This window comes from Plecotus auritus (assembly GCF_963455305.1).
Source record: "Plecotus auritus genome assembly, chromosome: 3".
In the NCBI taxonomy this organism is placed as follows: Eukaryota; Metazoa; Chordata; class Mammalia; order Chiroptera; family Vespertilionidae; genus Plecotus; species Plecotus auritus.
Genome location: NC_137772.1, coordinates 123,767,423 through 124,773,137, shown reverse-complemented (window position 1 = coordinate 124,773,137; position 1,005,715 = coordinate 123,767,423). Strand labels below are relative to the sequence as shown.

Genomic DNA, 1,005,715 nt, shown 5'->3' with positions numbered 1-1,005,715 from the left:
CGCTCCCTGACTCCTTTCCTCTACCTCCCCCAAGCCTGATTCCTCCAAAAAGCCACAGGCTCCTTCAGTTAACAGTTAGTAAACACGGATCACAGGGCTGGAAGCTGACAGCGGATCCTTCCAGCAACTGGTCCCCCAACCGAGGTCACAGTCTGGAACACACCCAGCGAGCCTAACTGTAGCGCTGCTTGTCACTCCCTGCTCTCTCCCTGTGGGCTACTTCAAGGAGAGGCTGTCAGCATTGTCCTTCTGCCACCTCACAGGGACCAGACATGGTGTTAGGGCCAAAAACACTGGATGGGAAGAGCTCATCTCTGCCTTCTAAGGTAGAATCACGCAAAAAGGCCAGGATGACCCAGTGCAAGGATCACAAGCTGGGTTGGCTGAGGCTTACAATGGGCAGAGAAGAGGTGGTCTGTTGCGAGGGCTGGGAGAGACACTTAGCTGATTCTGGGGGGAAGTGGTCTATAGGCTACCTACAAAAATGTAATACAACTTTTCACATGTGATTTGATTAAAAAAACAACAACACAAACAAACACGCAGAGAGAGAACATTCCAAGGACCTGCTGTCAGAAGTGAATCTGCATGGACTCTTTGTAAAGCCAGAAGAGCTGAAACAGACTTCATAATCTAAGGTACCAGTCGGCAATGCTAACATATTGCTTAAGTATTTAAGATTAAAAGAGTCATGGTTGAATCTAACTTAATTTACACCCAAATCATTCTGCATTGAGTGGTTCTCCACAAACTCCCCAACTACTCTTTGGAAAAGTTGCAGGCTTTCAATGATAGCCAGCAATTTCTTTACTATTTCTTCTTTTGGTAGTCGCATTAGCATCTTCACAAAGAACTCAAGATGCTACAAGTTGTCACAAGCCTTTGCTCATGATTTCATTTTAGCTTAGATAAATTTTAGGATTGAGATAAATGAATATCTAAGCTAAAATGATGAGAAATAAAGGTATGGCTCTCAGCTCCCCCCCCCCCCCAAAAAAAAGAGAGAGAACACATTTGAATGAGAATGGGCTACTGTATGCTCCAACTAAATCACTAAGGAAGAGGTTTTATAGATAATAGTGATGGAAAAGATCAATTTCAACATGCCTAGTGGGTATAAAAAGCTATTGAAGTGTACTATCTGCTTACTTCCTGCTCACATACAAAAGAACATTTCATCTCCTGCAAAACCAGACACTCTCTCTTGTTATCAGCTATAAACATTCTCTTGGGGATTCTTTCTAGTCCCTATTCAGAGGCACACTGTTGGTAAAACCAACAGCTTTAATGTCTAAGACTGAAAAAATAGTGTGGGAGCATCAGGGTGGGAGACAGGAGAAAACCCATGCCTTCATCTTCCTACAGTCAACCAAGGGTAGAGCAGGTTCAGCTTGCAGTTGCTGGGACTTAATCAGGAATCTCAACCCCACATGGGCTTCAGACCAAATTAAAAACATACTCCGTGGCTACACATTGCGTAACATAAATATGTATGGTTGGCCACAAGAACCAAATGATCTTATAAAATCCTGCCTTGTTATGTGAAAAAACACCTCACAGTACATATCACCTTGACAGTTCAGGCTCCTTGGTCTGAGAAGCACATACTCACAAACCTCAGGTATCTAGTTTTGCTGATGGAGTTCCTTAGGGGCCATCTCCTTTCTGCTCCACAAGCCCCACTCTGTTCCCAACTACCTGCTCCTCACACAGTTTAGTGCTGCTGCTACTTATCTCATTTTGATTTATTCAGGGTTTCAGCTCCTTTCTGAGGCTGTGTGTCCCGGTGCTGATTAGCCCTAGTTAGCCCTGTATCTCCTGATACTCCCCAGGGGCTGTGACATAAAACTTCTGTTACTGAAACCTAAGCTCAAAAGGGGCCTTTTTTGTGGGCTACTTCATACCTTGTACTCTTAGGAGAACTTATTCTGGGTTAACACCCCCTGAGGCTTTTTCACAAGGGCTGTGACCTAGCTATGCTTGGACAGCCCTAGCTTGACAACTCAAATTGCAGACCCTTATACACACTCTTATTAAATTTCTTGTTTGATTTGGTCCACCTTGCTGGCCTATTGAAATCCTTCTGCTCTCGAATTCTGCCATTCGGTGCATTTCCTGTATCTCCTGTTTCAAATTATCCACAAATAGGATACCTGTGACTTCTGGATCATCATCAAAATCCTTAACAAGGACAGAGCTGAGTGAATGAATGGATGGTTGGATGGGTGGATGGATTTGAAAAGGTTGAGTAAACCAAAGTACTTATGTCATTATCTCTAGATGTACATTCATCAAGGGAGGCTGCATGTTAACTGGTTAATATTTCCCCTGTCATTATTTAGTAATAATTGAATAGTCTGAGCAAGAGGTATATAAGACAGGTAGGTTTTTTCAAGGTACTCTAGGAAAGTTTTAAAAAAGTCCAGAATTAGATAATGAGAGAAGATTGGGGCAGGAGAAAGGCAAAACAGAGAAGGGACTAATACCTAAAGGAAAAGTAGTTTACTAAGGAAATCTGTATATGGGTCGTCTGATCATTATAATTAACAATTTTGCCAAAGGTTAAGTTTATCTTAGCATATAACTGTCAGCTATTGACTTTTTCTCTATTTAAAAACATATTATTTAGAAAACAGATGAAAAGATTAGACAGATGAAAAGATAAGGAGCCCTGGCCAGTGTGACTCAGTTGGTTAGGTGTTGTCCAGTGCATCAGGAGGTTGATGGTTCAATTCCAGGTCAAGGGCACATGCCTGTGCTTTGGGCTCCATTCCCTGCAAGGGTGTACAGGAGGAAAATAGTAGCATAGAAGATATAACTATTGTTCTCAAAGGCCTTATAGTTTATTTGAGATGGTCAGGCTTACATAAAACATTGGGAAATAATTTTGCTGCAATTAAAAGCAAGAACAATATATAGTTGCGAGTAATTAAAATTATTAATTACTAAATTGTGAAATGATTTTGAAGGTAGTAACAGATTTGTATCAGCGGAGAGGAAAAGGAGAAGGGAGTAAACCCAGTGGTGGGGAGGGATAGTGAGTGAGAAGGGGCCAGTAGGAGAGAGAGGTGACAGAGGATAGGCTGCGTTAAGTTCAAGGAGGCAAGGTTGAGGGCCCTTGATGACTTAGTAGATAAAGTAAAATGTTCTTAAACCTGCCAGTACTAGGAAGGGATAGTTTAGGATTGTTAGACTAGTATATGGGAGATTAAAGAGGAGTGAGACTACATTAATTGAATTTATGAAGAAACAAACTGTTAAGAAGTGAGAAGGTAGGACTGGAATAGTGATGGGAAGGAGCTCAGGTTAGTACAGCTGTGGGCAAACTACAGCCCGCGGGCCGGATCCGGCCCTTTCAGCTGTTCTATCCGGCCCGCGGAGCCCAAAGAGCGGAGGGTTCTCTTGCTCTCCCCTCCGCTCCTTCACCAGCAGCAGTGTTAACATGGCAACGTCGGGAAACACGGCCGCAGCTCCTTCTTCTGAGTGAGCGGATTTATATCCGCCCATTCAGTAGAAGGAACAACCTCTCAATCTTCCAGAGGCTCCTTGTAATGCCCGCGGACGCGTCTCCCGACATCACCCTGGGAATGCGTAGACATGTTATCGAGGTGATGTAGGGAGACACGCCCCTGGAGAGCACAGTATCAGAGCATTAGCTAAAAAGGAGACCAACAACACTGTTCCCACTGAAGTTGATGTTTTAAAGACCAAAAACCTTTCAACCCAGTCTACATTGCCATCTACATCTATGTCCCGGGCATAATTTGGAAGTTGCACTAAAGAAAATGTTTAATTTACTGTTTACACATTTTGTTCTTTTCTATTTGTTTTAGTTTTAAATTATTTTATTATATTTAAGTTTAATTTAAAAGGCTTTTGTATCTTTCCTTTGTTAGGCAATTTTATTTTGCCTTTGCCATCTTCAATATAAGGTATGTTATTGTGCTATGATTCCTCCATTTTTTGAAGTTTCAAATTATAATAATTAGTGTTTACATCCTTCTTGTTAAAATGTTTGAAATGAATAAAACTATTGAAATAACAAAAAAAGACCGTACCCTTTTATGTAATGATGTTTACTTTGAATTTATATTAGTTCACACAAACACTCCATCCATGCTTTTGTTCCGCCCCTCCGGTCCAGTTTAAGAACCCATTGTGGCCCTCGAGTCAAAAAGTTTGCCCACTCCTGGGTTAGTAGTTCAGAGAAGGGATGGAGAGAGAAATTCACTTTGGGTCCAGATGAGGGAGAGGGAGGAGCCGAAGAGAATCCAAGATTCCAAGGAGTATTCTGAGCACTGCCAAGATGGGGAGGTGGGAGGACAGGGTAAAGGAGGAGAGGGGAGCACTAGGTTCCAGCCAGGTTGAGGTGAGTGGGCAACTGAAAGCAACCTACTTTATTTTCCTGCTTGAGCCAAAGCAGGGTTTAAAAAGTGATAGTCTGGCTCAGGTCCAAACATTTAAGGAAGTATAAATTCATCATCAGATTGCTGTATTCTGATGCTGGACAGAAATCTTTTATATATGTAATGTCTGAGTTCTGTGTAATGACTGGGTTATGACTAGGAAGTTTATTAAAAGCTGTGAATTTAATTTCCACTTCTGAGTGAGCAAGGGTGCCCAGGAGAGTTCTCCATCTTCAGCCTTCCTTCTTCAGAAGTTCCCCTAACTCCAGACACAGCCCAGGGCAGGTCTCCTGGCGGCTTCAGTGGAAGACCATCCCTTTCCTTCCTGCACCTCTTCCAGGCTCCTCCCAGATGTACTTTTCATGTGTATCAGCAGCAGCAGAGTCATAGAGAAGCCCAGCCACTATCTGCTTTGACTGCAGGCCCATCTGAGTCAGTGCAGAAGCTTGGGCCTGTAGCTTTCTAAGCTATCATCAGATGCAATATCTGGTAAATCTGGCACATGTAAGAAAGTTAGGTCCTCGAGCTCACCTAATCCTACCATGGAGGGAAGAATTGAAGACCAGTGGCCTTAGGTTTATTCATTTGGAAAACTAGTATTCCATAAAATCAAGTTCTAGCTAAACTGAGAACATTGCTTCCAATTATGAACTGGAGGACACAACATCATCAGCTGCTTTCTCCTCATTTTTAGACTGCTAAATAATTTTGTTTCTATAATTTTATGATTAAAATTTTCCTCACAACACCTGTATAAAATATCAGAATCACTGTTTCTGTATTTTGGAGTACAACTATTGATCAACATTAAAGAAAAAAAAGTATGACAAACAAATCTTATATTTAGACATAAAACATATCAAAGTCTGAAGCACTAAGTCAAACATTAGTGTGGTTTTTCTTGCAGAAATTTAAAACCCAGCCAAATAATAGTTTTTTATTTAAATAAAATCCCCTTCCTTCAGATCCTGAAGGAATCACAGGTGATGTGATAAAATGTCTGAGATTTGCTTCAAATTATACAAAAGGAGTAAACTTGAAACAAGATAGGTCATATGTTGACAATGGTGAAGCTAAGTATAGTATATATATTTCTTTTTATGTATATGTTTAAAATATTTTCTTACTAAAACACACTTTTCTTTCTTAGTCTGAAATTGAAAATGCAAAACTATCAGCCCAAAATAATTTTAGGATCTGAGCCTAGGGAAAAAAATAAATCTAGAGAGAAAAGGGAGACCATGAATATTATCTGATGACCACAGCCTCAGTTTCACCTTCCCACACATTTTTGGCAAATCCAACAGTGCATTGATGAAGAAGTAGGGATAGGTTAAAGCAATACACAGGGGAACAACTTATGGTTTGAAAAAATCTACTTGATTTGACAAGTATTGCTGTGTTGAGAAGTAACACGGATGAGTAGAGACAAGATCAAGAAGGAAAAAGAAGAAAGAAAATAGAAAGTTCTTTAAAATGAGAATCAAGGAAAATACTATCTCTATGGAGAGGAAGGATGTGCACAAGTTTTGAAAGTCATTTTTCTTCTCCATCATATTTATTTAAAAATTGTGGGTGGTGATCATTAAGTAAAGAAAATAAAATGGGTAAAAGGATAGAAACCCATGCTGAATTATCTAATGACATTATTAAAAAGGACTTTGAAAACTATGTTTTTTAAAAAAAACACACAACAAAACAGGATTTGTTGGCAAGCATCCTAGGCAATTTTAAGAACAGGAAGAGGATATTGCAAGACAATTGGCCATTTTTTTTCCTACAACTTATAAAGAAGAGAAGTTCCAATGGTTGGGGAAAAAAAGCTCCCAGAAGACTGGTGAATATAAAACATAAAATCATTATATAGGAGTTAGAGATGAACCTCATAGAACACCTCGTCCAGCCACCTGATCTGACTGTCAGAAAACAGGCAGAGAGGTGATGTGCCTTGCCCACCCTGGATCTGAATCTAAATGGCCTCCTTGGGTTTACAGCTTGGACTGTCCTGGGCAGTCCCCCAGCCCCTCTGGTCTCTTGATACAAAGCCTATTAGAAGAAAAGGAGAGAGCTATTTCCTAATGACTCATTGCTTTATTCCCTAGGTCAGTGGTTGGCAAACTGCGGCTCGCGAGCCACATGCGGCTCTTTGGCCCCATGAGTGTGGCTCTTCCACAAAATACAACGTGCGGGCACGCACGTACAGTGCGATTGAAACTTCGTGGCCCATGTGCAGAAGTCAGTTTTCGGCTCTCAAAAGAAATTTCAATCGTTGTACTGTTGATATTTGGCTCTGTTGACTAATGAGTTTGCAGACCACTGCCCTAGGTCAAAGGGGATGATCTAATAAATCTTTGAAGGAGGGAAGAAAGGATTTGCCTGCAGGTCAGCTCAGATCTCATTCAGGTGAAGATCACCGCCTTAGGGCAGAGCGTCATCCTACCCAGAAAGCAACATAACAAAGCAGAGAACAAAGAGCTTCTGCTAGTAAGCTGGGAACCTGCGCATCTTCTAGGGTCAGCCTGCCAGGGGTTCTCAGCCTCTTGCTATCAACCAATGTTACCCCAATAAATTTAGTGTAAAAATTTTTTTAAGTGGTGGTGGAGGAAAAAGCAGAAACCTAGGATTTCAGTGTCTAGGAAGAGCAGCAGTTAAAATAAAAACCCATAGGATTTCAGTTTAGAAAAGCCCCACTGACTCATCTTTTATAAGTGAAGAAAATGAAGCTCCCAAATATTAAATGGTATATTCAACCAGAGCCACATAATTAAGTTAGTGCCTATTCAGCTGACCCTACAAACCTGCATCTACCTTTCTTGGTGCAAATTACTTAACATCTTTGAACTTCAGTTTACTCCTCTGTAAAATGGGGATAATCACAGTATAATAGTATTACCTCATTGTGAGAATTATATGTGACAATCTGCAAAGTGAGTGACACATGGTAAGTACTCAATTCACATTAACTGTTATTATGAACACCATCTTCATTGCTAACCTTACTGTTTTAATTGTAACATGTTATTCATGGTGCTCCCCAAAGAACTCCATAATGATCTGGAGCCCCACCATCTGTATACACCTGAGACCCCCTATTTAAAGGGTTAGACTCCCTGGCCCTAGATGGTTTTGCTCAGTGGATAGAGCATTGGCCTGAGGACTGAAGGGTCCTGGGTTCGATTCGGTCAAGGGCGCATCCCTGGGTTGCTAGCTCAATCCCCAATAGGGGGCGTACAGGAGGCAGCCTATCAATGACTCATCATTGATGTTTCTCTCTCTCCCTCTTTCTTCCTCTCTGAAATCAATAAAAAATATATTTAAAAATAAAGCAAATAAATAAGTAAAGGATTAGACTCCCTGGAAAAAGGCTCTGGACACCTTGGCAGCTTTACTCCTGAATTAAGAATTCTTAAGATTACCTGGGGTAATGGCTCTTATTTATTGTATTGCATAATTAACTTTACTCTTTGAGGTGAAGATCTAAGAAAACAAAAATTTCACAGTAGTTTTCCTTTGGGTATCACAGCCTTAACAAAATACTTTCTAACTAAATGAGCATAGGCAGTGTTTTTCAACACAGACTCTTTTTGCGTGTTACATGGAACTATTTTTGCAAGATATATATCATTCTTAAATGGCCAGAGTATGTTTTATTATGAATGTCCCATTGTACTTTATATAATTAAAAAATAAAGTTGTGCCATTTCAATGCTCTTGAGGTAATGTTCCAGAGACACTCAGAGTGAAGTGGATGTGTGTGTCCAGCCATCAGAGGGCAGAAGAAAGCAATCAGATTGAGCTTTAGAGGCAAAGTACAAAGACGGAAGCTTGATATAAAGAGACTCCTTTGCTGGTTTAAAAAGTCAAGCTTTACTAAGTGAAAGAGGTCAATCTGAAAAGGCTATACATTGTATGGTGCCAACTATGTGACATTCTGAAAAAGATAAAACTAAGAAAACAGTAAAAAGGTCAGTGGTTACCAGGAGCTTAGGGGAGGGAGGAATGAATACCAGAGCACAGAGGTTTTTAGGGCAGTGAAAATACTCTTTATGACACTATAATAGTAGATACATGTCTTTCTACATGTGCCCAAGCCCATAGAATGTATAACACCAAGAGTAAACACTAATGTAAATGATGGACTTTGGGTGATTAAAATTCATCAATGTAGGTTCATTGAGTAACAGATGTGATACTTTCATGGGGGATGTTGATAAGAAGAGGTGTGTGTGTGTGTGTGTGTGTGTGTGTGTTGGGGGAGGGTGTCAGGGGGTAAATGAGAACTCTGTAATTTCTGCTTAATTTTGCTGCGAACATAAAACTGATCTAAAATATAAAGTTTATTAAAATTTTTTAAACCTATTTTTAAAAAGTGAAACTTCAGCTCCTTGATTGACCAAAGTGTGGGTATTGCAAGCATGGCTCTTCCCTATTTTTAGCATTCACAGAAATCTGGGGCATAATTTTGTTCAATATTTCCCAGTGTTTGCCAACGAGATACAACTAGATATTACTACCATAAAATAAAGTTACAAAATGTCACTGTGTGTTAAAATAAAATAAGTAGAGGGCATATGTGGGAAGTCACAGAAATGAAAAAAGGAAAACATTAGCCTAAAAGAGGTGAGTAATTTAACAATTTAAGGAAAACAACTACTCCATGTATACAGTTTCACTATTTTTGGACTACACTTACTGTAACACTGAAGTAATCCTGATTCATAATCTTTTTCATACCAACTCCATTGTGTTAGTAACAGTTACTCACCTCATTCATTTCGAGAATTTTCTCTATGAGCCTCCTTTATTTCCCAAGCTCCTTTCCTAAGTTTGACTTAATGTTTTCATCAATAAAATGAGGAGAATGTAAAAGAATGTTTAGTTCCTCAGACCCAGAATAGGCCTCAGATTTCCCATGATAGCTCTAAAGGGTTCTTAGAAACAACTGGAGACCCAAAAAACTTGGTCAGCTTAAAGAAACGGCAGAGAATTGGGGATGGTAAGGATTTAGATCCAATGAGACCCAAGAAAAGCTGAACCACTGCTTCAGAAAGCGTGACCTGGACCTTCCCTCTCTTGCTCACAGGATCTGAGGACGTTTTGGGTCCCGCCTCTGAACTGACCAGCTGTGTGATCCTGACAAGTGGTCTAACTGCTCTGAGCCTCCGTCTCCTCATTTGTGGGCTGTACAAAGGAAAGGGCATGCCGGAGCTTTGCAACACACACTCAGCCCACCGAAAGTGCTCAAGACGGCTTCCCCATTAAAATGACTCACTTGTCAATTAAAATTTTCAAGAGATTAAAGTCAAGCCTGTGTATTGGTTTGCCCTGGTGGTGCATGGTGACAGGTGTGTGATAATATGTATGCTTACGTGTGAGTGTATGTATTTATGTATGTGTACGAACATGAGCGGAGAGGTGTGCCAGCATATCTGATGCCCTAGAATGAACTCTATGGCAAAGAGTCTAGTCAAGAAAGGGGCCGAAATATAAAATCTCTGGTTAGAAAGAAGACAACTGTGGTGCCCAGTTGCTGGCCTGCACATACTGTGTCACTTTTTCTCCTTTATTTAGGACCCTTGGGTGGGCAACTGGGCAAGAGAGAGGCATTTTTATTTTTTAAAAAGCTCCATCTACATTAGTGAGGGCAGCCTTCCTGTTATTATGAACCCAGAGTTAATACAGGAAAGGGGCTTGTAGAAGAGGTGGATACAAGACTGAAAGGTTTGAAGTGAGTTAAATAGGTGTAGTCAACTCAAACATATGCATTGGACCAGTGACTGAACAGAGCTTAAGATGTGTGAAGTCACTGACTTTATTTATTACTATCTTTTATCCATACATTCTATTTCATTAAATCATGCTTTAAGTAATAAAATAAGTTTAAATTTACTTACATATTCTAAACTACTTAGGACAAGGTAGAGCCATTTAGAAATTAAATCTTAAGATATTATAAGCCATTACCAACAGGGAGTCAGCATATTGTTGTTTAATACTCATGTTTAAGATTTTAAAAGAATGTTTCCTACATGAAGAATATCTGTAAGTAAGGCTTCTTTTATATGTATAATTTATTAAAGCCATGCTATGCTCTTGGACTCAGTGAATCTTTCTAGAGGGAGGATCTAGCCATTTGAAAATCTGAGACACCACTGCTCACCGGGTAGCAGCTTGCTTAAAATGTGAGCAGAAAAACCCAAGAGGAAATAAACAGATGTGGAATTAGCCTTGTAGACCTGCAAGGTGATTGCAAACCTCACTGGGCATTTCAAGTCTTGTGAGTCACATGTTTCTTTTTTTTCAGATGCCACAGCTATGACTCTCTATTGATTAAAATAAATTAAACCTGCCTCCTTTAAGAAAGGTTCTGAGTAGTCATTGGGTCCAGTGGGGGAAATGGTCAGGCGATAAGCTGAAGTAAAGGAAGAGTAAAGCCCTAGAAAGGAGGTGAACAGAGGCCAGGAGAGTTGAACCTGCTGAGGATGTTTATGTCCACAGATTTTATAATCTCTAGTCCAAGTCCAGTGCGTTAATAGCAAGGAGGAAAGAAACCTAAGATGAAGCAAAATGATACCTGAAAATGTAGGCAGAGCTCGACAATAAGAAATCAGGGTGGACATATTTCCTAGGAAGGTAGTTCCCAATACTTCCAAGTTAAAGGATGGGAGAAAAACAAAACATTAGCTTGGAGGGTTGAAGACAACTAGAAGAATTTAGGAACCAGTTCAGTTCACAGGTAAAAACAAAACTTTAAACTTTGAATACAATCAACTGCACTAAAGTCCAATATCCACAATTGGTCATTGTGATTTCCACTGAAACACAAATTTTTTTCCCTAAAATTACCATCATTTTCATTAAAAGGCTGTATTAAGTCCAGTTTTATTTGGCCTGATTATTTGCATAAACACAAGAAGAATAGCAATTGATCATTTAGACTCTTTCAACTTTGCTTTGCTGGAATTTCACTCACAAGGCATCTTCAGATTGAGCTTTAGTCAACCTCTCAGGGCACAGAAGCCAAGCCACACAGTTGCCATCTGGCTTTGCCTGCAATACTGATGGATTTGGGTGGATTCCTCAAGTTCTTGAGGTCCCCAAAATGTCTAGAGATGCTTTATTTGTCATCTCCCAGGAAAGCAACCTTTGTTCCTTACCTGGAAAGACTGCGATGGACCATGTGAACCAGAGCCCAGGCATGTCTCTCAAACCTGAAATTCCAGTAAAAGTCCTGGCTAATAAAACCACAACTGAAAACTGGTTTTATGTGTCCTATTATAAGGAAATCAGATTCTTATTGGATTCATGTAAATAAACATATTGCTATGAAGATGATAATACTAAGAGTTTTAAAATTATGGAGGGATCAGGTAAGGAGAAAAAATATAATTTACCAAATTGCTTTAAAAAATTTTAAGTCTCCTTATATGTGGAACACAAGAGGAAAATAATTGTCTTTTTAAAAAATATATTTTTATTGATTTCAGAGAGGAATGGAGAGAGAGATAGAAACATCAATGATGAGAGAGAATCTTTGATCAGCTGCCTCCTGCATGCCTCACACTGGGGATCAAGGCCGCAACCCGGACATGTGCCCTCACTTGGAATCAGACGGTGACCTTCTGGTTCATCGGTTGGCACTCAACCACTGAACCATGCCAGATGGGCTTTTTTAAATTATTATTCTTAATATTATTATTGATTTTGAAGAAGAAGGGAGAGGGAGAAAGAGATTGATTGGCTGCCTCCTGCACGGCCCCCCACTGGATATAAAGCCCACAACCTGGGCATATGCCCTTGATCTTAATCGAACTGGGGACCCTTCAGTCCTCAGGTTGATGCTCTATCCACTGAGCCAAACCAGGTAGGGCTTGTTTTTTTTTTTTAAAGAACCAAATTCCAACTCTGTATTAGCTTACTTTTGATCTTTAAATTCATTTACTTAATTAAATCCATTATTCAATTTAACCATGTAATTTTCTCTCAATATTTTTTTCACAAACCTTCTACAACTTTCCTAGTCCCTTTCAGTTTACCTCTCTCAAACTCATTCAGAAATAACCAACTTTAGGACAACTCACTTTCTTCCTTATCCTTCAAAAAGTATCTCTACATCTTATACTTTCTAGTACCAAAACTATACAATATCTTTCCAATTTAATTAGAATTCTTAACTCTTAGAAATCTTAATTGTTAGTGACAACTGAAAAGTAAGCAATTAGAATTCTTTAGATGGCAAATACATTTCTTAGCTTCTAGAAACATAAGGCTTCTCCATTGGTAAACACACTCACACTTTTAAGAGACATATTTCTAATAAAGTATAAGATACTCATTAAGTTCCAAATGAATTTTCTAGCTTTTCTGTAATAAAAATCAAAAAGTAGGTGAACTTAAGACTTATCTAGCAATCAGTGTTTCAGTATTTCATGCTATTTAAAAATTTCTAGATATTTAATAATGTTTATCAAAACATTAATTTAGAAAGGAACAGCTGAAGTAAGTTAAATTGATCTGCTCAGATGGCTAAGGTGTGTTTTTTTTTTTTCTTTCAATAAGAATACCTTTCAGAAACTTGCATTTTAAAAGATGGCCCAGCTAAGAGTTTTTAAAGAAGATCTGGTATTTGTCTCTCAAAGGTACAGGGAAAGAAATACAAGCTTCTCCTAGAAGGACTTCGGTTTCATAAAGTCAATTATTTATAAACCTTTTGAGATAAATAGTGAAGGTTTGGGGGAAGTAGAAGGAATTGATAGGCTTTGAATTGTTTCTGGAGCCACACCTCTGGCACTATAAAGACTTCGTTTGTAAAACAAGGACAGTTGTTTTTGATACCTCAAGGATTGGGTTGGGACCCAAAAGTTGTCAAAGGACTTACAAACTCATTCACTCATTCTTGGATTTTTTTTCCCCCATCTGGATATATCTTTTTCTTTCAGATTCTGTAGCAATTGTAGAGAGAACTAGTTTACAGGTAATATATAGCTTAGGGTCATTTCTGAGAGCCATAAAGGATTGCATATATGGAACCTCCGTCTGTTTCCCTGGGACCAGCAAAACAGGTTTAGCTACAGGATAGTATTGAAATTAATGGTGCCATTAAGTGGCCAAACCTCTTCATTTGAGACAGGCTAGTAAGACAGGACAAATAAAATAGGGAAACTGAGACAGATAGTTAAACAGCAGTTTGCAGCCATCTAGATAATCTAGATGTCTAACAGTTTTCAGCCATCTAGTAAACCCTATCTTCTCTACACCAAGGACACTTAAGAGTAAATGGTTTGCACTTCTCCCCAACCAGAGGGTAAATAGCTTAACTAGAACTACTCAGGGAGATAGATAGCAGAAATCCAACTAGTGCCATTTGCCAACCAGAATGAAGAACAAATGAAGTTAAGGGAATAAATATCGTTTTGACATATCAGCATAAAACTGGGAGAAGGGCAGGAGTGGGGTGGAGATGAGTGATGGGGGATAACAGGAGGGCTCTGTAATACTTTCAACATTAAAGATAAATTTAAAAACAACTGATGAATATTCTCTTGAGATCCTTCCCTAAACTTCCAGCCTTTAAGACCCCTCAAAATGAAGGGCCCGTGCACATTCTCCCTCTCAGGCACAAGCCCACACTTTTCCCCTCCCCTTCACCTTCCCTACAGACATGCATTTTATAAACTCTAAGGGACCCCAGGAGGCATACAATCAGAGCAGCAATGGGCAGCACCAGTTTGTCCCAGGCAAATCCCCTGAACCTATCTCCATGGCTCCCTTTCCTCTGATTTCTTAGTGAGCCAAAACAGGTCATTCTAAGCTCATTTCCCCAGCCCTTTCTTGTTTCACTTCCTCCAGCTTTAATAAATGTCCTCTAAAAATTCACTTGGACTTTGTGAAATTTTTCCTGCATGAGGTCAAGAACCCATATACTACCAGCCAGCCCTAAGCAGACCTGCCAAGAGCCAGTTCCCCTTTCTGGTAACACATTGCCCGCTTTATATGGGGACCAGACCATGTTGCAAAAGATTAGCCTTTTTCTTGAGGTTCAAATCTCTCCCAGTTGGTGAATATATACCCCAAAAGGGGTAACTCAAGGCACTGTGGACTTGTTTCCCATCTATAGAGAGACAAATTAATACTGATCCAAAGCCTGGCTGGTGTTGCTCAATGGTTGAGCATCGACCCATGAACCAGGAGATCATGGTTCAATTCCTGGTCAGGGCACATGCCCAGGTTGTGGGCTCAATGCCTGTTAGGGGGTGTGCAGATGGCAACTGGCCAATTATTCTCTCTCATCATTGATGTTTCTCTCTCTCTCCTCCTCTCCCTTCCTCTGTCTCTAAAATCAATAAAAACTTTAAAAAAAAAAAATACCGATCCAAGAGTTAGAGGAGTCCCTACTAGTCTTGGGGCTGTTTTGTGGCCTGAGAGCCACAGTAGGGCAGGTACCCTTTTGCTTGGGAACTACCTGGGGTGTGGAATGCATACCCTGTGCCCTGAGGGTAGACTTACCAATGTTCACCGTGATGGCCAGTCATAGGGATGATGGGCTTACTCCACTCAGGTAGGTGGACACTATTCCACAGGGATACTCTGCCATCCAGGTGCCACCCAGGGTGTAGATTGCTATCCGTGCTCTGAGGGCAGATTCACCAATGGTCACAGTGATGGCTGGGCACTACTTAGATGGACTTACTCTGCTCAGACAGTTGGACTCAACTCTACATGATTCATGTCCCAAGCGTAGTGTCCCTGCTTGCTGGCCTCTGATCTTACATAGGTAGCCTTTCCATACAAGGGGTGCCTAATATCTCTGTCACGTCAGATGGGAAATTCATTCTATAATTCTGGTCTTTAGTTTTTGGGCTAGTGACCTATTTCCCTTACCTTTCATGTTCCCAAGAGCCCTGGTCTTTTAGGAGGCCTAGGAGAGAGAGAGTAGCCACCCTCAAAGGGAAGGAAGAATCCCTGTTAAGCGGTCGCTGAGGATCTCATGGGAGTTAATAATGAAGAAAAGATGGTTAGCAAATGTTCAGTCAGTCTCAAGATTAGTTTCCTCTTGTGGATGTGTTTTTTTTTTTTTTAATTTTTATTATTTCCAATTGGTTCAATGTATGGTTCATTTAGTTTAAAACACATTACATTCTTCTGTTAAAAGGATATGTGGGCATCACTGATTTCAAGAAAATCTTACCCTATAAGGTGAATTGGAGCATATTTGATTAGCAAAAACATATATTTTGTACCATAACTTACTATAGTTGGAAGGGAACAGTTTTTTTTATGATTTAATTTTTATTTTTCAAATATAGTTGATACACAATTATTGTATTAGTTTCAGGTGTACAACCCAGGGACTAAACATTATATAACTTTCTAAGTGATCATCCTGATAAATCTTGTATCCATCTGACACAATAAATAGTTATTAGAACATTATGACTATACTAGAGGCCTGGTGCACGAATTCGTATATGGAGGTGGGGGTGGAAAGGGAGGAACCGTTGGAGGTTGGCTGGCCAGGGGGAGGAGGGACCATGGGAGGTTGGTCAGCTGGGAGCGGGGGGAATGCTCCGAGGAGGGAGCCAGCCCTTGGTCCCCTTGGGAAAGGGGCTGCATCCACTGCTACCCACCCCTGGTTCCCTGTCCTAGCCCAAGTCCGAGGGCCCCAGTGGGGTTGGGAGAAAAGGTCACGGTCACTGGGCCAGCTGTGGAAGGAATGAACGCTGGATGCCGACGCCACTGTCAGTGCCCTGCCACCGTGAAGTTCCCTGCCTCCCCCCTCCTTCCCTCACCACCATGCCACCACTACAGTGGGTGGCCCCTGAGAAAGAGAGAGGAGGAGGTTGTTCCCCGCCTCACCCTTCCTCCTTCCCTTGCCACTGTGCCACCACCATTTTCTTGTCTGGGAAGCTCTTTAAATGTCCTTCCATTTTAAATGACAGCTTTTCTGGATAGAGGATTCTTGGTTGTAGGTCCTTGCTATTCACCACTTTGAATATTTCTTGCCAATACCTTCTTGACCTGCAAAGTTTCATTGAGAAATCAGCTGACAGTCTTATGGGAGTTCCCTTGTAGGTAACTAACTGCTTTTCTCTTGCTGTTTTTAAGATTCTCTCTCTGTCTTTAATATTTTGCATTTTAATTATGATGTGTTTTGGTATGGGCTTTTGGGGTTCATCTTGTTTGGGACTCTCTGTGCTTCCTGTACCTGTATGTCTATTTCTTTCACTAGGTTAGGAAATTTTTCTTTTATTATTTTTTAAAATAGGTTTTCAATTTCCTTACTCACTCTCCTCCTTCAGGAACCCCCATGATGCAAATGTTAAAACACTTGAAGTTGACCCAGAGACTTCCTACATTATCCTCATATTTTTAGATTCCTTTTTCTTTTTGCTCTTCTGATTGTTTTTTTGTTTTGTTTTGTTTTGCTTCCTCATATTCCAAATCACTGATTTGATTCTTGGCTTCATCTACTCTATTGTTGATTCCCTGAAAGTAATTCTTCATTTCAGTTAGTGTATCCTTCATTTCTGAGTGGTTCCTTTTTATGGTTTTTATGTCCTTTTTCATTCTGTTGAAGTTCCTTGAAGTTATCACTAAGTTCCTTGAATATCCTTATAACCATTGTTTTGACCTCTGTATCTGGCATTTTACTTGCCTCCATTTCATTTAGTTCTTTTTCTGGAGATTTCTCCTTTCATTTGGGACTTTTTTTTCTTTTTCTTTTTCTTTTTTTTTTTTTGGTCTCTGCATTTTGGCTGCTTCTCTATGTATATTTCTCCCAAGACTTGGAAGAGTAGCCTTGTGTAGTAGGTGTTTTATAGGACCCAGTGGCACAGTCACCCCAGTCACCCGAGCTGGGTGTTTTAGGTGCACCCTTTTGTGAGCTGTGTGCAATGTACTGTTGTAGTAGAGTTTTAATTGCTGTTAGAATCACTGGGAGGGATTAACCCCCCAAGCCAAATGACTGCAAGGACTGGTTGTGACTGCAGCATAAGAACTGCTGTGCAGGAACTGACCCAACAGAGGAAGACTTGCTTCAGTGAATCTTTGGTGCTCACCAAATCTGCCTCTCAAGTGTATTACTCATGGGGGTGATAGGTTGTAATATGGCATGGTCTGAAGTTGTCCATGGGTACACTGGCTAGGGGCCTTTGGGAGGTGCAAGGTCAGCCACTGCCCATGCCCTGCCTGGGGCCACCCTGAATGAGCTACAGAGTGATCTGCAGATGGGCTTCTAGATGTCTAGGAAAGTCCAAGCTGACCGCCATGGCCAGCTGCCCTGAGTGCTGGGCCTGGGGTCACTTAGTAAGAAGTACATGGTATGCAGATGCTGCTTGTTTAAGAGATTTTAGGAAAATCTGAAGCAGGCAAGAGAGGCCATGTGGATGGAAAAGCCACTGGACATAGCTTGGGTTGGGCCCACAAGTTGGGTGGAGCGGGGTATTAGGGAATCATTAGGGTGGCATGAACAAGTTGATGGAGACTTAGATATGGCACCTGCCTGCTGGCTCTATGGGGATAATGGTCTCAGAAAAAGAACAATGGCCTCTGCCGGCATTTTAGTCTGGCAGGAAGCTGTCCCCCCAGCTCTCACCTTAATGCCAGACAATTCAGTTCCTCCCTATATGACCCTGGTTCCTTTCAAGCTGCTGTCCCGGTACTGGAGCTCAGAGGGACTGAATCCAAGTAAGTCTGTGTGCAGGCACTTTAAGAGGAACTGCCTGAGACTCCAGCAGCCCTCCGTCTTACTCTGCCACAATCCCTGCTGTTTTTTATGGCCAGCGTAATGGAGACTTCTCCTGGCACTAGAAACCTGGACTTGGAGGCCTAGTGTGGGCCTAGGCCCCCTTGCTCCTCAGGGATCACTTTTGCAGGTGAGCTATCTCTCTCAATTTTTATCTACCACACATGGGTGTGGGACCTGCCCATTCCATGTCTCAGCTCTTCTTACCAGTCTCAATGTAACTTCTTATTTAAACCCCTAGTTGTAGGATTTCCATTCTGCTAGATTTTAGGTAGTTCTGAATTATGGTTGTTTTGTAGTTTAGTTGTAATTTTGATGTGGCTGTGGAAAGATTTGAGTACTGCACTATTTTCTTGGAAGTCCCAGGAATAGGTTCTGATTTAAAAACAGACATTGGTTGATTAGATGTCCCTACCACTTGTGGAGAAGCTTTACTCTGAAGAAGGAAGCAACTGAGTTGGGTGTGGTTAAGAAAAGGTAAAGTATCCCCGGTATCTATAATAATCTCAATAGCTTCTAAACTATTAAAACGGAGAAGGGGAAACACTCTCTCACAGTCCTTGGAGCAACCCTATGCTTGTTTTTTGTTTCTTTTCTCTTTCTAAATTCCATTTAGGTTTTCTACAACCCTTCTTAAGGTGATCTGGTTTTCTACAATAAAAACAGGCTTCTCAACAGGTGTTTCCCAGAAGACTGTGTTTAGTAATTTTGTTGCTTTGCTCCCAGGAACTAGTAGGTATATTAACTGGAATAGGTCAGAAAAGCTAGGATTGCATGTTTTAACAGTTAAATTTTTTGTGTGACTCACCAAGGATCTGGAGAAAGTCAAGGAAATCTTTATGTAGATTCCTTAATTCTATAGGAATGTATACAATTTCTGTTTTCCGTTTGCCTGAGACCAGCTTTTTTGTTTTTCTATTCTGAGTGTCATTTACCTGTGCTCCTCCTAGGAGCTTCTAATTTCCAATCAAGATAAGCTTCCCATTCATTCAGTTTAATTTTGGAGCCAACTTTTTCTAATTTTGCATGCAACAATTGATTTGGGCATCAAAGGAGCTATATTTTGGCCATCTTAAGTTGATATCACTTCTAGTTAAACCTTCCCATTTCTGTAAGTGCTTGCAAGTAAAGGCTTCCTATTAATTTTATATCTGCAGGAGTATTAATGGGGGTTGAGGACTGGGAGTTTCTGGCCTTGGAGACATGATTTCCCATGTTGATTTTAGTGTTATTTTGAGATCTGTAGAGTCTGAACAAATTTCTAGGGATATTGTATAGTGGGTGGAAATGTGCTGCTAGTGGGTTGAGCTCCAAGGGGCTGTCACCTCCTAAGTCATCTCAAACCCTCTTACCTGTCTTGGTTTCTCTCCCAGATTGTCTAATACTGTCATGAGGACTTGGAGTGCTAGGTAATCAGCCTTTAAGTGTGCATCTCAAGATGAGCCAATTATTTAATTACAGTTGAGTTGGAATTCTCAATGGGGCTCCTGCACATCCCGATATCTCCACAGAGAGTCTTAGTCACCTAAGAATACCCAAGCTGGAGGTAATAAGTGCCCCTTATCTTCAGAGCCGAATAAGTTCAGGCTCTCATTTATCCAGCAAAAGGTTTTGTGCAGACCCTGAGAAAGCAATTCCAACTGAAAAGCCAAAATTAAAAATCAGCCACCCATTTATTTTTCTCTTGCTGTCCTGACTGATCATAATCCTTAACCATTAACTCCACCTCTAGGACATAAAAAAAAAAAAAAAAATCTCAAAGAAAGTCAGAGTCTCTTACCATAAAACAGGGAGTTCCAGAATTCCAAGGAAAACTCACCAAAACCCACCCAATGCAAAGCAAGGAACTGGTGGTGCACAATGGGCCCCTGATTGTACCTGAATGGGTCTGGGTCTGCAAGGTGGTCCTGGGTGGTCCTCTCTGGAATCCTGCCACAGTACACCACAATAAGATGATATGAGTCAGCACCATATGTTGGCACCAGTGGAGTCAGATTGTACCTTGGTTCAACAATCTCAGTACTTGAGTTCTGGATAAGAAAGAATTCAGAGCCCAAACTCAAACTATAAGAGAAAGTTTATTTAAAACGTCACAGAAGTAGAAGAAATAAGTTGTAGAAGAAATGGGCTCAGGAGACAACTTACAGAGGTGAAAGAAGGGCCCTTGAAGCTTAGGAGAGAGAGGCAAGGAAAATGTTCCTAGGGGAAGAGACAGGAAGGGAGGCACAGGCTTGCTCCGTATAGAGAGCCACACTGGGTCCTCCATCTTGAGGTTATTTTTCTGGAGGTCTCAGGGGAAGATCTCAATAGAATATTCATCAGTTTTCCAGGTGTGTCCTTTCAGGGTCATGGTCTCCACTGATTGGTTGGCACCAGGGCAGGGAGTCATTAGTTAATGAAGCTATCATGATATCAGCCATGGTATTGCTTGTCTGGTTTTGCTGCTTTTCTGGTCCTAGAGCTGAAAACACACCTGAGGCCTAGATATTATCTCTAGGGGTTAATGCTTGAGGGTGTGGTTGTTAAGGCTCCTGAATAGGAGTTGAATGAGGCCACTCTTTGGCCTTTTGTTCCTCCTGTAAGAGGGTCTACCACATGACTAGTTACTTGCCAGAGGAGTGAAGGTCAGAGGATGGTCTGACCCACATGAGCAGCCATATGAAAGGTCAGGGGGTCTAAATCACATGACCAGCAATATGCTAGGGGAGAAAAGGTCACCCTGGGGGCAAGGTCCTGTTTTTCCAGCTCCTCCAGTTGCTAGGCACCAGGAGCTTTCCACTCTAATGACCCTTGTACCTGGCCCATTGTCCTTGCTCTGCTCATGTCTGTCCAACTGCCTACCACAGATGCATATTACATGCATTTATCCAACTCATAGAATGTACAATACCATGAGTGAACCCTAATGTGAACTATGGACTTTGAGCAATTAAGAAGTGTCCATGTGGGTTCACTGATTATAACAAATGTACCATTCTGGTGAGGGATGTGGATAAATGGGAGGGGTTGTGTATGTGTGTGGGCAGTGCGTATATGGGAACTCTCTGTACCTTCCACACAATATGGCCGTGGAACTCAAACTGCTCTAAAAAATAAAGTCTATGAAAAAATTGAGAGTTAAAAATAGGAAATAACATTTTCAGAAATTAAATTTACATAAAATATTTGCAGAGCAGGTTGCAAAAGAAGGTTATTGAGAAGGAGAGGTACACCTATAATAGATTTAAAATGGAGTTTCTGCGTTTTTCTCTCCAGATGGTCATCAAGGTCAGGGAAGGAGAGTGGGATGGTAGTAATATTGCAGCTACTAAATACATATTGTAGAAATGTTGTGTATGAGTGTGTGTACACAGGTGCAATGTATAGAAAAGCCTATGCATATCATATACACATACATTCTAAGGGTAAGGTCAGCAGTCAGCTGTTAGTATTCAAGCCCACAGTGTGAATAGTAGGAGATGGTGGTAGGGGTAGCTAGGAGAGGTACACATACCTGTTAGGTCTGATCAAATAATCGAATCGATACCCCCTCCCCTGGGAACTGACCTTTAGGCCACTTCACAATGGACATTCCACTTGCTTAGACCACATTCCACTTGCTAAGACCATTATTTCCTCCCCTCCCCCCTGGAGTTTCCCAGAATCCAGACCTGCACAGAGAATTCTCCTAGAAAAAGCCTGCCTAGAGTCCTTTAAAACCTCTGACTCCCCGTCTTTGGGGGCTGGAGCCATTTTGGGGCTCAGCCTATCTGGTATATCTAATAAATTTATGATCCCTTACCACTTTGGCCTCATGTGTTCCTCCTTCACTGGCCCTAACCATATCTACTTATTTTATGAACATTTGTAGTGATAATGCAGTCAAAGAAGACCCTTCCCTGCCTCCAGGATTTTATAATCCAGTGCTATTCCAAGAGATAGACAAAACTATATAATTCAGGGCAAAATGAAATGAGTACCCAAATAGAACTCTAAGTGGGGAAGGATAATGTGAATTAGTACTTTGTGAGCCTAACAATTGTTACAAATTGTAAGTTTTGGGGCTATTTATACAACTGTCCCATTGCCCAAGCTTGGACACCTTGGAACAGACTGCTGGTACCTCCAAAGGTGAGGGTCCCTTGGCAGTGGGGAGCCCCTTCTGCCAAGTTCCCCTTCAAAGCAGAGCGGGCCACGCGTGGGCTCTGCGGCTTGGCACAGGCAGCCTGACAGCCCCAGTGGGAGGGTCACTGCTGAGACACAGGCCATCTCATTGTTCAGGGCTGCGAGTTTCCTCCTTTGGCAGGACCAGAGCCGGAGCCGGAGCCGGAGCCGGAGCCGAGCGGGAAGGGGACAGCCAGGGCAGGACGCAGGACGCTAGGATGTCTATTGCGGCCGCTCCTTCCCCTCTCCGGGAGCTCGGGTTTCCCGGGGTGTGTGCGGATTCTCAATAAAAAGGGAAAAGCACGATCCAAGTTAATTTTCCAGCACCGAGAGGAAATGCTGTTTCCTGCATCGTACAAAACTGGTGCCAACAAGACTGACACAGGAGCCCATTGTCCCGCTAACAATGTGGTGATGGGGGACGGAGGCCTGAGAAAACAGACCTCGGGCCGCCGTGAGCGTTTGATCTTCCCCCATAAGTGTGAGTGTGAGTGCGCGCGCGTGCGTGTGCTATAGGCTCGTCGGGCTGAGGCGGGGCGCCGCCCCTTTCCGTCCGGCGCCGGGCGCGCTTCTCCAGAACGGAAAGCCTCCCGCGCTCCTGTGCACCCCGTGCCAGGCCGCTCCCCTTGAGCCCGAGCGAGGGTCGCTCCAGGAGGTGCCAGTGCGCGGGGCTTTGGCTGGACTGGTGGGAACGAACCCCGCTCGTTGAACGCAGGCCGAGGGCCAGCCGCTCGGATAGGGTCCCCCTCGGGTGACGGGACAGTGAGCCCCGATCTGCACCTGGCCGCGGTGGCGCGGGGCTAGGGTGGAACCGGCGGGGGCACTTAGTCTTGGGGTCACGACCACCCCATCCGCTGGGACAACCGTGGGAGCTGGTGGCTCTCACAGGTGACTTCCCAGAGTAGCTGGAGCAGCCAGCTGTCTGGTTAATGTCATCTGGTCGCTCGGGGGCAGGCCTCCGCTTGAGGACACGCCGCCCAGGCTCCAGGGGACGCGGGTTCAACCCAACACCCAGTGTGACCTCCCGCCCTTCGCTTGCTCACGTAGTCGGGTTTCGGGACGTGAAGTGCCGGCAAGGAGGCTGCTCAGGCCACGGCAGGGGCTGGGTGATAAACAATCTCACAGGATACACAACACCCTGGGCTGTCACAAGTCCCTCGCAGGAAAAGATAAATAACATGCGAGGAGCCGCAGCGCAACTTCCCTGGCCGAACAAAAACTCGGGGACAAGTAAGTAAACAACAGAACCCCAAAGCGCTCCTGGAGCCCCGCCTGCCCTCACCGGTGCGAGGCGGAGGTGCGGGTGTGTGTGGGAACACTATTCCAGGGGAAATGAGGAAATAAAAAAATAAGTCACACAGGCGGCTCAAACGTTGTCCTTTACACTGATTGGCAACTGTCACATTCTGGGTAAGAAGCCTGCTTCCGGGGCAATGCAGGAAACCTTTCTGGAGCAGGGGTTGAGATCAGGGGTTTTCTGGAAGAGGAGGCTGAGAAAGAATTTCCTGAGGAAACAACTCTTTTCCAAAGGTTTGCTCCTTGGGATCCTAGATGTCAGCAACACAGCCCTCCTTCCCATGTGTGATTGCATCTCCCTTTCCTAACATAAAGGAGTAAAGGACTCACCATCACCTATGTGCACACTTTGCTAGATCAGAGGGGAGCAACAACCAAGCAGAGAACTGCAAGTGCTGTGGTGCAGTAAAGTGTCTTTGAAGAATGCACGCCTTCCTCCCACCTGGATTTTGAGGACCAGGCTTAAGAGGACCTCTTAAGAGGCTCAGCTGCAGCCTGTATTTCCCAGCAGCCTCGGAGACACTGCCCAAAGTGCACTGCCTGAGAACCATTACTTTGGAGTAAGTTTTAGACCCTAAAACACAATTTCCTCCCATTACTTACACACTTATTATTCACCTGTTCCTGTAGGCTGAGCCACTCCAGGAGCTCATTATTGACTTCATTCTATATATATGATCTTTTCAGTTATTTTTACATCCATGTGAATAAGTTCATGTAATATTTTGAGATTAGGGAACATGGGACCAGGACAGTGGGGATGTGGCCAGAATGTGGGCTAACCACATACTAAATACAGTTCAGAATAGACTGATGTCCTCATCCCTCGCAATCCTCTGAGCTCCTCTAGAGACTGCCCCCATTTGATTCATCTTTGTATTATTCCCCGCGCCTGGCCAAGTGCACAGGACATAACACATTGCTGAACAAAGATATTACAGACCTGTTTATCAACGTTTGTGACAAAAAGTTGAGATCATAAACATAATTGATTATAAAATCAGAGTCAGCCAAAGCAAATTGGAGCAGCAGGTAAATCTATATGAGAACCTTTAAGATCCTTCTCTTGAGTCACACAACATTTGATTCTGCAAATACAGATTGGGGAATAACAACTAACTAGTCAGACACACAGATGGTAAATTCAGGATGAGGCTCCGGAGGCCTCTGTCAAAAATGAGTGTGACCTTAGGGTACATTAAAAGCAGAGAATCTGTTCCCTGTTTGCTAGACCTATTTAGGTCTGGGCTCAGTCCCGAGCTCCCGCTCTGGGGCAGATCTTAGATATAGCTGTATCCTTTGAGAGGAGAGAGACAGGCTGGAGAAGAAGAACCTGTCAGTCATGCTTAAGGAAGGTCAAAAGAACTAGAGATGTTTAGTCTGGATAAGAGAAGATACTTTACAAGACATGAGAGCTGCTTTCAAATATCTGAAGAGATATCTGATAAAAATAGGGTTTGGAGGACTTGTGTGCATGCATTTGAGAATAACCAATGGACACAGATAGTGGGGGGCAGGGGTGAGGACATGTGCTGGGGAGTAGGGGTGGCTGGGAGAGGTCAATGGGGGAAAAAGGAAATTTATGTAAGACTTTAAACAATAAAGAATTTAAATTAAAAAAATAATAAAAATTGATATAGGAACTTGACAGAAATTATGCAAAAATGTAAATAATCTATGAAGAGCTTTAAATGAATATGATATTTTAAACATTCCTTATAAGCCATGTAATTGTGTTATTCACAAAGAATTGTGAAAAAATCATGTTTGTTATTAAACTTTGAATTACAAAAAAAAAAAAAAATAGGGTTTGGAATTATGTCAGCTTCCATAACCCAAATGAAGAGCAATGAGCTGAAGAAGCCTGTAGAGAGTCACTGTCCACAGCTAACACAATCCTGGTGACCATATCATCTGATAACAGACAAACTCCTGGTTAATACAGTGCCCCAGGAGGAAGTGAGAGGCCTGATGCCACAAAACCTGGATAACCCCTTGCCAGGAACAGAGTAAGACAGGATTCAAGCATCCCATGGTGGCGAGGTGGGTGGAGAGAAGGGCTTTAAAGATCCCTTCTAACACTGAGCATGTACTAGTACTATTCTGTTATCTGTCTACTTGCCTCTGGCTAAGGGCTAACTCTGCCCTGCTGCAATTCTTTAAACTCACTGAGATCATGAAGGCACTTTTATATTACTGTTTTATAAAGAAAAGTGTACACTATGGAAAGAACCAGGCGCTGCATATTTCTGAGCCTGTTTATAGAACGGGAAGTTTAAAGATATGACCGCACATTGCTGAAGATGTAATGGTCATGATTACTGCAGATTTGAAATAGTTAAGATGCTGATGTTAGCAAAAAGCTTTGTCTGGCTGGCAAGGATGCGGAACACCTGGGATTGGCATATATGGCTGGTAGGAATCCAAAGGGATTTTAGAGACAGTTGAGCAGTTTCTTATTAACTTAAACATATACTTACCAGACAACTCAACAATCCCCCTCCTAGGTATTTTTGTATTACTACAAAAAAATAGGGTTTGGAATTATGTTTTCTCAGTGCTGAAATGAAAACAATGTCCACACAAAGACCCATATGCAAATTAGCACCTTTATTCATAATGCTGAAAACTTGAAACAAGCTAAGTGTTGATCAACTAGTGAATGGATAAATTGTGGTATATCCACACAATAGAATACTACTCAGTAATGAAAAGGAATGGATTACTGATACATGCAACAATGTGGATGAATCTCCAAAGCCAGACAGAAAAGCTACATACTGTATGATTTACTTGACTTTTGGCAAAGGCAGAACAATAGGGAGAAAAATCAGATTAGTGGTTGCCAGGGAAGGGGAGTGAGGGGAGGGCTTGCCTACAAAGGGGCACAGGAGAACTCTTAGGGGGGGTGGCAATAGAAATATTCTATATTTTGATTGTGGGGATGCTCATAGGATATGCATTTGTCAAAGTCATGGAACTGCACACTTAAAATGGTGCATTTTACTGTATGTAAATGATATCTTAATAAAATGGACTTAGAAAAAAGCTCTGTTCCCAGTTTTAATGGCTATCTTCCAGTGACTTGTATTCAATAAATGTTTGTTGAGTGAATGAATGCATCTGTATGGAAGTTTTGCTTTTCAATGATGTCAAATTGGGCAGAAATGAAGTTGGGAAGGAGTAAGTGCACTGGTCCTCTCCAGACCCCTCATTCCGGAGGTGGGGAGGTGGTGTGAGACGCTAGGTCATGGCAGGAGGAAGCAGTGCTCCCACTCCAGAGCTGGATTTCTGAGGAAGTCTTATTCATCTGCAAGTGAACGTTATTCAGGAAACGCCCTCTTGCCAACCCAGTAATGAAGCATGCAAACACTGTCTGGGGGGGTCTGCGTGGGAAGGCCGGCTGGGACACCACCTGAAGAAGTGGCCTTCTCAGGGCAACAGAGGATTCTGAAAGTGTAAGCGCCTCTCCAAAGTATCAATATTTTCATCTAAGTTTCTAATTTGGCATTTGTCTTTTAAAATGTATTCTAGAACAAATAGATCTTAAAAACCAACCCCCCAATTTAAATAATATACTACTAATCAATATAAGAGTATAACTGGCTTTAGGAAAATAGGAAAAATATGCCAATTTCTGTTTATAGAGACCAGTTACTTTACTTTTATATTGTCAAGCAGCTTTTTTTCTCTACGAATATCATAGAATTCTTTTTTAAATCATTTAAACCACTTTAAGTGTACAGTTTAGTAGTGTTAAGTACCTTCACATTGTTATGCAGCTAATCTCCAGAACTCTATTCATCTTGCAAAACTGAAACTTTGTCTTCAGTAAGCAACTCCCCATTCTCCCCTAACCCCAGTCCCTGGTAACCTTGATTCTACCATCTATGAATTAGACTATTCTAGATACTGCATATAAGTGGGATCACACAATATTTGTCCTTTTGTGACTGTGGCTTGTTTCGCTGAGCATAATGTCCTTAAGATTCATTCATATAAGGTATGAATAGTCAAATTCTCTAATAGTCAAATTCATAGAGACAGAAAGTAGAAATGTCCTCAATATTTCTCCATGTTCTGTACACCTGAAACTAATATAATATTAAATGTCAACTACAATTGAAATATAAAAAATAAAAAGAAATAAATTTTAAAAAGTTTATCATGTTACAGCATATGTCAGAATTTCCTTTCCTTTTAAGGCTCAATAATAATTACTTGTATGTATACATCACATTTTCTTTATCCCACTCAGCTATTGATGGACACCTGGGTTTCTTCCACCTTTTGGTTATTGTGAATAATGCTACAATGAACATGGGTGTACAAATAACTCTGAGACCCTGCTTCCAATTCTATTGGAGATACTACCTATCTATTCATATATTCATAAGTGGAATTACTGGGTAATACTATTTCTAATTTTTTAAGGAACTTCATACTGTTTTCCAAGTGCCTGCACCATTTTACAACTCCACCAACAGTGCATAAGGGTTCCAATTTCTCCACATCCTTGCCAACACTTGCTATTTTCTGTGGGGTTTTTGTTGTTGTTGTTGTTAGTTTGTTTTTTATCCTCACCTGAGGCTATGTATTTATTGATCCTTAGAGAGAAAGGAAGGGAGAGAGAAATATCAATGTGAGGATATGTGAGAAAAACATTGATGGATTGCCTCTTGTACGTGCCAGACCAGGGGATTGAACTCACAACCTAGCTATGTCCCTGTCTGGGAATTGAACCTGCAACCTTTTGGTGTGCCAGACCATGCTCTAACCAACTGAACCAGGGCGTGTTTTTTTTTGTTTGTCTGTTTGTTTTAAATATTAGCAATACTAATGGGTGTGAGTTGGTATCTTACTGTGATTTTGATTTGGATTTCCCTAGAGATCAGTGATGTTGAGCATCATTTCATGTGCTTATTGGCCATTTGTATATCTTCTTTGGAGAAATGCCTGGTCAAGTCCTTCGTTCATTTTAAAACAGATGCTTTTGGTGTTTTGGGATTGTTGTTGAAATGTAGAAATTCTTTATATATTCTGGATATTAAACCTGTATCAGAATGTCATTTGTAAATATTTTCTCTCATTCCGTGGCTTGCATTGTGGGATTCTTCTAAGCGAGTAGTCTGGGGGAGCAGCCATAGCTTGTCAGATTCAACATATCCAAATTTTACCTGGTCCTTCCGCCTCCAGACTTGCTCTTTTCACCCTGTCTTTGCATTTGCCAAAGCCAGAAACCTGGCAGTCAGCCTCTCCTTTACCCCAAGTGTTCACTCAGTCACTTAATTCTGTTAATGTTCTTTGTTAAATAACTATCAGATTAATGATCCTTCTTTTCATTCTGGCTTGACCTAGTCTTAGTTTAGCAAGTCATATTCAGAGAAACTTAGGCTCCCCACTACATATATGTCTCTCTCTCTCTCTCTCTCTCTCTCTCTCTCTCTCTCTCTCTCTCTCTCTCTCTCTCCTTCTCCCTCTCTTAAACACAATGAAATGTGTGTGGGGGATTCTACAGCCCTTGTGAACAGGCAGTTCAATGGCTGGGAGCTCCCTCTCCAGATTGGCCGAGGACACAGAATAGTGGGATGGTTGGGAAGGGAAGGGCAATTTTGCCTCCCAGGGGACATTTGGCAATGTCTAGAGATGCAGGTGGGGATGGGCGGGGGGGGGGTGCGGATTTGGGGGTGTGTGTGGGTATACTACTGGCATCTAAGGGGTTAGGCCAGGAATGCTGGTAAGCATTCTATAATGCACAGAATGATCCCCCCGCCAAAATAAAGAATTATCCAGCCCCAAATGTGAATGGTGCCTCAAATATGAATGGTGCTAAGAATAAGTTCTGCCCTAAGATGATCCTGAGTTTTTGGTTTCCCACCCAGATCCCTTTTACCTAGAGGACGCACCAGCCTGTGCAGACAGGAGCCACCTAAGGTCTGTGAGGTGACCTGTACCCCCACTGCCAAGGTGCCCTCAGCCAATGACCAACTGATAAGAGGGAGACAAAAGCCCAGACCTCTGCTTTAAAGAGAGACACCTCTGTGGTGCTATTCATGTTCCAGAGTGTCACTTTCAGGCTGAAGTTAGACTTCACCCCAAATTGCATCTTTTCTTAGCTGCTTCCCTCCCTGCTCCTCTCCCCTTTCCTGCTTCCCTCACCAACCTCCGGATTCTTCTTGTCAGCCCTCTCCCAATGTACCATTTGTACAAGAGTCCCCATCTCAGCTCTGCCTCTGGGAGCCTGATATAAGACCTGGGGTTCATTTATCAATGGGAGAAAGCAGAACCTGGGCAGACCAATCAAACACTGCCAAGGCTCTGGCAGCTGAAGGACTTGGGTGGACCCCATAGAGTTTCTCTGCCAATTTCTGCTGGTCCCATGGTGCTCAGCCAAACACTGGCCAAGCAAAGTCACCTCTCACTTTGTGGATGAATAGATAACAAATACAAGGAAGTGCTACTTTACCAACCAGACAGTGAATTTGAGATATTTATCTACTTACTTTAAAGAGAGATGACTGTTTTTCTAATCTGCCCATGTTCCTCCACCAGAAACCTCTGCCTGCTGGGCTTTTCTTAGAAGGTGGTATTTGAGATAAGTCCTGGAAGGTGCGATGAGGTCAGCAGAACGTGGAAGGGAAAGTGTCCCTGGACAGAGCAAAAAGCTTGTGCAAAGTTTCATAGACAAAAAAAATCAAGATAATTCCTCCCCCGCACCCCCCTGCCACCTCCCCCCCCCACACACACACTCATACACACTAACCAAAACAGTAGAGAGTGTCTCAGGGATGTAGAGGAAGCCAGTGTGGCTTCACGTGTGGAGTTGGAGACACAGGGGGACGGGATAAAGTGGGGAATGTAAAGCCCAGCATGCAGGGACTCTGGAGAAGGCATGTGGATCTTATCGGAGATGCAATGGGAAGGTTTTGGGCAGCGTGATAAAACAATCTGTTTTCTGTTTTAAAAAGGTTATCAGACTCTGGAGTCTTTCATGTTAACAGGGAAACTTCTATAAGCTCAAAAGAAAAATTACTGACAGTTTCAAAGGTGAGAGAATTACTTTTCCATGTGTCCTTGAAATTGTTAAAAGCCATTTTAACTTCCAGGGTAGTACAGGAAAGGTTAAGGATTAAGGGTTTGTTTAAAAAAGTAAATCGACAAGTCCATAGGTATATGAAACCTTTGTAAGAGTTAAATTTTCTTCTTATACCATAACAAAGGATGAGCATTAGTTAAGTGATTTTTATTTGATTAGATCATTTCAGGCAGCTCTTATACTCAGAAGTTTTATTTTGATAGCATATATGCAAAAGGCTTTGGTGACCTTTTGCAAGGATATTGTTAAGTCTTGATTTTTAAATTCTACTTGCATGTATTGCTGCTTTTAAAATGAAAGCTATTATTTCAAAACCTAAATTAAGGTAATGTAAATAACTTTTTTAAATGAAAGGAGAAATAATGATGCCTATGCAAATTCTATCAATTTAAAAGATGAATAATTTCTATTGAACTGAATAATCAAAAGATGAATAATTTCGATTAAATTTTTCTGTTATACTTTCTCACTTGAAATCTTATATAAACTTGTTCATTTCAATGCAATTTAAAAAAGTTATTTTATTGGTGGTTTACTTTATATACACTCTTGCAAGTGTCCATTTCAATGATGAAATAATTATTTTTCTGTGTATCCTTAAGGTTAGATGTCATTTTAATGTACAGGACTTTTTTCTTAGAAGTTAGTCTGGTTGTTTGGTGGAGAATACATTAAGCAGGGGTAGCAGTGGAAATGAGACAGCCTGCAGAAAGTCACTGGGAGAACACAGGTGGGGGCTTCGAAGACAGTGCAGAGCTGGCCCTGGAGAGAAGAGGGGGACTCAGATGCATGTGTCCACAGGAGGTAGAAATGACAGGCCTTGGAAGTGGTGGGTGAAGATGAGGAGGAATCCTGGATGATGGCCACATTTTCTGCTTAAGCAGATGGCTGAACCAGTTACTGAGAAGGGGAAATTGGGAAGAGGAACTGTTTTTCTGGGGGGTAGGAGGGAGGTGAGGTCACCCAGGGAGAAATGATGGAGGGGCCCAGGGCTACATCCCTGGAAACCAACATTTACAAGTTGTGTGTGTAAGAGACAGGGAAGAGCCTGCAACAGATTCTGAAAAAGAACAGTGGGAGCAGCAGGCAAAACACTAGAAAAACTGTAGTATCTGAGGAATTAGGAGAATAATGTTTTAAGAATGAGAAGTGGGTACCTTGAATGCAAAGGTCAGATAAGATAAATACAGAGATATTGGAAAGAAGGAGGCTGGCAGGGCAGAGGTGAGGGAGAGGAAGTGAGTGAGTGAGGGAATGAAAGGAGAGTGTGTGGATGTGTGTGGTGCGTGCGTGAGTGAGTGAGGAACAGTTAAATCTTGCAGGAGCAACAGGAGCTGGCAGACCAGGCTCTCTTGGACAAGGAGAGACTACCACCGCTGCAGGCACTCCCTGGACTTCAGGACTCGGGCACAGAGCCCATGCCATCTTGAAGGGGACAGCGGCCTTTTCTAGGAACTCATCAGCACCGCCACCCAGACAGGACTTTGACACTGCCCGCGACCCAGCAGCCACTAGAGCCAAAATCCTGCTACCCCAGCCACAGACCTGCGGACCCTGGGACCTCCACCTCCAAAGGTGCACCGTTCCAGCAGCAGTAAGTGCATCATCCCCTTCCCCAGCGGCAGAACTCCGGACATCATATTCTCGCGTCTCCAGCGCGCAGGCATCCAGGACACACCACTCCATAAGCAGCCCTGGGAGCCACTGGGAGCCCCTGCTGGGTGTGATTCTGTACAGACAAGTGCGCGCTACCCCACAGTAGAAATTCTGAATTTCCTCTTCCTGAATAACTGCCACATACACCCCAGCTGCGTAACTTCAGCACCATGGCCCCTCAAAGTGCATCAGAGCTCTGCGCAGGCAAAAGCACCACCACAGTCCGCGCACACATTTCCAACAAGCAGGCACCCTGAGCCCGTTTATCCACAGGGCACTTGTGGGACCTGCTTGTGGGCACTTGCTGGGTGTGATCTTAGACAATGAGGGACGCACTCCCCCTGGCAGTAGAAATTCTGAATTCACTCATCCTGGATACCTGCCCACAGACACCTCAATTACACGGCTTCACTGCCAGGGCCCTTCAGAGTGCTTCAACACCCCTTGCTGGCAAACGCACTGCTGGTGCCCCTGTGACCCTCCACTGGGAGTGTGCGCATATCCACCACAGGTGCAGCAGCAAAAGCTGAGTCTGCTCACCCCACAACTTTAGAACTCTGGACACCACTTTCCAGAGTGCAGGCCTCCTGAGACCCATCACCCGTACAGACAGTTCCTGGGTGCCACTGTGAGTCCCTGCTGGGCACGCGCAATTTCAATCAAGGGCACAAGACAGCAAAAATTGGGACACCCCCACTTCATGGCTGCTGACTTCTAGACACCGCAGTTGTGCCTCTCCAGCTTGCAGGCCTACATGAAGAGAACCCAAATAGCTCAAGTAGGGAGCTACCCTAGATTAATAAGCCCAGGACACCTGGGAGATCACACCAGTAGCACCATCCCCAAAAGAACCAGAGTATCAAACCAATCGGACCTACAATTAAAACGTTACAGCAAAACATGGGAAGACAAAAAAGCAATCCCCAAAGGAAAGAAAAAGAGGAACCACCAGAAAGGAAGTTAAATGAAATTGAGGCTAGCAGCATATCAGAGAAAGAATTCAGAGTAATGGTTGTAAGGATGTTTAAACGGCTGGATGACAAATACACACAACTCAATGAGAACTATAAGGAGCTGAATGAGAACGTCACCAACATAAAAAGGAACCAAGAGGAGATGAAGAATGACATAGCTGCAATAAAGAACACAATGGAAGGCTTAAACAGTAGACTAGAAGAGGCTGAAGATCGCATCAGCGAATTAGAAGACAAGGTAGGAAAAAAACACACAAACACAGCAGCAACTGGAAAGAAGACTTAAAAAGCAAAAGGAGAGCCTAATGGAGCTTTGGGACAACACAAAATGAAACAACATTCACATAATAGGGGTACCAGAAGGAGAGGAAGAGAAGCAAAGAATAGAAATCCTGTTTGAAGAAATAATGACAGGAAACGTCCCTGTGAAAAAAACTATGCAGGTCCAAGAAGTACATAGAGTCCCAAACAAGTTGAACCCCAAAAGACTCACACCAAGACACATCATAATTAAATTGGCAAACACCAACGACAAAGTAAGAATCTTAAAGGCTGCCAGAGAGAGACAGAAAGTTACCTACAAGGGATCTTCTATTAGAATACCAACTGTTTTCTCAACATAAACACACCAGGCCAGAAGGGAATGGAATGAAATATACAAAGTGATGCAAAGCAAGGGACTGAATCCAAAAATTCTATACCCAGCAAGGCTATCATTCAAAATTTAAGGTGGAATTAGCAGCTTAACAGACAAAAAAGGACTAAGGGAGTTTATTACCACCAGACCAGCAATGCAAGAAATACTGAAGGGTCTGCTGTAAAAAGAAGAAATAGGAAGCAAAGAAGGAACACAAGAGTAAAGAATAAAAATGGCAGCAAACAAGTACCTATCAATAATAACTTTAAATGTAAATGGATTAAATGCCCCAATCAAAAGACATAGGGTAACTGAGTGGATAAGAAAACATGACCCATATATATGCTGTCTACAGGAGACCCACCCCAGAAAAAAGACGCACACAGACTGAGGGTGAAGGGATGGAAAAAGGTTTTTCAGGCGAATGAAAATGAAAAAAAAAAAAGCTGGGGTAGCAATGCTTATATCTGACAAATTAGATCTCAAAGTGAAGGACATAAAAAGAGATAAGGAAGGCCACTTCATAATACTAAAGGGAGCAAGTCAACGAGAAGAAATAACTCTGGTAAACATATACACACCCAATACAGGAGCACCCAAATACATAAAACAAAACAAAACAAACAAAAAAACTCCTAGAGGATATCAAGGGAGAGATTGACAGCAATACAATCATAGTAGAGGACTTTAATACCCCACTATCACCATTGGACAAATCCTCTAAACAAAAAATTAGCAAAGAAACATCAATCCTAAATGACTCACTAGACCAGATGGAATTAATCAATATCTTCAGAACATTTCACCCCAAAGCCACAGAACATACATTCTTCTCAAGTGCACATGGGTCATTTTCAAAGATAGACCATATATTGGGTCACAGGCAAAGTCTCTTCAAATTCAAGAAGATAGAAATCATATCAAGCATCTTCTCAGGTCACAATGGCATAAAACTGGAAATCAACTATAATAAAAACAATAAAAAAAAAATCAAACACATGGAGACTAAACAGCATGCTATTAAACAATGACTGGGTTACCAGAGAGATCAAAGAAGAAATAAAAAACATCATGGCAACAAATGACAATGAAAACACAACAATCCAAAATCTATGGGACACAGCGAAAGCAGTATTGAGAGGGAAGTTCATAGCTCTACAAGCCTATTGCAAAAAACAAAAAACAATAGTAATAAATTACCTAACCCTACAACTCAAAGAGTTAGAAAAAGAGCAACAAGAAAAGCACAATGTAAGCAGAAGGACGGATATAATAAAGATCAGAGCGGAGATAAATGACATAGAGACCAAAAAAACAATACAAAAGATCAATAAAACTAAGAGCTGATTCTTTGAAAGGATAAACAAGATTGATGAACCTCTAGCCAGGCTCAACGAGAAGCAAAGAGAGACGACCCAAATAAACAAAATCAGAAATGAAAGAGGAGAAATAACAACAGATCCCACAGAAATACAAAGGATTGTTAAAAAATACTATGAACAAATCTATACCAACAAACTGGACAACCTGGAGGAAATGAAGATATCCCAGAAAAATACAACCTTGCAAAACTCAATCAGGAAGAATCTAAACATCTCAACAGGCTAATAACTATGGAAGAAATTGAAGCAGTCATCAAAAAGCTTCCAGCAAACAAAAGCCCGGGGCCAGACGGCTTCATAGGGGAGTTTTACCAAACATTCAAGGAAGAACTAAAACCTATCCTCCTCAGACTACTCAAAAAAATTCAAGAGAAAGAAACACTTCCAAGCTCATTCTATAAAGCCAACATCACCCTAATACCAAAAACCAGATAAAGACAACACAATGAAAGAGAATTACAGGCCAATATCCCTCATGAACATAGATGCCAAAATCCTCAACAAAATTCTAGCATATCGGATTCAGCAGTACAACAGAAAGATCATACACCATGACCAAGTAGGATTTATCCCAGGGATGCAAGGATGGCACAATATCCGCAAATCAATAAACATGATACATCACATAAACAAATTGAGAGATAAAAACCACATAGTCATATCAGTTGATGCAGAAAAAGCATTTGACAAAATCCAACACCCTTTCTTGATAAAAACTCTCAGCAAGGTGGGAATAGAAGGATCATACCTCAACATAATAAAAGCCATATATGATAAACCCACAGCCAACATCATACTCAATGGGCAAAAACTAAAACCATTTACCCTAAGAACAGGAACAAGACAGGGATGCCCACTCTCACCACTCCTGTTTAACATAGTACTGGAAGTATTAGCCATTGCAATTAGATAAGAAGAAGAAATAAAAGGCATCCAAATTGGAAAAGAAGAAGTAAAACTCTCCTTATTCGCAGATGACATGATGTTGTACATAAAAAACCCTAGAGACTCCATCAAAAAACTATTAGACTTAATAAATGAATGCAGCAATGTAGCAGGATACAAAATTAACGCCAAGAAATTTATGGCATTTCTATACACCAATAATGAACTTACAGAACGAGAGACTAAAAAAGCAATCCCATTTACCATCGCACCCAAAAAATTAAGATACCTAGGAATAAACTTAACGAAGGAGGTAAAAGACCTATACTCGGAAAACTATAGGGCACTGAAAAAAGAGGTAGAGAAAGATGTAAAAAGATGGAAGAACATATCATGTTCATGGATTGGTAGAATCAACACCATTAAAATGTCCATACTTCCCAAAACAATCTATAGATTCAATGCAATCCCCATTAAAATACCAACAGCGTATTTCACAGACCTAGAAAGAACTCTCCAAAAATTCATCTGGAATAAAAAAAGACCCCGAATAGCCACAGCAATCTTGAGAAAGAAGAACAAAGTAGGTGGGATCTCAATACCAGATATCAAGCTGTATTACAAAGCCACTGTTCTCAAAACAGCCTAGTACTGGCACAAGAACAGACATATAGACCAATGGAATAGAATAGAGAACCCAGAAATCGACCCAAACCACTATGCTCAATTAATATATTTTTTGACTTCTTTTTTAATTTCTTTATTGATTAAGGTATTACATATGTGTCCTTATTCCATTACCTGCCACCTCCCATTCATGCCCCTACCCCCCTTTTGTCTGTGTCCATTGATTAGGCTTATATGCATGCATATAAGTCCTTTGGTTGATCTCTCCCCTTTACCCCCCACTGTCCCTACCTTCCCTGAGGTTTGATGTTTCTCTGTCTCTGGATCTATTTTTGTTCATCAGTTTATGTTGTTCATTATATTCCTCAAATGAGTGAGATCATGTGGTATTTATCTTTTTTCTGCTTGTCTTATTTCACTTAGCATAATGCTCTCCATCACCATCAATGTTGTTGCAAATGGTAAGAACTCCTTCTTTTTTACCGCAGCAAATTATTCCATTGTATAGATGTACCACAGTTTTTTAATCCACTCATCTGCTGATGTGCACTTAGGCTGTTTCCAAATCTTAGCTATGGTGAATTGTGCTGCTGTGAACATAGGGGTGCATATATCCTTTCTGATAGGTGTTTCTAGTTTCTTGGGATATATTCCTAGAAGTGGGATCACTGGGTCAAATGGGATTTCCTTTTTTAGTTTTTTGAGGAAACGCCATACTGTTCTCCACAGTGGCTGCACCAGTCTGTATTCCCACCAGCAGTGCACGAGGGTTCCTTTTTCTCTGCATCCTTACCAGCACTTGTCATTTGTTGACTTGTTGATAAAAGCCATTCTGACAGGTGTGAGATGATACCACATTGTTGTTTTGATTTGCATCTCTCTGATGATTAGTGATGATTAGTGATTTTGAGCATGTTTTCATATGTCTCTTGGCCTTCCTTCTGTCTTCTTTCAAAAAGTGTCTATTTAGATAAGTTGCCCATTTTTTGATTGGGTTGTTTGTCTTCTTTTTGTTAAGCCGCATGAGTTCCCTGTAAATGTTGGAGATTAAACCCTTATCATTGATATCATTGGCAAATATGTTCTCCCATGCAGTGGGCTTTCTTGTTGTTTTATTGATGGTTTCCTTTGCTGTGCAAAAGCTTTTTATTTTGGTGTAGTCCCATTTGTTTATTTTCTCTTTAGTTTCCATTGCCCTAGGAGCAGTATCGGTGAAGAAATTGCTTAGGCATATGTCAGAGATTTTTCTGCCTATGGATTCCTCTAGTATTTTTATGGTTTCCTGTCTTACGTTTAAGTCCGGTATCCATTTTGAGTTAATTTTTGTGTATGTTGTAAGTTGGTGGTCTAGTTTTATTTTTTTGCATGTATCTGTCCAATTTTCCCAACACCATTTATTGAAGAGACTGTCTTGACTCCATTGTATGTTCATGCCTCCTTTGTCAAATATTAATGCAGCATAGTGGTTTGGGTCGGTTTCTGGGTTCTCTATTCTATTCCATTGATCTATATGTCTGTTCTTGTGTCAATACCAGGCAGTTTTGAGAACAGTGGCTTTATCATACAGCTTGATATCTGGTATTGAGATCCCACCTACTTTGTTCTTCTTTCTCAGGATTGCTGTAGCTATTCGGGGTCTTTTTTTAATTCCAGATGAATTTTTGGAGAGTTCATTCTAGGTCTGTGAAATATGCCATTGGTATTTTAATGGGAAGTGCATTGAATTTATAGATTGCTTTGGGTAGTATGGACATTTTGATGATGTTGATTCTACCAATCCATGAACATGGTATGTTCTTCCATCTGTTTATGTCTTTATCTCTTTTTTCAGTGTCCTGTAGTTTTCCATGTATAGGTCTTTTACCTCCTTAGTTAAATTTATTCCTAGATATCTTAATTTTTTTGGTGTGTTGATAAATGGGATTGCTTTTTTAGTCTCTCTTTCTGTAAGTTCATTATTGGTGTATAGAAATGCCATAAATTTCTTGGCATTGATTTTGTATTCTGCTACATTGCCAAATTCATTTATGAAGTCTAATAATTTTTTGATGGAATCTCTAGGGTTTTCTATGTACAGTATCATGTCATCTGCAAATAAGGAGAGTTTTACTTCTTCTTTTCCAATTTGGATGCCTTTTATTTCTTCTTCTTGTCTAATCACAATGGCTAGTACTTCCAGGACTATGTTGAATATGAGTGGTGAGAATGGGCATCCCTGTCTTGTTCCTGTTCTTAGGTAAATGGTTTTAGTTTTTGCCCATTGAGTATGATGTTGGCTGTGGGTTTATCATATATGGCTCTTATTATGTTGAGGTATGATCCTTCTATTCCCACCTTGCTGAGAGTTTTTATCAAGAAAGGGTGTTGGATTTTGTCAAATGCTTTTTCTGCATCAACTGATATGACTATGTGGTTTTTATCTCTCAATTTGTTTATGTGATGTATCACGTTTATTGATTTGTGAATATTGTACCATCCTTGCATCCCCGGGATAAATCCTACTTGGTCATGGTGTATGACCTTTCTGTTGTACTGCTGTATCCGATATGCTAGAATTTTGTTGAGGATTTTGGCATCTACATTCATGAGGGATATTGGACTGTAATTCTCTTTCATTGTGTTGTCTTTATGTGGTTTTGGTATTAGGATGATGCTGGCTTCATAGAAGGAGCTTGGAAGTGTTCATTCCTCTTGAATTTTCTGGAATAGTCTGAGGAGGATAGGTTTTAGTTCTTTCTTGAATGTTTGGTAAAACTCTCCTGTGAATCTGTCTGTCCGCGGGCTTTTGTTTGCTGAAAGATTTTTGATGACTGCTTCAATTTCTTCCATAGTTATCAGCTTTTTAGTATCTTCCTGAGTAAGTTTTGGAAGGTTGTATTTTTCTAGGTATGTGTCCATTTCCTCCAGGTTGTCTAGTTTGTTAGAATTGAGTTGTTCAAAGTATTTTTTAACAATCCTCTGTATTTCTGTGGGATCTGTTGTTATTTCACCTCTTTCATTTCTGATTTTGTTTATTTGGGTTGTCTCTCTTTGTTTCTTGTTGAGCCTGGCTAGAGGTTCATCAATCTTGTTTATCCTTTCAAAGAACCAGCTCTTGATTTCATTGATCTTTTGTATTGTTTTTTTGGTCTCTATGTCATTCATTTCTGCTCTGATCTTTATTATATCCTTCCTTCTGCTCACTGTGGGCTTTTCTTGTTGCTCTCTTTCTAATTCTTTGAGTTGTTGAGTTAGATGATTTATTACCATTTTTTCTTGTTTTTTGAGGTAGGCCTGTAGAGCTATAAACTTCCCTCTCATGACTGCTTTCATTGTGTCCCATAGTATTTGCATTGTTGTGCTTTTATTGTCATTTATCTCCAGGACATTTTAAATTTCTTCTGTGATCTCATTGATAACCCAATCATTGTTTAATAGCATGCTATTCAGCTTCCAAGTGTTTGAATTTTTTGGAATGTTTTTATTGTAGTTTATTTCTAATATTATACCATTGTGGTCTGAGAAAATGCTTGATATGATTTCAATCTTTTTGAATTTGGGGAGACTTTGTTTGTGACCCAATATGTGGTATATTTTTGAAAATGTCCCATGTGCACTTGAGGAGAATGTATATTCTGTGGCTTTGGGGTGAAATGCTCTGAAGATGTCATTTAGGTCCATCTGATCTAGTGAGTCATTTAGAATTGCTGTTTCTTTACTTATTTTTTGTCTAGAGGATTTATCCAGTGATGTCAGTGGTGTATTAAAGTCCCCTACTATGATTGTATTGTTGTTGATCTCTCCCTTGATATCTTCCAGGAGTATTTTTTTATGTATTTGGGTGCTCCTGCATTGGGTGCATACATGTTTTTCAGGGTTATATCCTCTTGTTGTATCGATCCTTTTAGTATTATGAAGTGGCCTTCCTTATCTTTTGTTATGGCATTTACTTTGAGGTCTATTTTGTCAGAAATAGGTACTGCTACCCCAGCTTTTTTTTCATTTCCATTTGCCTGAAAGATGTTTCTCTTCACTTTCAGTCTGTATGAGTCGCTTTTTCTGAGGTGGGTCTCTTGCAGACATCATATATATGGGTTGTGTTTTTTTATCCATTCAGCCACTCGATGTCTTTTGATTGGAGCATTTAGTCCATTTACGTTGAAAGTTATTATTGAAAGGATCTTATTTGTAGCCATTTTTATTTTTTGTGTCTGTGTTCCTTCTTACCTTTTTATTTCTTCTTTTTACACCAGTCCCTTTAGCATTTCTTGCATTGCTGGCTTGGTAGTGATAAACTCCCTTAGCATTTTTTTTTTTTGTCTAGTGAAGCTCCTTATTTCCCCTTCAATTTTGAATGATATCCTTGCTGGATAGAGTATTCTTGGATTCAGTCCCTCGGTTTGCATCACTTTGTAAATTTCCTTCCATTCTTTTCTGGCCTGATGTGTTTCTGTTGAGAAATCATTTGATAATCTAATGGGAGCTCCCTTGTATGTAACTTTCTGTCTCTCTCTTGCAGCCTTTAAGATTCTCTCTTTGTCCTGAATATTTGCCATCATAATTATGATGTGTCTGGGTGTGGGTCTTTTCGGGTTCATCCTGTTTGGGACTCTCTGTGCTTGTGTGACTTTTTTCTTTGCCACATCAGGGAAGTTTTCTGACATTATTTCTTCAAATAGTTCTTCTCACCCTTGTTCCTTTTCCTGTTGTTCTGGCACCCCTATTATTCCTATGTTGCTTCGTTTCATGTTGTCCCATAGCTCCCTTAGGCTCTCCTCCTGTCTTTTAATTTTTTTCTCCAGTTGCAATTCAGTTTGGCTGTGTTTTGCTTCCCTGTCTTCTACTTCACTAGTTCGGTCCTCCGCTTCTCCTAGTCTACTGTTGAAACTTTCCATAGTGTTTATTATTGCAGCTATATCACTCTTCATTTCTTCTTGATTCTTACATAAGTTGTTGATTTTTTCATCCATTTTTTCTTGATTCTTACATAAGGTGTTGATTTTTTTCTTCCATCCGGTTTATGAACTTTATGACCCTTATTCCAAATTATTTTTCTCACACATTGCATGCCTCTGTTTCACTTAGCTGCTTTTCTGGCGATTCCTCCTTTTCTTTCCTTTGGGGGTATCTTTGTCTACCCATTTTTGGTCTCACTGACTGATCTAGATGTCAGCTGTGCAGGGGCTGCTCCTTGGGTGGCAGTGGTTTCTCTGGCTGCGGTTGCTCCTTGGGCAGTTACAGTAGCAGCTGCTTCTCAGTTGGCAGCGGCTCCTCTGGTGAGTGCTGTTCGCAGCAGCGGTGCCTCCTCTGGCTGGTGGAGGAGGCTGCTCATATAGCTGCTGTTCCTTGGACGGGGGTGGCCTGATTATGATGTTGCTACTCCTCGGATGGGGACGGGTTGCTCGTGTCCACTGCTCCTTGGACGGGGGCCAGCTGCTCACAAGGCTGCTGCTCCTTGGCCAGGGGCGGACTGCTTGCATGGCTGCTGTTCTTTAGATGGGGGCTGGCTGCGTGCTGCTGCTGTTACTCAGATGGGATGGGCTACTCGTGATGCCGCCACTCCTTGAACAAGGGCAGGTTGCTTGCAGGGCTGCTGCTCCTTGTACGGGTGTGGGTTACTTGTGCAGCTGCTTCTCCTTGGATGGGGGGTGCTCTGCTCATGTGGCTGCTGCTCCTCACGTGGGAGTGAGCTGCTCATGTTGTTGATGCTCTTCCGACAGGAACGGGTCACTCACCCGGCTCCTTCTCATCAGACAGGTACAGGCTGTGTGTGGGTGCTGCTCCTCGGACCAGTGCAGACTGCACAGGGCTGCTGCTCCTTGGACATGGGCGGTCTGCTTATGTGGCTGCTGCTCCTCAGATGGGGGGAGGCTGCTCGTGTGGCTGCTGCTCCTCAGATCGGGGTTGGCTGCTCACACAACTGCTGCTCCTCGGATGGGGGCAGGTGGTTCGTGCAGCTTCTGCTCCTCGGAAAGGGACAGTCTACTCACACAGCTGCTGCTCCTCAGAAGGGGGCGGGCTGCTTGCACAGCTGCTACTCCTTGGAAGGTGGCTGGCTGCTCATGCGACACAGCTGCTGCTCTTTGGACAGGTGCAGGGTGTGGGCTGCCCATAGCTGCTGCTCCTCAGAGCGGGGGCTCCTCAGTAGTGGGTGGGTTGCTCAAGTGGCTGCTGCTCCTCGGATGGGGCGAGCTGCTCGCGTGGTTGCTGCTCCTCAGATGGGAGAAATGGCTGCTCACACAGCTGCTGCTCCTTGGACAGGAGCAGGCTGCTCAAGTGTCTGCTGTTCACATGGTTGCAGTGCCCTGGGCTAAAGCATTGGGTTGGTCAGAGGGGAGCCTGCTTCCGAACTCACAGGAGCCTGCGACCAGGGTGGCTGGAGCCTCGTTGACCGTGTGATCACAGCCTAGGTAGCATGTCACTGGCAGGGGTGGCTGTAGAGTCCCAGGTGTTATCTGAGGGCACTCTGGGTACAGTTGAGGCTGAGAACCCAGTTACAGCAAGCTCTCCCTTTCAAAATGGCTAGACCTCTAAAGACAAGCTGGCCTCCCGGTACTGTTTGCAATGATAGCAGAATCTGCCTAGTTAGGCTAGCCTGATTAGCCTGCCCCTGAAGGTCCTGTGGGATCTAACTCTCTCTCTCTCTCTCTCTCTCTCTCTCTCTCTCACACACACACACACACACACCACCTGACCACACGCTCCTCTTTTACTTCCTCACTCACTCATGCTCTTTCCCTCACTGCTGTATTCTTCCTGCCTCTATAGTTGGGTCTGGGGTGTTATTGACCCATTCGTGGATGGAGTTTCCTGTCCAGGTGTCTGGTTATGTGGCTTGCTCTCAAGCCCCTTGACTAGACAGGATAAAATTCACCTCAACAAGACACAACACAGAGGAAACTAAGCACAAATGTACACACGACACCAATAACCCCAATATAAGTGACCACCTGAGCAAAGAGAGTTAGGGCAGAGAAAAGACACCACAAATGCTATTGAAGAGAGAGAAAAAGATAAGGGATAAAAGACAAAGGAATAAAAAAGAGAATATATATATGTATGTGGGGGTAAGACACCACAGAACCAATAGATAAACCAAAAAAAAAAAAAAAAATACAAACACCACACACCCAGCAAAGAGGAGTGGGGCAGAATCTGTAGAGGCTGAGCTTATATAGTGAAAATAAGATTAAGAATTGGATGAATATGGGGAGGACCTCAATTTAGTATTGAGGAAGTAGAAAGGGAATAAGTGGATGAGAAGAAAGAGAATGAGAAGAAAAAATAATAAATTTACAAAAAAAATTGATTTCAAAAATGCTATAAAAAATTAAAAATAGCAAATAAAAAATAGTGATGGAAAAATAATGTGAAAAGAAATAGAAAAAAAGCAACAAACAAAAACAGGAAAACAAAGAAGAAAAAAAGAAAAAAGGGATAATAAAAAAATAAAATAAAAGTGAAAAAAGTGGAGTGTCATTCCTTTGGCTGGCTTATGATTCCAGTCGTCTGTACTGTACTGTTTCTCAGTTTCCAGTTGCTGGGGCTAAAGATTTCTCTTTAGGCCAGTTCCTATGACCTCAGGTAGTATTCAGAATCCTTTGTATTATTCAGGGTGGGTCTGGGTGTGGCTATATTGGTTGCCTGGAGACTGGAGGGAGGGGCTATCTCTCACTAGAAAATGGCGACTGGGGCTTAGATATGACTCAGCACCAGACTCGCTACCACCTCTCCTGGACCGCTGCCTACTCTCCCCAGATTCCACAAGTCCACACCTTCTCCCGCACCTCAGCCACGGGTAAGTGTCTGTATCCAAAAGGTCCTACGAACTAGGTTCAGTGGAGAAAGGCACAGGCCCCAGCGCAAGGAGGGACTGTGTCTCTGCAAGCTCCTCTCTTGCTGGCACTGCGTGGTCCGGCCAGCCCTTAAGGGGTGCCTCTGAGCTCAGATCCAAAATCCAGACTCTAAGGTCCAAAATCCCCTACCTCCTGCAGTCCCGTGGTCCCTTTTTTTTCCACAGTCAGACACTTTGCCTGTCCTCAGGGACGCGGCTTGGCACCCTGTAGTTTCTCCCTGACCCTCTGGGCACAGAGGTCTGGCAGACTCTCTTGCCTAGATCCTTGATTTCACCTTTATCCAGGGGACCTCTACCCTTCCTGGCTGCAAACTGTCTCACCAGCTGCATCTCCTTTGCCAATTCAGGCTGAATTCCACTCGTTTCAGCCGCTCACTCTATTTGCTCCGGGACAAGGCTCAGGACACGTCCGTCTATTCTGCTGCCCTTTTGTCTCCTCTGTGAATTCTATTTCTGATCATATCCTCACATTCCCTGGATAGGGGCCACTCACAAGTCTACATCTCTGTACCTTTGTATTTGGGGGCCTCCCAGCTTGAGCTAATGTTCTTTTCCTTGTTTACCTGAAACACTGATCATCCTTTAAGACCCAGGTTAAGCATCCTCTCTTCCCCCTCAATTAATATTTGACAAAGGAGGCATGAACATACAATGGAATCAAGACAGTCTCTTCAATAAATGGTGCTGGGAAAATTGGACAGATACATGCAAAAAAATGAAACTAGACCACCAACTTACACCATACACAAAAATAAACTCAAAACGGATCAAGGACTTAAACATAAGTCGGGAAACCATAAAAATACTAAGGGGATCCACAGGCAGAGAAATCTCAGACATATGTCAAAGCAATTTCTTCACTGATACCGCTCCTAGGGCAATGGAAACTAAAGAGAAAATAAACAAATGGGACTACACCAAAATAAAGAGCTTTTGCACAGCAAAGGAAACCATCAACAAAACAACAAGAAAGCCCACTGTATGGGAGAACATATTTGCAAATGTTATCACTGATAAAAGTTTAATCTCCAACATTTACAGGAAACTCATACAACTTAATAAAAGGAAGATAAATGATCCAATAAAGAAATGGGCAACGGACCTAAATAGAAAATTTTCAAAAAAAGACAGAAGGAAGGTCAAGATATATATGAAAACATGCTCAAAGTCACTAATTATCCAAGAGATGCAAATCAAAACGACAATGCAGTACCATCTCACACCTGTCAGAATGTCTATCATCAACAAATCAACAAACGACAAGTGCTGGAGAGGATGTGGAGAAAAAGGAACCCTCGTGCATTGCTGGTGGGAATACAGACTGGTGCAGCCACTGTGGAGAACAGTATGGAGTTTCCTCAAAAAACTAAAAATGGAACTCCCATTTGACCCAGTAATCCCACTTCTAGGAATATATCCCAAGAAACTAGAAACACCTATCAGAAAGGATATATGCACCCCTCTGTTCATAGCAGCACAATTCACCATAGCTAAGATCTGGAAACAGCCTAAGTGCCCATCAGCAGATAAGTGGATTAGAAAACTATGGTACATCTACACAGTGGAATACTACACCACTATAAAAAAGAAGGAATTCCTACCATTTGCAGCAACATGGATGGAACTGGAGAGCATTATGCTAAGTGAAATAAGCCAGACAATGAAAGAAAAATAACGCATGATCTCACTCATTTATGGAAAATAAAGAACATTATAACCTGATGAACAAAAAGATAGATACAGAGGCAGTAAAGCATCGAACAGACTGTCAAATTACAGCGGGAAGGCTGGGGAATGTTGGGGAGCGGGGGAAAGAGATCAACCGAAGGACTTGTATGCATGCATATAAGCACAACCAATGGACACAAGACACTGGGGGTGGGGGTGGGATGAGGGCATGCGACAGGGGGTAGGGGAGACTGGAGGAAGGTCAATGGGGGAAAAAAGGAGATATATGTACTACTATATGTAATATTTTAAACAATAAAATAAAATTTTTAAAATAAAAGATAAACACAGAAATGGTGTTACTGGGATTTGCAATATGGACATGTTAAGTGCCTTTGACAAGGACAGAGGTAGATTGGAGTGGGTTTGAGGAGTGAGTGGGTCTGAGGAAGTCCACACTGTGGACAGGTCTTGGGAAGTTTTGCTTAAACAGGTACGAAGTGGGGATGAATCTCAGGGAAACACATTTTAGCAGCAGGAGGATGTGGATAAAGCAGTGATGTGCTAGTCAATGTCTAATAGGCTCCCTTTGGAAAGCCAAAGCCTTACTTTCTATGGTACACATTCTCTAAGTGTGGCCCATTTCAGGTTACCAATGTAATGTCACACAACTCACACAACCCCTGAAAAGTTTACAATCGGCTCTTAGGAGTCAGTGTGACCAGCACCAGCATGCCACTGCATCAGGGGCAAGTTCTTTCTCAGAGCGGTAGATACTAAGACATGTTGGTAAGCAAGCTGTGGAAAACAGTCTTGAAGAAAAAGAGAGAGCATGGTTTCAGGATAACAAAAGCATAAACAAGGGGGAAGGGTGACACCAAAGGAACAAGGTGCAAGGCACTATATATTTGCCAATTGGGGTGGAAAGAGGAGGGAGTGCCCCTTACCAGGCTCCTAGTCTCTCAATGAAATAGGAGACAAGGCCTTGAGTGGTCAGGGGACTGCCGTGCTGATGGAGTTGAGGATTGTGTAGAGGAGGTATGGAACAGGAGCAGAAGGATAGGAAGGTATGGTGGGTGATAGGGCTGTTAGAGGCTGGGGGGAATATGATGACCTAAGCCAGGGTGTGACCCACTTGTGTGTGGCTGTTCTAGAGACATTGAATAGTCAAGGGCCTCAGAGCATGGTAGATGTGTCATCTCCATGTACATTGAAGTAGCCAAAAAGCTTCTGGAATTGGGTTGGGAGGAAAGACAAGCAGCCAGGAGCTAAAGCCTCCAGTGTCTGAGTGTGTGTGTGTGTGTGTGTGTGTGTGTGTGTTGGGGGGCAGTTCTGGAAGTCCATGCATGACAGCTATCAGGACGAGTAGGTGGCATGTGTGTGGTGTGAACCTGAAAAAGCAGGGGTTTGAGCAACAGAGAGGGAGAGGGAAAGACATGGCCTGCTAGTGGCAGTGGGGACTCAGGGCAACGCAACTTTTGCCTCTGGTCCTGAGATCCAAGGCATGTATGAGAGAGAATCTCAGTGGCTCCCAATGCAGTAGAACATTCTCGGGATAAGAATGGAGGGGGAGCTGGAGAGATTTGCTGATGGCAAAGTGAAGGTTCTTCAAGGGGCAGTAGAGGGTTAGAGAGGAGTTTGGGCTGGGAGTTGGGTCTGATTGGAGACGAGCGAAGCAGTACAGGGTGACCAGAGAGGGCTGGATTTCTGGCAGTGACTGTGGTCAGAATGGGTTTGAGCATGTAACCTTATTTGGATACAACATATTTCACACCAATATGCCTCCAAAATTATCAACAAGATGCCAGACTTAAGATCCTATGAGGTGTTACCTAAAATTCTATCAAGCATCATTTGCCACCCTGCTATCATTGAGCTCTTCATGCCTTCAGTCGGGACCTCCTGGGTTCTTATTCAGATTTCTGGCCTTCAATTTATTATTATTATTATTTATTTACTTTTTAAAAATATTTTTATTGATTTCAGAGAGGAAGGAAGAGGGAGAGAGAGATAGAAACATCAATAATGAGAGAGAATCATCAATTGGTTCCTGCATGCCCCACGCGGGGATCAAGCTTGCAACGCAGACATGTGTCCTGACCAGATTCATAAGTCAACACTCAACCACTGAGCCACACTGGCTGGGCTCTGGCCTTCAATTTGGATTGCAGGCCCATGGCATTCCTGCCTTAGAGAGTTTCTCTCGCTGAAATCTAATTTCAAATATCTTTTGTGTCCTCTTCTGTTTTTCCCCTAAAACTGTTCTCTTGTGACCTGTAAAACTGTTTCTTTTACAGGGTTTGGTTTATCTTAGTTGTTAGGTTAACTCACAACTAACTACTTTAGAGGGCATTTTCTTTGATTAGTCTAACTTCTTGCCTGAACAAAAGGGAGGTTAAAAAACATTGACCATATACCAATCTAATCTCCTTGACTTATGTAGTAGTATTGGTGGTAGTCCTGCTTCCTTCTGTAGAGGTTTGTTCCAGAAGGAATACATGGACTACAAGTATTTTTGTGCAGAATGAAATATATTTCATTGATCATATTTCTTAATAATTAATGAAATGTGGTAATGCAGTCTGTTTGTTGCATTAATATAATTGGTAATATAACAACTGCCAATTCCCATTTCAGAGGAAAAACACCACCACATTATGCAAAAGACAGGATTTCAAATGCTCAATTTCATAACTTGGAATTTTTTATCTTTAGAACTTAGCCTCTGTTTTTCAGGGTGGTGACTTTCAGTGTAGTACAAAGGAGAAATTTAGTATGGTTACAGGAACTGCTGATAGAAAATATGAGTCAGAGTCAATTTGGTGTGGGTGTCATTTGCATTAACTTTTAGTTTTATATTCCTTAAACAAGAGCAGTTCTCTGATGAAATTCTCCATGTGCTTTAGAATTTTTTTTTTTAAATCAGGTTCCCAATCATTCTGTAAAAGGTGTCAAACAATTAGAATATAATAATCATTTAAAGTAAGGAGGCCATTGGTATGGCTGCTGCCTGACTCCATGTACTATATTCAGAGTAGTATTGTTTGAGGTCTACAATCTAAGCTTGCTTTAACACCCCATCTTTTTATCCATATACTAGAAGCCCGGTGCATGGATTTGTGTGCCAGTGGGGTCCCTTGGCCTGGCCTGAGCCCTCTGGCAATCTGGGACCCCTTGGGTGATGTCTGACTGCTGGTTTTGGTCCGATCACTGCAGGCCAGGCTGAGGAACCCCACCAGTGCACGAATCCATGCATCGGGCCTCCAGTATGCATATGAGATCTTTGGTTAATCTCTTACTGCCCTCCCCTCTCCCCCTTCCCTCTGAGATGCATCAACCTGTTCCATGTTTCCATGCCTGTGAGTTGAGCATCTGCCCCCTGGTGGTCAGTGTGTGTCATAACTACTGGTCAAACAGTTGAATGGTCGAACAGTTGCTTAGGCTTTTATAGATGTAGACTAGAGGTCCGGTGCATGAAATTCGTGCACTGGGGGCGGGGGTGTCCCTCAGCCCAACCTGCACCCTCTCCAATCTGGGACCCCTCGAGGGATGTCCGACTGCCCGACATCCCTTTTACAATCCAGGACTGCTGGCTCCCAACTGCTCGCCTGCCTGCCTGATTGCCCCTAACCACTTCTGCCTGCCAGCCTGATCACCCTCTAACCACTCCCCTGCCAGCCTGATCGTCCCCAACTGCCCTCCCCTGACAACCTGGTCACCCCCAAATGCCCTCCCCTGCATATTCCCTCTTTATTAGATAGGGTTTTTTCTTTAACATATTGGACAGCCCTAACTGGTTTGGCTAGGTGGATGGAGCATTGGCCTTCAGACTCAAGGGTCCCAGGTTCGATTCTGGTCAAGGGCATGTACCTTGGTTGGGGCCACATACCCATTGGGGAGTGTGCAGGAGGCAGCTGATGGATGTTTCTCTCTCATAGATGTTTCTAGCTCTCTATCCCTTTCCCTTCCTCTCTGTAAAAAAATCAATAAAATATATTTTTTTAAAAAAGAAACATTTACGATTCCTCCATATCTGCCTGGCTGGTGTGACTCAGTGGTTGAGACCCCAGGCTGCTGCCGCTGGGAGGGGATTGCGCGGTGGGGGTGCATGCCCCTGCCAGGCTGAGACCCTAGCCCAGGCTGCTGCCACTGGCAGGAGATCACGCTGTGGGGAGTGAATTTGTTTTTGTTTTTTATAAAGGGTCAGGAGGGCCTCTGGGCAGCATTCCACCAGGCCGCTTACTCGCCAGGCTCTCAGTGGCAACCTTCCCTGAGACTGGGGGACTCTGGCGGGGCTGAGAGGACTGGGCGCCGCCATCTTGTGGCTATGGGCACTGACATTTTGTTGTGGAGTGATGGTTAATTTGCATATTACTCTTTTATTAGATAGGATATGGAGTTTCTGTTGCAAGCAAGGCACCATCAAGTTTTTAGGGGAAGCATTTGTCCACATAAATAAGCAGTTATAATGCAAAGCATGCAGGATAAGAAATATAAGAAGCCCAAAGCATTCTGGGAGTTTAAAGAAAGGAGAATTATTTCTTGCCAAGGAATGAATGGAGGAATCTTAGAGGAAGTGGGATCTGAGGGGTGTGTCAAAGGAATAGTAAGTTTGGGATGAAGGGAGAGGTAATGGGAACAGAAGTCATAGCAGGGGAGTTAGTGAGAGCAAAGTTGGGTTGTATGTTTCGGAAATGCCAGGCAGACTGATTTAGGGAGAACACAGGACGCAAAAATAATAGAAAATTAGTTTACATCCAGACTTGTATGGATATGAAGCTAAGAAATATGGTCTCTCTGGAAAAGGCAGTGGGGAGGTATTGAAAGTTGAGAGCACATCCTTTGGAAGTTAAACCTCCAGCATGTGAAGGATGGTTTGGAGAAGGGGAAACTGGTGCAAAACTGGCAGCTAAGACACTACACCTGTCCCATGTTTAAGATCTTTTAATGTTATTACTTCATTATGATCATCATCGTCATTATTATTACCTTTCACAACTACTCATTAGATGATTACCACATACCAGGCACTAGTTGAGCCTTGAGGATACAAAAGAGGTGAAGACAGAATGCAATGGGGGTATATTCTCAGAATGGTCAGATAATAAGTAGGAGTAATGGGGAAATTTTCAGATTACTAAATTTTATTAAGGAAATAAAATAGAGTATACTTCTCTTTCCAGGAATAGGTGTGGATAGGTTGTTTGGAACAGCTTCCCACTGAAAACAACTATAAATGCTGGGTAAAATACATTTTTAGAAAACTTTTTTAAAAGATCAGATATGATAGTAAAGAATTTAACTATGTTGAAATTTGCTGGAAAGTGAAGCCCAGAGTTAAGTGTACCCTGATGCTGCTTTTGCCCTGAGGACAAATCCAATCCAGGAGAACATGAATTTGGGATTTGGTGACTTAGAGGGGTAGGAGGGAAAAATCCTAGCTCCCCTCTAATTTGGGGACACCGATTTCATCACATCAAGTTGAAATTTAAAAGGGGCTGTCAGTGCATGGCTCAGCCAGAAGCAAGCCTTCCCACCTTCGAGATTTGAAATCTCATCTCTGCCAAAATTCTGGAGAACTTAGTCATCTTTCAAATACATAGTTAACTTTTCCTAGAAAGTTCTTTTGAGCCATTAAGATCTCTAGGACTAACCTGAAATGAATGGCCACAGTTTCAGTTATTCAAATTCTCAAATCTATTCAGAGAGCTTTGTGGATAGGCAAGAAGAAAAATCCATTGGAAATTTTTGGTTTCTGGTCCAGCTTGTGAGCTTAGAAGCCTATATGCCATCCCAACAAGTTAAAAACAAAACAAAACAAAACAAAACAAAACAAAAAACCACCCCCCAAAAAAACACAAACCAACACTGGAAAATCAACTACTCATCTTAAATTTGTAAGAGTTGTGGAGTCATGGGGTAAACCACTGACTCCCCAAATTGGAAAAACTCAAAGGCAGATAAAGAGAATGACAATTCACCAAGCAGACCCCCTCCCCCAGCAGATATTTGCTTGGGAACTGGTGCTGGGGAGGAAAACTTGCACTGTGGTTTCTGGAGGTTCAGTGGGGACAAGTCTTAGAGACAGAAACTGCAGGGCACCCAGTCATCAGGGCATCCACACTTCAGGGAGTTTAGCTCCTGGAGCTCTACCAGGTTCACAGGGTGAATATCAGTGACAGTCCCTGGAGCTCCTGGCAGGCAAGGGGATGCACAGAGCACTGTTCTTCACAGATTGCACTCGGGAAACTAGCTACCCAGAGCCTAGCCTGCTGGAGTTTTAGGAAAGCCTAACTGATGTGGGAGAAGACAAATAGCCAACTCCAGCCCGCTTCTAGCCATCCTCACCCTCCTAAAGGGGCAGGGAAATGGAGAAGCATGGGTGAAGCTCACAATCTAGAACGCAGGCTCACTAAAAGTATTACGGGAAGAGAGTCCATCCACTCGGCACTGGCAGAACCAAACACTAAACACCAAGCATTGTGGTGGAGCCCTAACTGGTTTGGCTCAGTGGATAGAGCGTCGGCCTGCAGACTGAAGGGTCCCAGGTTTGATTCTGGTCAAGGGCATGTACCTTGGTTGCAGGCACATCCCCAGTAGGAGGTGTGCAGGAGGCAACTGGTCAATGTTTCCCTCTCATCGATGTTTCTAACTCTCTCTCTCCCTTCCTCTCTGTAAAAAATCAATAAAAAATATTTTTAAAAAAAGAATTGTGGTGGAGAAAGATTGGCTATTTTATTGATGAATGGCGTCACTCAGGAGAAGGGAAAGCTAATGATCAAAAGCCCAGTCTCTCTAATGGCATGTAGGCAAACTCTCTGATCTCATTAGAGATAGTACTGGGCAAAATCAGAAGACACCGTGGGTTAGGGAATAGGAACCTTGCTGGGAGCTGATTGGTCGGAGGTGAGGGGGTAATGAGTCAGTTCTTCAGGTCCTCAGGACGGCTCTGAGACCTTTCCCCTGCATTCCTCTGGTCTCATGAGAAAGTAGCCAGCAGGTCCTTCCACCTTAGGGCTCAGGAACTGAAACATATCTGAGGTCATGATGTTATTTTTAGCCTGCCAGAGGTCCAGACTATGTGACCATTAGTCAGGGTTACTGTCATCTGCTGCCTCAAGGGTTGCTGATTCTCCAGGGGTGGGGTGGGGGGGTGGGTGGGAGGGAAAGAGATGATTTCTAGAGCTAAGATTCAAAACTAAATTTAATCAAAGTCATAAGAATCCTCAGTTTCAAAAGTCACTTGAAAAAACACATTTCCTTGGCATAGAGAGAACAAAGGACACTATATCCCTTTTACCCCCATGAAAATTTGCAGCAGTTATGGGATGATATGACAGCCAAAGCCAGAAAGGGAAACTTGCAGGCATACCCCACTGTAGTGAATGGATGTCTTTGCCTTTGGTGTTAAACATCACAGTTCTCTAAGGCAAAGGGCACCATCCGGACCTGGAGGTAGCTCCTTCCTTCTCAGCATAATTATTACCAGGTAGTTGGCCAGCACAGTGGGGGCACAAATAGTAACTTTTCTCCCACCCTCTAAGTTTTTCTAGCTGGACTGATAATCAAATACAATGAGACAGATTAACAGGAGAAAATGTCCAACATTTATTTCAGATGTACCCTGGGCAGGGTGGGGCCTGAGCAGTTGAGGTTTACCTACCATTTCAGACAAAGGTGACAGAGGGCAGGGATCTGGAATTTCAAAAAGAAAATAGCCATTTCCAGGTAGATGAGAAAGGACACAATGTGGTAAACAAAGTCTTGCTGGGCCACCCAGAAACAAGGGGACACAGAGGGGAGTCCAGCAGACAGCTCTGCTGGCTCCCTCCCTCTGCCACACTCAGTGTATGTGATGATGTGAAGGCCATGCCCCTTCCTTAAGCAGGATTTTCTCTCTGAATTCCTTGAGGTAGGTAAGGGGGGATGGTCAAAGTTTCTTTCTGAGTTTTTTGTTCTTAACGACCAGCTTAGAAGCAATATCCCAAAAGGCATATTTTGGGGTGGCAAAGCTTTGGTCCCACTCAGCAGCCTCATGAGAGATGGCTACACTGGAGAAGTGGCCTTCATTCTGGTCACTTAGGATGAATGTCTGGTCATTCGTGGCTGAGTGCTGTGACACCTCCAGCATAACCATAGAGAGGCAAGAGTCCTGTCACATATGTTCCCACTAGAAAGCTGCTTATCAGAGCAGGGGAGAAAAGAAAGTTCACAGGCCTGTTTTCCGAGGAGCTATTTTGTGCTTTAACTTATTGGCATCCAATAGAACTACATATTACAAATATTTATACTGTTTTCTTAACTTAGCTTTTCCAATTTGTGAATAATAAAGAATTTTTAAAAAATCCTCATTGAGGATATATTTTTATTGATTTTAGAGAGAGAGAGAAACATTGATGTGAGAGAGAAACATTGATTGGTTACCTCCTGTACACACCTTGACCAGGGATCAAACCTGCAACCTTTTTTGGTATCCGGGACAACACTCCAATCAACTGAGTCACCCAGCCAGCGCTAGATAAAAGAATTTTTTAAAAAGATCCAAACCCTGGTTAGAGTACCTGTTAACATATAGTGGTCATATAGTGAATGAGAAATAAACTTTTGTTATTTAAATTAGGTAAATAAATATAAATACATAAATTATTATTTATGTAGTGATATAAAACCTGGCTTTTAAATAATAGTTCAAATATTTGGCACTTGTTACATATTTTACATTTACTAAGCTTTACAAAACCCAAAAAAAACCCCTGCAAGGTAAATATCATGATGCTCAGAGTAATAAAAAAACGGAGGCTCAGTGAGCAGGTGCGCTCTGTATGGTCCTCCTCACTGCACTGTCAGCACTCTCCACTGCCAGCACTGGTGGAAAGTCCGTCAGGGCCACACAGAAGGTATTTATCAGGTGCTCAGTAAACACTGGTTAAATAAAAGAAACAATAAAAGGACATGGAAAAAAAAGGAAATGGAGTTCAAGGAAACAAGTTTAGTTGGGGCAGAAATAGTTTGGTCCTTATTTGCGGAAAAATGTCTTGGCACAATCCCTACTATACTTAAATTAGCATCTTCAGGAAGTTGTAAATGATTGATAATGGAGGCAAAGCCACAATCCAGTAAGAGCAGCAGGTTATACTAACTGACAAGTGCATAGAACTAAGTTGGCTTTGAGAGGGGAGCCCTCCTGGAGGCTACCTTCTTTGTCTTCCAGTTTCAGGTACTGGAGCCTTGGACTTTAGTGCAGACATGGCTACGACCAAGAACCACACCATACCCCAAATGACACAGAAACAGCATCAACAAAACCAATCACAAAGATATGAGTCCTTTAAGGGGGTATATTCCATGCTCTTGAGGAACATGCGCTTGCCAAGAAGCACAGCAAGGGCCTGAAGAAAGGCAGGCCGGCGATGCCAAGGCTGTGAGTACATGAGCGAGGTCATCAGGCCTTGTAAAGCCCAAGGAGGTCAAGCCCAAGATCCCACAGAGCATTGGCTGCAATGTCAATCAACTTGCCTGTGTTGTCCATCCCACACTTGGGAATGAGTTCTTGCCCACATCCCCATGGGTCTCAGGCTCTGCATGTAAAGTCCATGACCACAGTGCAAACCAAGGCTCTGGCTCCAGGTCCAGTTCCAGCTCAGGCTCCCAAAGGTGCCCCGCCCGCCCGCTACCAAAGGTTCTAAAGTGAGGCTTCTGTCTGCCAATGTGAAAGCGAAGGACCTGTGTGACTCCTGGGCTGCCTGTGCTATTTGTACAGAAGAACCTAAGACAGAATCTGAGTTAAAGAAAAGAAAAGAAAAAAAAAAAAGATCGAAGACCTCCTGCTGGGAGGTAGTGAGGATATGTTCTGTTTTAATCAGTGTCACACCCTCCCACATCTGGTAAAGTTCTATGTTTTAAGTAAATGGTGTTGATATTGTTATTGCCATTGCTTTTGCCTGAGAGAAAGAGGGTGCTCAAGTTTTCTGTCTCTGTCCCTGCCCTCACTCCTACCTTCTTCTGCCTCATTGAACCTGAAGAGGGAAAGAGGCTTTCACTCAATCACTATTTCTAGGGAGACCGAGTTCCTAAGTGAGCATGTAAGGCCACTCTTATATGGTCAGAACTACACTGGAAAACCTTTGACTTTGCCCATCAATTATGCTAGTCTGTGGTCTCTTAGCCTAACCGCCAATTTTGCCTCTCGTGTTGGAAGGGATCACTATGTCTTCAGCTAACACCAGAAGTAGTTGCCTTGTGTTTGGGGTTCACAGTGTAAAATTACACTGAAGCAAGATGGTCACATCTTTAGTGGGTCACAACAAATGAGAACTAACAGCGTCCTGTCTCTCCTCTCTCACTCCTCAGGGTGGTCACTCCTGAGGGCAAAGGTACCAGGACTCCCTGTGCTCTCCCTCCTCTCCTCCCTCCCTGAGCAAATATATGTTCCTTCTCCTAGGACCAGTCACTGTGCAGGGCCCAGGGGACACAAAGAAAAGGCACTGTCCTCACCCTTAAAGGGTCTATAGCTTAATGAGGTTCACAGTCATGAACCAAAAATTACATTACAACGAGATGAAATCTAAAGAGAGACATCAATGTGGTGCAGGTACACAGAGGTGGCACCACTAGCTGAGTGGGAGCTGGGGAGGCTGCACCGAGGACGTGATGGTAGATCTAGGTCTCAGGGCCTGAGGGTGGGTTCCCTGGAGGAGGAGGAAAGCCTTTAGAGGGAGGCCTGAAAGGCACAGCATGTCCCAGGCATAGCAAGAGGTGGAGGGCAGGGGGAGAAGAAGCAAGGCAGAAGATGAGTGGGAAATACGTTGTGGCCAAACTTTACTTTATTCTGTCATTTTCTGTAGAAAAAATAGTGCAAGACTTAAACAGTTCACTCCACTTTTGTACACCAGCCAGATAAGCAAATGGTCCAGTCTCCTGTACCCTTTCTACACAGAAGGGTCCCCTGAAGGAAAGGAAAAAGACCCAGTTAAAGGTGACTTTCCCAAACCTGCATCCTCGTGAAGTCCCCTCTGAGCAGACTGACTGGCCAGCTGAAGTGAGCCCTATGGTGTTCCTATCCCTTTGTCTGGGTCAGTTATTTTTGGTGACCTTGGTTGAGGAAAAGAAATATAGCATTGGTCCTGATTTTGGAAAACACAAGAAACTTCTATTTCTATTCTTCCTACCTTAGCTGGACACCCTTAACACCTAGACCCCAGAAATTGCCCCCATAAAGGGTGAGAAGTGAATGATCAAAACAGTTCAAGATGTGGCAACTTCACCTAGGCTAATATGTGCACTCCAACCAGTAGTGACTTGGCCAGATCCCAGGAGAGAAAGAAATTTGTATTCTAAGTTAAGGCTAATTGTTCCCATATTATTTTGTACTTCCTACTACGTGAGCAGTTAGCCTGCTGGAGGCAAGATAGAGCACGAGTTAAAACGAGTGTTAAAGCAAAGCAGGCTTGTTGCATTTACAAGAATGTGAAAGTCAATGTCTGACTCACAGAGAGAAGGGAGCAATCAGCCACCAAGCTATTCTCTAATCCTAAGAATGTTACAGAAAATCCTAGTAAGACCAGTACCTGCAAAATTAACTCTTCTCTCTTCTTAATACTCATAGAGGAGCCTTGTGAAAGGTCAATTGACCTAAACAATTTTCTGTTAGAGGCAAATTTACCAATTCCCAGGAAAAGTTTTTGAGAATGTTAAATCTTTGAGAAATATACAGAAACTGCCACCCCCGCCTAATAGTTTTTAAACAAGATTCCGAAAGAGATTTCAAAGTCAAGTGTTCAAAACATCTGGTTTTTATTTGAAATGTAATTAGAAATGTATCTTAAAATATAAGGAATTTTAAAAGCTGAAAGGAAGTACATTTCTGAGTGACCACATGTTTTGGATGATGTCACAATCATGGTATGGAGAGGAATACCAGTCTCAGGCAATATTTTGAGAGATTTTCTCCTTATGTTGTTTTGTTGAAAATTTATTTACAAATGAAATAAGAGGGGGAGAGAAGAAGACGCTGTCGAACATAATTAGGCATCAAGAGGTTCTTAAACCTAAATGGCATAAAGAGAAAAAGTGGGTAATAAAATGTGGTTCCCAATGTTAATCAATAATAAAACAAAGGTTTTGCTACATTTTCTTTCCATTTTATGCCCTTTCCCACTCCTATTTATTTTTATTTAGTTCATTTTACACTCTGAGAATAATAGTAATAAAAAGAAACATGTATTTGATTGTTGTTATGTACTGTTAACTCCTGGTGGCCCTCTGAATGAGTAATGTCCATAGTACAGCCCTACTCAGCTCCTATAGACTCATGCTTATGGCTTCTTTCATAGAGTCTATCCATCTCCTATATGGTCTTCCTCTTTTCCGGCTGCCTTCTATTTTCCCCAGCTTAGTTGTCTTTTCCAAAAAACGGCCTTCTCATTATGTGCCCAAAGGATAACTTCTGTTATGTTATTTTTGCCTCCAGCAACTTTTCAGGCTTATTTGCTCTAGGACCTACTGGTTCCACTTTCTGGAGGTCCAGAGTATCTGAAGAACTCTCCTCCAACACTGTATTTCCAATGTATTTGATTAGATAACCAAAAAAGGAAATAAATGACCACTCTCTGGCTCCTTTTCCCAGCTTGCTCACCTGGCTCTCCTTGGACAACTTTTAAAGACCTGACTTCCATACCTATTGCATTAGAATACCCAGGAGTCAGACATAAGGCATCAATTCGTAAAACCAATTAGATAAGTGCTTGGCATAAAGTAAAGGCTCAATTAGTATCAGTTTCTTGGAAAGATCATTGTACATAGAATCCAAGTAGTTCCCAAAGCCAGGAAGTCCAAGAATTTTTCTTAGTAAAAGGGAAAAAGAAATATAATTAATTATAGGGTGTCCACAAAAATGTATACACACTTTAACAGCTGATAACTCACTTAATTTTCACTCCTTTTCAGGTTTAACTGATTTTAAATAATGGTTGAAGCCGGACTAAGATTTGAACAAAGAAAATTTATCCTAAAGTGCCACTAGACTTTTTAAATGGGGATACATAAAATGTAAAGTTTATGATGCAAAATCAGCAACAGTCGATGAATTGAAGGCACACAAATACCGAGCAAAATGATTCTTGATGTTTTCGATTGCATTGCTTCACATTATCAGCAGTGCCTGGACCAAAACGGTCATCAGTTTGAAAACAGGCATTGACCCAAAAATTATTCATTTCTGTAGATTCTTTTACATTTTGAAAATGATCTGTATGTTAATAAACACTGACTTTATAATCATTTAATTCTCATAAACCTAAAATATAGGTACTGCTATTATATTCAGATAAAGAATCAAGTCACAGGGAGGCTAAGTAATTTGTTCCAGGACACAAAGTTGTGGAGCCTGACTTTAAACCCAGGCTATCTGATTTCAGAACCTCACATTCTTACCACTTTACTGTATAATGTAACTGCATATTCACGCATTACACTATTCAGCCAACATTTATTAAACAACTACTATGTGCTGGGCATTGTGATGAACTTCAGGGATACAGAGTTTAAGAGAAGAAAAAACATAGGCCCTTGGTACACACTTATTTCCCACTCTTCATGTTTCCATAAAAGGGAGGACTTTCCACTCCACTTCTCAGGAAGGAAATGCAGGAAGAGCCTGTCCAGCTTTTCTCTGTCCCCCAACTCACTCCTGGGAGTGCCTTATAAAACTTACCAGACGATCGATCGATGATTTGGAAGGAGAAACCTGGTAGGCCAAGCAGGGAGTTTCCTAGGACAGGTTATTCTCCTGGGGACAGGGTGGTTGGCAAGAGTCCAAGACTACCAATGACTCTGGGAAAAGTCTGCCTTATTCACTGCTATCCCGGAAACCCTACTGGCCACTCAGCTACCAAGGAGGCTGGCCAAAAGCCCAGTACCTGTCACAAGTGAGCTTGTCACTGGCAGTAACACCTGGGAACAAGAAAGAATTTGTCTCCATCAAAAATGGTCATTAAATAAAGGTTAGTTTGGCCCTGGCTGGTGTGGCTTAGTTGGTTGAGTGTTGTCCCATGCACTGGAAGGTCATGGGTTCGATTCCTGGTCAGGGCACCAGGTTTTGGGTTAGATCACAGGCTGGGGCATGTGGGAGACACATTGATGTTCTCTCTCTCTCTCTCTCTCTCTCTCTCAAAGTAAAAGTTCATACTTGGGAGACTGGCACTAAAAGCACATGACTTGGGAAAAGCTGGCATCTGTGCTAGCATTCTAACATCCATGAAGGCTGCCAAATGCCAAGTGTCTTGTGTATAATATGCATGTGCCCATAGAGATAAACCAGGAGGCTCAGGAGCCAGAGTAGGGCTTCCCAACTCAAATTGGGGGTAGGTGTGTGTAAATAAAGTCCTGGAGGACCACAGGCATTTTAGACATTGGAGAGTGTAGTAGATATGCCAGGCAGGGGTGAAAGCAAACACAGAGGCAGGAGAGGACATGACTTGCCATTCAGAATGAGCAGAGAACAGAGAGTCTGCAGCAGAAGTAAGAAGTGAGGTTAAAGGGACAGGTAGGGATAGAGTCATGAAGAACTTGAGTACAATGCCAAGGCTTTGCATTTCACTCCAAAGGCAACAAGAAGCTCCTGAAGGGTTTAAGCAGAGAATGACATGATCACTCTTACATTTCAGCAACATCTCTTCAGCAATCTTGTGGAGAATGGGGTTGGGTGGGGTGGGAGGACAGGAGGTCCTTCCAGGAGGAGGCTGAGACAGTGTTCAGGCAAAATAGGATGAAGTCTTGAAATAAGGAAATTACTATGGGGATGAAGAGAAGAGAGATTAAAGGGACATCAATGGACTGATCAACTTTGGAAGTCAGGGGACAAGAAGTGTGATTTCTGACTTAGTACTGAATATATATTGGTGCTACTCTCAAGATGGGGAATGTGAGGAGATCAGGAGACCATGATAAAACAGCTGTGACCAGGTGCATTTTGAAGTGTCCATGATGGAAGCTCTGGTCATACTCCATTGAACTGGACACCAATTCTGCCAGTATGCCACGAGACTCTCTCACAATCACCAACAACCATGAGAATGTAGTAATAATCCTGTGTCATGGTCTGGATCCATTTTGTTTCTCTTGCTCTGGTCACTGGCAGAGCATCTGCTGAGGCTGTAAGGCATGGTTCTGGTTCCCATCCCCTAGGAATCACCAGGCCCCTCATTTTCCCTCTCAAGTGGAATTCCATTGTAACTGGTTCCACTAGTTTTCTGAGCAATTCTTCTCCCTCTTCCACTTTAGCTGAAAGCTTCCTTGATCAAATCACCTAGCCTCCAGGCCAAGCACAACATTCTAGCCAAGAAGCCACCATCCTGTTGTCTTAAATCATGCTCCCAGCTGATTGATCTGTCTCATGTGAACCTATTTGGGGTCAGTTCTGCCTGGGGCTGGCAGATTTAGATTAAACAGCTTAGTGTATCTGGCTTATTCTAAGGTCTGTCCTGATAGAAGGCACATTTGGGTCTTTTTAAGGAATCAAAGGCTACTAAGGCTATCCTGAGATGAGCAGAAGGGCTCGGGGCTGCATGAGCACCAGCACGAGCTAGAGCAACTCTACGCCTCTCCCTTCTCCCCCTGACTCAGACCCATGCTTAACCAAGAAGGACTCTTCTGCATTGTCAATCTCCCCTTTCTACCCTCTAAGACTAGACCAGGCCTGTGAGAAAATGGCTAGATTCTGGGCCAGTCTGAAGATCACAGAAGCAGCTAATTTTAGTAGACAATTAGAGACAATTAGTTTAGGACAGAGTTAGATCTTGCATTTTCTCCTGGACCCTGCATGTCTGAAGACTCACCTACCAAATGTGGCTGATTGGTGTTGTCTGGGGCAGCAGGGAGGAGGTTGGCAGCTCCAGGAGTATCTCCTGAGAGTCTGGCTGCCCCGCTTATTCAGCTTCAATTTCATACTTTCTAATCCAAAAGGCTTCATTTTGATGTGAATTGGAGTTCAAGCATGGCTTAGGTATAAGCCGAGCTCTGACCATGAAATGGCCTTGCTACACAAAGGCTGTCACAAAGAACCCAGACAAATGCAAGTGGCTACTGCCAAAATACAAAAGCATCACTCTATCAAAACTGCTTATCTGATGCAGCAGGCCAGCCCAGCCAAGGACACAGCCCCAGTGTAACAACTTTTGACTCCAGCCCATCTTGTCTTCTGCTCCTCTCCATTTTCACAATGTCCTGGGAAGAGTTCTGGACTGGGAGCCAGGAAATTTGGGGCCTTGTGGTTATTCTGCCCCTTTAGCATGACCACTTCTTTGGGCTTCAATTTTCTCCTCTAAAAACATCAGATTGAAAAAGAGATGAAAGGAGATTAAATGAGAACACATATGTGGAAACTTATATTCAATATAAGTAGTAAAATTAGAATTTTCTGTAAAAGTTGCTTCAAAGCACTGCTGACCTTTCATATACTAATTTAAATGTGTTTTTTTGTTTATTGTTTTTTGTTATCATTTACTATGTATTTATTAAGCAAGCAATTATCAACACCATCATGGTGTGAAGGTGTCATCTTCTCATATGAGTTGTCTGTTTTTCTCTCTCTAGTATTTTCTGTGGTCTCCAATCCAATCAGACAACAGTAAGAAACTCCTTTCACTGTCTTCAGGGTCAAGAGGCTGGAGCAGAAATGTAGGGAGAACAAATAAAGGCACACCCAGCTTTTGGATTTCAAATGAACCTTGAGTCTCTTAGCAGAGATAAGATACAAAAAGTATTTGAGTCTCAAAAAACAAGGTCTTGAAAGACTTAGGGCATAGAATTTGTGCCATAAATGACATAGTTAGTAGAATAAATGATCAGATGAGAATGGAGTTTTGCACTCCAAAGGAGTCATCCAGACCAAATGGGGCAGGCAGGGAGAAGACCTAAGGGGAGGCAGGAAATGAAAGAACCCTTAGGTTAGGCAGGGATTGTAGAGGCAAACAGTGATTCTATTTCAGGGGAGCCAGCTTTGGTGGCAAGGCTTTCTCATGCTGGGAGCAAAAATAGTAGCATGGCCAATCTACATTGGGAAGGTATAAGACAAATCCTACAAAGTTTCTTCGGTCCCCAGTGTGAAGCATCCAAAATTAGCCTTCTGTTCTTCCTGGAGAGAGGAAAGCAGATAAATGAGAGAGGGTCAGTAACTGTGGCAGAAGAGGGCTTGCTTGACTGGTATGGAGACACTAACAGAGACCAGAAGAAATGCGATCATCTCAGTCAATGCCAATATTGGGAGAAGACAACAAACCTGGTAGAAGAGGAAGCATCTTGGCAGACACCATCATGAGGGTGTACAACCAGTGGTCTGATCCCTTGAAGGTGTGGCACTATGTTAGCCCCTAGAACTTAGACCTATCCCCAGGTACATGGATAGGGCAGGAAAACTCTGAATCAATCTGGAAAGTCCTGGTTAGACTGAAGGTACTAAGTTTATGGCTTTTTTGTTTGTTTGTTTGTTTGTTTTTACCACCAACAGAATGGCTCAAGAAATAAAATTAATTCAGCTAAAAAAAATAAAGTTGTACAGTTTTTGCTTCTCTGGGTTTTGTGGATTGAGATTTTGCAATCACTGAAACACATTGTTTTATCATGGATTGATGGTCAAAAGCACTTTTACACATCAGTTAGTTCAGGGCTGATACTCCCCCAGCTCACACAGGGACGCCACACTAGGATCAGTTCTGCTTGGCTGATGATTTTACCATGTTGATTATTAAATATTTTGAAATAATTCTGAAATTACAAGTCTCTTATTGTGTATAATCATTGTGTGCCTCGCTTAGACTGTATATACCTTCATTTATTTATTCATTCAATAAATATTTAAATTCCTTCAATACACCAGGAGCTATGTTAGCAAATTTATGGTGAAAATAAAAGAATACAGTTTCTGCCATCATGGCAGAATGTAAGACTTAGAATGTAAGAATCACAAAAATAGCCCTGGCTTCTGTTCTCAGTGGTTAGAGCATTGGCCCATGCCCCGAAGGGTCATGGGTTCAATTCCCAATCAAGGGCATGTATCTTGGTTGCAGGTTCAACCCATAGCCCTGGTTGGGGTGTGTTTAGGAAGTGACCAATCGGTGAGTCTCTCTCACATCAATGTTGTTTTTCTGTCTCTCTCTCTTTCTCTCTCCACACCTCCCACCCTCCCTCCCTTCCACTCTCTAAAAATCAATGGAAAAAAATATCCTTGGGTGAGGATTAATGACAACAAAAAAGAATCACAAAAATAAATGTTAAATTATAGCTGTGATGCCTGGTAACTGGGAGAGGTACCTGGTGCTCTGAGAGCTTATAACCATAGCCAGGGGGGTCACTTAAGGAGGTTAAGACTAGGCTGAGTCTGAAGAAAGGCAAGGTGTTATCCCGGTGAAGATGGAGGGAGCAGAACATTTGAGGCAAAAAAAAAAAAAAAAAAGCCCATTTAAAGGTCCCATGATCTGAAGCAGCATGGTGCATTAGAAGGAATGAAAGGGCCCCAGTGGCTGACATGCTGAGAATAATAGGGAGTGTGGCACAGGATAAGGCTGGATCTGGTAGGCCATTATAAGGATTAGAATCATATCCTCAAAGAAGAAAAGATTTTAAGCAGGACAGCAGGTTATAGGGAGACTGTGTCACTCCTGGAGTTCTTTTTAGTATAGGCATCCAAATCATTCTGGGAGGGTATGGCTTTGCAATAGAACAAACTCAAAAGAAGTTTCCTCTGAATTCTGTCTATGATTACTTTCATCAACTCTGACTCCCTGATCTACTATGCAATGCTCTCCTTTTTCTCTTTTTTACTTCACATGGAAAGTTGTGAGTTCATAATGCGTCAACAATACAATGTGGATGTTGACAGTTCTTTCCTTTGGTAAACATTTCTAGGTGTCTGTTACATACAAGTAAGGCTAGCTATGGGTACACACTGGGTCAGTGGACATTTGCTTCTGCCTACCCATGACCTAATTTCCTCGCCTGCTAACAGCTTCTTGGTTGTCCTTTAGAGAACCACATTTTAGCACTCTCATTCCATCTAAGGATGGGTGCGGTCCATTCTATCTCCCCACTGCTGCCTCCTTCCCACAACTCCAGGGCTGAGTATAATCACTCAGCCTAATGATCATATTCCATCCCATCATGATTGGCTCAAGAGTAGCACCAGAGTCAACCTGGGCCACTGAGCCTCATTCCTGGAGTATCTCCTGAAACAACAGGGAAGAGATACCCCTTTCCCTGGGATGGACCAACTGAGGAATGTGGTTCTGAGTCTGCCACAGGCCACTGTGCAGCGGGGAGTGAAGCCAATGAATGAAGAACTTGTGCTGAGACTGAGATTTGCACTTCTCAGCAGCCAGTTACTTAGCAGTGCTCCAGCGAATCTGAGCTGGCCCAGAGCCTGTGCAGCATGCCTGACTCAGGCCTTGCTAACACGTGATGATCCTCTTACCATCACTGCCGCACCTCCTCCATCCAACAGTTGAGTCTTCATTGACACTCTCTCCAGGATGTACTTTGCTTTTACACCAAGTCCAAACTAGAGCATTATCTCAGATCCACCAATACTAAGGAAACAAAGTCCTCTCTGCTTTGTTCCCTGGCTCACTTAACTCACTTCTTTGTGCCCTCAACTCGAGTTCTCTCTTTTTCCAGCATGAAGTGCAAAACCCTAGGTTAAGCCTAAGAGTTATTTCTCAGCTCTCTTCAACTGGAGTCGTTCTATAGACATCAAGTTATAAGACTCTTCAGAATCCGTCAGCCCAGGTCCCCTCAAGTTCTCATGCCATGGTCTTTATTGAATGTAGTTCTTTCTCCTCGTGTATGGTTCCTAGACATCTCTCCCAAGCTGGTGTTTTCCCTCCAGGTTCTTCATTGGCCCTCTTCTCTATATGCTTCTCCTTTCACCAATGATTACCTTGAATTCTTCCACATTCTGAGTTCCATCTTTATCCATATTTTAGGCCCCGAGTCTCTCTTGCTGTCTTTAATATATCTCTCAGGTACTGTCAATGTCTTCAAAATCATGATCCCCAAAAGGTACATGCTCACCTTCTAGCTGGAAGCAGAACAAACTGCGTGTGCTGTTGGAAAGGAGGGTTAGCGTTTTGAAAGCAGGAGGGAGGACAGAGTGTAGTCCACCACGTGGTAGACAACAAAATGGGAGGCCAGACAGGTTGTTATTTGTCCAAATTACACAGTTACTTGACAGTTGATTAATTGTTCAGAAAGAGATAAGAAAGCACCAGATAGCTACTCATATTGTTTGGCATTCTTGAAATATTGAAATCCATGGTCCTGTTTGCTTAAAGGAAATGCAGTGACTCATTTAGATTTGGGAGAGAGGAGCCTTAGGGTGGTGGAAACCTTTAGTACTTGAGATTAAGTTGAGAGAGAAATGTGATCACCAAGTGGAGCAGAAGCCCTCCTTTGTTGCTGAATACCTCTTAGAGATACATGTCTGCTATGTGTGCACATATAACTTCCTTGATCTAATTGAAACCCCATTCAATGGCCACTTGATGTCCCCAGGATCACCGATGACCTTAAGAAAACACAAGCTTAAATGATCCTTATGGCTAAAGGTGATGCAAGCATTGGGACGACTGAACCAGCAGGTCCCACCGCCAAGCCACAAAGCCAGAGTTTGGGTCCAGCTTTCCAAAGTGTCCCTGTTCCCCCAGATCCCCACCTCACCCCCACACACAGTCTCAACTTCCTTGTTCTGCATCCAGATAAAAGATCTAAACAGAAAAAAAAAAAGAGATTCAGATGAGATGGGGAAAAGCACAGAATATGAGGAGAGAATGGAGGGGTACAAATAGAAATAGGAAAAGAAAGAAAACAGAGGGATGCTATTAAACTCTACATAGATACTGCTGCCAATTATTTTAATGCAGCTTTTACCTTTTACTAAGGGGAGGTCATTCCCCTCTTACTGAAAAAGAGTGAAAATATAAGAATGAAAGTTGCCTTGATGAATAACTGCTCTGCACTGTGCATAGATACATATGTACAGAATGTAGACCATGCATGGATCATAAATGTCAATAATTATGAAGTCTTAAGAGACAATGTCAGAAAACAAAACATTCTTTATGGGGTAAAGCGGTATCTCCTCATAGGCGTGTGTGCCCAAGTGCACTCACGCCATGTGCAGTGTTATATTGTGTGTTAAAGTGATTTACTCATTTGGATAATATGAAAGTAAATTGTGTTAACATGCAAAATCTGAGCTGAGAATCAATGGAATCTGGGCCCATTTTTCTTCAACTATTTGCCCCGTCTTTGGCACAATGAAATTCTCTTGCTTTCTAATGATAGTAATGGTGATGAGATCTTTTCCTCAATGGGGGTTAGGGTCCTCAGTTCTGTTCCTACTTGTACATGCCTGTGTCTTCATTCCCCAGCTAGATAGCTCACTTCTTTTCCTTAACTTTGCACAATGTGCAGGCCCTGCTCGAGGATCTTGGGTGTAGGAAAGGCTCAATAAATACTGCTTGGTTGGTCAATTGCCATCTGGGCCAAGCAATTTCCTTTAGAACCAAGAGGGTAACTTGACTTGGCAGTTTCTCCCTTGAGAATAAAAGACAAGCCAAAGATTGACCTAAAGTGTCAGTCTGACCATCTGAGCAGACCAAGGTGGGGCGAATGTGCTGAGCCCAGACCTAGACAGTCCAACCGTGTGACAGTCAGACAGCCACCATGGCCTCTCCTGCCTCAATCACGCAGGCCTGGTTGCCTTCTCCTTTGAAAAGATAGCAGAACCCTCCTCTGAGGGTTTGAGATTCTGACATGATTTTTCAATTGGATTAATCATCTCAGATTCCTGTATTGCTTGCTTCTCTCTCTCTGTCTCATTTCCTTTGTATCTCTTTCTGTCCGTCTCTGTCCTATATCTCTCTCTTTTAAAGACATTGAGCTTATTTAGGGCACACAAAAATGAGGAAAAGATATGGGTGTTCCTACATAACATCCCCTACATGAGCAGTTATTCTATTCTGAAGAGGAACGATTCTTGTTTTTTAAGCAGGGTCATTTCTACCTGAAATATCTATTCTCCCCACCCCTCTCATTTATCTATGCATTCCTTAATTCTGGGACTGCAAAGATTGTAACCCATCCCTTTATCCTCTCCTAGAGGCCTGGCCAGTGATGGAGGCCTATCAGGGGCTGGCTGGCGGGGGGAGGGGAGGGACCACTGGAGGTTGGCCTGCCAGCCCCACCCCCCGCTCCTCCCCATCGGGGCCCAGGGGAGGGACTGTGGGAGGTTGGCCAGCCAGGGTGGGAGAGGAGAGGGGCTGGGGGAGGTTGGCTGTGGGAGTGCATCGACCACCAGGGGGGCAGCTCCTGCATTGAGCATCTGCCCCCTGGTGGTCAGTGCACATCATAGCAACTGGTTGACCAGTTGTTCTGGTCATTCAGTCGTAAAGGTCGCTTAGGCTTTTATATATATATATATACTAGTGACCCAGTGCACGAAATTCGTGCACATTAAAAGGGGATTAATTAGAGGAAATAATTTAATATTGCTATTTGCCCTTTCTCTATAATAGAAGTGTCAGAGATGAAAGAAAATTAGTAAAATATATATGAAAACCTTCCTCCTGTTAGAGTCTGGGGCTCACCACAGGACCCAGAGTCAAGTCCCCACCCACCCACATGCACCTCAAAATCGAGTGAGACCCAGACCCAGCCACCCCCCCCCTCATTGGGCTAGATCCAGACCTGGCCAGTCCCACCTTTGTCAAGCCCTGCTGGGAACGGGGCATAGGCTCAGGTCCCCTGGCCGGGTGCCAGTATGGGGGACATGGCCTGAGGTCCCCCAGCCCAGACCAGGGTGGGGGGCATGCCTTGAGGTCCTCCATCAAGCCCCACCAGGTGAGGGACACGGCCTGAGATCCCCTGTCAAGCCCCGCTGGGTGGGGGCATGGCCTGAGGTCCCCCATCAAGCCCCGCCAAGTCGGGGGGGGCACAGCCTCAGGTCCCCTGTCAAGCCCCACTGGCCGGGGGATGCAGCCTCAGGTCCCCTGTCAAGCCCTGCTGGATGGGGGCGCAGCCTGAGTTCCCCCGACCCAGCACTGGGAGTGCACCTTGAGGTCCCCCATCAAGCTCCACTGGGTGGGGGGCATGGCCTGAGGTCCCCTGTCAAGCCCAGCCAGGCAGGAGGGCACAGCCTCAGGTCCCTTGGCCTGGTGCTGGGGCAGGGGGTGCAGCCTGAGTTCCCCTGTCAAGCCCTGCCAGGTGGGGGGTGCGGCCTGAGGTCCCCTAGCCCAGCACCAGGACAGGAAGCGCACCTTGAGGTCCCCTGTCAAACCCTGCTGGGTGGGGGGTGGGGCCTAAGATCCCCTGTCAAGCCCCACGGCAGCGGGGGAGGGCGTAGCCTCAGGTCCCTGCTGATTGCTCATAAAAGTTCCTTATGGGAACTTGGCCTCAGCGGGGGTGCAGCCATCTTTGTGACAGAGTGATGGTCAATTAGCACATTCCCTCTTTATTAGATAGGATAGATAGAGTACTGTTTTATTTAGAGAGCTCATTCAAAAAATGGAAGCAGCCACTCAGACTTTAGTATGAATGAGTTTATCAGTTACTCTGCTATTAATAATTTCACTAGAAAAGAAACAGATGAAAAACATGGGTCCTGGGAAATGGGAGGATAGAAAGAGATGTGACATTAAGGGAGGGGAGTTAGGGAAAAAGTCAAGCAAAAATGTAAAGCTGAAGATACAAAAAGAATATTTTCTTCTTTATTATTTTCTCCCAATGTCCTCCCTGCCCATCTCTCTCGCTCTCTCTCAGATATTACTTCTCTTCTTTGTGTGTACATGTAGGGAATTCCTATGTATACCCCTAGGCACTTTGAAATCACTTCAACATTTGGCATTGAAACAATGGAAAACCTACTATCTTTTCAGTCAAATATCCTTCATTCATTAATTCAACAAATATGACTTAACACTGTGTTGGGCATTGGGGATATAAAAATGAACAAGAAAGATAAATTGTTTTTACCTGTATAGTGAGAATATTTGTGCCCATTATCTTATTAGACCAAGAATCGAACCAGTGATCTCTTGGTGCATGGGTCGATGCTCAACCATTGAGTCACACCAGCTGGGCTCCTTTTAAAATTTTTCTTGTTGTATTCCTCAATTCTCTAAATTTTGAAGGCCATTTATCCTGGTCTTATTATTCCAATCTGCTTGGAGCAGGGTCCAATTTGTCTGAAGCTCTTGCTGAGGTGACTTTGGACCCACAACAAGATAGGAAACCCAAAAATGAAAATGCAACAATGGGCCCAGGAGCAAATGTTCAACCACAGCATCATGTATTCCAGGGCCATGAACTTCATCTAACCCAAGTTCCAAAAGAAGAGGAAATGCTTGACAAATCTCAGGTTGCCTTTGTGAAAATTGCTTTTAGATGGTTCTTGTCCAGCAACATAACAAGATGACTCATAAAAGAGTCTTTATTCATTAATCCATTCTCCAGAGACCTCAATGAAATGACTCACACATCTATTTACTAGATTTTATTGGGAATGTTTGGTGAAACCCTTCCCCCCTGGGAACAGGAAGAGATTTGGTATTACTTACACAGAAACACCATTGGGGGCATGCTATTGATGGGCGACTTTCTCTAGCAGGGTGCTCAGTGAGGGCAGGCACAGCAACATTTGTGGGGGAGGGCATATCAGATTTTTAAAAACATACTGGTAATCAGTACTGTTTTAACAATCCCAATTCACATAATGTAAGGCTGAACAAAATGTTTCCTGTGGTGAACTTTAGGAGAGAGACTGACTGTGAGTAAGAAGATATTATGGGGAGCATTAACAAAAGGTCCAAAAACTGAGTCTTGGGAACTGCAATCAATGAGTTTTCCTAGGGAGGTTACTAATATATCTGCAAATAATAGGACATAGAGACATCGAGTTGATTAGGGACCCCGCCAGGATCACTGCACATGGCAAAAGGGCAGCCCATGAATCTGCCAGCCAATGGTGTCACTTCAGACTCAGGGGTAAACACGGCAGGCAACAGCCAGGCCGATGAGGGACTTCACACCAAAGGCCAGAGCCTGTTAGAATGTATACTCTAGTATTTCGGAAGTTGAGGGGACAGATAAGCCACAGGTCCCTCCCCCAAACATCAGGTACTATCTTGGAGAAAGAAGCAGGGGGAAGGGAAGAAGCTAAAAGGCTGAGCAATTATATGAGGGAAAGGAAACACTACCTGAAAAAAGAATTTAAATGATCAGATGGACTAAGATTTAACTCAGATCAGACATTCAGTTAAAATTTTCCCATTAGCCATTTGATGGAATCATGCTAAATAATGAGGTCATTTATAAACTAAAGTCATTAAATTTTGTTTACCCATTAAATCATGCCATGCATGACATGAGTTAGCAACTCTGCTACACAGTTGACTAACACCTATTATAGGCCAGACACTATACTGGGCATGGAAGATAAAAATAGTTTAAGAGAGGCAGATAGGTAAATAATTATTATGTAGCCCTGTTGGTAAGCTCCGTGACAGGAGGATACCTCAGTGACATGGGGGCCTCGTGGTTTGGAAGGTGTATGCATGTCATCATCCGTGATCACCAGGCCACCATGTCAGCACTTATCCTGCCATAAAACAATCCCCCTTTTTATGTATGATTACTCAGCAAAGGCATATGGTTTGCTCTAGTAGGTTTCCATGTGGCCTCAAACCAGTGTCTTTTTTTTTTTTTAATTGTTTCAATATCAAGAGGCAAGAGAATTGGAGAAAGATCAAGAGGCCACTTGTTAAAGAGCACAGATCAGCAGCAGGGTACAATGAGAGGCCCGGAGCCCCAGAAGCAGCGGGAAGGCAGGGAAGGTGCTGCCTCTGTGGGGAGAGACCAGCTGGGCTGGACAAACAGCCTCCAAGTAGAGAGACCGTTTTGCCAATTAAAAGTCAGTATTAGACCTGAGAGCAGAGGAGGTAATATCCCTAAGAAAGATTGAAATCCTGTCTCTTTCCTGAGATGAAATGAGCTGGGGTTTCCCCGGCAGCCTGCAGGGATGGGCAGACAAGGAGGATAGGACACCACGACAGGGCCACATGCTTAAAATGAAAAGGGTCCATCCAGCTCTTTGAAGTCCCACATTGGAGACTCTGTTCTGAATGACACTGGGTGATGGTTTTATTTCTCTGAGAACAAGCAAACCCCACAAGCAAACGTAGGGCAGGGACAGGAAGCTGCACAGAAGAGGGCGCCAGGATAAGAACCGGGAGTATCAGCGCCCTTGGTCGCCCCTCTTCGCAGGGTGAGTAGCGTGGGTTCAAATTCGCTCTGTGACCCCAGCACATGCACTCAGTGCAGCACGGACTGTCTAGTGTCCAGAAGACACGGCGCCTCCCTGCACTGCAGCTGTGCGACAGCTACCTGATCTAAACCTAAAAAAATCGCAACTGTTTACATGTGCGCTCCTCCCCGCGCCGTCCTGAGGTGTCCCAGCTCTTGTTGAATACCCGCTTTCCTTCAGTGGTTCAAATACTCTCTCAATATTTTTTTGTAGGTATCTATCCCGTGGCCTGAATTTCTCCAAGGTTCCAGTGGCTCGGAACCACACAGCCTGCAAGCCATCCTCTCCGAGGGCTCGCCCTGACCTCACCGAACACGTTTGTTTCTTCACTCAGCAAACATGTATGGAAAGCCCAACGTGCCAAATCCTGCGCCCAGACCCCAGGTGTTCAGCTAAATTAGAAACAGTTCAACCCTCCAGGAGCCCCATCCAGTAGGGGAGGTGGGTTACGCCGTGATGTTGACGGAATGTGCTGGATTCCAGGTGCTGGGGGATGAACAGCCAGGCTCTACCTGAGACTGAGAGCAGAGCCATCAGCAAAGAGGGAAAATGCTGGGCTGCGAGTCCGCCAGGGGCAGGCAGCCTGACTGCCTTGGGGGCGGCCGGAGGAGAGGACGCGGGGGCAGAGCTGGCAGAGCGGGCAGAGCTGAGGCCCTCATGAAACTGTAAAACATACTGAGCGCCTGGAGGCCTCACACACTCCCCTGGGAACAGAAGGGGAGTTGGGGAAGGTTTTGTAAACTGACATTGCCCAGGAGATGTGAGTGTGCGCAAGGCAGCGCTTTCAGTTACAAACACTGTGTCCAGTTCAAAGGTGTCGGGTCCTGTATGCAGACACGCCCGCCAGGCCAGTGACTCTGCCACCCCGACACATTGCAGAACTAACCTACTGAGGAGAATCAGTACAAGAATGGACTAGACATGTAAATAAACAGATATAATACCCTAGCAGTGCTCTAAAAGCAATTCCATTTTCTGAGTCTCTCAGAAATCACCCTTCAGGAACACAGTGCATTGAAGAAAGTAGGCAGGGCGGGCATGCAGGCTAAGTCCCAGCTCTGACCTGCAGCAGTGGGTGACAGGCCTCAGCGTCCTCATCTGTAAACCTGGGTGGAGGGCAGATGGGGGAGGAGGATTCACTTAGAATTCCTGAGTGAGAAGTGAAGCGCTGGATACCTACTACATGTTCGATTAGTGGCCATTGTTATGATCATTGTTACTGAGAGCTGAGCCTCCTCTTCTCACACTGCATCACATCACCAGACAAGTCCTTCCTCCCCTGTCCTTCCCTGCCAGAAGGCCGGCCGTGGGGGCTGTGGGCACCTCTACGGAGCTGGCCCTCCTCACACCAGCTGATCCGGCCTGTCCCACCCCTGAACTCCCACCCCATGTCCCTTACACTTTCTGTGGCACTTGCCACATTCTGCCTGGTGTTGTGGTGTCCGAACACCTGTGGTTGACTCCACACTGAGCCAAGCAATCTGAGTGCAGAATCTAGGCCATTTCCACTGGTTCAAGTTCAGCACCTGGCAGACCCCCCTGCATTTGTCAGTGCTCAATGGATTGAATGTAACTACAAAAAACAGTCAAACACATATTGAATATGTTAACAGTGAATAAAAGTACCTTTACCCTACACAGTGGGTGGAAAGATTATCTAAGCCAGTTTCCCATGGACTGTACCCTCAGATAGCATATATTTAACACCGAAGTGCCCATGTCACTCAAAGCAGCCCACCAAAACCACATACTGTGGTCTCTAATGTTCTGGAACTTAAAATATAAAACAGAACCGGATGCCACTTTCCAGGGGTATTACAAGTCAAATCTCAATAATACAAGCTCTAAAACAGGTGTCCTCAAAGTACGGCCTGCGGGCCACATGCGGCCCGCCAAGGACATTTATCTGGCCCGCCAGGTGCCGCTGCCTGTCCTGCTTAGCAGCCGACTCGTCCCAAGCCCGCAGTGCGCATAGGAATTTGTTCGTAGTTTTTTTTTTAAACTACAGTCCGGCCCTCCAACAGGTCTGAGGGACAGTGAACTGGCCCCCTGTTTAAAAAGTTTGAGGACCCCTGCTCTAAAAGATCATAAAATAGACCCCAACAAAGATCAAGTAGACATGCTGTTATGATCTAATTTCACTTGTGGCTTTACTGGAAAACTTTATAAATATTAAGGATGTTGTTGGCAGGGGAGATGGACTGAATCTTTGGAAATGCTGTAAGATGAAAAACCTACTAGAGATTAAGGAGAAATATACAAAGGAAATGAGGAAAGAATGGGCAAAACGGGGACCTGGGTGAAGTTTTGGTGGCATGATTCTCTATTCCGTGCCTGAGGTCCTTTTTCCTCTTGGTGTCTTTCTTTACTCAGGCTGTGACAGATCCCAAAGACAACAGGGTGATCTGAGAAATCTGGGGAGCGAGCAGGCTGCTCAGGAAAATATTGGTGGCCTGCCCCCTTATGAGGTTATTCCTGTTCTAAAGAGCTCGAAAAAGGCAGAGCCAGCTTATCCAAAGGAGTAACATCAGAAAGGGTTTTCCTTTCCTGCCAGTTTCTGTGGATCTCAATCTCTACTAAATGAAATGCCTCAAAATCTCAACTAATGATTAGAACATAGTAGTTTTTCAATAAAATACTTTTGAACTGATGACAGTCATGTATGATTGCTTGTGGCTTCAGTTCCCATTATTGCCACCTTAAGTTGTGTTTTGTACAATTAAGAATAAGATTTATTTTGCTTTCAAGATAGTTACATGCCATGACATGAGGGTTGGCTTTATGATGGAGGAGTTCCAACAGGAGTTCCAAATGTCCTACTACATGTCTGCTAAAAGAGCAATATGAGTGGACAAAACATCGCTCATTTTACCTTAAGAAAAAAAAAAGGCCATCATGCTGCAGGACACAAGTGACAAACAATAAAATAGCAAATGCAAGCGAGCTGTTAGGTTGGGGTTTTGCTGGGGCACAGATGGAAACACATTTATACCTAGTCAACAGGGGCTGATGGAATGGCTCCTACAGGAAATGCAAAAAAGAGAAAAGAATGGAACATGAACAGTGAGTAATATCTTCTTTTAAAATAATGAATGATTAAGACAAAGTAGAATAATTACAAGGTCTAACTTTCTTTCTTTCTTTTTTTTGTTTTGTTGTTGTTGTTAAACCTTGCCTGAGGATGATTTTTCCATTGATTTTTAGAGAAAGTGGAAAGGAGGGAGGAAGGAGAAAGAGAGAGAAAGAGAGAGAGAGAGAGAGAGAGAGAGAGAGAGAGAGAGAGGAAGAGAGAGAGGAGAAACAGAGACACCAATGTGAGAGAGACACACTGATTGGTTGCCTCCTAGAGGCACCCAGACCAGGGGCTGGGAATCAAACCCTTGACCTTCGATTTGCAGGCCAGTGCTCTGCCACTGAGCTACATGGCCTGGGCAACAAGGTCTAGCTTTCTGAAGCTTTGTAGACACACACACACACACACGCAAATCCTACAATAGGCCTCAAATAGATGCACTGGGTATATTAATAGAATAATGAGGAAAGGAGATATATGAAATATATTAGGAATATTGAGCTCATATTAAATTTTAACCTCTGCCTAAATACATGTTCTTACTAAAAGGTTCGTATCGAGTATTTATGTTCCTCCACGTTGATGAAGCTCCTTGACCATTTTTATCACCTGCTTCAAGAAGGGAGCTGAATTTAGCATAATACACTGCCATTTTCATATGGGGATGTCATGGGGACCAAGAGCAAATTAGAATCTGACCAGGGGAATAGTCACTGCTGGACCTTTAGCTGTTTATTTTTTTGCACATTCCTCCTATCCACCACCTCATAACTCATCTTTGTCCCCCTACTCTGTCACTTTGACACAAAGCAGAACCAGCAGCAATGAACAGAAGGTTGCAAAGAAAACAGGCCGAGGAGAGGCTCCGAAGGATGGGCCAGGCAGGAAGGTCAGAGCAGCAGCAGGCTTTATTTCGTCCAGAGGTGGGGCAGCTGAGAGGGGCTGCATAATAGTTCCAAAACAGGCAGAGGGAGTGTTGTCTACATGCAAGGGAATGAGAAAGGCAGGTTTACCTTCCAAGAGGAGTTAGATTAGACCAAAGAAAGGTTCACCAAGCTTCCAGAAGTCTCTGACAAAACATGGGCAATGGGTTCTGGCCATGATGCTACACTGAGAGGCAGCTCACCTGTGAGAGGAAACCTGCTCATATATTTATTTGAAAAGCACTTCACCAAAAATGATTATTTGAAGATGAAAGGTAATATGATGTACTACACACACACACACACACACACACACACACACACACACACACACAGTAACAGAATATTTCTCATTGGGAACCTCTCTCTACAGGTCTGGCCACTACATCGCTATGGCCTTCTGAGAGAACAGAGAAAGGCTACTTTATGGAAAAAAGTAATTAAAATAGTTTAACATTAAAAAGGTTTACCAATGCTTGTTATTTCACCATTATAGCTTCATTCCTTTGGATCTTTAAAGTTCTATTTGAAATTTGAACACCTCTAGGTCAGTATTTCATAAGCCCATCAGTAAGTAAATAATAGTTGGTTGTTCTAGAAGTTGTCCCAGGACTCTTTAGTTCAGAATTATTTTGACATCTCAGACACGCTGGCCAGGACTTGTGTTGTCCAGGACCCCAGGCCTGCTGTGTGGGGACTTAGATTTCACTGAGGTGGACTTTCCCTTCTGGGTTGCTTAGGTACCAGGACGTGAGGTCCAAAAACAAAGTTAAAAGGCAAACAACATGTTTGGAAAATGTGTGCAATTAACCCTTGTCACAAAGGTTAATTGCCTTGTGACAAAAGTTAAAACCTTAAAATAAAAAAGGGTTACTGAAAATCAATAAAAGCTGAATACAATAGAAAGTCAGCAACAACAAACAAAAATATGCAGTTCATAAGGGAAGAAAGACAACATGATTCAAAAGCAAAGAAAAACAATTTAAACTCACAAGTAATGAAAGAAATGCAAAATAAAGCAATGATGAGATACTACTTAACTTACTAAGTTAGTAAACATTTTGTTTTGTTTCATTAATTATAAAAGTCAGTACTGTCAGAAGTTAGAGAAAATGGATCTCTTTTATACTATTGGTAGGAGTTAAGTTGGCACAGCCTTTCTGGAGAGAAATTTGGGATGTTTATCTGTGGCCCTTTAACCCAGCATTCCTCAGTATGTACATCACAGGGAACTTGTTAAATAAGCTATGCTACATCCACATGTCACTATTAAAAATGATGTTATAGAAGAAATATTCTGTATCATTGATTAAAAATTAGATTACAAAATAACATGTTCAATACAAATATAAGTTTTGATAAAAAATGTATAAAGGCCCAAAGAACCAGATTCTTTGTGATATAAAATTACTAAGTTTGAAATTTATTTAATGTCCATGAATGTGGCTACTTAAAAAAATATAAGAGATAGCCCAGCTGGTGTGACTCTGGTTGAACGTTGACCTATGAACCAGGAGGTCACGGTTCGATTCCCACGTTGCAGGCTCAGTCCCCAGTAGGGACTGTGCAGGAGGCAGCCGATCAATGATTCTCTCTCATCATTGATGTTTCTATCTCTCTCTAATCTTCCTTCCTCTATGAAATAAATAAAAATATATTTTTAAAAAAGATCACTGGTTTCTACCTGATGGTCTTTTAAAAAATAAAATAAAAAAATCTAACAAATAATTTTCCTAGCAGTAATTTAGTTTGTTCTATGAAAATTAATTAAACTCCTCCTATGAGCCAGGCACTATTTTAGGTGAGAGATATGGAAGTGACTAAGAGAAATTATATTCTTTATGTCCCTTTTGGTAAGGCCTAGATGTAAATAAGTAAAACATACATCAATAAGAGAGTGATAGTTCATAAAGAAAATAAAATAGGTTACTGTGATAGAGACTGTCAACAGGTCAGGGGACAACACTAGATGTGATGACTAATCTGATGAATTGTATTTGAATTGAGACCAGAATTGGGGGAAGGATTGAGCCACATGAGAACATTCCAGGTAGGAAGGAGAGCAAAGGCCCTGAAGTGGGAACAAGATGGAATATGTAAGGAACAGAAATAAGTTCAGTGTGGTGAGAATCTGTGTATGAAAGAAAGCAAGAAATGGGTAAGAAATGAGGTCAGAGAATTAGGCAGAGGCCGAAACACTTTTAGGCTAGGTTGAATTTTATTCTGGGGCAATGGGCAGCCATTGGAGAACTTTATTAATAATTTGATAAAATGGATTTTTTTTTAAGGATAAAAAAGAAAATCTAAACTTTTGGCAGTATACAGTTAATAAGTTAACCTCACATGTGTGATTTCATTAAAAAAAGTTTTTGGAGTAGGTATTATTTATTCTCATTATAGATCTGCTACAGACGCTCAGAGAAGTTGAGTGACTTGGCCACAGTCATCCAGCTAGTGGGTAGCATTACTAAAACAAGAACCTGGCGCTCCAGTGTCCCAGGTAAATTAATAGGAATGAAAATAAAAGATAGTCTACAATGCTGAACATTAGTTAGTGGGCATGGTGCTAAAATTGATGTGTTGCCCTTACCATATGAGTCAATTGAATGAAGAAATGAACTCTCCTGTCATCACTTCCCCCTAATACAGGCTTTTAAGGAAGCAACTATGGATCTCGGTCTATGTCACTCCATGGGATTGCACCAGGATTGGAAAAGCTGAGACTTTGGTTGTAACTCTGGGCACTTTCACTTCAGATCCCTTTTTAAAGATTGGCGTAAGCTTCTCTTTTGAAAGAGCCACTCAGCCCGCCTCCCGGGATACACTGCTGTAAGAGGACTGCGCACTTACTCGAAAACAGAGGGACTGCCTCAAGCCCAGCCATCGGGCCCAGCAATGTCCTGTCAGCATGGGCCAGGGGTCCTCAAACTTTTTAAACAGGGGCCAGTTCACTGTCCCTCAGACCGTTGGAGGGCCGGACTATAGTTTAAAAAAAAAAAAAACTATGAACAAATTCCTATGTGCACTGCAGGCCCGGGAGGAGTCGGCTGCTAATCAGGATAGGCAGTGGCACCTGGCGGGCCGGATAAATGTTCTCGGCGGGCCACATGTGGCCCGCGGGCCGTAGTTTGAGGACCCCTGGCAAACACTGGTTTTGGACTTCATCTGCTCTTTCACCATTCGGTCTTTGTTTAATTAAGCTGAGCCGTCGCAGTGGACCCTTTCCCAGCTGCTGCTGAAGCCACCCTGCATCTCTCTGCTCCCTAAATGGTGTCACAGCAGCCGCTCGGTGGTGCTTCTCTCCACCAAGGCACTGGAATCTTTCTCCTCTTCCAGCCCATCCTTAGCTTTCCCTGGCTCCTGTGGGGCACTGGAATCTTTCTCCTCTGCCAGCCCATCCTTAGCTTTCCCTGGCTTGTCCCTTGGGCAGCTGCAAGCTGGGGAAGCAGCTCGTTCACTCAGTGATCTCGGTTTCATGTCTGGGTTCCCCAAATGCTGTTCTTGGTTTGCTGGACTTTCCCTGGCCAGCCTACACTTCCAAATCCTTGGTGCAGTCATATATTCTTTTGTAGGGACCTTCCTACAAATAGCTCTCAGGGATCTGAGTTCAGCCTTCTTAAATAAGCAGGTAACTGCTATGAGGTATCTAGAGTAGTCAAATTCATAGAGACAGAATGTAGAATGCTGGTTCCAGAGGCTGGGCAGAGGGGGAAAGGTAGAATTGTTATGTAATGGGGACAGAGTTTCAGTTTTGCAAGATGAAAATTCTGGAGCTCTGTTGCATAACAATGTGAATATACTTAACACTGATGAACTGTAAGTTTAAAAATAATTAAGCTAGTAATACTATTTTATAATATGTCTTTTTTTTAACCACAATTTAAAGATCCATAGTTAAGTGGTGAGCTTGGTCTGCCCATATCCTGTCATTCCCTTCTCTTCCAGACTGTCCACTCAAACATGGAGCTCTGCTTTGGTGCATGGGAAAACTGAGAGCCCACTACTCTGCAGTCTCTGTGAGGACACAGTGCATCTCCTCAACCCTCTCCAGTGATGCTCATCCCCACCAATCCTCAGCAACCCTATTGTCAAAGTCTCAGTACTTCCACTTGGCCAAATCTAAGGGTCACTTTTTGTCTTTCTCTGTCACTTTCTCTCTGACATAGACTTCCTTTTTAAAATACTTTGTTTCAGGACCGCCTTAATATCCTGGTTTCTTTCTAATTCACCAAACAGCTAGATCCCTTTGCTGGCTCTACCTTTTCTTAGTGGTTAAATGTCAGTGTACCCTTGAGCTCTGTCCTTGGCTTTTTCTTTTCTCAGCATATTCTCCCTAGATCATCTCATTCCTTAGATTTACACATGAGTCTATTGGGATAACTCCCAAATTTGTACCTTTAGCCTTGACTTTCCCACTTATATTATGCCTCCAACTGCCTCCCCAACCTCCCCAGTTGAATGTTTATTACCAGTTTATTGAGGCTTTTTAATTCATTGGAGGCATGTAAACATGAAATCACTTCATGTTTTCCCATGGCTGCCCGATTATGCTGTCTGGATAGTCAAGAATCTTGGGATAGTTTAGTCTCATTCTAGATTTCAAAATCTCAGTGCTGTTTCTATTTAAATATGCTCTCAATGCCCAATTCTCTGTCTGGGACAGAAAATGTGTAAGATAGGCCTAAAACATCTTAAAATGCCAGAAAGCAAGAAATTGATCAAAGAATTTGGGGGCCATGCCAAAAGAATTCAGGAGCCAACTTGAAAAGTTTCCCTCTGTCTAAGCTTAGAAACATTTGAACAGCAATAAAAAGTAAAAAATGTCAGTGAATTAAACATCAAAATCATTAAATCTGTAAATTTAAATGAGATAAAAAACAACAACAACACACCTCTCAACTCATTTGTCGTTTTACTGGGTCAAATGGGAGTTCTATTTTTAGTTTTTTGAGGAAACTCCATACTGTTCTCCACAGTGGCTGCACCAGTCTGCATTCCTACCAGCAGTGCACAAGGGTTCCTTTTACTCCGCATCCTCGCCAGCACTTGTTGTTTGTTGATTTGTTGATGATAGCCATTCTGACAGGTGTGAGATGGTACCGCATTGTCATTTTGATTTGCATCTCTGGGATAATTAGTGACTTTGAGCATGTTTTCATATGTCTCTTGGCCTTCCTTCTGTCTTCTTTAGAAAAGATTCTATTTAGGTCCGTTGTCCATTTTTTTTTATTGGATCATTTATCTTCTTTTTATTAAGTTCCCTGGAGATGTTGGAGATTAAACCTTTATCAGTGATAACATTTACAAATATGTTCTCCCATACAGTGGGCTTTCTTGCTGTTTTGTTGATGGTTTAATTTGCTGTACAAAAGCTTTTTATTTTGATGTAGTCCCATTTGTTTATTTTCTCTTTAGTTTCCATTGCCCTAGAAGCAGTATCAGTGAAGAAATTGCTTTGGCATATGTCTGAGATTTTTCTGCCTGTGGATTCCCTTAGTATTTTTATGGTTTCCCTTCTTATGTTTAAGTCCTTTATCCATTTTGAGTTTATTTTTGTGTATGGTGTAAGTTGGTGGTCTAGTTTCATTTTTTTGCATACATCTGTCCAATTTCCCAACACCATTTGTTGAAGAGACTGTCTTGACTCCATTGTATGTTTATGCCTCCTTTGTCAAATATTAATTGAGGATAGTGGTTTGAGTCAATAACTGGGTTATCTATTCTATTCCATTGGTCTATATGTCTGTTCTTGTGCCAGTACTAGGCTGTTTTGAGAACAGTGGCTTTGTAATACAGCTTGAAATCTGGTATTGAGATCCCACATATTTTGTTTTTCTTTCTCAGGATTGCTGTGGCTATTCAGGGTCTTTTTTTATTCCAGATGAATTTTTGGAGAGTTCTTTCTAGGTCTGTGAAATATGCCATTGGTATTTTAATGGGGAGTGAATTGAATCTATAGATTGCTTTGGGTAGTATGGACATTTTAATGATGTTGATTCTACCAATCCATGAATATGATATGTTCTTCCATCTGTTTACATCTTCCTCTATCTCTTTTTTCAGTGTCCTGTAGTTTTCCGTGTATAGGTCTTTTACCTCCTTAATTAAGTTTATTCCTAGGTATCTTAATTTTTTTGGTGCGATGGTAAATGGGATTGCTTTTTTAGTCTCTCTTTCTGTAAGTTCACTATTCGTGAAATGCCATAGATTTCTTGGCGTTAATTTTGTATCCTGCTACATTGCCAAATTCATTTATTAAGTCTGTTAGTTTTTTGATGGAGTCTTTAGGGTATTTTATGTACAATATCATGTTATCTGCAAATAAGGACAACTTTACTTCTTCATTTCCAATTTGGATGCCTTTTATTTCTTCTTCTTGTCTGATTGCAATGGCTAGTACTTCCAGCACTATGTTGAACAGGAGTGGTGAGAGTAGGCATCCCTGTCTTGTTCCTGTTCTTAGGGGAAATGGTTTTAGTTTTTGCCCATTGAGTATGATGTTAGCTGTGGGTTTGTCATATATGGCTTTTACTATGTTGAGGTATTATCCTTCTATTCCCACCTTGCTGAGAGTTTTTATCAAGAAAGAGTGTTGGATTTTTTCAAATGCTTTTTCTGCATCAATTGATAAAACTATGTGATTTTTATCTCTCACATTTGTCATTTTAAGAGAATGCTAGGAAACCAACCCAATATTTTAACAACTTGTAAATAATGAATAAATTTTCCATCTTTAAAATGAGCTTCAGGATAACCAAGTAATTGATGAAGAGAAATTTCTCTTCATAGAAATACTCTAGCTAATAAATAAAGGACTAAATTAGAATATTGGAACCTCTGATGAAATAATTTTTCTCGTCAATGACCATCAATGGTGACCAGAAGAGAGACACCTATTGAAGAAAACATAAAAAAAAGGTTCCGTGACATTGGATTTGGCAAAGACTTCTTGGATAAGATAAAATAAATGCACATGCAACAAAGGTAAAAATATACAAATTGGACTACAGCAAAACTAAAAACTTCTGTGCATCAAAGAACAATAAACACAGTGAAAACACATCCTGTGGAATGGGAGAAAATATTTGCAAATCATATATTTGATAAGGTTTAAAATCATAATCTGATAAAACATCCAAAGATGATACACAAATGGTCAAGAAACACATGAAAAGATGCTCAATATCACTTATCATTAGGAATATTCAAATCAAAACCACAATGAGTTATCAGTGAATAGCCATTGGGATGGCTGTTATAAAAAAAAACAAAACAAAAAAATATCCATCAGAAAATAACAACAGTTGGCAAGGAATGTGAAGAAATTGGAAGCCTGTATACTGTTGGTGGTGTAGACACTGTGGAAATGGTGCAGCCTCTGTGGAAAACAGTATGGCAGTTCCCAATTTTAAAAATAGACTTCCCATATGATCCAACAATTCTACTTCTAAGCATATACCTAAAACAATTAAAAGCAGAGTCTCAAAATGATATTTGTATACCCATAATTTTATAGTAGCATTATTTAAAAACTAGAAGTGACAGATAAACAGAGAAAATGTGGTATGTGCATACAAAGGAATATTATTCAGCCTAAAAAAAGAAGAAAATTCTGACACATGTTACAACATGGATGACCCTTGAAGACATTATGCTAAATGAAATAAGACAGTCACAAAAAGACAAATCCTATATAATAAAAGCCTAATATGCTAAGTGTCCAGTTATCTGGTTGGCCGTTCAAGCAGTCAAAGCATAATATGCTAATGATATGCTAAGGCTATTCAACCACTCACTATGATGTGCACTGACCACCAGGGAGGGCAGATGCTCCAACCAGTAGGTTAGCTTGCTGCTGGGGTCCTGCCAATCAGGACTGAGTGAGATGGACCAGATACACCCTGGAGCCCTCCTACAGTCCCTCCCCAGCTGGCTAACCTCCCATGTCCCTCCCCGGCCCCGATCATGCACCAGGTCCCTTGGCCTGGCCTGCACCCTCTCGCAATCCGGGACCCCTCGGGGAATGTCGGAGGGCCGGTTTTGGCCCAATCCCACAGGCCAGGCCGAGGGGCCCCACAGGTGCATGTATCGTGCACCAGTACTCTAGTAGTATATAATCCCATTTGTATAAGGTACCTAGAGCAGTCAAATTCATAGAGGCAGAGAATAAGGTATTGGTTGCCAGGGGCTGGGGAGACGGAGAGTTGTTGTTTAATGGTCATAATAGCCCATTGGATTTATACAGACCCTTTCACAGCAGATTATCCTCAGTGGAAGATACTTCCTAATATGTACTTAATTTTTGTAGTGTGGGGTCATACTTCGTTGTACTTATAAGAGAAAATGATCATTTTTTAAAAAAATGTATTTTTTTTATTGATTTCAGAGAGGAAGGAAGAGGGGGAGAGTGAGAGAGAAAAAAAAAATCCATGATGAGAGAGAATCGTGGATCGGCTGTCTCCTGCAAGTCCCCCACTGGGGATCGAGCCCACAACCCGGGCATGTGCCCTTGACCAGAATCGAACCTGGGACCTTTCAGTTCACAGGTCGATGCTCTATCCACTGAGCCAAACCGGCTAGGGTGAACATGATCATTTTATTTTCTGTACAGAAGCCTAGCTGTATACAACTTAGCTCTAATGCAAAAATTAAAGAAGCAAATGTAGGCAGGATGTCTCATCATCCTTAAGACTCAGCAGTTTTCATTCTCTGGGAGTGAACACACTGTTTGTTCTGCTACTGTTGTCATGAAATACAATGACAGTGGAAGTCACAAAAATGTCCCCGGTCCAGAACCCCCCCCCCCCCCACCATGTACATTACTCCTTTTACTCCTGCAGACCTCATGTATATTACTGTCTCGTGATGTCGTTGCAAGCGTGGTATGTGCTAGTTCAGTGGTCAGCAAACTCATTAGTCAACAGAGCCAAATATCAACAGTACAACGATTGAAATTTCTTTTGAGAGCCGAAAACTGACTTCTGCGCATGGGCCATCAAGTTTCAATTGCACTGTACGTGCACACCTGCACGTGGTATTTTGTGGAAGAGCCATACTCAAGGGGCCAAAGAGCCGCATATGGCTCAAAACTTTTATACACACTTTGAAAAATTATTAATTCCAATGGATTAAATCTGAAAAGAAAGAAACATCAGTTGACCTATCAGAAAAAAGTGTGTATACATTTGTGGGGATACCCTGTATACTTGCTACAATTAAAGACAGAAAGAGTAAGGAGAAAGAATTTCTTCTGAGGAGGAACATATCATCACCTATAGAATAGTTTTGCCAAAAAATTAAATCTGATCAAATCTCTGGATCTAACTATCAATTTAGAGAAAACACAGGGACAGAGGAACATGTTAAACAACATCACATGGAAGCAATCAGCAAAATCCAGACTGTGGGAAACTCTACAGGAAAAACACACACATTTCTTCAACAAATAAATTATAAGAATAAAAGGTAGTTGCAGGAGAAACCATAGATTAAAAGTCTTAAAAGACATAAAACCCAACTGCAATGTATGGAATTATTTGGATCTTTATTTAAACAAACCATAAAAAAAGCATGACACAATCAGGGGATATTTGATATTATGCAGGAATCTAATGGTTATTTTTTTTAAAGTTTTTATCTTCTGGAGATATACACTAAAATATTTATGGGTGAAATCATATAATATTTGGCACTTGCTTCAAAATAATTTGGGATGGGAAAGTTGGAGGGTGTAGGTGAAACAAGATTAGCTGTGGGTACATAATTATTGAAGCTGATTGATGGGACCACTGCACTATTCTATTTTGTGCTACTTTCTATAATTAAAAGTTTTCCTTTTAAAATATGAACCTATATTCCACTCAAATACAATCTCTTCTTCCCCTAGTAATTCAAGATAAAGGATGGGTCATGGTCTGCAAACACTTTCACTCTTCCCCTCCTGTACCTGGCCTCCTGGATTGGGGTGGGAGGTGGAGCAGGGTGGGCAGCACATCCTTGCTGGGATGCCCAGGGTGAGAGGCAATTTCCTCTCTCTGGATTGCTGTAGTGTAGCCTCTTCATACAGTTTGACCATTTCTGTGGGGAAGCACGGGACTTCGTTGGAATGTCTGTAAGGAGGATTTTCTGAAAGGTCAGAGGCCTCTGAGGGGACCTTGCCAAAGGCAGTAGCCCCTACCTTGACTTTTCCAAACAAGTCCGATCCCCCGGGGTGTTTTTCTAGAATCTCTATGTTTAGTCTTTAAAGACCTGACCTTGTAGAAGCATGTGCTTTCTCAAGGATACTTGCCCTGCTGATTGTATAGAGGTTAATTTGAGTTCAAGCTGTTGTGACAATAAAAAGCCAATGAGGCAGGCGAACAGGACTGCTTTTACTTCTGAAGTAAAAGAGTCCCTTAGCCCTCTCTTTCACAGAAACCTGTGTCGGAGTAATCTGCTCATCCATTGCTCAGGGTCTGCTGATCAGTCCCGACACATTTCTGTGCAGGACTCATGTGGAACACACCGATGGGTTGTCCAGATGAGCCTTCAGATGGTCTTCCCAGGCATGGAGGTCAGTCCCCACCATAGCACCTAGGGTTGCCCCTGCCTGGAGGACAGCAACCTTGGATGGGGGACTTGAATGTAGATTAAATGTAGCCATCTACTGAGCTGTCTACAAAACCCATAGGAAATTCACATGTCCTTTTGGTGTCAAATGGAGGAACTGAAGGCTGCCCCAGTGTCACACCCTCTGTTGGCTGCCTCTCCACCCCTTTGTCCACATCAGGGTGGCATCAGACAGTGGCTGGGCAACTTGTAGACAAAAGACAGAACTGGGGCTGGGGTTGGGCACATCCACTGTTTACAGTTGATTATCTTAGAGTCTCTCTTTTTCATTTATTGAATGAGTGATTGAAAGATAAAAAAAAAAAGAAGCTCCATATAAAATATGGCCATGCTAAGCCTGCCATTAAGTTCTACTAGCCCAAGTGCTCCAAATAGGAAGTCTGGATTTCACGTGATATATAGAATTGGCAACTGGAGTAAGTTTGTTTATTTTCTTTAAATGATTCTGTATTTCATAAAAGACTCTGTAATAATTAAGTATTTCAACTTCTTTGGGTTTATTTTACAGCTAGAAAGAACTGTAATTATGCCTAGGAGCATAAAGTTAATGTTAGACCATCAGTGAAATACTTAAATAAATTTCCCATTCTGAAAGTGTTTTTCTTGCACAAAACAAAGGCACAGCATGGAAGAGTCAAGAAACACATATAGCAGAGCCCAACTAAGGAGATAATGGCAGGTGCCACTGATTAGCATAGGTTCAATGCTAAGTACTTATATATGGCACCTCATATAGTCCCCACAGCAACCCTATATGGTATGTATTGTTATCTCCATTGAGAGATGAGGCAACCAAAGCCCAGAGACGTTATGTTAGTAAATGATGGAGCCAGGATTTAACTCCAGCTCCATTTGACACCAAAAGTTGAGTTCTTAATCTCTATGTGCTATCTATAATAAGACACTAAAAATATTTACCTGGTTGGGAGGTAGACATACATCTGAGATAGATAGATGGATAGATAGATAGATAACATATTTAATAATAAAGTTAAAATTTATTGACCTTCTAAGATATGGGATTTGTGAAAAGCTTAGTCTATATAGTCATTAAATTCTTACATATTTAACACTGTTTCCAATTTATCATAGGAACTACTTTCCAAAAAATGTTAATCACAGCTGGATTGCAGAGAATTTGGGAAACACGGCAGTGTTGTTTATGTAAGTATTGAACATTATAAGTCTACTAAAGAGTGAATGGGATTTGCCTTTGTGGAATTTGAAACAAGAGAATGCAGCAACAGCTCAGATTGAGTAAGCTCAGATTTAAAAAAAAAAAAGGAAAAAAAGAAAAAGCAAATGTTATAAATAGCAACAAACTTTTTGGCAACCATTTCTGTTTCTTAATATCCACCAGAGGAAGCACCAGGAAAACCTGGTACATTCCCTCAGACAGTAAAAATAAATTCATTCCTGCCTAAGAGTAGCTGATGAGTTATTTATTTAACATTTTAGCAGTGGGAGCTGAAATAAAATGAAACTCATGATAGCACTTAAGGAGAAAGGAAAAAGAACAGTAAGAAATGAAGAGGGAAGCATATAGAATATATCCAGGGCCAAGGTCAAATATGGACACAAATAGCGAGAGCCCCTGTAAAACAAAAATATCCAAGACCACACCTAAGGGCTCCGAAGTAGACAGTGCTGAACCTCGAAAGGAATTCTCAAAGAAAAATAAAACATAAACGGGGAAGAGTTGAAGTGTCCAGCTTAACTGAAGTCAGAACGGGGAAAGAGAAAGACAAATACTCTGAAGATGAAGATTGCCTAGTTTCTGGACAAAAAGTAAAGATAATGGCTCAGATAAACAATGTTTAAAAGGAGCTTCAGAAGTTTCCAAAGAAAACAAAGATGTGACTACTTTAAGGTTACGATTAGACGAACAAGATTTCATTCATTACATAGCTATGAATGCTTAACTGGACTTTTAATTTATCCAGATTTAGAAATCTCTACTAAAGAGGAAATCCTACCTAATAAAAGAGTAATATGCAGATTGACCATCACTCCCAACACCAACACAAGATGGCTGCCCCCATGTGGTCAAAGATCCTGCCCCCATGTGGACACAAGATGGCCACCACAAGATGGCCAGCAGGGGAGGGCAGTTGGGAGGGACCAGGCCTGCAAGGGAGGGCAGTTGGGGGTGAACAAGCCTGCAGGAGAGAGCAGTTGCGGGGGACCAGGCCGGCAGAGGAGGGAAGTTGGGGGCAAACAGGCTGGCAGGGGAGCAGTTAGACATCAATCAGGCTGGCAGGGGAGTGGTTAGGGGGTGATCAGGCTGGCAGGCAGAAGTGGTTAGGGGCAATCAGGAAGGCAGGAAGGCGAGCAGTTGGGAGCCAGCAGTCCTGGATTGTGAGAGGGATCCCAGATTGGAGAGGGTGCTGGCTGGGCTGAGGGACACCCCCCCTCCCTGTGCATGAATTTCATGCACCGGGCCTCTAGTAAGATATAAAAGGTGGATCCCTCTTAGAAGCAAAAGGTAGCATAAGAAAAAGCAGAAAAAGAGACATAGAATGGGAGAAGAGGTTATAGCATTAGAAGGACAATCAAAGTAAGTCTATGGCAGTGGTCGGCAAACCGCGGCTTGTGAGCCACATGCGCCGCGTCTCCTGTTGCCCGACCAACCGACATCCCCACTTCTTCTGATGCCACTTCTTCAGAATAGACTCGCCCAGGCCAAAAACTGACTTCTGCGCATGGGCCACGAAGTTTCAATCGCACTGTACGTGCGCGCCCACGCGTGGTATTTTGTGGAAGAGCCACACTCAAGGGGCCAAAGAGCCGCATGTGGCTCACAAGCCATGGTTTGCTGACCACTGGTCTATGGTATAAATTGAATTGTTGGCAATCGATACACACTCCAAGTTAAGCTGTATTTTAATAGCTACGACAGTACTTGAAAGGAAGAGTTAAGATGATTTACAACTTGTTGTAGGTAAAGAAGATGAAACTATATGGTTTCAGATATTTGAAAGCCTACGTTTTTAATATATGGGCAGATTTTATAATTCTGAAGATCATTTGCATTGGTATATGTATTTCCTGACATTATACTGTAGAAGAGGTGGAGGTGGAGGTTGAAGGAAAGCAACACATGTCCTTATTGCCTAAATCTTGATTGACTCAGTGCTACTTACTGAGAGCACATCACGTACCAAGCAGGAAAGTAAATTCCCAAAGGGAATCTCCCTGAGCCTTTTTAATCTAGAATTTGTTTGAAGAAAATTTAGAAGTCCCTATATACATGCAATTCAGTCAATATCCTTAGCTCTCTATATTTAAAAATATTTAAAACTATATATCTTTTACATAAAAACCAAAGTAAAGGGTAGTTATTTTCATTTGCTAGAAGGAATTATACATTTTATAATGCTGTATATGTTTGGCACAAGATGTAACATTTGGTGACATTAATTTTTTATTTTAAACTAGTGGCCCAGTGCACAAAATTCGTGCACGGTGTGGGGGTGTCCCTCAGCCCAGCTGGCACCCTCTCCAATCTGGGACATCCCTCTCACAATCCAGGACTGCTGGCTCCTAACTGCTTGCCTGCCTGCCTTCCTGATTGCCCCTAACCGCTTCTGCCTGCCAGCCTGATCACCCCCTAACCACTTCCCTGCCAGCCTAATTGATGCCTAACTGCTCCCCTGCCAGCCTGTTTGCCCCTTACTGCCCTCCCCTGCAGGCTAGGTCACCCCTAACTGCCCTTGCCTGCAGGCCTGGTCACCCCCAACTGCTCTCCCCTGCAGGCTTGATAGCCACCAACTGCCCTCCCTTGCAGGCATGGTCCCTCCCAACAGCCCTCCCCTGCTGGCCATCTTGTGTCCACATGGGGGCAGCCATCTTACGTGTTGGAGTGATGGTCAGTTTGCATATTACTCTTTTATTATATAAGATAGAGGCTTGGTGCATGGGTGGGGGCCAGCTGGTTTGCCCTGAATGGTGTCCCAGATCAGGGTGGGGGTTCCCTTGGGGTGTGGGCGAGGGGCTTGTGGTGGTTTGCAGGCCGGCCACACCCCCTGGTGACCCAAGTGGAGGCCCTGGTATCTGGGATTTATTTATCTTCTATAATTGAAACTTTGTAGCCTTGAGTGGAGGCCTAGGGCAGCCAGGGTGTGCGGAAAGCTTGGCTTCCTCCATCGCTGGGGGCAACTCAAGTCTCCTGCTCTCTCCAGCTCCATTTCTGCCACCATTTTTGTTGGGATTTATTTATCTTCTATAATTGAAACTTTGTAGCCTCGAGCGGAGCCAAGCCTCCTGCTTGCTCCGTGGCTGCAGCCATTTGTGTTGGGATTTATTTATCTTCTATAATTGAAACTTTGTAGCCTGGAGTGGAGGCCTGGGCTGGCCAGGGTGTGCAGAAAGCTTGGCTTCCTCCACTGCCAGGGAAACCCAAGCCTCCTGCTCGCTCTGTGGCCACAGCCATCTTGGTTGGGTTAATTTGCATACTTGCTCCTGATTGGCTGGTGGGCATGGCTTATGGGTGTAGCAGAGTGATGGTTAATTTGCATATTACCCTTTTATTAGATAGGATATTTTTATATAAACGGCAAATTTCATTTCAACTTTAGGGAAAACATATTTGGTATGTAAGACAAGTTTAATTCTTTAAATTCAGACCTTTGATCTCTTTCCGAAATAAAGCTAACTGTACTAGGCAATTGTATTAGTTACTTATCGCTGCATCACAAATTATCCTAAAGCTTAGTGGCTTAAAGCAACAATAGCATTTATTCTCTGAAACTTACTATGAGTCAGGTATTTTGGAATTGCTCAGGCTCTCTTTCATAAAGGTGTTTGCTGGGCCTAAAGTCCCACCTGAAGGTTTGAGGGGGCTGGAGGATCTGCCTCTAAGATGACTCGTGCACTGGCAAGTTGGTATTGGCTGTTGATAGGAGGCCTCAATTCCTCATCATCTGAACCTCTTTATAGAGCTGATTGGGTGTCCCCACAACACTTTCCCCAAGCAAGTGATCCAAGCAAGGCAGAAGCTGTAATGCCTTTTATGACCTTGCTTCCAAAGTTACACACTGTCATTTTCACACAGGTCACCCTTTTTAATGTGGAAAGGGAACTTACAGGGACATAAAAACCATATAACAAGAATCACTGGAGACCACTTTTAAAGCTGGCTACCATATAATCAAGTCACAGTAAGAACCCACATTTCCAAAATAAAAGGTTGTTCATATGCGGAATGTATACACACTTTAACAGCTGATAGCTCAATTTTGAAAATGAAATGTATTTTAATAAACACTGCCTTTATAATTATTCAAAGTGTGTCTACACATTTTGGGGGGACACCCTGTGTTCTATAAAGTATGGTATGGTAGATTGTCACAGAAATGACTCCCAAAGAATCACATCTCCCTGAACCCATATTCTTGCATAGTTCCCTCTCACATGGACTCTGGGTTTGGCCATGCAACTTGTTTTAGCCCATGGGATATTGGCCATGTGATACAAGCAATGGTTTGAAAAGCAGGTGCACTTTGGGACTTGCCCTTTCATGTTGCTGGAGAATTTTTCTTTACCCTGTGAATGAGCCCCCTGGAGGGTAAAGGAACACATGGAGAGAGACCCAGCCAGCCCAGCCATGGTAGTCAAGGCCCAGTGACATAAATGAACACTGACAACAGCACTCCTATCCCGTACTCCCCAGGTAGCCATCTCCGTTGAGCACAGCCCAAATTACTGACCCATAAATCAGTGAGCAAATAAATAGTTATTGTTTTTAAGCCACTAAATTTTGAGGTAGCTTATTAGGCAGCAATATACATCTGATATACTTGAATGCAATGATCTTTCCAATTCTGGCTTGGGCAAAATCACAGAAGAATTCATGGCATCACAAAAGAAGTAACTCTTCAGATCTAATACGGTCACCACTAGTCACATGTGGCTAGTGAACACTTGGAATGTGGCTAATCTGAACTGAGATGTGCTGTACCTGTATAACACACACTGGGTTTCGAAGACTTCACATTTTAGAAAAGGAATATAAAATTTTCCATTAATTTTAAAAAATTGATTACACATTGAAAAAATACTATTTTGAGTATAGCAGGTTAAATAAAGTTTATTATTAAATTTAGTTTTACCCGTTTATTTTATTTTAAAAAATGTGGTTCCTAGAAAACTTAACATTATCTGTATGGCTCATGTTTATGCTCACATTATATTTCTATTGGATTGTGTCCTTCCTGGTTACTGAGAAAAGTCTCAGCCACTGCCATTGTTCTGTGCCAAGTTTTGTCCCCAAGAATCAAGGGAAACTGAAGCTCCAGACCTCAAGGCTACTTCTTAAATCCCACCTCCACCACCAGCACTCCCCACGCAAGTACACACATTGCGCAGTCCTGTCCCTGGCCAACATCCTGCTGTGTTCCCGTCAAAAAGTGCAACCAAGTAAAAGTCTAAATTTATTCACACTGCATGTAAAATGTAGTGGCTATCATCTTCATTTTAAACTAAAAAGCAGATTTTTAAAAATTTGAAAACTGAATAGATAGATCATTAGGGTTAGGTCAAAAGAGTTGTTATTGTTTTCCCCTCCACATCCTCTCTCTCCGGACCTCGCCACCTCCTATCCCGCACTCCCCAGGTAGTGGTAGAGAGGGAAGTGGGACTTGGAGAAAAAGACTTGAAGATGATTGAAATAGCCTCATCTGGTATAAACTACACTCCATCTACATGTTCTGATTGCTCTCCTTGCCGAATCGGTTCTGTGCTGACGGTGGCCTTAGCCCAGCATGGTCCAGGCTCTTAACTCACACAAGAAAGAGTTCAAGAATGAGTCCAAGTGAGAGAAAAAGCAAGCTTTATTCAGGTAGAAAACAAGAGACGAGGATGCCGGTTCCTGGAGACAGCATCAGGGGCTGAGTCACCCACTGGTTGCAAGTCTCACAGAGTGTGAAAGAAGAGAAAGCAGATGCGGGTGAACTCTTCAGTGAGTTACAACTGGGTTCCTCAGTTCTTGGGATTTTATGTGTTTCCAAAGTTGGGTTCTTTCTGAACTTTGTGGCGTCAAATTCTGACTCTGCCTTCTGGTACCTAATACGGTCTGTTCTGGGAGTACCATGGTGTTCATCCCCCTGTGGGGAGGGGCACTTTTACTTGAGATGCTAGTTTTCATTAGAATGATGATATAACGAGCTTTGGGGTTGTTTTCTGGTTATTTTCCCTGCATCTTGGATTGATCTGGTTTGAGCCAGTCCTTGTTGTTGACTTCTGTGACCACAGCAGGGGTTTCCTGCTTTCCCTTTGATCCTGGTGGAGGTGAGGGCTCTGATGAGAGAACCTAGCAGCTTATCAGACAGTGGTGTCTGCTCCTACTTCCTCATTCCACTTGTCCGTAGCTTTCCCTAACTCCTTTCTATCCTTCCTCACTCCCAGCTGCTAATAATCAGGAAGCAAAAGACATTTTGCTGTGGCCTTACTAGAATCTTTCCTAAACCCTTTTCACACACCTGTGCACTGCCTGGGTCCACTGCGGTGGGCTGCAATAGAACTTTACAAGCCCAGCAGAGAAAGGGTCCCTTTCAAGGTTTCTTAGTCCACACATAGTATCCTGTTACCTTTCTCCAGAGCAATAAGTTCTTACCATCACGTAGGATAGAATTGGACCCCAAATTTGTCCTATGATCCATGTGGCTTTTCTCTATGAAAATACCACGTAGAACCATCATTGCGGTGGGGGGAGGGAAGGGAAGAAGTACAGGGGAGAATGGGTTGTCTACACATTGCATAGACATTTAATTGTCTACACATTGAAATGTGTATAGACACTTCACTGTACTTTCTGTCCTTCTTGTACCTAAATGATACTACTTACCTCTCATCAGTAGGGTATATATATTGAATTAATTTTCCAGCAGGGGAGATGAATTTTCACTGCCATCCTCCCTTCCTTGTGATCAATATATGCATCTTTAAATTTTTAATTTAATTTTTAAATTAAATTTGTTGGGCTGATGTGGGTTAATAAGATTATATAGGTTTCAAGTGTACATTTCTAAGATACATAATCTGCATATTGCATTGTGTGTCCACCACCCAAAGTCAAATCATTTTCTGTCACCATATATTTGGCTCCCTTTACCCTTTACTACCCTCACCCCTTTCCTTCTGGTAATCACTATACTGTTGTCTGTGTTTATGAATTTCAGTTTTATATCCCATAATGAGTGAAATCATATGGTTCTTAGCTTTTTCTGACTGACTTACTTCACTTAGCATAAGGTTCATCCATGTTGTCACAACGTCTTTTCTTATGGCTGAGAAGTATTACATTGTGTATATGTACCACACCTTCTTTATCCGGTCCTCTAAGGACACTTTGGTTGGTTTAAACATATGCTTTTAAAGAAAGCTCCAAGGCTCTTCTATTCTAAACAAGTACAATGAATAATAAAAATACCTGCTATACATGCTAAGAGAGGCCACAAGGAACACAGACATTCAGACAGACATGGATTTGCATATTAGTTCCAGAACTAGTGGTTTGATTTTAGGTGAACTACTTAGCCTCTCTGAACTTTTAGAAAATGAGGACTTTCTTCATTGGATTCAGGTGAGAATCCCTAATATTTTATGGCTAGAGCACCAAACACAGGCAGGGCACATGATAAAGGGTCTTAATAAATACTGGTTCACTCAGCTTTCCTACCTCTTCCTTTACTTAACATGTGTACTATGGGAGCTAACGGCATCACTTCGTTCTAATGTTTTACAGGCCCATGGAGCCTGAATAAAATATCTCTGCTCTGAAAGCAGAACACTGTTTTTCCTAGCTGAAATCAAGGATGAAAAGGTTCTCTCTTGAAGTTTGCAGTGTTAAGAGGGAACTCAGTGATTCAGACTAACAGCTATGACTGGGCAAACCAGCCAGAGACAAAGAACAAATGTGTTCAATATGAAATGAATAAAAGATGGTGCAAGACTTTTTGGTGTGGTTATGTGAATGGCAAGTCCAGATAACATGGCTTTTGGTGGGGGGTGAGGGTGGAGTCTGATTTTAGAGTTATTTGAATACTGTATTGGTAGGAGGATGTTTTGAACTAGGCATGAAGGGGTGCTTTAGGAGCACGGTGTGGCCTGAGGGAGTTCAACGGACAGACAGAGAGGATCTTGCTGGAGGGGAGAGGAGACACCCAACTACCACCAACATTATTGAAAGGGAGTACAGATGGAACCAGGGGGTGAGGCTTTGCACACAAATGTTTCTTCTAATGTGAGCAATTGGTTCAATTTAGGGCCCAAAGTTAGAGTGAGGAGGGGACTTGGAGCCATTCCAAAGGGTGCTAGCTGTTGACGCCCTCCCGAAGAGCAGCCAGAGGCACTGGGACTGTTGTCATGGACAGCAGGTGGTTGGGGAGAGACTTCAAGTGGCTTCATTTTATCTTTGGGACAGTGTGGCTGCCTCTTCTGCATTCCCATTTAGTAGCAAAGTAGAAGGAAGCTATTTAGTTTCAGCTAAATGTAGTAAGAAAAATGAAGGAGTCACATGAATGATTATGAGACAAAAGAACACTTAGACCAGAGGGCTATGAAATTTAACTCCCATGAGTTCTTTCTGAAGGGGTGAAACCTTATTTGTCTTCATGCTACATGTGGTCATGATCCCTAACTTTATGATATTCCAAACTCATAATGTAGAACAAAAACTTAGCATAACCAATACCCAAGGATTTACATTATATAGGTTTCAGTCCTCCCTTACTTCAAGTATCAGAAAACCAATCCACTCCCCCTTGACTCATGTGTTTGCCTGCATTTCCCATGGACTTCACTGTGCTTTTGCTTCTCTCCTCCCTTCACACGGAACTCCACCTTTCTTCACTCAGCAACTTCCTTCCATGTAGGCGCACAAATGGAGTATGAGTTACCAGAGGGGAGAGGAGTCCCCCATCACAGAATGTAGAGCAAGGAGGTTTCAAGTGGAGGGTTCTGTGCAGGAGTTAGAAGTACACACACACACACACACACACACACACACACATATGTGCGCATGTGCACGCACACACTCATACACACAATTCTTAAAACAGATTTATGGCAGAGGCTACTGTGTGTTCACCAAATTCTATCTCCTTTTCTTCCCAGCAAATAGTATGTCTAATATTTCAGTTTCTCTTGCAACCATTTGGGGTGATGTGGCTGAATTTGGGGAAATGAACAGTGAGCAGGAGTGATGTGTGCCACTTCCACAAGCTCCCCTCTTTTCTTAAAATTAAAACTTATGTCCACACAAAATCTTGAATGTGAATGCTCATAGCAGTATTATTTATGGCAGCCAAAAAGTGTAAACAACCCAAATATTCACCAACTAATGAAAAGATAAATAAATGTAGGATAGCCACGCAGTGCAATGTTATCCTATACTAGATGCCCAGTGCACAAAATTCGTACATGAGTGCAGTTCCTAGGCCTGGCCGGTGATTAAAGCACAAGCATCTGGCATGGAAGGGCAGGTCCCAGCTGACCTCTGGGCCCTGGGCAGCACCTGGGCCCCCCAGGTTCCCACACGACCCCCTCCACCTGAGTCATCGGGTCCCGGCCCAGCTCCGTCAGGGCCCATCAGGGCTGGCAGCACCTTCACTGCCGCCTGCTGCCAGCGCCGTGTCGCTGACGCCCACCATGTTACATGCTGTCCCCTGGTGGTCAGTGCACGTCATAGCGAGTGGTTGAACTACTGGTAGAACTCCTGGTCAAGGGGACAATTTGCATATTAGGCTTTTATTATCTTATATAAGACCAAATGGTGGAATGACCTGTCACTATGATGCACACTGACCACCAGGGAGCAGATGCTCAGCACAGGAGCTGCCCCCTGGTGGTCAATGTGCTCTCACAGGGGGAGCACCACTCAGCCACAAGCCGGGCTCATGGCTGGCGAGCACAGCAGTGGTGGCGAGAACCTTTCCTGCCTCCACAGCACTGCTAAGGATCTCTAACAGTGGGGAGTGGGCCTAAGCCATCAGTCAGACATCCCCCGAGGGCTCCCGGACTGTGAGAGGGTGCAGGCTGGGCTAAGGGACCTGCTCTGAGTGCACAAGTTTTGTGCACCAAGCCCTAGTTCAGTAATAAAATGGAACAAAATGCTGGTACATGGTGCAGCACAGATAAACTTTGAAAACATTGTGTTATGTGGAAACAGCCAGTAACAAAAGGCCACCTATTAGATGGTGCCATTTATATGAAATGTTCAGATAGACAAATCCATAGGCATAGAGTGTAAATTAGAGGTTGCCTGGGACTTGAAAGAGAAAGAGGAGACTGGAAAAAATGGTAACTGAATTTTAATGGGTACAGGGTTTCTCTTGGGGGTGATGTTAATGTTTTAAAATTGATTGTGGTGATTGATGGTTGCACTACACTGTGAATATACTGAAAATCATTGAACAGTACACTTTAAATGGGTGAACTGTATGGGATGTGAATTATCTATATATATAAAAGCCTAAGTGACCAATACAACTGAACGGCTGAAATGACCAGAACAACTGGAAGGACTGGTCGCTATGATGTGCACTGACCACCAGGGAGCAGACACTCAACACAGAAGCTGCCCCCTGGTGGTCAGTGCGCTCCCACAGCCAACCTTCCCTGGCCAGCCAACCTTCCACGGTCCCGCCCCCTGGCTGGCAGGCCCTGATTGCCTGATTGGGGCTGGGCCCCAGCTGGGATGGGGAACCAGGGGTGGGTGGCAGCGGATGTGGCCCCTTTCCCAGGGCGGCCGAGGGCTGGATCCCTCCTGGAGCCAGTGGCCAACCTCCTGCCAGTCCCTTTCCCCTGGCCTTCCCCCCAGCTGGCAGGCCCCAATTGGCCCAGCCCTGATCAGCCCTGATCGCCGGCCAGACCTAGGGACCCACCAGTACACGAATTTTGTGCTCGGGGCCTCTAGTACCTCAATAAAGTGATTAAAAATCCATTCTGCCCTGGCTGGTGTGCTCAGTGTTTAGAGCATTAACCCACAGACCTAAGGGTTATGGGTTTGATTTCTGGTTAAGGGCATGTACTTGGGTTGTAGGTTCAATCCCTAGCCCAGTCTGAGGGTGTGTGGGAGACAACCAATCGATGTGTCTTACATTGATGTTTCTCTCTCTCTCTTTCTCTCTGTCTCTGTCTCTCTCTCTCTACTCCCTTCTCCTTCCATTCCATTCTCTCTAAAAAGCAATGGAAAAAATATTCTTGGGTAAGAAGTTTTAAAAAAACCTATTCTGAATTATATTCTATTTAATGATATAATTACATATGTCCAACTACAGAATGATATTGTGTTCAGTACAGAACAATTGGTGGCAAAGATCTGAACCAAGATGGTGGCATAGGTAAACACCTAAACTGCTGCCTTGCACAACAATTTCAAAACTACAACTAAAAGACAAAATGTCTATCACCCAAAACCACAGGAAAGCTGGCTGAGTGGAAGAAAAGAGAAAAGAGCATTGAGACGTGCACAAGCGCTGAAAAGCTGAGGTATGGAGGTGCGCGAATTGGGCTGGCAGCAGGTGACTGGGTGCACTGCTTTTTTCAACCCAAAGGGAGACAAGCTCCCAATTACTCTGAACTCCAGTCTCTGGGGAAACGCTGGGGACCCAAACTCCTACAGGGAGAAACTGGACTGTCTGCCATTGGGTAGGAAAGTGAGGGTGGCTTTCTTGCAGAGGTGCACACAGCAATCATTGTTTACTGCGCTGGGGCGCGGGACGTGGGGACTTGGAAACGCGGAGACATAGAGACAGCTGACTGGCAGCCATTGCTCTTTGCCATGCCCTAGCTGAGTGACTCCCTGAGACCCCGCCCCGCACAATCTACAAACCCACCCAAGCTCCACGCAGTGGCTTTTGCATGTAAATGGTCTGCCCTATCGCAGCTTAACCTAACAAACTGCAGCTCTGGTCAGACAGCTCCAAAACCTCCAAACCCCAAGCAAAGAGGAGAAAACTGTAGTTCTCGCTGTAGCTCCTGCTGGGTGGCCTCAGACAGTAGCTGACCTGCACCCCATTGGAGATCCAGAAGCTAGTGTATCTAGTGGTCAGTGTGAGATGACACCAGATTTCAACTACTCACATCCATAAGTGACACATTCAAGAGGCAGACTCAATGAGCACCAAAGCCCCACTGAAGCAAGTCCTGCACCATAAGCATGTCTCCAGCACAGCAGTTCTTCCATTATAGACACAGCAGGTCCTCACAGCCAATTGGTCTGGAGGTCAATTCCTCCCAGTGTACCAATAGCAATCAAGGCTTAACTAAACCAAGACTTTGCACTCATCCCACAAAGGGGTGCACCAAGAGTGTCCACCTCAGGTGATAAGCTGAACCACTGGTCACCTACCACAGAAAACCACTCCATCAACACAGGGAATCAACAAAATGCGGAGACAAAGAAACATGTCACGAATGAAAGAAACGGAGGAAAGCAAACTACAGGACATAGAGTTCAAAACCACATTTATAAGGTTTCTCAAGAATCTTCTAAAAACCACCGAGAAACTTGATGAGACCTCTGAGGAGCTTAGTGAGACCTTCAAGGACCTTAATGAGAATGCCAAAAAAAAAAATGGAAAAGGACCAGTCAGAAATTAAGCATACACTGTCTGAAATAAAGAATATACAGAAATTCAACTATAGATCAAAGGACCCCAAGAATCAAACCAAAGATCTGAAATATGAGGAAACAAAAAACACCCAACCAGAAAAACAAAAAGAAGAAAGAATCCAAAAATATGAAGATAGTGTAAGGAGCCTCTGGGACAACTTTAAGCATACCAACATCTGAATTATTGGGGTGCCAGAAGAAGAGAGAGAGCAAAATATTGAAAACCTACTAGAAGAAATAATGACAGAAAACTTTACCTACCTGGTGAAAGAAATAGACTTACAAGTTCAGGAAGCGCACTGAACCCCATACAAGAGGAATCCAAAGAGGACCACACCAAGACACATCATAATTAAAATGCCAAGGGCAAAAGACAAAGAGAGAATCTTGAAAGCAGCAAGAGAAAAATGGTTAGTTACCTACAAGGGAGTACCCATGCGATTGTCAGCTGATTTCTCAACAGAAACTATGCAGGCCAGATGGGAGTGGCAAGAAATATTCAAAGTGATGAACAGCAAGAACCTACAACCAAGATTACTCTACCCAGCAAAGCTAACATTCAGAATTGAAAGTCAGATAAAGAGCTTCACAGACAAGAAAAAGCCAAAGGAGTTCATCACCACCAAACCAGGATTATATGAAATGCTGAAGGGTATTCTTTAAGAAGAGGAAGAAGAAGAAAAAGGTAAAGATAAAAATTATGAACAACAAAATGACAACAAATACATACCTACCAACAAGTGAATCTAAAAATCAAGTGAATAAAAAATCTGATGAACAGAATGGACTGATGAATATAATAGAATCAGGGACATACAAAGGGAGTGGACTGACAATTCTCAGGGGGAAGGGGGAGTGAGGGGTGCGGGAAGAGATTGGACAAAAATCTTATACCTATGGATGAAGACAGTGGCAGGGGGTAAGGGCATGGGGTGGGGTGGAGAATCAGGTGGAGGGGAGCTATGGGCGGGGAAAAAGAGGAACACCTGTAATAATCTGAACAATAAAGATTTATTTTAAAAAATAATAAAAATAAAAATAAATAAACATAAAAAAAAGAACAATTGGTGGCAAGTGATAGACCCAGTACTATGGTCTGCAAACATGACTCAGGATACCTGTCCTATCCTCAGAGATCACCAAGTTGGACCATTCACAACACCTAAGGCCTAGAGAAACTTAAGCGAGTCTATTCCTAAGAAACTTTAGAGGATCCCTTGCAGCCATGTGCTAGTAAATGTTTAACAACTGACTCTCGGGTGGGAAAAAAAAGCCCTGATTTGTAGCACTTGCTACTTTCCCTGGTATAAACATTTTCACAATGAACAATTTCAAGCTATCAACAGGGTATCACTGAATGTAAAGATGGAGAAAAGACAGGTGATACTGTACCATGATATAGTATTTCTACCGTACAGATATAATAGATGTAAATAACCACAAAAACATAATAAATAGCAAAATGTAGTTAAATTAGAAAGTTATAATTTTTGAGCATTTAATGTCTTTGTTTTTTATATAATCTACTTAACTGAAAGTTTGCATAGGTAATACTTAATAATGGATGTGTTTATCAGTGATTTTAAAAATTCCTGAAAATTTAACAATTAGTCCTTGAGAGCTGGTATAAGCTGGCTCCAGCAACCACCAGTCCCTTAGTTTATGTCAGTCTGTGGCTGGTCAGAGGAAGAGAAGAGACAAATGGACAATGTCCCCTCTTACCACTGCCATCCCCAACTTGCCCCCAAATTAATGAACAGAGCACTCTGCCTCACTAATCCAGAACCAGGCATTCCTGGAAGACTAAAGCAATTGGGAGTTTTTTCTTTCTCCCTATTTCAATAAAATTTCTGGATTTCTGTTTCTATTCACTATATTCACCTGCAGCCCCTAACATTCTGCCTGACCCCAGCCCATGCTCAAGGAGCAGTAACAAGTGAACAAGAAGGGGGTGAGCAAGGACGGCAGCTGGGTTAATACCTTCTCCATGCTCTTTAGGAAGGTGGCACTCAGATCCCTCAGTTCACAATGAGTGAATTTGGAAGACATTTGGCTTGAGTCTACCAGCTACCTTGGAGTCAAGGGAAGTGCATCAAAGAGTGGAATTCATGTGGAACAAATCTGGAGACATTTTCAGGCTCTTAGCCCTGACAGCTTGAGGTAATATAATTAGAATAGAATCCAGCTTGTTTGGTTTGTCTCTTTTATATATTTGTTAAAACAAATAGAGCCCCTTTGAAAATAGAGTGTGAGCTGCTCTTGGGCCTCCCAGGAAGGCAGGGGTGAGGGTGTTCTTTCCCTTTCTTCATCCTGGACTCCCAGTAGGATTAATCAGCCCCTCTCCTGAGCATCCATAGCTCTTTGTGTATTTTTCTATTACTGTACCCAGTCAGCAAATATTTATTAAGCACCCAGTATGTGCTAGGCAACTGGAGATCGAGTCATGAGATGACTACCCCAGTCTATGTCCAGGGGCCATAGAAGTCTGTTAGGAGAACTCATTGCCTTGTATGACCGCTCCACATACTCATGTCTGTCTGCTGCACAAAGAACCCACTCAGCTCACCAAGGCAGGTCTCCAGACACTCAGTAAAGCTTGTTGAATGAATGAAACCAGCCTGTAGAGGCAGAATATACCATGGGCCCAGGTCTCTGAAAGCTGCTAATGAAAATCTACCCTAAAGAAACTGGAAACTCTCCACCTCTCAAAACAGGGACACAACTTTCCCCTACTGCAGTCTCCTCCTAATGTATCCTTCAGCCATGGCTTGACTTCATAGCCACACATGGGTACACAAATGCATGAGTCAGTAACTTAAGAGCAGCTTAAATCTCTGGTCAGAGATGCCCTGCAGAGAAAGCAAAATGGTTGCTCAAAAGATGCTTTAAAATTCCTGGAAGTTGCAGTTGTATGACTTCTGTGAGGAAGTCTATTTTTAACCAGCCATTGCCTAAGATATTTTTTTTAATTAAATGAAGACAAAAGAGGAACCAAGGAGCAGATGGCAATTTTCAAACCCTGCCAGCCATGTCTGTACATCATCTGTATCACCATAAGTACATAGGACACACAAACAGAGCCCCACAAAGAGATGCATAAACATTTGGTGCACATGCTGTGCTCACACGTGTGCACTGCCACCAACCAGGAGGACAACTGGTATCTTTGGATTTTAACAAATGAGCTCTTGAAAAGGGAAAAGGATTTCCCCAGTTACACAGCATAGCAATTCTATAGGCCTAATTGTTATAAACCCACTGGTCTTTTTCTAATTAGGTGTACTCTCCTGTAACATTTAAAATAATCTCCCAGATGTCTAATTTTACACAAATCAAAAGGGCCTCCCTATTTAGGCACATAATTTATCTGACATAGTGAATGCCTCCTTTCATCTATACAGAAATGATGTGGAAAAGCCAACTGTTTATGCCCTTTCCCATTTGTGAAACAGGAAAAACAATTAGAAAACATACATAAAATTCCTTCCACATAACTCATAGAACAATTAAATGATCTGCTGTCTTCCACTAGCCAATCTACTATAGAAACTACTTCACCTGTAAGAAGTGTAATCTTCGTGGTTACTCAAAGAACGTGGCTTTAGATGCTACAGCCTGAGGTCTGTGGGATCACAGAATGAGCTGGAAGGAAGGAAGGAAAAGATGACACATGACTGATACATCTCTTTCATTGTATAGGAGGGGAAATTGAGACTTACCAAGGTTGTGACACTAATATGGGGTCCAGCAATATCTTTCATTAAGTTAAACATTAGGGAGAGTGAAAAGATGGCAGCTAGCAGGACAGAGGTGAGGGAGAGGAAGTGAGTGAGTGAGGGGATGAAAGGAGAGTGTGTGGATGTGCATGGTGTGTGTGTGAGTGAGGGAGGGTAAGTTAAATCTTGCAGGAGCAGCAGGGGCTGGCAGACAGGCTCTCCTTGACAAGGAGAGACTACCACCACTGCGGGCACTCCCCAGACGGCAGGACTCCAGCAAGGAGCCCATGCCATCTTGAAGGGGAGAACGGCCTTTTTTAGGAACTCATCAGCACCACCAACCAGACAGGCCTTGGAACTGCCCCATTACCCAGCAGCCACTACAGCCAAAATCCTGCTACCCCAGCTGCAGACCCGCGGACCCTGGGACCTCCACCTCCAAAGGTGCACCGCTCGGCAGCAGTAAGTGCAACCTCCCCCTCCCCAGTGGCAGAACTCCGGATTCGCGAGTATCTGGATTCGCGCATTTCCATCTGTGCAGGACACTCCATTCCTTAGGCAGCACTTCGGAGCTGCTGAGAGCCCCCGAGGGTGTGATTCTGCACAGACAAGGGCGCGCAGCCCCGCAGTAGAAATTCTGAATTCTCTCTTCCTGGATAACTGCCCACATTCACCCCAGCAGCTCAAACGCGGTGCCAGGACCCCTCAGAGTGCATCAGAATTCTGCGCCCGGCAAGCACACCTCAACAGAGGCGAAATTCCAACAGGCAGGCACCCTGAGCCCATCTACCCACAGGGTGCTAGTGGGAGCCACTGTGAGCTCTCCCTGGGTGCGATCTTGAACAAGCGGGGGCACACTCCCCCCCAGCAGTAGAAGTTTTGAATTCACTCATCCTGGATACCAGTCCACAGGCACCTCAATTGCACGGCTACACTGCCAGGGCCCTTCAGAGTCCTTCAGTGTGCCTCACTGGCAAACGTACCATAGGTGCTCCTGTGAGCCGCCACAGGGAGTAAGCGACTATTCACCACAGGTGCCACAGCAAAAGCTGGGTCTGCCCACCCCAATACTGCAGAACTCTGGGCACCACAGTCACGCCTTTCCAGAGAGCAGGCCCCCTGAGCCCCATCACCCCAACAGATAGTTCCTGGGTGCCACTGTGAGTCCCAGCTGGGCATGTGTGATTTCAATTTAGGGTGCAAGACAGCAAATATTGGGACACTCCCCTCCACGTGGCTGACTTCTAGACACTGCAGTTGTGCCTCTCAAGCTCGCAGGCCTACATCAAGAGAACCTAAATAGCTCAGGTAGGGAGCTACCCTAGATTAATAAGCCCAGGAGAACTGAGAGATTACACCAGTAGCACCATCCCCAAAAGAACCTGGGTAGCAAAGCAATTAGATCTACAAGTAAAACATTACAGGAAAACATGGGAAGACAAAAAAGCAATCCCCAAAGGAAAGAAAAAGAGGAACCACCAGAAAGGGAGTTAAATGAATTCGAGGCTAGCAGCTTATCAGAGATAGAATTCAGAGTAATGGTTATATAGGATGTTTAAACAGATGGATGACAAATACACACAACTCATTGACAAATACACACAACTCAATGAGAACTATAAGGAGCTGAATGAGAATGTCACCAACATGAAAAGAAACCAAGAGGAGATGAAGAACGACATACCTGCAATAAAGAACACAATGAAAGGTCTAAACAGTAGACTAGAAGAGGCTGAGGACTGAATCAGCGAATTAGAAGACAAGGTAGGAAAAAACACACAAACACAGCAGCAACTGGAAAGAAGACTTAAAAAGCAAAAGGAGAGCCTAATGGAGCTTTGGGACAACACAAAACGAAACAACATTCATTTAATAGGGATACCAGAAGGAGAGGAAGAGAAGCAAGGAATAGAAAACCTGTTTGAAGAAATAATGACAGAAAACTTCCCTGATATTGGCAAGAAAAAACTATGCAGGTCCAAGAAGTACATAGAGTCCCAAACAAGTTGAACCCCAAAAGACCGACACCAAGACACATCATAATTAGATTGGCGAACACCAACGACAAAGTAAGAATCTTAAAGGCTGCCAGAGAGAGACAGAAAATTACTTACAAGGGGTTTCCTATCAGAATATCAACTGATTTCTCAAAAGAAACACACCAGGCCAGAAGGGAATGGAATGAAATATACAAAGTGATGCAAAGCAAGGGATTGAATCCAAGAGTACTATACCCAGCAAGGCTATCATTCAAAATGGAAGATGGAATCAGGAGCTTCACAGACAAAAAAGGGCTAAGAGAGTTTATCATTACCAAGCCAGCAATGCAAGAAATGCTAAAGGGACTGCTGTAAAAAGAAGAAAGAGAAAGGCAAGAAGAAACAAAAACACTAAGAAAAAATATGACAACAAACATGTACTTGTCAATAATAACATTAAATGTAGATGGATTAAATGCACCAATCAAAAGACATAGGGTAGCTGAATGGATAAGAAAACATGACCCATATATTTGCTGTCTACAAGAGATCCATCTCAGAGCAAAAGATTCACACAGACTGAGAGCAAAGGGATGGAAAAACATTTTTCAGGCAAATGGAAATGAGAAAAAAGCTGGGGTTGCAATACTTATATCTGATAAAATAGACCTCAAAGTAAAGACCATAATAAGAGATAAGGAAGGCCACTACATAATACTAAAGGGAGCAATTCAACAAGAAGATATAACTCTGGTAAACATATATACACTCAATGCAGGAGCACCCAAATACATAAAAAATCTCCTGGAAGATATCAAGGGAGAGATGAACATCAATACCATCAGAGTAGGAGACTTTAATACACCACTGACATCACTGGATAAATCCTCTAGACAAAAAATCAGCAAAGAAACAGCAATTCTAAATGACACACTAGATCAGATGGACCTAATTGACATCTTCAGAGTATTTCACCCCAAAGCCACAGAATATACGTTTTTCTTAAGTGCACATGGGACATTTTCAAAAATAGACCACATATTGGGTCACAAGCAAAGTCTCCCCAAATTCAAAAAGATTGAAATCATATCAAGCATTTTCTCAGACAACAACGGTATAATATTAGAAATAAACTACAATAAAAACATTCCAAAAAAATCAAACACTTGGAAGCTGAATAGCATGCTACTAAACAATGATTGGGTTATCAATGAGATCAAAGAAGAAATTAAAAACGTCCTGGAGACTAATGACAATAAAAACGCAACATTGCAAATCCTATGGGACACAATGAAAGCAGTCCTGAGAGGGAAGTTTATAGCTCTACAGGCCTACCTCAAAAAAACAAGAAAAAATGGTAATAAATCATCTAACTCAACAACTCTAAGAATTAGAAAGAGAGCAACAAGAAAAGCCCACAGTGAGCAGAAGGAAGGAAATACTAAAGATCAGAACAGAAATAAATGACATAGAGACCAAAAAAACAATACAAAAGATCAATGAAACCAAGAGCTGGTTCTTTGAAAGGATAAACAAGATTGATGAACCTGTAGCCAGGCTCACCAAGAAGCAAAGAGAGAGGACCCAAATAAACAAAATCAGAAATGAAAGAGGAGAAATAACAACAGATCCCACAGAAATACAAAGGATTGTTAAAAAAAAATACTATGAACAACTCTATTCTAACAAACTAGACAACCTGGAGGAAATGGACACATTCCTAGAAAAATACAACCTTCCAAAACTTACTCAGGAAGATTCTAAAAATCTCAATAGGCTGATAACTATAGAAGAAATTGAAGCAGTCATCAAAAAGCTTCCAGCAAACAAAAGCCCAGGGCCAGACGGCTTCACAGGGGAGTTTTACCAAACATGCAAGGAAGAACTAAAACCTATCCTCCTCAGACTATTCCAGAAAATTCAAGAGGAATGAACACTTCCAAGCTCCTTCTATGAAGCCAGCATCACCCTAATACCAAAACCAGATAAAGATAACACAATGAAAGAGAATTACAGGCCAATATCCCTCATGAACATAGATGCCAAAAACCTCAACAAAATTCTAGCAAATCGGATCCAGCAGTATATCAGAAAGATCATACACCAGGACCAAGTAGGATTTATCCCGGGGATCCAAGGATGGTACAATATTCACAAATCAATAAACGTGGTACATCACATAAACAAATTGAGAGATAAAAACCACATAGTCATATCAGTTGATGCAGAAAAAGCATTTGACAAAATCCAACACTCTTTCTTGATAAAAACTCTCAGCAAGGTGGGAATAAAAGGATCATACCTCAACATCATAAAAGCCATATATGATAAACCCACAGCCAACATCATACTCAATGGGCAAAAACTAAAACCATTTACCCTAAGAACAGGAACAAGACAGGGATGCCCATTCTCACCACTCCTGTTCAACATATTGCTGGAAGTACTAGCCATTGCAATCAGACAAGAAGAAATAAAAGGCATCCAAATTGGAAAAGAAGAAGTAAAGCTGTCCTTATTTGCAGATAACATGATACTGTACATAGAAAACCCTAAAGACTCCATCAAAAAATTATTAGACTTAATAAATGAATTTATAAATGTAGCAGGATACAAAATTAACACCAAGAAATCTATGGCATTTCTATGCACCAATAACGAACTTACAGAAAGAGAGACTGAAAAAGCAATCCCATTTATCACCGCACCAAAAAAATTAAGATACCTAGGAATAAACTTAACTAAGGAGGTAAAAAACCTATATGTGGAAAACTACAGGGCACTGAAAAAAAAAGATAGAGAAAGATAAACAGATGGAAGAACATACCATATTCATGGATTGGTAGAATCAACATCATCAAAATGTCCATACTACCCAAATCAATCTATAAATTCAATGCACTTCCCATTAAAATACCAACGGCGTATTTCACAGACCTAGAACGAACTTTCCAAAAATTCATCTGGAATAAAAAAATGACCCCGAATAGCTGCAGCAATCCTGAGAAAGAAGAACAAAGTGGGGGGGGATATCAATACCAGATATCAAGCTGTATTACAAAGCCACTGTTCTTAAAACAGCCTGGTACTGGCACAAGAACCGACATATAGATCAATGGAATAGAATAGAGAACCCAGAAATCGACCCAAACCACTATGCCCAATTAATATTTGACAAAGGAGGTATGAACATACAATGGAGTCAAGACAGTCTCTTCAACAAATGGTGTTGGGAAAATTGGACAGATACATGCAAAAAAAATGAAACTAGATCACCAACTTTCATCATACACAAAAATAAACTCAAAATGGATAAAGGACTTAAACATAAGATGGGAAACCATAAAAATACTAGAGGAATCCACAGGCAGAAAAATCTCAGACATATGCCGAAGGAACTTCTTCACTGATACTGCTCCTAGGGCAATGGAAACTAAAGAGAAAATAAACAAATGGGACTACATCAAAATAAAAAGCTTTTGCACAGAAAAGGAAACCATCAATAAAACAACAAGAAAGCCCACTGCATGGGAGAACATATTTGCCAATGATATCAACGATAAGGGTTTAATCTCCAACATTTACAGGGAACTCATACAACTTAACAAAAAGAAGATAAACAACCCAATCAAAAAATGGGCAACTGATCTAAATAGACACTTTTCGAAAGAAGACAGAAGGAAGGCCAAGAGACATATGAAAACATGCTCAAAGTCACTAATCATCAGAGAGATACAAATCAAAACAACAATGGGGTACCATCTTACACCTGTCAGAATGGCTATCATCAACAAATCAACAAAGACAAGTGTTGGCAAGGATGTGGAGAAAAAGGAACTCTTTTGCACTGCTGGTGGGAATGCAGACTGGTGCAGCCGCTGTGGAGAACAGTATGGAGTTTCCTCAAAAAGTTAAAAATGGAAATCCCATTTGACCCAGTGATCCCACTTCTAGGAATATATCCCAAGAAACTAGAAACACCAATCAGAAAGGATATATGCACCCCTATGTTCATAGCAGCACAATTCACCATAGCTAAGATTTGGAAACAGCCTAAATGCCCATCAGCAGATGAGTGGATTAAAAAACTGTGGTACATCTACACAATGGAATACTACGCTGCAGTAAAAAAGGAGTTCCTACCATTTGCAACAACATGGATGGAGATGGAGAGCATTATGCTAAGTGAAATAAGCCAGGCAGAGAATGATAAATATCACATGATCTCACTCATTTGTGGAATATAATGAATGGCATACTAGGGGTGGGCAAACTTTTTGACTCGAGGGCCAATGGGTTCTTAAACTGGACCGGAGGGCCGGAACAAAAGCATGGATGGAGTGTTTGTGTGAACTAATATAAATTCAAAGTAAAGGAGCGGAGGGGAGAGCAAGAGAACTAGATAGAACAGCTGGATCTGGCCCGCAGGCCGTAGTTTGCTCATGGCTGGCATAGACTGATGAAGAAGAACAGATCCAGAGACTGAGAAACGTCGATCAGAACCTCGTACCTCAGGGAAGGAGGGGGTCTGTGGGAGTAAGGGGGAGAGATCAACCAAGGGACTTTTGTACATGCATATGAGTCTAATCAATGGACGTAGACAACAGGGGGGTGGGGCATAAGTGGAGGGTGGGGGGTTATGGGGGAATAAGGATACATATGTAAAAAAAAAAATAAAAATATAAAAAATCAAAAATAAAAATAAAAATAAAAATTAGAAAAGAAATTGTGAGGTAACCAGAACCCCAAGAACGCCTGAGAACGTCTTTCATGCCATGCTAGCAGTCATCAGCTGTACCGTGATATTACCTGGGGAAAATGGGGAAGTATTTTGGACTTATGTTCCTGACCCTTCATGGGTAAGAGCCCTTACGTGGGCTGATCCCCTGCCTAATGTAGTCAGCAATAATACCAAACACCTTGGTCATCCAGGAGGACCATGGGTGGGGCAAGGAAGTATAATTACACAGGGGTCGCCACCCAGCTTCCCTTTTGTATGACACAAGATCAAACCACTGCTCCTTTGTGTGTAAAATTAAACAGAGGTTTCTGGCTTGCGTGGACACCAAAGGGAGGGATTATCACTACTTGCTCCTGGGAGAGGTGCAGAAAATGTAACTAAGACCTTGTCTGTACAGAAAGAAATTGACAACCAGTTTGAAATGGAATTGCCATGGCATAGAGCAAAGAATATCCTTACATGATATTATTCTACAATGTCATTATAATTTTTCCCAGATTTGTATTACCCCCATTACCTATAATAGTACCTCACACCCTTGGGAATAAATAAAAAATCATCTTTTTGGTGGTTGGAGACAAAGGTAACACATCTCTTGATATTTTAGAATTACAACAGCATAATGTACAATTATCCCAAACAAACTTACAGACTAATTCTTTGAATGTCTGGCAGCAATTTAAAAGGACATGACAGGATTTAATCCCTTCCACTGTGTAGAGGGCCCCCTGGGAAGGCACCTGAGCATTCTATATTGGCCCCTCTTGCCCTTTTGGCCAAGAGGGATCCTCTTCTCATTTGCCCACAGCTGTTGCCTGTGCTTTCTGTTCATGCTGAGGTTGAAGCCTCGTGGTGGCTGGTACCATGGATCTGTCTCTCACCCAGTGGGGTGAGCTGGGCCTTCCCTGGAGAAGAATCCTGGGTTCCCCAAGATATGTGATTAGTGCCGGGGCCCTGCCAGCAGGCGAGGGGATCCCAAGGCAGGTGCTGGGCGTGGAGGCCACAGGGGCACAGGCTACCAAGGAGACAGAACTGAACCTCACATCACGCTGCTTGGCCCCGGAGGATGGCTGATTAGCCAGAGATGGGTAAGATTCCTCAGGGAAGGAACAACCTAGGACAGGCACAGTCGCAGAGGGGCCATCAGGAGAGAACTTGGGGGTCAACAGAGGTGGGGCACAGACCCTCACCCCCACCCAACTTTGCAGGGGCCTGAACCCTCACCCCTTCTGAGGGAGGTCTCCTGCCCCCATGGCTGCTTCGCTTCCCATGCCCAGCTCAAATCGGGACCCAGGTAACAGACAGAGACTTGGCCAACAGCAGCTGCCCTCTCACTGCTATAAGACTTGAGTTGTCTTGTACCCATGGTGTGGGGAAGTGCGTTTTTGATATCTAAATCCAACCTAGCACCAGGAATGCTCAGGGCCTACTCAAGAAGGAAAATAATCCTTTCTACTAATATTTACAGGGTCAAATAAGATTGTTGTTAGAGAATTAAATTTGACAGTAAAATAGTAGTCAAGTTCTCAGACTAATTTCAATTGGCTAAGTGAAATAAGTGAATATTCTAGAAAAATTAATGGTACTGGACAAAAAGCTGTTCCTAAAGTGTTAACTAAAATTTTTATTGGTAGTTCATATCATGGTAAAATTGCATAACATGTAATGAACCTAAAGCAGTCATATTTTAGTGCAAAAAATTAAAATTTAAAAGCTATCAAGACTATATTATAAAATTTCCACAAGCCTCCTAATATTTAAATCAAAAAAGGGGGGAGAGTAGAAGAATATCATGTAAGGAAAAATATCCTGTAAGTAAATTACATCTAGAAAATTTTTACTTTAGAAAATTAACTTTCATTTGTAATGGTAACAGCAAGACACCCATGAAAAACACACATGGTGTCAAAACAAGCCAAAGGAAAATCGTTTGGGCAAAAAAATGAAACAGGATCCCAAGTTAAATTTATAGAAAAGATCCCTTTATTAACTTTTGGTTGAGAATATGTTTGTATATTTTCAGAAAACACCTCTAAGACCATATGGATTCCTGCAACAGAGAGGAATTGACAGGACTGCTCCAGCCATGAAGACAGAAGAGAAACAGTCCAGAGATGGAAGACGCTGACCACGCCTTGCCATACTAGCAGTCAGCAGCTGTGCATCGTGGCAGGTTGCTCAGGACCAAACCAGAGAGGGTCGGACCTGCATTACCACCATTTGTCCACCATCCAGAACTGAAATATCATTGCTGACATGTACACATAAGGAACTGTTTGACATTGAAATTGGGACTCAAAAGAACTGTTGGCCCAGAAAGAAATTCACTACAGACTGATTCATTTGCCTCTCAGCATAACCATTATTGCTTGTCTCATTTTCGGTTCTTGTAAGTGTATTTCTAGTATCACATGATCTCACTCATCTAGGGGAAATAATGAACAACATAAACTGATGAACAAAAACAGACCTGGAGACAGGGAAACATCGATCAGACTGTCAAACCTCAGAGGGAAGGTAGGGGAGCCTGGGGGTAAGGGGGAGAGATCAACCAAAGGACTTGTATGCATGCATATAAGCCTAATCAGTGGTCATAGACAACAGGGGGGTGGGGGCATGCATGGGGAGGGGTTAGGGATGGGAATGGGGGGATGAGGACAAATATGTGATACCTTAATCAATAAAGAAATTAATTTAAAAAAACAAAAACAAAAAAACACAGTGACACCAAATATTAAAAAAAAAAAAGTTAAACTTTAGGTTTGCCTTTCCAGATCTACTGTCCATCTGTTTTCCTCTCCCTTTCTGGGGGCTGGCCTGCCTGGGCTATGTCTCAAAATGTGGTCTCCAAATCAGCAGTATCAGCATCCCCTGGGAACTTGTTAAAAATGGAAATTCTCAGGCCCACCTTGACCTACTGAATCAGAAAGATTGGGGTGTGGACAGCGCCCTGTGTTTTACCAAATAATGCTAATGTTAGTTCATGTTAGAGAGACGCTGGATAATGTGGGTTCCTTAGCCGTAGCCAATAAAAAACGCTGCAGAAGATCCCAGAGAGTGATTTCAAGGTAATTTTTTTTTTTCAGATTCACATGGGATTAGCTGCATCCAGGCACCAAAGGTCATGTGCCTCTTAAGGCAGCCTCTGGGTCATAAAATTCATTCCTTCTTGTGCTAGTAATCACTTACTCCCCATCACACTACAGATCTAGGGATGGTAACAGCCCCCCTTTGACTGGTTCCAAAATACTTTTCTATTCCTTGTGGTACTCCTATATCCCACCCACATCTTTGTGAAGGGTCCCTTTACTAGGCCCTCCTCTAATTAGCCTAATTTAGATGTGCTTCCTGGGATACTCACCTGATACACACCCAGATAGAGACATGCTGTCTAAGTGATGGGTAAGAAGCACAACATGGCTCTATGGGATTTTCTAACAGGGGATGAGAATCTATCTGCTCTCCAACACCAATAGCAGGAATGACTGTGAGATAGTTCCAAAGGACTTAGAGATATTTATAGCAAATTACCATAAAATTCATTTATGCCAAACATGGTAATGATGGTTATTGTGTCATTTTCAAAACAAAGTTTACTTCTCCCCATAGATTTCTTATCTTGAATTTTTTCATTTTATACTCTCCCTTCTCATTATCATACAGTAAATTGCTATATTTTCATATAGCAAAACATTTGGCTTGGGCTGGCTCAAAGGGATCTGCCTTTATCTACTGATGAATCTCCCAAGCCCATTACTCACAGACTCTTATTGTGTTTTTTTTGTTGTTGTTTTTTTTTTTGTGGTAAACACTCATAATATAGAACTGACCATCTTATAACCATTTTTAAGTGTACAGTTCAGTAGCATTAAGTACATTTACACTTGTGCAACCATCACAACCATCTATCTACAGAACTTTTTATCTTGAAAAATTGAAATTCCATGCTCATTAAACAATAATTTCTCATCCCTGTCCCCTAGCTCCTGGCAATTACCATTCTACTTTATGTATCTATGAATCTGCCTACTCTATTTCATATAACTGAAATTATACAGTATTTGTCTTTTAGTGACTGGATTATTTCATTTAGCACAATGTCCTCAACATTCATTCGTGTTGTAGCACGTGTCATCTTTTCCTTCCTTTCGTAGGCTGAATAAAATTGCATTGTATGGATAGACCACACTTTGTTTATCTATTCATCCATCAATGGAGACTTGGGTTGCTTCTACCTTTTAATAACTGTGAATAATGCTACTGTGAACAAGGATGTACACATATATGTTTGAGTCCTGTTTTCAGTTCTTTAGGGTATATACACAGAAGTAAAAATGCTGGATTACATGGTAGTTCTATTTTTAATTTTTTGAGGACCCTCCATATTATTTTCTAAAATGACTGCACCAATTTACATTCCTACCAACAGTGCACAAAGGTTGCAATTTCTCCACATCTTCACCAACATTTGTTATTTTCCAGTTTTGTTTTGTTTTTTAATTATAGTAGACATCCTAATGGGTGTGAGGTGGTATCTAATTGTGGTTTTTATGCCATTTTCTACCCTAGAATACCTTCCCTATATGCCTATGAAATATCCTGCCCAGTTAAATTAATCACCTCCTCCTTGGTATTATGTTAACACTCTGTACTTTTCTTTCAGCACCCATCATACCTCCCCACCCCACGCCACTTATGCTCTTGGGTGTTTTATCCACCTGTCTCCTGAATTTGGATAAAAGTTCCTTGAGAGCCAATGTCTTGGATTGTTCATCTTTGTGTCTCCAACTGTTTTAGCCTAAGGGATTGGGTTGTATGGTCTAAAATCCTGAATGACTTGAAATGCTAGCGGTCATCCAATTAGTGGTAAAACCAAAACCAGGCCCAGGTTTCCTAATGTTTTCTGCTGCTGAGAGACACTGGAACCACATCACACACATGCTGGAAACTAATTCCAGCATGTCATAAATGCAAGAAGTTTCATCAAAATGTTGATGGAACCATGAGGCTTCAGCAGAGCTAAATACATGTTATTGCCTGCTGAATGGCCGAAAGCATTTTCCCAAACCTAAAGATTTGCACATATTATTGCCTGTTATCAGACAGCTGAGAGCATTTTAATCTACATGTTATTGCCTCCTGCTGACCAAACAGCTGAACAGCCGAGGGCATTCCCCCAACCTGACAATGCCTACTATATACTAAACCTTACCTTTGATATGTATATCTACTTTGCTATAGGGAAAAATATGGGAATAAAAAGAGCCCTGGGTCCAGAGATAGAACTTAGCTACTACAGCTAAGCTTCCTTTGGCTCCCCCATGGATTACAAATTTATATTATATTTCTAGTCTCTCTATTAATTTACATTCTTCTCCAGATTCCTGAACACTTCTAGATGCTGGATAACACCCTGGCATGCACACACACACACACACACACACACACACACACACCCCCGACAACAATGAAAATATTGTGTTGTGTTTAGAAATGAGATCTGGCTTCTTGACAATAACTACTGCCTCTCAATTTCCTACTTAACACACTATATAATAAAAGGCTAATATGCAAATTGTCCCCTCTACTGGGAGTTCAACCAGGAGTTTGACCAGAGGGTGGGGCCAGCGGGCCAACCGCCTGCAGCCCCTCCCCCCGGCCGACCTGCCCAATCTGCCCAATAGGGGCAGACAGGCCGGACCCCTCCTGTGCATAAATTTGTGCACCGGGCCTCTAGTATTCACAATAAAAAGCCAACACTATGCTCTCAGAGTTCATGAAGACCAGTGAGTGGATTTCTGGCAATGAGCTTGCCATGAGCAAGGGAGCGTTACTGAGAGAGTCACTCACACAAGTTTGTGTCTTTCCACAATGCCAGGTTTATTAAAGGAGACCTCCCCAATCAGCCAATAGAGTCACATGCAGGTTACACACTGAAAGGGGGAGCTTACATGATAGAAGTGAGCAGAGTGAGTGTGTCCAGCTCAAAGTCTCAGTCAATGGTGGCCTCCACAGGTATAAGCAGGTGTCGGTCTCAAACCAGGTGGCTGCAGTGGCAGCATTCATCCATGTATCCAGCAGGTCTCCAAGCATGACCCGTGATACAGCCAAGATGGTTGAGCATTAGATGGTTGGAGCTCTGAGTTACTATAGCCCACCAGGGGTAGAGGCCTCGCTCATATTGGTGTCCAGACAGAGCCCTTATCTGAGTGTTTAGACTTGTGGTTTTGGGTGTTCTGGACTCCTCCTAAAGGCATTCCTGTCACACCCCATTACCTCAGTCTTGACATAGCATAAGTATCATGGCTGACAGTGACTCCATATTGGATTGTCAAGGGTGTCCAAAAAGTCTGCTCTATTCTTGCTCATACAGAGCTTTAATTGTGGTGTCATTTGCTGTGTCTTTAGACCAGATAAAGGGGGTCTTGTCATTTCCTTGTTATAACTCATCCTGATGTGTTTTGTTTTCAACTAATTTGTTTGAATGGGCTCTCCCTCCTCTAAGAGGTTGATGCTTACGAATCCCTTTCCTGAGAAAGATGTCAGTGTTCCCACAGAAAATCAAGAAAGTGAATAAAAGGGCAGGAAGGACATCTAGTCTGGTGTTAAAGTCTTTTATGACGCAGTAAGGGGCTGGCCTGAGCATCTTCCATGCCTCTGCTCATCTTCCTCCAATCTGGAGGATGGAGTCATCAATCGTTTTACCCTCATGTCAACTCTTCACAGTTTTAGCCACAGAGTCTCCTAGAGATTATGACTTAGACTCCTGATCAAGCAGCCAATATCCTGCTGACAAGACTGTTCTAAGTTTCAATGACCACTGAAATCTTCAAGAAAACAGCTCTTCTTATCACTTCAGGAAAAAGGCTTCTCTTCGGGTACTAAAGCACCAAGTGGGATGTAGTGAGATCACAGGATAAAAGCCACTTCCTGCCTTGTTTCTTTGATTTCTTTCTTGGAAAATCTCAAGAGGAAATTAAATAGAGATAGGAAAGCCCACATCACTACTTTTAATGGTCTTCTCAGGGAACTTGCTACTCTGAGCAGGGCTTGAGTTAGTCATTATAAGAAGTTTCATATACCCTTTGAATAGAGTTATGCTAGTGTTAGAGGTCACATAGAGCAATTTAATGAACTTCCACTCGACCATTTTCTTTCTAATTAATATTGTAGGACATGGATGGTGAGGCCATGTGTTAGCAGCCAAAACATCTCCACTGTATCCTTTACATCATCAGTGAATGAATCATTAGGTGTTGTTTTTGGAGGCATATCTTAATCCTTGTGGTGGGTGCTGCTGTCCTCCCTGTCACCAGAATTCCTGTCAGTACTTGTCCCAGAAGGAGCACCACACATCTCATCTGTCCTGGAGAGATAGAGCGTGATGGGGTTTTTCCAGGATGGTGTTGCCATTTTTTCATGAAAAACTCCACACATTCCCTTGTTGGGCACAAGTTCCTTTCATCATGGAGCTCCCTCCTAGTGAGGTGTACTGTCCTCAGTCAATTTCAAGCCTCACAGGTCATGGATGTTTTGTAAAAGACTCCCCTCTCACTGTAGTTGATTCTAGCACTCATTTATGTAGGCTAGACCCCAAAACCAGAAGGAAAACATGGAGTAGTTGTTATCATTTGATTTGAAAGTATACTAATCAGGGTCAAATCTAACTCAAATCTCTTCATCCAATTTCAACCCTATACCATAATTGAAGCATCCATCTTATATAAAAACTGCTGTTTGAAAGTTTAATCCTGCTATTTGGCTTCTGTAAATTCTTGCTTGCTAAGACTACTCCCACTTCAGAGAGGCCATTAAACCTTACCCAGACAAGTTTATCAGTGCTGGCGCCAGGCCAGGCCTCTGGTTAAGGTCTCAAGGCCCTAGCACATACGGGCTCTTTAAGAACTTGCAAAAGGGGCTGGAAACACCCCATATTTGGGAGACAAAGAAGGTAAAAACATATAAATAGGGAAAATTCCTGCATGTTGGGGCCCAGAATTTGAGAGACATTCTCCTCTGGACCCGCGCGTAATAAATGTAACTCCATCTCTCTAAGTATTGCTTTGTTCTTCTTCAGTTTTCTGTAACATTATTGGTTCCCTGAACCGAGGAACAACTGTGCTTGGCCTTTTGGCCTCCGGTGAATGGGCCGGGTTTGGGGCCCGGGGAGCTGGATAGGCCTCCGGGAGGTGCCGCTCTGCTAATTTAGCAGAATTGAACCGGGGGACTCTGGGCGCTCCCGGACCTCAGCCCAGGACCCGGCCGGCATCTGGAGAGAGTGGACGGACACTTCTGGACCTGTTGACAGAATCTGTAAGGTAGGGGCCCCATCAGTTCAGCCCACTCCAAGTGAGTGGGATGGGGAGCTTGATCACCTCCCCGGAAGCCATACGGCTTCCTCAGGCAAATTAATCAGGAGTCAGGAATCAGATGACTGTTTAAACTCTGGGTAAATATCTGGTAGAAGTCAAAAACTTGGACTAGCTAGTATATAAATGTGGAACTCTGGAGGTGAATGAATTCAGATTCAATTAAGGAATTATGAGTTCACTCTGCTGTTTGTTTGTGGGGAACTAGCCAATCTGCTACCGAGAAGGGGGACTGGACACGGTTGAGAATTCTGTTCTGGGGCATGGGTGCCGGGAGTGCCCCCATGCCCATCTGGGGAGTTGGGCTTTGTTTCGTTTATCTGCTCAGCTCCAGTTTGGGCTAGTCTACCGAGAGAGTGTGAGTATGGATGTTTGTCTGTCTTGGCATAATTATCTGCTCATTAACTGGTCTGTGTGAAGCGAAAGCTACTTTGATTTATTCTGCATTTCTGTTGATTCATCTGGCTAAAATGTTTTATTTATTAAAAGCTGAACCTGTAATGGTCTGCAAACGTCTTCAGCAGCGCTGCTGAGTTATTTTTCTCAGAGATGTTTGCTCTCTATTACAGTGGGAGGGAATCAGCCCACTTAGCTAATAAAAATTCTCTCTAATTTTGTATAAGGGTTTCAGTTTGCTCTGATTTGTGAATTTGCTATATTAAATTGAAATTTTAAAGTCCTAGGGTTAATTTAAAGGTATAAATTTATGACATTTCAAAGAACAAAGAACTTATTTATGGCTTTCTTATCTCTTTTGGTGATCGGAGACTTCCAGGGGCAGGGCTTACAGCTCCGCAGATCGGAGAGATTTACAGGCCCTGTCCCTGCCTGTGACATCATAATCCAACGTGAGGACAAAGGCTGAAGTTATTATTAACTATCTATGGACCCCCGATTCTAATAGCATCTGTAACTGGATTAAAGATCTTTTCTTTCAGGAGGCCTTCCAGGCTTTCAGTTCGCAAGAAATCTCCCTACACACCCTTATCTTCCTCCTCCCTATCTTTCCAGGCTGACTAAGAGTCATTTTTCTCCACAGGTCAGACCTCAGCCTTGGAAAGGGAGGACTACTACAGAGGTAGTCTGTACTTTTCTCTGAAACTCCCACTGTTTCTATTTCTCCCCTCTGTAGGAATTGTCTTCCTCTGACTCACAATCGGAAAGAGACAAGCAACTGGACTGGGGGACGGGATGGGGGATGCGGGGGGGGGGGGGGTTGTCGGCAGTTAATTATGAAGCAGGGAGAGACAGGTTTTTGTTGATTTTACTGGCTGCAGACTGCTCTGCTGGCGTAGGGGTATGGTCAAGGTGTCTTATCAGAACTTCACCAGATTTAAGGTCGCAAGTTTTCTGCAAGCATAATTAATCTAGCTGCCCTGGTGACTTAAAACTGGGTGCTAGGCAGACTCAACCCCCGAGAGCCAGATGAAAAAAGGGGGTGAGGGGGGCTGTATGCCTGAGCTGCCTGCAGTGGCCCTGGAAGAAGCCTCAGCAGCAAGAAAAGTGGGGGACAGCAGACATTTACCTGACACTAGAACTGCCCCGCTGCTGCCCAGTGAGTAGTGAGCGTTTTACAACAAGCAATACAAGACTTAGGCCTTTGGCTTGCTGGCTGCAGCAGTTAAACCAGAAGCCAGTGACTGCTGCTAGTCTCCCTGCAGCCCCAGGAATAGAGCAGCAGGCCCGGGATCTGTAAAAGCAGCAGATAGAGCTAGTGAAAGCTCCCTGTTTGCAAATGTACTGAAAGGGTTCAGTACCTGTTGCTGCTGGAAGAGGAGGGGCTGAGATCCCTTTCCAGTGCACTCCCTTGGGAGAGGCCTGGTCCCTGCTCTGCCACAAAGGGGACTGGCGGGAAGACAAGGGGCCTAATACCCAAGCCACTGCCACAGAAGCGTTTTGCAATATGCAAAGCTGTTTCTAACCACAACTCTGGCTGTTTTGGACTGACAGCTCAAAGTCAAAGAGCAAAGGAAAGGGATTCTCCCTGGACCGGGGAGCCTTCAGGACTTTGAGATTCTCCAAGAGAGGAGGAGTCTGACTGAGGGATGGCAGAGACCCTGTTGGGTTAGAAGGACCTAAGGCCACATGTTAAACTTACAAATTATGGCTTTCTAGGCAGATGTCCAAGCCCAGATATGTAGGGGTTAAGCTGCCTATTTACAGCAAAACAACTTTCTCCCGTGCCAGAATAAATTTTAGGGAAATTAAACAGGCTGTGTTTGTGGCTAGAAAGAAGAACTGGCCATCATGCACAGCCCTGACAGTGACCTGCAGAAAGCTGTATAATAGATTTAAATGATGCCTGTGTCTGCATGGACATGACTCCAGAAAGACAAGGACAATTTTGCTTTGTGTAGGAAGGTCAAGAATAGACTTTAGTCACCACCCTAAGATATTTGTATAGCCCTACCATATGTCATATAGGTAGCAGAAGATTTAGCTACCTAAGGTGGCCACAGTGCCAACGTTACTGTCTTTCAGGCCTGTGTGACCATGCCCATGTCAGGGGTGGCACAAACCTCAACTTTAGGAAACTGGGGAAGGCCTGTTTGGAACAGAGGGAAGTAGTGAGTACCAGCCCTTTGTTACAGGAATTACAGACTCTGTGAGGTCCTGTGACATGTGAGACCCTGTAAAGCAATAAAGCTCCCTTAGTCCTTTCTCAGAGGGCATGTCACCCCTCCCAGAGACCATATGAAATTTTAAGGACAAGTTAAGTAGGGGGAACCCTACTACAAGGACAGCTATAATTGTCTACTTGAATATAGACACATTTTAAATTTCTTCTTGTCATTTAAAGACAGTTATATTACTCTGAAGAATCCATAGAAAGGACTAACAAGGAAAATCAGAAGATCTTAAAGCAGGTCAGTATATTTTTCTCCTTATATAATTCCTCTAAAATTTGGCAATGCTTAATAAATGATGGCAATACATTTCTCTGCATAAATTCAATAAGACCGGTTTCTAATAGTGGCTTTATTGACCGGAAACTTTGACTGGAGTGTCATGTTTTAAAGAGCCCTGTCTGAACTCTGAAGACTTGAAGCCAATAAGAGTGCCAAGGAAAAGCCTGGTATCCTGCTTGGGAGCCCTGAAAATGGCTGGCGCTGGAGCATCAGGCCCAGGCCCTACCATCACTGGTAGTTGGTCAGAGTAGAAGGGGAGCAATAAGGACGACTCTGCGTCCCTGCGGAACCCCACACACTCTAGGCCAGCCGTGGGCAAACTACGGCCCGCGGGCCAGATCCGGCCCGTTCGGCTGTTCTATCCAGCCCGCGGAGCCGAAAGAGCGGAGGGTTCTCTTGCTCTCCCCTCCGCTCCTTTACTTTGAATTTATATTAGTTCACACAAACACTCCATCCATGCTTTTGTTCCGCCCCTCTGGTCCAGTTTAAGAACCCATTGTGGCCCTTGAGTCAAAAAGTTTGCCCACCCCTGCTCTAGGCCATGACAAGTAGGAAGGCTACTGAGATGGGCCTTAAAACCTAGGGCGTGTGCCCAGGTGGAGTTGCTGCAGGTGAGGGATTCACCTAACTCAGCAGATACTACAGGCAGGCCTGACGGCAGCTAGATGGCTTGGCTTCCTGGCTCTACGGGGCACAATAAGATTCAATCATGAAATTCCGGCAAAGATAGTCAGTTACCATTCTTGTTGTGTTTATGCAAACAATCAGGCCAAATTAAATACAATAGGTAAATTAGTCTTTATCTGGCTCTTTTGATAAACATAGAGGTAATTTTGAGGAGAAAAATTCTATTTCAATAGAGGTTATTAAAACTGAAATGTTTTCTTTCCCTTCCACTGGACCATTTGTTACAGTTTGTCTCTGCCAGGTCACAAGCCCACCTCCTTCTGTGCCCCGGCCTCATCGTCCCTGTGACAGACAGCAAAGATCTCTTGGCTCTGAGAGAAAACTCCGTCCCTCCTCAGCACGAAGCAGCTACAGAAGAAATTCAACATCCATTTTCCCTAAAAGAATTCAGAGCCAGGATCCTTGAGGTAATATATTAGGCAGTTAGACAGACATGAGCAGAGCAGGGACAATGGGCCAACTAGCACTACAGGATGTCACTAAGTCTTTCCACCTCTACATATGTGAGACAAGGGGCATAGGCAAAGAGGTACTCACCAAAGTCTCAGCCCCTAGAAAAGGCTGGTAGCCTATTTGTCCAAAAGACTTGATCCCTTTGCATTTGAGTGACCTACTTGTCTCTGGGCAGTGGCAGCCACAGCTATGCTTATTGAAAAAGCAAATAAGTTAACCCTAGGGCAGGAACTAATCCTAACTGCCCCACATGAGATTGAGGTTTTACTCCAGAACACACTAGAGCACTGGATGTCAAACACTTGAGTCACCCAGTTTCAGGCTCTCTGGTAGACAAAAGAAAAATCAGTAACAATGTATACTGATAGCAGGTACGCATTTACAACAAGGTAAGGGTTCTCCACAGAAGCAAGAGGGAACTGGGCCACAGATGAAGCTGCCTGGGAAGCTGCCCTAAAACCAGTGGGGCCTCTACAGATTCTAGTGACTCTTCCAGATCCTAACCTACCCAATCTATAAAAAGCTAAAATCCATAACCAATCTCTATTCAAGTTCTTACAGGCTTTACAGTCTACCCAGGAAGCAATCCAGAAGCACATCTGAGACGCTCTGCCTGTACCAACTTCTGATCTGGTTCATCCCTTCCACCCTGGTGACTCTGGGTAAAGAAATTTGCCACCCAAGGACTGACTCCTACCTGGAAAGGACCACCTCCATGGAAGTCAAGGTCAACGGAATCCCAACGTGGCTTCATCACACCCGGCTTAAGACAGCCCAGGAAAAATTGAGAGTCCAGGACTCTTCGGACTCTCTAAAGATTACTTCTGGCCCTCATTCTGGGCCCTTATCTTATAAGTAGGCCCACTAACTTTATTAGGCAGAAAATTAAGATTATAGTCCTCAGGGGTAAATATAACTACAATGACTAAGAGTCAATGATTTGACTCATGTACATAAAACCAGTGGGGAATGAAGCATCCATCTTATATAAAAACTGCTGTTTGAAAGTTTAATCCTGCTATTTGGCTTCTGTAAATTCTTGCTTGCTAAGACTACTCCCACTTCAGAGAGGCCATTAAACCTTACCCAGACAAGGTTATCAGTGCTGGCGCCAGGCCAGGCCTCTGGTTAAGGTCTCAAGGCCCCAGCACATACGGGCTCTTTAAGAACTTGCAAAAGGGGCTGGAAACACCCCATATTTGGGAGACAAAGAAGGTAAAAATATATAAATAGGGAAAATTCCTGCATGTTGGGGCCCAGAATTTGAGAGACATTTTCCTCTGGATCCACGCGTAATAAAAGTAACTCCATCTCTCTAAGTATTGCTTTGTTCTTCTTTGGTTTTCCGTAACATAATAACAAGGTCATCCCACCATGATAAGGTAGATGTGGGGCAGGGAGACTTACATGGGACAAGATTTCAGAGCCAAGTCTTCAGAATCCTACTGCCTGGGTTGACTGCTTGTTTCTGCCACTAATTGTGTGACCTTAACAAGTTACTTGACCTCTCAAAATGTCAGTTTGCTCATCTGTAAAATAGAGATAGCATCAAATTTCACAACAATCACGGCAAGCTAAGCCATGTAAATCACTTAGTGCAGTGTCACACAGTAAGTAGAGGATACTGGATTTATCTGTATGAAATCATTAGTGACTTAAAGAGTGCAGCTTTAACAATGTGATATGGTTATAAGACATCATTTCCAGGTCCCTCTCCCAGGGTCAGCTACAGTTACTGGAGCATCAAGTAGGACCTCTCAGATTTATTCTCAGTCCCTCAACTCTTTGCTTTTCTGTTGTATTTACCCAGTTCCTCTATTGCCCAAAGGCTCAATGTCTTCCTTTCTGTCTATCCCATTCAGGACCTGATCCATAAAACTAGATAAATGGAGAAGCTGTTCCAAGATGTGAGTGCATGCAGTACATTTAGAGCATGTGCCAGCCCCAGCGCTAAAAATTGGGTTACATGACCTTGAGCCAGGTAGACATGATTTCTAACCTCATGGAGCTTCCAGCTTGGATTAGAGGGTGGCATAGTCACCTCTTCTTTAGCCATAGCAGCTTCTGCTTCTTCAATGTCCTGAATATGTCAAGCAAATCCTTGCCTCAGGGGCTTTGCACTGAGACTGCCACTTAGAATACTATGTCTCCAAACATCTTTATGATTTGTTCCCCTAATTCCTTAGAGCAGGTGATAAAATGTTTCCATTGTCAGGATGCTTTTCCAGACCACTTTATCTAAAACTAGAGGCCCAATGCATGAAAATTCATGCACTGGAGGGGAGGTCCCTCAGCCCAGCCTGCCCCCTCTCACAGTGATGCCCCATCACACCTCTGCTGCTGCAACTGCTGGCAGTGCCAGCCTCAGCTGGCTCTGGTTACCTGAGCCTCGGGCAGCCCTGGGTGGCTGGGCAGCCAACATCTGAGGCTTGCCTGCACCTCGGGTGTTGGCTGGGCAGTCGCTATTCAAGGCTTGCCTGCGCCTCAGGCCAGCCCTGGGAGGCTGGGCAGCTGCCATCCAAGGCTTGCCTGCACCTCGGGCTGGCCCTGGGCAGCTGGGGGGCTGAGGGGACTGGGTACCACCATCTTGTGGCTGTGGGCACTGCCATATTTGAGGGCATGGCAGTAAATTAGCATATTCCCTCCTTATTGGCTGTGGGCACTGCCATCTTTGTGACAGTGTGAGGGTAATTAGCATATTCCCTCTTTATTAGATAGGATAGCCTTCATACCCCTATTCCTCTCTATCTGCCTTCCCTATTTCAGTTTTCTTTATATCATGTATGAATGCACATTATAAAGCTATATCTCTATTTGTTAATTGTTCATCTGCTTCCTTGAAATGTAATTCCAGAGGGCAAGGGATTTTGTCTAATTTGTTCACTACTGTGTCCCTGGTACCTAGAGCAGTACCTAAGAATCATGAATGCTCATTATTGATAAATGAGTACATGAAAACAAGTATTTAAACATTACCAGCTAATGAGCTAAGCCTGAAATTGGATGTTATAGGAGCCCATGTGAAGGGTGCTTAACTCAGATGTGGGGTCAAAGCAAGGCCAGGACAGAAGATGGAAGAAACAGGTGTGCAGAGAACTGGGGTGAAAGAGTGTGGTGCACTCAAGAGTCTGAAAGGTCTTCAGGTTGGTTGGAACATATTACAAAGGGACAGGAGATGAAGCCAGAGGGACTAGGTCATGCAGAGCTAGCAGGCAGATTTTCTAGTTCTGGTGTCCTCCCTGCTCTCTTGGGGGAAGTTATAATCAAGAAGTTACCTGAAGTGCTGGGATTAAAGCAGAAGCCTCAGGTCAAGGCTGGAGTGGAGTGAAACAGGAAAAAAAAAAACAAAGGAGAATACTTAGCAGTTTAATCTGTGTTAAACTAAGTAAGAAATTCCATTTATTTATATCTACTTTAATATTTTTAAATTTATTATTTTAATCTAGCAATATGCATGAAGTACATACTATGTGCCAGACATTATGTAGTCACAGGATGATTAACCCTGGAAATAAGTAAGAAGCAAAACTGAGGGCACCTACTTGCAACAAATGGCATGAGTTCTGTGAGAAGCCAACTATGGGTGACAAGGTGTGTGGTGAGGGTTGTTGAAGGGCCACAAAAATGGTCAAGGTTGTGCTACCTAACTTCATTCCTGCTACTGATGACAACACCTAGAAATGCTTCACTGAGGTCCTGGCCAGAGACTCAACCCTGGTGGGTTATTTTGGGGACATCCATTTTATTCTAAAACCTCTCCTCCTTTCTAACTAATCACTGCCCATTTCTTCTTCCCAGAGCCTCCCCTTCTGTCTCCAGGCCCTTCACCTGGCAGCTCTGGGCTGCTCAACTCTCCCAGCCTCCTTTCCAATGTCTCCTCTCTGTTCCTTCTGCTTCAGTTCACCTGGCCAGTAGGTATACTAGTAAATGTACCATCATCACAGATTGTGCCATGCATAGAGGGTCCTCCAAAATGAGGGGTTCTGCTCCTCCAGGAGTTAGATCTATGCAGCCAGTTAGCCCACATCCATTGAGGGCCTGCCACCTCCGACACCGTTCCCATGGCCTCACTTTATCCGTCTGGAGTTTTCAGTCAGGGGCCCCATCTCAGTGGCCGTTATCAGCCCTGGAGCTGCTCTGGAAGGGACCTCTTGGCCTGCACCTATGTCTTGAACCTGCTTCCTCCCCGACATGACACAAATCTGATCATGGAAACAACCTATGAAATCTCCCTTCTTTCCCTGGAACCTGTGCTGTAAGAAAGGTTATTTCCCTCCCGCTCCACCCTGTTTAAGTATGTTCCTCCCACGACATGTTCCCGCCAATTCACCTGCCCTGTGGCTGACATGGAAAGAATTATCTGATGTTTGCCCTTGGGTTCTGCCGCAAACCTGTGGGCAGACTTAGCATAAGCTTCCAGAGGTCAAGAACTATCTGTTTATTTGCACAATTTTTGTTACAAGGTAAATTTGTGAACAAAGCATATAAACCCACCCATCACAGCACCTTCCCCCGAGAAGAGACAATAGAAAGTAGTTATTGGTATTAAAGAATAGGCTGTTTTAAACTATGTATTTACTATTTTGGAGAAGTAATACTTCTCTAAAGGGCATAGGGTGAATCCTATCCCCAGCCACACATTTCCCACCACAGGCAGCCACCATGGCCTGTGTTTACCCACCTTCCATGGGGTGTGTGTGAAGAGCTTCTTAGTAAGTGAGGCTTCGCTCTAGAGAACAAATTACTGTCATCTGGCCTCACAGTCACATGTGGACATGACTGTCTCCACTACCCCCTGAGTCCAGCCAATCCACACCATCAACCAACATATCAACTAATTCCAACCTGAAAGTGGAAATGAGTCCAAGTAACAAAAAGGGTTTGATGGAATGGACAATGCTATAAAAATCATAGTTGGCTGGAGGAGGCAGGGCCCTCCTGGCTGCCCTGCTCTGAGCCTGAAACCAATTTCTCTATAATGCAATTGTTCACTATAATTTCTCATGCATGAAAAAGCCGACAGAATTTTAATGTTTTATATGATAATTATATATTTTAGAGCCTGTTTATAAAAAATAAATACATCAATGCTAGTGTGCCAGCAGAAATTTATATGTATATATAAAGGTGGTGGGACTATTAGTGAATTATTTTCTTTTTTTTCCTATTCTCTACATACTCTTTAATGTGCTTCTAAAATAAAAATATATTTACATAACAATTTGTAAAATATGCTTTACAATGTACAATGCTTTATTTGATTTAATCATATTTATCTGGCATTCACTCCACATGCATATTTAAATATTCATGATACTGCATTAAGAGAGGAAAGGTCATAAACACTTCCATGAATACAAATACATTGAGCAAGTGAAGTCTACTCCTTTCATATAAAGTAGTTATTCTATTTTGGGATCACATGGAAATCTTCAGAAAAATACTGATACTTGGGTCTCAACCGCCAAAGTTCTAATATAGTAATTGGGCTGAGGTGTGGCCTGGTTTGGATTTTCACAAACTTTCCAAGTAATTCTAATGTGCGCCCAAGGTTGAAAACAACTGATTTTCAACAGGAATGAACCTGTCTGAGCATTTATCAAAATAAAGTGTCCAAGACAGTGTCTTTATAAACTATAACCAATATTGTTCAAATCAAGAGAAAAGTATAGTATTTTGACAGTTCAATAATGAAAAATACCCTGGAATTTAAATTGTGTATTAGAAATAATAATGATCCCCACTACTTAGGGGTGCCTTGCATTTTACATGCCTCCTCTAATCTTCCTAAGAGCTCTAAAAGATAAATAGTGTGATACTCATTTTAAAAGTGAAACGCAAAGAATTTACGCAGTTTGCCCAAAAAGACACAACCAACAATGGAAGGGGCTGGGGGCTTGAACACAGCTCTGATGCTGAAGCCATCACTATCTACCGCCACGTTACTTCCACTTAGAAATAAAGAACAACACACAGAGGATGATCTAACTTTTGTTGAAACAGTCCGAGGCGTGCCTGCCTGGAAAAGGTCTGAGGGGATGTTTATCAAACTGCCAACGCCTTTCTGAGGAAGCAGTCCTATCACTTTTTGTTTTAAAAACTTTAAATATTTCTGCTGTTTGGATTTTTCACAGTGAACTTGAGTTATATTTGTAATTTATAATTTTTAAATGCCAATACTTAGGCAACAATCACCAGGTGGGACAGGGCCAAGGGGACAGGGTTCCCATGTTCTGTCTGATCTCACTTCCCCAAACCTTCATCCCCGCCTCTGTCAACCAGGGGTAATAACCTGCAGACCTCAGGGTTTTGTGAGGATTCTCACTAAGGATAGTACCTATAATCATTATCATCAGAATAATCTATGTCATTCTTTAGACTGAATTATCTTTAGTTAAACCTGGCAACCAACATATGGTAACTCCCAGTTTTGGGGGTGGGGAACCGAGGTTCAAATCACAGGATGCTTGAATGGCTAGTCAACACCGCCTGGGACGGTTCAAATTCCAAATCTACTCTCTTTGCATCAGCTCTGCTCCACTCCGCTCCGCTCCACACTTCCTGGAGGCTCGTGATGCCCCATGAAGCAACCGTGGACAAAGATTAGGTCATTTTAAAAGCTTGTGTTTTCTTTTAAGCATTAGGGCATTTAAAAAATCAAAATTAGTCAAAACAAAAACAGTGACCAAATGTGTCCAGAGATGTCTGTGGAGAAACTCAAGATAAACAAGCGGCCTTTCCTGTGTATCCTGACAGCAGTTTGCCTCCAACTCACTCTTTAAAAGCTGCAGGGTGCCCAGCCCCAGTTTTATCAAATGTCATTTTTAAAACCCTACTCCATCTATCCCTTTGGTTCTACCTCAGCTCATTGCAGGGAACCCACAGCGCATCCTGGGATTTCTCAATGTCAGGGCAGGCCTCAGTCAAAACAATTTCTGGATTTGTTTTTAGCATGAAAAATAGAACAAATAAGCTTTGCAGACTGCTTTATCCTCAGTGATGTGGATGAGAGGAAAACATTGTAAACCACAGAAACATGACATAATTATATGAGCATAATTATAAAGGAAAAAGGACCTGCTTTTGAACACCTGCTAAAACCCTTTAACTTCTCATAAAAACTGCAACATTTAACTAGTACCTCTGACATGTTAGAAAATAAAGAACACCCACTTCCCTGGGGGAAGTCGACTGCACGTTACAGGGAAAGGACAGACTGACCTCTTCTCTGCAGGAAGCAGGGGATCCTCCGGCTCTCAACAGCCCTTTCATTTGAACACGTAGCTGGGACGTGGGGTTGAGTCCGAGTTAATTAGCAGTTCTGTGAAGAAGAAAGTTCCCAAGCAGGATATCAAGGTGGAAGGCGAGGCTTGCCAGAGTGCACGTACCAGCTGAGCTGTCCTGCTGGGCCTCTGACGACAGATGGGATGCGGGGTCTAAGTTAAAAAGTGGTGCTGGCATTTCAGAGGGAAAAACAGGCACATTTGAAAACACACACGTGCTTTCCCTCTCACACACAGGGGATGGGAACATTCAGTGAAAAAGATCTCTGTCCCAATAGGTTAGAAAGTCAGTAACCAGTTGCATTTGGACACTTAAGTCATTTGAGACAACCATGAAATTAAAGGGCCAGTCAGTCTTCTTTTAAAGGAAGGACAGTTTTTAAAGGAGAAAAGAAGATGAAAATTTCATGCACATGAGAGGTTGTTTTTCAGAGAGTCTGTGTGAGAACGGGAGTGTCCACAGAGAACATACTCATCACAGAAAGAGGTCAAGACCCAAAAGCACGTTCCAGGGATGAGAGAGGGGAAGCAAGGAAAGAATCAGGGGAAATGAAGGGCCATATAGGGAGAAGGGAGGGGCACCAATAACATGTAGAGAGCAGCTTGTGTGGACCAGTCTTTATATAGGACCCTTCAACTGTCTTCTCTCTTTTCTCCATGAACCTGAGGTTGCTTCTAGGATTCCCTCCATGGAGGAGGAATTCTGAGGCTCAGGAAGATTAAAGGACGTAGTGATGAAATTTCAACTCAGTTCTGCCTGATGCCAAAGCCCTTAGCACCGTCCCCTCTACCATGTTCCACTCAGACCATGGAACATCTTTAAAAAACAACCCAAGAACGTTGAGAGCAATATGAATGTATCAAATGAGTCTGATTGACCGTCTCATTCTAAGAGGGACTGACTTGTGCTGGGCCATGTGTGTTCTACAAGACATACTGCCTGAGTAGGATATCTTTTTTTTTTTAATTTAATAAATCTTTATTGTTCGGATTATTACAGTTGTTTCTCCTTTTTCCCCCCATAACTCCCCTCCACCCGGTTCCCACCCCACCCTTTGCCCTTACCTCCCCCCAACACTGTCCTCATCCATAGATGTACGATTTTTGTCCGGTCTCTTCCAGCCCCCCCATACCCCTTTCCCCCTGAGAATTGTCAGTCCACTCCCTTTCTATGCCCCTGATTCTATTATATTCACCAGTTTATTCTGTTCCTCAGATTTTTAATTCACTTGATTTTTAGGTTCACTTATTGACAGATATGTATTTGTTGTTCATAATTTTTCTCTTTACTTTTTTCTTCTTCCTCTTCTTAAAGAATACCTTTCAGCATTTCATATAATACTGGTTTGGTGGTGATGAACTCCTTTAGCTTTTTCTTATCTCTGAAACTCTTTATCTGACCTTCCATTCTGAATAATAGCTTTGCTGGGTAGAGTAGTCTTGGTTGTAGGTTCTTGCTATTCATCACTTTGAATAATTCTTGCCACTCCCATCTGGCCTGCATAGTTTCTGTTGAGAAATCAGTTGACAATTGTATGGGTGCTCCCTTGTAGGTAACTAACTGTTTTTCTCTTGCTGCTTTTAGTATTCTCTCTTTGTCTTTTGCTCTTGGCATTTTAATTATGATGTGTCTTGGTGTGGTCCTCTTTGGATTCCTTTTGTTTGGGGTCTCTGCGCTTCCTGGACTTGTAAGTCTATTTCTTTCACCAGGTCGGGGAAGTTTTCTGTCGTTATTTCTTCCAATAGGTTTTCAGTATCTTGCTCTCTCTCTTCTTCTGGCACCCCCATAATTCTGATGTTGGTACGCTTGAAGTTGTCCCAGAGGCTTCTTACACTATCTTCAACTTTTTGGATTCTTTTTTCTTTTTTTGCTTTTCCGGTTAAGTGTTTTTTGCTTCTTTGTATTTCAAATCTTTGACTTGATTCTTGTGTTCCTCTAGTTTGCTGTTGGGTCTCTGTATAATCTTTTTTATTTCAGTCAGTGTATGTTTAATTTCTAGTTGGTCCTTTTTCATATCTTCGAGGGTCTCGTTATATTTATCGTCCTTTTCTAGGATATTCTTGAAAAGCCTTATAACTGTGGTTTTGAATTCTATATCCAGTTGTTTGTTTTCCTCCATTTCTTTCATTTGTGATCTGTTTCTTCGTCTCCCCATTTTTCACTGCTTCTCTGAGTTGGTAGGGTAGCTTTGTGTGCTAGGTTTCCTATATGGCCCAGTGGGTCGGCCTCCCTAGTTAACCTGAGGTGGACACTCTTGGTGCACCCCTTTGTGGACTTTGTGTACAGCCTTGTTGTAGTTAAGTCTTGATTGTTGTTGGTATCACTGGGAGGAATTGACCTGCAGGCCAGTTGGCTGTGAGGATCAGTTGTGTCTACACTGGGAGATTTTCGGTGCTGGAGACAGCCTTATAGGATTAGCCTTGCCAGATTGCAAAAGCCCCTGTGCTCAGCTTGGAAGGGGTGGAGTCTCAGGGTGGAGCAGACAGTCTTGGCTTCCCGTCAGTCCTGCCCTTGCGTGCGAGTCTCCAGACCTCTACCTTCCGCAGTTCTTGAGTTTCTGCCTTATAGTCCAGATTTCCCCCATAAGAGCGTGAGTCCCCAGGGGCTAGCCCGGAACTGCGGTTCAGTGCAGTCAGAACTGGGGTTCAGTGCAGTCAGGAGCTTCCAACTCCCTTCCACTAGGGATAGCCTGTGGTAACCTCCGCAGTCAGTCTTTGTGCGCACTCGTGCCTCCAGACCCCTGCTGCCGCGGCTCCCCTGAGTCTCCGAGTCTCTGAGTCTCCATGTGCCTTTCTCTCTACCTGACAGTCCAAACTCCCCCTGTATGAGCCTGGGTCCACAGGGTTTCACCCGGAACTGAGGTTCAGTGCAGTCGGGGGCTTCCTTCCCCGTCCCACCAGAGAAAGCCAGCCAGGCACTCCGCCGCCCTTCTCTGCACGCGCATGTCTCCGTCGTACCTCAGCTCTTTGCCGCTCCTTCTCCGTGAGCTTTCCTCTTTCCTTCTAGTTGTAGAATTTCCACTCAGCCAGCTTTCCTGTGGTTCTGGATGGTGTCCGTTCTGTCTTTTAGTTGTAGTTTGGAAATTGTTGTGTGGGGCAGCAGTTTAGGTGCTTACCTATGCCGCCGTCTTGGTTTCTCCCCTGAGTAGGATATCTTAATATTGTGGCAGATTGTCTTTCTGGGTGTGGTGCACTATTGTTACAGGCTGAATGCCAAGACAATATTGTATAAGGGTTTCTGCTTACCTTGAGGCTCTGGACACCATTATTTTAGCTGAAAGAGTCTGATGGAGTCCTCCATGTGCAGGTATCTTGCTCCAATAACAGCCAGCAGCTGTCGGTAACCCAGGATTCTATGAAGGTAACAACATAAAGTCTTGAGGGTGCTGGGACCCATGCTATGGAACCAGACTGATCTAGTTACTTCCAGGTGACTTATAAGTTTATGCAACAAACTGTATATGATATAGAAAGACATTTTGGCATAAATTCCCAAATTCTTCTCACTAGGGAATCAGAAAAGCTCTTGGCCAGGGATGGCTAAGAGCATGCTTTGGTCTGGTCTGAATTCCTCTATATCTTGCATTTCCAAATTCTGGTGACTCTCCAAAGCACACTCCATGCTGTCATATATCTCCAGTAAGGTCAATGTCTCTACATTGGTACTTATTCAAATTTCACTTTAAACACCAAATATTTATTAATAATATTCATAAGGCAGTTTGCTTTCTTCCATAGGCTCCCCAGATGCCTGCTGCTCATGACTTCTACTATGCAAAGGGCTTCTCTCTGGTTTTGAGGTCAGACAAATCTGAAAGCCCAGCATTCTGTCCAGTGGCATCTGAATTCTGCCTAGTTTGTGTGGTCAGAGGTATTATATTCAGCTTCTTTTGATGGGAAGAGTGACCTCTTTTTTGGGACCCTTCTCCAATCCGAACCATGGATGCTGGGACACTTCTTATATAGTCTAATTCCAAATCCTCTGGGTATAGTAGCTCAGGGTGTGACTCTTAACTATTTCACCTTCAGTACTGTGTGGCCTGCATAGTGACGTGCTCAAGTAAGTCTAGGTTCTTAAAAGAAAACTGTTCAGATTTTGATGATGGAAGAACTAAACTTAGTGTATTTAATAAAAATGTGAACACTTTTTTATGCAAGGTTGTATGTAAGGAGCTTCACTTGGTCATGCCTTCATTCAATCCTCAGAACATCTCTATGAGGTGGGTGCTCTATGCCCCATCTTACAGATGAGGAAACTGAGACTCCAAGACATTAGTTGGTTTGTACAAGGTCAAGGTTACACAGCCACTAACACCAGATCTAGGATTTTTGGGGGTGGTGGCGGTGGTAAAACACACAACATAACATTTATCACCTTAACCATTTTTCAGTGTACAATTCAGGACTATTAACTATATTCACATATGATGCAACAGATATCTAGAATTTTTTCATCTTACAAAACTGAAACTATACCCATTGAACAACAATTCCCCTTTCCCCTCCCCCAGCCTCTGGCAACCACCGTTCTGCTTTCTGTCTCTATGAATTTGACTTATCTAGGGATATCATATAAGTAGAATCATACAGTACTTGTCTTTTTGTGACTGGCTTATTTCACTTAGCATTTCCTTCCTTTTTAAGGCTCAATAACATTCCATTTTATGTAGATACCACATTCTCCTTATAGATCTAGGATTTTAATCCAAGCTTCTAAGTCTCCAAATCCTATGGTTTTTCCTTGTGAGTAAACTGTGTTACTTTGTCAGTGCTTTAAATTAAAGAGAATGATAATCTTTACATTACACATAAAACAAAAGTGAAAATAGTTGTGTCCTGAGATGAAGTGACAGAGGGCTGACAAAGCCCTTCGCACTTACCAAACAAGTGGGGCACTCTGTCTTTCTCCTCAGATAGAGCCCAGCTCTTCATTCCTCCATTCACCCACACAACCATTACTGCCTCCTACCACCTTCCTACCCCAGCACACATCCTGGCCTTTCCTCTTCTGTAAGTCACGTACCAAGGGCTCTAGGACATCCCCAGCTGAATATAAATAGCCCTGAGACTTCAAACTCCCCACCCTTCCTCACCCAGCCTTCCCTGTTGCCCAACTTCTCTGTCCTTGTGGGCTGGGCCAGTGTCCTGTTGAGACTGCATGTCTGAAGCCTCGATAATCTTGCCATCTCTCTGGCTTTCATCACTCACCGTCAACTGCCAAGGACAGCAGCTTCCTTCTCTGCAGCCTATCTCAATCTGTCCATATCTTCCCCTTCACCAGAATCCCATCCAACTCCCTTGACCAGGCCTGATGGCTTTGCAAGTGCAGCATTGCTCTTCATACTCACCCCCGCCACCTGCCACCCTCCCACCCCACTACTCACTCCTCCCCTAAAGAGTGGTCTTGAACCATTGTTCCTGCTGGGCCAGTTGGTCTACCACACAGCTCCCTCAGAATCATCTAACAAATCAGACTCAACACTGTCCTGCTCTAATCTTTCCCCAGTTGTGCACCACTTCCTGTATCTTCACCCACCCACATGCTCCTTGGGCAGCCTTGTCCTAGTCCAGAGTATTTTCTGCCGACACCCTCCACCCCCAATCCACGTATGTCACAGTCACTTGCAACCTGTGGACATTCACCTAAACCACCTCCTGACCTGGGCTCCTCTGGCTCCACTGCTGAGGTGGACCCCCTCTCTTCACTCTCCCCTTCTTTGGATGGCAATTTGCAGTCAATCAGATGAACTCCACCCCACTGTCTTGAATGTCATTTCTGAACTTTCTCAGACTGTAATATAATTAATCTGTTTCTTTATAAATATTTTTGTAAAGTATATTGATTTATCTTTCTTTTTATATAAGTTCCTTTGAGAATGAACTAGCCTTGCTCTTCATATTCTCAAATGACTCCTTATACTACAGAGAAATCAGGGAAGAAGGGATTCAAGAGAAGAGTTTTTCCAGCCAAGATGAGTGTAATGGGGTCAGTGATGCCCAAGGAGAACTGGGGGAAATGGGGCTGGGGTCCCAATGCTGACAAGCTCCTGAGGAGGTACAGGGTCTTTTAGCAAAACAAGCCCTGGTAAAGATCCTTGATAAGTCTGGGGATATCGTGTGTGGTAGCTACATTTAGGTTTGAGTCTAAGCCAGGAGAAATGACAGGGACATATAGAGAAAGCGTTCAAGGCACACTGTCATTGCTTCAGGCACAATAGACAACTTTGCCAATGAACTTACTGCTCAACTCCCAAACTAGAACATTAACAACAACTTACATCCAGTCCTGGCTGGTTTGGCTCAGTGGTTGGGGCATCAGCCCTCAGACTGAAGGGTCCTGGGTTTGATTCTGGTCAAGGGGACATATCTAGGTTGCAGGCTTGATCCATGCGCTGGTCAGGGTACATGTAGGAGGCAACCGATCAATGTGTCTCTTTCACCTTGATGTTTTTTTCTCTGTCTCTTGCCCTCCCTTCCATTCTCTCCAAAATCAATGGAAAAAATATCCTCCCATCCCATTCTCTTGCTCTCTCCACATACAATCACTATCCAGAATTTTGCATTTCCTGTTTGTTTTCCCTGTTGTATGACTAAACACTTTATTGCTTAGTTTTAGTTATTTTTGAACTTTATAAAAAGAGTGTCATCCAGCCATTGTGGCTCAGTGATTAAGCATCAACCTATAAATCAGGAGGTCATGGTTTGATTCCTGGTCAGGGCACATGCCCAGGCTCCAGGCTCGATCCCCAGTATGGGCATGCAGGAGGCCTCCAGTCAATGATTCTCTCATCATCAATGTTTCTATATCTCTCTTCCTCTCCCTCCCTTCCTCTCTGATATATATATATATGATGGCTCTTTTGTTCATTCCGCATCATATTTCTTAGATTCATTTATGTTTGTACAAGTAGCTGCTGTGTAATTTTTTCATACATTCTTTTGTTGATGGGCATTTCAATTTTTTACTATTTTTTTTTTTTGTTATTACAAAGAGCCATTTCTCCTTGGTATGATTCTGAGTTTACAAAGGAAGAAACTGAGGCACAGAGAAGTTAGTAACTCACCCAAGATCTCCCAGACAATAAGTGGCTGAGCCAGGACTTGAACCTAGATCTCTCTAGATCTAAAACATGTTCTCTTTCACCACTAGACTATATAGTTTCTATCAATTTTCCCAGGAGGGAAATAGGAGGTAAAGAGCACATTTTCCTTTCTCATTTTGCTGGTACAAAGTTACCCCATCCTCTCTTTGTCTATAGGAGAAGAAAAACTTGTAAGTTGAGTTAATTAGCCTTTCAAATAAAATCACTTACTTCTTAGATGCAGTGCTATCCACTCCTCCCCACTTCAAAAAGTGACATTGCTGGGTGCAATATTATCTCAGAGACCATACATCCAAAAAAATTGACTTCACACCTATAATCTGTTTAGTTCTTGGTTTGAGGCCTAAATTATGGAAAAATAAAGTAATATGCTAGTTTCTACAGCTTGCTGTAATGTTCTTAGAAGCAAGATAACATACCTGAACTCACCTCTTCAGGTGAAAAAATGGGTTTTACATGGAAAATAGCTCAGTAAAATAAAGTAAGCTCTGATCATATAAACTGTAGATCACAATCTTAAAACAGAAATTATTTCAATTATCTATGAAGAAATTTTCCTAAAAAATGCTTAGTTATTTGGAATTTAGAAAAAAATAGAACACAATGTTTGCATTTAAACAGTTTTATCTTTTTTTTTTTAAATAAATCTTTATTGTTCAGATTATTACAGGTGTTCCTCTTTTTTTTCCCCCATAGCTCCCCTCCACCTGATTCCCCACCCCACCCCATGCCCTTACCCCCCGCCACTGTCTTCATCCATAGGTATACGATTTTTGTCCAATCTCTTCCCGCACCCCTCACACCCCCTTCCCCCTGAGAATTGTCAGTCCACTCCCTTTCTATGTCCCTGATTCTATTATATTCACCAGTCCATTCTGTTCTTCAGATTTTTTATTCACTTGATTTTTAGATTCACTTGTTGGTAGGTATGTATTTGTTGTCATTTTGTTGTTCATAATTTTCATCTTTACCTTTTTCTTCTTCTTCCTCTTCTTAAAGAATACCCTTCAGCATTTCATGTAATCCTGGTTTGGTGGTGATGAACTCCTTTAGCTTTTTCTTGTCTGTGAAGCTCTTTATCTGACCTTCAACTCTGAATGATAGCTTTGCTGGGTAGAGTAATCTTGGTTATAGGTTCTTGCTGTTCATCACTTTGAATATTTCTTGCCACTCCCTTCTGGCCTGCATAGTTTCTGCTGAGAAATCAGCTGACAGTCGTATGGGTGCTCCCTTGTAGGTAACTAACCGTTTTTCTCTTGCTGCTTTCAAGATTCTCTCTTTGTCTTTTGCCCTTGGCATTTTAATTATGATGTGTCTTGGTGTGGTCCTCTTTGGATTCCTCTTGTACGGGGTTCTGTGCGCTTCCTGAACTTGTAAGTCTATTTCTTTCACCAGGTAGGTAAAGTTTTCTGTCATTATTTCTTCTAGTAGGTTTTCAATATTTTGCTCTCTCTCTTCTTCTGGCACCCCAATAATTCAGATGTTGGTACGTTTAAAGTTGTCCCAGAGGCTCCTTACACTATCTTCATATTTTTGGATTCTTTCTTCTTTTTGTTTTTCTGGTTGGGTGTTTTTTGTTTTCTCATATTTCAGATCTTTGGTTTGATTCTTGGGGTACATTGATCTACAGTTGAGTTTCTGTATATTCTTTATTTCAGATAGTGTATGCTTAATTTCTGACTGGTCCTTTTCCATTTTTTTGGCATTCTCATTAAGGTCCTTGAATTTCTCATCAAGTTTCTTGGCGGTTTTTAGAAGATTCTTGAGTAACCTTATAAATATGGTTCTGAACTCTATGTCATCCAGTAGTTTGCTTTCCTCCACTTCTTTCATTCGTGACATGTTTCTTTGTCTCGGCATTTTGGCTGCTTCCCTGTGTTGATGGAGTGGCTTTGTGTGGTAGGTGACCTATAGGGGCCAGTAGCTCAGCCTCCCCAATCACCTGAGGTGGACGCTCTTGGTACACCCCTTTGTGGGCTGAGTGCAAAGTCTTGGTGTAGTTAAGCCTTGATTGCTGTTGGTACACTGGGGGGAATTGACCTCCAGGCCAACTGGCTGTGAGAACCTGCTGTGTCTATAATGGAAGAACTGCTGCGCTGGAGACACGCTTATGGTGCAGGACTTGTTTCAGTGGGGCTTTGGTGCTCACTGAGTCTGCTTCTTGAATGTGTCACTTATGGATGTGAGGAGTTGAAATCTGGTGTCTCACACTGACCACTAGGTACACTGGCTTCTGGATCTCCAATGGGATGCAGGTCAGCTACTGTCTGAGGCCACCCAGCAGGCGCTACAGCGAGAACTACAGTTTTCTCCTCTTTGCTTGGGGTTTGGAGGTTTTGGAGCTGTCTGACCTGGGCTGCAAGTTTGCTAGGTTAAGCTGCGATAGAGCAGGCCATTCATATGCTAAAACCGCTGCTTGGAGCTTGGGTGGGTTTGTAGATTGTGTGGGGCGGGGTCTCAGGGCTTGGCAAACAGCGATGGCTGCCAGTAAGCCCGCTCTGCGTCTCCCACTGCATCTCTGCATCCCGCGCCCCAGCACAGTAAACAATTATTTCTGCGCACAGCCCTGCTAGCAGGCCTCACTCACTTTCTGACCCCATGGCAGACAGTCCAGCTTCTCCCCGTAGGAGTCTGGGTCCCCCACGTCTCCCCAGAAACTGGAGTTTGGAGTAATCGGGAGCTTGTCTCCCTTCGGGTTGAAAAAAAGCAGCGCTCCCAGTCGCTCGTCGCCAGCCCGATTTGTGAGCCTCCGTACCTCAGCTTTTCAGCGCTTGTGCACCTCTCAATGCTCTTTTCTCTTTCCTCTAGTTGTAGAACTTCCACTCAGCCAACTTTCCCGTGGTTCTGGGTGATAGACGTTTTGTCTTTTAGTTGTAGTTTTGAAATTGTTGTGCGAGGCAGCAGTTTAGGTGTTTACCTATGCTGCCATCTTGGATCCTCCTAAACAGTTTTATCTTTGAAAAATAGACATCTCTTTACTTGGGACACTAAATAATGTAAACTTTGAATTTATGTAGATTTTAGGTATAGACCAGATTGAGGTCTGGTTGCTACAAGGTGATGTCTTTCCACCTCTGACTGGCTTCAGAAACCTCACCAATCCCTGTGCTCTGGTCAACCATTTCTTCAACAGCGATTTTCACTTCCATTTCCAGCCTTTTGAGCATGTATACTTGGGCATACAGATGTTTTTATTGTTGTTTAAAATATAAAACAAAATATTAAGAACTCATATAACAACTTTACAGAAGGTTTAGAAAAATAGAGGGGGAGTCTAACATACTCTCTCTCCATTCTCATTCAACTCTTACCATTGTTGTGTATCTCCTTTTCATCCTGACCTATGTGTAGACACATCGTTTATAGTGGCAAACAGGGCTGTGTCTACACTTCCCTATCCTGCATGTGTTAGCAGACCCTGAGACAGGATTCATGAGGAAGCAATACCAGGAAGGGAAAGCAGCCAATAAAGAACATGTTTACTAAATGATAGAGGCTTAACCCCCAAGGTATAAAACACACACCTCAAAATGACCCTACTGTAGGGGACCCATGGCCATTGTTTGAAAACTGCTGGGGGGGGGGGAGGGAGGAGGGAGGAGAGGGAGGCTAATTCTTCAGCTGTGAGTGTGTCCACAGGTCGGGGGGTGGGTGGCAGTCGGGAAAGAGCCCACACTTCAAAGATGCAGCTGGAATTTGGCTGGAACAACTGAGGTACTTGAGTGACATGGGTGGACCCGGAGTGTCTTCCATACTGCTTTGTTCACCTAACACTAATTACAACACCAACACTTCCTTGTTGCTACACAGTATTTATACCTATGAGATTAATTTCCTCATAATATTTCATAATGGAACCATAATTTAACTATCCCTTGGATACTGGATATCTATATTGCTTCAAGATGGAATGAGTGGGTTGGCAACAAAGAGCTAACTCATTTCTGTCCAAACCCTAAAAGTAGGAGCTGGATACCAAGGAATGGAAACGTGTTCTTAAAGACACTGGAAGTTCTCCATTCAAAAGAGCCAAGCAAAGCACTTCAGGTGGAGACCACCCCGAGGATCATGACCAGGTGGTCTATGCAGCACAGGCTCCGAGCCTACTGTTACTTCGAGTGAAACTTCAATTGCTGACATGTGTTCCTACAATAGCTATACTTCGTTCTTCAGAATTTCTAAGGTCTATAGATTTTGTATCTCAAAACCAGGGCCACAATAGTGGGGAAGCACAAAACTACCAAATCATTTTTGTGCGAAAAAGGAATATTGAAACCAGAAATCTAGTTTTGGCTGCGATCAGCCACCAAGTAGATGTGTCAGCTTGGGGAGGCCTCATGTATCACTACACTTTACCTGTAAATCAGGCTGTGTGACAGACAGTCTGCAGTCTCCCCAACAGTCACGACCACCCTGCTGTCTTCTTTGCTAACACAAATCTGATTTTATAAAGATACCAGGTGAAGAGTCCCTGTTCTCAGGAAAACCAGTCCTGAGACAACCTCAGGGGAGAGTCAGAATTGGTTTGAGTCACTTGCAGTCATTCCTGTCTCCTCAGCCATGCATTCACTTTCCCAGCTTCCTTTAAATTTAGGGAAGGCCAAGTGAAAATAATAATTCTTACACAATACAACATGCTCCATAGGCCACTCTTTAAGTATTTATGTATATATTAACTCATTTAATTCTCAGAACAACCCTATGAACTAAGTATTCTGTTGTCATTCTACTTTATTGAGGAAGAAACTGTGCAATAGAAAATTTAAGTAAATTTTCCAAGGTCACATGGCTGGTAAATGTTGGAGCGAGGACTCCTACCCAGGCTATGTGTCATCAAGATCTATGCTCCTTTGTCATATGCAGAATGTCTCTGTGTAACCAGAAGTATATCTAAGCATCATGCCTGCAGAAGCAAATGTTGGTCTTGGGAGATATGGCTTTCCTATACAGCCTTACTCATCAGCACTGACTCCCATGGGAGTTACTTCCTCGATGTAGTTTCTCTTTATGGCTTCATAATTAATTATAAACATGAGTCAAAATCACATTACTGGAAGGTAACAGGTAAGAATGTTTAATTTACTCTTTTCCTACCCTTTTAAGGTTAGGTTGTGCTTGCAAGATTGCTTTTCCTCCAGTTCCACCCTGACACACACACACACACACACACACACACACACACACACACACACACACACACACTGGGCACCCACATAAATGGTGCTTCCGGACAGGCTCTCTTTCCCTATGCTCATTCCTCAGCTTCCTATTTGAAGAAACTTTTCCTCAAGCTTCATCCCAACCTTCTCTCAACTCTTGTCACTCGCTTCTGCCTTGTCTTTAGTTTTTCTGTTGACTCGCGTTTTGGCCTAAGACACTGTAATCTCTTGTGCTAGAAGGATGGGCTTATTTCACAAAGAGTGCTTATGTTCTGTCTTAGCAACTGACTAACACTTCTCCCAACTCTTTGGGGCCTTCAAGTTCTGCCAACCTTGACCCCAACCACCAAAGTGGCAACTTCAACCGAAGATTGATTGATTGATTTTTGTATGGAACGCTTCATGAATTTGCGTGTCATCCTTGCACAGGGGCCATGCTACTCTTCTCTGTGTCGTGCTGCTGAAGCAAGCACTCACCTGGAGTTTTAAAGCCTCCAGGCAGTAACTTCCCAGAGCTCAGGCAGTGCTCTCCAGCAGGTGCTGCTCATGCTTTATACGAGGCTTAGGCGGTTGTGACTAGAGCTGGGAAAAATAACTTGAGGTTTTGCCAGTGAGGTTTTGCCTCACTGAGAAATCATACAGAATGATAGACTTTCCAGAACGTTGATTACAGGAAAACAATGTTCTGGTTTTTAAATAGGAGAAGACTATATTACAGAAACAATAACCTTTCAGCTAATCCACCTGGACATGACCTTGAGCATTCAGAAAAGAAATCCAAGAAGAAACCATATAGTCATAATGCTCTTGCCATGCTGACCTTGTTTTTATTTGGAGAGAGAGGGCAAATCTTACCTCCCCTCTTAATCCCCTCATGTGTCACAACAGTGGACAGGGGTGAGTAGAGTTATAATTTGCCCTCCGGGAATCATACATAGAGTCAACCTGTTTCTGAAAATATAAAAGAGAACGCTTCAAACTGGGCAAATGTTATATGTAAAAATGTAGAGGGCTATTGTGTAGGAAAATTAGATTTCACAGGGCAGAGCTAGTATAAGTGTGCAAATCATAGGGAGGCACTTGGGCACTCCGTGTAGGAAAAAACTACCTAATGCTTAAAACAGTTTTTTTTTTTTTTTTTAAGTTTTCAATGATTTTAGAGAGAGGGGAAGAGAGAAGGAGAGAGACATACATAGATGGGAGAGAAACATTGACTGGCTGCCTCCTGCATGTCCCCTACTGGGGATCGAGCCCGCAACCCAGGCATGTGCCCTGACTGGGAATTGAACCTGAGACTGTTCAGTGCATGGGACAACATTCTACCAACTGAGCCACATTGGCCAGGGCTAGAACTGAGTTTCTTAAACCTGAGTCATATACAGACCTCCTGATAGAGAAAAAATATTTCTGCAACTCTTTAGGAGTTTACAAATATTTTTCTATAACATTTCCTAATTATGGGTTTACAACTAGTATAAAGTCCTTATGCTTACATTTATACAAACTAACAAACTACATTTACAAATGTACAAATTAAATGCAAGCAAAGCTACAATGTCAACAATATTTAGATAACCATACTTTAATGAGGTGTGATGTTGTTTCCCTAAAATAAAACCACCATTCAGAGCATACTAAGGTATGATGGCATTTGTCTTTGGCAGGAATAGACCACTGCATAAACTGTGATAACCCAAACCAAACTATTTTGTTTTTCTGAACCACAGAGAAATCTTCATGTATGAAACAGGCTATGATGTCACTTTCTTTCTTTTTTTTATTGAATCTTTCTATACTGTTTAAAGTATTACATATGTCTCCTTTTCCCCCGATTGACACCCCCCGCCACTCCCAACCCCGACGGCAAGCCCCACCGCCCCAGTGTCTGTGTCCATTGGTTATGCATATAAGTCCTTTGGTTGCTCTCTAACCACCCCCGCCCCACCTTCTCTCTGAGGTTGAATGGTCTGTTCAGTGCTACCTTGTCTCTGGATCTGTTTTTGTTCATCAGTTTATGTTGATCACTATATCCCACATATAAGTGAAATCATGTGATATTTATCTTTCTACAACCGGCATATTTCGCTTAGCTTAATGCTCTCCAGTTGCATCCATGCTGTTGCAAATGGTAGAAGTTCCTTCTTTTTTATAGCAGCATAGTATGCCATTGTGTAGATGTACCACAGGTTTTTAATTCACTCTTCTGCTGATGGCCACTTAGGCTGTTTCCAAATCTTAGCTATTGTAAATTGTGCTGCTATGAACATGGGGGTGCATATATCCTTTCTGATTGGTGTTTCTGGTCTCTTGGGATATAATCTTGGAAATGGGATTACTGGGTCAAATGGGAGTTCCATTTTTAACTTTTTGAGGAAACTCCATACTGTTCTCCACAATGGCTGCACCAGTCTGCATTCCCACCAGCAGTGTACGAGGGCTCCTTTTTCTCTGCATGCTCACCAGCACTTGTCGTTTGTTGATTTGTTGATGATAGCTATTTTGACAGGTGTGAGATGGTACCTCATTATTGTTTTGATTTGCATCTCTCGGATGATTAGTGACTTTGAGCATGTTTTCATATGTCTGTTGGCCTTCCTTCTGTCTTCTTTTGAAAAGTGTCTATTTAGGTCCTTTGCCCATTTTTTGATTGGATTGTTTATCTTCCTTTTGTTAAGTTGTATGAGTTCCCTGTAAATTTTGGAGATTAACCCTTTATCTAAAATAGCATTGGCAAATATGTTCTCCCATGCAGTGGGCTTTCTTGTTTTGTTGATGGTTTCTTTTGCTGGGCAAAAGCTTTTTATTTTGATGTAGTCCCTAGGAGCTGTACCGGTGAAGATATTTCTATGACATATGTCTGATATTTGCTGCCTATGGATTCTTCTAAGATTTTTGTGGTTTCCCGTCTTACATTTAAGTCCTTTAACCATTTTGAGTTTGTCTTTGTGTATGGTGAAAGTTGGTGATCTAGTTTCATTTTTTTGCATGTATCTGACCAAATTTCCCAGCACCATTTATTGAAGAGACTGTCTTGACTCCATTGTATGCTCTTGCCTCTTTTGTCAAATATTAATTGAGTATAATGGCTTGGGTCGACTTCTGTGTTCTCTGTTCTGTTCCATTGGTCTATATGTCTGTTCTTGTGCCAGTACCAAGCAGTTTTGAGAACCGTGGCTTTGTAATACAGCTTGATATCTGGTATTGTGATCCCTCCAACTTTGTTCTTCTTTCTCAGGATTGCTGCAGCTATTCAGGGTCTTTTTTTATTCCAGATTAATTTTTGGAAAGTTCGTTCTAGGTCTGTGAAATATGCTGTTGGTATTTTAATGGTAAGTGCATTGAATCTGTTGATTGCTTTGGGTAGTATGTACATTTTAATGATGTTGATCCTACCAATACATGAACATGGTATGGTCTTCCATTTGTTTATGTCTTCCTCTATCTCTTTTTTCAGTGTCGTGTAGTTTTTCGTGTATAGGTCTTTTACCTCCTTAGTTAAGTTTATTCCTAGGTATCTTAATTTTTTTGTGTGCAGTGCTAAATGGGATTATTTTTTTAGTTTCTCTTTCTGTGAGTTCATTATTGGTGTATAGAAATTCCATAGATTTCTGGGTGTTAATTTTGTATCCTGCTACATTGCCGAATTCATTTATTAAGTCTAGTAGTTTTTTGATGGAGTCTTTGGGGTTTTCTGATGTCACTTTCCTTCACTAAGTTGGCATTCCCTAAAATCTTCTTGCCTTTTTAGTCCAACTCTGATCTTTTCTTTCTATTATCCCAGACAATTAAAGTAGGACTACTGTCATAACATAAACAAAAGCAAGCATCAAAAAGTATCTTCTGGTGGTCTTCACATAAAAAGTGGTCACTACATTTGCCAAAACTCAGAGACTGTACAACATGAACAGTGAACATTAACATAAAGTATGGACTTTAATTAATAATATTATATTGGTACTAGAGGCCCAGCGCATGATTAAATCATGCAGGTAGGGTCCCTAGGCCTAGCCTTCTGTGATCAGGGCCATCTTCTGCCCATTTGCCAGTCCCCAGGACAAACACCACCTCCGCCACCAAGCTGTCAGGCCATTGGGATCACTACCGTGTTCCCCGAAAATAAAACATCCTCCTAAAATAAGACCTACTTACAGGTTTCCTTCTGAGTGAAATATAAGGCATCCCCTGAAAATAAGGCCCCCAGGCTCTGTCTCAGAATGAAAATTAATTTACCGTAAACTGGTCGCTAGGGCCGCCCCGACTGGAGTCTAGCAACCAGTGACGTTATGCGGAGTCCTGACGTCACTGCTGTGTGGAGGCAGAGCTGAGGTCGGAGTGAGCGGTGAGCGCGGGGCAGGAGAGAGGAGGAGACTTTCGCAGATGCGTGTAAAAGAACAGGAGGATTAGAGCGGACGGGACGCGGCGAAGGTGGTGAGTGCTGGTCTGTCTCTGGTGACACTACCTGATGCTCGCGGCCGCCTTCATGATGACTGAAGGTTCTCAGTCAGTGGCAGACCCTGCTCCAGCCCAGATCCAGGCTCCAGCAAGCTCAGTGACAGTCCCCAGGCAGGCCCCAGGGGGTAAATGTCTGATAAAGGGGTAGGGGGGATGTCTGGTGAAGGTGTTCAGTGGCACAGGGGTGGGGGGATCACTTAAAATGACACAGGAGGATCAGAGGGGGCAATCAAAATGACACAGGAGGATCAAAAGGGGTTACTAAAATGGTAATCCCCCCTCTGATTCTCCTGTGCCATTTTGATTCCCCCCTCTCATCCCCCCTGTGTCATTTTGAGTGATCCCCCTCCCCCCACCTTGATACCCCAATTCCTTTTTTTTTTTACCCCTAGAAATGAGCGCATAAAGAAAAAGCTACTCCGTGGAGTACAAGAAAGGAATCGTGGAAGACTCTTGGGGCCAAAATCTTACTGCTTTCTGCAAAGAGAAGATGTTGAGTATCCGATTGGTCCAAAAATGGCGAGCAGAGTATGGTAACCTCATTGAACAAGTGGACAAGGGAAATGCTAAAAAGCGCAAGTGTGGATCAGGTCGGCAGCCATTATTTTCCGAGCTGGAAGACCTGATCTGTGAATGGGTTGTTGACAGGAGAGCAAAGACTTTGGTTGTGAATAGGGCTCAGATTCAAGAATTTGCCCTTGCAATGGCACCACAGTTTGACATAGCCCCCGAAGACTTCAAAGCATCACAACACTGGCTGGATAATTTCCTTCAGCGAAGTGAACTGTCTTTAAGAAGATCTACAACATTGTTTAGGTTGGAAGATACTCAAGTTATTAAGCAAGCACTTGCATTCAAGTCCTTTATTGATGATGCTGACTTCTCTAAATACAATCTTTCCAACATGATTGCTATGGATGAAACTGCAGTGTTTATGGGCCAATCATCTCAAACAACAATTGAACAGCAGGGTGCCTCCTTAGCGTACATTCCCTCCACTGCTTACGAAAGTGCACGTGTTTCCTGTATTTTGGCAATTCGTCTGGATGGCACTAAAATCCCACCTTTAATCATTTCTAAGGGCAAGAAGGAAAAGATTGAACGTGTTTTGGGCGTTTTTATTCCTGAAACTGAAAAAGCCTGGGCCACACAAGCAGTTATAAGGAAGTGGGTCGATTTAATGCTGCCGCTTGTTATGCGAGGGAGCCAAAGAGGTCTGCTAGTCTGGGATGCAGCCAGCACTCACCGCGCTAAAGAAATGAAGACATTTCTTCACGAAAGAAAAATAAATCAGATAATGATTCCCGCAGGAATGACGGCCTATCTCCAGACTCTTGATATTGCAATAAACAAGCCATTCAAAGACAATTTGCGCATGGAAATTAATGACTACATTGAAAATAGAATGGAGAGAAATTAGCGTGGAAACTTTGTGAAACCTAAACTGCAAGAAGTTGTGACTTGGGTGAAGAATTCATGGGAGAAAATCACTGACAGTTGCATTGCAAATGCACTGCGAGCAGGCTACCTTGACAAGACGTACTCATTTAAAGACAGTGCTATTGCTAAACATGAGAGATTTGGTCCACTGATTCTGAAAGAAATGGAGTCACAAGAAATTCACCAGGAAATTCAGGAATTGGATTGTTATCATGATGTTCCAGAAGATGATGACATGATTGTCATTGAATAAATGAGTAAATTCTTGATACTGTAGGATTCACAGTTTGTCTGGTTTGTGTTGACAACTACCGTACTACCGTACCGTATACAGGTAATAAATTTCCTTTATTTTCATTTAACAATAAATGTGTACCGTATTCTTCTTCATGGAAAAATAAGACATCCCCTGAAAATAAGACCTAGTGTGTCTTTGGGGGCAAACATTAATATAAGACACTGTCTTATTTTCGGGGAAACACGGTAGTTCATTCCCAGCTGCTCTGGGGCTCAGGCCTGCAGGAAAGCAGGCACTGGAGACTTCATCTCCATGTGCGTGCACTTGGCTTTCTGCTGATGGAATGCGCTGTCTGCTTGGGCCTCTCACGCAGGCGCTGCTGCCACTGCCGCTGCCACTGCCACTGCCACTGCTACTGGGGCTTGAGATGCTGACAGAGGCTGCGGAGTGCACCTGCGAACTACCCACCCTGGCGTGAGTGGTCCCAAGCAAGCAGCGTGTTCCATCAGCAGCCAGCCTGGTGCACACCCATGGAGGTGCAGTTACCAGTGCCCGCTTTCCTGCTGGCCTGAGCCCCGGAGCAGATGGGGATGAGCTGGTGATGAGCTGGAGGAACAGCCAGCCCGGTCCTCCCGCCACCCACCCCAATTCCCTCGTTCACCATCACTGATCCATTGGACCCTGCAGGCCGGGGGGCGGGGGGAGGGATAGGGAATAAGAGGTGAGCAGTTCAGCCTGCTCATCAGTCACCAATCCTGTCCCGACCCGCTCACAGGTGCGGGGAGAGACTGAGAAGTGGTCAATCCCACCTCATGGCGACCTGTCATTTGGTCGTTCTGGTCATTAGGGACACTGGCTTTTTATATATATAGATTGGCCCATCAATTGCAACAAAATCACTACACTGATGTAGGATGTTAATAATAGGGAAAATGGGAGGTAGAAGGCTCAGGATATATAAGGGTACTCTGTACTTTTCACTCAATTTCTCTGTAAACCTGCTCAAAAAAAGCAAAAGTCTACTAATTTTCAAAAAGTGGTCAACTTAACATGCTTATATTAGTTCCTTTTAGATTTTCATCCAAATGAGAAGACATAAATTTACTGACCTTGCATAGACGTCTTAGACCTCCAAGAATATGTCTGTGTATTTCAGGTTCCCCACCTTAGTTTAAGAAATGCTAAAATCAGGGTTCAGGAAAGGAACGGGGTATTCTGAGAAGCTGTGAGAGCCTCTCTCTTCAGTGTTCCAGAAAATGTCTGCAAGGTCATCTTTCAAAGATGTTCTTCTGGGGATTTTTGCTTTTGGAGGGAGGTCAGAACACATGATCTCTAATTCCAAGATTATATGATTTCAGTTTTTATGAAGATTTAACCCTAAATTAATTTGCTTTCAGCTCTAGTTTTCACAGACTGTGCAGTGGCCTGATGCCAGAACAAAAATGTGCTTAAACTTGTAGCTTTCTAAAGTCTTTTTTTCTTATTCCCACAACCCTGTCCAAATAGCAGCAATTTTACTTAGACCAACCAATTGTCAATTTTTTGGTCCTGGGAAAGAATAACAAATAAACCCCACTTCATTCCAGCGAATCCAGATAGCATTCCTTTGTGATGGCCTATCACATTCCGCTCCAAGCTAAGCACCATAGTTGCAGTTCCATTATACATCATTGGGTGATCCACTTTCCAACTGTTCTCTTAGTGAAACCCTAGAAAACCTTTCTGTTTCACTATTCCCAAGAAAATATTTTCTTCCAGGAATGACATAGGAATTATTCATAACATAAAAGTCAGACAGGGGCCAGGAGAGATCCTAAGAAGAACTTTTGTGACTCTAAACTTAAAAATAAAAAAAAACAAACAAACAAAAAAAAAACAAACCCACACTTTTTATACTTTCTTGAATTCACAAGTGTGTATTATTGTTTAGTTTTAGCAAAAAACCCTGGCAAATTATAAGCTCTAACATCATTGGCATTGAGTATGTAAAATCCTCCTGCAAAGTGTCAATTAGGTCTAAATATTTAATTTCTTTAATTGGGCTAGAATTCCTAAATTGGAACAGAATAATTTGCCATTTTAAAGTAAGGAAGCTGGGTTCTAGTCATAAACGTGGGTGTCTGGGGAGGAGTAGACACTCGTGTTCTCTGGTTCCAGTCTGTCTCCCACAGGCAGCGTTCTCTCCCCTACCTATCCCATTGCATCAGACTTCTCACACTTAGCACATGGAGCTTCCAGAAATGAGGGTTGGCTGAGAGGCACGGCTTTTCAACTCCACCTACCGTCTTCTTCAAGAACTGCAATATTTCCAACATCCTAGTCCCAAATCTATGACTCCACCCAAGAGGAAAAGTATTGAAATAGAAAGAATAAAATGAAAGAATGAACATTCAAAGATTCCGGGTAATAGCCTGAAAAATGAGTCACCCAGGAAAACCTGTTCCTACCTCTATTTATAAAATATTACAACTAAAGTAGAATAGGTTAAAGTGAGATTATGTTTTTCATGTGATAAGGTCCAATCATTCTCAAGTTGAATTAAAAGCAGTCATTTGATAACGTATCTGTTGGGAGATGTGAATATATTTGTTTTTATACTTGCTATCCCTGTGCGGTCTGTTTGAAAGCTCTTACAAGGTTAGCATCAATTTTTTTTGGAACACAGTCTAAAAAAAGACAGAACATGCCTCTCTGATGTGTTGGGATTCTTCTTTTTTTACTTCAGGGGTAATTTTTTCCCATACTTTCCCCAGTTTCAGGAAAGGGTGGGTTAGAGTCAGGGGCTTCCTGAAACTTTTCAGAACAAGAATTCGAATGAAGCTATGTGTTTAGAGGGGCCCCCTGAGAATTGTGTTTGGGAACATACCGACCCCATGTGGTATTATCTTTGCCACATTTTACAGTTTTCTGTGAAATTTATTTTTAATCATTAACAAAGCATGCTCATGTTTATCTTAAGTTATGAAAAAGTGTAATCATTTAAAACAAAACTTTCAAAAATAATTAAATATACAATGAATGCTGAAACATAAAAGTCAGACAGAATGTTACTTAACAAGAAAGAGCTTCCTAAAGATCAAGGGGTTGTTGTTTGTTTGATTTGCTGAAGACAAATAACAAGTACTTTCACTCAGGGAGTCTGATGGTGATTCAAGGAGGTCCCACCCCTACCAAGATAAAGGCTGCCTACCCTTCCTATTCAGAGCTGGAAAACATACTTATTGACACTAAAAAGACATACAGTGTGTTTAAAAGAGTGAAATGATGAGATTTGTTTGAAGACAGCATATGAATCAAGATAATGGTGTTTTTGAGCACGCCTTTCAATCTTATTTAAAACTAGAGGCCCAGTGCATGAAAATTCATGCACTGGTGGTGGGGTCCTTCAGCCTGGCCTGGCCTGCCCCCTCTCACAGTCCAGGAACCCTCAGGGGCATGAGGCAACCCAGTGATCACCTCTGCTGCTGCTTCTGCCTGCCACGCAAGCCTCAGCCGGCCCTGGTTACCTGAGCTTCGGGCAGCCCTGGGCGGCTGGGCAGCTGACATCCGAGGCTTGCCTGCGCCTCAGGCCGGCTCTGGGTGGCTGGGAGGCTGAAGGGACTGGGGGACTCCAGAGGCAGGCATGCAGCCTTGCCATGCACCAACTGCCCCGCAGGGCTGAGGGGACTGGGCGCTACCATCTTTGAGGGCGGGGCAGTCAATTAGCATATTCCCTCCTTTTTGGCTGTGGGCACCACCATCTTTGCAATGGCATGAGGGTCAATTAGCATATTCCCTCTTTATTAGATAGGATTATTGGGAAAGAGACAATATTTTCCTTGGGCTTTGCTTTATTTGGTGTATGGGCAATAATTTCTTAGTGCAGCACCGAGTAGGAATGAATTGTGTGGGCTGCTACATCTGTCAATGCAAATGCTTCCTAATTCCATCCACCTCTGATTTTAATGCTACCTTTGATAAAGAAGGGAAGAAATGGGCTTTTAGGGAATGAAAACCCTTGTCCAGTGAGTACCCATAGATCTGGGTCCTCTTTAAGTCAGTTATAGACTGATAGATCAGAATAAGACAAGATGGAAATATAGTCTCAGTTCAATTTGTAGGGCCCTGTAAGAGATGGGTTTGTATAATGGTGGTCCTTTTTGTCATGGGGCCATTGTTATCAGCCAAAGCAACTCTGGATAGGGTAATTGCTGGTTATTTCCAACCAGCTATCACATGGGCCCCATAAAGTTTTTCAAGAATACCATTAAAAGAGAAACAACAGTTCTTTATCTTGTATGTGCCCCTCCCAACAGCTTCAAAATATGTATGCTATTTTCTATGAAAGCTTCCAACAGCTCATGCTGTGAGTGGTAAAAGGGGGAGGAAGGTCATGAAGTGAAGAGTGCTCCTGATAAATATAGATATGACAGAATGTTCATGCTGAAGAGGGTTTTGTTGAAGCAATCATCCTTAAACACTCCACATAGGACTGAAGTTAATTGCAATGTGTAATAAATGATATCCATAACTTCAGGAAATCTTACAAAAACAAACAACAACAACAAAACTTCTCAGGGTTAGGAGAGCAGTAATGCAGATATTCCAAACACCAGGTGCTCCCCAAATCATGGCTTTGGAACAAACTGAGTCAGCAAATTACTTTGTTTTGCTTAATTTACTTTAATGGGAGGCAGTATGGCAGTGATGAAATAAGATAGCTCAATTGTTATTGTTTTAAAAATCATTTCATAGTATTGTTAAAAATAATTGCTTGTAATTGTTGATTGACATTGTATAATTACACTAGAGGCCCGGTGCATGAAATTCGTGCATGTGTGGGGCGGGGGTTGTCCCTCAGCCCAGCCTGCACCCTCTCCAATCTGGAACCCCTTGAAGGATGTCTGACTGCCCATTTAGGGCCAATCCCACTGGGCAGTCAGACATCCCTCGCACAATCCAAGACTCCTGGCTCCCAATCGCTTGCCTGCCTGCCTGCCTGATTGCCCCTAACTGCTTCTGCCTGCCAGCCTATCACCCCCTAACCACTCCCCTGCCAGCCTGATCGATGCCTAACTGCTCCCCTGCCAGCCCAATTGCCCTAACTGCCCTTCCCTGCCAGCCTGATAGCCCCTAACTGGCCTCCCCTGCAGGCCTGGTCACTACCAACTGCCCTCCCCTGCAGGCCTGGTTCCCCCTAACTGCCCTCCCCTGTCAGCCTGGTTGCCCCTAACTGCCCTCCCCTGCAGGCCTGGTCCCCCCCAACTGCCCTCCCCTCCCCCTAACTGCTCCCCCTGCCAGCCTGTTGCCCCTAAATGCCCTCCCCTGCTGGCCTGGTCTCCCCCAACTGCCCTTCTCTGCCGGCCTGGTCCCCCCCAACTTCCCTCCCCTGCTGGTCTGGTCTCCCCCAACTGTCCTCCTCTGCCTGCCTGGTCACCCCTAACTGCCCTCCCCTGCTGGCCTGATCACCCATAACTACCCTCCTCTGCAGGCCTGGTTTCCCCAACTGCCCTCCCCTGCAGGCCTGGGTCCCCCCGCAACTGTCCTCCCTTGCAGGCCTGGTCTCTCCCAACTGCCCTCGTCTGCTGACCATCTTGTGGCGGCCATCTTGTGTGTTGGAGTGACAGTCAATTTGCATATTACTCTTTTATCAGATAGGATACCCATCAGAACAGCAGGAAAGGTAGTTCACAGGTAGGAATCCTATCTAATAAAAGAGTAATATGCAAATTAGCCATCTCTCCATTACATCCACGCCCACCAGACAATCAGGAGCAAGTATGCAAATTAACCCAACCAAGATGGCTGCAGCCATAGAGAGAGCAGGAGGGAGGCTTGGGTTTCCCAGGCGATGGAGGAAGCCAAGCTTTCTGTACACCCTGGCCAGCCCAGGCCTCCACTCCAGGCTACAAAGTTTCAATTATAGAAGATAAATAAATCCCAACAGAAATGGCTGCCGCCACGGAGCAAGCAGAAGGCTTGGCTCCACTCCAGGCTACAAAGTTTCAATTGTAGAAGATAAATAAATCCCAGATACCAGGGCCTCCACTTGGGTCGCCAGGGGGCGTGGCCGGCCTGCAAACCACCACAGGCCCCTCACCCAGGCCATCCCACGCCCCAAGGGAACCCCCACCATGATCCGGGACACCCTTCAGGGCAAACCAGCTGCCTGCCCCCTATGCACCAGGCCTCTAGCCTATGTAATAAAAAAGTAATATGCAAATTGACCGTCACTCCAACACACAAGATGGCTGCCCCTATGTGGTCAAAGATGGCTGCCCCATGTGGACACAACATGGTCGCCACAAGATGGCCAGCAGGGGAGGGCAGTTGGGAGGGACCAGGTCTGCAAGGGAGGGCAGTTGTGGGCAATCAGGCCAGCAGGGGAGGGCAGTTGGGAGGGACCAGGCCTGCAAGGGAGGGCAGTTGGGAGCGATCAAGCCTGCAGGGGAGTGCAGTTAGGGGTGGCCAGGCTTGCAGGTAAGGGCAGTTGTGGGGGACCCAGGCCTGCAGGGGAGGGCAGTTAGGGGCAAACAGGCTGGCAGGGGAGCAGTTAGGCATCAATCAGGTTGACAGGGAAGTGGTTAGGGGGTGATCAGGAAGGCAGGCAGGTGAGCAGTTGGGAGCCAGCAGTCCTGGATTGTGAGAGGGATGTCCGACTGCCCGTTTAGGCCCGATCCTAAATGGGCAGTCGGACATCCCTCAAGGGGTCCCAGATTGGAGAGGGTGCAGACTGGGTTGAAGAACATTCCCCACCACCACCCCCGTGCACGAATTTCATGCACCAGCCCTCTAGTAGAGATAATAAAGGTAGTTTCAAAAGTATTGAAGATAGGGTAGGGGACTACTTTTATAAGGGAGGACTCAAAAATAGGATTAATTTTTTGATTAGACTAATTCTGTTATATCAGGCTCCTAAAAGAATTGTTTTGGTTTGCAGAAAGACTTGAATCGGATCATATCTATTCAGTATGTTTTACACATAGTTTTGTTTTCTTTAGTATTTTTTATTTATTTATTTCAGAGAGGAAGGGAGAGGGAGAGAGACAGAAACATCAATGATGAGAGAGAATCATTGATTAGCTGCCTCCTGCATGCCCCATACTGGGGATGGAACCCGAAACCCGGGCATGTGCCCTGACTGGGAATCAGTGACCTCCTGGCTCATGAGTTGATGCTCAACCACTGAGCTATGCCAGCTGGGTTACATAGGTTTTTATTTAGTTTCCAATTGACTGTATAGATGATTTTTTAAAATCCTGCATTTCAATCACCGCACAAGTAATATTAGTATTTGGACGGAGTCTGCAATACTTTTCCCAGTGTTAATTTCATAATTCCCTTTCAGTGCTGAGTGTGGAGAACCTTTGACCTGAGTGTGGCTAATCCTAATGAGGATAGACTGTTTGAAACGTCACAATCTTATCTCTGTTGGAAAATCACATCTTGATCTGAATTACTAGCGAGTAGACAGTTGTAGCTCCAATCCCATAATTCTACCACCAAAATAGAATTTTAGTTACTTTTAAATAAATATTATCTGGATAAACTATGTCTAGGTCTTCCCTGACAAGTTTTATGATTCAGTGTTTTGCTTCTATAAACTAAAGTTAGAAACACAGCATGACTCACTTTATTTATTTTTAATTTTTGTATGCATCTAAGTGCACAAGGAAGTCAGACTGCTTCTGGTGTTGCTTTCTTTAAAAGCAAAAAAAAAAAAGACATGCTCCTCAAGTGTCCTTTTTAGGTCAGCAATTTAGAAGTGCAAGACTTATTGGTATCCGAGCGGAAAGGGCTGATGCTCTGATTTATCATGACTCCCTGTGAGTGGAGTTCTTCCATGGCTAGAGAAAGGAAAGCATTTGTTGTACTAATACTGAATGTGCTTCCTGTGTAAAATAACCTTTAACTCTGTGGAGATCCCCCATTTTAATGACCAGGGACATAGTAGAAACAGAAGGAAATCCAAACATCCCACTCTCCTCACCAGCAGTTCAAGCTGTACCCCTTATCACCCTTGATGACAGCAATGGGCTGCTAGGGGACGTTCAGCTGGGCACCTGTTTCTCCTATTTTAAGATATGACTATTTTAATTGTTTAAAAACATGGTAACATTTGGATCCAGTAAGAAGGCTGAGCTCTGTCAATTAGGGGTCATGAGGTAGATCGACCGGTGGGGACTGGGAAATCTGGTCTACTACAGAACCAGCTCTCACACCCCAGGTCAGGCTTCTGTATTTCCACATCTTCATTATGGAAACATATTGACTCCCCTGGTCATTAGAACTTCTCTTTCTGTGCAAAACTTGAAACGATATTCCCTACAATGAATGAGAGGGGAAACCCTGCAGTCTTCACCCAGCTCTTTAAGTTCTGTGGAAAATGCATCCATGTGACGAGGGAAAAAAGAGGTTGCAATATGTTTTTCGAGCTTCCCTGGCAAGCTGGCACTGTGTGTTCTCTGGAGGGGAATGATCACATCCTGTCTCAGCAAACTACACCTTAAAAATGCATTTGCTGTTCCCAGAATACAGATTTCCAAAGATGGATCAATGGCACAACTACCTCCACGACCACTTGCAGCCTGCTTCTTCTTAAAAGACATGTCTACTTCTTAAAAGACAACCAAGCTGATGGGGAGAGAGAAGAGTAACAGCAACCGGTTCTTTTAATGTCTTTCCTGTTCTGTATTCTCTCTCACCTTACCATTTCTTCTTCCTCCTCCCCACTTACATCTGCAACACCCTCAAGCTGGATCATCCAATTAATCTTGATTTATTTCTGTTTTGCCTTCTTCTCCCTAAGAATGAATGAGTTGTCTCAGTGAGTGCAGAGCTGTGTGTTCATGTCTTAGACTGCATGACTGGGTCCTAAAACTCCTGCTAAGTATGACACACATATGGTATAGCAGGAGAGACACTACCTGGTACCTTAGTAGGTAGTCAACAAATATTTACCACTTTTGTTTGATGTTTGATGGTTGCTGGTAGGTTGAACACTGGTTAGGAATCATGAGAGCCAGGCTTTGTCAGCATTCTACTAATTTGATGTGCAACTTTTGACAGTTTCCTGGACTCTCTAAAAATTTCCTGGCTTTCTAAAAAGGAATTGTACTTTCATGATTCTTGAAATATGGTATTCATACACCTAGATAGAAGAGTTCAGGACTGTATCAGAGGATGTACATAGCCAGAAGAGAAATATCTTCCTAGAGTTTAATATCACTCAAGGTTAAATAACCTGAGAGTTTTGTTTTCTGTAGTTACATAAAATCAAACAAAGAGATATCAGGTACTCCTGATATGTAAAGTGTGCACAAGTTTTATACCTGCAGCGAAGACCACAGATTACCCCATCCACCCTCACTTCCTGTTCATATTCACTTCTCTCTGCTTTTTGTAGTTCTTAAGGGGAGGATAACAAGTACTGTTAGGTGACAGGTAATCTCCCTTTTAGCTTATGTTTCTTTCTTATTATTAAAGTGCTACTTCTGAGGGATCTCCCCTATGCCCAGGCTCCACTTACCACCTTTATGCAGATGTCTCACTCATTTATATATCTCCTCTGTGCACCAAAAGCCTATTTATTCTGCTGCTTGCTTGGGATTTCCTTTTAGATATCTCAGAGGTGCAAACTCAACAAATCTAAAGCAGGACTTATGACCCCCTACCTCCCAACCTAGTATCTTTCCAATGTTCCATATCTGAGTAAATAACACTATATCCATTAAGTTACACAAGTTATAAACTTAAAAGTCACTCTTGACATTTTCCTCTGCCATATTCCTTAGAGCCAATCCAATACCAGATCTTGTGACTACTGACTTCTAAGTAGCTCTCAAATCCACCTTCTCTCCATCTTCAAGCTACTTTCATCCCTCGTTTTACCTTCTTTACTATTCTATGCCACATCCTATTATGGCTCCTCTACCTGTAAGACCCTGCATGTTCTGGCCTTATACCTATATTTAACAGCCTCATCTTTCTGTTCCAGCCACACTAGCCTTCTCCCAGTCCTTCATATTCATCAGGCTCCATCTTATCACAGGACCTTTCCCACACCTACTTTTACTTCCTTCTTCACTCAATTAACATCTACTCATCTTTCAGCCCTCAGTTAATTTCTACTTACCAGATTAGAAAAGTCCTTTCTGACCTCAATGACCAGCAAATCTCCTTTTTTTTTTTTTTTTTTTTTTTTTTTAGGACCAGTTATTTCTCCTTTGTGGCACTTTCTGGAGCTGCACTTTTTTGTTTGATTATTTGATTGATGTGTATTTCCCATTCCCCCAAGGCTAACACTCCATGAGAACAGGAACCATAATTGGCAGACTTTAGGACTTCAGAACCTAGCATAGTAGATACTTTAATCATAAATATTTGATGGACCAATGAATAAAGTAGTTATATAAGAATCAGTGAATGTGAAAATAAGTGAAACAACAAATTGATGATTTTTTTTTCTCTCTCACTAAAAAATCAATAAATAAAAATTTAAAATAATAATGAGTTAATACATAGGGAAGACTTTTGTGACTCTAACCTGCTGTTTAATTATCATATTCTGTTTGGAGTGATAGTTGAGATGCTATTTTTCAAACATCAGATGCAGGTCACTTGAATGTAGCACACAAATTTATGGAGACAAAATGCAATGAGCAGAATCTGCCAATTTTTTAATTATTGCTATACCAGGACATTCAAGCAAAAACGGAGCTTATATATATATATCAGGCTCTTCATACACATTAACCAATAAAATTAATTATTTTCCTGTACTTGCACAACTTTTGTTCTAACAAGATAAACACCTTTTCATAGATTCCCCACTTAAAACAAATCTCCTTAGATTGGCATAACATGGCAATGGCAGCAACAAAAATAATTTTAAGATAATTTTACTTTTAAGACCCAAGACTGTTGTTTAAATGACAATGAGTCACAACACTAAGTTTTTAAAATAATACCAATATATATAGATTTCCAAATAAATGTTCAGTTGAAGGGAAAATCTTACAACATTGTTTCTAATCAGTGATTAATCTCTTCTTACTAGTCATAAATTTAGATAAAACACATTTGCCATGTATGATGCCAAATGATATAGTAGTCACTTGAAAAATATTATTGTGTACTTACTTTGTTACAATGTTCTACAAGGCAAAGAAAGTATCATGTTTTAAGATTAATTTTGGATGCAACAGAATACCTGACTAAAGAGAATACATGAAGCAAAAAGGCACTTCTGCCAAAACCGGTTTGGCTCAGTGGATAGAGCGTCAGCCTGCGGACTGAAGGGTCCCGGGTTCGATTCTGGTCAAGGGCATGTAACTTGGTTGCGGGCACATCCCCAGTGGGAGGTGTGCAGGAGGCAGCTGGTCGATGTTTCTCTCTCATCGATGTTTCTGACTATCTATCACTCTTCCTTCCTCTCTGTAAAAAATCAATAAAATATATTAAAAAAAAAAAAGGCACTTCTTTTTCTCCTATGGCATAACGTCTAGAGGTAGGCAATCCAGTGTTCACTCAAGGACATAGGTTATATCTCTCCTATTTTTCCATTCTTATGTTTGTCACCTCGTGACTTCAAGGTGATTCTCACAGCTCCAGATCTCATAACTGCACTCAAAGGAAGAGGAGATAGGGGTGGGGGAGAGGACAGGCAAGGATGAAATGTGACTCTTTTAGAGTGGCTCTCCTATTTTATCATGGAAGTTCCCATATGCTCCAAAAACTCTAGGCAAGATAAATATAAAGGCATTCACACCAAGACACATTGTGGTCAGATGGAGACAAAAAGAAAATCTTAAAGTAGTCAGAAAGAAAAATACAGATTACCCACAAGGGACATTTGTTTGGCATAGTTATCAATAGCAACAATGGATGCCAGAGAGAGAAGAATAATATCTTCAAAACAGAGAGAAAAAATAACTGAAGACCTAGATTTCTTTACCCAGGAAAACTACTTTTCAAGACCGAGGGCACCTGATAACCTATATCTGGAGATGGTTTATGCCCCACTCTTTGCAGGAAAGAATAAAAGATCTAATACTAAAGCTCTCCATCTGGCTTTTTAGGGCCTCCCAATGGAGCCGACTAAAGCACATTTCTTCCATTCAACAGATATAGGCTACCTGGGAAACAGGAACCTTTTACTCTACCCTTACTAAACTACTAATTCCTGACCTCATAATCTTAAAATCCTTTTCTCCATATCTGGAATGAGCTGATAGAAGGGATAGGAGATGCCTAATTTGGAACTATCAGGCATATTTTGGAATAACCTCAGGGTCCTTATTACCTACTTTTCTACTCAGCTGTGAAGGCCTTCCACATCTATTTAATCGTTTACTTTGTATGAAACCCTGAAGGGTATGGACAAATAATATTCATGTGCCAACTCTAAAATGTGAAATCTATCTGTCCTCTTCCAGCCAGACCTATTAGGTAAATCTTTTTGTCCATCCTATATAATAAAAGCCTAATATGCAAATTGTTCCCTCCACTGGAGTTCCTCTGGTAGTTCAACCCCTCGACCAGTTGCTATGACATGCACTGACCACCAGGGGGAAGATGTTCCAACTGATAGGTTAGCTTGCTGTGGGTGCTGGTGGGCTGAACTGGAAAGTGAGGTGTGAGGTGAGAGCCCTCAGGAAACTCCCAGGGTTTGGCCAGAGCCCCGGCAGAGGTGGGCGGGGACGGGAGCCAGGAGGGACTGGGTGGTGTGGGAGGCTGCTACACGTGATCTCAGAGCCGTGGACTGCACAGCCCTCCCCAGTCTGTGGCATTCTCAGTGTGCAATTTATAATCTTCAGAGCTGCTTCTTTTTATTTGTTAAGTTTCAGTAACTACTCCAGGAGAGTGGGTAGCACAATTACAGAGGGTGGGCTAGGCACACCTGCCAGAGGCCAAAGGGCGGCATCGGGCTCCCTGGGACAAAGCGAAGAGGGGGGCGGGGCTGAGTCGGAGAAACCGAGTCCAAAACTTAAAAGGAAGCAGAAGCAGCGAGGGGCGAAGGGTGACAGCTGCACAGGGGCTTAGAAAAGCTGCTGGGTGGGGGCAGCTGAGGAACCTGGTGCCTCTCCCATGGGACAGGCACCACGTCCCTCCCTCCTCCTCACTGTGATCCATCACCCCAGCTCTCCTCTGAGGCCCCACACAGCTCCGCACTGCTGCATGGCCTACACAGACCTGCCCGCACTGCCCTGCTTGCTCGCATCCCTTGCCCCTCCCCCCTCCCCAGCCTTTGGGGAGCTCCGCCCCAGAGGAGAAAGGGGGAGGCTGCAGACAGGAGGTCGCAGGAGGAGTGGGCAGAGCAGGGCCCACCAAGTTAGATGGAGGGGAGGGAGGGAGAGACCCTACAGGACTGGGGACAGAGATGGGTGGGGAAGGAGGGCCCTGCAGAAGTGTCGCCCTTAGTTGAAGTAGAAATCCTGACCCCATTTTACAGACCCAGTGGAGTGTGTGTGTGTGTGTGGGGGGGGGGGGGCGGGGGCAAAGACAAAAGAGGGTGTGAGGGGACTGGATGGATGGAGAGCAGCGATGTTTGATTCATGGCCTATTTATTTTTATTTTTGATAATATATTTTTATTGCTTTCAGACAGGAAGGCCGAGGGAGAGAGATAAAAACATCAATGATGAGAGAGAATTGATCTGCTGCCTCCCGCACACCCCCTACTGGGGATTGAGCCCACAACCCAGGAATGTGCCCTTGACCGGAATCGAACCCAGGACCCTTCAGTCCATAGGCTGTGGCTCTATCCACTCAGCCAAACCATCTAGGGTGACCCATGGCTTATTTAAAACCACTGCAGTAGGCTGAGCAGGGGTCTTACCATGATGGTGTTACCTGATAATGAGGGTGTCTCGCCTTATGTTGGGGTAATCGAACTGCAGCGAAGTAAAGACACACCCATGGAGCCTGCAAAGGGTTTCCACGCATATGATGCAATTTACTTCATGTGGCAGCTGAAGGGGTAAGCAGAGCCTTGGAAGGACATGAGGTCTCCAAGACCAGGGGCTGGAGGGAAAGTACGTGTTGAGCATTCTGCGCCGTGAGTTAACGATCTATATATATAAAAGCCTAATATGCTAAGTGTCTGACCCAACCATGCAGTCGACCGACCAGTCACTATGATGTGCACTGACCACCAGGGGGCAGATACTCCAACCGGTAGGTTAGCTTGCTGCTGGGGTCTGGCCAATCAGGACTGGGGGAGATGGGGCCAGACATGCCCTGAGGTCCCTCCCCAGCCACCGGCCCCGATCATCCCCGATCGAGACTGGGTGAGGTGGCCCTGATCAGCCTCGATTGCTGGCCAGGTGGAGAGAACCCACCCATGCCCGAATTTCATGTACCAGGCCTCTAGTCATCTATAAAATCTCTCATGGTTTAATGGGGTCAAGTCTCTACAGCACCTTGGTAGAATTTCTACAGTATCATGGGTTATGGCAGGCACAGCATTCCCACAATCTGGACAATGTAAAAGCTCTCAGAGTAGAGATCTACCCTGTCAGAATTTATCCTAGAGGGGTTCAGCAGAAATGGCATAGATATCATCAAAGGAATTGGAGATACACAGACTATTGCCAGGGCTGATGAGCAGACCCTGAGTGACAGATGAATGATTACTCTGACACAGGATTGCTGTGAAAGAGAGGGCTAAGGGACTGTCTGTCTAAAGGAACCAGACAGCCTCAATTGCCTGCCACTTTAGGTTTTTATTGTAACAGCAGTTTGAGATAAAGTTTATCTTTTAGATACAATCAGTAGGGTAAGTAATCTTGGGGGGGGGGGGGGGCACATGTGTCTGCAGTGTCCTTTAAGCAAGGACACCTAAAGATTAAGCATAAAGATTCCGGTAAACACCTGAGGGTCCGCACGTGCACAGACTTGTTTGGAAAGGCCAAGGAACAATTAGGGGCAGCTGTCTTCGGCCAACTTCCCTAAGTTGGAATTTCGAGAAATAGGGACGGGCCACCTTCAGCCAAATCCCCTTTTCAGAATTTCCTTCTTACAAACTTTCCAACCAAGTCCCATGCTTCCCCATAGACTATAAGATATCATGCAGAAATCTAAGACACAAAACAACTAGGAGGTAAAAGGTGCCCTAAATTTACCTCAAAACCATTAGTCCTTCCATTTACTGGCTACTACCTTATTTACATTAAAAGCCTTTTAGCAAAGCCCTCCTCTATCTATAAAACCCCTTATCTCTTCCGAACACACTAGCTCTATTTTTCTTTTCTGCTCCTTTGCCCTGGTTGAGCCTGCTCACCTGCTCCCAGATTCCTAGGCGTATTCCACCCCAACCAGTTCTGCAGAGACACCTGTCACCTGGTAATGTTTGACTTCCCATCCTCTGAAATTATGGTGAGATTACGTGGTCTCATCCCTGCTAGATCCCTGAGAATTCAGACTCTAGCCCTCGAGTGCTGGGACCTCAGAACCCGGAATTGACCCCGGACATGGGGCTCTCTAATTCCTAGCCTCCAAATGGGAAATCAACCTCCTCTGCAGGATGGGGGTTCTCTGGCCTGTAATTTAGCTAACTGGGCACAATTCAACCTCCAGACCTTTAAAAAGGTCTGGCCACAATATAAACTCCCTGATGGGGATTCATGGCCTTAAAATGGGAGCATTAATAACAACAGGATTATTCAATTAAATATTTTCTGCAAGTGACAGGGGAAATTGTCAGAAATTCCTATGTCCAGACATTTTTTCTATTATGAGAATGGGAAGATCTCCTCCAGAAATGTCAATTGACTACCCTGGCTGTATTACAGCCAAACAAAGACCCTATCTCACAACCCTGCACTAATGGCCCCAATATTCCCTCTGCTGTACCCCATTCCATTGCCTAAACCTTCTCTTCTATCTGGCTCTGCCTCCATATCTAGAAAAAAAAACTCAGTCACCTGAACCAACAAGGCCAAAACAACCCCTACCTTTCCCTGCCAGGGTCAGACCCTGGGTCAGGGGTGGGCAAACTTTTTGACTCAAGGGCCACAATGGGTTCTTAAACTGGACCGGAGGGCCGGAACAAAAGCATGGATGGAGTGTTTGTGTGAACTAATATAAATTCAAAGTAAAGGAGCGGAGGGGAGAGCAAGAGAACCCTCCGCTCTTTTGGCTCCGCGGGCCGGATAGAACAACCAAACGGGCCGGATCCGGCCCGAGGGTCGTAGTTTTCCCATGGCTGCCCTGGGTGGAGGTGCCAGGAGGAGAATATGGCCCACAGCTTATCCATAGACACTTCTCACTTATAGAATTAAGAGTTATAGATCAAGAGTTATTCTGATAACCCCAATGCCTATGTTGACATTTTCTAACATATACTAGTATCTGTAGCCTAAGAATTAATGAGGAAGGATATAATAATAATCTTGGGCCAAACTTTGTCAGATACTGAACTCTTTTGAAGCTAATAAATGCCTATACCCCATTCCTCCACCTTCTATATCTTTGCTCTCTGAGCTTCCTTGTCTGGACTCGCCCTCCCCCTCTCTTCATCCTTCCACTTCTATCTCCTCCATTACCTATTGGTTTCTGAGAGCAAGGCAACAGAATTGCTAAATGTGGTCTGCTAGAAAATTAGATAAATCTGCTTCTATTATAGAAAGCCAGGTTACTATAAAAAGAACTGCAAAAAACTAATATGGGACTTAGAAAAGAAACCAGAAGCAAGTATAGAGTTGCTCCAAGGGTGTTTCTCCTTCTCCACAACAGTTTGGGAGAAGTTAAAATTATTATAAAAAGGTAAGCCACTAAGGCCCTTATACATACTGGGGCTACTTTATCTGTTTCTAACCACACCCAACTTAAGTTGTCTCCTCCTTCAGAGTAAAGCGTCTATATAAGTGGCAAAGATATTTAATCAATGTCTGACTTTAAATCAGAACCTATTCCCTTCCAACTAGGAAATGTTATGGGACAATACAATCTTGCAGCTAGGACCTGTTTTCCTTTAAATATATTTTTATTGATTTCAGAGAGGGAGAGAGAGAGAGAAACATCAATGATGAGAGAGAATCATTGATCTCCTGTACGTTTCCCACTGAGGATCAAGCCCGCAACCCGAGCATGTGCTCTGACCAGGAATCGAATTGTGACCTCCTGGTTCATAGGGCAACACTCAACCACTGAGCCACACTGGCTGGGCTAGGACCTGTTTTGCTGTTCCTAAGGGAATTGGACAGAGGTTCCATATATCTAAGTCATTATGGCTCTCAGAGGCAACCCTAAACTATGTGCTATCTATAAACTAGAAAAATGTACCGAAATGGAAAGAAACATTCTAAAATTGGATAAATGAATTTGCCAGTCCATGGTCAATATTTGGGTGGCAAACCAATTGCTAAGGTATTAAAAAAACTGCTTGTTTTACAAATGAAGTCTTCATAGGGCCAGAGGTATGGCTCCAGAAATAATTCAAAGCTAATCAAGTCCTTTACCTTCCTCGAGTCCTGCACTCCTTTATTCATCTCAAGAGGCTTATAGTTAACTAGGGGCTCAGTGCATGAATTTGTGCACCTTGAAAGGAACTATGGGCCACAAGGCTGTGGTGGGCACAGGGGCTGGTCTTGGCCTATCCTCCGCGCTCCCACCTGTGTGGCCCCTGGTCCGCTGCCTGCCTGCAGCCCCACTCTCGCCACCACCACTCCCAAGCGCTGACAGTGGCCCCGCTTACACCTGCTGATTGCGTGGAGTGATTGGGGCCAGTGCCATCAGCGGGTGCGAGTGGCGATTGCTGCCCTGATTGCCCTCAGGAGCAGGGGAAAGTGGAGAAGCCCTCAGGGGCGATTGGGGTTTGGCAGCCACTGCTTGTACCCACTGATGGCACCAAGCCATTGGGACTGGTGCTGGGAACCAGCAGTGGGTGTGAGCAGAGGCTCTGGCGCTGGCAGCGGATGTGAGGCGGCTGCTGGCCCCAATCACCCTTTAGGAGCAGGGTGAGGTGGAGAACCCCGATGGGCGATCATGGCTGGCAGCCACTGCTCGCACCCAATGACAGTGCCGAGTGATCAGGGCCAGTGCCAGGTGCCGGCAGTGGGTGCGAGCGGGTCCAGCGCTGGCAGCAGGTGTGAGCGCCAGAGGGGACCATGGCGTATGGGAGCAAAGAATTTTCAGTAACCACCAGAGGCTCACCCCAATGACAGTGACCAGCACCCCGCCTTGGTCTGGCACCCCCGCTCACCTGTTTCACCATCCACCGTGGCTGATGCCCTCCATGTTCCACACTCTGCTGCCTGCTGCTGACACCTGCCATGTTCTGCACGTACCCCCTGGTGTTCAGCACTCATCATAGCGACCAGTTGTTCAGCTGTTCCACCATTTGGTCTATTTGCATATTAGGGATATATATATATATATATATATATATATATATATATATATATAGAGAGAGAGAGAGAGAGAGAGAGAGAGAGAGAGAGAGGCTTTATAAAACTAAAGTCCCAGGACCTTTGAAATCCAAATACCTGGACTTCACAAAAACCCTTGGCCATTTTTAAAAATACAAATCTCTGGAAGGTAAATCTTATCAAAATAGGTTTTAAAAAAGTAAACTTAGCCACCTAAGCAAATCACTTTAACTTATTTCAACTATTCCTTTCTAAATTAGTGAATTTTAATTAAAGTTATTGAATATCTAGACATTTTGAAATAACATGAAATACTGAAACATTGATTGCTAGCTGTGAGTGGATCTAGAACTGTTGATATGTCTTCTGACTTGTTGAAGGTTGTTTCTTAAAAGTGAGTGTATTAGCCCATAAAGGTCATAAAATGTGTTCATTAATGTCAATCTAAGGAATGTTGGTTACTTACTTTATGGTTAAGCTTGTTTTTTCCCTAAAGCAATTTAGTAAGTCATACCCTCATAAGCACATTGAGTCATTTATATTTTTCCCCCTACCTAATCCTTCCAGAATTTAGCAACTCTTAATAAGTGAATATTATTTGTTTGCATGAATTGAATAAGAAACTATTACCTTTCTAATAAGACACATAAAACCAGGTTCCAATTGTAGTTTTATTAAATAAGTCTTTGACTAGAATGTCATGATCAAGAGAGACATGCTGGAACTCTAGATGTCACTAGAAAGACTTAAGAAATTGAGATTGACTTTGAAGCCAATACTAATAAATGCCCCTTGGAAAAAAATAGCCTGGTACTTTGCTTATTCACATGGTTCATGGCAGTCTTTCCAGGTAAGGAATGAAGGTTGTTTTTCTGGGAGATGGCAAAGAAAGAACCTCAAGAACTTGAGGAATCCATCCAAACCTATAGGCATTATAGACAAAACTGGATGGTAACTATTGACTTGCCTTCTGTACCTCAAGGGGCTCACTAAAACTCAATCTGAAGATTTCTTATGAATGAAATTCCAGCAAAGCAGATTTTTAAAAATATATTTTATTTATTTTTTACAGAGAGGAAGGGAGAGGGATAGAGAGTTAGAAACATCAATGAGAGAGAAACATCGATCAGCTGCCTCCTGCACACCCCCTACTGGGGATGTGCCTGCAACCAAGGTACATGCCCTTGACTGGAATTGAACCTGGGACCTTTCAGTCCAAAGGCCGATGCTCTATCCACGGAGCCAAACCAGTTAGGGCCAGCAAAGCATACTTTTAAAAGCCTATGTAATTAATTGCTATACAATTGCTTATTGTGTCTATACAAATAATCAGGTTAAATTAAAACCAGATATAATGCAGTTTTTGATAAAAATGAGGGTGATTTTAGGAGGAAATCACAATGCCCAAATATGGATATTGGACTCTAGTGCAGTTGATTGTCTCTAAAATTTTATTTTTACCAATAAAGTGAACTGATTCCTGAATTCTTCTAGTTGTCTTCAACACTCCAAGTTAATGTTTCATTTTTTCTCCCATGTTGTGACTTGGAATTATTAAGAACTCCTGATACAATGTTGACCATAAAGAATTTACTTGAGTATCTGATGCTGACAAATTGTCACTGCTTGCTTTCATTCCAACAAAAGAAACTGTAAACCCTCTCGATTGACAGTCTTACAGACTGAGAAATTGGTTTTATAATTTGCTATGATCATTAACCTTTGTTTTTTCTTCTATTTTCAAAGGCATATTCCCTATTTCCTGCTTACTTGTTTATACAATAGAGGTCCATCTACATCACCACCTCACATGAGACTCCATGTCAAAATGTTACCACTTTGGGAATTCTAGCTTACCCCTACTTTAGAAGAATCAATGGCCTTTCTATTCCAGTCTCAAATCCCATTCCCTTGTCTCCCTTAGATCAGGCAGGGAGAAAGACTTCCATACCATAACATAGGCAGGGACTACAACTATTGTCAGTAGGAAGCAGTTACTGAAGACAGACAGTCCTCCCTCATGAACCCTAAAAGATTTTAGGGGTGCAAAATCTCTGAGAGGAATTATATATATATAGAGGGGGGGGGGGTAATATGCAAATTAGGCCAGGACTCTGTAATGGGTCACGACCAGACAGGAGGAGGTTGCGTGCACAGGTGAGGCCTGGAGCAGAGATAGAGACAGAGGCAGGGGGGCCTGCCCGAGCCTGCATGGCGGCTCAAGCAGCCCCAGAGAGGACACAGGCAGGGGGGCCAGGGGACGCTGCAAGTCAGGAGCAGGTCCCAGCCCCCTGCGGCACTGGTCCGGCCCCCCAAGGTACCAGTCCGGCCTCCCACGGTGGCTGGCACTGCACGAGTCAGGCGCGGGTCCTGGCCCCCTGCGGGTCGCCTCCTCACATGATTGGGCCTCTAATCTACACTAATAAAAGAGAAACATGCAAATTGAACATCACTCGGCTACGCCCACCAGCCAATCAGAGAGAGTATGCAAATTAACCCAACTAAGATGGTGGCTGCCACGGAGCTGGAGCGAGCAGGAGGCTTGGGTTGCCCCCTGCAATGGAGGAAGCCAAGCTTCCTGGCTGGCCCTGGCCTCCACTCAAGGCTACAAAGTTTCAATTACAGAAGATAAATAAACCCCAGATACCTGCTTCCAGCCGGCCCTGGCCTATGCTTGGGTTGCTGGGGGGCGTGGCCAGCCTGCAAACCACCACAGGCCCCTCACCCAGGCTGCCCCACGCCCCAAGGGAACCCCCACCCTGATCCGGGACACCCTTCAGGGCAAACCAGCTGGCCCCCACCCATGCACCAGGCCTCTATCCTATCTAATAAAAGACTAATATCCAAATTGACCATCACTCCAACACACAAGATGGCTGCCCCATGTGGTCAAAAATGGCTGCCCCCATGTGGACACAAGATGGCCACCACAAGATGGCCAGCAGGGGAGGGTAGTTGGGAGGGACCAGGCCTGCAAGGGAGGGCAGCTGGGGGTGATCAATCCTTCAGGGGAGGGCAGTTAGGGGTGAGCAGGCCAGCAGAGGAGGGAAGTTGTGGGCAACCAGGCCTGCAGGGAAGGGCAGTTGGGGGAGGGGGACCAGGCCTGCAGGGGAGGGCAGTTGAGGGGGACCAGGCCTGCAAGAGAGGGAAGTTTTGGGTGACCAGGCCTGCAGGGGAGGGCAGTTGGGGGCAATCAAGCCTATAGGGGAGGGCAGTTAGGGGTGACCAGGCCGGCAGAGGAGGGAAGTTAGGGGCGATCAGGCCTGCAAGGGAGGGCAGTTAGGGGCGATCAAGCCTGCAGGGGAGGGCAGTTAGGGGTGACCAGGCCGGCAGAGGAGGGAAGCTGTGGGCAACCAGGCCTGCAGGGAAGGGCAGTTGGGGGGGACCATGCCGGCATGGGAGAGCAGTTAGGGGTGACATGGCTGGCAGGGGAGAGCTGTTAGGGGCAATCGGGCTGGCAGGGGAGCAGTTAGGCATCAATCAGGCTGGCAGGGGAGTGGTTAGGGGGTGATCAGGCTGGCAGGCAGAAGCAGGTAGGGGCAATCAGGAAGGCAGGCAAGTGAGCAGTTGGGAGCCAGCAGTCCTGGATTGTGAGAGGGATGTCTGACTGCCCGTTTAGGCCTGATCCCCTAAACGGGCAGTTGGGCATCCCTCGAGGGGTCCCAGATTGAAGAGGGTGCAGGCTAAGTTGAGGGACACACCCCCCGCCCCATGCATGAATTTCGTGCACCAGGCCTCTAGTCTATATATATATATAAAAGCCTAAGTGACCATTGCAACCGGATGGTAGCTCTGATGCACACTGACCACCAGGGGGCAGATGCTCAACACAGGAGCTTCTCCCTAGTGGTCAGTATGCTCCCACAGCCAACCTCCCAAAGCTGGCCAACCTCCCTCGGTCCCTCCCCCGCAACTGGCTGGCCAACCCCAATCGGCCCCCAGTGCCGTCCAGGCCGAGGGACCCCACCCGTGCACGAATTCGTGCACTGGGCCTCTAGAATAGTAAAAAGCTAGGAAAATTCTAGGACAAGTGGAATATGGAAACATACAGATAGTTAAACAGCAGTTTCAGCTACTTAGTAAATTCTATCTTGTCCAAAAAGGACAGTTAATAGTAAATGATTTGTACTTCTCCTCCCCAACCAGAGGATAAATAGTTTAAATCACCCTACTCAGGGAGACAGATAACAGAAATCCAATGAAGTGAAATTTGCCAACCACACCCCAGGACAAACAAATTTAGAGACTAAATCTCATTTTGGTATATCAGCATAAAGCTGATGAATATTCTATTGATCTAATACTAAGACCTCCCCCCTCTAAACGCCCATCCTTTAAAACCCCTAAAAATGAAGGTCCCAGTGTGCTCTCCCTCCAGGGACCGCATGAGATTTGCAACCAGGGGAGCAATGGGCAGCGCAGCTTGTCCTAACTCAGTGGTCAGCAAACTCATTAGTCAACAGAGCCAAATATCAACAGTACGATTGAAATTTCTTTTGAGAGCCAAGTTTTTTAAACTTAAACTTCTTCTAACACCACTTCTTCAAAATAGACTCGCCCAGGCCGTGTTATTTTGTGGAAGAGCCACACTCAAGGGGCCAAAGAGCCGCATGTGGCTCGAGAGCCGCAGTTTGCCAACCACGGTCCTAGGCTAACCTGAACCTGTCTCCAAGTTCCTCTTTTCTCTGATTTGTCAGTGAGCCAAAGCAGCCCAGCCTAGGCTCTCCTGTTGCTTCTTCTATGCCCTTCTTTGTATCACTCTCCTAAGCATATTTTTGCTGCAGTCAATAAATTCTTGCTTGCTTTTCTAAAAATAATAAAATGATAGAGGAAGTGAGTACCTTATAATACTTACATTAATAAAAAAGATGAGTTGAAATAAGAACAAAAAGTCTAAATACAGCCCTAACTGGTTTGGCTCCATGGATAGAGCATCGGCCTGCAAGCTGAAGGGTTTCAGGTACGATTCTGGTCAAGGGCATGTACCTTGGTTGCGGGCACAACCCCAGTGGGGGGTATGCAGGAGCCAGCTGATCGATGTTTCTCTCTCATCGATGTTTCTAACTCTCTATTCCTCTCCCTTCCTCTCTGTAAAAAATCAATAAAATATGTTTTAAAAAAATAAAAAAGTCTAAATACAATATAATAAAATAAATAATAATAAAAATAAGATAAAAAATTTATGAAACAGAACACAATAGTCAATAGAAAAGATCAACAAAGCAAAATGTTGGTTCACTGAAGAAAAAGTAAAACTGACAAATCTTTAGCACAGTGATCAAGAATGAAAGAGAGCAGATACAAATTTTAAGAATAGAAAAGGAAATCATAAATACCACAGCAATTACACAGATAAAATATTATAAGCAATTTATCAATACATTTAAAAACAAGTAAAATGGGCAAATTCCTGGAAATCTAACTGTGCAAAACTGACTTAAGAAGAAATTTAAAATCTGAAATTAAAATATCAGAGCTATTTAGCTTGTACAGCCATACTGTTCATTTAGGGACAGGGTCAGTTCTGATTGATTTGTGCAACGATTCTAATTGGCTTTTAAATAATTTTATTACCACCAGCCTATAATAATTAAAATTTTATCAGTACTTAAAATTTTTCCCACAAAGAAAACACCAGGTTCAGGAAGTTTTATAGGCAAGTTTACCAAGATTCGAGGAACAGATCATTCTAATCTTAATCTCTTATGATTAAGAGAGTATAAAAGGAGGAACATCCCCATCCCCTAACTAATTTTATGAGGCTCATATAACTTTATACAAAAACTAGACAAGAAAAAAATCATAGTCCAGCTTCATTCTTGGTCATGGATGTAAAAATCTTTAAATATTAGCAACTATACCGAGCAAAAAGATATATGAAGTTAATGATCAATTGGATTTATTCCACAAATGGAAGGTTGTTTAACCATTAGAGAATTTATTAATATAATTTACCACATTAACAGGTTAAAAGAGAAAAAACAGATGGTCATTTCAAAAGAAGTAGGAAAAGTACTTAAAAATTTTCACAAGTCATTTATAACAAAAACAAACAAGAACACTCATAACCAAAAAGGAATAAAGAACATCCTTAGCTTACCTAATAAAAAGTATCTGCAAAAACATCTCTGGCAAATATAATACTCTACAGTGAAAAAGTTAAAAATAAGGACTAAGACAAGAAGATAAATTATTACCATTCCTAACAACTCTGTGCTGGAGTTCCAGCCATTGTTGAGCATCAAGAAAAATAACAAAAGAAGTATAAGGACTGGAGAGGAAGAAACCGAATTGTCATTATTTATAAATTAAGTGATGGTCTATGTAGAAACTCAGAATCTGCCACAAATTATAAGAAAAATAAAATGTGTCAAGATTTTTAGATATAAGATCAACAGGCAAAAGTTAATTGCATTTCTATATGCCAGCAAGACAAACAAAAACAAAAAAGAAAAAATTTCATTTTAAAAGGATACCATTTACAATAGTCCAAAAAATAAGGTATCTAAGAATAAATCTAAAAAATATTTAAGGAACTTCATGTAGACTACTACAAAAATTTACTAAAATATGTGCAAAAACACTTAAGTAAATGAAGAATATACCATATGAATGGAGTTCCATCTTAAAGTTGTCAATTTCCCCCAAACTGTATAGATTCAACAGAAATCCAAATAACCTCCTTAATTAACTCAAATTTATAGGAAAGAGAAAAATGCCAGATAACTAAGGTACTTTTTTTTTTTAATTCTTGCACCAGCAGATGTATAAAAAATAATTATATTAGCAAAAACTAGAAACAATCCAATGAACCCAGTAGAATGAATTTTTTTAAGTGATGGTGTGTTTATATAGTACAGTAGAATCTTATATAACAGTAAAAATAAATCAACTGTTTATCGATATGGATGAATTGCAAAAACACTACCAAGTAATTATTGGAAGTTATGGATGAATATACCTTATGATTTCATTTTTATCAAAGTTATAAACAGGCAAAACTAAGTAATATATATTTATGTCACAGCGAAATTGAGTACAACTATAAATAAAAGCAAGAGGGTGATTTTAATTCTTCTTCATACATCAGAACCAGATAGTTCAATGTTTTAAAAATTATTCTAAACCATAGGAAAAAGAGCTGAAAGTTGAACATTTAATTTTATAAAGCCAGCAAAATATTAATCTGAATATCTGATTTAAAAGGTAGTATAATTAAAGAAAACATAGAATGACCTCATTTATGATTATTAGTGCAAAGCTTCTGAATACAATTTTAGGAAGTATTTTAGAATAATAAAAGTTTATTATAACTAAGTATGTTTATTCCAGTAATACAGGGCTGGTTCATTATTAAAAACATGTCAATATAATTCATTATACCAGCAAATTAATGGAGAAAATAGAGATTATATAGATGAAAAAATATTTGAAAAAGTGAGCAGTTATTCCAAATAAAAACTCTATATAAATCTGATTAGAAGATTTATTATCATAGGATAAGCTAGCCTATGTAGCTCAATAGCTTCCCACATATTATGCCACATCACATTATAATTCAACTAGAGGCCTGGTGCAAAGATTTGTGCACTGGTGGGGTCCCTCAGCCTGGCCTGTACCCTCTTGCAATCCAAGATCCCTTGGGGGATGTCAGAGAGCCGGTTTTGGCCCGATCCCCACAGGCCAGGCTGAGGGACCCCGCTGGTGCAGGATCAGGGCCAGGAAAGGGCCGCAGGAGGGCTCCAGGATGTGTCTGGCCCATCTCGCCCAGTCCCAATTGGGGCCTAGTGGGACCAGCCAGCCGCGGAGGGTCTGTGGGAGGTTAGCCAGCTGGGGAGGGACCGCAGGAGGGCTCCAGGGCGTGTCCGGCCCATCTCTCCCAGTCTCAATTGGCTGGACCCCAGCAGCAAGCTAACCTACTGGTCAGAATGTCTGCCCCCCTGGTTATCAGTACGTGTCATAGTGAGGTGACTGGTTGAACGGTCGAACGATTGGACACTTAGCATATTAGGCTTTTATTATATAGGACTAGAGGCCTGGTGCACAGATTCGTGCACCAGTGGGGTCTCTTGGCTTGGCCTGGCCTGCGGGGATCGGGCTGAAACCAGCTCTCCAACATCCCCAGAGGGGTCTAGATTGTGAGAGGGTGCAGGCCATGCCAAGGGACCCCACTGGTACACGATTGGGGTTGGGGAGGGACCACAGGAGGGTTCCAGAGCATGTCCAGCCTATCTCGCCCAGGCCCAATTGGCCAGACCCCAACAGCAAGCTAATCTACTGGTCCAAGTGTCAGCCCCCTGGTGGTCAGTGCACATCATAGTGACTGGTCAAACGGTCAAACGAATAGTTGGACACCTAGAATATTAGGCTTTTATTATATAGGATGTGGGCCAGCAATGGAGCTCTCCTACACAGTTATTCAGAGCTCTGCCATGTTTTAGCATTTCAGAATTATCCACCAAGTCCTTTGCATCTGACTGGCAGAGAAGGGAAAATTGAAAAATCATTTCAAATTGAAAACTGAAAAATCAGAGGCTCAATTAGAACTGGAAGTATAGTAAATCATTGTCACCCAAATTCTTTTGACCAAAATTTAGTGTGACTGGGCTTCCTTAATTACAAGTAAAATTCAATTAGATGGAGCTTACTTAATCACAAGTGGGACTGGAAAACAGTTTTGTTACAGTGAGTCTGTAGCTAGTTTTTGACAGAGAAAGTAACTGCCTAAAATATTAAAGACCTTTACCAAAAAGCTGATAGCACACATTATCTTGAAGAGAATACTGAATATACTTACAGTGAAATTTAGAAAAAGACAGGGGGATATGCACTATCACCATTATTTATTTAACTAGAGGCCCAGTGCACGAAATTTGTGCACGGGGGTGTGTGTCCCTCAGCCCAGCCTATACCCTCTCTGATCTGGGACCCCTCGAGGGATGTTCGACTGCCCATTTAGGCCTGATCCTGGTAGGATCGGGCTTAAATGGGCTGTCGGACATCCCTCTCACAATTCAGAACTGCTGGCTCCCAACCGCTTGCCTGCCTGCCTGCCTGATTGCCCCTAACCACTTCGGCCTGCCAGCCTGATCACCCCGTAACCACTCCCCTGCCAGCCTGATCTACGCCTAACTGCTCCCCTGCTGGCCCGGTGAGCCCTAACTGCCTTCCCTTGCCAGCCTGGTCGCCCCCAACTGCCCTCCCCTGCAGGTCTGGTCCCCCGCAACTGCCCTCCCCTGCTGGCCTGGTCACCCACAACTGCCCTCCCCTGCTGGCCTGATCACCCATAACTGCCCTCCCCTGCTGGCCATCTTGTGGCAGCCATCTTGTGTCCACATGGGGGCAGGATCTTTGACCACATGGGGGCAGCCATCTTGTGTGTTGAAGTGATGGTCAATTTGCATATTACTCTTTTATTAGATAGGATATTACTTTGAAGGATGTAGCAAGTGCACTAAGAAAAGGAATTAATATAAATTTGGAAAGGAAGAGATTACCTTTTTACTGATAATATGATTACATATTTAGAAACTCCAAAATATACTTTTAAAAAGAACCTACTAGAATTAATAAGATAATTAAGTAATATGGCTGGACACAAGATAAGTATAACACACACAAACACATTCATATATACAAACATACAAATGTATGCATATGTGTGCAAATTGTTCTCTATGGAGAAGCTCTCTTAATTCACTACTATCTAAATGACTTGGGATTTATACAAGCTCTCAATTATATCTGTAAAACCTATAGACTATTACTTATATGGCAGGATAAATTCTCTTACCTTGCACCATAACCATATATTTCATTTTCACCTATTGAGTTGTATGCTTACAAGTATCAAGTGCTTGCACCTAAACATTTTTATGACAGACTGTTATTATCCTATATAATAAAGAGGTAATATGCAAATTGATCATCACTCCAACACACAAGATGGCTGCCCCCATGTGGTCAAAGATGGCTGCCACAAGATGGCCGGCAGGGGAGGGCAGTTGTGGGCGATCAGGCCAGCAGGGGGGGGGCAGTTGGGGGTGACTGGGCTGGCAGGGGAGGGCAATTGGGGGGAACTAGGCCTGCAGGGGAGGACAGTTAGGGGGGACCAGGCTGGCAAGGGAGGGCAGTTAGGTGCCCCTAGCCAGCCCCTCCCACTGCAGCCCCTGGTCCCCTGTCTGCCAGCAGTCCCACTCCCGCCAGCCCTGTTCCAATGTTCTGATGGTGCCATCCCTGCTTGCACCCGCTGATGGCGTGGAGTGATTGGGGCCAGTGCCAGCAGTGGGTGCAAGTGGTGGCTGCTGCCCCAATCACCCCTCAGGAGCAGAGGGAGGTGGAGAAGCCCTTGGAGCGACTGGGTCCAACAGCCACCGCTTACACCCGCTGATGGCGCTCCAGTGGTTCTCAACCTTCCTAATGCTGCAACCCTTTAATACAGTTCCTCATGTTGTGGTGACCCCCAACCATAAAATTGTTTTTGTTGCTACTTCATAACTGTAATTTTGCTACTGTTAATGAATTGTAATGTAAATATCTGTGTTTTCCAATGGTCTTAGGCTCTACAGCAGCAGTTTTCAACCTGTGAGTTGCGACCCACAGGCTGAAAACCGCTAGCAGGGTCACCAAAGACCATCAGAAAACACAGATATTTACATTAGGATTCATAACAGTAGCAAAATTACAGTTATGAAGTAGCAACGAAAATAATTTTATGGTTGGGGGTCACTACAACATGAGGAACTGTGGGTCACGGCATTAGGAAGGTTGAGAACCACTGCACTAAGTGATCAGGACTGGCGCCGGGCACCGGCAGCAGGTGCAAGTGGCACCGGCTGTGGGTGTGAGCGGGTCCAGCACTGGCAGTGGGTGTGAGTGGGGCTGGTGCTGGCAGCGGGTGCAAGTGCCAGGCGGGACTGCAGCGTGTGGGAGCAAAGAATTTTCAGTAACCACCAGAGGCTCGCCCCGATGACAGTGACCGGAGCCCTGCCTTGGTCTGGCGACCCCGCTTACCTGCTCCACCATCCGGCCGCGGCCAACACCCGCCATGTTCCGCACACTGGTGGTCAGCGCACATCATAGCAACCAGTTGTTTGGTTGTTCCGCCATTCGGTCTATATGTATATTAGCCTTTTATTACATAGGGTGAGGGAAAAGTTGTAAGACTCTGTATTTGTATTTTTCTATAAGAATTTTTAAGTTCTTGATGCATGGTAGGGAAATCCAAACTGGAAATTGTAGGATGCATTATAAGTGTGATTTATGCAAGAAAGAAGTCATGGCATTCCAAATCAGTGTACCCATACATTTTTAAAAAAAGGACTTCGTCCTACATAACAATGTGGATACACACACACACTGTATTTATTAAGGTTGGCTAGGTTATACTATAGCAAACAAAACAACCTTAAATCTCAGTGACTTAAAACCACAAGAATTCTTCACCTGGGTGGCAACCAGGACAACTGCCTTCTACACGATGGCTCAGCAATCTAGCTACTTTGGTCTTTGAGTACTTCCACATCCACACATACTTCTATAATCACTAGTGCAGGGAAGATATCATGGAAAATCATGTTCCAGTTCCTCAATGCTTCCATGCACGAATGGAATACATCACTTCCACTCACATTTTCATTGGCCAGAATTAGCAATATCTAATTTTAAGACACAAGAAAGTATCATCTCTTGCTTATGGTAAAACCTTGGTTCTCAAATATCTCCCATCTTGAACAATTTGGTTCTCCATAAAATTGTTCTACAGAAAAAATGTCTCAGTTATTGAACAAAATTTCAGTTCTCAACCTGACAACCTTTTCATGCTGATACATCAGCATGGCAAAAGGCATCTCTCTGGCCACAAACAAAGGAGAGAATTTGAATCAATTTACCCCTAAACCTCACATTGTTAACATCTCAGGAAATTGTGCTGTGAATATTTTTGTGGGCTTTTTCTTCTTCTTTTTTGCTTTTGTTACTGGTGAAATGGACAATTAGCACAATTTTAAAACATAAAGAGGCCATCAAGAGTGCTAATGTTGCTAAGGTGTGAAAGAAACAGTGATCATAGGCAATTGAAGAGGCAGAAAAACTGTTGTTGATTTGGATAAACAAAAAGCAGTTAGTGGTGACAGCATTTTGGAGGCAGTGATGTGTGAAAAAGCAAAGATGCTGCATGCAGACCTGAAAGACACCTCTGGAACAAGTACTAAAAGTGACTTAAGGCTAGTAGGAGTTGGTTTGATAAATTTAAGAAAAGAAGTGCTTGTTTATAGATTAACATGTACTGTATATAAGAAAAGTTAAAACGGAATCATTTGGGGTTCTGGAATGAATTAATTCAATTTACATTATTTCTAATAGGAAAAAATGATTCAGTTTTCTAACAAATTGCTTCTCAAACAGCCTTCTGGAACTAATTAAGTTTGAGAACTGAGGTTCCACTGTACTTGGAAGTAAAGAGGAACAGGATATTGTTAAACAGTGATAAATGTGTATCATACATGCATCATTTACTAGGATTTCTCAATCTTGCCAACTTAAAAACAAAGCTCTGTGAAAATTGTATTACTGATAAAAATATTTTCTGTCCTTCTTGTTGGAATATTACTCATCTCCAGCTCATTGATGCCAGGTGTGGCATGGTGACATGAATGGCCCTTCCTGTAGGAGGATATGAAAGGAGTTTTTTTGGGTAAAATAGGATTTTTTGGGGGTAAAATAGGCAGGTTTAGGAAACTTTAAAAAATTAAGGGGTCCATGGGAAAAAACACAGAGCTACAGAGTTGCAAAAGGGTACATTTCCATAAGACAGTGGTCGGCAAACCGCGGCTCGCGAGCCACATGTGGCTCTTTGGCCTCTTGAGTGTGGCTCTTCCACAAAATACCACGTGCGGACACGCACGTACAGTGCAATTGAAACTTCGTGTCCCACGCGCAGAAGTCGGTTTTTGGCTCTCAAAAGAAATTTCAATCATTGTACTGTTGATATTTGGCTCTGTTGACTAATGAGTTTGCCGACCACTGCCATAAGACTCGGGAGCAGGGAGCAGCGGAAATTACAGTTCCATAAGATAAGGGAGCTAGGAGTAGCAAAAGGTACACACTTACAGAATAAAGGGAAGGAGGAAGAAAGCCCAGAGGGAATAGAGAAACAATAAGTAGGGAGGGGAGGAGAGCCTCACATGTCCCATGTGCGATTAGACCTTTGAGCTCAGGAGTTGCTATAGTGACCAAATCAGAAAGGGCTGGTGACTAATCAGAGGGGATATCAAGGCACAAAGAACTGCAGCCTTTATAAACCATAGAAAAAAGGGACTCAGTGGGACTCTTTCCTTCTCCCCACGTGAGAGTCTGTGCTGTGGGATTCTTTCCCTTCGGGGAGTCTGTACTTGTTCTTCAATAAATTTCCACATTTGCTATACCATCTTCCATCCATGGTTTCATTCTTTGACTCCAACAGGCAAAGAGCCCAGGGAAAACCATCCTGCCCAGGGAACACTGCGCATTCCAGTCCAAAATTCCCGTATCAGATATGCATCCCTGAGACTTCACTGTCAGATATGGGCACATCTCTTGCTTTGGCTTATAAAGTGTGAGGCGGGAGGTACTGTGGGGCACTGCTTTGTAGAAGCTTTACAAACCACAAGATGCTGTAGCTTGTTTCCTTTCCCTCTATTACAAGGCTGCATTACAGTGTGCTCCATAGCAGGGACTCTGTTAGCCTGGGTCCCAGAGTGAAGATGTGATGCAGAGCTGCTGCCAGCTTGTGATTGACATGTAGTATGAGCAGTAAATTATAAATCACTGAGAATTTCAGGTTGCCGCTGCAACATAACTTACTCTAGGCTGACTGATATGCATATACCACACTTAATGAATCAGTAAGAATGCGTATAGGAATAGCCAGACTAAATGGAAAAACATATATTCCAGTTGGATTAGTGAGAAAAGTATACTGAAAGTATAGTATACAAAATACTTAAGGTTAACATTGATAAGACAAGTTTAAGACATATGAAGAAAATTATAAATTGTTATTGAAAGATATAAAACATGTCTATTCTACCAAAATGAATGTACAAATTTAGTGTAATTCCAATCATAATCTCAATCGTTTCTTTTTAATTTGATAAAAGCATTTTAATGTTCATGTGGAAAAATAGAATTGACCTACAATATTGCTGACACAATTAATTAAATGGACTAAAATATGTAAAGTCCTTAGGACAGTATTTGGCACATATTTGCACAACATTAGGTAGTTCTGTTATTTGGAAAAATAATTAGATCATTATAAAAGAGTCTCAAAATATATCTTAGTACAAATGGAATTTTACTATAGCCACCTAGAGGAAAATATAATTAGATTATCTTAATCCATATTAAAAAATAAATTCCATATGAATTAAAATAAATATGTGGGGCTGGGGTCTTAGCCTAAGATGGCGACTGGCAAGAAGGTAGGGAGGGAGAGAGTGTGAGAGAGTGAGGGAGCTATAGAGACATGCGTGATGTGTGTGTGTATGAGCTAGGGACAGTTAAATTCTGCAGGTCTTCCAAGGGGCTGCCAAACAGGGCAGTCTTAGATGGCACAGCCCCGGTCCCACCACGGACACTCTGGGGCGGCCAGCGCGGGCACAGAGACCACGCCAACTTGAGAAACAGAGCTGCTTGAGACTAGGATCCTGGCCTCACCACCACCTAGTCTGGTCTCAGATGCAAACCAGGACCCTGCAGCCACTGGGGACAGAAACCTGCAACCACAGCTGCAGACCCACAGACACCAAGAATCCAGACATCCTGGCTGCAGATTTCTGTAAGTCACAGAGCCTATCCCCCACCCTGCAGGCTTGCAGGCAGTGCCGTAGAAACTGATAGACCCGCCCCTCGCAAGGGCTGGAGCACCGCTACAGGAATTTGAGCCTGGGAGCACACAGACACTGGTAATCTGTTCCCCGCAACACAATCGGGTGACCAAACCTGAAACCCACACAGGACAGCAGCGCCAACTGACTTCGATTCTGGGCAAGCGCACACGGAAGTCTGTTTTTGACAGCGCAAGAGTGGACCTTCTGCCGACACAATGCTACTGTGAAACCCAGTCCCCCAAGCTGACTGGGACCCCGATTCTCCAAGCGGGAGGCAGCACTGAACACCAGTGACTTGACTCTGTTTCTTATCGCATGCACCTGGGGTCCCTGACTCCCGGTGCATTCACACTAAGAGCCAGTGACTCCAATTCTTGGTGCATGCGCACACAGGGAACCTGATTCTTAGCACGAGGCTGCAGGAAGCAACAGAGACTCTGATACTTGATTCTTGGTGCAGGCACAGGGGAACTCTGACTCCTGGCACGTGCTGGGGACTCTGATTTTTGGCACGCAACAGCGGGGTCTCTGTTTCAGCACGGTGCAGGCGGGGTCCCTGATTCTAGATGCGCACACAAGGCCACACTGAGCGCTGGTAACGCTGACCCTGGGCGAGCCTGCTTCCCACCAACCCACAGCAGCCACGTCTTGGTGTCGGAACTCTTCAGTGACACTCGGGTGATGCGAAGCTCCCACTTCACACGGTCCAGGCCCTCGCAACTCGGTGTTTGAACCTTCTGGTGATAGTTAGAATGGGGAGACAATGAAACAATCCCCAGAGGAAAGAAAAGGAGGAATTGCCAAGAAAGGAAATAAGTGAAACGGAAGCATGCAACATGACAGAAAAAGAATTCGGAGTAATGGTAGTACAGTTCATACATCAGATGGATGAGAAAATCAACAACCTATGCAAAAATTAGGAAGAAATCAAAAGTGATATAGCTACAATCAAAAACACCATGGGAGGTTTCAACAGTAGACTAGAAGAAGCAGAGGACCGAATTAGTGAGTTAGAAGATAAGCTAGTGAAACAATCCCAATCTGAACAGCAACTGAACAAAAAATTAAAAAGCAGGAGGAGAGCCTAAGGGAACTTTGGAACAACACAAAACAAAGTAACATATGTATAATAGGGCTGCCAGAAGGACAAGAAGAGCAGTAAGGATTAGAAAATCTATTTGAAGAAATAATGACAGAAAAATTCCCAGATATGGGGAAGAAAAAAGTTACACAAGTACAGAGGTGCCAAGCAAGATGAATCCCAAAAGACCCAGACCAAGACATGTCATAATTACAACAGAAAATGTTAACGACAAAGAGAGAATCTTAAAAGCTGCAAAAGAGAGACAGAGAGTTACCTACAAAGGATCCCCCATCAGATCATCAAATGATTTCTCAACAGAAACACATCAAGCTAGAAGGGAATGGAAGGAGGTATACAAAGTGTTGCAAAGCAAAGGAATGATCCAAGAATACTCTATCCAGCAAGACTATCAATCAAAATTGAAGGGGAAATAAGGAACTTTGCAGACAAAAAAAAAAAAAGGCTAAGGGAGTTTATCACTACCAAGTCAGCAATGCAAGAAATGCTAAAGGGAATGCTGTAAAAAGAAGAAATAAAAAGGTAAGAAGGAACACAGGCACAAAAATAGAAATGACTACAAACAAGTACCTTTCAATAATAACTTTAAATGTAAACGGACTAAATGCTACAATCAAAAGACATTGAGTGGCTGAATGGATAAAAAAAGACAACCCGCCAAGACCGGTTTGGCTCAGTGGATAGAGCGTCAGCCTGCGGACTGAAGGGTCCCGGGTTCGATTCTGGTCAAGGGCGTGTAGCTTGGTTGCGGGCACATCCCCAGTAGGAGGTGTGCAAGAGGCAGCTGATCGATGTTTCTCTCTCATCGATGTTTCTGACTATCCTTCTTCCTTCCTCTCTGTGAAAAATCAATAAAATATATTAAAAAAAAAAAAAACACAACCCATATATATGCTGTCTACAAGAGACCCACCAAAGAACAAGGGACTCACACAGACTGAAAGTGAAGGGATGGAACAATATCTTTCAGGCAAATGGAAATGAAAAAAAAAGCTGGGGTAGCAATAGTTATATATGACAAAATAGACCTCAAAGTGAAGGCCATAACAAGCGATAAGGAAGGCCACTTCATAATACTAAAAGGATCTATACAACAAGAGGATATAACCCTGATAAACATATATGCACCCAATGCAGGAGCACCCAAATACATAAAAAATCTCATGGAAGATATCAAGGGAGAGATCGACAACAATACAATCATAGTAGGGAACTTTAATACACCACTGACATCATGGGATTAATCCTCTAGACAAAAAAATCAGCAAAGAAACAGCAATTCTAAATGACATACTAGATCAGATGGACTTAATTGACATCTTCAGAACATTTCACCCCAAAGCCACGGAATATACGTTCTTCTCAAGTGCACATGGGACATTTTCAAAAATAGAAGCAAAGTCACAAGCAAAGTATCCCCAAATTCAATAAGATTGAAATCATACCAAGCATCTTCTCAGGCCACAATGGCATAATATTAGAAATAAACTACAATAAAAACAATCCAAAAAACCTCAAATACTTGGAAGCTGAATAGCATGGTATTAAGTAATGATTGGGTTACCAATGAAATCAAAGAATAAATTAAAAACATCCTGAAAACTAATGACAATAAAAACAAAACAATCCAAAATCTATGGGACACAATGAAAACAGTCCTGAGAGGGAAGTTTATAGCTCTACAGGCATACCTCAAAAAAACAAGAAAAAATTGGTAGTAAATCATCTAACTCTACAACTCAAAGAATTAGAAAGAGAGCAACAAGAAAAGCCCAGAGTGAGCAAAAGGAAGGAGATAATAAAGATCAGAGCAGAAATAAGTGACATAGAGAACAAAAAACAATACAAAAAATCAATGAAACCAAGAGCTGGTTCTTTGAAAGGATAAACAAGATTGATGAACCTCTAGCCAGGCTCACCAAGAAGCAAAGAGAGAGGACTCAAATAAATAAAATCAGAAATGAGAGAGGCGAAATAACAACAGACCCCACAAAAATACAAAGGATTATTAACTAAAGGACTTGTACGCATGCATATAAACATAACCAATGGATACAAGACTCTGGGGGTGGGGGCAGGTAAAGGCACGTACTGGGGGGTAGGGGATACCAGGGGGAGGTCAATGGGAAAAAAAAGGAGACATATGTACTACTATTTTTAATACTTTAAACAATAAAAAAAAAAAGAAAAGAAAACTGTGGTACATCTACACAATGGAATACTACGCTGCTATAAAAAAAGAAGGAACTCTTACCATTTGCAACAGCATGGATGGAACTGGAGAGCATTATGCTAAGCAAAATAAGCCAGTAAGAGAAAGATAAATATCACATGACCTCACTCATTTGTGGAATATAATGAACAACAAAAACTGATGAACAAAAATAGAGCCATAGGGAAAAAAATTTAGAATATAATAGAAGTAATCCTGTTATTTGCAGATTTTTAATATTTCCTACAACTTTTGTGATATTATACTATGTTAGTACAGTTTTGGTAATATTATTTAAATTTTTTCTTGAAATATTAATGTTTATTGCATGTAATGTTATTATATTTAAAATCATTTTACTTGAAATATTAAAAGAAAAATAATTTCCTAATAAAAAAAAACAACAACACTATGAACAACTCTACTCCAACAAACTAGACAACCTGGAGGAAATATTCCTAGAAAAATACAACCATCCAAAACTCAATCAGGAAGATTCTAAAAATCTCAATAGGCCAATAACTATGGAAGAAATTGAAGCAGTCATCAAAAAGCTCCCAGCAAACAAAAGCCCGGGGCCAGACGGCTTCACAGGGGAGTTTTACCAAACATTCAAGGAAGAACTAAAACCTATCCTCCCCAGATGATTCCAAAAAATTCAAGAGGAAGAAACACTTCCAAGCTCCTTCTATGAAGCCAGCATTACCCTAATACCAAAACCAGATAAAGAAAAGACAATGAAAGAGAATTATAGGCCAATATCTCTCATGAACATAGATGCCAAAATCCTCAACAAAATTCTAGCAAATTGGATGCATCAGTACATCAGAAAGATCATACACCATGACCAAGTAGGATTTATCCCGGAGATGCAAGGATGGTACAATATCCGCAAATCAATAAACATGATACATCACATAAGGAAATGGCGAGATAAAAATCACATAGTCATATCAATTGACGCAGAAAAAGCATTTGACAAAATCCAACACCCTTTCTTGATAAAAACTCTCAGCAAGGTAGGAATAGATCCTCAGCAAGGATCATACCTCAACATAATAAAAGCCATATATGACAAACGCACAGCCAACATAATACTCAATGGGCAAAAACTAAAACCATTTCCCCTAAGAACAGGAACAACACAGGGATGCCCACTCTCACCACTCCTGTTCGACATAGTACTGGAAGTACTAGCTATTGCGATCAGACAAGAAGAAGAAATAAAAGGCATCCAAATTGGAGAAGAAGAAGTAAAATTTTCCTTATTTGCAGATGACATGATACTGTACATAGAAAACCCTAAAGACTCCATCAAAAAATTATTAGACTTAATAAATGAATTCAGCAATGTAGCAGGATACAAATTAATGCCAAGAAATCTATGGCATTTCTTTACACCAATAGTGAACTTACAGAAGGAGACTAAAAAGGCAATCCCATTTAACATCGCACCAAAAAAATTAAGATACCTAGGAATAAACTTAACTAAGGAGGTAAAAGACCTATACACGAAAAACTACAGGACACTGAAAAAAGAGATAGAGGAAGACATAAACAGATGGAAGAAAATACCATGTTCATGGATTGATAGAATCAACATCATCAAAATGTCCATACTACCCAAAGCAATCTATAGATTCAATGAAATCCCCATTACCAACAGCATATTTCACAGACCTAGAACGAACTTTCCAAAAATTCATCTGGAATAAAAAAAGACCCCAAATAGCTGCAGCAATCCTGAGAAAGAAGAACAAAGTAGGTGGGATCTCAATACCAGATATCAAGCTGTATTACAAAGACAGTGTTCTTAAAACAGCCTGGTACTGGCACAAGAACAGACATATAGACCAATGGAATAGAATAGAGAACCCAAAAATCGACCCAAACCGCTATGCCCAATTAATATTCGACAAAGAAGGCATGAACATACAATGGAGTCAAGACAGTCCCTTCAACAAATGTTGTTGAGTAAATTGGACAGATACCTGCAAAAAAGTGAAACTAGATCACCAACTTACACCATACACAAAAATAAACCCAAAATGGATAAAGGACTTAAACATAAGACGGGAAACCATAAAAATACTGCAGTGATTCTCAACCTTTCTAATGCCGCGACCCTTTAATACAGTTCCTCATGTTTTGGTGACCCCCAACCATAAAATTATTTTCGTTGCTACTTCATAACTATGAATCATAATGTAAATATCTGTGTTTTCCGATGGTCTTAGGCTCTACAGCGGTGGTTCTTAACCTGTGGTTGAGAAACGCTAGCAGGGTCGCCTAAGACCATCAGAAAACACAGATATTCACATTACGATTTATAACAGTAGCAAAATTACAGATATGAGTAACAATGAAAGTAATTTTATGGTTGGGGGTCACCACAACATGAGGAACTGTATTAAAGGGTCATGGCATTAGGAAGGTTGAGAACCACTGTACTAGAGGAATCCACAGGCATCAAAATCTCAGACAAATGCCAAAGCAATTTCTTCACCGATACTGCTCCTAGGGCAATGGAAACTAAAGAGAAAATAAACAAATGGGACTACATCAAAATAAAAAGCTTTTGCACAGCAAAGGAAACCATCAACAAAACAACAAGAAAGCCCACTGCATGGGAGAACATATTTGCCAATGTTATTTCAGATAAGGGGTTAATCTCCAACATTTACAGGGAACTCATACAACTTAACAAAAGGAAGATAAACAATCCAATCAAAAAATGGGCAACCGACCTAAATAGATACTTTTCAAAAGAAGACAGAAGGAAGGCCAAGAGACATATGAAAACATGCTCAAAGTCACTAATTATCCAAGAGATGCAAATCAAAACGACAATGCGGTACCATCTCACACCTGTCAGAATGGCTATCATCAACAAATCAACAAATGACAAGTGTTGGCGAGGATGTGGAGAAAAAGGAACCCTTTTGCACTGCTGGTGGGAATGCAGACTGGTGCAGCCACTGTGGAGAACAATATGGAGTTTCCTCAAAAAGTTAAAAATTGAACTCCCATTTGACCCTGTGATCCCACTTCTAGGAATATATCCCAAGAAACTAGAAACACCTATCAGAAAGGATATATGCACCCCTATGTTCATAGCAGTACAATTCACCATAGCTAAGATTTGGAAACAGCCTAAGTGCCCATCAGCAGTTGAGTGGATTAAAAAACTGTGGTACATCTACACAATGGAATACTATGCTGCTGTAAAAAAGAAGGAATTCTTACCATTTGCAACAGCATGGATAGAACTGGAGAGCATTATGCTAAGTGAAATATGCCAGGCAGAGAAAGATAAGTATCACATGATCTCACTCATTTATGGAATATAATGAACATAAACTGATGAAAAAAAAACAGATCCAGAGACAGAGAAGCATTGATCAGACTGTCAAACCTCAGAGGGAAGGTAGGGGAAGGTGGGGGTAAGGGGGGAGATCAACCAAAGGACTTGTATGCATGCATATAAGCCTAACCAATGGACACAAGACAACAGGGGGGTGAGGGCATGAGTGGGGAGGGTTGGGGGGTAATGGGGGGATGATGACACATATGTAATACCTTAATCAATAAAGAAATTTAAAAAATAAATAAATAAAATAAATATGTGGAAAACAGTAAAAATATTTTAGAACAAAATTTAAGAGGATAAATTTATATATTAGGGGCTATAAGAACATTTTCAACTAAAACAGTAAACTAGGTAGTTATAACAGAATAGATACATTTATTTAAAATATGCAGGTCAAAGAGACACCATACATAAAAAAAAATTACAAAAGATTGTGGGATATATTTGTAATGCATAAACAAGGTTAACATCTATATTATATGATGCTTGCTATCAAATTTATAGGAAGATGAAAAACTGCACAGAAAAAGAGCAAATAATGTGTTAACAGGCATATTCATAAAAGCAAATCTAAATGGTAAATCAATTTGTAAAAAGCTTAATCTTACCAGCAATCAGGAAGATGTAAACTAAAGTAAAATGAGCTATCACTTCTCACTCATCAGATCAACAAAAATATTAGCTGTTAACAGAAATGTAAACAATTATGCAATCTGAATCACTTTTTACATTTGCTTTTTAAAAAGATGTTTCAAAACAATTCTTTCATAAATATATTGGTAAAGAGGAACTTATTTTGTATTGCAATTAATCATACGCAAAGTACACTATTTCAAAATTTCAGATTCTCATGGAGTATATTTTGCCAAAACTGACTTTTTTGCTCTTTTTATCTCCTAAACTGTACATGCCTCTCAGCTCTAAACAAAGGATTTTGCAACTACTTATGGTCACTGGACACTGTGTTTTTGTTTTTGTTTTTTACTTCATTACCACTCCACCCAGGACCACAAGGAAGCTATGGTAACACATCCCTGAGCACCCAACCATGCAATCCTGGTTGACCTCTGGCTCAGTATATATACCTTTTTGAATCTGTGACTTGTATGGCTATGCATACCTGACCCTTTACCTATATTTCTCACCATCCCCACTTTTTCTACTTACTCCTCACCCTTTTCTGGGATTTCTCAGCAGGGGACTATGGTCAAGGCAGTGTTGATATTTACTGTAGTAAATAAATTAGACTCAGTGCTAATTGTGCCCTGGAGCCAATTTCACTCAGTCACTACCAGCAGACCTTTGAAACATACAGCCATTGTCTATTGAGTCTATTGTAAGAGGATGGTACAGAACTAATCAGGAAACAGGTGAGTAAGAATAGAGGCAGGCAGAGTAGCTGAAAGGCTTTTATTATGTTTCTAATGAAAGATAAGAGTTACAGGGAAGTTCTAGATGGCAGCAGAGTGGATGGATCCTTCTTGCACCCCTCCCAGTACCAAATTGGAAATAAAACTAAATCAGAAATATTCACCCTGAATTACCAACTGAAAACTAGCCTAAGAGGTGACTTTTGATAAGGACAGAAACCACCTCAAGATGGTAGGAAGGGCAGGGTCAGGAGAGGAGCTGGCCCAGCTACCACAGGAGGTAAGCCGAGGATGAGGAGGGATATCTCAGGAGTGGGGGTGTTTTTCCTGAGAGGAGTGAGGCCAGACCCCAGGCTGGGCTCCCCAGCTGGGAGCCCCAGAGCCAAGAACAGCCATACAACATCCAGCCAGGAAAGGCAGTGGGGTTTCTATAGGCCAGGCAGAGAGGAAGGTTGTCAGAGATAAAGCCACTTGTTTAAAAACCAAACCAGAGCATAGGATTTTCATGTGCAGCCACTCATCCAAGGCTCCGGTGGAGGGAGGGTGGTGTGGACTAGAATCACCTGAGGAGAATCTGGGGTGGGAGGCACTGTGGGGAGATGTGGAGGAACAGCAGCTGGGAGACCAGAACTCAGCTACCCCTCCTTCCTGCAAGCAGCCACTTTTCCTGAGAGGTGCAAGCCCCTACCCACAACAAAGCCTAGGGAAAGGCAAATACCCTGCCTTTGGGGATACAGCTCACCCAACCTGCTGAGGAGGCATAGCAGAGGCCAAGCCTGCGGTCTGGGCAGTCTCAGGGGGGCTCAGTGACTAGCTTGGAGGTTGGGCCATTCCCCTATTGTCCTAGGAACCTGGTGCTTCTCCCTTGCCGGAGAGTTGATAGAATTTTCCAGCTTCCAGAAGACCCCACCAGACTGCATACAAAGAGCTTTGACCTATCAAGGTGAGAGAAATATTCTGGGACAGACTCAAGCTGTAGCTCTCAGATGGGGAAACACACCCACCATCTTCCCTGAAATCTGAGTGGCATCTCTTCCTCATCAGAGACCCAGAGGTCTCATCCTCCTTACTCCACCAAAAGCCCTTTCAGAAACAGCCTTATCAGTGACTAAGTCTGACAGATGGTCAGTGGGCAGAGGCAGAGCCTGAGGTGCCTTGGGATATTTGCTGCCTGTCCCTGCTCCTGTGAGGCTAACAAGCTGGCCCTAGCACATAGCTTGGTCCCTCCTGAGTGCAGCCAAGACCTGCAGAGGCAGTCAAAAACTGTGGATCGCTTAAAGCTTCAAAAAGGTTACCGAGTGCCAAACATCGACTGCTTCTGACAGTGGCTAGCACCAAAGTACTTCCTGGGAGGCCCAGAAATGGCAGACAAAACAGTCAGCTCCAGTCAACATAAAAGAAGGATCCAAAGGGAGCTCCCAGGTGGCACTGAACTCTGCTGAGATGAACTCCACTTTTTTTCTTTACATTATTTTGTTTTCTTTTTTATTGCATTGTTATTATTTTTGGCTGCTTTTTTCTTTCATATCTCTTATTTTTCTCTTTTCTTTTTTTACTATTTCTTTCTCTTATTTCCCCCCCTTAATTTCTTTCTGCTTCTTTCTCTTTTTTTTCATTTTCATCATTTGTTCCTTCCTCTTTTTTTGTACCATTTTCCTTTTCCTCTTCTTTATTCTTTTTTTCTCTCCCTTCTTCATTTTCATATTCTCAATTCTTCCCCTCCTCTTTTTCTCATATTTCTTTTTTACTTTTATTATTCTTGCTCTCTTTTCTTTCTTAATTCTCTTTTGTGGGTGTTTTTGTTGTTGTTTGGGGTCTTTTATATGTTTTTGTATTGTTTCTTGTTTTGTTTTGTTCTGTCAGCACCTGCACAACAGCTTGAACAACAAGGTTGGGGTTGAGCCTCACAGCCAGCCAGCCTGAGGGGAGCTTCCACCCAAGAACAAGAAAACAACAATCAAGACCCAATTACATCAGGAGAGTCCAAATAACCCTCACAAGGGATATTTGTAGAGAGCCAATTTAAGAGAGCTAAGCAACTGCACCACTGGGTCCCACAAGACACTTACTGCATAAGGCCACCCCACAAAGACTGGGAGGAATAACAGTTCTATCTAATACACAGAAACAAACATCAAGAGACAGCTAAAATGGAGAGACAAAGAAACAATCACCAAGTGAAAGAAAAGGAGAAATCTCCAGGAAAAAAAAAAAAGATAAATTAAATGGAGGCAAGAAATTTATTAGATACAGAGTTCAAAGTAATGGTTATAAGTTTGCAAAAGGAACTTAGTGAGAATGACAAGGAACTTAGTAGAAACTACAACATCATAAAAAAGGAACAGAAACCATGAAAAAGAAATGAAGGATACCATATCTGACATCAAGAATACAGTGGAAGAAATTAAAAGTAGATTGAATGAAGCAGAGAATCAAATCAGTGATTTGGAAGACAAGATAGAAAAAAACACACCCAAATAGAGCAGCAAAAAGAAAAAAGAATTATAAAGCAGGAGGATAGTTTAAGGGAACTTTGGGACAATATGAAATGTAACAACATCCACATTATATGAGTACCAGATGGAGAAAGAGGAGAGCAAGAAATAGAGAACCTATTTAAAGAAATGACAGAAAACTTCCCTAACCGGAAGAAGTTCAGGAAACACAGTCCCAATCAAGATGAACCCAAAAAGACTCACTTAAAGACACATCATAATTAAAATGACAAATGTTAAACAAAAAGCAAAAACCATAAAGGCAGCAAGAAAGAGACAGAAAGTTACCTACAAGGGAATTCCCATTAGACTGTTAGCTAATTTCTCAACAGAAACACTTTGGGCCAGAAGGGATTGGCATCAAGTATTCAAAGTAATGAAAAGCAAGGACCTGAATCCAATATTATTCTATCTATCAAGGCTATCATTTAATATTGAAGGCAAAATAAAGAGCTTTCCAGGCAAAAATAAAACAAGCAAAAAACCTAAAGGTTAGTAAATTACCACCAAACCAGCAGTGCAATAAATGTTAAAGGAACTGCTGTTAAGATGAAGAAGGAATTGAGAAAGAGAGGGAAAGGAACATAAGTATAAAGAAAAATATGGCGAGAACCCAGAAACAGACCCAAGTCATTATGCTCAATTAATATTTGACAAAGGAGGCAAGAGCATACAATGGAGTCAAGACAGTCTCTTCAATAAATGGTGCTGGGAAATTTGGTCAGACACATGCAAAAAAATGAAACTAGACCACCAACTTACACCATACACAAAAACAAACTCAAAATGGCTAAAAGACTTAAATGTAAGACGGGAAACCACAAAAATCTTAGAAGAATCCATAGGCAGCAAAATATCAGACATATGTCATAGCAATATCTTTACCAATACAGCTAAGGAGAATGGAAACTAAGGAGAAAATAAACAAATGGGACTACATCAAAATAAAAAGCTTTTGCACAGCAAAAGAAACCATCAACAAACCAACAAGAAAGCCCACTGCATGGGAGAACATATTTGCCAATGCTATTTCAGATAAGGGGTTAATCTCCAACATTTACAGAGAACTCATACAACTTAACAAAAGGAAGATAAACAATCCAATCAAAAAATGGGCAAAGGAGCTAAAATAGACACTTTTCAAAGAAGGACATACAGAAGGCCAAGAGACATATGAAAACATGCTCAAAGTCATTAATCATCCGAGAGATGCAAATCAAAACAACAATGAGGTACCATCTCACACCTGTCAGAACGGCTATCATCAACAAATCAACAAATGACAAGTGCTGGCAAAGATGTGGAGAAAAAGGGAGCACGGCGGGTGGGAATGCAGACTGGTACAGCCACTGTGGAAAACAGTATGGAGTTTTCACAAAGTTAAAAATGGAACTCCCATTTGACCCAGTAATCCCACTTCCAGGACTGTATCCCAAGAAACCAGAAACACCAATCAGAAAGGATATATAAGCACCCCTATGTTCATAGCAGCACAATTTACAATAGCTAAGATTTGGAAACGGCCTAAGTGGCCATCAGCAGAAGAGTGAGTTAAACTGTGGTACAACTACACAAAAAGAAGGAACTTTTACCATTTGCAACAGCATGGATGGAAATAAAGAGCATTATGCTAAGCAAAATAAGCCAGTTGGAGAAAGATAAATATCACATGATCTCACTCATATGTGAGATATAATGATCAACATAAACTGATGAACAAAAATAGATCCAGAAACAAGGGGCAAGGGAGGAGGTGTTAGAGAGCAACCAAAAGACTTGTATGTATGCATATTAGCATAACCAATGGACACAGACACTTGGGAGGTTGGGACCTGCCCTTGGGGGTGGGAATGGCGGGGGCGGGGGGGCGGTCAATTGGGGAAAAAGGAGACATATGTAATACTTTAAACAATAAAAAAACGAGATAACTACTATAATTTTCACGAAAGTGATGAGTAAAGTGAGGCACAAAGAAGTATTTTGTCTATAGTCATATAAGTAAAAATGGCAGAGCCATAATTAAGAAATGACAAGCTGTCTTCTTAAAATTTAAATCCTTGGGTAATGATACATATATAGGCAAAGCATGTATACATATATAGGTAATCATATACTGTGACCAATATTAAGTTAGAATATTGATAATGCACATTTAAGTACCTAATGTCCACTTCCCATTGGTTACCTAAGCCAAAATATTTACTCTAACCTGCTTATATGTGACTGGTTCAGGAATAGGCGAGCTAAGTCACCAACGAGCTAGGAGAAGTGGCTGGCTAGTTTTTTTCTAAAAAAAAAAAAATGAGTTTTGGACTTTTTTTCATTGGATAAGAGCTAGACAATATAAGTGATTGCTTCTAGCAGCCACTGACTGAATTAACTTTAGGATAAACCTTGTGCTGTGGAGAGAGTTCGCATGGGAGTGGGCTAAATCAAGCAATTCTGAGTTTATCTTACCTCCTCTGTCCTTTCTGTATGGGAATGTATGCATTAACTTATTTTTAAAGTGCAGTTTGAGTTAGGTTTGGGGGGTGGCGGGTACTAACTGCTGAAAGTGTCTAACTTAGCTTACAAAAATTAAATTATAAATCCCTGAGTGGTTGAGAGCAGATATTAAGCTCTTTGGCTAACTTATATTTAGCACTTTGCACAATGTAAATGTCCCATGAGGCTTAGAGAGCTGAACTGTTACATGTAAGATATGGTGGAATGAACACTGGTCATGAGTAGATCCAGGTTCTTATTTTGGTTTTGTATCTATCATTGCAAGATTCATTGAGTAAGTTAATTTAGGGCTTGGCCTGTTTCCTGTTTTGAAAACCAGTGATTTAAGGATAGTCTCTCTCAGGTTTAACATTCTAGGACATGCAATTGAGTTGAATTTATAATAATTCCATACTGATCTCTAAAATAGATTTTTTAAAAAATCTTAAGTAGTCCATTTACTTATATTTATATTTTCTCATCATAAAAATAATATGTAAAATAAATACTGACTCTTGAGTATTTGGTTGCTTACATTCTAATTTAAGAGAAAAGTTTTAATATGTTTTCAAAGGTTTATTACAATGACTTCAAAAAATACAGCATTAGATACAATTTAGGGAAAATTATTCACCTGAAATATTGCACTTTCTCAAGAATTATGATTATGTATACTATACAGGATAATAGACGTCAAGATTATTAGAGGAAATGTGGTATAGTCAGACTTTAATTTGAATCAAAACTTAAAAAAAAAGTCTTATGGAAAATTGGATGGCAATTATCAGTGCAACTACAACACGACTGAATACATTTCTTTGTTGAATCTGTTGGTAAGCAAATTAAAATGTATGTTGTAGCTTATAGTTGAGGATTTATTTATGCAATAGCAGAATAGTGCAAACAAGTTGATTGTGTAAGCAACAAACCTCATTTTAGCTAAACTGAATTTGACAAATTACATGACATTCTGCCTGATAAGTCTGAGATTTATAATTCTTACTACTATCAACAGTAATGAAACAGCAGAGAATGTCAATATCTGACATTTTAATCTGTATATTTCACTTTTCTTCTTTAGTTCTGGAAAAAATATGACAATAAATAACTATCAATAATAACTATAAATGTATATGGATTAAATGCTCCAATCAAAATATATAGGATAGGTGAATGGATAAGAAATCATGACCCCTAAATATGCTGTCTACAAGAGATTCACCTCAGAACAAAAGATACACACAGAACAAAAGTAAAGGGATGGGGAGAAATATATTCAAGTCAAATGGAAATGAAATAAAAAAGCTGGGGTAGCAATAGTCATATCTGACAAAACAGATTTCAAAACAAAGGCCACAACAAGAGACAAAGAAGGTCACCACATAATACTGAAGGGATTGACCCAACAAGAAAACATAACTCTTGTAAACATGTATGTACCCAATATAGGAACACCTAAATATATTTTTAAAAATTCTTAGTGGACTTTCAGGGAGAAATCAACAGCAATACATTCATAATAGGGGATGGGAAGAGATTAAACAAAGAACGTATATGCATAAAGGCATAGCCCATGGACACAGACAATAGTGTGGTGAAGGCCTGAGGTGGGGCAAGGGCTGGGTGGAGGGGAACAAAGGAGGAGAAAATGGGAGACATCTGTAATACCATCAACAATAAAAACAGTAAGCGCTACAAAAGGATACAATTATCTTAAAAAAGATGATGAATGAGATTTACAGGTAAAAACAAGATCTGCAGCAATGTGTTATAGATGCTGATACAATTATATATGCACTAGGAGCCCAGCGCACGATTTGAAATCGCGGGGTGCCGCCCACCCTCAAGTCCCCTCTGGATATTTTCCCATTGATTTTTAGAGAGCATGGAAGAGAGAGGGAAAGACAAAGAGAAACATCAATGTGAGAGGGACACATCGATTGGTTGCCTCCTACATGAGCCCTGACCTGGGCCCACAGCGCAGCAGCCCCTACAGCTGCTGCTGGTTCTGCCCTGCCTCGCTCCCCAGACACCACAGCCTGCTGGTCCCACCCTGCCTCACTCCCTGGACCCGACAGCCTGCTGGTCTGGCCCTGCCTCGCTCCCTAGGCCGTAGCAGCAGCAGTCCTGTCTCCCTCTCCCACCCTTGAAGCAGCTGCAGCCGCTGCTGATCAGGCCCTCCTGCAGTGCAGGCTCAGGGAGGCCCCTGCCGCCCCACCCCCAATGCTCCACGTGCAACCTCCTCCTGTCTGGTTGACCTGTTATGGCGTCCTGGCCTAATCTGCATATTACCTTTATTTATGTATCTACACTAATAAAAGAGAAACATGCAAATTGACCATCCCTCTGCTACGCCCACCAGCCAATCAGGAGTATGCAAATTAACCCAACAAAGATGGTGGCGGCCACAGAGCTGGAGCGAGCAGGAGGCTTGGGTTGCCCCCAGTGATGGAGGAAGCCAAGCTTTCCACCCACCCTGGCCGCTGCTCAAGGAGGGGCTGGAGAAAAAAAAAAAAAAAGGAGGGGCTGGGAGCCTGGGTCGCCGGGGGGTGTGGCCTGCCTGAAAACAGCCCTCAGCCCCTCATCCAGGCTAGCCACGTCCCCCCAGTGAGGACCCTCATCCCATGGGGGCGTGGCCAGCCTGCAAACCACCACAGGCCCCTTGCCCAGGCTGCCCCATGCCACAAGGAAACCCCCACCCTGACCCAGGACACCCTTCAAGGCAAACCAGCTGGCCCCCACCTGTGCAACAGGCCTCTATCTATACTAATAAAAGGGTAATATGCTAATTAGACTGGGAGACCTTCCAGGAGACCTTCTGGACGTTCTTCTGGACAAAGCCATGGTGGCAGGGCAGAGGTAGAGGCGGTTAGAGGCCAAGAGGGGAGGGCAGTTGTGGGTGATCAGGCCAGGATGGGACGGCAGTTGTGGGTGATCAGGCTGGTGAGTGGGTGCCATTGGGGGTGATCAGGCTGGAGGGAGGGGGCAGTTGGGGTGAGCAGACAAGAAGGGGGCCCAGTTGGGGGCAAGCAGGCCATCAGTGGGGGTCAGTTGGGGGTGATCAGGAAAGGGGGGGGCGGTTTGGAGTGAGCAGGCTAGCAGGGGGGCAGTTGGGGGCGAGCAGGCCAGTGGGGAGGGAAGGTGGGGGGGTGAGCAGGCCAGCAGGGGGGGCAGTTGGGGGCGAGCACACTGGCACCAGGGGCAGTTGGGGATGATCAGGCTGGCAGGGGGGCAGTTGGGGGCGAGCAGGCCAGCAGGCAGAGTGGTTAGGGGCAATCAGGCAGGCAGGCAGGTGAGCAGTTAGGAGCCAGTAGTCCCGGATTGCGAGAGGCATGTCCGACTGCTGGTTTAGGCCCATTCCCTATAAACCAGCAGTAGGACATCCTTCGAGGGTGTGTGTGTGTACACACACACACACACACACACACACTGAGTGGCCAGATTATTATGACCACCCCATCAGTACTTTGTTGGGCCACCTTTTGCCTTCAATACTGCAGCGATTCTTCTTGGCATTGACTCCATGAGATGCTGAAAGGTGATGCGAGGAATCTGACACCATGCCTGATGAATAGCACTGTCCAGTTCTGTGAGATCTGATGGTTGTGGAACCAGCTGCCTGATGGCTCTTTTAACTTCATCCCACAAATGCTCAATTGGATTGAGATCTGGTGATTGTGGGGGCCACCTAAGCAAGGTAAAGTCTCCCTCATGTTCTTGAAACCACGCCTGCACAATATGAGCACTGTGGCACGGCGCATTGTCTTGTAGGAAGAAGCCATCTCCATTGGAATACGCCATCAACATGATAGGATGAACTTGATCAGCAACCATACTTAGGTATGTTGTGCTATTCAGACGTTGTTCCACACAAATTAAAGGGCCCAAATCATGCCAGGTAAACATGCCCCAAACCATAACACTGCCCCCACCAGCTTGAAGGGTTATACTCATCCATGTGGGGTGCATGCTTTCATGCTGTTTCCACAAAATTCTCACTCTGCCATCTGCATGATGCAACTGGAAACGTGATTCATCGGACCACATGACTTTTTTCCAATGCTCAACTGTCCAATCCTTGTGTTCCTGTGCGAATTGGAGACGTTTTATCTTGGCAACTGTAGACAGCAAAGGTGTTCGAACAGGCCTTCGGCTTCCATATCCCATACAATGCAGTGTACGGCTAATTTGCCTAAAATGTCAGGTGGTCATAATAATCTGGCCACTCAGTGTATATAGATATGCAATGGGGCACAAAGGTCTATTCTCCCTGGAAGGGGGGCAAGCAAGGTTTCATAGAGGAAGTGACACTTGACCTGAGATGGTACAATAGAACATTCCAGAAAGAGGGGTAAATAGGAATAAAAGTACAAGGGCATGAAACCAATGACATTTTTGAAGAATTCCAAGTAATATAATATGACTAAAGGAATTAAGAATGAGGTTGGCAGTCAGATCATAGAAGGCCTGTTTGCCATTCGAAAGAATCTGGAATTCGTTCTGTAGGGCAGGCAACAAGGAGATATTAAAGGGCTTTAAGAAGGGAAGTAACAGGTTTGGATTTTAAGGGACAAAACATCTTTGGCAGCAATATGGAAGATGGTTTGGAATAAGGCAAGGTGCTCTTCTTGTGGCTCAGACATCAGTTCATTAGTTCCATTAAGTGATACAGATTTCTCAGGTGATTATTTAACTGAAATATATTAGAAATAACACTTTTCTTTCCCAATCATGTAAAAGACATCTAACTAGAATGACAAACAACCAAGGCATTTTCCCCCTTCTAATTTAATTAATAGAACAAGGCTGAATAGTCTTTGGCATCAATCCCAGATACTGAAACAGTGCGAAAACAACAAAAAATGGAACATGGTATCTGTCCATAAATCTAATTGTATGGTTAGGGTTATGGAGCATTTAAGAGTTATTACTTCCCTGGCAAAATACCAAAAAAAACACACCTTTGAAAATTATTCAAAACAGCCACTTGGCACCCAACCATGTTGACAGAATGAAAAATGTTGAGTAAATAGCCTACGTGTAATTCACCATTCTTGAAGAAGTAAAGGATGTTTTCTAAGGCTTCAGAATGATATATTTTATTAAATAATATCACGGTCATGAAAAAAGCCAGGAGAAACCCTCCAAGCTCACTTAGAAACTGGAGACAATCTTTATTTTTTTAAACTGATATATTCTGTCATATATAGAATATCTGAGCTGACACATTCACAATGCTGATCTCTGCATTCTAATCCCTTCTTTCTGCCTTTTGGTGTTTTCTAATTTTCTACAAGAGCATGCATTGCTTCTAGAAGAAAAAATAAGTCAATAGAGCAAACTGCACAATCAGATGACTTAGGCTGTCTTTTTCAACTTTTAGATTCTAAACCAGCTTTCTGATTCTGAATAAAATTAATATAAACTGCTTTTGAGTGTGTTTGCAATACAGGCAAATTTTCTCTCCTCAAGTATTTATCTTCTGGGAAAAAATTTTTGAATTTTCAAAAACACAAAAATTCCCTCTCTCATTTATTCAAGCCAGTGGAGGAGAATACTGACAAAAGTATCTGAAAACAGAAGGGAATGGAAAACATCAGACATTCATGCATATTATACTAGGCTTTGTACAATGTTTTTGGCATGCCTTCTGAATTAAATTTTTCTTTATCTAACATTAAAATGACTCTATGTTCCTACATATGGGCTGGCAAATGAAGGTTATGGTAAAAGAAACAGGATTATAATTTAAAATTCATTGAATATAATCTACAAACTGTATCTTCCACAGGCAAATGGGTAAAGACTCTATGCTGAAAAAGATAAGCCACTTTTTAAAAACAGACAGAGCTGAAGCAGGGTGATGAAAGCATAGAAACCAAATGCTAACCTCTGCTGTGTGTGATGCAATGCAGATGTAATAGTAAAACAAAACACCTGGATCAAGAGTCCACTCCAGAAGTTACTCTGAAAACCCAGCTTTTCATAATCAGAGAACACTCTTTTAAAAGCAGCTCCATCTGAAAGCACAGTCAGCAAAGAATTTCAAAAGAAATATGAAACACTCATCTCTTAGGGTTAAAGAAAGGGTCTGTCAAATAAACTTGGTGTAAAGTATTTCTCCATCCCTTAACACTTATGAAGGGATTTGCAAAGAAAGACGTGTAAATATAATTTATCTTAAATCAAGCACATTGAAACTTTCCCAGCATTACAAGAATTTAGATCATTTAAAGAAGAGTTGGCCCTAGCTGGTTTGGCTCAGTGGATAGAGCGTCAGCCTGTGGACTGAAAGGTCCCAGGTTTGATTCCAGTCAAGGGCACATGCCTGGGTTGCAGGTTCAATCCGAAGTAGGGGGCGTGGAGGAGACAGCCAATCAATGATTCTCTCTCACCGTTGATGTTTCTCTCTCTCTCTGACTCTCATTTTCTCTATGAAATAAATAATATATATATATATACACATATATATATATAAAAGAAGAGTTGGATGTATTATATTCATAATGTATAGATTATTTTTTGAAGTATAGTAACTTTCTTCCTAGTTAAGACTTGTACCACCCCCTCACATGATCTCTTTTCCTCAACCTTGCAGGTGAACACAATTTCTGAAACCTATACTGCCATACAACATTCAAATTATTAGGTCTTGGGGAGAATACATATTACAAACTTTTTACACTAATTACATCATTTTTACCTCCCATGTCTCTCAGACAATGGAGCTGTCATGCTTCTCCTGCCCTAAACTGGGAAGAAAAACCATCGCCTCCAACCCTTGTCAACAGTTCCTCTCAAATTCTGCTTTCTAAGTTCAAAAGAATCCATCTGGCCCTAGCTGGTTTGGCTCAGTGGATAGAGCATTGGTTTGCAGACTAAAGGGTCCTGGGTTTGATTCCGGTTAAGGGCACATGCCCAGGTTGCGGGATCCAACCCTAGTAGGGGGCATGCAGGAGGCAGCCGATTAATGATTAATGATTCTCATCATTGATGTTTCTCTCTCTCTCTCTCTCTCCTTTCCTCTCTGAAATCAATAAAGATATTAAAAAAAAAAAAAGAACCCATCTGGCTGAGAACTGTCCTCAGACTGGGAAGAAAGAGACCAAGCAGACCTGGCAAGAATTTGTAGCTGGCAGAGGGAAGGGAAGGCTGGGCACATCACACACACACACACACACACACACACACACACACCACACAAACACACACACACACACACACACAAACACACACCTGCACATCTCTCTCTCTCTCTCTCTCTCTCTCTCTCTCTCACACACACACACACACACACACACCTGCCCATACACCTGTCGCTCTTGATGTTAGCGGATATCAGAATTGTAGACTGTGCTGGGATGCCAGTTTTTTTGTTTTATTTTTTTAAGTCTAACCATGGCGGAAAGGGATAATTGGAACCAAACAAGGAATTAGGCCGTTGGCTTAAGTGCTAAGCTTTAGGGTTGGGATCCAGACCCAAGCGTGGCTGAGCATCAGCCTATGAACCAGGAAGTCATGGTTTAATTTCCAGTCAGGGCATTGTAGAAGCTCTGAAACTTCTATAAATAAGTTACCTTAGATTGCCCATATCTATCTTCAGCCTATTTCTCAACCATATTAGTAGGTCTTGCCTCTTATGCATAATTATCCATTCTTTCCCACATTTCTCTACCCATGCACTCCTCTGCTATTATTATCTGCTCAGCCCCTGAACCTGCTGCTCACTTGTCTTCCCTTCACAAATCCCTGCCACTATATCCTTGGAAACAAGCAATTAACTTCCCTAGTCGATTGCAATGAGCCCTTCCAGTATTTATTACTTTGCCACATCTTAGACCTAACTGAATTAGCTTTCCTTAAAGCTGTGTAGTGGGGTGTCAACTCTTTCTCCCACTTGCCCTGACTCACAGGGCAAGAAAATGTCAGCACAGCCTCTTGCTACCCACTACTACTGCTTGATTATTATCACTCAACCACCTCCTCTTGGAAGTGCATGCCTCTGCTTTACACCACCCTTTCTCCACTTGTGGATAATTTAAAAAAAATATATTTTTATTAATTTCAGAAAGGGAGAGATAGAAACATCGATGATGAGGATCACTGATCAGCTGCCTCCTGCATGCCCCACACTGAAGATCAAGCCCACAACTGGGGCATATGCCCTGATCGGGAATTGCACCATTACTTCCTGGTTCATAGGTTGATGCTCAACCACTGAGCCACGCTGGCTGGGCAACTTTTGAGGAATTTTTAAGCTCCGAATGCTTTTACATCTCCTGATGATCAAACTGGCTGTGGTCATTCAACTGCTTCTCATCCATGTTTCATTACCAGCCTGCATCTAGATGGGCATTTCTTCTGTGTTCAACTACATGCATTCAACAGATATCTGTACCACAGGCATAAGAGTAAAATCAAGGAAGACAATAAAAAGTAAAAAAAAAAAAAAAAAAAAAAAAAAAAAAAAAATAGGGTACTTGCTCCCTTACAATGCACACAAGCCTGTTTCTTAAGTAAAATGTGGATGGATAATAGTCATATATACTTCATAGAGTAATTGCGAATTAACTGGAACAATGTATCAATGTATGTAAAGAACTAAGAACAGGGCTTGAAATATAGAAGGTATTGTTATTAGTATTCTCCAAAGTATAGAACAGATATAGCTTAAGCAAACATGAACTATTCTGGTATGAAGTCTAATTTTTAAATTTTCATCATATTTAACACTGCCTTGTATTAGTTAATACTGTAACAACCCCTTTTAAATGAATATATATACCATATATGGATGTATACTACTCAAAATAAAGTGATTTTCCTCCTTGCTGCGCTACTAAAACTGTCTTCATAGTGGCTACCAAATGCCTATTTTCAAAACTTCAAGATCATTTTGAATCTACTTTACTTATTTTTGTTAAACCTAACCCAAGGATATTTTTTCCATTGCTCTTTTTTTTTAGAGGGTGGAAAGGAGGGGGAGGGGGGTAGATAGAAACATCAATGTGAGAGACACATTGATTGGTTACTTCCCACACACACCTGGACCAGGCAGGATTGCACCTGCAACCCAGGTACGTGCCTTGACTAGGAATCAAACCAGTGACATTTTGGTGTGCAGGTGGAAGCTCTAACCACTGAAAGACACTGGCCAGGGCTTGAAGCTACTTTAAAATTACTTTCTAACCTCTCTTTAGAACTACTTGTCAACCTCTGAACACTTTCTTCCCCTTTGGATTCTAACAGAGCACTTGGATTTGGTTTTCATTCTGCCCCTCTTACCTGTTTATTTTGTCTCCATGGCAGGCTCCCCTTCTTCTAGCTTATTCTTGAATTCTCGTATTTCTCAAGTTCATCCCTACTTTTCACTGCTTCTCAAAATCTTTCAATATGCTGTGCTACATTAATGTACACTTTTATCATCTCTGGCTTGGACTATTGCAACATTCTATTGGACTACTGCAACCTCTGGTGGTCTGTGAGGTCCAAAAGGTTGGCGACCGCTGCTCTAAATGGTATCCTGGCTCCTAGTTTCTCCCAATTCTAGTGTATCCCTCATGTTGCGAGCAGGATAAATTTTTAAGGTCAAGTGTTTGTGAAAAGACCTCCATTATTCTATTTCCTTCAAGAAAAAGTCCCAAACCTCAGCACACCACACAAAGGCCCTTCATTGTTCAGATTATAACAAGCCCTTTTGCAAATCTGCCTTTCCATATTTCCTCTTCCTCAAATGCCATTTTCCCTCTGTTCCCAACCACTTCCTGGCCCAGCTCCTATCTCTATTAAGTATTTACTACACTGCATTTTAAATGTCTGTTTCCATGTCTATTCCCCAGGAAAATCAAAACATCTCAAGGATAGGGAAATGCATTTCTCGTCTGTAGCTCTAGATTCTAGTACCAAACAAATGCTCAACTAATATTTAATGATTGAATTGCAAGCAATCAACAAACATTAAAATGATTTATAAAAAAGTCACAATTTTAAAATTGCTTCTTAGATAAAACTGAGTGTAAGGAAAAAGATGCAAATGAAACAGCAACTCAAATCTCAAGGTAAACATGGATATTCTGAACAGACATATCAGGACAGCAGTGCACAATATTTAAAATCTAGATTACTGCAGAACTTCAAGGTTGTCGGACTATGGCACTGAATGTACATAACATATGAAACTTTATCACCTCCCTCCTTAAAATCCTTCAATGGCTTTTTAAAGATAAAGCCTCATCTTTAATCTGGTGCACAAGGGCCTCCATAATAAACTTGGCTCCATCTTACAGCCTCAGCTCACACTACTCTCTCCCTTACTTCAGCCACATAGACCTTCTTTCCCACTTCAGTTTTTGCATAAGCAAATCTGCCAGTAATATCCTTTCATATACTTTGCTACTTCAAACTAGTTCACTCTTATTCTTTGGCTATCAGCCTGAGGATTCCTTCCTTAAGTTAGCTCCATCATTTGGTGACAGAGGATGAGTCCATCATGTTATATTTGTTAGGCAATACCATTACAGGATTATGGGTCCTTTAAGAATATATATATATAAATTTCCGTCCTCAACTGAGGGCATTTTCTTTGGATTTTAGAGAGATAAAGTGTGTGTGTGGGGGGAGGGGGGCGGGGGGACATTGATGTGAGAAACATGTATAGTTGCCTCCTGCATAGGTCCCCACTGGGGCCAGGGATGGAACCCACAACCTAGGTATGTGCCCTGACTGGGAATTGAACCTGCCATGTAGGGAACTACACTCCTACCGAGCCATGCCAGCCATGCTCCTTGGGCATATTTTTATAAATTCTTCTCTGTCTTGCTTTCTTCACCAGCAAAATTGAAGTAATAGTAGTACCCACTTCAAAAGATTAAGGGTTTAAAGGAAATAGTTCACTTAAAGCACTTATAACTCTTACAATAGAGTAAGAGTCCAATATATGCCAGTAATTTTCGTACTTAATTCGTTTTCACCCTTCCCATCCCCAACAGTTCCTCAGCTCCAGTAGCCCAGGAACCACATCAGCCTGGGTCGTTTGTTTTCTTAGCCTCAGCACAGGGTCCTGAACATGGCAGGCTTTCAATACATGATTTTAAACCACAACTTAAAAAGCCTGTGTTCCAGTTTTGCCTTACTTGTTGAACGACTGCAGGCTACTCACTCATCCCATCTATGCCTGGTGTACCCTCATGAAAAACAGTATCTATCCAAGAGGTGTTGTATTAAATAAGACGCTGCATCCTCCGAAGCACGGCGCTCAACGTCAGCTGCACGAACGTTTGGTGTTTATTATACCAGAGCGGAGGTCCGGGCTTCCCTCCCGGGGCACACCGGGTCCCGGCCCGCCCTCCTCGCAGTCACACCCTCACTGCGCTCTGGGTCCCGGTCCCCCGGGACTGCGAGCGTGGGAGCCCGGGCCCCGCGCGGGTCCCTCCCGGCGACCCGCAGCCTCCTTCCTTCCTCGCCCGGACGGACGCACTTCCGGCGGATGGGGAGGAGGGGGGAGCAACCCCGGAAACGGAAGTGAGCGGCGGGGCGGGCTGACGCTACCGGGCTCGAGAGACTGTTTGCAGAGTGAGCTAAAGATGGTGAGTGGACCCCCAAGTGACCCGAGTTCCCGGCGAGCTTGGGGCCGTGGCCCGGCGGGACCAGGCCACCGCCTCCCAGCCGGTCCCCGGTGCGGCGTCTGTGGCAGGAGGATGAGACTGGCCTGGGCCACCGGGATCTGTTGAGTCATAGGGTTGGGCGTTCGTGGCTGTCGCGCGGGCCGGACTCCGGTGCAGGCCCCGCGGCTAGTGCTTCGGCTTCATCCTTTTCCAGCACCTTCTGTTCTTTCGGTTTTTGTCCTCCTGTCCCCTAGCAGACCCCGACCCCTTCCTTGTAGTTGGCGCGAAACTGGAAATGACATATCGAAAGTGCAACCTCTGTGTGTGGCGTTGCCGGCTGCCCGTCCCCAGAGGGGAGAACCTTTGGGAGCCCAGATTCTCCTCTCCCCCCGCGACCCTTTGGACTGACTTCATAACAAACCCACAACTATAGGGCTCATTTTTATCACTCAGCTTTACTCTACAAACGTTTTTGGGAGCATGTGTTATGCCAGATGTTGGAGGGGAAAAAGCCAAGCAGTTGCTACTTCCCATTTGTCAGTATTGTTAGTGCATCTCCTCCACCCCCTTCCCCTTTCTCTTTCTCTCTTTTTAACTTAAAAGTTGTGATGTTTGGAAAAGTCCCTGAATCACCAGCCTCTGTTACGAGTACCACGACTAGATTTAGAAAATTGCTGATCATTGTAAAGAGGTTTTAAAAACACTCAAGTGTATCTAGTGATAGTTAATTTTTTATAGATTTGTTTTCCTCTGCTACTTAATTAGAAATATCAATTACTAATCCTGATATTTTACAGAAGGTAATTGAGAAGATGATTACAGTAGAATACAGAGATCATAATTCCCTGTTTCTTTGTGCATAATAGAAACTTTCCTTTTGTCACTACAGTGAAGCAATCTGGGAGGAGGAGAATGTGCAGAAAAGTAACGGGATGTATGTTTGGGAAGGTACTTGGAAAGATGAGTAAACAGGGCCAGAGAGTTGTATGGGTTGATTACAGTTACATAGTAGGTTAATGACAGTCCACACTAGTTCCAGATCCTTTTCCTGATTGACCCCATGCTTTCTGTGTAAGGGAGTTGAAACCTGTTGTGCACATTCTTGAGTTCCAGGGCTAAGGATTTTGGATTTCATTCTTCAGACAAGACTAATGAACCAGTGAAAGGTTTTAAAAGTGTTTGTGGGGGAGATTGTGCTTTAGGAAAACCTTGATAGGCAAAGTTGGAAAATGGGAGAGTGTGTTGGCAGTAAGACCCAGTAGAGTGCTGTGTAAGTTATCCAAGTGTGAGAGCCTGGACTAGGGTGGTAGGTCGAAGAAACCCTGGACAGTATAAAGTACCTGACCAAATAAAATATACTAATGATTTTAGAAATTAATTAAAAAGCTGGTTTCTCAGAATAGTTTCTCCTAGAACAGTATAAGACTGATACCAAACTACCTGTAGCTTTTTTTACATCTTTATGCAGAATTGCATGGATATTGAACTTGAGCAACTAGTGATTTAAAGTCAGCATCTGCCCTAGCTGGTCTGCCTCAGTGGATACAGTGTTGGCCCACAGCAACTGCCTCAGTTGCAGGCTGGATCACAGGCCTTGGTCAGGGCACGTGCAGGAGGCAACCAGTCGATGTGTCTCTCTCACATCAATGTTTCTCTTTGTCTCTGTCTCTTTCCTCCCTTCCACTCTAAAAATCAATGGAAAAATATCCTCGGGTGAGGATTAACAAAACATAAAATCAGCATCTTGTGTTTTACATTTATTACATTTTATTTGCTTGTCTAATCTATCTTCAGACTAAACCCTGGAAGGTAGACATGTATTTTTGGCATATAGCAAGAGTACCTGCCATATAGTAGATGCTTAGCAAATATTTGATGATTAAATATTTTATTATATAAATGTATAGGGTGACAATTTACCAGAACCCTTCAGAAGCTCTCTATCAATATCAGAATAAAACTGAACCTTCTGCCTTACTTGCTTCATCATTTATATTTTTATACCTTTTCTCATGTTCTTTTTTTTCCTGGAATGCCTTTTGATCTGACAGCATTCAGAAATAACTCAGGAATCCTTCCTACCCATAAATTTCATATTCTTGTACCATGTGTGTCACTCTAGTATAATGCTCATTGTGATTATCTAGACTGGGCTCTTTGTGGGCAGAGACCTTATTTTTTTTCTCTCTAGTGCTTAAACCATGATTTTTCCTTAGATGTTCAGTATGGGCTTTTTGAATTTTTTATATTTAATACTGTTTTTTCATTTGTGTTACAGAATACCAGAGGACTTGGATCTCAGCTAAAGGACAGTATTCCAGTTACTGAGTTATCAGCAAGTGGACCTTTTGAAAGTCATGATCTTCTTCGAAAAGGGTATATGGGGGAATTGTGACTTTGACTTTGTTATAATAAACTATTTCTGGAAATTATTTTTCATGATATTCTTTAAATATTTTGCTAGGCCCTAAATATATATTTACTTGGGGGTGGAGGGGAGTGGAGGCTTAGATGTTTTCTATAGCTGAAGAAGTGCCTTATCAGAGTAGTAGGCTAGGGCAGTGGTTGGCAAACTCATTAGTCAACAGAACCAAATATCAACAGTACAACGATTGAAATTTCTTTAGAGAGCCAAGTTTTTTAAACTTAAACTTCTTCTAACGCCACTTCTTCAAAATAGACTCGCGCAGGCTGTGGTATTTTGTGGAAGAGCCACACTCGAGGGGCCAAAGAGCCATATGTGGCTCTCGAGCCGCAGTTTGCTGACCACGGGGTTAGGGCATCCTCCTAGGAGTCGTTACCCAATAACATGATTTAGTAGGATTCTTCACTTTGCTCTTTATAACTTGGAGAACCATTTTATTAACTTATTAACTATTGGAGTGTTTCACTTTATAGCTTTTAGCATACAGTTGTGGTCCTTCTCTCAGTTTCCTTTATGTTTCTATGTTTAGGTTTCTAGGTTTCTATGTTCTTTTTGGCAGGTTGCTTTTCTACTTAATCAAATAATAATGCCCTCCCCACCACATTCTGTGTTTTGAATTTTATATCTAATTTTAAGGTGTTTAGGTTGTACTGTAATGGAATGGCATTCTAATGGTGTCTGGTTACAGACAGAATGCCTCATTATTATCTTTCCATTTTGTAGTGAAAGGTGCAGTATATAGCCTTTGGAATTGGAGATACAATTTGATTTATAGTATAATCAAATTCATAAGGTAGCCAGTAACCAAGTCCTGATGATTTGTTATGTATTTACTAGAGGCCCAGTGCATGAAATTCATGCACTGTCGGTGTGTGTGTGTGTGTGTGTGTGTGTGTGTGTGTGTCCATCCATCCGTCCATCCCTTCAGCCCTGCCTGCGCCCTCTTGCAGTGTGGGACCCCTCGCTCCTTACTGCCCGCCTGCTTGCTGCTCCTTAGTGCTGCCTCTGTGCTCACCAGCTGTGAGCCCGGCTTCTGGCGGAGAGGCGCTCCGCCTGTGGGAGCGCACTGACCACCAGGGGGCAGCTCCTGCATTTAGCGTCTGCCTGGTGGTCAGTGCACGTCATAGCAACTAGTTGTTCCACCGTTCAGTCGATTTGCATATTAGGCTTTTATTATATAGGATTTTTTCTTTCTGATTATACTGTAAGATTACCACGAGCAGGACCATTTTCACATTCCACTTTTAGGATAATAGTTTGTATAAAGTAGCAGTTGCCAACCAGTGTTCCGCGGATCACTGGTGGTCTGTGAGGTCCGAAAGGTTGGCAACTGCTGGATTAAGAAACTCTTTGGAGCAGCGGTCGCCAACTGGTGTTCCGCGGATCACTGGTGGTCTGTGAGGTCTGAAAAGTTGGTGACCGCTAATATAAAGAAAACATCAGTAAATTATTGTGTGATTTCTAAGGTTTCTTTCAGTTCACAAATTCTGTTTTGGACAATAAGATAGTCATCTTTATGTATCTAGTGTAATGAAGACCAGTGGCCTGGTTCTAGCTGTGTATCACCTAACATAGTACTTTGTACATAGAGGTGTTCAGTAAATGTCAAACATGTTGTTTGACATATGTTATTAAAGACACATTAAATATTGAATACACATTGGACCTGAGCAGAAGAGACTTAGATATTTTATGTAATACAAAAGCATGTCATAAGGGTAATAGTGAAAAACATACTTTATGAAATTTCCTCTAGATACCATGCATCATTTAACACCATTTTTTAGAAGGATCTCTCTAGTGAATTGAAATGTGGACCCCAGATATTCATAATAGATGCATTTTAAAACAATTAGCATACAGTAAATTTGACTTTTTAAAATTTGACCTTTTTTCCCCCCTTTTGGTGAGTAGTTATATGAATTTTAATACATGTGTCATTTCCTGTCAAGAGAGAGAAGTTTCATTATTTCCCCCAAAATCCCTTGTGCCATTCCATTGTAGTTATACCTTTGATAGATGTGATTTTAAGCTGTAAGTATTGAGTGATACATAACCTCTCTTTTAAATGTTTATTTTCAGTTTTTCTTGTGTGAAAAATGAACTTTTGCCCAGTCATCCTCTTGAATTATCAGAAAAAAATGTAAGTATGTTAACAGTATATTTTTATCCTCTGGTAGAAAATGCTTTTAATAATAACATTTGTGGTTTTATTTATTCAGATAATTCTGGATGGAGCATTTGACCACAAAGAGTATGGCACCTTATTTTCAATATTTTTGTAGAGTATGCTTTGTTTATCCTTATACTGCTTCACTAAAGTTTCCCTTTCTATACATTCTTCTCTTTTTTAAAAAATATATTTTATTGATTTTTTACAGAGAGGAAGGGAGAGAGATAGAGAGTTAGAAACATTGATGAGAGAGAAACATTGATCAGCTGCCTCCTGCACACTCCCTACTGGGGATGTGCCCGCAACCAAGGTACATGCCCTTAACCGGAATCGAACCTGGGACCCTTCAGTCCACAGGCCAACGTATCCACTGAGCCAAATTGGTTAGGGCTACATTCTTCTCTTTTTTATGGATATTTCTTTTTTTTTTTTTTTTTTTTTTTAATATATTTTATTGATTTTTTACAGAGAGGAAGGGAGAGGGATAGAGAGCTAGAAACATCATCAGCTGCCTCCTGCACACCCCCTACCGGGGACATGCCCGCAACCAAGGTACATGCCCTTGACCGGAATCGAACCCGGGACCTTTCAGTCCGCAGGCCGACGCTCTATCCACTGAGCCAAACCGGTTTCGGCGGATATTTCTAAAGGTCAGTCTACCTCTCCATTCCTCTTTTTTATTTTTTTTTCATTTTATGATCCCATTTTAAATTTTTCTCCTGCCATTTTTTGATGGAGACCTCCAAGTCCCTATCTCTAGCCTTGACTTCTTTCTCAAACCTTGCTTCTCCAAGTTACAGAGGGACATATCCACTTACTAGGCACAGTATGTACACAGATGAATATGACATAATCCCTAACCTTAAGGGGTTGAAAATTTAAATAGGAGGATAAGTAGTGGATTGGGGCTCCATAAGATGCTTAGAGGACCAAGAATGACGCACCACCTGTGCTTAGCGATTGTGGAAGGCTTTATTGAGGAGGGGACATTAGAATAGTTTTAGGCCAATATTCTCCAGTTAAGTAGATGGGGAAAGGTCATTATCAAAGAGCATGTAGCCTGTACAGATATTCTTTAGGCAGTATAGAGCAGCGGTCGCCAACCAGGTCCACGAGGTCCAAAAGGTTGGCAACTGCTGGTTTAAGGAAGCTTTTGGAGCAGTGGATGCCAACCTGTGGTCCGTGAGGTCTGAAAGGTTGGCCACTGCTGGTATAGAGGGCTTTTAAATACACTTTCAGAGCAAGAAGAAAGCATTACTATTTGGGGAACATGGTGTACTGTCACCCAGAAAGCTGACCTATTCCATATTTTCTTTCTTCCTCTTTAGTAAGAGAAAAGATCTTTGTGTAAGAAACATTAGAACAAATAATTTGATGGTGAAATTGAAGTTTCAATTAGATGAGAAAACAAAATGTCTCTTAGTTTAAGTGCATTCTAGTTTCATGCTCAGAAGTTGTAAGAAGATTGTCAGAGATGAGACTAACCATGGAAGGCGTGTAAACTAACCATGGAAGAAGAAAACTGATAAGGATAGCTAATTTTAGTGAATTAGTGAACTACATCAGATGACAAAATAGATCAAAGGACTAAGCCAAAAGTCAAAAAACCACTTACACAGGGGAATGTGAAATTTTGCATTTGGGTTCAAAAAATGAAATTATAAACATTCAGATGGGGTAAATAGACTTGGTACATAAAACTTGACTATGGTTATTATAAGCCAGCAGATTATGTTAGCCACTGAAAAGAACAGTTAATGCAATCTTGGACTTTATTAATAATAAATGGAGCTCAAATCAAGGGAGATTATACCCTTCATTATCCTAAGTATTAATTTGGTTATTAGATGTGGAATATTGGTTTAGTTTTGAGCAATATATGTTAAGAGAAACTTTGAGACATCTGAGTGAGACTGGCCAAAATGGTGAAGAGTCTAAAAATTTGTAGATCTTTTGAGACTCAGCTTATACCTATTGACTCTATGTTGTCTTAATAACTTAACCAGCTTAATGGCAGTTTCTCCCTTGAAATTCTATGGCACTTATCCACTAGGAGGCCCGGTGCACGAAATGTGTGCACTCGGGGGTGGGGGTCTCTCAGCTTGGCCTGCGCCCTCTCGCAGTCCGGGAACCCTCGGGGGATGTTCGACTGATGGCGGGGAGCAGGCCTTAAGCCTGCGGTCAGACATCCTTAGCGCTGCCGCTGAGGTGGGAGAGGCTCCTGCCACCACCGTTGTGCTCGCCAGTCATGAGCCTGGCTTCTGGCTGAGCAGCACTCCCCCGGTGGGAGCGCACTGACCTCCAAGGGGCAGCTCCTGCGTTGAGCGTCTGCCCCTGGTGGTCAGTGCGCATCATAGCGACCGGTCGTTCTGTTCAGTTGATTTGCATATTAGCCTTTCATTATATAGGATTGTAAGTCCTTTAGCATGGGTTGTGTAATTAAACTATATAGAAGTTTAAATGCTTGGCATTATATTCCTTACTAGCTAAGTAAACTTGGGCAAGTAGCTTAATCTCTCTAAGTCTTGGTTTCCTTCCTTATCAGTAAAGTGGAGTTATATAGCCCATCCCTCAGCATATGCTGGCTTATAGTAGCTCTCCATGATTGGAACTACAGTGGTGAAAGTGAAGAAGATGACCATTATCTGTACTAGTGGTTCTCAACTAGGGATGTTTTTTGCCCCCCAGGGGACATTTGGTAGTTTCTGGTTGTCACAAGTGGTATCTGGGGGAAGGTTCCTAGGTACTGGCATCTATTGGGTAAAGGCCAGGGATGCTGATAAACATCCTACAATGCACAGGACAGTCTACACCCACTGCAACAAAGAATTACCTGGCCCAAGATGTTAATAGTGCCGAGTTGAGAAGCCCTGATCTATGTGTAATATCTTCCCAACTAGATTATATAACATATATATATAGTCTGTCTCCAGAGTAAACTATTTTTTCTGTTTTATTGTTTATTGCCATAGAGTCTTAATTTTAATTTTGCATATGGTTGCAAATAATTAGATAATGTTGATTGGTAATTGCAGTTTGATAACACATTACAAGGTAGGTATATTTATCAAAGTTTATCAATTGAACTTTTCTACATAAAATTCTATTAAGAGGATAACTCAATATTTTTTAAAGATATATTTTTATTGATTTCAGACAGAAGGGAGAGGGAACGAAATATCAATGATAAAAGAGAATCATTGATCAGTTGCCTCCTGCATGTGCATTTCCTACCCCCAACTCCCCCAGGGATGGAGCCCAAAACCCAGGTATGTGCCCAGAATCAAACCTACTGGTTCATAGGTCAAAGTTCAACCACTGAGCCATACCAGCCGGGCAGCATAACTCAATATTTAAAGGAGACCCTTCAAGTGGAATTTCAGGTCATATATTCATAATAAAATATTTCAGATTTTCCCTAAATGTGGACCAAAATTTGGACCATCCATCAGAATTTTGCCGTTAAGCTAAAGTAATTAAAAACCATATTGCTAGATATCTTACCTTCAAACTTCTTATATATGGCCCCCAGATCATGCCCCAAGTGATTACTAATCTCTTAATAGATTTTTGAGTTACCTTTTTTACTGAGGACTTAAAAAATCTTAAAAAGAGTACAGTGTAGTAAAAAGTCACAGATGTCACTTTACCTCATTAGCTCAGACAGATCTCTGCAGCTGTCTGTTTGCATGTCATAAACACTGTTTTTAAGAGCCATTTTGGGAAACTATGTTTTAGAATCCAAAAATCAAATTGATTCCTTTTGCCTGAAATACATTGAATTGTGATAAAAGTTTTTTAGAAATAATAAAATCATGGTTCAAAAAAAAAAATTGCTTAGTTATACCCAATACAAATTGTTCAGAGATTTGGGTTCCTCTTTCCCCCGCCAAGAATCAGTTATTTCCAAAAGTGGATTCAAACATTGTAGTTTCATTAACAGGGAGGTGTAATGGATCTGATTATTTCTTTATGAAATCTTTTGAGATAAGCACTTTCGTACTTGGAAATTCACTATTAATTTTTCTCACTGTATGTAACTGTTTTTGGATCTCAGATTATTTATACCCTTCCTTTGCTCTACCAGTTTTGTGGTAATTATAACCAAAGGTACTGAACTGTTACTATGCTTTGTGAATATACTTCTGCAATGTGAAAGATATTCTTTAATTTATTAGTTTTGTAAATCCAAACTTTAAGTGATAATTTTACACTGGTGAAGTATACCTGCATGCTGGATAAAATATAGACATATATATCTGAATATTTGTTCAAGAAATTAGTAAAAGTATTTTGTTTTTATTTCAGTTATGGGTATTAAAACTCTTCATCTAAGTATTGTGTTACATGTGTATCAGTGCTAACTGTTTTGAATGCAGAATGTTGAGTGTACCATTTTCAATTATATTGCTGCCCTGGCCAGGTGGTTCAGTTGGTTGGAGAATCGTCCTGTGCACTAAAAGGTAATGGGTTTGATTCCCAGTCAGGGCACATACCTAGGTTGAGGGTTCGATCCCTGGTCTGGGAGTATACAGAAGGCAACCATCAATGTTTCTCTCTCTTTGGTTTTCTCTCTCTCTCTCTCTAAAAATCAATAAAAAAAAAATGGGTTAGGATTTAAAATAACTAAAAATACAATTACATTGCTGTCTTATGTAGTTCCAGCTCAACCAAGATAAAATGAATTTTTCCACACTGAGAAACATCCAGGGTCTATTTGCTCCACTAAAATTGCAAATGGAATTCAAGGCAGTGCAACAGGTGAGTGTATGTGTGTCAGTTATGTATGTATCCCACATGTGTGTTGATACTGATTGGAATGACTCTTCTATTTTAATAACAGCTGTACAAACCTGACCTTCTCCCCTACAATCTATTCTACTTTCCCCCTTTTAGGACATGACCTCGATTCCTATTTTATATAGAAAAGAAAACCAAAAACCATTAAATGGAAAACTTCAAATTATGGGCTCAGTGTCTGAAAACCTAATTGCATCCAGTTTCATGTTTTTTCTTTTGGAGGGTTGAATTTGAGATGCCTGTGGGACTATCCAAGTAGAACTGTCAAGTAGGCATTTTTGTAGATACCTGAGTATACCTGTTGCTTAGGAGTAAGATCTTTAGAAATGGCCTTCCAAGAATGTAAGAACTGTCCCCCACGTTCTGGAATTGTCACGTCACACTACTTCAGGGACTTCCTTTTTTGTGGATCCTTTCCATAGCTGATTATCTCCAGCCTCTCTCTGCTTGCTGGAGCACAGCAGCTTTTACATATATTTGAACCTCTGTCTTTTAAAACAAAGCACAAATTGTATCAATCTCAAATTCCTTTATAGCAACTTGTCTCTGACTAAGTATGCTTTTGCAAGTTGAGCTTAAAAAAGTTGTCTACATAGCTCTGGCAAGTGTAGGTCAGTGATTGTCAGTCTATGAACCAGGCAGTCACAGTTCCTCGTCAGGGTGCATGTCCAGGTTGCTGGCTTGATTCCTAGTCAGGACACATGCCTGGGTTGCTGGCTCTTTCCCTGGTGGGGGCATGCAGAAAGCAGCTGATCAACGATTCTCTCTCATCATTGATGTTTCTATCTCTCCCTCTCCCTTCCTGTCTGAAATCAATAAAGATATATATATTCTTTTAAAGTTGCCTACATTGCTACATATGCTCATGTTCACTCAATCTACGATTCTCTGGCTCTCATCACACACACCACAGAAACTGCTCGTGAGCAGTGGACATTGTTATGCCCTCGTTTTGCTGACCTCCCTGTGGTATGCAACACTAATGTCGCCTGCCTTCTCGCCTTGGCTTTAGCACACTGTTCTTTCCTGATGTTCTCCTCCTCTCTGAAGCCTCATTCTTAGCTGTTGCTATAGAAATTCCTTTTGTTTATTTGGTTCCCTGAAATATCAGTTTTGTTAGTACCCATTTCTAGTCCTCTCCTCATCTTATTTCCCATCTATTTCTATGATTTTAGTTATCATTGAGCTATAAACCTATAGGCTTCTCCAGTTGGGAATCCCCCAGGCACTTCAAATTTCACTCAAGTACAGAATAACTCATTGTTTCTCACATACTCCTTATTATATATGAACAGAGATTTTCCCTAAGGTAGAAATTGGAACATTAGCCTTGATTATCTCACCTAGCACCTTACCCGCCACCCCCACCCTCCAACATCCAGTCAGTTACCTCTTTTTACCGTTGCAGCTGCGTGGGGTCTGACCCTGACTATGCTTAATCAGCATTATGGCAACACCCACCCCTGCTGCTTACCACTCCACACTCTAGCCAGAATAATCTTTGTGAAACATAAATCTGATCATGTCACTACCCTCACTTTGCCCTAAAAGTGGGTAAAACCCACTTCCTTAATGTGGCTCTGGTCATGAATTGCCTTCTCCTTGCTCTTCACCATGCTCCATCGCCTCCTCAGCTACTTGCATTATCCTGACTAATTTTGTGCTTTCTCCTTTGGCTTTTGCACATGTTCTTTCTGCTATGGTGGATTCCTTTCTCTCACCTGGCTGAAATTGTGTCTTTTTCAATAGATCCTATTAATGCCATCACTGTCATTCTAAAAGCTGTTTTAGAATTTTTCCAAGGATAAAGCTCTAAAAGAGCATTTATGGCTTTACATCAGAATAACCTGGATGTCACTCTTGGCTCCACCACCTACTAGTCTTGAGAACTTAGAGACCTTTTTCAACCTTAAGTCATGTGTTTGATTTTAATGTGAAATAGAGTTAGCAGTGAGAACAGTTTGGAGTTATTAGGATTATTTTGCAGATCAAATGAAATACATGCTTTTGCACAAAATTGTTAAATTTTTTTTATGCTCCTACTACTCATATTCCAGCTACATATTGCTGATATTTTGGGCCTAAGCTTTTAACGCCATTTAATCCAAAAATCTTTGTTCGGGATTTTGGTTCTTGTGGTCTGATCCCTATATTATTGCAGTTCTTGCTTGTCGGGATGTATAACCACTGCCTGCTCATCCCTACGTTTGATGCTTTCTCAGGGTTATATCTCTGGTCAAATTGTACCTACCATCCCCCTTACTGTCTGGTTTAATTTACAGGCTTCATTTCTGTTTTTTCCTCTTCTTTTTATATCCCCCACCACACTATTTTTTTTTCTAGTTTTGATAAGCTAGAGAAATTATTCCATATCACAAAGAAATAACTATAGGCCATTAGTAATTAAAAAGATTTTTAGTCTGCATATATTTATTTTTGTTTTTAATTTATCTTTATTGTTGAAAGTATTACCTTTGTATTTTTTTCCCCATTGATCCCCTCCACCCTGCACCCTGCATATATTTTTCTTGGGTGGAAAAAAGTATTAACTGTCTCCTTATATTCTGAAGTTATTACTTTAAAATACTAGTATTATTTAGTTACTGACCATCTATTACTTTTTTGGTATTCTTTCGGCAATATCCAAAATTGTCTGCATTGATTCAAATTATAACTGCCAGACAATTGACGAAGAACAGAAAAATTGAAAATTTGGTTTGGCTACGTTAAGGTTTGTTGAGTACCAGCTATGTGCCACCATACTACAAGTTTGAGAGGGAGATGGTGTAATCCTATTTCACAGACAAGGAAACAGGTTTAGACAGATGAGGTAACTTATGCAAAGCCCTAGGATTGGTGAGTAGTTAGAGTCATAATTGGAATCCGGATCTCTCTGACTCCATGCCCGGACTTTCTCCACTATACTTAGGTACACGAATGTGGTATACTTAACACTTGAAAAAGTAGATAACACTCATTCAAAATAGTATTGTGTGTTTTAAAGGCCCCACAAATGAGTTTGATCTACCTTTCCGATTATCACTACTGTTTGAAAGGGTCATAACTTACCTTTGTATTATAAGCAATACAGAATGTACAAAATGAAGTAATCAGTTTACTAAGTAAAATAATGCTGTCCCTGAGTTGGAATTTCTTCAGGGATTTGATCATCCTACCTTTATTAGAAACTAGATATAGTGTTAGGCTCTGGGATTTGGCATTTCATCAGATGGTATATGCAGTGCTTGTCCTGAGCAGAAGCAAAGCCCCCAAATATGTGCAAACCTGACAGGATTATAAAAGTACAATTTCAGTGTCTACATATTTTGAGGAATTTTTAAAAACTGGGTTTGGACCTAAAATATGAATGGTTTATTTTCCTCCACACTGGTTAAATTAACACTTAGTTTTGTGGATTTTACAAATAAAGAATGAAAAACATAAAATTAGATTATACATTCCCCCCACCTTTTTTTTTTTCTCTGATCTTGCCCTTTCATACTTTTCCCAAAGGTTCAGCGTCTTCCATTTCTTCCAAGCTCAAACCTTTCACTGGATATTTTGAGGGGTAATGATGAGACTATTGGATTTGAAGATATTCTTAATGGTAAGCAACTTTTTCTAGAACCCAATAATGTGCAAGGCAGCAGCAGCAAACAAAACCCAGCATCCTAGTCCTCATGAGGCTGGCTGTTGATTGGATTCACGTGTTAGTCACTGCAGTAAGGTACAATTTAATGGTAATAATTTTTTTTTAACTGGTTTTAAAAGTGAAAATTTTTTGTGGAGTTCTGAGGCTATAATCATGTCATTCATTTCCTCTCCTGAGGATAAAATCTAATATATGAATCTAATACAATATACTTAAGGTAATGTAAACAATATTGTTGTTTCAGTGTTCTCATTTGTGGGCTATGACTAGTTTTTAAAACAACTAAAAAAATAAAAGTTTTCTTTAAAGAATATCTGCCACCCCCCAAATAATTGTTTTGCTTTTATAGATGGTGAGTAGGAAAGAAGACTATCATCTTTAACAAAATTCCCTGCATAATTGTATTAGTAAGAGATACATAACTTTTCAGTAAGAACAACACATGCATCCTCTATTAATTATAGCATCCTCTATTTTTTTCTGGTTCTGAGGAAGGTAAACAAATATAATTCTGTCTAGTATTGCTTCTACTCACTATGCTTCAGCAGTTCAGGAGAAATGCAAAACCCAACAGGATTAAATTATACTAGTTTTGCTTGACTGCTGATGTCCGGTAAGGAAATGCTGTGGACACAAAAGAAGTCTAGTGAACCTCCTCTGCGAATCTTCCCTGAGGGAGCGTTTTTAAATGATGGGGCCTGGAATTCCTAAGCTTTGACATTAAATTTGGACCTCATTTAAAATCAGTAAGGTGATAGTTCAAGTCTATATATTCTTATCTTTTAACTAGTTATAAGTGCATTCATTTAAAAGTCAGCTTCTGTGATTCTGTGTAAAGAAGGGAGTGGAATTTACTGAGCATTTATTCAGCAGTCAAATACATGTGTCAGGCTCTTGGCTAGGCTCTGAATATAGTGGTAAAAAAACCATTTATTTTCTAATGAGGGAGGTAAACATTAAACAGATAAAACACAAACTTGTGATTACATTCTAGGAATAAAAAGGATAGGGATAGAGTTGTTTATTTTTTTATGGTAGAAGAGGCAGGCACCTCTGCGAATATGACACATAAGTTGATTCCTAAAAGATATTTCATCTATAAGGAGAGGAAAGAATATGTCAGGGAGAAGAAGCAGTTATGCTCAGGGTCTTCTACCTGAGAACAGCTGAAATACTCTGAAGGGTTTATGATGCTTATCCTGCTTACAAGCTAACAAGCCTGCCATAGTTTCAGGGATACTGGCAGAAGACAAGACTCCTAGAGACAAAGGATAATTTATCACAGCAGTAGCAGTAGCCAGAGTATCACCTTTTCTGTTGGTGTCCTGAGCCCCAGTTTCCACCAGACAGCAAGAAGAGGGTCAGATGATGCCTGCATATACTGTGTATTTTGTTACAGGAAGAGGAACCCACCCCAGGTCAGGGCACCTGAATCTTTGTAATAGGCAATCAGTCTGCCTGTTCTATACTCCAGGGGAGACAAGATCTGTGTTCTGAGGCTGTTTACTTTAGAAATAGCCTTGGAAAGAGTCTAGAACAAAGGCAAGCTGTGCATCTGCCTCCAAGACTTAAGAATCATGAGAGATCTATAGAGAATTGTCTCCCAATGCACATATGAATATGTTAAGCAGGCCCATGTGGCTGGAATGTTTTGGGAAAGGTAGAAAGTGGAATGAGGTCAGCTTGAAAAGCTAGGAGGAGCCAGAGCTTTGTAGAAGTTGATTGAGAATGCAATGGAAAGCCATTGAATGCTTTTAATCAGTGATGTGATATAATTTCACATTTAAAAAGTTTACTATCTTGTGGACATCTTTTTGTATTCATCCTGCATCTCTCTAAGGTAGATATGAGCTGGAAAGATCCCCTGATTAGGTAGGTGATTTTTGTCAGGATGAGACCACTGCATGGCACTTTGGGTAATTTCCCCTTTGTGGGAACTGTGACTGCACAATATGGCAGTTTATGGCTTTACCCTAGGACCTTGCCTCTGCTGTGCTTAGAATATCACCTCCCCCCTCATTTTCAGATCCCAGTTTAAATGTTACTGCTTTGGTGAGGCCTTCCTTGACTATCCAGTCTAGAGTCTAAAGTCGTCCCCATTCACTCTGTCACCTCACTTTAATTCTTTGCACAGCAATTATCTGGTATTTTTCTTCTTTGTTGTTTCAACTTAAATACAAACCTGTGAGAGCTGGGGCCTTTGAAGTGCTTGAACCCTAGTAAGTGTTGCAAGCTCTTGCTCATCACATTCTCATCAGCTGACCCAGGAGGAATTTTTATGTCTACAATGAGGGAGTGGTTTGTTAATCTGAACTCTGAGGACTGTTAAACCCAGTGGAAATCTGTGTATTTCTCCAGTTTATGTTTTGTAATGTGTTGGAGGCTATGAGGGCATTGCTCACTCATCTGTGAAGTTCTTGGCCAAGAACAATCTGTACATTTTACAAGGAAGGGAAGGGCATGTGAGGAGGGCAAGAGTAAAGTAAAATATAGGCTCTTCCTTAATGCTGAAAGGGGCCTTCCATTCAGTGTAGACCCTCACTCACTTTAAGATAAGTAACTGAGCCAGAGGCTCGGTCCTGCCCAGAGTCTCACAGCGAGCTCATGGCATAGCAGGCACTGGAAACACAGGCCAGTGCCTTTCTCACGTGGTATGCTGTCTTCAGGGGCAAGTTATTTATTTAACAAGTACATATTTTATTAAAGTCAAAAGCTTAAAACAAAGTTTAAAGGAAATTGTAGTTATCTAAATGACTATATTGTTTGTTTATAAATTTAAAATAATATAGCCCAAACTCAGGTCCTCCGTATTTACTCATTTCTCTCCCTCATTCTCTGGTTACCTGCTATTATTCGTGTATGCCCTCCTGCGTATCTTCATACAAACATGTTGTCAGAAAATATTTGGCATTGTTTATTTTTTAGCATTGGCATAATACTGTGTGTCTTACAGTATGCATTTATTGATGTGTGCTTCTGTTTTTCTCATTAACACAAAGCAGGACTACAGCAGATATCTTTGCTTATTCTTTCTACTCATGTGCAAACATTTAAGTTAAGATTTTGAATGTCTGCTATATACCTAGCAGTTTATTAGTAATTGTAGCAGTTTTAGTTGTTCCTAAGGCTGTTTTGTTGAGTGACAACTGTGGAGAATCAAGATTAGATTGCTGAATTGATACAGTCTGCATAATCTCCAATCTCTTAGGAGACCCAGTGAGGAACATCCAAATTGATCAGTTAACTCTTGGTAATCATTATTTTAATATGAACGGATACTTACATTTACAAACTGATTTTACCGTTTTTGGGGGGTTTATTCTGTTTCTGTTTCTATTCCTATGTTGAGTAGGAGGTAAAAAAGAAAATAGGCTTTATTTGTTTCTAGGAAGCTTACTTTTCATATTAATTTTAACAGCTGTTTTATGTGCATTATGACTGTTACAATTTTTGTCTGACTCATCCATAAAAACAAGAGAGTGAAGATTGTTAAGATTTTCTTGCTCTAGAATTCTAATTTATGATTGTGTGTATGTTTGTGCATGCAACAGAGCACAAAACAATAGAGAAAATGTTTTTGCAATTTAGATTAAGAGATTGCCTCATCTCTTAATTAGAGCTTGTTCCTAGAGGCATCTGGAAAGCCAAAGGAGTTCTTGGCTTCTTTACAGTCAGTCCCTCCCCACTCTTGGCCCCAGGCAACACTACTGGTCTGTTTTCTGTCCCTTGAGATTAATTTCACTTGTTCTAGATTTTCATGTGAGTGTAATCACTTAATTTATCTTGTTTTGAGCATCTTTAATATGTGTTTCTGTTTGTTTTCAGACCCATCTCAAAGTGAACTAATGGGAGAACCACACTTGATGGTGGAATATAAACTTGGTTTACTGTAATGCACTGAGCTGACCATGGAAATGGAGGGGCTACATCTTGTTTATAGTCATTTTTGCTATAATTTTATGTATACAACATTAAAAGTACTGACACATGAGAATTTTAGCCTACATAGTATCATCATTGGAAATTATTTGTGTCTTTGATTTACGTCCATGTGAGAGTTGAAGGCACTAGAGATGATTTTAAAACTCCTGAATTATATTGAAACAATAACCTTCTGTATCTTTAAAAAAATTGTTGCTAATCCTATCTAATAAAAGAGTAATATGCAAATTAACCATTACTCCGCTATACTCACAAGCCACGCCCATGAGCCAATCAGGAGCGAATATGCAAATAAACCCAACCTAGATGGCTACGGCCACAGAGAGCAGGAGGGAGGCTTGGGTTTCCCTGGAGATGGAGGAAGCCAAGCTTTACGCCTGCCCTTGCCAGCCTAGGCCTCCACTCAAGGCTACAAAGTTTCAATGATAGAAGATAAATAATCCCAAACAGAAATGGCGGCAGCCACGGAGCTGGAAAGAGCAGGAGGCTAGGGGTGCCCTGGGCGATGGAGGAAGCCAAGCTTTCCGCACACCCTGGCCAGCCCAGGCCTCCGCTTAAGGCTATAAAGTTTCAATTATAGAAGATACATAAATTCCCAAAAAATGGCTGCTGCCACGGAGCAAGCAGAAGGCTTGGCTCCGCTCCAGGCTACAAAGTTTCAATTGTAAAAGATAAATAAACCCCAGATACCAGGGCCTCTGTTTGGGTCACCAGGGGGTGTGGCCAGCCCGCAAACCACCACAGGCCCCTCGCCCAGGCTGCTTCACGCCCAAGGGAACCCCCACCCTGATCCGGGACACCCTTCGGGGCAAACCAGCTGGCCCCCACCTGTGCACCAGGCCTCTATCCTATCTAATAAAAGAGTAATATGCAGATTGACCATCATTCTAACACACAAGATGGCTGCCCCCATGTGGACACAAGATGGCCACCACAAGTTGGCCAGCAGGGGAGGGCAGTTGGGAGGGACCAGGCCTGCAAGGGAGGGAAGTTGGGGGCAATCAAGCCTGCAGGGTAGGGCAGTTAGGGGGTGACCAAGCCGGCAGAGGAGGGAAGTTGGGGGCGACCAGGCCTGCAGGGAAAGGCAGTTGGGAGGGACCCAGGCCTGCAGGGGAGAGCAGTTGGGGGGGGGGGGGGGGGACCAGGCCTGCAGGGGAGGCAGTTAGGGGTGACCAGGCCTGCAGGGGATGGCAGTTAAGCATCAATCAGGCTGGCAGGGGAGTGGTTAGGGGGTGATCAGGCTGGCAGGCAGAAGCGGTTAGGGGCAATCCGGAAGGCAGGCAGGCGAGCAGTTGGGAGCCAGCAGTCCTGGATTGTGAGAGGGATGTCCGACTGCCCGTTTAGGCCCGATCCCACTGGGATTGGGCTTAAATGGGCAGTCGGACATCCCTCAAGGGGTCCCAGATTGGAGAGGGTGCAGGCTGGGCTGAGGGACACCCCCCTCCCGCGTGCACGAATTACATGCACCGGGCCTCTAGTGAATATTATACAACTGACAACAGGTTCCAGTTTAACCTATTTCCTAGGCATTCCATAAATTGAATTTTGAATAACGATTATCATTATTTGAGTCCTTAGTCTTCATAACCCTTTCAGAGTAAACACCTGTAATTGATTTCAGTGATAACACTTCAAATTAAGTGCAAAATCAGATATATATATTTTACCTTGTTTCCATAGCCCAGTGGTCGGCAAACTCATTAGTCAACAGAGCCAAATATCAACAGTACACGATTGAAATTTCTTTTGAGAGCCAAATTTTTTAAACTTAACCTTCTTCTAATGCCACTTCTTCAAAATAGACTTGCCCAGGCCGTGGTATTTTGTGGAAGAGCCACACTCAAGGGGCCAAAGAGCCACATGTGGCTCGCAAGCCACATTTGCCAACCACAGCCATAGCCCATTAGTACCCATAAGAGTAATATTTGAGGTCTAGCTGGTTTGGCTTTAGTCGGCCTGCAGTTCCATTCTGGTCAAGGGTACATGCCTGGGTACTGGGCTCGATCCCCAGTAGGGGGTATGCATGAGGCAGCCAATTGATGATTCTCTTTCATTATTGATATTTCTCTCCCTCTCCCTTCCTCTCTGAAATCAATAAAAATAAATTTTCTAAAAAGGAAGAGTATCTGTGCCTGACCAGCATGGCTCAGTGGTTGAGCGTCGACCTATGAGCCCGAATGTCATGAATCAATTCCCGGTCAGGGCACATGGCCTGTTGCAGGCTCCATCCCCAGTGTGGAGCATGCAGGAGGCAGCGGATCAGTGATTCTCATCATTGATGTTTTATCTCCCTTCTCTAAAATCAATAAAAACATTTTAAAAAGGAATATTTGCTTTATTGAAGCTACTTTAGAATTATAGATGTTCTTGATTCTTTAAGATTGAAAAGTAAGTTCAGTGGTTTTTATTTTAGTCTTGTTTTTAAAATGAAAAATTAAAGCAACCAGCAGATGTCAGTTAAAGTGTTGTACTGCATAGATTTATATGTCACAAGATCTTAAAACGAGTGGAACATTCATGTATACACACATACTATGTTTCTTTGAACAAATTGCATTATAATTACTTAAAAATCTTCACTATGGTTCTTAAAAGGTATTCTCTGTGAACCTGGTATACAAAAATTTTGAGATTTAATTAGTTAATGGATCATCTTTCACTAATTAAAAAACATTTATTTGGTAAGTTAATATCAAAAGTATATACATAACATACAACTCAACAAAAAAACCATGACCCAATTGAAAAATGGGCAAAGGATCTGAATAGAAATTTTTCCAAGGAAAATATACAGATGGCCAACAGGCACATGAAAAGATGTTCAATATCACTAATTAGAGAAATGCAGATCAAAACCACAATGAGGTATTCACCTTCCTCACATTCTTAGGCATTCTTGTGTCCTCAGAAACATTTGTTGAATAAGTCATTGATTTGCAACTGAAGACAATATTGCCACTTCCCTCCAGGGGCAGGGGACATTTGAAAAACGTTTGGAAGATACTTTTGGTTGTCACTATTTGGTTGCTACTGGCATATAGTGAGTAGGGGCCAGGGATGCTGCTAAACATCCTACAACATATGGTCATGCATTGTAAAGAATTGAAAGTACTAAAGGAAGATGATGTAAAATATTCCTAATTTATATTGAAACAATAGCCCTCTGTGTCTTAAAAAAAAAAAGTTACTACTGAATATTACATAACAGTACATCCAGGGTTTGCCCCCTGCAACCAAGAATCATTTCGTTCAAATGTCAGTAGTGTCAAGATTGACAAACCTTTAAACCAAATGACACATTCCTGATTGTTGAGATTAAGTTTAAAAACAATTTTGCCAACACAATATTTGCCAACTCATTTTACACTTAAATTATGAGAAAATATAGAAAAAGAAGGTTTACTAATTGATTGTTTCTAGATATATTAGCTTTCAACAAAGTTGGAGATGCCTCTTAGTTCTAGGAGGTACCCTTCCTGACCAGTAGAGGGTACTATGAAATTAATGACAGTTTAAAAGGAAAAGCTAATGCTTTTAAACACGGAAACTAAGAATCATGTTTAGTGTTTACTTTCTGCTTCCTTTCCTTTTCACCTTTCCAGTGATCCTCATCCCTGGATGCAAGTAAAATCACCTGAGAATCTTGTGAAGAAATGTTGGTGTCATTGTCAGAAATTCTAATAGGACTACTCTGAAGTAGGTCCCAGGAAGTGTACTTTTGAAAAGTTCTCCAGGGTTGAGAAAGTTTGATTTATATGCTTGCTTTCTTTTTGTCTTTATGTTAGTAACATTCATTAGCATCAGTTAATTCTTCTGGTGTACCTCAGTATTGAAAAGTTTGCTGATGTTTCTTAATGTCTGCAATCTGCAGTGTTCGTTTTGGGTTATTGGGGAACCATGTGGATTTTTGCTTTGACTTTGGCAAGGCTTACTTTTGGAGAGATGGATTGATTTTAATTCAAGACTTAGATTACACTTATAATTTTTTGTTGTTGTTGTTTATATTACATAGAACTCTTGCAAAACATGAACCACATATTTTCACCAACTTTTTATTTTGAAAATTTTCTAATCTACAGGAGTTGGGTAATTATTCAGGTTCCTTTGAAAGAATCAGTTGCAAATTTCTAGAGTTACTTACCTAGGTGCCAACTCTTCAATTAGGCTTTGTTTTTGTTTTTTTCCTTTTTAAATTCTATGATTTTATTGAAGAACTAGAGGCCCAGTGCATGGATTGGTGCACTGGTGGGGTCCTTCAGCCTGGCCTGTACCCTCTCGCAATCCGGTACCCCTCGGAGGATGTAGTAGTGTGATAAGCAGCAGGTGGCCGGAGAGGAGCCTGAGCTGGGTCGGGCACTGTGCCACTCCCACTCATCCTGGCCCCGCTTGCCGCCACCGCTCAGTAGCACTGCTGTGGAGGCGGGAAAGGCTTGTGCCACTGCAGCTGTGCTTGCCAACCATGAGCCTAGTGTCTGGCACCCATCAGTCAGCTGAGTGGTGCTCCCTCTGTGGGAGCACACTGACCACCAGGGGGCAGCTCCTGCAGTGAGCGTCTGCCCCCTGGTGGTCAGTGCGTGTCATAGCGACTGGTCATTTGGTTGTTCGGTTGCTTAGACTTTTATACTAGTACTAGAGGCCCAGTGCATGAAATTCGTGCACAGGGGAGTGGGGGTGGGGGGCAGGGGTATGTCCCTCAGCCCGGCCTGAATCCTCTCCAATCTGAGATCCCTCTCACAATCCAGGACTGCTGGCTCCTAACCACTCATCTGCCTGATTGCCCCTAACCACTCTGCCTGCCAGCCTGATAGCCCCCTAACTACTCCCCTGCGGGCCTGATCACCCCCAACTGCCCTCCTCTGTTGACCTGTTCACCCCCAACTTCCCTCCCCTGCTGGCCATCTTGTGAGGGCATTGCGCGAGGGCGTGAGGACTACCTAGGCTTTAATAGTATAGATACTGGTATATAGATTAGTATTTTCCTTGTCTTTGTTTTCCTTGTAAAATACTAATCTTTGGATCCAAGAGGAACTTTATAGGTTGGTGGTTGATTAAAATTCATTTTATTAACACTAAAGTGATAAAATTCACAATAAAGTAGAAACAGACCTAAAGATGATGCAACCTAATTTGATATTAAGCCTTTTAATCTATATTCTATCTAATAAAGAGGGAATATGCTAATTGACCATCACTCCATCACAAAGATGGCTGCACCCACAGCTGAGGCCAAGTTCCCATAAGGAGCCTTAACAAGCAATCAGCAGGGACCTGAGGCTACGCCCTCCCCAACCAGGCAGGGCTTGACAGGGGACCTCAGGCCGTGCCCCCCACTCTGGAATCAGGCTGGGGGACCTCAGGCCACATCGCTCCCTCACCCCAGTGCCATGCCAGGGAACCTGAGGCCATGCCCCCCGCCTGGCAGAGCTTGACGGGGGACCTCAAGGTACGCTTCCCGTCCTGGTGCTGGCCTAGGGGACCTCAGGCTGCTCCCCCAGCTCCAGCGCCAGGCCGGTAGACCTCAGGGCATGCCCCCGACCAGGTGGGGCTTGACAGGGGACCTCAGGCCATGCCTCCCACCCAGCGGGGCTTGATGGGGGACCTCAAGGTGCACCCCCAGTGCTGGGTTGGGGGAACTCAGGCTGCGCCCCCATCCAGCGGGGCTTGACGGGGGACCTGAGGCTGCGCCCCCCTCCCAGTGCTGGGCTGGGGGACCTGAGGCTGCACCCCCCCACCTGACAGGGCTTGACAGGGGACCTCAGGCCATGCCCCCCACTCAATGAGGCTTGACAGGGGATCTCAGGTTGTGTTCCCCACCTGGCGGGGCTTGACAGTGGACCTCAAGGTATGCCCCCTGCCCCGGTCTGGGCTGGGGGACCTCAGGCTATGCCCCCTGCCCGGCAGGGCTTGACAAGGGTGGGACTGGCCGGGTCTGGATCTAGCCCAATGGTGGGGAGGGGGCGGCCGGGTCTGGGTCTCATGCGATTTTGAGGTGCACATGAGTGGGCGGGGACTTGACTCTGGGTCCTGTCATGAGCCCCAGACTCTGACAGGAAGAAGGTTTTCATATACATTTTACTAATTTTCTTTCATCTCTGACACTTCTATTATAGAGAAAGGGCAAATAGCAATATTAAATTATTTCCTCTAATTAATCCCTTTTAATGTGCACAAATTTTGTGCACCGGGTCACTAGTACATATATAAAACCCTAATATGCAAATAGACCAAATGGCGGAACAACTGGTTGCTATGACATGCATGTGCTGACCACCATGGGGTGTGCACAGAACATGGCGGGCGTCGGCAGTGGGCGTCGGCAGCGGGTGGCAGAGCATGGAACATGGTGTGTATCGGCTGCAGGAGGATGGTGGAGCAGGTGAACGAGGGCGCCAGACCAAGGCGGGGTGCCGGTCGCTGTCATCGGGGCGAGCCTCTGGTGGTTGCTGAAAATTCTTTGTTCCTGTGTGCCACGGTTCTGCCTGGCTCTTGCACCTGCTGCTGGCACTGGCCCCATTTGCACCCACTATTGGTGCCTGGCACCGGCACCGATCTCTCGGTGCTGTCAGTGGGTGCAAGCTGTGGCTGCCAGCCCTGATCGCCCCTCAGGGCTTCTCCACCTCCCCCTGCTCCAGATGTCTGGCCAGCAGCCACCTCTCCCACCTGCTGCCAGAGACAGCCCTGCTCACACCTACTACTGGTGTTGGAGCTGCTGCTCGCACCCACTGCTGGTGCTGGCCCGCTGGCACCTGCAGCCAACGCCTGGCACCGATCCCGATTGCTAGGTGCCATCAGTGGGTGTGAGCGGTGGTTGCTGGCCCCAATCACCCCTGAGGGCTTCTCCACTTCCCCCTGCTTCTGAGGGGCAATCGGGGAAGCAGCTGCCACTCGCACCTGCTGACAGCATCGCCCCAATTGCTTCGAGCTGTCAGTGGGTGTGAGGGGCCTGTGCTGTCAGCGCATGGGACCAGCGGCGGCAGAAGTGCGGCGCTGACAGAGAGGACCGGGGGTCCGTGGTGGGAGGGGCTGGGCGAGGGCATGGAGGATGGGCCGAGACCAGCCCTTGTGCCCACCGCAGCCTTGCAGCTCACAGTTCCTTTCAAGGTGCACGAATTTGTGCACTGGGCCCCTAGTATGAGGATAAAAGAACTTGTGGGTTTTGTTGTCCAGAAGTGTTTGAGATGTGGCAAAAAAATATTTGGTACTATTTGGCATACCATGTGGCTCTTCCACTGGGTGGCTCTTCCACTGGACTATTTGGCACACTGTGTGGCTCTTCCACTGGGCTCTTCACTCCTACCCTCTGTGCAAAATACAAATGATAGGCTTATCATTTTTCATTATTTTTGTCCTTTGCAGTAGGTGTTACCCTATTCCAAGAGGACACATAAGTATGATCCCATGTTCCTGCATTTTGTTATTCCTTGGAATGCTGACGTTCAAGAATGTGCAAGATGGTCTGAACAAGTAGATTACTTTGAAAAATGGAAAGACCTTGTAGTGTGTAATCTTCCACTGGAATCTACAATTGGTTATTTTTTTAAAAAAAACATGAAATCTAAGTATAAAATTTAACTTTCTCTTTCTATAAAGCAAAACAAAAATGCCATGACCCTTCATGGATGTGTTTAGCTAATGATTTCAAAATTGAAACCCAAATTCCTTTACATACAACAAATGCTTAATTAAGAACCTGTACTTTTAGTTTGTCTTATTATAAATCCTTAAATCACATTAAAGAATGAGAACATACTGTTAGTTTTCTAATAAAATTTGAGTGGGATTTTTTTTCCAATTGAAAAAAAAAATGGAAGGATTTTTTAAATGCTTTTTCTTTTAAAGACAAAAATAAAAAACAAAAAAAACCAAAAAACAAAAACAAAGAAAAACACACAAAAAAATCAGGATACACATTTTAGCAAGAAGTGTGCAAAGGTGGTGACATGGACTTCTTAGGCAGCACATCAGGAGCCACAGGTGTGTCCCGTTAATTGATGTTGCTAAGTATGATCACTTGGTCAACAGGTGGTGGCCACCAGAGCTTTCAATTGTAAAAGTAAAGTTTTCCTTTTGTAATTAGTAAGTTGTAGAGAGCGCCTGGGAAGGCACATGAGCATTTCTTTAATTATTGTCAGCTGAATCCAGTGTCATTGGCAGAGCCACGTCCTGGAAACAAGCCTTGCCAGAGGCAGGAGTGTTGTCAGCTTGACCTTCAGCCCAGGTGCCAGGGGGTGGGTTTCGTTATCTAACTCCAGCCAAGCACCAGGAATGAATACTACTTGGGCCCACCCAAGAATGCACATAATCTCCTTTGTCTTGACCTTTAGTAAAACTTCCTGGGTTTTGCTGTACAAAATAAACACGCTGTATTGCCTCTGGGTCCCTGTCTAGTAGAGGACAGTGGTCCCACCCAGTCCCAGCTTTCCCTACTGTATTTGTATCTCTTTCATTTTTCTCAATCTCCCATCGCCCCTACTCATGAACCCGACTGCTCTCTAGCCATGCTGGATGCAGAAAAGAGCGAAATATTTATAGTAAATAATCTGTGAAGTAAATAATTTGAGACCTTGTGTATATCCCTTTCCCCAAGAACCTTTCACTCAGAGATTTTAGCATCCATGAAAAATCCTAGCTTCATTCATTTATAAAATGGTCATTGGGGACAGGAGAGCATTGAAAAAATGTGATATTCCATTATTTCATCTACATTTATTGGCTGACAACTTTTTGTAAATCCAGGTTTTCCCTCATTTCTCTTTCTCCAAGGGATCCTATGGACTCGTAGATTCTTAATGTCTTATAATGCATATCTGTTATTACTCCTTTCGATTCCCTAAACCTAGTTATTTTTATGAATATTTAGATCTTCAATTTGAAAATAAAACTACTTTGGGGTTAAAGTGCTAAATTTAACTTTTGGTGTTAATGGTATTAATGCTAAAAAGTAATGATATTAATGGTATTTCACAGAATATTGAGTATATTCACAGTACTTTAGTTATCATGATCATAGTTACCATAGAGTTATTAACAAATAAATATTTTGTTAGCCATAGGGGAAACACTGCTGACCTTAATACTACTGATGTTTTGCCCAATGGTGTGAGAAAGTCAGAGATCAGGACAAGCAAGGGCAGTCATAACCTTGCTCCATTCCTCACCATGGCTTACAAGCAGGCACTATATTATCAAAATTTAAGAGAAGACAAAGGGAACTGAAAAGGCACAAGGAGCAGGATATTGTTATGTTTAAACTTTTCATTGCAGAAAATTTCAAACATCCAAAAGTAGACAGAAAAATACAATATAATCTAATGTTCTCATCATTTAGCTCCCGCAAATTTACTCACAGCCAATCTTATTTCATCTACATTTTTCACCCACTCTCCCCTCATTATTTTAAAAGGAATTCCAGACATCATTTCTATGTAAATATTTCAGCTGATAAAGCTAACATAACCCCAGTACTATCATACCTAATTTACAATAACTCCTTATAGTTAAACTAGAGGCCCAGTGCATGAAATTCATGCATGGGTGGGGGTCCCTCAGCCCGGCCTGCAAGGATGCCAGTGTCCTGCCCCCTGGCCGGCCTCTGGCCAGAGGCCCGCCCTCCCCTCCTCCATGGGCCCAGTCAACCTCTGGCCAGAGGCCCACCTGCCCGCCCACCCTCCCTCTGTAGGCCAGGGTGCTCGGGACACTGGGGCTCGTCACCGGGGTGATGCCACCAGCGTCCAGCACTCCAGCTGCTATGGACGCCACCATCTTTGTGATGGAGTGACGGTTAATTTGCATATTACCCTTTTATTAGATAGGATATTCACTCTATGTTCAAATTTCTGGTGGTCCAATAAGTGTCATTTTCCCGCCCAGTTAATTTTGTTTGAATCGGTGCTTGCAGTCAGAATCTCTGAGTGATATCCTAATTGGCATCTATCTGACAGTTGGTTCCTATAGAATTATGGGAATCCAGGATGTTATCTGACTGAGGTAGGCTAGGCAGTAAAACCAGGTAAGAAAGCTAGCTATCTTTGGAAGAAAACTGTAAAATGACTCTCCAACCTGGTCACATGAAATCACATGCACAACTCATAGCAAGGTTCTGAGCAACCAGATCATGAAAAAGTCAGAATGTTGGTGTGGCTGCTTCTGCCTTAAGGCAAGTAAATAACAAGTTCAAATCCTCTAACCAACCTACAGAAGCCTAAAGAATGTCATTTCTTACAGATATAGTACTCTGCAAAAACAAATCTGCTTCTCCAGAATTAGAGCCACTGTCAAAGTCCCTGCCCTACCAGATCCCATGTATTAAAATTGGATCACTAATCAGGACTCTGAGAATTGAATTAAATAGGAATATGATTGCAAAAAAAGGCAGTTTCTTCACGCAGAAGGAAGCTGTTTCTTTCTTCCTAAAGACTTTTTTCACCTTTCACCTGAGGGGGCTCAAGTTATCAGAGAAAGCCAGTTCCCCTTTTGCCACTGCAACTCTTTTGTTTCCAAACCCAGTTAGTTAAGAGCCCAGCATGCCTCCCCTGGAGACCAAATCCAATTAAATCTAACAGGTAAAAAAGAATTTGGGAACTTTTCCAAATTATATCTCCAAGAATTTCAGGACCATGTGAAGGAATAGATTTTAAATATGGTTTAATGATGCTCTTCCACAAGATAATTCTACATTCATTGAACTCAATAAGCTGCATGTGGCTTTAATAGTTTGCAAAACTGGAATCAACACAAGCCCATACTAAATGAATCCAAGATGCCACAAGTCCTTAGTATTTAGAGCATTGGTTCTCAGACTTCCTTGTGTTTCAGAATCATGGGAGGGCTTTAGAAAACTTACTGCAAGGCCCCACCCCTGCAGTTTGTGATTCAGGAGGTTTGAGTCAAACCTGAAAATTTGCATTTCTAAAAAGTCCTCCACGATGGCACTGCTGCTAATCTGGGACTGCACTCTGAACTGCTGGTGTAGAGAGAGGAGGTAAAATACTTTCAGACACAGGAACTTTGGATTTGGGGGCTTGCCCATGTAAATCCCTATTACCTGGCCACCTAAGTGTCTTTCCCAAGATAAACTTTATCAAGGGCCTTAAACATGTATTAGTGCTGGCTTCAGAGCACCAATACAGTGTTTTAAATTTAAGGTTATTGAGATATAATTTACATAAAATGAGTGGATAGCCTTGCCTTATTTCTAATGTTAGAGAAAAAGCATCTAGAATGTTTACCATTAAGTATTGTGTCCGTTGTACGGGTTTGTTTTGCTTTTGGTAGATGTCTTTTATTGGCTTGATCCCTGTTTCTTGAGAATTTTTATCATGAGTGAATGTTCAATTGTGTTAAATGTCGTTGTTTTTCTGCACCTGTTGATATAATCGTGTGTGTATGTGTGTGTGTGTGTGTGTGTTTCTCTTTAGTCTGTTAATATGGTTTATTATGAGAGAAACCAAGATGGCGGCATAGGTAAACACCTGAACTGCTGTCTTGCACAACAACTTCAAAACTATAACTAAAAGACAAAACGGACATCATCCAGAACCACAGGAAGGTTGGCTGAGTGGAAATTCTACAACTAGAAGGAAAGAGAAAAGCACACTGAGACTCAGAGGAGCTGCGGAAGTAAAGGCAGAGGCACGGAGGTGCGTGTGCACGCGGAAAGGCCTGGCAACTGAGTATGCGGCTGTCTTTTTTAAGCAGGAGGGAGACAAAAACTCCCGACTGCTCTGAACTCCAGTTCTGGGAAAGACTCTGGGGACCCAGAATCATATGGAGAGAAACTGGACTATCTGGCAGCAGGCGGAACTCGAGGGCGGCATTCTCTCAGAGGTGCTTGCAGCAATTACCGAGGGACACTGAGACCCAGGTGCCTCTTAGGGCAGGGCTGATGGGAAGCCATTGCTGTTTGCTCCACCCTGAAACTTCATGCCATCCAAGCTGTTCATAGAGGCTTTTGCATATGAATGGCCTGGTCCTCTGAAAACTAAACTTACCTAACAAACTGCAGCTGAGTCAGTGAGACCCAGAACATCCAAAAGAAGGCCCAAGGCCCTGCAGCAGCTTGCATTTCTTCACATCTGGGCCTCATCTGGGCACCTCCAAAACCCAAACAAAGAAGAGGAATCTGCAGATCTCTCTGTAGCTCCTGCTGGGTGGCCTCAGGCAGAGGCTAAATTAGCACCTCCTTGGAGATCCAAGAGCCAGTGTACCCAGGGGTCAGGGTAGGACCCTCCAGATTGCAACTCCTCAGATCCATAAGGGACACACTCAGGGGGCAGACTCAGTGAGCAACAAAGCCCCACTGAAGCAAGTCTTGCCTCATAAGGGTGTCTCCAGCACATAAGTTCTCCCATCATAGACACAGCTGATCCTCAATGCCAATTGGCCTGGAGATTAATTTCTCCCAGTGATACCAACAACAATCAAGGCTTAACTACAAGACTGTGTACACAGCCCACAAAGGGGTGCACCAAGAGTGTCCACCTCAGGTAACTGGGGAGGCTGAACCACCGAGCCCTATAGGACACCTAGCACACAAAGCCACTCTGTCAACTCAGGGAAGCAGCAAAAATGCAGAGACAAAGAAACAGGTCACAAATGAAAGAAATGGAGGAAAGCAAATAACTGGATATAGAGTTTAAAACCATAATTATAAGATTTTTCAAGAATTTCCTAGAAAAGGCCGATAAATTTAGTGAGACCCTTAAGGATATGAAAAAGGACCAACTAGAAATTAAGCATACACTGACTGAAATAAAAAATATTATACAGAGATCCAAAGGCAGACTAGAGGATCGCAAGAATCAAGTCAAAGATTTGAAATACAAAGAAGCAAAAAACATCCAACTGGAAAAGCAAAAAGAAAAAAGAATCCAAAAAATTGAAGATAGTGTAAGGAGCCTCTGGGACAACTTCAAGCGTTCCAACATCTGAATTATGGGGGTGCCAGAAGAAGAGAGAGAGCAAGATACTGAAAACCTATTGGAAGCAATAATGACAGAAAACTTCCCCCACCTGGTGAAAGAAATAGACTTACAAGTCCAAGAAGTGCAGAGAACCCCAAACAAAAGGAATCCAAAGAGGACCACACCAAGACACATCATAATTAAAATGCCAAGAGCAAAAGACAAAGAGAGAATATTAAAAGCAGCAAGAGAAAAATAGTTAGTTACCTACAAGGGAGCACCCATACAATTGTCAGCTGATTTCTCAACAGAAACTATGCAGGTCAGATGGGAGTGGCAAGAAATATTCAAAGTGATGAATAGCAAGAACCTACAACCAAGACTACTCTACCCAGCAAAGCTATCATTCAGAATTGAAGGTCAGATAAAGAGCTTCACAGATAAGAAAAAGCTAAAGGAGTTCATCACCACCAAACCAGTATTATATGAAATACTAAAAGGTATTCTTTAAGAAGACGAAGAAGAAGAAAAGGTAAAGATAAAAATTATGAACAACAAATACATACCTATCAACAAGTGAATCTAAAAATCAAGTGAATAAAAAATCTGATGAACAGAATAAACTGGTGAATATAATAGAATCAGGGGCATAGAAAGGGAGTGGACTGACAATTCTCGGGGGGAAAGGGGTGTGGGGGTGCAAGAAGAGACTGGACAAAAATCGTACACCTATGGATGAGGACAGTGGGGAGGGGGGTAAGGACAGAGGGTGGAGTGGGAACTGGGTGGAGGGGAGCTATGGGGGAAAAAAAAGAGGAACAATTGTAATAATCTGAATAATTAAGATTTATTGAAATGAAAAAAAAATAGTTTATTACCTTAGTGATTTTCAAATGTTGAGCCAGCCTTGTATTATCTGGATAAACCCCACTTGATCAGGTGCATTCCCTTTTATGCAGATTGATTGCTTGTTAGTATTTTGTTGTTGTTTATGTTCATGAGGGATTTTACTTTGTAGTGTTGTAACAACTTTCTAGGCCCAAGATGAAGCTGCCACATCAACCGGAAACTTAGATAACATTCATGTCCCTGTAAATGCTCTGCTTGACCAGAAACACAGTTATCCAGTCAGCCAAACCTCAAATAACAAGCTCTATGTTTCCTTGTTCCTTATTCTTTATCCTAAGAAACTTCCTTTTCCACCCCATGCTACAGTTCTCCAAGTGGAGGATGTCCATGAAGTGTTCAAGTGTGTTTGCATCACTAACTTGTCTTCTTAATTTTTTTAAGCAGTACTTTACTTTTCTTGTAATTTCTTGTCTCATTTTGCATCAGGATAATGCTGACCTCATAAGATCAATTGAGCAATGTTCCTTACTTCTGTTTTCTGGGAACAATTATGTAGAATTGACTTGTTTGTTCCTTTGGCAATGAAACCATTGGGCTAGGTCCTGTCTTTAGCATATCCTAGGAACATATTCCCAAGAAAGCCATCCCTAAAGAATGATCAGAGGCCACATAGATTCAGAAATCTATTCTGTCAGTGCAATCAGAATTGACCTGGTTCAGGACACCGTCTCAGCTAAACAAATAAGACCTATTTTCAAGCCCCCACTCGGCCAGGCACCGTACCGAGAGTTTTATATTGACACTGTTTTATGCAATCTATAATCTAAAATGCCAGTAGTATTTACATTGAGAGGCACACCTCTCCAGGAACCAGAATATGTGTGTCCTCCATGTAGAGCAGGTTTGGGGCAAACTACTGCCCATGGGTCCAGTTTAGCTTGCTGCTTTGTTGGAGCACAGGCCAAACACGTTCCTTTCTGTATGGTCTGTGGTTGCTTGTGCCATGAAGGCAGGTAAGTAAGTATGTCAGACTGTGTAACCTGACCCTCAGAGCCTAAAACATTTACTCTCTGGTCCCTCACCTGAAGTAGTGATTCACAACCCTGGCCACATTCTGTAATCACCTGGAGAACATCAGAAAAGGTAGTGATGTCTGCCTCCCCCTCCCAGAAATTCTTACCTAGTTGGCCTGGACTGGGACCTGGGCACAGGTGGTGTAAAAGGTTTCCCAGGTGATTCCACTTGGCAGCCAAGACAGAATCACTGGCTTGGTATTTATGTTTGCTTTACTTTCCACTCCACTCTAATTATGCTCATTTGCATTTAGGCTGACAAGCACTCATCTAGGGCAGTAGTTTCCACATCTGGATGTGTATCACTTGGGGAGGTTTTAAAACTAATTTCCAAGATCCCACTCCAGACTGACTGAATTAGAATCACCAGGGACTTCTTTAAGTTCCTCAGGTGGTTATGATATACAGGCATTTCTTTAAAAGAGGCCTGAACCTAGGGCACCCTGTTCTTATTAGCAGGAGTTTTGGATATTGATTGCATAACTAGAAGATTATTTAATGAGCACAGGAGTGGAGAAAAGGGATTTTTTTGAGGCAGTGTAATGCAGGTTGTAGTGATCCTATTGAATAGTCCAGCCTTATAGAAATATATCCTCTCCAGTGATGACAATATTCATTTCCATTAGTTATGGTATATCTAAATCCCCTTGAACAGTTCTGCATAAAAAGGAGCATGTTTTTCCTTTCTGTTTCTCTTTTTATGGACTTCATAAGAACAAGTCATTTCATTAATATTCTTTCTGCGACTGAGGAAGATGGCTGCCGATGGGAAGGCAGACTGCAAGATAGTGTGTGAGTGAGAGAACAAAGGGAGAGTGTGTGTGGTCGCACAGGGAGTGTTTGTTGGTGAGTTGAGGGACAGCTATACTCTAGGAGACTGTTGGGGACTGCCGGACGGGGTTCCCCTGACTGTGAAGTCTCCACTACTGCTGGGTTCCCTCCAGGAGCGACCGGCTCTGATGCGGAGACCGTGCCATATTGAAGGGGAAAGTGGATGTTATCGGAAGCCTGAAAAGCCTGGGAATCTACAACTATAGCACCCAGCGAACAGCTGCAAACCCGAGAACATCAGTCATCAAGTGGCATGAGCATGCGGATTCAGAGGAGCTCTGCACCCCCTCATGGAAAGGTTAGATTTTGCCTGGGATAAGGTGAGGTCTGTGGTGTGAGCAGGAGAGAGAAACGTGCACTGCGGGAGCAGAAAGCTCCGGGGAAGTCTCCACCCGGAAAAGTCCATGGCCATTGGGGCTGGCGTGATCCGTGAATGTGAAAGGGGGTCTGCAGAGCTGCTAACAGAAGGGAACTCTAAAAAGCAACCCATAGCTGAACTGGGTGCAAAAGGACAGCCTAAAAATTTTAAAAGTGTGCTGGCTGCTTAGACCCAAGGGGAAAAAAGACTGCACAGACTTACGCTCAGCACCGGAGGTCGCACACTTACTCTAGCTCTTTTTTTTTTTTCTCTTTAAATCCTTGCTTTTGATTACTAAGCCCAATACATAGGATCACCCAATTGGGGCCACTCTAAAAGTCTGCAGGGGAAAGTTGTTTTTGTGGAACCTGGAAATCAGAGTGGGGAATAACGATCAGAGAACCAGCTCTGGGGCAACCCATTCCCCCAAACATAAGTGCCACAGGGAAAACAAAATCTAAACACTAGCTAGAGAGGACCTATAGACCGGACGTCAATCCAGAAACACTGCCACCCAGGGGTTGAATCACAAATTGACTCTTGTGTAAACACAAATAAAGAAGTATAAGAAATAAAGATGTACTGCCTGCTTGAAAATCAGGACTGGTCGGCAAACTGTGGCTCGCGAGCCACATGTGGCTCTTTGGCCCCTTGAATGTGGCTCGCCACAAAATACCATGTGCAGGCACATGTACAGTGTGATTGAAACTTTGTGGCCCATGCGTAGAAGTCGGTTTTCGGCTCTCAAAAGAAATTTCAATCGTTGTACTGTTGATATTTGGCTCTGTTGACTAATGAGTTTGCCGACAACTGCTCTAGTTTCTTCGGCATCATTTTCACTAATCATCTTGTAGGATATTCACTTTGGAGATGGCTAAGCTCACTCAGGCTATATTTTTACTCTGGGCCACCTCAATCTAGTCCACTGATGTACTTTACTACATCTCAAATAGTTTTGGCTCAACTGAGAATCATTTGTCAATCCTTCAAAACAGTGTCATCTGTGCTCTCTTCAGTTCAGATAAAATGTGCAAAATCATGGAACGCTGAGCTGGAAGGGAGTTTATTATAGACCATCTTGTCTAACCTCAAAACGGCAATATTGTAGGTACTTTAATTGGGTACAGATTGTGCTAGCATGTTCTTTGAGGGACACCTCATACTCCAGCTGACACAATTCTTGATGTTGGGTTTATAACCTGTCAGGTGTCCACCTCGCTGCGATTGCATAACCAGAGGATTATTTAGTGAGCACAGGAGTGGAGAAAAAGGGCAAGTCCATTCCTGTGCAGTACTACTGCTTGTCAAGTCACGTCTCTCTGGGACTTACCCTATTTGTCTGTAAAATGAGGAAATGAAGTTGCTCTATGCTGTAGGTTATTAAGAGGATAAAATTAGGTGATATACACTGAGTGGCCAGATTATTATGATCTCTGAACTCATAATAATCTGGCCACTCAGTGTATAGCCTATATAATAAAAGGCTAATATGCAAATTGTCCCCTCAATCAGGAGTTCAACCAGCAGGCAGGCTGGCCAACCACCCATGCATGAATTCATGCACCAGGCCTCTAATATATATTATATTATGCATTTAGAGATCATAATAATCTGTCCACTCAGTGTAGAAAGATACTTTGTAAATAGTAAAGTACTTGTACTTTTGATTTGGGAAGAGCATTTCACAGGAAGGAAAACAAAAATAAATCTGAGCATCACTCAGTTTTTATTTACATGGGCTCCCAAACCTAAATGGTCTTGGAAATAAGAACTTCTAGCACTTTATTTGTATTAGAGGGAGGAAAGGAGAGAGAATGAGAGAGAGAGAGAGAGAGAGAGAGAGAGAGAGAGAGAGAGAAACACTGATGTGTGAACACATATCCCATATACTCCCACAATCTAGGTATGTGCCCCGAACGGGAATGGAACCCACATGGGATGATGCTCCAACCAACAGCCACACCGACGAGGGCAAGAATACCTCATATTTTAAATCATGAGTGCTGTTTGCTAGTTAAGCAATCACTAATTTTCCTATGGGAAAAGCCATAAGCCCTTCTATCAAACAGAAGACTATCTGCTTTCAAGAGATTACAGAGAAGTTAATCAGCTAGTTGTGCTTCAAGGCACTTGTGTTATTACATATTAGTGGCCTGGTGCACAAAATTCGTGCACATTAAAAGGGAATTAATTAGAGAAAATATTTTAATATTGTTATTTGCCCTTTATAATAGAAGTGTCAGAGATGAAAGAAAATTAGTAAAATGTATATGAAAATCTTCCTCCTGTCAGAGTCTGGGGTGCACTGCGGGACCCAGAGTCAAGTTCCTGCCCACCCGCGCACGCCTCAGTATCTCGTGAGACCCAGACCCGGCCAGCCCCATCCCCATTGGGCAAGATCCAGACCTGGCCAGCCCCATTTCCGTCAAGCCCTGTCAGGTGGGGGGCGCAGCCTCAGGGCCCCCGTCAAGCCCCACCAGGCAGGGGGCACAACCTCAGGTCCCCCAGCCTGGCGCCAGGTGGGGGCACAGCCTCAGGTCCCCTGTCAAGCCCCTGCAGGTGGGGGGGCATGGCCTGAAGTCCCCAGTCAAGCTCTGCTGGGTTGGGGGGGGGCGCAGACTCAGGTCCCCTGCCCCGGCACCATGCAGCCTCAGGTCCCTGATGATCGCTCATTATAACTCGTTCCGGGAACTCCACCTCTGCTGTGGGTGCAGCCATCTTGTGTTATGGGAACCCAGCCTCCGCTGTGTGTGCTGCCATCTTGTGACGGCATGAGGGTCAATGCCGAGAACCAATTCCAGCATGTAATAATTACAAGAGTTTTACAAAAAGGTTGGTGAAATTTGGGTGGCTCAACAAGGGTGAGCCACATATGTAGTTTACCTGTTGGAAACGGCTAAACGGCACTTCCCCCAAACCTGAATAGGATTGTTAACTGCCAACAGCTCAGGGCATTTTATTGCCGCCTGTAGGCCAAACACCTGAACAGCTATAGGCTATTCCCCAAACTGATAATGCTTCTGTATTCTATCCTTTGATACCTTACCCTTTGAAGTGTTTATTTCCACCTTGCCTTAGGATAAATTGTGTTGAATAAAAGCACGGGTCCTTGGTCAAGGAGAGTCTTTAGGTCCCTTTAGCTGAAGATCCTCTGATCCCCCAATGCCTTTCAAAATTATCTTTTGTCCTTGGACTCCTGCTTGAATCTACGCGCAGCCCCTTTCACCAGAATGCAGAACCCTTTGTAAGGCTGGGAAAAGAACCCTGGCAGGTCAATTTGCATATTACCTCTTTATTATATAGGAAGAATGGTAACTTAGAAAATGGGAGATATTGAAGAACCTGTGAAAATACTATCAACTAATTTAAAAAGCATATAGGTCACTATATTTTTCAATTTATTTGCAAGCTGGCTTGACAAGTATAGCATATCAGTGGTTACTTTCCTGATGCATTAAATATGTAGCTTTAAATTATTTTTACAAGTAAAAACAAAATTTTGTATTTGGTTCAACAAACATTTATTGAGGATACAATAAGGAATCAGATTGTACCTCCCCTCAAGATGCTCCTTGTCTGGTATGGGAAACAAACATTATGAAGCCCTGGAAAATGCTAGGGTGGAAGGAAACACAAAGAGCTGTGGGCCCTGCGGGACAGTGGGGCTGGACCGGGGTAGGAACAGGGAAAATGTCAAGGCTTCGCAGAGGAAGCAACATTTTGGCTGAGACTTAGAAGTTTCAGTGTCACCAGGGAGGGAGGGCAAATGGAACAGTGTGTAAAAGATGAAAGCATGTGGTGCTTTCAGGGACCAGGGGAGACCCGGGATGGGTGTAAGCCAGTAAGAAACGGATACCCTTTCACAGAAATAAGGAAAATAAGGAATAAAGACTGGTGCTATAATAGTACTTTACTTCCCAACTGACTACTACTTACTCCGTTTTTACACTTCTTTAGAAACAATTTTATTTATAATCTGACTAGAGGCCCAGTGCATGAAATTTGTGCAGGGGGGGTGTGTCCCTCAGCCCAGTCTGCACCCTCTCCAATCTGGGACCCCCATATAGAAATATTGTATCTGTCACGAATGAAACATATTAGGAAAAGTGAAAATAATGTATTCTTTCAAGCGCTTCTATTTTAAGGATTTTGCATCTATTAAAAGCTTTTACTATCAACAGTACCTAGATGGGATCTATAAAACAAAGCATTACCCAAGTAGAGGTAAAATTATAAATATTTGAAACTTCTATTATTATTTTTTTATTGAATGATTCATCATAATTTTTGACAGTTGTCCTTCAAAATTCTAGAGAGGTCAGAAAGCCATTTACAGACAAAGAAACGGAGGTCTTAGTGTGAGAGACTGGAGTATGCCAGGGAGGATATTGTATTTGATCATATCAAGTGTCTTAATTCCTCCTGATACTGCTAAGTTTCAGTTTCTTTTGTAAATCCCAAAAGGGCAAGTGTTTTGAGATTTGTTCTCTGTACCGGAAACACATCACACGATGTTCATAAAGTGCTCGAAGTACGCAGTCCTCCAGGCGCTGGAGCCGCGGCTCCTCTCCCTGCTCGGGCCAGAAGAAAGGACATAACCACTGACTGTTCCTGAAGCACTGACTGAGCCAGGCGGTACATTGTTTTGAAATGACAAAGAGTACATGGCATGTGCATTGTTTTGAAATGACAATGAATCATGTGTCTGATGTGTCTTCACTGGCGTCTTCCTGGATAAGAAGTGCGTTGCTTCTCTTGTTCCAGCTGCTACACTTGACAGTACTGTACAAGCAAACAAGCAAACCGGACATTTAAAAATTGCGACTAAGGCAACACAAATAAATAGTCTGTATTCCACTTTTCCCTGGTTACTCGGCTTCTGAGAAATTATGCAGATTATGCATAGAAAGAACATACTGGTATTTTGAGTCCTACAGGCTCACTTCCATAGCATGCTGAAAAGAATTTAAAAACTACATGAGTTCTGCCCTAGCCTGTTTGGCTCAATGGAAAGAGGGTAAGCCTGCAGACTGAAGGATCCCAGGTTTGATTTCGGTCAAGAGCACATACCTCAGTTGCAGGCTTGCAAAGGCAACCAATCAATGTGTCTCTCTCACATCGATGTTTCAATCTCTCTGTCTCTCTCCCTTCCATTTTCTCTAAAAATAAATGGAAAAGTATAATCAGGTGAGGGATTAACAAAGCACACAAAAAACTACATGAGTTCTTTCTCTTCCAGATCCCTAAAATGTGCACTTGGCCCACTGTCTACTCTGTGTAGTCCACAAAAAATAATTATGACCAAAGCTATGATTCAAGTGCATGTTCAGTAGCTATAAGTGAAGTAAGACCAGAAGCCATCTAGAAATAATTAAAATAGTATGTAATTTTCATTTTAAAATTATCGAACAGTACAGGGTTAAAAAAAATCTCAGAAGACCACCTACATTGATAATATTAGAAGCATTATTAAGAGGATAACTACCTTTTATCCAGCTGCACTGATTTTTCCAGTTATAAAAGTAATGTGTTCATAACAGAATATTTATAAGTATATGAAGACTAAAATGAAAAGTACCCACTATTCTACTCCCCATGCAGGCAATTCTTATACTATTTTTCATGATATGGATGCACCATCTTTAACCATTGTTGTACATTTTACTTATTTAAAAAAATTCTGCCATAATGAACTTCTTTACTAATCATTTCCTTGGGATAGGTTTCTAAAAGGAATCACTGGGTCAGATATTAAGAACTTTTAAGAAAGCTTTTGATACATGTTTATGAATTGTTTTCTGAAAATGAGAGTGCTGAATAACATTACTATCAGCAATGCATAAGGTTGGTTGTTTCCTCATGTACTTTTAATTTTGCCAATTCAATAGGTGAATAATTTCTTTTTAAAAAAGATGCCTAGTAAAAATCACTTTTCATCAAAATTACAGAGGAACTGTAAATACTACTGCACTCCGTCTTACACAGACCAAGGTATCAGAACTTAATTGAGACAATATATACTGCGGTCCTACGATGAATGAGACATGGGCCAGCCCTCTCAGGAGTTCACAGTCCCGGGAGAATGCCTACAGCCTGTGCACATAGGTGCTGTCCTCCCAACCTACAGCCACCCCCCATAGTGCTGAGAAGGCAGTGATGCCTGAAGGCTGGGCCCCAAGTTTTTCTCCTGAGGCCTCATGGTCATGCTCACCACGTGGAATGGGCCAAGCTCAGCAGACACAGGTGAATGAGCTCAGAGCTCAAGGCTTTGGCCCCAAAGGATGTGTCAAATATATCTGCTTGGGAACTTTAGCAATCACTTACCTAATTAGCTTATACTTTTTTGTTAATTGAAAGGCATATGTTTATGCCTCTATCTTTTCATTCTATGTACTATTCATCAAAAGCATTTTGTACTTTGTATTTATTTGGATACTGACAATTAAAAAGGGAGTCATTAAACAAGCCAACTCTCTGCAAAGAGAATGCCTAACATTCAGTGCCTGCTATCTGCTTGTCATTATCCAAGAATCCAGATTAAAATATATCTTCTTACAGTAATCTCTGATCACCAGGGAACATTACACTCTAGGAAATCATAGTCTGAATATATATCTATACCTAGTCTGAGATGCTAATTTAATCAATTGTTCATATTTAAAGAGATAGGGCCAACTTCTCAGAGTCTCTATCTGACCCAATCTTTCTTTCTCCTAGTTCTGGTCCAGCTATGTCACTGTCTCTTTTTTCCTAAGTCTCCAAAATTATTGACAGATATTTTCATGTCTAAATTTTTTGAGAAATGTACATTTTGAGGCCAAACTTCAACAGACCTATGTACTTTTACTGGTGAGGCTACAGACCTATGTACTTATACTGGTGAGGTTATGGAATTCATTTAATTTAGCTATCCTTTGATAAAATGATTAAAAATAAGTACATACCATAGACTGATCATTGGAATTAGTAATAGACCAGCAGACAGCAGAAAAGTGAAGCCTGTGTACCATGCAACAGTTGCTGAATAAATTCCATTAAAAGTAGAAACTGCAATGACTCCACCAAGTGTTTCAAAAAAAGCAATACAAGCAAACAGAGTCCCTGTTTGGGGGTCGGGTACAGGGGGAGAAAAAAGAAAAGACTGAGTTACACAAGAAACAAAAACGAATGGAGAAAACTGTTAGTCATTGATAAGAACAAACATGAGGGCAATACTTGGTCAGTGAAAGCTATCCCCTCAAAATCCCTGAGAAGACAGTGACCCATTTTGTGGGTGAAATAACTGAGGTCAAAAGTTCTCCTTGGACTTGATGTGAGAGATGTTGAAAACACAATACAGTTGCCCTTGAACAACACTGGGATTAAGGGCACTCTCCCTCCTTCCCTTGCAGTCGAAAACTTAACTACAGTTGTCCCTTGGTATCCACACACCATTGGGTCCAGGACCCCTGTAGATACCAAAATCCATGGATGCTCAAGTCCCTTATATGCAGTGGCCTAGAACAATGCACAGTAGTTCCAATGACAATAGGATAAAACTAAGAGTTATCACAATTCAGAACAGGAAATTCCAAAATGTAAACGAAATATTTTAAAATGTCACTACATTTAACAATATGAAATGACTTTTTAAAAGCCTTTATAAGTAAATGAAATAAAATATAAACAAAAATAAACTATGCATCCTGATAAGTCTATTTTGGCTCTAACTCAAGCAGGTAGACTTTTCTTTACCCCCTCAAACAGCTTGAGATAGAATGCTCTGCTTGCCCTGCTTGTACCATAAACCCACCCTTTTAAACTGTACAGTTTAGTGGCTTTTAGTGTGTTCATGAAGTTGAGCAACCATCACTACTACCTAATTTTAGAACATTTTCCTCACCCCAAAAATAAACTGTACCCATTAACAATCACTCCCTTTTCCCCAAGCCACTGGAAAGCACTAATCTAAGTTCTATCTCTATGGAATTGCCTTTTCTGAACATTTCATATAAATGCAATCATATCTATATGATAATATGTGGCCTTTTGTGACTAGCTTCTTTCATTTAGCATAATGATTTCAAGGCTCATCCATGTTATCTGAGAGATGCAAATCAAAACGACAATGTGGTACCATCTCACACCTGTCAGAGTGATAATCATCAATAAATCAACAAATGACAAGTGCTGGTGAGGATGCGGAGAAAAAGGAACCCTCGTGCACTGCTGGTGGGAATGCAGACTGGTGCAGCCACTGTGGAGAACAGTATGGAGTTTCCTCAAAAAACTAAAAATGGAATTCCCATTTGACCAGGTCATCCTACTTCTAGGAATATATCTCAAGAAACTAGAAACACCTATCAGAAAGGATATATGCACCCCTATGTTCATAGCAGCACAATTCACCATAGCTAAGATTTGGAAACAACCCAAATGTCCATCAGCAGATGAGTGGATTAGAAAACTATGGTACATCTACACAATGGAATACTATGCTGCTATAAAAAAGAAGGAATTCTTACCATTTGCAGCAGCATGGATGGACCTGGAGAGCATTATGTTAAATGAAATAAGCCAGGCAATGAAAGAAAAATACCACTTGATCTCACTCATATATGGAAAATAAAGAACACTATAATCTGATGAACAAAAAGATAGATACAGAGGCAGTAAAGCACCGAACAGATTGTCAAATTACAGCGGGAAGGCTGGGGAGTGTTGGGGAGGGGGAGAAAGAGATCAACTGAAGGACTTGTATGCATGCATATAAGCACAACCAATGGACACAAGACACTGGAACGGGGGGCGGGTGGGATGAGGGCATGCGACAGGGAGTAGGGGAGGCTGGGGGAAGGTCAATGGGGGAAAAAAAAGATATATGTACTACTACATGTAATACTTTAAACAATAAAAAAATAAAAAAATAAAAAAATAAAAAAAATAATGATTTTAAGGCTCATCCATGTTGTAGCATGTGTTAGTACTTTATTTCTTTTTATCCTATATAATAACAAAGTAATATGTAAATTGACTGTCACGCCATTACAAGATGGCTGTCTACGACCAGGCTGGCAGGAGCTTAGTGAGGGACGACCAAACGACTGAACAAGCAGGCTGCGTGGAGTGACCTGGCTGGCAGGGGCGTTGGTGAGGGATGACCAAATGACTGAACAAGCAGGCTGTGTGGGGCAACCATCCTGGCAGGGGGGTTAGTGTGGGATGACCAAACAACTGAACAATAAGGCTGTGTGGGGCGACCAGGCTGGTGGGAAGCCATGAGGGGCGACCAGGCCAGCAGCGGGGGCAGCTGGGGGCGACCAGGCCAGCAGGGGAGCAGTTGGGGGCGATTAGGCTGGCAGGGGGGGGCAGTGAGGGGTGACTAGGCTACCGGGGGGGCGGGGCAGTTGGGGGCAACCAGGCCAGTGGAGAGGCAGTTAGGAGTGACCAGGCCAACAGGGAGGGGGCAGTTGGGGGCAATCAGGTCGGTGGGGGGGGGCAGTTAGGGGCAATCATGCAGGCAGGCAGGTGAGCGATTAGGAGCCAGCGGTCCAGGATTGTGAGAGGGATGTTCGACTGTGGGTTTAGGGCCTAAACGGGCAGTCGGACATCCCCCAAGGGGTCCCGGATTGGAGAGGGTACAGGCTGGGCTGAGGGGGGATTCCCCCCCTGTGCATGAATTTTGTGCACCGGACCTTTAGTTGCCAAATAATATTCCATTGTACTGATATACCACATTTTGCTTATTCATTCATCAGTTCACAGACATGTGCATTGTTTTTACTTTTTGTCTATAATAATGAAAGTGTAATATGCTAATTAGACCCTATACCTTCCAGATGAAGCCGCGGCAGCAGGGGCCAAGCCCCTTGCATGAATTTCATGCATCAGGCCTCTAGTTATAAATAATACTGCTGTGAACATTTTACATGGACATGTTTTTATTTCTCTTGTATACATACCTTGGAATGGAATTGCTGAGTCATAGGTAACTAACTGTAACTTTCTGAGGAGCTACCAGGCTGTTTTGTAAAATGGTTGTATCATTTTACATTCCCACCAGCTGTGTATGAGGATTCCAATTTTTCCACATCCTCACCAATACCGTCTTTTTCATTTTAGCCATCTAATGGTTTTGATTTGCATTTCCCTGATGCCTAATAATGTTGAACATTTTTCATGTGTTTATTGGCCATTTATATATCTTCTTTGGAGACATGTCTATTCAAATAATTTGCCCATTTTTTCAATTGGTTGTCTTTTTTGCTGTTGAGTTTTATGAATTCTTATATATTCTGGATATAAATGCCTTGTCAGACATATGATTTGCAAATATACACCCCCATTCTGTGGGCTGTCTTTTTACTTTCTTGATGGCAGATAAAAGGTTTTAATTTGAATAGAGTCTAATTTGTCTATTTTTCTTTTATTGTTGTGCTTTTGGTGTCAGAACCACTGCATAATTCAAGGAAGCAAAGAGAGTTTTACATACTATACTTTAAAATGTTTATGTTATTAAGTTTTCCACTTATCATCACATATTCTATAAACAGCTATATGAATACACTATACAGCTACATCTTGTGAGTGGAAAAGAATCAAAATATATATTTTAATTGATTGAATTATGCAGCCTTTCCCAGTGTTGACTAAACTGCCATAAAAAGAATAGCATAATTATGAATTATTCATAAACAATTAATATGAACATGTGCATCAGGCTAAGACATGAAACAAAAGAAAAGTTCCAAAGTTCAGTGATATCCAGATGATACAAAGGGGAAGGGGGACAACTCCATACGCCTAACATTTTACTAGTAACTAGTTCTAACTAGAAATTTAATCTTTGTTTTCCTTTTGTACTGGTTATTACCTGTCCTCCCCTTCAACTGTTTGCTCTTGCCTTGCTTGTACTTGGGAGGCTCACTCCATAAATTCTATGACTTGGACTTCCTTGATGGCCCAACTTCCTATTGCACTTGGTTAGTGGGATGAAGGAGGAGAAAAAGAATGTGGTGTTTCTTCTCCGCTCCCTCTTTATTTGGGCCACCTTGTATGGGTGCCTCCACATGCACACTTCTCTCCACTGTATTTCATTAACATCTCTTTAATGAACCATCTGAGTGGAGTCCTGTTTTTTGATAGGACTCTGATTCAGGCCCAGCCTAAGAATACAATTAGAGGCCTACATATTATATTTTAAATATTTAAAAGTTATAATTCTGATTAACAAACTGTTAACTAAGATATGTTCTGCCTTCCTACTCTAAGAAATATACCTTTGCAATAATTTGGAAGGTCAGACATAAATTCCAAATTCTCAGACTTTTTAGGATTCCATGTAGGAACCTGACAGGTCTGGGAGAGCTGGCCTTCAGCCCTCCGTCCTCAACTGCAGGTTGCAGCCCACCATGTGTTCTATCTCTTGCTCCACCCTGCTCAGCAAGGGCCTTTTACACATGGCTGTATACACCCTGCTCTGCAATTCCAAGGTCAGGCCAGGTCTCCTCTAAAGAGTCACTGCTTGGCTACCCCTTTGGTCTAGAGGTGAGTACACTATGGTCACAGTCCTTCTTCAGGGGAAAGGGTCTCGGGAAGAGGATTTTGTAGGCATTACTGGATATGAGCCAGAGCTGTTTGGCTATGATTATGGGGACCTAGGTACCCAGAGTGTAGTCTAGAGGGGAGAGATGTTGTCGGCTCAGAGGGCATATCTACCTGGTCTCTTCTCCTCTTGGGGTGGGGCCTGGCAAGAGCAAACCTTCTAAAGTATGAGGCCTTGGGCAGGGGCTCCCTTGTCTGAATTGAAGCCTCTCCCTGACACAGAACTTACCACTTAATTCAAAAGGAGTCTGTGCAGTCCTGGCCGGTTTGCTCAATGGATAGAGCATTGGCCTCTGGACTGAAGGGTCCTGGGTTCGATTCTGGTCAAGGGCACATACCTCAGTTGCAGGCTTGATCCCCAGCCCTAGTTGTGGCGCATGCCGGAGGCAGCCAATCGATGTGTCTCTCTCACATGGATGTTTCTCCCTCTCTGTCTTTCCCCTTCCCTTCCACTCTCTCTAAAAAAAAAAAAAAAAAAAATCAATGAGGAAAAAAAAATATCCTCACATAAGGATTAGCCACACACACACATACACACACACACACACACACGAGTCTGCAGAAAAAGGGCTATAGAATACTCTGAAGAAGCAAACATTGATTGTGCATAGATTTGAGCTGGGATAGGTTTTGATTCATTATATTTCAAATTAAACTCACCTTGTTCAGTAGAATGAACCACTTTTGACATCATGGATCGTAAAACAGAAAGTGGCACAATAGTGAAGAGGAAGAGCAGCCTGACTGTGAGAGAAATGGTTAGAAATCAGAAAACTAATGGTCAATTTTATGTAAAACACTTTCTCTCTAAGTATTTTATTTCTATTAGCATCCTAAGTCATTGCATCTAAAGATTGAATGAATTATAGAATTCTGCTTAGTGCATATAGACAGGTCAGTTTAAGGTGAGTTTACTCTCAAATTCTTAATTCCAGTGCTAAGAACAAGAGTTCATGAAGTCTTAGGTCCAGATATGCCAATGGGGATTGATCTGCTATTTCCCTAATTATTGTACTAATCTCTTGTGTAGCAAGTTGAGACTGTTAGTTTTTTCTGTTTGCCTTTTGTTTTTGATTTTTTAGACTTGGCATTTTTGGTGTTAGCATTATTTTATTATATTGTTTCTTTTATTGATAAATTGGTTCTTTATCTTCTTGCTTGTTCATCATTGTGGCTGAAAAACTTCATCACAAATTGTATCTGGCCATAAATTATGACCCTTAATAGTCAGTAGTATTTTTAGGAATATGATAAAATAGTAATATGGTACATTTGCAGATCACTTTAAAGTTTTCAACATGTTTCCACATAGATAAACTAACTTGGCCTTGTTAATTCTAAGGGAGAAATAGGATTTATTGAATACCAGGCATTGTGCTGAGTGCTTTACTGTAATCTCTTCTAATATTCATTACAATCCTTTTAGTATTATGCCCATTTTACAGGTGAAAAAACGAGGGCTCAGAGTATTTAATTAACCTGCCCAAGATCACCTATTGCTGGAGATGGAAATTAAGCCCCATTCTGTTTGGTCACCCTGCTTCCCTGCAAGGTATCAAGATGACACTGCCTTTGTACAGGAAGATAGACTATATCTTTCCAAGGTCCCAACTTGCAGGTCCTTTAGTCCTTTTGAATGCAGTATCTCACTCAAGCCCTACAAAAACCACTTACAAGATAGGTGATTAGAAAGCAGTCCAATTTGCCAAAAGTGGTTCATCAAAAGCTAATTAATGAAATGATCAAGTTGTCAAAAGATCAATATGCAAACCCTTGTCATAGAGAATTGTTTTTCTTGAGAGTATTCAGTGAGTATGAATTTTACTTTAAAATCTGTATACTTTACATAATTGTCTTAACATTATTTAAAGGTAAATTAGCCTTGTTAGCAGCATTTTAACAAATACTAAATTTGGTGAAAGCTATATTGAAGAATTGATTCAGAAGAAGAATGTTCCTCAGAACGATTTTTTTTGAAAATATGTGAATTTGGAAAACTGTGGTTATTATGTGAATTACTTTTTCAAAGCAAACTGGTGCTCAGCTTCTGGAAAACTAGCTTTTAACAAATTACCATTAATTGAAGTAGAATGCATTAAACAGAGAATTTTATATTCAAGTTTCTCACCCAATAGACTAAATTCATTTGACATAAACCCCAAATACACAGTTAGTTCTAAGGCTACATTTTTAACTCACCTAAAAGCATCATCAATGTTGTTCTGGCAAAAGCAGTCATAGCCATTCCCACCATGGTGGTAAAAATTCCAATGAAGGCCATGTAGATATCTTCCATGCAGTAAGAAAAAAACCATATTCCTAGGAAACTACTCAAAAAAGAGATACTACCCAAAGCTGACCCATAACCTATAAGAACTTCATTCCAGCAGAGTGGTGAATCCAATTCATAGAGGATAAAAATGGGGGAAATGCCAACTATCACAAAAAAATAAGTAATCATTGTGAAAAGTAACAAACAGAGTAAAGATCGCCGCCCACTGGAAGCATTTTTAAAAAGCATGTAAGTTCGGTAAAATAGGTTTTTAAAGCCTTCACTACACGATGTGGAAACATTCTGAGATAAAGACTCCTCCATTGAATCACCAAGAAAAAATAAAATATAAATCAAGTTAACAGTAAGAGCCATAGTAATAATGAAAAAGGACCACACAAAACCTAGTTCTCTAATAAAATAGCCAGAAGACAGCCCTGTTAATCCAGTAACAAGTCCAAGCATGAAGTCAATGATAGCTATTCTAATTGTTCTTTGTTTTTCTTCTTTACATTGATCAACTATGTAGGCGAAACAGGCACCCAAAAATGTGGTAGAATTGCCGAAAAGGGCCCCAATGAAGGTAGATGCAATCAAAAGCTGGAATGGAAAGGTGAAATAGGAAAGCAGACAGAGCCAGGCGCTGGTCACAAGAGCACCGGCAGAAGTCAAAATCAAAGGGAATTTTCGTCCATGATGATCACTGTGGGACAGAAGTATGAACGTGGACACTAGACCAGGAATTAAGCCACTTATGTCCATCTGCAGATTAAAAAGAGACACCTTTTTCTGAACTTCCTGCAAAGAAATAAAAAGAAGTCAGTGTGTTTACAGAGGTTTGTATAATGCATATAAAAATAGCATGGTGTATACTACACACTGCCATAAGGTCAGGTATGGGGAATCTGGTGTGTGGGCTTACACAGCTAAAATCTTCATCAGTTCACAAAGCACATGTCAAAAGGTGATATCATCTTTGCTCAGTCATAACATTCAAATATTATGGTGGGGATTTTAACCAATAAAAATAAAAATGTGTGTATTAATGTGTCTTTGTCTCACATAGGGGATCCATAGACCCCAAGGCCTTGGGGACTGGCCATGTAATGAGTTTTCCTTCTTGTATGAACAGTTAGCACTGAGAGATCAGATTTCTGTTCTAACACCAGAGCAATGTCCTTTTCCGTGATATGTTTTTCTCTCTGCTCTAAAGGGAGAATGAATATCATGTGTAAATACGATATTTCATAGGCCTTATTTAGGAAGAGCTTCAATGTCCTTTTTACATGTGTCTCCACAAATAGATTAGTGAGAAACATTCCTTTCTTTACTAAAAATTAAGATAAAACCCAAAAAGGAGCTTTGCACTAACTAAAAATGGAAGCATTCAGTAAACTGAGGAATGATATAAACTCAGCTCTCCCAAGACCCAAAATGACTATGTACACACACATACTGGCAGCTGTCACAACTGTTACACTAGTTATTTGATGGAATTCGGGGTGATTTAAAAGCATTTTCTGCTTGCTACTTCTCTGTATTTTCCAAATTTTATTTAAAGAGTATGTGTAATTTTTATAATGGGGATTACAAAACTCATTAAAAACATTTATTCCTGTAATATTTAGAAAGCACCCTAAACATCTGATAAACCATAAAATTGTCAAATACTGAATTAATTTTTTAAAAATAGTGAGCCTATTTCTATTTTTACACATTCATGTAATTCAAACAATTCCAGGTGTGCAGGAAATGTTCTTGTCATTCAGACTCAAAACTTAGTCATTTAGTTCTATCCTTTCCTTTACCTGTGCCCCACTGACACAATCTATTCTGCCCACCCCGTGTTTCTCAAGCCTTTATCCTTCTTTATAGTCATAGTTGCCAATGGAGCAGCAATTCTCATTAATGTCTGCCTGGACCACTCTGTCATCTGACTGGTCTCTTTATTCAATTCAGTAAGTAGTGCTAGTCTTCTCACTTTGCAGATCATAGACACACTATCAGCATGTCTTTCACCTGCCTAGAAGCTTCAGGATCTCCCCCGTGCCTGTTAGAGAAAGTTGACACTCCTTAGTCTGATACTAAGGCTGCCAAGATGCAGTCCAACCGCACTTTTCAGCATTGTCTCTACTCACTCCCTAAATACTCTGTAAGTTCCAGGCACAGTACAGCTTGGATTTCCCTGAAAGTCCCCAACAGATGTAACCTCTCCTTCCTCTGAACCTTCTCTCACAACAATTACCATTCCCCAGTTGTACTTTCTGGCATAATGATTAAGATTGAACTGTGGTATCAGATGAATCTGATTCATATCCAGCCAGACAGAATGATCTTCACAGCAATTACAATGATTTTCACAAGCACACATCAGCTCCTGTCACTCCTTTGCTCAAAATCCCCTAATGGCTGTCCTTACACTGGAGTAAATCCAACTCCTTGCAGTAGTGTGGGTGGCCTGCAACTATGACTCCTCTGATTTCATCTCCACTTCCTCACTCCTCAAACACGCTATGCTAATTTGCTTTTGCAGTTGCTGTTCCCTCCAGTTGACTGTCACACAGCTCACTTCCTCAATTCAAATGTCACCGCCTTAGAGGGCCTACTATGATGGATCACTTAATCCAAAGCAATTCCACTAACCCCATCAAGTGCTCTATCCCTTTATCCTGCGATCCATTTTTCTTTAGAAACTTACCACTCACTGACAGGACATATTTTAACTGATCTACTCATTGTGTGCCTCCTCCACTCTAACCTACACTCCAGGAAGGCCAGAGCTGTAAGTTCTTCACCACAGTGGGTTGCAAGTTCAATTCCTGGTCAGAACACATGTCCAGGTTGCAGACTCAATATCTGGTAGAGGGTGTGCAGGAGACAGCCAATTGATGTTTCACTTGCTCTCATGTTGATGACTTTCTCTCTCCCTCTCTTTCTAAAATAAATAAAAACATCTTTTTCTTAAAAAAAGGTTTAAATATAAATTTTTGAGCAAGAACAACTTTGTGATCTTTTGGTAACCCTAAATTGTCCCTTCCAATAGCAAAGTCCCTATCTTGAAAGTTACCTGAAGAGAACAGATTTTTCCCCCAACTCCCCTTCCCAAAAAAGAGAACAGACCCCAATGGCCAACTGAACACTTCAAAATGAATCATTTAACAAGGGAAGGAGGGAGTGGTAAGGGGATTAAAAATGGATTCATTACTCCACAAAAGTCAACAAACACACCAAGAATTTCCTACCTCTTTACCCTTAGCCAAGAGTGTCCTTCCCACAGCCTCCCCATTTTGTTAAGGGCTCCTCTGGAGATTACTCTCATTGCCAGAGAGCAGTGTGTAGGTATACCTCATTGTCACAGGGCTCATAAAACTTGAAGATTTGAAAAATAAGTTAGATCAATATTTATTTATAAGATTATATATTTTATATATCTCTCAATCCCACAAAGGTTGAAAAATAAAACTCATCCATACAGATTTTTAAATATAAGTGACATAGCTCAGTTTACTCTTATAGCTGTACCTTGAAATTCATAGTATTTTTCATTCCAATGCATGTATATGTATGTGTACCTAGGGGAGTGCTAGAGCCTTCCTTCAGGGTGCTTTGCCATTTCCTCCAGTACTCAAACTCCTCTCACAGTCACACTGGAATGATCTTTTTCTAAGAAGACAATCTTAGAGGCAGCAGGCAGGTGACTTGAATTCCCATAAACTTTTCTTATCCTTTGACTGGGGAGGCAGCACCACCCTTTTGCCATCACAAAATATTCCCAATAGGAAGAGTTCAAAGTTTGTAAATGTTTGTTTTTGAGGCATTGGGTGTGTGTGTGTGTCTGTGTGTGTGTGTGTGTGTGTGTGTGTGTGTGCGCGCCAAATCTGGATACTATCTCCTTTGCATTTGGACATTGGTAGACTTTGTTAAAAACTGCCTGAGGGGACAGGAGAATGGTGAAGGGCCTCTTGCTTTAAAAGAATAAAACATTGGGGGAGGAGAGGAAGAAGGAAAGGCTCTGTAATATCTGGCTAATATTTTCAGTGTCTAGAGCAAAAATGAGTGCTCTTCCCTCCAGGTGTCCCCACACATGGAAGTCAAAGCTGACTTGGTATCCCCAAGTAATGAATGACCAGTGCTGGTCCACCTCCCACCCCATGACAGAGGCTAGCCCCACAGTCTTCAGTGATGGGTCATGTATGTGCCAGGGAAGGGGGGGGGTGGGAGGAAGTGAGCAAGGGAAAGGCAGAAACACCGTTTCACCCCCACCCTGTGTCCACAGAACCCTCATTCCAGCTATGCTGGCCTTGGTCCAACTCTCAGGCTTTTGGGGGGCTGACAGGGAGATGGAGGAAGGAGAGAGCCACAGAGGAGGCGAGACTGCTCTGAAATTTTCTGAGAGGAAGACAAAGAGTCAGTGTCACAGAAGAAGGGGATTTCAAGTGGCAGAGGCCGATGAGAGGTGTCAGGGAACCTCAAACTGGATAAGAACTGAAGACAGGCACTTGGTTTGGGGTTTAGGAGTTTCACGCTGACCCTTGAGAGATTAATGTATGATGAGTGCCATGTACTCTTTCATTTAAAACCCCATTACACGTTTCCTCTTATGTTTTAGGGGTATTTTAATTTCTTACCTCCTGGAATGCAAAAATCGGGCTGCTTTTGTTTTTATCACACTCAGAAATATTGCTCTCAGGTGCAATGCTGTAGTTGCCCGTTTCTTCCCATATTCTCCTGTACACGTACTGTGTTGTCAGTGGGCTGGTCAAAGTTAGGGCAAAGGCACTGAGGCAAATGGCAGGCTCTACAAGGAAAATCTTCATATTGCTTAGGTAGGTAGCTGAGTTCTATAACAAAGAAGAAGGAGAGAGACAATGAATGAGTTGCATTTTTCTCTGAGAGGCTAGATTTTCAGTCAGTGATGGGAAAGTTGGAGGAATTTTGTCGCACAAACAAGCAAATTAGGGAAAGGGACAGAAAGCAATAAGCACTTTCAAAGAGTAACTTTTATTCTGGAATAGGCTGCCTGGTAGACCTGAGACTGTCATACTTCTCATTTTAAGGAGCAGAACCTTGCAGGGTTCACACGGTCTTTAAGGCAATTCTTTAAAATAGTAAGTTGTCACCATTCTGGTGACTCAGTGATCACACTGTGTTCCCACCTGGTACACTGCCGGCGGGTTTTCTTAAGGAAAACAGTGAGGTTGCTCTCGGACGCGACAGTTGCGCCACTCTTTGTTATTGTCATCCGGCTGCTTGTTGACAGTGGGCTGGAAGGGACACTTTTAGAAAACAGCTCCCAAACATAAAGGGACTTTCTATTTTTTTGACTCACCCCACAGTTAGTCTTCTTGCCAGGTTAAGGGCCTGCAGTTCGGGAACGGTCTCCCCTCGGGGATACTTTGCGCTCGGCCGCGCCGGCCGAGCAGCGGCGCCCAGACGCGGGGCCCCAGGATGCAAAGGGCAATCTCCGGGGAATTCGACCCAACGCACCTGCGGGGAGACTGCAGCCCTCACTTGAAAGCAAAGCACGCAAAGCGCACTTCCGCGTCCAGAGTGACCTCGGCGGCGGTCCCCTGGCAGTCCCCCGCACCCGCTCCCAAGCGAACTCAGGGAGGCCCCGAGCGCACCCTGCAGGGGAGCTGGCAGCCGGCGGGTTGGGCCCAGCGGGCGGCGCGGACTCAGCCCCGCCCGCCGGGGAGGCGGGGCCACAGAGTGCGGGGAGAGCCGGCGGAGCCGTCACGGTCCTGCCCCTCACTAGGCGGTGGGGTCCCTTGATTGGTTCGCCTCGACGTCGCTCGCGCGCTAGCCTGGGCAGCCTGGGGCTGTGCCCACTTGGCTGGGGGGTCGGGGAGCGCCGAGGGCACACTCTCGGGCTCTGCGGTCGCCGAGCAAGACTGGGTCTGGTGTCGTTTTTCACAGAAGCACACGAGGCATCTGTTGCAAAAATAACACGTTTGCCCTGCACCTCCCCGTAGCATTCAGTCGCCGGGCAAGGGCCTTAAGAAGTGGAAGGGTTAAAGAGAATAAAACGGGGCAGCGGAAACTTATTGTGCTGAGGAGATATCTTGCAGAAAGCGTGCAGCCTTGAACACTGCATAGCCTAGATAACCACCAGACACCTGGCACCGGGAGGAGCCAAGGACAGACCCGACCCTTACCTCAGCAGAACGGCTTGCAGCCAGCAAAAGTTAATAAAAACCTTTCCTCCCTGCACTCTCCACCGACTCCTTTTTGTCGGACTCAGCCCACCTGCACCCAGGTGCCAGAAATAAAAACCTCTTTTGATACATTATGGCTCTTGTCTTAGGTGCGCAACCCTGGCCCACTCTGAACCTTTCAAGAAGAAATGCTGAGGAGGGGGAGGGGGGAGGGCCCCGGATGCAGGAGAGAGAGTGCTCCTGGCAGGTTAGTCTTCATCTGAAATGTGTTGGCTGGCTCTTCCTGGGGGTGTGAACTTGGGCAAATTATTTCATCTCTGTGAACCTCCATTTCTCTAACTGTCGAGCGGAGGTAACCGTCTTGCAGGATTGTTGTAAGGAAACCCTCCACAAATGCATGCACGCAGTTCTGGAGCCCACCGGGAACACACCTGACTGACCGAGTTGGGTTTCTTATATCTGGTAGCTTGTAGCAAGGAGGAATGCATTCATGGGGAACCATGGAGTATCACAGTATAAAATGTTTAAAATTTATTATGGGGTTTATGTTTTGTGATTTTGAGAATAGTTCAAGAAAACAAAACCTGCACTGGATTGGGTGCTATTAGGACGTGGGGTAATTCTGTGACTGGGTGCCTTCATAAATCTTATTTAGAAGGAGTGAAGACCCATCGCAGGCAAAAACCATCACTGATAAAGAAGCAGCAGTCATAGCCATTTTGGGTCAATCTTGTGGCTAAGATAATGTTCAGGTTCTGTCTATGTTCAGAGAAGATTATGGAGTGGTCTTGCTTTTGTCTGGATCAAGGTCGTAGAATGGCCTTGTCTGATGTTGGTATTCTATGAAATTGTTTTTATTCTACAGAACACTGTGGTGATAGTCCAGAAGAGCTCTTAGCATCACCCAGTTCAGCACCTGGATGTCAGAGCTGCTTTTTCTTTCTCCGTACTCAGCAAATGACAGCTAAGTCTTAGATTTGAATCCTGATCACTATTTACCAGCTTGTAACTTTGGAATTGTCACTTAGCACACTTCTCAGTTTCTTCAAATGAGCATTTATAAAGTACTTACTATGAAACCATGGAGCATGGATATTGGAAAGAAAGTATACAATTAAGATACAGTTTCCTGCATATTCAAATTAGAATGGGCCAATGAGAGCCTCTGACTCTAACCAGGAAGACTTGGTCTGGAAGGAATAGGTATAGGTCTGACTAGCCTCCAGAACACAAGGAAGAATAAATGACAAAATCTATACCAAAATGTTTTTGAGAATTGTAAGACACTGTATCCCTAAAATAACCTAGGTTAGTGCTAGCTGAATCCACTTTCTAAATGTTTTGGCTAGCTTAGACCCTTTTGTCAACTCTCTTCACTGTACAATGACCACTTCAGGTGCTTGACCCCTGTAGAAATCAAGAAGATCAACACCATGCCCCAAATCTCAATACCCTAAAACAGCAAAGGCTTATTTATCTCTTGGTCATGGAGGGCTTTACTACCTATCACTTTCACTCATGAACACAGATTAATGGAGCCCTCATCTGAATATTATTGCTGGCATAGGGGCAGAGAGAGGAGAATGTGGTAGATCTGACACCAGCTTTTAAAGGTTTCCCTAGAAATGATATATGCTACTTCTGCTTGAATTTGATTGGCCACACAGCGAGTCACAGGACCACGTGGAGAAGATCAATCCTATCAGTTGCTCAGACAGAAAAGAAAATATCAGTAAATAGCTTTAATGGCTTTCTTGTCCCCAGACCAGGACTTCTCATGAAAGTCCATAGAAATAAGAGAGCTTTAGAAGATGTTCTTTCTTATGGGCAGTAAGAATTAGTATCTGATATACTTCCAGGCTTTGCTGTGCCTATTCTTCCACAAGAAGAAAGCCAGGCCTCCTTAATTTATTTCGATGCCTATCTCCACGGTGATAACAATTGTTATGCAAGCCTCCCCCCCCCCCCCCCGCCAAATCATATTAACTGCTTGAGTATGTATTAAATAAAAGAAGACTTAACCAACTGTCAGCTGGAATCTGTCATTGTTCTGGGCAATGTAGATGAAGCAAAAGTTAATACCCCATAGTTAATTATCAAAGAAATTTCCATTTATATGGTAAGAAAAGATGGGAACATATGAAAGGAGTAAAAATGATGCTAAAAGCAGGTCTGTGGAAGTCATCACAGACCAGTAACTATCACTGACTATTGTTACTCCTTGAAGGCTACCAATTAAGCCTTCTTCTCTCAAAGACTCTGAGATCAAAAATAAAATCTAGGCATGAAAGAAGGAGTGGCTGTTCACTGGGCTCAGTCTCCCTGGCAGCGTTTCTGAAACATGGGTCAACAAGGTGCAATCTCCAGGGCAAGCTCTACAGGAGGATTGTGACATTTTATTTTTTCAGTTCGATGACCTAGAAGTGTTAACATAAGCATTTTCTGAATTGCCCTTTAATCAAGTACTGACACTTGATTTCACTGCCTATATTTGCATTTCTGCTTATGATTCCATTGGCTCAAAGTAGAAATACTTTAATACTGTCAGAAAAGAGAAAAGAAGTGGACTAAATATATGAACACTATGTCCAGCTAAGTGAGACCAAACACTGTGATAACATATTGTTCAAAATAAATTTTGCTAGTATTCCAATAAAAAGAGTGGGAGAATTGAGCCATCACCTGACACATGAATAGACATACTGAACTCAAAAGAACCCCTGCTGTGCTGGGCAATGCCATAGTCAAGTGGCAAAGTCCAAAGGGAATATAGTAGCTACTCTTTGACACAGACAACAGTGTGGTGATTGCAGGGGGCAGGGAGTGATGGGTGGAAGTGTAAGAGGATATAAATGGTGGTGGAAAATTTTTAAGTAAAAAAAGAATATAGTTGCTACTAGATTTTGTTTGTATCAAGAAGACAGTGACTTTTTTGGCTTCTGATAAAATCAACAAAGTAAGATGTGATGAAAAGACCTCAATTACACCAATTACTGCTTAGTAGGTAATTGTCAATACTGTGTTGATAAGAATGTGATGATACAACTCCAAGTACAAATTGTTGAAAGGAAATGTAATCTGCTCACATGACCTTGGTCAATAATATGCCAAACAGACCTGAATAGGTTCTATCTAGTTGAGAAATTCATAACCTGACTTCAACCCTTGTGTTTCTTGATCTCTGTTGCCTTGAACACTGTTGAACAAATTCCTCCTTCTTGAAATGTTCTCTCCTTTGGGTTGTAATACAATTCTTTCTATTACCCTGAGAGCTCCTACTCAGTTTCCTTGGAAGGCTTGCTTCTCAAATGGTCCTGCTCCTCAGGTTCCATCTCAGTCCCTTCTTCTTCCCAATCACATCATACTTGTGACTCAACTACCACAAATAGGCCAATCATTTCCAAATCTCAATCTCACACTCTTTTCTGAACTTGACATCTAGAGCTTCCACCTGACTATTTTAAAAAACCACTGCATATTTTTAAATATCCAAAATAGATATCTTTCTTGTAAATCTGATTCTTTCCAAAAATCCCTGTTATAGTCAATGTTATCACCCTTCAAGTCAGCAAAGCCAGAGATCTGGGAATCATACCTGGCTTTTTGGTCACCATGCTGTAACTTTTATAAATATAAATATTTTCATAAATATAACTGATACTAGTGGCCCAGTGCATGAAATTCATGCACGGGGGGGGGGGGGGGTGTCCCTCAGCCTGGCCTGCACCTTCTCCAATCTGGGACATCCCTCTCGCAATCCAGGACTGTTGGCTCCTAACTGCTCACCTGCCTGCCTGCCTGATTGCCCCTAACCACTCTGCCTGCCAGCCTGCTCACCCCCAACTGCCTCCCCGCCAGCCTACTCACCCCCAACTGCCCTCCCTGCCAGCCTGCTCACCCCAACTGCCCCCCCTGCCAGCCTGCTTGCCCCCAACTGGCCCTCCCTGCTGGCCTGCTCACCCCCAAGTGCCCCCCCTGCCTGCCTGATCACCCACAACTGCCCTCCCCTCTTGGCCCCTAACCACCTCTACCTCAGCCCCGTCACCATGGCTTTGTCCAAAAAAAAGTCTGGAAGGTCTTCTGGAAGGTTTCCCAGTCTAATTAGCATATTACCCTTTTATTAGTATAGATAGAAGCCTGGTGCATGGGTGAGGGCTGGCTGGTTTGCCCTGAAGGGTGTCCCGGATCAGGGTGGCGGTTCCCTTGGGGGGCAGGGTGGCCTGGGCGAGGGGCCTGTGGTGGTTTGCAGTCTGGCCACACCTCCATTGGGGTGGGGGTCCCCACTGGGGATGGTGCTGGCCTAGGTGAGGGGCTGGGGCAGTTTGCAGGCCAGCCATGCCCCCATGGGGTGAGGGTCCCCACTGGGGGGGGCATGGCCAGCCTGGGTGAGGGGCTGAGGGCTGTTTTCAGGCTGGCCACACCCCCTTTAGGGTGGGGGGGTCCCTGCTGGGGTGCCTGGCCAACCTAGGTGAGGGGCTGAGGGCTGTTTGCAGGCCCCTCCCTTGGTGGCCAGTCTGGGCGACCCAAGCCTCCCGCACACTCCAGCTTGCTCCGTGGCCACCGCCCACAGGCCCCTCCTTCGGTGGCCGGCCCAGGCGGGGGGGAAGCTTGGCTTCCTCCATCGCCGGGCACAACCCAAGCCTCCCACCAGCTCCGGCTGGCTCCGTGGCCGCCACCATCTTTGTCCCACTAATTTGCATATTCCCTCCTGATAGGCTGTGAGTGTCATGGAGTGACAGTCAATTACCATATTTCTCTCTTATTAATATAGATCAGTGGTTGGCAAACTCGCGAGCCGCAGTTTGCCACTCTGATGGCTAATGAGTTTGCTGACCACTGGTATAGATTCCTTATACCCCTTTTAGATGTGTGGCTATAAGGCAGGTAGGCCCCTGAATCTGGAGCAGTTGGGCTGTATAGCCCTTTTTCAGTTTGGCTAAGGCAGGGGGCTCTGTCTTGCCATCAGCAAACTGGGGAATGGAATGTGAAGGCTGCTGGAGAGGAGGTGGGCAAGTATGCAAAGGCACCAAGGATTTCCCTGGTAAATCAGAAATCCTGACTCCTTCCCTTTGGGTTTTCAAGTTATTGTAACTCTTCTGATGTGCTGGGATGGTCCTAGCTAAGCTGAGTGGTCAGAAATGTGCAATGATGGCCCTTAAGAAGGAATTAACCAGGATGGTGGTGATGGTGATGGTGATGGAGTGAAAGTGCTGGGCCAGTAAGCCAGGTCCAAGACCAGGGCCAATCTTGTCTTAGGGGAAGGCCAGTTGGGAACAGAGCCATGATGTTGCACTCTGTCCTGACCCACCACCTCTGAGGTTTCATAAGATAAATAGTTGATTAACTGTGAATGGAAATATCTGTCACTAGAGTTGTAACTGGGAACCCAGTCTCCTGTATTGTGGAGTGACCAGTGCTAACCAGGGCTCACCAACCTCCCTCTAATCTGTGCAGCTGTCTATAGTGGTTAGGCCTCCAACCCCTTGACCCGAGAGCTGAACTTCCTCTTTTCTGTACCACCCTCACCAGAGCAGAGGTTGGAAACTTAGGCAGTCAAATCAGACTTCTCAATCTCTTTTCTGCACAACAGAAGTAAACAGGCTTGCCACTTAGATGAAGTAAGCACCTGAGGGATCCACTTTTCAAGGAAAGGAGAGCGCAGAGGATGATAATGGCCTTCTCACAATAAGAATGAGAGCTCATATTTTATTTACTTGTTTAATAACATAAGTATGGCTTTATTTTCTACCACAGCAAGTGAAGCAGGATATATGTGAAGCTCCTAGAATGGGCTCTGGCACTTGGTGGGGATTCAATAATGCTGGCATTTGGATCTCAACCCTGCTCGATCAGACACACACTACAGTGTTGGAGACATTATAGAGCCTGGCCACTGCTTCAAATTGGCATTTCCTTTTGTGACCCTAAAAAGCAACTCTCACATTCCTCTCTTAAAAGGAGACAGTCCTATTTCTAATGGGGTTGGGTGTGTGAATAGGGAGCGGTTTAAAGACAGCAGAGTAAGTTACATTCATGTGCATGTGACTCCATTATGTGGACCAAGTTGAGAGGGTTAGTCCTCCTTCCATCTTCAGCTTCTTACCCCAGGCCACCATTGTCTTTCATCTGTGTGGCAGCAATAGCTCTTTACCTGGACAACAAAGCATGATTGTCTGTACATAGACTTAGGATCACATCATTCTCTTCCCTGAAACACTTCAATGACTTTCCCACTGAATTCCAAATAAAATGCAACCTTCTTGCCAGGGCCTGAGAGGCCCCCATGATCTGGCCATTGCCTGTCTCTGGGCCCCTGAACTCCCTCCTACTATCAGGGTCACCGCACTTCTTTCAGTGTTAACTTAAATGTCACCTCAGAGAAGCTTCTCCTGGGCATCCTACCCAAACTAGGAAAGTGGGTTCTTTTCTGCTCCTCTCCGGCTCAACAGCTTCTTGCTTGATTTCTGTTAGCACTTCACATTCTGTATGATTTTATTTATTTCTATGTTGACGTTTTTAGTCAACTATTCCCTGGGCTAGAATTGTGAGCCCCCTGCACACAGGAGCATGGCTGACTCATTTGAGACTATGACCACATCTACAGCTGTAGTTGGAACAGTTAATCTTTGTCAAAAGAAAATGAGGTGTTTTTGTTCAGTGATCCTGAATTATGGAACTGTACACTAAATCTGTCCTTGGGAACCACAGAGAATACTTATCTGACATATTTTTCTAAGAGACTGAGTTTATGACTACATGCTTTGTCATGCTGAATCACTTAAAAGAAATATGTACCAGAATACTCAGTAAATGATGGTTATAATTAATATTGAACTATGATATATAATAATGACAGAAATGAAATGTTGTTTTTATTAAAATAGAATTTATTAGCTTTTCTTTTAATATAAACATGAGAAAGAAAAAACACATAAGTTGCAGCATTCTTTTCAAAATAAAACTTCAATCAATACTTGAAGCTCTGAACTTTATAAAAATATTTTTAATGGTGGTAGACTGTAATATTTTATGTACCATTATTTATCGTTTATGTTTCTGTCCTTTAAAAATGGTGCAACCTGCAGCATTTAATATAGTGTGAAGCCTTGCTATATTGTGAGAAAGTATTCCTTGGCCCTGAAATGCTTTGTTTATAGACAAAATTTCTAGGAATACATTTGAGAAGCTAAGAGAAATATTTCACATAGTCGAGAACATTAATTTAAAAAATATTTGAAATTTAGGTGACATTTTACCAATTTTCTAAAACATTGTTGCCCTTTAAAGACTGAGGTAAGGGTTTGTTCCTAATATGTATGTTTCCTCTTATGTAGCAAGACTTAAATGGGACACCTACAACCAAGGAAAAATGTGGGATAGAAAAGCTGGTTCGTTCACCTACTTTCATATCACAATTAGAGTCCAATGCCTTTCCACTTATTACATGTGAATTAACACTGCTTCTTATAATCTTCCTTTATCAAATCTAGAAGAAGGAAAGTTTGGTGATCAAGGCAGGTATACAGCACAGCCCTGAAAAAGCAAACATACAAACAAAAAACCCACAAAACTATTTTTAAAAGAGATTATTTCTATGAAGATAGCAGGGGTCCTCAAACTTTTTAAACAGGGGGTCAGTTCACTGTCCTTCAGACTGTTGGAGGGCCGGACTATAGTTTAAAAGAAAACTATGAACAAATTCCTATGTGCACTGCAGGCTGGGACGAGTTGGCTGCTAAGCAGGACAGGCAGCGGCACCTGGCGGGCCGGATAAATGTCCTCGGCGGGCCGCATGTGGCCCGCGGGCTGTAGTATGAGGATGCCTGTAAGTCTTAGTGCAACTTAAGCTTTAGTACTTGTAAAAGTATAAATGCTACAAACTCATAAAAATCATTTGAGAGTCCAAATTTCTCTTAAACTTATCCAGTCCTGCAAATTTCAAATATTAAGCTTTTACTTTTAATTTCTTGCCTCAGGCCCCACTTTAAGTTAAATATTTAAAATTCATTTTTTTGTTCTGCCAATATCTGCTATCTTTAAACAAACAAACAAAAAACAAGATAAGAAGCCCACTACCCAAAATCTACAAAATTAAGTAAGTTCAAGAGAAATTTAGATAAACTTTCAAATGATGCTCCGCAAGTCCACAGCACCTACACTTCTGAGCAGGGCTTCAGGGGGCCCAAGCGTGTCAAAGCTTGAAATTACACCAAGACTCTCAGGTCACCTTCTATTCTATTACCTGCTGGTTATCACTGGACCACCATGTTGGTTGGAATTATGAAAAATATCTTTTGATGCATTTATTTAACAAAGAAAATCATCAGAAAATGAGAAACACCATTATAGTTCTTAAGATATGCAGCATGGACCCCATAGAAGTAGAAAATCAATGATTGATACTTTCTCTTTTATCCCAAATATGCTAATATGCTAATAAGTAGTGCTTGCAAAGAAGTTAATGACAAGTGTTATTCACAGCTTTTTGGTTTAAACTGATTGCCAATGATGACCAGCAACTTCAATGATGTAGTAGGGAGGAAGAACCCTTCAATACCTAATATACTACAGTCTGTTCCTAAGTGGCTTTATGAGTTGTTAGGAGTCCCATGTTTTAATGGCCATATTGCATTGGTTCTAAAGGAATATGCAGCAATATTGGAAAGGGGGTTTAGAAAAATAGGAAAAACATAAAAGTTATATAGTGTCTTTAAAGTCTAAAAGTTTAAACTTCAATTAAAAAAAACCTCACATAGCTGACAGCTATCAGCCTGCATCATAAGTGGGTATCTGTGTGTGGGTTGGGAGCTTTTGCTTTTAAATGTAACTCTGTTTACATTTAAAAGGACAAGGAGTGTGTTGCATTGACAAGGTCCTATTCTTTCCTATGAGTATAGTCCTTGCTGTCCATGAGTTTGTTGAATTCAATGTCTGACTTTTAGATGAAAATGCTAATTTTTCTGGTTTTTGAGCAGGAGCAGTGATATTTCTTCAGTCCTCATAGGTGAGGGGCTCAGGATGTACAAAGCCTCATTTGTCCCTCAGGAGAGGATGGCATACCAGTGAAATTGTCAGCACTGAAAGACCTTCTTATAGCAGCTCTACACAGTCTTGTATGTATCTTCACACAATCTAGAAATGGCCTCTAGGTTCTGTGCTCTTTCTTTGCTAAGAGGAGCAAATAGAAAATTCAGGTTGTCATCTGCTAAGGAGCAAAGGTCAAAGTACAGTGGCAGAAACATTAATATTAAACTGAAGTAGTTCCAAAAAATGCCTTTCCATCTTATTCCTAAGGATCTGGCAGTAGTCCACATTCCATACAGCCTGATTGTCCCAAACCTTGGAGGCAAAATAATTGCTCCCAAAGCTTTTCTTTTCTAGTTAGAGGGACAAATGTAGATCTGAGCATAACTTAAAAGCCTTTCTAACTAAATCAAAGTTACTATTGCACAGTCAGCTGTTAGCTGTGGACACTAAAAAAAATACAAATAGATCGGTAAATAAATTGGTGTTCAGGATCATGATTAATATATTCCTCCGGAAGCTTTACTCCTGTGAGTGGATGTGATTGCCATCAAAACTATCCAAGGATCTATTTGCATTTCTGTTCTTTATGTGGTAATGTATTGCTAAGGTCACACATTTGACTGGGGTTCTAAGGTTAGGTTAGGTTGGCTGGCTGTGGATGTGATCTAGAAATATTGTTCTAGTAAGTGACCCTGGAGATACATAGTTTAAATGATTGCTCTTCCTCTCTTCTCGCACATCCGTTTGAGATTTGATCAGGAAAATTTGTGCTGGCCTTGAATGGTCAGAAGGGTCTGACTCCAAAGCTAAGTCTTAGGGCATCTCCCAGTCACTGATGTGCTTCCGGTGGTGGTCCTCACGGGCTCTGAAATCCAACTGGGCGGACGCCAGGGCCGTGAGCACTGGCAGTACCGCCACCATGTCCCTTCCTCCTTGACCGCAGACTCCGAGCTGAGAAATGAAAAGTTTTATTCATACAGCCAGTCTAAAATGTGTAACTTTCCAACTAATTGTAATTCTATATGAAGTTTTATTCTGTACCAGAAAAAAGAGGGAAAATGTCCAGTTCCACTAGTAATCAAATGAACTCACATTAGAGTAACTATTGGAGTATCACTTCCCACATTAAAAAGACCCAAGATTTTGTTTTTAAGATAAAATCCATTTGGGCAGCCTAAGGTGAAATGAACAAAGCCATACACTGCTTGCAAAAGTCAAGTGGTAAAAATTTTTTTCAGAATAATACTTTAACATGCATAAAGTCATTAATGATTTTGGCACATATTGTCTACCCAGCAAGTCACACTGATGAAATAATAGTGCATTGATATAGAAATTGAGCTATTTGGACTTATATAAGGTTGTTTATAATTTGAATGTATGTCACTGAATATGTAACACTATGTAACTATATAATTATATGTATAAAACAACAGAGTGTATATATGCACATAGTGTCTAGAAAGGCCACTGTACTATATTTCACAGAATACTTAATTACATGAAAAAGTTTTCATGCTATGATATTGAAAGGAGTTTTAGGGACAAAATAGGTAGGTTTAGGGAGTGTTAGGAATAAATAGGGTCCATGGGGGAAGAATGCATAGGTGAGGGCTTGAAGCCGCCAGAAGGCATACATTCACAAATAATAGAAAAGTGTCACAAAATAAGGGAAGAGAAAGACATACATTCACAGAGAATAAAGAGAAATCACAGAGGATGAGGAAAAAAAGAAACATACTTTCACAGAGAATAAAAAAATGTCAACAGATGCTGAAAAATGAGAAACATATGTTCACAGGAGATAGAGAAATGTTGTAAGATAAGAGGAAGAGAAAGAAGGGAACATCACATGAATCTTAGACTTTGAAATTGATATTCTTCAAAAAAGAATGACCAATTAGAAAAACAGAGTCATAAATTAAAGAAAGGTTTCAGTTAGAAAGAAGCATGAAGAGACAAAGAACTACAGCCTTTATAAACCTTAGGAAAAAGAATCTTAGTGGGTTACCCCCTTGAGAACCCCACTCTACGTGAGAGTCTATATTTGCTTCCAATATATTTTCACCCTTTTACTAACAAGTCCTTTTAGTCTGCAAATTTTATTCTTTAAACTTTGTAAGGCAAGAACCCGCAAGGGGGAGATCTGCTCCCCACCCCCCTTGTTTCAATATTAATTGAAAAAAGGAAAGCCTATCTAATAAAAGAGTAATATGCAAATTAACCATCACTCCAAGACACAAGATGGCCACCCCCATGTGGTCAAAGATGGCTGCCCCCATGTGGACACAAGATGGCTGCCACAAGATGGCCTGCAGGGGAGGGCAGTAGTGGGCAGTTAGGGGTGACCAGGCCAGCAGGGGAGGACAGTTAGGAGTGACTGGGCTGGCAGGGAGGGCAGTTGGGGGCGACCAGGCCCGTAGGGTAGGAGAGTTAGGGGCGACCAGACTGGCAGGGGAGGGCAGTTAGGGGTGACCAGGCTTGCAGGGGAGGGCAGTTAGGGGTGACCAGGCCAGCAGGGGAGGGCAGTTAGGGGCAATCGGGCTGGCCAGGGAGCAATTAGGTGTCAATCAGGCTGGCAGGGGAGTGGTTAGGGGGTGATCAGGCTGGCAGGCAGAAGTGGTTAGGGGCAATCAGGCAGGCAGGCAGGTGAGCAGTTGGGAGCCAGCAGTCCTGGATTGTGAGAGGGATGTACGACCGCCCGTTTACACCTGATCCCAGCGGGATCAGGCCTAAACGGGCGGTCAGACATCCCTCAAGGGGTCCCAGATTGGAGAGGGTGCAGGCTGGGCTGAGGGAAACCGCCCCCCGCCCCCCCCCCCCCCCCCCCCCGTGCATGAATTTCATGCACCAGGCCTCTAGTAAAAAGTATATAATATACCCCAACTTGGTTTAAAAAAATAAGTATACATATTAATGCATAGAAAAAAGCCCACAAAGTAATATATCAAATACTAATAGCAATTAGCTCTGAGTGGTGGGTTTACTAATAATTTTTATGTGTGTATTAAATACCATAGCATCATTTTCAGTATTCTCCACATTTTCAAAAATTAACATGTATTTATTTATGATCAGAAAAAAAGTATATTTAGAAAGAAATGAGAGAGGGGAATGATAGAACAATTACATGCAAAATCATATTTATTACAAAGCATTAGGAACTCTCAAGGGTTGATTATTTTCTCAACTTTAAAGTTGAATCAGCAACCACATGGCAAATTTGTCACAGGTGGCCCAAGATAACAGGATGGAAGCCAACTGCTGACAGGCAATCAAGAGCCCTTTATCTAGAAAAGTTACTCAAGAATGGAGAACTAGCTGTTCTGAAATGAAAGAAGGAACCTGGGTGAATCTTTGGGCTGCTGGGACCAATGTATTTAAAACCAGTCTCACAAAATAGTGGAGACTCACAGGCCATAAAAATGCTCCAGCCCAATTCCCTAACTTTACCCACAAGAAAACTGAAAACAAAATGAATAGCTGTTTTTCTTCACAGAACATATTTGCCACCTTGTATTCCTGTGGTCACAGAGACAAGGAGCCTCCTTGGAATCCAGGCCCTGTTGCCATCCGACTTTATTCATTCATTTCCCTAAGGAGGAGTTTCAGAAGGCAGTTAAGAAGTTTAAGGAGTTTTTAGGAGGAGAAGCTCTGATCTATGCACATGCCCCAGGAAGGTACAATGTACCCTCTTATCTTTTCACTCTATATTCTACCACCATTGCTCAGTTTTTACTACTGTGTCCTCCAGGCCACTGTACTCCCCCAGATTACAAAAACAGTGCAGTCATGCCGCCTGGGATCTGACACTGATGGGGAGCCGTGCCTTTGGGTACCTTGTGTTGTCAGCAATCACACCAGTCCTGACCAGCTGGACTGTGGTTTACTTTATATTTATCCCCCTGTGTCTCTGGTAATATGTACAAAACCTGCAGGTAATCTGAACATAATCTTCAAGTACTCAAAACATTATTAAGCAGAACTCTTCATTAATGAGATTAAAAAATTTCCCCTTCTTTAAATATCTGTTATCCCATTGTATTCCCTAATATTCTACTTGTCACCAAGCCAGACCCAGCTTCATCCATGACCTGTCCCTCTAGTGCATTCCCTCCACAAGTGTTCATTCAGACCTGTTTCTTGTGATTCATTAATTCAGCAGAATGTACTGAGGGACTTCCAGTTTCAGCTCTGATGAGTAAGAACTTGGAAGTCATCACTCCCATCCTCAGAGCAAAAAAAGCTGACTGAGCTGAAAACTAGTGCCTTTCTTATCTTGTACTCATCAGAGATCAAGGTCACAGGGCATAGCTATACCCATGATCTGGAGACAGGCAAATCCAAGGTCTCCTGACCTGCACTGAAGGAACTAGAGCCATGTGCTGGCAGGGACACTGAGATGGCACTTCTGATAAATTGCTGGAGGCCAAGTGTGGACTAGCCTGAGCATGAGAAAGTCCTGGGGTCTGTGCCTCAGGGGGCCTTTCCACTTGTTTTGTTTTGTCTTCAGGAACCTCACTAGGTTCTCATGATGAAGAGCCAAGAATGATTCTCTTTTGGCTCTGGTGGAGGAGGGAAATGTTTACTATTTTGAAATATGCCTAGAGTGTTCTCATAACAAAGGCCTACTGTCTGAGGAAAAAGACTGTTCCACTGGCTTCAGCCTGTCTAGCATTCCTGTCTCACCTGAGGGAGAAAATAAAAAGCTAATAAATGCTTATGAAGGTAACAGCTCAGAGACACAGGACCACTAAAAGACTGATATTTGATTACAAGATTATATAAGAACTACAGGCCCAGTGCACAAAATTCGTGCATTGGGGGGGGTGTCCCTCAGTCCAGCCTGCACCCTCTCCAATCTGGGGCCCCTTGAGGGATGTCTGACTGCCCGTTTAGGCCTGATCCTAGTGGGATTGGTCCTAAACGGGCAGTCAGACATCCCTCTCACAATCCAGGACTGCTGGCTCCCAACTGCTTGCCTGCATGCCTTCCTGATTGCCCCTAACTGCTTCTGCCTGCCAGCCTGATCACCCCCTAACCACTCCCCTGCCAGCCTGATTGATGTCTAACTGCTCCCCTGCAGGCCTGGTCGCCCCCAACTTCCCTCTTCTTCTGCCGGCCTGGTCACCCCTAACTGCCCTCCCCTGCAGGCTTGATCACACCCAACTGCCCTCCCTTGCAGGCCTGGTCCCTCCCAACTGCCCTCCCTTGCTGGCCATCTTGTGGTGGCCATCTTGTGTCCATATGGGGGCAGGATCTTTGACCACATGGGGGTGGCCATCTTGTGTGTTGGAGTGATGGTCAATCTGCATATTACTCTTTTATTAGATAGGATAGAGGCCTGGTACACAGGTGGGGGCCGGCTGGTTTGCCCTGAAGGGTGTCCCGGATCAGGGTGGGGGTTCCCTTTGGGCGTGGGACAGCCTGGGTGAGGGGCCTGTGGTGGTTTGCAGGCCGGCCACGCCCCCTGGTGACCCAAGTGGAGGCCCTGGTATCTGGGGTTTATTTATCTTCTACAATTGAAACTTTGTGGCCTGGAGTGGAGCCAAGCCTTCTGCTCGCTCTGTGGTGGCAGCCATTTCTGTTGGAATTTATTTATCTTCTATAATTGAAACTTTGTAGCCTTAAGTGGAGGCCTGGGCCGGCCAGGGTGTGCGGAAAGCTTGGCTTCCTCCATCGCCGGGGAAACCCAAGCCTCCTGCTTGCTCCGTGGCTGCAGCCATCTTGGTTGGGTTAATTTGCATACTCGCTCCTGATTGGCTGATGGGCGTGGCTGATGGGCGTGGCTTGTGGGTGTAGCAGAGTGATGGTTGATTTGCATATTACTTTTTTATTAGAAAGGACTAGAGGCCTGGTGCATGAAAATTCATGCACTGGAGTGGGGGGGTCCCTCAGCCTGGCCTGTCCCCTCTCACAGTCTGGGAGCCCTCAGGGGCGAGAGGCAACCCGGTGATCAGGGGAAGGTGATGTCCCCATCACACCTCTGCTGCCGCCACTGCCGGCAGTGCAAGCCTCAGCTGGACCTGGTTACCTGAGCCTTGGGCGGCCCTGGGCGGCTGGGCAGCCACCATCTGAGGCTTGCCTGCACTTCGGGCTGGCCCTGGGAGGCTGGGGGGCTGAGGGGACTGGGGGACTCCGGAGGCAGGCACACGGAGTGGCCAGACCCACCTGGGGGTGGGCCCAGCCGTACCGCGTGCCTGCCACCCCAGTGGGGCTGAGGGGACTGGGCACCGCCATCTTGTGGCTGTGGGCGTCGCCATCTTTTAGGGTGTGACAGTCAATTAGCATATTCCCTCCTTACTGGTTGTGGGCGCCGCCATCTTTGTGATGATGTGAGGGTCAATTAGCATATTCCCTCTTATTAGATAGGATGCTTCCCATCCTCCACACCTGACCACCACCTACAGAGCTACAGGGAAATAACAGTGGGTCATACCAGGAAAAGCTGTGAGGCACAGGCTCTATGCACATTGAAGCCTCTGGTACCTGCAGCTACAACAAAGATAAATACAGCCTAACATCCTGTCCAGGTTAACATAAAGGTACACTAGTGGCCTATTGATCCCAGCTCCTAAGACCTGATACATCATGTCTGGCTTTCAACAAAAAATTACAAAGCATGCTAAGAGGCAGGCACAAACACAATGTGAAGAGCGCCAGGACCACATGCAGATGTGGTGGAGGCTTTGTAGTTATTGGGCAGGCAATTTAAAACAGCTATGGTTAACATTTTAAGAGCTCTTTTGGAAAAAGCAGAACATTTGCAAGAATAGATGGGTAATATAATTGGCGAGGTGGAAATGCTAAGAAAGTATCAAAAGGAAACGCTAGACATCAGAAACACGGCAACAGAAATGAAGAACATCTGTAATGGGCTCCAAGGTAGATTGGACAAGGCCAAGAAGAGAACCAGTGAGCTTGAAGACAGATAAAAATGTATCGAGTGTTTCTGTGTGCCAGATACCGTGTGGGTGCTAGTGAATAAGACAGGCTGGCCTATGTCCCCCCAGAACTGCCTCAATCCATCCATTCAGCTCAAGTCTGCCTCTGTCCTGTCCCTCCCATCATTGCTGTCCACCACCATCCCAGTCCTGGCCTTGGTCTTTTTGAAATCTCCCACTTACTCTAAAATGTTCACATTGGGTCTTCTTACTTTTCCATCCTGCCCCATGCCAATGGATTCTTTGCATTGCTATCAAAATATAAATAAATAAATAAATGAACCTCAAATATAAAACTGGCTGCTTTCTCTCTGCTTTAGTGGGTTCATGTTGCTGTTGGGATAAATTCCAAATTCCCAAGCAAGATATACAGCATTGACCTCTACCTACTTGTATACCTGCAATTTTTACAACTCCCTACCTGGACTTTTATGTACAGACATGCCAAACTCTGGTTCAGAAACTTAACTTACTGATCTAAGTTCCCTCCTCTTAATGGAATGTCCCTTCTCTTCCTTTTCTGGCCTTGCCTAGCCATCTAATTCATCCTCTAAGACACAATTCAGGGATCAATGGCCATAGGAAGCCTTCCCTTGTTTCTCAACATGTCAGTTATGCCTTCTCTATTGATCAGAGCAGTTACCACTCTGTATCATAATTACTCTGTCCTGGGCTAGGCTGTGGGTTCTCTAATGGTAGGAACCATGTCTTCATACACCATGATACAACTTTAACATACCTTTCTGATGGACAGGATTCAATGCATAACACCCTATATCGTTCTGGTATGTTTTCCTTCTATTTGTAGTACACCTCACATGCAGATAATATGGGCACACTGTCTGTGAAGCATGAAAAGACATAATAAAAATGACTTAAAGATAATTGCTTTTTATCATCAACTTGTTTAGAACCGGCAGTTCTACGCAACATCAACACCCTCCCCCCCAAATCTGTATGTTAGTTCTGTGGACCCCGAGAAGAAATATATCTGCCAAGAACTTCCTGTGGTTAATTGGACCCAAGTTCCTGGTCTAACAGCCATTTGTTGACATAGATCTCTCATACACACTGCATTTCAAAGAAAAGCCACAGGCTGAGCTGCCCATTATGTTTCTTGTAAAGAAGCTCCTTGTGCCCTGGCTGATGTGGCTCAGTTGGTTGAGCGATGTCCTGTGTATAAAAAATTGCAGGTTGGATTCCTGGTCAGGGTACTTGCCCAAGTTGCCACTTTGGTCCCTGGCTGGAGCATAGGAGGCAATCGATCAATGTTTCTCTCTCTCCCTTCCTTTCTCTAAAATAAATAAAAACATTAAAAAATAAAAAAAGCTCCTTGTATCTTTTTTAAAAAATCCTCACCCGAGGATATTTTTTCCATTTCTTTTTTAGAGACAGTGGAAGGGAGGTCTGGATGGGGGATGTAGGGAGAGAGGGAGAGAGGGAGGGAGGGAGGGAGAGAGAGAGAGAGAGAGAGAGAGAGAGAGAGAGAGAGAGAGAGAGAGAGAGAGAGAGAGATGAGAGAGAGAGACATCCACTGGTTGCCTGGACTGACGGGCCAGGGATTGAGCTTGCAGCCGAGGTACGTGCCCTTGACCGGAATTGAACCCACGACCTTTCAGTACATGGGCTGACACTCTAACCACTGAGAACGCCAGCCATGGCATCCTTTTATCATTTTTTTGTTTAACCAATGAGTTGAGACCTGCACCGTTCAATTGGACCTGCACAGAGAGGCTCCATAATGACCAATTACAATGCACAATTCTTACTTATCAGGACAGTGCTATTTGGACCAATCAGACCCACACACAATGGACTGATGGACTACAGCTGGGAACACAAGCTAAGCTAGCCTTGCAAATATGGGACAGAAACTTTGCGCAATGGCTTTAATCTTAGCTCTGCTAAGGACACAACTACACTTTTTCCAGGGCAGGACAAAGGGATCTAGTGTAAACTCAGGGGTATAATTCCACACAAATAAATGCCACTCATTCTCCTATAGGAGTCTCAGAAAATTCCTTTTCTGGTGACGTCACAAGAAGCCCACTTCCCCCAGCAACAGGTGGGTACACGTAGGATTCCCCACCGATAACCTCTGGGATGAGTCGTAGTGAACCTACCCAGGGCTTGTGAAGGGGGAGAGCTATCTGAATGAAACTCAAGCTCTAATAGCAAGGTTAAACAAAGAAACAACAACAACAAATTTGTATGTGCGATAGAGGCAGGAACTCATCTATAGCAGCCTCCCTTGCCCAGGTTTTCAAAATGTGCCTTTTGCTGATAACATTTTCTATGACTTTTGGCCTCCAGTCATCTGACAGTAGCTCCCAGCGGAGTTTTACCTTTGTTCTCCCTGCCAAGGAGGGTATTTAGGCACACGGAGAATAAGTGCCTGCCTTTTGTCATCCTTGTGCTGATTATGCCTGCTAATATAATACGCTACAGATTCTATGCTATATCTTACAAGGAAATACCAAGGCACAGAGTTTGGTGATGAGTTTCAGTTCTGCATGAATCAGTAACAAGAATGTATTGAGAAGTACTGAATTTTGACTATTGAAAGGTGAAAACCTGAAAGCTTGGAGAAGAGAATTAAAATCAATGGAGAGGAACAGGTAGTGGTCACCTTTCCAGGGGTGCCACAATAATAGAGGCTGACATTTCTAAGTTGAATCTCATTAATTTCTCCACACCTGGCCCAGCTTGACCAAGGAGAAAGGTTGTGGAATTCCCTATAGAATGCGACTTCTCAAAGGTCAGGGAAAATTATACATTCCCAGTGCTCCCCTCCCCCCATGCTTATCCACTGAGCCTTTCCTGGCAATAACCCTGTAATATCAGAGTGAGCATCGGTCCTAGTTTCCCAGTGTGAACCTGTTTTCTTGGTATAATTATTAATAGCATCCCTTTCACTCTAAGAAGTGTCCAGGTTTGAAAAAGAAATTACAAAATCACCCTCCTCAGAATCATAACATCTTCTGCATTCTATAACTCTACTTGCACACTCTATTCCTTATCCACATCTCAACTATCGAATTATCCCACAGCTTTCCTAGAAGTGGTGAGTACATACCTGGGGAAGCTAAGGTGTTGGATATGGGCTTAAGGCATTCTCTGGGATCCTTGTTCAGGGCTATACTTACCATTCTTGGCCTTTGTCTGTGGGATTATGTATTCCCAAATTTTTGTGGGTTTGCAGTGGCCCCACCCCCTCCAGCCAATTATCTTTGTTTCCAGGTTAGACTAATAGACACCTTCCCTACATACCCTGACTTTACTGCACATGTGCCCATCTCCCCCTTTGTCTAGACCCTTCCCCTTATAATCTGCAGGGAATGGACTGGTGGTTCCCTGGAGAGTGTGAAGTTGCAGCTTCCTGGTGAAGCTGCCCAAATGGCCATGCTTATGCCTTCCCTTTGCTCTTTTCCTATTATTAATAACCAGCTAATTACAACAGCAACATAGAGACTGAATCATTACTGGTCTGATCCAGCCACATTCTTCCCTGATGATGACGTCAGCCATGGTGTGTGATGTAATCCTGGCCTGGGAAGTGGGCAGAGAAGCCTGCTTGCAGGCTCCACTTTTACAAGGGGCCACAGGGAGATACACCTCCCTTTTTTGCCTCTTGAAGTTGTGTGGTTGTGAAGCCTGGAGCTGCTGCATTCACCTTATGACCATGAAGAGAACTAGTGGAGGACAGACAAACTGCTGAGGGTTAGAGAAGAATTCAGACCCCTGAATGGATTGTTGAGTTGCTGAACAACAGTGGGGCAACCTTTCTTCTGGACATTTTGATTATTTCTTGAAATATAGCAGCAGAGTTGGTTTATAGTTTGCATGTAATAAGATTTTTAAAGTTTGCGTAGGTCTATTTCTGCTGTTTCTTTGTTTCCACTGGCTTTTTCTCATGGATCCTAGTTTCCTGGCTTGCCATTTAACTTCGTGCTGAGGCCATTGCCCTAGATAAATGATACTGGAGTTTCCCAGACGCCTGGGCTGGAGGTGCTTCCTCCACAGAGGATTTGCATTTGCTTCTGCCAGGTGCCTGGGGCTCTACTGGTTAGGGACATATAAAACCACACACCAGGCTTGCCATTCCAGATTGCAAATCTGCTCAAGGAAATGAGGGTGGAGCTACAATCAGGTCACCTCCAAGACAGTTTTTTTTTCTTCCTGTTTTTTTCTTCCAGCTGTAGTCAGCACCCAGGAACCTCCCTCTAGGTCTCCTAGTGTCATGGGGACAGGGCAGGTTGATTTCTAGTTCACCCCTACCTTGGCAGAGGGACCCTTTGGAGTATCAACCTCCAGAAGGGACTGCAGTAAGCCCCTGCCTGGGCACTGACTTCTCCCTCTCTCTAAGGAGGCTGGTGACCCAAGCCCAAGAATCCCTGTGATGGTTGCAGCAAAGGTTCTGGAGCAAAAGCTGAGCAGCTGCTTTCCCAACATCTCTGAGTTCAGACTTGCCCTCAGCTTTGGGCATTTGTTACCAGTTTATCAGTTCTTTGATTTTCAAGGTGATACTCTTGTATTTAATCTAGGAAATGTTCTTTTCATGCAGAGGGTTACTCTCCCTCGGAGTCATTGTCATGTGAGAAAAGACATTTGTTTCTGTTTCACATGAGTCAGAGTTTTCTGCTTCTTTCAAGCACGCTGGGTCTGCTCCTGACATCTATCACATTTGGAAGAAATTCCTGTCAGGACGCCTGCAAGTTGGCCAGTGTCTAATACTAGGATTTGGCATGCACTGATTCAGTCAGGATTTCTTAGTTATTCTGGGCAAATATCTACAAAAGGAAAAAAAAATTGTTTATAAGGAGATGTTGTGCAAATTACAACTAAAAAGAAAATTAACATTTTACCGAGAGCTGGTAGCATCTTGGCACATTACCTTCATTATCTCGGGACTGAAACTCTGGTCCCTTCTACGAAACAATGAGATCTATGACTTAAGATGACAGATAATATGATAGAATAGAGAGAGAAGAAGAGGAAGGAAGAGAAAATAAGGAAAGAAAGAGGGAGAGAGATCTGTTCTGGACTGTTCGTTCCCCCTGAAAGAAATTCACAAAAAGGAGTTTGCTCACTGTTTTCTGCTGAGGGGAGGGCGCGCGGGCAGTGGGGGCGGGGGGGGGGGGCGGTGTTGTGGGGAGAGGGTCAGTAGGAGCACATTGCACCATGATCATGAGGCCTTGTAGATTTTCGTCACAGCTTTTGAATAACACTGCCAAGTTTACTGAAAGTGCAATTTACATCTGACTTTGTTTCCAAGCTGGGACCTTTAATTAAAAATTGTACTTAGAGGCTCTGTAGTTGTAGTGACAACAGAATCATTTTTAGCTAGACATGATATCTTGGAGAGCGCACTGGAAGCCAGGGTCCTGGGTCCAGCTTGGCTTTCAAGTTGCCTCTCAGAATCTCAACTTTTCTGGGCCTCTTTGCCCCAACTTTGAAAACAAGGGCTTGACAGGTGACCTTTAGGATGCCTTCCCATTCTGAAGGGCTGCTCTATGAATACAAATTTAGTCTAGATTTTAAAGGCTCGATTGGATGGCAAATCACTTAGATAGTTCCTGAAATAGTGTTCTCATCCATACAATATTTTCTTCACAATCTTCCCAGTCCTTCTCATTGCACTGACATGGAGCCTAGCTGTGGAGCAGTGGTCAGCAAACTGCGGCTCGCGAGCCACATGCGGCTTTTTGGCCCCTTGAGTGTGGCTCTTCCACAAAATACCATGTGCGGATGCACACGTACAGTGCGATTGAAACTTTTTGGCCCATGCGCAGAAGTCGGTTTTCGGCTCTCAAAAGAAATTTCAATCGTTGTACTGTTGATATTTGGCTCTGTTGACTAAAGAGTTTGCCGACCACTGCTGTAGAGGATGCCACACTGCACAGCCCACAGCCCAAAGCCTGCAGGCCCTCACCCTGGCTGCTGGGCGGCTGTCTCTGACTCTGCCTGCAAAATAAATGCTTCAGGTGAAGGGACACCTCACCCCTTCCCTGGGACAACTCACATTCAAGCACTGGCTAAGGGGTGTGTATTATTGGCTTGCCAGGGCTGACATAACCAAGTACCACAGGCTGGGTGGCTTACACAACACATATTTATTTTCTCACAGTTTGGAGGCTGTTAAGTCCAAGATTAAGGTGCCAGTAGGGTTGGCTTCTTCTGAGACCTATCCCCTTGGCTTATAGATGAAATGCCTTGTTGCTATGTCCTCAGATGGCCTTTTCCCTAATCGCCCATCCCTGGTGTCTCTTCCTCTTTTCATAAGGACACCACTTATATTGGCTTGGAGCCTGCCCATATAACCTCATTTAACCTTAATTATCTCTTTAGAGATCCTATCTCCAGATACTGTCATATTCTGAGGTACTGAGGATTAGGACTTCAACATAGGAAATTAAGGAGGGTACATCCCAGACCCTCTGCCTCAAGTCGGAACAACTCTAAAGGGCCATCCAGGCTCCAGAGCTCCCTGGAGACTAGCCAAAGCCTTTGCTGCTGCCTATTCTCCCTCTGCCCATTCCTGCTGCCTTCACTCCCCATTCTCAGGAGTCCACCCCAGAGCACGCCTCAAAAACTTCCTGTATCCAAATCTTTGTCACACAGCCTGTTTTCTGGGGAGCCAGACCTAAGACACGTGTCCCCCACTTTTCCTTTATTTTCCTTCTGGGGAATATGACGTTGGCAGCATATCAGGAAGGCTATCCTTATAAATATAGCTTCATTAAAATGCATGATAAAGAGTGACCACCACTGGAGGGATTCAAGGAGGGAAATGGTCTGACTAGGTGGTCTCCAACATCTCTTTTATAAGACTTCCCTGTTCTAACTTTTTGTCACCTGATAGCTCTTACTAAAATAGTAAAAGGGGCAGAGGCCCAAATAAAGGTGAAGATTATATATTCTGATGTTTTTAGGCCAAACATAACTCCCTGCCCAAGTCCCCAGTGACCCCAAACAGTTTCACTTTCTCCCTGCCTACCCTTCTTGTACAAACTAAGATAGAATTGCAGGTCACAGAAATGCAGAAATGAAAATTACAATGGAGTGAGTTTAGTTGAGATTTACTCTTTACTGAGCATCTGTATTGTACAGGGCACTCTACCATGAGGAATAGAAAAAAAAATAACTCTTGTTTTAAAGTCATTGCAAAGCAGATGGAGAGGTGAGTTATATTCAGTCTGAAACTTGTCATTGTCATGGGTGAGGTACTCAGACAGGAGGAGGCCAGTGGTCACTCTAGGGAGGACCTGCTAATAGAGGCCCTGCTTCTGGAAGTCAAAGTGAAATCTAGAGCCTGTGACCAAAGGTAACCCCAGCATGGGGATCTCTTTATCCGGTTAAGGATTTATGTAATTTGTCCTGATTTTGCAAGATGTGACTTTGGGGTAGATGTAGATGACTAGATCTCCCTCCTGCTACCTTCAACCAAACTTTTCCACACTAATCTAGGTGCAGCCAGTGGGTTGGGAACCTCTTAAAAATTATCTGAAAGGCCTTTGAGCTCTTTAGAAACAGATATAGAGTAAACCATAAAGATTGTTTGCACTATTAACACAAAAAGGGTAACACATTTCTCAGTTGTTCTGTTCATCCTGGCAACTACTATTGTTCACAGAACCCATAGCCTCAACAAAAAGTATATTTATGTCTGTACTATTTCCTCTAGGAGTCCTTTATATCTCACTAAGAAAAAAAATCACATTGAGTCAAATATGTAACCTACATAATGAGCACAGGAAACTCTACAAAATGTAGAAGAAAACCTTTTCAGAATCAGATAGGGGAAAAGCAGTAGGATTTAGCTAGTGAGTCCATTCCCTGCCTTTGTCACCTCTCAGTGGAGCTAGGGCTTAGCAGTGTGCATCTGTCTCCACTCTTCCCATGAGTAAAATGTTGCAGGAGAATTAACCATCCTCCAGAACTTGGTACTAAGTCTAATGAAATTAAGGAGGGCACACCCCAGACCCTCTTAAGGGAGCCTCAGCATGAATTGTGAAACAGCTCTGAAGCCAGAACTCTGGAGCTCTCATGGGCAAGACCAGCCTGCATGGACCACTATCACTTTCTCTGAGTTTGGTCAAGGTTCTAGGCCTTGGGGCATGGGGAGGTTCTGGAAGTCCACTGGGGGTTTCATATGGAGCCAGGAGAGATTTGGGCTGAGTTGGACTCTATGCTCTGAAGTCAGCTTAAAACTTAAAGAGATTCCACAAAGACTATAAGGGGCCCTCTCTCCAGGACTTCCTAAAGCAACTAAAATCCCAGCCTGGGATTCAAGGTCTGACCTACATTTGTCCCACAACCCAAGATTGGCTGATTTGTCATGTATTAGCAGGTTCAGGGCCCTCCTTGGGCACATGGAACTGATCTAGATCCTTTTAATCCATGTGCAAATGGTCTAGAGCATTCTCTAGGTAGTTACAAGGTAGTGTTTGGATCTTTGTTTACAATGTACTTACCTAGCCCTGGTCAGTTTGGTTCTGTGGTTAGAGTGTCAGCCTGAGGATCGGTGAAGGGCATGTACCTGGGTTGCAGGCCGTATCCTGGTTGGGGTTGGGGCGTGTACAGGAGGCAATTGATCAATGTGTCTCTCTCACATCAATGTTTCTTTCTCTCTCCCTCACATCCCTGCCTTCCACTCTCTCTAAAAATCATTGGGAAAAATATCCTTGGGTGAGAATTAACAAAACAAACAAACAAACAAACAAACAAACAAACAAACACAATATACTTACCCTAGACCATTGACAATTTAATACTCAGCTGATGATAATGTCAAAATGCATTCAGTTCTTTTTCATGACTTACATTTGTCTGTATTCCTCTGTTATCAGGCAGGCAGGTGAGCAGTTGGGAGCCAGCAGTCCTGGATTGGAGAGGGTGCAGACTGCGCTGAGGGACACACACCCCCGTGCACTAATTTCATACACCGGGCCTCTAGTCTATAGTAATAAAAGGGTAATATGCTAATTAGAGCAGACGACTTCCCAGAAGTCCTTCCGGATGTCCTTCCGGACAAAGCCGCAGTGGCTGTGAGGGCCGAGGGCAGGCAGCCATGGTGGTGGCTGCGAGGCCCAGGGCTCAGGCCTTGCAGTCTTGGTGGCCGGTAGTGGCAGCAGCAGCGAGGGGGTGATGGGGGCAGCGCCTTCCCTGATCGGCAGGTCGCCTCCAGCAGAGGACATCCCCTGAGGGCTCCCAGACTGTGAGAGGGGGCAGGCTGGGCTAAGGACCTCCCCCGCTGAGTGCATGAATTTTCGTGCACCGGGCCTCTGGTGCATATATAAATACTAGAGGCCTGGCACACAAAATTTGTGTACAGGTATGGTCCCTAGGCCTGGCCATCTCTCCCAGCTACCTGCAGCTGGCACACCCGCTGCTGCCACCCACCCCTGGTTTCCTGTTCACCATCTGGTGATCGGAGCCTGCTGGCCAGGGGGAGGAACCAAGAGATCAGCTGTTCTGCCCACTTGACAGCCCTGCCCCCAACTGCCACCCACCCCAGTTCCCCATTTGTCATCGGGTGATCAGAGCCTGATGGCCAGGGGAAGGGACCAAGAGGTTGGCCGTTCCCGCCCGCTCGCTGGCCCTGCCCCCGCCGTGGGTTGCCCTCTGTGTGTGGGGCGACTGGTGGAGTGGAGGCCTTGGCCTGGCACCACCCGTGTCCCCTGCCACCCACCCCCAGTTTCCTGTTCACCATTGGGCGATCGGAGCCTGCCGGCTGGAAAAAGGGACTGAAAGGTGGTCAGTGCGCCTCATAGTGACCGGTCAAGCAGTTGTTCTGGTCGTTACGTCATTAGGGTCAATTTGCATATTACCCTTTTTATTATATAGGATAGAGGCCCGGTGCACGGGTGGGGCCTGGCTGGCCTGTCCTGATGGTGGTCCCAGATCGGGGTGGGGGGTTCCTGCTGGGGGGTGGGGCTGGGGGCGAGGGGCTGGGGGAAGTTTACAGGCTGGCCATGCCCCTGATCCGGGTGGAGGTCCCCACTGGGGGGTGGGGCTGGCTGGGGCAGGGGCCGAGGGTGGTTTGCAGGCCAGCCATGCCTCTGATCAGGGTGGGGTTCATGCTGGGGGGCAGGGCCAGCTGGGGCAAGGGGCTGTGGTTGTTCTGGTCATTTTGCCATTTTGGTCACTGGGCTTTTATTATATAAGATGTAGTTATTAAATATGGGTGTTTACATGTATATGAAATCTGTAGTATTAACATTGTGTATGTAGATATATATGAACATTGGTGGGTAAATATAAGGGTGTGTTTGTGTGTTTTATATGTAAAACTTAAGTAAAGTATAGCATAGGAACATTAATGCCAATTGTATCCAAGACCAAAAAATGTGTTCATGATAGAATATAGAACTTTTTTTAACACTGAATTTAAAACCAGCAACTTCCTCAATTGCTATTTTAAGCTGCGTTTAAAGAAACGGACCACTATTTGTAAGAGCTCCCTGGGACAAATGCTTCTTTGAGATCAACTTCTTCTTCTAGACCTTGGGATTATTTTTAACCAGCCCAGAATATGGGTCTGTGGCCTGTTTGAGAGGAGAAGCTATTTTGCACGTCCCAAGCCTTGTGCACTCTGCTCTTGAGGCAGAAGGGTAGAGAGATAGAGACAATGGGACTGCCTGACAGCTCCACTGCCTGCCTCCTTGCTGGGAATCCCTGCAAAGGAGTATAGGAGCAGAGTGGGAGGAGTTGGAGCCAGATAGCAGCCTTGCCTTTCACTTCCCTATTGGGGGAGAGAGTGGGAGGGTGGGAGGGAGGGAGGCGGTGGAGAGTTCTGGTCTATCTTCGGCAGTGCCATGGTGGATCTGAGTAACCAAGACTGTTGTTCTCTACAAGACAAAATTATTTCCACTACTGACCACTGATCAGTAGTCACCATTATTCTCTCTATTAAAGAAAAATACACTTTCATTGAAGATATTACTGAAGTCATTAAATTTTTTTTAGGTGTGAACTAAAACTTGCATTTATCAGACAAAATATTGTACTTTTCAGTTGGCACTGTTTCAATTTCTTACATTTCAAACACAAAGAAAAATTCCAAATGGTCATATACTAGTAAAATGACAAAATTGAAGTAACACAAATTCTGTTTCTTCATCTTGAACATCACTGTGCTATTGTGGTCCATTCTGAATCTGGTCTTGAAATACAATAACATGCCACAGCACAGGGTTGAAGACAAGAACTGGGCCCAAAGTGAACTTGAGCGCATCCACAGTGTTACCAATTTATTCCCCAAATGTCTGCATGTACCTGAGTGCACATAAGTCAGGATAACTGGGGATTGTCCTAACTAATTTCCATATAGAATGCAATGATTGTGGAAGGATAAGTAATCCAAGTGTGCGCATTTGATATACTTTAGTAAAACTCACCTATAACTACAGCAACTGTTGAGACCTAGACCCCCTAGAAGATTTTTCAGGGAGGTGAATTTTGTTTAGGATGGCTGGTACATGTTGTAATAAAAAGCAGATTGACTTTTAGTTGGTTTTACTTTTAACATTTTTCCTTACCAATGTTGTAGCCTTTATTGCCTGCACGAGCTGTCACTCCATTCTCCCCGTCATAATGGAAAGAAAAGGGAATCTGAACTAAGAAGATTTGGACTTAATATTGGTCCATGACCATGAGAAATTGACCAAAGTTGTTGGGGCTCACTTTGCTTATCTATAATATGAAACTGACCTCAAATCGCTTTATAAAGAGTCCATACATGTGGAGCCCGTGATGTCTACACAAATATTAATTTGCATGACCAGCTCCTGAACTTGCAGTTTGCCACGGAAGATTTGGCCATGAGGCTCCGCTTTGTGCTGCCGTGATGCCCTCCCTCCTCCTCCTTTCCTGTCTGTCGCTAGCCCTGATCCCTTGTCTGCTTCCTAAACACAGTGCAGGCAATAAAGGCTACAACATTGGTAAGGAAAAATTTTTCCAGGGTCTGGCTTTGACTCTTGGTGTCTCTCACTCTCTCCATTCCTGCCTTTTTTGTTTTTGCCTTCCCTCTCTCCCCCGAGCTTCCTGCTTTCACTTTTACTAATTAGTTCAACAACAGTTGCCAATCCACCCTCTCCAATGCCAGGCTAGCATTTCCAACAGCTTGCTGTCTTTTGTCTGCTCAAAAGTGACTAACTCTAAACCAAACCTTTTGTCTTTCTCCTTCCCCTCCCCAATCATCCTCTTCTGGATTTCCCACTTTTGCAACCTCTGCAATATCTTTCAGTAACTCAGACTTCTTTTATCATCGTCCCTCACATCCAACAGAAATGAGCCAGAGGGGAAAAGGGGGTGGCATGGGGGCATCAGTCAGCTGACTTTCGGATCCTGGCTGTAGCTTGCAGTAGTAGCCTGACCTTGAGCAAGTTTCTTAACCATCTATGAATCCTGTATTCTTTAGGTGGGTTTTGACCCATGTTCTTCCATCCTCTACCTGAAATACAAACTCACAGAGCCAATAATTTATTGTTTGAATAATGTCCTTTTTCTTTCAGGGGTTGAATTTTTAAATTATAATTTTTAATTTATAATCTTTGTGTAAAATATGCATAACAAAGTTTTCTCCATCTTAACCATTTTTAAGTGTACAATTCTGTGCTAATAAGTACATTCACATTGTAATAGAGCCATCACCACCATCCATCTCCCAGAACTTTTTCATCTTGCAAAACTAAAACTCTGTGCCCATAAAACAGAAACGCCCCATTGCCCTCTCCCCTCATTCCCTGGCAACCATTATTCTACTTTCTGTCTCTGTGAATTTGACAACTCTAGGTATGACATATAGGTGGAATCGTATATTTATTCTTTTGTGTCTGGCTTATTATAATGTCCTCAGGCTTAAACATGTTGTAGCATGTGTCAGAATTTCCTTCCTTTTCAAGGCTGAATACTATTCCAACATATATATATATATTGGTAGGCCACAGTTTGTTTATCCATTCATTCATCAATGAACACTTGGTTACTTCCACTCTTGGCTATTGTGAATAACGAGGCTATGAATGTGGTGTACAAATATCTCTTAGAGACCCAATTTTCAATTCTTTGGGGATATACCTGGAAGTGGGATTGCTGGATCATGTGGTAATTTTATGTTTAACTTTTTGGAAACCATAGTGTACCATTTTACATTCCTACCAACAGTGCACAAGGGTTCTGGTTTTCCACATCCTCACTAACACCTGTTATTTTCTGTTTCTTTCTTTCTTTTTTTTTTTTTTTTTGCAATGAGTTTTTTAAAAGATGAAGCCTTAACTAGGTTTTAGTCAGTGCTTCTCTAAAGTTATTCTGAAGATCACCTCCCTCAGGATCATCTGGATTGCCTGTAAAACTGCAGACTCCTAACCCCACTACCCCGTGGCGGGGCGGGGGGGGGGGGGGCGGTGGTGGTGGTGGTGGTGGTGGTGGTGGTGGTGGTGGTGGTTAGGGGGTGGGGGAGGGGAGAGGAGAGATTTGAGGGGAGAGGACCTTCCCTGCCCCTTAAAAACCACAGCGTGTGGGAGAACTCAAGCCACATCCATCATGATAATCTCATTCTGTGGATTCAAATGGCAACATAAATGAAATAACTATAATTATTCACATTGTTTTTTCAAGTTTTCAGTCTTTTAATAACAATCTAATAAAAATCAATTCGTGGTCTGTAAACATGACATTTTTAGCTGAGGAAATACTCTTGATAAAAAAACAAAACAAATATTTACTGGTGATCCTTGAGAATGAAATGCTCTATTATCAGCTTCCTACAGACCTCCTCAAAGCCACTCTCAGGCATCAGGGAAGCAATCTTCACAAGGGACACTTCCCTGGCTATCCCCCCTACTGTGATGAGTCATGCCTTTTGTCCTGTGCCTGGAATTTGGGGATGTTTATGAAAAGTTGCTGTAAATACCAGTCATAATTCCTCTTTTCACAAGGTTCTTTATTTCAGAAAAAAATGAGTAGCCATCACGTACAAACGTCATACCACTTCCAGCTCCATTGTCACCTGGAAATATTCCCTCTACCGTTTTACTAGAAATTACTTAAAGGTTTTTTGAGAACAGCGTGTCACAGAGACCATCCAGATAACACCAATAATGTGTTGCCACCAATAATGTTATTTGCATCGACTGGACCAACTTCATATTTGTCGGCAGAAAGTGGAGTATTTTTCTTTTCTTTTCTTTGTTGATATTACATATATGTCCTTATTCCCCACCCCCCACTCATGCCCTCACCCCCCTGGTGTCTGTGTCCATTGGTTAGGCTTATATGCATGCATACAAGTCTCCTGGTTGATCTCTCCCCCTTATCCCCACCCTCCCCTACCTTCCCTCTGAGGTTTGACGTTATGGAGTTTCCTCAGAAAGTGAAGTCTTGCATTAAGCTAATAAAAAGCCGAAGACCTTTTTCAGTGCAGGCAGGGCTTGAGTTTGAGCACAAAATCTATTTACTTACTTCATTTAAATTCCCAAAGCAGGTGGAGATGTAATTAATACATACATCCTGATGGTACTTTCCTTAGCACAATAAAACATCATTTTTAAATTAAGCTGCTCAGATATTAAGCATTGATATTTTAAGGTAAAGTGTGGCAGTTAATAACTTTTAAAAAATATACAGAATAGGTCACTTGAGCTTTCTCCCAGTGGCATCTCTTAGAATTCTACTTAAGCATTCAGACACAGATGACATGAGTGTATAGAAAGCAGGACACAGCCCAGACTGCCCAGCTAGTCTTAAGTAAAACAAACAAAACAAAAAGGACAACATTCCATCGAACCCGTAACTGGAAATGCGTGTTTTGTAAACTGCCACCTACCTTCCACCTGTACTTGGGCTTGAGATTCTGAGATTGGAGCACTTTGTTGGGCGCTCTCTGACTGTTCTATCTCTTGGCAATTGTGGAGCAGGTTGAGTTTGCAGCTCATCAACATGGCAGCCTGATGAGCTTTGCCTTCTTTCGCAGCTGTAGAGCAGGAGGCCCCTAATGACAGGGAGGCGCCCAAGCCACTAACAGTAGCCCTGTCCACTGCCAACCTCTTTGGCTCTATTATTAGTAAAACTGAATCCTTGTTTTGAGATTTAAAAATGTACTTTATACTTTCTGGTGGGTTATGGAGTGCAAATGAGATTGGTATGGGCTTCACCAGAGACAAGGGTGTCCCCATTCTGCAGAGACATCCAGGCCCTCCAGACATCTTCCTTTTGGGAGAAGTTCATGGTGGGGAGGGGGATGGTGCCATGAACATTGCCTTTTCAGGATAGCTCTATTTTTCTTCCCATATTCCTAATTGTGCCTGTAGCTTTATTTCACATAAAGCATTAGATAAAAATTTTACCAGGAATGAAAGGTGTTTTTGCCCCACTGCTCTGGCAAAGAGAACACCAGGGATTTTGGGAAATGCAGCGAGTCAAAGATCAAGGCCAAAGTTATAAGTCCTATGTGGAGAGGTTATAGCCAAATCCTGGAATCAGCCAGGGCTGTTTTTACCTTTTATACAATTGCTTTCATTAGACTCAGGTTCAAATGAGCGTTACAGGGTTGTGGGCAAAATAGTTTCAAATTTCCCCTCTTCCTAAAATCTGTACATGCTCCTCTCTCTGAGACCTCACAGCCCACATGCACCTGTCAATCTCTGGATTCAGGTGCAAGTTCCTAAACTGATAATTGAGCAGTGGGTGTTTGTTGTCCTGTCTCTCTATTCAATGGCCACAACCAGCTCCATCCAGCCTGTCCCCTGTGTACACAGCCACCTACTGAAACATGACTTATCATCATTTTTGAATTGTTAGTCATGCAGGTTTTTTAACTTGAGATCCACAAATTTAAAGGGGAACTTTTAAATTTATCACAACTTCCTGATTCTGACACCCTAGTCATTAGGGCTGTACCTAAATAAACAGTCCCATTGTCCTCCTTTCTGGGCTCATGCTAAGTTTGTATTTTGTTGTCTCTTTTAAAGTTAGGTATATCATGTGACTTGTGTTGGTCAATAAAATGTGAGTGGAAGTCATATGTTACTTTCAGTAGGCATCATTAAGGGCTGTGTACAATCTGTTCTCATTCTTCCAGTATTATGAAAACCTTCCCCTGGAAATGTTCCCAACAGTCTGGGCCCCTGGATGTTTACAATGAGAAGAGCACCACCATCACCACATCCTGCAATCCACAGTACACACGGAGGATGAGCTACAAATATACCTTTGTTGTGCTAAGTTGTGGTCAGCAAACTGTGCCTCGCGAGCCACATGTGGCTCTTTGGCCCCTTGAGGGTGGCTCTTCCACAAAATACCACAGCCTGGGCGAGTCTATTTTGAAGAAGTGGTGTTGGAAGAAGTTTAAGTATAAAAAATTTGGCTCTCAAAAGAAATTTCAATCGTTGTACTGTTGATATTTGGCTCTGTTGACTAATGAGTTTGCCGACCACTGTGCTAAGCTACTGAGATGTGTGTGTGTGTGTGTGTGTGTGTGTGTGTGTGTGTGTGTGTGTGTTGAGGAGGGTGTTTGTTACTGCAGTCTAACCTATTCTGTCCTGACTGATCCACTGGCATTCAGCTGGTGGTATTCACCATTTGTAACTACAGAGTTGCTAGGAAACGACCTTTTGGTATAGGCTTCATTTTGTATTATAGGATGAGGAGTGGCAAGGAGGGGGTAGCTCTTTCAAATTTAGGGAAACAGTTATCATAACCACCACAGGAATCACTTCCTCATCTTCTCAAACAGCTGGCTAATACTTCAGTCAAGAACTAAAATTTTAGTTTTTGTACATTGAAAGAACTCCATATATATTTGTTTATTAATAAATGAATGTTTAAATGTTCACAATGTATTTCTTTTCATTCTTCTAACAACTCTCTATAGGATACATCCATATTGGATATAGACATATCCAGTCTTCAATGAAAGGTGGTAAAAGCTGGCACACATAGTAAACCAGAATCTGACAATAGTCTTCTCTAGAAGGAGGATGAACTCAAGTACATTGAGGTCTTTTCATTTTATTTTAAATTTTTATTGTTGAGAGTATTACAGATATTCCCCTTTCCCCCCATTGTCTCCCTCCACTTGGTTCCCAGCTACCCCAGGCCTTCAGCACTCCATTGTTTGTATCCATAGGTAATGCATATATGCATATAAGATCTTTGGTTAATCTCTTCCCACCCCTCCCCAACTCCCCTTCCCTCTGAGATTTGTCATTCTGTTCCATTTTCACGCCTCTTATTCTATTTTATTCACCAGTTTATTTTGTTCATTAGATTTCTTGTTTGTTTATTTTGATTTTTAGATTCAATTATTGATATATATTTATTGCCATTTTATCTTTCATATTTTTTATCTCTTTTTTTTTTCCTCCTTTTTCTTCTTTCTCTTCTTAAAGAATAGTCTTCAACATTTCATGTAATACTGGTTTGGTGGTGATGAACTCCTTTAACTTTTTCTTGTCTGGGAAGCTCTTTATCTGACCTTCAATTGTAAATGAGAGCTTTGCTGGGCAGAGTAATCTTGATTGTAGGTCCTTACTACTCATCACTTGGACTATTTCTTGCCACTCTCTTCTGGCCTGCAAAGTTTCTGTTGAGAAATCAGCTGACAGTCGTATGGGTGCTCCCTTGTAGGTAACGAACTGCTTTTCTTTTGCTGCTTTTAAGATTCTCTCTTTGTCTTTTGCCCTTGGCATTTTAATTATGATGTGTCTTGGTGTGGTCCTCTTTGGGTTCCTCTTGTTTGGGGTTCTCTGTGCTTCCTGGACTTGTAAGTCTATTTCTTTCACCAGGTAGGAGAAGTTTTCTGTCACTATTTCTTCAAATAGATTTTCAATATCTTGCTCTCTCTCTTCTCATTTTGGCACCCCCATACTATGAATGTTGGATTCTTTTTTTTTTTGCTCTTCTGCTTAGGTGTTTTTTCCTTCCTCATATTCCAAATCATTAATTTGATTCTCAGAATCCTCTACTGTTGAATCCCTGTAAATTATTCTTTATTTCAGTTAGTGTATGCTTAATTTCTGATTGGTCCTTTTTCATGTCTTTGACATCCTCACTAAGATCCTTGAAAGTCTCACTAAGTCCCTTGAAGCTCTCATTCAGATCCTTGAATAATCTTATAACCATTGTTTTGAACTTTGTATCCAGTAGTTTTCTTGCTTCCATTTCTTTCATTTGTAACATGTTTGCCTCCACATTTTGGCTGCTTCACTGTGTTTGTGTCTATGTATTAGGTAGAACTCTTATATCTCCTGGAATTGATAGAGTGGCCTTGTATAGTAGGTGTTCTGTAGGGCCCAGTGGCTCAGCCTCTCTAGTCATCAAAGCTGGGCACAGTAGGTGTGCCCCTGTGTGGGCTGTGTGCACAGTCTTATTGTAGTTGAGCCTTGATTGCTGTTGGCATCACTGGGAGGAATTGACCTCCAGGTCAATTGTCTGTGAGGACCAGCTGTGTATACAATGAAAGAGTTGCTGTGCAGGAGATACCCCTAGGGAGCAGGACTTGCTTCAGTGGGGTTTTGGTACTTACTGAGTCTGTTCCTTGAGTGTGTTGTTTGTGGATGTGTAGGGTTGTAATCTTGTATGGTCTGAAGCTGTCCACTGGGTGCACTGGCTCTGGGGCCTCCTGGAAGGTACAAAGTCAGCCACTGCCTGGGGCCACCCAGCAGGAACTACAGAGAGATCTGCAGATGGCTCCTACTTATACTGGGCTAGAAGTTCCAGGTGAGGCCCAGCTGTGAAGCAAGACAGGCTGGTGCTAGTGCCAGGCCATGGATTTTTTATTGATAGGTGTGGGCATGCTGAGTTTGGCTGCTGCTTGTTTAAGAGATTTTAGCAAAGTCGGAAGCCTGAGTCAGGACATACCAGTCATATGGAAAAGCAGCTGCAAACAGCTTTGGTAGGGTTGCAAATTGGATGGGGTGGGGTCTCAGGGAATCACCACTATGGAGTGAACAGTATGGGCCATGCTGATGGAAACTCAGCTATGGCTGCCAGTCAGCTTTATGAAGTGGGAGGCCCCAGCATAGGAACAATGACTCCTTGTGAGCACCCCTATCTGGAGAAAGCTGTCCCTGAGTTCCTGCCCCAATGCCAGGCAGTCTAGTCCAGGGGTGGGCAAACTTTTTGACTCGAGGGCCACAATGGGTTCTTAAACTGGACCGGAGGGCCGGAACAAAAGCATGGATGGAGTGTTTGTGTGAACTAATATAAATTCAAAGTAAAGGAACGGAGGGGAGAGCAAGAGAACCCTCCGCTCTTTCGGCTCCGCGGGCTGGATAGAACAGCTGAACAGGCCGGATCTGGCTCGCGGGCCGTAGTTTGCCCACGGCTGGTCTAGTCTCTCCCTGCATGTCCCTGGATCCCCTCAAAGCCGCTGCTCAGTGCTGGAGCTCAGAGGAAGTGAGACCATGTAAGTTCATGCATGGCCCTTTAAGAGGAACACCTGGGACACCAGCAGCCTCTGTGTCACTCAAGCCACAATCCCCACTGGTTTTTACAGCCCAGAGTTACAAGGACTTCTCTTCCCAGATCTGGAGCCCTGGGCTGGGGGGCTGGTGTGTTGCTAGGACTCCCTGCTTCTCACAAGAAGACTGGGAGAAGCCCTCCCAATGGAAAAAAAATGCCATATTTGGGTGTCGAACCAGCCCGTTCCTTGTTTCCACCCCTCCTACCAGTCTCAGTGTGCTTTCCACTTTATTTTTCTTGTTGTAGGACTTCCATTCAGCCAGCTTTCAGGCTGGTCTGAAGGATAATAGTTCTGTATTTTAGTTGTAATTTTGATGTGGTTGTGGGAGGTGGTGAGTACAGGTGTTTACCTACACTGCCATCTTGGTTCCCTCTCTTCTAAAGTCTTTGTGTGTGTGCAGGTAGAAGGGTGGTGGTGGAGGAAGAATCAGGTACTTCACCATCTTGGTTATTTTATTATTTCTGTTCCATTTAGTAATAAATTCTGGAGCTCTGCCAGTGCTGAGGCTCAGGTGCTGCTTTTCTTCTTTCATTTCATGGCCTGCCACTTCTTTGACTTCATGACCAAAACCCCCTCCCAAAATCTCACACTCACCATATCTCATTTCTGCTGAATTATCAGTATTTGATAATGAAAAACCAAGCCATCTTTCAGGCATTCCCTGCCATGTTTTTCTTAAGTCCTCCCTAGGTTTGAAGTTAATGTGAATAAAGAAAATATTAATTTTACACGTGATTTTAAATTATTAAATTATTTGCATAGGAGGTAATTCAGAAATCAAAGATGTAAGATTGAACTTTTTGGGGCTACATTATAATAGGCAGTTAGACAGACGTGAGCAGAGCAAAGAAGATGTTACCCACCATTTTTCCTCTCTAAGGATAACATTTAGGCCTCAGTTGTGTTTAAGCTTCAGGCCTAGAAAAGTAGTGTCTGCCTCAGGACCAGCTGAATTGACTAATGACCCCCTGCTCTGGTTCTGACCAATTAGTGGAGAACACCACCCTGAAAAAGCACACCTGGAAAGCTGATGAATATTCTATTGAGACCCTCCCCTGAGAACTCCCCTAAGATTCCCCACCTGCAAGAGAGAGATAAATACACTCAACTCAAAGGACCCAGCAGGCATTCTCCTTCTGGGGAGCATGCCTCTGCCAGTCCCTTCCCTCTCCCCTTTCCCCACAGGCCTGCATCTCCTAAACTCTAAGGGTCCTCAGAATACTTGCAACCAGGGGAGCAACGGGCAGAGAGCAGCAGCTAGTCCTGGGCTTACCCCTGCACCTGTCTCCAAGGCCCCCTTTTCTCTGACTTCTATGCTAAGCAGCCTTCCTTGTTTCACTGTCCTGAGTGTGTTTTTGCTGCAGCCAATAAATTTTTGCTTGTTTTGCTGCATTTTGTCTCTTGATTGAAATCTTTTCTTCAGGAAGGCAAGAACTGAGGTCTTGTCATCTCACCAGTAACAACATGAGATGTAATATTGTGAAATCATTAAGATTTTGGCTTCAGAGCTCAGACTGCCTGGGTCTGAATTCCAATGTGGCCCTTTCTAGATGGATGCGTTGGGCAGCTTACTCAGCCTCTCTGGACCCTCGTTTCTTCATCTGTAAAATGGGGGTATAACAATGTATTTTCCTTGACTATTGTTGTGAGCATTAAATGAGTTAACACCTGTAAGGTATTTAGGAGAGTACTTAGAAACAGCAAACTTGTGTGCAGTGTTAGCCTGACGAGCCCAGAAAGCAGACAATGTAGCCCAGCTGAGAGGTGGCTGGCTGCCTCTGTGGCCTTAGGCAAGTTAATGACCTCTCTATCCTGCAGGGTCTTTGACTATCAAATGGGGGAAATAATAGTACCTACCTCATAAGAGTTTTGTGAGGCTAAAATGAAAAAGTATGGGGCAAATAAAATGCTTAATAAATGTTATTTTACTTAACTATTATTATTTAAAATATTATCAGCATTTAAAAATATCTACCACCCTCTTTCCAAACATCCTATGCTTTCCTCTTCTTCTGGTGATACTTCTCTCACAGTTTGAAATATAGAACTTCTGGTGTTGTCTTGTTTTCCTTTAATGGGGTAATGTCTCTGCTCCGGGCAGATTTGGTATTTATGTTGGCTGTCAATCGGGCAACACCCGGAATGATTTTTTTCAACCATCTAATGTTGTTTCTCAGAAATTCTATAAAAAAGTGTTTTTTATGGGGAAAATAAATTTGAGGCTTCACTAGCTCTTATAACCCACCTCTCAGACGCTAGCATTTCCTTGCACACCCTGATCTAATGACAGAAATTGCATGGCTCTGACATCTGAGATGAGAATTGTTTGGGTTAATTAATTCAGTACATTCTTTTTAGCTTGAGGTCTATATTATACCAGAGTTTAAAAGAATTGCCTTATATCATAAATTTAGACCACAGTGACTTGTTTTTCTATCCTATATGCTTATTTTACAGTTATTAAAAGAACATTACAATACTTCTTTTGTGAAGTTTCCATATTTCAGAATAGGCAGACATTATTAATTGTTACATCACACTTCTGAGAAACTCTACATTTGAGTTCCTGTATGGAAAAGGTCTCTCAAAATATCTGTAGGTATGGAAATAAATTCATTATGAAACAGTAGCTGCTTTGATCTTTTAACTATTACAAACCTATAATCAATTTCCTTGGTTCAAGGCAAGTACTAATTTTACTCCTCTCAAAATACTGGCACTAAGTGTTTTCAGGAAGAATGTTGGCTTACAGACTTTCAGGATCAAACACTCCTAGTGGGGCCGCACTTGCTTCCTTGTTCTACGCAGCATTTTCCACGTGCAGGGAAGTGCTGAAGCATTGCCTGTATGTGCAGACATGCCTGTAGCATAGCCATGGGCTGGCAGACCATCTGCGTGGTCCCTCTGTGCAGTCACAGCTTCATTGTGAATGGGCAGGGAACCTTTGCAAAACCAGCAACATCTTCTTTGTTTCAAAGAGACTTTTGAAGCTTTTGACAAGTAGAATCACTGGGAGTTGGATGGGTTCCCCAGACCACGTTGCCTCTGACAGGCTTCAGCAGAGAGAAAGACGTTCCAGGGAAGCTGGGTTCATTTGGATCAGACCAGAGAGGCATGCTGGGGATTTGAGGGGAAAGAAGCTGGGGAACAGGTATCTAACTAAGGAGCATACAGGTAAAATAAAAAAAGGACATCCAGGGCAGGCTCCATGTGATGGGAAGTCTGCTTTGGTTAAACATAGGGGAGGGGGGTGGTAGCAATTTTAAAAAGGAAGCATAGCGCTTCATGGCTGCAGTTAGCATATGTTAACTAAACCATTTGATATTTGGGAAGATGGATAAATTCTATGTGTAAGGGAAGCCACCACTCTTTGCTGGCATTGGAGGTGTTCTCGCCCTTGCGGGGCCCACAGCCGCCAAGTGGGTCAGTTCAAGCACACATCCACCAGGGGACACTGTGGCCCATGAAAAATCAGACCATTTTGGCCATGCTGCTTCAGGTGGAGCTGTGAGCAAAATGGAATGATGTGAGAGAGGCTTAAGGACTCAGTTCCACTGTCTCAGTGCCCTAACTGGCTATCCTTGCTCATGCCCACATCGGCAAGGTGAACAGTGCCCCGTTAGGCTTTTCCCAGGATAACAGAGGCAGCCCCACAGCACGCATACAGGAGTAAAACACTCAGCTACTTGCCTCCTATGTCTGCCTGCTGCCTCTGTGGCCAACTGAGGCCACCCTGCACTCCAACCTCCTCCCCACTGCCTCTGCTGTCCCCAGGCCCTGTCCTCAAAGTTGCTCCCTCCCTTTCTTTGTGCTTATACCATCAAGGGGGCAAACTCAACTTCTCCAGCTTTTACTGACTAACTGATCCTGTACACTGTGACAGGGAGACGTTATTTACTTTTTTTCAGGAAACATCAACATCTAGGTGGGAAAAGGGCTGGTTTCCTGGAAGAATGCTTCTAGAAAGACACTCCTTCCCCCCGCCCCCTACTCCCACAAGGAAATGAAACAAACTTTTAATCTAGGTACTTCCTGTATCCTCAATTTAAAATACCCTTTCCCTGGCCACAGCCTTGCACAAGAACTTCAAAGGCCCTAGACTTTCAAGTTTAGGTAACTAAGCTTTTTTTTTTTTTTTTGTCTTTATGAGTTTACCCTAATTGGGCATTGAGTTGTCCTACTTCTGTTGTGTGGGTATGAAAAGGAACATGACTACTAAATTCTGTTCTAATTTCTGTTAATACTCTTGTGTGTATCCAATCTGAACATATATCTCACATTATTCCTATGGTTTGGGCTTCAGAGGAGGATATGTGCCTTGTTCAGATGTCATTGTGAGGTGAAAGGCACACAGTGGATGATACTGTCACTTGCAAAATTATGATAACTTATATTTCTCCATGGCCCAGCTTCTGTTCTACATGTAGTTATTCTCCTGGAGAGGCACAAATGATCATGATGTGAAAGTGTTAAGATTGGGGAGTCATTTCTTAGGTACAAGTGTTGCTTTTTAACAAAGCTCCTTTTTAGAAAGCTAATAGTTCTTGGAAGGAGCATGGAAAGGAGTTAGTCATCATTTAAGCCTCCTTATAAATTAGTCTATTAGAGATTGAAAAGATCTTAAGGAAAGGAGATGCAAGAAAGGTAAACTATGCAAACCTGGGCAGAGTACCACCTCGTAGAGCCTCATTTTCCTTGTGGAAAGTGGGGATGAAAATTACTTCCTAAAGTAGTTTGAAGATCAAAATCTAAAGAAGAAGATAAGTGGAAAAGTGCTTTATAAAACTCAAGTGCATGGAAAAAGGTGGACTATTATTATGGACTAGAGGCCCGGTGCATGAAATTCGTGCACGGGATGGGGCGTCCCCTAGCCTGGCCTGCACCCTTTCCAATCCAGGACCCCTCAAGGGATGTCCGACTGCCTGCAGGATCAGGCCTAAACTGGCAGTTGACATCCCTCTCACAATCCGGGACCGCTGGCTCCTAACCGCCCACCTGCCTGCCTGCCTGATTGCCCCTAACTACCTCTGCCTGCTGGACTGATGCCCATAACTGCTCCCTACCAGCCTGATCACCTCCTAACTGCTCCCCCCTCCTGGCCTGATTGCCCCTGACTGCTCCCTCCTGCCGGCCTGATCTCCCCTAACTGCCTTTGCCTCAGCCCCTGCCACTGTGGCTTTGTCTGGAAGGACATCTGGAAGATGTCTGGTCTAATTAGCGTATTACCTATTTATTAGTATAGATTTGATGGAGGCAGAGGAAAGAAGGCTGCAGGGCAGGATGTGAACCCCTGAAAGACTGAGCAGCTGCAGTATCAAGAAATGTGGGAAAAGAAGTGCAGAGGCCCGACACAGACTCACTTCAGAGTTTTAACGGAGTGGCTCTGAAAGTCACGTCAATCAGAGGTGGTGAGAGGTAGTGCCTCCTGGTGAAAATAACCTGGGGTTTTATGTTGGAAGAGCTGGCACTACCAGTTGATAACCTTGAGTCTTTTGGGGACATTTCCCATGCTCTCTGTCTCCAAGTTTCTGGTCTGTAAGTTGGAGATGATGATAAATTTTATTGTCAGCATTAATGGGATTAACATAAGAAATGACGATGTAAAGTGTAAAGGGCTATGCTTACACTATTGTAAAAGAGCAGCGATTAACCAGCTCGCTTTCTGAAATGAGGCATTGGCATTAAGCTGTGCTAACAGCTGTCAGGTTTCTCACATGTGTGCCCAGGACAAAAAACACCTGTGTCTTAAGAATGCCCCTGGTGAAGCAGTGAAAATTAAGTGGATTAAATATCAGCCCTTGAGTACTTTGTCTTTTCATTATTTTCTGTGCTGAAACAGAAATTCATTTAAAGCATGTAGGGAAAAGCACTTGTCCAATTGTTTGAGATGAGAGTCCAACTAACTACTTTTTTTTTTAAAGGTTTTACTTAAAGAATGATTAATAGTTAAATTATTGTTTGTCAGACCTGGTATTTGAACAGCAGAATATTTCATACTTTTGAAAAGGAATGAAGTAGGCCTCTCATTTCAGAGCAAGCAGCAGACAGGGTTATGCAGTATGATAAAATGAAAGCTTCCAAGAGGAATTAAGAATTTTGTTTGCCACCATGAGCTTGACAGCTGCCCAATATTTAAAATTTGTCTGAAGAGATCAATAGTATCAACTAATGGGATTTGTATCTTTTATTCAAGGAAAAATTTTTCCATTAGAATTTTGGACTCTACCCCAAAATGCTGGTTAATCCAAAGTCATGACATTTGGAAGGTGCATTTTCAACTCTTCTGGTTGAAAGTAGAACAAACTCATGAGCAGGTGTCAGATAGTCCTCAGCCCAGTCTGGTGCAATTTTTCTGAGGGAATTTCTGGTTGTTGGTATTTAGTGCATTAGTTTGATGCACTAAAGACAGCTGTCATTTGAAACTAATACCCCTCCAGGGAACACTGGTAAGACACCTAGAATACAGGTGCAACATGGAAGGTTCTGGCAGGGTAAGGTGGAGTCTAGATGGAATGAGTCACTAAACACTCTTCTGATATCCTTAGCATCCCGAGATGTCCCCTTCATGTTGGCATCAGCTGCTTATGGCCTCCCAGTGAGTGATGTAAATAATGTATAAGTATGAGGAGCTATGATAAAAGCCGGCTGGTGCAGGGCCAGGGCTGTCAGAGGCAAACTCTGAAGTCAGAGAGCCTATCGCAGCGCTGATACTCACAGACTCTCTGTGCTTGCCCTAGATGCCCAGGCCCTCTATGGGGCAATGTCCCAGGTTCTAGAACCTGAAGATTTGCATCCTGGGCCCCAAAATTCAGCTTACAGAGCTGGAGACACTGATCTGTGTATGTCAGGAGTGCTCCTAGGCACAAGGAATGCAGAGTGGATGCAGTGGGGATTTGTAATCCATCCCATCCTTCTTTTTTTGTTGTTATTGTTAATCCTCACCAAAGGGTATTTTTTTCCATTGCTTTTCAGAGTGAGTGGAAGGGAGGGAGGGGAGAGAGAGCTAAAGTGACAGAGAGAGAGAGAGAGAGAGAGAGAGAGAGAGAGAGAGAGAGAGAGACAGAGAGAGACAGAGAGACAGAGAAAGAGAAACACTGATGTGAGACACATTGACTGGTTGCCTCCTGCACGTGCCCCAATGGGGGAGAGGAGTGAACCTGCAACCCAGGTATGTGCCCTTGACCAGGATTTAAACCCATGACCCTTTGGTGTGTGGGCCAATACTCTAACCACTGAGCACACCAGCCAGGCCCCCACCATTCTTTTGACATTGTTTCTGTAAATGCTGACTCTGATTAATATATAACATGTAGATAACACATCCTATATAATAAAGAGGTAATATGCAAATTGACCCTCACACCCTCACGTCACAAGATGGGTGCCACAAGATGGCTGTCCTACATTGTCACAAGATGGCTGCCCCCACGTTGTCACAAGATGGCCGCCCCCACATCGTCACGAGATGGCCACCCCACATTATCACAAGATGGCCAGCAGGGGACGGCAGTTGGGGGTGACCAGGCCTGTAGGGGAGGGCAGTTGGGGGTGATCAGGCTGACAGGGGAGGGCAGTTGGGGGCAATTGGGCCAGCAGGGGAGCAGTTAGGTGTCAATCATGCTGGCAGGGGAGCGGATAGGCATCAATCAGGCTGGCAGGGGAGCGGTTAGGGGGCTATCAGGCTGGCAGGCAGAAGCGGTTAGGGGCAATCAGGCAGGCAGGCAGGTGAGTTATTAGGAGCCAGCAGTCCCGGATTGTGAGAGGGATGTCCAACTGCCGGTTTGTGCATGGGTACAGTCCCTGCGGGATTGGGCCTAAACCAGCAGTCAGACATCCCCCAAGGGGTCCCAGATTGGAGAGGGTGCAGGCTGGGCTGAGGGACAGTTCATGAATTTTGTGCACCAGGCCTCTAGCCCTATATAATAAAAGCCCAGCAACTGAAACGGCGGAATGACCAGAACGACCAGAGACCAGATCGGGGGCATGGCCGGCCTGAAAACTGCCTGCGGCCCTCGCTCCTGCCAGCTCCACCCCCCAGCGGGTACCCCCATCCTGATCTGGGCTTTCCATCAGGGCAGGACGGCCAGCCCCCACCCATGCACCGGGACTCTATTCCTATATAATAAAAGGGTAATATGCAAATTGACTCTAATGGCGGAATAACCAGAACAACCGCTAGACCAGTTCCTATGAAGTGCACTGACCACCTCTTGGCCCTTTCCCTGGCTGACAGGCTCTAATTGCCCGATGGTGAATGGGGAACCAGGGGTGGGTGGCGGGTGGTGCCAGGCCAAGGCCCCCACCCACCAGTCGCCCCAACACAGAGGGCAACCATGGCGGGGGAGGGGCTGGTGAGCAGGTGGAACAGCTGACCTCTCAGTTCTTCCCCCCTGGCCGTCAGGCTCTGATCGCCCAATGGCAAATGGGGAACTGGGGGTGGGTGGTGGCAGGGGGTGGGCCCAGCTGTGGGAAGCCAGGGAAGATGGCCCTGATCGCAGGCCAGACCTAGGGACCATACCCATGCACAAATTTTGTATCCGTGCATAATTTTGTACCCGTGCAAGAATTTCATGTACCAGGCCTCTAGTGTTTGTATAAGAATCCTAGGAACTAACTTCAGAAGATACAGATTCCAACCTTCAGCCATTGCAGCTCTAGGAGAATTGTTGACTTTCAACTGTAAAACCAGGATGACAAAAACCAGGATGATGCACCCCAAACCATCACTTGACTAGTATCAAAGTCCTTATTGGAACAGACTGTGATGGTCTGCATGTAGAGAACTTTTCAAACCCCTCTCCTTGATCTTGTTGTTCTGCTTTCCCTCTCTCTACTTATAGAACCTCTGCCTGAACTAAGATTTGAAATAGGCTTTGCACAAGAGTCCCCCATCTTCTCAGGTGGCTAACACTTGAATAAACCTCTTTCCGTTTTTCACCAGCACCTGTTGGATTTTGTGGTGGTGGGCAGCTCAATTTTGGTTTCAGTTACAAGAAAACCAGGCATTGGCTGAGAGAGTTCCAGGGTGCCTGTCCACTCTGCCTGCTCTGGGCAGAGGTTTACAGCTGGCCAGGCAGCAACCTGAAGCCTGGCAACAAGTCCTGGCAGGGAATGTGGAGCCAGATGTAGTTCCTGGATGGGCTCTGGGACTATTTGAGATCATTCAGAGAAATCAAGTTTTCCAAGCCATTGCTCCAGTTTTGTTGTCCATTTTTTCCTGAAGGTGTGGACACATGTTCCTTAAAGGATAGTTCCAAGATGCAAATACCAGAAGCACCCTTGATGAAACTGTAGATTTGGATTGGTGGATGTGGGGTGGGGCTCAGGCAAGTGTATCTTAAACAAGGATTCCAAACACTTATTATTGCATAAAGATACCCCACCCACACAGACAGATATCTTACATATCAAGAATGGGGGAGAGGAAGGCAAATATTTTTGAACTGCCAGCTTTATAGTGTTCCTGAAATTATACTATCCTAGTTGTTGTTTACTCCGTCAAGCCTTGAGAGAAAATGTGTTTGGGTTTTAGGGGTGGTAGAGAATTGCATAATTTTTTTCATTTCCTCCTTTTTTTTTTTTTCAGGCTTATTGTAATTACTGAGTTTCCAGTGAGCATTCCTAACTTGGAGTCCTATGGATGTCACCTGCTCCCTTCTCCCCAACCAGGAAGTGGAAACCTTATCATCAGGTATGCATTTCTTTTCTATGCCATGTAATCAATTACCACAAGCTTAGCACTTAAAACAACACCTACTTCTTATCTCACTGTTCCTGTAGGCCGGGGGGTCCAGCAGGGCCTCACAGGGTCTTCTGTTCCACATGGCTGTAATCATGAAATCAGATAGGCTGTGCTCTCATCTGGACCTCTGAGTTCTCTTCCAGGCTCCATGATTGTTGGTCTAATTCACTGCCTTACTGTATGAACTGAGGGTCCTAGCTATCACTTGCTTCTGGATGGAAGGCACTTTTGGTTCCTAAAGGTGCCTACAGTGCCCTGCCACATGGCCTTCTCCATAGGCTGTATATATGGGGCTGTTTGTTGAAATCTTACTAGCTGTATGGCAGTGAGCAAGTTACCTAACCTCTCTCAACCTCACTTTCCTAATTGGTAAAATGGGTGAATACAGTAGTATCTACCTCAGAAAACTGTGACATCACATATTAAAATGCATGCAAATCACTTAGCACAGCCAGTGTGTGCTACACAACATTCACATCACCTTAGCCATTATTTATGAGCATCTCTGGTGAGGCCTCTAGGAGGTGTAAAAGCCAATGGACACTTCTGTAATACTAGAGGCCCGGTGCACAACATTTGTGCACTTGGCGGGGGAGGGGGGCCCTCAGCCTGGCCTGCACCCTCTCGCAGTCTGGGACCCCTTAGGGGATGTCTGACTGACAGCTTACCAGGGGTGGGCAAACTTTTTGACTCGAGGGCCACAATGGGTTCTTAAACTGGACCGGAGGGCCGGAACAAAAGCATGGATGGAGTGTTTGTGTGAACTAATATAAATTCAAAGTAAAGGAGCGGAGGGGAGAGCAAGAGAAAACTCTGCTCTTTCGGCTCCGCGGGCCGGATAGAACAGCCGAATGGGCTGGATCCGGCCCGCGGGCTGTAGTTTGCCCACGGCTGGCTTAGGCCCACTCCCCGTGGCTCCCACCACCGCGCTGCCCTTGCCAGCTGTGAGCCTGGCTTCTGGCTAAGCCTTGTTCCCCCTGTGGGAGTGCACTGACCACCAGGGGGCAGCTCATGCATTGAGTGTCTGCCCCCTGGTGGTCAGTGTGCATCACAGAGACCAGTTGTTCTGCCATTTGGTCCATTTGCATCTTAGCCTTTTATTATATAGGACAGGGCTTTCCCTCTACATTCTCTCTATAAGTTTTTAAAGGCATCCAAAGTACTAATAATTCAAGTTTTTTATATCATACCTGGGGGTGGGAAGTTTATATATTTTTAAAGATATTATAATTCTTCACTTTTTAAAAATATATATTTTATTGATTTTTTACAGAGAGGAAGGGAGAGGGATAGAGAGTTAGAAATATCGATGAGAGAGAAACATCGATCAGCTGCCTCCTGCACACTCCCTACTGGGTATGTGCCCAGAAGCAAGGTACATGCCCTTGACCGGAATTGAACCTGGGACCCTTGAGTCCGCAGGCCGATGCTCTATCCACTGAGCCAAACCGGTTAGGGCATTCTTCACTTTTCAATTGATTTTTTTTTTTTTTTTTTTTTGAGACAGGAAAGGAGAGGGGGAGAGAGAGAGAGAGAGGCATGGATATGAGAGAGAAACATTGGTCAATTGCCTCCCAAATTGAATCCCCAATCTGGTTATGTGCTGTGACCAGGAATCAAATCCGCCACCTTTTGGTGTACTAGACAACACTCCAACCAAATGAGCCACTCAGGCTGGGACTGTGAGCATCTTCTTATTGTGCCTATATCTTCAGTATTCATCCAATTCTCTGCCAGCAAACATTGGCTACAATAATCCTATCAGCATAACTCTTCCTTTCTTATTGTCTCTCCTTATTCTTTTTAAACCAAAACAAGTTTTAGGCCCACATTATATTCAGCCAGTTACATAGCAAGTACAAAATGCAGCCATTTCCCTATGGATCACTTCCAGTTAGCTGCCTCTCTCCCTGCTTGCTGAGCTTCAGAGGGGAGGGTGTGACTGTGGTCAGTTCCTCAGAGGCAGAGTGAGTCGATCCATCCACTCTGTCACAAGGTCCTCCTACTCTTTGCCCAGCTGCTCAATTCTGAGGCTAATTTTGCATTTGGTGAGTGAGGCTCAGGTCTTAAATACTCTCTTCTGGACTATTTTCCATTTCTTTTATGAGTTTATGTTTACAAAGAAATAGATTAACTAAAATATCTCATTTCCTTAGTTTATTATTTCAAGGTACTTGGATTTGACAACTCGATTATTTAGGGAATCTTGTATTACTCATTCTTCAACATAAATTTTTTGATTGTCTCCTATGTTACAGACGAAGTTCTTAGTTCTGGAGATCCAGCAATGAACAGGGCAGACAAGGTCCCTTCTCTAATAGTGAAGAAGGAGGGGCATGAAGCACACAAAAGAACTATTAAACCAGAAAATAGCTGGAGGCCAGGTGTGTCATATAGAGATTTGGGTTAACAGCAACAGAAACTAACTTTGTTTTAACAAAAGGCTAAAGGAGAATTTTACGGGGAGGATATAGGGGTATTCCCAAAATCAAAGGAAAGGCTGAAGAACTATGATTTGGAAGCTCCAAAATCAGAATAACTTTGAGGATCTAGGAAACTAGAAGTGACTGACGGACAGCGTCCCTGAAAAGCATCACTTGAATCAATCAGCTGTTATCTCCTTCTGGGCCAGAACCCCAGAGAGAGGGCAGCTGGTTGGTCTAGCTAGCTTGAGTCGCATGCCCACCTTTTGGCCAGGGGAGCGCTGACCATCTGGATCGACATTTCCTCCAAGCTTCTCTCCAATGGAGAGTGCTAACTCCCCAAAGCAAAATTGGAATGCTGTTGCAGAAGTTGGGAAAATGAATACTGAGCAGACAAAAAGAACACATGTCCCTGGTTTTAAAGGAATCACATAGGACAGGCCTAGGGGTTTTGGCTTATGCAGGTGTTCCCAAAATAGACATGATTTTGGTTTGGGTTAATTAGATTCACCTGGGTTTTAAGAAGGCAACACCCTCATAGCTCCTGACAGTGGTGAGAATAGAATTGAGGGTTTAAGTTTAGCCATTTTGAGAAGGACATTGACAATTTAAAATTTATCGAGGGTAGTCAGAATGGTGGGAAATCTAGGAAGCCTGATTCTTGAAGAATAGTTACAGAAGCTGCTGCAGGCTAGAGCCCTTAAGAGAGATGTTAGTTGTTTCAATATTATGATTTATTTCAAATGAGCTAATTAGTAAATTTCATTCCCTCTTTAAACATAATTTATTATATAATCTTAGTCTTCCAAAAGAAAACTTCAGAATAGGTGTCTTAAACTCTGATAATAATGTAAAATGAATTTGAACCAAATCACCTTTGGGGTCTCAGTTTTAAAATTCTATGTTCTGCAAATCTCATCATCTTTACCAATCTGTTATGAGACAGCTATATTGTGTTACACCGAAACAACAGACCCCAAACAGATTCACTTGTGCTAGCCCCACCAAGACTTAATAGTTAACCTAATTTTCATAGGAGTGGAATTTTAAACCAATCAGTCTGGAATTTCCTGATCAGCACTAGTGAGGTAACCTGCCTGATAAATCTCCTGCCTTCCCCTGAAGGAAGGGGACCTTGCCTGAAATAATCTTTTACCTTCCTTGTTCTGCCCAGAAAAGCCTCCCATTTTGCACAGCTCCTCGGACACCTTTCTGTTTACTAGATGGGATGCTGCCTGACTCATGCATCCTTTGATTAGATCTTTAAATTTACTTGGTTGAAATTTTTGTTGCTTTAACAGTTGTAAATAATATTAACATAGTACCTTTGTTTGCCAACATTTATTCTATAATATTTTTTCTCAAGAGTCTTAACTTAATATGCATAATCTTCCTTTAAGTAGAGAAGAGTCAGATAAAATTTCTTCCATTTTAAAGATCAGGAAATGAGAAACATAATGGTTCATAGAGAAGGGGACAATACATTTCATTTCATCTAGTTGCACTGAAGTGTATTATCCTGGTCCCTTTTGTAATAAGTATACATCAGACACTATTAGGCAACGATCTTGTGAGGATTATTGTCAAACAGGAAATTTTATATTTATCCAAACATTATCTGATGTAAGGTCTATTTGGTTTCTTAGTTGTGCCAAGATTTTAAAAATAGTTACGATAAAATGTGTGCCTGAGAACTCAATGATGAAATCTAAGATCTTCCTTCCAGAGCAAGAAGCAATTACAATTTGCAATTTAATTAGGAAAACACAATGAAAGGAATTGAGAGGGTCTATTTTCCTGCTGAATATTAAAGTTCACCATAAAGGAGACCCTCCAGTGAAATGTAGTTGTGGCTGATTAGCTACGGTCTATGGGCTGCAATAAGTGCCTTGCTCGGGGCTAGCCAATGAACTCCTCAGGGCCCAGAAATCAATGATCATTCAAGAAGCATACATGCAGAACCACATAACTTATGCCTGTCTACTGCAATATTTCACAACACAGAATGCACTCCCCTATACTTTTTCTTGACATTTGATATGTAATTGCTTAGAAGCATCATATGCTTGGGCTTATTAATAAGTTATTGATATATGGAGCCTTTGCTGAATCCAAGGCAAAGCTGGCTGGTCTCTGCAAACAAGCTGAGTAAGTTCCCAAGGTGGTAAGCCTTTGAGTAGAGTTGGTAGGGGCAGTAGGTCTAACCCCCTGATCCTGGGTTAAAATGAAAGGCTCAGTTTGCAGGCCATGTATTCAGAACAATATGATCACGGAAAAGGGCAAGAATCTTGAGTGTTGGTCTTCTAGGTCTGACTCTGCCACTGCAAGTGGTGTGACTTTAAGTAAGAGTTTTTACCTCTCTGAACCTTATTTATTTATCATGTAAAAGGAATGAAGTTATCACATGTGTCAGCATTCTTTTAGAGCAAACTGCATGCAGGTAAAGGGAACTTCTCTCCCATCCCATCCTCTGATCCAACAGGTGTGTCCTGCAGATCTTGCCCTGCTTGTTCCTTGGTCTTCAGTTTGTCTCTCCAGTGGGCACTACCACCATGAGACAGTGGGCTGTCAAGACATTTCAACATTCCAGTGTGTGCACCTGCTAGGCACTGGTCTAGGAGCTGGAGACACTGTCCTGGACCAGAAACCTCACACAAATCCTGCTCCTCTGGACATTCTAGTCAGTGAACACCCACCAAGGCAGACAAATTACTCTGTAATAAATACATCAGCTGTTGGTGATAAGAGCTTTGAGGAAAACAAAGCTGGTTAAAGGGTCAGACCCCATTGGAGATGCTTGCATTTTAGCTGGGGAAGGCCTCCTGAATAAGGTGACATCTGAGCAGAATTCTGAATGAAGGGAAGGAGGGTGTCCCCACAGTCCCTGGGCAAAAGCAGTCCAGGAAAGCGGGCAGTTAAGGGCAAAGGTCCTGAGGGTAGTGTAAGCTTTGGGTGCTCAAGAAACATTGAAACTGATGTGACTAGAGTGAGGAGGGAAGGACAAGATTGGGCAGCAGTGGTGTTTTCTGTTCTGACAGTAGAAGGCCCAATGGGAGTTGTTACCGCTTTGCTTCCAGAGCCTGAAATCACACAGAGGACAGCACAGTCTGGATTTAGAGGTACCAGGTTGTTAGTGTTGGCTGGACTCAGAGAGTAAAAGAGTGCTCTGGACAGGTGTGTGACCAGTGCAGTCTCACAGGTCCCCACGCTCAGAAGGGGGCCCTACTTGCTTTAAGGCTCTGTGGTAGCCATCTTGAAGTTCTGAATAATTTTATTTTTGCATTCGTGGTCTGTAAGTGAAGTCCAAAGGGCCTGTGGAGCCTGTACCAGGGGCTTGGAACCTGGGTTCAGGCCCAGCCCTGCCTCCCTCTGCCCTCTCACTGGGTCTGGGTCACCAGCTCCCACCCCTGCCTAGGATTGCTGCTACCCTTACCTAGGGTGGCCTGAGCATAGTGGTAAGAGGGCCAGTGGAGGCTTGGCTGTGCCCTTTGCTCACCTAGTCACAGAGCGAGTCCTTGAGGGTCTGCACCCCCCTCCCCCCCCCCCATCCCTATGCCTGAGGGAGCTGACATTAAATAGCAAATAAAACAGCATAGGTCAAGTGAAACTGCAGAAGAAAGGAAAGCTTTTTTTTTTTTCTTCTTGCTTTTTGAACAAGGGACAAGTATTTTCATTTTGCAGTGGCCTGGAATGGAGTGTCACCCCCTAGCTGTGGCTTCCCTGCAGCTTATCTGGTGGAGCCTTATTTAAAACCCTATCAACACTATTGGTACTTTCTCGTGGGTGCTGCTGCCCTCTGCTGGGCAGACTAGGCTTTAGCTCTACATCAAGGCTTGTGCAGAAAATGCTCCCAAATCAAGAATGTCAAAACCCAATGTGAGATGATGCCCTCCCTCTGGGGCTGTTGCAGGTTTGAATAGCAAATTCCAAAGTGAATTACCTTGTGCACAGGTGAGTTTTGTTTCCAAACAAAACCTTAGTATCCAGATCTAAGGTAGAGATTTTGAACAGTTGGTGATACTGGTTAATTGTGCTATAATTTAATATTGCCCACTGTGTATGAAATATTCTTTATATTTTAAAATTATCTGAGTTAATGGTACCTTTGTCTGGTATTTAAAGACTCTAATCACTCCAATTTTCAGGTTCTATATATCTAGAGATTTTTTCTTTCTTTGAACATAGGGATAATGGCCTAGGGAACATTTCTTTAATGATTGTAAGACATCAAGCATTTAATATTTAACCATTTAACCACTGTCTATGAGAGAGCCTCTTTTGGGCAATGATGATACCAAAACCATAGGAAAAAAATGCCATTAAAATGGGTGGACTTCTATTGTCTTTCCCTATTCATGTATGTAAGATGAGCTGCCTCTGTGTGTGAGGACAGGGGTGTGATTAACACACCAGAAGTCCCTGTCTAGACTCTACTGTATGCTAAGAATGGTGGCATGTACTTCACCCTCCTTGTCTCATTTAAATTTCACAGCAACTTTGCAACCGAGTATTATACTTCCCACAGAAAACTGAGCAATGATGAAGCTAAATAATGTTCCCAAGGTTGGTAATCAAGTGAACTGACTCAATGCCAGATCTGCCTGAACTCCAGAGCCTCATGGCCTTCACTACAGAGTGTGGCTGGCTGCCTGCTGACTGACTCTAGTCCTGCTTCATTGTGTAGAGAACTAAAGTTGTAAGGATTTAACAGACTTGGTAATGCAGTGTCACATTACAATTTACAGAGGGCAAAACTGCAGCCCTGAGGACTGAAGTGACTGGCCCTAAGCTGAGTATTAAGGGGAAGAAATGGACTTAGACCCAAATCTCCTTACCCTAGTTCAGAACTCTTTCCAGCACATCACATTGATAGAATGAATCAGTTTTAGACACTGGGGATAATCTTTTTTATACCTATTTCCTATCTTCTGTGTGGTGTTTGGGCCCTCCAATAACTACCTAGAGTGAGCAATATAAAAGAATGACCTGGTACAATAGTTTAAATGAATCACATACTGAGAAAGGAAAGAGAAAGGAAGCTAACCACATAGACTGCTCACTGTCACTTTAATATCACCCAGTGCAAACTTCCAATCAGTCCTTCAATTAGCCAACATTCACTGAGCATCTTCTATGAGCCAAGTACCAAGATAGTTACTAGACAACCAGAAATAAGTAATTGCCAATAGGGGACTTATAGTCAAATGAAATGAACAAACATGTAAACAACACTGCTGGAGGCAAAGACCAACAGTAGTTAGCATATTAATGCAAAAAGACCCACTGGAAGGCCAATGGACTTTGATATTCAGCAGGGCTGAAAATCAGCATACTATTGCCCTGCTGTTGGCCAAATGGCTCAAGGCAATCTGGTAAACTGATAATCCTTTTACTGTTTACCAAACTTTACCTTTGATATGCTTGTATGCATTCCTAAAGGGAAAATGTGTATTCAAGTAAACAAAGCTAACAAGTCCAAGGTTTGGGGAACTTCTCCACTAGAGAGGAGTTTCCACTTGGCTCCCCATGACTTCTAAATTCATATTTCTTGTCTAGTGTTTTCATTTGTGCGTCAGCCCCTTCTTCAGATCCTGAACCCTACACAACACTACATCACAACAGAGTCCTATAAGCACACTGTTATGGGTCTACAGAAAGAAGAGCAACATTTCCCTGACCGGTTTGGCTCAGTGGATAGAGCGTCGGCCTGCAGACTGAAGGGTCCCAGGTTCGATTCCAGTCAAGGGCATGTACCTTGGTTGCAGGCACATCCCCAGTGGGGAGTGTGCAGGAGGCAGCTGATCAATGTTTCTCTCTCATCAATGTTTCTAACTCTCTATCCCTCTCTCTTCCTATCTGTAAAAAATCAATAAAATATATTTAAAAAAAAAAAAAGAAGAGCAACAAATTCCACCTGGGAGAACCAGGAGAGGCCCCATGGAGAGACAGATGCTCATGTCCACCAGGCTTCAACAGGGCAATGCTGTTTGTGCTTTGCTCTAGTCCTTTTCACAATGAAATGTGCATTCTTAAATTCCAACTTGTATACACAAGAGGCTCATAAGATAACCCAGAAACAGGAACTAGTAAATTTTTTGGAAACAATTACATCATTTTGGATAATAAGGAACAGAGATGTGGATTACTAGAAGATTGTGGTTGATAGGTCCTCCCTCCCCCCAACTGGTGGGCAGAGTTATGACGTTACTGGTGTCTGCCGCCAAGGCATCCCTGAGACATTGAACCACCAATCAGCGCGTGCCAAGTGCCCTGGGGCCCACCCCTTCTCGTTCCGTCCTAAGCCCAACCCCTTCCTGTTCCTTCCCTTAAAAGGACTCTCCATCCATGCACGTGTTACTGTCTCTTCCTTCTGTTCTGCAGGAGGCAGTCCGGTTGGGTCCCTCCTTCTTCTCCTCCTGCCCCCGTTTTCCTGGTTTCTCTACCTCCTCCGTAAGGAATCTCGCTTGTTACTGCGGAATAAACCTCCCCTTTAATATGCCTTGGTTTCCGACTCCCATTTCCTGCGCCTCGAACCTTACAGTGGTGAATTTAAATTCTCTAGAGGAATTGAGCAGCAAATGAAAGCCTTATTTTAGCTTGGTTAAACACAAAGTAATTGGAATAGTTAAATTAGTATGCTAATTTAATTAAAATTTCAAAGCAAACATGGTAGCTAAAAGATTGACAGTTACACATAATCTTAAAAAGATTTCAATTTAAACATTTTTCCAATTAGAAATAGTATTAATTTTAGGGTTCAGATATATTATACTAAACTCAGTAAAAAATTAAGATCTAGGAATGATTAATATTCCTCTGTTATTCCTGATAGATGATAGAAATACATATTTTTAAAGTTTTAGAGGAACAGAAAATGGAATTATTTATTACATCTTAGAATTGGGAAAGACTGTTTAAGTTAAAATGTAGTATAAGATTGCCCCGGCCAGGTGGCTCAGTTGGTTGGAGCATCGTTCCATATGCCAAGTTAATAAACATATACTCGGGTGAGGATTAAAAAAAAGGTAGTATACGATTGAGAGGAAAAAATGTACAAGTTTAACTAAAAATAAGAGTTTCCTGAGGTAAAATTAAGAAACACCAAAAAAAAAAAAAAAGAAAGAAACACACACCATCAAAGTATAAGACAAGCTTTATCACAGTGGGAAATAATTACAGCAAATAATTATATAAAATTAATTATATATTAAATATAATTATATATAAAATTAAATAACTTAATCATAAAAATTGATAAGGAATTCTCTAACATCCTGATAGATAAATAGATGTGTTAGTCAGATTCACTACAACTAGAGGCCTGGTGCATGAAAATTCGTGCACTGGAGCGGGGGGGGGGCTTCCTCAGCCCAGCCTGCTCCCTCTCACAGTCCGGGAGCCCTTTGGGGATGTCCTACTGATGGCTTAGGGAGGCGACCGGGCCGATCAGAGGAAGGTGCCACCCCCATCACCCCGCTGCTGCTGCCACTGCTGGCCATTGGCCCTCCTTGACCCTTGCAGCCGCTGCAGTTTTGTCTGGAAGACGTCTGGTCTACTTAGCATATTTCCCTTGTATTAGTATAGATAATACTGCATAACAAATCCCCTAAACTCAGTGGCTTCCAACAGCAGCATTTATTTTCCCACATCTACTGGTCAACTCTGATTTGAATGACTTAGGTTGAACTGGGCTGGGTAACTGCTTCAGGTTGCAGCCTGGCTCCAGGATGAGGATGAAGTTTATTCCCAGTGTCCCTCACTGCTCTAAGATCAATGATCACCCAGGGGTGGTTCTCATGGTTATGATAAAGGTGCAAGAGATAAGCCAATCTAAGCAAACACAGTTGAAACCTTGTCTGTTACCATTCTGTTGGCCAAAGCTGATTATATGGCCAAACAAACATTATTCGGTGAGGGAATGGTATTCCACCCACAGTGGGAGGAAAAGTGGAATTAATCTAAATGATCACAATGATATAAGGAAATTAACTGGCAACCCACAAAATTGGAAACCCACAATTAATAGACATATGGAAAATGATCAACCTCTTTAGTAATATAACAAATGGAACTTAAAAATGCATTGAGATAGTACTTATTACTATTAACAAAGAAAATTAATGTTAAATCAATCAAATTACTCAATAGTAAAAATTCCTCCTAACAAGAACAGCATGAGATTCAGAGGGTTTTACAGATGAGCTAAACTAGATTTTTTAGAAACAGAACATTTCATCTTATGTAAATTCTCCCAGAAGACTAAATGACTGGGAATATTTTCAATGCATTTTATGGCATCAAAATAAGAAAATAACAGTAGGATGAAGGAAAATTACAGTTTAATCACATTTTTACACATACCTGTAAAAATCCTAAATAAAATATTACTAAACAGAATGTAACAGTGTATAAAAAAGATAGCGTACTGTAAAAAATAGCCCCAAATAGTATGGATTAAATAAAAGAGAAGTTGTTAGCTTGGCTTTTCCAAGCTGGAGGGACAGCTCTGCTCCAACAGATCATGTAGAGACCTAGGTTCCTTCCACTTTGTTACAAGATCATTTCCTAGACCACTGGTGGTCCGTAAGGTCTAAAAGGTTGGTGACCGCTGCCCTACACTACTGTATTCATAGGAACGATCAAAGCTGGGCCACTCCATGTCAATGTTGAGAGTAATGCAATGTGAGGAAAAGCTGAGGTTAGGGAAAGCAGTATTTAAGGAGGAGCTAAGTAGAAAGCTGCACCATCACTCCTGGGAGCTGCATGCCCAGAAAGAGGAAGACAGAATTTTTAGAGATAATCAACAACCTGCTGCGTTAGGAATAACTCTAACAAAATGTGTGCCAGATCTATATACAGAATATCGTAAGATCTTATTGGAGGACATTAAAAAACAACCAAGAAAATGGAGTAATATTCACATTTTCAGAGAGGAATATTCAATATCATAAAGTTGTTTATTCTTTCCAAATTCCAAATAAAAGCCAAATGGAATTTTCATTGAAATTGATAGATTGGTTCTAAAATGTACGCAGAAGAGAAAAGGGTAAAAAATAGTTATGAAACATAAAGTAGATGGACTCGCTCTGGCTGACATAATGACTTACTATAAAGGTGGAGATTTTATGCATTGGATATTGGTATAGGGATAAACAAATTGACTAGTAGAACAAAATAAGGGTTCAGAAAGAAGCCCGCATCCTTATGGAACTTTGATATATAACAGAAGTGGCATTGCAGATAATTGGGGGAAGAAGGAAGTATTTCATATATGGTTCTGGATTTACATTAATAGAATTGAAATAGGATTCCTGTCTCTGACAAAGCACAAGCATCAATTTCAGTTAAGTATGTAAAATATGAAAGGCAGAACTTTAATACTTTTAGAACAAAATATAAGAGAATATCTTTTTAACGTTAGAATTTCTTAAACAAGACACAGAAACTCATAAAAGAAAGTTGATAAATTTGACTACTTTAAAATTAAGACATCTTCAAAATATACCAGAAAGCAAATAAAAATCAAGTAACTCACTGGGAGAACATATTGATAATGTATATAACCAACAAAGGATTAGTATCCAGAGTATGGAATGAAGTACAAATCTGTAAGATAGATGACTAAATACAATTGAAAATTGGGCAAAATACATGAAAAAGATTTTGCAGAAGATAGAAGAGATGCTTTGTTTTACTATTAATCAGGGAAATACTAAGTAGCATCACAGTTAGATATTATTCCATACCCACTAGCTTTCCAACAATGAAAAGTCTGACCATATCAAGTGTTGGAGAGAATGAGGATAAATGGGATATCTTACTAGTATATACTGCTGGTGGAAATGTATATTGGTATATCCAGTGTTTCCATTGGTACATTAGAAAAATATTTGGTATTTATCTTGAGTGCTTTCTTATACTTTAAGTGATTTTTATGAGATGTTTACATGGATTCATAATAACAAAAGCTGAAAACAACCCAACAGGAAAGCGATGGAATATTATATAGCAGTGAGAAGGAATGAACTTCAATTATGTGCCATAATGTAGATGACTCTTAGAAACATAGTGTTGAGCGAATAGTAAGTTGCAGTACTCCATTACACGTGGTATCATTGGTATAAAGCTAAAAACCTAAGTCACTAATATATTATTGTTTTATATATATATGTATATGTATATATAATAACATTATTTTAAAAGTAACACAAGAGAATAATGGGCATAAAACTCAGGATTACCTTGGGGGTGGAGTGAGGAGGAGGGAAGGGGAACTGGGCAAAGGAGTTGCTCGTTGAAGGATAACAAGTTACGGGTTGGGTTATGGGTTCATGTGTGTTATTTTACTTAATAACATACATGTTATATATATTCTTTTGTGCTTTTCAATGTTATATTTAAAAATATGAAAGAAAAAGGAAATAAATTTGGTACTATTTATATGTATCAAATATGCAAACCATTTGAAGAAAATTTACGAAAAGGTGAAATAGCTTCCCTTGGACATTGATGATAGGAGTATAAATTGGTGCAGCCTTTTTAGTTGTATCTGTATATCATACATAAGCCACAACATATATATGATATACATATACACACACAGATATACATATAGGATGTCCCAAAACAATGTATTCAGACTTTGAATGATTATTAAGTCAGTGTTTATTAACATACAGCTCATTTTCAAAATTTAAAAGAATCTACAGAAATGAATAATTTTTTTTTACAAAGCCTATTTTTAAACTGATGACTGTTCTGGTCCAGGCATTGCTGATAAATTGAAGCAATGGAATTGCAAACATCAAGAATCATTTCATTCAGTATTTATGCGCCCTTAATTTGTTAACTGTTGCTGGTACCGTAAACTTTATCTTTTATGTATCACCATAAAAAGTCTAATGGATAAATTTTCTTTGTTCAAAGTTTAGTCTGGCTTCACCCTTTATTTCAAATCAGTTAAACCTGAAAAGCAGTGAAAATTAAGTGAGATATCAGCTGTTAAAGTGTGTATACATATTTTTGGGACACTATTTACATACATATACATATATACCTAGTGGTCAGATTATTATGCATTCAGAGATCATAATAATCTGGCCACTCAGTATATATACTAGAGGCCCGGTGCCTGAAATTTGTGCATGGGAGGGGGGTGTCCCTCAGCCTGGCCTGCACCCTCTCCAATCTGGGACCCCTCGAAGGATGTCTTACTGCTGGTTTACAGGGATTGGGCCTAAACCAGCAGTCGGACATCCCTCTCGCAATTCAAGACTGCTGGCTCCTAACCACTCACCTGCCTGCCTGCTTGATTGCCCCTAACCACTCTGCCTGCCAGCCTGCTCACCCCCAACTGCCTCCCCTGCCAGCCTGCTCACCACCAAATGCCCCCCTGCTGGCCTGCTTGCCCCCTTACCTCCCCACTGGCCTGCTCGCCCCCAACGGCCTCCCCTGCTGTCCTTATCACCTCCAACTGACCCCCACTGATGGGGTGAGGGACTGAGGGCTGTTTTAAGGCTTGCCACACCCCCTTCAGGGTGGGGGTCCCCACTGGGGTGCCTGGGTGAGGAGCTGAGGGCAGGATGACCACGCCCCCCCCACGATCCAGGCTCCCAGCCCCTCCTTTTATTCTTTTTTTTTCAGCGCCTCCTTGAGCAGAGGCCAGGGCTGGCTGGAAGCAAGTATCTGGGATTTATTTATCTTCTATAATTGAAACTTTGTAGCCTGGAGCGGAGGCCAGGGCTGGCCAGGGTGGGTGGGAAGCTTGGCTTTCTCAATTGCCAGGGGCAACCCAAGCCTCCTGCTTGCTCCAGCTCCATGGCCGCCGCCATCTTGGTTGGGCTAATTTGCATACTTGCTCCTGATTGGCTGTGGGTGTAGCAGAGTAATGGTTAATTTGCATGTTTCTCCTTTATTAGTATATATATATATATATATTCATGGCCTTGATTATATTTTCTAACACAATAATAGTTTGGGGAAATAAAGGGTTAAAAATCTTCTGATATTAGAAATATTTAATTAACCCCTGAAATTAGAGCACAGCTAATGTAGGGTGTTGACTGGGAGTGGCAGATTAGGTCTTGGTTCATACAGGGGGAGATATGGAAACTAAGACCTTTGTACAAGGCTCTAAGGGCAACATCATTATAAAAAGACCCATCCAACAATAAAAGGAGCAAATATGATTTCAAAATAAAAAATTACCAAAATAGGAAGAAACTGCTGAGTGAAGGTGAGTAGAAAAAGCAAATAATATTGTTAGGCCTTGAGAACTTTAGGTACTGGAATAATCAAATGTGAAAATTTAGAAAGTGTTCCTAACAGGTTTATTGACATTAAAGAGAAAATTAAAAATAAGAGAAAAGAATAAGGAGTATAAAATGAGCACACACATTTGAAAAAGAATGACGAGAATTTGAAGAAATGAAAACAAAAATGTTAAGAAATGGACAATCTCATTCATAATTCCTTCAAAAGAATAAAATACTCAGGAATAAATTTAACTAGGATGTAAAAAAACCTGTACTCGGAAAATTATAAGACTCTGAAAGAAGAAATTGAGAAAGATACAAATAAGTGGAAACATATACTGTGTTTATAGAGAGGAAGAATTAACATCATTAAAATGTCCATACAACCCAAAGCAATCTACAGATTCAATAGCAATCTTGAGAAACAGGAACAAAGTTGGAGGAGTCACCCAACCTGATATCAAATATGCTACAAGGCCATAGTAATTAAAACAGCATGCTACTGGCATAAAAACAGACATACAGATCAATGAAAGAGGATAGAGAGCCCAGAAATACATCCACACCTTTATAGTCAATTAGTATTTGACAAAGGAGGCAAAAAATACAATGGACTAAAGATAGTCTATTGAATAAATGATGTTGGGAAAATTGGACAGATGTGTGCAGAAGAGAAACTAGACCACCTTCTTATACCACACATAAGAGTAAACTCAAAGTGGATTAAAGACTTAAATGTTAGACTCAAAACCATAAAAATCCTAGAAGAAAACATAGGCAATGAAACCTCAGACATTTGTCATAGCAATACTTTTTCTGATATATTTCCTCAGGCAAGGGAAACAAAAGAAAAAAATAAACAAATGGGACTACATCAAACTGAAGAATTTTTGCACAGAAAAGGAAACCATCAATAAAATGAAAAGACAACCCACTGATGGGAGAACATATTTGCCAGTATTACACCTGATAAGGGGTTAATATCCAAAATTTATAAAGAACTTATACAACTCAACACCAAAAAACCCCCAAACAAACAGTCCAATTAAGAAATGGGCAAAGGACCTGAATAGACACTTCTCCAAAGCGGACATACAGCTGACCAATAGACATATGAAAAGATCAATGTCCCTAATCACCAGAGAGATGCAAATTAAAACCACAATGAGATATCACCTCACACCTGCCAGAATAGTTATCATCAATAAATTAACAAACAAGTGTTGTCTGTCGAGGATGTGGAGAAAAGAGACTCCTAGTGCCCTGTTGGTGGGAAGGCAGGTTAGTGTTGCCACTATGGAAAGCAGTAGGGAGTTACCTCAAAAAATTAAAAATGGAATTGCCTTTTAACCCAGCAATTCCACTTCTATGAATATATCTGAAGAAAACCAAATCATTAATTCAAAAGAATATACCCACCCCTCTGTTCATTGTACTGTTATTTACAACAGCCAAGATTTGTAAGCAAATCAAATGTCCATCAGTAGATGAGTGGATAAAAAAACAAAACTGTGGTACATTTACACAATGAAATACTACTCTGCTGTAAAAAGGAAGAAAAATTTACCCTTTTTGACAGCATGTATGGACCTTGAGAACATTATGCTCAGTGAAATAAGCCAGTCAGAGAAAGACAAGTAGCATGATTTCACTCATGTTTGGAATTTAATGAATAAACTGAACTACCAAGCAAAATAGAGAGACTCATAAACAGAGAGGAGGCAGACAGCTCTGGTGTATGTATGTGGGTGGGGGTGGGGTGGTTGGAGGTGGAGAAATTGAGCAAAAAAAGAAGAGAGAGAGAGAAAGAGACAGAGAGAGAGAGAGAGAGAGAGAGAGAGGGAGAGAGAACTCATGGACATGGACAACAGTGTGGTGATTATGGAAGTAGTGGTGAGGGGGGTAGAAGTGGAAGAGGGCATAGAGAGGATAAAATGGTGATAGAAAAAGAAAATAAATTTAAAATAAAAAATTAAAAGATACAAATTGCCTATATCAGGTATGAGAGACATACATCACTCTAAATCCTATAAATATTAAAAGGAAAGAAATATTATAAACACCCTTATGCCAATACATTCAGCAATTTAGATGAAATAGACAAAATCCTTGAAAGACACACGTTACCACAATTCAAGAAGAACTAGATAATCTGAATAATCTTTTATATATTAAAGAAATAAATTTGTAGCTAAAAACCATTCCCAAATGAAGCAAACTCCAAAGCAACCAAAACAATAGGAAGATACGTCTTAAAGGCAGAGGGAGAGGTTGCTACAGGATAGCAATTGGACTGACAGTGGCAGCAATAGAAGCCTGAAGAGAGAGTAATTGCTAACTCAGATGGATAACTACTGTGTAAAGATGGAAAGGAATTAAGACACGGTTAGGAAACACAACTGGAGAGTGTTTCACTCCAACAAGCATTCACAAAGGAAGTTCTGATGATGTAATCCAGAAAGAAAGAAACTGATCCCAGAAAAAAGATCTGAGATTCCAGAAGGCATGGTGAGTAAACACTGGCTATAAAGTAATAATAGCACTGCTTACTTTGCAGAGTAACAAACTCCATTGAAATACTACATAATATCATGGAAGATGTGCAGGGAATAATCAGAGCTTAAGTACTCAAAGGTACTTTATTATTCAGGAGAAGCACAAAGGTATAAAAATGAGAATTTTCAGATACTTGTACATGTTATAAATTTAAGGATAACAACTGAGAAAAAAATAGGGTGTATAACTTCTATGACAGGAAATATAAAACAATGGAAAATTTCCCTCAAAGGGAGGCAGAAAAGAAGAAACAAACAAACAAAAATGCAGACCAATAGAAAGTACACAACTAGCCGTAGCCAGGTGGCTAAGTTGGTTGGAGGTTCATCATACACCCCGAAAGGTTGTGGGTTCAATTCCTGGTTGGGGAACATACCTAGATTGTGGGTTTGATTCCCAGTTGGGGCATGTACAGGAGGCAACCAATAGATGTGTCTCTCTCACTTTGATGTTTTTTTCTCTCTCTCTCTCTAAAAATCAATGGGTAAGCATATCCTAGAGTGAGGACAAAAAATAGTACACAATTGTATGTCAAAAGTAGGTTCAATTATATAAGTAATTGATATAACTACATAATATTTATAATACAAGCAATTAAATGAGGTATATTTATAAATGAAAAGATAGGTGTTGTCAGATTGAATAAAAATAAGTGGATAGCCGAAACCGGTTTGGCTCGGTGGATAGAGCGTCGGCCTGCGGACTGAAAGGTCCCGGGTTCGATTCCGGTCAAGGGCATCTACCTTGGTTGTGGGCACATCCCCAGTGGGAGGTGTGCAGGAGGCAGCTGATCGATGTTTCTCTCTCATCGGTGTTTCTGGCTCTCCCTTCCTATCTGTGAAATATCAATAAAATATATCTATCCCTCTCCCTTCCTCTCTGTGAAATATCAATAAAATATATTTAAAAAAAAAAAGTGGATATTGCAAATTTATGGGGAACATACACTCAAGAAAACACAAAAAGGTTAAAAGATAGGAAAGATATGTGGTTATTACTAACTAAAAGGAAGCTTCTGTGGCAATATTTATATTGGAAGAAAAAATATCCAAACCCTAATATGCAAATTGTCCCCTCGGGTGGTCGTTTGACCAGGAGTTCGACTGGGAGACTGGGAGTTCGGCCACTCACTATGACATGCGCTGACCACCAGGGGGTGGCACGCAACATGGTGAGCGTCGGCAATGTGCTGCGACCTCTCACTGGCTACCTGGGAGTGGGGGGATGGGGACAGAGGTGTGGTGAGAATGTGGGGTGTCTGCTGAGCTCACTATCACTCCCCCTGCTACCCTCCCTCAGGACACCAGGGTTCAAGAGAAGCCCCTGTGCTCAGGTGCCAGGTTCCTGTGAGGAGCCCACCCCGCACCTGTGTGGCCTCTTCCGGGTGAGCTGGGCTGCAGCTGCTGGGACCGCAGGGGCTAGTCAGGCTCCCCATGGGCTCGCACAAGAGCCGGTCTACAATGCCGGCTGGGAGAGAGCGCACTGCCCACCTGGCTTCTGTGCGGCACCGCTGGGCGGTCCAGAGGCCCACACTGCGCCCCGGCCCGCGGAATCTGGCCGCGCTCACCGCATTGCCACGTGGGGACTTGGGTGCCATGACTCAGGTGGAGGGGGGTGTGCTGGGGCCCAGGTGCTGCCCAGGGCCCAGAGGTCAGCTGGGACTTGCCCTTCCACGCCTGACGCTCAGGCTTTGATCACCGGCCAGGCCTAGGGACCACACCTGGGCACGAATTTCGTGCACCGGGCCTCTAGTGTTAACATAAAAAGTATTAGTGAGTCACTATATAGTGAAGAAATATATGATTTACCAAAATATATATAACATTTCAAAACTTGTTTGCCCCTGATAACATAGCTCTAGTACATACAAGCAGCAGTTGAGAGGACTGCAAAGAGAAATGGACAAATTCAGCATTGTAGTGGGGGATTTTACTATTCCTCTCTTAGTAACTGATAGCTCATGAAGACAAATATTAGAAAGGATATAGAATATTTGGACCCAAAATTAAAAAGCTTGGCCTAATGAACACACATAGAACCCAATACCTATAAATTAGAAAATATACATTCTTCTCAGGAACATAGAGTATTTATGAATAGACCACAAAGCCAGTCCATACCAATTTTAAAGAGTGTATCTAACAGACCATGTCTTCTTGCCACACTGCAAGTATGGCAAGAAATGAACAGTAAAAAGATATCTTAAAAAAGCCTCATATATTTAGAAATTAAAGACACTTGTAAATAACTCATGGTCAAGAAGGAATTCTTACCATTTGCAACAGCATGGATAGAACTGGAGAGCATTATGCAAAGCAAAATAAGCCAGTAAGAGAAAGATAAATATCATACGATCTCACTCATTTGTGGAATATAATGAACAACATAAACTGATGAACAAAAACAGATCCAGAGACAGAGAAGCATCGATCAAACCATCAAAACTCAGAGGGAAGGTAGAGGAGGATGGGGGTAAGGGGGAGAGATCAACCAAAGGACTTGTATGCATGCATATAAGCCTAACCAATGGACACAGACACCAGGGGGGTGAGGGCATGAATGGGGGGGGGGGGGTTGGGGGGAGAAATGGGGGGATAAAGACACATATGTAATATCTTAATAAATGAAAAAAAATGGGCAAAAAAGTAATTGTAATAGAAATTTATAATTTAATGATATCGAAAGCACCAAATAAAAAAATGTATGAAAAATTTATTTGAAAAAAAAGAAAGATGGAAAATTAATGAGCTAAGCTTTCAACTTGAGAAGTTTGAAAAAGAATTCTATCTAATAAAGGGTAATATGCAAATTAACCATCACTCCATCACAAAGATGGTGGCGCCCATAGCCACAAGATAGCAGTGCCCAGTCCTCTCAGCCCTGCTGGAGTCCCCCAGTCCCAGGGGGTGGCTGTTGAGAGTGGGCAGTGTGAGCGGCCTGGTGGAATGCTTGCTTTGTCGCCCTGGTGATGAGGCAAGCGTTCCGCACCCGGCCGTGGATCGGCCTCTGGGCTGCGGAGAGCCTCTGGGCAGCGGGTGCGGAGTGGCCAGGCCCCAGCAGAGAGCTACTGGTGCATGGATTCATGTGCAGGGCTACTAGTAATAAAATAAAACCAAAGAACACAGAAGAGAGGAAATAATAATAATCACAGAAGAAATTAGTAAAATTGTAAATAAAAAACAGTAGACTCAACAAAGACAAAATACAGACAAACCTTAGGAAGAATGAAATAAGAAAAAAAGATTAATTAAGAAAAAATGGCACATCTAAACAACATTAGAAACTAATGAATGTAACTATACTGGTAGAGGTAGGACGTATTTAGAATTAATAAGAAAATATTCTAAGTGACCTTATGCCAGTTGTGGAGGCTCCAGAGATTTGTGGCCCAGACTCCCCTGCAAGGAGGGACTTGTTGCCTCAGCTGGAGGGAGTGCTGTGAGCCTCACCTGAAGATACCCCCTCCCCCAAGAGCACACCTTCCCCAGAGAATTCACATCCAGTGACCGATGTGGGTGGGGACATAAAAATCTGGCCATTTAGCCCACCTTGGAACAGCTCTGACCATGCCATATATGCAGTGGTGTGCTTGTAAATGTTTAACACCTGGTTCCTTGGCAGGGGGGAAACCCTGATTTGTAGTGTTTGCCAATTTCTTTGGTGTAAATATACATCCCATGGATGACTTAAAGTTACAAAAGTGATACCATGAATGTGAAGTTGGAAAGAGATGCCCAATGGTACATTATCATATACAGGGTGGGGAAAAGTAGCTTTACTGTTGTTGGCATGTGAAATCCTATAAAATAAAGAGGTAATATGCAAATTAACCCTCACGCCCTCACAAGATGGCTGCCTATGATCAGGCTGGCAGGGGGGTTAGTGAGGGACGACCAAAAGACTGAACAAGCAGGCTGCGTGGGGTGAGCAGGCCGGCAGAGGGGGCAGTTGGGGGCAACAAGGCTGGTGGGGGGGGGCAGTAAGAGGTGATCAGGCCAACAGAGGGGGCAGTTAGGAATGACCAGGCCAGTGGGGAGGTGCAGTTGGGGGTGACCAGGCCAGCAGGGGGGGGCAGTTGGGGGCGATTAGGCCAGCAGGGGGGGCAGGGAGGGGTGACTAGGCCAGCAGGGGGGGCAGTTGGGGGTGACCAGGCCAGCGGGGGGGAGCAGTTAGGGGTGACCAGGCAGGCAGGCAGGTGAGCGATTAGGAGCCAGCGGTCCAGGATTGTGAGAGGGATGTCCGACTGCTGGTTTAGACCAGATCCCAGGGATTGGGCCTAAACCGGCAGTTGGACATCCCCCGAGGGGTCCCGGATTGGAGAGGGTGTAGGCTGGGCTGTGGGGACCCCCTCCCGTGCATGAATTTTGTGCACTGGGCCTCTAGTCTATATATATAAAAGCCTAAGCCAGTGGTCGGCAAACTCATTATTCAACAGAGCCAAATATCAACAGTACAACGATTGAAATTTCTTTTGAGAGCCAAATTTTTTAAACTTAAACTTGTTCTAATGCCACTTTTTCAAAATAGACTTGCCCAGGCCATGGTATTTTGTGGAAGAGCCACACTCAAGGGGCCAAAGAGCTGCATGAGGCTCGCGAGCTGCAGTTTGCCGATCATGGGCCTAAGCGACGGTCTGCCCATTCGACCATCCAGGCGGTACCTCTGACATGCACCGATCACCAGGTGGAAGATGCTCAACGCAGGAGCTGCTGAGCTGCGGTGAGTTGGAGGTAGAGAGAGGAGTGCCTGGTGGCAGCATTTTGATGATTCTGGGGTGCATCACCTGAGAACTGCCCTCTCACAATCTGGGACCCCTTGGGGGATGTCAGAGAGCCGGTTTCGGCCCGATCCCCACAGGCCAGGCTGAGGGACCCCACTGATGCATGGATCTGTGCACTGGGCCTCTAGTAATACAATAATTGATAAATAATAATACAAGAATAAACTGTGTTTCGTGTACTCACAACTGTTAACTTATTTTGCCCCACACTGTAATATTGACACCATATAGATATTTGAGTTGTAAATAGACTCAAGAGCATATATAAATGTAGCAAAATAATGGAAGTGATTTGTTAACTTTGTTTTTAATGTAATATATATCAAATTATAAGTTTAATCAATCTTCAATGATAGCTGTATTTAACAACGGTCTCACAAAATGCCTAAATATCTAATAACTGACATTCACAAGCCAGTACAACCAAGCCCCGGCACACCACTCTGTATGTGCCCCTGAGTAACCAAGGTGGGCTAAATGGCCAGATTTTTATGTCCCCACCCACATCGGTCACTGGATGTGAATTCTCTGGGGAAGGTGTGCTCTTGGGGGAGGGGGTATATTCAGGTGAGGCTCACAGCACTCCCTCCAGCTGAGGCAACAAGTCCCTCCTTGCAGGGGAGTCTGGGCCACAAATCTCTGGAGCCTCCACAACTGGCATAAGGTCAGTTAGAATATTTTCTTATTAATTCTAAATACGTCCTACCTCTACCAGTATAGTTACATTCATTTGTTTCTAATGTTGTTTAGATGTGCCATTTTTTCTTAATCACAATCCAGTTACTCCCACTGTTCAGTCCTGGTCTACTTCCCTTCCCATAGGCACTGATCCCTAATAACATCCTGCTATGTGTCAGTCAGTTGCTATGTTCTGAATGTTTGTGTGCCCCCACATCCAGCTGTTGAAACCTAACCCCAATGTGGTGGTAGGTATCAGGAGGTGGGGCCATTGGGAGGTGAGTAGGTCCTGAAGTTGGAGCCCTCCTGAATGGGATTGGTGCCCGAAGGGCTCTCTTACCCTTTTTGTCTAGGAGGTTATAGTGAAAGGACAGCTGGTTAGAAAGCAGGCTCTTGCCAGATACCAAGTCACTTGGCACTTTGATCCTGGACTTCAAGCTTCCAGAACTGGGAGAAGTAAACGTCCGTGTATGTCACCCAGTCTAAGGTTGTTTTGTTACCACTGCGTGAATGGACTAAGACACTAGTGTCATTCATGACTTGCAAACATTGCTATACCCTTTTTTCCTCTTTTTCCCTGGGCATTTTAGCAACTTGGAGTTGCACAGGGCAGATGCCTTTGGCCACCTACGTGCCCCTCAGTCTGGGGAGGCAAGGGGGAAATACCCCTGAGACCTGCTATGGCAGACACTTTTGATGGCCTGCACCACATCTCCTTGGCTGTTCTGATGGCCCTCCCTTGGGAGTGGGACTCAAGTCAACAGTGCCCCCTTCCCCAACAAAATGCTGCCACCAGGCACTGTTTTTCTGCCTCAGAGTCTTTTCTAAAGCCCTGGTGAAGGGAAGTGCAAGGGAGTTAAATGAGTCCCATCCACAGAGAATAAGAGCCAGATGGTCACCTCTCAGGCCCTGTCTTTGAAATGACATTCTGGGAGGACTTTTGTAAGCTTCTCAGAGACCCTGCTATATTGAGCACTTGTTGTGAATAGCAGTGACCTTTATAGCACACCTTTTCATACTTCCCTGTCTCAATATTTCAATTTCATCACTCCCGCTTCCTGGGATTACCTACCAAAATAATCTCTCTACCTCCAACTCCTATCAGGCTGTTTTGGGGGAACCTATAGGAAGTTACCTGCTGATCTTTTTTTATTTTCTCAAAAGAAACTCTACTCTTCTTTTATTTTCTAAATACAAACAACCAAATGTTAAAATGGGACTAGGAATATCTGCTGGGAACAGCAGATGAATATGCTAGTTTGGGACCTCTGAGAGGCAGATGCCAAGAAGGATTAGATGTGGGAAAAATACATTGAGAAAACACCTGTATAGGGTAGTGCAGGAGGAAAAAGGAGGTTGGCAGGTGGGTGAGGAGAGCCTTCTGACTGCCATGCAAGGCTGACACCTGTGAAAGGAGAGGGAAGGGAGGAAGGTGGGGTAGGAAGAGCCTCAGACCGCAGGGCAGAGCTAAGAGAGCCTAGGCAGGGTGATGGGGAGTTTTGGAAGAAACGCTGCCCATGACAGGGGTCCTGCATCAAGCGGAAATGGCCCAGTTCTGGCATTCCCACTATGCAAAGCCATGGACTGAGAACAACTGGGAACTTCAGCCTTGGTGTGAGCACTGTTTAGGTCCAAAGGAGGCTATCAGTTAGTTATACCCTTGAGATTTGGGTGGCATGCCTCAGTGGCTGCAGAGAGAGGTGTCTCCACATTTTATTTTTAATTTATTTAAAAATATGTTTTTAGAGAGACAGGGAGGGGGCAAGGAGAAACATCAATGTGAGGGAGAAATATCTATGGGTTGCTTCCCATATGCACCCTGACCCCCGTATGCACCCTGACAGGGTCCAGACCCGCATCTCTGGCATGTGCCCTGATGGGGAATCAAAACGGCGACCTTTTGGTGCACTGGATGATACTCCATTCAGCCAGGGCTCCACATTTTAATTAGAGGCATTGGATGATTTGCTTTGTAAGGGTTCGGCAGCTTTCTGCCCAAATTTAAGAAAAGGGGGGAGGGATCAAGGAGAAGATTGGTAGTGAGAATTATAAGGTGCCGCGAGGACCAGGAGGGAGTGCCCAGCCACATCACGCAAAGAAAGGGGTGCTTCTGGAAAACTGCTCCAAGACCTTGGCGTGTATCACCTGGGTTGAGGACATGCATGAGTCCAAAGATGGCTGCTTGATTTCTACACAAGAACTGTCAAGGAGAGAGGCTGGTCAGAGCTGCCTGTGACCAGAAAATGAGGAGGGTATCCTGCTGTGACAGAGGCTTGCATGGACATGGTTGAAGGTAGCAGGGTCTGCCTGCCAGGGGATGGTGACCCTGTAGAGGGTCTCTGTGAGGCAGGCCACCAGAGGAGGAGCTGACTTGGAATTGAGGGCCAGGGCCTGGTGCAGGGGACATTTCCATGCTGCCACTCTGGAGCTACCAACCTTCACAGAGCTAGCTGGGAAGATACAGAGCAAGGAAGAAAAAGCAGACATTTCTCCTCCCCATGCAGGCTCTGAGCTTGGGTCAGGCTGGGAGCTGGCAGGGGTGGGGCTGGAGGGGTGAGGGGGGTTAAGGGGGTTTGGAAAAGTTAGGGGAGGTATAGGGGAGGCTTAAGTGGAATGGGATTGACATTTTGATTTGGATTGGACTAGACTTTTTAATACCAGAGAATCAGACTGTTGATTAACACCTGAAAGTGACAGAAAAAGCTTTGAAATCTGCCCTAGATTTTTCCAGCAGAGAAGGGAGAACTAATAGAATAATTTTAAAAGACAGTGGTTGGAGGAAAAGGGTGCTGTTTCATGACTTCCCTTCACCAAGTACACCAACTTGTTAAAAAAAATTTAAATAGTATAAAGTATTGCTTAACATGGCAGTTTGGAAAAAGACACTCCCCTTAAAAAAACACCGCCACCTAAACAGTGCAAGGACCAGCCCCCCTTTCATTTTTATTATGACAAATGTTTATTCCACTGCTGTGGGGACCGGCGGGAACAGCGCTCTCTGAACTCGCGTGCCTTTGGAAACCTCCTCGGTGCACTGCCAAGGAGGCCGAAGGGTCCTCGAAGGGTCCTCGCGAGGTCATTAATCTATTTATTCATCACAGCAGTCAAGGCTCTCAGAACCCCTCAGACAGTGCCAGGCACACTTACATAAACCCGATTCTAGACAGAAACGCTAGCCTTTCCGCAAACATTTCAAGAGATCAACTCTGGGCTCCTTGTGAATCCGCAATCTTCCCGCCCTTCAAATTCTTCCCAAGGATGAACCCCAATTCCTCCAGCTGCTCTTAATTCACTGGGGCTCCCTCTTCTGTTTTAAGAGGAAAACAGCAGATCCGCTCCTCGCATACCCCTACCCTGTAGCCTCCGCCCTCTCTTCCTTCCCTTGGGATCATGGGGACGCTCTGGGACCCCTATGGCCACCCCCACGCAGCGCCCACGGCCCGCCCTGAGCTGGAGCGGGCGGCAGAGGGCGCTGCAGGTACCAGCCGGGGGACTGCGGGCTGTGTTGACCGCGGGGCCAGGAGGAGGCGCCCGGGTCCCGGCGTGTGCATCTCCCGGCGGCCGCGAGGGGCGCGCGACACTGCCGCCCGCGTCACCCTCTCGCGGGGCCCCACTCGCCGCCCGGCGGCTGTCACCGCGGATCGCACCTCACTGGCAGCGCGGGCTGCGCGACGCGCTCGGGGATCGGGCTTCGCCGTCACCGCCCCGTGGCTTCCCTTTGTCCGCGCAAGGCAGCTGGAGGGGCAGTGCGCAGCGGCGGGCGGCCAGCACCCCAACGTCCGGTTGGCGACCCCGCGTGCGTCCCCCGCTGCCCGGTACTGGAGCGGGGTGGCGGCCTGGGCGGGGCCGGCGCGGGGAGTGCGGGAGCCGGGCGGGCGTGCGCGGGGGCGGAGGCGGCGGCGGCGGCAAGCCGGTCCCAGGTGCGGGGGCGTCTCTTGCGCCTCCACCTGCACCACTTCTGCCGGCTTCTCTTGGCAACTTTGTCGCCCCCTTTTGCGGACGTCCTCGGCCGGTCAGTGGAGTCCAGACCTGTCGTTAAATAGAAAACGAGCTGGATGAGGAGGCAGAGGAGGAGGGAGCGTGTCGGAGCCCGGTCCGGGGTGAGAATCTCATTGAGGCAGTGGTGGCTTCTTGGACATTTTTCGCGGCTTTGCCCCACCCAGGTGAGCGCATCCCTTCGCACAGTCGGACAGAGCCGGCTGGGTTCTGGTCCTGCCTCCTAGACCTGTGGGAAGACAGGTGCCTGAGTTGGGGAGTGATTGCAGCCGACTCTGGCAGCGGGCTTTGATTTGCCTTTTCTGTCACCGTGATACTCACTCTGGCCTGCCACATCTCCCGCCGGGCCAGGGCCAGCTTTGCAGCTCATTAGGCACCTTGCATGCTGCCAGGTTAAACATTCTGCGTCTTGGAAAGGATGGTAGGTTAGTTAAACCGAGTCACCGCCTACTCTCAGCTTTGGATAATTGGTTCTGTGTCTTCGCCTTAATTTAGTCAGAATGTGTTATTTCCTTTGAGGTTTATAATGGCAAAACAGCAAAGTGGGTTGCTACATCAATTTTTTTTTTTTCCAATTCGGAGCCTGTGCACAGAAGGAATTTCAGGCACACAAGTGATGTTACTACCAGTCTATTTTAAATACAAACACGGAAAGAAATACTCTTGGCAGGACACCAAAGGCGCCCGTACTCTGTTATGTAAGGGCTTTAAAACATTTGCTCATTGGTAAAGTTATAGGTGTGAGAGGTTACGATAAGAGAGAACCGTCATTTCTGCTTTAAACCAAAACTTTACTTGAGGATAAGCAGGGTCTTAGCGTGAGACATCAATTAAGATAATATAGGGCCTTTGCTTTGAGCTTATTAGGTAGAATTGCAAAAAACGTTGAACAATAAAATAGTTTTGTAAAGGCTAAAGAAAGTTGGTGAAAATTTTTTTGATTATGATAGTAATAAAAAGGATCCCACAGATATCCTTGATGGCTTTCAAACTATAGAATGATATTATTTTTATATCTGATGGAAACAGTAATTATGAGCTGCCGGTTATTAAAGATCTCCCCCACAAAAATTTCTCCTCTCATACTTGTAGTTATTTATTTTTTCAGGTACGAAGAAGGAAAAGTAGAAAGCATCAGGTATACTAATGTCTAGGCATCCCCTTTTTGTGTGCCACCCCAGTATTTCATTCTAATTGGTTTTGGGTGATGCTGTGGCATTTGTAATGTTAAAAACTCTGCTGGTGATTCTAATGTGCAGCCAGGAGTGAGACCCATTGTATTGCACTGTTGTTGTTGTTTTTTTTTAATTTGTCACTTTGTAGTCCCAGGTGTGGCTACAGTGGTTTAAGGAAAGTAAAAAATAAGTAGTTGGAAATATGGGGAGAGAAAACTGGTATTGGAAAGATATGTTGAAGAATTATAGCATGTACACTTTTGTATTTTGTCTAAGTATCTTTCTTGATTTTATAAAAAAACAAGAATGGTTGATGTTTATTAGGGACCCGTAATTTCATGTAGAATATGGAGGGGCATCTTAAGGGGACATTTCTTTGTGCAGAGGTTACAGGGAAGTTGAGTAGCAGTGTCAGGAGAGATTCCTTTATGTTAACATGAGAAGATAAGCAAGTTGCATTAAAGATTATTTTTTCCATCTAATTCAAAACTTATTATTTTAATGTATACTGGTAAACGAAGTGCAGAATGCTTTGATTGTATCCGAGTTGGAAATAAACCTGGCTGCTGCATCAGTGTTTTCCATCTACCTTATGTAATTCCACATACCCCAGTCTGGGAGCAGATCTTATGGATGGTTTATAAGGCTTATGTAAGAACTCTGACCATGCTTTGTATTCCATTAAACGCTCTCTTTTGGCTATTACATAATTGACACAGTATTAGATTGTGAGAGCCTAGATAGGGGAGGAGGAAACAAACCCAGCCCAGCCCACAAATTCATAATGAGTGTTGCTTTCAAGTTAGAGGGAACAGCAGGGATGGAGGTTTGTGAGAGAGAGATAAGAATAGTATCTAGACGACTGATATAAGACTATTATACTTAGTGGGTTTCTACGGATTTTAGTGCTGCAGTATAAACCTCTCCAATCTTTTATATTGCCTAGTGGAGGTGAATTGACTGGAAAGCTAATGAATCTTAAGTTTCAGGACCCCTCACCCAGGCTACTTCCAAGCCCCTGAGCAGGCCACTAGCAACATGCTCACATGGTCATACCTAAGTTTGTGTTTGTAACTTTGGATTCTTTTTTAAATGAGGAAGATACTCTCTGCACCCCACTCACCTCCCATTATATAAACATACTAGAGGCCCAGTGCACGAAATTCGTGCACTGGAGGGGGTGTCTCTCAGCCCAGCCTGCACCCTCTCCAATCTGGGACCCCTTGGGGGATGTCTGACTGCTGGGGATCGGGCCTAAAGTGTCAGTTGGACATCCCTCTCACAATCCGGGACTGCTGGCTCCTAACCGCTTCTGCCTGCCAGCCTGATCACCCCCTAACCACTCCCCTGCCAGCCTGATTGACATCTAACTGCTCCCCTGCTGGCCAGATCGCCCCCAACTGCCCTCCCCTGCTGGCCCGGTCGCCCCCAACTGCTCTCCCCTACATGCCTGGTTGCCCCCAACTGACCTCCCCTGCAGGCCTGGTCCCCCCCAACTGCCCTCTCCTGCAGGCCTGATTGCCCCCAACTACCCTCCCCTGTCGGTCATCTTGTGACAACGTGGGGGCGGCCATCTTGTGATGATGTGGGGGCGGCCATCTTGTGATGACATGGGGCATCCATCTTGTGATGATGTGAGGGTCAATTTGTATATTACCTCTTTATTATATAGGAAGGCTCCTGGAACTCTGAATCCACCCTGCCTTCAAATTACATTCAAATATTAACTTATAAAAATGCTTTTTCTTATTTTAATGTCTGTAGTCTTATGAAAAGAAAAATAATTCTAGCCAGTATTATAGTTGGCTTGTGGAGAAAATGCAGATTGCTATCACCTAGAGCTGTGTGGAGATACAGAGATCAGGTATTTACCTGGAGAACCAACTCCACAGAAACAGGACTTTTTTGATCTGAGTGTAAAGCTGGAGCATCTTTACAGTTCTTTCATCTTTGGAGAAGAACTGAGATAGGAATGGGGAAGGGAGGAAAGTGGGTTAAAGCTCTTCCACATCTCAGAGGTGGGCTGCTGAGGGGAAAGGAAGACAAAAGATGCTTCATTAATAAAAAGTTAATAGGAACAGGTAGCATTAGCTCCACAGGAGATCTTTCTGTAACCTCCTTAGCATCTGTCTCTAATAAGAATTTTAAACAGTGGGCATACTCAGGTCTGGAAATTATTCTGCAGAAAGCAAATGCAGGTTGGGCAGGAATAGGATGAACAATGGATTTGTTCCCATTAGCAGCTTTTATGACTAAATCGGAGCCATATTCTGTTCACCACAGGAATGCTTGAGAAGGAGTTGTTGAAGAGTGGAGGATTTCCCCCTTTTCTCTGAAATCATTTCTACTTACATATGAATTTGGATTTCTTCAGATCTTATTATTTTCACCCCTTTTCCACCAACCTTTATACCCCATCCATCCATCCATCCATCCATCCATCCATAAAGACTCTCTTCTTGATCACACTTTAGTCAGGTTCCTCTGAGCTCTCTTCTTGACTAGGCCTCAACCTTGGCCTATAAGAACTGCAACTTTCATAACAGCCCTTTCCACCCCAACAATAAGAGACTTGGAAAAACTCCAACAGGGCTTCTAACAGCCTAAGGCAGGGGTGGGCAAACTTTTTGACTCGAGGGCCACAATGGGTTCTTAAACTGGACCGGAGGGCCGGAACAAAAGCATGGATGGAGTGTTTGTGTGAACTAATATAAATTCCAAGTAAAGGAGCGGAGGGGAAAGCAAGAGAACCGGATAGAACAGCCGGATCTGGCCCGCGGGCCGTAGTTTGCCCACGGCTGGCCTAAGGCCATGTCCCTGGGATGACCCAGGCCCCCTTGAGTTCCTGTTTGGAAAATCTCAAGACTGCCAAAAGAATTTACCCTTTGTTCCAGCCAATACCTGATGATAGGCCCCCCTCCTTTTATTAAGAATTTATTAGAATAATCTAGAATTATAATCCTTTCTCTTCCCTTTTAAAATGTATACGTGTCTCCTACAACCCAGGAGTGTCTCAAAGACCTGACAGCCATTCCTTTGAAATACAGTCATTAGGAATAAGAGGGCCGGTCTCCCATCTCTGTAGGAGGTTAGGGGCATAACTGACAAATGCCAGTTAGCACACTCGGAGAACCTAATCACATTGACAGTGACCAACTACCCTACCAGTCCTTTGTAATTTTCCATTTCCTTGACTCTGTTTGAGCTCCACTTGTCACCTCCTTATTCCCTCATTCTTCCTTTAAGATGCCCGTTCACCCCTACATGGATTGAAGTTGAGCTCAGTTCTATACTTTAGTTCTTTCCCCTAATGCAGTACATACTGAATACCACCTGTCTTTACTGTTTTCAGTTAACATCCAGCTTTGTTTTTAACAACATCCAACAATTACTTTGAGTGTGTGTGCCAGGCGCTGTTCTAGACATTAGATATTATAGAGCAGTGGACAAAACAGACAAAATAGAGGAACTTACAATCTAATGCATAAACTGAAGTAAAATATTTAATATATCAGGTAGGGGTAGTGCTATGGAGAAAAGTAAATCAGAGCTAGGAGAGGAGTGTAGGGCGGGGAATTGTTGTGTTATATAGGGTGCCCAGGGAAAGCCTCCTTGAGGGAATGCTGAGCCGAGCCCTGAAGGGGACTGAAGAGTAAGCCATATGGACACCTGGGGAAGAGCATTGCACTCATTAGGGGGTCAACCAGTGCAGGAATTTCAGACCAGAGCTCTGAGGGCACTCAAGAGGAGAGTAGGGAGGCCTGGTGCTTCAGGCACTTGTGGAGAATCACATGCTAGCGACCAGTGCTTTCCACAGCAGCCTATCTTTGTAATTCTGCCCATGGATCCTGCTCTCCAGCCACCTGAGGCTGTGTCAGCAAATGGACATGCTGTTCTTGAGGCCTCAGGAGGCCTTATGTTGCTGCTTGGGCCAGGTACAACCAAGGGCCTCTCAGGACGTCTGGAATTCAGTCTAGGCTGCTACGTAAACTAGGAGGAGGTTGTGTGTTTTCATTGATGGTTTCCCTTGGCTTATAGGAAAGGGTCCACCAGGGAAGTTCCATTTCAGCTTGGATTCCCTGAAGTCCCCTTGGGCAAATAGAACTGTGAAGATTAAAGGATTTTGACAGTGAAAACTACATGACTCTTTTTTGGAGAATATCAAAATGTCAAAAACCTATAGCATCTCCTTAGGTGAAACAGAAGCAGAGAGAACCCCTTGGCCTGAAGGTATCTGGGGTTAGTTAGGGTTTGAGGAGGGGGAATTGCTCATTGGCTCCTCTATGCCCAGGTGGCTGCCCTACACTTAACAACCAGAAAACACACATGTGGCAGCAGGCTGTCACGGATCCCTTGGGGGAAAAGTGAGAAGCCAGTGGGGAGCAGCAGCCAGGACACATCTGCTGGTAGAAAGGCCTAACCTTCTGGGATGTATAGGGTACATGGGTATGGGACAGGATGGATGGATAGCTGTTGACTTTTCCAAGCCATTAGTGTATAACCATTGTTTATTCAACGCAAGTCAAAGAAGGAATCTTCCATGTAGACAAAGGTTCTTTGGATTGTTTACTGGCAGGTAGGAGCCTAATAGCAGCCAAATAAGACACAAGCAGGTGGCATCAGGAATGTAGCATATTAGGAAATGGATAGTCTTACCTCTTCTTTGCACTTGTCATTGCATTTGCAAGCTTCTCTCACATGCCCTAGATGTGCAGAAAATGAGGGATTTAAAGTTATTCCTGGGTATTTTATACTCTTTAGCTTTTGTGAATGGGTCCTCTTCTAATTGGTTATTCATATATATGTCCCTCACCCCAGCCTGCACCATCTCCAATCTGGGACCCCTTGAGGGATATCCAACCGCCCGTTTAGGCCCAATCCCACCAGGATCGGGCCTAAACGGGCGGTTGGACATCCCTCTCACAATCCAGGACTGCTGGCTCCCAACTGCTCGTCTGCCTTTGCCTGATTGCCCCTAATAGCTTCTTCCTGCCAGCCTGATCACCCCCTAACCACTCCCCTGCCAGCCTGATCAATGCCTAACTGCTCCCTGACCAGCCTGATTGCCCCTAACTGCCCGCCCCTGCCAGTCTGGTCACCCTTAACTGCCCTCCCCTGCAGGCCTGGTCCCCCCCTAACTGCCTTCCCCTGCAGGCCTGGTTCCCCCCAACTGCCCTCCCCTGCAGGCCTGGTCCCCCCCAACTGCCTTCCCCTGCAGGCCTGGTCCCCCCCTAACTGCCTTCCCCTGCAGGCCTGGTCTCCCCCCCCAACTGCCTTCCCCTGCAGGCCTGGTCCCCCCCAACTTCTCTCCCCTGCAGGCCTGGTCCCCCCCAACTGTCCTCCCCTGCAGGCCTGGTCCCTCCCAACTGCCCTTCCCTGCTGGCCTGGTCTCCCCCAACTGCCCTCCCCTTCTGACCTAGTCTCCCCCAACTGTCTCCTCTGCCAGCCCGGTCACCCGTAACTGCCCACAACTGCCCTCCCCAGCTGGCCATCTTGTGGTGGCCATCTTGTGTCCACATGGGGGCAGCCATCTTTGACCACCTGGGGGTGGCCATATTGTGTCTTGGAGTGACGGTCAATTTGCATATTACTCTTTTATTAGATAGGACATATATGTTATACATATTGGTTATATTGTCTTAGTCCTTGATTATCGTTATATAGTCCATTGGTTAGCTATATTATACATAATGATTATGTTGTATTGTTCAGGCTGCTATAACAAATAAGACAGACTGGGATGATTATAAACAGTGAAGTTTATTCTCATAGTTCTGGAGCCTGGGAAGTCCAGGATCACAGCATTAGCCGATTTGGTGTTTGGTAAGGGCCTGCTTTCTGGTTCATAGATGACATCTTGTTGCTATGTCCTCGTTTGATGGAAGGGGCAAGCAAGCTGTTTGGAGCCTCTTATATAAAGGCACTAATCCCATTTGTGAAGGTTCTGATCTCATGACCTAATAACTTCCCAAAGGCCCCCACCTCCTAATACCATTACCTTGGGCATTAAGTTTTCAACATATGAATTTAGAGAGGAACAGATATTCAGTGTGTAGCATATACATAACCAATAATTAATAGAAAGCTATTAATTTTAAGATGTAGTTGTATAACCAGGTATTTTTCAAGTTATCAATTCTAACTTTTCTGTGGTTATTTCCCTTGAGTTTTCTAGGTAGACCATAATATCATCTGCAGAAAATAATTTTTTAGGTTTCTTATTTTATTTCTATTTCATGTTTTATTACTAGAGTGTAGATTAGATAGAAGAGATTGTTAACCCAAACTGTGGAGGGACTTTTCAAATGAGCTTGATTATTATCTTTCAGGAAGATGTACTTCCCTGTTCCCAGAGAAGATAAACTGTTTGACCCCTCAAGACTTCTCCTTATTAGTTTTGCCTCCCTTTGTTCACCTACATACCCATTGAACCAGTAGGTTCAATTCCCTTAGAAAAACAAAACACTGTGTATACAGTCATTAAAGGTACATCAGCAGTGTATGTGATTAGGGCTAAGTTAGTATTAATGACAAGTTGATATAGACTTTGGGAACTTTGACTCACCTGCAGAAATGAAAAGCCAACATAGTGCTTTATTCTATAAAGACTATGATAAGGCAAGTAAGTTCATCTAGAAATAGGCTTACATTGATATAGTTATTTTAAAATGCTTTTCAAAAGTGTAGTGGAAAAGAGCATGGGATATAGAGCCACAGATTATGAAAAAAGGCACTAAAACAGCAGAAACAAATACTGAACACTTAACAGGGAATTTAAATTCCCACACTTCACCAGACTGTTATTGCAAAGTAGTAATCTAAAAACTTAATATGAACACTATCTCTTAAATGACAGAATAGGGAAGTAATCTTAAATCATCTATAACTAATTGCCTTTGTGCTAGAGCTAGGCTGTTTGAAATTACTCAAAATAACTTTCAAGATAGGCAGTCTTTCTCTACACACAATTGTCTTCTTGGGTTGGAAATTTTGCTACATATTATGCCAAGCATTTTTGTCTCTATTTCTTTTATTCCTGTAAGTTAATTTTCAAGGGAAGCCAATTTAAGAAATGAGATCATACAACAGAATAATTTTGGTTGAAATTGTTATTTCTAAGCATATTCTATTCGTGTTGTATAATATCTTAGGAAGTTTGTATGGAATATATGCCAAGCATTACATTTAATTTTCTAAAGACTCTGGCATATATTCCTTAAAAACACACACACACACACACACACACACACACACACACACACACACACACACACACACACACACACACACCCCTAAACCATGTTATATTAGTTTAACTGGCAGCTGGTATTGAGTTTTATATTGAGTGAGCTAATTTGCCTCTACTAGCAGTTTTAAAAGAGTAGTTTAATATGACTACTTAGTTCTCTACTCCCAAACTGTGCACTAAAATTTTTCTGCTAGATTTTAAGATTATCATTTTGACAATTCAAAATACTGTAGTGGAATATAAATGGGAGTTAAAACTAGTATGTTAGTTTGGAGAGTTAAAAAAACGGAGAGATGTGATCTGAAATCATCCTCTTCCAGGGTTAAGACTAGAGAGAGGCTTGTCAGGCACTTGCCTCAGCACAAAATTTAAGGAGACACCAAAAAATTGAGCAATAAATAGAAATAATATTTTAATGAGATTAAAAAAAATAAAAATTAGTGCAAAAATCCATGATGAACAAAATATCAAATTCTAAAAAGATGTTAGTTTTTGATTTTTCTTCTTTTGTCAGACTCCCATGTGGAGTAGTATGACACTTGCTGATCATTTTTTAATTTAAAATTATGATAATTTTGTTCATCATGAGTTTTTTGAATTAATTTTTAAAATACTACTTATCTTGGAACCACATCTGGAATTTTGGAGTGAGAATGTTCTGTAAATCCTCTTCTCTAAAACATCAGTAAGAACAAAGGTTTGCTGAGTGTGGCAAAAATTGTCAAACTACTTTAGAAACCTGGAAATTAACCTCTTAAAACCATCCAAGGAGTTTATTCAAGAAAAAAAAATCGAGTCTTGATAAGAACAGTGAACGTTGTGGCCTTTAAACTTATCCCCACTGTTCCTTTCTAGCACCATAGGACCTTTGAAACCTGAAAACTGCTGGAGAGAATGGATAAGTGCAGAGCTTTTTAAAGTCTCAGAAAAGTGTTGCTGTGTGAACTGTCTGACAGCTCTCTGTAAAGGTCCATTCGCAGAGCTTGTTTTTATTTCACCTAATGAATTCTAATGACTCAGAATTCATTCAGGTAAATAGCAGTAGGGCATTTGTTAAAAACAATCAGTGGCAGTTGTTTAACATCACAGTTGCCAGAAGTGGATACATGAATTGGGGTTAACAAGAGGTTGACTAAAAAACTTAAAAGGAATAATTGAGAAAGGAGATATCCATAGAGGGTTTTGAAAAGCTTTGACATAGTTTTTAGAACCTAGAAAGCCCATATTCATGTACAGGTCTGTGTATATGCTCTGCAAAGACTTGAAAAGGCCCTAATCTATCACCTCTGGCTGACATTGAAACTTTACACAAGCAGGAAGAATGGCTTAGGTAGAGTTATAAACTGCCTATCAGAGCATAGAAAACCTGTGTCAGTATACATACAGAGCCCCTCAGCAAAGGGTGTGAGACATATTGTTTCAAAGTATTCAAGGAAATTTCTGTTCCATCATTAGCTGACTACTAAAGCAAATTGAGCAGAGACTTAAGTGGCTGCTCATGATAAAGAAAATAGACTTTACATAATTAGTTTAGGAAATGGACAAACAGCATTAGGAAGAAGAAGAACAACAAAAAACAGCAACAACAATAAACCTTTGGTGGTTGGTAGTGGAATCTGATTTCTGGAATTGCCATATTATTTGAAATCCAATTTTCAACACAAAATTAGAGTACATGTAAAGAAACAGGAAAGTATGACCCATTTGCAGAGATAAAATACAATAAAAAGTGTCCCTGAGAAAGACCAGGTATTGGTCTTATAAAACAAATGTTTTAAGTCAATGACTATGAATATGTTAAAAATAAAAGAAAACTGTGTCTGAAGAATTAAAGGAAATTATGAGAATGATGTCTCACCAAATAGAGAATATCAAGAAAGAGATAAAAATTATTAAAAAAGAACAAAATAGAAATCCCATAGTTGGAAAGTATAATAACTTAAATGAAAAAAAAAATCACTGGAGGGGCTCCACAGCAGATTTGAATTGGCAAAAAGAAAGAATCAGAAACTTTATAATAGAATAATTGAAATTATACAATTTGAGGAACAGAAAGTCTAAAGAATAAAGAAAAATGAACAGAACCTCAGACTATTCATCATGAGTATCAAAATATGCATAATGGAATTCCCAAAAGGAGAGGAAAGAGAAAGGGACAGAAAGAATACTTGAAGAAACAATGGTCACAAAATATGTCAAATTTCATTTAAAACATTAATCTGTACATACAGAAAGTTGAATGCATTTCAAGGAGGATAAACACAGAGAGCTACACCTAGACACACAACAGTCAAGTTGTTGTAAGCAAAAACAAAGAAAGGAATAAGGGAGAAGTGAATCATTATGTACATTATGTACAATAAGATTAACATCTGACTTCTCATCAGAGATCACAGAGGCCAGAAGGTAGTAGGATAAAGTACTGAAAGTGCTGGAAGAATCACCTTCCAATCAAGAGTTCTATATCCAGCAAGACTATCCTTCAAAATTAGGAGAAAAAAGTTAAGATGTGTTAATTAACAAAACAAGGGAATTTGTTAAAAAATCTTAAAAACCAGATAATTTTTCACTAGCAGACCTGCCCTACAAGAAATATTAAAGGGAATCTTTTACATTTTATTGATTTCAGAGAGAAAGGGAGAGGGAGAGAGAGCTAGAGACATCAGTGATGAGAAAGAATCATTGATTGGCTGCCTCCTGCATGCCCTGCACTGGAGATCAAGCCCACAGCCCAGGAATGTGCCCTGACCAGGAATCAAACCATGACCTCCTGGTTCATAGGTCAATGCTCAACCACTGAGCCATGCCAACTGGGCTTAAAGGGAATCTTGATATTGAAGGTTGTAATGAAAGAACAGCAGACAATAACTCAAATCCACAGAAGAAATAAAGGGTACCAGTAAAGGTAACTACTTTAGTAAATGTAAAATATTATAAACTATTAAGAAAAATATTAAAAAATGTAATAAAAGAGCAAAGGAATTAAAATGGCATTCAAAAATATCTATTTAACACAAAAGAAGGCTGTAATGGATGAATAGAGGAACAAAAAAACATGACATATAGAAAACATAGTAAAATGGCAGATGTAAATCCTACCAGTAATTACACTAAATGTAAATTGAGTAAACACTCTAATAAAAAGTCAGAGATTGGTAGAATGAATTAATAAACAAGATCCAGTTATATGCTTTCTACAACAGATCCACTTTATATCAAACACAAATGGAATGGTATAAAATATGCTATGCAAACAATAACCAAAAGAGAACTGGGAATGGCTATGCTAATAATAGACAAAATAGATTTTAATAAACAACTAGAGGCCTGGTGCACGAAATTCGTGCATGGGCAAGGGTGGTGTCCCTCAGCCCAGCCTGCACCCTCTCCAATCTGGGACCCCGCAAGGGATGTCCGACTGCCTGTTTAAGCCCAATCCCACCAGGAACGGGCTTAAACGGGCAGTTGGACATCCCTCTCACAATCCAGGACTGCTGGCTCCCAACTGCTCGCCTGCCTGCCTTCCTGATTGCCCCTAACCGCTTCTGCCTGCCAGCCTAATCACCACCTAACCACTCCCCTGCCAACCTGATTGATGCCTAACTGCTCCCCTGCCAGCCTGTTTTCCCCTAACTGCCCTCCCTGCAGGCCTGGTCACCTCTAACTGCTCTCCCCTGCAGGCCTGGTCACCCCTAACTGCCCTCCCTGCAGGCCTGGTCACCCCTAACTGCCCTCCCCTGCAGGCCTGGGTCCCTCCCAAATGCCTTTCCCTGCAGGCCTGGTCGCCTACAACTGCCCTCCCCTTCAGGCTTGGTCCCCCCCAACTGCTCTCCCCTGCAGGCATGGTCCCCCCCAACTGCCCTCCCCTTCAGGCTTGGTCCCCCCCAACTGCTCTCCCCTGCAGGCCTGGTCCCCCCCCCCCCCCCGCAACCAACTGCTCTCCCCTGCAGGCCTGGGTCCCTCCCAACTGCCTTTCCCTGCAGGCCTGGTTGCCCCCAACTTCCCTCCTCTGCCGGCTGGGTCACCCCTAACTGCCCTCCCCTGCAGGCTTGATTGCCCCCAACTGCCCTCCCTTGCAGGCCTGTCCCTCCCAACTGCCCTCCCTTGCTGGCCATCTTGTGGTGGCCATCTTGAGTCCACATGGGGGCAGGATCTTTAACCACAAGGGGGCAGCCATCTTGTGTGTTTGAGTGATGGTCAATCTGCATATTACTCTTTTTATTAGATAGGATAGAGGCCTGGTGCACAGGTGGGGGCCAGCTGGTTTGCCCTGAAGGGTGTCCCGGATCAGGGTGGGGTTCCCTTGGGGCATGAGGCAGCCTGGGCGAGGGGCTTGTGGTGGTTTGCAGGCCGGCCCCGCCCCCTGGAGACCCAAGCGGAGGCCCTGGTATCTGGGGTTTATTTATCTTCTACAATTGAAATGTTGTAACCTGGAGTGGAGCCAAGCCTTCTGCTTGCTCCGTGGCGGCAGCCATTTTTTTGGGATTTATGTATCTTCTGTAATTGAAACTTTGTAGCCTTAAGCGGAGGCCTGGGCCGGCCAGGGTGTGCAGAAAACTTGGCTTCCTCCATCACTGGGGGCTACCCTAGCCTCCTGCTCTTTCCAGCTCTGTGGCTGCCACCATTTCTGTTTGGTTTTATGTATCTTCTATCATTGAAACTTTGTAGCCTTGAGTGGAGGCCTAGGCTGGCAAGGGCAGGCGGAAAGCTTGGCTTCCTCCATTGCCAGGGAAACCCAAGCCTCCCTCCTGCTCTCTGTGGCTGTAGCCATCTTGGTTGAGTTTATTTGCATATTCGCTCCTGATTGGCTGGTGGGCGTGGCTGGTGGGCGTAGCAGAGTGACGGGTAATTTGCATATTACTCTTTTATTATATAGGACTAGAGGCCCAGTGCATGGATTTGTGCACTGGTGGGGTTCCTCCGCCTGGCCTGTGCCCTCTCGCAATCCAGGACCCCTCGGGGGATGTCGGATAGTCGGTTCGGCTGGATCCCCACAGGCCCTGTCCAGACAGGAGGGAGCCCGATCTCTGCAGGCCTGATCCAGACAGGAGGGAACCTGATCCTGTGCATTGAGCATCTGTCCCCTGATGGTCAGTGCACATCATAGTGACTGGTTGTTTGGTCACTTAGGCTTTTATATATAGACTAGAGGCCCAGTGCATGAAATCCATGCATGGGGGTGTGTCCCTCAGCCTAGCCTGCACCCTCTCCAATTCTGGACCCCTTGAGGGATGTCCAACTGCCTGTTTAGGCCTGATCCCAATGGGCCTAAATGGGCAGTCAGACATCCTTCTCACAATCCAGGACTGCTGGCTCCCAACTGCTCGCCTGCCTGCCTTCCTGATTGCCCCTGACCGCTTCTGCCTGCCAGCCTGATCACCCCCTAACCACTCTCCTGCCAGCCTGATTGATGCCTAACTGCCCCCCTGCCAGCCTGTTTGTCCCTAACTGCCCTCCCCTGCAGGCCTGGTCACCCCTAACTGCCCTCCCATGCAGGCCTGGTCTCCCCCAACTGCTCTCCCCTGCAGGCCTGGGTCCCTCCCAACTGCCCTTCCCTGCAGGCCTGGTCACCCCCAACTTCCCTCCTCTGTCAGCCTGGTTACCCCTAACTGCCCTCCCCTGCAGGCTTGATCGCTCCCAACTGCCCTCCCTTGCAGGCCTGGTCCCTCCCAACTGCCCTCCCCTGCTGGCCATCTTGTGGTGGCCATCTTGTGTCCACATGGGGGCAGGATCTTTAACCACATGGGGGCAGCCATCTTGTGTGTTGGAGTGATGGTCAATCTGCATATTACTCTTTTATGAGATTGGATAGAGGCCTGGTGCACGGGTGGGGGCCAGCTGGTTTGCCTTGAAGGGTGTCCCAGATCAGGGTGGGGGTTCCCTTGGGGCGTGGGACAGCCAGGGCGAGGGGTCTGTGGTGGTTTGCAGGCCGGCCATGCCCCCTGGCAACCCAAGAGGATGCCCTGGTATCTGGGATTTATTTATCTTCTACAATTGAAACTTTGTAGCCTGGAGTGGAGGCCTGGGCTGGCCAGGGTGTGCTGAAAGCTTGGCTTCCTCCATCACCGGGGAAACCCAAGCCTCCCTCCTGCTCTCTCTGTGGCCGCAGCCATCTTGGTTGGGTTAATTTGCATACTTGCTCCTGATTGGCTTGTGGGCATGGCTTGTGGACATAACAGAGTGATGGTTAATTTGCATATTACTCTTTTATTAGATGGGATTATTACAAGATATAAAGGAAGTCATTATATTTTGATAAAAGGGTTAACCTATCAAGGAGACGTAACAATTACAACCATTATATCTAACAACAAATCTCCAAAATACATGAACCAAAAAGTGACTTTTGAGGGGAACAAATAAAAAATCAATAATAATAGTTGGAAAGTTCAATGTCCTGCTATCAATAATGGATTGAAACTAGACAGAAGTTCAACTAGGCCATTAGATTGGAAGTCGTCAAAGAAATAGAATAGTTAAACAACACTGTATACCAACTACATACAACTAACAGATACTTATAGAACACTCCATGCAAACACAGCAGAGTACACATAATTTTCAAGTGCACATACAAAATTCTTCAGGATAGAATATATCAGGCCATTGAACATATGTTAGGCCACAGAACAACTCTCAGTGAATTTAAAAGCATTGAAATTATACATAGTATGTTTTCTGACCACAATGGAGTGATACTAGAAGTTGATAGCAGAGGAAATTTCAGAAATTCACAAAATGTGCAAGTTAAACAACGTATTTTTAGTGACCAGTGGGTCAAAGAAGAAATCACAAGGGAACTCAGAAAATACTTGAGGTGAATGAAAATAAAAACGTACTAAAACTTATGGGATGCCAGTAAATCAGTGCTTACGGGGAAATTTATAGCTATGAATGCACATATTAACAAAAGAAGAAAGATTACAAATCATTAACCTAATGCTTACTTTAAGAAAGTAGAAAAGAGCAAACTAAACCCAAAGCAAGCAGAATAAAAAGAATAATAATTCTAGGGTGGAAGTAAATGAAATATAGAATAAAAAAATACAATAGAGATAAACCAAGGAAACAAAAATTGGTCCTTTGAAAAGATTAACAAAATCGACAAAATTTCAGCTGACTGACCAATAGAAAAAGAAGGCTCAATTATTGATATCAAGAATGAAAGAGCATCACTACCTGCCTTAGAGAAATAAAAAGGATCATAAGGGAATATTATAAGTAATTTTATATCAACAAATTAGATAATCTAGATGAAGTGAACAAATTCCTAGTAAGAAACAGACTATTCAAATATTTGAAGATGAAATAGAAAATCTGAAGTGATCTATTATAAGTAAAGGGATTGAATTAGAAATCAAAAAGAGTGTCCTACAGAGATAAGTCCAGGCTCAGGAGGCTTCCCTGGTAAATTATACCAAACATTTAAAGAATAATTAACAGCTATTTAGCACAATCTCTTCCAGAAAATGGAGAAGAAGGGAACATTTATCATCTCATTCTTTGAGGCTAGTTGTATTTTTATACCAAAACCAAACAAAGACATCACAAAAAAGTACAGACCAATATTCCTTATGAATATAGGTGCAAAAATCTTCAACAAAATACTAACAAACCCAAGCCAGCAAGATGTAGGAAAGTTTATACATCATGACCAACTGGGATTTATCTGAGGAATTCAAGGCAGGCTTAATATATGAAAATCAATGTAATACACCACAGTAATAGACTGAAGAACAAAAACCACACATCTAGATAGACACAGAAAAAGCACTTGGCAGGTTCCAACTTCATGGTAAAACACTCACAAAACTAGATATGGAAGGAAATGTCTGATGAAGGACATCTATAAAAACCCCACAACTAACACCATACTTAATGGTGAAAGAGTGCCTGTTCTAGATAAGGAACAAGACAAGGATGTCTGATCTTGTCACATTTGTTCAACATTATACTGGAGGTTTTAGCAAATAAAAAGAAATACCAGGCATCCCGATGGGAAAGGAAGAGGTAAAACTATCTCTATTTGCAAATGACATAGTTTATATAGAAAATCTTAAGGATTACACACACACACACACACACACACACACACACACACACACATACACAGAACTATTAAACAAAGGTTGCAGTATACAAGGTCAATAAACAAAAGTCAATTCTGTATATTTTCAGTGAAAAATTTGAAAATAAAGAAAATCCCATTTACAATAACATAAAAAAAGAATGAAATATTTAGGAATAAATTTAACAAAAGACATGCAAGACATGTACACAGAAAACTACAAAACATCACTGAGAAAATAAAGATAACCTAAATAAATGGAAAGACATCATGGATTGGGAGATTCAATATTGTTGAAATGGCAATGCTTCCAAAATTGATTTACAGACTCAGTGCAATCCCTATCAAAATTCCAGTTGAAGGTTTTCAGAAATTAACAAGCTGATCCTAAAATTCATGTGGAAATACAAGGGATTCAGAATAGGCAAGGCAATATTGAAAAAGGAGAACAAAATTGGACTTGTACTTCCCGATTTTAAACTCCTAAACCACAGTGATAAAGATAGTGTGGTACTGGCATAAGTAAAGACATAGATCCATTATATAAAATTGAGACTCCAGAAATTAACCTTTACTTTTATGGTTATTGATTTTCAACAAGGATGACAAGATAATTTAATGGAGAAAGAATAGTCTTTTTAACAAGTGGTACTAGAAAAGAATGAAGTTGGACCCTACTTCAAACTGGGTATACAAAAATGAAATTAACATGGATTATTGACTTAAATGTAAGAGCTAAAACAAAAAGACTTTTAGTAGAAAAGAAAATTAAATATATCATGGATTAGACAATGATTTCTTAGAGATGACACCCAAAACTCAAGTCACAAAACCAGTTATAAATTGGGCTTCATAAAAATTTAAAACTTTTCTTTAGAGAAAAGACAGTCCATAGAAGGGGAGAATATTTTTGCAAATCATAAATCTAAAAAGGAACTTGCATTAGAAGTATCTTGAGAATGGTTGCAACTCAATGATATAAAGACAGATAACCCCAGTTAAAAATCTGGCAAAACATTTGAGCTGACATTTCTCCAATGAAGATATACTAATGACCAATAAGCATATGAAAAGGTGGTCAAAATCATTAATTATTAGGGAGATACAAATAAAAGTCACAATGAGACTACACACCTGCTAAGATGGTTGACATAAAAAATACTGACAATAACCAGTGTTGGTGAAGATGTGGAGACTGATACATTGCTGGTGGGATTGAGAAATGGTACAGCCACTTTGCAAAAACAATAGCTAGTTATTCAAATTATAAACATAGAGTTACAATATGACCTAGCAATTCCATTCCTTTTTTTAAAAAATTTCTTTATTGATTAAGGTATCACATATTTGTCCTCATCCCCCCATTCCCATCCCAAACCCCTCCCTACACATGCCCCCATCTCCCTGCTGTCCGTGACCACCGGTCAGGCCCATATGCATGCATACAAGTCCCTTGGTTGATCTCTACCCCCTATCCCCGCCCTCTCCCACCTTCCCGCCGAGGTTCGACAGCCCGATCGATGCCTCCCAGTCTCCGGGTCTGTCCTTGTTCATCAGTTTATGTTCATCATTTCCCCTAGATGAGTGAGATCATGTGATACTAGAAATACACTTATAAGAACTGAAAATGAGACAAGCAATAATGGTTATGCTGAGAGGCAAATGAATCAGTCTGTAGTGAGTTTCTTTCTGGGCCAACAGTTCTTTTGAGTCCCAATTTCAATGTCAAACAGTTCCTTATGTGTACATGTCAGCAATGATATTTCAGTTCTGGATGGTGGACAACTGGTGGTAATGCAGGTCCGACCCTCTCTGGTTTGGTCCTGGGCAACCTGCCACAACGCACAGCTGCTGACTGCTAGTATGGCAAGGCGTCGTCAGCATCTTCCATCTCTGGACTGTTTCTCTTCTGTCTTCATGGCTGGAGCAGTCCTGTCAATTCCTCTTGTTGCAGGAATCCACATGGTCTTGGAATTGTTTTCTGAAAATATACAAACATATTCTCGACCAAAGGTTAATAAAGGAATCTTTTCTATAAATTTGACTTGGAATCCTTTTTCATTTTTTGCCCAAATGATTTTCCTTTGGCTTGTTTTGACACCATGTGTGTTTTTCATGGGTGTCTTGCTGTTAGCATTACAAATGAAAGTTAATTTTCTAAAGTAAAAATTTTCTAGATGTAATTTACTTACAGGGTATTTTTCCTTATGTGATATTCTTCTACCCCCACCCCCTTTTTTGATTTAAATATTAGGAGGCTTGTGGAAATTTTATAATGTAGTCTTGATAGCTTTTAAATTTTAATTTTTTGCATTAAAATATGACTGCTTTAGGTTTATTACATGTTACACAATTTTACCATGAGATGAACTACCAATAAAAATTTTAGTTAACACTTTAGGAACAGCTTTTTGTCCAGTACCATTAATTTTTCTAGAATATTCACTTATTTCACTTAGCCAATTGAAATTAGTCTGAGAACTTGACTACTATTTTACTGTCAAATTTAATACTCTAACAACAATCTTATTTGACCCTGTAAATATTAGTAGAAAGGATTATTTTCCTTCTTGAGTAGGCCCTGAGCATTCCTGGTGCTAGGTTGGATTTAAATATCAAAAACCCACTTCCCCACACCATGGGTACAAGACAACTCAAACAAGTCTTGTTGCAGTGAGAGGGCAGCTGCTGTCGGCCAAGTCACTGTCTGTCACCTGTGTCCCGATCTGAGCTGGGCATGGGAAGCGAAGCAGCCATGGAGGCAGGAGACCTCCCTCAGAAGGGGTGAGGGTTCAGGCCCCTGCAAAGTTGGGGGGGGTGAGGGTCTGTGCCCCACCTTTGTTGACCCCCAAGTTCTCTCCTGATGGCCCCTCTGTGACTGTGCCTGTCTTAGGTTGTTCCTTCCCTGAGGAATCTTACCCATCTCTGGCTAACCAGCCATCCTCCGGGGCCAAGCAGGGTGATGTGAGGTTCAGTTCTGTCTCCTTGGTGGCCTATGCCCCCATGGCCTCCATGCCCAGCACCTGCCTTGGGATCCTCTCTCCTGCTGGTGGGGCCCCGGCACTAATCACATATCTTGGGGAACCCAGGTTTCTTCTCCAGGGAGGGCCCAGCTCACCCCACTGGGTGAGAGACAGATCCATGGTACCAGCCACCACGAGGCTTCAACCTCAGCATGAACAGAAAGCACAGGCAACAGCTGTGGGCATTTGGATTGTGAGAAGAGGGTCCCTCTTGGCCAAAAGGGCAAGAGGGGCCAATATAGAATGCTCAGGTGCCTTCCCAGGGGGCCCTCTACACAGTGGAAGGGATTAAATCCTTTTAGGTCCTTTTTAAATTGCTGCCAGACATTTAAAGAATTAGTTTGTAAGTTTGTTTGGGACAATTGTACATTATGCTGTTGTAATTCTAAAATATCGTTCCTTTTTAAAAGTTATTTTGTATTTATTGAAATTCATAACAGACTAGAGAAGTGCCTCCAAAATAAAGATTACCAAAAGAAACTAGAAGTGAAGGTGACCAAAAATTAGTTTGCCTGAGTATCGACTATTGTTGCTATAACACATTACCATCAAACTTAGTGACTTAACAAAAATTTATTATCTTATAGTTCTGGAGACCAGAGGTCTGACAAGGGTTTCACTGAGCTAAAATCAAGGCATTGGGATGGCTGTGCTCCTTTCTGGAGGCTGCAAGGGAGAATCTGTTCCCTTGCCTTTTCCAGCTCCCAGAGGCCGCCTGCATTCCTTGGCTCATGGCTCCTTCCTCCATCTTCAACACCAGCATGTTGCATCTCTCCACTTTCTTTCCCAATTTCTAATTTCTCTTTGACTGTAACACTCTTCCAATTCCCTCTTCCACTTTTAAAGACCCTAGTGATTTTATTGGGTTTACCTGGAGAACCTAGAATATTCTCCCTGTAACAAGATCAGCAGGTTAGTACCTTAATTCCACCTGCACCTTCATTTTCCTTTGCCATTTAATCCATCATATTCACAGGTTCTGGGAATTAGGATGTCACAACTTTCTAGGAAAGTGGTGTGTGTATGTGGGGGGAGCATGGTTCTATCTACCACAATTTACACATGTCAATACACCACATTTTAATATTTTCATGACAGTTCAATAATTGTCATTCAGTTGCCTTAATCTACAGAATTTATTTTTCTATCCACATCAAATGTATTAAACTGGCCAGATGCAACAGTAACAAAAAATGTTAAGAAATATAAGACAAATTGTACAACATAAAGTAGTGTTTATTTGTGTGTATGTGTTTATATATGTATATGTAAAAATATGTATACATATGGGTATGTATGTGTATGTGTATACATACATACATGTACACATAATTTTATAGTTAATCAAGGGTTTCTAGAAAATCAATATACCATAGAAATTCCTGGAAAGATAATGCTTATAAAATAAGGTCACGTTTGTAAAGATCCAAAATCAACTAAAGATTCTTAATGAAGAATGCAAAAATTAGAGACAAAGAAATATTATTCTTTTTAGGTTAGTCTTTTTTCCCTATTCATTTTCTCCTATTGTTATTCTTGTCCAAATTAAATGTCTCATTCTCTTAAAGACCTGCCATGCAGGAAGAGACCACAGCCCTTATCAACAAAGTTAATCACCAACTTACAAATATATTAGTGCAGCTGCTTTGGAGGAAATCCCCGAAACCAAGGAAAAGCCATCTGTGCACTGTTGCATCCAGTGTACCTGTAATTCAGGAGAAGATCCTAATTCCTTTGGTGGCTGCAACCCCAGCTTTGGTTTTCCAGAAATACTTTACTTGCGAGTATGACCACTGTAATTGGCAGGCGGCTGGTCCACATCAGACTTAGAAGATGAAAAAGTGGCAGTGGCGGTCATTCTCGGTCAGCAGGGAGATCTTCAGCCACTCCCTGAGTGACTTCTCTCGGTAGCCGACTTCATAGTCCCTGGAGTTAAGACTAAACACTTTTATCTTGACATCAAAGGTGAATACAAGTATGCCAATCTTTGCTAGTCCACATGTGGCATCTGTAGAATTTAAGTGATTCATCATGAAGCTTAAACAGATCAGATGATTGTTTCCCAGGAAATTGAGTGTAAAAAAACTGGGAGTGCCCTTTCTTGTCTTCATTTTTTCATAAACTTTGCTGACTTGATATAGCAATGATGAGCTTTAAAGCTTCACACAGTTTGTGGTCCAGAATGGCATTAGAAAGAAAGATGTTACACATACTTCCTCTCTTGTGATACTTTTGAATCCCACCGAATTCAGTCCACTGTATTGTCAGTAATTTCACACCTTTACATAATTTTCCAAACACATTTGAACCTGTATACTTCTCAGGACCAAAACTATATTGCTGGATCCAACTACAACCTTGAGAAAAGAACAGTTTTTCAGGAAGCTTTACAATGTCTTTTCTTTCATCTAGGTTGGAAAAGAGAAGCCCTGGCTAAATATCCTATCTAATAAAGAGGGAATATGCTAATTTACCCTCATGCTGTCGCAAAGATGGTGGCACCCACAGCCAATAAAGAGGGAATATCCTAATTGACTGCCCCACCCTCAAAGATGGCTGCACCCACAGCCACAAGATGGCAGTGCCCAGTTCTCTCAGCCCCACTGGGGCTGAGAGAGTGCAGCAAGGCTGGGCCTGCCCACCTCCGGAGTCCCCCAGTCCCCTTACCCCCCCAGCCACTCAGGGCCGGCCGAGGCAGAGGCAAGCCTTGGATGGCCCAGCCAATGCCCAAGGCGCAGGCAAGCCTCAGATGTCAGCTGCCCAGCTGCACAGGGCCAGCCTGAGGTGCAGGCAAGCCTCAGATGTCAGCTGCCCAGCTGCACAGGGCCACCGGAGGCTCAGGTAACCAGGGCTGGCCAAGGCTTGTGCTGCTGGCAGTGGCAGCAGCAGAGGTGTGATGGGGCATCGCCTTCTCCTGATCGCTGGGTTGCCTCCCGCCTGAGGGCTCCTGGACTGTGAGAGGGGGCAGGCCAGGCTGAGGGGCTCCCCCTCCAGTGCATGAATTTTCATGCACCGGGCCTCTAGTCTGAAATAACACTGATCTTAGTGCATCATAGTTATCTCTCTTTACCTATGCAACACATTTAATATGATGCCACCAAACAGCTCCTCTTAAGTCTTCCTCATCAGCTTGGCATGGGTCATCTCCCCTTTTCATTCTCCTGCACAGTATCAGTAACTGAGTATATCAACTTCCACCTCCATACTGAGGTTCCTTCTGAATTTTCTCTGCAGATATCAAACGAACTACCATTTCAGCTGGTGCTCTAAATATAAAGGCAACCTTCTGAAGTACAGAGGGTGGTCACCGGAAATGAAACTGCCAACATTATGGACCTCTTTGCTATTTTTCATGCAGTACCTAGGGCTGGCCTGTGACTGTTGTCCAGGAGTGAACTCAGTCATTCCTGCAGAGGGGGCATGAGGTCGCTCCCACTCCTGCCCCCCTGGGGACTGCTTGGTGCCACCATGCAGGCCTGTGCCCTTGGATGGGCATGGAGCCTCAGCTGTGGGTCTGTCAGCCACACAGCCAACAGGTCAGGCTTGCTTCACAGATGCAATGACATTCTTAAGTAGATAGACACCCAACAGAATTAAAACTATATCCATATAAAACTTGTATACCAATTTGTACATAATAGTCTCTAACTGGAAATGATTCAAATATCCATCAATGTGGCATATTCATACAATAAAATATTATTCATTCATAAAAAAGGAATGAAGTACTGATTCCTCATATAACTTGGGTGAACTTTAAATACATTTTAAGTGGAAGAAGCTGGACACAAAAGGCCACATACTGTGTGATTCCATTGATATCAAATATCCAGAACAGGCAAATTCATAGAGACAAAATAGATTATGGTTGCCAGGGACTGGGCTTAGGGAGGCCAGTGGAGTAACTGCTAATGGGGATGGGGTTTCTTTGAGTAATGAAAATATTTCGGAATTTGATAGCAGGGCAATGGTTGCACAATCTTGTGAATACAGTATATAAAAATTAATGAATTGTATCCTTTAAATGGGGGAATTTTATGGTATGTGAATTACATATCAGTAAAGTTATTTAAAAATATATTTATCTTGATTATAGAGTTTTTGGTTCCTGTTGAATTTTGTGCCTAAGGCAAGTGCTTTGCCTCACCCTTGTCCTGGACAGGCTTTTCCCTGTAGGGCTATTGACTCAGAATTTGCTAAGATATCTAGATGGGAATATTGAAAACAAAAGGGAAGTTAGTACTTAGGTATGAAGTGCCAACAGCTGACAGTAGAGAAGGAGAACTCCAGTGAGTTAGTAAAACCTAAAAGCAATAGTCTGGAATAGATCCCACTTGATCATGGTGTATGATCTTTTTAATGTACTGCTGAATTCAGTTTGATAATATTTTGTTGAGGATTTGAGCATTTATATTCATCAGGAATATTGGCCTATAATTTTTTTCTTTGTCATGGCTTTATCAGGTTTTGAAATTAGGATAATGCTGGCCTCCTAAAATGAGCTTGGGAGTCTTCCCTCCTCTTGAATATTTTGGAACAGTTTGAAAAGGATAGGTGTTAGTTTGAGTGTTTTGGTAAAATTCATCTGTAAAGCCATCTGATCCAGGGCTTTTGTTTGTTGGTAGTTTTTTGATTACTATTTTAATTTGACTAGCTGTAGTCTGTCTATTCAGATTTTATGATTCTTCCTGGTTTAGTTTTGTAAGATTGTATGTTTCTAGGAATTTATCCATTTCATCCAGATGGTCTAATTTGTTGGCATGTAATTGTTCGTAATATTTTCTTGCAATCTTTTGTATTTCTGTGGTGTCAGTTGCTACTTCTCCTCTTTCATTTCTGATTTTATCTATTTGGGTCCTCCCTCCTTTTTTTCTTGATGAGTCTGGATAAAGCCTTATCAATCTTATCTTTTCAAAAAACCAGCTCTTGGTTTCATTGATCTTTCGTATTGTTTTTTTAGACCCTCTTTAGTTTATTTCTGCTCTGATCTTTATTATTGTCTTCCTTCTACTCACTCTGGGATTTGTTTGTTGTTCATTTTCTAGTTCTTTAAAGTGTAAAGTTACACTGTTTATTTGAGCTTTTTCTTTTTTCTTGAGATAATGTTATGACTCTCACTCTTAGGACTGCTTTCCCTGTATCCCACAGATTTTGGGTTGTTGTGTTCTCATTTTCATTTGCTTCAAGGTATCTCTTGATTTCTTCATTGAATTCATTGTTAACCCATTCATTGCTTAGTAACATGTTATTTATCCTCCATGTCTTTGTGTGTTTTCCAGTTTTTTTCTTGTGATTGATTTCAAGTTTCATAGCATTATAGTCACAGAAGATGCTTGATAAGATATCAATCTTTTAAAGTTTATTGAGATTTGCTTTGGTCCTGACATTGGTATAGCCTAGAAATTGTTCCATGGACACTTAAAAAGAATGCATATTCTCCTGCTTTGGGGTGTAATGCTGTGAAGATATCAATTAAATCCATTTGCTCTAGTGTGTCATTTAAGGCTGCTGTCTCCTTGTTGATATTATATCTGGAGGATCTATTCATTGATGGGGTATTAAAATCCCCTACTTTGACTGTATTACTGACAATTTCTCCCTTTATGTCCATCAAAATTTGCTTTCCATATTTAGGTGCTCCTATGTTGGGTGCATAAAAGTTTACAAGGGCTATAACCTCTTGTTGGATTGCTCCCTTTATCATTATATAGTGCCCTTCTTTGTCTCTTACTATAGCTTTAGTCACATGATCATATCAATAGATGCATAAAAAACATTTGATAAAATCCAGCACCCATTTATGATAAAAAACTCTCAGCAAAGTGGATATAGAGGAGCGTACCTCAATGTAATAAAGGGCATATATGACAGACTTACAGCCAATATTATACTCAATGGGCAAAAACTACAAGTGTTCCTTTTAAGATTGGGAACAAGACAGGAATGTCCACTTTTACTACTCCTACTCAACATCATACTGGAAATCATATTCACAGCAATCAGGTAAGAAGAAGAAATAAAAGGCATTAAAATTAGAAAGGAAGAAGTAAAACTATCATTATCTGCAGGTGACATGATACTGTATATAGAAAACACTATAAAGATTCTACCAAAAAATGAATTCAGTAAAGTAGAAGGATACAAAATAAATATCCAGAAATCAGTTTCATTTTTATACACCAACTAGTGACCAGGTGCATGAAATTCATGCACATTAAAAGGGAATTAATTAGAGAAAATGTTTTAATATTGCTATTTGCCCTTTCTCTATAATAGAAGTGTCAGAGATGAAAGAAAATTAGTAAAATATATATGAAAATCTTCCTCCTGTTAGAGTCTGGGGCGTGCCATGGGAACCAGAGTCAAGTCCCCACCCACCCACATGCGACTCGAAATTGCACGAAACCCAGACCTGGCTGGCCCCACCCCCATTGGGCTAGATCTAGACCCAGCTGGCTCCATCCCTGTCAAGCCCCACCAGGTGGGGGGCATGGCCTCAGGTCACCTGGCCCAGCGCCAGGGCAGGGGGCATGGCCTGAGGTCAGTGCCAGGGTGGGGTGTGTGGTCTGAGGTTCCCCAGCCCAGGCTGAGGCAGGGGCGCATGCCTTGAGGTCCCCTGTCAAGCCCCACAGGTGGGGGGTGCAGTGTGAGGTCCTCTGTCAAGCCCCACAGATGGGGAGCGTGGCCTGAGGTCCCCTGTCAAGCCCCGTATGGCAGGGGGCATGGCCTTAGGACCCCCAGCCTGGCACTGGGATGGAGGTGCAGCCTGAGGTCCCCCAGCCTGGCATCAGGGCGGGGGCCACAGCCTGAGGTCCCCCATCAAGCCCCATTGGGCAGGGGGTGCACTCTGAAGCCCCCGTCAAGCCCTGCTGGGTGGGGGACATGGCCTGAGGTCCTCTATCAAGCCCCACTGGGGGCAGGGGGGGCGGCCTGAGGTCCCCCAGCCTGGCACTGGAGTGGGGGGCTCAGCCTGAGGTACCCTATCAAGTCCTGCTGGGTGGGGGGGGGTGCACAGCCTGAGGTCCCCCGTCAAGCTCCGCCAGGTGGGGGACACGGCCTGAGGTCTCTGCTGATTGTGCTCATTAAGGCTCATTACGGGAACTCGGCCTCCACTGTGGGTGCAGCCATCTTGTGTTATGGAATCCCTGCCTCTGCTGTGGATACAGCCATCTTGTTATGGTGTGACAGTCAATTTGCATATTCCCTCTTTATTAGATAGGATAATGAACTATCAAAAAGGGAAACTAGCCCAAACCCATTTGGCTCAGTGGATAGAGTGTTGGCCTGCAGACTGAAGGGTCCCAGGTTTGATTCCGGTCAAGGACATGTACCTTGGTTGCGGGCACTTCCCCAGTAGGGAGTATGCAGGAGGCAGCTGATTGATGTTTCTCTGTCATCGATGTTTCTAATTCTCTATCCCTCTCCCCTCCTCTCTATAAAAAAATCAATAAAATATATATTAAAAAAAGGGAAACTAAAAAAACAATCCCATTCACAATTGCTTAAAAAAGAACAAAATACCTAAGAATAAATTTAACCAAGGATGTAAAGACCTGGACTCAGAAAATTCTAAGATACTGAAGAAAGAATGGAAGAAGATACAAGTAAGTGGAAGCATATACCACGTTGATGGGAATTAACATCATTAAAATGTCCATTCTACCCAAAGCAATATATAGATTCAACACAATTCCTAACAGGATACCAAAGGCATATTTAACAGAAATAAAACAAATATTTCAAAAATTTATATGGAACCACAAAAGACCCTGAATAGCAACAGCAATATTGAGAAGAAGAATAAAGTTGGAGGAATTATGATACCTGATATCAAACTATACTACAAGGCCACAGTAATCAAAACAGCATGGTACTGGAATAAAAACAGACATATAGATCAATGGAACAGAATAATTTCTCAGAGCCCAGAAATAAACCCATGCCTTTATAGTCCATTAATATTTGACAAAGGAGGGAAAAACATACAATGGGGTAAAGATAGTTTATTAAAAAATGGTGTTAGTAAAATTGGACAGGTACATGCAAAAAACATGTAACTAGACCACTTACAGTGCACACAAGAATAAACTAAAAATGGATTAAAGATTTAATTATTAGACTCAAAACCAAAACCATAAAAATTCTAGAAGAAAGCTTAGGCAGTAAAATCTCAGATATTTCCCATAGCAATATTTTTTTCTGATATATCTCCTCAGGCAAGGAAAACAAAAGTAAACAAATGGGACAACAATCAATAAAATGAAAAGACAATGAATTAGAGAATGTATTTGCTGATACATCTGTTAAGGGTCAATATCCAACATTTATAAAGCACTTATAACAACACCATAAAAACAATCCAATTTAAAAATGGGCGAAGGACCTGAATAGACACTTCTTTAAAGAGGACATACAGCTGGCCAATGGACATATGAAAGGTGCTCAGCCCTAGTCAGTTTGGCTCAGTGGATAGAGTGTAGGCCCTCAGACTGAAGGGTCACAGGTTTGATTCTGGGTCTAGGGCACATACCTTGGTTGTGGGCTCAATCCCTGACCCCAGTTGGGCTGCATGTGGGAGGCAACCAATTGATGTATCTATCTCACATAGATGTTTCTCTCTTTGTCTCCACCCCTCCCTTTCACTCTCTCCAAAACAAAACAAAACAAAACAAAACAAAACAAAACAAAACAAAACCCCATGGAAAAATATCCTCAGGTGAGGATTAACAACAAAAAACCCCACAAACAATACTTGGGAATAAGTTTAACCAAGGAGGTAAAAGACCTCTACTTGGAAAACTAAGACATTGAAAAATAGAGAAAGATAGAAACAAATGGAAATGTATACCATGTTTGTAGGGAGCGGTTATAGGGTTAAGCTTCGGACTGACCTGCTGGCAAAGCCACAAACAAGTCCCAGCTTAGAGGGCACAGACCTCTTAGCATAATTAAGCTTGATCTTGTGACTGCTCCCTAGATCTTTTCTGGGTAGCTAATGGGCTGTGGGAGGTGCAGCAAGTGCTGCCAAAACAAGTGAAACTCACAAGAACATTGTAACTATGGTGACCACTACCTTGTTTACCTCTGACTGTAAAATAAAGAATCAGCTTGCAGTCTGGATCTGTTCTGTGGTCTCAGTCATGCACAGAAGATCCACCTAGACGAGGGGTGGGCAAACTTTTTGACTCGAGGGCCACAATGGGTTCTTAAACTGGACCGGAGGGCCGGAACAAAAGCATGGATGGAGTGTTTGTGTGAACTAATATAAATTCAAAGTAAAGGAGCGGAGGGGAGAGCAAGAGAACCCTCTGCTCTTTTGGCTCCGCGGGCTGGATAGAACAGCCGAACGGGCCGGATCCGGCCCGCGGGCCGTAGTTTGCCCACGGCTGACCTAGACCCAGCTTATTCTCTTTATCTGTCTTTTTTTCATCCTTTGCTGGCCCTCCCTCAGGCTCGCCGAACCCTTGGCTGTGCTGGCGCGGCACAAGTGGCGCCCAACAGGGGCTGAGTTTGGCCCAAGTGGCACTCAATGCGGACCTGAGTGTGAGGGAACTGCAATTGTCAGGTGAAAGGAGGCCCCAAGGCGTGCGCACGCAGTAAGTAAGGTAGGGGTATAGTACTAGCTAGGTGTAAAACATGGGAAATTCAGGATTGCAGGGAAAGAATGTATGCGTATCCATGCTTAAGGCTATGCTTCAAGCAAGGGGCTGTTCTGTGAGGTATGAACAGCTTTTCGATTTTTTGGATTTTGTGAGTAAAACCTGCCCATGGTTTTCTGAGGAAGAAAAGGTAAATATAGAGGCATGGGAGAAGGTAGGAAAACAACTTCGTGATCATTATATAGCTGAAGGTCCAGAGGAAATGCCTGCCTCTACCTTCAGTCTGTGGTCCATGATTCGGGACTGCCTAGAGCCCACTCCAGAAGGGGAGTGGAGCAATTTGGCAGGGGAATCAAGACAGATGGGGGAAGGTTGCCAAAGGCTTCTGACTCCACCATCGGCGCCTCCGCCGCCTCCTCCAGTCCCTGGGGCTACAGCTCCTGTGGGAGAGAGCCCTCTGGATGATGCGCTTTCTCCCAAATATGAGCAAGGATTGGAGGAAGCAAGGGAACAGTGCTGGTGGGTTTGGGATGATGGGGGTGGAAATATGCTAAAGTATTGCCTCAGGGCATGGCCAATAGTCCTACCTTATGTCAGGATTTAGTGGCTGCAGCCATACATCCTATAAGGAAAAAATATCCCGAGGCTTATATTATTCATTATATGGATGACATTCTCTTAGCTCATAAAAATGAAATGCATCTAAATAATATCTATATAGATTTGCAGGATTCCCTGAATTGTTCTGGATTATGCATAACACCCGAAAAAGTTCAAAGGACATTTTCTTTTTCTTATCTTGGCAGCATTATTGAGGGAAAAACAATAAAACCTCAGAAAATTAAAATTCGGACTGACACTTTACTTACATTAAATGACTTCCAAAAATTATTAGGAGATATTAACTGGGTTCGACCTGCTTTAAAATTAACCACTGCTGACTTGAGCCCTTTATTTCATATACTAGGGGGAGATTCATCTTCGTCATCCCCACGCTGCTTGACAGAGGAAGCCAAGACAGCCTTACATAAAGTTGAGGATGCCTTAAGTTCAGCACAACTTACTAGAATTGATTACTCCCTTCCCTTACAGGTTTTAATTTTCCCTACAACACATACACCCACTGGGGTCATTTGGCAAGCTCCTGGAGTTGTTGAATGGCTATATTTGGCTCATTCTCCAACTAAGGTATTAACTCCTTTCCATGATTCGCTTTCCCAGCTAATAGCTCGAGCCCACCTTCGAACAGGCCAATTAGTGGGCCGAGACCCTGACCTTATTGTAGTGCCATTTACAGCTATACAGCAAGACTGGCTCTGGCAATGATCAACAAATTGGCAAGTTGTACTTGCTAATTTCTCCGGACAGGTTGGTAACCATTATCCAGCAAATAAGGTTTTACAATTTCTCTCAGTTACTACCTTTACCTTCCCAAAGATAGTGAAGTCACATCCTATACCTTAGGCATTAACCATTTTTACAGATGGATCTAGTTCTGGAAAAGCTGGATACTACTGCAGCAGAGGTGCAAAGGTCCTTCAAACCCCTTATATTTCAGCACAATGGGTAGAAATACAAGCTCTTATCTATGCCTTGACAGATTTTGCTATGGAGCCCATTAACCTATATAGTGATAGTGCCTATGTGGTAAGTATGGCCAAACTAATTGAATCGGATACTATATGGCACACTAATTCAGAGAAACTCTTTCATTTATTTTTCAACCTTCAAAAAGTCATTAGAGAACGACAATTTCCCTGCTTTATTGGTCATATCCGATCTTATTCATGTCTCCCTGGTCCATTAGCTATAGGCAATGATACTATTGATTGCCTCTTTGCTGTAATGCAAGAGGCTACCCCATTTTCTCTTGCCCAGTCCTCCCATGCTTTGCATCATCAAAATGCTGCTGCCTTACGCAAACAATTCCGTATTTCTAGGGAGCGAGCTTGTCAAATTGTTAAGCAGTGCTCTCAGTGTGTAATTAAGCATAGATGGGTACATGTTAATGTAGATACCTGCTCCCGCTTTCGACTCCCCAAATGGGAGAGAGTGCCAAGCATGTAATTAATCATTGCCTAGCTGCCTTTGTGGTACTAGGTCCTCCCTTAGAGCTAAAGACAGACAATGGACCCCCATACACTAGTTCTGCTTTTCAACATTTTTTTTCAGCAATATCAAATTTGTCATAAAACTGGTATCCCTTATAACCCTCAAGGTCAAGCAATAGTGAAAAGAGCAAATCGTACTTTTAAAATGCAATTCCTAAAACAGAAAGGGGGAGATGGATGTTATGTGTCACTTCAAAACAAACTCAGTCATGTTCTTTATACTTTAAATTTTTTGAATTGTGATGCAGAGGATCATACAGCAGCCGAAAGGCATCGGGCCTCCTGTACAATAGCCTCCGTGGGGTTAGCCCGATGGAAGGATGCACAAACTGGACAATGGTTTGGACCAGATCCAGTAATGATGTGGGGAAGAGGTTGTGTTTGTATCTTTCCAGAAGGAGCAGCACAGCCAATTTGGGTGCCAGAGTGTTACGTATGTCACCACAATGGACCCAGAGAAGCTCCTTGTCCCATTGTTCAAAAGACTGAGAGTTGCCCTGATGACGGCAAAGCAGAAAAGGAAGATGACGAAGGCTATACAAAAGACCGAAGTGCCAACATGGGGTCAACTGAAGAAGTTAACAACTGAGGCCCAGCAGATGGCAGAAAAGCAAGAAGTGGAAGCTACTCCCTCAATCATGTTTCTGGCCATGCTAGCATTGGTTAGCTGCTAGTCTTCTGCAAACTCTTGCACAGCCAAGTCAGAGGCCTCTTGAGTAAATCAGCAAAAGAAACTTTCATTTAGTAGAAAAATGTTACTGTAGTTTGATTTCTCTATTATTGTAGTGTTGTGTTGGCATTGTTTTATTAATAACCATGCCTGGGTTTTACATTGGCATTGTTTTGTTATTGGGTTTTGCATTGGCATTGTTTTGTTAATTTTTTAATGGTCAGAACTTTGTTCTTGATGTTTAAGTTTTACTTCCATTATTAGTAGCTTAAAATTAAAAGAAGGGCAAGATGTAGGGAGCGGTTATAGGGTTAAGCTTCAGACTGACCTGCTGGCAAAGCCACAAACAAGTCCCAGCTTAGAGTGCACAGCCCTCTTAGCATAATTAAGCTTGATCTTGTGACTGCTCCCTAGATCTTTCCTGGGTAGCTAATGGGCTGTGGGAGGTGCAGCAAGTGCTGCCAAAACAAGTGAAACTCACAAGAACATTGTAAATTACCTTGTTTACCTCTGACTATAAAATAAAGCATCAGCTTACAGTCTGGATCTGTTCTGTGGTCTCAGTCATGCACAGAAGATCCACCTAGACCCAGCTTATTCTCTTTGTCTGTCTTTTCTTCATCCTTTGCCAGCCCTCCCTCAGGCTTGCCGAACCCTTGGCTGTGCTGGTGTGGCACACATGTTCATGGATTGGAAGAATTAATATCATTAAAATGTCTATACTACAAAAAAATGTCTATACTACCCAAAACAATCTATAGTTTCAATGCAATCACTATTAAAATACCAATGGTATACTTCACAGAGCTAGAACAAATACTCCAAAAATTTATATGGACCCATAAAAGACCCTGAATAGGAGCAGCAGGCTTGAGAAAGAAGAATGAAGTTGGAGGGATCACAATACCAGATATCAAACTATACTGCAAAGCCATTATAATCAAAACAGCCTGGTACTGGCACAAGAATGGGTGTATAGACCAATGGATCAGAACAGAGACCCATACCATTACGGTCAATTAATATGTGACAAAGAAGGAGAGAATATACAATGGAGTAAAGATAACCTCTTCAACAAATGGTGTTGGGAAAACTGGACAGGCATATGCAAAAAAACAAAAACAAATGAACTTAGACCACTAACTTATACCATACACAAGAATAAACCCAAAATGGTTAAAATACTTAAGTGTAATGTATGAAACCATAAAAATCTTTGAAGAAAACACAGGCAGTAAAATCTCAGACATCTCACATAGCAGAATTTTTGTGAATACATCTCCTAGGGCAAAGGAAACTAAGGAGAAAACAAATGGACTGCATCAAAATAAAATGCTTCTGCACAGCAAAATAAACCACCATCAAAATGAAAAGGGAACCCACTGTATGGGAGAACATATTTGCCAATGATACATCTGATAAGGGCTTAATATCCAAAATATATAAAGGACTCATACAACTCAACAAAAGGAAGACAAACAATCCAATAAAAAAAATGGGCGGAAGACTTGAATAGTCATTTCTCCAAAGAGGACATACAAATGGCCAAGAAACATATGAAAAAATGCCCAGTCACTAATCATCAGAAAAATGCAAATTGAAGCCACAGTGAGATTATCACCTCACACCTGTCAGAATGGCTATCATAAAAAAAATAAACAACAAGTGGTGGTGAGGATATGTGGAGAGAAAGGAACCCAATACACTGCTGGTGGAAACGCAGATTGGTGCAGTCACTATGGAAAACAGTATGGAGTTACTGTTTGACCCAGCAATCCTACTTCTGGGACTATATCCTAAAAACCCCAAAACACCAATCAGAAAGAATATATATGCATCCCTATGTTCATAGGAGCATTATTTACAACTAGAGGCCCGGTTCACAAAAATTCACTGGTGGGGGTTCCCTCAGCCTGGCCTGCCCCCTCTCAGAGTCTGGGAGCCCTCAGGGGATGTCCTACTGATGGCTTAGGGCCATTCACGGGGGGAGCAGGCATAAGCTACAGTCTGTCCTTCCTCGGTGGGAGGCAACCAGGAGGATCAGGGGAAGGCGCCGCCCCCATCACCCTGCTGCTGCTGCCAAAGCCAGCCGCCAGGGCTGCCAACTCTCGGCCCTCGCTTCTTAGTGCTGGTCCCACCCCCACCCACTTGTGTGTGGGCAATCTGGGGCCAGACCAACTGGGGCAGGGATTGTGGAGGTTGAGGCACTGCAGTCGCACCCTGTCCAGCCTCTGCAGAGACTCCGGGACTGCAGACCACCCCGCCTCTTCTAGCACCACCTCTGCAGAAGGAGGGGCCACGACTGGCACTGCCCCGCCTCTCCCAGTGCCTACCTCTGTGGATGGAGGGGCTGCATGGCATGGGTGGGACTGGCCAAGGCCCAATGACGCTGCCCCGCCTCTCCCAGCACCCACCTCTGCAGAAGGAGAGGCCGCACGACATGGGCCCCTCTCCTGCGCCAGTGACCCTTGGCTCTCACAGGTGCTGCAACTTTGTCTGGAAGAATGTCCGGAAGACGTCTGGTCTAATTAGCTTATTACCCTTTTATTAGTATAGATAGCTAAAATTTGGAAACAGCCCAAGTGCCCATCAGTAGATGAATGGATAAAAAGCTATGGGACATTTACACAATGGAATACTATACAGAAGTAAGAAAGAGGGATCTCTTACCCTTTGGGACAGCATGGATGGACCTGGAAAATATTATGCTAAGTGAAATAAGCCAAATATCACATGATCTTACTTATTTGTGGAATGTAATGAACAAAACGAACTGACCAACAAAATAAGACCTGAAGCATGGAGGCATGGAACAGACTGATATACTTCGATGTGGTTATGGGGGGATGAGAATAGATAAACCAAAGAATTTATATACTTACTAGAGGCCCGGTGCACGAATTCATGCAGGGGGGTGTGTGTCCCTCAGCCCAGCCTGCACCCTCTCCAATCTGGGACTCCTTGAGGGATGTGCGACTGCCTGTTTAGGCCCGATCCTGGTGGGATTGGGCCTAAATGGGCAGTTGGACATCCCTCTCACAATCCAGGACTGCTGGCTCCCAAATGCTCACCTGCCTGCCTGATTGCCCATAACCACTTCTGCCTGCCAGCCTGATCACCCCCTAACCGCTCACCTGCCAGCCTGATTGACACCTAACTGCTCCCCTGCCGGCTCCATTGCCCCTAACTGCCCTCCCCTGCTGGCCTGGCAACTCCCAACTGCCCTTCCCTGCCAGCCTGGTTGCCCCCAACTGCCCTCCCCTGCAGGCCTGGTCCCCCCCAAACTGCCCTTCCCTGCTGGCCTGGTCACCCCCAACTGCCCTCCCCTGCTGGCCTGGTCACCCCCAACTGCCCTCCTCTGCCAGCCTGGTCACCCCCAACTGCCATTCACTGCAGGCCTGGTCACTCCCAAATGCCCTCCCCTGCTGGCCTGGTCACCCCCAACTGCCCTCCACTGCAGGCCTGGTCACCCCCAGCTGCCCTCCTCTGCTGGCCTGTCCCCACCATCTGCCCTCCCTTGCAGGCCTGGTCCCCCCCAATTGCCCTCCCCTGCCAGCCCAGTCTCCTACAACTGCCCTCCCCTGCAGGCCTGGGTTCTCCCCAACTTCCCTCCCCTGCAGGCCTGGTCACCCCTAACTGCCCTCCCCTGCAGGCCTGGTCACCCCTAACTGCCCTCCTCTGCAGGCCTGGTCACCCCCAACTGCCCTCCTCTGCCAGCCTGGTCCCCCTCAACTGCCCTCCTCTGCTGGCCTGGTCCCGCGCCCCCCCCCCCCAACTGCCCTCTCCTGCAGGCCTGGTCTCTCCCAACTGCCCTCCCCTGCAGGCCTGGGTTCCCCCCAACTGCCCTCCCCTGCAGGTCTGGGTTCCCCCCAACTGTCCTCCCCTGCAGGCCTGGTCTTCCCCAACTGCCTCCCCTCCCGGCCTTGTTGCCCCATGCAGCCTGCTGTTTGGTCGTTACTGTGAGGGTGTTCTGACCAATTTGCATATTACCTTTTTATTAGTATAGATATTCATAGCCCATGAATACAGGCAATTGGGTAGTGAAGAGCCTGGGGGGTGGGTGGGTAGGGTTTGGCAGGAAGGGGGAAAAGTAGGGGGAAATGGGAGATATCTGCAATACTATCAACAATAAAAATGTATTAAAAAACTTGAAAAAAGCACACAAAAAGATGTTCAGTGTCACTAATCATCAGAGAAATGCAAATTAAAAGCACAATGAGATATCACCTCACACCTGCTGGAATGGCTATCATCAATAAATAAACAAAACAAGTGTTGGCAAGGATGTGCAGAAAAGGGAATGATAGTACACTACTGGTGGGAATGCATATTGGCCCATCCACTGTGAAAAGCAGTATGGAGATACCTCAAAAAAATTAACAATGGAACTGCTTATGACCCAGTGATTCCACTTCTGGGAATATATAGAAAAAAAAACCAGAAAGAATTTGAAAGAATATATGCACCCCTATGTTCATTGCAGCATTATTTTACAATAGCCAAGATTTGGTAGCAGCCAAGTGTTCTTTAGTAGATAGAATACTACTCTGCCATAAAAAGGAAGAAAATTTTACCCTTTGTGACAGCATGGATGGACCTGGAGAACATTATGTTAAGTGAAATAGCCAGTCAGAGAAAGACAAATACCATGTAATTTCACTCATATGTGGAATTTAATGGACAAACTGAACTAATAAGCAAAATAGAGACAGACTCATAGATAGAGAGCCAGCAGACAGCTGTGGTGGTGGGGTGTTGGAGTGGGGTGGAGGGATTGAGCAAAAAAGAATATAAAAGAGAACTCATGGATATAGACAACAGTGTGCTGATTGTGGGGGGAGGGGAGTGGGTGGAGGTAGAGGAGGGTATAGGGGGATAAATGGTGATGGAAAAAAAATAAATTAAAGAAAAAAAAATAAAAGCAATAGTCTGAGTGTTGAACGTAGGAGCCGGTTCTGTGTGCCCAGCAGTGCCATGCTGTAGAATACTATCCACAGTCTCTGATATTAACAAAGTTAACATCATTTTAGCAGATTTATTAAGGTAGAGAAAGACTATACTTTATGAAGTAGCATCATCCAATAAAAATATAATGGAAGCCACAATGTAATTTTAAATTTTCTAATAACTATGTTAAAAAGGCGAAAAGAGCCTGGCTGGTATGGGTCAGTGGATTGAGTGTGGTCACCGGATTTGATTCCTGGTCTGGGCACATGCCCAGGTTGCAGTCTCAATTCCCAGTAGGGGGTGTGCAGGAGGCAGCCAATCAGTATTTCTCTCTTTCACATCATTGTTTCTATCTCCCCCTTTCCCTTCCTCTCTCTAAAAAAAAAAAAAAAAAAAAAAATCAATACATGTATTTTGAAAATACAAATTCTTGAGAGTCAAGAATAAGTTTTAGGTTAGTGTCCGGAAATCTCTGTGTTTGACAAGCTCCCTCGGTGATTATTGTGAACCACCTGTTTCAGGTTTGCACGCACAGGATAGTGCAGAGAGTTCATTTCTCAGCTTTTATTATAGGACTTGGGCATTAGGTAACACCTACTCCTCCTGCCTCTGTGTCAGCTGCCATGTCCTTTTGTATGGTGGATGTTTTGTAGACCCTGCTTTGATCACAGTGATAATTACCAGTGGCCTAGGGCTCCTGTGTATGAGGTTGACCAGTTGCTTCTTAGGCAGCCTCTGGCTCTGCACAGAGTGGCCTCATTTAGTTGATACCTGGCAGCTTCCATACATGTATGTATAGTCTTTCTTTACCTTATCCAGCACTCCTTGAATTTGCTTACACTCTAGTTCTGTTGCTTTATTAACATGAAGTCACTTTCTAACTCTCACAAGGAGCAGTGCAAGCCCAACTGGTCAGTTAATTAAGGGTGGCTATTTTGCAGTAGCTCTTTATTGTGGTGATACTTATAATAATTATTATTTCCTTTTTCTGTTACTACTTTTAAAAGTAGTGCTTTCAACTGAAAATTAATATCAATTAATGTGTTTTCTCACCAACAATGGTTTGGGGAAGAGAAAGAGTTACAATCCAGTGCCGGCAGACCAGGGCAAGCCATGTGCACACTCTGCCCTGTGAGCCAAGATGGGGCAGTATTTTTCCAAGGGAAGAAGAAGTTAAGGGAAGGCGAAGTTAGAACCATAGAGCTTCATCCTGAGCATAGAGTTCTTCCTATGAACTAGAGATTGCATAGGAGACTTCCATAAGCTCTAGCTCCTCGCATAGACTCTTCAAACTGTGTTTTCTTAAAGTTCCTGTTAGGGTTTATCAGTGGTATCATTCAGCTATTGCCATCATTAATGTATTTACATTCACAATATCTCTGTTTTAAGGGGAAAATCACTGCTGGAATAATGAGGTGCCTCTGAATTTTCTCTCCTTGATTTCCTCTCTTGGTCTTATGTTGTTTTATAATTCTGATTGGTTATGAAGAAAACTATGCATTTCACCTAGCATATTAACTTGGACTTTGCCACCCCTTCATGTGGTCAGAATGCTAATTTTGACTTTATGTCTTATCTTCAAGTAATTTTAAAAATAGGGAATGAGAAATAGAAGCACGGCATGAAAAAGAGATCAAAACGTTTATTTTGAGACTGGCTGCTTATTTACACGAAAACACAACAAAACGATTTATGGTAGGCTGCTCGCTTAGTAGGTCTCCTGGCAGCAGGGACAATTGTTTAAGTTCTTCAATCTCAGAAGAAAACACATTTTGTAAACACGTACGTTTTTACACCTAGGGTACTCACATGGCTTTTAGTGTCAGTGGTGTTGCCCATGTACATGGGTGGTGGCAGGGATGGTGTTAATAGCAGTGGTGGGATGGCGTGGGAGTGGTGATTGTGGCAGGTCCTAATACATTATTAGGCAGAAGTAAATGTTCGCTTCATTCCATCTGGATTGGGACCTGTTAATTCTCAATGTGGTGGGATGCTAGCATCTTTTTCCTTCACCCCCCTCCCTCCTATTGTGTTCCTCATTTACTCTGATGTGCTTTCCCTTTAGCCTCTCTTCTTAGAGTTCTGTGTTCTTACTCTCACCTTTATGCTTTCTAGCCCTCAGCTTTTCTCTCTACCACACCATGCTCTAGGAAAAGACACTTTTTAAAAAAGTATCTTTATTGTTGAAAGTGTGACAGATGTCCCCCTTCTTCCCCCGATACCCCTTCCACGCTATCCTCGCCCTCCCCCCCACCCCCTCCACACGAGACAAGAAGGAAGCTGAGAAGGAGTTGGCAGTAAATAGAATCTGGGTGGGAAAAAAGAATTGAAAAGAGACTCAGGCCCTTTCAAAGGCTGGAGGCAATTTGTTTATTATCTTTCAGGTGCCATGAACATATGTTGGATTGCAGTAGAAACATTTAATACCCAAACCACTGATGCTGCTCAGAAAAATGATTTGTGCTGAGCCAATTGGTAATTTTGAAGATTTGTTTCATGATCACTGGGTTTTAAAATCATATCTATTTTCTTGTTTGGAAAAATGATGAAATTTCTGGTTGGATATCAGCTATTTTATATGATGCAGTCTAATAATAGCAGACATTCTGTGGTGTCCATTGCAGTAGCATTTGAAAGGAAACTTTGCATCTTTTCTACTATCTAACAACTAATCTTGCTGGACAACTTAGAGAGGAAAGGAATTTTTGCTTATTTATTTTGAAATACAATTTTATTACGGATTTAATTAATATTAATATTATCAATATTATAGGATTTATGGGTCCTCTCACTTTTAATTTCTTCTGAATTAGAAGAAAATAGGAAGCATAATTATAAATTTGGTGCAATTTAGAAAAATTCAGATCTACAAAATAGACATGATTATTCATGTATCAGAGGTATTCTCCTGATGAAAGGCAAGTCTGAAGTCCTTAAGACATATCATTTATATGGTGTACTTAAGAATCAGTCTTCACATCATTAATGACTTCAGGGATTAAGATAGAAAGAAAATTGAAGTCATGTAATCCATTGAAGATTAATCTGAAAATAAGATTAAGTATCTCTAAAATTCTAGACACAGCCAGTGGAATAATGGTGAATTCATGACACAACCCCAATTTTGAAGCATTTATTTGTGGTACAATTATTGCTTAGATTTAAGAACTACTCCTGAACTAACTTTATTGTATAGTGAGAAGTACTGTTATAATTAAGTTACTATTTATGCTTCCCTGAATCTTCCTCCTTTCTTCTAAATTTCCCTGTATCTTTTTCTTTTTAAGGTTTCCACACCTGGATTGTCAACTAGGGCTAATTGTCACCAATGGCAGTAAAGCTTGTTTTCTGGGGGTTAAGGTGAGTGTATGTGTATTTCTGTTGGCTTTGTTATTCCATTTGACTTGGGTCCATAATTGCCTCTTAAATGTTGCGCAATACTTTCTAGTGCTCCAAGTAATAACTGGTGGCAATTTTTGTAAATATCAGCAATGAAACAAGAAAATTGAAATTAATTCTCATATGAATGCCTAATTTAACATTGCTTTTTTAAAAAATGTGAGGAATATATTCAGACATTGACTGAAACTCAAGTTAAAACAGCATATTTTGTTAAGGATTTTAAATTGGTAGAGTGTGTCTGTCATGGACATCTCTTTCCTTGTGGTAATTAATCTTCTCTGCAACAAAAGGTTATTGTATTCTTGCTGACACATGTTTAGTAACATCAACTGACAGAAATAGGACAAGGGGATGCAGTAGCATTTAGGGGCTTGCTTTGAGTGGAGGAAGTGCTTGAAAACTGAAATTACTGAGAAAAAGACCAGATTTGGGGAGGGGTCGTTAATACAGCACAAACAGAATTTATTAAACTAAGAGTAGAAGTGTTAGCAAACAGCCAAGACCCCAGACAGTTTAAAACATTTGAGAGAAGTTTTTCTGAGGGCTGCTGCGAGCCCATATAACATTTTGTGCCAATTAGACAAAGTCACTCCTTCCACAGATATTCTACTTCTATTTAATGGAAAATTGTTAGACTGTACTGATTTTTAGAATAAGATACTTCATTGCCATATGCAGGGAAATGACAATTTAAATAAATTACCGTCTTTAAAATTATAATAAAATATAATTTTAAAGGTAGTGGGGATACTAATAATGTGATTGGTGGCCCCTTAGATGTGGTGGCCTTGAATGTTCACACAAACAAAGCGAGGTTGGCTTTGTTTTCTTGGGATTCAATGCAGGACAGCCTCTAAGGAAGGGGGGCTTTTATTAAGTTCTGGTCATTGGGGACAGAAGATAGGAATACTAGTTTGGGGTCTGGCTTTGACTGGACACTTAGGTTGTATGAAAGAAACTTAACAGAGAGATCGCAGTGTCTGTAAGTTGGAGACCAGAAGGGGCAGCCTGAGCTTTCTAGGGGTAAAACTAGGAAAGGAAAACAAAAATCATGTTTTAAACAAAATCTGTGACCAAGTTCCTGCATGTAAAAGGTACAGAGTGTGTACTTTCAGATCCCCAAAACTACTGAAGTGGCTTTATTCTGTACATCACCACCTCTTGTTCTCAAAGACTAAACTTTTTTTTCCCCAGTAAAAGGGAGTTCCGTTCAAAATATTAGTGTGTTTGTAATGGATGGCTCTTCCCTACTTGTAAATTTTGTAATTAATCTGATGAGACAACAGCTGTTATGTTGCTGTTAATGATAGATATTGATTGACAAATACAGTGTAAGAGAGGTGCAGCAATATTTTGGGGCCAGAGATAGGGCTGCAGGTGGAGAATGTGACATGACTGATGTGTTACTGAGGACAAAAAGAACAGATAAGGGGAGAAACAATGCCGTGGGGATAGGTGTGGTGCTGGTCATGGTAGTTGGGGTCATGGGTGGAGGTGGTGGTGGTTGTCGGGGTGGTCAGGATTGTGGTGGCAGGGGTGGCAGCAGCTGATGACTCATATTAAGGGAGGAAATGGGAGATGGAAAAGATGCCAGGCCATAGACACAAAATATATGGCCTAGGAAAAAGTTTTGGTCCATTAGGTGCTGATGGTAGCATTGATTAGAGGGAAATTTAAGGGGCTCCTCTTTGTGGAACACTGAGCTGGTTTTCTTATTGTACCATTTATCTATCCCTTCACCCCTGGAGGATATCACCTAACCTTAAGAGTAACGATAACAAGACCTCAGAAAGGAATTATAATTCCACTGAATGCTGATGTTTATATCCCATATTCCTGCTCGAGGCCCACACTTGTGTGTGTGTGTGTGTGTATCGTGGGAGGTGTGATACTCTAATTACAGAAGTAGAGGGACACATGGTCAATTAAGAGAACTGGTTATGTAATTTAGGGGAACAGGCCTTAGTGTTATTACATCTGAAACCTCTCTTCCACTCCCACCGCACATACATGATCTATGTTTTGAAGAAAGAAATATATGGATTTTTAAAAAAATGAGTTAAGCCCTGGCCATGTGGCTTAGTTGGTTGGGCATCGTCCTGTTCACCTGGGAGTTGCCAGTTTGATGTTGTGCTCTCACATCAGTGTTTCTTTCTCTCTCCTTATTCCTTCTTCTCTCTCTAAAATATAAATTAAAAATATTTTTAAAAAATCAGTTAAAAGGGCAGAACAAAAAGGGGAAAGAGAATTAGGGAGGCTTCTATGAATGTTTCCCCCACTGTATAATTGCTTAACTGTCTGTTTCACTTTGTTTGTATATATTTTTTCTGATTTTTTTCTTTGCTTTTGGAATACAAAGGAATGAGTGAGACTATGAAGACTTTCTGGGTCTAATTTTTGGCACCTGTGATATTGACCTAATAATTTTATGTTCCATTTTTCTTTACTTTTCAGTAGGGAGTAAGATATTTGCTACTGGAAAATATTTGTGAAAACACTAGCTTAATAAATATTAAGATGAAACTGATATTTCACAACCATCAGGCATTCTCATCATTAATTGTCATAATTTTTGGATTGAAATATTTTATCACTATAGACCCAATTTATTGTCTTGATTATTTTTAATGAGATCCTTTATGCTGATTATGCAAAGATGTACATACTCTGTAGCAAGATAGATTTAGACACACAGAGTAGCTTTTTAAAAAAGGAAGTTAGTGGGTTATCATCTGGTGAAGGTTCTTAGGTATGTAGTACCTGTACTTGATGGGTTCTTAATGGGATGGAATGGATTTACAGCATGTCAGTGCTAATAACATTTACCATGTAGTGAGTACTCACTTCAGTGCTGTGCTGAGCCCACATACTAACTCATCAACTCATTGCTCCCATCATCTCTTATACCCTGTGAGGTGGGTGCTGCCACTTCCCTCACTTTCTAGCCCCTATGTGGTGAAGGGTAGAGCTGGGGCTTGCAGCCAGCCGCGCCCTTAACCATGTTGCTCTATTGCCCCTTTGGACACATAGACTTGGTCTATCCTTTAAAAGTGTGTTGTTGTTTTTTGTTCTTGAATTTTATGAGTTTCAGACTAGCTTATCTCACCTCCATAATATGAAGCCTGATAGCTTCATAGACAAAACTGCTTTTAGCTTGAGCAGGTAATTCTATCATTAGAGGGCACTAGCTGAACAAGACTGTAGGAATCCTAGAAATAAATTTGTACCACATGATGAGATGTGAGGGAATTGTTAGTTACAGTTGGTTTTTCAGAGACCTTTGAGATTTTTTAAAAGACTATATGTTTAGTTTTTTTTTCCATCAAAGAAGATCCTGTGATTCTGAAATATGGAAATGTCAAATAGGACTGAAAATACCCTACAATTTTGAATATGCAAAGAGACTCAGCTGTGCATGTGTCTTATTTTCTGCTTTAAAATGATCTCAGGAGTAGATTAGAACTACCACAGTCTTGGAGTCCATGTTTTGGGGAAGGTGAGGTTAATCTTTTCCCCAATCATTTTTTTCCATGAGCAGAAAACAAGAGAAAAAGAGTCCAAACATACTTTAACGTGTAAGTCCATAGATCCAGAGCCCAGAATTTTAGGGAATTGGTTGCTGGAGGGTGGGGGAGGCAGAGTCAGTAATTATCACAGGGCCGGTCGGTCAAGATGATAGAAACCACAGAGATGTCTTTGTTGTCTTTTAAATGGTGCACAAGATAGCACAATTTCCCACACATTGCTCCCTTGTCCTGTTGGCTACACACCTGTGATCTTGCCTCTCTCGCTAGGAATCAAACCTGGGTTCTGTTTGATGCAAGGCCAGATTTTATTAAACTAGGTCATCGGGGCACACACACAGGGGCCTGCATCACACTAGCACTGGGTCATCTTTGCTGAATACATGGGCAAGCACCCCAGTGGGCAGACGGAATGGCTTCACTCTGCTGTTAGAAGCAGATAGTGGGGAGTGGTGCAGTATTTGAACGCACTTCCAGTGGATGCAGACTTACAGTGGGGCTCCTGGAAAAGTCCCTGGCATACTCTATGTCAGATGAGTTCATTGTCTTTAAAGTTATCACAGAAATTACAGCAGAATCAAAAATGAATGGGCTATTCAAATGCTTTATGAGCTATTGCTCCGACTTGCACATTCTTAGTACCATGTGGCTTTCCCCCTCTCCTTTTAGAAACACCAAGAACCTGAGCTGACAGCAGCCATTTGGCAGTGATTTCCTGGGGCAGATGCTTGGTACTTTGTACAGGAAGATCGGCTGGAGATGCATTTCTAGTTCTTCTTTTGAAGGTTTAGTTTGGTTCCATCCCACAATAGGAGAATGAGTTAAATGGCTTTTCTAAAGATTTGCTTTGGCCTAAAAATAATTTTGTATTTAATTTTCATCATACTTTTATAGTTATTATTCATTGTACTTAACATCCTGATTTAAAAAAAAAATGTGCTGTGTCTGTATTTACTGTTCAGCTGCCGAGATAGGGATAATCCCTTGAGATACCCAGACAGGCAGCAGGGCCTTTCCAGCAGTGCTTGGCACCCGTGTAGGTTGGGGAGTCGCCTGGCACATGGCGTAGAGAAGCGGGGTCCCCAGCAGGTTCTTGTCTTGCTCCTGTCAGTCCAGTGCATGGCCAAAGTGTAGGCTCGATGAGGGCTGGCATTCTGTCTGTTTATCCTCTACTATCTTCCTGGTACCTCAACCAACAAACGTCTGACACGTATTGGGTGCTTTGTGAATGTTTCTAGAATGATCAAGGCAAGATTCCCCATGTGACCCTTTCCGCAGCAGACACATATTGAGAGATCAAGGCAAGACGGACTTCATTGAAGAAACTGGAAAGAAAAAATCCTTTATTCATGGATTTTGAAGTAATATCCTTGATAAATTGGGTGCCTCTTTATGCTTTGTTACTCAACAGCTGTTATCCTTGTCACTCAGGATGAGACTGGTCATCGGCAAGCCATGACGAAGGACGATGGGGAATTTGGGGACACTCTGGGTCTCATCCCAGCTCTGCCTTTTTGCAGTGTATGACTTGATTTGCATTGCAGTTTCCTTACCTTAAAATGGGGTAGCCCCGTCCTGTGTTCTGTAAGCACCCAATGAGATAATGAGGGAGGACACCAGCGACATCACAGGGCTTGGCACTGAGGAAGTGTTGTCTCTCCCTACCAAGTAGGGCCACGGTGAAAGTCTCCTTCAGAAGCTGACATTCCCAGACTTGTTAATGTGTTATTATTATTATTTTTTTAAAATAACCTATATGGAGCTTTTTAACTCTTCCCTCAAATAGGGCACATTAAAGAGAGTCCTATGTGGGAGTTATAGTTTGGCCTTGAGGAGCAAGTCTAGGCATTTACATAACTGCATTGGTCTGAACTAGTTTAACAAACTAACATTCTTAAATGTGGAGGCACAGGAGAGAAGGCCATGGGTCTGCCAAGCCAGGGCAGCTTTCCCCTCAGAGTTTGATGTAAAGGAATAGTATTTCTCTGTAAGAATGAAAATGCATGAAAGGATTAGATTAGAAACACTTGGCTAATTATAAATTCTAAGGTGCATTTTAGTTCATGTGAGCATTTTACAAATGACAGATACACTTTTGAGCCCATCAAGCCAAAGCTGTCTCTGTCCTTTAAATATTTGAGTGTTTTTCCCTTTAGAAGAAATTAAATTATCTGGACAGGTTAATCTCCACATACTATTATAAATATGCAGGTAATGTGGCACTTTAGTAGGTTTTTAATAGACTGCTTGTCAGAACTCAGGCTTTCTTCGCTTCATGCTGAATCATTCTTGTTATGCATTCTGAAAGCAGAGCGTCTTTCATTTATTAAGAAAGTGCACACTTAACCAAACCAATGGATTTTACTAGGGGAAGAGGGTTAGGACTCACTGTCTTCCTGAGGGGCAGACATAACAGAAGTGGTGGTCCGTGGAGCTGTCTCTGCAGCACTTTATCAGTACCCTGTGTGCGATGCCTCCTCTACTGTACGCTATCATTTTTTTCTAACATGTTATTTTCTTATTGAACACTATCCTTCTTCAATGGTGTGATCCATGTCTCATTCACTCCCAAAGTTATTTGACAAATGTCTTACATGTAAGAGGGCTGGTTCAATATTTGGTGAATGAAAACACTGAGAAAGCACAGTGGGCTGGATTCATGGTTTGAGGTTCTCATCTTTTAAGATGTGAATGGTGTGGAAGGGTTCACCTTCTTAGGTTCTGGTTGGGCATTGCACTATACTGTACTTGTCTGGGATGATGAGAAAAGCCTGCCAGGAAATCACCAAAGGTAGCTCTCTTTGAAAAGTGGGAATGTATTGAAATAGGCATGAACAGTTTGGAGCTTCTGTAAGTGAAGTCAATATCACTTGAATTTTTTGGTGGCACTTTGGTTCTTGTTTGGTTCTTGCAAAGGAGAAGGTGAGGATAAGGGTGGATCCTATGGTTTTGCCTCTCAGAGGGAAGGGGTGGGGCCACAGGAGCTCTGACAGAGAAGGGCAGTAGTGGTTCACAAGAGAAGGTGAGATCCATTGCTGAGGAGGATGGAGAGGTGCCCAGGGGGATATCAGGCCTAGAGTGGATTATAGAGAACACTAAAGATAACTTTTGAGACTTTTAAGACTTCTTTTGATTCTGTCACTCTCTTCCTTGTTTCTTGTCAGCACTGTCTTGTCTTATCATTGCTCTGGCAAATGATAAAGAGTTGGTAAGGAGTCAGTAGGGTGGTTTTGCAGGGTAGGCCTCATTTCCTTCCCTACATGGTCTAATTCCTTAGTCCGCATCATCCCAGGAAACCAGACGGCAGCCCTGGAGATTGATGTCCCCTTGGAGTTATCCTTTTCAATGCTAGGTCCAGCACTCCAGTATCCGGGCACCCATTGTCTGTAAAACTCGGCCTCAGGAGGAGAGCAGGAGGGCGGAGTGTAGTGAGGCCTGCTCATATGACAGAGCCTGGCAGTTACCTGGGCTTTCTGCCTCTGCCAGGCTTAGCCTTTGTGTTATCTGACCACTCTATATATTTAATGCCCAAATTTCTTACCAGAAATACCGGGCCCATGTTTTACCTGCATTTCTGGCTACATACTCCTTTTTCAGTGCAGGTGTATAAGTATTTATTGAATGCCTGCTTTGTGATATTTACTATGCTAGGTGCTGAGAACATAAAAGTAATACTTTTTTTTTTAAAGAATTTATAATATAATGGGATAGCTCAATGTGTAAACAGTGGTTTAAAGGAATGTTCCAGGGAGCATGGAGGGGTACTCACAGGCCCTATTCTCCATCCTTCCCAGTATGTCTGGGGGTTAATCAGTATTGGTTTGCTATTGCTGTTTTATATCTGTGGTATTGTATAACAATTTCTATATTGGAAAATAACTTTAGCTACTATCCTATATAATAAAAGAGTAATATGCAAATTAACCATCACTCTGCTACACCCGCAAGCCATGCCCACCAGCCAATCAGGAGCAAATATGCAAATAAACCCAACCAAGATGGCTACAGCCACAGAGAGCAGAAGGGAGACTTGGGTTTCCCTGGCAATGGAGGAAGCCAAGCTTTCCGCCTGCCCTTGCCAGCCTAGGCCTCCACTCAAGGCTACAAAGTTTCAATGATAGAAGATACATAAATCAAAACAGAAATGGCAGCAGCCACGGAGCTGGAAAGAGCAGGAAGCTAGGTTTGCCCCTGGTGATGGAGGAAGCGAAGCTTTCTGCACACCCTGGCTGGCCCAGGCCTCTGCTTAAGGCTACAAAGTTTCAATTATAGAAGATACATAAATCCCAATAGAAATGGCTGCCACCCCGGAGCAAGCAGAAGGCTTGGCTCCACTCCAGGCTACAAAATTTCAATTGTAGAAGATAAATAAACCCCAGATACCAGGGCCTCCGCTTGGGTCGCCAGGGGGCGTGGCTGGCCTGCAAACCACCACAGGTCCCTCACCCAGGCCGCCCCATGCCCCAAGGGAACCCCCACCCTGATCTGGGACACCCTTCAGGGCAAACCAGCTGGCCCCCACCTGTGCACCAGGACTCTATCCTACCTAATAAAAGAGTAATATGCAGATTGACCATCACTCAAACACACAAGATGGCTGCCCCCATGTGGTCAAAGATCCTGCCCCCATGTGGACACAAGATGGCCACCACAAGATGGCCAGCAAGGGAGGGCAGTTGGGAGGGACCAGGCCTGCAAGGGAAGGCAGTTGTGGGCGATCAGGCCAGAAGGGGAGGGCAGTTGGGAGGGACCAGGCCTGCAAGGGAGGGCATTGGGGGCGATCAAGCCTGCAGGGGAGGGCAGTTAGGGGTGACCAAGCCGGCAGAGGAGGGAAGTTGGGGGCGACCAGGCCTGCAGGGAAAGGCAGTTGGGAGGGACCCAGGCCTGCAGGGGACCAGGCCTGCAGGGGAGGGCAGTTGGGGGGGACCCAGGCCTGCAGGGGAGAGCAGTTGTGGGGGACCAGGCCTGAAGGGGAGGGCAGTTAGGGGCAAACAGGCTGGCAGGGGAGTGGTTAGGGGGTGTCAGGCTGGCAGGCAGAAGCGGTTAGGGGCAATCAGGAAGGCAGGCAGCAAGCAGTTGGGAGCCAGCAGTCCTGGATTGTGAGAGGGATGTTCGACTGCCCGTTTAGGCCTGATCCCATCAGGATCGGGCTTAAACGGGCAGTCGGACATCCCTCGAGGGGTCCCAGATTGGAGAGGGTGCAGACTGGGCTGAGGGACACCTCCCTCCCCCGTGCACGAATTTCGTGCACTGGGCCTCTAGTAAGAACCATAATAGTTAAAATAATTAATTATGCTTCACTAATGGTATCTATTCTGGCAGGACAAGAGACTAATATTTTGGAAAAGTTTTCAATAAAAGGGGTGTGTGAGTGCTGAGTTTAAAAGAAAATTAAATTAGAAGAGTCTTCCAGTAAGCTTTCCTATTAATTACCATTTTGTAATATTCTCACCCTTCTTTCCCATCAATCCCTCTACTATTACTGAAAGAATATTTTTGGTCTGAATGGTCTAGATCTCAGTGGGGGTGATTTTTCTTTCTCTCTCACTGGGCATCGGTCAATGTCTGGAGACATTCCTGATTGTCACACTAAGAAGATTCTAGGAACACTGAATGGGTAGAAGCTAGGAATGCATAGGACAGCCCCCACAAAGAATTTTCTGACCCCAAATGTCAGGTGTGCCAAGGTTGAGAAAGCCTTGTATGAATAGCTAGCCTATATTGCTCATATTCACTAGAACACTTATGAGATCCAAAATTAAGTGTGACTACAAAGATATTTAAAAAGATGATTTTGAACAAAAGGGTGTTGAAGAGCTAGGTGGGATGTGGTATGATTAGTAGTGATTTTTCACTGTTGACCTATATTATTTATTTATTTATTTATTTATTTATTTATTTAATAGGTTTTTATTGATGTTAGAGAGGAAGGGAGAGAAAGAGAAACATCAATGTGAGAGAGAAACATCAATTGGTTGCCTCCCATATGCACCCTGACTGGGGATTGAACCCACATCCTGGGCACGTGCCCTGACCAGGAATCAAACCTGCGACTTTTTGGTGCATGGGAAGATGCTCAATCAACTGAACCACACCAGCCAGGGCATCAACCTCTTTTATTTTTATTTTGGCTTTTGCTACATGTCTTTTTTTTTTTTTTTAAATCAAGCTTTATTTTTAATTAATGAATCCATAAGATAAATTGTTTTATTTGGGCATTGCTTAGCATGTTTGGAAAAACATGACTGATGTACCTCTGGTGTCTCCCACAGATCCTGTAATATAGTGCACAATTAATGTTGCATTTGTTGGATGAACACATGAATGCATAAATGCATATATTCCCAGAGATGGTAGTATTTTTTGTTTCCAAATACTCCTTTTGTATTTTCATGGCTAGCTAAGTAGGAAGTGTGCTGCCAGAGTTTACGAAAGTCATTTTTAGGTCAGTAAAAGTGAGACACCTGGTTCTCCAAATGGAGAAACTAGAAAGTCATCGGTTCTCACATCAGCTTGTTTGGAAAGCTGAATAGGCAGAAACAGCAGAAGTTCACAAAAGCCCTCTTGGTCTAGAGCCACAGAGGAATAGGGTACAAGCAAACAGCTGTACCAAAAAGCAAACTCAACACAAATCTAGCAAAGGAAAGAAGCCGGCATACCACAGAGTCCTTAGAGGAGAAACAACTGAACTCTGGCGCAGGCTGATAGAATGAGAGTGAGCCAGGCAGCCTGCCCTGCCCTGGGCGCCATTGGTGCCGCTTCTGCTAGGAAAGCTCTGCCCAGGTGCTCTCTCACGTATTCCTCTGTGAGCCCTGCTCCAGCAGGTTTCCCTGCTTAGCCTCTGCCTAGTTGTTCCCCACATTCTCTCTAGAACACCCTTTTCCCTCTCCTCTCTGCGCTTGAGTACTCTTTTACAAGATTCAGCAGGTCAAGCTATGCCCTTTGTGAGGCCCTTCCCAAGTTTTGCTGCATGAGAAATCTTCAACCCACTGAGTCCTCCCTCCCTGCATTCCTCCAAATTCAGGAAACAACTTGCAATCATGGTTTATTCCCAGGGCTTCAGCCATCAGCACATTGCATCTGGAGTGTGAGCCCCAGAGTGTGGAGGGGGAGAGATGAGGACAGCACCACAGCACTCTGCTCTGGTTTTGAAACTTCCGGGGTTTTAAAAATTCACTGGTGGAAAATTCACCTTTTTTATGGTCACTGAAGCAGACAGTAAGGATAGGAAAGCATCTCCTTCTGTCCCACAGGTGCCCACCAGGCAAGGGGGTTTTGGCCAGCGTCTGCACTCTGCACTCTGCATGCTGGCTTGAGATCTCCTGGCTGAAGATCTGAGTGACTGTCCCTGTCTGGACACAGAAGGGATGTGAAGGAGTGCTTTTAGCCTGTCTGCAGACCAGAGGCAGACAGAACTGTGAATGCTATCCTAACATAGGCAGGTGGGGATACAACCAATCCTCGTTTTCTCAGGGCCCAGTTACAACATGGAAGGCGTGTATGTCTCTTGATGTGCCCTGGACTCAGATGCAAACTTGGGGATAGAGGATACGCTTTGCTAATTGGCCAGAGCCAACCCCACTGGGCGAGGCATCCCTGCCAGTCTCACCAGGGACCCTCTTTCCCAGACTTACCTTGGAACTTTTATAATTCCCAGCAGCAATGGGTTCTGATTGGCTGTGTTTAGAAGAGCAATATTAAAAACATAAATTGTCCAGAAGATATGCTTAATAGTAAAGTGTTAAGCAATAGAAGGGAGAAAAGACTTGTAAAAATGAAGTTTAATTTTGGTGCAGAGAACTTTCTTTTGTGCAGCATTTCTTAAAGATGTCTCTAAACCATCCAGAAGGCCAATCTTTAGACAGCTGATTCATTCTACAGCAAAAACTCCAACAGATACAGTAAAATTAAAACCTCATGCTGGTGTTAAAATTTTACTATCAGACCTGTCCTTTCTACAAGTACTTGTTTTCTATTTATATGAGACCATTAGGTAGAGAAATTTACCTTGATTTTTGTATTCAGATTATTCAGTTGCCTGTTTAACGTGGTTTCATTTATTTCTGGACTAGTGGCCCGATGCATGAAATTCACCTCAGCCTGGCCTGCACCCTCTCCAATCTGGGACGTCCCTCTCACAATCTGGGACCACTGGCTCCTAACTGTTCGCCTGTCTGCTTGCCTGATTGCCCCCTAATCGTTCCCCTGCTGGCCTGATTGACACCTAACTGCTCCCCTGCCGGCCTGGTCGCTCCCAACTGCCCTCTCCTGTTGGCCTGATGGCCCCCAACTACCCTCCTTTGCTGGCCCAATCATCCCCAACTGCACTCCACTGCTGGCCCGATCGCCACCAACTCCCCTCCCCTGTCTGCCTGATCACCCACAACTGCCCTCCCATGCTGGCCAGGTGGCCCCCAACTGCCCTCACCTGCAGACCCAATAGCCCCCAACTGTCCTCCCCTGCTGGCCCAGTGGCTCACAACTACCCTCCCCTGCTGCGACCCACCTCCTCCACATGAGGCGGCTGAGACGCCGGGACCAGCCTCCTTCATGCCGCGCGGAGTCACGGGACCCCCAGGCCTCACTGCGCGAAGTGGCTGCCAGGCCCCGCTTCCACTGTGCGTGTGGCCACCTTTGGCAGCCATCTTTGTGGCAGCCATCTTGTGGTGGCCTTCTTGTGGCAGCCGTCTTTGTGGTGGCTATCTTGTGGCAGCCATCTAATGATGACATCATGCGTGAGGGCGTGAGAACCAGCTAGGCTTTCATTAGTATAGATGAACATTTCCCCCCTTTGTGTGCAGCTGAGTGTGGCTCTCCATTGCCAAAGAAGAGAGGAATATCGCTTTAAATGAGGATGATCCCTTATTTGCAAGTTAAAATATATTCTGGAAGGGATGAGAACCTATTCTTGCCTGAAGCTTGTCTGTTCTGCAGGGCAATGCGGTGTCTCTGTGGAGTGTTTTCTCCTGGGTCTTAGTCCTAACACTCCTGTCCCAGCCAAAGCCATAACTCAGGTGGGTACAGGAAGTAGAAAAGGGCAAGGAAGTGTATCTGGCATGGACCTATGAGGTATAAGAACCCATAACCTTTGTTAAATGCAGAGCTAGTGATTCTGAAATATTTTAAATTGTATTTTTAAATACTACCATGTAAGCACATGTATTTGGACAATGACATTGGTGGAATTCATCTTAAATGAATTCCTGAAACCTTGGGTTGCTGATCTACAGAGGTAAGAAGTCAGAATACTTGTTTCAAAAAGAAATGATTTTATATGCATACTAGTGGCCCAGTGCATGAATTCATGCACAGTGAAAGGAAATTAATTAGAAGAAATATTTTAATATCACTATTCATCCTTTCTCTATAATAGAAGTGTCACAGATTAAAGAAAATTAGTAAAATGTATATGACAATAATATATAAATTTATCCTATATAATAAAAGGCTAATATGTAAATTGTCCCCTTGGGAGTTCAACTGACCAGGAGTTTAACCGCTCACTATGACATGCACTGACCACCAGGGCGCAGTGCGGAATGAAGGAAGGCCCTGGCTGGCAGCCAGGGAAGGAAGGCCCAGCTGGCAGCTGGCAGCCAGAGGAAGGAAGGCCCCGGCCGGCAGCCGGAAGGCCCCGATTAACCCTGATCGCTGGCCAGGCCTGGGGACCCTACCCGTGCATGAATTTCACGCACTGGGCCTCTAGTTAATAAATAAACAATAACAACATGATATAACAACAACAAAGACATGATATAAAAACAATAAAGACATGATATAAAAACAACAAAAACATGATATAAAAACAACATTGATACTAACAATGACTGATATTGTTTAAACTTATTCTAATGTCTCCTCATATAACACATTAAGAGTAAAATCATGAGAAGTGCCAGGAATTGTAGGGGCTGTGTCGTTGTTGAGGAGATTCGATGGGATTGGACTTGCAGTATTTTCGCACTTGCTAACAGGTCAAAATGCAAATCTTCGTGAAGACCCTGACCAGCAAGACCATCACCCTGGAGGTGGAGCCCAGTGATACCATTGAGAATGTGAAAGCCAAGATCCAGGATAAGGAAGGCATCCCCCCTGACCAGCAAAGGCTCATCTTTGCTGGCAAGCAGCTGGAAGATGGCCGCACTCTTTCTGATTACAATATCTAGAAAGAGTCCACCTTGCATCTGGTCCTCCGTCTGAGGGGTGGCTGTTAATTGTTCATTTTTGCATTCATAGTGCCCAATGATGGCACTACTCTGCATTCTAGCCATTTTCCCCAATTTAAGTTTAGAAATTACCAGTTCAGTAATAACTGAATCTGTTCAAAATGTTAATAAAAGTTTTGTTGCTTGGGGAAAAAAAGAGTAAAAACACTTTCATAGTGCTTGACTAATTACCCTTGTGATGAAGTATTTATAACTTTATCTTTAACATCACATGCTCTTCGAACTCCAGAGAAAGCAACATATAACTGACCACGTCCGAAAATGGGTGCAGGTAGGAATATTCCTATTCTGTTTAGAGTTTGTCCTTGTAATTTATTAATTGTCATCGCAAATGCTGGCATCACAGGAAACTGTCTTCAAATTAATTTAAATGGGAGGCCAGTGTCAGAAGGGGACGTATCAATTCTTGGAATCACAACAACCTCTCCTTCTGCAGATCCTGTTAATACTTCAGCTTCAATTATGTTAGGTCGCAATCTTTTGAGAATAAATCTAGTACCATTACAAGCACCCCATTTACTATTAAGATTTCTCAGTAGCATGATGATTGCATCTACTTTCATTTTTAATTTATGACACAGCATTCCCAAAGGGGAAATGCTATTAAGAAATTCGATGGGAAAATTTTCCTTTTCAGTATCATCGGTTGAATCGATGGAATCATCACTCAAATAGGTGTGAATATCTCCATCGAGTATATTCAAAATTTCTTCATTTAATTTATGAATGTGCTCATTTGTAGGACAAAGAATAGCATATTTAGATATATTTTTAATATTATCTATAGGTATACTATTTCCAAAGGTAGCTTCAATAATAGATTCATTACAAATTGTGTCACAGGGGATTTCAATAATATCCATTCCTAAATGAAAACTGCTATCAAGTTTTCCATCTCCAAGTTTTGCTAACCATCCTATCTAATAAAAGAGTAATATGCAAATTGACCACCACTCAACACACAAGATGGCTGCCCCCATGTGGTCAAAGATCCTGCCCCCATGTGGACACAAGATGGCCACCACAAGATGGCCAGCAGGGGAGGGCAGTTGGGAGGGACCAGGCCTGCAAGGGAGGGCAGTTGTGGGTGATCAGGCCAGCAGGGGAGGGCAGTTGGGAGGGACCAGGCCTGCAAAGGAGGGCAGTTGGGGGCAATCAAGCCTGCAGGGGAGGGCAGTTAGGGGTGACCAGGCCGGCAGAGGAGGGAAGTTGGGGGCGACCGGGCCTGCAGGGGAGAGCAGTTGGGGGGGGGAACCAGGCCTGCAGGGGAGGGCAGTTGGGGGGGACCAGGCCTGCAGGGGAGGGCAGTTAGGGGTGACCAGGCCTGCAGGAGAGGGCAGTTAGGGGCAATAAGTCTGGCACAGGAGCAGTTAGGCATCAATCAGGCTGGCAGGGGAGTGGTTAGGGGTGATCAGGATGGCAGGCAGAAGTGGTTAGGGGCAATCAGGAAGGCAGGCAGACGAGCAATTGGGAGCCAGCAGTCCTGGATTGTGAGATGGATGTCTGACTGTCCGATGCCTACCGGGATCGGGCCTAAACGGGCAGTCCAACATCCCTCGAGGGGTCCCAGATTGGAGAGGGTGCAGGCTGGGCTGAGGGACACACCCCCCCATGCACGAATTTCATGCACCGGGCCTCTAGTTCACTATAAGCAGAATCCTCTGATCTCATATTTGTTTTAAGAGACAACTTTCTGAAACATCCCCAAACATTACAGTACTTTAAACTTGTTTGCACTATGCCCGATCGCATAGCATGTGGCACAATAGAGACATTGTCGAAAATCCCCTCCAAGAAGGAGAACTTTCCCACCAAATGCAACATTCAAATTCATAATTTCTCTTAGTAATCTGTCTATGGCATTTATAGCATGACTGGATGCCATGGTGCATCCAACAATGAGAAGTTGGGCCTTTTTAATGGTTTTAGCAACTTCACTCTTTATATCAAGCCTAGAAATTGAAGTTTCATTTAATGGAATTGGTAATTTATATTGGGAATGAAAGGTTCTTCCACCAAGAAATAAATTTGCAGCAATTCCTATAGATGCTGTGGGTAAAAAAGTACCACCATGACCCCTAATATAATGTATCAATATGTTTTTCCACTACCACCTGAAGAAAAAGTATTAGGGGTGTATAATTTGATCTTCAATGGCAGAAGTTATAGTCTGAAAGACTGCCAACTGTTCATCGTTCAGAGAATTTATCAAAACCTCTGCCTGTTGTCGCTTATATGATTCATCACATGTAGTTGTATTCGTTAATAAAGGATAGTCTGGAAGTTTGAAATGCGAACATTTCATTCCATGTAATGTGAATACTTCTTGAATTTCGTTAAGGGCATGCATTTCACAATTCACACAGGCACCTTCTCTTTGGTGTAATTTCCAACAAAAATCTTGAATAAATGAGATTTATTCTCATCCCATAATTAGTCTGCATCAGAAGGACATCCAAGCACGCATATATGTGCCTAAAGTTTCCGTAGTTGTTTGGGCATATTAAGGATGATTGCATCATCAAACGTATCTTTCCAGATAGTGTCGTCAAGTAATAATCCTCGGTGTTTTGCAGCTTCACGAAATATATCATAACTTACACCTCCTACAGTTCGCAGATCAGAAAACTTACCGCAGCTTTTACATGCAGAAGCAAAAGTCTAAGGTAATATCGTTCTGGTTCTTTAAAGCTCACAGTGAACAGTCTACCTAATACTTTATTCCCGTCCTATTCTCCACGAAGAATTATTAAACACATAATGCTGTGAAATCTCCCAATAATAATAATAATTATGTGCATTGGAATCTTCTCTATTCAATAAGAACCAAGCCATCAAAGTCGAGTTATGCCTTTTAGCCCTATCTAAAACTTCAGCAAAATCATCAGTATAAAAATACAAATTCTGATCATTTGGCAAATGAATAGCTAATCTTGTGATTGCATGAGATTGGTCACGCATTCGCATTGCAAAAAGTCTCCATATAGCCTCACGAGCACTCACGTACCTGGAGTCAATGAAGTCCTGTACTTCGTCATGATTGATAATGTTTTTTTCAGAAATTTGAATATTTGCACAATCTTGCCCTTTAATAGACGTATTTAAATAAATATTTGACACTTTTAATCGATGTGCAGACTTCAACATTTATATGACAGTTATACTTAAGGCACAAATATGGGTTATAAGGAACAATCCAAATGTTATCAACTTTATTTCCAATAGACATTGTGCTACCAGATCTTCGTTTGTATATGGGTTATCCATCAGAATTTCCAATGATCACATTTTGAAATTCTTTTGGATATCCCTTTGACCATTTTCCATTTTCCATACATGGACTATTTGGATTTTGTATTCCACATGGTCCATGTACCATATTTGATTTTACATTTGAAAAAGTCAAGGACACTGGTCTTCATCCAGAATTTCTGCCTTAACTATATGGTCAATGTCATCTTCCGTTCATAATTTGGACTCACTATCTAATATCAATAATGTGTGAGTATGAGATAGTCTGCATTTCTGAAATTCAATGACATGAATTTTAGATGTAACTTTGTCAAATAAGTGGAATTTACATATATCATTTAAAAGAGCATTCAGCTTAATATTAAAACCCTTACTACCAAGTCAGGTCTGTTTTTAACTTTTGGCCAGTGTTGTAAATTGTTTGTAATATCTTCCCATTTTGGGTTGCACGTCATGGTTATGAATAAATCGGGCTTGCCATACTTAGTTACAATTGCCATAGCATCCTGATATTGCTGCTGCATATTTCTGGGATTACCCTCAAAAGACAACGGAAGTATTATCATTTCACTAATTGGTACATTGTCATTTTTAAATCTAGATGTGAGATAATTCATCAAACCACTATATTTTTCAACTCTCAACTTAGATTGGTTTGCTTTAATGAAATTTATCTGATTGGCTTCCATTTTTGAATATGAATCGACAATATACTGTTGAGTTAATTTTCCAGCATTTAAAATAGTATTGAACGTGTCCCGGACAGAGAGATGAAATCCATAATACTGCATTTGTGTGGCTTATGTCCTTACATTTCGTCTAGTATTATTGTCGATTACACTGTTGTCTCTGAGTCTTTTTTTAAAATATTATTTTATTGTTTAAAGTATTACATATAGTCTTGGAGAAAAATGGCGACGGTATAGACAGACGTGTTCCGAGCCTTGTCCCGGAGCAGAAAGAAAGAACAGCTGAGGGTTGCACTAGGAGTGTTTGTTGGCAAGTTGGGGGACAGCTGAACTCCATAAGAAGGTGGGAGACTGCTAGACGGGGTTCCCCTGACCCAGCAGCTCCCACTGCGGCTGGGTCCCCTCCCGGAGCTGCGGGCTTGGACGCGGGAGTCTGCGCCATCTGGAACCGGAAAGTGGAGCTTATCGGAAGCCTGAGAATCCACAACTGCGGCACCCACGGAACAGCTGCGAGCCCCAGAACAACGCTCCCCAATTGGCGCATACACACGGGTTCAGAGGAGCTCTACACTCCACCACGGAAAGGTCAGATTTCGCCTAGGATAAGGAGAGAGAGAACTACATAACCAGACACCCAGAGAAGAGAGACCATGGGGAGACAAAGAAGCAGCCCGCATATGAAAGAAAAGCAGGCATCACCAGAAAAGGAAGTAAACGAAATGGAGGCAAGCAACCTTCCAGAAAAAGAATTCAGAGAAATGGTCATAAGGTGGCTGAAAAGAATGGAAGACAAATTCGACAATATGAGCAAGAATCAAGAGGAAATGAAGAAGAACCAAGAAGAAATGAAAAATGACATCGCTGCTGTAAAGAACTCAATAGAAAGCATCAAGAGTATACTAGAAGAAGCAGAGGACCGCATCAGTGAGCTAGAAGACAAGATGGGAAAAAATACCCAAGTAGAGCAACTTCTAGAAACAAAAATTAAAAGGCAGGAGGAGAGCCTAAGGGAACTTTGGGACAACATGAAACAAAACAACATCCGCATAATAGGGGTTCCAGAAGGAAAGGAAGCTGAGCAAGGAATAGAAAACCTCTTTGAAGAAATAATGACAGAAAATTTCCCTGATATAGAGAAGAAAAAACCCACACAAATCCAAGAAGCTCACAGAGTCCCAAGCAAAATGAACCCCAAAAGACTGACGCCAAGGCACATTATAATTAAACTGGCAAACACCAACGACAAAGTAAGAATCTTAAAAGCAGCAAGAGAGAGACAGAAAGTTACATACAAAGGAACCCCCATCAGACTAGCAACTGATTTCTCAACAGAAACTCATCAGGCCAGAAGGGAATGGAATGAAATATACAAAGTCATGCAAAGGAAGGGTCTGAATCCAAGAATACTGTACCCAGCAAGGCTATCAATCAAAATTGAAGGTGAAATCAGGAGCTTCACAGACAAAAAAGGACTAAGGGAATTTATTACCACCAAACCAGCAATGCAAGAAATGCTAAAGGGTCTACTGTAAAAAAAAAAAAAAAAGAAATAGGAAGCGAAGAAGGAACACAGGGGTAAAGAATAGGAATGGCGACAAATAAGTACCTATCAATAATAACTTTAAATGTAAATGGATTAAATGCCCCAATCAAAAGACATAGGGTAATGGATTGGATAAGAAAACATGACCCATATATCTGCTGTCTACAAGAAACCCACCTCAGAAAAAAAGACGCACACAGACTGAGGGTGAAGGGATGGAAAAAGGTTTTCCAGGCAAATGGAACTGAAAAAAAAGCTGGGGTAGCAATACTTATATCTGACAAATTAGATCTCAAGCTGAAGGACATAACAAGAGATAAGGAAGGCCACTTCATAATACTAATGGGAGCAATCCAACAAGAAGAAATAACTCTGGTAAACATATATGCACCCAATACAGGAGCACCCAAATACATAAAAAAACTCCTGGAGGATAACAAGGGAGAGATTGACAGCAATACAATCATAGTAGGAGACTTTAATACCCCACTATCACCATTGGACAAATCCTCTAAACAAAAAATCTGCAAAAAAACATCAATCCTAAATGACTCACTAGACCAGATGGAATTAATTGACATCTTCAGAACATTTCACCCCAAAGCCACAGAATATACATTCTTCTCAAGTGCACATGGGTCATTTTCAAAGATAGACCATATGTTGGGACATAGGCAAAGTCTCTTCAAATTCAAGAAGATAGAAATCATATCAAGCATCTTCTCCGACCACAGTGGCATAAAACTGGAAATCAACTACAGTAAAAACAACCCAAAGAAATCAAACACATGGAGGCTAAACAACATGCTATTAAACCATGACTGGGTTACCAGAGAGATCAAAGAAGAAATAAAAAACATCATGGCAACAAATGACAATGAAAACACTACAATCCAAAATCTATGGGACACAGCGAAAGCAGTCTTGAGAGGGAAGTTCATAGCTCTACAAGCCTACTGCAAAAAACAAGAAACAATGGTAATAAATTACCTAACCCAACAACTCAAAGAGTTAGAAAAAGAGCAACAAGAAAAGCCCAGTGTAAGCAGAAGGAAGGAAATAATAAAGATCAGAGCACAGATAAACGACATAGAGACCAAAGAAACAATACAAAAGATCAACAAAACCAAGAGCTGGTTCTTTGAAAGGATAAACAAGATTGATGAACCTCTAGCCAGGCTCACCAAGAAGCAAAGAGAGAGGACCCAAATAAACAAAATCAGAAATGAAAGAGGAGAAATAACAACAGATCCCGCCGAAATACAAAGGATTGTTAAAAAATACTACGAACAACTCTATTCCAACAAACTGGACAACCTGGAGGAAATGGACATATTCCTAGAAAAATATAACCTTCCAAAACTCAATCAGGAAGAATCTAAACAGCTCAATATGTCAGTAACTATGGAAGAAATTGAAGCAGTCATCAAAGAGCTTCCGGCAAACAAAAGCCCGGGGCCAGACGGCTTCACAGGAGAGTTCTACCAAACATTCAAGGAAGAACTAAAACCTATCCTCCTCAGACTATTCCAAAACATTCAAGAGCAAGGAACACTTCCAAGCTCCTTCTATGAAGCCAGCATCACCCTAATACCAAAACCAGATAAAGACAACACAATGAAGGAGAATTGCAGGCCAATATCCCTCATGAATGTAGATGCCAAAATCCTCAACAAAATTCTAGCAAATTGGATCCAGCAGTACATCAGAAAGATCATACACCATGACCAAGTAGGGTTTATCCCAGGAATGCAAGGATGGTACAATATCCGAAAATCAATAAATGTGATACATCACATAAACAAATTGAGAGATTAAAAATCACATAGTCATATCAATTGATGCAGAAAAAGCATTTGACAAAATCCAACACCCTTTCTTGATAAAAACTCTTAACAAGGTGGGAATAGAAGGATCATACCTCAACATAATAAAAGCTATATATGATAAACCCACTGCTAACATCATACTCAATGGGCAAAAACTAAAACCATTTCCCCTAATAACAGGAACAAGACAAGGATGCCCACTCTCACCACTCCTGTTTGACATAGTACTGGAAGTATTAGCCATTGCAATTAGACAAGAAGAAGAAATAAAAGGCATCCAAATTGGAAAAGAAGTAAAGCTGTCCTTATTTGCAGATGACATGATATTGTACATAAAAAACCCGAAAGACTCCATCAAAAAACTAACAGACTTAATAAATGAATTCGGCAAGGTAGCAGGATACAAAATTAACGCCAAGAAATCTATGGCATTTCTATACACCAACAGTGAACTTACAGAAAGAGAGACTAAAAAAGCAATCCCATTTTCCATCGCACCAAAAAAATTAAGATACTTAGGAATAAACCCAACCAAGGAGGTAAAAGACCTGTATGCGGAAAACTACACGACACTGAAAAAAGAGATAGAGGAAGATGTAAACAGATGGAAGAACATACCATGTTCATGGATTGGTAGAATCAACATCATCAAAATGTCCATACTACCCAAAGCAATCTATAGATTCAATGCACTCCCCATTAAAATACCAACAGCATATTTCACAGACCTAGAAAGAACTCTCCAAAAATTCATCTGGAATAAAAAAAGACCCCGAATAGCCACAGCAATCCTGAGAAAGAAGAATAAAGTAGGAGGGATCTCAATACCAGATTTCAAGCTGTATTACAAAGCCACTGTCCTCAAAACAGCCTGGTACTGGCACAAGAACAGACATATAGATCAATGGAATAGAATAGAGAATCCAGATATCGACCCAAACCAATATGCGCAATTAATATTTGACAAAGGAGGCATGAGCATACAATGGAGTCAAGACAGTCTCTTCAATAAATGGTGTTGGGAAAATTGGACAGATACATGCAAAAAAATGAAACTAGATCACCAACTTACACCATACACAAAAATAAACTCAAAATGGATACAGGACTTAAATATAAGACGGGAAACCATAAAAATACTAGAGGAATCCACAGGCAGCAAAATCTCAGACATATGCCAAAAGAACTTTTTCAGTGATACTGCCCCTAGGGCAATGGAAGCCAAAGAGAAAATAAACAAATGGGACTACATCAAAATAAAAAGCTTTTGCACAGCAAAAGAAACCATCAACAAAACAACAAGAAACCCCACTGTATGGGAGAACATATTTGCAAATGGTATCACTGATAAAGGTTTAATTTCCAACATCTACAGGCAGCTTATACAACTTAATAAAAGGAAGATAAATGATCCAATCAAAAAATGGGCAACAGACCTAAATAGAATCTTTTCAAAAGAAGACAGAAGGAAGGCCAAGAGACACATGAAAACATGCTCAAAGTCACTAATTATCCGAGAGATGCAAATCAAAACGACAATGCGATACCATCTCACACCTATCAGAATGGCTATCATCAACAAATCAACAAACGACAAGTGTTGGCGAGGATGCGGAGAAAAAGGAACCCTTGTCCACTGTTGGTGGGCATGCAGACTGGTGCAGCCACTGTGGAGAACAGTATGGAGTTTCCTCAAAAAACTGAAAATGGAACTCCCATTTGACCCAGTAATCCCACTCCTAGGAATATATCCTAAGAAACCAGAAACACCAGTCAGAAAGAATATATGCACCCCTATGTTCATAGCAGCACAATTTACAATAGCTAAGATTTGGAAACAGCCTAGGTGCCCGTCAGCAGATGACTGGATCAGAAAACTATGGTACATCTACACAATGGAATACTATGCTGCCATAAAAAAGAAGGAATTACTACCATTTGTAGACACCTGGATGGAATTAGAGAACATTATGCTAAGTGAAATAAGCCAGTCAATGAAAGAAAAATACCACATGATCTCACTCATTTGGTGATAATGAAAAACATTATAAACTGATGAACCAAAAGATAGTTACAGAGGCAGTAAAGCATCAAACAGAGTGTCTAATTACAGCGGTAAGGTTAGGGAGAGGTGGGGGAAATAAGAGATCAACTGAAGGACTTGTATGCATGCATATAAGAGTAACCAACAGATGCAAAACATTGGGGGGGTGAGGGCAGGTATGGGAGTGGGGTGGGGGGGGCAATGGTAAGATATGTACACATATAATACCTTAATAAAAATTTGAAAAAAAAATAAAGTATTACATATAGTAGTACATATATCTCCTTTTTTCCCCCATTGACCTTTCCCCAGCCTCCCCTACCCCCTGTTGCATGCCCTCATCCCTCCCCCCTGCAGTGTCTTGTGTCCATTGGTTGTGCTTATATGCACGCATACAAGTCCTTCGGTTGATCTCTTTCCCCCTCTCCCCAACACTCCACAGCCTTCCTGCTGTAATTTGTTCCCCAGCCTTTTTCATCATGTGGAGAAAGAATACGATATGTCATTGCATCTAATGTAGGAAACAGGATACTGATTTGTTTCATTTTAGTGGCATTTAGATTATTGGGATCTGGTTTACAATGAATGAGCAAGTCCCTTTCAAAAGGAGGTTCTCCATCTTTGTTTCTGAATATCATGGCAACCTCGGTTACACGGGGATAATTATATCTACCCGGGTCACTGTTACGTTGTATTTAATCGCCATTGTTACTTCCATGGGAGCAATAGCTTTTGCTGCTGCTTCAGATTGGGCTTCCTTTTCTACCTCATGTAGCATTTTGTATGATTCTGTTAATTCATTTATTTCATGCATGAGGTTGTGGATGTTGATCATGAGTCTTTCTGAGCAGCCCTGGTTTTCTGGCATTGTTAATCTTTTACTTGTTGCTTCGGGAGTATCTAAAATATAGAGTTGAGCAAACTTTCGAGAAATACCATCTGAAGGATGTAAAGTTCCAGTACAGTAATAAACTTGTCCATGTATTCTAAATCAATATGGCCCATATCCTGATGGTGATGCAATATTTGCACTCATTGAAGCAAAAGCAAAAGAACTATTTATTGAACAAATATTTTCCATGAAATTTTTACTGTCTGAATCTTTGTTTATCATTAATTTTTTTAAAAATATGCCTGGTATTCTGGAAAATGTATATCATTGGAACAAACTTTACCTTTGCTACATCATTGAGTAAATTTTCCATCAGATGGTTTTTCATCAGAGAAATTTAGTGATAGGCAAAATTGACATCTAACAGTCATTCCACCACAACTATGTTCGATAATTGCATCCTCATTTACCCCATTTTTGCTGTGAAGGCAGTTCCTACCAGTTATTGGTAGTACTTGTTGATGACTGTTCTTTATTCTGTTGATGATGCCGGCTTCTTTCGGCTTCAGAGGTACATTGTATCAATAGTTGGTCTTCAGACATATTTTGTCAATGACTGTTTTTTTTTTTTGGCTGCATAGGTACATTGTGCCAATAGTTGGTCTTCAGATACATTCTGTCAACGACGACACTTTCTTTTGGCTTCAGAGGTACATTGCGCCAACAGTTGGTCTTCAGATGTATTCTGTTGATGCCACTGCTTTCTTTCGGCTGCAGAGGTACCTTGTGCCAATTGACTCTGGCTTCTTTTGGCTTCAGAGGTATTTTGTGCCAATAGTTGGTCTTTAGACATATTCCATCCTCCCTCTTGTCAGGGTCTGGGGTGCGGGTGAATGGGATTCTGGGCTGTCAGGGTGCAGAGAGCAAGCTGACCAATGGCCGATTCCATGAGGAATGGGGCTCCCGCCACCCTGCTATCTGGGTCTGATGTGTGGGTATCTGGCTCCCTCCTCCCTCCTGTCAGGGTCTGGGGTGCAGGTGAATGGGATTTGGGGCTGTCAGGGTGCCAACAGCAAGGTATGGGTCAGTGTGCATCATAGCTACCAGCTAATCGTTTGGTCATTGGTCATTCTGGTTGTTACACCATAACAGTTGCTGGGCTTTTATTACATATAGGATGTGTATGTGCATATATATATATATATATATATATATATATATATGTATATATATATATATATATTCAGAAAATATTTACTGAGTAACTGTTATGTGTTGCTACTATGCAGGTGTCATCAATATAAAAGTAAACATGATATGATTCTTGGCCTGCAGGAACCTAGAGTCTAGGAGGAAGTATAGACAAGTGAACAGGCAGTGATGGTGCAGATGGAAAGGGCTCTGACCAGGGGCCATAATCATGCACAATTCTGAATGTCCTTCTTTAAAAATGTATAAAATTATAAAAAGAATTATGTGGAGAAATGAATGTTTATTTGGAAGGAGCTTATGTAGGTGAGGAACCCAGAAGTGTCTACCCTGACAGCCCAGAATCTCGTCACCCCTCTCACAATTCTCCATTTGCTGTTTATCACATTCAGAATAAAACCCACAGCCTTCTTTCTTCACCCTCCCACTCCCAGTGCACCAGTCACTGGCCTCGTGGTTCTTAGAGTGCGTCAGTCATCTTCCTGTGTCAGGTTTGCACGTGCCATACCCTCTGCTTGCAAGATTCCTCCCCCACATGCAATAGAGCACCAGTGTGGCCTCAGAGGGGCCTTGCCTGACCACATGATCTGTAGCACTCCTGCATTCTCTGCTCTCTTTATTTCAACTTTCTCTCTTAGAGCATCACTATCTTACATACTCATTTGTTTGTCTCCCCAACTGGAATGTCAGCTCTGGGAGGATGTCTTGTTGCTGGCACATGGGAGACCCTCATTTGATATTTGTTAGATGAAAACGTGAATGGAGGTAATGGAGAAACATGATTTGGGGACAGCATTGGTTGGGAGGTTTGTCCTCAGTGGCTTGTGCAAAGGAAAGTTAACATTCTTTGAGGACTAAATATTTCAAAAGGCTATAAATATATTTGTTTTTTTAACATACATTTACAGAATTTCGAAATCCTCTGGAAAATTTCCTTGCCTCATGCCTGTGGACAGATAGCATCAGATAACAATAACTGAAATATGTCAAATAATATACTGTCATTTGCCAGGGCTGACCGGCAGACCCTGAGCAACAGATGAATGATTACTCTGACACTCGTTTCTGTGAAAGAGAGAGCTAAGGGACTGCCTGGCTAAAGGAACCAGACAGCCCCATTTGCCTGCCTACTTAGGCTTTCATTGAAACAACAGCTTGAACTAAAATGAACTATTAGATACTCTCAGCAGGATAAGAACCCTTGAGAAAACACAATGCATCTGAAGTGTCTTTTAACACGTTAAGTGCCCAGTCAGTCACCACTGACTGACACTATACTTCCCGTGCGGAAGACAAAACAGGCTGGGCACTTAATGTGTTAAACAAGGACGTTTTGAAGTGTAAACATAGATTCCAGTAAAACACCTGGGGGCTCAGACTTGTTTGGAAAAGTCAAGGCAGAATCTGCCACCTTTGGCAAGCGTTCCCCTAGAGGTGTCCGACCTTTTAGAGAATCCTCTTTACAGACTTTCCAACCAAGTCCCGTGCTTCCTCACAGTCATTCACAGTCACATTAAATGTTTCATTGTTTCAAATTCTTCATTTGGATTTGGTTGAAAGAGAATTTAAGTATGAGAAGTAGGAAAAGGGAAAAGTTCAAAGTGTGTGGTGGGGGGGGGGAGTACAATTTTAAAGGGGTTAAAAATCTCATACACAATTTTTTTTCCTGTTAGTTATTCATTTGTTAAACTATTTGAAAATGTATTTGATCATGAAAACAGCATGTTGACCTGAAAGTGAGCTCTTGTTCCTTACATTCTTGCAACTTCTTCTCTAGGATGTGTTTTCCAAAGTGGGTGCCAAGGGGAGAGAGGCTCATAAAATCCCTTTAGGGACTCAGGATGAGACAGAAACTAAGCTTTCTTATATTTTGTTATAAAGACAGAAACAGGCAGCTTCACTTTGTCACCTGTAACATTCTGAACTGAGGAGTCCTGAGGAAGCAGTGGGAGGTCACATCTGAATGGAACAGTGACACCTGCATTCCCCATCCCTTTAGCAGTATGTGTATGCAGGGTTAAGTCGATTTGCAAATTACATGACCTAGTTTTAATCTCCACAAAATAGATGTGTGGCTTAAAAAGCCAAAACTTACCATCTACTAACAAGCGAAGTGCTAATGAACATGAAGAAAACATCAGATTTGATATTGTTCCTACTACAGGTAGTTCTCAGGTTACACCGGACTCAATGTACATCGTTTCGAGGTTATGTCACCACCTCCCATTTATTTATAAAAAAAAAAGTTCCGTCATCTCAACGTGTGTACATATGTGCTTTATGTTTTTTATTATTTATTTACCAAAAGTAAAGGTCAGGAATTGTTATCTTTCTTTTAATTTTTTTTTACTGTTTCACTTCATTACTGCTGTGTATGTGCTCCATGTGAGTGATGTAGGTGCTTATGTAGGTGGGTTCCAACTTACAAAAATTGCATTACATTGCGCCATAAGAATGGATCTCCCATGTAACCCGAGGACCTACTGTACTTGTTGTATGAGAAGCTTCTTAGCCAAGTAAAAGGTAGAGTCCTGTTGGGTAAGAGATGAACAAAAATTCAAAATCACCAGGAAGATTATTAGAAACTAGAGGCCTGGTGCACGAATTCATGCACCAGTGGAGTCCCTCAGCCTGGCCTACGGGATTAGGCTGAAACCAGCTCACCGACATCCCCCAAGGGGTCCCAGATTGCAAGAGGGTGAAGGCCAGGCCAAGGGACCCCACTGATGCACGATTGGGGAGGGACGTGGGAGGTTGGCCAGCTGGGGAGGGACCACAGGAGGGCTCCAGGGCGTGTCCAGCCTGTCTCTATCAGTCCCAATTGGCCGGACCCCAGCAGCAAGCTAACCTGCTGGTCAGAGGGTCTGCCCCCTGGTGGTCAGTGCACATCATAGTGAGCGGTTGAATGGCCTTAGCATATCATTAACATATTACTCCTTAATTGATTGAATGGACAATTGGACACTTAGCATATTGGGATTTTATTATACAGGATGAGGATTTGTAGCTGTTATTGCAACAATGTACCTTGTCCTAACTGGATAGTATGTCTTCTTATAGTAGTTACTGTCAGAATACAGGCTTATACACTTTATAAATACACATGTATACACATGTCGGGGGATGCATGCTTAAAGTGTCTTACTGCTAAGGAGTGCCCACTCAAGAAAGTTTGGTGCCCTCTGCTTGAGGGTCTTGCTATTCAAAGTGTGGTCCCCAAATGTGGGAACTTGTTAGATGCGCAGAAATTCAGGCTCCCACATTAGACCTCAGAGTCAGAATATGCATCCCACCGAGTCCTAGTGCTTTGTCGGCACATTAAAGTTTGTGAAATGCTGCTCTGAGGCATATTTGATACCATACTCCTGTGCTTTTGAAGTCAGGGAGCAATTCGCCACATAAGAAATTGTGGAATTAAATAAGCCTGTTTTTTTTTAATTGACATATAACATCATCTTAGTTTTGGGCATATAACACAATGATTTGATATTTGTATATACTGTGAAACAGTCACCACAGTATGCCTAGTTAATATCTGTCTGCACACATTAACAGTTTATTTTTCTTGTGATGAGAACTTTTAAAAAAAATTCTTTATTGTTTAAAGTATTACATGTCTCCTTCCCCACCCCCCCCATTGGTCTCTCCCTGGCCACCCTTACCTGCCCACAGATGCGCTTACCCCCCTAGTGTCTGTGTCCATTGGTTATGCTTATATGCATGTGTACAAGTTTTTTGGTTGGTATCTTACCCCCTCCCCTGCCTTCCCTCTGAAGTTGTGATGAGAACTTTTAAAAAAATATATTTTTATTGACTTTAGAGTGGAAGGGAGAGGGAGAGAGAGAGAAAGAAACATAAATGATGAGGGAGAATCATTGACTGGCTGCCTCCTGCTGGGGATTGAGCCTGCAACCCAGGCATGTGCCCTGACCAGGAATCGAACTGTCACCTCCTGGTTCATAGTTTGATGCTCAATCACTAAGCCATGATGGTGGGTGTGATGAGAACTTTTAAGATCTACTCTCTTAGCAACTTTCAAATATGCAATACAGTATTAGTAAATATAGTCACCATGTTGTTCATTACATCCCCATGACTTATATATTTTACTAGAGGCCCGGTGCATGAAATTCATGCACTGGGGGGTGTCCCTCAGCCCAGCCTGCACCCTATCCAATCTGCTATATCCCTCTCACAATCTGGGACTGCTGGCTCCTAACCACTCGCTTGCCTGCCTGATTGCCCCTAACCACTCCCCTGCTGGCCTGATTGACACCTAACTGCTCCCCTGCATGCCCGATTGCCCTCAACTGCCCTCCCCTGCAGGCCTGGTCATCCCCAACTGCCCTCCCCTGCTGGCCATCTTGTGACAATGTGGGGGCGTCCATCTTGTGATGACGTGGTGGCAGCCATCTTGTGGTGGCCATCTTGTGACGATGTGGGACGCCTATCTTGTGACGACATGGGGGCACCCATCTTGTGACGACGTGGGGGTGGCCAGCTTGTGATGACATGGGGTGGCCATCTTGTGATGACGTGGGGGTGGTCATCTTGTGACAATGTGGGGCGGCCATCTTGTGACATGAGGGTGTGAGGGTCAATTTGCATATTATCTCTTTATTATATAGCATAACTGAAAGTTTATACCTTTGACTCCCTATACCTCTGGTATCTACAAGTTATTATTATTTGTTCCACATATAAGCAGGTCATATGGTATTTGTATTTCTCTATCTGACTTATTTCACTTAGAATAATGCTCTCAAGATTCATCCATGTTGTCGTAAATGGTAAGATTTCCTTCTTTTTTATGGCTTAGTACCATTTAATTGTGTATACGTACCATATCTTCTTTATCCATTCATTCATCAGAGAACAATGAGGTTGTTTTCATGGCTTGGGTATTGTAAATAATGCTGCAGTGAATATGGGGTGTGATACAGTAGTTTTCCCTTATCTGTGGTTTTGCTTTCTGTCATTTCAGGTACCCATAGTCAACCATGATCCAAATTAGTAAATGGAAAATTCCAGAAGTAAGCAATTCATAATTTTAAATTGTGAGCTTTTTCTGAGTATCATGATGAAACTTCTCTTGGTCCTGCTCTGTCCCACTGAAGACACAAATCATCCATTCTTCCTAGTCTCCACACTGTAGATGTTCCCATCTGTTAGTCACTTAGTAGCCAGCTGTGTTATCGGATGTACCTTTGGGTATCATAGTGCTTGGGTTCAAGCAGTCCTTACTTTACTTAATAATGACCCCAAAGTGCAAGAATAGTGATGTTGGCAATTCAGATATGCCAAAGAGAAGCGGTAGTAAAGTGCTTGCTTAAATGCAACGGTGTGTATGTACAGGACAAGACATAGAATATAGAGGGTTCAGTACTATCTCCAGTTTCAGGCATCCATTCCGGGTCTCAGAACATCTCCCTTGTGGATGAGGTGTGCGCTGCATCTTCACGAGAGAGTGATTTCATTTCCTTCAGATAAATACCCAGAAGTAGAATTTCTGGGTCATATGGTAGTTCTATTTTTTACTTTTTGAGGAAACTGCACACTGTTTTCCATAGAGGCTACACTAATTTACAGTCCCACCAACAGCAATTCCCTTTCTCCACATCCTTGCCAACACTTGCTATTTTTGTCTTCCTGATGATAGTTATTCTAACAGGTGTGAGGTGATATCTTATTGTGGTTTTGACTTGCATTTCTCTGATGATTAGTGATATTGAGTCCCACAAGTCTGGTTTTGAATCTTGTCCTGTCACTTACCAACCGGACTCAGGCAGCTCACTGGACCTCTGAGACCTTATTTCACCATCTGTGAAGCAGAGATGACAGCACCTGCCTCCTGGGTGGCATGTATGTGAAGCACCAAGAGAGACAGCTCATAACTGTTGGTTTAGTCCATCTCTCCCTCCCCCTTATTAGTCTATAAACCCATGGGAGGGGGGTAGCTTATCTATATCTCCTTGCACAGAGATCTTTTTGCTCATCTAACTCCTAAAAGGATTGTGGAAAATCATATATACCCTTACATTTTAAAAAGTTAACATCGAAAAGTTTCATCATAGTTTAAAAAGTTGCAAAGCAATCCCTAGGTGATTATAAATATTGATATTTTAAAGTAAAACCAGTTACATCACTTTTCAATTTAGCCAATGGAATAAAAATCCCACGTGATGTGATAGCCTTGCAGGGAGGGGTTGAGCAGTGGGAGGAGCCTGAGTTCACTCTCTCCGCCCCTTGGACTCCAGCAGCACCTGAGTCCTGCGGTGGTTCCAGCTCTACTGGATGGGCTCACAGTGGTTCTGGCTTCCTTCTGGGGATGCTGGTCCTGTGGCTCTGGCCATACACCTCTTCCTTTGTTCCTTCAGTGCAGGGTGGGTGGTGTGTGACCTATTCCCTCCATCACTTCCCTCTGTGGCAGATACTTAACATGGATTTGGTTTTCCAGGTGAGATTCTGACTGACATTCAGTATTTATTAAAATGCCAACATTTGGAATGGTCCCATTGTCACTGGAAACGTTTAAATCAGTGCACCATAGAAGGAGCCAGGATGTGTGAGGGCTGCTGTGCTTTTCTTTAAAAACTGGAAGGAGGGCAGCTGGGAGGAGGAAAGATGTTGTCAGGCAGAATAATTTTGGGGAAAGTACAAATAAGAAATAAGGATATATAAACTGATTCCCTTAAAGTAGGTACCTTACATGAAAGTCTTTGTGTGCCCCAGTTTGAAGAATGCTGCCTTGCAAAGTCAGGCAGGCACACTGCATGGAGCTGGCTCATGAAATGGGTAAGTGGATGACTGTCTATATCCCTGGTGTCTGGGAAATCTGCTATAGCTGCTAGAAGTTCTAGGACTCAAACTCAGTCCAGCTACAGTAATGTGTGCAGGCTGAAGCTGCAGCTCATAGCTAGCTGGATAGTGCATTTCCAAGGCAGGCACTTGGCCAAGCCCTTGAGGAGCAGGTGTCCAGTAGGAAGCTGAGGAGTGAGGACCATCAGCTGGAGACATGGCTGCTGTTCCGCTGTCAGCAGCCATGCTGTTTTCACTTGTGTGCATCTGCTGCCGGCTTGGAACTCTGCCACTCATCTGAGGAAATCTCTTTGTCAAATTTATTTACAGAACATCAACCTGTGCATTTATTGGCTAGCCAACTAATCTGAAAATAGGCTGAGGGTTTATGAAAGGATGACATTCATTGGTCATAGAATAGAGTCCTTCCCCAAAAGAGGACTATTTAGCATCTATGTTTGCTTTTTTGCTGTGATTTTAAGTTGCAAATATATCAACTTTAATTCATATCAGAGTGGAATGACAGTAGAGTTTATTATTTTTTTTAAATATATTTTATTGATATTTTACAGAGAGGAAGAGAGAGGGATAGAGAGTTAGAAACATCGATGAGAGAGAAACATCGATCAGTTGCCTCCTGCACACCCCCCACTGGGGATGTGCCTGCAACCAAGGTACATGCCCTTGACCGGAATCGAACCCGGGACCCTTCAGTCCTCAGGCCGATGCTCTATCCACTGAGCCAAACCGGTTTCGGCATGACAGTAGAGTTTAAAACCCCAGACCCCAAAACAAAACAGGCACTTATGCAGAGAGAGAGACCCCTGTCATTTGCAGCGTGCCAACTGGGCTGGGCTGGGTATTGTGCCCAGTGCTCAGGTTTTCCAACATACTTAATTTTCATCATGAACTTACCAGGCGCATATTGTTATTCAGTCTATTTTATTGATGGGGAAGCTGAGACTCATGTAAAGTTGCTTGTCCAGACCCACACAAGTAATAAGAGGCATGGCTGGAATGGAACCAGGTATTCTGGTTCCAGAACACAACTTCTTAGCCATCAAATCAAAATAGCTGAGTATATTAGCCACTAACTCTAAGGTGTCGATGTTTCCTGAAGGGCCTGGTTTACCTGGGAGGGAGGACCTTGGTGTTGAGTGTATGGAGACAAGGTTAAAGTTAATTTATAACAATGGATACTGCTTCACAGAGCCCCCTGGTGTGGAATTGGTGATTTCTTACAGGGGTGTTGCAGCAACTGAGAATATTTGGGAAGATAACTCTGAGAGATAAAAGCAAGCCCTCTTAAACTTAGAAATTTGAATTTCCAACTAAAAATTCTTTTAAAAAGATCTGAAAGATTAAAGTCATGCAGTCCATGAGGTTTCTGGGGAATTAAAAATCAGTGATCAGTTTTTAGGCAGATGTAATGTGGGGAATGGAAGTGCCAACCAGATAAGAACAAAATTGGCTCCTGAAAGAAAAGGGAAAGATACCAAATATGTGGAGTAGTGTGGCCAGGATGCAAGCAGGCTTTAAACTAATACCAGGGGCAGCCTTCTGGGAAAAACGGGACCCAGTAATTGTTTGGGAAGTTAAACTATAGAACTTTTCAAGTTTTTTAATAAATAAAGAATGAATGAGAATACATTAGATGTACCAGTCACCTATCGATGGGCACTTAGGTTGCTTCCATATCTTGGCTGTTGTAGAGAGGATATTACGGTAAGTGGTATAAGTCAGACAGAAAAAGACAAATACCATTGCCAGAGAGGATGGGGTTAGGGAGCTGGGGATTAAAAAGTACAAATTAGTAGTTACAAAATAGCACAGGGATGTAAAGGATAGGGAATATAGTCAATAACATTGTAATAGCTATGTCATTAGAAATTTAAAAATTTTTTTAAAGAAAATAAATTATATGTAGTCATCTGAAAGCAATGAGCAAACTTGTTAACAGAGTTCTGATAATGAGAATGTGAGAAAGTACTTAGGGAATGAGAATATAAAGAAATCAAGGTTAGGGGAGATGCCTACTTCAGTTCAGGTTTGCTCCAGGGTTGTGCACCTTACAGTTTCACTGTGGTATTTTCAGTGTTAGTAGTCATCATCCATCCATCTGTCCTTTCCATAAATACCTTTGAGGACAGGGTAGGTGGGGACAAGCTCAGACAGAGATTGCACTTTGCTGGACGAGGAGGTGGGAAAGCTAGAGTTGAAGCTAGATCTTCAGATTCCATCTCTAGTGCTCCTTCCCCAAACTGAGCCCCATTCAGGTGGGGGTGGGGGTGATGGGAGAAGGAAGGTAAAGACAACTACATGTGGAGGAGAGTAACCAGGAAGCAAAGGGCTCTAAACTTATACAAAGAGGCAACAAGTGAGGGATCAGGCCATCTTTTAAGGAAGCGGAAAGAAGAGATAATTATATGTGATTTTTTAAAAGGTGTCTTTTACGGAGACTTTATCAGGCCCAGGGGTGGAGCTGAGCCCTTCGCAGCCATTGCATTTGCCCTTCACACTCATGCTCTGGATTAGGTGTTGCTGCCTCCACTTTGCAGAAGGAGAAGCTGAGGCCCAGTGGGCTTGGCCCTCAGGCTGTCCTGACTCGGTTGTCAGTGCTGCAGAAGTTGGGCCTGGCCCGTGAGGTCTGTGCCCTGCTGGTGGCATTGTCCCAGGTTGGATGTCTGCAGGCAGTCCCCACAGTTGTCTGGCCTGGCTGGATGCTTCAGAGACATAATGCATGAAGGACTTTAAGGACTACTTGGGGACCTCATCCCTTCAGCATAGTCACTTCTATGGAAAAATCATGTTTCTAGCCCCCATTGTAAGCTGGGCCTGTCTGGGTGATGCTTGGTTTTCTAGGACGAGTTCTTTGGTATATGCTGGCTTCTGGAGGCCCCATGTGAGTGACGATTACCAGGGTTCTAAACTATAGAAATTAAGGTTTTTAGGAGTCAGTGGCCCTCAGTGTAATGCGCAGTACAAGTAGCTACTATTAAACTTAACTACCGAGGTGAAACTTTATTAATATAAAGCATAATGAATTTTTAAAGGCATGAGTAAATCGTCCTGTAACTGATGTCAAGGGAGACTATTTAAGGAGCTTCACGGCGAAACATCACACGTAGAGGAAAGACGTAGCATGGGGAATGCGTGTATTGCTTCTTGAAAAATGCTTCTGTGGGATGATCAGGATCCAAGGAAACGCCTGCTGATTCGGTGGGGGAGGGGCACATCCTTTCTGGGAGCAGGTTCTCCCTGAGCTCCAGAATATGGGGTTTCATTTCAGAATCAATCTTGCTGATCAATAAACTTCATTCTGTCTATGTTTGTTGACAAACCTTGATGGGGGGGCAAGGGGGGAGAGTTGGGAGGAGGAGTTTAAATTGCACTTAGTTGAGGTCAGTTAGACAGTGTGGTAGAGATCTTGGACAAGGTGTTTTAGAGCTTGCTTCAGCGCTCTTTGCTGTGGTCTCCACCACCTGTAAGAACAGCTTCCATTTGACAGACAGCTGGCCCTGGAGCAACATGGGTGTGAACTGTGCGGGTTCACTTATATAGGGATTTTTTTCAATAAATACTACAAATGTATTTTTCTTATGATTTTCTTAATGACATTTTCTTTTCTCTGGTTCATTTTATTTTAAGAACACAGTATGTAATATATGTAACATACAAAATATGTGTGAATCAGCTGTTTATGTTATTAGTAAGGCTTCTGGTCAACAGTAGACTATTAGTAGTTAACTTTTTTGGGGAGTCAGAAGTTATATGCACATTTCCTACTGCACAGGGGTGGGGTAGGGGTCTGTGTTCCTAACCCCCATGTTGTTAAAGGATCAAATTTATAATTAAAACATTTCTGTCTTGTGCAAATACTCTTTTTTAAAATATATTTTACTGATTTTTTACAGAGAGGAAGGGAGAAGGATAGAGAGTTAGAAACATCAATGAGAGAGAATCATCAATCAGCTGCCTCCTGCACACTCCCCACTGGGTATGTGCCCGCAACCAAGGTACACCTTGACCAGAATCGAACCTGGGACCCTTGAGTCTGCAGGCCGATGCTCTATCCACTGAGCCAAACCAGTTAGGGCTGTGCAAACACTCTTATTCTTTCCAGGTAACTCTTTTCATTTTCTGTGAAAAGAAGCAAACAGCTCATTTGTTGGAGGAGAAATGAGCAGCATTCCTCCTATTCACCCCTTTGCCAGCTTTTTGCAGGTATCGGGGAATTTGATTTTTTTTCCTCCTGAAAGGGTAGTGTCTGAAGAGATGTGAGCAGAGAACACCTGGCGATTCCTGGGCCATCATTTGTGCTGAGAGGCTAGAGCAAGAGATTTGGAACCGGAACCTTGGTTCTGACACTTTCAGACACACCATGTGAAGCCAGGGAGAAGCACGGTGTAATTACGAGAGCATGGGGAATCTGATTGGGGGTGGCTGTCTTTCCTCGGTCTGAAGGAGAAGCAAGCAGGGAGCGCTTAGTGTGCTGCCCACTCCAGCTTAAACTGGTACGTGTGCCTCAGCTCGGAGTCCATGTTGGGAGTCTGTGTGCTCCCTCTCTCTCGCGCTCCTCTGTGTGCTGGATTCTGGAGAAATTAGGACAAGTCATTCTTGTACTGCTTTGAGAGAATCGCTAAGCATACATGTGAAACCTCAGCCTGTGCGTGCTCAGTCTTTGCAAATGTTGTCGTCACACACGGGAGGGGTGTGACAGTGATTCAGTGTGTGCATCTCACCTTTTGTGTTGTGCCTGTTGTAGCTCTTGGCTGGACAGCTGTAGCTTGGCCTGATAAAAGGAGTCCTCCGCCCCAGTGGCAGCAGATGGTCCCTTGGCAGTTCCGTCAGTAACAAATGATGTTCTTATCAAGCAGTCAGTCTATGGGGGAATCTTATCAGACTTAGAGAACCAGCTGACAGAGGTGGTTGTACCTTTGTCACTCAGGGTCGGAGCCAATCAGGAACGGTGCTCCTTGCTGAGTGTCGGCCCTCACAGGGGGTGTTACCCTGGTGCCATGGCATAAACAGAGAAAGTGGTCCCCTGGCCTTAGGATGGTATATAACATGGGGAGAAATGTGGTGCAGTGGAGTGCATTTGTACTTTTAAAATGTGTGTGTAAGATAATATAGGTGAATTGCCTATTTATAAGTGATAGCAAGGATTGTGCTAGATAATTACTTGCAGGTAGCCTGTACATTCACATAGGTTGTACGAAATATTGTTTACGTGTGGTTGGGAGGCTGTGAGGCTGGACAGGCCTGATGTGGATACAGCCAGTCACTTACTAGCTTTGTGCAGGCATCTGGCTTTTTTGAGCCTGTTTCTTTTACTCTAAAATGTTGACAATAGCCAGACCTACGGTTGCTTTGAAATTAAATAGGATGAATGTGTGTGTGTATGTGTGTGTATGTGAATAAATTTTAAAATGCCTGGCACTTAGTAAACAAGCAGTAGGCAATAGTTGCTATTATATTAAAATATGATCTTGGGCAATACTCTTCGCAAGCAGGAGTCTAGTATCTTTCTTTTGTGCTGTGTTTGCTGGGCCTGGAACAGTATCTGATCTCTCGTGGGCACTGAGTCAGTTTGGAGACATTAGGAGGCCAGTGTTCTCCGTGTTCAGTGACCTGAGCGATGCATGTGTGGGAGGGAATGGCTGTAGAGGTTTGAATGGTGTCACCATTGGGACCACTTGAGAGGGAATGGTGCCTGTGCCTGGTTTCCTTGATCCTGTTCACAGAGATTCCCAGACAGCTCTCCACAGGTTCTCCCCCGAGATCTGTGTTGCCCACCTCTTTCCCATACATCCCCCTCCGAAGCGTATTTGGAAAAGAAACTCTTGTTATTTTAATTTTTAACCTAAGGGAGAGAGGCTAACACTTTACAAATATCTTCATCAGAAACAGACGCTGGTCACAGAGGTGGGAACACACAGAGCTAAAGTTCAGGCCAGGGGGTTGGGAGCCAGGCTCCGGTTTATGCTCCATGCAACACCATCTTTCCTCATGCTTCTTCCCAGGAGGGCTTGAGCCAGTCTGAAGACTCGCCCAGTGGCAGATGAGGCTGAGGAAGACAGAGCTGAGAAGTTTAGAATGTTCACTCTTACAAAAATTAGCATGTTAAAAAATCCTTCTTGCCTGTGATAACTCTGGTCTCCAGGGAAACAGGATTATAATGCAATGCCAGAGGCAGCAGACAAAATCCGCATGCAGGCAGGCTGCTAAATTTAATGCGTGGTTAACTGAGAAATAGGAGTAAAAATTTTATATACGAAATGACTTCAGCTAAACATGTTATGAGTGATGAAGAATATGTAATAATAGATATTTCCTATGAGAGTGATGGTGCTAACGTTATTTATTTTATGATTTCAAACAGTATATATTTAAGGAATTATCACTAAGGGTGATTAAAGAGAAGAAAGTGGAAACAATGCAAACATGTACAAATCATATGTGGTCTTGTCCTCTGTTCCCAGACATACTGGAGCCGTAGGAGAGAGCTTTGACAGTAAAGCCTCAGCTTTGTGATGGTAGTTAAATTAGAGCCCCAGCCTCTTCACATTCAATGTCTTTTCTGCTTCCCCCCTTCTTCCAGCTCTCTTATCATCCCCTTAGCATTGGCTTCATTGACTCCCAAAAGCTGGTCTACAGGCTATGTTGTCCCACAGACACATAGCTGATTCCTTACCAAAATTCACTCCCTGTTCTGACTCACCCGTTCAGGTCATCCCCGAACCATCCCACTCAGTTATAATCTGTTGATCTGAGGCACACACATCGCCCTGGAAAACTGGGGAGATTGACACAAATCATGATATAGCCCAGCGGTCCCCTCCCTGAGCCATTAAGCAGAAACCCAGGGTGTCAAACCTGGCATACATGTAACATAGCCTGAGGTTCAGGGACTTTGACCTTAGGCAGGAAAGGTTAGTATTAACGCTGCCCACTTCTGCTCTGGGCTGTGGTGCTTCCTATGCCTTGCACACCTGTCTCCCTCTGTGTTTGCTTGGAATAGGCCTTCCAGGGAGGAAAAGAGAACTCATATAGCAGAAAAAGAATGTTTCACAGGTGCCACAGCAGTTTTAGGTTCTGCTGAAAATCAGTGTGTTTAATACAAAGTTGATTTCCAGTCTCTGGCCTTCAGACAGTTCCTTCTCTGGAGTTCAGAAGTCACTAATTACACCCCCACGACTCTGGTTTTTGTCTTCTGCCACTTTGCCCACTTCTGACAAGCTATGAAGGTGAATCTATTTAGGTGAATTTTTAACTGTCCTCACCTCCCCGCATTGCATATTCACAAATGCAGGAAGCTCTCCTATTAACAGATGCCAATTATGAACTCACCATTGTTAACTACATAGTAATCATTGCAAGTATAGTATAAGATCCACACCGTAGGAAAGGCAAGTGGGATAATATTCTACACTATTTTATGGGGGTGGTGAGGTTACCTGATTTTAGATTTTAAGTTATCAAATTCACCCATATAGATGAAAACTGGAGCCATGACCATGTCTAGATGGGAGAGCGCTGGCTATGCTTCAAGACCGTCATGACAAGTGCTTGGCACCTGTAGCGATTGAACTTCCCAGGTTTCCTGGCTTCTCACAGGCTGTTCAGGTTGGTGAGGTGAGGAGCAGCTGCTGTAACTTACCAGGCTCTGCTGCTGCCCTTATCACTGCTAACTGGGTCCCACTCAGCACCTAGTTGGTTCAGTGGACCTGAAAGGCTGAGAGATGGATATAGGCACAGGAGGTACTTGAAGATACTCAGGAGTTTGAGATACTGACTTCATTTATTCAGTATATCTTTATTGAGTTCCTATTATTGTCATTGCTGAGCTTATGCTTTTTTCCCAATATCTTGGACCTAGCTATAAGCAGTCCAACATAATTAGTTAGAAAGGGGATTGATTAGCCTTTGGAACTATACTCAGTCCTCATGTGGTCTATTTTAAAGCCACTGTGCTGTGTTCTCAGGCAGTACCCTGGACTCCTGCTGGCTGTCTTGCCAATGAACACTGTTGGTTACCAAGAAGCCCAAGTTAGATTGTGGGTGGCTTAGTTCAGTTAATCTCCACCACTGGAAACCATATTTGAAGTTTCTGTTGCTTTTTAACTTTTTGTTAAGAAGGGTAGCCATTTGATTTGGTAATCCACTTCAAAATAGTATAATGGAATAGAGCTTAATGTTCTGTTGGGTTCATTTTTATTAGAATTTATCCTTTGAATAAGTAAAAGCCAAACTGCCTGGTGGAGTGTTCCATGAAAACAAAGAAGTAAGTGGACCTTTGTTGTGTCCTCAAAATGACACAGAATGACTATAGGGTGCCAACCATCACAGCAGAGTCTTCAGTAGAGAAAAGGACATGAAAAGGTGTTTATTTCTCTTTAAAATAGCTCCTAAAAAGAAAACCCTGTTTCCTGCAATGCTGTGTGTAGGAGGATAGGGATTGGAGAGACTAGAACACTCCAGGGGCTCAGTAAATTTTTTAAAAAAATATGTTTTTATTGATTTCAGAGGGAGGAAGGTAGAGAGAGAGAGAAACATTAATGATGTTTAATGTAGAGAATCATTGATTGGCTGCCTCCTGCACGCCCTCCCTGGGAATCGAGCCTGAAACCTGGGCATGTGCCCTGACTAGAAATTGAATCATGACCTCTTGGTTCACAGCTCAATGCTCAACCACTGAGCAACACTGGCCAGGCCTCAGTGAAATAATTTGAGCCAAAATAAACCTGAGAGCTCTGGGCATTATTTTAGCCTATTGTCTGTTTGAGGTGACAGTATTGATTATGACCTATATGTCTCAGTTCTTTTCTTGTGATGAGGTAGTTAAAAAATGAATAAACATTGAGGAATACAATTCCAGTATGGAGATATGTCAAAATGAGCATACCATGTCCTGTAGACTCCTTTGAAGAGTTTGGGGTGATAGAAGAGAGGTGGGAAAGCTTTTTGGGGGTCCAACTCGTGTGTTAGGATTTGCAGCATAGAATCCTGAATCCAGTTTCCTAGAATAAAGCTCAGACTCTTCTATAATTCATAATCCAGCTTTTGGGTTACCTGCAAAGAATCAGGGATTTTTGTTCTCAGTCTTTTTATTATGCGAAGAAACATAATAAAAAACCCCAAACAAAACAACAAAAACTCCAAGTTGGCCAAAGGCTGTTCTCAGCCATTTGTGCTCCCAAATGACTTTATGATTCCTATGTTAGTGCCTGAGTTTAGTTATGCAGATTGTTTTAGCACCAACTGTGCACTTTTTACTAGGTAAATGGGGGAGAAAATACAACTTGTGCTGTGTAATGTGCAGGTTTTGGCTGATGCTGGAATCCCCTGTACCATGGGATGGATTATGGCATTTCTAAGGTATTCCACCTAAAATTATCCCATTGATTGGGCGGGTGCAGAAAGAGCAGTGACATGGGGAACAGTGGGTTTCCCCATGGTGACAATTGAGGGAGGACAGGGTGCACTGAAGTGACGCTCCTGGATTCTCAGCTGTGGCTGCATTTTGTAATTGCTTCTCTTGTGATTTCCTTGATGAAGGAGCCAAAAGGTTTTTTTGAAAAGAAAACTGGAAACAAACTGTCTGAGGCTATTGAAAAACTTTGCATAGAGTTTGAATTCCTACTTATCTTCATTTTAAAAACTAATATATTATTTTAAGGGTTTCTTTCTTGTCTTTAAAAGGCCAAAGTATAAACATGAGAGGAGGGGGCATCCAGGATGGGTATTTAATTTTTCATGACAAGTGCATTTTAGTGCTTTCCCAGCTAGGTTCTGATGCTAATTAGCAAGATGTTTGCTATCTGCACAGAGCACATGTGTGCACTTCGTTTTGTGTCTACCCCAGAGGGTGGCTGTTATTGGTGCTATTTACTGCACTGCCTCCTTGCTTTGACCCTGTATGAGCTTAATGTTAATTTACCCAGAGCTGACCTTAAGCTGTGTGACATTTTTTTCTTCAGATGAAATTCAGATGATTGGAGCATCATTTTCCAGAAATTCAAATAGTTGGTAAGCACAGATGATTATAAATGTGTGCAGGTAAGGGTGTGATAGGAACAAAGAGCTGTGTGTTGCTTCCTGCTTTCTGGCATGTGGTGAATTATGGGTTTTATTCTTGATCCCTGTGGCATCTGCACTTCTTGACCACTGACAACTAGGGTTTAGAAATAGTCTGTGATAAAAATACCAAAATGACTGATTCTTGGTTTTCAGTTAGGTTTCAAAATTTAATTATCTAATTTTAAAGATGATTTTATATAAGATTCAGAGAATGGTTGCAAAGAATGGTTTTTAGAGAAAGTATATAGAATTTTCATTTTCACTCTTAATAATTTAAATTTAGTTTTTATTTTTGATTGACAATTAGACAGGTTTCTTTGTCTGGTAGTAATCGATACAAGGATGATAGAAGGATTATTGGATATCCCTTTGTATATAACTTTTGTGCCTACATTTGAAAGTTGCTCTATCCTCCTAAAACATAATAATTGAAGATTTATTGAAATTGTGATATTAATTTTAAAATGCATGTAAAGTTTTAAAAATTATTTATTTATTTATTTCAGAGAGAGGGAGAGAGATAGAAACATCAATGATGAGAGAGAATCATCACCCATTGCCTCCTGCATGCTCCCTACTGGGGACTGAGCCTGCAACCCAGGCATGTGCCCTGACCAGGAATTGAACTGCAATCTCCCAATTTGTGGGTTCACACTTAACCACCGAGCCACACCAGCCGGGCAAATGTAGGTAAAATTTTTAAGGACAGTAATAGGATCATAAAGGAATCAAATGCATCTTACACCTGCTACTCAAGCAAATGTGAAGTTCCATAACTACTCTCTTAAGTCCCTGCAAACCCATGAAAACAGAAATCAAATCTTAAATTGTACCTCTGTGCTTCAGTGGTAGATGGTAGGTGGAGGATGGTGAGTGATGGTGAACGAGTGTGAGCCGGTCTAATCTTGTGCAAGACAGTTGCCAAGAATTTAGCTTCTAGGGGAACTTTGCTTTTTACATGAAGCAAATACTCCCATCTTTGTTACTACTAAATAAAACTGGCTCGTGGCTCTAACTCTTTGGGGTTTATAATCAAAGCTTTCTTTTCTTCCCACTTCTCCCCTCATATTTGATTTAATATAAATTTTAAAATTTAAGGAGAAATTATAAGAAACAAATGAGGAAGACCGTATTGACCAACAATGCAGAGGGAAAGTTCTGGGCCTGCTAATATTGCCAGGTGCTTCTGGAGAAGGAGGAAAGTGATTCAAGGTCTCGCCACTGATTTTCTTCTCTTTTCTGTCAAGCATCACTTTGTATTGCTTACAAAATTTCCAGTGGGAGGAAAAATTAAAGCTTTTCAGACCAGAAGACACACATTGTATTTAAGCTCTGTTGTCAATCTCAATCAGTATGTAGGGGTTTCCTTCAATATTAAGATGAAGAACATTGGACGCTCCTGTGTCAGGCAGAGAATGAGACGTCTTCTTATACCCTGACTGTGATCCCAGTGGTGTGACTCTGTTCAGCTGTCACGAGGATGCAGGCAGCTCTTGCACCTGCGTCCCGTGCTTACTGTTTTGTCACAGTGACTGTTGCAGCCTCTTTTCTTTCTTCTGCAATACTGGTGCAAGGACCCAGGGGAGTGATTGCCAGTGCCGGGCCTTTTGTGCACATCTGTCATTGCCAAGATCTGAGTTGTTTGCTCAGACTCCAGGGTCCTTGTGGTTTGAAGTCCTTGGATATTATGATCCTTTGAAGGAAATCCCTAAAAGACCAACACAAATAATTATGCAACTGCATAATTTTTGTACCTGTTTCTAAGAAATTCAAAGCATCTTCTGTTCATGTTATTCATTTTTATCAGTTTAAACGGGGATGAAGGGTTTGCAGGATTGCTTTAAAGAAAGAGTAGCGGGAAATGGATGTCAGAAAAACAACATTTTCTCCCACATTAACAGCCTAGTGAGTTTTGGAATTGCACATTAACCTACTTTGTGAAAATTCACGCTGTGGTATAATAATGTGTAGGTTATTACCTTACAATAGCATTGTCCTGTGTGATAAATTCATCTATCTTTTTTTTTGCCTTGGATCCTACATCTGCAGTGGTTTACTCTCACCCAGAGTCATCAGAGATACAATACTGGTGGTGTTCTATTTGTTTATGCCCGAGTTCTAGTAAGCTCGTCTCTCATCTTTCCAGTTACACCTGTAGGGGGAAGAGTGGGTGACTCATCACAGTGTTATACTGCTGGTCCTGGGTGCCATTTCCCCAGGGTGTTTCTTCTGCTTAGTTTTCTTCTGCTCATATTTCTCCTGTTGGACTTTCATCCATTAGCAGGACTCAGGTCTTAGGGAAGACTTGGTTTAGATCAGTGCATCCTTAGCTTTTTGGATTATAGGGATAGTCCTTAGAAAAATATTTCAAATTTTAATTTTTCTAACCAAGTAAGTTAAAAAGAAATCCTCAGTCATCACCCACCACCATATTGTCATTCTCTCATTGGGTTTGTTGCCTATAGAGAGTGAATAAAAGAAGGCTGTTTTAACTCAGGAGAAGCAGGAAAGCTATGATCTCAGCCTATCAGTCCTTTGGAGATAGAATAAGTTCAGTTTTATAAAGAGTTCACTATATGTCATTAAAAAACTTTCACCATGAGCCAGTTGATAACTTTATTTCAGAACAGAGTTTGGGAAGCATTGGGCTGGGTGCTTTCCAAGACTTTTCTCAGCACCCCACTCTATGACATGTATGTGCAGGATGCTCTTGGTTTCCCATTAGCTCTGGGTACAAGTAAAAAGGAGAAGGCCTTCGAACGGAAGTAGTATCTAGGAAAATTATCAGAACTTCTCTTTCAAAGTCACCCACTGTAATGTTTATACAGGGTTGATTTGATCATCTGCAAATCGGTTGCAAAGGAAAGAATATTTAGAGCTATTGAAGAGCTCCTCAGAATCTTGACTCTGTCTTGAACTCCTGCCCTAGTTGGACTTAACTCTTAACTTTCTCTGGTTTGTAAGTCCTCAAAGCTAATTAATTAAAGCCAATTTCCAATGTTTAACTGGATAGCTCATTGTTCAAATGACTTCACACTGGCATTGATCACAGGGCCCTTTCAAAGCTATTAAATTCTAATTCATATTAACTGGTTCTTAAAGTAATTTAATAATGGCTGGACTTTAATTGGTCCATTTATAAGTTAATTTTCATTGTGAAGAAATGTAGTGCACTGGGCCTCTAGTGACTAATAAAGAGCCAGCAGTGGTTTATGAGTTCATAGTTGGAATAAGATACAATGGATAATGACTTGGAAATCAAAGAGCTACTCTAAGAAAATTATTTTTTTTAATAAAAATCACCCTCTTTTATTATTGTTTGATAAAAGTTCAGAGTGAAAATAAGGTTTTGCATTATGCTGCTGTACAGTATTTTGGGGGAATTGTTATCCAGCTCTCCAATCAATACTTGATTCATACTTTTGCTATAAGAATGATTTTAAAAAATATTTTAAATACTAGATGAAATAAACTTAAAAAAAAAACCATTTCAAGGTAAGGCATTCAATTTATTTTGTGTAAGAAATCACATAAAACTTAAAACAAGGGACATTTATTATTCATCATGGTTTCTGTTAGCAATTTGGGAATGATGGGCTACCTAGTTCTTTTTGGGGCATCTCAGTTAATTGCAGTCATATATTAGCTGAGGCAGCAGTCATCTATAGGTGTACTAGGTTGCAATGGCTCCTTCATATGGCTGGCTGTTGGCCTGGGGCCTTATTTTCTCTTCATGTGGGTCTTCCTATGAGGATGCTTAAGTGTCCTCATGGCATGGTGGCTAGCTTCTTTCAGAGCAAGTGATTCAAGAGGCCACAGTAGAAGCTTCAATGCCTGTTTTGACTTTGCATCAGAAGTCACATACTGTATCTTTTACCAACTATTAGTCATACAGGGCCAACTCTGGTTCACTGGGGATTGGAACTATTTGAGTACAAGAATACCAGGAGTTATGGATCATTGTAGGCAATCTTGGGAGTTGGCTGCCACATAAATTATTCTTTTTCTTTCATAATTTATTATAAAATTTTGTTTTTATAAGTGGATTCATTTCAAGGGGCCTTGATTTGGTATCAATTATCCTGAGATAAATAGAACCTCCCAAAATATTGTTTTGTTCTTACCATGAGGTTATTTGTTATCTCTGCCTCAACAATGCTTTATGAAAGAAGGGTCCAATGGACCTCCACCAACTGGCACAGTACCTGGCACATAATAGGTGCTCAATAAAACTCTATTAAATGGATGAATAAATGAATTCAATAGAGGTAACCTGCTCTTGGTTAGAGAAACTACAAACTTAGATTAAATAAATTTGTTTATTTATTTTTATTTTCCTGGGTATGCCTTTATGTTGCTGCTGTAATAAGCCTATGTGTTGAGTATTTTGTATTCATGTTAATGTTTAATTTTTAAAAGATTAACTTAGTCTGTAGAAGAAAAAATAAGCCATAAGTACAAGTAGCCATCTCTCAGTATCCTTGGGAACTGATGAATAGTCCCATGAATAACAAATCTGTAGATGCTCAAATCTCTTTTATGAAATAGTGTATTTGCATAGAACCTATGCAATCCTCCCATGCACTTTAAATCATCTCTAGATTAGTTACAATACCTAATACATCTCTAGATTAGTTATAATACCCAATACAACATAAATGCTGTGTAAATAGTTGTTATACTGTTAGGAAATGACAAGGAAAAATGTCTGTACAAGTTCAGTACAGACATAACCATTATGGGCCTAACTACATAGTATACATAAGCAAAAAGCGTATCATGTTTTTGGAATGTTTTCCGTAAGTGGTCAGTTGAATCCATGAATGCAGAACCTGCAGATACAGAAGGCTGATGCGATTGGATTGATATGGATTTAGCTTCTTCCCAGGGAGAAAATTATTCAGTTAAATTCTATAATTGATCACTTGGTGTCACTCAAGAATATTGATGGCCATTTTGACAATTTGGGATTAGTAAGTATGATAAAAACTGTATTTTTAAATGAAAAAAAAATTGTTTTTCTTCATTGATGTTAAGAGTGTATTAGTAAGTTAGAATTATTCTTATTAAAGGATTTGCAGGAATTAAGTGATTATTCTGTTGGTTTGCTATTTGTAATGTTCTAGAATTTGTTTTATCCATTGCTTGTTTTGCCTACTAAAACCTGTTTAAAAGATTTTTTAATTTAAAAATTGATTAGAATTGAATGGGTGTCAGAATACCAGAAAGGACCAAATTCTTTCAGTATTCCTACACTGAACACTATTGTTCCGAGATGTAGTTATTTACATGCTTCAGCTAACAGCTCAAATAGGACTCTGAGGAGAGTTTAGTCCTTCTATTCTTCTGCCTCATCTCTACCTACCTTCAAAATTAAGGAACCTAATTTTTAACATGAATCAGTCTGTATCCCCCTTCTGCCAGATTATAAATGTGAGCAGAGACTGTGTCTGTCCTTGAAGAGTTGCCTTTAAACATTTGCACAGGACACCCCATTAAGATTGGCTAAATGCTGACATTTATTAGCACCCATAGATATGGAAGCTGAGAAGTGGGGTAGGGTTCAGGGTGACATCATCGGTAGGCTCCAGCTCCATTTCTCTATGAGCCCCCCATGTCCTCAAGTCAGTTTACAGGTGGCTGCAGCACTTCCAAGCCTCTCATCTCAACACACAAGGAAGAGAGCTACCTCCTGGAGGTCCAAGAAGATTGAGGAAGAACTTTTCTAAAGGTTCCCAGGAAAAGCAGTCTTTGGCCCAGGTTGAGCCACAGCCCCATTCCTGAACCCATCTCTGGTGACCGAAGTGGGATTTCCCTTGGATCTGTTGGACCCACTAGGGGTAGGGCCAGCTTCTGGGGAATACACTGGAGGAGAGGTGAACACGTGGAAAATATCAGGGTCGCATTAGGAAGGGGGGAATATATGCTGGGTGGACAACCAAAACGGTATCCTCTACACTTCCTGTTGTGTCCCCATTACCTAGAACAATGCCTGGTATGTAATAGGTTGGTAATAAGTATTTATTAAATTAATTTGCTGTTTTATTTCCCAAATTCTATGATTGTTTTTGTTTTCTGGAAGGTTAATATTTATACACTAGTGGTCTGTGCACTCACGTGGGAGGGGAATTCCCCCAGCCTGGCCTATGCCCTGTCACAGTGCGGGAGCCCCCGATCCATTGCCCCAAAGAGGTAGGAGTTCCCGAGCCTCATATCATTGGGGAGGGTGGGGGGGGGGCGGCGGCGGAGCACGGCGGGGATGAGAGCCTCACATCCCCACTGCCTGCGCCGGGGGCGGGGACACAAGCCACAGTCAAGTCCCCCAATGCTGCAAGTCCCCACCCACCTGTGCCTGCTGAGCATGCAGCCTCCTGCTGATTGGTCATTATGGGTGAGGGCGTCATGACATTTGCATATTAGCTCTTTATTAGTTAGATTGCTTATTATTGTCTTACTTTTAAGTGCTATTAAAATAGCCTGTTGGTATTTCACAATTAATAGAATTATTAAAAATAATTTATAGTTAAAACAATGTGGTAGATATATGTTTAGAAACTTTGCTAGCATATCCCTGTCTGAAGGCTCATTTTTAGTAAAACTAAGAAAGAAAATCTGATCCATTATTTATAACTTGTAAGTCAGAGAGTGTCATGTTATAATAATGACATTTGTAGAAACCATAAAATATCACATCACTTGTCGACACTTGTTCAGTGAAGAGAAGTGAACTAGTGTGAGATTACTATAAATCCTATAACTAATGTAGTAATGATGATGGTTTGGTAAATGAATCAGTGGGAAGATATTCAGAAGCTCCCCACTGATCTATAGCAATATGGGTATGTTTTATCTCTTGATGTTATAAACTGTAATTAAATCTTTATATTGCTGGGGCTGTTGTTGATTTACTTAAAATAAACTTAGCATCCAGATAATGGATTTTGATTTTTGGCCATGGTGCTTGTTGTCTTATAGGCAGCACAGGTCTGAGAGGTGCTGGCTTCTGTTTCATCACATCCCAAAATGTGCAGGGTTTGCACTTGATCATTTGAGTAATGCTTGGTGGATTAGGGTGCATGCTTTGTGGCTCTAAAGGATTTTAATTGATGTATATGAGGATCAAACCTACTTTCTGGTGGCCTTTAGCTAATGGCCCAGAATACTTTTAAACATTGAGCTTTGTGGCTTAAAAAAATATTAGTTTCTAGAACCAGTGGGGACTGAAGTTTATTTATTATTAAAATCTTTTTTCCTCCCCCACCACTGTTATGTTCCTCTATGTTGTTAATCTCAACTAGGAAATTCAGATTTTAGAGCTTGAATTTAGGGTTGTGGTGTTGAGGGTAGGGCAGGGTCTGTGTGACATCGTTTTATTCCTGGCCCATTATTTCATGTATTAGTGATATGAAAATGTTGCTGTTCAGAACTTTACCTGGGGGCTCTCCTTGTTTGAATACATTCTTGAAATACCATTGCTGCAAGTTTGAGAGAGTGAATATCTCCTGAACAGGGTAGATTGCTTGTTGTGCTTTAAGAGAGAGTGTGAAATGACTTTCATTAAATAATGGAGTCCCTTGATGATCTAGCAGAGGTTGAGAATTGATGGGAGTGAGAAAAGGACTCTCTAACATGAGGTGACTTTCCTTTTAGTACTCAGTGTCCAGTTGACATTGATACTAGGGATGTATCCCAGCACCATTGGCGTGGCTATGTGATTTTCAGGGTCAGTGCTCAACAACACATGAGAGGAGAACAGAGCAGGTAGAGGTAGATGAATTGACTCAGGTCAGGGAGACATGGGGGCAAGAATTTGAAGGTATTTATACTAATAATATCTGAAGTAATGAGTTATGAGGTTGAGGCAAAGAACCAGGAAGAATTTGATATGTTGAAAGAAGGCAGAGATTCAGCCTGAAAGACTCTAGTCACCAATTCATTAAAAAATTAGGCACATTTTCTGAAACTTTATTTCACCATTATTTGATCTTTTTTGTTCAACACATTTTGGTTAACAATATGATTTAAGGAAGAAATTTATGTTTATTGTGCTCAACTCACATCAATTCTGAAAAATATTATATTTTAAAAAGCATTTACTGTTGGTAAAATTGAAAGCTCATTTCCCTCCTATCTGCTCATTATTACTTCTTACTTGCATATAACTTTAGGCTTATTTCTCACCACCTTCAGGTGGCCCTGTGAGGCCTTCCTAATGACCTTATTCAAAATGTCCCAAAATCCATCCCAACATGTCCTATCACTATTACTTAGGCTAATGAGAGAGAATAAAATATAATTTATTAAGTTCAGAATAAATCTAGCAAGGTGAACCCCTGAGTATTTATGAAACATAGCTGTAAATGAATAAAGTAAAGCATTAATAAATTTTGTAGTTCTATTTTGGATTTTGTGAAATGGAAAAGCAAAGTCTGGAAATCAAGTAAAAACTCTGAGGTATTCATGCTAACAATTTAGATGGTAACACTGTATTTATCCACTAAAAAGCAAAAATTAGAAGAAAAGGAAAATTCAGTATTGAAGATCTATATATTTTATAATAGGAAAAATAAACTTTAATGTAACATATGCATATTTTTTAACAAAATGAAAAGAAAAACCAGTCACCATCAATTATACTACTCAACAATAATCACAGATAACATTTTGAGTATTTTATTCCAGATTTTGTTTTGTTCTGTGTAGAGATTCTTTCCTTTTATTATGGTTGGGTTATTTTTAGTAAGTTTCAAACATTCATGTTACTTGGAAAGACTAGGCAGATGGTGGAAGGAGAGAACGATGACAGTTTTACTCATGGTTAACAGGACAGCATGGTCTATTGTTGAGAGAAATCTTACAAAAGGTGGAGTTCTGAAATAGACTGTAGTTCCATACTTATTTTTATAATTAAACATTTTTAATAGAGCTATGGCTGTAAAAATTAAGTGCTTATGGAAATGGAGACCTAGAATAACCAAGAATACAGTTGGAGCATTTACACTATCAAATTTGGCAATGGCCTAAGGATAGACATACAGATCAATGGGACAGAATAAAAAGTCCAGTGATAAACCCACACATTTATGATAATTTATTTTGACAAAGGTACCTAAGTATTTCAATGGGGAAAGGATAATTTTTTCAATGAATGTTGCTGGCATAATTGGCTACCCATACGCAGAATAGTGAACTTAGACTCTTACTTCACACCAAATACAAAAATGATCTCAAAATGAATCATTTACCTAAATGCAAGAGTTAAAACTATGGAAGTTTGTTTTTATGTGTTACTTTGCATTAGAAAATACTTCTTAGATATCACACCCAAAGCATTACCCATAAAAGAAAACATTAATGAATTAGACTTCACTAAAATGAAAAACTTCTGCTTTACAAATGACACAATAAGAAAATGAAAAGACAGCTACAATTAAAAAATTTTGCTCTGCAAAAGATCCTCTTAAGAGGATGAAAAGATAAGCTACTGATTGGGAGAAAATATTTCTAAACCATCTATCTTAAAATGGGCAATATCTAGAATATATAAAGAACTCTCAAACACAACAGTAATAAAACAATTCACTTTGAAAATGGGCAAAGGACAAAGACATGAACAGACTTCACAGACATTTCAAATGACTGACTGAATGAGTTTCTGTATACTAGGCTTTATCTTAACAGATTTGATTTGGGTGTTTTAAAAAAAGCATCATTCATAGATTGTTTTTGATCTTGCTTTGCAGTGATTCTGTTTTTTAAAATACATCATCTGGTAAATATTAGTGAGGAAATTTGGCAAGAATACAGATTTCTGTGTTCAGCTAGATTGAAAAATGTTCTTGGCAGCTGAATTATGCCAGGAGGCTGACAAGGAGGTGAGCATTAGTAGTGTTTACTCTGTGGATAAAGGGGGAGAAAAGGAGCTGACATTGATTGTCAGCATTTATTGAAGCCTGGGCTCCAACTACTGTGGTAGATACTTTTATACCGATTTTTATTGCCCTATTTTATGCCCTTTGTACGGTGGCTAAGTGTTCTCCAGAAGAGGAACTTGAAACCCAGAAACATTCAGAGTCGTTTCCAAGAATAGAGGGCTAATGAGTCCCTGAACCAGGATCCAGACTTATTTGGTAGAGGCAGCAAGTGTGCAGCCAGGGGCAGGTTTTGGGTCAGATTTAGGAGTATGCTGGTATTTATTCCCTTTATTCATCTTTGGCTCTGGATGGCCCTGATTATAAGCAGGACATGTTGATAGCACACATGCATGGATCAATCTTAAATATGAATATTAAATACTATATTTCAGAGAGTAGAGAAATATCTGTTGATTAATTTACATTCAGTAAATGTTTATTGAGTCCTTAATTGGTTCCAGGTAATATTTTGGGAACTAGGGATATAGCAGTGGACAAACCAGACCAAAATCAAAGAAAATAAATAAAATATATGTATGTCAGATGGTGGCAAGGATCAGAAGGGAAGAGTGATAGTATGTGTTGGGACAGGTTGATATTTTGAATAAGGTCATTAGGGAGAGCCTCATAGGGCCACCTGAAGATGATGAGGAGTAAGGCTTGCAGATCTATTGGGGAAGGGCAATGGCAAGTCTAACAGCCCTGAAAGAAGCCAGTATGTCTGGAGCACAGTGACTGGGTGGGGGTGAGGTTGCAGTGGTTGGAATGAGGTCAGAGTAATACAGGGTGACATTGGAAGGGGCCTTGGAGGCCGTCATTAGCACTTTTGCTTTACTGGGGTGTAGGGAGAAGCTATAGGATCAAGCCTTGGACTGATCTGTGGCAGAGCCACATACAAGTACCAGCTTGGAGGGCAGAGCCCTCCTAGTACAATTAAGCTTGACCTTATAATCCTCCCTTGTTCCTAGGTAGCTAATGGGCTGTGGGAGGTGGAGCAAGTGCTGCCAAAACAAGGCTTGAGTAATGAAATAGATTTGAAACTGGAAAGAACATTGTAAACATGTTGACCACTCCCCTTGTTTTGCTTTGTGTGCTCTGACTATAAAATAAAGCTTCAGCTTACAGGCTGTGTCACTGTTTCTCATCCAGGCACAGCGATCCTACCTGGCCCCAACTGTATTCTCTTGTCTGTCTTCTTTAATCCTTCACTGCCCCTCATCAGGTTCACCCCTGGCCATGCTGGACACGTTCACTGGGGGAGAAGGGACGAGGTTGGAAAGTTTTGAGCAGAGGTATTACCATCCAACTGAGTGTTGAAAGATTCACTTCTGGGGCTTTGTGGAGGAGAGAGGCTTCAGGAAACCCAGAGAGGGAGCAGGGATACCAGTTAGAAGGTGGGTACAGTAATGCAGACAGGAAATCACAGAGGCGTGGATCAGATTGGTGGTTGTAAAGGTGGTGAGAAGTGGTTGAATTCTGGTTATATTTTTCTGACTGGTCCCACAGGAATTGCTGATGGATTAGATATGGGATATGAGAGATTGAGAGACTGAGAAAAACTCAAGTTCCTTGGCCTAAGCAGATTGAGGATGCCATCAGTTGAGAGGGACCGAGCATGGGAGGGGCAGATCAGGAGCTCAAATTTGGATCAGTATGAGATTTTTCAAGGGAGGTAAGTGTTGCCTGTGTGCAAACCAGTATTGCAGCACCTTTGAGTAGACAGAAGTAAGTATGTGATGTAGTTATTGCTGTCAAGGAATTTGCTGATAAATTAAGGGAGTTAGTGCACAAATTTTAAAAGTATGTGATATTTTGTTTGTTTTTTCATCGTATTAACTCTTACTAGATTGAAACCATAGAGGAGCTTGCTTTTACAAACCAGGGGGACCTTATTTGTTTTCCTTGCATTGGCCCTTTTATTTATTTATTTATTTATTTATTTTATTTTTGTATTTTTTTTTCAAATTTTTATTAAGGTATTATATGTGTACATATCTTACCATTGCCCCCCCCCCCACCCCACTCCCATACCTGCCCTCACAACCCAATGTTTTGCATCCGTTGGTTACTCTTATATGCATGCATACAAGTCCTTCAGTTGATCTCTTATTTCCCCCAACTCTCGCTAACCTTACCGCTGTAATTAGACACTCTGTTTGATGCTTTACTGCCTCTGTAACTATCTTTTGGTTCATCAGTTTATAATGTTTTTCATTATCCCTAAATGAGTGAGATCATGTGGTATTTTTCTTTCATTGACTGGCTTATTTCACTTAGCATAATGTTCTCTAATTCCATCCAGGTGTCTATAAATGGTAGTAATTCCTTCTTTTTTATGGCAGCATAGTATTCCATTGTGTAGATGTACCATAGTTTTCTGATCCAGTCATCTGCTGACGGGCACCTAGGCTGTTTCCAAATCTTAGCTATTGTAAATTGTGCTGCTATGAACATAGGGGTGCATATATCCTTTCTGATTGGTGTTTCTGGTTTCTTAGGATATATTCCTAGGAGTGGGATTACTGGGTCAAATGGGAGTTCCATTTTCAGTTTTTTGAGGAAACTCCATACTGTTCTCCACAGTGGCTGCACCAGTCTGCATTCCCACCAGCAGTGCACGAGGGTTCCTTTTTCTCCGCATCCTCGCCAACACTTGTCGTTTGTTGATTTGTTGATGATAGCCATTCTGACAGGTGTGAGATGGTATCGCATTGTCGTTTTGATTTGCATCTCTCGGATAATAAGTGACTTTGAGCATGTTTTCATGTGTCTCTTCGCCTTCCTTCTGTCTTCTTTCGAAAAGATTCTATTTAGGTCCGTTGCCCATTTTTTTATTGGATCCTTTATCTTCCTTTTATTAAGTTGTATAAGCTGCCTGTAGATGTTGGAAATTAAACCTTTATCAGTGATACCATTTGCAAATATGTTCTCCCATACAGTGGGGTTTCTTGTTGTTTTGTTGATGGTTTCTTTTGCTGTGCAAAAGCTTTTTATTTTGATGTAGTCCCATTTGTTTATTTTCTCTTTGGCTTCCATTGCCCTAGGGGCAGTATCACTGAAAAAGTTCTTTTGGCATATGTCTGAGATTTTGCTGCCTGTGGATTCCTCTAGTATTTTTATGGTTTCCCGTCTTATATTTAAGTCCTGTATCCATTTTGAGTTTATTTTTGTGTATGGTGTAAGTTGGTGATCTAGTTTCATTTTTTTGCATGTATCTGTCCAATTTTCCCAACACCATTTATTAAAGAGACTGTCTTCACTCCATTATATGCTCATGCCTCCTTTGTCAAATATTAATTGTGCATATTGGTTTGGGTCGATATCTGGATTCTCTATTCTATTCCATTGATCTATATGTCTGTTCTTGTGCCAGTACCAGGCTGTTTTGAGGACAGTGGCTTTGTAATACAGCTTGGAATCTGGTATTGAGATCCCTCCTACTTTATTCTTCTTTCTCAGGATTGCTGTGGCTATTCGGGGTCTTTTTTTATTCCAGATGAATTTTTGGAGAGTTCTTTCTAGGTCTGTGAAATATGCTGTTGGTATTTTAATGGGGAGTGCATTGAATCTATAGATTGCTTTGGGTAGTATGGACATTTTGATGATGTTGATTCTACCAATCCATGAACATGGTATGTTCTTCCATCTGTTTACATCTTCCTCTATCTCTTTTTTCAGTGTCCTGTAGTTTTCCGCATATAGGTCTTTTACCTCCTTGGTTAGGTTTATTCCTAAGTATCTTAATTTTTTTGGTGCGATGGAAAATGGGATTGCTTTTTTAGTCTCTCTTTCTGTAAGTTCACTGTTGGTGTATAGAAATGCCATAGATTTCTTGGCGTTAATTTTGTATCCTGCTACCTTGCCGAATTCATTTATTAAGTCTGTTAGTTTTTTGATAGAGTCTTTCGGGTTTTTTAAGTACAATATCATGTCATCTGCAAATAAGGACAGCTTTACTTCTTCTTTTCCAATTTGGATGCCTTTTATTTCTTCTTCTTGTCTAATTGCAATGGCTAATACTTCCAGTACTATGTCAAACAGGAGTGGTGAGAGTGGGCATCCTTGTCTTGTTCCTGTTCTTAGGGGAAATGGTTTTAGTTTTTGCCCATTGAGTATGATGTTAGCTGTGGGTTTATCATATATAGCTTTTATTATGTTGAGGTATGATCCTTCTATTCCCACCTTGTTGAGAGTTTTTATCAAGAAAGGGTGTTGGATTTTGTCAAATGCTTTTTCTGCATCAATTGATATGACTATGTGATTTTTATCTTTCAATTTGTTTATGTGATGTATCACATTTATTGATTTTCGGATATTGAACCATCCTTGCATTCCTGGGATAAACCCTACTTGGTCATGGTGTATGATCTTTCTGATGTACTGCTGGATCCGATTTGCTAGAATTTTGTTGAGGATTTTGGCATCTACATTCATGAGGGATATTGGCCTGTAATTCTCCTTCATTGTGTTGTCTTTATCTGGTTTTGGTATTAGGGTGATGCTGGCTTCATAGAAGGAGCTTGGAAGTGTTCCATCCTCTTGAATTTTTTGGAATAGTCTGAGGAGGATAGGTTTTAGTTCTTCCTTGAATGTTTGGTAAAACTCTCCTGTGAAGCCGTCTGGCCCCGGGCTTTTGTTTGCCGGAAGCTCTTTGATGACTGCTTCAATTTCTTCCATAGTTACTGGCATATTGAGCTGTTTAGATTCTTCCTGATTGAGTTTTGGAAGGTTATATTTTTCTAGGAATATGTCCATTTCCTCCAGGTTGTCCAGTTTGTTGGAGTAGAGTTGTTCGTAGTATTTTTTAACAATGCTTTGTATTTCGGCGGGATCTGTTGTTATTTCACCTCTTTCATTTCTGATTTTGTTTATTTGGGTCCTCTCTCTTTGCTTCTTGGTGAGCCTGGCTAGAGGTTCATCAATCTTGTTTATCCTTTCAAAGAACCAGCTCTTGGTTTTGTTGATCTTTTGTATTGTTTCTTTGGTCTCTATGTCGTTTATCTGTGCTCTGATCTTTATTATTTCCTTCCTTCTGCTTACACTGGGCTTTTCTTGTTGCTCTTTTTCTAACTCTTTGAGTTGTTGGGTTAGGTAATTTATTACCCCTGTTTCTTGTTTTTTGCAGTAGGCTTGTAGAGCTATGAACTTCCCTCTCAAGACTGCTTTCGCTGTGTCCCATAGATTTTGGATTGTAATGTTTTCATTGTCATTTGTTGTCATGATGTTTTTTATTTCTTCTTTAATCTCTCTGGTAACCCAGTCATGGCTTAATAGCATGCTGTTTAGTCTCCACGTGTTTGATTTCTTTGGGTTGTTTTTATTGTAGTTGATTTCCAGTTTTATGCCACTGTGGTCTGAGAAGATGCTTGATATGATTTCTATCTTCTTGAATTTGAAGAGACTTTGCCTATGTCCCAACATATGGTCTATCTTTGAAAATGACCCATGTGCACTTGAGAAGAATGTATATTCTGTGGCTTTGGGGTGAAATGTTCTGAAGATGTCAATTAATTCCATCTGGTCTAGTGAGTCATTTAGGATTGATGTTTCTTTGCTGATTTTTTGTTTAGAGGATTTGTCTAATGGTGATAGTGGGGTATTAAAGTCTCCTACTATGATTGTATTGCTGTCAATCTCTCCCTTGATATCCTCCAGGAGTTTTTTTATGTATTTGGGTGCTCCTGTATTGGGTGCATATATGTTTACCAGAGTTATTTCTTCTTGTTGGATTGCTCCCTTTAGTATTATGAAGTGGCCTTCCTTATCTGTTGTTATGTCCTTCAGTTTGAGATCTAATTTGTCAGATATAAGTATTGCTACCCCAGCTTTTTTTTCAGTTCCATTTGCCTGGAAAACCTTTTTCCATCCCTTCACCCTCAGTCTGTGTGCGTCTTTTTTTCTGAGGTGGGTTTCTTGTAGACAGCAGATATATGGGTCATGTTTTCTTATCCAATTCATTACCCTATGTCTTTTGATTGGGGCATTTAATCCGTTTACATTTAAAGTTATTATTGATAGGTACTTATTTGTCGCCATTCCTATTCTTTACACCTGTGTTCCTTCTTCGCTTGCTATTTCTTTTTTTTTTTTTTTTTTACAGCAGACCCTTTAGCATTTCTTGCATTGCTGGTTTGGTGGTAATAAATTCCCTTAGTCCTTTTTTGTCTGTGAAGCTCCTGATTTCACCTTCAATTTTGATTGACAGCCTTGCTGGGTACAGTATTCTTGGATTCAGACCCTTCCTTTGCATGACTTTGTATATTTCATTCCATTCCCTTCTGGCCTGATGAGTTTCTGTTGAGAAATCAGTTGCTAGTCTGATGGGGGTTCCTTTGTATGTAACTTTCTGTCTCTCTCTGGCCGCTTTTAAGATTCTTACTTTGTCGTTGGTGTTTGCCAATTTAATTATAATGTGCCTTGGCGTCGGTCTTTTGGGGTTCATTTTGCTTGGGACTCTGTGAGCTTCTTGGATTTGTGTGGGTTTTTTCTTCTCTATATCAGGGAAATTTTCTGTCATTATTTCTTCAAATAGGTTTTCTATTCCTTGCTCAGCTTCCTTTCCTTCTGGAACCCCTATTATGCGGATGTTGTTTTGTTTCGTGTTGTCCCAAAGTTCCCTTAGGCTCTCCTCCTGCCTTTCAATTTTTTTTTCTAGAAGTTGCTCTACTTGGGTATTTTTTCCCATCTTGTCTTCTAGCTCACTGATGCGGTCCTCTGCTTCTTCTAGTCTACTCTTGATGCTTTCTATTGAGTTCTTTACAGCAGCGATGTCATTTTTCATTTCTTCTTGGTTCTTCTTCATTTCCTCTTGGTTCTTGCTCATATTGTCGAATTTGTCTTCCATTCTTTTCAGCCACCTTATGACCATTTCTCTGAATTCTTTTTCTGGAAGGTTGCTTGCTTCCATTTCGTTTACTTCCTTTTCTGGTGATGCCTGCTTTTCTTTCATATGCGGGCTGTGTCTTTGTCTCCCCATGGTCTCTCTTCTCTGGGTGTCTGTTTATGTAGTTCTCTCTCTCCTGCGTCGATTTAAAGGCACAAAATACAGCACTACCAGGTACAACACACAAGGCACTGAAAAGAAATGTATTCACGATATTAATAACCTCCAATAAAGGTGACCACCAGAGAAAGGCAAATTAGGGGATAGTAGAGAAAGAAGAAGAGGAAAAAGAAAGAAAGAAGAAGAAGAAAAAAAGGGGTGTCAAAATGAAATTGGGAAAAGGGAAAAAAAGAAGAAAAAAAGTAAGAGAGACCAGAAAGAGACTAAGAGAGAAAGGGAAACAGACTATATATATTGGGGATAAAACTCCAATAGAACAATCACTTATCCCAGCAAATGCCAGCAACAAGTACCTGGGGATTAATACAAACTACAACACCAACTAATATTGAGTGAGGCAAGGGAAAACAGAAGCACTAAACAAACAAAAAAATAAACAAAAGAAGAATAAGCAAAACAATCTCACAAAAAAGCATAAAAATTCGATATAATCTACATTCAAGCGAACAACAACAAAAGGACAGAGAGAAAAACAATTTTTTGGATAGTTAAGACAGCGAAGAGAGAGGTGTGTATGGACTTGGAGCAGGGGATTGGAGATTAGATATATAAGTAGGGTGAAATTTTAAAAGGGGGTAAACAGAAAGAATAGGGAAAATCTAAAGCAGGAAAGGGGTAAGATAAACAGGACACTGAAAAGGGAAAAGTGAGGAAGAGAGTGATGGCCTAAAGGTAGATTTGAGATAGAGTAAAATGATGCTAAAGGAAAGGTAAAAATAGAATGTAGAACATTAATCCCAAAACAAAATTAAGAGAAAATAAAATGACACTTAAAAAAAAAAAAAGATAAAATAGCAGTAGTAATAATACGGATTGAAAATAAAAATGTAATAATTAAAAAGGTAAAATCAAGTGAGGAAAAAAATTAGTTTCTTGAGTAAAAGATGCAAAAAATGAAAATAAAAAAATAAAAAATAAAAATAAAATGTGGAGTAGTGAAGGTCATTCACTTCCTCTGTTGTTCTGTTTGGCATGCCTGTTTCTCAGTCCGGACAGTATTGCAGTTCCCTGCGTTCCACTGCTCTTCAGTGATGTAAGCCAGTCCTGATTTTAAGCAGGCAGTGTGTCTTAATTCGTATTCCTTTATTTTTGATTACACAAGAGTCAATTTGTGATTCAGCCCCTGGGTGGCAGTGTTTCTGGATTGACTTCCGGGTTTATCTATGGCCTCTCTAGGGAGTGTTAGAGCCTTCTTTCCCTGTGGCACTCACTACCGGTTTGTGGGGTGGGCTGCCTCAGAGCTGGCTCTCCGAAGGTCACTCTCCGCTCCGATCCCCAGGTTCCAGAAAGACAACTTTCCCCTGCAGTCTCCCAGGGTGTCCCCAACTGGGTGATCCTATGTATTGGGCTTAGTAATCAGAAGCAAGAATTTCAAGAGGAAAAAGCCCAAGTGTGCGCACTCCGTGGCTGCGCGTAAGTCTAGCACACCCCTGAAATTCTTAGGGTGTCCCTGCACTTCAGATCAAAATGGGTTGCTTTTTAGAGAGCCCTTCTGTTAGCAGCTCTGAGGACCCCCTTCCACATTCACAGATCACGCCAGCCCCAGCAGCCACCAATTTTTCTAGGCACAGACTTCCCTGGTCCTCCAGCTCCCGCAAAACGCGCGTTCCTCTCTCGCGCTGGGACCAGAGACCTCACCTTATCCTAGGCGAAATCTGACCTTTCCGTGGTGGAGTGTAGAGCTCCTCTGAACCCGTGTGTTTGCGCCAATTGGGGAGCGTTGTTCTGGGGCTCGCAGCTGTTCCGTGGGTGCCGCAGTTGTGGATTCTCAGGCTTCCGATAAGCTCCACTTTCCGGTTCCAGATGGCGGCGACTCCGAGTCCAAGCCCGCAGCTCCGGGAGGGGACCCAGCCGCAGTGGGAGCTGCCAGGTCAGGGGAACCCCGTCTAGCAGTCTCCCACCTTCTTCTGGAGTTCAGCTGTCCCCCAACTTGCCAACAAACACTCCCAGTGCGACCCTCAGCTGTTCTTTCTTTCTGCTCCGGGACAAGGCTCGGAACACGTCTGTCTATTCCGCCGCCATTTTTCTCCTTCGCATTGGCCCTTTTAAATAAGCAAGACTCCAGGTACCAAAGGCAACCAGATATGCCATTTCCCAGCAATGTGCTCTGACTATGTGGAGCTGCCCACCCCAGTCTGCCTCACACTTTGGTCTCTAATGTCCACTATTTCAGCTTCTGAGTTTAACCTCTCTTCCATTTGACTCCCTTGCTTTTAGAATGGGCACTTGATGCTGCATCTCTAGCTCGATCCCTGGTTTCCTCTTTGACTGTGATTGCTCCTCACCACTATTATCCTCCGGGGTTTGATAATGCCAATTTAAAATTCTCATCTTGCCCAATCTAACCCAGATTCTAGGATCTTCCTATGGACCACAGGCCCTCAAGGTCATGTTGTCTCCACAGTGGGAGTGGTGGGACCTGGAGATACTGATCTTTCAAAGTGTACCTGTGAGGCTGTACTTCTTCCCTTAGAGCAGTAACTGAAGAAGTGCATTAGAAGTGGGGTAGGAATCTCTTCGAATTCCTTCATCAGAGTCCTTGCAGTATGTGAAGTTTTTAAGTGACCAAAGCTGCTTGAGAACTTGAGAGAATAGTCACCATAGGATGGAGCAGTTCAGGGTTAGGGTGACTGTGGTGAAGAACTAGCATTTTCTATTGGCTTTGAAGTGTTTGTAGAATTGGAAGGTTAGAGGTTTGGGAAGGTACAGAAGTCAGAATGCCAGCATCAGGGATTAGGTCATGATGGCCAACATGAGGGTTTGAGGTGGAGGGTAGAGATGTTAAGGTTGAGGAAGGCTTGGGGGCCTGCTAAGGAGTTTTAGATAAGCCATGATCGAAGGGGGTTGATTTATGTAGTTGACCTGATTGAATTACTTCCTTAGGAAGTTTAATCATCCCCCTTAGGTTCTTGGAAGTAGGCCTCTTTGGTGTTTTAATTATGCTTCTTCTCTGGGCAGTTTCCTCATTATTGACTACAGTTTTCCTGATACACTTGCTCCTTTTGGCCCCTGGATGCTACTAATTCCTGATTAACCTCTAGCCTCTCTGAAGACAGCTCCTTCCTCATTTACTCAGGAAATATTTATTGAGGGTGCTTTGTGGCAGACCTCATGCTGGACCTGGAGGACAAAGCAGGCATTAGATAAAACACCCACACCACTGCATAATTTCAGTTTTCTTATGCCTTATGAGGGAAAACTACAGAGCACAGAGGAAGGGAGTTTGGGGTGGACCCGCTGAGGAAGAGGCTGAAGCTTGAGTCATGTTGGGCGATAGGAAGTGGGAAGAGCACTCACGCCCGAGAGCCATGTGTCAGGCCCTGTGATGGGAATGAACCCAGGAAAGAAAACGAGGGTAGGTGCAACTGCTGAGTTGTGAGCAAGGGTCATCTGAGTCTGTGCTCAGACCTCTTCTCTCAGGCCACTCCTCTGGGAATCTCATCTCTTCTTTTAACCTCAGCTATTACCTGGGCAGTTATTTTCACATCTCACCTCTCTCAGGACATCAAACCTTCCTCCTCACCAGGCTCCTCCACCTGCAGGTCCTAAAGGCATGATATACTCAGCATGTCCTAAACTTTAGGAAGTAGATTCTCACTTTGCCATTTCTCAAGTAAATACAAGATGTTTAATTTGGGCCCTTACTTTTCTTCAGGACTTTCTCCTTGTCCCAAATACTGTTTCTACTTCTCTTTCCTATCAACATACAACTCAAATGTTATTCTTTTGCAAAACCTTTTCTACCCATTTATCCCCCTACCCCTGTCTTCCATGGCAGAGGAATCAATCCTATGATCTTATAAAACACTGTCCATGGCTCTATTAACATGATTGATTTGTACTATTGACCATTGTATATTTGTCTGTGTTCTTAATGGATTGAGTCCTTCTAGATCTTTTGGGACTTAGAGTTTTAGTAAATAACTTTTATGAGCAGAATTAAATGAATATTGAAACACTGATGTAAATGCTCTAAATAGGACAATGAAAGTAGAGAGACATGGAAGAATCATGTCTAATATAGAATGAGAATATATCAAATGAAGAAAACCCATCTATCTGATTTTCCCCTTGGCATCTGAATCTGGGGTGCTGGCTATTCCAGAGAAAATTTGTCCCTTGAGATATTACAGTCAATTTTTGGGTGTCATCCTTTACATTTAAAATTGCATTGTAGATATCTAGGGCAAAGGGTAGGGGACAAACCACATTGTGTGGAAAGACTAATTTAAAAAAGAGAAATAAAATTGTATGTTAATTCACTCCCTCCCCAAGAAAAAAAATGTAATTGATAGTGAAGTCTGATAACCAAGAATCTCCTTGGAAGTAATTGGCATTCACTGAAGGTGCTTCATCTAATCCATTTATTTTAATTTCTTTTTTAATTCTTTGTGATGATGGAGGTGACAAGCTCATTGTTCCCTTGTTTTTGATTCTTCCCAGGAGGGATAGCTCTTCACATGCTTTCCGTTTTGTGTGGTAGGCTGCAGGCAGAAAGAAAAGATCTCAGTTGGTGGCATTCCATTCAAGGGGGACAAAGTCAGCAGCATTTAGGGGTTCACTTAGCTTGCAAGGATGATTGAATTAAGACATGCATCACCTACCCCAGAGTACTTCAGCTCATTTGCACAGTAGCATTTTCTCTTCTGTGCCAGCTTCAGGCTTGCAGGTAAATACTCATTATTTCTGACTTCCTAATTATAGCAGTCATCACAGATTTGGGTGAGCAGCCTACTTTTTATATCATTACTCTATTGTAGGGCATCTGAAGTTGCAACGAAGCTGACATGCACATTGAGCATGGGTGTCCTTTGTGTTTGAAGCATCTGTGTTTTCCCTCAGTTTATGTACAGTATTTATTACAAACAATTATTGAACATAAAGCAGTACTTTATGCTGCATGCTGGGATTTGCATTTCAAAAGAAGCGGTGAGGGACTTTTTTTTTTTTTTTTTTTTTTTTGTCTTGGAGTGAGGGTAGCCATTGCTGAGAAGACATGGGAAAAATATTATACTCTAAGATGCTGTAAATTGTGATTCTAAGTGTTTCCATAATAAACAACCAGTAGCAATAAGGATAAGAGCTCCAAGGAGTACCAAATAGAAATGGCATGACCTCACTAAAGCCCCCCCTTTCATGTATGTTTGTGTTTTCTGCTGTTATGTGGAGTTTGAGTGTGAGAAGGCATATCCAGTCCATTGTAGAGGGGGTAGAGAAGGTTGGGGAGGGGATGCAGGGGACCTCCAGTAATACTTAATTAGGGTCTTAGCTATGTTTGTCCACACCTGCATTCAGTTCCTGTTTGGGAGGACTTACCAGGAAAGTTTTTAGGCAATATAGCAGCTTTTTATAACACCACAAAGCATAGTATTGCCCCTTAAACATCCTTTATGTTGGCCATGTAGCTTCATTTCTAATGACTTGTATTCTGTTACCCCAGAATGGCCTAAATCAGTGGTCGGCAAACTCATTAGTCAACAGAGCCAAATATCAACAGTACTACGATTGAAATTTCGTTTGAGAGCCAAATTTTTTAAACTTAAACTTTTTCTAACGCCACTTCTTCAAAATAGACTTGCCCAGGCCATGGTATTTTATGGAAGAGCCACACTCAAGGGGCCAAAGAGCCGCATGTGGCTCGCAAGCCACAGTTTGCCGACCACTGGCCTAAATTATAGGAGCTCTTGGTTGTTATAGCATAATCCCAGAAGATAGCTTGGAAGGGGACTTATTAAAACATCTATATTTAAAACATAGTGATTTGAGTGCTGTATTCATGCTTTTTACCATATCTGAGAGCTACATTTCACTCTTAGTTACTTAATACTTTTTCTCTAGATTAGATCCTATGTTGGGTTTAGCTTCATCCTAAGAATTATATGTGGATTTCATAAGGTAGCAGCTTGGACTTTGGAGCCACACCGTCGGGGTTCAAATCCTAGCTCTACCTCTAACTGGTGTAGTAATCTGAGAAGTCTCTCCATCTCTCTCTGTTTCTGTTTCTCCAAGTGCAAGATGGAGATAATCATACTATCTGTCTTATAGGGTCTTTGTGGAGATTAAATGAAAAGAAAGAATGTAAAACAGTTACAGTAGTAAGTGCACAAGCCTAGCTATTGTTATTATTTATATATTTTCTAATAAACATGAAACTCCTTAACCATTTAAAAACACACTCTTATGCCAGCTATAATTAGATGACATTCTACTTACAGGATAGGTATCTTACTTGAAGGAACATTATAGCTTTTATGTGCTTGGTCCTTCCCTAAATCACCATGGTCTAAGGCAGTGGTTGGCAAACTGCGGCTCGCGAGCCACATGCGGTGCGTGAGCCGCGGTTTGACGCTCTGTTGACTAATGAGTTTGCCGACCACTGGGATAGGGGCTTAATCACAAGGAACAACAACAGCCTGTAATTATTGGAATTGAGAGTCTAGGTCAGTGGTCAGCAACAGAGCAGCAAACCGCAGCTCATGAGCCGCAGTTTGCCGACCACTGGTCTAAGGCCACCATGGATTCCACTCCTTAGGCAGCTCTGATGGAGCAGCCCACCTCCATGGGGCCCCAGAGCTTCCTCCCATGGGCTCCAGTTTCCCCTTTGACAGCATGGGAACAACTCTAATATCTCTTCTCCATTAGAGTCCTTTACATGATTGTAGAAAGCCACTGTGTCTCCTGGTGGCGTCTCTTCTTCATTTCTACAGTGTGTCAGCTTGAAGCTGTTGGAGAAGAGATTTGTCTTAAGGCACCTCAGATACACTTTTTAAAAATTTTATCTTTATTGTTGAAAGTGTTACAGGTGTCCTTCTTTTTCCCTGAGTTGACCCACTCCACCCTGCTCCCACCCCCTCCCCAGGCCTTCACTGCATTATTGTCTGTGTCCATGGACTATGCATATCTTATATAATAAAAGGCTAATATGCAAATTGTCCCCATGGCTGAAGTTCAACTGACTGGGAGTTAGAAGGGCATTGACCACCAGGGGGCAGCGAAGAACATGGTAGGCATCAGCAACAAAGTGTTGGCAGTGGGTGGCAGTGGAGGCACTGCCAGCCCCAATGGGCCCAATGAGAATGGGACCATGTCGGGATGGTGGAGCAGGTGAGCAGGCAGCACCAGGCCAAGGTGGATGTGAGCAGGGGCCCCAATCGCCCCACTGGTCTCCCCACAGATGGCAACCAGCGGCAGCAGGGGATGGGGCTGGTGAACGGGTGGTGAGGTGTGAGCAGGGGCCCCAATCATCCTGCTGGTTGCCCCACAGATCGGCTCTGATCACTGGCCAGGCCTAGGGACCCTACCCATGCACGAATTTCATGCACCAGGCCTCTAGTATGTATATAAGTTCTTTGGTTATTTTCTTTCAGCACCCCCTTCCCTCTGAAAGAATATATGCACCCCTATGTTCATAGCCACATTATTTACAATAGCTAAGATCTGGAAATGCCCAAGTGCCCATCAATAGAAGAATGGATAAAAAACTGGTACATTTACACCATGGGATGCTATGCAGCTGTCAAAAAGGAGCTGAGACAGCATGGAGGGACCTGGAGAAAGTTATGCTAAATGAATTAAGCTAGTTAGAGGAAGACAAGTATCACATGATCTCACTTATATGTGGAATCTAATGGGATACACTTTGCTGGTACCACTTAGTGTTTATAAACCCTGTGAGCACCTGGAGCCTGGAAGCATCCAACATCTTTTCAGAAGCAAAAGTTGCAAATGGAAAGTGGGTACAGTCACATTTTCATTAAAAGCCAGAAATGTTAATTTGAAGAAGTCTTGGAAAACTGGTACCTGTAGCTGCCTCTGTGAAAGGTGAACTTGCTTTTCACTGTATACTCTTTTACCTTTAAAAATTTATATTGTGCACTGGTTACCTATTAAAAAGACTTCACATACACATACAAGAAAAGTAGAATCAGACTATTGGAACTTGGACATAGCTTTAAAACATAACAAGTAGTTTGTCAATGGTCAGTTCCTAAGTGAACAAAGAGATAATAAATATGTGTAGTGCTCTGAAAGGAGAGTATAAAATAAATAAAAATGACAACAAAACCTCATCTCTGGGCTTTACCCTCTCTTTTCCTGCATATTCTGTTTGGTCTGGCTAATTCCTACTTCTCCTTTAAGATCAGCCCACGTGTAATTTCCCCCTGGGAAGCTTCCTTTTATACCCTAACACTCTCCACCTGGCTGTGGCCAGGGTCTCCCTTCCTGTTTCCTGACATCCTGTGCAGGCCTCTAGACTTGTATGCTTCTACATACTGTGGCCAATTCCTTTTTAACTGAGATATAATTAACATGTAATATTAATTTTAGGTGTACAACCTGACTTTGTATATATTGTGAAATGATTACCACAATAAGTCTAGTCGTCGCCATATATAGTTACAAAGTTGTGTTTGTGATGAGAACTTTTAAGATCTATTCTTTCAACAACTTTCAGATATACAATACAGGGTTTTAACTGTAGTCACCAGGCTTTACAATATATGCCAAGGACTTTTATTTTATAACTGGAAGTTTGTACCTTTAACACCTTTCATCCATTTCACCCTCCTCCAATCCAAACCTCTGGGGTTTCCAATACCTTGCTCTCTCTTGTCTCCTTCTGGCACCCCCATAATGTGAAGGTTGGTACACTTGAAGTTGTCCCAAAGGCTCCTTACTATCTTAATATATTTTTTCTTTTTTTTCTTTTTGCTCATCTGATTGGGTGCTTTTTGCTTCCTCATATTTCAAATCGTTGATTTGATTCTGTGAATGCTCTACTCTACTGTTGAATCCCTGTAAATTATTCTTTATTTCAGTTAGTGTGTGCTTAATTTCTGACTGGTCCTTTTTCATGTCTTTGAAATTCTCACTAAGATTTTTGAAAATCTCATTAACTCCCTTGCATCTCTCATTAAGTCCCTTGAAGCTCTCATTAAGATCCTTGAGCAACCTTATAACCATTGTTTTGAATTCTGTATCCACTAGTTTGCTTCCATTTCTTTCACTTGTGACATGTTTCTCAGTCTCTGCATTTTGGCTGCTTCCTTGTATTTGTTTCTATGTATTAGGTAGAGCCGCTATGTCTCCTAGAATTGGTAGAGTGGCCTTGTATAGTAGGTGTCCTACAGTGCTCAGTGGCTGAGCCTCTCCAGTCACCTGGGCTTGGCCCTTTAAGTGCACTCCTGTATGGGCTGTGTGCACAGTCTTGTTGTAGTTGAGCTGTAATTGCTATTGTTGTCACTGGGAGGAATTGACTTCCAGGCCAATTGTCTGTGAGGACCAGCTGCAACAACAGTGGAAGAGCTGCTGTGTAGGAGACACTCCTATGTAGCAGGATTTGCTTCAGTGGGGCTTTGGTGCTCACTGAGTCTGCCCCTTAAGTGTGATGCTTGTAGATGTGTAAAGATGTAATTTGGTATGGTCTGAAGCTGTCAATTGGGTGTACTGACTCTGGGGCCTGCCAGGAGGTGAAAAGTCAGTCACTGCCAGGGCCACTGGCAGAAGCTACAGAGATATCTGTAGATGGCTGTACTTGTACCAGTATTGGGCTTGGAAGTACCCAGGCAAGGCCCAGATGTGAAGCAAGGCAGGCTGGTGTTAGTGCCAGTTCTTGGGCCTTTTATTGATAGGTTTGGGGCACACTGCCACCAGCTGCTGCTTATTTGAGAGATTTTAGAAAAGTCTGAAGCCTGAGCCAGGATAGGCTATTCATATGGAAAAACAACTGCAAACAGCTTGGGTGGGGCTCCAGATTGGATGGGGCATGGTGTCAGGGAATCACTAAGGCAGAGCCAAGAGTGAGGCCACACTAATGGAGACTCAAATATAGCTGCAAGTCAGCCCTGCTGTCAGGGGAGGTCTCAGCACAGGAACAATGACCCCTGCAAGCACCCCCATCTGGGAGAAAGCTGCCCCTGAGTTCCTGACCCCAGGTCAGACAGTCTAGTTCCTCCCCATATGCCCTTGGATCTCCCAAAGCTGCTGCCGGGTGCTGGTGCTCAGAGGAAGTGGAACCATGTAAATTGGTGTGCTGGCCTTTTAAGAGAAACTGACTGAGGTTCCAGCAGCCTTTGTGTCACTCAGCCACAATCCTGGCTGGTTTTTACAGCCCAAAGTTACTGGGACTTCTCTTCCCAGCTCTGGAATCCTGGGCTGGTGGTCAGGTGAGGAGCTGGGACCCCTTGCTTCTATGGGAGGCCCCTGCCAAGATATCCCTCCCGATTAAAAATACCGCCACACGGGGGTGTTGAACCAGTCTGTTCAGTGCCTCTCCCATTCCTGCCAGTCTTTACTTCTCTAGCTGTAGGACTTCCATTCAGCCAGCTTTCAGGCGATTCTGAATGATGATTGTTTTGTATTTTAGTTATAATTTTTATGTGGTTGTGGGAGGTGGCACGTACCGGCTTTACCTACCCTGCCATCTTCTGTTGGTGATTTTCTTTGTTGTGCAGTATTTTTAGTGTGATGTAGTAAAACTTGTTTATTTCTGCTTTTGATGTCAGATTCTTCCCCCAAATCATCACCAAGACTGATGTCAAGGAGCTTACTGCCTATATTTTTGTCAAAAGTTTTATGGCTTTACTAGAGGCCCATTGCATGAAGATTTGTGCCATAGGCCTTCCTTTCCCTGGCTGCCGGCACCGGTTTTCCTCTGGCACCCGGGACCCAGGCCTTCGCTCTGGCCACCACCTTCTGTCTTCACTCTGGTCGGAGCACCGCTCCTGTAGCTCCCTCCACCCCCTGCCCTCCCCCTCATTGCAGGCGTCCTGCCCTGCCCAGCCGCTTTGCAGCTGCAGGCATGCTTCCCAGAGGCCCGAAGTGGCTGGGGGGCAGGGCCACCACCATCTTTGTTGGGTTAATTTGCATACTCACTCCTGATTGGCTGGTGGATGTTGCAAAGTGATGGTCAATTTGCATATTGCTCTTTTATTAATGTAGATGTTCCAAGTCCTTAATCCATTTTGGGGTTTATTTGTTTTTTTGCATGATGTAAGATAGTGGTTCAGGTTCATTCTTTTTCTGGCTGTCCAGTTTAATTTATTGCAGAGACTGTTTTGCCCCATTTTATACTCTTGGTTCCTTTGTTGTAAATTAATTGACCATATATGTGTGGGTTTATTCTGGGCTCTCTATTCTGGGTTCCATTAATCTTTGTGTCTGTTTTTAGATCCAAATAATATTCTTTTGATTGTTATAGCTTTATAATATAGTTTGAAACCAGGGAGATGCCTCTAGCCTTGTTCTTTTCTTTTTTTTTAAATATACTTTTATTGATTTCAGAGAGGAAGGGAGAAGAAAAGAGAGATAGAAACAGAAATGATGAGAGAGAATCATTGATTGGCTGCCTCCTGTATACTGTGAATCAAGCCCACAATCCAGGCATATGCTCTGACTGGATATTAAACTGTGACCTCTTGGTTCATAGGTCGACACTCAACCATTGAGTCACACTGGCTGGGCTAACCTTGTTCTTCTTTCTCAAGATTTTTTTGGCTATTCTGGGTCTTTGTGGTTCCATAAAAATCTTAGTTTTTCATCATTGTGTAAACTGCCGTTGGGATTTTGATAGGGATTGTATTGAATTTGCAGACTGCTTTGGATAGTATGGGGATTTAACAATATTAATTTGGATAGTATGTGCACTTAACAAAATTAATTGAATATTAATTTTTGAACACAGACTATATTTCTATTTATTTGTGTCTTCTTCAGTTTATTTTATCAATGTCTTATAGTTTTGGTATACAAATCTTTTGCCTCCTTGGTTAAATTTATTCCTAGGTATTTTATTCTTTTGATGCAATTGTAAATGGGATTGTTTTATTAATTTCTCTTTCTGCCAGTTCATTATTCATGTATGAAAATGCAACAGACTTTTGTATATTGATTTTGTATTCTGCAACTTTACTGAATTTATTAGTTCTAACAGTTATTTGGTAAAGTCTTTAGGATTTTCTAGATATAATATATCATATGAAAATAGTGAGTTTTACTTTTTCTTTTCCAATTTTATTTCTTTTTCTTGCCTAATTGCTCTGGATAGGATTTCCAATACTATCCTATATAATAAAAGGGTAATATGCAAATAGACCGAATGGTGGAACAACCGGACAGTGGAACAACCAGACAACTGGTCGCTATGATGTGCGCTGACCACCAGGGGGTGTGCGTGAAACATGGCCGCTGTTGTCCATGGCAGGATGGTGGAGCAGGTGAGCAGGGGCACCAGACCAAGGCAGGGTGCTGGTCGCTGTCATTGGGGTGAGCCTCTGGTGGTTACTGAAAATTCTTTGCTCATACCTGCTGCCAGTGCCGACCTGCTGGCACCCATAGCTGGCACTGGAGCCACCACTTGCATCTGCTGCTGGCACTTGGCACTGATCCTGATTGCTCGGTGCCATCAGTGGGTGTGAGCAGGGGATGCCAGCCCTGATCACCCCTGAGGGCTTCTGCACCTCCCCCTGCTCCTGCGGGGTGATCGGGGTAGCAGCCACTGCTCACACCCACTGATGGTGCTGGCCCCAATCGCTCTGTGCTGTCAGTGGGTATGAGCGGGGCTGGCGCTGTCAGCACATGGGAATGGCAGCCGCAGGAGTGGGGCTGCCGACAGAGATGTGACCAGGGGCTGTCGCAGGAGAGGCTGGGCAGGGGCATGCAGGATGTGCCGTGACACACCCCTGTGTCCACTGCAGTTCGCGGCCCACAGTTCCTTTCAAGGTGCATAAATTCATGTACTGGGCCCCTAGTCTATAATAATAAAAGTATAATATGCTAATTAGACTGGATGACCTTCTGGATGAAGCTGGGGCTGCGAGGGAAGCTTGGGTCCCAGGTGCCAGAGGGAAGCCGGTGCTGGCAGCCGAGGGAAGGCAGGCCTACTCTTGCATGAATTTTGTGTATCGGGCCTCTAGTGTTGAATAAAAGTGGTGAAAGTGGGCATTGTTGTATTGTTCCTGACCTCACAGTAAAGCTTTCAGCTTTCTACTACTATGTTAACTCCAGGCTTGTCATATATATCTTTTATTATGTTGAGGTATGTTTTCTCTATACCCATTTTGTTGAGAATTTTTATCATAAATCATTGTTGAATTTTGTCAAATGCTATTGAAATGATATTATTTTTATCCTTTTGTTAATATGGTGTATGACATTATTTATGGATGTTGAATCATCTTTCCATTCCTTGAGTAACTCCCACTTGATCATCTATACTAATAAAAGAGAAAGATGCAAATTGACCGTACCTTCATGACACCCACCAGCCAATCAGGAGTGAGTATGCAAATTAATCCAACAAAGATGGAAGGTTAATTTGCATACGCAGGCACTGCCCAGCCGCTCTGGGCAGCATGGGAAGGCAGAAAGGTGGCTCTGGGCTGGAACAAAGGCAGAAAGGCGGCTCTGGCAGCCAGGGGAAGGAAGACCCATTTTTGCACGAATCTTTGTGCATCAGGCCTCTAGTAGTATATGATCCTTTAAATGTGCTGTTGAGTTTGGTTTGCTAATATTTTATTGAGGATATTTGCATATATGTTCATCAGGAATATTGTCACGTAAATTTCTTTTCTTGTATCATTTTTGTCTAGTTTTGGTATTAAAGTAATTCTGGCTGCAAAAAATGAATTTGGAAGTGTTCTCTCCTCTTTAAAAATAACTTCTGGAAGAGTTGAGGATTGGTACTAATTCTCTTTAAATGTTGTGTAGAATTAACCAGGGAAGTCATTTGGTCCTGGATTTTCTTTGTTATGAGGTTTTGTATTACTGATTCAATCTCTTTACTAGTATTCCTTCTGTTCAGAATTTGCCTTCCTTCCTTCTTTCCTTCCATCCTTCCTTCCTTCCTTCCTTCCTTCCTTCCTTTCTTCCTTTCTTTTAAAAAATCCATATGATTATTGATTTTAGAGAGGGGAAGGAGAGAGAGAGAGAGAGAGAGAGAGAGATAGAGAGAGAGAGAGAGAGAGAGAAACATTGATCACCAATGTGAGAGAGAACATCAATTGGTTACCTTCCATACCTCTCCCAACCGGGGATGGAACCCGCAACCTATGTATGGGTCCTGACCAGGAATCAAACCTGCAACCTTTTGGTATCCAGGATGACACTCCAACCAACTGAGCCACACCCGCCAGGGTTGATTTTTATTTATTTATGATTCAGTCTTGGTAGGTTGTATGTTTCTTGGAATTTATCCATTTCTTCTAGGTTGTCTAATTTGTTGATGTATAATTGTTTGTAGTAGTCTCTTAGGATTTTTTTGTATTTCTTTGGTATCAATTATAACATTTCTTTCATTTTTCATTTTATATATTTTAGTTTCTTCTCTTTATTTCTTGATGAGTGTAGCTAAACATTTGCCAATTTTATCTTTTCAAAAAATTACCTCTTAATTCCATTGATCCTTACAATTATTTTTGTCTCTATATTATTTATTTATTTTCTTATCTTTGTTATTTCTTTCCTTCTGCCAATCTTGGACTTTGTTCTTCTTTTTCTAATTCCTTGAAGGGTAAAGTTAGGTTGTTTATTTGAGCCAAGGAAACAGTAAGAATGGTAATCTCTTCCTCAGAGCCAAAGGCAAAACCATTGATCAACTAATCTAACTTGTGGTTAGAAGAGTTTTGGAGCTGCTAGGTGTGGGCTGCATTACGAATTAATTATATACATTTCTATTAGCCTTGATAGGCTGGTAATTTTTCTAGGTTTTGATGATGAGTGATTTTGAAACTTTTTCTGAAATATAAGAACAGAAGTGCCACATGAAGCATAGGGCTTCCTGAGACTGTGCTTTGCTGGTTCCCTGGAGGAGCTCATACTTCAGAAATGTCAGAGAGACTGTATGAGTTTTGAAATACCTTCTAAATGAGTTTTAAAGCTACAGCTGCCTAAACAAGAAGAAAAGCTCTCCATGCGAATAGAGCATTGTTATAATAATTTATGCCCTTGAGTTGTGAGGCTTAGTTCCTATCGTGTGCAAATTTGCAAATTTTTATGAGTCAGAGAAATATACTGTAAAGCTAGAATTCAGAGACATCATTTTGTCTTAACCAATGATTTGGGATTTTGCATTTACAGCAAGTAAGTCATACTCTGTTTTTTAGTAATGGGCAAAGGCACATAGATTATGACATTGTTGAGAGATTTTAGGTTTGGATTATTTGGTTCTTTAGGGCGTTCCAGGCCACTCCTCCCTATTTAACTTTATCATGGTCCCTCCTGTGAACTGACTTGTGTCCCTCTAAAATTCATATGTTGAAGCCATAACCTCCAATGTGATATTCGAAAATGGGGCCTTTGGAGGTGATTAGGATTAGATGAGATCATGAGGGTGGAGCCCTCATGGTTGGTTTAGTGCCCTTATAAGAGGCACAAGAGAATGTGCTCATGCTCTCTATCTGCCATGGACACAGTGAGAGGGAGGCAGTCTGCAAGTGAGGATGAGAGTCAGAAACCAAATTGATGGCACCTTGATCTTGGACTTTCCAACCTCCAGAACTGTGAGAAAATACATTTCAGTTATTTAAGCCATCTAGTCTGTGATATTTTGTTAGGGCAGCCTGAGCTTACTAACACAGTCCCACCATAAACAAAACTTATGAAAGTACAACTGAGGGCTCAAGACCAAGTGTTTACTATATAGAAGTACCACAACATTCTTTTTCAAGGTTGTGCTATGTAATGATTTTTTATCATATAAATGTCTGGTAGAGACAGGTGGAGGTGAAAACTCAAGTCCATTTGTGGGACAAATTCTAGTAAAGGGGAGGCATGCTTTGCTTAAGAATCAATAAAGTCCTTGGAGTCTGGGACATTTTATACTGTAAGTAGGGAAACTTTGAGCCATTTGAGTATTTAACTGGCTTAATGTTTAAATATAAAAGTTCTTGATGTACAATAAGGTTAACAAATTGGTAAATTTATTATTAATATCAATTTTTTAAATATATTTTATTGATTTTTTTACAGAGAGGAAGGGAGAGGCATAGAGAGTTAGAAACATCGATGAGAGAGAAACATAGATCAGCTGCCTCCTGCACACCCCCTACTGGGGATGTGCCCGCAACCAAGGTACATGCCCTTGACCGGAACTGAACCTGGGACCTTTCAGTCCGCAGGCCGACACTCTACCCACTGAGCCAAACTGGTCAGGGCATTAATATCAATTTTGGATGTCACAATCCTATAGCAATTAAAGGAAGGACCTAAGACAAACAGTTTAAAAGAAAGTAATGGTCAAAAGAAGCATGAAAACATTTCAAAAAGCTCAAAGTCTGTCTTAAAAATCATTCATTCACAGCAGTTGAAGGCCAGCCTCATGTGCACCAAGTTATGTTTAAAAATAGAGCCTGGAGGATAAGCTCATATCTATATGTGGGAATAGTCCAGCTGTGCTGTGTACCTCCCAGATCTGAAATACAGTGGGACTCCCCCAGCATTTGGTTTAATGAGTCTCTGAGGCTGTAGCCTGTCAGAAGAGACCAAATTATTACATCAGCCTTTTACTGCAGTAGGCCAGCGATTTCCAACCAGTTTGCCATAAGAAATTTTAAAAAACATGCAATGCCTGAATATTTAATCAGAGGCACTGACCTCTTTTATCTTAGATTGTCAAATAAAAAAAATGACAACAGCCAACACAACAATAGTTATCTGGTCTGAATAAATCAAAATTATACCTATTTTTGTATTTTTGTCAGATTGGCAGAAAGATATTTTTTTGGTATGCTGCAGAATTTTAGTAATTGCTTTATGTGGGCTGTAAGATGAAAAAGGTTGAATATGCTAGGCTGATACTGTACTGGATAATTTTCAGGGGTTCCACTTGAGTTTTTTTTCTTCTAATTTGTGCAATCAACTGTGCTTCTGTTGGAGTTTTAGGACCTAAAAAGGTATTTTGAGGAATTTTGTGATTAAAAGGAAGTTATAACTAGATATCTTAAATTTGGAGCCACATAAGTCCCAATATTAATTCAGGCAGTTAGAGAGTTGCATTCATTCTTTCAGATTAACCAATATTAATAGTGTTTATCTACCAGGAAGAGTTTAAGCAATAGGGAGATTTAGTATATAACTTATTAAAAAACTTGTACCCTTATAAATTTTGGTTCACTTTCTATAGGGCCATGAAGGTGAGTGTTAAATTCTTGAGAATTCAAATCAAACAACTGTGCACACACCTCTGCACCAGGCCTTGTGGAAACATTAGCTCTGTACTGTCCAATACACTAGTCACTAGCACATGTGGCATTTACATTAGTCAAAGTTAAATACAATAAAAAATTCAGTGACTCAGTTGCACCAGACACATTCCTAGTGCTCTTTAGTCACTATGGCCAGTGACTCCACAGACATAGACTATTTCTAATCATTACAGTAAGTTTTATCAGACAGTGCTGTGTGAGACCATTTTCCCTGCCCTCACCAAAGTTTAATCCATTTGAGTTCCAGGAAAAAATATGTAGAAAAGGATATGACAAAATAAAATGTTATTAACATTTTATCAGCAGAGTCTCAGTACAGCATATGATTAATTATTGGAGTGTTTTTATAGGTAATGAATGATCCAAGATGTTAGGCTGAAGTGGTCAGGGAAGAGTTGTGATTTTTATTGTATGTTAAAATAACTGGTAGGACTCTGACAGGCAGTGTTGAAGTCGGAGGCATTTAGTAAGAATGGGTTGAGAGTTTTGTTGGGGAGGGGGAGAGGGACAGTGTAAGATCAGTTTGAGGTAGGCACAGCTGTATAATTTGTAGGAACCAGAGCAAATGAAAAATGTGGGGTCTCTTGTTAAAAAATTACTAAGAATGTCCAGACCCAAACAGCAGAAGATTAAACCAAGCATGGGGCCCTTGCATAGACTGCACATCCATGAGGCTGGCCCTGCTTTGAGGGATGGTGAGTGAATCAAATTGACAGGGTTCTTAAGAGTTTTAAAGGCCAAGAGTGAAATGCATGGCCAGAAACACTGTCAAAACCTAAAAGCATTTCTTTGTCTCAGCTTGGTCATCTAAGGGCATAGTCCATTCATCATGGGCTGTTGTCTGGGGTCAGAGCACCCTATCTCCCCATCTGGATCATGACACTGAAGGGAGGATTATTTTTCTGGACACAAAGGAAATCATAGTATGTGGCTAACTTCTTCATCCCTATTGATTACAAACATTATCTCTTCAATGAAAATGAATGATGGGGTTTAGAAAATACCAGCTGAATGCCAGTTGTACTAAAACTTCCCCTTTTAGTTTAAATGCCTCAAAGGGTTTTATCATGCCAAATAAGAAAGCAAGCTAGAAATGACCACAGGCATATGATGTTTTTGTTTTAGACATACTAAAAAAAGTCCTATATAACAGATTGAAAATTCTCAGCACTTGAGTTCTGACTTCACAAGGGCAACAATGTGTGGTGTCTTTTTTGGTCAAATGTTTATCAGCCTGCATAGCCTTTTCTTCTGTTAGGTAATGATTAGTTAGAATATTTGCCTACTACATGGATAGTTAAGGAGAATAATAAAAAAATAATAATAGATGAAGATGCACACCTTTTATTTAGCAAATCAAATTCCCTTTATTCGTACTTTTTTTTCAATCACTACCACAGTCATTGTGACCCAACAAGGGCGATGTCTTTTTTTACTTGTCATCACTTAGTTTTTTATTTTGAGAAAATTGTCAATTCACATGCACTTGCCCTTTATCCAGTTTTCCTCAATAATCACATCGTGCAAAACTGTGGCACAATATTGCAACCAAGATATTGGCATTGATGTAATACACAAATCTTATTTGGATCCCCTTAGTTTTGCTTGTATTTCTTTGTGTCTATCTGTGTTTAATTCTGGGCAGTTTATCAAGTGTCTAGGTTCATGTATCACCACCACAGTCAAGATTCTGAAGTTCCATTACCACAAGGATCCTTCTAATTGCCATTTTATTATCACACCCACTGCTTACCCCACCAACCCCTGGCAACCACTGATCTGTTCTCCACTTCCATAATTTTGTTATTTCAAGACAAAATAAATGTAATCATATAGTATGTAACCCTTTAGGATTAGCTTTTTCCCCCACTTACCATAATTCCCTGATTATTAGTTCAAACTGTTGGGCCTATCAATTTATATATGTTATTTTCTACTGCTGAATAATATTCCATAGTATAGATGTCCCATAGTTTGTTTAAAAGATATTTAGGAAGTTTCCATTTTAGGACTATTACAAATCAAGCTGTTATGAGCATTCATTGTATTAGTGTTAGGCTGTCAAAACAAAGTACCACAGACTTGGTAGCTTAAAAAACATGAATTTATTATTTTTACAATTCCAGAGATTTAGAAGTCTAAGGTCAAGGTGTTGCCAGAGTTGGTTTCTTTTGAGGCCTCTCTGCATAGTTTGTAGATGGCCTTCTCCCTATAGTATCCATGGTCTTCCATTTGCATGTTATCTGCATCCAAATTTCTTTTATAAATGCATCAGTCATATTGGATTTGGGCTCACCTCCATGACCTCATTTGACATTAATTACCTCTTTAAAGAAACTATTTGCAAATACAGTCCAATGCTGAAATATTGGGGGCCAAGACTTCAACATATGAATTTGGAGGTGCAGGGGAACTCAATTTAGCCCATAACATTCATGTACAGATTTTTTTTTTTTTTTTTGGTGACTATCAGTTTTCATTTCATTGAGATAAATGCCCAAGAGTATAATTTCTGGGTTGTATAGTTGTTGTTTTTTTAACTGCCAACCTATGTTTCAGAGTGGCTGTACCAGTTTGCATTACCATCAGCAATATGTGAGTGATCCAATTTCTCTGAATTCTTGGCAGCATTTGGTGTTGTCACTATTTTTCATTTTAGCCATTCTTGATAAGTATGTGGTGATATCTCCTTGTGGTTTTAGTTTGTATTTCCCTGATGATGAATAATGTTGAATGTGCTTATGTGCCATCTGTATGTCCTCTTTGGAGAAAAGTCTGTCTTTTACCCATTTTAAAATTGGAGTTATTTTTCTTCTTACTGTTGACTTTTGAGAGTTTTAATTTTACATATTCTAAATACTAATTAATTTTCAAATATGTGGTTTGCAAGTCACAGGAGTTTAGCTTGTCTTTTTATCCCTTTAACAGAGTCACAAAACAAACAGTTTTTACTTTGATGAAGTCTAATTTATCAGTTTTTTTCTTTTATGTGATTGTGCTTTTGGTGTCAAGTCTAAGAACATTTTGCTTAGCCTTAGATCCCAAAGATTTTCCACTATATATTTTAAAAATAAAACTTTTATATTTTATGTTTTGCATTTAAACATATTCATTTTGAATTAATTTTTGGTATAACAGGTGTGGGGAACCTTTTTTTCTGTCAACGGCCATTTGGATATTTATAACATCATTCGTGGACCATACAAAATTATCAACTTAAGAATTAGCCTGCTTTATGGTCAAACATTTAATTAACTCCCCCTTAATCACTTGGCAGGACCAGACCTAATGATTTCGAGGGCCGATGTTCCCCACCCCTGGTATAAGATGTATGGTTTAGGTTGAGGCTCATTTTTCTGTGTATGGATGTCCAATTGATCTGGCACCATTGTTGAAAGGACTAGTCTTCCTCCATCAAGCTGCTTTTACACCTTTGTCAAATATCTGTTGGGGCCAAAACCGGTTTGGCTCAGTGGATAGAGCATCAGCCTGCGGACTGAAAGGTCCCAGGTTCGATTCCGGTCAGGGGCATGTGACTTGGTTGCGGACACATCCCCAGTAGGAGTGTGCAAGAGGCAGCTGATCGATGTTTCTCTCTCATCGATGTTTCTGACTATCTATCCCTCTTCCTTCCTCTCTGTAAAATATCAATAAAATATATTAAAAAAAATATCTGTTGGGCATTTTTCTGTGAGTCTGTTTCTGGGTTCTCTATTTCATTGATCAGTGTATCTATTCCTCTATCAATATCTACTTTCATGATTACTGTAACAATATAGTAAGTCTTAAGGGCTAGAGTGATTCCTCCTATTATATATATTTTTCAAGATTCTTTTAGCTATGGTAGGACCTGTGTCTTTTCATATAGATTTTAGAATAATTTTTTTTATGTCTGCAAGAAAGAACTTTGCTGGGATTTTGATGGTAATTGCATTAGATCAATTTCAGACGATTGACATCTTTACTATGTTGAGTTTTCTAATCCTTGAAAATAACATGTCTCTCTATTTAGTTAGATCTTCTTGGACTTTTTTTTATCAGTATTTTATAATTTTCAGCATAAAGGTCCCACATATGTTTTATTAAGTGCATTCATTTGCTCTGGAGATATTATAAATGTTTTTTGTTTTTTTTTTTACCTTGGTTACTGTGTGTTCTTTGTTAGCATATAGGAATGCAGTTGATTTTTGCATATTCATCTTGTTGTTTGCAACTTTGTTGAATTCATTATTTCTAAGAGATTTCTTTTTGTAGTTTCCTTGTAAATTTCTACATAGTGAATCATGTCATATGCAAATCAACATAGTTTTATTTTTTCCTTTCTAATCTAAATTTATTTCATTTTCTTGCCATATTGTGCAAACAGAACTTTCAGTACTATGTTAAATAAAAGTGATGAAAGTACTTGTTCTTGATCTTAGGGGGAAAGCATCTAGACTTTCATCATTAATATGATGTTTGCTATAGATTTTTTGGAGGTACACTTTATCAAATTGAGGAAGTTCATCTCCTCTCCTAACTTGCTGAGAGTTTGTTATGAATAAGTATTGTAGTTTGTCAAAGGCTTTTTTTTTTGTTTGCATCAATTGATATGGCTTTTCTTCTTTAGTCTGTATATATATGGATTGCATTAATCAATTATTCAAATATTGAACCAACTTTGTATACCTGGAATACCATAGTTCCTCATGGTACATAATTCTTTTTCTGTACTGTTGGATTCAGTTTGCTAATATATTGTTGAGGATTTTTGTGACTAAATTTGTGAGAGGTATTGGCCAGTAGTATTGTTTTCCTACTGTCTTTGTCTGGTTTTGATATCAGAGTAATATAGGCCTCTTAAATTGAGTTGGGAAGTGGTCCCTCATTTTCTGTTTCCTGGAAGAGATTGTATAGACTTGGTGTTAATTCTTCAAATCTTTGGGATAATTCTTCAGTGAAACCATCTGGGCCTGGAAATGCCTTTTTGGGAGGTTTTTATAATATGAATTAAATTTTTAAGTAGTTATAGGGCTATTCAGATGATCTCTTTCATATTGGGTGAGTTGTGGTAGTTTGCAGTTTATGAGGAGTAGGTACATTTGTTCTAAGATTCCTTCTTTTGTGATTTTATGACTTCTTTTCAATTTGAAGAACTTACTGAAGTCACTTTTTAAGGGTAGGTTTTTAAATAATGAATTGTTTTCATTTTCTCTTATGTGAGAATGTCTTTATTCTCATTCCTGAAGGATAGTTTTGCTGGATAAAGAATTTGCAATTGAGTTATTTTCTCTCAGCACTTGAAAAATGTCATTTCAGTTGAGTAATCTGAATTGCTCTTTCCCTAAAGGTGATGTATTGTTTCTGGAACTTTTAGGATTTTTCTTTGTATTTAGTTTTGAGAAGTTTATGATGCATTTTGGTGTGGATTTCTTTGTTTATCCTTCTTGGAATTCATTCAGCTTCATGATTCTGTAGATTCATGACATTTATCAAATTTGGAATGTTTTTAGCTGTTGTTTCTTGAAATATTATTTCACCTCATTCTCTTCTCCCTTTTCTTTTAGGACTCAAAAAGATACTATTGTTGGACTATTTATTTTGGTCCCACATGTTCCTGAGTCTCAGTTATTTATTATTACTATTTAGTCTATTTTTCTCTGTTGTAAAAATTGGGCAAATTTTTAAAATTAAATTTGTTGGGGTGAAATTGGTTAATAAAATTATATAGGTTTCAAGTGTACAATTCTATATTACATCACCTATATATTGCACTGTGTGCCCATCACTGAAAGTAAAATCTTCTTCTGTAACCATATATTTGACCACCTTTGTCCTTTACTAACCCCTAACCCCTTCCCTCTGGTAACCACCATACTATTGTCTGTGTCTATGAGTTTTTGTTTGTTTGTTTTTCCTATTTATTGATTTGTTGCTTTCAGTTTTATATCCCACATATGAATGAAAGCATATTGTTCTTGACTTTTTCTGTATGACTTATTTTGCTTAGCATGATATTATCCAGATCCACCCATGTTGTTGCAAATGGCAGTATGTCAACTTTCCTTATGGCTGAGTAGTATTCCATTGTATATATGTACCACATCTTCTTTATCCAATCATCTATTGAAGAACACTTCAGTTGTTTCTATGTCTTTACAACCATGGATAATGCTGCAGTGAACATAGGAGTGCATAAATATTTGGTAATAAATGTTTTTAATTTTTGGGGGGTAGATACCCAACAAAATGAGTTGCTGGATTATATGGTAACTCTATTCTTAACTTTTTGAAAACCTTCATACTGTTTTCCACAGTGGCTGTACCAGTTTATGTTCCTACCAGCAATGAATGAGGGTTTCTTTTTCTCCACAACCTCTCCAACACTTGTTATTACTTGTCTTGTTGATAACAGCCATTTTAACAGGTATGCAGTGGTATCTCATTGTAGTTTTGATTTGCATTTCCCTAATAGCTAGTGAAGTTGAGCAACTTTTCATATATCTACTGGCTATTTGTGTGTCTTCTTGGGAGAAATGTCTGTTCAGGTTCTCTGCCATTTTTTTCTTAAAAAGATTTTTTATTGATTTTTTAGAGAGAGAGAAAGGGAGAGGGAGAGAAATATTGATGTGAGAGTTAAACATTAATCAGCTGCCTCCTGCACTTCCCCTGCTGGGGACTGAGCCCAAAACCTGGCATGTGCCCTACCAGGAATCAAACAGGAAACTTTTCGGTACATGGGACGACACCCAACCAACTGAGCCACATTGGCCAGGGCCTCTGCCCATTTTAATTGAATTTGATTTTGCCCATTTTTAATTGGATTGTTTATTTGGCATTAAATTGTATGAGTTTAAATATTTTAGAAATTAACCCTGTTTTTTGTGTTCATTTGTTTTATGTTAATCCTTACCTGATGATATTTTCTCCATTGATTTAAAAAAATATTTTTATTGATTTCAGAGAGGAAGGGAGAGGGAGATAGAAACATCAATGATGAGAAAATCATTGATTGGCTGCATCCTGCACGCCCCCTACTGGGGATAGAGCCCACAACCCAGGCATGTGCCCTTGACAAGAATTGAACCCAGGACTCTTCAGTTCACAGGCCAAGGCTCTATGCACTGAGCCAAACCAGCTAGGGCTTCCCCATTGATTTTTAAAGAGAGTGGAAGGGAAGAAGGGAAGGGGTGGGGGGAGGGAGAGAGAGAGAGAGAGAGAGAGAGAGGGAGAGAGAGAGAGAGAGAGAGAGAGAGAGAGAGAGAGAGAGAGGAAGAGAGAGAGAGAGAGAGAGAGAGAGAGAGAGGAAGAGAGAGAGAGAGAGAGAGAGAGAGAGAGAGAGAGAGAGAGAGAGATATGAGAGAGACACATCTATCTGTTGCCTTCTACTTGTGTCCTGACCAGGGAATGAACCTGCAATCCAGGTATGGGCCCTTGACTGGGAATCCAAACTATGACCCTCCTGTGTGTGGGCCGACACTCTAATCACTGAGCCACAGTGGCCAGGGCTTAACCCCATTTTGAAAATGTTGATTGCAAATATCTTGTAAATTTTATTGTTCTGTCCTCAAGGTCACTGATTCTCTCCCCTGTCACTTTATTACTGTGCCCATCCATTGAGTTTTTAAATTTTTTTTTACTGTACTTTTTATTTCTGTTTTTATTTGTTTTGTGAAAATTTATAAGTGGTGGTTAAAACATTTTTATCATGGCTACTTTAAAATCCTTATCAGATATTTCCAGTATCTTATTTATTTCAGTGTTGGTGCCACTTGATTGTTTATTTCTTTTTTTCTCATACAAGTAGTGCTTTTCCTGGATCTTGGTTTGATTAGTGATTTTTATTATATTCTACACATTTTGGCTATTAAGTTAGGAGTCTCTGAATCCTATTTAAATTTTTTATTTTGAAAGGCACTTACACTGTTTAGGATTACTACACAGGTCCTAGCCTGCTTTAGTGGACTGTGGTTGCAAATAGTAATTTAATTTTCAAGCCTGCTTGGTGTCTGTAGTGCCACTAGCTCCCACTAGTCCCTGCTGGTGGAAGTAGTTTTCCCAGGTCAGACCTTGCATCTCTATATGGGGGAAGAGGGTCTCTAGCTCGTGGGGACAGTAAGGTTTCCATGCCTGGCTGTGTTGCATCCCTCTTACTGGTGCTGCCCAGATGCTTAGTGTCTCTTGATGGGGGAGGGGAGTCTCCAGCCCATGGGAACAAAGCAACTTTGCATACCAGTCAGTTATGGTGGTAGGATTCCCCTGCTTGTGGGAATGGAGAATGCTTCCCAGGCTTGGTATTTGGTGTGTGTGCATGCGTGTGTGTGTGTGTGTGTGTGTGTGTGTGTGTGTGTGTGTGTGTGTGTGTATAAAGGGGGTGTCCCTCTTGCCTATGCTACCTGGCTCCTTGGTTTCTCTAGGTGAAGAGGGGAATCTCAGGCACTTGGGGACAAAGAGGCTTTCCAGTCACCTTTTGGGGTGGAGTTCCCCTTGGTGGAGCCACCTCCTCCTTCTCCCCATGCTTCTCAGCAGAGTTAATATTCTTGCTTGCTGGAGGGAGGACTTCTGTCTCTGCTGGCCACTTGTTTTCACCAGGGCTCTCAGGGCTGTCTTCTGGTGCTAGCTTGAAAATAAGGAAATGCCCGGCCTACTCTGTATTCTACTTTTAGGTGGGAGATCCTAAGGCGCCCTGCTGCTCTGCTGTTCTTTCAGCCCGGGGGTCCCTAACCACTCTGCCTTCCTCTCTGTATACTTTTCAGAATTCTTCTTTGGTTGACACTTGCTTTATTTCCATGGTTTGTAGCTGTACTTAGTGGAGAGGGGCAGGGAGAAAGAATCTATGCCATCTTGTTCAGACTCACATATTTTTTTTGTTCAGCTGTTATTTTCTTTCTGGATTTATTTTTTCCCTCCTTAAGCTTGAAGAGCTTTGAGAATGATCCTGTAACTAAGCAGGGTACCCTCTCACTCTTGGGCACAGATGCACGGAGCCCTGCTATATCTGACTAAGGCAAAAACTCCGGGAGACCGAAGTTATTTTACTGGTGTGGAGTCATATAATTCTATTAATATAAAGACAAAAGTTAGTCCACTTGCATAGGGCATAAAGGAGAAGGAGCTGCTGTTGCCCCTCCGTGGCAATTACAGGCTAAGCTGGCACTGCCCTTTCCTCTCTGGCACCATGTTATAGTTGGTGCTTGTCCTGGCTGAAGTCCAGGGTTGTGGCCATCTGGTCTGAACTTCTTAAAGCAGTGCCCAGCAGCCCTCAGTCAGGGGACTATCTTTGGATTATCTGAAGGTAATTCTTGTACTTTGGGCGCTGAAAAGGAATGGAAAAAGTGTGAAATGACTTTAACGTTAGTGGGAGTTAGTAGAGAAGCAGATGAGATCTCTATCCGATGGCCAGTTTTCCTGGAGAAAAGGACACGTACATTGACTTCTGCTCGGGAAGATAAACCAGCAGCAAATCTGCAGTGTCAGTCAGGATGGGTTCTGTTAGTAATACTGAACTGCAAAGGAAATATTATTCCTGCTTCTTATCTTAGATATTTTTTCTAGTGCTGAAAGGACAGAGAGATGAGAGATGCCGTGATTGCCTTTGTGTCTTAGGGTGGTTCGGGACAAGCAGGGCAATTTTGTATCAGCTTTGCATTTTACACACAAAAGGAGTGTTGTGTTGAATTGTTCTGACACAGGGGCTGCTGACCACATCTAGCTTTGCCAGAGTCAATGAGATTGAAGTTTCTTGAAGGAAAAAATTGAAACATATTGATTCTGTACCCTTATCTGATGATTAAACAATCAATGAATTCCTGGTTAAGTTCCTATATTTAATATTTTATGTAAAACTAACATTTTTATTGAATAAATGGAAATGAATTTGCTATTAATACATGTATATGAACACAGTCAATATTTTAAAAAGTAACATTTGCTTGTCTTTCATCAAGGAATACTAATCATTAGCTACTTTTAAACTTTTACTAAATGTCTATCTAGAGTTATGTTTTCAAAATTCAAACCGCCATGGGAGTGACTCTCTGGGCTCAGGTTTTTCTGTTGGGTGGGCCTTGTACTCTTGGTCTGCCCTCGCTGAGGGTCTCTCACATGGGTAAGGACCTGTGGCCGAGTCCATGCATGGCTTTGAACCCTGGTTCCACTGTTTAAAAACTTCAGGCCTTGGGCATGTTGCCTCATCTCTAGTTCCTCAGTTTGCTCATATATTCACCAGGGAGACAGAGTATTACTGTGGAGAGGTATTGCAAGTACTAAATGGAATAATACACTGAGTGGCCAGATTATTATGATCTCTGAATGCATAATAATCTGGCCACTCAGTGTAAAATTATATATATATATATATATATATATATATATATATATATATATATATATTAGAGGCCCAGTGCATGAATTTGTGCATGGGTGGGGTCCGACCAGCCTGGCCAGGGGGTGGGGACATGGGTGGTTGGCTGGCCTGCCTGCTGGTCGAAGGGACAATTTGCATATTAGCCTTTTATTATATAGGATATATACTGAGTGGCCAGATTATTATGCATTCAGAGATCATAATAATCTGGCCACTCAGTGAATATGCAAAAGACTTAGAATACTATCTTGATTATAGCAAACATATAACAAGTGCGACTTTTCTTGTGGTGAGTGGTTACTGTTCTTATGAACCCAAAAGAAAATGGGTAGGACTGTGGAAATTAAACACTTAGATAAAACCACATTGACACTGTTATTCATCACCAGGATCTTGATACCCTGGGCGAATAATAAAAATACTGTGGCTGTCTTTCACCACATCTGATGCTGCCCCCCATTCCCTCCCGAGGATGGGGATTCTCCTCACTTCTCATTATGATGTTCTTCATAACAGTCAAAAGGGAGACAAGCTACTGAACACACAAAATCCCCATCTAATCTGTTTCTAAAATGTGGGCCTTTAAAAAATAGTGGGCCTTTATGACAGTTAATTTTGTTGTGCTTTGTTATTAAGAAAAGATGATGTTAATATCAGATGAGAAATAAAAAAACAATTAAATTCATTTAGGCAAATTAAAGTGCTGACAACTTCGTAATGGGTTTTCTGGTTGTTAAATGAGATTGACATGGATTAACAATTGGGGGTATACAGATATGTGCTGAATTTACTGAAGTATATTTCCATTAAAATGACAGCTGTGTATAAGAGCCATCACCAGGGCATTTAGTTACGGGGCCCAGGAGTGTGAAGGAGAGAGCTAATCAAATAAGATAACTTGTACTTAATTTTAATTAGGTAAATTCCCCTTCCTATTTTAATTACATAAACTTAGTCATGGATGGTATAGAAGTAAATGGCCAGCCACCATATTGTCTAACTCTGGTCTCTTTTCCTAAGTTGCTTTAAAAAAATAAACGTAATTTTTGTACTTGATTGTGCATTCTGACTTAACCTCTTTAATTAAAATGGTCAGTCATTTTTTCAAAAGTGTATTGGAAAACCATGTAGTACAATTTGCAATGAAAATGGAATCTGATGTAAGGGACTTAGATCAGTGTAATTGTTTAGTTGCTGAAATAACCATAATGTTTACTAGAATATGATTTCTGAAGACCATTGAAGTGTGTGCTGTTTATTGTTCATTTGTTCATTTTGCGATGTGGGTGTAAATTGGCATTTGATCTGTGTTAGTCCATTAGATTTTTGTTTACCAGGATATTGGGGGCAGGAAAGTACAAGATAATCAGGATTTTATGATACTTGTGGGATATAGCTAGGTCAGTGGTCGGCAAAGTCATTAGTCAACAGAGAGGCAAACCGCGGCTCGCAAGCCGCATGTGGCTCGCGAGCTGCAGTTTGCTGACCACTGAGCTCGATGTTATAGTATTTATAGTCATTAAATTTTCTCCTACTTAAATGTACAACATGTATAGAACAAAATTATTTTTTTGGTTGATGTAAATACAAGTATAATTTGTAAATTTTGCAGCAGACTATGAGTTTGGATTTAATCAACCTTTTTTATGTACTACTGCCTTCAAAATACTGTGTTAAGCACAAGGAAGATACAAAGATGTATTTTTAAAATGCCCTGCTTTTAAGTTCTTTAAAATGGAAGAGACAGACAGATAAACAATAGTACAAAGCACTAGGAAATTAGTTCTAGACAGAGATGAAACAATTTCAGTGGGAAAAATCTGAGAAGTCCCAAAACTTGACATTTGAGCTTGGCCTGAAATAAGGATATCAATGCACAGAAAATGGGTGGAAATGTCCTTGTAGGCTGAGAATCCAGGTGAGCAAAGGTGTGGAGGCGAGTCCATGCTGTGTTCAGGGAGCGGCCAGAGAATGATGGTACCATAGTGGGTGGGGAGGGAGAGTTGTATGTAGCAGGAAATGAGTCAAAACCAGGGTTACTCACTCAGTAACAAACACTTTCATCACCTGCTGGGAGTGAAGTGTGTGCTTGCTGCTTGGACCACCAAGATGAGATGTCATGGTGGCCATGGCCCTGCTTTCCTGAGGAGTGCGATCTGGCCAGTGAGTGAGGTGAAAGCCCCGTTGTGGAGCGTTTAAGTACTAGGGAGCCATCATGTGCTTCTGAGGATGAGAGTTACATGATCTGATGAGGGTTTTATAAAGAAAAGTCTGGTGAGCTGTGGAGGGGAAGGTGGAATGGAGGAGGTGGAAGCAAGGGCATTGAGGATGGAGAGAAACCTGAGGAAATGCGGGGCCTGGGCTGGAGGGAGGAGAGTGTAACCCACATGCTGCTGAGATTTTGAAGGGCTAGCTCAGTCATGAGTTGTTTTAATCTGAGAAACTTTTCAAGAAAGAAAAAATTTATGGGCTGTACTCTTTCATTTTCTCTTCTTCAAGTAACTTACTTTGCCTGATGATCTAAAAATAGGTATGTTTACAAGTGAAATGATCTACTAGTATTAAGTAGAAGATTGTCTTTGAGAAAGTTGGCATTGTGATTGATCCACTAAAATGTGGTTGCCCGGAATAATGGGCCAGCAGCAGCATGGAGGCAGTTTTGTCATTTATCCCGAAGGTAGACTGAGGGCCTTCCCTGGAAGCCACGGGTTCACGGGATTGGCTTGGGGACATGGAGAATATTGTGAGGTTGGGCGGAGTCCTGCTTGCCTTGCTCTTACTTTGCAGCTGAGAATGGGAGCCAGGCATGATCTTCCCTAGCACTTCTGTTTCCTCACTGGACAGATTTAGAACTTGGGGCCCCTATCTTTCAGTTTGAATCAAAGGTAGAGTGGAAGTGTATAGAAGAACTCAACACTGTACAGAGAAATGGTTGGCGATTTCACTTAGAAGAACATCTCAGATCTAAGAATTTTTTTTTTTTTAGCACTTTAGGGACTGATAGATTTTAATAGGACTAATGATTTTCAGTTTAGTTCAATCACCGGATTTCGAGGTCCTGCCTTGTTCCCCTAGTACCGTGGTCAGCAAACTGCGGCTTGTGAGCCACATGTGACTCTTTGGCCCCTTGAGTGTGGCTCTTCCACAAAATACCACGGCCTGGGCGAATCTATTTTGAAGAAGTGGCATTAGAATAAGTTTAAGTTTAAAAAATTTGGCTCTCAAAAGAAATTTCAATCGTTGTACTATTGATATTTGGCTCTGTTGACTAATGAGTTTGCCGACCACTGCCCTAGTAGAATTTCACCTGGAACGCCTACTATAGTAGAGTAGAATCTGGCACATTTTCAATTGGTTGGATGTAGTTATGGTGAGTACTATTAGCTCCCACTAGTAACCATAGGATACCTATGGAATGGTAGTGGTCGCCAACCGGTGGCCCGCAGACCAGTGGTGGTCCGTGAGGTCCGAAAGGTTGGCAACCGCTGGATTGGAGGGTGGGGTATAGCTGATGGACCGTAGTTCGCTGAAAAAAGTATACAGGTAATTGCAGATAGTGGGGTTGAAAATTGCTACCTTTTAAAAAATTTTTTTTAAATATTTTATTTATTTATTTATTGAGAAACATCGATTAGTTGCTCCACTTATTTGTGCATTCATTGGTTAGCACAGTGGTCGCTCTGTTGACTAATGAGTTTGTAGACCACTGGACTAGACTAAATGTTACCGTGTAGTTGGAAGCTGTGAGGATTAGGCAATTGTGGCATATTGTGTGCAAAGAGGTAAAGGGTAGTTAGCATATTGGGACAATGCTCTAACCCAGTGGTCGGCAAACTCATTAGTCAACAGAGCCAAATATCAACAGTACAACGATTGAAATTTCTTTTGAGAGCCAAATTTTTTAAACTTAAACTTCTTCTAACGCCACTTTTTCAAAATAGACTCACCCAGGCCGTGGTATTTTGTGCAAGAGCCACACTCAAGGGGCCAAAGAGCCGCATGTGGCTCGCGAGCCGCAGTTTGCCAACCACGGCTCTAAACAACTGAGCTACCTGGCCAGGGCTGCTGCGTTTTTATAGTTGTTTGTTTCAGAAGACTTAGGACAGTTAAGTAGGCGCACCTGGAGCTGGTTGACCTGGGTCCTGGTTTTCACTGGCTGCTCCCTGACTTTGGACCAGGTACTCGGGATAGATTGAGTCACTGAGCCCACCTTTTCACCCTCTGTTACAGTATTGTCCTTTCACACCCTGCCTGTGGCCACGTGGTTGTGGGAGCGTGCTCCTCAGGGCCTTGACGTTAAGCATGACCATGTGGCTTGCCTTGGTTAGTGAAATATAGGTGAGTGATATGCAGGGGGAGGCGTAACCGTGCTTGTGTGCCCAGGAAATTCGTGCTGAGAATAGGGCCCAGAGTGAGAAACAGAACAGACCTACACCCACCTCAACCTGGAGCCTGCGGAATCACTGGAGTCTTAATGGACATGCACATGCAGGTGCAAGAAAGTAAGTGTTTGTGGTCACAAGCCCCTGAGATTGGGGTTTTGTTTTCTAATATCCCTGTGGCAATGGAGAACTAACCTTCCTTTCACACTGTTGCTCTGAGCTTAAAATAAAACATTGCTCCACTTATAGTAAGCAGGCAATACATAAATTTTACTATTTTTAATAATTAAAATATGGAATATACACACAAAATAAGGGCACAGTTTCTGCACAGTGGGAAATTAACCACGTGAAGAGGAAGGTGAGGTGCTAACATTGTGCTGTGTGTTACAGTAAACTTGTTATGGTTGTGGCGCTTTATGTACACATTCAACGTGTGCATTAGAGCTCTCCAAAGAAACAGAACCAACATGAGGGATATACAGGGAGGGGCAAAAGTAGGTTTACAGTTGTGAGTATGCAAAACACAGAATTAATTTTTGTTTTATTATTTATTAACTATTGTATTATTGTCCATACAAACAACTGAAACCTACTTTCCTAACCCTGTGTGTGTGTGTATGTGTGTGTGTGTGTGTGTGTATAAAGGGAAATTGATTGACTTATTTTATGAAATTAGCTGAAGTTAGTGGGTATGGCAAGTCTGAAGTCCATAGGGTAGGCTGACAAGCTGGAAACTCAGGCCATGTCTTGAGGCAGATTTTTTTTTTCCTCGTTGAGGAACCTCACTCAATCTTTGCCCTTAAGGCCTTCATGTGACTGAATGAGGCCCACCCACATTATAGAAGGTTTTTTGCTTTACTTAAGATCAACTGATTATAAATGTTAATGACATCTAAAAAATTCCTTTACAGCAACATCTAGACTGGTGTTTGACTAAACAATGGGATGCCTTAGCCTAGGTGACATATAAAATTAACCATCATAGCATGTCTGAATAGGATTGCTGCTTGTACGGGGCTTAGAGTCCAGTGACTGTTTCTTTGTTTTGTCTTGACAATAACTCTGTAAACATGAGTCTTGTTTCTCACATTTAGAAAATAAGGTAACCAAGGTTCCAGGAAATAAGGCCTTCAGCTAAGGCTACTCATTTGTCTGAACCAGGGCCTTTATTCTTCCCTTTCCTGCGCTGCCTCCCCAGGTGTTATTTCCGAAGTGACAGTGACTTCTGTTCTGTGAGATGCAGCTTATATGGGATTCTCGGGCAGAAACCGACTCAGGATTCTTTGACTTCAAGTCTGGATGGCTGTTAGACAATTGGACTTATGGAATGGGAATTCACTGATATAAATTTTAAATGCAACATATTCTGGAAGGTTTTATATGTCCACATTTTATATTATCAGATGACATGTCCCAGGAGTAGAGTTAGAACTAGACATCAGCCTTCTACAAAATATCATAATTAAGTTTCTTGCTAGAAAATGAAATAAATCTATCATACATGCCTGCAAACAATAGATTAACTGTACACTGTAGCACAAAAGTCAGCCCATGCTCTTCATAATAGATATCAGTTGTGAAGTTTATTTCATGTGTTCCTCCCATTGCATCCTCTTTTCCTGTGTTCCCCCTATTCATTAATTGGATTTATAAGTTACTGTGTTGTGTCGTCTCCAAACTTATACTTCTAGAGAGAAGGGCCCGTTTTGATTCTCACACCATTATGCGGTGTGTAAGGATGTACAGGTACCATTTAATGCTGACCGGAACTGGCCTCCTTTGTGGTGAATATTTTGTGTTTTGCTTTTTTAAAAGTTTACTTTTGCATTGAGTGATAACTGACATACAATGAAGGCACACACCTTAAATGTATGGTGTGATGAATTTTTACATATGTAGAAATCTGTATAACAACCATTCACATCAAGATACAGAATATTTCCAGATCTCCAGCCAGCTCCCCTGCCCATCCTTTCCCCACTCCAATCACCATAGAATTGTCTTTCTGGGCCTGAACTTCATGTGAATGGAACCATAGAATATGTTCTTTGCTGAACATTGTGTTGGCAGCATATGGCATTTGTAGTTTTTTCTTTATTGCTGTGAAGTATTCTATTGTAAGAATAGTTCACACGTTATCCATTCTACTGTTGAGAGACATTTGGCTTGTTTCCAGTTTTTTATCTGTTGTAAGTAATACTGTTATGAACTTTTTGGTGAACATAAGCACTAATTTCTCTTTGTGTATATTCAGGAGTGAAATGGCTGGGTCCTGGGGTGTAATATGTTTAGTTTTAGGACATGCTGCCCAGCAGGTTTTGTGAGTGGTTTACCAATTAATGCTCCTGTCAGCAGTTGCAGTGGCTCTATATCCTCACAAGCACTTGCTTTTCATTTGGTTTTAAATTATTATAGACAAGTTCTCTTGAAGAAATTTACTGAGTTGCCTAAGTGACTCTATTGACAGTAATAATTACCACATGCTGTCCCCTATGATTAGGTTCTGGAATCTGTGTTGTCCTGGCACGCCCTTTCCTTTCATTTCCACAGATTATTCTCTGATGACCATCCCTTGGATGTTCCAAATGCTTGGATCCTGAGACTGAGTCAGTGTGTTTATAATTGTATTTGCTTTCCTTCTGGCCTGTGCCTCAAGACCAGATAGGATTTTTGAAGCCATATTTTGTGTTAGAAAATAAAAAGAACTTCTCAGATGTGACATGACTTCTCACTGTGTCCTTTACAGCCCCACTGGAGACTGTTAGATGCTGGGAGAGTTACATGATTCTATGACATTAGCAGGAAAGCACTCTGGCCCCTTTATCAGCTCCAGCCCCTCTAACAAGTCTGAACTTCAACTTGATTTGTAACTTCTGTTCTTTTCATTGTTATATGGGTTTCTCTTGGCTACGTGTTCTACTTGGAGATAACAGTGATTTCTCTGACTTTTGTCCTGACCTAGTTTTTGCCTCCAATTGTATTTATCATCTCCAGGAACCTGCAGGGATGTCTATGGCTCACAGCCAAGAAAGCGCTGGTGTGTTCCTCACCCTGTCCTCATTTTCCTGTGCCTTTTGATGAACTCATTTGCAGGAGGCCCAGCATGGCCAGTGAAGCCTGGGGGAAGAGTGAGGGTGCCTTCCTCAGGGCCTACTCACTCCAGTGCTGAGGACCTGTTCTGGCCTGCGGTGCTGGTGGAGGGGTGTGTAGATGGCAAGCTAGCCTCTTCCCCCTCAGGCATCTCCAGTGGCTTTGGAAGCCCTAAGGCCAAGCATTGACTCGGATGTCTGTTTTCTTCTGAGATATTGATCCTGAGGAGATGATGCAGAATGCCTGCCACTCTGAGAGGGGACTCTGTGCTAACGGAAGTGTGGAGTGGAGAGAGGAGTGCCCGTCTGTTAATATTTCAAAATATGAAGCGACTTCGCCTCCTTGGTAATTCCTGTGTGTTCCTTTGTGCTACATGAATATGATATGACTTTCACTAGTTGATGCCTTTTTCCCCTGAAGGAAGCTGTGAAGGTAGGGCAAGGAATGGGCATAAAGTTTGAGTTAAAGGATAATTGAGGAAACAGATTCTTGTGGCTTTAGATAAAAAAACAAAGTTGGTGCCCAGGAGGAGGGCAGTGTAGGGCCTGATGGGTTTCCTACCCACCTCTACTGACAGCATCCTGGCACCACACCAGCTTTTCCAGCTGTGTGGGGTCAGTGAAGGCAGACAGCTGGTGTTCTGCGATAGAAGCCCAGAGTGAGCCTAGGTATGGGGCAGTTGCCTTCTTTGTGGCTACAGTGCTCTGGTTTCTGATTGAGGGGCAGTGGAAGCGCCTGTGGCCTGGGACAGCAATACTAGGGTCTGCGGACCCCTGGAACTGAAGGCGGGGACTTGGAATATGTTTTGGGGAGAAGAAGACACCACGTTGTGATGGGCCTGGGTGTCTTAGCCACCTTACTGCTTTGAAAGAAGAGCAACTTTTGTAGACTCTATCCACTGATCCACACCTCCCTGTTTATCCAACGGTCCTATATGCCCAGGAATAAGCTCATCTCTCAAATCCAACCCTTTAAGCATGCAGGCCACTGAGAATATGAAAATTAAAGTTTATTTATTGTTACACATGACTGACTTCATTAAAATGTATTTGTGTTATTTAATATAGTAAAGGAAGGATATCCCTATCCTTCTGATTATTATGATATTAGAACAATACAAATGTTTTCTTACCCTCTTTAAAAAATCAGTAGTTGGTATATCACAAAGTAGGTTGGAATCTTTAGGGCATATAGTCTGGAGGAAACAAAAAATTAAATTTCATATGAAAAATAATTTTACCTCATTCCCCTTTTATACTAGCATATGTAATATGCAAATGTGAGGGTCTCCCAACATTGTATATGGGGGTCTTCATTTCCAAAAATAGAAAGGAATTTCTTATGGGAGAAATTGAGGCACAGAGAGCCACAAAAAGGCCAAGTGTTTTGCTTAATTGCATCAGTAGTCTTCTCACTAGATGCTAAACAAGCCAGTGGGTTAAGTGGTTTGAGCTACTAAAAATTTCAATTTAAGACACTGAAAGGCAGCTGAGATAATTTTATTTACTTTAAAATGGGAATCCATGAAAGTGATCATATTTGAAGTTGTGCTTTTTCATTGAACTCTGCCCTTATTTCAGTAGTTTGGGCATCTATACTAATAAAAGGGTAATATGCTAATTAGACTGGACATCTTCTGGACATCCATCTGGATGTCCTTCCAGACAAAGGCACAGTGGCAGGGGCCGAGGCAGAGGTGGTTAGGCGATCAGGCGGGTAGATAAGAGCAGTTAGGGGTGAACAGGCTGGCGAGGGGGAGGGGGAGCAGTTAGGGGTGACCAGGCCGGCAGGGGAGGGCAGTTAGGGGCAACTAGGACAGCAGGTAGAGAGGTTAGGGGTGATCAGGCAGGCAGGGGAGTGGTTAGGAGCCAGTGGTACTGGGTTGCAAGAGGGATGTCACAGTCGGACATCCCCCAAGGAGTCCCGGATTCAAGAGGGTGAAGGCTGGGCTGAAGGGACCTCTCCCCCGCCCCTCCCCCCCGCCCCATACACAATTTCATGCACCGGGTCTCTAGTATAATAATAAGAGACAAACTGTGAAATCAATTTCTGTACTTGTAATTACTTCATTCTATTTCACATTTCTAGACTTTTCAGGAACTGACCAGAGTAATCTGGTAGAGCCCCATAACCATCTTTCTGACTTAGTTGGGAAAGTATTTGTATTACAGGAGGCAACAGAAAAGAAATGCCATGCCCATTTGAACCAGCTCCATTAAAAGTTCCTTTTAATCATTTCAGACTGCTCACTTTCTCTCTTTTGTTTAGCAAATTTCAATCTGCTACCACTTATATTATTCTTATCAACGCTCTCCTTCTCAAAGGAGCTGTATTGCCATGTGCCTCCGTGACTGACTGTTCTTCATTGTGCCTGAATGTTCATTTTGACACTCCTATACTGAGTCATGGATTTTAAATGGACATATCCCAAGCCCATGAATATGAACCTGTTTGTTTCACATCTTGTGTAAATACTGACCTTCATGGTATAGGTAACACTTAATGCTAACACAGCTAAAACAGACACAATCCCACACCAACAACATAATTGATGGAAAATGTGTGGCAAGTGAGACATGAATAAAAAACAAGGTAAAATATCTCTTAGAAAGGAATTCTCATTTTCTTACAGAACCTTTGGGTCTGTGTAAGGTAGTTTAGTCTCATTGTGACAAGACTAAATAGGATAAACAAAATAAGCTTAACAAATGCACAGTACATATACCTGTCATTGTGCAAACCTGCTGTGCATGTGACTGACAGGTGGCTGGACCTACTTATGACATTTCTTTGGTGAAAATCTTCCTGGTACTCATGCCTATTATTTTACCTGTAGCCCGAGTTAAGTTCTCAGCTGAAGCTGACCATGCTTATCTGGGGATCTGGGGACCTGAGAACCTCTGAACTGGGCCACCAGTGTCACTCTGTCAGCCAGGCACAGGAATTTCTCTCAGAAAGGAAGTTTTGTTATCAGGTTGGAGGGAACTTAAAATGTCAGGCATTCGGGAAGTAGTAATGATAGCTGCTGTTGCTGTATTTCTGTAGTAATTTTTACATTATTTCCCCTAAATATGAATAATTTCAGAAAATATGCAAGTAACTGCCACGCCCCTCTGCTAGGGGACTAAATGTGCTCAATAAAATATAAGGTAAGATATTCCTACCCTCAAGGAGCTTATAATTTTTCAAAATATATTTTTATTGATTTCAGAGAGGAAGGGAGAGGGGGAGAGAGAGAGATAGAAACATCATTGGTGAGAGAGAATCATTGATCATCTGCCTCCTGCATACCCAACACTGGGGATTGAGCTCACAACTTGGCATGTGCCCTTGACCAGAATTGAACCTGGGACCCTTCAGTCTGAAGACCGACACTCTACCCACTGAGCCAAACCAGGCAGGGCAAGGAGCTTATAATTTAGTAAAGGATATAAAAACATTGACAGATAGAGCATGCAACATGTAATGAGGATGATAGGAACACAAGGAAAGGTCCTGATTCATCAGGGTGGGGTGGAGCCTAAGCCTGCATTTCTAACAGGCTCTGGGATACAGCCACGTATCAAGGATTCAAACTGATACCCTTGGGCAGGTATGGCTTACTTGGTCCTTTTGCCTGAGATGTTGATACAGCCAAAGGACTAGACTTCTTTTGAGATGGAGAAAAATGTACATGCATTAGTTGTGAGCAATTATTTGGTGAAAGACAATCAATTGGCGGCTATAGGATGGTAAGGCAAAGAAATATGCTGTGGCTCTTTGCAGTTAATTTTCAGTTTATGGGGATATTGAATTGCCTCTGCCACCTATTAAAGACATCTCTGAGTAGCAATAATTAAAATCATCTTCCTTAACTAAATACCTTCTTTCTTGTGATTGAGCTTACTCTCATTACCATGGTTTATATAAGGTTTTATATTACTTTATATGAGCATCCTAATTTGAGCTTTGCATTTTTAAATTAATATTTCACTGGAATTTTGTGTTTGGGGTCTGAAGGAATGCGCTGAAAGCAGTGTTTGCTTCTGAAAAGCAGGGCGTGCCTTCAAAAGCCTGGTGCTCCCTGGTGCTTAATGGTGCTTAAGCCACCTGGGACTTAATTAAAGACCAGGGGCTGGGCTATTGCCTTGAAATGCACGAGCCAATGTTGATTTTATAGAAGGAAACTGCTTGAGAATAAAATTTGTAAATATAATTTTATGATTTTATTTTGATGAAGTAGCAAAAACGTTAACTTTAGCCAACATGTTTGTGAGTGAATTATTCATTGAGAAAAAATCTTCAAAGTAGCTACCAAAGTTACATGAGATCTTTTAGTTTTTACAAAAAACAGGTCTGTGACTGTTACTGGAAACAGATGATGACTGAGCTCTTATCATGGACCCAAAGCAGCCTCCTGGGTAAAGTCACCTTTTAGTACATGCCTTGTGCACAAGCAATTCAGCACAATAGCCCCTGCTGGCTTTGTCAGAGGTGGTTAATTCACATTTAAAAACTGTACATTTAAGGGAAACACGAGAAGATATGAAACATAAAATTAAACAAAAATGTTTTTGTTTAATTTTATGTTTCAATTTTTTGTTTAATTTTATGTTTCATATCTTTCATCAGAGAAAGGAAAATAATAAATAATTGTATGTATGACACTCTTCCAGGAAGTATTTGAGGGGATTTTTAGAAATAGAAGCCATTAACATTTTTTGTTTTCTTAAAAAAATAGGATAAATTTGCCACGTGGTCAAATTTTTATCCATGCTTTAAAAACAACTATACAATATTTGTTCAAGATAATGGATGAAAGGAGCAACTTATTATTCTTGGCAATTGGAAATGTTAGTGCATTGGTTGAGACTATAATTAGTTTGAAGTATATTGATTATGCCTGGAGGGAAATTTTCTTTTGAAATTCAAACAGAATTCATAGGCCATCTATTCCTTCTTCAAAGATGACAGTTTATTTTCACAGTGAGCATATTGCAGGCAGAGTATTGATCACAATGTTAACTGTTTTTCACTAGGAAAATAATTTTACTGTTACTCTGACCTCCAGAATCTAAGCTCTTCAGAGCAGGAACTTTGTGCCTTACTACCACGAAAAGACTGTTTACTGACTTGTGTGGTGTGCATGTACCTCCAAGAAATTATATGTTACATCATGGTGGATAGGAGTGTTTTCAAACAATCCTAAAGCACCTAAGTCATTTAAAATAATCTCTCTGTTTTGAGAAGATAAGGCTCAGGCCAAGAAGTAGAAGTTACAGGGAGGCAACTTTTCAGGAACTTTATCAGTCTTCAGAGCTGTCTATAGTAAAACAGGCTGTCTCCTTCAGTATTGACAATGCCCACAATTAGAAGTGTTCATGCAGGTGGAAGTGTCTGTTGGTGTGAATCCTCTATTAGGTTAGGAAATTAGGCTGCTGGCTTCTGAGATCCTTTTTCTCATTTTAATATTGCTTATTCCTATCTATAATACCTTAGAGGCCCAGTGCACGAAATTTGTGCACAGGGTGTGTGTGTCCCTCAGCCCAGCCTGCACCCTCCAATATGGGACCCCTCAAGGGATGTCTGCCCTCTCACAATCCAGGACTGCTGGCTCCCAACTTCTCACCTGCCTGCCTGCCTGATTGCCCCTAACCACTTCTGCCTGCCAGCCTGATCACCCCCCACCCACTCCCCTGCCAGCCTGATCGACACCTAACTGCTCCCCTGCCGGCCCGATTGCCCCTAACTGCCCCCCCCTGCCAGCCTGGTCACCCCTAACTGCCCTCCCCTGCTGGCCTGGTTGCCCCCAACTGCCCTACCCTGCAGTCCTGCCCCCCCCCCCAACTGCCCTCCCCTGCAGGCCTTGTCCCTCCCAACTGCCCTCCCCTGCCAGCCTGGTCACCCCTAACTGCCCTCCCCTGCTGGCCTGGTTGCCCCCAACTGCCCTACCCTGCAGTCCTGCCCCCCCCCCCCAACTGCCCTCCCCTGCAGGCCTGGTCCCTCCCAACTGCCCTCCCCTGCTGGCCATCTTGTGGTGGCCATCTTTGACCACATGGGGGCAGCCATCTTGTGTGTTGGAGTGATGGTCAATTTGCATATTACCTCTTTATTATATAGGATAAAAGCGTAATATGCTAATTAGACCAGACAGCCAAACAACCTTCCAGACGTCCTTCTGGATGACCTTCTGGGCGAAGTTGTGGTAGTGGGGCCTGAGGGAGAGGTGGTTGGGGGCAATCAGGCAGGCAGGCAAATGGTTAGGGGTGATCAGTCAGGTAGGTGAGTGGTTAGTGGCGACCAGGCAGGCAGGCAGGCAAGCAGTTAGGAGACAGTGGTCCTGGATTGCGAGAGGGTGCAGGCCAGGCTGAGGGACCCCTTCCCTCCCCCCCTGAATGTTGTGCACCAGGCCTCTATTAATCTCATAAAATTGTTGCTTTTAATCTGTTTAAGTGTCAGAGAAGGCTTTATGACTTTGTTGGCAACATATTTTGGAGCACCATGGACCTTGTAACATATAGCTCTCATTATGATAATGTCAGCCATTGCTGGTTTCGCAGGTCCACACCTGTGGAAAGGAAAGGAGCTTACTTTTCCTGGTCTCACGGACAGCACAGGTGTCTGCTCTCCACCGCCCTGCCTGGAGCTTTTATTTCATAAGCTCAGTGTAGGTTGGGGGCCTCCTGCCCACACCGCTGCTGGGTTACCAACTTACAAATCATGGAAGTGGTTTCATTTTTTTTTAACTTATAGACTATAGTATATTTTATAGGACATAAAAAGAACATAGTAATAGATAGTAAGATATATGCATTCAAACTCTTTAAAAATTAAGAATACACCTTGTTTTTCAACCTTTGCTGCATAGAAGGGACTCTTTTGCCCATTTAATGGGAAGGCTGACCTCCCCAGGGTGGAACAGTAACATCTCTTCCCCAGATGAGTGTAGCCTGGCTTTGACTTTGAGCAGCTGGAATCAGGGTTTCTGTTCCTTATGATTTGGTCCATTTTAATGGTCAATACTCTTCTGCACTGGTGCCCGGGGCCCCAGGATATATTCTGGGTGTTCTGACTTTTCCCGGCCTCTCTCCGTTTTCAGCCTAACTTATCATTACCTCACCCCTTCTTATCTTTTAGTGTTTTTAAATTTTTAAATTGTGGTCAAATACACATAATATAAAATTTACCATCATAACCATTTTTAATTATCAGATCAGTACTGTGTGAAGTTCATTTATATTGTTGTATAAGCAATCTCTAGAATTCTTTTCATTTTGTAATACTGAAACTCTGTACCCATTAAACACAAACTCTCCATTTCCTCCTTCCCCACCTCTGGCAACCACCATTCTACTTTCTGTCTCTATGAATTTGACTGCTCTGGATACCTCACAGAGGTGGAATCATGGCATTTATCCTTCAGTGACTAGATTATTTTAAGGTTCATCTATGTTGCAGCATGTATCACAATTTTCTCCTTTTTTGAGGTTGAATGATATCCCATTGTATGTAAACACCACATTTATTGGTGGACACTTGGTTCCCTTTTGGCTATTAAGAACAGTGCTGCTCTGAACATGGGTGTCCAGATATCTCTTCAAGATCTTGCTTCCAATTCTTTTAGCTACAAACCCAGTAGTGGAACTTTTGGTTCATATGGTAATTATGTTTTTAATTTCTTGAGGAACTTCTACACAGCTGCATCATTTTATATTTCCACCAGCAGTGCACAAGGATTCCAGTCTCTCTATATCCTTGCCTGCACTTATTTTCTATTTCGGTAGTAGCCAACCTGATGGATGTGAGGTGATATCTAACTGTGGTTTTGATTTGCATTTCCCTAATGACTAGTGATGTGTAGCATCTTTTTATATACTTGTTGGAGATTTGTATATTTTCTTTGGAAAAATGTCTGTCCTTTGGCATTTTAAAAATTGGATTATTATTTCTTGTTGTTGTTGACTTTTGGAATTCTGTATATATTCTGAATATTAACCCCTTAATAGATATATAATTTCTCCCATTTCATAGGTTACCTTTTCACTCTGTTAATTGTGGCCATTGAGTCACAGAAGTTTTATGGCTTCACACCATGAGTGCTGACATGGTGGAGTTAAGATCCCATTGTGTCACTTAATTTCAAAGCATTGCAGATGACATAGACTGCTCAAGTTTTCTGTCCTAGAAGCAAAACAAAATTGTCTTCCATCACTTTCTCCACCTGCTAGTCCATGCACCCAGAGCCTTGGCAGCGCATTCTATATGAAAACACTGGACTGGGTTAGGGGTGAGGATATATTCCTTATTCATTAATGTTTTCGTAATGCAGGGACATGGCCAGTGCTGAGATGAGAGGTTCTGGAAGCTATGGTAGTGAAAATCTCCTTGAAGATTGCAGGTCTCATCTGAGGGGGCCCTGAAACACAGGCATGATTTGGAGCAGGTCCATATTTGGAGCATGGGGGAGGCTGGCCTTCCAAGAACATGAGCAGCATAAGCAGATATGTTTGTGCAGTCATTTGGTGGAGCGGATGTGTGAGGAGAGGGAGGGAGTGATGAAGTCACAAGGAAATGATCAGCATTCGGATCCTAGTGTGGGCACTTACACAGGGGCTGAGTTTGTCTCTGAAATTTCACCTCGAGAGTAGCTGGAGTGAAGTGGTGTATGTAGAAGTCTCTTCATAACCCTGATTTCATTGCCATGTGCTCGGTGGACTGTCCCTAAAAGAGATGCCAAAATTCATGAGGCACTTTGTATACAAAAGTACTTGGTTAGAGCATTGTCCCCATACACCAACGTTGCAGGTTCGATCCCCAGTAATGGCACATACAAGAATCAACCAATTGAATGCATGGATGAGTGGAAAAACAAATCAATCTCTCTCTCTCTCTCTCTCTCTCTCTCTCTCTCTCTCTCTCTCTCTCTTTCTCTCTCTCTCTCTCTCTCTCTGTGTGTGTGTGTGTGTGTCTCTCTATGTGTGTGTGTCTCTCTCTCTCTCTGTCTCTCTCTCATAAAAAAAAATTAAAAAGTACTATAGAGTCAGCTGACAGGTCCTGGTTTCACAGGTAGGAAAACAGGCTCAAGAGCCTGACTTTTCCAGTGCACTGTTTACTTGGGGAGCCCTGATTCAGACTCTGGTCCTCTTGGGTCCAAAGGCGGTGCCCTCTGTGCCCTCTCACACTGTCTCCTACCACACATGTTCTATCCACATGCAGCCACTTGCTGGCACTGAATAAGTTTTGAGAAGTTTCCTACAATGTAGGTCACATCTTGGATAATGCACTGCATGAATAATTACATTGACTGTAAAAAGTGAAATGTAAATACAAACTCAAGGCAGGTTTATAAGTTTCTAGAGAAGGCCTTTGTGTCACCTGGCATTTAAGGAAAGTCTTTATCTCATTGCTAACATTACAGCACCCCAGCCAGAGCCACCAGATAGGACTGTGCTGGCCCACTTAGGCTATCTTTAATTGCTCACTATAAATAGCTTAATGATGCTGCCATAAAAAGACTGAGTTAACTGCGGAGCTCAGAGTGACCCATATATATGATGTTTTTCTAGGTGACTATTCAGGAAAATTGATGCTCATGTATGAGATGGTTTTCACTGCTAAAATGAAGGCTTAATTTCCAAGTCAATCACTTTTTACCCCCATCTCCCTTCAGATCCCATCTTCCATTATTCCTTTCTACCCTTCTCTGTGAGGCCGTAGCTGAAACTCTGTCACCCTCACATCCCAGCCATAGTCCCACCACCCAGTTAACCTGGCCTTGAAGAGAAGGGCCCACCAGAGCCCAGCCGGAAGCCGTAAGAGGACCCGTGCGGACCTGATGGCATGCTTCCTTGCTGCTCTGGCTGTCATGGAAACTAGACACCTTGCTTTGCTCTACACATCAATGCATTTTCTTGGCTCATTCATTAGATTTTTTCTGCCATAGTTCTCACCAGCCTTTGCCAACCCTACCACCAGCCTGAGCAATAATTTCCCATGGATTCTGTCCCACCACAGGCTGTCGGTCCTTCCACATTCATTTTGTGAGGCTGCAGCAGCCCAGATGCGCTGGTTCTCTCTATACCCACCCCTGCTGTGTGCTGGTTTCCCACCTGAGTGTGGAGCATTCTACCAAGACTTGTAGGTTTCACAACCAAAGTCTCTTTTCAAAGGAAGGGGAATCCAGTAGAATGGGAGACATGAAAGGTTGGAAGGATTGTGTTGAAAGGGGTATGACTGCTGGGTAGCAAACATATAAAACAAAGACCCATATTCTAGGGCAGAGTGGGGAGCCTTTCTCCTGCCAAGGGCCATTTGGATATTTATAACATCATTTGAGGGCCATACAAAATTATCAACTTAAAAATTAGCCCGCTATATTTGGTCAAACATTTAATTAACTCAGCCCTAATGCCTTGGCAGGGCCAGACCAAATGATTCCATGGGCCACATGCAGCCTTTGGGCCAGATGTTCCCCATCCCTGCTCTAGGGGAATGTGCATGGCTGGGAAACAAAAAAAAAACAAAATAAAACACCCACAAACCAGACACTATAACTTGAAGATGAAGGGAGAGAGGGAGTGATTGAGAGAGTGTGGGAGGCTCTACAGCAGCTAGCAGGGTCTCCTAAGACCATCGGAAAACACAGATATTTACATTACGATTCATAACAGTAGCAAAATTACAGTTATGAAGTAGCAACGAAAATAATTTTATGGTTGGGGGTCATCACAACATGAGGAACTGTATTAAAGGGTTGTGGCATTAGAAAGGTTGAGAACCACTGCTCTAGAACAAGCATGTCAAACTCAAAGGCTAACATGGGTCAAATAAACAAGGTTTAAGTTTATGTGGGCTGCAAAAAAACAAAAGCTTCAATTTTCATAGAAACATAGGTTTATTTTGATAGAGACATGCTGAATACAAAGGGCTGAAATAAATGAGTAATCATTAACATAAAATAATAGAACATTTTAATAAAAATTAATATTTTTCTTGAACATTAACTTACCAGACACTGAATAACTGCACAAATTAATAAGCATAATGCAAATAAACCTATTTTTCTTGTTCTCCGAAAGCAAAATATTTCCTGTTGTGCACACCAAACACGTCAGCGCAAGACTAATAATGTGGCAATTGGCTGCTAAAATATTTGCTGTTAGTATTAGTGGAGAGAAATGGTACACCTCTGTGAAAGGTGCATAAGGGAAATGAATGCAACATGATTAAAGTAATCAGTCATTAGTGAACATTGTAGTTCATTATTAATAATTATGTATAGCAGGATATTATAAAAATTAAGTTATGGAATTTTTATTAAAACACTAGAGGCCCAGTGCATGAAAATTCATGCACTGGAGGGGGTGTCCTTCAGCCCGGCCTTCCCCCTCTCACAGTCTGGGAGCCCTCAGGGGCAGGAAGTGACCTGGTGATCAGGGGAAGGCAACGGCCCATCACACCTCTGCTGCTGCCACTGCTGGCAGCGCAAGCTTTGGCCGGCCCTGGTTACCTGAGCCTCGGGTGGCTCTGGGCAGCTGGGGGGTTGAGGGGACTGGGAGACTCCAGAGGCAGGCACACGGGGCTGAGGGGACTGGGTGCTGCCATCTTGTGGCTGTGGGTGTCTCCATCTTTGAGGGCATGGCAGTCAATTAGCATATTCCCTCTTTATTAGATAGGATTTCTTACATACTGTTATATTGGCTAGGCCACAAAAATATTCATTGTGGGCCGCATGTGGCCTGTGGGCCATGAGGTTGACATGCTTGCTCTAGAAGATGCAGTGATCTTATGATCTGGGCTTTGTGTCTGCCCTTCATCTGTGCTAAGGGATATACCACACTATACAGAGAGATCTGCTTTTGGAGAGCTGAGTGGATTCTGACCAGACCAAAAGTGAACTCAGTACTTTGATCCAAGGGGTAGTCTGTGGTATCCTTTCTCTTTATAGAGAGGCAGACTTTTCCTTATACATAAAAATCAATAACAGTAATGATATTTGCCATTCATTGAATATCATATTTCTTTTGCACTGTGTTTTCTCTTCTCTCCAAAAGTTTCATCAAAGCTCAGTAAACAAAGGCATTTCCTTATATAAGATGAGGAAATATTCAGGTAACTTGCTGAGGCCTAACAGGTGAATTTAGAACTCTGACTTTAAACTTACACTCTTGCTTAGGGTCCAAGTATCTCTCTCAAGAGCAGAGATGGGAACGAAGCCTACAGTCTGATGTAGGACCTGATTCTGAATGTCACTGAGTTCGGGGGCGCAGTGTTCTATATTTTGTGACATGTCTGTGGTAGGAGGCATGAGACTAAGCCCTAATGTCTGCCTTTAACCAGTTAATTACCTAGGCATCTTGAAAAAACATGCCTCTGGGACATGTTTTCTGAGGCCGGCACGTTCCTGAAACTAACAGGTGCTATAACCTGTTGTGCGAAAATTGTCAGCTTTGGTTATGCTCTAACAGTAATCACATAGGAAAAAATTTCCAAGTGCTTATTAGGTATCCACATTTAACATGCTTTTCCTACTTACTTAGCACAGTAGTTTGGAAGGCCCAGTATCCAGCTCGTCTGGGATCTCACGCCTGCCTCCTGGGCAGTGGGTTTGTAGAAATACCAGGAGGACATTTCACCAGTGGTCTGTGGTTGGCATGGTGTCCTGTGTGTCCACAGACCGCATGTGGTAGTATTAGGAACACAGTGTTCTATGTTTTGTAACATGCTCATGGTAGAAGGTATGAGACTAAGCCTTAGGTCTGCCTTTAACCAGTTATTAGCCTAGACATCTTGAAAAAACAGGCCTCTGAGACATGCTTGTTTGATCTGATCTCAGTGAAGGTGAAATGGATCTATAATGTAGTAGCACATCATGGTATTTAAGATCACTTATTGTCCAACTTAACTAACTGGACTATGGTGAGGAAATGTAAGTAAGCCAGATGGATGTTGGACATATATTGTGTATAAAGTGGAGTCTGTTTACTGTTGTTTAAAAATAGCTCTAAAAGATTTGACTGTCCGGTTTCTCAGCCTGCTGTCTAATGGAAGTAGCAGATGGAGAGATGTGCGGATTCTCGGAGGCAGTCACCTTGGCAAGCATGAGGACTAAAACAAGGAGCAGGCGGTCACAGGAACTTGCAAAATTGGGTAAGCGGGTGCCATTTGCTGTGAGGGCAGAATTCTTATCACATAGAAACTCGAGTCTTGTGCAATAAATAAATACATAGCCATGGATGCTTATATTATTGAACTTTGTCAAAAGGTGGAATTAATTTTAATGCCATATGTTTCAGAAGGATATGGAAATGTATAGTTTACTTGAAAGCTATTTCTATGTTTAAGGTTTAACCAAAACATTAAAAGTGTTTTAAAAAGACAGGTTGCAAATTTATTGTTTTGGTTAATCTTCAACAGAGGATATTTTTTCCATTGCTTTTAGAGAGAGTGGAATGGAGGGAGGAGGGTTGGAGGGAGAGAGAGAAACATCAATGTGAGAGAGACACATCAACTGGTTGCCTCCTGCACGTGTCCCAATAAGGGCCAGGGAGGGACCCTGCAGCCCAGGTATGTGCCCTTGACCAGGAATCAAACCTGAGGCCCTTTGGTGCATGGGCCGATGCTCTAACCACTTAGAAACACCAGCTAGGACAACAGGTTGCTATTTTAAAAAGACTTCTACCTCTGGGAAGATGGCATAGGCATATTTTTTCCCTATTCTCCTACTAAACAATGAAAAGCTCTGTACTTTATATATAAAACTCACACGAGAAGGGTCTCAGAGGCAGAGAGAAGGCAGGCCAGCTAGGGAACTGAGAATGGCACAGTGATGAATTCCTTGTTATTGTTTTTTTCTGAAGTCATATATCCCAGATGAGGAGCAGAAGAAGCCAGCAACCCAGAACAGCCAACGGGCAAATTAAAAAGCCCCAACAAAAGCCAGCATTTTTTACCCAAAGGGCCAGGAACAAGCAGGTTAGCAAAACAGAAAACTCCTAGACAATAACCACTGTGCTTCAGTCAAACACCATAGAAAAAAATGTAGCCCCACTCCCACCCATGCCAGCAAAGACCAAGTGGGAGCCTGACTTCACCCAGATACCTCCGCCAGGAGATGACTGACTAAGGAGCCCGGACCTCTGCCCTGACCTGGCAATAACAGGCCTCATCGCCTCCCCACTGGGGTGTGTCAGGGGAGGCCTAGTGGAGGCCAGGGCCTTCACCTCCCTCAGTGGTGATGAGGACACACACTTCTTCCACAGTTCACTGAAAGCCACACAGGGAACCTGGACTTATGGCCCAGCCTGTCAGTAAAGTAACAAGGCTGTGTCCTCCCCCTGCCTTTCTCTATCAGAGCAGTGTCCGAAGATTCAGGTCCTCATAACATCATAATGTAATATCCAAAATCCCAGGTTTTAATAAAAAAGCATTGGTCATAGCAAGAACTAGGAAGATGTCGAACTGAAAGATAAAAACAGCATCAATAGATGCCAACATTGAGGTGACAGAGATGTGAGCATTATCTCAGGGTTTTAGAGCAGCCATCATAAATATTCTTCAACAACACATGAGGAGATGTCCACATCATTAGGGAAGAACAAATCACAACCACAATGAGGTCCCACTTCACACCCACTAGGATGGCTGGAATAAAACTGACAGGCAATAACATGTTGGCAGGGATGTGCAGAAACTGGAACCCTCATCCGCTGCTGGTGGGAATGTGAAATGGTGCACTTTGGTAAACAGTTTGTCAGCTCCTCCAAAAGTTAGACATAGAGTTACCATATGACCCGGCAATTCCACTTCTAAGTTTGATTCCATTTAAATGAAATGTATAGAATAGTCAAATCTATGGAGACAGAAAGTAGATTAGTGGCTGACAGGGAAATGAATCATTGCTAATGGAGATGGGGTTTCATTTTGGAGTGATACAAATGTTCTGAATTAGGTAGTGGTGATGGCTGCAGAACTTTGTAGCTATGCTAAAACTACCGATTTGTACAGTTTAAAAGGGTGAATTTTATGATCCTTGAATTATATCTCAATAAGCAAGTGATGTTTCAAAGAGCAATCACAAACACACAAAACAAATTATAAAATAGAAATTCTCAACAAAGAAGTGGACGATATAAAGAAGAACCAAGTGGAGATTTTAGAACTGAAAAATAAAACTGAAGCAAAAAACTGAATGGATGGGCTCAAGGGAATAATGTAAGGGACAGAGAAAAAAAAATCAGTGAACTTAATCATTGAACAGGAATTATTAAGATACAATAGTAGAATTTATTCAAATGAACAACAGAGAGAAAAGAAAGAAATTAGTAGATTTTACTGGATTGTACATTTCTCTGATGATTAGTAATCCTGAGGATCTTTTCATGTACCTGTTGCCCTGTTGTATGCCTTCTTTGGGGAAACGTTTCTCAAAGCTTCCAGTTTTGTTTAGTCACTGCTGTTGCCATAATACCTAAGTAGTACCTGGCATCTAGGAAATACTCAAATAGTTTGTGAATAAATTTCAAAGGACAGTAACTACAGATGTGTCTATACAGAGTTACAATTGCTATTGGAGACAAACAGTTCTGGGACCACTTTCTGTGCAGTGCTGTGTGGGCCTCAAGTGAATGGGGTCCATGTTCCAGTCTGTCTGAGCCTTAGTCATGTATAGGAAGCTTTCCTGGTGTGGGGTTAGAAGAATCCAAATGTCCAAGGTCCCAGACCTCTTAGTAACAGCCTCTCTTGATTGTACATTTCTGAACAGAATCACTGCATCCTGAGCTCAAACCCACTTCATGTTGGCAGGGTCCCATGCTGTGCATGTAAATCGGATGGTCCCATATGTTCTCTCAGTTTTTAAGTGGCTCCCATTTTAGAAATATGCAGGTTGTGCAATTGCTCCTTTTAGCTGATGAGCAGCACAGTAATTGCTGTCACCCTATGGCAAATGTGTGTCACTTTTCATTTTAGTAACAAAGTGGGAAGAGTCTCTTGCAATATCTGTGTCATAGTAATGAGGTTCAGTGGGTGGTTGTGATTCACTATCTGTCTTCCTATAGCCCTTCTTGTACTTCCTTACCGTTTGCAGAGATTTTCTGTAACCTGATCCTTTTTAGAGCCTGCAGAGGTAGCAGGGGCCCATTCAGTGCACAGGCCAAATTCAGTGAGGCCATCAGTCATCAGCTCAGCTTCCGTTGTTTGTAATCAGTGGGGTTTCTGGCACATTTTTCACTCCCATCCACCTGTTGATAGGGTGGAGATCCAGGAAAGAGTAGAGTTGTAGCTTGAGTCTGAAAGCTGACTGGAGACAGAATTTCATCTTCATCAGAAGAGCCTCAGTCTTTTCTCTTAAGACCTTCAACTGATTGGATGAGGCCCACCCATATTATGGAGGGTAATCTGCTTTACTCAAAATCCACTGATTTAAATGTTAATTACATCTAAAAATACCTTCATAGCAACATCTAGACTAGTGTTTGACCAAAAAGTGGACAACATGGCCCAGCCACATTGACACACAAAATAAACCATTATGTTAGCTAACTAGACAGTTCTTGAAATTGTCATTGTTACAAAGAGAATTCTAGTATGTTGGTAAAAACAAAATGTTTATATTTACTCTAGCATTGTTAACCAAGTAATAATAAGAAGAACTAAATTAATACTTAGAAGCAAGAGTCTTTAATGATGTAGTTATCTTAGTGGTGCCCTACAAATAGTACTCAGTAAATTGAAGAGATGACCTCACTCTTTTTATGTCAAAATAGCAAAAATTATTAATTCCTAGAACACCCTATAGCTCAGGGGTGAGGAATCCTTTTTTTGCCAAGGGCCATTTGGATATTTATAACATCATTTGTGGGCCATACAAAATTATCAACTTAAAGATTAGCCTGCTATATTTGGTCAAACATTTAATTAACTCACCCCTAATGCCTTGGCAGGGCCAGACCAAATGATTTTGAGGGCTTTATGCAGTCTGAGGGCCGGACAGTCCCCACCCTGGCTAGAGCTGCTTAGAAGACTAGATTCTATTGACACAACCTTTTATTTTAGAGACTTAGTTAAAGACATTCAGTTTATGTGTCCATCCTTGATTTGGAAATTACTAGATTTTTAAAAAACTTCTTAGGTAATTTGATTTTAACATTTTAATTAGCTATTTTTAAAAATACTGTTTAATTTCAAAACTTTGAAAGTTAGTATCTTGTACATTTAAACACTAGTTACTTACAAATTTGTTTAAATTTTAAAAATATAATTAAAGTTACAAGTGTGTTTAATTGAACTAAAAATAACAAGTGTTAGTGAGGATGTAGAGAGAAGGGATTTCTATACACTGTTAGGGGGAATGTAAATTGGTACAGACACTATGGAAAACAGTATGGAGATTCTTCAATTAATTAAAAATGGAATGATCATACTATTTATCCAGTTCATATCTGGATATTTATGTGAAGAAAATGAAAACAAAAAACAAAAAAACAAACTAATTCGAAGAGGTTTATGCACCCCTATGTTTACTGCAGAATCATTTATAAAAGCCAAGATATGGAAGCAACATAAGTGTCCATAGATACATGAATGAATAAGAAAGGTATGGTACTTATAAACAATGGAATATTACTCAGCCATATAAAGAATAAAATCTTGCCATTAGCAACAACATGGATGGATCTAGAGGGTATTATGCTAAGTGAAATAAGTCAGACAGAGAAAGACAAATACTGTATAATTTTACTTATATGTAGACTCTAAAAAACAAAATGAACAAAAACAAAGCAAAACAGGAGCAGACTCATAGATACAGGAAACAATATGGTGGTTACTAGAGGGATGAAGAGGAGTTGGGATTGGGTGCAATAGGTGAAGGGGATTAAGAGTTAAAAACTTCCAGTTATAAAATAAGTCTTGGGGATTTAATGTTCAGCATAGGGAATAGAGTCAGTAATATTGTGATGAACTCTTAATTCAAGAGTTGATCAACCTCTTTTGAACATTTCTCAAACTTGAAAGTTGTTTAATACTTTGCATCACAAACAGGCCTATACCATACATAAATAATATTAATTCTGAAACATTTAGCAAATTTACAAATCATACAGTATTTCTTGATTTGGGAAATAACCTTAGAGGAAGCTTACATAAGCTGACTGTATTGAGAATAGTAGCAAAATTCTCCTTGATTAGTTGTGGTAAATGTGGATAAATTCTGAACATTGTGACCTGCTGCATACTATTACTGTGATCCGGTAGTAGTAGTATTGCAATAGCAATTCCTCATACTAGACATCATAAACTATGTCATGAAACTCCCTACAAGACATCTCAGGCACTATGCTTACAATGTGCAGATAATGTTTTTCAAATAAGTTGCTGCTGTAATCCCATCACAGGCAGGAGTCAGTAGCACCTTTGGTCATGAGGATGAGCATTATACAGACTAAATTTATCTTCTTTTACTTTCAGCATATAGCACAACCTGAGCCTGACTACTATATTAATATCACATGTTCAACATGCTCCTGTTTATAAGGGAGAGAGGCACTTGTTGATACTATCTCCTTATCAATCTGGAACTTTCCAGAAAGGTTTAAAGTGATAAAGTGTAATTATGGTTTACTGAATAAACCACAGTGTGCAATCTACTTACCTTTTATTCTCATAGTTTGTAAGAAGGACAAGGAAAAATCTGGCCAGTTAAGAAACTCTTGATTCACCCAATGAAGACATTATGGAAGGAGTAGGGCATCACTGTCTATGTGATCCTTGTCACCATCATCATCAACATCATCATCAACAAGCCTCTGTTGTATATTGAGGGACCGTCTGGCTGTTCTTCACCAAAAGCACTGCCATGTCTTGTGGGCTCATGGCATTAGAAATTGGCATGAGTAGGGGTGGGATCTTGAGTTGGAGCCCTGCGGCTATTCTCATTTCCCTTTTCCAAGCCACCCACTTTACTCACATTTGGTTTTGCCACCAATGACATGATCTATGCAAAACTTGCATCATCACTGGAAAAGTAGCCCAGCATATGTCCCACAAATCATGAGTCTAGATATATAGAAAGTACAGTTTATTCCAAAAGAATCATGTGGTCATGGTTCTGTATGATATAAATATGAACATGAAAACTTTGGAGACATGGAAAGAACTATGCTTTACTCTGTTACTTTAAAAACATTTATTGCTTTTTTATTATCTAAGTAATGGCTTATTGTCTGTACAAATGGAAAATGCTGTAAATAAAAATGATCCATGCTGTCCATTCAACTACTCCCTGGCTATGTCGTAATACCTTTAGTTCTCTTGAAATCTCTTGTTGCATAGTTATATGTAAAATATTTACAGTAGTGATTCTTTTTTTATTTAGCTAATATTGCATCTTGAATATGTTTCTTGGAAAAATGGTATTCAAAATTACTTTTAATGTTTGCATATTTTTTATTATTTGAATGAATCAAAGTATATTTTATACCATGAGGCTGGGGCAGAATACAAATGGAGCCCTCATAGCATATGCTTATGTATTTAAAAGTTTTAAATTGAGGTAACAGCCTGCTAAATAAAATATGATCTATTCCCCTACCTTGACAAATATATTGATGTGATGGTAAAAGAAAAATGTGTGATGTTATTTTTTAATCCTCACCCAAGAATGTTTTTGTTTATTTTAGATAGAGAGGAAGGAAGAGGGAAGGAGAGAGAGAAACATTGATCAGTTGCCTCCCCTACACTCCCTGACTGGGGATCGAACTCACAACCCTTTGGTGCACAGGATCATGTTCCAACCAACCAAGCCACCAGCCAGGGCTGTAATGTTATAATTTTATGTGAGTGAATATCAGAAAAATATCAAATTTGATTGAATTTATTTGGAATATGAAGTTCCTGGGATTTAATCATACCAGTTCAGACCTTGGACTTGATGTGGACATTTTTCTTGCTCATTTTTAGTGCTTTGATCAGTAATTGAATCTTCATTAAATAAAGAATTATGTTCTGTTCATGAATTTTATGTGGGTCATGCTCTCCAGAAGACTGCTCATTTTCAGTTTTAACATTTAAACATTTAAGCCAATTGCTTCTTTGAAAAGTTTTAATTTTTTAACCTTTTTCTTTTCTGTTATATCCATACAAATCAAAACCACATACAAATACCATAATTTTTAATTCTAAAACAATCTTCACTTATACTCATTCTCAATAAGTGGAGGATTAAAAAATAAAATATAATTGTACCTAAACTGTATCGAGATTATGCAAAATGTAAATATACTTTTATCGAGTAAATAAAATCAAATGTAAAAATCTAAAATTAATTAAAAAAATCATTTTCTCTAAAATATTCAAATTATGGAGTAAAGTTAAAAAGCACAAGCAGTAGAAACAAAAACAAACAGTTGGGACTACATCAAACTAAAAAGTTCTACATAGCAAGGGAAACCATCAGTAAAATGAAAAGGCAACCTACTGAATGAGAAAAAATATTTGTAAACCATATATATGATAAGGGGTTAATATCCAAAATATATAAGAAATAGATACAACTCAAAAGCAAAAGAAATACAATTAAACATGTGCAGAGGACTTCAATAGACATTTTCCAAAGGAGACATAAATATAGCCAACAGGTACATGAAAAGATGCTCCAAGTATAGGTCTTTTATGTCCTTACTTAAGTTTATTCCTAGGTATCTTAATTTTTTTAGTGTAATGGTTAAATGGGATTGTTTATTTAGTTCTCTTTCTGTGAGTTCATTATTGGTATACAAAAAGGCCATAGATTTCTGGGTGTTAATTTTGTATCCTGCTGCATTCCTGAATTTATTTATTAGGTTTAGTAATTTTTTGATGGAGTCTTTGGGATGTTCTATGTACAGTATCATGTCATCTGCAAATGAGGGCAGATTTACTTCTTCTTTTCCAATATGGATGCCTTTTAATTCTTCTTCTTGTCTGATCGCTCTGGCTAGTACTTCCAATACTATATCAAACAGTAATGGTGAAAGTGGGCATCCCTGTCTTGTTCCCGTTCTTAGGGGAAATGAGTTTAGTTTTTGCCCATTGAGGATGATGTTGGCTGTAGGTTTGTCATATAAGGCTTTTATTAAGTTTAGGTATGATCCCTCTATTCCCACTTTGCTGAGAGTTTTTATCAAGAAAGGGTTTTGGATTTTGTCAAATGCTTTTTCTGCATCGATTGATATGATTATGTGAGTTTTGTCTCTCAATTTGTTTATGTGATGCATCACATTTATTGATTTGTGGGTATTGTACCATCCTTGCATCCCCAGAATAAATCCCACTTGGTCATGGTGTATGATCTTTCTAATGTAATGCTGGATCCAATTTGCTAAAATTCTGTTGAGGATTTTAGCAGCTATGTGCATCAAGGATATTGGCCTGTAGTTCTCTTTTTTTGTGGTGTCTTTATCTGGTTTTGGAATTAGGGTAATGCTGGCTTCATAGAAAGAGCTTGGAAGTGTTCCTTCCTGTTGAACTTTTTGGAATAGTCTGAGGAGGATAGGTTTTAGTTCTTCTTTGAATGCTTGGTAGAACTACCCTGTAAAGCCGTCCAGACCAGTGCTTTTGTTTGCTGGAAGATTTTTGATCACTGTTTCAATTTCTTCGGTAGTTATCGTCCTATTCAGGTTTTTAAAAAAATTCTTCCTGATTGAGTTTTGGGAGCTTGTATTTTTCTAAGAATATGTCAATTTCATCTAGGGTGTCCATTTTATTGGAAAAGAGTTGTTCATAGTATTTTTTCATAATCCTTTGTTTTTCTGTGGGCTTGGTTGTTACTTCACCTCTTTCATTTCTGATTTTGCTTATTTGGGTCCTCTCTCTTTGCTTCTTGGTGAGCCTGACTAGAGGTTCATCAATCTTGTTTATCCTTTCAAAGAACCAGCTCTTGGTTATGTTGATCTTTTGTATTGATTTTTGGTCTCTATGTCATTTATTTTCGCTCTGATCTTATTTCCTTCCTTCTGCTTATGCTGGGCTTTTCTTGTTGCTCTCTTTCTAATTCTCTGAGTTCTAGGGTTAGGTAATTTATTACCATTTTTTTTTTGAGGTAGGCCTGTAGAACAATGAACTTCCCTCTCAAGACTGCTTTCACTGTATCCCATAATTTTGGATTGTTGTGTTTTCATTGTCGTTTGTTGCCAGAATGCTTTTTATTTCTTCTTTCACCTCTTTGGTAACCCAATCATTGTTTAATAGCATGCTATTTTGCCTCCAAGTGTTTTTTTTTCCCCATTGTTTTTATTGTAGCTGATTTCTAATTTTATACCATTGTGATCTGAGAAGATGCTTGATACGTTTCTACATTCTTGAACTTGAAGAGACTTTGCCTGTGCCCCAATATGTGGTCTGTCTTTGAAAATGACCCATGTGCACTTGAGAAGAATGTATATTCTGTGGCTTTGGGGTGAAATGTTCTGAAGATGTCAATTAAATCAATCTGATCTAGTGAGTAATTTAGGATTGATGTTTTTTTGCTGATTTTTTGTTTAGAGGATTTATCCAGTGGTGTTAGTGGGGTATTAAAATCTGCTACTATGACTGTATTTCTGTCAATCTGTCCTTTCATATCTTTCATAACTTTTTTGTTTTTATGTATCCCTTCATTGGGTGCATATATGTTTACCAGAGTTATATCTTCTTGTTGAATTGCTCCCTTTAGTATTATGAAGTGGCCTTCCTTAGATCTTGTTATGGCCTTCAATTTGAGGTCTAATGTGTCAGATATAAGTATTGCTACCCCAGATTTTTTTTTTCATTTTTATTCGCCTGAAATTTGTTTTTTCATCCCTTCACTATCAGTCTGTGTGAGTCCTTTGTTCTGAGGTGGGTCTCCTGTAGACAGCGGATATATGGGTCATGTTTTTTATCTACTTAGCTACCCTATGTCTTTTGATTGGGGCATTTAATCCATTTACATTTGAAATTATTATTGATAGATACTTGTTTGTCACCATTTTTATTTTTTATGCCTGTGTTTCTTCTTCCATTCCTATTTCTTCTCTTTACAGCAGACCCTTTAGCATTTCTTGCATTGCTGGTTTGGTAATAAACTCCCTTAGTCCTTCTTTGTCTGTGAAGCTCCTGATTTCACCCTCCATTTTGATTTATATCCTTGCTGGATACAGTATTCTTGGATTCAGACCCTTGCTTTGCTTGACTTTGTATATTTCATTCCATTCTTTTCTGGCCTGATGTGTTTCTGTTGAGAAGTCAGTGATACTCTGATGGGAGATCCCTTGTTGTTAACTTTCTTTCTCTCTCTGCAGCCTTTAAGATTCTTACTTTGTTATTGGTGTTTGCCAACTTAATTATAATGTGTTTTGGTGTTGGTCTTTTTGGGTTCATCTTGTTTGGGACTCTGTGAGCTTCTTGGACTTGTGTGTTTTTTCTTCCCAATATCAGGGAAGTTTTCTGTCATTATTTCTTCAAACAGGTTTTCTATTCCTTGGTCCATTTCCTCTCCTTTCAGTACCCCTATTGTGTGGATGTTCTTTTGTTTTGTGTTGTCCCAAAGTTCCCTTAGGCTCTCCTCCTGTTTGTTTAAGTTTTTTTTTTTCCACTTGCTGCTCTGCTTGGGTATTTTTTTCTACTTCTCTTCTAGCTCACTGATGCGGTCTTCCACTTCTTTTAGTCTACTGTAGATGCTTTCTATTGTGTTCTTTATTGCAGTGATATCATTCTTCATTTCCTCTTGGTTCTTACACATGTTGTTGAATTTGTCTTCCATCCTTTTCAGCATTCTTATGACCACTGCTTTGAATTTTTTCTCTGACAAATTGCTTGCCTCCATTGTGTTTACTTCCTTTTCCAGTGATTCCATCTTTTCTTTCATATGGAGGCTGTTTCTTTGTCTCCCCATGTTCACTCCTCTCAGGGTGTCTGGTTATGTAGCTCTCTTTCTCCTGCATTGACTTAAAGGCACAAAATACAACACGACAAGACACAACACAGAGGGTACCAAACACAAATGTATTCATGATACCAATAACCCCAAATAAAGATTACCACCAGAGAAAAGAGAATTAGAGGAGAGAAGGAGTGTAAAATTGATATTGAGAAAAGGAAAAAATGTAAGAGAGAAAAGAAAGAGAAGAAAAAAGAAGGGTGAGAATACATGTATATGGGGAGATAACTCCAAAAAACAAACAACTAATCAAAAAATGCAAACAACAAACACCCAGAAAAGAAGGAGGGAAGCTGAGTCTGAAGAGACAGAGCTTATTTCCAGAAGGTAAGATCAAGGAATTGAATGAATGGGGAAATGGCCACTATTCAGTATAGAGGAGGTAGAAAGAGAATGAGTGTATAAGAAGAAAAGTAAAAACCAAAATACTAAAAAGAAAGAAAAAATATATATTAAAAATATACTGTATATAAAAGAAATTTTATATATATACATACATAAAAGTTTCCCCCCTTTAATCTATTTATATATTCATCTATTTTTGGAAAAGGAGAATAGAGTGTAGATAGGCCTGAGTTGGTGATTGAAACTAATTCAGCTATTAGTAGATGAAGAGAACAAGTGAAGAGAGGAAAAACAGAAGCAAGCAAACAAACAAAAAACCTAGAAAAAAAGCAAACTAACAATCAAACAAACAACAACCACAAGACAGAAAGAAAGAGAAAAAATAAAAAATAAAAAAAGTGAAAAAGAAAAAAAATTTGGCTAGTGAAGAAAGAGAAAAGAGAAGTGTGCATGGATTTAGAGCAGGGGAGAGGAAATTAGATATATGAATAAAATCAATTTTTAACAGGGAGTAGAAGGAAGGGATAGAGAAAAACTAAAGCAGGAACAGGGTAAGAGAAACAGGATGAAATGGGAAAAGTGAGGAGAGAGTGTTGGCATAAAGGAAAAATGAGATAGAGTAAAATAATGCTAAAAGAAAAATAAATATAGAATGTAGAACACTAATTCTAAAATAAAATAAAGAAAAATAAAATAAAATAAAACTTAAAAAGGTAAAATAATCCTAATATATAAAAACCCAGGGTCCGTAATATCCAAAATGACCAAAGTCTCAACTAACCAGAAGTCAGTGCTGGGTTGCCATGGCGACCCATCACTGACTACCGAGAGGGCTGCGGATCAGGCCCGAAGAGAGGCCTGGACAGATAAGCAGGGTCTGATCCATAGCCTCCATGGCAGCTGTTGATCAGCACTTGCCTCTCTCTTTCTCTCCAGGCCTGGCCAGCAGCCACACCTCTCTTTCTCTCGGGCCTCTGCTGGGGCTGCTGATCAGCCCCACCTCTCTGATCAGGCCCATTGATAGGCCCAGAGACACCGACTGGCATAGAAACTGACCAATCAGAACCAAATCTGGGTGAAGTGTGAGGAGCCAATGGCTGCCTAGGAGGTGGAGCTTTTGACACTGACTGGCATAGAAACCAACCAATCAGAACCTAATCTGGGTGAACTGTGAAGGCAGAACCTAAGGTGAGGGCGGAGGAGGGGTTTTAAAGGTAACAGCTGTTTGGTGTAAGGTGTAAGAAAGCGGTTCAATTTTTTAATGACTGGTTTGGCAGTATAGTGCATATGGCTGGCTATCAGTCCAGATTTAGGGATTATGTCTTTTTGTCTACCAAGAGCATCTCCTCCTGATGAAAAAGGATCCCCCCCCCCATTTAAGCAATCTTATCCCATATAATCTATCTATACTAATAAAAGAGTAATATGCTAATTAGACCAGGTCGACCAGCCATCTTCCAGATGTCTAACTTCTTCTGGACAAAACCATGGTGGTGGGGGCCAAGGCAGAGGCCGTTAGGGGCGATCAGGCCAGCAGGGGAGGTCAGTTGGGGCGAAATCACGCCAGCAGGGGAGGGCAGTTGAGGGTGGGATCAGGCTGGCAGGGGAGCGCAGTTGGGGGCAACCAGGCCAGCAGGGGAGGGAAGTTGGGGGCGAGATCAGGCCTGCCGGGGAGGGTAGTTGGCAGCAATACCAGGCCTGTAGGGGAGGGCAGTTGGGGGCAATCAGGCAGGCAGAGGCATTTAGGGGCGATCAGGCTGGCAGGGAGAGAAGTTGTGGGTGAGATCAGGCCAGTAAGGGAGGGCCTTTGTGGTCAAGATGAGGCTGGCCGGGGAGGGCATTTGGGGGCAACCAGGCTGGCAGGGGAGGGATGTTGGGGGCAAGATCAGGCTGGCAGGGGACGGCAGTTGGGGGTGATATCAGGTCAGAAGATGAGGGCAGTTAGGGGTGGTCATGCAGGCAGGCAGAGGCAGTTAAGGGCAATCAGGCAGGCAGGCAGAGGCAGTTAGGGGCAATCAGGCAGGCAGGCAGGTGAGCAGTTAGGAGTCAGTGGTCCCAGATTGTGAGAGGGATATCCAACCAGTGGTCAGACATCTCCCAAGGGGTCCCCGATTGGAGAGGGTGCAGGCTGAGCTGAGGGGAACTCCCCCCTCCCTCATGCACAAATTTTGTGCATCGGGCCACTAGTAGTAATAATAATAATTAAAAATAAAAATATAATAAAAAAGTAAAATAAAGTGAGAAAAAGAAATTAGTTTTTAAGTAAAAGATAAAAAATAAAAAAGTGAAGTAGTAAAGATCATTCACTTCAGCGGAGCTTCAATGGCCCATGGGGGCTAGTTTAAGACCCCTCTCTACTATTCTGCTTGGCATGTCTGTTTCTTTTCAGGTAGTCAGCACAGTGTTGAAGTTCCCTGCGATCCACCGCTCCTCCGTGTCATAAGCCACAACCTTGTTTTCAAGCAGGTGGGATCTCTCTGCTCACTTTGTTTCTCAGTTGTATTTTCACAAGCATCTATTTCTGACACAGCCCCTGGGACCAAATGACCCCTCTACCCAGTGTTAAGACTCTACTTTCCCTGCTGCACTTAAGACTGGGTTGGAGGGATGGACTGTCCCAAAGCTGGTTTCCTGCTCATCTCTCCTGATTCTGATCCCCAGTTTCCAAAAAATCAACTTTCCCCTGCAGTCTCTGTGAGTGTTTTTAATGGGAAGATCCTACATACTGGGCTTAGCAAGCAAAAGCAAGGAAGTAAAAAAGACAAAGGAACCGCGCCGACTCGCGTCTTTCTCCCCCGGCACTGCATGACTAGGATAGAACTTTAGGATGCCTTTCTGGGCACAGTCTCGCATGGCTGTGGGCTTAGATCTAGAGTCCCCCTCTGCCAGCAGCTCTGTGGACCCCCTTTCACATCAAGGCTACACTGACCCCAAGGGCCGTGGATTTGGTGGAGTGCAGTCTCCCTCTGAGACTCTAGCCCCCGCTGTGTGTGTTTCTCCCTCCAGCCTGGATCCCAAATCCCACCTCTCTCCAGGTGATCTCTGACCTTTCCATCCATGGATTGCCTCACCAGCTTTGTTTAATTTGCCAGTTTCAGGTGGATGTTATTTGATTCAGCTGTTCCTTCCATCTGCTCTGTGAGAAGGCACAGGACCCGTCCACGTATTAGGCCGCCACCTTGTCTCCCCCTGGACAAACTTATTAGGCGCCCATGGCCGGGGAGACTGGAGTCTCGGTTCATGGGTTCACAACTGAGGCAGCTGGTCCCTGGGTGTTGTGGTTGTAGGGTCCTGGGAGGTATCCGAGGTCTCCCTGGGTGAAGGTAAGGCTGGGCTTCCAATCACAGCTGCTTTCCCCTTCAAGATGGCGCGGTCTCTGCGGCAGAGCCGGCCACTCGGGGAGAGATTTCAGCTGTAGTAGAGGCTGCCCAGCCAGGGGAGCCTGGTCCGCCAGTCCCCAACAATTCTTTGGAATATAGCTGTCCCTCACTCTCAAATACAGACACTCCCCTCACATCCACACACTCTCCTTTCGCTCTCTCACTCACTCACTATCTTGCAGCCTGCCATCCCATTGGCTACCATCTTGGATCTCCCTTGAAAATATTTTAAAGATATTTGGATTTAGAGTATAATTATGCTCAAATACTATGGTGACTCATTATCATAGTATTTTTTCTTTAATATTGGTGAATTGAGGTAAGACACATGGTCCAGGGCCACTGACACCAAAATGAGCTAATTTTTAAGGAATATAAATCCTTTGATTTTGGCCTGGGACTCCACACACCATCTATGGTGGACTAGGGACTTAACAAATTTCCAAAGGGGTCCCCAGGTTTTCCTTTTAAGACCATCTGTCCTCTCAAGCTAAAATGAAATTGTAATAAAAAGTTCAAATTGTTAGTTGAAAGAAATGTTAAAATCATTAGGGAAAAGAGCTGTAGAAAAACTGACTGGGCCACAAGGTACAAATGTGGAAATAGCAATCCTGGGTGTTTTTTGTATATAAAATTAGATATGGTATTACATTTATTGCTGTTACCACTAATAACAACATCCCCTCATGTTTTCATAAAGCTTTCTATTTTACACAGAACTTCCCACATATTTGGGCTTATTTAATTCTCACTTAAAAGTGTGAGAAAGGAGGACAAAGAAACTGAGGTTCTAAACAGTGAAGGGTCTTGGCCAAGGTCAGGATGCTTTCATGTGGCCAAAACAGGACTCACATTTTGGTGTTCTTTCTTTGATACCAATGCTTCCTTTGTAAGTAGTAATTTGGTGAAATGTATGTGCTGCATGCAAATAGCTGTGCTAGACAGTTCATGGGTGTCAAGTGTTAATAGCCAAGAGTAAAGTTCAAGATATGCATCATGACATTAGTATTAATGAGAACTTCCAAATTTCACAAGATAGATAGGGTTGAGGCTGGGAATGTTAAAGCTAGGCACACAGACTGACTGTTGAGGAGGAAAATACATTCGCTTAAATCAAACACAGCATCTTAGATCTGTGCAAACAAAGCCATCTCTGGAGGGTGTGAGAGTGTTGTCTGCAGAGGAAGGTGTTCGGGGAGGATGCTAACCCCTGGGATCACTGCAATCCCAGGTACAGCAATGAATGGCTTCTCTGATCTAGTGACCCTTCTATTCTTCCAGGACCCTCCGCCACAAAAAATAGTCAGCATTATTAATCTACAAAGTAATTGGTCATGCCAAGTCCTCCTACATTATTTTAGCAGGTGGCCTTGTGAGGAGTCAGCTAAAATCATGCCCATTCAGCACCAGGCAGCATTTCAACCACCAAAGCTTCAGAATAAGCAGTAAGCATTTGGGAGTATAACATTTTAATGTTCAAAAATCCCGAATGAGCTTAGTTTTTTCAAGGGGTTCAATTGTAAATAACTTGAAAAGTATAGGCACTAGGTTAGCTTTGCCTTCTGGGCCACGGTACAGTAAGACCAAAATTCTGATGTCTAAGCTCCTGTTGACACTCCACATCTGAGAGCTGTAGGGTGTGAGAGAATAGTGACCTTTGCATCCTTTGAGGTTTGCTTCCTAAAATACAGAAAATAATCTCACATGTATATCCACATTTACGAAATGCTGCTTTTTTCTTTTGCATTTGCTGGAGATTTTTTTTTTTTTAAGAAGATGTTTCAGATATACCTAGTAGCTTTAACCTCAGAATCCTATCTTAAACTCTTCCCTGTTGTCCTTCTCCCCATGAAAACTGCTATTCAGAGGTAGGTGTTCTATTTCAACCTCAGTGACGTGGCTCTGGAAGACATGGGCCACTTCTTCTGAGAGTTGGCAGAGAAACACTAGGGCACTGAGTGTCTCTTAAAGATGCAAAACAGTGCGGTGGCTACATGCTCTTCCAGGATGTGCTGAAGCCTTCCCAAGACAAGTGGATAAAACTCAGGATGCCCTGGAAGCCACCAGGGCCTTGGCGAGGAACCTGAACCAGGCCCTTTTGGAGCTGCATGTCCTAGGTTCTACCCACGTAGACCCTCAGCTCTGTGACTTCCTGGAGAACCACTTCCTGGATGAGGAGGTGAAACTCATCAAGAAGATTGGCAGCCACCTGACTAACCTTGTAGGCTGGTCGGCCCCCAGGCTTGGCTGGGCGAGTATCTCTTTGAAAGGCTTGCCCTCAAGTATGACTAGGAGCCTTTGGAACCCAGAGGCCTTTGAGGGGACCCTCTGAATTCCCTTGGTGTCTGGCTTTTACCTGAGCCTCTCCTCCAAACCATTAGCCACTCCTTTAACTACCCTGAAGTCATTTCCTTCGTATTGGACCACATGGAAACAATAAAACTTTTTGTAGAAGAAAAAAATAAAAGGAAGTAGGTATAAATCCTTTCTTTGTTTTATCCTTCTTTGTACATGTATGTACCCAAAGAAATATTGAATTACACTTTTTGTGTTTAAAGTTTAGATCCACTCTGCATGTGAAACTTGCTTTTATTAAAAAGAAGAACACAGAATTTTAAGTTTTATCAAATACATGGATTTAGTTTAATCATTTTCACTGTTATATGATATGAACATAAACTGAATATGAAATTTTATTTCCTCTCTGCTTTGATGGACATTGAGATTATTTTTAATTTTTTGCTCTTAGTAAAAGCAATGCGACAAGATTCCTAATGGATGACTCCATAGACCCATGTGGCGGTAACCTGGCAGCCACTGTTTTTCAAGCTATTACACATTAATGGGTCATGACATCAATTTACTGTATTGCAATCCACATTAAAAATAATAGTAAAGATTAATTATAAATTGTATATTATATAAATAATATCAAAATCCATTGCACATTATAAGGGTAAATTTTGTTAATGTTTTCTTTTAGTTAGATGTGTATGTATGTAGGTGCACTTGGTTATGTCAGATGTATTTCTTTTTTTTAACAAAGAAAAAGAGGATAAAAGTTTTATGATTTTTAGAGAGAGAGAGAGAGAGAGAGAGAGAGAGAGAGAGAGAGAGAGAAACATCAATGATGAGAGAGAATCATCGATCAGCTGCCTCCTGTACACCTTCCATCAGGGATCAAGCCTGCAACCAGGCTTGTGCCCTGATGGGGAATTGAACCATGATCTATGGTCAATGCTTAATCACTGAGCCACCCCAGCTGGGCCAGATGTATTTCTCACTGAGGGCCATTTGAAAGCCACCACTCTAGAGCATTTACTGTATGTCCCACTGCTGGGTCACCAGGTGTATGCATCTTCAGCCTCACTGATTGTTGTCAATTACCCTTGAAATTGACTGTATTTTATTTGCAGTGTTCTTTCTTGTTTCACCACATTCAAAACTTGGGCTTTTGTGTAATTTTAGTTTGCTTTTCCTGATTACTAGTGAGACTGAGAACAAGTCATCTCTAAGTGTTGGAAATGAATGGGAAGGTTTATATTTTTTATTTTAGCACAGTATTGGATAGAAATGAGAAATAACCAAGGCGAATGAAAAGTATAAGATGGGGGAACCGAAGAGGAAAAAATGGTGGTGGAATAGACAGATGTGTCCCGAGCCTTGTCCCGGAGCAGATAGAAAGAACAGCTGAGGGTCACATGGGGAGTATTTGTTGGTGAGTTGAGGGACAGCTATACTCTAGGAGATGGTGGGGACTGCTGGAGGGGGTTCCCCTGACCAGGCAGCCCCCACTGCTGCTGGGTTCCCTCCCGGAGCAACAGGCTTGGATGTGGAGACCGCGCCATCTTGAAGGGGAAAGTGGATGTTATCTGCAGCCTGAAAATCTACAACAATGGCACCCACCAAACTGCTGCGAAGCCCAGAACACCAGTCCCCAATTGGCGCAAACATGTGGATTCAGAGGAGCTCTACACTCCACCACGGGAAGGTCAGATTTCGCCTGTGATAAGGAGAGAGAGAACTACATAACCAGACACCCGGAGAAGAGAGACCATGGGGAGACAAAGAAACAGCCCGCATATGAAAGAAAAGCAGGCATCACCAGAAAAGGAAGTAAACAAAATGGAGGCAAGCAACCTGTCAGAGAAATGGTCATAAGGTGGCTGAAAAGAATGGAAGACAAATTCGACAATATGTGTAAGAACCAAGAGGAAATGAAAAAGAACCAAGAAGAAATGAAAAATGACATCGCTGCTGTAAAGAACTCAATAGAAAGCATCAAGAGTAGACTAGAAGAAGCAGAGGACCACATCAGTGAGCTAAAAGACAAGGTAGGAAAAAATACCCAAGTAGAGCAGCTTCTAGAAAAAAAATTAAAAAGCAGGAGGAAAGCCTAAGGGAACTTTGGGACAACACAAAACAAAACAACATCCGCATAATATGGGTTCCAGAAGGAGAGGAAACTTAGCGAGGAATAGAAAACCTGTTTGAAGAAATAATGACAGAAAACTTCCCTGATATAGGGAAGAAAAAACCCACACAAATCCAAGAAGCTCACAGAGTCCTAAGCAAAATGAATCCCAAAAGACCGACACCAAGGCACATTATAATTAAACTGGCAAACACCAACAACAAAGTAAGAATCTTAAAAGCGGCCAGAGAGAGACAGAAAGTTACATAAAAAGAAACCTCCATCAGACTAGCGACTGATTTCTCAACAGAAACTCATCAGGCCAGAAGGGAATGGAATGCAATATACAAAGTCATGCAAAGGAAGGTTCTGAATCCAAGAATACTGTACCCAGCAAGGCTATCAATCAAAATTGAAGGGGAAATCAGGAGCTTCACAGACAAAAAAAGACTAAGGAAATTTATTACCACCAAACCAGTAATGCAAGAAATGCTAAAGGGTCTGCTGTAAAAAAAAAGAAATAGGAAGCGAAGAAGGAACACAGGGTTAAAGAATAAAAATGGCGACAAATAAGCACATATCAATAATAATTTTTTTCCTTTTTTTAATTTAATAAATCTTTATTGTTCAGATTATTACAATTGTTTCTCCTTTTCCCCCCCATAGCTCCCCTCCACCCGGTTCCCACCCCACCCTTTGCCCTTACCTCCCCCCACACTGTCCTCATCCATAGGTGTACGATTTTTGTCCAGTCTCTTCCTGCACCCCCCATACTCCTTTCCCCCTGAGAATTATCAGTCCATTCCCTTTCTATGCCCCTGTTCTATTATATTCACCAGTTTATTCTGTTCCTCAGATTTTTAATTCACTTGATTTTTAGGTTCACTTGTTGATAGATATATATTTGTTGTTCATAATTTTTCTCTTTACTTTTTTCTTCTTCCTCTTCTTAAAGAATACCTTTCAGCATTTCATATAATACTGGTTTGGTGGTGATGAGCTCCGTTAGCTTTTTCTTATCTGTGAAGCTGACCTTCCATTCTGAATAATAGCTTTGCTGGGTAGAGTAGTCTTGGTTGTAGGTTCTTGCTATTCATCACTTTGAATATTTCTTGCCAATTCCATCTGGCCTGCATAGTTTCTGTTGAGAAATCAGCTGACAATCGTATGGGTGCTCCCTTGTAGGTAATTAACTGTTTTTCTCTTGCTGCTTTTAATATTCTCTCTTTGTCTTTTGCTCTTGGCATTTTAATTATGATGTGTCTTGGTGTGGTCCTCTTTGGATTCCTTTTGTTTGGGGTTCTGTGCACTTCCTGGACTTGTAAATCTATTTCTTTCACCAGGTCGGAGAAGTTTTCTGTCATTATTTCTTCCAATAGGTTTTCAGTATCTTGCTCTCTCTCTTCTTCTGGCACCGCCATAATTCTGATCTTGGTACGCTTGAAGTTGTCCCAGAGGCTTCTTACACTATCTTCAACTTTTTGGATTCTTTTTTCTTTTTTTGCTTTTCCGGTTGAGTGTTTTTTGCTTCTTTGTATTTCAAATCTTTGATTTGATTCTTGTGTTCCTCTAGTCTGCTGTTGGGTCTCTGAATAATATTTTTTATTTCAGTCAGTGTATGTTTAATTTCTAGTTGGTCCTTTTTCATATCTTCTAGGGTCTCATTATATTTATCGGCCTTTTCTAGGATATTCTTGAAAAGCCTTATAACCATGGTTTTGAATTCTATATCCAGTCATTTGTTTTCCTCAATTTCTTTCATTTGTGATCTGTTTCCTCGTCTCCCCATTTTTCAATGCTTCCCTGAGTTGGTAGGGTAGCTTTGTGTGCTAGGTTTCCTATATGGCCCAGTGGGTCGGCCTCCCCAGTTAACCTGAGGTGGACACTCTTGGTGCACCCCTTTGTGGACTGTGTGTACAGCCTTGTTGTAGTTAGGTCTTGATTGTTGTTGGTATCACTGGGAGGAATTGACCTGCAGACCAGTTGGCTGTGAGGATCAGCTGTGTCTACACTGGGAGGTTTTCGGTGATGGAGACAGCCTTATAGGATTAGCCTTGCCATATTGCAAAAGCCTCTGTGCTCAGCTTGGAAGGGGTGGAGTCTCAGGGTGGAGCAGACAGTCTTGGTTTCCAGTCAGCCATGCCCTTGCACGCGATTATCCAGACCTCTGCCTTCCGCGGTTCGCGAGTTTCCGCCTTACAGTCCAGATTTCCCCCGTAAGAGCGTGGGTCCCCAGGGGCTTTCCCAGAACTGCGGTTCAGTGCAATTGGAACTGGGGTTCAGTGCAGTCAGGAGCTTCAGACTCACTTCTGCTGGTGATAGCCTGTGGTAACCTCCGCAGTCAGTCTTTGTGCGCACTCATGCCTCCAGACCCCTGTCGCCGCGGCTCCCCTGAGTCTCCAAGCCTCTGAGTCTCTGTGTGCCTTTCTCTCTACCTGACAGTCCAAACTCTCCCTGTATGAGCCTGAGTCCACAGGGTTTCGCCCGGAACTGAGGTTTGGTGCCGTCGGAACTGGGGTTCAGTTCAATCGGGGGCTTCCTTCCCCTTCCCGCCAGAGAAAGCCAGCCAGGCATTCCGCCACCCTTCCTCTCTGAGTGCGCGTGTCTCCAAACCTCAGCTCTTTGCTGCTCCTTCTCCGTGAGCTTTCCTCTTTCCTTCTAGTTCTAGAATTTCCACTCAGCCAGCTTTCCTGTGGTTCTGGATGGTGTCCATTCTGTCTTTTAGTTGTAGTTTTGAAATCGTTGTGCAGGACAGCAGTTTAGGTTCTTACCTATGCCACCATCTTGGTTTCTCCTATCAATAATAACTTTAAATGTAAATGGATTAAATGCCCCAATCAAAAGACATAGAGTAATGGATTGGATAAGAAAACACGACCCATATATCTACTGTCTACAAAAAACCCACCTCAGAGAAAAAGACGCACACAGACTGAGGGTGAAGGGATGGAAAAAGGTTTTTCAGGTGAATGGAAATGAAAAAAAAAGCTGGGGTAGCAATACTTATATCTGACATATTAGATCTCAAAGTGAAGAACATACCAAGAGATAAGGAAGGCCACTTCATAATACTAAAGGGAGCAATCCAAGAAGAATAAATAGCTCTGGTAAACATATACGCACCCAATACAGGAGCACCCAAATACATAAAAAAAACTCCTGGAGGATATCAAGGGAGAGATGGACAGCAATACAATTATAATAGGAGACTTTAATACCCCACTATCACCATTGGACAAATCCTCTAAACAAAAAATCAGCAAAGAAACATCAATCCTAAATGACTCACTAGACCAGATGGAATTAATTGACATCTTCAGAACATTTCACCCCCAAACCACAGAATATACATTCTTCTCAAGTGCACATGGGTCATTTTCAAAGATAGACCATATGTTGGGTCATAGGCAAAGTCTCTTCAAATTCAAGAAGATAGAAATCATATCAAACAATGCTATTAAACAATGACTAGGTTATCAGAGAGATCAAAGAAGAAATAAAAAACATCATGGCAACAAACGACAATGAAAACACAACAATCCAAAATCTATGGGACACAGTGAAAGCAGTTTTGAGAGGGAAGTTCATAGCTCTACAAGCTTACTGCAAAATACAAGAAACAATGGTAATAAATTACCTAACGATACAACTCAAAGAGTTAGAAAGAGAGCAACAAGAAAAACCCAATTTAAGCAGAAGGAAGGAAATAATAAAGATCAGAGCGGAGATCGACGACATTGAGACCAAAAATAATACAAAAGATCAACAAAACCTAGAGCTGGTTCTTTGAAACAATAAACAAAATTGATGAACCAGGCTCACCAAGAAGCAAAGAGAGAGGATCCAAATAAACAAAATCAGAAATGAAAGAGGTGAAATAACAACAGACCCCACCAAAATACAAAGGATTGTTAAAAAATACTATGAACAACTCTATTCCAACAAACTGGACAACCTGGAGGAAATGGACATATTCCTAGAAAAATATAACCTTCCAAAACTCAATCAGGAAGAATCTAAACAGCTCAATAGGCCAATAACTATGGAAGAAATTGAAGCAGTCATCAAAGAGCTTTCAGCAAACAAAAGCCCAGGGCCAGACGGCTTCACAGGGGAGTTTTACCAAACACTCAAGGAAGAACTAAAACCTATCCTCCTCAGACTATCCCAAAAAATTCAAGAGGAAGGAACACTTCCAAGCTCCTTCTATGAAGCCAGCATCACCCTAATACCAAAACCAGATAAAGAAAATACAATGCAAGAGAATTACAGGCCAATATCCCTCATGGACATAGATGCCAAAATCCTCAAAATTCTAGCAAATCAGATCCAGCAGTATATCAGAAAGATCATACACCATGACAAAGTAGAATTTATCCCAGGAATGCAAGGATGGAACAATATCCGCAAATCAATAAATGTGATACATCACATAAACAAATTGAGAGATAAAAATCACAGTCATATCAATAGATGCAGAAAAAGCATTTGACAAAATCCAATACCCTTTCTTGATAAAAACTCTCAACAAGGTGGGAATAGAAGGATCATACCTCAACATAATAAAAGCTATCAGCTAACATCATACTCAATGGGCAAAACCTAAAACCATTTCCCCTAAGAACAGGAACAAGACAGGGATGCCCACTCTCACCACTCCTGTTCGACAGTACTGGAAGTATTAGCCATTGCAATTAGACAACAAGAAGAAATAAAAGGCATCCAAATTGGAAAAGAAGAAGTAAAGCTGTCCTTATTTGCAGATGACATGATATTGTACATAAAAAACTGGAAAGACTCCATCAAAAAACTAATAGACTTAATAAATGAATTTGGCAATGTAGCAGGATATAAAATTAAGGCCAAGAAATCTATGGCATTTCTATACACCAATAGTGAACTTACAGAAAGAGAGACTAAAAAAGTAATCCCATTTACCATCGCACCAAAAAAATTAAGATACCTAGGAATAAACTTAACTAAGGAGGTAAAAGACCTATACGCGGAAAACTACAGGACACTGAAAAAAGAGATAGAGGAAGACGTAAACAGATGGAAGAACATATCATGTTCATGGATTGGTAGAATCAACATCATTAAAATGTCCATACTACCCAAAGCAATCTATAGATTCAATGCACTCCCCATTAAAATACCAACGGCGTATTTCACAGACCTAGAAAGAACTCTCCAAAAATTCATCTGGAATAAAAAAAAGACCCTGAATAGCCACAACAATCCTGAAAAAGAAGAACAAATTAGGTGGGATCTCAATACCGGATTTCAAGCTGTACTACAATGCCACTGCTCTCAAAACAGCCTGGTTCTGGCACAAGAACAGACATACAGACCAATGGAATAGAATAGAGAATCCAGATGTGGACCCAAACCACTATGCTCAATTAATATTTGACAAAGGAGGCATGAACATACAATGGAGTCAAGACAGTCTCTTCAATAAATGGTGTTGGGAAAATTGGACAGATACATGCAAAAAAATGAAACTAGACCACCAACTTACACCATACACAAAAATTAACTCAAAATGGATACAGGACTTAAACATAAGACGGGAAACCATAAAAATACTAGAGGAATCCACAGGCAGAGAAATCTCAGACATATGCCGAAGCAATTTCTTCACTGATACCACTCCAAGGGCAATGGAAACTGAAGAGAAAATAAACAAATGGGACTACATCAAAATATAAAGCTTTTTCACAGCAAAAGAAACCATCAACAAAACAACAGGAAAACGCACTGTATGAGAGAACATATTTGCAAATGTTATCACTGATAAAGGTTTAATCTTCAACATCTACAGGGAACTTATACAACTTAATAGAAGGAAGATAAATGATCCAATAAAAAAAATGGGCAACGGACCTAAATAGAATCTTTTTGAAAGAAGACAGAAGGAAGGCCAACAGACATATGAAAACATGCTCAAAGTCACTAATTATCCGAGAGATGCAAATCAAAATGACAATGCGGTACCATCTCACACCTGTCAGAATGGCAACCATCAACAAATCACCAAAGACAGGTGCTGGCAAGGATGCGGAGAAAAAGGAACCCTCGTGCACTGCTGGTGGGAACAGTATGGAGTTTCCTCAAAAACTAAAAATGGAGCTCCCATTTGACCTAGTAATCCCACTTCTAGGAATATATCCCAAGAAATGAGAAACACCTATCAGAAAGGATATATGCACCCCTATGTTCATAGCAGCACAATTCACCATAGCTAAGATTTGGAAACAGCCTAAATAACCATTAGCAGATGAGTGGATTAGGAAACTATGGTACATCTACACAAAGGAATACTATGCTGCTATAAAAAAAGGGAATTCTTACCATTTGCAGCAGCATAGATGGACCTGGAGAGCATTATGTTAAGTGAAATAAGTCAGGCAATGAAAGAAAAATACCACATGATCTCACTCATTTATGGAAAATAAAGAACATTATAACCTGATGAATTAAAAGATAGATACAGAAGCAGTAAACACCGAACAGACTGTCAAATTACAACGGGAAGGCTGGGGAGTGTTGGGGAGGGAGGGAAATAGATCAACCAAAGGACTTATATGCATTCATATAAGCATAACCAATGGACACAAGACACTGGGGGGGTGGGGTAAGGGCATGCGACAGGGGGTACGGGATGCTGGAGGAAGGTCAATGGGGAAAAAAAAGGAGATATATGTACTAATACATGTAATATTTTAAACAATAAGAAATATTAAAAAAAAGAAAAGTAGAAGCTGTGATCTTTGCTGGTTTAATATGGAAGAAGGAAGGTGAGAAATATCTAATATTTTCACATCTGATGTTAAGTACTTTAGCCTCAGAAAGAGACTAGAATTATGGTGCTTCTGTTGTCTCTCATGATGGGAAGGGTATTGGTAAGTGTCACCTCGGGCAGAGGGAGAAGATAGAAGATAGACACTGCCACAGTCTGCAGTTTTATGAAAGCGACTACACTGTGCTGGGCATATTTGCACATTTAACACATAGGACAGTTCTTCACAGATTCAAAGAATTATTCTCCTTCCCAGTATCTTGAGTCAACTGCCCTCACTGTTTTTTATTTCCTCCTTTGTGGATGCAGAGAACTAAAGGGAATGGTCCAGTGCTGGCTGACAGTGAGTTTCCAGATTGAGAGGTGAGGGGCAGTGATGAGTCCTGGAGTGGGTGTGCTGATTTAAAGGGACCGTGGTGACTCCGCTCTTGTTTTGTGGGAATGTGAATCCAAAGTTGGTAGACATTTTCATGTGTTTTCCAAGAGAAAGTGGAAAAATTTTAAAAATTAGCTTAATATGCCCGGGCAGGTGTGGCTGAGTTGTTTGGAGTGTCATCCCATACACTGATTTCTACGTTGCAGGTTCGATCCCCAGTTGGGGTGTGTGCTGGAGGCTGCTGATTGATGTTTCTCTCTCCCCCTTCCTCTCTCTAAATATAAATTTTTAAAAATTACGTTAATTTTGTGAAATTTCTTGATTTGTTTTTAAAATGTAGACCTGTGTTTTAAAAAACAGTTTTGGTGAAACAAAACTTATCCTAATTTAGTCTGTGGAACACTTGCCTGTAACTTTTGTGTTAGGAAAACAGAATTGTGTAATGGCTTAAATTTTAAAAATCACAAAACTAATTTGTCATTTTGCTTGTTTCCTCCTGGGAGTATAAATGGGTGTTGGAGGAGCTGTGAAATCCTGAATTACATTCATTTGTCTCTGTTCCTTAGCAGCTAACAAAGTGCTTATTATATAGTAGGTTCATAATAAATGTTTGTTGAATGAATGCATACACAATGATGCAAACATACAGCTCCCATATTCCTTTAGAATTGACAGTCTTAAAGTTAAAAAATGTAGTTACCATTTGTTCAGTTTTGTGTTTTCTTAGGACAAATAGCAGAAGAAAAATTCTGCTGCATAAGACTCCACATGTCACATCCCAACATTGTGTTCACCACAATGCCATGTAGCTAAATTATGATTCATAAAGACAGCTCAGCACATTAACAGATTAGAGAGTCAGTAGAATGAATAATAAATGGCAAAGCTATGTATACATGAAAAATATGCAAAGCTGTTGGAAATCATATAATGGGGGTGGGCCCATCTGGAACCTTTGCTTCCCTAGGGGAAATGAAAGGACTGAGTGATAATCCCTGTCATAAAAGAAGAAAATGAAGTTCCATCTGGGGCATTTGCTCAAGCCCAGCAGATTGCAGTGCTGAGGAAATTCGAGAACACTTAATACTCTTCTGCTCTTAATTCAGTGGTCAGCCTGATTGGATTGGCGACAGCAGGATGTTACTGAAATTGTTAGTGTTGAGTGGGTTGGAATTTTAGCCATAGCCCTTTCCAGCCCTCATCGTCAGAGCTATCAAGGCATAACTTTCATTTGAAGTGTCTTGATTCTAAGAAGTCATTCAAAGACATTCTTAGTTCTCCTTCCTTCCCAGCCCCCAGCCCCCACCTGAGGACTCACCCTTCTCTGACCACTTGTCCTGTTGACTTGCTTCCCTCCTGGCCTGGGCCACAGAAGCTCATGCATGGCCAGCAGGATGTTTGTCATGGCCCAGCACTCCTTTCCGTCTTCTCTTGGTTTCTCCTCTGACACAACACAGTGGCTTCTTCAGGCACTTTTCCTAGTGGCAGTTTCCAGTCCCATGTTAGGTATCATGGCCATCCATCCCCTCCAGCCTCTCCTTCACACTGTAGGAAAGCTCTTCAGAGACCATGGTGACAGAGGTCAATCAACCAATCAACCTAGTGATCTTTTCTCAATTCTTATTTTTCTTCCTGACACAACACTAACATCGATTGAGTGCTTTCCAAATACCAGGCTCTGTTTCACATATTTGATGCATATTATCTCATTTAATTTTTACCAAAACCATATGGGGAAAATACTATTATCTTCAATTTTTGTGATGAGAAAACTAAGACACATCTTGATCACCTTCTCCATTTTTGAAACTCACCTTCTCTTTTGTCTCCATACCAATTCATTGCAATGAACATTTAAGTGCCTGCTGTATTTCTTTTTTTTAATTTTTTTATTGATTTCAGAGAGGAAGGGAGAGAGAGAGTAATAGAAACATCAATGATGAGAAAAAATCACTGATCGGCTGCCTCCTGCACACCTCCTATTAGGGATCGAGCCCACAACCCAGGCATGTGCCCTTGACCGGAATTGAACCTGGAACCCTTCAGTCTGCAGGCTGATGCTCTATCCATTGAGCCAAACCAGTTAGGGCCCTACTGTATTTCTTTATAAAGGTGCAGGACTCCTTCCCTCCTGTGGCGTATGGTAGAGGGGAAGAGAATTGGGTAATGATTTCACTGTGATCTTGCATGAGGACAGATTGAAGGCAGCTATGGAACCTCACTGTCCCTTCTGAGAGTTCAGAGATGTCTTCCTGAGGAGGTGGTGGTAGAATGAATAATAAATGGAAAATGGCAGATGAGATAAGATGGGAGGGTATTCCACGATGGGGGCACAGCATGGACAAAGACCGAGAGGGATGAAGAAGCCTGATGTTGTTGGAGGACTATAAGCAGTTTTATTTTACTAAGTTGATATGACTTTAAGGGGTGGGGCATTGGAGGAGGCCTTTAAAAGGTGCTGATGACCTTAGCCTTCATTGAGTATATAGTGGTGGCTATTGAAGAATTTTAAGCTTGGGACAGATATGGAAAGAATTCTAACTCAATAGATTGCCATGCATTCTGGAGGATGAATAGTGGGGGTAGGGTAAGAATCAAGGAAGATCAATTACATGGCTATTATGATAGTCCAGGGGAGGGATGATACGGTACAGAATAAAGTCAGTGGAAGAATAGAGTAGGACAATACATGAGAGAGTGGATATAAGAAACATATAGAAGTTAAAACCAGAAGGGCATTTTAATAATGGCAAAAGATTGGAAGTAGCTGAATGACTACATGAAGGAATGGTTAAATTGTGTTACATATATACAGTGGCATGTGATCAGCTGTTACAAAGAAAAAGGTAGCTTTATGTGGAGTGTCATGACCGACTTCTACCAGGTGTACTGGTTAATAATGTGGATTTTGTAATCCAAGAAAACATGATAATTTCAAGAGCAACATCAAAAGTGCTTTATTCAAAGTAATGTTATCGCTAGCTACACACTTGCCCCATCTTTCAGGTAATTTGTGGATACCGTCCCAATAGAACCTTTCTTGTTTTGAAGCAGACCATTCAGAGACCCAATTTTCCACTTCTTCGTACATTTTGAAGTGCTGCTCAGAAAGTGCGTGTGCCATCGATTGGAACAAGTGGTAATCTGAAGGAGCAAGGTCTGATTAATATGGCGGGTTGGTTAATACTTCCCAGGCAAGATCTTTTAACGTGTCTTTAACTGGTTTTTAAGTATGTGATGGTGTGTCATCATGAAGCGAAATTACTTTGCTGTGTTTTCTGGCCCATTCTGGTCGTTTTACAATCAAAGCGTGGTTCAAATTGATTGTTTTCGGTAGCGTTTAGTATTAACGATTTCACCTGATTTTAGAAGCTCATAATACACCGTACCTTCCTGATCCCACCAAACGCAGAGCATTGTCTTCTTTCTGAAGCAATTTGGCCTTGCAGTCGATGTTGATGGTTGACCTGGATCAACCCATGATTTTGTGCATTTGGGATTCTCAAAATAAATCCACTTTTCATTGCTAGTCACAATTTGATGCAAACAAGACTTTCTTTCATGCTATTGAAGCAACATTTTACTGATGACTTTTCGGTTTTGCATTTGTCTTTTGTTCAGTTGATGTGGCACCCATTTTCCTTCCTTTAAAAATTTTCCCATTGCTTATTAAACGATGGGAAATTGTTGGCTGAGCAACATTTAATCTCTCTGCAAGTTGTTTTTGAGTTTGACACCCATCTTCATCCAATAATGCTTGTAGTTGTTGATCTATAAACTTTTTTGGTTGACCTGGACGTTCTTTGTCTTTCACATCAAAATCATCACTTCTAAAGCATTTAAACCAATGTTCATAAATATCTTGAGATGGAGCATGTTCACCATAAGCTTCCCAAAGTATACAATAACTTTCAGCAGCACTTTTCTTCAAAATAAAGTAATGAATTAAAACTTCCCACAAATGCTCTTTTTTTGGCACAAAATTCGACATTTTTAAGTCTAAAAATATCTATGATGTTAACACCTTCAGAAATTTTGACATATGAAGTTTTTTTTTTAAATATATTTTATTGATATTTTACAGAGAGGAAGGGAGAGGGATAGAGAGCTAGAAACATCGATGAGAGAGAAACATCGATCAGCTGCCTCCTGCACACCTCCCACTGGAGATGTGCCCGCAACCAAGGTACATGCCCTTGACCGGAATTGAACCCGGGACCCTTCAGTCTGCAGGCCGACGCTCTTTCCACTGAGCCAAACCGGTTTCGGCGACATATGAAGTTTTGAAGCTTGCTGTCAATACAACAAAATAACATACATATCAAATCGCATATACTAGTATATTAACATATGTATAACTTCATCTATTGAAAAAAATTGGCATTACTAACTGGTACACCTGGTAAGATTGTAGGAGGAGAAAGGTGCAGAAACTGTTAGCATACTATGCTAATTCTGATTATAAAAAAGAGTGTACATAGACTACTCTGGAAGGAAGTGTGCTTGCTCCTGTAAGGACACTTAGGTATTTAGGGACTTGGATTTCATGAATGCCAGATGGGTCCTTCCATCTTTTGAATTTTGTGCTATGGGTATAGATTACATATTCTTGACAAAGTTCTGGTTAGGGTCTAAGGAGTGAGGGAGAGGCAGTTTATGAATTAGGTAAAGAAGCAAGTTTATCAGGTGGTGTTGTGAGTGGAGGAGGGGAGAGGGGGATGATGAGTCAACTGTATATATTTTTCTCACAGTAGGTTTAAGAAATTTATGATTGAGAAATCTCATTACTATGTTTCCTTTTCATTTAATATTGCCCAAAGTTTTGTTTTAAGATATTTCAACCCTGTTGGCCTTTATTGAGACAATTTTTAAGAGAGTAGGACTTTCAGCGTAGTGAGATTCCTTTTTCTGCAGGACAGGTAATGGGCATTTGAACTGCTTTTTTAGTGACAGTAACAGAATCAGCACACCCCACCCCTTGAATGCAGGAGGCTGCCCTGCCCACCACCTCTCTGCAGTGGCTCGTCTTTCCAAAGGGTCTGGGAAGGCTGTTGTGAAACCCCTGGAAACACTTAGCTGGTCTGTAAGTTCACAAGTGGAGGAGGGTAGAAGCTGTGGAAAGCTGTGCTGGCATAGAAGGGTTGATCTTGGAGCAGACCTAAGAGACCTGCTGTCCTGGGGGTCTTGGATTCAAACGTTTTCATTTTTATTGCTTACACTTCCTAGAATTCTACAAATTACATGATCCTTTGGGTTACTAGTCAACTAACCAATGCAAATATCTTTGGATAGATTATGGATTGGTTAGGCATACCTATATTGGTATGGATTACTTTTGGGGGAGTAAGCCTGGGGGTGGATTGGGTCAGAGGAACTCTAGGTTCCTCAAGCTCCAAGGTTCTGTGAATCTGGTCTCTACACTGGGATTAAGAGTTCTAGAGATGGGCCCTTTGGAAGACGGACCAGTTTGGGGAAAATGGACAGACCTGGTGGGGCTGTAGTTGGAGGTTTTAACAATTCTTGGAGTAGAGAGTTGGAGTCAGACTGAAGGTGAGCTCAGAGGAGAGCAAAGAAACCAGGAATTTCTAAAAATGTTGTCCAAGGCTAATAATACTCTTCTTAGGAGAAGGAAAGGAAAATTTTCTTAATGACCAGACTCAAGCAGTTATAATCAGCCATTAATAAGTTAAATTGACTCTGGGATGTTAACCTGGAAACTTGAACATACATTATATTTTTAATTAAAATTTAAAATTAAACACTATTATAACTTAAACACTACTTTAATTTAACATTTGTTAAACATTATTATATTTTTATGGGAGAATGTTTTCTTAGTTCCTAACATCTCACTTATACTTAAATTTTTAGAATATAACTTGTTTGATAAGAGGGGAACTATCTTTACTTGCTTTCTATTAAGCAGTTACTTGGTGGGACAAAATATTTTGAGCAACAGACATTTATAGATTGTTAGTAGCTTTATATTAGTCATCAGAATGTTATTTTGCTATATTATCGGGTGGAAATGAAAACCTTTATTATATCAAAACGATAAATGTTTATATCCCTTCACTGGGATGCAGACAGATAAAAATAGCACTGTATTAATTCAGTTTTTGAGCTGGTGGAGTTCAGGATTTATTTATTTTATTAATGGAATAATTCAAACATTATACATCTACAAAGTTATCATTTTTGCCTCTTTACATTTTTCAGTTTACAAATACTAATTTACAAACTTGTCCTCTCTCAGTACCACACTTTATGCTGGTTGTAGTACATTTGCTCTCTCTTTTCAGACCGCCATATTTCCCTCCCTGAACGGGATTCATAGCCAAGCAACGGCCATGAAGATAGAAAATGACCTTTATATCAACCTTGCACAAAGGATGGTGACATTGCTCTGTGAGAGAGAATTTCTCTGTCAAATTCAAGGGCCCTATTTTCTCTCCTATATTTCTCTTGCCATATGTGCTCTTCCTTTCTTTAAGCATACTTATTGCACTTGACATTCATTAAAGTGTATTAAGAACATAGAAAGTTTAGTGAAATACTCAAATAGTCACCAGCTACCACTGGTGAAAACTTTCCCCATCATTTAAAGATCTTATATCAGGACTTTCCTAGTTTCACAAGACAGTTCGGAGAAGGTTAAGCTGGACTGAGTCCTGACCCCTCATATGTAGGCAGTTTTGATTAATAACAGAATAGAGTATCAGAGGAAGTAGACTCAGGAATATAAAGTTTAGATTAAGCAACATAAAATGAAGAATCTAAATAACATCAGTTGCAGGAAGAAGAAGAATGGGACAGGGGATATACATTTGTAGCTTTGACCTAGTTAAGGTGTAGGAGTATTACACTGGGCTTTTTAAATTGACACTGGGCTTGTGTTGATTCTTTTGGAATTCTTGTGGGCTTGTCTTTCTCATTTTGGAACTCAATCAAGTGTATCCTCTTGTTTATTAGAAATGACTCTGATATAAAGCTCGTGTTTACAATCTGTTTTAAAACAGGGACTCAGACAGTATGACAGGAATGCATGTCCTGTGGAGTGTAATGACTCACGATAATATATTTTGTAGACAGCAGCACATCCTTCACTCCAGGGGCTGAATGGCTCCATTCTAGGCTCTCTAGCCTGTCACTGCCCCTCTCATGACTGGCATGTGGACCCCGCACCATCTGCCCAGATAGTTTCCAGGGATAATAGCAAAGATCATTAGGCTCTGAGAGCTGAGGTCACTGGAGGACAGCCAGCCAGGTGTCTCCATTCCTGGGGTCTACCCAGGAATATTTTATTCATTTTACTCTACTTAATATGACCTTTCCAAATTGACAACTTCTCCTTTGGTCTGTGGAAAGCAACCCCCTCATCAGTCCCTGAGTCATTCAGAAGATGGAAAATCCCTCCTGCCCCTACTCCCCACAGCTTCGGTAGACTTTGCACTCAACACTGCCAGGTGCTAGCACCAATGGGCATTTAGTTGACTCCGGATCCCAGGAACTGAAGGTTAGAAAGAAGCTTAATTGAGAGAGACTGTTTTTGAGTAGGTAACAGGACCAACAATAATTGAAGACTTAAATAAAACCTTTTGTTAAGTACTCTGAATTGAGAGGTGTGACTTCATGGCCAAGTTGACATATATATATACACATATAGACATATGGTACAGATATATAGACATATATATATATAGCTTATTTATTTATATTTTTAAATACAACCAGACTTCTGCCTAATTAGAGCTGCCCTGTCCTTTTTCAAAAATCATTGTTATAAGTAAGACTTATAATATAAAATTAATAATGTCTTTTCATCCTAAAGGCCATTATCTGGCCCTTTCTATTTTAAAGAATAAATTATGAAAATTTTAGAATACACTGGATTTTTTAAAGATATACTGATTTTTCTAAGCTGAAAACAATTCTATTTTTAAAAGAGATTTAGTTCTCTTGAGTACAAGATTTAGAAATAAAAAGTTGGAAGTTAGTAGAAGAGTTTAATGGTAAAACATAGTCACCATCAATTTAGGGTTTTTTTTTTTTAAATTTTATGGCTATCTTGGGGTTTGTCCTATTAGGTCCAAGGTGGATTCAAAATGAAAAAGGAATCTGGAAGAGTAGGAGGCTTGGATAAGGCTCTCAGTTTAGTCTCTCAGAAAGCATCTAGTTCCCCAAGATATCCTGTAATTAAAATTATGGGTCTTAAATTAGGGAGATTATTCAGGTGGGCCCAATCTAATCACATAAATCCTGAAATGCATAGAACTTTCTCCAGTGGAGTCAGAAATGCAGCAGCAGAAGTCAGAAATGTAAAGCATGGAAGGCCTGTGTGCCACCTGGGAAGAAAAGGGTTGTGGCAGCCTCTGGGGACAGAGACCAGCCCCCAGACAACCAGTGAGAAGGAGGGACCTTAGTCCTACAGCTGCAAGGAATTGAATTTGGCCAATAAGCAAGCAGGTGAGCTGATTCTTCTCCAGGTTTCCAGCAAGGAACTCAGCCCCTCAGAGGCATGGGATTGTCTAGGCCAGTGGTTGGCAAGCTCATTAGTCAACAGAGCCAAATATCAACAGTACAACGATTGAAATTTCTTTTGAGAGCCAAATTTTTTAAATTTAAACTATATAGGTAGGTACATTGTTATTAACTTAATTAGGGTACTCCTAAGCTGGCCTTTGCTAAAAACTCAAGGGGCCAAAGAGCCGCATGTGACTCGCGAGCCGCAGTTTGCCGACCACTGGTCTAGGCAGAGGACTCAGCAGGGCCATGCTGCACTAGGACTGCAGCCAGTACACAGTCCTACAGAACTGTGAGATAATAAATATGTGTGAGGCTCAGTTGGTTGGGCAACATTTTGTGCAATGAAGGGTCACTGGTTTGATTCCTGGTCAGAGCACATGCCTGGGTTGCTTGCTGGTTTGATCCCTGGGTAGAGTGTGTGCAGAAGGTGATGGATCAATGTTTCCCTCTGACATTGGTGTTTCTCTGTCTCTCTCCACTTCTCCCTTATTATCACTCTAAAATCAATATAGAATACATATTTAAAAAATGTGTGTGTGTGTTTTTAAGTTTCTAAGTTTGTGGGTTTTCCTAACAGTAGCCACAGAAAATTAATATACTTATCTTTTGCATCCAGACATACTTATTTGTTTTGATCTTATAAAATATCAAGGAATCTGTTGTGTTCATCACTTCATAGAACATTCATGTTACTAAAAATTATTTTCATGCTAACATTTAATGCACAAAAGGAAATGTTTAAGGAAATGTTTTGAATTTGGAACAATTTTTTTTTTTTTTGGCTTTAAAATTAGTCTACTTGCCAAGATACATTGTTCCATCAAATGAATTGAACGTGGCTCCCAAAGAGAATTAGAGAGGGAGGCACACCTTTTATTTTGTGGTAATAGGCTTAAATTTTTTAAAATATATTTTTATTTGTTTCAAAGAGAAAGGGAGAGGGAGAGAGAGATAGAAACATCAATGATGAGAGAGAATCATTGATCAGCTGCCTCCTGCACATCCCCTACTTGGGATCGAGCCCGAAACCTGGGCATGTGCCTTGATTGGGAATTGAACCATGACCTCCTGGTTTCTACGTGGACACTCAACCTTTGAGCCACACTGGCTGGGCAACAGGTTTAAATTTAAAGTTCATTATCAGAAGGAACTTTATCAGACCTAGTCAAACTATATGATGAATTTCTAAAAGGAAGTCACTTTCCAGGTAGTTGAGTGGTTTGGGGTATGTTCAGTCTTTGAAAGGTGAATTTATTGATTTTGTGAATGTTGGAAATAAATTGATTAAAATGAAGAGTCTATGCCATTAAACTTTGCATTTCTTTTCCCAAGTAACATTTCTCCTGATTTATTTCTTTTTTTACATTTATTTATTTTTAAACATGTCATACATTTACACTGTTGAAAAATTTTAAATGACATTAGGAGCTTACTGCCCCCCTCTCATTTTCGTCCAACCCCCCCATTCCTCCCATAGATAGACTCCTTAGTTTCCCTATATCCGCCAGCATCTGTGGGAGGGTTTCTTTGTGCATATGCAAACAAATGCAAATTTATATCTCCCCCGCCCCGCTTCTTACACACTACATAAGTTCTTCCTTGTTTTCCTCACTTATGGTGTATGTCCTAGAGCTCTTTCCATATTAGGATAGAGAGAGCTTCTTCATCCTTTTTATAGCTGAATTACATGGTAAATCTTTTGAAGGTGTTAGCTACACCATAGTTTATGTAACCAGCTTTCTGTGGATGGCTACTTGGGTTGTTGCTAATGTTTTTATTTAATAAGCATTGCTATAACATTGTACCTGCACATGCAGATATATCTGTAAGATAAAGATCTCAGAAATGGGATTGTTGGGTCTAAGGTAAATGTGTTTGTAATTTTGACAGACATTTGTAATTTAATAGACCATAGGATTTTAAATTTTTTAAAAAATTTGGTCTCTCACCAGAAACGTCTGAGAGAAACAATTTCTCTGTGGCCAAGTGGTTTATAGTTCAAACAAGGACACTTTTGAGAAGTAAAAGTGACTATTAATAATCATACTGGGGCAACAGGCAAGAGCCAGGACTGTGTGGACATCTGGGATCTATCTTGACTTACTCATGGTCTTGCCAACCAAATGTGCTGTCAACTCTCACATTTTCTCAAGGGACTTTCAATAAAATTAAGATTCAAACATAGTAATCATTTAATGAGGCCAGCCTTTGAAAGTAACCAATGATGTGAATGTTGTTTTTTTTAAAATACATTTATTGATTTTTTACAGAGAGGAAGGGAGAGGGAGAGAGAGAAACATCGATGAGAGAAAATCATCAATCAGCTGCCTCCTGCACACCCCCTACTGGGGATGTGCCCGCAACCAAGGTACATGCCCTTGACCGGAATCGAACTTGGGACCCTTGAGCCCGAAGGCCGATGCTCTGTCTACTAAGCCAAACCGGTTAGGGTGATGTGAATGTTCTTAATGCAACTGAACTATAGACGTAAACATGATTAAAATGGTGAATTTTGTTATGTGTATTTTACCACAATCTAAAAAAGAAAACAGAGAGAACAAACTATTGACACATGGGACCACATTGATGAACAGTCTGAGAAGGCCACATATTATATGACTGTATTCATAAGATATTTTGGAAAAGGTGAAATTAGAAACTAGATGAGTGGTTTCCAGGAACTGGGGCTACAGGGAGAGTGACTAGAAAGGAGCAGGGAAGACCTTGGCAGGCGATGGGACTGTTCTGTCTTGACTGTGGTGGTAGTTACATGCATACTGACAGACTGTACCCTAGAAGGGGTGCATTTTCCTGTATGTAAATTAACCTTAATTTAAAAAAACAAACAAGAATTTAAAAAAAAGTAAACCCACACAGAACTGTTTCCCTTGAGCTTTGGGAAAGATGGCATGCCTAATCTAATACGTGTGTGTGACCTGAGTGGCACTTGCCAGTGGGCCTCCTGCCTGTGGCCACTTGTGTCACTTGCATTTTTCTAGCCTGCCTCAAGAAACTCTGGCACAGTGAGCATTTGTCTGGCCTGCCTTTGGCTCTTGTAGATGCCAGTGTCGGAGTCTGGGGCTAGTCTGGTTCACTGTGTGTCACTGCAAGGCTCAAGTGGGCACTAATGGCTCTGGCTCTTTGTCCTATCTGGAGGACTGGGAAAGCCAGCCAAGGCAGTCTCCCTCCGGTGGTTGTGAGGAGGGCACCGCTGCTTCCCAGGGTCAGCCCTTCTTTGCATGTCCTAAGAATTCAATCTCATTTCTTCTTGGGGTAAGGAAGGAATTCGTAGGTACTGAATCAATCTTGGCTGTGCCAGAGGGTGCCAGTTGATGGACAAGGTACATTTCTGCTGCGTCTGTTCCAAGTAATTAGAACATTTAAAAGGGAAAGAACAAAAGGTCCCACAGATAAGTGAAGTCTAGGGTCATGCAGACAGTGAAGACAGATGAGAAAAGTTCGATCCTCTGGGCCCAGACTAGAGAGCAGATGCTAAAGTCAGAAGCAGTCAAGAGTAAAAATCAGGAATGCTCAACATCACTAATTGTTAGGGAAATCACATCACAATGAGATACCATGCCACATCCATTAGGATGGTTTTATAAAACAAACAAAAACAAACAGAAAGTAACAAGTGTTGGTGAGGATGTGGAGAAATTGGAACCTTTGTGCACTGTTGGTGGGAATGGTGCAATTGCCGTGGAGAACGTATGACTGTTCCTCAAAAAATTAAAAATAGAATCACCATATAATTCAGCAATCACACTTCTGGGTATATACCCCTAAGAACTCAAAACAGGGAATCAAACATATATGTGTACACCCATGTTCATAGCATCATTATTCACAGTTGCCAAAGTGGAAGCAACCAAGTGTCCATTGACATATGGATGGGTAAACAAAATGTGGTCTATACATACAATGGAACATTATTCAGCTTTAAAAAGGAAGGGAATCCTGTCACATGCTACAATGTGGATAAGCCTTGAGATGATTACACTTAAGTAAATTAAGCCAATCACAAAAAGACCAGCAGTGTACGATTCCACATACATGAGGTACCTGGAAGAGTCAAATTCATAGACACAGAGAGTAGAATGATGGGTGCCAGGGCTGGAGGGTATGAAGGAGGAAGGAGAGTTGCTGTTGAATGGGGACAGAGTTCAGTTTGGGAAGATGAAAAGTTCTGGAGATGGATGGTGGTGATGGCTGCACAACAGTGTGAATATACTTGATGCCACTGAGCTATACTTAAAATGGTTTTATGTTATGTACATTTTATCATAAAAATAATCTTAAAATATGCAAGGGCAATGAGCTAAAGCAAACAGACTTCCCAGCAGCACTGGGGTGGGGTGACCCACCATCTCCCTCATGTGGTGGTGAAGAGGGCACCCGCAGTGGCCAGGGCAGGGCCCACATCTGTGCACATCTCTTTCACGTCTTGTTCACACAGGGTCTCGGCCACCAAAGGCAAACATGCTGTAGCTCTGTGTGCTTTGCTGGGAGTGCTTCTCATTGACTAGAGTGTGTGCAGAGAGACCTGAGTCTGCAAATGGACCCAGCAGTCAGTATCTGCTGGTAGACTTGTTCTTTTCCATTCTCTAGAATGCCTGGTCCTACTCAAACCCTCTCCATCCCTGCCTCCTTCGCAAGGAGGGTCTCGTGAACTGTAGAGTCCTGGGGGCTTTCCTGCTGGGGTCCTGGCCCTGTGGCTGCTGTGGGGAGTCTTGCCACTGAAGCATGGGGTCTGATCTGGGTCTAGAACTGCTGGCGAGAAGACATCCAGGACAGGACGGCCCCCTTCATTTTCTCTGTGTTGGGACCTGAGGTGGAAGCAGCCAGCAGACTGGGCCTCTCTTGGCTACACAGGTTACCCAGTGGGCCTCCTTGAGCTCCTGGTGGTATGTTTAGCAAAGTTTCTCTATTAGAGCTCACTTATTCTGTCCATAATAGTCCTCTCCCCAGTACCTGGGCAGAACCATGGGCTGCACTAGATAGCACTCGTTGCAAACTTCATGAGGTCCCCTCCTGTCTCACACTGAATGAGGTCCGGGCTCCATCTCGTGTTCTTTGTGATGTGTGTTCCAAGGAGATCCAGTGAGGTCACGTAGAGCCCTGGCAGGACCACGGCTCCAGCCTTCCCCAATGCCTTGTTGTCAGGTGATTGTCACTGGGCTCAAACAACCCCACTGCTACACACATTGCTATTCCCAGGCAGTGGCCGACTTCTGTCACTGTGCTTCCAATGTAGTCAGAAACCACGCGTGGCCACAAAGTACTTTAAGGGCGGCTCATCCACACTGAGATTTGCTGTAAATGTAAAGAGCATGTCAGATTTTGAAGATGAAGTATGAAAAACATGTCAAATTCCTCATTTGTTATTTTATATTGATATGTTGAAATAACATTTTGAATATATTGGGTGAAATAAAATACATTATTTAAATTATTTTCACCTGTTGGATTTTACCTTTTGAAAAGGTGGCTACCAGAAAATCTAAAATTACAAATACGAGTCACATAATTCCACTGCTCAGCATTTTTCTGGAGCAGCAGCACCACCAGGCAGCTCGTTAGAAATGCAGACTCTAGCCCGGCCCAGGACCCGGGAATCAGAAACTTGCATGGGCCTGGTAGCCTGTGTTTTAACAAGCCTGCAGGAGACCCTGGTGCCTGCTCAGGTTTGACACTGAGGGTCAAGAGCAGGGGTGGGCAAACTTTTTGACTCGAGGGCCACAATGGGTTCTTAAACTGGACCGGAGGGCCGGAACAAAAGCATGGATGGAGTGTTTGTGTGAACTAATATAAATTCAAAGTAAAGGAGCAGAGAGGAGAGCAAGAGAACCGGATAGAACAGCCGGATCCGGCCCGCGGGCCATAGTTTGCCCACGGCTGGTCTAGAGCCACTGACAAGTTATTAATTGGAAGCATTTACAACCGAGGAAATGAATAAGAAGGGAAGAGCTTCCAGAACCAGTGAACGATGCTGCGGTAGCGGTGTAACAGCCGTGACCACGGCGGAGAGACTGCTTCATCCGTGCCTAGACACAGTGTCCTTAGTCACAGCTCGTTGCCGATGGGCGCCCTAAAATGTCAGCAGTTGGCTTCTCTTGGTTTGCTCTGGGTTCTCTTCCTCTCTCTCCATTCTCTTGCCGGACTGGCCTCTGACCCTCTTTGTGTCTTTCCCCGCTTCCAGCCTGTGTTCCGTGGACGCGACGACAGGGTTGGCCTTTCCTTTTCACTGCTCCCCATCAAAGGCTCTTTCTGCTCCTGGATGCACGTGAGTGGGTAATGGCCCAGTAATCAGGTGAGCTGTGCTGCATTCTGAATGGCACCTGCATTCTGCTTAGGTGGACAGGAGGGAAAGACCTTCAGAAGACAAAGTCAGGGGATGGGTGCTGAATTGGCAGTGATTTTTGAAATAATTCAGTAAATGTTAACGTCCTTAATAACTCAGTAAATGTTAACATATTCAGAAGCTCTTGGAGGAAAATGAGACTCCAAATATATTCCTCACGCCCTCCTTTCATTTCATTTGGGAGAAATTTTGTGTTCCCCCCTCACACACACACACAGTATCAGTACAGGGGTCTTATGATAGTTCTGTATTTGTTTTTGGTAAGACAACATGCATTTCAGCAAATCATTTGTATTTGTGGTGCTACTAATGACCCCTGGCCCACAGAACAGATGCAGGGGTTTCCAGTGCTCCGGAGGGCTTGTGGCTCACTCTGCAATCGCCTGTGGAGGGGCGTAGTGGTCAGGAACCCCTGTCCTGGCTTTGACATCTAGTGAGCTTTATTTGGGTTCTTTTGGAACCTTGGTGACCTCATTTGTAAAGGGGGATATGTAGGTCCTTAATGCTTTCTATAAGACCCTTGGGGCCAAACATGTGCAGGAATTGACACTTTTCAGATTTCTAGATTATGCCTGTACTCTATAGAACATGGCATTCCTAGTAGGGTCTGGGGCAGTATCCTGCAAGAAAATACATTAATATTTCTGAAATAAAACATGTGGACATTCTCACTAGCTGGGGGTTTAAAAAAGAACTATATATAGCTTCATATCAGTTTAGGTAATGTTTTGCTGTTAAATAAATTATAAAAACAACCTTTCAGCTTTCAGACCTCTTGGTATCCGAAATGTAGATAAGGGCTTGTGGACTTTGGTAGTGACCATGCTGTCTAAAATAATGGAATAAACTCAGATTAGCAAATATGCAGCTTTGGTTTATTTTGGAATGGCTGAGGAATGCCCTGGAATGAGAGAAGATTCCAAAAAGCTGATGCCTATGTCTGCCTTTCATAGTTGATACTGATGCCAGCAACCTCAGAGTACTGTGCTTTGGTGTCAGAGTGATGTATTTCCAGATATCCATTGGTGCCTAATATAATTGTTTTGATTTTTAGACAGAAAAAAATGCTAATCCAAATACATCCTTGAGTCTAGTTATACGTGCATGCTATGCAAAGTTTTATTTCTTTGAAAATATAACCAAAAGTAGTTTCAAAAATACACAGTAATGTCATAGGTTTGCTGTGATAATTGGATGTGATACACTATGTAAAGCAGATAGCACAGAGCATAGTCCTTAATAACTCCGTAAATGTTAACGTTGTATTATATTGTTATAATTACAGATACTAGTACTAATAATAGGTAGTGCTGCCTATTCTCATGCCAGATAAAAGGCTTTTATCAAAATTTGCTACTTATGTTTTAAAATACTTTCAGTAATGGAGGAAATTATATTCTATTTTTAAAGCTAATCTTGAACTCCCTACCTCTGTTCATCTCAGTGACCATGGTAAAGTCACTTGCCCTCTGTGATGTTTATTTTTTGCATCTTGACTGGGCCATGGTGCCCAAATGCTTGGCCAAGCACTCTGGGTGTTTCTGTGAGGGTGCTGTTGGATGAAATTAACATCTAAGTTGGTGGACGCTGAGTGAAGCAGAGTCCCTCTCTTATGTAGGTGGCCTCACCCAGTCAGTTGAAGGCCTGGATAGAGCAAAAGATTGCCCCCCCATTTATTTAATTAGCATTAATAAGGTTTATAATTTAATCCTCCAGTCACACTAAACACATTTCTGCAGCCACATGTAGCTAGTGGCTTCCGTATTGAGCAGCACAGATGTAGAACATGCCATCATCACAGGAAGTTCTATTGGACGGCGATGCTCTACTCTAGACCTTTGTGCACATTCTGTCGTGTACTAGAGTGTTTGGTAGATGATGACATTGGGGCTTAGGCTGAATCACTGATCCAAGATCACAGCTCATAATGACAGGGCTGGGAACTCAAACCCAGTCTTCCAGCCTCTCCTAGAGATCCTGAGCCACCCTCTGTGTTTGGACTTGTCAGCCTGCAGCCGGTTGTGACATGACACCCGGGGAGTCTTGCCTTGCGGTGGGCCAAGGAGGGAACCTTGGGTGACAAGGAAGAGGAAAGGCCAGAAAGTGAGGAGAGAAACACCTGGAGTTCCAGAAGGATGCAGTATCTGAGACTAATCAGTGCGGTGCTAGGAATCAGGGCCAATGGCATGGGTCCCTAGGATTTGGTGGGTGGAGGTTGTTGATCGTTGTCAGGAAGACTCAGTGCAGGGGGAGGGAAACAGCTGGATGGCAGGGCTTTGAACAGTGAATGGGAGCCTAGGGAGTGAACAGAGAGAGACAGAGGCGGTAGCTAGAAAGAGATCAAAAGACACAGGACGTTTTCAGAACCAGGCTGGGAGCAACTTGCGGGGAGCAGTGGGGACGCCTGGCAGCTCTGACACACATGCCGAAGGGGAAGCTGACGGTTGCTGGGAGGACATGTAAACGATCTGTTGCCAGATTCCAGACATATGGATTTTATGTGAAATGTCCCTGAACAATTTTAAAATAACATGAGTGCTCTTTCCATGCAGAACATATATTTCATAGATGATGTCACTTAAAATGGTAACTCTTACGTTCTGTGTATTTTAACCTTCATCCACCAACACACACACACGTGCATGCACACACATATCTCTGGGCCATTTTGGCACAGAGACTGTGTGTGACTTGTGGACTGGGGGGACAGAGTTCTATCTTGGCAGAACAGAAGAGTCCTAAAGACCAGGCCATGACTCCCAGAACATGAAGTTAGAATGTCCTGGAGGGGACCCAGCCATCAGTAACGTTTAAAGTGAGCAGGTGATCCCAGTGTGCAACCAATGTTGAGAGCACTGAAATAATGGGAGGATGAGACCCTGAAGAGACAGGAAAGAGGGGCACAAGGACCAGGTGCAGGAAAGCCTCAGCTTCTGGAGGGACAAAAGTGAGGGTGCATGCAGGCTGTGTTTGAGATCAGGGCTCCAGGCAGCTGCGGCAGGAGGTGCAGAGGCTTTCCTGATGTCCAGCCACAAGCCTAGCTCTTCCTCACTCCTCCAGCTGTGAGGGGGAATATTTGTGCACCACCAGCCACATCACCACATACCTTCGTGTCTCTGCAAATCTAAAACATTAAATATATACAGCCACCAACAAAGCTTTTAGTGACAAGTCCAAAGTATTTATGAATTAGGAACATTTATTTCAAAAGTATAATTACCTCTTTTAGAACAAAACATTTAAAAGTCCATTCATTGTCAGGTATTCAAAGAGGCACATTAGGAGTACACAGAGACCTGAGGCGTTTGGCCGGGAGCATTTTTATTAAAGGAAGTGTATTTATGTGTTCTAAATATTAGAGGAGGCTTTGAATAATTCAGGGGGCAAATGAAGTTGCATTTTCCCCCCCTAAACTGAATGTAGTTTAAAGTAATATAAGTTCTGGCCTAAAATATTAGTTTAATAGGAGAACAAGCCCCTCTACAGCATACAGATGATGCTCAATCGGCTTTCCTTGGAATCAGAAGCCATTGTTTGTGGGACAGCTCTGCAGTACTTTGACTCAATTGGTTTTGGACCAGATTCTCATCAAGAGATGCAAATGCTTTCTTGTCAACAGTTCCATTGGCTGAGCCGCATCTGCCGAGGTCAATGTATATTGATTCCCGGTAATTTAAGATGCTCCGCCGGGCACGTTATCTAGTTCTGGAGGGAACTGGGAGAGAGCAGGAGCTGCGATTTGCATGCTGGGTCAGCTGTTGGTCTGAGAAGCAGCAGGGGAGCTAGGCAGCCACAGGAAAATCACATGCTAATGGGATCTGTGGGGATGAATTTTCATCTTGCCTAAGAGCTAAGCAGAGAAAGAAGCTGATGAAAATGAGGCTGAGATAGAGGGGTAAACATATGAGGAAATTTTAGGTAAGCACATGGAATTCAGGTACACAGCTAAGAATTTTTTTATACACTGGCTTCATTAACAGAGCCCGTCTCCAGCTTCCTGCACCCGGGAAGACATCCCCCAGCAAACTCTAAGAAGTGTGCCTGGGGTGAGGATCACAGGGTCCGAAAAGGCTTGGATTCAATTTGTTGGTGATGGACACGGAAGAGTCAATGAATTTGGGTCACCATGTGTTGTGGGTTGGTTCTGCTGCTCCACAGGCCTCTATTTGGATGCCCAGAGGGGCCAGACAGGGGGTCCAAGTGGGTGAGGCTATCTGGCAGGACAAGGACTCACCTTCTGTTTGGGTGACAGTAGAGGAGTGAGGACAGGTGGACTGGGGATTGAGTACTCCTAAAAAGGGCTTCTGGGCCATCGATGTCAGATTGCCTCTTTAGTCTATAGTCTAGAAGATAGATTTGTGCTTGTTGATAACGAATTTAAACCGTTATATCATGAGGGTCAAATAAAACGCCTTGGCAGGGCAGAACTGGCCCATGCACCTGTGTCCTCTGTCCCCACCCTCCGTGCTAACAAGGGGTTTGTGTGGCAGGGGAACACCAGGACCTTCTGCCTGAGAGGCACCATGAACTCACTGGGGGGCTTCACTGAACAATTCGTTCAGTGGACATGCATTGACTAACCGCTCTGTGCTGGGTGCAAGGTGGGCCGGGGGCATGAGGTGTTCCAGGCAGGGGAGATGTCAGAGGCCTGGGACTTGAAAGGAGCTGTATATGCATAGAGTGTGATGTAGAAGGTCCATCTGGGAGAATGGGTGTTGGTGTGACATTGCAAGTGAAACTGTGGCTGGTGAAGGACTTTAAGGTTACTCCAGAATGCTGTGTGGGCAAAAGGGAGCCCTTAGCTCCCTTAGAGAAGTGACATGATCACATTTACATATTTAAGTGATGATTCTGGCTGCTGGTGGGCGGAGGAGTAAGATAAAATGAGAGAGCTTGGCTACCTGTCAGCAGGTAGGCTGGTGCAAGTTTAATGTAAGGGGCTAGATTTTGAAAAATTAGCTTTTGGTTTACTTAAGACTGCAGCTATGTTAACTTGTTCAGTTAGGTTCCGTGCTGCTGTTGGTCACATAGGAGAGTAGGTGCATGACACTGTGGAGATGCGTGTGTGTTACCCTGGCCTGTGCTGCCCTGTGCAGGCTGGACACATGCTTTGCTTAATTAATGAATGTGTTGTCTCTGTTTGTTTCTCTTGCTCTGGGCTGGAGATTCAATCTTAGTTATGTTTTATAGCTCTTCGCTCTTTCCCTTTTGTGCAGAGGTCCTGGGGTTGGAAGCAGCACCCAGACAGGGGGGACATCGCTTAGGTCATGGCTCTCAGGTCCACAGCAATTACCTATAAGATACCACAGAGTCTCTTCTGCACTGAGAACCTGTGTAGCCTGGGAGTCCAGCCCCACCTGGCCCCAGGCTCTTCTGTCTGTGACGTGGCCAGGGTTAGCCTGACTGCCACTAGGAACCGGGGCCCTCTCTCCATTCCTGCTCAGGAAATTTACTATGGGGAGATCTTTCAATTTCCCCTTCTCTGTAGTTCTCACGGGAATTCCTCCTCTCACCTGAAATCCCCCTTTTCCTCCATGGGTCTAAGGATTTGGGAACAAAAGCAGGAAAGCAAGTGTCTCTCACTCTCCTCAGAGTCACAGGCCTCTTGTAACATGGGGAGCACAGAGCCACTCCTGAGCACAGGGAGCATTGACGGCTGGGCGCTGATGGCAGAAACACTGAAAATTGCAGACAGGTTCTATACCTGCCACCTTGCCAGAAAGGTGCTAAAAACATTTCTTATATTTGTACTAGAGGTCCAGTGCATGAAATTCATGCACGGGGTTGGGGGGGTCCCCTCAACCCGGCCTGCACCCTCTCCAATCCGGGACCCCTTGGGGGATGTCCAACTGCCGGCTTAAACCAACAGTCGGACATGCCTCTCGCAATCTGGGACTGCTGGCTCCTAACCACTCCCCTGCCTGCCTGACTGATCACCCCTAACCACCTCTGCCTGCCAGCCTGATCACCCCATAACTGCTCCCCTGCTGGCCTGATCACCCCTAACTGCTCTCCCATGCCAGCCTGATCGCCCCTAACAGCCTCTGCCTTGGCCCCCGCCACTGTGGCTTTGTCCAGAAGGACGTCTGGAAGATGTCTGGTCTAATTAGCATATTACCCTTTTATTAGTTTAAAACTTTTTAAACAGGGGGCCAGTTCACTGTCCCTCAGACCGTTGGAGGGCTGAACTATAGTTTAAAAAAAAACTATGAACAAATTCCTATGCACACTGCGGGCCCGGGACGAGTCCGCTGCTAAGCAGGACAGGCAGCGGCACCCGGCGGGCCAGATAAATGTCTTCGGCAGGCCACATGTGGCCTGCGGGCCGTAGTTTGAGGACGCCTGGTTTAGATAATTGTGGGTATGTAGTTCACAGCCATACCCACAGCTTGGCCTATGCCTGGACATTGCTAGGACTCCATTTGGCTGTCCCTCTCGTCCCTTGGGCCTTTGGAAGACTCTAGTCCTGGCTGTTTTTATCAGCATCCCACACTACCCCAGCAGGGCTCTGATTACAGGGTCTGTGAAATGTCAGGGTTACTTGGTTATGGTCTTCACCCACCCAGTGGCCGGTGCTCCTTGAGGGTAGGGGTGCCATCTTATTTTCCATTTTATTCCCAGTGCCTCGTACAGAAATGGGTGAGGTGTTTTGACAGCATCGGGAAATGGCTTTCTGACAAGGTGGCACTTGAGTAGAGACCCAAAGGTTACTTTGTCCACCTGTGTTCTGGTTCCCATGTTCTCTTCCCTTCTCAGAGACTTCCCACATTGACAACCTCCTATTTTCTCCTTGATACCTTCTTCCCATCAGAACTGTACCAGGGATAGCTTTGACTCCTTAGAAGCAAATAAAGAAGAAATGAGGGAAGACCTGAAGAGGCAAAAAGGGGGACCCCCTTCTTCCTCTAACACTGTCCGATGGCCCGCTCTGCTGGCCCAGCCACACTTGCTCTCATTCCAGGGCCGCTGCTGTCTGGAGCTCCAATGAAACTGCTGGTCAGACCCTCACAACTTCCTCCCCACTGAAGCCAGTGCAGCACATCAAGCCTGGTCTGCTGAGCTCATCAACAGCATCTGCCGTGGCAACACTCCTCCCACAAGTGCTGGACTCTCCTGCAGTCTGTCCACAACACCTGCTATGTGTGTTCCTAACCAGCCTGTGGCTCTTTCTGATTCTCCTTTGAGGGTTTCTCCTCCCCTTACAGCAGTGGTTCTCAACCTTTCTAATGCTGCAACCCTTTAATACAGTTCCTCATGTGTGGTGACCCCCAATGTAAATATCTGTGTTTTCCGATGGTCTTAGGCTGTACAGCAACGGTTCTCAACCTGTGGGTCGCGACCTACAGGTTGAGAACCGCTAGCAGGGTCACCCAAGACCATCGGAAAACACAGATATTTACATTACGATTTATAACAGTAGCAAAATTACAGTTATGAAGTAGCAACGAAAATAATTTTATGGTTGGGGGTCACCACAACATGAGGAACTGTATTAAAGGGTCGCGGCATTAGAAAGGTTGAGAACCACTGCCTTAAAGGATTCAGTCCTGAGCCCTCCTTTTTCCCCCTTCTATATGCTCAGCCTGGATGGGCTTTGTTTGTTTTATAATCTAATTTCATGGTTTAAATAACCATTTGCAAACTGAAGATTTCTAAATATACATTTCTATCCAGTATCTCTCATCACCAGATTCCATGTGGACAGTCACCATCCAGCATTGTGACATGAATGTCTTCCATATGTGCTCTCAGAGTGCCCACCCCCCCTTTAGTTTCCCGCCACCTGGGATACCCATTCTCTCAAGTCAGGACCCAGGGTCATCCTTGACTGCAAATCTGAGCCACTACCAAATTTTGCCAGTTGATCTCCCAAATGAACCTGCCCAGTCCCCCTTTTCTCTGCTGCCACCATCTCCTCCTGCTGCGCTCCTCCAGTAGCCTCCCTCCTTTCCTCCTGCTCCGTTCTGTCCCATCTCAGACTGCAGCCTGAGCCACCTTCTGGACCTGTGTGCTCGGCTCCACTGAACACCCACTACAGCTTCCCATGGCTCAGGGATAGGGTCGGGCCACTAACCACGGGTACCAGAGTCTTGCTCTCATCCCTCTCATAGTCCTTGCTCAGGCCACACAGAACGGCTTTCAGTCCTGAAAACTGCGCATCTCACCTCTGAGCTTTGCCCATGCTTTTCTTTCTTCCTGGGATACCTGTCCAAAGACTTTGGCTGTTACTCTGAGTGAAATGGAAAGGCACTGGGAGGTTTAAAGAGAGCAGTGACAGGAGCTAATTCGTATTTGAAGTCTCCCTCTGGCTGCAGGGTTGAGAATAGATGGTGGGGTGGGATCTGGGGACCAGGCAAGACATCCAGGGGTCCCACTGAGAGAAATGGTAGCTTGGACTGGTGGTAGCTGTGGAGGTGGGGAGAGGTAGTCAGATGCTGGGTCTGTTTTTGAATGGATGCCTGACAAAACTTGATGACAGAGGCGACTGCAAGTTATTAGCCCTGAGCAACTGGAAGGATGGACTTGCTGTTGCCCGGAATGCAGGTGGACTGTAGGTGGAATGGGTTTGGACAGAGGTGGTGGGCCTGGGTGGGAAGACCAGCAGCTCAGTTTTGTATGTGTTATATTTGAGATCTCTCCAACATCTCTATGAGTGTGGTAGACAGAATAATGGCCCCAAAGATGACCATGTCCTAATCCCAAGAACCTGCGAATAGGTTACCTCACATGGAAAAAGGGACTCTGCAGATGTGATGAAGTTAAGGATCTTTAGATGGGGAGATTGTTCTGGAGTGTCCAGGTGGGCCCTGTGTACTCACGAGGGTCCCTGTGAGAGGGAGGCAGGCAGGGCAGAGTCAGAGAAGGATCTATGATGACCGAAGCAGAGGTCAGAGCGATGTGCTTTGAAGATGGAGGACGGGGCCACCAGCCAAAAGGTGCAGGTGGCTTCTGTACATTTTCTGAAATCTATTTTCCAGATTTTAGTGACCCCAGAAGGAAAGCAGCTCTTTTAACTCCTTGATTTTAGCCCATACAACCCAGTTTGGACTCTGACCTCCAGAACTGCAAAGTAATAAACTTTTGTTGTTTTAAGCCATTAAGTTGTGGTATTTTGTTACACAAGCAAAATGAAACTAATACAGTGGAGACATAAAGTAAACTGCTGGGGGACATGTACCGCCCTTACTGTCACAAACCACGAATCACACTGACAACGCTCCTTTGGCATCCTCGGCTGTCCTTAACAGGACAAACCCAGGAACAATTTCTAGAGAGTAGGCTACACAGATTCCACACAGTGCACAGTGTAAGTTTCCTGCCCTTTGTTGGAGTCTTATGCCCACGCCGTAATCAGTAGGCTATGTACCCATTTATTTGCATACTTTTTGCTTTATAGATAATTGTAATATACTGTATATTGCAATGTGGTTTCACCTGATAACAAAACTGGAAAAGTTATATTTTGAAGCAGAAGTGACAGCAAGATATAATATTTAATTAATAGTAGGAAAGATGCAAGAAAATTAAAGTAAAAAGGAGACACCAGGATTCCAATACAGTTGTATTTGAGTCAATAGTTTAGCAAGGAGATCTGTAAACACTATTAACATGTTAATCACCCAGCCTGTTTTGTCTTCCAGACAGAAAGTATAGTGTCAGTCATTGGTGACTGACATAGTGCTTAACGTGTTAATTAATCCTTAAGACCATGACTATATTATAGCATTAGTCCAATGACTAATGTTCATTCAAAGTGATCAACACGACTCAACAGGGAAATACTGTATTAAATTATTTATGATGCATTGTTTAAGAAAGTAGGATATTATTATACAACTAGAGGCCCAGTGCACAAAATTCGTGAAAGGGTGGGGTTCCCTAAGCTTGGCCTGCACCCTCTCCAATCCGATACCCCTTGGGGGATGTACAACAGCCTCTTGCAATCTGGGACCTCTGGTTCCTAACTACTCGCCTGCCGGCCTGATCACCCCTAATTGTTCCCCTGCTGGTCTGATCACTCCTAACTGCCTCTGCCTTGCCCCGCACCCGGGACCCAGGATTCCCTCCTTCGGCTGGTCACAGGCACCCAGGACCTGGGCTTCCCTCCGTCTGGCTGTCCACAGGCACCCAGGACTCAGGCCAGCTTTGTCTGGGCCAGCCTCAGCCACAGGGGACCATGGTGGGCGGCTTCACCTGGGCTGCAGCCGCAGGCACCTGGGACTGTGGGGAGGGTGGCTTGAGTCTCTCCCAGGCCACAAGCACAGCTGCTGGCACCTGGGACCATGGGGACTGAGGAGCATGCGGCTTATCCCTCTCCCGGGCCGCAAGCACAGGTGCAGCTACTGGCTCCCGGGACTGTGGGGTGGGCGGCTTGTCCCTCTCCCAGGCTGCACCCCAGTTGCTGGTGCCCGGGACCCATGGGGTGGGCGGCTTGTCCTTCTCCTGGGCCACAGGCACAGGCACAGCTGCTGGCACCTGGGACTGCAGGGCGTGCGGCTTGTCCCTCTCCTGGGCCGGGCCGCAGGCGCAGGCAAAGCTGCTGGAGCCTGGGACCATGGGGCATGCAGCTTGTCCCTCTCAGGGGCCGCAGCCTGGCTGGTCCCCATTCCTCTCTCATGAGCTCATTTGTGCCTGGCTGGTCCCCATTCCTCTCTCCCCAGTGTTGAGTGTCTGAGCCGTTATGGTGTGACGGCGTGAGGGCATGACAACCATTTGCATGTTAGCTCTTTATAATATAGGATATGTTTCGCAAGCTGTCTGTTAACATAATTCAAACTTTTATTGCAGCAAATCTTGGATATGCTTCAGGTGCTAGAAAATTAGCTTACGTGGAACACTTAATTCCTCAGTGAGGCCAGATAGTAACTGTCACTGAACTTAGCTGTGGATAAATCCACAAAGTGTCATTCGAGTCAGTGAGATATTTAAAGATTGGGTCCATTGTGCATTGATCCTGCTGTGAGCATTTCCCTACCAAATTGTAAATAACTAAAAGCAGCCTAAGAAGAGTAATGCACTGGAAGTTCACTCCCCAAGTTGGACCCAAAGCAACAGCTTTGCTATAACAATTGGGATGGAGAGGGATTTTTTTCTTTAAATTTCTTTAATTTAACAAACAGCCATACTCTGTCACATGCTTCTGCCCTCTCCAGTGGAGTTCGTGCAGGAGGTGCTAATGGGATTTCTCTTTAACACTCTTTGTCCTACTTTAACATCTTTTGCATGGTCTGGGTCAACGGCTCTTCTGCCCCATTGTTTCTGTGTCCAATCCAGTTTTTATACGACTGCATAACCTGATGTCATTCTCCTTGTTTAATATTATGCAAGGCTTTCAATATCCTACAGAGCAGAGGCCAAACTCCTTATCATGGCATTTGTATAATTCAAGATTCTTGGTTGTGAGCAAGAGAAACTGTTTCACTCTGATGACTTTGATCAGAAAGAAAGGCTGTAGGCAATGCCTGGGCAATGGGCAAGAGCTGGGAGCACCAGCAGCAGGAGCAGGGAGGAAGGGTGCTCTCACTGGCCCCTCCTTTTGCCCCAGGCACAGCCTCCGCTGCTGGCTACAGCTGCTGCAGCTGCTGCACACAGAGGCCTTCTCACAGCTCATGTCACCATCATCTCATCTCCCCATCATTGTAGTCTGTGTCATTTGCTGGAGATTCAATGCCCCAAATGAGAGCATTTGTTTGACCAATCCCGGTTCACTTTCCTAGGGGAAGGGAGGACAGGGAGCTTTCCTCCTTTTTGCTTTTATATTGAGGTGGAGATTACCTGCCGCCCCTAAGACAGCATTGAGAATTACCCCAAATATGAAATTGGTTTGGTTCCTGGAAGCTAAAAACAATGACAGACATCCCTATGTCAGTGGTACAGAACATTTTCATCTGTGACCAGGAAGGATATACATGTATGCACATGCCCGTGCATGCAAGTGTGCATGCACACATGTGCACACACACACACATGCACATGTACTCTTAACTAAAAAAGATTTTAGGAAACATTACTTATCCATAGAAATGTGATAAACTGATCTTTTTTTTAGTGCTGTCTCACTTTAAAATATGTAAGTCAAGAATCACTAAATTGGTTCCAGTTTGAAAGTCTTGCCCTACAGCAATCTCTGTGTAGCACATTTATGAATGAAATGCTTATTTATATATTAGGCAAACCCTTTCCTCAATTCTGGCCTTTATTTTTTATCTTTTTTAATATTTCAAGAAACATTATCTTAAATATAATAATGTTACATCTAATAAACCTTATATCTCAAGAAAAATGATTTAAAATATAATAATGTTACATGCAATAAGCACCAATTCAAGAAAAACGATTTAAAATATAATAATATTACATGTGGTAAACATTAATATTTCAAGAATAAAAAGGATTTTAAGTATAATAATATTACCAAAACTGTACTAACATAGTATGATATCACAAAAGTTGTAGGAAATATTAAAACTTTGCAAATAACAGGATTACTTCTATTATATTCTAAAATATTTTTTTCTCTGGCTCTATTTTTGTTCATCAGTTTATGTTGTTCATTATATTCCACAAATGAGTGAGAGCATGTGATATTTATCTTTCTCCAACTGGCTTAATTCACTTAGCATGATGCTCTCCAGTTCTATCCATGCTGTTGCAAATGGTAAGAGTTCCTTCTTTTTTATAGCAGCATAGTATTCCATTGTGTAGATGTACCACAGTTTTCTAATCCACTCATCTGCTGATGGGCACTTAGGCTGTTTCCAAATCTTAGCTATTGTAAATTGTGCTGCTGTGAACATAGGGGTGCACATATCTTTCTGATTGGTGTTTCTGATTTCTTGGGATATATTCCTAGAAGTGGGATTATTGGGTCAAATGGGAGATGCATTTTTAATTTTTTGAGTAAACTCGATATAGTGCTTGCACCAGTCTGCATTCCCCCCAGCACTGCAAGAGGGTTCCCTTTTCTCCACATCCTTGCCAGCACTTGTTGTTTGTTGATTTGTTGATGATAGCCATTCTGACAGGTGTGAGATGGTACCTTATTATTGCTTTGATATGCATCTCTCGGATGATTAGTGACTTTGAGCATGTTTTCATATGTCTCTCGGCTTTCTTTATGTCCTCTTTCAGAAAGTGTCTATTTAGGTCCTTTGCCCATTTTTTCATTGGATTGTTTATCTTCCTTTTGTTAAGTTGTGTGAGTTCCCTGTAAATTTTGGAGATTAAACCCTTATTGGAGATAACATTGGCAAATATGTTCTCCTATGCAGTGGGCTTTCTTGTTGTTTTGTTGATGGCTTATTTTGCTATGCAGAAGCTTTTTATTTTGATATAGTCCCATTTGTTTATTTTCTCTTTAGTTTCCATTGCCCTAGGAGCTGTACTGGGATATTTCTACGACATATGTCTGATATTTGCTGCCTATGGATTCCTTTAAGATTTTAATTGTTTTCCGTCTTATGTTTAAGTCCTTTATCTATTTTGAGTTTATTTTTGTGTATGTTGTAAGTTGGTGATCTGGTTTCATTTTTTAGCATGCGTCTGTCCAATTTTTCCAACACCATTTATTGTAGAGACTATCTTTTCTCCATTTTATGCTTTTGCAATATTAATTGAGCATAATGGCTTGGGTTGATTTCTGGGTTCTCTATTCTGTTCCATTGGTCTATATGTCTATTCTGCCAATACCAGGCAGTTATGAGAACAGTGGCTTTGTAATATAGTTTGATATCTGGTATTGTGATCCCTCCAACTTTGTTCTTCTTTCTCAGGATTGCTGTAGATATCTGGGGTCTTTTTTTATTCCAGATGAATTTTTGGAGAGTTTGTTCTAGGTCTGTGAATATTCCATTGGTATCTTCATGGGGATTGCATTAAATTTATAGATTGCTATGGGTAGTATGGACATTTTAATGATGTTGATTCTACTAATCCATGAACATGGTATATTCTTCCATTTGTTTATGTCATTTTCTATCTATTTTTTCAACGTCCTGTAGTTTTCTGAGTATAGGTCTTTTACATCCTAAGTTAAGTTTATTCCTAAGTATCTTAATTTTTTTGGTGCAATGGTAAATGGGATTGTTTGTTTAGTTTCTCTTTCTGTGAGTTCATTATCCTATATAATAAAAGGGTAATATGCAAATTGACCCTAATGGCGGAACGATCAGGAATAACCAGTCGCTATGACACATACTGACCACCAGGGGGCAGATGCTCAATGCAGGAGCTGCCCCCTGGTGGTCAGTGCACTTCCATAGGGGGAGTGCCACTCAGCCAGAAGCTGGCTCTTGGCTGGCCAGTGCAACAGTGGTGGCAGGAGCCTCTCCCACTTCCACGGAAGCGCTAACATTGTCCGACTAACGGCTTAGGCCCGCTCCCCACTGGGCCTCTAGTTGGTGTATAAAAAAGCCATAGATTTCTGGTTATTAATTTTTTATCCTGCTACATTGCTGAATTCATTTATTAAATCTAGCAGTTTTTTTATGGAATCTTTGGGGTTTTCTGTGTACAATATCATGTCATCTGCAAATAATGACATTTTACTTCTTCTTTTCCAATTTGGATGCCTTTTATTTCTTCTTCTTGTCTGATCGCTGTGGTTAGCACTTCCAGTACTATGTTGAACAGGAGTGGTGAGAGTGGGCATCCCTGTCTTGCTTCTGTTCTTAGGGGAAATAGTTGTAGTTTTTGCCCATTGAGTATGATATTGGCTGTAGGTTTATCATATATGGCCTTTATCATGTTGAGATATGCTACCTCTATTCCAACTTTGCTGAGAGTTTTTATTAAAAATGAGTTTTGGATTTTCTTGAATGCTTTCTCTGCATCTATTGATATGATCATGTGATTTTTGTCTTTCAGTTTGTTTATGTGATGTATCATGTTCATTGATTTGTGAAAATTGTACCAGCCTTGCTTCCCTGGAATAAATCTCACTTGATCGTGGTGTATGATCTTTTTAATATATTGCTGGATGTGATTTGCTAATATTTTGTTGAGGATTTTAGCATCTATGTTCATCAGGGATATTGGCCTGTAATTCTCTTTCTTCACAGTATCTTTATCTGGTTTTGGAATTAGGATAATGCTGGCCTCATAAAAAGAGTTTGGAAGTGTTCCTTCCTCTTGGATTTTCTGTTTTCTGAAATAGTTTGAGGAGTATAGGTGTTAGTTCTTTGAATGTTTGGAAAAACTCCCCTGTGAAGCCATCTGGGTCTGGGCTTTTGTTTGGTAAGAGGTTGTTTTTTTTGTTTTGTTTTGTTTTTTGTTTTTTTTATTACTGCTTCTGTTTTATCAGTTGTTATTGGCCTATTCAGGTTTTTTTATCCTTCCTGATTCAGTTTTGGGAGATTGTATTTTTCTAGGAATTTGTCTATTTCATTCACATTGTCCAGCTTATTGGCATATAGTTGTTCATAGTATTTTCTTACAATCTTTTGTATTTCTGTGATTTCTGTGTTTATTTCTCTAGTTTCATTTCTGATTTTATTTATTTGGGTCCTCTCTCTTTGTTTTTTGATGAGTCTGGCTAATAGTTTATCAATTTTGTTTATCTGTTCAAAGAACCAGCTCTTGTTTTCATTGAATTTTTTGTATTTTTTTTTTTTAGTCTCTATGTTATTTATATCTGCTCTATTCTTTTTTTAAAATATATTTTATTGATTTTTCACAGAGAGGAAGGGAGAGGGATAGAGAGTTAGAAACATTGATGAGAGAGGAACATTAATCAGCTGCCTCCTGCACACCTCCTACTGGGGATGTGCCCGCAACCAAGGTACATGCCCTTGACCGGAATCGAACCTGGGACCTTTCAGTCTGCAGGCCGATGCTCTATCCACTGAGCCAAACTGGTTAGGGCTCTGCTCTATTCTTTATTATTTCCTTCTACTTACTCTGGGCTTTTCTTGTTGTCCTCTTTTTAGTTATTTAAGTTGTAGGGTTAAATAGTTTATTACTGATTTTTGTTTTCTTAGGTATGCCTGTAGTGCTATGAACTTCTCTCTCAGGACTGTTTTTGCTGTGCCCCAGAGATTTTGGGTTGTTGTGTGTTCATTTTCATTTGTTTCCAGGAAGTTTTTTTTCTTTCTTTCTTGATTATCATTGATAACTCATTCATTGTTTAATAACATGCTGTTTAGCCTCCATGTGTTTGAATGTTTTTTCTGTAGTTGATTTCTAATTTAATTCTACTGTGATCTGAGGAGATGTTTGATATGATTTCAGCCTTCTTGAACTGGAAGAGACTTGTTTTGTTTCCTAACATGTGGTCTATCTTTGTGAATAATCCATGTGCACTCGAGAAGAATGTATATTCTGCAGCTTTGGGGTAAAATGATCTATAAATGTCAATTAAATCCATCTGATCCAGTGTGTCCTTTAGAGTCTTTGTTTCCTTGTTAAGTTTTTATCTGGAAGATCTGCCCAGTGAAGTCAGAGGGGTGTTAAAGTCCCCTACTATGACTGTATTGTTGTCAATCTCTCTGTTAAAGTTCTCTTGAAGTTTTTTATATATTTAAGTGCACCTCCTAGTATATTGGGTGCATATATGTTTAACAGGGTTATATATTCTGGTTGGATGGATCCCTTTAGTATTATGTAGTGACCTTTGTTGTCTCTTGTGATGGCCTTCATTTTAAAGTCTATTTTGTCAGGTATGAGTATTGCTATTCCAGCTATTTTTTTCTTTTCCATTTTCATGGAAAAATTTTTTCCATCCCTTCACTTTCATCCTGTGTGTGTTTTTTTGTTTTGAGGTGGGTCTCTTGTAGACAGCATATAGTTGGGTCATGTTTTTGAATCCATTCAGCTACCCTATGCCATTTGATCCATTTACATTTAAGGTCATTATTGAGAGGAACTTATTTATAGCCATTTTAATTCTGTATGGCTAGGTTTCTCTCTCTGTTTCTTCTCAGCAATCCCTTAGAGCAATCCCTTTAGCATTTCTTATAGATGGCTTAGTGATGAAAACTCCTTTAGCCTTTTTTTTTGGTCTGGAAATCTCTTTATTTGACCATCTATTTTAAATGATTGCCTTGCTGCATATAGTAATTTTGGTCTCAGATCCTTGCTTTCTATTATCTTGAGTACTTCATGCCAATCCCTTCTGGCCTGTAGAGTTTCTGATGAGAAATCAGGTGTCAGCCTTATGGGAACTCCCTTGTAGGTAACAGTTTTCTTTTCTCTTGCTGCCTTTAAGATTCTCTCTTTGTCTTTAATTTTTGGCATTTTAATTATGATGTGTCTGGCATGGTTATGCTTGGGTTCTTTTTGTTTGGGGTTCTCTGTGCCTCCTGAACTTGTGTGACTTTTTCCTTTATCTGGTTAGGAAAGTTTTCTGCCATTATTTTTTCAAATACCTTCTCTATTCCTTTCTCCCTTTCTGCCTCTTCTGGTACATCTGCTATTCTAATATTGTTATGTTTCATGTCCCATAGCTCCCTTAAGCTGTACTCCTGTTTTTTTGTTGTTGTTGTTTGTTTCTTTTTGGTTCTCTGAGTGATATTTTCAACTCTGTCTTCTAATTCACTGATTCGATCCTCAGCTTCCCTTAATCTGCTGTTTATTCCTTCCAACGTGTTCTTTATTTATGTTATGTCATTCTTTATCTCAGACTGTTCTTTTTAAATAGTTATTGTATCTTTTTTCATACTGTTGAGCATTTTTACCATTATTACTCTGAACTCTGTTTCAGATAAATTTCTTATCACTGCTTCATTTATCTCTTCTTCTGGAGAATTCCCTAGTTCTTTCATCTGATGGTTGTTTCTTTGTCTCCTCATTTTGGTTGTCTGTTTGGGTATGTGACTATGTTTTAGGTAGATCCTCTACACCAGTGGTCTGCAAACTCATTAGTCAACAGAGCGGCAAACCGCGGCTTGCGAGCTGCATGTGGCTCTCGAGCTGCAGTTTGCTGGCCACCGCTCTACACCTCTCAATCTCTAGTGCAGGACAGTGTTAAAGGCTGTTTCTGACTAATTGGATCAGGCAAAGACTGAAAGCCTCCAGATACTGCCTCTGTCTACAGATTAATAGGATTCTGACTTGAATAGCACCAGGCAATTGTCCTCAGATGTGGGGAGAGGTTTTTTTTTTTTAACAGGGTGGGGCAGTTGCTTCTGCTTGGAGGCTAATTGTTACTTTTAATCTCTTAAGTGGCCTCAGGGCAAGGTGTTTTTCAATAGGATGTGTAGACTGTCTTCCCCCCAGGCAAGGCAAATGTGTATGTGTGAAAGATGTCCTCCACTGCATGAGGGAATGACTCAGCCCAGGAATCTTGGGGTGTCTGTCTTTTGAGCTCTATCCCCTGAGACCTCAATTTTGGGTTCTGCTCTCACAGCTCCATTCCACTTCACCCTCCCTCTGTCAGAATATTGGGTGGGTGGCTCCACAGGGAAGTTTTGTGCCTTGGCCCTTCAAGATGATGTCTGAACTTTCAGCTGCCACTCCCTGGCAGACAGCACCCCACTGCTTTTCACAGCTAGATGTTATGTGGATACCTTCCTCAGATTTGGTGTTCTCTGCTGGGGAGCCCAGCTTGGGGATTAGATTCTAGAGTTCTCAGTGGCACCCCTCCCCTCCACAGTTGAGATATCTCTCCAGGACTTCAGTTCCTGTCTGTGGGAGCCCAGCCAACCCTTTTGTGCTACCGCCACTCCTACCAGTCTCTATGTAGTCTCCACCTTTGGTCTTTGGGTATCAGGGGTCTCTCCTGTGAGTTTTCCATTGATTATTCAGGAAGCCTTCCCATATTTCAGTTGCAATTCCAGCTTGTTCCTGGGAGCATGTCCGTGCAGCATCCTCCTACTCTGTCACCATTTTTAATCCCCTCAATCCTGGCCTTTAAATGCATGTTTGCAAAGTAGCTCCTTGGAGAATGGCACTTGTTATTTTGGCAACAAGTAGACAAAAGAAAAAAAAGAAGAAAGCATGAAACTGTTGTGTAATGAAAACCAACTCCACCCTGGAGCATTGTCCAGAATGCCAAAGTGGGGCAGGTTTGATTCCAGATCACGGTTGTGGGTTTGATCCCTGATCAGGGTGAGTACAGAAGTCAACCAATTAATGTTCTCTCTCACATCGATGTTTCTCTCTCTTTTTCTCTCCCCCTCTCTAAAATCAATAAACATATCCTTGGGTTAGAATTAAAAAAAGAAAAAAAAAGTTGTAATTTCCAAACACAATACACAATTTTATCACCAGAAAGTACCTAATAGTTCAGTGTTTATATAGCTTTCCTGGGAAATTTAAATCAATGATAGTTACTAGAAAGTGACAGGGTTTTGACTTTTGGTGCCTATGAAACAGGCTTGTTTCTTTCAGCAACAATGAACTGAGAAGCTTCCCTAGGTGTTAGGAAGGTTACACAGGTGAGCTGGACAGGGATCCTGGTCTCAAGGAGATGAAAGCCTAGTAGAGAAGAAAAGACAGGAGGTAGAAAATAGTTGAACCAGGTAAAAGTGGACAAAGATCATGAGAAAGGAATACAGAACATGCACAGAATTCAGAGAATGTGGTTGGTGCTCACTTCCTGATGAGCAGGTAGGGAACTTGACTTCGATAGGAACGAATGGGGCATGCCATGGTCTATGTGTTATAGGTCTCTAGTAATGATACCAGTGTCTTATAACCCTGCTTCTTCCTACCCAGAACTCATTTAGTACTGTTAGCTTAGTACCTAGTACACATCAAAGTACTTCTGTGTACTGTCGAGACTCTGTGAAGGCCAGAATCTGCTCTCTAGGAATAATCACCATGGAAATAATGTTGAAAAGGAATAGCATTATGTCATGAATGCTTTCTTAAAGAGCAATGTGTTGACGTGTATTTGAATAACCCACAACCTTTAACCCCAGAGTGGAAAATTGGCTTGCTAGCATTTCTGGAATAGGCCATAGGATTCATACATCCTAAATACCAAAGTACACAACTTCTGTAAGCAACAAAAATCAAATGTTCTAAGAAAGCACAGACCTGGATACATACGAATTCTAATTAGCATATTAATTAGATTAATTGATTTAAATATTTAAAATCACAGTTTAGAAATTCACTGTGAATACCATGAGATTATAATCAAAGACTCTCAAAGAAATGTCATCTCGTGCTTCTTACATGTTTAATAAAACCGTCAAAAAGCTAGTTAGTTAGTGGATTTCGTTTAGTGATTCACAATCACATCTTCTTATATATATATAGGTACACATGTTTTAGGCATGGAAACTGGAGTAATGATGCGAATTTGCCCTCCCTAACCTCCAACCCCAGGACCCTGGAGACTGCTCCTCTGAGGAGGACAGCTGCCCAAGTCTGCAGCCCAGACTGTCCTCCATCTGATTTCTGGAACCAGCATGTTTACACACTGACTACCCTCCTCCAACGAGAGAAATCTGTTCCAGATTTACTGTAAGGAGCTCTTTCTAACTAAAGTGTGAGAACAGCTCTGAGTGGGGGAGCAAACAAGGAATTCAAGTGACACAGCTTTGTGGGAGCACTCTCTGGTGTCAACAGGAGTAAATCAGAGGAAATCCTCTCCCCAGCAATGGGTAGAGCTTCCCCACCAGGCACACAGGCTGGGTGCAGGTCCTGAGAGAGGTGGCAGTGGCAGTGGCCTGAAGAGACACAAACCCCGCAGCCTGAGAACCTGTCAGCCAAGAAAACAAGAGTGCTCAGGCAGGCCCAGAGATGAACCATCTGACTGGGGCAGAGGGACAGAAGGCAGTGGGAGGCAGATCCGGTGAGAAAATGCAGCTGATGACCCTGCTATGTTGGAGATCTGTTCAGTGAGTGTGCCTGGAGGCTGTTCCTTCCACATTTGTCTAAGAACAAAGAACCCTTCCCCAGAAGCAACCCCTGCAGGGCAGGGGAGCAGGGCCCTGGTGACTGGCTTCACATAAACAGGAGTTACCAGTCAAGTGGCAAAGGGGTGAACATCAGAACAAAACTGGCAATGCCCCATGTGGTAATCATTGACTTAAGGGTAAAACTGAAAAAAAGTTGCATTTGAAAAGAAAATGAATCACCACAGTCCACTATGAGATCATTAGTAAATTATAGGCAATTAAATAATGTAACTAGTCACTGCTGATTACCCATATTTTGGGCAGCTGAGAAAGGGAACCGTGGGAGTATACAGTGAGGGAAGTGAACTGCCCACTGCTACGTGAGGTCCAAAAAGAAGCAGGAGCAGAGCTGGTTGTTAGAATGGGGCAGCTGGACAATGGGAGGAACAGCAAAATGATCTGAAATCTGCAGCCTCTGAGGAGCAGGATCTGGGGTGAGAATGGGCCGGGGACTGCAGAGTCTGGTCATACATAGCCTTTAATCACTACAGTTAAAGCGAACCCTTTCAAGCCACTGTTTCCTTTTGGGACATTTAAAGGAAGGTGAAGCAAAGTGTGAAGATGTATATCATTTTAACAAAAATCCAAAGTATACACTCATTAAAAGATCTACAGAGTGACTTCTCAGTTTAAATTTCTATTAAAATTTAAGAGCTCTGAGGCGATCATGGGATTGGGTGCCTTGTTCTCACTGAAATGACTGGGCGTCGGAGACTGCATCAGTGGGGAAACATCAATGTTTCTGGTTCCTTCAGAGAAGAGCAGACACCAGATTCATCGGTGGCCTGAACAGGTGACTGGAGAGGACACTCCTGTCCCTGAGCTCAAGAGGAGGAGGATTTTGAAGGAATGCTGAGCTTGTTTAATGAAAATGAGGTAAAAATTTCAGAAGGGTATCATCAACTTGGATAGCATATGAAGCAAATTTTAAGATTTCCCAATTCCAGCAGGCTCTGTCAGAAACTTGCTGTCTGGAAGACACAGTCCCCATGTCTCTGACTGGAGAGATGAGTTTCTGCCTATGGTGAGATCCCTCAGAATGTCACATGACCACCATAAACAGAGCAGGTCCCCTGGAGTAAGTGAAGGGAGTGTGGCTTCCTCTGCTCTGAAGCCGGGTTCTGTCAGCCCCTGTCTATGTGGTCACTCCCTGATCACATCCGGTTTCCTCTCTGCATTTTAATACAACTGAAAGCAGTAACTTGTATGGTGGTTGTGGGGGCCAAGTGTATGTAATACATGTATCACGGGTGGGTATTAAGTAAATTGTAATATAATTGCACCGCATTAAAAAGAAATAGGCACAGACTCATTGCGACATGGTTGATTGGGCCACAGCAGTGGTAATACCCACAGATGTAAGAGTGAATTGCTGTTGGCTGTTGCTTGTTCCTATCAATACCCAGGACAGAGTGCCCGAGTCACTCAGCAATCTTCTGCTTTGCAGAAGCCTTGAGCATCCTCCACTTTCACCTTGCTCTTCACTCTGTCACTGCCGACCTTAGCTCTGCAGCTGCTCCCCGTCCAACCTCCCTGTCAGCTCTGTTGTCACCTTCTATCCATTCTAGAATTTGCACAGCCCACCAATACAGAATAAATATACGTCTTTCTTCCAGACACTGACTCCTTTATAGTAAGAGAGGCAGGATTCCATCTTTAAAAGAATCGGCTATAATCAGATTAGAAGAGTTACTATGGACCATCTGCCAGGACACAGAAATAGTTTCATTTTGAAAGGACAGATGACATAATGCTATTCCTTTTCAGCATCATTTCCATGGTGATTATTCCTAGAGAGCAGATTCCGGCCTTTGCAGTCTTGAATTTCATTGAGAATATATGTAGGTGTTTTTTTTTTTTTTTTTTCCCTTCAATTTTGGTGAAATGTTGGATGATTCCTACAAGTTGGCTGAAGCAATATTACTCATTTACCTCTGGTGTATTAAAAAAACAATAATTCTCCCCAGCATATATGTTATTTTTATTGCATGTTTCTAGGCCAGGCAGGTTCCTAAGTAATATATTTTTTTTCTTTTTCTGTTTATCTTTATTTCAAGCATGGTGATCCAAAATGCCTTCATTATATGTTATTACAACCAATGAAAATACAGGGACTCTTAACCAAAGGCCTTGAGCTGTGAAAATATATGCCTTTCCAGAGTTGGAGATATCTGTGTACTTTATGACCATACTTTCTGGTTGTTACAGATTCTTTTGCTTGGACTGCAGGATGGTGTTAAATATTTAGTTTTATCCTTCTAGGTATTTAGTTCTTTGACAGAAAAAAGGTTTTGTGCTTCTGATGGAAGATAAAATAAATTCATCATCCAAAAAAAGAAAAAAAGAAAAAAGATTTGAAAGAGCCCATTTAGAGTGACCTGTGCAGGCTTCTGAGCTGGAGGTGCTTCTGACTTTATCCCTGATGATTTCTTTCTTCCTTTCAGATAGCAGACATCCCTGAGGTTACAGCCTGCCGTCCTACAGATGAACAGGGTCATGTGCCACCTTCCTCCACTCCCAGGGTCTAACACAGAGGAGGGTCAGGGTGGTATAGCTCCAGTGTGCCTATTGCTGTGAAATTAACCCACTTGGAGAAGCTAAGATGAGCAGGGCCTAGCTGAGGAGTTTGAGAATGTGTTCAAGCTGCCCTTCAGTGTTCACTATGCCAGGAATCGCCTTCCCCCAGGAATCAGCCTCCCTCCCTACCTGTTCAGGTAGATTTATGGATTCTCCCATCCATACTACAGAAGCTGACTGGACCATAGGATTAGTGGTAGGAAAGACAGGAGGGGGTAGGTTTGTTAGGAATATTTGTATAAGGAAGGCAATACTTTAGTGAAATATTACATTATTATACTAATACTAGAGGCCCGGTGCACAAAATTCATTCATGGGGGGTCGGGGGGGAGGGGGAGTCCCTTAGCCCAGTCTGCATCCTCTCCAATCCGGGAACCCTCGGGGGATGTTTGACTGCCTCTCACAATCCGGGACTGCTGGCTCCTAACTGCTCACCTGCCTGCCTGCCTGATTGCCCCTAACCCCTCTGCCTGCATGCCTGATCACCCCTAACTACTCCCCTGCTGGCCTGATAGTCCCTAAGTGCCTCTGCCTCACCCCACACCTGGGACCCAGGATTCTCTCCTCTGGCTGGTCATAGGCACCTGGGACCTTCGCCAGCTTCGCCCGGGCCGTCTGCAGCTGTAGAGGACTGTGGGTGGGTGGCTTTGCCCAGGCTGCAGCCACAGGCACCCAGGACTACAGGGTGGGTGGCTTGTCCCTCTCCCAGGCTGCAGCCGCAGGTGCAACCATTGGTGCCTGGGACCATAGGGTGGGTGGCTTGTCCCTCTCCCAGGCCACAGGTGCAGACACAGCTGTTGGTGCCAGGGACCGCAGGGCAGACAGCTTGTCCCTCTCCTGGGCTGCAGGTGCAGCCCCAGTCACTGGTGCCTGGGACTGCAGGGTGTGTGGCTTGTCCCTCTTTCAGGCCACAGGTGCAGGCACAGCCGCTGGCACCCGGGACCGCAGGGCTGGCCGCTTGTCCCTCTCCCAGGCCGCAGCCTGGCTGATCCCCATTCCTCTCTTGTGAGCTCATTTGTATCTGGCTGGTCCCCAATCCTCTCTCCCCAGTGTTGAGTATCTGAGCCATTATGGCGTGATGGCATGAGGGCATCATGACCATTTACATATTAGCTCTTTATTATATAGGATTTGGTCAGGTGAATGAGTAAGAAGAGAGGCTCTAAATCTAAGAGTGGTTTTTTGATTGCATTCAGGTGCCAGGCAGGTGGCAAAGACAGCAAAGCAGCCAAGCCTGAGTTAGGAGGCCAGATAGCTACCAGAGGAGAAAATACATGCCTTGCAAACATGCACATGAATTCAGCTTTTAAAAAGTGCTGCCCTTTCTTCTAATAAGACTATCACAAAATCTTGTCTGATCCAGCCCTTGGGATGCCAATGGAAATGCCTATGTTGAAATACATTTCCTTCCTGTACATCAAAAGCATTTACTTTTATCTAGATTTGCAGTCCCTTTCTTTTTAGTCTCCTATTAATAAACACTGGCACATAATAATGTTATTGGAAGATCATGGATCTTATCTGTGTTCTGTAGGTAGAATATTAATCATCAGTATATCAGCTTTTCCACCTGTCTTAGGAAGTAATGGCAGAGACTTCATTACCAACTCTAGAGGGTCAGAGCCAGTGTTCTTGCTGTCTTTTGAAACTGCTAATCTTTTCAACTGTATGTCGACATTTTCTTTGTTGGCCAGAACAGATAACTCTCAGTTTTTCTGGTAAGCACATAAGGCTTGCAAAGATAAATGAAATCCATAGATAATTCCCATGCCTCATTTTTGCTATTATTTTGCTCTACTTTCTCAGGAAATCTTTTTGAGAGTGAGCAATGCTTGACAGATTTGAATTTCATAGTGGCTTCTTTTCCTTAGCATTTCCAACTAAAGAGATTGTAAGGAAGTGGGTGGGGAAGCATTTGTAGGTACAAATCCAATACTTTGGCCTGGGGCAGCCAGCTGGAGTTTATGGTAAACTACACACACACACACACACACACACACACACACACACACACACACACACAAATTGCCAGAAAGGGCAAAGATCTCATTTTCAAGGTCCCTCGGTTTAAATTTCTGTGCCTCCTTCTTGTCATGTGGTGTTTAGTATTCTGTTTCACAGCATCCTATCTAATAAAAGAGTAATATGCAAATTGACAGTCACTCCAACACACAAGATGGCCACCCCCTGTGGTCAAAGATGGCCACACCCATGTGGACACAAGATGGCTGCCACAAGATGGCTGGCAAAGGAGGGCAGTTGTGGGGGGACCAGGCCTGCAGGGGAGGACAGTTGGGGGGTACCCAGGCCTGAAGGGGAGGGCAGTTGTGGGGGGACCAGGCCTGCAAGGGAGGGCAGTTGGGGGGTACCCAGGCCTGCAGGGGAGGGAAGTTGGGGGCAATAAGGTCTGCAGGGGAGGGCCATTAGGGGCAACCAGGACTACAGGGGAGGGCAGGTGGGGGTGACCAGGCCAGCAGGGGAGGGCAGTTAGGGGCAATCGGGCCAGCAGGGGAGCAGTTAGGAGTTGATCAGTCAATCAGGCTGGCAGGGGAGTGGTTAGGGGGTGATCAGGCTGGCAGGCAGAAGCTGTTAGGGGCAATCAGGCAGGCAGGCAGGCAAATGGTTGGGAGCCTGCAGTCCTGGATTGTGAAAGGGATGTTCAACTGCCCGTTTAGGCCCGATCTGGTGGGATCGGGCCTAAATGGGCAGTCAGACATCCCTTGAGGGGTCCCAGATTAGAGAGGGTGCAGGCTGGGCTGAGGGACAACCTCTCCTCCCCCCACATGAATTTTGTGCACCGGGCCTCTATATAATACATATAAACAGATATATATACACACACATACACACACACATATATATCCTACCCCGTCTTGCTTTTATTATTACCAAAGTTATTAATTTTATGTACATTACATCCCGTTTGCCTCAGGAGAGTTTAATTTCTCTGGGATTAGGACCTTTTATTTATCTTTTATTTCCTATTGTTCTTTGCACTATGCTTTTTTTTATTGGATAATGCTCAGTAAATTGAATCCATTTCAGAGCCTTTTTGAGTCCTGTCATCACATCATCTTGTTCCTCTTACCTTCCTAACTCTGGAGGCTTGATCCAGAGAGCTGCACTCTGAGAAGGGGATGAGCACCAGACAGGGGCATGAGGAGCCTGGCCCCACCTGCTGTGACAGGCCTTAGAGGTGGGACTTAGAGTCACAAAGCCTTTCAAAGCTGTAGTTTCCACATAAAACAAGCGGGTTTAACTACTTCATATCTCACATCTTTTCCATCTCTAACTTTCAGTGATTCTGTGATTGATATCTGCTCAGCAAGACATCACCCAGAGAGCTAAATGAAGGAAAGTGGTTTAAGCACATATTAATTAACTTAGCCAATACTTACTGCGTGCCTACAATGTACTGGCCACTTCAGGCCACTGGGGATCTGTGGTGAGCCGGGCTTACTTGACCCTTACGGTCCTGGAGCTGGTGCTCTAGAGGGAGATGCAGACCACAAAAAATAAACACACATGGACTAGCTGGGGAAAGCTGTGTAGGACACCCGGCTGCAACTGGGACAGAGGATGAGCACCGAGGAAGCCTGCCTGACAGGGACACATTGAAGCTGAAGCCTGAAATGTAAGAGGGGTCCAGCCATGTGAGCAGCCAGGCATGGGCTGTGCAGAGCAGTGACAGAGATGCAGGGTAAAGGAGAGACCAGAGAGGCAGGTGGGGAGCAGGGGAAGGGAGACAGGTTTCACCAGCCATGCAAGTCAGAGCATGGAAGCCCTGGGAGGTCATGGCAGGGAAATGATCTAACTGATTAATATGTCAAGATATTACTCTGGCTGTTGTGTGAAGGGAGAACAGTTCTACAGAAGTGAGAGTGGAAGCAGTAGATCTGGTAGGAGATTTGTATGTGGCTTACATACAAGTAGAAATGGAGAAAAGTGGATGGGCTAGGCATGAACTTTGGAAGTCCCTCTGATTGCCCCTAATAGATTTGGTGTGAGTTAAAGAGGAAAGGGTCTGGAAGCTTTTGATATTTCTGGCTTTGGTGATAAGGTAGACAATGACACCACTATGCCAGGTAGAGGAGACCTGGGAGAACTGGGGCCTGGTGGTGTGAGGTCGGTGGTAGGCAAGAGATCTTCTATCCCCTGTAACTGCCTGGAATAAGTCCTTCAAATTCTAACATCTCATTTTCTCTCAATAAAACCTGAGTTCTGGAAATAGCTTGTTTTCAATGTTTGTCATTAAATATAATTGTTAAAAACAATCTTATGTCTGAGATATGCAATATGAAAGAAGAATTAGTAAGAGCCAAAAATCACATGCAATGACCTGCAACCTCACTAGAGGTAAAGTAAAAACAAAATAAAATAATTTTTTAAAATCCTCACCCTAGGAGATGTTTTACTGAGAGAGAGAGAGAGAGAGAGAGAGAGAGAGAGAAACCTTGATGTGAGAGAGAAATATGGATTAGTTGTCTCCTGTACTCACCCCACTGGGGATCGAACCCACAACCCAGGTATATGCCCTTACTGAGAACCAAACCAGCAACCTTTCAGTGCATAGAACAACCCTTCAACCAACTGAGCCTCATTAGCCAGGGATAAAATAAAAATTTTTAACCCATCAACTTTAAAAAAGGTTGATTTAGTAAAAGCTCACGGTGGTGGCTTCAGAGCATGGACTGTGGGTTCAAATACCAGCTCTTCCATTTGCTATCAGAAGTAATTGAACATTTCTTCACTTTAGTTTCACATCTGTAAGATGGGGCAATAATAATATTCAGCCATCAAGTTATTATATGGATTAAATGCAATAAAGCACTGGAAACAGAGTCCAATAATGGTGTTATTCAGGTGTTGATGAAATAATTTCCCAGTGTCTACTGAACTTTGTTCAATTAAAAATGTTTTTGTTCCTCTTATGTGCCAACTACTGTTTAGGCTTGAGAATAGAGTGGTGAACTGAGGAAGAGGTGCCTGCTCTCCTGGAGCTTAGGTAGGATAAGAGGAGGCAGATAATAGACGGTCAATATGCACAAGCATCAGATAACCCTGGGTGGTGGGAAGTGTGTACTAAACAGGGTGACCATATGTCCAGTTGACACCTGATATCTGACAATCTGTTAGGTTTTGCATCTTTGAACTCTCAAAAGTGTTCCAATTTCATATAATAACTGATACACAAGCATTTGTAATAGCTTTATTTATAATTGCCAAAACCTGGAAAGAACCCAAACATCCCTCACCTGGGGACTATAAAGAAACTGTGGTATGTAGCATGGAGTCCTACTTAGCTATAAGCAGAAACTGACTACTGATAGATGAATTTCATGTGCACTGTGCTAGGACAATGATTTTCAACTTTTTTCATCTCATGGCACACACAAACTAATTACTAAAATTCTACAGAGATACCAAAAAATATATTTTTTGCCAATCTGACAAAAATAGGTACTTTTTATTCATTCACACTGGATGGCTATTGTTGTGTTGGCTATTAGCATTATTTTTTATTTGACAATCTGATGGAAAAGAGATTAGTGCTCCTGACTAAATAACTCAGGTATTGCATGGTTTAAAAATTCTTGGGGCACACCACTTGACAATTGCTATGCTAGGGGAAAGAAGCTACACACTGAGGCTGCACAATGTACACTTATACTTACTAAATGGCATTCTGGAAAAGGCAAAATTGTAGGCACAGAAAACAGATTATTAGTTGCCAGAGGCTGGGGGTTGGGGAAGGTTGGCCACTGAAGGACTTTGGGAATCTCTAGAGCTCATGGAACTGTTCTGTAGCTTGCTTGTCGTGGTAGTGGTCACAAGGCTGTATACATTTGCCAAAACTTGTAGAACTATACAGCAAAAAGGGTGAATTTTACCATATGTAAATTATATTAATAGATAATGGGAAACCATTCTCATGCAAGAAAAAAGTGTCCCTATTTGAATGGTAAATGATCTGGTCATTCTAATTGGGAAGAGTTTTGAGAGGGAGGAGATGGAGCAGGAAATAGGGGGAAAGAAGGATAGAATGAAGAGTGACACTTTTTTCATGAGGGCAGCACTTGTTTATTCACAGATGATTATGGGACATTCATTATGTGCCAGGCCCTGGCATATAGTCTAGGCATAGGACATGCACATGTAAACAAAACAAATACTGTCCCCCTCACCCATCAGTCCTGAACGGGTAGCTCAGTTGGTTAGAGTGTTGTCTCAATACACCAAGGTTTTGGGTTCAGTCCCCTATCAAGGCATATATACGAATCAACCAATGAATGCATGGATGGGTGAACAACAAATTGATGTTTCGGATGGGTGAACAACAAATTGATGTTTCTCTTCCTCTCTTTCTCTTTCTCTCTCTCTTCCCCTCTCTCTAAAGTCAATAAGTAAGTAAATTAAAAAAGAGAAAAACAAATATCCCTCGTAGAGCTTAGCATTCTGTGTAAAAATGCAAATGTGCATGCCTATTTCCACAGTGACTCTAGCTTTAGGAACGAATCTTAAAGAAATATGGGGTACAATAAAGATACGCAATTCTCTGACAATAATGGGACTGGCAGGTAAATTATGGTAAAAATGATCATTAAAATTATAAATTTATTACATGTACTAGTATTTATGTGGGGAGGTATCCATGACATGCAAATTAAAAAAATGAAGTTATAGAAACCCATTCTCTGAGTGTAAAAAAAGGGGATATTACACATCAACTCTATTTCTTGGGGTGGGAGTATGAGACATTGGTATTTTTATTTTTTAAAATACAATGAGGATCCATTTCTTTTATATTGGCAATTTTGAAAGAAAAATCACATTCAAGAAGGAAACAAAATAATAGGCAAGGAATTAATATCCTATATTTTTTGTGTTTGAAATTTCATGCTGGAAGGAAGGATTTGGGCTTTTAAAGGGGAAAGCAAATACTTTTTGTTGGCAAAGGTGAATGAGGCTTTTTTTTTTTTGGAGAAACATTTTTTATTGGTGAGACTTTAAATATTAGTTAATATAATATTTTGCTTTAAGGTCAGATTGGTCTATCCCATGAAAAGTCGAGTTACCCCTTCTCCTGGCCCTCTATAAAGGAGAAATAGCAGCATTTCAGTTATGTCCATATGCTTCTTCACCTTCCCCCCAAAGACATTCTTTCTGAACACAGTCCTGTTTATTATTAGAAAAAATGTGACATACTCATGTCTGGACCTGGATAAGGAGGGTAAAGCGATACCCAGAGAGCTGTTATATTTCATAGGATTTGGCACTCTGTTACAGAATTCAGCACCACAGATAGCTACAGAGCCTGGAACAGGTATTTACTGTCCCCCAACTAGCAAGTCAATGCTTTAATCATATGGTGGTGAAGCTGAACTCAGGAAGTTCATCAGTCTGCAGTACACCACGTTTTAGATGACCTGTAGTCGCATTTGTTGAGAATAAACTTTCACAGCATTATGCAATAGGACCAATAACCTGGATGTTCTAAAATGATTACAAAGGCAGAAAACAGGAACAATTGCCATGAGACTTTCTAAAGCTGGTGAATGCACCAACTTGTATGCAAATATTCTAAGTGCTTAATATAAAATCATCCTATTAAATGTGTTGGAACATTATGATCCCTGAATATACGCCCAGTAAAAATGTCAACCAGAATTTGAAAGTTGGGATTTTGACTTTTTTGTGTTGTTATACTTACTGTTAAATTTTGAGCTTATATCCTGTACATTTTTCTGTATCTAAAGTTCTTCTAAAGGATAATTTATTGCATGGTAGTAGCTACTGTTGGATGGAATTGCATTTACATTCAAGGGCACAGCGCTTGAATATTTATATGAAAACCCACAGATGATAAAGCCTTACACAGCAGACCTGGCAGTGGAGGAAGGCTGTACAACAGTAATGTTCAGTTTTCAAAACCCATGCCTCCTTTTAATAACAGAAAAATAGTTCAAGCTTCCTTTAGTTTGTTTATTTTCTAAATAAATCAAATATGACAAATGTAAATCAAACAGTGATGGTCAGAAGATATTTTTTCCATATAATTTCCCCTGGATATTCTGGGGCAGCCCTTCTGAGGTGAGGGAGAGAGGGTGCCTCACCAGTTACCCATTTGGAAAGGGTGGCTTAATAATCTGCATCTTAGAAGACTGAAACAATAGGGTTTGTGCTGTATTGAAAGCGGTGTCTACATTTGCCATTTTAACTCCAATTGGAGGAGATTGCTTCATCCTGAGTGCCTACTATGTGCAAACTACTGGACAGCAGTTTACTACCCTCCAGCCTAATGAGCTTACTACCCTCCAGCCTAATGAGCTTACAGTTTAGTAAAAAAAAAAAAAAAAAAAAAGAAAGACACAGGGTAGGGTATATGTATCCATAATAAGGAGATACTCTCTTAACTGTAGTAAAATAAGATGCACATCACTGTAATTAAAAAACACAGTATGACAGTGCCAAAAGGAAAGATTTGGGGATTCAGGATATGAAGAGACAATATCCAGCTCCTTCTGCACCATTTTTGAGGGGTGGGGATGGAGGAGAAAATTTAGGAAATTTTTTGAGCTCAGAAGGTGGAGCTCCCTATTGGATGGGGAGGACAACTTTATAGGGCAGGCTGTTTTAAGTAGAAGAGTCAAGGGGATGAAGTCTGGAAACATGTGGGTCCATTGTTCATCAGACTTTGAATGTCAAGCAGAGACACCTGTCACTGAGCCAGGCTAAGCCATGGTCATGTTAGTGAAGGGCACAAAGATGGTAGACCAGCTGAGTTCCTCTTTCTTTGAGAACACCTTTCACACTGGACTGGACAGAACAAGCATGGTAATAGGAAATGGAAGCACAAGATGGATGAAGAGATTGTATATGAGCATGTGGATGCTATCAATCCGCTTTATGATTCATAAATGTTTATGCATTCCACTGAAGAGTTCTAGATAAGAAAAAAACTAAATAAACAAACTAAAGGAAGCTTGAATGATTTTCCTGTTAAGCCATTCCCAGAGATTGTGAGCTGGGGAGAGCTAAAGACATGTGTGATTGTTAAAGGTGGTCAAAGGCAATTTTGTTTGTTAGTAAGGAGAGAGTGCAGTGCTCAAACTACATGCCAGTGATCCTGATGTGGAGCCCATATTGGATTTTAATTAGCATTTGTGATTGGTGAGTTATGAGTAATGAGAAAAATAAACAGAGATCCCTAGAATGGTGAGTAGTAGGTAGAACAAGTTATTGTAGATCAGCCTCATTTTCTTTTCTTTCTTTACTTTCATTTTTACTCTTTTTCTTTGGGTGAGAGGTGATGCTATAATTATTTTGGGAATATGTCTGACAAAAAGTTACTTTTTGTTTGTCAATGTTTTATTTTTTAAAAGTTTATTCCTATCTCTCCACACCTGCCCCTTTGGCAACCATCAGCTTGTTCTCTATATCGAAGGGTCTGTTTCTGTTTTGCTTGTTTATTATTTATTTATTTTTAGAGATAAATTTTGACAAGATCATATGGTATTTGTCCTTCTCTGTCTGACTTAATTCATTTGGCACAATACCCTCTAAGTCAGTGGTTCTCAACCTTTCTAATGCAGCGACCCTTAGGCAACCAATGGTCTTAGGCAACCCAGCTAGCGGTTCTCAACCTGTGGGTCGCGACCCACAGGTTGAGAACCGCTACTGTGCAGCCTAAGACCATCGGAAAACACAGATATTTACATTATGATTCATTAACAGTAGCAAAATTACAGTTATGAAGTAGCAACGAAAATAATTTTATGGTTGGGGGTCACCACAACATGAGGAACTGTATTAAAGGGTCGTGGCATTAGAAAGGTTGAGAACCACTGCTCTAGGTTCATCCATGTTGTTGCAAATGGCAAGATTTCATTCTTTTTTATTGTTGAATAATATTTCATTGTTATCTATCTATCTATCTATCTAATAAAAATTAATAGAATATGTGGAATGTTATATAAAATATATGTATCATCCATTCATCTATTGATGGATATCTAGGTTGCTTCCATAGCTTGGCTATTACTCAAAGTTTCTTATGATGTTCTTGTGGACAAGATAGGCCATGTGCAGTGGCTGCAGGGCCTGGTGGGAGGAGGCGTGCCTGTGTGAACTTGCCCAAAGAATGCTGATAAGCAGATGAGGAGCACCATGGAGTTACTTGTCCCTGCCACCAGATGCTGCCACTTTGTCCTCCACCCCTTTCTACTGACATTGGTACTATGAAATGAATGATAATATGGAGGTGCACTTACCTCTTTGAAGATGGTTTGAAAACAGAATGAACTGCATATATTTTGGATAAAAAATTAAGGGTTGGCCCAAATTTTTTTTGAATAGGATAGAACAATGGGCCTAGACCAGCAAGATAATGTTCCAGGGATATTTTTTATGACCTTACCCATGGGTGCTGAAAGCCAGTTATGAATTTCTAGGATTGAATCAGTGTAGTTTAGGAATAACTCATATAGTACTTGGTGTTTTATTGGATAATATGGAATTAACAGGACAATTTATATGACCATGAAGAGGTCACTCTCTTAGATTGTGTGGTATAACTAAGAGAATGGAAATCTTGTTTCCACATAACCTTGGATGATGCACCCAGGACTGGAGTACTGTGTGCAGCTCTGAGCACCCTACTTAAAAGGAATCAGGGACCCTAGTGTGGGTGCTTAGTTGGGAGAATCTGAGTTCTTTAACAAGATTTTGGGGAGGAAAGGAACATAACAGCTTTTGACCAAGGATTGCATTGTTCTGTTCTAGGGAGGCAATACCAGCTGCTGGCTGGTTTGATGGTGGCCCTGCCCAGAGGTGGGGGAAGGGGACTGCCTAGGAGCAGGTGGATTTCCTGACACTGGGGCTTTCACTCTACCAGTAGGGGGAACTCCTTGGAAGACTATTAAGCATCAGATAATCCATGAACCTAGAAAATCTTTAAATTTCTTCTGGACTTAGCACTTAACAAATAGATTTTTTTCAAGATTAATTACCATTTACCTCTAAGGCCATTGTTCATAACTTTCTATAGTCACGGATGTGAGGCACATGAAAGTTTCTCTCCTCACCCTGGGAAAATGCACCTCAGTGGGAAGTGAGCACAGTTGGTTGACATATTTGCATTTTTTGTTTACTCACACACTCCTGTATTATGAGTGTGAATTTTTATGATCATGTTTAATTTGGGGAAACTTTTTATCTAATTGAGTACCTGGGATTGAAATCCAGGTCCAGAAAAAAACTGCTGTACATGTTGAATCTGACTGTCTTCTAGTGGAACCATGGAGCTCAGGGGTACCCAGGCGAGGGGGAGATATCAGGGAACACACCTCTGTATGTGATTTTGCCTGTCATTGGAGAAGGTTTGGAATTTGATTGTCCTGTCTCCTGTGAGCTTTCTCTCCCTCTTTGGGTTCTGGTTTTGCTTTTCTGTTTTTATTCTTTTGATGGTGACTTTTCCTTTTATTTTTCCTTTGTGCTCTGTACAATTTCACCAATAGGCAGCTTTTCTTTTTGTAGCTTCCCCTTTTTGCATGGATTTTACTTTCCTGTCTGTCTCACTCTTAGCTGTGTGATCTTGGGAATGTAACCCTCTCTCTGCTTTCATTTCCTTATCAGGAGGGAACGAAAAGTGCAAGGATATGTTAAGATCTATGTCTGGAGGTCATTACAAACATTATTTGCTTAAATTAAAATGAAAGGTTAAGTAAGTATGATTTAAAAATTAAATTGCACAAATATGTATTAGTGCTGAGAATGGTTCTTGGCTCTAGAAGATTCCAGCTTTCCATACCCTCAGCGATGAGCATCATTTATGATTTACTGACAACTCTTTCTAGCAAGACCCTGATCTTATACCTACTTGTCACCGTCTTGCATCTGGTTATGGATTGTGGTGTATGTGGTTTTGCTCATCAAAAGTTCATTTATTTGTTTCTCCTAGCCTCGACAATTCAAACCAAACAGGGCTCTTAGTTTCATGCTTCTGATTCTTCCCCCAGAGAGTTAGAGATACCCTTTTTTTGTGGATGGCCCATGTCTGTGAAGTTACTTGCTCTCCCTAGCTTTCTGGGACACCTGTTTTCCGACCCAGGGAACACAGAACTGTATTCTTTTAAACTGCTGTCTTATTGATTTGCTTTTTGTATTTGTGCCTGAGGGACACATGTAGCTTTAAGAAGAACATTCTTAAAATTGAATAAGGGAAGTATCTGAATACAGGAAGGGGATTCATTGAGAATCTCCTGTGTCAAGGAACCAAGGCTAGGTTGAAGGGAGCAGGGAGGATGAGGGCCATGAGTGCACGTGGGGAGAGCAGAAGAGCAGGACAGCAGGGAAACAAATGAGCACACGTGTGCAGGTGTTTATATGTGGGTAGGGTTATGTGAACACGGGAATGGCCTAGATCAGTATGTTAATGTGTCCTGGGAAGAGGGGAAGAAGGGTCAAATAAAAAGAAATTAAGCTTCAATTTACTTTTCTCATTTTGTGTGAGTTTTCTCTCCTTTTTTGATTTCTGACAAGAAACTTATGTGGAAATAGATGCTTATGTATAGATACAAAAGAAATGAAAAGAAAAGAGAGCTTCATCAGCTGAGCACTTAGGGAAGCCCATGGTAGGTTGTCAAGTGAAAAATTAAGTAGGGAGGTAGCTGCAAGTTATTGGTGATTTTTCCATCCTTTATGTTTCTTGTTCATTATATATTTTTGTTTTATAACATATACTAGAGGCCCGGTGCACAAAATTTGTGCATGGTCGGGGGGTCCCTCAGCCAGGCCTGCACCCTCTCCATTCCGGGACCCCTGGGGGGATCATTTAATTAGGGAGGTGTCCACCATTTGTCTCAATTATAAAGATAAATTTTTTCTTTTGTAAGAAATAAAATAATCTGGAGGATGGTACCTTGAAATTCTGTAAATATTCTGTTCCCCAACAATCTGTCACCCAGGAGCACTGCTGTGTTCCTTGCCCAAGGTAATGATGACTCTGGTGGGTAAAAAATGATGATTTCCTAACTGCATAGTTTTCCAGACTGCTGGCCTGGTCACCCTCTAACTGCCCCCCTGCCAGCCTGGTTGCCCCCTAATTGCCCCCCTGCCGGTCTGGTTGCCCGCTAACTGCTCCCCTGCCAGCCTGATCACCCCTAACTGCCTCTGCCTCGGCCCCCTCCACCGTGGCTTTGTCTGGAAGAAAGTTGGATGTCCGGTCGACCCAGTCTAATTAGCATATTACCCTTTTATTAGTATAGATATGTTATAAAATAAATATACATATATTTGTATATAGATATATAGTACATGTACATATTCTTTTAAATATATAAAACTGCATATTAAACAATGATGAAAGGAAGACAAGGGGGTTGCCATGTAACCTGTTTTAGTAGAAACATCACAAGAGCCTCCCAGATGTTGTGTGTACATGTGTATGTGTGTGTGCATGTGTGTGTGCATGTCTGTGCATGCTCATGAGCTCACATATGTTTGTATGAATGAGGATGAAGGTATGGAAGACTGTTCACTTTGAACCCCCATTTGGGGAATTAGGGATGAGGCAGAACCTTGTTACTTTTAACTCTCCCACCCAGGGCCGAATAAAATGCATTGATAGTGTGGTAAACAATGTTTACTGCCCTAACTGGTTTGGCTCAGTGGATAGAGCATTGGCCTGCGGACTAAAGGGTCCCAGGTTCGATTCCGGTCAAGGGCATGTACCTTGGTTGCTGGCATATCCCCAGTGTGGGGGTGTGCAGGAGGTAGCTGATCGATGTTTCTCTCCCATCTATGTTTCTAACTCTCTATCCCTCTCCCTTCCTCTCTGTAAAAAATCAATAAAATATATTAAAAAACAATGTTTACTGATGATCTGTGAGTTTGCTTTGATAGAAATTTAAATACTATGTTGGATTTTAAGCTCTATGAGGACAGAAATAACGTTGATCTGTATTACTCATTCAATCATTTGTTCATTCATATTAAGTGCCTGATATATATGCTGAGTGCAAACATATTTTCTTCAGTGTCTTCTACAGATGAAGTTTTTTTAAAAAGTAAAAATAAAATATATTTTGAAAGTTCATCATAGAAGTACCTAATCTATTCTTGTGGATCAGGAAGGTTTTCTGGAGGAAGTGGTATTTGTACTGCAAACTGAAAATACAAATGAGTTACTTGGGTGAGGCTGGGAAAGATTCCACATCCCATTTATATGGAAGAGTACGTGGAAAGGCCCTGAAGCAAGGAGGAAGGAACATGGTAATGTGAAGAATGAGAACAGTGTGGCTGTCGCCCAGAGAATAAGAGGGCGATTAGTGTGGAGGAGGCCAGAAAGGGGTGTAAGAATTGGATCATGCAGAACTTGCAGGTTGGAATATAATCCTCTTTTTATTTAAAAATGTTCAAACATATACAAAAGTTGTGGGTATAGTAGAGTGGATCACCTAGATTTCAAATTACCATTTTGCTATAGTTGCACTGCTCTCTCTATCTTTCACACACATGTGCACACATATTTTTCTCTTTGCTGAACCATTTGAGAGTAAGTTACGGACAGCATGTCATGTTAAGAAGTATTTCGTGTTTAAAAACATGTATATTACAAAACCAAAGATTATCTATGATATGATCACAGTACTGTTATACAACCAAGAAAGCTAATACTGATCAAACACCTTTACCTAATATACAGTCCATGTTTAAATTTCTAATTGTCCCAATACTTTGCTAACTTTTTTTTAAAAAAAACAAGGTCTAGTCAAGGATCATGCACTGTGTTAAGATATCTATTGGCATTTTGGGCCAAGGTTAGGCCAGTTATTTTGTAAAATGTCCATCAATTTAAATTTGATTATTTTCTCTTAATGACATTCAGGTTGAACATTTATAGCAAGAATACTACTGGGTGATATGAAGCACTGAGAACTACCTAACCTCAGGAACACTGATAGTTTCCATTATTGATGATGATAAATTTGATCATTTAATTAGGGAGGTGTCCACTATTTGTCTCAATTGTAAAGATAAATTTTTTCTTTCATAAGAAATAAAGTAATCTGGAAGATGGTACCTTGAGATTCTGTAAATATTCTGTTCCCCAACAATGTGTCACCCAGGAGCACTGCTGTGTCCCTCGCCCAAGGTAATGATGACTCTGGTGGTTAAAAAATGATTTCCTAACTGAATAGTTTCTCTGTATTAGTTTGTAGTCTTCTGTGAAGAAGAGCCTTCTTTTCTCCTCCACCCTTTTAATTCACTATCAGTATGGACTTGTGGATTTTTAAAATCTGAATTTAAGATTAAATAGGTGTTTACCATCCATTTCTAACATTAATTATTCTGAAATTTCAATTTCTCCCTACTTGGCCAGCAGTAGCCCTTCTCTGAAAGGTTTTGTTAGAAATCTATGGGTTGAATGAATGAAATAATACTATGAAAGTGATGAATAAATCTGTGCTTACCATGCCTTTTTCTCTTGAGAATCTCGGTGTCAATTTAACATGGCTTTATTTTTATTTCTCTCTAGGTCACATGGATTAATTGGCTCTTATTCAGCAGGCCACTAAGAAATAAGTTATCCAGCCACATATCAAGACAAGGTTCGGTTTTAAAACTGCTCCGAAAATGATTAAAAGCAGTGTCTCAACGCAACATTGTTAGCGGGCGACGTGCAGCTTCAGAATTTCCTCTTAATCCCATAGCAGCTTGGAGGAAGCCCCTCTCCATCCAGGAGGGCTGCATGGCGAGCAGCCCCCACTGAAGGTGGAAGATGAGTGTCCCACTGGCTCCCAAGAAATCATATTACACTCAATTGCAGGACAACAGACAGGGGGTGAAAAATAATAATGAGAGTCTCCTAAGTCCGGGTGATACAAATGCCAATCAGATCATGGTGGAGGGCGGTCCCTCTCATGATGAGTCTCAGACATGTGACCTGACAGATGAAATTGGAAATGCAAATTCACATGAGCCAGAAAACAGAACCCGTTTCCATAACGAATTTCACTCACTTCAGGGCTTTGGGAAGGGATTGCAGGCTGGCCCCAGCAGCCTGAAGGATTTAAAATTGTCTTTGACTGTTCGTAGGGGAATAAACGAAGAGCACACAATGCAGAGAGGCACAACTCTCCTGCAGACCCCGTGGAGTGGACAGGAACCAGGTCTGGCAGGTTGGAGGTCTGTTACGGGTGAGGCCAGTCCAGATGTTTGGACTCCAAGGGGCACTGAAATTCCTCGGCATGCTCCCAAGGATAAATTGGCAAAGACACTGGACAACGAAGAACTGAGAAGGCATGCTTTGGATAGGGCGAGCAGCTCTGCTGTTGCAGGGGACCAGTTCACGAAGGAGTGTGCTGGGAGCCTGACTCAGCCACCTCCACAGCCTGCCCCACTGGAACCCCCTGAAGCCCTGGATTGCGTGCCAAAGGGAGGTGAGGGGCGACAGAAGACAGTGACATCCCACTCCCCAGGGACAGCTTGTCCTCCAGCTTATATCACCTCAGAGGGAAAGGGTATGTGTCATCCTAAACCATCTACCTCAGAAACCAAGGAGACCACCTGCTTAGAGACCCAGATGGAAGGAGCACATGTACCAGAAGTTAGCAACGAGAGCACACCACGTTCTGCCCATTCAGAGTGTGCTCTGACTTCAGCATCCAAGGAAGTCCTGAGTAAACCAGAAGCACAATTAGATCAGGAAAAGGGAGAGCCCAAGCCAGAGCTGAAATTTGTCCAACCCTGGGCCCTGCAGGAATTCATGTCAGCCCAGGCCGAATGTCTGGGATGTCCCAAGGAAGACAGCATGTTACTCCAAGACAGAAAGTTGCCTGGTGGGGAAGCACAGCAAGAAGCCCCCACCAGGGTGGTCAGCAGTCTGCCCCAGAGCAGTGTCCACCCGCTTGGAGGGCCAAGAGGCAGGAGTGTGCAGGATCAGAGCACCGTCCACCTGGGTGTGCAAGGTTCTCTTCAGACCTTCCCCAAACCTGGCCCTGCTTCCTTGCGAGCTGCTGATAATCAGCTCCCTGGCAAAATTTCACCAATTGCAGCTGGGAAGCTGCATGAAAGTTCATCCAGCAGCTTGTCACCAGGTGATGGTCATGTAGCTTCTATTCCTCATGCCCCAGCTGACAGCAGACCCTCAGCTGCCAGTGAGGAGAAAAGGGTGCTGAGCAGTGGGAGCAGGGCCAGTGCTATGGATTTTACTTCAGATCCTTCTGTTGGAGAGAGCAAAACTGGGGTCCCTGAGCCCCTTGACTCTCAGAGCAGCAGCTCAGAAGCTGGGGAAAGCAAAGAGGTCACTACATCTGTTGCTGAAAATAGGAACCTTCTAGAAAATACAGTTAAAACTGAAAGTTCCACAGCAAGAACTGATTCTCCTCTCAGTGTCCCAACCCCTCTCCACCCAGAGAAAACTGTCAGTGTGACCCACCAGCCAGCACTGCCCAGTACCAGTCTTCAGGACTTGAGTATGTTGAGTGTGGACGCAGGGTCACCCTCTGCTGCCCCACCTCCTACTGACAGCTTGCAGTTGTTGAACACCTCCCCCAAAGTGCCTGACAAGAACACCTGGCCCAGTGGGATCCCCAAGCCTATCTCCACACATTCTGAGGGTACGCCTTCCTCACAGGAGGGACTGGAGAGCCACCAGGTTGAAAAAACAGAAGAAAGGACAGAACCCAAGCCCATCATTTTGCCCAAGCCTAAGCATGTGAGGCCCAAGATCATCACCTACATCAGGAGGAGTCCGCAGGCCCTCGGCCAGGTGGACACTTCGCTGGTCCCAGTGGGCCTTCCTTATGCTCCGCCCACATGTAACACACCTCTTCCCAAAGAGGAGAAGGTGGCAGGCAGAGACCTGAAGCCGGCTGCCAGCCTCTATGAGAAATTCAAGCCAGACTTGCAGAAGCCGAGGGTCTTCAGTCCTGGTTTGATGGTATCTGGGATCAAACCCCCAGGACACCATTTCAGTCAGATTAGTGAAAAGATTTTGCAGGAGGTAAGACAATATCATTGTGATATGATTTATAAGTTGAACACCTAAACTTTGTCACATATTTTCAATTGTGAAAACAGAATATTCTCCCTTTGGAAATTCTCCCTTAAATACACCTGTACAGAAAGAATGCTTTTAATAGAAGAGATTGTAGACAAATGGACATTTTTGACTGGAGAAGGTTGATGATCATAATGAGATAGATCTACCATCTGAGGAGACTCATTTAAATTCCACGCAATAGAATACACGTGAAGTTAGATGAGCATGCATTTAAATTGTCTTCCATGTTTAAATAGGTGAGCATAATTCATCTATAAGCCAGGTCAATGGAAAAAGAAGTCAGAAATAAATACATTGTTCAAATTGGTCAGACTTCATCCTCTGAGGGGGATATCTCATATTCACACAAGTGAAGAACACAGTGAGTAGAAAATAGGCATGGGCTTTTTGTTTTAAGTCAAAATAATAATTACCTAACATTTAGTTGAGCACCTGCCATGCCATGTCATATATTTAATCTTTGTCAATCTTCAACAGTCCTTACTGTTACTCTCTGAAGATTGGGATTGCTGTTTTTATCATTGTATAGATGAAGAAACAGATGTGGAGAGGTATGAGTAACTCACTTAAGACCACAGAACAAGGGCAGCACTGAGATGCTCTCCTAGGCCCTCACCCTTTCCTCAGGGTGCTGCCCCTTTAAGTAACTGGGTGCTAGGTGAGTCATCCCCCCAGAGCTCATGAAGAAGATTGGCCTCCTGAAGCAATGTCCTGGCAGGCAGAGGTATCAATTAAAAGGAAAGCTGGCTCAGATCATTCCTCTCCCTAACACCCTTCAGGTCTGCCCAGGCCACTCAGACCACAGGCTGGAGTCTGTAGGGTGGCTCATTACCTCCTGACTGCCTCTCCTTCCTCCAGGCTTTCTCTCTCCCTCTGCTGCCTCAGGCCTTTTACACTGCCCTCAACTTAGAATGTTCTTCCCAGATACCTGAATGACTATCTCCTTCACTTTCTTTAGGTCCCTTCAAATGTCATTTCGTTGGGAAGGTTGCCTTTCCTCAGACCCCTTTCTCTAGGTTCTTTCTTATTAGAACTTATCTCTCCTCTATACCTTTTTTGCTTTTGCATTAACTAGAATGTGAAGTCCATGAGAGAAGAGACTTTTTCTGACTTTTTTTCCCCACAGTGACCCCAGAGTTCAGTGCTTGGCATAAATACATGCCCATAATTGTTGAGTGATAACTGAATTATGAATTCACATATGCTGGATACAAACAGAAGTTAACCAAAGCTCCCTAGAGATAGAATGATCCAGTCCCAAGTTGGAATCTAGCTTGATTGATTGTATCAACAGTTTTACAGACTGTATTGATCATAGCAGGTGTCATCTCTGGCACAAAGCAAGTGGTCAACCCATTCTCAGCAGCAGATCTCTACCAAGGCTAGTACTGACCAGGTTCCCCAGCAAGCTGGCCATCTTCCTGCCATGTGCCAGCTGTCAGCACCGAATCATGCTGCTGGCTTCCCATCTTCTGACTCTGTGCCTAGAGAGGCTTCCCCCTCACACATCTAGAGAGAGGATGCTGACCCGAGAGTTTAGGGGGGTCTAGTCTCTATGGTAGGGACTCAGCCCCTATGCAGGTGTCCTGTTCTAAGTGCAGTGACAGCATGCCCTGGCCAGAGGAACTTAGAGTCTGACCTAGGCAGTGGCATCTCACTAACAATGGACAAATTGCCACTCTGGTTTATAGGTCAGGCTCTTAGATTGGTGAATGTGAGTCTTTCTTAAATTTCCAAAAATGTATCCCTCTTGCCCTTGGCCTTTGTTCCTATCTCTGTGAAGCTCAGCAAGTCTCAGTCCTCTGGTCAGGCTTGGTGCGGGGAGATCCAAGGGCTTCATCCTACCACTGTGCTCCCAGCTCACCACAGAATATGTTTCTGACAAGTTGCCACAGAAATATTTATTTTTATTTATTTTAATTAAATTTATTGGGTGACATTGGTCAACATGATCATACAGGTTTTAGGTGTGGGTTTCTATGTTACAAGATCTGTATATTGCACTGTGTGCCCACCACCCTGAGTCAAATCTTCTCCTGTCACCGTATATTAGGACCCATTTCTTCCTCTACTCCCTTCCTCATCAAAAATACCTTCACAGAAATATCTAGAATAATCTTTGACCAAATATTTGGGTATGGTGGCCCGGGTTAGTTGACACAATTAGACATCACAAGTCCTCTCCCTGGGCTGTCCCAATGGCTTCTCAGTGAAGCCTCCACATTTACCCACGGCTTCCCAGCCCAGGATCCCCCCGGAAACAGAACAGGGCAAACATAAAGAGGGACAATCCAGTAAGAACTGATTTTTTTGTGTGCTTTGATGGATTTTAGAAATTTGATTGAAATCATGAGCATACTTTAGTTTGTTTTCAAAATAATTTCTCTAAAAATACTCAATTAGAGCTTTGTGCAGTGGCAGTATTGTAGCCAATGAGGTTTATTCCAGGCATGATTATTGCTAATTGGGGGGAAAAACTACATTAGAGAAGGAGGAAAAATACCATTTTGGGTGGATCTTGATGTGTTTTATTGCTGTGTAGTGATCCCTGTTGTGTTCTGTCAATAAAGATGAAAGATACGAGTGTGAAGTTGTTTGTAGATTCCCTTGTTTTATTAAAAACTAGAGGCCCAGTGCATGAAATTCATGCACAGGTAGGGTCCCTAGGCCTGGTCGGCGATCAGGGCTGATCTGTGGGGTGACTGGCAGGGTGAGCGGGGGGGCCCCCCCGCTGGCACCCGCCTTAACTGGCCTGGGGGCTGTGGGCTGGGGGCAGCTCCTGCATTGAGTGTCTGCCCCCTGATGGTCAGTGCACATCATAGTGACTGGTCGTTCCGCTGTTCAGTCAATTTTCATATTAGGCTTTAATTATATAGGATGTACAGATTAGGCATCTGAGGCATATTTCTCACCTGTGTAAAGAATTTGTTATTTTACCAGTGACAAATTACCCAACAAAATGACAAGCATTGAAGTTACTGAAATCGTGATGACCATTTTCCAGGTAGGTTTTGAGCCCTAAAAACTATCCAGTTTCAAAGAACTGAGTAATTACTGAGCATATTGCAATCCTAAAAACTTGGCATATATAGGTTAGAAATGATTATAATTTCCTTATGTGAGCACCTGCTAAAAGCAATGTACAGTGGCATCAAAATTTAGAAACAAAAATAAAAGAACAGAGGAAATATGAGTATAATGTAAAAGTGAAAGATCAATAGTAAGAGAATTAAGTAAAGAATAGTAAACGTTTTTATCAGAGCACAAAGGGAGAATGTTCTTTTGAAGGAATGTAATTTGCTGCGGCCCCAGTTCAGCCAGTCTACAATAGCAATCATGCATGTTTTACAATGTGATTATGATAAAACTTTAAAGGCCTAATGTTTAGTTTCAATAATGTCAATTTAAGGAGAACTTGTATCTATTTCAACACTCAAAGAATATCAATTTAAGGGCTTATCTCATCCAACAGCTTAGATCAGCGCTTCATAGACCCAATTAAAAATATTGTTAAATGCTTGTGATTCCTGGATATGTGTGACATAAAATATATTGTGATTTAGAGCAGAATTAATTAACAGATGTATTTTTCATGCATGGACTCTGGCACTATTCTTTTTAAACTGAGAGGAAATAGATGATTGAACTGTCTTATGTTTTCCTTTTTAATATGAAGAAACACTGATAACATGAACAACCTCTGTGAGTTCAGAATTGCATACATGAAAGGTAGCTGTATTCTAGTCTAAACTGTTAACTATGGGAAAAAGTAACAGGAATATTACATTATTAAATTTAGGAAACAATAGAAACCTGTTTTTTTGTTTGTTTGTTGGATGCTTACTGATTTGGGCCATGTATAGACACGGTTCTAGGTCTGTGATTCAGCAGCCTATAAGACTCTCTCCTAGAACTTCCATTCTGGTGAATATTTTCCAGACATTCCTGTCAGCCCTCTCTAGCAGGGAGGACAATTAGAGGAGGTAAATCAGTCTGTCATTTTCAATGATGTAAATAGATTACAGAGGCCTGAAAACACATTATTTTCCATTAACATTTCTATTCTTCAAATAGCCTTTTCTCCCTCATTAACAGTGCATGTTTTATTTCATAAGTAACCTAGAAAAGACAACATAAATTGATAAAGTTCATTTTTTTTTTATAAGACTATGTTACCATAAAAATTGTGCCTTTTCTCCTTAGGAATAATGAAACTCATAATCCTATGAACATTTGCAAATTCTTCCCATACTTCATTAACATTATTTACTTATAGATTGGCTACTTGCATACATTCCTATGATTTTGTAGCAATCAAATTAAAAAATCTTACCAAATAAGTTCTTTTTTCTCCCAGTGAGATGTGGATTTATAGACTATTAGAACTGGAAGAGACCTGAGAGGTCATCCAGGTATGTTGTCAACTCAGCAATGAAGACACTTGTGCCCCAAGGAGGTAAGTGATCTGGGATGGAGCAACTCCGAGCTGCCAAGTGGTCATTGCTGGAGCTTGGTGTCCTGAGCAGGTGAAGTCCTCATCCTGTGATGTGAGTTCTCTGATTGAGCTTCTGCTCATTTGCTATAGGTTACAGAACTCCCGGGGAAAGAAGAATTTTGTTCTCCTCCTTATGCACACTATGAAGTTCCTCCCACCTTCTACCGCTCGGCCATGCTCCTTAAGCCCCAGTTGGGATTGGGCGCGATGTCCCGTTTACCTTCTGCAAAGAGCAGGATCCTGATTGCCAGTCAGAGGTCTTCAGCAAACACCATCCACCCACCAGGACCCATGGCAACAGCTGCCAGTCTCTACAATTCTGATCCTGCAGGTAACCCATCCAACAATGACTGCTTTTCCTGCTGCACTTTTAAATAGTTATCATATAAAATGTGGTAACTGTCTAAAATATGAATGCCTCTCACCCTGTTTCTGTTATTCCATCTGACATTTACCAAGACTTATCTATCTTCAACTGTCACCTTCATGTCACCTTTAAAATGATGGCCCTATAACCACTTCTTGTAGGTTCTCTCTCCTGTAGTACACCCTGGAGGCCAGGATTCAGAAACATTATCTGTAAAAGCCAGATAATCAATATTTTATGCTTTCTGGGCTATGATAGTCTGTGTTGTAACTGCTTAGCATGGAAGCAGCTGCAGGTAAGACATGAGTGCAGCTGTGTGCCAATATCTATACTAATAAAAGGGTAATATGCTAATTAGACCAGATTAACAGACATCTTCTGGATGTCCAGCTTCCTTCCAGACAGTTAGGGGGTGACCAGGCTGGCAGGGGGGTAGTTGGGGGTGACCAGGCCAGCAGGGGGGAAGTTGGGGGATGACCAGGCAGGCAGAGGGCAGTTGGGGGGCAACCAGGCAGGCCGGCAGAGGGGAAGTTGGGGGGAGGCCAGACAGGCAGGGGGGCAGTTGGGGGGGACCAGGCCAGCAGGGGGGAAGGGAGGCAGTTGGGGGGCGACCAGGCAGGCCGGCAGGGGGGGCAGTTAGGGGGTGACCAGGTAGGCCGGCAGGGGAGCAGTTGGGGCGACCAGGCAGGGGGCAGTTGGGGGGGCGACCAGACCAGCAGGTGGCAGTTGGGGGGTGGCCAGGGTGGCCAGGCTGGCAGGGCAGCAGTTAGGGGGCAATCAGGCAGGAAGGCAGGCAAGCAAGCGGTTAGGAGCCAGTGGCCCCGGATTGTGAGAGGGTGCTGATTGGAGAGGGTGCAGGCCAGGCAAGGGACCTGCCCCTCCCCCCCCCCTGCTGTGCACAAATTTCATGCACTGGGCCTCTAGTAGTTTAATATAAAAGAACAGTGGGCTGGGCGCCGCCTGCAGGCCACAGTTTGTCAGAGAGCTCTTCCTGCAGGTTGGCACTGAACATATCACTGTTTTCACTTGTTCACAAATCTAGAACATAGAACGGCCTGCACCTCTCCTAGCCCTGTCACTCTGCTCTGCAATGGCTGGCCAGTGTCACCTCCTGATGTCCTCTGCACTTCTTTGTTTTTCCTTTCATTCTTCTGGTTATTTTTCCTTTCATTCTTCTTCTTCTAGGTTTAAGGTATCATTTTATTATAGAAATAATACATATGCATTTAAAATTTTTTCAATGTAGAAAAATAGAATGAAGAAAGTAATACTACTAGCACCCAGACAGAATCAATATTATGGAGTTTTTTCTTTCAATTTGTTTTCTTTCTATTCATTTTTCTGCTACTATGCATTTTTAGCATAGTAGCTAAAATAACACATGTGAATTTTGTTTTTTCCTATGAATATCATAATATAGGCATTTCCTATGCCATCAATGTTTCAGAAATATTTAATGGCAGCCTAATAGTGTTCATTCATTCAACAAATTCTGGTACTTATTTTGTGCCAGCAGCTATAATGGAGGATGGCAGCAATTAACTAAACAGAGCTCCTGCCTTCATGCAGCTGATGGTCTAATGGGTGAACTCGACAGTAAAAACAAGCACAAAAAGAAATACACAGTAATCAGTTGTGATAAATGTCACCAAAGCAAGGAACATGGTGTTGGAGAAATTGCAACCTGAAGAGTAATATGGATGGGACACAGGTGGGAAAGTGGGTTACTGGGGAATAACAGTAGAACTGAGGTAACCATTGTCCTCACTGGCACTTGGATTCTGCTTACTCTGTACTATTTTCAATAATGTTGCAATTGGAATCTGTGTGATTACTTATTTGTCTTCTTTCATATTGTTTTCTTAGGATGGTTTTTTCAAGTGTAATTATGGGATAATGCATATCTAAACTTTTCACAGGCTAATTTTTTAGAAAACTTCTAATAATTATTTTCATACTAGTGTTCCTTCAACATGCTTCTTCTTGCCATACCCCTGCCAGCATTAAATATTAGCTTTATTACTACTACTATTAATATTTTTACATTTGTTTTATTATTAGTGGAAGGAGACTTTCCTTAGCTCTTTGCCATTATATTACTCTGTGAATTGTCATTTACTGAGGTAATTATTGATGGCCTTAATGATTAGTTTTTTTGACAAGCACTTCTATAAAAGATGAAATTATTTTTTGATGATTCTCATGATGTGATGGACCTACATATTGTTGTCAGAGCTGCTACAAGTTAGTTATGTATTCAGTCACTCATTCAACAATTACTGCTGAGGCACTTGAACATGTCAGCACTGTTCTAGGTGGGGAGGGGAATAAAGCAGACAACAGACAAAAATCCTTGCCCCTGAGGAGCTTAAATTGTAGAATGAGGGGGAGGGGGTAGACTTTTTTTAGTGAGTAAAAAAATTACATGGTGTATTGGGAGAAATAACTAGTATTGAAAATGAAGATGGGGAGTGGATAGGAGGTTTGAGACATGAAGGAGGAGGGTTACAGCTTTAAATAAGGTGGGCGGAAAAGGCCTCCCTGAGAAGATGGCTCCAAAGGAGGTGCCAGGGAACTGTGTGGATATCCTGGGGGAGCACTCCAGGCAGAAGGAAGAGCCAGTGCAAATGCCCTGAGGTGGCAAGAAGGCCAGGGAGGCAGGAGCAGTCAGTGGGCAGGAGAGTGGTAGGGGTGACTGCATAAGGTTTAAGAGCCATGGCAAGGGTCTGACTCGTACTCTGCGTGAACAGACCATTGGAGAGTTTGGAACTGGGCAGAGTGATCTGATTGTTGTGTAAACAGGATCTCTCTGAGTCCCATGTTAAGAGCACACACTAAGGGGACAAAGGCAGAAGCAGGGGGAACAGGGGATGCAGTGACCTGGCAGTGCTGAGAGACAGTGTGAAGGTCAGGCACACTGAATGGACATGAGCTGGGAGAGAAAAAGAGTCATGAATGGAGACTGCAGGGCTTTGGGCCTGGGCAACTAGGAGGATGGAGCTAACATTTAGAGAGGCGGGGCCGGGGCAGGAGTAGGTGTACAGGGGAAGGTAGGAGCTAACTCAGGAGACTAGAGTTGGGAGGACAGGATGCAGCTAGAGACACGAAAGTGCTAGTAAACAGCAGATGGACCGTGTTTAAAGCAAGGATGTCCCCTCACTGGGTGGCTACTGCTACCCAGCACCATTTCACCTTCTCCTTCATCAGTGAGTTATACATTTGATGTAAAATTGGATTATGTACTCTTTTGAAATATCGTGATATAACAAATGTTAATAGTTTTACTTTAGGTACAGAATTTAGAAAAAGTTGAAATTACTAAAATTAAACTTGGTTGAGATTGATCTTGCAGAAGTCAAGTTTCCAGGGAAGCAGTTCCTTTAGAATATCCTGCCTGCAGTGCCCAGGGGCGGCAGGCAGCTCCTTTTGCTGCTGCTCATCTGTGCTCTCACATTTGGGTTGTGGCTGCCACTTCCTCTGTGCAGTTCAGCCCTCGCCAGGACGGGGAGGGATGCCCCAGCCCTACTCCTTCAGGACCCCAACCCTTTACCTTGGGCTTCTGGGTTTCTTCTCTTAGAGAAAGATGTGTGTTCACATGGGGAATCATTGGGGTCCCAGCACAGCCTGTGACAATGATGAGTGTCACCCGTATAGGACACTGAAGATGTGAAATCCTTTCTTAGTGCTGTTGGGGGTGGTCACTGGGACAGACGATGAGAAGTTCTCACTCCAGACAATGGGAAGCTCTGGAGGGTGATGATGGCTCAGCTCTGATTGGTTTCTGGGCACCAGAGCCGTGCTTCAGCCCTTTGCTTGGCCTACTCTCTTGGCTTATCCCAGGCAGTGGCCTCTCCCTTGTGGGCCACGTTGCCAGAGTCCCCAAGCTTCCTGGACCTGCGCAGCAGTGCTCCTCGCTCACTCTTTTCTTCCTGCAGAAATCCTTCCATTTTTCTTCATGTTTTCCTCAGAGCAACCCCCTTTCTCCTCACACACTACTATCTTACTATGGCACAAGGTCCTTTAAATGACACCTAAAGAGGATGCCTGCGGCTCCAGGTGGGGCAGGTCAGCAGAGCCCACAGGGCAGGGGCGCCCAGGAGAATCTGTGCTTAGAGCAGTGGGGGAGTCAGGGTGGGAGGTAGGCGTGTCCATGGCCTTGTCTTCACCACACAACAGTAGGGAGGCAGGGCTGTCTGACAAACAGAAATCTTTACAATAATCATTCTGTAAGACTGAGCGTCAAGAGACTCTTAGATACAAGCAGCTCTATAGGTGCCAACTTTATTTGTCTGGAGATAAACAGGTTAAAACAAGAGTCTGTGCTCCACACACTACCTTGGACCAGAGGCCTGGCTGCGGAGTGGAGAATGCCTGTGTGGAGCTCATGCAAATAGCTAGATGGGGGAGAGCTTGCCTTGTGAGGAAATGAGTGAGAACCAAACCCCGCCTCCCCTCTCCCCCTCCTTTCCTCACCAGCACACACTAGGTCCAGGAGGTGGGAGCCTGGGTCCCAGGAAACACAAAACTTATTTTCTTCTGTGTTTATCTCACTTCTTTTACTACCATTATACATTATTACAGTTATAGCTCTTCTTTTCCATACGACCATAAAATTTTATGGGCCTCTTTCTGCCTGTTCTGGTCTAAGATGATATGCAGAGACTGGGTCTCTCCCTTAACCAACCCTGGGCTTCAGAAGGGCTAGTTTCAGCACAGTCATTTTCAAAAGCTCATTTCAGCTACCAAGAGCATAGTAAAGAGTCCAGTCTATACCTGCTGCTTATAAAGCAAGTGATCCAGTCCCTAACCACTCTAAAAATCTCACTCCCCCTTCACTCCTAGACTCTCATATCCTGCAATGTTTTTGGCATCCTCCCTCTCCCCAATTCTCAAATATCTTCCAGTAATCCTCACAGTTTCCCTTGATGCCCACCCAGTCACTGCCATCAGTATCTTCTCAACCCCCTCACCCATACACAGTCTCACTGCTGCTGGACCCAGAGTGGCACCAGAACTTTCTTTCTGGCTCCACCCCTGTGCTGAGTTCCCCCAGTGGAAGGATGGAGAAGTTCCAGACTTTCTACTTTATAACTTGAGAATCTTTGAGATTAAACCATATTGTTTCTTTTTGGACTCTCACTTATCTTTTCACTAGAGGCCCGGTGCATGACATTTTTGCACTGGGGTGAGAGGCGGGGTGGTCCTTCAGCCTGGCCTGTACCCTATCATAGTCTAGGACCTCCTCGGCGGACATCCTCCAAGGGGTTGTTAGCACTGTCTAAGAGGCAGGAGAAGCTCTGCCACTGCCGTTGTGCTCGCCAGCCATGAGCCCGGCTTCTGGCTGAGAGGCACTCCCCCTGTGGGAGTGCACTAACCACCAGGGGCAGCTCCTGCATTGAGCGCCTGCCCCCTGGTGGTCAGTGCGCATCATAGCAACTGGTCGATCTGCTGTTTGTTGATTTGCATATTAGGGTTTTATTATATAGGATAAGGTGAGATCTTCCTGTGTAGCTATTTGCACAAGAAATATGTGCCAGGTAGAAGAAACAGCACCAAAGGCCCTGAAGTAGGAATGAGCTTGGTATGGTCAGAGAACAGGAATAAAGTCAGCATGGCTGGAGTAAGGAGAGGTGAACAGTAGGAGAGAAAGTAGGGAGGTAGATGACGTCCAGATCACAGAGGGCCTTAGATGCCCTAGTAAGAAGTTTGGATTTTAATCCAAGTGTGATGGGCAGCCCCTAAGCATTGAAAACATGATCTATGCTATTGAAGATCATCTTAGGTAGTGTAGAATAGAGTAGAAGAGGTAAGAGTGGAAGTGGGAGACCAGTTAAGAGCTGGCACCCTGATCCAGATGAGAGATCCTGGTAGCTTGTAGAGCAGAGGGAGAAAGGGATGAAATTGTTGGGATACATTTTAGAAGTAGAGCCAGTAGGATGGGACATTGAGGGTGGGTGATGGAGAAAGAGGGGAGCTAAGGAGGACTTCTAGAATTTTGGCTTGAGGAACTGGATGGATGGTGATGCCATTTAAGATAGGTTGACTAGCCAGGGGAGTGGGAGAGAGAATAGGCCTCAGAGAAGAACAGATAGTTCTGTTTTGGAAGTTCTAGTGGAACCATCACAGAGGCAATTAGATATATGAACCCCAGCTCTATGAGAGATCAGGGCTGGAGACTGAAATTGGGGGTTCACCAGATGCTACTCTAAAATCAAGGGGATCAGATGTATATTTGAAGTAGCAAAGAGAGTGGATTTTGAAAGTTCTCATCCCAAGACAAAAACATTTTGCAACTATGTGTGGTGAGGGATATTAACTAAACTTAGTATAGTGATCATTTTGCAATATATACAAATATCGAATCATTACATTGTGCACATGAAACTATTATAATGTTATGACAATTAAAAAAATAAAAAAGTCAAAGGGGTACAGCTAGAGAGCAGAAGGCATCTCAGGATGGGTGCCTATGTTCCAGCATTCATGCTTTAGCAAAGATGAGAAGCAGCAGCCAGGGTAGAAGTGGGAACCCAGGGGAATCTGATGTCCAGAAAGCCAAGAGAAGCAAGGACCTCAGAGGAGCAGAGAGACATCAATCATTTGGAATGCTTCTGAGGAACTAGGTAGTTTGAGGGCAGAGACAGGATCTGTGAATTTGACAACAGGGAAGTCATTGGTTATCTTTACAAGAGCAATTTCAGTGATTAGACCTTGGGAAATATTCCTGATCCTTCCACCTGTGCTGGCTTTATGGGTACCATTAGGTGCATCATGGCTTTGGAGTAGCCTAAAAAGACTCTGGATATGCAGTAAATCATGCCACCCACAAATCAGACTTTCCCAGTTTCTACATCATGAATTAATGCTCTTTCCTAAGACTCTAAGGCTTACAGATCTTGATGCAACTGTGTCTGCTGAAGAATCAATGAACCTACTTCTGTACCTCTTACATCATTTCTGTGTTTTTACATACAGTGTTTTCTGACTCCACCATCATGCCTAAAACAAAACTGTACTGCCCTCAGGCCTGGGAATGACGCTCAGGAGCTGCTTTAGTGCTCAATATAGAGCAGGATTGTTACCTCCCTCTGTGGGGACGTAAAATCTGGATTAGGGGAATCTAAGGTTGTGTATGTAACCGATTTGCTGTTAGATCCCTCAGTTCTGAGAAGTACAAAAAGGTACTGCTTTTTCAGTAGATCTTTCTTATTTCTTCAGAAAATATCTCTCATGGTCTAAAGCATTATGTAAAAAATGCTAACTTAGACAGTGTATAGCATGTCAGAATGTAACTTGTACTCATGGAGGTGAGTGTGCCCATGGTGCTGAAGGTGATGTTTTGTTTCAGCAATGCTATCTGAAAGAACTATAATATTTTTTTTGCGAGAAGTAAAGTGTCAGAATAGAAAAATTTTAAAGACTAGATAAGAATACTGCATTATATAAGTAACCAGTGAAATTCAACCAGATAACAGAAGTTGGGACCATTTTTCTCAAATTACATCCAGTTTTGTTTTGAATTCTGATTATTAAGATAGATTTTATTTTAGAGTTCAACATACTTTGTGAACTTTCCTCTTCGGTACTTTTTTAAAAAGACAGGATGAATCTTACCAAATTTTAAAATGTAGACAATTAAGTTAATGAAATATGTCTCGAAGAGCAAGTAAACTCAGTTGGAACAATTTAAAACACAAACACAGTATTTGTTAAAAAGTCTGACTGGTCATGATAATGTCAGAAAATTCAGCAAAATGACAGCATATGCTCAGTATTTCTAAAGTTAGAATTTCAAGGTGACAGCACTATTTTTCCCTTATGGGTTTTGCCTTTTCAGTGCTGAAGCACGTGATAACTCTGCATTTTCTGATTTGTATGAGAAGGCTGGTGTCTGTGAGATATTAGCAGGAAATTGTTGGGATACCTTCAGATAGCAGTAAAGCCTTCACCTCTTCCCGGTCTTGCAGACTCAGGGATAGAAAGAATGAGGCCTGGGGAGGCAGGCATTTGTTCAGTAAACACAGTCCAGCACTGGCTCCATGACAAGCACTGTGAAGTGTTGCTGGGAGGTGTCAGTACAGGGGAAGAAGGTTAGCAGGCAAGTGGAGGTGTGGCATGGGAAAATTCGTGGATGGACAGAGTGGCACAGTGAGTGAGGTCTGTGCAGGAAGAACATGGTGGAGACACTGAAGTGTGTGGTTTCTTTAGGAAAGAGGGACCAGGTCAAGGAGAGTCGTTGGAAACCAAGCCAGGTGAGTGGATTGGGGACAGATTTGTGGTCATGATCATTTGTTTTAAAAACATGTTTTCATTGATTTTTAAAGAGAGAGGATGTGAGAGGGATAGAGAGATAGAAATATCGTAAGAGAGAAACATCAACAATCAGCTTCCTTCTGCACACTTCCTGCTGGGGATCAAGCCCGCAACCCGGGCATGTGCCCTGACCAGGAATTGAACCAGTGACCTCTTGGTTCATGGGTCGATGCAACCACTGAGCCACACCAGCTGGGTCATCATGATCATTTTTAAGTTGAGGGTCTATGTGGTAAGTTCAGAAGTAGATGGGAGGCTATGTAGTTTGCTGGGCAGTCCTTGTGCTCTGAGTCAGACAAACTAAGTTCTCATCCCAGACTCTTGATTCATTAGTTACTCAATCCACAGCTCTCCAAGCCTCAGTTTCTACTTCTCCAAATTGAGAATATTAATAGAAACTAAAACAATAGATGGTTGAGAGGAGTCAGTGGAAGCTCTTAGAATAGCACCTGGCATTCAGATTGTAATCAGCCAGTCAGAACACCTCCCCTGGCCTCCAAGGCCTCCAAGGGCAGGTATCCTGCCTCCTCCATCAAACCTGTTTGTGTCCCATTCTTTCTTCTCACTGCATGCCATCCACAGTGGCTTCCATTCAGTTCCTCAGGCATGCCAACCTCCTCCTGACCTAAGGGCCTCTGTACTCAACATGTCTTCTAGAACATACTTTCTCTAAAACTGGCTCTGTTTCCTTCTTTATGTTTTACCATAATTGTCATTGCCCCAGAAAGAAAGGCTACCCTGACACCCTCTCCACAGTGACACCTTCCCAACCAGATGCTTTCTAACAGATTATCCTGTTTGTCTCCTTCACTGTCTTTATTCACATCTGTAGTTATCTCACTTTGCTTGTACATATTTAATATGTTTCAACCCACTATAATGTATAGTATATGAGAACGGAGGGATTTATTTCATCAATATCTATAGAATAAATGTTAATAATAGCAGCAGTGGAAGTAATAGTAGTTGTTTTTTTCATCATTATGGAACGTTGATAAGGTTCTGAGATATTTGGAAGCAGGGTGGGCAAATTAAATGCCAGATAGTAAATATTTTAGCTTCGTGGCCAAATAGTCTCTGTTATAACCACATAGCTCTGAGGTTGTAATGCAGAAGCAGCCATAACTAGTATGTAAGTGAATAAGGCTGGCTGTGTTGCAATAAAACTCTTTTTAGAAAAGCAAGTGGCTAGGCTGTGGGCTGTAGTTTGCTGACCCAGCTGACCACTGTTTCAGAGAATCTCCAGCCTTTGGGATGATTAGATCCACTCTTTTATTTCTTTATTCAATATTCATTCAGCTACTCAACAAAGATTTTCTGAGGGCCCATATGGACCAGGTGCTGGTCTATGTATTCCATGCCTTTGTGGGGATGCAGAGATAAATCAATAATTACAACAGGAAGAGAGAAGTACATGATAGACACATGAGGAGAGGTATTTAACTCAGCCCAGGCTGACAGGGGCTCTGGAAAGATTCCACAAATGAGGTGAGTTGAGGTGAATTTTGGAGGATAAATAGGAGTTGGTTTTCTCTTATAATTTTATTGAATTTTTTTGGGTGGCAGTGGTTATTAAATTAAATCTTTAAAGTGTACAATTCCATAGTATATCATCTGTATATTGTATTATGTGTTCACCACCCAAAGTCAAGTCTCCTTCTGTTGCCATTTATCGCCCCTTTACCCTCTTCTTCCTCCCTCACCTTGTTTTGTAATCACTATACTGTTGTCTGTGTCTGAGTTGTGTTTTTTGTTTGTTTGTTTTTGTGTGTTTTTTTGCTTAATCCCTTCACCTTTGTCACCTATTCTCCACTGCTTCCCACCCCCCATCCACTCTGACAACTGTCAGTCTGTTCTCTATTTTGTTTATTTTGTTTCTATTTTGTTTGTTTGTTTATTTTGTTCATTCGATTCCGTATATAAGTGAAACCATGTGGTATTTATCTTTCTCTGACTGGCTTATTTCACTCAGCATAATGCTTTCCAGGTCCATCCATGCTGTCTCATTTTCTTCTTTTTTTATGGATGTGGAGTATTCCATTGTATAAATGTACTACTGTTGTTGCTTATTATCTACTCATCTACTGATAGGCACTTGGGCTGCTTCCAAATTTTGGTGATTGTAAATAATGCTGCAATGAATATAGGGGTGCATATTAGTGTTTCAGATTTCTTTGGGTATATTTCCAGATGTGGAATTGATTGGTCCTAAGGCAGTTCCATTTTTAATTTTTTGAGGTAACTCCATACCACAGTGGCTATACCAGTCTGCATTCCCATCAACTGTGCACAAAGGTACTCTTTTCTCTACATCCTCACCCAATGCTTGTTGTTTGTTGATTTATTGATTATAGCCATTCTGACAGATGTGAGGCGGTATCTCATTGTGGTTTTAATTTGAATTTCTCTGTTGATTAGCGACCTGGAGCATCTTTTCATATGTCTATTGCCCAACTGTATGTTCTCTTTGGAGAAGTGTCTATTCAGGGCCTCTGCCCATTTTTAAATTACATTGCTTGTTTGTTTTTTTGGTGTTGAGTTGTATACGTTTTTTTTTTTTATAAATTTTGGATACTAACCCCTTATCAGATGTATGATTGGCAAATATGTTTACCCATTCAGTGGGTTATCTTTTCATTTTGTTGATGGTTTTCTTTGCTAAGCAAAAAATTATTTAGTTAGATGTAGTCCCATTTGTTTATTTTTTCTTTTGTTTTCCTTGTCCGAGGAGATATGTCAAAAAAAATATTTCTATGAGAAATGTTTGAGATTTTACTGCTTATGTTTTCTTCTAGGATTTTTAGGGTTTGGACTCTTACATTTAAGTCTTTGATCTCTTTGGAGTTTATTCTTGTGTTTAGTGTAAGAAGGTGATCTAGTTTCATTTTTTTGCACATATCTATCCAATTTTTCCCCAGCACCATTTATTTAATAGGCTGTCTTTACCCCATTGCCCGATATTAATTGACTATAAAGGTATGAGTTTATTTATGTGCTTTCTAATCTGTTTCATTGATCTATATGTTTGTTTTTATACCAGTACTATGGTGTTTTGATTACTATGGTCTTATAGTATAGCTGGATATCAGGTAGCATGATTCCTTCGAGTTTGTTCTTCTTTCTCAAGATTGCTGTTGCTTTCTGGGGTGTGTGTTGTGTGTGTGTGTGTGTGTGTGTGTGTGTGTGTGTGTGTGTGTGTGTGTTTTGTGGCCCCAAATAAAATTTTGGAATAATTGTTCTAGTTCTGTGAAATATGCCATGGTATCTTAATAGGAATTGCGTGAATCTACAGATTGTTGGGTAGTATGGACATTTTAGTGATGTTAATTCTTCCTACCCATGAACACGGTATATGCATCCACTTATTTGTATCTTCTTCAGTTTCTTTCTTCAGTGTCTTAAAATTTTCTGAATATATCATTGGTTAAACTTATTCCTAGGTATTTTTAAGCAATTATGAGTGGAATTGTTTTCTTAGTTTCCATTTCTGATAGTTCATTATTGATGTATAAAATGCAACCAATTTTTGGACATTTATTTTAGACCCTGCTACCTTACTGAATTCACTTATCATTTCTAGAAGTATTTTTTATAGACTCTTTAGGGCTATCTATAGACAGTATCATGTTATCTGTCTTTAGGGCTCTCTATAGACAGTACCATGTTATCTGACTGCAAATAATAACAGTCTTATGTCTTACTTTACAATTTGGATGCCTTTTTAAAAAATACATTTTTATTGATTTCAGAGAAAGTAAGGGAGAGGGAGAGAGAGATGGTAACATAAATGATGAGAGAATCATTGATTGGCTGCTTCCTGCATGCTCCCTACTAGGGATCAAGCCTACAGCCCAGGCATGTGCCCTGATCAGGAATTGAACCAAGACCTCCTGGTTCATGGGTCAATGCTCAACCACAGAGCCATCCCAGCCAGGCTGGATGACTTTTATTTCTTCTTCTTGTCTGATTGCTGTGGCTCTGACTTCCAGTGCTATGTTCCAGAATAAGAGTGGTGAAATGAAAGTGGATACCCTGTCTTGTTCCTGATCTTAAGGGAAATACTTTTAGTTTTTGCCCATTGAGTATGATGTTGGCTGTGGGTTTGTCATATGTGGCCTTTATCCCTTTGAGATATGTTCCATCTATTCTTACTTTGCTGAGAGTTTTTGTCATAAGTGCATATTGGATTTTATCAAATGCTTTTTGTGCATCAATTGATATAATCATGTGATTTTTATCCTTCATTTTGTTTATGTGGTGTATCACATTTATTGATTTGCGGATATTGTACCAACCTTGCATCCCAGAAATAAATCATGGTGTATGACCTATGTAATGTATTGCTGGATCCAGTTTGCAATAACTTCTGAGAATTTTAGGATCTATGTTCATCAGGGATATATTGGGCTATAATTTTCTTCTTTTTTTTTAATCCACACCTGAGGATATTTTTTCCATTGATTTTTAGAGAGAGTGAAAGGGAGGGAGAAGAAAGAAAGAGAGAGAGAGAGAGAGAGAGAGAGAGAGAGAGAGAGAGAGAGAGAACATCAATGTGAGAGAGTCATATGGATTGGTTGCCTCTTACACGCACCCCAGGCTGGAGAGTTGAAACCACAACCCCAGGTATATGCCCTAGACTAGGAATTGAACTCGTGACCCTTGGTGTGTTGGCTGAGAAACACTAGCGAGAGCTGGGCTATAATTTTCTTTCTTTGTAGTGTCTTTATGTGGTTTTGAAATTAGGATAATGTTGGCCTCATTAAATGAACTTGGGAGTCTATCCTCCTCTTGAATTTTTTGGAATAGTTTGAGGATAGGTGTTAGATCTTTGAATGTTTGATAAAATTTACCTGTGAAGTCATCTGGTCCAGGACTTTTGTTTGTTGAAAGGTGGTTTTTTTTCCTTTTTAAAATACTGCTTCGATTTCATTAGTTGTAATCAGTCTATTCATATTTCATGATTCTTCCTAATTCAATCTTGGAAAATTTTATGTTTCTAGGAATTTATCCATTTCATTCAGATTGTCCAATTTGTTGACATATAGTTATTCATAATATTTTCTCACAATCCTTTGTATTTCTGTGGTATCAATTGTTAATTCTCATATTTCATTTCTGATTTTATGTATTTGAGTCCTCTCTCTTTTATTCTTGACTAGAGGCCCGATGCACAAAATTCGTGCAAGAGTAGACCTTTGCAGCTGCAGCGGCTGCCTGGATCCCTCCCTCGCAGCCATAGTGGCTGCCTCGATCCTGCAGTTGCAGCCCTGGCTTTGTCCCAGAAGGACGTCCGGTCTAATTAGCATATTACACTTTTATTATTATAGATGAGTTTGGTTAAAGGTTTATCAATCTTATTTATCTTTTCAAAGAACCAGCTCTTTGTTTCATAGATCTTTTTGTATTTTTTATTCTATTTTGTTTATTTCTGTTCTGACCTTTATTATTTTATTTCTTCTACTAACTTTGGGCTTTGTTTGTTGTTTTTTCCAGTTCCTTTAAATTGAAAGCCAGATTGTTTATTTGACATTTTTCTTATTTCTTGAGGTAGGTCTGTTATGCTATGAATTTTTCGCTTAGGACTGCTTTTGTTTTGTACCATAGATTTTGGGTTGTTGTGTTCTCATTTTCATTAGTTTCAAAGTTATCTTTTATTTTCTTCTTTGATTTCATTGGTAACCCATTCATTATTTAGTAGCATGTTATTTAGCCTTCATGTCTTTGTATATTTTTCAGTTTTGTGTGTAATTTATTTCTACTTTCATACCACTGTAGTGAGAAAATTTGCTTGATATGATTTTAATCTTCTTAAATTTATTGACTTGTTTTGTATCATAAGATGTGTTATATCCTATAAAATGTTCCATATGCACTTGAAAAGATTGCATATTTACTGCTTTACAGTGAAATGCTCTGAAGATCTAAATTGAATCCATTTGGTCTAGTGTTTCATTTAAGGCTGCTGTTTCCTTGTTGATTTTCTGTATTGAAGATCTATACATTGATATCAATGAGGTGTTAAAATTCCCTACATGATTGTATTACTATCAATCTCTCCTTTTATGTCCATCAAGATTTGCTTTATATATTTAGGCACTCCTTTTTTGAGTGCATACATGTTTACAAGTATTGTATCTTCTTGTTGGATTGCTCCCTTTATCATTAAGCAATGTATTTCTTTGTCTCTTACTATAGCATTTGTTTTAAAGTCTATTTTGTCAGATATAAGTATTACTACCCCAGCTTTTTTTTTTTCACTTCCATTTTCAGAAAATATCTTTTTAATTTTAGTCTCTGTGTATCTTATGTTCTGAGGTGGGTCTTGTTTTCTTATTCATTCAACTACCCTATTTCTTTTGATTGGAGCATTTAACCCATTTACATTTAAAATGATTATTGATGAGTATGTATTTATGGCCATTTTATTCTTTGTAACTATGTTCCTTTGTTTTCTTCTTTTTCTTTTTCTTCTTCCTTCTTGTTTTTTCTTCTTAAAGACGACCCTTTATCATTCCTTGTAATACTGATTTGGTGGTAATGAACTCATTTAGCCTTTTCTTGTCTGGGAAGCTCTTTATTTCTCTGTCAATTTTAAATGATAATCTTTCTGGGTAAAGTAGTCTTGGTTGTAGGTCCTTGCTTTTCATTACTTTGAACATTTAATGCCAATTGCTTCTGGCCTGAAATGTTTCTCTTGAGAAATCAGCTGACAGTCTTATGGGAGCTTCCTTGTAGATAACTAACTTCTTGCTGCTTTAAAGGTTCTCTCTTGGTCTTTAAACTTTGTCATTTTAATTATGATATGTTTTTGTGTGGGCCTTTTGGGGTTCATCTTTTTTGAGACTATCTGTGCTTCCTGAACCTGTATGCCTTCTTTCTTCACCAGGTTAGGAAATGTTTAAGTAGGTTCTCAATTCCTTGCTCTTGCTTCTCCTTCTGGTACCTCTATGGTATGAATATTGTTATGTTTCATGTTGTCCCAAAGGTCCCTTAAACTATTCTCATTAAAAATTTTTTTTTCTGCTCTTATTGGGTGTTTTCTGCTACCTTATCTTTCAAATCATTGATTCAGTCCTTACTTCATCCAACCTACTGTTTATTCCTTCTAGTGTATTCTTCATTTCAGATATTGTATTCTTCATTTCTGGCTGGTTCTCTTTTTATGGCTTCTGTGTTTTTTTTCTCCCATGCCATTGTAGTTTTTTTTATTAAGTTCCTTGTAGTTCTCACTCAGTTCCTTGAGCATCCTTATAACCATTTTTTATTCTCACCTGAGGATATGTTCATTGGTTTTAGAGAGAGAGAGGATAGTATAGAGAAAGAGTGAGAGAGAGAAAGAATAAGAGAGAGAAGCATCAATGTGAGAAATATTGATGAGCCACCTCCTGTATATGTCCTGATCAGGGATCAAACCTGTAACTTAGGTATGTACCCTGACCAAGAATCAAACTCATAACCTTTGGTGTATGGGAAAATGCTCCAACCAACTAAGCCAACCGGCCAGGGCCTTATAATGTTTTTTGTTTTTTTTTTAATTCTATATCTGACAAATTGCTTATGTTCATTTCATTTAGCTGCTTATCTGGAGATTTCTCCTGTTCTTTCATTTTGGGCATGTTTCATTGTTTCCTCATTTTGTCTGCCTCTTTGTGTTTGTTTCTATTTATTAGGTAGATCTGCTATGTCTTCTAGTCTTGGTAGGGTGGCCTTATATAGTAGGTACTTCCCATGGGATCCAATGGCACAGTTCCCTTGATCATCTTAGCTTGGTGATCCAGGAGTGTCCTTTATGTGGGTTATGTGGGCCCTCCTGTTTTAAGTGAATCATAATTTCTATTGGCCGGCTTGTATATGGGAGCAACCCTCAGGCTGGCTGACTTTGAAGGTCAACCCCATACCTCAGTGTATGAACTGCTGTGCAGGTGCTGATCACACAAAGTAGAATTCACCTCAGCAGGGTCTAGTGCCTGCTAAGATCTCCCTTTGGACATGCTGCTTGTTAAGCTAACTGGATTCTGTTCTGATGTTTCCTGAAGCTGGCTACTGGTTGTGTCTGTTCTGGGCCTCTTGGGAAGGACTCTGGTGCAGGTCAATGTCAGACACTACCTGACTGGCCCTAGCCAACCTGGTAAAGCTACAAAGCAACCCACATTTTTGGCTGCCTATTCTGGGCCTGAGGGTGCCTGGGAAGGACCAAGCTGTGCATCAGTGCATGCTTCCATCAGCACCAAGTCCAGGGGCATGTCAGCAAAAGAGCCAAGGCATTCTGAGATCAGACTTTGCTTGCCTCCACCTACCAGTGTTCTGTAGTCAATGAAAGGTCCTCTAGTGGTACTGAATTGCATGAAGAAGGTTCCTAGTGAGTCACCAGATAGGGGCAAGTGGTATTAACCAGATTGATTCAGGTTCAGTCTTGGTGCCAGTGCTTGGTCTGAGGCCACTCAGCACAATTCCCAGTCTATACCAAGTCTAGCTGCCTCCCACTGGATATCCACAGTACTTTGTGGATTCCAGAGGGATATGTCAGCTGCAAAGATTCCCCCTGAGGAGCATAGGATCTCAACCCCAAGCAAGGCTCCCCAGCCCAGAGGACTCAAGAAATCGTCAGGATGAGGCCAGTGAATTTATCAGTTCCAAATGCACCAAGATTTGGCCATGTGAAGGGAGGGTTCTGCACTGGCCTGGCATGTGAATGCCCTCATCCTAGAGCTACACAACTTAGTCGACCTCAGATTCTCCTGGAACCCAAGCTCAGCAGGACAGGGCTGCCTGGAGTTGGATGGGTGGGACTGGTGGATCTCCTGGGAGGGGGAGTGCCAGTCAGGCTTGTGGGATGGAGAGAGGTGTGGCCTCCACCCTAGAGCCACACAACTCAGTCACTGACACCCCATGAGTCTTCCCGGACCTCTAAACCCCTAACTTTCTACACTTCTTTTCTGGTAGCTGACTCCTCAGCAGGGTGTGAGTTCTGCAGTGTGGGGTAATAGGGTTTCCAGAGAGTGAGGCTATTGAATTCTCCCAGGTTAATGCTGTAAGGAGGGGAATGCTTCACCCAAGAAAGGTGGCATCTGTGGTGTTGAAGAGGGACTCAGCATGGGGATCCTGGCAGCTGTTTCTTTAGCTTTCTCCCCAAAGGCACCAACCCTAGTCTCTCTTCATGCTACTCTAGTTTGTTCTGTCCTCCCTCTGCCAGAGCCCAGGGAATGAAATTTCTTGCATTGGCCCATTAAGAGGGCACCTGTGTTTCCAGCAGACTTTTGTGTCTCTAGTGGACAGAATCCTTGCTGATTTTCATAGCTAGATGTTATGTGGGCACCTCTTCCTGGCTCGGGTGCTCTGGGCTGGGGAGCCTAGCTTGGGGTTGAGATCCTATGCTCCTCAGGGGGAACCTTTGCAGCTGACATATCCCTCTGGAATCTCAGTTGCTGCCTGAGGAGCAGGGCCAACTCTTTTTGGATCTCTAGCCTTCCTACCAGTGTCATTGTAGCCTCTTTTGTAAATCTTTTGTTATAAGACTTCTCTTCAGCTAGTCTTCAATTGGTTATTCAGGTTGATTATTCTATACTTTAACTGTAATTCCAGTTTGGTCCTGGGAAGAGGTGAGTATAACTTTTACCTATTCTGCCACCATCTTGGATCTCTGTAGGATAAATAGGCATTTGCTAGGCAGAGAAGAGATAAAGTTTGAGTATATACCTGACAGAGAATTCATCAGTTCAGGTGATTTGCATCTCCTTGCAGGGACCAATGACTCAGTAGTGAGCACTGAGGGTGTATTTTGTAGGATTGGGGTGATGGTGGACAGTTAGTTATTTGACACATGCTGAGTTTGCGGTCCCTAGGGGACTTTTAGGTAGAATTTTTCAAAAGGCAGGATTTGGGGCTAGAGAGAATTCTGAGCCAAAGATAAAGAGTCATTACCCCATAAATGGGAGATGAAGCCATGAAAGGAATGAACTGATTCTGGGATAGAGGCACATGGAGGAAGGAAAAGGTCAAGAGGAGAACTTTATACCCACATTTAAGGACTAACTGAAGAAAGGACCCTGCAAGGTACAGAGCATTGTAGGGTGGGTGGGCAGGGGTGGAGGATGGGGGAGAGGCAGGAAAATGTAGTGTTTTGAGTATAAGGAATAGGGAGTTTTCAAATTAGAATATGGTCAAAACTGCCTCACAGAAGAAAGGACAGGTAAAATGCAAAGAGATTGTTGGGATTGAAAATTATGAAGCAGTTGGTGACCTAGTTTTGAATGAACAATTTTAGTAAAATGTGGAGGTGGAAGTCACATATTAGTATATCGAGGAGTGAATGAAAAGTGTGTAAGTGGAAGCAATGAGAATAGAATGCTATTTCTAAAAATGTACTGATGGAGAAAACAGCCATGGGTGCCAGCTGGAAGGGAGGCAGGGTTGAGTTTTGTTTTGTTTTTGAAAGTGTAGTGGGAGAGATTGGAACTAGTTGGAAATGTGTGTGAGAGAGTGGGTTGTGGAGAAAATTTAGCATGTGGTGGTGGTAACTGTTAGAATAAGACCCCTAGGAGGTGATAAATAACAAAATCAAGATTTCATGTGGAAGGGTAAATGTTGGAATAGAAGTGGAACCTGGATTTTTCTAAGACCCAGGAGGAGAGAAACAGATGGAAAACAGGATTTGCAAAGTGTTGATTCCTATGTTAAGAATGAGAATAGTTTATTGACATCACCTAAGTGCCATGTCATTATTTTCATCACTATTTTACTTAATTTTATGAGAACTCTAGCATCTACCAAAGAACATTTAAAGCAGATGGGAAGACATCCACATAAGACAAACAGGGGAATTACTGATCTGGTAAGAGAGAACATGGCCTAACTGTAGTTCCTTAATGACACCGGTTGACCTTGGGACTTATCTTGGAGGCTGCAGAGGCGCTGTTCAATTTGTGCTACATACCATTGAAATTAACATTAACAATGCCTGCATTTTCACTGCACATTTAGCAAACAAAGCTGTTCTATCTTTGGCTTACTTTCATTGCAACTGCACATGCCTAATAATGCCCTGGAGAAATTTATTAAAAAATGCAAGTTTCCTCTGCTCAGACTCAGAGAGTCAGCTTCAGTGGCTTTGGGGTTGAATAGGCATAACAACTATTCTTTTCTTTATTTGGACAAAGACTGTATAGTAATTAATGTTTATGGTTAAGTTATTCTAGGTACTGAGAATACAACCATGAACAAGATGGAAGATATCCCATAGGCAATTATGATACACTGTGATTGAATCTGTGATGGCAAAGTCTTCTGAGCTCAGGAGAACACAGGAGGGGAATCTAGCCCCCAAGGGAATCCAGGAAAGTTTCTCATAGTAGTATGGTATGAAGGGCTAAAAACTGAGGTGTGGGTATGAAGAATGAGGAAATGGTAAGAGTTGAAGGAAGGCTCTTTCAGGCAGAGGCAATGGTACAGGAGAAGATTAGTGTGACTGGAATGTAGAGTACCAGAAAGAATGAGAGAAAAGATAGAAGATTGTGATGACATGGCAAGATGTGTTAAAGAATTTGCATTTTATCCTAAGACCAAGATGGTGCCATTAAAAAGTATTAAGCAAGGGATTGATATGATCATTTCATTTTTTAAAATATCAGTTGGATCAAAGTTTGGAGAATGGATTGAGGGACAGGAATGGGGCGGGGATAGAAGGATTGGAGACAGACACCTGGTATGAGGCTGCTGCAGTAAGCCATAATGATAGCCCATCAACTGTGGTAGTGGTAGTGGTATTTTTGTGGGTGGGGAGAGAAATAAACAGGTTTTAGAAGGTGTATTTGACCAACTCCATAACCCTATGAGTCAAATTCACATCAGAATAGAGTGGAAGGGAAAACAGAATAAAAAGCGAGGAAGAGTAATGTCAGCCCTAGCTCAACTCTATAGGCAAAAATCCACTACTAACTCTAATGCAACTCAGCTGAATAACATGACACTTGTAATTTGCTGATTCATTTGCTTGCTTTTTAAGATGATAGTAAAGATGAAGATGAATAATCTAGATATTTTTCTCTTGTTACTGCTCACCTTGGTTATTGTGGAATCTCAAGACATCCATCTGATTTACCATGGTGTATGAGTACCCAGCACAAAGCTTATCTTCCTGGATTTATATAGTATGAAAAGGGGCTGTATCCTCATCTTTATGTGTTTTTCTCCTTCCTTAATACAAAACCATATAAAACATAACTTCAAAGCATTGGTTTAGAAATTGGAGAGTATTGCGTGGTTTCAGTAGGTAGAGTCTCAAACTGGAGTGAGGGGAGGAATCATTCAAAAAGTATTTTCTGTTCACCCACTATGTCTTAGACTTTCTATTTCAAGACTTTCTTCTTCTGTTGGCCTTCTCAACTCCCTGTTGTTCTTCTGGAACTCCATTTTCTCTTGGCATGGATCCATGTGTTCTGCCACTTTGGTTTCCTTTATCGTTTTGCTGGTACACCCTCAGTAACGTCCCAAGAAAAAGTTCAAGGAATGCAGACTAGTAGTTTTGGCATTTCTGAAACTGTCTTTAGTCTGCATTTACTAGATTTATTATAATTTTCTAGATTGAAAATGAGTTTCTTTCAAAACAAAGATTTACAGTGTTGCTCAAAAGACACCTGATGCCAGTCTGAGAAAAAAAAATATTTTTGTAGGAGACCAGATATTTTTCTCTCTGAAAGCTTTAGAATCTTCTCTTGTCCTTGATGTTTTAAAAATTCCCGTGTGTGTGTGTGTGTGTGTGTGTGTGTACGCATGCGCATGCGCACCTTTGTGCATGTGTGTGCCAAGAAATGGAGGAAGAAGAAGAGACATAGAGATGACAGAGAAAGAGAGTGGGTGGGAGACGGAGAGAGCTGAAGACTCAGGGAGAGGGGGAGGGATTGGTTGAACTTGCTAAGCAATTGTGAAACTCTCAGCTTGAGACATGAGTTCTCCCTTCATCTTTGGGCAATAGATCACCTTGTCTTTCTTGTCTTCTTTCTTGTCAACTTCTACTTCTCTGTTTTCTCTTTCTTCCTAGAATGTCTACTGTTTGGTTGTTGGACCTCCCAAAGTGATTACTTGTGTCTACTTTTTCTTACATGTTTTCTCCTGCCACATGTGCTCCTTCTTCATTGTAGACAATCTTATTGAATTTACTTTCTAACACTTCTGTTGAACTGTTGTTTTGGTATTTTTAATTCCAAGAATGCTTTCATGATTTCTGACTGTTTTTTTTCATAGTATATTGTTCTTTATTTTATTGCTGCCATTTCTTCCTAAGTTTCTCTGAGGATTCTAATTAGAATCAATTTTTTTAAAGATATATTTTGTCATTTGATTTCTATCTATATCCTCAGGGGTAGGTTTTCTCTTTGTGTTTTACATTTTTTGTGGTTTGTTTGATGCTAGGAAGATTTTCTCAAATTCTTTGTGATCCTTCACTCTTTTTGAGTTGGATGAACTTGGAGTTCATTTGTTCAAATTCTTTTTAAAATTAAATTTATTGGGGTGACATTGGTTAATAAGATTATACAGGTTTCAAGTATACAATTCTATGCTACATCATCTGTATATTGCATTGTATGTCTATCACCCAAAGTCAGATCATCTTCCATCACCATATATCACCATATATTTTACCTCCTTTACCCTTTACCCCCCCTCCACTTCCATCTGGTAACCACCATACTGTTGACTGTGTCTACGAGTTTTTGTTTATTTTTCTTGTTTGTTCATTTGTTGCTTGTAGTTTTATATCCCATGTATGAGTGAAATAATATGGTTCTTAACTTCTTCTGTCTGACTTATTTTTCTTAGCATTCTCAAGATCCATCCGTGTTCTCACATATAACAGTATTGTGTTCATAGTCTTTAGAAGTTTATTTCCTTTCCCCCCAGGGCTTGGCAGAGGTGGGGCAGTGGTACTGGACACTGCATTTCACAGCCCACTCTTCCTGCTCCTTCCCTTGGATCTGCACCTCTGTTCCCTGACTGTGAGGTCAGTGGGCCGAGAAGTCAGAGGGCCACTTGCTCTCCTGCACCATTGCTCTCCATCTGCTGCAGGCTGCACTCCTCCTCTGCCCATTATCCAGGGCTGCTATCTGTGTTCCATGTTCCAGAAACTGCTGAAATAGCTGGTTCAGCATGTACCTGTCTCTTTTCTCCTTGTGGTTCTAGGTTTAAATACATAAAGTGCTTAACAGAAAAAACTCAGTAAATCTTTAGCTATTTTTATTATTGGTTGTATCTCTTAAAATTGAATTATTCTCATTTTAAGGCATCTTTGAGTAGAGATGTGTTCTGTTTCCTGTCTTGAGCTGCATTCTTCTCTTCTACTTAAAACGAGACAGTGTTGCTTACCAGCACCTCTCTGGGGTCTGTTTAGTATTGTAAAAGCACAGACAAGCCATGTTGTGTCATCATATAATTTTCTGTGTTTTTTTCTTTAGCAAATAGAGCAAGTTCGTTACTTTTTCTCCTATTTTGAAATGCTAAAGCCATTCACCAGAAAACAGATGATTCAACTGTGTTGGCTAATAAAAAATGTTCCTTTTGGTGATTTTGATTCTCTGATGATTTCTTTGAAAATCACTAACATAAAAAGGATTGTAGGCTTTATCAATCCACATTTATAACCCTGCAGATTAGCAGCTTCAATAGATTTATAATCAGTTCAAAATAACTGACCAATGCTTCTAATTCTGGCAGATGTGCTAGGTCAAGGTCACCTGTATTTGACATCTCTTTTTTAAATAGCTTCTATTTATAGGTAGATCTGTCCAGCAATAACAGTATGACACGGGCAGCATTTACATTACTGTACCTTCTGCTCATTTCCTTCTGCTTATAGCGTTCTTCTCACTTTCCTCCTTCCCCCACCCCATTCTGTTCCCTTTCACACAGACTTTGACTTATTTATACACTAATTGAATATGAATATGTACAGGTCAACTCTCCTAGTGGTTGTTTTATTCTAATGCGGTGGAAAACAAGTCAGTAGTTATTAGTGAATCTCTGGATTAAATGCAGTCACTTTAGGTGGTAAACAAGATCTAAACAGAAATGCAAATTAAGATCCTCAGATCCCTATTATTCTAATAATCCAGTTCTAATCTGTTTTTTAGATTCTTATAAGAAAGTAAAACTCGTCCTGGCTGATTTGGCTCAGTGGATAGGGCGTTGGCCTGTAGACTAAGGGGTCCTGGGTTCGATTCCGGTCAAGGGCATGTACCTTGGTTGTGGGCACATCCCTAGTAGGGGGTGTGCAGGAGGCAGCTGATGGATGTTTCTCTGTCATCGATGTTTCTAACTCTCTATTCCTCTCCCTTCCTCTCTGTAAAATATCAATAAAATATATATTAAAAGAAAAGAAAGTAAAACTCAAGATTAGGCCCCAGTGAAAGATACTGCTTAAATAGGTTTGTTCGTTTTTTGCAGATTATGTATTGCTCCTTTAGCTCAGGGTTCCCTTTTACCTCAGACCGATGTCTTCATAACTCCAAAAAATTAACAAAAAAATTAACAAAACCAAGCAACTTTCACTAGTTTCTTTTTCTGGCCTGGATATTAAATAATGCCAGCTCAGCTAAGTTTTCCTCTGCTCATCATTCCTACATTATGAACACATCTATAATGAGGTTAGCAATAGTTTTTTTGTAGAGTGTGTATGTGTGTGTGTGTGTGTGTGTGTGTGTGTGTTTGCATTCTTTTGCCCTTTATCTCTGGCTAGACTGAGTTTTCATCAAAAGCATGGGATCTAAGCCTCCCCTCCTTCTAGTCCCTCCCTGTTCCATTCAGGTATCATGAGTCCACTCTGCTCTGCTTTCTTAGCGCCTTTCTGGGTTTGGCTTTGCTGATCACAGGGAGTGACCCCAGGCTGTCCAGCCACTCTGTGGGAAAGCCTGACCAAAGCTTCCCGATGCTCTCCTTGGAGTGAGAGGATTTTCCTAAAGTTCCTACAGATTGTTACATTTTCAGGTGCACATGATCTCAGTGGGGCATGGCTTAACTATAGTGGTCTCCTCAGAGATTTTTCAGGTATGTAGGCTCTTTCTTGTTCCTATAACAAAAGAGATTACTCGTTGCTGTTACCACTACCACTGCCCCCCAGCCCCACCCCAGTCAATCAGTAAGACCTGCTGATTTTGTAAGGAATCCATTGGTTCCACTCCACCCTGCTCTCAGACATGGACTTCTCTCCCTCGATGCTGGCACCCAGCTGATTTCCATGCCTCCAGTCCTGCCCCTCTTAGTCCTCCATAGAAAATCAAGCCCTAACCTCCTGCCTTTAATATTTTATAGTGGTTCTACCTTGCTGTCAGGAGAGAAGACTGAGCACCTTAATGTTCTTCCAGCCTACCTGCCCCCTGCAGACCTGGCCCCTCCTGCCTTCTCAAACAGCTTCCTCCCTGAGACACCCTCCTCCCTTCTCTAGTCCTCACTCTACTTGCTCGATCCCTCCTTTATGATCCAGCTCAGTTTACCCCTTCCAACAGCCCATTCCTTCAGCCCAGTCTGGGCTTAGGGCTTCCCCGCTGTAGCTCCCACAGCTCTGATTCTTGCCTCTGTCATGTCACTGAGCACACTTTATTGTGATCTTCTGCATGTGCATCTGATGCGGATGTTACCAGGGACTGGATCTCATTCATTTTTATTTTGCAAGAGATAGCAAGAAGACAGTGTGTGTTCATTTGGTGTTTCTTGAATTCAGCTGAACTGAGTAAAGTCAGAGGATCTGCTGTCCTATTCTTCTTCTCCTCCTTCACTTTCCCTCTCCTTAGGCAGTTTTCATTCTCTGCCCCTGTGCTAGTCTCAGGTGGCTGTGCTGCATGTTCACTCCACAAAGGCCTCTATTTTAGTCATCTATCATTTGGATCCAGAAGGACCAATCTGTCATCTGTCTTCCACCTAATTTTCTGTATCTTCTATCTTGTCTTTCTATTTTTCTTTCTGAGAGCTAGTCAACTAGCTAGCTAACGCCAGCCCTGTCTCTGTCTCTCTCTTAGATAATGGCTTGACTGTGATATAACTCATTCCGTACAATTCACCCTTTTGAAGTGCAAGTTCAGTGGTTTTAAGCCTGTTCACAGAGTTGTGCAACCATCACCACACTGGATTTTAGAACATTTTCATGACTTTAAAAAGAACCACATACTCATTATCAGGCACTCCTCATTTTTCCCAAACCCCAGCCTCTGGCAACCACTGATCTACACTAATAAAAGAGAAATATGCAAATTGAACATACCTTCGTGATGCCCACCAGCCAATCAGGAGTGAATATGCAGATTAACCCAACAAAGATGGTGGGTTAATTTGCATACACAGGCACCGAGCAGTCAGGGGCAGGCATTCCACACGGTCCCAGCTCCTCCGGGCCTCTGGGCAGCATGGGAAGGCAAAAAGGTGGCTCCAGCCTGGAGCGAAGGTGGTGCTGGCAGCCAGGGGAAGGAAGGCCCATTCTTGCACGAATCTTCGTGCATTGGGCATCTAGTCTACTATATTTATCTTTATAGATTTGCCTATTTTGGACATTTCATATAATGGAGTCATGTAATATGTAGTTTTTTGTGTCTAGTTCTTTTCACTTGCCTTAATGTTTTTAAAGGCCATTCACTTTGTAGCATGTGTCTGTACTTTATTCCTGTATTAGTCAGCCCAGGCTGTCATAATAGAGTACCACAGACTGGGGAGCTTAAACAAAAGAAATTTATTTTCTCCCATTTTTGCAGGCTAAGGAAGTCCGAGGTGTTAAGGTGCCAATAGGATTGGTATCTGGTGAGACCTTTCTCCTGGGTTTGCTGATAGCCACCTTCTTACTGAATCCTCACATGGTTTTTTCTTTGCTTGAGTGGAGCATGAGAGAGAGAGATCTCCAGTTTCTCTACTTCTTTGTATAAGAACACCACTCCTGCCCTAGCTAGTTTGCTCAGTGGTTAGAGCATCAACCTGAGGACTGAAGGGTCATGAGTTCAATTCTGGTCAAGGGCACATACCTCAGTTGCAGGCTCCATTCCCAGCCCCTGTTGTGTGGGAGGCAACCAATCGATGTGTCTCTCACACATTGATGTTTCTCTGTGTCCCTCCTCCTCCATTTCACTCTCTCTAAAAATCAGCAGAAAAATATCCTTGGGTGAGGAGCAACAACAATAAAAAAAGGGACACCAGTCCTGTTGTATTACCCTTATGACCTCACTTAACCTTAATTATTTCCTTAAAAGCCTATCTCCAAATATAGTTATACTAGAGACCCGTTGCACGATATTCATGCAAGAATAGGCTTTCCTTCCCCTGGCTTTACTCCCAGCTGCCCAGGTCCACCCGGGAGCCAGCATGTCCCCACTCCTACTGGGAGCAGACAAGTCCCTGCTCTCTGGCTGCCCAGGAGCCAGCAAGTCCCCACTCCCCAGTCACCTGGAGCTGGCAAGTCCCTGCTCCTGGCTCGCCCGGGAGCCGGCAAGTCCTCACTCCCCGGCCACCTGGGAGCCAGCACCTCCCCGCTCCTGGGCTGCCCGGAGCTGGCAAGTCCTCACTTCTGTCTGGAGCACCACTCCAGTAGCTCCCTCCGCTGCCCCCCTTCTTCTCACAGCAGGCTTCACGCCGCTGCGCCCTGCATATGCAAATTAACCTCCATCTTTGTTGGGTTAATTTGCATACTCACTCTGATTGGCTGTGGGTATAGCGGAGTGATGGTTAATTTGCATGTTTCTCTTTTATTAGGTAATATTGAGGGTTAGGGATTTAACATGTGCATTTTGGAGAACACAATTCATTCCATAATGATTCCTTTTTGTTGCTCAATAATATTCCATTGTGTGGATATATCACAATTTATTTATAAATTCATTAGATCATGGACACGGGTTGCTTAGTCACTTTTTGAATATTATTCATTGTGTCACTATGAACATTTGTGTACAAGTTTTTGTGTAGATTTTTTTTTCCTTTTGGATATATCTCTAAGAATTGGATTGCTGGGTCACATTGTAGATAATTCTATATTCAATCTTCTAAAGTAATATCCAACTCTTTTCCAAGTAGTTATAGCATTTTATGTACCCTCATCAGTGCTTGAAGGTTCTAATTTCTTCACAACCTCTCCAACACTTGTTAAAATCTAACCATACTCTTGATGTAAAAGTGGCATCTTGCTATGGTTTCGATTTACATTCCCTGATAACTGATGATGTTGAGCATGTGTTCATGTGCTTCTTGGAAAATTCATGTGCTTCTTGGATATTTTTATGTCTTCTTTGGAAAAGTGTATATTCAGATCCTTTGCCTGTATTTAAACTGGATTGTCTTTTTCTTTTTCTTTTTTAAATATATTTTAATATTTTATTGATTGTTTTTTTTACAGAGAGGAAGGGAGAGGGATAGAGAGTTAGAAACATCGATGACAGAGAAACATTGATCAGCTGCCTCCTGCACACCCCCTACTGGGGATGTACCCACAACCAAGGTACATGCCCTTGACCAGAATCGAACCTGGGGCCCTTCAGTCTGCAGACCAACGGTCTATCCACTGAGCCAAACCGGTCAGGGCTGGATTGTCTTTTTCTTGTTGAGTTTTAAGAGTTTTTGTATACTTTCAATGTAATTCCCTTATCATGTATCTGATTTATGATATTTTTTACCATTTTGTGGCTGTCTGTGCACTTTATTAATTGAGTTATTTGAAATAAAAAAGCTCTGTACCCAGAATTTCCATGCTTACCTTGAAAAGATGATGTGAGGACATGATGAGAAGGTGGCCATCTGTAACCCAGAAAGAAGGCTCCCACAGACATTGAATCTGTCTGCACCTTAATCTTGACTTCTAGCCTCCAGGACCATGAGAAATAAATGTCTGCTGTTTATGCCAAACAAACAAACAAACAAACAAACAAAAAAACAAAAGAGAAAAAAGAAAGTTTTTTATTTTGATAATGTTCAATTTATTTAATTTTTTCTTTTGTAGCCTATGCCTTTGTTATCATACATAAGAGGCTTATGCTAACTCAAGTTTATAAAGATTTAGGCCTATGTTTCTTTAAGAGTTTTATAATTTTATCTCTTAAATTTAAATCTGTCATCCATTTTGAGTTAAGTGTCACATATGAAGTGAGGTAGGGGTCCACCCACATTGCTTTGTATGTGGCTATTCTGTTATCCCAGAACTGGAGTTTCTCTTTTAAATGTTAATGATTGGTTTTGCCTAGATGTTGAAGTCACCACCAGTTATTAGAGACTTTACCCTATCCTGTTTTATTTTCTCTGGTTGGCAGTTTATTCCATATCATTACTCTAGGCGTGCCTGTCATTTTCATCACTCCTCACGCTAAGGGACTTTTCCACCTATATCCAGATTTACAGCAATTCTATTATGTACTGTTGAAGTTGCTAGGTAAGCCTGGGTGTTAAAAGTGTTGGGTGGTCAGCCATTCTGGTGAGCCTGGTTAGGTGCTGAGGGGTTTCCCAAATGTGGGATGTTTAAAGCTAAGCCTGTAAAGCTGAGACATCACTGTCCTGATGGAGAGAAAGCCCATTGAAATGAGCCTGTCCTTAAATCCTGAGAGTCACATGTCAGCTGAGCATCTGTCATCTGAAGGCTGATGGCCAGAGGACCCGTTCCCAAAGTGGCTCTCTCACATAGCTAACAAGTTGGTACTAGCTATTGCAGGAAGCCTTGGTTCCCTCCACGTGGGTCTCTCTTTACACAAAGAGGTTATAACATGGTGGTTGGCTTCCCCAAAGTGAGCAGTCCAAGAGACCCAGGAAGAAGCTGCAATGTATTTTACAATATAACCTAAGAAGTTTCATACCCTCAGTATTCTACTAGTCACAAAAGTCTGTCCTGCCTCACAGTGGGACAGAATGCCACAAAGGTGTGAGTACTAGGAGGTGATGATCATTGCAGCAGAGGGCATCTTGGAGGCTGATTACCACTGGCTTCCAGTGATTTATGCCCCTCCCACATGCAAAAAACACTCACCCCACTGATGGCTTCCCAAAGTCTCATCCTTTACAACATCAGCTCAACATCCAGAATGTAATAATCTGAATCAGGTCCAGGAATGAATGAAAAAACTTAGATATAGTTGAGTATAGCTCCTTGAATACAGTTCCTCTTGAACAAAAAATATTTTATCTAAAAAAAAGAAATTTCCCCTCCACCCACTCAATAGTGGTGTAACAAGCATAGGATAACTTCAATAGACTCTCCCAATTAGAAACAAGGGAGCATAATGTGAGGCACATGGTGAGAGGAGTCACTGGTCCATAGCAATTCTAAAATGTAGCAGGTACCTGTTGGTGGTACCTTGATTAGGGACAAGTTGTACTACTGTCTGGTAATGATTTTTTAAGGCTATTGGCCTTGTTCTCTGGCCCTTGGTTCTCTCTTTGCCTTCCTCTTCAATGAAAGGTTTGCATTTTAGGGATTTTCTCAGCCTGCTTCCTGCACATGGAAGTTTGGGTGTCTAAAGACCTCCTTTCATTTAGTATTGTCTCTTCACTATTTCAGTGTAAGCTGGAAGTATTTCTCTTAATATAATTCTCTAAAATTTTTTATGTCTTTTATGAATATTCTTGGGTTAACTTCATTTGACAACAGCCACACCCAAAATTCACTTGAAAATAAACCTTTCTCTGCCTTGGGCTTTTTCTTAGGCTACTAAGGGACAATAACCTTAAACTTCCTTTAGGCCTTTTTATTTAACAATTATTTAAGGCATTGCCTTAGATCTTTCTGAAGTCTTATCAAAGTATTTTACAGTTATATCTTTGGCTTCCATGTTTTCCAATAGCAGCAGAGATATGATCTCTGCCCAGAAGCTGGGAATTTTCAACAAGTCCTAGTTCCTTTATGTTTTCTTTCCCAAATATTTTCATTGATTTCAGAGAGGAAGGGAGAGGGAGAGAGAGAGAAACATCAATGATGAGAGAGAATCATTGATCGTCTGCCTCCTACATCACCACTTTCCCTTCTCTCCCCCCCGCCCACTGGGGATTGAGCCCACAACCCCGGCATATACCCTGACCAGGAATCGAACCATGACCTCCTGGTTCATGGGTTGACACTCAACCACTGAGCCATGCTGGCTGGGCCTAATTCCTTTATGTTTAACAGCTCCTTTATTTTAACATATTTAGTGTATACTCATACTCTTCCCTTTTACCACAAGAGTAAGAAGAAGCTGGGTAGCGCTTTCAGCACTCTATCTCAAAATCTCAGTAGCCAAGTTACTAAATTAGCTATTTAGTAAGATATGATTTCTACATTTCATAATACAGTATGTTAGTTGCTAAACTTTCTGCAACTGAATAATAAGGATTCACTTCCCATCAGTTTTTCACTTTCCTTTAAGCCCTCACTGCCAGCTTTCAAGGTCATAGGCTTATGCTAAACGTTCCTTTGAAACTTTTTAGGCTTTCACAAATGCTCTCTTCAAGTTCCTTACAGCTGCTACTCTGCCTGGTTCCAAAGCTACTCCTCCATCATTACATTCTTGTTATGGTAGGACCCCTCTTCCAGGTACCAATATCTGTATCAGTTATAGTTCCTGAATAACAAATCACCCCAGAGCATAGTGGCTTAAAATTATAATAATCATTTATCATCTAATGGTTTCTGTAGGTCAAGAATTTGGGAACAGCTTGGCTGGATGCTCTGAGCTTGGAGCCTCTTGTAAGGTTGCAGTCATATTTGGTTAAGTTTATAGTCAACTGAAGGCTTAACTAAGGATGGAGGACCCACTTCCAAGATTAAGTCATTACTCACATGGATGGTGAGTTGGTGCTACTATTGGCATGAGTCCCTGGTTTCTCACCAGGCTGCTTAAATATCCTGATGGCATAGCTGGCTCAGAGAGTTTGAGTCTGGCCTGAGATTACACACTTGGTGGTAATCTTATCAAACCCAGACCTTTAGTACATTCTGAAAGATGCCACTTTCCTTGCTTTGTTTAATTGTGTCCTTATTTTCTCCTGTGGGAGGATTGTAGTTTATTGAAGAATTTTGGTCACTTTCCCCAGTATGAAGGAAAGCTGCTGTTTATTCATATTCCCAAGCAAAGCAAGAGAGGAATGGTTTCTCAGTCATTTGAACAAAGCACACCACCTCTCAACAAAATATCTGTGAAAGAAGAAATTGTTTAAAAGCAACTATTTAATTATTTTCTTCTCATAGTAGTGAAAGGTTTGGAGTGGGCCAGTGTCATGCACCTATGACATGAGGCCATAATGTATCAAAGGAAATTTTATTTCAGGTGTCTGGGTGCAGATGGGCTGAATCCAAAAAAGGAGTCAGCAGCGACTAAAGGGAGAGGCAGGTTTTTATTAGCTTCTGCTGGCTGCAAGCAGTTTCTGTTGACGCACAGAGCTTGACTGGCAGGTCCTGTCCTTGGTTCCTCTCAGTGCCAGATATCCAGTGGTTATCTAAGCTATGCTGAGCTCAAGGCTGCAAGCTTGGCTGGTGACTCTACTCTAGCAGGTTGTGAGCCCCAGTTGGGGGCCACTCCATCCTTGTTTCTGGATTTCTCACAGCAAATTGAGAAAGGCCTTGCCAATAGCAGGTGCTGAGAATGAATGTTGAATTGGGTTAATATGCACTTATTTTCTTAAAGTCTTTATTTTACTGCTTGGGATGTCAGTAATGTTGGACAATGATGGATGGATCTTTTATCAATATAATATTTAACCTGAGAAGCACTATAATCTAATTCTAGTTGACTGAGATGTTTCCAGCTTAATAGAATTTTATTTATTTATTTATTTATTTATTTATTTATTTATCTATCTTTTTTAATTGTTTAAAGTATTACATATAGTAGTACATATATTCCCTTTTTTCCCCCATTGACCTTCCCCAGCCTCCCCTATCCCCTGTCGCATGTCCTCTTCCCCCCCACCCCTAGGGTCTTGTGTCCATTGGTTGTGCTTATATGCATGCATACAAGTCGTTTGGTTGATCTCTTTCCCCTCCTCCCCAACACACCCCAGCCTTCCCGCTGTAATTTGACAGTCTGTTTGGTACTTTACTGCCTCTGTATCTATCTTTTTGTTCATCAGGTTATAATGTTCTTTATTTTCCATAAATGAGTGAGATCAAGTGGTATTTTTCTTTCATTGCCTGGCTTATTTCACTTAACAGGTCCATCCATGCTGCTGCAAATGGTAAGAATTCCTTCTTTTTTATAGCATAGTATTCCATTGTGTAGATGTACCATAGTTTTCTAATCCACTTGTCTGCTGATGGGCATTTATGCTGTTTCCAAATCTTAGCTATGGTGAATTGTGCTGCTATGAACATAGGGGTGCATATATCCTTTTTGATTGGTGTTTCTAGTTTCTTGGGATATATTCCTAGAAGTGGGATTACTGGGTCAAATGGGAGCTCCATTTTTAGTTTTTTGAGGAAACTCCATACTGTTCCCACCAGCAGTGCACGAGGGTTCCTTTTTCTCTGCATCCTCACCAGCACTTGTCTTTGGTGATTTGTTGATGGTTGCCATTCTGACAGCTGTGAGATGGTACCGCATTGTCATTTTGATTTGCATCTCTTGGATAATTAGTGACTTTGAGCATGTTTACATATGTCTCTTGGTATTCCTTCTGTCTTCTTTCGAAAAGATTCTATTTAGGTCCATTGCCTATTTTTTTATTGGATCATTTATCTTCCTTTTATTAAGTTGTATAAGTTCCCTGTAGATGTTGGAGATTAAACCTTTATCAGTGATAACATTTGCAAATATGTTCTCCCATACAGTGGGCTTTCTTGTTGTTTTGTTGATGGTTTCTTTTGCTGTGCAAAAGCTTTATATTTTGATGTAGTCCCATTTGTTTATTTTCTCTTTAGTTTCCATTGCCCTAGGAGTGGTATCAGTGAAGAAATTGCTTTGGCATATGTCTGAGATTTCTCTGCCTGTGGATTCCTCTAGTATTTTTATGGTTTCCCATCTTATGTTTAAGTCCTGTATCCATTTTGAGTTAATTTTTGTGTATGGTGTAAGTTGGTGGTCTAGTTTCATTTTTTTGCATGTATCTGTCCAATTTTCCCAACACCATTTATTGAAAAGACTGTCTTGACTCCATTATATGTTCACGCCTCCTTTGTCAAATATTAATTGAACATAGTGGTTTGGGTTGATATCTGGATTCTCTATTCTATTCCATTGATCTGTATGTCTGTTCTTGTGCCAGTACCAGGCTGTGTGGATAACAGTGGCTTTGTAGTACAGCTTGAAATCCGGTATTGAGATCCTACCTACTTTGTTCTTCTTTCTCAGGATTGCTGTGGCTATTCAGGGTCTTTTTTTTTATTCCAGATGAATTTTTGCAGAGTTCTTTCTACGTCTGTGAAATATGCTATTGGTATTTTAATGGGAAGTGCATTGAATCTATAGATTGCTTTGGGTAGTATGGACATTTTAATGATGTTGATTCTACCAATTCATGAACATTGTATGTTCTTCCATCTGTTTACGTCTTCCTCTATCTCTTTTTTCAGTGTCCTGTAGTTTTCTGTGTATAGGTCTTTTACCTCCTTAGTTAAGTTTATTCCTAGGTATCTTAATTTTTTTGGTGTGATGGTAAATGGGATTGCCTTTTTAGTCTCTCTTTCTGTAAGCTAACTATTGGTGTATAGAAATGCCATAGATTTCTTGGCATTAATTTTGTATCCTGCTACATTTTCAAATTCACTTATTAAGTCTATTAGTTTTTTGATGGAGTCTTTCTGGTTTTTAATATACAATATCATGTCATCTGCAAATAAGGACAGCTTTACTTCTTCTTTTCCAATTTGGATGCCTTTTATTTCTTCTTCTTATCTAATTGCAATGGCTAATACTTCCAGTACTAAGTTGAACAGGAGTGGTGAGAGTGGGCATCCCTGTCTTTTTCCTCTTCTTAGGGGAAATGGTTTTAGTTTTTGCCCATTGAGTATAATGTTGGCTGTGGGTTTATCATATACAGCTTTTATTATGTTGATGTATGATCCTCTATTCCCACCTTGTTGAGAGTTTTTATCAAGAAAGGGTGTTGGATTTTGTCAAATGTTTTTTTCTGTATCAATTGATATGACTATGTGATTTTTATCTCTCAATTTGTTTATGTGATGTATCACATTTATTGATTTTCGGATATTGTGCCATCCTTGCATTCCTGGGATAAATCCTACTTGGTCATTGTGTATGATCTTTCTGATGTACTGCTGGATCCGATTTGCTAGAATTTTGTTGAAGATTTTGGCATCTATGTCCATGAGAGATATTGGCCTGTAATTCTCTTTCATTGTGTTGTCTTTATCTGGTTTTGGTATTAGGGTGATGCTGGCTTCATAGAAGGAGCTTGGAAGTGTTCCTTCCTCTTGAATTTTTTGGAATAGTCTGAGGAGGATAGGTTTTAGTTCTTCCTTGAATGTTTGGTAAAACTCCCCTGTGAAGCCGTCTGGCCCCGGGCTTTTGTTTGCTGGAAGCTTTTTGATGACTACTTCAATTTCTTCCATAGTTATTGGCCTATTGAGATGTTTAGATTCTTCCTGATTGAGTTTTGGAAAGTTATATTTTTCTAGGAATATGTCCATTTCCTCCAGGTTGTCCAGTTTGTTGGAATAGAGGTGTTCATATTATTTTTTAACAATCCTTTGTATTTCGGTGGGGTCTGTTGTTATTTCTCTTCTTTCATTTCTGATTTTGTTTATTTGGGTCCTCTCTCTTTGCTTCTTGGTGAGCCTGGCTAGAGGTTCATCCATCTTGTTTATCCTTTCAAAGAACCAGCTCTTGGTTTTGCTGATCTTTTGTATTGTTTTTATGATCTCTCTGTCGTTCATCTCCAGTCTGATCTTTATTATTTCCTTCCTTCTTCTTACATTGGGCTTTTCTTGTTGCTCTCTTTCTAACTCTTTGAGTTGTAAGGTTAGGTAATTTATTACCATTGTTTCTTGTTTTTTGCAGTAGGCTTGTAGAGCTATGAACTTCCCTCTCAAGACTGCTTTTGCTGTGTCCCATAGATTTGGGATTGTTGTGTTTTCATTGTCATGTGTTGCCATGATGTTTTGTTCTTTGATCTCTCTGGTAACCCAGTCATTGTTTAATAGCATGCTGTTTAGTCTCCATGTGTTGAATTTTTTTGGATTGTTTTTATTGTAGTTGATTTCCAGTTTATGCCACTATGATCTGAGAAGATGCTTGATCTGATTTCTATCTTCTTGAATTTGAAGAGACTTTGCCTTTGATCCAATATATGGTCTATCTTTGAAAATGTCACATATGCACTTGAGAAGAATGTATATTCTGTGGCTTTGGGGTGAGATGTTCTGAAGATGTCAATTAATTCCATCTGGTCTAGTGAGTCATTTAGGATTGATGTTTCTTTGCTGATTTTTTGTTTAGAGGATTTGTCCAATGGTGATAGTGGGGTATTAAAGCCTCCTGCTATGATTGTATTGCTATCAATCTCTTACTTGATATCCTCCAGGAGTTTTTTTTTTTATGTATTTGGGTGCTCCTGTATTGGGTGCATATATGTTTACCAGAGTTATTTCTTCTTGTTGGATTGCTCCCTTTAGTATTATGAAGTGGCCTTCCTCATCTCTTTTTATGTCCTTCACTTTCAGATCTAATTTGTTAGATATAAGTATTGCCGCCCCAGCTTTTTTTTCATTTCCATTCACCTGAAAAACCTTTTTCTATCCCTTCACCCTCAGTCTGTGTGCGTCTTTTTTTCTGAGGTGGGTTTCTTGTAAACAGCAGATATATGGGTCATGTTTTCTTATCCAATCCATTACCCTATGTCTTTTGATTGGGGCATTTAATCCATTTACATTTAAAGTCATTATTGATAGGTACTTGTTTGTTGCTATTTTTATTCTTTATCCCTGTGTTCCTTTTTCACTTCCTATTTATTTATTTATTTATTTTACAGCAGACCTTTAGCATTTCTTGCATTGCTGGTTTGGTGGTAATAAACACCCTTAGTCCTTTTTTGTCTGTGAAGCTTCTGATTTCACCCTCAATTTTGATTGATAGCCTTGCTGGGTACAGTATTCTTGGATTCAGGCCCTTCCTTTTCATGACTTTGTATATTTCATTCCATTCCCTTCTGGCCTGATGTGTTTCTATTGAGAAATCAGTCACTAGTCTGATGGAGGTTCCTTTTCATGTAACTTTCTGTCTCTCTCTGGCCGCTTAAAGATTCTTACTTTGTTGTTAGTGTTTGCCAGTTTAATTATAATGTGCCTTGGCATCGATCTTTTGGGGTTCATTTTGCTTGGGACTCTGTGAGCTTCTTGGATTTGTGTGGGTTTTTTTCTTCCCTATATCAGGGAAGTTTTCTGTCATTATTTCTTCAAACAAGTTTTCTATTCCTCACTCAGTTTCCTCTCCTTCTGGAACCCATATTATGTGGATGTTGTTTTGTTTCGTGTTGTCCCAAAGTTCCCTTAGGCTTTCCTCCTGCTTTTTAATTTTTTTTCTAGAAGCTGCTCTACTTGGGTATTTTTTCCTACCTTGTCTTCTAGCTCACTGATGCAGTCCTCTGCTTCTTCTATTCTACTCTTGATGCTTTCTTTTGAGTTCTTTACAGCAGCAATGTCATTTTTCATTTCTTCTTGGTTCTTCTTCACTTCATCTTGGTTCTTACACATATTGTCGAATTTGTCTTCCATTCTTTTCAGCCACCTGATGACCATTTCTCTGACAGGTTACTTGCCTCCATTTCCTTTACTTCCTTTTCTGGTGATGCCTGCTTTTCTTTCATATGCGGGCTGTTTCTTTGTCTCCCCATGATCTCTCTTCTCCAGGTGTCTATTTATGTAGTTGTCTCTCTCCTGCGTTGATTTAAAGGCACAAAATACAACACAACAGGGTATAACACACAAGGCACTGAACACAAATGTATTGATGATATTAATAACCCCAAATAAAGATGAGCACCAGAAAAATTCGAATTAGAGGATAGGGAAGAAAGGATAAGAGAAAAAAAAAGGAGTGCAAAAATGAAATTGGGAATAGAAAAAAAAAGTAAGAAATAAAAATGAGAGAATAAGAAAGAAGAGGGGAAAAAACTATATATATGGGGAGAAAACTCCAATAGAACAGCCACTAATCCAAACACATGCCAGCAACAAGTACCTAGAGATGAATGCAAACTACAAACAACAACTAATATCAAGTGAAGTGAGGGAAAATTGAAGCAAAAAAACAAGCAAAAACAAAACAGAAAAACAAAAAGAAAAATCTAAACAATCTCACAAACAAGCATAAAAAATCGATATAATCAACAATCAAGGAAACAACAACAAAAGGGCAGAGAGAGAAAAATTTTGGATAGTGAAGAAAGAGAAGAGAGAGTGTGTATGGATTTGGAGCAGGGGATTGGAAATTAGATATATAAGTAGGGTGAAATTTTAACAGGGGTTAAATAGAAGGAATAGGGAAAATCTAAAGCAGGAATAGAGTAAGAGAAACAGGACAACAAAAGGGGAAAAGCGAGGAAGAGAATGATGGCATAAAGGTAAAGTTGAGATAGAGTAAAACAATGCTAAAGGAAAGATGAAAATAGAATGTGGAACATTAATCCCAAAATAAAATAAAAAGAAAATGACACTTAAAAAAAATGTGAAATATAGTAGTAATAATACTGATTGAAAATAAAAATGTAATAATTAAAAAGGTAAAATCAAGTGAGGAAAAAAGAAACAATTAGTTTCTTAAGTAAAAGATGAAAAAAATAAAAATAAAAATGTGCAGCAGTGAAGGTCATTCACTTCCTCTACTGTTCTGTTTGGCACACCTATTTCCTAGTCAGGACAGTATTGCAGTTCCCTGCATTCCACTGCTCCTCAGTGTTGTAAGCCAGTCCTGATTTTTAAGCAGGCAGTACGTCTTTATTTCTTATATTCCTTTATTTGTGTTTACACAAAAGTCAATTTGTGATTCAACCCCTGGATGGCAGTGTTTCTGGATTGACCTCCGGGTCTATAGGTCCTCTCTAGCTAGTGTGGCACTTAATACCAGTTTGGGGGAGTGGGTTGCCCCAGAGCAAGTGTGTGAACTCCGGGTTGCGCACAAGTTTGTGCAGTCTTTTTTTCCCCCTTTGGTCTAAGCATCTGGCACACTTTTAAAATTTTCAGGCTGTCCTTTTGTGCTCAGATCAAAATGGGTTGCTTTTAGAGTTCCCTTCTGTTAGCAGCTCTGAGGACCCCCTTCCACATTCATGGATCACACCAGCCCCAACAAGCCACAGATTTTTCTAGGCACAGACTTCCCCAGATTCTCCAGCTTTTGCAGTGCGTGCGTTTCTCTCTCCTGCTGGGATCACAGACCTCACCTTATCCCAGGCAAAATCTGACTTTTCTGTGAGGGAGTGTAGAGCTCCTCTGAATCCGTGTGCTTGCGCCACTTGGGGACCATGTTCTTGGGTTCGCAGCTGTTCGGTGGGTGCCGTATTTGTAGATTCCCTGGGCTTTTCAGTTTCCAATAACATCCATTTTCCCCTTCAAGATGGCGTGATCTCCGTGTCCAAGCCTGTCTCTCTGGGAGGGAATGCAGCAGCAGTGGGGGCTGCCTGGTCAGGGGACCCCCATCCAGCAGTCTGCCTCTGTCTCCTGGAGTATAGCTGTCCCTCAACTAACCAACAAACATTCCCCGTGTGACCACACACTCTCCCTTTGTTTTCTCACTCAAACACTATCTTACAGTCTGCCTTCCCGTCGGCAGCCATCTTCTTTCTCCTCCCAGTGATTGTTTTTCTATAGAATTATATTTAAGTGACAGTCAATAACAAAAGAAAAACAAGAACAAATAAAATTATTCAGGTTTGAAACGTGAAGATCTGCAATCTTCAAAGGATTTATCTTTCAAAAGAAAAAAGTATTACTTTGAAAGAGCAACATGTTTTTAAAGCATTCAATAGCAACAAAATCTCTTATCTTTTTTTTGTAAAATCTTGTCAGATAAAAATAAGAGACAGATTCTTTGTGTAGGATTTGAATATTTTATTCTAGAGGTTTTATAAATGTTTATTCATTTTTGAAGCTATTTTAATTACTTTCTCCACTATGGTTATATGTGTTTGGAAGTGTCTTTGATGTGTTGCATAAACATTTTTTCCACCTGCCTATTTAAGGGGTTTGGTGGAGGGCTCACAGTGACAGACCCGTTCTCTGTCTGACACAGGCCCTTTGAAAGCCAAGTTTCTGAGAGAGATTTGGGAAAACAGTCATTGCTACAGGTAATGTAAGCCTGTTACTGCACTGAATGCAAGATTTGTTTATGGTCTTAAACTTTTGTTTTAATGTAATAGCTTTATTGAGATATAATTCATATAGTATATACAATAACCCTTTTGGAGGACACAGTTCAATTGTTTTAGTATATTCACAGAATTTGCACCCATCACTACAATCAATTTTAGAACATTTTCATGACTCCATGATGAAAGAAACCCTGTACCCATTTTCAGGCACTCCTCATTTCTCCCAAATCCCAGCCCCTGGCAATCACTAATCTGCTTTCTGTCTCTATAGATTTGCCTATTTGGGACATTTCATATAATGGAGTCATAGAATATGTGACATTTTGTGTCTGTCCTCTTTCACATGCTTAATGTTTTCAGGGTTCATCCATATGGTAGCACGTGTCTGTACTTCTTTCCTTGTTGTGGCTGAAAAATATTCCAGTGAATTGGCCTTCCACATTTTGCTTATCCACTCCCCAGTTCATGTGTATTTGCACTGTTTCCACCTTTTATTATGAATAATGCCACTACAAGTAGAGAAATTCTTTCATTTCAGATGTAGAAGTAAAATTGTTCTGTCATATAGAACCTCTCTGTTTAACCTTTGGAGGAACTACTAGACTATTTTCCAAAGGGGTTGCACAATCTTACATTCCCACTAGCAGTGTATGAGGGTTCTACTCTCTCCACACCTACATTCACACTTGTTAATGTCTTTTTTTTTATCATAGCTACTCTAGTGAGTGTGAAGTGTATATCATTGTGATCTTGATTTGCATTTTCTGATGGCTAAGATATTATGCATCTTGTCATATGCTTATTAGCTATCTGTATATTTTCTTTGGAGAAATGTCTGTTGAAATCCTTTGCCCATTTTAAAATTTGGTTACTTTCTCTCCATTACTGAGTTATGCAGTTATTTATACACTAGAGGCCCGTTGCAGGAAGATTCCTGCAAGAACAGGGCTTCCTCAGGCCTATTCCTGCAAGAATAGGGCTTCCTGCGGCCAGAGCGAAGCAAAGAAGGGAACGAAGCCTGCCGAGGTAGGCTTTGCTCCCTTCTCAGCTGCCTCACTCCGGTCCCCGCCCCCCGCCCTGTCTCCGCTGCCTCGCTTCCCTCCCTTCTCTGCAGCTTTGCTCCCTTCTGCAGTGCTTGGCTTCCTTCTATGCTGTCTTCAGTCTTCGCTCCATGCCTGTGTATGCGAATTAACCTTCATCTTTGTTGGGTTAATTTGCATACTCGCTCTGATTGGCTGGTGGGCGTAGTAGCTGTATGGTCAATTTGCATGTTTCTCTTTTATTTGTGTAGATTTTTGATACTAAAAAGTTATCAGATATATAATTTGAAAATATTTTCTCCCATTCTTACATTGTTGTTTTCTCCCCACATTCTTGTTAGCATCCTTTGAAGCATAAAGGCTTTTAATTTTTATTAAGTTCAATTATTTTGTCTTTTGTTGCTTATGCTTTTTGTGTCACATATAAGAAATCATTGCCTAATCTGAATTTGTGAATATTTATACCTGTGGTTTCTTCTAAGGGTTTTATCATTTTAGCACCTACACTGAGGCCTTTAATCCACTTTGAATTGTTTTTAACATGCTATGAGATAGTACTCTAACATCCTTCTTATGCATATGTGTATCCATTTATCCCTGCACCATTTCTGGAAAAGACTGGTTTTCCCCCATTGGATGGTCTTGGCAGCCTTGTTGAAATTCAATTGACTGTAAATATTGGGTTTATTTCTGGAATCTCAATTCTGTTATATTAAGCTATATATCTAACTTTGTATTAGTGCTACACTGACTTGATTACTGTAGCTTTAAACTAAGTTTTAAAATTGGAACATGTGAGCCCTCTAACTTTGTTCTGTTTTTCAAGATTATTTTGGCTATTCTGTGTGCTATGAAATTAATATCAGCTTGTCAGTTTCTGCAAAGAAGCCAGCTAGGATTTGATAAGGATTGCATTGCATTTGTCCATCAGTTTGGGAAGTATTGCCATCTTATCAATATCAAGTATTCTAATCTATGGACGCTTACTTGTGTATTCTGATTCTTATCAGTAATGTTTTGTAGTTTTAGAGAACAAGTATTATATTGCTGTGTTAAACTTATCCCTGATGGAACCACGTTGGATATATGGATGAACTCATACCAAAATTGTTTGAATGTCCATTTAGTATTAGGAAAATATTGAGGTAATTTGATTAATAGTAAAGTAAAGTGAAATATTACAGAGCAGTGTTTTTATGAAGTAGCTTTGTGGTCTAGAAGCAATGCAGTTCATACTTCCAGACACTTTGGTATTCTAATATATAAAAACCCAGGGTCTGTAACAACTGACAGAAGGCTCAACCAAACACTGGAAGTCAGTCCTGTAATCAGTGCTGGGTTACCGTGGTGACCCAGCACTGACTGCCGAGGGGGCTGTGGATCAGGCCCGGAAAGAGTCCCAGAGAGGCAGGGTCTGATCCACAGCCTCAGTGGCAGCTGTTGATCAGCCGTTGCCTCTCTCTTTCTCTCTGGGCTTTGCCAGCAGCTGCACCTCTGTGTCTCTCCAAGCCTCTACGGGGGCTGCTGATCAGCCCTGCCTCTCTGATCAGGCCTGGAGATAGGCCTGGAGATGCTGACTGGCATGGAAACCGACCAATCAGAACCAAATCTGGGTGAATTGTGAGGAGCCCATGGCTGGCTAGGAGGCGGAGCTTTTGACACTGACTGGCATAGAAACCGACCAGTCAGAACCAAATCTGGGTGAACTGTGAGGAGCCAATGGCTGCCTAGGAGGCAGATCTTTTGACGTTGACTGGCATAGAAACTGACCAATCAGAACTAAATCTGGATGAAGTGCGAGGAGCCAATGGCTGCCTAGGGGGTGAAGCTTTTGATGCTGATTGGCATAGACACTGACCAATCAGAACCAAATTGGCCAGCAGGGGAGGGCAGGTGGGGGCAAGATCAGATTGGCAGGGGAGGACAATTGGGGGCAACCAGGCCTGCAGGGGAGGGCAGTTGGGAGCGAGATCAGGCCGGGAGGGGAGGTCAGTTAGGGGCAATCAGGCAGGCAGGCAGAGGCAGTTAGGGGTGATCAGGCTGGCAGGGGAGAGCATTTAGGGGTGAGATCAGGCTGGCAGGGAGGGCTGTTGGGGGTGAGATCAGGCCAGCAGGGGAGGGCAGTTGGGGGCAACCAGGCCAGCAGGGGAGGGCAGTTGGAGGTGAGATCAGACTGGCAGGGGAGGGAAGTTAGGGGTGATCAGGCTGGCAGGGAAGGTCAGTTAGGGGCAATCAGGCAGGCAGATAGAGAGATTAGGTGCAATCAGGCAGGTAGGCAGAGGCAGTTAGGGGCAATCAGGCAGGCAGGCAGGTGAGCAGTTAGGAGCCAATGATCCCAGATTGTGAGAGGGATGTCTGACTGCCGGTTTAGGCCCAATCCCTGTGGTATCGGGCCTAAATTGGCAGTTGGACATCCCCCAAGGGTTCCCCAATTGGAGAGGGTGCAGGCTGGACTGAGAGAACCCCCCTTCATGCATGAATTTCATGCACCGGCCACTAGTAAGGTTAATAAAATTATTTAAAAACCCTCTACTTTGGTTTTCACATTATTGGAACTTCACGAATGAGGTGACTGTATAGCTAATGGAATGGAAAACCTCAAGTGCCTCACCTTCCTACTGGAGGTTGGTGATGCCATACACACCTCAAGAGAGTATGAAAATTATTGCTTACAGAATTGAGCTCTCTGGGGAGGGCAGGGCCGCCCTCTCAAGCAGGTGCACATTGGCATGGAGAGAGCAGGGAAAGGACTTTATTGTGATCAGGGTGTGGGTAGGGTGCATGTTTCAGACTAAGGTAGGTGTTTGTGTGTTTGGACTTTCCCATGGGTTCCAAAGGAGGGAGCGCCGGGCTATCCTAGATCTGGGAAGAGGGAGAGCCCTGATATTTGACTGATTAAAATGTGCTCTATATCGTTTAATTGAATTTGAACTTGTTTAGTAAGACAGGATGGTGCTCTATGAGGCCTGCAGCCTGAGGCCAGTAAAAGGAAGGTGAAAGTTCCATCAAACACCTTGTTCAAGAGCCTTGTGTGTTCTGAGAAGCCAAATGCTTGCCTTTTTCACTCTCAGAAATGGGTGAAACTCCAAAAGTGGACAGGGACTGTCTTTGGTGAGATCGTGTATTGTGGCTATAGGAGGTGTGGAAACATGTGTGAGCTTGAGTTATATTCTGGGTGACTGTCACAAAAGATCCAGAATTTTTGGTAGTTTGTTTGCTTTTTACCTCAAAAGGGGCAACATTGAGCAGGGAACAGACAGCCAGGCAATGGCTCAGAGAGTAAAAGTATACAAATGGGATGACTTTCTGAAGTTTGTCTAATTGTTCTGACCCTTTGGTCCCATCTTTTCTCAGGGGCATTTTGGTTAAAGGATGAAGAGCAGTAGCTTTCCAACAAGCTCTGTCACATGTGATGGCCATGCTTTCATCTGTAAAACTCCCATTGCTGTTCATCAGTTGACCCAAAAGACTTCCCAGGGAGCAAAGGGGTCTGGGAGCGGAATGATCTTCAGCACTATGGCATCAGGCAATGGACTGAGGACAGGGAGGCTACCCACTCCTGTAGGTGGGATCTGCCAGAGGCCTTAGTTTGGCTCCATCCTATAGCAAGAAAATCTCGCTAGCTGCGCTGGGTGTCAAAGGTTCAGGGCCAATGAGAGCTTCTCTTTTCAGGAGAGACCAGCATGTGTCAAGCATTTTGCCATTCTAATGCTGTAGTGTGCAGGGCCAAGGAGGGCAGTTCTTGCATTAAAACCCATGAGCAAATTATAGTCATTGTGAGTGGTCTAGAAACTCCAGGAGGCACAAGAGGAAGTTGCTCAGTGAGGGAGTCTCTGAGGGCTCTAATGGAAGTGCTTGTTCATTGTAATTTGGACAGATTCTAGAGCCGTTTTTTGGAGGGGACCCCAATGAAGGAGGACTGAATTGCAAGTAACAGCATAAATGGACTTAAGTAAAATTTTCAAATGAAGAATATTTGACCTCCTGAACCCAAAAGAGACCCAAAGATCTTGGGCTTCTTTTAATATTATGGGGGCTGATACTATCATGAGCTATTTCTTGACAGTGTCAGGGATGGAGTACCCCACAGTTTACCAAATAATTTTTAGGAATTTAAGATGGCAGAGCCTTGCACTACGTATTTGTATTTCCTGAGTGAGTGTGTCAAATGAATGTCCACAGAGGAGGATGCCATCAATGTCATGGTAGTCCTGAGCTCCTGGAAAATGTTGGATACAGTTAAGATCTAGTCTGAAAAGATTGTGTGTGATGGCAAGGCTGTGAGGAACCCCATGGGTAGCCACCATGTAAAGGTGTATTGTGTCCCTTTGGAAGTAAAAGAAAACTGGCTGAGAGGCTGTTGAAATTGCAACTGAACAGAACATGTTATCCAGATCTATAACAGCAAAACTATTTTCCAGTTTTTGATTTAATGGAGTCAGTAATTTCAATAATACTGTGTCAGAGGTCTTAATGAGTAGCACCATAGCCTTAAGGTTGCATAATCCACTGTGAAGTGTCATTTATTTCAGGTTTAAAAACAGGTCAAATAGATTGTTAAATGGAGAAACAGTGGGCTTGTATAATGAGTTTCAATCTTTTCAGGCTTTGCTTTAATTTACATTGGGCCATAATAACTACTTTAATTGGAGGTATGGTCCCTGGGGTCCCATTTTGTCAAGCCAATTTGTATGTGTTACAAATTTTATTTTAATTAAATTTATTCATAATTGAGTGTTCATGTTCACTGGGATATTTTAGGGCCATGGGTGCTATGTGCTAAAACTGGGAAATTTAGGCAAGATGATAATTCTTGTGGTTGAAGTGAAGCATATGTGTATCCTCTATTTTTTGTTTAGTAATTTTCTGAAGATTATAGAATATTATAGGGGATACATTGTTTAAATTTAATGAGATCCCCAGGGATAACTTAATTTAAACCTCAATATTGATTAAGGCTACGAAAGTTTGCTAATTGGTGCCTTTAAGCAGATGTTAGCATTAATTCGGAAGCTGTGTTGTAGAGGTACAACAGTCAGTCGGTGCCCCTTTCTCGTTTTTTGTATAAATTATTTTAGTAAATTTTGGATTTCCAGTTCCAAAATTAGGTCCAACTGTGGACATCTATTTTAGTTTGTGGTTTACTCTGCTATACCCAGGTGTGTTTTTTTTTCTCTCTCTATTACCCCCTCCTTCCTACACCCTCTTTCTTTTTAAGCCTTTGTTGTATTTACTGGGGGTTCTCTGTACTATGTTTACCTATATATATAAAACCCTAAATGACCGGTCAACCGGTCGACCGGTTGACTGTTTGACTGGTTGCTATGACATGCCTTGATTACCAGGGGGCAGACGCTCAACGCAGGAGCTGCCCCTGGTAGTCTGTGAGCTCCCACAGGGGGAGCACCGCTCAGCTGACTGTTGAGTGCCAGACGCTGGGCTTACTGCTGGCGAGCATAGCTGTGGCAGCGTGAGCCTCTCCTGCCTCTGTGGCAGTGCTACCGAGTGAGTGGCAGCAGTGGCAGCAGGCACAGGGTGCCAGGATGAGCGGGAACAGTGTGGCGCATGGCCAGGGCTTGGGCTCTTCCCCGGTTGCCTGCCGCTTTGCGCACTATTACATTCCTTGGGCCAGGCCTGCGAGGATCAGCCCGAAACCTGATTTTGAGAGGGTGCAGGCCAGGCTATGGGACCCCACCAGTGCATGAATCCTTGCACCAGGCCTCTAGTGTTTTATAAAATTTATCAGAGAGCTGCAAATCAGTATCCACCAGGGTTGGAGGCCTCCCCCATGGCAGTGGTTGCTTTATAGGATTTAAGGACCCTGGGTTTAAGAAGGTTTGAATTAACTCCTTTGCAGTGCCACAGAGATGCCATGGAGTTTTCTCTATAACTCTCTGGATCAGCATTTTTATTGTGACAGAGATGTAGACAGCAGCAGCAACAGAGGAATGTAAGGGGACTGCTGAGCCATCTGTTCTTTAGTGCAGGCCTCAGCACTTCACATGGTTCCTTTTTTATTCTCTTTTTCCCCCTAATGACTGCTTTTCCATGAGTGACCACACAGTGAGCCTGTGTATAACACCGGTAGTCTTTCCCCTGAGCTCAGCATTAGTCTTAATTTCATTCTAAGATGCACAGATAGGTCCAACCTATAAAGTACATGACCCAAGGCCACTCTGAAATAGCCCCACCTGAATCCCATATTCCTGTTCTTAAAATCTAATTAATTATTGAAAATTCCAGAGTAGGTCAGGGAAATCCATTACAAAGGCTCTGGAGGGCTCACTAGTACAACATGAGCAGCGCAGCTCAGAGCAGGAGCTCACCAGGAAACAGCAGCTCAGAGGACAGTTGCCAGTCAACAAGCAAAGCAAGAACAAGGACTCCCCCATGGGTGGTCACTGTCTCAGTATCCTGATCACAGCACCTATTGTAGTCACCCTGAAGAAGTAGGGTGGACCCACCCAAAATTCAGTTTGTAAAGACCAATTAAACCATGCACAAAGCAAGAGGACATTTATTACATAACTAGAGGCCTGGTGCATGAAATTTGTGCACTCGGGGTGGGTGGGGGCATCCCTCAGCCCGGCCTGCTCCCTCTCGCAGTCTGGGAGCCCTTGGGGGATGTCTGACTGCCGCAGGGGTAGGAGAAGCTCCCGCCACCACCACTGTGCTCGCCAGCCATGATCCTGGCTCAGGGCTTCTGGTTGAGTGGCACTCCCCCTGTGAGACCACACTGACCACCAGGGGGCAGCTCCTGCAATGAGCATCTGCCCCCTGGTGGTCAGTGGGCATCATACTGACCATTCGTTCTGCTGTTCAGTCTATTTGCATATTAGCCTTTTATTATATAGGATTGAGGTCTCTCTGGCATGTCTGAACCTGGCTCAACATTTTGTTGTTGTTGTTAGGTGGGGCTGGGGTAGGACTCCCATGAAAGTGGGCAGTGGCTTATGTAGTTTGAATCTCTTGCAGGTGTCAAAGGAAGGAGCACTGGGCTTTCTCATCAACTTTCCCAGATATGGCAGAAAGGGGGTGGGGAGTATAGAAGGGGGTTTGAGACTTGATAGCTGTTAGTAGTCAAACAAAACAAACCAAAAAAAAAAAAAAAAATGGAATCTGACCCTTGAGTGTAGTTCCTAATTATTTTTTTAAGCTATTCGGTCTAGTCATTAGACTATCCATTGCAGTTGGGTCCAAATACAATTGACTTTTGTATGTTGAACTTTTTTCAGTAACCTTGCTAAGCTCATTATTATTTCTAACTAGAGACCTGGTGCACAAATTCATGCACAGGTGGGGTCCCTTGGGATGGCCTTCAGAGATCGGGCCAAAACCCACAGTCCAACGCCACCTGCCACTCTTGCCTGCCGATCCTGCTCATCCTGGCCCTGCTGTGCCTGCCACAGGCTAGCGCCCAGTCAGTCCCGATTGAGAGAGGCTTGCACCACCACAGCAGTGCTCACCAGCCATGAGCCCTGCATCTGGTGCCCACCCAAGGGGGGTGTGGTGGGGCTTGGATGCAATTAGCCCTCCAGGCAGATGATGGGATGCCCTTGCTGGCCTGGGATCCAGATCTGTTCTGCTGACTTTTGCACTGGTTGTCAGGAGCCACCTAGTGATCGCTTTTATATTGTTTCTTCCTTGTGGAGTGTCTAGGGAGGGGAAGTGGCCACAGTGCCCGAGGCCAACTTCCAGGAGGCTGGCAGCGCTGTCGGGATCATTCTAGTGACACCAGTCCATCAGTGCCTGGCCCATTCTCTGGAGATTGGACCTGCAGGGCTACTGAGGGAGTGAGTGACTGCTGCCGGGCTGGTGGGCTGCAGGGATGGGTCAGCCAGCTGAGCGGCGCTCATGCTTTGGGAGCTCACTGATCACCAGAAGGCAGCTCCTGCATTGAGCATCTGCCCCCTTGTGGTCAGTATGAGTCATAGCGACTGGTCGACTGGTCATTTGGTCACTTAGGTTTTTATGTATATAGATAGCTTTTAGATTTTATATGATTTTTCTTATACAAGCAATGTCATTAACAAATAAAGTTTTGCTTTTGATTGCAATATGCATATCTTTTATATTATTTTCTTGCCTTGTTGCTGAGGCATGTATTCATTTTCATTCATCTTAAAAGTATTTTCTAATTGCCATGTGATTTTTTCTATTACCCATTGATTATTTAGTAGTGTGTTTCTTAATTTACACATATTTGTGAGCTTGACAAATTTCCTCCTGATTTTTATTTTTAATTTCATTCCATTATGATAACAGAATGTACTTATGTCATTTCAATCCTTTTAAATTTACTGATGCTTGTTTTATAGCTTAATATATAGTTTATCCTAGAAAATATTTTACATGCACTTGAGGAGCATGAATAGGGTGGGGCAAAAGGAGGTTTACAGTTGTAGGTGAAACAGTTTATTTTTGTACTATTTTTATTAATTATTGTATTATTCTTCATATGAACCTACATTTTCTTCACTGTGTATTTTTTGCTGCTATTGGACGGAGTGTTTTGTAGATATTTGTTAAATCTATTTGGTTTATAGTATTGAAGTCTTCTAAATTCTTGCTGATTTTCTGCCTAGTCATTCCATTATTAAAAGTGGAATATTGAAGTCTCCAACTATTATTTTGAATTGTTTATTTCTCCTGGCAATTCTGGAAGTTTTTGCTTTGTGTATTTTGGGGCTCTGTTGTTAGGAGTATGTAATTTATTAGTGCTATATTTTGTTTACCATGATAAAAATATCCCTCTTATTTCTTTCTTGTTTTAAAATGTATTTTGTCTAATGTGAGTATAGCCACTCCAGCTGTCTGATGGTTTTTCTTTCCACAATGTGTCTTTTCCCATCCTTTCACTTTTAAACTAATTGCAAATTTGAATTATTTGAATTATATTTTTATCTGTTTTTTTTTTTTCATCTAGTCTGACAATCTCTGCCTGATGATTGGATCATTTTATACATTCACATTTAATGTTATTATTGATAGAGTTAGAAGTTAGATTTACATGTGCCATTTTACTTTTTGTTTTCTGTCTGCTCATTTCTTTTCTGTTTCTTTATTCCTCATTACTACTTTCTTTTGCACCAAGTGTTAAAGAAAGTAGTAATGAGGAGGAATATTTTCTAGTGTATCATTTTAATTCCTTTAGTGATTTTTAGCTATATTTTTATTGCTCTAGGGCTTACCAGATACATCTTAACTTGTCAGAATCTATTTAATATTTATACTACTTTCAGTGAGCTAGAGAAATGTTACTCCTTTGTAGCTCTATTTACTCATTCTTCCTTTTTGTGCTGTTGTTCTTATATATTACATCTATGTCTGTTACAATATGCAATACATATTTTTAGTTATCTATCCTAATATATAAAAATCCAGGGGCCTTCATGACCGAAACAACCGGATGGAACACTGAACAGCAGCTGTGTGGGGCAACAAGGCTGGCAGGGGGTTAGTGAGGGGTGACCAAATGACCAAGCAGCAGGCTGCGTGGGGCGACCAGGCTGACAGGGGTGTTAGTGAGGAACAACCAAACGACTGAACAGCAGGCTGCATGGGGCGACCAGGCCAGCAGGGGGGTTAGTGAGGGACGACCAAATGACTAAACAACAGGCAGTGTGGGTTGACCAGGCCAGCAGGGATGGCAGTTGGGGACAACCAGGCCACCGGGGGGGCAGTGAGGTGTGACAAGGCCGGCAGGCAGAGGCAGTTAGGGGTGATCAGGCAGGCAGGCAGGTGAGCAGTTAGGAGCCAGCGGTTCCGGATTGTGAGAGGGATCCTGGATTGGAGAGGGTGCAGCCTGGGCTGAGGGGACACCCCCCCCCCCATGCAGAATTTCATGCACCAGTCCTCTAGTCTCTATATATAAAAAGCCAGGGTCATAACATCCAAGACGACCTAAGACTCGACCGAACGCCAGGTTGTACGTGCAGCAGGCGAGCGGGCTGAACTGCTGACCTCTCACAGAGAGAGAGAAGCGGGGCTGATCAGCAGTGGCAGTGGCTGCTGGCAAGGCCCAGAGAGAAAAGCAGGGTGATCAGAAAGCCAAGCCTCTCTCTCTCTCCCAGAGGTCAGCAGTTCAGCCTGCTTGCCAGCAGCCTGCTTGCCAGCCTCCCTCTTTGGCCCTTGAAACAGCTGCGGCTGCTGCTGATCAGGCCCTCCACCAGCGCAGGCGTTCAGAGGCCCCTGCGCCCTACCCCCGACACTGCACGTGCAACCTCCTCCTGTCTGGTCGACCTGTTATGGCATCCCGGTTGATTAGCATATTTTTTTATTATATATATATATATATATATATATATATACACACACACACACATACATACATACACACACACACACATATATATATGTATATATGTATATATGTATATGTGTGTGTGTGTATATATATATATATATATATATATATATATATATATGTATGTATAAAATACTAAGTGACTTGGCCCTTTTTCTTTTTAAATTTTGTATCATGGAGTATTTGTATCTTGATAACATTCTGTTTCTATCTGGTACAGAGAGGCTTCTTGTAGTGTCATGATGATAATAAGAATACTGCTCAGACATAGTGGTACTGAGATGATGGATTTATATCATGACTAGAGGCCCGGTGCATGAATTTGTGCACAGGTGGGGTCCCTTAGCCTGGCTGGCAATCAGACCCTATCAGGGGGGCTGGCTGGCCATGGGGAGGGACCACGGGAGGTTGGCCAGCCGGCCGTGGGAGGTTGGCTGGTGATGGGAGGTTGGCTGTGGGAGCACACTTACCACCATGGGGCAGCTCCTGCATTGAGCATCTTTCCCCTGGTGGTCAGTGTATGTCATAGCAACCGGTTGACCAGTCATTCAGTCGTTCGGTTGCTTAGGCTTTTATATATATAGATGTTTTCTTATTTTAATAGCTAGATTTGCATATGTCTGGAACTAATTTTGAAGTTTGTACTAACACAAAAGCAAGAATTAGAAAAGGAGAAGAGAAACCTAACATTGATTTGAGTACCTGTCAAGTTTGATATTATAGGCAGGGATACTTATATTAAACCTACAAGGCCAGTTTTGTGATCCTCAGTTCCTTCTGGGGAAGGAAGCTGTGGTTCTTAGAGTTAGGTAATGGGTCCAAAGGTACACCACTAGTAATTGGTACAACCTAGATTCCAACCTGGCAGACCACAGTCTGGGCCCTTTCCACCTCATTCCTACAACCAACAAAAGGTTCATACAAGGGGTTTTCTCAGGAAGGTGTGTTTGTGAATGTGCTAGATTGGACCTTCAAGGTTACCCATAGCATATTTATGGCATAACTGGATTAATATTCACACTCTGTATATTGTCTATCTTGCTTTCAACTGAGAAATATATATATTTTGTTTGGGTTCATTTTAGCAGATTTAAAGAAAGCCTCCAGTTTGAATGCTGCCAAATCCTGTCTACCGAAGTCTGGACTTCGTCCTCCTGGATACTCACGCCTGCCCGCAGCCAAGTTGGCGGCGCTGGGCTTCATGCGGAGCTCCAGTGTGACCTCTGTCTCCAGCACCCAGTCCCTGGACAGCACGCAGCCCGAGCAGAGCCGGCTGGCTAACTGTAAGTGGGGCAGCTGGGCAGGCAGCTTGCATGGTTCTCCTGCACAAACGCACCTCTCTCTCCAGATAGGAGCAGGTGAATCGGCATATGTGTATAACAGTGTTTCTTTTTCTTTATGTAATAAGCTGAACATTTGGGTTGACTTCCTTAATATACCATCATTGGGATTTAAAAAAATAATCTACTGAAGAAAAGTAGCCTGTTTCACACTATCGTTTTCTCAGTTATGAGGAATTGATGGGCTGGAAAAAATACTTTTAAATTACCCTTAAACTAGAAAATGAATTGTTCAGGGACTGATTCCAGGAACCCTTGGCTTCGTGGTTTCTAAGTAAAAAGTCCAAGATCCATAAAAGATGTTACCACTTTGTGCTGTCATGAAACATACTATATTTTAAATATTAATGGAAAAATCACCTGTGATTATCTGTAATGCCTTCATATTGATGGAGCACTTGACTGGATATCTAAAAGTTAATTCCAAGCTGTTAAAATTGGAAAGCACAGCTGAGCTTTTTCAAGTCTGTGACCAGGATGGTCCCTATTAGCTGATATGATTGCTAACAGTCTCAAAGCAAGTCACAACAGCCAGTGTCCCTAAAGAAGATCCAGAGGCTGCCCATTTGGCTAAGCCTTTGATGACCAAATCCCACCTCAGCCTCATCAACTTCAAGGTTATTGTTATTGTTATTGGATCTGAAGCCATGGCATCTTAGATGTTGGTTAGCAAGAATCTGCTGAGGGCCAGGGAAGTTTTAGAGGTTTTTATGTGGGGATCTATTTTGAAGGGATTATAGTAGTTGGATCAAATTGGAGGTCGGAGAGGGACAGGGACAGGGACAGGGACAGGGACATGGATAGAGGAAAAGAGAGATTGGGAGATCAAGCTGAGAAAGAGTGATTGAGAATGAGATTGAATATATATATATAAATTTCCTTCCTCCAAGCTTGTTCTTTGTTTGTCTTGTGTTTGCAGAGGTGATCTGTGGAACATTTGTACACTTACAATTCTAAATTTTGGTCTACTTAGTTATTCCTAGAAGTAATGCATGCATTTTCCTTTATCTTGATGTGTTTGTAAGCAGTTTCTAAGAGGTTTTTTGCTCACTTGGTTTCCTGAAGTTGCTGTGTTCCAGACCTACTTTCCCATCAGATTCATTTTTAAGAATACCATTGTAATTAGGGATTACACCATGGCACAGCTGATGTCTCAGAATCTGAAATGGGAATATATTAAGGAACTATTTGCAAATGTGTAACTCATGTTTTTAGATATGTATGTGCATAACAATCTGAAGATTTTAAAATATAGAAGCAACTCTTTGTCATCATTTTTAGGAGTAAAACTTCCAGTGACATATTTTTCTTTTAGGGGGAGCATGAAGGAAAAATATCTCATGTGGTATAAATATTTCTAAGGAAAAAGGGAAGATTTTGATTCCTTAAAAAAATTAACCTCAAGGTGAATTGAACCATGTCCCCATGGCATCAGCTTTTGCTAAAGGAGAGCTGACAGATGTGTACAGAATAATTCCAGGTGTGCTTTGGGCATTTCTAATCACCTCTGCTTCAAAAGAAACTAGATAGGCACCCCCTTAAACACCCTTGGGTTATGTGCCAGAGAAAATAACTCCTAGTTTAAAGGCTTCATATTAAAGCATGTTTAATATTTCTATTCAGAATTTTCTATTTAAAAAAACAGTATCTTAGAATTTACTGAACTATAAATTTGTACTTCACTGGTGAATCACAGAAAAACTTCACATGTATTTTAATAGATATCTTAGTACCATTAACCATCCTATCTAATAAAAGAGTAATATGCAAATTGACCGTTACTCCAAGACACAAGATGGCTGCCCCCATGTGGACACAAGATGGCCACCACAAGATGGCCTGAAGGGGAGGGCAGTTGTGAGCAGTTGGAGGAGACCAGGCCAGCAAGGGAGGGCAGTTGGGGGGGACCCAGGCCTGCAGGGGAGGGCAGTTGGGGGAGACCCAGGCCTGCAGGGGAGGGCAGTTGGGAGGGACCAGGCCTGCAGGGGAGGGCAGTTGTGGGTGATCAGGCCAGCAGGGAGGGCAGTTAGGGGTGACTGGGCCAGCAGAGGAGGGCAGTTGGGGGAGACCAGGCCAGCAGGGGAGGGCAGTGGAGGGGGACCCAGGCCTGCAGGGAAGGGCAGTTGGGAGGACCAGGACAGCATGGGAGGGCAGTTGAGGGGGACCCAGGCCTTCAGGGAAGGGCAGTTGGGGGGACCAGGCCTGCAGGGGAGGGCAGTTGGGGGGGACCAGGCCTGCAGGGGAGGGCAGTTGGGGGGACTAGGCCTGCAGGGTATGGCAGTTGGGGGGACCAGGACAGCATGGGAAGGCAGTTGGGGGTGACCAGGCCTGCAGAAGAGGGCAGTTGGGGGGACCAGGCTTGCAGGGGAGAGCTGTTGGGGGGGGGGGAGGCCTGCAGGGGGCAGTTAAGGGTGACCAGGTCAGCAGGGGAGGGCAGTTAGGGGTGATCAGACTGGCAGGGGAGGACAGTTAGGGGTGACCAGGACAGCAGGGGAGGGCAGTTAGGGGCAATCGGGCCGGCCGGGGAGCAGTTATCCATTGATCAGGCTGGCAGGGGCATGGTTAGGGGGTGATCAGGCTGGCAGGCAGAAACAGTTAAGGACAATCAGGCAGAGGCAGGTGAGTGGTTGGGAGCCAGGAGTCCTGGATTGTGAGAGGGATGTCCAACTGCCCATTTAGGCCCGTTCCCACTGGGCGGTCGGACGTCCCTCAAGGGTTCCCAGATTGGAGAGGGTGCAGGCTGGGCTGAGGGACACCCCCCTCGTGCACGAATTCATGTACCAGGCCTCTAGTTATTCTTATAGTTGTTCTTAGATTTAATATCAAGGAAAATTGTGGTTTTGTTCCTTAGTGGGGAGATGATGCTTTAATGACAAGGATTAAGTAAAATATGAAGGAAGCTCTTGAAAGACTGAAAGTCCTGTGATCACATCCTTTTTTGGTTTAGCTCATAGAAGCAGCTAACATGATATCAGAGTTGGTTCCATCTTTCTTCTTGGAATGCTGTTCTTTCTTCAGACACTACTTTCCCATCACATTCATTTTAGAAATATCATGATTAGAAATTATGTCGTGGCAGAGTAGATCTCTCAAAATCTGAAACATGACTATAAAAAGGAACTATTTTTAAGTGTGTAACTCATGTTTTTAGATACTCATGTGCTATAATGTCAAAACAATGTCCATAGTGACTGTGGAATGACTTAAGTGATTGACTGTGAATCCTCAGTGTTTCCTGGACTACCTTGGCTTTGCTGCAACTCTTCTGTGCTGTATTCCTGAGTTCTGAAGGGCAGGTGATGATGAGTGGGGAAAGCGGAGGCCCATCCCCTGGGTCTCGGCAGTTCTGTGTGGAACCCTCCACCTAACTCAGGCTCTGTGCTATCACTGCAGCCCCACTGGACAGGGGCTTCCTATAGCAAGTGCCCTTCCATCTCTTTTTACCTTTTCCACAAGGTTTTGACAAATGGAGCAAGCATAAGGAGATGGACTATGTCTGTAGGTCCCGGGACCAAGGGTATCTTAGCATCCACTTTATAGCTGAGCAAACTGAAATCAGGATGGCTCACTTGGGGTCCTGGGCCAGTGTTCTTTCTCTATTTAGTTCTTAAAGCTGCCATACAAGGTGAAGACACACCCAGGATTTAAAACCTTTTCTTTCTATTACTGAAGCAACTCTTAGAGTTGGCGTTGCCTTGAGGGGCCCCTCAGACAAAACCCCACCTTACCTACCCCGCCCAATGTCTTCAGCCAGGGACCCCTAAGTGTGTGGGCTCTGTAAGTGGTGGAGAGTAGTCCACTTGTGAAGAAGCTGGCTCTGAGACTGGGCTGCTCACTGTGTGGGTACAGGCTGCCTCTCTGTAATTCCCAACTAGTAGTCCGGTTCCTCTGGATGAATTCAGACCTTTATCTTCATTGTGCTACAGGAGACAGCCCTCACATGTGTTCACCTCCTGAAGGTTATGAGATAGACCCATTGAGAACTTCAAATAAAACTTTAAATGACACTAGTGAGCCAGAGCTTTTTTAAGACTGAAATTGAACAGAAAAGAAAGTAATTCTTTAACTTGAAACTTAAATTTAAAATCATAGTATTTGAGCATGTTTGACCCAGGATGTAGCTCATAATTTTTTTATAGCTTTCAGAGAAGGAAAAAAAAATATATATATATGCCTGAGGCAATAGAAACTTAGAGAAAAACAATTACTGTAGAATTTAGTGTTGGTAACATGCTATAGACTAAAGTATACCTGGCTGTCAAATGAATCAGCAGTTAGGTGTAGACTTGATTTTCCCAGTGGGTAAGTAGGTATACTTTAAAGTTAAAGCCTTTGAGGGTGTGCATGTGGGCGGGGGGAAGAGGAAGACTTAGGTTTTCATGAATTAATCATTAATGAAAATAGGTCATATCATCTAAGGATTGAATACTTTATGTAGATGATCATATCTCATTGTGTATTCTGAATAGCATCTAACCTACAGGGTGCACAGAAACAGAAAATCTCAGAAAAGAATATGATGGAGGTGACATTTGCAGCTGCCCTTTCCAGTTTCTCCTCAGCTTCCTCTCTTTTTATACCATCATGTCTTCTCTATGGGATGAGCTAAGACCAGAAATCACAACATAAAGAATTTGAAAAGATAAATTCACACCCCCACATACCAAAAAAAGAAGTTTTCCCCCTTCTTGTTTCTCTTTCTTTCTTCTTTCTTTCTTTCTTTCTTTCTTTCTTTCTTTCTTTCTTTCTTTCTTTCTTCTTTCTTTCTCTTTCTTTTCTTTTCTTTCTTTCTTTCTTTCTTTCTTTCTTTCTTTCTTTCCTTTCTTTCTTCTTTCTTTCTTTCTTTCTTTCTTTCTTTCTTTCTTTCTTTCTTTCTTTTCTTTCTTTCTTTCTTCCTCTTTCTTTTCTTTTCTTTTCTTTTTTTTTGGTGCAGGAAGTAGTAGGATGTTTGGGAAAGTAGGGCTATAGCTGAGGAGTTGGACAGGGATGCTGACATTTGTATAAATAAAGCATGATACAGGATGCATGTGCCACAGCCTTAGAAATGACACAAAGTTGGGGTGGAGGGCTGGTTTCTGATTGGGGTGATCAGGGAGTTTCTCAGAGCGCTTGTAAGCTGGGCAATATTTTAGGAAGTGGATGTGGGCTCTAGGAGATCATTGCGGAAGGGGTGCATCCAGAAAACCACCTGAATCCAAGGGCCAGCCTTACTGGTGCAGCAGCCAGTCCATCAAAATGTTGTTTGATGACTACAGAGAGCCATGTGTTTAAGCTTCCCAAGTTTTGTTCTTAGAATGCATCTATTTCAGTTTTTTGGTCTTCCCTTTGGTCATCTAATTTATAGCTTTAGCCATTACAACTTTGGATATGATGTTGAATTTATATTTGCAGCCCCCACCTCTCTCTAGAACTACTCACCTACCTTTCAAATGACCTTCCAAATATCTTCAACTGGGTGACTCAAGTTACCTCAAACTGAATATTTCCCCTTAGGGAGTCTTTTATTATCTTTTACAAACCAATGCCTGCTCTCCAAGTTGCTCTATCTTTAATGATATCTATGATCTCCTGGCTGCTGAGGCTGAACATCTCAGAATCAGCATTTTCTGTTATCTTCCTTTGTTTGCTTTTATATTCAGTGATCAAATCTGATCAGTTCTTTCTCTCTCACCTTCACACTAGTCTCTTCTCTTCTCATTATCTCCCCACCTCTCACCTAAACTATTCACTGAACATTTTCACTTTCTAATCCATAAGGCACTTGATCCTAAATAATTTTCCTTTAGACCCTGTTTGATTGTTCTATGGTGTCCCTGTCATTACTTCTACTCCTTTCTGGGTGTGAAGGTCCTCCATTACCTGTCCAGCCCTCTTCTCACATTCCCTACCTACACACCATCCCCTCACATATATCCTCAACTAGTCAACCAGAATTATTCACATTTTTCTCTGAGAGATATGCTTACCGGCCTTTGGGTCTTGCTGTGAACCATTCATCTCTGCAATGCTCTCTCTCCCTCAAAATCTCTCTATAGATTGTCATTTTCAAGTGCAATTCAAATACCACTTCCTCCTAAAGCCTTCCTTTTTCTGTGAACCCAAAGTTATCTTTTCTCCTGGGAGCTTCTACAAAGCACTTGCTTTTAGCACTTTTGTGAATTCGCATATACCATGTCTTTGTAATTATTTGTTCCTATGTCTTGTCTCCCCTATGGATTGTAAGGATTGAGGATAAGGGTTATATCTCAATTTTAGTGTCTCTCATACTACTTCACAGGGCCTTTACAGTAGAATTTCAAGAAACATTTTTCCCTAATAGAAACATTTTCTCTTAGGTGAGTATGGAACAAGAGAGACCCTTGAGAGTAACTTGGGCAGCTTTTGGAAGTATTTTGAACTTGGAATCATTTTCACTTTATCAAGACTTTCACAAGTTTTGATAGTTTATCTTTGTGGTTTTCACACTTTTCTAGAATCTCTAAAATATTGCTTCCATTGACTATGATGTACCTATAGATAATTTATACAACTCAAAGAGTAGAAAAGATAATAGGTCATTCAAAGTGTAATTATAGTCAGAGATAATTTATCATGTAGACTGACCTCATAGTTTCACAAATGCCTAATAACCTATATATCTCCTTGCATATAATTAGCCATTTTAAAAGAATTGGGCTAAAACCTTACTGTTGAGACTTTTTATGAGAGTATTTCAAAGTTTCCAAAATTAGGTATTTCAATTTGGAGAGATTAGAGATTCTCATTAAATTCTAGAGTTTTTATTTCTTGTTTTAGTACTTAAAATAAATAAGTAAATATTTTCTAAATTATTGAACAGGATTTAGTTCTGGGAATATAATCTGAACTGGAAAGTCACTAGCCTTTTTGGAAGGTTAACCAATGAAAATTAGAGTTAATATGAAAGCGTTTTGCAATGCTTATGTCAGCATTTATGCTCATCCTATATAATAAAAGGGTAATATGCAAATTGACAGAAGGGCAAACAAACAGTCAGCGGGGGGCGGGGCTAGTGAGCAGGCGATGCCAGGCCAGCCAAGGCAGGTGCCAGCAGGCAGAGGGAGGGGACAGCAATCAGGGGGCAGGGCAAATAACAATATTAAAATATTTCTTCTAATTAATTCACTTTCAATGTGCACAGATTTGTGCACCAAGCCACTAGTCCTATATAATAAAAGCCTAATATGCAAATCAAATGAACAGTGGAATGACCGGTGGAAAGTCCGGTTGCTATGATGTGCACTGATGACCAGGCAGCAGATGCTCAACATAAGAGCTTCCCCCAGCCTGCAGGCCCCAGGCCAGCCAAGACCAGTGCCAGCAGGGGCCCTCCTGATCACCCTGCCAATTGCCCCACAGAGGGAGGTGACTGGTGGTGGTGGTGGTGGGGAGTGGGGCCAGTGAGCGGGCAGTGCCAGGCCAGCCAAAGCATGTGCCAATGGGAGCCCCCAGATTGCCCCACTGGTCACCCCACAGATCGGCCCTGATCACTGGCCAAGCCTAGGGACCCTACCTATGCATGATTTCGTGCACCGGGCCTCTAGTGAGTATTATAAAATACATTTATATAAATAACAGTTTAGTTTCTATATTGGACATGCATTCTAAATAGGATCAGAGTTGACACGAAGTATTATTAATAACTCCTACTGAAACAGCAATTAACCTATCCCATGTTCCATTGGCAAAGAGAGGGTCATTTTTTATTCATGGAAAAAGGAGTTGGAATGGACCTGTAAGATCAGATTTCAAAGGTGCTATGGTCTATCCTATATAATAAAAGGCTAATATGCAAATCAACCAAACGGCAGAACAACCAGTCACCATGACACACACTGTCCACCAGAGGGCAGATGCTCAATGCAGGAGCTTCCCCCTGGTGGTCAGTGTGCTCCCACAGGGGAAGCACGGCTCAGCCACAAGCCAGCCTTATGGCTGGTGAGTGCAGCAGTGATGTTGGAAGCCTCTCCCGCCTCCACAGCAGCACTAAGGATGTTCAACTGCCAGTTGGACATCCCCTGAGGGCTCCCAGACTGCGAGAGGATGCAGGCTGGGCTGGAGACCCTCCCAAGTGCATGAATTTTGTGTACTGGGCCTCTGGTTTGAGATAAAGCCTTATTGGAATCTTTGTATATTCTCTTTCAAAACACTCAGACAGTGATCCAGAGGTGAGATTAGGATATAAATGTATTTTGTTTTGTTTTTTAGTAAGTTGACCATTTATGGTTGTAAGTAAGATCAACTGTAATTTTGGGATATTTTTATTTATTGTAAAAATAATGCTTCATTGAACTGCCTTATTTTTCTTCACTGTCTTGTTTTATGAAGAGCAGATTGCCCATTTTTCTTTCTCCTGTCCTGCACACATCGGTATCTGTTATTGGGTAAGAACAGAACTCAGTGCTGGCAGCTGGTGTGACCACGACACTGTGATCCTCGCCCTTGTGAACTTAGCTGGGAGTGTGCAAGTATGCAGGGAGCTGTAAGTGTGACTGTGGCTGAATGCCCACACAGCATTGGGTGGGCAGGTGGGGAAGGAGGAAGCATCTAATCTTCCTGAGAGGGGATGAGGAAAGACTGCATGACCCTTGGGTCCTCTCCTGGCTGTCTCAGTCCTACTAATTGTTCTGCACTGGTTTTAGGTAATGAGAATGTTTGGATAAAATAATACAGCCAAACAAAATGAAACAAAACAAAACAAAAACTAATAAGAAAAACAACAATGAAAGAAAACATGATAAAAGATGTGGGTAAATTTTGGATAATCCTGGAAGCTGGATGATGGAATTATGAGAGTTCATTATGCTATTTACTTCACTCTTTTGCATGTTAGAAAATTTCTAAAAAAGAAGATTAAAATTCTATCTTCTCTCTGTATTAGCTTTCATTTTTTAAGAGGCAACATAGTGTAGTGATGAAGGACATGGTCTCTGGTGATAGATTGCCTGGGTTTCATCCTGCCTCTGTGATTTACTAGCTCTGTGACTCTGGGCAATTACATACGGTATTAATGAATGTCCTTCTGGACGAAGCTGTGGCAGCGGGGACCAAGGCAAAGGCGGTTAGGGGTGATCAGGCAGGCAGTCAAGCAGTTAGGGGCATCAGGCAGGCAGGCGAGTGGTTAGGGGTGATCAGGCAGGCAGGCAAGTGGTTAGTGGTGCTCAGGCAGGCAGGTGAGCAGTTAGGGGTGATCAGGCAGGCAGAGTGCTTAGGGGTGATCAGGCAGGCAGGCAGAGGCGGTTAGGGGCGATTAGGCAGGCAGGCGAGCAGTTAGAGGCATCAAGCAGGTGGGCAAAATGGTTAGGGGCATCAGGCAGGCAGGCAGAGTGGTTAGGGGTGATCAGGCAGGCAGCCAGAGGGTTTAGGGGCAATCAGGCAGGCAGGCAGGTGAAGAGTTAGGAGCCAGCAGTCCCGGATTGCGAGAGAGTGTAGGCCTCACCCTGTGCATGAATTTCGTGCACCAGGCCTCTAGTCCTATATAATAAAATCCCAATATGCTAAGTGTCCGACTGTGTGACTATTCGACCAGTCGCTATGACATGCACTGTCCACCAGGGGGCAGATGCTCCAACCGGTAGGTTAGCTTGCTGCTGGGGTCCAACCAATCAGGACTGGGAAAGATGGGCCAGACACGCCCTGGAGCCCTCCTGCGGTCCCTCCCAGGACCCGATCATGCAACGATTGTGCACCGGTGGGGTCCCTCAGCCTGGCCTGTGCCCTCTCACAATCTGGGACCCCTCAGGGGATGTCGGAGAGCAGATTTCTGCCCAATCCCCACAGGCCAGGCTGAGGGACCCAAAAAATACCATAGGATTGATGGGAACATTAAGTGGAATTAAGAAATGCAAAGTGCTTAGAACAAGGCCTTTCACAATAACAATAGTAATGTTCTTATGGCTATTTCCATACTTTGACCATGTGCATGATGCTCTATGTTGAGAAGGATTTAAAAGCTCAGTTGGAAAAATGGCTGTGAGGAATTACCAGTGTCTGGTATAGGGTAAGGAAAGTGGTAGTGATAACATACATCTAAGTCAGGGAGATGGCATCCATTCCATTTCTAAATTTTTATAATCACCTCTCCTGTATGGTAAATACCTTTCTGAGCATTAAATGAAAACATATGTCATTTATGAAACCTTAAGGCAGGTAATTCTGGAAGTTGATCAGTTGATTTGCATAGGAATTTCTTACTTTTGAGCTATAAGCTTGTGATTGTTTGGGTATATATAAAATATAGGCAAGGAAAGTCATGCTTTGATTTCTTTATTTAAAAGGGCTCTGCCATGTCCTTAGCATGCTATTATTTAAGACTAGAGGCCTGGTGCATGAAATTCATGCACAGGGTGTGTGTCCCTCAGCCCAGCCTGCACCCTCTCCAATCTGGGATCCCTCGAGGGATGTCCAACTTCCCGTTTAGGCCCAATCCCAGTCAGACAACCCTCTCACAATCCAGGACTGCTGGCTTCCAACTGCTCACCTGCCAGCCTTCCTGATTGCCCCTAACTGCTTCTGCCTGCCAGCCTGTTCACCCCATAACCACTCCCCTGCCAGCCTGATTGATGCCTAACTGCCATCCCCTGCAGGCTTGGTCACCCCTAACTGCCCTCCCCTGCAGGCCGGGTCACCCCTAACTGCTCTTCCCTGCAGGCCCGGTTGCCCCCAACTTCCCTCCTCTGCTGGCCTGGTCACCCCTAACTGCCCTCCCCTGTAGGCTTGATCACCCACAACTACCCTCCCTTGCAGACCTGACTGATCCCTCCCAACTGCGCTCCCCTGCTGGACATCTTGTCGTGGCCATCTTGTGTCCCCATAGGGCAGTCATCTTTGACCACATGGGGGCAAGCCATCTTGTGTGTTGGAGTGATGGTCAATTTTCATATTACTCTTTTATTAGATAGGATAGAGGCCTGGTGCACAGGTGGGGGCCGGCTGGTTTTCCCTGAAGGGTGTCCCGGATCAGGGTGGGGGTTCCCTTGGTGCATGGGGTGGCCTGGGTGAGGGGCCTGTGGTGGTTTGCAGGCCAACCATGCCCCTGGCAACCCAAGCAGAGGCCCTGGCATCTGGGATTTATTTATCTTCTACAATTGAAACTTTGTAGCCTTGAGTGGAGCCAAGCCTCCTGCTTGCTCCATGGCTGCAGCCATTTTTGTTGGGATTTGTTTATCTTCTATAATTGAAACTTTGTAGCCTTGAGTGGAGGCCAAGGCAAGCCAGGGCTGCAGAAGCTTGGCTTCCTCCATCGCCGGGGGCAACCCAAGCCTCCTGCTCTCTCTGTGGCCACAGCAATCTTGGTTGGGTTAATTTGCATAACTCACTCCTGATTGGCTGGTGGGCATGGCTTGTGGGTGTAGTGGAGGTACGGTCAATTTGCATATTACTCTTTTTTTTAAATATATTTTATTGATATTTTACAGAGAGGAAGGGAGAGGGATAGAGAGTTAGAAACATCGATGAGAGAGAAACATCGATCAGCTGCCTCCTGCACACCTCCTACTGGGGATGTGCCCGCAACGAAGGTATGTGCCCTTGACCGGAATCGAACCTGGGACCCCTCAGTCCGCAGGCTGACGCTCTATCCACTGAGCCAAACCGGTTTCGGCTACTCTTTTATTAGATAGGATAATACATTAAGTTGGGTTCCCTTTAAATGAAAGATATTTATGCAAGGTGACTAATGCATACCACATTAATCTAAGCTGATGGCATTTCAAACCTCTGCTCAAAATAGAAGCTGAGAGTTGGATCTGATTTTATTTCTGTGCCTTTCTAAGGTCTGAGGGAACAATGGGAACATTTGACTCTGTGGTATATAAAGGGCTTCACACAGCTTCTTGTTTTGTTAGAGTCTAATTCCATTGCACCAGGGTTTTACTTTGTCAAGTATCTCAATCCTATTTGGTGGGTGGGAGACAGAAAAGAAAGAGAACAAAAATCAAAATAAGCCTGATTCTCTTTGGAAATAAGGACGTCAAACACATGTCACTGATGAATTTAAATATCTATTTACCTGGAATCCATAATTATGTGATATAAAAGGCATTATTTATAAGGAAAAATAGAATCATTTCCACTGAATCATGCTGTGAATTTTCCCAATTATTTCCACACATTCAATTCTTGTTCCCCCCGCCCACCTTTTGCTTCCTTCACACATGTTTACAAAGGAGAACATGGCCCTCCTGAGTGCTAGTCATTGCCTGTAAGTGAAAATATTGTCTTTATTGCTTAAGTAGCACCTAGTTTATCCACCTAGACTACAATATGTGGGCAGAACTGTTAACAATTGCACTGTTACTCAAAAGTTTTATAAGTGCCAGTTTCTAGCATGTTCTAACTCACTTAAGATATTTAATGGAGGAAGGATACTTTGAACCATGGGAAAGTGGTTAAAATAAGAAATATGTTACATTTGCATGCATAATATGCATCAAAATCAGGATTCATGATAATAGAATAATTTGGGGAAAAGTCAGTTAACCTCTGGATTCAGAACTTTATTATAAAGTTGAGAGGGATTGAACTAAATGACCACCTTGGGCTCTCAAGAGCTGGGATCCTGTAACTTTATTCTAAAAAATGTTTGGAGCCATTTATGGTTCTTAAGTGAATAATTACAAGTTTGTTTGAGAAAAATTAATATGGCAATGGTGAGCAAAGCCATTTGGAGAAGAGAGACTGAAAGTGAGAGATCCTAGTTCTGCCAAATTTAGGAATGCTTCCCTTCTGGCCAGACCTTACTTCTGTTATTCTTTCCCTATCATAGGAGATGGATATTTCAGGATACTAACAGACAGAGAGCAGCTCAAAAGTTTTCTTGCCCTGCTTTTTTCCATAAAATGCAGAGCTAGGAGATTCTTAGAAGTCATCTTTTTGCCCCGGCACCTGCCTAATGCTGGGCACCTTGGCTTATTGGTCTAGGACCAGAGCAGAGATGGAAGGAAGGGGATTGTCTTCATAGCTTTTATTACTTTTGGCTTAGCAGAAATGATAGGTCAGAGGTAACATCCTGTCACAACTCTAACACTGTGGGGGAAAACAGAGATAAAAAGCTAGAAAGCAAGCAAGAATAACTTTCAGATGCATGTTGACTTCTTACAGGAACTTTGACAATAGGACATGTTTTCTTGTGTCTGGGACTTGTACAAACTCTCTTATGGGCAGGTTCATAAAGATCCTTGCCGTGTCTTTCTTAAGGTGGAAGATAGTAGTCACATGTAGACAGTTCTTTTTGCTTTCAGTGAGAAAGAGAAGATATTTTATGATGATGTCAAAGGGTCCTTTGGGTCCCATAACAGTGGCAGTTGGGAAGAGAGGATTAATGGGAGCCTGAAACAGGGGTGGCAGTGGGATGGAAAGAAAGGGCCAAATGTGAACGAGCCAGAACTGACAGGTCAAGAGCACCTGAGGGGGGTGGGGTGATAACTGAAAGGATAAGGGTGTCACTTGCAAAACTGTGGGTTCAGGAGAAGGAGTGAGTTTGAAGGGTCATGCTGTTTGCAGAAAAGTATTCATAGAAATGTATCCAGCAGATTTAAGAAATGCTGGACTGAAATGATGGAGAGCAGCCACAGAGGATAAATGATGTTTGGAACCATGACTGAAAACCAGGGAAGTGCAAATAGGGTAAGATTGGCAGAGGGGTGTCCACAGATTCTGCAGGGCATGTCTCTCTAGGTTGGGAGTGGGGACCACACAACCAGGGAAAGTGTGATCAGTGAGGAGGGAGGAGCATCAGGAAAGCCTGGAGAGGGGAGAGATTGCTGGAAAGAGATGGTCAGTCCACACTCTCTGTGCTGCAGAGGCTAAGAGGGTTCAATATTGAGAAAAATGGGTCTGCAGACGTAGTGATTAGGTCACTGGGAGCTTTCAAGTTAGCTTAAACAAAATGCCTGAAGGCAGAAATCAGGTTACAGGGAGTTAGGAAGGTGAGAGTGGAGTATATCGATGGATGTCCAGAACTTTGGAGGAGGAAAGACAAAGGACTGTCGCTCAGTAGAGGAGAAGGGTAAGTGGTAAAAGAGATTGAAGAGGAGATGAAAGCGATGAGGAAAATAAGACATTTTTTTGGGGGAGACCAGCAGCCTAACTCTGTACCTAGTTAATTAGCATCCCCAATGCACATTCCTGTTAGCCTATAGTCTAGTCACTGCCCCTTCCTTAATTATCTAGTCTTGCAAGACCCGTTTACCTAAATACTCACATTTTACAGAGGCCATAAACCATGAACTATACACAACCCCTTATCAGCACTGGTGCCAGACCAGGCCTTGAGGTGTGGTCTCACGGCCCCCATCCCAACACAGGGGGCTTTTTGCAAAGCCCGCAAAAGGTCCGGAAGTCTAATCCATATATGGGGGACAAAGAAACCAAAGGGTGTAAAGAGAAAGCTTCCTCCATATTGGTTTTCTCAGGATTTGGAGAGCTGACCCCCGAGTCACTGTACTAGTACATGTGAAACATCTGGAAATAAATGGAATAAATGTTTTTTTCCTGTATCTCCAGGTACTCCTGTGTATTTTTTGGTCGCCTGGTAAATTCTGTAACAAAAGCAAGTGAAGATAGGGGATGGAGCTATTCCTGGAGCACATAAGAGGCAATGATACAAAATCTACAGGTGGGGAGTGTGGCCATAAAAACAGAAAGAAAGTGAGAAAGGATGAATATAGAGAAATGTTGGACAAAAGGTAAAGAGCTTCAAGGAGATCACATTGGTTAACTTCATTTGTCCCAGCTAATTAAAAAGTAGGATTTGGCAGTGCCAATATAATGGTGTTGGGATTTTGTAAAGTAAAAGGCATTTAGTGCTTACCTGGAGTGATAGAATATGAGTCAATGGGAGGTGAAGGGAGAACTGGAGAGCTGCATACATACAACTGAAGGCTGAAGAGCATGATTTCATACTGGACACAATCTACCAGACTTCAGGACTGTTTCTAGTGATTGTGGTAGATCACCTTCCCTCACTTATAGTCCCTATTGTACTGTAAATTAAAGCAATTCAAATCCCAGAGTGGATATATTATGTTTCTCAGGAACTCTGAGTCAGTGGACATTTAAAAACAGCTCCATACAAGCAGAGTTGCTGGCTAATGAGGGACATAGGGATCTGAGCCCTCACTACCTTTCTTCTCCCCTCCCCTCCCCTGCTCTGCCCAGCTGTACCAATCCCTGTGGAATTCCATGGAGCACAATTGGAAATCACTGGTTTTATAGAAAGTATATCTAGTTGGCTCAATAACTGTATATAGAATTTACTACTGTGGTCAAAAGAGGAAAATTCTATTCTAAACTTTGAATTCTTAATGGTCTTTGCCAAAAAAAAAAAGGCATTTTCTTACTTGTTGGTTTAATAGGGCCCCTGTGTGTCTATAAGCATCTCTGTCCAATAGAACTTTCTACAAAGATGAAGTGCACCAAACTGTGCTCTTGGTACCATAGCTATTGGGGCCATCTCACCATTTAAGTGTGGTAACTTTGTTTAATTTTAATGACTTTATATTAAATGGCTATAGTAGCCACAATAGCTAGTGGTTATCCCATTAGACAACACAATTCTAGATTGTGTTACCAGTTTAGACTTTCTAAAAGATAGAATAACACTCCTAATCATAACATCTTTAAGGTTCATGTGGCAGGCATTTATTTCTTCATTCACGGGAGGCATCACACATGAATCCCTGACGACAGGAGCTTTGGGCTCTGGGTTAGTGACACAGGACACATGAAGATCTCATATTCGATCCCTTTAAAGTCTTGTATAGGGGTTAGGGCTGGGGAGACTTGCTAAAACCATAGATGCTGCCTCTGATCCTGACTGGTTGTTTAGCAGGTTCGTACCTATGCCTGGTCATAGGAGATGGTGCAAACCATGCACAGAGAGCATTATCTCATGTACAAGAACAGCAGAGTGCATGTCATCTAGCATTTTGTTTAAGATATCTTCATGGAGTAAGATATCTTCAACTATCTAGACAAAGTTGGACAATATCTAAAATAGAAGGGAAAAGGTAGGGAGGAGAGAAATAAATGAAGTCCAAGGAAAGATGAAGGACAGTGAGGGAAGCGAGCTACAGATGCTAACCTGTCTGTTGTGAAAATAATCCAGAAGGAGACAGGGAGCCATCAGTGCTCCATGGACTTTCTTCTGGTTCAGCTCCTCTCCTACCCTGAACAACATCCCCACCCCAGGCAGGGGCACAGTGAAAGTTAAAATGAAAGCCCAAGGTCAAGGTCAAGGTCAAGGTCATCCTTAGGATATTTTGAGATGCAGATATTTGTATTTTCAAGTAAGGGAAATGCCAGACTATTAATGACATATTATTCAGCTAGTCAGATAAAATTTTCTAATGGGTGCTTATAGGTAAAAAGAAAACTTCATTTCTGTGATATGCAAATCTTACCCTGTGAATTTGTTATGTAAACAATACAGCTATAAAATAACTTTAGGCACTTTGTATTGTACCTTCCCAAACAAGCACAGCCTGGATTAAAAACAAGGCAAGAAGGGAGAGAAACACACAGCATCAGTGAAGTGAAATATAGATTTTTATCTGCTAGTGAGTACACCAGCCGAAATGAAGTATTACAGACTTTGTGATTAAGTATGTTTAGATTGCATTAATGCTATAACTACTAGTAATATGGGTCTGTTCAACCAGTAGACATAAAAAATTTTTCCTAGTGAGCGTGGTAACTTTTGGATGCTAAATTAACATTGCATTGAACATTCCCACACAGTTGAATGCGTGCAGGTTGTATATGAGACAGTTTGGGAGGCTTTGGTGATTTCAATAAAATAGATTCACCCTACTGGGGTTTGAATTTGAGCAGCGGTGTGTGCATGTGTGAACTTGGGACTGGCATCTGGAAGTCCCTTTGTGGCTATGTTGTTATTAAGGCTGATTTTGACCAGGCTCCATGTCTCTCAGCCACATACTTCAAGGTAACTAATACCAGAGTCATTAAAAACTAGGTGGTGTTCTTTGTTTTCTTTTCAATTTACTTAGTCTTGTCAAAAATTATAAATTTAAATGTTGGAATAGTTGTTTGTATATAGCAAAGATAATGTATCTTTTTATCGAATGTATCTTTCATAATAATATATGAAAATTCATTTAAATGAGCAAGATGAAATGTAAGGAAAGAGGGACTGGTAGGCAGGAATATGGCCCCTAACCTCAGCTATCTTACTTCCTAGCTGTGGAGCCTTAGGCCAGTGGTCGGCAAACTGCGGCTCACGAGCCACATGCGGCTCGCGAGCCGCGGTTTGCCACTCTGTTGACTAATGAGTTTGCCGACCACTGCGTAAGGCATTACCCTTACCCAGAAGTTTTGACTTCAGGTTAAAGACATTAGTACATTATTAAAATGTTTTTTAAGTGTTTTTCCTTAAGGCAGTGCTTGGCAAACTCATTAGTCAACAGAGAGGCAAACTGCGGCTCCTGAGCCGCATGTGGCTCGCGAGCCGCAGTTTGCCGACCACTGCTTTAGGCAGTTTCTGCTTCACTTGTTTGGGCCTCAGGTTCTTCATGGAAGAAACAAGGCATTCAGATTTGGTGATATTCAACACTGCCTCCAAATGATTCTGTAAAAAAGTCTCATAATTTCAAGCTGAATGATAGAATGTGTGTGTTTATTCTAGTTAATGGTTGTGGGGCCATAACAAAGTTTAATATCAACTGGACCTACCAGGCATTACAGGGTTGTTATTCTTTACTGCCAATGCGTAGATATCTGTGAAAAATGTTCTATTTTAACTTGGATCACACCCAGATGTAAATAAAGCCATAAGTCAGCCTTCACACCTGACGGACTCACCCAGCCGGCACCTGCTGAGTTAGGGCCTTGCCAAGTGATTCAGAACTTGTGAAGACAATAGGGAGACCTGAGGATAATTAAACCCACAACATAGAAGCACATACATTTACTATGTATCTATGCATTATTTTCACCCTAAATAAATACAGTAATTTATATTATATGTGATAGGTTTTGCTGTAAATGCCTAGTTCTTCCTCTCTAAGGAACTGGTGAGAACTTTCTGCTGGTACAGCTACGACATTGCGATTTTAATTTCTTATACCAGGGCCCTTAATCTACGGCTCCATTTATATCAATTCAACGTGGACTGGAAATAAAGCATGTTGTCACAGTGCTGTTGCTAAGGATGGTTACTTCTTCCAATAAATTCTGAAAATTTTCCTCACTTCCTTTTTTTTCTCTGCACAAGAGCATTTTTACTGTCCATGGTATTTTCTCTAATTTAGTGCTTTGTTCTCTTTCTGTGTGCTGGGATTTCTGTGAGCAAAGAATAACATACTTTACAATCTTTCTTATGTAACTTTAAAAAAAATCCTCACCAGAGGACATGTTTTAATTGATTTGAGAGAGAGAGAAAGGAGGGGAGAGTGAAAGAGAAACTTAGATCTGTTGCCTCCTGTACTCACCCCACCCAACCAGGGATCAAACCCACAACCCAACCTGGATATGTGCCAGCCGGAAATTGAACTCACAACCTCTCCGTGCACGGGGTGATGCTCCAACCCATGAGCACACCAGCCAGGCCTGTAAGTTCATAATAAGGTTTGGAGGTAAACGGATGAATTTCTCTGGCAGGAATGTGTACGTTTGGTCACAGCATTTTTATCTCCCTGCCTGCTGCCACTCTGGGGACTTCGAGTTAAGTAGGCTCTGTCCTGGCCCGAGCTGGCACAGGGCTGTGCCACTCCTAGCACCAGAGTGTGGCCTGGAAGGAGACTAGCTGCTCCCAAGGCCGGCACGGGTGAGGGTTGCCCTGCTGTCCTCCACAACTGTAACTGGGGGTGTGCTGCGGAGACAGGGTCACTGGTGGCCCTCCCCCACTTATTCTCCTTGATTTTAGGATTGGCTACCAAAAATGTGACAGCAGTTATGCAGGGATCCTCTGAACATTGCTGTGCGTGAGTGAGCGTGTGTGTTTATATGTAGACATAGGTGTGTGGTATACACCCTTACCACAGGTTTGCCAAAAGCCACCCTGAAGTCTCCGACCCCACCTCTTGTCCCTGCCACAAAAGAGTGCCATAGAATAACAGACACCTGGGCGTCTCCCACCAAGGCCGTGGTGGCAGAAATCGGAGGCTTGAGTCGTTTCCTCGCACTCTTTATTAGAAGTGCTGTGGACACAACAGACAGCCTCAGCTGTCAGCTGTCAACACCCATTTACTCTGACCCTTAGGTTAGAAAATGAGAAATGCCAGCACATCTCGGGCACTGTCACCTAGGGCCTCGGAAGTTGGTGCCGACAGAGGGGACTTCCGTGGCCACCAGTCAGGTTTGTTAACCAAGGCAAATGAGCTTGGACGGACCAGTCCAAATGGTTTCACTGAATAGTCATGCGAATTAAGCTGCAAGCCAAGGAGCAGGTGTTCTTTCAAGCAGGTGCTATTAGTTTGTGTGCAACAGAGGCTCTGAAAGTACAGAAGAAACAGTCCGCGTCCTCCTAGTTTTTATTACAGCCGAGGAAAGGTGTGCTCGGTGGCTAAAGACTGATCGCTTGTCCAGGAGATATGTTCCCTTTGGACCGTCTTTCCTGTTCCTCTGGCACCTCCGTGCACTGCGCCAGCTTCCTTCACAGGCCTTAGGTCTGTTCCTGCGGTGGTCACCACCCCAGAAGCCGGAACTGCCCATGCTGAGAGATCCTCCTGGTGGCCGTGATCATCCCCATAGGGCACGATGGATGCCAGAAGAGGGAGATGACTTTTATCACCATCCCAGGGTGAGTTAGTGATGAGCTGGGCTGGAGCAAAGGTCTATGTCCTCATCCTGTGACACACACCGGGGTTAAAGGCACTAAAGTTCTATGCTGGGGTTCATGGGAGAAAGGTATACTGTTCACGTGTAGCTTGAGTCTTAGGACAAAGAGGTCCCATTGTCAAGGTCTTACAACATACATTGGCAGCTACTAGAATCTAACAGTTTCCTGCGATGTCCTTCTTGCTGAGTACCTATGAGAAGTTCAGTTCAGCGGCCTCACGTACACAGGAGCCCATTAGCAGTGTGTAGATACCACCTGCGGGTCCTCGGAGGCGAGTGAGGATGGGGGTGTGCGTGCCGTGTGCAGGACCCTGTGCTCCTCAAAGACTCCAAGAGAAGCAGTGAGGTGGAATGAAGGGTGCCTACGAGTCTAGGAGAACACAGACCTAGATGATGGCCCCTTGGACAAATCATGGAACCCCTGTGGGCATCCAGTGTCCTCTCTGTCCGGTGAGGGTGGCCCTGTGGTTTCTTAAGGGCTTTCCATGGATCTTGTGTTCTTGGTCCCAAGACTCCAGAGCAGAAGCTTCTCAGGAGCTTCTGGGCCCTAAATCATAGGTTTGTTCCTTTTCACATTTTCATTCAGAAACTGTAAGGAAAGACCCACTTTATTTCCCATGTATTTTTCTTTTATCACAATTGGAGGGCATTCAAGTTATGCTTGTCAATAATTAATAATTACAGCGATATACCTGTAATTATTAATTACAAATGTAATTAATTATTTGTATTATTAAATACAAATGTTGCATTTGCCCATTTAAGAAAAATTGCTAAGAGGTATTATTGCTAAGAGAATAGAACCCTGAGTCTCAGTACATGAATATACATCAAGCCATATTAATTGAGGAAAAATTTGCTCAAAAACTAATTTTCAAAAATCTAAGTAATAGTAAAGTTACACTGATCCCATGCAGTTTTCTTTTGTGTTCTATCTCATATGAACTTCATTTTAAAAAAGTGATGAATAACATAAACTGATGAACAAAAACAGATCCAGAGACAGAGAAACATCGATCAGACAGTAAAACCTCAGAGGGAAGGTAGGGGAGAGGAGGGGTAAGGGGGTGAGATCAACCAAAGGACTTGTATGCATGCATATAAGCCTAACCAATGGACACCAGGGGTTGAGGGCATGAATTGGGGGGGTGCAAAAGGGGGGTAAGGAGACATATGTAATGCCTTAATCAATAAAGAAAATTAAAAAAATAAAAGTATTGAAAGAAAAAAAGTGATGAATGGCCTAATTACAAATCTAATGTTATAAATTTTGAATTTAGGAAGCGTATGTGACAAAAAGCATTCTTTTTACATGGTATTTTGAAAAATACCTCTTTTTATGATATTTAGTAACTTTAAAACGTTATTAAAGTTTATAACTTACAAATTTGATGTGTACAGATTATATGATGATATTATTAAAGCAAAAAGTTAATTGAAATCTGTAGGAAAGTGAAAAACAGAAAAGTTTCTTCCTTACTTCTAATTCAGCATCTGTCCCTCAGACCCTCACTTGGACTGACAATAGACAAGAGCCCTCCACGGTGGTATCTTGTCTAGTTTTTAAGCATATGGTGTGTAAAATTTTACCCCCAAAATATTTATAGTTACAGCCCAGGATATGAAACAAATTTATACAAACACACTATTAGCAAATGTCAGAAGATCATTGCTATGAAGGCCAGGGGTGAGGAAAAACATCCACTGTTACCACTGGTAATTTCTATTGTTTTTAAAATGCTGGCCAAAGGCATTTCTTCAAGGAAAAGGTATGTGGTGCAATCATTGCAAAGGAGGAGACAAAATAGTTATTTTGATGATAAGATGCTGTTCATGGAAAATCAAAGACTGCAAACTTTTCAGAGCAAATTAGTAAGGAGGCCAGTTGCAATATGCAGGTAAAAACCAACAGTGTCCTTCTCTAACTGCCAAAGGGGAAGGCGGAATAAAGAGCCACAGATTATAGCAACAAAGAGACAGAAACCCAAAAATTAAACGAAGCAAGGTGAGGATATGTGAGGAAACTGCAGAACTTTGCCAAGAGAGAGAAAAGAAAATCTGAATGAATGAAAATTCTGCCCTGATCCTGATGGGAAGACTCAGTGCAGTAAAGGTGTTGTGGGGCCCTCTCCCCTAGCAAGCATGTATCTACTAAAGTGCCAGGCAGAACCCGAGGGACTTGACAAAGCATACTAATTAATATTCACCTGTAGGAATAAGTATACCAGAACATATTTGAAAATGAAAAGTCATAAGAAGGCACTTGCCCTTCCAGTTTAAAAAGTTTTGAAATTATTAAAATATAAACAGTCATGTCATTAGAATGGAAGATCCATAAATAAACCCAAGTCAATCAATCAGCTGGTAAATCTCTTTATTTATATATAAAGAATATAATATATATATATATATATATATATATATATATATATATCTTATATACAAATATGTTATATAACATGTATAATGCACATATTCAGTATGGAAAGGAAAATTTTAAAATAAGAAGAATTGGGGAAAAAGAAGTTACACCTCTATATCCATCATATAAACATAACTTCAAGATGAATGAATTACAAGTGTAAATAAAAAAACACAAAAATAAAACTGTAAAACACTGAAAGAAAATACAGACAAATATTTATGTCATCTCAAGATGGAGAAAGGTCTTTCTAATCATAGTGCCACAAGCAGAAGCTGTAAAGGAAAATATTAAAAGGCATTTTGATCACTGCAATCTGTATAAAAAGATGGATAGTTTGTTTCAAATTTTCAGTTGAAATACAATTTAAAACTTCTATAGGTAATAAGAATTATAAAACGAACAATAAAGTGGACAACTTGTAACCATTATGAATGGTGATTATTATCCCTAATATGTAAAGAACTCTTATAAATCCGTAAAAAATGAAACAATTCTCAACAGCAAATATGGGCATAGGACATGAATGGACCTTCATGTGCCAGTTGGACATCCCTCTTGCAATCCGGGACCTCTGGCTCCTAACTGCTCACCTGCCTGCCTGCCCTAACTACTCTGCCTGCCTGCCTGATCCCCTGTCGGCCTGATCCCCCTAACTGCACTCCCCTGCTGGCCTGGTCACCTCTAACTGCTCTTCCCTGCTGGCCTGGTCACCCCTATTAACTTTTTTTAAAATCTTATCCCCTTCACACACAATTGTATTTGACTTCCTTATTGGCTCCTCCCCCTCACACAATTTTTCTCTCTCCTTTATGTAACACTTTTTCCTACTGACTCATCATTTATAAACTTTTCTTTCCTCCTTATTTCCTACTTCTGTTCCAACATCCTTCTTCCCATCTTTCTCCTACTCTCCCTCCCTCCCTACATTCCTTCTTTCCTTCATCTTTACCCCTGCCCTCCCTCCTCTTTTCCTTCCTTCCCACCTTAATTTTTTTCATCACTTCCTCCCTGGGGCCTGCTTTGCTCCCTCCCCCATTTCTTCCTTCTTCCCATTCTCCTTCTAAGCTCTACCGGCTCCCCTTTAAAACTTTTCTTCCCTCCTTCTGTCTCTCTCATCCTACCTTTCCCATACATTCTTCTCTACTTACTTCCACTGTTTTAATATCTATCTACCTGCCTAATTATTCACTATCATTTATCTCTTTTCTTTTCTGACTCCTACTTTTAAAATCTGTCCCCAGTACACAATACTTGATTTTCATTATAGCTCCTACTGTTCAGTCATATATCCTCTTTCCTTCTTTAACTCTGCTGTCTACTGACTCCTTTATAAAGTTCTTCCCTCCCTCCTTCCCTTCTTCCCCATCTTCCCCCCTCCTCCCTCACTCTTTTACTCTTTTTACAGGCTAATTAAAAGTTCTATGCTTTTCGTACTGTCTTAGTACTGACTTCTTTCCTCTCTGGGACCTGTAGCCGCCTCTGTTTGGGCACTCGGGCCCCTCTCACACTGGCTTTGAGGGGCCAAGCAACAATGCAGCTGTGTCTTGCCTACTGTGGCCCACGCCTACCCCCATCCGAGTCGGGGGCGGGTCCCGCCGGGCCAGGGCTGGTGTCCATTGTGGGGACAGCTTGTTACATGTGCACATGGGTGCATTCATGCACATGTGAGGCTTTTCTCCCATTGCGTGCCTGTTGAACGGTTACTGTGATGCCGTAACGGACAATTTGCATATTACCTCTTTATTATATAGATTATATCTCAATTTTAAAAAAGATAAAAGTCTAGTTACTTTCTACTTTAATTATTGAAAAATTTTAAAAACATTTGTTCACTTTTTCTAAACATGGAGGGTGAAATGAGAAGAAAAAAAGAGAAGAAAGGAAAAAGAGACCAGACACGAAAAAATAAGATGGAAATATCACACCTTTAAAGGTAGAGGAGAATAGAAGGGGAAATAATGGTTCATTGACCCAGAGTCCCCAGGGACCGAAGAAGGAGATGAAGCTTCAGGGGGAAGTGAGGGGAGCTGCCACTGAGGGATGCCTCTGGGTGCTGGGTGCTTACAGTTCCCTCTGCAGCTGAATTCAGTTACTCTTGGAAGTGAGATCAACACGGTGCAGAAATAATCTCTACAACATTCTGACAAAATTAGAAGATGAAAGAAGGCTATATAAAATAACTAGGATAGCAAGAAAAAACAGATTCCATTTGTGTTCAAAAAAGACTTTGAGCCCTGGCCAGTTTGGCTCAGTGGTTAGAGTATCGGCCCTCGGACTGGAGGGTCCCAGGTTTGATTCTGGTCAAGGGCATATACCTCAGTTGCAGGCTGGATCCCCAGCTTTGGTTGGAGCACATGCAGAAGACAACCACTCAGTGTGTCTCTCTCACATCAATGTTTCTCTCTCTCTGTCTCTCCCCATCCCTTCTATCTTCTCTGAAAATCAATGGGAAAATATCCTCAGGTGAGGATTTAAAAAAAAAAAGCCTCTATTATAAGAGATATCATGTTATGGAATAGACAGTGCTCGGGGGAAAAAAAAACAACGCAGATCACTCTTCTAACAAAGTGTGAGAGCATTTGAAAATTTTCCATCTCTCTCTGATTCTCAAGGGAGTGTTATTTTAGTGAACATAAAATTCCCCATCATTCCTAGTAACACTGTAGATGTTTTATGAGAAATCTATATGAAGTAACTATCTCTTATCCTTAAGAAGGCTGAGAAGGCTGTATCAGTACAAGTTTGACAGATGTTATCAGGTGTGGATTCCTGAAAATGTCTTTGATTGCTCTCATATTAAAATAACACTTCAGCCCTAACCAGTTTGGCTCAGTGGACTGAAAGGTCCCAGGTTAGATTCCGGTCAAGGGCATGTACCTTGGTTGTGGGCACATTCCCAGTAGGGAGTGTACAGGAGGCAGCTGATCAATGTTTCTCTCTCATCGATGTTTCTAACTATCTATCCCTCTAACTTCCTCTCTGTAAAAAATCAATAAAATATATTTAAAAAAATAACACTTCAGAAACATTTACAAGAGCCCATTGATATTTTCCTGTTCTGGGTGCTTGAGTATCAAGGCAGAACTATATGCGGGTGATGAGGGTCTGGGCATTAAAGAGCTTATATTTATTTTTTATTAAAAAAGACTTTATATAAAATTAATTTTATACAAGGAATGATACATATTAATTTTGTACAGGCAATGCCATGCAGATAAATATGGTGAATTTTATAAAGAACTATAGTAATAAAGTTAAGTTCCATCCAAGGTATATTTGAGGCCAATGCAGGGGCATGGAAGACCACAGGACTTCCCCTGGGAAGACTGTATGCAGTTCAAGTCCCCACTCGGCAACTTTCTCACTCACCATTTCACGTCTCCAAACCTCATTCTCCACGCTACTGTGAGAATGAGAGCATGTAACTGAGGCTCCCTGTAAGCTAAAGGATATAAAATGCAGTGTAAATAGGGATACGTATCATGTAACTAAATCCTGAGCAGAAAGTTGATGCTAAAAACAGCCCCTGCATTGAGCCCCTCAGCCCTGAGTGCAGGGCAGTCATCCAGGTTAGCAGTTGAGGCTTTTTGGAGGGAGAAGGGGTGGAGCTGCACTAGGTCTTCAAGGAGCATGAGCTTTGGCTGATGGAAGTGGTGGCAGGAGCATCTCCACTTAGGAGTACCTAGTTAAGGAGGAGGACTGTCCAGATCAGTCTTCACCCTGTGAGAACTGTCACTGGCCATGGCTGCGTTTCCTTCTCACCAGCCACACTGACTTCTGCTGATGAGTAAATGGAGAATATGTTTCCTATTATGTAATGCAAGATACTCTTCGCCCAGCCATATTCACAGCTGTGTTGGGGAGATATAGGTTGCTTTTACTTCCCTCCTCAGTGGCATCTGTTAATAGAGACAACATGTTTTTGCAGTGTTGTCTACAACCAACTTGATGTATTCTCACTCCTGTTAAATTTAACTAAGGAAGGGAGGTGGGCAGTTTAGTAAAGAATCGGCCAAAAAAAAAACCTGTTTTGATTTACCTTTGCAGAAGTTGAAATTTCCATCTGCCTAACCATCAGACAGAAAAAAACTAAATGATGTGAGTTTCTCTAAACAAATTCACATCCCAACACATATCACTGTGTCTTTCCTTCAGTCCCTTTCAACTCTGCCAAAGGGATGCATCAGATGGAGAAGGACAGAAATCCATTGGAGGACACACCCAACTGTCTTTGGTTTGACAGCTCCTCAGCTGCCTGCTCTGCTGTGACCCCACTGCCTAGTTCTGTGCCTGCAATAGTCCAGGTGCTAAGGAAGTGTTGAAAAGTTGGAAATAATTTAAAAACTATGGTAATGATAAAAAATGCCCTGGCTGGGTTGGCTCAATGTATAGAGTGTCGGCCTGCAGACTGAAGGGTCCCAGGTTCAATTCTGGTCAAGGGCACTTAACTCAGTTGTAGGCTCTATCCCCAGCTCCAGTCAAGGTGCGTGCAGGAGACAACCAATAGATGTGTCTCTCTCATATTGATGTTTCTCTCTCATCTTATTCCCTTCTCTCTCTCTAAAAAAAAATCAATGGAAAAATATCCTCAGGTGAGGATTAACAATAATAAAATAAAACAAAAGATAAAAATTATTATAATTTCTAAAATATTTTTTTCTTATTTTTAATTTTTAAATTTAGTTTTTATTATAGTAATACATGCTTATAATACATAAATGATAAAGTCCAAAAGTCATTCACAAAAACTACCAATGCATTCCCCACCCCAAAGAAAACCACCTCCAGCTCTTTTACTTACTCAGTGATGTAAGTATGCTTCTTTCTCTTGTTGATTTTAGCTGTTATTCTTTTCCATTATGACAAAAGAGACTTTTAGGTCTCGTATATCCCCTCTTTCCAATTCTTTCACTCTTCCTAATAGTAGCATGAGGGGGAAAGATTCGTTTGTGTAGAAGTCCACAGATAGTTCTCCACACACAACCTAGTCGTAGGAGCAGTGAATGGTTGAATTTAGCCATGTGTCAGGTATTTTTTAAAAAACTCTGTAAGTTCATTAGATAATTGGCTAAGAATTTTGCAATAATATGTGTGTGCTCCTAATTTTTGTCTCCTGTTTAGGAAACTCAAATGGGTAGAATCTAGAAGAATTCTACAGAAATTAAAACAATCATATTTGAGAAGCTGAGGAAAATGCAGGCTTCCACATCTTTAATGAGAATTTAATGTTAGGAAAATCTTCTTTTTTATTTTTGTCAACTAATCTACCCTGTTTTATTTCTCTTTGTCCCATTTCTCATTTATATCCTTTTCTACTGTTGCATTGTATATATTTTTGTAGAATCCCATAAATCCTTTTAAAACAAGGTATTGTATATACATAAATAGAAGAGACTCAACTATATTTTGATGAATAAGTGACTAAACATATAGCTGTCCTCAGTCTTTCTTCCTTCCTTCTTTACTTCCTTCTATTACTTTTTCCTTCCCTCCTTCCTTCCTTCTTTTTGTACTAAGAATACTGAGAGCTTAAGGAAACTCTTTGTTTAAGAAAAGAGAACCATAAAGAGTGGAAGCATAATACAAATCACAATAGTATGCAAGCATTAATAACTTCCTTTTCTTTATTCTTGATCATTGTATGGTTTGGTTTATATTAATATTCTCTTATCAAATACTTAAAACATGTTATTCAGGTTACAATTAATATTCATGGATTTAGTCTCTTTAATAAGTATCTCTTTAGGTTCCTTTCACTGTGCTTATACTTAACAATTATTATTTCTTATTTATATCATTTACTAACTTCATAGTTTCACTTTTCATGGATAGGTTAACTATTCTGTGATACATTGTATTCTTAATTTCTATTTTCATATTCATTTTCTCACGTGGAGTAAAACCATTTGTTAACACATTGATATATCTGCTTTTAATATTCAGAACATAAAAACTTGAAAAGTATAATTTCCTGAACCATAAATTGAGACCCTCTGTGTTAAGCTGGGAGTTTCCCCAGAAAATAAAACCATAGTGTTGTAGGAGCACGACCGTAGTCCTCCCCTAGACTCTGCTTCATTCCCTAGGCTGCCATCCTCATCCAGATGGGTGTGTCTGCATAGCCAGGAAACTGACTCTGGTCACCACCCCTCACCACACAGAAAGGACTATAACATCCTGCAGAAGTAACAAGTAGTTGCTCTCCCTTGTTGATAGGGTCAATATCTTAGCCTGTGCCCTGACCGGTTTGGCTCAGTGGATAGAGCATCGGCCTGCAGACTGAAAGGTCCCAGGTTCGATTCCAGTCAAGGGCATGTACTTTGGTTGCGGGCACATCCCCAGTAGGAGGTGTGCAGGAGGCAGCTGATCGATGTTTCTCTTTCATCGATGTTTCTAACTCTCTATCCCTCTCTCTTCCTCTCTGTAAAAAATCAATAAAATATATATAAAAAAATATCTTAGCATGGCAAACTTTTTTCTTTAATGAAGATTTTTTTTTTAATCCACAAGGCTTCTTTTTGGTTCAGCTTAGGGGGGAAAAAAAGGATTACCTATTGCACTTCTGCACAGGGCAATAGAACAGACTCAAAGGGGAGAGAGTTTTGGGGAAATTCCCTTACTAATAAATGTCTGTCACCCACAGAAATGGAGCCAGTAGGACATATATAAAATTGAAGAATCCCCATAGAAGAAAGGGGATTCTTTTCCTTCTAAAGCAAGGTCTGCATGTTCTACTCCAACCACGGCCTTCACTGTATTTGACTCTGCCTGGGGCAGACCCATGAGGAACAGAGTTAAGCATGTGAATTATTTTGACATTAACTTTCTCCAAATGCCACCTGGACTTCTTCTTCACCTTAACTCTGTCCTTTCCTGGGGAGCCCACTGGCTGGTCCATCTAGTATCTGGTCTTCTTAGTTCCTTGCCTCTTCAATTTCAGGCTAACAGCTCCCACCTGAGGCCGCACCAGGAAGGGGTCAGCCTCTGAAATCTTTGCTGTTTACACTAATCTGTGGCCATACTTTCATCCATTCCTCTCTCACCTTATTTTCCTCAGGGGCAACTCGAAACCCCACCGCTCTCTGGAATTTTTGTTTAACTGCTATCAACTCCTCTCTTTCTACTCATCTTGAGCTCTTTCTTGTTTCTGTCCAAAAGCTAAAGTAATTTCTCCTTCTGTGCCCTTGACTCTAGCCCCTTCCACAGCACGCAGACCATTTCTGTAGTTAGAAGGGCTGGGTTAGGATTTTGCCAGTGTGCTTAGGAGCTGTATGACCTTAGAAAGTTGGTCGGCCTCTCTGTGTGCCAGCTTCCCATCAGCAAAATGTGGTTAGTGGTACCTATGCCACAGGGTAATTGTGAGGGTCGAAGGAGGTGTGTGAAACACCTTGGACATGCCTGGCATGTAGCCACTATGGTCAGGGCTCAGTGCTGTAATCCCCGTATCTTCCTTTCTCTGATGCTGGTCTTGGGCCCCTGTGCCTGGGTACCTGGGATTCCATTCATGTATGCATTTGCTCAGCTCCCCAGCCTTCCCCTCTGTGATGGGCAGTTTTATAAGTCAGCATGGCTAGGCTGTAGCACCCAGTAGTCCCTTGGACACTAATCCAGGTGTTGCTGCAGAGGCATTTTGAAGATGTGGTTGACGTCTGTGATCAGTTGACTTTAAGTAAAAGGGTGTTATCCGTACACTCTAGGTGGGCCTCATTTAATTATTTCAAAGGCATTAGAGCAAAATCAAGGCTTCCCCGAGGAAGAAGAAATCCTGCCCCAAGCTGACAACATCGGCTCATACCTGAGACTCTCCACCCTGCAGGTTTGCACTGTGGGTTTTGGATTTGCCACCCCCCTGATTGTGTGTGTGTATGTACATATATATGACTACACTCATATGTATAAGTTTGTCTGTATTCTACTGGTTCTGCTTCCCCGGAGAAGCCTGACTGGTGCAGACTCTCCTTGTACCCTGTTTGCTTTCTGAATCTCCTCTGTTCTGATAGTTATGCTCAAGTGTGAGCCACCCTTTCCATGTTCCTGACCTACAACTCAATTTATATCAAATGAATGAACATTGGAGAAAGTCAGTCAGAATGTATAACCCACATCCTTGAGCATAATAAAAATGGTTCTCTAAAGAATAATTCCTTAATTGGTGGTGATTCCTCATCACCCTTGTAAATGGAATCTGCACAGATGGTGACTCTTTTACCCCGTCCTCCTGCTCGGCCCCTAAAGGCCACCGCTATTACCATCATCTTCCAGTTCGGCCGCTGCTTCAGAGATAGAATTGGCCACTGACTTGAGGCCATGGTTAATCCTTTTCACTTCTGTATGACCCATTTGAGCCTTAGCTCTTTAACTTCCCTACACATGCATCATTTCGATGAGAATGATTTATAAACAGCTGTTCAGAGCTGGGTGGCTTTTTCTCCCTACTTCATCATTCATTAGAATTTTTCTCTTTCTATAATAGGATTCTTTGAAAGTTCTGGCAGTAGGTTTGTTTTGAAACCCAGCCTGAGGCCAGACATGCTCACAAAGATGCTGGTGTAGATTTGTAATGTGTATTTGCACTAAAGTCTAGATTTCTCTCTCTCTCTCTCTCTCTCTCTCTCTCTCTCTCTCTCTCTCTCTCTCGGAGGAATTTTTACTGTGGGTGTTCAGGTAAAAAAAAAAAGAGCAAAAAGTTGCAAACTCTTTTTTTATTATTAAAATTTGCACTTGAAGGTAGAAAGGTTTTTTTCTTTATTGTTGAAAGTATTACATATGTCCTTCCCCAACTCCATGAACTCTTCTAGCCCACCCCTGCCCCAGGCCTTCACCACCCTATTGTCTGTGTCCATGGGTTATACATATATGCATATACTAGTAAGTTCTTTGGTTGATCTCTTCCCACCCACCCACTCCCACATTCCCTCTGCGAATCCACAGTCTGTTCCACGCTTCTATGTCTCTGGATCTATTTTGTTCATCAGTTGATTTTGTTCCTTAGATTCCACATAGGAATGAGATCATGTTAATGTTATTGTATGAGATTTTTCTTTTCAGAATGGAAGTGCATTGTACTGATAATTGTTTCTATTCTTTCCTAGTTGGTTGATTTGATCTAGTACAAACCTAAGCCCCGCTTTTCTTTCTGATACTTACTGCTTAGGGAGCCAATAGTACTCACAAATCATCTCTAGACACTGCCAGCGCTGACAAAGATCCTGTTTCAGAGCTGGCATTGTGGGTCCACAAGGACAAGGAAGCTAAGACTGGTTGGATCTCTTACCACATGACATAATGTATTTTGTCAAAGTTGGAACACATTGAAACTATGAACTCCAGCAGTTTCTTGAATTGTTTGGATTCAAAGACATTTGAAGGAACTAAAAATAGCTTCTCAGGGAGAGAAATGTATTGGGCGTTTTTCCTTTTGGAAGGAGCTCTATTCATTCTATCTCATGATTCTTGGGAAACAGTGTTTCTGCTTCTAGTCCCGGGGAAGCCACAGCATCATCAGACAGTGAAGGTCGTTTTCCTGTGTCCTCTGAGGATCCTGTCTAGTCTTTGTGCCCCCCTGACTCTAACTGAGAAGGGTTCAGTGCCAAAAGGGAGTTCAGGGATGAACTGCAGGGGATCATTTGAGCTTTAGAGGGATATCAATCCAGGAATGAACAAGCATGAGGTGAGGTTGTAGCTAACAGCAAAGGGAGGCTCAGGATGGGGAGGTGGCCTTGGTTTTGAACTTATTTCATTGAAGAGGACATTAAACAATGTTATCCCCACTAGAATGTGAGCTTTGTGCACTAATCACCCCATGCCAGTTGACAAGGGATTGATTGATACTGTGATTTCTATCTTTTTGGTTATCAATTATTAGTAGAATAACTTACTCAAAAGCCACACAAAGTCTGCAAGAGAGCCAGTATATTAAGCTGTTTCCTCATCCTTGCAGCAGCTTAGACTGGCTTTGGTCTTGTACAAATAATGTGGACTTAGAGCTAGACAATGTGGGTGTGAATACCAACTGTGTCACTCAAGAGTTGTGGAATCATCTGTGTATAAAATGGGAATAATAATAATTCAATCCTTCCTGTTACATAGTGCAGTTTTAAAGATGGGAACTACAAGAAAAGAAAATACAGGCCAATATTCCTAGTGAACATAGATGCCAAAATCCTCAACAAAATACCAGCAAACTGAATTCAAGAGCAAATTGAAAGGATCAGACACTATAATCAAGTAGGATTTATCTCTGGTATGCAAGGATGATTTAACACATGCAAATCAATAAGTGTGATACATCACATTAATAGAATGAAGGATAAAATCATATGATCATTATAATAGATGCAGAAAAAAATTTAACAAAATTCAACATCCTCTCATGATTAAAACTCTCAGTCAATTCAGTAGAGAAGGAATGTACCTTGACATGATAAAGACCATATATGACAAGCCCACTTGTACTAAGTTAGCAGGGTTTTTAACTGTGAAAATTTAAAAACCTTTTCTTTAGTTCAGGAACAAGACCAAGATTCCCACTCTTACCATTTCTATTTAACATAGTAATAGAAGTCCTAGCAATAGTTACTAGGCTGCAACAAAACAAATAAAGGCATCCAAGCCAGAGAGAAAGAAGTAAAATAATCTATGTTTTCAGATGATATGATCTTATATAGTACATAGGATACCATAAAGACACCACCAAAAAAACTGTTAGACCTAATAAATGAATTCAGTTAAGTTACAGGATACAAAACCAGCACACAAAAATTAGTTGCTTTTTGGTACACTAGCAATGAACTAGCTGAAAAATAAATTAAGAAATCAATTTTAGAAAGATGACATATAGGAGGAAAAAATGGCGGCAGAATAGACAGACTTGTCCCGCGCCTTGTCCTGGAGCACATAGAAAAACAGCTAAGGGTCACACGGGGAGTGTTTGTTAGTGAGTTGGAGATGGTGGGGGACTGCTGGATGGGGCTCCCCTGACCGGGCAGCCCCCACTGCTGCTGGGTTCCCTCCCGGAGTGACCTACTCAGACGTGGGGACCGCGCCATCTTGAAGGGGAAAGTGGATGTTATCAGAAGCCTGAAAATCTACAACTGCGGCACCCACCAAACAGCTGTGAATCTCAGAGCAGTGGTCCCCAATTGGTGCAAACACACAGATTCAGAGGAGCTCTACACCCCACCACGGAAAGGTCAGATTTTGCCAGGGATAAGGTGAGGTCTCTGCTCCCGGCAGGAGAGAGAAAGGCATGCACTGTGGGAGCTGGAGGACCAGGGGAAGTCTGTGCCTAGAAAAATCCCTGGATGTTGGGGCTGGCATGATCAATGAATGTGGAAGGGGGTCATTAGAGCTGCTAACAGAAAGGAACACTTAAAAGCAAACCATTTTGATCTGACGCAAAAGGACAGCCTAAAAATTTTAAAAGTGTGCCAGTTGCTTAGACCAAAGGGGAAAAAAAGACTGCAAAGACTTGTGCGCAACCCCGCAGTTTGCACACTTACACTGGCTCTTTTTCTTTCTTTGTTTGTTTTTTGTTTTTCCTTTTTCCTTTAAATCCTTGCTTCTGATTACTAAGCCCAATACATAGGATCACCCAATTGGGGACACCCTAAGAGACTGCAGGGGAAAGTTGTTTTTCTGGAAACTGGGGATCAGAGTGGGGAATAACCATCAGATAACCAGCTCTGGGGCAACCCACTCCCACAAACAGGTATTGAATGCCACAGGGAAAGCAGGATCTAAGCACTGGCTAGAGAGGACCTACAGACCTGGAGGTCAATCCAGAAACACTGCCACCCAGGGGTTGAATCACAAATTGACTCTTCTGTAAACACAAATAAAGGAATACAAGAAATTAAGACACACTGCCTGTTAATCAGGACTGGCTTACAACACTGAGGAGCAGTGGAACACAGGGAACTGCAATACTGTCCTAACTAGGAAACAGGCATGCCAAACAGAACAGTAGAGGAAGTGAATGACCTTCACTACTGCACATTTTACTTTTATTTTTTTATTATTTTTTTCATCTTTAACTTAAGAAACTACTTTTTTTCTTTTTTCCTCACTTGATTTTATTTTTTTAATTATTACATTTTTATTTTCAATCAGTATTATTACTACTACTACTTTGCCTTTTTTTTTTAAAGTATCACTTTATTTTCTCTTTATTTTACTTTGGGATTAGTGTTCTACATTCTATTTTCATCTTCCCTTTAGCATCATTTTACTCTATCTCAACTTTACCTTTATGCCATCACTCTCTTCCTAACTTTTCCCCTTTTGTTGTCCTGTTTCTCTTACCCTTTTCCTGTTTTAGATTTTTCCTATTCTTTCCTTTTACCCCATGTTAAAATTTCATCCTACTTATATATCAAATTTCCAATCCCCTGCTCCAAGTCCATACACACCTCTCTCTTCTCTGTCTTCAATATCCAAAAAATTGTTTTTCTCTCTGTCCTTTTGTTGCTTTTCGCTTGATTGTTGATTATATCGATTTTTTATGTTTGTTTGTGAGATTGTTTTGCTTATTCATTTTGTTTGTTTGTTTTGTTTTTGTTTGTCTTTTGCTTCTGTTTTCCCTTGCCTTGCTAGATATTAGTTGTTGTTTGTAGTTTATATTAATCGCCAGGTACTTGTTGCTGGCATTTGTTGGGATTGGTGGCTATTCTATTGGAGTTTTCTCCCCATATGTATAGTTTGTTCCCCTCTTCTTTCTTATTCTCTTTCTTTCCTCTCTTACTTTTTTTTTCCTTTTGCCAATTTCATTTTTTGCACTCCTTTCTTTCTTTTTTTTTTTCTCTTCTTCTTTCTCTCCTATCCCATAATTTGCCTTTCTCTGGTGGTCACCTTTTTGGGGGGTTATTAATATCATGAATACATTTCTCTTCAGTGCCTTGTGCATTGTACCTGGATATGTTGTATTTTGTGCCTTTAAATCAATGCAGGATAGAGAGAACTACATAACCAGACACCCAGAGAAGAGAGACCATGGGGAGACAAAGAAACAGCCTGCATATGAAAGAAAAGCAGGCATCACCAGAAAAAGAAGTAAACAAAATGAGGCAAGTTACCTGCCAGAGAAAGAATTCAGAGAAATGGTCATAAGGTGGCTGAAGAGAATGGAAGACAAATTCAACAATATGTGTAAGAACCAAGATGAAGTGAAGAAGAACCAAGAAGAAATGAAAAATGACATCGCTGCTGTAAAGAACTCAATAGAAAGCATCAAGAGTAGACTAGAAGAAGCAGAGGACCATATCAGTGAGCTAGAAGACAAGGTAGGACAAAATAACCAAGTAGAGTAACTTCTAGAAAAAAAAAATTAAAAGGCAGGAGGAGAGCCTAAGGGAACTTCGGGACAACACGAAACAAAACAAAATCCGCAAAATAAGGGTGCCAGAAGGCAAGGAAACTGAGCGAGGAATAGAAAACCTGTTTGAAGAAATAATGACAGAACACTTCCCTGATATAGGGAAGAAAAAAACCCACACAAATCCAAGAAGTTCACAGAGTCCCCAGCAAAATGAACCCCAAAAGACCGACGCCAATGCACATTATAATTAAATTAGCAAACACCAACGACAAAGTAAGAATCTTAAAAGAAGCCAGAGAGAAACAGAAGGTAACCTACAAAGGAACCCCCATCAGTCTAGCGACTGATTTCTCAACAAAAACTCATCAGGCCAGAAGGGAATGGAATGAAATATACAAAGTCATGCAAAGGAAGAATCTGAATCCAAGAACACTGTACCCAGCAAGGCTATCAATCAAAATTGAAGGTGAAATCAGGAGCTTCACAGACAAAAAGGACAAAGGGAGTTTATTACCACCAAACCAGCAATGCAAGAAATGCTAAAAGGTCTGCTGTAAAAAAATAAAAAAAAAAAAAATAGGAAGCAAAGAAGGAATACAGGGGTAAAGGATAAAAATGGTGATAAATAAGCACCTATCAATAATAACTTTAAATGTAAATGGATTAAATGCCCCAATCAAAAGACATAGGGTAATGGATTGGATAAGAAAACACGACCCATATATTTGCTGTCTACAAGAAACCCACCTCAGAAAAAAAGACGCACACAGACTGAGGGTGAAGGGATGGAAAAAGGTTTTTCAGGCAAATGGAAAAGAAAAAAAAAGCTGGGGTAGCAATACTTATATCTGACACATTAGATCTCAAATTGAAGGACATAATAAGAGATAAGGAAGGCCACTTTATTAAACTAAAGGGAGCAATCCAACAAGAAGAAATAACTCTGGTAAACATATATGCACCCAATACAGGAGCACCCAAATACATAAAAAAACTCCTGGAGGATATCAAGGGAGAGATTGACAGCAATTCAAACATAGTAGGAGACATTAATACCCTACTATCACCATTGGACAAATCCTCTAAACAAAAAATCAGCAAAGAAACATCAATCCTAAATGACTCACTAGACCAGATGGAATTAATTGACATCTTCAGAACATTTCACCCCCAAACCACAGAATATACATTATTCTCAAGTGCACATGGGTCATTTTCAAAGATAGACCATATGTTGGGTCATAGGCAAATTCTCTTCAAATTCAAGAAGATAGAAATCATATCAAACATCTTCTGAGATCACAGTGGCATAAAACTGGAAATCAACTACAATAAAAACAATCCAAAAAAATTCATCACATGGAGACTAAACAGCATGCTATTAAACAATTACTGGGTTACCAGAGAGATCAAAGAAGAAATAAAAAACATCATAGCAACAAATGACAATGAAAACACAACAATCCAAAATCTATGGGACACAGCAAAAGCAGTCTTGAGAGGGAAGTTCATAGCTCTACAAGCCTACTGCAAAAAACAAAAAACAATGGTAATAAATTACCTAACCCTACAACTCAAAGAGTTAGAAAGAGATCAACAAGAAAACCCCAGTGTAAGCAGAAGGAAGGAAATAATAAAGATCGGAGCGGAGATAAATGGCATTGAGACCAAAAAAGCCAGTACAAAAGATCAACAAAACCAAGAGCTGGTTCTTTGAAAGGATAAACAAGATGGATGAACCTCTAGCCAGGCTCACCAAGAAGCAAAGAGAGAAGACCCAAATAAACAAAATCAGAAGTGAAAGAGGAGAAATAACAACAGACCCCACCGAAATACAAAGGATTGTTAAAAAATACTATGAGCAACACTATTCCAACAAACTAGACAACCTGGAGGAAATGGACATATTCCTAGAAAAATATAACTTTCAAAAACTCAATCAGGAAGAATCTAAACATCTCAATAGGCCAATAACTATGGAAGAAATTGAAGTAGTCATCAAAAAGCTTCCAGCAAACAAAAGCCCGGGGCCAGATGGCTTCACAGGGGAGTTTTACCAAACATTCAAGGAAGAACTAAAACCTATCCTCCTCAGACTATTCCAAGAAATTCAAGAGGAAGGAACACTTCCAAGCTACTTCTATGAAGCCAGCATCACCCTAATACCAAAACCTGATAAAGACAACACAATGAAAGAGAATTACAGGCCAATATCCCTCAAGGACATAGATGCCAAAATCCTCAACAAAATTCTAGCAAATCGGATCCAGCAATATATCAGAAAGATCATACACCATGACCAAGTAGGATATATCCAAGGAATGCAAGGATGGTACAATATCTGAAAATCAATAAACGTGATACATCACATAAACAAATTGAGAGATAAAAACCACATAGTCATATCAATTGATGCAGAAAAAGCATTTGACAAAATCCAACACCCTTTCTTAATAAAAACTCTCAACAGGTGGGAATAGAAGGATCATATCTCAAAATAATAAAAGCTATTATATGATAAACCCACAGCTAACATCATACTTAATGGGCAAAAACTAAAACCATTTCCCCTAAGAACAGGAACAAGACAGGGATGCCTACTTTCACCACTCCTGTTCAACTTAGTACTGGAAGTATTAGCCATTGCAATTAGACAAGAAGAAGAAATAAAAAGCATCCAAATTGGAAAAGAAGAAGTAAAGCTGTCCTTATTTGCAGATGACATGATATTGTACATAAAAAAACCCTAAAGACTCCATCAAAAAACTAATAGACTTAATAAATGAATTTGGCAATGTAGCAGGATACAAAATTAATGCCAAGAAATCTATGGCATTTCTATACACCAATAGTGAACTTACAGAAAGAGAGACTAAAAAAGCAATCCCATTTACTATCACACCAAAAAAATTAAGATACCTAGGAATAAACTTAACTAAGGAGGCAAAAGACCTATATGCAGAAAACTACAAGACACTGAAAAAAGAAATGGAGGAAGATATAAACACATGGAAGAACATACCATGTTCATGAATTGGTAGAATCAACATCATTAAAATGTCCATACTACCCAAAGCAATCTATAGATTCAATGCACTTCCCATTAAAATACCAATGGCATATTTCACAGACCCAGAAAGAACTCTCCAAAAATTCATCTGGAATAAAAAAAGACCCCGAATAGCCACAGCAATCCTGAGAAAGAAGAACAAAGTAGGTGGCATCTCAATACCAGATTTCAAGCTATACTACAAAGCCACTGTTGTCAAAATAGCCCGGTAGTGGCACAAAAACAGAGATATAGACCAAAGGAATAGAATAGAGAATCCAGATTATCAACCGAAACCACTATGCTCAGTTAATATTCGACAAAGGAGGCATGAACATACAATGGAGTCAAGACAGTCTCTTCAATAAATGGTGTTTGGAAAATTGGACAGATACATGCATAAAAATGAAACTAGACCACCAACTTACACCATACACAAAAATTAACTCAAAGTGGATAAAGGACTTAAACATAAGACGAGAAACCATAAAAATACTAGAGGAATCCACAGGCAGAGAAATCTCAGACATATGCCGAAGCAATTTCTTCACTGAATACTGCCCCTAGGGCAATGGAAGCTAAAGAGAAAATAAACAAATGAGACTACATCAAAATAAAAAGTTTTTTCACAGCAAAAGAAACCATCAACAAAACAACAAGAAACCTCACTGTATGGGAGAATATATTTGCAAATGTTATCACTGATAAAGGTTTAACCTCCAACATCTACAGGGAATTTATACAACTTAATAAAAGGAAGATAAATGATCCAATAAAAAAATGGGCAATGGACCTCAATAGAATATTCTTGAAAGAAGACAGAAGGAAGGCCAAGAGACATATGAAAACATGCGCAAAGTCACTATCCGAGAGATGCAAATCAAAATGACAATGCAGTACCATCTCACAGCTGTCAGAATGGCAACCATCAACAAATCAACAAATGACAAGTGCTGGCAAGGATGCGGAAAAAAAGGAACCCTCGTGCACTGCTGGTGGGAATGCAGACTGGTGCAGCCACTGTGGAGAACAGTATGGAGTTTCCTCAAAAAACTAAAAATGGAGCTCCCATTTGACCCAGTAATCCCACTTCTATGATTATATCCCAAGAAACTAGAAACACCATTCAGAAAGGATATATGGACCCATATGTTCACAGCAGCACAATTCACCATAGCTAAAATTTGGAAACAGCCTAAATGCCCATCAGCAGATGAGTGGATTAGAAAACTATGGTACATCTACACAATGGAATGCTACACTGCTATAAAAAAGAAGGAATTCTTACCATTTGTAGCAGCATGGATGGACCTGGAGAGCATTCTGTTAAGGCAATGAAAGAAAAATACCACATGATCTCACTCATTTATGGAAAATAAAGAACATTATAACCTGATGAATAAAAAAATAGATACAGAGGCAGTAAAGTACCAAACAGACTGTCCAATTACAGCGGGAAGGCTGGTGAGTGTTGGGGAGGGAGGGAAATAGATCAACCAAAGGTCTTGTATGCATGCATATAAGCACACCAATGGACAAAAGACACTGGGGGGGGCGGGGGATGAGGGCATGCGACAGGGAGTAGGGGAGGCTGGGGCAAGTCAATGGGGGAAAAAAGGAGATATATGTACTAATATATGTAATATTTTAAACAATAAAAAAATAAAGATAGTGCACAAAAAAAAGAAATCAGTTTTATTAACAATACCATCAAAAACAATAAAATACTTAGGAATAAAATTAACTAAGGAGATGATAGTCCTGTACACTAAAAACTAGAAGACATTGATAAAAGAGATTGAAGAAGACAAAAATAAATGTAAATATATTTCATGCTCATAGATTGAGAGAATTAATATTGTAAAAATGTCCATAAAACCCAAAGTGGTCTACAAATTCAGTGCAATCCCTATTAAAATTCAATGACATTTTCTCAGAAATAGAAGAACTTTCCATAAAATTTGTATGGATGACAAAAGACCTTGGATAGTCAAAGCAATCTGGGTAAAGAACAAAGCTGTAGGCATCATGCTTTCTGATTTCAAGCTATATTATAAAGCTCTGGTAATCAAAGTAGCATGGTACTAACACAGAAATGGGCACTCGTGCATATACGGTCAATTAATTTATGGCAAAAAAGCCAAGAGTATACCGTGAGGAAATGATAGTCTCTAATATGTGGTGTTGGGAAAACAGCCACATTCAAAATAAAAGCTAGACCCCTATTTTAAACTGCACAAAAATCAACTCAAAATGGATTAAATACTTGAAGAATAAACTTCCAGAAGAAAACTTAGGGAGTAAACTCCTTGACATCAGTGTTGGCAATTAATTTTTGGATTTGAAAACCAAAAGCAAGGCAACAAAAGCAAAAATAAACAAGTGAGACTATACCAAATTAAAAAAAAAAAGTTTCTTCAAATCAAGAGAAACCATTTACAAAATGAAAAGACAACCTACTGAGTGGGAGAAAATATTTGCAAATCATACCTCTGGTAAGAGGTTAATATCCACAATACACAAAGAATTCGTACAATTCAGCAAAAACAACTTATTTAAAAATGGGTAAATGACCTAAATATACATTTTTTAAAGGAAGATATACAAATGGCCAACAGGTACATGAAAAGGTGCTTAACATAACTTCTCATCAGGGCAATGGAAATCTAAATCACCATGAGCTATCACCTCTCATCTGGTCGGATGCCTATTATTGAAAAAAAAAAAAAAATGCTGTCCAAGGTGTGGAGAAAAGGGAACCATCATGCACTCTTAATGGAATGTAAACTGGTAAAGCCACTATGGAAAATAGTATAGAGGTTCCTCAAGAAATTAAAAGTAGAATTAGCATATGATCCAGGAATTCCATTTCTGGATATATAGGCAAAGTAAATGAAAACAAGATATGGAAGAGATATCTGTATGCCCCTGCTCCTTTCAGCATTATTTACAACTAGTGGCCCAGTGAATGAAATTCGGGAATGGGAGGGGTGTCCCTCAGACCAGCCTGCACCCTCTCCAATCTGGGACCTATCCCTCTCACAATCTGGGACCACTGGTTCCTAACGTCTCACCTGCCTGCCTGCCTGATCACCCCTAATCACTCTGCCTGCCAGCCTGCTCACCCCCAACTGCCCTCCCCTCCTGGCCTGATCACCCTAACCACCTCTCCCTTGGCCCTGCCACCATGGCTTTGTCTGGAAGGATGTCCGGAAGGTCTCCCAAGAAGGTCTCCCGGTCTAATTAGCATATTACCCTTTTATTAGTATAGATAGCCAAGATATGTAAACAACCTAAGTGTCCATCAATATATTAATAAATAAAGAAGATGTGGTACATAGTATATCCGATGGAATATTATTCATCCATAAAAAAGAAAGAAATCCTGCCATTTGTGACAATATGGATGAACCTGGAGGGCATTATGCTAAGTGAAATAAGTTAAACAGAGAAAGACAAATACTATATGACATTACTTATATGTGAAATCTGAAAAAAAAAAAAAAAAGCTCATAGAAACAGGAAAAAGAATGGTAGTTACCAAGGGCTGGGGGGAAAAGAAATGGGGATATGTAGGTCAAATGGTACAAACATCCTATATAATAAAAGCCCAGCTACTGTTATGCTGTAATGACCAGAACAACCAACGACCAGACACCCAGCAGGTAGCTGTAATAAGCACTGACCCAGACCTTGCTGTCTGTGCCCAGATAGCCCTGAATCCCATTCACCCACACCCTGGACAGTTACAGCAGGGAGGAGAGAGCCGGATACCCACACCCCAGACCCTGACAGCAAGGTGGTGGGAGCCCCATTCCTTGTGGAATCGGCCTTTAGTCAGCTTGCTGTCGGCACCCTAACAGCCCCAAATTCCATTCACCCACACCCCAGGCCCTAACAGCAGGGAGGAGGGAGCCCCATTCCTCATGGAATCAGCCTTTGGTCAGCTTGCTGTCTGCGCCCTGACAATCTGGAATCCCATTCACCTGCACCCCAGACCCTGACAGCAGGCAGGAGGGAATATCTAAAGACCAACTATTGGCACAAAGTACCTCTGAAGCCAAAAGAAGTCAGCATTGGTGACAGAATGTATCTGAAGACCAACTATTGGTACAAAGTATCTCTGCAGCTGAAAGAAAGTGTCGTCATCAACAGAACATGTCTGAAGACCAAGTATTGGAACAATGTACCTCTGCAGCCAAAAGAAAGAGACATCATCAACAGAATATAGTATGTCCTTGGGTTACGTCGGAGATTTGTTCCTACAGCATAACCTAACGCGATTTTCACAGTAAGTCGGAACCCACCTACATAAGCACCTATGTCACTCACATGGAACACATACACAGCAGTAATGAAGTGAAAGAGTAAAAAAAAAAATTTAAAAGAAAGATAACAATTCCTGACCTTTACTTGTGGTAAATAAATAATAAAAAACATGAAGCACATTATGTACATATATTGAAATTACGGAACTTTTTTTTTTTAAGAAATAAATGGGAGATGGCAACCTAACCACGAAATGACATACGTCAAGTCCGACATAACCTGAGGACTGTCTGTCTGAAGACCAACTAATGGCACAATGTACCTCTGAAGCCCAAGAAGCCTGTGTTGGCAACAGAACGTATCTGAATACCAATGATTGGTGCAACGTACTTCTGCAGTCAAAAGAAAGCAGCGTTATCAACAGAAAATGTCTGAAGACCAACTATTGACATAATGTACCTCTGAAGCCAAAAGAAGCCAGTGTCATTGACAGAATATGTTTAAAGAACAGTCATCAACAAGTACTACCAATACTCGTAGGAACTGCCTTCACAGCAAAAATGGAGTAAATGAGGATGCAATTATTGAACATAGTTGTGGTGGAATGACTGTTACAAGACAGTTTTGCCTATCACTAAATTTCTCTGATGAAAAACCATCTGATGGAAAATTTGCTCAATGATGTAGCAAAGGTAAAGTTGCTATACATTTCCCAGAATACCCAGCATATTTAAAAAAATTAATGATAAATGAAGATTCTGACAGTAAAAATTTCATGGAAAATATTTGTTCAATAAATAGTTCTTTTGCTTTTGCTTCAATGGGTGCAAATATTGCATTTTCATCAGGATATGGGCCATACTGTTTTAGAATACACAGACAAGTTTATCACCGTACTGGAACTTTACAATCTATGGATGGTGTTTCTCGGAAGTTTGCTCAACTCTGTGTTTTAAACATCAACTTCCGAGAAAAACATCAACAACCTCATGCATGAAATAAACGAATTAACAAAATCATACAAGATGCTACATGAGGTAGAAAAGGAAGCCCAATCTGAAGCAGCAGCCAAAGGTATAGCTCCCACGGAAGTAACAATGGTGATTAAATACAATCGTAACAGTGACCCAGGTAGATATAATTCTCCCCGTGTAACCGAGGTTGCTGTCATATTCAGAAACGAAGATGGAGAACCTCCTTTTGAAAGGGACTTGCTCATTCATTGTAAACCAGATCCCAGTAATTTGAATGCCACTAAAATGAAACAAATCAGTATCCTGTTTCCTATATTAGATGCAATGATGTATCCTATTCTTTTTCCACCTGGTGAAAAAGGCTAGGGAACAGATATTGCATTAAGACTCAGACAACAGTGTCATCGACAATAATACTAGACAAAACGTGAGGACACGAGTCACACAAATGCAGTATTATGGATTTCATCTCTTTGTCTAGGACAGTGGTTGGCAAACTGCGGCTCGCGAGCCACATGCGGCTCTTTTTCCCCTTGAGTATGGCTCTTCCACAAAATACCATGGCTTGGGTGAGTCTATTTTGAAGAAGTGGCGTTAGAAGAAGTTTAAGTTTAAAAAATTTGGCTCTCAAAAGAAACTTCAATCATTGTACTGTTGATATTTGGCTCTGTTGACTAATGAGTTTGCCTACCACTGGTTTAGGACATGTTCCATCCTATTTTAAATGCAGGAAAATTAACTCAACAGTTTATTGTCAACCCATATTCAAAAAATGGAAGGCAATTGAATAAATTTCATTAAAGCAAACCAATCTAAGTTGATAGTTGAAAAATATAGTGGTTTGATGGATTATCTCACATTTGCGCTGAAAATGACAAATGCGCCAATTAGTAAAATGATAATACTTCCGTTGTCTTTCGAGGGTAGTCCCAGAAATATGCAGCAGCAATATCAGGATGCTATGGCAATTTTAACGAAGTATGGCAAGACTGATTTATTCATAACCATGACGTGCAACCCAAAATGGGCAGATATTACAAACAATTTACAACGCTGGCAAAAAGTTAAAAACAGACCTGACTTGGTAGCTAGGGTTTATAATATTAAGTTGAATGCTCTTTTAAATGATATATGTAAATTTGATTTATTTGGCAAAGTTATAGCTAAAATTCATGTCATTGAATTTCAGAAACATGGACTGCCTCACGCTCACACATTATTGATATTAGATAGTGAATCCAAATTATAAACAGAAGATGACATTGACTGTATAGTTAAGGAAGAAATTCCAGATGAAGACCAGTGTCCTCAAGTTTTTCAAATTGTAAAATCAAATATGGTACATGGACCATGTGGAATACAAAATCCAAATAGTCCATGTATAGAAAATGTTCAAAGGGATATATGAAAGAATTTCAAAATGCGACCATTGGAAATATTGATGGATATCCCATATACAAATGAAGGTCTGGTAGCACAATGTCTATTGGAAATAAAGTAGTCAATAACACTTGGATTGCCCCTTATAACCTGTATTTGTGCTTTAAATATCACTGTCATATAAATGTTGAAGTCTGCGCATCGATTAGGTGTCAGATATTTATTTAAATGTGTCTATAAAGGGCATGATTGTGCCAAATATTCAAATTTCTGAAAAAAATGTTATCAATCATGCTGAAGTGCAGGACTTCATTGACTCCAGGTATGTGAGCGCTCCTGAGGCTATTTGGAGACATTTTGCAATGCGAATGCGTGACCAATCTCATGCAATCACAAGATTAGCTATTCATTAGCCAAATGAAGAGAATTTGTATTTTTATACTGATGATTTTGCTGAAGTTATAGATAGGGCTAAAAGGCATAACTCAACTTTGATGGGTTTGTTTGTATTTAATAGAGAAGATTCCAATGCACATAATTATTATTATTGGGAGATTCCACAACATTATGTGTTTAATAATTCTTCGTGGGCTGCCGAAACCGGTTTGGCTCAGTGGATAGAGCGTCGGCCTGCGGACTGAAGGGTCCCGGGTTCGATTCCGGTCAAGGGCATGTACCTTGGTTGCGGGCACATCCCCAGTGGGAGGTGTGCAGGAGGCAGCTGATCGATGTTTCTCTCCCATCGATGTTTCTAGCTCTCTATCCCTCTCCCTTCCTCTCTGTAAAAAATCAATAAAATATATTAAAAAAAAATAATTCTTCGTGGAGAAAACACCAAAAGGACAGGAATAAAATATTAGGTAGACTGTTCACTGTGACCTTTAGAGAACCAAGATGATATTACCTTAGACTTTTGCTTCTGTATGTAAAAGGTGCGGTAAGTTTTGATGATCTGTGAACTGTAGGAGGTGTAATTTGTGATACATTTCGTGAAGCTTCTAAACCTAGAAGATTATTAATTGATGACACTATCTGGAAAGATCATTATCTGTGATCATCCTTAATATGCCCAAACAACTACGGCAACTTTTTGCATATATATGTGTGTTTGGATGTCCTTCTGATGCAAATTATGGGGTGAGAATAAATCTTATTTTATTGAAAATTTTTGTTGGAAATTACATCGAAGAGAAGGTGCCTGTGTGGACTGTAAACAAAATTCAAGAAGTATTCACATTGTATGGAATGAAATGTTCGCATTTCAAACTTCCAGACTATCCTTTATTAACGAATACAACAACATGTGATGAATCGTATGACCAACAACAGGCAGAGGTTTTGATAAATTCTCTGAACGATGAACATTTGGCAGCCTTTCAGACTATAACTTCCAACATCGAAGATCAAACTGTACACCCCAAATGCTTTTTCTTGGATGATCCAGGCGGTAGTGGAAAAACATATCTTTATAAAGCTTTAATACATTATATTAAAGGTCATGGTGGTACTGTTTTACCCACAGCATCTATATGAATTGCTGCAAATTTACTTCTCGGTGGAAGAACCATTCATTCCCAATATAAATTACCAATTCCATTAAATGAAAAGGCTGAACTTCTCATTATTGATGAATGCACCATCACATCCAGTCATGCATTAAATGCCATGGATAGATTACTAAGAGAAATTAGGAATTTGAATGTTGCATTTGGTGGGAAAGTTCTCCTTCTCAGAGGGGATTTTCAACAATGTCTCAGTACTGTGCCACATGCTATGTGATCAGCCATAGTACAAACGAGTTTAAAGTGTTTGGGGATGTTTTAGAAAGTTGTTGTCTCTTAAAACAAATATGAGGTCAGAGGATTCTGCTTATAGTGAATGGTTAGTAAAACTTGGAGATGGTAAACTTGATAGCAGTTTTCATTTAGGAATGGATATTATTGAAATCCCTGGTGAAATGATTTGTAATGGATTTATTATTAAAGCTACCTTTGGAAATAGTATATCTATAGATAATATTAAAAATATATCTAAACCTGTGATTCTTTGTCCAAAAAATGAACACATTCATAAATTAAATGAGGAAATTTTTGATATACTCGATGGAGATTTTCACACATATTTGAGTGATGATTCCATCGATTCAATGGATGATGCGGAAAAGGAAAATTTTTCCATCGAATTTCTTAATAGTATTACTCCTTCAGGAATGCTGTGTCATAAATTAAAATTGAAAGTAAGTGCAATCATCATGCTACTGAGAAATCTTAATAGTAAATGGGGTCTTTGTAATGGTACTAGATTTATTATGTAAAGATTGTGACCTAACATAATCGAAGCTGAAGTATTAACAGGATCTGCAGAAGGAGAGGTTGTTCTGATTCCAAGAATTGATTTGTCCCCGTCTGACCTGCCATTTAAATTTATTCGAAGACAGTTTCCCATGATGCCAGCATTTGCAATGACAATTAATAAATCACAAGGAGAAACCCTAGACAGAGTAGGAATATTCCTACCTGAATCCGTTTTAGGACATCTCATGCAATCACAAGTTATTTGTTGCTTTCTCTGTAGTTCGAAGAGCTTGTGACATTAAAGTTAAAGTTGTAAATACTTCATCACAAAGGAAATTAGTCAAGCACTCTGAAAGTGTTTTCACTCTTAATGTGGTATGCAGGGAGATATTAGAATAAGTTTAATCAATTTATCAGTCATTGTTTGTATCAATGTTGTTTTCATATCATGTTTTTGTTGTTTTTATATCATGTTTTTGTTGTTTTTATATAATGTTATTTTTTATTTATTAATAAATATATATATTATTTTCATATACATTTTTAAATTTTCTTTAATCTCTGACACTTCTATTATAGAGAAAGGGCAAATAGTGATATTAAAATATTTCTTCTAATTAATTTTCTTTTAATGTGCAGGAATTTGTGCACTGAACCAGTAGTTCAGTTATAAGAAGGCTAAGTTCTAAGGATCTAATGTATGATGACCATATTTATTAATGTGGTATTATATACTTGAAAGTTGCTGGTGGATTCTAAGCATGGTTAGCGCACACACACACACACACACACACACACACACACACAAGAGTAATTGTGAGTTGAGGGACGTTTTACTTATATTAGAGGCCCGGTGCACCGCCCTCTTGCAGTCCAGGAGCCCTCGGGGGATGTCCAAGTGACAACTTAGGCCTGCGGGTAGTGGGCCTAAGCCGTCACTCGGACATCCTTAGTGCTGCCACAGAGGCGGGAGAGGCTCCCGCAACACTCCCCCTGTGGGAGTGCACTGACCACCAGGGCACAGCTCCTGCATTTAGCATCTGCCCCCTGGTAGTCAGTGCATGTCATAGGGACTGGTCATTCTGCCATTTGGCCAATTTGCATATTAGTCTTTTATTATATGGGATTAATCTTAGTAATTTTTCCACAATGTATATATACATTACATTATCATGTTATATACTTTAAAAATATACAATTATATTTGTTAATTATTTCTCAGTAAAGTTGGGGGGAAAGATTAATGTTTTTGCCTGGCTGGTGTGATTCAGTGGTTGAGCATTGACCTATGAACCAGGAGATCATAATTCAATTCCCGGCCAGGGCACAAGCAGGTTTTGGGCTTGTTCCCCATTAGGGGCCATGCAGGAGGCAGCCAATCAATGATTCTCTCTCATCATTGGATGTTTCTATCTCTCTCTCCCCCTCTCCCTTCCTCTATGAAATCAATAAAAATATTTTTAAAAGATTAATATTTTAAAAAATGCCATTATTGACTATTTGCTATATGCCATGTACCTTATAAAAGATTATAGATCCCAACCTGAAAGACCCCATCCTACTTTCTAAGACCTATAGTCCGGTGGGGAGATCAACATTGACGCAAACATTTATAAGATTCTATAATGGAGCTGTGTACAGAGAAAGTGATCCTATTGGAAAAGTGTGTAGTTTTCTTGGGACATCAGAGAATGTGGTAGGAAAAGAGGATACAGATGTGAAGGAACAGAAGTTTATCAGGTGTGACAACAGTCTGGACTCAAAGGGCATGGAGGTAATGCATGGATGCTGTGGAGACCATGAAAGAGGGGTCAGCAAGGAAACTGATTTGTGAGTTGAAGAAGGCCACATGAAGGGCAGTGTAGAGAGTGGGTTGGGAGGAGAGGAGACCAGAATAGTCTCAGGTGATAGGGGCTTGTAGTCGGGCAGTGGCAGGATGCAGAGGAGGGGCTGGGTATATGCAGTCTTTAGAATGATCTCACTTCCTAAATTGTAGAGTACCACAAAATATATGGCTAAAAACAAATCTCATTGTGCCCTGGCCAGTGTTGCTCAGTGGTTGGAGTGTTGGCCAATGCACTGAAGGGTCTCGGGTTCAATTCCCAGTCATGGCACATACCTGGGTTGCAGGTTCAATCCCCAGTCCCACTTGGAGCGTGGGTTGGTGCAAGTGTAGGAGGCAACTGATCAATGTGTCTCTCTCACATCAGTGTTTCCCTCTCTCTCTCCCCGCCTCCCTTCCTCCTTTCCACGCTCTCTCTAAAAATCAATGAAAAAAATGTCCTCAGGTGAGGATTAACAACAAAAACAAAAGGCAAAACTTTTTGCAAGGAAATTAAATTTCACTATTGCTGATATTTTTAAACTGACTTATGGTATGTGCATTATGCCTCAATAAAAAAGGGGAAAAAAGAACTGTCTGGGTAAGCAAAGTTTCCCAAGTCAGAAGTAACTGTCTCTGAATGATGGCATTTGAAGCCATTTCAGATCTTCTTCTTCTTCTTCCTGTTATTTAAAAATTGTGATGACAGCCATGCAATACTATGCCCTTAGCACATAGGTAAAAGAATGCCAGGCTGCCTTCATCTGTGTTTATCAAAAAAGACCCCGTTACAGCTCTGATTCTTTCTATGCCTCGACGTTTTGCTCATATATAAAAATGTATTCGGTGATTAAATGGGAAATGAGAAAGAGTAAAGCCTTCATTTTTGATGTCTTTATGTTCAATATCAAAAAATGACCTCAGTTTGAAAGGAAATTGTAAATGATAAAACAAAGGCGTTGTTCAAGCCGCTGCCCTGTAACATGGACCTTGTAGAGCATTTTTATAGGATTGTAAATGTTGCAGTGAGCGCAATTTTACAAATGATGGACACGCTGTACACTTTCCCTGGCTTATAAATATTTAGTATCGTGATCACTCATAAATCCAGGGATTGCCATGGATCTGCTTTCCCTGGCCGTCTGTTTCTTCATCCTGAATGACATTAAGATTCAGAAAGGACTAGCTGTCATTTTGCTCTATTGCCTGGGAGAACGGCTGTTCCATTTTTCTGTCATTGGGTCAGGGCCCAGATTCTGTGGAATAATATTCTTTTCACAATTGGAATTATAAAGCAAAAAATGTTTTATTGTGGTTGCATGCTTTTGTGAAGGCCAATTTCTGTGCACTATACAGTAGACTACAGGCGATCTTTCTGTTTTGATATGTTTCCCTGGTCTTCCCCAAATTGTCATTGCTTCAACAGGGAGGTTTGGTCTGTTGGCAAAGGCTGTTCTTTCAGTAGCTGGTGGAACGTGCTTGGGAGGGAGAGGAGGATGAAGTGCACATGGCTGGTGGAGGAAGGTGAGCTGTGCTGAGATGCTGGTTCTGGCAGCTCCTTCCCTTTGTATGGGGTGGTGCCCTGATTTTGTGATGCAGGACATACTCTCTTCAGAAAAACAGGATCATAAATAGTCAATTAACTTACAACAAAAGAGGCAAGAATATAAAAGGAAAGGACAGTCTCCTCAATAAATGGTGCTGGGAAAACTGGACAGCTACATGCAGAAGAATGAACTGGACCCCTATCTTACGCCACACACAAAAATCATGTCACAGTGGATTAAAGACTTGAATGTAAAACCTGAAACCATAAAATTCCCAGAAGAAAACATATGTATTGTCAATGATTTTTTTTTATTTGAAACTTAAAGCAAAGGCAACAAGAGCAAAATAAACAGGTGGAACTACATTAAACTGTAAAGCTTCTGCACAGCAAAGGAAACCATCAACAAAATAAGCAGGCAACTTATGAGATGGGAGAAAATATTTGCAAATCATATGTCTGACAGGGGTTAAGTTCCAAAACATATAACTCAATAGAAAAACAATAAACAATCTGATTTTAAAATGGCCAGAGGAACTAACTAAATGGACATTTTTCAAAGAAGACATGCAAATGGCCAGATACATGAAAATGTGTTCAGTATCACTGATCATCAGAGAATTGTAAATGAAAACCACAATGAGCTATCACCTCACAACTATTAGAATGACTGCTATAAAAAGACAAGGGAAAACAAGTATTGGTGAGGTGCTGAGAAAATGGAATGCTGTGTACCGTTGGTGGGACTGCAAATTAGTGCAGCCACTATGCAAAGCAGTATGGAGGTTCCTCAAAGAATTAAAAATAGAACTACCATAACCCAGCAATCTCACTCTTGGGTATATATCCGAAGAAAATGAAATCACCACCTCAAAGGGATATCTGTACTTCTCTGTTCATTTCAGCATTATTTACAGTAGTCAGGGCATGGAAACAAAAAAGTAGGATAGATGTACCATGGAATATTATTCAACCATGAAAAAGAAGGAAATCCTGCCATTTGTGACAACAATGATAAACCTGGAGAGCCTTGTGCTTAATGAAATAAGTCAGATGGAGAAAGGCAAATACTGTATAATCTCACTTACACATTGAATCTAAAAAAACAGAACTCAGAAACAGAGAGCATATTGGTGGTTGTCAGAGGTCAGGATGGGGAATGGGGGAAATGAGGGAATGTGATCAAAAGGTACAAATTTCCAGTTTGAAATAAATACGTTCTGTGGATGTAATTAAAAAATAAGTTGGGGACAGGGGTCAGGGAAGTAATGCATGGTCCATTATGGTAAGAACAAGGCGGGTTTTGTTTTCACACTTAGAGGAAGCCCTGACCCTCTCCATACGCTTGGACCGCTCAGCAGGCTGGTTAACGTTGCTGTCATGGAGTCTTTGCCTTCCTGCTGCAGGGAACTCTGTTACCATGAGCTCTGCTTGTCTGTTGGAAAATCGAGTTAGAGTCTCGCCCCATCGTGAGGAGGGCAAAAGGAGTCCAGGCAGAGAGGAGGTTTGGCCACTCCCTAGGGCCCTTATGAAGGGCAGGCACACGGCTAGATTTTGAGTATGTCGTTAATTCCTCCAGGGCCTGCCTTCATGAAGTCGCCCTGGCTGGCAGGCAGGCTGTAGGCCACTGCTGGGAGGACGCACAGTGTTGTTTTTCAATAAAGAGGCAGATGCCACGCTCTTGGAGGAGGGACATAGTGGCAAAGTGACCACTTTAACACACTGAGGTCAGATCAAGTTCTCCACTCCAACATCTCCAGATTTTCTTTTGTTCAGAGTAAAGCCAAAGCCCTTTCAATTGGCCACCACGTTTTCTGCCCTCATTCTTCTCTGGCTCTCCCCCCTCACTCTGCTCTGGCCCCTGCCACTCTGGGCTGTTCGTGCCGCCCACACACCAGGCCAGCTCCTTCCCTGAGACCTTCAATTCCTCTTTTCAGCCTTTGCTCAGCTTTCCCCTCCCAAGGAGGCCTGCTCATCACCCCATATCAATGATGACCCACCTGCACCCCCAAACCTCATTTCTTATTTAGCTCTAGCATTTTGATCTGGCACGCTTATCTATTATATGTACTTAATATATACATATACTTTACTGATTTTCATATGTGTTCATTGATGTTCCATCTCCTTCTGTTCCAAGAAGGGAACGATCTTTGCCTTTTTTATTCACTGATGTATCTCAAGTGCTTGAAACAGCACATGGCACACAGTAGGCCCTCAAATAGGTGTGGAATAGAGTTGATTAGACTCAGTCCAACAGTTATCTCTCTTGCCTAAAATGGTATTCCTTGTGTGTGTCATGGGATGTGTGAACAGAAAAACATGGCAATGTTTCAGCGTCCTTGAGGCTACAGGTTATAATTCTCTAGATTAAGTAATAGTAACCAACCCAGCACCATTAATAGTAATATTGGTTTCTTATGACATGAGCTAACCACTTTACAGCTGTGTAGGTAACTGTTGTCATCCTTATTTTACAGTTAAGGGAAGCTGAGGTCTGTAGGGTTTGGAAAGTAACAGATCATGGTTTTGAACCCAAGCCCTACTTACTCCGCCCATAGTTTGATTACTGTGACATATGTCACCTGGACTGGGGTGATGTCACACCTGAGACAGTGGCAGTGCTGCTGGCCGAGTTCAACCCACAGGCTCCCAGCTGAGGTACACAGGGCAATTTGACCTGATGTGTTCGGGCCGACTGCCTCCATGACCCTGGCAGCAACGGGCAGGGAGGCATCTTTCTCTTTCAGAGGAACACAGACCACCCTGGGACATCTTGGCATAGAATCAGGGCTGGGACCAAGCTCATTGGAAGCTCTTAAGTGTAATAGCCCTGCAAGATACTGGATTGCATCTCCCTGCTCACTTCCAATTTGCTTGACCATCCCTCTGGATGGCTTGAAACAATGTTTATTATCTCCTCACCAAAACAATACCAGTGCATATGCAATCTATATATATAAAAGTCTAAGCGGTCAGATAACTGGATGACTGGATGACTGGATGACTGGATGACTGGCCAATAGCTATGACATGCACTGACCACCAGGGGAAAGACGCTCAATGCAGGAGCTGCCCTCTGTTGGTCAGTGCACTCCCACAGCAGGTGCACCACTCAGCTGACAGATGGGCTCCAGATGCCAGACTCATGGCTGGCAAGTGTAGCTGTAGTGGTGGGAGCCTCTCCCACAGACACTCCCCCTGTGCACCCAAGCAGTGGTGGCGGCAGGTGCAGTGGGGACAAGATGAGCGGGAGCGGTGTGCGCTCGGGCTCCTTCCCGGCTACCTACTGCTTCACGCACTACTTCATGCTATGCAGAATCAATGCAGACCACAGGCTGGAGCCCGGCAAGCTGGTGGGTAAGGCCAGGCTGCTGCGGCAGCGTGGAGGTCTACTGATCCCCGCAGGCCAGGCCGAGGGACCCCACTGGTACATGAATCTGTGCACTGGGCCTCTAGTACTAAATAAAAGTCATCCATAATTCTACCACCCTGAGATGTTGATGATGACAAATTTATGCTAGCTGATATTTATTGGGTGCTGACTGTGTTCTAGTGGCTGCACAAAGCACTTGGTGTGAACTTTTTTCATTTAAAAAGTTCTCTCCACAACCCTGTGAGGGAGGCATCATTTTCTCGACTATGCTGATGAGGAACAAAGCAGTTAAGTGACTTCTCAAAATTACATTACTAGTAAGTGCACCCAGGTTTCAACTCAAATATTAAAATTACTCCAGAACATTTACTTTATATGTATGTGTTTTAAAATATACAACTATAGATATAAACTTTATAACTCAAGCATAAGCTAGAAGGGCAGTACGCAAAATTAATTGGTGTAGGATTGCAGACAGTGACTAATGAGTATGCGGTTTCTTTAGGGATGATGAATATATTCTAAAATTATATTATGGTAATGGTAGCACAACTCTGTAAGTATACTAAAAACCACTGAATTGCACTCTTTAAATGGGTGATGTTCATGGTATATAAATTACTAGAGGCCCAGTGCACGAAATTCGTGCACGGGGGGTGGGGTGGGTCCCTCAACCCAGCCTGCACCCTCTCCAATTTGGGACCCCTCAAGGGATGTCCGACTGCCCGTTTAGAACCAATCCAGGTGGGATTGGGCCTAAACGGGCAGTCGGACATCCCTCTCACAATCCAGGACTGCTGGCTCCCAACTGCTCACCTGCCTGCCTTCCTGATTGCCCCTAACTGCTTCTGCCTGCCAGCCTGATCACCCCCTAACCACTCCCCTGCCAGCCTGATTGATGTCTAACTGCTCTCCTGCCAGCCTGTTTGCCCCCAACTTCCCTCCTCTGCCGGCCTGGTAACCCCTAACTGCCCTCCCTTGCAGGCCTCATTTCTCCCAACTGCCCTCCGCTGCTGGCCTGATTGCCCACAACTGCCCTCCCTTGAAGGCCTGGTCCCTCCCAAATGCCCTCCCCTGCTGGCCATCTTGTGGTGGCCATCTTGTGTCCATATGGGGGCAGGATCTTTGACCACATGGGGGCAGCCATCTTGTGTGTTGGAGTGATGGTCAATCTGCATATTACTCTTTTATTACATAGGATAGAGGCCTGGTGCATGGATGGGGGCCAGCTGGTTTGCCCTGAAGGGTGTCCCAGATCAGGGTGGGGGTTCCCTTGGGGTGTGGGGCAGCCTGGGCGAGGGGCCTGTGGTGGTTTGCAGGCCAGCCACTCCCCCTGGCGACCCAAGCGGAGGCCCTGGGATCTGGGGTTTATTTATCTTCTACAATTGAAACTTTGTAGCCTGGAGCGGAGCCAAACCTTCTGCTTGCACCGTGGGGGCAGCCATTTTTTTTTTTTGGATTTATGTATCTTCTATAATTGAAACTTTGTAGTCTTAAGCAGAGGCCTGGGCCAGCCAGGGTGTGTGGAAACTTGGCTTCCTCCATCGCCGGGGAAACCCAAGCCTCCCTCCTGCTCTCTCTGTGGCCATAGCCATCTTGTTTGGGGTTAATTTGCATACTTGCTCCTGATTGGCTAGTGGGCGTGGCTTGTGGGTGTAGCGAAGTGATGGTTAATTTGCATATTACTCTTTTATTAGATAGGATATTGCAATAAAGCTGTTTAAAAAACTCAGCCAACACAATGCAAATGCATAGGCTGTTTTGCTAGAAATGAGCTAAAAGTATATAAATAATATTTTGGAATAAGTAGAATGAAGTTTTATTTTAAATAATCAAGGTGGTGCCCTAGCCAGTTTGGCTCAGTTGATAGAACATCGACCTGTGGCCCAAAGGGTCCTGGGTTTGATTCCAGTCAAGGGCACATACTTTGGTTGCAGGCTCCTCCCCTGTCCAGGCCCTGGTCAGGGAGCATGCAAGAGGCAATCAATTGATGTGTTTCTTTCACATCAGTGTTTCTCTCTGTCTTTCCCTCTCTCTTCCACTCTCCCTAAAAAAAAGTCAATGGAAAAGTATCCTCATGTGAGGATTAACAACAACAACAAAAAGAATCAAGGTGGTATTATATAATAAGTGTCAGAGGCATTTGAATTTTTTTACAAAAGGATCACCCAGTTGCTTTGGAAAACTGATAAGGAATAGATACCTAGCCATGTTAATAAATATATATCTCCCACACAGTTTTTACAGATGCATAATCTTTGCCAAATGGATGGAGCCAAATTCCAGTTGTGGATATTTAGGCCATGTCTGATTTCTTCCTGTCTCTCTCTTTTTTGCTGATATTTGAGTGCCCCTGCGAGCCAGTCCTATGCTAGGTGCCTGGCATGTATTGTCTCATGGAGGCTGCATATGTGTGAGCACTCACTACCCTGAGAGAGGTTCTCTTGTTATACACCAACTTACAGATGAGAACACTTCACACAAAGATGTTGACTCAGCCTATGACCGCACATTCGTATATTTTCTTCCTTTGATTTTGTGGTGGGTGATGCTCAGAAAGCTCTTCTCTGTATTCTGCTCTTCTATTGTCTTCTAGCATGTCACATTCTTTATATTTTAATATTTGAACTTAAATTATTTGGGGCACAATTAGGCAAGACTGTAATTCTAATTTATAAAAAATGATTGGTTAGTGGTTCTAATACAGTATGTAAAATGATCCATTCTCCATTCTACATTTTAAGATGTTTACTACCATACCAAATTATTATGTGAATTCATGTATCTTTATTGACTCTATTTTTAAAATTTATTTCCATTTGAGACAAGGGTATTTTTTACCCTATTATTTTCTTGTTCTTTTTGCTCTACGTTTTGGTCATTGTGGTTTCAGATTTAGGTATTAATTACATTTTCTTACACTATATAGGAGAAACTGCCCCATTTTGCAAATATGTCCAACATATTTATTTAGATTCATATATGTTTTTGTTGATTTCAACACTTATCTCTAGTCCCTTTGTGCCATGCCTTCCTCATTCTGTGCTCTTAAATTTTGGGCTAATGCAGGCCTGGGGTCTGTGGGACAGTGGGTGATGAGGGCTAAGGAAGGCTCTCCACCCCTCCTCAGTCTTCACTCCACCAACAGTATTTTCTGCCAAGCATCACCTGCTCTTTAATTAGCAACTGTTTTTCCAAACATTTGGTTGAAATGTTAGGTTATCTGCAGTCAGATTGTCAGTGTAGAGGGTTTTCTGCATCCTGGTTTTCATGGATGAGAAACTACCCTGAGGCTGTTAACCAGATGCCATTTTATTTTATTTTATTTATTAGAGGCCTGGTGCACAAAATTTGTGCACTTTGGGGGGGGGGGCAGTCCCTCAGCCTGATTGTGAGAGGGCGCAGGCCAGGCCCAGGGACCCCAACAGTGCACACTTGGGGCCGGGGAGGAACACAGGAGGTTGGCCAGCTGGGGAGAGACCATGGGAGGGCTCCAGGGTGTGTCTGGCCCTCTCACTCAGTCCTGATTGGCCGGACCCCAGCAGAAAGCTAACCTACCGGTTGGAGCATCTACCCCCTGTGGTCAGTGCACATCATAGCAACTGGTCAACCAGTCGACGATTTGCCCCCTGGTGGTCAGTGCACATCATAGTGAGCACTTGAGTAGCTTTAGCATATCATTAGCATATTATGCTTTGATTGGTTGAACGGACGGCTGGACACCAGACACTTAGCATATTAGGCTTTTATTATATAGGATTTTTAAAAATATATTTTTATTGATTTCAGAGAGGAAAGGAGAGGGAGAGAGATATAGAAACATCAATGATGAGAGAGAATCATTGATTGGCTGCCTCCTGCAAGCCCCCTACTGGGGACTGAGCCTGCAACCTGGGCATGTGCCCTTGACCAGAATTAAACTGGGACCCTTCAGTCCACAGGCCAATGCTCTATCCACTGAGCCATACCAGCTAGGGCCCAGATGCCATTTTAAATACTCCTTTTTTAAAAAATTCTTTACTGTTGCAAGTTTTACATATGTCTCCTTTTTCCCCCATTGATCTCTCCCTGCCCGCTCCTGCCCCCCAATACATGCCCCCACCCCCTATTGTCTATGTCCATTGGTTATGCTCATATGCATGCATACAAGTCCTTTGGTTGATCTCTTACCCCCTCTCCCCCCCCACCCACACACACGCACGCCGAGCGCACGCGTGCGCGCACACACACACACACACACAAACACACACACACACACACACCTTCCCCTGCCTTTCCTCTGAAGTTTGATTGTCTGTTCGATGCTTTTCTGTCTCTGGGTGTATTTTTTTTTTTCATTAGTTTATGTTGTTCATTATATCCACAATTGAGTGAGATCATGTGATATTTATCTTTCTCTGACTGGCTTAGTTCGCTTAGCATAATGCACTCCAGGTCCATCCATGCTGTTGCAAATGGTAAGAGTTCTTTAATTTTCTCCATAAAAACAGAGAGGCTTAATTTATTTATAGGTACATGCCTAACGTCTTTTCTGATTTCATCAAAATAAGCAGTTTCTAAATGGAGGAGTATATCCTCACTCAGGAATGAATGAGGGAAGTCGTTAAATTTTGGGTCTTCAGACTTTGAGGCCCACTGAGTGGAAGGCCATCCTCTTGTAGCCACGGCAGCTCCTGAAGCTTCAGTGGCTTTTCTGGGCACCTCTGTCTCCTCTGGCTCTGCTCTCAGGCCCGTGGCCCGATGCCTGTCAGACAGCATGCCACAGAAAGTGAAGGAGAGCAGGAATTCGCGCCGAAGTCTGTAGCTAGTTTTGGAATGGCTTTCTTTGGTAGGAAACCATGTTGCTAGAGCTTGGTGCTGTTTGGCACACATTTCTCTGTCCTAGGGCTTACTGGCCTGGAAGATGACCACCCAAAGGTATATATTTATTTTTTTCCCCTCTGCCTGTCCCAGTGACCTGTTAGGTGACCTGGCAACACCAGTCACTAGAAAATGACCTTTTCCTCTGCTGAGCATGATGGCCCATCGCTGACACATCTTGCACAGCACCCCCATGGGGCACAGCTGGGAGGCTTTCCTCGCTGGAGGCAGCCATGTGCAGACTTCACCAGGGGAGCTGCAGGCTGCACTTGAAGATACAACAAAGTCCAAATTCCTGCCCATTCCAGCCTGGCACGGTGCTTCTGGATTGCTGGTAACCTGCTGAGGAATGTCAGTGCCGTGTGCACAGTATCAGCAGGGAACGGGCCAGCCAGGGGTGCCCCTGACCCTTCAAGACGCAGCAGAGACGAACTTCATTTTAATTCTGAACTAAATTTGTTGTTAGCATAAAATATATCCAGTTGGTTGTTGAGGAAATGGAAACATAGAAAATGTAATTACACATAGTATTAAATCTTACCCAATTATTTGTTCCCAGTCAACAAATGTTGAGCAGCAGTGACATGACAAGCGCTGGGACACAGCTATGAGAAACCTGCTGCCGGTGCCTTGTGCAGTGTGGTGGGCAGACAGGTGAAAATGCTTTTCATAGACAGTGGGGAAAGTAGGAGAGGAGTGAGCGGAGGGAACCCCGGGAGCACTAGGGAGGGGTGTCGCACTATGATGGAATGGTCCCCAGAGAAGCTTCCTGAAGGTGGCCTTGAGGGACACGAAGGAGTTATCCAGGCAGGCAATGAACAGAGGAGGGCATTTCATGTAGAAGCTGCCACCTAGAGATGCTGTTGGGACGGACAGATAGCGGCATGTTCCTGGGGACTTGGGAGGAAGAGTCGCTATAGAAGGCCATGGGAGCACCGTGGCACAGAGCTTTGTGTCCAGAACTAGTTTGGGTCTTCTCAGCCTTAATCGGAGCTGCAAACACATACTTAATTTGAATAATTTGCTTCATTTATTTGCTTTCCTTTGGTCAAAGGTGCTTAAACATTATTGAACCAAGATGGTATCAAGAGACAAGTGCTATTTAGCCAAACGAGTAGTGAATATAAACGCTGTGCCAAATACTGTTCTAGGTGCTGTGGGTATTAGAACAACAATAACAGCATAGTTATAGTGTATCATGTGCCTCCTACCAACTGCAACTGTTTACAATCTAAATGGAGATTTAACTAATTTTTCAAAAGAACATATTATTTAGGAAGCTGTGTGCATGTAGGTATACGTGTTTTTACTTACATATTTACACGTATCAATCAGTGGTTCCCAGACTTTAGAGTGCATCAGAATCACATGAAAGGCTTGTTAAAACAATTGGATGGGACCCACCCTTTGTGTTTCTGATTCACTGTATTTGAGGCAGAGCCCAAGAATTTGTGTTTCTAATAAGTTCCTCTGTGATGCTGATCTATGCTGATATAAATGCAAGCAAATCAGTGAAGTCCAGGTGTTTGACGGGCAGAGTTAAGACCTAATCAGAGCAGGATAAAGTGGATCAGAAGGTGAATATTGTACCTGCTTTTAAAGGAGAAGAGAAAAGTTGTGCTGTCAAACATGAGCCAGGAGGGTGTGTTATCTTGAAGGGCTGGTATATAAAAAAGCAAGTAGAGCCCTGGGCGGTGGTTCAGCTGGTTGGAGCACCATCTCATACACCAAAAGGGTGCTGGTTCGATTCCTGGTCAGCACAAATACCTGGATTATGGGTTTGATCTCTGATTGGGGTGGGTACCGATGTTTCTCACAGCAATGTTTCTCTCTACCTCTCTCTCTCCATCTCCCTTTCCCTCTCTCCCTTCTTATCTCTCTAAAAATCAATTAACATATCCTCAGGTGAGGATTAAAAAACAAGTAGAGAAAAGGTTTTGCTTAAAGGGGCACTAGCTAGTTATCCTGGCTGGTATAGAGAATTTATTGTTATTCAATAATGAAAACATTAACAGAGAATATTAGGTTGGGAAGGAAGGATGAGTGAAGTCTCTAAAGGGTGTTTAACAAAGCCAAAATGCTTGTGTCTTCAATAACAGGCACGAGAAAGTCACTGTAGGATCCTTAGGAGAAATAAGATAGAGCTTAGCAAGACATTCTGATCTGAGTCAGACCAAGACAAACAAAGGCTGTTGTATTTTTCTAGGGTTAAGGTGGTGAAGGCTTATGCCCAGCTTTTGTGTATAGAAATATTAGTAGAAAACTATTAAATTGAAAAAAACAACAGATAAAACTATAGAGAACATAATTTAAAAGTTAAACAGGACAGATATCTACCTTCATTCCTTTTATTTTTTTCTAAATACAGTGTTCCATATATTCTCAGTACTTAACAAATTGTTCACTGAGCAAATAACTTACAGGTTAACTCCAAAAACCACTTTCTTATCTAAAAACTGGAGATTTTATATATCTAAAAAATGGGTATTGCATGGATAAACAAAATAGTTTGTATAAAGTACTTTCATCATCCAAATAATATGGTTATTATTGCTAATGACAGCATGAGAAATCAAGTTCTCATGTGGGTTTAAATTGGCTCAGTGAAAGAAATTTGTGCTAATTCCTTTCATAGAAAGAAGTTAATGGGGTGCCTCAGGAATTGGTAACTAGCATTTGAAATAATTAGTTGGAGAAAAGTAACTGGTTCAATGAAGTAGCTGATGTTACAAAATTATGTAGGCTAGTAAGAACCACAGAGAATTCTACAAAATATTCCAGAAGGATCTAATCAAAACAGTATGGCCAGAAAATAGGACAACAGATCCATTTTAACGAAGATAAATGACTTGCTCAGAAAGGAAATAATTTCAGTTTTCTCGGCATGTTGATTAACTAAGAGATCTTAGGGTGAAAAGCAATGTATCATGGTAGTTAATATATACCCTGGGAGGCTAATGTGCCATAGTCATCCATCCATCCATTCATTCATTCACTAGATTATTCATCCAGCATAAACTTACTGACTTGAGCATCACACAAGGCTGCAAAACACCAGAGGGAGTAAGGAACAAGAGTCAATCAAGTCTATCCCTCTCTTTAACTTGCTCAGGGTCCAGTGGGAGGGGTAGGAAGGTAAACAGATGTGGTTATAAAACCACCAAAAAAGTAAATGTATCAGTTTTTTTATTGCCGTATAAGAAATTACACTAACTTAATGGCTTACAACATACTTTATCTCTCAGTTTCCATGGTCAGGAGTCAGACACAACTTAACTGGTCTTCTGCTGGGTGTCTCAGCTATAATTAAGGTGTCCACTGGCTTCATCCTCATCAGAAGCTCAACTGGGAAGAACCCACCTCCACGCTCACATAGGTTGTGGGCAGAATTTACCTCCTTGTGGCAGTATGAATGAGGGTCCCAGCTTTTCGCTTGCTCTTATCTGGAGGTCACCTGCAATGCCAAGCCATCACTTGAAGTTCCTTGCCACATGGCTTGCTCAACATGACTCCTCACTTCCTCAAATTATCAAGGAAAATCTCTTGCTCTGGTCTACGGTGGAGACTTAGGTGATATAACCTAATCTTGAGAGTGACATGCCATCACCTTAGCTGTATTCTGTTGGTTATGAGCCAGTCGCAGGTCCCAGTTGCACTCCGAGTGAAGGGTATAAACAGGAGGTGGAAATTATGGGGGTGAGGTCACACCTTAGGGTCTGTCTGCCACAGTAATATGCTAGAGGCTTCCTAGCAAAGAGCACATGTGAGGCAATTCGATTATCAGACTTGTTATTCACTCACTTCTCTTAATCCTTTTGGTTACATCCTTGGAGCATTTAGGTTAATGGGCAGCTTTATTATTGGATCTGGTAGGACTGTCTTCATTAAGTTATACTTTGTTATGCTATTTTAGCAAAGTTCACATATAACAGCAATAAGAATAATTACTATTGTGATAAATGGTCAAGAAAGGATACAATTTACATATTTTTGTAATTATTGGTTTAAAAAGTATCAGACAAAAACAGAGACAAATTATTTTATTTTCATCTAAAATTTTAAAATATGAGTATGTTAACCTTGTAAGACCAAGACCATTTACAATTTTAAGTTTAGTTACCTTTTCAGCTGAGCAGTCTCTTAAAGACATGTTTAAGTAGACCAAGTGAAGAATAGTCCCAGAGTTACACCTCCCACTGTTCCCACCCTGCCACCATGTCTAAGACTCTCAGAACTTTTTAAAGCAACTTGCCACAATCATTTTTGTTAAAGCCTCCAACCTCTTCTTCATAGAAGCATCTCTCTTTCTGCATTTGTATTTCAGTTTATGGTATATGTTAGTTAAGTTACATAATTACAATAGCCAGTATGATTAGCATAAATCGTTTCAGAAGCAAGAATAACCAATTCATGGTAGTGTGTGCGCACGCGCACACACACACACACACACACACACACACACACAAACAAAAAAAACACGCAAAACACACCATGCCTTCACCTGGTCCAGACACTTGGGTAGGAGCTACATTCTTAAGTGGAACCTGGTCCTCCTGCCTGGAGTGGGTGATGCCCTGACCTACTCTGCCTCCCATTGTCATATGAAATGTGGCTTCTGTATTTGTTGTAAAACTTCGTTGTTAGTGGTGGTTTTCTATGTCTCTCAGTTAATTACATAAAGCTTTTAATAAAAAAAAATGTATGTCATGATAAAGCATCAAATAAGCCTTCACCCTCCCCCAGAGAACACCGCCCCCTTTGTAATGAAGGGAGCACCCTAACTCCTGAGAGCCGCCCCTTTGCCGTGGTGCTTATGCAGCCACAACATGGGATGCAAATATTCTGGACACATCAGAACTTTAGAGATGGGGAAATCAGGCATTTGATTCTTAATACTGATATCAAACCAAGGGCTAGCAGGTAAGAACAGTGGTTGCAAATATTCTTGTTAACTTTAGCAAGGTGGCTCTAATACCCATTGTATGTAGAAGAAATTCAGATAAAACATACATGTTATGAAATCAAAGCTGAATCTATTACCCAGTTGATTCTAAGGCACCAATGAAGTACGTTCAAAAGGAAGTAATGTTCATCTTACAAGTTTCTGACATAATTAAGGTTGGCACCTTATAATATTTGCATATCAACTCCTCTCCTTGGAAGACTCTACAGCTGGAGGCCACCAGCTGGCCGATTGGGCGTGATTTCTGCAGTCACGTCAAAGCCACAGTCTGAAATCAGACACTTCCTGTGTTCCTGATCACATTGTATGTGAACGGAGAATTTTACACATACAGTGCTAATATTAACCAGGCCCCAATTAAGTGTTTCCAATGAATTTTCCTTACGAATAGTGCTGAATCACCATGATAAGTATCTCCTGAGGCATTAGGATAGAGAGGAGTTTCCTAAAAGTGTGATCAAGATGCTTTCAATTTTTTTTCTTATCTGGGAGACTTAATGTGTGAAGAAGGGAAAGTACTTGATGGACTTTAAAAATGCTGATCATTTGTGTGACCTCAAGAGAACCCCTAACCCTCTGAATTTCAAGTTACATGCACAAAATGTGAGTTTTACTCGATGACCTCTATAATGCCTTCCAATTAAATAGTCCAAAAGTCTTTGTAAGTTATGTGATTTGGACAAATCAGCCATGCTGGTAGCTCTTAACCCCTCGGTGCACTGCAGAGGTGCTGTCCAAATTGAAGCTAAGCTGTCTGCTTACAGAGGTCCGGACAATTGCCTTGTCACTATCATTAACCTATTAGCAGCCTAAAGACATCTCAGTAGTTTAAAAACTCATATTTCCAGTTTTGTGTGATAGAATTTAACTAAGGATTTTTAACTAAACGCCCTCAAGTGCACAATGATTTACTTTCTCTCCCCGCTTCTCCTCCTCCTCTTCTTCCTCTTTGGCTTTAACGTAAAGTGTTTCACTTGAGTTGAAAATGAATCAGGTGATTCTGCATCTTTTCCCACTTCAAAGTCTCTGAGTTTTATTTGGTGGGAAAGAAAAGTGGAGGACGCAGCTGTAATACCCACCTGTATCCTCTGTTGCTCAGTCAAGAAGTTTTGAGAGTCAAAAGGGTATAAAGGTGGCTGGAAGAAAAAACAGCCATGGGCACTTCAGAGAACTTAACCTGTTCAAAAGGAGCTGGAGAGTGGCAAGTGGATGTGGGAGGTCAGTGTATTATTCCTGTGTTGTTCCATCTCTGGCTTTGCGACCATATACTCCCTGGTGCTGACGACCAAAATTTGAGAGGAAAAAGTGGTTCCATTTTGTAGACCAACTCAATAGAAAATAAATTCTTAGTTCAGAACATTTAAGATCTCTGGGAAAACTAAGGTTAGACCCTGGCTTTCCATCGTGAACTACAGCATTGTTAATATCTGAACTCATTTGTTTGGTCACTTTTCAGGTTGCATATGCCTTCAAATATTTAAAAGAACAGGAGCTAATCCATACAATCATTTTACATATCTTTCCTATAATATTGCAGAAATTTACAGTCTTCCTGAGAAATAAATGAATTACAAGGCCATCATCTCATGCATTATTAAACATAAATCCCACCACTGGCTCAATCAATTAACCTTCTCACAACACAATGTGTCAGGGACCAATTTCCTAAATAATATACTTCTGCAATGGTAGTGCAAAATGGGGTTTCTGTGGGGCTAATACAAGAATCCTATCTAATAAAATAGTAATATGCAAATTAACCACCACTCCATTATGCCCACAAGCCACGCCCACAAGCCACGCCCACAAGCCAATCAGGAGCGAATATGCAAAGAAACCCAACCAAGATGGCTACGGCCACAGAGAGCAGGAGGGAGGCTTGGGTTTCCCCGGCAATGGAGGAAGCCAAGCTTTCTGCCTGCCCTTGCCCGCCCAGGCCTCCACTCAAGGCTACAAAGTTTCATTGATAGAAGATACATAAACCCAAACAGAAATGTTGGCAGCCATAGAGCTGGAAAGAGCAGGAGGCTAGGGTTGCCCACGGCGATGGAGGAAGCCAAGCTTCTGCAGCCCTGGCTGGCCCAGGCCTCTGCTTAAGGCTACAAAGTTTCAATTATAGAAGATACATAAATCCAAAAAAAAAATGGCTGCTGCCACAGATTGAGCAGAAGGCTTGGCTCCGCTCTAGGCTACAAAGTTTCAATTGTAGAAGATAAATAAACCCCAGATCCCAGGGCCTCCGCTTGGGTCGCCAGGGGGCGTGACCAGCCTGCAAACCACCACAGGCCCCTTGCCCAGGCTGCCCCACACCCCAAGGGAACCCCCACCCTGATCTGGGACACCCTTCAGGGAAAACCAGCTGGCCCCCATCCGTGCACCAGGCCTCTATTCTATCTAATAAAAGAATAATATGCAGATTGACTATCACTCTAACACACAAGATGGCTGCCCCCATGTGGTCAAAGATCCTGCCCCCATGTGGACACAAGATGGCCATCACAAGATGGCCAGCAGGGGAGGGCAGTTGGGAGGGACCAGGCCTGCAAGGGAGGGCAGTTGGGGGTGATCAAGCTTGCAGGGGAGGGCAGTTAGGGGTGACCAAGCTGGCAGAGGAGGGAAGTTGGGGGCGACCAAGCCTGCAGGGAAAGGCAGTTGGGAGGGACCCAGGCCTGCAGGGGAGAGCAGTTGGGGGGAACCAGGCCTGCAGGGGAGGGCAGTTAGAGGTGACCAGGCCTGCAGGGGAGGGCAGTTAGGGGTGACCAGGCCTGCAGGGGAGGGCAGTTAGGGGTGACCAGGCCTGTAGGGGAGGGCAGTTAGGGGAAAACAGGCTGGCAGGGGAGCAGTTAGGCATAAATCAGGCTGGCCAGGGAGTGGTTAGGGGATGATCAGGCTGGCAGGCAGAAGTGGTTAGGGGCAATCAGGAAGGCAGACAGGCAAGCGGTTGGGAGCCAGCAGTCCTGGATTGTGAATGGGTGTCCAACTGCCCATGGGGATCGGGCCTAAACGGGCAGTCGGGCATCCCTCGAGGGGTCCCAGATTGGAGAGGGTGCAGGCTGGGCTGAGGGACACCCCCCCCCCCATGCACGAATTTCGTGCACTGGGCCTCTAGTATCAAATAGAAAGCTGATTGTTAGGATGTTACCAGATACTTCTGCAGGAAAAGCAATGCACGAAAAGAATTCAGATTACCTGTCATTATGCCATATGCTACAACTCTTGCTTAAATAATCTTCTAATTGTCTGACAGATTTATCACACTTGAAATTATTTGATATGACTGAGCTGGATTGGATTGTATGTGTTAAGTACTACCTGTAGTGAATTATTCCATTGTTTTGGTGTTTCTGCTTCTTAATTTATAACCTCCTTGCTTTTCCTTATATTTTTGAGTCTGTAGTTTTCTAAGAAACTGATCATTTTTTTAAAAAAAGAAGAAAAAGTAGCTATTGGTACAAAGATGTAAATCTCATTTAAAAGGGCCCCTTTCAGCAGGATCAGTGGAAAGGAAGTGAAGTTTAAGGGATGCCAGCGCCTGTTGGTGGAATAAAATGCCATGAAGGAGAGTCATGGATCTGTATTGGGAATCCCTGGACAATGTTTAAAGTTCCAATTTCATTCCTCTGAATTTAAGGAAGAATTCTCATGGTTAGAAAGGTTGATAAAAGTGAAATATAATAACATCACAAAGGTTTCTGAGATTTGAAAGGCTTACCTATATTTGTTGAAACTGTACTTTGTCTGGTAGCACTAAGCATGCTTTTCCAGCCTGGAAGAGTCTGTGGGCTTCTGTCACATCCCAATAGGGAATATAGGAGTTGAGTGTACTGGTGGTTTAAGAGGATCAGAATTTAATTAAAAGGAGCTGATAGCATATGATCTTTCCTATCTCTATATAATTTGTAGTATCCTTCGCAAAATAGAAGCACATAAAATTAGTCAAGTGCATTTGATTTTATCACAGAAAACAAAGTGGCGCCATTGTCTGTCCTCTTTCAGCAATGCAAGACACTTCCCTGCCTCACAGTGAGCTGTGCCCTGGGGGAAGAGCAGGGTGAAGTGAAGCTGAGGCATAGGATCATAGAGTGGCAGACTCAGGATGGATGCTTTCTAGGAAAAGACCCCAGTGCTTAATTCTCAAATTAGAAAATCAGTGTAAGATTACGGAAAATTTGTGATATATGGGGGAAATCAGCAGTAATTCTAACACCTCTCTGTGTGTGCGTGTATGTACATATTTTTTACCATATCCCTATGATTTAATTATGGCGACTTGTACTTTTTCCCACTCCGCGTTACATCTTAAGAAGGGTGATATGAAAGACATTCAACAACTGGTATAACACCGATATTGACATGAGAGGTGTGGGCAGTAGCTATTCAGAATGGACACTAGCCAGAAGGAGCCATTCTCCCAGACTCACCTCACTGGCTCAGTACTGTTCTTACCCACTGCTGTAGAGTTTTCATGATGAAAACATTCATTATTGAACTAACCACAATTACCTAGCCCTTACCCTACTGTAATAGATTAGAGTGCAATCATTTTTTGTGTGTTATAAATTACCATGCAATAAAAAAAAATTAATGTTAACGTATTTGTAAGAATTGGATGACAAACACATAAACTTGATTTTCAGTTCTAAAAATCATAAGATTGACAGTGGCTAAAAAAGAACGAATCATAGAAGAATTAAGAGTTCCTGGGTGGCACATATGGTCCAACACTGCTTTATTATGCAATCTCAAATATGTCGCTCAAATGTATCACTATATCATAAAATAGCTACCTATACTGGTTTTTCAATCTGCCAAATGAAACTTATACCCATCATTGACAAAAGGCTCTCAGAGTTATGTGATAAAAGGCACGGAAATGCTCATTACAAATAAAAATGTCTAAATTTTTTTGGATGATGGGGAGAAAGAACAGCAGACTTGGAGCCTGGGTCTGAGGTCTGGCTTTACTTCCTGCTGGCTGTGTGACCCTGAGAGAACATGAGCTGCTCCGAGCTTCCCTTCTTCCAGGGAGGTGACATTCCTCACGACTGCCTTGAGGTTTCCCTAAGGATACACTCGGAGAGTCTCATCAACTCCAAAACACTCTGGAATGGGAATGATTGTTACTTAGTTAATAAAAAATACCTGTATTGATATTTAATAATTTAAAAATTATTCTAAAAATTAGAAAACTGGAGAATAACAAAAAAAAATTTATGTCGTCAGCATTCAAAATGAGTAAGTTTTTGCAGAATTTGTTTCAGTCCTTTTGAAATACAGCAGTACAGATGCGAGGAAGTCCTTCTGTATGCGCCCACTCCCAGAGGCTCCCTCAGGTCTGACACTGATGCATGGGCTCCCTGTGCACGCTCTACACCTCTCACCATGGAAGTAATGTGCATCCGGGAATACGGTATTGTTGTAAGTGTCTTTAAACACTGGACAAATATCACTAGACTTTCTGTGTTCTGTAACTTGTTCACCATTTGTGAGAGTTTGTTCATGTTCATGGCAGCTCTAATTCGTTCATTTTTTACTACTTTGAATGCTATTGTGTGTATTCCATCCCACCGCTCATAGCATTTAAGTTTGTTCCCTGCGAGGAGCTATTCTAGGCTGTGCTGTGATGAGCGTGCCGGCACATGTTTCCTTGTTCATGGTTGTGAACATTTCTCTGGATCTGGAAGTGGAATTGTTGGGTCATGTCCATATCTGCACATCTCCACCCTTCCTGGACACAGAAGCATGCACTCAGAGTAAGTCTAACAACTTGAACTAGTCCCTCCATCAGTTTGTGTCTCCACATAATCAACAGCATTTGGTGTTTTAATTTTTTAATTATAATAACATCCTTAAGTGAAAATGGGCCCACAAATAAATATTAGAATTGGATTTAAATGGTAATAATATTTTTGTTTTCACATTGAACTATGCTGAGCAAACCAAACACCTACCATAAAGAAATAGAAAGCTTCCCAGACTGACTTGGGCTCAGCTCTTGCTGTATCCTGCTACATTGCCAAATTCATTTATTAAGTCTATGACCTTGAGTTCCGAGGCTGACAGGCCCCCCAGTGCAGCCGCTCTTGGCCATGACCACATAGGCTTTCAGACATCTCTTCTTGTCTGGGAGGAACTGATGCCCAAAGCCAGGAGGAATGCATGAAATACTGTGTGTGGCTGCTGGTTGGAATCACCAAAGATAAGGCAAGAGGTCTGCATTTCTGACACACTCCCAGGTGAGTCTTTCCCTCCAGGTTAGCACAGATAAACCCTGACTCCTCAAACAAGGTAGAAGAGACTAGTGTTGGACATAATGTCAATCAGTATAAATTCAAAAAGTTTGTTAAAGGGGGTTGAAGAGACAAAATGAAAATAGAAAGCTTATTCCTATGTCATGTACCTGAAACTAATATAACATTGTATGTCAAGAGTAATGGAAAAATAAATTAAAAAATAAGTAAATTAGCCAAGATATGGAAACAACCTATGTGTCTATTGATTGAATAAAGAAGTGGTGCATATATACAATGGAATATTATTCAACAACAATAAAGAATGAAATTGTGCTATTTGCAATAATTTGGATGAACCTATAATGTTATTTGCTAAGTGAAATAAGTCTGACACAGAAAAACAGATACTGTATGATATCACTTGCATGTGGAATCTAACAAAATAAATGAATTAACAAACCAAAACAGAAACAGACCCATACACACAGGGAACAAGCTGATGATTGTCAAAGGAGAGAGGGTGGGGGGATGGGGATACAAATAATTTAAAACATTTAACAAGTAAAATAGAAAGGAAGGAAAGAAAAGGAAAAAAGAAAGAAAATCTTGGTGGTGGTTGATGAAAAATTTGGTATTATGTGTACATTTTCCTATATGCTTTAAGTATTTTATTAAAAATAGAAATGAGGAAAAAAGGTACCAACTTTTAGTTATAAAATCCTATATAATAAAGAGCTAATATGCAAATGGTCATCATGCCCTCACACTGTCACGCCCTAATGGCTCAAACACTCAACACTGGGGAGGGAGGAAGAGAGGAGTGGGAACCAGCCAGGCACAAATGAGCTCGCAAAAGAGGAGTGGGGACCAGCCAGGCTGTGGCCCCGGAGAGGGACGAGCCACCTGCCCCATGGTCCCGGGTGCCAGCAGTTGTGCCTGCGGCCTGAGAGAGGGACAAGCTGCCCGCCCCGTGGTCCCAGGCACCTTTGGCTGCAGCCCGGGCCAAGGATACCTGCCCACGGTCCCCTGCGGCTTCGGCCGGCCTGGGTGAAGCTGGCCCAGGTCCTGGGTGCCTGCGGCCAGCCAGAGGGAGGGAAGCCTGGGTCCCTGGTGCGGGGCAAGGCAGAGGCAGTTAGGATGGCAATATGATAAGGAAGGGTGGGGACCAGGGTCTATTATTCAGCACATCAGCCCATCCTTCAAGCTGCCACCTCCAGAGAAGGCACACTGGCCAGAGGATTTTGGCAGAAATCAGCAGAGCCCAGAAGCTAAGGCCTCAATATGGCAGAGAAGCAACTTAGGAACAACCTATGACTGATAACAGGAGGTCTGTTAAACAGAGTGGAATGCTTGTATAATGGCATACTGCATAGCTGTAAAATGTTATGGAGTGTTACCATGGAAAATGTTTATGATTGTTATTGAACAATTCAGATGATATAAACTTAATTTTGTGGGGTGTGTTTTTGCATTCAAGGTTTTTTTTTTATTTTTTATGTACTACTTAAAAAAATTCTTTATTGTTTAAAGTATTACATATGTCTCCTTTTTCCCTCATTTACCTCTCCCCAGCCACTCCCACCCCCCAGCAATGCCCTCACCCCCCTAGTGTCTGTGTCCATTGATTATGCTTATATGCGTACATACAAGTCCTTTGGTTGATTTCTTACCCCCACCCCCACCTGCCCCTGCCTTCCCTCTGAGGTTTGACGGTCTGTTTCACGCTTCTCTGTCTCTGGATCTATATTTGTTCATCAGTTTATGTTGTTCATTATATTCCACAAATGAGTGAGAGTATGTGATATTTATCTTTCTCTGAATGGCTTATTTCGCTTAGCATAATGCTGTCGTGAATGGTAAGAGTTCTCTCTTTTTTATAGTAGCATAGTATTCCATTGTCTAGATGTACCACAATTTTCAATCTACTCATCTGCTGATGGGCACCTAGGCTATTTCCAAATCTTAGCTATTGTAAATTGTACTGCTATGAACATAGGGGTGCATGTATCCTTTCTGATTGGTGTTTCTGATTTCTTGGGCTGTATTCCTAGAAGTGGGATTAATGGGTCAAATGGGAGCTCCATTTGTAATTTTTTGAGGAAACTTCATACTGTTTTCCATAGTGACTGCACCAATTTACATTCCCACCAGTAGTGCAGGAGGGTTCCTTTTTCTCCACATCCTAACCAGCACTTGTTGTTTATTGATTTGTTAATGATAGCCATTCTGACAGGTCTGAGATGATACCTCATTGTGGTTTTCATTTGCATCTCTCAGATGATTAGTGACTTTGAGCATATTTTCATGTCTCTTGGCCTTTTGTATGTCCACTTTCAAAAGTGTCTTTGCCCATTTTTTGATTGGATTATTTATCTTCCTTTTGTTAAGATGCGTGAGTTCCCTATAAATTTTGGGTATTAGATCCTTATTGGATATAACATTGGCAAATATGTTTTCCCGTGCAGTGGGCTTTCTTGTTGTTTTGTTGATGGTTTCTTTTGCTGTGCAGGAGCTTTTTATTTTGATGTAGTCCAATTTGTTTATTTTCTCCCAAATTTCCACTATCCTAGGAGCTGTAATGGCAAAGATATTGCTACAATATATATCTGATATTTTGCTGCCTCTGGATACTTCTAAGAATTTTATGGTTTCCCATCTTACGTGTAAGTCCTTCATTCATTCTGGGTTTATTTTTGTGTATGTTGTAAATTGATGGAAATTTTTTTTTGCAAGTATCTGTCCAATTTTCCCAACACCATTTATTGAAGAGACTGTCTTGACTCCATTGTAGGCTCTTGCCTCCTTTGTCTAATATTAATTGAGCATAGTGGTTTGGGTCGACTTCTGTGTTCTCTGTTCTGTTCCATTGGTCTATATGTCTGTGCTTGTGCCAATTTTGAGAACAGTGGCTTTGTAATGTAGCTTTGTAAGATATCTGGTATTGTGATCCCTCCAACTTTGTTCTTCTTTACTGTGGCTATTCGGGGTCTTTTTTTATTCCATATGAATTTTTGGAGAGTTTGTTCTAGGTCTTTGAGATATGCCATTGGTATTTTAATGAGGATTGCATTGAATCTATAGATTGCTTTGGGTAGTATGGACATTTTAATGATGTTGATTCTACCAATTCATGAACATGGTATATTCTCCCATTTGTTTATGTCTTCCTCTAGCTCTTTTATCAATGTCCTGTAGTTTTCCAAGTACAGGTCTTTTACATCCTAAGTTAAGTTTATTCCTAGGTATCTTAATTTTTTTTTCATTGCAATGGTAAATAGTTTTTTTTTGTTTTGTTTTGTTTTTTTTTTAGTTTCTCTTTCTGTGAGTTCATTATTGGTGTTTAAAAAGCCATAGATTTCTGGGTGTTAATTTTGTATCCTGCTACACTGCCAAATTCATTTATTAAGTCTAGTAATTTTTTGATGGAGTCTTTAGAGTTTTCTATGTACAATATCATGTCATCTGCGAATGCCAGTTTTACTTCTTCTTTTCCAATATGGATTCCTTTTATTTCTCCTTCTTGTCTGATCACTATGGCTAGTATTTCTAGTACTATGTCAAACAGGAGTGGTGAAAGTGGGCATCCCTGTCTTGTTCCTGTTCTTAGGGGAAATAGTTTTAGTTTTTGCCCATTGAGTATGATGTTGGCTGTAGGTTTGTCATATAAGACTTTGATTATGTTGAGGTATGATTCCTCTGTTCCCACTTTTCTCAGAGTTTTTATCAAGAAAGGGTGTTGGATTTGTCAAATACCTTTTCTGCATCAATTGATATGACTATGTGATTTTTATCTCTCAATTTGTTTATGTGATGTATCACATTTATTGATTTGAAGATATTGTACCATCCTTGCATTCCTGCTATAAATCCCACTTGGTCATGGTGTATGATCTTTCTAATGTAATGCTGGATCCGACTTACTAGAATTTTGTTGAGGATTTTAGAATCTATGCTCATCAGGGATATTGGCCTGTAATTCTCTTTCTTTGTAGTGTTTATCTAGTTTTAGGATTAGCGTAATTCTGGCTTCATAGAAAGTACTAATAAGTGTGCCTTCCTCTTGAATTTTTTGGAATATTCTGAGGAGGAGATGTTTTAGTTCTTCTTTGAATGTTTTGTGAAACTCCCCTGTGAAGCCATCTGGCCCAGGGCTTCAGTTTGCTAGAAATTGTTTTTTTTTTTATGTGTGTGTGTGTGTATTTTTTTAATTATTATTACTGCTTCAATTTCCTCCATAATTATCAGCCTATTGAGATTTTTTTATTCTTCCTGATTGAGTTTTTGAAGGTCATATTTTTCTAGGAATATATTCATTTCTTCTCAGTTGACCAGTTTGTTGGAATAGAGTTGTTCATAGTATTTTTTTTTTTTTTACAATCCTTTGTATTTTTGTGGAGTGTTGTTATTTCACCTTTTCATTTCTGATTTTGTTTATTTGGGTCCTCTCCTTTGCTTCTTGGTGAGCCTAGCTAGAGGTTCGTCATCTTGTTTACCTTTCAAAGAATCAGCTCTTGGTTGTATTGATGTTTTGTATAGTACTTTTGTTCTCTATGTCATTTATTTCTGCTCTGATCTTTATTATTTCCTTCCTTCTGCTCACTCTGGGCTTTTCTTGTTGCTCTCTAATTCTTTAAGTTGTAGAGTTAGATGGTTTATTACCAGTTTTTCTTCTTTTTTGAGGTAGGTTTTAATGCTATGAACTTCCTTCTCAGGACTGCTTCCACTATGTCCCATAGATTTTGGATTGTTGTCTTTTCATTGTCACTTGTTTCCAGGATGTTTTTAATTTCTTCTTTGATCTCTTTGGTAACCCAATCATTGTTTAATAACATGCTATTTAGCCTCCAAGTGTTTGATTTTTTTATTGTTTTTATTGTAGTTTATTTCTAATATTATGCCATTGTGATATGAGAAGAAGCTTGAGATGATTCCTATCTTCTTGAATTTGAAGAGACTTTGCCTATGTCCCAATATGTGGTCTATCTTTGAAAATGTCCCATGTGTACTTGAGAATAATGCATATTCCATAGCTTTGGGGTGAAATATTCTGAAGATGTCAATTCAGTCCATCTGATCTAGTGAGTCTTTTATGATTTCTATTTCTTTGTTGATTTTTTTTTGTCTAGACGATTTATCCAGCAATGTCAATGGGGTATTAAAGTTCCCTACTATGATTGTATTACTGTCAATCTCTCCCTTGATATCTTTCAGAAGTTTTTTTTATGTGTTTGGATGCTTTTGCATTGGGTGCACAAATGATTACCAGAGTTATATCCTCTTGTTGTATCTATCCCTTTAGGTTTATGAAGTGGCCTTCCTTATCTCTTGTTATGGCCTTCACTTTGAGGTCTATTTTGTCAGATATAAGTATTGCTACCCCAGCTTTTTATTCATTTCCATTTGCCTGAAAAAATATTTTTCTATTCCTTCACTTTCAGTCTGTATGTGTCCCTTGTTCTCAGGTGGGTCTGTTGTAGACATCATATATACGAGTCATGTTTTCTGATCCATTCAGCCCCTTGATGTCTTTTGACTGGAGCATTTAATCCATTTACATTTAAGGTTATTATTTACTAGAGGCCCAATGCACAAATTCGTGCACCAGTGGGGTCTCTCAGCCTGGCCTGCAGGATTGGGCCGAAACTGGCTCTCCAACATCCCCTTAGGGGTCCTGGATTGCAAGAGGGCACAGGCCAGGCCGAGGGACCCCACTGGTGCACGATTAAGGCCAGGGAGGGATGCAGGATGTTGGCAAGCCGGGAAGGGATCACAGGAGGGCTCCAGGGCATATCTGACCCACCCATCTTGCTCAGTCCCAATCAGCTGGACAACAGCAGCAAGATAACCTATGGTCAGAGCATCTGCCCCCTGGTGGTCAGTGCATGTCATAGTGACTGGTCGACCAGTCAACTGTCTGCCCCCTGGTCGTCAGTGTACGTCATAGCAACTGGTCTACTGGTTAACTGTCTACCCCCTGGTGGTCAGTGCATGTCATAGCTAGCGGTTGAGCAGCCTTAGCATATTATTACCATATTATGCTTTGATTGGCTGAATGGACAACTGGATGACCAGACACTTAGCATATTAGGCTTTTATTATATAGGATAGGTACTTGTTTGTAGCCAATTTTATTCTTTATGCCTGTGTTCCTTCTTCCCTTTCTAGTTCTTCTTTTTCAACAGTCCCTTTAGCATTTATTTTATTGCTGACTTGGTAGCCATAAGCTCCCTTAGCATTTTTATTTTTATTTTTATTTTTTTTTGTCTATGAAGCTCCTGATTTCCCCTTCAATTTTTAATGATAGCCTTGCTGGATAGAGTATTCTTGGATTCAGTCCCTTGCTTTGCATCACTTTGTATACTTCATTCCATTCCCTTCTGGCCTGATGTGTTTCTGTTCAGAAATAATTTGATAATCTAATGGGAGATCCCTCGTAGGTAACTCTTTGTCTCTCTCTTCCAGCCTTTAAGATTCTCTCTTTGTCATTAACATTTGCCATTGTAATTATGACACATCTTGCTGTGGGTCTCTTTTGGTTCATCTTGTTTGGGACTCTCTGTGCTTGTGTGAATTTTTTCTTCCCCACATCAAGGAAGTTTTCTGCCATTATTTCTTCAAATAGGTTTTCTAATCCTTGCTCATCCTCCTGTCCTTCTGGCACCCCTATTATATGGATGTTACTTCAATTCATGTTGTCCCAAAGCTCCATTAGGCTCTCCTCCTGCTTTCTATTTTCTCCAATTATTGTTTGGATTGGCTGTGTTTTTTGCCCTGTCTTCTAACTTGCTAATTTGGTCCTCTGCTTCTTCTAGTCTGCTGTTGAGACCTTCCATTGTTTTTTTTTTTTTTTTTTTTTTTTTTTTTTTTTTTTTTTTGCTGTGGCTATATCATTCTTCATTTCCTCTTGATTCTTACATAAGTTGATTTTCTCATCCAGCTGGTTTAGGAATTATATGACCCTTACTCTGAATTCTTTTTCTGACATATTGTATGCCTCTGTTTCCTTTTCTGGTGATTCCTCCTTTCCTTTTGGTGTTGTTTCTTTGTTTTCCCATTTTTGCTCTCACTGAAGGGTCCAGACCCTGAGTCGTGTAGGGCCTCTGGCTGAAGTGGAGGGCTTGGTGGGAGGGTTGCACACTCCAGGACTCACCAGAGGATTCAGACACCAGGTGGGGTGGGGCCTGTGGCCAAAGTAGCAGGCTTGGCGTTAGGAACGCACACTCTGAGACTCACCAAAGGTCCAGTTGCCAAGTTGCACAGGGCCTATGGCTGATGTGGTGGGCTTGGCATGAGTGTCACACACTCTGAATCTCACTGGATGGCCCAAGCACTGGGTAGTATGAGGCCTGTGGCTGAAGTGGTGGGCTTGGTGGGAGGGGAGCACACTCTGGGGCTCACAGGAAGCTGCAGCTGGGGAGGCTGGAGTTCCAGTGTTTGTGGATCTTCAAATGAGGTAGCAGGTCTTTGGCTGAAGTGTCTGTAGGGACTGGTATGGTGTCTGAGGCCAGTCTGGATGGTGGTGAGGCTGGGCTCCTAGTCACAGCAGCTTTCCCCTTCAAAATGGTATGGTTTTTGTGCCAGAGCTGGCTGCCCTTGGAGTGCTTGCAGCAGTATCAAGGGCTCCCCATCTAATAGAGCCCAGTCTGCCAGCCCCTGAGACTTCTACAGGATCTAACGGACCCTTACACACACACACACACACACACACACCTCACCACACCACATACTCCCCTTTCCCTTCCTCCCTCACTCACACCCTGTCCCTCACTGCTGTCCTGATGGCTGCCACCTTGACTCTGTTAAACTTAATTTTGTGTTTTCAAAGTTGACATATACCTGTGTATGTATATGTAAACTTTAAAAATCTATGAATGTAAACTTTAGAACACAAATACAAGGCTGGAAGAATATATATAAAAAATGGATGGATAGTTTTATAGTAATATTTGAAGCCATTTTACTCTTCAGTACAGTTGAACCTAGGTTCTCAAATGTCTCCCATCTTAATCAATTCTGTTTTCTATCAAGTTGTTCATGGAAAAAAATGTTTTGGTTAACTTCCATTCTCAACCTGACAAGCCTTTCTTGCTGATTCATCAGCATGACAAAGCATCCCTCAGGCCACAAAGGAGAGAACATGCCACTGTGAGTCAGTTCACAGCTAAACCTTGCCTTGTTAACAACTCAGGGAATTGTGTTGTGAATATTGTGTGTGTGTGTGTGTGTGTGTGTGTGTGTGTGTGTGTGTTTTGTCATTTTTTGCTTTTGTTGCTGGCGAAATGGACAGATTAGCACAATTTTAAAACATAAAAAGGCCATCAAGAGTGCTAATGTTGCTAAGGGTGTGAAAGAAACAATGATTACAGACAATTGAAGAGACAGGAAAACTGTTGTTGATTTGGATAAATGAAAAGCAGTTAGCCAATAACAGTATTTCATTGGCAGTGATATGTAAAAAAGTGCAGATGCTGCATACTGACCTCCTGAAAGACACCCTGAAACAAGTGAAAGTGATTTGCTTAAAGCTAGTAGGGGGTGGTTTGATAAATTTAGGAAAAAATTATTTGTTTATAGATTAAACAGCACATTAGACATGTATACAAGAAAAATTAAAACAGAATAATTTGGGACTCTGAATAGATTGATTCAATTTATGTTATTTATAATGGGAAAAGTGATTTAATTTTCAAACCAATTGCTCTTGAACAGCCTTCTGGAATGATAAATTCAAGAACCAAGGTGCCACTGTATATACATATGTATTTATATTACATACATACATACATACTCTAGAATATAAAACTTTTCAAAAAAAAAAAAAGGAAAACTTTTACCAACTAGGACTAAGCAAAGAATTCATACATTGGATGTCAAAAGCATGATCCATAAAAGGAAAAACTGATAAATTGGACCTCATCAAAGTGAAAAACTTTTGTTTTGCAAAAACCCAGTTAAAAAGATGAAAAGGCAATCTAAAGACTGGTAGAAGACATTGGCAAACCGCATATTCAACAAAGGACTAGTATATAAAAAGAACTCTTAAAGCTCAACAGTCAAAAAGCACAAATGATTAGAACATAGGCAAAAGATATGAACAGCCATCTTACTGAAGAATATGCAGATGGCATATAAGCCCATGAAAAAACATTCATCATCATTAGACATTAGAGAAATGCAAATTAAAACAACAATGTAATGTCACTTTACAAACTTATCATAATGAATAAAACAAATAATAACAACTCCAAAAGCTGATGAATGCAGAAAAACTGGGCAACTCAAAACTGGAGGGAATTTAAAATGGTACACCCCTTCTGGAAACAATTTGGGAGTTTTATATAAAACTAAATATTTTATTACCATGCAATTATACCTCTGGGCATTTGTCCCTCAGCAATGGCAAGAATGTTCATGCAGCTTTATTTATAACTAGAGGCCCGGTGCATGAAAATCATGCATGGGGGGTGTGTGTGTTCCTCAGCCCATCCTGCACCCTCTCCAATCTGGGACCCCTCGAGGGATGTCCAGCTGCCTGTTTAGGCCCAATCCCAGCGGATCAGGCCTAAACGGGCAGTCAGATATCCCTCTCACAATCCAGGACTGCTGGCTCCCAATTGCTTGCCTGCCTGATTGCCCCTAACCACTTCTTCCTGCCAGCCTGATCACCCCCTAACCACTCCCCTGCCAGTCTGATCGATGCCTAGCTGCCCTCCCCTGCCAGCCTGGTTGCCCCTAACTGCCCTCCCCTGCAGGCTTGGTTGCCCCCAACTGCCCTACTCTGCCAGCCTGATCGCTCCAACTGCCCTCCCCTGCAGACCTGATTACCCCCAACTGCCCTCCCTTGCAGGCCTGGTCCCTCCCAACTGCCCTCTCCTGCTGGCCTGATCACCCACAACTGCCCTCCCCTGCTGGCCATCTTGTGGTGGCCATCTTGTGTCCACATGGGGGCAGCCATCTTTGACTACCTGGGGGCAGCCATCCTATGTGTTGGAGTGACGGTCAATTTGCATATTACTCTTTTATTAGATAGGATTAGAGGCCCAGTGCACAAAATTTGTGCACTTGGGGGGCGATCCCTCAGCCCAGATTGCGAGCATGTGCAGTCCAGGCACCCACAGCCAATAAGGAGGGAATATGCTAATTGACTGTCCTGCCTTCAAAGATGGTGGCACCTACAGCCAATAAGGAGGTAATATGCTAATTGACTGCCATGCCTGCAAAGAATAAAGACTACACTGGTTTACAGGAGCTATTAGGACACTGAGCTCTATTTCCTCTCTGCTCTCTGTTGTCATTAACATATCAGGTTACCCTCACTCTCTCCACTGGTATAGCCCTCACCATCCTTCAGATGCTTGCATACTTCCTACTGCCCCACGGCCTTTGTATATTCTGCTTTCATCCCAGGCTTATTCTTCCCTTCAGTCTTCACACTAGTGAAGATCTCAGCTAAAGCATGTCATTTCTAGGGAAGCCTGTCCTGATTTTCTTGACTAGATCAACTCTCACTCCCCCACCCCATCCACATCAGCCACACACACAATCCCCCCTTTATATTCCTCTCCTTAAGACCGCTTATCAGAGTTGCACTTTTATAGTTATACTAGAGGCCCGGTGCATGAAAATTCATGCACTGGAGGGGAGGTCCCTCAGCCCGGCCTGCCCCCTCTCACAGTCTTGGAGCCCTCAGGGGCAGGAGGCGACCCGGCAAGCAGGGGAAGGTGAGGCCCCATCACACCTCTGCTGCTGCCACTGCTGGCAGTGCAAGCCTCGGCTGGCCCTGGTTGCCTGCACCTCGGTCCGGCCCTGGGTGGCTGAGGGGCTGAGGGTACTGGAGGACTATGGAGGCAGGTGCATGCCTGCTGCCTCGGTGGGGCTGAGGGGACTGGGCACCACCATCTTGTGGCTGTGGGCGCCACCATCTTTGAGGGCGGGGCAGTCAATTAACATATTCCCTCCTTATTGGCTGTGGGTGCTGCCATCTTTGCAATGGTGTGAGGGTCAATTAGCATATTCCCTCTTTATTAGATAAGATTTAAGAATATTTAATAATTCCTCTCAACCTCTATATAGCTAGTGAGTTGCTTAAGAGCCTGGCTTTGCTTATCATGATATCCCTCTTGTCTATTTAGATGCGTTAATAAAAATTTTAGAAGGAAGTGAAGACAATCATTGTGAGACCAGTCCTTTTTGAATGGCTAATTTATTTTCTATAAAGAAAGTTATTTTAAAACCTTTGCTGTATTTCAGATAGAGGTTTTGATGAGTAGACAATGTTGTGGAGACAAATTTTTTGAGATATAATTGACATATAACATTGTGTTTAAGGTACTGATTTGATACAGCCAACAACTTCATCATATCACATAATTATTTCTTTTTTGTAATGAGAACATGTATATAATACAGTATTGTTTAGTATAATCACCATGCTGTGAATTAGATCTCCAGGACTTATTCATCTTCTCATTGCAAATTCTTTTCTTCTATATTTATTTGGCTCTCGATATATTTCTGTTACCAATACAACACTAACAATATGTCCACTGTGTTCTAGGTGAAAGCAAAATATTTGAGAAGCTCTGAAGCTTTTTCCCCTCACTAAGTACGGGCGGGGGGAGGGGGGGAGATAGTTAATTCCCTGATAAAGTGAATTTCCAAAAAGTGATGCAGTGATAAAGCATGTTTTTTACATAAACACTCATGGGTACAGCTACTGGGGAAAACAGAACTCTGCTTCTTATTGTCAAACAAATGGCCTGGCCACTCATCCTAATTAGAAGAGACACAGGATTTTATTTTAATCTTCACCTGAGGATATGTTTTATTTTTTAATTTTTTCATTGATTTTTAGAAAGTGAGGAGAGAGAGAGAGAGAGATCAATGTGAGAGAGAAACATCAATCAGCTGCCTCCTGTACGCATCCCATCCCTACTGGGGATCACACCTGCAATCTTTTGGTGTATGGGACAGCACTTCAACTAACTGAGCCATCCAGCCAGGGCAGCACACAGGATTTGAAGTTTATACATTATCCATTGCTCTTGACCCAGGATTTTATATGTAAATATCAATACTTCTCGATTGGAAATGTAGGTTATAGGAGCTTTGAAACAAAATTTTATTGATCCATAGAATCAAAGAGGAAGTATAGGCTGACAAGGAAGACAAGCAAAATGTTGGAGTAGAATTCCATATAAGAATTTCCCAACACCTCTAACCAGTTTGGCTCAGTGGATAGAGTGTTGGCCTGTGGACTGAAGGATCCTGGGTTCAATTCTGGTCAAGGGCATGTACCTTGGTTGCAGGCACATCCCCAGTGGGGGGTGTGCAGGAGGCAGCTGATTGATGTTTCTCTCTCTTCGATGTTTCTAACTCTCTATCCCTCTCCCTTTCTCTCTGTAAAAATAATCAATAAAATATATTTTAAAAAAGGAAGAAAAATTTCCCAACAAATGAACCATCAACAAGCCTTTTCAAGATGTCATTTATTACTGAATATAATGTGGGTTTCCTTGCTCCTGCAGTTCTAGACATGGAACAACCCTTGAGTCTTGCTGTTGATGGGTGTCTGCTCCAGGCCCATTATTCACCTCTACCTTTCTGAAACTTTATTCTTCCTCTAGTAATGCTCAGCAATAAATGTCCAGGTTTAAAAGTATATAATTTGTGTTTTCTGTGTTTATAATATACCTAAATAGATAGGTTTTTATTTAGGAAGTCAGACTCGTAGTTGTTTGCAGTGATGATTTTTATAAGTATTTACATGTAGATTTATAAAACAAATAGATTATATTTTTAGACTTTAGCTTCTTCTATAAAAAGTTATTTGAGGATTTGGCATTTAAATACTTATCAGATCATTAGCCTACTGTTTGACCATAAAACTTAATTTAGTTTTAAAATAATCTAGCTCAATTGATGATAAAAAGGTAAATGAATTTTAATTACCTTTTAGTATGTTCTATGTAGTTAATTCAATTTTCCAAGAGTGTAATACGTGTGGCTTCATGGAAGAACAGGAGCATCTATCAAGCCTTGTATTTTACCTTTAATATCACAGATGGCTCTTATGTTCTGAAGACTTAATTCTCAAGTATTCTCTGGAACTGATTATTAGGCTTTTAAAAAATAAAGTATCTCTAATAACCTAATCATTTTTTTAAAAAAAGAAACTACCTTCTAAATCAAACTAGCTTAGTGCTTTATGTAATTTGAACTATAATGTAGTCTCTCCAAATATTGATAACTAAGAACACCTGCATGGCTTCTAAATTTGATAATTAGAAAAAAAATTGTTTTCTAAAGTTGTCTTATTTAACCAGAAAAGTTAAAATCAGAATATATATTTAGGAATAAACCACAATAATTTGCCCTCTCAAGCTCATGCTGTGTAATACTGAAAGAAATGGAAGGGGTACATGAGCAGAGGGACAGGAAGGGAGCAAAACCAGTACTTTTGTGTCCTTTTTACCAAAGTAGAAAAGGGACATAGTGATATTCATAATTTTGTTGAGCTAATGTCTTTTTAAATTATACCAGCTGCATTGTGTCTATTATGACAAATTTATTTAATGTTTAAATGAATGAGGAAACTTGAAACAAGCCAAAACAACTAATGACATCCCAGAAAACATAATCTGAATGTTTTTTATTTTACCCACTAGAGACCCGTTGCAGGAAGATTCCTGCAAGAATAGGGCTTCCTCAGGCCTATTCCTGCAAGAATAGGGCTTCCTGCGGACTGAGTGAAGCAGAGAAGGGAGCGAAGCCTGCTGAGGCCCCTGGACCAGCTGACAGGCCCGGATACTTCCAGAGGCTGGAGAGCAGCAAGGCTGGATCCGCTTCTGGAGAGGGCAGATCCTGCCTCTCCGCTTGGTCCCCACAACCCCTGGCTGGGCCGACAGGCCCAAACACTCCAGCAGCAGCAAGGCTGGATCTGCCGCCAGAGTGGGCGGATCCTGCCTCTTCACTTGGTCCTCATGACCCCTGGCCGGGCCAACAGGCCCAAACACTCCAGCAGCAGCGGTGGAGTGGCGAGGCCTCCGGGGGCGGATCCAGCCTCACCACTCAGCCCTGGACACTCCAGAGATGGCAGAGCAGTGAGGCTGGATCCGCTACCAGAGTGGGCAGATCCTGCCTCAACACTTGGTCCCCGCGACCCCTGGCTGGGCCGACAGGCCCAAACGCTCCAGCGGCGGGGCTGAGGGGACTGGGCACCGCCATCTTGTGGCTATGGGCGCTGTCAGCTTTGTGACAGAGTGATGGTTAATTTGCATATTACTCTTTTATTAGATAAGATGACTTCCCTTGACTTTAGGCCATTAAACGTGGAACTTTCCAAGCCCACCGTTGCTCTCGAGGATGACTTCTGCTTATCATTGATGGTAATGGTGTTTCAGATTTCAGCTGAGCTTCACATGTGGGTACTCAGGAAAGCACCTTGTTCCTCAAGAAGTGATTGCTCAGTTCTTGTAAAAAGCTTTGGATCTGACTAGCAGTGGTATTCTTCTGTGGGTTCTCTCTCCTAGCACTCTTACAAGTCAGGTAATTGCTTTTTATTTCATCTTATTGTTGAACAGGTTAAGTAACCCACTAATATGTAGGCAGTGCCAGAGCAAAGGTCAGAATTGCAATTCAGAAGCCTCTGTCTGTGCCTTTGCTTACTGAAGTTTTCTGCGAATTTCCAGAACAAACAAGGAAGCCTCATTTTCAGGCAGGAAGATGGGCTAGACATTCAAATGTGAAACTACTGACAGCCAAATTATTTTATTTCCAGCCTTGTAAACAAATTGCCCCTTTTTTATTCCTCCCTAAATCTTCATTGCCATATTCCAAGATCACTATATTACAGTTCAAGGCCAGAGGAAGAATTCAAGCGGGGAAATCCTGATTCTGCAATGGAAGCCTTGCCTCAGGGGGAGAATGCTAATGTTTTGCAGATACCCTCACACACATTTGACTCCTTTCACTCTATCAATCCACGTGTACATGTGAAAGGAATATGTTGTGTCATCAGTATCATTTTTAGGTCATGTGTATGTTAATTCTGAGAACTCGCCAATGAGGTGACTTTCCCTTTAGGTTTGTAACCTGGCCAGAGCTTCCAATAGGATACTGCCTTCGTTTTCTGCACTCCAGCTTGTCAGGGTCAAAAAGCAAATGAACTCCAAATTAGACCAGGCCAATTATAATGAAGCATAGATATTGAAGAGAATGAACACTAATGCTTGGCAGTTTATAAAAGTGGGATTGAATGGTCAGTGGAATTTAGCCCAGGGTCTCTAAAAGTCCTGTGGTGAAATGTCCTTCTCTTTTACAGAAAAAAAATGAAGCACATGGATAGTGTGAATATGTCTAGATAACACAGTGTCTTAGCATTTAAAAGTAAAATAGAAATAGTTGCTTGCAAAATAAATGCTTTGAGTGTATTATTCATGCTTTCATATTTTAGTATAAGAGATGGAACTTGCAGCAGCCAGCGTTTATCAGAAGAAGAGTGCTCTTCATTTGTAGGTGTGCAGGGCACACTTGTCAATCAAGTACCTGTGCTGTGTGCCGGAGACTGTGCTGGGACTGGGGCGACAAGGATAAGTAGGCAGGGAGTTAGATAATTCTATGTGTGTATATTTTATACCTATAAAAATAGTTACATATTCCATTCTCAATTTTGAGAGAGCCTCATTTTATCTACCACTTTGCTCTATACACATTGAATTTTCTGTTGTGCTACTGAATTTGGGTAAGCAGGTGGGGCCAGCCAGCTCTCAGGTTGGCTTACATCACAAGGACTGTCTCACCAAATCTGCAGGAAGTAGAGGAGATGCCAAGAGTTGCAGACAGGCCTGGAACCAAGAATTGACATTTGCCATGAGCCTTTCCTAGTTAGTGCCTTACCTGTAGCCAGATCCCGCAATCCTGTCAGCATGAGTGTTCCCCTGTAGAGAGACCCTCGGATCCTTTACTGTGAGGAGCATGTCGTCGGTATATTAGAAAAGGTTCAAGGTAGAGCTGCAGCAGTGACTAGTAAGAGTATGGAGAAATAAGTAAAGGCTTCATGGGAGTTGCCTATGGAAATGAGAACTGTGACTCGGACAGATAACCTAGAAAAGGGAGACACTCAAGTGTGAGGGGACCAACTGATTTAGGAATGTCATGATTATGAGAAAAGAAAAACTTAGGATGAGTGCAGAAAGAGTTTTCTTAGTGAGAACTTCTAAAATGCAAGGAAGCTTGCCTGATTACTTATTACTGTTATGACTGTTACTATTAACTCTACTGACAATCTGAAACAAAATTGGGCACTGATGGAGTACAGCTTAGTTCCCACTCTAGGGTTACCAACCCCAGGCTCCTAGTAAGCTGCCACTTTTTATCAGCATCTGCTTCTAATGTACCTGTGGAGTGAAGGAAACTCTGGGGCTGAATTTTTAAAATCAAATGACACAATGCATATAAAAGTGCCTCATGCATTGTAAAATGAAATGTAAATGTTAGTAATAATAAGCCCATTTCTGAGGGAGCCTGCCTATCTGGTTTCCTTACTGCCCTTCCACCCTGAGGTCTCCCAGCTGGGGCAGGTGTTTGCTCCCAGGTCCTGCTGTGCCCATGGAGGCTCACACCTCCTGTTGGTGCTGACCCACAGTGTGAACAAATGCTACAAACCCCAGTTTGTCCTCCCAGGAATGTGATGGATCTTCTCCCTCTATTAAGTGTGTGCCTCTTGTTGTTGTTGTTGTTGTTGTTGTTGTTTTGTAATGGAGTTCTTTGAAACAGCTTTCTATATTTAGAGACCATTGACTTTTAAAAATCTTTCTAAACAGTGGCTGCCATTCCAGACTGGAATGGCAGGGAAGCAAGGCTCACTTTTTCGCAGTCTCTGCACCAGGAAATAAAATGTTCCCTGGCTGCTGGTTTGACTTTTAGAAATCTGCTATTCCTTCTCCAACTGTAAAATGGATTGTTGTGCATATTCTTACACAGAAATTTGGAAACACAGGATCTTCATTTAGCTGAGAAGCTTGGTGACTAGGGAGGGAGAGTCCTAGTGAATGAAATTTTCTGGTTAATGTAGAGCTGCGCTGTACCAGCACAGCCAAGGGTTCAGCAAGCCTGAGGGGGGCTGGTGAAGGATAAAGAAAAGACAGACAAAGAGAATAAGCTGGGTCTAAGTGGATTTTCTGTGCCTGGCTGAGACCACAGAAAAGATCTAGAATGCAAGCTGAGCCTTTATTTTAGTCAGAGGTAAACAAGGTAATTTACAATGTTCTTGTAAGTTTCACTTGTTTTGGCAGCACTTGCTGCAGCTCCCACAGCCCATTAGCTACCCAGGAAAGATCTAGGGAGCAGTCACAAGATCAAGCTTAATTATGCTAAGAGGGCTGTGCCCTCTAAGCTGGGACTTGTTTGTGGCTTTGCCAACAGGTCAGTCCGAGGCTTAACCCTATAACCGCTCCCTACATAGAGCTAATGATAATCTTTTTTTTTTTTTTTTTGGGAGGGGGTCATGTTCTAGTCAAAAGCCTTTCTCTGATGTTTCTTTGTACTCCTTTGCCTTATAAATATAGAATGTCAAGTGCAATGAAATCCTCGTTTGATGAATAAGAACCTTGCAGGATCTGAGGGTGCTCGTTCCTGACATCAGAGAACGTTGTGCACTATTGACTGGCCTAGAAAGCACGGGTGTTGACATAGAAAGCATGGGGAAGACCTGTATGGGAATGCCCTCTTCTGTGTGAGCAGTGATAAGACTTTTGGGGTGGGATGGGCCAGATATAGAGTTGGTCTGAGTCCTGAGGAAGATAGTAGACTTAGTATTAGTGGTAGTGAAGGTAATATCTACAAGTAAAAGAAGTCAAATGGAGGAAAAGATAAGGCATATGGGTTATATCCATCAGGATTAGGTTTGTGCGCCACAGAAAAGCCAACATAATTATGGCTTAAACAAGATAGAATTAATTTTTCTCTCAAGTGAAAGGAATCTGGAGGAATCTGGAGGGCTTGTGTGACTTGGCGTTAAGGACCCAAGCTCCTTCTATTATGTTTCTCTGACAACTGAACTTCAAGGCTCCTTCTTCTGCTCTAAATGGCTGTTTGAAATCCAGCTATTATGCCAGCATGTGAGTCAGTGGGAAGAAAGAGCAGCCAAATGTGGGCTAGTTTCCTTCTTTTCAAAGCAGATTCTAAAAGATGCACATTACAGTTCTGCTTACATTTTACGGATCAGAACTGAGACACTTGGTTCTACCAAGCTGCAAAGGAGGCTGGAAAATGGCTTCTTTCTTCCAGGTGGCCACATGCTCCACTGAAATAGGGGGTAACGGTACTAAGATGGAAGGAGAGAATGCACATGGAGAAACAGCAGCAGCCTCTGCCATGAGGTTTGGACCAAGGGTGGTTGTTGTGTCATGGACACAATATCTATTAGTAGGAATCCATGTCTGGAATCTCATGACTGCTTTGCTATTGATGCCATGTGTGACATTGGCAGGTCACTTCACTGAGCCTCAGTCATTTTTAAAGAATAGGTGCAGAACCTGCTCATATCTAAGATCACTTCCTCTCAAACATGCTATGCCTTCTAGCATCCTGAAAGTGGTTGGCCTAAACAAAACCAGAGCGATTCATGATTTTAATTATTTAACATTTAATACCTCAAGGATTTACTGTGTGAATGCTCTGCCGCCTGTGAAAAGAAAAGTCACTCAGCAAATTGAAGCATTTAATAAACTGAATAAAATGGTGTAATGAATTAAAAGATTAGTCAGACCTGATATTTCATGGAGAATTAAATGTTGGCAGTGTCCAGTTCAGTGTGTTCTTTAATTTAGCACTCTTGACTCTGACTGAAATTAGCATGATAATTTATTATAATAAGATTCAATTGCACACTCAAGCTTGAAGTCATTCAAGGAGATAAAGTTACAAGAAGAACCTCAGGCAAGGGGATTGTTTATCTCAACAAAAACTTGAGTACCTACTAATTGGCAGGTACTATATTAGGGACAAAAAGACATTTCCAAGCTAGTGTGGGTCACAGACAAGCACACAGAATCACAAAGTCGAGAAGGAAATGGAGGAGAGAGCAAAGTGCACTTGACCCTTGAACAACACGGGTTTAAGTTGTGCAGGTCCATTTATATGCACATTTTTTCCAATAAGTACCTGTAATCTTTTAGATTCATTGTTGGGACTCTGCAGATGTGGAGGCCAACAGTATGCATTGATCTGTACCATTTCATAAAGGGGACTTTAGCACCTGGGGATTTGGGTATCTAGGGGGTCCTGGAACTATCCCCCACAGATACAGAGGGACAGCTATAGAAACATTTAGAGGAGTCAACAGTTATAGTATTTGTGGGAAATCAGAGCCCCTAACCTCCCTGCATTGTTCAAGAATCAACTGTAATGAGTTCAGATTGGGACAGGCTATTGTGGGATGTCCGTGGACCCTATAGTAAAAACATGCCGCAGGCAGGTAGATATGCAGGGTAAACATGTCGGTTTAGAAATCACTGCTGTATAAGTACTGGACAGAATCACAGTACTGTCAGAGCCCACCTGGGAAGCAGGCCTAATTGGAGAACTCAAGACAGCAGCAACATTTAGGGTAGAGAAAAATCAGTGAGGAAAGTTGGGGAGGAGCTGGGAGCTGACAGGAAAGAGGAAACTCAGATCCATGCTTTATAGAAGTCAAGGTGAAGTTGCTCCATAAAAAGCAAGCCATATGTGTTTGTGTGTGTGTATGTGTGTGATATTGTTGACCACGGTAAACACTGTAAGGTGTCTAACATAATATATGGATTATAATAGTCCTTATTAAGCATCTATACTAATAAAAGGGTAATATGATAATTAGATGGGAGACCGGGCATCTTCCTACAGTCCGACTTCCTTCTGGACAAAGCCACAGTGGTGGGGGCCAAGGCAGAGGCGGTTAGGGGTGATCAGGCCAGCAGGGGAGGGCAGTTGGGGGCCATCAGGCCGGCAGGGGAGCGGTTAGGCAGTGATCAAGCCGGTAGGCAGGCATGTGGTTAGGAGCCAGTGGTCCCAGATTGCGAGAGGGATGTCCCCTGTGGGATGGGGCCTAAACCGGCAGTCTGACATCCCCCAAGGGGTCCTGGATTGGAGAGGGTGAAGGCCGGGCTGAGGGATCCCCCCAATGCACGAATTTTGTGCATTGGGCCTCTAGTATGTTAAATAAAGGAATGAATGCATGGTGAACAAATGAATGTGTATAAATATAAGCTATGAATAGAAAATGTCCATTGGATTTAGAAAGTGAAGGGGTACTGCCAGGCCAGTGTAGCTCATTGTTTGAGCATTGGCCTATGAACCAAGAGGTCATGGTTCAATTCTGGTTAGGGCACATGCCTGGGTTGCTGGCTCTATTCCTTGTAGGGATGTGCAAGAAGCAGCCTATCAATAATTCTCTCTCATTATTGATGTTTCTCTCTCTCTCCCTTTCTCTCTGAAATCAATAAAAATATATTTAAAAAGAACAGAAAGTGAAGGGTACTGGAGCTGTGGAGGTGGGTAGACACCACAGTGGAGAATGTGAAAAATGAATGGGGTGTGAGGAGTGGAGATATCATGCAGACACTATTCTGGGACAGGAGGGAAAAGCAAGAGATTTAAGGGCCCGTCAGAAAGAAGCACATTAGGGAATGAAGCCCTTGTGTGTGTTTAGAGCCGGAGGGAAAGGTAGAGGAGAGCTGGGTGTGAACTGAGCACCACGGTGGTCTGAAAGTATCAGGGAACCCTACGAGTCAGTTTAGAGAGCTGTGGGTACCAGCCAGGCCAGCTTAGTGGGCACACGGCCTGTGCAGCTAGCAGAGTTCTACACTCAGAACACCCCATACCTGCTTTATTGTTCTGTTGTCATCATGAAATTTTTAATAATTTTCAAACAAGGGATCTTGCATTTTCATTTTGCACTGGACCTGAAAATTATGTCACAGGCCTGGGTAAGAGCATATAAATCACTGAATCACATTTTTTGTAGGTTTTCATCCTCATTCTTTCATTCATTTTCCACCCAACATGTATCTACTGTTACTTAGTATGTGCCAGGCAGCCTTAATTGAAATTTGTTTGTATTGGCTACAAAATAATTGTACTGTGATTATCCCCCCAAGTCCCATGTGGTTCAGGGTTCAGGTTCAGGGTTCAGGTTCTAGAGGAGGCCACACACAAATGAAAGAGACAAGACAAGAAAATACTAATTTGGGAATTTGGAGCCAGGCGGAAGCCCAAGAGAGGACTCCGCTTTGCTCTGGCCTTGCAATCCCTTTTATTCAGGTTTGGGATACACCCATAGCCCTTAGGCAGGCAATTTCCAGTAACAGGCAGACTATCTTATCAGTAAGGATTTACATGAGACTAAAAGGTGGAAGTTGCTTCAGCTACCATTGTCTCGACTAAACAGTGGGTGTGTGGCTCTGATCCTTGCCAGAGCCTCAAGGTTGACCAGCCTTTGGGACTCCTTGTCCACCCCTTTCTGCTAGTGAAGGCAATGGGCAGCTTCCAACATTGTACCTGTTGTTTTTGTTATAAAAATTTGTAATAACTTATTTTTCTTTTCTTTACTGATATTGGTATAATGCATTAAAATCAGTGTCTGTATCCTCAATCTTTATTTCTTAGAGTCAGCCATTCTACTCTTAAGGATGTGTCTGTTTGCAAAAATAAATCGGGGAAAGATGCTGTTACTTGGCCATTTCAAGCCCCAGGATATGGGAGTAACTATGGCAAATGTGCTGTTGGATTGAATTCTGCAGTCCTTATTAAGCATATGTTAAATAAAGGTTTATTTTGTTTTCTTTAGGCCTAAATGTTAATGGTTTAAGGAAATAAACTAAAATTCAGAAGTCTGTGTGATATTAAATATTTAAGTGTTGGTTTTACCCTCCCATTCTCATTTATATATCCTATACAATAAAAGAGTAATATGCAAATTGACCGTACCTCCACTACACCCACAAGCCACGCCCACCAGCCAATCAGTAGTGAGTATGCAAATTAACCCAACCAAGATGGCTGTGGTCACGGAGAGAGCAGGAGGCTTGGGTTTCCCCGGCAAAGGAGGAAGTCAACCTTTCCGCCTGCCCTGGCCTGCCTTGGCCTCCACTTAAGGCTACAAAGTTTCAATTATAGAAGATAAATAAATCCCAGATACCAGGACCTCCCAGGGTCTTTGCTTGGGTCGCTGGGGGGCATGGCCAGCCTGCAAACCACCACAGGCCCCTCGCCCAGGCCGTTCCATGCCCCAAGGGAACCCCCACCCTGATCTGGGACACCCTTCAGGGCAAACCAGCCGGCCCCCACCCGTGCACCAGGCCTCTATCCTACCTAATCCTATCTAATAAAAGAATAATATGCAGATTGACCGTCACTCCAACACACAAGATGGCTGCCCCCATGTGGTCAAAGATGGCCAGCAGGGGAGGGCAGTTGGGAGGGACCAGGCCCTCAAGGGAGGGCAGTTGGGGGCGATCAAGCTTGCAGAGGAGGGCAGTTAGGGGTGACCAGGCTGGCAGAGGAGGGAAGTTGGGGGTGACTGGGCCTGCAGGGAAGGGAAGTTGGATGGGACCCAGGCCTGCAGGAGAGAGCAGTTGGGGGGGACCAGGCCTGCAGGGGAGGGTAGTTAGGGGCAAACAGGCTGGCAGGGGAGCAGTTAGGCATCTATCAGGCTGGCAGGGGAGTGATTAGGGGGTGATCAGGCTGGCAGGCAGAAGGGGTTAGGGGCAATCAGGAAGACAGGCAGGCGAGCAGTTGGGAGCCAGCAGTCCTGGATTGTGAGAGGGATATCTGACTGCTCGTTTAGGCCCGATCCCACAGGGCCTAAATGGGCAGTTCGACATCCCTCGAGGGGTCCCAGATTGGAGAGGGTGCAGGCTGAGCTGAGGGACACCCCCCCCCAGTGTGCAAATTTCATGCACCGGGCCTCTAGTTTGTTTATAAAGCTCATTTATGTATTTGTCATTTATGTATTTGGTCTCTTGCCCAGCTGTCTGTAATTTTCACATATGAGTACAAGTGTTTAGTAATTAATCAGAGATATCAGGGTCTTTAATACTGTGTTAAATGTCTTCCATTTCTTTAGGGAAAGTTATAGTTTAGAGTGAATGACTAGGATGGAAACAGTATATTGATTCTCTTGCAGAGAAGGTCAAGATGATAAATTATTTGAACCCTTCTGAGAATATTATAACTGAGTTGGTACTACATTGAAAGAAATTACATTGTTCTTTGATTTTTATTTTGTGGCTCAAATAAACGTGTATTTTTAAAAATTCCCATGTATCTGTTTCTTGAAATTAAAATTGCAAAAACACATATTTTGTATGTTACTTCATGATAGCCTGTTAGACATAAACTCAGAATTTAATTGAGATGTTTTATCTCTCCTCCCTATATGAATATTTAGAGGATATTTTCCTGTTCTATTCCAGGAATAGAGACATTTACAATTCTTTTCCCTCTAAGGCATGCTGCAAATTATGCCATTGTGCTTGCAAAGGCAGTCTTATTTCACTTGATTTTATATTAATTTGAAACAACATGCCTACAAGTTAGCTGTTGTTTCACTCTCATTTTCTCTTTAAATCAGCTTTTTTTTTTAACTTTATTAGAAAATGTGCTTCATTGATTCCAGATGTTTTCATGCTACCTGAGCACATTGTGATATGCCTACACCAATTATTTTGCACAATGTGACATATTTCATGTTTGGGTGCACTCCTAATGTATTCTGTTTACCTCTGAGATAATCAAGAAACCAATTTCCTGACAACAAAAGAAGGAGGGTTTCATGGTAGTTTGCCATTTTGCCCTTGAGAAATCCTTCACACTGGTTAAGCCTCAAATTAAAAACAAACAAACAAACAAACAAACAATAAACAGGCAGCCAGCAGAGCCAGAACAGTCACTAGCATGCTCTGTTCATTAGTGTTGGCCATGCTTGTCCATATTGAATTACGGAATTTGAAAGTATTTTATTCCATGGAAATAAGATTGGATTTGGACTGTAAAAATGAGTAATATGTGAGTAAAATATTAGCCAAACATCATCCTGTTTTGCATTCTAAAATTACCCTCAATTTGCCTAACAAAAATATTGCCCCCCATTCATTAGGGACTCTTGTTTAATTGGGTTTACAGCAAATTATAGTTTTCTGCTAAACCCCCATGGTCATGTGGACCTCGGTCCCTTCTTCATAGTATTGCAGAACTTGGGTGGAATAAATTGAAGGTCAAATGTGATTATTTATGGTCAGTACTTCATGAAAATTAAGTTCTGTGATATTTATGTTTATAAAATTTATTTGCGGAGTCAATGTAAAATGCTGGCCAGCTTCTTTCCAGCCCCTAAATTGAAGCAGCCCACTGGTCCATTTGCTGACAATCATCCAGCCTCTTTATCCCTCAATTATATTTTCAGCCAATACCATGTCCATAAATCAATTGGATAGTTTGAATCTGAGGGGTATATTTATAATATATATATATCCAGGACCTGAGAATCTTATTTTTGAGGTTCTTAATATATCATTATTTAATCTGTTTTCAAAAAAATTAGTCATTTATTATAAGCTGAAAACAATGTAAAACAGAAAAACGAATGCTGATGTCTAATATTATTTGTACATTGTAAACACAAAGTCTAAATTCATTCTTGGATTAATGAAAGACATATTATAGGAATATATGTATTACTTTTGAAATGTGAGGACTAATGGACAGTAAAGCATAAGTATTTATGGATGATTATAAAGGAAAGGGCTTTAACTCCATTGACCCTCAGGAGGTGGATTTGCTGCCCCCCTTTATAATTATAGCCATAGATGGTAACAGAGCAGACAATGACAGTGCTCTATTGCAATAGCCATTAGACAACATATGTTCCCCACTTCATATGTGTGCTGGAAAAAAATTGCTTGGGGATGGTAACAAAGGAAGCAGCCTGTGTAGCTATCTCCCATTACTGCCTTGTGCAGAGTGTCGATGACTTTGGGAAGCATTGTGGCAGTAGAGGGCTACAGTGTCCCTAGTGTTTTGTTAGATTGTGGGATATATTGAACTTATTAACAATTACCTTAGAGCAAGACAATAGGCTTTATGTGCAGGAGGCCAGCAAACACTGTCTGACTGTACAGAGATCAGCTTTGCCAGTCTCAGCACGGTCTCAGCAATGTGCTTTATTTTTTTCTTGAAAATTCCATCAGAGACTTGCTTGCATCCTGTTGTGGTTGCTGAACATTTATTTAAATATCACACATTTTAATTTATAATTTAGGTAAACACTGAAGTACAACTGTAACAGAGTTAGGTTGGCTTTTTCACTCAATAGCCACATGGATTTATATGTTCCCTTTATATAATTAGTGGGTTTGAATCTTTCAGTCTCAAATTTGTCATAAAGAGAAACATGTTTTCCTTCATTTTTCTCAGCTTAGTCATGAGCCAGCATTTCTGTGGAGAAAAGAAGCACAAACTAATAGCTCAGTTTCTACGGGGTTGACAATGTTTTGTATTTTTTTTTTTTTTTATAATACTCAGTTCAAAATATTTCCCCCATTTTATTGTAATGAAGATTTAAAACACCCTAAATGGTTTTCCTCCGGCTGCACTGGGCTTTTGGTTACAGAGCGCATGTATCCTGGCAAGAGTGTCTGGTTTGTCCAGTTCCTCTGTCTTCTGAGTCTTCTGAGCTGTCTTGTCCTGCTTGGTGTTTGATACCAGCATTATTGTCATATGCCCCCCACGCAGCATCCTTTGTCTGTTTTCTTGGTGCAGGAGGTACAGAATCCTGCTCCAGGGCTTGGCTGGGCTGTCTCCATATCCTGGCTTTCACCAGTGCTGCTGCTTCCCTGAGACCATCCTGTCTTCTCTAGGAACCTCATGGCTGTCAGCTGGCATGGTGGCTCTTTCCTCTCAGCTGTCTTCTATTCGTGAGAGACTGTGGGAAGATGCTCAGATCTCTTCCATGCCCAAGTTCGAGGGCAGGGAGCAGGGGGTCATTTCTGCCCATGATTTGCCTGGACATCATCCTCACTGTCCTGTGGCCATCATGTTGGGACAAGAAACAGGTTTGAGGGGAAAATCAGAAGTTCACTCTTTAAAATCTTGCATTTGGAATGCCTAAGAGACATATAAGTGAAGTGAGCAGATGAATAGACAAGTCTAGAGTTTTAGGGAGAATTCCGGGTTGAGATAAATCATTAACCATTAAGTCATACTTAAAGCCATAAGACTGGATATAATCACAAAGAGAGTAAATGTAGGTAGAAGAGTGAAGAGAGAAAATGGTTTCACTTAAAGAAGGAAAAAAATGGAAAAGAACTACTGTAAATAATAATCAAAATTTAAAGAAAAACATTATAGGCTCTAAGACTGGGTGGTATGTTAAATTCTTACTCGTGAAAGTTGTAGGAAATCTATCAGCCATTACTCTCATCCCAATCCTTCATTAATTGATCTCAGAACACTGTCCCACAGAGCTCGGGATCCTCTATACAATGCTTTTTTAATAGATTGAAACTGACACATATAATGAAACTTATTTATCAACTCTGAAACAGATTTCAGAGTGGGAGGAGCAGCAATTGGAATTTCTGGTCCTAAAATACTTTAAAATATCTAACCAGGACACACAGGCTGGATGGTCCCTGTTAGCTCCAGGCTGGACCAGTGGAAGTGCTGTCACAAGACTGCCTACAGCAGAATGGAGAAGCCCCACCCCTGCTCAGGAGAGGCCCTCTTCTATGGAGGAATCTAGAGGCAAGGAAACCTTCAACCATTATTCCCAGAATTTCTTTAATCCCTGTATATACTGCTTTTTTTCTCCTTTCCTTCTAGGAATAAAAGGATCCAAAACCTTGAACATAATGACAATGAGTCTTCCAGGATCCAAGAGTGTTAGCAGCATATAAAAGGTCATAGTCCTAGAGCTATATTATCATCTGGAGAGCCCAGATGCTGGGCTGTGGTCCTTCATGAGAGCTCATTCAACCAGTTGGTTTGTTTTCTATTTATAGAACTTACAATGCACTATTTGGCATTTGGCTTACAGATCAAATCACAGTCAATGTTGAGCAACATAAATCCTATAAAATCTTAAATTATTGAGCTGGCTAAAACATTAATATCAATGTCCATGAAACTCAAACTTGTTAAATTTTATTGCCTTGACAACTTTTGTTTGGTTACCCTCTCTGACAAATGATCATATTGCTTATTTTTTTTCCAGAATTAAAATAAATTACAATTAATGTTAAAGAATTTAAAATTTTTTGAACTCCCAAGAGATACTTTAAGAATTTCAAAAATGGAATTAGGAATTATGGTGTGAAACAAGGTTTCTGAACCTTGGCACTATTGACATTTGTTCCTATCCTATATCCGACTGTAGGGTGGTTAGCAGTATGCCTGACCTGTACTCTCTTAACCTAAAGGTGACAATGAAAAATTTCTCCAGACTGGTTGAGAACCACTGGTCTAATGGAATAAAAGGGCTTCATATTGCTATAGGACAGCAGTTTTCACCAGGTGTGCCACAATAATTTTTAAAACATGCAATACCTGACTGTTTAGTCAGAGGCACTGACCACTTTTCCCTTAGACTGTCAAATAAAAAATGACAACAGCCAACACAACAACAGCTGACCGATTTAAATGGATAAAAATTATATCTATTTTTTATCAGATCGGCAAAAGTATAATATATTTTTAGTGTGCTGCAGAATTTTAGTAATTAGTTTGTGTGCCATGAGATGAAAAAAGTTGAAAATTGCTGCTGTATGAGATGTATTTAAGACATTCTTATTTATACATGTAGGTTTTAAGTCTCCCAATACCTTATCTCTTCCCTGTTGAGTGAAAAGCATCATGGGCTGAAGGGTTTAATTGACCAAATCACACTTGACATGATAATGCAGGGAAATCTGGTGGCCTCCTAGGACCATGTGGCATCCAGCAGTCCTCCATGAATAAGATTCAATCAGGTTAGGTAATTTAAAGAGAAGCATTAAAATTTAAAGAAATTGTCTCAGCCATAGAAGTGGATTCTGAGATAGATGTAATAATTCCAGCAGATATGTGAACTCTCCAAGTCTACCTGGGCTTCCTAGATCACTGGTTAGTTATAGAAAACTGTGCTGTTGACTGAGAATCTTTATCCAAACATTCTCAAATTTTGATAGTGCACTTTATTTGTGTTCAATAGTTTAATGTAATGTAGATCTACGCTCAAAATATAAAATAACAGGGATTCTGATCACTGACTCATAAAGAGGCAGTCAAGTCAGTTCCCCCACCTGAAGGGAAAGAGAAGACTCAAGGAGAAGAAAGAATATGCCTTTGATTACAGCCCACAAATTATCTCCACATTAACCACATGCAAGGGATTGCTTAGGAGGGGTTAGTGTAGTAAGACACAAAGTGACTGTGTGGAACTGGAAAGAAATGAGCAAACTTAAATGTCAAGGGAGTTAAGATTTTAGTCAATTACTGGCCTATACTTTGTCAAAAGATGTTGTTTGGTGGCAATGTTTCTGGAAATATTTAGCAGTAGCTGAGGTGATAACTATGGGAGGTTCCTCCTTAGAGGAGAGGAGGGGAAGCATCCATCTGGATGACTGGGGAGGAGTTTTGTTTGTTTGTTTGTTTTTTATCCTCACCCGAGATTATGTTCATTGATTTTAGAGAGAGAAGACTGGAAAGAGAGAGAGAGAAAAATTTATGTGAGAAACATTGATTTGTTGCCTCCTGTATGCGCCCTGAACCTGAAAACTAGGTATGTGCCCTGATCAGGAATTGAACCCACAACTTTGTGTTGCATGCGATGATGCTCCAACTGAGGTACTGGCCATGCTGAGGAGGGTTTTTCAAATAAGTTTTCCAAAATTCATATATTTACTCTCAGCAAAATAAATATTGTACAAGAATGCTATGTGTCCTCAACCCAAGGAATTTTCTGGAAAAAAACCGTAAGAATTAAGTATCTTTCTGAAACAATTAAAAACAAACTTTAAAAATATGGTCATTTTTTTTATCCTTGTTTGGAAAATTGAAAATACATTTGATTGCACAATGGTTCTTATAAGTAAGCTGTTGCTTAAAATTGTACCCATGATTTTTTTTTTACCAGTTCATTAGATTTCCATATTTTCTAGTTTATCTCACTTGGTACATAAAAATAGTTAGGCCCTTTCATTTTAAAATATCTGTAAGAATATTTTTTTATTTTTTTTAATATATTTTATTGATTTTTTACAGAGAAGAAGGGAGAGGGATAGAGAGTCAGAAACAGCAATGAGAGAGAAACATTGATCAGCTGCCTCCTGCACACCCCCCACTGGGGATGTGCCCACAACCAAGGTCCATGCCCTTGACTGGAATCGAACCTGCGACCCTTCAGTCCGGAGGCCGACGCTCTATCCACTGAGCCAAACCAGTTAGGGCAAAAATATTTTTCCCTAAAATATTTTATGGATGGGTTATAAATAAAATCCTTAGAAACTAGTAATAGTTGCTTTCTTTTTAGGCACCAATACCATGTAGGCGTTTGAGGTGGACAACTTTATCCAAAACCAAGAACATAATATGTGTTAAGTGATAAGATAGCTTTTTTGATCCTAAATTTGGTCAAATAACCACTTTGTCTTTGGTTGGTTTCCAAAGTAAGTCACTCTTCAAAAAAGAAAAATGATTTGTAATGACTTTGAAAACTTCTCTGTAAAACCCTCTTCTAAAGGGGTTGAATAATTTATACCTCTTTAATATTGGAGAGGGAAGTTATTCCTCGAAGGCTGGCTTTCATAACCACTTTGCTGTGGCTGATTGATCTCTCCACTCTCGAGGAAGTGTGTCTGTGAAGCACATGAACAATATATCATGTAACCCCAATACCTCTAATCACATAAGTGGGTCACATGAAAACAAAGATAGTCACAATTTGATTTTAATTGAAAAATACAAGTATTAGAAAGAAACTAACATCCCTAAGGTAAAGAAAGGACAGTGGGACATAGTGTAAAGGCAGAAGTTGTGTTTCATTAAAAGCAGAGCCAGTTGCAGCCCTACATTGGCAAGAGTTAAGGTGTTAAGGTCACTCATTTGGGAAAGGGCATGCCTAAACTTTTTCCTGAGAGACTGGACTTCTGTGGGCATCCATGGACATGTCTGTATCTTCAGTTAAATATGCAGCATTTGACACAGTCATTCATCATCTATTTTCTGGATTCTTTAGTTTCCGATTATCCCACTCATATTTTTGCTCTAGGTCTCACGTCACTGGCCTGCTTATGCAAAGGCTTGCCTTGAGTCCGCTGACCACCTCTGGTCCAGTGTGTTACAAACAGGGAGGCAGGGTTGGCCATATGATATCAGACTTAGTTGGTGGGACAGTACATGTGAGAGGGGATATCTCAGAGTAGGCCTTCTGACCTCATTAGTGTACCCAGGCCCCTGTCTTCTGATGAAAGTATAATTTTCCATAAATCATGTTCCTCTAACAGGACTTAAGAGCCTAATTGAAAAGCAACTGTATTTGTACCCACTTTATTTTAAGTCTGCCTCAAAAATTCTTGCCTCTTCTATGATTGAACTCTTTCCTCTCTTTTATTTTTTGTAATTTATTTTTAAAATATATTTTTATTGATTTCCAAGAGGAATGGAGAGGGAGCGAGAGATAGAAACATCAGTGATGATAGTGAATCATTGACCAGCTGCCTCCTGCATGCCCCCAACTGATCATCAAGCCCATAACCTGGGTGTGTCCCTGACTGGGAATTGAACTGTGATCTCCTGTTTCATAGGTCGACACTCAACCAGTGAGCCATACCAGCTGGGCTAAAGAACACTGCTTTGAGCATTAAATGAGATATTTGTAAAACTATAATTGTAGGTATGGCCCATAGTTATAACTAAATAAATGTTAGTCACTATTATACTTAGGCTTATTCATTCTTAGCCTTCCTCATGTCACAAATTTAGAAACATGTTTTCATAAAGATACCTAAGTTTCCATCGCAAAGTACTTTTTCTGTCACCAAAATTAATTTCATTTAGTTTAATTTCTGGACTTTGTTATATAAATGTTAAAAATCTATATTTAAACTCCGTTGCCCTGAAGTCTTCAGTAATAAGCTTACTAATTATTAGAAGAAACTAGAATGTCTGCCTCCTTCTACCACATTCCAAGGTGACATTTGACAGGGTTCCCATTTCTATAGGCCCACCTCTGAATGCATTGACACCCCTCTCTGGTTTTATTATGCATTTTTTTCTTTTGTATAGCTTTTCTGCCACATCTGTTTTTTTAATCTTTTTTTTTCTATTATTTCATTCCTTTAGTAACCATTGAATGAATCATAGAGTAAATAATCTCACTGCTATCCCTCAAATAAAGGTGTTTAAAACCCCGATATGCCTACAAAGATTCATTTCCACATTAGTTCATTTTTACCTTCTAGTTTTGATTACTTCCCCTTTCATATTATGTAATGTCATTGAACCTAAAAGAGTTAATACAATTCTTAAATGTGCTCAGTTTCATTGCAGTGAAAATAGCACTAGATATGGAGCAAAACTGAGTTGATATTTGTAATTTATTCCTTCCTCACTATTATGTGGCTGCTGACAAGTTTCTTAGCCATCTGAGACTCTGTATCATGAACTAGAAATTAACAATTTCAACTGTGTATAAGCTGTTGAAATTAGATATGATTAATTAAAATAATTTTCTGAAAGTGCTTTATCCATATTCTCATTAAGAGTTTCCACAAGTGTTCATTTCCTTCCTTTCCTTGAGCAAATCAATGACTGCTTCATCAATAAAATTAGATTATAGATCTCACAAGGTTTACAAGATAAAATATTAAATGTAATTGAAAACATAATTGATTACTCTGCCAATGTAAGATATTATTATTATTCCCTTATTTGTTGCTAAAATGTCTCATTTGTTGCTATCTTGACTACATATTATAGTTTATTCAGAGAGATTTAAATATACATTCTATGTAGGTATCTGTAATAACATCTTACTCCAGCCCATCCTACTCATCCAACCTGAATTCCTCATTACCGCTCAACACACATCTTTGATAGAGCTCATGCACTTTCCTCATTGCCCCATAGACAAAGTCCTCACGCTTTATTCATAATTTTCTTTTGTTTGAACCTCTCTCTTGTTCCCAAAGTGCATTTGTCTTGTTTCAATGAAACAACAAGGAAATTCTTGAGAGCAGAGATCACATCTTGCATTTCCCATGAAAGCTTCCAGAATCTTGACTCAACCTGGTTGCCCATCACCTGGAGAGCTTTGGGAAAAATTACTGATTACTGATTTTCGCCACCCAGGAATACAAGTTTGGTAAGGCAGATGCTATATCAAACATCTCAGGGGCTTCCCATACATCTTCTCTGGGACTCAGTTCAATTGCCAGCTGTCAAGGAGAAGTGCCGTAAACACAAGGAGGTGGTCGACTTTTCAGACATGGGAATTAGGTTCAGAAAAACGACGTGATTAAGTAGCAAAAGAATCAGAAATTACCAATAGGTTCTTAGGTTAAATGATTTAACCATTTAGCATAAATAATACTAGTCAGGAAAATATATGTCTTAGATTCCATTTGGCCTGAAAGGCAGATTATATCAATGAGCTAAGAGTTGAGACTTACTAGCTCAAAAGCCGACGAACACCAAATTCAAATGTTTACACATCCAGTTGTTTTAAACATAGCCCAAATAAAAACGCTTTTCGCCATTTAGAATCTGTTTTTGCAGAACCTGTAAAACTGTGTGATAGCCTCTGGACCATCATATGCTGTGAGGGACTTCCCTTGTATGCAAGCCTGTCAAAAAGCATCATCTTGTGACACCTGTGTGTGTGACTGCCACCCTGTGATTCTAGCATTCCTTGCTCAGCCCTGAAATTCCTGTAATGCCCTACACAGCCACCATAGGGTAAATGAACAACATGTAGTTCTGAAATTCAGAAAACAGTAGAATGGGAAGCACCGGTGGCCAGATAAGATGCAAGTCAGCTCTGATCCTGCAGAAGCACCTCTGTGTCCCACAGGCCAGAGCTCAGGACCCCGTGGGATTGGGGAAGTGCAGAGGTTCTGAAACCGCCAGGGGCCTCAGCTGCCAGGCTGCATTTGTCAATTTCATGTTTATCTCATTTCTGGAAGGTTCTGATACACAGGATGATGGGAAAGAATGTTCAGGGCTTTCACAAACATTAAGATTCATTATTGGTAACTTCAGAAATTTCTTCAGAGGATAGAAAACCAAAAGTGATTTGTTTTGTTGCAGAGATCTTTTTTGTTCCGAAGGAAAAGACAATTACAGTTTTTAATATTTATCTCACACCACAGAGAGACATGCTCCCATGTGTTCAACTCTCATAACCATTCTTCATGTTATCCTCACAATATTAAGGCTATGAATCTATCCTTATTTTAGTTATGCCATTAAAATTATGAAAATAATTTTCTCTAGCCCAGCCAAGGGGACCATTGCAAAGTAAATTCAGTGGAGAAGAAGAGATTTTCCACATCTAATTATTTACCTTGCCAACTTACTTGACTAACGTTTTGCTCTTTATATCGCTCAGCCACATGGCTTTGGTTCGTTTTATTTTAATTCACTTGAACTATAATTGATTGTCTATTGAATTAAGCTGAGAAGTTCCATCTCACAACTGAGGTGGATCCTAAGCCGTTGTCCTTATGGAGTGGAAAACCATCAGGGGGGCCACCTTTTTCTCTTTCATGTGCTCTAGTAATAGCAAAAGCAACATAGTGTTTGATGCCTGACACTTACATGGCATTTATAATACCAAGAGCTTTTCACATATTAACCCAACTTTTCTACCACCCATGAGGTAAATACTATTTTAACCCCATTATTCAGATGGGGAAACCTGAGGCAAAGAAAGCTGAAGTAAGCTGGCCAGATTTATGAACTAGCAAGTTGTGGAGCTGGGGCTCACACCCAGGTCATCTAGCTCCAGATTCCAGGCTCCACATGCTCTGCCACCTCTGCCAAGCTCCATTCTGGGAGGTGGTTGGGAAACTGGCCTCTCTGTGGCTTTGGCAGTGACTCCCAGGGGAGCTGAGGGGCCTGTGGGTGGTAGGCATAGGCAAGCACAGACAGCCACACTGTGTTAGCTGTGGTGCATGGACACAGTTCTGTGCTGCTGAATGGAGAAGATGTACTCACTTGGCATTTTTCCTAATTACTCTGCTGTCATTCTCAAGCTGGAGCATTTTGTGTCTTTAAGCTAGTTCGTTGTCATTCAAGCACTTTGGAGGTAATCAGAGTGACAGTGTGATGGCACTTTGTGAGCAGAGGGCTGCTTTCCAGGTGTTTCTGGACTGTGAACCTTGACCACCAGTTGGTCTGGGGACATTCACTGTGACCTACATCATCATCACCATAATGGACTTCGGTAAATATGTGATTTTCCCTTTTAATCCAAACAACTAGATTCATGGGACATACCATACTCTCAGTTTGCCAAGCTAGGCATGTTCATTAAAGAAGAGCTCTTTTGGCATCCTGTGCAGAGCAGCAGGCAGCACCCTCTTCCAGCTGCCACATGGCGGGCTGTGGGAAGCCTGGGAGGTTTCAGTCACAGGCATTCTAAGACAGGCGTTCCAGACCCATCCCTCCAGAATCTCACGGTGCTGCAGCTTGCTCAAGTTGTGTTATTAGTCATGCTGTAGCTGGGGGTTCAGAAATCCAGTTTCAGTTTGAGGGTGTCTCTTTAGACCACTATAAGCAACAGAAAATGGGGAAATGTCAAGAAAAATGTCAGTTTCTCGGTGGCTTCAACATTCCATAGCTGGTACTAGAATTTCCAATATGCAAATGTTTGTGCGTTTTTTTGGTTTTGTCTTCAATACACAATTGGCTCACAGGGAATCTGATTTAGGAGCAGAATTGGAGATATGAAAAGAGATGAGAAGCTATTGTTAGGTAAAAGGTGGTAATTAAAACTTGTCTCCCTGGGTACTGGCATAACTGAGATTTTGGCATCCTGGCAGCTAGGATATGTGTCTGTGCTCACTCTACCTCTGGAAGTTCTTTTGCAGTGTTTGGAGGGCTACCTAAAGTGCAGATGGTGGGCTGGACAATGAGGTGACTGGACTGCTGTGCCCAAGAAACCACAGCTGGACTGAGTGCTGAATCTCCAGCCTTTTCATCCATGATCCTGGGAAATCCTGGGAGTGGAACTAATTGTTAACCCACTGTTCCCTCTTTATCAGAGCCTTCATATCCAAAGCTAGAAAGAAAGAAAAATAGTCCAAGGTACGTTTCCTATCTTTTTTAATGGATGTGGTTATGTGGTAGCTGGTAATTACTGAAAGTATATAATCACCCCCTTTTTCATATCTTTCCCTTTTCCATAGCGAAGTCTTCAGTACCATGTAGAATAGGACTTTGTGTGGCATCTGCAAAAAATACTTGTTGGCGATGTGGTGAGGATAATGCTGTGAGTTATTTCCCAGGGGCTAAATAAATCTGGGAAGAGATGTATCAGCATAGAAATCCACAAGGGTGTCATAAATCTCAAAATTTGCTTTGTGCCGAAATATTTTATTACAGCATTGATGGTACTTGGAAAAATTTTACTGAACAGTAAATCAGTCAAATTAAGTAATTATAGTTTGTTATCATTTATTTTAAAACCCAAACTGGTACATTATCTCTGATATAATAGACAAGCAGACTAAACTATATATAGGAACACCACTCTACAGTTTAACTCTATTAATTTAGGCCCAGACTGGATGAGAATCTGCTTTGCAGACCCTGTAAAACTGTGTGATAGCCTCTGGATCTTGTATGATAAATTACAGAGATGATAAATTAAAATGTAAGAGAGTGACAGTAGGACACCCTGGATATGAAGGGAAGGGCTGGAGAGGAGGGTGCCTCAGGAAATATTGCAAGAGATAATACAGTAAAAAAATGCTTATTATATTTTCACCAGGATTTACTTTTTGGGGGATACTGAGACAATAGCATAAGTTTATATTTTAGGCCAAGAAGCAGAAAATTGAGGATTGTTTCCAGCCTTCTAACTGCAGAAATTCTATTAACATATACTTTGGCCAGCTCTCTAAGGTTGTAAAACAATGCAGGAGCTGATAGGTGAGTGACCTGAGCTTATTTTTTGTTTTATTACACAGTTAAATGAAATACTGCATCAGTTAGGGAGAGCTAGAAAGGGGGGAAATAGTAGTAAATATAAAGCACACCTTCCAATTAGGTTAAGTATTTCTGGCCAGGCATTGTATTAACTCTTAAGAGCTACAATAGTCAATAAATCACACTCCTTCAGTGTCAAAATCCAAAAGACAGGAAAGACGAAGGTCCTATGGAGGCTGGAGGAGGGTACCCAACCCAACCAGGCCAATCAAGCAGGTCATCCAGGTGGAGGCCAGGCCTGAGCAGTGTTTCATGAGGGAAACAACTTGAGCAAAAGGACAAAAGCAAAAAACAGGGATAAACCAAAGAATGTATATACTTACATGCATAACCCATGGACATGGACAATAGGGTGGTGAAGACCTGGGTGGTGGGCGGAGGGGAGAGGGAAAATGGGAGAAATTTGTAATGCTGTCAACAAAAATACATATATAAAATATATATTAACAAAATATGGGAAAAAAGAAACAAAAATAAATTGGCATTTTGGAAGCATGAACTAATGGGGAGCTGGGAGATAAAGCTGGACATGGGTTTCTGGTCTGCAACAAAGAAGGCCTGTGAGCCGGCTGTGGAACCTGAAGGTGGGGCCTCTGAAGCATGGCTGGGGGTCATATTCTGTTTTAGAGAGATCACTCTGGCAGCAGGGAAGCAAGGAAGATGACTTTGAGAGGCACAAACCCTGACTCACAGAAACTCTCAAAATAATCCAGATGAGATGACACAGGTCACAAATACTGCAGCTCTTACAGGTCCAGAGAAGTCTGAAGGCTTAGATTTCATGGATTTCTTTAGTCTGCTTTTTAAAGTAAGAACTATTTCATAAACATGCAGAAATTATAGGAAATAATACCAATACCCATGTTCCAGCCACAACAGTTTAACATATATTAATATTTTCCATAATTTGCTATATAAGGAGGTAACACATTATAGTTGAGTTGAATTTTCCTATGAACCTCCCCTCAACCCCAGTCTCCTTTTCCAGCATAATTCTGCAGCTTAGCTGTCCCTTGAATTTGCTTTATATTTTTCTATACATATTTGTACTTGCACTTAAAATATGGTACTATTGTTTTACATATCTTAAGGTTTTACACCAATGGTACACCAATGGTATCAGACTAGGTAATATCTGCAACTTTTTTCATTCTCCATTATTTTTTAAATTTAGCTATATTGACCTATAGCATATAGCTGGACTTTTTCCTGATAACATTATACAGTGTTCTGGTATATACTACAATGTGTATATCCATTCTCCTGTTGATGAACACATAGTTTATCTCACTATTTCCAACAATGGGGCTGTAAATGTCCCTCACAGCCTTCTTCACTCAGGGTCCCCCTAGAGAATGAAGCCATGATGCCCCACGTCACCGCTATGAATTGGTTCCTCACCTGTGCATCTGGAATAGTGCTGGTTATGCACCATTATTGGGATAGTTGAGAACATAATCCCACAAATCATTCTCTGTTTCATGACTCCAATGAGAACCACTTACAAGAAAGTTTCTGAGTAGAATTGCTGCGTCCTAAGGTTTGTGCATAGTTCTTTCTTTAACCAGATTTGGCCAAATGCCATTCCAAGAGATGTTTCAATTCATGTTCCCTGGCTCTGTAGGCAGTTCAATCTCCGTCCTTGCCAGCAGTTGTCATTGTCAGATTTTTCTGTTTTTGCCAGCTAAAGGGTATAAATAGTATCTTATTGCTTTAATTTTCATTTTCCTGATTATCAGTCTGTGTGAGAACCTATTTCATATATAAATTTGTGTCTGATTAAGATTTCTCCTATAAATTGCTAATTTATATACTTCCCACTTTTTTATTCAGTTTTTTAAAATTTATTTTAAGCTTTTAAATATATTCTGATTACTAATCCTTTATTGGTTTTATGAATATCAAAAATGCATTTTACTTATGGTGTCTTTTTTGCATAGAAGATTCTCATTTTAATTTAACTTTAATCAAATTTATTAATCTTTTCCGTTATGGCTTGCTTTCTTTGCATTTTTTTAGAAATTCTTCCTGACCTATGTTTTTTCCCTAATATATTTTTATAAGGTTTGAAGTTTCACTTTTCATATACAGTTTTTATTTCTCCTGCAAATTAGCATTTGATTTGTATGTCTAGCATAACTATTTATTGAATTGTCTGTACATGCCAAGGTTCACTACCACCTCACTGCTTCCTATGCATGCATAGGGTTGTTCTGAGCTCCATCTTCCCCGTCTGATTTTCTCTGTGCCAGTCTGCCCTGTCTTAATTACCATAGCTTTAGACTAACTTTGAGATCTGGCAGAGAAATTTATTTTACTCTTTTTTCTTTATTATCATCATGCCTATTTTTGGACCTTTTTCTTACATATGAATTTTAGGATCAAACTTAAGACTTTTGTTACAATTATTTTTGGGGTTAATAGAATGATTTGGGGGGAACTAATATTAAGTTTTCTTTTTGTAAACATGCTATTTTTTTCATGGACTCAACTGATCTTTTATATTTTTCTGTAGCATTTCATAATTTACTTCAAAAAGGTCCTTCACATTCTTTGTATGATTTAGTCCTGGGTACCTTATAACTTTCTAGACGTTATCTTTTCAAATATTTCTCCTACTCTTCATCTATATTCCAGTTTCCTTAACTGTTCTTGTACCTCTTTGTCTTTCCGTGTTGCACCATGGTAAATTCCTCAGAATTCTGACAATTCATTAAATCTCAATTTTACTGTCAAGTCTAGAGTTAATCCCATCTGGACTGGTTTCATTTAAGTGACCAAATTTTCATTTCCAAAGTTTTCTTTTATTCCAGTTAGTTCTCTTCTGTATCCATATGTTTCATTTCTGCCTGTTTCCATTCCATAATGTCTTGGGTTGTGTGTGTGTGTGTGTTTTTCAATGGGTATGCTTTCATTTATTTCTCTGAATATCCTAAACACACTTATTTTTAAATCTTTGTCATACTAGTCCATAAAATGAATTAATTCACAGTAAATTCCTATCTATTTTGTTGTTTGCCTTTCTTAGTATGTTTTGCAGCTTTTATGTACAGGCTTGTATTATTGTTACTATCGTTTCTAATTTTTCTGTCATGTTCACTTTCCCTGTTCAGCGGTTGTTTCTGCCAAGCTCTGGGTCCTCCAGCCTAGAATGAGTCTTCACATGGCTCCTGTGCCATGCTGACATTAACTGATCCAATCACAATGCTAGTGTAGGGAGTCGCCTGGTAGAGGTGAGCAGGCTGTGTCTGCTTCCTCCAACTTCTCTAGGTCTGCAGCGAGCAGCAAGTTTGTCCAGTGTTCTTGACAAGGCTGCTCCTTCCCGATGGTCATGGTGGAGTGGGTTGCAGTGTGTTCTTGTCTCCATAGGAGCCTTCTTCCAAAGTGGGAGCCTGTGGACCTTTCCCACGGCTTCCTTTTCTCTTCCAATTCTGACTCCCAACTCCATCCTCATTTGGTGACCATGGTTACTTCTATATATATTTTAAATCTGTCATTGGCATATGTTGCAGCAGAGAATGTACATTAAAGTGTGATCATATTTTGCATCTTGACTAGTCCCCAAACTGATTTAAAAATAATAATTTAAGAGTTGTGTGTATTACCCCAACATTTTCCTATCACAACGGTGCAATTATGTGCCCTTTCCACCCCTGCTCCCATCTGTCTTTATGGTCTTAGAATTGAGGGCAATATTCTTTCAGTGAATCACATCATGATCCACCAGCTAAAAGATTAATTCAGGAAACATGATTAGAAAGAGACATCTGAGTAGTTTTTCTGAGCCATAAGGCATGAACATCAGTGACAGGACTTAAATAACTGAAATGAATTCTGTTTAGTTTTCTTGTCTTACCAAATTAGCATCAAAATGTTTTTACTAGTTTTGGTTAGGTGACGACAGAAAATCTAACTGCTTTGCTGATTATAAACTACCACTGTGTTCGTGTGCTGACTGAAAGAATAAATTCTGTTACTAAAATACCTAGTTTGCCTTTTGAAACAAGAATGATAACATGGTATAAATTAAGAATAATTAATCTGGGATAATATTCTGTGCAATTTTTCAACAATTTGTTAACAGTCTAAGTAAGTAAGAAATTGCACCTTCTCTTCAATAAATTCTGTGTTTTTTACTTCATGCTTCTAGTGTAACAATGAAATCAACCTGGAATTGATATGTCCTTTAGAATTAGGGCTGTGTCTTCCAAAATGACATAGTGCTGGCTATGCTTGCTCAGTTCCACTGAGTTAATATTAGCCCGTATCTCATCATCATCATGCTGTCCAATTTTAGAACATCCTAATGAAACATCCTCTCTCAGATTAAAAAGTAATATTACAGATTCCTCATGACCTTATAGATTTACGTTCATTTTTAGTTTAAATAAAAATATATGCATTTCATAGATGAAAAGGGTATAAAGTACTTTGGTTCTGCCCAATAATATTTGACATTATGGCCAAACTTAAGTACTAAACCTTTAAATGGCTTTTCAAGTTTGCATTTATACTACCAAAAGAAGGCTTTGGATTTTAAATACTAAAATATCAAAGCTTTTTATATGAAGAATTGAGAGATTTAGACACACACTGTCCAAAGTCACCATAACTTCATACTTCAAGAAAACTCCATTTAAACTCCCCAAACAAGACCTAGATTCCTTTTTTTTTATGTTTAAAATTTTCAACATGAGGTAAACATTAATTTTTTTCTTTCCAAATATTTGAACACTAGACTTCAGTGGGGATCATCAGAATTTATAGAAGGTTGAAATAATTCTTAAAAACTTGAATTGCTTTTATTTACACTTGAAACTTCTTTAATATTAAAATCTTTGCTGAGGGAAAGGGATTTCTCTAGCCTTTGAATAGCCAAAGAAAGCAATTTAAGTAAAGAGATAATCTTTGTGTCTGAAAGTGTCACTTCAATGCCAGAGCTGAGCCACTGTGAAGATGATTTTTGATCTTAGAATCCTTGCAAGAAGAGCAATTAGATGTTTTCGAATGATAGCAGGATTCCTGAGTCTGGTCTTTCTCCTGTGTGCCTGGAACCCTAAGCTTGAGGGCATAGAGGCTGCTCCAATCTAAACTAAAAAATCCCCCTTATGTCATGAAATACTGAGAGAGCTACCTCTGGCAAAGGGGTGTCCATTGATTGTCTCCTTGCCACATGGATGTATTTGTAGCTCTAGAGCATGTGACCTGAGACCCATGCTTTCTGGAGCTGCAATAAGAGACCTGAGCCTTTGGCTTCTATTCCTACCAGGGAGGAGCTAAGAATTCCATCCAGTCACTTCTTAAAGATATTGAGGAGAATCTGAAGACTCTCTCGTGTTACTTAGGCTGGGATTCTTTTCTTCTGTGAACAACAGGATAACATTATAGACAGGGCTACAGCACTCTAACCTCAGGGAAGGAAGCTCCTGTCCCCTAGGAATGGACTGCTGTCAGGCTTAGCTGTTCTACACTCTACCAAAGAAGTTACATACTATTTCTACAGGTTAGGTACTGTCTTCATGTAACCTAGGACTTCTCAAACTTGACAGAGAAGAGAAAAGCCACTCCCTAGAGAATATTAGCATGTGGATGGCTGAAAGTCCCATGTTCCATTGAAGGCTTATATATTTTCCAAATAATCATGCAAATTTTACATTTTATTCCAAAATAAATCCAGTTTTATATTAATAGAATTATAGTGTTATATTTGTGAATTGTTACAGCATTTTTGGAAAGCAATTTGTCAATATCTGTTAAAAATGTATGTACCCTTTCACCTAGCCATCTTACTCTGGGGAATTTGTCTCATAGAAATAACTGCAGATATATGTATATTTATGACTACATGTCATGTCAAAAGTTGGAATAAAATGAATGGCATTCAACAAGAAGTGGTTGACTAGATTAGAAATTGTAGAGTCAGCATGTCATTGAATTATGCAGCCACTGAGGACAACGCGTTGGAACTCCACCAGTCTTGCGGGATTTCCTGTGAGTGAATGGAAATGCAAGACAAACAATGACAGAGTAATCCTATATGTGTCTATCTATATATCCTGTAAATAATGATATTAATATGAGGTACTAGGTAGCTCACCAGTTTATCTGTAGGAGAAGGGATAAAGGGAGAATACAGGATGATGGAAGCAAAAAAGGGAGAATGAGAGAAAGAACAAGAGACAGAGAGATATTACATTTCCATAAGCTTGTGAAATTAGATATGTAGTGATATCTACACTAATAAAAGAAATATGCAAATTGACCATACCTCTGTGATGACCACCAGCCAATCAGGAGTGGGTATGCAAATTAACCCCAAAAAAAGATTGCGGGTTAATTTGCATACACAGGCATGGAGCGGCCAGGCGGGGCGGGATGCTGCTATGAGGGACAGGGCAGGGGGTGAAGGGAGCTACAGGAGCGGTGCTCCTACCAGAGAAGACTGAAGGCTCTGGCCAGAGCGAACACTGAAGGTGGCATCCAGAGCAAAGGCTGGGGTCCCTAGTGCTGGAGGAAAACCGGTGCCAGCAGCCAGGGGAAGGAAGGCCTATTGCACAAATCTTCATGCAACAGGCCTCTAGTATATAATAAAATTTTAAATAAACAAATTGTCTCCCTTCTTATAAATTTGGAAAGTGCACAGGCTTGTGCTAAATGGCTTTGCTGTCTCCCTGTCCCATACCAGCATAGCCCTGGGAGCAGTGGTACACTGGCCTGAGAAATATGGACATGACAACATCCGTAGTACAAAGATCTGAGGGGAGTATAGGCCACCACGCTGCCTCCAGCTGCTAGTGCATGCTGGGAGGTTCTGTGGGTCTTCCATGATACAAACAGGCTTCTTGACTGAGGCAGGCTGTGGTCATTTCTAAAATTCCCTAGACTTTGGTACTTTGATTCTGAAGCTTGATTTCTGCTGGCTCTCTTTAATGCATCCCCTGATTTTATCTCTAGCTTCCTGGTTCTTTCTGTGGTTCCACCAGTGGTAATTGGCTTTAACCTTGTCTTAACCTCTAGTTTTCATGCAATATCTACAACTAAACTAACCACCCCCTTTTTTTTTTTTTTGTAAGGTGCTACATTCCTCAATTTTTTCTTCATTCTCTTCTTGCCTTTACTTAGAATAGCCTGTCTTATGATTCATTTTACCAGGATCAAGGATACTTTTAATATGAACTCTAATAAGTGCAGTTCTTTTTCCCATTGACTTTTCATGGGACTTTCTGAAACTGCTATGTTACTAATCACAACAGGAGATTCAGATGGATTTGTAATCTATTTCATGTTCCTTTAGAAACTTGAACTCTATATTGGGTGGATTTGGCTGTGTTGGTTTGGAATTTGTCTCCCGTTAGCAGAGTACTTTCTTTGCCTTAGAAATAAACTCACAAAATCCATTTTAGACAGGAATCTTGAAGGTCATATAATCCAACCAACTTCATACAATAATCCTTTCTGAACACTTTCCCAGAGTGGTTGGCCAAACACTTTCCTATCACTATAGGAAACTCACTATTTCCAAAAGTGACTCATTTTTACCTGTGCACATTTCTTTCTTGATATTTGTTTAAATCTGACCAATGAAATGCCATAGAAATTAATGAAATGCAGCCAGGTGTGAATTAGGTTTTCTTGATAGAAATAACATCATTAAGCTCTTTTAAAATATGCCATGCACAACAAGTAGCATTACCTTAAACAATTACCAGGCATTCCAGAAGAGAGGACCAAATAACTGAAAACCAAGAGGAAAAGAAACCCTGATAATAAAAGAAACCCTTGTGAGACTTCTGGAAGCTTACCTTGCTGCCCAGGTGCCCTGTGTTGCAAAACAGCAAAGGTTCTCAGGGGAGAAGGTAGCAGGGAAGGTCTAGCTCGCTAATATCTTTTGCTTCATACTGGCTTGGTGCTACTCAGGTTGCTCTCCAATTCTTTCAAGCAGCTAATTTTTGGTTTTGTGTGTGTGTGTGTGTGTGTGTGTGTGTGTGTGTGTGTGTGTGTGTTTCATTGTTGCTATTTTCAGTGGGAAGGTTAGTCTGATACAAGCTACTCCTTCATAGTCAGAAGCAGTCTGAACACATGAAATAACGAGAAATGTCAATGAGACATTGATAATTTATTTTCATAAACTTTAAAATCAGATAACATTTTGGAGGAATTAAGAATTCATAATTCAGAGGAATTAAGACTTCACAACTTGGGGACTAGAGTTCAGGCTCTCATTTTCATTTCAGAAAACTGATTTCAGTATAGGAAGGTGAACTGAAATATTCATGCCAGATGACTTTACCAACCAGTTCCTGTATTTGTGTACCACTTGGAAGTATCTAAGCAGAAGAGTATTCAAAGTATTTGATAGGTTGCAGCATCATCCAAGAATTCCAAATCTCTGAAACACTTTCCACCATCAGCATTTTGCTTACATGAAGAGAACATTTTTTTTTTCTTTTTAACACAACAAAATACTACAGCACCACCACCTGACATTAGATAGTATAGCTGGATACCATATTGTATATCTGGTCCATCCAAGCCATGCATTGAATTAGCATGGTTTAAGCCATAGGAGTGTATGTAATTCATAATATTACTATGTTCTGTTTTTAAGTTTTTAGTGCAAAGATTTCATTGAATGATTTAATGAACTGACTTAAATTATTCTTATAAATGTTATTGAATGTTATATAGCATAACATGAACATGTAATATGTTATAACATGTGTGAAATTACCACCAAAGAACTACCTTTAGACATGCTTACTACATTAAAACATTAAAGGTTCTAAAAAATATACCTTAAAAAAGTTCCCAATCCACCAAAATAAATAATTTCCTGCTGCTTCCTACTGAATGAGCACTACATCCAACAGTTTTTCAATTACATCAAAGTTCTCTTCACTTCACCAGTGAATATGGCTTACATTCTCTCATTGGCTGTAATAGAAAATATCACAATTTATCTTTTTCATGTAATTTGTCCTGTAATTTCAACCAATTCTTCAATACTCTGAACAACCATGTTTCAGATTATACTTATATTTACCAAAGGCTATTTCTGTCTGTTCAAGATACATAATTATAGCTACATTCAATAACCAGTTTTATAAACTCACCATATATAAGAGGTGAGTACTGAACAACTTTTCACTTAAGTCATTATCCAGTTACAGCAGCTATTTCTTTCACATTCAGAAACAAATCTGATAGTTTTGAATAGAAACAAAATAGTTTTTCTTACTTGATTAAGTTTTCATCCCAAATCCTTCCTGTGCCAACTTTTATTGTGGCTCATTTCAAAATGATGTCCTATGTTGTGTGCTTTCAGTGACAACGTGCTCATTTGCATATTAGATACCTAGCATATTTTCATGTGAAAGTGTAGAATATTACTTTCTCACATTTTTTATGACACATTTAGCTTTTTGGATCTGCCTTTCATTTTTTGGCTTTTGCTATGAAATATTTCACTTTCTTTTCAATCAAATGTAAGAGAAACAGTGACACAGCTTGTTGACTGATGGCAACTGATATTTGACCTGAAAGTTGTAAAGACATTAAAGAACAGGGGAGACTGTGGCAAACTGAAGAGTTAATATTTCCAGATCTTCTGATTTGAAAGAAATAAAAGCCAGAAATTCAGATTTTTGTTTAAGTCCCTCAGTTCCGAATATTGTTAATTGCTTCCATGATTTCTGAAAACAGTGCATGAGCCAAGTAGAATATATTAATTGGACTGTTTTGGCTTGCAGGTGTAATTTTGGAACCTAGTCTTATATGATCACTAGAGGCCCGATGCACAAAATTCTTGCAGGGGGGTGAGGGGAGGCCCCTCAGCCCAGCCTGTGCCCTCTCGCAATCCAGGACCCTTCGGGGAATGTCCGACTGCTGGTTTAGGTGCTATCGGGCCTTAACCGACAGTCAGACATCCCTCTTGCAATCCAAGACCCCTTGCTTCTAACCGCCCACCTGCTTGCTTCTTACTGCCTCCTTAGCGCTGTCACAGAGGTGGGAGAGGTTCCAGCCACCGCCAATGCACTCACCAGCTGTGAGCCCGGCTTCTGGCTGAGCGGAGCTCCAGCTGTGGGAGTGCACTGATCACCAAGGGCAGCTCCTGCATTGAGCGTCTGCCCCCTGGTGGTCAGTGCGTGTCATAGTGACTGGTTGTTCCACTGTTGATTTGCATATTAGGGTTTTATTATATAGGATAGACTTCAAGAATATTAGAGCTGGAAGGAACCTTAGAGCTTATCATAAACTAGTATCCTGTTGCACAGATTTGAGCACCTTAAAAGGAAATTAATTAGAAGAAATATTTTAATATTGCTATTCATGACTTGCTAATGAAAAGAAAATAGGATTGACCGAGTCTCCTATCTACCTACTCCAGGACTTCTGTGAGGATCAGATGAGATGAGGCATAGGAAAACGCTTCACAAACATTTGGTTAAACTGTAAAATGTTTGCACCTGGCTATAAAGCAAGCCAGGTTTCTGAGCTGAAGAAATTCCAAGGATGCTAGTCACTAGGGAGAGGAAGCCAGGTATTGCTACATGATGTCATTACCCAGTGCCCACAGCCACCATTTCCGGGCTGGGATGGGCTGTGGGCCGCATTTTGCATCATGGGGTCTCGGCAGCACTGGCTGTGATTTGGTGGGGTGTTGCTCTGGGGTGGTGGTGGGGCCTGAGTCCCACTTGGGGGAAGCCGAGTGTTGGTTTGTTAGCACCAGGTCCGTGATGCTGTTTATTTTTAAATGGCCAGTACATGTCATGGCAGCTCCTGCGTTGAGCATCTGCCCCTTGGTGGTCAGTGCACACCATAGCTACTGGTCGGATGGACAGACACTTAACCTTTTATGTATATAGATAAACAGCTGTTGAGAATTCATACCAGAACCCAGATTCCCAACTCCCATTTCAGGACACTACAGGTTTCTAATCTGCTTAGTAGACAATGTTTTTGAGCTGTACTATTAATGCAAAATCCAGCTATAATCAGGTAGTCAAAGCAGAAAGAATTCAAGGAATGGTGATTGGTTGGGTCAGTGGCCTGTTTTTTTTTGTTGTTGTTGTTTGTCTGTTGTTTGTTGTTTGTTTGTGTTTTTTTTTACCTGAATTAACTGAGCAGTTCTATCCACATTTTTCTCACTTCTACCTCAGTAGATATGACAATAGTGGGGAGAGAGTGTTAGTACTATCTGGGTTTCCCCACATTACCAATGATTCAGAATTAATTATTGTTTGCTTTTTGCTTTCTTTCAAGTAGGTAGAAAATTATTTTTTCACAACATGGGACATTTACTATTCCAGGAGAAATGTCTATATTAAAGTGAGGAAAAAACATTCCTCACAGAATTTAAGTGTTTGAATTTAGAATTGCTTTTTTTTTAAGAAATATGTTTTATTTATTTCAGAGCAGGAAGGAAGGGGTGTGAGAGAGAGAAACATCGATTAAATGAGACCATGGACACAGATAATAGTGTGGTGAGAGGCTGGGATGGGTAGGTGCAGGGTAAAGGGGGTCAATGGGGAAAAAGGTAGGATATCTGTAATCCTATATAATAAAAACCTAATATGCTAAGTGTTCGGTTGTCTGGTTATCTGTCAACTATTCAACCAATCAAAGCATAATATGCTAATGATATCCTAAGACCGCTCAACTGCTTGCTATGATGTGCACCGACCACCAGGGGGCAGACAGTCAACTGGTCGACCAGTTGCTATGATGTGCACTGACCACCAGGGGGCAGATACTCTGACTGGTAGGTTAGCTTGCTGCTGGGGTCTGGCCAATCGAGACTGAGCGAGATGGGCCAGACATGCCCTGGAGCCCTCCTGCAGTCCCTCCCTGGCTGGCCAACCTCCCTAGTCCCTCCCCTCCCTGCCGGTCCCGAATGGCCCTGATTGGGACTGGGTGAGACATGGCCGGACCCTCTCTGGAGCCCTTCCGTGGTCCCTCCCTGGCCCAATCGCGCACTGGTGAGGTCCCTCAGCCTGGCCTGCACCCTCTTGCAATCCAGGACACCTCGGGGGATGTTGGAGAGCCAGTTTCAGCCTGATCTCACAGGTCACTCCCCTTGGGAGGGCGCCAGATGCAGGGCTCACAGCTGGTGAGTCCTGCTGTGACAGCACAAGCCTCTCCCAATCAGGACTGATTGGGCACGAGCCTGCAGCAGGTGCAGTGGGGCCAGGATGAGCAGGAATGGCAGGTAGGAGCTGCAGGTGGCATTGGACTGCGGGTTTTGGCTGATCCCTGCAGGCCACCCAGAGGGACCCCACCCATGCATGAATTCATGCACTGAGCCTCTAGTCTATATATATAAAAGCCTAAGTTACTGTTATGGAAGAACAACCGAACAACCAGAAAAACTGGTCAGTATGACTCACATTGACCACCCCGATCACCTAATTGGGGCCTGCCGGCCAACCTCCTGGTCTGTCATCTGGCCAGCAGGCCCTGACCACCTGATGGGGAATGGGGAACCGGGGGTGGGTGGTGGCAGACACGGGTGGTGCCAGGCCAAGGTGGGTGCAGGCAGGGGTTGTGGGGGCTGGCTTCTGGCAGCCAGGGGAAGGAAGGCCCCGGCTGGCCAACCTCCTGGTCCCTGAAGGCTTTTGAAAAACCTCTTTCTGGGGAGGCTTTTCTTTTCCCCGCAGCAGCGTGCAATTCAAAGGCGATAGCCACGGAGCCGCCCACTGCACAACTGCCCAATCTTTCCCTGCACCCAGTCGGATTGAGTATAGCATGCAGTGGGGTGGAACACCCTGAGCCACTGCCTGCACTGTGTTCACACCCTGAGGACACAGGGGCCTCAGACACAGGGTCCACCCAGCCCCCAGCACACTCTCTGCCTGGAGGTGTCTAGCTGCAGATCTCTGAGCCCATCAGTGGTGGGTTGGAAAGCGACTTGGGAGGGTGAGGAAATGAAACTTGGAGCAAGTACCACGGGTGCAGTCCCTGTAACCTTCCCCTCCCAGGGTAATATTGTACTCCCTAACCTCCCATACGCCAAGAGATAAATGTGGATTTGCAAAGAGGCAGGCCCCTTCTGACACCCCCACCCTTTGCTTTAAGGCTGCATTCTCCTTCCCTAATACATGTTGCTTGAAGTACACGATGGTTTGTGTTTAGGCATGCGATAACCTGGGGAAAGCAAAGTTTTGTGCTTTAGAACAAAAGAGTCTGGAGTCTTTGGGGGTCTCTCTCTCTATCTCTCTCACACACATACACACACACACACACACACACACACACACTCACACACACTCACTCCTTCCTCCCCTCTTCCCTGGCCTGGCAAACCTTCACGCGGAAAGTTAACCCTAACTCCTCAGAACCCACCCTCTCTGGAGTGGCCTCTTTTGTTTTGTTTTGGTTTTTTTCCTCTCACGAGGTTTTTTTCTAACCTCTAAACCAAACCGGCAGTCAGACATCACCTGAGGGGTCCCGGATTGCGAGAGGGTGCAGGCTGCGGTGAGACACCGCCCCTCCCCCTGCCCCAATGCATGAATTTCATGCACCAGGCATTTAGTACTTTCAATAATAAAGATACATTTTAAAAAAATAAAAATTTGAGTAAAACATTTAAAAAAAAAAAAGAAACATTAATAAGAGAAAACATCCATCTGTTGCCTCCTGCATGCCCCCTACTGGGGATTGAGCCTGCAACCTGGGCATTTATTTGAGGTAGGATAGTAAGAAGCTAGGAAAAGTCCTTGGCAAGTAGAATGGGGAAACTGAGACAACTAGCTGAACAAAGTGGCTGAGCAATTTACAGCCAGATAAGGAAGGTCCCTGGGATGGAAAGCCCTGGGTGCCTAACAATGGGAAAAAATGGCATGGGACCTCGCCCCAGGGTGGCCTTTCCTCCACTGGCATATTGCTGGTCATGCAGTTTAGACCCCTTGACCTTTCCTCCCTAGAGAAAACCTCCAGGCCTCAGCTGTATTTTAGCTCCAGGCCCATAAAAGCAGCAAAATCAGGTGGGTGGCACCAGGACCAGCTGCAGTCACTAATGGCCCCCTGCCCTGGCACTAACCAATCAGTGGAGACCACCACCCTGAAAGGGCACACCTGGAAAAGCTGACAAATATGCTATTGAGACCTCCCCTAAGAACGTCCCTAAACTCCCAGCTTTTAAAACCTCTCAAAACAAAGGGTCCAGCATTCCCTCTCTCTCCCAGAAGCATGCCCACACCTTTCTTCCCTCTCAGGCACGCACCTCCTAAACCCTAAGGCTCCCCACAAGACTTGCAACCAGGGCAGCAATGGGCAGCAGCAGCTCAGCCCCTGCTAACCCCCTGAACCCATCTCCCAGGCCCCCTCTTCTTCGACTTCCCAGTGAGCTAGGGCAGCCCAGCCTAGTTCTCTCCTGTTGCTTCTTCTATCCTAAGCCCTTCCTTGTTTCGCTGTCCACAGGTTTAATAAATACACTCTCAAAATCACGTGGACTCGTGTTGTGAATTTTTTTTTGCATCAAGTCAAGAACCCACACACTACCGAGGGCCCTAGACAAACCCACTAAGGCCAGGCCCCCTTTCCGGTAACATATTGAGGGTTTTGTGTCTGCATGTTTTAAAAAATGTTTTTGGTGATATGGAAGCATCCTGAGCCTGGCATGGTGAAGCGTAGGTGTGAGAGCCAGCAGATCACTGCTCAGCACTGCTGCTCTAAGTTGCTCTGAGTCCCTGTATTCTTCTAAATTCTTCCCAACTACGCCAGGGCAGGTTCCATCTCAAACCCTGCCCACTATACTAACTTTTGGGAACTTGGTCCAAGTTCCTTCTTTATCCTCTGCTCACTAGTAACAGGTGTTGGGTCCGAGCCCCTCTGCCTGGGGCTGGACCGTCTTGAATGCTGGGTCTTAGATGGAGAAGCCATGAGAAGGCGTGGGTATATACTAGTAAGAATGAGTCTTTACTGCAGAAGCCAGTGGCCACCAGACAAGACAGTCCTTCACAGCAATCCCAATAGGCAGCCATACGCCAGCTGGTAAATACATCTTTCCTACACAATAGTAGCAGTCTCGGTACCCAGTTATTATCTGAGCAGCCACATGCTGCTCCTAGACATACAGGTTTACATAGCAATAGTACCTGAGCTCTCCCTTAGAGCTTCAGCCTCCATAGCCTCTCCAGCCTCTCTGGCCAGCAGCTTCTCCTGTCCCCTGCCCAGCACACTGGCTGGTTAACATGGTGGCTATATCTGAGTTCTCTGTGAGCTCTTACTAGTAGCCTTATATCGTAGCAGTACCATCTCCCAGCTCCGTCTGAGCTCTCTCGCCTCTCTTGCACACATAGGAGCTACTTTCGTTGTGTCTACTCTCTCTCTAAGAGACTAGCTGGCCAGTAACCTGTATATTACATCAGAGACAAAGAAGGCTAGTTGCCAACAGTGACATCAATCATATTTTGGCTACAGAAGGGCACATCTGCGCAGTGTAAGGTTTGTGGCGACCTTGCGCCTGCATACCAGTATCTTGGCCTTCAGCACCCCGATTAGGCCCATGCTTAGAGCTGCCTTGACTATCCGGTATTCTTAGACAGGGCCCCACAGTAAGTGACAAAGATTTGGACTTGACCCAGGCACCTAGGAGAAGGACAGACAAAGGATGACATTGATGGTTTCTTGGGACTGAGACAGTGTGCCCAGTGTAAATTTTCCCATACCTAAAATAGGTAAAATTGTGTCAGCTTTGATGCCTTTTATATTTTTAATATAAATTTGATTATCTGAAGCACAAAACTAAATAATTTTACTATCACTGATGGTTAAGAGCACTGTTCTGGAGAGGCCAGGTGGTGCTGTAATTCAGAGTGTGTGCTGGGAGAAATGGACTCTGTGTTTTCACTTACCCATAGACGCTTTGTATTAGTGGTGATCCAATCTCGGCTTTTTAATTCTGTTTAAGAAATTGCTATTTCCAAGGAAACATTTCCTCCATAATTCAGAAAGGGAGAGGTAAATCTACCATCAGGCCTGGATGGTGACAGGAAAAGAAGGAAAACAACTCCTTTGAATGCTCTAGGAAGAAAAAAAAATAGCCATTCCCATTTCAGATGTTATTCTCATCTGAAAAGGACATTTGATAAGTTGAAATGGAATATTGCCACTGCTGTCCCTCACATAGTGGAGAGAAGTAATAGGCAATTATTTTTGTAGGTGCAGCGCAAAAGAAAACCCATGTAGAACTGGGCCCACATTCATCAGATAAAATGAGGAATTGAGCAGTTATTCAGTGAATTTCAAATGTTGTCAAGAGCCAATCATGATTTTTGCCCTGAAGTATATGGGCTGACTTTTCTAAAGTGAAAATGGCTTCTAGTCCCCATCCCATTATAAGGATAATATGGTTTCATGTTGTGTGTGTGTGTGTGTGTGTGTGTGTGTTTTACTTCAAACAATACAGAAAACCACACAAAAGAATTGACTTCAGTTTTTCACTTTAACAATATCTGTTGAATACCTACCATGTACAGTTGTGTGCTAGGGACTCAGAGGTGTACAGACAGGTGTGGTTCTTGCCCTCTGTCACCACTGCCTGCATATTCCACTGAAGGTCCTGGCAGACATTGCTCTGTATAAGTGAACAAAGGTTGATGTGACTGTGTAAGAGATCAGCTCATATCATGTGAGCAGTTCTGCCATATATGATGTATCCAGTAGGTGATTCTTCACTGATCAATATAACCATGTATCACTCTTTAATGATTACATAGTGTGCAGCTGTGTGATTCCACCATTATTTAACTAAAACAGTCCCTTACTGAAAAACATTTAGATTGTGTCCAGAGTTATTTAATTATCTTATTTATTTATTTTTTTTGTTCTTTTAAAAAATTAATAGACTGTTGTTTTGAACAGATTTAACTTTATAGAAAAACTAGAGGCCCAATGCACGAAATTTATGCAAGGGTCTTGGCTCTCGCAGCCCTGGCCAGCCCTCGCAGCCCCAGCTTCATCTGGAAGGTTGTCTGGAAGGACATCCGGAAGGTTGTTTGGCTGTTCTGTCTAATTAGAATATTAGCTCTTTATTATATAGGATGAACAGAAAATACAGAGAGTTCCCATGTACCCCTCCCCCTTGCCCTCATTTCTCTATTAATCATAGGGTAAGACACTTTGCATTAGTATGGTACCTTTGTTACAATTGATGAGCCAATACTGACAGAGTAGTAACTAAATTTAATAGTTTACATCAAGATTCCCTCTTTGTATTGAACGTTCCATGGATATGGCACATATGTAATGATAGGTATCCACCATTATAGTTTCATACATAATAGTTTCACTGCCCTAAAAAAACCCACAAAAACCCTGTGCCCCATATTTCTTTGTCCTCTCCAACATTCAAACAGCTGGCAACCACTGAAGTGTTTACTGTCTCCATAGTTTTGCCTTTTCAGTTCACCATATACTCGGAATCATACCGTGAGTAGCCTTTTCAGATTGATTTTTTTCACTCAGCAATGCATTTAAGGTTCCTCCAGGTATTCTGTGGCTTAATAGCTCATTTATTTTTATTGTTCAATAATATTCCATTTTAAGTATGTACCACAGTTTATTTATCTGTTCACCCATTGAAGGACATATTGGTTGCTTCCAACTTTTGGCAACTATGAATAAAGCTGCTATAAATATTTTATGGAGGTTTTTATGTAGATATACATTTTCAACTCATGTGGGTAAATGCAAAGGAGCACAATTGCTAGAGCTATGGTAAGAGTATGCTTAATTTTATAAGAAACTGTCAAATTGTCTCCAAAGTGGCTATACCATTTGCATTCTCACCAGCAATGAATGAGTTTCTGTTGATCCACCCTTACCCACGTTTGGTGTGGCAGTGTTTTGGATTTTTTCCATTCTAAAAGATGGATAGCAGTTTCATTGTTGATTTGGCTTGAAATCAAATGACATACAATGTGAACAACTTTTCATATGCTTATTTGCCATCTGTAGACCTTCTTTATTGAGGTGTCTGTTCAGATATTTTTTTGCCCCTTTTTTGTTATTGTTAATCCTTACCTAAGGATATTTCACCCCTATGATTTTTAAAGAGAGTGGAAGGAAGGGGAAGAGACACAGATAGAGAAACATCAATGTGAGAGAGACACATTGGTTGGTTGCCTTCCACACTGACACTGACCCTGACCAGAGTTGGGGATCAAGCGGGCAACTGAGGTACCTGCCCTTGACTGGAATTGAATCCATGACCCTTCAGTCCTCGGCCGATGCTCTAACCACTTAGCAACCAGCTAGGGCTGCCCATTTTTAAATTGGGTAATTTGTTCTCTTACTGTTAAATTCTAAGAGTTCTTGGTATATTTTAGAAACAAGTACTTTATAAAATAGGTGTTTTCAAATATTTTCTCCCAAAACTTACAATTTTTTCTTATATCTTAATTTTGATGTTGTAAATAAAATATCATTGCCAAATCCAATGTTACCTAGATGCTATCTTTATCTTATGTTATCTTTTAGGAGTCTTATAGTTTTGCACTTTGCATTATGTTCATGATCCATTTTGGATTAATTTTTGTGAAAGGTCTGTGTCTAGATTCCTTTTTTTTTTTTTTTTTTTTGCCTTTGGATATCCAGTTGTTCCAGTGCCATCTGCTAAGAAGTTTATTCTTTCTCTGATGAATTGTCCTTGCTCTTTTGTCAAAGATCAGTTGACTATATTTCTGTGGGTCTATTTCTGGGCTCTCTTTTCTATTCCATTGATCTGTTTATCTGTTCTTTTTTACATGGTATTGATTACTATAGCTTTATAGTAAGTCTTAAAGTAGGGTCATGTCAGTCCTGTTTTTCCTCTTCAATATTGTGTTGACTATTCTACATCTTTTGCCATCTACACTAATAAAAGAGGAATATGCAAATTGACGATCACTTTGTGACACCCACCAGCCAATCAGGAGTGAGTATGTAAATTAACCCAACAAAGATAGAGGCAGCCCTGCCCCCCAGCCGCTCCGGGCCTCTGGGCAGCATGCAGGCAGGTGTGGAGTGGCCGGGTAGGGCAGGACGCCTGGTATGAGGGGGAGGGCAGGGGGTGGAGGGAGCTACAGGAGCTGCTCTCCGGCTGGAGCAAAGACGGAAGGCGGCAGCCAGAGCAAAGGCCTGGGTCACAGGTGCCAGAGGAAAACTGGTGCCGGCAGCCAGGGGAAGAAAGGCCTAGTGCATGATTCTTTGTGCAACGGGCCTCTAGTTTCTTACAAGCTTTAAAATCAGCTTGTCAATATCTACAAAATTACTTGCTGGGATTTTTATTAGTATTGCATTGACTCTATAGATCAAGTTAAGAAGGACCAACATTTTGACAATATTGAGTCTTCCTATTTATAGGAAGATCTTTTTTTAAAGATCTTTTATTTTTTTTATCAGTGTTTTAGAGTTTTCCTCATAGAGATCTTATACATATTTTGTTAAATTTATACCTAAGTATTTCATTATGCATGTGCTAATGTAAATGGTATTGTGTTTTTAATTTCAATTTCCAATTGTTCATTGGTAGTATTGAAAGCAATTTACTTTTGTATATTAATATTGTATCCTGCAATTTTGCTATAATTACTTAATACTTTCAGAAATTTTTTTGATTCTTTGAGATTTTCTATACCATCTGTGAACAAAAACAGTTTTACTTATTCTATCCCCATTTGTATATCTTTTATTCATTTTCCTGTTTTATTGCATTAGCTAGGACTTCCAGTACAGTGTTGGGTAGAAGTGGTGATAGTGAACACCCTTACCATGTTCCTGATCTTAGCAGGAAAATACCCATTTTCTCTCCATGAAGCACGATGTTAAATGTAGGTTTTGTGTAGATGTTCTTTATCAAATTAAGGAAGATAACCCCTTTATTTTTGCTGAGGTGTATTTTTTATCATGAATCATTGCTGAATTTTACCAAATGCTTTCCCACGTGTATATGATTTTTCTTCTTAAGCCTTTTGATGTGCTAAATTATGTTGATTGATTTTTCCCTAATGTTGGACCAGCCTCACATCTCTTGAATAAATCCCTCTTGATCATTATATTAGTTTCCTAGGGCTTCTGTAGTTAAGTACCACAAGCTGAGAGGCTTATGTTTAATTTATTGTTTCATAGGTCTGGAGGTTAGAAGTCTGAGATCCAGGAAATCAGCAGGGCTGGATCCTTCTGAGAGCTCCGGATCCAGGCTAGCTTATAGTGGTTTGTTGACAATCTGTGGTGTTCTTTGTTTTGTAGATGCATTACTTCTAGTGCTATCTTTATCTTCACACAGTATTCTTCCTGTGTTCATGTCTGTGTCCAAATTTCCCCTTTTTATAAGGACACCAGTCATAGTGGGTTAGGGCCCCACCCTACTCTAGTTAACTATATCTGCAATGACCTTATATTCAAATAAGGTACTTCAAACATATGAATTCTGGGGAGACACAATTTAACTCATAACAGTCTATCCTCTGGCCCCCAAAACTCATGTCCTTCTCACATGTAAAATGCATTCACCTCCACCCCAAAATCCCTAAAAGTTTTAACCCATTCCAACATCAACTTTAAGTCCTAACTCTCCTTTAAGTATCATCTGAATCAGATATGAATGAGACTCAATGTATGATTTATGGTGAGGCAAAATTCACCTACATCTGTGAATATATGAAATCAGATAATATGTTATATTATTCCAAAATACAATGGTGGGACAGGCATAGTACTGACATTTCACTTTAAAAAGGAAAAAATCAGAAAGAAAAAAAAACGGTCACATGTACCAAGCAAATCTTAAACCTAGCAGGATAAAAACTCCAGGGGGACCCAGTCTTAGGGGGAACCCACACTTTTATGAGTTTTACCTCCAGGATCCCTACTGTGTATGAGTTTGCCTCACTAACTATTAGATTTTAAGGCTGGAGAGTAATCTTTTTTGGTTCATGTTCTGGGTTCACTGGGTAGCAGCCTCACACCCCCCATGCTCACTTGGGTGGCAGTCCCTACACTCTGGCATCAAGGCAGAGCCAGCCTTGAACTGCCTTTAGCATAATTCTTCCTTTTTCTTGCATGATAGCACATGTTTACAGCTGAATAGCTCTATCTGCCCACTCCCTGCCTGTCGAATCCCAGAAACCCAGCAGTCTTCCTTCATTCATCCCTTCTCTGTCCCTTTCAGTCCCAACACCCAGCTGGTGGTATTTCTACTGAGATAGTTAATTGGATCTACAAGTTGCCCACTTAATCTCGTTAGCAGTGGTTGTCTAGCCACCCTGTTGGTGTTCTCTCTAGCTCATACTTTCTCATTTTTTGCAATATGAATAGACTGGGAATTTTTCACATCCTCTAGTTCTGGTTTCTTTTTGCTTAACATTTCTTCCTTCAAATTATCTCTCTCCTCTTGTATTTTTCTATAAGCCACAAGGAGAAACCAGGTCTCACCTTCAACACTTTGTTTAGAAATCATCAAGTTCATCACTTACAAATTCATCACTTCCACAAGACAGCAGAACACAGTTAAGCCAAGTGTTCTGCCACTTTATAACAAGAATCACTTTTCCTCCAGTTTCCAATAACATGTTCTTCATTTTCATTTGAGACCTACCAGAAGTACCTTTAACGCTTATATTTCTAGCAGCAGTTGGTTAGTTTCTGGTGAAACACTCTTTTGAGGACAGATCTTATTAGAAGAACAGAATGCTCTGTGCTTATTTCAAAATGCCGAATTTTCCCTTCCTTCTGCCAGAAGCATAGGAGGATATTTTTCTGAACTTCACTATGAAAGCCTGGTAGGTCTCCTGGAGGTAAAACTCACAGAAGTGGGGGGTCCTCCTAAGACTGAGCCCCCTTGGAGTTTCTAATTCTCAAAACATGTTCCCACTGAGCCTCCAGCAGCTCTTCAATTGCAGTGTAGGTTTTCTTTCCCAAATACTGGTTTCTATAAAAGTTTATGCTTGTGAGTTTCTACCCAGTGCACTGTGATTCTGTATCTGCCAGTCTGTCTCTCCAATCTGTGGGTTTGTTCTGTGACCTCAGGTTTCTGATGAATCTAAAAAGAGCTGCTGATTTTAAGTTTGTTCAGCTTTTTTCTTGTTGTGTGGGTAGGAGTGATGACTTCCAAGTTCCTTACATTCTGGACTGGAAACTGAAGTCTCTGTTTAAGTTTTGTTTTTTGATTTTGCGTGTGTGTCTATCAGGAGGGGGTTTCCACTATTATTAGCAATACTGTGACCTTGCATATACTAGTATGATGCCTTTTGCAGATTGAGTCCTCAAAGTGGATCAAAGGTTATACAAAATGCTAATTGATACAGTGAACCAATTTCCTTATTGTAAGGTCACTGTGCTCCCCCAGCATGGCTGAGTTTGCCTCTTTCCACATACCCTCACCAACATTGACTATTGTTAGACTTTTGTATCTTTGCCAGTTAGACAAGCAGAAAGTGATATCTCAGGGTTTCATCTGCATTTCTTAGATTAATCATCAGTCTCTCTTTTCACATTTATTATCCCTTATATTTCTTCTATTATTAATTACCTTTATATATTTTGCTTATTTCTCTATTTGGATGTTCATCTTCCTATTAACTTATTAAAAGTTTATTTTAGGCCAAGGAAACCTTTGGGTATATTTTCTTTTTTCTCAATATATTTTTATTGATTTCAGAGAGGAAGGGAGAGATACAGAAAGAGGAACATCAATGATGAGAGAAAATCATTGATCGGTTACTTCCTGACCACCCCATACTGGGTATGAGCCCACAACCCAGGCATGTGCCCTGACCTGGAATCGAACCATGACCTCCTGGTTCATAGGTCGATGTTCAACCACTGAGCCATGCCAGACGGGCTATATCTTATATTTTGCAAATATTTTTTCCCACATGTATTGTTGTTTATATTGATTTTATTTACAGTAGGATTTTTGTTAATGTCTTTACCTTTTTAGAGTAAAATGTATATACCTCGATCATTAATTCTGTTTTTTGTTTTGTCTTTTTAAATGTTGCTAATAAAGTTTTTTTTCATTCCTGGTATATTCAGTTGTTTATTTTGATTTTCATCTTGGTTTTTGCTCAGCCACATTTTATTTTCCTCTAGTCTTTAAGATATAAATCTTTGGTTCACTTGGAATTTATTTTGGTGGAAAGCTGAAGAATGCGGTCAAATTTGATTTGTAGCTAGACAACTAGCCAATTGTACAAACAGTTAGAAAATAGGTCTTTATTTCACTGAATTGTAATGCCACCTTTATCGCCATAGACTCTATACTTTATGGATTTGTCTACTTCATGCTGTATAATACTTAGCATTTACTGCTGGCATTTATATAGCATATATCTCTGGTGGCGGTACACCCCTTTTACTTCTTCTTTTATTCCTCATACCCCCTGCTAATCTTCCAAAGTTATTTTCAACTAGCGGCCCGGTGCACAAATTCCTGCACCAGTGGGGTCCCTCAGCCTGGCCTGTGGGATCAGGCCAAAACCGGCTCTCAAACATCCCGCAAGGGGTCCCAGGTTGCAAGAGGGTGCAGGCCAGGCTGAGGGACCCCACCAATGCACAATCAGGGCAGGGGAGGGACGCGGGAGGTTGGCCAGCCTGGGAGGGACTGTGGGAGGGCTCCAGGGTGTGTCTGGTTCATCTCGTTTAGTCCCTAATCGGCCGGACCCCAGCAGTGAGGTAACGTACCAGTCGGAGCATCTGCCCCCTGGTGGTCAGTGCACATCATAGCGAGCTGTTGAGCAGCCTTAGCATATCATTAGCATATTATGTTTTGATTGGTTGAACGGCTGACTGGATGACCAAACACTTAGCATATTAGGCTTTTATTATATAGGATATGGCCTTTCAAAATCATTTATTAGAGGTTGCCTCCCCATAATACAGGAGTTAGTGCTTCTTTTTATTAATAGTCTCACACAATTTCAGTTAAATTGATATATGTTTTTTTATTTACTTGCAAATAATTTGAATAAAATTTTGTACTTTTTTCTTATACAAATAGAGGTATTGGTATTTATATTTTTAACTGGTCATTTAATTGCATGCATATTGATTACAATATTTCCAGTTGAAGCTTTTTGGACTTCTTAGTTATGTTAGTAGTAATATACTAACAAATAATGTAAATAATGATTTTTTCATTTTTAATATTTAAAACTTTGCTTTTATTCTCTTGTGTGGGCTATAGTTTTAAAATGTTCCTATATAATAAAGAGGTAATATGCAAATTGACCCTCACACCCTTGCACAAGATGGCCACCCCCATGTGGACACAAGATGGCTGCCACAAGATGGCCAGCAGGGGAGGGCAGTTGTGGGCGATCAGGCCTGCAGGGAAGGGCAGTTAGAGGTGACCAGGCCAGCAAGGGAGGGCAGTTATGGGTGACAGGGCTGGCAGGGGAGGGCAGTTGGGGGGGACCAGGCATGCAGGGGAGGACAGTTCAGGGGGACCAGGCTAGCAGGGGAGGGCAGTTGGGGGCAACCAGGCCAGCAGGAGAAGGCACTTAGGGGTGACCGGGCTGTCAGGGGAGGGCAGTTGGGGGTAACCAGGCCTGCAGGGGAGGGCAGTGGGGGGGTGACCAGGCCAGCAGGGGAGGGCAGTTGGGGGTAACCAGGCCTGCAGGGGAGGGCAGTGGGGGGGGTGACCAGGCCAGCAGGGGAGGGCAGTTGGGGGGGACCAGGCCTGCAGGGAAGGACAGTGGGGGGGCAACCGGGCCGGCAGGGGAGGGCAGTTGGGGGTGATTAGGCCTGTAGGGAGGGCAATTGGGGGCAATCAGGCCTGCAGGGGAGCAGTTAGGCATCAATCAGGCTGGAAGGGGAGTGGTTAGGGGGTGATCGGGCTGTCAGGCAAAAGCAATTAGGGGCATTCAGGCAGGCAGGCAGGTGAACAGTTGGGAGCCAGCAGTCCCGAATTGTGAGAGGGATGTCTGACTGCCAGTTTAGGCCCGGTCCCACCACAGGGATTGAGCCTAAACTGGCAGTCAGACATCCCCTGAGGGGTCCCAGATTGGAGAGGGTGCAGGCTGGGCTGAGGGACACCCCCCCCCCAGTGCATGAATTTGGTGCACCAGGCCTCTAGTATTAAATAATAATGGTGTTAATGAATACTTTTATCTCATTTTCAGCTTTGCTGGGAAGCTTCTAGTGATTGTTAATCTTAATGGTTTAGCTGGTGATATGAAATACATGCTTTTATACTTTTAAGGAATTATCTCTATTCTGTTTTTATTCAGTCTTTATTTTCAATTAGTAATAAAGATTGGCTTTTGAAAAATGTTTAAACCAGTAATTGACAGACTTCTGTGATTTTTCTCCTTACCTGTTGATACAATAAATTAAATATATTTTATAATATTGAATTCTTTTTCTCTGTACTCTGGAACTAATTAATGGCATACTAATTCTTTCTAATTCACTTGTGAAACCATCTTAGCCAGGGGCTTATTAAAAATCAGTAATTGGATATATTCTAAATTATTTTTTTTTCTATTTAGGTATTCCAGTTATTTTCTATAACATATTTTCCTACAAAATTATGCACTTCTCCCAGATTTTCTAATTCATTAGCACACAATTCAAGTTTTATCTGTATCTCTGTCTTCATCTCTTATATACAACTAGAGACCCAGTACATGAAATTCATGCACAGGTAGGGTCCCTGGGCCTGGCTGACAATCAGGGCTGGTCAGGGCCTTCTGGCTGCCAGCTGGGGCCTTCCTTCCTGGGCTGCCAGCTGCTGGCCAGGGTCTTCCTTCGCTCCACACTGCCCCCTGGTAGTCAGCACACATCATAGTGAGCAATCAAACTCCCGGTCTCCAGGTTGAACTCCTGAGGGGACACTTGGCATATTAGCCTTTTATACATATATAGATATTACATATTTGCATTTTTCTTGCTTACCTAGAGGTTTGTGTGGTATATTGGGGTTGTTTCCTAAAACAAACAAACAAAACCACACTAATTTATTAATCTACAATTTTTTTCTTTTTCCTAATTTATGACTTTTTCTAAGCTTTAAATCAGTCTTTTCATTTTTAATGGGCAATATTTCTTTGCATTTTTATAACCTCTTCTCTTGATTGTTTAATTCATTTATTTTATTCTCTCTTGTCACAGAAGGTATATATTTATCTTAATATACCTTTGGCTATATTCGTAGGTTTAATTAAATAACTTGGATGAGATTGGCTCCTTGGCCACATTATTTTCTGGGACTACAAGGACACAGAATCCTGACTTCAGTCAATCACCTTTTCCCACAGGATCACCGAGGGCTCAAGCCCCAGCATACCAAACCAAGAAAACTGGGATGAAAGATATAGAACACTAATTTTTCCTCGTCAGAGGAGACTTAAATAGGTTCTGATAAATAGCACTAGTGAAGCCTGTTCTGCTTTACCTTTTTCAACATGCAAACCCAAATCCAATACAATATTAGAAAAAGTATAATACTGTGGGAAAGCATAGGACTTGGTTGGAATGTCCGTAAGGAGGATTCTCTGAAAGGTCAGAGGCCTCTGAGGGGACCTTGCCGAAGGCAACAGCCCCTACCTTGACTTTTCCAAACAAGTCCGATCCCCTGTGGTGTTTTGCTAGAATCTCTATGTTTAGTCTTTAAAAACCTGACCTTGTAGAAGCATATACTTTCTCAAGGATGCTTACCTTGCTTATTGTATCTAGAAGTTAATTTTGGCTCAAGCTGTTATGACAATAAAAGCCAAAGGAGGCAAGCGAGCAGGGCTACTTGGCGGCGACAGCCAAGTAGTGCCTTAGCCCTCTCTTTCACAGAAACGTGTGTCAGAGTAATCTGTTCATCTGTCGCTCATTCAGGGCCTGATGGTCACCCGGGCATAATACATGACCACTAGCCCTATGAGGAATGGAAACAGCAAAAGACAACACACACTGCACAAATGTCTGGTGCTGGGCTGGGCTGGCCACAGCAGTGTCTATAATGGAGGAAGGGAGAAGAGGGAGAAAACCAGATGTCCCTATCCTTCCAGGCAGGAACCAGTGCTGGAATGGCACCCCAGCTTTCTGCAGGGGAGGTGCAGAGCCTTCAGACCTGCAGTCTGTACCTAACATTGGTCAGTTTCAGGTGTGTCCCCATCAGAGTCCTGGAATGTGGCCAATTGTCAAGTCTCGTTCTCTGTTGGAAAGAGCAGGAGAAAGGTAGAAAGATGAAACACAGAAAATAAACTTATTCCTGGAGGCCAGCTGTTTTCATTTATAGTCTTTAAATTTTTATTTTCTTTGGTAATAGTTTTGGTAGTTTAATTGATCCAAGAGTTATTTAGAAAACTATTTTTTTACATTTCCAATGGCTCTAGTTTGCTTTAATTTTAGGCATCTGTGTCTAGTTATATAGCACTGTGAGCACCGGAGGTGACTGAAGGGTTTTTAACGTTTTGGAATTGAATGGCTGTGCACTCATGTTCCAGCACAGTCCTGTGTGCTCTGCATCATAGACACATCCTTGCAGATGATTTTGTAGATGATTTTGAGCCCCAGGGTTCCAGGGGGCTCTCACTCGCTCTGGATCCATTGTATGATCATTTCTCAGCCTGGGTTTCCTGTGCCCCAAAATCCACCCCATTGCAGCTCAAGAGGGCTCCCATTTTTTTTCATGTGACCCTGCTACCCAGGCCCCACACAGATAGCCAGCTTCTGTGCTGCTTCTCCAGGCCAAGAGTGGAATCCTCTGAACTTTTCATGTCTTGATTTTAGACAAGTTCACAAGTCTACCACTCCCTGTGGCCTCTAGCCTGCACTTGGCACCCACAAGGCTGTCAACATGCCAGACATGAAGGGAGTGCCCCATGAGTTGGTTGGCTTCCACTCCTACTCACTTCTATGACTTTGCTTCCTTCTTGACTTCTTATATCTGGAGATTTCCCTTTCTTGGTTTTGGCTCAATTATGTCATTGAAAATTATTTTGTTGTATTTTATCCGGAATGTTCATGTGTGAGAAACAATGGGACAGAGGTAGGTGAGGATCCCTGAGTGCCAGTCTGTCCACATCTTTGGAATCTGGGCTGGTGACTAATTACACTCATTCATGTCAATGGTTCAGTTCAGGTCCTCAATTTATATATACTTAGATGGCCTATACTAGTACATAAGAAATCTCCTTTTTTATTTATTCACTTCAATTAGATTCAGAAAATACTTACTGAGAACCTAACACAGGACAGTTACTGAGTTGGGTGGTATATGAGAAATGGTCATGGTGGCCAGTGCGAGGCCATCGTCATCTAGTGGGTGTGGGACCTCCAGCAGAGTACAGAATGGATGGCACATGTATTCCTCTGTGTGCTTGGGGTAACTCAGGGATCAGGCCACTTGTTGGATTCTGGGGGCAGAATTAACCAGAACAGACAGATATGGGTGCAACTCAAGAGGTTCTCAATTTTGGGGAGCTGCAAGACTCCTTTGAAAATCTGAAAAAAGTACCTATGGACCTTGGTCTCAGAAACATACTTATTTTGCACATGGTTTCTGAATTCTTGAAGCTCTCTGTAGACCTCCCACGGTTTACTCTCAAATCATCGAGGTATTTGTAAACTCAGACCCCACATGGATAGAGGATGGTAACAACTCTGGCCTAATTAGTAGTCTTGCTCAACTGTAAGAACTTTAGCAAAGTCCCAGCTGCCTGATGTAATGCAGTTTCTGAACATTTAATGCTGTTGTGATGAAGATGGAAAGACTTAGCATGATATCGAAGATCTGAGCTTTGTTTACAAAGTCAAGAACATTTGCTCCCACATCTGTTGTACAAATCACGTCTGTAATGCTAAGAACAAAACAAGCTTCATCAGTGTAAGGTCAAAATAAATAAAACATGCATTTCAATTGGATTTTCAATGCAATATCAAAATTCGGTGCATTATCAGTAGGTGTTTAGTTCTAAGTGATCTCATATGATTAAAATTACAAGTGTTAAGGTTCTAACTGTGAGATGAACATTCTCAGAAAAAAAATGCAATTTTTATCTCTTAGGATTCCACTTTATGAAAAGTATTTTCCATGAACTGTTTTATTTTTTCTTTTTCTTTTTTTAATCTCAAATCTATCCTTTTAATTTGTTTTCTTTTTTGTTGAGCCAATAGGTATGGCAGTTTTATGAAAACTCTACACATAAAATCCAAACTTTCAGAAAATAAATTTATAATTCTTTTACGTGACCACAGATATCTCATTCCTCCTGTTTCTTTCTTTACCAGCTTCTTTAAAGACATTACATATTTTTTTATAGTATAACTAGTGGCCAGGTGCACAAATTCATGCACATTGAAAGGAAATTAATTAGAAGAAATATTTTAATACCACTATTTTCCTTTTCTCTGTAATAGAAGTGTCAGAGATGAAAGAAAATTAGTAAAATTTACATGAAAATAACATATAAATTGATTAATAAACAATAACAACATGATATAACAATTAGTATTTTCCATGAAATTTTTACTGTCAGAATCTTCATTTATCATTAATTTAAAAAAAATATGCCAGGTATTCTGGAAAATTTATATCATTTGGACAACTTTGCCTTTGCTACAACATCAACTAAATTTTTCATCAGATGGTTTTCATAAGAGAAATTTAGGAATAGGCAAAATTGACATGTAACAGTCATTCCACCACAACTGTGTTCAATAATTGCATCCTCATTTTCTCTATGAAGGCAGTTCCTACCAGTATTGGTAGTACTTGTCGAAGACTGTTCTTCAGACATATTCTGTTGATAATGTCACTTTCTTTCTGCTTCAGAGATACTTTGTGCCAATATTTGGTCTTCAGATGCATTCTGATGACAATGCCGGCTTCTTTTGGCTTCAGAGGTACTTTGTGGCAATAGTTGGTCTTCAGACATATCCTGTCAACAATTTCAGCTTCAGAATGTCAACAAAAACGTGACGTCATTACCTGGCACCCACAGCCACTGTTTGCAGGCTGGGCTGGGCTGTGGGCCACATTTTGCGCCATGGCAGCATCGGCTGCAATTTGGTGGACTGTCACTCTGGGGTGGTGGCAGGGCCTGTGTCCCACTTGGGGGAAGATGCGTGTTACTTTGTCGGTGCCAGGTCCTTGGTGCCACCTGGCACAATTTCTCTGTGCGCATCATGGCAGCTCCTGTGTTGAGCGTCTGCCACCTGGTGGTCAGTGCACATCATAGTGACCGGTTGGACAGTGGGAAGAACACTTAGCATATTAGCCTTTTACATATATATATATTACTGAAATAGGAGAGAATAAAATTTAAAATATATTTCAACTTTAACATAAATCAATAGCAGGTTGTGTGAATCTGAATCTATGAAAAGGAGAAGACATTTCAACGTAGTTGAGAGAGACCAGACCCTGGTTGATAAGAGGTCATTCAGGCTCTGGGCCTTACCCATCTATCTGTGTGAGCTTGAACTAACTTCCTTCCATCGGTTTTTCTTTTCTTGTCTAGAAAATTAACATTTCTATAGTGACTTTATTTTTCTAATTTTATATTAATTGGGATGACACTGGTTAATATCATCATACAAGTTTCAGGTGTGGGTTTCTATATTATAAGATATTTATATTGCACTGTGGGCCCACCACCCAAAGTCAAATCTCCTCTGGTCACCATATATTAGAACCTCTTGAACCCCCACCCCCCTCCCTCTGGCAACAACCACACTTTTATTTGTGTCCATGAGTTTCAGTTTTATATCCCACATATGCATGAAATAATATGATTCTTAGCTTTTTTCTGACTGATTTATTTCACTTAGCATAATGTTCTCAAGGTCCATTCATGTTGTTGCAAATGGTGCTATTTCATCCTTTCTTATGGCTGAGTAGTATTCCACTGTGTATATGTACCACATCTTCTTTATCCATTCCTCTATCACAGAACACTTTGGTTGTTTCCATGTCTTAGCCACCATGAATAATGCTTCAATGGACATAGGGGCACATATATCTTTGCAAATACATGTTTTCGAGTATATAGCCAGGAGAAGGATTGATGAGTTGTATGGTAGCTCTATTCTTAATCTTTTGAGGAATCTCCAGACTCTTTTTCATAGTGGTTGTACCAGTCTATATTCCCACCAGCAGTGAATGAGGGTTCCATTTTTTCCACATCCTCTCCAACATTTGTTATTACTTGTCTTGTTGATAATAGCCACTCTAACAGGTGTGAGATGGTATCTCATTGTAGTTTAAAATGCATTTCCCTAATTGTTAGTGAGGTTGAACATTTTTTAATATATCTATTGGCTATTTTTATGTCTTCTTTGGAGAGGTGTCTATTCAGGTCCTCTACCCATTTTTTATTGGGTTGTTTGTTTGTTGTTGAGTTTTATGAGTTCTTTATATTTTTTGGCAATTAAATATTTGTCAGAGCTACTGTTTGCAAACATCAGCTCCCATTTGGTTGGCTACCTCTTTGTTTTGTTGTCAGTTTCTTTTGCTGTGCAGAATTTTTTTAGTTTGATATAGCCCATTCATTTATTTTTACCTTTACTTCTCTTGCCTTTGGGGTCAAGTTCATAAAATGTTCTCTGCGACCAAGATCTATAAGTTTGATACCGATGTCACTTACTGTTTCAGGTCTTATATTTAGATTGTTAATACATTTGAATTAAATTTGTATATGGGGACAAACAGTAATCCAGTTTCATTATTTTATATGTGGCTTTCCAGTTTTCCCAGCACCATTTATTGAAGAAACTACCTTTACTCCATTGTGTGTTTCTGGTTCCTTTGTCAAAAATTATCTGCCCATATACATGTGGTTTTATATTTGGGTTCTCTATTCTGTTCCACTGATCTGTTTTTCTCTGCCAATACCATACTGTTTTGATTATTGTAGCTCTGTAATATAATTTTTAGTCAGGTAGCATGATACCTTCACCTTCGTTCATTTTTCTCAGGATTGCTTTGGCTATTCTGGGTCTTTTGTGGTCCACACAAATCTGATGATTTCTTGTTCTATTTCTTTTAAAAAATGACAATGGTATTTTGATGGGGATTGCATTAAATCTGTGTATTGTTTTGGGTAATATGCCCATTTCAACTATGTTGATTCTTCCAACCCATGAACATGGAATATTTTTCTATTGTGTTTTTTTTTCAATCTCTTTTAATAATGCTTTATAATTTTCAGTATATAGGTCTTCATGTGCTTTGTTAAGTTTATTCCTAGGTATTTTATTCTTTTGGTTGTAATTACAAAAGGAATTGGTTTTTTTTAAATTTCTTTTTCTGAAGTTTTGTTGTTAGTATACAAGAAGACAGTGGATTTTTGTACATTGATTTTGTATTCTGCAAATTGACTGTATTTGTTTATTGTTTCTAATATTTTTTTGGTGGAATCTTTTGGGTTTTCTATATAAAGAATCATGTCATCTGCAAAAAGTGACAGTTTTACTTCTTCCCTATTTTTTTGCCTTATTGCTCTGGCTAGGACTTCCAGAACTATGTTGAATAAGAGTGGTAAGAGTGGACATCCTTGTCTTGTTCCTGATCATAGGGGAAAAGCTTTCAGTTTTTCACCATTGAGTATGATATTAGCTGAGGATTTGCTATATATGGCCTTTATTTTGTTGAGGTTCTTTTCTATTTTATTGAGTGTTTTAATCATAAATGGATGTTGTATCTTATCAAATGCTTTTTCTGCATCTATTGATAAGATCATATGATTTTAATCCTTCCTTTTAAAAATGTATTTTAATTGATTTCAGAGAGGAAGGGAGAGGGAGAGGGAGATGAAAACATCAATGATGAGAGAATCATTGATTGGCTGCTTCCTGTATGGCCCCTACCAGGCAATGAGCCTACAACTCTGGCATGTGTCCTGACCAGGAATTGAGCCATGACCTCCTGGTTCAGGGCTCAACTGCTGAGCCACACCTGTGGGGCTATCCTTTCTTTTTTTAATGTAGTGTATTGCATTGATTGATTTGCATATGTTGAACCATCCTTGTGCCCCTGGAATGAACCCCACTTGATCGTGATGTATTATTTTGTTGATGTATTGTTGTATTCGATTTGTTGGTATTTTGTTTAGGAATTTTGCATCTGTATTCATCAGAGATATTGGACTGTAGTTTTGTTTTTGTGTGTTATCCTTGCCAGGTTTTGGTATCAGTGTTATATTGGCCTTATAATATGTGTTAGGAAGTATTGCCTCTGCTTCAATTTTTTGGAAGATTTTGAGAAGGATAGGTTTTAAATCTTCTTTGAGTGTTTGGTAGAATTCAATGGTGAAGCCATCTGGTCCTGGACTTCTGTTTTTTGGGAGGTTTTTTTGGTGGTTGTTTCAATTCCCTCACTGCTGATCCGTCTATATAGATTTTCCAGTTCTTCATTATTTAGTCCAGGAAGGTTATATATTCCTAGGAATTTATCCATTTCTTCTAGGATATTGAATTTAGAGGCTTATAGTCTTTCATAGTATTCTACTATGATCCTTTGTATATTTGTGATGTCTATGGTGACTTCTCTTTCATTTCTGATTTTGTTTATATGGCTCTTTTCCCTTTTTTCCTTAGTTAATCTAGCCAGGGATTTGTCAATTTATTAATCTTTTCAAAGAACCAGCTCTTTGTTTTATTAATTTTTTATATAGTTCTTTTGTCCTCTATTTAATTCAATTCTGCTCTAATTTTTATTATTTCCTTTCTTCTGCTGACTTTGGGTTGCTTTGTTCTTCTTTTTCTAGTTCTTTAAGATGTAATATTAGGATTTTTACTTGGAATTTCTCTTGTTTCTTAAGATAGGCCTGTAATGATGTAAACTTTCTCTTATTTTTTAACATTTTTAGAGTTCTCTAAGTGATCCTAATTTATAGCCAGAGTTGAAAAAGCACTGAAATAATTGATAGAATGGTATTCCAGAAGAGATGGGATTAATAACACCTTGACCAAGAGATAAGGGTGTGTGAATCTCTGAGACCAGTGTCAAGGATGGATATATTTGTAGATAGGTTTAAAGTTGGAGAAGTAAGAAGTTGAATTAGTAACTGCTTGTTAACCTCAACATATTCAATTTAAGCCTGAAGCTATAGTAAAGTAAGGGGAGATGGGACTAGATGGCTGGTAAAAAGAGGTAAAACATTGGAATAGATGCTGAAAGGACAGGGGTGGGCAGGTGACCAGGGGCCAGCCAATCTATTGGAGACACACAGCACTAATGCAGTCCTAGTGCAAATACAAACATGGAAGGGCCATTTCTTCTGGCAGCAGAGAGAGAATTGTATTCATGATCCAGGGCTGGCATTTTGCCAAGGAGGGGCTCAGTAAGGATGGGTTCATAGATGTGGAAGACCCTACTGATGGACTAGTTCAGATTTCAAACATGGATTTCAGGATAAGTAGACTAGCAACTGGAAGCAGGAGGAGGCTGATTAGGAAGAAATGAAGGATGTAGAGACTGAATAGGCCCTGGAGATCCAAGTGAAATGCAGGTGAGGTTAGGGGCATGAGAAAATGAGAAGGAAGGGAACTTACACTGGCATATGGTATTGGAACTTACAGTGTCTGGTATGGATCAGCTCCAAGGTGTGGGGTTTGACTGTGGTTAAGGTTGGATGAGGTAGATTAAAAGTAAAAGTTAGTTGAATTTAAGATGTAAAGTAATGATTCGGCTAGAGTATTGGATGTATCATCCACTTGGATATTGAAAACATTCTGTTGAAGGCTTAATTTGGGATGTTCAAAGATGAACCAGATGGCAATGTTTTTGATGAATAAGAAGGAATGATCAAGGAAGCAGGACAGGATTCCTGGGACAAGGAGAGATAGAGCCTTAGTCATGAGCCTCAAGTGATAGAATGATATCACAGGAAGGTGGTGGCTAATTAATGGTTTGAATTGGAATGAGGAGAGCAGAGATGGTCAAACTTTCTTCCAACTGAACTCCATACTATTTGGGCCATGGAAGAAAACATATGTAGGCAGGATAAGGATGCATAGAAAAAGGGAATCCTTGGAAGAGATCAGTTTGGGGTGAGCCAGGAAGCCTAAAGTGTGTTCCAAGCAGAGGCTGGTACTGAAGGAAAGCATTTCTCAAAGCTTGGCACTGAGTAACCAGAACCACATTAGGTCAAAGGGACTCTAAACGTGACAACTTGGATCCTGCTTCAATTTGCCTTTCATTCTTAACATGAATCAAGGAAAAACCTTTATTGCTGCTGCCATTCTTTAAAGACCCTGCAGAGAGTGATCTTAGGATTAGAGCTTGATTTTAGCATGGTTTTGTTAGCATTTCATTTAATAGTTATCCTGTATTTATGGAAAATGACACTGATGTGTTTATGTTGCAATATAAAAAATCCATTCTAAAAATGTTTTTTTAAAGTGAGTTTAAGTTTTTTTAAAGTGAGATTATTTTTTAAATATTGAGAGAATAATAGCAGAGAGGCAAGTCAATGTGGCAAAAATAGCAGAGGTGGCCGGGAGTAACTGAGGTTTTGGAAGGATGGTTTATGAAGGATGCAGGGGAGGAGAATGGTAGGCAGAAGACTGAGAATGCAACTGGCATTGCCCAGATAATTCAGAGTTCCCCAAAGGAGAGTTTCCAGAAGCAGAGAGAGGCCCTGGCCTGGATCTCACACTGCTGCAGGGCGGAGACCTTGGAGACCAAGCAGAGGGCTGCCTAACCCAGGACATCCTTCTCCAGCTGCATTCACAGATGAAGGTTCTTAACAAAGATGAGACAGAACCCCAGATGTGACCAGATTGTAGAGGTGACCTGGCTCTGGCTTCCTTCCCACCAACCCTCATTTTATTAAGAACAAGTTTCTGAGTAAGTGTAGCTGAAGGGCCTTGGGGTTTTTAACCAATGAAATCAAGCAAAGACAATATTGAGAAGTTTGTATAGAATGGAGAGGGAAAAATAGGTGGCAAATAGTACTCCAAACAGTGAAAAAGGAGGGAAAAATGTTTATGTTGAAATTCTTGGATTATGCTGGGATGATCTTTGCTCTTACAGTTCTTCTCTGACCAAGGAAACATTTCGTTCCATTACCCAAATCCCAAAGTTAAGTTGTATGATTTTGAATAGGAACATTAATGAGCATCTATATCAACATGCCTTTTTAATGGCTATTGATTACAGCTATTTGGAACACTGTGCTTCTCATGTACTTGAAGAATGGAGAGTCACCCATTGTCTTAACCCATCTTTGGAAATAATGCAGTCACTTCATGTCTCCTGCATGGCTGAGTTTTCTCTCCAAACCATCTCTGCACATCTCACATGAGTTCCACTCCCCAGGGAAGCACTAAACAGAGAGAGAGAATGAGGCGTTCCTGTTGCTGTAACATGAAGGTTCTCCCCTTTCCCTCCTCTCTGTCCTTTGAAAGGGGAACTCCTGCAATAATGTCAACATTAAGGCAAATTTAATAAAATAAATAATTAAAGGCAATGGAAGGGAGGAAATGCTTTTGATATTAGACTTTCAAACATTTTAGTTGAAATATGTCTTCTCAATAAAATATTTATCAGTGCTGTCATCGTTAGTCTTTTCTTCACAGAAACCATTTTACAAATTTAATAATGTTGGAAGTTTCTTGGAGAAGTACCAAAAATTTTTAATTTTTTTATTGCCAAGAAATTTCAGTTTAACATCTACCTGTGGGAAAAAACACTTCAGTACTCAGAGATGTGAGATTTCCACAGATCTGAGCAAAGTGTCCAAACTGACCAACTTTAAACTCCAGAGTAGCATGGAGGATGCTATCGTGTCACCCAGGGTATGTCCTCAGCATGATTTGGACACCAGTTCTCTTGTACTCCATGAAAAATTCAAAGTGCAGAAAAAGAAGGAAGTGACTAGATGGTGATTTATAACTTAAAGTTGTGAGTAAGATTGTGATGGAAATTATCGAGGGCATATATTTTCTGGAAAAATTAGTCTGAACATCATCCTATCTAATAAAAGAGTAATATGCAAATTGACCATACCTCCACTACACCCACAAGCCACGCCCAAAGCCACGTCCACCAGACAATCAAGAGCAAATATGCAAATAAACCCAACCAAGAAGCTACGGCCACAGAGAGCAGGAGGGAGGCTTGGGTTTCCCCGGCAATGGAGGAAGCCAAGCTTTCCGCCTGCACTTGCCAGCCTAGGCCTCCACTCAAGGCTACAACGTTTCAATGATAGAAAATACATAAATCCAAACAGAAATAGCGGCAGCCACAGAGCTGGAAAGAGCAGGAGGCTAGGGTTGCCCGCGACGATGGAGGAAGCCAAGCTTCTGCAGCCTTTGCTGGCCCAGGCCTCCACTTAAGGCTGCAAAATTACAATTATAGAAGATACATAAATCCCAACAGAAAAGGCTGCCGCCACAGAGCAAGCAGAAGGCTTGGCTCCGCTCCAGGCTACAAAGTTTCAATTGTAGAAGATAAATAAACCCCAGATACCAGGGCCTCCACTTGGGTCGCCAGGGGGTGTGGCCGGCCTACAAACCACCAAAGGCCCCTCGCCCAGGCCGCCCTATGCCCCAAGGGAACCCCCACCCTGATCCAGGACACCCTTCAGGGCAAGCCAGCTGGCCTCCACCCATGCACCAGGCCTCTATCCTATCTAAGAAAAGAGTAATATGCAGATTGACCATCACTCCAACACACAAGATGGCTGCCCCCATGTGGTCAAAGTCCTGCCCCCATGTGGACACAAGATGGCCACCACAAGATGGCCAGCAAGGGAGGGCAGTTGGGAGGGACCAGGCCTGCAGGGGAAGGCAGTTAGGGGTGACCAGGCCTGCAGGGAAAGGCAGTTGTGAGGGACCCAGGCCTGCAAGGGAGAGCAGTTGGGGAGGACCAGGCCTTCAGGGAAGGCCAGTTAGGGGCAAACAGGCTGGCAGGGGAGCAGTTAGGCATCAATCAGGCTGTCAGGGGAGTGGTTAGGGGGTGATCAGGCTGGCAGGCAGAAGCGGTTAGGGGCAATCAGGAAGGCAGGCAGGTGAGCAGTTGGGATCGGGCCTAAACGGGCAGTTGGACATCCCTCGAGGGGTCCCAGATTGGAGAGGGTGCAGGCTGGGCTGAGGGAAAACTGCCCCCCCCCCCCACCCCGTGCACAAATTTCATGCACCGGGCCTCTAATTTAGCATAAAATTGAGACCCACTGGCTGGTTTTCCTCAGTGGTGAGACCTCAAGGGTCATGAGTTTGATTCCTGATCAAGGGCACATATCTCGGTTGTAGGTTCCCTAGCCCTGGTCGGGGTGTATGCGAAGGGCAACCAATTGATGTGTCTCTCTCACATCAATGTTTCTCTCCCCCTCCTCTCTCCCTTCCACTCTCCCTCTAGAAATCAATGGAAAAAATATCCTCGTGTCAGGATTTAAAAAAAAAAATTAAGAGCCAAGGTATACTCTCAGCCTCAGCTTTCTCAGCTGTGAAATTGGGATAATAATAATAATAATGCCTACTATCTAAGGTGTTAGATGGATTTTTAGTTTGTTTGCTTGCTTGCTTGTTTTAAAACTAACCATTTTATCCATTTTTAAGTGTACTGTTTAGTAGCATTAAGTACATTCCCATGTTGCTCAACCATCACCATCATCCATCTTCAGAATTTTTTCTTTCCAAACTGAAACACTGTCCCCATTAAACAACAACTCCCCAATTACCCTCGCCCCAGCCCCTGGCACCTGCCATTCTATTTTATGGTTCTGAATTTGACTACTCTAGAGATCTCAGGTAAGTTTAATCAAACTATATATATAATATATACCCCCCCCCCACCCCTTGGGCATTCACTGAGCATAATGGCTTCAAGATTGATCCATGTTGTAGCAGTGTCAGAATGTCATTCCTTTCCAAGGGTAAATAATAGTCCATTGTATGAATATACCACATTTTGTTTATCTTCGTCAGTCCATGGACATTTGAGTTGTTTCCACCTTTTGGCTGCTGTGACTAATGCTGCTATGATATGGGTATAAAAATATCTGCTCAAGTCCCTATTTTTCATTCCAAAGTGGAATTACTGGCTCATATGCTAATTCTATGTTTAACTTTTTGAGGAACTACCATGCTGTTTTAAGTTTTTAGTGAAAAATTAGAACAAAGCTTTTGGAAGTCTTCTGAACTTGGCACTCCAAGCTTGGCATGGAAATAAAATTCATTTATCTCCCACCCATTAGAGTATCACCTCTTGTCCAAACTAATATTAAAGGTGTGGTAATCCTCTTTGGTAGATTCCAAAAGAGTGGGGAGGTCCTCCCAAGTCACAGATTAGTTAGAGCAAAAGATACATGTCCATTTTAAAGACTATAAAATGGACATGTGTTTTCTGACTGAGCTCTTAAACTAGGCCCAGTTAACACTAATAATGTATTAATATATATATATATATCCTATCTAATAAAAGAGTAATATGCAAATTGACCGTACCTCTGCTACCCCCACAAGCCATGCCCAACAGCCAATCAGGAGAGAGTATGCAAATTAACCCAACCAAGATGGCTGTGGCCACGGAGTGAGCAGAAGGCTTGGGTTTCCCTGGTAATGGAGGAAGCCAAGCTTTCCACACACCCTGGCTGGCCTAGGCCTCCACTCAAGGCTACAAAGTTTCAATTATAAAAAATAAATAAATCCCAGATACAGGGCCTCCACTTGGGTTGCTGGGGGGTGTGGCCGGCCTGCAAACAACCACAGGCCCCTCGCTCAGGCCACCCCACACCCCAAGGGAACCCCCACCCTGATCCAGGACACCCTTCAGGGCAAACCAGCTGGCCCTCACCCATGCACCAGGCCTCTATCCTATCTAATAAAAGAGTAATATGCAAATTGACCATAACTCCAACACACAAGATTGCTGCCCCCATGTGGTCAAAGATGGCTGCCCTGATGTGGACACAAGATGGCCACCACAAGATGGCCAGCAGGGGAGGGCAGTTGGGAGGGACCAGGCCTGCAGGGGAGGGCAGTTAGAGGTGACCAGGCCTACAGGGGAGGGCAGTTAGGGGTGACCAGGCCTGCAGGGGAGGGCAGTTAGGGGCAAACAGGCTGGCAGTGGAGGGCAGTTAGGCATCAATCAGGCTGACAGGGGAGTGGTTAGGGGGTGATCAGGCTGGCAGGCAGAAGCGCTTAGGGATAATCAGGATGGCAGGCAGGCGAGCAGTTGGGAGCCAGCAGTATCCCTCGAGGGATCCCAGATTGGAGAGGGTGCAGGCTGGGCTGAGGGACACACCCCACCCCCCCGTGCATGAATTTCATGCATCAGGCCTCTAGTATATATATTACTATGCCATTGATATAATAATAACAATCATAGTAATAACCATATATAATCATAAGCCTTTGGGACTCAGCCTCTTCCAGGAGTGGAGGCTTGGTCATCCTGAGCAAGGGACACTGTGGGAATTGTGTGCTGAGAAAATATGAGTGGCTGGAAAGGGTACATTGGTTTGAAATGAAAGTCAAGTTTTAGGTGTTGCAAGAAACTTTCTTGATGAGTTAAGCAGAGAGAATATCCTGCCAAAAGGGTAACCCGGAGAGAGAATTGGATATTTATACATAATATGCCTTTTGGGAACTTTGCTGTCATTAATACCTCATTTTACATTTTGGAGGTTTGTGGTGTTTTTTTTCCTTTTCTCCTGAGGGTTTCATTCTGGTTCTATCTCTTCTTCCTCCAACAAGCCCATTAACCCAATGGCTCCACATACTATCTCTGTCCCCTGCCCACTCCCAGTGTTCTGCCCCCAGTCTAGTGTCTCCCCTGTGCTCCTTTACTTATTCAGCAAACTTCATTGAGTCCTCACTGCATGCCATGCACTGTTCTAATGTTGATTTGCCAGAACCAGCCAAGTGGTTCTTGTCCCCGGAGGCTGGCTGATGTGGTGGAGGCTGCAGACTGGCAGAGGGCACTTCAGTAGGATGGTTCAGGGAGGCCTCCTGGGAGCAGAGAACCTCAGCAGACATCTGACATTTCTCTCAAAACCTCTTTCTATGACTCCAAGCCTCTGAAACTCAGTTTGCCCAAAGCTAAATTCATGGTCTTCACTCTTTCCCTATAATCTGTTCCTGCTCTAGAATATTCTATCAAAATAAATGTTGCTGCCATCCTCCTCCAGGTTATTTACAGCAAACACCCGGGAGCCATTGGCAAGAGCTTCCTCCAACACCACATCTAATCAACCATCAATTCCTGACAATTTTACCCACGGTATATTTCCTGAATCTGTCCTACTGTTTGTCTCTACCACCACCATCATCATCTCATGCCTGGACTACCACAGACACGCATCCCTCTCTCCATAACCACTCTGGCTGTCTCCTCATTGCAGCTGGAGGGATCTTTGAAAAATGCACTTCAGATTATGTCACTCCCCTGTGAAAACCTTTTAGTGCCTTCCCATAGCTCTCAGCTTAAAAGCCAACTGTGTTACTATAGTTTGTAGGACTGTGTGATCCAGGCCCTGTCTCCTTACCAGATTCAGATTCACCCATCATCGCCCCCCTCTCCTTGCCTCCATTTTCCGGCTTTGCCATCTTTCAATCCACTTGGTTCATCATTCCTTCTTCTCTCATGGCCTTTGCATGTGCTGCTCCACTCCCAGAGCACTCCCCACCCTATTTATATAGCTCACCTCATCCTCAGGTTTCAGTGTAAATGTGACTGTTTGGGCTGGTCTTAGCCTATCTATCACCAATGTTGTGGCTGGCCCAGCTTGTGGTACTTATTATGACTGCAAGTCTTCCCTTAGCTATAACCATCAGAAAACTTAGAAAAGATGCAGGCTTATTACGTACAAGATCTGGAAATTACATAGCATGCCCAGAACCACAGAGTGAGGTGGAGGGTAGAGAGAGGGAGTGTGCATGGGCCTGGGGCTCTGCTTTTATTGGGGTCTAGGGTGGGACCATGGGGTTTTTGTGGGATCACTTTTTATTGGTGAATTTAAAACATAAAAGCAGGAATGTAAAGTTTAAGAAGAGAAAACAAACAAGTAGCCCAAAGGCCAGTTATTGAAGTCAAGATCTCCAAAACAAATGTGCCTCTGGGGGGCTCTTTGTCTAGTCTCCTGATTGGACTAAGTTTATCCTATATAATAAAAGCCTAATATGCTAAGTGTCTGGTCGTCCAGTCGTCCGTTCAACCAATCAAAGTGTAATATGATAATGATTTGCTAAGGCCACTCAACCATTCACTATGACATGCCCTGACCACCAGGGGGGCAGACACTCTGACCGATAGGTTAGCTTGCTGCTGGTTTCCAACAGATCGGGACTGAGCAAGACAAGCCAGACATGCCCTGGAGCCCTCCCGCAGTCCCTCCCTAGCCCTGATCATGCACCAGTGGGGTCAATCCGGGACCCCTGGGGAAATGTCAGAGAGCCAGTTTTGGCCCAATCCCACAGGCCAGACCAAGGGACTCCACTGGTGCACGAATTCGTGCACCAGACCTCTAGTTACAGATAACAGTCTTCTCTTTGAAGTGGTTGCCTCCTTGAAATAGATGGCTCAGCAAGCAAAGCTTAAGACAGGCACTTGCATTGCCAAAAGAAAAAAAAAAAATCTGTCACAGCTAACACTACCTCGACTTTTTTGAAGTCTTTTCAGACCATCCCCCACCACCCCAGATTAGGTTAAAATTTGTAGTTATTCTTTTCCAAAATTCCCAGTACTTTTCCAACATAGGCTTTATCCCATTTATTCACCTTCTCAAGAGCTATTTAGTAGACATGACAGGCACAGTTCTAGGTGCTTGGAACACTTCAGTGAACAAAGAGACAAAATCCCTGTAGGCTTACATTCTAATGGGATGGGAACCAAATAAATAAAAAAACAATAAACTCGGGAATGTTATAGTATGTTAGAAGATAAACTGGGCTGTGGAGTAGAAATAGAGCACATGGTGGAGTTGGGCAATGACAAGGTTGGGGGGTTGAGTTGCAATTACAGTAGTCTCCCCTTTTCTGCTGTTTTACTTTCTGTGGTTTCAGTTACCTGACATGTCAACCAAGGTAAAAAATACTAAATGGAAAATTCTAGAAACAAACAATTTATAAGTTTAAATTGCAAGCTGTTCTGAGTAGCAGGATGAAATCTCTGGCCGTGAATCATCCCTTTGTGCAGTGTCTCCACCCTGCATAAGCTCCAGCCCATTAGTCACTTAATAGCCTTATAGGTTATCAGATCAACTGTTGTGGTCCAGTGATTATGTAACCTGACAATCAGTGGGTCCATGCTACCTGTCACTACTTGAGCCAATTCAGCAGAGACAGTATTATTTCAATACTGCCAGCAGTATGGGAGAGCAGCAGGTCATCCATAAAAATCTGCTCTGCCCTCCACCATAAGCCAGCTGCTTATATTGGGTAGAAGGACAAAGACTATATGGGAAGTAGGCAAAAGATTATGCCAAATGGACAGTTTATAGGTAAGGCAGGCTGGAGATTTACAAAGGCCTGCAGAATCTTCAAAGGGCTGGCAATATGCAAAGGGCCAGGGGTCCTCAAAGATCTGGTTGCTGCAACAAGGTTGTTAATCCTTCCATGATGATAGCTCCCTGAAGGGGAGGATGGGCTGCATTTCCAGGTGAGCTCCAAGTTCCCATGTGCAACTCCCAGCCAGGTTAGAATGTGCCTTTTTTAATCAGAATAAAACAACCATGGTTAACAGAGCATGATTAATATGTTTTACAATTAGCTAGTCCCCAATTTTCTATTTCTGCCCCTATCAATTGTGTTCAAGTCACCTTTATTTTGTTTAATAATGGCCCCAAAGTGCAAGAGCTGTGATGCTGGCAATTCAGATGTGTCACAGAGAAGCCGTGGTAGTGCTTCCTTTAAGTGAAAAGGTCTTTATATGTAGGACAAGACATAGACTGTGTAGGGTTCAGTACTATCCACAGTTTCAGACATCCACTGGGCCTTGGAATGTATCCCCCCAGATAAGGGGAGACTACTGTAGGCCTAATTGTGAATAATAATGTTTCATGTCTTCTTTGCTAAATATTTAGTTCCACTAGTGCTTCCATAGTGTGGTCTTTCCCAGGCACAGAGGGGGTCTGTTGAATAAGATGAATATATGAGTATGTGAATAAGTGAATAAACCAACAAATAAACATAAAGACAGAGATGGATGGCCTGGCCCTGGAACCAGGTTATGGAGCAGAATGGACATAGGAAGTACTTCATGCAGGAATAGGCAGCAGTGTTTGACCATCGGGTTGGTATGATGGGGTTGGGTGCAGTGTAGAAGTACGCCTTTATGTACTTATTTGTTATTAATTCATTTTCCAATTACAGTCAACATACAATATGACATTAGTTTCAGGTGTACAACACTGTGATGACACATTTATATGTCTTAATAGCACAGGTTTCTTATTGGGGAGATTGGTCCTGCCACATGAACATTGGCTGATGCTTTGAGAAGACAGGTGTGTGGAAAGCACTCAGCCTCCTCCGTGTTTCATTTGCACAGATAGTGGGATTTCCACCCTGAGAAACATGCCATTAGTTACTCAAGGAAGAATTTTCCAATCCCAACCAAGTTTAAAAGTAAGTGCCTCTTCCATCTCCTAAACCTCCAATCCATTTAGCTTTCTGTTTGCACCAGTGATTCCTTCCTTGTGACAAGAAAATAGAGTGGCACTTAGCAGGAATATGAAAACACTGCCAGCTCAGATTACCTCCACCTCACCTCATCCTGCACGCTTTCAACTTCTTGTGCTGTTGATCCAGAAATATATAACCACCAGCTGAGCTAGTAATAAAACTATACAATCATGGACCACTTGCTTCCTTGCTTTCTCTGTCTCTCCCATTCAGTAGTTTTAAAGTTGTAATACCCATGCCACCACTTAAACATTTTTTTCACAAAATTTTATATTTGAATTAAATGTGCCGTGATGTTTTCCTGAAAGATGCCAAGTTCTGAGTGTCCCCTAGCTTACAAGCAAAATGGTTTTGGCCTCCAGTGCCCATTTGCATCAGGATTAAGTAGCTCCCCAGTGAACATTTCCAAATGCAGCCACTGTGACTGCACTGTGCATAGCTGGAGGCAGAGGTAGGCAGACATGGCTAAGGGGGCCACATCTCCAGTGTTCTGAGCAGAATAGAAATGGAAGGGTCCAGATTGGGGAGAGCGAGAAACGGGGGGTAAGCCTCGGCCATGCTTTGTTTTTGAGGTTAATCCTGGGGCTTTTCCATTTCAGACAAGATTAAATGAGGATTCCCTCCTCTGTTAGACAGTTTCTTTTGGAATTGCATGCAGCCCCTTCTGTCCAACTGTCATCCTAGAAAGGAAATTCTGACTATTTACACACAAAGGTAAAGGAGCTCACCCATATTCTGGTTCTAAACTTCTGGTTCTAAATTTCTTTGGGGTCATTTGGTGGCATTGTTCTATGATGGTTTTATATTTGTCTAGAAAATAAAGTCAAAGACTAAGTAAGAAATATCACAGAGTAAAGGCATCTCTGAGGACCAAACTTGGGAAACCCCAGGATTTATGTGGACTCATAACTCCTATCTGGGTGGCAGGGCTATCTGTTAGTTGCCAGCCAGACTCTGGGGAAGGGCTAGAGGCTGTGGGAGCACCAGGTAAGGGGAAAATATCTAGAAGGTAAATCCACAGCTCCAGGTCCCCACTAGACTGCTGGGGTCAGGAGCAGCCTTCCATTTCTGGGCAGGCTGGGTTGAACCATTGAAAGAACTAGAACTTTCGAGTCAGAGTTACTGCCTGCTGCAAATTAGCCTTAGTTTCCGCTTTTGCAAAATGAGCATAAGATTGCACAGATTACACGAGTTCATCTATGTAGGTACATACTTAATGACAGTATTTGATAGGCATTAGCCCTTTGGTCAATGTTAGTCCCTGTGTCTTCCAGGCCTGGACAGAAGGGCAGTGACAGGGGCCCACTCTTGGAAGGGGACTGGTGTATTAGCATATGATCAAGCAATAATCAGAAACAGAATGTACTTTCTGGATATTCCAGCTGTGCAGCTGGGGCCAGAGTTTATCAAAATGGCAGTCAGAGGCAGTGAACCGAGCATCAGCCCGGTGACTGGTAGGGGTGTGTCTCTGTGCCTGCCAGACAGCAACTTGGGGGACAGGAATCTGGTGGCTAAACCTTGGGACATCTTGCCCGAGGCCAGCTTCTCAGGGAGGAGCTGGTCAGTTCTGAGGCATTTAAGTGGTCCTTGGGGCCAGATCCTGCAGGGGAAGGTGGGGGAGCCTGAACCCAGTGCTGACTGCTCAGGGCAGGAGGCCCAGACAGGGGGCGAGGAGGGCAGAGCACCAGCAAGGGGAGAGGGCAGTGCCTTTTATTGCCATCATTTGCTCATGTCCTACGTCTCTTCAGATCTGTCTATGTGTCTGGCTTTGAGAATAATTGTGAGCAGAATAGACTGCTATTTCATTTGCTAAAAACAGAGAGGGAAAGAAATAGAAGATTTAATTCTAGTGTTTCAAAATGTTTGACACATTGCAAAACAACCAGCATCTCCACTACAAAGGGACAGTTAAGTTGTTTTTCATTCCATGATTTGTTCCACTCCTAATTTATCCTAAAATAGCTTTATGTTCATTGAAATAACCCTCCTCATACCTCAGTCAGAATCCTACCATGACCTCAAGTTGGTATAAATCCAGGCTCATTAGCACATCTTAGCCCATTGAAGATTTATCTAGCAGGTATTTTCAAATCAGTGATGGCCCCTCAACCATAATGTTGGACCTCTCTCACCTACTTGTAAGCATTTTCTCTCTGAAGTTGCCACCTTCTGGTCAGGCCTTCAATGTGGCAAAACAGTTGATGTACCCTGGTGCTACTGGCAATGGATATTGCTTAGCCAGTCCCCTTATTTCATCTCATTGATACACTGACACAGCTTCAGATCATTTCTTTGCTGCCAGCCTTGTCCCATTCTAAGCCATCTTCCCACTCCTTAGCCCTGGTGATCGTGCACACACCCACATTATTCCTTTATATTAAAACCCTTCAGTGGCTTTCTGGTGCCTTCAGGATCTATTCCAAAGTCTTTATCACTGCCATATGGCAAATGCAAATGTAAATATATGTGCAGAGGACAGCAGTACATCAGAGCAAGATGATATTACCTTCCCAGAATAGCTGACTACGGTTGCAATACCTGAGCTGGGTTTTGAAGAATGAAGCAGACTTCACCTGGCAGGAAGGAATGGGAAAGGCATTCCGGAAACAAAGAACCACATGTTTAAAGGCAACAAAGCCAAACCCCAGCAGGGTAGTCACAGCATTATCAATAGTTGAATGTTGTGGACCTTTAGATGCAAGGAGAGAGTGGCCTCCTCTATCTCCAGGGACCTTGGATTTCACTTCATAAGAGGTGGGGAATCACTGGAAGGTTAGCAAATGAGCAAATAATCTTCCTGTATTTTTGAAAGAGTAGGATGGCAAAGAGACTGGAAGGGAGAGGAAAGTAACATTTGTTAAGTATCTTCTATGTGTCATGGGCTCTGCTGGATGCTTTATCTGAGTTATTTCTTTAAATTTGCACCAGAAAACACTTTATAGATGAGGGAACTTCCATTCAAGAAGACTGAGACATTTCTGTGAGATAGTCTAACATATGTAGTGGGACCTTGTGCTTCCCACTATGGGCGGCCTCAAGGGTCAGCACAACCTCCAGGAGTCCCTAGGGCACTGTGGCTAAGTGTTCTCCATCTGTCTCCACCTCTGAAGCAGCCTCCCTTTCCCTGAGGCCCACCTCCCCTCACCACTAAGCTAGACCAGCTCTGCTCACATTTCCCAGGCTGAAGCACCATTAGTCTGTAGGAGTTTTCTATGTTGCCTAACAAATTACTACCAATTTAGTGATTGAAAACACCTGCTTATTAGCTCACATACAGCAGAGGTGAATTCTCTGCTCAGGGTCTCAGATGCTGAATTCAAGGTATTGGTTGGGTCCAGTTCTATCTCCAGGCTCCGGAGAAGAATCTACATCCCAGCTCAGTTGCTAGCAGAATTCATTTACTTGTGGTTGTAGGACTGAGATACCCTTTTCTCACCACTGTCAGTCAGGAATTACACTCAGCAGCCTGAGGCTGCCAACATTTCTTGCTGCTGGTCCCCTCCATCGTCAAGCTCCAGACAGTGTTTTGAATCCTTTGAATCTATCTTTTACTTTCTCTTCTGCCTGTACCTAAAGAAAACACTGTACTTTTAAAGGGATTGTGTAATTAGGTCAGGCACACCCAGACAACCTCCCTTTTCTCAAGTCATGTGCCTTAACATAACCTAATCACAGAAGGCAAGTCCTTCACATTCATCCCCCTGGTGACTGTGCAAGGGGTGTGCATGGGGAGCCAGGCTCTTGGGAGACATCTTAGAATCCTGCTTCCCACACAAGTCTTGATTACATTTATGTTCAGAATTTGCCATTATCTAAAATTAAAAAATTCATCCTTTGAGTAGCCCAGGATTTTTTTCCTATCTGCTGCCAAACAGTTTACCAGAAGTCTCCTTATGGAAGGAGACCTTAGCAGATATTACACTTCAGAAACATTTTAGAAAACAATTTATTCCACTTTTGCTTAAGCTCCAAGGCAGCAGCCTGGCCCATTCTTTCCTTCCTGTGCACACAGCCTTTGGCATCTTACTGTTCAGGATGGAAAACAAAGAAGGTTTCAGTCATCTTAGTTGTACTCACTGACCCAAAGCTACTACTGCCACCTAGTTAGGGAGAAGCTCTCAGAATGACGAATCCAGATTTTGCTTTTGATTAAAATGCTTCCGCTTTAAACCTTAATTTATGAATTTTAAGCTCTATGAACAATAGATATGGATAGTCACTTTCGACTTATACAAACATTCTTCAACTTTATTGATTAAAAAAAAAATGAAAACAACAACAAAGTGCAAAAGAAGTCATTAGCTGGCCTTGCTCAGGCTGGGGCTGGGGCTGCGAGTGGAGGGAAGGCAGGCGTGTGCTGCAGGTGTGGCGGGAGCGGAAGGGGCACCCTGCCCTGGAGATGCCTGTGCCTGCTTTGCACCCTCTCCGTGGTTCAGCATAAGACCTTGCCTTTGTTGGCAGGCCTCAAGGGGAAAGCACCAAAAGAGGGAGAGAGACTTGCAGACGAGCTGAAGCTCATAAGGGCTTGAGCTTGGTGTCAGAGATTCATAAAACCCAGAACCCAGACAGAGCCCAGCTTCCCTGCTTAAGGCTGAGTGTGGAGGCTGCTGACACCTTCCATGAGCGGTTTCCCCAAGGGAGTGATCAACTTAACCCTTTGCTTCTATCTCACAAAAACTGAAGTCTTTAAAAGGTTGTAAACTTCATTTATTAGGCCATTTATGGTCATTTGCAAAAAGCAGTTTGCACCATATTCACTTGAGTGGTTTTATGATAGATTTTTAAACAATTGCCATTTTATTTTGCATGGATGATGGTTGGCACAATGGGTACCAGTCAGAAATAACAATGCATGACAATAGGGCTTGCAATGTCAAAATTTTGTATTAGAATGGACTTGAAAAAATAATTATGTTTATAAACTAAGGAGCGAGAGCACATGGTTTTCAGAGGCCAGGAGAGGGGAGCTTTCCATGTATCAGGTACTATATATGTAATTTTTTAGTCCCACGGGGGCTTACGCTCCTGATGTTACAAATGAGGACACTGATCAAGAACAGTTAATGGCTGTCCCAGGGTGGCCATGGTCTCAGCGCTGGAGCAGAACCTAGCACAGGGCTCAGTGACCATGGCCCCAGTCACGGGAACTAATAGCCAGAAAGGCACAGACAGCCAAAACAAAGAACTCATTTTTATTGGTTTTTATTTATGAGTCCAGTAACTTTAGTGCTTTAAAACTTTACTACAGAAGCCTAGGTTCTTCCAACAAATGAGATATTCTCCATAAAACTATAATTTAAACTACTTGACAAGCATCCACCATCTGTCTTCTATTGGGGTTTTCTCCATAGAATTTCAGTTGCAATCAGTTGCTATTCATGTGAACAAGATATTTTTATTTGGACTTTAGTTCAGCTCCTGCAGGTTCAAAGTTTTGGATCAAAACTGTCAAAATCAGGAATATTTCAGCCCAGCTTCCCAGTTTCTGACTGAGACTGACCAGGGTAATAAATATGGAAAGCAGGAGAGGTTCCACTATTGAACAGTCATTAAAGCATTGTTAAGTATTGCCAATAGCATATTTATACAGCCCTCGTTCATTTAAAATATTAATCAAAAATTAGCTATCAGGTATTGTTAAAGAATTAGCTATCAAGCTAAACCCAGCAGGATTTTAGATGTTACTAGTCTCACTTTTCACTATATTTTGATTAAATCGGTCTTTCATTCAGTTAGAGAAGTGGTTCTCAGCTGGGGGTGATTTTGCCCCTAAAGGACATCCTATATAATAAAACCCTAACATGCAAATCGACCAAACAGCTGAACGACTGGCAGAACAACAGGTCGGCTATGAAGCACACTGATCACCAGGGGGCAGATGCTCAATGCAGGAGCTGCCCCCTGCTGGTCAGTGTGCTCACACAGGGGAAGCACCACTCAGCCAGAAGCCGGCTCATGGCTGGCAAGTGCAGCGGTGGTGGTGGGAGCCTCTCCCACCTTTGCTGCAGGCAGGCAGACATCCCCCTAGGGGTCCTGGACTGCGAGAGGGCGCAGGCCAGGCTGAGGGACCCCTGCTGCAAGTGCATGAATTTCGTGCACCAGGCCTCTAGTTTGGTAATGTTTGTCGAGGAACATTGTTTTATTGTCACAACTTGGGAGTGAGCTGGAGGGAGAGATATACTGGGTAGAGACCAGGGATGCTGCCACCCCATCCTACAGTGCATAGGGCTGATATGGTCCATGGCATGGACACTGTCCTGTTGAGAACTCTGAGGTAAAGGGAAAGAGCCCTGAAGTTGCTCTTTAGAAACAAAACCCATATGTTGATAAACAACAAAAAGAAACATGACTATCCTCTTGGACTCTGAAGAGAGAGAGAGTTTTATAGCTCCCAGGAGGGAAGAGAAAATTGTTGGAGCTCAAGTGATGAATATTATGTTGATTTACTAGCTGACACACCTCAATAAAGTCAGTATGCTGTTCATTTCCTAAAAGGCTGTTCAACTTCTTCTCCCTTAAAGTTTTCACATTTCCCAGAAGTTACTGAATGGAAAGGGTTCTTTTTCAGAGCTTAAGAAATCCAGCTGGATGGTACATCCCTTCGGCCCAGCAGCCCTCAATGTGTATAATTATACGGAAAAGGAGTTTGGGGCTCAGTTATGATGATCCATGTTTCAACATTTGACTTGATTTCTTAGGATCTGAACTGGGTTTACAGTTAAATTGTGGCTCATTAAATCTGTGCTTGACAGAGTAATCCATGAGTCCCTCAGACACCTCAAAACAACTAATTTAATGGATCTGTGAAACACAAGGAGACTATATTAGACCACCAAGTCCAAGCTATAGAAATGGAACACCTAAATTTTCTTACTGCTCTGTTAATAAAAGGTGATATGTAAGCCCTTGGTAATTTCTCATATTTCGTAAACCATATTAATAATTATACTAGAATTTAAATCAAGTTAAAATCAGATGATATATTTTAACAACTCTCATATTAAGCATATAATCAAAATGCTTCATTTTAAACATTTTCCCCCAAGGTATCAACTACTAGAAGACTCACACATTGATGAACCAGACTTTTCTGGATGATGGCTCAAGCTTTAGGTATTTCAGATGAGGAGAAGGGATTTACTACAACTGGTCTCATCGATATAAAAAGTTGCTTTTAATTACTCACATGGCTCTTGATATATCATATTAGTCCTTGGTCTTTTAAATAACTAACTCCCATCAATATTTGACTGTGTTCTCTCCTTTGGGAATGTGGCTTGGTGAATATTAAAGAGAATTTTTCAAATCAGAAGGGAGACCTTGAGTCATGCGGTGAAAATTCAGAAGTCTTGGGCTGGGTGATGCTGGCTTCCATCTTTCGTGATTACTTCCGTGACTTTGAAAAGGTATTATCACCCCTGGCCTTTTCTTTCTTTGTTAACCAGCTTGGTCTTTCTTAAAGTAGTTCTGTGACCTAGAGGGGAATTGAGAGGCGGTGTTGTAGAGAAGATGGCATTTGACCGGGCTCTGAGGGAGTGGGAAACTTTCTCATGTCATAGAATGTCACACTCTCAGATGAAGGAAGGCACCATTCATATAGGCCTAATTTCTCTTTCACATTTGTGTCCCTGGACTATGACTCTCATTTTACCAGTTCACCTGTGTCCTTACACCCTATTCCCAGAGTAGAAATAAGAATGAGGACCATCTTTGCTATATATTAGAATTGACTCGAAGAGGAGAGTGCCCAGGAGGGAGCAAGACAGAAAGTAGGGGGACAAAGATTTCCTTCTCTTCCGTGGTCATTGTCAAAAGAATGGGATTTGGGGGAATGATGCCTACCTCTGGGTAACTGGGAAGACTACCACTTGAATCAGTACGACCTTGTGAAGGCAGAGATGACTGTTAGCATCAGTACTGGCTATTTGCAGAAATCATCTGCCCCCATCAATGATCAGGTGGCCTTGAAGATGTCTTAAGGGGACAGGATCTCAAAGTGGGTGCCATTTGGACTTGTGTGGGGCTGAGAGGGAGGTTGCAGACATGACAGCTGATGAAAGAGCTGCTTCTGCTGATGCTGGTACTCGTACTGGTGCTGACCACTAACATTTATTGAGCACCGGGCACTTCGCAAAGTGCTGTATGTGCATTTTCTCATTTAATTATTAGATTAATTTAATGACAGAGGGTAAATACATAAATAATAAGGTATTTCATCAGAGGCTTTTAACTTTTTAAAGAGAATATTGCTAATAACTTTTCAATCTGATGTTGAATTCGGGCAGAGCCTGTGATATCCATGACTCTCCTATGTGGTACTTGTATTATTACTCTTAAGACCTTGCTGTCTTGTCCAATTGGAAGAGCTCAGCAGCTGAGGCCTCACAGCAGAAACTGCCTTCCACCTATAGAAGTGTATCCTGTCAAGTGATGAGGATGCTGAGTATAGAGGAGGATGTGTCCTCTGGTCCAGGGCTAGAATCCCTTACTGAACTCCTGGGTGCTGCATTCAGAAGGATTCTTAGGCCGTGACTTTGTCAGAAGTTATCATTTGCTTTAGGTGAAGTGGGAGTAGTGAAATGCTTGCCACAGGTTTCTCATTTTATTAGGACCTAGGCCTCCAGGGAGATGGATAAAGAATTGCTGTTCTCTCGAGTTGTCTCTTTTTGAAGTCCATTATGGAGAAGGAGCCACACTGACTACATTGGTTGATACAAGAGAAAGAGAAGTGCAAGAGAGATGCTTTAATTCTAATTTTATAGAACAATGATGATGGCATTAATAAGAAAGGATAAGGGGGGTAAGAGGCCAGTATGCAGCTGAGAGAAATGTTTAACTCAATGTTATTCCTCCAAGAGATCTTCCTGAGCCATTCCACCTAATGCAGGTTTTCCCTCCTTCACCCTTGAGATTTTCCTCCAGCTCGGCCCCTCGTGTTTCTTTCTTAACTAATCACAGTTTGTGATGACTTATTTGGCTCTATGTCTGTTTGCAGTCTGGGTGTCACCCCCACTGAAATGTAAGTCAAGTATGTGACAGCAGGCCATATCTGTCCTGGGCCCCTGCCTAGTGTGGAGGCTGGCATATTTCATTGTGACAAGGAAAGAGCTTTGCTGAAATGGTAAGACTTCAGCTCTTTAATATGAGAAATAAAACAAACACCTGAGCTAAAATACGCAGAAGATGAGAAATAAAACATTCCGTAGATAATGTTAATAATTAAACTAAATTTTGCTACCAAGTGATAAATGCTGCCAAATCAATCAATGAAATATGCATCAGTTAGGCAATCGTGCAGCCAGAACATTATACAGCTTGATTGTCTGGGGTTGTTTAAAAATATCAGTGAAGAGAATAGTATCATCATTATAACATGGGTACATATTCAAAATCTGTGAAATGTGTTTTTAAAATTTGACTGTAGTGCCTCATACTATTAATAACTGCTTTGCTTTTCTTCTCTAGCCATTCTCTTAAGAACCTCGTTGTGGTCTGTTTAGTGTTTGTCCTCATTGCCATTCTTTTTTTTTTTACTAAGTTTTTATTGTTCAGATTATTACAGTTGTTCCTCCTTTTTCTCCCCATAGCTCCCCTCCACCTGGTTCCCACCCCACCCATGCCCTTACCCCCCCCTCATTGTCCTCGTCCATAGGTGTTCGATTTTTGTCCAGTCTTTCCCTGCACCCTCCACACCCTCTTCCCCCCAAGAATTATCAGTCCACTCCCTTTCTATGCCCCTGATTCTATTATATTCACCAGTTTATTCTGTTCATCATATATTTTATTCACTCAATTTTTCGATTCACTTGTTGAAAGGTATGTATTTGTTGTCACTTTGTTGTTCATAATTTTTATCTTTACCTTTTTCTTCTTCTTAAAGAATACCCTTCAGCATTTCATATAATAATGGTTTGGTGGTAATGAACTCCTTTAGCTTGTTCTTATCTGTGAAGCTCTTTATATCTGCCCTTCAATTCTGAATTATAGCTTTGCTGGGTAGAGTAATCTTGGTTGTAGGTTCTTGCTATTCATCACTTTGAATATTTCTTGCCACTCCCTTCTGGCCTGCATAGTATCTGTTGAGAAATAAGCTGACAGTCATATGGGTACTCCCTTGTAGATAACTAACTGTTTTTCTCTTGTTGCTTTTAATATTCTCGCTTTGTCTTTTGCCCTTGGCATTTTAATTATGATGTGTCTTGGTGTGGTCCTCTTTGGATTCCTTTTGTTTGGGGTTCTCTGCACTTCCTGGACTTGTAAGTCTATTTCTTTCACCAGGTTGGGGAATTTTTCTGTCATTATTTCTTCAAATAGGTTTTCAATATCTTGCCCTCTCTCTTCTTCTGGTTCCCCTATAATTCGGATGTTGGTACGCTTAAATTTGTCCCAGAGGCTCCTTACACTATCTTCATATTTTTGGATTCTTTTTTCTTTTTGCTTTTCTGGCTGGGTGTTTTTTGCTTCTTTGTATTTCAAATCTTTGACTTGATCCTTGCGATCCTCTAGTCCGCTGTTGGATCTCTGTATATTATTCTTTATTTCAGTCAGTGTTTGCTTAATTTCTAATTGGTCCTTTTTCATATCCTTGAGGATCTCACTAAATTTCTTGGAGGTTTCTAGAAGATTCTTGAGTAACCTTATAACTGAGGTTTTGAACTCTATATCCAGTCGTTTGCTTTCCTCCATTTCTTTCATTTGTGACCTGTTTCTTTGTCTCCACATTTTGGCTGCTTCCCTGTGTTGATAGAGTGGCTTTGTGTGCTAGGTGTCCTATAGGGACCAGTGGCTCAGCCTCCCCAGTCACCTGAGGTGGAAGCTCTTGGTGCACCCCTTTGTGGGCTGTGTGCACAGTCTTGTTGTAGTTAAGCCTTGATTGCTGTTGATATCACAGGGCAGAATTGACCCCCAGACCAATTGGCTGTGAGGACCAGTTGTGTCTACAATGGGAGAACTTCTGTGCTGGAGACACCCTTATGGGGCAGGACTTGCTTCAGTCGGGCTTTGGTGTTCACTGAGTCTGCCCCCTGAGTGTGTCTCTTATGGATCTGAAGAGTTGTAATCTAGTGTCGTCTCACTTTGACCACTGGGTTAAATGGCTCTTGGATCTCCAAGGAGGTGCTAAGTCAGGCCCTGCCTGAGGCCACCCAGCAGGAGCTACAGAGAGATCTGCAGTTTCCTCCTCTTAGTTTGGGGTTTGGAGGTTCACAGATGAGGCGCAGCTGTGAAGCAATGCAGGCTGCTGATGAGACTTAGGCCTTCTTTTGGAAGCTCTGGGGTTCTTTGACCCAGCTGCAGTTTGTAAGGTTAGGTTGCAAAAGGCCAGGTCATTCATATGCAAACACCTCTGCGCACAGCTTGGGTGGGATTGTAAATTGGGTGGTGTGTGGTCTCAGGGAATCACTGGGTGGTGCAAACAGCAATGGTTGCCTGTTGGCCCTGCCCTGGATAGGTCCCTGGGTCTCTGTGCTGCGGCCCCGTGCAAGAACAATGAACGCTGCGACCACCTCTGAGAGAAAGTCGCCCTTATGTTCCGGCCCGATGCCAGACAGTCCAGTTTCTCCCCATATGAGTCTGGGTCCCCAGAGTCTCACCCAGTACTGGAATTCAGATCAGTTGGGAGTTTGTATCTCCCTCCCGATTGAAAAAGACCACAGTGTACTTAGTTGCCAGCCTGTTTCCGTGCACGCCTCCATACCTTCGCTCTTCCGTACTTCTGCACCTCTTACCAGTCTAGATGCACTTTTCTCTTTCCTTCTTGTTGTAGAACTTCTTCTCAGCCAGCTTTCCCATGGTTCTGGATGATATCCGTTTTTTCTTTTAGTATTGATGTGGTTGTGCGAGACAACAAGTTCAGGTGTTTACATATGCCGCCATCTTGGTTCCTCTCCATTGCCATTCTTTCTTCTTTTTAAAATATAGAATCAGTGATTGGCATTCCCAATAAATGAAGTCACAGAAAGGTATTAGAATTTGGCCCAGAAAACCCTAACTTTTCATCGTGACTTCAGTTACAGTCATAATTATCCTATGGAGTGGTTAGGGTGATCAGGCAGGCAGGCAGAGTGGTTAGGGGTGATCAGGCAGGCAAGCAGAGGCAGTTAGGGGCAATCAGGCAGGCAGGCGAGCAGTTAGGGGCAATCAATCAGGCAGGCGAGTGGTAAGGGGCGATCAGGCAGGCAGGCAGAGGCGATTAGGGGCAATGAGGCAGGCAGGCAGAGTGGTTAGGGGCAATCAAGCAGGCAGGCAAGCGAGCAGTTAGGAGCCAGTGGTCCTGGATTGTGAGAGGGATGGCCGACTAAAATCATATGTCCACACAAACTTATACATGAATGTTCATAACAGTATCATTCATAATTGTCAAAAAAGTAGGAACAACCCAAATGTCCATCAGCTAATGAATGAATAACCAAAAGGGATCTACAAGCTACCCCTGCAGGATTGGGCCTAAACCAGCAGTCAGACATTCCCCTGAGGGGTCCCAGGTTGTGAGAGGGTGCAGGCCAGGCTGAGGGACTCCCCCTGCCACACCCATGCATGAATTTCGTGCACCGGGCCTCTAGTTTCATATAAATGGAATCATTCAAGATGTGGCTTTTTGTACTGGTCTTCTTTCATTTATTAATCTTCACCCGAAGGTATTTTTTCCATTTATTTTTAGAGATAGTGGAAGGGAAGAGTAGAGCTAGAAAGAAACATAGATGTTAGAGAGACACATCAATTGGTTACCTCCCACATGCACCCTGATCAGGGCCGGGATAAGCCTGCAACCAAGGTACTAGCCCAGGGGTGGGCAAACTTTTTGACTCGAGGGCCACAATGGGTTCTTAAACTGGACCGGAGGGCCGGAACAAAAGCATGGATGGAGTGTTTGTGTGAACTAATATAAATTCAAAGTAAACATCATTACATAAAAGGGTACGGTCTTTTTTTTTATTTCAATAATTTTATTCATTTCAAACATTTTAACAAGAAGAATGTAAACACTAATTATTATAATTTGAAACTTCAAAAAATGGAGGAATCATAGCACAATAACATACCTTATATTGAAGATGGCAAAGGCAAAATAAAATTGCCTAACAAAGGCAAGGTACAAAAGCCTTTCAAATTAAACTTAAATATAATAAAATAATTTAAAACTAAAACAAATAGAAAAGAACAAAATGTGTAAACAGTAAATTAAACATTTTCTTTAGTGCAACTTCCAAATTATGCCCGGGACGTAGATGTAGATGGCAATGTAGACTGGGTTGAAAGGTTTTTGGTCTTTAAAACATCAACTTCAGTGGGAACAGTGTTGTTGGTCTCCTTTTTAGCTAATGCTCTGATACTGTGCTCTCCAGGGTCGTGTCTCCCTACATCACCACGATAACGTGTCTATGCATTCCCAGGGTGATGTCGGGGGGACGCGTTCGTGGGCATTACAAGGAGCCTCTGGAAGATTGAGAGGTTGTTTTTTCTACTGAATGGGTGGATATAAATCCGCCCACTCAGAAGAAGGAGCTGCGACCGTGTTTCCCGATGTTGCCATGTTAACACTGCTGCTGGTGAAGGAGCGGAGGGGAGAGCAAGAGAACCCTCTGCTCTTTCGGCTCCGCAGGCCGGATAGAACAGCGGAACGGGCTGGATCCGGCCCGTGGGCTGTAGTTTGCCCACGGCTGTACTAGCCCTTGACCAAAATTGAACCTATGACCCTTCAGTCCTAGGACCTATGCTCTAACTACTGAGCAAAACTGGCTAGGGCTGATCTTCTTTCATTTAGCATAATGTTTTTAAAGATTGGTCCATATTGTAGCTTGTAGATCCCATTTGGTTATCCACGCATTAGCTGATGGACATTTGGGTTGTTCCTACTTTTTTGACAATTATGAATGGTACTGTTATGAACATTCATGTATAAGTTTGTGTGGACATATGATTTTAGTTCTCTTGGGCACATACCTAACAGTGGAACTGCTGGGTCATATGATAACTATATTTAGCATTTTGAGGAACTTCCAAACTGTTTTCCAAAGCAGTTGCACCATATTACAATCCCACCAATTTTTCCACATCTTCATCAACACTTGTTATTATCTGTATTTTTTTTTATTATAGCCATCCTAGTGGGTTTAAAGTTTCCCTAGTGACTAATGACATTGGGCATCTTTTCATATACTTATTGGCTATCTATATACCTTCTTTGGAGAAATGTCTATTCAAATCCAAGGCTCATTTTTAATTGGCTTATTTGTCTTTTTATTGTTGAGTTATAAAGGCTCTTTATATATTCTGGATACTAGACCCTTATCAGATATGTGATTTGCAGATATTTTCTTCAATTCTATGAGTTGTTATTTCACTTTATTAATAGTGTCATCTGAAGCACAAATATTTTTATTTTGATGAAGTCTAACATAATTTTTTCTTCAGTTACTTTTGTTTTAGGTGTCATATGTAAGAAACAATTCCCTGGGCTCCTGAGTTCCTGCCTAGAGTAGAGCTACCAAGAATATCAGACCACCCAGAGCACCTGTGTTAGGTGATTTATGGTCAACAAATAAACTCTTGCTATAAGTTACTGATTTGGGGGTGGTTAGTGTATGGGACCTTTACATACAACATCTGGCAATGCAGATATGGCAGAGAAAATGAACTACCCAATATACAGGGCTGGGACAATTGGCTATCTGTACAGCAAACAACTATAACAAATCTGATCTCTGCCCAGTGCCCCATTCCAGGTGAATTAATTATCTAAATATGAAAAATAAAACTTTAAACTTTTAGAAGAATACACAGGGGAACCTCTTTATGATATCAGATAGGGAATGAAAGGCTAAAACACACAAAGTACAAATCCAGTGAAAAAAGACTGAGAAAAAATCAAGTGCATTAAAATGGAAGAAGACTTCTGAATAAAGGCACATAAGTGTGAAGACAAGCCATTTGAAATATATACCAATAAAGCATCAGTATGCAGAATATTCAGAGAACTATATGTCAATTAGAAAGACAAAACACTTCAGTAGAAAAATGGGCAAAAGTTATGAAGGAGCATCTTATAAAAGAAAAAACTTGAAGAGCCCATACCTATGTGAAAAAATAAAAAGTTCAATCTCACTACCTGTCAGAGACTTATAAATTAAAACTGATATAATTACTAATTAATTAAAGTATGACAGTCACTGCCTGTGTTTGGTGTGAATCTGTGAATCGCAGCCAGCGATTTGAAAAAATTGTGAATCTCTAGGGAAGCTGAACGCTCAGGCCCTCTGTCTGAGCCACTTCCCGGGTAATGGAATTGGCGATATGCTGTACTTCTCCAGCTTGGTGGTTCGTTCTGTTGCTCTTCTCACCTTTCTCTTTATCAGGAGTAGTTCATCAGTTTGTAAAGACAGTCAAGCTGCAGTTTCTATCAGATCTACTTCAGCCTTTTCCTTTATTCTCATTGAGAGCAGCTCTTCTGATATTAACCCTTAAACACTTTCCAAGATCCTGTGGAAAACTGATTTGCTGTGATGACTAGCCACTGAATTTAAAAGGGACCTGTAAGTGTTAATAAAATATCAGAGAGTCCCAGACACTACTCTACGCATTTTCTTATACTAACTCCTGCAACAGCTTTTTAAAAATTCACTTGAATTAGTTCTTGTAACTCTCACATTACTTGTGTGAGCTCCATTACCATTCTCCCCACTTACAAATGAGGGAGTAGAGGTGCAGAGGTGGGAGGCAGAGGCAGTGGTTCCCACAGCTGCTTGGCTCTCTTCCGGGTCTACATCATTTACCACCTGGCTCATGCAGGCAAAGGTAGGTTCCGGTTGGTTGGGGATGAGATGACTGAATTAGACACACAAGTCACCTCCAACGGCTGAATTCTCCAAAAAAAAAAAAATTTCCTGGTTCACACAGGTGTAGTTTGTTTATTTCCAGTTCTTTTCTTCCTCTTAGTAAACAACAGTTTCCTATTGTCTGCATTGTTATGAAGTACCCAGAGCATTTGTGGAACTCAGTACCACTTTAGAGTACCTTTCTTAAAAAAAAAAATTTCAGTTAAAGTTGGCATTCAATATTCAGTCTCAACATGGCTTCTTCTCTGTATCATCCTATCTAATAAAAGAGTAATATGCAAATTGACCACACCTCTGCTACACCCACAAGCCACGCCCACCAGCCATGCCCACCAGCCAATCAGGAGCGAATATGCAAATAAACCCAAACCAAGATGGCTGTGGCCACAGAGAGCAGGAGGGAGGCTTGGGTTTCCCCGGCAATGGAGGAACCAAGCTTTCCACCTGCCCTTGACGGCCCAGGCCTCCACTCCAGGCTACAAAGTTTCAATAATAGAAGATAAATAAATCCCAACAAAAATGGTGGCAGCCACGGAGCTGGAGAGAGCAGGAGGCTAGGGTTGCCCCCGGCGATGGAGGAAGCCAAGCTTCTTCAGCCTTGGCCTGCTTTGGCCTTTGCTTAAGGCTACAAAGTTTCAATTATAGAAGATAAATAAATACCAACAGAAATGGCTGCCACCACGGAGCAAGCAGAAGGCTTGGCTCCACTCCAGGCTACAAAGTTTCAATTATAGTGATAAATAAATCCCAGATACCAGGGCCCATGCTTGGGTCCCCAGGGGGCAGGGCTGGCCTGCAAACCACCACAGGCCCCTCGCCCAGGCCGCCCCACACCCCAAGGGAACCCCCACCCTGATCCGGGACACCATTCAGGGCAAACCAGCTGGCCCCCACCCATGCACCAGACCGCTATCCTATCTAATAAAAGAGTAATATGCAGATTGAACATCACTCCAACACACAAGATGGCTGCCCCCATGTGGTCAAAGATCCTGCCCCCATGTGGACACAAGATGGCCACCACAAGATGGCCAGCAAGGGAGGGCAGTTGGGAGGGACCAGGCCTGCAAGGGAGGGCAGTTGTGGGTGATCAGGCCAGCAGGGGAAGGCAGTTGGGAGGGACCAGGCCTGCAAGGGAGGGCAGTTGGGGGTGATCAAGCCTGCAGGGAAAGGCAGTTAGGGATGACCAGGCTGGCAGAGGAGGGAAGTTGGGGCAAGCCGGCAGAGGAGAGCAGTTGGGGGGGACCAGGCCTGCAGGGGAGGGCAGTTGGGGGTGACCGGGCCTGCGGGGAAGGGAAGTTGGATGTGACCCAGGCCTGCAGGAGAGAGCAGTTGGGGGGTACCAGGCCTGCAGGGGAGGGCAGTTAGTGGTGACCAGGACTGCAGGGGAGGGCAGTTAGGGGCAAACAGGCTGGCAGGGGAGCAGTTAGGCATCAATCAGGCTGGCAAGGGAGTGGTTAGGGGGTGATCAGGCTGGCAGGCAGAAGCGGTTAGGGGTAATCAGGAAGGCAGGCAAGTGAGCAGTTGGGAGCCAGCATTCCTGGATTGTGAGAGGGATGTCCGACTGCCCATTTACCGGGATCGGGCCTAAACGGGCAGCCGGACATCCCTCAAGGAGTCCCAGATTGGAGGGGTGCAGGCTGGGCTGAGGGACACCCCCCCCTTTGCATGAATTTCATGCACCAGGCCTCTAGTCTATATATATAAAAACCTAAGCGACCAAATGACTGAACAACCTAACAACTGGTTGACTGGTCGCTATGACATTCACTGACCACCAGGGGGCATACGCTCAATGCAGGAGCTGCCCCCTGGTGGTCAGTGCACTCCCACAGCAGGAGTGCCATTCAGCTGACCAACCAGCACCAGACACCGGGCTCATGGCTGACAAGTGCAGCTGTGGCAGCATGAGCCTCTCCCGCCTCCACGCTACTTAGCAGCGGCAGTGGTGGCAGGCGCAGAGGGGCTGCGATGAGCAGGAGCGGCACTGGACCCACGCTCGGGCTCCTCCCGGCTCACTACTACAACTGTCGGGGGATGTTGGACTGCCTGTTTTGGCCCGATCGGGTCCCCTGAGGGGTCCAGGATGCAAGAGAGTGCAGGCCAGGCTGAGAGACCACACTGGTGCACAAATCTGTGCACCAGGCCTCTAGTTGGTTATAGAGGTCTGGCCGTCTAGTCTTTAGGTGGTTCTCAGGGGTGGTGGTTTTATAATTTAGTTGTAATTCTGATGTGGTCGGGAGAGTAGGTGAGCACAGGTTTACCACTCTGAAATCTTGACCCGAGGTCTCTCAAGTACTTTTCACTTGCTAAGTAATGTTTTTTAATTCCTGGTGCTCTTAAGCTGGTCTTCAAAGAATGGTACCATTTATTGCCAGCTGTGTCCCATAACAATGTATAGGAATAGAGTTTTATTTTATTATGTTATTTTATTTTACTTTATTTTATTTTTGGTAATCCAAGACCTCTCTCAGAAGGGAGTGCACAGCTTCCTTAACACTTCATACTTCAGACAGATTTCTTTCCCAGCCTGGAAGTTGCCAAATCTCAAAATGGACATGTTCATTGAATAATAAATTTCATGTAAGAGAATGATGCTGGGAGCAAGAGGGTTTGATAAAAAGACATTTGAACTTTACAAATGACAAAAACATTTCCCTTCTTGAGAAATTTTAATGGCTTGTTAAATAAAAGACTGTGTGAAAGATTTTGTGCTCAATTCAGCTTCTACTACATGTTTTGGTGAATAGATTATTTTAGCAGTACTGTCTGCAGTGGTCTAAACATGAGGTAATTCCATGTGAAATATTTCCAGTGGCCGAGTTCCATCTGAAATGTCCTACAATCCCCCAGAGACTGTCTAAGCTCCAGGATAGACTGGTGAGCCTGCCCTGATTCAGAAGCAAACACTCACTGTTCTGCAGGTTACAGTGCCCATTTTCCTGATGAGGTTTGGATCAAACATGTGCTTGCTTTCTTAGCTGACATCCACCACACAGTGCAGATCCTTTGGGTAGAGTTTCAATTCATCTGTTCTGTTTGCATAGATCAAAGGCATTCTGCTAGCACTGTTCAGAGCTCTTTAAATCCTTGCACAATGTATTAAAAGAGGTATAGGGTAGGTTCTGCGTTAGGAAATGGCACGTTCTTTATTTTTCCTTTCTAAATACACTTTTCTTTAGAAACAAAACAAATTTCACCCATTTTTAAACAGACTCAGGTCTTCAGAAGGGGGAAAGTGGTTGAAATTCTTACTCTAAGTGGTTGAATACAATTCCTGGATGATTTGAACATTAAAGCCATTTTAATAATGTTATTTTCATGCAGGCTCTATCTAAATAGAATGTTATGACTATCATTTTAAAATGATGAAAACAAAAAAAGTTAATCTTTCACTAAAATTCCGTATACTTCTTCCAGCTGTCATTGCTTATTTTCCACAGGAAATGGTCGTGTTCCTATGACTGGATGGCTTTATCCCAAACAAGCAGTAATCTTAGTACCTTAAGACTCTCTGTTTAATTTAGTAAATTAGGCCTCTCAGCTGTACTCAGAGGTGTATTTAGAAGATTTTTCCTTTAATAGGAACTAGATGGTGGTGTCACTGTCTGTAGGTTTGGAAAGATCTAGAAGAGTTTGGGCCACAACCGCATTATGCATTTAAACCTGACACATGCCCCAATTTGCCATACTTTCAGAATGTCAGAGCAGTCAGTCACAAATACGCCGTCTTATAGAGACTCTGCTTCTGTATTGAATAGTAAATGGAAATTATCCACATATGACTTCTGTCTAGGCTCTAATTCAGGGTCCTCTCAGTTTGGCCTCAGCTTTTCGAGAAAAAGCTTCTTGAGTTTCAAAGGGATTCTCTGTGTCCAAGTTTCCCCCGTCTCCCTTCATCCCAAGCCTCTTATTCTGAAGGTGGAATTAGCTGGGTCCAAGGGAGCTCTGCATAAACAGCCTAGTGGAGCACGTTTAAGTCCTATTCTCACCCCTCCTGAGCCCCTCACATGGGTTTCTAAGAAAGGGTTAGAGTTACCAGATAAGCGCATATCATATATAGTTACACAGCCACGTAGCTATAGATACAGGTGTATGTGTGTGGGGGGGGGGAGGGAAGGGGTGGCTTGTGTGTGCATTTGTGTAAAGTCTCTGGACTGAGGCTGCTCTTGACTTTTGTGGAGCCCCTGCCCAGGAGATTTAAATGGCAGACTTTTATGTGGTGTCTGAAGGGAACTTTTTTTCACAGCTGGCCCTGGAAAATTGCTTTTCAGGGCTACTCACTGAGAGATCAAGTTCCAAAGTGGGATTGGTTGGCAACTGCAAATGGCAGTGGGGTCCATGCATTTTTCATGAAGTTATAATTAGCCTGCTATCTGCCTCCTGCAGGTTCAGCCTTTGGGAATGAAGAGCAGCCAGCCCTGAAAGCAGCCCTGCCTTCCAAAGATGCACCCAAGGGAGCAGGTCGCGCTGCCCCTCCGGCGACCTCCAGTGTCACTGCCCCCCGCAGGAGTTTGCTTCCAGCACCAAAATCCACAGCCACGCCTGCTGGTAAGACTTTCTGCATTAACTGTCTTTGGAAAGTCTCTCTGCACATCAGTTATTTAGATGGGATGATAGATGAGTTTTAAATGGCATTTAAAGTTAGTAATGATTATTATAATACCAGTGTTTTTTAAGGCACATTCATTTTTCATGTTTAAATCATCACAACTGCCTTTCACTCTTTTGATGGTAAAATAAACAAGAATCAAGCTATTTTAGGCCAGATTGGCATTTGTCTGGGGGAAGCAGACGCTGACAAAATCACTGCAAGGACTGTGGGAGCAAGATCCGGTCTGTGCCTCCAGGAGAGAGTCCCAGAACCCCAGGGGGACCCGCTGCCTCTCCGGGGACCCAGGATGCTGTTGCCCCTGCTGGGTCCAGGCTTGTGTCACCAAAGCTGGAATCCTGGGATCAAGAGCTACCTCAGAAGGGCTGACCCAGAGCCACGCTTTGCCTGCTGGATCCAGAACATGCCCTGTCCCTCCACACCTATGAAGCTAGTGACCGGACGCAGGAAACTCAACTGATGCAAACATAGGACAAGCAAAGATGTTTGTCAGCGAAAACTGCCGGAGCAACCCAAGTGTGGCCCCTGCCTCGCTGGCTCCTCCCCTATCTCACACACAGGTATCTGTGCGCCTGCAGGGATGTCCAAGGATTAGTTAGCCCTCCAGCTTCCACACATAGGAAGGCACACTAACAGGGAGGGAGAATGGATGTTGGGCCCTAATTCACCGAAGAGCAAGATCTGTGATGGTGACACAATAATTTGTTTTGTTCCGCTGCCTTAGATAAGGAGACCACACCACTGTGGAAAAACCCAGAGAAACTGGAATTGAGTTATCAGGTGTGAACTGGGAAAACAAAGCAGGAAGCTCTTTTAAAGATTTTAGGACTTTTCTTTTAATCTAACTCCAGCACCTGAGGCTTCCTTGTATTTCAAAATTATTGTTGTCAATAGAAATTTTATTACTGAATTTTAGCATTTCGTCTATGCCACTGGTTTGAATTTCTAATTTAAATGAAATCTAGCTTCTAAAATGAAGTCAGCTTCCGCATTGCCTCGTTTGTTCATAATCAAGCTAATTAAAAAAGTAGAAGGTAGGCACGCAGGATATAGTTAAATCCCAAATAATTGAATTTCTGAGCACTGTGAGGTGTTTGGGTTATTTTAATTACTTGGGTCGTGCCAACAGAACTGTGAGGCTTTGCTTCCTTCCCTTGGTGACTGCAGCCTAGTGTGGCAAACTCTTGCACCTTTGGGTCATCTGCTCATTGCTGTCATCCAGGATTGTAGGTGCCACATATGCCCACAATAGGACATACCCTGGGTGTCCTGGGGCTGCCTCCTTAAACTTGATTCCTGGTGTGAGCTTTTTTTGTGAGAGACGTTTTTTCTGGTTCATTTATTCAGCGAACACCTTAGTGCTCGCTTTAAGCCACAGGTGACTTGGATTTGAGGATAATTAGAATCGCCCTTCCCTAGAGGGGCTCAGAATGAGGTGCACAGATTTGTAAACAAATAATTAGAGTGAGAGCAAGATATTTGTAATCTTACCCGCTGGAATCCAGTTCATTCTAGCAGACCAAGAATTTATAGTAAGATGGATTGAGAAACAAGTGACCTGAGAAAGCTTAAATTAAAAATAAATAGGTTTTATTATTTACTTTATCCCTGTCTGTTTTCATTTATTTAATTATTTCTTAATTTATTTTGTATTTAATGACTTTCTAATTTCAGAAAAGACCCAAGATAGCATGCAGTAAAGGGACCATAAAAACATAGGTACAGGGATAAAAATCCAAGTAACACAAAAGAGAAAATCCTAGGCTTGGAGCTTCCTGACCACAAGGGCAAACCAAGAAACAAAATCAGGGGAAGAGCCTGTCACGTTATCCAAAGAGAAATTCATTTTCTAGCACAAATTGTTAAGATTTTAAACCTTTGACTTAAAAAAAAATTGTGGTGAACAACATAATAGACAATAACTTTAATTGTATGTTTTTAAAGCATCTTTTCTGAAAATGAAATAATTAGAAATTAGTTTAAAATGTTGGAATAGGAAATGCCTTTCTCAACATGACATGAAACCTGGAAACATTTTTTAAAATGATAGATTCAACTACACAAAAATTTAAAACTTTTATGAAAGACATAAAAAGACAATAAAAGACATCATGGAGGTAAAAAGGATGATAAACAGATAGAAAATGCTGCAACAAAGTGTTAATATACATGCAATTGAAAGAATGCCTAAAAATCAATAGGAAAAAATACAACTTAATTTGAAAAATGGGTAAAAGATATTCATGTGTAATTCACACAGTGGAAATGCAGAGTGGTCAATGGCCATAAACATCTGGGGATTCTCTGTGTACTGTTCAATATGCTTAGGGATTTGTGTACTCTACCTTGTTTAGTTCTGGAGGAAATGGGGCTTAGAGGAATTAAGTAAACCCCTTACCCAGGGTCATATAGCTTCTATGGAGCAGAGCAGGCATTAATCCACGTCATCTGACTTAAAACCTATGTACTTAACCGTGGCTGACACTGCTGCTTAGATGTCCTTACTCAGAGGGAGGCCAATTAATTACAGTCATTGAAATAGCTACCATTGGAAATACTTCTTAGAGATTGAGTTCTTCTTTCTAGGACAATGCTGGTGACCTCACATATGGCTTCCCAGATCATCTAGAATAATTCTGTAGTCTGTCCATATCCCTCCTTCCCTGGGTTTTCAGACACAGGTTGAGAGCTGTGTTTAAACATGTTTGGAGGTATAAAATATGACTTACTCCTATAATTTTGTCTTCCTGTAAATTAATAGTGATTATTGCCCCATTGACACCAATATGATGGCAATGGAAAGTATTGTGGGTTTAATGCTAATAGTAAAAATATATATTAAACACCCTCTGCATGGCTATGTAAATGGAAGGTTCCCAAGAATTTTAGCAACTTAGCCTTGGTCTTTCACTGTTTTTCCCTTTGTTTTCCACCCAAATTTTCATGAAGAGCTCTCCTGTTGTTCACATGTCAAGCACAAACTCTCCTGGGCATTGATCCATGTATTTTACATGAATAGTTGACTTTACCTCAAACTGGTTTGTAGTTGTTGTAACAAATAGGAAAATATTTTCAGATGAAAATAGTGATCTGAAGATAGATTACTTCTTGGTCAATAGGCCCTCTGATTCTGTCATGTTGACAAGGCCTAAGGTATAGAAGGATTTCCTGTGGTTATATAGAAAATGAACAGCTGGTGTTTTACTGTTTGGGTTCCTCTCTATCTAGTGGGGGGGATAATCCCTGGGACTAGTGAGGCTGCTATGCTACCGACTACAGACATCACTGTATCAGAAAAATTAATTTTACTACTTTAAAAGCAGGTTTTTATTTCTGCATTAAATTCCACAAATTTTGGCATTTGGGGGCATATTCTAATTTAAAAATACAAGCATTTCATCCACATAATCAACATGTGTTTATTGAGCACTTTCATGTGCACGTGGGCCAGAAAGAGCTGTTCTAACAGATTCTCCCTGCCTTCCCTCCAGACTGGCCAAGCATCATCTCTCCTTTCTGGGCACATTTAAAAAATATATTTTTATTGATTTCAGAGAGGAAGGGAGAGGGAGAAAGAGATAGAAATGTGAATGATGAGAGGGAATCGTTGATGGGCTGCCTCCTGCACGCCCTGCACTGGGGATCGCACCTGCAACTGGGGCATGTGCCCTGACTGGGAATCGAACCAATGACTTCTTGTTGCATGGGATGACACTCAGTCCACTGAGCCACAGCAACTGGGCTCTGGGCACATCTTAAATGAAGAACATGAGGAAGAGCTTTCAGACCTTAAACATTCTGCTTTAACGGCCACTGGAATGTCGGGTCTAGATGATTTGGGGGTGGTTCTTACCCTTGCATGTAACACAAGCTCCTTCCATGTTAATAGCTCTAAGAGTGTGTTGTTTTCCTGATAATGAACGAGTTGTGGCACCTCACAATGTGGAAGCCCACGTTGATTCAGGAGCGTCCAGAAACCTCCCTGGAGTGGGACCTGCAGGAGGCAAAGTCGAAGCAGTCAGGCTGCACCAGGCTCTTTGGGGTTACTGTTACTGTGCGGTGTCAACTGTTTCTCCCTGAAGCTGAGTCTCAAATGCAGTCACAGCTTCAATTATTTGTCATTGTGAAGCCAACAGGGGAAATTGCAATAGATTGGGATAGAGGAGATAGTAGGAGAGTAAATGTGTGAGGAAGAATCTTTGGGGGAAAAAAATTAAAGCAATCGTTTTGAGACCCATTCCTTTGCATGAAGTCACAAAGACAGAAAATATGGTAGAGTTGGTGTATGGAATGTGTGGAGCCATGCATTTCATCATTCAGAGTCATGTCCCTGTTTGCTGTTTTATCTGGCCAGCAGTGGGGAGGTGCCTAGTCCCATGCAACAGGCCAGGAAGCACTGTGAATCATGAGCTGTAACCTCAAAGTCACTCTCAGTCATCCCAGGCACTGAGGAGTGAAATTTGGATGGGTATCCACTCACTCAACACATGTTTACTGAGCACCTTCTTTAAGTTGAGCACTATGCTGAATGCCTGGGGAAGCATGAGGGACGGAGCTGATGGTAAACAGGAGCTTATACTTATATATTCAATTATTTAATTACAGTTATGCTAAGAGCTGTGAAAGGGAAATGAGTGTACAATAAAGGCATGTTGTGTAGACCCAGCATAGTGTGCAGGAAACACACAGGCAGAGACCTGAAGGGTCAGTAGAAGTTGCCAGATAGCAATAATGGTGAAGACAGTATTCCATATTGATGAGCAACATAAACTGCCTCTTGATAAACAGTACAGGTTCCCAAGACCCCCTCCACTTTCAGTCTTGGACTAGGGCTGCTAACAATTAGATGCCTTGTCAATTTGAAAATCCCTCTTCCGTTCCAAGCCTTTTATGGATGAACTTACAGGCTGTAAAGTGGTCAAAAGACAGATAGTATGGAAAAAAATTGCAGAATCACAGCTACTTCATCAGTTTCCAGTTTTACTGATAAGTCTACCTGAGTTGCAATCATTACACAAAGCTTGTCCCTTAAGCAGTTCATTGACATAGTTTGATTTTTTTTTAGGGCACTTGAGTTTAAAACTCTAATACCCTCATTCTCTGTTACCAGTTTTGTAAACTAGGGTGCTATTTAGCAATTATAATTGAAATGCTGCAGAATGATCCATGTATGGGGACAGAAACATTTATCTTTCTCTGCTCTGCCTTTCACATTCTTTCATTTAAACAACAGCAAGAAGGGGTCAATGGGGGGAAGGAGAACATATGTAATACTTTCAACAATAAAGATTTTTACCAAAAGAAACAACAGAAAAAAATAGTCATGTTTTAGATAATTTGTGAAGCAATCTGGGACATCCACACCCAGAGTACCAGAAGAGAATTCATAAAATGCTGGACTCACCCTGGCCCTTGGCCATAAGCTACCTGTAGGCTGATGTGAAACCTTTCATTCCATGGTGGCTCTGCAAAAGTAGGGCATATAACCAAACCCTCCCTCATGAATATGTACACACATTTATGGGAAAGGTCACGCCCTGGTATTTTGCCCACTCTGCCTGTCAGCCTGGGAGAGCCATGGGAGCTAGTCCAGCAGTCATTAATGTGAGTGGTCGTTTAGAGCTGTCTTCCATTGTGACTTCTGACATTTTGGTATTTAGAACGCTGCCTACTGTATGAAATGCATTGTTATACAAATTTTTGCCATGCTGTAGCCCAGTCTCTTAACATGATGAGTCTGGGACTTTTGATTACATGTCACTATTGAAAACTTCATTTCTTTCTCGACTTCTTATATATTCTATTGGCTGTCTTACATTGATGAAATACCAGTGTATTTCATCATAGGGGAGAAGGGTACAAGAAATGCAAACATAACAGAAAGAGATTAATGCCAGTTGCCTATTTTCTAAGATAACTGGAAAAGACAGACACATTCTTGGTTACTTCAAAGTTTTCATATATTACATATTTAATCCTTCTGCATGTTTCTATTGAGAACCACTTTGGGCCCCACACTTTGCTAATAAACAATCACCCAACCAGCCTACCTGAGATGAGTCTAACCCTTCCAGCCTACCCTCCCGCAGTGCTCTCAGTGGCCTTTCACCACCTTTTCACTAGGAGATATGCACAAATATGTTCAAAGAAACATTGCTTGTAATTGATAAAAACTGGAAGTGGAAGTAATTCACACTTCCATTTGTGGGGAATAATGGATACATTGAGATGTGTGCATACAGTGGATCGCTGTTGGCAATGAGAGTGAACTAGGGCTACATGCTGCCCAAATACAGGTGAATATTACGGACACAATTTTTCGTAAAAATTGCAAGACAAGAATATACACATGGTATGATTTCACTGATATAAAGTTTACAAACAGACTTCAGGAATTATTCAAAGGTGCCTGTAGAGTAGCAAAACTATGAAGAAAAGCAAGAAATGACCAAATCGTAGTGCCCGTGGTTTCCTTGAATGGGAAAGAAGAGGCTTGAGACACAAGCTTCAGAGGGGGCCAATACTGTTCTAATTCTTCATTAGCTTGAATGTTCTAATTCTTGACCTGGGTACAATTTCATGAGTATTTGCTTTATAATTATTTGCTAAACTATACAAATAAGTTTTAAGTATTATATTTTACAATAAAAGTGTTTAAAACTGTATTATAATACTTTATTAAGAAAAATCTAAATATACATAATATGAGTTGAAATAATACATTTCAATGGGTTCATAGTGGTTATTGCTAGGTGAGGATATGGTGAAATGAAGAAAAAGTATTTTCTCATTTTTCTACAATGAGTACATGTCCATTTTATAAATAAGAAATGTCTCATTTAAATATGTGTTTCTATTTGATGAGTGAGTCTTGACCTGTCATCTTAGACAGATACCTTAGTTTGAACTACAAGCGTTAGCAGCCAAAAACAGGTTACATTCTTGGTTACTTCCTGTTTGTTCATTAATCATCATTTCCCTTAATTGGCAACCTCAATCGCAGTTCCCCATTTATAAAAAAGAAAGCAAGAAAAACACTATATAAATAGTGTAATAAGTATTTAATTGAACAGTAGTCTTATTTAGCCTTTAATTGGATTTTCAGAGGAATTCAGATATGTTATAGGGAAACTGAGTAAGAAATTTGCCTTGTTCTGATGAAGTTCAAGATCATAGAGGGCTAGAGTTTAAGGTAGGCTGGGCTCAAGACGAAAACCCTCCTCCAATCTCATAACTCACCTCCAATTTCTAAATACACTATCCCTTTATACCTGTATCTTTACACGTGATCCTCTGCTGTTGTGCCTTTTTCTTCTTGGCAATATTTCACATTTGAGCTCAAATATAAGCTTTGGTGAAGCCCTACCTGGCTCTGTCTCCATGTTCCTAGAGGGAAGTCCTTATCCTGACCTCTGGGCTGCTCCACTATTTTGTCACTGCTTATTTACACATCCCACTAATTGGTGAATTTCTGCAGATAAGGATTTCGTCTTTTCACCTTGGATTCTCCAATAGCTAATACCATATCAAGTACAATGGAGCCACTCCATAACTATATAATGAATGAATGAGTGAATGAATGAATAAATGAATAAACGGATGCTTAGGAGCTTTCAAAGAATGAATAGTTCAGAAAATAAGAGGGATGACATAGTCTTTGGAGTAAAACTACAGGATACTAACATGATGGCACTCATTTAATACTAAGTAGACTATTTGTTTTTTTTTATTTATATAGGGAAAATCTTAGCTATGAAAAGCATAGTTTTGTTGTGCTCTTGAACTAATGTGAGTAAATGATGAGATAAATTATCCAGACCACTTCTTTCATTGTGTCTTATTGAACTAAATATGCCACAGTGAGTAATATCTCAATATCTATTTATGTAGTTTCACATATACAAAGTATTTTTCTCACCATGACTTACTTATTTACAATTTCTTAGAACATAGATCATGCAGTGTCTTGATTCCCCTGGAGAACTGGATTATTTCCTTTCTACAAATCCATCATTTTCAGGAGTTCACTAGTTTTGTGGCCAACAGTGTGTAACACAGTTTCTCATTACTCACTTAGGACATGACTATTATGTTGGGAGAGAGGTACTGGAGGAGAAATGAGAAGGAGAAAATAAGAGGTTTCCAAATGTCAGGAATTCACCTCCTTGCAAGGTTGATTTCATTTTCCAGCAAGGAAGAACATTATTAGTGATAATAACCACCTCATTTATCTACTAACATTCACTGAGTGGGCAATTTTCATGTACTGTATTGTCTAATAGGGAATCTGTACAGATAAAAGGCATTCAAATGATCTATATATATAAAGAGCCAGGGGCCGTCACACCCGAAACAACCGAATGGATGACCGAACAGGCTGCGTGGGGCAACAAGGCCGGCAGGGGGGTTAGTGAGGGACGACCAAACAACTGAGCAGCAAGCTGTGTGGGGTGACCAGGCCAGCAGGGGGGTTAGTGAGGGATGACCAAATGACTGAATAGCAGGCTGCATGGGCCAACCAGACTGGCAGGGGGGCAGTGAGGGGTGACCAGGCTGGCAGGGGAGCAGTGAGGGGCGACCAGGCTGGCAGGGGGGGCAGTGAGGGGTGACCAGGCCAGCAGGGGGGTTAGTGAGGGACAACCAAATGACTGAACAGCAGGCTGCATGGGGCAACCAGGCCGGCAGGGGGGCAATGAGGGGCAACCAGGCCAGCAGGGGGGCAGTAAGGGGCGACCAGGCTGGCAGGAGGGGGCAGTTGGGGGTGACCAGATTGGCAGGGGGAGCAGTTAGGGGCAACCAGGCCAGCAGAGGGGGGCAGTGAGGGGCGACCAGGCTGATAGGTAGGACAGTTGGGGGTGACCAGGCCAGCGGGAGGAGGTAGTTGGGGGCAAATAGGCTGGAAGGGGGGCCAGTGAGGGGTGACCAGGCTGGCAGGGGGGACAGTAAGGGACAACCATGCTGGCAAGGGGGCAGTTAGGAGTGACCAGGCCAGCGGGGGGAGAGGGGGGCGCAGTTGGGGGCAACCAGGCCAGCAGGCAGAGGTGGTTAGGGGTGCTCAGGCTGGCAGGGGGGCCAGTTAGGGGCAATCAAGAAGGCAGGCAGGTGAGCAGTTATGAGCCAGCAGTCCTGGATTGTGAGAGGGATCCCCAGGATTGTGCCTAAACTGGCAATCAGACATCCCCTGAGGGGTCCCGAATTGAAGAGAGCGCAGGCTGGGCTGAGGGGACTCCCCACCCGTGCACGAATTTCATGTACCAGGCCTTTAGTAGTGTAATAAAGCCATGGCCACAGAGCATAACAGCAGCATCCAGAGACCTCTAGGTTGAGTTCCTAAGGATGAGAGGGGCAGAGTTAACTGGAGAAAAGAAGAAGCAGGAAGCTGCTGCAAAGTTCCATAAGAGCAGTGACACTGGTCTGTATGAACAAGCTGCAATGACTATCTAAAAAGAAGTGGACTAAATTTTTAAGAGAAACGCAAGATGCATATTTCACAACACTTAGCATTTTATTGCATGTAGAGAAGCAAGAAAGAGGGATGAGACAAGGATGAGGTAAATATTTCTGGTTTGAGCAAAAGACACACTTTACTGAGTCAGGGAAGATAGAACTGAAAAAGTTTTGCTAGGCGACAAGCAGTTCAATCGTGGGTATATTGAGTTTCATGTGCATGGGAGATATCCAAAAAGAGACATGATATATAGGTTGGATATATATTCAAGGAAATTTCCAGAACTATAGAATGAGGGTTTGTAGACTGAAAGAGCCTACCAAGTGTCCAGTATCATAAATGAAAAAAGACCCACACCAAGGCACATTGGCATGACACTCCACAACACTAAGGAAAAAGAGAGATACCAAGAACTTCCCTAGAGAGCAAACAGATCACATACCAATGGCTGACATTTAGAATGATATCGAACTTCTCAGTAGCAACCCTGGAAGCTAAAAGCAAAGCTAAATGCCTCACAGATCGGAGGGAAATGATTGCTACATTAGAATTCTAGATTAAACCAAACAATTGTATCAAGATGTCAGCCATGGAATATGTCCAATAATTTACCTCTCATATACCTTTCTCTGTAAACTAAAAAAAACAAAACAACAACAAACCCACAACATGCTCTACCAAAATAAGGAAGCAGACCAAGAAAGAGGGAGACATGAGGGGTCCAGAAAAAAGGGACCCGACAGAGGAGAGAGGCAAAGGAGTTTCTCAGAATGCTGATGAACAGGCATTCCAGGATGGCAGCTCTAAACAGCCCTAGAGATGACCAGTCCAGAGGAGAATCGAGGGCTCCAGAAAACCAAAACAAAACCTTTTGCATAATTGTGAGAAGAAAGCTGTGCTCTGATAGAGTTTTGAGGAGAATCAGCAAAATATATATAGAAAACTAAGAAAACACAAACCAAGGAAGCTAGTAAGTCCAGGGAAAACAAAAAGTCACACAAGTAAGGAAATTACCCAGTTGTGAATAACCCCATATAATAAAGAGCTAATATGCAAATGGTCGTCACACCCTCACACCTTCACTGGGGAGAAAGGAATGGGGACCAGCCAGGCTGTGGCCCAGGAGAGGGACAAGCCTCCCGCCCCAGGGTCCCTGTGGTCCCAGGTGCCAGCGGCTGCGCCTGTACTTGCAGCCCAGGAGAGGGACAAGCCTCCCGCCCCAGGGTCCCTGTGGTCCCAGGTGCCAGCGGCTGTGCCTGCGGCCCAGGAGAGGAACAAGCCACAAGCCCCGTGGTCCCAGGCACCTGCAGCTGTAGCCCGGGTGAAGCCACCCACCCACGGTCCCCTGCAGCTGTGGCTGGCCCAGGTGAAGCCGGCCCAGGTCCTGGGTGCCTGCAGCAGGCCAGAGGGAGGGAAGCCTGGGTCCCAAGTGCCTGTGACTGGCCAGAGGAGGGAATCCTGGGTCCCGGGTGTGGGGCAAGGCAGAGGCAATTAGGGGTGATCAGGCTGGTAGGGAAGCAGTTAGGCAGGCAGGCAGAGGTGGTTAGGGGCGATCAGGTAGGCAGGCAGTCGAGTGGTTAGGAGCCAGCAGTCACAGATTGCGAGAGGCAGTTGGACATCCCCCGAGGGTCCCGGATTGGAGAGGGTGCAGGCCGGGCTGAGGGATCCCCCCCACCCCATGCATGAATTTCGTGCACTGGGCCTCTAGTATTTATATATTTATAACAAGATAAACAATTAATTTTGACTCAACCAAAAATTATGGTACAACTGTATTGATGAGGGAGCCTATAGAGAGCTAAATTGTTATTTTCCATAATAGGAAGCTATTAAAATAGGTATAAAATGTAATATCAAGAAATAACAGTATAAACATACATTACTTAGATATATGGAGTTAGACACTAGGAAAAACCACTTAAAATGTTCAAAATGATGAGTATGAAATGGGCATATGGAGGATGGAACAAGATTCTGTTTTTATTTAAAGCCTTTTACAGAATGATCTAGAAAGGTACAGATGTGGAACTTTGGGTGTGGGGTTTTTTTTGAGATTTTTTTTTAAAGGAATGCAAAAAATGAAGATAAAAATAGGAGAACTGCTGGGCTGTGTCATGGCTGCTGTTACCCATGTGCTCAGAGGAGAGTGACAGCAGGATTGAGCTGGGGTTGGCTTCTGCAGATAGGGGTGACTGTGGTGGTTTCTGCTGCCTTTGGGATATTAGAGCAAGAGTGTGGACAAGAGGACAGTTGAGATGGAGGACTTTGGCATCAACTTTAAATTGGATAAGGAAGGTAGGAGCCCTGCAGTTTGGGTGTAAGGGGATTCATAGTCTAGAAAGGAAAGGAACTGGTGGAGCAGTAACAACACAGTGAGACAGCTGGAGGATAGAAGGTTGTGTTCCAAAAGTGGGGTTTGTGAGCTTCAGAGGAAGGTGCCACAAGCCAGGTAGCACTGGATGCCGAAAAAGGCAAGGAAATGCATTCTCACCTGGAACCTCCAGAGGAATCAGCCAAAGCAGTTAGCCCAGTGAGACTAATTTCATGCTCTGACTCCCAGAACTCTAAGAGTATACAGCTGTGTTGTTTACAACCACCAAGCTTTAGAGATGAGAAATGAGTTAAATTTGAGGAGGATCAGGAGTGGCCAAGAAAATAAGGGCGAGAATGAGCAGTCCAGCCTAAGGGAACAGAATAGGCAAAGACAGAATATCAACCAGTAACTGTCACAGCAGGGATGAGTGGCAGAGAAAATGAAATCCTGGAGGTGGCTTATCCCAGGCCACAGAATTGGGTCTTCCTGCTGAAGATCACAGAAAGCTTTGGAAAGGCTGTTCAAAGGACAATCATGTGCTTCCTTTTCTTGGCTATTGTAAATAACACTGCAGTGAACATAGGGGTGCATATATTGTTTTGAATGAGTGTTTTGGGTTTCTTTGGATATATTCCAGAAGTGGAATCACTGGGTCATAAGGCAGTTCCATCTTTAATTTTTTGAGGTAACTCCATACTGCTTTCCACAGTGGCTGCACCAGCCTGTATTCCCATCACAGTGCACAAGGGTCCCCTTTTCTTCACATCCTCGCCAACACTTGTTGTTTGTTGATTTATTGGTGATAGCCATTCTGACAGGTATGAGGTGATATCTTATTGTTTTAATTTGCATATCTCTGATGATTCGTAACATTGAGTATCTTTTCATATGTCTGTTGGGCATCTGTATTGTCTTCTTTTGAAAAGTATCTGTTCAGGTCCTTTACCCATTTCTTAATTGGATTGTTTGTTTTTTAGTGGTGGGTTTTATAAGTGTCTTACAAATTTTGGATGTTAAGCTCTTTTTAGATATATTGGTGAATATATTCTCCCATTCAGTGAGTTGTCTTTTCATTTTGTTAATTGTTTCCTTTGCTGTTCAAAACCTTTTTAGTTTGATGTAGTCCCATTTGTTTATTTTTTCTTCTGTTTTCCTTTGCCTGAAGAGATATATCAGAAAAAAATATTGCTACAAAAAAGTTCAAGATTTTAATGCCTTTGCTTTCTTCTAAGATTTTTATGATTTCAAGTCTAACATTTAAGTCTGTAATCCATTTAGTTTATTCTTGTCCATCAATAGAGAAGTGGATAAAAAAGCTGTGGTACATTTACATAATAAAATACTACTCAGCTGCAAAACAAACAAACAAAAAAAAAACTTGCCTTTTGTGACAGCATGGATGGACCTGGAGAACAGTATGCTAAGTGAAATAAACCAATCAGAGAAAAACAAGTACCATATTATTTCACTTACATGTGGAATTTAATGAACAAAATAAACTAATGAAGTGGAGACAGACTCATGGATACCAAGACTAGACTGATAGCTGTCAGAGAGGAGGGGGTTGGAGGCTGGGTGAGAAGGCTGAAGAGATTAAGTAAGGAAAAAATAAGAAAGACTCATGGACACAGACAACGGTGGTGATGGCTAGAGGGAAGGGGAAAATGGGGAGAGGAAGAAGAGGCTAAAAGGGGGATAAATGGTGATGGAAGGAGACTTGATTTTGGGTGGTGAACACACAATACAATATACAGATGATGTATTACAGAATTGTATACCTGAAATCTATATATTTTATTAACCAATGTCACCCAAAAACCTCAATTTTTAAAAAAAGAAATAATAAGGACAATCATGTGATCTGGTTAATGAATAAGAAAAGTCATTCTGGCAGCAGTAAGGGGGATGGGTTAGGTAAAGATGAGGAAGATAAGACACAAGACAGAGAAATCACCCAGGAGATATTTCTAGTTGTCCTGGCAAGAAATGACAGAGACTGAACTAAGGTAAAAGTGAGAATGGATGAAGGGCCAGATTCAGGAGCTACATACAAGGCAGAATCGGGAGGACTTAGTGACAGGGGAGGATAAGGAAGAGGACTCACTGGCTTCTGGTTTCAGTGACTAGGGGAACAACTGACTAGGAAAGAAGATACGGGAAGGGGAGTGGATTTGAGAGGAAGTAATTAGTCCCATGTAGGGCATGCCGACTTGGTCATTTAGTCATAAGTGGTAATGCCTAGTTGGCAGCTACGAAAAGGTGTGGATCTCAGGAGAGATGTCTGGGCTCATCTGGATTAGAAATATCAGATCTTATAGTGGTCAGTGCATCTAGCTCAGTAGTGCAAGCATGCTGTGTAGACGAGCTCATCCAGAAGGGTGGACAGAAGAAGACTGAGGCAGAATCCTGGGACGCATCTCTCAGGTGTAGGTAAGGAGGAGCAGGAGCCAGGGAGACTGAGGGAGAGTGGCCAGAGGGCAGCAAGAAAACCCTGAGATCAAACTTGTGCTGGCACCTCTGTCAACTCTGAGATCTTAGAGTTAAATGGAAACTGATGGTATACTTTAAAACATTTGGGCTAAGTCTAGATTGCAAGAAAACTGCAAAAAGAATAGCTGATTGCTATAATTTTCCATAAGGAATTCCCAGAATCATACAGGAATCTTCCAGGCAGGGTTATGTTCCTAGGGGAGGGGTTTGTGAAAGTTTTGATCAGAGTAATTTCTGCAGAATTAGCTCTACTAGTCTGGGTTCTCTCCTTGTGCTTTTATGGATCAGACAAATTATTTCCATTTTGGTTTAGTTTCTCTTCCTTTATTATTTATTTATTATTATAAAAGTATTGTGTAATTCATCAAAAAAGTGGAAATAATGCAGAAGCATCCTATATAATAAAAGGCCAGCGACCATAACGGCGTAACGACCAGAATGACCAATCGACCGGTCGCTATGAGGTTCATTGACCACCTCTCGGTCCCTCCCCCCAGCCCACAGGCTCCAATGGCTGGATGGCCAATGGGAAACCATGTGGAACTGGGGTGGTGACAGGGCAGGACTGAGGACCGGTGAGCGGGAGGAAGGCAGACTTGGTCCCTCCCCCTGGCCCACAGGCTCCAATCATGGTGAACCCAGGAGGGTGGTGGTGGGGCGGAACTGGGGACTGGAAAGCAGGTGGAAGGCAGACATCTTGATACCTCCCCCCCACCCTCACCCCCCCGGCCTGCAGGCTCTGGTTGCTGGATGGCGAATGGGGAACCACGGATAACCCGGGTGGGTGGTGGCAGGGCAGGACTAGGGACTGGTGAGTGGGCAGAAGGCAGACCTCTTGGTCCCTCCCCCTACAGCCTGCAGGTTCTAATCGCTGGATAGTGAACGGGGAACCATGAGGAGCCAGGGTGGGTGGTAGCAGGGTGGGACTGGGGACTGGCGAGTGGGAGGAAGGCAGACCTCTTCGTCTCTCCCCCAGGCCCGCAGTCTACTATCATGGCAAATGGGGAACCACAGGGAACCTGGGTGGGTGGCGGTGGGGCAGGTCAAGGGACTGGCAAGCAGGTGGAAGGCAGACCTCTTGGTCCCTCTCCCCGGCCCTCAGGCTCCGATCCCTACATGGCCAATGGGGAACCATGGGGAACCGGGGTGGGTGGTGGTGGTGGGGTGGGACTGGGGACTGGTAGGCAGGCAGAAGGCAGACCTCTTGGTCCCTCCCCCCAGCCTGCAGGCTCCGATTGCTGGATGGCAAACGGGGAACCACAGGGAACTGGGGTGAGTGGCGGCAGGGCGGGACCGGGGACTGGCGAGCGGGCAGAAGATGGCCCTGATCTCAGGCTAAGCCTAGGGACCCTAACCACACACAATTTCATGTGCTGGGCCTCTAGTATATAATAAAAAGTAAAAAGTAAAAGCCCCTCAATCCTGCTGCTCAGAAGTCACCATTATTAAAACTCTGGTGCCTGTTTTTCAAATCTTTTTACATATTTACAGTCATAGTACAGATAACATTTTGTGTTATGAAAATAGGATAGAAATGCATACTATTCAACAACTCGCTTTATTATTTATCACTAGGGGCCCAGTGCACTTTTTCGTGCACCTTGAAAGGAACTGTGGGCCGCGAGGCTGCGGTGGGCACAGGGGCAGGTCTCGGTCCATCCTCTGCGCCCCTGTCTGGCCTCTCCTGCCACAACCCCATCTCCTGTCTGCTGGCAGCCCTGCTCCCACCACCACCGCTCCCATGCACTGATGGTGCCAGTCCCGCTCACACCCGCTGACAGCGCTGAGCGATTGGGGCCGGCGCCAGCGGCAGCTGCTGCCCGGATCGCCCCTTAGGAGCAGGAGGAGGTGGAGAAGCCCTCAGGGGGATCGGGGCTGGTGCCGGCTCTGGAAGCGGGTGCAAGCAGTGGCTCCGGTGCCGGCTGCAGGTGCGAGCAGGACAAGCACCAGCAGAGGGTGCAAGCAGCGGCTCTGACGCCAGCAGCAGGTGCAACTGGGACCATCACTGGCAGCGGATGTGAGCGGGGGCTGCCAGTCCCAGTTGCCCCTCAGGAGCAGGAGGAGGTGGAGAAACCCTGAGTGGCAATTGGGGCCGGCAGCCACCGTTCGCACCAGCTGATGGCACTGAGCAATCGGGGCCAGCGCTGGGCACTGGCAGCAAGTGTGAGCACCGGGTGGGGCCGCAGTGCATGGGAGCAAAGAATTTTCAGTAACCACCAGAGACACGCCCCAATGACAGCGACCGACACCCCACCTTGGTCTGGCATCCCTGCTCACCTGCTCCATCATCCCACCACGGCCAATGCCCTCCATGTGCTGTGCACACCCCCTGGTGGTCAGTGCACATCATCACAACCAGTTGTTCAGTTGTTCCACTGTTTAGTCTATTTGCACATTAGGGTTTTATATACTAGTATATAGATGGGCAGCTCTCCATACCAGTACAATATAGAGCTACCTCATTCTTTTTAAGGCCATAGTACCTTATTGTATGGATGCACCATAATTTATTCACCTGTTACCCAATATGCATTTTTGTTATTTACACTTTATTATTGTCATAGTGTATGAAGTGTCTTTGAACATACATCTTTTCACACTTGTGCAAGTGTTGCAAAGAGAGACATGTAGAAGTGAAATTGCTTAATCAAGTCTATCAATATTTATATATTTGCTAGAAGTTGCCAAATTGTACTCCATGGTATGGAAAAAATTGAAACTGAATAATATGCATATTTAGTTTTATTTTAAAGTCCTGGTTGAGTGCACTTTTGGCCTTTCCCATTTCTCTTCTAAGCTCCCAGGGGCCTTGCTGCCTTTTAGTATTTGTTGATACCTGAAATCAAAGAGGAGGGAAGGAATGGAAGAGCGAGATTAGCCATTGGTACAGATTGGTACTCTGAAAAAAGCACTCCTGTCAGCGGTGTGGAGTGCTGGCTGGACTTTTGGGACTCAGGTTCCAGCCCCTGTAAGCCCTAGAATGCCTGGCCTGGACCTGTCTTGAAAGGAGCCCAGTGGGAGAGGGAGGGGCAATAACAGCATCAACTCAATGACCACGTGGTGCAGGGAAGGGTGTGACCAACTGGTTGAAGTTTGTGTTCTAGTGAGAGGGTAGACAATAAACAAACAGATGAGTATATAACATACTTGGGGGTAATGACAAATGCTGTGAAGAAGAACAAAGCAAGTGAAAGGGAGAGTGGCAGAATTGTTTCACCTGGAGGCCAGGCATGGCTTCTCTGAAGGTTATTTGTGCAGACACCTGCATGCACGAATGCAGGGACCATGCTTAAAGTCTGGGGGAAGCATTTTTGTTGTTGTTGTTTTTTAGACAGAGAGGAAGAGAGAGGGAGAGAGAACCATTGATGTGGGAGGGAAACTGAATGGTTGCCTCCTGCACGAACCGCAACTGGCACGCATCCTGACTGGGGATGCAACCTGCAACCTGGGTATGTACCCTGATTGGGGCTCAAAACTGTGACCTTTCTGTGTACAGAACAGTGCTGCAAGCAATTGAGTCACACCAGCCAGGGCTGGGGGAAGCATATTCTATGCAGAATGAACCCAGGATAAAGTGCCTAGGATGGGAAGAAGTGTGCGTGTTTCAGCATCAACAAGGCTGCTGGTGTGGCTGGAGGTGCAAGCAGGGACCAGAGTGATATCAGCATGCGTATCAGTCAGGGTTCTTCAGAGAAACACAACCAATAAGATACATATGCATATATAGTATATTACATATAAATAACATGTATTCTTTACAGAAATTATATGTTATATATTTATTAAATATACATATGATTATGGATGCTGAGAAATCCCAAAGTCTCTAGTCAACAAGCTGGGGACCTGGGACAGCCAATGGGGTAAGTTCAAGTACAAGGCAGAAGAAGACTGATGTCCCGCTCAGCCAACCAGGCTGACGAAGATCCTTTCCTGTCAGCCTTTTGTCCTACTCGGGACTTCAGCAGGCCCACTCACACAGATTCAGATGTTAATCTCATCTAGAAACACCCAGAACACAAGTACACCCCAAATAACATTTGACCAAATATCTGGGCACCCCATCACCCAGTCAGGTTGACATATAAAATCAGTCATCACAGTGTGTCTGTGAAGTAGCCAGGGGACCAGGTTTTCTGGGGCTGTGCTGTCCACTGTGGTGGCCACCGGCCCAGGAGCAGTTATTGAGCACTTGAAAGGTGACCTGAAGTGATATTGAATTGTCGGGTCAAATAAAATACCTTATTATAGCTAATGTCACTGTACTATTTAAATGTTGTTACAAGAAAATTTAAAATTGCATAAGTGGCTCATTCTAAGTTTCTATTGGAGAGTGCTGGTGTATAGTGCCTTGTGGTGTGGTAAGGAATTTGCATTTCACTTTGAGTGTCTTGGTGGGTGGTTGGAGGGTTTTGAAATTGGGAATGACTTGCTCTAACTTAGATTTTAAGTAGTTCAGCTGCTGCTGTTAGGGGATGAGCTGTAGGGGAGGAGGTGGGTTTAGCAGAACAGGCAGGAGGCTGTAGAGGAGGCAGAAGGGATGTTGATGACATGGGCTCTGAAGAGGCAATGCAAGGCAGGGATGTGGTGAGACCTGGGGGATAGTCTCAGAGGAGAGTCACAAGCTTTGCTGACAGGCTGAATGGAGGAAAGAAGCAAAGAAACAAATCAAGGTAACTCCTGGCGTTTCTGACCTGAGCGCAGTGAGTGGATGGCACCATTACTGAGATGTGGAAGACAGTATGTTACTACATGCCACAAAGCGTACTGAGAGTGGGAAGAAAAATGGGGGGCTATGAAAGAGAATTCAGGCCTTAGAAGATTCGAACCAACAGACTAAAACAAAGTCTCCAAAGGCATTAAAACAGAAAAGATGAAGACAGGTCTGTGATGGAAAAGCTGAAGGCAGGTGGACTAGGATGGAGAGGGGCTGAGGCAGATGCAATGGTGTGAGGGAGGCAGTGGCCCAGTCAGGCCAGAGAAGAACAAGAGAGAAGGAGGTAGGATCCAAATACCTGCCTCCTTCCCCAAACTCCAGAAATTATTCCTGCCTCAGCCTCTCTCTCTCTCTCTCTCTCTCTCTCTCTCTCTCTCTCTCTCTCTCTCTCTCATACACACACACACACACACACACACACACTTGCATGCACACAGACATACAAATAACCTATAATAGTGCTCTTAAAACTGGACAGGGAAAATTAACATATTTGAACACATTAAAACTGCATAAAACAGCAGTCCAGTAAAAGATACTATAAATAAGTTTTTGAAAGTGAAAGCATAGAAAATGTAAAAAAAAATGGGCAAAAGGTTTAATTACACAATTTTCAAATAAGAAAATGCACAGACTGATATGAAGATACTCTAAGTATATGGCAAAAGTTAAGTGTGGAGACTTCACTGTCAGTAGGGAAAGAGCTGCTCTCACACACGCTTGGTTGGGCATGTGGATTAGGTCCTTTAGAGGACAGCAGACAGCATCTCACAATTTTGTAAGTGAGCAAAGGCACTGCTATGCATTTGTCCTGGAAAGACACCGGTACCCGTGTGCAAAGAAACAAGTGGAATAATGTTTATTGTAGCACATTTAGCCACTTTAATAGCCAAAACTTGCTAGTAATCTAAATTTTCAGCAATAAGAGATTGGTAAATGAATTATGGTACATCTTTGCCCATTAATGCAATGTGACATTTTTAAGAGATCTATAAATAAATGATATGAAAAAGATCTTTAAAAATTGTAGTATGTAAAAAGAAATTGCATAGAAATTGCAAAGAAATTGTGATTCATTTAGTTAATTAATAACTGTGTTTGTATATGTGTAGATATATTTATAAATATCTAGAAAAAGATCTGGAAGAATAATCACCAAATTGCTAGCAGTGGTTACCTATAGAGCTTGTGGGGAAGTTGGAGGTTTGTGCTCGGCACCTAAGAAACCATCACCAAGGTTTGGTTTTGAAATAACATAATAAACTCTGGTAAAGTAGAGGCAGGTCTAGGTCCATCCAGGTCTGTGTTATTTCTCTAATTTTCCATTCATTGTTCTTTGACTTTCTGATGAAGGTGACATGAAGGTGAGTGTCCATACCCAGCACACAGGGAGAAAAGCTCCATGTGCCCCCCAGGACATGATTTGAGGAGCTGTTCTTAGATGCCACTTGCTGTTGAGATATCACCCACACCCCATTCTGCTGGGACCAGCTCTGATTCCACAAAGGCTCAGCTGCAGCAGAGAGAGCACAGAGGCTTCGCAGGTCACCTGTGTGGACCAGCTGCATGGAAATTAACTAGAGGCAGGCCTGGCCCCAATGGCTGGGTCCTCGATGATGCTGAAGTCATCAGTACTTACTTCAGTGACAGCTTCCTTCTCAGTCTTCTGAAAATTAGTTTCCACAGAAAGAGGCAGGCAGGTCATGTTAGTGGCTAAGGACAGGACAATATTAATTCCCACATAGTTCGTCAGGGTCATTGGGGTGCTGCAACCTCCCAAGATAGGGATTTTTCTAATCAAACCAGAGGCAGCAGTGTGCTTAGTCCCCTGACCCCTCCAGCTGAATTCCCTTTGCTGTGTGTCATCCCTGAAGCACAGGGGGTCTGACCATAGCAGCAAATCATCGAAATATGACTTTGCTCTGTTTGCCTTTTGCTAAACATCCCTTTCCACAAACAGCTTGTGTTACTGTTCCAGTTGTAATTAATTTGCTTTCTTTCTGTTTCTTTTTATTTTTAAAACTATATATAGGAACAAAGAAAGAACTACAAAAAGATCAAGATGCTAATAAACCTGCTGTTTCATCTCCAAAGAGAGCGGCAGCTTCAACCACCAAGCTTCATTCACCAGGTATTCAGGAAATGTGATCTGTGTTATTTGGGGAGAAAAGTTGAACTTGAAATTTATTTGTTCAAGTGTTATTAATGGAGCAATGCCAGCACATGTGATATGCAGGATTGTTCTGGGGCCTGGCATACATATACTGATGTGTTCTGACTCTAAATGAAATGAACCAGCTCCTGGCATCATTTTCTCTTAAAAAACAAAGTGTTATCATGCTACGTTTAAGTGGTAGAAGCTTCTCTGTGTAGGAGTATCTGCTGATCCAATAGCATGTAGAAATAATTTATAATTGAAAAACAGACTTTGAAACTCTAACCACCAGAGATGATAATTTCTAAAAGGAAGAAAAACAGAACAACAATGCATATAAAGTACTTGTTATTTTGTCAGTGAGGAAGCCATTTCTTTATATTCAGACACAAATAAGCTACCTAATGTCACTTGAAAGTTGAAAATTATTTATTATGGAAATAAATAATCCATATCTCATATCATAAGGCATTAACTCCTTTGTGTAATAGAATGCAGTGTAACCTCAGAACATTTTCTTCAAGCACAAAAATAGTAGCAATATCAACAGCTCATGCCTGAGTTCTTACTGTATGCCAGGCACTGTCCTAAGCTCTTTAACTGTATTAATGTATTTAGTGCACACAATAACCTGTAAGGCAGGTGCTATCACTGCCCCTCCCTTTGCATGTGAGGAAATCAAGGTACATAGATTTTTATTAATTTGCCCAAAGTCACAGGAAATAAGTAGTAGAGTCTTGGTTTGAATCCCAAACACTCAAAATTCCAAAACTACATTCTTAGTCACTGCACTATTAATCAGAAAGCTTGGAGAATAGAAAACATATTAATATTTCTGATTAATTAAAAATGTATAGAGCCCTGGCCAGGTAACTCAGTTAGTTGGAGCATGGTCCCATGCACCAAAAGGTTATAGGTTCAATTCCCAGTCAGGGCACATACCTGGGTTGCGCATTCAATTCCTGGTCAGGGCACATACAAGAGGCAACTGATCAATATTTCTCACATTGATGTTTTTTTCTCTCTCTCTCTTTCTCCCTCTCTCTCTTTCTCCCAATTAATAAAAACATGTCCTCAGGTGAGGAATAAAAGAAGTGTAGGAAATAAGTCAAAGCCACAAGAGAGGGTGGGAGATCAGATGGAGGACCCTGGGTAAATCTGAAATTTGTAAAGGGCAGCATCCTCCTGGATGAATTAAGAAGAAAAAGAAAGCTCACCCTGCAGGAGGAGCCTGGCCCATTGCAGCTTTGGCTCTTGAGAAGGTGGGGAGGGGACCAGCCCACCCTTAGGAATTTCTTGCCCCATATCTACCCTGCCAACATTTGAGAGCTGGATTCCATGCTACCCCTGTGGTCGGACAATTTCATTTAAAACGCCATAGGGCATGGCCAGTATGGTATGGAGCCAGGAACCAAGAGGTCACCAGTTAGATTCCCAGTCAGGGCACATGCCTGGGTTGTGGGCTCAATCCCCAGTAGGGAGCATGCAGGAGGCAGCCAATCGATGATGCTCTCTCATCATTGATGTTTCTATCACTTTCTCCTTCTCCCTTCCTCTCTGAATTCAATAAAGATATATTTAAAAAAGAAAGAAAGATAAAATGCCATAGGACTTGTGTCTACTTAGGAGAATAAAAGTGAAATTATTACACACACAAAAAAATAAGCCACCATGTGTAAGGTCCTTATATTCTAGGGGAAATAGAGGTATTGTGTACTTTTAGACTTTATGTTAAAATATATATGTTAAAATTTCCAGGATAACCAATAAAATAGAGTATATAGTTCTAAAACAAAAAGAGTGGGAAAAGTTGGAATGAGGGGTCAAAGTATTTTCAATCAATGCAAATGAAGGCAAAATGGGGAGAAAAGAAAAAACAGGTAGAGGAAAAAAGGGGGAAGAAGAAAGGGAGGAGGGAGATGAGAGAAATCAAAAGAATAAAATATTAGAAATGAACTAAAAAATTTCGTAATGAATGTTCATGAACAAAACTCTAGACTAAATCAAAGATTGAGATTACCATACTGGACTTATTATTGAATAGTCAGTAAGTACGTATTAAGTGCATATTGTATTCAGTAAAATCTAGCTTTAGAATGTTCACAAAGTACACACTTAAAATATAAGAATACTAAAAGGTTTAAAATAAAATTACTGAAATATTTATACCAAGAAATACTAAACAGAAGAAAGCTTGTGGTGATATAGTTTCAAAATAACTCTATTGTGATACAATTAACAAATATTACACTACACATGTTTAAAGTGTACAACTTGATAAGCTTTGACACAGGTGTATACCTGTGAAGCCCTCGCACTGTTAGAGAGCAGATTCCATCCCTAAAGTGTCCTGGTGCCCTTTGTAGTCCTACCCACCTGCTCCTCTGTGCCCCACCCCAGTCCCTGCCTGACACTACAGCTTAGTTCCTGTTTTCTAAAGTTTTATAAAAAAGGGAATCACATAATATCTAGTCTACCTTTATCTGGCTTCTTTTACTCAGCATGGTTATTTTGAAATCCATTACCTTTGGATGAACTTAAAAAAGCCGCTGTGCACATTTGTACATGTCTTGACGTGCTACCTGCTTTCATTCTCTTGGTAAACACCTGGAAGTTGAACGCCTGAGTTAGATGACAGCTACGTGTTTCACCTTCCTTACAATGTTAAAAAGTTTTCTAAACTGTTTACCAAAATGATTGTACCATTTTATGCTCCCATCAATAGTGTGTGAAAGCCCAGGTTCTCGACATCCTTGCCAACACTTGGAACGGCCAGGCTTTTCAATTGTAACTAAGCACAGTGACACAGTGGAATATTGTTGTGGCTTTAATTTGTATTTCCTCAATAACCAATTATGTTATGGTATTGATCATCTTTTTCTGTTTATTTTACATCTGTGTATACTCTTTGATAAAATTTCTATTCAAACCTTTTGCCATTTTAATTTTTTCATCTTATTAAATTTTAACAGTTTTTATATATTCTGTATTCCACTTTTTCAGCTATGTGATTTGCAGTTTCCCTTCACAATCTGTGACTTGTTTTGCATTCTCCTAACAATACTTTTTGAAGATTAGATGTTGTTAATTATCATGAAATCTCATTCATAATTTTTTTTTTCTTTCATAGACCATGTTTTGGTGTTATCTAAAAACTCTTCACGTAACCAAAGGTCACAAGATTATCTTCTACCCTTTCTTCTAAAAAATTGAGAGTTCCAGGTTTTATATTTAAGTCTGTGATCCATTTGAGTTCATTTTTGTATATAGTGTGAGGTATGATGTGAATTTCTTTCTTTCTTTGCAGAAGGAGATCTGTCTGATTTTATTTCTAATTATGTTGTGGTTGGAAAACATACTTTGAATGACTTCAGTCCTTCTAAATTTATTGAGACTTACTTTATGACCAACAACAAGGTCTGTCTTGGTAAATATTCCATATGTATTTAAAAAGAATGTGTAATCTTCTGTTCCTTGTGGAGGATTCTACATATGTCCTAGGTCAAGGGGCTGATAGCATTGTTCGAGTATTCTATATCCTTACTGATTTTTCTGTCTGCATGTTCTATCAGGAACTGAGAGACTACTCTTAAAATCTCAGTATAACTGCGGACTCATCTGTTTCTTCTTTCAGTTCTGTCATTATTTGCTTCATGTATTTTGAAGCTCTGCTATTAGGTACATCAACATTTAAGATTGTTTATCATTTTGATGAATTACCACTTTATCATTATGAAATGACCATCTTTATCCCTGGTAACATTCCCTAAAATTTAATTTATTCCGTATTGAGAGTGCAACCCCAGCTTCCTATTAGTTTCAGCGCGGTATACCACTTTCCATACTTCTCCTTTTCATCCATTTGTCTCTATATTTAAATAGGCTTCTTACTGGCAGCATATAATTGGCTGTTGCACTTTTATTCCATCTGAAATCTCTGCCTTTGATGTACATTTAATGTTATTAATTTGATTGGGATTGAATCTACCATCTTGCTATTATTTTCTAATAATCCCATATTTTTCCCCTATTTTACTGCCTTAAGTGAATATTGTTTATAATTTTTTGGTCTCCTTTGTTGATGTATTTATTACCTTGTGTTATTTTAGTGGTTACTTTAAGGTTCACAGTCTATATATTTAACTGTTCACATTTTAGCTTCCTGGGATATTTCACTTCACGTAGCATAAGAATCTTACAGCAGTGTGCTTCCATCCCTCTCCTCCTGGCATTTGTGTTGATAGTAAGCATTTTTCCTCTACATAGATTATAAACCCACACTATATTTGTTGTGTTGATTGCCAACACTCAGCCTTCTTTTTAAAAGATTTCAATGAGAAAATGTCTTTTACAGAGAAAGACAAATACCACATGATTTCACTTATATGTGAAATCTAGAAAACAAAACAAAACCCAGATTCATAGATACAGACAACAGATTGGTGGTTGTTAGATAAGAGGGAGATTTGGGGGGTGAAGTAGGTGAAGAGGATCAAGAGGTACAAAACTCCAGTTATAAATAAGTCATGGGGATGTAACGTACAGCATGGGGAATACTGTGAACAATACTGTATTAATTCTGTACAATGACAGATGAAAACTAGACTGTTGTAGTGATCATTTCGCCCTATATACAGAGATCAAATTTTATGTGTACTATGTTGTACACATAAAATTAATATAATATTGTATGTCAATTATACTTCAATAAAGAAGTCTTCCAGTTATACTCATTTAGTTCTCATTTATAGTGTTCTTCATTTATGTAGATCCAGATTTCCATCTGATATCATTTTCCTTCTGTCTAACAGATTTCCTTTAACATTTCTTATAGTGGAGGTTTTCTGGTGATGAAATCTTTCAGTTTTTGTTTACCTTCATTTTTGATAGATCTGTTTACTTTGTCCCAAATCCAACTGTACATTTTTTCTTTACTTATTTAAAGATGTTGTTTCACTGTCTTCTGGTTTGAATGGTTCCAATGAAAAATCAACTGTTATGCTTATCTTTGTTTCTCAATATATAATCTGTCTTTTTCTTCTCTAGCTACTCCATCATTGGTTTTGAAAATGTGATTACATTATACCTTGGTGTCAGTTCCTTTATGCTTTTTGAGTTTGAGTTTGCTGAGATTCTTCTATCTGTGGGTGTACAATTTTTATCAAAGTTGAAAATTTTGACCACTGTTTTTTGTTTGTTTGTTTTAGTCCTAACCCCTCCTCTTCAGTGACTGCAATTGTACATATATTAGGCCACTTGAAGTTGTCTCACAGGTCCTGTCTAAACTGATATTCTTTGAGTCTTTTTTTTCTCTGTGTGTTCCATTTTGAATAGTTTCTCTTGCTGTGTGTCCACTAATATTTCCCTTTTTCTTTTCTTAAAAAAACACCCAACCATATGTTAGTTCCATAGGCCAGAAGTCCCATGTGTCTCTATTCAGAGTTTCACAAGGTTGAAATCACAGTGTCAGCTTGGCTGAGTTCTTGACTGGAGGTTTGAGAGAAAAAAAAATCTATTTCAAGCACATTTGGGTTGTTGGTAGAAATAGTTCATTGTAGTTGTAGGACTGAGATCTGTGTCCTTAGATCTCCTTGCTAGCTATTAGTCAGGGACCATTTTCAGCTCTTAGGGCAACCCACATTCCTTGCCATGTGGTCCCTTCATTTTCAAAGTAGTGATGAGGTTTGAATCCTTCTCAAGCCTCAAATCTCTGACTTCTTCCTCTGTGACTTGCTGGAGAAAACTTGTTTTTTGCAGGATCACCTGATTAGGTCAGGCTCACCAAGAATAATATCCCTCTTGGTATATGCAATCAAAAGCTAGAAAATAGTCTTTCAGTCAATGACAGACCACATACACAATGGTGGTCCCTTAAGATTATAATGGAATTGTGCCGGGGCTGACCAGCAGACCCTGAGCGACAGATGAACAGATTACTCTGACACACATTTCTGTGAAAGAGAAGGCTAAGGGACTAGTATTCTTTAGTAGCAAATAGCCCTGATTGCCTGCCTCGTTGGCTTTTTATTGTAACAACAGCTTGAACTCAAATTAACCTCTAGATATAATTAGTAGGGTAAGCTTCCTTGAGAAAATACATGTTTCTACAAGGTTGAATCTTTAAAGACTAAACAAGAGATTCTAGCAAAACACCCCAGGGGATTGGACTTGTTTGGAAAAGTCAAGGTAGGGGCTGCCACCTTTGGCAAGGTCCCCTTAGAGGCCCCTAACCTTTCAGAGAATCCTCCTTACAGACATTCCAACCAAGTCTCATGCTTCCCCACATCTCCCCTTTTTTTATTTTGCTGGCTGCAGAAGACAGGGGGAGGTGGCAAACTTTCTGCTTTGGAAGGTCAGGGTCTACAAAGCATGTTTACTGCTTGAGTTCTGATTTTGTAGATTATAAGAAAAACAAAGAGAATTACAATGACAGCAATGGTTAGTCCAATCAAGTACCAATTAATTCTAGGAAACCATGTAGTGGGCTCTATCTACTCCAAATGCTCCTTTACCGTATTCTAAGTAGTAGTCTGTTTTTCATATTTATTGATAGTAAGTAAGGACTTTTTAATTTATCTTTGCAATATGTTTACTTCTTCAGTAAGGTTATCATGAAAGACTCCTCATAGATGCTTTTTAACATCAATCCAATGATGGTGACTACTGTTCCATTTTAAAGGGGTGACGCATATGTGCTTATGCTCCTAATCGCAATTAAGTACTTGCCTGTATGCTATAGCATCCTGTCTTTCCCCAGATATTCAATGGCTCCCTCTATTGCCTGTAGTCTAACTAATATATATATTTTTTAATCTATGTGCTGTTGTATAGTGAATTCCCTAGTTACATTATAGGCCATATTGTCTACAAATGTGGCCATTTGCACAGACTCAGAAAGGGCTGCCACAGCAACGCTGGCAGTAGTAAGAATAACAACAGTCAAGATAATGGCTGCAACGAGTATTTTCAAAAAAATCTTTTGGGCCATAATTGGCTCAATGCTCTTCCTAAGACTTCGATAGTTGATGAGCCTTGCCATTTCCTGGTGAGATTAACAGGTATAAGAATTTCTGCTTGTCTTCTAAGTACCATAATAGTGCTGATGTTCAATGAAGTAATGTTCTGGGTGGTAATACAAGATGCAAAATAAGTTCCTTCTCCAACCATACTAGAAAAGATGAACTATGGCTTATTAGTAGATCGGGGTCCATAACAAAGACATAAGGGTGAGTGGTGCAAACCAGGCTACTGTCAGTAAGGTTATTAGTAAAAGTTATACTATACTGGCCAGAGGAGTTCTGTGAGTCACCATGCCATGCCATGATAGAGTTCAGTTCGATGAGCTGGAATCCACAGTGGCCCTGTGTGGTAGAAACACATGCATATCCTCTCCCCCATGTTAATAATTCATTGGGTCCTTGAGTCCCATATTCCTCCTTTTTTGTTTTACTAGTATATTTTTTAATGTTGAATGGGCACGCTTAATAATGGCCTGCCCCTGTGGATTGTAAGGGATTCCCGTGTAATGCTGGATGGACTAAGGCCTGTAAAAGTTGGTAAAGGCATGGCTGCAATAAGCAGGCCTATTGTTAGTTTTTATTTTGGATAATATAGCTATAATTGGAAATAGGTCTTATTGAATTTATGTAAAGAAATGTATTGCTTCTTATTAAGTGTTGCTAAATTTTGAAGGGATATGTAGGGAGAGAAATATATAATTTACCAACTTGCTTTAAAACTGCTTTCTTATATCTAAAAAACAAAAAGTTTAAGAATTAGCAACACTTTTAACAAAAGTTACAAAAACAATATAATTATTTTTATTTATTTAGCTCTATAATAAAATTGTTGTTTCTTCCGATATTTCCTGATAGTATTTCTATAAATTCAGATACTTTATAGAGTAATGTAAATAATATGGAATCTTGTCCTTTCTGTAAAACATAATATTCCAGAATATTATAACTTATAATAATTAGTTACAAATGAAAGCATATTAGAAACTATTTAATATGCACATATAATTTGAATATAATTATTATTTCTTTATTTGACAGAGATTCCCATATACCTTAAGAATAAAATTTCCTTCATGAGAAAGTAAATCTTAAAATTTAAACCCTGGAAGTTAGTCAAATATATTAAACTAAAAGATTATGTATTATCATTATTAAACAGTATTAACTAATTTATTCATTTAAAGTAATTAACTTTCTGATTAACATAACATAATTATTTTAATAATATATGTAAATTTTTTGCTTCTTAGACAAATACAGGAAAAACCTTTTCTTTTCCTTACTTTTAGAAATAGGCTATTTTTCCAATGGAAAATACATTCATATTCTTAAAAGGCATAATAGAGACAACATGACCTTGACCACTCTTAGGAGGCTGGAGAAAGGGTGGGTGTGTATGTGGGGAGATAGCAGGTCCTGGGGTTTGTTCCCAGGACTGCAGTAACTTCTAGGCCTTTAATGGCTTTAGTGCAAAAGTACCATTTTTTTTTCTTTACAAGGAGCGTGCTTTCCCCCCACCCCTCAACCTCACTGCTACTGCTTCTGCAACCTATTCAAGGGTACTTTTATAGCCCCAGCCCTCTAGGATAAAAACTTGGGAGTTTAAATAATTATTTCCTATATTCTTCTCTTTTTGAGTAGACAAATAATATGAAATTTTGTATATAAGAAGAGATTTTAAAAACAGAAATTTAAAAAAAAAACCTACAGTAAATGAATGAGTGAGTACTTACAAAAGGGTGGACTGGGACATTAGCCTTAGAATCTTATTTTATACTAGAGGCCCAATGCACGAAAATTCATGCAAGAGTAGGCCTTCCTTCCCCTGGCTGCCAGCACCGACTTTCCTCTGGCACCCAGGACCTTGGCTTCCCTCCTCTGGCCACCAGCAGGCACCCAGGACCCAGGCTGGCTTCCCTCAGACTACCTGCAGGCACCCAGGACCTGGGCTGGCTTCCCTCAGGCCCCAGCTTCATCAGGAAGGACATCTGGAATGACGTTTGGAAGACATCTGGTCTAATTAGCATATTACCTTTTTATTATTATAGGTTAACCCAATATAGCATATGAGTTTTGAGTGGCATAAAGCCTAAACAGTAGAGACTGAGAACACTACATACATAAAATGGTGAAGTGCAAACTAAGTCCCCCAAAGATAAGAAAGTAAGTAAAGAACATTAATTAGTAACCAAGTTACATTACAGACAGACAAGAATTTCTACTTGTTAAGAGTTTTTAGTAGCTGATGTCTTGAGAGGGAGAGCAGGAAGGTCCCCAAGAATAAGAATTCTTGGCAGCTGTTGGGAAGTTCCTATAATTTCTTATGAGCTAAGCCTGTTACAAGTAGCTGGGGCCCCTAGTATAGTGAAATATGCCCTATCTTTAAACCAATTAAACTAAACAACAAAGATACAAAATAACAATTAATAGAGACACTCTATGAACAACATTTATAGGTGTGCACAACCTACAGACAAGACCTAATAAACCAGAGTCCTTTCCATGGATCTTTCAGAAGATGTTTTTTAGTGCCCGGGAGGTACAGCTAGGTATGGCCCAGAGGGCTCCGGTGTGGGGTGGCTAGTGAACACCCATAAACAGCCTGTGTTCACAGATTTCATTATATTCTTCTCTCCATAATAAATGTTGACTGGTGTCTAAAGTTGTTTTGGCCAAAATCTGTCAGTCCCAAGGAGTCATGTGATAATTTTCACACAGGGCATTAAGGCGTCCTTTAGTAAATGGACTGTTAGCCTCATTTTTCCTAAGACTTCCCTATTTCTTTGAAGGCATTAAAGGAGAGCGGCTCATAAACTCTACTACCTTGTGGATCTTGATAACTGGGCAAGCTAAAAGCTCTCCTTCTAACCTGGCTTGCCTGACACAGGACCCCATAACTGAGGATCTAGTTAATGAGCCTTCCCACACCTGAGGCGGAGGATCAGGAAATATTTCCTCCAGCAGTGGAGCTTTAGGTGTTACAGGCTCAGGCTCTGCTTCAGGAGGAGGGGGCCGTGGTAAATCCTCTGGTTGCTCTGTAAGGTTTGATCTTCAATATGAAGAGGGCATAATGTAGCTCGAACAAGAGCCCACATAATTAATGATAATAAGGGCACTCGTTTTCCCTGGGCCTGATTTCTCTTTAAATGCCTGCCCACTTGTTCCCAGAAATTAAGGTCTAGCGTTCCAGCATCAGGGAACCAAGGATTATAAATCATAACAATTTTTGATAAGTTTTTTAGTTGTACTTCTATAACAGAGGCACCACCTGCTTTTAATAACTGTTTCAGCTCTGTGATAAATTGATGCTGTTCTGTGGACAACTATTGTCCCATCATTAAACCTTAGCTGAGAAAGAATTCCCTCAGACTTGAAAATCCCAAGCGGGCTCCAATGACTTACTGCACAGTTACTTTCGTTTCCTTCCTCTTCGTTTTCGAGGGTTCTGCTGCATTTCATTGCATCCTGGCTTCCTCACGTGGGGCACCATTTGCCAGGGCTGACCAGCAGACCCTGAGCGACAGATGAACAGATTACTCTGACAACACATTTCTGTGAAAGAGAGGCTAAGGGACTAGCTTGCTTTAGAAGTAAAAAGCAGTTCTATTCTCCTGCAGTCTTAGGTTTTTATTGTCACAACAGCTTGAACTAAAATTAACCTCTAGATACAATCAGCAGGGCAAGTATCCTTGAGAAAGCACATGCTTCTACAAGGTCAAGTCTTTAAAGACTAAACATAGAGATTCTAGCAAAACACCCCAGGGGATCGGGCTTGTTTGGAAAAGTCAAAGTAGGGGCTGCCGCCTTCGGCAGGGTCTTCTCAGAGGCCTCTGACCTTTCAGAGAATCCTCCTTACAGACATTCCAACCAAGTCCCGTGCTTCCCCACAGAGTTAAAAAATTCCTATCCCCCAGTGACTTCATAGCTGTGGTACCATCATAGCACAATTCATTACTCATATGTTCATAGTGATGCTGGTGTAAACAGACCTTCTATGCTGCCAGTTGTATAAAGAAATTGTATACCATATTTTTACTGTTTTCTATGTTTAGTTATATTTAGATGCACAAATACCTACCTTGTGTTACAATTGCCGACAGCATTGAGTACAGCAACATGCTGTCCATGTTTGTAGCCCAGGAGCAATGGGCTGTGCCATATAGACTAGGTTTGCAGTCGGCTATCCCATCTAGGTTTGTGTAAATGCACTCTACGATATTCTCACAAGAAAATCACCAAATAAAAATCACATTTCTCAGAACATATTCCTGTTGTTAAATGACGCATGTCTGTATAATGTAGCATAATCACGTTATTAGCATCTCATCATAGCCACAGATTCCACTCGCACTCAAGGACATTATGCTGGGATCTCATCTCAGGCTGCTATAACAAATACCATACTGGTGTGCTTAACCAACAGAAAGTTATTTCTCATAGTTCTGGAGGCTGGGAAATCCAAGATCAAGGTAGCAGTCGATGTGGTTCCTGGGAAGATCACCCTCCTAGTTTGCAAATGGATGCCTGTTTGCTGTGTCCTCATGTGAGGGAGAGAGATCATCTCTCATGTCACTTCTTATAAGGGCACTAAGCCCATTCATGAAAACTCCACACTCATTATCCCATTCTTCCCAAAGGCCCCAACTCCAACCACTACCACTCTGGGGATTAGGGTTTAACATGAATTTGTGTGGGACACGAACATTCAGTTCATAGCAGCATGGTATATGTACACGAGGTGGCAGAAATATTGGAGTCCAGATTACCACAGGTGAATTTCAAGCTAGCCCTGGCAAATGAAAACCTGGAAAGGCCACATAACCATAGTGGAGAGACCTGGAGGGCAGTTTTTCTGTTCACAGGATACCCTCCTTGTTTTCTTCATCCATTTCTAAGGATGACACTCCTTCCTTCAGATTACAGAATATCAAGAGGCCTACAGGAACTGTGATGCCTGCAGCAGGCCTTGAACCCTCGAATGTCATCTGGCTCAGGAGTGTTTTCTGGGTGGTCAGTTTGAGGAGAAATTCCCTCTCCTGTTAATCTGTGAGTTCACTGAGGACAGGGGCTGTATTTTCTGTCATCAATATCATCATTAAAACAGAACAAGCCAGCACAACAAGCTCCCCCTGACATATTTCTAACACATCTTTCTCCCCACCTTTGTAGCCAGGTTTGGGAAAGAGGAGCTCATGCTCCCTGTCTCTGTCCCTTTGCTTAAAATTACCCTCTACCCACTGCTGCTCCCACCACCCCACTGACCCTGCTTCTGCAAAGGCCATGAGTTAGATGGACATGTCCTGTTTCTTTATCTTATCTTCATGCCATTTGACATTATTGATCACTCCTTCCTTCCTGAAACTTGCCTTCCATCAACTCTGTGGCAGCCCCCTCTGCCAGTTCTCTTCTTGCATCTGCCAATGTGTGTACTTCATTGCCTTCTCACTTTCCTAATGTTGCCAGAAGAATAGACTGAACTGAGTTCAAATCTTGGCTCGTGTGATGTATGACCTTGTTCTCTGAGCCTCAGTTTCCTCTTCTGTAAAATGGCAATTATGTCCATACGACAGAGTATGGTGAAGATTAATGGTAACACACTTAGAGCAGCCATGTGTCAGAGCATTTATTCTCCTTGACTCCAAGCATCTTAATATCAGAAAATATATTTTAAAGGGACACAGGACATTCTGGTGCAGGTATTTTAACATTGGTATTTTGATAAAATGGCAACCAAATGTCCCCATGTTCAAGTGAGCCTATAAAGTATCTTTATTGAATCTTGTTATTAGTTGAGCTATAATTCACATAGCATAAAATTTGCTCTTTTAAAGTGTACAGTTCAGTGGTGTTTAATATACTCACAAGATTGTGCAACTGTCACCACTAACTCCAGAAAATTTTTGTCACTCCCAAAAGAAAGCAGTACCCATTAGCAGTCATTCCTCACTCCCCACTTCTCCCAGCCCCTGACAACCACAGTTTTGCTTCCAGTTGGATTTGCCTATCCTGAACGTTTCATATAAACCGTATTATAAAATTTGTGGCCTTTTGTATTTGTTTCTTTCACTTAACATGATGCTTTTGAGGTCAAAGCATGAATCAGTAATTCATTCTTGTTTTTGTCTGACTAATATTCCATTACATGGATATATGAACTTTTGTTTACCTATTAATCAGTTGATAATATTTGGATTGTTTTTAATTTTGGGCTATGAGTAATCTATGAACTTTCATTCCATTCATATTTTTTATTTTATTTTTCAATTACAGTTGATATTCAATATTAGTTTCAGATGACATTAATCTTTTCTTATGCAGTATCTAATCTACTTAGGTGGTATCTAATTGACCTAATCCCCTCAAACATTTGAGTTTTTAATCTCTAGAATTTTTACTTAGGTCTTTGTTTTTCTTTATCTTCTTTGTCTCTACTTGACATATTCAATTGCTCTTCTAGATTCTTGAACATGTGGAATGTAGTTGTAATAGTTTTTAATCATCAGTATCATTTTTTGGTGGGCTTCCATTGGGGGCATGTTCTTCTCCATATGGGCTGTATATCTCTGCTTATTTGCATGCCTGAGGATTTTTCCAATGCCAGACATTGTAAATTTTCCTTGGGTACTGGATATCTTTATCTCTATAAATACTATTGAGCTTTTTTCTTGGACAAAATTATGCCACTTGAAAGTTTGGTCATTTTGGATCTTGCTGGCCAGCTGCATTAGGAAGGTCCCGATTAGCCTAGGACTCATCTCACCAGCTGCTGGGGAAGACCCCTCTGCATGCTCTGTGGATGTCCATGAGGTATGAGGTCCAGTCTGCAAGAAGCAGAGTGGCTTCTGTTAGGATGTTGACCACTCTCAAGCAGTGCTTTTCCTAAGGCTATCAAAGTTGTATCCTGTGATTCTTTTCTTTTTTGTTTAAAAGTGTTACAGTCATGGGCCTTCTCTGGTGTGTATACGCAGGTTTCTATGCTGCATTTTGTTTGTTGTCATGTCACTTAAACTTCCAGCTTTAAGATTAAACCAAGATTTTATATCCATTAGAATCCTCTGGATAGTGACCAGATGGCTTCAGATGAATTTTTAATATTCCCTTTCTACTTTCCGGGCTGTTCTTCTCCCCAGTGCTTAGCCTCTGCACGCACATGGCTTGTATTCAACCTTGTGAGAATATAAGGTTACTGGCTTTTCCCTGTAAGCTGCCAAGTTTTCACTGCAGTCATCATAGTTTCTCTGCCCCTAACTAGAGTTATGGACCCAGTAGAACGGCAACAGAGAAATTGTAATTGGGGCAAGATTGAGATAATAGGAGGATGTTCTAGATTTAGCATGTGTCCCCAAACCCATGAGATCTGTCAGAGACGTTGCAGAGGAGATCAGCAGTGGGCTTACCTGCTAAGAGTCCCGGGAGTAGAGTAGGTGCTCAATAAAAGCTGCCAAGCATTTGGGTCCACTCCAAAGCACATAGCATGAAGTGTACATATGAAATCAGATCTGTCTGTAGGTCATGGAAAGACACTGATCTGGGTATTTCCACTCCTATATTTCATATCAAAGAGAAGCACTGAGGATAAGCTTCTGCAACAGCTGGGAAGTTTACGTGGGGCAAACAGTAAAAACACTGCTATTTCTACTCTCTTTTTCACTTCAATTAAAGACTCTAAAACCATCATAGACCCTATTTTGAAGGTCTTTATTCACTAATGTCAGTGCCCTAGTTCAACTGAGTGGAAATCAGAAGATAGTGTGGGAGGCCAGAGCTTTGATTTTTTTTTTTTTTTTAAAAAAAAGCCTAAACACACACATGTAAGTGGCGCTGCCTGACTGCAGGGGGAGGTCAGGGGCATGCCTGCTAGCTGGGAACCTTCCACTACCCGGAAGCAATGTAAATACCACAAGGAACATGGAAGGAAGTGAGAACAAAACTTTTCAGCATCTGGACGTGTCCTCAGAGGACATGGTGTGCCTCTCATTTAAAGTGTGCATTGTGGCTCTTCCAGCGGAATGTGTGTGAGAGGTCAGAAGAGAGCCTCCATCACCACATCCCCTCCAGTGCTGATCGTGCACTACCACACGTTCCCTGTGTTCACTGCTACCCAGGAGTTTTTCATCTCATGGTTCCATTAGCCCCTTGCTTCCTAAGCAGATTATTATTTAGCTTCATTATGTGCTAACTTTTAAGAGAAGACAGCAGAAGCAAACAAAATCCTCCTTACATTTTAATGCAACAGGTGAAGCTGGCTGTGTGTCAGTCATCTTTCAACGTAAGTTCTCCATCCCCAAGGCAGTAGGTGAGCCTGGGCGGCTGTTGCTGAGCACCATCTGGGGATGGCCTCTCATAGAGCAGGCAGGGAAGTAAGTGACAGAGCAATACTTCATGATGTTAGATAAAGAAACACATATCAAAAAGTGACAACACAAGAAAGAATATTGTGTTTAGTGAGGACCAAAAATATGCTACTGACTGTAAAATACTGATTAGACCTAGATAAGGTTTCATCTGATATGTTTAGAAAGGTCAGGACCCTTTTCCTCTAAAAGCAATAGAGTTCTCCACCGCCAGCCTGTTTCTCCGTGCTTCCTTCCTACAGTCTTAGCACTGAATTCTGAGCCTCACTCTATGCTGGTATGTTGGTTGGGTGGCACATGCGTAGCCAGCCACGAGTCCCAAGCAAGCATTGGTTTGGTGCCACAAATCAGCTAAACTTTTGCTTGGTGTTGATACCAAAAGCTGATGTTCTAAGGGAAACCTGTATCTTAGCTCAAATGTTTGTTTGTTGGCCCCAGGAATAGTAATGTGGACTGAGTGTACTGGTGTTCAATAGAACACTGAATTGAGTGTGTGAATGAAAATCTATATATATAAAAGGCAAATATGCAAAGTGTCCCCTCAGGAGTTTGACCAGGAGACTGGGAGCTTGATCACTGTCTGTGACATGCGCTGACCACCAGGGGGCGGCACGGAATGAAGGAAGGCCCCGGCCAGCAGCTGGAAGGCCCTGATCGCTGGCCAGGCCTAGGGACCCTATCCCTGCGTGAATTTCATGCACCCAGCCTCAGTGTAGTAATAACATCAATATCAAGTAAGCATTGTAGGAGCCCAAAATATAAATTTCCTCCCACCTTCTAAGTTCTTCTAGCTGGGCTAATAATCAAGTTAACATGAGACAGATTAACAGGAGAAAAATGTCAGAAAGTTATGTTATAGATGTACATTTGGGGGTGCCAAAAGGTATGAGATCTTGAGCTAAGGAGAAGGTGGGGAAGGAGGGTGGTTTGGGACTTCAAATGGCAGGAAGACAACTCATATGAAGATGGAAATGAATGTTTGGTAAACAAATATTTCCTGAGCCAACTTTAACAATGGGACACAGAGAGGACTTTGAGCAAAGGGACCTTACTCCCTCCCTGTCTATCACACCTGGTTCAGATTAAACTACAGTTATCTGGTTATGGCTCACTTCCTGGAGCAGGTCCTCTACCTACATTTCTTTAGACATAGATGGGTAAAGGAGGAGGGTCAAAGGTTCTTTCTGAGCCTTTTGTTCCTTAATAACCAGCTTAAAAGAATCAATATTGCAAAAGGCATATTTTGGGGGTGGCAAACTTTGCTTCCCTTAAACACCAAGAACAGGATTTCAGGAAATCATTTTGTATTGTCCATTTACCATCCTATGTAATAAAAGCCTAATATGCTAAGTGTCCAGTTGACCAGTCGGCCGTTCAACCAATCAAAGCATAAAATGCTAATGATATGCTAAGGCTGCTCAACTGCTCTCTATGATGTGCACTGACCACCAGGGGTCACACAGTCGATGGGTAGGTTAGTTTGCTGTTGGGGTCTGGCCAGATGAGCCAGATGGGCTGGCTGAGTGAGACAGGCCAGATATGCCCTGGAGCCCTCCCCCTTTCCCTCCCCAGCCTCAATCCTGCAACAGGGGGTTCCTTGGCCTGGTCTGCACCCTTTCGCAATCCGGGATCCTTCAGGGGATGTCAGAAAGCTGATTTTGGCCTGATCCCACAGGCCAGGCTGAGGGACCCCACTGGTGCAGGAATTTGTGCACTGAGCCTCTAGTTGAATATAATTGCTAACCTAATAATGATAATGATGATGATGTTGATAATAATAGTAATAATAAGAGGGAATAAACCTGACAGCCAAAAATACACAGCAACCTGATTGCTTACTACTATCCACAAGCTCACACGTGATTCTGTGTGCCCTAGATTGCAATTAGCTTTAATTCATTGACCTAGAAGTGTGCTTATTATTTCCTTCAGATTTCTAAAAGAAATACCTCCTATAGTATCAGTGTCAGGCACCTGGTACCTCAATAATTACAACACTGGAGTGTTTGATAAAATCACCAGCCATAGCAATAAAATGGCAAACAGTAATCATGAAAAGAGTCCACCTGGGGTCTTAGGCTGTGTGTTAGAGTTTAATGAACACAGTAAATCTCACATAGTTGGTTGGTAGTTATTTTTCTTTTATGTTCAGTATTGAGAATATTGAAATTAAGTACATATTAACATTGACTTTCCTACAATGTGCAAGTGAATTTTCTGAAATATTATGTATGCTACTGTCATAAAGACAGCTTTAAAGAAGCAATAAGTTCACATTCTACTATTCTACTAAGCCATCCAGTTTAAGATATGTCATATGTGAGGACACAATGGAATATCAGATGATTTTTTAATAGGGGGAAGATTTCATTAAAACTTTCTTGGTTACCATTAAATTACCAATCAGAAGTAGAGCAATTAACCATCTTTTCTCCCTAAAAGATGAGGCCACTTGTGTGTTCCAAGCCCATTTCTCTGCTCTGTCTGTGTATCAGGTATTGATTTGCTTTATGTGTTACTCCATAGTATGTTGAAGGTGAGCAAGAGGAAATAAAAGAATTTTGAGGTATTAAAGTTATTTGTGATTGTGTGGTCAGTGTCTGGCATGTGCCCCAGGATCTACTTGGGCAAAGGAAAGTGTGCACTTTGAGGAAGTAAGTCCATCATGCAAAGCACATGTTCTCTAGGTGTCAGGTCAGCCCGAGCTCCCATGAGGAGGACAGCAGCTCCGAGGAAGACCCTGGCTTACCCGGGGTCTTGGACCATGATACAGTGCTTGTCTGTGCTCTTTCTGGGGCCTTGCCTTTAGCCTTCAAGCTTCAGCCTAATAGTCACTTCTCCTTAAAGCCTCCCCATCCTGTCCCCAACCCCAGGTGGAGTTTCTGATTTCTTTCCCTGGGTCCCATCGCCCTGCCCACTCATATACCCCCACCATTTGCCTGGCAGGAACCAGATCTCAGAGGCTTCTGGGGCCATGGGAAGGCATGAGCATTTTCTTACTGCAATGGAACATAATTGGAGGAAGGGGTCAACACAGGCCATGAGATGTTCTATATTTATAAAGATTATTCTTTATAATCTGTGCAGTGAGAGATGAAGAGGAGCAGGGCTTCCCATGGGTGACTGGTCATGGTGGCTTGCACTGGACCAAGAGTCGTGGAGGTGGTGTGAGTGGTCACCTGGGGGAATATTTTTGAGGACATTGATGCTGTAGAAATTTAAAGGCAGAAAACCCTGGAGCAGAGGCCATTAGAGGTATGACTTGCATCAGACATCAAAGGGTCACTAAATGACCACAGAAAGGGAGGCAAGGGCACGTGGGCAGTACTCCCTGATGCTCAATTAAAACGTTACTACGTTACAACTATGACTTTGACCTGCACTGATTGATTTATTTCCCATTAGACATTTTCAAAGAGTAATTCCCTTGAAGATAAACCATCTACTCTAATCTCTTTAAGCAGACCTGGAAAAAATGGAGGAAGCTGGAAGGAATTGGGCAATTTGGCCTGTTACTCTTTTTCCAAGCATGAAACTTGCACCTAGAACCACATAAGCAGAGCAAATATTTTAAGTCCCTGTCTGTTGTTTTTTTCTAATACTGACAGTGACAAACCATGACCATTCCTTTTTGGCCACTTGCTCTTGAAGAAATCCTGTAATAAGGAACTGTTGAACCCTTGGGGCTGCATCGTTTTTTCACAAGTGACTATTTTTTTAATAGGATACCCCAAGCAGAGGAGCACGGTTCCCCGAAATGGGTTTCCCCCCAAGCCGGACCCACAGGCCCGTGAAGCCGAGAGGCAGTTGGTTCAACGACTGAAGGAGAGGAGTGAGCAGCAGGCCAGGCAGCTGGGCCTTGTGCAGCGGGAGCTGAGACGGGCCATCTGCGGCTTCCAGGCGCTCGCTGTGTCCACTCAGCACTTCTTTGGAAAGGTGAGGCCACGTTCGATGAATGTTGAATGGCTCTTAGTTTGGGCAGAGGTTTGTCACATTGATGTGTGTGTGTGTGTGTGTGTGTGTGTGTGTGTGTGTGTGTTCGTGCGCACACGCGCGCATTACTTTGGGTTTGGCATTTGTTTTTCAGAAGGTCATGAAATATCTGGCAGCATGTTTGGGAGCCAAGTTTATAGTGACCTGTGAAAGAAATTAGTTTGGGAAGAATGATTTAGTAAGCTGATTCCAAAAGGGAAAATTGTGTCAAAAGGAAAAAAAAGGACATAAATGAACATTTTGAAGGTGAAGTTTTTGAAGGAAATGGAGCCCATGATTGTTTGCACTGCAGAGATGAGACAGCCAGATTCTGAACTGTCTGCCTGTTTCAGGTCTCAGGGAGACAGGGCTGCAGCTAGTAAGATGTGCCAGGCCTGGGGCATCTCCACAGAGCCCGCTCTCAGCGCTTCCAGGGCAGATGGGACTGGGGAGGCTTCCCTGCTCCCTGCATTGTGTCTGGAAATGCAGACAAGGCTGGCTCCTTCTCAGCAAGTACACATCCAGAGGCCCCAGGACCGTCCAGAAGAGAGTCTGTTATTAACTATGGTATAGTTGAGCTTCCCATCCCTCAACCTAGAACAGAGGCTGGTGGAAGCCTGGGGTCTCAGTGAGGCTTTGGTGATTCACCTTGAGGTAGCCAAGGCGTGTTTGGGGCTTGGTGCGTGGTTAGGGATTGAACTTTTACCTATGAGGTTTAAATATTGTGAATTAGCATATTAAAAACCCATAGGACATTTTAAGTTTCACGTATGGACCTCCTGGTATCTATAAATGGGAAAAAATAAAAATGCTATATAAATTCTCTCCAAATAAGAAAATGGACTAACAGCTCTAGCCAGTTTGGCTCATTGGATAGAGCGTCTACCTGCAGACCGAAGGGTCCTAGGTTCGATTCTGGTCATGGGCAGGCTCCTCCCCTGCCCGGGCCCTGGTCAGAGCCTGTGCAGAAGGCAACCAATCAATATGTTTCTCTCACATTGATATTTCTCTCTGTCTTTCCCTCTCTCTCATGTGCTCTCTAAAAATCAATGGAAAAATATCCTCGGGTGAGGATTAAAAAGAAAGAAAAAGAAAATGAGCCAGCCAAATTCCTGGCTAATTTAAAGAAGAAACTCAGAAATGTTAAGTAGCACCATGTCCACTGGTTTTATTTATCATCTGAACCTTAAAGTGTGAAGGATTGGCCTTTTATGAGCCCCTCTGCCCTCCCCAGATCCCCAGTGTAGAAACCCAATCTGTCCTTTTCTGCTGCTCAGTTCTCTTTTGCTTAAACTTTCAGCAGAAGGAACTGATTACCAATCTGTTGTAATGAAGGACAACATGACCAGATTTCAGTTTACCAGTGGTTTTAGTCTCATCCCTAACCAGAACGCTTCCACTGGCAGTAATGGACCAATCTGAATTTCATATTGGTCTAGTACTGTTTGTCAACCTTAAACAACCTTATATGGCCACTGAAGTGGCTGTATACCCACCTGTAAGAATTAAGTTACAAACACATTTTTGAGGTACCAAGGAGGACTTCCCTGCCATGGTAAATATTGAGCATTTTTCTTGTTAGAGAGTGGCATGTCTTTTGTTCTTCAGCTGGATGTATGTTTTCCACTGCCTGTCAGGTCTTTAGTAAAGAGAGGAAAATGGGGTTATTCATTGAAGATCAATGCTGATATTCACATTGTTACTCTGCCTACTCTGGGTTACTCCTTTCATGTATCATTCACAGTTATAGCAAATCCTTGATAGAGTTTCACATAGATGGACATTGATATAACATACTGGTAATATAAGCTGTCTTTTTCCAGTTGGAACTTTTGGACCTCATTTATGGCATCATGGAGGAGAAGGGAGTTTTCATGCCAAAATTAAGAGTTGGTTCTTGTAGTTTTGTATTTCTGTGTCCCAGGAAAACTCCTTGCTGGCCCATAGACCATGAGTTTCATTTCTCTGCAGCATATACATGGCTCTCAAACCAGAGTGGAGGTTTGCAGGGATCCCCATGGGCCCTCTCCACTGCTGGAGCTGCACATGCCTGGCATTTCAGCAAGATGGATGGTGGACATGTAGTTCATTTTCTTTTCAGTAAATCACAACCAGCAACTCCAGACAGGTCTCCCAAATGACCATGGCATTTTACCTCCCACACAGTGTGTTCTTTTCAACTCTCTCCAGGTAAACCCCAGAAGAAAAAAATGGACATGTTAAAAGAAAAAAAAAAAAGCCTGTTATTGAACATCAGTGGCTTCCTCACAGATTGTCATACATCCTGTGTGGTTTAAGATGATTGATTTGAGAGATTGCTTGTAATACCAAATGAGATCAGGAGGTTTGATGTGGGGTGAAGCACCTGGAAAACAGAGACAGAGACACCTGGAAACCTCCAATGATGGAGCTTCTATGACAAGGATCAGTGATCCTGAGATGCTTAAGGTCACTCATGTGGGAAGCTGATGCATTGTTATTATGTACTAGAGGTCCGATGCACGAAAGTAGTGCAAGGGGCTCAACCCTCGCAGCCGCAGTGGCTGCCTTGGCCCTCGCAGCCCCAGATTCATTTGGAAGGCCATCCAGAAAGATGTCCAGAGGACATCCAGTCTAATTAGCATATTACGCTTTTATTATTATAAACTAGAGGCCCGGTGCATGAAATTCTTGCATGGGGGGTGTAGGGGTCCCCTCAGCCCAGCCTGCACCCTTTCCAATCCGGGACCCCTCAGGGGATGTCAGACTGCTGGTTTAGGCCCAATCTCGGGGATTCGGCCTAAACCGGCAGTCAGACATCCCTCTCGCAATCCTGGACTGCTGGCTCCTAATTGCTCACCTGCCTTCCTGCCTGCTTGCCCTTAACTACCCCTCTGCCCCGCCAGCCTGGTAGCCCCTCTCTAATCCCCCTGCCGGCCTGGTTGCCCCAAGCAGCCTGCTTGTTCAGTCGTTTGGTCGTCCCTCACTAACCCCCCTGCTGGCCTGGTCATAAGCAGCCATCTTATGAGAGCATGATGATCAATTTGCATATTACCTCTTTATTATATAGGATGAGAAATGGTCATAGCCAAGCATGCTCACTATGAAGAGCATGGCCTTTCTAGCCAGCCTGAAACAGCAACATCTTTTTTATTCTTCTGGTTAGGAGACCCTGCTGGGACTCTACACATGTGTCTTTTCTACACTGTAGTATATTCATCTGCAAAGCCCCACTCAGTGGAGAGGGTTCAGTGGCAGCAAGGAGTCGGCCCAACCTCCATCTTTGTCTAGCTATGGATCTCCAGCAAATGTCTGGCTCTCTTTAAGCCTTATCATCATCACCAACAAGAATAATATCCTTGCTGTTGTTCAGACTGCCATTAACTCAGTCACCTTTGTATGAGTCTCAGTTGCCTCAGTTTCAAATAGGACTAATAACTCTTCCCAAGGATATCGTGATAATGTTGTGAATTAATGGAGAAGGTACTTTGAACAAATATTCAATAAAACATTTCTTTTAGTACAAGGCAATCTGACAAAGTCCTACCCTCAAATATTTTATTCTCAATTAGGATGAATAAGACATGAATGAGATATAATACATAAAGTTAAAACACTGCAAAAAAACACTCATTTAATTCTATATGTACATAAATGTTTTGGCCTGGGTGTACTTTAAGAATAGAAGTACTTTTCTAGTCCAGCTATTGCACTGCTGCTTTAAACTTTTTCCAGAATATGCTGATGCCATTAAGTAAGTCTCAGTATAGAGGAAGTCATTAGAAAAAAGGACTCAGACTCTGGATAAGAATCTTTCATTTCTGCTCCATGCTTTATAACTCCTAGCAGGGTGGCTGTGAAAGTTGTCAGCTGTGACACAGCCTGAGCCCAGTGTCCAGAGATTCTAAGACACAACATTGAGTGCCAGCACCAGCCATTGCTTACACTAGTTCAAGGCAGCTCTTCCCCTGAGGCTAGGCCTGGTCCTCCCCTCTTGCCAAATGGATTTGCTAATATCTGAGTCCCAGACCAACAGGTAGTGTGGTAATGAGTGTGACTCTCAGGGACTCGCACTTCTGAGGATCAAATGGAACGATATTATTTTTCTCTTGCTGCCTGGTTCCTGAGAACGCTACTGGGAGTAGGTGAAATGGTGCTAGTGCATCACCTGTGACTGGGAAATACAGGTCAGGCTTGGGGGACAGTGTAGAGGAGTGGGCCCCACCTCAGAGTCACACAGTCTGTCCTGGATTCTGCCCAGACCTTAGCAGGGTGGAGTGACCAGGATTCAGGAGGATGAGGTCATCAAGGGCCCATGATGGGGAGGCACCTGTCAAGTTCACAGGAAAGTGGGAGGAATGGTTCCCACCCCAAAACCACACAACTTAGTCATTGACACCCCCTGAGTCTTCCCAGACCTCTACACCCTGGCCCAGGCAGCTGACTCCTCAACAGGGTGCAATCTCTATAGTGTGGGCCTACAGGAAGTCCAGAGGGTGGAGCTATTGCTCTTCCCCAGGTGGATGCTACATTGAGGGGTGTACTCCACCCAAGAAAGATGGTGTCTGTGGTGTAAGAGAGAGACTCAACATAGTTACCCTGGTGGCTGTCCCAAAGCCCAAATCCCAGTCTCTCCTCACATGACTAGTCCTCTCTACCTTCTCTTTGCCAGAGCCCAGGGTTGAAAATGAGCTTTTGTGTGTTGGCCCTTTAAGAGAGTGCTTGTGTCTCTAACAGCTGATGTCTCTCCCTGGTGGACAGAATCCCCATGGATTTTCATAGCCAGATGTTATGTGGACACCTTTTCCCAGCTCTGGTTCTCTGAGCTGGGGAACCCAGCGTGGGCTTGAGACTCCACACTTCTCAGGGGGAACCTTTGCAGCTGAGATATCCCTCTGGAACCTCAGTCACCACTCTTAGGAGCCTTTTTCCTATCTCTGCCCTTCCTACCAGTCTCGTTGTAGCTTCTGTAAATCCTTGGTTATAAGACTTCTCTTCAGTTAGACTTCAATTGGTTTTCAGGTTGATTATTCTATGTTTTGATTATAATTCCAGTTTGGTACTGGGAGGAGGTGAGGGTAACATCCATCTTGGATCTCTCTTCCAAGAACACTACTCTTTAGCAGCCCCTGGTGGCTAATCTTGGAAACCATTCAGTTGGTGGTCCCATATTAAGTGGTGTGCCTCACCCTGTAGCATCAACTTTTATCTAAATTATATTTGAGGGTGTGTTTATTTTCATTTTATTTTTAATAAGATTATTATATTTATTAAGTATTTTACATTAATCTGTGTCATTTTTATCATTAACTTTATGAATGTGACAGTAGATGATGGTTTTAATTGTTTTTTTTATGTATTATTAGTTTATGCAGAAAAGGCATGAAAATTAATGTCAAACATTTGTGTACTTTCTAAGTTTAATAAAAATTAATGTATCAGTCTCCTTCTTCCCATAGTGTGTGCATGTGTGTATACGTATGCTTTCACTATTTGATCTTTTATTATAAACTAGAGCCCCAGTGCACAACATTCATGCACTGGAGGGGTTCCTAAAGCCCAGCCTGTGCTGTCTCGCAGTCCAGGACCCTTCGGGGGATATCTGACTGCTGTGGAGGCAGGAGAGACTCCTGCCACTACCACTGCGCTCACCAACCGTGAGCCCGGCTTCTGGCTCAGCAGCACTCCCCCTGTGGGAGCACACTGACCACCAGGGGGCAGTTCCTGTGTTGAGTGTCTGCCCCTGGTGGTCAGTGCTTGTCATAGCAACTGGTCATTCTGCTGTTTGGTCAATTTGCATATTAGCCTTTTATTATATAGGATTTTTTAAATATAGAATGGTAGAAAGAATAATGCCCAAATATGCATCATCTATACTTAATACTTATGTACATTTTGCCATATGCACTTTACCTTTGTTTTTGTTGTTAGTTAGGTGACTTACTGGTATTTTGGGGGAGTACATATTTTTAAATATAGTTTCTATATTTCAACTTCAACTTTTCAACTTCAGTTCACTTATGTTAGTAGAAGCTTTTTGTCAGCCCTGCCTCTACCATTGAAAGGTTCTATAGAGGGTTCAAAAAAGTAGATAACAAAGCTCCTTAATAGTAATATCACTCCTGTTTATTGACCATCTCCTATGTTGTAGGTACTTTGCACATATTTTTTTAACCCTCTTAACAATTCTACCTGATATAGATATTATTCTCATGGGACAGTTGAGGAAACTGAGGCCCAGGGAGATTGTGCAGCCTTCCAAAGACAGCATAATAGAAAGTTATGGGCCACAATATATCCCACACCATATTTTTCCACAATGTTATGATGCTACTTCTTCCTCTCACCCAGCCTTCAAAGTGCTCTTGATGTAGTTAAGGGGGAAAACATAATTGGGAAAAAAAAACAAAAAATGAAACAATAATCCAGAAATTAAACAAGGAGGATTTGAACAGAAAATGACCTAAAGTGAATTTTCACCTATTGCTGTATGAAAGTGGTATGTGCCCAGTTATTGTGATTCGGAAGGAACTGGTCTGAAAAGGAGACCTCAGAGAGCCCAGATGGAAAATGGTCACGATTTGGGATGAATGATGAGGGAGAAAGAACGTGTGTGGGAAGGGGATGCCCAGAGCCTGATGTTTGCAAAGTGGCGCCCCCTCCCTGCCTTTAAACTTTTGGTGAATGAGCTAATGTTCGGTGGATAGAGTTCTAGGGACATGAGGACTTTTTCTAAAAGTGCAATGATTCCTCTAAAACAGATTGCCAGCTCCTGGTTGTGAAGATGGCCCAGATTCATTGTCCTTGCTTACCAGTAGAAGCCCTGGGATGGGTTCTTTGTTCAAAACAGTCTGTGTGTGTAGAAGGGGAGAAGCAAAGAGACAGAGATAGAATACTGTTGTAAAATAAAGGCTTGCTTGCTTTAGACATTTAACACATTTAGATTTTAAACTCAGTGATTCACCAGCATGAATGTCTGCCCTAGCGCTCCAAAAGCAGCAGAGAAGCCATTGTGCCCATCAGCCAAAGGATTCGGTGCTTCAGAGACTTCCCCACTGAGTGAAGCTCTCAGAGCAATAATTACACCTGATCAAAATGGGAAACAGTAAGCTCTTTGTTGCTCCCTAAATCCTAAAAATGCCCATTTAAATATAGTGTTTTGTTCCCCTCCCCCTTATAAGCAGTGGCCTGTGATTATCTTTTCTTTCTTTAATTTTATGTTGAATAACTAAAGGCTTAGAGAAAATGTGAGCATTTAGGTTGGCATTTCTGACATTTGTTCAGCATATAACCTGGTGGGAAATGTTAGTGAAGTAAATTGTTCCAATGATTGTTGTTCTGAAATAATGTTTTGTATCACAGAAGTAAGTATAGCCACATGACCTGGCTGGTGTGAGTATTTGCTTTTACTCTTAGGACTCTAACTTTAAGAAATTTTTAGCATAACTCCCCAAATACCACAATATTACCAATATCAAACAAGGCTTTGAAGTAATAAGAACTCCTGGCCTAGGGTGTCAAAAATGGAAAACATTGTAGTGGGTGGGAAATAAAACTCAAAACTGCAAAGTTCTAAACTTTTATGAAAGATTCCCAATCCTGGGACTTCATTGATGACAATATAAATTTCATAATGAGGTAATAAGCTAAGAATAGATACTTAAGGTAGAAACAATTTGTCCCCATTCAGTTCAACTCTCTTATACTTTGTCATAAGTGTTTTTTTCTTTTTAATTAAATGACACTCCTTTTGAATATATTCATGCTTGGCATAACTGCATTTTGGTCAACGATGGACCACGTATATAATGGTGGCCCCATACAATTATAATGGAGATTTAAAAAATCCTATCGCCTAGTTCAGTGGTCAGCAAACGTGGCTCGCGAGCCACAGTTTGCCACTCCGTTGACTAATGAGTTTGCCGACCACTGGGATAGGAGCTTAATCACAAGGAACAACAACAGCCTGTAATTATTGGAATCGAGAGTCTAGGTCAGTGGTCGGCAAACTCATTAGTCAACAGAATGGCAAACCACGGCTCGCGAGCCGCATGTGGCTTGCAAGCCGCAGTTTACCAACCACTGGCCTAGTTGACTTCATAGCCATTGTAAGTTGCAGTGCAACACATAACTATTTTGTGCCTCTCCTTCTAGCAATAGCAATGTTATCATCTAGAAATGCCTAGGGGCACTCACCTAGGCCGTGAACTTCTCATGAACATCTCTGCTTTCTAAACCAATGTTACAACTGCACCGGCCCTTATGGTTCTTAATTAAGAAACTTTGTAGGAAAACAACAACAGTGTATTACTTGCAGGTCCTGAGGTGTATGACGTTGAAGTCATTTGTGGGGTGGCAGGGGTGAGGGGGTGCTGTGGTACCTGGGGTTCTGCTTATGTTGGCATTAAGGATGAACCTAAGGTTTCCTATAGATCATTCTTTATTTGTGAATTTAAACATAAGAGCCAGAATTTGAAGTGGGAAGAGGAAAAAAACAAGTAGCCCAAATGTTCAGTTGTTGAAATCAACCAAAATCTAAAACAAAGATCCTTACTGAGGGGAGGCAGCCTGGCTCTTTATCTAGTGAGTGGCTGGTAGTGTGTTTATTCAGATAGCTTTCCTTGAAATGGATGCCTCGGCAATCCAAGCTTAAGTCAGGCACTTGTGTTACAAAAAGAAAAGCCAACAGTAAAGGCTAACACCACAATTACTCAAGTGTGTGTGGTGATGCTGGTGTAACAAACCCACTGCACTGCCGGTGGTGTAAAAGTATAGCGCGTACAGTCACCGTAGTGCGCACTACCGTCTGGTAAGTGCACTCTGGGATGTTCCAACAGAATCACCCACGGACACGTTTCTCAAAATGTGTCTCCTTCGTTAAGCAGTGCATGACCCATGACCATGCAGAGAGACGCCCTGGGAGAAGAAAGAGGAGTTCCTCTGTAAAGGAGGCCTCAGGCTTTTCCCAGACCCTCCTTGGCAGTTGGGTAAATGTGGTCTGTAGTAAAAGTGCATTCCTTTAAAATATTCTGACATGCAGCAGCCAGTGTAGTTTCCTACAGGCCAGGGAGGCAGCAGAGCGCAGTTGGAATGCTACCTTGCGAGGCCACACTATTCAACCCATATAGACCCATGCCCTCTGACAAATACTAGTACCAATGTCTCTACTTAAATGTCACTGGAAATCTATTTTTAAGTAAATTAAATGCTGTAAACCTCTCTCAAAGAAAAAAAAAACAAGTTGAAGGAACAATAAGTTTCAAAAATAATTACTGCCTGAGGAGATAGGAGATATGGTTGCCTCAACTCCAGAACCTTTTTCCTGTGACAGATGAGTTTTTTTAACTTTCCTAAACCTCAGTGTTTTTATTCTCAAAGGAATTCAAAGAGCTGGGAGGCTTTGCTAGAAATAAATGATAGAGATTTATTCAAGGGTCTTAGATTTTGCAAAGGGGAAACACAGTTAGGCAAATACCCAGAAATATTCCAAAGAAGAAAGAAAAGTTAAAAGTTTTTATAGTAAAAAGTGCATTCTTGAGCATTATGAATCCTGCATTCTTAGCCCAAAGATGGTCCAGGATGGTTATTAGTCAGATGCCAGGCTGTCAGGATGATGGATGCCAGGTGGTCTGAGTGACTGACACTAGGTGGTCTGGTCATGCCTAGTGGTTGGATAATGGATGTCAGGTGGATGTAAGTATGAGTCCTTCAGGGGTAATCAGGTGACCTGTGTCCCAAGTAGATCCTGGGAAAGGATCTGGGGTGTTTATCTAAGTCGTCCCTCTTGATAAACTTTAAACGTGCAGGTGTTGGGACATTCAAGTAGTTGCTAGTGAAGAGGCTACTCTATGCAAGCAGGACCAAGGGCAGGCCTAGGACCAAAAAGACCAGAAGCTTTAATTTCAATTTTTAAGCATACACAAAACGATTCAATTAACTGCCAGAAGAATTACACCACGTGAAACATATACAATTGCAAATCACACAGCACTTTATTACTCACAAAAGTCCTAATGCTGCGGGAACAGGCTTATTGGGAATCTCAGTGGTGCTGTCCTTTGGGGTCCAGCAGCTGGGCTGGGCTGGTCCAGATGCAGGGGGCCGGCATTCCTCACCGGAGAGCTAGCTGCAGGAGGTACTAGCAGTTCTTCTGTCCTCTGACAGGGAGAGGAGCATGAAGTGGCATCGCTTGCCAGACTGACAAAAGGAAGTGCCTTTATGGTGGTCTCAACAGGTGAGCACTGTTGGCTGGTCAGGACCCATTTTTAAAGCCTGTTCAGACCTGCATCAGTTCAGGTGGCTATCAATGAATTACATCAATGCACACATGTTAATCTCAAATAGGGTGAAGGGCTACATGTGGTTATCTAGGGAGAGTACATCACTCACACATATGGTTCTTTTAGCAAGTCACTTCTAAGTCAGTAATTGAAGTTCAAATCCTCATTTATGGGGTACACATGCTTCAGGGCAGTGGGGAATGTGTCCTTAATATCACACTTTAAGTTTTAAGAAAGTTAACTCAAACCTTTCAAAACCTTTTAAACATTTTTAGACATTTTTAAAACATTTTAAAACATTTCTATATATTACTATAACACCTTGGTACATGAGTCCTTCGGGGGGTGATCAGAGGTAGATCCAGGAATTGATGCAGAACTGAAAAGTTCAAAAAAGTTTACATTCCCAGGCTCATTAGAACAAGGATGGAATCTTTCTTCATGCCTCACCCTTCATAAGGCTAATAATAATTTTAGCAGCTTGGTTAATTATTATCTATGCCCTATCTTCACCCTTTTCTCAACTATAAAATGTGGTGACTAAAGGTCCAACTTCAGGGACAAGACTAGAGTGAAGGAGCCCTCACATTTGTGATTTGATTCAGTTCCTCTAACTGTGACAATGCTGCCACTTAAATGCCAGAAAATGCCCAGCTCCTCCTTGGGCGAGCTCATTGCAGGGTGCCTGCTAATTGGTGTAGCCCAATTTCAATGTACCTGCTATGACTATCACAGTTTAGAGAATATGTTCAATTTTCCTCTTTGGGAAAACCATTTTTAAGTAGCCAGTTGCTGTGTAGCATTTAAAAACTGAGTGAATTTCTAAGGATATCGCCATCTCCTGCAGCTTCTCGGGGCACTGCCAGCACAGAGAGAGGGGGCTGTGGGTGGCTGCCTGATAAGGCTGAGCCCTCTCCTTACCTGCTGTTGCCATCTGCTTTCCAAAATGTGCATGTAGTGGGTTATGCTGTACCTTTTCATCCAGGTTAGACCTGGGCCCTTTATGTAAGGCACCTGGTTGCCTGTAATGAATTATGCTGAGATCCTCCCTCCACATTTTCCATCCCATGTCCCCTCAGTATCATACACTCTGAATTACCTCTGATCCACAGACACCTCACTGCCTACCCTAGCCATCCTGGTTAATTCAACATCCATTTTTTAAAGGGGAGATCTGAAAACTAGGTCTCAGACCCTGACTTCCAAGTCTGGAGGAGAGACATTTGTTAGATCATGGCAGAAAGGAGGATTCCTCCAGCTGGGGCCCCAGGCCCCCCTCAGAGAGGACAGAGGCTTATGCACTGGCCTTCAAGAGTAAGTAAGACTTCAGTCCTCAGAGGTGGAGGATCCAGCACTGCAGGTGGCAGGGCCCTGGGAAAGGGTAGGACAGTGCTGGGAAGAGTCTAATTCAGGGGTCCTCAAACTTTTTAAACAGGGGGCCAGTTCACTGTCCCTCAGACCGTTGGAGGGCCGGACTATAGTTTTAAAAAAACTATGAACAAATTCCTATGCGCACTGCGGGCCCGGGACGAGTCGGCTGCTAAGCAGGACAGGCAGCGGCACCCAGCAGGCCGGATAAATGTCCTCGGCGGGCCACATGTGGCCCACGGGCCGTAGTTTGAGGACCCCTGGTCTAATTTGCCTAAGGTTGGAGTGTGGGACTGCCAGTAACTGGAAATGGGGCAGAAGGGTTTGGGGACTTGGCAGAGAAAACTAAAGAGAAGGGACTCTGTTTGAGGCAATCGGGATGCACCAAGAGTTTTGGACATGGTTACAAAAATGTTTGGAGCTGCATTTGAGGAAGATGAATGTGGTAGATGGGTGGTAGGAAGAAAACCCCAGGAAGAGAAACACTTAGGCAGTTCTGCCAGAATAACTAACAATCTAGGGGGGAGGTGAAAGGTGCTGGAGGCTAAGAACAGTAGTTAGCATAATAAATGCAAAAAGTTGGTCAGAAGGCTGATGGACAACTACAGCAGGGCTGAAGATCTGCATATTATTACCTGCTGCCAAACAGCTGAGGGCAATTCCCCTAACCTGATAATCCTTTATTGTTTACCAAACCTTTGATATGTATATCTGCTTTACTAAAGGGCAAAATGTGTGAATAAAAAGCCATGGGTCTGGACATTCGGAGAGCCACTCCTCTAGAGAGCTGGTTTCCATCTGGATCCCCCAAAATGCCTTCCAAATTTATATTTCTTGTCTAGTCTCTATCCATTTATGTCGCAGCCCCTTCTCCAGATTCCTGAACCCTTGCTGTGAAAAGACTGCTGCAGGAAGGGCCAGAAGGAGGATCTGGGTGTTGATGGAAAGGGGAGGACAGATACAGGAGTGAGGCTAATAGTCATGAACCATTTCTGGGGCCCAGGTAGTAAGTGACGAAACCTCACCCCAACAACTCCTGAACAGAATCACAAAACTGTGGAATGTGAGTGTTAAGAACCTAGGACCTGTGTGTGTTTATAGCTCAGAATTATTTAAAGGGGTCACGGGTCCTCTTGTTAAATATCTTCTATGGGACTATACATTTTGAGCATCAACGAACTCTCCAGAGGTGATAAGGGCTGGCGGACGGGCATTTTTTTATTTAAAAAAATATATACTTTTAATTCAAATATCACCTGTCCCTTTGAAATTCAGAAGGAACTGTCTGGAATCTCATCCCACATTTCAGGGATGTCCTGTGTCCCATTCTCCCAGGAATTTCAGGTGGGAGGAGCTTCCATTATTTAGAGTTAATGTGTGGCTCTGAAATTCTGCTGCTCTTAAATTAATTTAATGCATGGTTCCTACCACCCTGCTTGTGCTGGTTGTGTTTCAGCAGCATCCCTCCACACTGGGGTAGCCTCCCTGACCCCCATGTTGATTTCCAACATCCTTTCTGCTCTATGATGCTGGAGAGTTATGATTATTGTGTTAAATTTGAGGTTAGATGTCAGGTGAAAAAAAGGAAGCTCTAGAAAATCAACATGGGAGAATTGACATGAAAAGGATGAAGGATATTGTATACAGAGGAGCGAAGAAGACACAGGACACGCCCCTGTAGGGACCAGGGAAAGAGCAAAGGAGAAAGAAGCAGGAATTGGTGAGAAAAGGTGTTGTTGAAAGGACGAACCCCTCCTCATCGAAGCCAAAGAAAAAGAACTGCCGAAAGGTGAGAGTGCTCTGCAGCAACAGGTACCAGACAGTGGGTAAACATAAGAAAGATTGAGGAAGTACCCTAGAACTTGGCAATTTTGGTTGTACACAGGTATGGGCAACAGATTATCCTGGCTCCTTGACAATCAAATGGTTTAGCAAAGTTTGGCCTCCCTTCTGCCCACTGTGAAGCTGGCACTTTACTCTGTGAGAAGTGGCAATGGTGACATCTACAGGGCATTGTGTGGAAGTGACAATCTGTGCCCAGAGAGAAGAGCACATGCAAGCATTCCTCCAGTTCCAGGGGGAACTTTTCACTGAGCAGGTGCTGTTCCCCCCCCCATTCACTGAAGTGTGAGCGGCAGACCCAGCCATGCCCAAAGGTAATTGAAACTAGGTTTGAAATGAAAAACAGCAGCTTTCATTTTTCGTTTTATTCCTGACAATCAAATTACTAAGGCAGCAAGAATGAGATTTATGTGGTACACTGCAAGCAGTTTGCCTATGACATAATTCACAAAAGCAATTGTGTTGCACAAACCTAAGAGTCAAACCACCTATATCTGTAATTCAGCCCCTACAGAGCATGAAAGTCCATCACTTCAGCTGTATCAGGAACAGAAAGAAAAACATTTAAAATGCAAAAAATATTGAAACCCTGTTACATGACAGTGTTCTCTTGAAAGCAAAGACTCTTCTAAGTACTGTGCTGACAAAATAGATAGGAGGTGATATCATTTCTGAAATTTTCAGTGATAGTATTTCCCCATTTTTTGTTTCAGTTTGAAGGAAACACATAGCCAGAAAACTATGTTTATTTTACAAGCATAGAGGAGGCAGAGGGTAAGGGAGGGGGAGGGGGGGAGAAGAAATGCAGCAAATAGAAAAGTTACAAAGATATAATAGATATTAATGCAACTATATCAATAATGTGAGTGGTCCAGACATACCAATTAAAAGACAGAGATTGTCAAAAATGATTGTTTAAAAACCCAACTGTGTGTTGTCCACAAGAAACTCAATTTAAATATAAAGATTCAAATTAAAAATAAAGGAGTGGAGAAAGATATACATGCTAACACTTATAAAAAGGAAGTTGGAATAGCTATATTAATTTGACAAGCAGACTTCAGAACAAGTAATATTATCAGAGATAATAAATGATAAAGGGGTCAGTTCTCCACAAGACAGAGAAAGCATGAAGGTAGTTGTTCACAGTTTAAACTGATTCTGTTTGGACCCACTGAATTTTACATCCTTTTGCAATTCTGAGAACCCTATTGCTTTAATCTCAAAGAATCTGAAAAGCCTACAGAATTTAGGGGGGAAAGTAATTGTGAATCTCTGATGTGTCCTGGGCACTTCTATACCTGTTATATTTTTGTGCATTATCTTGTTTAATGCTCTGGTTCATTTTTTTTTAATATATTTTATTGATTTTTTACAGAGAGGAAGGAAGAGGGATAGAGAGTTAGAAACATCGATGAGAGAGAAACATCGATCAGCTGCCTCTTGCACACCTCCTACTGGGGATGTGCCCGCAACCAAGTTACGTGCCCTTGACCGGAATCGAACCTGGGACCTTTCAGTCCGCAGGCCGACGCTCTATCCACTGAGCCAAACCGGTTTTGGCACTGGTTCATCTTTTGATGCAGATGTTAGGGTGCCCATCTTATAGATAACTCAGGTTTATTTGATCAAATAATATTTGGTTGATTATTTATTCATCAAATACAGGGTGGGGCAAAGGTAGGTTTACAGTTGTTAGTGTGCAAAACACAGTTTATTCTTGTATATTATTTATTAATTATTGTATTACTTTCCATACAAACAACTGTAAACCTACTTTTGCTCCACCCTGTATTTAGCAAGCACCTGCTAAATGTCAGAATAATAAAATGGATATGATACAGGGTCTTCCTTCAAGAAGATGCCAGTCAAATAGCTCACCTCATAGTTGTAAAGCTATTTGCTCCTCTTAGTATTGCCAAAGATAGGCAGGAGAGCTCTTAGTATTCCCATTTTCCAAATAAAGAAGCAGAGCAAGAGGGCTGTTCCTGCTCTAAACTCTCCTGGCTAGTAAGTAGTAAAACCAAGACTTCAATCTAGTATTCCTTCCACCATCCCAACCATGGTATTTCATTGACAAAGACATGAAATTAATTTATTGTGATCAGAATAATACAAAGGTGGGTTTAGCCTATCAGCATTGTAGCTGGATAAAGCCATGTGTGACATTTATTGCAGCCCCTGCCTCTGACCAGGGCTGCATGGAAAGTGACAGTTCCCACTGGTGTTAACACAGGACCCCTTTCAGGCAGTGGTGAGAGTGTTTCTGCTTTGATTTTCCTTATTCCTGTATCAATCTAGCAACACCAGGTGACCGAAATCTCAATGCAAGATAGCATCTTGACCTCATGCTGAGATATCACACTTCTGACATTCAGTGAAGGACAGTATTCAGTGGCTGCAAGAAAAAGCCATGCTCCATTCAACAATACCATTGGCCGAGGAGCACTAGTACCAATATTGGTTTTGTATTGCCCCAAATTGCCAAATCCTAAGTAACAATTGTAGCTCCATTGAGATTAACTATGAAGTTGGCCAAAGCTCAGTATTTTGTCCCACTCCTGGGATAAAAACCCATCCATGGGATACCACCCACCATGCCCAGGGCAAGCCATGAAACAGATTCAGATGTTTGTTGAGTGAGAGCTACAAGATGCTATGGTTTTTCCCAAACGTAATGGCCTGAGCAAGTTTTCAGACCTGAGATATTCAGAATGTTTTTTTTCTTTATATGATCAGAAAGTTTTCCTTCTTCAGATCTTAATGTGTACTATTGCCAATGAGCAGCTCCTCCCACATCATTTCTTATATGAAAATCCAACACACAAACCAGGTGGGTTATCCAAAAGATCCCAATCGAATTCTCCTTTTGGGTGTGATGGAGAAAGCACACTCTGCCCTGTCTCCCCTGTGGGCAGAATGCATGGAGCAGACATATACCTGTGGGCAGAATGCATGGAGCAGCTACCGGAACTCTGGAAAGTAACAGGTAGCAGGCAGACTGGAAGGGAGACCAGAATTTGAAGTATCACAGAACTGGTGGTGAATTTACAAGCTTTTCTCTCCAGTATTTCCTGGCCTGAACTCAGTGCAGTTTGAAACCTGGAAGTGGACACCTGGACATGGCAGCAGGAACTCCAGGAGAAGCCCTCTGTTTCTGGCTCCAGAAGTGGGAAAGAGAACTCACAGCACTCCGAGGGAGCCAAGTAAATCTCCCCTTTGTTCTCCATTTTCTCATAACACCAACCTACAAGTGGCCTTGTGTTTGTGGCCACAGCAGTGGTGGCCACCGGAGCCTACCAAAGCCAAACCCCAAGGGAAGGGCACCTTCTTTCTGCTTGTTGGAACTGTGTCCCATGAGGGTGGGGCAATCTCATTGCTTTTATTCTCTCTCTGTTCTCCTGACACTTAGCCACATATGTGAGCACAGTTGTGAGAAGTGTACAACAAATGGGATACTAAAGTCCCAGCCTCTGAGGACTAAAAAGGGGAGCCCCAGGAAAGTGGAAAGGACTGCAAAGATTGGGGAGAGGGAGGAACTTTGGAAGGCGAACTTTTCAAAGTGTTTATGAGCACCTATGCCTACTCCTGAGCTGCACATGTGTGAATCTTACCTTAACACTGTTCATAGACTCAATCTGGTCACACGTGGACAGATCCTAATAGCACTTCAAAGGCTTTTAAATTTGAACTGACACCAGAAGCACAGCCCACAGAAGGCTGGATGAAACTAGAAGCCTGCACTCCACCTGATTAATTGCCTACTATCAATTCTCTATAGGATTTAAATAAGACCCAGACTTGCATAATATAATCTTCAAAATGCCCAGGATACGATGTAAAATCACTCAGCATACAAAGAAATAGGAAAATCTCAACTTGTATGGGGAAAAGCCAGCCAACAGACAATAAACTCAGGATAACACAGAAGTTGGATTTACTTGACAAAGACATTAAATGCAGCCATCTTTCAAGTGCTCCAAGAAGTAAAGTCAAGTACTCTTAAAATGAATGGAAAGATGTGATATATTATCAAGGAAATAGAAGATAGAAGGAAGAATCAAATGAAAATTTTAGAAGTGGAAAATATAACTAAAATAAGAAACTCACTGGATGGAGATGACAAAGAGTCAGTAAAATTGAAGGTCCAGCAATAGAAATTAGAAAGTGTCTAATATGAACAACAGAAAAGAAATAGGTTTTAAAAGAACAACAACAGAGAAGACCCAGGGACCTGAGAGATGATATAAAAAGAAAAAAAAGGAGACTGTGTGTTGAAACATTTTTGAAGAAGTAATGATCCTGAATTTCCCAAATTTGATGAAAGACATAAACCTACAGATTCAAGAAGCTCAGTGAACCTCAAACAGGATAAGTCCAATGAAATCCATGCCCAGACATACCACAATAAAACTGCTGAAAACTAAAAGTAAAAAAACAAAATGTTGAAGGCAGTCAGAGAAAAATGATGCATTACTTATAACAATTCAAATAATTCAACAATTCAAATAATTCAAACAATTCAAACAATTCAAATAATTCAACAATTAAAATAATTGCAGTTTTTTTTTGTTGTTGTTGTAAACCATAAAGGCCAGAATCCAGTAGAATATTTTCAAAGTGCTGGAAGAAAAGAAACATCAGTGTAGAATTCTATGTCCAATAATAATATTCTTTAGAAATGAAAGTAAGATAAGACATGCTTAGATAAAGGAAAAATGAAAGAATATTAAAGAGTATAAAATTAAGAACTGAAAGGCTGGGAGATTCAAGATGGCAGTGTAGGAAATAGCTGTAATCCACTGCCTCCCACAACCACATCAAAATTACAACTAAAATACAGAACAACCATCATTTAGAACCACCTGAAAGCTGGCTGAATGAAAGTTCTACAACTAGAGAAGTAAAGGAGAAAGCACACTGAGACTGGTAGAAGGGGAAGAGGCACAGAATGGGCTGGTCCGACAGCCAGGTATGCTGATTTTTTAATTAGGAGGGAGATGGTCTCTGTGGAGGCTGCCCATGAGGAACAAAGAGTCCCAAACCCTTAGCCCAGGGTTCCAGAGCTAGGAAAAGAAGTCCCTGTACTATGGACTGTAAAAACCAGCAGGGATTGTGGCTGAGTGACATGGAGGCTGCTGGAGATCCAGGTGTTCCTTTTAAAGGGCTGGCACACAAACTCTGACTCAACACCTCTGAGCTCCAGGTGGCTCTTGCGAACCTAGACGCATACAGGGAGTAATTGGACTGTCTGGCATTGGGGCAGGAACTCAGGGGCAGCTTTCTCCCAGACAGGGGTGCTCGCAGGGGTCATTGTTCCTGTGCTGGGACCTCCCCTGTCACAGGGCTGACTGGCAGCCATATTTGAGTCTCAATCAGCTTGGAGCAACACTGTTTGTGCCACTGTGGGGATTCTCTGAGACCTCGCCCCATCCAATTTGCTGCCCCGTCCAAGCTGTTTGCAGCAGCTTTTCCCTATGAATGGCCTGTACTGGCTCAGGTTTCAGACTTTGCTAACATGTCTCAAACAAGCTGCAGCTGGTGACCATGCCCCAAACCTATCAATAAAAGGCCCAAGACCCAGCACTCACAGCTGGGCCTCACCTCCTGCATAGCAGCTGCCCCACTGTAGACAGAGCTGGTCCTCACAGCCAATTGACCTGGAGGTCAACTCCTCCCAGAGATACTAACAGTAATCAAGCCTCAACTATAAGACTGTGCACACAGCCCACAGAGGGACACACCTAGAGTTCCCAGCTCAGGTGACAGGAGAGGCTGAGCCACTGGACCTTATAGGACACATAATACACAAGGCCACTCTACCAATTCCAGGAGACATAGTAGCTCTACCTAATACATAAAAACAAATACAGGAAGCAGTCAAAATGAGGAGACAAAGAAACATGTCACAAATGAAAGAAATGGAAGCAAGCAAACTACTGAGTACAGAGTTCAAAACTATAGTTATAAGTTACTCAAGGATCTTCATGAGATTTTAAAGGGTCTTAGTGAGAATGTCCAAGACATGAAAAAGAAACAATCAGAAATTAAGCATACACTAACTGAAATAACAATTTACAGGAATTCAATGGTAGAGTAGAGGATGCGGAGAATCAAATCAGCAGTTTGGAATATGAGGAAGCAAAAAACACCCAATCAGAAGAGCAAAAAGAAAAAAGAATCCAAAAATATGGAGAAAGTGTAAGAAGCCTCTGGGACAACGTCAAGCATACCAACATTTGCATTATGGGGGTGCCAGAAGGGGAAGAGACAGAGAAAGATATTGAAAACTTATTTAAACAAATAATGGCAGAAAACTTCCCCTACCTGATGAAAGAAATAGACTTACATGTCCAGAAAGAGCAAATGGTCCCAAGGAATCTAAAGAGGCCCACACCAAGACACATAATAATTAAAATGCCAAGAGTTAAAGACAGAGAGAAAATGTTAAAAGCAGCAAGTGAAAAGCAGTTAGTTACCTACAAGGGAGCACCCATATGACTGTCAGCTGATTTCTCAACAGAAACTTTGCAGGCCAGAAGGGAGTGGCAAGAAATATTCAGTGATGAATGGTAAGTCTCAACAGCCAAGATTACTTTACCCAGGGGAGTTCTCATTTAGATTTGAGGGTCATATAAAGAGCTTCACAAATAAGAAAAAGCTATTGAGTTCCTTAAAATAAATTTATTTTATTTTTTTTTCACTTTTTTTTTTTTTGCTTTATTAATCCACACCTGAGAATATTTTTTCCATTGACTTTTAGAGAGAGTGGAAGGGAGGGAGAGAGACAGAGAGAGAGAAACATGATGTGAGAGAGACACGTCGATCGGTTGCCTCCTGCACGCATCCCAACCGGGCCTGGAATGGAGCCCTTAACCAGAATGGAACCTGGGACCCTTCAGTCCTCGGGCCAACACTCTAACCACTGAGCCAAACTGGCTAGGGATATTCCACTACTTTATGCATTCATTGGTTGCTTCTTGTATGTGTCCTGACCACAGATCAAATCTGCTCTAACCAATTGAGCTACCTGTCGGGCCCTCTCAAATTTTTTTTTTTTCAAATTTTTATTAAGGTATTATATGTGTACATATCTTACCATTGCCCCCCACCCCCACCCCACTCCCATACATGCCCTCACCCCCCAATGTTTTGCATCCGTTGGTTACTCTTATATACATGCATATAAGTCCTTCAGTTGATCTCTTATTTCCCCCACCTCTCCCTAACCTTACCACTGTAATTTGACAGTCTGTTTGATGCTTTACTGCCTCTGTAACTATCTTTTTGTTCATCAGTTTATAATGTTTTTCATTATCCCCAAATGAGTGGGATCATGTGGTATTTTTCTTTCATTGACTGGCTTATTTCACTTAGCATAATGTTCTCTAATTCCATCCAAGTGCCTACAAATGGTAGTAATTCCTTCTTTTTTACAGCAGCATAGTATTCCATTGTGTAGATGTACCATAGTTTTCTGATCCAGTCATCTGCTGATGGGCACCTAGGCTGTTTCCAAATCTTAGCTATTGTAAATTGTGCTGCTATGAACATAGGGGTGCATATATCCTTTCTGATTGGTGTTTCTGGTTTCTTAGGATATATTCCTAGGAGTGGGATTACTGGGTCAAATGGGAGTTCCATTTTCAGTTTTTTGAGGAAACTCCATACTGTTCTCCACAGTGGCTGCACCAGTCTGCATTCCCACCAGCAGTGCACGAGGGTTCCTTTTTCTCCGCATCCTCGCCAACACTTGTCGTTTGTTGATTTGTTGATGATAGCCATTCTGACAGGTGTGAGATGGTATCGCATTGTTGTTTTGATTTGCATCTCTCGGATAATTAGTGACTTTGAGCATGTTTTCATGTGTCTCTTGGCCTTCCTTCTGTCTTCTTTCGAAAAGCTTCTATTTAGGTCCGTTGTCCATTTTTTTATTGGATCATTTATCTTCCTTTTATTAAGTTGTATAAGCTGCCTGTAGATGTTGGAAATTAAACCTTTATCAGTGATACCATTTGCAAATATGTTCTCCCATACAGTGGGGTTTCTTGTTGTTTTGTTGATGGTTTCTTTTGCTGTGCAAAAGCTTTTTATTTTGATGTAGTCCCATTTGTTTATTTTCTCTTTGGCTTCCATTGCCCTAGGGGCAGTATCACTGAAAAAGTTCTTTTGGCATATGTCTGAGATTTTGCTGCCTGTGGATTCCTCTAGTATTTTTATGGTTTCCCGTCTTATATTTAAGTCCTGTACCCATTTTGAGTTTATTTTTGTGTATGGTGTAAGTTGGTGATCTAGTTTCATTTTTTTGCATGTATCTGTCCAATTTTCCCAACACCATTTATTAAAGAGACTGTCTTGACTCCATTGTATGCTCATGCCTCCTTTGTCAAATATTAAATGCGCATATTGGTTTGGGTCGATATCTGGATTCTCTATTCTGTTCCATTGATCTATATGTCTGTTCTTGTGCCAGTACCAGGCTGTTTTGATGACAGTGGCTTTGTAATACAGCTTGAAATCTGGTATTGAGATCCCTCCTACTTTATTCTTCTTTCTCAGGATTGCTGTGGCTATTCGGGGTCTTTTTTTATTCCAGATGAATTTTTGGAGAGTTCTTTCTAGGTCTGTGAAATACGCCGTTGGTATTTTAATGGGGAGTGCATTGAATCTATAGATTGCTTTGGGTAGTATGGACATTTTAATGATGTTGATTCTACCAATCCATGAACATGGTATGTTCTTCCATCTGTTTACATCTTCCTCTATCTCTTTTTTCAGTGTCCTGTAGTTTTCCGCATATAGGTCTTTTACCTCCTTGGTTAGGTTTATTCCTAAGTATCTTAATTTTTTTGGTGCGATGGAAAATGGGATTGCTTTTTTAGTCTCTCTTTCTGTAAGTTCATTGTTGGTGTATAGAAATGCCATAGATTTCTTGGTGTTAATTTTGTATCCTGCTACATTGCCGAATTCATTTATTAAGTCTGTTAGTTTTTTGATGGAGTCTTTCGGGTTTTTTATGTACAATATCATGTCATCTGCAAATAAGGACAGCTTTACTTCTTCTTTTCCAATTTGAATGCCTTTTATTTCTTCTTCTTGTCTAATTGCAGTGGCTAATACTTCCAGTACTATGTCAAACAGGAGTGGTGAGAGTGGGCATCCCTGTCTTGTTCCTGTTCTTAGGGGAAATGGTTTTAGTTTTTGCCCATTGAGTATGATGTTAGCTGTGGGTTTATCATATATAGCTTTTATGATGTTGAGGTATGATCCTTCTATTCCCACCTTGTTGAGAGTTTTTATCAAGAAAGGGTGTTGGATTTTGTCAAATGCTTTTTCTGCATCAATTGATATGACTATGTGATTTTTATCTCTCAATTTGTTTATGTGATGTATCACATTTATTGATTTGCGGATATTGAACCATCCTTGCATTCCTGGGATAAACCCTACTTGGTCATGGTGTATGATCTTTCTGATGTACTGCTGGATCCTATTTGCTAGAATTTTGTTGAGGACTTTGGCATCTACATTCATGAGGGATATTGGCCTGTAATTCTCTTTCATTGTGTTGTCTTTATCTGGTTTTGGTATTAGGGTGATGCTGGCTTCATAGAAGGAGCTTGGAAGTGTTCCTTCCTCTTGAATTTTTTGGAATAGTCTGAGGAGGATAGGTTTTAGTTCTTCCTTGAATGTTTGGTAGAACTCTCCTGTGAAGCCGTCTGGCCCCGGGCTTTTGTTTGCCGGAAGCTCTTTGATGACTGCTTCAATTTCTTCCATAGTTACTGGCATGTTGAGCTGTTTAGATTCTTCCTGATTGAGTTTTGGAAGGTTATATTTTTCTAGGAATATGTCCATTTCCTCCAGGTTGTCCAGTTTGTTGGAATAGTGTTGTTCGTAGTATTTTTTAACAATCCTTTGTATTTCGGCGGGATCTGTTGTTATTTCACCTCTTTCATTTCTGATCTTGTTTATTTGGGTCCTCTCCCTTTGCTTCTTGGTGAGCCTGGCTAGAGGTTCATCAATCTTGTTTATCCTTTCAAAGAACCAGCTCTTGGTTTTGTTGATCTTTTGTATTGTTTCTTTGGTCTCTATGTCGTTTATCTCTGCTCTGATCTTTATTATTTCCTTCCTTCTGCTTACACTGGGCTTTTCTTGTTGCTCTTTTTCTAACTCTTTGAGTTGTTGGGTTAGGTAATTTATTACCCCTGTTTCTTGTTTTTTGCAGTAGGCTTGTAGAGCTATGAACTTCCCTCTCAAGACTGCTTTCGCTGTGTCCCATAGATTTTGGATTGTAGTGTTTTCATTGTCATTTGTTGTCATGATGTTTTTTATTTCTTCTTTGATCTCTCTGGTAACCCAGTCATGGTTTAATAGCATGCTGTTTAGTCTCCATGTGTTTGATTTCTTTGGGTTGTTTTTATTGTAGTTGATTTCCAGTTTTATGCCACTGTGGTCTGAGAAGATGCTTGATATGATTTCTATCTTCTTGAATTTGAAGAGACTTTGCCTATGTCCCAACATATGGTCTATCTTTGAAAATGACCCATGTGCACTTGAGAAGAATGTATATTCTGTGGCTTTGGGGTGAAATGTTCTGAAGATGTCAATTAATTCCATCTGGTCTAGTGAGTCATTTAGGATTGATGTTTCTTTGCTGATGTTTTGTTTAGAGGATTTGTCCAATGGTGATAGTGGGGTATTAAAGTCTCCTACTATGATTGTATTGCTGTCAATGTCTCCCTTGATATCTTCCAGGAGTTTTTTTATGTATTTGGGTGCTCCTGTATTGGGTGCATATATGTTTACCAGAGTTATTTCTTCTTGTTGGATTGCTCCCTTTAGTATTATGAAATGGCCTTCCTTATCTCTTGTTATGTCCTTCAGTTTGAGATCTAATTTGTCAGAAATAAGTATTGCTACCCCAGCTTTTTTTTCAGTTCCATTTGCCTGGAAAACCTTTTTCCATCCCTTCACCCTCAGTCTGTGTGCGTCTTTTTTTCTGAGGTGGGTTTCTTGTAGACAGCAGATATATGGGTCGTGTTTTCTTATCCAATCCGTTACCCTATGTCTTTTGATTGGGGCATTTAATCCATTTACATTTAAAGTTATTATTGATAGGTACTTATTTGTCGCCATTCCTATTCTTTACCCCTGTGTTACTTCTTCGCTTCCTGTTTCTTTCTTTCTTTCTTTCTTTCTTTCTTTTTTTTTTTTTTTTTTTTTTTTTTTTTTTTTTTTTTTTTTTACAGTAGACCCTTTAGCATTTCTTGCATTGCTGGTTTGGTGGTAATAAATTCCCTTAGTCCTTTTTTGTCTGTGAAGCTCCTGATTTCACCTTCAATTTTGATTGACAGCCTTGCTGGGTACAGTATTCTTGGATTCAGCCCCTTCCTTTGCATGACTTTGTATATTTCATTCCATTCCCTTCTGGCCTGATGAGTTTCTGTTGAGAAATCAGTTGCTAGTCTGATGGGGGTTCCTTTGTATGTAACTTTCTGTCTCTCTCTTGCTGCTTTTAAGATTCTTACTTTGTCGTTGGTGTTTGCCAATTTAATTATAATGTGCCTTGGCGTCGGTCTTTTGGGGTTCATTTTGCTTGGGACTCTGTGAGCTTCTTGGATTTGTGTGGGTTTTTTCTTCCCTATATCTGGGAAATTTTCTGTCATTATTTCTTCAAAGAGGTTTTCTATTCCTTGCTCAGCTTCCTTTCCTTCTGGAACCCCTATTATGCGGATGTTGTTTTGTTTCGTGTTGTCCCAAAGTTCCCTTAGACTCTCCTCCTGCCTTTTAATTTTTTTTTCTAGAAGTTGCTTTTCTTGGGTATTTTTTTCCATCTTGTCTTCTAGCTCACTGATGCGGTCCTCTGCTTCTTCTAGTCTACTCTTGATGCTTTCTATTGAGTTCTTTACAGCAGCGATGTCATTTTTCATTTCTTCTTGGTTCTTCTTCATTTCCTCTTGGTTCTTGCTCATATTGTTGAATTTGTCTTCCATTCTTTTCAGCCACCTTATGACCATTTCTCTGAATTCTTTTTCTGGAAGGTTGCTTGCCTCCATTTCGTTTACTTCCTTTTCTGGTGATGCCTGCTTTTCTTTCATATGCGGGCTGCTTCTTTGTCTCCCCATGGTCTCTCTTCTCTGGGTGTCTGGTTATGTAGTTCTCTCTCTCCTGGGTTGATTTAAAGGCACAAAATACAGCACTACCAGGTACAACTCACAAGGCACTGAACAGGAATGTATTCACGATATTAATAACCTCCAATAAAGGTGACCACCAGAGAAAGGCAAATTAGGTGATAGAAGAGAAAGAAGAAGAGGAAAAAAGAAAGAAAGAAAGAAAAAAAAAGAAAAAAGGAGTGTGAAAATGAAATTGGGAAAAGGGAAAGTAAAGAGAAAAAAAAAAAAGTAAGAGAGACAAGAAATTGACTAAGAGAGAAAGGGGAACAGACTATATATATTGGGGATAAAACTCCAATAGAACAATCACTAATCCCAGCAAATGCCAGCAACAAGTGCCTGGGGATTAGTACAAACTACAACACCAACTAATATGGAGTGAGGCAAGGGAAAGCTGAAGCACAAAACAAACAAAAAAATAAATAAAAGAAGAATAAGCAAAACAATCTCACAAAAAAAGCATAAAAATTGGATATAATCTACATTCAAGCAAACAACAACAAAAGGACAGAGATAAGGACAAGTTTATGGATAACTCAGACAGCGAAGGGAAAGGTGTATGTGGACTTGGAGCAGGGGATTGGAGATTAGATATGTAAGTAGGGTGAAATTTTAACAAGGGGTAAACAGAAAGAATAGGGAAAATCTAAAGCAGTAAAAGGGTAAGACAAACAGGACACTGAAAAGGAGGAGGTTAGGAAGAGAGTGATGGCCTAAAGGTAGAGTTGAGATAGAGTAAAACGATGCTAAAGGAAAGATAAAAAATAGAATGTAGAACCCTAATCCCAAAATAAAATGAAGAGAAAATAAAATGACACTTTAAAAAAAAAAAAAAAAGATAAAATAGCAGTAGTAATAATACGGATTGAAAATAAAAATGTAATCATTAAAAAGGTAAAATCAAGTGATGAAAAAAGAAAAAAAAAGTTTCTTGATTAAAAGATGCAAAAAATGAAAATTTAAAAAAAATAAAAAAATAAAAAAAATAAAAGGTAAAAATAAAATGTGGAGTAGTGAAGGTCATTCACTTCCTCTGTTTTTCTGTTTGGCACGCCTGTTTCTCAGTCCAGACAGTATTGCAGTTCCCTGCGATCCACTGCTCTTCGGTGTTGTAAGCCAGTCCTGATTTTAAGCAGGCGGTGTGTCTTAATTTCTCGTATTCCTTTATTTTTGATTACACAAGAGTCAATTTGTGATTCAGCCCCTGGGTGGCAGTGTTTCTGGATTGACTTCCGGGTCTATCTATGGCCTCTCTAGGCAGTGTTAGAGCCTTCTTTCCCTGTGGCACTCGCCACGGGCCTGTGGGAGTGGGCTGCCTCAGAGCTGGCTCTCTGATGGTCACTCCCCGCTCCGATCCCCAGGTTCCAGAAAAACAACCTTCCCCTGCAGTCTCCCAGGGTGTCCCCAACTGGGTGATCCTATGTATTGGGCTTAGTAATCAGATGCAAGGATTTGAAGAGGAAAAAGCCCAAGTGTGCGAATTCCGGGACTGCGAGTAAGCCCGGGCACCCAGGGAGCGCACGGGCTGCGCGTAAGTCTGGACTGCCTGAAATTCTTAGGGTGTCCTTGCACTTCAGATCAAAATGGGTTGCTTTTTAGAGTGCCCTTCTCTTAGCAGCTCTGAGGACCCCTTTCCACAGTCAGAGATCACGCCAGCCCCTACAGCCACGGATTTTTCTAGGCACAGACTTCCCTGGTCCTCCAGCTCCCGCAAAACGCGCGTTCCTCTCTCCCGCCGGGACCAGAGACCTCACCTTATCCCAGGCGAAATCTGACCTTTCCGTGGTGGAGTGTAGAGCTTCTCTGAACCCGTGTGCTTGCGCCAGTTGGGGAGCGTTGTTCTGGGGCTCGCAGCTGTTCCTGGGGTGCCGCCGTTGTGGATTCTCAGGCTTCAGATAAGCTCCACTTTCCGGATCAAGATGGCGCAGACTCCGCGTCCAAGCCCGCAGCTCCGGGAGGGGACCCAGCCGCAGTTAGTGCTGCTAGGTCAGGGGAACCCCGTTCAGCAGTCCCCCACCTCCTTCTGGAATTCAGCTGTCTCCCAACCAGCCAACAAACACTCCTTGCGCGACCCTCAGCTGTTCTTTCTTTCTGCTCCGGGACAAGGCTCGGAACACGTCTGTCTATTCCGCCGCCATTATTCCCTCCTCCTTAAAATAAATTTAAAAGCTGAAAACCAACATTATAGCATTATCTGGTGGGGTTTTCAGTGCACACAAAGGAGAGAGTGCAGAGGGACCATATGGCAGTAAGGTTTCTGCATTCCACTTGGGATGGTAAAATATTGTTTAACTAGCCTGTGAAGAGTTAAATTTGTATATTATAATTACAAACCAACAATTAAAAAATTATACAAAAAGATGTTGCCCAAATGCAACAAATTAAAATGGAATACTGAAAAATATTCAAATAACCCCAAACAAGGCAGGAAGGGGAAAAAAGATGATCAAAACTGTGAATTAAGAGAAAACAATAAAATGGTAGGTCTGAGTTCAAGTATTTACATTTTTTAATTCAATAACTACATTAAACATAATGTAATTATTTTAGCAAACCCTGGCCTATGGGCCAAATCTATTTGTATAAGTATCGTTTTATTAGGAAACAGCCACCCTTGTTCCATATTCCCTGATTCTGGATGCTTTTCCCTATGATAAAGTTGAGCAGTGCTACAGACTATATGGGTGGCAAAGTCCAAAATATTTATTATTAACAGTAGTCTGCCAAACTGTGGTCTGAACACACCAATTAAAAGACTAAGATTGCCCTAGCTAGTTTGTCTCAGTGGATAGAGCATTGGCCTATGGACTGAAGAGTCCCGGGTTCAATTCCGGTCAAGGGCACATGGCTGGGTTGTGGGCTCAATCCCCAGTGGGAGGCATGCAGAAGAAAGCCATCAATGATTCTCTCTCATTATTGATGTTTTTATCTCTCTCTCCCTCTCCCTTCTTCTCTGAAATCAATAAAAAAATATATTTTTAAAAAGACCAAGATTGTCAGAGTATGTATGGAAAGCAGATTAAAAAAAAACATGATCCAAATCCATGCTGTCAACACAGTACTTGCTTAAAATAGAATGATATATGTCAGTTCAAAGTAAAAGATTTAGAAAGAATAAAACAGGGAAATACAAGTCAAAAGGAAACTAAATAGCTATATTTATATCAAACAATGCAGACTTCAGAGAAAAGGAAATTACCAGGGATAGGAAGATTTTATATAATGACAAAAGGGTCAATTCACCAAGAAGACATAGCAATTCTAAATACAGTTGCTTCTAACAATAGACCTTTAACATACATCAAGCAAAAACTGAGAGCTAAGAGGGGAATAAAAAAGACAAATACAAAATTATACCCCCTGCCCCTGTGATAAATAGAAGCAGCAGACAGAATCAGCAAGGATATAGAAGAACTGAATAACACCATCAACTGGCAGGGTCTTCTTGGTGTTTATAAGATGGTCCATCCAACAATAGCAAAACACATATTCTTTTCAAGTGCACATGGGACATTGGCCAACGTAGACCACAGTCTGAATCATAAAACAAACAAATTTAGAATACTTAGAATTATATAAAGTGTATTATCTGGCCTTGATTAAATTAAACAAAAATCAATAAGAGAATGATAATGGAAAATTCTTTACACATTTGGGAATTAAATAGCACACTTTTCAATAATCCATGGGTCAAAAATAAGTCTCAAGGGAAATTAGAAAAAAAATTTTTAAACCGAAGGAAAATAAAAACGTAACATTTAAAAATTTGTGGAACATGACTAGAATGATGTTTATAGCACAAAATACTCAGAAAAGAAGAAAAGTCTCAAGTCAGTAATCTGAGCTTCTACCTCAAGACACTAGAAAAATAATATAGTCAGTCTTCTGTATCCATGGGTTCTGCATCTGAAAACTCAACCAAATGCAGGTTAAAAATATTCAGAAAAAATGTTACATTGCTGATGTAGTAAGGCCTATAATGGTTGCATCTATATTGAACATGTAGAGATTTTTCTTGTCATTATACCCTAAACAACACAGCATCACAACTATTTACATAACATTTCCATTGTATTAGGTATTAAAGTAATGTAGAAATGATTCAAAGTATACAGGATGATGTGAGTAGGTCATACGCAAATGCTACACCATTTATATAAGGAACTTGAACACCCATGGATTTTGGTAACTGCAACGGTCCTGGACCAGTCCCCTATGGATACAGAGGGATGACAGTGCATGCTTACAGCAAAAAGCATAGTTATAATATCGCACAAAAATAACCCCAAAGCAAGCAAAGGAAAGGAAATCCTATCTAATAAAGAGGGAATATGCTAATTGACCCTCACACTGTCGCAAAAGATGGTGGCGCCCACAGCCAATAAGGAGGGAATATGCTAATTGACTGCCCTGACCTCAAAGATGTCGGGGCCCAGTCCCCTCAGCTCTGCCAGGGCGGCAGGCACACGGCAAGGCTGGGCCCATCTCCAGGTGGGCCCAGCCACTCTGCGTGCCTGCTTCCAGAGTTCCCCAGTCCCCTCAGTTCCCGAGCCACCCAGGGCCGGCCTGAGGTTCAGGCAAGCCTCAGATAGCAACTGCCCAGCCACCCAGGGCAGTCCAAGCTGCAGGCAAGCCTCCGATGGTGGCTGCCCAGCTGCTCAGGGATGGCCTGAGGCACAGGCAAGCCTCAGATGATGGTTGCCCAGCCACCCAGGGCTGCCCAAGGCCCAGGTAACCAGGGCAGGCCAAGGTTTGCGCTACCGGCAGTGGCAGCAGCAGAGGTATGGTGGGGCATCGCCTTCCCCTGATTGCCGGGTCACCTCCCAACCCTGAGGGCTCCCGGACTGTGAGAGGGGGCAGGCCGGGCTGAGGGACCCCCCCCTCCAGTGCATGAATTTTCATGCACTGGGCCTCTAGTAATAAAGACAAAGGGAGAAATCAATGACATTCAAAATAGAAAAATTGTAGAGTGAATCACTGAAGCTGGTTCTTTGAAATGGTTGATAAAATTGACAGACCTATGGTAAGAACAAAGAAAGAAAAAAGACAAGCATCAGGAATGAAAGAGAGGATATCCCCACAGACCCCACAGATACTACAAAAGATTGAGCTACTGACAGACATAACAACTTGGATGATTCTCAAAGGCATTGTGTTGAGTGAAATAAGCTAGTCTCAAAAGTTTACACACTTTTGATTCCATTTGTGAAAGATTTTGCAAAAGGCAAAATATAACGCTTGGCAGTTGCCAGGGATCAGGGATGGGAGGCAGTGTGCGGAAGAGTTTTGGGGGAGTGGTGCAACTGTTCTATTCCTGGCTGTGACATAGTTACATAAATCTATATCTGTTGTGAAATTTCTAGAACTATACACACAAAAAGTCACACACACAACACAGGGTCACTGTATGTTAATTTTTAAAGTAAATTTTGAAAAATGATCACAATTTATGTGGTCATTTCCCTGTTGTCCTTTGAGTCTTGTTCATTTAAAATTTATAAGAAATACAAATATATTTAGTGTTTGGTGGGGTGAGTTCTCACTTCTTCATGGAAACAGGTTGTCCCTGTGACAAGATAATGTGTGAAGTGTTAGTTAGTGGTGAGTAACATTCAGAGCAGCCATGGGTGTGCTTCTGCCCAGCCTCTGACTTGAACAACCAGTCACAGGGCACCCCTTGCCACATGGCCTGGAGCTCAACAAGGTGAAGTTTTCAGCTTCACCTGAAAAACTTGAGAGAGAAAAAGATTTGAGAAATACAGTGAATCTGGGTAGAAATCAATCTCTAACCTCCCGGTGTCTCTAAATTAGAGGGAAATCATCTAAGCTGGGAAGGGGAAAAATATTCTAGAAGAATCTCAAGATTTCAGCCTTAGTGTTTGCACCTGCTGCAGACTGGATCCTAGAGGAGGAACTTAAACCCAGTGGACCCCCATAATTTGGGGGATCCCAGAGTGGTGGGACCCTTGCCTTGCCCACCCCACTGAGCTCCCATAAAAGGGTTGAGAGTGGCAGAGCAGAGGATGCTGGAGGATGGTGAGGGCAAAACCAGTCTCTTGAAAGCTTCAGAGGGTGAAGAGCATCACTGATAGGAGGTGGTACAGAAGTCTGTGCGGACCTGACAACCAGAGGCCACAGTCCTCTCAGGCCCTGTGAGGACAAAGCCAAAGACTGCAGCCCTGCAGGCAGGCATGGACACAGCAGCAGCAGAGATGTCAGGGCAACACCCCCAGAGCCTTTCTAGATGACCCCAGCTCACAGGCTGCCAGGCCAGGAGTCGGATGGCAGGATAGCCTGAAACCAACAAATCCCTGTGACAAGTGACATGAGGCCCTGGGGCTTGGAATCCACTCAGGGTGCTGTGGAAACCCCTTTCACGTCCCGTGTGATCCAGGGTTCCGGTTCAGGGTTCGGGTTCTGGAGAAGGCCACACACAAATGAAAGAGACTTAGAAAAATATTAATTTGGGAAATGGGGGGCCAGGCGGTAGTCGAACTCTAGTGGGAGAACTACTCACTCTGGCTTCGCCATCCCTTTTATTAAGATTACGGGATACACCCAGGAAACTCCAATAGAAGCTAATCATTGAATTTAGGACTAACAGGTGAGGGCTTCAATTAAGGTTAACCAGCCCTCCGAATTCCCTGTCGACAGCTTTCTACAATGATCGGCTTCCGGCAGGTGCAGTCAGAGAGAATTAAACCCAGCAGGGAAATTTCAAACTAGAAAGTGGCTGATTTATGTAAACCTAAACTGAGAAATTACAGGATTTAACTCCTTACCTGAAAGCAACCAGGTTACATTTTCTACTGTTGAGAAAAGTAGAAAGAAGATCAAGGTTAGAGATAAAGGCACTCAGAGAACAAGGAAATTATACTTTTGAAATTGTATAGTTCATATCTGTAACAGACCTTTTTAAAAAAATATTATAAATGAACATAGAAAGGAATGGGGGTACTCATTTTTTTTGAGCGGGTAATATGTTCCAGCCTCCAGGTAAGGCCCACAGAGAGGCTAAGTAAACGGGGCTGCATAGCAGAGCCAGGGTTTGAAGGCATCTGACCCTCAACTATGCTCTTCCCCACTCTGTTCCACACCGCCTCTCAGGACAGAAGAAACACAAGGGTCACTAGTCTCTCAGTTCCCAGGGTGCCCTGTCCCATGGCAGAACAGGTAGAGAACCTGAGAGGGACATAGTAATGCTGCACCAGAGTGGCCCAAACCAGCCCTGATGCTGGGCGGACTATTCTCAGTTGACACTAGAGAATAGTGTCAGACAATGAACTGACGTGCTCTGGTGAGTTTGTATTGTTATATTGTTTGTATCTTGAAATTCAACGATGAGTTTAAAGCGGGGAGTTCCCAGGAGAAAGGGAACAGTATGGAGCAGTGTCTTCTCTTTGGGTTGGATTTGGCCTACCCAGGGACTTGTACTGTGCTAGAGGTCTTGTGAACCTCCTTTTGCAATAGTTTAAGTTCTGCTAGAACAGTGGTTTTCAACTGGTGTGCCATAAACATTTTTGAAACATGCAACACCTGACTTTTTAGTCAGGGGCACTGACCGCTTTCCTTTAAACTGTCAAATTAAAAAATGACAACAGCCAGCACAACAATAGCCATTTGGTGTGAATGAATCAAAATTATACTTTTTTTTGTCAGATTGGCAAAAAATACATTTTTTGGTGTGCTGCAGAATTTTAGTAATTAGTTCGTGATGCCCATGATTGAAAAAGGTTGAAAATCGCTGAGCTCGGAGAAGGAATGCACCTGAGATGGGTTCCTGGGTGCTCTGCCTTTTTCAGCAAAGAAGAACCAGACGTCAGCTTAGGCTGCTACAGACCAGCTGCCAGGGCAGGCCACAGTGGCTCTGCCTTTGCATTCCTTCTAAGAAAATGCACATTGATTTTAGGAGGATTGCACATAGAGAGAAGAAGGAGATAGACCCACCCAAACTGCAGCCTGCAGCTGTCTAGAATCCTTTCCGCTGCTAGTAATCTACATCTGGATCCTGGGGCAGGTTTTTGGGCTTCTGCCCAGGTACAGGTGGTGCTGGAATTGAGGAAGAGAGAGGAAGCTCTATGCCAAGAACAAAATCTGGGCCATTTAAAGTAGACTGGACAAAGCTAGGAGAAAGCCTGCAACTGTAGTAAGCAGGGGAGGAGAATGGCTAGATTTTCTAACACAGTGAAGCAAAGGGTTTGACATTATATAATCAGAAGATACAGTGAAAGAGCACAGTTACAGTATAGAAAATGACCTGCCAGAGAATAAGAATTACCTAGAGGGGTTGGGACTAAGAGGATTCATACACTGTCCATCATTAATATTAGCTAACACTTATGTGTGCTTACCATGTGCCAAGCATGTGGGGAGGGGCTCACTGCACCTTTCCTGTTTAATTCTCATCACAACCTCATGTGTGGGCAGAGAGAAGTCACACAAGTAGATCAGAGAAGGATAGGGATCTGAGGCAAGCTCTCGCTACTATTCAAGCCACGTTCATCACTATGCTACTAATCAGCTCTGTGAGCTGAAAAAATGCACAGAATCCATGTTTCCGTTTTCTCATCTGTAAAATAAGACTGATGAGGGTGAGCGGAGATAACATGGTGAGTGTGCTTTGAGTACGCCAACACTTTGTGATAATGACTGTTCAGGTGCCTGCTCTGGACCAGAAAATGTGCTCAGTACCAGGAACACAGCAGAGAGCAGAACAGACATGTCTGTGTGCTCATGGAGCTCTGACTCTGAAGAAGGGATTGATCAAGTCAACACAAAAATAAATACAAAACGCAGTATTGGAGACTGTAACCTAGTCTGGGAGATCAGGAACTTGTATCTTGCTCTGAGATCAGGAACCTAGTCTGGGAGATCAGGAACTTGTATCTTGCTCTGAGCTAGATGAAAAAGGTCAGGGAACAATATTGCTAGCAGATTGGCCAGGTGCGGGGGAATGGGGGTTGTCTGCATGTAAAAAATCACTGTGGAGGGGCCCTAGCAGGTTTGGCTCAGTGGATAGAGTATTGGCCCATGGACTGAAGGGTCCCGGGTTCGATTCTGGTCAAGGTTATGTACTTCAGTTGCAGGCTGATTCTCAGCCCTGGTCAAGGTGCTTGCGGGAGGCAACCAACTGATGTGTCTCTCACATCGATGTTTCTCTATATATATCTTTCCCCCTCCCTTCCACTTTCTCTAAAAATCAATAGAAAAATATCCTCAGGGAAAAATATCCACTTGACAACAAGGATTAACAACAACAAAAACAAACAAAAAATCACTGTGGAGGGGAGGGCACACGCACACCCAAGGAGCTGCAGGAGGCCAGGGGAGGCCAATAGAAAGTAGGCCAGGGAGGTGGTTGACAGGCCAGACCTTGCAGAGCCCCCTAAGCTTTGATGGGTATCCTAGTCTTTTTCTGAGAGTGAAAAGAAGACTCCGTATGGAGGGTGATCTGAGCAGAGTCATGTTTTGAAAGCAAATGGACAGGGAGACCAAATAGGAGGCAAGGCTACTGGGGCCATAGCTGAGAGCTCTTCCCCATCACTTGACAAATGGGTCACACAGTCTTATTCTCAAGTGAAGAATATACTGCCTCCAAAATGCAAAGCTGCCTACCAAGGGTTATATCTCTTCCCTAGTGTTAGAAAGTGCAAGGTACCACAATTTGTCTTACTTTGGAGGAAGTGTTCTGCCTTGCCTCAGACAACTGAGCCACTGAAAACTTGATCGATGTGTCGGGGCCCTGTATAACGAAGAGTCTATCACTCACCTCCAGAGCACAGGTGTCTTACCAAGGCCTTCAGTGCTCTTGCCACCTTTTTTCTCATCCAGTTGGATTAATATGATTTCATCAATGTGGTGGACCAGTGTAATAATCTGCAAATGTTCAGCTGGCCTTCGTTCCTTCAGACTTGACCATGACAGAGAGCAGAAGCATTCACGTGGCCCTGAGGCAAGGTTCAATAAATAATGTTCATCCCATGTGGGGTTAACTACCTTAGCCTCCATTTTGATTGATGGGGAGAAGAATCCAGTTGCCAACTTAATAGCCACACAGCACACACCAGAGGCAGTGTTCAGCTGCTCTAGTAAAGGGCACCCCCTAGGAACACTGAGCCTGCTTTTTGGTCACATTTGTGGTGGAGCAGTGTCTTCCACAAGGACCCATCCGGTTTTCTCAGGGGCCAGACGGAGAATGAATGGGGATAGAATGAGGACCACCAGCCTTGCATCCTTTAAGTTGAGAGTGGCACTAACCTCTGCCATTCCTTCTAGGATACAATAGTGTTTGTCACTTACTATCTTACCTGGGGTAGAGTGGACAGTTCCTTGTGCTGCTACTTGACTTTCCTATCACAATTGTTGTTACTCCACAGGTGAAGGAACCAGTGTGAGGATTCTGCCACTTACCAAGTACATCCATTCTGATCACACCTTTATGAATTAAGGGGATAATCACTGAGATCTATGGACTCTGTGGATCCACTTTGATTTGAACCTGGGCCAGGACTCCCTGTACTCTGACCCCCCTACACTTCTGCTCTACAGGGGTGCATTATAGTGCTTAGTACCATATGTTGGGTGTCAGTGTCTGTTACAGCCCTGACTCCCACATCCCTCAGAAGGCATGTTCATACTTTTGATTATTGTTTGATTGCCCTGATCTTTCATTGTCTCTTCAAATCATCAATGTTGCTCTACAACACAGGATCACTCTGTGGGGTAATTTATGTTCCAATCACTCCACAGAGCTGTCCTGTCTAGAGGTAAAGAGCTTTAGTACCCCGACACCAGTTCCTTACTGGCCCTTGTGCGGGGTGGGGAGAGTCAGTCCCATGCCTCATCAGCTTTTCTGAACCACTTCTAGAGTTTAAACCTAGATTTAAAACAGAATAAGGAAGACATAAAGGTTGGGTAGAAAACAGATGTGCCTTATCCTTTTCCCCTTAGAGCTTTTTTCATGACAAGACAGAATTGGCAAGGCAAAAAGAACATATGCTCAAAGTAGCGTTTTAAGCTAAATATCTAATAAACAGAAAAGCTGGGTTTTCCTCTGCCTTACCGAAAGCCCCTTCTGGAGTCCCTAACCCCAAATGAGAGGTCACTGCAAACATGCTCAGTAATGATAAATTTAATGCCGGTATAGTCATTTTTTTAAAAAAAATTTTATGTAGGTAGAGTCATTAAACCTCAAGAAGTTTTTCTTATTGTTACTATTCCTATATTGATTGTGAAACTACAGGGTTCCTGCTCTTCTTTAGACACTGACCAATAAATCTTCAATTGCTTTCCATATTTCCCAGAAAAGAAAATAATCCAGCATATATCTAATGAAAGAGTAAAGTCACCCATTTTTCTAGCACTGGGGAGTAATTTAACGTTCTTCAGAAATTTGTTACTAATTAATTTCATTTGAATAATCAGCATTTATAATCAAGTTAAGTAGCTATGGCTTAAGCATTTTGATTTGCTTCTTTTTTTAATATATTTTATTGATTTTTTACAGAGAGGAAGGGAGAGGGATAGAGAATTAGAAACATCGATGAGAGAGAAACATCAATCAGCTGCCTCCTGCACACTCCCCACTTGGTATGTGCCAGCAACCAAGGTACATGTGCCCTTGACTGGAATCGAACCTGGGACCCTTGAGTCCGCAGGCCAACACTCTATCCACTGAGCCAAACTGGCTAGGGCTTGATTTGCTTCTTAATGAAATAATTTTACCAGGACCTATACAAAATTTTCAGCTTTAAATAATATTGACAACCTGCTGTTGATTTCTTTATTATCCAAATACGAGGGCTTTTAGAACATTAGCATCACCATTTTTATTTTTATTTATTTATTCATCTATTTTTAAATATATAAATATATTTTTATTGATTTCAGAGAAGAGAGAGGGAGAGAGAGATAAAAATATCAATGATGGGAATCATTGATCAGCTGCCTTCTGCACGCCCCATACTGGGGATCGAGCCTGTAACCTGGGCATGTGCCCTGACCAGGAATCAAACTGTGACTGCCTGGTTCACAGGCCAACGCTCAATCACTGAGCCACATGGGCCGGGCTAGCATCACGATTTTTAAAATGAAAATGTGAAGTTCAATACTGTTTCTCATTTATTGTAACAGAAACCCAACTTACATAGCACAACCCACCCAAAAGAGTTAGCTTCTGAAGTTCTGTGTTTTAATCCTGCAAAGAATAAGTGACTTGTTAATGCTTTCAAAAAAGACCTGGAACATTTAGTAGTGAGAAAGCAGAAGCCTCACCCGCTGCAGGTTTGCCCTGTCTGTGGACGATGTCCTGCTACCAGGAGGCACAGCACTGGAGAGCACTATCCTGCCTGTGATATACTGCAAACGCACTGAAACGCATAAAAATTAAATCATGACAACATGTGCTCATTATGTAAGTTAAATAGACCTTAACATCTTGCTGCATTTGCTTTAGATATTTTATTTCAAAAATAAAATATTTTTGGTAAGCTGAAGCTCTCTGTGTACCTCTCCCTGGTTCCAAGAATAAACCTACTCTATGTTAGTTATCTCTTGTTGCATAACAAATTACCACAAAATACAGAAGCTAAGAATTACAGGCCTTTATTGCCTCACACAGCTTCTGATGGTCAGGTAGCCAGGAGAGATGCAGCTGGTAGAAGCTAGTGGTCCTGGCTCCAGCTCTGTCACGAGGTGGCAGCCACGCTGTCCTCAGAGCTGCTGTCATCTCCAGGTTGCCCTGGGGCTGGAAGCCGCCTCCTGTCACTCCCGTTGGCAGACCTCCACGCCTCGCTGGCTACAGGCTGCAGTCACCTCGTGGGCCTCGGCCTCAGGCTGCTGACAACATGGCAACTTGTTGTTCCCCCATAGCAACAGATCAGAGATTGAAAACGGAGCGCCACAGATGGAAGCCATGGTCTTTGTCACCTAATTTGGAGGTGACAAGTTATCATTCCCATCAGACTGTGTGCTGATGACACAGACCAATCCATACACAGGGTGGGACAGGATGCACAGGTGGGCAGTGTGAATACCAAACGGTGGGAATCTCTGACTGCCATCCTGAAATCTCATTACTGCAACTCCAAGAATTTTTTTAAATATTTTGACCACATAAATATTTATAACATAAACTATATAACACTGCTTTTTTCAAGTTTTTTCATCTATACAAATAGCATACTGTATATATCATCCCACATACAAACTTATGCTTTTGAGATGTTTCCATGTTGATTCATGTGAACCTCACTCATTCATTTTCTCTGTTTTTGGAATCCCACTGTAGAACTACACTGAGTGGCCAGATTATTATGATCCCTGAACGCATAATAATCTGGCCACTCAGTGTGTGTGTGTATATATATACACACACACACACACACACACACACACACACACACACACACACACTGAGGCCCGGTGCATGAATTCGTGCATGGGTGAGGTCCAGCCAGCCTGGCCAGCGGGAGGGGACATGTGGCTGGCCTGCCTGCTGGTCGAACTCCTGGTTGAGGGGACAATTTGCAAATTAGCCTTTTATTATATAGGATATGCACTGAGTGGCCAGATTATTATGCGTTCAGAGATCATAATAATCTGGCCACTCAGTGTATATCATAATTTAGATATCCAGTATTTAATTAAAAGAGAGCTGCTTTTCTCTTTTCACTATTAAAAATGAGCTGAATATTCCTAAACATGTCAGCTTGTATACATGTACACACATTACTCTTTAAGGTAAATATTCAGAAGTGGAATTACTGAGTCAAAGTATGTATATGTCTTTAACTTTGTTATATTGCCACGTTGTTCTCCAAAGTGAATGTACTAATTTATACTGTACTTCTACCTGCTATGATGCTTACACCCTGTATTCCCCATCCTGACCAAAAGAGATATTATCACACTCAATTTTTGCCAGTCTGCTGGTGTATCTAATTGTGGCTTTGATTCACATTTTACTAATTAATATTTAAGAATTGACTATATTTTTACATGTTTATGGATCCTCTTCTGAAAATTACTTCTTAATATCTTTTGTTTCTTTGTCTATTCCGTTATTTGTCTTTTTTCTTAACAATTAGAATACTTTTTACATATTCTGGATACTAATTATTTATTACTTAAGTGTATTAGAATAATTTTCTTCCAGTTTGTGACTTAATTTTCACTTTATTTTTAGTGTCTTTGGACAAACTAAATTTTTAATAGCATAATAATATCTTGTTAAAATCTTTTCTAGTGTTTTAACATTTTAAATTTCATATTTAAGTCATTAATACAATTGGAATTAGTTTTTGTTAGACCATCACTTTTGTTTTTTTGCATATGGATAACCATTTGTCCCAACACCTTTTATTGAATAGTCCATTCTTTTCTCACTGTGCACAGTGAAATCTGGGTCACATATCAAGTTTCTATGCATCTGTAGCTGTCTACTTGTGTATACATTAAAGACCTCAGATGAGTTTGTTCTGAGACCTTACCTTGAATTCAGCACCATGGGGTTTACTCTAGGCTGACCCCTTAGCTTATGTGTAACTCCTTTCTTCAACCGTGAGAACATGACTGTCATGACCTACAATGTATTTATTTTTTTGCTCTATCCTAAAATAAACACAAAGTAGTTTCAATTGTTCACCCATTTATGTTCAGTTCTTTTTGTCTTTAGCCTTATAATATAGAGTTAAGATAATATTTTTCAAAGTTATTTAATTTTTTTCTTCTCCATTTGCTTCAATGTGGGTATGTTATTCATTTGTTTAAAAAAAGGTTAATTGTTTGTATTCCATTTTGGGTTGATTTTAATTCTTTCTCATTGTAATGTGTATGTCATACATTGGCATTGCTTTAACATACAAGAATACACGAGATAGTAAACTCAGAGGAGTGGCACTCTCTTCTAGTCCCTTATATTACACTAGAGGCCCAGTGCACGAAATTCGTGCATGGCGGGGGTGGGGGGGTGTGGGGAGTGTGTCTCTCAGCCCAGCCTGCACCCTCTCCAATCTGGGACCCCTTGAGGGATGTCGGACTGCCCATTTAGGCCCGATCCCAGTAAAATTGGGCCTAAACGGGCAGTCGGACATCCCTCTCACAATCCAGGACTGCTGGCTCCCAACTGCTCGCCTGCCTGCTTTCCTGATTGCCCCTAACCATTTCTGCCTGCCAGCCTGATCACCCCCTAAGCACTCCCCTGCCAGCCTGATTGATGCCTAACTGCTCCCCTGCCAGCCTGTTTGCCCCTAACTGCCCTCCCCTGCAGGCCTGGGTCCCCCCCAACTGCCCTTCCCTGCAGGCCCAGTCGCCCCCAACTTCCCTCCTTTGCTGGCCTGGTCACCCCTAACTGCCCTCCCCTACAGGCTTGATCGCCCCCAACTGCCCTCCCTTGCTGGCCTGATCGCCCCCAACTGCCCTCCCCTGCTGGCCTGATCGCCCCCAACTGCCCTCCCTTGCAGACCTGGTCCCTCCCAACTGCCCTCCCCTGCTGGCCATCTTGTGGTGGCCATCTTGTGTCCACATGGGGGCAGCCATCTTGTGTGTTGGAGTGATGGTCAATTTACATATTACTCTTTTATTAGATAGGATAGAGGCCTGGTGCACAGGTGGGGACCAGCTGGTTTGCCCTGAAGGTTGTCCCGGATCAAGGTGGGGGTTCTCTTGGGGCATGGGGTGGCCTGGGAAAGGGGCCTGTGGTGGTTTTCAGGCCAGCCACACCCCCTGGCGACCCAAGCGGAGGCCCTGGTATCTGGGATTTATTTATCTTCTATAATTGAAACTTTGTAGCCTTGAGTAAAGGCCAAGGCAGGCCAAGGTGTGCGGAAAGCTTGGGGAAAACCCAAGCCTCCTGCTCGCTCCATGGCCGCAGCCATCTTGGTTGGGTTAATTTGCATATTCGCTCCTGATTGGCTGGTGGGCGTGGCTTGTGGGCAGAGCGGAGTGATGGTTAATTTGCATATTGCTCTTTTATTAGATAGGATTCTTTCCTGTCCCTCGTTCTTTCTACTTTACTCCCACTAACCCTTTGTATGTGGGATTCATTGCTGGTCTATCCTTCTTTTTATGAAGTGTTTATTTCCTTATATTTTTTCTTACCCTACAGTATATTCTTTCGCACCTGTTTGTTTGCTTGTTTTTCACTTATCAGTATACATACTCAGGAACTCATTCCAAATAAGTTCATATAAATCTTCTTTATTCCTTTTTTTAAAAAAAAAATGCTCAGTGCTCCATTGCATAAATATACCATAATTTATTGAACAACTCTTCTATGTATGTTTAGGTTGTTTTTTTAATATTTTTCAAGTAAAAACAATGTTATAATGAACAGCCTGTTCATTGTTAGAGATGTATCTTCAAAGCAAAATCCTAGATGTGCAATTTCTAGGTGAAAAAATGGGGTGATAATAGGGCTTAATTTCACACTATTTTGTGAGAGTTACATGAGATACTGCATGCAAGACTTAAGCATGGTGCCTGGTATCTGTTAATGATCAATTAATGTTCATTATTAGTCATTGCTCCAAAACATGCATTGTTTATAAGGCTTTCTCTGAAGAGATATACCAATAGACCTTCATATTACTTCTAAATGCTCATTCCTCTTCCAATGCAATAAAACATGCCAGGAATAAAAACCATCTCAAACTTTTAAAAATATTAGAAACAAGAATGTTCCAGATTTTATCAGCCTGGAGGTCACAGCTTCATTTTATGCCAAATCAAAATAGTCTAAACCCCCATCCTGTGTGTCATGAAGAAGTTCAGGATTTTTTGTTTGTTTGTTTTACAGATACCTAAGTATTTTGGGGATTCCTTAGGCGGCACCTTCCCACCTAAACCTTGGTTTGCTACCATGTTATAAAATCCAGTTTATCTCCCTCAAAGTGAAGTTCATTGCGCATTTTTCCACTTCTAACGGCCCCAGAACAGGAGCTGTTACTTTCTCACTCCATCCTAAGGCCCCATCTGAGTTTTTCTGTGACCTCTTTCAAGGATATTTTGTCTATGGGAAAAATCACTTCCTTTAAGGAATCTCTTATCCCTACCAGGTAGCCCTTAAAAGATAGCAAACAACCCTAGCTGGTTTTTCTCAGTGGATGGAGCACTGGCTGGGGACTGAAGGGTTCCGGGTTCGATTCTGGTCAAGGGCACAAACCACAGTTGCAGGCTCCCGGCCCTGGTCAGGGGCATGCAGGAGGTAACCAAATGATGTTTCTTTCTCACATTGGTGTTTCTCTGTCTCTCCCTCTCCCTTCCACTCTCTAAAAATCAATGGAAAAAATATCCTCAGGTGAGGATTAAAAAAAAAAAGACAGCAAACAGCCCTAGATTGTGTTATCTAATTTCCATTTCAACTAGAAGAAAGCAAGGATCCTGGAGGGGAAGACTGCTCCTAGATCTCTAGCAAGAAATATTCAAGATGAGCCTAGAATCATGTTGTGTAAAAAGCAAGGAAGGTGGACTAATGAGTTGTGTCAAAAGGACACAGGGACCAACAAGAAGGCACTCCTGCCCTAGCTGGTTTGGCTCAGTGGATAGAACGACAGCCTGCGAACTGAAGGGTCCCAGGTTCGATTCTGGTCAAGGGCACATGCCCGGGTTGCAGGCTCGATCCCCAGTGGGGGTTGTGCAGGAGGCAGCCAATCAATGATTCTCTCTCATCATTGATGTTTCTATCTCTCTCTCCCTCTTCCTTCCTCTCTGAAATCAATAAAAATATATTTTTAAAAAAAGAAGGCACTCCCATTGGCCAAAGATGAGATAAACTGAGCATCTACTAGTAAAAGGAATAACTGCAATTGATTAAAACACATTTTATAGGAGAAACCAAGATGGTGGCATAGGTAAACACCTAAACTGCTGCCGTGCACAACAATTTCAAAACTACAACCAAAAGACAAAGCAGACATCATCCAGAACCACAGGAAGGCTGGCTGAGTGGAAATTCTACAACTAGAAAGAAAGAGAAAAGCACACTGAGACTCAGAGGAGCTGCAGGAGGCAGAGGTACTGAGACACACATGCGGAGAAGACTGGCAACTGAGTGTGCGGCTGGCTTTCTCAAGTGGGAGGGAGACAAAAGTTCCTGACTGCTCTGAACTCCAGTTCCGGGTGAGACTCTGGGGACCCAGACTCATTCGGGAAGAAACTGGACTGTCTGGCAGTGGGCGGAACTTGAGGGCAGCTTTCTCTCAGAGGTGCTTGCAGTGATTACCATGGGACACTGAGACACAGGGGCCTATTAGGGCAGGGCTGATGGGAAACCAATGCTGTCTTCTCTGCCCTGAGACTCCGACCCATCCAAGCTGAGCACAGAGGCTTTTGCAAGTCTTGTCTCATAAGGGTGTCTCCAGCACAGAAGTTCTCCCAGCGTAGACACAGCTGATCCTCACAGCCAATTGTCCTGGAGGTCAATTCCTCCCAGTGATACCAACAACAATCAAGGCTTAACTACAACAAGACTGTGCACACAGCCCACAAAGGGGTGCACCAAGAGTGTCCACCTCAGGTAACTGGGGAGGCTGAGCCACTGGGCCCTATAGGACACCTAGCACACAAAGCCACTCTATCAACTCAGGGAAGCAGCCAAAATGCGGAGACAAAGAAAAAGATCACAAATGAAAGAAATGGAGGAAAGCAAACGACTGGATATAGAGTTCAAAACCACGGTTATAAGGTTTTTCAAGAATTTTCTAGAAAAGGCCGATAAATTTAGCAAGACCCTTGAGGATATGAAAAAGGACCAACTAGAAATTAAGCATACACTGACTGAAATAAAAAATATTATACAGAGATCTAACAGCAGACTAGAGGATCGCAAGAATCTAGTCAAAGATTTGAAATATAAAGAAGCAAAAAACACCCAGCCGGAAAAGCAAAAAGAAAAAAGAATCCAAAAATATGAAGATAGTGTAAGGAGCCTCTGGGACAACTTCAAGCATACCAACATCAGAATTATGGGGGTGCCAGAAGAAGAGAGAGAGCAAGATACTGAAAACCTATTTGAAGAAATAATGACAGAAAACTTCCCCCACTTGGTGAAAGAAATAGACTTACAAGTCCAGGAAGTGCACAGAACCCCAAACAAGAGGAATCCAAAGAGGACCACACCAAGACACATCATAATTAAAATGCCAAGAGCAAAAGACAAAGAGAGAATATTAAAAGCAGCAGGAGAAAAACAGTTAATTACCTACAAGTGAGCACCCATACAATTGTCAGCTGATTTCTCAACAGAAACTATGCAGGCCAGACGGGAGTGGCAAGGAATATTCAAAATGATGAATAGCAAGAACCTACAACCAAGATTACTCTACCCAGCAAAGCTATCATTCAGAATTGAAGGGCAGATATAAAGAGCTTCACAGATAAGAAAAAGCTAAAGGAGTTCATCACCACCAAAACAGTATTATATGAAATGCTGAAAGGTATTCTTTAAGAAGAGGAAGAAGAAAAAAAAGGTAAAGATAAAAATTATGAACAACAAATACATATCTATCAACAAGTGAATCTAAAAATCAAGTGAATAAAAAATCTGATGAACAGAATAAACTGGTGAATATAATAGAATCAGGGACATAGAAAGGGAGTGGACTGACAATTCTCAGAGGAAAAGGGTGTGGGGGGTGCGGGAAGAGACTGGACAAAAATCATACACCTATGGATGAGGACAGTGTGGGGGGGGGGGGGTAAGGGCAGAGGGTGGGGTGGGAACCAGGTGGAGGGGAGCTATGGGGGAAAAAGAGGAATGATTGTAATAATCTGAACAATAAAGATATTTAAAAAATAAAAATAAAAAAAGAAACCAAATCTGCCAACATCTTGATCTTCAATTTCTACTCTCCAGAACTGTGAGAAATAAATTTCTGGTGTTTAAGCCTCCAAAAAACAAAATAAAACAAAACAAAAAAACACTGTATATATTACCATAAAAACATGAGCTCATAATGATGTTTTGAAAAAGTGAGAGAAAGCAAACAATCTCATCAGATCCCATTGCAACACCAAGTCTTTTCAGAAAATTGGCACTTAAAAGGAAAGGAATAAGCATTTATCCTGTCTTTCCTGTATAAACTGTATTGCAGGGAACTGAAATCACCCTGGTTGATAACAAAAAATTCCTTTCTTATATAAAAATTCCAGTTAATAAATGCAAATGGATGATGGAATCAGAATATCATGTTGCAACTCCTATGAAAGAATTGATTCAGATAGTAATCATTAGCAAGTGAAGTCATTAGATGAAAGGTGATGAGGAGATGAGATTCTCACTTCTGATCCACAATAGCTTCAGTACAAATGGAATGTCCAAACATCCTGTGCTTCCTGCTGGGATGTGACACAATGCCCACAACCTTACATCCCAGGTATTGTTGCCCAAATAAATAGAGCCTGAGTCTCATCCAGCCTTAAGAGCTAGATTTCACTTTTAGGGATGTAAGAAAAAGTGAAATGACATTATCAGGAAGCGAAAAGGCAAATCCAGAGTGTGGGACATTCTCCAAGCCAACCCATTCAATTTCTGAGCAAGTCAATGGCTTGGGTGGGGAGGCGGTATCGGGGAAGGGGGAAGGCTGCTGTTTGATAAAAGAGGCCTAAGAGATTTAACACTTAATGCGATATGTGTACCTAATTTGAGTCCTGATACAAGAAAACTAACAGTATGGTAGCAATGCAGGTTGGTGCAGCCACTATGAAAAACAGTATGGAGGTTCCTTAAAAAATTAAAAATGGAACTGTCTTATGACCCAGCAATTCTACTTCTGGTTATATATCTGAAAAAAACAAAACAAAAAAAAAAAAAACACACATGCAAAACACTAATTCCAAAGAATATATGCACTCCTATGTTCATAGCAGTGTTAATTACAATAGCCAAACTATGGAAGCAACACAGGTAACCATCAATAGACAAGTGGATAGATACAGAAGTGGATAGATACATATATACAATGGAATACTATTCAGCAATAAAAAAGAATGAGGTTTTATTATTTGTGACAATATGGATGGACCTAGAGAGTATTATGCTAAGTGAAATAAGTTAAAGACAAATACCATATGATTTCACTTATATTTGGAATCTAAAGAACAAAATACATAAACAAACAAAATTGAACAGATATGGATACAGAGATCGGACTGCTGGTTACTTATTTCTGTAGATTCTTTTACATCTTTAAATTGAACTGTATGTTAATAAACACTGACCTTATAATCATTCAGAGTGTGTATACATTGTTTTGGGCCACCCTTTATATATGAATATAATTTTGCATTGTGTTTTATAAGTGTATCTTCTCTCTCAACAATGTGTCACCTTTCCATACAGTGGGAAGGTGTTGTGTATCTAGAGTATTTTCCATTTCTAAGCTGTTACAAATGATGCTAAATTGAATATCCTCACACATACACCCTTGCATATTTTTGTGTGTATTGTAGAAGTGGAAATGATGGCTCAAAGTGTGTGGACATTTAAAATGTTGACAGGGACAGGCATGCTGCCCTCCTAATGGACTATGCTAATTTACCTGTTAGTTTAAAAGGAAGATTTGAGTTTATTCTTTCAAGTTTAGGGCAAACATTCTAAATTGTTCTTATTTGATCACCAAATATCCTTGCCCTCTCTATAAGCAAATCTAAGTAGTCTGTGCTACTTAATTAAAATCTGTTTAGATAATCTCAAGTTAGTAAAATTAGATAGATTTAACAATTGTTGTCTACTTAAGAGTCTTTGGCAAATTTAATGGGTAAAAATGCAATTGCATGTTTCTGCAGATGATGCATTTCAGGATTTCTCCTTTGAATTATCAGGAAATACAAAGTTAATCTTGTAAATATTATTATTCACATCTTTTACTTTCAAGATTACACAAATATGTTTTAAATGCCATGTCTCTTTAGAAAAAACACAAAACCCCTTTGCTCTTTACCCTTTTTTATTGTTAACTGTTTTCAAGATTAAAAATTGCCCAGAAAAGTCAAGTCCTCTAAGGCTTTTCTGTTGATATGCCCAGGGGGAATGTTTGTCCCCAACCCCAAGTTTAATTGCTTAAGCCACTTTTAAATGGTTTGTGAATGTCTGCCTAGGCAAGCAATTTCACAATTACCCTATATAACAAAAGCCTAATATGCAAATTGTTCCCCCAACTGGGAGTTCAAAGGGGGGGGGGGAGGGGGCAGGGCCACCTGCCAACCGGCTGCGGCCCCTCTCCTTGGCCAGCCCCCCCCCCTTGCTCCTGCCTCCCCTCCCCACCCATGCACGAATTCATGCACCTGGCCTCTAGTATTTCTAATAAAAATCTCATCAAGTAAGGCAAAAACTGCTCATGGCACACAAATTTGAAAATGAGCAATTGGTGGTCCCCAGAGGCAACCAATACCCTGGGACGGGGAGTTACAGGAAAGGAACGGCCAGATATATCGTGTTTATAAGTATGTTCACTTCTCAGGAAAATCGAAAGCCATGTTCTGAGCAGAGCCAAGCCCGTGGCAGCCCTGTCCATAATCCTCAGCGCATACTACCCGCACGCCAGGCTTCTTTTGTGTTCCCTGCGTCCTCTCCAGGCGAGTCTGCGTGGTGCAAAGGCGCATCCGCACTTGGGCAGGGATGGGAGTGGCAGCCTCCGCCCCCACCCCCACCCCTTCCCGGTAGGGGCAGGCTGGCCATCCTCTCCGGGAGGTGGCTATTGGTAGGTGCTCTATTGTTATGCGACTATTGATTCGCATCATTCCGAGGATTCCCAAGGCAAAGTAACTCTCCCTCCGCCCTCCCCCTCCCTTCCTGGCTCCCGCCCTGCCTCTCCCCGCAGCAGGATCCCAACACCGCCGCTTGGAGCCCATCCTCCTCCCGTTCTTCTGGCTCCGGGATTCTTGAAGTTATTAGGAGAAATAAGGTAGCCAAGGCGACCACATGGAAGTTGTGACAGCTCCCAGCCGCGCGCCCCTTTCATTTGAGCCATTACCTCGCCTTAGGAATTGCCACTGACACGTTGAATGAAGGAGGTCTCCCTGCCAGCCAACCTGCCGGGATGGGCCACTGCTGCTGCAAGCCTTATATCTGCCTTCAGTGCCTGGACAAGACGGTACTTTGCCTTCCCTCTCTCTCCTTCCCTCTCCTCTTTTGAAAGGGCAGAGGGAAAGCCAGCACCGCTCCTTCTGCCCAGCTCCCCTCACCTGTGTGTGCGCTTTGTTGGTGAGCTGGAGGCTGACCTTACTGGTTCCAGGGCGCTGGTCTCACCCATTCTGCAGAGCCTTACATAATTCTGTATCCTGCAGTCCCACATGGAACTGTTGCATTTCCCTGAAACAGTCAGGCTCTGCTCAAACATCTTGAAACCCAAGGCGCCAAGAAATCCTTGGGATATTCTCAGTCCATTTTAAAGCACCTGTGAGACCTAAGATATTTTGGTGAGGAATTTAGATTAGCTAGACATGTCTTTCTCCGCCAACTGCTAACTTTGAAAGTTTACTACTCTTTTCTACACACAGCATCCCTCCTTTAATTTCTATTCGTAAGTGCAGAGAAGAAAGCGCCAGTACACTTATTCTCTCTGGGCTTCTTTGCATCACCTGGAGTGAAGAGCATAGAGGTGAATACTAAGCGCCAGAGTCTGTGGGTGTGTTCCAGTCTTCGGTGGCAGGAAATTCAGAGCCAGGGAACTGGAAGTACAATACACGTGAGAGTTGTGTGACATTTCCAACACAAAGCCTTTCTTTGCTTTTGACATTTGCCTCTGAGCTTGCAGATGGATTAGGATATGCTTTTAATTTTACTACTAGAAATATGTTAGCCAGAAATCTTGTCTGTGTGATATATTCTCATGCTCATTGGGATTTCTCAAAGATGCATGAAATGGGAATTAACAAGGGGTGGCAATCATCAGCTATAGAGATAGCTTGAGATATAGAGTATGTGACCAGGTGAAGGAAATACATGGCTTAATATAAAACTCATTGCAAGGGTTCACTTGGGAACATCTTAGTTATCAGTCTGTTTATAACTGTGACCTAAAGTCGGGTTATGTACCACGTAGGAAAATTAAACTGTTACTGTAAAACTCACCTAGTACTTTTGTTCCAATAGAAATAACTGTTTCAATGGGTTTGGCTTTTGCTACCATGAGTATGGACTAAAATATCTATATACACATTTATATGCTTTTAACAAAAAATGGAAATATAAGACATTTGCACTCAGTGGTTTGCAAATCCAACATTAAGTGACTAAGCCCTTCTTTCAAAAGGAATGATCACAAAAAGTCATTGAAGAAAGCTTTATAGCAAGGGACAGATTTGCTACATGTACAATATTATGTTCTTATTCCTAAATCTGATACAAAATTTTAAAAAATAGAAGCTATAATTTTATGGAGAAAATATATTTTAAAGTGAAACCACCTTTTTTTGTTTGTTTGTTTCAAATCAAGTTCTTGAAAATAATTAACCCTGTGTCATTCTTTTTAGTTTGGGAAGATAATTAAAAGTTATTTCATCTCACCCAGCCAGTGTCGCTCAGTGTTTGAACCTGGAAGTCACGGTTCAATTCCCAGTCAGGACGCATGCCTGGGTTGCAGGCTCGGTCCCCCATAGGGGGTGTGAAGGAGGCAGCTGATCAATGATTCTCTCTCATCACTGATGTTTCCATCTCTCTCTCTGCCTTCCCCTTTTAAATTAATAAAAATATTTAAAAGTTATTTCATCTCTTTAGCAGTATGATATTTAAGTAACTTTCAAATATTCTAGCTCTGAAACATTCAACCTAGTGCAAATTATTTTTTACTGATAAAAAATTAAAAGCTTATACTGCATCTATCAACTTTCTCGTTGTGTTTATACCCACATTTCTTGACTTCTCTTTGCCATATTTTAGAATAGTATTCTTCATGGAGATTTTGTAGATATGTATTCATGAGTGGGGTGCTCACTTTAGGAATTGAGGGCTTTCTTTTGTTAAATTTTTTAAAATTATTGTTTTAGTTAGTCACCCACTCTTCAGGATAACGTCACAGGCAATATGCCCAAATCGTCTGTTCACTCAATGGTTACCTATTGGGCCAGGCTTTGTATGCTAGGATTATTATGGGATTCCATTACAATCTCCAAATCTGGAAATCAATACTCCTTTAAATCCCATAATAAAATCTTTTAGTTCATCACATTGCCATTGAAAGAGGCCTGATAAAATTGTTGGTTAAGTTGTTTCTGGTTACTTTAGCCCAGCTTAATAACCCTTAGAAAAGAAAAAAATAAACATTTCCTCAGACTTTATCTGGATACAAAATTAAAATCTTAAGTTTGAGAAATAAAAATAATTTTTAAAATATGTTTTTATTGATTTCAGAGAAAGGAAGAAAGAGGGAGAGAGAAATAGGAACATCAGTGATAAGAATAACTGATTAGCTGCCTCCTGCAGGCCCCCTACTGAGGCTCAAGCCTGAAACCCACACAGGTGCCCTGACTAGGAATCGAACTGTAAGCTTGCGGTTCATAGGTCAATGCTCAACCACTGAGCCACAGCAGCCAGGCTAAAATAATTTTTTAACAGTTTGATCATAGTGCAGCTAAAGAAAGAGATTCTGAAAAGAGTGGTGGGACAATGAAAGATACTTTTAAGTAATTGGTTTCAGAGATAGGACCAAGAAAGAGAAATCTGAAAATGCTTCTTTAGCATTAATTTATTGAGAGAAATTATAGAATCTTGCCTAGAGTACAAAATAAATATAAATGTGTTAGATGAATGAATGGTTATTAAAAACTGATTGTGCTTATGTGTTTTCAACTTTTTAAAAACCTATTCATTGACCATTTATTGCTGGCTTACTCTGTGCTTACTTATTGTGGGACTCTCAAAGAACCCTTAAAAGACACATTTTGCCCAATGAACTTTAGCAGTAACTTAGTTGGTTGTACTACCTTTTCCAGAGAAATTACAAGTGGGCAGGCAACAAAACAATAGAGCAATTAAAACTTTAGTACAATAGTGTAGTATAATTAAGTGAGGTTCTGTGGTCCTGATCTTATGTGTTTCTGGAATCTAGTCAAAAGAGAAGTTAGTGCTGGAATTATAGGCAAGGTTTCTTGGAAAAAGTAGAACATGAATTTCACTTGGAAAAATGTGGAGGAGTTTTCATGAACTGTTGAGAAGGAATGGACTTCTAAGCAAGGAGCGCCTGAGTAACAGTGTTTTAGCCCAGTGTGTGAAAGCTGCGAGTAAATGCAGTGGGATCTGAGCACATAGGGAACATGGGGAAATATTGTCCAGGCTGAAAGCCAGACCCAGGTTTTTTAACTTGAGTTAACAAGTAGTGGGGTTCACCTTGGGATTCTGAGCTGTTAAGAAACATCCAAGCCGAAACCGGTTTGGCTCAGTGGATAGAGTGTCGGCCTGCGGACTGAGGGGTCCCGGGTTCGATTCCGGTCAAGGGCATGTACCTTGGTTGCGGGCACATCCCCAGTGAGGGGTGTGCAGGAGGCAGCTGATCGATGTTTCTCTCTCATCGATGTTTCTGGCTCTCTGTCCCTCTCCCTTCCTCTCTGTAAAATATCAATAAAATATATTAAAAATAAATAAATAAAATAAAAAGTAATGAGGATAATTTGAATGTTATTAAAAAAAAAAAAAAAAGAAACATCCAAGCCTGTAAGAGTTTTAATAATTTTATTTGAACCAAACTGAAGACACTACCAGGAAAAATATTTCAAATTCTCCAGAGAATGACACTTTTGGAGTTTTTCTTATGCATTTGGAATTAAGGAGGAAATGTGTGGAAGATTACATTAGTGTGGGAGAAAGTAAGGTACAGGATAGGTCCCAAGATTAAATGCTCCCTTGAGGGTGGTTCTGCCTCCAAGAGGCCTAAAGAAGAGTATTACTTGTCCTGGCCTAGTGGCTCAGTTAGTTGGACCATCCTATATAATAAAAGCCTAATGTGCTAAGTGTCCTACCGCTTGTTTGACCGTTTGACCAGTCGCTATGATGCACACTGACCACCAGGGGGCAGACGCTCTGACCAGTAGGTTGGCTTGCTGCTGGGATCTGGCCAATCCAGACTGGGTGAGACGGGCCGGACATGCCCTGGAGCTCTTCTGTGGTCCCTCCCAGGCTGGCCAACCTCCCGCGTCCCTCCTAGGTCCCAATTATGCACCAGTGAGGTCCCTCCGCCTGGCCTGCACCCTCTAGCAATCTGGGACCCCTCTGGGGATGTCGGAGAGCTGGTTTTGGCCCGATCCCTTCAGGCTAGGCCAAGGGACATCACCGTTGCACAAATCCATGCACCAGTCCTCTAGTGTGTTAATGTAGATGCATAAGAGCAATGAACAGGGCTTACTTAAGGCACAGATAAACCTTTTTATAGGCCTGGGGAGTGACTACCCACCATGACCTGCTCAGTTAGGAATTTATGATCAGCTCACCCTGTGAGGTTACTTTTGGACAGATGTATTATAGGGCCCTTTTTTAACCACACAGCAGAGCAGCAACTTGTAGAAAGACGTGTTCTACAGGTATTTTTAAAGGAAATGTATCATCCAGGAAGAACTTTGGGACACCCAGATGGATCCCAAAGAGTCCATTAAGCTGCAGACTCAGCCTGCCTCTGGATCAAGCCAGCAGTTCTGTGGGTTCAGACCTCTTCACCCTTAACCTGCCAGAGCTGCTTGTTCTTATGGACATTGAGTTATTAAGAGAAATAACCTAGATGTATAAACCAGAATGCCACCATGTTTTTTAACAGTGAAAAACAAGCAAATGAATCTCATCTGCCTGAGAAACATATTATTTCTTTTAAAGTCAATGTCTAGCTTCATAAGAAGCTTTGATGTAAGAATGGAATCTGAGCCACATTCGTGAGCGTTCGGTGGCCTCAGAGCCAGGTGTGTCTGTGTTCCATCACCCCCTCAAGCCTGAAATCAATGCAATTGAGAGGTTGTGTGATTATTCTTACCTTGGTGACTGCTTTTTCTAAGCTCCCTTTGCTTTGCTTTTTTCACCACAACTCACCTGGCCAGTTTAGTTACTGCTTTGTTTCTTTGGGGTTAATTGGCATTTCTCTACCCTAATCTTTTCTGGGTTGCCTATAATGTCAGAAGCTAATCTTATATACCTTTTCTCTGAATTCTTAGTAGTGGTGGGAGTTGGGAGAAGGCACCTCCTGTCCCTCTCAGGTATGTGTGGGTGGTCTAACAATAGTGAATTTGGGAAAGTGACTAGAGAAAGATAGAATCCAGAAAGGTCAAGTAACTTCTTAAGTGGCACATAAATAGATTAAAAATCATGGTCCTGGCTAAGTTTCCTTTCTTTTGCTCACTCTGAAATCCAAAATTTCCCAACATTACTTTTTTGCACTCAGAAATTACAAGTGGGTCCTTGGGACCCAGTAAGTTTCTGTCGTCTCTAATTGATCATTAGCAATCCAGGTGTGGCATGACACCCCCTGATTAACAGCAGCCTCTTGGGCAAGCTGGTCATTTTGTCACCACTGGCACTCCCCACCATGCACAAGGGCAAAGGCTGTAGTGAAGCACCTTTAAATTTAGTCATTCTGATTTTTAAAACAAGGTACGTTTTGCTCATTTTTCACACAAGGAGACATTGACATGTATTTGAGAATATTAATATGAATAAAACAGTTCTTTTGACCAGTCTATATTGAATTTCATTTCCACATAGAGAGGCAGCTGCAAAAACACAGTGGCCTGTGTTAATTGTATGTGAAAGTAATCCTATCTAATAAAAGAGTAATATGCAAATTGACCATACCTCTGCTACACCCACAAGTCACGCCCACCAGCCAATCAGGAGCGAGTATGCAAATTAACCCAACCAAGATGGCTGCGGCCACAGAGAGAGCAGGAGACTTGGGTTTCCCGGCAATGGAGGAAGCCAAGCTCCTGCAGCCCTGGCCTGCCTTGGCCTCCACTACAAAGTTTCAATTATAGAAGATAAATAAACCCCAGATACCAGGGCCTCCACTTGGGTTGCCGGGGGGCGTGGCTGGCTTGCAAACCACCATAGGCCCCTCACCCAGGCTGCCCCATGCCCCAAGGGAACCCCCACCCTGATCCAGGACACCCTTCAGGGCAAACCAGCTGGCCTTCATCCGTACACCAGGCCTCTATCCTCCTATCTAATAAAAGAGTAATATGCAAATTGACCATCACTCCAACACACAAGATGGCTGCTCCCATGTGGTCAAAGATGGATGCCCCCATGTGGACACAAGATGGCCGCGACAAGATGGCCAGCAGGGGAGGGCAGTTGGGAGGGACCAGGTCTGCAAGGGAGGGCAGTTGGGGGCGATCAAGCCTGCAGGCGAGGGCAGTTAGGGGTGACCAGGCCAGCAGAAGAGGGAAGTTGGGGGCGACCGGGCCTGCAGGGAAGGGCAGTTGTGGGGGACCCAGGCCTGCAAGGGAGAGCAGTTGCGGGGAACCAGGCCTGCAAGGGAGGGCAGTTAGGGGTGACCAGGCTGGCAGGGGAGCAGTTAGGCATCAATCAGGCTGGCAGGGGAGTGGTTAGGGGTGATCAGGCTGGCAGGCAGAGCAGTTAGGGGCAATCAGGAAGGCAAGCAGGCAAGCAGTTGGGAGCCAGCAGTCCTGGATTGTGAGAGGGATGTCCAACTGCCCAGGTAGGATCGGGCCTAAACAGGCAGTCGGACATCCCTCGAGGGGTCCCAGATTGGAGAGGGTGCAGGCTGGGCTGAGGGACACACACCCCCGTGCACAAATTTCATGCACCAGGCCTCTAGTAATATAATAATACTCCTTGATTAAGTCAAAGCATGGCATCAGTGCTGCCTTAAAGCCATAATAACCAAAATGAAAGAGGAAAGGTCATGCACCTCCCAAAGGAATTTCCATAGAGTTATGTTATGAAACTTGCCAATCTCCATAATACTGATACTGAAAATGTGGCATGAAAACAGTGCTGAAGACTTAGAAGATCTGTTGTGTCCTCTTGTGGCTGCTTCATCTTAAAATACAAAAGAAAATGTTTCCCCACATGATCCAGTTCTAAGTCATAGAATTAAATCATAACCTGAACTCCTGGAACCCGGGGTGAAAAGCAATATTGTTTCTGGGAAGAATGAAACATTTGTTAACCCTTTGTAATTTCATGAGTATATCCCTTTGAATTTCAAAAATTCACAATAAAAAGGATCAGGATGTTTCCTCAAAGACCAGAATTCTGTAGATTTCTTCTTCAGCTTCCTGTCTGGATCTTTGTTTAGCCTGGAAAAAGGGGCTCAGCTCATGTGGCTGAATTTTCCTGATCTTCACTGATTTGGGGGCTGGCTAAAAGATAGGAAAAATTAGTTGGGAGTCGTTAGGCTTACATGTATATATTTAAATTTTACATATATATGCCTCCCTATATCAGGTGGGGAAGAAGGAGCTGATAAAAACAGAACGATAGTGAGTTTTGTGAAATTGTCATCAGTAACCCTGTAGCCAACCAAGAACTCTTGCAGGGAGAATCAGACCAGAGGCAGAACCTTGGTGAGGAAAAGAGAAGGGCCCCTCTGATGTGGGTGACAGGTTCCCAGAAATAGCCCCAGGTGCTATTTTGTCTCCAGTTCCCCTGGCCTTTGCCTGGGGTGCGCCTTTCAGATCCACCTGCTTATTCATCCTCTGGTCTCAGAACATCTTCCCGCCAGCCCTGCCCCATCGAGTTATATCATGCTGTTTTGTAATTGCTCACTCCTTTATTGATTCTGAGAGACTCAAAGGCTCCTTGAAGGCAGAAATATCCTGCCTGGCATGTCTGCCTGGCACTTAGTGGGCACTCAATAAAATGTGTTGTTTTGTATAAATTTCCTATTTCTGGTTTGGTTGGGGTGAAAGCACCTCAGATTCACCCAACATTCAGCTTTAATAATAAATAGGCTGTTCTGATTATTATTATTATTATTATTTACAATCTTCACCCAAGGATATTTTCCATTGATTTTTAGAAAGAGTAGAAAGGGAAGGAAGAGACAGAGAGAAACACTGATGTGAGAGAGACACATCAATTGGTTGCTTCCCGCATGTCCCGGACCAGGGCGGGGAGCCTGCAACTGGGTTCGATTGTGGTTCGTGCCCTTGACCAGAATTGAACCTGGGACCCTTTAGTCTGCAGGCCAATGCTCTATCCACTGAGCCAAAGTGGCTAGGGTCTGTTCTGTTGATTTCTAATTCAGGGAGGGGCTTAACTGCTTATGCCCACTAGGAATCACATGGATGATGTTAACAAGGAGAGACTTGTTCACATCCTATTACCACCAAGTTCACATGTTAAAATAAGAGAGTGTGGCAGGTTTGCCTGGGCTTGGCCACACATCCAGTTGCTTGAAGTTAATGGAATGAATAGCAGGTCCTATGTTTTGCCAGGCTTCTGTAACACCCAGCGATTGTGAGCAGCCCCATAGGAGTGATAATCTGAGAACAGTAGGCTACACTCTAGCAGACTCTCAGGGGTCTTCTGAGGGCTCATGGAGGGGAAACTGGGGGGCTCATGGGTCAGCTCATTTGGATTCCTCTATGGCTGCAATGTGCCACACTGGAGAGAATAAAGAACTCAGAGTGCAAAGCAGAGGTCATGACCAAATATCAGAGGTAGCTGCTAAGACACAGCTGCTGGTATGGGCTTAGATGAATGTTCTCCAGGGTCCATTTCAGTTAAGCCTGTCACACGGTAAACAGTAGCATTAGAGGGTGGCCTTCTTAGACTTGGCGATTTCTGGACTGTATCACTAGGATGGTTTGGATGGTTAATCCTGAGCTCTATTTTTAGCCCTTTGGAATGAAAGCAGGAGTGCATGTGCTTGGCAGCAGGTAGGAATTTTCCGCTCATCCCCCACGTAGGGAAACACTGGCCTAACACTGGGCCGAAGAGGAGGCCTGGCTCGTATTCCAGTCATCCCCCATGTCACCTCCCAGGACCTGGCTTAGCTGGGGCACCAAAGGGGCATGGTGGCATGAGATCCTTTCCAAGGGAGCCTTTGGGGCAACCTCACTCCTGGGTGTCGAGCAGAACCTGAGGGCCTAGCAAGGCAGCTGTTGGGATCTGTTTACCACGATGGATGGATAACAACTTTTTGAGGCAAGGAGTAGAGAGTGAAGGCCCCTTTAACCTCACTGCTTGCCCAGGACAGTGTTCCTGCAGTCACAGCCTTGGTCATTGCATGGCAGGGCAGCACCCATCATTCTGGTTTGGCCAGCAGAAAACAAAAGCTAATGTCATTGATGCAGAGAATTCAGAAATTAGAAAAGTGGGCATTCCAAGAACAAGCATTTAGGGAAGGCCTGTGGCCAAACTGCACAGGCTGGCCAGGGTCCAAGCAGCAATATAGTCACCCAGAGGCCATCAGAGAGGGCTGGGGAAAGCTGAATAGCTACCCACTCAGAAGTTACAGCCCCATGCAGGCTACACTGCAAAGGTCCTGACACACAACAGACAGATCAACACCAAGGACAAATACAAGTCATTCAGGAGGTGGGTGGGGTATGAATACAGCTGGGGAATTTTTCATTGAAACAGTGGTCAGAAGCTGACACTGTCTCTCTCCCATCAGACGGAAATCTTCATGGTAAGAAGTGTTAGAAGCTCATCTGAGGAGCAATGCAGTTTGAACCTTGATGTTACGTCTAGATAAGCATGGATAGGAGGGGAGAATCTCGGTGTGTGTTTGATGAAGAGTGTAAATTCTGGGTTAAAGCTCCTGTATTTGCCACTTCTTCTTTTTTTTTTTTTTTTTTTCCTGTATTTGCCACTTCTTGACTGGTTACGTGACCATGCAGGCCCAGTTTTGTTCTCCATAAAGGCAAATAAAAACCCAGGACCTGTTGGCTGAATTTGGAGGCATCATGAGGTATAGGGCTTACCTGGTGCAGTGCCTGGCATGTAGAAAGTGTTTGGGGAGGTTCATGTTAATATTAATATTTGAGCCATAGTGTTTGTTGCTTATTTTAGGCAGTTGACCCCTCCGTGGTAAGCCATTTGATGACTGTAGTTTCAAACTGGTTGGTTTTATCGCCTGCACTTGTAAAAGGGTGGGGATGAGAGTGGATGGGATCATTCTCATTCTCAGTCTCTCTCAACCGCCTCTGCTTCCCTGAGCAGATGCAGGGTCTCCAGTCTCCACCTGTTCCCTGCATATTTCCCCTTCCTTCTTTTCTCTCTTCCCATTCCCTCCCGTTCTTTTCTTGCTTCTTTCCTTCTCACTTGTGTTTCTCCTACAACAAAGATAGTGAGACAGGCCTGGCCATAGATATCAGAATTAGCTTTTCACCAAAGCGATCAAATCCAGAGTCTTTGTGGACCATCTCCATGGCAGCCAGCACTGTCCCCAGCTGAGTCCCGTCCTCCTCCCTGCTGAGGACCTTCAGGCCTCTCCTTCCCAAAACCTCTGATTCCCCTGTGGCCAGAAAGTGTCCAGGGGTTTGGTATGACAAGGAGATCCCCCAGGCATGTTCACATTACCTTCAGGGCTTCTTTTCCAAGAGGTCCTACCTGGAGCAGAGGGAACTCGTAGCTTTGGGTTAGAAATACAAGTTCATTTGTTGTTTGTTAAGTTCTGGTTGTTCACTGCCTGACTGCCTCTCGGTGCCCACACCTCTCTGCACTCTGAGAGTGAATATTTGAGTGATGCTATTTCTGGTCTGAAAAGTACAGTATTTTGAACCTCTGGCTCTGCTTAGGAACTAAGAATATTAGTGTTCAAAATTATTCTGGATAGTAGAAACAAGTTGTTTTTTTTATTATTAGATTATGATTATTGTAGAGTAAATATTGAAATTTACCCTCTCCAGAATACCAGATTTTCTCAACTAGTAGTAACAAGTTGAATATCAGCTGGCCATATTGTATAAAACAAGCATTTAATCACTGTGATCAGTCTGATTAAAATACATTCCCTGTTCTGTTCTGTCTTTGAACTTGGAGTAGAATCAGGGCGCAGCCAGGAAGGTGCTGTAAAAAAATTAAAAAAACAGTATGAGATTGGCATAAAAATGTTAAACACATTTTGATTATTAATATGAAAAGCGCCTATTATCTAAAGGATGCTATGTAGTTACAAATAAGGTAAAAGGAAAACAGAGGAGTTATAATAATAACCCCCGTAGAGAGCTTGCTAAGTTATAATAACAAATAACCTCTGTAGAGACCATTCTAACTACTTCACGTATATTAATTTATAAACCATCATGACAACCCTATACCATGGTCTTGGCATAAAGGCAGCAAGGTTTAGTGATTAGGAAAATACACAGCCGCAGGTGGGATTTCTAGCCTTCAGATTCAGGGAGGCAAGGATGCTCTGGGCTGGGATGGGAGGCGAGAGCTTCATGAATGGGATGGGGTCCACTGTCTCTCAAAGGACATATCATTGCTACATTGTTCCTAAGAGAACCATGAGCTAATTAATGATTGTTGATACTTGGGCCCAAAACAGCTCTCAGTTTATTCTGCAAATAGGGTTTTATTTTAATATTATGAAATTATGGCTTTGCCTAGCAAATGCCTTTTGGATAAACTGAAACCTTTCCCATAAATCCAAAGTGACACAGGTGTTACTGAGGTCTAAACGCAGCAGACATAGAAACAAGATTATGAAAACTGTCTGTTCAAATCTGACACAGGTTCTTCAGAGGTGCTAAAACCAGAGTCAAAGGAGTTTAATAAAGAAAGAGCTTTCACAAGGCCCTGGTGATATTGATGCTAGATATTTGGTACACATTTTAGCCAATATCTCCTCTTTATAAATCTTTGCTTTGGGAGTGGAGTACATTTTTCAGAATGACAGAGACTTTATATTTTGGGATCTCTCACTTGAAGAGAATTTATATGGCACATCTTTCTTAGTTATTGTAGTAGTAGTAAAATCGTAAGAAAGGTGAATGTTTATGGTGACTCAATAATGAAATTATATGTTCAGCATTGCTTCAACTACTTCTCTTTTGTGTCATAGAATGTATTGATTTGCAACCAGCTTAGCAGTTATTTAGTTAGAAATGATGTACTTTATACTAAATGATACTTCACGTGAGAGATTTCTTCTTATTCCTTCTATTGATACAGAATTCAACACACACACACACACACACACAACAACAACAACAACAACTCTGGAGCTTTATGTTTTATTGTTGGTCTATTACAAAGAGAAATGTTTTATGTTATATGTTGTGCTCATTATTCATTAGGGAGCTGATCATGCATCTTTGGATGAAAGGGCAAGTTTAAGAAGGCAGTTAGTAAAATAAGCATTTGCCCCTCAGAGAAATACGACATGCACATTTTCATAGTCAAAAGTCTCATAATAGTGATAATTAACAATGTATAATAATATATGGCAGTAGATTAATGTGAAAGACATAGAGATGCAAAAAGTATTGAAGGGTGATCTATACAAGAGCAATATGGAGAAAAGCACAGCCATGGATATTATTAATATTATATTGCAAGCTTTGTACTTTGAATGTGATCCAAATGAATAAGACTTGGCTTTGTATATTTTTATATGCTTTCATAATGAGAAAATTTTCTCCTTAAGGTTTAGGTTTATAAATATTTGCTTAATATGATTCATTAATTAAACATGTGTAAGTGCTTATCTAGCATAAAACTAGGGGACTCTCAGTGTCCATTTTGTTTTTTCAGAATGAAAGTGCCCTTGTGAAAGAAAAAGAGCTGTCAATCGAACTTGCAAACATCAGGGATGAAGTTGGTAAGTAGGGCATTGAAAATGAGGAGTGGGCAGAATGTCTTTTCCTGATACCTGTGAATGTGTAACAAAAGCAATTATGCCTCATGTAATAAGCCAAAGCAAAGCTGCAAATGAAGTGTCTTACCAGCACGACAGTGGGCTGTTGCAGCCTTGCAGGGAGCCATACTTTTTGCGTCTCTGGTTATAAAGACAGCTTCGTAACAGTTCACAGTGGAGCTAGTCAGGCCTTGACTCTGCTCCTTGCAGATAGCAGCCCATCCATCCATCTGTTTGTGCTGTGACAAGCGACCCTCCGTGTAGGCCCCCTGGGCAGGCAGAGCGCCAAGAGCAGCAGCCCAGCTGTGGTGGGCTACACTAGGCGCTCTGAAAGATACAAGTGTTCCGTGGCTGCCTGCCCTGCCACTAAATACTCTCTGATAGAGCACTAGGTCAACAACACAAATGTGGGTGGATTAAATGCTGAGGTTCATGTTGAAACTTCTGGTCTGCTGATAGGACGGAGTTGTTCAGTCTGAAGCATGAAAGACCTCACAACTGACAGGATGGTCCCCAGACCCTGGGGCTTTCACTTGAAGCCAAAGATCAGACCAAGTATTTGCCATCTTCCCTTTCTTGATCCTGTTTCTCTCTTGAGAACCTGCTATTCTTTTCCCCCAAGAAGCAGTCAGCAAAAGTGAGATAGATATAGTCTATTCCCCTATTCTTCTCTTTCCAGTGAGCACTTGTCCTCCACCCGGTGTAGTCCTGGGACAGCCCATACATGCAGGGTGGTCCCCTCCAGGAGCAGAGGGATAGAGAAGGCCCAGCCATCTAGCACCGTTTCCTCCAGCCTGTAAAGGTGACTCATAACTATTAGGCTAATAGTACCTTCCACTCAAAAACAGAGGGGGATATCTTTCACTCTAGGGTGAATCCCTCCTCAGAGAGATGTCTGCACCCCTGTGGCCAAGCTTTGGATCTGGGGTTGTGCACCCTGACCCAGCTGGGTGTGGTGGGCCAAATCCAATGCAGCTTCCCTCTGTCTTTTCCAGAAGCTTCTGAATGCAGCAAGAACCACACAAGGATTACATTGAGTTTTTTTGTATTTGTCTTATTTCATTTCTGTATTAGTGCTAAGAATAGAAGCAGAAATCGCCTGCCAAATGAAAAAGCCATGGGTAGGGGTAGGGTGGATGGCCTTGGCAGCCTGTGGCCTGGGCCACTCAGCCCAGCATTCAGCCCCAGAAGACACTTAGGCAGCAAGTGCCTGAGCCACTGTAGAGACTGCATTTGTGAGAGTAGAAAGCCAGGGGAATATAGGCTCAACGTTAACTGAAGTTCATAAATTCTAGTGTCTTGACCTGCAAGGTATTCCCTCGAGAGGAAAACAGTATTAAGCTTACAAACCTGACTTACAGATGATGGTAGACAAAGAGAGATGGGCAAGCCTATCTCTAAATAGAAATGAGGAATTTCTAAAGGTTGTAAATTCAGACTTGGAAGAGGGGAGGAAGCTGCAAAAAGTAGGTTGTAGCCTGCAATAGGGCATTTCTCTGAAAGGGGGCTGAAAGGCAGTCCCACTGCAGCCCATTGTGCCCCAGCTGTCATGGGGCTGCCGCCACCCACATGTAGAAGTGCTTTTTTTCTATGTGCACAAGGCACCATGTGGGCCAGCTGTGGCCCAGTGCTATGTACCATTAGTGTGACTAAGACTCAACTCATGTCCTCAAGCTTACAACCGAAGGCTGTGGAGGATCAGCTATCTGAGATGGGCCTTGTAGGATGACTAAAATTTGGGTAGATGCATGTAGGAAGGAGAGGAGTACAATTATTGAGCACATACTGAAACCTGCTACCCCAGTAAATGTGCCCTGGACCAATGGGTGCCACGATCATTTTTAGGCATTACTCGTTTTGCACACCTACAGAAAGAAAAACTATGTGTTTCTTCATTCATCTTTTCATGGTATGAAAAAAACTTTTTGTGCTTGACATTTAATAGTTATAAAACATTCTATCATACTTGTAAACTAGAATAAGCTACTGTCGGGTCCAAGTTCCTCAGCCAGGGACTTGACCCCTTTGGACACCGGAAATTGGGTGGCAATAGGTAGGTAGGACATGCTTTATTATGAACAAAGCAGCCAACAGCTGGCTGGTCAGGGGCACCTTAAATACTCAAACAAAAGAGCCCTCGTGCCAATTAGTGATGTCTGTGCTATATTAACATAAGCAGGTTATATAAGGGTGTGCTTGGCAATACATATAGTGCTACTGCTGAGTCATTGCCCTCACACATGCATAGGGCAAAGGGGCCTTTAACATCGCACTACTGCTGTGTAATTGCCTACACACATGCATATGGCGAGTGGGACTTTAACGTCTGACATACTCTGGTCAGAGCCCCCACAGCTACACTTCCCCTTTGAGTATTTGGGGTTTTATCACTTTTTGCTATTATGCAAGAACTAATGTAATGCAAATTACTTTTTTCCTCTTGTATTATTTTCCTGCAATATAGTCTCAAAAGTGTGGACCAATCATTTTGATAGGATTTGATGTTTGTTCTAAACTCATCTGTATGTGAAGTGTCCTTTTTTATATTTATTCTGTCAATAAAGGTAAAAGATTATGGTGTATTTAATCTCATTGAATCTAGGGTTGCCATATAAAGAGGAAATTAAATCTCTAGTGCTCTCTCTCTCTCTCTCTCTCTCTCTCTCTCTCTCTCTCTCTCACACACACACACACACACACACACACACACACACACACACCTGACAAGAGACAGATAATATCCAAATATGTACCAGCGTGTACTTTGGGATGATATTTTTGCGGTCCAAGAGTAGAGTCCCTTGTGGAGTGGCTGAAAATTGTTGTCAGTGGTGTTACACTGTATCCTCTGTGGAGAAAGGGATCTCTGGTTATCCTCCTGAAAGCTTTATCCTCAAGTCACCCTCCAGGGATGATGGCTCTTGCCCTGTCTTTGGAGTTGGCCTTCACTGGGTCCGTCCTTGGAAGAAGCTTCCCCAAGCTAAGTGGTTGAGGGGTGAAAGGAAGCCAGAATCTAGCACCACATCCAGGGAAGGAGGAGCAGAAATGTAGTAAGAGGTTTAAAATTTGATTTTTTTTATCATATTTTAGAATTTCCCCAAAAATGTAATTTTTAAAATCTGAGCCTTGATTTTTGCATAGTCATTCTCTAGATTTGGAAGTCAAATATTGAATAAGTGAAGGGTTGCTCTTATAGGTGTAAATGCTGAAATAGATTTATAAGATGTTCTTTCTAGAAGCAGATTTCCTTTCGAGACCTTAGGCTTCACGTTGTTTACTGCCATCAGGTGGATGTAAATGATCCTCTCTCCAACAAAACTGCCCTATTAGAAAATCTGAGCCTTAAAAATATATATTAGATGAATTCCACCAGACAGAGAAACATGCAGTGCATAGGTAGTTCAGATGGAGCCTCTGGCTGACACTCCTAGTTGGCCCTGATGTTCTCCCAACCAGACACAAGTGCTGTGGAGACATACATGCAGACTTGAGTTGGACCAGCACTAATTCCACTACACACCTCCTGCCCATTCCTTCCTCCGGGCTGCTCACAGCTGCGACTGCCTGAATTTGGTGTGAAAGTTCCTCTCATCTTTGAAGTTCTCAGTCCCTTCAGCTGCCCTCCTGGTCTTATTTACCTACCACTGGCCCCAGTCCCCAAGGCTGTCATCTGCTTCCACACATGGCTTCCATCACCCTCTCTTAGCCCTCTTCCTCTCTAGAACTTGTTATCACCTGTGCTCTGGCTATTCCCAACCCAAGCCAGGTCCATTGGGTTTCTATCTTTTTGCCAGCTTCAGACTGAAGATGGACTTTTCTTTCTTATCCCTGTTTAACACTTTAATAGCACTTAGTAATAATAGTTTTGAAACAGAAAGCAATTTTGAACAAAGCAATCATTCTGGCAGAGTTTCTTGGGTATTGTACAGAAACTTAAATGGTTAAATCTACATTTTGACTAGAGTCAACCTATCGAAATAAAGAAAAAAAATGGGATGTTTTATAATATAAAATAAGAGATATTAAAGGATTCTGACAGCTTTGATGTGATGATATGATAGGAATCTATGTTTGTGACAATATGCCACAAATTGTTGTTTTTTATGTTTCTAAGTTACTAACTAGAATGGATTTTTCAGTGTATTCTCATTTGTAACTAGCAACCCACACATACATACAAACACCACTGTGAGTTTGTATGTGTGATGACTTTACCTTTCTGGGTTATACATATAACTTTTCTTGCAATTTTATAATTATAACCCCTGATATTTACATAGTGCTTAGTACTTACCAAGCTCTGTCACATATATTTTATTTATTCATTCTAACAACTCAATGAAGTAGGTGTTGGTATCTTTATTTTATAGAAAATTGAGGCCCAGACAGATTAAGTAACTTCCCTAAGAGCATACAACTGGTATGGGACAGAGTCCAATCTTAACCCAAGTCTAAATCTTCTACACAGAGTATGTAAGTTTTCCATGGCATCTCAGTCCCACCACCAAATTATTTTTGTAATTTTTAATTTAGTAAATTGAAAAAATCAGATAAAATAAAATAGCCTTTCTTCCAATTCTGTATGACTTTGTCACAAAACCATAGCAGATGCTGGTATGGATCTGTCCAAACAAGGAGTAGATTGTGATTATATAACACTTATGATGTTCATTGGTCCCAGACTAATTCATTAGGGTTAGGTTCAGGGACAAAAAAAACAAATTTTCCAAAGAATGGAAGCTTAATCAAGGTAGATTTTTATTTCTCTCTTCTATAGAAGTCAGGAGGAATACCCAGGGGCAGGTATAGTTCTGCTCCACAGAGGGCACAGGGGCCCAGGATGCTTACCGCTCACTGTTCTACTGCGCAAGACTGTGGCCCTTGTCCTCATGGTCCGGCATAGCAGTGGTGCTATAGTCATCGTACTGGCACTGCAGGTAGTAGGGTGGAGGAAGGAATGAGCAAAGAAACAGAGAGTGCTCTCTTTGGGGGAAAGTTTCCAGGAACTACACTTCAGCTTAGATCTCATTGGCCAGAACTAAGTCACAAGGCAAGTTTCATTAAAAAAGAGATTGGTAAATGTGCTCTAATACCTTGCCCAGGTATAATATTATTACTGTGGAAGAAGGGGAGAATGAAAATGGGGGACCACTAGCAGCCTGTGATCTGGGGCCAGAATTGCCTGTCAGTAAGTTGGGAAAATAATCCTGTCACACTCAGCGATGAGAGCAAAGGATCTAGCAGAGTATTAGGCAGACTAGAGGGTGCTTAATATGGTGCCAATTCCTTTACCTCAAATTAGATTCTTCCATCTTCCTTCCTCTCATTGCTTTAAAAAGCTGAGTCAAAATGCAAACTTTAAGAAGTTACCCCAGAAAAAAATAGTTAATCTTGGGATCACAAACATAATGGACATTTTCTTATTTACAAAAATATCTCTTCTAAGCACATTAGTTAAACCCTTCAATTATAAAGACAGATAACTTTAAAGTAAAAGGATAGGTAGAAAGATGTACTATGCTAACACCAATAAAAAGAAAAATCGACTGTCTATGTTAATGTCACACAAAGTAAGCTTCAGACCTGTAATATTAGTAGGGATGAAGATGGCTATTACATAACAATACTAAATATCTATGTACCTAACAAAAGAGCTTCAAATCACATGAAGCAAAAACTGATAGAACTAAAATGAGAAATAGACAAACACACAGTTATGGCTGGAATTTCAGCATTCCTCTCTCAGTATCGATAGAACAATCAGGCAGAAAGTCATGAGGGGTATAAAAGACCTGAACAGTAGTATCAACCAAATTGACCTAACTGGCATTAAGAGCAGCCCATCCAACAACAACAGCATCCTTTTCAAATGCACACAGAACATTGAGCAACATAGACCATATTTTGAACCATAAAACAAACCTTAGATAACACAAAAGAATTGAAATAATACAAAATGTTTAGGACTATAACAGAATTAGACTATAAATCAATACTATGAAAATACCTGGAACATACTTTTAAAGAATACTTGAATCAAAGAGGAGACCCCAAGGCAAAGTAGAAAATATGTTGACTTTGAGTGAAAATAAAAACACAACATATCAAAATCTGTAGAATGCAAAATTCTCTGATCAGCAGAGTTGAGTCTTCTCATTGTGTAACAACATTAGTGGAGGTGTGGGGAGGGCCATACATACCATCTCTGTCCTAGCCTCTGTTGCAAGGAGGCAGTGAGTGTTATCTTAAAGAAGGTGTGATCTAGTAGAGTTAGTCTGCTGTCAGAAATTTGAGTGTGATGACATAGCTTCAATCATACCGCTTTCTCTGAAGCATTGACCACTCAGCACAACCAGGTCTGGGAATTGCCCGCCTCTCCTGTAGGGAAAAGATATTTGTTCTGAGCTGGAAAATGTTCACACCAAGTGATGTCAACTGCCATGATTAGATTTATTTCAATAAATGTGATTTTCTGAAGTCATTTTAGTTTCTATCCCAAACAGGTGCTTACCCATGCATAGTAACATCAAAACTGCAAACTCCCTTAAATGTACCAGAGACTGAGTTTGGTTGCCATGGGAAATACGTTATCAGCTACAAGACTACAAAACTGCTACTCTCTTTGAGACAATGATTCATTCCAATTGGCAGCAACACATTTTTTTATATTTATAAAATTCATTGACATCTATACACATAGCACATTTTAGTTATTTTATATGGAGGTATCTATTCTGTGATTCTCTAAAATATTTATTCCTTTATGAGTAAAGATAATTCTGCTTTCTAATGTATGTTAACATTGATATTTTTAAATCTGTGGGTTTTATCCTTAATACCATGAACTGACTGACTAGAATAACTTAGGCTACCAAGGGCTGCCACTGTCTTACCCTGAGAACAAACAGCTTCTTGAAATTCCACATCAGCTGCCTCCATAAAATGGTGACTTCATAAATCTAATATTTACAGTGGTATACAGTTTACAAGGCCCTTTCACATATTATTTCATTTGATCCTGACAACAACCCTAGGAGAAAGGTAAGCTAAATAATACAACCACCATTTTAATGATGAATAAATCATGTTTATAGAGAATAAAAGAGAACCCCACATCATATAACTATGAGGAATAACAGAGCTGCGTCCTTATCTCACTACACCATGACCACGTGCTGCCTTCCTACTGTAAGATCTCAGTTGGTGTCTCAGGAAGATAATAAAAAGCAAGGAAAAGACATGACATACTGTATACATCTAACATGAAAATTGCTGAAGAGCATCTTGCAAAGTGTGTATTTTCAATGACAATCACACAAATTATGCAAATGCAATCACCTTCCCTTGTGAGTGTCTCATACACATGAATCACCCTCTGTTTTTCTTTGTATCTTGATCAGCCCAGGGCTAATCACATTGAATGTGGAACATTTACTTCTTCATTTTATACACTTGATTGAACTCGGGAGACATACCCATTACTGTGCCAGGAGTAACAGAGGGATGCAACACAGTCTCTGACCTCAGAGTATGCCCACAAGAGTCCCACATTAGCTCCAGCTCTCTGCCTGGGGCTCTTACCAGACCACAGCACAGAGAGGTGCTCTAGGAAATAACCACTATCTCACTGATCTGCAGAAGCAGATACCAGTGTTCAAGGTGATTAAAGTAATTGTGGGATCAACCACTGAAGAGTAAACTGAGCTGAGCAGGCCCCCAGGAATTTGCCAGAGGGTAGAAGGGGTTATCTTTGTTCTTAGACGAAGGGTGGGCCACACCTTCACAGAGAGGCCTGGCAGAGGTCAGCTGCTGCAGGACTGGGAGCTGAATGGAGGTACCAGAAGTCATGGGGTGCCAGGAGGTGGGATTCCAGCCCAGCAGGGGTGGGGGTGGGGGAGACATCTCCCTGAGCACTTTGAGCAAACAGTCAAGACCTGAGAAAGGTCAGGCATAAGGAGTAAAGATCATGACCTGGAATAAGAGTCTCTCTAAGACTAAAGAAAACTGAAGTTGAAAGACCCTAACAAAGAAGAAAACCACACCTGACCAAACCAAAGGAGTCTAATGATTTACCTGTCTGTCAGCAAATTCAATACTGTTAAAGAAAGACACCACAATACAAACTTCCTACGATGTATCATCCACAGTGTTGAACATATAATTTTTAAAAATTAGACATACAGAGAAGCAGGACCCATAATGAAGCAAAAAAGAAGTCAATTGGAACAGGTATTGAAATAACCCAGATGTTGCAACTAGCAGATAAGAAATTTTAAAAACTATTATGAACACTAGGGGCCCATTGCATGAATTCGTGCACCTTGAAAGGAACTGTGGGCCACGAGGCTGTGGTGGGCACAGGGGCAGGTCTCGGCCCATCCTCCATGCCCCCGCCCAGCCCCTCCCACTGCCCCCACCTGGCCCCTCCCACTGCAGCCCCTGATCCCCTGTCTGCTGGCAGCCCTGCTCCCGCCGCCACTGCTCCCACGTGATGATGGCACCAGCCCTGTTCATACCTGCTGATGGCACAGAGCAATTGGGGCTGGTGCCAGCAGCGGGTGTGAGTGGGGCCGGCTCCATGAGCAGGTTCAAGCGGCAGCTGCTGCCCTGATTGCCCCTCAGGAGCAGGGGGAGGTGGAAAAGCCCTCAGGGGCGATCGGGGCCAGCGCCAGGTACCGGCAGCAGGTGCAAGCGGTGGCTCCAGTGCTGGCAACAGGTGCAAGCACCCAGCAGGACTGGGCACATAGGAGCAAAGAATTTTCAGTAACCACCAGAGGCTCTCCCCGATGACAGCAACTGGTGCCCCCCCTTGGTCTGGCACCCCCATTCACCTGCTCCACCATCCAACCACAGCCAATGCCCGCCATATTCCGCACTCTGCCGCCTGCTGCCAACACCTGCTATGTTCCGCACGTGCCCCCTGGTGGTCAGCGCATGTCATAGGGACTGGTTGTTCAGTTGTTCAGTTGTTCCGCTGTTCAGTCTATTTGCATATTAGGGTTTTTATATATATAGATATTCAACCACTTTGAGAAAAAGAGGAACATAATAAGTAAGCTGAGAAGTTAAATCTATAAAAAAGAATCTCATGGAAATGTTAGAGAATTTTTAACAAAAGTGGAATCTCTAAAATGAAAACCCACTGGATGGGCTTTACAGAAGATTGGAGATTGCAGAAGAAAGGGTCAGTGAACTGAAGGCCACCAACAGACATCTAATCAAAAGAACAGAGGGGAAAAAAGTTATTTTACAAAACGAACAGTGTCAGTGACCTGTAGGACTACATTAGCAGTCCAATAGATGCATAACTGGGTTGACAGAAGGAGAATAGAGAGATTGGGGAGAAAAAATATGTGAAAAACAAATGATAACCAAAACGTTGCAAATTTGGCTTTAAAAGAACAACCTGCAGAACCAAGAAACTCAGTGAACCCCAAACAGGATAAATACAACTAGACAAATCACATCTGAGCACATCATAGTTAACTGCTGAAAAGCAAAACTAAAGATAAAATATTAAATAAAAACACATTACATACCAGGAACAAGGATGTGAGTGACAGTTGGTGCTATTGGAAACAGAGCAGAGGCAGTGGAATGATGTTTTTAAAGTGCTGTAAGAGGGGGGAAATATCAACCTAGAACTCCATATACAAAGAAAACACCCTTTCAAAATGATACAGACTTAGAGCTACAAGAAATACGTGGATAAATAATATAAAAGACTATTTTGTGGTTTAAATAAATTGATGATCTTTGACTATGAATACATTCATGTAATCACCACCCAAACAAGATATTGGACATTTACATCACTCCAGGAAGTTCCCTCGTGCCTTTTTCCAGGCAATTCTGCCTCCTCCATCCCTCTAAAGGGACCACTTTTTTACTTCTAGCACCATAGATTAGCTTTGCCTGTTCTTGGGTTTCATATAAATGGGGTTGGACAGTGTAGAGTCTTTGTGTCCAGATGCTTTTGTACCGCATAAGAGATTCACCCACGTTGCTGAGCGTATCAGTATTCTGTTCCTTTGTATTTTGAGTCGTGTTCTGTTTGCACAAATATACCAGAATTAATTTATCTGCTGATGGACAGTTGGGTTCTTTCCACTCTTTTTGCTGTTATGAATATCCTTGCACAAGTTTTTTGGGGGACAGATGTGGTTTCATTTCTCTCAGGTAAATTCCTACATGAGAAATGACCTGGTCATAGGACAGATGTGAGTTTAACATTAGGAGACACACCCAAATGGTTCTCAAAGTGGTTGTACCATTTTGCACTGTCCCCAACAATGTTTGAGAGTTCCAGTTTCTCCATAATCTTGCCAACATTCACTATTGTCAGTAATTTTGTTGTTGTTGTTTTAGACACTCTCCTAGGTGTGAGGGATATCTCATTATGGTTTTAATTTGCATTTCCCTGATTACTGGTGATGTTGGGCACTTCTTATGCTAACTAGTTATTTGGATGTCTTCTTTTGTGAAGTGGCTTTTGCCCATTTTTTATTATGTTGTTGTTCTTTTGACTGAATGGCAGCTGCCCCTTCACCTGGACACAAACTCTCTCAAGTTTGCCACAGTCCTACCTGGCCCACCTGCTCTTTCCTCTAAATCCCAGCACCTAATAACAGACTCGGATGGCCTATGTCTGTAGTCATGAACAGGACAATTGAAAGTATATCTATTGCTAAAATGTAAAATATTTTAAGAGCACCATTCTTAAGAGAATTTTGAATGCCTATTCTGGTTAAATAAAGTATTCCAGATGTTTTATTTAGGTATGAGAAAGCTATAATCTATGAATCCAAACAGTTTATAATCAGTTGGGAAAACAGGCATGTTAGCAAATGACTATAACATAAAAATGAAATAAGTGTGTCTCTCCTTCAAATGTCTGTCCTAGATGCTATTCTTCACTATTTTTCCTCTCATTTACATGATCTCTGTCTATCTCATCTACTGCTATGGCTTTAACTACTGCTTTAGCTGCTCCCTCCCAAATTCACATCTCTGGCCCTGGTCTCTCTTAAGGTCACCTCTTGGTATTCCACAGGCAATACAACTCTTCATGGTCAAACAGTTTTACCTCCACCCACCCCACACTCCCCACCTCAGAGTAAAACAAAAAAATCTCTACTTCTATATATCAGTTAGTTCAGGTACGAGCTAAATTGCTATAACAAAGTGGTCCTTGATACAGGGAGTTTATATATCGAATAAATAAGATAGAGGGATATTTTTCTTTTATGTAATAGGCCCAGGATGGCCATGTGTCACTGCTCCACTGTTCCCAAAGCCTTTGTCCCTGCTTGTGTGGTTGAGGCTGATGTGGGCAGGAGTACGTTTCAGCCTGAGGGAAAGAGAAGGAGAGCAAGCAGAGGGCAAGCAGCTTCCTTGTGGAACATGACTTAGATGTTGCCATGCCACTTCTTCACATCCCATTGATGCCAGCAGAATCACGGGGCCACAAGGAGCTACTAGGGAGGCTGGAATGTGGAGTCATTTGAATTAAAACTTGAAGTATACTATCAATAAAAGACAGAAATAGAGATGGGAGACAGCAGGCTCAACCACCAACTTTAGCTCAGTTATTGATGCCACAATCCACAGAGTAAACTGTCCAGAAAGCTGGACGCCATCGCTGACTCCACCCCTCCCTCTTCTTCATACTTGATGTCCAGTGAGTCACCAGGTCCAGTTGATTAGAATTTGGAAGTTTTTCCTAATTCTGTTCTCTCCTCCGCATTCATGTAGTGACTTAGTTTGTTGCAAAAACCTCCTCACTAGACCCTTTACCTCTCTGCTTGCCCATATATCCATCCTCTGTCACTTCGATGATTAAAATCCATCAGTAACCAGATGCATGTCTACCTATGACAAGAACAGTGATTGTCCCTAGCTAGGGGGTCTAGGGAGGGAGGGGAAATTACTGTTCACCGGATTCCTTTCTATGTTGCTTGAAATTTTTTTCACATGCAAAATATAAAAATCAAAACACTATAATAGCCTGGCCAGTTTTGCTCAGTGGTTAGAGTGTTGGCCCACAGACCGAAGGGCGGTAGGTTCAATTCCAGGTCAAGGGCATGTGCCTCTGTTGCAGGTTACCCAGCCCCAGTAGGGGCATGTGTGGGAGGCAACCAATCCATGTATCTCTCTCACATCGATATTTTTCTCCCTCTTTCTCTCTCCCCACCCCACCACTTCCTCTCTCTATAAATCAATGGAAAAAAAATCCTCGGGTGAGGATTAAAAAACAATAACGACACTAAGATAAAGAAAGATCCTTCAGTGGCTTTCTATCATTTTTAAGACAAGTAGAATTCAAACATTTTAGCACAGTGTAGTGGGACTGCTGCTGCCCTCCCAGACGTACCCCTGCTGCCCCCTCTCCACGTTCTCCACCGAAGTCCTGCCCACTTCACTGGCCTCCTCCTGAACTGACCTCTCCCTCTCCCGAGCTTCCTGGAATACTAAAGTTTGCCATCACCTCCTTAATGCCCCAGCAGGGCCATTTCTCCTGAGAGGAACGCCTGCTTCAGAGCACCTCTCTGCTTCCATACACAGTTTCATAGTGATTGTCACATTGCTGTCATTGTTCCTTTATCCATCTGATTCTCCCTTCCTGCCAGCAGACCAAGGCCCCTCAGGGTTTGGGCTGTGCTGGGCAGTCAAGGTCTGTTTCCTGAATCCCATGGGAAAGAGATTGTATTCCAGGGATTTAAGGCTACAGGAGAAAAATTATTTGGGGTGACAGAGCTTACAAGAAAAACTCTCAAAATACTTTTGTACTTACTAAATAAAATAATACAGCAGACTAAGTAAAAATAATGTTATGCCATTTTGTACTTTTAAATGAATTTCTTTTTCCATCACTTACTCGCTAGAGCAGGGGTGGGCAAACTTTTTGACTCGAGGGCCACAATGGGTTCTTAAACTGGACCGGAGGGCCGGAACAAAAGCATGGATGGAGTGTTTGTGTGAACTAATATAAATTCAAAGTAAAGGAGCGGAGGGGAGAGCAAGAGAACCGGATAGAACAGCCGGATCCGGCTCGCGGGCCATAGTTTGCCCAAGGCTGTCTAGAGGCATGCCAGGCTTTCCTGCCCTGGGAAGTTCACCAGATGTTGAGGACTACCTACCCACACATACATAATCAAAGCTGTATTTGCATGCCTGCGGGTTGTCTGGAAGTGTAAATTCATGGTTTCTAATTCTCCCAATAACCCTGCTGCAAGTTAGCTTGTATTATACCTGTTTTACAGATAGGCATATGAGATTCAGCAAACCAGTGGTTACCTTGCCCAGGATTATGAGCTGTCCAACAGATATTTGAATGGAGACCCTGCCTGTTTTTCCTATAAGTGCTCTGCCTCGCTTGCCTACTCAGAGAGAGTGTTTTTGTTTTGTTCTATTTTAATATCTGCCTCTCCATCCAATAGGTGTGGTTTCCCATATTATTACCAGACCTGTTGGTGGCGCCTGGTCCCAGGACAGCCCTAACACTCAGGCATCAGCTCCTCATTCTTGCTTCTCAGCTCCCTGCACCCAACGGGCTCAGCATTTAGGTCCAAATTTACAGTACTTTTCTTCAGATTCTTCTTCTTATCAAAACGTCAATGCAAACACCTCTATTCCTGCTCTGCCATCCACTCTATTTCCCTCTTCTATCCCCAAACCCTGTTTCTTCCTCATTTATCCCAGCAGGGGGAGCCCATGAGAGCTTCATCTGTCACAGTGACTTGGAGTCAGGAAGGACTTGGGCAGGAGAGAATAGCTGTGAGCAGTGCCAGCCTCCTTACTGCCTGGGGTGCCTGATGTGGGCAGGGGGACAAGGTGTCACTATATATATGACTGAGGAGGATGGGAAGCCACATGCAAGAATCTGAAAGGAAATTCAGTGGGACTCAAACTCACCAAAAAGACACACCCTCAGAGCTAAGTCTGCACATCCAGGCTCAGGTCGGCACTGGGAGCTCACACTGGCTGAGAGAACAGGTAGGCCTAGACTTCAGAATGGCAGCAAGTCCTATAGTTAGTGACAGATGCTGTCTTCCCTCTGCTTTGGACGCAGGTGGGGAGGCAGGGCTCTGGGGGCTGAGCACTGAGCACCAGGGCCTTGCGGCCAGTAGTCTAAATGCACTCTCAGGCTCCACCCCAGCCTCTGAGTCAGAGTCTGCACTTTAACAGGATAGTCTGTCAAAGTTTAAGCAGCACTGTCTTTGCTTACAGAAGTGGTTCTTGGTATGTGGTCTCTGCCCAACCAGTAGCAGCACCACCTGGGAACTTATTAGAAACACAGATTCTCAGACCCACGGAATCAAGCTCTGGGTGAGCCTGGCAGCCTGCGTTTTAATACCCGCACATGATTCTGATGCCGCTCAGTTTGAGAAGCACTGGCTTAGGAGAGGACAGGTGGCCGTTCTGAGCATGACGGTGAGAAAGCCACGGATCTGGACTGACTTGGTTCTGCTGCTCAGGCTCCTCTTGGATAAAATGGGAACATTGAGCAGGAATCGCACCTACTTCCCAGAGTTCTTGTGACACTCGATGGCCCTCCTGACATGGGTGCTCAGTAGAGCGTCGGGCACGTGAGAGGTCAGACCCTGTGCTGTCACCCTTGCTCTCTGCCCGAGGCCTTTTCCTAGAAAACTGTGGCAGAGAAAGAAATGTTTGCATCTTCTGGTACCTAGTGTGATATGAAGGCCCTTCTTGCTTCTCTGATTATCATAATAATAAAAGGCCAAGAGGTGTCATGACCAAAACGACCAAACGACCAGTCACCAGGAGGTGCATGAAGCACCTCTTGGCCATAAAGACCTAACAACTGGTCGCTAAGATGCCCACTGTGGCTGGCGAACCTGCCTGATCAGGGGGTAGGGCCAGTGCCCAACCTCGTGACACCTCCCCCCTGCCTGCCTGCCCCTGATTGGACAATCAAGAGCCAGGCCTGCCGGCCAAACACCCCTTCTCTCCCTCACCCTGCCAGCTGTGCCCCCATCAGGCCACTAAGCACTGTTTCGGTGTAGTTGATTTGCTCTGGCCTGTGGCACCTCCAAGAACATTTGAGGAAACGCTTATTGGATAAGGACCTATGACCACAGTCCTGAGTCTCAGATAGGCCCGTAGCCCCTCCGCCCGGCCAGCCTGCCCCTGATTGCACCCCTCCAACCCTATAAGGGGTGGGGATGGCCAGCCAACCTCCTGCAGCCCCTGCCCCTGGCCAGCCACGCCCCTGATGGGCCCCCACCATCCTGATCAGCCTGCAGCTCCTTCCCCTGGCCAGCTCCACCCCTGATTGCCACCCCACTTCAATAGGGGGTGGGACTGGCTGGCCAACCTCCTGCAGCCCCTCCCCCCCCGATGGCCCTACCCCTGATCACCCCCCCACCCCAATACGGGGTGGGGCTGGCCGGCCAATCTCCTGCAGCCCCTCCCCCCTCTTGGCCCCACCCTGATCAGGGGCAGGGCCCACGAGCCAATCGCTCGCAGCTCCTTCCCCCAGCCGCCTCAGCCCTGATCAGGGCCCCCTGATCCAGGCGGGCCAGCTGGCCAACCTCCTGCCATCCCCTCCTCCCAACAGGCCCAGCCCCGATACGCCCTGATTGGGACTGGGCTGGCTGGACCCCACCTGTGCACGAATTCGTGCACTGGACAATAACTAAATGGAGAACTTGTCTTCTTAGGGGTTCTGATGAAGATCATTGTCACACAGGCTTTGCTGGCAAGGGGCACCTTTGGCCACCCTGTGCCTGTGATACAAGGTGCACACAGTTATTTCAGGCTTTGGATTGGACACAAGCAGTCATTCCCAGGTCTCTGAGACTCAGGACTGTGGTCACAGGTCCTTATCCGATAACCGTTCCTCAAAGGTCCTTGGAGGTGCCACAGGCCAGAGCAAATCAACAACACCGAAACAGTGCTTAGTGAGGCCGCAGTGTCTGCACCAGAGCCTGAACCTTGGTAGTCAGATTGGGCCCATCTAGATACATGTGTGTCTTATGCTTTATCCCACCCTGGCCTTCAGGAAGATTGGGAAATGGTTCCATTTGTAAAACTGCAGCAATTCCATGGACCCTTCAAAAACAATCCACAGCTAGCACCGAATGACTAATGGAGGCAGGCAGGATGCTAAGCACCTACTCTGAATTATCCTATTTAAACCTTCTAGCTCTAGGAGGTAAGTCCTGGTGTGATCCCCATTTTACAGGTGAGGAACCCAAGGCTTAGGGGGAGGTAATCTCCTGCACAGGAGCGTCACGCCTACCAGAGTGGATGGAATGATTCCATGGAAGCAGTGAGGTGGCTGTTCTAGACACATCACAGGAGGAATCAGTAAGCAATTAAATGGGCTCTGCCATGCAGTGGGGACCAAAACCCATCAACTAGAACAACCCCGCTTCCATAGGTGAGAAAGACCAGGAACTCTGAAAGGGGTGTACATGCTTCCCCATGCTGCAGTTCCAGTGGCCTGTCCCCTCAAAGACTGGAAGGGAGGGCCTGGCTTTGTTCCTGTCTGTGAATTCTTATGGAAATCGCCCTGGCCTTGTGCTAAGTCAGTGGTCGGCAAACTGCAACTCGCGAGCCACATGAGGCTCGCGAGCCGAGGTTTGCCGCTCTGTTGACTAATGAGTTTGCCGACCACTGTGCTAAGTTATGGGATTCCATAGGCCAGTGGTCAGCAAACTCATTAGTCAACAGAGCCAAATATCAACAGTACAACGATTGAAATTTCTTTTGAGAACCAAATTTTTTTAACTTAAACTTCTAACGCCACTTCTTCAAAATAGACTCACCCAGGCTGTGGTATTTTGTGGAAGAGCCACACTCAAGGGGCCAAAGAGCTGCATGTGGCTCGCAAGCCGCAGTTTGCCAACCACTGCGCATAGGAAAAGGCAGCACAGGGTCCAGCCAGGGCATTAGGCAAATATCTCTGTTAATCATAAACACACTTGGGCTACTGAAGAACGCCTATAAACTCTGCTTCTTCTAAGTCTATGTCTGAAAGTTAATAGGTAGAAACCTTTCGAAGTGGACCATTTGGTTCCTTGGAGATGATTTGATGTACTTGGAAGTTATGGAGAGAGGCTGGGATGCATTCATGGGGAAATGCACATCTTTTAAAAAATGAGGTTTTATAGATTGAAAACATTAATCCTTCATTACTGTGTAAAATTGAAAGCATTAAACCCTTATACAAAAACCAATCATAGGCCTGGAGATGTTATTGGAAAAGTTGGGGTATCCCTTTCCCACTGACTGCTGCGGGTAGAGTCCTTACAATATCTTGAGAAAAAATAATTTTCTGCCGAAACCGGTTTGGCTCAGTGGATAGAGCGTCGGCCTGCGGACTGAAGGGTCCTGGGTTCGATTCCGGTCAAGGGCATGTACCTTGGTTGTGGGCACATCCCCAGTGGGAGGTGTGCAGGAGGCAGCTGATCGATGTCTCTCTCTCATCGATGTTTCTAGCTCTCTATCCCTCTCCCTCTCTGTAAAATATTAATAAAATATATACTTAAAAAAAATTAAAAAAAAATAATAATAATTTTCTGAGGCTCTCATGGGAGGAAAAGTGATTTTAATTTGCATGTAAATACATCCCTTGGTTTCCATAGTCCCATTTCCCTTAGTCCAGCCCTGGAAGAAGTGTAGATGGGGTTTCAGAAAAGCTAAAATCAGAGCCAGTGTCCAGAGTTCCTGTTCCAGGTTGCAGCCAGGACTGGCAAAGCATCAGCTTAGTTGTGGCCCATTAGTTCATTGCATGTGTGGTCCACGTGACTGTGGGCTATATAGGAGGATGCCAGGAAGCAGGAGCAAGACGCCCAAAAGCCAGGAGTCAACCAAGAGCCAAGAGACCAAACTTTTTTGTTGAGGGGACTAAATATCTCAAATTTCATGCCCCTGCAGTGGTTGTGTCCATTCTGGCCAATGACCTATGCCCAGGTGTGACTGACAGGAAGGTACCTTCCCATGTCACCCCAACTTTTCTGGGCATGCGTCTATCTCCCCCATCCAGTACTTTCCCCAGGGATCTGCAGGGAACGGACCAGTGGCTGCCTAGGGGGTGTAAAGCTGCCCAAATAACATGCCTGCAATATTTGGCCTTCCCTTTGTTCCTTTCCTGATATTAATAACTAGGTTAATTACAACGGTATCAGGGAGACCACAGAATTCTTGGGCCATGATTTTGACATTGCTAAGGAGAGAATTACAACATTTAAGGCTAGGACCAACAAATGCCTTAAAATTTATTTTCTAGCAGCCCCGTGGTCTCCATATCCAAATAGCAAACTATGGGATGGAGGATTAATTTACAGCGTGCTGTAGGACAGTCCCCGCTCGGAAGCCTGTTAAGTAACAAGGTCATGGGAGTTCAGTTTTTAGACCTCTGTAGTGTCACTTCCACCGTGAAAAGGGCGCGGGACCTCCACTTAAGTTTCTGTTTAAATGTTTTAGAGGAAGTTATTAAAAGCTCTTTCGAAAAGGAATGTTCAACATGTGGATGATGTCACTGGTACAATTAATGTAACAAATAGGGTCACCTTTTTAATGCCATTTTTACAAGACAAAAAGTTTCAGAGCAGTAAATACTCAGGGCGCCCACATGGAGCCATTACCTGGCCTTCAGGCTGCCCCCAGGCAGCGTGTCGGGTGAGCGGGTGCCTGGGGATGCTTTTAGAACTCTGCAAGCCCACATTAATGTGGAGGAAAGGAGGAAACGAGCTCATGCAAAGCCATTTCCCCAGAAAGCCATTTCCTATTTATGGGCAGTAGTTATTAGTTCTCATGTAGACAGCATTTTCTATGCTTTTCTAACCTTATCATTATAACCAACCTCTTAAATCCATTTCCTCTTCCCTCCTTTGTCCCCATAAATCATCCATGCATTTTTCCCCTCCCAGACCAAGAAGCATTACAATTATGTTCACACATGGGGTCAGTCGTTAGCCATTTGTTGAAATACTCATCCTTTGTCTTAAAGAACACATAAAAATAGCACAAAGTATTTATTTATAATGAAATGGAACTTCCACTAATTGGGATCTTTATAACTGTTTTTCTTTATTTTATTTTATTTTTTTTGCTTCTTCCAAAACATAAAGCAGAATAGAGTCATATCATTCAAAGGGGCTTCCCCGAGTTTCAGAACACCTGGGTTTCAGAACACTTGGGTTTCAGAATACCTGACTGGAGTCCTGGCTCTCATTTTCCAGCTGTGTCACCTCAGACAAGATTCTAACCAGGGGTGGGCAAACTTTTTGACTCGAGGGCCACAATGGGTTCTTAAACTGGACCGGAGGGCCGGAACAAAAGCATGGATGGAGTGTTTGTGTGAACTAATATAAATTCAAAGTAAAGGAGCGGAGGGTAGAGCAAGAGAACCCTCCGCTCTTTTGGCTCCGCGGGCCAGATAGAACAGCCGAACGGGCCGGATCCGGCCCGCGGGCCATAGTTTGCCCACGGCTGTAACCCCTCTGAGCTTCTGTTGCCTACTCTATACTGGTAAAATCAGAGCAAAGATGCCTGCTTTAGCCCTAGCCCGTTTGGCTCAATGGATAGAGCGTCGGCCTGCGGCACCAAGCGTCCCAGGTTTGACTCTGGTCAAGGGCACATACCTCAATTGCAGGCTTCTCCCTGTCCCAGGCCCTGGTTGGGGTTCCTGCAGGAAGCAACCAATCGATATGTTTCTTTCATATCGATATTTCTCTCTGTCTTTCCCTCTCTCTTCCACTCTCTCTAAAAATCAATGGGAAAATATCCTCCAGTGAGGATTAAAAAAAAACAAAAACAAAAAAAGATGCCTGCTTTACCCAGCTTGAAATTTTCTGGGAAGATTAACGGTTTCTGCCGAGGCCTCTTTCCATGGCTGGCAGATGCCCTTCTGCTCCCTGTACCCTCCATGGCCTCTGAGCACACACATCCCTGCTGGCTCTTGATTACAGTCACCTTAAAGGCCTCATTTTAACTTAATCACCTCTTCAAAGATCTCATCTCGAAATATGGTTACATTCTGAGGTGCTGGGGATTAGGGATGCAATGTGAATTTAGGGGAACACATTTCAGCCCATAGAAGTGCCCAACCTCCTCTGTTCAGAGGTGAGAAATGCCCACAGCGTGGGATGAGCCAGTCTGTTCTGAGGTCTCATGCTTTTAAGACTTTGACACTTATAAAATAGACCACAGCAACCCTGTGAAATGCAATCTCATCATTAATCACTTTAAATGAGTGTCAAAAAGCCGTAGTCCTGAATTTCCCATTTTTCATACTAATTGACAACATCTAGAAAGGCCCTCGCTGGGTACCGTGGACCGGAGGAGTGTTCCACAGCAGCACTGTGGGCTGTGGGCTCTTAGATGCCCATGAATTCCTCTATTAGTGCAGCAGACTCATATGCTGTCTAATGTGCGGTTTTCTCCCCACTTGGACTCCTCCGATGTCCCATCTCCCTAAATGGCACCCCACCTCTGACTGATAACCTGAGGCCTCCTTAATTCTGGTCTTTCCTTTGCCTCCCTCATCTGACCCAGGAGTAAATCAAGGTGGCTTTGCCTCCACGTACCTCACAGTGAATCCACCCCTCCCCAGGCAGGAGCTGCGCTCCCAGTCACCATCAGACCTGCCAGAACTCCAGAAACATCCTCTCAGGCTTTCCTCGCCTCCTGCCTCTGTGCTCGTGCTGCAGCATAGGGGCCCTGTGAAAGCCCTCGGTAGTCCTGTTGAACACTGTCCGGGGCTTCCCACTGTCACCAGAGTGTAACCCTGGCTCCTTTCCTGGGACCACAGGCCCTGCGGGACCTGGCCCTGCCTGTCTCTTGAACTTCAGCTGCTCCACTTGGCCTGTCAGAGACACTCCAGGGGGGTTGTCTTTTGATTCCTTGTATGCTGAAATTGTCCCCACCTCAGGACTTTGCACTGACAGTTCCTTCCACCCAGAACTCCCTCCCTCCATCTCTGCACACGCCTCTCTCTGTCATTCATATCTATCTGGACAGTGTCACCTCAGCGTGGCCTTCCTGTCTACAACAGCAGCGTAACCTCCCCTCTGCCCAGGCTTCCAGCTTTACCCTTGTTTGACTTTCTTCACTGCGGTTAGCCCAAGAGGTTTTTAATCTACAGTTGTGCATGTGAACACTTTTCTCATTTGTTTGCCTCCATGACAGTGTGTCTGGGTGCATAGCGGGGGCTCAGTACATTCAATTAGTCTGTTGACTGTCAGCCTGCCTATCTGGCCACAAGTGCAAAATTGATTATGGCACAGTCCCTGCACACTGGCAAGGGAGACAGTTGAGGAGATTCAGTTCAAAAGAGCGAGTGCCTGAAGGGTGATACGCCAACACCTTGCCTCCTCTTTGGGCTGGCAGAGGCCGGCACACTGTGGCCGCTCCCACCGCCATCGGGTGGAGATGAGAGAATCGTGGGCCGGGCACCAGCACCTGCTCTTTAGGGCCTGGCCCACTCCTCGTGGCCTTGGGTCAGTTTGCTACCTGCTCCTTGCACATGGAGGTTAGGCTACCTATGGACACCTGGCAGGTGGGTGACAGTGGGTAACTACCTGTCTAGGAGGGGCGAGGTGTCCCAGGAAGCACTACAAACATGAGCTGCTGTCTCCATGGCACAAGCTCCCCCAGGGCCCCACAGAGATGGCTCTTTCACTCCCACTTCTACTCTTGGTCCATGATCCTTTCATAGTCCATTTTCAGCCCCTCCTCATGACATTTTCCCCAAAAAGGACCTAAGGAAAGAAGAAGAGGGTCGGGCTCCAGAGGGCAGTGTGGCCTAGATCCCAGGTAGTGTGTTCCCTTCGTCTCCTGCCTATCGCTGAGATCTGTCAAGTCTGAACAAAGGCAGCATCACTAGAGGGCATTTTTCAGGCATCATAGCTCCCCCTGGTCGGTGCCCATTTGTTACAGGATCGCTGCCATCAAAAAACAGAAAAAGAGAGACAATAAAACCACAGCATAAAGTTGCTAATAATCTTTAACCCCTATGAATTTAGCTAATGCTGGGGGTCTTGATCTGGCATCTAGAAGGGTTCAGGAAACCTGAAGAAGTGGCTGTGCGTAAATTAAATCAGAGTCCAGAGACGAAACATAATTTTGAAAGGCATTTGGGGGGGCAGAGGAGCCTGGCTAAAGAAACCAAGTTCTCGTCCTCTCAGGACCCCTTGCATTTTATTAACACAAATTGTCCTAAGGCAAGGTGGAGATTTACACATCAAAGGGTAGGGTTAGGTACAGAATCCATTGTCAGATTGGGGAATTGCCTTCGGCTGTTCAGGTGTTTGGCCAACAGGTGGCAATAACATGTAGATTAGGATGCCCTGAGCTGTCTGGCAGCAATCAATCATCCTTTTCAGGTTTGTGGAAATGCCTTTAGCCATTCCCAACAGGCGATAACATATGTGACTTGGCCCTTGTTGAGTCCCCAAGTTCCATCAACCTTTCAATGAAACTCTTGCAATTATGACATGATGGAATTGGCTTCTGGCATTTAGCCTAATTTTAATACACACACACACACACACACACACACACACACACACACATATGACACAAACTAATGTCCAGCAAAAGGGCATATAATTTATGCTACCTCAACATGAGAGTGTAAGGTAGCCACTAGTGTTAGGTGGAAAGACATGGGAAATTCCCAACAGAGTATAAAGAAGTCACAGGACTCCAATAGCTAAGAAGGATTTTGCACTTGGAAATTCCATTTTTCTTGGTTCAGTAAAATAATGGGTAATTTTTAAGTTAAATTTTTTTCCTTGAATTCTGCCCTTTTATTTATTTCCATCTCCTAAAGAAACAACTTAATCATTTACCTAACTGTGAGATCTCCTGCCAGCAATATGTAACAATAGCGACTAGACCACAGGCTGGGGGACCCAAATAACACAAACTTATTTTCTCACAATGCCAGAGGCTAGCAATCTGAGATCAAATTGTTGGTGGGGCTGGATTCTGAAGTCTCTCTCCATGGCTTACAGATGGCACCTTCCCCCTGTGTCCTCACATCCTCTTCTGTCTCTAGGGATCTGTGTTTTATTCCTAATTTCTTATTAGGATGCCAGTCATACCGGATTAGGATCTACTCTAATGACCTCATTTTAACTTAATTAAAATGTGTAAAAATCCTCTCCAAAGGCTATGTTTTGAGGTCCTGGAATGGGGTCAGGGGCAGGGGGGGGGCATTCAGTTCTTAAAAGTGACATCATAATATTTCCATTTAGTGGAACAGTATCTTGTGATCATATTCAATGATTTATTGTACAATTGTTATATCTAAAGCATACTCTGGGACATAAGAGGCAACATAATATAATTTTTTATGTTTTTATCATGATCTGTAGGTCCAGATCCTTCGCTCCAGTTTAAATTTAGTGCTGTTAACCACCAACCTTGCTACCTCATTGGTAAACCAATAAAAACTTGTAGTTATTCATCAGACTTTTGGAGTGTCTACTTAAAGTAACTTGATCTTACTGAGTTTTTCCCTCTCACTCGATTTGTGAACTGTGGTTGAAATTAAGCCTGTGTTACAAACGGCTCCATGGCAATTGTGTGTCGTGGTTTCAAGGGTCGTGGTCCCAAGGGCTGTTATCTCATCATGCTTTACACTCATAGGCTGGCAGGTTGGTGTCTTTGAGGTAGATATGTCTGGGTATGTTCTAAATATAGCTGTAATAATATTTAAGTATTTAAACATCATATACACACACTATGAATATTCATGCACACATACATCCTAACTAATAAAAGCCTAATATGCAAATTGACCATCACCCCAACACACAAGATGGCTGCCCCCATGTGGACAGAAGATGGAGGCCACAAGATGGCCAGCAGGGGAGGGCAGTTGGGAGGGACCAGGCTGGCAAGGGAGGGCAGTTGAGGGTGATTAAGCCTGCAGGGGAGGGCAGTTAGGGGTGACCAGGCCTGCAGGGGAGGGCGGTTAGGGGGAATCAGGCTGGCAGGGGAGCAGTTAGGCATCAATCAGGCTGGCAGGTGAGTGGTTAGGGGGTGATCAGGTTTGCAGGCAGAAGTGGTTAGGGGCAATCAGGAAGGCAGGCAGGCGAGCAGTTGGGAGCCAGCTGTCCTGGATTGTGAGAGGGATGTCCAACTGCCTATTTAGGCCCGATCCTACTGGGATCAGGCCTAAATGGGCAGCCAGACATCCCTTGAGGGGTCCAAGATTGGAGAGGGTCCAGGCTGGGCTGAGGGACACACACCCCATGCACGAATTTCGTGCACTGGGCCTCTAATATATATATATATATATATATATATATATATATATATATATATATATATATATGCTCAAATATTTAAACTATACAACAGATTCCAATTCTGCTTTTGTTTTCTAAACTCATGCTCATGAATTAGGAGTGATATATTCTCTTGGCCAATCACAATCCTGTTATTTTAGAAATTATTTTCTCAGCAACTTGGGTTCTAGGGATTTATTACTCTTGTTGGCCTCTTACTGCAAAGTACCAACTGTTTTCACATGAAGAAAGTAAGACTCTAGATGTTGTCTAATATCATTAAATTAGCCTTCGTTAATCTCTGACTGCAAAATGACTGACTAGATATATCTTTGAAGATTTACCAGAGGCAAGTGGATATTTATTTCTTTAGGGACTCTGTTATTAGAGCTCTTCCTGTTGGGGCCCCAGCTGCTCTTCTTATCCAGCATCTTCTGCAGGCCTGGGGCTTAGCATGGCGTCATCAGGTGAAGATCAACATCACCTCTCTCATACATATTAGTAATAGCAGTTGGGAATTTGGAGATTGGGGCTATATGTATAAAAGGGATTACTTTGCCACTTTACAGATGGCGAAACAGCCCTACACTGCTCCTGATTTACTTAAGGCAGCAGCACATTCAGGGGCAGCTCAAGGATGAAAACCAATGGCCTCCTAGCCCCCAAATCGGGAGCCAGGCCCATGAATTATCCTGCCACTGACATAACTAATATTGCAGGAGACAGAGAAGAGTCAGGGCATTTCTGACCTCCAGATACTATAACCTTTTCAAACCCTGTCTCTCCTTAATTATAGTAGTAATGTGAAAAATGGTTTTACTCGTAAAGCATGTAAACCAACAATAGAATATTGTTAAATATATATATTTGCAGGTGTCCACTGGGCAATGAGTCCTGTAACTTAGGCACACAAACTCCTGAGGGAGGAGAGACAGAAAGATAGATCCATTTCCATTACAAATAGAACTATGTAAGCATACTATTCTGTGCCTTGCCTTTTTTGTTTAATAATATATTACAGATATCATTCCATGATATCACAAAAAAAATTACCTTATTTTTACTCGTTGCCTATAGCCCATTATGTATAGGATTTGTTCTATACATATAGGGTGGGCAGAAGCGGGGTTACAGTTGTGAGTATGTGAAGCACAGAGCTTGTTCTTATATTATTATTTATTTGTATTACGACTATAAACCTACTTTTGCCCACTCCTGTATATTGGATTCATTATCATTTATTTAACTAACTTCCCAATAGTTCCCTAAGGCAAATCACACTGTAGTAACTCTTGACCAAATGTTCTTGTGTACACTTATGAAATTATTGGATTAAAACCTTCATGTTATTTTTTTTCTCCAATATAACTGATTAGTTTTTATTCATTTTATAATATTTTTATCTGTTTTATTCCATCTTAGGTTCCATTAGATTTCGCCTATATCCATATGTGTGTGTGTGTGTGTGTGTGTGTGTCACAGCATAGTGATAAGGTTTTCATTTTTGTTTTATTTTGCCATTATATATTTTTACCACTATTGTACAGAGTTTTAAATAATAAGATGAGTTTTCCTTCTCTAAAAACTTCTAAATTTATCCTCTAAGGCATTGTTTTTGTCATGTTATTTTTTAAATTTTCATTTTTTTTGTAAAAAACTGTAAGATATAGTTCTTGTACTATATGCAATTTACCCATTTAAAATGTACAACTCAATGGTTCTTAGTGTATCCGCAAAGTTGTGCAACTGTCATTACAATCTATTCCGAAACATTTTCATCGCCCCCCAAAAGAAATCCCTTACTGTTTAGTTGTCACTCCCTAAGGCTACAAATCCTATCATTTATTTTTATTTGTTGTTGTTGTTGTTAATTCTCACCTAAGAATATTTTTTCCATTGATTTTTAGAGAGTGAAAGGGAAGGAAGGAGGGAGGAGAGAGAGGTTAGAGAGACACATCAATTGGTTGGTTGCTTTCCACATGCACCCTGAGGGCCGGTAATCAAACCTGCAACCCAGAAACATATCCTTGACTGGAAATCAAACCAAACCGGAGACCCTCTGGTGTGTGGGTTGGTGCTCTAATCCTCAGCCACACTGGCCAGGACACCAATTCTATCACTGAAAGTTTTAAAGATATTGTGCCCTCAAAGCAGCTTATCGACTGTGTTCCCACCAATAGTCCACTGAATGTCAGTTTCCTCAGACCCTTCCTATGTTACCACAATATTTAGTTTTTACTGGTCTTTTAGATTTAAAAAATGTATTGCCTCCGTGTGCATGTATTTTATCATGAGTGGTGCTAACCATCTGTTCTCGTGTTTCCTGGCCATGTGTGTCTCCTCTCTGGGCAATGCATTGCAGACCCATTTTAAACACAAGAAGACATATTATTGTCACTGCTTTATTTTGATCCCATTGACCATGGCATGATACACTACACGGGGCGGGGGGTGAGGGAGGATCACTATGAAGTTAGTTAACATGAATTACAAAAGCTAAAGCACCCTCCGAAGAGGCCCCAGACACCCAGAAACCTGCCCTGGCATTCCACGCCCCTGCCACCAGGCCTGAGCCACTTTGGCCTGTGGGTTCTTTTCATTGGGACTGTAGCCTCCAGTGGTCAGAGGTAGAGGAGGATGCTGACCCCCACGATGTCCACACTACCAGGTGTCAGAAAGCCTCAGCCTGCCTCTGCTAATCATGTTCCTATTTATTAGTAAGCCAGCAGGATGCTGTTATGCTGCTTGTGGTGGGAAGCCCAGTGTACTCCCAGCAATCTGCCCCTCACCTAAGGGATGTGACAATAATATCTATATAATATTTAGCATATTTGAAACCCAGGCCAGTCCATTTGTAACACTCCCTCCTCTTTACCACAAAATCATTTCCAGTATAGCCCTGCAATGATAATGATTATACTAAGCATGATTTTCCTGAATCTTCATAGACAATTAAAAATGCATTAAGATTCAAATGGAAAGTACACACAACATCACTTCTTTGACATTTCTGCCAAACATGCAGGGCCTGGATCTAATGAGGGAACATCAGACGCACCGAATGAGAGACTTCCTGTGAAACAGCTGGCCTGTCTCCTTTAAAAGTGTCTAGGACCTGAACGCCAAGGACAGGCTGAGGGCTGTCCTAGATCAAAGGAGAGCAACGAGACAGGACTTGGCTCAGGACTGGGTCCTTTTCATGGAAAGGACATTATTAGGACAATCAGTGGGACTTACATGGGCCTGAGCATTGGTGGCGCCATTGGATCGATGTTGACTCCCTGACTTTGATGACTGAATTACGATCATGGATAAGGTCCTTGTTGGTAGGGAATATATACTAAGGAATTTGGGGTTGGTGGCAGGTCAAGCATATTATTCTCAAATGATCCGGGGCGGGGGGTGGGAGGGGGAGAGGAAGGTCATTTGTACAATTATGTCCTTGGGCCATACTTCCAAGTTTTCTCTGTGATTTTTTTTTAAAATATGAAAATTATTGTGAAAAACCTCAACAGTAATTGTAGCAATTGTTTAGGACGTAGACCAACAAAGGACTGTTCTGAGGAGTATTTTTCACCAACATTCTTTAGAATTGCTGACACAAGGTGGCAATTCAAGTCAGTGATTATGGCTTTGAAATTCTCCGCAGACAGTGCCTCCACTTACTGCCTACCCCGGGGGAAGCAGCACCAGCAACCACCCCTGGGTTCACCCTGGTTACAGTGGCAGATCCTGCTACAACTTCACCAGACGTGGATCAGATTCCCCCATACAAGGGGGACATGGACACTGGGGCAATTGACCAAAAAGACCACTGGGGACAGTGTTAGGCTGCTGTACTGTCCACACAGGGCAAGGTGCCTATCCATTCAACCCACACTCATTTCATCAGGGGAAAAATACTTTGAAGTAACCCTTGTCCTAATTAACAAACTCTTTTAGTGTCAAATGTGGCCAAGAAGCCCTTGAATTAGCTCCTCCTTAAGGCGGGACTTCTGATAGTGCAGGTTATCACGAACCAGCCCGTACACCTGCTCACTCGATTTTGAAGTGACAATGTCTGCCAGCATGGGCACAGGAGGGCGAGCACGGCAGCACCATCCTTGTGGACTGTAATGATGTATGCCTACACCTGGACGTCTGTGCCATGCGTGTGAAAATCAGCACCCCATGACCTAAACATACTAGATGCCGAGGTGCTTTTCTCCTCAGGGAAGCAGTTTGCAGTTGAGAAAGCAATCTTGCAAATGAAAGCAGTCCGCCCTTGCCCACAGCCCAGGGGAGGCACAGATGTGAAGAATCAGTGGATCAGTGGGCTGCTGTCATTGGCTTGTCCTCTGCTGGCGGCCTGGGAAGCATACCAGGAGGGGGACAGGGAGGCCTCCTATGCAAGTGGGTATTGCTGGTTACTGTGCAGCCTCGGGCCCCTGAGTGGAGACCCGAACTTTCTCTGTGAATGTCCAGTTCAGCATTTCAGCCTGGGAGAACAGCCTTTAACCCGGTGCTTCTCCTGTCCTGTCTCAGCTCCCAGGAATGCACAGGTCTCTCTCGAGCCCCGATGGGCAGAGGAGTTGCCCACCGAGTACCTTATGAAACATTTAGGTCCTGGGCTGCTTCCCCAGGGTCCTTGACCCACCCAGAGTGTGCCTGGGAAAGTCCCTGCTGGACACACCCCCAATGATGTTGATGCCCACAGTCCAGGGGCCCTCAGGGGAGCCCTGCTCTAGTGGCAGGACCATGGGGCTGACAGTCAGAAAGCCCAAGTTTGCCTCCACAGCCCTTTCTATTCACAGCAGGTGACCCTGGGCTTCCCACATGTGCAGTGCAGTAGATGGGAAAGCCCTTTACAAACTGTGAGGCTCTTCCAAAGCAAGAGGGTCTTGCCCCAGTTGTGACATTAACCTTGATGCTCTACCGTGGATGCTGAAACCTTCTGGTGCCTCCTCTCCAATTTTTACAAAGACGCTATTCTGTCCCCAGCCTTCAACACAGCCAAGTGTGAGAAACTACAGAAGGAGAAGGAAGAGTTGGAGAGGCGGTTTGAGGATGAGGTGAGGAAGCTGGGCTGGCAGCAGCAGGCCCAGCTCCAGGACCTGCAGGGGCGGCTGCAGCTACAGTTCCAGGCGGAGATGACACGCCTTCAGGAGGAGCACAACGACCAGCTGCTGCGGATCCGGTGTCAGCACCAAGAGCAGGTCCGTGTTTGTGCTGAGCTCTGTCTCTGCTGTTGGGATGTGCAGGTGGAAGGTGGTGGGGAAGCAATGCTACTTGAGCCCAAAGTCCTGTCCATAGGTGAGCTACTTGTAAAGTTCCCTCTCTGATTTCATTTTTCTTCCGTTGCCTCCTTTCCTCCCCTCCTGCTTTTCTGGCCTCTCTCTCCTTGTTCTGCCAAGCATGCTCCTCCTTCCTGCCTAGAAAGTTCTCCCTCTAGACCAGGGGTGGGCAAACTTTTTGACTCGAGGGCCACAATGGGTTCTTAAACTGGACCGGAGGGCCGGAACAAAAGCATGGATGGAGTGTTTGTGTGAACTAATATAAATTCAAAGTAAAGGAGCGGAGGGGAGAGCAAGAGAACCGGATAGAACAGCCGGATCCAGCCCGCGGGCCATAGTTTGCCCACGGCTGCTCTAGACACTCCGTGGCCATCCTCACAAGCACCAAGTGAGAAATGTCTGCCAGGCTTACGGCAAGAATTTTGGTACCTGAATGTGCCTGCACGGAGTATGCCGTAGGTTTGAACTTGCTGAATAAAAGCATGAATGCCGCTAGCTGGCCCAGCAGTCTTACTAGAGAGAGCGATTCATCTGGAATGAGTAGAGAATGATTCCCAGGGAGCCTGTCAGGTGGCAGCAGGTAGGAGCTGGAGCCTCCTTGTCCATCACTATGGGTCCTGACCAGAGACTCTGCTTCCATGAGAACTAGTTCTGCTCCATTCTTTCTCAGTCCCCAAGGCTCTGTTGCCTTAATACCCGCCTTCTAAGTGGTGTATTGTTTCTCATGGTCTGCTAATGGCATTTGCAAAGAGCACTCGTAAGTCTCAGGCTGCCCCCCTCCCACTGCTTCCAAGTAGACACGCTGGATGGTGACGGTCCCCAGAGGCTTGTGAGTCTAATGGGCACAAGGAGAATTTCAGAGTAATAATAAGCACTATTGTTGTAATTAAAAACATCCCATTTGGCACATTTTATTCCATTCAGCATCTTTTCTGTAGAAACCAGACACACCTGCCTGCTTAAGGCTGTTTAGACGTAGAGACCAGAAAACAGAATAGGTTACAGCTAAAGTTACCACTGGTGCTAATGTTAGAACCAGGTCTCCAGCATCTTGCCTCCTGAGCTTGCAGAGCATAACTTCTGTAAGCAGACGTTTGTCCCTGTGGCTGTCTGCAGCATTAGCATGGCCCTTGGATACATCCCAAACTCGCTGCAAATAGCGGCTCTGTGCCTCTGTATCCCTGGGCCATTTGCTCCCAGTTTTACACAGAGAACGTGTTTATAACCTGTATTCACTAAGAGACTTCTGGTCCAAGGTTCTGGGTTGGCTAAGAAGGTGCCAAGAGGTGGGAAGGAGGGCAGGAGGTGGCTGCCAGGCAGGAGAATGTGCTTTGAGGGGACCTCGGAGTGAAAGCTCCCTTGCGGTGGTGCCATGTCTGGAAACCACGCAGCGGAGGCCACTGCTGGGCAGAGCCTGTCCACCAGTGGGGCTCGGCGCGGGCAGAGCACGCGTCCTGTGAGCAGAAACACAGCGGGGAGATGAGCCCTCACCTCAACTTTAAGCTGGGACACAGCAGCGTTTTGGAGATTTCATGTTGGGCAGGATTGAAGGAAAGAAGGCCCTGACATTGAGAATGAGTTGCAGAAGCTACCTGTGAACATTTAAAAAGGGCTTTGTCTTATGAGGCTTCTGAGTTCTGTTCTTCTTGATCCTTATTCAGTTAAAGCGATTCATCTATTTATCCATTCACCTATGCCAAGAATATCTATGGAGTGCCCGCTGCACACCAGGCTCACGTCAGGGTCCTGCCAGAGACGCCCAGATTTATAAAACATGGGCTTGCTTGAACCATGCCTCAGGCGATGGCCAGGGAAGTTCTGAGGGAAACTGATCCTGGGTGAGCAGCAGAGATGTATTTAGGAATTGAGAGTTTATTTCTAGCTGTGAGGATAGAGAACATTTTCTGGTAGAACTAACATCTGAGTGCTAGAGGTCTGAGTAAACCTTGCCTGCAGACACCCACTGATTGGGGGGAATGGATGATTGAAATCTGTGAATCGTTCAGGCCTGACTTGGCCCCTGCTGCTGAGCATGGGCGGCCAGCCTGACCACAGCCCCCCAGCAGAGAGAGTGCAGGCAGTGAGGGAGGAGAGGCAGGGACGTGGCCAGTTCTCATGCAGTAGAATCCACATTCACTCTGTGCAGGAAACTCAGTGCACAGCTGCGATGGAGAGTTGCGGTTTCAGCTCTCCAGGTCGGACTGTCCACTCTCATACTTCTTTATCTGGGACAGTTTTGCATTTGGCAATGCTGACCCTGTGGATAGTGACATCTGTCAGCAGTTGTGCTCCAACAGCTTAACTGTCAACCAACCTGGCCTCTGCTCGCCCAGCGCCCCACACCAGCGGCTCAGACTGGGAGCTTGTGTGCTGAGACACGTGCACCCTGACTGCTGCAGGGTCTTCCTCTGACAAATCCAGCCATCCGCTCACCTCTGCCAGCACATGGGAGTCACTGGGGAACATGTGGCAAAACACCCCTCCTCATCCCCACCCCAAAGCAACTGCAGCAGAATGGCTGATGGGTCGGGTTGTTCGTCAGCCGACCCGAAATGCCGTGTCCCCAGATGCAGGCCTCCAGGCTTCCTTAAGTGCCGTTAAAGATTGGGTCTGATTTTTATTTCAAAATGACCATAAGGTGGTTAATCAAAATCAGCACGTGTGCCATAGCTAGCTCCGCATGAATAGAAGCCAAATTGCCAGAGCCCCCATCTCGAAGCACACAAATGGATTTTCACTGAAAACACACAGGCTTGTCCCTTTTTGCCCAAACACAGTGCCTTCCAGTTCTCCTCTCTGGGCTGTCTACTGTTTCCCAAAGATACTCAGCCACAGAGCCTGGCATTCAATGGTCAATTATGTGACCTTTGACCCCATTTCTCAAGACCCTGTGGCCTTTTGTCCTCCTCCCTGTCCTGGCCCTGAAGTCACTGTGGACTCTGCTCAATAAAGTCTGAGCAGAGGTGCCTTCCCCTCCAGGGGGAGCAGTCCTCCTCCTTGGGCTTTTACATTGCTTTGTCTCATATTCAGGACGTCCTTTCTACCTTTCTGAAGGAAAGCACACTTTCAGATTAACTGGCAGCCTCAGCATCCGGCACTTCACGAGAACATACAGAGGCCACTTGGTTCAATCTCTGCCATTATATCTCCTTAGTCCTCCTGCGTGACAGGTGCACAGCTGCCACCAGTAGCAGCCACACTCCCTCAAACACAAAGAGGTTCCAGGGACCCTCAGTCTTCCAGCTCCAAAGCCCCACCCAGCACAGCCCAGAATCTCAGTACCCTGGGAGGAGGCGCTGTGGGAAGGTGGGGGCCTCCTGAACTCCTGCTCACGTGGTGGGCTACAGTGGGGGCAGAAGGCACATCCTGGAATGGGATGAAGTGGGACTGGGCACTCTGGGATGGCTGGCTGCCCACTCGGAGTAAGTAGATACCCAGGCTACATAAGCAGGCACTGAAGGGAAGGAAAGGAAAGTCCGTAAGAGAACCCTGGAGAGAGCGAACATGGGCAGCCCCCTCTGTCCCACCAGCTAGGAATATGTGTCTGGGATGGGAGTAGATGGTAGGTTAATCTGATTTGGGTTTAATGAGTAAAGCTGAGATGATAAAAAGCACATGCATCTTCATTCTAAATGTAAGTTGTCTCTCGGATAGTTGTGTGTTGCAAATGGCTGAGTAAAGGAAGCCCACAGCTGCATCTTACCCATCTAGAGGGTGTCTCTCCGACCCTTTGCTGTGCTGTTGCTCAGCCCAGCAGAACTGCAAGCCCCTGCGGAATGGAGCCTGCTGTGGGAACAGCTGCTTCTCCACACCACGGGGACTAGTGGGGGGCGCAGCAACAGACTCCTCCTCCATGTGCAGCCCAGAGCTCTGTCGTCCTGGAGAAGGAAGGAGTGGTCCAGCAGTGGTTTAAGGCCCTAAGAGAAGGATGCTTCCTCCTGCCTAAGCTTGCCGTGGACTGACAATGAATCAAATGATCTGGTGTTTCTTTTCCGTCAACTTGTCTGAATCCTTTCAAACGCCTGCAGAGGGTTTCAGGGTGTCCTCGGGCTGAAGCTCTCACTGGCTGCTTCAGAGTGTGAGGCCATGCTCTGGAAAGAAGCCAGGAGCCCCGGGAGGAGCAGTCATGGGGATTAATACTCTGACAAGAAGAGGATGGCCAATAGTGAACAGCTCCTTCCCCATAGAGGAAACAGTCTTCAAAAAACATGAAGATGTATAGAACCTTTACTGAAGAGCAAGGATTCTTATGCCCAAATCTTGGCTCATTGGTTCATATTGGTTTCCTCTTGTTGCATATGGCCTTTCAGAGTTAGGGGATCCGTATTTCATTCACTTGTGAGGGGCTGTAACAGAGAGACTGTGCCCTTACCTCATGCTTACTATATTGAGCATGGTATTGAGTCACCATTAAATCAAAGACCTGCCTCCCAACAAACCAGAAGGGCGATGTTCAGCTTCAGACATAATGTCATATTGCCTGACAGGGCATCTTCTCCACCAGGGACACAGGAGACTCTTCTGAAATATGGTAATTTGTGTCAGAGCCAATAAATTAGAATCACACCAAGGACTGATCAAAGATTTTTCTTCAAACTGAACTGGGTAACAAGCATCCAAATAATGTGTGGGTACGTATATCTACAATCAGGGTGATCTCGGCTCAACAGGTACAATAATGAAGCAGAAAAAATATATACTTGTATTTTTTTAACCAGTGATTTATTTTTTCAAGAGACTGAAATGCCTTGGATGAAGATTCTATGAAAACCTCATATAAAAAGGAATTGGACAATTACGTACTGTGGTAATCAGCTTTTCTGATTAATGCAGTCATAGGTCTGAGCCTAAGTAAAACATTGTTTCATCAAGAATGGCCTGTAAGCTTGGCTGGGATAGCTCAGTGGTTGAGTATTGACCTATGAACCAAGAGGTCACAGTTCCATTCCCAGTCAGGGCACATGCCTGGGTTGTGGGCTCGATCCTCAGTAGGGAGCGTGCAGGAGGCAGCCAATCAATGATTCTCTCTCATCATTGATGTTTCTATCTCTCTCTCCCTTTCCCTTCCTCTCTGAAATCAATAAAAACATTTTTAAAAATTAAAAAAAGAATGGCCAGTGAATAAAAGTGAATCATTGCATATCATGTCCGTTTGAAAAATGTGAAGCAGCTATCCTAACACTGTGGAGTTCATTGTTGGTTTTGCCAGTGATATTTCTGTTTTCATGGGTGAAGTTCTCTTTTACCTTAGGAGAGAAAAGTCAGGCAAATTTTCCCATGCAATTATAGTACCCAGAGTGAAAATCTACCTCATTTTAAAATAAAAATACTCCCATGCATCCACTCCACACATGGGCTTCCTTTCCTATGGCGAGCCCTTCCTCCTTTCAGATCAAAGGTCGACCTGTGAATTATCCCCCGAGAAACAAAGGACCCCAGGCAGTGGCTGAATGGTACCAACTAGAAGCAGTATGTTTAACTGGTCCACCAAGGAGCTTCAGGACCTGGGCACACTTCCTGCTTCAGTGTTTCACAAACACTAGGTTTTGACACATTAGTAGATACAAATTAAAAAAAACACACAGGCCAAAACCGGTTTGGCTCAGTGGATAGAGCATCAGCCTGCGGACTGAAGGGTCCCAGGTTCGATTCCGGTCAAGGGCATGTAACTTGGTTGCGGGCACATCCCCAGTAGGAGGTGTGCAAGAGGCAGCTGATCGATGTTTCTCTCTCATCGATGTTTCTGACTATCACTCTTCCTTTCTCTCTGTAAAAAATCAATAAAATATATTTTAAAAAAAAAACACACAGATTATTGCAAGTAGGAGGGGAAAGTATTGTTTTTGACACTTTGTTTTGTGCATGTGCGCTATGTTGCATGTACAATAGTATTTTTTGCTATTGTGGCTGACAAAGAATTTGGAAAAAACACTTCCAGTTTGCTAGCGTGGGGAGAGGCTGTTTTATGCAATTACTCCTGTAAGTCATACATTTGAAGTTAAAAACAACAGCACAACAACAAAATAACAAAAACAGTACATGTGGTGATGGTGGGGGGTGGAGGCGGAGATCAGGAAGAGTGGAAATAACACATCCTAGGCTAGCTGTGCTCCTTGTGATTAAAGTCCAGGAAATGACCGCAGCCTCGCATTACTGGATGGGAGGCCCAGACTGCAAGCTGATGGCTCGGAATTGGGTGCTGGCTGCCTTGGCCTTGGTGAGAGGCTCCTCGGGCGCTGGTTGCTGGTCTTGCTGGGAAGGCAGCAGGGGTGTGTTCGAGGGAGCTTCGCCTGTGCAGTCAGACAGACCTGGGCTGACTGCTGGCCCTGCCCCTTACTGTGCCTTGGGCAAAATGTTTCAACCTCTCTAAGCCTCAGTTTCCTATAAGATGGGCATGAGCATTTACTTTACAATGTGCTAGGAGGGGTAAGCCGAGCAGCTGGTAGCAGGTAGCTTAGTAAATGTTAGTTCCCTCCATGTACCTTGTGCACTGTGGCTCCCACCTGCCCTGGAACACAGAACAGACCATCTAGAAGGGAGGTCCCTCTTCTTTTCCTTAGTCATCATCACCAGAGGGATTGGAATTTGGAAAAACACTGAGGGGAAGGAATGGGAGTGGGAAGTGGATGGTCCAAGCCAGGCCCAGGATGGTAAAGAGGGGGCTCAAGCAGCCGTTCCCACAGGAGCCTCCACTCTCCTGCAGAGAGCCTACCTACAGGGGCTGCCATATCCCCACCAAATCCTGGCTCTCCCGCCTCCACACCGGGTGAGGGTGGCTGTCACCTCAGCAGAATGACTTTTCCTTGAGTTTTGGACCACTGACCTTTCTACTCCGTGAGTTCCATCTCTGTTCTCCGGGCAGTGAGGATATCACTGCCACCCGTCCGTCCCGCGTGACCGTCACTGTGATTCTCCCGCAGGTGGAAGATATCACCGCCAGCCACGAGGCTGCTCTCCTACAGATGGAAAATGACCACACGGTGGCCATCGCGATCCTGCGGGATGACCACGACCACAAAGTCCAAGGTAGCTGCTATCCTCGATGCGTGTGGCCAGCGGGGTGGGCCATGGGAGCCCAACCTCTTGCTGCAGACGCAAGGAGCACCTCCTGCTTGCTTGTCCCACTTTCCTTGCTTCCTTCCTTTCATCCCTGGCGTGTTCTTTGTGTTGCTTGCTGTGGAAAGAAAAGATGGAAAACCAGGACCCAGGTAGCACTTCTTTCCTCTGCGGCAGTTACTCCCAACCTTGCCTGGATGTTGGAATCCCTGGGCGCTGTGACTGGAGGCGGGTGCCCGCCTAGGTCCACTCTGGGCCCCCAGGCAGCTGGTCGGGGGTGCAGCTGGGCATCAAGATTTTGTAAAGCTCCTGGGATGAGTATGACGGGGAGTCGTGCTTAAGCACCACCAGTCTCACGTAGGCGTGGAAATCCCGGTCTGCCGTGGCCTCACACGGCAGTCCCGGTGGACACACTTTTCACGCGCTCAGGCACTCTCAGGGCCACAGCAGCACCGGATGGGATGTGGGTTCACACCTTGAGCGCATAGACCACGTTCACCAGGGGCCGGAGTACAGTCTCTGGATCTATCTTTTTATATTTGTGGTAATTTAGGATTATCTTTGGGTAGTTAGGGTTCTATGTAGATTATAACAACAGCAGCAACATTTACTAAATACTATTAAGATTCTGACTTTGTGAAAGACGTTTTTATACTTTTAACATGCATTTATACTAATATGCAACTTACTTTTCAGTTTTTCCCCCTCACTTTTTTCCCAGTCAGACATTTAACAATAGATCATTAAATTAAAAATTTTAAGAATTAGCATCATGTTTTGTTTGTTTGTTTGTTTTAATCCATGCCCAAGGATATGTTTTATTGATTTTAGAGAGAGAGTAAGGGAGAGAGAGAGAGACATCAATCAGTTGCCTCCCGTACTCACACACACTGGGGATCGAACCCACAACCTTTCCGTGTAGGGGATGACACACCCACCAGCCGAGCCACCTGGCCAGGGCATGTTTTACTATTTTTACATGTGCTTTGTGACCCTGAGCTTGCTGTGCCGTAGTCAGTACTCATGTCACGCTCCCTGAAGCACCAGCCCCAACACCTCTGGGCCTGTTAGTACAGGAAGAAGCCCGAGCAAGGAGGAAGCGAGGTCGTTTCCTGAGAACTAGTTCCAGGTGCCACTCAGTGCAGCAGTCCCCTGTTGTAGGTATTTTCATGTCTTTGCCATAGACATCTTTCGAGCAAACATTCTCGCCATACACATTTGCACCACATACCTAACTGGCTATCAGGCAATTTTGCCATAAAAAAGATAAAATCACAACAAATAGAGGGACATAAAAATGATATAATGAAACATAAAAAAGGAATAACAAAAGTAAGCCTTCATTTAAAATATGTATAGATTCATAGCAATTCTGCTCAAATAACTGATTTTATTTTGTAGATGTAACATAGGCACCTGTCTCCTTCTAGGGGAATTCAAGAGGGCACTCGGCCTCCCTTTCTCCTCCCAATGAACTGTTTCAAAATAATAAACGGACTCTTGGACAGATCACCTCATCTGGAAGAAATGCTAACTGTTTTAAGAGTACCACCATGTGTCCCCTCATTCCTACATCAACCATTATGAGCGCTCACTAACATTTACATAGAATATAAAGATGGGAGTAACAGTGAGAATCATCAATAGAGAAATGAAACTGAACAACAACACCCCAAACCCCAAACTATCAACCAGTTATTTTATCTGTTTACAGAAAAGAAGCCTTCGAGCCAATTAGCTGTATGGGAAAAATGTTGGCAGCCAGCAAAGACGTCTGGGGCAGAAACAGCACATGTGCCAGCTCCCACCCTTGGCTGCCCATTGGGACCACCTGGGAGTTTTAAAAAAACAACACTGATGAGTAAATCCCACCTCAGAAATTCCACTCTAATTGCTCTGGGGTGCAGCCCAGGCATCAGGACTTTTTAAAGCTCCCCAGGTGATTCTAATATGCAGCACATTTTGAGAACCACTGTCTTAGAGCACAGTGTTGGATGTGGGCAGAGTGTTATGACCTCAAAATAATTAAGTATGCTATGGGTACATAGTTGTCAGCCATGGTATATACCATGTCCAGAGTAGATACTCCCTGCCTCTTTCCTGGGGTATTGGGATCATATGGAAATGTCCTAAAGCCCATGGTAGTGCTGTAGAAAAATAGTCTCTGAATGCGAATGTGAGTGGAAATGATGCAGTGAGCCACATTGTTGCCTTTTGTTTCTGGATTTTCATAAAATAGACCTGGTAGATTTTTCTCACTAGCAAACCCTTGCTTAGACACCACATCGAAGGCCTTTGCATTATATATAATACATATAATAGTAGTAAAAACATTCATTATTATGGTCAGGACAATGTGCTCAATGACTATTAAAACCAATAATTTAGACAGAAAGCCACATGACTTTATCTTAATTAAATCAGCACAAATTAAATTTTTCCAAATGTAAATTTTAGCTATAACAACTAGATTTCTTAGAGACCTTCTCCATCATTAGTTCAAAGATTTGGATCAATGGAAACCAAAAGCTTTTCCTAATTGCAGCTCTGGAGAGCCAGAATGATAATTGTTGGTCTCTAGTACTCTCCTGTCCAAAGCATGTGTGACCCAGGCTGATTAATGAGACCTCTCCTCCATCCAGTTATAACATGCAAACAAATTGCTTGTGTAGCCAGAATAAGATGGGCTTCACCCAGTTAATAAGATTGTTCCCATCTGGAGGAAAAGAGAATCCATTTGCTTAATAAGTCTTACATGACATCTCTTCCTGCCTCACTTGCAAATTATTACTGGAATGACACTTTGCTTAGAATAGAATGGTTCCAAACTCTCCAAGAGGAACCAATGCAATTAGTCCTCCCTTCTGTCTGAATGTCTTCAGATTGACTCTTTGCTAAAGCAAATCCTAGAGATCTGTGGTTTTCAGAGTGAGGCTCAAAGGCCTCACAGACAAGGCGCTGGCCCCGTTCACCCATTGTTCTCCAGCGAGCCCAGGCAGCATGGGGGCTGCTCACAGCTCAGCTCTCTGAGAGCTCCCTCCTACTGCCCAGATGGCTGCTTTGAGGTGGAAAGAAAGAGTGCCCCTGGGAGGGGAAGGCAATGGAGACTGAACATTGATCACCCAGTTGCTTTCCCATTAGGAAAACTTGGAGAATCAATGAGGACCATGGATGGAAGTGCTGACTTGTCCAGGGTGGTGGAAGAGTGGGGTATAGAAATGAGTGTGTGTGTGCTCTATTTACTTCTCCCTCTTTTTCTCTCCCTTTCTCCTATTCCCTCCCTTTTTATTTCTCTTCTAAATAACACCGTATACAGTTCCAAAGTAATGAGAAGTCTCTTTAGGCTCAAGTCTGATGTATACCAGTGTCCCTATCCACCCAAGTTTCTCATTTAATCTGGCAAGAGTCTTGTTTGGTCCTTTTCAGAAGAAAGGCTAACTTAACAATTTGATGTCTTCTCTCCAGAATTGATGTCTACCCACGAGCTTGAAAAGAAAGAATTGGAAGACAATTTTGAAAAGCTGCGGCTGTCATTACAGGTTAATAGCTCCGTAACCCTGAAGTCAAGCTAATGGCAGCATCATTAGTCCTGTCCACAAACATTTATAATATAGAGGGATATAAGACGTTCTCCTGCCCTAAGGAATTCATTGTCTACTCAGAGGGTCGTGGCAGAAAGAGTGAGAGACAACCACAAAAGGTAGCACATCCTTGCACCAAGTGTATAATGCCGTCAGTGAGTGCCACGGAGATCCAAGGTTGAGCCACACTTGCTGTGTTCAGAGGAGTCACCGTGCTATGTGTGAGGAAAGGGGGGGACTTGGGAGAAGCACATAGGCAGGGAATGGTGTAGGAAGGCTGTGAAGGGCAGAAGCCATAAGACATGTCTGGGATTAAAACAAAGGACTTCAATCATCTGGAGGTGGGTGAGATGGAAAGAATCTTCCCCGCCTCCACTGCCAACCTACACGACATGTGGGTCTCATGCCAGGGAGCAGCCTGGCTTCCTTCTGAAGGGGCCCCAGATCACCTGCACCTCCCTCCTCCTTCCAGAGACCCTGGCCAGCTGCTCTGTGAAAAGATGATAGCCACCCACAGCCCCAGGCAGGAGCTGCCTGGGCAGCAAGGGTGCTTCCGTTCCCAGCTGTGGGCACCTCAATCAGAGCAAGGTTAATTTCTAAATACTGGGGACACTCACACCTGGACATTGTGATGACAATAACATGAATGTCCATTGACTACCATAACTAATACAAAGCCAGGAGTGTTGCCTCTCTGACCGCTGACTCTCCCCTGGCGGTATGCATCACACAGAGGCAGCCCTGTCTAGGCAAGCATCCAGGACTGTGCGACACCAATGTCACACTACAGAGTGTACTATTCCACATTTTCTAAACAGGAAACAGTCTGCAGTGAACCCACCACCCACCATCGATGGGCCTGCAACACGCAGTCTTCACGGGGCTCATCCTCGGCAAATCTACCCCAAATGCCTTCCTCATGCACCCACCTCTCATAGCATCAGGTGTGCTGTCCTTAGGAACGCACACCCAGAAAGGGAAAGCCAGACCGTGATGTAACAGAAACCCACCAGCCCCAAACTGCAGAGAAGTGGAGTTTTGTTTCACCCGAGTGGGTCTTCATTCTGCCCCTGCCGTCTCTGGACAACGCCCTGCAGCAGAACCCACCTGGGCTGGAGGTTATTTGGTACAAGGAGGGTGGGGTTGCTAGAGCCGACTTCCTCCAGTGACTGGCAGCTAAAGAAGCAGGCTTGTGGTAAGAGATGTGAACTCTTGGGCTTGAGTCCCATGGAGCCCCTCTTACCGGCTTTGAAACCTTGGACAGTGTGTGAGCTCGCGAGTCTTGGTCACTCGTCTGTGAAATGGTGCTGCTAGTACCTTCCTCGAGGAGTGGCGTGTGTAAGTGTGCAGCACCAGGTTGGCTCCTGGCAAATGCTAATAAGTAGCAGCTCTTGCTGTTCTGATAGCGGCTCATATTATTATTTGTTGTATTTGTTTTTATCATCCTCAATATTATTATCATGCCGTTGGTTATCTCCTAAGGGGCCGGTGCTGGGCCAGGTCACCCGCGGGGTCTCTGTGCCTCATCCTTGACATACAGGAGCCAATCCAACTTGGAAACAGCCTGTGCCATCCGATGTTGCGCACTGCATGGGCCTGTGGATTGGTACTGAGCCATGGTGAATGTGGCAGAAACACCAGTTTGATATTTGAGGTCCATCTTAGGTGGCATTTGCCTGAAGTGCTTTTGCTGTTCTGCTTTTTGATGGAGGAAGAGAGGCTTGAAAGAAATGCGACCTCTGACGGCGCTGACGCAGTGGAGCCGCGACCTGGGGAGGCCCTGGCGGTGTGGTAGTCACGGTCCAGAGCACCACTGCCTACGTTTGTCAGGGCCTGTGGGTACAGACTCCACTGACTAGCATTGCCCTAGTACAGCAGCCTTTGCTTTTAATGGCACTTTTGGGGCTTTTGTTTCTTAAAATGAAATAGAAGTAACTGGAAACAAAGAAACAAAAAAAGAGACAAGAAAAAACCAAAGCTGGTTTGCCAAACAGGGTTGTCTGCCATGATGAAGAAAGCAGCCAAGCCAGGCACTTCATACATTACAGTGTTACTATGTAGAATTCCGTAATTCACAATACCTCGCTCCTGTGTCGGCTGGGATGAGGCCATTTCTCTTGAGAGAAGAGTTCATTGGAATTCTGTAGGTTCTAATGTTACAGAAATGGTGTCATTGGGCAGAGAACTTTGACGATCAGTCCTTGCTAGGGTTGCCAGGGAGGGGTGAACCAGGGATGGGGTGCATTGCCCCCTCAGACACACCTTCCCTCAGCTAGCACATGGAGGGCTGCCTTGTGGCTGGTGTGTGCTGGGGGCCAGGAGCATGGTCTAAGCAGAAGGTCTAAACTGAGGGGACAAACCGTCTGAAAAGGGAGGACAGCCTCAGCTCACTTCAGGAACATGCACCCCAGTCCTGAGGCCCAGGGAGGCCAAGAGGAGCTAGAAGTGATCCTGGAAAGAGAGGGAGCTGGCCGATGGAGCCAGTGGGAGAGCTGGGGTGTAAAATGGAGGCGGTGGGGGGAGAGACAACGAGAACCCCAGCTGGAACACGAGCAAGGCTGACGTGGGAGGTCTGTCACAATATGTTGAGTACCTGCCTCAGCTTGATGCCCATGGCGTGTGCACAGGCCGTCTCATCACGGCTCTCCAGGCTGCAGTGTCCGCAGAGGACTGAGCTGGACTCCTTGTGTCATTACTGTAGGACCAGGTGGACACGCTGACCTTCCAGAGCCAGTCTCTGCGGGACCGAGCCCGGCGCTTCGAGGAGGCTTTGCGGAAAAACACTGAAGAGCAGCTGGAGGTGTCAAGTTTCCCAGGCCTTCTGAGGCTCAGCAGGGCTCTGTGGACTTCACCCCAGGAAGCCCTGTGGCTCCTCAGCAGTCTCCCCAGAGACAGGGCCTCTGCGCTAATCTGCTACCAAAGTGACAGCTGGTCAGGCCCTCCCGGGATCTTACACATATTCCTATCAGCACCTCTCCTCAGAGACAGGACAGCGGGGGGTTTTCCATCTAAATGTTATTCCTGCCACACTGCACACGGCTCCCGCCACTGTGCCTGAGCTCCTGGGACAAGCATGGCCCGGCCAGGACCACCTCTCCATTGTTCTCTCTAGCTCCCTTAGGCTGGCACAGGGAGGCTCCACTGAGGCCCGAGTTAGTAGGTTGAGCGAGTTTTTGCCAGAAGAGCTGGCACAATTCCTCCCCTCTGGTGTACAGTTGCCATATAAAGCACATCACACCCAGTTAAATCTGCATTACAGAGAAGTGAACTTTGTTAGTATAAGGATGTCCCTTTCGATACTTATATTAAATATAATGTTTATTTGAAATTCAAGCTTATCCCACTTTACTATGGGGTTTTTGTTGTTGTTATATCTGGCAACCTCACTCTAACATTTCTTTTTCTAAAATGCCTTTTCTTCTTTAAAACCACTTTGCTCTGTTCGTATGTTATGCTGGGGCTCTCCAAGGGCACAGGTGGCACCTGGAAACCCCTGCCACCTGCTGAACCAAGGGGTCTGAGTGACTGTCCAAAGCCAATGTCGAATTGACTCCTTTCACCGCAGGAGCTCCCTCTGGGGATAGGCTGGTAGCATCCAACCATTCCAGCCCCCACACTCTCCAGTGGTGATGGCTTTCTCTCTTTTTTTCCCAGGGAGCTGGACTTTTAGTAGCATTCCCAGTGGGACACCAGTGGGCATCTTGACCAGGGAGGGCAGTGTGAGCTGATATTCTCTCTCTCTCCCTCATGCTCCAGTGCCTACTGGGCAGCTGGTTAAAGAAGACTAGCTTTAGTGAAATCCATGCCTTTGGTGAGCAGTGGCCTTTGCCAGGACCCGGGAAAATAGCTTGCTGCTCTCTGCCCCTATAGGTTGCACTGGCTCCCTATCAACACTTGGAAGAAGACATGAAGAGTTTGAAGCAGGTATTAGAGATGAAGAATCAGCAAATACACCAACAGGAAAAGAAGATTATTGAGCTGGAAAAGCTGGTGAGTTGGTCTATTTCCTGGGGAAGAGCCTAACAACCTTACTGTCATCGTTGATGTCAACACTGACACCGTTCAGGACGCGAGCCCTTAACCCATTGCTCCCGCCTGAGTGGGGAATTCTATCCTTGAATCTCAAGGCCTTTCTGAGGTAGCCAGGAATCTCAGAGTTTTGTACAACTCTGCAGCCTCCATCCCCATGGCTCTGAAGTGGTTTCCTCACTTCTCCCTGGGGGACGTGTGATGAGCCAGCCCTGATGAGCATCACTGATGTGTGCCAGGCACCACGCAGAGCACTCTCCATGCCTTTGTTCTGACAGCAGGACTGTGAAGGAGGTGCTGGGAGCCTCCTTTCACAAGTTAGAGATGGGGGCCTGGGACAGGGCATCTCACTAAAGCCAATCAGTGGCCAAACACAGGCGGGAGGGAGCCCCAGCCCAGCACTCTCACCACTCTCTGCCTCACCTTTCAGACTGGCTCCCACAGAACCAGCAAAGGGCACCCCTTTTGGGGAACAGAGCACCCCAGAGTTCATTCTCTACCTTTAGGCACAAGGGCCATGCCAGGGCTTGAGGAGATGGTTGTCCAAAGTTAGCAGCAGAGAAGCCGGTTTCCAAGGAGATACCATCCTGAAGTGGAACTTGACCCAAGGCTCTCAGATAAATTGTTATGTTTTACTCCTTTTTATAAATTGTTATATGTAAAACAAATTTTTGATACTATAAAAGGAAAATATGTGCATTATAAAAAATGACAGCCCTGGCCATCAGTGGTTGAGCGTCAACCTATGAACCTGGAGGTCTCGGTTCGATTCCTGGTTGGGGCACATGCCCGGGTTGTGAGCTCGATCCCCAGTAGGGGGCGTGCAGGAGACAGCCGATCAATGATTGTCTCATCATTGATGTTTCTATCTCTCTCTTCCTCTCTGAAATCAATAAAAAATATATTTAAAAAAATAAATGATAAGATAAACAGAAATAAGAAAATTAAAATATATTTCTACTACTGTTAACACTTTCCAGAGCTTTTTATCTGTACACGTGTACATACCCAAGACATCTGCACACGTTCAGTGAGCAAATCTTTAACTTACCATCTCAGTAACCAATCATCTGGTCTAACTGTTGAAGTTCTCCATTCTGAAATATCCTTGGAGCTGGTTATCCTAATTAGGAGCCGGTGGAGACCTCAGTTTCGCATTCAGTTGTCACGTCCCTCTCTTATCTAGCATTGTCCCCTTTTGCAGACATCTCTTTCTGCACTGGTGCTCGTCAGTTAGGAGGGGGCAGACCTGGATGTGAGTGTCTGTTACCAGCATCCTGGCTAACGTTGGCCACGTGACACCATTCAGCAGCCCTCAGCAGCCCAGAGCTTCCCAGAAAGACCACAACTGAGACCACTGGGAGGCTCAGGGACAGAGCCCTGCCCTCCTGGTCCTGCCTGTAGTCCAACCAACATGAGGATAGCAACCCTCCTCCTCCAGGCTGGGCCATCTGCATCCAGTTGTTCAATCACTGACAAGCCTAGAGGTTGATGTGGCTGTTTTTAGCCATGTTTTAGTCATTCTGCAGGCATTCATGACTTCTCATTCCAGAAGCAGTTGTGTGTGTGTGTGTGTGTGTGTGGGAGGGGGGTGGGGGGGCGCGCGGTGGGGCTGGGTGAAAGTATCAAAGTGTCTTGATGAAGAGCAGGGACAGAGGTCCATTCTTTGGCTCTGATTCCTAACCCTTATTCTTGGAGAGGTGAAAGTTTTCTTTAAAGATTAACTACACTAATATAGAATTTGTCACATTCTTTTCAAAAAATAATTTATTTTAAATTTCATATTAGAATGGAACTGTACTTCAGCTAGGTCTCAAGCCCTGTGAGACCCTCTGACAGAGAGAATGGTATAAATTGTGGAGCAGTAACAGCCCTGGATGCTGTGATTTTTCTGATAATGTGCCAAGATGGTCTTGTGATTTGCATTCCTGGCTGCCCATAGTCTCAGAAGGGAAAATGTGTCCGTGTTCCATCTCTCCATTCATTTAGAATGTCATAGGGTGCACCCAGCAAGGGATGGTAATGAAGTACAGGTAAGGACCATGGGACCCGTTAGCCAGATTAGGTCCTGGTACTGATCATGGCATATCTCTAACAATGGCAACGGCCTGTAGACACTCACTATAAAACATATTCCTACACAGGATTCCAGTATATACATACATACATGTGCATAATATATGTGAAATAAAACTATATATCTAAAATATGTATAACTATACTTACTTTTACTATCTACAGCACATTCTGGTATTTTCTCTTCTGCTTTATTTTGTTTTCAACAAATGCTGACCACATCCCTCTAACCTGATTTTACAACCCACTAGTGCACTACACACTGTAGTTTGCAAAACACGCTTCTTGATAATCCTCCAAGGGCACTAGTCTCCTTCCTGTCAGATGGCCCTGCCAGGGACCTCCTAACACTGCACCCTTTCCAGGCGGAAAAGAACATTATCCTGGAGGAGAAAATACAAGTTCTCCAGCAGCAGAACGAAGATCTCAGAGCAAGGATTGACCAGAATACTGTTGTCACGAGGTAGGTAGACCAGGTGTCTAAACTCACAAACCATGTGTCACCCACAAAGTGGCTTTGAAGCTGAGCTCGAGGGTCCTGTTTTTGTCCCAACATCCAATTTACCTCACTCCTCTGAGCTGTGAGGCTTCCCCGACCATCGGAAAGCATATGGCAGGAGCCCTGATGCAGCTGGGTGTTGCTCAGGTTTGTTCCCAGAGCGTATTTTGGAGAGGGGCCAGCTGGTTGTTTCCAGGGAAAAGAGAACCACCATGTGCGCCACCCTGCGCTCGGCCAGCTCAGCAGTGTAGACCCACGTCTCCCTTGGCTGCTGAGCTGTCGCCATGGGCCAGCCTGGCCCTGGCAGTGAAGGGCTGGCCCTGGCAGAGGACAGCAGAGATGGAACGTGCCAGAGAGAAGCCGTGTAGCCAAATGCAGCTGCTCCTGGTGACATCGTCTCCATCTTGGTCCCCTGCTCTGAGGTCCCCAACTTCCAGGGAAGGATGTGGAGATAACTCCTCTGTGGTCAGTGTGCAGTAAAACAACGTTTGGGGCTTCAACAGCCAGTGGGAGGCTGTTTTTGTCCATGAGGGCTGAGCCCCATCTCCCAAGATCTGGCCAGGCATCAGGGTGGATGCAGGGGGATGTGAGCCTGCAGGGCTCAGTGTCACCGTGCCTGTGACGGGGGCAAAGGGATGCGAGCAGATTCGTTATTGGCAGGGAGGCTCTGAGAACCCAAGTGGTAGTGGGACAAGCAGCAATAGTGGTTCAACCAAGATTGTGGGTTAGGGTCCGACTTATCCCCGTTGTCCCCGCAGGCATCCTTGGCCTGGCGTATCTCGAGCTAAGGCCCTGTGGCATGACTGTCTTCTCCCCCGTGCAGACAGCTGTCGGAGGAGAATGCTAACCTGCAGGAGTACGCCGAGAAGGAGGCCCAGGAGAAGAAGAGGTTGAGCCGTACCAATGAAGAGTTGCTCTGGAAGCTCCAAACTGGGGACCCAACGAGCCCAATTAAACTCACCCCCACGTCCCCTGTTTACCGAGGCTCCTCCTCCGGACCCTCTTCACCCGCCAAAGTGGGCAGCACGCCCAGATGACAACGCCACGCGGCCCTCCGAGCTGGGGCCCCTCACACACCCTGCGCTTCCACCTGGAGGGAGTCTCGACTGCGGCCAGCCCCGCGCATGCTCAGTAGCTGCACAGCGGCACCCTCTGGAGTCCACTGATCTTCCCTGGTATTGGCACTGAAGGAAGTGTTCACGGTAGTGTCTGATGTGCAAACGTTTGACAGTAGTTAGAGCCAAAAGAAAGAAATGCCAATTGCTTTTGAGCGATGAATTTTCACTGCAGAATTTCAGGTTAGTGACAGTTCAGTTTGGAATCTATACTGAATAATCATTGTGTATTGCACTGATGTGTGTATATATGTCAATGTACGTATCTGCACACGCGGTGGTTCTAAATTGCATTTTTTATAACATGAAGTGCTGACATATTTTGGTGAAGGTCAGCAGTTTTCTAACTTGTGCCTAAGAATACTTGGGAAATGAAAATGCATTTCTATCTAGCTTCCCAGGAATATTTCTACCCAAAATAGAAAAGAAAAAAAGAAGATACTGAGAAGAAGCGCCTTTCGACCTGCCACCAAGTGGTACTGTATTTAACACAAACACCAGCGACTTGTGAACAGAAACTGCCTTTGGAACAATCAGCTTCTTAGTCAACATTAATAATTTGCAGGTTTTAATTATTAATGGTCCTGTCAGGAGTGGATAAGAGAGCGCAGTGGGAAACCCTGAGGGGTTTAGCAGCATTTTGGATGTTTCGACATGACATGAATCATCTGTAGTCTTGTAAACACAAGTTTTGCTTTTTTCCTGACCAGCATCTTGGAATCTGCCATTCAGCTATTGCACCTCGGGGAAAATATGGAAGAGCATGCCCTTCTGGAGGGAGGGTGAGGATGACCTTGGAGTTGACCAAGACCATTCACCCTGCGGCCTCAAGAAGGAAAACTGCTGACAGGATCTATGCCCTGACTAAGCCCAGAGTGGGGAAGCTCTGGCATTCTATGTGGTTTGCTCTGATCTGATGCTGCAAGTGGTCAACCCACCGATATGACCTTCAGGCTCCCATTCATAGCAACCTCCCCTTCAGTTTGGTTCAGTAACTCAGTCCCATCACTGTACATTGAGATGGCTCAGGGGTTCTAGCAGGGGCTTCCAGAAAACCAATTCTTCTGTCCTGGGGGACCAATTCCATGCTGAGCTAGACCATCACACGACCCTCCAGGAACCCAGGTGTATTTTCTGCAGGATCATCGAGCAATGCCACAGCGGACAGTGCTCCCAACTTAGACCCAAAAGGTCCTTCCACTCAGAGGAGCCCACTGAAACTGCCAGCCAGCGGTCACTGGCTACTGCACTGGCATCTGTCTCTGAAATGGTAGAATTAGAATGTGAGAGGTATTCCCGTAGTGCTGTGGAAGGTTAGGAGCATGACACCCGACAGGGAAGTAGTTTTAACAATTGATATGATGATAATCATGCCTTTGTTTCCTGTTTGTGACAGAGACCCTGTACTTTCCTCCCTAAGGCCCCTGGAAATTGTCCTGAGCACAGGGCAGTCTTTGAGTATGACCAAGGAAAGTGGACTCACGCAGGGACATCTGTGGTGGGGAAGAGACGGCCCACAGAAGGAAGGGGTCGGCTTGCCCAAAGGCCTGCCTGCTTCGCTTGCATGAAGACACACCTGGTCTGTGTTCCCTGCCTGAGTCAGGTTGGGCTTCCTGGCTTAAGGTCCATCTTGTTTCTAGCAAACCTTCAATGGTATTGGCCCATCCTGGGGACATACACAGTAGATGCCCACCAAAGAAACACTTCTCCTTCCATGGCTCTGCATGATGCTGTGATATTGAGTTGGGAATTCCATTAGAGTAGATTATGCCACGTTCACAAAGTATATAGTTTAGTTATGTCTTCTTTTAGCGGCACCATCTGCAAACACAGTTTCAGCGGTAGCTCAGTTCTCCAAATTAGGAACTGCGTCCATAGGGACACCTGCTAAATGCAGTTACACAGTAATCCCGATTCCAGTGTTCTGTTAGGATGTGCTACAGCTTGTTAGCCTATTGTGGCCAAGGTGTGTGATGTTAGCACTAAATAATCCCTCACCAGGTGGACTGGAGCTCTGCCCTGACCAGCCCTCACCTTGGGCACTTGAGCTAGTTCCTACATTGCCCTGGCCTCATCCTTCTTCATGGACTCCCATCACATCTGGCTGTTATCCTGGAACATGAGGGGTGGCAGCCATTGTGCTCCCTTTTGCCACTCGCGCACGCTATTAGGACTTGGACCTCTCAACATGGAAGTCCTGTCATCAACGTCCCAGGCTGGAGCTGTTTCCACTTACAGATGCTGCAGCTCTGCCTGCCTCAGACAAACCCACCAAACCTCACCGACCTTTTCTTGGTATTTGGGAGCTGAGTGTGTGTCCTTCCCTACTGCCAGGCCCCTAAGCAGGGGCAGGATTCTGGCTGGGTGTCAGAGAGGGGAAGGGGTTGATGGACTGGCACACTGGGTGTGATTGTTTGAATGGGGTCACACATTCCTTACCCGGCCCCTACACTTTCTGTATTGCATATTTGTGTTTGAAGCATATTAAAGTTAGTTTGAGGGAGCTCCTGTGACACGCACTTGATGTAACTCTTGGCCTGACCGGTCCAGGCCTGAGGAAATTTGGGCTGGATCCGTAGCAGCCAGGGAGGTGTTTGGCAGGCTGGATTTTTTTTTTTTTTTTCTGTGTTTTGCCAGGGTCAGCCACTGAGTCTCCAGACCTTTTTCCCTGATTCATCAGGTCCGAGGCTCCCACACCCATATTTGCAGGCCAGGATCTCCAGCAGCCTGGCCCTGGCTTTGAGGGACTCAGTGACTCTGCTCAGCCCGGCTGTCTTCAGTAGGCTGGGTGGGCTGGAGTCAGTGGGAAAGGGACACAAAAGATTGAGTGCAATCCCTTTACCATTGATTTCAAATTCAGCCCTAGATGGGGCTATGATTCTACCCCCAACCAAAGTTTGATGTGTCCAAAATCCTGTCAGTTCATGCCTGGATGGCCATAGAGCTCTCTCATGAGCAGCAAAGAGCTCGCCTGGTGTGATGGTCACAGTCAGCAATTCCTTATCGTGCACAGATGACCCGCCAGGCTTTCTCATGCCAACAGGGGGCACAGAAGCCTGGACAGCTCTGTGGCTCCTCCTATAATACTCTGTGCAGCCAGCACATTTGTTTCAACCTGAAAGCTCTTGCTCCCCAATCCTGACCTCTGGTTGGGTTGCAGCCAGCTTGGCCAGCCTGCCCCTGCTTAAGGTTGCAAGGGAGACCCCTAGTTGTCCAGTTCCCTGTGGTACTTTTGCAGGGCATACAGGAGTGGTGGGGACTTTAGTGAGACTATAGCAAGTCTGCCATCCTGAACAGCTGCTGAACAAGAGAGCTTTCGTGGATGATAAATCCCCTTGAGTCACTTCCAGACCTGCAAGGACCACAGAATCCCCTCTAAGTCACCCAGCTTCCAGATTATTGATAGTGACTACCTATTTATTGATTCACTTGTCAACCTCTCCCAGCCTGTTAGTGTCTTTTAGTGTGTCTTGTGTCCTCCACTTTTATAACAACCACCTTCATTTCCTTTCCTCCACACGTGAGGTCTCACCTTTACTGAGCAGGCGGAGGACTCAGCCACTGGCATGTGCAGGAAGTGATGACAGAGCCGCTTCCCCCTGTCTGCAGAGAACTATCCCCTCTCACAGCTGATTTGCAGCAGGCAGAAGAGACCTCTAAAGTCAACCACTTGGTCACCTCCTCTTTGCAAGGAGCCTTGCACAGCCTGCTCTCCCTGCATGGGACTTGGGTCACTCATCTCAACAGGAAGGAGCAATGCTTAGGTAGAAACCCAGAAGTGGGGAAAGGCATACTGCAGAGATATTCGGGTTCAGTTCCAGACTACAATAAAGCAAATATTGCAATAAAGCAAGTTGTAATCTTTTAACTAGTGGAGGGCCTTGCCTTCAATTTGTAAAAAATGCAACATCTGTGAGGTGCAATAAATCAAAGCACAATAAAACAGGGTGTCTCACCTGTTTGCACAGCTGGTGCTGCCTCAGAGTATAGGTGTCAAACGAGATCTCTGGGACTGCACAATGTTATCAAGAATCAGTGTTCTGCCCACTGGAGTGTTGGGATCAAATGCTTAAATATACACAAAAAACACCCAAAGTTGTTAAGACAAGGGCAATTAAATCACCTAAGTTTGCTTAATATCTTTTGTAACCACTCTGCTTCTCTCAAACTTCTTAAAAAAACAAAACAAAACAGAACAACAGGCTCCCTGGGTTCAGCCAGCCCAGCTCTGTTCTCCCCATCTGGCTCACCAAGTCTCCAAGGCTCTTCCAGCGAAGACATGGGGGGATGGGATGCTACACAGCTCTAAGCTGGGGTCACTCTGCTGCAAGTGACCCAGGATCCTGCCTGGGTGCAGCATGCTAGGGCACCCACTGCACAACCAGCAAGACACCGTGCACAGCTGCTGCTCTCTGGGTGGCGGTTTCCGTCTTCCCTGCTCCCAAGTTAATGTAGCAGGGGGTGTATTGCATCCCCTCTCCAGTGACTACAAAACACCGGCAGGCATTCAACAAGTGACTTCATTGTGTTTTTAAAAAATTGTTTTTTATTTAATGATTTGAAAGAGAGAAACATCAATTTGTTGTTCCACTTATGTATGCACTCATTGGTTGCTTCTTGGATGTGCCCTGTTCTGGGATCAAACCCGCACCCTTGGTGTATTGGAACGACACTCAAACAAACTGAGCTACCCCACCAGGGCCAACTTCATTGTTTTGCGAAGTAAAATGTTAAAGTATCCATGGGAAAGTGTAACCGCACAGCTTCTCCATTTCTCTCCTCAACCTGATTCCTAGGATTAGGTGTTGGCCATGCTGAAAAGCAGGCCAAAGGGCTCGGCTCATTAGCAAAGGCGCTGCCAGTTTGGTCCCTGAGCCTTTTCTCACAGTGCATTTTTCAATGACTGTTTTGATGGTTTGGTGGACAGGCTTGATTTGCTCAAACAAAACTGTTCCCTTTGAAGAGGGACCAGCAGTGTGACCACCAGTAGGTATTCCAACCCTGCCTTGCTCTGGGGGCTGAGCCAGGCTGGGCTAGAGTGGTCGGTGTGCAAGATGGCCGAATTCCTGGCTGTCACCTGGTGAAGAGCCTTTACAGGATTCCTTGTTACTGTGAATGCCAAGCTGTTGGCGCAGCTCTGGATTCACCAGAAGTGTATCATAACCAAACTGTGCAGGGAGAAGGTGCTTCAGGTGACTCTCCCTCAGGCTTGCAAACTGGATACTTCCTTTCTGGGGCTCAAGGTTTCCCTAAGAAAAGGCCGGCCACTAGGTGGCAGTGTGGCACTGCTGGAAGAGGCTTCACCATGTGTTCAACTCAGGCCAGTGCCTTGCAGACCCTGCCACCATGGTCCTGTCCCAGTTCTGGGCTCTCTGGGACACTGACGCCCACTGGTCCTGAAGGCCAGGGACTGGGCTCACTGGAGACCTCTGAGAAGTTGCCCTGAGGGATACAATGGACTCCTGCCTGCCCGTGTCCCCAGACACTGCACACCCTGGCGACATGTTGGGGACACTTCCACCCCATCGGGCTTGTGTTCCAGTTTACCTTGTGGATGACCACCAGAGGTGATGTGCCTGGTCGTCAGTATTTTATTCCCCATGACAAGCCGCCAGCACCAGGCCCAACAGCAACTCCCTGCCCTTCTCTCTGCTCTCCTGGGTGTCCCCTCCAGCACTGTCATCAGCTGAGATGACACACTGGTTAGGCCTTGTCTTTCTCACAGCAGATTTTCCCATGTGATCAATGGATCACTGCATGTCAGTGTCTGAGAGCTAAGGTCAATTTGACTGAATTTGCCTCCCTTGTTAAGAAAATGATCCTTTCTCAAGGGGGAATGCAGTCAAGATCAAGTATTAGAGCAGCTACAATCCTCCCCACTCTCTCCCTGCCCTGCATGCACCCATCCTCCCTAAGGAATGGTGGGTGTGAAGGGACGTTCTGGTGTGAGGGGTTTAGCTGCACCCGACACCCAAGTTCTTCAGCAAATGAAACCTCTGGCGCCCAAACCCAAGACAAGTCTGGAGAGTGGGAGGTGGGGAGACAGTGACAGAGGATCATAAATGAGGACTCTAGGGGTTCCTGGCTCTGGGTTTTCCAGCTAATTGTTGGAATAAGGATTTCTACCAAATGGTTGAAGGAGGCGATAGAACCCCTGCCTGTGGGGAGGCAGGAAGATACTAAAGAAGCAAAGTGCGGGATCTGGAACTCTCCGTGGGGCACTGCCACTCTTGGGGACCTGGCCAAAAGCTGCTAGAATTCTTGAGATGGACACCGTGCACACTGAAGCTATAGACAGAATTTATTAGAATTTGCAGAAGCATGAGATAATGTACCACAAAACAGTTCGATTTTACAATATAAAGTACAGTAAGACATCGTCGATGCACAGTGTTGTCAGCAAAAACGGGATACAGAGTTTCACATTTTTTAAAAATGATGGACAACATCTATGCTTGTTCTTAAAGTAAAAACAGGAGGGACCAGCAGAGACCAACCTGATTTGCAGTTAGCGTTAAAATCTAACTCTAGTATCGTAAGAAAACTATTAGAAAAATAGAGCATCAAACAAAAAATATTTTACAATTTACATAATAAAAAACAAAACTCATTTAATAATGGCTCCATGTTCAATAGAAGAAAACATTTACTGGAGAAACCATAGCTCTTCAGGTTTGGTAATAAGCCAGCCCTCATGTGGATCATCACCCTTGGTGCTCCCCAGTGATGCTGAAAGGCACAACTTAAACAGGAAACTTATTTTAAATATATATTATAACTTCTCAAGTGGGAGAATAATTTTCAAATTAAAAAGTTTGTCATCAAGAAATACAAAATCATACATCGTTACTACATTAGCAAAGCCTGAGTGCATCTTCCTAGCCCTGCTTCCTGAGCCTGCGGACACTCTCACACCCTGAGAAAACCGCCTGGGCTTCACAGCCAAAGTCATCCATCTCAAGCTCAACATCTGGAGAATGATCCAGGATGGCTCCTTGATAACTGCGCCCGAGATCCTTGGTCAGTCCATGTCCCCTTGAAAGAGACCGCTACTTCAGCGAAGCAATGGGCACAAAGACTCTGGATTATAGTGATGAAGAAGAAAGTCAGTTGACATTTTTTGGCCTAATTTTCAGGCATCATAATGACGATGATGAAATACAGAGTGTAGCTTCTTATACCACTGGATGGTAATAAAGCATTTCATTACCAAAAAGTCCAGGGGAGTCTGACAAAATCTCCATCTCCTCTCCCCAAGGAACCTTAAGTACAATACTCTCCTTATGATGGCAAACAGATATAGTTTAGACTGTACATAACATATTTAGTTCCATTGGAAGGGAACTAACCAGTTCCGCACATACGCATCACACACCTTCGCCCAGCAGAGTGGATGCGCCCACACTCCCTCTCCATCCATCCTGGAACACACTGGTCATGGTGATGGCTTGTATTAGATGTGTGATAGTGGGGCATTCAAATTGGAAAGGACAGGTTCTGGTACAAAGCTAAGCAGAGGTCCCCAAAATGCCAGTGAGCTTACCTACTGGGCAAGGCCTCCATGTGGTGTGTCCACACTCACCCAAGGAATCCAGCCTCCCACCCTGACCTCAAAGATCTGTCTCCAATGTTAGGCTAGAGGCCATCCTATTGGGATAGCAAACCTATTCAATTCAGATTGCCTTAGTGGTGGGGGTGGATGGGATACCTGGCAGAATCCACCTTCCCATCCCCACTCATGCAGAACCAATGCAGTGGTCAAGGATCAGGCAGGGCCAGATGCCTCATTCAAGTGTGAACGCAGGCCATGCCACAGGTGCAGAGGGCAGTGTGTCAGGGCCTTGGGAGCTGGGGCGGGAACACACAGCAGGAGGCAGACCTGTGGTGTCCAAAACACACATCAGCACATGGGACCAGGTGGCTAATTGCCTGGTAACTCAATGGATAAAACCAAAGGTGGGCAAGATGTGGGGGGTTCTGGCAACAGTCCTTCCAAAACAGCCTGGAAAAAATGGCTCTATCACTACTCCTTGGTTTGGAAAAACCAATCCAGCTCAGAGTAGAGGTGAGGGAGTGTGAGCTGGTGGGCAGGGTGAGGCATGTGCAGAGGCCAAGGGTCCCCCTCCTGGAAGGTCCCAGAGGCCCGGCTGTTTCCTTGGAAACCCCTCCACCCTCCCTCTTTAGCAAAGGCCCTGGGGCTCCAATTTGCTCCTTTGTGAGTTGTCAGGCCATGAAAACATGCTGATGGGAATGCAGAGGCAGGAAGGGGCACTTACTCATCATAAAGGGTCTTTCCCTCCTCAGCATTTGGGGCTGGGGCATAAACTCTTAAACTTTTGTCCAAGAATCTTCTGGGGCAGGACAAAAGACAAGTGCTATCAACTTACCAGCTTCTTTCTATTAGATTTGTGCCAAAGGCCAGAGGGGAAGAAATGGGAAAATAAGCTTTGAAAGCAGCATTTACACGTTCTGTGTTGTGTGAAATGTCTGTCTCCCTCTATCTGTCAACAAGGGCCTCCTGTCTCCTGGACTACACTCTGACGAGGACGATGGGACTGGTGTTTGTTTTCTCCAGCTTCTGCCTGTGAGTGCCGCAGAGAGCAGCTCATTGTGGAGACTTATGGAGCAGGGGGTCGGGCCGGGTTGCAAACCTCTACACAAACCCAGGGCATTTGGACGACAGGTACACCAGAGAGACAGCAATATACCCCAACTGTCTAATGTGCGGGCCCCACACTCTGAACAATACACTGATGGCACAGACTAATCATTTGGCCATTTTCCAAGTTAATGTTAAGCACCAACTTATTTGGTGGAGTGATTCACAGCAATTACTAGGAGGCCTCAATTTGATTGTACTTGAGAGAGGGGCCAACAAGATCGTGGCAGGGGCCACAAGTGTGGGGAGGAACGGTCTCACCTCAGAACGAGCGGACACCTGTCCTGGGAACCTTACAAGACCCCAAACACCAACCCGCAAGCATCAGAGGACAGGGTTCAGTGAAGAGCAGAGACCCACAGAAAAGGGTGTTTTGAGCGCTGCTAATTTGTGGCCAATCCTCCATAAACTGTCACGTTCCAGTTGTTCAGGACACAGAGCAGCAGTGAGACGCCAGAGCAGCAAGAACAGGCTGGGCCCGGTGGCTGAAGGAGGTCCCCCATGCATATGCGTCCTGGAGTGCAGCCAGCCCCCCAGCCCTGCCTCCTTCCCACAGTGGTGCTCCCTTCTGCTTGTCTTCCCAGAATTACCTGCCCTGGGTCCAGGGCAGAGTGGTCTGAGCTCTGTCAAGGTGGCAGAGTGGAGAAGGGGTCACAGTCCTAAGACCCCTTCTGGAAGCAACTCAGAGGGCAGGGGCAGGAAAGAAAACCAGTCTTTGTTTTTTCTTTTGGAGTAAGCTGTCCTTTGGCTCAGGGGTGGACCTGTGGAGGCATACTATTTTATGGTACTCATCTTGTATTTATGGCCGGCTGTTCCAGGCTGAGCGGGGAGATGGCTACTATGAGTCTGGAGTAACTGCATTTTCAATACCATAACGGTGCCTGGGGACAGAGCCCTGGATGTCCAGTAATGAGAAGATCTCCATCTTGACTGGGGCCACAGCAACACGGCAGGAGAAGCTGCTTTCTTCGTTCAGAGGGAAGTTAGGAGATTCAGTGGCCAGCCACAGCCAAGTGGCCCTGGAAGGGAGCTGTCAGAAGTAACCGGCCTGGTGAGCCTGCCCTAGAGCAAGACGGGGCAGGCCCTTCGAGATGTGGGCTGAGGATGCAGTCCAAGCAGTGCACCTTCTGCTGCTCAGGGGCCTTGTGGTTGTGGGTGGGTCCTGTTGCATTGGTGGAGACAGCGAGATGCTTCTGGGTGCTCTGTGGGCATCCCTCAAGGCTGCTGTCACCTCTGGTGGATGAGGCTGTGCGTCATTTGCAGTGGTCCAAACTGCCATCAGCAGTCTTTGCTTGTTTAGTGACCAGGGATGCCTCCTCGCTGTGCCACAGCCCATAGCCAAAGTAGATGGCAAAGCCTGGAGGCAAAGAGCAGAGAGCAGTGAACAGAGCAGATGGGGTCCAAAGAAGCAGTCAGCGCAGCCTGGGGCCTAGCAAAGCCTCGCCACACTGCCTGCTCTGAGCTGAGCCCCCACTCTCTACACTTTTACACTTAAAGGAACAACACGACTCTTCAAACAGGTACAGCAAAGGTGACCCTCTGGAGAGCCTCATACCAGGGAAGCTCCTGAGCAGGGGGAACTGCTCAGTTGGGGGCCCTTGGGAGGGACATTAATCCCTCAGTTTCATCCACTGACCACCTGGTTGGGGGGCTTGTGGCCACCAGAGGGGGATAAGACAGACACTGCGGAAGCTGTGCTTTTGCCTGCCAGGCTGTATCTCTGTGCTGTCTGCACAGTCCTGGCTGCTCGTTTTCTCTGTGTAAGTGGCTCCCACTGCAGGAGGCATTCAGGTCACCTGGGAATGTGTGTACCATACGAATCAGTCCGGTCCAGAGATCTGTGATTCTAACTTCTGTCCAGAGACTGTGACCCAGGTGGCCCAGGAGCCACCCTTTTGCTGATGACATAAGGAGAGTGGTCCTTAAAGGAAGGATTCAACTCAGCTACCAAAAGTACAGGAAGTAGGTAATGCCCAGAAGCCAGGCGCTTACATAGGGATGCTCAGAAGCAGTCCCTGCACCTCTGGCAGGAAGTAAGCGCCTGGCTCTGCAGTCTCAAGGAATGGGCACAGTGGGCTGAGCGCAGACTGAGCCAGCTCTCACGGAATGACTCTATGGGAGATGCCTGTCCAGCTAAACACAGGCTAGACTCTGAGGGGAGTGAGGGGTCTGCAGAGAATGGGGTAGCAAAGTACCACCCTGGAGATGGCACAGCAGCAGCCGTCTATCCCAAGGTGTGGCCCCAGGACTGAGAGGTTTAGCAGAACCTGGTCCTGAAATTTCTGATCTTGTCAGGGACATGGAGGGATATAGGTCAAGGTCAGTCGCCCTTGATCAGCACTCAGACTGGACACTGAGGAAGAAACCTGATCCATCTCCTGCTATCCCCAGAGGCTGAGGCCCAGAGACCAGGTCACCGTTAGTCCCAGACAGAACCAGCACACACAAGGTGACACCCAAGCCCCTGCAGGCCCTGCCAGCGCCCACAGCCCACGAAGAGAGGTGATTTCCCGACTTGCCCACTGGAGCTGAGAAGCACTGGTGCTTTATTGACAGCAGGCTCATGCTCATAGGCTTGCTCTTGTTAACCTCAAGCTCCTGCCCAATAACATAACTACTTCAGGCAAGAGGCTATTAAAATGAAAAGTATCTGAAAAGGAGGGAAGGACCCACAACCTACCGGGAGCTTCTTGTTATCTGAGAGAAAATTGTTGACTACCTGTGTTTCTACTGTGTTTTGAAATCTGAACTGAGGAGGTTCAAAGACATTAGCCATCTGCCAAGTAAGTAAATAGCAGGGACATGAGTGAGCAGTAGGGGTGGGAGGTCTCAGGAAACACTGGAGTATGGGACATACCTATCAACATCCACACCGCAAACCGGACCCAGGTGCCTTGGTCCAGCTGCATCATGAGATAGACATTCACGAAGATGCTCAGGACGGGAAGGACTGGCAGGAAGGGCACCTGCGGAGACACAAGGTGGCAGCGTCAGCCCTGCAGCAGAGAGATGAAGTTGGCACCTGTTTGCATCATTTAACAAAACTACCTAGAAAACATCCTGCACCTGACACTTACATGGACCTCTGAGATTTATATGGGCTACCATCTTTATATCGGGAAGAGGAAGTGAGTGCCAATCCTACCCCTGTACCCCCAACTCCTCCAACATAAATACACCCTCATGCAGGCAAACCCTAACAGGCAGAAGCTTGGGTCTAAGCAACTAATTGCCAAAGAAAGCTCTATTCTTATTTTCCACTCCTGCTATGTTCCCATTAAAGCAGGGGCTAAGGATTCCACTTTACCTCTCAGGTTGAACTATCCTATTATTTGTAACATTTGAAAGTGAACCTCCAAGGCTTGGTGATGATACACAATCCACCTGGATGGCATTTGTGAGAAGCCCCTGTGGGTGAGGTGGAGCTACACCACTGAGAGCGAGGGTCAGGTCCCCACCAGGCACTGTCTGTGCCCATGGGCCCATGTTCCCTGAGGCTGGCCAGGAAGCACCTCCCACCCACCAAACACCCACACCTAGGAGAGCCCATGCAGGCTCTGTCCCATCAGGCAGTTCCCTGCAGAACCTCAGGGCAGAGCTGCTCACCTTAAACGAGAGCTTGGTCTTGCTCTCAGGCTGTCTCCAGATGATGACCGTGATTACTGAGCAGAGGATGGCAGAGACAATGAGCATAAATATGGCCCACCACTCCACGTTTGCCAGAGCCTTCTTTCCAAGCACAGTCACGATGCAGAAGATGATGATAAGAATTGCTGAAGACAGAGAGAAAGAGAGGAAGACAGATGCATCTTAACCATTTCTCAAGTTCCCATGATATCCTCAGCTCTCCCCAAAACCTATGGAAAGGGAGGCTCTATTTCTGTAGGCATCACCTGCAATGTGGACAGAATAACCGATAGCACAGTCCATCCAGCAGTAGGACTTCTGACACCCACCCCCATACCCAGCGACAAGAAACCATGCAGTGCCAACAAGCAGGACCCCAGACACATTCTAAGGAAGGGCAGGCTCTTACCTATGAGGCTGGTTGAAATGTTCACGATTAGCCCAGAGAATTTGGAGGGCTCCATGTTTGGGGGTGAAAGTATAGTCTTCAAAGAAAACTTTTCTGCTTCTGGTAAAAATCCTGTTTGGGAATCACTGGTGCTCACCAATTCATTCTGGTCTACTTGATCCAGGTCATCGGTAGTTCTGGCCATCTGGTATACCATGTTAGGTTGCTCTGGCTGATACCTGCAGACAAATGTGACCAACATGATATGTTTTCATTAAGCAAAAGAACAAGCAATAATTCAAGTTCTTAGTAAGCCTTTAAAGGTAAGTTTCCCAGGACACAAGGCATCAAATGGGAAGAAGATGGTCAGAATGATGTCTTCTCTGGCAAAGTGGAAACAGAGGAGACCTGGGTCTCGCCTTCTGGCAACAGCCTTCTTTGGTGTCTCTGTTTTGAGACAACTTGACCTCCACCATAAACCAGCCCAGAGAAATGTCTTGAGATGGTTTCTCTGGCTCTGAGAGTAGCACTAGCCCTTGGAAACTTAAGATATTAGGCCACTTCCAACAAAATCAGGCTGCAGGGAACTAAATGCACAGACAGAAATAGAAAGCAATAACATCAGGATCCTATTTGGTGCAGAGAGCTGGAGAAATGTGTCTGCAGGCTGATGGCTTTGAGATATTGTTTGTGAGACTTAATTGGATCAATTTATTTTAAAACTCCAATGCCTTGGCATAAATAAATCTATAGAGTTCAGTGGCATGATTTTCAAGATACAAGCTACCGCAGTCATTTTAAACGAGGCTCCTTATCCTCCTACCCAAAATGAACGAAGCTCAAATCTTTTCCACCAGTCTTGAAAAACAGAGTGCCTTATGAATTACTTTGCATACAGTCTAAGAGTAAGCATAAAGATATTCCCTATATTTTCACTGATTCACTTAATGTAACACCATGAGGTCAATTAAGAAGGTGGTAGAACCTTGGAGAAGATTCCAGCATTGAGCCCTTGGGAAGCGATAAGTGGTCGTAAACTAGTTTTAGCTGATCCTATACAATCACTACCAAGACTCAACCCAGGTTTTACATACATTAGATACTGGGCACATGAGAAACGGGATCAGTGACCTGTAAGTATAAATGCCTAGAAAGAAATACGGAGGATCTTGCCAGGTAACCAACACTAAGAGTCTCGATGAGTACATGATCTCATGATGAATGCTACCTTGGGCCATTTCTGGGACTTGGGAAGCAGAGTCCTGTCCTTCCAGAACAAAGAAAAATTGGCACCAGGAGGTATGCTTTGAGGGTGTGCCCTGGAGTAGCCGAGACACCAAGCCTAAGCCCAGGCTGCTTTATTATCACCAGAACCTGGAAAGTCTTCCTGAACATCAACCTCAGCCATCCCACACCATATAAAGGGACTCCTTTCTCCAGCAGCGTGCAATGAAGCATTGCAGTAACCTGAGTTTTGAAGGTCATCACAGGGACCTAAGTTTCATTGGATTCTCCCAACTCCCATCAGGGCTAGTCCCCAATCTACTCTGTCCCAAAAAGCTGGACCACATTGAAATCACCACCAAAGCCTTCAAAAAAGCTGATCCCAAGATCTAGGCCCAGCAGCTTGGCTAGAACCTGTCTCTATTCTCCCCAAAATCCAGCCAGAAAAATGAGGAGGTGGGGCCACCCCTGAATCTTTTCATGGATATTCTCTATAAGTAGGCTCTCAGCCACCATATCCCCACTCTATCCTGGGAAGTTCTAAAAGACGAGTTATCAACAACCTAAAATTTGCACTGTATAAACCAATAATTTGAACTGCTAAGAGACTAAGAGGGTTCATGTGCATTTCTGTCATGGGACCCAGAAAAGCCATACATACCGTAAGACCAACACACAGGCAGCCACTAAAGAGTAAGCCAGGAGAGTGCCGATGGACATGAGATCCACCAAGTCCTTCAGGTCAAAGAGGAAGGCCATCACAGCTGGGGAGGAGACAAACATCAGGATCCATGGATGGCCCTCTATACATACTGACATCCAGACCCACCACCCATCTGTAATCCAGAGCATACAAAGGTGCTTCTTTTTCTTGCCCCCCAACCCCAGACCCTTCCATGGAAAGATGCTTAAAGGAAGAAAAGCTCAGGATTAAATCATGTACACAGTTCTCAACAGATGGTAACTTTGCAAGCTACCCCTACACTACAGATGGAGAAACTGAAATGCAGACAAGGTTTGGGAGAGTTACCTAAGGTCACAAAGCTAGATGCAAAAGTCAGAATTTGAACAAGGTTCTTGTGACTCCATGTCCAAGTGTTTCTTCTTCTATATTATGCTGACTCATAGACAAATCATGTTCATCTATCCACCTATCCATTCATCATTCATCCATAATCCATACATCAGCCATCCAATCTATCTATCATCCATGCATCCATTTATCCATCATCCACCCAGCACTCATTGAACATGGAAGAACAGTCTCTGGTATATCATCCAAGACATATGCATCTGTCAGCAACAATGATGAGGAGATGGATGAGGCTCCTGACCCAGACAGCTGAGCATGGAAAGCAGTGTTATTCTCAAACAATTTCAAGCCATTTACCAAGACATAAAAAAAACAACAACACATGCATGCTTATTTGAAAATCCTTTGTACTTTTTGTGAGAATGTGTATGTGTATTCACATGCGTATAGAGGTTGTTTCCCATTTAAACAATAAGTTGGCTAGGTCTATTTTGGGGTATTTTCAAATCATTCACAATCAAGACAAGTTAAAACATAAACACAAAACCATTGCTTTTCCACAAATACTTCTCAAGCTCCTATAAATCACTCCAGCTAAAACAAATTTAAATTGTGAATAAATAATAAGATTTAGGAGCAATGAGGGCTTCCAGATAAATAGAACGTGACTTACTATGCACGCCACAAGCACCTGCATTCCCACTCAGAGAAATCGACACAAGCTTCTTCAATGTGAGGTGATTTTAAAAAACCTAATACTTATTTACACTCCCACCAAAAAAAAAAAAAAAAAAGTTTAGTGAATGTACTTTGTAGTCACTTTAATGATGATAGTTTCATCTCCCTTAATCAGCACATGGAGGAAATTAAGGCCAGTCTTTAATAAAATCAAATTACATGTAAATACTGAAAAAATCTTCACGGTTTCCAGTGCCTTAATCCCTTAAATATAGTGGTTGTATTCTGACATGTGGTGTCCCTTAACCTGACCACTGCGATCACTCTAAAAAAATGTATTATAGCCCTGGCCCCAGTGTGTCTCAATGGTTGGAGCATCACACTGAAGGGTCAAGGGCACGTACCTGGGTTGCAGGTTTAATCCCCAGCCTCAGTTGGGGTGAGTTTGGGAGGCAACAATCGATGTGTCTCTCTCACATCGAAGTCAGTCTCTCTCTCTCTCTCTCTCTCTCTCTCTCTCTCTCTCTCTCCCTTTTCTCCCCCCAACCTCCTCCTCTCCCTTCCACTCTCTCTAAAAATCAATGGAAAAAATATCCTTGGGTGAAGATTAACAAAAAACAAAACAAATAAAAAAGGAATGTAGAATTACAGGACAAATTTAGTAAATAATAAAAAGCTAGCTTTCTTCCATTGTGTCATGCTAATCCACAAAATGAAGCACACTTTGCTAAGGGCATAAATCCTACTAATAACAACTCATTCGTTTAAGATGATAAGATGTCCTTCCAATGGCCATTTGACAAGTCCCTATAGCACAAACTGGCTGGTGTCACGTGTCCTAATTTACCAAATGACCCAATGCTCTTCTCACATCCTGGAAGGAGCCAGCCTCTTTGGCATAAAAATAAACCAGGAACCAAGAGCCAGATCTACACTATGGGTCTGCATTCTGCCTTAACCTCTCTGTGCCTCCACTTCCACCTCTGTAAATGGAATCACACTGCCTTTCCTGTTATGAAATGGAGTCATTAAAGGAGGAAAGGTATACAACAAACAGCATGCAGTGCAAATAAATTTCAGCTTCCCACCCCCACCCCGCCATTCCTTAATCTGGGGCCTCTGGATCATCACACAGGCTCAAAGTGCCGAGGATTGAACCGGCAACCCAGCTAATGTGCCCTGACCAAGAATTAAACCCACCACCACTTGGTGCATGGGACATAGCACCAACCAACTGAGCCACACTGGCCAGGGCAAAGTGGTACATTTTATACAATACCAATCCTAAGGGATCCTCGTTTCCCAGGGAATTCACGGGCTAAGATACAAGGACACTAAATTTCTCGTAATAACACACACACTCACTTGGCTTGTAAATGCAAGATGTCATCTTACCAAAATCTACTCAGGGACACTCAGAAAAGAAGACTATTGGCTTTGAGCTCGGGCCAATGAGAGAATAATAATAACAGAAGAATTCAAACTTATTGGGAATTCAATCACATCCTCTGGAGCACTGGCCTCTGCCTTTTGTTGGAAGGGCAGTTACCTTACAATAAACCAGGTCTAAGGCTAGAAAACAAAAGTTAAAATTCCTCACAGACTGCAGTACAATTCAGGATGTTTCCCTAGGGAATAATAATGACTCAACTGTTGAAATATTAGTGTGTGAAATTAGTCCCAGTTCTTACCAGCGATGGCACCTGAGGTTAACGTGGCGATTATTGGTGTTTTGGTCCTATCATTGATTTTGGCCAAAAATTTAAATAGCAGTCCATCTTCGGCCATGGCATAGATAACTCGAGGCATGGGAAACATGGAACCCAAAAGGCTAAATGGAAGGAAAGGCATCAGTTAGAGGAGCTTCCTACGAACCAAGGCACCATGATCTGATCAGCCCAGTTGACCTGAGGAGTTGGAGCCCTGGACTCTCACCAGGACTGCCGCCACCAAGCCATATAACCTCAGAATTCCATTCACCAACCCCAGAAAAAGCACTACTCTGAGTATGTATAAGTCTAAGAACAGGAAAAGCCTAACAAACCAGCACAAACTAGTCATCGTTTTTCTGGAAATGAAATTTTACATTTATTCCTGTAATTATTTCCAGCTGATTCAAACAGAAAATAAAAGCATCCCAGCATTCATGAGGATGTCTCTATGGTAAATCCACATTTACAAATAGCACTAGTAAATGTTCATATGGGCTAATAGGAAATACAAGGGGCAAAATGCCTCTCATTAAAAGGCACTCACTCCCTTTTTCAAGCTTAACCTCCATGTTATGGCCAAACTAAGGCCAAAATGCAGTGTTTAAAGAGCTGGCCTGGTCCAGTGGCCAAAGTCGGGGACAGAAAGACAGTCTCTTGCTGAGCAGATGATGTTCTTCAAGAAGAACAGTAACACAAATGACTCTTGGGTGATTAATAGCAACAATGAAAAGCCAGAGAATCAGGGTTGGGGCACTGGCTCCATTTCCAGGGAAAAGAGTAGCTTTAACAGCAGACCTGCGTGTCCAGCTTTACCTGGCCCACCACACATGACATCAACCCAAGAATCTGAGACTCCTCACCTAGTAGACAAAGCACAGAGGGAGCCAATGGCCACCGCATATTTGGCGCCATCCCAGCCCACGTGCTTGAAGGCCTCAGGCAGGGGGCTATCCTTATCCAGGCAGAAGTATGGCATCATGAGTGTGAGGGCAGCCGACACCCCAAAATAGGCGATGAAGCAAATCAGGAGGGAGGCGACGATGCCCACGGGGATGGCCTTCTGGGGGTTCTTGACTTCTTCACCTAGAAGCAGCCAGGAGGGACAACCACAAACCATGAGGCCCCAGGCCTTTCAGTGTCCAGGGAGTCCGTGCCACCACAAATGCCTCCCTGGGCTCTGGAAACACGAGGTGGCCCTCTGCAACACAGACCAGATGACCCCTAGGTCCTAGATGGTGTTCTTGGCCTTTACATCATGGTACCGCCAAAGAAAAGACTTGTTTCCTTTGGCAGGGAGATTTGGGAGGTCCAATGGAGCCTAGACTATTCAATTCGCCAGGATGACAATATTTTTAATAGCTTCATTTCTCCCGGATGATGCACAGATAGGAAGTCAGGTTGTAGCCGTGTCTGTCATTATCCCATTCTAGTAGAAGAGTTAGTCATGTTCAGGATGTAGTTTCCTGCCAGGAACTTCGACTTGGGGAAGTGATAAGGGCAGGAAAGATCAGCAGGAAGCTACAATCTACACATTACACAGGTGTGGAAGCTTGACGACTGGCACAAGCCCACCGGAAGGAAAACAGTGGCCGGTGGGTAAAATCAGGCTGGCCTGTCTGGAAAGCTGGAGGGCGGGGCATGGGCTCCTGACAGCGGGTGGGCGTACCTGTGGTGGCGATGCAGTCAAAGCCCACAAAGGCATAGAAGCAGGTCGCTGCTCCTGAGAGGACACCAGACAACCCGAAGGGCATGAACCCACCGATACCGGGATCCCCTTCTTTCGTTTCACTAGGAAAAAAAAGAGCCACGGCAAAGATCACAACACTAGCTTCATGGTCCCAAAGAGAAGTCATAGTAAACAGCCACCACTTGACTTATGACCACTGCTCCAGACCCTCAGGCCATGACCCATGGCAGCTGTTGCCAGCCACTGCATCTGACTCTGTGGACAACAGGCCTTCACTTGGTGTGGCCCGGACCATAATGGTCACACTATGCCCATTCCAGAAGCCTCTTCGAAATATAGACGTGGGGTGGGGATGGAATATAGGGACTGTGACAGGGTATCCTCAGGAAAGAGAGAGAGACCAACAAATGCAGCCTCTCCCACAGAATCCTGGAGAAAGAAATGGAGCCAGGCAGTGCAGGGGCCCCAGAGGTAGGAATGAATGGCAAAAGTCTCCATATCTGCCAGTAACTCAGGTCCCAAAGCAAGCATTTCCAAAGACACTGAGGTTTGAAAACTGCTCAGTTTCAGTCAACAAAACCATGTTTCCTAAGCACCCACGCACACAAAGTAAACAGGTGGGATGCTTCAGGTGGAGACTGGTGCCTAGCACAGCTGGGCTCATGGGCGGGATCAGTTGTTTGCTGAAGTAAAGAACAAAGTCAGGCACATTTTGTGAACCCCAAAGTCCTTAAAGATCCAGAAAACAGTCCCAATGGATCAAAACCGGTGACTCTGAAGTAAACAGTACATCTAAGCTTGAACAGTGGTGCTCAGCTCTTGCCGGGACTCGTCTGGGCGGCAGTCTCTGACATCAGTCTACCACAGGCCCTGCCTCTCACCAACTACTCGTAAGCCTCGGCCACCTGAAGAGCAGCCCTGCTCCTTCTGTCTGAGAAGTGCAGCTCCAGCCCTCCCCTGTGGCCACATTTTCCGCTTGGCTACAGGCTTCCTGTCACCACAGAGCCCCCAGGGCGAGGATGGTCACACCTCCCCACCGCCTCTCCTCCCAGACTGCTTCGCCTCCCAACATAAGAACAGGAATAGAACAATATTCCAATGCTATAAGCACTGATGTACTGAGGTTGAGTTAGCAACTCATTTTGGCAAATTTGCTTTCAGGTGGATTTATCAACGAGCTAATGAAATTAAACAGACAATTTGGACCCAATTATTTTCTAATGGGGATTAAGCCTTTTACTGATTCCTCTGGGATAATTACATTTCTCAGTTCCAGAAGCTTCCATTAAACCACTGGACGTGAAGCATGAAGACCCTAATTGTGGGACTTACAGTGGTTCAGTAGCAACCTGGGGGAAACCCCAAGAAATGCACAAGTGACAGATGTGGGGAAAATTGTCACCAGACTGAAACGGAAGCTTGTCATCTACTGAAATGAACCACCAACCCCAGTACAAAAAAGGCAGCCCAGGACAGGTAAGTCAGCAAAGTGTGGTCCACAGTCCACACTGCAGCCACTCCCATGGGCTCTGTGAATTGCAAAGAACGTGGACACCATGGTGAGTGGACTTCTACAATCACAGCACGGTGTGGCGGGAATTGCCTCCTAACCCACACGTGATGAAGCCCCTCCATGCTATATGTTTTTTGGGGTAATGCTTTAGAACTTCAGAGATACAAACTAATTCATGGAAGACTGTGTGGCCATTGTCAGAAACACAAATCTACAGCTGGTTAAAAAAAGGAAAAGGAAGAATCATACTGATTTTAATAAAGTAAACAAGCAAGCCATGTCCCTGTCCCACCCACTGCACTCCACCTCTTAAAGTGGCTGACTCGCTGCCCTCCATGGCGTGTCCCAGGTCTGGAGGCAGATGTAGCTGAAGAGGTCTCACACAGGACCAAGGGCTGGGCTACAAACACCACTTTGGGAGGCCAGCAGAGTTCATCATTGCTAGGACATTCAGTGTAAGGATGACTGATGAAAGTAAACACCATCAGCTGGCATGGACAACCTCTTCATAAAAACCATAAAATTAAATCTTGACTGACAACTAGGAAACATTTAATTCCTGACCTGTAAAGAGCAACCAGTAAGACAGGCACCCAAGGTTTTCAAAGTTGACTGTTTCTTCAAAGATTTTTGAGTTGGCTTTACTCCACCCTAAGTGAATGGGCACCAAGAAATTTGGCATAAATGTGATTCAGGAATGCTTGGGAATATATATTAAAAGTCCCCATTTCTCTGTAATAGTGTTTAGTCCCCAAAAGACTAAAAGGCTCTTTTTATTTGAACTATTAACCATATAATATTAGAGTTAGTGAAGTTTCGTGCATTTAATTCAATAGTTTCCTATTGGTATCTGGTCGTGAACTAGTCACACATCAATGCCTGCCCATTAATCAGGCAACTGGGCACCTGGTCCTTAACAACCGGCAACCAAATTGGCATGTGACCACTCAGACCCCCAGTGTCTCAGCCTCCCTTGCAGCTACATGTGGCTGGCTACTGGATTCTGCAGGGGAATGGGGGCAGAAGGAGCATGCGTCTCCTGGATCTGTCTTTAAAAGCATTGGGAACACTCTGCTCCACACTTGCTCCTTTTCTGGGACAGCTGGATCATGCCAGCACCCACAGCCCAGCTCCAACCAGGTAGGTAAGAACAGCATCTTCAGAGATGACAGAACAACCAGGTGCAGCACGACCAGGGTCCCTGAAAGCCTATATACAGCCTCGCTGGCCAGCCAACTGAACTGCTCATTCCGGGACATGAGACATCATTTTAAAGCTACCACAGTTTAGAAGAATCTCTATCTGAGCAGTTTAACCTTTAGCAGTAATTAAAATAGGCTCAGAGGCAAAATCACACTCCCTATTTTCCATCCAGGACCCTAAGTTTCACCTGAAAATCTGACAAAAAAGATACATTATGATCATTTGGCTTTTGTGTCCCAGATAATATGAATTTGTAGGTGAGGGTTCACTCCAAGGCCTGAAAAGGCAGGGGGTTGAGAGCCCATCTATCACCTGCCTCTAACCCTGAGTGTCCTGAGCCAGAGACAGGTCAGGGGGATGGGGCCATGGCTTTTCAGGGCTGATACAACCCAAGTCAAGTGTGGGAGAAAGAGATTATTAGAATCACAGTTTGATACTTTAGTATTTCTGAAAAACTTTGATAAAAGTTCCACATATTTCTTTTTCTGGGTTATTAAAACATTTTGAAATAAAGTGGTATCACCATGGTATTACACAGAAAATCTTTTCTGATCACAAAACTGAGAAGAAGGACATGAAACAGAATATGAGAAAAAGTGAGTCTGACAATGATCCTCAACTATGTACTAGATGGAGTTAGAATGAAGACACTGGTTTAACCATAATTGTCCTTGTCATACCATGTTCTATCTAGTTGAGGGGAATAAAACTTATTTTAAACCAATAAAACACCCTCAGCTATGTCACTACAAAAAAAATTAATAAAATGTTCATATTCAAATCACATTACTGAAAAAAAGACTCGTATGGTTCTAGCCAGTTCCATCCCCATATACACCAACTGCCACATGCCGAGGGATGGGCAGAGGGAGCAACTCACTTGTTGGAGCACAGGTGACCAGAGTTGTTGTGCAAATACTCCTCCGTGAACTGCCAGTTTTTAAGCGAGCCTTTCACAAAGCCTGACACCACGATGAAGCCCAGGACCAGAACGTTGACACAAGTGAATATCTTGTTGACCATGGCTGACTCTTTCACACCAACAGTTAAAAGTCCTGAAAATGTGCATACACAGGAAACATGGAGCATTAACCTCATACCAGGCAAATCCTTCCTGGGATGGGGACGGGAAGAAGGGCAATGACTTAAGAAGAACCCACATGGCATCAAATTCTAAAGATTCCTGTGAGCCTCTGGGGATGGGGCTGAATTTGTGATCTTTCTAGAGGCAGTGATCAAGACGTTTAGCAATGCTATGAAGATGCCATCCAGGGGCACCAGGGCTGCAGAGATGGGAACATCAAGCCCCCCCAGGAGATGAAGTGAGCACCTCTCCCTGCACCCTCCCCCTCATTAAAGTATTTTACTGAGAACCATTCTCAGGAGCAGGATTTTAGTTTCTCCAAGAAGGAGACATTTTATACTCATTTTCTTGGTAGAATGAGTTTTTCAGGTCCGGAAATTATTCATATTGCCTTGTAGATGTTAGCAATATCAGCAATGACAGTGTCTGTGGTTGTGGAACTGCCACCCCGTAAGCACTAGGCCAAACTAGCTCTAGCTCATAAACCCACATTAAAAAACACACCAGGTGATAAAAATGCCCAGGAACCACATGACAATGCAGGACCACCTTGGGGTAAAGATGCCACCTGGTGAGTTCTGTGCAAACTGTCAGCAAGAAAAGAGGCATGAAAAGGTACCCAGTGAACACACGACACAATTTATGATTTGAGATCGCTGCTCTGCAGTGTGTCTTTTATACATCCTACATAATAAAAGGCTAATAGGCAAATCGATCAAACTGCGGAATGACTGGTCGCTATGATGCACACTGACCACCTGGGGTAGACGCTCAATGCAGGAGTGCCCCCTGGTGGTCAGTGTGCTCCCACAGGAGGAGCGCCGCTCAGCCAGAAGCCGGGCTCATGGCTGGCAAGTGTAGCAGTGGTGGCAGGAGCCTCTCCCACCTTCCCGGCAGCACTAAGGATGTCCGACTGACGGCTCCCGGACTGCGAGAGGGTGCAGGCGGGGCTGAGGGACCCCCCCCCCGACCCCGCCACCAAGTACACAAATTTCTTGCACTGGGCCTCTAGTTCTACAATAAAAAAAGAGGCTCACATAACAGATTGAATTCTGAAATGCAGATATTAGAAGAGAATAGAGTGATTTATCATAGGGATCACACCACACTCTGCTGTATCTTTCCTTTTGTGTCCCTCCCTCTCGTGTTTATGAAAATCTGAGTAGTGCAAACTTAATTTCTGATACATGTTCCTATCACTGGACCAGAAATACTGCTGAGTCTGGCCTGTGCAAAATGATTTCAATTACATAGTGGGCAAAATTAGATGGGTTGTTTTTAAAACCCATGTAAGGTTTTCTAACTGCAAAAGAGAATTTATCTGCATTTCATCAGCTTAATGTTTATGTCAGCAAAACTCCCACCCCAGTGGCTGAAACACAGATGCATGTAAGAAGAGGCTGCTATCAGCTGTGGGCAAGCACTATCAGGCATTTTTAAATTCTGTATCCACAACTTCGTCATAAAACTTATTTGCTTAAAGGGTGTTTTGACCACCAGTAGGTGTAAAACCAACTGAGACGTCTCTGACACCCCAGACACTTGTTAGTGTTCCAGACAGACCTCGTCCCTGCACCTCAACCTGGCTGATGAACACCAACTTTCCTTCCCAAATGGTCATCAGGGGGTCAACAGTGTATTCCTGAGTCACTTGCACAAAAAGCCTTAAGTACTAAAAAATGATACTCAATAGTCACATAAACACCTGAGGTGGTTCTCTGTTAGCTAAATGACACACAACTCGGCAGGTATTAAATAGGCCAGCCCTACTGTGAATCTATCATAAGCCATTAAGACAAAAAAGATGTCTGTATTAATTACAAAAAGAAAATGGGGATGAGGGGGTGGAGAAAGAGAAAAGGAAGAAAACCTGATCTTTCTAGAAACCCCCAGTAGGAACCTGCCTTCTTGGACCCCTGCCCTCAACCTGGTGGCTCTCACTGTGTGGGTGTACCTGTTAAGATGAGAATTATGATCACAGCAAAGATGTCTGGGTTTGTGGCCAGCACTCCAGGGGCGTTCAGAGTCATGTGTGTCCGAGAGAACTCCCCAATGGGTTTGCCAATCAGCTCATCAAACGTTGCACTCCAGGCTCTTGCCACACTTGAAGTACCTGTCATGAAACAGCACACATCAGAGGAACGTGAAAGAAAGCAATTAACAAAGTATTTGTCATTAACCTGGACATTTACGCATCCGTGCGGGATCTCAGATGGCGCATGGGATTCTGCAGCAGGCAGACCTTAGCATGCACACTTAGAAGAGGGTCAACCAGTGTTCACAGTGAAGTGAAAGTTCAAGGAAGCTTCTAGGGCCTGAGGGAAAATGCATTTTCCATTGCTGCCCAATACACACATGTATACACGTGTTTCAAATAAATAACTACATTATTAATAAAAGTTTTATAGAACACGTTACCCTTGTCAAAATATATACTTGTATAACCAAATTATTAATAAAGAATTTACAAGACAATGTTACCCCTTGCCACCTGAAAGGCACTCAGAGAGTGTTTATTCAATTCTACCTATCTCTATATATAAAAGCCTAAGTGACCGTCGCAACCAAAACAACCGAACGAACGACTGAACAGGCTGTGTGGGGTGACCAGGCCGGGGCCATGAGGGGCGACCAGGCCAGCAGAGGGTGGCAGTTAGGGCTGACCAGGCTCGGGGGGCTGTTGGGGGCAACTAGGCCGGCAGGGGGAGCAGTGAGGGACGACCAAACGAACCGAACAGCAGGCTGCGTGGGGCGACCAGGCCAGTGCGGGGGGGGGGGGGGGGGGGGGCAGTGTGGGGCAACCAGGCTGGCGGGGGGGGGGGGCAGTTAGGGGCAACCAGGCTGGCAGGGGGTAGTTGGGGGCGACCAGGCCAGCAGGGGGTGGGCAGTTGGGAGTGACCAGGTCAGGAGGGACAGTTAGGGACGATCAGGCAGGCAGGCAGGTGAGCAGTTCGGAGCCAGTGGTCCTGGATTGTGAGAGGGATGTCTGACATCCCCTGAGGGATCCCGGATTGGAGAGGGTGCAGGCTGGGCTGAAGGGACCCCCCCATGCACAAATTTCATGCACCAGGCCTCTAGTTTTATTTCATAAAAAAAGAAACACTGATGGCAAGCCATGTAACTGATGGCACAAGGTACTCCAAGGGCGCAGTGAGCAGTGTGCACCTTGCTCGGAAGCTCCTTTTCCAAGATGCTCCTGATGAACACTGCTCTCCAAGCAAGAGGAGATCAGGGGCATCACACACGGCTGACTCTCATCTCTGCCACTCTGTGCCTGACCCTGGGCTCACACCCACAGGTCCCCAGCACCTGTCGGCAGACTAAGTTCTCTCCCTGCACCCCAGCCACGAGGAACACAAATGGAGACAGTACTCCCAATGCCAACAACAGCTGACTGTGCACTCTCCCTCTCCCTCTCCCTCAATCTGAATAAAGTTCCTGCTGTTCCTCAGGAAATGTCGCTAAAATTCCAATAGTCACATATAGCATGTTCCTTTACTTTCTCGAAGGGGGCCTTGCAGGTGATTGCACCCCAAGAATTTGGCAGGGTGATCTGCAGACTCAATTTTGCTATTTGGTTTTATGGTAAGTAGTTTCACAACAACTCAAAAATTAAACCACATTTCTTTGTGCTGAGCAGCTCGCCTATTATGAAATCTGTCCATCAAGGTCACAACCCAGTGAAGAAACATGGTCTCCCATCTCCCCTAGAGGCCAGCTCACTGCTGATGGTGCTCCCGAACCCCACCCTGCTGGCTGAGGGGCTGCCTGGCCTCCCTCACCCACCCCCAGCTCTGAGTCAGGGCTTTAAAACCCCATGTTGACTGGAAAAACTGCCCTCACCAGCAGCTAAGGGTGAGAAGTTCCTACAGTGACACATGACACATGCATGACCCCACATAGGCCAATGGCGCTCTGGCAAAGAAGCATCATCTGAACTTTAGAAGTATCGGGCCTCACACTCTCTCCGGTGTCGTGCCCTGGAAAATCTTCTAGAAAACAACAGCCCATCTAAAATAGCTGCATTCCCACTGAGAGACCTCAGCTTGTGTGAGCATTTGCGCTTACGAGTTTCATTGTTATGAATTTTATTTTGGAAGCTGGAAGAGTAAGCCAGGTTGGTTCTGAGCAGACAGCGCAGGGTGAAAGGGAAGGTAGCCTGGGTGTGTGGCAGTGGCGCCCCACACAGAGGCCACACACAGTACTGCACATGATATTCCCAGGACTCATAGGCTCAACTTACCACATCTTACTGTCTTTTGATAATATTACAAAAAAGCCTGATAAAATATAAATGGAATGTTTAATGGCTATTTGTATTTCTACTTCTGTGAACTGGCCGTGCAAATCCTTTGGTTATTCTTTTATTCAGGTGTTTGTTTCAATACAATGGTATACAACCATTAGGAATGTTACATGGAAAAACAGTTAACACTGTGAGGAATATTTACTATCTATTGTTCTATACATAAAGAGAGATACTGTGCCAAAAATATGCATTTAAATTCACAAAAATATGAACAATAGTTAAATCCGTAGACAGTAAATTCTCATGAACAGAGACTGTCTTTTTTCTTCATTGCATCCCTAGTATCTAGCAAAATGCCTTGCACAGAGCAAGTGCTCAATAAATATTTGTTGAGAGAATGAATGAATGAGAGAATTACTACCTCCCTGTTCTCAGATTGGGTAATTTCTACTTTCTTCTTCATGCTTTTCTATATTCCTCCATCTTTCTATGTCCATGATGACTTTACTATAACAGTCAAAAAGAGTTCACTAAAAGAGACTAAATCCTTTTTAACTAATTAGAAACATCCCATGGTTCTATGTCTCCCATGTTAACAGGAACGACCTCCTTGTTGGCCTGGCTTGTCCCCTCTACACCCCAGCACACCCGACCATGAGCACCAAGAGAAGCTGGAGGGCCAGTGGTGCCTCTGCCTTCCATAAAAGGAAAAAGGAAAAAGGAAAAAGGATGGATAATGGTCAGGCAAGGAGGGATCTCCTCAGAAGCTAGACTTGGTCTATTTGGAGCAAAGTAGGGAAGTGGGAATGACAGAAGTGGATGACTCACCGATGATGTAGGAGAGGATGAGGTTCCACCCCGTGATGAAGGCCCAGAGCTCCCCGACGGTGACGTAGCTATAGAGATATGCCGAGCCCGTCTTGGGGACACGAGCACCAAACTCGCCGTAACAAAGGCCAGCCAGCACGGAGGCCAGCGCCGCGATCAGGAAGGAGATGACAATGGCAGGGCCAGAGTTCTCACGGGCCACAGCTCCAGCCAGGACATACACGCCGGCTCCCAGCGTGCTGCCCACCCCCAGTGCCACCAGGTCAAAGGTGTTCAGGCAGCGGGACAGCCGGCTGTCCTCACGGCTGCAGTCCACCACCTTCCGCCTCAGCATCTGCTGACCAACGCTGAATAGCACCTTGCATCCCATTCTGCTGATTAAATCTGCAAAGAGAAAGAACAGGGTGTTTCATCACTGCCACTCCTTTCACCCTTTCTAATCACAATACGGACAGCGACCAGGTCCCTTAATATGATTTATGGCTAAAATGTTTTCAGTCTCAGAATTCCCCAGTCGGAACACCATCTAGGCCCTCCTGCCTGAGCCTGACCTGAGCGCACACCCTGGGGCCAGCACAGCAGCTGACTGTACCATACTGTGCTCTCTGAGCACCCACAGTTCTTTTAGTTCATAGGAGAAACCCTGTGCGGACAGAAACTACGGAGTACAGGAAACTCACATGACAGAACTGAACCAAAAGTGTGGGGTCAGGAGGGGAGACTAAAACTACAAAAAAAAAAAAATGGTCCAGGTTTAGAGTTGAAGCAGGGACCTGCTCACACCCCCATGTCCTCACTGGGCAGCAGGAGTCCATCTGCCTTGAGAGAAATGTGATGTGGAAACCTGGGTTCTTTAAAAGCCCCCCAGGGTCTATATTTGTCTGAACCCAAGCATCGAGGGGCAAATTCACTCATCTCACACCTGTGCTTGACACAGCCAGTGTTTAAGGAACTGGAACCCACAGTGTTTAAGGAACTGGAAGCAGTGTCAGGGCAGGGAGGCTAAAGGGTGATGGGGCTCCATGGAAGGAGTGTGGGACCAGTAGAAGGTTTGACTGTCTGTCGCAGAGGCTACTACTTTCATGGGGAAAACATCAATTTCATGAAGTGAGGACAGAGGCAGAAAGCCTGAAAATCCACCTGGGGACATCTCTGCATCTAGTCAGAAGCCTCAGTTATCATGACACATAATGTTTTTCTACAGTGCTGTGCCTCCCTGCCCTGACACTGCTTCCGGGGATAGGACTGTGGGTTCCAGTTCCTTAAACACTGGCTGTGTCAAGCACAGGTGTGAGATGAGTGAATTTGCCCCTCGTTGCTTGGGTTCAGATAAATGTAGACCCCGGGGAGGCTTTTAAAGAGTCCAGGTTCCCACAACACATTTCTCCCGAGGCAGATGGACTCCTGGTGTCCAGTGAGGATATGGGGGTGCAAGCAGGCCCCTGCTTCACCTGGTAACTCTGCACCTTTGCTTCTGACATTTACAAAGTTGCAACAGCCTCAAAAATAAGGTGCTTACTTATAGCAGAAAACCCCCAGGAACTAGGAGCTGTGGGATCCCCTCCTCCTTCCTTCTACTGCAGGCAGCTGCTCAGAGATGCTGACGTGTGGCAAAGGGCACTGGCTAGATCCCCCACAAAGTTTCTCTGATGAAAGGCGGTGTGGGCTGCTGATCCCTGATTACGTGAGCATTCTTAATATAGCTACACACTTGGGAGGAAGGCTAAGAATGGCTCCCGAGGAATGTAAGAATGTGAAAGCAGGATAAAAGTCAGGTGACATTCTTTACACACACACACACACACACCTGAAAAACAACCTCCATTTTTTTGTGGTAAATAAAAGAGTGACAATGATGTGGTAAATCGTTTTTCTTAATCGAAGAATAACTGAAAAAAGAGCTTTCAAATATTTTTTTAACCTCACTCGAGGATATTTTTCCATTGATTTTTAGGGAGAGTAGAAGAAAGAGAGAAAGACAGACAGAAATATTGATGTGAGAGAAACACATCGCTTGGTTGCCTCCTGCACAAGCCCAACCAGGGCCCGGGCCAGGGAGGAGCCTGCAACTGAAGTATGTGCCCTTGACCAGAATCAAACCCGAGACCCTTCAGTCTGTAGGCCGACGCTCTATCCACTGAGCCAAACCGGCTAGGGCTTTCAAATATTTTAATAGAAAAACTTTTTCCCCTCACTACATCCTATACCAAAACCAAATACAAGAGTCAGATAAAACAGGAGCAATTATAATTTAAAGAGCAATGGTACGCCAAGACCCACTAGCTAGCCTTGACCTCCCCAAACCCCACCACCCCTCCTGGCTCCAATGCCCCCTCAGGACTCTAGGAACCCAAGGACCTGCATGAAACACACTGATCTATAGCAGATCTTATGGCACCTAAACCCCAGAACAAGCTGCAAAAGAATTCTTAAGTAAAAGAGTGAAAAATAGAAGAGGCAGAGAAATAGGAGAAAGTGTAAAAGTTTAGGAGTAAGAAAGAAATCGGAGCTTGCCTGTTGCCTTGAGAAATGCAAAGTCCTCCAGAGTCAAAGGCAGAAACACAGCCCAATGTGTCATTGGCACACTGTGCACACCATCATGGAGCAGCCAGCAGCCACCGCACGGGGCATAGGCCCCTCCACATGCTGCTGACCACAAGGCACTCGCCGTCTGCACCAGGAGCACACCCTGTGGATGAAGCCTTTGTGCAGAGGCCTTACCATCTGTATGTATTAAGAATTCTGTTTTCCCTGGCCAGTGTTGCTCAGTGGTTGAGCATCGATCCATGAACCAGGAAGTCACAGTTCAATCCCCAGTCAGGGCACATGCCCAAGTTTCGGGCTCCATCCTGAGTAGGGGGCATGCAGGAAGCAGCTGATCGATGTTTCTCTCTCATCATTGATGTTTCTCTCTCTCCCTCCCCCTTCCTCTCTAAAGAAAAATATCAATTTTTTAAAATCTCTTTTAAAAAAAAGAGTTCTGTTTGAAAGAAATGTAGGAATTTAAGAAACCCACCACTGTGAAAAGGCAAACCTGTTTTCTGATGAGATGGAAGTACTAGGTGATCTTGAAAAAGCACAGCAGCTCTAAATTTTAAAAGAACAACAATGGAGGGTTTTAGTTGTCAGTTCACTTAAAAAGTCAACACCTGACTAAAGGTCTAAGTTAACATATTCTAGCACATAAGTGACGACCATCCTGCTCGGGTGCTGATGGGCAGACTATACCTGGAATATGATGCGAGGACTTGTCACCTTGCTACCCGACGATCACCTGGGTCTTGGAGCAAGGATGTCTCAGTAGGGATGAGCTGGGGGCTTCAGGCTCCTGAGAGGCAAAGAAAGAGACATTAGACACAATCTTTTTGGCCCCAGAATCTCCATGCCTGTGGCTGTTACAAGAGGAATGATTCCATTTGGCTCAGCACCAGGAAGGACTCCCAGCTGTAACACAAACTGAAGATCAGATGAAAGTGGGGAGGCAAGGGTCACATCACAGGGAGTAGGCAGACACAGGGTGAAGCACCACCAGGCAGTGGCATCAATGGGGGGATTCAGAAGACAGGAAACTGATAAGATGGCCTCGAACCCAGGCATGCTACCACATCACCTCTATAAATGGAAGATCATATTTTAAATTAGAGGCGCAGTGCACGAATTCATGCACCAGTGGTGTCTCTTGGCATGGCCTGCGGGGATTGGGCCAAAACCGGCAGTCCAATGCTACTTGCTTCTCCTGGTTGCCACTCCCGCTCATCCCGGCCCCGCTGCGCTGGCCATGGGCTTGCACCCAGTCAGTCCCTATTGGGAGAGGCTCATGCCGCTGCAGCGGCACTTGCCAGCCATAAGCCCTGCACCTGGCACCTGTTGTTCAGCTAAGTGGTGCTCCCATTGTGGGAGTGCACTTACCACCAGGGAGCAGCTCCTGTGTTAAGCGTCTGCCCCCTGGTGGTCAGTGTGCGTCATAGTGGCCAGTGGTTTACTTGTTTGGTCGCTTAGGCTTTTACATCTATCTATATAAAATCCTAATATGCAAATCGACTGAAAAGCAAAATGAGCAGTCGCTATGATGTACACTGACCACCAGAGGGCAGACGCTCAATGCGGGAGCTGCCCTCAGCCTGCAGGCCCTGACCAGCGGCGGCAATGCCACCAAGCAGATGGCACCAGGCCAGCCAAGACAGGTGAGAGTGGGAACCCCCCGATCATCCCGCCGGTCACCACGCAGAGAGAGGTGACCAGCAGCAGCGACAGGGGGTGTGGCCAACGAGTGGGCAGTGCCAGGCCAACGTGGGTGCGAGCGGGAGCCCAATCACCCCGCCAGTTGCCCCACAGATGGGCCCTGATCTCCGGCCAGGCCTAGGGACCCTACCCGTGCACGAATTTCATGCACTGGGCCTCTAGTACATACATAAGGATGCTATCAAAGTATCCTCCACACAGACTATTTCCACAAATCTAGGGTATTGCTAGGGACCACAAAGGGGAGTGAACCCTCTCCTGACATTGGCAATGAGAACCAAGGTCAGTGGGGGCAGAAAACCTTAGCTGGTTCCCTCAGGAAATAGTCACTCCATTCTGTATAGTCAACCATTTCATGAGGGAGCTCTCTTCTACTGGCTGACACATGAGCACTGAGCAGACAGCCAGACAGGCCACAGATTGTTCTAAATGTAGCATGTGCACCACTGACTTGCCTGGTGGAGTGGCCTGCAATCCCAGAAGGAATGGGGTCGGTGACTGGAGGTGCCACTGTCTGGATGACTTCCCTGCGGGCATGTTAGGAAGAACCTTCCAGATGAGTGGCACAGAAAGTCCTCTGCTTTCTCAATCTTATCATTTCTACTTTGCATATACACACTCTCTCAGAAGCTGGAGAGGTTTCATTAGGCTTCCTGAAGATGACTTGCATCCAATGTGAACCCAGAGAGGATTATCACTATGCCAAAATGCAATGAAGACTCAATCAACAACTAGTTTTAACACTTCAACAGCAGTGAACCAGCTTCCCAGCAATCCCAACCAACACATTCATGCAACTCATTCCACGTTAAGATTTCATTCTTTTCCACTTTCTATTTTGAAAATGTCCAACCCTATAGAAAAGCTAAAAGAACATTTACACACTCTTCATCTGCATTTACCAATATTTAACATTTGCCATATTTGCTTTATCTTTGTAGAAATATATGCTTTTGTCGTGAACCATTTGCTAGTGAGCTATAATAGCGACCATGGTAAATCCCAAGAAAGACACTGTCCTACATAACTATGACATCATTACACAACAAAGAAACTCAACATTCACTGAAAGATAGCCCAAAATCATCAATATTTTGCTATTTCTTGATACTCTACCATGTACCAAGTACCTACCACAAGGGAACTGAGAAAAACAAGGATGAATAAGGCTCAGGTTCACAGTCCAACAGAGGAGACTGACACAGGCACCCTACTGTGTGACTGCACCCAGGTGCTGATTCATATGTGAGGCTCTGTCTTGGTAGAAGAGAACGGAGTTGGCCCCACCTAGAGCCTCTGGAAAGGCTTTTGCAATGAGGTAATGTTTAGAGAGGATGAGTTTACCCAACAAAAGGGGGAAGGGGGCCTAAATGTAAAACTGTGGAGGCTTGAGTGTGACAGCCAGAATAATGGCCCCAAAGGCCAAATCCTAATTTCAGGAACCTGTGAATATGTTAGGTTCCATAACAAGGGGAATTCAAATTGCGGAAAAAATGAAAAAAAATAAATCAGCTGAACCTGAGATGGGAAGATTTTCCTGGGTGGCCTCGTGTAATCACCAGGGTCCTTAAAAGGTGGAAGAGGAAGTGGGAGAGTCCAGTGTCACAGGGATGCAATGTGAGACAGACTCCATCCGCCACTGTCAAGGGCATGAGCCAAGGAAGGCAGGCAGCTCCTACAAGCTGGCAGAGACCAGGAACAGAGTCTCTCAGGAGCCTTAAAGAAGCGGATCCCTGCCAACGCCTTGATCTGAGCCCAGAGAGACCTATTTCAAACTTCTGACCTCCAGAACTGTAAGGTAATAAATGTACGATGTTTTAAGCCACACACACACACACACACAATGTGGAAACAAGCTTGGAAATTGTCCAAGTGCTGGGGCTGGGATGAAGTCATCAAAGTCCATGTGGTAAAGTCAAGAAAACTGCGTTTTATTCTTGGGGGGAGGGAGGGGCAGCCGACTGGATCTATGCCTTAAGAAAACTCTGGAGCAAAAGTAGCAAAATCTGGAAAGCAAACAACTGGTAATCTTTGTTGTCAATGATAAAATTAAAGCTTTTAAGCAAACACACACAAAAATCAGAACTTTGGAAAACTAGCATCCAGCACCAAGATCTCAACACTTCCCAAAGCTTAAAGGGGTTTCTCATGACATTGGTGGTGATATTGACAAATGTGATTTTCAGAAAAATATGACATGATGAATGTGTCAACTTGTCAGATCTGCATAGCTAAACTATGCAGTAATGCAGTAAAACAGATCAGACCCAGGTGACAGATAACTCAAATGGCAGAACAGGCCTGTGTAGCTTACAGCACAAAAGCTCACTGATGTGGTTTCAGATTCCACAGTGGAACCTACCACTGCCTGTGAGTTTTCATGTAGTATCAAGAGAGAATAACCACAATTATCTGGAAAGGCTACTAAAGTACTCCTCCTTCCCAAGAATTCTCTGAGGCCATCTTTACATACTTCATCTAAAGTAATACATCAACACTGACTAATGCACAGCAGACATAAGAACCCAGTTGCCTTCTATTAAGCTAAACAGTAAAGAAATGTGTAAGTATGTAAGACAACACTCCTATTAAATTATTTTGTTTTGGAAAATAGTTATTTTCATTACAATGTTATTTACGTTAACATAAAAGGTTTTATTGATGTCATTTTTGAGTGGATTAACACATGAATATTTGTGATGTGATAAACACTGATACATGTAACTCATCTAAGCCAAAGCTCTGGGGAGCCCTCAATAGTCTACAGGAGTGAGGAGGCTTTGAGGCCCAACAGTTTGAGAACCGCTGCTTGCTGGGCTGCCCAGTGATTGAGCACAGCCAAGCCTAGCACCCACTCAAGTCAGGAAAGCAGCGGGACTTCCTTCAGGCTCGCTGAAGCAGCCTAGTGGTGATCCCTGCTCTATTCACAGTCCTGTCCTAGAAGCACCTGACCCCCAATTTACAAGTCTTAAAGAAAGAGAGGTTGTATGTTAATCTGGGTGAGCTCATCAGGATCAATGGGATCAAACGCCTGGCAAATGAATTCATTAGCACTGCCTTTCTTTAATCCAAGAATGTTCAACCAATTAATTCCATTTTTTCAGATTTGAAAACTCACTTGCTAAAGACAGTAATGAGGATGCTACATACACCTCATGCCTGAAGAATTCAATGTCATTTGTTTCATAAATACAGCAAGCAGCATTCCAATACGAGCCATGATGGGTTTCCTGGAGCACAGGGAAACCGTCAAGGTGTGACCTGACACCATGTGACACTGTCACACAGGCAGGAGATATGTACCTAAAATAATGGGAAAACATCCACAAATGAACTTCCACTAAACAATGTGTAAGTCAAAGGAACCAGATCTTTCCATTCAGGCAAAAGCAAAAATTTTTTTATTTTATTAAACATAATTAATGCCCAACATTTTGCCAACTTAAATAGGTGCTTTGCCCGTGAGGTTTATCCTGTTCTTTGTTCCGCATGTCTGAGTGCCTGCCACACACAGTTCCAGAAACCAGGTATGCAGCAGTGAACTAACGAGACCAAAATACCTGTCTTCATAGTGTTTACATTATATTACTGAGAATACCGTTTCAAAAAATAAGAATGGGTGAATTATTAAGTGGAGGTAGCACACTTCTGGTCCCCTGATGCAATTCCATTAAATAATTAGAAATAAGATGAGGCCCACGAGAAGGCCAGACATCAGCATTACTGTCAGGAATGAAGCTACAATAGGAAGCACAGTTCAAGGCAGTCAGGGGATTTCTAAGTTCACTGATCCAACCAAGAACTGTGGCAAGAACAGAGCTCTTTTGGGATGGCCAAGTTCCCTACCGCCAAAGGAATAAATAAGCAAGGTGTCAGAATTCTGAAAGGAGGGCATTTATAGTTTGTAAAAGCAAACCATAATTAATTTTTTTTTCCTCTGGCATAAACAGTTTTGCCATTTTAGCCTGAGCTCATTTGTTAAAAGGGAACACGGGCTGAGAGGCTGGAAAGCACTGGGCGGAGCTGACTGCATGGCTCCCTCTTCAAGGAAAGAGGCAGGTGACAGTCCAAAGGCCAGACTGGAGCCCACAACGTCCCCTGGACCATGAGGCCTCCAGGCATCACCAAAAGACCCAGACTGTGCTCAGACGTTCCACTTTCTCCCCCTCTTTTTATGAGCCTGCAACATGGGTACTGTGAGGATGGTGACTCCAAAATGGGTTTCTGAGGAGTGATCTCCCCTGTCCCTTAGCCTACCAGTCTTGAAACTCTGAACTTCGGATTTATACAAAAAATCACCAGACTCTTGTTAACTAGCAAGGGGCAGGCTTGGATGGTACCAGAAACCAAAATACTTTTACATATCATGTTCCACTTCACTTCCACCTTACCCACACTTCCTGACTTCCATAGCTCTATGATCGCACAATACATTCCCACTTACCAGTCTCTCAGTTATATGTCTCTTTGCCTGATGACGGTGATTTCTACAGCTGTTGCTAATGGTTCCCAGGCAAACTCACAAATGGAGTCCAGTGTCTACTTGAGGGGGTGTCCCACCTCTCCTCTCAGTTGCCAATGTCCACCCTGATTCAACCTGTACTGGGACCCACACCAGTTTCTGTCTACTCCCTAAGGCAGCAATAACATTTAAACAGGAAAGCTGTTTGAAAGATCGCATAATCTAGACAGACATTGTGGTTCTACAATGCTTATCAGGGAGAAAAAATTACAAACGCAACAGGAAATGTGCTCAAGGAAATAGCCAAATGTTCCTCCTATCCCCAACTCTTCAATAATTAAAATTACTCCAGCCCAGCCCTGGCCAGTATTTCTCAGTGGTTAGAGCATCTGCCCATGCACCGAAGAGCCTCGGACTTGATTCCCAGTCAAGGGCATGTAGCTGGGTGGCAGGTTTGATCCCTGGCTCAGTTGGGGGCATGTTCAGGAGGCAACCAATCAATTCGTCTCTCTCACATCCATGTTTCTTTCTCTCTCTCTTTCTGTCCCCCTTCCTTCCCTTCCACTCTCTCTAAAAACAAGGATTTAAAAAATTTTATTAAAAAGAATGACTCCACTATCAAGGAAAGGACCACTGGCCTCACAATTTGGTGATTCATCCTTCCTCTGAGATGTGAAATGCTCCTCTGAAGGCCCCAGGATCCTTGGTTGTGTACTGGGACAGGCCAGTGCAGGCCATTCCTACCATCAGCACAGATCTCCTGGGGAAGGTCCACTGGGGGCAAAGGCGGGGGGGGGGGCAGGAAGAGGCTGGGAAGGGCCAAGCCAAGTCAGAGGCTGCAGGACAGAGGTTTTCAGCTGGGGATGACTTGGCCTAAGTAACAGTTAGCAATGTCTAGAGACACATTTGGTTGTCACAACTGAGAGCTGGTGGTGTTAGCATCGAGTGTGTAAAGGTCAGGGCATGGCACAGCCTCACACCAAGAATGATGGCCACCCAGGTGGAGGAAGCCTGCTTCTGTATGGAGCTGTTTGGGCTGCAAAGTGCTCTACTAATTTGTTTTTATTTTTTTAAAAATATATTTTATTGATTTTTTACAGAGAGGAAGAGAGGGACAGAGAGTTAGAAACATCGATGAGAGAGAGACATCGATCAGCTGCCTCCTGCACGCCCCCTACTGGGGATGTGCCCGCAACCCAGGTACATGCCCTTGACCGGAATCGAACCTGGGACCCTTCAGTCCGCAGGCCGACGCTCTATCCACTGAGCCAAACCAGTCAGGGCTACCAATTTGTTTTTAAGTGAACTGGTTTAAAAATTATTGTTAAATAATGTTTTATTTTAACCCAACACTACAAACAATGTTTGCAAATGAGTATCTATTCATCATAAAAACCATGTTACCACATCCCTGGAGAACCCTCGATGTCCCCAAACCAGGATTGAGAATAACCAAGAGGCAAGCAGATGAAAAAGTAAGAGATTAAAAAATGCAGTGTGAACAACAAGCTTCACCTACTCATCTGGGTTCTCATTTCTAAGAGTGACTTGGGTATCTTGAAGAACTGCGTGAGATTCACTCCTCTGCATGTAACTTGAAGATGATGACAAGTTTAGAGAGGCGACTGCCAGGTGGGGCTTCCGGTGAGGCAAAGGAGCTAACCTGTGCTAAGTGCCTGTGCTGTGCTGAGCCTCCAGAGAGGATCCCTCACCCCCACTTCACAGATGAAATGAGGGAGCTCAGCGCAGGTAAGCAACTCGACTTTGATATTAAGACTCCATTGCCATCTTATAAGAAATTCCTCTTGTTATGGAAACCCACTGTCTGGTCTTTAAGAGTGAAGGACATCTCTGCGCTGTGGCTCTGAAGGAACACAAAGATGAGGCAGCGTCCCGGGACCAGAATGATAGCTTCCTTCCCAGAAAGGCTCTGCCTACCAGTGAGTGTGAACCTCTCTGTGTTTTAAAGCCCGAGAATTTGAAAAACGAAATCACAGCATCTAAGAGTTGGAAGGGACTGACAAGTCATCTAAAGCAGAGATCCTCTCAAACTGTGAAAGGCAAAAATGATTAGGGCAGAAAAATAGTGGAGAAAGAGAACGGGAGGACTGGTGCTGGGGGAGGGCAGGTATGGAAGAACAGGCTGCTTTTCCATTCCATCCTTGCCTCCCCACTCTTTAAATGCTGTCAACAACTATGCTCAGAATTCTGACTCTGGTCCTGCCATAATAAACACATGCCTAAGCCAGACATGTTCCCAATAACAATAATAATTCTATCCTATATAATAAAAGCCTCATATGCAAATTGTCCCCGTGGGCGGTCATTGGACCCGGAGACAGGGAGTTTGACTGCTCACTATGACGTGCGCTGACCAGCAGGGTGCAGTGCGGAATATGGCGGGCATCGAGGCAGCGTGGGCAGCAGGCTGCAGTGGAGGCGCTGCCAACTAGAGGGGATGGTGGAGCAGGTGAGCGGGCGGTGCCAGGCCAAGGCGGGTGTCAGCAGGGACCTGATCACCCTGCAGGTGCTGAGGGAACCAAGCTGGGGGCCCGGCCTTGATCAATCGCCCCACAGACAGCGACCAGCAGCCAGCAGGCCCTGATCATCCAATCGGGCCCAGGGCCCAGACTGGAAGGGGGAACTGGGAGTGGGAAGCTGCGACCAACCTCCCACAGTGCCCAGGTGGGGAGCTGCGACCTCTCGCAGGCTACCTGGGGACAGAGGTGATGGGGATGGAGGTGCGGTGAGAATGCGGAGTGTCCGCTGAGCTCGCTCTCACTCCGCCTGCTACCCTCCCCCGGAACACCAGGGCTCATGCCCCGCGGAAGCCCCCGTGCTCAGGTGCCAGGTGCCTGCGAGGAGAAGGGCCTCTTCCGGTTGAGCCAGGCCTCAGCCGCCAGGACCACAGGGGCCGGTCGGGCACCCTGTGGGTTCGTGCAGGAGTAGGTCCGCGAGGCCGGCCAGGAGAGAGCGCACTGCCTGGCAGGCTTCTGTGTGGCACCACTGGGCAGCCCAGAGGCCCATGCTGTGCCCCAGCCCCGCGGCATCCACTGCGCTCACCGCATCTCATGTACACCTCTCCACCCCATCCCTACCTGCTCCCCATGGTGAAGATCAAGATAGAGGCTAAAATCTCAGGTAAAACGATTCAAAATATGGTCGGCAAGTTACTTAATGAGCTTCCTTTTTTCCCTCTGTAAGATGAGGATAATGGTAATAATAGCATTTCAGAGTTTGGGAAGGTTCAAATGAATAAACATATGCAATACACATAGAGTACCTGGCACACAGTAAGTGCTGTATGCTTGCTGCTCGTATTATTATTACCAGTTTGTTCATCTCTAAGAAATCTTATTAATAACCAACTCATAAAGTGCTATGGAGATTAAGCAGGAACTCTAAATAAGTAGATTTTTATATTATATGATGGTGTTCTGTAACTGACAAATGACTATACAAATATAGAGCTTAAAATATAAAAATAAGCTTATTGTTTGATTTCCATCTGTACTAACTCAGATGGACGATTTGAGGGCAATTGTCTAGAAATGCTTACAAGTTAAAACTATTAAGAAATAGAAATATAAGTAATAAATATAAACAATAAAATTAATAATGACCGAGTTTTTAACCAGATTTTTATTTGTGAATATTTAACTACCCCTGTTTCTGTAGAGCTCACAACCATAGTCCTCTGAGGGGGTGTCAGGGCCTGGCAGCAACCACAGCCCTGGATCACAGCACTTCTTTTTCGAGCCAGGGACTGTTCACTGATGTGCCTCCTTTAAAAAGAAGCCGGTCACACACTGCGGGCTGTGGGTCACTCCCCTGGACAACACCACCCCACCCAGAGGCCTTGGCACGTTGACTCTCAATCCCAAATGTGGAATTTTACCTTGCATTTCGCCACAGGGGCAGCTTCTCCCACTTATTCTACCCTGAACTCAACAGAAAAAGACTGCCCAGCCATCTGGACATTCACAAAGCCCAGTTATTTGTTTTGCCAAACTTTGTGTACATTGAATAAAAATGTTTGTTTTCCGTGTCCCACTTTCCATCTCTAAAAACAAATGATTAAGAAAGAATTTCAAGGGCATTTCTTTCTGCTCATCCCCTCCAAACCCGTTTACTAAGTATCCTCACTTTCTGCCTTTTAACTTGCATTTCTGCCAGGGAATCATCCACTCTTCTTTGTTGATCTTTACGTGTATAATGTTGCTTCAAAACCCTTCTTCAAAGGAAAGGTCAAAGTGCGTGGCACAGACACCAAAGGTAGGTGGGAAAGGCGCCAGAGCTGGACCACCTGACCCAATGCCGATCACACCCCTCCCCAGAGAAGCCCAATCTACCGGAGTCCCCAGGCTCCTTTATCCAAGGGTTGTGTACTGAGTGTCCACTGCACACACACAGTTAGGAACTGCAGGCGACAGAAAAAGCAAGGTGGTCCCTGCCCTACAGGGGCTTGTCATTTAACAGGATGGAAAGGACAGACACAAAAACATAGAAAAACATACAAAAATAGGGGAAAAAGAACATAAACAATAACAAAAAAGGGCATGTCCAAACATGAAGGACTTCAGAGAGATGGAGGTTTGGGGAGCTATAAATAAAAGTAGAGAATCTGGCCAAAAAAAAAATGAAATATTTCAGAGATGATGGGGTAAGGACTGATGACAGACCGTAAGATTGCCTACGTAAACCAAGAGGCAATTGTGAGCAGGTTTAGCCTAACTGTAGGACCTTAGTTTTCAGGGGGATGAAAGTAGGTGGGCAGAGATTGGCACTCTCTCTAGTTGGCTTCATCATAGAGGAATGGGGTTCTCAGCCAACTGCTTGCACCTTCACAGTATCTACAGAGGATCCCCCAGAAGGCAGCACTTGGGTAACTCGGTACTAGCACCTCATGCACCCAACCAGTAACTGCTGAATGAACGAATACAAGAACGAATGTTACACTTCCTAGAGAGCTTTGCTTTGAAATCTTATATAACGATACCATCTCAGGTGTATCTTCACATTCCACGGCACTCACCACAGTCACAAAAGCTGTCTGCCGTTTTACCGGTTTGCCAGCTGCTTATTTGCAGCAGGAATCACCAGTAAATGTGTGGGGCCTCCAGCAAGCATGTGAACAAAAACATTTGCCATCCCTCCCAACGAAGCACATGGTCCGATTCCCTCCCAACGAAGCACATGGTCCGATTCCCTCCCAATGAAGCACATGGTCCGATTCCCTCCCAACGAAGCACATGGTCCGATTCCCTCCCAATGAAGCACATGGTCCGATTCCCTCCCAACGAAGCACATAGTCGGATGTAGTTTGAGAAGAAAGGCTACCACCTCCCAAACTGAAGCCATGCCAGTTCAGATACATTTTCCAAGCCCCTTTGTGTAACAGTTGCAACTGTTCTTTAATTATGGGAGCACTTAAACAAACATCTAAGAATACCACGATTTTCTTATTTATACATAAAAGTATTATTCAACTCTGCGCCAATTTCCCTTGATCTGTGCTGGAAGAAATCCCAGGGACGCCTTATCAAAACAATAAACTTCAAAAAAAAAAAAAAAGATGACGACCTATATTTTCAAAAATACAGCACTGTATCCTGCCTCTAACTTAGGATAAATTCCCAGTATATTTTGAATTTTCAAAAAGAAAACTAGATTTGCTTTGCCAATGTCAACTTTCCATGCTGCTAAAAGTCCCCAAATTTAGAATCTGCAAACAGATCAAGAGTAGCCACCATAAAGGCTGTATTAAGCTTTTGGATCTGCTATATGTACAAATTTAACCAAAAGTTTTTCCTACCGATGCCTGAAAAGTTTAAATTCCAAATGGAGTCCATGTTCTTAGTACTAATTTTTTCAAACTTGGCCCAAAGGGATGTATTTCTGTCCTCATGGGAGGGACACTGGTGTCAGCACTGGTCACCTGCCACTGCCTTGCAACTTCCTAAGAAGTTGAGAGTTGAAGATATACTTCCCCTTGAGAGATGAAGATATACTTCTTATTAATTCTCACCAAACATCATTAATGCTCAATGCTGCCTAATGCTCCGTGAATAAGGGCATAAACTCCTGGTACAAGCAGTCAAGAAACAGAACGCTTTCCGCAGGCAGAAAGAACCACATCACTCTCTCAGATGAGGTGGGCCAATCCTCCAACAGCAGGGAGTTAATTAATGCCATTAACCTGGCCTTAAAATTAGTGTCACTGGCATTATGTCATTGTTTCTTGGGTCTCCAGTTCTCCCCATTTTCTAAAGGCTGACAGCAACAATACCAATTTCAGATCAAACATATACTTAGTGTAGCTGCAAAATGTCAAGCTTAGAAGGAACTGGGGGCTGGCCCTCAGAGGTCCCAAGTAAGAGAGAAATGGGCTAGAAGAAGATATCCCAGTAAGAGCACAGAAAACTCCAGGAATTCAGCTCCAAGTGGGGCTCCAAATTCAGACTAGAAGGCTGTGCCCATCCTGGAGCTGCAACTCACTTTACAATGACAACTTGCTCCTCTCTGAAATGCCAAACACATAAGAAATAATATCTCCGTCAAACGTGGTCTTCTCTGACCAAGAGTCCTATCTTTGGGAAAGCTCGAAAGGCAATCTTTGTGAGCAGACATGTCCGTACAGCGCTGTTAGGAGATAACCCCAGCACCCCTGGCTCCCCCATGCTACCAATAAGGACATTCTTCCTGAGCCTCTTTCTTTTCACACCTTTGCTCCCGCTGGTTCTCAGTTTATCATCGGCTGTGGAAAGCACTGTTTGCTTTCTATTTATTCTAAAAACATTTGAGAATCCAGACAAGGGACAAGCTCTGACTTCCAAAGCTGGGTGATAAATCTGTGGTTCGACCTGCCACAGCCTCCAAGAGTCTTACACTATGGTCACTTCTTCTCTCGGTATTGCCAGATTGGGAAGTCCCAAATCTTCGTCACCCCTCATATGAACTCTCCTCCACCCCCAAACAAAAGCAAAGGTTTCCTTGGGACTGGCAGATCAGAACGTTCCCCTCCTCTGTAATATAATCCTTATTGGATTTCTGTCCACCGAGCAGATATTTAAAGCATCTGAACTTTGGCTGCACAATTGAAGCCTTTTTTGCAAACCTGACTACTTGCCATCCTTTGTCTTCCTTTGAACCTTCTGTGAACTCAATGCAAGGGCGTGTTATTTTTATATATGCACATCTTCATATCCAGATAAGAAGGCTCTCCCATCAAGGGGTCAGGTCTGATAAGGCAAATCCAAAGGGCTTGGGCAGAGTGCCCTTAACAGGGTGCCCCCTTTCGACTCCAGGCTGGTCTAACCCAGAATACAGAAATCAGTGGTCCTTCAGCGCCCCCTCGGATGGGCTCCGGTCCCAGCCCATCAAAAGCAGTTTAGTTCACTGAGTCATGTTTGCCCTTATTTCTGCATGTGTAAGACTCCTCCTCTTCTCTCTCACACCTTTAACATCACTTGTGTCTCTATCCCACTAGGCAGGCAGAGTGTGTGTCTCAGAGGAGGAAGGGAGAAGCAAAGGCAGGAACTCTGGAGGATTTTCCAAAAGAAACGTTTCTGGAAGAAGACGACTCCTTCTAGAAGCACTGCTACAGAAGGGCTTCATCCTAAATTCCAACGGGGGTTAACATGGGCCAGCTTGCTTTCTTTTCCCTTTGGTGGGGCCTGTATATATGTTTATGTGTACGGCTGTCTGATCCTTTTGAAAAGTAACCTCCCTCAAGCTTCCTTCCCTGGTGAGATAGTTTGGGACTGAAACTTCTCAGGGCCTATCCCAATTTTCCAAAACCTCAGCAGGAGATGCCCCACACAAAAAGTTACTGTTGTCAAGGGGCTGTTACCAGCCACCAGCTGCCCAGGGAGGAAGTTCCTGACCCCACCTGTCTGTAAGCAGCCAGGGGGCTGCATCAAGACCAGGAATGACCTGACCCAACGCTGCTCACTGCCAGAGAGGCATGAGGAAATGTACAGCTCTGATTAGCATGGCTCTTCTGGAGTATTCCAGGGAAGGGAGAGGATCTGGACACTAGGCCCAGGGCCTTTTCTTTTCGTAGTAGCCCTGCTCAACATTTCTGGGCTAATATAGGCAAAGTGACACTTCTCAGTCAAAATCTTTGTCATCATCCTAACACCAGACCTTCTGTTTCTACTACATCAGATTAGTACTGTTCCCCACCCAGCATCCATTTGTATAGTGTGGACACCAAACCACCCAAAGCTCTTTAGTGGATACAAAATCATGGAATGTCACCAATTTCCTGCTTTGGGCTGGAAACCCCAAAGGAAATAATATCCTAATGCAATGTCTTCCAAGTCTAAAAGCAAAAACTGCCTACTCGGTCTGGCCTAGGATCACATTAGTCCATGGAGAGCCTGGTGGCATAGAGGTCTCTGGACTCCTGGCCTGTGCCTACGTGAGGAGGAGGCAAGCCAGGGGGCAATCAGAGAGGAGGAGGTGTTGGGTCCCAGAGGGACCTCAGGGCCAGGCAGCAGGGGACAGAGGACTGCAGGCTCTAAGCACCTTTCATCAAGCCACGTTCACCATATCCGGCTTCCCAGCACATGCATGAAACCTCCCTGCTCTATGGGTTACCCCTCGTCCTGCTCAGACAACCACGAACACGTGGAAGGAGGAGGTTCCTTGTGCTGGACAGCACAGCCTTCTCCTTTATAGGCTTTTTTCACAACTTAAAATGTGTCTTCATTTCCTCCCCTGGCTGCTTTGCTGAACTATCAAGACACATTCCCTTGGCTGATGGATTTTCCTTTCCGCCAAGGTGGGTGTTATAAGCAGCACAATTATTCACAGGCCCAACTGCAAAGTTTCACCCATGCAACACACTGCTCATCTTAACACCTGGTGAGACAAATCAAAAATGTGCAAGTTCCTAGAGACTGAAAGGTGTAAACAAGGTGATTATAAGCTACCCTCTACATTTCCACATGAGGTGCCATAAATTAAACCTGATTTTCCCAAAGAAACAATGCTATGGTGAGACTTCATAAAGGTGCTACATGAAGAATGCAAAGTGTGAAAGCCACCACCAGGCACAGAGTGAAGTGCATGGTCAGTCCCGTCCATGCCGACCACACCCTGACCCCGCCATCCAAAGCTCTCCCCAGAAGTTCTAGTCCTGGCTCTCCACCCTTTACAGAAGGGTCACGAGTTCCACATTTTGAAGAACAATGTCAATGATGTTTCCATGTCACTTAACAGAAAGTCTTCTAATGAGCATATGAATTAATGAACCAGACAACCCAGTAAAAATAAAAATGATATACAACTGAATGTAGTAACACTCCATTCCCATTACTTCTCCCCACTTCTTCCCCTAAAGTACAAGAATTCCATTTAGATCACAGAATTTCGGGAGACTTCCCGACACTTTCAGAACATTTTCAGTAAGGCACTTGGGGAAGCAGGACCACTGTCTGCTTTTCAGACTTCTCTTACCTCAAATTTCCCTGTGCAAATATAAACACGAGGCACAAAGCTTTTAATTGAATGACAGACAAATGAAGCCAAGTTCTTCCCTGACTATTAAAAAGCAGGTCTCCCCTGTTGGCAGAGTCCAGCACTTCTGGGACCCAGGTGGGTCTGCCTTTTTACCTTTAGCCATTCATCCCTATTATCCAGAACCCAATGTACTAGTAAGTAAACCATATACAGGCTTAAGGGGGTTGTATGTATGCATGTCCTGGCCTAGGTTGTTTAAAGACATCTGAAGTATGACTTTAGGATTTGAAAGACCCTATTACATTATGTAAATTACTGAACTTATAGACTCTCTAAAATGTATTTTCTTTATCCTTAACGCCTGCCTGTATTTCCATGTTTATCCAATCCATGTGTATTCCTACCTATATGCTTTTTAGATACAGATGGAGAGATGGCAATAATGAAGAGGCAAATCACAAAAGTCGCCCAAGATGCACTATATGGAGAAAATGTCTCCTGGTTTGTGTGCTAAATTTCCAGAAACAAAATACGACATGGTTAGTCTTGTCCCTGGGTTTACACATTTTTTCACCAGTGTACAGTTTGCATGTGCAGGTCCAGGCCTTTCATGAAGTCTAGACCTAGAAGGTATGTGGCCCTCAGGGCACAAAGTTTTCAAGGAGTCTTTCCCATGCCCAGACAAGTAACAAAGTCCTGTAAGCTCCAGACAGTCTAGCAGCAATTACAGAAGAAGGGAAGAGGACTACAATTTCTGAGTCATCCACTCATTTAAATTTGGGGCAGGGCTGCTTTAGTGTGGAGGGAAAGCTCCACTCCCTCTCTCATGGCTCCCAGGGAGGGCCTCCTCTTCAGGGCAAATGGTGTTTCCTTACTACATAGCCACACACCTAGTGGGAGAGACCCCTGCTGGGGTTTTTAGGGGCCAGCTGGGATGTCAGAGCCAGCCAACCCAAGACATTCCACATTCATCTCCCTCCAACTCAAAGGGCTCTCCAGGGTGATTCCACAAGAACTCCCTTGCAGATCCTCAGGCAAGATGTTAACAGGCCTGCAGCCAGAGCAACAGGAAAGTGCCTGAATTTGTATGGAATATGTTCCAGTCAAAGCCCCCATGCCCAGGCAGGTTCTGCCCCCACTCAAAATCGCCCAAGGAAGCTATGCACTCACCTCACCAGACCACAAACCCAAGAGAGTCTTTCAGTAACTAGGCCCAAATCCTAAAGGAAATTATCTGATAATTTTCCCAAATTCTGAATGTATCAAACTCAGACTAGGGAAACCTTCTTCCCAGTTCAGTACAGATTACTCAAAAAATTAAGGAATGTTTTTGCCTAATGCCTCCCAACATTGCCACTTAGGGGAAAAGACATGTCTTCCAACAAAAGCTTTTTTTAAAAAAAAAAAAAAAACAAACTAGCTGCTAAAACATTAAGTTTGTAGATTCAAGAGGACATGTTATATAATGACAATGACAAAGTATCCCTTATTTCACAGAATATTAGCATAACAACAGCATAAAATCAAGTTTTGGAGGAATCTTCTCAAATACTAATAGTGGTGATGATATTTACAACTTAGAGATAAATTTTTAGGAGACTGTAAATTAAGTATCCTGAATTCTTACACTAAGTTTATTTTCATTGAAAAGTATAGTAAATAAAAAAAGTTTATGAGAAACAAGGACAGAGATTTGTAGGTTTTAATAAAGGAGGCAAGTTATCTGATTCTAGTTGTTATGTCCCTGTGCTCTTGTTCTGTAGAATCAATTCCCTTTATTTACAATTATTTTCAGAATTATACACATAGCCTTGTTAAAGAATATTTGTTTTCTAAGCAAGACAAAAAGCCGTCCAAACACTTCTTTCTGTGTAAATACATGTATCGCATTAAGATAACACTCAATAGGAAAAATTCCATACAGATATTTTTCACTTTGAACAGTAAAGATTTTCCTATTAGATCAAATGTCCTTTGAAAATGCCATTTCTATTAGCTACCAAATTTTCCATCATGGAGGTGTCATAATTTCCCAACAGGCCTTTCTAAATGCTTAACACAATATAAAAACACAAAAGAGAGATATAGTTGAATATAACATTGTCAGGTCTAGATTTAGGACCTCAATAAAAAATTTTTTTTTTTTTTAAAGGAAAATATCAACTCACCAACTCACACTCCGGGCAATGGACATTGACATCAACACAGTCACATCTTCACCATGCCACAGTAGGTCTACTGTGAATCTCCCTTTATAAGCCCCACTCCCTCTTTGATCTAAGAGAACATTGTCTGCACAGAACAATTTCAATTTCCCTTCTTTTCAGGAAAGGAAATGTTTGCACTTCAAAGGGTTTCTTTGAAGAAGAGCCCTGCCATCCTGGCCCGTCCAGGTTAGGCATTCCGTGCCCCAGCGGGGTGTGCACAGCCTGGGCGGCTGTCCGTCACAGTCACTCTCAAGGCCAGCTCCTTCAAGGCGAGGGTCTGGTGCAGGGGGAGAAAAAACAAACACCTGGAAAAATACTTGAGGCTTTTGATCACGACCTTCAGAGGTCTCTTTTCGTACACAATGTGCATTACCAGCTCAGGGAAACTGAGATACAGATGACTGGGAGCCATGGACAACGCAACAGCAGCTTCTAAGAAAAAATCGTTCCCGAAACAAGACTCACTCAGCGAAGATCCTTTTCTGGACAGGAAAAAGTGGAGCCCCACTCACTTATTGCAGGTGATGGCAAAGGGGATGGCCTTCATACATGAAAGGCAGAGGAAGAGCCACACTTCAAACACAGTTCTTAAATCTTCCCCTAGGAAATGGAGCAGTCACTAACAAAAAACAAAATTCACAACTTAGAATTTCACCTCTTCTTTCTCCACTGGCCCACTGGTATGGGGCCAAGAGGGTAACAAAGGTAGTATTAAATAATTATGAGATGTTTGCCCAGAGCCAGCTGTGTTTCTCCCAACCAAGGACCCATGCCCATCCTTGCCCTTTGTAAGTCTCGGGAGCAAGGGGTATAGACCAGACAAAAGAGGACCTGCAACACTTCTCAGGTCTTGAACAAGTTCTGGGTATTTAATAATGACCTACACCCTGCCCCACCCTGCGGTCATTCAGTTCACTTGCTGAGATGGGCAGCCACCCAAGTGGTGGGCAGGGGCACGAAGTTGGTTGGCTCCAATCAGGAGCCCTGTCTTCCCCATGGCCCCGTACTGGGTCTGGGCTGCTGCCTGTGTGTGTGAGTGCAGATTATGGTGACCAGGACACCCTGAGCTGGCTCTTCCAGCACCTTTCACAAGCTCTCCACCTGGCACAGCACTAGCTTTTGTGCTGGAATTGTGAGTGCTTTTCTCTTCTTCTTCCTTTACTTTTTCTGTACAAATTTTTCACAATAAGCATTCTAAGTTTTAGAAATATTTTTTTTTCTTAAGGATAAATTCTTTCTTTGAGATAGAATACCTGACCATAGTTCATTCCTTAGAAAGTTATACTCCCACTAAAAAAACACCAAATATATATGTGGTAGTAAACTGAAAGCTGAATATGGACTGTGGGCTAGATAACAATGCTGACCCAATGTTAAATTTCCTGACTTTGATTCTGTGCTGTGGTTTAGGAAAAACAAATCTATGTGTGGAGATAGATCGATCAATAGAAAGAAAGAATGAAAAACTGGTGAATTTGAGAAAAGAGTCTATAGGAATTCCTTGTACTACACACCTGCAGTGTTTAAGTCTGAAATGCTATCCAAAAGAAAGTTGAGAGAGTTCTTCCCATAAGCTTCCTGAGGTGACCTCTGAAAATGATTTGCTATTCACTTGACCTAGAAAACCCCAAAAATCATGCAAATTAAGAGGTTCAACACTTCGTATTCACTTTAAGAACACCCATGAAACCTCACAAGCCATCAAGGCTATGCATATCCAAAAGCCACCAGGTATCTGAAGGATGTCACTTTACAGAAGTAATGTGTGCCATTCCGTTGTTACAATGGTGGGGGTGGGGGGAGGGATAGGTGTACCCAGGTCAAACAGTAGGGCTGCACACAGGGTTCGTGGCACTTTGCAGACCAGAAGGGAGTGACAAGAAATATTCAAAGTAATAAAAAGCAAGGTCTGACAACCAAGATTACTCTACCCAGCAAAGCTATCATTTAAAATTGAAGGTCAGATAAAGAGCTTCCCAGACAAGAAAAAGGTAAAGGAGTTCATCACCACCAAAGCAGTATTACATAAAATGTCAAAAGGTCTTCTTTAAGAAGAAGAAGAAAAAAAGATAAAAAGTATGAACAATAAAATGACAATAAATACATATCAACAATTGAATTTAAAATTCAAATTAAACAAAGGAATCTAAAGAAAAAAATAAGCTGATGAATAAAATAGAACCAGAGTCATTAAACAGGCTGATGCATCTCAAAGGGAAGAGGGGAAGAGGGACAGGAAGAAATTAACAAAGAACTTATATACATACTAGAGGCCCAGTGCACAAAATTTCATGCACTCGGGGGGCGGGGGGGGCTGGTCCCTCAGCCTGGCCTGTGCCCTCTCACAGTCTGGAACCCCTCGCTCCTTACCACCCACCTGCAGCGGAGGCGGGATAGGCTCCCCCCCCCCCCCCGCTGCTGCTGCACACTAACCACCAGGGACAGCTCCTGCATTGAGCCTCTGCCCCTTGGTGGTCAGTGTGTGTCATAGCGACCAGTCATTCCGCCGTTCGGTCGATTTGCATAATTAGGGTTTTATGATATAGGATATGCAAAACTCATGGACACAGACAATAGGCCTGGGGTAGGGCAAGATCTGGGTGGAGAAAAGCAATAGGGGGCTGGGGTGGGGTGGGGTGGGGAGAAAGGACATCTGTAATATTCTCTGAACAATCAAGATTTTTTTAAAAGAGTGCTGAATTTTGCTACACATGGTTAAAAATGCAGAGAGCAATGCTGAACTGCAGGGTTTAGATGTAGACTCTATGGTTCATTGAGCTCATCCAGGTGAACAAAGCTCCCAAGAGGTAACACAGAACTTACAGAGCTCATGGGGGGATCAGCTCATACAGGAGCTCTCCCTGCCACATGGAGATGATCCTCACTGAAAAAGAGCATATGGTCCCTAAACCAGAAGAGGAGGTTGCACAGAAGAAAAACTGAAAAAACAAAAATGTATGGCTCAGGACTAAATTCAACATAAAATAAATGCTAACAAAAGTTAAAAAAAAAGTTGGGGGGGGAGAAAGTATGTTGAAAGGCAGAAAGGGGTGGGCCTGCTGGTGAGTCGCCCCAGCAGAGATGGCCCATGCGTTGTGAGGAGGTCAAAGAAGTGTTTTCCAAGAAAGGAGGAACTTCCCCACCTCCCCACACAACAGCGATCAGCAAGGTAGCGGTCTGAGGGCAGGGCCACTCCTCTAGCACTGGTCCTGAAAAGGATGGAGTATAGTCTGGAAGCAACTTTTCCCTATAGAGTTCAGCTCCCACAAGATCCTTGCACAGGGCTGTCCCCACGTGGAGATGACCAGGTGTAGACAAATAGAACTGGGCTCCCTGGGGCCTGGGCAGGAAGTCCCCTATCCAGCTTGACTCTGAGAATGTGAATGCCAAACTACTGACCCAAAAAGAATGCCGTGCAGCCTCTCTCACACATGCCAGCTCCAGGTTCTGGCCACTGCCCAGGACCGCTGTCCCAGGGACATAGTGCCAGCTGTACCCAGAGCTCTGCTGCTGGGGCTCAGGGAGGAAAGACCTGCGTTCAAAGACCACAGAGAACTGGACAGAGGGAAAAAGCAGGGCGTTGTCCAGCGGCAGAGCAGCAGGCCCCTGCACTTTCCAGACTCACTCAGTGAGGAGGAGGGGGGTGGGGGCAAGGGCCTTCAGGTTCCTACACTGAAACCTGGGTGCCCAGCCTTGCCCCATGCACATGGCGTGCAGAACACGGTCCCAAGGAGGCCGAGGCCCCCGGTGAGGCTGATGCCCACGGCCCTACAGCACACTTGGTGGGTAGGACTCAGGCCAGGCCCCCAGGTTCAACTCCTTGCTCTGCCACTCACTACCTACCTGTGTGCCTGCAGGCAGCTTACATCACTTCAGTGCCTCTGTTTCCCCGTCAGTCAAAACAGCAGCCCCAACCTCCTCAGAGGTGGCGAGGACTAAATGGAAACAAAGTGCTGAGTACACAATGAGTCCTAAGCTTGCGCTTGTGATTCCTGATCTCCACCAGCCCAGGGCGCTCCCTTCTTTCCCATATGTGTACAAGACTCTGGTTAATGGTGCTTGGTAGGCAGATCAGAAGATACGAGAAACAGAACACATCTGCACGACAACTTTACAAGATCAATTCCAGCATCTTCATCGCAGGTAGGAAGGTAACAGAACAGTATGGAGAAATACAGTGAGACAATGTTTTGCTGCCCTCCCTTCTCCCTGCTGCCCCCAGTAATGCACCCCCATCTCAAGACACTAGAGGATTGCACGTTACCACCTCCCAGAAGGAGGAATCAGGTGGAAAACAGAGATGGCCCTAGGTATGGGGCTTTGATTTTTAAACTCAAAGTCCTCAGGGTAATTTGGACAAAATGGCTGGGGGTCAGGATGACTATGACGAGGGCAAACACCCCCCAAAAAATACACAAATACACACTTTCCCACACACACGTAGGCAAGCACTAAGAATGGGGCTAAGAGATCTCCTTTCCAGAGGTTCAAGAGGCCCAACCCAAGATATGGGGATCTGAGACCTCAGGGAACCCAAACCCCACACTCAGGGTGGAATCTGGTTCCAAAGAGAGAATAGCTTCCAGGTCATCAGGGCAGTCAAAGCCAACACAGCCCCAGAGACTGTGCTCCCCCCCTCTGGTGTCCCCCTCCCCCACTATGGCAAAAAGGCCACAGAAAACCCTCCATGATCTCAACTGTGAAAGGTCAGTGGTAAAGAGAGCCCTCCAGGCCTACAGGGTACAATGTATAAGATAAGGCCATATCCAGAGATCCTGGACCGAGATCAGCAGAGGATCAATGACCCCACAACACCCTGGCACTACACCGCCCCTGCAATGCAGACACAACAAGGTAATGGGACTACATGTTAACACCTTGGCAAAATGGGCTAGCAAGATAAAGTTGTTATAAATATTATTTCTCTCCACATCCAAATCAAAGAACTGAGCTCTTTCCAGTATAACAGCTAACGTTTATATCAAGCACTTAATCTGTGCCAGAAGCTGTGTTAAGTGTGTAACTGGATTACCTCACTCCTATAAAGAAAGCACTAGAAGTCAATTATTATGCAAGCAACATGGAAAAATTAAATGTGGCTCTGAGAGAGATCTTAGAACAGGCACTCCTCCTATAAGTGGAGCCCAGTTTGAGATCCACCCTTTTTGCGGGAAGGCTTACGCCATCTCCTCCGCCCCAATCATGCATGGCCCTGTGAGCAGCTCAGGCTGGCCACACTGAGCCAAGGCTACTCCCCTGCAGCTCAGACCAGCACTGATGTTCTCTACATTGCAAAGCCCACTGTGCATGGAGCACGCAGGCCATGTAGAACCCGCACTTAAACAAGTGGAAACGTATTTGATTGTTCTCACAGTCAAGAACCAACGGAATCTGGTTAAGAAAGCACGATAGGAGGAATACAGAATGTTAAGGAACCAAAACTGCTATCCCCTCTCCACACAAAAACACAAAAGAGAGAGAAAGGTCCATCCAGGAACACGGAAGAGATGATGCATAAATGTACCCGATCCTACTCAGGGAAGGAAGGCTTCCTCCTGTCTCCATGTAAGTCCCTCTCACCTTAGCCTTTAAAGGTTTCCCTGCGCTGGACTTCTAAATTGCCATCATCAGAACAGTAGGCTTATTTCATGAAAGAACATATTTCATGAAGGAATCTAAATGTATTGACTTAGTCTAGTCCCTTTATTCTTTCACAGAATCCTCTCCAATCTACGGTCTCAAGGACTTTCTGGAGGCTGCACACAGAGACAGCCGCAAAGCCTGAGGTTGCACTGTCCCCAGCATAGGTACTGCCTGCCCTTGGCTCCTAGAAGCGTCCTTGTCCCATGGCAGCTCATCTCAGCACACTGAAGCTGTGAAGGCCTCTTCCCTCAGCACACCACTCTAACTGCAGGCCTTGCAGCAAATGTATAATAACAATAACCGGGGGGGGGGGGGGGGGGCGTGGAGGGTGAGCTAAATGGAGGTCACTGGGTGTAGCAGGATTGGTGAGCCTTATGCCAGAATCTACTCTGATGTCCAGAAGTGGCATTCCTACAGCCTATGTTTCTGGAATGAACAAATTCTGAGCGACATGTAAGCTACATGCTTCACCCACAGCTTGGCGTCCGGACACTGGGTGTCTGAAGGAGTGTCTTTGGAGTGAAACGAACATAGTTAGTTGCCTACTGAATTGTTCAACCAATTTGCTGCTTGTTCTTCTAGCAGATTCCCAGGTGGCAAGCACATTAATCCTTCCATGATAAATTATAACTCCCTTTGAACTGCAGGGGTAGTTATTTTAAAAACTGTTTTGGAGTTGTGGTGTAGGGTGAACAGGGATTATGGAGAAAGAAAGAGAGAATTCCTATAGTTTACAAGGCAGATGTTCTGCCACTGAAGGTCCTACTATTATATTTCTTGACTAGAAGACACCTAAAACTTGGGGTGGATGAAACCTTGGCCTGGGATCCAATGCCCATTGCCTAAGGCCCAAGAAACCCCTTGAAGGTGGTCCTGAAGGCCCAGAAATGAAAAAGCAGATATACCCCGTGGCTTTAGAATCCCAAGTGGCAAAGGGTCTCTATCCTGACCTGACAACAGGTCAAACCCACCACCAAGCTAGCCACTGAAGGGCGGCAGGGGAGCAGAGGGAGACTGCAGGCACTAGGAGAACCTCTGGTCAGGCATGAGGAGTTAGGTGAGAAAAAGAATGCCTCCAATCTGGAACAGGTGGCTACCAGGCACCGAGCCTAGGAAGTGCCTCAAGAGGGTAGATCTCCTTCAGCCCTGTCCCTTGAGGGTGGAGTGGCAGTTATGACTTCAGTCCTTCCCCACCTGCTCTTTCCTCAGCTTCCCCCATCTTGCTAATGTGGCAACTCTACTCCTCTTAGACTCATAGTAGACCTCATTCACACTTCACAGGTATTCCACTGGCCAATCCTGTTGAGTCTACCTTTAAAATCTACAGGGGAGCAGAATCCAACCTCCTTGCATGTCTACCATCTCTACCCGAGTCCAAACTGCCCTCACCTCTCACCAAAACTACTTACGGCCACTCTCTCCTGTGCAGAAATAGCCTAGAGAAGGTTTTATTCCAGAATTAGTTGCAAGTCTTTGAACGGGTCTCCCTGCTTCCATATCTGCCCCTCCCCCTTATCTCTTCTCTACACAGGGTTGAAAGTCATCATGAGAGCCTCCAATGGTTCCCTACCCTCACTCAAAGTAAAAACAAAGGCCTCATGGCCTAAGGGACCCACGGTGGTAGAGGGTCCAGATCACACAGAAGAATACTAGGTGCCCTGGTGGTGTGGCTCAATTGGTTGGAGCATGGTCCCATACACCGAAAGGTGGCAGGTTCGATTCCCGGTCAGGGCACATGCCCAAGTTGCAGGTTCCTAGTTGGGGCAGGTATGGGAGGTAACCGATGTTTCTCACATCAATGTTTCTCTCTCACTCTTTCTCTCTAGCTTTCTTCTTCTATCTTTCTTCCTCTTTCTCTCTCAATTCACCCCCCCCCTTCCTCTCTCCAAAGTCAATTAAAAAAAAAAAACTGTAATAAAAATAAAAACACTAGGGCCCCACCACAGGTCCCACTTGGAATGAGGACCAAGGGCCAGGTAGAATGATGGACATCTCAGAAAGTGCCTCTGGCCCAGACAACTGCAGGCAATATTTCTCTCCATAACAAAAATACACTTAATGCCTGTTTCAAATCTGCCCTCCAAATACATAGTTAGTAATGAATAGGGATTGGACACCTTTTGACAACCCAATGTGGAGTCACTGTCAGCCATGACAGTTATGTCAAGTGGCAATATGCCCACACAAACTTCCGTGAGTGACTCTTTTCAGGGATGCTCCCTTGCTCACAACAGGGATTAATTCAATTAGACATAATGCTGGGCCCTCCAACATTGTTACTGGCTTTAGTAGAAAGACACTAGACTAGAAAAAAACAGTAAAACATGCATTTCATCCTATCAAGGAATAGTACCTTCTACCAAATGTAATTAGAATTCAAGCTCCTTAAGTCAGCAATCTTGTCCTTCAAGCCTTTTTTTCCTTCTAAAGCAAATAATTATAACACCTAAGAGCACCCATGTGGCTCAAATCCAGTTTCAAACATGTGAGTACATTTCTGATCTCTATTAAATTCTGTCCTGTTTGTTTAATCAAACTCCTGTGACATCCTTTAAATTTTATGTATAATGATTAAACATAACCTTAATATGCTAAACCTTTAAAAACTATTTTATTCCATTGTTGACTTTATCCCCTAAATTTCTGATTGTGTGACTTAAATAAGACCTTCTGTTTTAAATACAGAAGGATGTGTTCATACAAGAATAATAATTTCCACTGAAACCAGCTAAAAATATCAGGGAGATAACCCTACCATGGTTTCTTTATAGCTGAACCAAACATAAAAAGCAAGAAATGTTTAGACAAATCATAAATAACTTAACAATTCATACTAAACACAATTAGGAAATTTAGCCGGAGGCTAATATATGCAGTCCTACTGGATAAATTTTTAAGAGCACATTTTAGGGACTATACCTCGGGCTGAACCCCCAACCATCTCCTCCTGGAACTAAATCTGGAATAAATCCAACTCCAGGTGACTTCCACATGAGAGCCTGACCCTGCATACGGAGAAGCAGAGTTTTCTTCCAGAAGGCACAGGTCTGGCTGTCCTGCTCACACAAGTCAAACACGACTCCCGGCTGGTCCCCACACGCACTGAGAAGGCGAAGGAGATAGCACGCCGCGGGGTGCCACAGTACAACCGCTCTGTGTACACGCAAGTTCTGGAAGGAATGCCTGACCTACGCAGCAAGGAGCACGCTAAGAAGACATGGTCGTTATGAAGCCGGAAAAACTTCCTCCAGCTCCGAACTCAGGATGCTAGAAGAACTCGGCCTTCTCAGGCCAAGTCCGGTCACAAGGAAGCCCACCCAGAGGGGACTTCCCTGGAAAAACCCGGGGCCCCAAGTAAGGGGTGCAAACAGGCCAGGGCTCATCCAGAGTTTCAGGGGAGAAGAGGTGGGCGTCGCGGCCAGCGTGCAGGGTTGCGCGGTGCTCCCCCAGCCGGCCACCTGCCGCGGGACCACCCTCAGGGACGCCGGGGGACTGGCGCCCGTGGCGGATGTCACTTCGCGGACCTCGTGGCGGGTCGCAGTGCTGTGCCCGCACCACGCACAGGAGTGTCGCCGGAAGCTCTACCGGCCCGAGCCGTTCCGCGCCTACCCGCACACCACCCGGCGTCCACGAGCGGCCCGCAGGCGGCGGGCACGCGGCGCCAGGTGGCCCAGGCTCGTAACTCGGGGTTGCATCATGCGCCACGCCGCGCCTGAGGGACGCAAAATGGACTAAAATGGCGCGCACCGCCCTGCCCTGGTCACGCGGAGGATGCCAGCACCCAGGGTGAGGCCCGGGCCGTCCTCCCACGGCCCCACGCGGCCGGGGCCCAAGGTGACCCGGATCCGGGGCTGCCCTGGGCGGCGGGCCGGGCACTCACCGAGCCGGCGGACGCGGGACGCAGGCGTGGCTGAGGCTCGGACGGAAGGCGCGGGGAGCTGGAGCAGTAATGCCGTTAGTGGAGCCGGTGGCCGCGCCGCCCGCCGCGTGGACCGCTCACACCTGCCTGCGCGGACTGAATGGAGCGGCGGCAAGATCCGCGCCTGGTTTCATCAGCCGCGCGCCCGCCTAGGACCTGGCAGCCGCGGCCCGCTTGGTCACGTCACCAGGCGCACCAATGAGAGCGACAGGGCCGGCGGGAGCGGGAGGGCGCGCGGTGGGGAGGTGGCGCCATCCGGGTTTTCCCTCGCGGTGCCTCCTGACGCTGTCACCATCGCCCCGCCCGTTTGTTGCCATTTCTCCGCAGGAGGGCGACCACAACCTGAGGTGCCCTGCTGCCCAGACCCTGAGGGCGTGGGCAAGGAGTACCTTACCCAGCCCTGACCAGTGAGCCAAGCAAGCCAAAACCAGTTTTCTTTTTCCAAAAGTAAAAGATATGGGAGGCACTTAAATGGGTTTTAAAAGATTATTATACAAATGCCTTTCTTTTCTTTTATGGTTGTGCCCTTGCTTTTTATAAATAATTTATCCTTGCCCTTTGCCAGGAAAGGCCCCAAAGCCAGCATCTGCCTGTACCCCTGGAGGGAAGGACCAGCACACCTGGCCAGAGAGCTAGTCAAGTGGCTTTCTTACGGAGTCACTGTCCCAGAGATGACAGAAATTTGGACACAAATCCCACACTACTCACCTCACCAGCAACCTCTTTGTTGTCTCTCTTTGCTCCAAATAAAAAAAATAAAAATAAAAAAATAAAAAAAAAAGTAAAGAGCACAATCTATAGAGATCCAGTAATCTTTGACATGGGGGAGATGAGCCATCAGATTCATCCTGACAGTCTCCTCCTGACTTTGTAGGAAAACCAAAACCTGTAGGTCAGTCAGTGTCCATGGCATTTGAATGCTTTCCACACCTCCTGCCAGCCAAATGTCCTGGTCAGTAAAGCGGGCTCATTGTCAGCCACTGGACATGATACTCTTATAATTACACTAGAGGCCTGGTGCATGAAATTCGTGCAGGGGGAGGGTGTCCCTCAGCCCAACCTGCACCCTCTCCAATCTGGGACCCCTCGAGGGATGTCCGACTGTCCCACTAGGATCAGGCCTAAACGATCAGTCAGACATCCCTCTCCCAATCCAGGACTGCTGGCTCTCAACTGCTCGCTTGCTTGCCTCCCTGTTTGCCCCTAACCACTTCTGCCTGCCAGCCTGATCACACCCTAACCACTCCCCCGCCAGCCTGATTGATGCCTAACTGCTCCCCTGCCAGCCTGTTTGCCCCTAACTGCCTTCCCCTGCAGGCCTGGTCACCCCTAACTGCCCTCCCCTGCAGGCCTGGTCACCCCTAACTGCCCTCCCATGCAGGCCTGGTACTCCCCAACTGCTCTCCCCTGCAGGCCTGGGTCCCCCCCAACTGCCCTTCCCTGCTGGCCTGATCGCCCACAACTTCCCTCCCTTGCAGGCCTGGTCCCTCCCAACTGCCCTCCCCTGCTGGCCATCTTGTGGTGGCCATCTTGTGTCCACATGGGGCAGGATCTTTGACCACATGGGGCAGCCATCTTGTGTGTTGGAGTGATGGTCAATCTGCATATTACTCTTTTATTAGATAGGATAGAGGCCTGGTACATGGGTAGGGGCCAGCTGGCTTGCCCTGAAGGGTGTCCTGAATCAGGGTGGGGGTTCCCTTGGGGTGTGGGGCAGTCTGGGCGAGGGGCCTGTGGTGGTTTGCAGGTTGGCCACACCCCCCAGCGACCCAAGCAGAGGCCCTGGGATCTGGGGTATATTTATCTTCTACAATTGAAACTTTGTAGCCTGGAGTGGAGCCAAGCCTTCTGCTTGCTCCATGGCGGCAGCCATTTCTGTTGGGATTTATATATCTTCTATAATTGAAACTTTGTAGCCTTAAGCGGAGGCCAAAGCAGGCCAGGGCTGCAGAAGCTTGGCTTCCTCCATCACCACGGGCAATCCTAGCCTCCTGCTCTCTCCAGCTCCGTGGCTGCCGCCATTTCTGTTGGGCTTTATTTATCTTCTATAATTGAAACTTTGTAGCATTGAGTGGAGGCCTGGGCCCTCAAGGGCAGGCAGAAAGCTTGGCTTCCTCCATTGCCGGGGAAACCCAAGCCTCCCTCCTGCTCTCTGTGGCTGCAGCCATCTTGGTTGGGTTTATTTGCATATTCCCTCCTGATTGGCTGGTGGGCGTGGCTGGTGGGCATGGGTGTAGCGGAGATACGGTCAATTTGCATATTACTCTTTTATTAGATAGTACTAGCACAGTGGTCGGCAAACTGCGGCTTGCAAGCCACATGTGGCTCTTTGGCCCCTTGAGTGTGGCTCTTCCACAAAAAACCACAGCCTGGTCTTCTGCAAGCTATTTCATCTGTGCTTGAACCTCATACATCTTACATTCTTATCAGAAATATGTTTGAAATATGTTTGAAGAAGTGGCGTTAGAAGAAGTTTAAGTTTAAAAAATTTGGCTCTCAAAAGAAATTTCAATCATTGTACTGTTGATATTTGGCTCTGTTGACTAATGAGTTTGCCAACCACTGCACTAGCAACTTATACAGCATATAACCACAGGTTGCTAGCTTTGGAAAAGGTTATAATCCTATACAATAAAAGCCTAATATGCTAAGTGTCTGGTCAATCTGCCAGCCATTTAACCAATCAAAGCATAATCCTATCTAATAAAAGAGAAACATGCAAATTAACCATACCTCCACTATGCCCACAAGCCACGCCCACCAGCCAATCAGGAACAAGTATGCAAATTAACCCAACCAATATGGTGGTTAATTTGCATATCCAGGTGCAGCGCGAAGACTGAAGACAGCGTAGAAGGAAGCCAAGCGCTGAAGAAGGGAGCGAAGCTGCAGAGAAGCAAGCAAGCGGGGCGGCAGAGAAGGGAGGGAAGCAGGCGGGACAGTGGAGACTGCTGCAGGAAGCCCTATTCTTTCAGGAATCTTCCTGCAATGGGCCTCTAGTATGCTAATGATATGTGAAGGCCGCTCAACTGCTTGCTATGACATGAGCAAGGGGGCGGGGTGCAGATGCTCCACCCTAGCTTGCTGCTGGGGTCTGGCCAATTGGGCCTGAGTGAGAGGGGCCAGACCCACCCAGGAGCCCTCCTGCAATCCCTCCCTGGCTGGCCAACCTCCCACATTCCTCCCTGGCCCCAATCATGCACTGGTGGGGTCTGTTGGCCTGGCCTGTGCCCTCTCACAATTTGGGGCCCCTCGGGGGATGTCAGAGAGCTGGTTACAGCTCGATCCCACAGGCCAGGCCAAGGGACTCCACTGGTGCATGAATTCGTGCACTGGGCCTCTAGTGAAATATAAAAAGGGACTAATATTTGTAAAGCACATTAGACAGTGCATGGCATCATAACAAGTGACTATGGCTTGTTTTAAAACTACATTCCAGTTTCAGTTGTACAGTGGTGAAATGATGCTCCCAAATTACACTAAGGAGGTGTAAAAAAAAAAAAGCCCTGCGGGTCGGTGGAGACTGCTGCAGGAAGCCCTATTCTTTCAGGAATCTTCCTGCAATGGGCCTCTAGTATGCTAATGATATGCGAAGGCCGCTCAACTGCTGGCTATGACATGAGCAAGGGGGCGGGGTGCAGGGCTTTTTCTGAGTCCCAATAGCATTCTTTACACTGCCATGGAAGAGTGTCCCTCTTCTCACCCAGTGTGACTCAAGGACCAGCCAATTTGCCTTTGGCACCAGATCTGGATTTGAACTGAAACTCTACCACTTTGTTTACTGTGTGGTCTTCTGCAAGCTATTTCATCTGTGCTTGAAGCTCATAAATCTTACACTCTTATCAGAAATATGTTTGATTGTGAAGTTAAAAGACTTTTGGCAATAAATAAAATTTAGTAGATTGTGGAGTTGCTTTGTTTGGTCAGCACAGAGGGGGAACATAGAGTTTATATTTATAAATTCTGAGAGCAAGTGTTCAGGCTCTGGTGGGAGTATAAATGGAACTTAACCAAGAGGATTTTTAACGCTGTGCTCAGATTAGCAATCTTACTCAACAGGCTTCATAGGAGACCCTCATTGACAAGGCCCATAAGCAAGCAACTTCCCAGCAAAAAAGGACATAGTGTGAACTGGATGGTGGGGGAGGGGATCGAGATTTGCTCAAGGGCTCTGTAAAAAGTTAGAAAAAAAGCTGGGGAAGGGCAGGGACAAAAACCTGGCTGGATATTTTAAGTAAAGGTAAATTTTAGCCAGGTTGGAATTCAAATTGCAGGTCCAGTGGAACCATGAGTGATAGGAATCAAAGATTAGAATCAAAGAGCAATTAAGCCCAGATTCTGAAGAAGATAAGGAATGGAGGTGCTAGAATTTAGGCCACAGAGAGCATCATCTAAGGTTAAAGTTAACAGACCAAGTCCCAGCCTAGCACCATTAGGCAGCATGGATGTTTGTGTCCATGGGTTATGCATATATGCATATAAGTACACAGAATCAGTCAGACAGATGTGGTTTTAAACTCTGTATTTCCTGCCATCTGCTGGCCTAGGGGAATTGTGCTTGTCCTCTCTTAGTCTCAGCTAGAAAGGTTTTACTACCTGCTAGATAGGTATGAACTTCATGTTAAGAATGAAAAATATATATTCAATAAACATAAAGCTGGAAATATATATATTTATATATATATATATATTTATATATATATATATGGCACTCACAAAAATTAAATAAAAAGTGGTTTAAAGCCTTAAACATAGACCTGTCCTGGCCGGGTGGCTCAGTTGCTTAGAGCATCATCCTGTACACCAACAAATGTTGCAGGTTCAATTCCTCATAAGGGCACATACCTAGGTTGTGGGTTTGATTCCTAGTCAGGGCTCATACAGGATCAGTGTTTCTCTCTCCCCCTTCCTCTCTCTCAAAATCAATAAAAACATATTCTTGGTTGAGGATTTAAAAATAAATAAACACACACAAAACCCATAGACCTGATACTATAAAATTCCCAGAAGAAAACATACATAGAGAAAAAGCTCCTCAACGTTGGTCTTGGCAATGAGTTTTTTGTTGTTGTTTTTTGTTTTTTAATTTACCTTTATTGTTTAAAGTATTCCAGATGTCTCCCCTTTTCCCTCCATTTACCCCTCCACCCTCACACTCCCCTAGGCCTACTGCACTACTCCATGGATTATGCATATAAGTTCTTTGGTTAATGTCTTCTTGCCCCTCCTCCCCACTACCTTCTGAGATCTGTCAGTCTGTTGCATGCTTCCATGTCTTTGGATCTATTTTGTTTGTCAATTTATTTTATTCATTAGATTCCATATAAGTGACATCATGGGATATTTGTCTTTCTCTGGCTGGCTTATGTCATTTAGCATAATACTCCCCAGGGTATTATGCTAAATGTCTCAAAGGGTAAGAGATCCTTTTTTTTTACAGCTGCATAGTATTCCATTATGTAAATGTACCACAGCTTTTTTATCCACTCATCTACTGATGGGCACTTGGGCTGTTTCCAGATCTCATCTATTGTAAATATTGCTGCTATAAACATAGGGGTGCATATATTCTTTCTGATTGGTGTTTCAGGGTTCCAGGATATATTCCTTGAAGTGGAATCATGGGGTCAAATGGCAGTTCTATTTTTAATTTTTGGAGGAAACTCCATACTGTTTCCATAGTAGCTGCACCAGTCTGTATTCCCACCAGCAGTGTACTAGGGTTCCCTTTTTTCCACATCCTCGACAGCACTTGACATTTGTTGATTTGTTGATGGTAGCCATTCTGGCAGTGTGAGGTAATATCTCATTGTCATTTTGTATCTCTCTAATGATTAGTGACTTTGAGCATTTTTTCATGTTTCTTGGTCATCTGTTCTCTTTGGAGAAATGTCTATTTAGGTCCTTTGCCCATTTTTTAATTGGATTGTTTGTCTTCCTTTTGTTAAGTTGTGTAAGGATAATAAGTTTTTTATATGACACAAAAGTATAAACAACAGAAGAAAAAAATTAACAAACTAAAATATATTTAACTTAAAAGCCTTTGCACAGCAAAAGAAACAATTATCAAAATGAAAAGGCAGCCCTAACTGGTTTGGTTCAGTGGATAGAGCATTGGCCTGTAGACTGAAGGGTCCCAGGTTCGATTCTGGTCAAGTGCATGTTCCTAAGTTGCAGGCTTCACCCAGACCCAGGCCCTGGTCAGGGTTCATGCAGGAGGCAACCAATTGATGTGTTTCTGTCACATTGATATTTCTCTCTCTTTCACTCTCTCTTCCACTCTCCCTAAAATCAATGGAAAAATATCCTACAGTGAGGATTAAAAAAAAAAAAAAAAAAAAGAAAAGAAAAATAAATAAATAAATGAAAAGGCAACCATAAAATGGGAGGAAAATTTTGTAAAACATATATCCAACACAGAGTTATTACCCAAATATATAAAGAACACATTTCTCAATAACATAAACAAACAATTGTATTAAGAAATGATCAGAACTAAATAGACTTTTTTCCAGAGAAAATATCCAAATGGCCACCAAATACATGAAAAGTTGCTCAACATCACTAATCATCAGGAAAATCAAAATTAAAACAACAATGAGATATCAGCTGGCACCTGTTAGAATGGCTGTTACCAAAATGATAAGAGAAAACAAGTGTTGGCAAGGATGTGGAGACAAGGGAACCTTTGTGCACTGCTGGTGGGATTATAATTTGGTGCATCCGCTATGGAAAACAGTGTGAAGGTTACCTGAGAAATTAAAGATAGAATTACCATATGACCCAGCAATTCTAATTCTGAGTATTTATATGAAGAAAATGAAACACTGACTTGAAAAGATACCAGCATTCCCATGTTCATTAGAGCATCTATCTATATATATAAAAGCCTAGGCGACCGAATGACTGAACGACCGGTTGCTATGATGCACACTGACCACTAGGGGACAGACTCTCAATGCACAGGATCAAGCTCCCTTCTTTCTGGATTGGGTCTGTGGGGATCGGGCTCCCTCCTGTCTGGATCAGGCCTGCGGGGATCTGGCCTGTGGGGATCAGGCTCCCTCCTGTCAGATCGGGCCTGTGGGGATCAGGCCAAAACTGGCTATCCAACACCCGTCAAGAGGTTCTGAATTGCAAGAGAGCACAGGAAAGGCTGAGGGACCCCACCAGTGCACAAATCTGTGCACCGGGCCTCTAGTCGTATATAATAAAAGCCTAATATGCTAAGTGTCTGCTCGTCCAGTCAATCGTTCAACCAATCAAAGCATAATATGTTAATGATATGCTAAGACTGCTCAACCACTCACTATGAGGTGCACTGACCACCACGGGGCAGACAGTCGACCGGTAGGTTAGCTTGCTGCTGGGGTCCAGCTTATTAGGACTGAGCGAGATGAGCAGGACATGCCCTGGAGCCTCCTGTGGTCCCTTCCCG

General features: G+C 42.6%; 4 protein-coding genes and 1 pseudogene across 16 annotated transcripts; 2 read left to right on the top strand and 3 right to left on the bottom strand.

The window, feature by feature from the left end:
- The first annotated feature begins 207,056 nt into the window (after positions 1–207,056).
- On the top strand, positions 207,057–225,165 carry POMP (proteasome maturation protein). Its single transcript, XM_080660596.1, has 6 exons — positions 207,057–207,283; positions 209,580–209,677; positions 211,809–211,869; positions 216,559–216,660; positions 220,213–220,306; positions 224,177–225,165. Exons 1-6 carry the CDS (start codon positions 207,281–207,283, stop codon positions 224,242–224,244), a joined length of 426 nt encoding a protein of 141 aa, XP_080516722.1. The 5' UTR covers positions 207,057–207,280; the 3' UTR covers positions 224,245–225,165.
- Positions 225,166–243,684: 18,519 nt separating this feature from the next.
- On the bottom strand, positions 243,685–259,832 carry SLC46A3 (solute carrier family 46 member 3). Of its 3 annotated transcripts, none has more exons than XM_080662499.1 (6): positions 259,649–259,832; positions 258,790–259,002; positions 254,089–254,959; positions 252,550–252,633; positions 247,251–247,407; positions 243,685–245,088 (listed from the first exon to the last, which is right to left on the bottom strand). In XM_080662499.1, exons 2-6 carry the CDS (start codon positions 258,976–258,978, stop codon positions 245,004–245,006), a joined length of 1,386 nt encoding a protein of 461 aa, XP_080518625.1. In that variant the 5' UTR covers positions 258,979–259,002; positions 259,649–259,832; the 3' UTR covers positions 243,685–245,003. The 3 variants fall into 3 exon arrangements, with proteins under 3 accessions (XP_080518625.1, XP_080518624.1, XP_080518626.1); XM_080662498.1 differs by having other exon boundaries at positions 243,686–245,088; positions 259,491–259,830; XM_080662500.1 differs by lacking the exons at positions 243,685–245,088; positions 247,251–247,407 and adding an exon at positions 250,720–252,347 and having other exon boundaries at positions 259,491–259,788.
- Positions 259,833–331,835: 72,003 nt separating this feature from the next.
- Positions 331,836–943,502, top strand: MTUS2 (microtubule associated scaffold protein 2). Of its 8 annotated transcripts, none has more exons than XM_080658484.1 (19): positions 331,836–332,000; positions 371,408–371,498; positions 372,311–372,383; positions 479,461–479,577; positions 520,406–520,516; positions 559,529–561,997; positions 566,643–566,883; positions 618,900–619,097; positions 790,467–790,628; positions 811,691–811,789; positions 830,911–831,122; positions 892,451–892,517; positions 921,803–922,017; positions 929,016–929,121; positions 932,617–932,690; positions 935,434–935,532; positions 936,603–936,722; positions 939,203–939,300; positions 940,160–943,502. In XM_080658484.1, exons 6-19 carry the CDS (start codon positions 559,772–559,774, stop codon positions 940,371–940,373), a joined length of 4,131 nt encoding a protein of 1,376 aa, XP_080514610.1. In that variant the 5' UTR covers positions 331,836–332,000; positions 371,408–371,498; positions 372,311–372,383; positions 479,461–479,577; positions 520,406–520,516; positions 559,529–559,771; the 3' UTR covers positions 940,374–943,502. The 8 variants fall into 8 exon arrangements, with proteins under 8 accessions (XP_080514610.1, XP_080514609.1, XP_080514613.1 ...); XM_080658483.1 differs by having other exon boundaries at positions 331,836–332,348; XM_080658487.1 differs by lacking the exon at positions 371,408–371,498 and having other exon boundaries at positions 331,836–332,348; positions 618,903–619,097.
- On the bottom strand, positions 353,523–355,025 carry LOC308244163 (inactive ubiquitin thioesterase OTULINL-like; annotated as a pseudogene). Its single transcript has 2 exons — positions 354,710–355,025; positions 353,523–354,125 (listed from the first exon to the last, which is right to left on the bottom strand). The product of its transcript is annotated as an inactive ubiquitin thioesterase OTULINL-like (transcript).
- Positions 943,503–946,734: 3,232 nt separating the features above from the next.
- On the bottom strand, positions 946,735–998,465 carry SLC7A1 (solute carrier family 7 member 1). 3 transcript variants are annotated; one of them, XM_080658489.1, is made up of 13 exons: positions 998,239–998,465; positions 971,565–971,664; positions 968,337–968,720; positions 965,214–965,372; positions 963,056–963,230; positions 959,439–959,560; positions 958,633–958,855; positions 957,752–957,891; positions 955,011–955,113; positions 953,147–953,364; positions 952,717–952,883; positions 951,968–952,076; positions 946,735–950,467 (listed from the first exon to the last, which is right to left on the bottom strand). In XM_080658489.1, exons 3-13 carry the CDS (start codon positions 968,704–968,706, stop codon positions 950,364–950,366), a joined length of 1,890 nt encoding a protein of 629 aa, XP_080514615.1. In that variant the 5' UTR covers positions 968,707–968,720; positions 971,565–971,664; positions 998,239–998,465; the 3' UTR covers positions 946,735–950,363. The 3 variants fall into 3 exon arrangements, with proteins under 3 accessions (XP_080514615.1, XP_080514616.1, XP_080514617.1); XM_080658490.1 differs by lacking the exon at positions 998,239–998,465 and adding an exon at positions 988,677–988,736; XM_080658491.1 differs by lacking the exons at positions 958,633–958,855; positions 959,439–959,560 and having other exon boundaries at positions 998,239–998,434.
- Positions 998,466–1,005,715: the final 7,250 nt, after the last annotated feature.

Excerpts from the sequence above, each read along its gene's own strand:
- MTUS2 (XM_080658484.1), top strand. The coding sequence starts at position 559,772 with ATGAGTGTCCCACTGGCTCCCAAGAAATCATATTACACTCAATTGCAG. Across the intron at positions 566,884-618,899 it reads CTACAATTCTGATCCTGCAG|CAGATTTAAAGAAAGCCTCC; the intron begins GTAACCCATCCA and ends GGTTCATTTTAG. Across the intron at positions 790,629-811,690 it reads ATCCACAGCCACGCCTGCTG|GAACAAAGAAAGAACTACAA; the intron begins GTAAGACTTTCT and ends AACTATATATAG.
- POMP (XM_080660596.1), top strand. Across the intron at positions 209,678-211,808 it reads CATGATCTTCTTCGAAAAGG|TTTTTCTTGTGTGAAAAATG; the intron begins GTATATGGGGGA and ends GTTTATTTTCAG. Across the intron at positions 211,870-216,558 it reads TTGAATTATCAGAAAAAAAT|TTCCAGCTCAACCAAGATAA; the intron begins GTAAGTATGTTA and ends TGTCTTATGTAG.
- SLC46A3 (XM_080662499.1), bottom strand. The coding sequence starts at position 258,978 with ATGAAGATTTTCCTTGTAGAGCCTGCCATTTGCCTCAGTGCCTTTGCC. Across the intron at positions 254,960-258,789 it reads CGATTTTTGCATTCCAGGAG|GAAGTTCAGAAAAAGGTGTC; the intron begins GTAAGAAATTAA and ends ATTTCTTTGCAG. Across the intron at positions 247,408-252,549 it reads GGTTCATTCTACTGAACAAG|GGACTCTGTTTGCTTGTATT; the intron begins GTGAGTTTAATT and ends ACCCCCAAACAG.
- SLC7A1 (XM_080658489.1), bottom strand. The coding sequence starts at position 968,706 with ATGGGATGCAAGGTGCTATTCAGCGTTGGTCAGCAGATGCTGAGGCGG. Across the intron at positions 959,561-963,055 it reads GGTCACCTGTGCTCCAACAA|TGAAACGAAAGAAGGGGATC; the intron begins GTGAGTTGCTCC and ends TTTTTTTCCTAG. Across the intron at positions 952,884-953,146 it reads CATTTCAACCAGCCTCATAG|CAATTCTTATCATCATCTTC; the intron begins GTAAGAGCCTGC and ends CTCTGTCTTCAG.